At 38.7% G+C, this 1,073,512-nt stretch overlaps 6 protein-coding genes, 11 long non-coding RNA genes, 2 other non-coding genes and 1 pseudogene across 46 annotated transcripts; 14 read left to right on the top strand and 6 right to left on the bottom strand.

Annotated features, from left to right (window-relative positions):
- The first annotated feature begins 49,160 nt into the window (after positions 1 to 49,160).
- LOC147583252 (uncharacterized) lies at positions 49,161 to 74,188 on the top strand. The gene is made up of 2 exons (XR_015246838.1): positions 49,161 to 49,565; positions 72,864 to 74,188. It is a non-coding gene; the product is annotated as an uncharacterized LOC147583252 (long non-coding RNA).
- Positions 73,923 to 251,780, bottom strand: COL28A1 (collagen type XXVIII alpha 1 chain). Its single transcript, XM_086695633.1, has 36 exons — positions 251,627 to 251,780; positions 248,401 to 248,561; positions 246,997 to 247,553; positions 240,620 to 240,640; positions 238,875 to 238,931; positions 235,015 to 235,068; positions 230,690 to 230,731; positions 226,347 to 226,373; positions 219,512 to 219,556; positions 216,917 to 216,961; positions 215,767 to 215,820; positions 199,939 to 200,007; positions 198,803 to 198,871; positions 191,854 to 191,922; positions 187,976 to 188,044; positions 184,664 to 184,732; positions 180,777 to 180,845; positions 179,339 to 179,407; positions 170,193 to 170,264; positions 169,368 to 169,436; positions 166,618 to 166,689; positions 163,053 to 163,121; positions 162,345 to 162,413; positions 158,692 to 158,760; positions 158,449 to 158,517; positions 143,931 to 143,999; positions 139,350 to 139,418; positions 102,518 to 102,586; positions 101,891 to 101,971; positions 101,766 to 101,801; positions 95,637 to 95,673; positions 93,456 to 94,010; positions 91,098 to 91,255; positions 79,075 to 79,267; positions 75,958 to 76,130; positions 73,923 to 74,634 (listed from the first exon to the last, which is right to left on the bottom strand). The coding sequence occupies exons 2-35, from the start codon at positions 248,525 to 248,527 to the stop codon at positions 75,958 to 75,960; spliced, it is 3,441 nt and encodes a 1,146-aa protein (XP_086551759.1). The 5' UTR covers positions 248,528 to 248,561; positions 251,627 to 251,780; the 3' UTR covers positions 73,923 to 74,634.
- On the top strand, positions 194,828 to 319,152 carry MIOS (meiosis regulator for oocyte development). Of its 7 annotated transcripts, XM_086695603.1 has the most exons (12): positions 270,070 to 270,414; positions 271,082 to 271,166; positions 276,849 to 278,190; positions 278,515 to 278,613; positions 297,440 to 297,694; positions 299,842 to 300,011; positions 302,950 to 303,015; positions 303,852 to 304,010; positions 308,244 to 308,396; positions 309,634 to 309,838; positions 316,233 to 316,362; positions 317,101 to 319,152. In XM_086695603.1, exons 3-12 carry the CDS (start codon positions 276,897 to 276,899, stop codon positions 317,195 to 317,197), a joined length of 2,628 nt encoding a protein of 875 aa, XP_086551729.1. In that variant the 5' UTR covers positions 270,070 to 270,414; positions 271,082 to 271,166; positions 276,849 to 276,896; the 3' UTR covers positions 317,198 to 319,152. The 7 variants fall into 7 exon arrangements, with proteins under 7 accessions (XP_086551744.1, XP_025785507.1, XP_086551752.1 ...); XM_086695618.1 differs by lacking the exons at positions 270,070 to 270,414; positions 271,082 to 271,166 and adding an exon at positions 194,828 to 194,851; XM_025929722.2 differs by lacking the exons at positions 270,070 to 270,414; positions 271,082 to 271,166 and adding an exon at positions 269,925 to 270,063.
- Positions 319,153 to 339,826: 20,674 nt separating this feature from the next.
- RPA3 (replication protein A3) lies at positions 339,827 to 343,915 on the bottom strand. Its single transcript, XM_025929706.2, has 4 exons — positions 343,614 to 343,915; positions 342,222 to 342,296; positions 340,966 to 341,074; positions 339,827 to 340,185 (listed from the first exon to the last, which is right to left on the bottom strand). Exons 1-4 carry the CDS (start codon positions 343,710 to 343,712, stop codon positions 340,103 to 340,105), a joined length of 366 nt encoding a protein of 121 aa, XP_025785491.1. The 5' UTR covers positions 343,713 to 343,915; the 3' UTR covers positions 339,827 to 340,102.
- Positions 343,916 to 343,964: 49 nt separating this feature from the next.
- UMAD1 (UBAP1-MVB12-associated (UMA) domain containing 1) lies at positions 343,965 to 567,342 on the top strand. Its single transcript, XM_025929726.2, has 5 exons — positions 343,965 to 344,104; positions 366,199 to 366,289; positions 490,094 to 490,167; positions 565,398 to 565,612; positions 566,277 to 567,342. Exons 2-5 carry the CDS (start codon positions 366,208 to 366,210, stop codon positions 566,485 to 566,487), a joined length of 582 nt encoding a protein of 193 aa, XP_025785511.2. The 5' UTR covers positions 343,965 to 344,104; positions 366,199 to 366,207; the 3' UTR covers positions 566,488 to 567,342.
- LOC147583251 (uncharacterized) lies at positions 368,460 to 382,148 on the top strand. The gene is made up of 2 exons (XR_015246809.1): positions 368,460 to 370,896; positions 371,142 to 382,148. It is a non-coding gene; the product is annotated as an uncharacterized LOC147583251 (long non-coding RNA).
- On the bottom strand, positions 421,704 to 422,492 carry LOC112866793 (5-azacytidine-induced protein 2 pseudogene; annotated as a pseudogene).
- On the bottom strand, positions 452,077 to 660,685 carry LOC147583249 (uncharacterized). The gene is made up of 6 exons (XR_015246804.1): positions 660,194 to 660,685; positions 508,105 to 508,193; positions 502,583 to 502,729; positions 455,958 to 456,047; positions 453,799 to 453,941; positions 452,077 to 453,176 (listed from the first exon to the last, which is right to left on the bottom strand). It is a non-coding gene; the product is annotated as an uncharacterized LOC147583249 (long non-coding RNA).
- On the top strand, positions 536,396 to 556,041 carry LOC147583250 (uncharacterized). Its single transcript, XR_015246807.1, has 2 exons — positions 536,396 to 539,994; positions 540,238 to 556,041. It is a non-coding gene; the product is annotated as an uncharacterized LOC147583250 (long non-coding RNA).
- LOC112867086 (U6 spliceosomal RNA) lies at positions 575,920 to 576,024 on the top strand. Its single transcript, XR_003224155.1, has one exon. It is a non-coding gene; the product is annotated as a U6 spliceosomal RNA (small nuclear RNA).
- Positions 659,256 to 766,622, top strand: GLCCI1 (glucocorticoid induced 1). Of its 2 annotated transcripts, none has more exons than XM_086695515.1 (8): positions 659,256 to 660,229; positions 693,657 to 693,808; positions 715,859 to 715,945; positions 737,289 to 737,405; positions 742,542 to 742,694; positions 747,861 to 748,071; positions 762,432 to 762,552; positions 763,701 to 766,622. In XM_086695515.1, exons 1-8 carry the CDS (start codon positions 659,785 to 659,787, stop codon positions 764,041 to 764,043), a joined length of 1,629 nt encoding a protein of 542 aa, XP_086551641.1. In that variant the 5' UTR covers positions 659,256 to 659,784; the 3' UTR covers positions 764,044 to 766,622. The 2 variants fall into 2 exon arrangements, with proteins under 2 accessions (XP_086551641.1, XP_086551635.1); XM_086695509.1 differs by having other exon boundaries at positions 659,658 to 660,229; positions 737,292 to 737,405.
- A 540-nt stretch (positions 766,623 to 767,162) lies between these two features.
- Positions 767,163 to 768,028, top strand: LOC147583248 (uncharacterized). Its single transcript, XR_015246788.1, has 2 exons — positions 767,163 to 767,697; positions 767,806 to 768,028. It is a non-coding gene; the product is annotated as an uncharacterized LOC147583248 (long non-coding RNA).
- Positions 768,029 to 771,276: 3,248 nt separating this feature from the next.
- LOC147583247 (uncharacterized) lies at positions 771,277 to 781,791 on the top strand. Of its 3 annotated transcripts, none has more exons than XR_015246779.1 (4): positions 771,277 to 772,208; positions 777,020 to 777,059; positions 780,315 to 780,586; positions 781,139 to 781,791. It is a non-coding gene; the product is annotated as an uncharacterized LOC147583247 (long non-coding RNA). The 3 variants fall into 3 exon arrangements; XR_015246780.1 differs by having other exon boundaries at positions 780,268 to 780,586; XR_015246778.1 differs by lacking the exons at positions 771,277 to 772,208; positions 777,020 to 777,059 and having other exon boundaries at positions 777,067 to 780,586.
- A 528-nt stretch (positions 781,792 to 782,319) lies between these two features.
- Positions 782,320 to 934,340, bottom strand: ICA1 (islet cell autoantigen 1). 17 transcript variants are annotated; one of them, XM_086695395.1, is made up of 16 exons: positions 934,196 to 934,294; positions 931,931 to 931,983; positions 912,203 to 912,305; positions 907,859 to 908,024; positions 903,785 to 903,857; positions 898,367 to 898,490; positions 894,244 to 894,442; positions 824,401 to 824,526; positions 823,297 to 823,395; positions 810,797 to 810,894; positions 808,730 to 808,782; positions 805,455 to 805,517; positions 805,312 to 805,344; positions 794,713 to 794,982; positions 784,773 to 784,862; positions 782,320 to 782,596 (listed from the first exon to the last, which is right to left on the bottom strand). In XM_086695395.1, exons 3-16 carry the CDS (start codon positions 912,217 to 912,219, stop codon positions 782,472 to 782,474), a joined length of 1,536 nt encoding a protein of 511 aa, XP_086551521.1. In that variant the 5' UTR covers positions 912,220 to 912,305; positions 931,931 to 931,983; positions 934,196 to 934,294; the 3' UTR covers positions 782,320 to 782,471. The 17 variants fall into 17 exon arrangements, with proteins under 17 accessions (XP_086551521.1, XP_086551571.1, XP_086551466.1 ...); XM_086695445.1 differs by having other exon boundaries at positions 907,859 to 908,021; XM_086695340.1 differs by lacking the exon at positions 931,931 to 931,983 and having other exon boundaries at positions 907,859 to 908,021; positions 912,203 to 912,240; positions 934,196 to 934,337.
- On the top strand, positions 784,858 to 785,398 carry LOC147583246 (uncharacterized). Its single transcript, XR_015246785.1, has 2 exons — positions 784,858 to 785,035; positions 785,217 to 785,398. It is a non-coding gene; the product is annotated as an uncharacterized LOC147583246 (long non-coding RNA).
- Positions 933,177 to 940,763, top strand: LOC147583245 (uncharacterized). Of its 2 annotated transcripts, none has more exons than XR_015246777.1 (5): positions 933,177 to 933,388; positions 934,338 to 934,432; positions 936,024 to 936,169; positions 938,303 to 938,345; positions 940,178 to 940,763. It is a non-coding gene; the product is annotated as an uncharacterized LOC147583245 (long non-coding RNA). The 2 variants fall into 2 exon arrangements; XR_015246776.1 differs by having other exon boundaries at positions 933,177 to 933,837.
- Positions 940,764 to 942,006: 1,243 nt separating this feature from the next.
- LOC147583244 (uncharacterized) lies at positions 942,007 to 957,250 on the top strand. 2 transcript variants are annotated; one of them, XR_015246783.1, is made up of 3 exons: positions 942,007 to 944,682; positions 946,329 to 946,494; positions 955,054 to 957,250. It is a non-coding gene; the product is annotated as an uncharacterized LOC147583244 (long non-coding RNA). The 2 variants fall into 2 exon arrangements; XR_015246784.1 differs by having other exon boundaries at positions 942,007 to 944,695.
- Positions 957,251 to 968,120: 10,870 nt separating this feature from the next.
- Positions 968,121 to 972,937, bottom strand: LOC147583243 (uncharacterized). Its single transcript, XR_015246738.1, has 2 exons — positions 971,750 to 972,937; positions 968,121 to 971,570 (listed from the first exon to the last, which is right to left on the bottom strand). It is a non-coding gene; the product is annotated as an uncharacterized LOC147583243 (long non-coding RNA).
- LOC147583242 (uncharacterized) lies at positions 971,883 to 1,057,430 on the top strand. Its single transcript, XR_015246734.1, has 3 exons — positions 971,883 to 972,516; positions 1,033,265 to 1,033,380; positions 1,056,795 to 1,057,430. It is a non-coding gene; the product is annotated as an uncharacterized LOC147583242 (long non-coding RNA).
- On the top strand, positions 1,025,759 to 1,025,949 carry LOC112867108 (U2 spliceosomal RNA). The gene has a single exon (XR_003224168.1). It is a non-coding gene; the product is annotated as a U2 spliceosomal RNA (small nuclear RNA).
- Positions 1,057,431 to 1,073,512: the final 16,082 nt, after the last annotated feature.

The raw sequence follows: 1,073,512 nt of genomic DNA, 5'->3' as shown, positions 1-1,073,512 counted from the left end.
GTCTCCACTTCTTATCTATGATCCCCTGATTTTATGATGGTATGAGCCTCATAGCTCCCCATGCTCTCCATTTTCTCAGGTAATATCAGTTATAAGGGTTTCTAGCTTTCTGTAAGGTGATTCACTACTTTTTTTTCTCAATAAACTGTTAACACATGACCACCCAGAGAGAGGAGAAAACTTTCCTAGGCTCTAGCTGTCTTCAAAGCCAGATGAAGGAGAAGCCAACTGGACACCTGACAGGGGCACCAGTCTATAAGGGGCACTGAAACATTTCTGAACATAATAAGATTAATAAAACCGTGTACACCAGAACTCACCTCAGGGGTAGTATGTATATAGGGAATACTTTGATAGACTGCTGAAAACAAGAGCTAAGGCCTCCAGGGGCATTGTGGAATAAACACCAGATGTTCACTGGATACCAAGTGTTGGTTCATTTAACTGAATGCTTACTGTTTTGCTCTTGGGGTATAAAGGACTGAGACCTGAGCTGGGTACTGCTCACCACCATCCCACCTCCTCTACCCTTTCTCCAAAAAGCTCAGCCTCACCTATAAAGCAGTGTTTAAAAATACTTGGAGATAAAATTTAATAGGGTAACCAGGTACTCATAGATCTTGATTTTTAAAATACTTCCAAATACCACTCAGGACGTCATATACAGAACCTATACTATGTCTTGTTGGATGTTGCCTTTCAATCCTCTACACTAGTGGTCATTTATTGGAGCTCTTCCCTTTCTGGAAGAGGGAGATGTGCCTGATTTCACCATCAAGAACACAGATTTAGCCATCCCAGTGGGATTTGTCAACCCCACATCTTGCTAATGTCCAATTCACCAATGCACATAACTAAATCAAGCACAGCTCTCTGCTATTAATTAAAATATAAAAGCAAGATTGCCAGTAATAATGTGTGTGTTGGTGAGTTGACTCTATTATATAAAGCTGTTCTGTTGTGGCTTCATCTGTCTTGCCACGTTGAGGGGTATTTCTTGGTGCACATGTAGATAATGACGTGTCAGCAATATAGAAAAGTTTGCTTGAGTAGTTGGCCATTAACTCTTAATATGTTGATTGTGGTTTATTCCATAACAAAATTCTGTATGTTTGTTAGTTTTTTGCACCATGTTATAGAGACACAAAAAGAACCAGAACCACAAATCTCATTCAACTTTACTTGTTCACTGGAGAGGGATGGAACGCGACAACTGCAATGTGTATTGTGTACATTGCTATTTCAGACATTGAAATTGAACCTTTTTTGAACCCTTTTTTTTAAATGTGGGAAGATACACTTCATCATTGTGCATGTATAAGGGAGTGATTTGATCATAGCAAAACCTTGAGGACCTGTGAGTCTGTGTGACTTGAGAAGCTTTGGATACAGACATCCTATTAAGTATCAAATTCATATGCCAAGGAAAATGAGCTCCTGTAATGGATAAATTTCTGTGCATTGGAAATGTTTTTAGAAAGAAGTATTAAAAGGATATGTACCAAAGAAACTTCAGCATGTTCCCTTGTTCAGTGATAAGATTTGTTTTAAAATTTACATGGATATCTGGAAGTAAGTTATAGAAAATGGAAAATCTATCCTCCCTCTTAAAGTGGATATTAGTTTGACAAGCCATGTGATAATAATGGCTGTAGTCAGCTGTTGGTATTTTTGCGGTAAGAGAGTTTAAATGAATTCTTCTTTTGTGTACCTCTTAAGTTAACTATGAAAGGAATCAATGTGTTCAGTCTCATCTAAGATTTCTTTTTGAACTATAAACCAACCTTCATGTGTGTGGATCATTTTGCACTGATAGTATCCCCTGCTATGCTTGGTAAAATGTCAAGCTTTTCTGCCTATATACAGAAAGAAATAGCCATTTGTATAGTACACTGTCATCTAGTTGCTGCAAGAAATTTGTTTACAAAAACAAAAAATGCCCAGTCTTATTATAGTAACAAAGTCTCCACTGGGAGATAAAAACCAAATCTTTGCTTCTTCCATGATTTTTGCTAAGAAATTGTTAGCTGGCACATCATCTCTCTCTATGTAGAAGGAGGTGACTTCCAATGGCAGCATGTTTATTTTGTAATAGGGTAAAATTTTGGAAATCAGTAATGTATTTCTTTCTCTTGTCTCACTGAGAGGGCGACCTTCACCTAGTTGTGCTGAATGCCCATCTAATTGAAGGGGGGGTACAGTGGTGGAGATTGGGATTTATAGTAAGAAAGAATGCAAAAAACATTATTTTATATTATTCAGATTCTGGCGTAAGAAATAAGATGATGCAGAAAAATGTAAAAAGTACTTCCAAGTCAGGCTATTGCCCTGTGAGAAGATTTTTGCAAATACTCTTATTTCTCCTCTTTAACATCTCACAGTTCCAGCCTGGGTGATCCAGCTTATGTGGGCTAGAGAAGAAACTTTTGCTACCTGACAGCAAAGTTCCAAGAACTGCTGCTACATGGAAGAAGATACATCAGAAAATTAAAGACAACCCACACATTTTTCTTCCCAGGGTGGAAAGAGGGAAGTAGGATGAAGAAGGAAGACTAAGAAAACAAAGTACAGGAATGATGTATGCCCCCTCCCACCCCAGCTAGATGAGTGAGGAAAACTGAGAGGTAGAGGGGGCAGAGGGATTCTTGCCCCATCTCGTCACTTGGAACTCTGAGAGGGATTGCCTTGCAGGCTGTTCTACACCAAACTGGAGAGAACCCACATCATTTGGCTTTGCAGAAGGTCAAGAGGAGGCTATGGTTTCCCCAAGTGGCCTTGCCTCTCATGTGGTGTGTATATAGGATCCTGCAATTGCTGAGCCTGGGGTGGAGAGAGACCCAGTGGTTGTTGCTGTAATGGGGGTGGAGTGTTCTGTAGAGAGGGTTACAGAGTAAATCACCAGACCAGGGACTCAGAAGTGTCTGTAGCCCCTGAGAGACCAAAGTGGGGCTGAGTCTGTCAAGAGAAGATCGGATGACAGAGTGGCCATAGATCCCTCAGATAAGCTCTAACCATGTGAAGACCTTGGGGACTGCTCTAAAGGTTCCTAACCATTGGCATTGAAGAAGAGGTCCAGAAGTATATGAAAAATTGAAAACTTGTGGGGAATGGAGAGGAGCATGCTGATGATGCCAAACCAGCACCCATAGGGACTTTGGGGCACTCTAGCTGTTCAGTAGCCACAGAACTGAGCCACAAGTATCAGCTGGGCAAGAACCAACCAGGAGAAGTAGGTCCATCACCCCAAAGACTACTGTCCCAGGAGTCATGAAAACCACACCCATATATGCAGAAGCCATTTTGGAGAGAAATTGGTGGGGGACATGTGATACAAGAGATCACAGAGACTCTTCATTTTTTTGCCTTTTTCCCTAAGCATTATTTGAAGGGATTGTTTCCTCTACAGATGTTGGTGAGGATGTGAAGAAATGGGAACCCTCTTGCACTGTTGGTGGGAATGCAAAATGGTGCAGCTACTCTGGAAAACAGTGTGGAGTTTCCTCAAAAAGTTAAAAGTAAAACTAGCCTATGACTCAGCAATAGCACTACTAGGAATTTACCCAAGGGATACAGGAGTGCTAATGCACACGGGCACATGTACCCCAATGTTTATAGCAGCGCTTTCAACAATAGCCAAATTATGGAAAGAGCCTAAATGTCCATCAACTGATGAATGGATAAAGAAGATGTGTATATATAAACAATGGAATACTACTTGGCAATGAGAAAGAATGGAATCATGCCATTTGCAGCAACATGGATGGAACTGGAAGGTAATATGCTGAGTGAAATAAGTCAATCAGAGTAGGACCGATATCATATGTTTTCACTCATATGTGGATCTTAAGAAACTTAACAGAAGGCCATGGGGGAAGGGAAGGGGAAAAAGTAGTTACAGAGAGGGAGGGAGACAAACCACAAGAGACTTTTAAATACAGAGAAGAAACTGAGGGTTGATGGGGGTTGGGGAAGAGGGGAAAATGGGTGATGGGCATTTGAGGAGGGCACTTGTTGGGATGAGCACTGGGTGTTGTATGTAAGCCAATTTGACAAAAATTACATTCATAAAAATTTAAAAGAAATAAATAAAGTGATTGTTTGAAAGACTTTAGCATAAAAAAATGAAGGGATTGTTTCCTTTATTCATTTGAACTAAGATTTCACCCAGATAGGGCCAAAAGTTAATGACTTTTCTCCCCACTACCAGAAGTCAGGGGGGAAGCCCACAGTATTTATGGATAAAAATAAAGGAAAAAACCTCTATTGTAACATAAGTTAAATCTGCAACTCTGTTATATTGGTTTTTGAAAGCCATGAGAAATATGTTTATTTACACCAAATTAATACTTTATTTGACAATTTATCTTTTTTTTTTTTTTTTTAAATTTTTTTTTCAATGTTTATTTATTTTTGGGACAGAGAGAGACAGAGCATGAACGGGGGAGGGGCAGAGAGAGAGGGAGACACAGAATCGGAAACAGGCTCCAGGCTCTGAGCTGTCAGCCCAGAGCCTGACGCGGGGCTCGAACTCACGGACCGCAAGATCGTGACCTGGCTGAAGTCGGACGCTTAACCGACTGCGCCACCCAGGCGCCCCGACAATTTATCTTTTTGAAGTTTATTTATTTATTTTGAGAGAGAGCTGGGGAGGGGTGGAGGGAGAAGGAGAGAGAGAGAGAATACCAAGCAGGCTTCCTGATGTCAGCACAGAGCCTGACATGGAGCTCAATCTCATGAACCATGAGATCATCACCTGAGCCAAAACCAAGAGTTGGACATTTAACCAACTGAGCCACCCACATGCCTCTTGACAATTTAAAAAATAGAAAGTTTATCCTTCACATAGCATATACAGCAACTGTACTCAAGCATGAAAATGAGCATAGTTAATCCCTCTAAATAGTGATCTAATAAGAACATGGTGTAGACAAGAAGAAATTACAGTAAAACCTTGGATTGCAAGTAAATTGTTCCATGGCTGTTCTGCAAGACAAGCAAACATTTCTTATAAATTTGAACTTGATAAACAAGTGATGTCTTCCAATATGAGTAGTACATGACACCAAATGTCACATGATCACAGCTGAGCCAATGGTTCTTCTCTCTCTCACTTCAATCTCTCACGGGATTGTGGGTGATCATCTCCCATGCTCAGATGCTCCACCACAGGCCACAGTGTTTGGCAGAAATCAGTGATTTTTCAGGACATTGGAAGGTGCCCACAACTGGCACTAATGTATTTTTTGTCACTTCAAAGCACCTATGGACAGTCCTTTGCTTTTTCATACAAGAGTAAGCTTAGGAATGCTTTGCTTCATTCTAGGTCAGGCTGCCTGCAGATATAGACCCTTTCGTCTGCTGCCTTATTGCCAGTTACATCAAGTACAATATATGACAAGAGTGTATTAATACTGTACTGTCATCAACATCCGTGAAAGCATATACAATGGCTTCCATGCAGAAAAAGATTCCATTGAGCCAATAGATAGCAGTGATTCTGTTATGATAGTGAAAGTCATCCTACACAATAACCCTACTCTTGTCTCCCTCACACCAGCCATGGAGGTTTTCAAAGATAAGTGCAGGTTAATTTGTTTATTTTTCTTTACATTTTATATTGTCTTTATTATTTTGTATTATTACAGTAATCATTTTCATATGAATGTTTTTGGGTTATGGAACGAGTCATCTGAGTTTTCATTATTTCTTATGGGGAAATTCGCTTTGATATACAAGTGCTTTGGATTACAAGCATGTTTCCGGAACGAATTATGCTCACAAACCAAGGTTTTACTCTATTTTCTTTTATAAGGAAATTTCTAGTTGAGACAAAGAATGTTGAAATGACTTTCCTTTTCTTGAACAAACAGTTTTAGAAAATGAAGAAATGACTATCACAACTAATGTGACAACATATTTGCAACAATTGAGTAACTTTTTTTCATGGGTTTTTTCCATTGAATATTTTGTGTAGAAAAAAGGAAAACAAAAAAAAACAAGGATATTTGGGGCCATTTAAGAAAAAAAGACCTCAATTCCATCAATGATAATCCTCTATATAAAAGATAAAAGATAATCTTATTGAATTATGACCCAATGAATATATTTTAGCAAAAAAAGGGGGGGATGCTTAGGTGGCTCATTCGGTTGAACATCCAACTCTTGATTTCAGCTCAGGTCATAATCCCAAGGGCAAGGGACTGAGCCCCACATTGGGCTCCACACTGAGTGCGTAGCCTCGTAAGATTCTCTCTCTCTCTGAGCCAAAGCATAAGAGACTGTTAAAAACTGAGAACAAACTGAGGGTTGATGGGGGGTGGGAGGGAGGGGAGTGTGGGTGATAGGTATTGAGGAGGGCACCTTTTGGGATGAGCACTGGGTGTTGTATGGAAACCAATTTGACAATAAATTTCATATATTGAAAAAAAAAAAAAAGATTCTCTCTCTCTTCCTCTTCTGCCCTTCCCTACTCACACACATGCACATGCTTTCTCTAAATAAATAAATAAATAAATAAATAAATAAATAAATAAATAAATAAATAAGGCTTGAGAATTTCTGGTGAATTTGATTAGCACATCCTACAACTGTCAAGAACAGCAGTAGAGATTATGTGACTTTTCTATTTGTATATATCAAAAAAAGGTCTTGTGTGAATCCAATTAATGCTATCTTGAACAAAGATAGTACACGTCTATCTAACAAAGATAGTACATGTCTATCATGTCACAGTGTGACATGAAGCCTTCTTGAGCACATCCTTCTTAAGTACATCCTCAGGGCATAACATCCTTGATCTGGCCTGGAGATATAGATATATGACTATGAGGCACACCTATTCTCAGACAATCTCCTCCTGGATGGTCTCCTAGCATGTACTCCTCGGTCTGTAGGACTATAAAAGCAGGTCTTACCCAAGGTGGAGTTGTGGAAATCTACTTGTTTTGTGGCCACCCAAGACATGCTTCTGTATGTAAGTCACCTTAATAAGCCATTTCTTATCAAGCTGGACTTGTTGCCTTTTTTTCAATCTTATGACTCCTTCAGCCTTTGGAGGTCATTTTGCATATGCTTTCCTTTCATAGAAGTCTAGAACTGATAATGACACAAATATAGATATTTTTAAAAATTTGGTTATTTTTAAGTAAAATATCTTTGGTTTTTAAATATCTTTGAACAAAAGTTGTCAGAGAATATATTGTTTTTATAGGGCCATAGTTTTAATGTATTCTTATTAAATTAGGACTATAATGAACACTAATTATATTTTATTCTATAGTTCTAATGATCTAAAATGCATTAGCCTCTTTCAGAGGTTTGTAATACATGGTATAAGAACATGATTTGAGAACAAAAGGATGCCACTTGCCATCAAGTTAAGGACCAGGGTTCAATCTCCAAACTGTGAGTGCAGGTTTCCAAAGATCTGGTACGCTTATATTCCAACCACAGCAACTCATGGCAAAGCCAATGCCCTGATCTAAATGTGACTGAAACCTAATGAAGGCATCCACTTGCTTTTCATTGTAAACCACGTCTTACATGATTTGATACAATATAATGCTTGTTAAGGAGCAACTTGAAAAACTGAGCATTACATAATCACTCTTATTGATATAAAACAAATGCAATAACTGTGTAAATTGTGAGAGTACACATTGAATATAAGATCATTTTAAGTAGTTCTTATCACAAGCTATTAGATCTTGAAAACTCAACACGTCTGAGCTTTTACTGAGTATTATGTATCTAATATATTAGCCCCGTGTCTTTTCACCCTCCCGCCATTGTTTTCCCAGTTGGCACTCCCTGTACATCCACCTGCCTAGGGCAGCTCCTCCCCCTTCCTCAGTGGCAGTGGAACTTGTGTGAAAGTGGTAGAACCTGCACCTGACGTCCTGCCTATCTCTTTCCTTTCTCGTCCAGCTATTGTATTGAAAGGGCGGGCCTACGCCAGCCAACTCCATCTTGTTCTGTGTCCTTCACCTTGACCACACCTCCTCCCCTTGAGTAACCCCCCCTCACCTGCCTAACAGGACTCGGACCCTTCCCCAGGACCCTTCCCCAGCCAATCGGCTGAGGCCATAGCCATTACCTCACCAACTGCCCCCAGGCCCCAATAAAACCTTTGTCCTTTTGAAACTCGCTCTCTTTCCCTGGTATCTCACCGCTGCGTCGGTGCAGGTAGGGGATTGAGCTCGAGCTAGCTCGAATAAAGGCTCTTTGCTTTTGCATCGGACTCGGCTCCCTAGTGGTCTTTGGGGATCATGAATTCTGGGCATAACAGTATCTTCTCATGTTCCAATGGAGCACCAGATCCATTTTCAAGGTCTCTACTGTGAGAAGATGCAGAGAGTGTGGAAAATTCTCACAGGGATAGTATTTTTGTAAAGCATTCGCCGGTTAAAGTTGTGCAATTAGGACTATCTGGATTCAAACTCGGTTTTGCTGCCAGAAAGTTTGCAGACAACTACAGCCTGCCAAGTTTTCCTATTTTTTCTGTATAAGGTTTTAAGTTCTTCCCCATCAAGCTACTTTCTTGAGGAACCTCAGTCTGCATGGTGAAGATCTATTGTGTGATAATCCTCTAGGACTTTGAGCTCAGGGATAAATACACCCCAATGGTCATTCTCCAAGCTCAGGTTCTATTCTCCTTGCAGCTTTTGGAATTTGGGTGTAACCTCTCAGAAAGGAAGCTGTTAGCTGAATAAGAAACAAACACCTCCAACAATGCTATTCACCCTGAGGGTTCCTTAAACTCTTTGTTGCACAGACAGATTCTAATGATATATACCCAAGGTGAGTTATAGAGAATTAATTATAGACTCCTGAGAATTTAGAAGTGGGATGGCAGGCAGCAGAGTTGTTCTGATCTCTGAATCATGCTGTTGCATAGATTCAACCTATCTTAGGTAAACTTAGTGTTTACTTTTGATAATGCAGCAAGTATGAACATAGGACACATTTGTAAGTGACTTTAGGAAATTTGAGTATGTATTTGTTAACACTAATATGTAGTAAAAAGATTATGCCTTCTAAAATTTGGGCAACAAATTGAAAAAGTGGTATTTCTGTTCTTTGAATAAAAAGTGAATGCATTTAATATAGAGAGAGAGAGAGAGAGAAAGAGAAAGAGACAGAGAGAGAACATGCAGGTAGGTAAAATAAATTTATCAGAAGTAAAAAATAATCAATTCTATTTAAACTACCTGTTTCAGAATTATATTAGCTTCTTATTTAGAAATGTATTAAGTCAACTTATGTACTATTTATTACATCAGAACTACCAACACCCTTGTTACCTAGTTTGAAAGAAACAAAATGGATCAGACGTCAGTTCCACCTTAAATAAAGTCGTTTCCTTCCATTTTAATAGTTGAAATATTAAGAAAAAATGGACCTGATGGTGATGTGATCCCATAAGCAGGAGATAAATGTGTTCCAAATGGCAGTGTAGTTCCAAGGAGACCTTCAGGTTTTTATTCCAAGGGTTGGCTCAATACTTCATTACACAGAAAGTGTGTTTGATCAGGCAACACCTTCAAATCTGAACTCCTCTGTGGTCAAGGGAATGCTAATGACTATCTGACAGCTTGTCACAGACATTGGATTTATCCCCCCTATCATCCCCAGCCAGTTTTCCTTCTGTCTGGCAGCTAATGTGGTGCAGACTGCCAGCAGGCACCATACCCACTATCTTGGGAGGAGTCTGTTTCCAGCAAGCCTTCTTTTACTGTCATCTCTATATTGTATCTTTATTCCAGGTCATTCTAGAATTTATAGGTATGCTGGTATGATTTTAATTTTCATTTGTTTGTTATATTACTTTACGTGACTCCTTTTTCTACTTCATGAATCTATGTCTGATCTCTCCATAACATCAAAGTGCCTGGAAGGTCTGATTCTCTTTGACACAGAGAAGCTCACCAGAGGCCGTACCTCTGGTTTAGTTTATGACCCTTTAGGACATGGTTTCCTCTACAGACCAGCAAATGGCCAAATTATGGAGTGGAGAAGAGAAGGAAGAGAGTGGGAAGAAGTGGACCTGAGACAAGTCACAATACCTGCCCCTAATACGAAACCTTTGCCTCTCAGAAGTTATCATTTGCTAGACAGCCCCACACAGAGCTAGCCATCAACCAACATCAACCACTTGCATTTACCTGGAGTAAAATTACCTTGTATGCAAATAGTAATGATTCTCATAATGACATACAATGCCTAAACAGGATCATCATATGGTAATAGCAAATTAGAGGTGTGACAGGGAAGTGATTTACAAATACCCCAACTCAGGGTGCACCCTCAAGCTTATCCAGTTGCTCCAAGGCATGAACAGGGGGGCTGGGAGCTTTCATTTCCACTGCACCCTCCTTGTGGTGTCTAGGCCCAAGTCTCAGAGAGCTGGTTATCCTGTTTTTTAAAAAGGGCATTTGTCCACAAGAATAGTTCCAATAGAGCTGAGTGACGTCTTAGGGCATCACCCCTATTGGGGCCTGCAGCTGTAGCATGGGAGGGAGGAGGGAGACTCTTGTCTCTCAGCACAGGCACCTGTGGTGGGCACCAGAGTGGTGAGTGAGCTGGGTGTCATCTATTGGTCCCTTGTGACAGCTGGCAGAGAAATGTACACACAAGTAAACACTGAGAGGTATGCATACAAAAGGTGAGGGCTTGTAGCAAAACAAGGGCTAAACAGGAGGCATGGTTGAGCCAGGAATTCCATCAAACTAGAAAGCAAGGAAGGAAACCTCAGGCCTCAGTTCTTGGTTAAATCCTAAAAACAACTCATTGTGCTTCTGTTGCAGTCAATGCATAAGAGTGAATGGGGCAGAAAGTGAGACCATGAGTAAGAATGAGAATAGTGTGGCTGAGACTGAGTGTACAGGGAGTCAAAAATGAGTGGCTTGTTACACCACTGGTTCCATGTTGGCAGAATATGTGGATGGGAAGCCAAGAACATGCAAACATGTAAAATGGTGATTACTTGTGTCAAGGGCACTGGAATGATCAGTGCTACCAGGATACTGGCTTTTTAGTCTTTGAAATGTTTTTCCCCCATCCCCACCCAACCCACAATATGAATTTCTTGACTTGTTCAATGCTGTCTCCCCAGCTCCAGGAACAGCCTGGCACATAGCAGGTGTGCAATAAATATTTGTTGAGTGCATGATTAATTAAACTGGCTGGTATTCCTTCTCAGTCTCATTAGTGGAGAGATGAGAAGCCAGCCAGTCTGCAAAACCTTTGTGGATTTAGAAGCAATGAGAAGCCATGCATTCCAGGAAAAGCAGAGAGTCACTCTTGTGTTTCTTCTGTTCTCTGTCCCCAACACTACTTTCTTCCCCCCTCACCTGCAAAGGATCTTTTCTGTCCATGTTGAGTCCCAACACCATCCCTCAACATGATTTCTCCCACCCCACCCAACACTGTTGTGCCACATGATTGGGCAACACCCTGATCAGGAGCTTTTCTCAGCACCATTAAGTTTGCTGGTAACTGGAGACGAGTCTTCCCATTACAGAAAAAGCCTAGATATAAAGCAGAGACATGGGCTAGAAGTAGATGAAGCCTTTCTGGAAGACACTTTATGTCTCCCTGAATTTCATCCATTATTAAACCATGAATCAGTCCTACAGATTTAATGTCTTGGCTTGCTGCACAACTACATTTAGCAACACTTCAGGATAGCACAGAGTGACTTCCTGCAGGAATACTCAGCTTTTTCCCTGGATAGATGTAGCCTTGACACATCATCTGGTGATGTAGGTTCTTAACTATACTTGTACAGGTCTCCTTTATTCCCCCTTACCGGGGACCCTTAGCTGCTAGCTGCTACCTGCTAGCTATTTTCAACCTCTTTGAAAATAGGCAGTGATAAATAAGATAATTTGCTAAAGATAACTTTATCAAAAAGAAGTATTAGCAAATACGGAGAATCTCCAGTATATATTCTTTGGCTTCCTGAGGTCCCTTAATCAATATGGAATTCTTTAAAAATATGGAGACATTTTGATAACATCACAATCAGGATTCTATTAAGTCACTAAGATCCACCAGACTGTAAATTATTTTAGCTATTCCCCTCTCCCCAAGTCCCAGACCTCACCCAGAGCCTAACATGGTGACTAGTTCTGGTACTGGCCAGATTAATGAAAGCACTCATTAATCAATATGACAGGAAGAATTTGAATAATTCCTATTTCCCTCAGTCTAATAAGAAGGATACAGCCCAAGGATACAGTGCATGTGTGACTTTGATAGAATTTGTGAATTCTCTCGAACATTTGGAAATCTGTGATTTTGTTTCCCAGACACAGAGTATATTAAGGTTTAGCATAGAATTTTTTGCATAGTTAGGTACTTCAGGGCATTTTGTTTAGTAACCAATTTGATGTCCTTTTTTCTGTGCTTTCATTATAGTATCCATGAATCCTATTAATTAAAAAAATAATCTTTTAAAAGAAAACAAAGGAGGGGTGCCTGGGTGGCTCAGTCGGTTAAGCCTCTGACTTCGGTTCAGGTCATGATTTCATGGTTCGTGAGTTCAAGCCCTGTGTCAGGCTCTGTGCTGACAGCTAAGAGCCTGGAGCCTGCTTCAGATTCTGTGTCTGCCTCTATCTTTCTCTCAAAAAATTAAAAAATATATGCATATTGAAAGAAAGCAAAGGAAATAAGTCACCCCTGTGGTGAGGCAGGATGGTGATACAAACGGAGGGGATGAGGGATTACCAGATACCACTAGATATGTTTTGATTTGCAGAAGGGCTCTCTCACATATGAGTATCCTCCACTGCTGTGACTTCAGTGTGGGCAGAAGATAGAGCAATATGCAGATGGAAAATTCAGAGTTGAATGTGCCAGAGGAAGAAAAGATACATTTGGATGTTGCTGTTTTCATTTTTCAGTGATGATCCTTTGGTGCTTTACATGGTCCCATCCCACTTTGGCAGGAGCTGTGGTTGAGGACTTGCCCTAATTACAAGATTCTGTGCTATTGAAGCTGTGTTTATGCCTTGAACAACTGCTCAGAATATCGCTGTAATTGCATGTCTGCCTTTCAGACTTCTTCAAAAATGGGAGCATGACTTATACATTTGGAAAAGGTTAAAATAAGTGCTTAGGTCTAAAGGAAAAAATAAAAAGAGCTAAAAACTTGCTAGTATTTCACTATAGTTCTGTTTTAAGGTTGTCTTTATTGCAGTAGCAATACTTTGAATTTATAAAATTCTGTAATGTTTTAACCCTTGTTGTGCATACTCTCATCCCTGGAAATATGACGTGGGCTTGATGTTAATCTTTACAACAATTTGCAGTGAAGAAAATAGAAGTGACTTGTCTGGATCTCTGTCTCCTCTCTATGTCCCTGGTCACTCTCGGAACTTTTCTGTCACTGGGGTTCCATCACCTCTTACATGTGGGTGGAAGATGGACAAATCATTTTCTGCAGCCTAGACATCTCTGTAGAGCTCTTGTCCCACACATCCTCCTGGCCATTGTCCACAGACATCCTCCAGGTACCTTAAAAAGAGTATTTGAAAACTGAACTCATCCTCTTAACTCTGATCTTGTCCTGCATTTCCATATGAATCGACAATTGCCTCAAAACAAAAAGTCTAATGAAACAATAGCTGAAACAAACATTATAACAAACATATGTTGGTTTGACTAAATATTTCCAGGACTATTCAAGACCATATCTCAGTACCACTATTTATCAGCAATAGCCCCACTATTTAGTAAGTACCCATGAGCTATGTAGCTTTAGCTTTTCCAAGCCTCAGTTTCCTTCCAATGTATAGTGGAAGACAACACTTTACAGCAAAATTTCCAGCTGATGTTCTGAGACACTATGATATCCCAAATGTAGAAATAATAAAATGTAGGGATAAATAATTTTCCCTTTACTCTTCGAGGTTCTTGGCTGATACCTCCCAGTGATAAAAGACAGATTAACAGAAGGAAAAACACAATTTTAATTAAGTGCATAATTTTAATTAAAATGAGTTATCTAGTTAATTACATTAATTTTAAATAATTTAAATTTTAATTAATTAATTAATTAATTATGGAGCCCCACAAAAATATGAAACTCAAAAGGCTTTGAGGTTAGGAACAAGGTTGGTGTTCTGGGGCTTCAAAGCCAGGAAAAGCAATTCAAAGAAGGCAAGAAGAAATACAGATAAACAAATGTTGCCCTGCCATGCGGATAAGTCTCCCAGGTGAAAAAAATGATCTCTGGCAATAGCCCTCTTCCTGTTATGGACACCCTTTCTAACATAAATTTCCCTTATAAGAGGGTAACTTCTGCTGCTAGAGTTTCTCCTGTGTCTGCAATTTCTCAAAATTATAAGGTCAAAATAATCCTTATGCCAAAAAGGCATCTTTTGGGGTAGCACCTTCTGCTTCCCTTCACAAATGCATTACAAGGATGCCAAGACATTGGCTGGAGCCCCTGGGCTGCTCACCTTTGGCTTTGGGCAGCCTTACCATTCACCCTAGTGTATTACAACAATTACCATTTTGTATATGGGTCATGACCTGAGAAAGATCATATGTAAAAAGCCAACATAAGAGCTGCAGTATAAGAGGCATTAAAATGCATGTTACTTACTATTTTATAAATGGGTTACTTTGTCTCAAAGGAAAATAATAATATCTCATATTTAGGAAGCATTTGCTATGCTTCAGGTACTTTATGTACCATATGTTATCTCCTCTAAACTTCACAATGATTTTATGAACTAAATAGTATTATCCATAAAGAAGCAAAGCTCAGAGAAGTTTATTAACTTGCTTAATATCTTACAGTCAGTGAATGGTTAACCCAGGGGTTGTCTTGATTAAGAAATCAAGTCCAATTCCTTAACAATTTCTTAACCCTCTTCTTAATCCTCTTACTGGGCGGGTGGGAGGGGGAACATTCTGCAAAGTCCAATACTACTGGTGAATGAGAAACTGGTCTTTATACATATAGGAAAGTCTAAAAAGTGTGACTCATGGTATGCCAGAGACCCACAGGGCTTTATTTCTATTGTCAAATAAATACAGTGCAAATACCTATAAGAAGTAACACTTTAGATACTAGTGGTAAATAGTCTTTGGTATGAGGTAATTTTTCATATTTGGGGGGGAAGAAAGGTAAGTAACTTCAGCTCTGGGACCCCTATGAGGAAAGCAGGTTGGTGTTCTTATGAGAAATGAGCAGAGTGGGGGAAGACGGAAAGAGGAAATGTAGTACTCTAGTGCTGTTTCACTATTTTTCCAAGCACAGAGAGAATTCTCATTTTAGATAGAATGGGACCAGGGAGATGTGAGCACTTTATAAATGTGTAGTCAGAGTAGTTACCATTTCATTCCATCCCTTTCAGCATCCTCACTGCCTGATACAGACTAACTGGCAGTTTTCTAAGAAAAGACAGAGAACATTCTAGCTAAAAGACAATATACTAAAAAAGGATGGGGAGCCCTGCACAGCCTCAAAGTGCTAAGAGCAAAATAAAATATAATCATCAACTTAATGATGAGGACTTTTCTTGAATTACCACACAGTGTGAGCAATTCCATCCAATTAACAGTTGCTTTGGATATAGAGTGACTAAGTCAGCCAGCTTCTGGTTTTCCAGTAGGTAGAAAACATATTACCATGGCAGATGTTTCACAAGCTATCAGTGGCTTGATTTTCAATAGACAGATTCCTTTCCTTTGCAGTTAATTCAGTGTAATCCGTTCTAGTGCAACAAATACTTCGTGAATACCTACCATGTATAAGGCAATTGATAAGTCTAAGAAGAAAAACAATATGTGTACATATATTATAATAATCTATGGTAGAATAAGTGAGTGAAGACATCTGATCCAGGTGGAAAAGCTTTGTTTTGCCTTTGAGGTGACACTGGAAGATAAGCATGATTCCAAAGACTAAGACAGGGAAAGGGATTTCTAAGAATAGGAAATACTGCCTATTAAAATACAAGGCATTGGAAAAAACAAACAAACACAGAAACAAAACACAACAAAATACAAGGCATTGGATTATAATGGAGAAAAACATTTTTCTTTTTCCTCTACCCACCTCAGGTTCATTACCTGGGGCTCTACAAACTGAACTGATAAAAGACAGATTAACAAGACAAAGGCAAACAATTGTATTAATTTGTGCATCACACATACACACAGCGGTACTCAGTGATGAATAACTCAAAGCGGTGGTTAGAACTTAAGCTTATATAGCATCTTAACAAAGAACAACTAGTTTGGGGAGAAGTAACAAGACGAAGGAAAGGAACTTTGAGCTTCTAGAGATGGCAAATTATGGGAAGGCAAATATATGAAGAAACTAATGGAATTTAAGAATTGTTTTACAGAGTTTGTTTGTATTGTATTGATTGATTCCTCTGGTGCCATTTCTAGGCTATTAAGAGTCTAGTCTTGTCTCCAATGATTAAGAATCATCCTTCCTTTTCTAAGAGAAAGGGGAAGGGCAAAGAGTTAGTTCTTATGTTTGCTTTTTTCCAGTTGCCTTCAGCAAAAATAATCTTATGTCAGAATGGCATATTTTGGGGTGACACACTCTGAATCCCATCAGGGAAGATAGAACTAATTAAAATATGATATCAAAATTGACTCCATATATTTTTTTTACAAGTGACCACTAGAAAATTTCAACTTACACATGTGGCTTATATTATTTTTCTATAAGATAGTGCAGAACCAAATTCTGGCACACTTGAACATCAGAAAAAGTGTTTGAAAGGTGTTTCTCCCTCAGCACAAGGTTTCAGCAATGTGAGGTGACTATGACATCATTGACAAGGTAGGGCAAATGCTGCTATCTTGATGATATCATGCAGAAAATAAGAGTTGGAGGAGGGCTGGAAAACAGTGGTTTGAAGTTTTATTCATAATAGAAAATGACAAAGGTGCTAATATTGCTGCTGTAGTAGTAAAAGGAGAGGCAGTTATTCTCAAGAGAAACCAGAGGTAATTCAGTACTGGATGTACTCTGTTTCTATTATATAGAAAATACTTTATCAGGTAAATTTCTGTAGGAAAAACATCTGTTACTACTAGTCTAAATCTCTCTATACTGTAACTTCCATTTCCCCCTTGAAACGATAGTTTTTAATGGAATTGTTAAAAACTGAAGTTTGCTTAGGAACCCAGTTACTGAGTTTTTACACTGTGTGAAATTTACCTTAAGTCCTTCAGCATAGGTAGTGTGATGTGTAGGTGTCTGTTTAAATTAGTTTTAATCTATACACAAGGAGATGTTTGTTAACACCTGAACTATTCTAATCACAAATCCATACTTGACAAGTGGATAGCACTTGAAAGATGCTGTACTCTGGAGGACATTTCTGCAAGACCTTCAAAAACTGCTGTCTAAATCTGCACGTAAGAGGATTTAAAGGCTAGCATAATAGTGAATTGAAAGATGTGGCACCTGAGGAACCTGGCCGCCTAGCACCTTGGGGGAAAACTTCTAGATTTAGGATTCTGTCCTGCATTCCTTCTCTTAACAGAAGATTCTCTTATCTGACCTAATCAGAAAGTTAGCTGATCTTCAGTCAGAATGTGTTGTCATTTTTCCTAGGAATCAGCCTTTTAGGCAAAGCGTTCGCTGGAGTTCTTAGATGATCAGGGAGCTAGAATTTCACCAAGCTTCCAGAGCAAGAAGTATGAGTGTTTGTGAGTCAATTTGTAATACATATTTGCACATGTGTCTCGGTCTGAGATTTATCTTCACGAGAGGTTATGGGAAGACCAGTAGCTAAGTGACCATACATCCTGATTTGCCCAGGACAGTCCCAGTTTACACTTTATATCCAGCCTTGATTATTAATAACACCATCTTTTACTCTTAAAAATGCCTGAGTTTGAATGATAAATTATATAGTTACTCTTCTGTGGTGGCTTAAAAATATGTCCACAGATTCTTCGCTATTTCCCCCCAAGACGTGGAACCTAATTTCCCACCTCTTGACTATGGGCTAGATTGGTGACTGGCTTCTAAGAAATGACAAAAGGCAGAAGCCATGGTGTGTTGACTGCAGTGTAGATCATAAAGGCACTTACTCCTTGCTTTCTTTTGGATCACTCACTCTGGGGAAAGCTAGCTTCCATGTTGTGAGCATTTTGTAAACAATGAACCTGAGATTCTGGTAAAGCAGGTGGCCTAAATTCCCACAGCTACATAGGTGGTGGTGGAGCCAACTTTCAAACTGTGTTTGTCTGACTCCAAACCCACACTCTTGGAAAAAACAGAAGTATACTCTACTGCTTTGCAAAAAAAGAATCCAGAAAAATGATATAACAGAAATTTTGGTAAAAGGCAATGAGTAAATGCAGAAAGCCTGTCTGAGATAGTAAACCCAAGGTTTTACATGCTGCTCTCGCCACATTTTTATTTTTCAGAGCACATAATACATTCACATGGTTCAAAAGACATGAATTGTATTTCAGTGAAATACCTCTCTCACCTCTGTTCCCAGCCACCTAGTGCCTCTTCCTAAAGACAACTAGTTTCCTGCATATCTTTCCAGAAATACTATATGCTTGTACAAGGCCATATATACATATACATTTACCACCACCATTCTTTTACACAAATGATAGCATAGTATAGATACTATTTGGCATTTTATTTTATTTTATTTTATTTTATTTTATTTTATTTTATTTTATTTTATTCTATTCTATTCTATTCTATTCTATTCTATTCTATTCTATTCTATTTTATTTTTTCTTTTTTTACCTAACAATGAATTGGGGATGTCATTAAGTATTGGCATATTGAAAAATACTGTCTCTATAGCTGCACTATATTCTAGTGAATTGTGTAACAGGATTTATTGTAATGAATACTCTTTTGATAATCATTTTTGTTATTTTAAATCCTTTCATATATATATATATATATATATATATATATATATATATATATATAATGCCTCAATTAATACCTGTGTCCTCCGGTCATTTCTAGATGGAGGTTCCTAGCACCATAACCCACCTCATTGCCCTGACTTGCAGAAGGGTCAGATGCTCTAACTTACTCACCAGTTCAAAGTTAAAACTGTGATGGGTACTGGGGTGCCTGGTGGCTCACCTGGTTGAGCACCTGACTCTTGATTTTGGCTCAGGTCATGATCTCCCAGTTGTGGGATCGAGCCCCTCATTGGTGCTGAGCATGGAGCCTGTTTAAGATTCTCTCTCTCTCTCCCTCTCTCTCTCTCTCTCTCTCTCTCTCAAATAAAATAAATAAAAATGTGATGGGTAGTGAAAATTTTGTTTCCTTTTCTATTACTCTGGGTGTGAGATAGGAGTAAAAGACCAGAATTTGTTTTTATTCTCTTAAATAATATCTATGGAGATATTTGTCCTCTAACCCACCATAGCAGAAAAAAGCTAAGGAAAGGATTTAAACTTGGTAGTCTTACTAGTTTGGGTACTCAACATATATTCTTTTGTCCGTGCACCAAGGATATAGTGGATGCTTTTTTATATAAATACCTTTAAGTCTTTTCCTCAAACGTCCCTCTTCCTCCCTGTCTTCTTTCTGCCCACCCGCTTCCTCCTCCTCCTTTAGATGTCCAATTGTCCAGGCCAGAAAGCCAGGATTCACCCCTGCTTCTGCCTTCTTTCTCACCCCTGCACTGTGGTGCAATGGTCAGAAGAGCCGGAAATGATCACATGCTCATTCTTGGTTGCCAAGACAGTGTGCCAACCGGGCCATCTCCTTCTCGGTAGAAGAGGCTGCCCTCACACCGCCTGCCCAAGGGGGCAGGCCCCTTCTCCTATCTCCTGACCACTCCCTGCAGCTTCCCATGGGCCCAAGGTTTCCCATGAGGGACAGCTGACATCCCCAGACAAGTTCTGCAAACAATAGCCTCCAGCAATGTATTTCCGCATCACCCTGTAGCAGGCTGTTTCCTCACATCGGCCCAATACAAAGGATAGGCATTGAGGGGTTCAGGACTCACTACCCCAAAATATGACACCTTGACATATTGTGTATTTTAAACCAAAGGAGTTTGAGAAAATAGCAGAAGCAAGAAGGTCATTCTGACCTCCCCTATCCTCCCTTTACCCCAGAAGCAGCATCAAACCCTCTTGTGGGAGGTGCCTACCCAATACCTGGAGGAAAGGAACATCCTTATCTCTGAAGAACAAGGGACTTTGAGAAGTATCCTAACAAACAGGCCATGCTAAGTTTCTCCATGTTAACTACACTTACCTCACTCATCCGTCTACCATATTTCTTCACGACTGCCTACTCTTCATCAAACCTAGAATAAAAATCCTCAGGTCTAGTTGTTTCTTTGGGTCTTCAGTTTCTTTTTTTTTTTTAATTTTTTAAAATGTTTATTTATTTTTGAGAGAGAGAGAGAGGCAGAGCATGAGTGGGGGAGGGGCAGAGAGAGAGGGAGACACAGAATGTGAAGCAGGCTTCAGGCTCTGAGCTGTCAGCACAGAGCCTGACACAGGGCTTGAACTCATGAACCATGAGATCATGACCTGAGACAAGTCAGATATTTAACCGACTGAGCCACCCAAGAACCCCAGGTCTTCAGTTTCTTATGAAGGCTTCTGTGTTAATAAAACTTAGATAAATTTGTGTGCTTTTTTCCCATTAATCTGTTTTGTCAGTTTAACCATCAGATCCAACCAGAGACCCAGCATCATTGAGGAAAACATCTCCGCCCCCTGCTGCAACCAGGAGCAATTCTCTCCATCATATGCGGAATAGAGCACTCTGCCTACAACTTCTCCCTGTGGGGTGATAACAGAATGGAAGCTTCCTCCCCTTCCCTTGATGATGCATGATAGTAATTCTCCCCCCACCTCCCAGTAACACCTCTCGCCTAACCCATGCCATGTGGCATTGTGGAATTTATCCTGAACCCTGACATGAGATAAGAGGTAACCACAGAGAGACCCATCTTGTATGATAGGTGACCAATCAGTCCCCGGATCCTCTTAATCCCATAGTAGCTGGTTTATTGAATGAGCTGGACTTGGTAGGTATAAGCAGAGTGCAACATTTTTCCTTCTCACCTGTCCCCCCCAACCTACCCTGTGAATCCATTCTAGGCCAGTTCTGGATGAAATCTCAGGCAAGTTCTGTCATCTTTCTGGTGACTATCACATAATAAACGTCCAGCCTGACTGACCCAGCTGCAGGGCTAGGGAGACACAATGGACGTTGTTGTCTCCACTCACCCTCTCACCCCTCCCCCCACCTCCACAGTGGGAAAAGACTTTCAAGCAACCCCATACCTTCCAACAGAGAATAGAAGGTGATAGACTGATCCAAGAGCAGCATCCTACCAAAGTCCCAGGGGTACTAAGAATAATACAAGGATGAGAAGCAGCTTCCTAGACTAGATAAAACCAAGCACCACAGACTAGATCATGTCAACATGAGTGATTAATCAGAATAAGTCAAAGGGCATACAGCTGAATGTTAATCAAACCACTTCCTTCTGGTAATAGATATTAAGTGGGAAGCATTTCCACTTGGGTTCTGAAGCATACCAAAGTGAGAAGGATAAAGAAGCCTTCCTATATGTAGTATACGCCTCTCAGGAAACATTCAGAATGAAAAGGCTCATGTAAGACTAGCAAAATTCATCTATTCTAGAATGTTTTAAACCCTTGCCAAGGATAACAGGGAGGCTACCAACTGTGACTGATCAATTCACCTAATCACAGGTTATCAAAGTGTGGTGTTCCCACCTAAGAGTTTTAGGAAGTTGCTTTGGTATTTCAAGCCAAAAAATTGAGTTCCAAATAGCCACATTCAGCTTTGGATAAACTACATTATTTAGCCTAGGCTCTCTTGTTTTTAAGTTTTAAAAGTTTAGGGGAACCTGGGTGGCTCAGTCTGTTAAGTGGCTGGCTCTTGATATCGGCTCAGGTCATAATCTCACAGTTTGTGGGATCGAGCCCTGCGTCAGGCTCTGCACTGACAGTGCAGAGCCTGTTTGGGATTCTCTCTTTCAGTCTCTGTACCCTTCCCCCACTTGTGAGCACTCTCTCTCTCAAAATAGATATTTAAAAAATATTTTTTAAGTTTAAAAATAAAATACTTCGCATATTAAGTGGCCAATAAAATTGACGTTGGAGTTACTTTAATGCTCTTTTTTCCCCAATAGGAATATGCACTGCAAGCAGTAGCTTAAAGGCATTCACAGGGACATTGTCTTTAGGCTTACAGAACATGCTGACTTCGTAGAAGGGCTTCTATTCAACCAGAGAAATCTCCACAAGAGGATTTTTTAAAATTTAACTAGTCAAGCATAACCCCCCAAACTTCTTTGCCATGGTAGTTGGCACAAAGAAAGATACGTAGAGATGTATAATAATAATAAAAAAAAATCCTGACTTTGAATGGCCATACAAGGTTCCTGATTCCTTATAGGTAGTTAACCAAAAGTTAACTTTCTTGCAGTGTTAGCAAGTTCTTATCTTGTTTGTTCTCTGAATGATTACACACAGAAAACAAGCAACAACAACAATAACACTGCTTAATAGAAATCTTGAAAAATTTGTAATTTTGGTCTAGCTTCTAAAAAGTCCCAGAGGAAAAGGGAGTAGCATTTCTTCTGCTTTTGGATTTTTCTAGAAACTCAGACTAGTGCCTAATTTGGTAAGTAAACAAGCGGTTTGGTCAGTTTTGTTAGTGGTAGAAACTATAGATTACCAAAACCAAAAAAGTATTACAGTTCAGATGCACTCCTATCTACTTTTTGGGTTAAAGCTCTACACGATTCATGTTATATGTTAAGTGACTGAGTAAAATATGTTATTAAAATTGTCACATTTTTCAGAGCACCTCAGTTATCACCATTAGATGAAATGACCACCAGAATCCCCCATTCTAACTGCATGTCAATTGCAAAGTAAACATTGCAAAAAGAGACATATGCTCTTTACTCTAGGTTAACGTCAAGAGACAAACAACCTTTAGGTTCAACATAAATAAACAACTTGATGCTTCCTGCTCTTTGCTTGGGATTCACTGGACTCTTCATGGGAATCTCACAGAAAATTCACAATATTGTCCCATTAGACTGTATCCGTAGCAGGTCAAAACTCATGCTTGTGTGTTTAGGTGTATGTAGAGTACTCGCATCTCTTAGTGACAGTTATTTACTGTAATGGAGGGAAAGGGCAATATCGCTGTGTATGAGCCCTTGACAGATCCTATAGGGACCCCCAACCTCCTGTCACATATTCTTCCTACCCCATGTATCTGTCCACATGGCTAACATTTAGTATGTGTATTTTTTACTTTAGGTACATTCTTAATCAGCTTGTCTTATTTAGATTGTATACATCCTTATATCTGGCCTTCTTACAACTACTGTATGAGCAATAAGAATCCAGTAAGAAATATTGCCTTAAGAAAAATACCATGCTGAGAAGGGTGACCTACATCCTGCATTAGTGGATAGTCACTCTATTTATAGGATCTTTAAAACAACTACATTTTTAATGAACTCAGGTGAATAAAGACACAACTAAAAACTGTCTAAGAAGAAAGAAAAAGAAAGTCCAATCCAGGGTAATAGTGAAACTCAAAGTCCCTACCAGTTTAAACCTTTCCCTTGCCTGTGTCAGGTATCAGGTCTCTACTCGATGCTGTGAAATGTGCTGGAGAGGTTAATTTCACTTTAAGATTCTTCTTGAGTGTTTGTTCTACCTCCTTCCCACCACTTGCACCGTTTTGGGTACCTCTGGGGATAAAGCACCCAAAGATTGGCAATTGGAGGAAATGGGTGCAAAACGTTTAACTTGAGAGGTGCAGCTGCAATCTCTGGAGGTGTCCCCGGGGCATGATAAAAAACTGGAGCCAACCCTATCTCACTGGCACTCCCTCAGGGTTTCCAAGATCCCCTATCGCAGATAATACCTTTTCCGGGTGTCTGTTTGGGTGAGTCCCCACTCAGCTCCAGGTTCCCAGAGAGAGGTTCATTCAGTTATTGGAATCACTCCTCAGGCCTCAGTCTCCCACCAGGTGGCCTCTTTGGACAGGGGTTCTTTTCAAAGTGACTCCATCCGGCTGCCTCCCCGTGTGCCTGGCCACTGGACACCCTGAGTCATTCTCATCCTGCCACACTGAGAATGCTGGCCGTTCACAGGCAACTTCCCCTTTTCCTGTGCTGCTGCCAGGCAAGGTAGAGTTGGGACAGTCAGGCAACAAAATTCAAGCTCTCCAAACGTGGTTTTCTCTCAGCTCTTCTCATTAGCTTCGAGTTGGAAATACCCTCTCCACCCACCACCACACCCTGTTCTAAGGAACACGATACTTTTCAGCAAGAAAATCCTCCCAGGAGGCTCTCCAACCTCCCAGTGACCCTCACCTTCTCTTTTATAGTCTGGAGGTGGCAATGCTGGTTAAACCATTTCGCAATGTCTTCACCGGCTGTGTGTGGGCAATCCATTACCTTTCTTTGGAACGAGGAGGTACTTGGCACTTCCTGTTTTGTCCTCCACAATCAGAGCCTCTGCCAGGTTTCAAGGTGAAAAGAAGAGTCCATTTTAACACACTGTTGCAGTTTACATTCTCCATTTTCAGATGCCATTGTTAGTAATTCCGTCTATGTAGTGAGCGTTTTAAGTGACTGGGGAGAGAAGAGCAGCACTGTGCTCTGAGTGTGACTGACAAGGAGCTGTATCTCAGAGTCTAAGCGGGAAGAGTCTGTCTTTAAATACAGAAAATGCATATTTCTTACATCTCTCTACTTTGCCTCCATTCTCACTGCCCACCTTAGCTTTAGACCCCATTGTCTCTTGCCTGTGTGGGGGATGATCTCTCCAAGCAGTAATCTGAGCGACAATGTGTATCCCTTCCTCTGCTCTCACCAAACTGTTTCTCACATGTCACTATATTTGTGTCCTAGGCCTACAGAAACAAATGACCACAGAGTTGGTGGCTATAAACAACAGAACTTCATTGTCTCACAGTCTTAGAGGCCAGAGGCCACAATCAAGATGTCCTCAGGTTTGGCTCCTTCTCGAGGCTCTGAGGAGAGCACCCCATGTCTCTCCCCTAGCTCCTATTGGCTCTGACAATTTTTGGCCTTCCGTGGCTGGTAGATGCATCATTCCAACCTCTGTTTCCATCTTCCCATGGCCTTCTCTGTGTGTCTCTGTCTCAAATCTCCTTCTTCTTGCTCTTATAAAGGCACCAGTCGTTGGATTTGGACCCACTATCGAAATCCAAAACTATCTCATTCTGAGATCCTTCCCTTAATTATGTCTGCAAAGGCCCTATTTCCAAATCAGATCACATTCACGGGTACTAGGGTTGGGACTTCGATGTGTCTTTTGGGTGGGGCCCCACTCAGCCGCCACCATCACAAAGGGCTTCCCCCACACGGCTTCCTCCTCTTTACTCAGCATTCACCGTCTGACCTCCAATGCTTCTGAAAGACTGAGGCACACACTGACCGACTGTTTTTCTTACACAGACTAGATGAATGAGAATGGGGACTGGAGAACGCGGAGTAGAGAAACCTCAACACTGGAAGGTGGAGCCGGAGACAGGGTGCAGAGGCAGACTCAGCACGAGCCAACGGCCACTGCAGGGTAAGCAGCCTCTATAGGCTGAGCCTCATCCGTGCCCGGAAACCCTGCCTGGTACACACACAGACACGCACACCACATGTAACACACACACCTCCCACGCTAGTCCCCGCCACCCCCCAACACACACCACACACACACATGATGGAGTATGGGGCAAGCTGAGGGCAAAGGGCAGGCTAATAGCAGCCCCTCACCAGGTGGGACATATATGATATTCCTTGGACACTCCCGGCTACCCAAAAACAAGAAAGGACAAAAAAAAAAAATGCTTAAACTGTTAAGAGTCTCCATCAGTTTACCAGAAAAAATCAAATCAATGGCCCATAACTCCCTACAGTCTTAATGTTAATGCTTTTGCTACAGGGAAAAACAACCTTAGCTTGACAATAGCTAGGCCTCCAGTTAAGTCTTTAGCATGCGAAAGTCTCTTTGGAAACTCCCTCTTGATTTTATCTCCCTCCCCACCTCCATAAAATTGTCACCCCCCTCACAACCCCAGTACAGCTCTTTCTGCCCACGGGTCCTGTCCCTGTGCCTTAATAAAATCACCTTTTTGCACCAAAGAATTTGCTTGGCTGTCGTCTCCGAACTCCACGAACCCCCACATCCCAAAACTTCATCATGCACATATCACAAAACCCACTGCTCATCAACCCTGGATTGGAGGTAGAGTTCTGGGACACTTATGATGTAATGGTGACAAGAAGACAAAGCCTGGCTCCTTGGCCAAGGTGAAATTCACACTCTGTGTGCCTTAATAATTACCACAAGCCTTATCTTCCCTGATCTCCTGGCTCCCATTCATTCCACACATTGTCCTTATAGTGATCTTCCTAAAGAGTCAAATCTGACCTTAATGTCACTCTGGTTTGAACCCATCAGAGGCTTCTTAGAGCCTTCTGAATGCAATCCTGTCAAGTTCTAACCACACAGACTACTCTCAGTTTCCTTAAATAGACTCCACGGGCCCACACCCCTGCACACGTGGTTCCTTCAGCCTGGGGTTTGCTGCCATTTCCTTCACCCTTCAGCCACACCAAAGCTCTTATCTACTCATCGTGAGCAGCTTTGCCCTTCAGGTGTTGAGGGAGCTGGGCAATTTGGATGAGCAGCACTGTGTGCCCAGATCGACCATCATCTTGCAAGTTGTTCCAAGGTGTCAGAGTCACGGTGTGCACACAGCCATGCCAGAATGCCCCTGTTCTGGGAAGCCCTCTCCACACCAAAGTGTGGTTTCCTGGCAGTTGCCATGTGCACACATGTGTGTGACATTCTGTGCACATTGCCACCGGCTCTTGTCACACCACTCTGAAGCTGTGTCCTTCATGAGATTGTGGCCCCTTGAGAGCAGTGATCTGGACCTATTTGTCATTGTGCTCACAGTGCCTGTGACAAAGCCAGTATTTCTTATGGTTGGATGCCTGGAAAGGGAGCAACAACCTCCCATCCACCAAGTAAGTAACAGTGGTGCCTCCATTTTCTGGGGGCTAGCAATGAGGAGGACTGGAGATGGTCCCTACACCCTCAGCCCCTTGGACTCTAGCAGTGGAGGATGAGTCAGCATATTGACCTCTGGTGGCCTTGATCCAGTCCAAGACACCATAGTCTAAAACCACAACTCTGGGTGATTGGTCCCTTAAGATAATTACAATGTGCTTTTTTTTTTCCCATTATAGAAATAGATACTAATTGTTTATCATAGAAAAATAGGAAAACATAGAAAAGCCAGAAAGATTGCACATATCCCTGTTTAAACTTTTGGTGTGCTTATCTCCAGATTTAGAAAGGCAATTCTATTTTTGTTTGCTTAGGTTTGCTACTTTAGGAAGGGTTATGAGAGATGATGTTATATTTGTCATTTCACATCTGGCTTTTTTGATGTAATGTCTTCACATAAACATTCCGACTTGAATATAAACTGTTGGTAAATATTTTGTGACTGACACCTAACTTTTTGTATCTCAAGTTTGCACTACCTCCTTTAATTTGCTGGCCCCTTCCCAAGGAAAAAGGCTGATACAAACAAAAGGTTCAGAGTATAATTTATCTCCCAATATTTCCTGCTCAACCAGAAATTCAAGTACCAGAAATTGCAGTAATCTTTCTGATTCTCTAGTTCCTCAGTTGGTAAGCCTATTTCTTGATGTGGTTCTGCAGATTAAATGAGATCATCTGCAGCAAATTCCTTTACATTCCCGAAGATGGTCCGCCCTGAAATCCGGTAAGTTTCCCTTGCTCCCCTGTAACCTCTGGGTATAAGAGTCACAGCCAGGTCAGTCCTGGGGGAGGCAGATCAGTAAATGAATGAGAGGCTGCCAAGATCTCCTACATCACATTCTCACTTGCCAACTCAAAGCCTTGCTCAGAACTCCCTGGCTCATCAGAGCAACAGAACTGGAGCCACCTGACTTCCAAATTGGATTTCTCTTACCTGGTATGTAAATTTAAATGAAAATGAATTTATCAGTCATTCTGATATTCAGTTGAAAGCTTTATAAGGAAATTCTTAATAAGTATCTATTCTGTTCTTTCTGGAATGACAAGTTATTTTGCACTTACACAGAATTTTTTGTTGGGGGTAGCAGAAAGCTGGGAACAAGTGGGTAGAGCATAGTATAATCCCAGAATAAACTGCTTCTTCTCTTTTCTCTCTCTCTCTCTCTCTCTCAGGCTCTGATCATTGTATTTCCACTAGTGATAGGAAATTATGCAATGGTCTGTTCTGCGCCAGCTGCAGGAGAGACTGGGTCTGGGGAATCCCAGGTTGAAAGTGAAAAGGGCAATTGACCAAGTCATTTCTGGCTTATTCCAGGCCCTGTGCCAGCTTCTCCGTTTGGGAGATTGATGGTCAAGGCAAACAGCAGGCAGCACATCCTAGCCTATTGCCCTGGGATTGGCCAGGAATCTAGGAATCCAGGATAGAAATAGAAAGGCAGCCATTGTGCCACTATTGTGCCTCCTGGGCAGGCCTGGGTTATCTTAGAAGACAAATAACTTGTTTCTGGTAGCCTGTGGGTAACTATTACTCTTCCAGAGAAGTGCTCAAGGAAAGCCTTCCTTTGCCTGGCCGCCAGCCCTCCCCCAACCCCCAGGAATCTGAAGCATCTGGAGGAACTGACCTTAGAAGGCCTTACCACATCTCTCTGGGCTTGTTTTCTTACCACTAAAAAGAAGATTAGCCTTGGACTCTTTTACCTTAACTCTTATAGTTTCATGGAACAAATTGTTAAAATGGCTACCTTAAGAACAGGGGGTGGTTAATATGCAGCCAGAGAGGTTCTGGAGTTAAAAGTCAAGAATGCAGGGCAACTTCAGGGCCACCTTGACCACCCTGGGAGTGCCACTTCCATCCCTGTGGCGGCTCCAGGCTCCTCTCTCTCCTCCCAGCTTCCTTGGCTTTCACCCAGCTTTTCTGCTCCCAGATAACTCCTGCTTGCACATGGCTTTCAGTTATCTTGGCCCTGATTCCAGCTCACCACATCGTTTTGCCGTGAACTCCACTACCTGCTGGTTAGTTCCATGTGTCTCTTCATTCATAGTCCCAAGGCAAGGACTTTGATTGACTCAGTGTTTGGGGATTGAACTGTGTCCCCCAAAAGGATATACTCAGGTCCTAACCCCAGTACTTGTGAATGTCCCCTTATTTGGAAATAGGATCTTTGCAGATATAATCAAGTTAAGAGGTCATACTGATTATGGTGGGCCCTAAATCCAGTATGACTGGGGTCCTTACAAGAACAGGTCATATTTGGACACAGGAAAAAAAGGCAGACAGGGGGAACACCATGTGACAACAGAGGCAGGGACCAGAGTGATGCATCTAGAAGCCAAAGGAGCAAGGGTTGTTGGCAACCATCAGAAATTACAAGAGGCAAGGGAGGAATCTTCCCTACAGCCTTTGGAGTTTGATTTCAGACATCCAGCGTCAGAACAGCAAGAGAATAACCACCTATTATTTTAAGAAACTCAGTTTATAGTAAGTTGTTAAAGAAGCCGTAGGATATGAATACATTCAGCCTATCTTTCGGTGCCAGGCCAACCTCCGAATGTGGCCACCTCAGATGGGATGGGATGCTCAGTCTTTGCCCAATCAACCATGGCCAAGAGAGTCAGGGTGATGTCATCCAATTGTGGCTATGTAGGCACCAAGGCTGTAGACTGAGCAGCATCCTGTAGAAGGAGGCCTGAGCCTGGATAGGTGTTTGCTGGTGTGACCTCTCCAACACCAACCAGGTGGCTTTTAAATTAACTCTGCTAGAAAGGACTTTAGAAAAAGTCACACACTGCCCAGGCTAGTCCCACCCAAGGAATATTTTTGTTATTGTCTTTGTTTATCAGAGCAGTATTTTTTATATAAATTATTTTCCCACTTACATTTCCCAAGGGATAGTTTCTTCAAACAGAAGGTATATTGATTCCTGTTGAGACCTGCTCTTATTCCTAGGTGAGCCCAGTGGCAGTGCTGCTCACACTGGCCAGCATCGAGGCAGAACTGTTCTAGGCTGACCTTGAAGGCATGTTTAGCTGGCATAGCCAGAGGTAGTTACTGTCTTAAGGAGAACTAATGGTCTTACCCAGATAATTGAATAGCGCCAACAGTCATGTCAAGTGAGGTAGAGGAAAGAAAGAAGAAATGTCCATGGCCTAAGGGCTTGAAAGTTTGATGGATCCAGGTGACAAGAATGAGGAAGAAAGCAATTTAAAGCCAAGACCATGAATGAGTGTGTGCAGGATTTTCTCTTTCCTGCCCAAACAGCATGTACTTCTAAGGTGGATGTGCTCTTAGCACAGAGTAGACAGACTAAGACTCTCCATTCCTAACAAATGCTTTGTTGTGTGTGAAATTAATGTTTGCCTTAATGAATAAATAATTTTGACATGATTCTATATTTATGATGATAGCCCTGAATATTTGTTCAAAAAATTTGATTCTTAATTTAGGAACATTATCAGAGACTAAATTACTGACAGAGTTGACTAGAACTTAGCTTTGCCACTTACCTAGATATGATCTGCTTTCTTGTGTGCTGTATGTAACTTGTTTTCATGAATGTGAAAGTTATACCTATGCACTGCAGAGATTTAGGATGGAAACTTATTTTTAAATATTTTTTTTTAATGTTTTTTAAATTTATTTTTGAGAGACACAGAGACAGAATGCGAGTGGATTAGGGGCAGAGAGAGAGGGAGACACAGAATCTGAAGCAGGCTCCAGGCTCCGAGCTATCAGCACAGAGCCCGATGCGGGGCTCAAACCCATGAGCTGTGAGATCATGACCTGAGCTGAAGTTGGAAGCTCAACCGACTGAGCCACCCAGGCACCCCGGGAAACTTATTTTTAAAAATGTTTAAGGTCTGATGCTGGACGTGGTTTAGAAATGGTTCTTCCAATCAGATCTCTGCTTATGGTCAATCCCTGTTAATGCTTTTCTCTCTTTCTACTCCCTGAAACTCTAGTTTTGCTCAAACCTTAGTATGTCACCCCTCCAGGGAAGCATTATTTTTACTCATCCTACTTACTCTGTTAAAACAACTCTTAGCAAAATCTGCCAACTTGTAGGAATATCTTACATTGTCTTTGCATACCTTTTATGAGGAGCCTTGGGAAAGATCCCCATATAGAGTTGAAGACCCCTTGACCCTACTTTCGGCCATGCTTCCTTTTCTCTGGGAGATAGGTGGCATTAGCAGACTTTCATTATTGTCTCTGGTTCTTAAGGTAGAAGATCAGTGTAGCACCTGTTAGACATAATTGTATTTCTGCAAAAGACAGGAGATGTCAAGCTGCAAATTTCCTATCAAAACTCCCTCTTTGTTTAGAAATAGCCCTTGCTTGTTTTTAATGTTTTCATTTAAAAAAAAAAAAAAAGAATGAACGCTGTCTATATAATGCCTTATGTAAGGCAAGGGATTTATATTATTGTGCTGGGGAAAATAATGAGAGGTTTGTAGCATCTTTTACTCCAATCTTTATTTCCAGTCATTTGCCTTGACAGAGGCATAGTGGACAACTGGAGCACATGGGGTTATGAAATTCCATTGGCCTTGAGCCCCTTGTATGAGCCCACATGTAGGCTCCTGCCCATCAGTGTTTTGACTGTGATTTTGCCTCCAGGCTATAAACCTGAAGGTGGTGGTGATGGTAGGTGTTCTTTTCCTATGTGTTTCTACCACTGAACCCACAGTAGTCACCCTGTCCCCTCCACAGGCTTGGCACCCTATGCTAGTCAGCTCTTGGGATGGCTACAACTGTCTCCTCTGAGAGCTCCTGAGGTTATTGCCCCACCTGACCAATGAGTCCTTTTGATCAAGGTCCTTTCTTGTCTTCCATTAATGTGGTAACACCATACTCTCCTGGGTTGATCAGGTAAGTGAAGGACATTTTTGTATGAATGGGACTGCCCTTCCAGCTTTGCCCACAGGTCCTTCTTCTCTTCTACTTGTTGGTGGTAGTGTACGGAAGGAAATGGTGAAGTGAACACTGAAAGAGATCATGTTCTAGAAATACAGTGAGCACAGCCTAAAAAGTTCAAGAGAAGCCATGGTTGGAAGACCTGTTGTTCTACATTTATGTTGTAAAATTACAAATGATAAACTTAACATGACCAGAAAATGAGGTATCATTCACATTTTCCCTCATACTCTGGGTGAGACTTGCATTTGTGGTTATCATCAACAAAGCATGATAACAACCTTTGAGAGAGCCATTGAAAAACAGTATTCATGGACAGCATGATGCATGATGCTACATTATGAATAATGATGCAAACATCATTAAATCAGTGGTATCAGGGAAATACAAAGGCAAGAATAGCTATATTGTTTCAATACCAAGAGTTTCTGAAGAGCCATAGCATTGTAAGAAATTGGCCAAGAAAGGTGCATTTGACAGTAAAAAGCACAAAGAGATGGTTCCTGGGTCTGAGCAGGGAGAGATATTACAAAGAATCTTCATGTGCACTGATTGGATAACAAATGGATAAATACTTCTCTACCATTATTCTAAATCTTCACTGATAGATTAATAATGATATGTTACATGGATGCATTAATTTTGTGAGACATTTTTCAATCCAATTGCTTATGTAGACAGACCTTGCAGAAAATGTCCCACACTCTACATTTACCCTATCTTCACTCATCTTTCTTGGAAGAAAGAGGTGAAACTTCTTTGTAAGAAGTTTCTTTGTAAGAATAAGTCTTTGGTCTATGCCCTTGATTTTATAACATCCTTTTAGTCTTCTTTATCTTTTTTGTATGTTCAGTCTCTCCCTCTTCATTGCTTCTTTTCCTCTACTATTTATACAATTGAGTTCTCCTTTTTCTTTTTTTTTAAATGTTTGTTTGTTTGTTTTGAGAGAGAGAGGGAGCTCCACACTGTCAGCCTAGAGCCCGATTCAGTGCTTGAACCCATGAACTGTGAGATCATGACCTGAATGGAAACCCAGAGTCTGACGCTTTACCGACTGAACCACTCAGGCACCCCTAAGTTCTCCTTTTTCTAGTGTAATGCTCTTTGACTTTTCTATCCTAGTGAGCTTTATACCAATGCACTTTCTTTTCCTCATCATACTTACTGAAAGGATAATTCACAGCCTCTTCACTCACCTGCAGTTATTTCTTGCCGTCTGTGTTCTGATCCTTTTATTGTTATTGTCCCTTTTTCCCTTTTCCCTCATTAGGCTCTGTTCATGTGTTTATGTGTTTTTGATTTATCCACAAGTGAGTCAGCATATACCCTTCTTATGACTCAGATTTTCATTTCATTTGCCCATAAGACAGCTCTTCCCTAAAGTCCTCATGGTCATTCAAACTGCACAAACTTAAAACAAAATCTGCCATTAAGCCCGTATCTTACTACTCCCATCTTCTTCCCTCACCCAAAATGCTACGTGCTGACTTTCTTGTTTTGATGGTGGTTATTGCTATTTTTTTCCTCTTCCCTATTCCTGAGTTCCTGAATCCTCCCCCTCTGAGAGGTTGCTAATGTTTGTTTTAGCATTCATTCCCTCCGGCTTGGGAGAATGCAGTTGTTGTTTAACAAGTATTTTCACTCCTAGTCTTTTTTCTTCTTTTGTTCCATTCTTCACCAAGATAATTAGTCAATACATTGATCATACGTTAATAATTGTTCCTCTTGCTGCATTAGAAATAATTGAGATACAGAAGAAGTTTCCATTGAATGCTGATATATGTCTCAAGGAGGATTCAATGAAAAGGAAAAAGAAAAAACCTTCTATATATTCCTCTGTAGTTCAAAATATCAAGGAGGTTGGAAGTTGAGGGGATTCAGGAAATCCTCAGGATAGAAGGAGAAACAGACAAAGGAATGAAAATAGAAAGGAAAAGGTGGGTAAAATAAGAGATTAATCCTAGAGTTCACAAGATATGTCTAAGAAGGGAAAAGAATCGAGGAAACAGAGGGAGTGACACTTAACTGGGGAGGTGCAAATGCCCCCTGGAGGCAACCTGGATTTGGGACCATTGCTAGCAGCTCTCAGGAGTGGTGTCAGGCTTCACATGCTCCCTATGTGGAACACCTCTACACCAATCTAGTCACTTGGCAGATGCCCGTTTCTTTTTAAAGTATGTCCATGGAAACATACAATCAGGTAGAGGCATTAGTCAACCATTAAGTCAGGAACCTCACTATCAGATAGTGAAAGATACTGAAGACAAATCTCAGACTAAACTGCTAGTAAAACCATCTCTGACCAAACAGACCCAAATTGTCCCACAACAGCTTGTTGGAATCTGAGAGAAGCCTCCCTTTCTTTGCCTTGAAGGGCACTGGCTAGCAATGTTAATGAAAGTATGAGCAATGTGACATTATGACACTGCCGAGTAAGAGACTTTATAGGTGACCCAGATGGGGTGGGAGGTGGGGAGCAGCTGGGTAGAATCTTCTATTAAGGCCAAAGAGTTCAGTGCCACAAACTATGCCCCACTAGCACAGATGCCATAAAATCCCTAAGTGTTACTAAATGTATATAGTTATGCTACCATCACAACTGAGTGTTAGAATATTTCCATCACCCTAAAAATTTTCCTCATGCTCATGTGCAGTCAGGCCCATTCTCACTCCCATCTGTTTTCCATCGCTATCATTTTGCCTTCTCTAGAAATTCCAGGTAAATGGAATAATTCACAATATGCAACGTTTGTGTCTGGCTTCTTTTACTTATTGTAATGTTTTTGATTTTCATCCGTGTTGCCACAAGTCTGAGCAGTCTGTTCCTTTTTACTGCTGAGTGGTATTCCATGTCCATGCATGGATATACCACCATTTGATTATTTATTCACCAGATGCCCGGACATTTGATTGCTTCCAGTTTGGAGCTAATATGAATAATGTCATTATCAACATTCATGTACAAGTCTTTGTGTAGACATATGTTTTCATTTCCCTTGAGTCAATACCTAGGAATGAAATTGCAGAGTCAAATAGTATGTCTATGTTTAACTTTTTAAGAAACTATCAGACTATTTTCCAAAGTGGCTGTACAATTTTATATTCTAAACAGTTCCAATTTCTCCACGTCCTCACAATATTGAAAATTCTTTTTACTCTAGCAAATCTAAAAAGTGTGAAGTGATATCTCCTGATTTTAATTTGCATTACCTAATGACTATTATCCATATGTATACTTTTCTTGGTGAAATATCTTTTTCAATATTTTGTTAGTTTTTAAAGTTAGATCATCTTATTATAAAACTATAAAATTCTTTATACTAGAAGCAAGTCCTCAATCAGACAAATGGTTTATAAATAGCTTTCCCAGGCTTGGCTGTAATTTCATTCTCTTAATGGTATCCTTTAAAAAACAAGTTTTCCATTTTAATGGAATTTAATTAATCAGTTTTTTTTTCTTTTATGGATCATGTTTTTAGTATCTAAGAAATCGAAGAAATCTTTGTCTATCCCAAGATCATGAAGGTTTTTCTCTCTTTTGTTCCAGGTTTGGCTAGATCTGGCTCTTACATTTAGGTCTATAATTCATAGTGAGTTAATTTTTATGTATAGTGTGTGGTAAAGGTCTTGGGTTTGGCTCTTTTTTGTTTTTGCATATGTATGTCCAACCATGCAGCACAGAGAGCTAAAAATATTATCTTTTCAACCTTGACAGCTTTATCAATTATTAAGTTATCATAAATGTGTGGGCTTATTTCTGAACTATTATATTTATTTAATCTACATGCCCATACTTACGCCAATACCACATTGCCTTGATTACTGTAGCTTTACATTAAGTTTGAAATTTATTCTTTTTAAAAAATATATTTTGGCTATTCTAGGTCCTTTTCATTTGCACATATAATTTAGAATTGGCTTGTCAATTTATAAAAAAACAAACAAACAGGGGTACCTGGGTGTCTTAGTCAGTTAAGTGTCTGACTTCAGCTCAAGTCATGATCTTGTGGGATCGAGTTCAAGCTCCACATCAGTCTCAGCTGTCAGCGAAGAGCCCACTTTGGATCTGCTGTCCCTCCCTCTCTTCCTCTCCCCTGCTTGCACTCTCTCTCTCTCTCTCAAAAGTAAATGAACATTAAAAATATCTTTAAAAAACAAACAAGCAAACAAACAAACTTTGTTGGGATTATGACTGGGATTGTTTTGAATGTATAGATCAATTTGAGGAGAAATGCAATCCTCACAATATGGAGTCTTCTATTCCATAAGCATGGTATATCTTTCCATTTATATAGATCTTTTAAAGTTTTTTCATCAATGTTATGTTTTCATTAGATAAGTCTTGCATTTCTTTTGTTAAATATTCCTAGGGCTTTTATTCCTTTTGATATCATTATGAATATGTTTGTTTTCTTCATTTCATTTTCAGACTGTTGGTTGCTAGTAAATAGAAATACAATTGATTTTTGCACACTCATCTTGTAATCCTATGACAGTGCTAAGCTCACTTAATAGTTGTAACAGATTTTGTAGGTTCCTTGTGGTTTTCTACACAAAAGAGTGCATCATCTGCAAATATTTACAATTTATCTCTACTTTTCCAATCTGTATGCTTTAACATGCCCCTTACATGATTTTTCTTGCCTTGTTGCACTGGCTAGAACCTCTAGTACAATAATAAATAGAAGTGGGGGATGGACTAAATGGGTAAGGGGCATTAAAGAATCTATTCCTGAAATCATTGCTGTACCATATGCTAACTAACTTGGATGTAAATTAGAAAATAAATTATTAATAAAACTGTTAAAAAAATAAATAGAAGTGATGTGCAAGCCAAGGTTCTCTAAAGAAGCAGAATCTATAGGATGTACATATGGGTACATATAGAAAGAAGATATATAGATAGCTGATATACAGATAAGAGAGATAGATGATATAGATAAATGATGTAGATATAGAAAGATCATTTATTATGAAAAATTGCTTCACATGACTATGGAGGCTGAGAAGTCCCACAATCTGCCATCTGCAAGGTGGAAACCCAGGAAAACCAGAAATGTAATTCCTGAGTCCAAAGGCCTGAGGACTAGAGGAGCTGATGGTGTCAATCCCAACTCCAGGGCAGGAGACTAAGGTCCCAGCTCAAGCAGGTAGGCAGGAAGTAAATGAATTCTCACATCCTCCACTTTTTGTTCTATTCAGGTCCCTAACAGATGAGATGATGCCCACCCACTTTGTTGGGGGGGATGCAATATACTTCACTGAGTCCACCAATTCAAATGCTAATTTCTTCTGGAAAGACCCTCGCAGACACACCCCAAAATAATGTTTAATCTTGGCACCCTGTGACCCAGCCAAGTTGACATATAAAACCAACTACCACATATGGTTGAAGTGGACCTTTGTCTTCCTAATCTTAGGAAAAAGCATTCGAACTTTCACATTAAGAATATCTTAGCTGTAGGTTTTTATAGAAGCCCTTTCTATAAGGTTTCTATATAGGTTTCTTTCTATTACTGGTATGTTAAAAGTTTTTAATCATGAATGAGTATTGGAATTTATCAAGTGATTTTTCTGCTTCATTGGGATAGTCTTTTTTCCCCCTCTTTTCTTCTATTTATATAAGGTATTACATTAATTATTTTTTTGTGTCAAACCAACCTTACATTCTGGGATACATCTCATTTGTTTATGGTGCATAATTCTTTTTATAGTTTCCTGCATTTGTTTTGTTAATAATTTATCAAAGATTTTTGCATCTGTATTTGTGAGCCTAGTTTTCTTCTCTTGTGATGCTTTTAACCTGGCTTTGGTATCAGGCTAATACTGGCCTGAAAAAATGAATTGGGGAGTGTTCTGTCCTCCTCTACTTTCTAAGAATTTGTTGGTATTGGTATTATTTCTTCCTTAAATAGTTAATAGAATTCACCAGTATAGCCAAATGAGCCTAGAGGCTTTTCTTTGTGGAAAAAATTTTTATTGCTAATTTAACTTTTTTTTTTTTTTTTGCTTGTTGTAGGTCTATTCAGATTTTCTGTTTCTTCTTGTGTCAGAGTGGATAATTTGTGTCTTTCTACAAATTGGTCCATGTCATCTAAGAGATGAGTTGCTGAACAGCTATGTTTAATAATTTGGCAGATTCTCTTAAAGAAGGGAGAGTTGAACTTCTGGAGATGATTTTATGTTGATAATGGGGTCCAGGAGTGTATTGGACATGGTGAATGGTCCTTTTCTTGGTGGGAAATAAAATTGTGACTTTAACAGTGGAGGAAGCTGAGGAGAGAGACAGTCATTAGGAGGATATCCCTTGTGAAAGGCTGTATGTTCTCACACCCTAAGAGCAATACCCTGCATACAGTTTTAACTTTTCTTTTTTTGGACACTACTTCCTTACTGTTGTCCTCAGTCTTCAGTAAATATTTTGAAGTCTTCATCTTTCTTTTAGCTGTATCTTGGCGAGCTACCAAAGGGGCATGAAGGAAAGTGGTGAAGAAGAAGAAAAAGAAGAAGAGAGAGGAGCAGAAGAAGCATGCCACAGAAGCAGAACAGCAGAACCTGCAAGATATCAAGAGGTGACTCCCGAGTCCTGGTGCAGTGCCGTTTAGAGCACAGCAGAGGTGGCAAGCAACAGCCAGAATCTGTGTACAGTGTAAGCAATCCTCAGTGACTTCCAAAAATTCCTTTGGGAAGGAAACTCAGGAGGAAAAAAAAAAAAAAGAATAAATTAGAATATGTCCCAGTGACAAACAAATAAAAAATTTCAGTGGCTTAAGACCATAGAGTATTTTTACTCACACTACATTTTTTTTAAGTTTATTTATTTATTTTTCAGAGAGAGAGAGAGAGAGAGAGAGAGGGAGGGAGAACACTAGCAGGGGAGGGGAACAGAGAGAGGAAGACACAGAATCCGAAGCAGGCTCCAGGCCTTGAGCTGTCAGCACAGAGCCCGACTCGGGTCTCAAACCCACCAACTGTGAGATCCATGACCTGAGCCAAAGTTGGACACTTAACTGACTGAGCCACCCAGTCACCCCAGTCACCCTACATTTTCACTGTGAGTCAGCTGGAGGGCTCTAATTTAAGTCATCCTCCTCCGGGATCAAGGCTGGAAAAAAAAAAAAGTAATTTCTAGAATCTAAGGGATGAAGATTCTAAGTCTCCAAGTTATGGGTACTTTAAAAAAAAAAAAAGTGGCCCTATTTGTTAACCTCAGGCACACCAAGACGGGGGCCATATTAGTTACACACCATTTTGCCAGTAATCACTGTCTACATTTCCCAGGACACCAGTGGAGTCAGGGTATTAGCTGCTCCTTCTAAATTAAAAGCAATCAGATAAAATCACATCACATAAAAGTGTTCTCTTTCCCAAGGTTAATAACTGCATTTTAAAGGACACATTAGCTATCCCAGAGACATTGCTTATTACGAAGAAATAAATGGTTAACTAGCAGAATTTCAAATAGCAATGATGGTAGATAGAGAATTTTTTTCTTTGGGGTGAAACTTTTGAACCCTTAGATCACACAAACAGATGATGCTATCACTTGCCTATTCATAAATAAGTCCCAGCCTGAGCTAATAATGTCAGCTAGTCAAGGAAGCTGAAGAGAGAATGTGAAAGAAGCATTTAAACTCCATTAACTGTGCACCTAGACAATCTACTCATGTCTAATTATTTTACTATTAAATGCCTGTGCATCCAACCAAAGAGAAAATTTCAAAGTAGATGAATTAGTGGAGTAATTCACAGACCTCAGAAGTAAAGAGGGATTATTTACAATGGGTCTTCTTTACTTCTTACCATCCTGCTTGGAGCTTTATTTATAGTGAGATTGGCATCTAATTCCACCTTATATAAAATCCCATGCCAGTACACCATACTTCCTAGGGGATGTGCTTGATGTCACATTGTGAGGGGCACCTTACAGGTCAGAGTGATTTGAGCACTGAGTGAGCAGAGCACAAGACCAAGAATTGGTTGGAAATATTTTGGTGAATCGACTGTTATTTTCTCCATACTTTCCTTCTTTTTTTTTTTTAATCGTCTCCACCTCCGTCTCTGCTCATAACAAGGTGTTATCATTTTCTCCAAGGAAGAAGGGTGGAGAAAGTCTGTGGAAGCTTAGAGACTTTTTGGGTTTGTTTTCTCTGAAGCTTTTTTTTCTTTTTTTTTTTTAATTAATTTATTTATTTATCTTGAGGTGGGAGAGGGTGAGGCAGAGAGAGCATCCCAAGCAGGCTCTATGCTGTCAACTCAGAGTGTGATGTGGAGCTTGAACCCACAAATTGTGAGATCATGACCTGAGCTGATATCAAGAGTCTGATGCTTAACCAACAGAGCCACCCTGGCTCCCCTTCCTAGAAGCATTTTACCAGTTGAGGAGATTAGGGCTTGAGGGGAGGGGGTAAGGCCATCATGGGGAGAGAGACAGAAGCTCCAAAAAGACTACTGTGGCCTAAGACCAGAATGGAAGAAAAGGGCCAGGCTTGAATTTACTGCCAGGTTAGCTTCATGGGGACTCAATGAAAACTAAATTAATATAGTTTTAAAACAGAGATGAGATTTCTCATATACTTAACTTTGTAAACTGAGGTTTATGTCAGCGTACAGGTATATTCTTCTCTAAATACAAACACAGGGCTTGAGGCTTTGGGAGTATAGTGGGTTTCTCACTAGAAAGATTTTTGATAGAGGTAGGAGAGAAAGCAGGTTACAATCAGAGAATTGCTTTCAAGGCTACTGACCAGTCAATGAAAAGAGCTGTTTCATTTTAGGGTTTTTCTGCCTCTGGAGTAGGGAGCGGCCCAGCTGCTGACATGGGAAGGATGTGGGGGGAGGGGGTGGCTTCCCCCTCCCCAGAACGTACCTACCCCACTTCCTGACTGCAAATAAATAGTTAATACATTTTATTCTTGATTTCAAGCTTTTAAGAACTAGGTTTCAAAATAAAAATTATTAAAAATATCTTCACCGCAGTGGATAGGATTTCCCAATGTTCCATCTCCGAAGTTGCCTTGGGATGGGAGGAGGAGGATGCAGAGTGGGAGGCCTTCTCAGGCTTCCCTGACCTTCGCAGACCTCCTGTCTGTCCCTGAGGCTGGAGCCAGGGGCCAGGTGCAAGAGCACCTGGGTTCCAAACAGACCAGGTTTGGCTGCTGGCTGCTGACAAAATCCAGAGGTAGAGAGACAAGTGGTGTTGAAATGAGAAAGGAATTTATTTCAGTGAGGCCAGCACTAGAAAGACAGGACTAACATCCCAAAGACTGTCTCCAAAGTGACAAAGTACTTCCACGTGTATATAAGGAAAATGTGGGGCAAAGGTGGGTGTGTCCGTGCAGGTAGGCAGTGAAGGTCAAATCCATCGTTGTCTTGGAGTCAGTCACAGGTGGGGTCTTGCTGGCTTAAGGTAGTCCTTATTGCTTGAGGGGCTAGTTCCTGATCAGGGGATCTTACGCCTATTGGGTATTCCACCTGAGCCTAGAGACAAGCTAGAAAGAAGAACACAACCGGAAAGTTTGAGGCTAAAATAGAGGCAGCTAAAGTCCTCTTTCAAGGCTGATGTAAAGGTGAGTGCGTGAGAAAGAGGTCCGGCCTTACCTAGACCTCCCTGAGCTCTCACTTTGTAGAGGAAGGCTCTGACAGGGGTCTCCTTAGAAGAATCAAATTATAGTTGCTGGAGAGCTGGCTCCAGCCCTCTTCCCCATTTATGGAAGTCAAAGCCAATTAGTAGTAGAGAATAAGGTGGCAACTTTATAGAGAAAGGGACAACCTTGCCCCAGGCAGAAGCATTCCTCCTTTCAGCCTAAAAGCAGAAGCCCTCTCCCCGACAGGCCTGGCGTGTGAGACAGCAGAGCCCCCCCTTCCTCATTCCCAGCCTCCCCTCAGCCTGTGCTGGAGGGGGAGGGGCAGGTCGAACTGGCCCTTGGACATTGAGGTTTTATAAATTAAGATTTTCATCACATAGGAGACGGAAATTTTATAAATGAACACGACCAAAATGTAAGAACTAGAATGAGATTATTTTAATGACTGAGAACTTGTGGAATTAGGTTGAGATATTGCCAAGTTAGCCTAACTATGAACATGTAGGAGTGGGTGACAAGGAAAGGGGAAGGTGATCAAGATGGTACAGTTCACAGCAGCTTTTGGAAAAATAAAAATTGTATTTTATTTATACACCAGTGAGTTGAGCTTGCTCATTAAAAAATAATTGTGTTTGGGGCGCCTGGGTGGTGCAGTCGGTTAAGCGTCCGACTTCAGCCAGGTCACGATCTCGCGGTCCGTGAGTTAGAGCCCCGCGTCAGGCTCTGGGCTGACAGCTCAGAGCCTGGAGCCTGTTTCCGATTCTGTGTCTCCCTCTCTCTCTGCCCCTCCCCCGTTCATGCTCTGTCTCTCTCTGTCCCAAAAATAAATAAACATTGAAAAAAAAATTAAAAAAAAAAAATAATTGTGTTTATTAGCAGTTTAATTACTTTTTTGTCCTTGGTCTATTTTTCTCTTGGGCTGTTCTCTTTATTTATTAAGTGTTCCTTATATGCTAAGGAAATTCACATTTGGTTGTAGGTTGGACAAATATTTTTTTTTTTCCCCAGTTTGTGTTACACCTTTTAACAAAGTTTTTTCCTATTATATTTTTTACATAATTGTCATTATTTTCCTTTGTAGATTCTGGGGTTTGTTTCTTTCTAAGAACATTCCTCACCCTAAAATAATAGTAAAAAACAAGTCATTCATGATTTCTTCTAGTACTATCTTTTCACGTTCATAAATGCCACCTTGGAATTGTGAACTAACCTTTAAGAGAGAGCACTTGTTATTGCTTTAACAACAATGAATCTTTTGTGACTTTTTCTTCTGGCACTTTTCCACTCATGCTGGGGTATGAGAGGATTTTGGAGTGGTGGGGGTCCGGAGCCAACAGTCAAAAAAGAATTCTCTCGAGACATCTTTGGTGCAAAAAGGTGATTTTATTAAAGCATGGGGACGGAAAGAGCTGTGGGCAGAAAGAACTGTGTTATAAGTGTGAAGGGTGACCATTTCTGGAGTTTAGGGAGATAAGTCAAGAGGAAGTTTCTAAAGGGATTTCATATGCTAAAGAAGATTCACAGAGGGCTCTGGGTGGCTCATGATTTCACAGTTTATGAGTCCCACATCTGGTGAGCTAGTGCCCCACTTTTGGTGGGTTCGAGCCCTGCATTGGGTGAGCCCTGCTTCTCCCTCCCACTCTCCCACTCTCCCACTCTTTCTCTCTCTACCCCTTGTGGGATTCTCCCTCTCTGCCCCTTGCTCACTTGTGCCCCCCACCAAGAGAAAAAGAAGACTCACAGATTATTGGAGGGCTAGCTATTGTCACGCTAAGGTTGTTTTTCCCTCTAGCAAAGCATTAACATTATGACAGTATGGAGTTCTGGAGAAATGTTTTACTCTGTGATGAGGGACCATAAGGCAAGCTGAGGGCCAAGCACAAACTAGCACAACCCCCTTCACCTCCCCAGGTAGGATATGTGTGATATTCCTCAGGCACTTCTGGTTGCCCAAGAACAAAGGACAGAAAACAAATGGTTAAACTGATAAGAGTCTCAGTTTATAAATCTCTTAGTAATATTACAAGAAAAGGGCAATTTTATCAAATAGCCTAATCTCCAGGAACTCCCTACTGTCTTAATGATAATGCTTTGGTAGAGATTAAAACAACTTCAGTTTGACAATAGCTAGACCTCCAGTAATCGTGAGTCTTTAGCATATGAAAACCCCTTTAAGAAACTTCCTCTTGACTTTATCTCCCCCAACTCCATGTGTATAACCCAGTCACTCTTCACAACTCCAGTGCAGATCTTTCTGCCCACAGGTCCTGTCCCCATGCTTTAATAAAATCACCTTTTTTGCACCAAAGACATCTTCAAGAATTCTTTCTTGGCCGTTGGCTCCAAACCCCACCATCCCTCCAAAGCCCCATCACTTTTTATTTGCCTCAAGTATTTGTCAGTGGGCTGCAGTTTATAAGGAGATTTAATTTTATGTGCCATTTCCTTCTTACCTTTGTTCCCCATATCACTATGGAGGGGAGGGTAATGTTGGGGCTCCAGGAAACTGGGTCCATAGGCTTCTGGAGATTAGGCTGTATGGGGAGACACAGAGAGTCATGACACAAAGGCTTTTCTTTCCAGGAAGCAGCTTTCTTTGTGCCTGCACGGGCTCAGTGGGTTAAGACCCAAAAGGCTGAGCCCCCAGTGCAGGTTGCCTTTTATACAATTTTTGCTCCTTTGTCTCCCATATACGGTAACACACAGTCTGAACGGGTGGTCTATGTTACAGAGTCGCGAGAATGTGAGAACGTTAAGCACTCGCACTGAGCCAGGTTGCCTTCCCTTGTGTTGAGGTTTTCAGCACATTCCTTAGGGAGGGGCTCTACTATAAGGCTATTGATAAGATTGCCTTTTTCTTATAATTTACTAAGACATTTGTAAACTGATGGAGACTCACATCCTGCATGACTGTGATCTATCAGTTAAACATTTGTTTTCTTTCCTTTTCTTTGTTCTTGGGCAGCCAGGAGTGCTGAGGAATATGGCACATATCCTACCTGGGGCAGGGGGTGGTGGGGAGTGGTTGTGCTAGCTTGTGCTTGTCCCTCAGCCTGCCTTATGCTTCCTGATCAAGTATATTTTTCACTGTCATATAGGACCTGACTCACTGTGGTTCATTGACCTTTCTAGAACCTTAACCATCAGGCTAATTGCTCTTATTTCTCAGTTTGCCACACTAATACTCTGATTCCTACTCTATGTATGTACCTTCTTACAATTACCCTAAATCTTTGTTCAAGAAGCAGCTTGGTCAGAAAGCCCATGGTGTCCTTGTCCCTTCTGCTAGAGAGAGTTTGATGTTAGGAACCCAGTCAGTTCCTAAAATTCAAGAGTAGCAACAGCCTCTGTGGATTAAAACATAATCCTTTCTCATGTTTCTTGGGCTTAGACTTGCATTATATTTTCAATGCCATTTGAAAGATAAAGCAGCACCTTTACATTCTACTTTCCAGAATTTCCAGCACCTGCAGGATAGGGATTATATTGCTGAAAGCCAGCAGTGCCCTTTATAAGATGGAAGAAATTAGTATTAATGTAAATAGGGCACATCATGTCTTTCACTAGAGGATTCCTATTATGTTATTTCCCACATGATCCACCTGTCTCTTTGGATTTCTGTATAAGTTAAAGAATAATGCTCTAGGGACACTTGGGTATTTCAGTTGGTTCAAGTGTCTGACTCTTGATATCATCTATCACAGTTGTAGGCTCGAGCCCTACATCAGGCTCTGTGCTGACAGTGCAGAGCCTGCTTAAGAGTCTGTCTCACTCTCCCTCTGCCCCTCCCCCCTCTCAAAATAAATAAACTTAAAAAGAAAGAATAGTGTTCTAAAACCCTATATAAGTCTCCCTAAGAAAGACTCAAAAGCCAATTATGGTTAATGTCTCCTAAACAATTTTTTTCTGTTATGAATTCAATCATTCATTCAAGGAATCTTCATTAAATGCCTATGTCTTAGTCAGTTCAGGCTGTTATAACAAATTACCATAGCCTGGGTCACTCAAACAATAAACACTCATTTCTCACAGGTCTGGAGGCTAGGAGTCTAAGATCAAAGTGCTAACATGGTTGGGTCCTGGTGAGATCCTGCTCCCTGTTTCTTGTATCCTTGCATGGCAGCAAAAGTGTGAGAGACATCTCTGGATACCTTTTATAAGGGCACTAATCCCATTCATGAGAGCTCCACCCTCATAGTACCAAAGATACCACCTCCTAATACCATTACATTAGGCATTTGGGCTTCACCATATGACCCTAGAGGGGTGGAGGACATAAATGTTCAGTTCATTACAACTTATCACATAACAAGGCATTAGGGATAAAGTAGTGTTGAACAAAACCAAGTCCTTGCTTTTATAGAGCATACATTCTCATGGAAAAGACAAGTAAGCAAGCAGGAAAGAAAGAAAGAAAGAAAGAAAGAAAGAAAGAAAGAAAGAAAGAAAGAAAGAAAGAAAGAAAGAAAGAGAAAGAGAGAAAGAAAAAGAAAGAAAAGAAAGAAAAAAAGGAAAGAAAGAAAAGAAAAGAAAGAAAGAGAGAAAGAAAGAAAGCAAAAGAAGGAAAGAAAAGAAAGAGGAAGGAAGGAATAAAAAAAAGACCAAGTAAGTAAATCAATGTGTACAAAATATACATAATATTAGGTAGTGATAGATGCCTTGGAAATACAATGAGGAAGAGTAAGAGGATGAAGAATGACAAGAATCAGGCCAGCAGGGAAGATCTGTCTGAAGGGACATATTGGCACAGAGAGCTGAATCAACTTTGGGAATGAACAATGTGGAGATCTGAGGGCAAAGCATTCTAGGAATAGGGAACAGCAGGTGCAAAGACTTTTCAGGAGGAATATGCTTGGTGTGTATAACAAACAACAGTCAGGACAAGTGTGGCTTGAGAAGTATTAGTGAGGGAAAAAATAGAGGTGCGGTTAGAAAGGATAATGAAGATCCTATAAGCCATTGGCTAGTATTGAGCAAAAGTACATAACCTGATTTACATTTTACTAGGCTGTTAAAAAGAAAACCACAGGTCCAAACTGTGTCACTTAGGTTAGGCCACAAGTCAGTAAACCAAGACTTAATACCAAATCTAACTTCAGTTTCAACTTCTCAGGAATGTAACATTTAACCAGTCAACCTGGGAATTTCCTAGTCAGCACTAGGAAATTTCCTGCTAGACCCCTTCTGTCCCCCTTAGGAGGGCAACCTCACCTAGAATGATGGATTCATTGCTCATAATTTCCTTATTTCCACTCCCCTTCTACCTTTAAAAACCTTTCCTGTTCCTGCATCTTGATGGAACTCCCCTCTACTTGCTAGGTGGGATGCTGCTCCAATCATGAATTGACTAATAAATCCAGTTAGGTCTTTAAAATGGACTTGGTTGAATTTATTATTTAACAAGACTCACGCTAGCTGCAGTGGGAAGAACTGACTATAGAAGATGAGGGGTATTATTCTGGGTTCTTCAAAGAAACAGAACCAACAGAATTTATTTAAGCTTATTTATTCATTTATGTGTTTATTTATTATAAGGAATTGGCTCACACAGTTATGGAGGCTAAGAATCCTCCAGTCACAGGATGGAGAACCCTAAGTCAAAGTCCACAGTCCAGAGAAGACCAATGACCTGCTCAGTGGCAGTCAGAGAGAGCGAATTCTCCCTTGTTCAGCCTTTTTTGTTCTATTTGGGCCTCTAGTGGATTGGATGAGGCCCACCTCCACTGGGGAGAGAAATGTGCTGTATTCAGTCTATGATTTGAATGTAAATCTCATCCAAAGACACCCTCACAGACATACCTAGAAGAATATTTAACCAATATCTGGGCCCCATGGCCCGGTCAAGAGGACACATCAAATTAACCATTACACAAGGAGGCCAGTTAAGAGACAACTGCATAGACCTGGCAGTGTCTTGGACCAGGAATGTAGCGCTGCACTTGGTGAGAAGTAGTCAGATTCCAGATGCACTTTGAAGGTCTGTCGTTGGGCAAGAGGGTGACCCTGAAGCTTCGGCACGTGTGTGTAAATGGTGTTGGTATTATAGAGAAGGAGAACACAGGAAGAAATCCATTTTGGGGGATGAATACAAAATTTTGTTTTGTGTCTGTTAGTATTGAGAGGACTACCAACTTCAAAGTGGAGATTTTAGGCCACCAGAGAGATAAAACTAAAAGGTCGAGGACAGGAATAGAGATTTAAAAAATGGGGAGTCTTTGGCATATATAAAGTATATATAATCAGGGGCTGGATGAGACCTCCAGGGAGAAAACTAGATTGAGAAGCCATCTAAGGCCTGAGCCCTGTTTTTTTCAGTAGCAGAGGTCAGGGAGAGAAAAGGACCCAGCCAAGGACGCTAAGAAGAAAAAGCCAGTGTCAGAGGAGGAAACCAGGACGCGATTTCCTGGAAACCAGAGGGAAAATAGGGGCTTCACAAGGAGGGAGCGATCAAGTATTTGAAAGACTACCAAGAGATTAAGTCAAATGTGGCCTGAACATTTCCCACTGGATTTGATTCCTTCCTCCACATTTCTTCCCACGTGATGGAAACGGATTGATCCCTAGTGGCACCTAAAGCCAACCCTCCCCATTCAGGGAGACTGCTAGTTGCCTCCTAAAGATGTTTTCCTCGTCCTTACAGAACCCCAGTTTTATCCAAGATGATAATGCGTCTACCTTCTCTGAAGGTGGAAATAATCATATGGCACAGGACTGTCGATTAAGGGCAAACAGGAAGCATGGAATGGGACTTTTGGAAAGTCCTTGAAAGTGAACTAACTCCACTAGCTTGAGTGTCTGTTTCCCTTTGTTCCTCCCTTTCTTCCTGCCTGAAGCATGGTTATGATGGCTGGAAATCTGGTAGCTGTCCTGACAGCAAAAGGACAGTGATCACCCACTAAAGAAGGTGGACAGAGAAGCTGGACAGAACCCGGATTGCCCAATGACATAATGGAGCTTCCACGCTCATCTTGGACTATTTACCTTTTGATTTTCTTTTTGTAGAAATATATATGTGTATACACACTCACACACACACACACACACATATATATACATGTACATATATATATATGTACATGTATATATGTACATATATGCATATATATGTATATATATATACATGTACATATATATATGTATATATATATATACATACATATATATATATTTACTGTCTTGCACGTATTTCCTGTTGTTTGACAACTGAACTTAATCCTAAGTGACACACTAGTTGTGTAGTCTTCCTCACCTTGGCTGTCCCTGCCCAAGCAGCCCTGTCATCCTACACAGTGGAAATGATGTGGGGCCGGAGGCACAGGCCATAGTTCTAGGACCATCTCTGCTAGTCTTACATAGTGGTGTGCCTTTGGTCAAATCACTTGAGTGATCTTCAAACCTCACTTTCCTCATCTGTAAAATGGGTGTGTTAGAAGAGCCAGTCCCTGCCCTTCGTTTATGACTTTATGTTTTTTTCTTCAGAATGAACTCTTTCCTAGTTATTATTAGTAAGCTGCTCTGGTTATGCTGCCTAAAGTAAGTATGAGTGCAGTCCATCTCTGGGACTAGATGGATTAGATCTTGAATTAGATCAAGGCTGTGGAAAAGAACCCATGGGCTACAAAAAATAAAATAAAACAAACACTTCCAGAGCTTTAGCTACTAAAATAGAAAGCTTCATGTATTTTACTGGCTTGAAAACCAAACCCAATAAAGCAAGAAAATCAAGAGCAAAAACCTTCAGGCATAAATGAAAACTAGGCGTGATGCATTTAAAGGGCTAGTGTGTATTACAAAGTGAAAACACCTGCGTGAAAAGGCTGGCTGGTTTGCGTTAGCACAGGCTTGTGGAGGACTGCAGTAAAGCCTCCTACAGGCGCTGGCAGAACCCCAGTGCCCCAGGAAGTAGGCAGGTTCCTGTAGGTCGACCTGGATGAGAGCTGACTTCCTGCTCAAGACTGATGCTTCTTCAGGTCAGTGGGGCCGACTTTGGAAGCTACACAGAGAAAGAGAGTGAGGAGTGGGGGTGGGGCGAAGGAAAAGTGAGAAGCCCAAGAACAGGAGGGGTAAAGTGTTACCTCTTAAAAAGAGTGATTTTCAAAGTTGGTGAACAAACACTGACAGTTATACCTGAAGTGCCAGCCTACATTGTGCTGGTTCCAAGAGTTGTGTCCATCTGGGCTGAGTTGTTTGTTTGTTTCTTGGAAACTCTTCAAAGTAATTTGAGAGACAGAGGAAAGAAAAGCCCCGGGCAAAACTGCTTAAGTCACTGTCAATGCTTATGTTTGTGTAATTCAGGACAGATTACAGTCTTTATCATATTCCATCTTCATAATGACCTTGTGAGGCAGGTTGGGCAGGTTAAGGGCTGTCATCTGGCCCAGTCCTGTCATTCTTACCCTTGTGGAGGAGACCTCCTGGAGAAGTTAGATGAAGCTAAACTCTTACAGCTGGCCCACCACCTGCGAGGGGGTGTCGCAAGGGGGGCCCGGCAATCTGATCTGTAGCTGAACTGGCGCTGGGCTGTGTTGGGCTTCGGTTGGACTCCATTCACCAGTTGCTTCAAATGTTTTGTTTGTGAAAGATGATTTTGTAGCATATTATATTGGGCTTGTCTTTAGGGTGGAGGTGGAGGTCTCTTGGGACTTTTTTTATCAGGTGCTCCACCTGGCTCTGCTTTAGTCCCAGGCAGGATCAGGCGGCTCCCGGGATGGGGCAGCTCCAACCAGTGCTCCGTGCAGGTCATTGTAAGGAGCTGGTGACAACTTGTTGTGTTTCCCTTTTTCACATTTGGAAAAAGGAGGACTCGGGAGGCAATGTCTTAGTTGAAAGTCTTAGCCAAAGTAAAAAGCGTGACTGTGATGCTAATGGAAGGATTTCAGACAACGTGATGTCAATTAGATCTCAATTTAAAAAAAGAAAAAGACAATGTGGCAAGCAGATGGAATAGATATTTTGGGTCAGAGAGCACTTGCCAATCCCTTTATGTCACAGCACCTTGGAGCTTGCTCCATGTATGCTCAAAGGCTGTGTGTGACTGCCATGACCTCTTCTGGTACCTCAACCATCTCAAGATAATAGGAACAAGGGTGTCAAGTCAATGGTTGGGGGGGCGGGGTGGGGGAGAGGAATGGCCACAGGGGATGAAGAATGAAGTGATGGTTCAGAATTCCTTGAACAGAGAATCCACCTGCTGGTCCAGCCCCTCCCATCCTATCCCCCACCTCCTGAGAATTCTCCCATTCATCGATTCACTTATATAGATTTATCTGAGCACCTATCATGCACAAGACACTGTGTTACATTCTGGTGATACAGTGAGCGAGACTTGCAAGGCACGTGCCCTCACAAGAGATCAGAGAAAGTAAACAGGGCCATCTGAGTGGCTCAGCTGTTTGAGTTTAGGGCTGTTGATTTCAGCTCAAGTCATGATCCCAGGGTCATCGTGGGATCAAACCCTGCATCAGGCTCCGTGCTGAGTGTGGGAGTTTGGTTGAGATTCTCTCTCTCTCCCTCCCCCGCTCCACACCCTCTCAAAAAAAAAAAAAAAAAAGAAAAAAGAGGAAAAGAAAAGAAAGTAAACAAACATTGTGAGGAGGTAACAATGAGTCAGTGGGGGAGGGTGATAATAGAGGTCAGGGGAGACCACTGAGCCAGACCTGGGAGATGGAGACAAAACCAGCCACATGAGGATTTGGAGGGAGGACCTTCCCCTCAGGGGAACAACAGGAACAGAGGTTCTGAGATGGGAAAGAATCTTGTTTGTGGAGGGACAGAAGGGGTGCTAGTGTGGCTGGAGTACAGAGGAAGTGACCAGAAAGAGGTGTAGAAGACTCAGGTAGGCATGCAGGAGTCAGACTCTGCTGAGCCCTGTTGTGTAACTTGTGAGAACAGGGGTGGCCATGGGAGCATGCACCCTGGGCGACACGGGTTTGAACTGTACCAGTCCACTTACATGCAGATTTCTTTGCTAAACACAGTACAGTACTATAAATGTATTTTCTCTTCCTTATCATTTTCTTTTTAAAAAATTTTTTTTTTCAACGTTTATTTATTTTTGGGACAGAGAGAGACAGAGCATGAACGGGGGAGGGGCAGAGAGAAAGGGAGACACAGAATCGGAAACAGGCTCCAGGCTCTGAGCCATCAGCCCAGAGCCCGACGCGGGGCTCGAACCCACGGACCGCGAGATCGTGACCTGGCTGAAGTCGGACGCTTAACCGACTGCACCACCCAGGCGCCCCCTTATCATTTTCTTAATACTTTCTTTTCTCCAGCTTACTTCATTGTAAGAGATAGAGTATATAATACATGTAACATATAAAATATGTGTTAATCGACTGTTTATGTTATCAGTAAGGCTTCTGGTCAGCAGTAAGCTATTAGTAGTTAAGTTTTGGGGGAACCAAAAGTCATACATGGATTTTTGCCTGTGTGGGGAGTCAGTACCCCAACCCCCACACTGTTCAAGAGTCAACTATATTGTGCCTTGGAGCTGGGGGTTGGGGGAAGAGTGTCAAAGGATTGTGGGAGTCTGAGAAGTTCCTCCCAGCCTTCACGTGGCTGCAACAGCTGAGAGCTTGCGTGCTCAGGCAGGTGTGCACTGTTTTCATCCCCACCCAGAACTGGGTCCCCACTTCCTGTCAGTGCTGTTTGGTTTTTCTTAGGAGCCATTGTGTCTCTTGGGCTGGGGGTACATGGCCACATTTTTATCATTGTTTACTAATCACCTAGCAACATCTGCAGCCATCTGTACACTCATATTTTCCCTCCTCGTGTCGCTGCCACTTGCTGTCCAGCTGCTGCAGAAACTATTCGTGGACATAGAATGCTGGAAATTTTGCCTCAGGATTAGAGAAATTTCACTTGGCAGGAATGTCCAAGAATCAGGCCAGAGGGCATTTGAAGGTCATTACCAGCTGCCACATAGCACATACCTTTCAGGGTTCTGCTGTTGGGTAGTCCGGTAGCCCTGCATCTGGTTCTTTGAGTGGCTCCAACCAAGCCGCCTTCTACTTTCTTGCTAACAACCAACACTCTGCAGTTACCTCAGCAGGTATCATGTTCTCCTCACTTATTCCCATCCTGTTCTCAGTCTGATCTAGTATAATTCTAACTAATCCTAGACTCTGTGGACCTGTTATCCTTAATAAGGACCATTTGTGAATGGTCTTTCCAGCTTTTGACACTCAACTTTTCCTGATGACCTCTGACCTGGTTTGTCCTTTCACATCTCCACCGTTACAGAAATGACAGGTGGCCCCTGCTGCTTCCCTGAGCCCCAGTTCTCCATGAGAAAGCCCTGGGAGCTGCCTGCATGTATCCTCTGCGCCCGTGAGTGACTCTAACCCCAGGAATCAGATTGGAAGTTGCTTTTGCCTTTTCTCACAGAAGTCTGAGTATGTCCGCTTGCAAACTGGACTCACAGCTGCCTCTGATATTCTAGAATTCCCAAGGCAGGCATGAAAATTAGATCTAAGCTGTGACCTTCATTTCACACATGTAAAAAAGAATGCGTGAGGACCCGTGGCTTGTGAAAGCAGACTCGTATCTTCACAATCATTTTTCAAGTACCACTAATTGCCTTATACAATCAACTCCAACACAAAGCATTACTCAAACAGCTATTGAAATAGATGAGCAGATGGTACCACATCTGCATCACCAGCACAACTTCTGTATCTTGAATGGTGAGGTTGCTGTTCTCCCTCTGGCTTTCTGGATATCCACGTCTCAGAAGTGCTGGGATCCGAGCACACAATGGGCTTCATGAATATCTGCCCTCCCTGGAGACCATCATCTAAACTACACCAGCCAGCCCCTCTGCTATATCTGAAAGAGTCTAAGTCCCATGATTAAAAAGAAACATCAAACGGTGCCTGGGTGGCTCAGTCAGTTAAGTATCTGACTCTTTTTTTTTTTTTTTTTAATTTTTTTTTTCAACGTTTTTTTATTTATTTTTTGGGACAGAGAGAGACAGAGCATGAATGGGGGAGGGGCAGAGAAAGAGGGAGACACAGAATCGGAAACAGGCTCCAGGCTCTGAGCCATCAGCCCAGAGCCCGACGCGGGGCTCGAACTCACGGACCGCGAGATCGTGACCTGGCTGAAGTCGGATGCTTAACCGACTGCGCCACCCAGGCGCCCCAGGTATCTGACTCTTGATTTTGGCTCAGGTCATGATATCAAGCCTGGTTCATGAAATCAAGTCCCTTGTCTGGCTCTGCCCTGGCAGCATGGAACCTGCTTGGGATTCTCTCTCTCCCTCTTTCTGCCCCACTCCCACTCTCATGCATGCATGTATGTGTGCACGTGTGTGTGTGTGTGTGCGTATTTTCTCTCTCAAAATAAATACGAAAAATAACTCAAAAAAAAAAAAAGAAACATCAAGCAGAAGCAAGCATGACTCTGTTGCTCTTTACAAGGCTAGGAACCAAGTCGCCACATGCTAGATGGGGACAGAAGGGAAATTAAGACTCAGAGAGGCTAGTTCTTTCATATGGGATATAAGAGGAATCAGAGATTCCAAGGATGTAGTCTTTGGTTTGGTTTTGGTTTTTGGGTTTTGTTTGTTTTTTTGTTTTCCTCAGAAGGATTGAGGAATACTTGGGTTCACACTCTTATGATTAGAGGGGACATGAGGGAATTAGGACTAGAAAGGCATGTGAAATAAATAAAATGAAATTTTTAAGAATCCAGATCCATCAAAGAAACACAGATGTCCTTTGCCATGAGAAAGTGGGTAAAATACGTGTCAGTGTTTTGCCTGTGTGTGATGTTGTTGAACTAATGCTTTAGTGTGTTGGGAGTCTTTGCATTCCCTTCTCGTTTGGGTCACTGAGGTAACTGAGTGTCAGCATGGTGCACTGAGATAGTATGGAAAGGAAACTGGGCTGCGGGCAAGGAAACCAGGATTCCATCATGTGAGGACAAAAGGCAGTGCAGACCTCTGTACAAGGGGCTGCCCTGGTGGAAGGCTAAGACCCAGGGGCTGGGTCAGTGATTTCAGCCCATGTCCCCATAAAGCAGGTTTTGGGCCCCTCATTTTATAGCCTGGTGGGAAATGTGAAATACTTATGGGGTCACCTTTGCCTGCCCTCACCAAATATGTTAATGCCTACAAAGGCCTCTGGGTTCCCTTCTGAGATATATCATTTTCCCTCTCTAACATTGGACCATTAGGCAAATTCCTAAGGGGTCTGGAGTTACTGCTGAATTAGGAGAGATTGTGTTGTGAAAATTACAGATGAGATTTAGTCCTGATGTAAAGAGGAATTGGTGTTTTACAAATAACAGCGGCAATTGCTAAACAGTATTTATAGCATCATGCATGGAAATGGGTATAAATCCTAACAAAACTTGCTCCAGACCCCTCTTAAGTTATAGTCCGCTTCTGGAGCACAGAGGACTGGGAAGGGCCTCTGTGGATCTCAACTGAAGTTGTGGGGAAAACAGGTAAAAGTTTGATTGTGGATTTAAACTTTGAAGATACTTGGTAGAGAGCTCCTCCAACAGCTCAACTTTAAGTGACACTTAAAGTGACACTTAAGTGACACTATTTCTAGTGTATTTTCTATGTACCTGGTGCAGAATAAAAGTTGAGTTTCTGTTACGGTAATTGGGCTGCCCAGAGTCAACTAAACCCATGGGTCTGTCTTGTAGCTGATCCACCCTTCTGGACATGTGTAATGTAAGAAAGAGAGGCCAGAGAGGCCGGAAATCACAGTTTCTTCAGTATCAGGCTCTGAGGCCTTATAAAACCACACATTGGACAGCACCCTGAGGCTGGACCAGCCTTTGGGAATGGGCTGTGTGCCAAGGACTCCTGGCAGGTCACATAGGCCACTTCTAGACACCCTGAGCAACAACCTAGAGCAGTCCAACCAATAGAACACATTTCTTGGAGTTAGAAGAATTTGCTTTGAGTAGTAACTTTACTGTATAACTAGCTGAAGTAATTAGATAAGTGACTGAGAGCAAATCATTTCACCTCCAGGAACTGAGTTCTGGCATTTGTAAACTGAAGGCTGTGTCCTCAAGTAATAGCTGCTACATGATAAACATCTATTAAGATTTATGATAAGGGGCACCTGACTCTTGATCTCACCTCAGGTCTTGATCTCAGGGTCCTGAGTTCAGGCCCCACATTGGGCTCCATGCTGGGTGTGGAGCCTCCTTAAAAAAAAAAAAAAAAGATTGGGGCGCCTGGGTGGCGCAGTCGGTTAAGCGTCCGACTTTAGCCAGGTCACGATCTCGCGGTCGTGAGTTCGAGCCCTGCGTCGGGCTCTGGGCTGATGGCTCAGAGCCTGGAGCCTGTTTCCGATTCTGTGTCTCCTTCTCTCTCTGCCCCTCACCCGTTCATGCTCTGTCTCTCTCTGTCCCAAAAAATAAATAAATGTTGAAAAAAAAATTAAAAAAAAAAAGATTGATGATAAGAAACATGAACTTTATGTAAGTTAGGATGTAAGTCTTAAGAAGAAAAGTCTAGGCCTGGTTCCTTTAGAACTCCCTGAGTTCAAGTTTCTCAAGTGACTCAATTAAGTCAGTCTTAGAGTTATAAACAAAATGTTTCACTGATACAGAAACCTTTTTGAATTTCCTTAATGACAAGCATTATACACACTTAACAAAAACCTCCAATTTTTTTAAGTTGGAAGAAAATTTGGTATTGGATGAAAAAGTTTACATTATATGAAAAGTTCTTAGGATAGCACCTGACATTCCCTAACAATGATAGTTTTATGGAATATTATTGTAATTGACTTACTGTCTACATATGGGCTTAAACTCACTCCTTTGGTATGCAGGCTCAGTGGGAATATGATGTCTTTTCTTCTTTTTCAATCCCAACAACACCTAATTCAGTACTCTAAATATAGTCAGCATTCAATAAAAATTTAATTATTCGCTGAATCTAGGCTGTCAGGGGAAAAAAGGACATTGCTACTTGTTTGGACATGCCCCTCTGATTAAATGCCACTTTTGCCTTTCTAGCTAATCAGTCAGTTAACTAAGTGTGGTGCACATTTGACCTTCTCCCTAAGAGAGGGTCGTTGGCTGAAAATCAGATCCGGCATGATCATATTGGATGTAGTTTCATGTGTACTCCATGAAGGAGATTAAACGTCCAGGTGCCTCCCACATTTCCCCTTAACGCTTGTTCTTACAGTCTCAACATCTCAAGAGTCACACCAACACATCCGTCGTCAGTTCCCAATCATGTTTGCAAAAGGTCACTGTTCATACTGTATTAGGGTCCTTCAGAAAAACAGAACCAATAGGATGTGTATACATAGACTTATTTTCAGGGATTGGCTCACTGATTGTGGGGGCTAGTAAACCCAAAACCTGCATGGCAGGCCAGGTGACTCGGAGAAGAGTTGTAGCTCAAGTCTGGAGGCAAATTCCTTCTTCCTTAGGGGACCTCAGTCTTTTCTTTTTAAGGTCTTCAACTAATTGGATGAGGCCCACCAACATTATAATGGAAAAGAATCTGCTTTCCTCAAAGTCTACTGATTTAATTCATTAAATATTAATCACATCTAAAACAATAGTTTCAGAGGAATCTTTGGTTAAGTGTCCTACTCCTGACTTCGGCTCTGGTCATGATCTTATGGTTTGTGAGTTTGAGCCCCACATCGGGCTCTGTGCTGACAGGGCTGAGCCTGCTTGGGATTCTCTGTCTCCTATCTCTCTGCCCCCCAACCCCCACCTCGTTGCTTGCTTCCGCTCACGTTCTCTCTCTCTCTCAAAAATAAACTTTTAAAATAAAATAAATAAAACAATACTTTCACAACAACATTTAGGTTGGTGTCTGACCCAGTACCTGGACAGCAAAGCCAAGCTACGCTGACACATAAATTAACCATCACACCTATTAAAGCAGACAAAAGGATTTGGGCCCTTTGCTGTTACCTTTGGAAAGTTCACTAATTTCTTTCATTATTTAAAATTGTCCACAAATAACAAATAGTTCTTACATTGATGATTTTTTTTTTTTTAATTTTAGAAGGGAAAATTTTTTTCCAGGTCTTTCATTGCTTCCTCTCACCAAATCCTACTTCAAATTGTGTTTATAGCCTCCGTAATTTTTACACATGGGTGCTCGGGATGCACAGAAGAAAAAGCATGGTTTCCAACCTTCTCGCGCTGTAGTCTGAGAAGGGAAGAGTGTGCAAACTATTGCAAAGAGTGTGCAAACTATGTGCTTGCTGTTCTGAGTTGCACAGGGCCAACAGAGGAAATAGGTGTTTAATAAGTAAAATTTGCACGTTGACAGTGCCTGTATATACAAGTCTTACTAGGTTTCTCTATGTGGCACCGGGAACTTGCTTCCTCCCTGCATAATGGTTAGAGATTTGATGTCCTCTGCAGCTGAATGTGAGGGCATGTGCCCCAAACAGGGGTCGAAACGCATCGTTCATTCTCTGCTCCCTACACACACTCAGCTAAATAAATTTATTCTCCCAGTAAAACTTGTTGTCTAAGGAGATGACATTACCTCCGTGGCAGTTTCTCTTCGCTTCTGCTTGCAACTTGTCTTCTCATTCCCAACTTCATGCTTATGAAGCCCCAGGTTTTTTTTTTTTCCATTGTGTTAAAAAACACATAACATAAAATTTGCATCTTAACCTTTTCTAAGTGTACAGTCAGTGGTATTTCACATCCATGCCCGGAACTCTTTTCGTCTTGTAAATCTGAAACTCTGTACCAATAAACAACTCCCCAGTCTCCCCTCCCCCAACCCCATTATACTTTCTGTCTTTATGGTTTCGACCGCTAAGTGGAATAAAATAGTATTTGTCTTTTTGTGACTATAATTAAGCTCCACATTTTTAAATGGCCTGGAGAGCTACATGCGTAGACATGGAGCCATGTCTGGTGCTGGAGGAGACGATGTGTGGGAGTATGTCACCGAGACCAAGGCAAAATTTCCTTCCCCACAGTGCCACTGGGAGTTGATCATGCAACTCTCGCACTGGAAGCTCAGAGCCAGCAGAGTGTTAAATAAGCCCAGAATTTAAGTGAGGCTTTATCCTGCAGCCACTGCTGAGAAGCCACTGCCAACGGGAAGTGGATTCTAGAAACTAGCATGCTAGCAAACATACTAATGTAATCCTGGAATTACAAGCACCTGATGGGTTCTGTCTGGCAGGCCTCCCTCTACCTCATTGACATCAGTGGGAGGGAAAGGCAGAGAGGCTAAAGGGGCAGATGGGCTCATGGACAGAGACCAGAAATTTTCAGAGATCTCCAGTTCTAGACCACAGACAGCACCTTTGGTTTTCTAGTCCTGTATTCTAGATCCCTTCAAAAGAGTGAAGAAAGCTATCAGGACTTCCATCTCTGTTTTCATATTTTTCTTTGCTCTGAGACACAAGCCCCGTTAGTTGTCTGGGGCCAGCACACAAAGGTTAAGAAATCCTGCATCCTGCTCAAAGTGTGGGGGGTTCTGGGTATTAGATGGTGCCAGACATGTCTGTAATTGCTTTCTAAGCATTGGGGGAAGCGAACAGAACCCAAATTTCTCAGTCATTCTCGTCACATGCTTAAAATTCCAGTGTACTATTAGATCCTAAAATGGTTCAGAATGAGAATTCCAGGGAAAATGGAATTATTAAATAGAAGAGCCTGAGGCATATACCATTTAATAAAGCTGCAAAACAGTCTCAGACTTTACAAGTAGGGGCGAAAATGGTTAGTATAAGGCTTATGCTCTGGCTTTTTCATATGGTCTTCATATATTCTTTATACATTCTGCAATTAAATGTTTATTATTCTATTTAGATGACTTCTGCCCATTAACCATCGGTTTGAAATGTGATTCCAGGGCAAATCCTTTGTGCTTCTATTCCTCTGTTTTGTTCTCCCAGCTTTTCAGAGGAATTGCATTACCTCGAGTCTTTAAAAAATTACTGAAATTAAGAAATGTCAGTCCCTCCTATTCTATATTAGGCAAATAAATGCATGATCAGTTCCATTTTCTCCCCATGGGCACATCTCCTGGGAATCCTAATTAGGGAGATGCTTCAGGAGCATTGAATCAGAGCAAGAAGACTTAGTGGGATGATGCAGATGTCTGCTAGCATTTGTCTGTGGCAGCCTGGCTGCACCTGTTCACAGCAGGGGTGAGTCTGGGCACCAGACAGAACTGTGGGCTCTTATGCCCCCACCCCTTCTACTGGGGCAGGCTGGACGCCACCACATGCAGTTTTAAGGTAAATTTCGAATATTCTTATTCTGCAAATATCTTAAGCATTGTGAACAATCTCTTTAATTGAGATACTTCTGCAGACACGGCCAGTAGGATTAAAGGTTGCTGTATAAATACTTCTCAGAGGTCTGCAATCAATTTTTCCTAAGTGCTTTTGATGCTGTTGCAAGAGGCAGCATTTCATCAGGCTGGAGGGAAATGCCACAGGGTTATCACATCAGGTAGGTCGAAACCATGGGAAGAAGACAAAGAAGTGGGAAATACTGAGATGGGAAGCAGTTGAATGAGAAGAGGTAAGAAGGTGAGAGGCAGGAAAGGGAAGAACAAATATTTTGTAAGAGGACCTGTTTTTGTCGGAGGTATAAATTGCCTTTAAAGAACTGCTTCAGTGGGGCGTCTGAGTGGCTCATTTGCTTAAGTGTCTGACTCTTGATTTCAGCTCAGGTCATGATCTCAGCATCCTGGGATCAAGCTCTGCGTTGGGCTTCACGCTGACAGCGCAGAGCCTGCCTGGGATTCTATCTCCCTCTCTCTCTCTCAAAATAAATAAATCAACATTAAAAAAATTGCTTCAGGGATCATGGTTCCTCATAGCAACTTAGGCTATATGAGAATCTGAGCTGAAGGACAAACCATGCATTCTAGTCCTAGGTTGATCTAACAATAATGCCTTGGGCAAGTTGCTACCTTTCTCTGTATTTTTCATCCATAATCTCAAGATAACTTAGTACTTGCAAAGTGAAATGAAAATAGAGACATGACTAGCCATGGTGATGTTCATCCACACTCCTGGTTATTTTTTCTCAGCTGTGTCCTTCCTTCTCTGTTTATCTTTGCCATGAAGTATTGGCACCCACCTATTTAGTTTTCCTAGTGAGGCCCAAACTAGAGACAACCTCCAAAGCAAAGAAACAATAACCAACTAAACATCCAGAAATTGCCCAGAACATATAATGCCAGAAAACTCATCTATAAATTTCTTCAGGCTTAGGCATTATTGTCAAGGGACTAAGAAACAAATATCATCGTTCAGCACTACGTGCTAGGTTATAATATATACAGGATCTCATTTGTGTTTTGTCCAAACTTGCTAGATAGGCATCACGGTCTCACTTTACAGATATAGAAACATTTCTGAGAGCTCAATTGTAATGAATGTTGGAATGGTTTTTCAAACCCACTTCTCAGACTTGAACCTTCCATTAATTCCTAATACCAGTTACTAGTATGGGGGAGTATTCTTTGAAGCACTAATTCAGGGATGTTTAATACACGTATTATATGATTGACAGGGTGGACTTACTGAGTAATATGACCTAGGGCCTAAGGTTACTTCACCTTCCTATGCATACATTTCCTCATCTGTAAAATTAGGTTTTACTCACAATACCAAATAAAGCAACAGAACAAAGTAAAAAATCTAGAAACACATCACACATGTCTGCTCACCTGATAACAAAGGGGTAGTGCAGTACAGTGGGGAAAAGAATCACTTCATTAAATGGGACTCAGTTAAGTGGGTAGAAATATGAAAACAAAAAGTCTGGGTCTCTACTTCACACTATATCTCAAAGTCAATTTCAAGTGGATTAAAATTTTTAGAGTAATGGGAGAACATCTTTATTACCTTAAAATAAGCAAAGATTTCCTAAACAGAACAGGAAAAGTATTACAAACAGAAGGAAAAAAAGATAATACATAAGACTATAAGATTAAAAAATGTGGAAAGCGCTATTAAGAGAGAGAACAGGTGACCCACAGTATAGAAGAAAAACATTTTTGCAAAACATACCACTTGCTCAAATCCAAAATATAGGGGCACCTGGGTGGCTCAGTCAGTTAAGCAACTACCACTCTCAGTCAGGTCATGATCTCAGGATTCATGAGATCAAGCCCTGTGTTGGGCTCTGCACTGACACCTTGGAGCCTGCTTAGGATTCTCTCTCTCCCTCTCTCCCTGCCCCTCCCCACTTGTAAGCACTCTCTCTCTCTCTCTCTCAAATAAATAAAAATTTAAAAAATAGAGTATCTAAAAGTCAATTTGAAAAAGCAGATTGTTATGATGATTAAATAAACAGGTTTAGAGAACAATCTGGAACATAATATTCATTCACTTCATATATGCTATTATTTTTACTATGAATCTGAATTTCTGCCTATTGCCAGCCTAAGGGTCTCCAGTTTTTGTTTGGAAAACATGGTAACCATAGTAATAAGGCACCAGAAAGGCAAATCTATAGAATAGGATTCAAAATATGTGCTTTAGCAACATGGAGAGTAGCATTTATTTTTCCAATATTTCAGTTTTTACTTGTTGCTTTTTATTGCTGTGTGCTGACGGGAAAGGTATAAAGTGAGGAATAGTATTATAATCTAAATTCGGCTCAAGGAGCAAAGCATGTTCCTGCTCTACCATCCATCCCTTCCCTGGGCATCACAAACATCTCACAGACCTCTCATTCCTGGAGTACCTCCAAGCTCCAGAGAGTCTCCCATCTAAGAATCTTGAGACACTCAGAGTGTCTCCCCTGAGTCCTCATGCTTAAGCCAGTCTGAAGGTCCGGAGGGACCAGAGTCTCCCCATTTACTTAGTATCTGATCTCTCCTGAGGCCCTGTGGAAGAATAGCCTGTCACCACATCTACCAAAGGGCTTTGAGGACTAATTCTCTCACAGTCTTCAAGTCCCAATAACCCATCCTCCTGTTATCAGTACCCTCCATCCCAAGTTGACCTAAGTGACGTCTCTTTTAATGTGGAAAATCCCTTCAGAATCCTGGCCTCTTGAGTTCATGACCACTCTTTCTTCTTCAGCTACCCACTCTCCTTGCTTTGTCTTACACTTTGTCATAACCTGAAGTTATAAAATTCAGGCATGCTACTCATTAACCATAAAACCGTGTTCTTCCAATTCGTTCTCATCCATTCCCATGAAGTCTTTGACTTCAGCAAAGCCAACAGTCTTTGAATCTCTTCACTTACCAACTGTCACCACAGTTTCCAGGTGAATTTTGTCTCTCCCAAATTCGTATGTTGAAGTCCTACCCCAGCACCTCAATGTGGCCGTATTTGGAGATAGGGCTTTCAAAGAGGTAGAATGAGGTAAAATGAGGTCACAGCCCATATGGGATATGGTTGTGTCATATCCCATATGACTGGTGTCCTTCTCAGAAGAGGAGATTGGGACACAGACATGTGTCTGCACAGAGGAAAGACCATCTGAGGACACAGTGAGGAGGTGACCATGTGCAAGCCAAAGAGAGAGGCCTCAGAAGAAACCAAGTCTGCTGACACCTTGATCCCAGACTTCTAGCCTCCAATGCTGTGAGAAAATAAATTTCTTCATTTAAGGTTCCCAGGTAATAGTATTGTTATGGCAGCCCTAGCTCACTAATACAGCTACCTTCCATTTTTTCTTCTCTCTCAGTCTGATTTGTATTTCATGAGCCATCTACCACTCTCTTACTACATCCTTACTCCATTGTCTTTCCAGTTCATTGGCCTAACAAAATCTCAACACTGGATGAATTTAATAGTCTGTCTCATACCAGCCTGCACCTAGGCACCTTAATGTGGTTGGAGAAAATCACAACACCATGCTAATTGCTGAAACTTCAAAGCCATGGTCTTGATCTCAACCAGACCTACTATTTCTCTAGTTTCCCTTTTAGATCCATAGACATGCAGGCTTTCCACCTCTCCTCTCACTCCCGACAAATTATTTTGCCTTCTTCTCATTTGAAAGGATCCATTAGACAAAATTCACTCAACCTTCTACCACCAAATCAATACATTTCTCTGTTGGCACCCATCTTTTCCTCTTTCCTTCATGTTGCAATGGAACTGGTATCTCTGGCTAATCCTTCCACTTGTGCTGTAGATCATATGCTCCCCATGTAACTCAGAAACTTCCTTCTTGGAATTATCTCTTCCCTTCATATATTTGACTTCTCCCTCTATATAGCTTTCCCAACATCATTTAAATATAATTAAGTCTGTTCCATTAAAAACAAAACAAATATAAAAACAAGCCTTCATCCCATGTGATAGATTGCCAAAAAATGGCTTCAATTCTTTACCCCTACCAGTGGGTTTTGCAATGGGATTTTGCAGCTCCTCCTATTAAGAGTTAAATCTCTTTCCCCATATCTTGAATCTTGGCTGACTTTGTGACTCACTTTGGATAGTGAGATGTGGCAGAATGGAATGCCAATTCATGACTAGGCCCCAAGAGATCTTGTAGGTTTGTGCTCTAACTTAGAACCCTCCCATCACCATGTAAGCTAGCATGCTGGATGATGAAACATGGTCCAGGTACCTCCCCCATCCCAGCCAACAGAAAACCAACTTTCTAAACTATAATTAAGACCATTCTAGATCAGCTAGCCCTCAACCGACCCCAGATGCATGAGTGGGTCTAGGCAGGCCCAGATCAGAAAAACCACTCAACTTACCCAAAGACATAAAAGTTGTAATAAATCCTTGTTTTAAGATACTCAGTTGTAGGGTTGTTTGTTACAGAGCAATAACTGATATAGCCTCTATCCCCTTCCAACTACTATCTAGGCTTTTTCCTCTGAATTCCCACCTAATTACTTGAAAGACTACACTACATTTCCTGTTTTTACTTCCTTCCCATTCTCTCGTTTAGGTACCTCAGTCTTGCTTCAGCCCAAACATTCACTCTTCGAAGGGTGTTCTTGCCAAGATCTCCATGACCATCCTGTCATTAAATGTAGTGGACACTTGATGTAAATCTTACCAAACTTCCTAATGGCATTTATCACCAGTAACTCTCCTTCTTTGGCTTTTCTGCTTAGACACCTCAGTTGTGACTCTCGAGCCTCTCCCTCTGGGGATCCTCAGCAGGCTTCTCTTTAATTTCCAACCCTCTAACATTGCTGTTACTTGGGAAGTGTGTCCTGGGCCTCTACTCTTTCCACTGTATAATCCTTCCTAGAGATGCCATGCATTCATTTTATTTTGTACAACTATTACTTCTTTTATAATTTTATTTTTTTTAATTTTTAATGTTTATTTTTGGGACAGAGAGAGAGAGCACTTGAGCAAGGGAGGGGCAGAGAGAGAGGGAGACACAGAATCGGAAGTAGGCTCCAGCCTCTGAGCTGTCAACACACAGCCTAATATGGGGCTCAGACTCACAAACCGTGAGATCATGACCTGAGCTGAAGTTGGGTCCTTAACCAACTGAGTCACCCAGATGCCCCTATAATTTTACTTCTATTAAAAAATTGAAGATGTACATTATTTAATGACCACATGACAATCACCACACTGTTTTGTTCATCAAATTTAACTACATTATAGGTGGTTAAGAAATGGCACATATTAAATAAGAAAATACAAAAAAATTAAGTTTTTCTTGGCCTATTGAAATTAGGTATATTTTTAATCTTGTAGATGGTTTCTATCACCTATATGTTTTCTTTCAGAATGTATGAAATAAGTGTTGTGTGGCAAAACCACATCCAATGTTCTACTAACATCTCTAATATCCTGTTTCCACTTAGATTTTAGCCTTGTTATTGCTCAATATCTCATTAGCAGTCTGATGCTTTAAAGAAATTTCTTCTACTCTTTTCAACAATTTCATTGTTCCCAGAAAGAGGATTGGTCTAACTAAAGTCGCCCTATCACCAGGAACAAAATTCTCTAGTTTTAAATAGGTTCAAAACTATTTTTTTGATTTTTTTAAAAAAGAATATATATTTACTAAAGAACTCTTCTAGGAAGATATAGATTCTTTCTAAAATGATGAGAATCTAGAGAATAAGCCCTCCCTGTTAAAGGCTATACAATGTTGTTTGAATTGACCAAAAAACCCCCCAAAAAACCCACAGATTTCCCATTGTAGAAGTGGAAACTAAAGAAAGCATACAGAAAATACTGGAAACCTACTCAAGGCTTTTAATGCATTCATGACTATTTTATATTTTATGGCTCAGAAAACCAAAGTATATCATTCAATATCCTGTAGTAATTAATTTGGGAAGCTTTTCTCAAAATAAAATAATGGAAAACTCCTTCATTTTGGAAACTCATTTAAGCTTTATGTAAAACAGAATGACCAGTGGAAGGGTAGGATTTGTACTGGAAAGCAGGTTTAAGAGAGATATTCATTAATTTGGAACTAACAGTTCTAGGAAAGTGCAGATAACAAATATATCACAGAAAAACTTTCCACTTCTTTGTGCCGAAACTCTACTTACAAATCATTCGCCAGAGCCTTTGCTATTGGAAATATAAATATTACTATAGAGTTGAGTTTCAAAACTTCATTGTCTTAAAATAGTTTTTCTTTATGAAACAAACCAGATAAATCAGTTGAAAAAAATTTTTTTTTTAATTTTTTTAACGTTTATTTATTTTTGAGACAGAGACAGAGCATGAACGGGGGAGGGTCAGAGAGAGGGAGACACAGAATCCGAAACAGGCTCCAGGCTCTGAGCTGTCAGCACAGAACCTGACGCGGGGCTTGAACTCACAGACTGAGAGATCATGACCTGAGCCAAAGTCGGCTGCCCAACCGACTGAGCCACCCAGGGGCCCCAGTTGAAAAAATTTTTAACAGAGTTGAATTAAGAAACTTGTCTCCCGACTTCTACTTCTTATTCCATGTGGCTTTTCCCACAGTGATGGATACTCATTAAAATGAATTGTACTAGTCACACCAACAAACAAAAATGTACATGGGCTTTCAATTAGCATTTGGCTACACTGGCCAGTGGAAGGTAGTGACCACTCTCCTTCTTGTCCCTGCTGCATGAGCCCCATTTAAAAATGCCTGTTTAGAAACCCATGGGGGAGGGGAAGGAAAAAAAAAGGAGGTTCGAGTGGGAGAGAGCCAAAGCATAAGAGACTCTTAAAAACTGAGAACAAACTGAGGGTCGATGGGGGGTGGGAGGGAGGGAAGGGTGGGTGATGGGTATTGAGGGCACCTTTTGGGATGAGCACTGGGTGTTGTATGGAAACCAATTTGACAATAAACTTCATATATTGAAAAAAATTAAAAAATAAAATAAATAAAAAAAACTAAAGGATTCTCAAAAAAAATAAAAATAAAAAAATAAAAATGCCCGTTTAGGGACACCTGGGTGGCTTGGTTGGTTAAGTGTCCAACTCCTGGTTTCAGCTCAGGTCACGATCTCACAGTTCGTGAGTTCAAGCCCCACGTTGGGCCCTGTGCTGACCGTGCAGAGCCTGCTTGGATTCTCTATCTCCCTTTCTCTCTGACTCTCTCTCTCTTTCTCTCAAAATAAATAAATATATTTTTTAAATGCCTGTTTATAGTCTCCATTGGAACGATACATGTCCCTCTCTCAGTAAGTAAATTATTTCTTTGTCAGGTGGGTGGGATTAATAAGTACAAGCATCTAAATGCCCAGAACATAGATCATGCTTCTAATTCTAAGAGAATGGCTAATCTTTATTTTTTATTGCTATATTTCTACAAATAGTCTTTGTCTCTAAGAGGTTCCAAGAAAGGTAGTACTACAAACTCTGACCTACTTAGTCCCTCTTTCTTCCTGTTACTCCCTTTTTATGCTAGCATTTCTGTGACAGCCTAGCCCAAACCACTGTAGAAATCCAAGTCTGCAGTCCCAGGTTACAGTTAGTTATTTCACTTGTGCCATTAGTAGATGCCACTAGGCAATATTATTTGGGGGTCAAACAAAAGGGTACCATTTTTTTCTGAGCTGAGGAAGGCTTCATCAGAGATATAATATTAAAACTAAGTCTTACAGAATCTGTAGGAATCTGCCATGCAGAGAAGAGATAGAGGAAACAGAAAGTGTGAAGACACAAAGGCAAAAATACCAAAAACAAACCTTACTTGTACATATGGGATTATTAAGCAGAATGCTTAGAGCATAAGGTAGGGAGGGATTGATGGAGCAGCATGAAGCTGCATTGTTAAGGGGATTTTAAACCCTGCTGAGAAGGTTGGACCTCATCATGAAGGTAATGGGAAGTAGTGCTTTGAAAATAATCTGATTTATATCTTAGAATACTTCTGATGATTCTATGAAGTGCTAATTGACATGACAACTAAAACAAGTAAAGAGAGCACTTGAAGATGATAGAAGCTAGCATGTAGAGAAAGGGGGTAGATTTGAGAGAAATTTCTGAGGTCTGATTGGGAGGACTCAATGGTTTATGAAATATGAAAGGAAGGTAAGGAATTGAAAATAAATGGGCAAGATTGGCAACATGGCAACGCCATTAACAGAGACGGGGGCAACAGGAGTAAAGCTGGGGTTCAGAAGGACTTGGAGTTGTCACAGGAAATAAGCCAGCTCATTTATGGGTCAAGTAGTATAAAAGGAACCTCTGCATATCCCCCTCTGAACCCCCTAGTTTCTCTCCTTAAGAATAAAGGATATTAACTTGTTTGATCACACATCACCAAAGTAGCTACATTTACTTCTAGACAGGGACAATGTACATTAAAATGCCAAACACATAGGAATTTCTAGTCTCTGGAGAGTTCTGTCTCTCACTCAGGCTGTACTCATGTGCTCTCTCCACTCCAGGCACTTTCACTCATGTACTCTCTCTCTCTCTCTCTTCAGACAAGACACTTTAAAAATATTTAGCAACTTTATTGAGATATAATTGACATGCAATGAACTGCATCTATTTAAATTAAACAATTTGATAACTTTATACTCACTTATTTTCTGCTCTCTATTTCATTAGTTTCCATTCTTGTCTTTACTATTTCCTTTCTTCTACTTATTTTAGGTTTAATTTGCTCTTCCTTACTAGTTTCTTAGGATGGATGTTTAAGTCATTGATTTGAGATTCTTTTCTCCTTTTCTGGTAGTCATTTAGTGCTATAAATTTCACCGTAAGGACCGCTTTAGTAGCAGCCCACACATTTTGATACATTGTATATTTATTTTCATTCAATTTGAAATACTTTGTAATTACTTTTTGGTTTCTTTTTTGGCCCTTGGATATAGACGGGTTTTATAGAGTTTGGAAATATTCTGAGATTTCTCAAAATACACTTTTGTTGTTGGTTTATTATTTAATTTCATTGCGATAAGAGAACATACTTTGTATGATCTGAGTTCTTTTAAATTTAATGGCACTTATTTTATGGCCCAGAATATGGACTCTGCCTACTATTCTGGGAATCTTGAGGTTTTCCAGTCTGGCTGGTGTGACGGGCACTGTTTTCTGGCCCACTGTTAGTACCAGGCACGTGCTGCCTCACGTCCTCCAGGCGGTTCAGTTTCCAGCTTTGGGTAGTTTCCTCATATGCGTTCATGCATCAGTTCTTAGCTGAATACTTAAGGGGAACCCTCCACAGATCTCCCAAGTTCCCACTCTGTGAACTTGTCTCTTTTTCAGCATTCTGTCTTCCTCCTCAGAATTCTAGTCCCCTTGGTCTTCCTGGACTCTCAGTTCATTCACTCAGCCCCTGGGGAGTCTGTCAGTTTCTGCCTTCATTCTCCCTCTTTGCACTGTGGCTTGGAAATGCTCTCAAATCAGTAAAGTGGGGCAATTGCAGGGCTTACTCCATTTTCTTTCCTGCTTATCCAGAATGATTGCTTTTCCTTGACTGATTTACAGTGTTCTGCAAGCTATCATTTCCTATATTTTGTCTGGTTTTGGTTGTTTCAGGAATGAGGGTAAATCTGGTCCCTGTTACTTCATCTTAGTTGGAAGCAAAATTCTCCCTCTCCCTCCCTCCCTCCCTCCCTCCCTCCCTCCCTCCCTCTCTGTCTCTCTCTCTCTTTCTTCTTTCAAGAAGCTGCAACAGTAGGCATGTCAGAGCCTTTTCCTACAAGGGAAGAGACCCAGCCATCTCCTACAGACTTACTCATGTCAGCTGGGCCAGCAGCTACAGCTGTCCATACACCCAAGGCAAGCCTGGGAGGAGGGATTTGTATTTGTCAACTTTTACAGTGGTAACAAACAATCCAAAATCTAAGTAGTAGATGACCACAAACATCTATTTCTTGTTTACATGACATGAGGACTGTAGCCGTCTCTAGCTCAGCTGGGCTCAGCTAGCTATGCCTGGTCCAACTGGGCTTGCCTGGGCTCATTTCAGCTCTCTACATCTTCTTTTTCCAGAAATAAAGGTGAAGGCATGCTATTTTCTTGGTGAAGGTCCAGAGCAAGAGGCACAGGCCAAAGCACGTAGTACAGTCCTGGCATCCCTCACATCTGGGCACATTCCATAGGCCAAAGCAAGTCAGTAGCTAAGCCCAAAGTCAAGTGTGTGGGAAAGTACACCCTACCCACAGGGAGCATGGCAAAGACAGAGAAAGAATGAATAATTATGAACAATTACAATCTTCTATAGCATTGGAGGCTTACTCTCTCTTGCTGTATTTACTATGTGTTCTAGCACAATGGACCTCTTTACCTCTTTCATGGTACCAAACACATCACAGTATTTTACAGATTAATCTCAATTTGACATTTATGTGACTCTTCTCTCTCCTCCACTGGAAAATAAGCTTCATAAATGCAGAGATGTTTCCTGGTGCATGTAGGCAGTAAGTAACTGTTGAATGAATGAATGAATGAATGAATGAATGAATGTCTTTCTCTGCTTACTTCCCCAAGGCACTAAAAAATGTGCTAGGTGGCATTTGGTTAGAACCTGCATAGGATTAACTAGGACCAAATGATGCTACATGGTCTAGCCATGCTTGCCAGACAGCTCAGCTCTGGCACTCAACTCCACTATAGAAAATGATGTAGACTTTTGCTTTCCTTTGCTGTTGTTCTCCATACATACTCCTGAGGACATGCAGAGCTGTAGTTAGAGCAACACTTCCCTCCAAAAGAAAGAGAAATACAGATTAAAACAGAAGTGATGGGAATGCAAGCTGGTGCAGCCACTCTGGAAAACAGTATGGAGGTTCCTCAAAAAACTAAAAATAGAACTACCGTACGGCCCAGCAATTGCACTATTAGGCATTTATCCACGGGATACAGGTGTGCTGTTTTGAAGGGACACATGCACCCTCATGTTTATAGCAGCACTATCAACAATAGCCAAAGTATGGAAAGAGCCCAAATGTCCATCGATGGATGAATGGATAAAGAAGATGTGGTATATATATACAATGGAGTATTACTCGGCAATCAAAAAGAATGAAATCTTGCCATTTGCAACTATGTGGATGGAACTGGAGGGTATTATGCTAAGTGAAATTAGTCAGTCAGAGAAAGACAAAAATCATATGACTTCACTCATATGAGAACTTTAAGACACAAAACAGATGAACATAAGGGAAGGGAAACAAAAACAATATAAAAACAGGGAGGGGGACAAAACAGAAGAGACTCAAATATGGAGAAGAAACTGAGGGTTACGGGAGGGGGTGTGGGAGGGGGGATGGGCTAAATGGGTAAGGGGCACTAAGGAATATACTCCTGAAATCATTGTTTCACTATATGCTAACAAATTTGGATGTAAATTTTAAAAAATAAGAAATAAAACAAGTTAAAATAAATAAATAAAATAAAATAATAAAAACATCCTTTGAAAAAAAACTGAAAAAAATAAAAGTGAGATTCCATTTTTAACCATCAAATGAGAAAAAATAAAATAATAACACTGCATGATGGTGAGAAGGTGAAAAAACAGGCACACTCCTATGCTGGAGGGATGTAAATTGGCACAGTCTTTAAGGAGGGCACTTTGGGGCGCCTGGGTGGCGCAGTCGGTTAAGCGTCCGACTTCAGCCAGGTCACGATCTCGCGGTCCGTGAGTTCGAGCCCCGCGTCGGGCTCTGGGCTGATGGCTCAGAGCCTGGAGCCTGTTTCCGATTCTGTGTCTCCCTCTCTCTCTGCCCCTCCCCCATTCATGCTCTGTCTCTCTCTGTCCCAAAAATAAATAAACGTTGAAAAAAAAAAATTTAAATATAAGGAGGGCACTTTGACACGCCTATTGAAAGTACATTCTCTGTTGAATCACTACACTGCACACCTGAAACTAATATAACACTGTATGTTAACTATACTGGAATTAAAAGAAAAAACTTAAAGTGATTTTAAGAAGTACATTCTCTGTGTCTTTACAGTTTTCCATATAATTTTGCCCTATGAATATATTCGATAGATTCTATATGTCCTATTTTGCCTTATGAATATACTTACACAAAGACAAAGGTATACAAGAATATTCAATGAAATTTTGGTCGTCATAGCAAAAGATTGGGAACATTTAAAGGCCCAGCAAAGATGAATTGATTAAATAAAACAAGCAGCTGTGAAGCACTTAAACCTAGGGTAGCTCTTTATCTACTGATACGAAGTGCATTCCGTAATGGTAAGTGAAGAAGGGAGAGAGGGAGGCCATCAGGGAGGCAGTGAGGAAGGGAATACTCCAAAGGGAAATAAATGGCACGCTCATAAAGTAGCAAATGTTTGACTATAGCTGAATTGAAGAACACGTGTAAGAACCCAGAGGGAAGTAAACTAGTAATGTAACTAGCAGAAATGTCCTGAAGGCCCTCAAATACTACACTGGAAGGTTTACTCTCTGTGTCTCGAAGATGGAGAAACCCTAAAGCATTTTAAGGAGGAGAATGTTTCAATGTTTTAAACAGCTGAAAACAAGCCCAAGCAGTGAGTTATTCATAATAGAATCACTTTGAGAAAAACCCCAAGTTGCAGATACTGGCAAAACCATAGCATCCTTCCTTAAAATGTCGGAGAGGGAAAACTCTGAAATGATAAATTTAAGATGGCACCAACTAATATGCTAAGGAGAGAATAACTGGAAAATTCCATCAATTCTTAAAAATAATGTCAAGAAATCATGAGTATGGAGTTTAAGGGCAAATTTGAAGGATGGTAAAAATAAAATTGAACCCTCTGGTCAATTTCAGAGAGAAATAGGAAAAGAAGTCTTTAATTCTGCTGTCTTTACAATCCATAGTCCTACTTACTACTTAGAATTCCTGCTGCATAATTCCTATTTCTTTTTGCTTCCAAGACAGAAGGAAATTTTCCCATGTTTTCTATTGACATGGAAGCCATCTTAGATTTTTTTATATTTTATAGCAACATCATATTTAGAATGAGGATGTGCTAGTTCACCCTTTGCTCATACACCAGTCACCAAGAACATTGTCCCAAGCTCGAAGACATGCTCAGCTTGTCAAAATGACAAAAGAGCCATGGAAATAGGGGAAGCCACCAAAGCACCCAGAATGAAGGAGCACATATCAACTCTTTTAAAACAAGAACACAACCATCTGAAAGGCTCCACAAGGTCAGAGCAGGAGCTGTTGGAATGAAAGGAGACATCCAGGTCAAGTTGCATCCGTGAGAGTCAATGTTATCTAAAGAATGGGCTGCCTCAGAAGGAGATAATTGTCCTACCAGAAATGTTCACCCCATGACGACCCAGTCACTTAGAGTATTTGTCTGAAGGATATAAGCAACAGAGGAGACATAGGACTAGAAGACTCTAAGGATTGTTAGCAATTCTAAGAGCCTGATTAAAGCTGGGTTTAAAATTTCCCAGTGCTCAGAGTCTGATGTGACTTTAAATGAATTTGTTTAAATGAAGAATTTTTTCTAAGATATTAATTTATGTGAAATGATAATGAATGCTTTTAGAAAGATATGAGGACACAAATAATAAACAAAGAATTCAATATCAGAATCTATAAGGAACTCCAGGAATTAAATAAGGAAGGAAAAGACAAACAATCCAATAGAAAAATCTTCTCCAAATATCAACAGACATTTCACAGAAGCCTCAGCCCAGATGGTAAACAAACAAGGTTAGATGCCACCAGAGAAAGTCAAATTAAAACAAGATATCATTTTACACCCACTTTTAGCAAAACAGAGAAGTCTGACAATACTAAGTGTTGACAAGATTATCAAACAGTGGAAACTTTTATACACAACTGGTGGGAATTTATAATGAATTGGTTCAAAACACTTTGGGGGAAAAATTGGTATAATATACTATTTTTGAATATTTATATGTCCTGGAACCCAACAACTCCATCATTATACCCAGTATATACCCTAGAAAAACACTGGTACCCATACACCCAAAACTACATAAGAGCATTTGTAGCAACACTGATGGAACAGGGGGAAAAATTAAATGGAAACAGTTTAATCATAGACAAAGCAATGGTTAAACATATTTTGTGATATATGTCCACAGATATGATGCAACTTTGAACGTAAATGGACATCTATGAATTATAATATATTGACACACCAAGTTGCAAAGAATTACATATTATGAAACAAATGTTCCAAAGCTCAAAAAACCTAAATAATAAGTTACTTAGGAATACATTTAGATATGGTAAAACATATAGATTAATGATAATATTGAATGAAAACAGCAAGTTGCAGAAGACTAGAACATGACCCCATTTTTATAAAGCTCTAAAATAAGCAAGACTATGTATTGTGCAGAGCTACAAAAAAAAAAATGATTTTACATGTAAAATTACCTATAAAAACCTGATAGAAAAGTGAAGTGGTAAACACAAAATTCAAGATGAGTTATCCCTGGCAGGGAACAAGGAGCTGGGATTGCAGAAGGGAACACAGGAAGCTTCAACAGAATTGATTATGTCTGGTTCATTGTCTGTATGATACGTTCACTGATGTTCATCTTGTTATAGTGTTTGGTAACTTACAAGTATATCGTATGTATTCTTTTGTGGTCTCAAATATTACATAATAAAAATATAATTAAACCACACAAAATTGTTTTTGTTAAGATGGCTATTCTTCCAGCTTCCTCTTCCTGGACTGCCCTTTTTTGTATCTCCAAACTTGAATGAGGGTCACAGGCCTGAAAGAAGAAAAAAGTGTGTTGTAAGATGATACATAAAAATGCTGTCTAAGCACAGCTCAGAACTAATGATCTTCCCGGGCTGGATGTCGCAAAATTATTACAAAAGTGACAGAGCCAATTCTCTGTTACTCTGTTGGGTCGTATTTCAGTTTAGTGGCTCAGTTTTCAGAATAAGTCTTGCCTTTAAAATACCCTGTTCCGGAGCCGTTATGGTCTTCAGCGAGTCCCTGGCTATCAAGTGCTTTCTCATTCTGCCCCTGAAAACTGAGTGACTCATTTACATATTTTAAAGGAAGGGTGAAAAGAGTTTCTTTGTTTAAATTACAACTTTTGTCTTAAATATAGTTTTGTTTTTTTTACCTTTGTTACCAAACATGTTAGAGGAGTGAGAAGTGACAATTGTTAATAAATTTGAGTTAAGCAGTTTTCTTTTTTTTTTTTTTTTAATTTTTTAACGTTTATTCACTTTTGAGAGACAGAGACAGAGCACAAGTGGGGGAGGGGAAGAGAGAGAGGGAGACACAGGATCTAAAGCAGACTCCAGGTTCTGAGCTCTTGGCACAGAGCCCGATGCGGGGCTCGAACTCATGAATCACAAGATCATGCCTGAGCCAAAGTCAGATGTTTAACCAACTGAGCCACCCAGGCACCCCTGAATTTTCATTCAGATTGGTTTCTCAATCACTTTCAGGGCTAGGGAGGCAAAAATCTAACTACCCTCAGCACCTCACTCCTATCCCAGTACCTCTCATCTCCCATAATCACCATCTTGCTGGGTTTCCCCCAAGCAGGATGTCTTTCTGATCTCGCCACATGCTATTCACAGACACACTCCCATCCCTTCTGATTCCCAGACTCAAATCTTTTCTACCACTTTCCTTTTGCTATAGACAGGGCTGTAAGGGGGTTGGGCACTGAGACCAGTGAGATGTACTGGGTGGGTGCTGGGGACATTGGGAGGTTGGGCCAGGTGTTTAATCTGACATAATTCGTATCAGAACTACATTGACGGCTGTGATGTAGTGATAGCCTGTGTCTTGAGGTTACACATCCCTGACTCAAATCCCCAGCTCTGCCACTTTTTAGCTGGGTAACCGTCCAGTGGTCCTTGAACTTTTCAGAGCCTCAGTTTCTTTGCCTATAAAAGTAGTTAATACCTACATCCTAGGGGTGGTTGTAAGGACTCACCTATGCTTGTGAATTTTAAGTACTCAGTAGGTACTCAGGTGTGGTGTTTTATTTGTATTGGGTGAATGTGTTGAAATATAGAAGCTCTTTCTAGGTGTGCAGACTACACTCATTAGAGGTTGATTCACTTACTCATCCTTGAATGCAGATTTCTTGACACTCGTTTTCACTGTTGAATCTATTTCCTGAGCCATTACAGCCACTGAACCAAAAGCGGGCACAGGAGTTGACCTGTTTGTCATAATACCATCGAACTACATATTCGCCACAGTCTCCCGGCTTTAGGGGTTCCAAGCATCTAGGATCTAGAGTCAGAAAAGGATACCATGTTATTATAGGCTTTTTTCCCCCTGAAAAGATGAAAAGAGAAAGCTTTGTAAAGTTTATTCTCCATGCACAGAAACACATCAAGGAAGAAAATATGGTTCCAAGTTAAAGGCGTGTTCCCTGATACCTAAAATATTTCCTCCAGCACCTGAAACTCCACTATTGGATACTCCTTTGATCTTCATGCAACCTCATTAAAAATGCATATTTCCCTGAAAACATAACCCCGTGAGCCTTCATTGGCTAACACTCTTGCAGGGATTAGTTGGCAAGAGAAAAACAGGAGTTCTTCATTTACTTTGGACTTGATCTAAAATCAGATTAACATTTGGAATAAAGAGGATCTCAGCCTTCTGTACACATTCCCTCTAGAAAGTGCCACTTGTGATCCCATGTAATTGTGCCCACTAGAAAAGGAAAATCCTTGGGGTGTCTGGGTGGTTTGGTCAGTTAAGTGCCCGCCTCTTGGTTCAGGCTCGGGTTATGATCTCATGGATTGTGGGATAGAGCGTCAGCACAGAGCCTGCTTGGGATTCTCTCTCTCCCTTTTTTTCTGCCCCTCCCCTGCTCTTGCACACACAGGCACCCTTTCTCCCTCTCTCTCAAGATAAATAAATGAAATGTAAAATGAAAATAATATTTTTTTTTAACGTTTATTTATTTTTGAGACAGAGAGAGACAGAGCATGAACGGGGGAGGGGCAGAGAGAGAGAGGGAGACACAGAATCGGAAACAGGCTCCAGGCTCTGAGCCATCAGCCCAGAGCCCGACGCGGGGCTCGAACTCACGGACCGCGAGATCGTGACCTGGCTGAAGTCGGACGCTTAACCGACTGCGCCACCCAGGCGCCCCAAAAATAATAAATAAAATAATAAAAATAACAAATGAAATAATAAATGAAAATAAAATAAGTTACCACAAAATAAATAAATAAAATGAAGGGCTCTCTTTATATCACAGGTTTCTCTTAAGAAGAGTAGTTCTTGGGGCACCCGGGTGGCTCAGTGGGTTAAGCGTTCGACTTTAGCTCAGGTCATGATCTTACAGTGCATGAGTTTGAGCTCTGCATTGTGCTGTCTGCTGTCAACACAGAGCCTGCTTCCAGATCCTCTGTCTCCCTCTCTCTCTGCCCCTCCCCTTCTCTCTCTCTCTCTCAAAAATAAATACATATTTTAAAAGTTTTTAAAATAAATAAAAAGAATAGTTCTTGACAATAAAATCATGACTTTTAATGTCTATTTGCAAATAAGTCTCAGAAACACTTCCATTGTAAAGAGGAAAAAAAGAGAAAGGAGAACTACAATAGGAAAGCCATTCATTAAATCTCTATTTCATGGTACTCCTTAGTGTCTTGATTAGTATTCCTTACTGAGGAAGTGATTCCAAGGTGAGAAAAACCACAAAAACCAAGTAGATACTTACTGCCTGAGACTTGTGTTCTGTGAGACAGTTTATATGCCATAAGCTTCATTTCTCAATTGTAAAACAAGTCCTTTCTCCATCTCCCGTAATCATTTCCCCGGATATAGAGCATGCCTGTATTCCTTTATTTTCTAAAACTAACTTTCAAATCTCCTTCTCCTATGAAGACTCCTTAGACCGAATGGAAAGGAGTAGACTTTCACTATCTCCACTGTTAAAAACAATAACTAAGGAAGGTATACTGTGTAACTTGTCAAACCAATCTAAAGTTCTTTTGGGCAAAGATGTTGTCTCTCTTGCATGTTCTTCAGAAACGATGTATATAGTGATTAATTTCTATAGATACTAACTCCACAGAAAATATGTTGACGAGTTGGAATCTAGGTTCTAGCTTTTTTCTCTTCTATAATCTAGGAGTCAAAAATTCAAATGTCTACATGAGTCAAGGCCACATGTAAGACAATAGGGAGTGGTAGGGGCCATGGCAAAATGAGAACACAATCATCTGTAAAGGCACTTAAATTTATTTATTTTTTTATGTGTATTTATTTTTTTAGAGAGAGAGTGAGCAAGCCAGGAAGGGGCAGAGAGAGAGAGAGAGAGAGAGAGAGAGAGAGAGAGAGAGAAATCCTAAGCAGGCTCCACACTGTCAGCACAGAGCCTGACATGGGGCTCAAACCCACGAACTGGGAGATCATGACCTGACCTGAAACCAAGAGTCAGATGCTTAACTGAGCTGCCCAGGTACCCTTGGAAAGGCATTTAAATAAAACAAGCAGACAAACAAACAAAAAACAATAAACATGGGGCACCTGGGTGGTTCACTTGGTTAAGTGTCTGACTTTGGCTCAGTTTCATGATCTCACAGCTCGTGAGTTCAAGCCCTGCTTGGTGGTGACAGCTTGGAGCCTGGAGCGTGCTTTGGAATCTCTGTCTCCCTCTCTCTCTGCCCCTCCCCTGCTTGTGTGCTCTCTCTCTCTCTCTCTCTCTCTCTCTCTCTCTCTCTCTCTCTCTCAAAAATAAGTAAACATTAAAAAAACTCCTAGGGGCGCCTGGGTGGCGCAGTCGGTTAAGCGTCCGACTTCAGCCAGGTCACGATCTCGCGGTCCGTGAGTTCGAGCCCCGCGTCGGGCTCTGGGCTGATGGCTCAGAGCCTGGAACCTGTTTCCGATTCTGTGTCTCCCTCTCTCTCTGCCCCTCCCCCGTTCATGCTCTGTCTCTCTCTGTCCCAAAAATAAATAAATGTTGAAAAAAAAAATTAAAAAAAAAAAAACTCCTAAATCTCTAAAAAACTAAACATTATAAGAGCTTTAAAATTTTCTTATTGCACAAATTTGTCCTATGACCATTCTATTTTCTTATTCTACCTATAATAAAATGAAAAGTGTCTTTTGTCCTACCTGAGTCAACACATGTTATTTCTGAATGAGATTTCAGAGACACACCCTTTCTGTGCCTTGACATTGTAGATGCAGCAGCTGATTGCCAGGTATCTCTTACCTTGGTGCGCCAACTTTTCTGGCTTTAAGTTCAAAATGGGACTTGGAATTCTTGTTTCCAGACCCTCTGCCCCCTCCTCAGGGAGGCTGAGCAATGGCTCCTGGGTGGTAGCAGCCTCAGGTGAAGGAGTGGTGGTCAGGCCATCAGTCCAGTTAGGCTCTTTCTCTTTGTCCTGGGCTCCAGAGACAGTGACCTACACACAAAAAAATTCACGTTTCTAGTTTGGGGAAATATTTCAGGAAAACCTCAGCATTGCTTCTTCTCCCCAACTCTCCAATATTATTTCAATAAAAGCTCAGGGAATGATGCCCCTCTTCTGTGTCATGCATCCCAGAGTACCTAAGTTATGGACTTCCCTTCTGCCAGGCACAGATGTCTCTGTGCTTGGCCTTCCAGAGAGATCCACATTCAGAGTATGAAAGGTATGGGCTTGGGAGAAGTCTATCTCCATTCTTTTCATACTCACTGTCATAAGGAGGGGAAATAACCACTAGTTTCTTTGATCTTGCCTTTTTAACGGACTTTTCCATTTCTTAAACACTAGAGAAATTAATAATATATTCCAAAATATCTACAACAAACCCTCAAATGATTTTGGGATTGGGAATTGGATGGCAGAGGACAATCATGCAGGTGAAATAAAAATAGTAGCAATTGCTTTCATCTCATCCTGTTATCTGGACCCCAACAAATGCCCAATGCTGCAGGATGCTCAGCTTCTAAGAAGTTCTAAAAATGTTTGTTAGTGAAGGAACAAAGGAACATAATGTCAAAAGCAAGTTTTCTAGACTCAAGTTTCCAAGTTCTGTCTGAATTTATGATATGTAATGAGACAAGGCAAAAAAGGTATTTTGTTTTGAAAAAAAAGTCATGTCAGATATTGTTGACAAGGTCAGTCTTTTATGGGACCAATTAAGTTCTTTTACTTCTTTTCCCTTGGACCCCAGCTACAGGGAATTGAGTCAATCATTTATCTTGGTCTTAGCACGGTATGGTCACTTATCCTTGCAAGGCACTCTTTTTGTTTTCTTTTTGTTTACTTATTTAAATAGGCAAATCGAACTAAGTAAAGTCATTTTTTGATGTTTTCTTACCTGTGTTTCCTATCATCCTGGGATCAGAGCCAGCTGTTATCATTAGCTGCTCTCTGCTGTCTAAACTATAGATACACACACACACACACACACACACACACACAGAACACACACACACACACACACACACACACACACACACACACGGAAGGACTAATCAGTTCTATTACTCATTGTGTATATTTTTACAATGATTAAAGTACTACCAGGTAAATCAAAGCAAACATTTCCATTGGGACTGATGTAGTCATAAGCCCAATATAAAGAGCACTCAATTCAAATACAATTATGGTATGTCACTAGCCCCAAAACACAACTTTTGGGACAAATGGAGGTAAAACGATGGGTCACTTGGCCTTCCTCCTTCTTTGAGAATGGTCTTGTGTGTACAATATATCGATTTGAATGTGAAATTTTGTTGTCATCATTGAACTACAGAATTTTAAGGCTGAAGGAAAATTCTGTGAGTACTTCATTTTCTATAGGGGAACCTAAACTTCCAAATGAATAAAGAGCCTCCCCCAAATCATTGGTAAGCTGGTGATAAAATCTGAGAAATGCCTGTTTCAAGAAAGAAATCCTATGTTTTGGTTTTGTTTTGTTTGCACATATTTTGTTAAGGAAAAAAATAACTTAAAAGCTTGACTAAGGAGTAGTTTATCAAACGTAAAAAAGCCAATAGGCAGTAGGCTACACTTCAGATCTACTATCTGTCAGGTGAGAAGTTTCCTTTGAAGAAGTGCACTGGGCAGCAGTTTTCTTAAAGGAACTAACTCGACCTTTAAATCATTCCCTTGTTCAAGCCTTAGGGCCTCATAAGTTACTCTTTACCTCTTGTAGGTGTAGGAGTGTGTGTTTTCTTTCTCAGTCACAGCATCATTTGGGAATTTTGACTGCTAGAGCATTATACCTCAGGTTCTAGAGCAAATGGAATTAATATTTTTTCATCAGTGAGAACTATTTTCATCAGTGAGAACTTTTGGTTCCATGAGATTTCAGATTATTTAAACAAATGCATCATTATTATGGTTTGTCATTTTTATAATTTTCTTATTATAAAAACAAACACAGTCATTGAAGGGAATTTAGAGAATATGGACAAGCAACAAGAAGAAAATAAAAATCACAAGGGATTCCACCTCCCAGAAATAATCATCGATGATATTCAGGTGTATTTTTACCTCAATCATTTTCCTCTGTGCATTTATTTTAACAAATAAAAAACATTGGAGTGTTAACAGGTTTTCTATGTTCCTTTTTTGAACTTATTATATTACTGTGGCCCTAAAATACCATTTAATTATATTACTACCTTTAAATATACAATGACAATACCTTTTTAAACATTTAATTTATTTGCTTTTTTTTTTTTTCTGTTGGAAACCACATGCTGATTGCTGGATCTAAGAACACACATATTTGAGGCTTATGAGACAGTCTTCTCCAGAAAAGTCTTATAATTTGCATTCTCACTAGTGAGTGTTTTTTCTTAAATGATCACCATTTCCTAGCTATTATGACTGAAAAAAGATGTAATTACTAGTTTGATAGGTGAAAAATTCTTCAACTGTTCTCCACAGCCCTGCCACACTCTGTCTCCTACACACACACACACACACACACACACACACACACACACACACACACACACACACACACACACACGCTACCTCACCAGCCACTCCTCTCAGCCCACTTTGCTATACCTTTCATTTCTTCCCTTTCATTCTGCCTCAGGCTCTCAAAGTCTGCCCTCCTAAGGGGCCCAGGAAAAGTTGGTCCCCAGCACCAAAACCTTTCCCAATAACCTAGTCAGTGCTAATGCTCCCCTTCCAGTACATGCATAGTGCCTTCAAATGCTCCCCACCTTGGCCCTGATATCTAGGAGTTAACCTTTAATCCTACATTATTTCCTATCCTTTCCTGTTTCACATGTGTAACTATCACCTCCCTGATAAGAGGAATTAAATCATGCCACATTTTCTTTCTTTCCTTTTTTTCCTTCCTGTTTGTCTTCTTTTTAAAAATCTTTATTGCATAGAACAGCAAACAGCAAATAGTAGTCACTGGATAAATTCAGAGTACATTGGAGGGAGAGAGAAGGAGAGAGGGGACTTTGGGTCAATTATTCCATTCCTTTAGGTTTTTTTTTTTTTTTTTTTTTTAATTTTTTTTTTCAACTTTTTATTTATTTTTTTGGGGACAGAGGGAGACAGAGCATGAATGGGGGAGGGGCAGAGAGAGACGGAGACACAGAATCGGAAACAGGCTCCAGGCTCTGAGCCATCAGCCCAGAGCCTGACGCGGGGCTCGAACTCACGGACCGCGAGATTGTGACCTGGCTGAAGTCGGACGCTTAACCGACTGCGCCACCCAGGCGCCCCCCATTCCTTTAGGTTTTAATGTCATTGTTTTAAAATAAGAAAAGATTAGACCCTGACATCTCTCTCTCTCTAAAAGTGGTATTTAAGCATTCCCAAACTTTACTGGCAGAATGCACACCCGATTCAGGGTAGTCATTGCCTTTGCAGGGAGGGGGAGGAGGAGGAGGAGGAGGAGGAGGAGGAGGAGGAGGAGGAGGACCAGACTGACCACAAACAAGCAAGGACTTTAACTTTATCTGAAGTAAGAGTGAGTGAACAAATGGAAACCTGAGTCATGTCCTGGTGGCGGGCACTCAGCTGCTTGTTATATGCATTCTCTGATCTTTTATAAATCTTAAACCTAAAAACAAAAGCCTATCACCTCAGCAGCCTTCCTTGGAGGAGACCAGTGGTCTTAGCTCCGAGCAGGGACTCCCCACAGAAAACAACACAGAAGAGGAGCTAGGGGCACGTGAGGGGGCAACACCTAGAGTCCAGGGCTACTTTGTGATGCTGGACAAGCACATGTGACAGTGTCAGTCTCTTTCAGCCTTAGAGCAGATCTTTAAGAGGAGAAAACAGATTTCATGCAACATCCTAGAAAGCGAACGTGAGAGCTAAAAGGAGAATTACTAGCCAGGGTGCCACACGATTCCAAAAGGTCATTTGGTTTGTGATTTCCAAACATTTGTCTTGTCATTCATTACCCCAAATCTTGCATATATTACAGATAGGCTCTTCAAATCTGAGCTCATGTCTCCTCTGGATGAATGTTAGTCATCATCTGCATTAGCCCATGTGTTTGGACTTTGCTTTTTCCAAAAGTGAGGATCCAAGTTTCTCCTGGTTGGTTGTGGGGACTCTGCTCCTGCCAGCTGGCTCCATAGCCAGCGCCTTCAAGGTGCCTGATTTCTTAGGCTTCTAACCTTAATTGACTCTTCCCAGGTGACCACACTTCTTTGCCAGATCTCTCAGCACATATCTAAACTGATGCTCTTTATTTGCAGTAAAGGCTGCTGAGGACTGTTAGGAACACCTTAAGTTTGGGCTGTGTGCCTCCCCTGAAGGCCTGCAGCTTTCCTAGAGGGTGGACTGCAGGATTTTATTCTGTTTAAAACCTCCTCTACATGAGTATAATGCCCTCCATTCTGCTGTTGCCCAGTAAATGTTTCAGACTCTTCTTTCTAATCATATTTTTTTTTTAAAGGAAGAAGAGTCTAGCAATAATCCTTTACTTTGCAAATGAGGGAACAGAAATCTTAAGTAATAGGTGATTCACGCAATGTCAGGCAGCTATCAGATTTTATTTCTAAGAGGTCATTCACTGTCAGATACACTATAAATTTTTAAAGTCTTTTTTTTTAAATTTTTTTTTAACGTTTATTTTATTTTTGAGACAGAGAGAGACAGAGCATGAACGGAGGAGGGGCAGAGAGAGAGGGAGACACAGAATCGGAAGCAGGCTCCAGGCTCTGAGCCATCAGCCCAGAGCCCGACGCGGGGCTCGAACTCACGGACCGTGAGATCGTGACCTGAGCTGAAGTCGGACGCTTAACCGACTGAGCCACCCAGGCGCCCCTTTAAAGTCTTTTTAAAAAGACCACAACACACTAAATAGATGCATCCTGATCTCTGAAATAATAACATAGAAAAAAAAAAAAAAAACAACTACAGAGCCAAGGAAATAAAGTATTTAGCTTCAACATTGACAATACAAGCCAAGTTTCCTAACTTCTAGGTCCAGAATATTTCTTCTAGATCAGTCTGCAGTGTTTTTTTTTTTTTACCCCTTCATAAGATAGAAGCATCTTAATAAGTCTATTATTAGCAACATATGGCACTTATACAGCAACTTCACTAAACAATACTAATATTGGTTGTTTCATAGGGTTTTATCAAGAATTTGAGTTTTTTGACCACCACAAATAATTAGGTCTGATTTCAGGAAATCAACTTAATTTTCCTGTTGGTGGAGAAGCTAAACTAACACTAGTCTCAGTCTCAAGTTGTTTCTGAAAGTTTGAAAAGTCCACATGTTTTAAGAGCATTGATTATGAATAGACTATTTCATTTAATAATGTGTATAATATGATCAAGCAACTTGCAGAATTTTGCTTGAATTCTGTTAGGAGGAATTCAATACCCTATTAGGAGGATCCTATAGGAGAAGATACAGATATACCCAAGTGTTTATATTATTTTTCCTAATGTACTGTCATGGGGGCTTTATACCAAGTTAAAATAGATGTCACTGTATTATAGACAGGTTTTTAAAGGAAATTCAGTCAAAATGGGATTATATATAGGAGAAATAATTGATGATGTTATTTTTGAGAGTAAAAAAATAAATGAAATGACACTATCAGCAAGTAATGAGTAAACTGGAGAGGATGTGGAAAAGAGAGATAGGACAAGGATTTTGAGACCATATTATTAACGTAGAAAAGAAATGATGAGACCTCAGTCTGAATGGATGAGGAGAAAAGAGTTGACAGCATGGATTGCGAGATGATAAGAACAGACCAAAGAAGACAGTATCAGCAAGTATGGAGATAAAGTAAGATTACAGCTACCAGTGCATCCAGGTTTCCCATCAGGTGCCTGGCTGGTTGGTGGGACTATATCCCTAAGGAAGGCGATCTGGAGCAGCAGCATTGTGAACGTATTCCATGTTGGCTGACTGTGGAACACGCAGAGTAAGATCTGCACAGATAACAGAAAATGTAAACCTGGGGCCCAGGTGAAAGATCTGGACTGGGGAAGCAGATTTTGAGAGTTGTTAACATAGGTGGCTTTGGAACTCAGAAAGAGAAGGCTAAGAACAGATGTTAGAAAAGTTAAGAGTTTAACATTTAAGGAATAAACAGAGAACCCCCCAAAACAATTGAGAAAGGATGTTCAGAAGGCTGGGGGGAGAACAAGGAGAAAGAAGACTCTCAAAATCAAAGAAAGGAGCGGCATGGTGTTTATGCAAATGAGAGAGTAAGTAAGAGGATGGCAGTAAGGATGTGGCAATTAGGAGATTGTTTCAGGGCCATATTGGAGGCAGTAGCCTGCCTTCAGAAATTTTTCCCAAGTGAACAGAACTAAGGAAGTGGAGACGGAGAGGAAGGGAAGGAGAGTAAAGGGATATGTGTGTGTTTGACAGAGAGGCAGAGACAGCAGAGACTGGCCTGTGGAATAATTTTATTATAAAAAGATAGAGATAGGATATTAGCAAGAGGAACATGAACTAAGAGAGGGTTAGAGAATGTTTTAGATGTGAGAGTCTAAAACCTATTTACTAGCTGTAGGGAGGGAGTCAGAAATATTGGCAAGAAAGGAAATATTGACACAACAGTGAAGCAAGGTCCTAGTCTTGGAAGACGCAGAAGGGAATGGGCCTCAGAGCACAGGTAGGAGACTAAAAGGTATCACATTAGAATTGAGGATAGAGCCTAGGGTCATATTTTAGGACAAAGGGACACATCCAATTCCAATATCAAGTCAAAACCTGCCAGAGCTCTAGTTCTTTAAGAAATTGCCAGTGGAGCCCATCTCAGGATGGAGTAAGAATGAATACACATTGCAGGGAAAGGAGGGTAAGAGATGGGAGAGCCAGCAAGAGTGAAAATGAGATGGACATGAGGGGAGTGATGAGGCAAGTGGGATGGGGACCAGGGACAGGGTCTCACTGAAAGGGTGGACAGTGAGAGGGCGGGACGGCCAGCCATCAGCCTGCTATGTTAGTTTGCCATTTACATCATTTACATCAATAGGTGTACATTTCCTCCATGGAAATGAGGGGCCTGCATCCTGGCGTTGGACTGCATCTCCTGATGAGAACAAAGGCGAGAAGACTCCCAACTTCCCACTTCCTCCTGGTACAGAGCTACCCAGAGGCACCCTTCCCACACTAGCTTGACTCCCCCTTCACTGGCTTGCTGTGGAAGCACCCTACATAGGAATCCCACAGCCTCCTTTCCACCAAGAGGAATATATCTCTGCTGCCAGTTATCCAAGTTATTGGCAATCAGGGAACAAATTTTCATGGTACAGAAAGAAGCTTTAAGGAAAGGGTACACAGGGCTTCTTTCGTTTCTACTCTTTCAACTGGAAAAAAAAAGCTAGAATATTGTTATAAGAAACCAGCTCCAGTGAGTAAACAACCTGTGTGTTGACATTAGTTTATTAATACATTTAGAATGACAAAAAGTGACTTCATGCAGGAAATTAATATGCTTATTTGCTTAATGAACCATTACTGGGTATAATCAGTTGGTCTGACTAAATAATGTGTCCTTGATTTTATTGCCCCACTCACATTTTTATCTTGGAAATCTTAACCTAACTGAATATGCCCAGAAAGAATAAAGGAACATGAGTGTCAACATTATTAGTCCCGTGAAAGATAAGGATTTTTTTAAAAACAGTATAATTGATGCCTTTCATTGAAGAAAAATTTGAGATTTCTTTTTTAGCCTAACATTTGGCATAGCATTCATTTGGTCAACAAGTATTTATTGGGCATCTATTGTATGAAAGATGAAGCACAGTTTTGAGTCATAAGTGGGACACAACATTTATTTAGACACAGATCATGTTCTCAAGGAAGTTCAATCCATTAGGAGAGTTAAGGTATATGCATAAATAATTATTAACAATGTAAAATGTAATCAGCTCCAAAGAAAGAATCCATTATCCTGAGATCTCAGGAGAGGAACAGACTAGAATGGATGCCCATGTTTAGCTTCCCAAGACTGGCCTAAGAGAGCAACAGAGCAGGGGTTGCCGAAGGGTTATGGATTTAGTAGAACCTGGGAAATGCACCTGCTTTCTACATTTCCCAACCCACCTGTTCACAGATGTGTAGTGTGCCTCACATTCACTCCACAAAAAGATGCAATGCTTAAAATGTAAGTCCTTCTTGGAGGTGGAAACCCATTGACTTAGAGTTGACACAAATGTATAAATAACTAGACTTTTCTCTAAGAACAGATTTTGATAGAAAGAAGAGAAGAAGGAAGTCCAGAAGTAAATGCTGTAAGGGGTAATGAGGCAACAGAGAAAAGAAATACAGACACAGTAACAGAAATAAGACTTCTGGGATCATTTGTTTTACAGGATTGCCTAGGGGTAGGCTTGGGAACAATCTGAGAATCGAAAGGTTTGGGCAGATTCACATTACATGTTTGGATTCTTGTAATTATACATTTATTTATTTATTTTTGTAATTATGCTTTAAGATAAAGGTGGGTGTGCATGCATAGGTATATAAGTATGTTTTTGTATTTATGTGTGTGTACATTATATATGCACATGACAGAGCTATGAATATAAATGCAGATATGTTTGTTCAGTCTAAAATCTATTAGGAACATTTATTGTTTAAAACTTCAATCTTGCCTTGGTGCTTCTGCAAAGAGAGCCAGGGTGAGAAGGTCTAGAGATAAGGGCTAGAAGCTCAAGACCTTTGCAAGCTTCACTATCTTGCTCAGAGGCACCCTAGGAGAGCCTAGCTGAGCCTCAGTTTCCCTTTATGTGGTGCTTGGTGTTATAAATCCAAACCATTTTGGATGCACTTTTCTTATGCCCTCCCCTCCACAACTACTAGACTGCTTCATCTGTCATAATCTGTTAACATCATTTGTTTCTCAGGTCCCTCTAACTTCCTGGGTAGTGATAGCAGAGGCAGAGGGGCTTGCTGTCCTTCATTCTGTGTTGTAAGTGCCTTGGAGGTCCCTCAGGCACCTCCACTTTACCTGGAGCAAACTTAGCTCATTATTTTCCTCAAAATACCCCACCATGGGGCACCTAGGTAAGTCAGTCGGTTAAGCGTCCACCTCTTAATTATTGGCTCAGGTCATGATCTCACAATTTGTGAGATTTGCCTCCTATAGCCTCCATCTCAGCAGATGGTGTTTCAGTTCACTCCAAATCCAAATTAGAAATCCAGCTGGTTAAGTTCCAATCCATCCAGTCACTAAATTCTACCCCAGAAATGACTTCTACTCTATGCCTGGTTTCATTCCGACCACCCTGCATTAGTTCAGGGCCTCATTACCTCTCTTGTGGACCATCACAGGATCTCACAGCTCCACTCCAATCTCCTGTCCTCCTCCTCCTTCTACTTCTCCTTTGTGCTGCAACAGGGTTATTCCCCATGCAAACCAAACATGACCATACGACCCTCACTTTAGAAACTCCTCTGCTTTCTCCTGGCTGCCTGGCCTACAGATGAAGTTCAAGCTCCTTCACCTGCCACATGACGTGTGTAACGTCCAGCTGTAACACTCACCATTCTTCCACACACGTCTTAGGCTCCAGTTAGACTGAACCTGTCCTAATGCCTTAAAATGCCATGCCTTTTGGAATCCCCCTTTGCCCACATGTTCCCTCTGCTGGAAATACCCTTCCCCCTACCCTTTTCTTGAGAAACTCCTACTTATCCTTAAAACTCAGCTCAATGCCACTTCCTCTGTAAATTCTTCCTTTACTCTGAAATTAACTGCAACATCTTTTGTGCCTCACCCACAGCTCTGCTAAAGTTCTTAATAATTCTTGCATGTTCCATATTCCTGATAGGCCATGGACTTCTCTTGGGCAGAAACTGTGTCTTAAGAGCCACCACCTCATACAGTGGTAAATGATCAATACGTACTATGGAATTCATTGATTACAAGGAGAGTTCAGGGTTTAAGTGCCACTTGCTGAATCAAACCTGAGTTTGCTCTCATATAGGAAATCTTCAGAAGATTGAGTAGGGAAGGGACAAAGTGGTAAGTCACACAAGCAGGCAAGGCCCCAGGAGCATTCTATGCTCAGGAAGAGATAAACTGTGTACTTTCTTGTCTGTAATTTACTTTTAAATGCTCAGTGAAGACCAGAATCGGCAAACCCCATGGGCCAAATCCAAGTTTTCATCTGTTTTTAGAAACAACTTTTATCTGAATGTAGCCACGTTGGTTCACTTAAGTATTGGCTATGGCTGCTTGTGCACTTCAAAGGCAGGGCTGAGTAGTTGCAAAAGAGATCAAATGACATGCAGAACCAAAAATAAATAAGTAAATAATTTTACTATGTGGCCCTTTACAGAATTTGCTGACCCCTGATATAGACCATATGGTATAAATGTGTATGTGAATTTCAATCTGCAATCCAGGGGCACTCTATTGCTCTCACTGGAATTACTCATCTTGGAGTCAGTATTTAATCAAATAAAAATATGTTAGAGACTTTTATACCCTTTTTTGAACAGAGTGTAAAAATCCAGTGAGTCCTATAGTCTGTCCCCTTAGGAATGGCAACCTAGGCCATCTGAATGGTTCTGGGTCCAGCTAGTAATCTGGAGGTTTCTCAGAGCCTTAGTCCAACTAGATAGTTAATTGAATCCTGATGCTAGAATATTACTGCATTTGCTAATAATGAATATTTCATGTCCTTTCATTAAAGCACAGCACAGGGACTTCACTGAGCTCACAGAATAGTATGACACCTGTGTGCCTCTTGCTAGGAGATGTCCATATGTGTGGTAGGGATCAATCAGCCCTGCTTCAATTGTAACTTGGTGGGGAAGAGACCACAGCACTCCTTTACCAGTAATTATGGCAGGCTCTCTAATTTTCACCTAAAAGAACCTAACAGCTATTGCTCCTGACCTGATTGGCTGAGGTCAGTGCCCAGAAGCTTGCTATGGGGATTGTCATATTTGTCTCAGCACATTCAGGGGGCAGTTCTTTCTCGCACATGTGATTGAGGAACTCTGAAACAGAGCATCCACCTTGTACCATAGAGATGCTTAGCCTCCCACCCCATCCCCACTCTGAGCACAGGAGGTGGAAGCTAAATGAGCAAGAGCAGGGCTTGGATCATGGCAAATGGCAGGTTGAGCATGTGCACACGTAGAAGAAACTTGCGAGGATGCAGAGTGGGGAGCATATACACAGAAGGATGAGGGGGACTTGTAACCTGTACGAAAGGATCCACAGAGCAAGGCAACTGGGTGATTAAAATAGTGTAGTGTTAATCTGTCCTAATAGTGTGCACGATTTCTTTGGTGGTAGCTGGGGTACACTACAAAAAGATTACTTGTAGCACTCAATAAATAATTACTTATAAAATATGGAAACATTTTTAAAAATCATATTCATGGGGGCGCCTGGGTGGCGCAGTCGGTTAAGCGTCCGACTTCAGCCAGGTCACGATCTCGCGGTCCGTGAGTTCGAGCCCCGCGTCGGGCTCTGGGCTGATGGCTCAGAGCCTGGAGCCTGTTTCCGATTCTGTGTCTCCCTCTCTCTCTGCCCCTCCCCCATTCATGCTCTGTCTCTCTCTGTCCCAAAAATAAATAAAAAACGTTGAAAAAAAAAAAAATAAAAAAAAAAAAAAATCATATTCATGTTCACAAGCCCCAGAGCTGTTTCAGAACTAGATATATGAAGACAAAAGTACTACTATTTATAGTCAAGGACTTGAAAATACATATCCCTCCCTCAGTTGATTCTTGCCACTGCAGGGCAAGATGGTCTTTGATGTAAAGCAGAATACACAATTTTAAGCTAGGCACAAATTAGGCATGACAGTTACTCACGGACTCTGAAATTTCTTCCTGAGGCTCTGGAGTGGATCCACCAAGTTCTTCCTCTGATATCCCCAACCCAGGTTGAAGTAGTGGAGAACCCAAAACTTGAATGAGGTAGGAATCAAAATCCTCACACTTCTTTTTAAACACTTTTTGCTTCAGGGTGTCTTTTAAAAGAGAAGTATAAAAGGGGGGGAGAGTGGGAACAAAATATGTTTAAAGAGATCTTCCACACTTTGCTTAAAATAAAAAGACATTTTCACATCACTTGAAGTCAACTGCTCGGTGAACTAAGTTTTAAAGCATTTGGGCCTCACCTATAAGAGGCCATCTAAAATAATTCACTTTGGGGTGCCTGGGTGGCTCAATCTGTTAAGCCCAACTCTTCGTATTGGCTCAGGTTATGATCTCATGATTCGTGGGTTTGAGCCTCACATGGAGCTCTGTGCTGGCAGTGTGGAGCCTGCTTAGGATTCTCTCCCTCTCTCTCTAAATTTTTTTTTTTCATGTTTATTTATTTTTGAGACAGGGAGACACAGAGCACAAGTGGGGGAGAGGCAGAGAGAGAGGGAGACACAGAATCCCAAGCAGGCTCCAGGCTCTGAGCTGTCAGCACAGAGCCCCATGCAGGGCTTGAACTTGCAAACCACGAGATCATGACCTGAGCTGAAGTCGAATGCTTAACCGACTGAGCCACCCAGGCGCCCCTCTCTCCCCCTCTCTTGCTACCCCTCCCCCATTTGCACTGTTTCTCTCAAAACAAATAAACTTTCAAAAATAATAAGATAAAATAATTCAATTTAATTTAATAACGTACAACAACCTAAAGTACGCAAAAGAATGACTTAAATCCTTGCTATCCAAAGCATCAGTTAGCTGAACTATTCTGTGGAAGGGGCAAGTTCTACCCATAAGAAGTATAATAGCCAGTCATCTCTGGTTTTAGGGATAGCAAAAGGCCAGCCAGTCCAAAAATATATCCCTCATTGGCTGGAATGAAGTCTAACTCCTTTGGTTAAGATGATAAAGTTCTTAATTATCAAAACATAATATGTCTGAAATGTGTCATATTTATGGACATTCTAACACATTAATAGCCCAGTGATATTGACTATGTGAGATAAACCCACCAGTCACCCTGCAGTGTGTGTTAAGGAAATGAAACCCCAGGTTCGAAAGGCCTGGAGAAAGGGAGAAAGTGAAAGAAAGAAGGTTCTGAGTGAGGCATGCTATTCTTCTGGTGAGCTATGCTAGGACCCAGAGTAGGCCAGGAGCAGCATGAGGCAAAGAAAGTCTGTGTTAGGCCACGTCAGACCCCGCTCCAAGATGGGTGGAGAAGGAAAGAGGGAGCCAAACCTAAGACTGCAAACAGATTAAGCATATGTTTTACTTACTTCCTAAGCTGGAATGAGTTATCAGTTTCCAAAGAATTGGAATATTGCTTGTGAAACAATACTGACCCTACTGCAATTGTAGATGAGTTAGTGTCTTAGAATGACTCACTGGAAAATATCAGTTCATGTGAAAGAGTAAAGTAATAGAGGGAAGCCCATCAGAGTAGCATGATGACTATTCACAATGTTGTACTTTGAGATAAACTCCTGGGGCACATGGGTGGCTCAGTTGGTTAAGCATCCAACTCTTGATATTGGTTCAGTTCATGATCTCATGGTTTTTGAGATTGAGCCCCACATCAGGCTCTGCACTGACAGCATGGAGCCTGCTAGGGATTCTCTCTCTCTCTCTCTCTCTCTCTCTCTCTCTCTCTCTCTCTCCCTCCCCCTCCCCATCTCTCAAATAAATAAACTTAAAAAAAAAAAGATAAACTCCTGATATCCACCTGTTTATTCTTCATTATCTTCATATTTTGTTAAGAGCAGAGAATAGGAAATAGAACAGAGACTAGAATAGAATAATCCCAGTTATTGTATTTCTCATCTCTTTAGATTACCATAACTTTTTTTCATTCCCTGTGTACTTCTTAATTCACTTTGCTTCCATGGTTATTTTCTGCCTTGCTATTGGCTTACTGCATCTCTTATGCAATTAGGTAACTTTTTGAACATTACCTTAGAATATCCCCAATCCTACTCTTTCTTTTTAACCATATCCTCAACCATGATAGCTCAGTTAACAAACTCCAAGGCCAACTCAGCACTTATTCCAAATGAATAAAGACAAGAGATTATACTCTCTAAACTGGATTGATGGTAAATGTGTTTTACCTTCCGGAGTTTATGTGTTCAATTAAATGTTGGTGTAAGCCTCATTAGCCTCCTACTGATTTCCATTTTTGGTCAGAATAATCCAGTGATGTGGTACTTGGAGCAATAACATCAACTCCTTTCACCTGATACTGAGTCTTACCTTGCAGGGTAATAAAGTCATCAAACTGATAAATGTGCTCACTATCTGGGTCAGTAGCAATCAGATTCATTTCTTTGTGGAACATTTCGAAGTTGGGGTCATTTTTCTTCACTACCCCAATCACAAATATTTCCACATTCATGTCACTGGCTTTCTTCACTACCTCTGTCAGATTCTTTTCATCTCGGGTATCTGTCTGCCCATCAGTGATGACCAAGGCCACCTTCTTTACACCTGGCCTTGCAGCTTCAAACATGTGGTTGGCTTCATGGAGTGCTGTGGCCGTGTAGGTGCCTTCCCCCAGATACTGCATGTTGTCCACAGCCAGCTTGAAGTCATCCTTGTTGGAGAACTGTGTCAAGTGGGCCACCTTCTCCACCTTATGGCTATAGTTAATTATGCCGATGCGGGCCGTAGCTAGGTCCAGAGCAACCTGGTCAGACAGAGTCTTCACAAGATTTTTGATGATCTGGAAGTTCTCCAGCCCCACGCTTTCAGAGCTGTCGATCACAAACAACAGTTCTAGAGGAGTCTCTCTGCATTTGGGCCCACAACCTAAAAGATGCATGTTGAGGTAGAAACATTGCATGAATGAAAATAAAAACTTACTGATTGGTATGAGAGAGGGGCAGGGATGAACCAGAGACCTGGATTATTACTTTCCTTCTCTGTGAGTGTTAACATAGCTAACAACTGTCCCCCTCTGGTTTCTATATCTGACTTTAAAAAAAATAGTATACTGCAAAAACAACCCCACAAACCCCCCCACCACCAAAACACCGTAGAAGATAAAATAACGAACAGCTATGTGCCAATTTCTCCGATTAAAAAAAATACATTTTTAAAAGAGATGGCATCCCTGTGTATGCCTTCCTGATGACATTCTTCTCCCTCTTCCTAAGAGATCACCCTATCCTCAGTTTGCTCTTTATCCTTCCAGCATTTGTATTGAAACTGAATCTGAAAGCTACTATTTTAGTCTTCAATCATATCCTTCTGTGAGATTTGCTATTTGCTCATTAGCATCAGCAGTGGGTAAAGTGATGGATTGAAAATGTTTAATCGTGGGGGAGGGATTAGGACCTGTAACTGTTCACAAGAATAGCTGTCCCCAGCTACTCAAGTTTATGTCTCGAGTCACTCACAGTGACCGCTAAGCTGGCTCAGTGAGGCCAACAGTGCATCCATACTATGAAACCTTTTAAGGAGAATGATCTCAGAATGCTGGTCAATAAACACCTTCTATTTAGGGTTTACCATTCAAAGCAATCGTTAGAGTCACCAGGAAATAAGAACTATCAGGGCTCCATTGGTTTATTCATATCCTCAGGTTGCCCAACAACCCTACCACAAAAAATCATGAGGAAACTTGGTGTTATATTTACAGGGCTTCTAAAACTCAGAAGCCACGTCTAAATTGGCCTGTCACCATACAGAGTCCCAAGTGGGTTCTTAAAGCCCAGAGGTCTTTTGGGGGACAAGCCAGTTCAGGGGTTCTCTGTAAGGAAAAACAAAGACGTTTCTGCCTCTGTCTGTTTGAAACACACAAGTTTCTCTTATCTTCATTAGTCTATTAATCTCTTGCCTTTTGGCTAATCTCTTTTCTTCCTCTTTCTGCTAATTCTATTTTAAGTCAATCATATTTAGCCATAGAAGCATTTAGATGGAGCTCTGAAGCAAGATGACCTCCTGACTCTGTCGGCCTGCCTCTGAAATGAAATGCGCTCTAGAAATAGTGCTTAAAACTCCACTCAGAGAGACTTCTTGCTTCAGGAAAAACACAGACAATATAATCACCAGCCAGGCTGGATTCAAATACCAGTTAGGCCCCTGTGGTTATATTTCTTTTGTTGTTTTTTCCTTCCCAAGCTCAGGTAAATGTCACTGATTACAAATGAGCTCTGTGCTCACAAAAGGCCTGGCTGCCCACAGACTCCAGGGCCAGTATCTTCACTCTTCTGAACCACCCTGGGAAGATGATTTCTTTTTTTAAATCAGGATTCCTATAGCCTCTCTCACTGCTTCTTGCCATTTCTCATTGACTTTTCAAAAGAGCTTCAAACGTTCCCATGAGCTGTATCATCTACATCTCCGGGTGACCACATTTATCTTGACCAACACAGAACATAGTAGGGTTGGTACTTTAAAGTGATGATTCTCTTCTTGACAGTCAAATCTTACCACATATCTCAAAAATAATTTTGATAATTTCTTCTTTCTGGAGGACAAAAGGAAAATGTATTAATTATATGACCATAATATTTCTTCCTATAGTCCTAAAAGCTATGTCTTACTACAGTCAGCATTGGTCTGTTTCCTTTTATTCTTTCACCAAAGGAAATAAATAGCACAGGGGTTAAAAGTTGGCCACAATATATCACAACTGAAATGCGTTTGCATTGTGAAATGTCATAGCTCAGATTTTCGCAGTTCAGATTGTGGCTTAGCATTTATCAGCTGTGTGACCTTGGACATAGATGATCTAACAGTATCTGTGTCTCAGGGCCGTGATGGAGATCGAATGAGGCTATGCACACAGAACTCCTAGGATAGGGTCTAGCGCCATAAGGTACCGCTTACAAGGTGCGGGCAATGCGTGCAATCAGTTACACAATTTAACCCACATGTGCTGAGCAACCAAGACAAGTACTGGGGCCAAAAGAGAATTCATTCTACACTGTATTCCCTCTTTCTTTTCTCTACCGCCGTCCAGTTTTGCAAGTCTCCTTCCCAGCTTCCCAATACTTTGACTTTGGCACTTCCATGAAGTGTCGCCATGTTCCTGAATGCCCCTGGTCCTGCAGCCATCAGCCCCAGCAGAAGAGCCTGGGATGAGGTGGGTAGTAGAAATAAAGCTGCCAATGCTCTGCCCTGAGCAGCACGTTTACGAATAACTGGGATGACGCGACAGAAGGCAGAATTCTATATTTGCCGAAGACAGGAAGGTGACAGGAATGATTAACTTAATAGAAGCCCAGAAAATCTCAACAGGAAGGAGGCATGAACCTGATCTAAGAAGATAAAAATTTAACAGTTGCAAAAGTAAAGTTTTGAAGAAAAGAATCTATACTGACAGAATTGGGGTAAAGATGACATCGTTGGTGATGTGACTTAACAGAAACACGTATGGAAAATATTCAGGGCACTTTAATTTAATTGTATTTTTAATTTGAATTGAGTAAAAGCCAATAATTCCAGTGGCTATTTAAAAAGAACTCCCAGATACAATATTATAAAATTATATAAAATGAGGAAGTCATCAACATCACTGATATCTCTTTCGAGGGGGGTGGGGGCTTGTCATATTTTAGCACATTTAGAGAGGCATTTAATAAATCTGAAACCAGGACATGTCTAGAAAAGGCAAATGTCTATATTTATATATTTATATTATGTATTTGGAAAGGGGAAATATATGTATTTATGTTCAATTTTTTACAAGTGGAGAAAATACTTGACACCAAGTTTATGATTATAGTTTTTACTTAACATTATTGCATAATTAATTTCCCATATTATTAAGTATTCTGAAAAACTTGAGGGGCACCTGGGTGGCTCAGTCAGTTAAGCATCTGACTTCGGCTTAGGCCATGATCTCACAGTCTGCGGGTTTGAGCCCCGCGTCAGGCTCTGTGCTGACAGCTCAGAGCCTGAAGCCTGCTTCGGATTCTGTGTCTCCCTCTCTCTCTGCCCCTTCCCTGCTCCCACTCTGTCTGTCTCTCAAAAATGAATAAACATTTAAAAAAATTTAAAAAAATTGATTACTGAAGTCAGATGCACGACCATTTAAGGTTCTTGATTCATCCTGCCAAAGTGACATTCAAAAAAGTTGTAACAGACACCGCTAACAGCAGTCTATAAGAAAAACTGTTTTATTTTAGACACAAAATACTGGTTATTACTATTACATAATCTTTGCCATTTGATAGAACAAGAATTTGCAGTATTTTAAACTATACTTATGCAATTCTCAGTGAGGCTAAATTTTATTTCATAAGCATGTTTCCAAGTTGTATCCTCGTGTGCAAATTCTTTGTATGTTTTTTGTCCATTATTTTCTATTAAAATGTTTCTCTTTCACTGATTTATAAGAATAATATATATATCAAAGTTGCATTCTAATGCTTTTCATTGTGCTTTTATGTCATAACTGGGTCTAAAATGCTTTAAGTACTCACATATATCAATCTTTTCCTCCTATTCTTTGCTTTTACGTGACTAAAACTGTTTTATTTTTTTCTACTCAAATTGCCCAATGACTACTTTGGCTATTTTTGCCAATGATGAAGCCATCAAATTTATATCCATCAAAAGATTCATAGTACTTCTTATTAGAAGTAGACAAATAAGTACTTTTGTAAGTGCTATGCTATTGGGTTGGAGCCAAAGAACCACGTTGGTCTGCTGGGATTTCCAGGGGTGGGAGCATGAGGGTGGGGTTGTGGTCCAGGGAGGTAGATTGTGAGCAGGTTGGGGTAGGAAATGGTGGCAGGGTAGAGGGGTTGGGGGAGGAGGAGGTGGGGGAGGAACATTCCAGGCAGGGGGCAAAGTACACAAAGCACAGTGCATTACAGTACTTGAGTAAACTTAGGACTCAGGGTACATGGCAGAAAGGATGACAGGAAATGTGGAAGACAGATGAACTCTAGAAGGTCTGTGTGTCATGTTGAAGGGTGTGAATTTTATCCTGGGCAGCTAGAAGACACATGGTCCCTAGGCAGAGAAGAGATCTGATCACATTTTACTTTAAAAAGGTGATCATGGCAGCCAGTGGAGGGGGTTGAGGTTCCTAAATAGTTCAGGGGAAAAAGTGACACCAGAAAGCAGCAGTGGCAGTGGATGGGTAGGAGGGGCTGGCCTGGAGAGACCTTTCAGAGGGAAAATGAAGGGGTTGGTGAGTAATTGGAAGAAAGGGTGAGGAAAAGGAGTCTCAAAGGAAACAAATGGTGATGGCACACTCTCAGAGGTAGGGAAGAATGGACTAGGCAGGCTGGGAGCTAATGAAGATCACCGGGGCTCAGCTTGGGCCTGGCTGGGTCTGATGCATCGAGGGGACATGTGGCTGGAGATGTCCAGTAGGCAGTGAGATGTAAGGTCTGGTGCTCAAGAGAGCAGTTCAAACTGGAGGCGGATTTAAGAAAAGCCAGTGTACAGCTGACTGTTGATGGCAGATGAGATTTCATGGAGCAGAGCCTTTCAGTCTTTTTTAAACTAGTGTATCCCCATACCCCCATTTGTTGAACATATTCTTTTCCATGTTTATAATCTAAAGACAATATTTTTTCACCCTCCATTCAACTTTACTATGATATTACATTAGCCTTTTCAAACTACAACCCTCCCATCCCCCGCCTTCCTTTCATGGCTATCCCTTCCTGAGAGTTTAAAGACCAGGAGAGAGAAGACTGAGGGCAGACACTGAGAAACGTGAACATGTAAGGGACAGGTAGAGAAATAGTCTTTCTGAAGCAATTTTTGGCATGAAGTATTAAAACATCGAACTCTGCCATTGGTATTTGCCTCTTAAAAGAGTAGTTTGCTAATCTGGATGAATCTACAACTGACAGCTGTTTGGGGATATATTTGGTCAAGGAGAGAGCGTGGGTGGGAAGAAGAAAGAGGCCTTCTAAGAGCAGCATTTGTGGGGGAGCAGACTAGATTTGGTACCAGACAAGCCATCTTTGGCTACAAGGGTTCTGCTACTTGTTAGCAAGGTGACTTCAGGCATATGGCTCAAACTTTCTATCTGACTTAGCATGTCTTTCACTGAAGTATAGATAACAGTACCTCACGGGGCTATCGTATGGATTAACATGGAGTCTTGGGCAAGAGAGGGTTGTGGCCTACAGTCTGTCCCCTTCTCATTGCACCCTCTCCGCACCAGTTCTGCACTGCATGGGACCTGGGCCAGTATTCATGTAGTGAACACAGTCCTCAATTCTGAGCTCTGTCCAAATTCCCTGAAAACACTTTCCCCTTGCCCACCTTTTGGGTGGACCCATGCATACAGGTCAGTGCTGTCAGCTTTCCAAATGGGCCATTTAGGCAGGCAATTCTGGGATCCTGTGTGTCCAGAGTGTAACATAGGGGGGGGGGCATGAGCTCAGGGTGGTCACTCTTGTTGGCCCTGAGGACTCCTCACCCAGGAAAGGGTACAGCTGAAGAAGTACTAAAGGTCCAGAGTGGGCCCTCTAAGGAGCCCCCAGGCATCTTACCCAGTAAGGGTGGTACTGATGTGAAGGAGCCTACACAGTACCGGTCACATACTAGATTCGCACTTAATGAAAATTCTCTCTTCCTTCATTCATCCTTCCCTGCTAGGCCCTTTTCTAGAATCTAGAAAGCCAAATCAGCAGAATGACACCCCCATTTCTAAGATCTCTGCCTCTTGGTTCAAAATCTTCTGCTCAATGGGAATGCAAGCTGGTGCAGCCACTTTGGAGAACAGTATGGAGGTTCCTCAAAAAACTAATTTTAGAACTACCCGATGACCCAGCAATTGCACTACTAGGCACTTATCCATGGGATACAGGTGTGCTGTTTCGAAGGGACACATGCACCCCCATGTTTACAGCAGCACTATCAACAACAGCCAAAGTATGGAAAGAGCCCAAATGTCCATCGATGGATGAATGGATAAAGAAGATGTGGCATAAATATATACAATGGAGTAATACTCGGCAATCAAAAAGAATGAAATCTCCAGTTCCATCCATTTGCAGCTATGTGGATGGAACTGGAGGGTATTATGCTAAGTGAAATTAGTCAGAGAAAGACAAGTATCCTATGACTTCACTCATATGAGGACTTTAAGAGACAAAACAGATGAACATAAGGGAAGGGAAACAAAAATAATATAAAAACAGGGAGGGGGACAAAACAGAAGAGACTCATAAATATGGAGAACAAACTGAGGGTTATGGGAGGGGTTGTGGGAGGGGGGGATGGGCTAAATGGGTAAGGGGCACTAAGGAATGTACTCCTGAAATCATTGTTTCACTATATGCTAACTAATTTGGATGTAAATTTTAAAAAATTAAAAATAAAATTAAAAAAAATTCTGCTCAGGAGATAAAAGCCTAACTTGGCCCCAAGCATCACCATACATCATTTCGTCTGCTCAGGATCCACATATCTACTCCGATCATAGCATTTATCAAACTGCAGGTGAACATCGTTTGCTTGTCTTTCTTTCTAATGGGCTGTGAGCTCCTTGAGTTCAGAGACAGAATCTTTTATTCTCGACAATTCCCCTGGCACCTACGTCAGAGCCTGACTCAGAATACATGCCCAATAAATGTCGGTGAAATGAGAGAACAAATGAATGGATGAAGGAAGTCAGGCCCTCTCCCCATGTTGGGATAGGAGGGAGGGTATAAACCAATGGGGAATGTTCCTCTGGGGATTTGACATACATTCTCCCTGCTACTCTGGGGGAGGCATTGATGTGCACACAGCTGTTTCATGCCCATAGGCATCTGGGGGTGTCTGACTTGTGGTGAGGAAGAGCAAAGAGGAAAAGGCAAACAGGCCATAAAGAAAGTATGTGTTCTGTTTGTCATATGCCCAGCTCTCGTGTCTTACCATCACCACCTAAACTCCCAAACCCCTACACCTGGATTCACTTAGCACAGCAAATAGGGTCACTGTCCTCAGACCATGACCCACTGAACAATCAAAAAGAGGAAAAAAAAAAGAGAAGGTTCTTGTTGCTTCTCCACTCTAGGAGATGTAGTGCCTTCCAATGAGAAAGGAAGAAAAAGACTTTGCCACAGAATTTCTAAAACTTTCCCACCCCGTGGGACGTTAATGAGTCAGCTTTTTATTTGCAATGATGCGGGGAGAATAAGGAAAAGTTTGTCGTTGCCTCACAAGTTCTCTGGAATAAGTGAATCCGTACCTTAAAGTAGTCCCGATTTTGTGATGGCTGTTCTCAGAGTACTTCCTAAAGGAGCCAGTCAAGGAAACAGAACTCCCATTCCGGAACGTGAAGAATCACATAGATTAAAAGTTACCTGGTCGGGTGGCTTCTTTGAAACAGCTCACCTCCTTGTTACCATGTCTAGCAGGGGTCAGAGGGAAGTAGCAGCATATCCCCACGAGGCTGGGTAAGGGTTGCCTGGTGTTATTTCTCCCTCACGCTCAGATCAGTTACCTCATGCCCAGTCAACACTGGGCTTGTAGCAGTGATATAATTTAAAAAGCAACTGGAGCTCTGCATCCAAAGAATTCATGCTTCTGAAGCTAAAACATGAATGTAATAATTTTGCAAATGTAAACCCTCAATTACCCTCTAGGATGGATACTCACAGTAAGTCCTGCGTCTCCCTTTGGTCCTTGTAACCCCTACTTAGTGGAAGAAGAGTAACAGTCAGTGTAGGTTGGAACAAGCTAATGTATAAAATTACACTAAGACTTTAAAAATCATTTCTTGCCTGTTTCCCTGGAGATCCGGGCTCCCCAATTTCACCTTTATCGCCTTTCTTTCCCATAGCGCCCCGTTCTCCATGCTCTCCCTTTGTAATATAGTGAAAAAATAAGTATAGAACGTAAATATTAAAGCCAAACTCTAAAATTTGGTTCGTTTGCAAGCGGCATCTCTTAAAGACCTGTGGGGCTTGGTGATACAAATATACTATCGGAAAAAAATGGCAAGCATTATATTTAGATCCCATCCCCACCCCCCAGGTACCATAATCTAATTCATGATGAGCCGGGGGTCTCAAGGTGAGGAGATCTTGAGTTACTATCAGATCGGCTGGCTACCTTCGGGAAGTTCAACTATTGTAACATTCTAACCAGGGTTATCCAGTGTTTTCTATGTGGTATGTTGTAAGGATTTGTTCCTTTATCAGCTGGCTTTTAAGGATGAAAAAATGAGATTTTATGAAGTAAGCATGTTTATAGTTAAGAAAGGAAATGCATAAGGAACTGCTTTCAAATGGATTGTTTCCTCTGAGAGCTGTCAGGATAAATGACCAGTAGAAGTGTTCTTCTAAAGTTTATGTTAAGCTATTGAGATCCTAAACCTAAGCATTTCTCTAAGGCCCTGAAATGCTTACCTTCTGGCCAGGGAGGCCATGGCCTGTCATGCCTTTTGGCCCTGGAAAACCTTGAGGTCCTTGCTCCCCCTACACACAATATAAAGAAGGGATCATCCCATTAATTTCCCAAGATAACTCAGAAAATTCCTTGGGTCATATATACACTTGCAGTTTCAGAACAGCCTTATAACATTATCTAAATTGCAGGGGAGGGGTGCCTGGGTGGCTCAGTCAGTTAAGTGTCTGGCTCTTGATTTTGGCTCAAGTCGTGATCTCCTTAGTGAGTTTGAGCCCAGTGCATTGGGCTCTGCACTGACAGTGCAGAGCCTGCTTGGGATTCTCTGTCTTCTTTGCTCTGCTCTCTGTCCCTTCCTCTACCCTCTCAAAAATAAATAAATAAACATTAAAAAAAAAAAAAACAAATTTGGAGGGGACTATGTATGTCAGATGGGCTCGATTCTTTGCTAGGAAAAATTTAACTTCTGAATCTGGGGTAGAAGTCAAGGAGCTGATTTATAGCATTTGCCTATTTCTGTGTTGTAATTACTCCCACCGTGGCCAATTTCAAACTGTGAACATTATATCAATCAGTTCACACATAACAAGCAGCTGTTATTTCAGTTGTGATATTAATGGTGATTTTTATAAACTTCTCTACATTTTTCTATATTTTTTGATAGGCTAAAAGCATTTATTATCTTAATAATGGAGGAAATGAGGATATAACAGCATCTCTACCCAATGAATGTCAAACAGCTGTTTATATAATTACCATATACTGTTAGTTCCAGCCCTGATAATTTTTTACCATGAATCTATTTATCTAAATTTAGTACCTCCTTAATTCAGAAAATAAAAATGTATTCATTTCAAGGACTTTAACTGCCCCCTCCTGTACCTTAACATTATCTCCTGTCCCCTGCCCCTTGCTCCCTAAAGCACACAAAGGGCTTTCATGATGTCGAGCATGAAACAGAATAACCCCTGTTCAGTATACAGTCATAGTTCTGATGCTGCTTAACTCTGAATCATTATTAGCAATGAGTCTGTGGCAAAGCTTTGTGGATTCTCCTGGTCAGGATCTCCGGGGATTTCACTTGCTTACCTTGAATATCTTTCTCAAAGGTATACTCACCACACCTACTAGAACTGCTGAGATTCTTAATGAAAACCTCAGACTATGAAATAGAATCAAGGATAGGGGTAGGAGTAAAATATGCATTTTGCCATGGCCTTCTAGGACTTGAGAGCCACTGCTCCAGAAGGCCAGATAGCTTGCTTGGAGACCATTGTAACTTTGAGTATTGGCATTCCTCAGCCCCCCTTCCTAGCTCATTGGCTTTCAAGCTTTTTAAAATCAACAGAACCCTTTCTTTCAAAAAGTATTAATAATGAAATATTTCAGACATAAAATTTATACTGAAGAAGGCAAACACTCACCTATATACCACCATATTAAAAGATGAAATGGTGCAGATACCACTGATATACCCTGATGTACCCAATCCCATGCTCTTAACAAGAGGGGAAATCTTTTCTGAAACTGACATGCATCACTCATATCCATGTTTTTATGCTTTAACTACATATATATATTCTAAGACAATGGATAATATTTAACACTTTAAACTTCAAATAAGTGATATATTTATGCATTCAATTGTATTCTAAAACTTTTTAAAGCTTGGTTATTTATTTTGAGAGAGAGTGTGTGTGCTTGGGGAAGGAGCAGAGAGACAGAATCCCAAGTAGGCTCCACACTGTCAGTGCAGAGCCCGACATGGGGCTCACATACACAAACCATGAGACCATGACCTGAGCCAGAACCAAGAATGGGATGCTTAACCAGCCACTCAGGCACCCCACATCCAGTTTTTCTTAAAAAAAATTTTTTAACATTTATTTATTTTTTGAGAGAGAGAGACACACACAGTGTGAGCAGGGGAGGGGCAGAGAGAGAGGGAGACACAGAATCCAAAGCAGGCTCCAGGCTCTGAGCTGTCAGCACAGAGCCCGATGTGGGGCTTGAACTCATGAACCACTAGGTCATGACTTGAGCTGAAGTTGGATGCTCAACTGAGCCACCCAGGAGCCCCTCCAATTTTTATTTTAAATATCAGCATTATCTGTTGGAAATTTGTGTACCTATACATAGTTCTAGTTTGTTAATTTTCTCTGCTGTACAGTACGCCATTAAATAACTCGACTATAATTTATTCATTATCCTAGTGATGGATATGGTTGTTTCCAATATTTCCCAGTTACAAATAACACTTCAATAAATACGCTCTTATATATCTTTGCGTACTTGTACATATCCCTAAAAGGGAACCTTTTCATTAAAACAAATCTTATATAGAGGGTACAAAATAAGATGAATATAATTGGAGACTCCTTTTGAAATGCGCAACTTTTGTTGGACCCAAGACTTGGCTAAACTTCTAGGTCCTTCTCATCTCTGCCATGTATTTCTAAATGCAAGGCAGGTATGGGGTTACAGTTTTGCCTCCTCAATTCATCTCCAGAGGACTTAGACCAAGTTCCTTACAAAGGTCAGATTGCAGAGAACTCATTTGCTGAAGGTCTTTTTCATCTTGGTAACTGTTGAGCCAAGCACACACAGTGCTATGGTAGAGTGGGCCCACAGTAAAGGCTTGTGCAGTATTGTGCGTGGATGTCTCAGGCCTGAGGACACCCACCCCAGAAGAAGGAGTGGTGCCTCTGTTCGTTCTGTTGGTTGCTTCAGTGGTGATAGGAGACAGGCAGAGATCGCTGGTCTTCTATACTCCGTTCACATTCAAGAGAGAATAGTCTTTTCTCACCCAGGAAATATGGTGGTATTGAGAGCCCCAGAACCTTGGATAGGGATTGGTGCCTCTTAAATACTCCTGAGACAGTAAATCCGCATTCAGATTCCAAGCTGGATATTCAAGCAGGAGAAAGGAGAGGAGAAAAATCTGTTCTGTTTCTGAAGATTGCACAGCTAACACAGGTATGAAGAGGAATAGACAGGAATATGTGGAACACAGACCAACCTCATTACACTTGCTGAAAAACGTGCTCTAAGAGTGGATGTGCAGCCTCATCTTGAATATGAAGGGTAGAAGGGTCTGTCTACATACAGACTGGGTGGCCAGCTCACAGAGTCATAGGCAGGGTGGTGGGAAGATGCCTGCCTGAGATTCTGCCATTCTCTGTTCTAATTAAAAAGAAAATAAGAACCAAAAGTTATATGAAGTGTATCATAAGACAGGTGTGTCGGTAAGGGATACTTTGGCATAGATAATTTTTCTCATATTTTTTTGTGGGCATGAAGGAAGACATCTTTATTCGACCAGGTAACTGGTTGAAAGGTAGCTTGAGGGTGTCAGGAAGATGCTTGAGACCTCTGCGACCTGAGTTGGGGGGGAGGGGGTGGTCAGGAGGTTTCCTAGCCAGGTGGAAGGGGATTGAAGGTTCATGAGAGAACACTAGAAGATCTACAGTCGGCTTTGTCCCAGCCCTGAAGGACAGAAGAGTGCGGAAAACACAGCAGCTAGGACTGGGATATGATAGCAAATTATCACTGGGAATTGCAGTAGATGAAGTGGGTCCAGAAAGAACTTGACACCTTTCTGACAATTATTCAGAATAATTATGTCTTTTACAACCTTTTGGATCCTATGACAGCTAATATAGATGTCCAATAGATGTTTATGACTAACTAGCTTCCTTTAAGAAATTACACAATTTCCTAGCAAACTTAAAAGCTACTGTGGCCTCACTGCCAAGCCCTGAGGGAAAAACCTCAAAGTAGCCTCTAATCACGTCAGGATCAGTTCCGTGGTCAGGAATTTATTTTGCATTACTTCACATTATAGATATTTTATACGTAATTGTTAACACTGTAGCTATTCCAGGCAGCTGGGTTTCCCTATAAAGAGGCCCTTTTTTTCCCCCTTTTAATTATCAGTTTACCTTCAAAATACTTGAAATCTTCCTATAACTTTCAGACTGTACTATCTGGCTAGCAGCAAGAAGACCTCTTAATTTGGCAGAGGTGAATGCTCTCCAGTCATCTGTGTTTTTCCTTACAAGTCTCAGGAAAATGATACACAATTATATCAGCCTGGATCAGATGCAACTACAGGAAAGAACCTGTCTATCTGAAGGTGTCATTAAATCCAAATTTCAAACCCAGTTTCTCAACCACCGTATCTCAGCCTTAGATTTTCATTGTTCAGATATTTAAGGTGCAGTAAGAAAAAAAATTCAAACTCACGGATGATCAAAAACTATAAAATGAACTTCTGGCTTCCTTTTAGGGAAATTTCTAGAAACTAGAAAAGGCTGCTTTCATTTTTTTTTAAATTTTTTTTTTTCAACCTTTTATTTATTTTTGGGACAGAGAGAGACAGAGCATGAACGGGGGAGGGGCAGAGAGAGAGGGAGACACAGAATCGGAAACAGGCTCCAGGCTCTGAGCCATCAGCCCAGAGCCCGACGCGGGGCTCGAACTCCCGGACCGTGAGATCGTGACCTGGCTGAAGTCGGACGCCTAACCAACTGCGCCACCCAGGCGCCCCAAGGCTGCTTTCATTTTTAAATCCACAGTAAAAAAAATGCTAACTAATCTATGAAAGCACAACTTTTTCTCAGAGCATCATAGACCTGTGGTTGCAGCACAACCACCTAGCTCAAAATCTAAGGAAACAAAGGATCCTCTAAGGAGAGACAGGACACAGGTAGTTACTTAGCTGCTGGAGACACCAGATGTCATACAAGCTGGTAAGAACTTAGTGAAAATTCTTAACCAATGGCTGAGTGTGGGCTGGTGTAAGAAGACAGGACCTCTGGGAGCTCCAGACGCAGGGGAATTTATACCCACTGTCTCATGAGCTCTTCGGGGACCTCACCAGTGCTCATGAGAGAGACTGGGGACAGGGCGAGTCCCAAAGCTTCCCTCGTGGTGCAGGCCCAGGGAAAGGAAGCAGGTAACCCCTGTGAAAAGCACAAAGCCTCTTGTGGGACAAAAGTCTTAAGCTTCTGGGGGAAGTACAGCAAACGCTGTCACCTTTAGGGCATAGATGATCCATGGGAGCTGGAGGAAGGAAATAGAATAAAACTTGCAGGAATGGGTCCCAGATCTTTGGAGATGTCTTAACTACTTGGAAAGGGTCAGGAAACCCTCCTCATTAGAAGCCTCTTATGCATTTGCTGGAACTTGTAAAACTGTACACTTAAAAGGTAAGTAATAAGATTATAAATACTCTTTTACTAAACAATAAGAAGAGTCTTTTAAAAAGTAAAAAGAATTAATAGAACACTTGGCAAAATGAATAGGGTCTATAGAGGAAATAGTGTAGCAATGATAATTTTTTGATGTTTATAATTTTACTGTGTTATGTAGGGGAATGTAGTAAATATTGATAAATTTTGAAGGTAGGGAGTACAAGCTCAGTCAAGCAGGCCTTTGAATGAAAAGCAGCTTGAAGTAAGAAAGCAGTATTAGATTAAGATGTTGACTTAGTGGGTAAATGGCAGAGTTAGCAAGACATGGTAACCTGCCTGAATAGTCATCTAAGTATTTGGCCTCAAATCCAGGAACCATTCTGTATTGAAAGGGATTATTTTCTTAGGCTTTAAGGAAATGGCTAGTTCACTTTAGATGGAAAATAGTATTTCCCTGGTGGCCTACAGAGTACATATAATTGTACATGTAGACAGAAGGAGCTTATCTAGGGGCGCCTGGGTGGTTCAGTCGGTTAAACATCTGACTTTGGCTCAGGTCATGAGCTAACAGTTCATGGGTTTGAGCCCCATGTCAGGCTCTGTGCTGACAACTCAGAGCCTGGAGCCTGCTTCGGATTCTGTGTCCCTCTCTCGCCCTGCCCCTCTCCCAGTCGTGCTCTGTCTCTCTCAAGAATAAATAGACGTTAAAAATAAAAAAAGAAGAAGAAGAAGGAGCTTATCCAGGGACCCTCTAGAACAACCTAATGGTCTGGCATTTTGGCACCTCTCTCCTTCCACCTAAATTCCAAGCATAACATTCTTCTGTTACAACTAGCAACTGCCAATGATTTGTGTGTCTACATGCGAAGGACTGAGCCAGGTAATCAGAGAGCTAGACATATTCTTATTTAATCGCTGTAATAACCTGGGGACAAGTATATAAGTGCTAAAACTGAGGCTTTGCAATTCTTTTCCATCACCTTGGATTGTATTTGATTTCACAGCAATGCTTTCTTTGAACAGTAAATCTCTCCAAAGGTGGTTCTCCCAAAGGCTCTGTTTTTCTTCGCTCAGTTCTGTCTCGGCACAGACTAGAAGCTAAGCAGTTTCTCCATCTCCAGCCTGAAAATCAAGAGCCTCCAGCTTCTTCAAATCCTTATCTTTGTGGAATTGAACTCCTTTAACTTAGTATCCCATCTTGATATGTTAACATTCCCTAACACGGGCTAAGACAGCCTAATGCTTGTCCCGCAAAGCAGCCCACTTGGTTGGGAATACAATCAGTGGTTACATTATTTGTGATCAGGCGAGCCTTCTGCTGGAGCATAGCCTAGGCTCACCTGGTACCTGGCCAGAATATCGTCCTAATGGGCCTAAATGGAACAACATGGCTTCATTATACTTGATTTTCATTCAAATGGTGATTGAGTCCCATTGTGTCCCATGAGAGGCAGAGAAATGGTTTACTTTTTATAGATTCAGGGACTGATTGTGAATCTGTTCCTAAAAATGGTTTAAAACCTGCACCATCTGTTCCTCCCCTCCTCTCCATGGCCCGCAATTCAGGGTCTTTTTTTAATAATCTAAGAAGTGTCAGCCATGTACAGCAAGGGTTTTCAAAACAGCTCCAGTGGAAACTTCCATGAGTTGGACCAAAATGTTGCTGACGTTAATATTGATGGCTATATTCATTTCCTATTGTTGCTGTAATGAATCACCACAAATTTGGTGGCTGAAAACAACATAAATTTGTTCTCTCACTGTTCTGGAAATCAGAAGCACAAAGTCAGTTTCACTGGAATGAAGTCAAGGTATCGGCAGGATTGGTTTCCCCTGGAGGCTCTGAGGAGAGCATCTGTTTCCTTGACCAAAAAGTTCTAGTGGTCACCTGTATTCTTTGGCTTGTGGTCCCTTCCTTCATCTTCCTCCACTCCATCCCTGTGTCCACCGTCACATCACCTCTTCTGTAGTCTCTTCTGCTTCTGCCCCCCTCTTATAAGGACACTCATGATCAGACTGAGGGCCCACCCAGACAATCCAGGATCACGTCCCCACCTCAAAATGCTCAACTTAATCATGTGTGCAAAGTTTCTTCTGCCATAGAAGGTAATATTCACAGACCCTCAGGATTAGGACATGAATGTCTTTAGGGGCCATTATCCAGCCTACCCCATTGGCTTTTTCCCTATTCATGCAAATACGTGTATATGCAATTTAGTTTATACTCTAGGGGTGCTAAGGTAACATTTGAAATACCATAATCAGTGGGCCATACTTTAAAGACAGGTGCTTTAACACTCACTCTCTGAATTTGCTCCAGAGGAATAACGGAAACAATTTATCCTTGGGGAAATAAGAGGTATACAAGACCTGTCATAGCTAGGAATTTTGTGCAGATACCTTACTCCTTGCACGAATGGGGTAAAAGAATCAGCCACATGCTTTGGTAGGGCACCCTAATTCTAGAACTCATTCAAAACAGGTGCCTTCAACCCTCATCCCATAATGAAGAGTCCCTTCACTGATTTAAAAGGTTAAGTGGTCCAATCATGAGAATATGGTTGTATTTATCTTAGAGAAATCATTTTATGCAAAGTGCTTGTCAAAGTGCTTTAAAGAAAACCAGAAAATTGGAAATTGGACCAGGCTTCGGTGCATGTTTTTGTGCCTCCTTATTAATAAGTAGCAGAACATTGGGTAGAATTCTATCTGAAACTTGCTTTCATTAAAACACACAATCCGATAGCAAGGTTGTCTAGGAGGAAGCAAGTAACTCCTACCAACCTCTAATCTTCAGGGGCTACTGAGAGTCATCAAAAAGATTCTGACAAATTTAAATGTCCAAATTGGCCTTGCTCAGCTCACAACACTCATAGACAAATGTGCTCAATTTGGGCATATTTCCCTCCAATCCTTTCTCTTAAACTTTTAGTCCCTGCTTCCATTTTTCTGTTTATATCTGCCAGCAGATGTTAATAGAGTTGAACAATTAGCACATGAATATTCACAAATGATCTCAACAGTCAAGCCACCAAACTGGACTTTGTGGACATATGTGCTCCCGGTTATGATTTTCTATCTAACTGCAGAATTTGGTCCTATTTTCCAATAATAAAATTGTTCTTAGCATAAATGTCAGAATTGAATACATTGATAAGTCATAGTGCAAAGACCTTCATGGTTTCAAGGGGCTTTGCCGGATCAACTCAATTGTACACATTAACTTTGTCTGCCTAAGTAGCCTTCTGTAAAACCTGCCAGATTTCATGAAAATCTTGCATGGCATTTGGCTACACTTACTGCATAAATGATACATACAAGGAGACAAGGTCAGCTTTATGGCAGTTGCCTCTGCTAGAGACAGGAGACTCTGGAATGCTCCCCTTGCTGGCTACCTGCATAGTCCAGGCTCCCGGTTTCCCTCCTGCCGTTGACAATTTGCGTTTTACTTCTCCAGTATCTCTTTTGCTGCTCTCTGTGCCCTCAAGGTAGATGTCCGCCATGGTCCTTACTTTTGTTTTGCAATATTATCCACGTGCCTGGTATTAGTAGTGACCCTACGAGGATAATCTCCACTTTTCTGATCCCCAGTCTCACCCCAGTCTCTCTGCTCTGAGCCTAACTTTATATCTGCTTTCCAGAACTTTCCACCTGCTAGCCATATCAGAACCAAATCCATCAAATACAGAAATTCTACTCGGCCAAGCCTGCTTTGTTTTCTGCCTTTCCCTCTTTGACTTCAGGCTTGGGGTTCTCTTCGTGTCCTGAGCTTCTGTGTCCTCTCTAAATACCCTCATTCCATCTGTGGGCCAGTCCTGGCCCACCAAACACATCCAAGGAGTTTTCCCTGACCCACTCGCGCCCCAGCCATGAGTAATACCCCACAGCATGCCACACCTCTCCTGTGGCACATGTCTAACGGGTTTGGGCATGCACATCTTTCTGTCCTACTTAAACTCCCAAAGTAGATTCTTCATCTTCTTTGTCTTTCTACCTTCTGAAGTACCCATTTCAGGGCCCTGCATATCCAACTGAGCTAGATGGAGTGGATGTGGAGGCCTGCCACCTTGTTGGTAGAAGTTGTCTAGACATCATACACCCTAAACTCTGTTTTTATGTTCACAAATCCTCCACTCCCAACACACACACACACACACACACACACACACAGGTAACGAGGTGCCTCTCTGGTTAATATAATGCAAATTCCATGATAAGCTTTTGGGATCAATAGGGAAAAGAGATAACAAAAAGATGTGTGGAAGTGCTGGCAGAGACTTCACGATGTGGGTGCTGAAGGGGGCACTTACAAGCACGTCATCTGGCCTGGAGTGTGGAGCTGTGTCCTGACCACTTTAGTAGTGCGGCCAGGGTGTGGGGACGCTAGGAGGTGCTGATCTGTATGGCCACAGCTGCTGCCACAGCAGCGGGACACGGGGCCTCCTGCTGTGGGGCCTCCTAGCACAATGGTATAAGGGTCTAAGTCTGCTGAGCGAAGAGATGCCGTGAAATGTTGTATGCTTTTCAATTCTACTTCTCTTTTCCATGGCTCAGTTGCTTAGCAGACAAGAATGGATCCAGAAGTAGTGAAAAGGGCAAAGCCTCTTTTCCGCTGATTTAATATGAGGGCAGGCTGAATAATGGCCCCAAAGAAATGCAGGTCCTAATGCCCAGAACCTGTGAGTGTTATATAGAAAAAAAAGTTTTGGCAGATGTGATTAAGGATCTGAAGAGAGATTTTGATCTCTTACTCAAGAGATTATCCTGGATTATAGAGGTGGGTCTTCAATACAATCATAAATATCCTTACAGGGGTGCCTGGGTGGCTCAGTGGGTTAAGCGTCAAACTCTTGATTTAGGCTCAGGGCACGATCTCACAGTTCAGGAGCTGGAGCCCCGTGTGGGGCTCTGTGCTGACAGCATGGAGCCTGCTTGGGATTCTCTCTCTTTCCCTTTCTATCTGCCCCTCCCCTTGCCTCTCTCTCTCTCTCTCTCTCTCTCTCTCTCTCTCTCTCAAAATAAATAAATGAACATTTAAAAATAAAATAAATAAATACCCTTATAAGAGGGAGGCAAAGGGAGACTTGACAGAAGAGAAGATCATGTGATAGTGCAAAGCAGAGTCAGAAAAGATGCATATCACTGGCTTTGAAGACAGACAAAGGGGCCATGAGCCAAGGAATGAATGCAGGAGTGTGGCTCTAGACACTGGAAGAGCAAAGAAACAGATTATCGGTGAGACTCCCTGTCAACATTTGGTTTTTGCCCCGTTAAGTTTCATTTTAGACTTCTAGGCTCCAGAGCTGCAAAAGAGTAAGCTGGTGTTGTATTAAGCCACAAATGTGATAATTTGCTACAACAGCCAGAGGAAACTAACAGAGACACCAACGTTCTCATTTCTCCCACTTGTAGCAGATCAGACCACAACACATGGCATTTTGCATTAAATTACCAAAAAATATTTTGTCTCAGAAATCGTTTGTATTTCAAGTGTCACAAAGTGACAATTCTAATATTAAAATGAGAAGGCCGTGAGCAGCACTTAGGGTGGCTCTGGGCTTTGTGGAAAAGTTTGAGAAGCTGTGATTTTCAGTAACCTTTCTCCCTTCAGGAGAGGAAACAATGTTGAAAAATATTTCACACACCAAAGGGAAGGTTGTTCAATATAGCACATCACTTTTGCAAGATAGTTGGAGACTGGTAGAAGAAGATTATGAGCTACTAAGGATAATGGTTCAGAATGAATAAATCCATCCCTTTTAAACCTGCCTTGGTTCAGGGCGCATGGGTGGCTCAGTTGGTTGAGAGTCCGACTTTGACTCAGATCATCATCATGGGGCTTGTGAGTTTGAGCCCCGTGTCAGGTTCTGTGCTGACAGCCTGGAGCCTGGAGCTTGCTTTGGATTCTGTGTCTCCCTCTCTCTCTGCCCCATCACCCCCTCGTGCTTTCTCTTTCTCTCTCTCTCTCTCTCTCTAACGATAAATAAACATAAAAAAAAATTTCAACCTGCCCTGCTTCAGATTCACCTCACCCATGGGTTAAATTGTTACAATAGTTTAATGCATGCCTTTACTTCAGCTCATGTACATCTATGCTAAACATTCTCAGTTGTGGGGCCAGAGAGAGAGATGCTAGCATGCAAGGGAGAGGATATTTCCAATGGCACAGCCCACCTCCTACCCCCACACCACCATCTAAAAAGGGAACAATGAGTACAGCTGAGGATGGAGTGTTCTGGATGTGGGAATGGTGTGGAGGCAGAGGAATGAGAAGCCCTGCCCCAAGCTGTCACATACTAAAACATTCAGCTGGCCAGGTCACTCCTGTCCTTAAAAAGGACAAGGTTTACACCCAAGACAAATAAAATCATGTATCTACACAAAGCTTACACATAGGGGTTCATAACAACATTATTTATGATAGCCAAAAAGTGGAAATAACCCAGTGTTCATCAATGGACAAATGGACAACCAAATATGGTACATCTCTACAGTGGAATATTATTTGGCCACATAAAGAAAGTTCTAGTGCAACATGAATAACCTTTTTTTTTTCTAAGTTTTTATTTAACTTCCAGTTAGTTAACCTACAGTGTAGTATCAGTTTCAGGTGCACAGTTTAGTGATTCAACCCTTACAATACCCAGTGCTTATCAGGGCAAGTGCCCTCCTTAATCCCCATCAATATGGATGACCCTTGAAGACATGATGCTAAGTGAAAGAAACTAGCCACAAAAGACTACACACTGTGTGAGTCTGTTTATAAGAAATGTTCAGAATTGTCGAATCCATGGAGACAAAAAGTAGATTAGTGGTTGCCAGGGACGAGAGGTTGAGTGGGAAGGGAAAGGGGAGTGACTATTATGGGACAGAGGGTTTCTTTTGGGGATGATGGCAATGTCCTAAACTTAGGTTGTGTTGATAGTTGCACAAATCTGTGAAAATACGAAACTTCACTGACTTGTTTACTTTAAACAGGTGACGTGTATGGTATGTTAGTTATATCACCATAAAACTGAGTTTTTAAAATAAACAAACCCTTCCAGGGTTTTCTATCATCAGAACAATGGCTCTTCAACTTTGGTATACATCAAAAATATCTGTAGAGTTGTGAAAACAAAGATTACTGGCCTCCACACTAAAAGTTACTGATTCATTATGTCTAGGTGGGGCTCAAGACCTTGGATTTTTTAAGTGTTTATTTGTTTTTTGAGAGAAAGAGGGAGAACGCGTGCACACACACAAGCAGGGGAGGGGCAGATAGACAGGGAGACAGAGGATCCTAATTGGACTCTGCACTGACATCAGAGAACCCAATGCCAGGCTTGAACTCACAAACCATGAGGTCATGATCTGAGCCAAAGTCCGATGTTTAACTGAGCCACCCAGGCACCCCAAGAACTTGCATTTTTTTTTTAATATTTGTGTATCTTGAGAGAGACAGAGTGAAAGAGAGAGAGCGTGTGCATGAGTGGGGGAGGGGCAGAGAGAGAGGGAGAGACAGAATCCCAAGCAGGTTCTGTGCTGTCAGTACAGAGCCTGATGTGGGGCGTGGTCCCATGAACTGTGAAATCATGACCTGAGCCAAAATCAAGAGTCAGATGCTTAACCGACTGGTCTACCCAGGTGCCCCAAGAATCTGCATTTTTAACAGGTTCCTAGGTGAGGCTGATAGAGCTGGTGGGGAGCCCTTTTGGGAATCGCTGACTGATAGGCTCCAGCCGAAGCTCTTTAGCTTGGCCCTAATGTCCCTTTACAGACTGGCCCTGCGTGTTTTACCAGTTTATTCCTCTAAAGTCTTCCTCTCATCTTAACCTTATCTCATAAAGATCTAGTTCTAGTTGGGATGAGCACTGGGTGCTGTATGGAAACCAATTTGACAATACATTTCATATTAAAAAAAAAAAAAAAAAAAGATCTAGTTCTAGTTCCCCACCAAGTTCTGGCCATCTATTACACACTGGGCATTGATTCATCCCTAGCATCTAGCCCAGGGCCTGGTGCATAGAAAATGTTAAATTAATGATTTAAAAAATTTTTTACATTTATTTATTTTTGAGGGACAGAGAGAGAGAGAGAGACAGAGCACAAGTGAGTGAGGGGCAGAGAGAGAGGGAGACACAGAATGCAAAGCAGGCTCCAGGCTCTGAGCTGTCAGCACAGAGCCTGACGTGGGGCATGAACTCACAAACTGTGAGATCATGACCTGAGCTGAAGTCGGATGCTTAACTGACTGAGTCACCCAGGTGCCCCATAAATGTTCAATTAATGTTTTTGAACCAGTGGTTGGTCCCAGACCACCCCAGCACCCTTCCATCTCACATGAACAGATAACTACCTCCTCCTAAAGTCAATGTTACCCCCTTATTGAAATCCCCTGGGATAGGGGCCATAAAGAAAAAGGAATAAGAAAGCAAAATAATACTCATGAGGTATAAACCTTAAAATTCTAAATATACCAAACTATATAAGCCATGCATCCTTGGGCATGTAGCCAAAGGGAAGATCTAATTAGAGTTAACTAGCCTCAGTATTCACCAACTTTAGAAACACCAAGAGGAAATGCATGGTGAGAGTCCGTTACATACTTAACATGAACAGAAAAGTACAGTAGGCAGCTTTATACATAAGCAGAAGGTAGCAGCTCCAGCTGTCACAATGAATGTGTCTTGACTGTCACACTTTTAGATGTGAAGGCTGGTAAAGATGATGTTTACTTTATTTCATCACCATATGACTCTGGGGAAAGGGAAACTGATTTAGGCTCTATGTGACATGTTTAATTATATCAAAAAGAAGGTATCCGGGGCGCTTGGGTGGCTTGGTCGGTTAAGCGTCCGACTTCGGCTCAGGTCATGATCTCACGGTCTGTGGGTTCAAGCCCCGCGTCAGGCTCTGTGCTGACAGCTCAGAGCCTGGAGCCTGTTTCAGATTCTGTGTCTCCCTCTCTCTCTGCCCCTCACCTGTTCATGCTCTGTCTCTCTCTGTCTCAAAAATAAACGTTAAAAAAAAATTAAAAAAAAAAAAAGAAGATATCAATGTGACATTCAGCCAGGTCTCTCCTTAGGCCCAATGTATTTCCTGTCAGTAGGTTTGGTGACAACTGTTAATGTCACCAATGTGACACCAATGTTAATGCACCAATGTGTGGTGCACCAAGAACAGGCCAAAAGGTGAATTGCTTCAACGCTTTATCCCATGGTCTCCTTTGGCTGCACCAATGACACCCAATCCACCCACTATGCCAACACTCTTGCGGATCAGGCCCCAGCCATCCTGGAACTCAAATAGCTGCTCTCCCCATGTAGAAATTCTGGAGGCGGTGTTGACACTTGTGTTTGAGATGTGAATTATAGGACCTATGCCTCTGTACTGTCCTCCTAGTTGTTTTTTTTAAATTAATGTTTACTTATTTATTTTGAGAGAGAGAGAGAGAGAGAGCAGAGGAGGGGCAGAGAGAGATGGAGAGAAGATCCCAAGCAGGCTCCTCACTGTCCGTGCAGAGCCTGATGTGGGGGCTCTATCTCACGAACCATGAAATCATTACCTGAGCCGAGGTCAAGAGCTGGACGCTTAACTGACTGAGCCACACGGGCATCCCTGTCCTCCTAGTTTTATTACCTGTCAAAAAGATTATAGCTCCTGAGAGACAGTGGCATTCTGTAGACTGATTTCCTCTACCAGGAATTAAAAGCACAAAAAGACCAATAACTAATTGTCCTCTCACAGCGTGTCTTTCGCCAGAGGATTCACAATAGTAGCTCTTCTATGTGTCTCTGGATATGCTATGGGGATTAAAGAAGTAATATTTATAGACCCATGATTTTTTTAAAATTTATGAATGTTTATTTTATAGACAGACAGAGAACAAGCAGGGGAGGGGCAGAGAGAGCCGGGGACAGAATCTGAAACAGGCTGCAGGCTCTGAGCTGTCAGCACAGAGCCTGATGTAGGGCTCAAACCCACAAACCATGAGATCATGACCTGAGCTGAAATCGGACACTTAACCGACTGAGCCACCCAGGTGCCTCTAGACCTATGAATTCTTTAAGTGAAGGTAGGCTTATTTCATTTACCATAAGGTTCTCCGGGTTGATTCATGTTGTCGCATATAGCAGAATTTCCTTCTTTTGGGAAGCTGAATAATATTCTACTGTGTATACATGCCACATTTTCTTAATCCATTCATGCTCTGGTGGGCATTTAGGTTGTTTTCCTATCTTGGCTATTGTGAATAGTGCTACAGTGAACATAGGAGTGCTAAGTGAAATAAGCCAGTCACAGAAGGACAAATCCTGCATGACTGCACTAATCCGAGGTAACTAAAACAGTCAAGTCATAGAAGCAGAGTAGGATGGTAGTTACCAGAGGCTAGGAGGAGGAAATGAGATGTTGTTCAATGGATATAATGTCTCAGTTTTGCAAGATGAGTAAGTTCTAGAGATGTGCTGTATAACATAGTGCTTATAGTTAACAGTGCTCTCCTGTACGCTTAAAAATGTGTTAAGTGGGTAAATCTCATGTTAAGTGTTCTTACCACAGTAAAAAAATGAAAACAATAGCTGAAAAGAATAAATTTGTTTTTTAGAAAATAGAAATGATAGGGGCACCCAGGTGGCTCAGCCGATTGAGGTCTGACTCTTAATGTTGGCTCAGGTCATAATCTCACAGTTTGTGAGTTCAAGCCCCACATGGGGCCATGAATTGTCAGTGCGGAGCCTGCTTGGGATTCTCTCCCTCCCCCTCTCTCTGTCCCTCCCCTGCTCATGCTTGTGTGATCTCTCTCTCTCTGTCTCTCTCTCTCTCTCTGTCTCAAATAAATACATAAAAACTTTTCTAAAAAGTGGAAATGATAAAGGTATCCAAGAATATTTTTTGAATAAAATAAAGAAAATTACATTAATGTTAAAAAGCTGGAAGAAAAAGTACAATAACACCTACTTCCTGTAGGCAGTTGTCAATCTCATTCATTTATATGCCCTCTTTTCCTTTCTCATTACTTCCAGCTTCGCGTGATAGGAACTATTCCCAATGATTCAGACTCCACTTACAAAAAGGCAGAACTAACTCATCTATGGAAACTTCGCTTTTGATTTTTCCCGGCAAAACTCCTCTAAACTGTCTTCATAAGCTGCTTACTGAGAAGCTGACAGTTGGCCGTGCTGTACCACAGAACACACAGTTGTGGTTGGCATCTCTCAGGTCAAGAAACAGAATTGAAGCAACGTGAAAAGGTCCATAAAACCACAGTCCCCTATAAAAGCCTACCTTTCAAAAACTCTATTAACAAAGTTAACTCCGGTTTCAACTGCGTCATACTTCCTTCAAGGATAAAGCAAGAAAACATGTGAGTTAAAGTTTAACAGTAAGAGACAAATATACATATAATGAAAGTGTATTCACAGATTTTTATAAGCCTAGACTCATGATCACAGTGAAGTAGGAAACCACATCAACAAAGCGGCAGAAACAGACAAAGTCACAGGCAGACAGATTTCAGTTCAACATAAAGAAGGAAAGCCTACCAATTATAGCTATAGAATAAGCCTTTCAACATACAATGAAATGGAAATACTAGCACAAGTATGAGAAAATACAAGAATGTCCTCTGCAGCATTATATAAGGAAGGGAACTATATAAATAAATTATGTTACGTTTGTGTAATGGAGTGCTACATAGCTGTTAAAAAGTATGGTCTTTATGTATTGATTTGCAGGGCCATCCATGCTCTATTAACTGAGGGTGGGGAGCAAGTTGGGAAAATTACATATAAAATGATTTTAAAGGCTGTTGTGCTGTATGTGTGTTTACACATGTAGTCAAAGCTATGGAAGCTACCCATCAAACAACAAACAGTGGTAATCTGTATGGTAGGACTGAAGGGAAAAGTGGGAGACTTTCACAACTTTGCATGATTATGAGGTATTTAGATTTGACACAGTTTGCATTATTTTCATTTTAAAAAGTAACATAGTTTGGGGCGCCTGGATGGCTCATTTGGTTGTGTCCAACTCTTGGTTTTGGCTCAGGTCATGATCTCACAGTTCCTGAGATTGAGCCCCATGTGGACTCCACAGTAAGTGTGGAGACTGCTTGAAATTCTTTCCCTCCCTCTCTCTCTGCCCCTCTGCCGCTCACGTGCGTGCATGCATGTGCACACACACTCTCTCTCAAAATAAATAAATAAACATTAAAAAGTCCCAGAGCTGGGCACCTGAGTGGCTCAGCCTGTTGAATGGCTGACTCTTGACTTCAGTTCAGGTCACAATCCCAGAGTCATGGAATGGCGACCTGCACTGGGCTCCACACTGAGTGTGGCGCCTGCTTCAGATTCTCTCTCCCTCTCCCTCTGTCCCTCTCCCTGGGTGCGTGCTCTCTCTCTCTCTCTCTCTAAAATAAAAAATAAAAATAAATTTAAATTTTAAAAAAAATTAAAAAGTAGCGAAGCTTCTTGAATTTGCTACCAGCCCATTGGGAAACATATGAGAGAGGTGCAAAGCTTTTACTCCCTGGAACATCCAAGCAGAGTGTGAATGGCCAGATGCCCTTTAGAATATTGTAGGATAGATTCTTGTGTTGGATGGAAAAGAAACGAGTAGAAGCACCTTCTAATTCAAAAAACCATAGGCATGCCTCTAGCAACTCCTTTCTCTTTGGCATCACGAATACTGCCCTGTTCACTAGATCTTTTCCATTAGCATACAGTACACATACATACATACATACATACATAATATATACACGAAATCTCTCCTATCTTACAAAAAAAAAACACTTCCTTAATCACACATATCACTCTATTACTCCTTCTCTATGACCTCATTTTCAAAAGTATTGCTGATGTGCTCTGTCTTTATTTCTCACCAGTGTCTCTTTTTCATGCTTTTTATTTTAAAGTAATTCTAAACATACAGAAAAAATGCAATAATAATACAAATATTTCCCACATTCCCTTCACCCCAATTCATCACTTGTTAAGATTTTCTCACACTCTGTGTGTGTATGTATTGTGTGTGCGCATACACATGACTTTTGTCAAGGTCACCAATGACTTCCATGTTGTCAAACCCAATGACCAATCTTCACCTTGCAGACAATAAGCAGCACTGAAACTAGATGACCACTCCCTCCTTGAAACCCTTCTTCCAGTAACCACTTTCTCTTAATTCTCTGGCTACTAATCCACAGTCTCCTTTGTTGCATCCTCTTCATCATACAAACTGTCAAGTGCTGGAGAGCCTAGGCCTTGTCCTTAGATCTCTTCTCTCTCTACATTCACTCCTACATGTCCTCATCCACTCCTTTTTTTTTTTTTTTTTTCAAGTTTATTTATTTTGAAAGAGAGAGAAAGAGAGCATGAGCAGAGGAGGGGCAGAGAGAAAGGGAGAGGGAGAATCCCAAGCAGACTGCACTGACAACGTGGGGCCAGATGTAGGGCTTGAACTCATGAACCTTGAGATCATGATCTGAGCTGGAACCAAGAGCTAGACCTTAACTGACTGAGCCACCCAGGTGCCCCTCCCATCCACTCTTACTTAAGACTTTAAATACCATCTCTAGATTGGTAAACCAAATTTATATCTCCTGTGTTGATCTCTCCACTGAACTCTAGATTTCTTTCTCCCCAAATCTATTTAATAGGCCCATTGGAGGTTTTAGCTTTACATGTCCAAATTTAAATTTCAGAGTATATGAATTGATTTCCTCCATACTTGGCCATCCCCATTTTACTATAGTCTCTCCCTCCCAGCTCAGAAAATGGCAACCCCATCCTTCCAGTTGTTCGTGTCAAAAATCTTAGTCATCCTTGATTCCTTTGTTTTCCACCCCACACTCAACCCAGAATCCAAACACCCCTTCCCATTTCTATCATTACCACCTTTGGTTAAGCACCACCATCTCTCACCTGCACTTCGGCAATACCTTCCTATCTCAACTCTATGTCTTCATACTCCCACAGTGTATCTATCTGCCACATGCTGCTGGGACCATTCTTTAAAAGTATGATTTATATCAGGTTGCTCCTCTAGGCACATCCTCTTAATGGCTTCTCATCTCATTCATGATTCACTGCAGTCCCATCATCCTGTTACTGATGCTCCTTGACTATACCAGACCTGGATTCTTATTTCAAATCCCTAATTAAGAACCCCCCAAATTCCTTCTACCCACTGCCTGAGCTTCTACTCCACTTTTTAACCTGTAGCATGGAATGTCAAGGGCTAGGAATGCAGAGTGAAGAAGGACAAAGGATGTGACCAAAAAGAAAGTGTTTTTGACAAATTAAGCAAAAACGGTTGGTAAAGAGAGTCTCCCAGTGGGAGATTTGTTGCCCTGAGGTCTCTGTTCCTTTAATTCAGACTTTAGAATATGCCATCAATACAGCTGGTTACTCTGGGGAACTGTTTGTTTTCCACATTGGCTGATATTATTAGGATTTACTTCCAGTTTATGATTTCATCAACAAAGGAAACAGTTAAACCTAAGAACATTTTGCTTTGGTGGTCAAGGCTGGTTGCAATGCCATTATCTCATGCAATGATAAGAAGTAAATCATAAATACACATATTCTATAGTTCAAAAGGAACAGGCTCATTTCAGTGTGTAAGGGAAGTCTTCTGGAAGAAGTGCTACCTAATATGAGCCCTGACAGGGATAAGAGTAAGCTTATTTCCCTGATGATTAGTAATGTCAAGCACCTTTTTATCTACCTGCTACTTGTTCATATATGTTCTTTGGGAAAATGTCTATTCAGGACTTTTGCTTATTTTTTATTCCATTTTTTGTTTTTTTCTTCGTTATTTAATTGTATAAATTGTTTCTATATTTATGAATTAACCACTTATCAAATGTATGGTTTGAAATCTTTTTTTCAATGCTGCAGGATGTCTTTCCATCTTGTTGACCATTTCTTTTCCTCTGAAAATCAATACATTTTCAAACTTATTTTTTCATTGTTGTTTAGTCAATGGTAAATTTTTAAATTTAGTTTTTCATTTTAATTCCTGTATACTTAACATATAGTGTTCTATTAATTTCAGATATACAATATAGTAATTCAACAATTCTATACATTACTCAGTGCTCACCAGAGAAATGTAAATCAAAACTACAATAAGAGGGGCACCTGGGTGGCTCAGTTGGTTAAGTGTCTGACTCTTGATTTCAGCCCAGGTCATGATCTCATGGTCATGAGATCAAGCCTCATGTTGGGTCCTGTGCTAAGAGTGGAGTCGCCTTTGGATTCTCTCCCTCTCTCTCTGCCCCTGTCCCCGCCTCTAAATAAATAAACTTTTTTTTTTAACTACAATAGTGTGGGAAAATAGGTTCTTCTTACATAAATGGGTTAGAAAAAAAACTTAGGGCAGAAAGCAACCACCACAGGGTGAAAATGCCCAAGGTTAGTTAGCAAGATGTTGTATTGGAATCATGAGTAACTTGTTATATCACTTGCAGGTAATTACTTCCCATCTGACTCCAATATCACAAACTCCAATTGCCCCCCACACACTTTGCTTCTTACACATGCAAGTTAATGATTACTGTCTGATTGTTTTTTCCATATTCACATGTATAAGATCTTGTTTTCTTCACGTGGGTAATATCTTGTGAGCTCAATAAATAGGGAGATGAAACCCCCATTCTGGGCTCTTGTCTCCTCCTGGACATTAGCCTCTCTCGTATTCAATTCTGTGTCTTCTCTCTTGCTGGACAAGAGAGAACTCCAGACTCATAGTCTGCGACACAATAAGATATCACCTCACACTTAGAATGGCTATCATAGGGGCACCTAGGTGGCTCAGTTGGTTAAACATCCAGCTTTGAGTTGGAGCCCTGCATATGGCTCTCTGCTGGCAGCATGGAGCGTGCCTCAGATCTTCTGTCCCCCTCTCTCTCTACCTCTCCATCACTCTCTTTCTCAAAAATAAATTAACATTTTTAAAAAAAAAAGAAATAATAGCTATCATAAAAAGAGAAGAGATAACAAATCCTGGCAAGGATCTGAAGAAAAGGGAACCTTCATCCACTGTTGGTAGGATTGCAAATTAGTACAGCCACTGTGAAAAACAGTACAGAGCTTCCTTTAAAAAATTAAAAATAGAGGGGCCCCTGGATAGCTGTCAGTTAAGTGTCCAACTCAGGTCATAATCTCATGGTTTGTGAGTTTGAGCCCTATATCAGGCTCTCTGTTGCCAGCACGGAGCTCACTTTGGATCCTCTGTCTCTCCCTCTCTCTCTCTCTCTCTCTGCCCTTTCGCCACTCATGCTGTCTCTCTCTCTATCTCAAAAATAAGTAAACATTAAAAGTTTTTTTTTAATTAAAAATAGAACTACTACCTGATCCAGAAATTCCACTGCTGGGAACATACCCACAGAAAACAAAACAAAATGTCAAAAAGATATCTGTACCTTCAAGTTCATGTCAGCATTATTTTTAACAGCCAAGACATGAAACACCTGAATGTCCATCAACTGATAAATGAATAAAGAAGTAGTGTTATATATATGGGAATACTAATCAGCCATCAAAAAGGAAACTCTGCCATTTGCTACAACAGTGATGGATTTTGATGGCATTATGCTAAGTGAAATAAGTCAGAAAGAAAAAAACAAATACTATATTTTTTTTATTTTATATGGAATCTTAAAAAAATAGAAGAAAAATGAAAAAAATATCATAGAAAAAGAGTGCAGATTTGTGGTTACCAGAGAAAGGGAGTGGAGGTAGGGAGATTGAATAAATGCGGCCAAAAGGTACAAACTTCCAGTTATAAGAGAAAAAAGTACTGGGATGTAATGTACAACCTGATGATCATAGTTAATACAGCTTTATGATATGTTTGAAAGGTATGAAGAGAATAAATCCTAAGAGTTCTCATCATAAGGAAAAATCTTTTATGTTTTTTTCATTTACTTTATTTTTTCTATCTATATGAGATGATGGATGGTAACTTCAGTAACTGTGGCAATCATGTATGTAAGTAAAGTCATTGCACTTTATACCTTTAACATAAAAAAAAAAAAGGTGAGCCTGTTTAAGTAAAGTCTGAAAAGGATCTCTCGAAGAAGAGGGAAAGCATATTCAGAAGCACTGGGGCCAGGATACAGGGGAACTGACTTTCAGAGCTGAGGGGTTGATAAACTTAAAATTGGCTGGCTGCCCAGATCATATGGAGTTTTGCTAACTTTTTGAAGCTATCTTTTTGGGTACATGTTAAGAACTCTTTAGATTTATTTTCTTGATATATAAATATATGAAGGTTTTTAAAAATTATTGAACAGACTTTGGATAGTATATTTATATCTACCTCTTTACTATGGATAAGGGTTTTGTGTATTAAGAAATACATTCTAGGGGCATCTGGGTGGCTCAGTCACTTAAGCTTCTGACTTTGGCTCAGGTCATGATCTCACAGTCCATCAGTTCAAATCCTGCATCAGGCTCTGTGTTGACAGCTCAGAGCCTGGAGCTGCTTCAGATTCTGTGTCTCCCTCTGTGTCTCTGCCCTTCCCCCACTCATGCGCTCTCTCTCTCTCTCTCTCTCTCAAAACTAAATAAACATTAAAAAAAAAAAAAAGAAGTACATTCTAGAATGTTTTCTAATGGCCAGTAGAAGACTGGCCACTCTTTTACTGGACTTTGGCAGGGAAGTCAGGTAACAGGTAGTACTTCTGTCACATATAGGTCCTAAACCTCATAATTTTACCTATAATGTTTTAGCATATGATTATTATAGATAGAGAAGAGAGGAAAGGAAGGGAGAAAGGCAGAAGGAAAGAGGAAAATCCCACCTTTGTTTTCTACAAAAGCATAATGAAAACATGTCTTTGGGGTTAGGATATTTTATTTTTGTACACAGTCCAGATATAAAATACAGTTCAGTATGTTTCAGTAGTTTAAAACTCAGTTGGTAGCTATGCAATCTGATTTATGTGTCTGGCATCAATTGTGCCAGAGCGTCTCTTGTCACATGTTTCTACTATCAGATACAAGTAACTAGATATAAATCCTTTCTGAGGAAGTTAAATTTATGTGAACTAGATTGCAAAACCTAGATATTCAAATATCATTTGTAATTTCCTGGATTCCTAAATAGTCTCCTAGTTCAGTCTTGGTCCTGCTACAGTCTATTCTCAGCCCACCAGTCATAGTTATTCTTTTAAAAAGTAGGTCAGACCAAATCAAAGTGTTGGTTAAAAACCCAGAAACAGCTCCCCACTTCACTCTGAGTAGGAGCCAAAGCCCTTACAAGGGCCTATCTGGCTAGACATGGACTGCCCCCCACCCTGACCCTCCTGCTGTTACCTTCCTGACCTCATCTCTAGCCACACAGATCCCTTCTCTCTTCTTTTGAACCTGCCAGGCACCTTTCTGAGACCACAGGGCCCTTGCACAAGCTCTTCTCTCTGCCTGGGATGCTCTTCCATCAGAAATACAAGACTCCCTCCTTCAGATCTTTGCTCAGATGTTACCTTCTCATGATTTCATTCCACTTAAAACTTCATCACATCCCCTTACCCTGCTTTCCCTTTCTTTCCCATATCAGCTTTCATCTTCAAATATACCAGATAACTTACTTATTATGTTTATTGCCAATAGAATGCAATTTCCATGAGTCAAGCATCTTTGTTTCTTTGCTCATGATATACCCCTACCACCTATAACACAGCCTGGCATAGTTAAATATGCTCAATAAATACTTTTTGAATGAATTGCCAAAATAAAATTTTGTATAGCTAGCTGAGACTAAATATTGGAGGCAATATCCTTGATTTTGAGCAGAAAGAAGATCTGATTTTTAAAACTTATGTATAAAGTTATTTCCCTTATATACAGAACAAAAACATATCCTATTTGAAGGACATATTAGTATTACTCATCTCAATCCTGGCAAAGTGTGTGTGTGTGTGTGTGTGTGTGTGTGTGTGTGTGTGTGTGTGTGCACTATTATTTAAGTATATATGTAGCAGAAAAACACAGCAAGTATGTTTACTTCATGAAATTATCATAGTAAGGTAATTTAAGAAGAAAGGACAGATGGAGGTCTGTGGAAGATTTATTATTTCTAAAATTGGCATAATAATCACAATGGGAACTATTGACTCATCAGATTTCATTTTTCAATACCAACAGAAGCCAATAGGAGAATTTTCAGAAGGCTAGTATTCTAATAAATTAAAAATCTCTTCTCTCCTTGGAACTTTAAGAGCTACTATTTAAAGGCATAATTGCATATGCCAATAAATAGTCCTATAAAAAAGCTCACTGTCTCTACACTGATGAATAGGAATTGATAATGAATTATATTAGTATTCTTGAAATGTCATCTCTACAAATATGAACTCATAGGAAAATCTGTCCATTTTTAAGGCTAAAACTTCTTGGTAAAAATTACTTCCTGGTAAAGTTGTGAAAATATAACTGGATGATACTGGGTGTCTCATTTAATTCTAACTTGGTTATGAACTTAAGAGGACCATGGGAAGTGTAATGATATTGCCATGGTTGTCTGGTCTGGTGACAGGTAATGATGGATTAAGTTTCCTCCTGCTTATCTCCTTAATCTATTAATGAGAGTCTTTAAAATAGGACCTAGATCAATTACGAATTTATTAAATATATGCTCTGATTACCACTAGACAGAATGCTTGAGTGTACAAAAGAATCACCAGATATAACACCTCAGGCCCATTCGTAACAAACACATATGTTTACATGGATAGAATTCCCTGTGATCCTGTTGCACTGTGGTAGTAGATAATTTTGTCACAAAGATCTACTTTCAAGAAAGCCAAATCCAGCATTTCAAATAAACTTCTATCTGTTAGGCCAATCAAGTATACCAACCCGCAAGAGTAAGGTACTCCCACTATTAAACATTAGGATTTAAAAAAGAATTTATCATTTCACAAGTTTAGAGTTCTCTTAATAATGGAATTCAGTAGTTGTTTATTGAATTAAAGTATATATAAATGAATCATTTTGTGGGTCAATAATATGGTTACAGGTGGAACTTTACCACTATTTACTATATAACTTTCATATATCCATTCAATTATTCATTACTTTGTTCATTCATTAAACAAATATTTATTAAGTGTTTACTGTATGCCATACATTCTGCTGGGTACTGGGAATTTAGATATGGATGAAGAAACAAAGTCCCTGCTCTCAAAGAGTTGTTGTCTTGTTGTTGTTAACCAAAAGAAGACAGATAATAAACAGAAAAAAAAAAAACAAATATTTTCGGATGGTGATAGTGCTACGAAAACAATAAAATGGGACAAAGTTACAGAATGATTGAGAATGGGATGATGAGAGTCTCCCAGAAATGATTAAAAAAAATACTAGTCCACAAAATTAAAAATTCTAACAAATAAAGATTAAGACACATAAAAAAAGAACCTACAGCTTGATACATCATAGTGAAACTGCCTAACACCCAATAAGAAGAGAAACCATTAAAAGTCACAGAGACAAGGACAAATTATCATCTAAGGAATAGTTAGAATGATGGGTAACTTCTCAAGAACAAGAGTGGGGACCAATTGATGAGAAAATCTTCCCTGCACTGAGAGGCAAAGCTGTGTGCCTAGAATTCTATCCTCAGAAAAACATCTTTTAAGAAGAGATTAAGGAGAAATAAATGTAGTTTCAGACAACCAAATGGAGGATTTACTCTAGCGGCTCTCTACCAAGGAAATTCTGAAGAATCCACCTCAGGCAGAAGGACAGTGGTTCCAGTCTGAGATGAAAGATAGATTAAAGAGGTAGAAAGGAGTACATATGCAGACAAGTCTGAATAAACAGTGATTAAGCAAAAATGACCCAAGGGATTGAAAATTAATTAAAACATGAAACAATAATGATAGGGTAGAGGTAAATAGAATTAAAGTATTCTAAGTTATTGTAGTACCCAAAAAGTTAATATGGGTATTTCATAAGGTAAATGTGAATATTTTTTTTTTTAATTTTTTTTTCAACGTTTATTTATTTTGGGGACAGAGAGAGACAGAGCATGAACGGGGGAGGGGCAGAGAGAGAGGGAGACACAGAATTAGAAACAGGCTCCAGGCTCTGAGCCATCAGCCCAGAGCCCGATGCGGGGCTCGAACTCACGGACCGCGAGATCGTGACCTGGCTGAAGTCGGACGCTTAACCGACTGCGCCACCCAGGCGCCCCAATGTGAATATTTTTAAGAGTAAATATTGAAAGGGACGCCTGGGTGGCTCGGTCGGTTAAGTGTCCGACTTCGGCTCAGGTCATGATCTCACGGTCCGTGAGTTCGAGCCCCGCGTCGGGCTCTGTGCTGACAGCTCAGAGCCTGGAGCCTGTTTCAGATTCTGTGTCTCCCTCTCTCTCTGCCCCTCCCCCATTCATGCTCTGTCTCTCTCTGTCTCAAAAATAAATAAACGTTAAAAAAAATTAAAAAAAAAAAGTAAATATTGAAAAAGAGAAAAATGAGTAAATTCCAAACAAGTAAAAGGAAAATACAATAGTTAAAAAGGAGTAAACCTTAAAAGAGGGGGAAGAAAAGATTTTTAAAAAGGAACATAGAACAAGGGGGGACAAATAACCCAAAATTAGATGGTAGAAATAAATTAAAGTTCACTAATTATATTAAATGTAACTGAACTAAAAATGCTCCTGGCAAAAGACAGATGTTGCCAGACTGGACTTTTAAAAATCCAAATACATGGCGGCACCTGGGTGGCTCAGTTGGTTGGTTAAGCATCTGACTTGATGTTGACTCAGGTCATGATCTCACGGTCTGTGAATTCAAGGCCCCCATCAGGCCCTGCAGAGAGAGTGGGGAGCCTGCTTGGGATTCTCTCTCTCCCTTTTTCTCTCTCTCTCTCTCTCCCTTTCTCTCTCTCTGTGCTCTTCCCCCCTCTCAAAATAAATTAAAAAACTTAAAAAAAATCCAAATATATATTGTCTAAAAGAAACCTAAAAGGATACAAAAAGGATAAGAGTAGAACATCAGGAAAATTTAACCAAGAAACAGTAACTACATTAATTTCAGGTATTAGAGGCTTTAAAGTCAAAAGCATTACTACCCCTAGTATCCTAAAAAAGTCATCATAGCCAGTTTTCGATTCTTTCTTGTACTTCCCTTTCTCCTTTTCCCTCCTAATTCCCTCTCTCTGATTCAGGCAAGTGTTCTGCCTGTTTCTCTCCATTTCAATACTCCTTGCTCTTCTCGCTCAATTTCACTTTCCTAGGGCACAATGCACTCCCGTTGGGCCCATGATTCCCAGCCTTATGATGTGAGAAGCAGTTTTGAAGAATTGCTGATTTGAAGAATTTGCTGTAGGCTGAAAGAAAGATTATTCTGGGGCTGTTTTTATCGCCTTCAGTTTGAGCCACAAATACCCATAAACTCCATACTCATGGCTTTGTTAGAGCTTCTCTGATCTCAAACAGGTAATTTACCTCATTTCCTCTGACATCTTATATTTGAAATGAGAAGTCGTATCTGCAACTAGATAAGCAAAGGTGCTGATAATAAGAAACCAATAACTGTAAAGTTCTTAAGGTGTTTGTAAGAGTGTAAGAAAGTTTTGACTACAGACCAGTTGGCACTCACGGACCTGTCACAGAGGTTTGCAGTACAAAAGCATATGTCCTCAACCAGCCACACAGGAAGGGACTTGATAAGACTTTGAGTGTGTGGGGGGTATAGCGGTTCTTATAGCCTTCCCCCACAGCTACACGTACCAGCCCAGAGTCTGCCATAATTCCTAGTCTTAGGCCTGGTCATTGATAACAAAAGTTCACTAAATCCAATCCTTGGCTTTTGACAGAACTGCACTCAGGGAAACAGAAGTGCTTTTTAATATTTCTCTCTCTCTCTCTAAGTTTTTATTTATTTTGAGAGAGACAGAGCACACTAGTGGAGGAAGGGCAGAAAGAGAGAGAGGGAGACAGAGTCCTAAGCAGGCTCCATACTGTCAGCATAGAGTCCAATGCGGGCCTCACACTCACGAGCCGTGAGATCGTGACCTGAGCTGAAGTCAGACGCTTACCCAACTGAGCCACCCAAGAGCCCCTTGAAGGGCCAACTTTTAATTTCAAGATGCAAATAAAAATTTTGCATAGCATTTACCTCTGAAAATCTCAAACCGATCATTTTCCTCTTTCTGACACCTACCTTGACTTGGTTACTATAATTCCTTCAGGGAGGAGAAAGAGCAGGGGTGAATGACCTTGGTACATTACTTAGCATGTCTGTGTATCACCTATGGAATATGAAGAATGTAATACGGCCTTAGTTCCCTTCCTGAGCTCAATATCCCTGAAGAATAAAGTTGCCTCTTTCCCTGCTGAAAGAAGGGGAAAAATATGTACTAGTAATTTACTTCTAACCAAGCATTGATGGGTGGGAAAAAAAATAAAATACCTTTTGTAAATTTTCAACAGTGAAATTCATGTGCTATAAAGATGGCAGCAGCAAAGAGTTAATTTATCCATGTCCTTCATTCAACTAGGTTTTATATGGACAATATCTGTTACAAGAATGAAAAGGAATTAAATATATAATATTTATGTCTTAATATATTAAATAGACATGAATGGATGGGTAGGAAGAGGAGGGGGTAGGGGAGGAGACACAAAGGGAGGAAGAAAAAAGTCAGAACAATTTAAGATGGCAGCATGCCAGGGCGCCTGAGTGGCTCAGTAGGTTGAGCGTCCAGCTTCAGCTCAGGTCATGATCTAGTGGTTCGTGGGTTCAAGCCCCACATCGGGCTCTGTGCTGACAGCTCAGAGCCTGGAGCCTACTTCGGATTCTGTGTCTCCCTCTCACTCTGCCTCTCTCCCACTCGTGCTCTGTCTTTCTCTGCCTCTCAAAAATAAAGAAACATAATTATAAAATTAAAAATAAATAAATAAATAAAATGGCAGCATGCTCACCATAATTAAAAATGAGGTACTATTAGGGTATAAGTACTTTTAGTATATAACTGCTCAAATGAAATCTTTCACATAATTTTCAAGTATTTGGTGATAACAAATCTTTTTTTTTTTTTTTTTAATATTCAGCATTAGCACATGGCATTGAACATTATCTTATCTTTATTACCAAGTCTTTAGTCTTTTGACTTCTCTTTGGGAATTGGGGAAACCATAGTAAAGCTTGGGGCAGGACACCATTATCTTTGGAAAAAGTGACTTAAAAAATTAGTTTTCCCTTTGGGGTTCATGGCAGTGTGAGGAGTGTGATACAAGTCAAGCGGACTTCTGAGACCGTCACTAGCCATTGCACAAGGCTGTATCCACAGTAAATAGAGAACAAATATAAACTGATAATGATGATTCAAGTGCACTAAATTAAGAGCCTAAAATCTCCATTCCGGTTCTGATCTGGGGAATAGACTATTTTCATTGGAAATGTAATGATGAGATTGAGAAGGGAAAACAGCCTACCATATCTTCAGATTCAGATTGAGAAATTAAAAAAAAAAAAAAAAGCCATCCTTTTTCCTAACTGGCTTGAAGGAATGAAAACCACTTGGCACAGGAGGAAAATGAAAGCATGAAGCAGTGAGAAATGCAGATGGTCTCAGAGCCAGTGCCGGTTGATGAATGTAAGCTTTCCCTCACCTGTACAACCTATGTAGAGAATACTGTGAGTGCAGTGCTATTGGTTTGGGTTTATAACCCATGTAATTGTTTTTAATTTAGTTTAAAAAATAGTAAAAGGTATAAAGGTATAATACAGGTATAAAAGGATGCCTTCGATGTCTGAAAAACAGGTTTGTGGATTTTGATTACCAGGATCAACTTTCAGCCACAGCACTTCCCACCAGAAGCACTTTGGCAGGTGTAATCCCAAAATGCTGAACTATTTTAAGGTACCTGTCACGTGGTCCTGATGACTCCTTTCGATGTAGAGGAATCATTGTGGGAATTAGAAGATCACAATATGGGAAAAGTATCAGAAGCTAATTCAAAGATGGTTTGTGGCATAAGCACACTTATAATCTATGTTATGCCGTTAACTATATTCCTTATTGTTTCAGTTTAATTTTTAAGGTGTGTTCAGGTTGAATGCAGTGATTCTACCATTGCCAGGGCTAGTTTGTGTTTTAGTTTTGATGCTGCTCTTTGTAGTCACGAAGAACAAAGAAAACTTTAGGTTGAAACACCAGAAAGTCATTGTATTAAAACATGTGTGCGCATATATTTCTCTCTTAATCGTATTAACACTATCATACACATGGTTACCAGTTTAGAAGACTAGGAAATCTTCCTAATGTCAATGACTCTTAACCTTTCTGCAGGCATTTGCAACTTGGTGTAAACCAAATCTACCCCTGACTTTTTCCCCCTTAAGTCAATTTCAACAAATAAATCATTTCTATTTGACCCTTAAGTGGGGGTAATTTTCCATGCTGTAATAGGTCCACTCTAACCAAAAATCTAGTCAAATGGATTCTGGAAACGCTTTGAAACTGATCAGGTCATAGGTAGGAGCCAAAGAGAAGGCTGTGGGGCTCTCTGTGAGATGTTCACCACTCCATGTATGCTCCAAGTCTTTGAAGCTTTAGCCTTTCTGGTTAAAGGATCCCAGAAGGTGGCAAAAATACTTCTCAGTTAAAAGGGCTCTTTGAGTTTATAGAACCACCATTACTTTAATGCAGGTGAAACAAACAAAAATCTACCTAAGAAATGACATTAACCCTAAACATTGAATGAAGAATCTTAGAAAGCTCTGGGTCCTAACCTAAATTTCTAAATCAGAGGGCTTTGGAGGGTAAAGCCATTTTCTTTCTGACTGTTCTCCTGCTGGCCCTGAAAGCTGAGCTGACTCACCTACCACCACACCCATGCTGGTCTCAGATGCTATCAGTATCCTGAGTAATCCCCTAGGACACTGACCCTCTCCTCATTCCCCACATGAGCCCAATTGCTGGCTTCTCTTTATTCCTGTCTGGCTCTTCCTCTTCATGCCAGGTCTGCCTCCCTCCTCTGATGTCATCTCTCTCTAGACTTTGAACCACAGCTGTGCTGCCAGGTTCCAGGTGGCTCTTGTCCTCTCACCCTGCCTTTGTCACAGATAGGAATGAGCATTTCCTGTTCCTCTCCTGGTCCCTCCAAACCTCAAGCCTCCTCCAGCTCTGTGGCTAATACTCGGCCTGTCTTCTCAAGACAAATTTCTAAATCATCCGCTGGTGCTCCTGATGCCGCGTGAAATAAGTAAGAAGATATCAAGGTTCTAAGGTTTTCTTTTCAAGTTAGGATAAAAGAATGATGAAGCCAAACTCAGTCTTTGTAAGCCCAGGTAACAGAGTCTCACACTATCAGGATAGCAACTAGCCGTTCTGGAAGTTGCCATGGAGACTACTCTTACCTTGTGTTTGCTTCTGGAAGCACCAATATACTTCAGAACAACAAATCACTTTAACTTTGCCATTCTTCCTAGAGATGGGTTAAATTATGTGTGGCATTAATGCTAGCTCTTCACCAAATCTGTGGTTCTTCTTCCTGGTCACATAGCTGTACTGCCTTTCCACAACACTAATTCCAGCCAGTAGATTGGGGGCAGAGGTGATGTATGTCAACACCTGCCCAAGACTTTGAAGAAGCAGGTGTGCCTCTTTCACACTGTCCCTATCTGCCTGCTGGGAATAAGTGGTAAAGAGGCCCAGCACGTGGAGGAAGCATCAATGGCAGATGAGGTTCTCTCAAATTCTAAATGAAAGAAAATTGTCCACCAAAAAGGAACACCTACCTTGGCCTGTTATGTGAGCAAACATACTGTATGTGAGCTCTACTGTTTTTGAGCCATTATTCCTTTTGGAATAATGGAGCCAGGCCCACACTAAGTCACACAACCAAGATTTTATGTTGTAAAGCATGAAATCATTTGAATGCCAGAATTCTGAGCCTTCATCCTGGAAAATAGAAAGGGGACTAGTGGAAAGTGAGGGAAGCAGGGAAGGAATAATAATGTGACTAACCATAAATATTTGTTGCCTATATAACTATGTGCCGAGTCCTGGGTTAAATGTGTTATACATACAGTCTCATTTAATTCCATCTCTTCTTTATGATATTTTAGGCAATTATACTATTATTATCTCCATTATTCAGATATGAAAACTGAGGCCAGGTTGCAGGACTGAGGAAGCCATGATTCAAATCTGTTGACTCCACAGCCAACCTCTGATTGAGTACTCAGTACTGTGTCCTGGGCCCTTTGTGCAATTTTATCTTCACAATGCCTTGTAAAATAGGCTGTCGTATCTCCATTTTAAAGATGAAGAAACTGAGGTTCAAGGATTTATCCAAGCTTACACAACTAGCAAGATTCAGCCCAAGGTCTGTGTAGCTCTCTCTCAAGCTCATTTTCTTCCCATCATGCTTTGAGGTCAGACTATAGGTAGAGGGGGGAGATCATTTGGATGGAGTTTCCCTCCATTTCTGGGCTCCAGTTGTCTTAGAGGTTAATCCTTTAACTCTATAACCATGTGACCACTCCCATCATCACTATTTACCCGCTTCGGAGATATTGGGATTTCTGCCAGATAATGTTCACTAGATTCCCCTAGCATGTCACTGAGGCTATTTTTCACACTGGCTGGGCCTAAATATCAGCCCTTCTTGTGTCACAGCCTAACTGCAGGGAGAGTTCCCTCAGCCAGGTTTGGATCAGTCATGCTCAGGCCTAAATACAGAATGGAAGCCAATGCCATAGAAGCATATTTTTTTTAAATGAGTGAAGGGTTTATGTCCAGCAGGAATTATAGTAGATACCAGTCCACAAATCTACCTCAGAAACTCCTGAAATCAAGGAGGGCCACTAGGAATCTTATTTTTATAAATACCGATTGATTCTCTGAGAAAAAGCACTACAGGAATGTCAGAGCTGATCAGGACACTGGAACTGACTTCAACAAAGATGGAGAGAGGAAAACTGGCCCACACTCTCATTACATCCCTCCTGGACTCTAGGAGGTTGGATGGTTGACATATCATGGAATCCCTTAAGACCCCACCCCATTTCTCCTCCCTCCTGACTTAATCTGGAGGATTACCGGCATATATATAGTCCATATTTAGGGAAACGGTCAGCGTTCACAGTGGGACAAGATGGTGGAATAACATAAACTCCTGGTCTATGCCATGAACCTGAAAGACCAAAGCCAAGAAGCCACGCTTCCAGATTCACCCATTCAATCAATAGACATTTGTAGTTGAGAGAAAGCAATGAAGTCTCCGAAGGAGCCAGAGATTCTTTGCAATGCAGAGCCAGCTGAGTCACAGTGAGGACTGCAGAGAAACTGCAGGAGGCTGCCCGGGTGCCCACGGGGAGTGAGCCCATCAGGTTTTCATGTTTCCCAGGACCAAGGCTGCCATGGCAACAGCCCTATATGGTCCCAGAGCTTCAGGAAAGGCAGGAAGAGAGGGTTACCAGAAGGTCACACTCTTTCATATGGAAAATCAGGAGAATACATAGGGGTATGGGAAGGGGAGGGCCCACATTCCTCATAGTCAGTGCACATCCAGTCTACAGATGGTAGACAGAGTGAGTCTTTGCTAATACCTCTCTGATCATGTCATCCTTCCCTGACTTTCAATTACTCTTAGGGTGAAGACTAAACTCATTACTGTGCACTACGTTAAGCCCAATTTATTCCATGTACTGCCCCTCCATACTCTCTGGAGTTCAGAGTGTGATTATTTTATAGCCTGTAAACTCTATGAGGACTAAATTCCTGTCTTTTCAGTCATCATTTTATATTGCACTTAACTTATTTGCCTGACACAGATGGTGTTCAATCAGTATTGGTTGGTTGGTTGGTTGGTTGGTTGATGAGTAACTGACTGAGACACAATATTTTGGCAACAGGGTCCTCTGGGTGGCTCAGTCAGTTAAATGTCTGATGCGGGATTTCGGCTCAAGTCATGATCTCATGGTTCCTGAGACTGAACCCCATGTAGGGCTCTGCCCTGATAGCACATAGCCAGCTTGGGATTCTCTCTCTCTCCCTCTCTCTCTCTCTCTCTCTCTGCCCCACCCCTTCACTCTCTTTCTCTCTCTCTCTCAAAACAAATAAATAAACTTAGAAAAATATTTTAGCAACAAAATTAGGTGGGTGTTGGAGCAAATACCTCTGTGATTGTAACCCAATCCCCATTTTCCCTGTGGTTGGGACAGTATGAGAGACGGGCATAGATCATACCCCAATGTTAAATGTTACCAGCGACAAGGGCTTCCATCAAAGACTTACCAGCAGAAGTGAGTTTTACTAATTCAAATGGGTTTTTAGAAAGAGGTGGGAAATGGGCCAACAAATGAACATAAATGATATTTTACTCACCACATAGCCCTAAAATAACTTGGAGGAACACCAGTTCCCTCCCTTTTTTCCATGATGGTATAACCCAGGGTCAGGAAAATGAGGTGGCAGTCCTGAGTAAAATAGGCTCGCCCTGTTGCCAACAGGATGCCAGGCAATCCAGTATGTCTAGAGAGGTTCTATGAGGCCACCGTGGTCAGGGTTCACTGCCAAGTAGTATCAGGCCACAGTCCTCAGAGTGTATCTCATTTCTGCTAGCCCTGGATATGTGACAGTTTTAATTTTGGTTCCTTCCCTATCGTGGTAGGCTTCACGGTATCAGAGATTCACTGGAGATGGACTTTGAACATAGCATAACGTGGAGGGCAGAATAAAAGATAAGTGGTGAGGAAGGCAGGGCACCTCAGTAGGGTTGGTGAGCACTACGTGCAACCCAGGCCACTCCTTGTTGAATAAGGAAGTATTTCCTGGATCATGAAAAAGAAAAACTGGCACCAGATTTAACACGGTGGCAATAAGGAACTAACGGCACATGTGAATGGAGCTCCTGTTGGCGGAAAGACCAGTGATCGAACGTGGCTTCATTGCTTAAACAAACCCATGCAAAGGTCTCTATAGAGCGTTACTATCTTTTAACCGTAGAATTTTAAGATTAAGTATGAGAGCGATGTTGTTTACAAGGAGCAGTTTTTTGCTGTATCTTCCAGTGCTAGTAAAATATCAGCAACATGTTAACTGTCAGGCCTTCCTTTGGATACTCAGCCCCACAGACGAGCAACTGTTATTGAAAAGACCTGACATGGAAGCCCCAGACATTGGGAGAGAGATAGAAAGATTTAACACAGATTCAGTGAGTTTTGCTTCTGACAAACCTCACTCTTTACACAGGAGTAGGCAGTTTATTTTCTCAACACTGGATTTCACAATTATTATCTTAAGCTCCCACTGTCTCCTACTTGCTAAGAAATTCTATTTGTTTTCTGTTTTTATTTTGTTGCCTTTTTTTTTTTTTGAGAGAGAGAGAGAGAGAGAGAGAGGGCACACAAGCAGGGAATGGGCAGAGGGAGAGGGAGAGAGAATCTTAAGCAGGCTCCACGCCTGCACAGAGCCCGATGCAGGGCTCAATCCCACAACTTTGGCATCATAACCTGAGTGGAAACCAGGAGTTGGGTGTTTAACCGACTGAGCCACCCAGGCATCCCAAGAAATCCTATTTGAAAAACAGTTTATTTTGAACGTTTCAATTTTTTTTTTTTTAAAATTTTTTTTTTTCAACGTTTATTTATTTTTGGGACAGAGAGAGACAGAGCATGAACGGGGGAGGGGCAGAGAGAGAGGGAGACACAGAATCGGAAACAGGCTCCAGGCTCTGAGCCATCAGCCCAGAGCCCGACGCGGGGCTCGAACCCACGGACCGTGAGATCGTGACCTGGCTGAAGTCGGACGCCTAACCGACTGCGCCACCCAGGCGCCCCGAACGTTTCAATTTTTAAGAGTCAATACCAACTATGCAGGGGATGAATTACTCAGTTTCAAAGTTTAACTGTGGTAAAAACAATAGAAGTTTTTTAGGGAGAAACTACAATGTGAATGAGTAAAAAACAAAAATTAAAAATAATAAGTGAACATAGGAGATGTAGAAAAGGAAATTGTTTGAAATTACATTGCAACCATTAGATGCCAAATTTTGTCTGCTGAGACATGGGGCACCCTGGGAGTTGCACCTTGCTGGATGGGCTTATTGCTGCTGAGACAGAAATACAGCAGAATATAGGTGGCTGTGGATTCCAATAACACAGACTCAGGGTTGAGAGCCACGGTTCTCACCCCAGATGCTCAGGAGAATCACCTGGGGGGCTTTTAAGCCCACAGTATCCAAGCACTACCCCGAGAGATTCAGATTTCATTCTTCTGGGGTAGGTTGTCAGTATTATTCATGAAGTTCCCCAGGCAGTTCCACTGTGAGCTAAGACTAGGAAATCTTAGGCTAAGAATGGAAGATACAGTTGAGGAAGGTAAGAGAGAGAGAGAGAACACACAGCTGGGCATAAATTCTCCACTCAGCTCAGAGATCAGCAAGAACAACAAACCTACTGTAACAAATTTCACCAAGCAATTTATGTAATGTCTAGTGTTCATGAAAACCAATGTACTTACACCATTTATACACTTCTGGATTGTGTCTCTAAAGTACTGGAGGTAATTTTACCCGCTAAGCTTATATTAAATTCATTTCATTATAGTCATGTTTTTATATTATCCATAACCTCTTTTCTCATCGTTCTGGCGAATTGAGAGATGACTCTCGTGCGATCACATCCACTTACTTTAATTCCTTGTAATCCGTAGCCAGGGGGGCCAGGAGGGCCAGGCAGGCCTTTCTGCCCAATATTTCCCTGTTGGAAGATGAAGAGAAACCAAAGAGAAACATGAGGAGATTTAGGAAGAAGCAATGTATCTCTGCTCTTGTCTTCCTTCTTCCTTCCTTCCTTCAGTCCTGTCAGGACCTGCATCTGTGCACCCCACAAGCTAGATCATATTTTTTTATAAAGCAGTGTTTTTCCAAAAATTTTAAGCCACAGAATCCTTTGTGAAAATCTTACACATAATCCAAATGTAAGTAAAGAGGCAGGGCAGGGCTGCTTGACCGAAGACGAGTGTTGTCCCAGTCACCTTGTCTGCTTGGGCTCCTCTGGTTGAACCTACCACCAACCCCTAGAACACCAGGGGTGTGAAGGCTGCTCACACATAATTCTGTGTAGCCTCCAATGTGTTGTTCCATTTCAACATGGAGTGCTATTCACCGGGCTTGCAGTGAAAGGTTCAGTGGATCAGTATCAAACTTTTTTTTTTTTAATTTTATTTACACCCAAATTAGTTAGCATATAGTGAAACAATGATTTCAGGAGTAGATTCCTTAATGCCCCTTACCCATTTAGCCCATCCCGCCTCCCACAACCCCTCCCGTAACCCTCAGTCTGTTCTCCATATTTATGAGTCTCTTCTGTTTTGTCCCCCTCCCTGTTTTTATATTATTTTTGTTTCCCTTCCTTTATGTTCATCTGTTTTGTCTCTTAAAGCCCTCATATGAGTGAAGTCATATGATATTTGTCTTTCTCTGACTGACTGATTTCACTTAGCATAACACCCTCCAGTTCCATCCATGTAGCTGCAAATGGCAAGATTTCATTCTTTTTGATTGCTGAGTGATACAGTATCGAACTTTTAAGAAAATATGCAAATGAAGCAGAAAGTGTAGCATTGCCCAGTGTGTGCATTCTGCAGCACAAGTTAACCCCACGCTTCTTGGGGAAAGTCTCCTGTGGTCAAATGAGATTGGAAAATGTTCTATCCCACCGTGTGTGCCTCTCCTTGGAGATCCCTAGTGCATACAGGCATACCTTGTTTTATCGTGCTTCGCTCTTGTGCTTCCCAGACACTGCATCTTTTACAGATTGAAGGCTTGTGGCAACCCTGTGTCAGGCAAGTCTACCCGTGCCATTATTGCAATAGCATTTGCTAACTTCCTGTCTCTGTCACGTTTTGGTAATTCTCACAATATTTCAAACTTTTTCATTATTATTATATTTGTTATGGTGATCTCTGATCAGTGATCTTTTTTTTAAGTTGATTTTTTTTTATCTTGGGGGGCAGGGGGAAGAACAAGCTAGGGAGGGGCAGAGAGAGAATCCCTAGCAGGATCTGTTCTGTCTCCCACTTATTAAGAAATTCTATTTGTTTTCTGAGAGAGAGAGCAGGCATGTGCATAAATGAGATGCAAAGAGAGAGGGAGAGAGAGCATGTGCATAAGCAAGGGGCAGAGAGAGAGAGGGAGAGAGAATCTTAAGCAGGCTCCACACACAATGCAGAGCCCAACACAGGGCTAGATCTCAGGACCATGAGCTCATGACCTGAGCTGAAATCAAAAATCAGAGGCTTAACCGACTGAACCATTGAGGTGCCCCTGATCAGTGATCTTTGGTGTTACTATCATAATTCATGGGGGGGGGGGGGGAGGACACGAACCACACCCGTATAAGACAGCGAACTTAATCTATAAACGTTGTATGTGTTCTGACTGCTCCAGCAATGGGGACATTCTCCTGTCTCTCTCCCTCTCCTCAGGCATCTCTATTCCCTGAGACACAAGAATATTAGGGGCTGATGCAGCTGGTGACCTGAAGTTGAAGCCAGTTATCATTTACCATTTTTAAAATCCTAGGGCTCTTAAGAATTATGCTAAATCCACTTGGCTTATGCTCTATAAGGAGAACAATAATGCCCGAATGACATCTGTTTGCAACACAGTTTACTGAATATTTCAAACCTACTGTTGAGGTTTCCTGCTGAGGAAAAAAAAAAAAAGAAAAAAGATCCCTTTCAAAATATTGACAGTGCTTGTGGTCACCCAAGAGCAACTGATGGAGACAGACAATGAAAGTTGTGTTGTGTTCATGCCTGCTAACACAACATCCATTCTGCAGCCCATGGATCAGGGAGTAATTTTGACTTTTAAGTCTTATTTAAGAAATACAGGGGTGCCTGGGTGGCTCAGTGAGTTAAGAGCCCGACTTCAGCTCAGGTCATGATCTTCCAGTGGATGGGTTCATGCCCACATCAGGCTCTGAGCCTGGAGCCTGCTTCAGATTCTGTGTCTCCTTCTCTCTCTGCCCCTCCCCCACTCATGCGCGTTCTCTCTTTCTCTCTCTCTCTCAAAAATAAATAAACATTAAAAAAAAAAAAGAAGAAATACATTTTGTGGAGCACCTGGGTAGCTCAGTCAGTTAAGCATCTAACTTCAGCTCAGGTCATGGTCTCGGGATTCTTGAGTTTGAGGCCTGAGCCAGGCTCTGAGCTGACAATGCGGAGCTTTTTGGGATTCTCTCTCTCCCTCTCTTGCTGCACCTCCCCTGCTTGTGCTCTGTCTCTCTCTCAAAACAGATAAACATTAAAAAAAAAAAAAAAGGAAATACATTTTGTTGTAGGAAATGTGAAGAATTACTGAAATGAAAACAAAGAATTTAGAATATTGCATAAACTTAGTTGATAAAGCAGTGGCAGCATTTGAGAAGATGACTCCAATTTTGGAAGAAGATCTATTCTGGGTAAAATGCTATCTAACGCGTGCTACAAAGAAATCGTTTGTGAAAGGAAAAGTCAATCAATGTGGCTAACTTCATTGTTGTCTTATTTTAAGAAATTGTCACAACCTGCAGCAACCCCCACCTTCATCAGCCAGTGACCTTTAACATGGAATTAAGACCCTCTACCAGCAAAATGATTACAACTCACTGAAAGCTCAGAGGATGGTTAGCATCTTTAGCCATAAAGCATTTTTAATTAAGGTATATTCATTGGGCTTTTTTAGACATAATGCTATTGCACCCTTAATAGACTAGAAGATAATGGTTTTATATGCACTGGGAAGCCAAAAAATTCATTTGACTCTCTTTAGTGTGGTACTTGCTTTATTATGGTGGTCTGGAAATGAACCCTCAGTGTCTCCAAGGTATGCCTATATGAATATATTAAAGCCTCTAAAAAGTCCCACAATAGAGAGATTAGTTTGACTTTGCTTATTCCAGAAGTTCCCAAAGTAACATTTGATGGAATAAACTTTTGAGCAAGGCTGGATGAACATAAGTTACAGTACAAGTCAGTCTTTTTTTCTTTCCACTATAGGCAAAAGCTTTATTTATTTTCTGATTGTAAGAGGAACACCTGTTCACTTGAAGAAAATAACAAACAAAAACTAAAACTAAAAACAGAAATAAAGATAACAATGAAGAAGGAAAAATGGACCCCTCTTTCCACCACCCAGTGATAACAACTACTAACATCTTGGGTATGTCTTCATCCATATCAAGTGATCCATAAAGTTAAGAAATCGCCTACTGCCAGAATGAAGTTGATGGACAAAAAAGGATAAACTAAGAATCGTGGTAATTCTGGGATCCTCAGAAAAATCTTTGACTCATAGAGCCTTTTCCCTTTCCTCTCTGATAATGGGGCTCTCATTCATTTCTGTGCATCTTGGTCATGAATATACATGTTTGAAATTTGCATGTGTAATGAGAGGCTCCCTGACGCCCGTTTTCCCTATGAACATGCCTGATACTTTTTTATTTTAGTTTTTGAACAAATCAAAGAATTTTTTGTCGGGCATGTGAATCAATGGTTAAAACAGGGCTTCTGAGCCTCTGAACTCTTGCCATTTTGAGCTGCCTAATTCTTTGTGATGGGTGCTATCTTGTGTACAGTATGATGTTTAGCAGCATCCTGGGCCCCCAGTTACTACCTGCCAGTAGCACCCCTTCCCTGGTTGTGACACCCAAAAATGATCCCAGACATTGCCAAATGTCTCCTGGGGGCAGACCAGGAAGGCAAGAACTCCCTCATTGAAAAACACTTGATTAAGAGAATGAAAGATGAATAATCACCAAAATGGACTTGGAAAAAGAAAGAGGAATAGAAAACAGAGCAAAGGGATCCAGAGGCAGTTTCTTTCATGTTCTATGGGGGCAATAAATCTGGACCCTTGCACTGAGGCCCTAACAGAGTGGACTACGCACATATGTCACAATAGATACATTAGCAGGTGTTCTGTTAAAAGGCCAGCAGAGGCGCCTCCGACCAAAGTGAAGATGTGCTTCTTAAGGAGAGCACAGCCTTTAAGAAACCTGGAAATATTTTGAGCATTTTGCAACCACTTCCTAATTTCTTTGGGGGAAATAAATGGCTTTATGAAATTATGATCTATTTTACTGAAAGCTCACATAATATGAGAAACTGAGACTTTTCATCAGCAATCAAGAAAAAATAAGTCAACGCTAAAATAAACATTTGCTATGAAGTTAATGTTCACTTGGTACCTGACCTTCACACAGAGCACAGAATTTAAGACTCACCTTTGGCCCCTGGGTTCCTATGCCCCGAGGCCCAGAGGGACCTGGGGGGCCTCTGACACCAGGCTCTCCCTGAAAAGACACAATGAATGACAAGTCACTGATTAAAGTGAAGCTTTATGTGGTATATTTTATATAAAATGTCATATTTCATATTAACAATATTCCATATGAACTTTCATGTAAGAAAATATATTTTAAAACCCAAACCCTTGAATTTGAGATATTAATTGGGGCCTTTTCTATCAGCTCACTTCCCTATACTTGACAAAGGGAATGTTATCGCCCTTTGTTTTCACTTCTTATTGCCATTTATGCAATCTTCCAGCCAACTGATATGGGTACACTTCAAAGCAATCAAGTCAGTTAACTTGTGACAACATTCCTAGGTACTTTTTTTCAGAGCTCCCTTCTCTGGAATTGGAAGTGCCACCATTGTGAGTGGAGAGAGAAAGACGAGACGAGAATAAAAAGAAACCATTGAAAGGTAGAGCTCCAACCCGAACTAGTCCCTCCTGTTCTTTCATATAACAAAGATTATGCTACTTGGGGTACGGATGAACTTTGTGATACTTCTGCCCCAAGAGCAGTTGAGGCTCCAGGAAAATTCCTATAAAGTGTTTTCAGAGTCCCGGAAGTGTTTTAGAACAGGCAACTAGCCCAGAGAAAAGGTAGGGCTTAATTGGGGTAGGTCTGGCCCTGTGCCTAGACCCATGTGAGATGTGAATGATAGGAAGAAGCAGAGAAATGAAAATCTCTTCATCAAACCACCTTCTATGTACCCAGCACTGTGCTGTGCACGTTCACATATGCTAAGTGATGTAATTTAGTACTCGCGACAATTCTGCATCACAGTGATGACTAACTTACCTAACTTCTCTGAACCTCAGTAAATTCATCAGATACACAGAAAGTCATACTTACATTTCATGGGGAGACAGAGAAGTGAGACAAAGAATGTGAGTGTGTCTATCACAACTTCTAGCTGAGTAGGCACTTGGGAAATATTAACTCATTATTGCAGCTTTTGTCTTTAAAAAATTTTTAAGTGTTTATTTATTTTTGAGAGAGAGACAGAGTGTGAATAGGGAAGGGACAGAGACAGAAGGAGACACAGAATCCGAAGCAGGCTCCGGGCTCTGAGCTGTCTGCACAGAGCCCAGTGCGGGACTCAAACCCACAAACTGTGAGATCATGACCTGAGCTGAAGTCAGATGCTTAACCAACTGAGCCACCCAGGTGCTCCTCATTGCAGCTTTTATTAAAGAGGAAACTAAAGCTAGCCCAAAGCTGCACAGCTATTGAGAAGTAGGACTAGGAGGACAAGGAGAAGGAGGAACCCTCAGTTGCTGGTACAGCCACTTAGGAAAAGTTTGGTAGTTTCTTAAAAAGTTCAGCATCAATTTACCATAAGATCTAGTAATTTTACTCCTGCACCCAAGGGAAATGAAAACATATGTCCACACAAAGACTTACAAATGAATGCTTTTAGCAGAATCGTTCATAATAGCTACAAACTAGAAACCCTCTAAATGCCCATCAACTGATAAATGGATAGACAAAGCGTGGTATATTCCACAGTGAAAAGGAATGGACTACGGCTGTATGCTACAACAGGGATGAGCCTCAAAAGCATTAATCTCAATAAAAGAAGCCAGATATATGAGACCACACATTGCTTGACTCCATTTGTATGAAATGTCCAGAGAAGGAGAATCTATAGAGATAGAAAGCAAATCCATAATTGCCTGGGACCAGGAATAGGAACTAGGACAGGATTAACTGTAAATGGGCATAAGGGATTTTATTGAGAGGAAGAAAGTGTTCTAAAACTGATTTATGGTGAGGCCATACAACTCGCTAAATGTACTTTAAAAATCATTGAAAAATACACTTGGAATGGGTGAGTTCTGTGATATATAAAATATGCCTCAGTGAAATTATAAAGAAAAAAGGACAGAAACCAAAGCCAGGCTTTGAAGGTAAATCTCCCAAGCTCTTGTCCCAGGTTCGCTTTCATCCATGTTCTGTTAGGAGCTAAATACCTTATAGATTTCAACAGTGCAAAGATCATGGATTATAAGAAATGATGACATTGTTTATCTAGCAAAATAGCCCATCCTTATTTAAATTTACTCTCTATGTATAAATCCTAAAGTACTTCTAGAGAAAACAAGGCCTTAAAAGAATTAGAAAGCATTTACGCTTTATTTTATTACTGACTTAATTCTTTCAATCTCTCTTTTCATAATTACCTATTTTCCTTGTGCTTGCAGACCACTTTTATGATGTGGGTCTCCTGTTACCGTCTCTTCCACTTAGTTCTTAGCTGCTTTTGTGGTCACAGGTACTAATTCTCTAACACCTCTCTCCTTCTGCCTCCCAACTTTTGGGTCTTAATTGACCCCCAGACTCTCCCGGCTTAAATGATCTCTCCTGTCATCAAAAGCTCCAAGTAGAGAACATGAACATGTCCTATATCACATACATTTCTGCTGTCTCTCCTTTCCTAAGTATCTCTGATGTGCCTTTAGAGGCAGTATATGTAAGTTCGCTGGGGGAGGGTCTCCAGCTATACCTGACTCACACTCGCTGCATTTTGATACCCTCCAGCAAAACAGAACCCAGGTAAATATACTTCAGTAGATTTTACCCAAAATCATTCAACGTTTTATCAAAAATAATTGGGGCGCCTGGGTGGCTCAGTCGGTTGAGCGTCCGACTTCAGCTCAGGTCACGATCTCATGGTCTGCGAGTTCGAGCCCCGCGTCAGGCTCTGGGCTGATGGCTCAGAGCCTGGAGCCTGGTTCCGATTCTGTGTCTCCCTCTCTCTCTGACCCTCCCCCGTTCATGCTGTGTCTCTCTCTGTCTCAAAAATAAATAAACATTAAAAAAAATTAAAAATAAATAAAATAAATAATTGTCTTCTTTGCCTGGTTACTGTCAACTCCACCCCAGATACAATGGCTCCCTCTCTTGTGTTTCTATTCACCTCTCCCCTTCCATAGTGAGGTTGGAAAGCATATGGCTGCAACCTGTTATGCGATGGGGAGTACACAGCCCCACCTGGAAAGAATTCTGCTAAGAAAAACAGAACCTGTATTTGAGGAAGTCTCTAAATCTGAGGATGCAGAAACCAGAGGATGTTTCTGTACAACCAGAGGATGTAGAAACATGTAACACCATAAGAATAGCGTGGGATAGTTCAGTCTGTTAAGCATCTGACTTCCGCTCAGGTTGTGATCTCGCAGTCAGTGAGTTCAAGCCCCGCATCCAGCTCTGTGCGGACAGCTCGAAGACTGGAGCCTGCTTCAGATTCTGTAACTCCCTCTCTCTCTGCTCCTCCCCAGCTCGCTCTCATGCATGCGCGCTCTCTCTCTCAAAAATAAACATTAAAAAAAAAAAATAGCGAGGATGAGACCCTCAAGGACACAGAACTCATCTACACAGAAAGCCCAAGGAAAAAACAAAGGATGACTAACCTTTGATTAAAAGAGACTTACGAAGCATCTCAATCAAATGCAATGTGTGGACATCATTTGGATCCCAATTCAAACAAACCAACTGCAACAAATTTGTAAGACAAGCTGGTAAATTTGTTTTTTGTTTTTAATTTTTTTTAACGTTTATTTATTTTTGAGACAGAGAGAGACAGAGCATGAACGGGGGAGGGTCAGAGAGAGGGAGACACAGAATCTGAAACAGGCTCCAGGCTCTGAGCTGTCAGCACAGAGCCCGACGCGGGGCTCGAACTCACGGACCGTGAGGTCATGACCTGAGCCGAAGTCGGCTGCCTAACCGACTGAGCTACCCAGGCGCCCCTCAAGCTGGTAAATTTGAACACTGGATATTTGGTGATACTAAGAAATTATTAATATTGTTTAAGGTTTGTTAATGGTACTACAATTACGTTTTTAAAATTTTTTAATGTTTATTTTTGAGAGAGGGAGAGAGAGAGAGAGAGAGAGAGAGAGACAGAACATGAGTGTGGGAGGGGCAGAGAGCAAGATGGAGACACAGAATCTGAAGCAGGCTCCAGGCTCCAAGCTGTCAGCACAGAGCCTGAACTCACAAACGCGAGATCATGACCTGAGTCAAAGTCAGATGCTCAATCGACTGATCTACCCAGGCACCCCTACAGTTATGTTTTTAAAAACAGCTTTTAATTTGAGATACACATACTAAACCTTTATATGAGAGATGTGTGGGATAGGCTTCAAAGTAATGCAGCAGGAGAGGGGGAAGAAGATAATAGAAGATTGGCCACATACTGATAGTTGTTGAAGTGCAACAGGCAAATGGGAGTTCATTTTACTAGCCTTTCTACTTCTATATGTGCTTGATAATTTTCAGAATAAAATGTTTTTAATAGTATTTTTAAAATCCATCAACAATATCTGATAACAATCTCACCAGTGAAGGGGAGGAAAGGTTACTGTGATGTTCACCTTTAATGAGAAGAAGAATACAAGATTTTAAAGACAAAAATATGGCAAAGGGTAAAAGCACACAAGTGGATTCAGTATCATTAGAACGTACATGTCTTTGATGCATTCTTGGCATGTCCCAAATGTTATATGACTTTTAAAAATTAAGTATATGGAGGCAAGGTAGGAGATTTTTTTAACTGAGTAAATATTTCTTTTAAGAAAGAATTCAATACTCTACAATTTAATTCGTGGTATTTTGTGTGTGTGTGTGTGTGTGTGTGTGTGATGGTTTTGGTTAAAACTTCCTTCTCATTTAGTATTAGTCTCTCTCTCTCTCTCTCTCTCTCTCTCTCTCTCACACACACACACACACACACACGCACACACACACACACACACGCACACAGAGCCCAGATGTGAAAGCAAGGGGAAAAACAGTTGAAATTTGTTGTGCGTGTACTTTAGGCCAGCTTTGTCCACGTTTATTATTGCTACTCATTCTCTCTCTTACTCGGCTCTCCCTAACTCTCATCATGTAGGAGTGCCTGCAGGCTGAGTGCCGACCTTGTGAGCACCTTGTTGCTCTTTCTACCCTTGAACCTTGGCCAGTGAAGGTGTGATTCCCATGTCACCTGTGGTGCTTCAGTGTTTCCCTCAAACAAGCTGTCCATCTTTACTCATATAACTGTTGACATATAGCTATGTTTTACGTATCAAAATAATCTTTTGTAACCTTTTGACCTAGGTAAATATAATCTGAGATATGCATCTGATATATAGATAGTCTTCAAACCAAGTCTTACCATATTCTGCAGACGTTAGAGTTGGTCTGTAACATGGTATTAGGTAGGGTTGTTCCTTGGTGTTTCTGTGCCATACTTTTCAAGAGGTGGGAATATCAGGCACTTAATGAATTATGTGAATCCACAGAGACAGAGTCTCTCTACTATGGTGGGGTCTTGAAAATGTATTATGTCTTTTGCTCCTTGGGCCATGTGTCCATATGAGGCCACAGCAGTGGGTGAATGCATACAAGAAGACCATGGTCAAGACGGACTTCACCATTTGATAGCACCCCATCTGCCACAATGCAGCAAAAGTGGTACCTAAGAAGTACCACTTTCAGACGTGACATTTTCAGACATGCAGTTTTATTGTCAGTGGATGGTGTGACAATCACAAATAAAAGGAATTACAACAGGGACTCGCACAGCTGGACATGCAGGATCTGAGAGTTATTAGAACCTGCAGAGGGAGCCCTTGCATTAGGAGATAATAAATAGGCAAATTCTGGAGTTGCCATTTTTAACTATATCCATCAATTTCATAAGACTGCATAGCCTAAGCCCTATCCTTCCCCTTCCTCAACAAAACAAAACAAAAGAAAAAACAAAACAAAACAAATCGAAACTGTTTAGATTGCCCAGAGCTTCCCCTTGGCCCACAAAGAGAATTCTAGATTCAAGATACTCTTGCCATTTTCACAGGAAATGGCCAAGTTTAGAACTAACTACCTGCAGTACTTGTATATGTAATTTAACAATGATTCAGTGAAGGTTTTACATGGACCATAACCTTGTAGAATGGTTGAAAATCATTCATTGATTAATATCACAACTTTCACTTTTTAAAAGAAAGAAAAAGGAACCAAACACATTATCGCATTCATTCTTTTTCTCATTTCTCTTTGCTCTGGTTAACATTAAAATTATCATAATTAATAATAAAATTAATAACAATTGGCATTTATTAAATTTATTAGGTGGCAAGTACTCTTCATTCATTATCTGATCCTATCAACATCAACTTACTTCATTTTATAGACTAAGGAAGCTGAGACTTTCAGGTAAGAATACACAATTTCCCCAAAACCACATGGCCAGCAGCAATTCAAACCCAGGCCTAACTCCAGAGCCCATCTCTCATCTTGGCGGTGGCTGGAGCTAGATGCAAAACGCTAGCTAATGTCTCCATAGACTTTCTTCCAACCGCCATTAAATGCAAAGACATGGCTCTGTAGCTGTGAAAGGCGTTTCCTATACTCAGTTAATCACACTCTCTCAAGGAGAAGGAAGAAAGCATCCTCATTTCAAGATCCCTGACAGGCTCACACAACCTGTACAGGTACCCAGCTGCCTAAGGCCTCCCTCTTCATTTCCCCGCCGTTGCCGTTGCTCGGTTTTGTGGCTTAACCCCAATTTTGTACTTAGTCTCATTCCAGATCTTCTGCCTACACAATTCTTATTTTCTCCGTGTATCCCTACTGCAATATACTTGATTTGGCAGAGTAACACATGCTCTGACTACTACTACTACTTTAGTGTGTTACAGTTTATTAAAACGTTTTATAGACATTATTCCACTAATTTCTTAAACCATAGTTGAGGAAATTAAATGACTTGCTGAGGTCTCACAGCTAGTAGATAACAGAGGTTTCGAGTAGAGCAGTGAAAAGGAAACAATCTATTATACCTTCTATATTTTATAAGATTTAAATAAAATATTTGAGAAGACAGTGCTCTTAGAGACAAAGGAGCCCAGTTAGACTGCCCCCCCCCCACCCACATTTAGACAAGGCTTTAATCACTCACTGCCTCTCTCCTGGCTGTGCCACTTAGGTCCCTGTCACTCTTTGAGAGGATGGTAGAAGCAGGTTACAGTTGTTCTAAAAAGGATTTCATGCTTTTCTACTTGGGCACAATGAAAAGCAAACTGAATTCCCTATGAAAAGAATTCACTTCTTAAAAATTTTCCAAGGAACAGTACTCAAGATTCTCTTAAATGATGAAACCAGGAAATGATTGAGGTTTAAAATAAGGCACAAGTCTGGAGCACCTGGGTGGCTCAGTTGGTTGAGCATCTGATTCAATTTTGGCTCAGGTCATGATCTCATGGTTTGGTTCATGAGATCGAGCCTTGAGTTAGGCTCTGCACTGACAGCGTGGAGCCTGCTTGGCATTCTCTCTCTCTGCCCCTCCCGTGCTCGCTCTCTCTCTCTCAAAAAATAAATAAACTTTAAAAAATTAAGGCATAAGTCAAAGTGATGATTAGCAACTGCTTAATGTTTTTTCCTTTCTGGTTTTTAAATAAAATTAAGATGTACCTACTAAGGCACCAACTACCACAAACACAAGCACCACTCTGGAACGGATTATCTAATGAGCATAGGTACTGGTTTAGTGACTGCAATACCTCCCTTGTGGTTGCCAGGATGTCAATGGAAATTTTAGAGGTCTTATTCTAAGTTTATGAATACGCAGCCTGATACTGATAATGAGTATTGGTTATTGACTGGCCGTTGTCATAATACTCAGTCACTTCTCACTAACACCCTTTAATGTGAGAAGGGAGACAGCAACGATTACTAGCACAATTATCAGGGAGATGTGAAAATAATTAAGAAGGTGCTGGAGGGGCACCTGGGTAGCTCAGTCAGTTGGGCATCCACCTTCAGCTCAGGTCATGATCTCACGGCTTGTGAGTTTGAGCCCCGCATTGGGCTCTGTGCTGACAGCTCAGAGCCTGGAGCCTGCTTCAGATTCTGTCTTCATCTCTCTCTCTGCCCCTCCCCTTCTGGTTCTTTCTCTCTCTCAAATATAAATAAACATTAAAAATTAAAAAAAAAAAGAAGGTGCTGGAAAACAAGAACACAAATCATGATAACATTTCCTTTATCATACTTTCCTAGCTTTAAATTTCAAAATATTTAAGCTAATTTCAATTATTCCAGGTAATTTCTCTCCTAGAACTTTAATATTCACCCCAAAGCAGCAGTTTCTCAAAGTCCATGATAATTTAAAAATTTGCTTTAGGATCCAGGGAGGATCTTTCTTTTCTCAAAATCAACTCATCAGAGATGAACAAATGATTCCCCTATGCCAAGAATCTCATTGGAGAGAGAGTCTTTCTCATTTAGCTGAATTAGAAACCTTGAAAATAAAAATACTGATATTGTCCCTAATGACAGAATAGAAGGCTCTCTTGCACTGATATTCAATATACTTCCCACTGGGGGCACCCTCCTCTAGTCTGCATGATTGCAAATAGAAATGTGTTGATGGTGAGTTGGTTGGCTTATGTTAAGAGGATTTAGTGTGTGTCTCCAAGGCGGAAGGGAAGGATGTATGTGCTGCTGGGGAGAGCCATGCAGAGCCAGGAAAACAGCAAGGAGAGACAAAAGCAACTCTGCAGGTCACAAGACAGGCCGGAATGCAGTTCTGATTTTGAAGAACATGCATGGAACTGAATTGGGGGATAACCTGGAAAGGTCACCTCGTCAAGTTTTCCTGGTCTTGAATGTGACCTCTTTTGAAATCTAAAGGTCGGATTGCTTGGCATTTCAACTTGCTATGGCTCTGGCTTTAATTAGTCCTGTTTTTGAGCTGATTGCCCTGCCTGTCACAATTTTGCAGTCATATTATGGGAGGTGGGTTTCTTCAGCTCCAACTTGGAGTTACAGACCCTTAATTTCACTGTCATTAAGCCTGCATCCAAGGCCAGCCCTCCTTGTCAGAGACTGTTCAAGCTGGAGTTTCTTGTCCAGTCCATACCCACCAAGAGAATCTGCAAATTCCGAATGCATCTCTGTGTGAATCGCTCCTCTGTTCTGCCACTGCTTGTTGGTGGTGTGCACATATGTGAGCCATTGCAGAGAACAGAGGGACAATTCAAATGCTGGGAACATTTTTAGAATAATGATACTCGGTGGAATTTCACAGAGACTTGCGTTTTAATTTATGACTCTGGGCCACTTTTGTCAAATAAAGCGTGTATTTACAATATTCAAACATTTAAATCTTTGGAAAAATGTTTAACTCTTTTGGGTTTGGGTTTATGCGTCCCTTTAATATTTACGTGATTTAAGTTTTGGTGATGGAAAAGCTAGGATGGAAAGAGAAACAATCCAACTATATACTAAATGGTGCTGAGATAACTGGAAGATAGACAGCTTTGAAGATTAAGCATCTGTAGGTCAGGGTGAGTCATTCTCTCTGCTCTGATTTCGTTCATTCATCCATATCCATAGTCTCTCCCTTACACATGAACACAACATAGTATCAAAACTGTTTGTATTGTAAAGGGGCAAGTTGTTCAACCTTTCCTGGTCTTGATTTCCTCACCTATAAAATAAGGGAATAGCTTAAAATGCCATGATATTCTGGAAATACTTAAGTAGTATATAATATATATTTATATGGTATACGGTAATAATAGCAACAGCAACCCAACATGTGTTCTCTGCCCACAGATTTTATTCCAACCACTTGATGATTAAGAGGTCCCTTGAACACCCTAAAAGGCAGGTTAGATTTCCTCTGTGCAAGGACTGGCCCAAGCTCACCTGCTCCAGAGCCTTAGGGAAGGCTTGACTTCCTCTCTGATGAGCTAGCACACTGAAGGGGGCTGAAAGGGCCAAGACAGGTGCATGGCAGAATGCACTTGCCCTTATAGAGCTCAGGAGAGCCACTCCTTGTATTTCTCTTCTAAGAGGCCAAGAATAAACTCTTACCCTCAGAGATGTCAGTAGATAAGGCTCTGGGTGACATGCACCTCATGAGCCTTTGCAGGTGAAAATACAGGATCAAAGAATTATCTGGGCTTCTCAAAGGGAGAAGAGATTCGCATAATGATTGTCCCCAAATCACAAAGGGTCCTTCTCATCTAGGGGTCCAGGCAGCATTAAATAAGACCATGGAGCTGGCCTTCCCCATCAACAAACAAGTCAGTTTCCAGGGAACTGGGTGTTAGATGTGCATGTCCCGCTTACCAAGAAACCAAATTGTCAGTTCTTCCTGGCGTGTTTCAAAAGTAGGTTTTAAAACTGTATCTACCATCCGCTTGGAAGTGTAGTTTCTACAAGAATTGTAGAAATCTTTCAGAAGTGCTTGTCAAAATTTGGATGCAATTCAAGGTCACTGTATATAGAAGCACTATACCCACTGATGTCATATGGAATTCTTCCACTTGGAAAAAAGCCAGAGAGCACCACAAGGGTGCAAGATGTCAGGGACTGCTTTTGATATGTTTTGAAACATAGGAGCTTTGATTCTAATGTCTGTGTCATATGCTAAACACATGTGCCCTTAACTAAATATCACAAAAACCTACCATAAATTGTCAACCTTAATGGTTTCCTCATTTCAAAACACATTTGTTTTGTAAGTTAATGCGCTAAGGCCAATATTTTAAGGTGACTACACAGGGTTTAAATGAAAAACATATCAGATATATATGTCTATACAATTACATACACGTACACACACTCCCACGTAATTACAATTTCTCTGTTATTTTAAGTCAGAAAGAAAGGCAAGGAATTTTGTACACATTTGAGACCAGTGCTTTTGCTACCATTGACACCTTTAGGTATTTTAAGGCTCTCATCCCCACTTTACCAAATCAGAAGGACAAAATTAGGTGAAATTAAACTTTTCCAAACATTTTTCTGTGTGTGTGTGTGTGTGTGTGTGTGTGTGTGTGTGCTTCCAAAAGTTTTCTTCAGAGGAAGAGGCCGTATAGAGACTTTATGGCCTCTACAAAGACGAGAGGTGATATTGAAAATTATTTGAAAGTTGGTGTTTGCTTTTAGAATTTCCTTTATTTTCAAGTTTATGATCCATGTTCTTTCATTCCAAGACCAGTTCATACTCCTAACATCTCCTTCTAGGGACAGAAATTTCCAGGATAACACATCTTCCTAGTATCCCCAGGAAGAGGCCAAAGAGAGAAAAAAAGGCAGCCTAGAGGGTGGTGGGGGACAGGGAAACAGAGGCAGGTCCTGCAAATATTCTTTCCTCATCTCAGCTGGGAATGAGCTCTCAGCTTCTGCCTCCACTCAGCCTCCTGTGCGAGCTAACAGAGATAATGAGTGTCACTTAAGACACATCTCTGGCAACATGTTGGTTGTTTCAAAAAGTAAAATAGGCATGGGGTACCTGGGTGGCTCAGTCAGTTGAGTGTCTGACTCGTGGTTTCTGCTCAGGTTGTAATCTCATGGTTTGTGAGTTCGAGCCCCACGTTGGGCTCTGGGCTGACAGTGCAGAGCCCGCTTGGGATTCTCTCTCTCTCTCCCTCTCTTCCTGCCCTTGCTGCTCTCTCTCTCTCTCTAAAAGTAAATAAATAAAAACTTTTTTAAAAAGAAGCAAAATAGGATAAAATTTTGAAGAAATACCCTTTTTCTTTATTTCCCCCCTAAAATGTTATGATAGCAAATACAAGGGACTTTTAGAGAAAAACAGTAGTATATGAAATCATTTTGTAAATCTTTTTTAAAATTTATTTTAATGTTTATTTTATTATTTTTGAGAGACAGAGAGCCATAGAATCTGAAACAGGCTCCAGGTTCTGAGCTGTCAGCACAAAGCCCAATGCGGGGCTCAAACTCTCAAACTGTGAGCTCATGACCTGAGTCAAAGTCAGACATTTAACTGACTGAGTCAACCAGGTGCCCCAAAATCATTTAGTAAATCTTTTAGCCTGTATGTTAAATAAACTGACACAGTAGAATATTCACAAGAAACAGATTTTAAAATGTCCTACGTGTATAAGTGCCTGTCTTTATTATCATTGCTAAATATAAAGCAGTAGCATAATAGTATAATTTAATATAATATGATGTATACTTACATAAAATATAATAATGTGCTCAGTGGAAATGTAAATGATCATGTTTCCACTAGAATACAAATGCATTCCAGTAGATATTTAATATATTTTATTTCATGCCATATTTTAAATAAGTTTCTACTTTCCTAACTGAAGGAATATTTATGTAATAACAAAAGCTCTTACCAGTGCTTCACTCAGAGCAGAAAATAACAAGATTTATGTATTGAAATGTCATTCTATTTTTAAATTTTAACATTTGACAGATTACCATGCGTTAAGGAAACAAAGAATACTTCAATCCCCAAATTTAGTATGGTTATTGACACTGTCAAGGGGTGTTAGAGGATTGGATTCAGTTCTGAGTCAGACCAAGCCAGAACCTTGATCAAAGTATCTCAGCTGAGCTCAGCTGCACGTTTACATAGTACCTTCAGATGCAGTCTCTTCCTGGACTCTCATGGTTACCCTAACAGAGAAAGGGGGGAGCCAAGCTGTCCTTTAGAGATAATATTTAGTGCCATGGGTCTCCAATCATCTTTGGAGAAGGCAAAAGGGCATCTGCCTCACTGCACAGAAGCATCAGTAGGTGTTGTCACTCCCAAGTTCAACGGCAGAGACCAAAAACTCAAAATGAGAAGCTGACACAGAGCAATTACAACTTCTCTCACTAATGACCTGGAAGCATTTGAAAAGCTAAGTAGATATGCCTCCAAGGAAATATTTTTTCTTTAGAGTAATATCCTTCATTCATTTTCAGTTCATTACATGTTTTTTGTTTTGTTTTTTAATGTTTATTTTTGAGAAAGAGAGAGAGACAGAATATGAGTGGGGAGGGGAAGAGAGAGAGACACACAGAATCTGAAGCAGGGTCTAAGCTTTGAGCTGTCAGCACAGAGCCCGATGCAGGGCTCGAACTCATGAACCGTGAGATCATGACCTGAGCTGAAGTCAGACACTTGAGCTTGACCGACTGAGCCACCCAGGCACCCCTGCAGTTCATTAGATGTTATAATGCTCCTTGTGTGTGGCACACCTACTTTGTGTGCCAGTAATTTGGCAGGGAATGAGACAAACAACCTGCCTTCAGGGAAACTTACACTTCCGTGGGATACACAGAACAGTAAATGAACAAGATGGCTTCAAACGGTGATAAATGCTATGGAGGAAATATTCAAGGGGATGTGATAGTGATGGAGAAGGGGAGACAGGATTGTTCTTTGTTTAGGTGGTCAAGACCAGGTGAAGTGAGACTTGAGTGGAGGCCTTAAGAATGAGCCATCTTGGGGTGCCTGGGTGGCTCAGTCGGTTAAGCTTCTGACACTTGATTTCAGCTCAGGTCATAATCTCATGGTTGTGAGATCGAGCCCTGTGTCAGGCTGTGCACTGGGTGTGGAGACTGCCTAAGATTCTCCTTCTCCTTCTCTCTCTGCCCCTCCCCTGCTCTCTCTCTCTTTCTTTCTTTCTTTCTCTCTCTCAATAGATAGATAAATAAATCAAGAAATTTAAAAAAGAGAGAGAGAGAGAAAATGAGCCATCTTGACAGAGCCAGGAGCTAGAAGCAGGAATGAGCTGAAATAGGGCAGAGCAGTGTGGCTGGCGGAAGGCAACAAAGAAGGAGGCAGAAGCTACCATCAGGTCATGAAGGGCCTCACAGGCCACAGAAAGAAGGAAGAGCTTGTTTTAAGTGCAGAGACAAGCCATCAGAGTGTTTTTTGAGAAGGAAAGGAATATGATCTGTTTCATGGTTTTAATGACTTTTTAAAAAATGTTTTTATTTATTTTAGAGAGAGTGTGAGTTGGGGAGGGGCAGAGAGAGAGGGAGACAGAGGATCTGAAGTGGGCTCTGTGCTGACAGCAGTGAACCCAATGCAGGGCTCGAACTCAGGAAATGAGAGATCATGTCCTGAGCCCAAGTCAGATGTTTAACCAACTGCACCACCTAGGCACCCCTGGTTCATGGTTTTAAAATACCACTCTGCCTGCTAGGTAACAGAAGGGCCAAGATGGAAGAGGCAAGGCCATTGAGGAGATTAACAGCCCAGGCAAGAGATGATGGTGGTCTGCCCTGGTGAAGCAGAAGGAGAAAAACAGCTGTAATCAAAAATATGTTTTGAAGAGAGAAGGCATCAGCACATGGGTAGTGGTGAAAACCATGGGACTGAATGAGTACACCCAGGGAAGAGATGTCTAAAGTAGGGAAGAGGGCTCTGGACCAAACTCTGACTTTCGTACAGAAAACAAAGCAGCAAAGGAACATGGGAGTTGATACCAGAGAAGCAGGAGATAATCCACAAAGTTTATCTACATGTTCAAATTAGTGTGAGTTCCCCAGAAAGTCCATAGATGAAGATAAATAACTATATATTCTTTAGACACCACTGCTCTTCTAGCATGTTTGGAAAAAAAAATTCACCTTTACCAAAGTCACTTACCTATAAATACATTTTTTAGAAGCTTCTATGTTACTTACTTTAAAATCTTACCTTTGCTCCAGTGTCCCCCACTCCACGTAAACCCATTGGTCCAGGGGGTCCCGGTAGCCCCCGAGGTCCCTGAGATGACATAATAAAGGAGAGAGTGAGTGTACTTGTCATGTGCAGTGTTCATCAAAGAAGAAAGGAAGGAAGGTAGGGAGGAAGGAAAGAAGGAAGGGGGGGGGAGGATGGAAGGAAGGAAGGAGGGAAGAGAGAGGAAATGAAGGAAATAACAGTGATGTCCACACTTACAGCCACACCAGGATAGCCATCACCTTTGAGTCCTGGAGCACCCACTGGTCCCCGAGGTCCTTGCGCACCCTGGGTAAATTCCAACACCAGGTCATAATGTTAGACTAAACTATGAAACACCTGGCAAAACTTAAGCACAATACCAACTCTATATGGCAAACATGCATTTGATAATGCAAAGGAATGATCTGAAAAATTTTAGAAGGGAATTCTACCACAGATGGCAACTTGTTATAAGTCTCTCTTCATAAGTCTTACCCATTTGCATTTGGTGGGAAGCGTGGAGTGAATACAGGGAATATATGTGAACCATTACAAAGTCCTCTATAGGAAACACATTTCATAGGAATTAAAAATGGCCGATTGTTGATAGGTTAATTTTTAAATTTATACTTTTCTGCATCATAAATTGTGGAGAAGTATAAAAATGAGAAATTTTAATAAGCACAGTGTGAGAAGAGAAGAATACATAGCTATATTTCAAGTGTAAAATTTTGAATGTAAAGTAAGATAACTATGTGCTACCTATTGTTAAACTATATCCATTGTCCTCTTCATTGGTGCCCAAATTACACAAGGAATAAATAAGCCAAAATGAAAATTAAATACAGATTAATTTTTTTAAAAAACAAGTTGTAAACATATAGGATACAGAGTTTGTGTTGTGATTCATATCTCAAGACCGAGGAAGAAGTTCTATATATTGCTTTACATGATAACCTTTGGCATCAAAAACTTTTGGTAGCTACAATTGGCCTCCTCTATAGAGGAAAGTGTGATTACTGCCTTTTGAATGACAGGATTTTCGGGAAAGTGTAACTCTCCTTCGAATGGAAATCAAAGAAATTTCTGGCTCAAGTGAAATGGAGAGAGAGGAAGAAAAAAATGAGGAAAACTCTTAGAAGATTCAGTAAATATAAACCTATTACACTGTATTTAAAATGTGTAATTTTTTTTGTATCACATTCCATTCTGTTGCTGTGATAACTCTTACAATGACCCTTTCAACGCATATCAACTATTTTGATTAAAAACTGTCCATATTCCTATGGGTTTTACATTAGAAAGAAACTAGTAATTGGCAGACCTTTGTTTCCCAAGATTGGAAAAAGTAGCAGGACTCTCAGTGCTTTCCTTATATGCAAGGATCTCAAATTCTGAGATCAAAGTACCATTCTCCCAAGCCAAATGCTGCCCACAATCCAACTCTCAAAAGCTGTTCCTAATTCTACTTCTATGAATGAATGATTGACTGGGGGGAAGAAAATTACATACTCTTTAAGTATAAAAAAGTTAAGTTTATTTTGAAAATCATGAATACAATAGCTGTTTTTTCCTATTAAATTGAGACTGGTTTTATGGGATTAACCTTCTTAAGAGTGATCTCTAGGAAACGTGTGGCCACTTGTAAGAACTTAATCTACTATTTATCATGAACACAACCCCAGGATGATCTCTTCAAGTTATGTGACAGAGAGCAAAAACAAGTTCTTCTGGAGAGGTGAATTTTGGCATATCCCCATCTCTAAGGAACTAACTAGTCACTAGAAGCAATTTATTGTGTTAATCCAACCAAATTTAATGTTAAAGTGCCAAACATTACATAAAGACATGTCCCCAAACAATATATCCGTTTCTTTCCATGCCTACACAAGGAACAGGCCAACGACAGAAGAAAATAGTAACTGCTCCCTGGTTAAGTTGAAAGGAAAAGAAAACTGGAATCAAGATTCACTTTCAGGTTTTATTTCTAAATTTCAAGACTATAACAGATTATCAACAGCTGTTACTGTTTATCCTCTGGCACCCACATGGGGAGAAAAAAAATGTTAAAACACTTATAGTTTACAACTAAACATTTTTTACCTAGAGATCCTTGTGCTGCTTCCTGCAAAATTTTCAGCTAGCTTGTTACTTCTAATATTAATAGGAAATATCAGGGGGCAGGGATAGGGGCACTGTTCTGTCTCAGATTTTTATTCTGGACTCCTCACGATATATTTCTAGAGAGAATTTTTGTCACTTGGCCTTTATGTGCTGGATTCAAGAAAATGTCCTGCAGAGCAATTCCCTTTGAAGCGTCTCTCGTTCAATAGAAATTAGGGCAGAAATATCAATCTAGTGTTTTGCAATGGGCTTTAGGGGAGGATCTGGAGCTCCCTGAAGTCATATACAAAACTGAATTATGTGCCAAAACTTCTATCAGACGTTTAACCTCTCAAAGGTTTAAAAAATAGCGCATTAGGGGAGAATGGCAGAAAGAGTATCATTAGAGACCAAGGGATTAGAAAAATCATGGAGTAAAGAAGCAAATAACTTTAACTACATCATTAGCAATGCCAATGGCGATCAGTAAAAAAACAGGAGGGGCTAGTAAATCCAGGCTGCACATTTAATTGGATTTTATTTCTACTGTAAAGGACAGTATAAGTAGAGAGACGTAATTTTAAATCATGGAACTAGGAATATGCAGATTCAGGAAGTTATCAAACAATATGAAAACTGCTACCCAATGTTCTTGATCAAAGCCCTATCTGCAGTATTAGCATTAGAAAATTTGGAATTTTCTCTTTGTGTCGTATGGAGCTTGGGTTCCCATGTACCTCAGTGTCTGGGGAGTAGGATGACCATCTTGTTCTGGTTTGCCCTGGACTTTTCTCTGTTTTAGCTTGAAAATCCCACATCCTGGGAACCTTCTGTGTCCTCAATAAACCAGAAGATTGCCTCTCTAGCAAGGACAACTGTTAAAGTGATTAAGAACAATGGAGTTCAGGATCTTCCCTTGACCTTTAAAAGGACCACTCCAACTTAATTGCAGTATATAATAAGTTTTGCATTATATTTCAAAAATGGTTCTTAGTTTTCTTTTTTGAAGTTTGAAAATCCCTGATGTTAGTACTTGAATCCTTGTATCCACAAGAGGCAATCTGATAGAACTAAAACCAGTTTCAAAACCACATAACAACATGCTACTGATTTAATGAAGTGCTGATTATGGAGCCCTGAAGCCTGTTCTCATAAACGGGGATGGGATGTGCTTGTGACATTTGGAATGTTAAATTTTGCTGCGATGCTGGGTTTTGTGTGAACAGGGAAATGGTGCCTTGTTGCCATGGAAAATAGATATGATTACTGAAAGCCGTCTTCTTCTATAATTATTTGCATTTTCATTTAAAATAACTGAAAGATGGAGAACGAAGCAGAGAAATTGAATTCAATAAAGCTTCCAAACATGAACTTTCAGTATCTCTTCTGCAAAACGCTGTCCAAAAAGTTCAAGTTTGGAAGATTTATTGAGTTAAATTTCTCTGCTTTGTTTTCCACAGTGGTGGTTTGCAGAAGAGACACCTAGGCCATTCATATGTAAATGAAGAAGCTAGAGGTCATATAATCTCTTGTACCACAGACATTACAAAAGGAGTATTTTCAAACAACTATTGAGTCATCCAAAATTTCACCATAAGGGGCTATCATTCCTCCACATTTATGAAAAATAAATTATCTGATGGCTTGATTTTTAAAAACGAAAACAATGCACTGAGTTCTTCAATGTAGACAGTGAGTAGAACAGTCTCAACTATAAACTTACTGTGCATTAAATCCCCTTTCCCTTCTGTCTCGTAGAGGGAAGAAAGAACATGAATAAAGCCTACCTTTGGTCCTCGAATAGCAATTCCCGGTTCTCCTTTAAATCCAGGCATCCCGGGTCCTCCCCTGTCTCCCTGCATATTTCAAATAACGTGCAGTTTCAGGCTTTAAGTAGCAGGAGAAGCCATAATAGCACGAAGCACAAAAGAGATGAACCAGTTTATAAAGGCTTTGATCTATCAGTCTCTGATCTTGAGGTAGTGGCTTCTTCTAATGTATTTGAGGGGGATTGCAAATCCTAAGCAAATCAAACCTGTTGGTAAAGACTATGACAGCTGTTTAGAGGAAGGCCACTAAAATAGGTGGCTACCTAGACTCAAATACTTGGACTGTAAGAATAGGAACCTCTTAAATCTGAGTAGATTTCTTTCCTGCCAGACTTTCTGATTATTAATCCTACCTGATTCTTCTGAATAAACACAGTACATTTTTACTTGCATTAGGGTTCCAGGATTTGGTGGAGGTAGTTCATGATGAAGTGACAAGTTCAAGAGCAGAAGCTAGAAATCTGTTTTCAAATCTTAAATTTCCTGCTAGACCTTAGTTTGCTTAGTTGTGAACTGTCAGGGTTGAACTAGATAATATCTTGGGGTTCTTCCAAAACTAAAATTCTAGTCCATTGGTATCATGAATTTTTTTCCCCACCCCACCTGCCAAAGATCCAAGTTTAAAATATGTATATATAAAAAATAAGTATTCTCAAGAATGCATACCTTTGGCCCAGGTGGTCCAGGAATTGATGCTCCGGGCATCCCAAAAGGGCCCATAATTCCTGGTTCACCCTAAAAAAAAAAGAGCAAAATACTTACTACATTGCAAGCAAAGAAATCATATATAGGAATTATATTAGGAAAAATAGAAATGTGTTCCCAGCATTTTAAAATATTATGACCTATTTCCCAGACCAATGTGAAAATATTTGAGCATCTTTGTAAACCACTACTAAAGTTTTTAATGATTAAGATTTCAGTGCCTTTAATAAATGCATTCAGTTAACTTCTGAGTATTAGGAAATTTTTATCTCTTGTGTATTCTTTTATTTGCCAATAAAAATTATGCAATTCATGGTGCTTCCATTCTGTATTGTGTGCCAGGAAGCTCAGAGGGAACTATGTGTTCAATTATAAGAACTTTCTCCAGCATAAGTTCTTGGGTACACTTGGCAGACAAATAATGTTCCTTTTAGTTTATAACTTTTTCCTTTGTTATTTTATTTTATTTTATGGCCCATGGTGTATCAGTCTTCTATTGTATGCTATCTCACATCCTTTTTCAGAAGTAGGGAGTTTATGGTAAAAACAATGGAATTTTTAATAGAAAATTTCAAACATGTCTTTTATTTACTTATTTATTTAATTTTTTTGGCATCTCAATATTGACTCTCAATAAAAACCCAAGCAATGTCTCTGTCCCACCTGGTTCTAGACCAGGATTCTCAAATTTTAGTGTAGAGAAATCATAAGAGGAATTTGGTAAAATATAGTCAGGTCTCAGCCCCAGAAACTTTAATTTGGTAGCTCTAGGGGCTGGGCCCAGCAATATGAATTTTATGAGGCACTTCTGGTGGTTCTGATATAGGTACAAATACCTCACTTAAAAACACCATCGGGGAGCCTGGGTGGCTCAGTCGGTTAAGCATCCAACTCTTGATTCTGACTCAGGTCATGATCTTGTGGTTCGTGAGATCTGGTCCTGTGATAAGCTTTGTGCTGACAGCACGGAGCCTGCTTAGGATTCTCTCTCTCCCTCTTTCTCTGTCCCTCCCTGATATGTGAAAGCCCTCCCCCTCCCCAAAATAAATAAATAAACCTTAAAAAAAATTGAGAACACTATGCAAAGTAATTGTCATTAAAAGAACATGACATGTCCAAAATGACCCATTTGGGATACTAGAAGAAAATATTAAAGCTTCATGATATATTTTTATCTCATCTTTTAGATTTTCAATTATATATGTAAATATCATAACAATATGATAGTTTATGAATAAAACTTACAATTAAAAAATAAACCTATATTGAGGTGTGGTCGAATTCATTTTTGCTGGTAGGGATTTATAATCAATCAGTTTGGAAACTACTGATGTAGGATAGGTGTGGCAAACTGCGACCTTCAGGCCAAATCCTGCCTGCTGCCATGTTTTACACAGCCATTGGCTAAAAATGGTTTTCATATTTTGTTTTGTTTCTGTAAGTCGGCTCCACACCCAACATGAGAGTTGAGCTCATGACCTCGGGATCAGGAATCACATGTTCTATCAGGCATCCCAGTTTTCACATTTTCAAATGATTGTTATTTAAGTGATTATGTAATATCCTCAATTTTGCCTCTTGGCCACAAGGCCTAAATTATTTACTACTTATACTTTTCCAAGAAATTTGCCTCCCCTTGCCTTAGAGATTGAGCTGTTTCCAAGTGCATGAGCTGCCCACTTGGCCCCCGTGTTTCCTCCAAGAGGGACTCCATCAATCAACCACTAAGACTCTTGCCCTAGACCACATTCATCTTCAGAGCTGAGACCCTCCCACTGTGCTGATTACCCTGTACGACCCACAGGCTGAGCACACCAGCCAACCAGGGCCCAGATCATGCCAACACATGCACACACCAGTCTTTAATTCCGAACCTGTAAGGCAATGGCGCATGACACAGTGAGGATTTTGGCAACAGACAACCACCCTGTTCAATCCTATGGCCAAGGATAAAACATCAACTCATTAAAATTCTCACTTAAACCAGAGTAAACAAGATTATGCTTCTAGATTTAATCTATTCTTTTAAAATAAGAAATTATACATATAGTATAGAATTCTCTTAAAGACTGTATTAAATTGTGATTATGCTTTAAAAAATAGCAATTCTTCATCAAAAAAGCTTTATTTCAAAATACAGAAAAAATACTTTGAATAAGAGTAAGATATAAGGAATAACCATTATTATTAATACTAATACAACATTTTCCCTACATGGTGGCATTTCTCATCAGGTGCTTCTTGAATTACCTGGAGCATAGGGCACTTATTTACAAAACACAGATGGCTAGGACCCACCCACCTATTAAGTCACGCTATCCAGGCATGGCACCAAGAAATATAATTTAAAAAAAATTTTTTTTAACATTTATTCATTTTTGAGATTGAGAGAGGCAGAGCATGAGCTGGGAAGGGGCAGAGAGAGAGACACAGAATCTGAAGCAGGCTCCAGGCTCTGAGCTGTCAGCACAGAGCTTGATGCAGGGCTCGAACTCACAGACCATGAAATCATGACCTGAGCTGAAGTCGGACGCCCAACTGACTGAGCCACCCAGATGCCGCAAGAAATATGGATTTGTAACAAGCTCCCAGGTGACACTGATGGACACTGAAGCTTAATAACTGGTCTACAGAGAATGCTTTATTTTCTACCTGCTCGTATGTGGCTGATACCATTTTTTTCCCTTTTAGTTGTTTTTTTTAATATCTGGTCCCTGAACATGCTCCTTGTCTCCTTACAAGTAGCATCTTCCTAGAAGCCTGAACTCTCTTAGGTTTGCAATTTCTGTTTCCTGACACATCCAAATGACCTCAATATTCTCTCCTGCTAAGTCAGGACACATACCTAATTGCCTGCCTCACAATTTCCTTTTCTTCATCCTCAGCACCCTGTCCTGGTCACTTTATCAGGACATATATCTCCTACTTTCCATTTCACAGTATTGATTTTTTACTCTCTGAATAGCTCCACGTACTATGTGCCAGGAACAGTGCTAAGTGCTTTATTAACTCTTTCAATCTTCACAGCAATCTTAGAATAGGTACTATTTTTACTTTCTTTCTGTGATTGAAGTGACGGGCCCAGAAAGGTTCGGGGTGGGGCAGGATGAAAATCCTACTCTACCGCATTCTGAAGCCCCACTCCTCATCATCACTGTGCTGCCTTAGTCTGGAATTGTGCTGTTGTTTAGCAAAAAAGGATGGTAGAGAATTGGTATCTCCTACAGTTATAACTTCATCCCAACTTCTGAATATTTGGTGGTAAGTTGAAAGAATTGACAAACAGATTGTCTCTAAGAATCATAAATGTTCCAGTGAAGATGACATAGTTTGTGGACTCTTTACTCCATCCTGTTTGGTCTGGAATAGTATGCTTATTCTAAAGCCTTTTTCATTTGGGAGTTCTGTTTTGTATTTGTTGAGTAGGAACCAGGGAATCCAATTTGCAGTGGAAATCTACTATTCTATTAAAACCAGACACAATTTCAATCTCCCAAGAGCACAAATGAGAATATAAGAAACATACCTTCGGCCCTTCAGGCCCTGGAAATCCCCTCTGTCCTTGATTTCCTTTGCTCCCTTTCTTCCCTTCATCACCCTGATGAAATAATTATAAAAAGACAGTTGTGTTAACAAACCGTCCTCGCTCTTCTAACAACCCTATCAGGACCCTGTTATCAACCGACACTGATTTCCTAGCAATGTGCCCCAAGTCCTGCTGGGTGGCATGGGATTTGTCAATGTTCTTGAGCAGATAGGGTGACTTCAGAATTGTTCAGTCTTCACCATTTATTCAATGTGATTTAATATTTTTAACAATCTAAGCTCAGTATCTCTCTTTGGGGACTTCAGTTTGAATTCACAATTCTTTTCACCGTTGGTTTATTAACAGATGCTTCTGAGACATTCACAGTTTCAGAAAAGAGAGCTACCTATGCTTTTTCAGCTTTAATGCCACTTCAGTGTTGAAACGTAAAATGAGATGTTTTCCAATATAGAGAGCAAACTGGCGGTTGCCAGAGGGAGTTGGGTGGAAGAATGGGTGACATAGGTAAAGGGGATGAACAGTACACTTATCTTGAGCACTGAGAAATGTATAGAATTGTTGAATCATTATATTACACACCTGAAACTAACAAAACACTGTATGTTAATTATAGTTGAATGGAAAAAAATCTAATTTTAAAAAGAAGTGGCAACAAGGTAGTGAAGCATGAAATAGCTACACAAAATGTTACCACTGAAGGAAACCATATTTTTCAAATCCAGCCCCATTTCTTCCTCAGTGAGGAGTCTAGCTCTATCTCCCGAAGGAGACCAATAATTCTATTGGTAGAAGGATCCATGAGCATTAACCTGGAGCAGAGTTAGAAACTGCCTACTGGCTGTTCCTCAGCCTGGTTGTGTAACCTTATGCTTCTCTGAAAGAATTTTGTGACCTCCAACCAGAGAGCTCAGAGAATTACAAAGCAATCCTTAAACTAGGGCTCAGTTGCAAGGTATCATATCTAAATGTGTGCTCAGCTCAACAAAGGAATGAATTTGGGGGTTGCAGGTGAAACCATTTAATCATTTATCAGATATGATTATACCACAGTTTTCAAACCTAAGCATGCATCAGAGTCACGTGGAGGGCTTGTCACCCCACGTGGAGGGTTTGTGCTGAGCCCCACATCCACAGTTTCTGATTTAGTAGGTCTGCATTGAAACCCAAGAATTCACATTTCTGACACATTCCCAAGGTCATCAGCAATGCAGACACTCCGTTAAGAAGAGGTGAACTCCTATTACACCCACAGATTGTAATTAACTCCCCAAGGTCCGAACTAATAAAGAGCAGTGACACGGGTGATAAAAAATAACAGTTGACTGTTATTGTACCATGAACTTACTGTATCATTATCATTTGACAATGGAGGCAAAATCTAACCCCAGCTAGTTATTTTCTTCCATTCACTCCCACGTTTAATTTACTGACCTAAATAACCCAGAAGATGGCAATAGGAACCCAATTAAAGGTAATAAAGTGCCAACACTGAACAAGAGCATGCCTGGGCTGTGTGATATATTCCTACCACTCTTCTCCATCACCCTCCATAAACCACAAAACCCTTCAGAGCTACAAATCCCGAGCCCTCTTTTTCCAAAGCATTGTCCTTGCTCTATTGGTAGCATTCAACACCACCAATTGCTTTCCTCTTGAAACCCCCTCTCCTTGGTTTCCCTAACATGATAGCTATTCTGTTTATCTTCACACTATTGTGAATGTTCTTTTCCAGCTACACCACAAGGTGGGATTCAAACCTCAGAGACATCATTCATTCTACAGCTTCAATGGTTAACTCCAAGGATCTATTTTCCAAAAGTATATTCTAGAAAACGTTCGTTTTCCTGAATGTTAATAGACAAGCATTTCTAAAAATGTTTTTGTACGATGTGAAAAAGGTATTCTCTGTCAACATTCACCCACAAAAAAAGAGATCTCATAGTCTGATAAGTCAATAAATTAAACTGTTTGAAATTCTACAAATGAATTTAAATTTCAAATTCTTACAATTAAGGTTAAGGACTCAATTTTAGCCAATATTTGCATAAAACATAGATTTCTTAGGTTTTCAATGACCATTTTAAGACAATTATAAATAGAACACTAATAATTATACAGATTTTATTTTTACTTTACTCATATGTAATTCTTCATAATCTTTATATGAACATTGATGACTATACAAAAACTGCAGGAACATCTGGCACCTTAGAGTCTGTAGGTTATGTCACTCGTGGTCTTGTTGATGAATTTGGATATTCTTATCTTGACCTATAAAGATGTTATTCAACCAGCATTTCTATAATGTGCAAAATAAACTTAGGCCAAGTTGTGAAAGTGCAACCTCCATTTAATAAGGTTGGGATTATGACTTATTTCTTATTGCTTTGTGTGAGATTCTATAAATTTTTGAAGAAAATATATGGACTTTCAAGTCTCAAGGATGTATTTCAAGGCTTCTTTTCTGTTTCTAAAATGTCAATGTGGGCATTTATTGAGAAAACGTGTTGAACTCTTCCTATTATCTGGGTCTTATGATAGATCTTAGGAAAACAAAAATGAATGATACATACTTGCTGTCTTTCAAAGGTTCCGACAAGCTAGATCCATAATTTTAAACCAGAAGTAAACGCATGTGACATAGCAGGAATACCAGTCTAACAATCGAATTTCTCCCCAGTTGTCTCCTCGGGCAATCTGCTTTCCTCAACACTTTGTCAATTCCATACCTTAGGGCCAGGTTGTCCTTTTCCAGGTGGTCCTTCTGGGCCTCTTGTTCCTGGAAGCCCTGCTTCTCCCTAGAGGAAATGACAATGATGCCTTAGCTGACTCTCCATGGACAGTTTGTGTAAGCCCACCTTGTCTCCTTTTCTGGTCAGTGGATTCTCTGCTGAGACCCTCCGAAATAAGACCTTCATTCTAGTCTTAAAATGGATTTGGAAATCTACCAACTTTAATAAATTAATATCAAGCTCTAGTTTAGCTCAGAGCCGCTGAAATATGAAAAAGTCCAATTTCTCAGCCAATTTTCAAAGACTATACTCACTTTCCTATGGCTCATCATTCACATGTGATGGTTTGGCTTAAAAAGAAAAAAAAAAAAAACGGAAAGACCTTCAGCCTTTCCATCTGCTATTTTTCTCTACTTATATTGAAAAATGAGTATTTCAAATGTCAACTCATAACACTTCAGAAAATCTTTACAATGGCCTTACTTCCAGAATGCATTTACAGCCTCTCATTTTGGAGGGGGAAAAAGTGTTTTTCTCTAAGGCTACACTCAGGTACTTTCTAGGAATCACAAAGGGACTAGATCACTGGAGGGTACCATGGTCGAAACACCAGAGAGAAAGCAGAGAGCATGAGACCCTGTTCACCCATTAAATTGGTGCTCTTCCTCTCTGAAATAAGTGGAAAAGGAAATTTATAATTATGAGATGTTTTAAAAAGACTAAGCTTGTCCTGGATGGTTTACTTTGAGTTCCTGCAGGACCAAGGTATCAGTGTGGTTCAATAGTTTTTACTCTAGTCACGGAAAAACATACTGTTGTTACCTTCTTTCCTGCAGCCCCATCCTCTCCTGGTACTCCTGGTTGTCCTGGGAGCCCTGTTGAGCCTGGCTCCCCCTGGTGGATGAGCAAAGATTTTATTTCCCAGAAATTCATATTTATCTATAAGTGTCATGTTTACCATAATTTAAATTCATATTTATGCACCACCATTTTGAGGTACTTACCAACTGTATATCTTACAATATTTGAAACAAACCTCTGAATGGGGAAATCTGAGTAGTAACCAGTAGTAATGAAATTATTTGACCTTGGGCAAGTTACTTCAACTTCTTGGATCTCAGTTTTGGATTATGTTGTTCTGGATTGAACTGTAACCTCAAAGAAGATATGTCAAAGTCCTGACCTCTGGTACCCGTGAATGTGACATCATTTGGAAATTGGGTCTTTATAGACGTAACCAAGTTAAAATGAGATCATCAGGGTGGGCCCTAATTCAATATGACTTCTGTACTTAGAAGAAGAAGCAAACGCCATGTAAAGACAGACACATGGGAAGAACTCCATGTGATGACAGAGGCAGAGACAAGAGTGGTGCCACTGTGTGTCATGGAATGCCAAGGATTGGCAGCCAGCGCCAGAAACTGGGCAGAGGCAAAGAAGGATTCTTCCTTACAGGTTTCTGAGAAACATGACTCTGCAGACACTTTGATTTTCAACTTTGAACCTCGAGAATTGTGAGATAACAAATTTCTGTTGTGTTGAACCACAGTGTGTGATTCTTTGTATAGCAACCCTAAGAAGTTAACATGAAAGTGAAATTTCAGCTCTAATATTCAGTACTGCTACTTGCTTTCAAGTTAATTTGTATTTAAGAATACACCCTTTAAAGTGTTTAGAGATAACATGTGCTACCTTCAAACAGTGCTTATTGCATTCATTAACAGCAAAAATATTAAAAATAAGTGAAAGTCATTTCACCTAACTTAGCTAAAAAAAAACCCAAACTCGTGAAGATAAAAGCACAGTAAACCTAAAAATAAGTAGAAGGATATGGTAAGGATAAGAGCGGATAGTAATAAAGTTGAAAGCCAAAAGTAAGAAAAGTAACAAAATTAAAGGGTATTACCTTTAAAAACTAATAAAATAAATAAGCCTCTACTAGCAGGAATTACTAATACTAAAAATAAAAGTCACAGTTAAACAGTATTAAGAGTTAAAAGGAAATATAACTATATACATATAATAAAAATTTTAGAAAAATTTTCATGACAATTTCAGACAAATGTATTGGAGAACATTAATAAATAATCTTTAAGAAAAATATAAATCACTTAAATGACATAGGAGAAACAGACGAGCTAAATGAAAGAGAAGCATCAAAAAATTGAATCAGTAATGAAAATCTCTAACTTCTTTTCCTTCTAAGATCACAGGCTTCGTTGGCTTAACAGTCAAGCCTTATAAATTCTTTAACCTTTGAAGAACAGATATTCCCTATCTTATACAAATAGTTGTGAAAAACAGTAAAAGAAGGAAGTCTACCCAATTTATTTCACAAGGGTAATAAAACCTTAATTAAAGTCACACAATAATAGGATGAGTAAACTACATTGTAGACCAGACTACCTATGAATATAGATATAATGTAAATTTCCAGTCAAAATGCAGGATTAGGGGCCAGATTTAATTTCCTCCCTGACACAACTAAAAACCAGACAAAATATATAAAATCGTATCCTTCAAAACATTAGACACCAGTAATAAAGGATAATAATACCGGGGAGCAGGGAAACAAATTACGTAAACACTATACTTTCTCCAGTTTGCTGCCAGGGTAGTTACCAGGCCATGGTGTATGGAAGGAGAATCTGGAGAAAGTTCAGAAATCTCTCCAATTTCAGGAGACAAAGGTAGGAGTCTGGGTAAGCCAGGTATCAAAAATTCACAGACTAGATTACCTGATAGGAAGAAGGTACACAGAACAATGAAGCTCTGAGGAGTGTCCCCTCAAATATTCAAGTAAATACTGTTCAGCACAGTGTGACAAAACTACCTGACTCCCAGAAAACAACCAACCGAAAAGAGTATAAAGAACTGGCATTAGACCAGAAACGGTGCCTGGTTCCAGTGGCAAAAAAGGAAATCTCACAATTCTGAGGGCATGTATTAGAGTTCTAGAAAAGGTCTTGCTTCAGTAGTCAGGAAAAATGAACCCTAGACTAAATGCTGCCCCAGTCCTACCTAAGAAAGCTTAAAAGCAAGACCAAGAGGTTCAAGCTGTTTTAAAGTGACTTAAAAGAATCCAGGACAATGCATAGAAATACAGAGATATGTATAGGAATACAAAAACGTCTAGCCCCCCAAAAGGTAAAATTTATGAAGTTTGGATCTAGCCAAAAATTATCAGGAATTCAAAGAAACTAGGAAAAAGCTGACCAAAAAAACCCTCACACAGGTGATAGAATTGGTAGGTAAGGACACTGAAACAGTTATTATACTGCATTCTATATGTTCAAGAAACCAAAGGAAAGTTGAAATACATTAAATAGAGACAGGAAGGTAGAGAAAGATACAAATTGAACTTCTAGAGTTGAAAATTGCAAAGTAGGAGATGAAGAGATACACTGGATAAAATTCAAAGCAAATTAGACATCACAGAAAATCAATGAACTGAGAGACATAGCAATAAAAACTCTTAAATGAGGCAGAGAGAATAGAGACTGAAAAGGAATGAGCAGAGCATCAGGAAAACAGCCAAATATAAGTAAAACGGAGATTCCTGGATGAAGACAGACAGTGGGAAATATTTTGAGAAACAATGGCCTAATGTTTCCAAATTTGATGAGATCGCTAACCTACAGACCCAAGAAAATCAATGAACTGCAAGCACAAGAAATATGAAGAAAACAAAACTAAGGCACATTGTAATCACAGGGCTCAAAACTAGTGATACAGAGAAAACCTAAAAGGTAGCCAGAGAAGAGAGACATATAGAGAAACAAATGTGTAGATTCTAACAGATTTCTCCTCAGAAACAATGCAAGTGAGAAGACAGTGGAACAACATCTTGAACATACAAAAAGAAACAAAACAAAAACAGCCATCACCCTAGAATGTCATACCCAGTGAAAATATGGACAAAATAAAGACTTTTTTGGAAACAAATGTGGCAGTTTCTTGAAAAACTGAGTAGATACCTACCATATGACCTAGCCATTTCACTCCTAGGCATTTATCCAAGAAAAATGACAGCATATGTCTATACAAAGACATGTACATAAATGTTCATAACAGCTTTATGTATACTATCCCAAATCTGGAAACAACCAAGCGCCCACCAACATGTGACTAGATGAACAAATTATGGTATGTCCATACAGTGGAATACTATTCAGCAATAAAAAGAACAATAAAAAAAGAAGCTGTTCATAGATGTTAAACATGGATCTCAAAGTAATTTTGCTGAGTAAAAGAGAAGACAGAGAAAAAAGCTTACACGATATATTATTCTATTAATATAATATTTGAGGAAATGCAGACTAATCTAAAATGACAGAAAGCAGATCAATAGTTACCAGAGATTGCAAAGCAGATCAGTAGGAGAAGTTAGGGAGGGATGGAGGGATGGAGGGATGGAGGGATGGTATTACAAAGGGACACATAATAATTTTGGGGGTGGGGGATGATGGATACTTTATTTGGTTTTAGTGATGGTTTCAAGAACATATACATATGTTTTATCAAAGTGTACACTTTAACCATGTGCCTTTATTGTATGTCAACTATGCAATAAATGGAATTGTTTAAAATGGATGAAAAAATCCTGAATAAAAGATTAGTCGATTAAATTGCTATCATTAAAAAAGTTATACATCATGATCAGATGGGTTTACCTCAAGAATGCAGAATGGTTCAATACCTAAAAATTCTGGAAATGCAATATACTACTATTAACAGGTTAAAAGGGAAACATAAAACAATTATCTTAGTAGAGGCAGAATCTGATAAAATCCAATACTCATAATTAATAAGGAACTTTTGGTACAACTGAAACAGAAAGTAATTATCTTAACATAGTAGAGGTTGTCTATCAAAACCCTACAATAAATATCCCACTTAAAATTGAAATTTTAGGGGCGCCTGGGTGGTGCAGTCGGTTAAGCGACCTACTTCAGCCAGGTCACGATCTCGCAGTCCGTGAGTTCGAGCCCCGCGTCAGGCTCTGGGCTGATGGCTCAGAGCCTGGAGCCTGTTTCCGATTCTGTGTCTCCCTCTCTCTCTGCCCCTCCCCCGTTCATGCTCTGTCTCTCTCTGTCCCAAAAATAAATAAATGTTGAAAAAAAAATTTTTAAAAAAATAAAATTGAAATTTTAGGGGTGCCTGGATGGCTCAGTCAGTTGAGCATCTGACTTCAGCTCAAGTCATGATCTCGAGGTTCTTGGGTTCAAGCCCCCCATCAGGCTTTGTGCTGACAACTCGGAGTCTGGAGCCTTCTTCTGATTCTGCATCTCTCCCTCTCTCTCCCTCTCTCTCTCTGCTCCTCCCCCGCTTGTGCTCTGTCTCTCTCTCTCTTAAAAGTAAACATTAAAAAAAATTTTTTAAGTGAAATTTTAGAAGCACTTCCTTTGAAGTCACTTCTTTTACACATTGCACTGGAGGTCCTGTCAGTGTATAATTTTTAAAAATGAATAGGAAAAAAGCTAAAAAGAAATAGGTAAAACAGTTTTTATTTTCAGACAATATGATTACGTACACAGGGAATAAAAAACGAAGACTTTGTAAACAATTAGAAACAATAAGAGGAAGGTGCCTGGGTGGCTCAGTCAGTTGAGCATCTGACTCTTGATTTCAGCTCAGGTCATGATCTCACAGTTCGTGAGATGGAGCCCTGCATTGGGTTCTGCTTGGGATTCTCTCTCTCCTTTCTCTGCCCCTTTCTCCGCGCGCTCTTGCTCTCTCTCTCTCTCAGAATGAATAAATAAATAAACTTAAAAATAGAAATAAAAGATACTGTCAGGTGCCTGGATACAAAAATCAATACACCAAAAAACAAACAACACCACCAACAAAATAATACTTTTCCTGTAGACCTGGAATAGCTAATTAGAAGATGTAGAAAAAGAAAACAATTCACAATTGCAAAACATTTCTCCAATGTACTTTTTAAAAAATGTGTATTTATTCTTGAGAGAGAGACAGAGTGCGAAGTGGGGAGGGCAGAGAGGGAGACACAGAATCCAAAGCAGGCTCCAGGCTCTAAGCTGTCTGCAGGGAGCGGAGTCCGAAGCGGGCCGAACCCACAAACCATGAGATTACAACCTGATCTGAAGTCCAACACTTACCCGACTGAGGCACCCAGGATCCTCTCCAATGTACCATTATAACTGAAAAACTACAAGATCTATATGGATAAAATGACAAATATTTTTCCCGGAAAATTAGTTTTACTCTGTGGTTTGAAAGACTCAATATTTAAATTTTTTTCAATGTTTTATTTATTTTTGAGAGGAAGAGAGAGACAGAGAGCAAGTAGTGGAAGGGCAGAGAGAGAGGGAGACACAGAATCCACAGCAGGCTCCAGGCTCTGAGCTGCCAGCACAAAGACATGGGGCTCAAGCCCATGAACTGTTAGCTCATGACCTGAGCCAAAGTCAGATGTTTAACCAACTGAGCCACCCAGGCGTCCCTGAAAGAGTCAATATTTAATATGAAGGTTCAGTGCAACGCTAGTCGGAGACTCCAATGGGATATTTTGTCAAATTTGACAAGTCAATCCTGAAATGAGTATGTTAGATTCAAGAATAACCAGGAAAGAAATTGGGAGTATTTTCCCTGTTGATGATAAAACTTATAAATCGATCATAATCAAGACAGAGATGTAATAGCTCTGAGAGAGAAATAGACAAATGGGGCAGAATAGAGAACTCAGACACTGATCCTCACGCATAGAGAGCTTGACGTATGACATAGGTGTAGTTACAAATCAGTGCAGCGAAGACAGACTGCTCAGTAACTGATGTGGGGATAGCTGGTTATCTGGGGAAGAAAAAGATCACCACGTTGCCCCATATACAAAAAATAAACTGTAGTGGAATAAAGACTAAATACCTAAATTTTAAAAAACAAAAACACACCAGGTTTTAAGAAGAAAATACATGAGGATCTTTATGACTTTGGAGTCAAGAAATGTATAATATTCAGAAAGCTGGGACCATAATGGGATAGAAATACACCAAAATTTAGGACTTCTGTATACTAAAAGGTACCCCGTAAAAAAGACAAGCCATAGCCCTGGAGGTGATATCTGCAACCTAAACAACAAAGAATTAATATCCAGATACAGAAAGAGCTATTAATAAAAAAGGAACACCAAGCCTTTAAAAAAATGAATATCTGGGGCGCCTGGGTGGCGCAGTCGGTTAAGCGTCCGACTTCAGCCAGGTCACGATCTCGCGGTCCGTGAGTTCGAGCCCCGCGTCGGGCTCTGGGCTGATGGCTCAGAGCCTGGAGCCTGTTTCCGATTCTGTGTCTCCCTCTCTCTCTGCCCCTCCCCCGTTCATGCTCTGTCTCTCTCTGTCCCAAAAATAAATAAACGTTGAAAAAAAATTTTTTTAAAAATGAATATCTACAGGAATTTACAAAAGAGGAAACCTGAAGGTCCATTAAGCACACAAAAACTGTTCAAACAGTTACCAGGGAATAGAAATTAAAACAATGAGATTTATCATTCACACTTCCTGTTGGCCAGAAGGTAGAGAAAGGAGCGTTGTCATATACTGCTGGAAGGAGGGCAAATGGGCAGAGTACCCATCATCCATTTTGGACAGGATTTTCACAATGTCAGACGTGAAAACTTGCCTATACTCTATGATCTTCCAGTTCTGCTCATAGTGTTTATCACCTACTAGTAAGAGAAACTTGCAGTCTGACTTACACGAAAGGAAACTTGTAGAATGCTTATGGCAGCATTGTTGGCAAAGGCGAAAAATGAGAAGCAATTTAAATGTCAATCAATAGGAAAATGGATACATTTTAAATGAGATATTTTTATACAACAGACTACCATAGACAAAGAAAATGAGTAAATTAAAGGTATAGGAAAACAAATAAGACATGAGACTGAATACAGATATATGGCAGAATGATACATTATGTAAAGTTCAAGAACACACAAAAGATATACGTGGTTTATGGATAAAAACATATGTGGGAAAATTATAAAAACTTTGAAAGAATGATAAATACCCAAGTCATGAAAATAACACATCAGGGGAGGGTGGGGAGGGGCCATGAGATTGAGGGGCACAACCAGAGGTCTCTACATATATCTGTAATTCTTCTTCTTCTTCTTTTTTTTATAAAACTCTATTTTAAAAAATTTTTTAGTTTATTTATTTTGAGAGAGAGAGAGGGAGCGAGCACAAGCAGGGAGGGGCAGAGAGAAGGAGAGACAGAATCCCAAGCAGGCTCTGCACCATCAGTGAGATCATGTGAGATCATGACCTGAGCCAAGACCAAGAGTCAGATGCTTAACCAGATGTGCCAACCAGGTGGCTGCTTCTTAAAAATAATGCTTTTAATGCTTCTTCTTAAAAAATAGCTAGCATGAATAAGGCAAAATGTTAACATTGGATAAAGCTGGGTTGTGGAATACATGGGTGGGTTTGTTTGTTTGTTTGTTTTGCATTATTCTCTGTACTATTGAGTATGTTTGAAAGATTTCCTTTTCTGAAGTGAGAGAAGCTTAAGATTGTTCATCTAGTTAGTGGCAAAACTGGGATTTAGACAAGGAGTATAACTGCTGAGCCTTACTATCCTACAGTGCCTTTCTGAAATTGGCACATGAATGATGTAATATGTGTATATACAGATCCGTACACTACATAGATGTATGGTGATATATGTAAGTCACACTTAGCACTTAGCATATTGGGTGGCACATCAAAACCATTCAACAAATGGCAGCTATTATAACCATTGATTTATATTAGTAATTGCTATTTATATTGGTATGTTTTGTAGCCTTTGTAATTGTATGTTTATGTATATGTAATGTGTATATTCTTCTAGACCCACATCTTACACATCCCAAATACTTATACAAACAGTGACCATGTCAGCAGAAACAATGATGGAGTTTAATCCTCAGTGTGGCTAGCCAGGTCCTATATGCCTTCAGGATTACTTCTAGAAATTGTGAAGGGCAAAGTAAGAATTCATTCATTTACTTAACAGCATTTATTGAGTGCCTATCATGTCACTAAAACTGGGGATCCACTAACAAACAAGACGAAAAAAGAAACCAGGTCCCTGCCACAGGTGAGAAGCACTATTTAATAGTGTAGCGTAAAGCAAGCCAGATACGTGATTGTAAATTTTCTAGTAGCCACATTTACAAAATTAAAAGAAACAGGTGAAAATCATTCTACTGATGTATTTTACTTACTTTAATGGATCTGAAATTTCATCACTTGAATACGTGATCAACATGCAAATGTAATGACATAGTTCACATTCTTTGTGCCAAGCTTGGTAACCTAGTGTGTATTTCACACTTATCCCAAATCCCACTACACACTCAACATGTTTCCAGCATTCAGTAACCATGTGTGGCCAGTGGCTGCAATGTTGACCAGGGTCTTTCGTGAGCGGATTAGTCAGATGAGAAGCAATTCAGAAAGCATGCAAGTTGAGGTAAGTGGTAAAAGCAAAGGAAACTGCAGGCTGAGACATAACATAACTGGGTAGTAGGAGTGGGGTAGGCATACTTTAGGCTTAAGGAACGACTTTCTGAATAAGTAGCTTGAGCTTGCACCTGAAACACAAGCCAGCGGCAAGCAAGATGAGGAATGTACCCTTTGCTGCAATCCTACCGTGCTAGGTGCCCTGTTTTACAATAGGACAGGCAAGAATGTTCTTAAAGAATCAATCTGTGCCAAAAGAGGGCCTCTGATGCTAATAAATATATGAATAAAAAAACAGATAGCGGTTGTTAAAATAAACTAAGATTTTTGGTTCTTCTTAAATGATAAGAATTACACTGAGCATCACTTTTCCAAACAAATATTCTCTTCTGGTGAAATAATAGATGACACATGCATGATCTGTATTGCATTTGGATATGAATGAAACTTCACATAATATGACATAAATTATCTAAGTGCTTCTGATCGGGATGGTCAGCTCACCTTTGGGCCTTGTACTCCAATTCCCACTGGCCCTCTAGGACCTGTAGCTCCTGTTTGGCCTACTTCTCCCTAGTGAGGAAAGAGTATTTGAAGAGTATATGACTACAACAGTAAAATAAAAATAATATATTCCTGCCTTAAGAGCTAAGTGCTCTCTTACAACAACACAATAAGATAAAACAGAGCTTTATGTCCTCAATTCATATATGTGTTTGAGTATATATATAGTAAATATATATTGATTATATTATTAATATCAATGCTCACAATATGTTGTAATGTAAAATAAGAAAATATGTGAATATATTATGTTTTTAAGTATATGTTTCTATGTAATTCAAATATATGTATGCATATATATGTGTGTGTGTGTGTGTATATATATATATATATATATATATATATATATATATATGCCTAAAATCCCTTTAGGTAGATGGAGTTGTGCCAAATTTGGAATATATAATGGGCTGGCTTAAAATACAGGCTAGGTAGCATACTTAAAAGGTGGAGGGCACCTGGAATATAGGCAGTTACATTCCACATTAACTAAAATTGACACATGAGAAGCCCAAGTGACTGCTAATCAAGGGCAATATCGTGAACAGACAGAATGACCTGAGCTTCCAATGGTGAGCCCAGATCAAAAGTCTCAAGGACAGTAACTTTATGCCGTCAAGTGCTTCTCACATGGGAATCTCTAAGGAGTGTACTGGAAGGTGACTACTCTCAGAGGAGTATTTATTTAATAATCATTAGTGACCATTTGAAGCAACATTAAGTATAGCTAGTTAAATAATAAGTGCCATGCCTCTCCCTAAGGATAAATAATAGCTGTTAATTTAGGACATAATAAGATTCCCATGTTCACAGAAAAGTTTTATGTATTTCTGACTCCATATCTTTAATTAAATGTTTCAGGAGTTTGACCTATTGTGGGAGTGTTGGTTAGAATGAATTAGCAAGCCCACAGGTGGCATCTACTGACAATCCTCCTTGAATTGCTAGAATAGGATCTCTTGAGAAAATGTAATAAAACAGTATATTAAGACTGCATAAATAAATGTGTCTAAGAGCATAAAGAATACACATTACCTTATCTAAACCATCAGGAATATCCATAATGTTTTGCATTAAGTAGAAATCTGATGTTTAAGTTCATTTCATCTACTGCTTTCCCAGTGCACTGGCTCCTGACCAGGAAACAGCAATAGACTATGGATGTACTAAACTCTGCTTTCATTTAGAAAGTTACCTTGGGGAAAGAAGGAAAGAAAGAAAGAAAGAAAGAAAGAAAGAAAGAAAGAAAGAAAGAAAGAAAGAAAGAAAGAAAGAAAGAAAGAAAGAAAAGAAAGAAAGGGAGAGAGAGAGAGAGAGAAAGAGAGGAGGGAAGGAAGGAAAGAAAGAAAAGAAAGAAAAAGAAAAGAAAGAAAGTTACCTTAGAACCAGGTGAGCCTTGTCCTGGGGGCCCTTGTGGACCAGGTGGACCCATAGGACCTTGGATTCCCTTTAAAATAAAATGTTTAAAAATAGTATTAGTGAAATTCAGAAATTTTGATAAGACTAGTTTCATATCCTCTAACATGAAATTTTAGTTCACATCACATAATACATTACTCATCCTCAATATTTGTTGAATGGCATGGCAGAGGCGGCTAGTTGAACCATAATATGCATTCTCCCCTTTATCCATAGTAAAAGAATTTTAGCTGACCTGCATGGCTGCCTAGAATAATGACCATATTTCCCAGTCCCTTGTGCAGACAGGCATTGGCATATGGACTGGATTCTGGCCAATGGGATATGAATGGAAGTGATGTGTGCAATTTCTGATTCATGACAAAGGAGGAAGTATGCCTTCCCCTTCCATGTTCCCCTGCCCCAGTGGCTGAAGTGAAGACATACTGGTTATTGTGGATCCTGTGGATGAGGAAAGTACCCTTGGAAGGGCAGACTCATAAGAATGAAGAAGACCAAACCCCTGAAGACCCTGATGAGCAGAGCCACCACACCAGCTTGGAGTTGCAAATAAGAGAAACAAAATTCCATCTTGCGAGCTTATTTCACATCTCAGTCTCATGCAGGCAAACCTATATTCTAGTTGCATCAATGAAAATATATCAGGATATTAAGTTGAAGGTTTGGCCATAGGCTCTAAGAAGCAATTAGACATCAAATTGAAGAATGTTCAAACACTAGACTCTCACTCACATTGTGGATATAAAAAGGGGAAAGAGACAGGATTTAATAAGTTCTTTGGAGAAAGTAGTCTTACAAAGCATTTTCTTTGCAGAAAATGAGAGGGATTTGGGTTGCTTCCCTCTTTAGCCTATTCTAGAGAGGGAGCTTCAGTGAAACCACTTATTGACCTTGATTTTTGCTTTGGGGACACAAGGGACCTTTGTCTGCCTCATACCTGGGAGAGCTAAAATGGACTATGATGGTCAAGAGGGGCATGGGTGGGGTCAGCGGGGGGAGCAATCAGCCCATCCATCCAGGGTCTGTCAGCACAAAGGCCACACTAGTTTTTTTCTGTGGACCAGATGTACTCTAGATGAGAGACAGGGTTGGCCTGGAATTGTTTTGAATCCTGGCCAAGAGGACCTGGAGGAGCTGTGGAACTCCAACAGAGAGAGTCAGTATTAAATGAACCCCCAGAAAAGCAGAGGTTGATGGGGAGAAATGACTGGAGCAAGAGAGTTCTTCATCCATGTCCCGAAAGTGGCAGTCACAGGGGCAAGGCAGGAGCCCCACAAGGAAACTTAGTGTCAAACATCAGTCAAGACCAGAGTATCCGAAGCCATGTGACAACAGACCAGCCAGGAAAGAACCTCTGTGGCCTCCCCCCTCTACCCTCACCCTTGACTCAGCCTGGGAGGGATGAGAAGCACGGTCCCTCCCACGGACCACAGGCTCTCCCTACAGCTCATACCAGATGAATGAAGATTAAAAGGAAAATTAACATATTGACTAGATAATTTGCATTACATAATTAAAACTGTGATTTACAACTTAGAGGTGACACAATAAGTTTTATTACCTAAAAGTGATAAGAAAAGACTGAGGCTTGTTGGTAATTTCTTCCAGAAAAAGAAAAAACTTTCCCCACTGGAAAATATTTAAGGGATGATGAGGAAAAAACTAAAATTTTATTTCACTTACACCTCACAAGCCATGCTTGCATAATAATGGTTATAGATATATGATTGGTTTATTACAAATGACATCCCCTTTTCTCCAGCTGGATGATACAACTGCTGTTTATTTTTTAATTATAAACACGATTCCCCTTTTCTCTGGTTAATGAAGATGAAGCAGCGTAAACAATTTAAGAAAGCTAAGGTTATTATAATAAGGAATTAAAATGTTATTATTAGAAGGAATCATTTACAATAGTCTACAAGTAGCATGGTATGTGACAAGGAACCAAAAAATTCGAAGGGTTATGTGCACTTATGTGTATGTGGTTATTTGTATTTCACTCCAATTTGTAACAGAGTTGAAGTTGTCAGGCCTCCAAACATTTAATGAAAATCTGCCGGCCACTTGAGTCATATTATAAACCTGTTCCTGAAAACAAGAATTCCCTCCAAAACAGATGACTGGGAAAATTCATTTCTATAAGAGAATTAGGGAGATCTAGCAACAACAATCATTCCGTGGGTAAACATGTTCAATTAAGGATAAGAAGAAAAATGAATAACTGTATAAGTGGAGGTTAAATGTAAGTAGGATTTAAATCATTTGTCTTAAAAGGGCAAATGATTTCTTTTCTTATTTAAAGCAGTTTATAAATAACACATTCTATTCAATCTCCTACCGATAGGGGTCAGCTCCTAATAGACAGGTCTACCTTAAAAGTTATCTTCTCTTGGAAAAGGAGAGAAAGGGGTGAGAAAACAAAAGAAGTCAGAGATGTTTTTTAACGTGAAGCACAACAACATCCACCGAGATCCAGTAGTAAAGGCAATAGGAAGTTGCAGGTGGGATCCAGGATTTACAGGCCATCTGGAAAGATTTGGCTTTTTTTTGGACCTAATTTTCAGGCCTATAGTGGTAACTCAGCACCAGGACCACAAGACTCAGGAAGCAACACGACTGTCCAGTCACATCCAGGACCAGAATGTAAGCCTGTATGAAATTGGCAAATAAACTACAAAGTGTGAGACTGCTTGATGCCGTAGTCAAACCATAATCCTTATGTAATCAAAATATCCAGCTCTTAATTATTATCTAAATACTTATATACAGACTTATCTTGGCTTTTCCTGCATCTTAACCTTCCTAATGTATTACACTAGGATTTCTACAAAGAGAAAGGAAATGGAAAGAGGAGTTATATCCAGATTTGCTGTTGCTTAGATTAACAATAACAACAACAAAAATACTAATTAATTACTAGATGTTTAGAAATAAACCCAGAGTTAATGTCAACAATGAGATTTGGAATTATCCTTTTTTAATCCTCTTTTCCCATTGTCCTAGATAAAGGAAGCACTGTTCATTCTCTAGGCAATGGAATAATTCAAACCTTAATCATAAATCTTAATCAACAGATTGGCTACTTTCTATGCAGGAGGACATTCAGCATAAATTTGGATTTGTTCGTCACGTTGATTAAATGAGATTCTGTAGGTAGATAGTACTATTATATTATTTTTGTATTACTCAGATCTAACAAAATGGCCCATCTTTTCCAAAAGTTACGGTCAGAAGATTTGGGAAGCAGTTCCAGGCGTGAATGTAGAGACATCCTCAGAGTGCTTTCCTTTCTTCTGACCGAGGGAGGCCAAATGTTATTTATAAACCCTCTCTGTGATTTGCTTCTATTCAGGAACAGTACCCGTTAAATTAAGTGGTTACCTCTGATTCTGGTGTTGGTTTTAAGTTTAATACTTTTTTAAGATTGGTACATGGCTGGGGAGTAGGAAAGACTACTCTATTGGCATTGGGAGAAAGTGGGATCTAGTCATTCACAAAGCCTCAAGGGGAAAATACACAAACCCACAGGTAAATAAACCACTGCTCCTAAGGAAAACTAAAAATATAAACTCAATCTGAAACTCATCCTGTTAATTAGACATGAAGGTTAAAAGTCACAGCTCCAAGAAGCACACATTTTATTTTTTAAGTCTTTGGAAGTTCTAGAAAATAAAATCTCATAGAACCATCTTTTCCTTCCCTACACTTACTTTTGGATGTACATCCCCTTGTGCTTTGACTATCAAATATACTCAGAGGTGTTTGCAGGACTGGCTTTCAATGAACAGTAGGATTTGGCCAGAATGTTCCTTACTGAGAGGAAAGGGAGAAAGCTTGGATTACCTGTTCCCCTTGACTCCCAATTCCAGGGATGCCCATTGGCCCTTGGGGTCCCGCAGGTCCCAAATCCCCCTGTGTTGAAAATAAGAGAGAAATATAACAATAAACCTCATTCTTTCATACTTTGCTAATCTTGAATTATGCTGAATTGAAATCCATCTGTAGCATAAAACGGTTCAACATAAAAAGTTAGAAAACTCTTTCTTTTAAACAGTTTATGGTTCAAGTTTGCCAAAGTAGTGAATGATAGTTTCACTGTTTAGTCTAAATTGGTGACTATTTGCACATGTTTGTATTTATCAGTCATTTTTCTCACAGGAACACAAAATTCCTAAATGGTTGTTATAATGACACAACTGCTTCCTGTTAGGATTATAACAAATATTTAAATGTATAATATTCATTGGGTACAAAAAAATCAGGATTTGAGAGAGAACTTGAAGAGAAATGTTTCAAAATTATCTAAATACCTTTCCCCTCCACATCTTATAAAAATATGCCTTAAAAATTAAGAAGTTATTTAAGGTAAATGCAACAGAACTGAAGAACCTCACCTTTCCTTTCTCTGAAATAAATTTGGGAAGCAAAGTGAGAGTTATCAGCAAGAAGAACACTATCATTCATTCTTTGTGTGTTTCAGCAGGTACCCGTGAGTGCCTATTATGTGCTAGGAATTATTCCAAATGCTGGGGAAGCAACAGTGACCTAAGCAGCCAAAAGTCTCTGTTCTCATGGGGCTTACATTTTAGTGGGAAAAACAGAAGACAGTAAACAGGATAGATAAAATAAATAATATGTTAAAGAATGATAAGAGCTAAGCAGAAAACTAAATCAGGGAAGGGGGGGGACAGCTACAATTTTGCATAAAGTGGCCAGAGATGACCTCATTGGAGAGAGAAAATGAATCCAGTAGAAACATAGAAAAAAAGCATTCCAGGCAGAGTAAACATCCACTGCAAGGATGATGATGCCGGAACAGCCCAGAACAGCAAAGACACAATGTGTTGCATATTTTATCTTATTTTTTATTTTTATTTTTTTAAAGCAGGTTCCATGCCCAATGTACGGCTTCAAGTCACAAACCCTGAGATCAAGAGTCGCATGCTCTATCAACTGAGCCAGCAGGCCCCCCAGATATTCAAATGTCAGTTGTATTTAGGCTGTATCAAGGTCCATAAACTTTTTCTTACAGGGTTGGATAGTAAATATTTTATTCTCAAGGACCGTAATAAGGTCTCTATCATAATTAACGAATGCTGCTTTGGTAGTGCAAAAGCAGCCCCAGCCAATACCTAAATGAACAGGTGTGCCTGTGTTCTAAAAACACTTTATTTATAAGAACAAGCAGCCAGCCCTAGTTTGCCAATACCTGGGCTAAATAAATATGTTTTTATAAACAAATTTGTATCATCATTAGTAAATTAAACTAAACTCATAGAACCATAGTTCTGTTGTACTCAGTTCTCACTGCTCCAAAGGAAGAAAGAGCATCTTTACATATTTTTAGGAGCTAGAGCTACAACCAGGGCTGAGCAATTCGAGCCAAGAACTGTATTACAACTAAAATTGGTATAAGTCACTTTTTACCAGTATCTCTGCTATTTAAATACAGATATGTGGAAGAGACAGTTACCAGTAAATAAAAGAAATAAGTAATTCAAAACTGAAACACAAGACCCAAGATAATCATGAATCTAAGTCATTATTGTAATATATAAAATCTGATGGCATGCTTAGAAATTAACATACATGACTCCAAATTGGTATGAATTCTGTTTTTTGCACATTTCTTATATCCTCTCCCCCCCTCTGCAGCTTTCTGTTCCCTCTGGTCTGTTGGGCCTTATCAGCCTCCAGCAGCTTCTATCAGCAGCCTCAATACCACTTCTAATCTGGGGACAATCTGTAGCTATTTTAAAGAAGACAAGTAACTAGTGAGAAAGAGACAAGCAATGGCAGGTAGGCCATGGTGTTGTGTTGAACATAAACGGTTTTACAGGCTACCAGTATCAGATATGAACATTCTATGTAATGAACCAAGACAAAAGCAAGAGGAGTCTATAGCCATGTCTGAACACAGACAAAAACAAAAAACAATATCCAAACAACCCATTCCTGGACAAATGATCAAACATCCCCCTATTTGAGCTAAAATGAATGGCTATTTCTTTACAAATTATACCTAAACCTTACTCCATTTTTCCCACCTCCTAGATAAGACTCATTAAAATATCCAATCTTAAAATTACCTCACCTTAAAATTACCTGCAGTGTCCAATCCAAACCCAACCTATACTTTCTTAGACACTCCCCAAATCACCTAACACAAGTCCAAGTCCTATAAAGAAAACTTTCATCTTCTTACTGAGTAGTGATGGGTTCCCCATGGTATGTGGTCTCCCTCACTGCAATGAGTCTATAAAACCTAACTTTGTTCAACTATAGGTGGATCCCTGTTGGTCCTTGTAGGAGGGCACCAACGCTAGGTTTCTTAAATAAGTTCTCTTATTTTAGTCCCATTTTTTAAAGTTTATTTAACTTGAGAGAGAAAGCAAACATGAGCAGGGGGAGGGGCAGAAAGAGAGGGAAAGAATCCCAAGCCAGACACAGGGCTCAATCTCACAAACCATGAGATCATGACCTGAGGTGAAATCAAGAGTCGGATGCTTAACTGACTGAGTCACACAGGTGCCCCAGTAATATTTTTTTGAGTGAGCATCTAAGGATGGACATGCACTTTCTGTAATAGGTCAAGTAAATATGTTTTTAAAAACTATTTTCTTTGGGGCGCCTGGGTGGCGCAGTCGGTTAAGCGTCCGACTTCAGCCAGGTCACGATCTCGCGGTCCGTGAGTTCGAGCCCCGCGTCGGGCTCTGGGCTGATGGCTCAGAGCCTGGAGCCTGTTTCCGATTCTGTCTCCCTCTCTCTCTGCCCCTCCCCCGTTCATGCTCTGTCTCTCTCTGTCCCAAAAATAAATAAACGTTGAAAAAAAAAACAAAACTATTTTCTTTACTAAGAAGGGGTCTGTTTTGCTCATGTTTGTCTACAAAGCTGGTTGTCTGAAGATAGTTTTACTGGAAGTCAAAACCCAAATAAATGAGCCATTACTGTAAATATAAATGATGGGATTTTTCAAATCATAATTCATCTCACATAACAATAAACCCTGCATATACTTGATTTATAATAACCTGGATCCCTGTGTGATAGGGTTGTCAGGTTGAATACAGTTCATAAATGTACATGCATAAAGAACAATGACTAAAAATAATTACACTGGTGCATCTTTCCTATTGTATACTCCATATGCAGTACCTTGTCCCCTTTGATTGACAGGCCTTGTAATCCCTGTGGGCCAATTGGTCCTTCAGAGCCTTTTTCACCCTAAAAATATATATGGGAGGAATATCAGTATACTAATAAAAATCAGGATTTAAAAACAGTTGAAGCATCCAAAGCATTCAAATTCACTATTCACTGCAAATGGGTCATTCTAGCGGACCCCAAGATTTGTAACTTGCAAAATACACATAATTAGGTTTAATACTATTAAATAGGAAGGAATCTATCCAAACAGAACATGTACGCAGCATCACTAACCTTGGAAAAGAACTCCATTCCCAATATAATCAGAAATATCTAGAAATGGGGGGCCTAATTAATCATATAGTACAACAAACTGTACTCCCTCCACTCCCTCAACACTGATGCAGCTATAGGTCCATCACACAATGAACATTTGTCTCTCATATTAGAATATGAGCTAATACTTGCTTGTACTGAATTACTTGTCATATGTTTTATATCATAATTTATAAACATTCATTGAAAATTTAGTTTGTGTGTGTGTGTGTATTTTTAATATAATTTATTGTCAAATTGGTTTCCATACAACACCGAGTGCTCATCCCAACAGGTGCCCTCCTCAATGCCCATCACCCACTTTCCCCTCTCCCTGACCCCTCCATCAACCCTCAGTTTGTTCTCTGTATTTAAGAGTCTGTTACGGTTTGCCTCCCTCCCTCTCTGTAACTTTTTTTTCCCTTTCCCCTCCCCCATGGTCTTCTGTAAAGTTTCTCAAGATCCACAGATGAGTGAAAACATATGGTATCTGTCTTTCTCTGACTGACTTATTTCACGTAGCAAAATACCCTCAAGTTCCACCCGTGTTGCTGCAAATGGCAAGATTTCATTCTTTCTCATTGCCAAGTAGTATTCCATTGTATGTATAAACCACATCTTCTTTATCCATTCATCAGTTGATGGGCATTTAGGCTCTTTCCATAATTTGGCTATTAGTTTTTAGGAGAATTCATAGAAAATATTCTTGGGTAGATTTCTATAGTCATGTGACCTACGTGAATAGCTCTGGTCGTGATGGCATACCAATGAAATCATGACATTCTGTGCTTTTGTATGAAAAATAAACCATATAATCAATTAGAAATAGCTTTTGTTTCATGAATTTGTTTAAGCCAAGGGTAAAATCAAAGAACACTTGCAAGAAACCTAGGAAACAATAAACCTTCAAGTCCCTCTAGATTCATAATTTATTCACTTAAGCTCTATACCAGTGCAAAGTAACCCCATGTACCACATATAGAAAACTCCCCTTGGTCCTGCTGGTTGGGGAATGAGGTATTCTGACTAATGGTTTCTTCCGATCATTACCACAGAGTACAATTATATACAATCAACCCTAAAATAACACTGAATATAATGTATTCTTTCTGGGATGAGGGTAACACAGTGCTGTGGGTTATTGTGAGTGTATTATTATAACATACAGTTAAACCTGTCACTAAGACACACCCTGCAATATGCTTCTTGTATTTCAATTATTCATTATTTATTTATTCATTCATTTAAAATGTTTTTATTTATTTATTTTGAGAGAGAGAGACAGAGAGCATGTACACAGGGAAGGGGTAGAGAGAGAAAGGGAGAGAGAATCCCAAGCAGGCTCCACACTGTCAGCACAAAGTCTGATGTGGGACTCAAAACCACGAACCATGAGATCATGACCTGAGCCAAAATCAAGAGTTGAACACTTAATCAACCAAGCCACTCAGGTGCCCCTCTTATTTATTTATTTATTTATTTATTTATTTATCTTAAAACCCCCCACAGATTGTAAAGAGAAATAACCCTGGATATTTGAATTTCCCAGGTTGTTTGGACTACACATAAACAGAAATTTTCTATGCCAAAAAAAAAAAAATCAAGAAAGTATGTATTATAAAACTTCCTGAAATGTAGTGCTAAGTTGCTAACATCTGTCTTCTGAGAGTGATACTCTGATTAAGTCAGGGCATTAGTAATGTCCCTTTTATCCTACATATTATTCCCACTTATTGTGACAAATTAAAGTCTGTTAGTTAATGAGGGCCTCTTTTAAAATTCAACCCAGCAGTCACAACTTAGTGTAAATTAGGTTTTAACTAGTTGATTTCCCTCTAGTGGAGATTCAGGTTTCTCATAGACAATAGAATATTGATCATGGTGGAAAAGGCTAAGAATTAGATGCAATTCTAGAGCATGAGGCTATACTGAGATGGTGAGATCTTAGCAATCTGACTGACTAAAGTGGAAATTCTTAGACACTTAAGAAAACAGCCTGTGCAGGGCACAGGTTGGCTCAGTTGGTTAAGCATCCAACTCTTGATTTCGGCTCAGATCATGATCTCATGGTTAGTGGGTTCAAGCCCACATTGGGCTTCATGCTGGCAATGCAGGGCCTGCTTGGGATTCTTTCTCTCTTTCTCTTTCAAAAATAAATAAACACAAGAAGAAAAAGAAAGAAAGAAAGAAAGAAAGAAAGAAAGAAAGAAAGAAAGAAAGAAAAGGAAGGAAGGAAAGAAGAAAGAAAGAAAAGAAAAGAAAAGAAAAGAAAAGAAAAGAAAAGAAAAGAAAAGAAAAGAAAAGAAAGAAAACAGCATGTGCTTCCCTGGGCGGTGCATGTGTGCATGCATGTGTGTTTGGGGAAAGACTTTAGAAAGAAGGAAAAAGAACCCCCAAATGTTTTCTTAGTTACTGAAATTTTGTTGATGCTGCCCAAAGTGTCTTGCAAAATCATTTCCTGGGGCGCCTGGGTGGCGCAGTCGGTTAAGCGTCCGACTTCAGCCAGGTCACGATCTCGCGGTCCGTGAGTTCGAGCCCCGCGTCAGGCTCTGGGCTGATGGCTCAGAGCCTGGAGCCTGTTTCAGACTCTGTGTCTCCCTCTCTCTCTGCCCCTCCCCCGTTCATGCTCTGTCTCTCTCTGTCCCAAAAATAAATAAAACGTTGAAAAAAAAAGAAAAAAAAAAGAATTTCAATTAAAAAAAAAAATCATTTCCTGTGTGGCCTTTGGTAGATTGTGGGTAAGTAGCCTCGACCAGAGGTCAGCAAATTATAGCCCACTGGCCAAATCCAGCTCACTGCTTACATTTTTTGGCAAATACAGCTTTACTGGAATACAGTCACGCTCACTCATTTATACGGAGCTGATGACTGTTTTCATGCTACAACAGCATAAGTTAAGTAGTTGCAACAGATACCATACTGCTCACAAAGCCTCAAATATTTATTATCTTTCCCTTTATGGAAAAAGTGTGCCAACCCCAGAGGGTTCCTCAAGGAACCAAGGTTCCCAGGGGAACTTGAGCACCAAGAATTATACATGGGAAGCAATAGAAGCATTTAAATTCTCAATTGCCAGGTAAAAGGTATGTTTTTCATAGTTTTTGCTCCTTATTATAACAAGGTAATTCCAGTGCCCTCCTCCCTGCCATATTTCCTTTCTTATTATGCTAATGACAATGTGATTACAAATTGGTTTATTAGTTTCTTATCTATGTTTCACAAAACAAAGCTGTGAATACAGTTCTATGGTAGCTACGCTTGATAACTTCTGGGCATAACGATGCTATTTATCACTGTGACTTTAATGACTATAGATTACTTTAAGAGAGTTTTCTCATTTCACATGCAATAATTATATGAAGTAGAAGTCTGCCAATTAGTTATTTATAATTGCAAAATTCACCAGAGTTTCATGTTAAGGAAAAACTTACATCTTCCTTCATTTAATAGGGTGAAGGTGGTCAGGAAAATACTTGACTTCTGGTAATTGGCTAGGACCCATTTTTTTAAAGTTCTAAATCATGACCATGCAAGGCAAAGCATTTTTTTCATAGTACAGGAGTTGTTGTTACCTTTGGCCCTGGAAATCCTTCTCCTGGTAAGCCCCTCTCTCCTGGTGCTCCTTCAGGACCACGGGGACCCTGTTTGGATAAGAGGGAATGAGGAACAGGAAAAGAGAAAGAAAGAGAGAATGGGAAGTGGGGAGAGAGATAGAAGGAAGAAGGAAGAGAGAAAATGGTTATATTTTCGTTCGCATGGGCATGCAATGATATAGTCCTATTTATGTTATTAGTGAGAATCCTAGTAAATTCCATACTGATCAGCAGAATTGTAGAGTTGTGAAGAAGAATATTCCCATTGTATTACTCATTCCATTTGATTGGCATAAGATGTTCTATTCTGGTGTCCTCATATTAGAGGAAAATGCAAATTAAGTGATGCTTCGGAATAAGGATTAGGAAATAAATCCTTTGAGGGAAGTCTAAAAATCTAGCCACTGTGTGGCCTGGAGAAGGTTGCTGAGTGATTAAGTAATTTAAAAACATCAGGGGAACCCTGTGAAAAAATCACTGCACAGCTGCTTTAAAACATCGAATTCTGTTTACATGTGTTTTAATTTCTATCCTGACAAATTTGGATTCAAACTTGAATTCTTGAATTCTTTCGAGGACTGGTTGAGTCCACTGGGGGTTTGTGTGCAAATAGGAATCTTGATAGAATCATGCAGGGGAAGCATGGTTTTTGATCTCAGTGATTCAAATTAAAAAGTCCATGTAACTATTGCTCAGAAAGTCAGACGGTGAAGAGTTCTCACGTAAGTAAAGAGAAACAACACACTCTCTGGCTTTGAAGTGGACCGGCAGGAAACAAACTGATTGAAAAAGAAAAGACAACAGCAAGATATTCAATTAAAGTGGAAATTTTAAAAGGTTACGAATTTTCCCTCTCTTTATTCTTGGCCAGAAGGCATAAAAGTAGAAAAGGAACTTGGCCAAACTCTACTTGTCCCAGCCCAAAAAAAAAAAAAAAAAAAAAAAAAAGTAGAAAAGGAACTAACAACAAGAACCTTAGAAGCACAGATAGGAGCTTTTCCTCTAATGGATGTAAAAGAAAAATAATGAGGGCTTGCTTGCCAGAAAGTGAGCCTAGGACAGAACAAAGTCTACCGAGTTGCCCAGCAGCTCCAAAGCCAGCAAACGGCAGACACTGTGAATGATCTTCGGGCTCGATACACAGTAATCCGGGATAATTTAAGAGGTGCTTTCTACTGAGCCTGGGAGCAGAGCTAGGATTCAGCATTATGCTAATCAGTGACTGATCACAGTTATAGATTTATAAAAAAGAAAGCTAATTGTATCCCGTGTTCAAATTTTTTTTGCCTTCCCCTATTATTGTATATTTTAAAAGACAGTCTTCTTCAGTATTTATGCATAACCAATTTCATAAAGACTTTAATTAAAGAAAAAAGCTAACATTTAATTCAATTTAAATTGCTATGCTTATGGGAAACCTAGCTTTTAACAGTCCAAGACCTTAATCAAAGCACTAATATCCATGATAGCTTACTCTAACGTTAGAGTGATTAACTAGGGGAAAAATAAATATAAGCATGAAAACTAGATTGCAAATCAAAGAGTAAGTGCCTAGCTAATATCATATGCTTTAACCAAAAAAAAAAAAAAAAAAAAAAAATGACAAATGATTCCTCTTCCCTAATGATAAAACAAATGAAAATAACACAATTTACATTCAATGCAAAGAAGTCTTTTTCCAGTTCACTCAATTTTTTCCATTCATTCAGCAAATACTGACCAAATGCCTAGTAAGTGCCAGGCAGTGTGCTAAGTTCTGGGAACAGCAGGCAGACCTGCTCCCTGGTCTCCTAGAGCTTACAGGCTTTCCTGACAATTATACTGTCATATGGACTGAGGGTCAAGTCCCAGCTCGGCTATGTGTTAGCAGTGCGAACTTGGACAAAGAATTTAATCTCTCTAAAGTTCAGCGTCCTCATCATGATGGTGGTAACAATAGTACCTACCCGAACCATGAGTATTAATATATGGGTTAGGTCAGAGAGACTTAAAGCTCTTAAATATTGAGCACTTAATAAACATCTGCCATTACTATCGAAATTATTTTATTTGAATCTTGTGATGGTGAAGAATGTCCTTCCAGGGCATTATGAATAAGTTAGCCTCGGGGTGAATGGTTTACAGTAAGCAATATGGAGAGAGGGCTGCTACGTGGCATAAACACCCAGCCCTCCTTTCATCTCTGCATTTCTAGAGTACACAAGCCAAGATGAGACTGAAAACATGGGAGGCTTTGATGAGCCATGTGTTCCAAGCTGCAGAGAACAGAGAACTAATACTTGTGAGTAATTGCTTAAAGGCATTTAAAACAACAGTGATCCAAAATTTAATTATTGCCAACCGTCAGAGGAACAGTCTGTATTATCAGAGTATTCTCATATTTTACAGCAAAGCAGAATGAAAGGTGACTGCTTGGTTAAGAGAAAGAGCAGGTACTCGGGTAGATGAACTATACTTTACTACGACAGAACCCATGGATTATTTCTAAAAGACAGAAATGCTTCTATAAAAAACTCACAGTGTCCTTTTCAAAAGCCATGAAAATCAATTATAATTATGGCATACTTATTTGATTTCTCATGAATGCCTCTAATAAAAAAAAAATATAAGGACTGTTATTATCAGTTAACACAGTCTGATCAGTGAAATGCTTTATTTGAGACATTAATGAGGTAAAATGTGATCATCCATTATCTTATTACTTTTCTTAATATTCTCACTAGTGTAGATAATCAGTAAAAGTGGTTTTAATATACATTTCAAGCATTAAAAATAACTGTGCTAAATAATAATAAAAATTGCCCATAATATTCAAACAGTACTGTTTATATAATTTTTAACTTCAAAGTATTTATAGTTCTACTTTAGTGGGTATTTTTTACTAACAATGTTCTCAATATCCTTGTACAAAAAGAAAACAACAAACAAACAAAAAAAACCTGACACCGTTTGAAATCATCCAGACAAAGAAACAAAGGTAAGAGACTTTTCAGCAGAACCTTTCTCAGTCCCAAGGTAAGTCTTTATGTTACTTCTAAATAATTCAGAAACTCAGTGTTGGATTTTTATTTTTATTATGACATTTTGGTACAACATTTGCATACATTATTTGCGATCCTCCCCATCTTTGTAATGATTTCGGTTCCCACTTGAACTGCAGACTTCATGGTGCCTTTCTGATTTGTATAATTGTGGCTTAGAAAGCAAACAAACAAGAACTTCATGTTCTAGCAATATTGTGTAAACTCTCTAGCTATAAACAAAAAGGCAAGTAATACAATTTTTCTTTAAAATAAATTTTAAAGGCTGAAATCCAAAAATAAATAAGTGAGGGAAGTCACAGGGCTCCAAAACAAAAAGAGCTGAACGTTAGGGTAGTGCGCATAGAAACTGATGCTGTGGTTGTTCTGGGTGGAAACGTGTGGTCGTATGGTGGAAATAAGTCTAGAAAACCAAAGACAGAGAACCAGGAGCAAAGATTTTGGCTCATTCAAAGGAAAATGAGGAGAGTATTAGACCTGAGATCCCCACAGAAAGCTAGGACCTTCAAAGTTACTTACATATTGTCAATGAAAGGGCAGGGTTGAGAAAAAAGCCATTTAGTCAACACAGCAATATGAAAGACAAGAATCTTGTCTACCCTCACTTAGGCTCTAAATGGGCCTAAAAATTCCAAGCCTGCTCCAGTGCTGTGTATGGGTTTGTAGTTTTAACTGCCATCACATAGGTGATCCAGGAACACCTAGTCAAGACATTAGTATCAAAGATATCCGAGGAGTACCTAAGAGGTGTACATGCAAATTCCTTTCAAATACCCTCCACCCTGAACACTTAAGATTTTCACAGGTAAAGACCTGTGATGACCATGAATTCAGATGACAGAGTACAAAACATATAAGAAAACAATTGACAATGAATAAAAGTGAGCCTATATAACATAAATTTTCCCAAAAATGTCAAATAATAAAATTATAAAACAGAGACCAAAAAATGGTCTCTTTGAATGCTTAATGGTCTAATAATAGGAATATAAAATACAAGAAGAGAATATTACACTAAAAATAGAAGTATAGTAAAACAATTATTAAAAAATTAATTCAAGGGATGCACAGATGGCTCAGTCAGTTAGGCGTCCGACTTTGGCTCAGGTCATGATCTCATGGTTCAAGGGTTCAAGCCCCACGTCGGGCTCTTTGCTGACAGCTCAGAGCCTGGGACCTGCTTCAGATTCTGTGTCTCCCTCTCTCTGCCCCTCCCCTGCTTGTACTCTGTCTCTCTCTCAAAAATAAGTAAACATTAAAAAAATTTTTTTAAATAAATAAAAAAATCAGTGTGTGGGTCTGTATCTGGGTTCTCTATTCTATTCCACTGATCATGTTTCTATGATGTCAGAACTGCACAGTCTTGATTGCTGTAGTTATGTGAATAAATCTTAAACCCTTTCTTCAACTTTATTCTTCTTTTTGCAAATTGTTTTAATTATTCTAGCTCCTTTGCCTTTCCATACAGATTTTAAAATAATCTTGTCCATACCTTTAAAAAAATCTTACTGGGATTTTTTAAAAGGCTTGCATTAAACCTTATATCAATTTAAAGAGATTGACAGCTTTATGATGTCAGGTCTTCCAATCGATGAATATGGTATATCTCTCAATTTATTAAATATTCTTTTATTTCTTTCATTAGTGTTTTGAAGTTTTCAGGATATAAAGCTTATACATGTTTTATTAAATTTATACCCAAGTATTTCTATTTTTAATGACTATAAATTCTATTGTATTTAAAATTTTTATTTCTATGTGTCTGTTACTGGAATATAAAAATAAAGTTGATTTTGCCTGTTCTATCTAGAAGACTGGTTTGATTTTTTGTTTTTACAGTTCCACATCATATGGCATTTGCCCTTCTCTGTCTGACTTATTTCAATTAGTATAATGTCCTCGAAGTCAATCCATGTTGTTGCAAATGGCAAGACTTCATTCTTTTTTATGATTGGATAGTAATCCGTTATATATATATCCAATAGTAATCCATCATATATGTGTGGATATACTCTATAAATATATCACAATTACTTTATCCATTTATCCATCAATGAACACTTAGTTTGTTTCCCTATCTTGGTTATTATAAATAGCATGAACATGGGATGCATATGTCTTTTCAATATATTAGTGACTTTATTTTCTTTGAATAAATACCCACAAGTGGAATGGCTGGATCATATGGTAATAGAATTTTTAATTTTTTGAGGAATCTCCATACTGTTTTTCACACTGGCTATACAAATTACATTTCCACCAATAGTGCATGAGGGTTCCCTTTTCTCCACATTCTCAACAATACCTGTTTTCTTGTACTTTTGATAATAGCCATTGTAGCAGGTGTGAGGTGATATCTCATTTTGATTTTGATTTGCATTTCTCTGGTAACTAATGATGCTGAGCATCTTTTCATATACCTGTTGGCCATCTGTACGTCTTCTTTGGTAAAATGTCTGTTCGACTCTTCTGCCTGTTTTTTAATTGAATTTTTGTGTTATTGTTGAGTTGTATGAGTTCTTTACATATTTTTGATATTATCAGATATATGATTTGAAAATATTTTCTCCCATTCAGTAGATTGCCTATTTTGTTGATGTTTTCCTTTGCTGTGCAGAAGCTTTTTAGTTTGATATAGTCCCAACTTGTTTATTTTTGCTTTTGTTCCTTTGACTGTTGGTATTAAATTCAAAACATTATTGCTAAGACCTGTGTCAAGGAGCTTACTGCTTATGTTTTCTTCCAAGAGTTTTATGATTTCAGGTCTTACATTCAAGAATCAAAGCCATTTGAGTTAATTTTTGTGTATAGTGGAGGATGGTGATCCACTTTCATGCTTTTGCATGTGGCTGTCCCATTTCCCCAACACCATTTATTAAAGAGACTGTCCTTTCCCCATTGTATATTCTTGGCTCCTTTGTTGGAAATTAATTGGCCATATATGTATGAGTTTATTTCTAGTCTCTCTATTCCATTCCATTGGTCTGTGTGTCTGTTTTTATGCCAATACAATACTGTTTTGATTACTATAGCTTTGGAATATATTTAGAAATCAGAAAGTGTGAAGCCTCCACCTTAGTTCTTCTTTCTCAAGATTGCTTTGGCTATTAGGATCATTTACGGTTCCATACAAATTTTAAGATTGTTCCATTTCCATGAAAAATGCCATTGGAATTTTGATAAGGATTGCATTGAATCAGTAGATTGTTTTGGGTAGTATGGACATTTTAACAATACTAATTCTCCCAATCCAATACAGTTGTTTTTATTTGTACCTCAGTGAGTTAGTTACTATTCTTTTCTGGGAGAATAATGATTACTTGAAAAGTTAAGAGAATTTCTATACTAGAATAGTCATGTTTTATTCATTTCTTCTCCAGATCTCTTGATAGAAACACTTTTTTTTTCTTCTGCAAAAATAGTAAACTTCAAAGCTACATAAGTTAGAAGCTGCAAATAACACAGGTATCACCTGTCTACCTTCATCAATCCTACCCATAAATTAGCTTATGAACAAGGTCCTATTCTCAGGGATTTTTCATGGTTACAGGAAAGTCAGTTACAAAGTATAGACCTATGCCTAAATCCAGTTCTCCTATATCCTAGGAAATTTTGACACATGAGCTCTCTTTCCTTCTTGGACAAGCTGATCAATCTTGTAAGAGATTATGGTAAGAGAAAGCCAGTCGTATATGTCACATGTGTATGCGTGTGGTTCTACCAAGTGGTATGAAAAATAACACTCATATCTGGTCCTTGCATATTTACTGTCTTTTGTTGTCCCAAAGATACAAGATGGCTTAATTTAACCATGTAGTCTAACTACAAAGAGCAAATAAGAACTGTATTTGTCCTTTTTATTCCATCTAGAATTTCTTGATACTTACTGGCTGGCCTGGTTCACCAATGCCAATCGGTCCTGGAGCCCCTGTTCTTCCTTCCTGACCTCTTTCCCCCTAAGAGAAAGAAATAATCAAATGAAGGTTTGAGTTTTTAAATAAAGAATAAACATACCACAAGATACTCTGGAGATTTCAACAAAAATAATGGCAAAATAGTCAAACTTTTCACATTCATAAAGATAAAAAAAATTCTGGAGGAGGAAAAATGGTTTGAATTTAAGTGAACACTACTTTTAGCTTTCAGAAGCTATTGTGTAGTATTTGGCAGGATAGACTGTATTCGATTCATTTTTGGTTACGGAGATGACCAAGCAAACAATGCTTGTGCTGTTCCCTGCCCCCCTTGCCACCATCCTGGAATGTTACCCACTCTGTTCCATTTTACCTCTCTTTTCAATTCTATTTCACACTTGATCTCCTTCAGAATCCTTGTCCGATAACTCTGCCAATATAAACTCCACTTTCTCTAGAGTCTCAATATGCTTATTGTTTAAATACCATCCATGGTGATACTTGACTTCATTAGAAGTGCACTGTTTTGTGCTGCTCTCTGTTTTATTCCTGCAACAAAGTCTTATTGTCCCAATGACATAGAAAAGCCATTTAAAATAAGCACTTTTGCTCTGTGACATCCTACATGATGCAGAGCACTCCAGGGTGTTGGATGTTCCAGTACTTTCTAGTTCCCTAAAAACCTTTCTATCAACACTTACTTGTTCAGTGTTGTGGTCCTTCTGGTTTCTGCCCTTCTATGCTTCTTTAGTGTGAGAAGATGATAGTGTGTGTGTTAAGATGCTTCACATCCCAATAACAATTTTGCATGTTAACATTTACATTCCATGAAATTAATAGAACTTGATGTACATTGGCAATAAGGTGGGTATTTATTTGGAGACAAGACAAATTTTTCATGCCAATCAAATAAAAAATACATTGATTTTTCTTGTGGTAACTGCCCCTGCCTGGAGCACTGCAGTTTCCAAGAACCTAGACTGTAAGTACCTTCTGCAGGCAGCCTCTTTGTATCTAGAGGGTAAGGTTGAGTGGATTCAAATCATAGCTTCTCCAGCCCAACAATAAAATTAATACTCATAAATAGGGAAAAAGACAAGAATCTTTACCTTAATTCCTTGCTGTCCAATACCAGGGGCTCCTGGAGGACCATGAGGACCAGGGGGACCTGGTTCACCCTACAAGAAGAAACAGTTATATGTTAGGTCAACTCAACAGTATTTGTTGAACAGCTCTTAGAGCATAGTGCTGTGGTAGGAGTTTTGAGGGCAACAGTGAAATCTAGGACACAGTCACTGCCCTCAAAGTGTTTATAATCCAGCTGGAAGGACAACAAAGACTCAGGGTTGAATTAACCACTGAACACAGTAGTCACAATGTCTAGGGTCCATGAAAATGTTTCCATTTTAATGTTTAAAATCAGAATACAAATTAAAAAAAAATAATGAATATATGACAATGAATTCATTCTGGATTAAATTTGTCTTTATCCCAATTCAGTTGTAATGTATAATTTTTAGCTTTTTTTTTTTTTTTAGTGGAAGAAGAGGCCCGCAAAAGCAAACGTTTTCAGGATGCATGTTGCACTGCAGCCCTCACTTGTTGTTCAGCAAGTCTTTATTATATGCTTCTGACAGACACATTTGTCTCCTACCCAATGATCATCCCCTGCCCTCTTTCCTTCCCTGCTATTGGAACTCTGATCTGTTCATGTCAGTGGAAAGCTGTTCTTTATACTCAGGGTCACAGGATGAATAATAATTGGTTTAATGCAAATCTACCATCTCCTGTTCCTTTGCCACTGGTTGGTTCTTTGGCTCAGTACCAACCAATGAGATGTGGTGACATTATTAGGTGCAAAGAGAAAAGATTTTGCCCCTGCCTCTTCTTTCCTACTTGGAGATGCGATAGGTATCTTGTAAATTTGAGGCAGCCAATCTCTTGGCTGAATGCCAACCATTGAAGAGGACCATGCAGAAAAACATTTTTAAGTGCCTGGCTCCTGGAAAATCTCATTGAACTTGATCAAACAAAACCTCATTGAGCTACCCACCTTCAAACCTTCTGTTTACTAGAAGTGGCTATTGATTACAATTTCTTTTTTTAATTTGTTTCTATTTACAGAAATAACATACCTTCATTATAGGAAATTCACCACATATTGAAAGGCATACACACATAGAAAATTTTAACTTATCTGTCTATAGCTACTATTAATTTCTGGGGCATTTCCTTCTAGTTCTTTATGCACACACATACCTCTAATTTATGGGAAGGAAGGTTTCTGAATACTGTTGTGTTTGAGTTAATGAATACTTGCTATTTAAAATTTCATCCAACTTACAGATTTCTCTCTTCTCTTCAACCTTGTATTAATTAACCGTAAAATGGGACAAGAAGTTGAAACAATCCTTCTCCAGACTGAGGGAAACAAAAGAATTTTCACCAATGTTAAAGCCTCAATTTTCCCTGGAGGCTTGTGATTTTTGAAGGGGACTCTAGTGACTAAAGCAATTTCTATTGATACGGTAGAGGCCTTACTTTAAGGAAGTCTATGGACTTTAATCAATTGTAAAGGGGGGAAAGAAGAGACAGGAAGAAGGGTCAGAGTCAAATCAGCCCCCCAAAAGATAAGCCCAGGCTCAAAATCATAACAAAGAAAACCTGTCTCAGAATCAGTTGATTGTGAGAGTTTATGATGCTTTGGCATTTAAGTGGCTTGTATCTAAAGGTATCTTCCTTCAGTTCATTCTTGTAATAAGTCAATCTGGCAGAAAAATAAACTTGCATTTTTCCCTTAAAATCAAAGTTTTACGTATTTTTCTATGCATATTAAATTTTCTGGAGCAGCCAGATAATTGCCATTCTTATTTTTCACATGTTCTTGGCCATGGAATTTCTCCATGTATAATATCAGACATAAAGGCTCTCCCAGATTTGAAGCTGTCTTCTTGATATCAAAGTTTGATTTAAGTACTAGAGAATATTCCGTTTCCTAGTGTAGATTCAAAATTTTCATTTCAAAGAATCTTTTCCCTACAACTTCTTGTGCTACATACATCCTTAACCGTGTGAATGGGTGACAGCTTCCGTCACTCAGCAAAGGAATAGCAAGCATTTACTATGTGGACAGTAATGAAGTAAATATAGAAAAGTTTAGGACATAGTCCCTAAACCCAAAGGACTAGTTTAAGAGGTAAAACACACCATTAAAATAATAATAACATAAGGCCTTAAGTTCCCTTTTTCTATTCATTCCCTGCCCCATTTATATTTGTTTGGTTCTAAAATGGATCAGAAGGGGGCGCCTGGGTGGCGCAGTCGGTTAAGTATCCGACTTCAGCCAGGTCACGATCTCGCGGTCCGTGAGTTCGAGCCCCGCGTCGGGGTCTGGGCTGATGGCTCAGAGCCTGGAGCCTGTTTCCCATTCTGTGTCTCCCTCTCTCTCTGCCCCTCCCCCGTTCATGCTCTGTCTCTCTCTGTCCCAAAAATAAATAAACGTGAAAAAGAAATAAATAAATAAATAAAATGGATCAGAAGGCTTTTAAATATTATGTTATGCCACATTATTTTAATTATATTATATTATACTGTATTATATTATATTCATAGTATATATTATTATATTATATTATATATTATATTATATAATATAATTATATAATATTATATATTATGTATCACTTTTCTGTATGTTTGATCTAAAATAAATAAGAGCACAGGTTGGTGAGAAGGTTTCCTCTAACTAGGGGCAAGGGATTGGTTCCATTGTTAACTTGAAATGTGTGTATCAGGAAAATCAATAGAAGAGCGACTATCTTACCCTGAAACCCATGAGTTTCCTTTACCCTTGGTCAAGTACCCATAGCAACTGAGCAATTTCTCTATATTGCTTTTTTTAGGGAAGTTACAGGGATCTGAAGGTTATAAAGGAATCTCTTTCCCTTTCCTCTAGACAGCTCAGTAGCAACATATCTTTACATTTCAGTTGCGTGAATTTACTTTTCAGGAGCTCAGCACCTCCACATAGGCCTGCAGACCAGCATTGGCCTACAATTAATGTTTATCCGTTTCATACTTCTCCTTCCCCTTTCCTACAAAGTTTCCTGAGGTGGTAAAGAAAGTGGTCCTGATTGTAACATAGCATTGCTGGGTAAGAGAACAGGAAGAGAAGAATCATTGAGAATACTCACAATGATTTTCTGGAAATTCACCAAGGCAACATAGCCCTGGTAAGCCTCCAGGCTTGATTCCTTTTCTGCCATTATTTCTACCACAACCTTCACCAATAAGCACAAATACACAGAGAAAGGTTGAATGGCCTCAGTACTACTTGTTATTTCTCAATTTCACTTTCTTTGACCATCAGAGGCATATACAAAGAAGATTGAGTTAAAGTGGATAGCCCTGGAGGTGGTCTGTTTCACATGACTTTCATATGAGTGTAAGCATGTGTAGGGGCATTGAGGAGGCTGGGTAAAACACTTCGGTCTTTCTCAGAAATTAAGGATGCTAGGAGCACCTGGGTGGTCCAGTTGGCTAAGCATCTGACTTTGGCTCAGGTCACGATCTCGAGCCCCACACCATGATGGCTCAGAACCTGGAGCCTGTTTTGGATTCTGTCTCTCCCTCTCTTTCTGTCCCTCCCCTGCCTGCACTCTGTCTTTCTCTCTCTCTCTCAAAAATAAATAAACATTAAAAAAACTTAAAAAGAAAAAAGAAATTAAGGATGTCTGTGCTATGGCCCTCAACATCGAAGGAAGCCAATGTTTAATAAAACCTAGCATTTCTAAGCACTGCCCTGACACTTTATATACATTATGTCACTTAATCTTCTAACAATTTTAGGAAATGGGTATTTTTCCCTATATTATAATTTAGGATATAATCACTACTTTTTAATCAATTTTTCAGTGTGCATAGAATCACAGAAAAAAAAACATGGCTTTTTTCATTCGGTCTAGTTGAATTCTGGCTCTATAATTTACTAACAGTTTGAGCTTTTGCAAGATCTCCATATGCAAAATGAGGATAATTATATCTACCTTGCAGAGTTGTTGAGAAGATTCAAGATATTATCTATAAAACATCTAAGTCATAACTAATTATATGATCACTATTTAATATGTGTAGATTCAATTGTTATTCATCAGACTTTCACTGAGTACCACCCTCATACTGAGTACCCGGTTACATAATTATAGACATAAATCAGATCACACCTGTACTTTGCAGACACTTACAATCTGGCTGGAGAGGCAAATGAATATAAAAGAAAATATAAGCATGTGAATTAGCTATAATAAAGATATTAACAGAGGATGATAGACTCTGTGACACAAGTGTTTAAGTCTGCCTTAAAGAATGAGAAAAGTTTCAAATAGTAGAGGAGATATTTTCTCTGAACCAAAAAAAAGTAGGAATCATATCTAATCTGGCATAAAAGAAGAGGAACAAAAGTTAAGGAAAAGGAAAGTGTTTGAGGCATAAAATGATGTGAAATGTTCTGGGGACAATAAACAGCTCTGTGGGCTCAAACGGACAGAAATAAGGCAACAATAGGGTCACTGTCTAGAGTAGAGCCACCCACTAGAAATATACAATGAGCCCCATATGTAATTTTATTTATTTTTTCACATATGTAATTTTAAATTTTCTAGTAGTCACCTTAAAAAATTAATAATAATAGCAGCACCTGGGTGGCTCAGTCAATTAAGCATCCTACTCTTGATTTCAGCTCAGGTCATGATCTCATGGTTCGTGAGATCAAACCCTGCATCAGACTCCATGCTGGGCATGGAGCCTGCTTAGGATTCTCTCCTCTCTCTCCCTCTCTCTGCCCCTCCCCCACTCACATGCATGCACATGCTCTCTCTCTCTCTCAAAATAAATAAATAAACTTTTTAAAAAATTAATAACATATTTTAGTTAATTCCATATATCTAAAATATCATTTCAGTATGTGATCAACATAAAAACCTTATCAATGATTTTATTTACTATTTTTAACACATGTCTTTGAAATCCTATGTATATTTAACAATTATAGCACATCTCCATTCAGACTAGCCATATTTCAAGGGCTCAATGGCCACATGTGACTACTGTATTGAACAGGGTGGGTTTAGTGACTAAGCAGGCCAGAAGCTTAGGTCAGAACCATGGAGAGTACCAACATACAAGTTGGGTGGGAATGGAAGAACATAGAAATGTCTTGTGGGGAGTTGAGGAAGGCAGTCTGAGAAAAAGAAATGGGAACTCACAAACGCAGTGTGATAGAAGTCAGGAAAGAGAATTTCAAAAGAAACCCATCATTTCCAAAGACAAACTCATACTCTTCCCCTCACAGACCTGATCACCTTCCAGCATTCTCTATCTGGGAAGAGCACCACAATCCCTCCATGAGTCAAGCCAAACAAGGAGTCATTCTTGACATCTCTCACTCTTTTACCTACCATGTGTAATGTATTGCCAACTCTTTTCAATATGCCCTCTAAATCTCTCTCAAATCTATCTACCATTTTTAATCCCCTACCATGCCTCTGTAGTCTACTTCAAATTAATCTCACCTCTTGCACAGATTACAACAAAGTCTTTAGTACCCTACACACATACATTGTTGCACATTTTAATTTATTCCCCTCCACCCCCACCATTACTGCCAGTCCAATCTTTTGATTTTTAATGTGAATGAAACCATTCAAGGCCTTTCCCTTTGCTCTTAGTGGAAAGACAAAGCTCCTTACAAGGCTTGCGAGCCCCTGCATGGTGTTGTCCCACAGTCTTTTCATTCCCATCTGTAACTAGTTGCTTCTTCACTCACCACCCTGGCAGCATTGGCCTTTGTTCTGTTCCTTGTCCTTCCTTGCCAGGCCCCCTTCTGCCACAGGATCTTAGCATGTGCTACTCAGTCTATCTAGGATGTTCTTACCTCCCTTTTTCCCTAGTTAATCCTTATTCATCCTTCAAATCTTATTTTAAGCAGCACAGCTTCAGAGAAGGCTTCTCTGATCAGGTGAAATCCCTATTCTAGAGGCACTGATTGCACCATTTTCTTCTTTTTCTGCGTATTCATTATAATTATAATGTTGCATTTAGTTAACATCTATCCCTAGATGTCATGTGAGTTTGCTCAGTTTTGCATTGTCAATGGTTAACTAATGGATAACATTCACTCAACCATCCATGCAGCAAACATTTACTGAGCAGCAACTTGGAAGCAGGTGCTGTGCTAGCTGCTGGAGGTGACTAAAACAGGAAACCAAACAGGTCTGGGCTGGGGAAGCTGGAAATCTAGAAATGCTCCCTTGGGGTTCCCTCTGGTTTACTTAGGTTTCAACCAAGAGCAACTGTACATAAATTACAAAGTGATTTAAAGTACCTATTACACAGTTTCTCCTGAAAACTTACCCAGACACAATTAAACTTTTTTTTTTCAGTTGAAGTCACAATGAAATCCCAATAGACAGACTAAGGTTACACTGTATGGGACGCTCAGCTAAAGAAACCCAACATGCCTTATTCCTGGCACCAGTTCTAACCAGAGTCAACATCTTCCTTGCCCTAAGATAATAAATAATGAAATGTTGTTCAAAATTCTGAATTTTGGGGGGACAGAAATTTACCTTTTCTTGAATAATTCAGTTATGAACAATTTAATCATACTATAGGATCTTAACATGAGAACAACATTTTAGCAACTTCTTTTTTTATCATTTCCCAAATATGTGTAGCACCAACTTTAATATTTTAAGTCTTATGGCAAATATTCTCATACTTTCCTAATGGAGGAAAATGATGCAGAATGGTTCAAGTACAGCCAAGATACAGTCTTATCTGAAGCACAGTGATGACTGCATACAAAGATTTGGGAGAAAAGCAAAAAAAGGTCCTTTTTGGGGGAGAAAGAAAGAAAAGCAGGTGTTAGGAGGCAGAAAACTAACATTTATCAAATACTTGATAACTCAAGCTCTATTTTTAATACCTAATTTCTCTTATTTCAGAGAAGTGTTATAAGTGGCTTATTTTTAGAAAACATTTTAGGCTAGACTTGTTCTACATTAATAAGAGAGAGTTGTTAAAATACTTAACTGCTTAATTATTGTCAACACATATGGCACTTACTATGATTAAATCATATAGTCTTTAAAACGACTCTTTAGAGGTAGGTGCTATTATTAACCCATGACATGAATGAGAAAACTGAGGCATGGGGAGGATAAGTACTTGCCAAAACAATGGAGCTAATACAAAATAGGGCCTTGTTTGAACCCCAGAAGTCTGGTTTTAGAGCCAGTGCAAGACTGCCTCTTGAGACTTTTCGATTCTTTTCTTGAATTATTTCAAAAATCACTTGATTGCAGACTAAATTCATATCTTTGTTATAGGATGAAAAACACAAAAGTCAGATAGCTACAGTCTACTCATTGTGGAAGATCCATCATATGAAGACAGAGGATCTCTAAAATAAAATGCAAACCAAGAGAAAATATACTTTTACAAGCCAATTCACATTTCATTTCAGGCATTTAAGTCTACCTGGGTCAGTGTTGTCACTAAGTGAGTGGTAAAGGTAACATAAATTATAATTGGCAGTCGTGTAATCACACAGTGTAGGTCTACATATAAATCAGTTATTAACCAACTGCACTGAGTTAGAAACCATGATTATTTGAAATCTCCAACTGCAATCTTTTTTGAATATCATCTAGTTGGATAAGAGAAAAGACCACAGTCCACATATTCCACTTATTCATGCTTTTCAAAAAAGAAAAAAAAAACCCATAATAACAAAAAAGCGGTGAAAATGTAATGAAAACTGTACCAGATTTTAGTAATTCAACTCATTTTCTTGATTGCTATTAGGTTAAACCGCATGAAATTGATAATATTCAACCATGGTTGACCTACAAAAATGACATTCATATGATTCAATCTAATAGGAAAGTCATACTTCATCATATATAATAAAATATAAAGAATTGTGTATCATTGTCCCTAAGAGGAAAGTCTGCTCAGAGGCCCATCAGGATAGCTTTAAAGAATCCCAGCTCTGGTGGACACTCCTTGGACTCTCCCAACACAAAATGACTCACTGGAAAATATTCACTGTGATCCCTACCCATGAATCTGAGAACAAGGACATTAGTTTATTAGAGAAGATGGGTTCATATGATCATATGATATGTTTCTTTAAAAACTTAAAATTGGAGGGGCGCCTGGGTGGCGCAGTCGGTTAAGCGTCCGACTTCAGCCAGGTCACGATCTCGCGGTCCGGGAGTTCGAGCCCCGCGTCGGGCTCTGGGCTGATGGCTCAGAGCCTGGAGCCTGTTTCCCATTCTGTGTCTCCCTCTCTCTCTGCCCCTCCCCCGTTCATGCTCTGTCTCTCTCTGTCCCAAAAATAAATAAATGTTGAAAAAAAAAAATTTAAAAAAAAACAAAAAACTTAAAATTGGAGACTAGGCGCAGGAGAAATAAGGAGAGTTATTATTTGAAAGGTACAAAGTTTGTGTTAGGATGATGAAAAAGCTTTTGGGCATGGGTGGTGGTGATTATTACACAACATTGTGAATGTATTTAGTACCGCCGAATTGTACACTCACAGATGGTTAAAATGATAAATATTGTGCATATTTTATCACAATAAAAAAGGCTTACCCTTGGAATAAACTTCATACTCCCTGTTGCAAAGCTATTGCAACTTTCTTGGATTCGGGACAATCGTGTGATTGTTTTTTAAATTCTGACATCCCTCAGAAGACACTGCAGTACCTGATTCTGTTCCACATTAGTGCCCAGCTTGCCTGGGCATTGTGGGTTAGACTCAGCACCTTTATATTGGCAGCATTTTGGGTTTGGGTTTCTTGATCCATCAGAGTCTTTACCTTGACAGTTTCTGTGCACATGCATGCACATGCACACGCACGTGTGCACACACACACATACACAGTATACCCCTCCTGATGAGAACCATATGCATCAGAGATTTGGGAATGAAAATCATCTGCCTTGAAGACATTGGCTGACATCCCACATGTTCTGGCAGCCTCTTCAAGTTGTCACTATCAGCTGTCTCATGTCAAATGAGTTAATAAGCTCATTTAGACTCCTGGTGGGCAGATGTGCATGTAGGTCAAAGCCCTTTTCGCAACAACAACTGCTGGATTACTAATGATTTTTTTTCCCTTTAATTAGGCCCAGGACAGAAATAGCATTTAAACTTTGACCCCTCTGAAGAAAAAATATTCACATAGTTTGGCAGGTTGGTTCCAATTCTTCATTAAACAGATATTTTTACTTACAATTGTATAGGGATTCTTCCCTTTACAGTGCTTTACAAGCATCACAACCTTGTTCAAAGTTGTTAGCCTGCCAGGGGCACCTGGGTGGCTCAGTCCGTTGAGCATCTGACTTCAGCTCAGGTCATGATCTCTTGGTTTGTGAGTTTGAGCCCTGTGTCAGACTCTGTCCTGACAGCTCAGAGACTGGAGTCTGCTTTGGATTCTGTGTCTCCCTCTCTCTCCAACCCTCATTCGCTCACACTCTGTCTCTCTCTCTCCCAAAAACAAATAAATATTTTTAAAAATTAATAATAAAAGTTGTTAGCTTTCCAGGAGAATGAGAAGGCCCATTATTGGTTTTGGACAATTGGGAAAGCTGACATGTTCAAGTACCCTGACTTAAAATGCTTTACATGAAGCAAAAAATATAGTCATTCCGTTAAAAGAGCCATGAACTTAAAAAACTTTTCTGTTTGAGTAATTACTCCATACCAGGATTGTTGATGTCTGTGTATGTTTCACTTGGTTTACATCCTATAAAGTTTTAAGGAATTATATCCTATTTTAAATCATGATTTTTTACAGATGAAAGCAACATCATGATGTCAGAAGATTTTGTTAGGTTTTTAAATTGTGTGAGAGCTGAACTAAAAACTACATAAATGCTTGTTGGAGGAAGAAGTTTAAAATTCTTCATAGTTGTTCATACCTGTGGTGTTGAACTACTCCCAAACCATAAGTGAAATATTAGTTACATTTAGTAGGTTGACCTACAAAGCTAACGTTGAGTTGAGTAAAATATTTAAATAATGAACAAAACAAGAAAGTATTTTTAAATCTACTAAATCTTCATTAATGATATTTCGGTTCCTGCAAAAATAGTTATAGAAAACATGAGTCTTCTCATGCCTCTCTTAGAAAAAAGCGGAAGTATACGAACACATTAGATTATTTAACACACAAGAAGCTTTTCATGGGTTATGTCAACACTGTTCTGTTTCCCTTTATTATCCCAATATCTTGGAAGAATGGTCAGAATTCCTGGCTTTTGTATTCTTCTCCTTTGTCACCTCAATATCTCTATTGAAACTGCTCCCTTAAAGATTTCCAAACACCTCAAAGTTGACAAACTAAATAACTCTGTTGGGCTCCTGCCTGTTTCACTTGTCTGCAGTTTAATACTGTTGACAACTCATTCCATTTAAATACTCATTCATCCATTCATTTAACAAATACTTCTTTGTTACATATAACTTTTTCTTTCATGTGATAGTGGTGCCCCCGACCCATTGTCACTACATCTTCTGCTTCGGGTTTTTTTTTAAAGTGATGGACCTGCACACATTTGTCTAATTCTCCTGCCAGTGGTTCATATCTGAAAGAAGTCTAGCAATGTTTAAAGGTATAATGCATGGAAGCTAAAAGGAACTACTGGCTACCAAAAATATCTTCATGTACATTCCTGGTAGCTATTGCAAAGGTTGACATCCAGCCCTCTTTTCAAAATTGAACTCCTTTTGGGGGCTCCTGAGTGGCTCAGTCAGTTAAATGCCTGACTCTTGGTTTAGGCTCAGGTCATGATCTCACGGTTCATGGGTTCGAGTCCATGTCAGGCTCTTCACTGACAGAGTGGTGCCTGCTTGGGTTTCTCTCCCTCTCCCTCTCTCTCTCTGCCCCTGCCCCACTTGCTCTCTCTCTCTCTCTCTCTCTCTCTCTCTTTCTCTCAAGTAAATAAACTTTAAAAACTAATTTGAAAAATTAAAAAAAATTAAATCGACTTCTTTTCATTGAGAATTTTGAGGAAAACAGGATGTTGTGTAAAGATGTTTACTAGGTTTACAGTTTCAATTTTAGGATTTGTACATTTGACTCTTATTTACTTCTTCAAAAGATTACCAGCTACTTGAAAAACATGTACTGTCCTTGGAAGCGTCAAAAAAATGAGGTGAAACCTTAACAGACTTGGATAAGGAAGAGAAGGGTGTCCAAGAATCATGGTCTGGTGCAGAACCATGGAATGATCTAAGTGTTTGATCTGCCCTCAGTCCTCTTGAAACATAGGTTCCCTTTATTCGTTGATATGAGCTTCTTTGTTTATTTTGAATGGATGGATGAATGTTTGATTCACTGGGGATTATTTACCCTCCCCATATCTATTTATTAAACTGGAAAAGACTGGTGCTATTTCTCTGTGGGTTTTCATAACATCTCAGAAGTAAAAGTGGGTTAAGACAAAGTCTCGTATATAAAAGGACTTTGTGTTTCCTACACTTGAGTGTAGCACAAGAGGAAAAATCTTAGTGGAGAAAAACCCTGCAGGAAATAGATGAATGTCCTAGAGTAAAACAATGGAAGAGGTTAGGAGAAGGGAGATAATTCATCCATTAAGATAAATTAGTATATAATATAATCTCATGGTATTTTTCATTGTTTGAGGATTAATGTGTGGTACTTTGACGTGGGAAAGTATATCAGGGATATTTCCTAGTGCTCTTTTGGCCTTAGCACTAAAGCTCTAGGACTAGGATATGTCAGCTTGTCACAAGCTATTTTCTGTTCATGCCACAGTGGGCAGTCATTCCTCCCAGGAGCACAAAGAGCGTCTTGGAAAGAGCCAATATACATGAAACTTGAGAAGGAAATACCCTTCAAAAATAACATCAGAAAGACATCAAGAAATGGCAAAAATTACCTAATGTGGGTTTGACACACCCAGCATTCTACTGTGTTTATTTGTATAAAACTGATTTTGTAATTTGTTCTCTGTGAATTGAAAGGCCTGCCAATCTTGAGCCATTTTTTTTCTAGTTATTAGAGGGCCCATTCTATGGACAGAAGGGATTGCAATCTAAGCCATCACAATAGCCATTTGATGTTGGTGTAGGGCTCTTAGGTACTCAATTTTTACTCAGAAAAAGCACAGCGCTCTCTCCGGAGCATAGCTCTGTCCAGAAAATAGCATTTTCCATTTGGTCCTAGGGATAAGGCTTCTCAGGCACTTGTGTGATTATAATACTGATTTTGGAGACTGACAGGATGTTGTTCTTCTGAATGCCATTGCATGACCTCCATATATGGGGGAGGCTGAGGTGGCCTCAGAGCCACAGCTTCATCCTGAGAAACATCTGTTTTGTTTCAAAGCAACAAGAATAGGAGCTACTTTACATGTGGAAATATTAACGACAAATGATTCATGAAACTGGGCCAGAATCACGTTTTTCCTTGATTTATCACATGCTATTTTTTCCTTCTGTTCTTTGACCACCTTTCCGCAAACCACTTGATGAAGAACATCAACTACTAGAGAAATAAAATGGGACTATAGCTCATGACAGAGACCATTCATAAATTCAAAGATATATAGAGGCCCCATCTAGAAATTCATATGTAATCTTTGCAAATGTTACAAATCTGAGGGTTTTTATTTTAAGGTCCCCTAAGAGACAAAATATTTGAAAATGCACATCCCTGGTTTCTTTTTCCCATGTGATTACCTTCCTTCTCTTCCTGTACTTTCAGATTAACATTATAATCAAATAGAAATACACCTCTCAACAAACAGACTGGTGTTTCCAGCCAGAGTACATGAGAAGAGGGACAGATGCAATTTCCATATTGTCCAAACAAATGCATTTATTTCAGGTCAACTATTGAGGAAATTCAGCAATGTTCCTAAGGAGACAAATACAATATGTTGGTTCAGAGCATACTGGCTGGGTTTGAATCCTGGCTCTGTCCCTTATTAGCTATGTAGATGTGGACCCATTACTAAACTCTCTGTGCCTGGGTAGCCTAATCTGTACCATGGGGTAAGACCAGATCATGCCTCAAAGGGTGGTATTATGTTACATGAATAATTAGAACTACATATCTGTTGGGGTGGCTGGTGGCTCAGTCAGTTAAGTGTCCAACTCTTGGCTTTGGCTCAGGTCATGATCTCACAGTTCATGAGTTCAAGTCCCACACTGGGCTCTGTACTCACAGTGTGGATCCTGCTTGGTATTCTCTCTCTCTCTCTCTCTCTCTCTCCCCCTCCCACACGTGTTCTCTCTCTCAAAATAAATAAAGAACTATATATCTGTATGTAGTAAATATACACTAAGTGTTATTGATTATTTTTTTTAAATGTTTGTTTATTTTTGAGAGAGAGAGCACAAGTGGGAGAGGGCAGAGAGCAAGGGAGACGCAAAATCTGAAGTAGGCTCCAGGCTCTGAGCTGTCAACACAGAGCCCGACACGGGGCTCAAACTCACAGACCACGAGATCATGACCTGAGCTGAAGTCAGACGCTCAATCAACTGAGCCACCCAGGCACCCCTGTTATTGATTATTATAGAAGTTTCAAAATAAATAATCCTCCCAGTGCCCATTAGAAAATACAGAATTACTGGATTTTAGAGTTTTTCTGCACAAATTGCAATAGCAATTTCTTAAAAACATTTTGTGATAAAATGGTAATAGATGAAAAGAAGTGTCATTATAAACATAATATTATTTCCAGATTGAGGAAAATATAGTATATTAAGTCTTTAAGATTTAGAAGTACATTCTGAGACACAAGATGAAATTATTCCCTGAAACCTGACTTTTAAGATAATACACAAATAAATGTATAAAATTTTTAAAAATTTAATGATCAATGCAACATGCATCTCTCTTTGACAGATCCAAAGAGAAGTAGAAATTAGTAATAGTCTTGAAGAAAGAGTTAAGAGACTCTTGAGAGTTAAGAGTTAAGAGACCACTAAATTTGTGACCATAAACCACAAGGAAAAAGAAAAACTCATTACTACCTCACTTGCCCCTAGCAATCCAGAACATTCTCTAGAAATTGACATCTTTTCAATTGGCAGTGAACTTCGTGTATTCACCTGGCAGTGAATTTTGTGACTAAATCCCAGTGGTAATTTTATGTCACGTATCCTTTACCACAATTTAAAAAAATTTTTTTTAAAGAGAGGACCTTGGAAAACTCATGAAGTCCTCAAATACTTTTGGAAAAACTACTCCTTTTATGATGATGTGAAAGTCAAGCATGAAGTGTTATTACATCAGAGCATTACAAGCTCCCCTAAACACTCAACTGTATTTATTCTTTCTGAGAATTAATGCACTGGTGAAATTAAAAGCTATATTCTGTTTAAATAAATTTATGTTAAAAGAAAAACTGAAATCGTAATTTATGAGACATAAAGAGAAGTGAGCAAATGATGACACCTTTTTAGGGACTGCCACTAAGCATCTCCCAAAACTACATGCACTGTCCTCAGTCCTGCATGGGCACTCCCCAGAGCTGATGAGTCTGGCTGTGTCTCTGCCTCAGGCAAGCCATTTGATATCTGGACTTCACTTCTCATTTTCCAGAATGAAAACCTTGGGCTAGTATGATCTCCTAATATACCTGGTGGCTCAAACATTCTGTAATTCTATCACTGTTGCAGACTCCAGCACTGATACCTGATTTGAAGCCTCTTTTTCCCAAGCATGAAAATGATCATCTTAGGTAACCAAAGAATCCTAGAAATAAGTGTGGACTGTCAAAATGTTTTTTATTCTTGCTGCAGGATTTTATCTACTGCCAAAGCAATTTTATAAAAACTTCTACTCAGTATTCAAGAGATACATTTCTTTTCCCCAGAGAGAATTAATCATAGGCAAGGACTGGAAAAGGCAGTTTCCCCAGATGAAGCTTAAGCACACTCCCGCTGAGAAACTCATTCTATTTTAATTTGCCAATTAAAAGTGGCCTGGGAAATCACACATTGTTGTTATCTCATTAAAAATACTATACTTGTCACTCTCTTTCCTCTCTCTGGAAAAAGAACACTCAAGTAGCCCAGCTGCTCCCCACAGCTTAAATTTGATAGTACCCTTAAAAGATTGGCTTTATCTAGGGTCCATTGAGGATGGCACCTTCTGCTGTTATTACTGCCACGAATTCCACAGATCTCTAGTCACTGACACTATTTATTGGATATTTACTATATCCATGAAATTTACTAAGCATTGAGAAGTTTAAAAGGTACTAAAAAGCTTGTATTCAGCAAATTAATGGCCACTTTCATTGCAAAACAGAGCCTTGTATCAAGGTCTTTTAAAGATCCCAGCCGTAGCATCTTTTGGTTCTATTTGGCTCTTATTCGATCCCTCCCCATCTGTCTTGCTGATCCGTGGAATGCCATTACAAGCATGGTACTGATGGTTGAGATTACACCCCTGTAATAATTTTTAAAAGCTCAATCTTTGTTGGCATGACAGTCACAAATTGCCTACTCTTATAAACTATATATTGAGTTGACATCATGTATGGGGAAATAGAATGATTTGAATTGGTTATTTGTTACTACTTCTCAGTTTCTAGTGAACCATAAAATGACTATAGGGCAGGAGAAAGCTGGAAATACTGCAAAGATTTTGAATAATGGCTTGTATTTAATAATGCCCCTCTGAATAATGTAATAATAAATGATAAAGTCACGCCACTGACTTCCTGCATGTACTTGAACATGATTCTGTGTATATACCTGCAGGTTATTATGTATTGCCAAAGATACATCCTCAAGGAGTCCATTGACTTCTGCTTAATAAAAACATAAATTACTATAGCTCACTGGGGGAAAGGCACTCTGCCTGTCTTTACTCAAAGGGTATGATTACCTTATTGCCTTGAAATCCCTTCGGGCCTGGATCCCCTGGAGGTCCACTAATGCCCTGCTCCGAGGTGAAAACCAACAATTAGTTCTATATATATAAAAGGCCAACCAAGAAGGAATTATTCATTAAGGTCCCTAGAGATCCTGAATTTAGAAGTCAGACTAAATATCTCAGAGTTAAGTTAGGGTTAAATGTGACTGAGAAATGGAATGAGATAAAATTCCTCCTGTCAAATAGGCAGCTTCTAAAATACTATACTTAAGCTGAGAACAAACATTTATTAATGAGGTGTTTGCTTTCTAAGCCTGTTTCCAACCTTATCCCTGTGCTGGACACCCTTCTTAAAGAATTTTGAATGAGCAACTTTTTTAAATAGCTAAGGCATTTATAACTGGAAGTTGGAGCTTCCAATGACCCTGTGATAACCAGAGTTACTGCCCTGTGTTGACACAATTCCAGACCAGAGCAAAGGAGTTGATGGTTAATTAGATGCTGTCTGGGAAATCTTGAGCCAAGTTACAATTTTCAGTAGACTTTTTGAAATACATAAATGAACTCTTCATATACATACATCCTCCCCCCCCCCATGAAAACTTTAGACTGGGCAAGTCCCCAGACTGGGAAAAAACTGATCTAAATTATTTTCTGAAATCCATGGAATATGTCTAACTTAAATAAATGCCTTCAAAATCTTTTCCATGCTATTGAACATTAAGTACTTATAATGAGCATTCCATGTTTTTGAATATTAAGTACTGTATCTAAATTACACATAGTGTAATTAGATAAAATGCATAGTTCTTCCAACTATATTATACTAGCAAAGCAAAAATAGTTACATCCTTCTTTTAACTGCTTTGACTTCACTCATCTTCCTAACTCGAATTTTTAAACTTCTATCCCTCTACTAAGTAAACTCACCTGCTGGTACCTATCTTTGGGGAGCCTGAATTAGTCATTCAAAACATTAGGGCAGTGATTTCCAAACTTTGTTGCACATTGAAATCACCTGGGGATCTTTAAAACTACTGATGCCTGGCTCCAATCCCTAGACATTCTAATTGAATTGGCAGAGGGAGCAAATGGGCAAACAGATTTTTAAAGCTTCCTAGGTGATTCTAATTCAGATATAGATTTGGTTTAGCCTCTTTACCTGAAGTCCTCTGGGTCCCTTTGGTCCATACGGCCCTAAGGATCCCTGTGGAATAAAATTAATGGTAAGTTGCTCTAAGTATCCATCTTCAAAATGCAATGATTTTAGGTAGAGGAGAAAAGAATGTGTTCTCAGTGATGGCCAATCTTCCCACTTTATCCAAACAGCAAAGCAAACCGATACATTGTCAACAAAATGATCCTAAATAATAAGCCAATTTGAGGTCAGATTTTCCTTCAGTAAACTCCATGAAAACAGTTTTAGATGTAAGTCCTTCACCTGTATATTGAAATTTTGGTCAGAGCAAACAATTTATTCCTTACAATTCCTTAGAAAAAGTACAGTTGGTGGAATATTGTTTCTTTCCAACAAGGCAAAATCAGTTAAATTAACAATTTAGTGAGTTTCCACAATGTCTAGATCACTCTTTTGCCCATCTTCAAGACATGCAACTTGACAAAACACTGTTTATACTCAATACTCTCTAATAGAAGATATTGCAATATGTTCCATAACTAGGAAACCCTTTGAAATTTATTTTTATGAGAATATAGTATAGTCTAATCACTCTTTTCTCAGATTTTCATTTTTCTGCTTAGCAAAATATAACCTGTTCACAATAGACACACCTTGGCAATTAAAGGAAAAAAGTAAAGAAACAGAAAAAAATCACACAGAAGCAACTGCTATTAACATTTTAGGCATATAGAATATTTTTCTTCAAATAATTGATTCAAGTGTGTATACAATCTTGTGTCCTACTTATTTGGTCTTCCATTGTATCAAAAATATTTTTCCGTGTAATTAAAAACTCTTAGTAAATGGAAAAATATTCAAGAATATGTATCTATTATAATTTACTTATTTCCCTAGTTTTGGCATTTAAATTGTTTCTGATGATTATTATTTTAAATAATATTATAATGAATATCTTTGTTTATAAGTCATGTCCAACTTGTGAAAGATTCCTGAAGGTAATGTCCTGGAAGAGGATGACAGACACAGAGATGATGAACACATTCAAGGCTCTCTCGCTCTCTTTTGTGTCTCACACCAATACATGGGAAGAAAAAGCAAAGCTTCCCTCCATAGTTTGCTCAGATTTCCATTCTTACTACCTGAGTAGAGAATGTGCATCTCCACCTTAACAGACACCCCCATCAATGCTGAGTATTGTCTATTATCCCAGTGTTTGCTAATTTGATAAGTGAAATAATATTTTAATGTGTTAATTTCACTTCTCTGATCGCTGATGTATTGGGTTTTTTTCACTTATTAGCCATTTATAGTTCCTCTCTTGTGTCTCTTCATGTTCTTTATAGTCTGACTTAAGAACTTATATGAACTCTTCATGTCAAGGACGCTGTATTTCATTGACTCTAGACATGCATTTTTTTTCAGATCTTTACATCTCTAATATCAAGATACGTCTTATAATCAATTGCATCTTCTGTTTGTAATTGGCAGCACTTTTTCTTTCTTTTTGGCACAGAATATAATAGGGCATTTCACAACCCCTGGCATCTTAGTCAATGAAGTATGATGATTAGCTCTTTATCAACCATTCTCATTTCAAACAGTTTTCAACAGTTACTGTTTAACTTTCATTTTTGTTCTTCTCTGTCCCCTTCTGTATTTTCAAGTCTGTGTCCACCTCCCATTTTCAATTACCCTCCAGGCAGAATCCATTCATTACTACAGTTTTCATTTTGCCCAGAGATAATTATCAAGCCTACATTTTTTTTCAGATCCACCTGGCCTTTAACTCTACAGTACTTTAAAAGCTTTCACAAAAGTCTCAAGCTATTTAAAGTGCTTAGTTACATAGGCCAGTGTTATCATCTATTCTCTGCTTTTCACCTTCTGCCTCATTTTTTCTCCTTGACTCTCTCCCATAATTAAAATACAGATATTGAATGAGTTGAGTATCTTGGTAGCATGCTGTTAATAGTTCTTCACTATAATGAAAACTATTTTTACTCTGTACATTTTTGGATGCTCTGTCATTAAGTTTCAAATGTACTGTCTGTATATTTCTGACCCATTTAATATTGTCTCCATTTTAAATACTTAATTCATATTTATTTTTTAACGAAAGGTTAAGACCCACCCAATTGCCTGTGGCGTACTGCAGTTTCAAAATTTCAATCCCCTATCTATGCCTAGTTCTGCCACATTATTTATAACTATTTCATTAACTTATTCCATAGAGTTCTTCACTCTATTTTGGAAAGTGCTTGTCAGTGTTTACATCTGGAAAACAATTCCAGATGCAAAGACCCAACTGGAGCTTGAACTGACTTTGCTGGTTAAATTATCCTTTTTTGCCATAAAATTCCATAGGCCTAGCCTCAAAGGTTAGGGGGCCACAAAGCACCGTCTTAAAGATCCATATGAAAGGTATGTGGAGGCTCCATTAAGTAAAGTTAGGTATAGTTTTGTTTTCTGCTTCATGTTTTACAGACGTGAAAATTGAGCCAGTAACTTTCCAACTCCAGGAGTGAGAGCAAGGTAATGCATCCCAGGAATTTCCTCTTAGGGAAACTCAGCCCAAAGGGATCCCAGCTGTTAGCATTTTAAAAACATGTTCCTTACTTTGTCACCTTTTATTCCTGGTTTTCCACATTCTCCATTTTCACCCTAAAAAATAAAGAAATGAAACAAATAAGAAGACCTTTGCAGTCGTTTGGGGTTAGGATGTTTTAAAAAGTTTTCTTATGACATAAGCACTCTGATGGGTTTTACAGAATTTTATCCTGAATCCTGTGGGTTATTTGGGCATTACACTCTGAAAAATTTTATCCATGAGTCCTCTTCCACTTGACAGAATCAAATCAGTGATACCACCTAGTAAGGTTTGACATTTTTGAAAGGGAGATGACATTTAAAGGAAAGAAACTAAGGTTTACCGAGTATCCACCATATGCTCTTTGTGATTTAAGTGAATCCACATTACAGCTCAATGAGATCAGTTTTACAGTTGTATTTTATAGATGAGAAAACTTAAGTTCACCCAGATAACTTTCCTCAAATAAGCAGCTCTGATTCAGAGTCCCTATTTTTGCCACACTATACTCCACCCTGAGTACCAGCTTTGATCAATTAGTAGTGTTTGCCCAGAGAACTGTGAGAGAAAGGTCCTGAGACCACATCATGGCTTGGTGGGGAAAGGAGCCAGGAAGAATTAGCAAGGTCTGCTGGGGACGGGCATGGTGGCAAGAATGCCATATATTTCCAACACACTCTACTGCCCTGCCTTTCCTGGCATATTAATGAAAAAAGAACTAACATTTAAATTGTGCTTTACAGTTTATGATTAATTTTATTTAGCAGACATTATCTCAGGTAAGCTGACATTAACTGTCTGACACAGATATTATTAGCCCAATTTTACAGACTGAGAATTTGTGATTCAGAAGGTTAAGTACCTTGCTCATGTAGAATGAGAATTGGGACCTCTGAATACTAATCCATTGTATCAGACTTCTAAGATTTGCATAATTAGAACCAAAATGTATCAAAGGCAATTAGAAAAACAGCTAAAGTTAAAATTTTCAAGTGCTTTCATGCTTTTATCTGAGCCTCAAAGCAACTGATTAAAAAATTTTTTTATATGAGCCTCAGCAATCAGACAACACAAAGAAATAAAAGGCACCCACATCAGCAAGGAGGAAGTCAAACTTACACTCTTTGCAGACGACGTGATACTCTGTGTGGAAAATCTAAAAAACTCCACCAAAAAACTGTGAGAACTGATCCATGAATTCAGCAAAGTTGCAGGATATTGAATCAATGTATAGAAATCAGTTGCATTTCTATACACCAATAATGAAGCAGCAGAAAGAGAAATCAAGGAATCGGTTCCATGTACAATTGCACCAAAACCCATAAAATACTTAGGAATAAACCTAACCAAAGAGGTGAAAAATCTACACACTGAAAACTATAAAACACATTAAAAAGATTGCAGAAGACACAAAAAATGGAAAAGCATTCCATGCTCATGGATTGGAAGAACAAATATTGTTAAAATGTCAATGCTACCCAAAGCAATCTACATATGCAATGAAATCCCTCTCAAAATAACACCAGGATTCTTCACAGAGCTAGAATAAATAATCCTAAAATTTGTATGGAACCAGAAAAGACCCAAATAGCGAAAGCAATGCTGAAAAAGAAAACTGGGGCACCTGGGTGGCTTAGTCAGTTAAGTGTCTGACTTAGGCTCAGGTCATGATCTCACTGTTTGTGAGTTTGAGCCCTACGTCAGGCTCTGTGCTGATAGGTTGAAGCCTGGAGCCTGGAGCCTGATTCAGATTCTGTCTCTCTCTCTCTCTCTCTCTGCTCCTCCCCACCCTCTCTTTCAAAAATAAATAAACCTTAAAAATAAATTAGAAAAAGAAAACCAAAGGTGGAGGCATCACAGTTCCAGACTTCATGCTGTATTACAAAGTTGTAATCATCAAGACAGTATGTTACGGCACAAAAAAAGACACTCAGATCAATGGAACAGAATAAAGAACCCAGAAATGGACCTACAAATGTATGGCCAACTAATCTTTGACAAAGCAGGAAAGAATATCCAATGGAAAAAAAGACAGTTTCTTCAGCAAATGGTGTTGGGAAAACTGGACAATGACATGCAGAAGAATGAACCTGGACCACTTTCTTACACCATACACAAAAATAAACTCAAAATGGATGAAAGACCTAAATGTAAGACAGAAAGCCATTAAAATCCTACAGGAGAAAACAAGCAAAAACTTCTTTGACCTTGGCCGCAGCAACTTCTTACTTGACATGTCTTCAGAGGCAAGGGAAATAAGAGAAAAATGAACTATTGGGACCTCATCAAGATAAAAAATCTTCTGCATAGCAAAGGAAACAGTCAGTAAAACGAAAAGGCAACAGATGGAATGGGAGAAGATATTTGCAAACGACATATCAGATAAAGGGTTAGTATCGAAAATCTATAAAGAACTTATCAAACGCAACACCCCCAAAAAAAACTAACACCCAAAAAATGAGCAAAAAAACGTGAATAGACACTTTTTCAAAGAAGACATCCATATGGCTAACAGACACATGAAAAAAATACTCAACATCACTCAGCATCAGGGCTGATGTGGCAAATCAAAACCACAATGAAATTCCACCTCTGACACCTGTCAGAATGGCTAGCATTAACAACTCAGGCAACAACAGATATTGGTGAGGTTACGGAGAAAGAGGAATGCTTTTGCACTGGAGGTAGGAATGGAAACTGGTGCAGCCACTCTGGAAAACAGTATGGAGGTTCCTCAAAAAATTAAAAATAGAACTACCCTATGACCCAGCAATTGCACTACTAGCTATTTATTCAAAGGATACACGAGTGCTGATTCGAAGGGGCACATGAACCCCAACGTTTATAGTAGCACTATTGACAATAGCCAAAGTAAGGAAAGAGCCCAAATGCCCACCAACTGATGAATGGATAAAGAAGATGTGTTATATATACAATGGAATATTACTCGGCAATCAAAAAGAATGAAAACTTGCCATTTGTAACAATGTGGATGGAAAAAGAGTGTATTACGCTAAGTGAAATAAGTTAGAGAAAGATAAATACCATATGATTTCACTCATATGTGGAATTTAAGATACAAAACAGATGAACATAAGGGAAGGGAGGCAAAAATAATATAAAAACAGAGAGGGAAACAAATGATAAGAGACTCTTAAATACAGAGTACAAACTGAAGGTTGCTGGAGAGGAGGTGGGTAGCGGGATGGGTAAATGGGCAAGGGGCATTGAGGAGGACACTTGTTGGGATGAGCGCTGAGTGTTACATGTAAGTGATGAATCACTAAATTCTATTCCTGAAATTATTATTACACCATATGTTAACTAACCTGGATTTAAATTAAAAATAGAATAAAATCAAATAAAAATGTTTTATTTGAGCATAATTGACACACAGTGTTACATTAATTTCAGGTGTACAACATAGTGATTCAACTTCTCTATACACTATGCAATGTTCACCGCAAGTGAAGCTACCATCTGTCACCATACGATGCTGTTACAATATCATTGACTCTATTCCTTAAAAGCCATTCATATATTTAAGATATGGCAACTCAACTGGAGAAGTTAAATGAATTACTTAAATGCACATGCTAGCCAGTGGCTCCTAGTCCAGTGCCCTCACCACTGCTTTATCATCCATGTGCTGTAAGCATGCTTCTCAAAATGCCACCTCACAGTGACATAAGAAACTTGCACTACAATGATCAGTGCCCTGCTTCCTTCATTAAAGAAGTCATGCTGTGAAAAATGAGTGTCAACTGAACTAAACAGTGTGTTTAGTGATATAGTGGGTTTATATTCTGGTGCAATCTTTATGTCATGACAAAATACCATCAAGCAGTTCACAGGTTGACGGCCAGCATACAGACCACACTTTGAATAGCTCCGCTCTAAGAAGGGAAATAAGCATTGTAACCACCAATTATGGATCCAAAGTCCAAACCTTTACATTACTGCTAATCCCCACAGCAGATTAGATTAGAGAGAGAGAGAGAGATCTCCATTCATAGATGAGGAAAAGGAGACTCCGAGGGATTAAATAGTTTGCCTGTGACCACAAGCTTGAGTCTGTTAGATTCCCAAGTCCATGGTCATCAGCCACTCAAAGCTGAACAAGGCATACCACCATGGTCTGCAAGATAGTTTCCACTAGCCTAGAGTACTACATGGGGTGTCGCTGGCATCAGGAGCAAGAAAGAGGGAGGTACAATTCCTAGATCCAGCTATGCCTCTGCTCAAAAGCAATCTGTTCTCTCTCCACATCATATTGTGAGTCAGACTGACCCAGGAAAAACTGAGCTTTCACTTAGAACAAGTTGAACATTTATTTCTGAATGCAAATGGAAACTCACTCTTGAAGAGTCAATTAGAAAGCAATTAATTTAATAATGTTGGATGGGAATAAATGAGTCAACCACCAAAATATAAAACAGAAAAGTACCATAAATACACTCAAAATTCTTTTGGCCAGAATTCACATTCCATTTGTCCAGACAGATTTGTTAGCTATAGGTCCTGAGGAACAGCATTTGTTTTGGGGGCAGACTTCCATCAATGAAAATATTGTACTCCTGTTATTCGCCTTTGTAAAGGCGTTTTCTTTTTTGGTGGGCTCAGTAATCCCTGTGGAATGGCCACAATTACAATTTCACAGAGCAAGTGCTTCAGAAAGCTATGAACAGATTAGCTCTGTTCCCAGCCTCTGATTTCTGATGCTGCTGTTCATGGTGAAATTCTGGTTTGAATGTCAATGGTTCAGGGTCACTCTACCCTGACAACTTGTATTTTCCAAATGAGAGCTCCACCAGTGATTCTATTATTTCCCAGAAGGTTAAAATGAGTCTTTTCATATATATAAATATATAAACACACACATATATACTATATTTGTAGTATACTATATGCTATATAATATATATATAGTATATATACATAGCACTACATATACTATATAGTGTGTGTTTATGCATGTGTGTGTGTGTGTGTGTGTGTGTGTGTGTATGTATATATATTTAGTGTTCATGAGTAGCTCATATTATAAATCAAGATGGGGGGCCTGTATAATTTTCTTCAACTATACATAGGACAATTTTATAATCATCAAATTTTCTTAAATTTCCTATTTTATCATTTGTTCTCTGCCTCTTCATAACAGCACCTTGCATTTTATCGACCAGCAAACAGCTTATAAGACATTGTCACATCCATTATTTCATTTGCTTCTCCAACCACCCTGTAAATTAGAAGGCCTATATTAATCCAGCTCTATATGGATGAAGAAACAAACACTTAACATTTCTAGTGACTGGGGACAGATTTATTTGCCTGTATGGAGACTCACCTCTAATATTTGCAGGGCCCAGGGCAAGACTGCAAACAGAGGCCTACGTACCATGTATCTAAACAGCTGAAAGTTATAAATTAAGCTAATAACCAACCTAGTAATGTTCTAGCTTCCTTTTTTGACAAGTATCAATAAGAATAAAAATGAAAGAATTGTGGTATTCCTTAGAGGTCTAAGTGCTAGTACAACCCCATGCCCACAGCCTACAGACCAGCTCCTACTTGGCCTCTCCCCACCTTTGGTTCCTCCCAGGAGAGGAGGAACAAATGCACAAGAAGGTGCCCCAGGCAATACAATACAGTGAACCTCCCACCAGGGCCCCTTCCAGCCCCAAAACCAACTTACATTTTTTTTCCCCTCAGGCCTGGGGAAAAGATGGACACAGGAAAGATGTTTGTATCTGCCTTCAAAGCAGGCTCAGGCCATTTTGCAGGGACTTTTGGGGTCTTGGTTACCTAAAGTGTGGTCCAGGTTCAAGGGGGCATAAGCCTCATGCCCTGTAGCTTCCTGGATCCTTTGGGGGTCAGAAGGCCATAGGAGACCCAGAGAAAGACCTCTTGCCCTAGGTCTGAGGGCTGTAGACAGGATGAACGAGGACACACTCTATTTTCAGATAGAACATCTGGTGATAGAACTGTGACATTAATCTATGAATGAGCGCTTGAGGCACTTGGGTGGCTCAGTTGGTTAAGCATCTGACCTGGGCTTAGGTCATGATCTGAGTCACAGTTCCTGAGTTCCAGCCCTGCACCTGGCTCTGTGCTGACAGTTCAGAGGCTGGAACCTGCTTCAGATTCTGTGTCTTCCTCACTTTCTGCCCCTCCCCTGCTTGTTCTCTCTCTCCCTCTCTCTCTCTCTCTCTCTCTCTCTCAAAAATAAATAAATAAATAAATATTTTTAAAAAATCTATGAATGAACCATGAACAACTGTCAACATGGTTCTTGAGCCCCCATCCACTTTGCTAACTTTCTAATTTGTAAAGAATCATAAAATAGTCTACCAGCCCATAACTTTTGTTGGTTTGTCAGATTTATTCCCCTTGCAAGCTCCACCCAGATGTCTCACTGTATGAAGAGGTTCCTTATCGCCTAACCAGAATAAATCCTCGTGCTTCTACAAGAGGATTTGATGTCTAGGTTTTGGTGTCTAGCTTTCATAGGAAGTTAAGCATCAAGGTAGCAACCTAACTGAAGTATTGCCGCATCCATTTTTATTTGGAACTTATAGTCTGTGCTACATGGCTGGTAAATAGGGGTCCTCGTGTTTGCAGAGCTGAGAGAGGCTGGATCCTAATCTCAGGCATCTTAGGATGCTTTTCACCCCTTCCAACACATCTCCGTACCTGAAGTTTATTATTATTTTATGTTTACAGACTTAAGAGTATACTTGGGAATTAGGGAACCTAGACTTAGGAAAATAAAGGAAAACAACTTTTATTAAGTACATAAATACAGTTATGCTTCTGTTTTTCTCTCTGAAATCCTGGCCTGTCTATTCATTGTTACCAACTTACCTTCTCACCTTTGTACCCAGGGATTCCCTAGTTACAAAAGAAAAAAGAAAGAAAGAGTAAAACATATTAGAAGACATAGTTGGAGGAAGTATTTGATGTTTTTCATTTACAAAAACACATCTGTACAGTCAAGGAAAATAAGACCACACACAGAAATGTAAGCTATTTTACTTCTCTGGGGAGAAGAAAAGAACCCATTTTCCTCTTTATTACATTCTATTCTCAGTTCCACATATTTTTTTCAAACCCAATTTCTTACCCTTTGGCCCAAAGCTGAAGGAGAAACTATACACTGAAACTTATAAAAGGGACGACCTACAATGCTCCATTCAAAATTGTTATATTGACTTTTAAACTATGAACTATCATAGCTGAGAATGTTTCACAGAGACTGTTAAAGAAATTGGCTTTGAAAATGAGCTGAGATAATGGCCTTTACAATGTATGTAAATATTTATATCCATTACAGTCCTCCTTTCAAATTCAGTCTCAAATATGGAACATCAATGAAATGCATGGTTCCTTTATCAACCCTAATGAGACGGTGGCCTTTAAGGCACTATATTTTATCTCATGCTAACTATGGGGCTAACTCCTCTTCTGTGTCACTCCTGGGAATCCTGCACAACCTCCTCCATTGCGTCCCTGCCTGTGAGCCCTTGAAGTAATATGATTCTGAATATTAAGTGAACTAGGAAATTAACAACTTTAAGCAAGAGCAAGCCTTTTCCATATAGGACTTTATATCTTTCTCATACAACAATAGCTTTTAAGTATGAAAATAAAATTGTAAGATATATTTTAAGTGAGCCGGAGAAACCGATGGAGAAACAAGCTATTATCACAATTACATGTGTCAGATGGCAAAATATTGTTTTGTATGACCTTTTTTTTACAAAAGGCAAAAAAAAGGAAAACTTCGGGAAGGATATAACACTTCTCTCCAAATGAGTGGTCACTGGGAAATTGAAACTAAAAATAGAACTACGGTCAAAAGTATTGTTATGCTGCATTTTAGTTCTTCTCAGATATGTTTATTAGCATAAAGGGTTTAGGTTTTAGTATTGTGCTTAAAATTAAAGGCCACATTATAGATAGTTAAATTGGGGTACTTTATTAAAACAATTCATGTTTGCAGCAAAAACCTTACTTTTTTATATTATACTCTTTTTTCCCCTGTTTTTCTTTCTGAACTCTCTGGTCAATTTATTGTTTGATTGTTATCAGTTTCCTTCCTTCCCTCCTGCCTTCCTGCCTTCCTTTCTTTCGTCCTTCCTTGACATCTTAATTACTTGTTTGAAAGTATTCAAATTTAAGATATCCAAAACTGCACTCATTGGTCTGCCAAATTTGTTTTCTGTTTGTATTAGTGGTGCCATCATATTTCAAATCACACAGAATCAAAAGTTTATCTTTTCTCTCTACTTGCCCCTTACATTCCTTGAATCCAACCAGTTAAAATTCTCCAACAGCTGTCACTGCATTTAGTTTTAAGTCCATCCTTTCTACTGTCCGCCCCCACCCCCCCCCCCCCCCCCGCCCCAGCCAGCAGGATCCTCTGTGACCCACTCCTACTTAGCTCCATAACCTGTCTACCACCACTCTTTGCCAAGTTCTGGCTTTCTTTCCATTTCTTCAGCCTACAAGCTTGTTCCCACGCAAGAGTCTTTGTACCTACTGCTCTTTCTGCCTAGAACATCCTCATGACCTGGTTTTATTTATTTATTTATTTATTTATTTATTTAAATGTTTATTCTTGAGAGAGAGACAGGGACAGAGACAGATCATGCATGGGGGAGGGGCAGAGGGAGAGGGAGACAGAATCCGAAGCAGGCTCCAGGCTCCAGGCTCCGAGCTGTCAGCACAGAGTCCGACGCAGGGCTCAAACACACAAACCGTGAGATCATGACCTAAGCCAAAGTTGGATGCTTAACCGACTGAGCCAGCCAGGCACCTCACGTATGACCTGGTTTTATAGGTCAAGAACACATCTCATTGATGAAATCTCATTTATTTGTTGGCCTGTTGATTGCTCACCCTGCTAGCACACTGTATGAAACAGGAACTATTAATCTTGCTCACTGTATCCCCAGCACCTAAAGAATGGCCCAGCATATACCAAGCGCTCAATACATATTTGTTGACTATATGAGTCAGTGTCAGTCCCCACAGCCTATCCTTCTTGCCTTCTATGGTTCTCACAATGTTCTCTTCTTCTCTATTCTGTCATCACTGTGGCCCCATTCTATCCAATTGAATGTGATTTAATTCCCTAATAGCCACATTAAGAAAATGACAACAGGTGAAATTAATTTTTAATAATATATTTTACTGATCCCTCTAGGTCTGAAATACAAGGGTTTCCAACATTTGGCCAATATAAAAATTATTCATGAGATATTTTACATGTTCTTTGGCACTAAGTCATCCAAATTCATTGTGTATTTTACTCCTACAGCACACCTCAGTTCAGGCTAGCCGTGTTTCAGCTGCTCAGTAAGCACATATGGCTAGTGGCTTTCATTGTGCCTGGAGCAGCCCTAGCCAATGTCCCTGTTCTCAGACAGGCCGTAACAAAAAACCTTCTTCTAAGTACTCCTTTTTCTGTTTATTCCCACTTCAGTTTCCCCTTGAGAGTCATGCCAGATTAATCTTCCAAGTACACAGCTCTTGGGTTGCACCCTTCATTTGAAATCTCAGTCTCTCACCTAGCAGAGCCCAGATCTACAGTCGGCATGGAACATCCACTCTGCCCTTCAAGCTGTGTCTGCCAACATCCTCTTTAGGCACCTCCTCTCACCATTTTCCAACCCATAGCCTTCCCTCAGGTCGATGCTCATGGCACTCTCCATCTGGAATGCTTGTCCCTTCCACCTTTCTGTTCTATCCTTTCCAGTCACAACCCTACTCTCCAGAAGTCATTCTAGAAAAACCATCCCGATAGCTTCAATCTTCTCTGAAGGCCCATAATAATTCGTGCATGCAGTTTTTATAGTATTTTGACATTCTGCTTCATGGTGTAGCTATTTTTTTTTCAAAAATTAAAGTATAGTTGACATACAATGTTGCATTAGATTCAGATCTACGACATACTGATTCAATTTCTCTATACGTTATGCTATGCTCATCACAAAGTGTAACTACAATCTGTCACCATACAATGTTCTTACATTACTGTTGACTATATTTCTTATATGGTACCTTTCATCCCTGTGACTTATTCATTCCATAACTGGAAGCCTATACTTCCTACTCCCATTCACCCATTTTGCTGCCCCCAGACTCCCTTTTGGCAACCAATATTGTAGCTATTTTAGATATTTTAATCTCTCCTATAACAAACTTTTCAAAAAATATGAGTGCTTTGTCTTAATTTCTTTTCACATAATAAAATGCTTTACATGTAGACAACACCTAAGAAATACTTCCTAAAAGAACAACACACATATCTGAATGAATTTCCATTGATTATCAATCTTTCTATTAGACTTACTCATAAAGTTGATTAAAGACACCAAGAGACCAGTTTTTAAAACCTCTGGGCCTGTCTCCTCGGCTTTTGCCAGGGGGACAGCCAGGAAGAGAAATGTGATATGGTCTTTTTTTTATTCACTGTACACCCTTCTCTGCTCTTTGCAACTTTACTACAACGCCCAGAAAAATGAAAAAGAAGAAATTTTCTGTAATTATTTCTCAGGCAATCTCTAACATCTTCTACTTTTAGAGATAATAAATCAACTAGAATGCTTTTTCTTTTGTCTGCAGATCAAATTTACAAAAGCATAGTTTAGACTATTAGTTCTGTGCTCCCAGAATTTTTAACGCATTCTTTATTGGAAAAAAACAAACAGAGGTGTCTGGGTGGCTTAGTTGGTTAAATGTCTGACTCTTCATTTTGGCTCCAGTCATGATCTCATGGTTCGTGAGATTGAGCCCCACGGCCAGCTCTGCACTGACAATGTGGAACCTGCTTGGGATTCTCTGTCTCCCTCTTTCTCTTCCCTTCCCCCTCTCTCAAAAATAAATAAACATATTTTAAAAAAACACAAGAAGCAAAGAAAAATATTTTCCTGAGTTGAGTCTTCCACAAAACCCACTTAGGTATCCAAGAATGTCATGTGCTTGACCACCCTGTGTCATCATCACTCCTGTTGAGTAGAACATTTTCTCCCCATATTTCCATTTCCAAGGCCATGTCTGTCTGACTGCCCATCTGTGCCATCAAAAGCACATGTATATGTAAGTCATTTTGGCACTTGTACTACAGGGGGCAAAATGATCATTTACAGAAACTTAGCATCCTAGTTTACATTCTGGGGAAAGCATTCCACTTGCATACATACCCCTGGGCCTCTTTCTCCAGGCTCCCCTTTTTGAGCATCACCCTGTGGGGGAGAAAAAAAACTCAGTCAAAATTCCACAGCCCTACAGAGTGACTGATTGCTCAATAAAATGCTCGGAATAAAATTATTCCGAATTCCCAGATTAATAGGTTAACCCAGTGGGGAAAAAATCTTTGAACTTCACCATTGACATTTTCACCATGGAGTCTAGGGAAGAAAATCGCTGTTCAGATAGCCTTTGCCCTTTGGAGCGAAGCCAGATGCATAGGGTGCAGACTCCAGATACATTTTCATAGCTTAGGCCTAGGTTTGCTTCTCAGTTTAACAACACAGATGCAGCATTGTACCCAATCGGAGCCAGGCACTCTGGCTTTTCTCCAAGGGGCTTTGGAATGTTTTCCAAGATGTCCTTAAGAGTAATTGCTTGATTTCGGCAAGACTTAGTAAAATATATGATTGGCACAAAATTACAAGCCAAATAAATGAAATGTAAACATAAATTTAAAATGGGTGTTTAACAAAACAAAAAGAAGACACGATGGCATCATTTCGGACTCACATGATGAAGAGGTACAGTTGTGTGTGTTGTAAAGCTGCTCGAGGATTCTTCACATTCCCTTTCTTTTTGTTTTTAATTTAATTAATTTTTAAAATTTCATCCAAGTTAGTTAGCATATAGTGCTTTCAGGAGTGATTTCAGGAGTAGATTCCTTAGTGCCCCTTACCCATTTGGCCATCCACCCTCCCACACCCCTTCCAGTAACCCTCCGTTTGTTCTCCATATTTAAAAGTCTCTTATGTTTTTGTCCCACTCCCTGTTTTTATGTTATTTTTGCTTCCCTTCCCTTATCTTCATCTGTTCTGTGTCTTAAAGTCCTCATATGAGTGAAGTCATAGGATACTTGGCTTTTTCTGACTGACTAATTTCGCTTAGCATAATACCCTCTAGTTCCATCCTCATAGTTGCAAATGGCAAGATTTCATTCTTTTGATTGCCGAGTAATACCCTATTGCATATATATGCCACATCTTCCTTATCCATTCATCCATCGGTGGACATTTGGGCTCTTTCCATTCTTTGGCTATTGTTGATAGTGCTGCTATAAACATTGGGGTGCATGTGCCCCTTTGAAACAGCACACCTGTAACCCTTGGATAAATACCTAGTAGTGCAATTGCCGGGTCATAGGGTAGTTCTGTTTTTAAATTTTTGAGGAACCCCCAGACTGTTTTCCAGAGTGGATGCACCAGTTTGCATTCCCACCAGCAGTGCAAAAGAGATCCTCTTTCTCCACATCCCCGCCAATATCTGTTATTGCCTGAGTTGTTAATGTTAGCCATCTGACAGGTGTGAGGTGGTATCTCATGGTGGTTTTGATTTGTATTTCCCTGATGATGAGTGATGCTGAGCATTTTTTCATGTGTCAGGTGGCCATCTGGATATCTTCTTGGAGAAGTGTCTATTCATGTCTTTTGCCCATTTCTTCACTGGACTATTTGTTTTTTGGGTGTTGAGCTGGATAAGTTCTTTATAGATTTTGGATACTAACCCTTTATCTGATATGTCGTTTGTAAATATCTTCTCCCATTCCATTGGTTGCCTTTTAGTTTTGCTGATTGTTTCCTTTGCTGTGCAGAGGTCTTTTATTTTGATGAGGTTCCAATAGTTCATTTTTGCTTTTGCTTCCCTTGCCTCCAGAGACGTGTTGAGTAAGAAGTTGCTGCGGCCAAGGTCAGAGAGGTTTTTGCTTGCTTTCTCTTCAAGGATTTTGATGGCTTCCTGTCTTACGTTTAGATCTTTCATCCGTTTAGAGTTTGTTTTTGTGTATGGTGTGAGAAAGTGGTCAAGTTCATTTTTCTACATGTCTCTGTCCAGTTTTCCCAGCATCACTTTCTGAAGAGACTGTCTTTATTCCATTGGATATTTTTTCTTGCTTTGTCAAAGATTAGTTGGCCACATGTTTGTGGGTCCATTTCTGGGTTCACTATTCTGTTCCATTGATCTGAGTGTCTCTTTTTGTGCCAGTACAATACTGTCTTGATGATTACAACTTTGTAATACAACTTGAAGTCCAGTATTGTGATGCCTTCTGCTTTTTTTTTTTTTTTTTCAAGAGTGCTTTGGCTATTCAGGGTCTTTTCTTGTTCCATACAAATTTTAGGATTGTTTGTTCTAGCTCAGTGAAGAATCCTGGTGTTATTTTTTAGGCGTTGCATTGAATATGTGCATTGCTTTGGATAGTATTGACATTTTAGCAATATTTGTTCTTCCTATTGAGGAGCATGGAATATTTTTCCTTTGTGTGTGTGTGTGTATGTGTGTGTATTCTTCAATTTCTTTCATAAGCTTTCTATAGTTTTCAGTGTGTAGATTTTTCACCTCTTTGGTTAGGTTTATTCCTAGATATTTTATGGTTTTTGGTGCAATTATAAATGGGATCGATTCCTTGATTTCTCTTTCTGTTGCTTCATTGTTGGTGTATAGCAATGCAACCGATATCTCAACATTGATTTTATATCCTGCAACTTTGCTGAACTCATGAATCAGTTCTAGCAGTTTTTTGGTAGAATCTTTTAGGTTTTCCATATAGCATATCATGTCATCTGCGAAGAGTGAAAGTTTGACCTCCTCCTGGCTGATTTGGATGCCTTTTATTCTTTGTGTTGTCTGATTGCAGAGACTGATTTCCAATACTATGTTGAATAACAGTGGTGAGAGGAGACATCCCTGTCTTGTTCCTGACCTTAGGGGGAAAGCTCTCAGTTTTTTCCCATTGAGGATGATATTAACGTTGGGTCTTTCATATATGGCTTTATGATCTTCAGGTATGATCCTTCTATCCTTCCTTTCTTCAAGGTTTTTACCAAGAAAGAATGCTGTATTTTGTCAAATGCTTTTTCTGCATCTGTTGAGAGGATCATGTGGTTCTTGTCCTTTCTTTTATTGACATGATGAATCACATTGATTGTTTTGCAGTTATTGAACCAACCCTGCATCCCAGGTATAAATCCTACTTGGTCGTAGTGAATAATTTTTTTAATGTATTGTTGGATCCGGTTGGCTAATATCTTGTTGAGGATTTCACATTCCCTTTCTTTGACAAGCAAGTAATTGGCTTTCACGTATCTAAATACTTTAATACATCTAACTTATTCTCTTTTTCATTACCTCCCTAAACATAGTTTCAGAAGTGCAGTTATTGGATTAAATTCTGAGTATTTGAATACATCTTATGTAGTGCCTAATTGCTTTCCAAAATATGCCAAGTTACCTTTGCAATGAACAAACCACCCATTGCTATCACTAGTTATTATTTTAATATCACTGTGCTAACTGCTATAAAAAAAATTTTTTAATCTGAAATACACAAAAAAAACCCACCCCAAACTATGTGAACTAGAAAATTGCTCCCCTCTCCACACAAAAACAACCCAACAACCCTGGACTCCAAAGTTTCTAAAATGTGAATAATTAATATTGAAGGGTACCTCATTATCTCTTTTTAAGTATCATTCACTATACAGTGAAAATAAATATTCTTTATTTACTGGTTTTATTTCCTTTCTTGAAAATTGTTGGTTCCTTTTACCAATTAATTATTAGTGGTTTGATATTTCCTTATCTGTTTTATAAAGTCTTTATATACTATAAAAATTAACCCAATATCCATTGTATTTAAAGCAAAATTTCCCTGTTTTCCTCTTCATTTTAATTATTATTTTTCATTATATAGAATTTTGCCATAAATTTTCACATAGTTATATCTCTCTCCTATGACTCTTTTCATTACTCTTGAACTTGGAAGATCATCACCTGAAATATTATCTGATTTTTAAAAAATTAATCTAGAATATTTTTTTATGGGCTCACAAATAACAGAACTAGGCAAATGCCTGAAGATGGTCTGGGAGTAAGAGATACTTGTTTTTTCTATTATTATCATAGGTCGGTTATACATAAAATGGATCTATAAAAACATAAGTGCCAATATCAATTTCATATGGGATATGTATTAGTAATTCATGGAACAATGTAAAAATTAATAGGGTCACCGTTATGTAATTACTAATTTCTATTTGTTCAGTATCCCTACGTTTCCCAGATTTATTAACTAAAATGGTCATATATTACTTAGAATTTGTAAATGCAAGCTAACACAAACCAGACAATATGGGAAGTAAACATCCTGTAGTCCTCACAGAAATCATCATATTTCCAGCACTGACATATAGTACAGTGCTCTTTTGTTTTCTTCAGTTTTGTTCTTTAAATGAATCTAGAAAGAGATACATTCGTTTATAAAGAAAGCTGTTTATTTATTTACCGGGTTTCCTTTTGGTCCTCGTTCACCTTTGATACCTGGGTTTCCATGTGTACCCTGAAGGCAAAGGGAAAAATGATTGCATTAAGCAGGCATTATATTCGTTTTTTACACATTACAATAATTTCTGATCAGCTCCATCCCATAAAATGGGGGAAGACTGTAAAAAAACTTGACCTACCAAGCAGAGATTTACCTGTATTCTCTCTTTTACTACAAACAAGGAAGACTGCACTGTCTTGAAGAGGTAGATTCTCTAGATTTGCTCAAAAGAGGACAATGTCTCTCCCTCCCTAATATCCAAGGGATAATCTCAAAGATGAGAGAAGAGGGGCAACCTGGGTAGCTCAGTCAGTTAAACGTCCTACTCTTGATGTCAGCTCAGGTCATGATCTCGCAGTTTGTGAGATCAAGCCCCATATCAGGCTCTGTACTGGCAGCATGGAAACTTCTTGGGATTCTCTGTCTCCCTCTCTCGCTAACCCTGTCCTTCTCTCTCTCTTTCTCTCTCTCTCCAAATAAAGAAACTTAAAGAAGAAGAAGAAGAAGAAGAAGAAGAAGAAGAAGAAGAAAAGATGAGAGAACTGGCACAAAAAGAGACACTCAGATCAATGGAACAGAATAGTGAACCCAGAAATGGACCCACAAACATGTGGCCAACTAATCTTTGACAAAGCAAGAAAAAATATCCAATGGAATAAAGACAGTCTCTTCAGAAAGTGATGCTGGGAAAACTGGACAGAGACATGTAGAAAAATGAACTTGACCACTTTCTCACACCATACACAAAAACAAACTCTAAACGGATGAAAGATCTAAACGTAAGACAGGAAGCCATCAAAATCCTTGAAGAGAAAGCAAGCAAAAACCTCTCTGACCTTGGCCGCAGCAACTTCTTACTCAACACGTCTCTGGAGGCAAGGGAAGCAAAAGCAAAAATGAACTATTGGAACCTCATCAAAATAAAAGACCTCTGCACAGCAAAGGAAACAATCAGCAAAACTAAAAGGCAACCAATGGAATGGGAGAAGATATTTACAAACGACATATCAGATAAAGGGTTAGTATCCAAAATCTATAAAGAACTTATCCAGCTCAACACCCAAAAAACAAATAGTCCAGTGAAGAAATGGGCAAAAGACATGAATAGACACTTCTCCAAGAAGATATCCAGATGGCCACCTGACACATGAAAAAATGCTCAGCATCACTCATCATCAGGGAAATACAAATCAAAACCACCATGAGATACCACCTCACACCTGTCAGATGGCTAACATTAACAACTCAGGCAATAACAGATATTGGCGGGGATGTGGAGAAAGAGGATCTCTTTTGCACTGCTGGTGGGAATGCAAACTGGTGCATCCACTCTGGAAAACAGTCTGGGGGTTCCTCAAAAATTTAAAAACAGAACTACCCTATGACCCGGCAATTGCACTACTAGGTATTTATCCAAGGGTTACAGGTGTGCTGTTTCAAAGGGGCACATGCACCCCAATGTTTATAGCAGCACTATCAACAATAGCCAAAGAATGGAAAGAGCCCAAATGTCCACCGATGGATGAATGGATAAGGAAGATGTGGCATATATATGCAATAGGGTATTACTCGGCAATCAAAAGAATGAAATCTTGCCATTTGCAACTATGAGGATGGAACTAGAGGGTATTATGCTAAGCGAAATTAGTCAGTCAGAAAAAGCCAAGTATCCTATGACTTCACTCATATGAGGACTTTAAGACACAGAACAGATGAAGATAAGGGAAGGGAAGCAAAAATAACATAAAAACAGGGAGTGGGACAAAAACATAAGAGACTTTTAAATATGGAGAACAAACGGAGGGTTACTGGAAGGGGTGTGGGAGGGTGGATGGCCAAATGGGTAAGGGGCACTAAGGAATCTACTCCTGAAATCACTCCTGAAAGCACTATATGCTAACTAACTTGGATGTAAATTATCTAAAAAAATAATTAAATAAAAAGAAAAATAATAAAATTTAAAAAAAAGAAGAAGAAGAAAATATGAGAGAAGAGAGTGCTCCAATCCTGTTCCAGAAAGGCGTTTTGTTTTCCCATTCTCAACCGCCATAAAGCTGGCTTTTCTGAGAGTTTTTAGGGAGACTCAGTAAATGCTAAATGACATAGTTTTGTGTCTATCTCTATTAAAACAAGGTATGTTACAGCATAGGGAATATAGTTAATGGTATTGTAATAGTGCTGTATAGTGACAGATGGTAGCTGCACTTGTGGTGAACACAGCATCATGTTTAAACTCATTGAATCACTCTGTTGAACACCTGAAGCTAATATAACATTGTGTGTCAACTCTACTTCCGTTAAAAAATGGTACATTAATCTCTAACAATATTGAGTGACTAAAATTGTCAGATTAGCTCAGCAACTAGTAAATTTTCTTTACAGTTCATTCTAAAACATTGAATATCCCAAGTACACCTTCCCAGAAAACCTCTTGGTGTAATAAACATAAGTGAAGACTTTATAAGAAGGGGAAGTTTAAACCTTTGCTTTGGTCCAAATCAGCTTCTACTGGCTGCCACATTATCCTATAACATATCTAACTTACATTTTGGAGAAAAAAAAATAAAGGACAGACCCTCCTGCTTTCTAATGCCTCAATTGATAGAATGGTTTGAAAAAATATAGTCTTTGGACCCAAGTCTCAAGAGAAAATGTGCACAGTCTAAGCAATTCACAGTGCACATTCCGCTCCCTGCCCCCAAATACAAGCATTCGTTCAAAAACTGTATCAATGCATTTTTGTGAGATATGTCCACTGGGCTTATGACCTCAAAGGTTTGAAACAACATAAGTAAATGGAATACTGAATGAGCAGCATGGATGCATCAGAATGAAATGTATTAGAGAAATATATAGTATCTCTACCATTGTGATGTTTTTTCAAGTCCCTTCCCAGTACCTAGATGGTACCTTCCAGATGTTAGGCCAGAATATAAAGGAAACACTCCTTTTGGGATTATCTTATCAAGTATTGAATCATCATAGTAAATCCTGCCTTTAACCTTTAGTTGCCAAGTTCCATTTCACAGGATTCACTCTAATCCCCAAAGCTTCCTGACCAGCTTCCTCCCTGAGAGGCCCACACAGTGTTGCTCTGGATACATGTGAAGTCACAGTTAGCTTCCAGAGAGATCCATGTCACTTGTTCTTAGGTGGAGTGGGATAAAGCTTTCCCTAAAGCACCAAGGATTTGTATGACCTTTTTCTTTGTTTTCACTTCAGTGTTGAGAAATTCTGGCCCCAATTGTCACATCAGACGTGATCCTGAAATATCCTTTGTGAGAACAGCTTCATCATTTTAAACCAAATCTGCCCTCAGTTCAGTTCAGGTCAGGAAAATCCCAGGCCTGTTTGTAAGGACAGAGTGTATCCCCTTAGGAATAAAAGAAAAAAACAGCATTTCCGTGTTTGCTGCTATTTGCACACAACTGCTTTCCTTCCTTCCTTTCTTTCTTTCTTTCTTTCTTTCTTTCTTTCTTTCTTTCTATTTATTCTTGAGAGAGAAAGAGACAGAGCATGAGCGGGGGAGGAGCAGAGCAAAAGAGGGACACAGAATCCAAAGCAGGCTCCAGGCTGTCAGCACAGAGCCCAACACAGGGCTCCAACCCATGAACAGCGAGATCATGACCTGAGAGGAAGATGGACGCTCAACCGACTGAGCCACCCAGGCGCCCCACAACTTCTTTTCAACAGCATCAAACAGTCCTGCGATTTCAAGCGTCAGTAGAGCAATCATGACTAGGGCTTCCTGACTTGACCGTAAGTTCAAAGTAGAAACATACAAAAAAAAAAAAAAAAAAAAAAAGTGGAAACATACTCACAGGAGGCCCTGGATCGCCTGGATCCCCTTTCTCACATTCACAAATCTTGTGTTCACACTGGGTCAAGAATGAAATCCAATATTAACACATAATGAAATGCAGCATTTCAAATCTTATTCCCTTGAAGAAATTTTACCAAGCAAATTTATGGAGTTTTTGCTCTCCCTTTTCAAGTCTTCTAGGCTAACTCAGATCTGGTAAGAGCCAGCTAATAAAGTATTACTAAACATTGCCATGGTTAGATAAATTAGACCTCCCACCAAAAATATATGTATAACATCTAGTTGCCAGTTAAAAGGGAAAATAAACATTTTCAGTGGATTTTTGGAATTTCTTCCTTTTCTCTTCTATACAGTACATCAAAGCTCAATAACATACAAATATCAAATATTCCTTTAGTCAAAAAGGAAAACATGTGGCATACCATATTTTATCAATTCTAGGATGTACATTTCTCCTTATTTTAACATGTCTGAAATCAGAATGAGTCTTATTTGAATCAGGCCTGATCATAATGAAGGTGTTATTTTCTGCACATGTTCTTCAAAACTTAACAGAATGAAATGGAAGAAAACTCCAGAGACACTACTGGAGCACACTCAAGAAATGCTGCATCACCAGTGTTTTTGATGGCGCACAGCTGATATTAGGGGGAGGTGGGAGGAAGGGCATCAATGACTCAGAAACAAAAAGCCATGCAGAGGATTTAGACTCTGAATGCGAAGAACTTTTAGAAATAACCAATTTAGTTTGCTTCTACTTTCCCTTATACGTATGTACAAAAGTGATACAGGATTTAAAACTCTATGTCTAAATAAATCTAAAGGGACTCTTACCATAAGTATAAAATCAAGAATTGTAATTTATAAGAAGTTACTATATCACAGCTTAATTGGCAGGGTCCTTTCCTATCTCAGTGGTACACAAAACAATGGTGTCTCTGACCATTTGATGAAACATGGTGTTCTGCAGGGTCTGGTTGGCTCCTATTATCTGTACATTTCCTGATGTTTAATAAGCAGTTTATCAAACAAAATTCGCATATTCCAAACTCTGTGTTAAGAAACACATATGCAGTATAGAAGTCCTCAGCAACATTGTGGTCTTCGGTTGTGCTAAGCACTATCCAAACAATATCAGCCAGCTTCCTTTGCCACTTTGTATGGTTGCCACCAACAAGAAGGAGAATGAACTTAAAGTCAATCCCTGGGCAGCAGCAGGAGACTCTGAGTGGTGTCTCTGGGCTAGGAATCTTGGCTAACACACCTCCCAAAGTGAAGGATCCCCACGAGTAGCTGGTATCAGAGACATGCTTAGAATAAAGGAAGTGTTACCAAAACAAGCAAAAACTATGCCATTTGGGGGGGGGGGGGCACCTGGCTGGGTCAGTTGGTGGAATGTGTGACTCTTGATCTCAGAGTTGTGAGTCCAAGCCCTGCATTGGGTGTAGAGATTACCTAAAAATAAAATCTTTTAAAAAAATTATGCATTTTGGCCACCACTGATTTCTAAAGTTACTCTCTAAAATCATATTAAATATTTCTTACTTTTTCTAAATTTTCCAATCTGCAGTAGATAGAGCAGCATAAAAGAAATCAGATGGCTGCCTCAAAATTGGCTCATTTTAGAAAGAATTAAGCATTTTTGTTTAGACACTCTTTATCTTCTAATGTGAATTACAATGCTGATTTGATTATGCAAACTTTTAGAGTTAATTCATAGTAATCAAAGCATGTGGTGCTTACCTTCTTTTCAAATAAGATATCCTAGGAGGGAAAAAAGAATAAAACATTAACTCGCTTCATGGTTCTGCTTCCAGCTTCTTATTAGTCTTAATTATTCTCTATGGGATATGCAATTTTCAAGAAGAATAGCAATTCAGTCTTTTTAACCTTATAAAAGCAGTAGAGCCTCCCAGCCAACCTCCCAAGGAGCACTCTGAGCCATATCACAAGAGACAGGAAGGGCACTAACATTAAAAATTACTCTTTTTTGAGGAACTTTATCTTGTTACATCCTATGTTCTAGCTTTTGTTTTCTTAATCAGCTCTCTAATCTCCATAATTTGGCTACAAGCTTGATCAGTCATAATAAAGACTTTTCACTTTTACTTATAAAGACTTAGCCAGAATACATAATTGTATGTTTTCTCTACTTTTATTTTTCCATCCCTATACATACATGCATTTTTTCAAACATTAAAACATTAAGTTTAGCGTGATAATTTCATGAAATACCAACAAGCCTTTCAAGTCAGTCAGGTCCAGACTTTCATTTTGCCTCAAGGAAACTTGAGTCTGCTGTGCTGTCACTTGCCCAATGTCATACACTTGGGTGGAGCTACCTAAACAAGTTCAAGTGGTACTTTATACTTACCCACACAGTAATGAATGAGCCAGAATATTTTTCAAAATTCCTTTAAATTCACAATTTTAGAGAAATTCACAATCTAGTCTTTGTCTAACATCTTGACCTACTTCCGCTGAATGAGGTACTATCTGACGAGGGCACTAAGGCCACGTCCGAAGCCAAACATGGGAAAGAAATGAACCAATGCTTACAGATGAGAGAATTGTTTTCATAATGTAGAAATGATGTGTCAGATTGATGCCTTACAACTGGACCTGAAGGGTTAATTTCATATGATAAAATAGAAAATGGAAATAAAAAGCCCTAGAATATTTGTTGCAAGATATTAAAAATGAAGTGGGCACCTGGGTGGCTCAGTTGGTTAAGTGTCCAACTCTTGCTTCTGGCTCAGGTCATGATCTCATGGTTCGTGAATTTGAGCCCTAGATCAGGCTCTGCAATGTCAGTGGGATTCTCCCTCTCCCTCTCTCTCTGCCTCTTCCCAGCTCACATTCTTTCTCTCTCTCTCAAAATAAATAAACTTAAAAATAAAATGATAAGAAATGAAGAATGTAATGAGGAAGTTAAAGATAAGTCAGAGCTGTACCTTTATGGAGGACCCCACATCCCTTTAGTTTTATTTTTACTTTACCTTTATTTCCATACAAACTAATAATACAGAGCGAAGATGTAGCAAAATGCTTTAAGCAGTTCTAGGGATCTAATAGGAGGACAAAATTAGGCTGAGAATTAAGCATCGTCTGGAGTTTTTACCCTGTGTCTACCATGAACTAGCTGTGTGGCTTTGGACAAGACACATAATCCTTCCAGGTCATTTTCCAAAAATACAAAAAATAAGAAATTTTGACCATGGGGTCTCAGGAGCTGTAAACCTCTGGCCACACACCCTATTTACAAAACTCAGAGTCTCACCAATGGCCTTTTGTCCCTTCCTTCCCCCTCACTCTCCACCCTCCTGATTTAAAATAGCCAGCCAGTATAAATTCAGGCTGAAAGCAGATGAACTGCTTGTATCTTTATGAACTAACAGGTCATGTGGAGAAATGGGAATTCAGATATACTGACAGTCTTGGTGTAATTTCCCCTCTCCAGAACATTTGGCTGTGCCTAGAAAACTGAAGATGTGCATACTTTATTTCTAGGTTGCCCAGGATGAGTCCTTGTTTCCACCTGTTACTCTGACATTCCTTCCAGACATATCTTAGAGAAATTCTTGAAGTACTTGTATATTTCAGCATTCATTATTTTCAATAGTGAAAATTTGGAAATAATGAAAATATCCATCAGTATTAGAATCGGTCAATAACTGAAATATTATTCAGCAGTTTAAGTGAATCCATTGGGGCTACATATTTCAACATAGAAAATTTCCCAAGGACAGTGAGTGATAAAGCACGTTGCAGAGGGATTTATAGAATGTGATCCAAATTATGAAAATATTTTGAACACATGTCAGAAGTTTAGTTTTCCTGAGAGAGGGAAAGGAATTTGAAAATAGTTCAAAATATAATAAACAAGTAATAATTCAAGACAAATTGTAATGTTTGAAAGCAACTACTGAAAGAAATAAAAATGCAAAGTTCTGTCACCTTACAACCTTTTTATAATAAGCAACACCCTTCTATTATCTAGCATCAGTTTTTAAGCTCATGAATTTAGCTGCCACTATGCCTGATGTATAATTTTACACTTTTTCAGCTCTTCCTTTGAGAATTTAATTTCTGCTGTGCCACGTTAACTCTTTAAAAATATGTGCCATGAGGCTTAAAACCATAACAACATAACTAACTAATTTTGGAACTCATTTGATTTTGTGTTTGCTGGAATTTGTATTTCTATGGAAACAAAAGTAGACCAAAGACTACACAATAGATAAGACTGTTTCAAACAAAGAACAAAGCTCTATCCCTAAGGACACTTATAGTCTATAAGCCCCAGTGACAGAAAACAGCCACAGCAAGCAGCGTGGGAAGGAGATCCCAGACTGGGTGGGGTGGTGGGAAACAAGACAGTTTCTGGAAATAGGTGGGTTTTCTGGATAATTTTCAAGAAGAATGCAAAGGACCAGCTCATTGATGGAATGCTCCCCTATATGTCAAAGTTTATGAGGAAAAAGTCATAAGGACTAGTGTGGGCAATAAGACAAAGGAAGCAGTGAGGAGGGACATTTCAAAGAGTGGACAAAATGGCCCATGTGGACAGAGCTGGACACCTTGGGAAGTAGTGAGTGCCTTCACTTAGCAGAGAGGCAGGTTATGTAGCATACAGCTGGGAGAACGTGGTCAAAGCCATAGGGAAGGGCACGTTCAGTTAAGATCTAGGCAGATGAGGGTGCCTGGGTGGCTCAGTCGGTTGAAAGTCCAACTTTGGCTCAGGTCATGATCTCACAGTTAGTGGGTTCGAGCTCTGCGTTGGGCTTTGTGCTGACAGCTCAGAGCCTGGAGTCTGCTTCAGATTCTGTTGTTCACTCTCTCTCTGCTCCTCCCCCGCTCATGCTCTGTGTTTCTTTCTCTCAAGAATAAATAAACATTAAAAAAATTTAAAAAAAGATCTATGCGGTTGCTCTAGTTTAAATGGAAGGGATAAATGGAGAAAAGCCCTCCCTTGAGCGAAAGAAGGTGCATTTTATTAATGGAGGCAGAGTTCTATGATGGCATATATGTGGAAGGAGAAGACTAGAATGGAACTGCCAATTTTGTGAATGAGTATGAGGTCAATGCTCTGAGAAGGGGACAGAGGACATGTGAGGAAGGTGGCAAAGGTATTGGCACGGTAGCAGATGGGATCAGAACAAAGAACTTAATAGGCGAGGATTACAAACTGTGACAAAAAAATATCTACAGCTTAATATAATGGCAAAATAGCCACCATAACATCTTTTCTGAAAGACCAACTATATGTATGGGATATTGGGTTGGAATTGTTTCCTTGGTTTCAATACTGTTATGTAAATCATAATAAAATAGTATTAAAACATTTTACATATCCTCTTCAATGTGGAATCATCAGGTATCTCTTGGGTCATTCAGAGTTGAAATGTATTCATGGGGTTCTTACATGATACTTTCTACTAGAGGTACCAGGGAGTTGGTAATGATTCCTTGATTTGTCTTGCTTCCTGCAAAATCTGTTCATTGTGGGCACCCATGTCCATTAAATTCAACTGAAGTCTACTCCTCAGTAAAAAGAAATAAACTGCTGATATAAAAAACAACCCAGTCGATTTCCAGAATTGTCATGCTGGGTATAAAAACCTTGACAGAAAAAGAGTACACACTGCATAAGCTTGTTTATATAAAAGCCTAGAAAATGTACACTAAACTCGAGTGACAAAAATCAGATCAGGAGCTAAGAGGCAAGGGAAGGATATTGTGCAAAGAGGCATGAGGAAATTTGGGCGTGGCAGAATGTTCTGTATCTTAACTGTGTTGGTGGTTTCGTGAATGTGTACATCTATCAAAACTCATAGAATTCTGTACTTTAAGTAGATGCAATTTTTTTTTAAATTATACCTAATTAACTTCTTTTAGAAAGTCAACTACATAATCATTTCAAAATGAAAAGCTTAAAAATTCAACAAAAAAAATGTAATGGAAATAGATTAGATGAGGAATTTTTCCAATGGCCTGATCAAGAGTCAAGTTCTGCCTCCCACATAGTGGCAATTGGAAATGTTGAAACTTAGCATATTGTTCTTTGAGGGCCTAATAAGCACTTTGGTTGCTGGAAGTGTTTGGAAAGCAGCATCTCCTGAGAAGTGGCTTGTTCATAGAGCTTCCATCTGAACAAACAAGCTGAAATCACAGGATGCTAAGCAAGAGCGGGGTCATTGGGACACTTGATCATTTTATGGTTTCCCCCAAAAATGGACAAATAGTCCTGTGTCAAGTCTACTGCCAAGATCCTGTGTTCTGAGTTGGGCAGGAGCTCTCAGCCAAGACAATGTGTCTAGAAGGAGTATGAACCTCCTGAGCCTACACAACTGGCCAAAGAGATGCCTCCCCTGCAACTTCTATAGTCAGCAACTGGCAACTCATTATCTCAATTCAAGTGTTCTCTCCAGCACATGCTAGAATCTTCTATTTTGGGTTCAGTGGTAAGGACTGTTTACATTATGGCACAGACAGACCTAGGCAGTTAGCCAGGTACCCCTGCACATTTCCCTTTCATGCAAAAAAGATGCTCGGGGTAAGCACTCCCCCTAACTCCCCTGGGGACTGAAATCACCATCTCCAACCTGGGCTGAGCTCTCCCTATCTACTCCCAATGCCCAAGGAAAAGAGACCAGAAACAATAGCAGCTTTGGAGGAGGGATGTTGCTTAACTGTTTCAAGGCAGTGCTGATTGAGAAAATCTTAAAACACAGTTTCTATTTTCCCCCTTCAAGATAACTTCATAGGGTTAACTGTGAAGACCTCAGGGCCTTTGCATGGCATTACATTTTCAACTATAAAATGAGGATAATATAGTACTACATCATAATATTGTTGCAAAATAAAATAAAATAATGAATAAAATAAAAGATGTAAGTAAAGTACTCAGAACAATGGCTAAGACAGAGAGCACTCAAGACATGATAACTATTATTTAGATAAAATAGTTAATGTCTCATGCTGAAAACAACAGTTATAAGAATAACTTACAAGTTATTATCTTAAAGTTAATATTTAAGAGAATTAACTTATAGAATAGTTATATAAATATAACAGAAAAATATAATATAAAAATATAAATATAATATAAAAATAAAATATAAATAGAATTTAAGTTATTAACTTATAAGAATAATGTTAGGAAAAAGATTGGGAGAAGGGACAAAAGGGCAAAACAATCTCTGAAACAAGGCTGAGATTTTTTGCAACCTATAGAAAACAGCTATATGAAATGCCTAGTATAAGGGACACATGTGCCTTGCCCTCTTCTCAAGAAATCAAAGAAAATCAGTATTTGTAGGAAAATCGATTTTTAACACTTAACAAATCAACCACTTTTTCTCTAGGAGTTTTTTCTTGAGAAATACTCTGAAGAGGGATTTTATTTTGATTGCTTTGCCTTGTGTTTTCCCAAGCAGAAAGGAAAGGATCTCACACACAGCTGAGCAATCAGCAAAGAAAAGCATCGACATAGCTAATCAGACCAATCAAATGGCACTCATTGATATGTGGGAGAAACTGTTGGGTGACTGAAGGTTGCAGGTGATTTTACATTGGGTGGGCTTGCGAACACCTAAGAAACAAGGACATAATGAAAAAATTAGAAGTCTATGAACTTTGCTTGAGTAGCATAATATTGCTGTAGGTGACATATTGAGTCAAAACGTTTCTGCAGATGTTAAATGGGGAAAAAACCCAACTTAGTACAAATACTGCAGACCACAAGTTGACCACAAATTGAATATAAGTCAGCAGTGTTCGTGATCCCAGGATGTATAAACAGGAGACTGAAGTGTATAACTGGAAAGTAATTCTTCCCAAATTCTCAGCATTGCTTGCTTCATAGATGTGGTCTTCATTCTCAGCAATAAAGTTAGGAATGCAATTCCAGAGCAGGAACTCTGGTACTTTCCCAGTTTATCTGGTGTAAACTATCAAGGAAGTGGAGAGACTTCGGAAAGATTCTCTTAGCTATTTCCAAGGTGGATTCTTTTTCCTTTATCTTTCTGACCCAGTATCTATCCTCACAGAATTTATAATTAAGGTATCAATATTATGGTTGGAAATATATATATAAGACCCACTCCTCAAGTACCTACCAGGCGATCTTGAATTTTATCTTCAAGTGTGGGATCACTCAACAGTAGAATGGGCTCGCTGGATGATTCCCCAGATATCAAACGAAGTTTGGCTTCATTGACGACAGTGGAAAGTCCAATGGTGATAAACAATATTCCTGCAGTTCTGGCGTCTTCAGAAATACTCTTGACATCTGGATTCTTTGGATGGTCAATGCCATCAGTCATCAGCAAAGCCACTTTCACACCATCCTTACGCCCTTCTCTCTTAAGCAAACTAGTGGCATTGGAGATTGCATAATAGGAGAAGGTGCCTTGCCCAATGAAATTCATAGATTTGACCCTCTGTTTAAAAGTCTGCAGATCCTTCCAAGAAGAAAAAGGTGGATCAATTTGGACAGAGGTGCTAAACTGAAGTGCTGCCAGTTTGATATCATATTTCAAGGAGCGAACCGGGGTCAGTTGGAAAACCTTGTCACTCAAGCTAGCCACAAAATCTTTCTGTTTATCAAAGAGAACAATTTTAGAACTTTCAGAGCTGTCCACAATGAAGACCACATCTATGAAGCAAGTAGAGTCTGAAATAGAACAAACAGGTTAGGCAAAATATTTGTTCCTAATCAGGAAACCACTTTGCCTAAGGAAAGCCCTGAGGTGGTGGGATGTGTGTTGTTTTGGAGAGGAGAGGGGAGTGCAAAAGAGAGGTGCCTTGGAGATGGGGCTTAAGTTGTGAAGAACTACATCTCTTTCCAAATCTAGAAATTCTTTGCCTCTTAAAATCATGCAAATGAAAAGCCAACAAATAAAATACCATGTATATCGAGCATCTCCTCAAAGTAAAAGCTGCTTAGAAATCCAGCAAATATTGGGCAAAGCTGTCTAGACGTAAACAACACTTTGCCTAAATCTCAGGTTCTATGTCACATTCATGAGGCTTCATCTTGTTCGGATAGTTGGTTTGGGGATTTTTTTTTTTTTTTTTTTAGCTTTTTTGAAATCCAGGGAGAAAACAACTATACACATCACTTTAGCAATAAGGGGGAATCTTAAAAACAGAGAACTTGAGCTTGAATTCTAGCTCTGCATCTTACTAGTTCATTTGTCTACGGCCTGAGATATGCCATTTAATCTCTCTGGGCTGCCATTTCTTTATGAGAGTGGCACTTTCTGTCATTACTATTTTATAAAGCTACTGTGAGGCTCAAATGAGATAATGAATGTACAAGGGCTCTAAAACATCTAAAGTTTTTATAAGTATCCTTTGTATGTATACAAGGTATATTATTATCACAACATAATTATATTAAAATAGAATATTACATATGTTTTTATATATGTATGGTTTGATATTTATATCAAGTGTTATTCAGAAAAAAATATTCAGGCTAAAACTAATCATTAAAAAAAAACTTTTTTTTTTTTTACCCTGGAAGTTATTTTTCTTTGCAAGTAAATTGGACTTTGATCCTTTCTTTCTTTGTCCATGTATTGTTTGACTCATAAAAGCTGGCAAAAGCAGGAGATAGAAGACAAAATGTCTGTTCCACATCATGGCAGGTGGTGAAAGGTCATCTGTCTTGTAGCACCTTTAATAGAAAAATCAGTTATAAATACTTTGGTAAAATAAAATGTTTGGTATTTTTTAATTTCAAGCCAGCAGAATTGAAAACCAGCATGTGACAAGAGAAAAGGGTTTTCATTCATATTTCCAGAAAAACATCTACACTGAGATTTTAGAAGATTTTAATTGAAATAAATCATGGCACCACAAGCCAACACTTATTACTGAATATTTCTATATAGTCAAAGAATTACAGCCAAGTAATCTGAATTTCCCATTTTATTATGAGAAGCAGAGAGTGGGAAAAGCCATTTGAGAACACTTCAGTCCCACTCTGTATGATGACCATGGTTCAAGCATAGGGTCTGTTTTGACATTTCCACATTCTTCAAGGTGATATCAGATTGCTACATGGTTGTTTCATTATAACTAATTCCTGATGATCTCAATATTTTTACAGGGTTGTAGAGAACCACCATCATTCCAGTCTTAATAATACATGCACAACTTTAGTGACTTCAAAAGGCTAGTCAAAAATGAAATTGCCCTTGTACTCCCATAGAACATCATTTCTCTTTTATGCTCTTGCTTGGAAACTTCATCTACAACAGAGTTCCAAGCTGGACTACAGCTGCATATCCAATGAATCAAATGAGTATGAGAACAAAAATAGCAGATTTGCTCAGCAACATTGTTCTTCCAGCGAAGAACTGATGGGCAGAAATAAGACTTGATATCAGAACACACTTCCTCTGAACATTCCTGTGAAACTATTTTTCTGGGTCAATTAACAATGAAAACTCTAATCCTGTATTAAATCTTCGGCCATCTTCATCCCTCAATATGCCCAGCTATCCGCTGGATGACTTTTAAACCCACAGGCTTCCCTGGCAAGAGAAAACTCACATGTGGCTAGCTCAGTATACTGGAGAAGGAACAAAAAGGCTTTTTTGAAACAATGTTCTGCATGGTTTGGAAATGCTCTCCTTCTTAAACTATACTGACTTCAGAAGTTCTGGAAAAGGAAATCACATTTTCCTTCACTTTGCCTTCAGGGAATGGGAACCAGGAAATCATGAGCATGATTTTTCCAGGCTCAAATAGGGGGTGGAAATATATGCAAAGGTAGTGAGGAATGGAATGGATCACTGACTTCTTTCATATATGCCAGATAGAGAAACCCAAAAAGGAATCAAAGCTGTTGGGTTGAGGATGAACCAATGGATGGCTCCATGCCATAATCTGCTCCTCAAGTAATATCGCCTAGCAGGAAGTTTATTAAGCTGACTCTGTATCAGTCTGGCCAAGCTCCTCTTTGGCAAGTGCATCAAGTGCAATCGGCCAGATGTCAACAGTTTTCAGATCAGGTATGTTAAGATGTGAAGACAGCTGAATGTTTAAAAAAGAAGAACAAGAAGTTTCCTGAGGAAATAAAACACATAAAGGACATCCTTCCCTCAAGTAATCCCTTGTTAACCAAAGAGAAGAATGCAGAAGGAAGTACAAGTTTAACTGAAGACTAACGTAAAAATAAGGCTGTGTGGCAAAACACAGCTGCTATTGCATTTTCAGGGGGGCAGGCCAGGGGAATAACACCACGTCCCTGGTGTGACATATGACCTTTCCCTTTCGTTGAGCCCATTATTATAAGAAGCATCTCAGAAGTTATAGGAATAAGAGACTGAGGATTTAATTTCATTGAAAATAAGACGATTTTACAAGCTACACGATCAATACAACTCTTCAAAAAAATCTAAAGAAGATGATTCCCATGCAGGACCCTGAGCAGAAAACCACTTTCTTCTCATTTGTTGGCCTCATTTTGGGCTTTGGAAATGCTGTCTTTAAATAAAGACTTGTCTTCCCTAAAACTAAGCACTTACTCATACAGTTGTGTGTGTGTGTTTACTTGTTTGTTTGTTTGTTTTTGTTTTTGTTTTTTTTTTGGGGGGGGGGTTGGTCATATAACCATGAATTCACACCTGAAGCTTTTTCTATACAATGGTCACCGTCACAACGTCTTCACTAGCAACAATCACAATCTCATATTTTATTACTATTTCCTCTGTTATTTTTTATCCAGCTCTCCCAAAGCAGTCTTGCTATTCCTCTCTCTTTACTGGTATTAGCCTGAGGATACCCTTATACGTTTGGTTTCTAGTTCCACAGCCTTTCTGAAATCTCTTTCTTTTTTATTAGTTTGGCATAGTAAGAGACAGTCATTTCTAATCATTTTTGCCATGTTTTATTTTGCCTCAGTTTTCAATAATTCTTACCTTTTGCTCATTTAGACATCATATACAAGCAAAATAGGTTTCAGGGGGAAAATGCCATTAAATAAAAGGTAAATAAAAGAAATTTATAAATTCAGATAAAAGAATAAAAGATATAAATAAATAAAAGTTAAATAAAAGAAATTAAGAAAGAAAGAAGGAAGAAAGAAAGAAAGAAAGAAAGAAAAGAAATAAAAACCTCTGTGTTTACTATAAGTGGCATTTTATAAATGCAGAGACAACGATTATCTTTAACCAAATGCTATATATTTGCCTTTTTTGTCTAAAATTTATTTTGGGTAAATATCAGCATCAATAAATCCAAGAGACTTCATATGTTATGATGTTTTAAAACTAAAATTCTTTCAGCAGAGTTTACCAATTGTATTCACAGTGTTTGCATAGCATTTATTTCACATAAAGATAAAATTATCAAATGAGCACTTTATTCAAATTGCCAAACTAACCAAGGTATAAAACATTCTGTAATTAATACTGAGTTATAAAAATATGTTCCAAATTAAGAAAAAGAGGTCCCAAAAGATATTAACATCATTGCAATGCTATGTAGTAGCCTGTGAATTAAAAATCAATTTTCAAATAATTTTGACATAAATTTTAAATGTCTACATTTTAACAATTATTTATATTTTTCTAATAATTAATTTAAAGTAATGGCAGAGGATAGAAAATTTTTCTATCAGCTATTATTTTCAGCTTTCTTCACATAATAAGTATGCACACCTTGCAGTCTTCCACAGTGCCTAGGTGGTCTTCTCTGATTTCAAGTGATTAAAATAAAACAGTTATGTCTTACCTTATAAAGTTTGTCAAACTGGAATTAAAGACTGATTAAGCAAATGCCAACGGCAAGGACCATTGTTGGGGATGGAGTTAGCTATTTGATATTGTTCTGTTCTGTGGAAAAAAAAATTATCTTTGCTTTTGGAACTTTTGCAATCTTTTATTTGTGTTTATTAGCCTAAGTTAAAGCAAGAGTGGTCAGGCATTTGGCCAGGGTGCAAGATCTGGGTGGGATCAGTAAGTAATTTAAAGGAACAGTGTCCTCTTGGAACAAGTCTATGTTCTCCAAACTGTTATAAAAATAACTTGAGCAGATTTTCTACATTTTCGGCATTTATTGACAGCCTGCCTTTGTGTCTCATACCATATCCTCCTTCTGTTTCTACATTTCTTTGCCTGGGGTGTGCTCTGTGTGATACTAGTTCCTAACTGCTCTGTGAGGGAGTGTAAATGACAACAGACTCAGATGCAAAACTGGTTTTTCAAGAGAGGCAATGGATTGAAATTATTGAAGCTGAATGAAGAGTATAGAGAAGTTCCTTATTCTAGCCTTTCTATGTCTGTGATTTTTGAAATTTTTCATACTACCATTGGTATTATATACAGTGAAAGAGTGATCTGAATTTAGTTCTGGTTTTGTCTCTAATATGGGGACCTCAGTTTCCCATTTATGAAATGAGGGAGTGAATAATTATTTATCAAGATCCTTCCAAAGTATAACACAAGAGCTAGGTTTACAGTGGTCATATTCTGAGCTCTCTGTTCCAGAAAGGTAGTCACTGAAGTGGCTCCGTTCTCTTTTTTCCTGTTTTCTACCTTCTGGTTACAACCCATATTAAGATGTTTATCAGTGCAAAACATACTGCCACGAAGCCACTCGACTCCTAGACAAGTAACAGACAGGCTTCTCAAGGAACTGTCTCACAGAGAGTAGCAAGATGATCAGAGATAGCAACACAAATCTTCACGTTATAATTATTTAAAAGTAGCCTTCTTAGGAAAGCATTTTGACATTTACAGATACACTTATTGTAACATAATAGCTTCTACTTCATGAACATTTTACCAGGTGTGAGGCACTGCGCTAAATGCTTCATTCACATAATGGCATTTAGCCCTCCCAAAGCATCACCACCTACGGTACAGTAAGTGTTGTAAGAATTCATTTTGCAGATGAGGATGTTGAGGCAGAGAAGAGTGTGGTAAGACTTTCTCACTGTCATACTAATGCTAGAGAATGCCAGAACAGGATCTTAACTCAGATGTATCTGAACCCTGAGCCTCACTTACAACAACTAACGCATTATTAAATTACGTGTCTGGGTAAACGTTCATGTTTTCATGGTTTCTGCACCACAAAGCAGTTTTTGAGGAACCGAGGAAATTTTGTGAGGCTTTGGTAATAGAAAAACAGTGGGTAACTGTGCAGAAGTACAAATGGAATTTCCCAGGAAGCAACCACATATATACCTTAAATAACCTGTGGATGTTTGCCACACTTATCACTTTTGTGAGATGAGAATCGTGGGACAAGGAAGTGGCTTTTTTTCAGGTCAATTCCTTTTTTTTCTGGGGTAAAGTACCAACTTGCGGAATAATAATAATACCTCTAAGAAGCAACCAGGCAACTCCTGGAGGGGAGAAATGGACTAAAGCCCTCCTGCTTCAGAAGTGTTCTGACTGAAGTTGGTGACAGGTTGGAGTCCTGCCTGCTCATCGTTTTCCTTTCATCCCCCAAGGTCAAATAGGGTAACCCACACCCAGGGTTTTCCACCTTTCATTCCTAGGTGTGGCAATCAGCACTACATTGGTTGATTGGGTAGATGACTCTGAAGAAAATCTTCTGTCCATTTACATGAAAAGGCTAGTTATATAAGGCAATTGGCTTTACGCACGGAGAAGCAAAATGGCTGGTGAAGAATGCAGTCTTAATCCTAATGGGTGGTCTTCAATTAGTGTGCAATTGGACATACACAGTCCAAATAAGGGAACATGGAGAATGATGATGACTAGAAAAGGCAACTTGGAGTCCATGACCTTCTGACAGTTGTTCTGTAGCAAAGACCTTTTTTTTTTTTTAATTTTCATTATGCTTTTGTTATTGCTTATAGGGGCGCTACCTCCTTTATACACCCACTAGACAACATCTACCTTAATATCTCTAATTTTTCTATTACTGTGCACAGTGCTGGCTGTAGCAAAGTCTTCATAGAAGAAAGAAGCACACTATTTTTACTATTATTACTGTAATGGCCTAGAATAAGTACTCAAGAAATATTTATTGAGTGATTACTCGAACTAATTTTTTCATATTTATCAATCACTTGAGAACTGTGATACAATAGCTTGTTCTCTTCCAGAGATTTACTAGACAAGGAATCTTTTCGCATCTTTTTCAAAAATGTTTAATACTCTACCACAGTAGAATCTATGTTGGCTTTATTTGTTTTGGTACCAGTGCCGAGATGTCCGTTTCAGTAATGATGGTATTTGGGGTCCTAGAAACATTTAAAAGGAATCAAAGTCTGGGATGACTTGTGTATATTGGAAGGTTTTATCTGCTTGAGGTTACAGAAATAATGAAAAGGCTAAGTAACATATCAGATCAAACTTGTATTGAAGTTATACATCTGGACCAAGACCAAGCTATAGCATAATGTTTCACAATCTTCTCCCAATTTCCCTGACCTTTCACAGTGCTGATCTAGAATAGAAAAGAACATTATCAACTCAGAATGGAGAAGCCAAAGACTTTTTTGCCCAATTTGGAGTTATCTGTAATCATTAGAGGTCCCCTTCTATTATTTTTCCGTATAAAATCTTGAGATAGTAGAGTTGGGTTTTTTTGGTTTTTGTTGTTGTTGTTGTTGTTTTGTTTTGTTTTTGGTTTTTTTGCCCCAAAGCTCTGGAGCTTCTGGGATTCACCATCTTTCTTGGCTCTAAGGGTATGACTTGAACATTCTCTCATGTCATTCATCCGTAAATTAGAGGGACACCAAAATGGATTTGGTTCTGTTTATCAACTAAGGAAAGGATTAAAAATATTCAAAGACAACAAGGAAGTGAAAATTATCATTGGTAATAAAACATAGGCAATGTGTCATTGCTTCAGTATGGAGCAGTGTGACTACAGCGCACCTCCCCTCACCAAATGCTGATTGAGTTGACTCTTCTGCATTCTCTTTACTCACTTACGGTTTGTATTGTTTGTTCCCTGATATATCTGGATTGTTTGTCATTTGGTCTTCAGCTTGAGTAATCGTGTCACAAATGTAACACACAGTGCCCTAGACCACCGTGACAGCATAAATTCCCACTGTCCCAATCTCAATTGTTAAAATCTTTCTTTAAAATTTTCCTTCAATATTGATATTTCCTTTTTGCATTTATTCTTTACTACGATCAAATTAATTCATGCCAAAAAACCAGAGTACTCTCTGGAAAAATTTAAAATTTTCCTGTCTGATAAATGTCTCAAAGTGCTTAGGTCTTGTGGTACCATAGGTTTGAATGTTAAGGTTTTTTAATTTTTGTTTGTTTTTTCAAAATTATTCCCTTCAGTTAGTGGATAGGGCAGTATTAACTTTTTCATGCAGAGTCCACTAAAAAAGAAAGATCAGATCTATTTAAGCCTTGCCCAAACTCTTGTTTTAATGGAGAAAATATTTTCTATTTTTCGTTTAGTTGATTTTACTTTCAGGTATTAGAAAATATTATACTAGGATGCCTGGGTGGCTTAGTCAGGTAAGTGTCTGACTTCGGCTCAGGTCATGATCTCATGGTTCATGAGTTCAAGCCCTGCGTCACGCTCTGTGCTGACAGCTCAGAGCCTGGAACCTGCTTTGGATTCTGTCTCTCTTGCTCTCTCTCGCTCTCTCAAAAATAAATAAACATTAAAAAATTTTTTTAATGTAGTACTGTATTGGGGTGAATTATTTAATTTCCCACTAGATGGTATTGGAGCTTTTCTTGTATGAGGGGCAAAGAAGAGCATCAAATATCAGAACTGAAAGGAAACTTAGACACAACTTCTATTTGATTTTTCCATTTCACAGATGATAAACTAGAGGTAGGTGTTGTGACCCACCCAAAGGTCCTAGCATGAGTCGGTGAGGGAATAGAGTTTAGATCTTTGTGTGGTAGCTGGCCATCTTTCTTTAATCCTGAAGCCCTCAGGATTGCTTGGCCTTTGTACCGTCCAGGTTTGTGCCACAGCAGGAGAAAAAGGATGCTGGTCTATGGCCAACAATATATGTTTTAAAAATTTTTTTTTTCAACGTTTTTTATTTATTTTTGGGACAGAGAGAGACAGAGCATGAACGGGGGAGGGGCAGAGAGAGAGGGAGACACAGAATCGGAAACAGGCTCCAGGCTCCGAGCCATCAGCCCAGAGCCTGATGCGGGGCTCGAACTCACGGACCGCGAGATCGTGACCTGGCTGAAGTCGGACGCTTAACCGACTGCGCCACCCAGGCGCCCCTACAATATATGTTTGAAAAATATGGATTTGCTTTAGAGGCCAATGGCTCAGGACAAATTATCATGAGCTAAATTCCTGCATGTAATGAGTCTCACATCTCACTATGTATGCCTGGACTATCAAAGGCAATGAACACCAGTCCTTGAAGAACTGTCTCCTCTGGGTTTGGGTAGGTTCGCCTGAGAAGCTGGGGATTATTACAAAGATTTCAGTGACCAACTGTGCATATTATTGATACCTAATCAAAATACATCCAGAAATATAAGAAGACATCATCATCTGTATGTGTAAGTTTCAGAAACTCAACACCCATCTGGATGTTGTGGTCAGTCCTTTTGTGATTTAATAAGAATATCCCCCAAAAGGAAGTTTGTAAAATAATTCAAATTTCTGGAACTAAAATGCTTTAAGAACATTAAGTAACATTATGCCACATTATACCAACCCATGACAACTCTGGTTTACAGAACATTGTCCCTATTTGAAGTAATAGAGTCAACTGTTTGCATTACATCTAAATTATGTAGTTTCTCCTATATAGTTTCTGTCCTTTTAAATTCTGCAATAAGAGTAGACTATTCATGGACAAAGTTTACAGCAAAAGAGACCTGAGGTGAGTTAATATTTTTACTATTTTAGGATATGAAAAATATTTTAATAAAATAACACTCTACACAAGTATAAGGTGTATATTATAGTCATTATTTATTATTTATATCCAGAACTATAGACTCTGAAATTACACATGTATAATTTTTTTAGGGAGAAAGCTTTTTTACTTAAGAAATTCAGAAGCCAGTACACTAAGTGTCAGGACTTAAATAATGAAGCGCTTTAAGTGCAAGGATTCTTTGATTTGAAGGTGTTCAGAGCAGATGGGCCAATGTGGAAAACAGATCACCAAGATTTGGGGATTTAGTGAGGCTTGAGAGGAATTTGCAGGGAGGGGAAAACTTAGTAACCAGAGAAGTGAGAAGAGAGTCTTTTGAGTAGATGAAGCACCATGATGAGCAATGGTAGGGAGATGGGGTTCCGCCCAGCAGGCCAAGGGATTGCTGTGGAAATTGGCAGCACACGTGTGTTCCTGGAGCAGCACAATTTCCAAGAACTGGCTACAGAGTGGGGACAAGCAGTCTGGAGAGCAGAAGCCAAGAAGGTGTTCCTGGCAAGTTGTCTAGCTGAGTGCTGCAAGTGTCAGCCCTGTTGAACCACCCTGGGAGGTTAGTACTATTTTATCATTCTCATTTTACAGATGGGGAAATTGAGGGACAAAGGCATCTTGCAACGAGCTCAAGATCACATATGCAATTTCTAGAGTCCAGAATTAAAAACCAGGTGTGAGAGTCCACACAGAAAATCACAATGCAATGCTTCCTCCTACTTCCACAATGTGGCCTCTTTTCTCCCTCTCCTTGTGCAGTTTGGTCTCTCAGACCTCAGGTCTATTTTTTTGGCTGTTCAGAATGATTTGATAATTATCCATCTGTGTTCCAGGGATCAGGCAATCATAGGGTCCCCCTACTACTCTGCCATCTTAACTTCTCTCTTTACATAATTTTTAATGTAATTTTTACTTAATTATATATTTTCCATTATGTTAATTGACCAAATTCGGAAATGCCAAATACGCAAATTAGGACTGACCCTGGGTCTTGAGGGACTATTGATTGAAAAAAGATATTTGGGCACCACCTTGTGGGGCTTTGTGGAAAGACACAGTGTGAGAGTCCGCTTGCCTACTATCATTAACAGATTAAAATTCTTAATTGCTTACGATGCTGAATGGGTAGAATGTAAATTGCTTTCTATAAAATTTTCTGGGTAAGGAAATAAGAGAGTAAGTCAAAGAGATGGCAAAATTACTTTTATGTATGAATCAAGAAACTAACATCTGATGAAATTCCAAACGTATTTATTTAACAAGCATTAACTCACATACAGTTCCTAGTATATGTGAGGCATTGGGTAAAAAATAAATAACACCTAGTCACTTCAGCTCAGTGAAAGAGATAAGGAAGTAAAAGGCAGTGGCAAATTTTACCAAAAAAATATTTTTTAAGTAATCGAAAGACAAATGCTAGTTAATGATACCATGTTGATGTGTTTGGAAGCAAAATACACTGTTACCCACAACTTAGTCTGAAATGCATCAGATAAAAAGAAGATGGATAAAGCCATGTGTAGATGGATAGATATATGATGGAGCAAATATGTCCGTTATTGATCACATGTTAATCATGGAATCTAGATGGTGGGTAGTGAGTTTACTGTGTAATTCTGTCAACTTTTCTGTATGTTTGAAAATTTTCATTAAAAAATATTTAGTGAAAAAAAACAGGTAATGACAATACAGTACGATGATATCTATAAAAGAGACCTGGGAAGAAGGCACCCGGTCCACACTGTGACACAGAAGTTGGAAGTCCAGGGAGCAGAAGATAAATAGACATTTCTCTGATGCCATGCTAAAGGGTTTAGACTTTATCTTGAAAGCAACAAGGAGCCACTGAATAGTTTTAAGCAGAGGAGAGACATGATCACATTTTCATTTTAGGAAAATCACTCTACTGGCTATGTGAAGAATTAATTGGAGGGAAGCAAACCTGGAGACTGAGAGACCTATAAGGAAACTTAGCAAAATACCAATGAAAGATAAGACTCTCAAATACCAGCAGCAGAGATGGAAAGAAGTGAACAATTCTGAGAAATACTTAGGAAACAGAACCAAAGAGCTTACTACCTAATTGGCTTAGGAAAGGAAAGGAAATGAAAAAGCACAGCGTCCAGTAGTTTGCTGAAGAGGATTTAGCAACTGGCTCTCTGAAAAAAAAGTGTGTATACATATGTACACAAGTTTATGTAAGCTTATTATAAATGTTACTGATATAAGGAGTATATAGTGTATTTATAGGTGTTACTTACAAATAATAACAAGATATACAAATTTCTGCATTATGAATTCCATATAGCAACTTGATTCTCATAGAATGCTTTCATTTATTTTTGCCAAATTCTTGTATCCTTAGTCAACCTCTGGTTGCAATTGATGCCTGACTATAGTTCTAACAGGGATGTTGACTGATATTTCCATTTTCTTTAGCAAATATTCCCCTTCTTTCATTTTTCTATGGTACTTATGTTAGTGTATAACTGTTGGTATCTCTTTCCTCCCACTATTCACACCTCCCCATAGGAGAAGGAGTTAGATTTATCCTGAATGATGGGCACGATAGTCTAACACACATTCGTCCAAGTTTCCTGTATCAACATCCATCATCACAAAATAATGTTCTAATAGCCTGAGCATTTGCCTAATTTATACACCATGTGTGAATGCTTCTAATGATACATAGTCCATTCCTTTTACAGTATTACACATGTAATATAGAGGATCATACCCCATACTAGAAAAGTGTATTTTTCTCAAGACTTTTACTGCCCGACAACTGTCATAATAACCACAATGCAAATGGCCCTTCCAGAGTCATGTAATACATAACCTGCAGAACTATAGGTTTCAGCCCTGTGTAACAACACACTTTTCATGCAATTAATATTTTGGTATAAAAAGTATAAATTTGTTTGCAATTTATTATATATTTTTTCAATTTTATTATTTTATTATTTATTTATTTATTGAGAGAGACAGACAGACAGACAGACAGAGAGCGTATGTGGATGAGTGGGGCGAGGGGCAGAGAGAGAGAATCTCAAGCAGGCTCCAAACTTAGAGCAGAGACCAATGCAGAGCTTGATCCTACAACCCTGGGATTATGACCTGAGCCAAAGTCATGAGTCAGATGCTCAACCGACTGAGCCACCCGGGTGCCCCTATTATATCTTATCATTTGTATTAACTTATTAAAAACTTGAAATTTTGGATGCATACTGTTTTTTTTGCTCATTTGATTCCATTTGAGTATCACCAATCTGTTGAATATGCAGGACTCCATAGGATGCATTATAGAATAACTTTATTTTACTTCCCACCGTCCTTTTGTTTCTATTTTTGAGGCCAGGATATATATCATATATATATATATATATATATATATATATATATATATATATATGATATATATGATATATATTTATATTTTTTTTTTCCCTTTTTGCCACTTGGATCACAGGTTGGTGCCCTAAGTCTTTGGGTCAGTCTTTTATATAAAAATCATTTCTTTCACATTTAATTATAAACACTATCTTCTTTCCATAATCAAAATATCTATTCCCATATAGTAGTCCAAACTCTGAGCTTGAAGATTCTCCTCTCCTCAGCTGGGATTCACTTCAAGCTGGAAGCCTGCAATAGGAAAAGGGGCATAGTCAACTCTCCCACTTCCCCACTTTGTGTCTGTCTGTCTTTCACACACTCACGAAGAGCAGGTAGACCAGCAGGAAAGAACTACTTCACTGCCTTGCGGTGGTTTTGGAAGGTATTAAAGTGATCTCTTTCTCCACTGTGGAGTTCTCCCTCATTCTTTGGGAGACTGCGTCACTGGGGATCTCTCATCCCATGTTCTTTTAAAGCCAGCTAGGTCTCTTCTGTGGGGGTGGGGGTGGGGGTTGAACTCCCCCTCCTCTCACCCAGCCTATTCCCAAAGGAACACCTCCAGTGTCTCTCAGCTGAGGTCACCTTACTCCCACCAGAAAGCCCTCTTATTGACTGGGTTATGCTGCCTCTCTTGCCCTTGTGGCCCTCATCCTGTCCACAGGGTACACTCAGGCATCGTTTATCCTGACAAACTCCAGGAATGAAAGTTCTTTCCAACCTTCAGAACAACCAAGCTGGCCTTTGGAGTTTTCAGGCATGGCTCAGACAACAGACCATCATGTTCTCTACAAGTGTCTCTGTTCCAGCTTGTACAGATCAAGCCCTCCATGGACAACAGCACTCTCAGATCTCTCCTAGGGAATTAGGAGTAAGATTTTCTGGACATGAATTTCTTCAAAGAAATCTCTCTCAGATTCTTCAGTTTCAAGCCCCTTTCAGGAGGGTTTGGGGTCTTTAGTCTACAAAATCTATTCTAGCCCTGCACGGTGGTAGCATCTCACTTTGGAATGTGGGAGTAATCATCACCTATTATTCTGTCCCAGTCTAGCGGGGCTTTAGCTAGTTACTAGAAATGACAAATTTATTTTTAACATCTTATTACTCAAACAAACATGTTGTATGAGCATGGATAAATCCCGAAACAGAAACAGAGAAATGAAAACAGTTGTGCATGGTGGGAATATATGAATTTCAAGACATTTCCTTCAATACTGTTTTCACAGTAATATTTTTAAATTTTTGAGTTGGAATGGAAGCATTCATATAGTTGTGTAACTTTTCATTATGCATTTCTTTCATCATGATTTAATAAATAATGAGGGGAACAATGATGACTGTAACGTATCCCACCCTCAAGAAATTCATAAACTATATAAATATATTGCAATATAATAGGTAATAGCATTATTACAGTATATAATTATGTGTGTGTGTGTGTGTGTGTGTGTGTGTGTGTGTGTGTGAAGAGTCAAAGGATCTAACCTAGGCACAGTAGGCAGGGTGCTAAGGAGTTTGGGAAGATAGACATTACTTCCAGCTATAGGAGACTTCAAAGAGGAACTGAGTGATATATTTTGTGGGATGAATAGAATTTAATTTTTCTAATTCTTGGAGAAGGACATTCCAGAAAAAAAAAAGGAACAAAGGTGTATTCCTGGGCGGTGGATTGTGGAATTCCTCAGTTCTTGTCTTCTCAAAGAAAAGAATTCGGTTGAGAGACCCGATAGAGAGATAGAGAGTTAAAGTAGCAAAGGTCTTCTATGTAGCAGAAGTACACTCCAAAGACAGAGGAGAGGACTGACCCAAAGGTAGGGGTGCAGCATGCTGAGTTTCTCATTGTGTTCTTTTATGGGGTTTATTTGGTCTCCTCCCTCTCATCTTATTATTATCACTCCATCTTGGGTCTGCCTTGGTTTCCTCCCCTCCAACCTTTCTGGTAAGTCTGTGTTAGTCATCTTCCCATGAGTGTAGGCGTAACCCATGTTGGGGGCCCAAACCGCATTGCACATGGTATTATAATGATATCATTACAGCCTCAGAATTACTAGTGCACATGGTCTTTCATAAGTGTGCATGCTCCGAAGTTGGGGAAGTCCCTGTACCCAGTATCTTCTGCTTATCAGTCTGTGCTAGGCCAAAAAAGGGGTTGGTCTAAGGGAACTGGGGCAGCCTCTTGGCAGAGATGGGGTAGTCCCTGGCATTTGTCCCTCTGTTATCTTCCTTTATCCCCTTCTGCTCATGTGTATCTAACTGCTTACGCTAGCAGGCATGTTACAGGAAAAGTGCTATATAAAAATAATTAGGCACAATTCAGTAGGGCTAGAGCTACTAGCTCTAAGAGATCAAATGGGAAAAACATATTGGGCCAGAATGGGGACAACTTCATGGTGATAACATTCCTTTTAATATCCCAGAAGCTTTCATGCATGTTACATGGAGAGGAGTATCCACTATTATATGTAATTTGTTAACCTTTAAATCATTAGTACATATTTTACTTCATTTATACAACTAACATATTGAAAATACATGAATTTAATAAGCTAGATTTCCTCAAACTCGTAAACATTGCAAACTGAATACTTCTTCTCAAGTATACAGTAGCAGATATTTCTTTAATGTTTTTCACAAGAAGAAAAAATACGCCCCACTCTTCAATGACTATAAAACTGACTGATAACAAAAGTTACAAAAGGGTTAGACCTTAGGAAGTAGATTTTTTCATCATTTCTATCCTGATTCTAATTCTGATTCTCTTTATGCTTTTGGTTTCCTACCTCTTGCATTTCTTCCTGGGGTTGCAATTATACTTAATAAGAAAGTCAGGCTTAGCTTCTCAAATAAGCTGCTGATGGTCCAAGATTTTGAACATGAGAATCAAATTAATCATCCACTTAAATGTTTTATAGTCACTCATCATACATTGCATCAGAAACATTCCAAATTATTGGCTTAGACCTATCAGATATGCTTTGGTTTTTCTGTGACCTGTCTTTTGCTCAAAATTACACTGGTTCTGAATGCATCATCTTCATAATTAGATATATGTCTAACTTTCAGTGATGGTTCTGGGAATCTTTTTCTCATCTTACTACCAAGAGAAGTGTGCCTTTACGACTGCTTTGGGCTTTGTCTGGTTTAGGTAATTCTAAAATTAATTTGATCCATTGAAAACACAAATGTTCTTTCTCATCGACAGTTAAGACTTACAGTATTGATGTCTTAACTGTGGGCTGAGGAGTTTGGATGTTGGTCTGCAGGGAACATGAACCAATGAAGAGTTCCACATAAGAGAGTCACTTGAGATGTGCTTCAAGAAGATCAATCTAGCTACACAGAGGACAGGGTTTAAAGGAAAAAGGTAGGGACAGAGGCCAGTTGGGAGACTACTGTCTGGGTGAGCAGTAATTAAGACCAAAACTAGGGCAATGGCTGTGGGAGCAGAGAGACGAGCAGAATTTAGCCTAATCATCTGTTTCAAAAGCCCAAATGTGATTTTCTCAAATCCCATCCAAGGAGGGGAAGAGACCAGGCAGTGAGGTGGCCTGTGTTTCACTAGAATTAACAGTGCTGCTCTGATAGTATTTTGCTGGCTACTGCTTTCATGCTTCCGTGCTCATCAGAAGGGACAAGCCAAGTTTCTTAGTTCTGTCTCCTGTAACAAATTACCATAGGTTGCATGGCTTACAAACAACAGAAATGTATTTCTCACAGTTCGGGAGGCTGGAAGTCTGAGATCAGAGTACCAGTGTGGTCAAGTTCTGATGAGGACCCTCTTCTAGATTTCAGAGTGCTGACTTCATTGTGTCCACACATGGCAGAAAAGGAGTGTGAGAGCTCTCTGGGGTCCCTTTTGTAAGGGCATTACTTCCATTCGTGAGGGCTCCGCTCTCATGACCTTATCTCACAAAGGCCCCATCTCCTATTGTCACCACATAGGTGTTAGGATTCCACTATATCGACTTTAGGGGGGACACACACATTCATTCCTTAATACCAAGTTACCCACAAATGAAACAGAGACCCTGTGAAGAATCAGTTAGCCAAGCAGGAAATGTTGGCACCACTCATGTTGCAGTAAATGTCCTAGAATGGCTTCAGTTCCTGAAGCATATAGTATGCTGCTTAAACTTTATTATTTCTGCCTTAATCCCATGGGTACAGGATTATGATGTATCTGCCTATCATTATGGAATTTAGCATCCTAATTCCTCCAACTACACTCTTTTTTTTTTTTTTTTTTTTTTTTTCAACGTTTATTTATTTTTGGGACAGAGAGAGACAGAGCATGAACGGGGGAGGGGCAGAGAGAGAGGGAGACACAGAATCGGAAACAGGCTCCAGGCTCTGAGCCATCAGCCCAGAGCCCGACGCGGGGCTCGAACTCACGGACCGCGAGATCGTGACCTGGCTGAAGTCGGACGCTTAACCGACTGCGCCACCCAGGCGCCCCAACTACACTCTTTAAAATAATATTCATTGGGTGTTTTTCTCATTAAAAAATCTTTACATTTTTATTTCAGAAAACAAAGAAAAGTATATAATAAAGAAAATAATGATCACTTTTAAGCCTATCACACAGAGAAATCTACCAATGAAATGTTGGCATAATTCCTTCCAGCCTTCAAAAAACAAGGTTAGAATTATTATGTTTACTCCATTCGGTACTATTTTATTCCTATAATAGTACCCTGTGAGTGTTTCCTCTGTCTTTAATGTGTTTCTAAAACAGGGTTTAACAGGCTAATCCAAACTGCTACCTGTTTCTATAAATAATGTTTTCTTGTAACATAGCCCCACCCCTTTGTTTATGTACTATCACAGCTATTGTTGCCCTGCAGTGACAGAATGGAGTAGTTGTGATAGAGACAGAGTAACCTAAAAAGCTGAAAATATTTATTGTCTTGCCCTTTACAAAAAAAAAAAAAAAAAAAAAATTGCCAAGTCCTGTTTTCAAAGATTATTTTAATAACACTTAGAATTAGGTTAAGTGGCTTTTCCATTTGAGAAGTGCTTGGGCCAATAGTTAGAAGCACAATGCTGGGCCCATGTTGTCCGGGTTCATATCCTCGAGGACTCCACCACTTAAGAGATATCTTAGGGCAACTTATTTAACATTTCCATGCCTCCATTGTCTCATTGTTAACAGGGAAAAAAATAACAGTATCATCCTCGTTATGAGGAAGATGTGATAGAGTCCATGGTGCACCTCCTAGATGTCCTCCTTCAGTAATAAATGACTTAGTCCTTGGGCTGCTGGGAGAGTTGCCAGGAGATGTCCTTCAGCAGCCAGCTGTGTTTGGGGACTGTTTGCTGGAGAAAATTGCCTCATTCAAAGCCACACTTCCTTCAAGGGACAGGTCACATCAATGACATATCCACATCAGTGAGGTGGTATAAAGTCCTGAGTCCCTTGTCCCAATTCAAGACAACTCCTGAGGGCCAATCCAGTTTCAAAGTTTCTCATGGATTGGCTGAGGCTTTTGTTGGTATTGGATCACAGCTCAGCTTTTCCCTCTGCCCAGTCCTGCATCTTCTTTCTTCCTTCCATGGGTGCTGATCCCAACACTTCTTCACAAGTATCCTACGTCCTACTCCATCTAGAAATATGGTTCCAGAGCATCTAACCCGAGACAGTGGTAAATGAGCCTTGTGTTGTAGAGCATCTGGCACGTGGTATATGCCATATAGCTGTTTGTTATCAAAGAATTCTGGAAGAAAGTAAAAGGGAAGTACAAGATCAAGAAGTAAAAAATAGAATAATATAAAGTTTCCCACAATTAAAGAATAGCTTAGTCACAAAAATTTTAAACGAATGACTGTAAGAAACTCTAACATATTTAAATTTCATCAAATACATTTAAAGTGTGGTGTAACAATTTTATTTATAATTTAAGTATTAAAAATGTACTATAAATCATATCCTTGAAGCTATGTAAGTTTATTATGACATTGTTAGATATAACCCCCCAAAATATACAAATAAGTATACTGATTTACACACTGATTTGGGAGTATACTTGAATACTTTTTGAAGACCACTAGTTTAAGATCTCTCACATTGGGACACCTGGGTGGGTTTGTCGGTTGAGCCTCCGGCTCTTGATCAAGGCTCAAGTCATGATCTCACAGTTCAAGAGATGGAGGTGGCTGGGTGCTGACAGCACACAGCCTGCTTGAGGTCCTCCCAGGTACAGACTGATTTTGTGCACGTGCAAATAAAGGGAGCTGGGATTAGCCAGTCACAGACTCCACAGCATGTTCCAATAGTAACTGAATTCCTTCTAAGGGCAGCCGTAAATAAGAAGGAAATCTGAGGCACCTGGGTGGCTCACTCAGTTAAGCCTCCAACTTCGGCTCAGGTCTTGATCTCACAGTCCATGAGTTCAAGCCCCACATTGAGCTCTGTCCTGACAGCTCAGAGCCTGGAGCCTGCTTCAGATTCTGTGTCTCCTTCTCTCTCTGCCCCTCCCCCATTCATTCCCGTCTCTCTATCTCTCTCTCAAAAATAAATAAATATTAAAAAAAAATTTTTTTTAAAGAAGGAAATCAGCAGTTCTTCAGCTGTTGTCCTTTGTTGGTTTAAAACCACAACACACAAATCCTATCCTGGATCGCCACACCATATGTAAAGGAACTTAGAAGGGTATCTTGTTAATGGCACAGAAGTTCAAATTAAAAAAGAAAACAAAAAACCATGAGACTGAACTATAGTAACTCTGGCATCCATTACAAAATGCACGTTTGATAGAAACGACTAGTGTAACCTCAGAGCAGTCTGTTAAGTTCTCTGACACATTATAATCTTCAAAAAATACAATGCACTCTCCCACTCAGTAAATATTTTTGAATGCATATCATATAGCAGGAGCTATAGGAAATCCAAAGTTCTACGCTACTCACAAGGAAATGCCATCTGCCATTTTCCAGATGGCAGGAAGGGAGAAGAGGAAGTGAATGGCAAGAAGCTTCTCTTCCAAGGGACCCAGTCCAGTTTTACTAACAAGGAACACCGTTTGGTGAAAAAGGAGAATTGACTTCCAAGTAGAATGCGAAAAGTGTCACTTATTCCTATTGGGATTTTAGAGTGCAAGAAACTGGTGGCAACACACTTTCACAAAGGCTTAGATGGAAAAGGAAGGAGAGAAAAATATATTAGCTGGAGGACAGTGTAGAGAAAGGTATTGTTTTAGGATGTATTCAACAAATTTTTATTGAGCACATACCCTATGTTTTAGGCTCTAGAGATTAAGTAGAAAATAAAATAGATAGTGTCCCTGGGTATCAGGAAATAGGCTGAGCCACTATAACAAAACAGGTCTAAACAAACAGTAATTTTTAAGAGAACACAGTTTATTTTCTCTTGTGTAATGGTCCAGAAATCTATGGTTGATCCAAGGGAGGGGGTACCTCTGCTTTCCGAGTTAGGCTGGGACCTAGAGGAAGGGGACAGTTTTGTCTTCCTTAATACATGGCCTCCATTTCTATAGCATGTTTATTTTTTCCTATTTTCCAGACAGCTGGAAGGGAGAAAAGGAATGTAGATGTCAAGCAGCTTCTCTTTTAAGGGACATAATCCATTTCTACTTCCATCGCTTTGGTCACAAATTTTTTTTTTAGTGTTTATTATTCATTTTTGAGAGAGACAGAGTGTGAGGCGGAGAGAGGGACACAGAATCCGAAGCACGCTCCAGGCTCCAAGCTGTCAGCACATGAGATCATGACCTGAGCTGAAGCTGGAGGACCAACCAACTGAGCCACCCAGGTGCCCCCACAATTTTTGATATAACCATACTTAGCTGAAAGGGAGGACAAGGAATTCTTCTCTTTAATTAGGTCACCGAGTGCCTTGCTAACATTTGGCGGGGGGGGGGGGGGGGGGGGAGGTATAACAGAATGAAAACTGGTGATGTCGAGCATATATTCTGGAAGCAGAAGAGAACTATAGGCAAATAATGAGCAGTTTTGGTGGTGCGGTGACATGAAGGCCTGCGAGGAGTGAATTCAGGGGAAAACAGGAAAATATAGGATTAGAGAGAGCCAGTATGGCCTTCTCCTTTGAGAAGAAAAATGGGAGCGACTTGAATACATGTTGAAAGTAAAAACAACAACAACAACAACAACAACAACAACAACAAAACAGTAGAAATAGGGACACACAGAAAAGAAGAAAATTGTCCCAGAAGAGGAGAAACATCTAGTCCCTCCTCTTCCTTTGTGTCAACTAGAAGAAGGAAAGAATGGGAGTGAATGATGATGTTGGGGGAAGGAGAGAGAAAATAGTAGAAGGCTGTGGGAAATCCCTACCAAATACCTTAAATTCTCCTTCTGAAGTAGGAAGCAACATCATCTCCTGACCATGAGGGGAGATGTTTTCCTTGGCTATGAATATGGTAGGAGTGGATAAGGAAGAGACTTGTATTGATCTGGTGTTTTGGGTCCAGGGCCTAAACCATTGAGAAGATTGGCAAGGTAGTGTTTGAGGTGATGAATCTTGTGGTATCTCCCCACAGCAGTACAGTACTTTCTCCAGCCTCCACTTCTCCAACAGCAGGAATGAAAAGGAGCCTCAGACCACTTCAGGCAATGCTCCTCCCAAACTCATCCTCTTGCCAAAACGATCTGCCTTGAAGATCATGGGGATTAAGCTCATTTTGCTATCTGTGCCAATCACTACAAGCCCCAAACCGCCCATTTTTAAGCATGGTTGCCAGATATCTCAAGGAAGCCTGTGTCAGATTTGTGACACTTGTGGCTGCACCATTCACTCAGTTATGGGAACCAGAAACCTAGAACCCATTCTGTCCCTCACTCATCTTATTCAACCCTCAAGCTCTGTTCATTCCATCTTCTAAATATTCCCCACACTTCTCTCCATTCCCACTCTCCATATCACTGGTAGTATGGATTACCATAATCTCTCGTGGGGATACTTACCCTATCCTTTCCTTTCTCCTGGAAAAACCATCATACCCCTTGCCTAGTTAAAAACATTCAATACTGCATCATTGTCTTTAGGACAAACCCACTACCGCGGTTTCCAAATGCCTTTCTGATACAGCATCTTAATCTCTCCCCACTTCCTCTGCTCATCCATCCATACTTGACTGCTTCCCCATTGAGATGCCATCCCTCCTCAACTTTCACTCTTCCTCTGCCCGAAAAGGCTCTTCTCTTCCAACCCCCTCCTGTCCGTTCCCTTCCCCATCTAATTCCCCCAGTCTCACCCTAGGGGTCCTCAAGGAAGCCTTCCTGACCTCCCTACACTAAGGAGGCGCCCCTTCGATGGAGCACGTATTAGCCTTACAAGGCATCCCTGTTTTCTTCCAGGACCACTTCTTTTTTGTTCACTTCAGTTCCCGAGCATTCCAGGACGGTGCTAGGTACACAAGGTCACTCAAGAGGTGTTTGTAGAATGAGTAAATTAATGAATAAATCTTGAACCAAACACCCTGGAGTTTCCACTACATGTATGGCCTGCATAAATTGTTAATGTAAATTTAACTGATCAAATGAGCTAAAGTGTGTGTAGTACTTGGGAAATTTCCTCTCCGAGAGTCCGTCCAGGTAAGCTTGCCCGCTTTACCTCCCGCAGGCCGCAGGGGCGGTGCCTCGGGGGGCGCATGGGAGCGCTCGAGCGGAAGGCGGGGCCTCCTGGGCAGTGGTCACGCCCCAAGGCGGGGCTATTCCGGGGCGACGAAGGGCGGGGCTCACGGGCGGGGAACTATCCTTCCGAGGCCGAAGCACGTCCGCGTGTGCCGGGGGCGCGGTGGTGGGGTCGTGGGTCCCAGCCGGGTGGCCTAGGTTACTGACCGCGCCGCCGCGGCCGCCATCTTGCCCGCGCCCGGACTCCCGCGGCGGGAGGGGCGGTGACCAAGCCGGAAGTGGCTGTGCGGTGGCCGCGCTACCTCATCAGGTCAGTGAGCGCGGCTCGGGCCGCGCGTCTCAGCACCTCCGACGGAGGCCCGGGTAGTGGGCTCGGGAGTGCCGGGGCCGCCGCGAGGGGCCCGGGAAAGCCCGGTTGAAAGGCCCGGGCGGGGGCGCACCCGGGGGCCATCTCGGAGCCGAGGCGCAGGGCGTCGCGTTCTGCGCTGCGGGATAACCGCGCCGGGCGGCCGGCAGGGCCTAGCTGGGAGCCTCGGAGCTGCAGGAGGCCTCGGGGCGCGCTCGGACCTCGTCGGGGACGCTGGGGCCGCGCGCAGCGCGGCGAGTTCTTGCGGAACCGCGTCCTCGCGTTGGACCGGCGGCTCAGCCAGGTGTCTAGAGCGTGGGAGTGGCCCTCAGATTCCTGATTTACCCGGAATAGCAAGAGCCTCGCTTTGGTTGTACTTTATTAAATACTTCCTAAAGGGCCTGTCACCCGGTTGGTTAGCTGTGTTCTGTGCTTGTATGAGTAGTGAAAATTCCGTAAGAGGATGAATAAAGCCTTTCACGTGTGCCACGAGCAGTGCTAAAATGATTTGCAGATGCCGGCATTACAGGCCCTTTGTATAACTATATTTTAAGGGAAATTTGTGTAGTGCATCTCCTTGAAGATGGTGAGGGTGAAACTTCCTGAAACTGCTGCTGTTGTTATTTGTTACGGTAAGAAGAGTAGAAGACAACAAAAGGATGTGAGAGGATAGTTGGATACTTTGTACACTTAGTATTGTGGATCTTCACTGTCCAGTAGCCACACAGAGTTGAGATGTGCTCTGAGTGTAAGATAAAATACCCATTGGATTTACAGGACTTGACGCCCCCCTCCCAAACAGACAAAAAAAAATTGAATAGTTTTTTAGTTTGATTGCATGTTGGAAAGGGATTTTTTTTTTTTTAATGTTGGGGAGAATAAAATATATTAATTTCATCTCTTTATACTTTTTCAGTGTGGCTACTAGAAACTTAAATCCTGTGGCTAACACTGTATTTCTGTCGGATAGTGCTGTTTACAGATGTTATGGTGAAGAATACAGGATCAGCATGGCTTTCCTGTGCTCAAAACCATTGAGGGGAAGTGAACGCTTGTAAAACTTGAAGGTGAAGATGTTAACATAAGCTGTAATTATTGCAGATTTCACCCCTTCCCCTCCCACTTTTCAGTGTTTCCAACACTTGAAAACATTAACTTCAGGGTTGTGGAAGAAAATCATAGTGATACTAACAGCTGTGTGATATGAAGAACTCAGTTTGTCACAACTTTGTGACATGAAGGTAGGGTGTGTTCTATCTCTTACAGTCTTGGTGTATTAAAGGACTTGTTAGTGTTTAGCCAGTGCGTGGCTGGAGGTCCCCTGACTCCAGGTTCAGTTCTCTTTGCTCTTCACCTTATTCCTAGTCATCTACGTTCATGAGCCAGGATCCATCTATACCATGTGTTGGATTGTTAAAAAAAACATATTTCTTAAAAGGGTGGTTATGGATATATCTCTAGGTTGTTAATACAACCTATGTAGTCACATATGACCCGTTGTTTAGAAGGGCTGGAACTTGGTTTAATGTTCTTTGTCACCACCTTGAATTCTTAATGATTTTTCAGTAAGAGGGCCTTGTTATTTTCATTTTGCACTAGGCCCTGCAAATGATGTAGTTGATTTTTTTCTTATACAGTGATCTGGGATGGGCGTTGGGAGGTTTTGGACAAGAACCAAAACGACTGGTCTTCACTTTACTCCAGTGTGAAATGAGAGGGGTTTGCCAGTCTAACTCTCAAGTTTTGTACAAAAATTACTGTAATCAGATTTTATGGATATGAAACATTTTATGGATATAAACGTTGTACATGCATACTTACATCAGAAGAAATACTGATGGTCCTCTCTTGAGAGTCATGCAAATCAGAGTTTTTTAAATTATAGTAACACTTTCTATTTTGTGTGTTTCTTTTAATTTTTTTTTTTAATGTTTACTTATTTTTGAGAGAGAGAGAGACAGAGTGCGTGTGGGGGAGGGGCAGAGAGAGAGGGAGACACAGAATCTAAAGCAGGCTTCAGGCTCTGAGCTGTCAACATGGAGTCTGATGTGGGGCTGGAACTCATAAACTGCTAGTTCATGAACTGAGCCAAAGTTGGATGCTTAAGTAACTGAGCCACCCAGGCACCCTCTGTGTTTTTTAAGGTGGATTTTTCAGTTTGCCACCAAGTTTTCTTACAGATCATCCATGTAAAGAATATGATTATGGGATGGAAGTCCAGATTGAAAGTGTGCTTAATAGAAGCACACTTTGAAAGTCCTATTGATAAGATAGGAAGATAGGCTAGATCACCAGATACCTCCAGTTAAGAGGTTTCCTCTGTCCGTACAGGCATGAGTGTGAACCCTTACTTGGTAGTATCTGTTCCTGCTTTCTGTTGTCTTACCTACGTCCTACTGCAGCTACGTCCTAGTACATCCTAACTTCAGCTCTAGAACGCAGGCATTATTAGACCTTTATTAGTCTGCTTGGGCTGCCATAACAAAAGCCTCTAGACTAGATGGCTTAAACAACAGAAATTTATTTTCTTACAGTGCTCACAGGTTGGAGTCTGAAATCAGGGTGCCAGGTCTAGTTTTGGTGAGAGTTCTTTTCTTGGCTCACAGATAGCTGCCTTCTCACTGTGTCCTTCTTACTGTGTCCTCACTGTGTCTTCACATGGTAGGGAGAGAGCTCTATAGCTCTCTCTCTCTTCTTGTAAGGGCACCAGTTCTATCAGTTTAGCACTCTACCCTTATGACCTCATTTCACTCTGATCACCCCCCTTAAAGGCTCTCTCTAATACTATCATATTGGGGATTAGGGCTTCAGTATGAATTTGGGGGAGAGGGCACAATTTAGTCCATAGCAATCAGAGAGTTTATCTGTCCCTGTTTACTACCATGTTAGCATTTAAAACAGTGTCTAGCACATACACTATGCCCAATAAAAATTTATAGAATAAATGAAAGGTATTAGAATGATCCTTTCTTAGGATCATTGTGGCTCACTGTGGGCTCTTGCCCATCATTGGAACCAGTTATGACAGTGGGCACTTTGCTCTTGCCTGGAGCCAGTCTCTACTAGGAAGAGTACAGGAAGAAACATGAGGAGATTGGTAAAACTTGGATATAACAGTGTGGGAAATGTCAGATGGAGCATTTAACAAATGCATTCATTTAACAAATAATTGTTAAGTATCTACTAAGTGCCTGGCACTGGGCTGGGTATCAGAGGTACAAATAGAAAGCAAAAGGTACTTTTCCTGCTCTTATGGAGCTTATAATTTAGTAGGAGAGACAGGGTGATTTAAAGGGAAGGAATACTATTCACTGAGAGTACATAACTAAGTAACCTGACAGACTAGGGAGGGGCTAGAGGATGTTTGATGTCAACCATGATGGTTGAGAGATGGTCAAGCAGGTGTTAACTTGACCAAGAAGGGAGGGAAGAATGTTCTAACAAGAGGGAACGGCATTTGCAAGAGTGGTGATGGGGGGGTGATGAGGGGAGGGCACAGAGGGAGGTTATAATCTAGGAACTGAAAAGAAGACCATGTCGCCAGAACACAGCAAGGAGGAAAATGGTGTGCCTTGAGGCCAAAGCAGTAGGTAGAGGCCAAAAGATTTAGGACTTTATAGGTTATATTGAAGATTTTGGAACTCTGTACTGAGAACAATTGGAAACCATTAGAGGGTTTTAAGCAGAGATTGTATAACCTGGTTAAGTTTGCATTTTAGAAAGGTCCCTGTGATATTACATAAAGATGAATTTCATAAAGGCCTGAGTATACAGATAAGTAAAAGAATTGCAGAATCAGCACCATAGGCCAGACATGTTGTATACCTTAATTTCTGTGGAAACTGTCCTTAAGCTGTGAAACTTGGCAGCCTGAGTGGAGGAGAGAAGAATAAGGGTTGATCAAGGTTAGGGGAAGACAAGCCTAAAATGGCAAGGAAATGAAGAAATTGAGGGTCTGTCTCGTAAGAATATAATTGAAATGATTGATATTGAGCTTCAGAACCCGAAGAAAGGAAATAAGCCAGTATAAGTATTCTTAGTGGATTTTTCATTTAAATTGTATGAGTCTGTTGAATTCTGGACTAATAGTTCCTGACTAAAAGTTTTACAAGATCAAAAAGTAAAGCAAGTATGTTTGAGCTGAATTTATTTAGTTTATCTATATTAGGAGTCTGTGCCAGGTTCTCTATCTGGTATAGGGGATGAATGAACGAACCATAGCTTTACCTTTTAAGAACTGACACTATAGGGGCACCTGGGTGGCTCTGTTGGTTAAGCATTGGACTCTTGGTTTCAGCTCGTGATCTCATGGTTTGTGAGTTGGAACCCCAGAGCTCTGCGCTAACAGCACGAAGCTTGCTTAGGATTCTCTGTCTCCCTCTCTCTGCTCCTCCCCCTCCAAGAATAAGTAAAAGTTAAAAACAAAACAAAACAAAACCTATTAAAAAAAAAACTGAGAACATGGTTGTGCAGATACCATTTGCCATAAAGGTACTAAATGTCTTTGTTCCTTTTTTTTTTAAATTTTTTTTAATGTTTATTCATTTTTGAAAGAGACAGAGCACAAGCAGGGGTGGGGTGGACCCAGAATCTGAAGGGGGACACAGAATCTGAAGCAGGCTCCAGGCTCTGAGCTGTCAGCACAGAGCCCGATGCGGGGCTCGAACTCATGAACCGGGAGATCATGACCTGAGCCAAAGTAGGATGCTCATCCGACTGAGCCACCCAGGCGCCCCATGTTCCTTTTTAATCCACACTATAGTCTCTAGCGAGAATTGGTTAAAAACAGACATTTACATTTTTGTTAGGTAGCTTTTGTTTTTAAAATAACATTTTAACATAGTTATTTTTTAGTTTGTGCTTAAATGACTGTCATATTTATCTTTTCAAAATCCCAAGTCAATATTAATCAAAATGTATAGAATTGAAATCTGAAAGAGCTTTTAATGATCACTTAATTCAGTTTTTCTCAAATGCAGTGTGTACTGCTGGTTGTAAACAGGATGATTTTAGGTAAAACATAAGCATTTTTAAAAAATTCCAGTATAGTTAACATATTAAGCATTTTATTTTTTTTTAATTTTATTTATTTTATTTTATTTTTTTTAATTTTTTTTTTTCAACGTTTATTTATTTTTGGGACAGGGAGAGACAGAGCATGAACGGGGGAGGGTCAGAGAGAGAGGGAGACACAGAATCGGAAACAGGCTCCAGGCTCTGAGCCATCAGCCCAGCGCCCGACGGGGGGCTCGAACTCACGGACTGCAAGATCGTGACCTGGCTGAAGTCGGACGCTTAACCGACTGCGCCACCCAGGCGCCCCTATTAAGCATTTTAATAGTTATACATTTCAATGTATATTAGAAAAATACATTAGCATACCATGCCCATGATCCATGGATTTTATGATAGGTTAAAACAGATTTTCTGATTTTAAAAATAGTCAATATAAATAAAAATATTAAATAAAAATAGATGGTATGTGAATGAAATTTGGCAAACACTAAACCAACTCTTTGGTTGTATAGACGAAAAAACAAAAGGACCCGCAGTCACAAAGGCCTTTCCCAGGCGTATAGCTAATATACGTCAGGGGTGGGAATAAAAGTCAGCTCTGCTCAATACATGCTGCTATTTATTCTGCCATATAGAGCTGCTTGTTATTGTTGAACCTTGAGAAAGAGACCTCTGTCTTTGTAGTGGCATTGTATTTTAAATCTTCATTGTCTATTATGCTGGCAACCTGTGGCTATTTATTAAAAATTAGTTGGGGCGCCTGGGTGGCGCAGTTGGTTAAGTGTCCGACTTCAGCCAGGTCACGATCTCGCGGTCCGTGAGTTCGAGCCCCGCGTCGGGCTCTGGGCTGATGGCTCAGAGCCTGGAGCCTGTTTCCGATTCTGTGTCTCCCTCTCTCTCTGCCCCTCCCCCGTTCATGCTCTGTCTCTCTCTGTCCCAAAAATAAATAAAAACGTTGAAAAAAAAAATTAAAAAAATAAAATCTTTAAAAAAAAATAGTTAAAGGTAAATAAGATTTAAAAATTGTACTAGTCACATTTTTAGTGCTTGGTAGCCACATGTTGCTAGTAGCTACCCTATTGGACAGCAGTATAGCTAGAGAACATTTCTGTCACTGCGGAAAGTTCTGTTGGATAGTGTTGCTCTAAACTGTTGCTTAAGAACATGATTCATAATTCTTTAAAGTTTTACCCCCTTCAAAGGGATGATGCTTATTAATTTGCTCACCATGCTGAAGTTATATTAATTCTGAGGTTAATGACGTTAGTAGTCACAGTGCAATTAAAATACTTGATCATGGGAAAAAAGGCCAAAATGTAGTTCTCAGAATCTTACCACCTCATTTTATTGGGAGAAGTTCTTTTTCCTTATTTCTTCCTTCCTTCTTTCCTCCCCTTCCCCTTCCCTTCAAGCAGGGGAGAATGGCAGGGGGACAGAGAGAATCCCAAGCAGGCTCCACACCCAGCACGGAGCCCAACATGGGGCTCAAGCCCACGATCCTGGGATCATGACCTGAGCCTAGATTAAGAGTCAGACACTCAACTGACTGAGTCACCCAGGCACCCTTCTTTTTCCCTCTTTAATTAATAAATATGGTCATGAATTCCTAGCAGTTGGAAGAAATATATTGAGAAACAGAGTACCTATATAGAGAATTTCCTGACTTTCCAAATAGCTTATTCATCTTAGATTTGTATTTTGTTAACATTTTAAAACTTTTTATTTTTAAACAGATTTTCAGTGAATGGACCTGACTGGACTACTTGAGCACATCACTAAACATGAGCGGTACCAAACCTGATATATTGTGGGCACCACACCAGGTTGATAGATTTGTTGTGTGTGACTCAGAACTGAGCCTATATCACGTGGAATCTACTGTGAATTCAGAACTCAAAGCTGGATCTTTACGTTTATCTGAAGACTCTGCAGCTACATTACTATCAATAAATTCAGATACACCATATATGAAATGTGTTGCCTGGTATCTCAATTATGATCCTGAATGCCTCCTAGCAGTTGGACAAGCAAATGGTCGAGTTGTACTTACAAGTCTTGGTCAGGATCATAACTCAAAATTCAGAGATTTGATAGGAAAAGAATTTGTCCCAAAACATGCCCGACAATGCAATACCCTTGCATGGAATCCATTGGATAGTAACTGGCTTGCTGCTGGGCTAGATAAACATAGAGCTGATTTTTCGGTGCTGATTTGGGATATTTGCAGCAAATATACACCTGACATAGTTCCCATGGAGAAAGTGAGACTTTCAGCAGGTGAAACTGAAACAACATTATTGGTAACAAAACCTCTTTATGAATTGGGACAGAATGATGCTTGTCTGTCTCTTTGTTGGCTTCCACGAGACCAGAAACTTCTCCTTGCTGGTATGCATCGTAACCTAGCCATATTTGATCTTCGGAATACGAGCCAAAAGATGTTTGTAAATACAAAAGCTGTTCAGGGGGTGACAGTAGACCCATACTTCCACGATCGTGTTGCTTCCTTCTATGAAGGTCAGGTTGCAATATGGGATCTAAGGAAATTTGAGAAGCCAGTTTTGACTTTGACTGAGCAGCCAAAGCCCTTAACAAAAGTAGCATGGTGTCCAACTAGGACTGGTCTGCTTGCCACTTTGACAAGGGATAGTAATATTATTAGATTATATGATATGCAGCACACACCCACTCCCATTGGAGATGAAACTGAGCCCACAATAATTGAAAGAAGTGTGCAACCTTGTGACAATTACATTGCTTCCTTTGCTTGGCATCCAACGAGTCAAAATCGAATGATAGTTGTAACTCCCAACCGAACAATGTCTGATTTCACTGTTTTTGAAAGGATATCTCTTGCCTGGAGCCCAATAACATCTTTAATGTGGGCTTGTGGCCGTCATTTGTATGAATGTGCAGAAGAAGAAAATGATAATTCTTTAGAAAAAGATATAGCAACGAAGATGCGCCTTCGGGCTTTATCCAGGTATGGACTTGATACAGAACAGGTGTGGAGAAACCATATTTTAGCTGGAAATGAAGATCCACAGCTCAAGTCACTCTGGTATACTCTGCACTATATCCTTTTCATTGTGAATTTCATGAGCTGAATCAGGTAGAAATGTTCTGAAAGTTTGCTGAAAAGTCAGCCTTTAAATTTTATTCTGAATGTTTTATATGCAAATACGAGTTACATAATGCTAAAATTACAGAGTAAAATTATTTAAAACTTGAGCTTGAAATACTGCTTTATAGATTGTAGAGAAAGAAGAAAAAAACATATCTATGATAAAGTAGAACTATCACTGATGCCTATTATGAATTGGCTCCATATCAAAATAAATTCAGCTCTGACGTATTTTATTATACATCATCATTAGTATTTCCTATGCGTTTAAATACTTATGAAGCAGTATACAGAAGATATGGATCAGAAATCTCCAGGAAACAAAGGATCATTGGTTTATGCAGGAATTAAATCAATTGTAAAATCCTCTTTGGGTAAGAAAATTCAATTTTATTTTTTAAAGTTTTATAATTTTTGTACTCTATTTTCTACTTTTTCCTCGTTAGTTACTTCAGAATAGTATGCATACATACTTTGTTTTTTATTTTTTGTTGGGGGGGTTTCTGATTAGATATTTTAGTTGAGTTAAATGCATAATTGTTTTTATATCCAGAATTCTTTTTGGAGGGAGTCTTATTTCTTTCAAGTGATACTGTCTTTCTAAATCTATTCATTTATCCCATGTTATTTTTTGAAGATCCTGAGAGGTATTACATCCGATGACTTACAGGGTCATGGTGGTTGGTTTGGATTTTATCACAGTATTTTGCTTCTGTAAAAACTAAATAAAAAGATGTATAATTGAAGGAGTTCCCTTTTAATTCCGCTGTCCAAACACTTTGTCTTAGCTATCTATGGCAAGATCTAAGTAACTATGTCAGGAAGTGTGGCCTTGCCTGAAGGAGCCTTACCTGAAAGAATCCTTGATAATTAAATTAATGTATGAATTAATACAGGGTTGAAATTGATCAACTATTTAAGAATAAGATAAAGATGACAAAAGAGCCAAACTTACCTTTTCATTGAGCCGTTGTTCTTACTGTTTTTTATTGGAATTGAATTGTGCATTTTACTATGGTACTTCCCCCGACCTAGTATTCAGTATCTAGCTTTTTTTTTTTTTTTTTAATTTTTTTTTCAACGTTTTTTATTTATTTTTGGGACAGAGAGAGACAGAGCATGAACGGGGGAGGGGCAGAGAGAGAGGGAGACACAGAATCGGAAACAGGCTCCAGGCTCCGAGCCATCAGCCCAGAGCCCGACGCGGGGCTCGAACTCACGGACCGCGAGATCGTGACCTGGCTGAAGTCGGACGCTTAACCGACTGCGCCACCCAGGCGCCCCTTCAGTATCTAGCTTTTGATGGCAGTCAAATTTGGGCCACAAAGTCAGGCTGCTCGAAAAGTAGTTTATACTATTAGTCAAAGAGTGGCAGTTCAAATAATAAGTTCAACTTGGTCTTTAATAGGGTTTTCATAAATACTGTACAAATAATACCAAATAAAATATTATTTTTTAATAAGAATAGGTTAAGCATTTTAACTAAACTGTTATATTATTAAAAAGAAGCTTAAAGGACTTTCACGTTACTTTGTTCCACATTGCTGAACATGCAATAGACTATTATCTGATCAGTTCCGTTTTGGTATTTTCTCACTAGCTTTCCACCAAAAAACTAACTTTTTAAATTTCTTTTTTTATTTAAAAAAAAAATTTTTTTTAAATGTTTATTTTTTGAGAGGGAGATTGACAGAGTGTGAGCAGGGGAGGGGCAAAGAGAGAAGGAGACACAGAATCAGAAGGAGGCTGCAGGCTCTGAGCTGTCAGCACAGAGCCTGACATGGGACTTGAATCCACAAAATGTGAGATCATGACCTGAGCCCAAGTTGGACGTTCAACCGACTGAGCCACCCATGCACCCCAAAAGTAACTTTTATTATAAATAAATTTATTACCAGGTGCCCCAAAAGTAACTTTTATTATAAATATATTATTGGGGTGCTGGGGTGGCTCAGTCAGTTGGGCATCTGACTTCGGCTCAGGTCATGATCTTACAGTTCGTGGATTCGAGCCCTGTGTTAGGCTCTGTGCTGACAGCTCAGAGCCTGGAGCCTGCTTTCGATTCTGTGTCTCCTTCTCTCTCTGCCCCTCCCCACTTGTGCTCTGTCTCTCAAAAATAAATGTAAACAAATAAGTAAATTTATTATAAATAAAATGAGTCTACTTAGAAACTTCCATTTTTATTAATATAAATAAAAGGGCAGATAATAGTATCATATCCCTGTAGATGAACCTGTGTACCATGGTTCATGACTTTAGAACTGCTGCTGCAAAGACTTAAACACCGAGTTTATAGAATTTTTAGTATTTTTGCCATATGGTAGGTGAGGGCACATTGCATTCTTAGTTATTCTGAGGTTTATTATTGTTGTTGTTGTATTTTGACATATTTTAGGGAAAAAACTTACAAACTACTTCTGAGGAAAAGCAAGAGGAAAAATAGACCATCATTATATATTTCTGGTGAAGTAGAAACCGAATGTCTTGAATCAAAAATAGTCTTTACCCACATTAAAAAACTATATGGGAGGGGCGCCTGGGTGGCGCAGTCGGTTAAGCGTCTGACTTCAGCCAGGTCACGATCTCGCGGTCCGTGAGTTCGAGCCCCGCGTCAGGCTCTGGGCTGATGGCTCAGAGCCTGGAGCCTGTTTCCGATTCTGTGTCTCCCTCTCTCTCTGCCCCTCCCCCGTTCATGCTCTGTCTCTCTCTGTCCCAAAAATAAATAAACGTTGAAAAAAAAAATTTAAAAAACTATATGGGAGAGAGTTCCTCATTGTTACACTTTTAGCTTTTTCTTTGTTTTGGTTTTGATATTTTTGTTTTTACAGCCCCAAAGTAAAAAGTAGAGAAATAACTGTCAAAGATGGCACTTGTGGACTTCAGTTTTTTATCTGGCCCTACTCCTTTCTCTAATTGTATCCCTAATGATTCAACACATAGTAAGTCAACACACTGAACCTTCTTGCTCACAGTAATCTCATATACAAGTTTATTAGACCACACAGTGAAATTTTAACTTTGGTCACAAATAATAGATACTGAGTGCTCTATGAATTAGGCATCATGCTAACTGCTTTCTCCATGTTACTTTATGTCATTCTCACAATTACAGTATGAGGTAAATTTGTTTATTCAGCAAATGCTTATTATTTGCTTGTTATATGCCAAGAATTGTCCTTGGAATAATAAAGGCATAACTGTCAACAAGATAAGTCTCTTCCTTTGTAGAGACTGAACAAAGTAGATATTACCCCTATTTCTGGGAAGTTTACATTCTAATTCAGAATATGGACAAGTACATAGGCAATTTAACATAAGGAAGAATAAACAGTTATGTATAGAAGAATGCTAGCCTGGCTGTTAAGGATTGGAGAGGGTTCCCTGGAGGAGGTAACAGCGAAGACAAGGTCTAGACATGGAGCAGCATATGCGATTAACCCAGAGGAGAGGGACTGTAGCACATTTTAGTATTGCTGGAACAGAGTGTGAGAGAAAAAAAATGAGGAAAGAGTGCTGACTAGAAAGGTAAGCAGTGGGGCAGCTCAGGACTTAGAAATCATGGTAAGAATTTAGGGAGACTTACCCTGTAACAAGGGGAAGCAAGGAAAGATTTCAGAGTATTGACAAAATTAGATTGTGTTTTAGAGCTGTCGCTATGTGTGGAATGAATTGGAAAGGATCAAACAGGAACCTCAGATAAAAGCTACAGTAATTAGGCAAGATATGAGGGTGTTCCTACCAAAGTTAGTGGCAGAGGAGTGAGAGAAATGTGGGTAAATTAGAGAGTGTGACAAAATTTAATGATTGAGTAAAGGAGACGGACGGGAAGGAAAAGTGAAAGCACACATATTTACCTTAGGAAACTAAGATAATACTGGTACTAGTTGATTAGATAGGAATAACCTAAGAGTGCATTTGAGAAGAAAACGTTCATTTTAGAGAAAGTTGAATTTGAGATAGCTAGGTGGAGCTGTGCAGTGGGCAAGAAATTTAGGGTAGGTTGAAGAAGTAAAGTCATCCATTTTAAATAATTCTTCCAAGGAATTTGACCACATGAAGGAGGATAAAAAGGGATACAATAAAAGCAGCACAGCAGGTGAATCCAGAGTCATAGGAAGGTTTTTGTGTTGCTTTGTTTTTAACGTGGGATTGATTTAAGCAAGTTTAAATGCTAATGTGAGGAAACCCATGCAAAGAAGTGATGATGCAGAGAGAAGGGAGTGAAGAGCAAAATTCCTAGGAATATGAAGGAATAGGATCCAGAGCACAGGTGAAAGATTAGCTTTAGACAGGATGTACACTTTCTCCATACTGCCAGAGGGAAAGGGAAAGGTATGTAGGTTGTATAAGGTTGAATGACTGGAGGCTGATGAGTTTACCACGCAGTGGCTCTCTTTTCTCAGTGTGGTAGGTTTGCTTGTTGAAAAGGAGCAGGAAGGTGGTAGAAGACCTGGAGAAAAGGAGCCAGGGTTGTTTTGAGAAACATGAGAGGATTGTGGGGCAATTGTTTTAATCAGAAGATAAAATAAAGGACAGTATGGTGAGAGAATTAAGGGTACTGGCAAGAGAATGATTCATTTGTTGGTTTTGGGGAGGGAAATGACAGGAGACTGGTAAGTAAAAATAAGAGGGGCCAAGAGATTGTAAGGTTGAAAAATTTAGAAGAGAGATTTCTGAAAGGCGATGAGGTTGTGGTAAGAAAGTGGCTCTTTTTTTTTTTTTTTTTTTGGTAACTTTCTTTTAATGTTTATGAGAGAGAGAGAAAAAACGTGAGGGGGGGTGGGCAGAGAGAGAGGGAGACACAGAATCTGAAGCAGGTTCCGGGCTCTGAGCTGTCAGCATAGAGCCTGATGTGGAGCTCGAACTCACAAACTATGAGATCATGACCTGAGCTGAAGTCAGACACTTAACTGACTGAGCCACCCTGGCGCCCAAGAAAGTGGCTCTTTTGAAGGAGGATCAGTTTGGATGTGTTCATTAAAGGAGTGGGTAAAATCTTGGAGGCGTGAACCACTGGATATAAGGAAGCAAAGAGACAGACTGATTTATTGGACAGACTGAGTGTTGAAGTCAACCAGGATGAGAAGGCATGCTCTAAGGGAATGTCTTGTAAGTCTTGTGGAGTAGTGTTCATAATGTTAATTATAATTTCTTCCTTTTAAGATGGCAGAAAATTGTGTAATAAATACTGGTCAGCCTTCTATCCAATATGATGAAAATATTTTTCATACTTAAAGGGTAAATTCTGATCTATAGAACTTGTCTATTCAGAATTATTTTAACAGAATAGCTAGGACTTAATGTTTTTAACAAAATGTTCTTATAAACACTTGATACTTTTACTGCTTTGTTATACAGATGTATAAATGCAACAAATTACTATCTGCAAATAGCATAGTGTCTGATTGCTTGGTGTAGTATTTGAAACCAATTTTTTAAAAGTGTTTTTTTTTTCTTCCAAGATTTTATTTAAATTCAAGTTAGTTAACATATAGTGTAATATTGGCTTCAGGAGTACAGTTTAGTGATTCATCACTTACATATAGCACCAAGTGACCTCCTTAATGCCTATCACCCATTTAGCCCATCCCCCCCACTCATCTCCCCTCTAGCAACCCCTAATTGTTTTCTATAGTTAAGAGTCTCTTACGGTTTGCTTCCCTCTTGTTTTTTTGTTTGCATTTTTTTGAGAGCAAGAGAGAGCATACGTGTGAATAGTGTAAGGACAAAGAGAGAGAGAGAGAGAGAGAGAGAATATCTCAAGCAGGCTCCACAGCCAGCATGGACCTCAATGCAAGGTTGGATCTCATGACCCTGAGACCATGACCTGAGCCAAAATTAACAGTCAGATGCTCAACTGACTGAGCTGTCCAGGTGCCCTCTCCCTCTCTGTGTTTATCTTATTTTATTCTCCCTTCTCTTCCCCATGTTGATCTGTTTTGTTTCTTAAATTCCACATATGAGTGGAATCATACAGTGTGTGTGTGTGTGTGTGTGTGTGTGCGTGCGTGTGCATGAGTGTGTGTGTGTGTGTGTGTGTGTGTGTGTGTGTGTGTGTTTTCCACGTCTTCTTTACCCATTCATCAGTTGAAGGACTTTGGGCTCTTTCTATAATTTGGCTTGCTGTTGATGGTACTGCTATAAACATTGGGGTGCTTGTGCCTCTTCAGATCAGTATTTTTGTATCCTTTGGATAAATACCTACTAGTGCAATTGCTGAGTTGTAGGGTAGCTCTGTCTTTAACTTTCTGAGGAACCTTCACACTGTTTTTTAGAGTGGCCGCACCAGTTTGCATTCCCACCAACAGTGTAAGGTGAATCCTTGCCAACATCTCGTTTCCTGGGTTTTTATTTTAGCCATTCTGACAGGTATGAGGTGGTATCTCATTGTGGTTTTGATATGTATTTCTCTGATGGTGAGTGATGGTGAGCATCTTTTCATGTGTCTGTTAGCCATTTGTATGTCGTCTTTAGAGAAACATCTCTTCGTGTCTTCTGCCCATTTCTGTTTTTTTTCTTAAATTTTTTTTTTAATGTTTATTTTTGAGAGAGAGAGAGAGACAGAGCGTGAGTGGGAGAAGGGCAGAGAGAGACGGAGACATAGAATCTGAACCAGGTTCCAGGCTCTGAGCTATTAGCACGGAGCCTGATGCGGGGCTTGAACCCATGAACTGTGAGATCATGACCTGAGCTGAAGTCAGATGCTTACCCAACTGAGCCACCCAGGTGCCCCATCTTCTGCCTGTTTCTTAACTGTATTATTTATTTTGTGGATGTTGAGTTTGATAAGTTCTTTATAGAGTTTGGATACTAACCCTTAATCAGATATGTTAGTTCCATATATCTTCTCCCATTCCATAGGCTGCCTTTCAGTTTTGTTGAATGTTTCCTTCACTGTGCAGGTTTTTTTCTTGATGAAATTCACATAAGTCATGTTTGCTTTTGTTAATCTTGCCTCCAGAGATGTGTCTAGTAAGAAGTGCTACGGCTGAGGTCAAAGAGGTTGCTGCCTGTGTTCTTCTCTAGGATTTTGATGGTTTCCTGTCTCACATTTAGGTCTTTCATACATTTTGAGTTTATTTTTGTATATGGTGTAAGAAAGTGGTCCAGGTTCATTCTTCTGCGTGTTGCTGTCTAGTTTTCCCAACACCATTTGTTGAAGAGACTGTCTTTTCTTGATTGGGTATTCTTTCTACTTTGTTGAAGATGAATTGACTATATAGTTGTGGGTCCATTTCTGAGTGCTCTGTTTTCTCCCATTGACCTTTGTGTCTGTTTTTGTGCCAGTTCCATACTGTCTTGATGATTACAGCTTTGTAATATAGCTTGAAGTCTGGAATTGTGAGGCGTCTTGCTTTGCTTTTCTTTTTCTACATTACTTTGGCTATTTGGGGTCTTTTCTGGTTCCACACAAATTTTAGAATTGTTTGTTCTAGCTCTGTGAAGAATGCTGGCATTGTTTTGATAGGGATTGCATTGAATGTATAGATTGCTTTGGGTAGTATAAACATATTAACAATATGTATGTATTTTATGTATAATTTATTGTCAAATTGGCTAATATACAGTGTGTAAAGTGTGCTCTTGGTTTTTGGGGTAGATTCCCATGGTTCATACAACACCCAGTGCTCATCCCAACAAGTGTCCTCCTCAATGCCCATCACCTATTTTCCCCTCTCCCCCACTCCCCTACTCCCCCACTCCCCTACTCCCCCATCAATTCTCAGATTGTTCTCTGTGTTTAAGAGTCTCTTATGGTTTGCCTCCCTTCCTATCTGTTTGTGACTATTTTTTTCCCCTTCCCTTCCCCCATGGTCTTCTGTTAAGTTTCTCAAGGTCCACATATGAGTGAAAACATATGATAACTGTCTTTCTCTGACTTATTTCACTCAACATAACACCTTCCAGCTCTATCCACATTGCTGAAAGTGGCATGATTTCATTCTTTCTCGTTGCCAAGTAATAAACCACATTTTCTTTATCCATTCATCAGTTGATGGACATTAGGCTCTTTCTGTAATTTGACTGTTGTTGAAAGCACTGCTATAAACATTGGGGTACTTGTGCCCCTATCAGTGTGCACTCCTGTATCCTTTGGATAAATTCCTAGTATTGCTATTGCTGAGTTGTAGGGTAGTTCTGTTTTTAATTTTTGAGGAACCTCACACTGTTTTCCAGAGCGACTGCACTAGTTCTCATTCCCACCAACAGTGCAAGAGGGTTCCCGTTTCTCCACATCCTCACCAACATCTGTTGTTTCCTGAGTTGTTAATTTTAGCCACTCTGACAGGTATGAGGTGGTTGTCAGTGTGGTTTTGATTTGTATTTCCCTGATGATGAGTGATATTGAGCATCTTTTCAGGTGTCTGTTGGCCATCTGGATGTCTTTGGAAAAATGTCTTTTCATGTCTTCTGCCTATTTCTTCACTGGATTGTTTGTTTTTTGGGTGTTAAGTTCTTTATAGATTTTGGATACTAACCATTTATCCGATATGTCATTTGCAAATATCTGTTCTTCTAACCCATGAGCGTGTTTTTCTATTTCTTTGTATCATCTTCAATGTTTAAAAATATTGTTCTATAGTTTTTGGAGTACACATTTTTTACCTCTTTGATTAGGTTTGTTCCCAGGTATCTTGTGGGTTTTAGTGCAATTATAAATGGGATTGATTCCTTGATTTCTCTTTCTGCTGCTTTATTATTGGTGTATAGAAAGGCAACTGATTTCTGTATGTTGATTTTATATCCTGCGACTTTGCTGAATTCATGGATCAGTTCTAGGAATTTTTTGGTGAAGTCTTTTGAGTTTTCTACATAGAGTATCAGGTTGTCTGTGAAGAGTGAAAGTTTGACTTCTTCCTTGCCAATTTGGATGCCTTTTATTTCTTGTTGCCTGATTGCTGAAGCTAGGACTTTCAGTACCAGTGGTGAGAGCAGACATCCCTGTTGTGTTCCTGACCTGAGGGGAAAAGCTCTCCGTTTTCCTCCATTGAGGATAATATTAGTTATGTGTCTTTCGTTTATGTCCTTTACGATGTTGAGGTATGTTCCTTCTATCCTTACTTTCTTGAGGGTTTTTAACAAAAAAGGATGTGCTTTTTCTGCATCTATTGAGGGAATCATATGGTTCTTATCCTTTCTTTTATTAATGTGGTGTATCATGTTGATTGGTTTGTGGTTATTGAACCAGCCCTGCAGCACAGGAATAAATCCCACTTGATCATAGAAAATAATTCTTTTAATGTACTGTTGGATTTTATTTGCTAGTATCTTGTTGGAAATTTTTGCATCGTGTTCATCATGGGTATTGGTCTGTAATTCTTGTTTTCAGTGGGGTCTTTGTATGGTTTTTGAATCGAGGTAATGTTGGCTTCATAGAATCGGTTTGGAAGTTTTCCTTCCTTTTTGTCTTTTTTTGAATAGGCTCAAAAGAATAGGTATTAACTCTTCTTTAAATGTTTGGTAGAATTCCCCTGGAAAGCCATCTAGCCCTGGACCCTGGATTCAGTTTCTTTACTGGTTATGGGTTTGTTCAAATTTTCTATTTCTTCCTGTTTCAATTTTGGTAGTTTATATGTTTCTAGGAATTTATCCGTTTCTTCCATATTGCCCACTTTGTTGGCATATAATTTTTCATAATATTCTCTTATAATTGTTTGTATTTTTGCAGTGTTGTTTGTGATACCTCTTCTTTCATTTGTGATTATATTTATTTGGGTCCTTTTTTTAATTAAAAAATTTTTTTAATGTTTTTATTTATTTTTGAGAGAGAGACAGAGACAGAGTGTGAGCTGGGGAGGGGCAGAGGGAGAAGGAGACACAGAATCTGAAGCAGGCTCCAGGCTCTGAGCTGTCAGCACAGAGCCCGATGCAAGGCTCGAACTTGTGAACCACAAGATCATGACCTGGGCCGAAGTCAGACACTCAACCAACTGAGCCACCCAGGTGCTCTCTTTTTGATAAGTCTGGGTAGAGGGTTATCAGTTTTGTTAATTCTTCCAAAGATCCAGCTCCTAGTTTCATTGATCTATTTTGTTTTTGTTGTTGTTGTTTCTGTATCATGTGTTTTTGCTCTAATCTTTATTATTTCCCTTCTGCTGGTTCTGGGCTTTATTTGCTGTTCTTTTTCCAACTTCTTTAGGTGTAAGGTTAGGTTTGTATTTGAGACCTCCTTCTTGAGGAAGGCCTGTATTGTATTCCCTCTTATGTCACCTTTGCTGCCTCCCAGAGGTTTTGGACTATTGTGTTTTTATTTTCATTGGCTTCCGTGTATTTTTTAATTTCTTCTTTAATTTCCTGCTTAATCCATTCATTCTCTAGTAGGATGTTCTTTAACCTTCATATATTTGTGGTCTTTTCAAATTTTTCTTGTGGTTGACTTTAAGTTTCATAGTGTTGTGGTCTGAAAATATGCACGGTATGATCTCAGTCTTTTTGTACTGGTTGAGGCCTGATTTATGACCCAGTATGTGATCAATTCTGGAGAACGTTCCATGTGCATTTTGCTGCTTTAGGGTGAAATGCTCTGAACGTATCTGTTAAGCCCATCTGGTCTAGTGTGTCATTCAAAGCCATTGTTTCCTTGTTGATTTTCTGCTTAGATAATCTCTCATTTTGGTAAGAGGAGTATAAAAGTCCCCTACTATCCCTACTATTATTGTATTATTATCAATGAGTTTCTTTATGTTTGTTATTAAATGATTTGTATATTTGGCTGCTTCCAGTTTGGGGACATAAATATTTAAAATTTTTAGATCTTCTTGTTGGATAGGCCCTGTTATTATGATATAGTTCTCTTTTTCATCTTTTATTATATAGTCTTTGGTTTAAAATATAGTTTGTCTGATATATGTATGGCTACTCCAGCTTACTTTTGATGTCCATTAGCATGATAGATGGTTCTTCACCCCCTCACTTTCAATCTGGAGGTGTCTTTGGGTCTAAAATGAATCTCTTGTAAGCAGCATATAAATGGGTCTTTTATATGTATGTGTGTGTGTGTGTGTGTGTGTGTGTATACATACATACATACACATTTTGGTACCCTATGTCTTTTGATTGGAGCATTTAGTCCATTTACATTCAGAAGTAATTATTTATAGATATGAATTTAGTGCCATTTGTATTACCTGTAAAGTCACTGTTCCTGTATATTGTTCCTTTATCTTTGTTGTTTTTGGTCTCTCTTTCCCGCTCAAAGGGTCCTCTTTAACAGTTCTTGCATGGCTGGTTTAGTGTTCACAAACTCTTTTAGTTGTTGCTTGTTTTGGAAACTTTCTCCTTTCTGACTGGACACCCTTGCTGTATATTCTCAGTTGATGGGGCGGCTGAGTGGCTCATTTGGTTAAGCATCTGATTCTTGATTGGTTGAGATCCTGATCTCATGGTCGTGAGATTGAGCCCCATGTTAGGCTCAGTGCTGACAGCATGGAGCCTGCTTGGGATTGTCTCTCTCCATCTCTTTCTCTCTCTCTCTCTCAAAATAAATAAACATTTCTGGAAAATGTGAAGTTAAAAAAAAAAAAATTCTTGGCGGCATTTTTTTCCTGACTACCATGTTGAACATATGCCACTCTGTTCTGGCCTGCCAAGTTTCTGTGGACAGGTCTCCTGGTACTCTTATGTGTCTACCCTTGTAGGTTAAGGACCTTTTGTCCCTAGTTGCTTTCATAATTCTTTTTTTGCAAATTTCACTATGATATGTCTTGGTGTTGACCTGTTTTTTTGTTGTGTGTGTGTGTGTGTGTGTGTGTGTGTGTGTGTGTGTGTGTGTGTGTTTGACGGGAATTCAGCATGCCTCTTGGATTTGAATGCCTGTTTTCCTTCCCCAGATTAGGGAATTTCTCAGCTGTATTTATTCAAATAAACCTTCTGTCTTTTTTCCTACTCTTCTTCTGGGACTCCTATGATATGATATTATTGCACTTTATAGAATTGTTGCATTCCCTAGGTCTGTATTCATGATCTAATAGTTTTCTTTCCTCCTTTTCAGCTTCATTATTTTCCATAGTTTTATCTTCTATATCACCTATTTGGTCCTCTGTTTCTTCCATCCTCATGATTACATCCAGTCAGTTTTGCATCTCAGTTATAGCATTTTTTATTTCAGCCTGAGTAGTTTTTAGGTCTTTGATTTTTGTAGTAAGTGTTTCTCTGGTGTCTTCTATGCTTTTTTCAAGCCCAGCTAGTATTCTTATGACTCTTGTTCTAAATTCTTGTTCAGATAAATTACTTATATCTGTTTTGAGCAAATCCTGGCTGTGGTTTCTTCTTGATTTTTGTTTGGGGGACAATTCCTCCATCTTGTCATTTTGTCTAGGTTCCTGTCTTTTGCATGTTATGAAAGCTTGTTATATTTCCTGGTCCTGAGAGTAATGGGTATATCAAGAAGGGGTCATACACTGTCCAGGGCCTGGCATTTCAGGAAGTGTTTCAGGTATATGCTGTATGTATGCACTGTGCTGTTGTGATATAGCTGCTTTTTCCCCCTGGTCCGTCCTTGGCAGAGTTCTTCCTTGCTTGTAGTGGGGAGTATTTGACCTTTAATTGGGTGTGCTTTGATCTATTAAAATAAGCCTACTGGAAAAAAAAAAAAAAAGGTCTGATCAAAAAAAAGAGAAAAGAAATAAAACAAAAAACTATAAGCCTGATTTCAAAGGAATAGAAAACAAAAAAGAAGAAAAAGAAAGAGAAGCCTGATCCAAAAAACAAGAAAAGGAAACAAAAAACCAAAAGCAAACAAATGAACAAAAAACTAAGCCTGATTTAAAAAAAAAAAAAAAAAGTCGGGTCCTGTTTCCACCAGAATTGAAGCTGATGCTTTGGAGCACTCTATGATCAGTGGACTTGTGCACTTGGGGGTGGGGGAGGGGGGAGCTGTGTTGGTCCTTAGGGAAGAGGCCCACTGCACTGGCTTACAATCAGACCTGCCCTTGTGAAGATGTCCCTGCAGGGTGTAGGGGGGCGGGGTTTGGTGTAAACAGCTTCTGCCTTGACTGGGGGAGCTGTGTTATTTGCTGAAGTCAGACCCTGTTGATGGGTGGGGGAAGATGGCGCCACCCTGCTCTCTCCTCTATTCCTGGGTAGGAGAGCTGGCGCCCACCTCTGTTCTGGTAGTCCTCACAGACAAGCGAACAATTTCTCCTCCTGTGTCCCAGGCTTCTGTCAGATCCATGCCCTCAACCCTTCTGTTCCCTGGACCATAGACATGCTGGGCACCATAGCTTTCCAGTGTTATTGTTTGTTTGTTTTAATATTTCCCATTTATTTTTATATATTTTTTAAGTTTATTTGTTTCTTTTGAGAGAGAAGTGAGAGGGAGAAGAGAGAGAGAGAGAGAGAGAATGTAAGTGAGGAGGGGCCGAGAGAGAGAGGGGAGAGAGAAAATCCCAAGCCAGCTCTGCACTGGCAGGCTGGAGCCCAGTGCAGGGCTCAAACCCACAAACCACAAGAGTATGACCTGGGCCAAAATCAAGAGTCAAACACTTAACCAACTGAGCAACCCAGGTGTCCCTTCAGTGTTTTCATCTTTGGTGCAGGACTAAGATTCAAAACTCTGAATCTTAAAGGGCTCACCACAATGTGGACCTGCTCCCCTCTGAAGGAGAGGCTCGCCGTGCTGTGCCTTCTGTCCCAGTAAAGCAATTGCAGGGCCGTACAGGTGCCTGGAGTTTATGATGATTCACAGTGAAAAGCTGTGACCACTTTACCCACCACAGTGCACACCTCTGTCTCCTATTGAACATTCAAAGGCGCCAGCCTCAGCTTTTGTCCTTGGAGAAGCAATATATCCTTGTCCGAATGCACTCCAGGAAAGGAACATTCTCTCCTAGTGCGACCCAGGGGATCCCCACATCGCACTGTCTATTCCGGGGCCTCCCCTCCATCTCCCTAGGAGCACCACCACCCTCTTGGATCTACTGCAGCAAATGGCACAGACTGTCAAAAACCCAGAATTTCACCTCCACTGTTTGCAAAAAGTTGGGATAGTCAGTTCCTCAAGATTCCCCCATCAGTTGTTTTGGGGGAGTGCTTTTCTTGTGCGAACCCAACACACTTCTTTCTCTCCCCTTCTCTTTCTCCTCTTTGCGAAAAAGGCTCCCACCCCTGTGCAGCACCATGGCTTTCCTGTCCCCCAGTTTGCCTCCCTGCACCAAGTACCTGCCACGTTCTATCAGATTATGCAGATTGTTCTCTTAATCCCCAGATCGATTTCCTGGCTGTTCATATGATTTGATGTTGATCTGTGTTTAAGGGACGAGATCCCCAAGCCTGGGGTCCCCTTACTACTTACTCCACCATCTTAATTCCTCCCTCACAAACTAAACATGTTTTTTAATGTTTAAGTGAACTTGTTTCTCTTGCGCCTGTCAATAAAACATCGATTCTATTTATATATATAGGTTAGTCTTAAATTTAAGGGATATAGTTTTGTTCTTTTAGTATTGAAAGACATGTGTAAATACATTTTAATTCTTTTTCAGAGATAAATTAAAATCATAAATTTTAAAATTTATATTTGTTAAAAAGAATGACTATATACTTAAAAATGCACAGTAATATCACGCTGCTTATTTGATAACCCTAATTACCAGTTGCATAGTTATCAAGCCATAAGAAGGCCAAAAGATCAGGCAAAATACATGACGTGGTATCCATGCACTTGACTTACAGGACATATTTCCACTTTGTAGTACTGAACTCTTTGGAGTTGTATGTATTCATCTTTATTCCATGGCACAATTTCTGTAAAATAAAAACTCTAAGAAACTCAAATATTATTACACTGTGAGAATTTGTTTGAAAAATAAATTGCTGCTTTTTGTTCACCTGTTTAAAATAATCCTTTTTTGGGGGGTGCCTGGGTGGCTCAGTTCATTAAGCGTCTGACTTCGGCTCAAGGCATGATCTCACAGTTTGTGAGTTCAAGCCCACATTAGGCTCTGTGCTAACAGCTCAGAGCCTAGAGCCTGCCTGCCTCAAATTCTGAGTCTCCCTCTCTGTCTCTCTGCCTTTCCCCTGCTCAAACTGTGTCTGTCTGTCTGTCTGTCTCTCTTTCTCTTTGTCAAAAATAAATAAACATTAAACAATTTTTAAATAGTCTTTTTTATGTTTGTTTATTTTTGAGACAGAGAAGAGAGAGTGTGAGTTGGGGAGGGGCAGAGAGAGTGATGGAGACGCAGAATCTGAAATAGGCACCTGGCTCTGAGCTGTCAGCACAAAGCCTGACTGGGCTCAAGCTTGGGAATGGTGAGATCATGACCTGAGGCAAAGTCAGATACTTAACCAACTCATGTGGTTGGTTACCCATGTGCCCCTAAAATAGTTATTATTTATTTATTTTTTTAGAAAAAGTTTATTTATTTTGAGAGAGACATAGCAAGCAAGGGAGGGGCAGAGAGAGAGGTAGACAAAATCCCAAGTAGGTTCTGCACTGTCTATGCAGAGCCTGATGCAGGGCTCGAACTCAGGAACCGTGAGATCATGACCTGAGCCGAAGTCAAGAGTTGGATGCATAACCAACTGAGCCACCCAGGTTTCCCTGAAATAGTCATTTTTACCTTTTAATATCCTCAGCATTCAATCCAAAATTTATAGGAGAGATACAAAAATAAATACCAAATGGTACATCTACAGCTTATTCTTAAAATTTAATAGCTACATTTTATCTAAATGTAAATTTGTTATTCAGAAAAATGTTGTGTTTAGCTTTTTTTTAAGTTTTTATTTATTTATTTTGAGAGAGAGCATGGGAAGAGCAGAGGCAGAGGGAGGGAGAGAGAGAATCCCCAAGCAGGCTCCGCACCATCAGTGCAGAGTCTGACGTGTAGCTCAAATTCATGAACTGAGAGATCATGTCCCAAGCCAAACTCAAGAGTCGGATGCCTAAGTGACTGACCCACCCAGGTGTCCCTGTTGTATTTAATTTTTAACATGCTTTAACCTTATTCAGAATTTTATAACAGTTCTTAAAAGTTCACTTTCATAAGCTAAAAGTGATTTTGTCATGACTAACTTTCTTCATGGTTGCAAATAGAGCAGCATGCTTCCTCTTTTCAATGGGCAGGTGGTTCTCTTAAGGGAAGAAAACTTTTCAGAAGTTTCCTCCTGACCCCTTGACTTAACGGCAACAGTTTTCAGCAGTAAGGTTAAAAATAAATAATTTCACGTGTATATATTTAACTGTTTTTTTTAATTTCCAGATTTTACAAATAACTCATCTTGAAACTTTTTTATAAAGCAATGATATATAGCTTAAAATATGTCCTACCATGAATAATATTATGAGCTTTTGCCATGGCCTAACATCATATAATGAAGGAAGTTATTTAAAAGTGTGAATTAGGGGCGCCTGGGTGGCGCAGTCGGTTGGGCGTCCGACTTCAGCCAGGTCACGATCTCGCGGTCCGTGAGTTCGAGCCCCGCGTCAGGCTCTGGGCTGATGGCTCAGAGCCTGGAGCCTGTTTCCGATTCTTTGTCTCCCTCTCTCTCTGCCCCTCCCCCGTTCATGCTCTGTCTCTCTCTGTCCCAAAAATAAATAAATGTTGAAAAAAAATAAAAAATAAATAAAAGTGTGAATTAGGTTTGGAGAGTTTAGACTTTTGCTGTTATACTAATTTTACTCTTTACTCATGTATTTAGACATTCACTATATACTAATTTTACTCTACCCATGTATTTAGATTAAATGGACTAAGAAATAATGCTTTGCATTATTTATATATGTATTTGATTTGCAAATGGCAATTGATTCAGTTTTTAATATTTTCCCAATTTTGCTTGTGTTCATTTCTTTAATTCTTTTCTCAGAAGAGTATAAAGTCAACTTTGGACAGTATATTAGTTTTTATATTATGCAAATATCATCATTTCCATGGTCTAAAGTCTTGGCATGGCTTCACTGGGTCCTCTGCTCTAGGTTTCACAAGGCTAAAATGAAGATGTTAGCCAGGCTTTGGTCGTTTCTTGGAGGTTGGAGTATTGTTCCAAGCTCATATGCTTATTGACAGAATTGTTTCCTTGAACTTGTAGGGCAGAATTGTCCTTGCTGGCTGTCGCCAGGGGCTGTCCTCAGCTCCTAGAGGCTACTCACGCTTCCTTGCCACACAGCCTTCTCACAACAAAGCAGCTTTTACTTCTAGTATAGCTGGAGAACCTCTCTCATTTTCTCTGGACTCTTTTGAAGGTATTAACGTGGTTAAGTCACGCCCACACATGATAATTTCCCTTTCATTGACTCAGAGTCAACTAAGTAATGACCTTTTATTACATCTGCAAAATGCTTTCACTTGTACTATATTGTGTAATTGAGAAGCAAGTCACAGATTTCACCTGTACACAAGGGGAGGGGATTATACAAGAGTATACTAGGGGGCAAGAATCATGGAGCCCAATTTATAATTCTGCCTACCACAGACAAATGGAATTATTTCTTAAAACCTATTGATCTAGTTATTTACAAAGGTATAATTATGTATTATATGTAAGTATAAAAGTTATAATAAAAGATGTTTATAATGTTAAACATTCTTGCTGCCTAACTCATAACTGAGTTTATTCTGAAAATCCTTTTTGTTAAAATAACAGATAATTCTATAATGACAATTTTGATGGTACAACTTTCTAGAACATTTAAGGATTTGATATGCAATAGGAGTCAGGTTTTATTTCTATTTGTTTCACCTTTATTTAGTGCCATTAGGATCATCTGCCTTGATTACAATCTAATACTCGAAGAATTAGATTCCTTCTGAAAAGAGAATGAGAATATATAAAATCTTTTGATTTAGTGAAGGGGAAGAAACCTTCAAATAATTCCCATTCTGTTTTAGCTTTAGTATTTACTTCACACTTTCAGAGTACTTTGGTATTTACGATCTCATTTTTTCATATATATGTATATAATTTTTTTAATGTTTATTTTTGAGAGAGAGAGAGAGAGAGAGTCAGAGCATGAGTGGGGAAGGGACAGAGAGAGAGGGAGACACAGAATCTGAAACAGGCTCCAGGCTCTGAGCGGTCAACACAGAGTCCAACGTGGGGCTCGAACCCACGAACCATGAAAATATGACCTGAGCCGAAGTCAGACACCTAACAACTGAGCCACCCAGGTGCCCCTGTATATATATATATATATATATATATATATATATACTTATATACCTGTGTGTGTATATATATATATATATATATATACACACACACATATACACACACACATACATACGTACATACATACATACATACATACAAAGAGAGAAAGTCGGAGAGGGAGAGTCAGTCTATTGAATTCTAAGCACTGGAGATAATCTTTCAAGTAGAAACAAGACACCTGCCCTTTTGAAGCATATATTCTAGTAGGAGAAGAGATAAGACTGAAAACTAATAAAATATGGGAGCTTACATTAGGTCTAAGGGAAATCGAAGAAACAGTGTTACATTAGATAATAGCAGGTGACACTCTTAGATTAGGTGGTCAGGGAAGCTTCTCTGAAGCAGCAGCTCAGTCCATCAAGCATTAATTGTTCTTCCAGTAGCTCTTTTGGTATCTCAAGTAACTGTTGTAGTTAACAACATGTAATGCATGTTTTGTTTGTGGCATATTTTACATTTATGCTGTCATGAATTTGTGGTTAAGAAGTCAAATATCCAGAGGCACCTGGGTGGCTCATTTGTTAAGGGTTCCACTCTTGATTTCGGCTCAGGTCATGATCTCATGGTTCATGAGTTTGAGCCCTGTCAGGTTCTGCACTGACAGCACTGGAGCCTGCTTGGGATTCTCTCTCTCCCTCTCTTTCTGCTCCTTTCTGCATTCGTGCTCTCTCTCTCTTTCTCTCAAAATAAGTTTAAAAAATACACTTAAAAAAGTCAAATATCCAGAGTGTAATATTGAAATATTTCTGTGTAAAATGGACTTACTTTTTTTTTTTTAATGTTTGTTTTTGAGACAGAGAGACAGAGTGTGAGCAGGGGAGGGGCAGAGAGAGAGGGAGACACAGAATTCAAAGCAGGCTCCAGGCTCTGAGCTGTCAGCACAGAGCCTGATGTGGGACGCAAACTCACAAGCCATGAGATTAGGACCTGAACTGAAGTCGGATGCTTAACTGCCTGAGCCACCCAGGCATCCCCGGACTTACTTCCTAAATATATTTCAAAATATAGTAATAAAGCAACTAATATAAAAATACTTATCTTTTTTAGGAATGGTGGAAAGTAGCAGACATAATTGGAGCGGTTTGGATAAGCAAACTGATACTCAGAATTTAAATGAAGAGAGAATTTTAGCTTTACAGCTTTGCGGGTGGATAAAGAAAGGAACGGATGTAGATGTGGGGCCATTTTTGAACTCCCTTGTACAAGAAGGGGAATGGGAGAGAGCTGCTGCTGTGGCATTGTTCAACTTGGATATTCGACGAGCAATCCAAATCCTGAATGAAGGAGCATCTTCAGAAAAAGGTATTAGGTTATATTCTAAGATGACTGCAGTTCATAGAATCCTTTAAAGATGCTGATAACTTTAAAATATTTAATCAGTATTTTTAGATAATTTTTTTTGAAAGAGTAGTGAGCACAGAACTGTATCTGTGAAAGTAGATATCCCATCTCTTATGTTTATGCTTTGGTTTATGTCTAAAAAAGAAAATGTGTCTTAAGTACCATTTTAATGATGTTAACAGTAAATGCTCAAATGTGTCCCTTTTAATGTTTTTTTTTTCTTTTAAAGATGGTTCACATACATTCTTAAAAATGTATTGGAGATTGGACTACTTCAGTTTGCAGGCATTCTTATGGCAAACATTTGTATTTTATACATCATCTTTCGGATGGTTATTGGTTGACTTTTAGGAAACTAAGTGACACTTTAGTTAGACTAATACAGATTCTTATAAAAATCATACTTTGATCTGCAAAAATGCTTTTACTGGAGTCTGGTGACTTAAACATAATTTTATAGTAATAGCATAAATAGTATAGTAAAAAATAGTAATATTTTTTAAAAGGAAGAAACAGTGAAATGTAAAGTTTTTACTCTGACATTTTGCAAGAGAATACGTGGGCAAATAAATTTCAGTCTAGACATGCAGTTTTTTCCTTATCAGGAATATTTCAGTTGAAAGTAACTAAGATTATATATAGCTTTTGATTTTTAATACACCTACCAAATTATTTCTGAATATTCAGAATGTGTAATTCTTATTTGATGGTCCATTTTGAAAACATTACATTTCTATTGTACCACAGAGAAAAACATGCAAATAATTGTAATGTATTTGCTTGCAGTTTAAAAAAGTTTGAAAAACTAATGTTTTGCCCAGATTGGCCTCTTTTCCTTCACTTTTGCTCCAGTGTAAGTCTTCCCCATTTGGGAGAGCAATAGAAGATAATGTGGAGATGAAAAAAAGAATCGATATTTAAGCCATTTGTAATTATAATTTTCGTATAACCTGAGAGCTTGATGCCTCCCTATCATGTGTGCCTGGAGAATTTGGTGTTAGATTTAAACACCCATACTATCAATAGGGAAAGTATATTTCCTGTGATTTTAATAAATTGGTTAAGGACTAAAGAAAAGATTTTCTGAGTCAAATACTCCTTTCCACTTGGAAATAAATTGTTTTAAGCAGGATTCACAAAGATATTCTTTGGTTGTGAGGGTGGTTGTTTTTATCTCAAAAGACTTTAAATCTAATTTAATAGAGTAGGCAGAGGAAGCAAGCACAAAGTAACTTGGGGAAAGTGTTCATAGGAATGAAGAGCAAGGCTATTTAAGAACATAAAGTGGGAAATGCTGTTTTATTTGGAAAAGAAAGAAAATGATCAGTCTCAAGGAACAGAATAAGAAAATTGCTATAATGTAGAAAATATTCAAAAGTTAAAGGTGAATTTAGTTTTCTTTTCTGAAGCTGAACTTAGATGGCCAAGCAGTCATAGGGCTAACTGCCAGTTTAGCAGCTTATCCATGGCTGTATGAACTGCTAAAAACTGCAATTTAGAAGACTATTGGTAACAAATGCTTTGTTGCAAATGTGTCTAAATACAATGTTACTCTGTTAATTTTGATAGTTAATTTTGCCCTAGAAAAATTAAAAGTATAATACTATAATAAGAATGCTAAAATAATGGCTTTCAGAACATATACTTAAGTATGTGCATTCTGTATTTAGGAATAGGAAAACAAAATTATTTTGAAAATTGTAGTCCTGAGGTACAGTAATGTTTATTATCAGTGTTCTGAAATATCTGTATGTAAATGAACATGATAAGGCTGGCAATGATTCTGGTAGTATGGCTTCACTTCTCTTCATTTAGACCCTACACAATAACACGGTATAGGAACCTGCCTGGAATGAGAACTTGAAAATTTAATGATGTGTTTGTCCTGCACAGGGTTAGTAATATTGGCAGCAGTTTTATAAGAATAGAAATTTTTGCTCGTGGTCCTTGCCAAATTTTCCAGTCTGGACCAAAACCCCTATTCTAGTGGGCTTATTTTTCTGTAGGTAAATGTTGTCTTCCAGTCTATTGGTTTATGGTTTAAGAACTGGAAGAGGAGATATTAAGCTTTTGATTACTTTGATTAGCTGACTGTTTTTAACATGCAGGCGATCTGAATCTCAATGTGGTAGCAATGGCTTTATCGGGTTACACAGATGAGAAAAACTCCCTTTGGAGAGAAATGTGCAGCACTCTACGACTACAGTTAAATAACCCATATCTGTGTGTCATGTTTGCATTTCTGACAAGTGAAACAGGATCTTATGATGGAGTATTGGTAAGCTAATTTCTGTTTGACAAGGTTCCTTTTAAAATAAAAGTTTTTATCTAGCCTTGTTAAAATGTTCAAATGTCTGTTGCATGAAATATTGTTATATTTTGATGTATTTTGTATTAAAATAAGGTATCTTAAATATCTTTGGGCGGCTCTTGAATGTCATTCTACAGTTAAATACCTGATAACAAACTTGATTTTTTAAATAGTTTTAACAATATAATTTGCAGATACAGAGGGAATAGGATTTTATTGTTTAGCTTAAGAACAGCTCTAGAATTATACAACTATATAAATATAAATTTCATATTGAAGTGCATTTTTTAAAGTTTATTTATTTTGAGAGAGAGAGAGGGCGAAAATCTCAAGCAGGCTCTGCACTGTCAGCACGGAGCCCGGCACGGGCTCAAACCCATGAACCATGAGATTATGACCTGAGCTGAAGTCAAGAGTTGGATGCTTAATGGACTGAACTGCCCAGGCACCCAAAAATGCAAATTTTTAAAAGTGTGTGTTTTTGTTTTTAGTTAAGTAAACAAACACATGATCAATTATGATTAGAATAACCATGTAACTTATCTGAGTTAGTATTTGCATTCTCAGACATACAGACAGTTTGGAAGATCTATGATCACAGTACTTATACTGAACTGTTTCATTTTTTCATTATTTGGTCTTCTCTATCACTTTTTTCTCCTGCTTTACCCACATATGTATCTAACCATATCACCAAATAAGTTCTTTACACAAAGTGGGGACAGAAGATTGAAATGAGATGTACGTATCTGTTTCAGTTATACTGTTTTAAGCTTCACATTAGTACTATAACTTTTTTTTGCATTGTTGGATACTTTTCTACCACTGAGAAGAGCTTTCTAACATGGAACTTATTTCTGTGTTTGCTATTATAGCACTTCATATAAAAGACACATTGCTTGGATGATTGATTAAAGGGTCAGGCCCTAAGAATTTAAAAAAACATGTATTTTATTGAGGTATCTTAATGAAAAATTTAATAAATGTTGTTAATGTCCACTTTGGCAATTCCTTAGTTTATGGATTTTGTCCATTAACTTCTAATAAAAGAACTATTGAACTTTTCTAACCACTTCAAATTAATATCCAAGAGTTTTTTTTATTTGTTTTTACTGTAATTACTCTTTTTTGTTAAACAGAAGACTTTAAAATGTTGTATTTTGGAGAAATACTTTCAGGAAGTAGTAAAGTATGGTAAAGACAAGAAGAAGAAGTGGATTGTTCAATTTTATGTTTATTTTTGAGAGTGATAGAGACAGAGCATGAGTCGGGGAGGGGCAGAGAGAGAGGGAGACACAGAATCTGAAGCAGGCTCCCAGCTCTGAGCTGTCAGCACAGAGCCCGATGTAGGGCTCAAACTCACCAACTGTGACATCGTGACCTGAGCCAAAGTTAGATGCTTAACTGACGGAGCCATCCAGGTGCCCCAGATTGTTCATATTTTAAATTGATAGAGAAGTATTGTTTAAATACTCAATTTCTGTATTTTAAATTAAGTGATCTATTACAAATACCCTTATTTTCTTATATCTAAATTTGGGTTATTAAGTAAGATATATCTTGCCTTAAGTAGAAACTTCATATTTCCAAACTCTTTTGAGAGTGTGCCTAATTATTCTTTATGTATTAATAATTATAATTAATGTGTCCTTTGTTAAAAATTGTTAAGTTGCAGTAATCTAATGAAAAGTGCTGAATTGGGAAATCGAACATAAAGTCCTTGCTCCAGCACAGTTACTTCAGCTAGTCAGTTTACTTTTGGGGTTTTCATTTTCTGAGCTGTAAAATGGGACAGATAATATTTATAATTCTTTTCCAATCAAAATTATACACATGCGCTGAATCTAAAGAGTTAAATCTAGTTTGCATGAAACATGTTCCATCTTAAATGCAGCACCGTATTTTATACTTGGAAGTGCACGTTAGGATAGGTATCAGTTGAAACGGTCTTATGTTTAAAGCAGGAAAACTATATCTCATAGGATGAAATCAATGGAAGTCACTTTTAAACTTTTATATTTAGCACAAAGTTAATTACCTTCCTACATTTATAGAAATTCAAAATAGTATTTTACAATATTGACAAGTCTACAAAAATTTAAGTATCACAGTACCCCTGAAATTTTTGCCACAAACCACCAATATAGCAGTATTTTACTATGGCCAAAAAAAAGTGTATCTATTTATTTATAAGGGTATGTTTAAAACTTTCTACTTTGTATTTAGAAACATGTATTGATAGTCTTTTTAAATTCTGTATTGGTATATTCACTGGTAATTCACAGATTTCCTAGACTTGTTGATTAACTTAGCATCCCAGAAAAGATTTCCTCAGTTTCCCCCAGATGTATTTCTATAATGGAAGGATTACATGGCATCTTAAATTTGATAAACCATATTTTATTGCTTGCATTTTATGTTGGAATTATGTAAAACTGAACTGGAATATTTTTAACCTGAATTGGTCAGTATTTTAGACATAAATTTTTACTTTGCAAGAATAATAACCTTAGCATGGAGTTTCCTGAGGGCTACATGAAGAAAGACATCTTAGGGGCACCTGGGTGGCTCATTCAGATAAGTGTCTGACTCTTGACCTCAGCTCAGGTTATCATCTTATGGTTCGTGGGTTCGAACCCTGTGTTGGGCTTTGCGCTGATAGTGCAGAACTTGCTTGAGATTCTCTCTCTCCTCTCTCTCTGTTCACCCCCTCTGTCTTTCAAAATAAATAAATAAACTTAAAAAAAAAAAAAGGCATCTTAGGCAGTCAGTGGCTCTCCCAGTATATACTCAATAACTTACTAAAACATTTGAAAATTAAATTGCGTATTAGATATGTAAAATAGTCTGCAAAAATATAAAACTCATAGCACCTACAAGTAACTCCTTGCTCTTTCCTTTTCAGTATGAAAACAAAGTTGCTGTACGTGACAGAGTGGCATTTGCTTGTAAATTCCTTAGCGATAGTCAGGTAAAAACTGATACAATTCTATGTTTGAAGTTATTAATATTTACTCTTACTGCATTAGGAAATTAATCTTTTTGTATAGATATGTATATGTGACATTTATATATGAATTATTCTAAAAAAGTAAACTAATAATTCTTTGTTGGGTCAAGATATTGTAAACCTGTGTATCATAACCAAAATTGCTTGTGTAAGAATGCTGACTTAATATTTTAGTTTATTTCTGCTTTTGGCCTATAGATAAAGATGTTAAACTCACCCCTTAGGGATGTCATAAGAGAATTCCTTCATTTCCTAATACAGTAAACAAGTATTAAATGCATATGCTATGTGTATAGTGAGAGAGAAATGCACAGAAACAATGAGTAACATAATGTGCTAAGTGCTACAATAATGAGAAAGTGCTGAGGGAAAACGGAGGAATCTTGGCTACAGGTTGGGGTGGGATGAGGCCAGGGAACACCTTACCAAGAGATGTTATTTTTGATAATCTTAAAGTTCCCTTTCAACTCCAATTCTGTTACAGCAAGAACTTGGCAGAATAATGAGGACAGTTCTCTTTAAGTTTAAAATAGTAAACTCTGTAGTTCTTTTGTAGAATAATTATTAAAACAATAAATGTCTTGCTGTTTTGAAAAAGTGTTTTAAATGATCATGGATTCTGCATTGTAGTTTATGATAGATGCAGACTTCTTAGAGATCATATCTAGATTTTTGCAAGGGCTTTGGTTTTAAAATGTTTTCCATAAATATAGCACTATTTTAAAAGTACAAGTTTTGAAGGTACAAAGTATATAGTAAAACATATTAATTCAGAAAAATCACTTTGAATTTTCCAGTTAAATAGGTATATTGAAAAGTTGACCAACGAAATGAAAGAGGCTGGAAATTTGGAAGGAATACTGCTTACAGGCCTTACTAAAGATGGAGTGGACTTAATGGAGAGTTATGTCGATAGAACTGGAGACGTCCAAACAGCAAGTTACTGCATGTTACAGGTTAGTGCAGTGTGGTGGCAGCTTAAAGAAAAATAGTGCTTAACCACCTTCCTCCCTCATCGAATGGTTATGCCTTTTGCTTGCTTAGGATCTTTAGGAGGCATTTCACTTTAACCCAATCTCTTGATCTATAGAGGACTTCTTCGTGTCCCTCACCCTCCTGCTTTGGGTTATCCAGTTATTCCTTTCATTTGGGGAAGTTTCAGTGTTGAATTTATATAAAGTTAAAATGGAGCAGAGAAACCTCTCTCCAGTTTCTCCAGTTGACAGAATTATACCTTTTGTGAAAGAGATGGTCTTTCTGTGACCTGAACTGTAGTCTCCCTTGAAGTCCTGAAGGCAAGTTATATCACAACTCTCTTAACTCGTCATTTTCGCTCTTTGTTATCAACGGGCATGATTTGGAGTAACAAGTTCATCACTTTACTTTCAGTTTTTACTGTTAGTAGTTTACTGTTAGCTGTTAAAAACAGATTTCTGGCAAAAGTTTCCTTCTGCTTTACTTTTGATAGACATACCATGAAAATTTAGAGCATTTCCCTGAGATTTCCTATAGCTCTCCAACTCTTCTTACCCTTTCATGGTGTCCTTTTTCCTGTCCCCATCCCTTCATACAATATGATAGCATGCTGTGTACTGGGCAAACGTAGTAGAATGCTCCCTTCCCCACCCCTACCATCTCAGGAACAAATATAGATACTGGCCCACAAACCACACTATAATATACTTACCAACATATCAGGCCACTGTCCATGGAAGAAAAGGTGTCTTTCTGTAACATAATGTATAATTTTGTCTGACTGAAATGAGATTACATGTGTTAAATTACACTGGAGAAGTATGACTACCAAGTACAAATGAGTTGATAGCTTCTTAACAAGATTTATAAAATATAGTTAATATGCAGACAGTGTATAATAAAAGACAGTGGATCTTGCTTTTAGAAAATCCATTCTGATGTTTCCCCCATTTGTATTTATATGATCAAGGTTAAGTCTACCATCATGCTGTTTGTTCTCTATCTTATTTTTCCTTCTTCCTTTTGTTCTTCTGTCCCTTTCCTCCCTTCTTTTGATCTAATTGAACATTTCATTGTTTCACTTCACCCACTGGGTTTTTAACTATTAACCTGTCGTTATCTTTTTTATTTATTTATTTTTTTGAAGTAGTTGTTCTTGGTCTAACAAAAATGCATCCCTGCCTCATCAGTTAACATTTTTACCCCCGCATACTTCACATTTCACACCTAACACATCATGTTTCCTACTTTTTCTCTTTTACCTCACACCTGACGTTTCCACTTTTTATCTTCATACTTCACACTTTTTAGATGTTACAACAGTGTAATTCCATTTACACATCTCCTTCCTTTGTCCTATTATTTTACTTCTATATACCTTATAAACTTCAACTAACAGTGTTATTGTATTTGTTTTGAACAGTCACTTGTCTTTTATGTAAATTATGTGAAAAATGAAAACATGGACTTTTACATTTATTTATTTATTTATCATTCCTGGGACTGCTTACTTCCTCCAATAGACACAATTTTCACGTTGTATTATTTCTCTTTGGTCTTTCTCTCTAGCATTTCTTGTAGTACAGTTTCATGGATGACAGATCCTCTCAGCTTAATTTTAACTGAAAATGTCTATTTCACTCTTGCTTTGGTTCAGCACTTTAAAGGTGTCGTTTCATAGTTTTCTGGCCTCCATTGTTTATGAAGAAAAGTCAACCATTATTATTAATGTCTCCCCTGTGTAATGTTTCATTTTTCCTTGGGCTGCTTTTGGTTTTCAGCAGCTTACCCTTGATGTTTAGTTGTAGTTCTTTTTGTCCTGCTTGTGGTTCACTGATCTGCAAGTCATTGTTTCTCATTAGATTGTGAAGTTCTTCAAATTGTTTAAATGCTGTGATTTGTTCATTGACTCTTAACGTCACCTGAGGAGAAGATTTTCAGCTCTTGTACCGTTGAGTTCTAGAGTCTTAATTTTTATATAGTTTACATTTTTCACTCAGATCCCTATCTGTACGCTGATTAAAACATTTTTCCTGGGGCATCTGGGTGGCTCAATCAGTTAAGTGCCTGGCTCTTGATTTTGACTCAGGTTATGATCTCGCCGTCCTGAGATTGAGCCCTGCATTGGGCTCTGTGTTGAGCGAGGAGCCTGGTTGGGATTTTCTATCTCCCTCTCTCTCTCTGCCCTTCCCCCACTCACGCACACGCATGTGCTCTCCCTCTCTCTCAAAATAAATAAACATTTAAAAAAAAAACAAGAGGGGCGCCTGGGTGGTGCAGTCGGTTGAGCGTCCGACTTCAGCCAGGTCACGATCTCGTGGTCCGTGAGTTCGAGCCCCGCGTCAGGCTCTGGGCTGATGGCTCAGAGCTTGGAGCCTGTTTCCGATTCTGTGTCTCCCTCTCTCTCTGCCCCTCCCCCGTTCATACTCTGTCTCTCTCTGTCCCAAAAATAAATAAACATTGAAAAAAAAAATTAAAAAAAAAACAAGAAAACACACAAAAAACAAAAACTCTACTTTTCCTTTAAGTCTTTGAACATATATTTAATGGTTGCATTTATGATTTTTCCTGCTAACTCTCTTAATGTGGGGTGTTTTAGATTTGGTTTTTGTTGACTGCCTTTTTCCTTGACTTTGAACTATACTTACCTGTTTATGTCTGGTGGTTTTTCATTTGAATACTGGATGTTGTGTATAGTACATTATAGAGATCTGGGTTCTTTTACCTTTTCCTGAAGAATGTTGGTTAATGCTTTTGGAAGTTCAGTTACTAGCTGCTCACTTTGGTCTTAGATTTTCTTACTATGGATTTTTGGAAAGCCCGGGGTATTTCTCAAGCCTTTCCAGTCATAATCTCTGAACTGTTTACATTGCACATTTTGTTGGAGATTAAATTTAGATTTTTGGGGGGCAGATCTAGAGAAGACTTATCAAATATGAATTGACCAAATTGGGGAAGCGTGGGATATGAAGATTTATTTTTCTGTGAATTTTCTTTTTAAACTAGGGATTATACTCTACTTTAGCACTTAGTTTTGGCTAGTTGGTCATTATTAGGACTAGAGGAGATGTTTACTTTTTTAAGAAATGAAATTGTCAGCCAAGAGTTTTTCACATATTTTTTTTGCTGAATTTAACCCTGAATTTAATTGAAATTAATACCTAATTAATAGGTGAAAGATAAGCTTCTTCTGTTTTGATAGAATGTTAAAAGATAGATTGTCTATTAGCTGTTACAGGTTTCTTCCCTTTTTCCATTAGTAAGATGCTAAGTTCTAACATTTTACTTTTCTATCTGGCTCCCTAAAACTGGGAAACCTGGGCTTCATTACTGATGCCCGTGGCGTCATTGGAGGCTGAGACTTTCTCTACTTTCTTCATCATGTGAACTTAAGGAAGATATGCTGGACAGGGCTAAAAGCATTCTGTGCAAACCCAAAATAAGCACAGGTGAAATGTGAAATGTCACAGCTGCCAGGGAGAATACAGCTTTAGGAAGAGCCTTACTGGCAAGAAATTGAAGTTCGTAATGAGAAGAAATCTAAGTTTAAGGTAAAGAAACTGTTGCTTTTCACTGTGGCCTAGGGGCAAAAGAATGAAGAACATTTTTGGTTTGGGTTTTTTTTTGTGTGTTTTTTTTTTTTTTTTTTTTTTTGAAGGTAGTAAATGTATGTTTTGATTGAGGGCAAGAGAGAGAATAGACAGGTTTAACTTTCAGATAAATAGGTATACAAAAAATAGCATCTGCATTCACAGTACACTGCTAGATCCAAAGGACAAGGCTCAGTATTATTTTATATGTGATGGAGCTATTTTGGTATGCTTTTAGATTAAACAGTAAACAGATTTTGTGAAGGCAGAGGTTTTAATTTTGGGGACAGAGTATTCACATCACTTTGTACTGTATTCAAGTAGGAAAGTGAATTGTTTCCTCTTGGATCCTTCAACTTAAGTAAGAGATACAGCATTATACTTTCCTGGCCAGGTATAATGATAATATATATAGTACATATTTATGTCATTAGTAGAGGCCAGCTTAAAGTAAATTAAAGAAGCTTCCGCCAATTATTTTGTCCGTATCCTCATTAGGAATCAGCTTTTGGCAAAAAGGGAGCCTATTTCATCTGTGCGACTCATACTCACATGTTACCTGCAATTTTCTGACTTAGCCAGGAAGTTTTTAAACAATTGTATTAATTCATGTTTTCATTTTAGGGTTCTCCTTTAGATGTTCTTAAAGATGAAAGAGTCCAGTACTGGATTGAGAATTATAGAAATTTATTAGATGCCTGGAGGTTTTGGCACAAACGAGCTGAGTTTGATATTCACAGGAGTAAGTTGGATCCCAGTTCTAAACCTTTAGCACAGGTAAGTACAATATTTTGGAGAGAATCAAATTGTAACATGTACTTAATAACCCAGCCCAAAATAGAAGTGTTTACAGCATGTCATATTGGGTAAATTTAGAGTTCAATTTAATAAATTATTATTAGCTCATCCTTTTGCTTATATTAAGTTCCTATTGATATATGTGTAATAAGGCAGGATTTCCTTTTTTCTCTAACAGTATATACATATGTTTAATTAGACATGGACATTTTTTTCTTTTAGCATTAGTTTAAAAATCTTAGGTCAGTTATCACATAAAGCATATTCCATGAGATCACTGTATCTAAATTCAGACATTAGATATCAGGTATATCCTCAATGTGAGCACTGGATGGTGCTATTTTCTTATTTTAGAAAGTTGAGAAATTAGTGATTATATTAAAACAACCAAAGTATTTGTAAAATAACATTGCATGGTAATATTTGTTACTAATCTGTGTAAGTGTTTAAGAGCTTAGGAATTTATTTTTTTTAATTTAATTTTTTTTTTAAATTTTTTTTTTCAACGTTTATTTATTTTTGGGACAGAGAGAGACAGAGCATGAACGGGGGAGGGGCAGAGAGAGAGGGAGACACAGAATCGGAAACAGGCTCCAGGCTCCGAGCCATCAGCCCAGAGCCTGACGCGGGGCTCGAACTCACGGACCGCGAGATCGTGACCTGGCTGAAGTCGGACGCTTAACCGACTGCGCCACCCAGGCGCCCCAAGAGCTTAGGAATTTAACGTAATGGCAAAATGAACACTTTTCTGTTGCTATTATTCTAAAATTCTAACTATTTGACATTTTAGGATCCTTAACTCCTTTTGTCTTAGGAAATGAGTGCTTTCTTTATGAGAATATTTTGTTCAGGAGATCAAATCATTGAACTGTGGATCAGAAGTTAAAATGGGTTATTTTGTAATGTTCAAAGTGAATTCTAAAGTCTTTGTTATTTCTAAAATGTTATTATCTAATATTTCTAGGCTTTTCTACAGATACTAGTAGTATTAGGAGAAATATAACTAAACAGAGGTAACAGAAGAAGTATTCATATAACATAACTGCTAAGTGGAAATCTCAAATGGGAGCTGGTTAAACTTAGCAGATAACAAATTATTTTATAATATAAAATAAAGTTTAACAGTTATTTAAGAGTAATTTGTTAGGATCAAACTTTAAATTTATTTTATTTGTAAAATTTGCATGATATTTATCCCTCCTTTCATTTTGTATAGGTGTTTGTGAGTTGCAATTTCTGTGGCAAGTCGATCTCCTACAGCTGTTCAACTGTGCCTCATCAGGGCAGAGGTTTTAGTCAGTACGGTGTCAGCGGTTCACCAACAAAATCTAAAGTCACAAGCTGCCCTGGCTGTCGAAAACCCCTTCCTCGATGTGCGCTTTGCCTTATTAATATGGGAACACCTGTTTCTAGCTGTCCTGGTATGACATAATTCTATAATTTTCTGAGCTGAAATTGTTCCTACATAATTGACTTAATGTTGTAAATAGAAGACATACTAGATTGAGTTTATATTATTTCTAGGAGAAAGCCACTTTGCTGGCTTAAAGGTTTTGTATTTCCTGTAATTTATAAAGTCTATACATTAAAAGTAAAATCTGTATTCATGATATCACAAGTAATCTCACAAATGCTGGCCAATTTAAAGTTCATGAAAAGGGCTTAACTATTAAGTAGCCCTGTAATTATACTATTTTCTTATCACTTTTCTAAGAGGAGTTCCCTCAAATTTTGTATTTAAAAGTCAGTATGCCCTCATCTACTAACAAGTACCTTGTGTGCATAAAGAGCTTTTGATAGTCCCAAAGCACTTTTACATTCTATCTTACATAATTTTCAAAATCTACCTGTGAAATACATGGAGGAAGTGTTAGTCTAGAAGTCAGATCCCTTTACTTCCAGGTTTTGGTGCTGCTTCTGCTAGATTTGTCAGTTACCTAGTGAAAACATGTGTTGTTTAATGGTTAGAAGTATTAGGATTATTGTTTACTGCTTATAGTAAACATATAGAAAAACTTTTTGAGAACAGTAGATAATTGAATATAATGTATCCAATGACTGGAAATATTCAAGCTGTTTATGTAACTTGAAAATTATACTATGGCAAAAACTTTAATTAAAAACATTTGAGTATTTAGCACAGTGGTATAATAAAGAACTGGATATGGTGTCAGAATGCCTGTTTTATTCTCCCTCTGTGACAGTCTGACATTCAGTTACTCTAGCCCTCTTTCATGTAAGGTGTTAGACGGAGATCCTTTCTAGTTAAGAAATTTTATAAATCAACTGTGCAATTGGTTCATGTAAATAGTTCATTTGTTACATTAACATTTGTGAAAGAGATGTGCTGGTATCATTGGCTGAGTAATTATTTTTCAAGTTTGATACCTTTTTTTTAAGCAAATAAAGGCAATACATAATATTTTCAAATTTACATATTAGTTTTGATTGAAATTTCAAATTTTGATTTTCATTTTATACATTGCATGCTGACCATTTTTGTGGTCCTGATACGGTAAATAGAAAATAGTTTGGACTAAAAATCTACAGTGAAAGAACAAGGAGGCAAAATATTGCATAAAGAAGTTCTATATGAACTGGGATACATAAAAATAGTTAAATTTAGGGGTGCCTGCGTGGCTCAGCCGGTTAAGTATCCGACTTCGGCTCAGGTCATGATCTCCTGGTCCATGAGTTTGAGCCCCATGTCGGGTTCTGTGCTGACAGCTCAGAGCCTGGAGCCTGCTTCGGATTCTGTATTCCCTCTCTCTCTGCCCCTCCCCGCTCTGCCCCTCATGCTCTCTCTGCCCCTCACGCTCTGTCTCTCTCTGTCTCTCAAAAAATGAATAACGTTAAAAAAAATTTTTTTTTTAAGTAAATTTAATCCATCTTTCACAACATAGCCTCAGGAAGCCATAATGGCCTATTATTTTTTGCTAGATATTTCCTTTTCAATCTTTTTAATTTTTGAAATAGGTAAGAAAAGATAAAATCAATTTTCTAAAATATGAAGGAAGCTCAAAACATTTCACCCTGTTACAGAGATTGTTAATTTAATGAATATTCTACACTCAGGTTTATAAAATCTTAACATTTTTCCATATTTGCGTCAGAAAGTTTTTTTTTTGTATTTTGCTTCAGTAATATTTTTTTTTTATATAATGTATATTTGAACAGTTGAAGGCTGTATATGCTGAGTTGAATCGAAGATCCTTGTGGAGCTTATAGTGTACAATGAGCATGGATAAAATAAGAAATGATATGTTTAAGAAAAGAAATACTGGTCCAGAATCCCTTATCTATCATTCCAGAATCTCTAAAAAGATCTGAAAATCCAAGTTTTGTAAATGAATTTACAGTAATCTCATATGGTAAACAAACCTGTTCAGAACTGGCAGAAGGCTGTTAAGGTCTTTGATAACAGGATGCTGCCTCTGACTTTCCTGGAGTTGTTATATAATATTTGCTCACTATTTTCCAAAAATCCCAAGCATTCTGTATTCTGAAACACATTAGGCTTTCTGAGTTAGATAAGGAATATTGTATAAAGAAAGTGTTATACTTCTGTTTGAAGGACATCTGGAAATTTTCAGAAAGAAGATGCCGTTTAAGGTGGTCGTTTAAAAAAGTTTGGGAGATTTAAATATGGGAAGATCTTAGAGAGGCCTTCCAGGTTGGAGACGAAGTGTAAAAAGCATAAACAAGGGTAAAGAGATTAGTGAGTGTTAGTACAGAAAGTGTATGGGAACTAGCAGTTGCGTCTGTATGACAAGAGCCTCAGAAGTAGATTAATAGGAAATAGTGTGGGGAAATTAGGGAAACCTGGTCTTTAAGTGATTGTTGTGCTAATTACAAAATACAGTTGACCTTTGAACAACATGGGGGCAGGGGATTAGTGGAACCAACCTCCAGACAGTCAAAAATCCAGGTATAACTTATGACTCCCCCAAAATTGAACAATTCGTAGCTTACTATTGACTGGAAACCTCACAGATAAGCTAAACCATTGATTAACATACAGTGTATGCTTTGTGTATTATATACTGTATAGTATATAATACTAGGGAAAATAAAGTGTTAAGAAAATCATAAGGAAGAGAAAATATATTTACCATACTGTAAAAAATCCACATGTAAGCAGATCCATATAGTTCAATCTCATGTTTTCCAAGGGTCAGCTATAATAAGCATATTCTTTTTTAGTATGTAAAATCAGAAGACTCTGAGTTCCAAAATAAGACAGGACCTAATAGAAATAAAATGCTAGCTCAAGGTAGTTTAAAGATTGAGGTGTACACATCCCTCTGTTGCTTTGCCTACAATTAGAGATACCATCCATCCATCATGCTTTGTGATCCAAGTGGCCAGGATTTCCATAAGCTTATTTAACGGAGGGTTGCATATCTTTACACTCAGTTGTGCTTTAAAGATTGGACTCTGTTGAAACTCAATAGAGTTTATAATTATAAACACAATTATTTATAAATGTTTATAATTTTATAACTATAATGTTTAATTGTAAACGTATTTAGCAGTATGAATTGTAACCGTTATTTAGTCAACAAATGTCTAATTAGCACTTATTCTTCTAAGTGCTGGGAATAGTACAGTGAACAAAACAGAAAAATCCCTGCCTTTATAGATGTTAATGTACAGATGTGATACCTTTTTTAAAATTAGGTTACATACTAGTTTCTCTCTTACTCTTCTTTTAGTAGTAGCAGTAGTAGTAGTAGTTAGTGACTGTGTGAAACTCTAGTTTCCCTTGACTATTCTGTAGCACTTATCTTTGTAATTCACTATGAATATTATAAAAGTTACGACTATTTGATGTTTTTTTGAGTATAGTTGACACACAACATTACTTAAGTTTCAGGTAGGTGTACAGTTTAGTGATGTGACAAGTTTATATGTTATACTATGTTCACCACAAGTGTATCTACCTGTTACATCACTATTACAGTATCACTGACTGTATTCCTACATTCTGCCTTTTATTCTTGTAACTTAGTCATTTCATTACTGGGAGCCTGTATCTCCCTCCCCCCTTCCCATTTTGCCCAACCCTTCCCATCCCTCCCTCTGGCAACCATCAGCTTTATTCTCTGTATTTATATGTCTGATTCTTCCTTTTTTTCTAATTTTTTAAAAATTTATTTATTTTGAGAGAGTGAGAGCAGGGGAGGAACACACACACACACACACACACACACACAGAGAGAGAGAGAGAGAGATTGAGAATCCCAAGCAGGCTATACACGGTCAGCACAGAGCCTACATGGGGCTTGAACTCATGAAACTTGTGAGATTATGACCTGAGCTGAAATCCAGAGTCAGACACTTAACTGACTGGTCCACCCAGGTGCCCTGATTCTGCTTTTTGTTTGTTTATTCATGTTTTTTAGATTCCATTTACAAGTGGAGTTGTATGATATTTGTCTTTCTCAGTCTGACTTGTTTCACTTAGCCTGATACCCTCTGGGTCTGTCCATGTTGTCTCAAGTGGCACAATTTCATCCTTTTTTATGGTTTTGTAATATTCCATTGTATATGTACACCACACTTTGCTTATCCATTTGTCTATTGATGGACACTTAGGTCGCTTCCATGTCTTGGCTATTGTAAATAATCCTGCAATAAACATAGGAGTGCCTGTATCTTTTTGAGTTAGTGTTTTCATTTCCTCTGGGTAAATGCCCAATACTGGAATTACTGGAATTACTGGATTTTTAATTTCTTGAGGAACCTCCATATTGCTTTCCACAGTGGCTGTTTCATTTGCATTCCCACCAACAGTGCATGAGGGTTCCCTTTTCTCTACATCCTCACCAGCACGTGTTATTTTTATATTTTTGTTGCTAGCCATTTTGAGAAGGGTCAGATTTCATTGTGGTTTTAACTTATACTTCCCTGATCTTTTCATGTGTCTGTGAGCCACCTGTATGTCTTCTTTGGAAAAACAACTGTTCAGGTTCTCTGCCTATTTTTTTAATAGGATGGTTTGTTTTCTGGCTCAGTTATAGAAGTTTCTTTTGTATTTTGGTTATTAACCCTTTATCAGATATATCATTTGCTAAAGCTGTTTGATCTTTCAAAAGCCTTTTCACATGGCATTGAGGTAGACCTTAATATTTTCAGCTTCATCAGAGGAACATAAGGAATAAACTGTTCTGGATTCAGTCTGTTTTTTGCATCTTAGAAGTTACAAAAATAAAGTGAAAATCACTAATGAGCTATTACACAATATAAAATGGTTACCTTTAAAAGGTCTATTTTAAAAAAATAAAGGTCTGTATTTTCTTTCTTTTTGTCTTCCTCTCCCCTTTCATTGTTAATCATTTTTATGAAGCTTTTAGGAAGAATTTCAGTGTATTTACATCTTAAATTCTTCAACCACCTGTACATCCTTTCACCTTTATATCATTAGCAAAAACAGATGGATATTTTAAAAAACTATTTGTAAGACTATCCCTTTGGTCATTAAAGTGTTACTAGCACAGCATCATATGTTAATAGCACAATTGCTCCATTAAACTTAATATTTTTACTTAATCATTTTTCCTATTGCCTCTAATCATATACAATCTTAAAATACTTTGATCTGTTTTAGAACAACAACAATAAAAATATTAAGGTGGCCAGGATTAATAGAATGAGCATTTTTTGAGTACTAAAAGTTGTGTAAATATGTGTATGAAGATATACATGTATAAACATGCATGTGTAATAAAACATTTTTCTTAAACTTTTTTGTGAACTGTAACACAAATCGAACATCCCCGAGACCTCTAGCCTGCTTAAGATAACATTGTCTATACCAGTGCCTTTGCTCGTTATTCCCTGCCTAGTCCTACCTCTTTCCTCTTCCCCAGAAGTAACTACTGCCATAAATTGTGTGTTACTTGGTTTCTTGCTTATCTGTATGTTCTATCACATGTTTGGTTTTGTCTGTATTTTAAATTCCATATGAATGAATCTTCAGGAATATATCCTTTGACTTACCTTTTTTTGCTCAACACTGTTTTTTTTTGGGGGGGGGTCTTTTTTTTTTTTCTTTTAGTTTTAATTGTACTAATGAATATAGCTGTAGTTTATTCACATTTCATTAATATTTGATATTCCATTCTTGACTCTAACACAGTTTTTCCATTCTATTATTGATGGATGCTTTGGTTGTTTCTAGATTTTTACTATTACAAACAATACTGTTACGAACATTACTGCATATGACTCCTTTGTGCATGTACATAAGTTTCTCTATGTACCTAGAAATAGAATTGCTAATTAATACTGTTTGCTAACGTTTTCCTTTGGATTTTTATGTCTGTTCAGGAGAGAGATTGTCCTATAATCTTCCTTTCATACGTTATCTTGGTCTGCTGCTTTTAGCAAAGTTATACCAGCATCAGGAAGTACATTGAGAAATTTTCTCTCTTTTCCTGTTCTTTGGAAGAGTTTGTATAGATGAAAATTACCTGTTCCTTCAGGGTTTAGTAGAACTCACTTGTAAACTGGGCTTGGTATTTTCTCTGTGGGAAGATTTTAAACTGATTGCTTTTCTGAGGTTAATTCAGATTGCTTCTTAGTGGGTTTGGTAATTTATATTTTTCCTTTTTTTGGGACTATTAAAAATGTAAGGAAACTTTTGTTATTCAGTAGTTTTTCAGTCTAAACTGGGTCGTAGCATTAAAATAGCTATTTCAATATGATGTATGATTTGTATTTTAACATAGTTTTAGAAATAACTTTCAAGTTAAAGCTTTGAATAAAATTCTGTGATAATAGTTAATGAAGATGATTTTCTTTAACCCATAGGAGGATCCAAATCAGATGAAAAAGTAGACTTGAGCAAGGATAAAAAATTAGCTCAATTTAACAACTGGTTCACATGGTGTCACAATTGCAGGCATGGTGGACATGCTGGCCATATGCTTAGTTGGTTCAGGTAATCAGCACATTTCTTCTTTAATAGGCTTGGAGTTGGAGGTGATAGCACAGATGGCCTTTTAAATAGTTCAGGTTTATGTAGCCGAAGGATAAATTTCTTTTTTGCTGTCGTTGGAGTTAACAAAGGTGGTGTCAACATTTCTATCATTAGATATCCTATGTAATTTTAAACTATAAGATTAATACTTATATAAGAAATAGTTTAAATATTATGTATGGGTTAAATGTGTGAATTTACAGTTTTTACAGCTAACCTAATATCCAATCTTAGTGTGTGATTGAAATTAGAAATTAAATGACAGAGTATACATATCAAACTACCGCATCAGTTATCTTCTAAATAAACTTGTTATATAGTAAGTATGCATTCGATGCACTGGAGACTCAAGCCATGTTTAACTTCTGCTTTGAATAGTGCCAGTGGCCCTTTGTCCTCATTGCTGTAACTTTTATACCCAGTTTGTCACATTGGCTTTAATTACAACTCTGAGCACATCCCTGTCAACTTCATAACTATAAATAAGGTGTCTATTGTATATTTAAAAGGTAAAGCTATTTACTTTTTAGTAACTTTCTTCCCAGTTCAGCTTGTCAGTCATTTTTTGTTTAATTCTTTGGGTCTTAATTCCTGTATTTTTTAAAATACCATTCTACATACAGATAGGTATATAGATAAATGTATGTATGTTTATGCTTAATTTAGATTTTTAATTTTTACTTGACCTATTTTTTTTAGGGACCATGCAGAGTGTCCCGTTTCTGCATGCACATGTAAATGTATGCAGTTGGATACAACAGGAAATCTGGTACCTGCAGAGACTGTCCAGCCATAAAATGTTACCATCTAAAGAGAAACCTTCAAGTGTGGAGCTTTCTAATCGATGTCCTTCATAGCTCAAAAACGTACCTCAGAACAAGTCACTCGTGACTTTCCTGTAATGGGAAAATAAATCATTCTATCAAATCAGCAATTTGATGTTTGAGTGATTTTGATGTGCTTCACAGAGACAAACGCTGCTCAAGTGAACAGAGTGTGGGCATGAATTCTGTTCAGTAGGTTGAAAAAGTTCATTGTGGAAGAGTTTTATAGGGTTTGTCAAAATTATGAACACTTTGCAAGCAGAGTTTTTGGAATAACCAAGAACAGACTTTGAACCTGTATCTTCTATGCTGAGATTGGATCTGTATATCTTTTAAAATAGAATAAAGTGACCAATTTTTACCTTTAGAACTGGAGAGCCCTTACTCCACACTGGAGAATAAATTTCATCAAGGTATGGTTGGTATATATGTTTTAAAGAGTCCATTCCCTCGTACACTTTCATTTCAAGATAAGAAATCTTCTGGCACAGATCATTATTGTTTTCCTAAGAAAAACCAGAATTGAAAATGCATCTTACAACTTTTTCTCATCTGAAGAGAAAAATATGTACCATTTCAGGGGAACATGTTCTGAAATTTTCAGTTTTTCAGCCTTTTGCTTTCCAGTGTTCTCATTGGTCTTCAAAGATCCTCTCCATGTTAATTCATCATCTTATGCCCATGATCTGCAAACATTTTGCTGAACACAAAATCTATGCAAGATTATTATATGTGACCAACCATTCAGCTTCACCTACTTCAGTATGTCCTACTGTCAAATCCCTCCTATTTTGGAATACCCGGTTTTTTCTAAGGTTGTGGAAAGCAGAGTCACTTTGGAGATGATTATACTTTAAATGTAAGTTTCTAAAAGTATATTTGGGCAAATTCAGGAGCTTTATTTAAAAATTTTATTCTTTCCCTTTTCATGGCTAGATAGTTGGGAGAGAAATAGCAAAGGGTTTGTAGCATGCTTCTCTGTTATCTGACTTACGCAGAGTATTGAACTGAATTTCGTAGTTGAAGTTGTATTCATAGATAAAATAAGCATAAATCTTAATTATTATATAGATTTTGGAGAAAAATATCTTAAGCTAAAGAATTTTCAGAGCTTTCATGCTAGCAGTTTTACTTGGTAGAATTAATATATTTATTTTGAGGTGTGACCTAAATACTGAACAAAAGTGGATTCAATTTATTTTTTACTTTGAGATCTGATACAAAAGACCCTTTTTAGGGAAAATATTGTATATCTATTGCATATCTACTGTAAACATCTCACCTAGATGACAGTCTTCTTTTAAATTGAAAGAATATATATATATATATATTTTTTTTTTCAAAGATTGCTATAAAGGGGACTCTTTCCAGTCTTCTTTTAAGTAAATCTTCCTGACTTTATTTTACTTAAATATAACCTTTATCTTTACCTTTAAAATTGCTTCAGTTGAAGTGTTCCTTTCAAATTTACTATGCCAAATCAGCTTTAAGTAATGTCAAACTATCGTAATACATTTTCATTTCTCCTTAACTAAAGTTAAGATAGAATTACTGAATTTATATTTATAATCGGGTTATACCTAAAATATTTATAATTTTGGGAAGTACAGTATAATAAAACAAAATCTAGTATATAAATCTGCTTGTAATCATATAGGATGACATTTTTAAGATTCCTTATGCCTGTGTCAGTCTCCTGATATTTTCTCTGAAGCCCAAATATTCATATGTCTATTATATTTGTTTTGCATTTCAATGTATGTGGACCATGAAAATAGATTCAAATTATTTTTCCATTTTTATTCTTAGTCACTGGTGTTTGGGATTATAAACTCAAGGTATTTTACCTAAACATGTTCAATAGAAGTGTTTAATAAAAATGTTTTTATTACTTTTTAAAAAATTGAATAAATTTGGGTTGAAGTCAGCATGTCTGATCTAGAATTTATCTTTGACTCCTTTACACATAATCCAATAAAATAATATTCATACTTATTTTGATGGCAAACTTGATAACTAATCTTGGAAGTAACATTTCTTTAGGCTCTTTTTCAGTTTAGTATGCTTTCCAGGATGATTATTCTGTAAAATGGTATATTTTAAAGGTACCTTTCCATTGTCAGTGGTAGGTATTAGAGTTAAAAGAAATACGATTCTGAATACAATTATATGGCCTAATTTAATTTCACCTATTCATTTGACTGCAAATATTAAAAAGGATGGGCTTTGAAACTTAGATTATAATCCTAGCCCCAGTATAGTGGCCAAATGACTTACCCTTTGTGAGCCTCAATTTCCTCCTATGTTAAAAAGTAAAGAAATACTTCATAGGGTGATTAGGAGTGTTAAGTGATGAAATAAACATGAAGTACTGTATCCCTGTCACATACTAATGCTCTGTAAAAGGTAGTGATTAATACTTATTGTTATTTTCATCTTTATTGGTTACTTGTCTTTTTAATTGAATATGGTATAATTTAAATGAGGTATAATTTTACTCTTAAGTAAAAATTTCCCAAGAGCTTATTTTCTGAAATCTGGCTAAATTATGACTTTTTTTTTTTGAGGTAGGACTTACTACTTTTGTTTATACTGTATTTAGAATAATACTTTTTGCTTTTTGAGGAGAGGAAATCCTTCAAACAACCATCTAGGAGTTTGATGTAATACAGGAGTGAACCCAAGGATTGAAATTAAGTTTTCGGTACCTCTGGACACACCTGACTGGTAATTCTTGAAAACTTGAGGTTTTTGTATTCATATTCAACTCTTAAATCCCGGTCTTTATTTGTCTAGGAGAACATATTTCTGTGTAATCCTTCCTTTTCTGCTGTTTCATTACACTTAATACTCATTTCAGTTAAAATGTTGGGGTGGGTAGTATTAATAAAACAAGTATACTGTGAGGTTTTTTTCTCCCTTGGGATAGATGTAATTAAAACAAGTTGGGGGAACTAATTAGTTGTATATGTCAGACATCTGCTCAGAGGCATCACAGAGGTAGGAGAGACGTGTTCGGTGTTAGTTCAGCATCCTCACTGTGTCCTTGAGATCCACATGGCCATGGCAGAGATGGGGCTACCCAGACATCTGATCTCCTCCTATCTGCTACTCTGACTCCTTCCGTGACATCGTCTGCCTGTTTTCCCTCTTGCCTGAAAATTTTGTAGGTTATTTGGCTGATATACAAAGCAGCATTTTACAAAAATACTTCTGTAAACTGTTAATTTTTCCTGAGTATGGAGACCGAAGGAAGGCTTCCCAAATATTTTTAAAGCTAATGTAATCCAGAGATCAAATAACATGGATTGCCAAAACAAAGAACTGATTTCACTTAGGAATATAACATGATAAATTCATAATAAGTAAAGTGAACATCAAGTCCAACAGTGTATTAATAAGAATAATAGATACTGTTGGTACTTATTATGTGCCGTGTTCCATGCACATTACCCTATTTGATCCACACAGTAGCCCTGTAAGGCAAGTGTACTATTACTGTTCCCATACTGTACATGAAGTAGTTGAGGTATAGGGACACGATGTCACTGTGGTAGGTTACACAGCTAGTAACTAGCAGAGCCACGATTGAGGTAGCAGCAATCTGACTTCCTAGTCCTTTTAATTACTATTTTATACTTCTATGTACTACTTTATGAACTGAACAAGAAAGGTTTTATTTAATATTAGTACATGAAAACACACCAAAAAATGTCAATAGCTCATTCAGTGTAAAAGGCATTTGATAAAATTCAAAAATTTATTTCCAATTTGTTTTTTAGATTTAGTTATTATCATGCAAAGGAACTGTTTTTCTCCCTTGTTTCCCTTCTATTTTGCTGTCTCAAACAGCTGGCCTCATGCCTAGTGGAGAACTACTGAAGTCCTTCCCATAAAACAAGGATCCTAATGTTACCACCAGTTTTGCACATAGCAGCACAGAAGAGGAAAGCACAAGGAGGCACATCTTGTTTCTTTTCCAAGTCCTTAAAGTTTGGTGTGGCAGAAATGCCATAAATAGTTAAAAGGCAAGCAAACTGGTAAACTACAACATGCATGACAAATACCCTTAATTCATAAGGAGCATTCTCAAATTCATAAAAGACCCAACCAATAGATAATCTTGATCAAGAACTTGTATAGGCAAAATAAAATGGCCAGTAAATATACATAAATGTTGAATCAGAAACTAATACTAATTAAAACAATAGGATACTGCTCACCTGCCTGCATAGATTAAAAAGAATAATTTGCATTTTCATGGATGTGGAAAAGGAATATTCTCAGATAACAGTTTGTGAGAGTATATATCAGTACAAGTGTTCTTGAGGACATTAGAGCAATATGTATCAAAAGCCTTAAGGTTCACACCCTTCAACATAGATATAGCGAATATATGGGAATATTTCTGAGGGATAGATAAGGGCACAAAGATGTATGTTTCTAGGAAGTGGTTCATAACAGTATTGTTTATAATAAAAAAAAAACAAAATAATAAAATTAAGAGTGAAGAAATTATTATGTCCAGGGAATACTAACAAATTATTCAAATAGTATAGATACTTTTATTGACAAAGGAAGATTCATGAGGTATTAGCAAAGAGAAAGGCAAGTTACAGTATGTATAACATATAAATATATTTGCATGGAACATGAATATTTACAAAAATTTTAACAGTGGTCATTACTCAAGAGCAAGATTTTAAGTGTCATTTTTTCTTCTTGCTTATCTGTCCTCTAGTTTTTCTATAATAATGATAAATGTACAAATAAATGAATGTGCATATCACACACTTCTATAAAAGTTACCCATGATATGGTATCTTACTATGATAATGAACAATCAAATATGGGGAATCATTCTGAGAATTATTCTGAGAATAACACCTTGGTGCAAGGTGTTATAAAAATTAGTATTGAAAGCATTTTTTTAGATTTCATATTTTATGGTAATAAATAGGAATAACATGAAGATGTGGATTTTTCTCTTAATCTTATCTCTCTTATCATATTTGGAAATAGTGCATTTTGCCCTCCATTTAGCACATTGGGAAATAGATCCACAAAATAATTCTGATTTCCCTGAGATTAGTGGTACGTAGTTAGTGACTTTCAGTATTTTCTCTTCTAGATCTTTCTCATGAGATTTCCTAACTCCTCTGTTTTGGCTGTAGGCCTGTGGCAGGAAACCAGTCCTTTATGCTTTTTGTGTGCCTCTGTGTACCGGACACTGTTAAAGGTTATGATTTCAAAGGGTTGATGGGCACCATGGGTTGCCTTGGAGGAGCTGTGTGTCTAATGGAAAATGGTAGACATAAGCATAATTTTCTACAGACTCAAATCTATTCAGATTAATATTGTTGCTGTGAAGTATCATTTTAGCATCTTATCTCTTCCTACAGGCTAAAAAAAAAAAGGTCAATTTACTTTGTTTTCTAATTTGGACTTTCAAAAATGGTTTTCTAATTAGAAATAATTTAATGAAGTAGAGTTGGTCTATACCATTTTTCAAAAATGTAGTTTTCGTACTGATCTATTAACAGTCCAGTGTTTTGAAATGCTTTGCTAAAAACAACCTTAGGATTAAAGTTATAGACAAGAATAAAACAAGGATCCTGTTGTTGTGCTGATTCTGCACGTAGCTGTGCAGAAGAGGAAAGTGGAAGGAACCACCCAAGTCCTTGAAGTTTGGTGATGTATGTAAGTTATGTAATTTCAGAAGTCTCAGCAACAATAGTAATTCAGTACATATGGACTTTCATCATTCAATTTATGAAAAGCATGTTGCCTTAACATAATTTCATAACTGGAAATTCAGATGTAGGAATCTAATTAGGTGGGCTCTTAAAATATAAAGTCATAAAGATAAGGTAGTCTGGAGCATTTGAAGAAATTAATGTCTCAGAAACTTGAAATAGGCACTTGTGTAAGAATTCATGCAAACTGTCAGTCTTACATTTTTTTATTTAGAGAATAGCTGAATTATTAGCTATTATTTACATAGGTCCATTTATATATGCAAACATATGTTTGGGGGCTGGTGGTGTGCATGGGTGTATTTGCAAGAAAGTCAAGTTTGAAATAGCAAATGTCAGAAATCAGGCTTAATTAGATTTATATCACATTGCAGCCACATATTTTGCTGATGATGGTTTAAGAAGTTGCACTATTAAACGTGGTGAAACTATCTTTTTAGTAGCAAGTAATTTGATAACTATTTCATAGTAAACATTTGAATGGTGCAAAGTTCTTGTATTACATATAATTAGTTATGTCAAAAAATTATTTTCTTAGGATGCTTGGGTGGCTCAGTCGGTTAAGCGTCTGATTTCAGCTTAGGTCATGATCTCACAGTTCGTGAGTTCAAACCTCGTGTCGGGCTCTGTGCGGATAGCTGAGAGCCTGGACCCTGCTTCGGATTCTCTGTCTCCCTCCCTCTCTGCCCCTCCCCTGCTTGTGCTCTGTCTCTCTCTCTTAAAAAAATAAATAAACATTAAAAAAACTATTTTCTTTATCAAGGTGGAAATTTGTATTCTGTATTAAGCGGGCATACTTAATATTTGTTAGTTGAACAATGGGTATGTATCTTTATGATAAAATGTTCCCAAAATAGATGAAGATGTATAATTAATGGAGCAAAACATTCAGCAGCTTGATGTGAGAGAAGTATCTCTTGCAAAAGTAATACATTTTCTCATCTTAAATCTTATCTTTCCCTTCCATTCTTCAAAAGTGGAATGTAGGATCAGTTGTGACTCTTAGAACAAATTGCCATTTTTTAAGATATATAGATTTCTGAAATACATGAAATTCCTTTTGGAAAAGTGAGTATGACTCAGTGAATGCTGAGAGACTGCTGGCTTCTAAAAAAGAATACTCCTCTAGGCAGGGAACATTATTTTCCACTGGAAGGATTAGACACAAATTGGAGATTTGTGGGGGGAGATCCTTGAGGTCATTTGCTACAACTGTTGTTTTGGTAACATCCTTCACCTAACTTAGTGAACAAATACTTTTTTTTTTTTTTTTTAAATTTTTTTTTTTCAACGTTTATTTATTTTTGGGACAGAGAGAGACAGAGCATGAACGGGGGAGGGGCAGAGAGAGAGGGAGACACAGAATCGGAAACAGGCTCCAGGCTCTGAGCCATCAGCCCAGAGCCCGACGCGGGGCTCGAACTCACGGACCGCGAGATCGTGACCTGGCTGAAGTCGGACGCTTAACCGACTGCGCCACCCAGGCGCCCCGAACAAATACTTTTTTAAGTCTATTTTATTGAATTCTGTTATCTCTGTTTCAGAAACTGTTCTGTCAGTTATAGAATATGTTCTTTCTGGGGACCTGAGAAATTAAAATCATGTGTCATCCTTGCTGATAAAACCCATCCTATGGGGAAAAATTAGCCAAGAAGTTACTCAGTACCTCTCCTGGTTTCCCTCTTGTAATTCTTTGTTCTTTTAGAGTTCATTCCCAATATGTGGAATTCTACAGATTTCTAAATAACTTCAAATATCTCATGCTAGATTTTGAGTGGTGTATATTTTCTCAAGCAGAGACATCTGAACGCAGTGAAAATGAATTCTCATAGAACAAAATTGCCAAGCATATGTGACAGAACTGTAGGGAAAAAGAGCATAACTTTAATCTTCAAAGAAGCTTAAAAATAGCTCCACTGTTATTATGCATGAGGCCTGACAATTGACATTTCTCATTTTGGCAGCATTCACCCACAGCCCCGTATCAGCAACTGAACACATTCATCTCTGGGATAAATGATTAATGAGCTGCCTATCATCTCCACTTCTTTTGTACCAAGTGGCAGAGGCTTCAGTTGATCATATTGCAGCCATCAGCATCATTATTGAAATTGATTCTGCCACTAGAAGGCTGTGCTTGGACAATCGATTAGCATTTAAGTAAAATAATTAAGTTACGGCATTAAAAATAACACAAAATCATCCCTTCTCAGTCACTCTGTCACACCTGGTAAGGTTGTTTTGTTTTGTTTTTGCTTGTAAGCTAGTATCATACAACTTTAGATTGAGGAAGGAAACATGGTAGGCATCAAAATTCAGTTTTGTTTTGAGTGGAACCCACTAAGAGAATAAACCCATTCCGTTTATTAATCACTGTTGCATTGTGTGAAATGTAAACTTACAAAATTGTGTAACTTGTATGCAATGGTGAGCAATGATTTTGCCAAGTTACTGATGTTAGAGAAAAAGTAAAAGGGTAGAGTTAAGACATTTTTGAAAGGCCAGAATTAATCAGAAAGGAGAGAAGATGAAGGATATAGATTGACAAATGGTACTCTGATACAGTGAAATGAAACTTATTTTTCAGCAAGCAGATGTGAGAATGGGGAAAAAAAACATCATTTAGATGTTTTGGTGATGTGGTCTGCATGTCTAAAACAGATGGCAGAGAGTGATGGGCAGCACAGGCCTAGAGAAAAGTGATGGACTGCAGTTTGGGTGAAGTGTGATACACCCAAGGGAAAGGACTTGACACTGTAGGAGCTCAGTAAATGTTAGTGGGGTTTTAGTTACTCCTCTTTCCTCCTCATTTCTAGTCTTAGGCAAGACAACTCAATCTGGCTGCTGGAGTGGGGACCTACCTGTGTATTTCAGTGATAGGGAAAAATGCCATGTGATAAAGATAATTTGATTGTACATCATGGTGTCCAAGGCATAGTCTTTTTGTGCATGGAGTGATTTCTATAAAGATACATGGTTAGACTGCCATTAGGTACCTTCTGGAATCAATTATTAGTGCCATCAGAACTGTTCATCATACAAGGGAATCCCAAGACTCGTTTTGTATAATTGGAACATTATTCTCACCTAAAAACATCCTGAAGAGGGAGTTGAGTGGTGGTCAGATTGGTGGAGTGATGGATGTGAGGGTCTTCTGAATTTCATAAGACCAACTGTTTACCTACCTCAAAATTAAGACAGCTACCTGAACTACATTATATTTGTCACCCAATCAAAACACATGCACATTTTCTTCAGAGTTAGGACTTGTTATACAAAGAAAGAGAGCCATCACAGCTCTTTCTCATTCCAGCTCCTTCTGCTCTATACTTAAGATTCCAGATTTTAGAAGTTAGGCTGTTGGTGATGGTATTGTGAGTTTCAGTCTTTTTCTGGTTTGTGTATATTTTAAGAAACTAGAAAAGGCTGCTTTGAGGACTAAGTAGAGGACATTTTTACCCAAAAATTGTTGGTGTAGATAACTGAGACCTGTATTTTGTTTTGTTTTTTTTTAATTCAAGTTTAATTAACATACAGTGTTGTATTAGTTTCAGGTGTACAATATCGTGATTCAACACTTCTATACATTACTCAGTGCTCATAAGTGTACTCTTAATGTCCTTTATCTATTTCCCCCATCCCCCTACGCACCTCCTCTCTGTCAACCACCAGTTTATTCTCTGTATTTAAGAGTCTTTGTTTTGTCTCTTTTTTTCTTTTTTTTTTCCTTAAATTCCACATATGACTGAAATCATATCCTATTTGTCTTTCTCTGCCTGACTTATTTCACTTATCATAATATCCTTTAGGTTCATCCATGTTGTGGAAAATGGCAAGATTTCATTTTTTTTTATGACAATAATATTCTGGTGTGTGTGTGTGTGTACCACATCTTCTTTATGCATTCATCTATCAATAAACACTTGGGTTCTTTCCAGATCTTGGCTATTGTAAATAACGCTGCAGTAAACATAAGGGTGCACATATCTTTTCAAATTACTGTTTTCATTTTCTTTAGGTAAATGCCTAGTGGTAGAATTACTAAAGCATATCGTAATTCTGTTTTTAATTTTTTGAGGAACCTGTTTTCCACAGTGGCTGCACCAATTTGCATTCCCACAAACAGTGTACAAGGGTTCCTTTTTCTCCACATCCTCGCTATTGTTATTTGTTGTGTTTCTTTATTTTAGTCATTCTGAAAGGTGCAAAGTGATATTGTTTTAATTTGCATTTCCCTGATGATTAGTGATGTTGAGCATCTTTTTTTTTTTTTTTAAATTTTTTTTTTTCAACGTTTATTTATTTTTTTGGGACAGAGAGAGACAGAGCATGAACGGGGGAGGGGCAGAGAGAGAGGGAGACACAGAATCGGAAACAGGCTCCAGGCTCTGAGCCATCAGCCCAGAGCCTGACGCGGGGCTCGAACTCACGCACCGCGAGATCGTGACCTGGCTGAAGTCGGACGCTTAACCGACTGCGCCACCCAGGCGCCCCTGAGCATCTTTTTATGTGTCTGTTCACCATCTGTATGTGTCTTCTTTGGATAAATGTCTATTCAGGTCCTCTGCCCATTTTTAGTTTGATTTTTTTTTTTTTTTGGTGTTGTGTAAGTTCTTTATATATTTTGTATACTAACTCCTTATTGGATATATCATTTGCAAACATCTCCTATTCAGTAGGTTGCATTTTTGGTTTTTTGGTGATTTCCTTTGTGGTTCAAAAGCTTTTTATTTCAGTGTAGTCCCAATAGTTTAATTTTGCTTTTGTTTCCTCTGCCAGAGGAGACATATATAGAAAAATGCTTTTAATGGCTGAAATCAAAGAAATTATTACTGATGTTTTCTTCTAAGACTTTTCTGGTTTCAGGTCTCACATTTAGGTCTTTAATCCACTTTGCGTTTAATCTTGTATATGGTGTAAGAAAGTGGTCCAGTTTCATTCTTTTGCAAGTAGCTGTCCAGTTTTCCCAACACATTTGTTGAAGAAATTGTCTTTTTCCCGTTGTGTATTCTTGCCTCCTTTGTTGTAGATTAATTGACCATAAAAGCATGGGTTTATTTCTGGACTTTCTATTCTGTTCCATTGATCTATGTGTCTGTTTTTTGTGCCAGTACCAAACTGTTTTGATTACTACAGCTTTGAAGTAAATCTTGAAATCTGGGATTGTGATACCTCTAGCTTTGTTCTTCTTTTCCAAGAGTGCTTTGGCTATTTGGGGTCTTTTGTGCTTCCATATAAATTTTAGGATTATCTATTATACTTCTGTGAAAAATATTTTTGGTATTTTGAGAGGGATTGTATTAAACGTGGATTGCTTTGGGTAGTATGGACCTTTTAACAATATTGGTTCTTCCAATACATGAGTGTGGAATGTTTTTCCATTTTTTTGTGTCAACTTCAGTGTCTTCCATCAATGTTCTGAATTTATCTGTTAGTTCATCTGGTCCAGTGTGTCATTCAAAGCCCTTGTTTCCTTGTTGATTTTCTGTCTGGATGATCTATCTGTTGATGTAAGTGTGTGTTAATGTCCCCTACTATTATTGTGTTGCTGTTAATATTTTCCTTTACGTCTGTTAATAGCTGCTTTATGTGTTTGGGTGTTCCCATGTTGCATGCATTAATATTTACAATTGTTATAACTTCTTCTTGGATTGGTCCCCTTATTATGTAGTGTCCTTGTTTGTCTTTTGTTACAGACTTTTTTTTTTTTTAATTTTTTTTTTTCAACGTTTATTTTTTTTGGGACAGAGAGAGACAGAGCATGAACGGGGGAGGGGCAGAGAGAGAGGGAGACACAGAGTCGGAAACAGGCTCCAGGCTCCGAGCCATCAGCCCAGAGCCTGACGCGGGGCTCGAACTCACAGACCGCGAGATCGTGACCTGGCTGAAGTCGGACGCTTAACCGACTGCGCCACCCAGGCGCCCCCAGACTTTGTTTTAAAGTCTGTTTTGTCTGGGGCGCCTGAGTGGCTCAGTTGGTTAAGCAGCCAACTTCAGCTCAGGTCATGTTCTCATGGTGTGTGAGTTCAAGCCCTGCATTGGGCTATGTGCTGACACCTTGGAGCCTGGAGCCTGCTTCAGATTCTGTGTCTCCCTGGCTCTCTGCCCCTCCCCTGCTTATGCTCTGTCTCTGTCTCTCAAAAAGTGAATAAAAATGTTAAAAAAAATAGTCTATTTTGTCCAATTTGAATTGCTACCCTAACTTTCTTTTCACTTCCATCTGCATGGTAAATGTTTTCCTATCTCTTCATTCTCAGTCTGCATGTGTCTTTAAGTCTGAAGTGAGTCTCTTGTAGGCAGCACATAGATGGGATGAGACCTGTATTTTGGAAAGTGGGCAGAATATGGTTAAAGTAAGAGGAAGGACTGCAGTGATATGAAAAAAAAAAAAAACACATGGAAACAAGAGTTCCATAAGTGGACCGTTAACAAACTTACTTTTTATGTTAAAATTCTTGATTGACAAATAATTCTCTTCACTCACCATGAGATGAGCAGGTTAGGCCAAGTTGTGCTTGATCTGCTGTGAGTGAACAACCCCACTCTTCTTTAAGACCCTTGACACAGATTGCTATCAATCACCTGCTTTCCCTCCAAACCTTTTCAAGCATAGTAACATTCAAGGCAGCAGCTATCAGCCGGTCAACATTCATGTTTCCCATTTTTTGCCTCACCATTGATTTGGAAAATTACTTATAAACTATTTAAAATCATGAATGGTTAGGGGCGCCTGGGTGGTGCAGTCGGTTAAGTGTCCGACTTCAGCCAGGTCACGATCTCGCGGTCCGTGAGTTCGAGCCCCGCGTCAGGCTCTGTGCTGACAGCTCAGAACCTGGAGCCTGTTTCCGATTCTGTGTCTCCCTCTCTCTCTGCCCCTCCCCCGTTCATGCTCTGTCTCTCTCTGTCCCAAAAATAAATAAACGTTGAAAAAAAAAATTTTTAAATCATGAATGGTTAGAACGGGGAGAAAACTACAGGGTCATTCAGGGAGGTGCTGGAACTAGCTCTCAGATCTCTTGAGTGAAGTCTAGTGTTTTTCTGTTTCATAGATGAACTAGACCAGATGAACTGTTCCTTGTTAGTACAATGTATATTATATGAGCTTTCAGTGATTTTTTTTTAAAGCTAAGTTTTGTTACAAAAATAATGCAGGCTCATGAAAAATCAAAAATTACAAAACGTACAATATGGAAGTAAATATCTCAGCCCTTTGCTCCATTATCCCTGTTATCTACATGCTGCCTTCCAAAATTCCAACTTTTACTTTCCAGAGGAAGCTGCTTTAAAGTTCATATACACGTATGGAAATGTTCTTTACATAGACTGTATCTCTCTGTGTCTGTGTCAGTCGTTGCCTCTCTTCATGTGGATAAAATCATGCTCTGTAAATTTTCCTTCAAATTACTTTTTTTAACCTAAAAATATATTTTGCAGACTTTCCTTAGCCCATATATACCTACTTTTTTTTCTTTAGCTGAATGGTATGCAATTATATGGATATATCCTCCTTTCAATGGCAATTTGAGGTATTTCCAATTGCCGTTTTTACAAATAATGTTGCAGGGAACATCTGTGCTAGTATATCTTTGGGTATTTGTGGGTAAGCGTAACTGTCAGATACAATATAGAGCTTGAAATTATTGAGCCAAAAGTTATGTGCATTTTACATTTTGATAGCTATTATCAAATAGTTCTGTTATAAACCATTTTCCTATAAATCATTGGTATAGAAAATGCTTATTTTCCCCCAACATCTTCAATAGCTGGCATTAAAAAAAATTCTAATTATGGCCATCTGGAAGGTAGAAATCTTAAAAATGTGTTAATTTATGTATGCTCCATTCTGAGTGATGTAAGCACAGAATTTGCCCACTGTTTATTTACAGTGCACTTATTGACATGCACTGCCTGCTCATTTCCGTGCTCAAACTTATTGATCTTTACTTTTGAGAAAAAAATAATGTTGGAAAGCCCTGATTTCGATACAATTCTCTCCTTATTCATCTTTTCTAAAATTTCAAAATTACCTTTGATGCACATCTCCATTTTCAGGATTTTAATATTTTTCCTCTACATTGGTCCACCCCATCTGCCCCCTCACCCAAAAGGGGATAATAATAACCTTCTCCTTCCTTTTATCTTCTTCAATTGAGAATGGTCCAACATTGATCACATTAAAGCAGTTGTTTAAATCCCTTTATCAAGGGATGCAGTCAGTATGTAACCATAGAGATCATATTTTGAAGTCAAATAGAGGTGGTGGTTTTGACTATCATCTAGTAGCTATACAACCTTAGCCAAATTAGGAAATACCTCCTACCCCAAAGAAGGGGATGAGGCTTATATGTTAAATAAAAAGGGGTGGGGCTTATATGTTAAAGGGCAAACACAGCTCACACACACAAAAACCTTCAAAAATGGTATCTATTGTTATTACTGTTAAGAAATTTGGAGAATATATTTTGGGTAATTTACTTAGTTCAAAATAAGAAGCAATATATCTAGAGTGTTAATTCATGTTTAAGTGTTTGGTTGCAGTTAGGGTGAGGAGGACTACCAGTACTGTCAAAAGTCTCTGATGGTCTGGGTTCAGAGATAATTTTTGTTATAATGTTACTTAGTATATTGTACTCCATTGTCTTGTTGCCACCTAGTGTGGGTTCTTCCTATTCATCTTGTGTCTCAGTGGTACCCACTGTAGGTCAAGTTATGTGTTTTTTTTTTTTTTTAATTTTTTTTTTCAACGTTTATTTATTTTTGGGACAGAGAGAGACAGAGCATGAACGGGGGAGGGGCAGAGAGAGAGGGAAACACAGAATCGGAAACAGGCTCCAGACTCTGAGCCATCAGCCCAGAGCCCCGCGTCGGGCTCGAACTCACGGACCGCGAGATCGTGACCTGGCTGAAGTCGGACGCTTAACCGACTGCGCCACCCAGGCGCCCCTCAAGTCATGTATTTAGGGATAGGGATATATATAACGGGCCAAAGTGACCAAACTTGGCTGATTTGTGTAGAATGAATCCTACTGAAAATTTTACCTCCTGTTTACCTAAGGGCTATTCAGGAACACATTTCTACTGTGAAGACTTTTTCACTTAATTTTTGAATGGGGAATTTATTCACATGATTGAGGTAGTTTATTTCACCCTTATCCACTATCTTTTGAGTTTTCTGCATCCTATTCCTACCCTTGTGGAGTTAGAAATATTTTAGAGAGGCAGACAAGAGATTGCAACAAAGTCTGACAGCACACTTAAGGTCTTCTCATTACTGGTGATTCTTGGTGGGGTTGTTGGGTTCTGGGAGGGAGGGCATTCCAGAATCCTGACTGAGAAGCTTCAGCCATGAAATTTTAATATATATCAGATTAAGACTTTAAAAGATTGACAAACAGTTAAAGGAATAAACTGCCATAGATGAAATAAAATGGTTCCTTGGTCTATTTATTGAAATCTCTATTGCAGTAATCCCCCTGTATGTGGCAGCCTCTAGAGGTTAGTTATATGAAAATGCTTCCTGAAGTAGTTTAAATTGGGTACTCTTGGCCTCTTCTTACCAAAATGCATGGGTGAAAACTAACATATGTGACACTTTCATCTGTGTACTTTAGCTAAGTAGAAATGACCCATTTCCAGGTTGTAATAACATATTGTATATAATGGTAACATTATTATGTTTATAATATATAAATGGAATTAATTGTATAATGTTATACCATATCATTGTGAAATGCATATTGTAATATGTTGTAATATATCCAAGCCCAATAGGGGTAAAACTCTTATTTGCATGCCTGCATTCTTATGAATATTATGGAAATGAGTAAGTTCGTTTCTTAGTAACAAGTTTCCATAGCTCACAATCACTTAAATATGTGTATCTAAAGTTTCTCATCAGCGCTTTAGAAGTTTTCCCCTAAACAAAGCAATCTGTCTTTTTATTTTTCACGAAATCGTTTTTCTATTTTAGCGTACATTCCTTTTTCATTTTTAAGTCTGTAATCTTCGTTATATAAACTGCAGGCTATCTGAGTGAGGTAATCTACTCTCCCCTCTGCTGGAAGGGGGAATGTTTTCCTGTGCCACCATGTAATTTGCTTTGCAACAATTATTGCTATTTGTAACCAGATATAGTGATCACAGGACACATGTAGCTGAATTTAGAATCTGTTGAAAACAGGGAAGGCAGTCTGACTGTTTCTAAATGTCATTGACTTAATGATTTTAATTCATTAAAAATTTTAAAGTTCAAATGCATCAATCCAAACCATTCATTTCTGAAATGTACTTCAGATAAATCCCTCCATGTTCTGATGTTGCAAATGGCTGTCAGTAAATTATTTTATTTCCCCGAGTCCCTGCAGTTTCTTAGCCTCATTTCCAATGATATAGTTTATCAGATAACTTATCTTTAGTCCTATTTTTAAAACTACAGAAGCCAAATATCATGTATTCTAGGCAATTTAGGGAGTCATACCGACAGGTATATGGTACATATGGTGTCTTATAATCCTTTCCAGGCTTTCTATCAAGGAATCCTAGATGTATATGTAACTGGTATCTTTTACCAGTTGTACATGAAATTTACAAATGTTTCTTTGGCCTTCTAATTCTTCTTCTTTTTTTTTCTTTTTGTCTTCTTCTTCCTTTAAGTAAATGCTCAAAGAATCAATTGTAAATCAGGTTAAACGGGAAGCATTGTTTTTGTTTAAGCTTTATAGTTTTTGAGTTCATATATACTGATATAATGTGTATACTTTGTATTGCTTAAAAATGTTATTAAATTTGTATACCAAATACATTTAGGTTATAATATAGATGATAAAGGAAGAAAAGCAACATAGAACATATTTTATTCATTTTGGAATGTTATTTTTAAGTTTTCCTTAAGAAGGTCTAGAGCAGGATATTAGTGCCAGTTTTAGCAGATTAATGTTCCTGTGACAAATGACAGCAATCAATTGTCTGACTGTCTTATTCTATTTCCACTGGTAACTCAAGTTCACATTTGGGGAAGTCATATTGTATGAATTTATGATGGGGAAACAGGGAAAGGATAGAAACCTTTGCATCTGTCTTAAATTCTTTTTTTAGAAACAAGTGGGATAGAAATAAATATCATATCTCATCTTGAGTTGTTTTCATGACTTAATCATACTGCTGAGGGTGAAGGAAATTGCTCAGTGGGTCAATTCCTCCAGGTCACCAGCTTCCAAAAGAAAAAAGAAGTCTACAAATTCCCCTGATTTTGAGGCAATGGTTTCTAATTCCTAGTTCCTCCCTTGGTCCACAGTATGTTCATCTGGAAAACATTTAGTCATTTCTGAGGAGATTCCAAAAGGAGGGAGCCTCTGGTCCACTGTCTGCCTCTTATAAAAGGTCAAATACATGACTAAGGCATAACATTTCTGAGCCATATGAAAGAAATAACTGACTCAGTGGGACCCTGATCACTGAAAAAGAATAGTGTATCTCTTAAAAAGATGTATTCTCTCATCAAGCCCAATGTTTGCATAATACATAGTTTCTCAAAAGTACACAAAATATTAAGATGTTTTAAGTGAAATGAGACACTGATTTTGATTTTCTTAGGGTTATGCTAAATTTATTTGACACAATTTGGCTTTATATGATCATTGTGTATTAAGTGGAGTTAATGAAAATCAATACTAAGGTCTAAATAATACTTAGTTCTTAAATAAATACCTAAGCTAAGAATATTAAATGTCTTAGCTTTTGAATCAGTAATTATTCAACAGAAGAATTTCTCTTTGTTGATTATCTTTCAAGATTTAGAGTGACAAGATACCAAGATCTTTAAATGAAACCATTCATTTAAGCCTATTCTTACTAAATAAACTTTACCTTACCATAACATTTTATGGTAAGAGAGTCTTAGCCAAAATTATTTTCCTGGGTAATATTTCAAACTCCTGTGAAAAATGAATAGAATCTTTAAAATGGAGGCTAATTAAGTCACAGTGTCATCTATGGTATTGCCAAAACTATTACACTTACGGTTCATATATTTTCTTTTCAACTTATGGCACTCACTGTTGGAGAACTGTCTCAAAATTTTCTCAACTTTGCCTCTTTAATACTGCATTATATAAAGTCCACAGCTATGGTTGTCCTTTAACTCCCCATCTACAGAAATAATTATGTAGAAAAAAAAATTTTTTCATACGTGAAAGCCACTATTTTTTCAGTCCAAGTCTTTTTTTAAAAAAAGATGAGGAAATGCAACAGAACATAGCACTTCGCTTCTGGCATTTTGTAATACACAAAGAAGAACCAATGGCATGCTAATGACAAATTTAATCCTTGCAGTGAAGATGAATGTATTACACTATAAATTGTTCATCGTCTACACCTCTGGTCTTAATTAGCCATCTCAAACCCTATGCTGTAGGTCAGATTGGGGTCATAAAGACCATAGGTGGCTTCCCTCAAACCAACATCGCAATTAAAAAGTAACTTAAAACATATGCTTTGTTATTACTCTGGATTTAGCATCATCTTTTTCAGATAACCTGTAGTATCAGATTATTAATCTTCTTTCAGCAGTAGATCAGAATCAAATGCCATGTGAATTATGTAAGGGAGGAAACTGAGTTGTAGTTTTACTAAATAGAACCTAAAGAATCATGGTGGATTTCTTTGAAACCTTAGACCAATTAAATATTAAATAGCTCTGAGTCAAGACACCGTTAGAGATTATGCTGTGCTGTTATAGATTGACATTTCAGAGGACAGGGACATTATGTATGTGTATCTCTAGCCCAGGACTTGACACAAAATGTTTATTGAGTAACAATATATATATTAAATGAATATCTTAAAAGACAATAATTCTATGAATTTAGTAATAATACTAGTTTATCACTCAAACCATTTAACTCACCCTATTAAGAGATGCTTTCTGAGTTGTTTTAATTTTGCCTTTTTCAGATGAGGAAAAAAAAGATCATTTGGAGAACATCTGTAAAATTACGACTGAAGACAATGGTTTTATAGTTCATCACACTTCACATTAGATTATGTGTGATATATTCCTTTTAGAATTTTACGGAAAAGTTTGATTGTTCTAATGGATTTAAGGATATGAAAATTGTATGGCTTGTTGTTCCTTCCTTTTCCTAGGTTTCCTGGACAGCTGGAGCTAAATTTAATGCCTACTTGTATTTCCTATTGAGTGCTTTCATACTTGTTATGTCCTTTTTTGATATTTTTCCCTTTTTACTTTCATAGCCTAAGTCTTCTTAGAAATAAGTGTGATACATGTTAGTGATGTCAGTGTTTTATCTTCAGTCCTTATCTTCACTTGTTCATTGAGCTTTGAACATTCTTGACGACTCTTTGAAGCTCTGCTTCCTTGCCTTTCATGGTATTCTTTCAGTGAGTAAATATTGAGTGCTTACTAAGTGTCAGGCATTGTTAGGGCCCTTTTCTTGACTCAGTCACTCTCCCACTGCTGTTCCGTAAGTGCACAGTCCCCCCCAGGTCGTATCACTCATTCTGTGGTTCTCTCAATTGGTGTGCTGTTCTTTGATTTAGAAACGATACCTTACTTGGAACTCCTGGGGCAGATTAACTCAATTTTTGCATTTTAGGAAAAGTCATAGGATGCATCTGCCATATGTTATGTAACACCCCCTCACCCCGAAGGCAGCACCCTCTAACCAAACATATTAATATTTCTGCAGCGAAGCATATGAGTATTTACAGTAAGTGGGATAAAGACTACGAGGAACCTAATTTTCTTAATGGGTTTTATTGCCAAATGAGTTTTGTCCCAAATCTAGGGAAAAGATTTGGGGTTTCAAACCATGTTGGATTTTGAAATTTCAGGTAAGAGGTGGGAAGATCCCTTAAACTCAACTTTAAATATTTTAGACTGTCTCGCAAATCTCTGTCTGATCCTACATTTCCAAGTAATCTTCTGGACATCGTCACTAAAAGATCCTATCAATCTCTTAATTTGTGTTAAACTTTTTGCCTGCTTGCCAACCGACCTCATCTGTGCTTCTTACTCTGTTTAATTCCTAGCATAATCACTGAGTCCTGCGGAATCCATTATAATATATTCTGAACTTCTTGTCTCTTGTCCTTTGTCACCTCACCTATTATGATTTCAGTCTTCATTGGCTGTCTCCTTGGCCTTGTTGACTCTCAGACCAGGCTGGATGGACTAATTTATTCATACACTATGTTAGGCATTAAAAAATACCAGTAAAACAGTTTTGTTTTGTTTTGTTTTTTTCATCTATAAACACCTCTCCTTAGTGAGGAAGACTAGAGCACTGGTTCAATAAATGAGGAAACACTTGGCACAATGGATATTTTGCAACCATTATTTTTAAAAAGGTTGAGATAGCTCTGTATGTCAATTGCCAAGACGTATTATAGGAGAAATGCATGTTGCAGAACAGTATATTGAGGCCCTATATAGACAGTTACATAGTCAAAATTCTGGAAAGCTATCTATCAGTCCATAGCACTGTCTCTGGAGAGACACTAGGAACTTGACTTTCTGATTTTTGAAATGTTTAAATATGTGTGCAGTAGTCCCTTCTTTATCCATGGCTTCACTTTTCTATAGTTTCAGTTACCTGCGGTCCAGAAGCAGATGACCCTCCTTCTGATATATCCTCAGGTCAATAGTAGCTCAAGGCTATGTCACAGTGTCTATGTTATTCACTTCATTTCGTCTCACCACATAAGCGTTTTATCATCTCACATCATCACAAGAAGGGTGAGTACAGTATAGTAGATATTTTGAGCGAGATGACATTCACATAACTTGTATTACAGTATATTCTAATTGTTCTAATTTATCATTAGCTATTATTAATCTCTTAATGTGCCTACTTTAGAAATTAAACTTTATCATAGGTATGTATGTATGTGTGTATAAGAAGGAACAGTAGAGTTAGGGATGATACTATCTGACACATCCACTGGAGGTCTTGGAAACATATTTCCCATGGAAAAGATTGGGGAACTACTGTATGTGTACATGTATTTAATACATGTATTTACATTATGTAAAATATATTAACACAATTAAGCATCATATAAATTATATATTAAATATATTTTTATAATAGATAAGCATAATAAATTTATCTGAAAATTAAAAAGGTTATCAGCAAGTTAAGTGTGATAAGAGGTATAAAGAAAGAAATATAACATGAGTAACTAACTCTGCTTGTCTGTTAGGGAAGCGTAGAGAATGTTTTCCTTTCTAGACATTGCATTCAGAGTAGAGACCAAGTTCAGTGGCACCAGGTCTTAAAGGGTCTAGTGTGTTCCAGGAACAGCAGATCGGTGCTGGATGGACAGTAGTTTCAAGGGAGAGTAGGTTTCAGAACTCAGGTGAGACATGGTCAGATTGTGAAGGGCAGCTGTTAATTGGAAATGTGGACCTCGGGTCGTCAGTGGAGAGCCTCTGGAGACTGTTCATCTTTTTTTAAATATACGGTTTATTGTGGAGTAATTTTAGATTTACAGAGAAGTTGTGAGAGAGAGTTCTTGTCTAACACCTCACCCAGAGTCCTTCCCCCTTAGTGCTACCTTACATTACCATTGTACCTATGTCAAAACTAAGAAACCAACTGTGGTATATATTATATTAACTAAACTGCAGACTTTATTCAGATTTCACTGGTTTTTCCTTTGATGTCTTTTTCTGTTCCAGGAACCAATCCAGGCTTAGTCTTCTCTGCTGAGTTTCTCTTTTCTTGTTTATCATGACCTTGACAGTTTTGAAGGCTACTGATCAGTTTATAGAATGTTCTTCAATTTGGGTCTGATATTTTCTGAGGAATAGACTGGTGTTAAGCGTTTTTGAAAAAAATACCAGAGTTGTGAAGTGCCTTTTTAATCACATTATAGAGGGCATGTGATTTCTGCCATGTCATTACTGGTGATGTCAACCTTGATCACTTCATTAAGGTAACATTGGCCATATTTCTCCACTGTAAACTTCCCAGGAGGTTTTCCCTTTTCTAAACTTGTCTGGTTTGTGAACTTTATAGTATGATGATTATGACTGTGTTTAATGCAATTGGATTGGTTGGGAGACACAAAGAGCCAGGAAACTGGAAGGCCAGGTACACTTAGGGCTGTTGCAATAGTTCAAGTGAGAAATGACAATTGTCTGAACTTACAGGGGCAGTGGCAGTGAAAAGGACTGGAGATATTCAAGTTCTGGGCAATGGAGTGGCTTACGGTAGTTTTAAAGATAACAGAGCAAATCAAAACCACAATAAGATACCATTTCACATCCATTAGGATGGCTATAATAAAAAAGTCAGATTATAGTAACTGTTGGTGAGGATGTGGGGAAATTAGAATTCTTAAACACTGCTGCTAGGAATGTAAAATGCTACAGCTGCTTTGCAGAAATTTGGCAGTTCCTCAGAAATTTAAGTATATGTACCATTTGATGTAGTAATTCCACTTATAGGTATATACCCAAAAGAAATAAAAAATATGTATACACAGAAACCTATCCATGAATGCTCATGATAGCATTATTCATTATATTCAAATGGTAGAAACCACCCAAATTTCCAAATGATGAATGGATAAAAGGGGTATATCCATACAATAGTTTTGGTATATGTTTTATTTGGTTCTGGTTCTCTGGAGAACCCAGATATAGGTACTCACAAATATAAAAGATGTAGGATTCTGATTGCCTTTAATAAATGAAAATCATTACACAGTTGGCCCAGAGTTTTACTTGGCAGTTTGAAGCCTGACCTTATAGCTATGAAATTCCAAGTTTGTGAATGAATACATGACTAAAAGAGTTAGAATGAAATGATCAACAGCATGTACCATTTCAGCTTTTATTAATAAAACAGAAAACTAAACTCAAGGCAACTGCATTTGACCTGACCACACATAACCAGAGAAGTGAGTCTTTACGAGGACTTAAAGGAGAACTGTCAATATACAGATAGGTTCCGTCAAAAGTGAGATATTGCAATATCTAAATACAGTTAGGTAAGTGAAATTAAAAAGAGAACAAATTAACTATTAAAAATCACAGAAATCTCATCCTCAGATATCAGGGGCTTCTTTTAACAGTCGTCAGCGTGTTCATCAAGATCAATCATACTCCACAACTCCCAAAGGAAAAAACTGAGGGAATTCCTGGGTAATTTTCACAGCTTCATTGTAAAGTCCAAGATCTAAAACAAAACGAAAGAAAACAAAACAAAAACATTTTAGCAAACACAATCTACAATGGAAAGATGTAACATCATTTATTATCTAAAAGATTTCTACTTATTTCTCTTCTTTCCCTTTTAGAGGTCTTATTTTCACAATCTGTCTTCTAAAACAGATGCAGATCGTCATATTTATTTACCTGTGGTTCTAAAAAATAAGACACAAGGTATAGGCGACTATTCATCTTCATATCCAATGTACAGGCACAGTTCTTGCCTGGTTGTGTTTAAGGCATTATGCATTATTTAATGCTTTCAATCCATATGTTAAAACAAAAAGCCTGATGACATTATTTTTGTTTGCCATGTTCTTTAAGTTTCTCTTCCCACAAATATTAATCTTTACTGAGTTTACTTAAGCATTGCTTAGTGGGGTTCCTGGGTGGCTCAGTCAGTTAAGCATCCAATTCTTGATTTTGGCTCAGGTCATAATCTCACGGTTCGTGGGTTCAAGCCCTGAATTGGGCTCTACGCTGTCCTGCTTGGGATTCTCTCTCACCCTCTCTTTCTCTGCCCCTTCCTCACTCACTTGCATGTGCGTGTGTGCACTCTCAAAATAAATAAACTTAAAAAAAAAAAGTGTGCCAAAATGTTCTCCTATTTTCCTTTGGGATGAGAAAATTCTATAGAAATTGAAAGATGGCAGGATTGAGACTGAAGACCAAGACATCTCCAGTTAAGAATAAAATTGTTTTCCTCCTAATTACATGAAATTTCTAAATACTAGAATGCTTTATTTACCAAAAGGATGGTTATCTTCTTTAAACTGGACATAAGATGCACACAGAATGGTTGCTTTGGCTGTTACTCTTCCAACTACTTCCACAATTCCAGAGATTTCTTCATCAAGCTGACACAAAAGAACAAATTGTCAACTTGGGGTTTCAAGGTGATAACTTGGAAACAGTGCTACAGTTTACTCATCTTTCATTCTATGTAACATAATCATTTTCAAATTTACCAACATAAAAACTGAATTGTAATTTGTTAAAAATGTTTGAGTACTTAATGTCAGCATGTCATAATTCAATTACCTTTAGCAGTAGCTTCTGGTCCAAAGATCCAGTTAAATGTTCAAGTTGAAGACAAAATCACTTAAAGATACTGAGAATGTCCCGCTTTCTACAAGGAGTACTTGTTTAAAAGGATACATTGAAAGGAATTTTCTAGTTTCTATATCTTGTGCAGTGTGTCCTGTACATATTAACTAAACAGCACATGTATTTGTCTTCATAAAAAAACAAGAAAATTGAGTACAATAAACAAAACATAAAAACAGGGGTGCCTGGGTGGCACAGTGAGTAAAGCGACCACCTTCAGCTCAGGTCATGATATTGCGGTTCATGAGTTCTAGCCCCGCATCAGGCTCTGTGCTGACAGCTCAGAGCCTGGAGCCTGCTTTGGATTCTGTGTCTCCCTCTCTCTCTGCCCCTTCCCCACTCATGCCTTGTCTCTCTCTCTCTCTCTCTTTCTCTCTCTCCCCAAAATAAATAAACATTTAAACAAATTTTTTAAATGTAAGAACAGTAAGTGATAACTAAAAGTACATGTAAACAAAAATAGAAAATAGAATTAAAAAAATGTAAAACTCTTGAGAAAGGAAAAAAATGACTTAAGAGATTTTTTTAATGTGATTTTATGGTCTTTGATAGGAATGGGAATTGTCACCCAGTTAAGGTGATACTTTAAAAATTAGAAAATCATGGAGCCCAAAGAATCATTGGTTAGAAACGTAAAGGTATCTATAATGTAAGAACAGGACAAAAGTTTAACTTTAGAGCAGGGAGGTTTTATAAACTCATCAAGCTATTTTGTTTCAGATAAACAATACTTTTTAGTACAAATATACCCTGTATTTTTATTTGCTAAATCTGGTAACCCTGCACTAACAACAAATTAAATAGGGTCCATGCTTTATACATCCACTGCAAGACTCAGAAACATCAGCAAGATGAAGAATTAACTATAAGATACATAGAATTAATACTTAAACATACAGGCTCCATCAACTCAATGGTTCCATTTTTTCCTTCTCCATCTGAAAGAATAAACATTTTTCCAGTGGGATGAATCTAAAAAAGAAACACGAAATTAAAAAAAACAACAACAACCACATAAACAAAACCATTAAAATCTCATTAAAAATGTTAAAAGTTTGATAAAAGATCAGCAGATTGACCCAAACACTCTTGGAACGGTTTATTTGGTTCAAATTATAATCTTGTGTTACTGTATCTGGTGAAAGGACACATAGTTAAATTTGAATTTCAGATAAACAATACTTTTTAGTACAAATATATCCTGTATTTTTATTTGCTAAATCTGGTAACCCTGCACTAACAACAAATTAAATAGGGTCCATACTGTCTAAAAGTGAGATCTACTAGCACCCATGATTTAAATAGTATGTATCCCACCGGAGGGTCTATTTTAAAAATTAAGCATGATGCCTGCGCCTGGCTGGCTCGGTCCGTAGAGAGTGGCCACTCTTGATCTCAGGGTTGTGAGTTCCAGACCTACCTTGGGTGTATAGATTACTTAAAATCTTAAACCAAAAAATTAAGCATGATTAAGTAAAGCGAGAACTGTTTGTTAGAAGTATTAGAACTACTGTTAGATGTAAAGAGTGAAGTCAGATCTGGTTTGAATGCCAGCTTTGCTACTTGCTGTGGCAGTGAGCGTTTTAACCATACATCACTCCTACCCAGTTTCCCTACCTGTGAAGTCGGAACACCACCTATTTCACGGAGAGGATGTGGGGGTGAAATGAACTACTAAGCCTTTCTAGTAGTTTTCTTTTCCTCAGCTCTCTCGGTTCACTGATTGGGAAGCTTTGGGTCTGCTTTTCATCAGTAGGATGAAAGCTCTGTATGTACTCTTAACACTGGAGTAAGAAAACATACTGATACAGGATCTGGAAGGGACATAGATGTGCTGTAAAACATTGGAAGAATGTTTTATGGCGACGTGACCTAAATGAGAAAACGAGGATTGAGAAGAGACAAAATTGCATGAGAAGGAAACTAGAAAAATAGAGAAGTCAAGACTAGCTAAATTAAGACGTCAGAAGGTAGATGTGTGAGTCAGGTCTATAATTTTCTTTATGTAAATACAAAAAGAACCAGAGTGGAGGGAGCTAGAATTAGAACGGAGCGCATACTAAAAGGTCGCGATCCCGCGCCATGAATGTGGCGCCAAAATGGGGCTGCAGTAGCTAAAAAGCGTGCCAACAGTCGCCTTGCGCAAAATGAAGCAATCGGGAGCGCTGTAATGTTCTAAGGCCTGTTTTCCTTCACCCTCCCTCACACCCAGAGGCTGCCACCCGGGCGGGCACGGGGTCCTTCCTCTCGGCTACCAAGCGGGGAGCCGAGGGCGGCGAGCGCGCGCACCTTTTCCAGCCTCCCTACGAAGCAGACCGGCTGGTCGATGAACCGAGCCAGCATGCTGGCGTTGATGCGCGACCTGGGCAACTCCATGACGTCCACCATGATTGCGGTGCGAGACCTACGGCCGGCGGGAAACAGACGACAGAAATTGTGAGCCCCGCGGCGTCTATGGGACGCCGGCACCAATCAGCGGAGACCAACACTCTCACTCCACCAATCAAACGTGCAGAAATCTCGATCAAACTCGAGCTGTACAGTGGAGGGACCCAGCACGGAAGGCTGCTTCCGGAAATGGGGATCGGCTGCTTAGTGACGCGCAGCGTCCCGGAAGTTGCCCGGGTCCTCCGCAGAGTGGGCAGTGGAGGCGGGGCTTGGGCGGGGAGGGGCTTGAGGCTCCCTCCCGCGATCTCGGGCCTCCCTCCCGGATTTGACCCCGGAAGCAGGGTGTTGGGCTCCGGTGCGGTAGCGACGGGGGACTGCGGCGCTAGCCTCAGGTACCTCTTCTCGCGGGAGGCGCCGCAACCTTAGTGTTTCTCTTTCTCCCCTATCGACGGATGCAGATGAGAGAGGCGGGACTCGGTGCTTGCCCCGCCGCGGCGTTCCTGGTGCTGCTTATCGACCGTTCGCGTTTCCCCGCCTCCCCTCTTCCCGGTTCTGCGTGGGAAGCGCGGGATTTTTTGCTGAAATGGAGGGATCGGTTGTTTTTGACACCTGCCCTCCTGGAGACGGGAAGTGGGGTCTCCAGTGATCTTACATTGCTTTTGTCAGGCCTTTGCTGCTAGGTGCAGAGGGTCGGTGATTTAACCGCTTAAGCTGCGTCACTTACCGTTCGGTTTCCCACCTGTTAGAAGAAGGGCTAACCTAATACTCGACTCTTTCTAGCCCTTGCAACCTGGCCACACTAAGGAAGTGCAAGTTTTCTCGCCTCCTGCGTGTTAGCAACAAATTGATGCTTTTCAGAATGGGTGGGGGTAAGGATCACTGAGCTAGGAGAGGAGACGAATTTAAATATGTTAGATCCTGAGCAGGTGCGCCTCTCCCTGACATAGTTTACTTATCACGAAGTGAAAGGGTTAGATAATATGAATGTTTTGCAAGATCCCAGCTAAGTTTTGTCCATGTGATTCACGGACTCAACTCCCCGGCAATCTTACCCCCACATTGCCCTCTACGCACCAGGACGTTGGAGGCTTCGAAGATAAAATGTTTGTTTCAATGAGATTCGGGGATGGGGGGTTTCTTAAAACCTTAGCTGGTTCATGTGAATGTTGATTTCAGAGCTTTATCTCCTGGGATTGGTACTGCCTTGCCAGGGATATTCTAGAATGAGCGCTCATAAAAATACCTGCCAACGCTACTGCGGAAATGGGGGGGGGGGGGGACAACAACTTTTTTTATTGGAGTATTATCACTTTTTGGAAACTGAGTCCATGAATTTGCTTAAAGATCCTGAGTTGTCACCATTCAAATTCAGGCACTAGACGGAGGCTCCTAATTTAGTCTCGTAGTTGCCTTAAGCAAAGAAGATTCTTTTTGAGATTTCATGTGGCAGTTTAAGACAGATGTGCCATAATTAAATGATACCCTCCCTCAGTGTTTATTTAGCTGAATATATTTGTCTTTTAATTTAGCTGTCACGAAAACAAATTTAAAGGATTTCTTTAGCCAGATGCAGGGTGCATGTGAGTTAGTGTATACAAGAATGGTGGTTGTACTGGCTCAAGTCCATAAAGTTTATATTTTTGTGCATAAACCTTGACTTATTTTGCACACTGTTGTTTTGGGAAACAAGTTGATGTGCGTTATAAAGGGTAAGGTAGGCATGAATATCTTTAATAGCAGTTTTTAAAAAAAGCAGCCCTTAATGTACCAGATGCTAATATCATTGTTTTATTATAATTAAAAGACCACTTTCACATACCAATGGCCTTTAAAAAAACAACAACAGAAAGATGAACAAGAAAATAATTTAAAACATATTTTTGGATATTTTTGGAGTCATTTAAATGTATTGTGTAATACATAATGCACAGAGAAGAGTATACATGGCTGTTATGCATAGTTTCCAGAGAAATTAAATGAACTCATTCAGGGGAAGAAATGGAATTTAGCCAATTAATAGTTTGTGCTTCCTCAGTTATATTCCCCTCTAGAGGAGCCACAAATAAACACTATCTTGAAATTTGTGTTCAGCACTCTAAGCTTTTCTATATAGTTTATCACACATGTTGGCATTCTTACATGGTATGTTTGATTTTGCTGGTTTTGACCTTTCTATAAATGGAATCATAGGATATATATCCTTTGACTTGTTTATTTTGGTTGTTTTTGAGATTAATCCATGTTGACATATGTAGGTGAGTTCATTCTTTTCATTCAGCTGTTTTGCTGTGTTACTGACATTTTGATTGCATATGGGGCTGCTATGCATGCATATTTTTGTACCTATTAGTTGGTATACTTGTGCAGAGGTATATCAGTAGAACTTAGGATGTGTGTCTCCAACTTTACTAGTAAAACCAAATACAGTTGACCCTTGAACAACACAGGTTTGAATTGCATAGGTCCACTTGTTTCCAATTTTTTTTTATAAATATAGTACAGTACTGTAAATGTGATTTATTCAAGATTTTCTTAATAATACTTTCTTTTTTAGAGGAGCCTGAGTGGCTCAGTCGGTTAAGCATCCAACTTTGACTCAGGTCATTATCTCACGGTTGGTGAGTTCCAGCCCCTCATCAGTCTCTGTGCTGACAGCTCAGAGCCTGGAACCTGCTTTGAATTCTGTGTCTCCCTCTCTCTCTGCCCCTGCCTAGCTTGAGCTCTGTCTCTCTCTCTCAAAAATAAATAAACACTAAAAATTAAAAAAAAAAAAAAACCTTTCTTTTTTGGGGGATGCCTGGCTGGCTTAGTTGGGTAAGCATCCGACTTCAGCTCAGGTCATGATCTCATGGTGAGTTTGTGAGTTCCAGCCCTTCATGGGGCTCTGTGCTCACAGCTTGGAGCCTGGAGCCAGCCTCGGATTCTGTGTCTCCCTCTTCTCTCTGCCTGTCTCCTGCTTGCACTCTCTCTCTCTCAAAAATAAATAAACATTAAAAAAGTTTTTTTAATTAATATTTTCTTTTTTGTAGTATATTGGAAGAATACCGTATATAATACATATAACATATAAAATATGTTTTAATCAGTTGTTTATGGCTTCTGGTAAGGCTTCCTGTCAATAGTAGACTATTAGTAGTTAAGTTTTGGAGGGAGTCAAAAATTATATTCATTTTTCCACCACTGTAGGGGTGGGTAGGGTGTGCACCCCATCCCCACATTGTTCAAAGGTCAACTATACTGAACTCCAACTAGTCATACCAATTTATTGTTTTATCAGAAGTATAGGAGAATTTCAGTTGATGCACATTTTTGGCAACTCTGAAAGTTTTTTACTCCTAATCTGATGGAGATAAAATAGTTTCTTGTGGTCATAATTTGCTCTCCCTGATTACTAATAAGATTGAACAGCTTTTCAAATATTTTTTGGACATTTGTGTGTGTCAGTGTTTTGTTCTTTTATGCTTATTTTTAATTTTTTTTAGTGCTTATTTTTGAGACAGAGAAAGAGTGCGTACGCGTGCACACATGAGCAGGGGAGAGGCTGAGAGAGAGAGGAAGACACAGAACCCCAAGCAGGCTCCAGGCTCTGAGCTGTCAGTGCAGAGCCCAGTGAAGGGTTTGAGTTGAGCCTTGAGATCAGGACCTGAGCCCAAGTCGGATGCTTAATGGACTGAACCACCCAGGTGCCCCCATTCTTACTAATTTTTGGGAGCTTTCTGTATTAGTGTGGATAGCAATACTGCGTTTCCAAGTTTTTGACTTATCAATTTTTTTCTTTCTTTCCTTTTTTTCCCCCTTTCTTTTATTGGAAGGAACTCTTTTAATATATTTAAAATGTTTCCCCGTTTTGTTTAATATAGTTGAAAAAGTCAATTAAAAATTCTCATTTAAGAATCTTTTCTTAAAACAAGCTCTTAAAGATATTATATATTTAAAAACATAGTTTGTCTTTCATATTTAAAAAATAATCCATCATTTAGAATTGAGTTATGTATGTTGTCAGATAGGTATCCAATTTCTTTTGTTTTTGTATTTTTTTTCAGTAGGCTCCATGCCCAGTGTGGAGACCAATCCAGGGCTTGAACTCACTACCGTGAGATCAAGAGTGGGATGCTTTGGGGAGCCTGGGTGGCTTAGTAGGTTAAGCATCCCACTCTTGTTTTCAGCACAGATCATGATCTCACAGGTTCATGAGTTTGAGCCCTATGTTGGGCCGTGTACTGGCAGTGCAGAGCCTGCTTGGGATTCTCTCTGCCTCTCCCCTGCTCATTTGTGTGCTCTCTCTCTCTTTCTCTCTAAATAGATTAAAAAAAGGGGGGGGGGGAATGTTTAACCGACTGAGCTACCCATTGTTGTGAGTTTTTTGTTTTCATTTCAGTCCCAGCATCATTTATTGACTACATCACCATCAACAACAAACCTTCAGCATCACCTAGGTTTTCCTATATGTGTGGGTCTGTTCCTGAGCTTTGGTTCTGTTCTGTTGGTCTGTTTCTCCCTGTACCAGCGGTACCAGGCTCCTCAATACTCTGGCCCTGTATTAATTTTTGATGTCTGGGGGGCAAGTTTTTCTATCTTGTGTTATTCAGGAATGTCTTCATAATTCTCGCCGCTTTGCGGCTGTCTACGAATTTAGCTTGTTGAGTTCCATCAAAGATCATATTGAGATTTGATCACGATTGCATTGACTCTTTGGATTGATTTCAGGAGAAGTAACATATAAGGACAACTTTTACTTTTTTTGACCTACTTTGGTCTTATTAACATCTTTCCAAAAAGTTTCATCATTTTCTATAGAAAAGTTTTGATTTTTAGATTAGATTTATTTCTAGCTACCTTGTTTTGGTTGCTATCATGAATGGTATATATATTTTTACTTTTAATTGTAATTTCTTTTGAGAGCTAGAATCCCAAGCCTGTAGCTGGAGGTTCAGTTTTCCTATCTTTTGTTCATTTACATGGATTGTGGTTATTGATATTTTTGGATTCATTTTTATAGTCATTTTGTGCATCCTGTGTTCTGCTTTTTTGTTGTTTATTTTTTTTCCCCCTCTTGCCTTCTTTTGAATTGACCTTTCAAGTTTTTTTCCTTAATTTCATTTTATTCATTTGTATTACTTAGTAGTTTGTTTGTTTTATTTTAATTAGGCTCTATGCCCAGTACAGAGCCCAACATGGCTCTGATGAACCATGATGAACTCATGATGCTGAGATCAAGATCTGAGCTGAGATCAAGAGTCAGATGCTTAACTGACTGAGCCACCCAGACACCCCTCCTGTCTATTAGTTTAAATGTTATGTATCGTTTTTACAATTTTTGTGGTCACCCTTTAACATGCATATTGAACTTAAAGTCTAAAGTTACTGTACTCTGTGTCACCACAAGAACCTGTATCTCTATTTACCTTTCTCCCTATTTTTATGCTGCTGTCTAGAGTTTTAGTTCTTTTTTTTTTTTTAATTTTTTAACGTTTATTTATTGTTGAGAGACAGAGAGAGCATGAGCATGGGAAGGGCAGAGAGAGGAGGAGACACAGAATCCGAAGCAGGCTCCAGGCTCTGAGCTGTCAGCACAGAGCCCAATGCGGGGCTCGAACTCACAAACCACGAGATCATGACCTGAGCCAAAGTTGGACACTTAACTAACTGAGCCACCCAGGCGCCCCTAGTTCTATCTTGATTTCTTGTAACCCCACAAATTTAGCATTATTATTGCTTTATGCAGTTGGTACCGACTTAGAATTATTTACTTATTTATCATATTTACATCTCATATTTACATGTCAACCTTTTCTTTGGTATCATTTCCCCTCTTTTTGAGGTTCTTTTAGTGAGAATCTTTGATAATAAACTCCATGGGTATATATTTTTCTGAATATGTTTATTTTATCCTTGTTCTCAAAGGATGGGTTTACCCCTCTTTCTGTGGTGTAGAATTCTAAATGGACAGTTACTGTCTTTCAAAACTACCTTGATACTACTTTGCTCTTATAATACTTACTTTTCTTTGAAACTGTGATTATGTTGTAAGTTTTCATGTCTCTTTCTGCTTGATCCTCAGTTTGTCTTTGGTGTTCTGCAGTTTTACTGTATAATATATCCTGATGTGGATTTCTCTCATTTAGTTTGCTGGAAGATACATTGTGCTTCGTGAATCTGATAATTCTTGTTTTATTAGCATCGGGACATTTTCAACCATCATCCCTTTGAATAGTGCCTCTCTCTTATTATCTAACTCCTTCTAGAACTCTGATTAGAAATAAGATGTTCTCGTGTGCTCTTGACCTCTGTTTTATAATTCATCGGTTTTGATTCTTTGAATTCTGGATAATTTCTTTCATATCTTTCAGTTTACTAATTCTTTATGAAGTTGTGACTTATTTGCTGTATCTCATTTCAATACTATTTTTTATTTGCTTGTTTCTGGAAACCTTGTTTGTTTTTTTTTTGTTTTTTGTTTTTTTGTTTTTTTATCAACTCCTAGATCTTAGGAGTTGATATTCTCTTGTCATAGTTTCTGGTCTCCTTTATTTCTTCAAATATTACAGGATATAAAGTATATCTATTTATAACCTAGTTTTGACACCCACAGTCCTAATGGGTCTCATTCTGTAGAGTTTTTTGATTCTGTTGACTTACCCTTGCTGTGGCTTGTTTGTTCATTTGTATAGTCATTTTTGATCATGAATTCATATTTCTTGGAAGTTTTGGGTGATTTCTTTGAGATTTAGTCTGAGGGTGTGTTTCTTCAGAGAAGATTCGTGTTTCCTACCTCCCAAGGTGTTTGAGCCCCAGACTTTGTCCTTGTCCCTATGGGGCACAGATCATTAAAACCCAGACTTTTAGCTATTAGAACTCAGCAGTGGCCATAGGGAAAACATTAGCTTCAGTACTTGCATATACTCCTGCGGATTTGTAGACCCATGTCCTTTCTGGTTTCTAATGGGGTTTCTTTATTCTTTTGTTAGCTTGGGCGTACATAAAACCTATTTATATTTAAGACATTACCATAAATACTCTTCATCCTTTCACACGATCAGTCAGTCAAAAACAAATTTAAGCTGTTTTACAATGGTCATTCAGTGGCTAGGATTTCAGAAGATATAAAAGTGGCAGAGAGTATAGTAATGAATTCTGGCTCCATTGTCCTTCTTGGTCAGACCCCTGTGATTGTGCACTGATGGGAATTTGAGTCAGACTTTGACATATGGTTGAGAGAGCTGTTGCCAGGTTTTATCTTCTTTATGTGCATTTTGATGAAAACTTGGGAAGGAGGTATAAAACAGCCAGCCTTTTACCTCCTTGGGAGTCTGAAGCAAGTCTTCAGACAGATAGCAATACCTCTTGACTAGACTGTTAGCGACTTGTTAGCTACTTGCTGTGCTAGTGCTGTTTTTACCCAGGTCTCAGCACCATGCTTCGTACCCACCTGCACAGAGGAGGTGGTAGAGAAGCAGGCCAGAAGGCAGCAAATAGACTGGGGACTCCCTTGAATTTGGAGAAAGGGCCTTGTCTGGTTTTGTTTCTCTAGGGCATAACACTGTGCCTGGCTGGTATTTGGCCTTTAAAACATGTTGGTTGAATGAATTAAAAAGTGAACAAGTGAACAAATGACTAGATTTTAGCAGTTTATTTAGTTAGTTTTTTAAGTGGGCTTCATGCCCATCACAGGGCTTGAACTCATGAACCTGAGATCAAGAGTCTCATGCTCTACCGACTGAGCCAGGCAAGTAACCCCATAGCAGTGTGCTTTTATTTGGAGAGCAGGTAGAGACTTTTGATGATACATTTAGGTTGTTTTGAAAGTCAAATGACCCCTTCCACTATGTGAGGGGACAGGGGGAGGACAGCTGTGTATGGACCAGGCAGCAAGTTCTCACCAGACAGTGAATCTGCTGACATCTTGATCTTGAACTTCCAAGCCTCCAGAATTATAAAATATAAATCTGTTGTTTATGAGTTAAAAAAAAAAAAAAAAAAAAAAAAGAAAAGAAAAAAAGTCAAATAATGGAGACTTTTATAAGCAATTTTGGGAGTGAGTCCTTTTGGAAGCTGAATGTCATGGTTCCTGTTATGTGTTAAATGTATTTAAGTGAGCAGCTAGAGCAATTTGAAGACTTGCACTGAATGTTTTATTATTCTTATTTCTATTAATTCTAGGTTTCTCTGTGCTGTAGAGAGTTGTAAAGAGGTGTGACCGTACATCATTCTCCCTGAGGACTGCATTCTCCCATAGAACATTGTTTAAATATGCCCCAAGATTTTGTTTTATGTGAACAGATGCTTTTTGATAGAGTTGTCTGGAGTCTTTTTCAGGATTTTTTTTATTTCAGAGTAGCAACATTGAATGCAGTGGGTAGAAATTAGTATTGTATTCGTTGGAATCTGTGTTATTTAAAGCAAAACTTAAATGGTTTTGGGATGCCTGGCTAGTTCAGTTGGTAGAGCATGTGACTCTTAATCTTGATGCTATGAGTTTGAACCCCACGTCAGGGGTAGAGTTTATTTAAAACAATTTTATTTTACTTAATAAAAAAAACTTAAATGGCTTTTTGGTGGCATTTAGGTACAATTATGTTTGTAGCTTTTCTAAAACATAAAAACATATCATTGTGTCATTACTTTACAGTCAGGGTGACATTAAAATTTGACTCTAAATTACCTTCTTGGTGAATGAATGAGACCCAAATGATATAAATCATAAGCAAAATTTGGTTGCAAGCTCTTAAAAGGCAACAGCTTTATCTTCTAAATTTCTATATCTCTTCACACTATTTAGCATCTTTATTTTTTTTTTATTTTAATTTGTTTTATTTTTTATCTTTTTTTTAACTTACATCCAAATTAGCATATAGTGCAACAATGATTTCGGGAGTAGATTCCTTAGTGCCCTTACCCATTTAGCCCATCCCCCCTCCCAGGACCCTTCCTGTAACCCTCAGTTTGTTCTCCATATTTATGAGTCTCTTCTGTTTTGTCCCCCTCCCTGTTTTTATATTATTTTTGTTTCCCTTCCCTTATGTTCATCTGTTTTGTCTCTTAAAGTCCTTATATGAGTGAATTCATATGATCTTTGTCTTTCTCTGACTAATTTCACTTAGCATAATACCCTTGAGTTCCTTCCACGTATTTGTAAATGGCAAGATTTCATTCTTTTTAATTGCCGAGTAATACTCCATTGTATGTATATACCACATCCATTCATCCATCGATGGACATTTGGGCTCTTTCCATACTTTGGCTATTGTTGATAGTGCTGCTATAAACATGGGGGTGCATGTGTCCCTTCGAAGCAGCACACCTGTATCCCTTGGATAAATGCCTAGTAGTGCAATTGCTGGGTCCCAGGGTAGTTCTATTTTTGGATTTTTGAGGAACCTCCTTACTGTTTTCCAGAGTGGCTGCACCAGCTTGCATTCCCATAGTATCTTTCTTTAGAAAAAAAAAAAAATCTATGGTTTTCACATGTACTGCATTAAAAAGGGATTTTTTTTTTTTTTTTTTAAGAAGGTAAAACCTCTTGAAATTAAGATATCTGCTGACTGGAGTGCATCACATATTAGGTGATCGCACCCATCCCTAGAGGAACAATTTACAGGTTACAACGAGGAATTATCCTAATGCTTAGAGTGAAGAGATGGAGAAACCCTGGTTTAATGTAATGGGAGATTTTATCTTCCTAAATTAGTAGAATCAGGGGAGACATTACTATGCTGTTCTGTTTTTTTATTTTGTTTTATAAATAAGGGGCAGTAAAGGAAGAAAACAGTCAATTCTTACCACTATCAGGATACCAGTTTTGATCCCGAAAATAAAAGGACAGCTAATTAAAAGGAAAACAAACCATCGAAAATCCCCGAATCCAACAACAACAACAACAACAACAAAACTACACAAAGCTTCCCTGACGATTCTAACAGAGACTTTGGGGGTCATATTTATTTACAAAGTAATGGAGGAGAGTAAAATTGCATCAGGTCCATTTTACCCTTGGTGAAACCATCTGTATGCAATGATGGAAAAAGGATCTGAGAAGAAAGGTTCTATCCTAAAATTTTCTTGGGCCAACTGTGACTTTCCAAGATGACTTTATCATACGCTTGAAAAACAGTTCTGCTAGAGAAAATTCCAGAAAATTAGTAATTCCGGATTATATAATGCTTCCATGATAGCGGGATCTTATTATTATGGCAACAGCTCTGAGCAGTATGTGTCTTCCATACTCATGAAAAGCTGGCAGTTGAGATTATCAGCTGCAGCCTCTGTGGCAAATAAAGACAGCTGTTAAAAGTCATCAAGTTGTGGTGATCAACTGGAAACACCCCCCGACCCAGATCCAGGAAAAAAACTACAAAATGAAGAAAAAAAGTTCCAGCCTGGGCCCTGTTGGAATCTGCACTGTGAAGTCCTCTGGAGCTCCTTTCCACTCTTCCAGAATCCTGCCTTGCCCGATGCTATATAATTATCAATTCGTAGCTTGAGATCTTCCAACTTTATAAGTATTTTAGGTATTCTGTTTTGGTTAAAACTCATACCTGTTTATCAATTTGCTAAAAGCAACGATAGGATCATGTTAGGGAAGTGAGTTTTATTAAATCCTATATCTTCAATTTTTAACAGCTATTAGATAACGCACATGATGTCACTTTCCAGTTAGGTAACAAGTGAAAAGGTTCAAAGTGTTATATTAGAGGGCAGGCAGTCTTCACAGTGAGGTCACCACCACCACTCTGTATTCATCTGGGTACGTCGTAAAAGCTGCGCTGGTGCGTGCTGAGGGCATCTGTGAGCTACTCCAGACCAGCAGAAATGGAATGAAAATACTACTACAAGAAGAAAAAAAGAACAATGTAAAATTTCTTACTGTTAGAAAAGAGCTTGTTCACCTATTTTTTAAATGGTTGATGGTGGATATTAAAATGCTCTGGTTTTTAGATTTCACTGGATGTTTATTTTTTAAAAGTGTTTATTCATTTTGCGCACTCAAGAGAACACTCAGGGGAGGGGCATAGAGAGAGACAGAGAGAGAATCCCAAGCAGGCTCTGCGCTGACAGGGCTCTATCCCATGAACTGTGAGATCATGACCTGAGCAGAAATCAAGAGTCAGATGCTCAACCGACTGAGCCACCCAGGTGCCCCCTCCATTGGATAAATTATTTATTTATTTATTTATTATTTTTATTTTTAGTATTTTTTAACATTTATTTATTTTTGAGAGAGAGAGAGAGAGACAGAGTGCGATCAGGGGAGGGGCAGAGAGAGAGAGAGGGAGACACAGAATCTGAAGCAGGTTCCAGGCTCTGAGCTGTCAGCACAGAACCTGATGCAGGGCTCAAACTCACGAACCATGAGATCATGACCTGAGCCGAAGTCAGATGCTTAACCGACTGAGCCACCCAGGAGCCCCTCCATTGGATAAGTTTAAAAGAATGTTACAACATTTTTTTTCAACATGTGGATATTTATAATGTGCTAGAAACTACATCCTTTATAATTTTCAATGGAAAATTTTAGATATTACCTTAAAAAATGCAGGGATGCATAATTTTTCACAATTCTTTTAGGGGGTATGTGAGCACTAACGTATGATTAGTGGCTTTGAGACTCTTTCGCCTGTAACCTGAACTAAGAAATACATTTCATATCATGACCTAGCACATGCACCCAAAGGCAAAAGTTCGTAAAACATTTTTTACCATATATGATGCTCTCTTGATAATCTTTTTTGCTTCCTTTTCTTCTTTTTATTTTAGAGAAAAAGAGAGAGCATGCAGGGGAGAGGGGCAGAGAAAGAGAGATGCAGGGGCACACTCCACAATCAGCACAAAACCTGACATGGGGCTCGATCCCACGATGCTGAGATCATGACCTGAGCTGAAATCAAGAGTCACATGCTCAGCCGACTGTGTCACCCAGGCACCTTTTTTTCTATTTCATTCTATTTAAAAATGTGGTCATGACCCACTAAATTGAGTTTATTTCCACTAAAAGGTCGGGACCTGCAGTTTGAAACACAGCTATAGATCCAAGATTCAGTTCTTTGTTTTTTTCCTTTTCTGAGTGCTTTTTTTCTTTTTGGGGGGTGGAGCAGTTAAAAAATCTGAGAGTTGGAAATAAAATTTATGTTAATGCTTCAGTTTAATTAATTGGCTTTCACACTTCAGGGGAGCTCGTCTGTGACATCAGTTTCTTTCCTTGCTCCCCTCTTGCTTATCCTCCCAGATGTCTGCACCTTTCCCCTATTATATCAATGTCACAAACCTTCAACAATAAAACACCAATGTGGGATGGCAAAACAGAGGCGAATCTTTGGGTAATCCTAATTGGTAGTCCAGAGTTAGTGGATAAATTTAAAAAGAGCTTAGAGTCCTCTCTCTTATACAGATACAAAATCTGCCAGAGACTTTACTGAGTCCATTAAGCAGGGAACTAGTAAGATATAACTACTTCAAAAGAGAACTCAAAGTATCACCGCACATTTATAGTCAAAGGGGAAATGTTGAATTTATAAATGGTGTAAAACTGGTCACTCCCACAAAGCCGTAATGGATGCCTTCTACCAGATACATTTCTGTGGACAGGAATTATTTGCATGACTATCCATTTTCTACAGGTTACCACCTACAGAGTTGTAATATAACCTAGTCAAAGATAAACAAAGGTTACAATAACCCAGATGGATAAGCTAGCCAGAATATTCACTGAATTCCAAATCCTTTCACAGTTTTTCTTTATACTGATCAGATGCAAGCTATTAAGCCCATTCCTGGCCTAGGTTTAAAATTTTGCACCTGAAGGCCACATCCAGTTTGTGGAAGATTTATTCAGTCTCTGGAGTATTTTTACATATTTTGAGTTTCTTGCTATCAGCTAAAGAGTAGATTTTTTTCCAAAATAATCTGATTTCTGCTTTCTCTTGAAATATCAGACTCGGTGATACTGGGCCCACATTCCTACATGGAACTGTGATTGGAAATGCCAAAGGTGCCGTCTGTTGTGGTTTTCTTTTTAATTTTTTTATTTATTTTTGAATGAAAGAGAGAGCCTGAGTGGGGGAAGGGCAGAGAGAAAGGGAGACACAGAAGCCCAAACCAGCTCCAGGCTCTTGAGCTATCCGCACAAAGCCACACGCAGGGCTCAAACCCACGAACCGCGAGATCATGACCCAGAGCCAAAGTGGATGCTCAACCAACTGAGCCACCCAGGCGCCCCATGTGTTTTATTTTGTTTTGTTTTTTAATAGAAAATAGAAAAATGCAATTACCACAGAAAAACTATAAAGTGAATATAAACTGGCCATGCATCCTGGTAGCAGCAACGATTAGGTTTGGTATATATTTTTCTGTATTTTTGTTTTCTAAGAATAAACATGCCTGTCTCCTCTCTGCACACAAAATAGAAATTACTTTCATAATTAACAAGCCTGTTCTTTTTTTTTTAAGAAACAAGAAAAACTACAGAAAGGATATAAGTAGTATAAAACAAATACAGTAAAGAGACATACTGTAAAGAATATACAAAAAAGATGCTAAAACAGATTATTAAAGAACTACAAGTAAATCATATCAGCTAAAATGACATATTAAAAAGCTGCTTGAGGTCTATTCAGCTAGAAGTTTCTCTAAGGACTGGGCCAGATGGAGCAGCAGTAGGTAACCCCAGCCTCCTGGGCCCATTCACAGGTGTTAACAGGGGACCTTCAGACTGAGGTGGCTTTAGATCTTCAGGAGAGAGCTCTCTAGATGCTTTGAGATCCTCTCCACGGGGGAGAGATGAGCCAGCCACAGCTTCAGCCTGGTCCTGTGTTTGTTTGTAGTGGTTACTGTTATTGTTGTTTTAGCCTTGTCCATAACAGCCAGTGCAAATTGGACTCCAGGCTTTACTAGTTCAAAACCTTCAAAAGCTTTTTCCCCTGGTTCCTGACTCAAGCCCTCACAAGCCTTGTTTGGGTGAAGGGCTCCTCCTCGCGGCTCCCTGGGCATCTCTCCCCTTCCCTCCCTCCTTTTCTCAAGGCGCCTGTGGGAGCCCGGGCCCACGCTCTCTTCAAACTCATTCTGTCTCACAGGAGGCTGGCTTCATGCGTACTTAGCTGCTTGGCATTTGAATTTACCACCCCCGGGTTGTGCTGAAGAGGTCAGTCATTTCTGCAGTTTTGAAACGTGAAACAATATAGTCGAGTTAACATCTAAGTCCTGATAAGACAGCCAAGTATGTTTTTGAAAATTTGAAGAAAAGGGAGGGTACACATCACTTTGGTGATAATTAAGGGGATGTGTTTTCATAGTATAATTGGAGATCTTAAGAGATCATGATCTTAGTCCCTGAACTTTTACATTTTTCTGTTTGTAGTAACACTGATGTTCCTGATTTTAGCTACCACTTACATGCTTAAGTGCTACATGCTCCCTTTCTCTGGGGCACTAGGTCCTGTTTTCCCGACTGCATTTTACATATTTACATTTGTACCAGTCGCTGGTTCCCTACATCTGACTTGTCTGAAATGGAATTTCAGAAAACATTCTGTTTTCTTCTTTTAAAATGAGCTTCCCTTTCCTACTTTTCTTATTCTATCACTTTTTTCAGTCTGTCAGGCTTGAACTTCCAGTCCCCTTGTATTAATTCCTTTCCCTCTGTGTTTTGTAGAGTCCAGAGTCCCTAGGCCCTGTTCCATAGTTCTGCACATCCCTTCTTTTTCATTCAGATGTCTCCTGTCCTAATCCATTCCCTTCTTGCTGCAACTTTCTAGCTTTTTAACTCCATGCTCTCAATCAGCCTCTTCAGCATATCATTTTAAACTTAATCTTTCTGAGACACTAATTTCCTCAAGATCCTAGACTGTACAGTAACATTAAACAAACACTGATATGCCACTCCGGATAGTCTAACATTTTCTTAACTTTTCAGCCCTTTCAGTCATTTGTCTCTACCTTTCTTTTGCAGTCTTGATTTCTTGATGTCTTTTTTTTTGCAGTCTTGATTTCTGCTGCTTATCTACATGCCTCTGTTGAGGTCACTCCCTTTGCTGTCCTCTAAACACACTGTGCTCTTTGTTCATCATGACCCTTCTTACAGGAAAGGCCTTCCTTCTTCTTGTTTGTGTCTGTACCGTACCCGGCAGGTGAAGTTGGGAGTCAAGGCTACCTATTTGTGAAGTCCAGCAGGGTTCTTGTAATTCTCACTGATCCTTTTGGAATCCTTCCGGAGCAAATATGAAGAAAAAACAGTGTGTGTGTGTGTGTGTGTGTGTGTGTGCGTGCGTGCGTGCGCGCGCGCGCAGGCTTCCATACAGGTATCCCCTGCGTTTTGAAAGTTCATATTATGCATGCTGCTGTTGCTCTTGCGAAAGACCTACCTTAGTACTCATTTTCGCTAACTTGAAACAAATCTGAAGAGGATTTTTCACTGCTATGAGAAAAAGAGAAAAGTGAAAATATGTTCAGTGTTTGTTTACTATGGGCTATTCCAGAGGCAGTGTGCACTCTAAGCAGCGAGAGTGACCCTGCCAAGCTCCTTGCCTGGGCACTACACTCAGAATCTCAGCATCAAGCCCACCAGAACTCTGAACTGAGTCCGTGAGCATCTGGGTTTCATCTGCATTTATTCTGTGTGTGCCTTAGCAAGATGTATCCTAAGGTATCCAAAAAAAGCCCAAGAGAGGTTATCTTAGGGTCTGGGAATGTTGAAAAAAATTTTCCATGTAAATTAATGGCAATGGCTTCTTCACTTTGTGCCATTTTGGCTTATGAAAGGTTTCATAGAAACACTCTACTTTCAGATAGCAGGGGAAACTTGTATGTTATTATTATTACAGTTAAATGGCTGTTGTTGATCAGTCACAGATAGGAACTGTAGTCTATTTGATGTATTTACATTTTTAGAAGTCTGTTGAAATGGAAAGAAGATCATCAGATTGAGAAAACCATGTTGCCTTAATCTTTTGGCATGGGTAATATTACTTAAAAGTCATGGGTAAGACTTAAAATAATAGGAAAAAATAAATACATTACCTACCCTGCCCTGTGCCCCTTCAGAACAATGGGGTCTGCCTTGCCTAGCGATCAGGCTAGCCCTTTTATATGCAGTCTCTGTATACCATTAGAAGTGAAGACACTGTCCTTTTATTTTTCAGTCCTGTGTGAATGCACAGAGAAAAGAAGCATTTTGCTTTTTACACAAAGACTATCTGTAACACACACACACAGTGGTTTAAGTGATTTGAGATGATTTTCCACATCATTGTGAACTGAACGTTTATATGACATCTAGAATATTGTGCTAATAATGAATTTTTAAAATAGTATTATTGAGGTATTTTATAAACATACAATAAATTGCACATATTGAGAGTGTCCAGTGTGATGAGTTTTGAGTTCTGTTGGTACCCCTCAGACCATCCCTGTGATCACCATAATGGACATATTCATCACCCCCAGAGTTTCCTTATGCTTCTTTATAACCCCTCCTTCCTCTCCCCCTTCCCTGTATGTCCCCATTCCCCAGGAAATCACTGATCTGCTTTCCATCACTACACATTAGTTTGCACTTTCTAGAAGTTCATATAAATGGAATCATACAATATGAACTCTTTTTTCTGGCTTCTTTCACTCAGCTTATCATTATTATTATGATTATGTTGAGATTTATGCATGTTGTAGCATATCTTAGGACTTCGTTCCATTTTATTGCTAAATAGTAATAGGGATATGCCACCATTCAGCCATTTATCTGGTTTTGGACATTTGTGTTGTTTCCAGGTTTTGGCTGTTACTAAAAACGCTGTATGACTTTTTTTTTTTTTTTTTTTTTTTAAATTTTTTTTTTTTTTTTCAACGTTTATTCATTTTTGGGACAGAGAGAGACAGAGCATGAACGGGGGAGGGGCAGAGAGAGAGGGAGACAGAATCGGAAACAGGCTCCAGGCTCCGAGCCATCAGCCCAGAGCCCGACGCGGGGCTCGAACTCGCGGACCGCGAGATCGTGACCTGGCTGAAGTCGGACGCTTAACCGACTGCGCCACCCAGGCGCCCCAAAACGCTGTATGACTTTTGTGGACACGTGTGGACATATGTTTCCAGCTCTCTTAGGTAAATACCTGGAAGTAGAGAGTCTGGGTCATATGCTAGGTGTGTGTTTATGTTAGCACGGCAAGCCTTTTAAAAAGTTTTAAATATTTGAATAGGTACATAGTGGTATTTTGCTGAGATTTTAACGTGCATTTGTCTAATGACTAAGGATGTTGAACATCTTTTCGTGTGATTGTGTGCCATCTTTGGTGAAGTGTCTGTTCATATCTTTTGCCCACTTTTTACTGAGTTGTTTTCTCATCACTGAGTTTTAAGAGTTCTATATGTTTTCCAGATACATGTTCTTTAACTGATATGTGACTTGCAAGTATTTTCTCCCAGTCTGTGACTTGGGCAAGTGAATTCTTTGTCCCCCATCTCTATCAAGTAGCTCCAGGGTTCCCCTGTTTGAGAACTAGGAGACATTCACTCTGGCGTGGATCCCAGCTCAAGCCAGGTAACAATGCTGCTGCTGGCTCCTGAGGGATTTTTAATTATAAATGTTGGTATTTTTCCTGTTTATGAGTGTAAAGTTCACTTATTATAGACAATTCTTAAAATATTCAAAATTGTAAGGAAGGAAATGAGACCAGAATATACTTGGGAAGTCCGAGCAGAAGCCCAACTGTGAAGGCCACGTCCATCAGAAGCATGAGTGCTTAGGGTTTACCATAAACTCCGCTTGGGGCAGCAGGACCGTTACCAGTTTCCTCCGCTTGGGGATTAGGGCTCTTAAATTACTCTCATTTTTGCTGTGGATGGCCTCAGAAATGTGGTGGGCTGAGGCTGCAGTGTTTGTTCGTCCGGGATAGAAGTTGAATGCTTGTGTCTGCAACGCTCAGTCAGTATCTGGCCTAAGCACTTAATAAATGTTTATAAAATAGAAAGTAAATGAAGTTCTTGAAGTTGGATGTTGTGGAATTAGTAAATGTCTTTTGAACCTAGAGCTGAGCAAGGCTTGGGAAAGAAGAGATGGATAAAGATAGAAATGGAATTAATGAAATGGATGTGACTAATATTGGGAGCCGTTATATTAAAGTCCAACACAAGCCTCCTAAGTGTGAAGGGCTCCTTGTCCGTGGGGCTTTGTTGATGAAAAACTTTAAGTGTTGGTTCCGAGAGGACTTGGTTTAAAATTCTAGTTGTGCTGTTTAGCGGCCACATAAACCTGGACCAATGCTTAATCTACTTCAATTCTTCTGCTTACACGTTGTGAATACTTGGGTGTGCATGGCGAGATGTCTCTGAGTTACGGGATAGCATACGTAAGACATGCTGGTATAGTGACTGACTCTGTAGGAGCTCAGTAAATGTTAGTGGGGTTTTAGTTACTCCTCTTTTCCTCCCTCGTTTCTAGTCTTAAGCAAGACAACTCAATTTGGCTGCTGGAGTGGGGACCTACCTGTGTATTTCAGTGATAGGAAAAAATATCATGTGATAAAGATAATTTGATTGTACATCATGGTGTCCAGGGGCATAGTCTTTTCGTGCATGGAGTGATTTCTATAAAGATACATGGATGGACTGACTTTAGATACTTGTGGAATGAAGAATTATTAGTGCCAGCAGTACTGTTCATCATAAAAGGGAATCCCAAGACTCGTATTGTAAAATTGGAACGTGATTTTCACGTGAAAACATCCTGAGGAGGGAGTTGAGTGGTGGTCACATTGGTGGAGTGATGGGTGTGAGGGTAATTGGTACTTTCGTAAGAATTTTAGAGCTGTTTCAGATGAATATTTGTAGCAAACTATTCTTTGCTGCCATTCTGAGCTCTTTCATACTGTCTCTGCTTCCTTTCTCTTACTGATTCTTCTGTTTCTTCCCTGCCTGGAAGTTTCTTGACTCTTGGAACCTAAGTCATCCCTTCTTTTCTGATGTTTATAATGTTCTAAAAGAAGGGGCTATAATATTATGATCGCCAATCAGTCATACTAACAACAAACTGATGCAGCCTGTATATAGTTTAAATTCATTGTTTTGGGTCATGAAAAACTTAAATGCTTCACTTAAGTTATAACTGCTGTACAAAATACTTTAATTAAAAAAAGATTCTTCGGGCTCCTGGGTGGCTCAGTCGGTTAAGCATTTGACTTCGGCTCAGGTCATGATCTCACGGTTTGTAAGCCCTGCATCGGGCTCTGTGTTGACAGCTCGGAGCCTAGACCCTGCTTCCGTGTCTCCCTCTCTCTCTGCCCCTCCCCTGCTTGCGCTCTCTCTCCCTCTGAAAAATAAATAAACATTAAAAAAACATTAAAAAAAATAAAAGGAGATTCTTGCACTACCGGAGTTTGGTCTGGGTTTTGTAATAATATAGTTAAACTTTTGGGGGTTGAGACTGACTTACCAGAACCACTTTTGTAATTTCCACGTTCGTTCCATTTCTGTTTTGTGGCCAGACACGAAAAGTGTTGGAAATTTGAGTCCTTCTGTTAGAAGGCTTATCTTTATATGTTAGAACAGGAACCACTTTTTAAAGGGCTTCTCTTTCTCTGTGTTCGCAAACCTCCTTGCTGTAGCACCCCAGTGATGCAGTGAACTAAGCAAGCCACATGGCCATACCTACCTCCAAGGAGGGAAGTAAACTGTAGTCCTAGGGCTCCATAAGGCAGAGAGTTGTGGTCATCACATGTAACAGCTCTTCTCCTTGTAGGCAAAATAACTCACCCCTCCCCAAGGGCAGGAACCCAAATTGCCCCATTCAGTCACAGCAGTGCTTGAAGTCCCTTATCGTCCCCTCAGGCCTTCTTGTGCCATCTCTTGGTCTGGAGAATTCCTGAATTAAGAAGACCTGTCCCTTATGTCCCCTCCCACTCTGGTGGAGCTGGGAAACACCCTGCCCAAACCACTCCCATTCAGAAAGGGGAGGAACTGGAGATACGCAACTGTCATGGAGTGGTAGCAATTCTGAAATCCCACTGAGCAGGCTTTTGGGGGGGAACCCCACCTTGGTTTGGAGGATGTTCATTAATTATGCCCAGATTCTGCTTCCCGGGAGAGGCTCCCAATCCGTTGTTTTCTTTTTTTTTTTTTCCTTTTCCATTAACTTCCTTGGCTCCCACTGAAGTGGGCCCTAGAGAATAGGCTGTCTTTGGGGGTTGAGCAGTTTTCTCTGGCAGCTTCCTGTCTATAGGGTTGTCCTAAAAATCCAGTAGTCATAGTCCTGTTTTAATCCAGACTAGTAGTAGTCATTTTGGCCACACAGCTCTCAAAAATTTTGTTGGCTTCCCAGCTTGATTCCAATCAGCTTCATGTGTCAATAGCCAGACCTACAATTTTTGCTAGAGATCTCTCAGATTTGCTACATTTCTCATCTTTTTCACCCCACATGTGCCTCCTCCCTTTAATTATTTGAGGGTACCTTTTTTCTGCCAACCTTCAGCTGAAGACTTATCCTCTTCGTCTGTTTTTCCTGAAACATTTTATCCCAAGTGAAGGAATATACTATGTGCCACATTGATCCACATTGAGGTTTAATATCAGGTGTAGCCGTTGTGTCCTCTTGATTTGATCCTGACCCAATGTTGATTTTTAATCAGCTGTTCTTTCAGAGGCCTTCTCCGCTTCATTTTCAACTGCTTGGGGTTGGGAAGTCAGTTGCCTTTTCCAGTCTGTCAAGCCTTTGAATCTGAGCTCTCTTTTCTTACATTCCTGCTTGTAAACCAACCAGTTCCTTTCTGATCCCGTTTTCTTCCTCGCACAGGTTTCTCTTGATCTTACTCAGTTGTTCTTAGCATGTCACTCTTTGTCTTTTCATCTTCTGCATTTGCTTTGCATCTAACCTCGTTTTTTCACCAGTTCCACACAAGCCGTATCTCCTTGTCCTCTGCTGAGGGTGCCACACTATCTCCAGACCTTTCTTTTGGACCCGTCACTATATCCAGTAAGCATTTTCTTTGAGGATTTCAGAGGCTGTTCCTTTTCTTTTACTGAACTGTTTTCTTTATCACATGCCTTGTCTTTTACTTCTCCAGTTTTTTTTTAATTTTTATTTTTATCCTTTTTAATTAAAAAAAATTCTTTTTAATCTTTATTTATTTTTGAGAGAATGAGAGAGAGACAGAGTGAGGGCAGGGGAGGAACAGAGAGAGAGGGAGACACAGAATCCGAAGCAGGCTTCAGGCTCCGAGCTGTCAGCACAGAGCCCAACGCGGGGCTCGAACCCATGAACCGCGAGATCATGACCTGAGCCAAAGTCAGACGCTTAACCGACTGAGCCACCCAGGAGCCCCTTTCTTCTCCAGTTTTTAATCCTTTAAGATTTTTTTTTTATGTTTATTTTTGAGACAGAGAGAAACAGAGCATGAGTTGGCATAGGGGCATAGTGAGAGGGAAACACAGAATCTCAAGCAGTCTCCAGGCTCTAAGCTGTCAGCAAAGAGCCTGAAGCGGGGCTTGAACCCACCAACCGTGAGATCATGACCTGAGCCGAAGTCAGACGCTTAACCGACTGAGCCACCCAGGAGCCCCAGTTTTTATTTTTTTAAAAGTGAACTTGGCCAAATATGTTTTCTGTCAACAAATCGGCTCCTTTACCGTCCACCCAGGTCTGCAGCTAAGGGTGTGTCGACCTCCACAAACCCCAGTACACTTCTCAGTTTCTAGAAGGCCTTTGCTCAGATAGGATCTTTATTTGCCCTCCCTGCTTGATTTTCTGGTATGGGTAGAATATTTGAAAACTAAAGTGTGGAGCACTTACTGCCAGCAGGACTTCCTTTCTTTGCTGTTACATTGCTTTGCTTATAGGGACTGTCCTCAGAATGTGATGTGTCCTCCTGCGTTCCCTTCAGCTTCTTTCCCAGTTGTTTTCTAGGAGTCGGTGTCCTCCCTGAGTGTAAAGAGGAAAGACGTGTGCACGCGCGTGTGTGTGTGTTGGGGGCAGCACACAGTCTTGCCAACACAAAGATCTGCATTGATGGGAATTTAAAGTTGGTTGCAGTGGATACAATCCTGAGTGTCTGAAGCAAGTAACTAACTGTAGATGATGTTTGAAGTGCCTTCCTTTCTTTTTTTAGGTGGCCTCAGTTTTATGAACCTGGCATGACAAGAAGCCTGGACAAGTTTTTGTTTCGTTTACTTTTTCTTTTCCCATTCCAGTGTCTGATTTATAGTTAGTGAGATCGTTCCATATCCTAGGGTTACCTGTTGATTTTAGTTTTACGTATAATAATTTCTTGGGTTATTTCCTGCATGTTCAGAAATTGAGAGAGGTTGCATGATTCAAGGCACGTGTGGTTTGGAACTGGAAGTCTGTGCCCCTTAATTTCTCTTTTTGTCTTCTGACACCAAGAGAGGGCTTATGTTTTTAAGACTGGTAATGGAATTCCTTAAAGTAATCATTGTGATATATTTATGTTTGGCATTTTACTAAGACTTTTACAGTTTGCTCTGAATCTGACATTGCGTGGTGTTTCTGTTTCAGATAGCAGCAATGTTTCACTTCTTCAGAAAGTCTCCGGAATCTAAAAAGCCCACAGTACCAGAGACAGAAGCCGATGGATTTGTCCTTTTAGGTGAGCCTTTTACAGAAACAAAATCATAATTGGATGAGTTTTTGTTCCTTTAAAGGTTTACTTTAAAATTATGTGATTGATTTTTAATTCTCACTAATACCTTAATTAATTTATGTATATGAAATCTATAAAAATAAAGCTCCCCAGTCACTTAGAATATTTTGGTCAAGTCACACTCTTCTTATATATTACTTTGGCTGCATCCTTCAAATTATATGTGTAAAAATCGTCTCTTTTTTTTCTATCTAATAAGCTGGTCAACCTTTTTAGTTGCAAAAAACCAAAAGTCTTGAAGGATCCTTGATAAAGTCAAGTTCTGTTTTATAAATAGCAGCAAACCTCGCCTCTTAAATTAGCATCTGAAATTAAATTAGGCATCCAATAAATCATTTACTGAATGAAGTATACTTTTTAAATCGAAATATGTTACATAGTGTCTCCTAAATGTTTGTTAAGATTGGTTTATTTTCTATTATAAAATTGATACCTGCAGTTATTACTATTTTGGAGGCTTTAAAAAAATTTCTTTCAAACAAATACTATGCTCTTTCCAAGGCGAATTCTGAAAAATAACATTTCCTTCGTGTGTCGTGTGTCTTTCCCCTGAGGAAGAGACTTGCAGTCTTTGTATAGTTCTTCCCAGAAGTTCTGTCCCCAGGGGTGATGAGCTAAAACCCAGTGTTCCCACGTAACTCACATCCTCTCCCACTCTGGACTTCCTCCCGCCAAATTCTGCTTTTTCCCTGAGAGGAGTTGCATGAACTCATAGGGTATTTGCTCCCTGGGATGTTTCTCAGGTATCTCTCTTTCCAGATTCTGGTTTCCTTCCTCTTAGGATCTCTATCTTGGCCCAGTCAGACCAGGGTCCCCTTCCATGGACAAATGCTTCACATGTCTTGAAAAGTGGAGGTTGGTGCCTTGGATTTAAAGGTGATCTTGAGGGGCGCCTGGGTGGCGCAGTCGGTTAAGCGTCCGACTTCAGCCAGGTCACGATCTCGCGGTCCGTGAGTTCGAGCCCCGCGTCGGGCTCTGGGCTGATGGCTCAGAGCCTGGAGCCTGTTTCCGATTCTGTGTCTCCCTCTCTCTCTGCCCCTGCCCCGTTCATGCTCTGTCTCTCTCTGTCCCAAAAATAAATAAATAAACGTTGAAAAAAAAAAATTAAAAAAAAAAAATAAAAAAATAAAGGTGATCTTGAATTTTCAGCTTCAGCCCTCTCAGAGCTGGGTTCATGCCATGCCTCTTTCTCCACACTTACAAGTTTGGGTGGGTAGGTCTCTGCCTCTTCAGCCCTTCTCTTTAGGATCTGGTCTCTCACAGAAAGGACACGAGCGTTTCACCCATCTGGCCCTCTTCCATTTCTAGGCCTTAATCTCTGGAAGACCAGATTACAGTTTTTCTTGCGGCTAAATGTTACCTGTGAATGTCCCATCTTTGACACAGTCAAGTTCTGTCAGGCCAGGATCTGCAGTGCTGGCAGATTCCCCTTCCCTTGTGGCAGTTTTTCTGAATCTGCTGCCTATGTCCTAGGACAGGGGCAATAATTTGGGTGCTCAGCATTGTTTTCTCTCTGTCCTGTCCACATCCCCTGTGCCTGAGGCAAAATAGTGAGGCATTGTTTGACCAGGGCCAGTGGTTTTTCTGGGGAACTTTCTGATGGGTATAAACTGGGGTCCCATGCACATGACCGCTCCTCTGGCCCTTCTTATCGCATCAAGAATTTATGCCTCAGCTTCCAGGTCCGAACTGGCTCCATCAGTCCCAACTTCTGTTCCTTGAAAGCTGCCAGTGTTGCTTCCCTCTTACCTCCTGAATTAGCCTCACTAACTAAACCTCAGGGATGCCTCTGGTCTGCTTCTTTAAGCATTTCACACAAAACTCTTCTCTCAGAAATGTGCTTCAACAAAGCCTGGTTTTCCAAACTCTGTTCTGTGTTTCTCTGTAGTCTTAACACACGTGCAGAGAGCTTTGCTGTTTTCTCTTGTATCATGTTTAGAAATCAACATTACTCTTTTTGTAATCAAATAGTCATTTAAAGGATGTGAGGTAGTACACAGACATCTTTGTGAGCAGGTGCAACTTTTAATGCTCTTCATATATCTTCTTCACCTGTCTGGTGAAGCACCTGAAATTGCTGTGTGGCCTGCGACATTGCAGCATTTCAGAGGTAAGTTTTAACCACAGCTGAAAACCCCCTGCTGCTGGTCCTTCACTGTCTGGTAGCTCAAAGCATATGGATGCTTCAGTTGTAGCTAGCCCAACACGGGCCTAGTTTCCAGTGTCTTCTGCCTCAGTGGCTGAAGCTTATCTGCTGTGGACCTTTCCTCTTCTAGAAGAGACGCTGGTTTGTGAAGTAGTTTTTAGCCGAGCCTCGGAAGACACAGAAACTTTCAGATTTGCTAATTCGTGAGGGAATTTCCAGCACTTTATTACCCTCATCTGCTCTCATGTTCTAGCTGCTCCCTCTGATACACCTAAGCTCTGAGGGGGCACTTTCCCAAAAGCTGACATGCTGTGTTTGGAGGGTGCTTTCCCAGGACCATCTTGGACTGAGTTGGGTGGGTTTTGTCCCTGCACCGTACCTCACCTGTAACGTTAGTGTCCCTGGCAGTCATGGTGAGGAATCACTTCCGTCATCGTTCCAGGACAGTGATGTAATTTGAAGTCAGCTGGTGGTCACCGTCTTTCAAATGACCCAAGCCAGACGAGTCCCCTAGATGTCTGCTGAGGCTTTCTTCTCCTTCAGTGTCCTTGAGTGCTGAGCCCGTCTCGAGGTGCAAAGCTCTACCCCTTCACCACCCTCCATGAAAAATCCCTGTGTGCCTACTATCTTGTGAGCTTAGTTACTCTCCTGAAGTTGTGAGGATGTCAGCCAGCATCAGCCTTGGCTCTCTCTTCCTGTGTCTTCTTTCTCTTCTCATTGATCACACCACCTCCCTTCTTTCTCAGGAACACCTCAGAGACACTGCAGTGAAGGGCAGATGAGATCCTGACTCGAGCCAGACTTGTTGGCTCTGTATCCTGGCTCTACAGTTTGCCAGAGTCTCCATTACAGGGGAGGCAGAAATTCTCCTCTCTCCTCTCAGGGTCTGTGCCTGAGCCTGAGACGTAAATACACAAAGGGCAGATGAACAGGAGAGAAGCATACAGGCTTTTATGTGTACACAGGAGCCCCCCCCCCCCCAAGAAAATGAAGACCTAAAGAAATGGCAAAACCCATGTGTTCATGTACCGGGTTGAACAAAGAGGCCACTGTGGAAAAGTAGATTGTGTGGGGAGACTCAAGGAAGATAAGAGTTATTTTAACAGGGTCTGTTTGTACAGAGTTCTCTTGGCCTTGACTCTCCACCTCTGGTGATAAGAATGCTTCTTTCCTCCTGGCATCTTCTAGAGGGGGGCTTTATCTCCTGCTTTCGGGAAGGAAAGGAGAGGTCAGAGCGCCCTCCTTGCACCTGCTATTTTTCAAGTGCCTTTAGCTCGAAATAATCCTTATGCTGAAGCACCATATTTTGGGGTGGTATATTTGCCACCCTCCGCTGTTTGGGGCAAGTTATATAACTTCTGGAGGTGAGAGGGTGTTGAGAAAATGAGCGTGATACCGGTATGAACCTCATAGGGTTATTGAGAGGATTAATGGGTTAATATGTATAAAATACTTAGAACAAGTCTCTGGATGAAATGATAGTATTATATCCACATACAGGTGAGGACTGAACTTTTCTGGGTTCTTCCAGCTAACGTAGAGCAGATCTGGGATTAGTCCAGGCAACCTTACTTTAGAACCTAATCCTCTTAACCACCAAGCTATCCATCTTTTTTTTTTTTTTTTATGTCATATTATCATTTTAAATTTTAAGACATTAATGACGTTTTAAGCTCTTTAAAAATTTTTTTACATTGTATTCCTTCGTGTTTCAAAGAGAAAGTGTTCTGTTTCTTTGTTTTTGTTTTTTTTTTTAATGTTTGTTTATTTTTGAGAGAGAGAGATGGTGTGTGTGTGGGAGGAGCAGAGAGAGAGAGGGAGACACGGAATCTGAAGCAGACTCCAGGCTCCCATCTGTGAGCCCAGAGCCTGACGTGGTGCTCGAAATTACGAACTACAAGATCACGACCCGAGTCAAAGTCGAACGCTTAACTGACTGAGCTAACCCGGTGCCCCATCTTTGTTTTTGCTTTTTAAGTAAAAGAGGGTTGGTATATCATAAAATTTGGCTAATTTTGCTACCCCAAACTTTTCACTTTAAACTATTTAAAATATTGCAGAAAACTGTAATCTCTTTAATGAGGATGGTATACATTATGCAGTTAATAAAAAAATACATCAGCAGTTAGGGACCTAGTTGATTTGACTGGTAAAGGTTAGGACAGATTATTAGGAATACAGTAGGTTGTCTTTGCTAAAATTTTTTTTTATTTATTATTTTTGAGAGAGAGAGAAAGCACATAAGTAGGGAAGGGGCAGAGGGAGAGAAGGGGATAGAGGGTCTGAAGCAGGCTCCATGCTGACAGCAGAGTGCGTGATGTGGGGCTTGAACTTACAGACTGTGAGATCATGACCTGGGCCAAAGCTGGACTCTTAACCGACTGAGCCACTCAGGTGCCCCTAGTAGGTTGTCTTTTTTTTTTTTTTTTTAATTTTTTTTTCAACGTTTTTTATTTTATTTTTGGGACAGAGAGAGACAGAGCATGAACGGGGGAGGGGCAGAGAGAGAGGGAGACACAGAATCGGAAGCAGGCTCCAGGCTCTGAGCCATCAGCCCAGAGCCTGACGCGGGGCTCGAACTCACGGACCGTGAGATCGTGACCTGGCTGAAGTCGGACGCTTAACCGACTGCACCACCCAGGCGCCCCGTAGGTTGTCTTTAAAAACAGAGTGGTGAGGGGCATCTGGGTGGTTCAGTTGGTTGAGCATCCGACTTCGGCTCAGGTCATGATCTCACAGTTTGTGGGTTCGAGCTCCACGTTGGGCTCTGTGCTGACAGCTCAGAGCTTGGAGCCTACTTCAGATTCTGTGTCTCCTTCTCTCTCTGTCTCTCCCCTGCTCATGCTGTCTCTATCTCTCAAGAATAAATAAACATTAAAAAACAAAACAAAACAAAAAACAGAGTGGTGAGGGGCACCTAGGTGGCTCAGTTGGGTAAGTGGGTTAAGTATCCAACTCTTGATTGGCTCAGGTCATGATCTCACAGTCACGACATTGGGTCCCCTTACCAGGCTCTGTGCTGGGCACAGGGCCTGCTTAAGATTCTTTCTCTCCCTCTTCCTTTGCCCCTACCTCATGCACTGGTGCTCTCTCAAAAAAAAAAAAAAAAAAAAGGAGTGGTAACCTCTTTTTTTTTTAAGCCGATTTGTTCCACTAAGTTGCGCTTTTTTATCATGCGATTATACACTGACAAATGTAATACCTACTTTAGTTTCAGTGCATACTGTGTGAAATATTTTGGAAAACGTCAAATAGGTCAAATGGTAGATATGAAATGCTGTTATTAACATGTTTCAGATTTGGCACACATATATTTTGGTTATTTCTTGGTCCTCATGTGCAGTAGACACATTGCAGGAAAATAAATATATACGATGGGTTTTGTTGTATTTGGGAAGTGATAAGACTAAGTGAAGACTGAGAAACAGTTATATTTATGGCAACAACTTACCAATATGGAGTCTACAGAATTTTTTAGATTATCATTGTATGTAGTCTTTATACATTTTTCTAAAACGGTCAGAGTAAATTATGTTGTTAGAGGTGTAAATTATCTCTCTTTTCCCACTTGAGAGGACCTTTTACCTTGGGAAGGCCTTCCTGCTTAACACAATTAGGTTTCAGGTGACGATTACTAGATGGCATTGCTGAAGTCAATACCCCATGACTTGAAATTTTGGGTCCAAGCAGAGCCTAGGCACTTTGTTGATAATAGGAATATCTGGGTTGTTCGTATACAATTAGCTCACTTTTGGACAGAAAGAAAGCTTTCTCCCTGTTAAGGTTTCCAAAGCGTTTAGCCTTTGTAAAATGTCGAGTGTGCTGAATAAGAAAAAGGGGAGAAAAAAGCCTCGTAGAAAAACATCCTTTCCCTTGTAACCAGTTCCTATTCACATAAGAAGGTAATAGCTATTCGTTCATTCAGTAATGAAGTTGAAGTAATCCTCCAGGGTACTCACTTTACACAAAAACAAATTGCAGTTTTCATTTGCATCACTGGGTGGCGATTTTTCTTAGTTTTCTACTACTGTTTAAAACCCTAGCAAGCGTGGTACTATTTGTAATTACCAGGGTTTTCTTGTGTTATGACATGTTTAATTGTAATTTTAAGACATTATCTTTAAGTTGATTACAAATTTACTACTGTAGTGTGCAACCTCATAGTTATTTTAAATTAAGGAAAAGGGTATCTGTTGCCTAGATGTTGGCATATAATTCCTTCTGAAACTAAGACAAAGGCATGAATTGGCTTATTATGTTATAGCAAAAAGAAGGAAAAAGAACAGCAATTTAAAAAAAACCCACGGAATCGGAAATGAAAAGGAATAATTTAGATTATTGTTGTTATGTTCACTAACATTGTTGACCAGTATTGAGTAGAACTTTGGAGCAGGCAGAATGAAACGGGGCAAATACTACCATGGAGATTGAAGAAATTGGGTTATAGTACAACTGATATTCAGCATATGCAGGTGCTTCTGAAAGTAGGGCATAAGGACCTGTGGTCTCCTTTAAACTAATTATTTTGTAAAACTGAATTGAGAATCAGAGTTTAGTAATTTAGCAGCTTGGATTTCATCCTTTCAATATTGATATTGCGATGTGTAACTGAGTCTCACCTAGTGTTTTCCAGTTGAAATGATAAATCAGAATTTGAAACATGTGGGTTATTTTTAAGATTGACCCCTACTGAATTCCTCATTCTCAGAATCATTCAAACCATGCATACATGCTAAAGCTAAACTATTCCGTTTTTATATGGAATGTTTAGATGATCTCTTTGCCTCAATGTTCCTTCCTTTATTCAAAAGTGGAAATATAGCTGTGTACGATAAAAATTTACATTCCAAGGAATGAGGGACAGTAAGTCACTTTGCTTTGTCTAGGCCTGAAGGCTTTAATTAAAACAACAAAGACAAAAACTAAACAGATTTTTAGAGTGTGCTTCCTATTTTTATTCTCTGTTCTTCAAACAGAAGTATACCAAATCTTACAAAAAAAAGAGTGTTTATGGATTAAAAAAGCAACTGATCATATTAATACCTCTTTACCCATGTATCATGATATCCAGAAAAACTCAGATTACACACAACTCTGTGTGTCTAGTGGTAGAATTGACAGAATTGTCCCATTCCCTGGTTCCTAATTCTGGTTCATCTGTTCATCTGGTGGCACTTGAGAGCTGAAAGTGTTCAGGCAAGGCTATCCTGTGTGGGGTGTACTGCCCCGCCTTGTCTCCTTGACTGCGCAGATTAGAAGGAACTTTTTAGGGCAAAGGAGAGGAGTTGACCATACTGAGAAGCAGAACTGAGCCCTCTGTTTCATTACAATTAATTGAGAGAAAGTCATTCACATACTCGGGCTCAGCAATGTCAATTGGATGACCTGTCTCTCTAACTCCATGCTGACCCTCCTGTGCATCAGGGGGCACTTTGAAAATATACTGGTGCTGGGGCCTCCAGAATCCCTGCATTCTGGTTAGATAGGCCTGGGGTTTGGCCCAGACATGAGGTTTTTTTTTTTTTTTTTTTTTTAGAGTTTCCCAGACAGTTCCAGCATACACGCAGGGCTGAGAACCACCGCAGTTCACTCTCTGTAATTTAGTAATTGTATGCCATGAAACACTTTGAAAAAGACCTCATAAAAATATAGAGTTACAGCTTCTCTTCCACCGTACTTGAGCCATAAACAAACAAACAAAAAGCAAATAAAACCACAAAGTCTGGGTTAAACACACTTCCTTTCAAACATCAAATAGATAAAGAAACAGAAAGCTTTGAGTTTCTTAAAGCAATATATCTGGAACCTTAATTTTTTTTTTTTAATCAGTGAAACAATTGGGAAGCGTTTTATTAACTTAATTATACAAATGTCAATTCCAGGTGGCCTCTAACTCTTTTTGTCTTCAGCCATAAGGTACATCTGTTTGACAGATTAACACCTATACACTCACCAGAGCAACTCCAAGGTACTTTTTCTTTGAACTAAACACTTCAGGTAGTCATATTTTTAGTATAGCTATTCGGGGCTCATTGCCTGCTTTACTATGGTGCTGTTTCCTGGAGGGCACTTAGTACGATACCAGTAGGGAGAAAATGTAAGTGTGCACACCATATTCCATAAATGAGTTTCCTCTCGTGTTTCCTTCCAGGCTTTCCTAGTGCTATATCTTCCACATTTGAGACTAACTGAAAAATTGTGATGAGTACTTTTATATTTTAACTTAAAAGTTTATTTTTATTTCATCCTGCTAAGGACATAAAGTACAAGGATGAGAATCGAAGTAGAATGTACAGTGTGAACATTGCACTTCATACTGGTAAAAATTCAGATGGGGTTGGAAGACCTAAATATTGTCTTTCTGGCAATCTTAATAATAAGACAGTATTCTTTTGTGTTTTAGTGGTTATCGTACTCGGCGTAGTTTTTTCCCTTTGAATGTGACCAAAGCCTATTATGAAGGAGAGGGTTCTTACTTAGGATTACACATTAATCTTCATAAATGTGAATTTCTAAAAAATGTATCTTCTTCCTTTATTATATCATGACAGAATTATGGTGTTATCTCAGAATAGCGTTATCAAATAAACTAAGCCACAAGTGAAACCTCTTAAATTTGTGTGATGGAGTCTTATTGTAGTGATCACTAAGTCAACATGCTTGAGGACTTTGTCTGTCACAGGTGCTCTGCTCTTTGTTAAAAATGCTACAGATTCCTGGGCCTGACCCATACTTAGTGAAACACAATCTTTGGAGCCATAGCCCAAGAATCCGCATTTAAAAAAGCAATGCACGTGGCATTTCTGTGACAAAAGAGACAAGAATATACAATGGGGGAAAAGACAAATGATGCTGGGAAAACTGGACAGCTACATGCAAAAGAATGAAACTGAACCACTTTCTGATACCATACACAGAAATGAACTCAAAATAAATCAAAGACCTAAATGTGATACCTGAAACTATAAAACTTCTGGAAGAGAACATAGGAAGTAATTTCTCAGACATCGGCTGTAGAAACATCTTTCTAGATGTCTCCTGAGGCAAGGGAAACAAAAGCGAAAATAAACTGTTAGGACTACACCAAAATAAAAAGGCAAACTAATGAATGGGAGAAAATATTTCCAAATGAGATATCTGGTAAGGGGTTAATATTCAAAACATATAAAGAACTTATACAATTCAACACCAAAAAAAACCCAAATAATCCAATTAAAAAATGGACAGGGGACTTAAATAGACATTTTTTCCAAAGAAGACATACACATGGCCAACAGACACATAAAAAGATGCTCCTAAAAATAAGGGGTCAGAATGGCTAAAATAAAAAAGACAAGAAATAACAAGTGTTGGCAAGGATGTGGAGGAAAAGGAACCCTCATGCACTGGTGGTGGGAATGCAAACTGGTGCAGCCACTGTGGAAAACAATATGGAGGTTTTCCACAAAAAATCAAAAATAGAATTACCATTTGATTCAATAATTCCACCACTGGGTATTTATCCAGAGAGTACGAGAGCACTAATTCGAAGGGATGTATATTCCCCTATGGTTACTGCAGCATTATTTACAATATGCAAATTATGGATGCAGCCCAAGTATCCATTGATAAAGAAGGGAATGTGTATGCACACACACAATGGAATATTATTCAGCTGTAAAAACGAATCTTGCCATTTGCAACATGTGGATGGATGTAGAGAGTGTAATGCTAAGTGAAATAAGTCAGAGAAAGACAACTAACACTATGTGATCTCATTCATGTGGAATTTAAGAAACAAAGCAAATTGGGGTACCTGAGTGGCACAGTTGGTTAGAGCATCCGACTCTAGGTCATGATCTCACAGTTTGTGGGATTGAGCCGCCTGATGAACCCCATGGTGACAGCATGGAACCTGCTTGGGATTCTCTCCCTCTCTCTCTGCTTCTTCTCCACTTGCACTGTCTCTTAAAATAAATAAACTTGAAAGAAAGAAAGAAAGAAAGAAAGAAAGAAAGAAAGAAAGAAAGAGGAAGGGAGGAAGGAAGGAAGAAAAGAAAGAAAGAAAGAAAAGAAAGAAAGAAAGAAAGAAAGAAAGAAAGAAAGAAAGAAAGAAAGAAAACTCCGACTCTTAATTGTAGAGGACAAACTGATGATTGCCAGAGGGAAGGTGGGTGGGGAGATGGCTGAAGTACAGAAAGCGGATTAAGAGTACACTTGATGACCTGAGTAATATATGGAATTTTTTGAATCAGTATATTGTATACTTGAAACTAATACAGTACTGTATGTCAACTATACTGGAATTTTAAAAAATTTCTGCTACACTGTGGTCATCAGTTAGGTTATAAACTGATCAATATCTTACAATCGTTATTTTCATTAGAAAGTCATACTTTTATGATTAATTTTAGATGTATTTTATATATACATACAAACACGTACATACATTAGTTGTATTTTTAATGAGAAGTATTAAGTATACTAAAGCCTTATGTTACAGTGTTAGTGACTTAAAGGAGTCATTGTTCTGAAAATTTTCAGTATTCTAAGTCACATAACTGAGTTCTCAACTTATGGAATGATTTATTTTTATTTCTGGCATCTATTATTTCCTGATGTACAAGGCGAAAATAAGCTTGGCAGCACCAGAGGAAAACTGTAACCCTTAAAATAGTTTGTTGATGGATTGGTTGAAAGAGTTGATAACTATGATAACCAGCCATTGTCTGTTGGTCTCCCTATGTTAGGGGTTCTTAGCCATGATGACTTTAGGGGGCTGAGCGGAGTGGTCTGTAAACCTCCTGAACTTACAGGCAAAATTTTGTATTTACATTTTTCTGAGAAGGGTCTTTGCATTTCGTCAGAACCTCAAAGGTCTGTGACCCTTCAAAGGTTAAAGAATCACTTTTGTAGATGTTGCTATGTATACCCATGTTTACAAGCCCCTTGGGTTGTGTGATCTTAGGGTATTTTTATTTTTATTTTCTTTCTTTAATGTTTATTTATTTTTGAGAGAGAGACACAGAGTGCAAGCAGGGGAGGGGCAGAGAGAGAAGGAGACACAGAATCCAAAGCAGGCTCCAGGCCCTGAGTTGTCAGCACAGAGCCCGATGCAGGTCTCGAACCCACAAACCAGGAGATCAACCTGAACCGAGGTCTGACTCTTAACTGACTGAGACTTAGCCCAGACTCCCCAGGTTATTTTTATTTTAATGTCAGAAGTAGCATAGTCATTGTCAGAGATGCATCATATCTCATTGGCCACTTTTACTAGTTTGGCTTCAGAAAATAGAATGACTTTTGAGCTAAAAGAAAATCAGGGAATAATTACTGTAATGTAAGATACATAGTACATGGGATATCTGTAAGGAAGTTACAACCTAAGTGGCAAGACGTACAAAAATAAAAATTAAATAACATTACACACAATAATGTCAGACACCAGGTGTTTGGTAGAATGACTTGTACCATATGCATAGTCCCATACAGTTCATTAGTTTGTTGGTGTTTCTCTGTCTTGTCAGTCTGGTGTGAATAAATGTGTATACTTTTCCACTGATGCATTTGGGACATGATACTGCAATTAGTTTTTTCATTCAAAAAACTAAAAGCAGGGAAATGATAATAGAGATGAACAGATCCTAAGTTGTGACTGGAGAACTGTTTCACTAGTTGTAGTAAACATCTGATTAGTAATTAGTAACGATAGTTTATTCTTGGTTTGCTTTTGCATGGAGCTCTCACTGTTCTAACTAGGATGTTTTCTGCTCCCAGGCCTGCAGGCCTGTATTTCCTTATGCAGAATGCCCAGCCTGTTTCACTTTGTATCCTGTTCAGTCTCCAGATCTCAGATGAAATTCTGTCTTGAGGTCTCTACTATTTCTGGATAGCTTGTCCTTCATCTCATAGTACACCTTTTCTCATCATTTATTTGCTCCTTAATCACATAGTATCTTTTAGTGCCTCCTATATCATTGTTTTGTAATGTTATTTAAACTTGCATTTTTCTGAATTTTACCACTTGTATTATAACCTCCTTACAGACGTCTTGTCTGCCGTGTATCTTCCCTAATAGCACAGTGACTTCTATAAAATTTATCTGCAATCTACATATTGTCAACAGGTTTTGGAATGACTTCTAGATCATTTAGTATTTGGTTAGAAAACTTGGTAATGTCTTCTATTAAGGTGTTTTTCCAGTGAAAATGCATCTTTGTTGAACTTATGTCACCTGTCACCTGGACTTAAATTATACTAATTTTAGTTATTAATGCAAACTGAATAAGCATTCAGAACAGGTTTGCCTATTCCAAATTTGTTCCCTTTTCTTCCACACTTCTGAGTATTCACTTCCTCTTCATGGCCCTGTGTTTCAGGAGAGAATGGCTTCATTCTTAGCCCTGGGAGGTCAGTTCTAATGTGTGTAAGCGAGTAAGGGTGGCCCGATCCACCTTGCCAGCAGTTAGTTTCAGAATGGAGACCTATGACATTTTTGCCTGATTGGATGCGAAGGAAAGCTGGCTGAGGGGCTCACAGGCAGTTACTGGAGAGATCTCCAGGCTCTTCCCCTGGCAGCGGTTTCATCTGGACGAAATGTCTGATGAGGTTGCATACATGGGTGCCACCTTTGCTGAGGGGAGGTAGCTCGGGACAGAGATAACATGTTGAAGATGGCAGAATAAAATGAGGAAGCAATTTGGTCCATGATGACATTTTTGAACTGATACATTTACTAGCCTGGGATCTGTCAACCTCTGGACTTCTTCCTAGGTGAGATAGTAGATTCCCTCATTAAAGTTTAAGCCACTTTTAGATACACTTCTGTTATGTGCAGCTGAAAATGGCTGGACTGATGTTTGACAGGTATGTTTGTAATGTCCAGACTTCATAGAGTTTATATATATATAATTTATATTTCTTCATTTGATGTGTATAAAGGAAAAGTTTGCATTTATGCCCTCCAAAACTCAATGTAACAAAACAGTGTATGGGAATAGCCTTGAATTACATTGCAAACGAAATGGATAGGTTGTCAGGGTCACATGTAAACATTTTGAAAGATGTCCCTAATGGCATCAGAAAGGCTGTGTGCATCCTGGATGTTGCTGATGCCCAGGGAGGGCTCTGTTGGTGCTACAAAGCAACAATCATATTGGTGAACAATCATATTAACCATTTGGTGATCAGGAAGCAAGTTTAACATACTAACATAATAGTTTGCTACTTATGTGTAGGCAATTTACCATATCTTAGTTATATTTGAAGAAATTGGTTGGTAGGTTTATTTTTATTTCTTTTAATAAGATTATCATTTTTTTCCAAGTTTTATTTATTTAAGTAATCTCTTCACCCAGTGTGGGGCTTGAACCTGTGACTCCCAGATCAAGAGTTGCATGCTCTTCTGATTGAGCCAGCCAGGTGTCCCTGGTTTGGAAGTTCAGATTGATGTGCAACACATTATAATTTTTCCCACCCAGAGTAATAGGAAATGGGATCCCTGATGCATTTTCTCACAAATCCAATTCTCAGGAATGGATTACTGATATTAAGCAGGAGATACCTGTGCGAATCTGGACCAAGAATTTTACAAAGTCAGCAATCCTGCTAATGGTATGTTCTTACACTTAATACAGTCTTAAAGCAGCTCACCTATGTGACTCACATATCTTCATGTGTTATATATTTAGAAACGTACCATTTCCAAAAATGCTGAAGGCGATAAATGAAATTGTCATCCTTTTTTTAAATGTGGAAATTTGGGGGAAAAATTGAAATGTATATGTTTCTTTTTATCATCCCAAATTTATAGTTTTAAAGTCACTATTTAAAGTTTAAAACCAATTATATGTTATATTTATACTTGAACTGCATGTCAATCATGCCCAGTGTGTCAAATTTTTAAAAAGAGTTTTTAAAGTTAATCTTATTTTTAAACATTTGCATTTTTTAATTATAAATCCAGCTACAATTTATTACATTCTGCTGTTGAAGGGTGGGAATGATGCCATATATAATTACTAGCTGTTGAAGGAGATTTTAGGGATAATTCTAAACAGCCTTATATGTAAATACTTCCTGATTGAGAGTTATATATTCAAAGTACTTTATGTAAATTCTTTTGTTTGCTAAGGAGAGAAAGGAAGGTAAATATAGTATAGAAGCTATTTCAGATAAAATACCAAATTACTGTATGAACCAATTAGAGTAAAAGGATTCCCTTCCTGGTAAGACAGAAATGCCTTTCCAGCCTGTGGGCATCTTTGTATTGCCAAAGGTGGTTTAAATTTACCACCACAAAAATTCAATTGTGATTTCTACCTGTTACTAAAATATGCTAATGAATCTAAGTATATTTTAATATTCTCAGTTCAGATAGACTTAAATGTTTTCTATTCCCTGAAAGAATGCATTTTCTTTCAGCTTCTTTAGGTCTCCAAGTTTACAGGACCTTGAAGCGCATAGGGCTCAGTATGGTACAAACCCATATTTCTCAAGTTGTGTTCTGTGTGCACCTTCCTGGAACAGGGCAGGGATGTTACACAGACAAAATTGAATAATGGTGGTCTTTTTACAGTTTGTAGGAAAAAATAACCTGATGGAATTTAAAGTTTTCATTCTGAAAATTTCCTTAACTTCTAGAGAAAACCAGCATTAATTTTACAAGCAGGTATTAGGCCATTAACATGTATGAATAGGAGCAAATGGTAATTAGAGGAATAACTTGCAAACAGACAATTATATTTACTTCTGTGACTGCCTTGCTGTTTGAACATTTGTTAGTCATAGTCATGGTTTTATGTTTTATTTGATAACCTATAAAATAAAATAAATTGAATATTAATAGCAATTTAAACTTAGAATAAACATAAAATTTTGTCTGAAACTGTAGTTTGTGTGATAGAATTTTAAGTATCAGTATTTCATAATGTTGTGCAAAGAGCATTTTTTAAACATATGTATTTATTTTAGAGTGAGAGTGTGAGTGGGGGAGAGGCAGAAAGAGAGAGAGAAAGAGAGAGAAAATCCCCAGCAGTCTCCATGCTGAGTCCCAACTTGGAGCTTGAACCATATGAGCCCAAATCAAGTCACTTAACTGACTGAGCCACCCAGGTGCCCCTCAAAGAGCATTTTGACTTTCAGAGGCTTCATGACATTCACTGTGGGAAGAGATTACATTTCAAAGCTTATTTATTTTTGAGACAGAGAGAGACAGGGTGAGCCGGGGAGGGGCAGAGAGAGAGGGAGACACAGAATCCAAAGCAGGCTCCAGGCTCTGAGCTGTCAGCACAGAGCCCGACGCGGGGCTTGAACTCGTGAACTGAGATGTTATGACCTGAGCCGAAGTCTGATGCTTAACTGACTGAACCACCCAGGCACCCCGAGATTACATTTCAAAGAAAATGGCAGTTTTTATCTTACACAGTTCAAATCACTTTACTGGGACACAGATTCCTCATCTAGTAAATGAGAGAGGAAATTAGATTTTTATCTCCAAAGTTTTGGTTTGTTTTTAATAGCTTAACATTTCAGTAATACTTTTTTTGATTTATGTGTTTAAAGAGATTCACAAATCCCTCAATTTATTCTTATCTTTGTTGGAATAAATCGATGGTAGTAAAGCATGTTCTGATACATTGAGCTCTTCTTCAAGAGGGCAAGAAATCAGTGTACCAACTGTGAAACAAAAGTCAGTATGAAGGTTTTTTAAAAATTTTATCTAGCTAGTAGACCCAGTGTATCCCTGACAAATTTTTTTTTTTTTTAATTTTTTTTTCAACGTTTATTTATTTTTGGGACAGAGAGAGACAGAGCATGAACGGGGGAGGGGCAGAGAGAGAGGGAGACACAGAATCGGAAACAGGCTCCAAGCTCTGAGCCATCAGCCCAGAGCCTGACGCGGGGCTTGAACTCACGGACCGCGAGATCGTGACCTGGCCGAAGTCGGACGCTTAACCGACTGCGCCACCCAGGCGCCCCGACAAATCTTTTATTAAATATTTAGGGAAACATTTTATAACCATGCTAAAACCTAAGGGTGACAGGTAGCTTAATGGCAGAGTCTGGGCTACAGTCAGACTAGGAAGGAACCAACTAATCTGCACATGGTACAGTGTGTTGAGCCTTACATCTCAAACACCTAGGATGTCACAGTTACCCCTCTCTACCACTGGGGTTCCATCCAGAGAAGGAAACAGAGTACTCTGTTCCCTGTTCTTGTACTGCAGGCACACACATCACCATCTTTCTTCATTCTGGAAAATAGGTGGTCTGCAGATAGAGGAGGGACTGATGGTAATGGAGGCAAATGGGGAGGCAGAGTTCCCATCAGCGAAACAACATAGGCAGCCACAGCGATAACTTTGGTGTTGGTAGCAGTGATGCTGGAAATTGAAAATGTTTAAAAAAATTTAATTATTTAGGGGAGAGTGCAAGTGGGGGAGGGGCAGTGACGGGGGAGGTAGAAGATCTGAAGAAGGCTTTGCGCTGACAGTCTGACAGCAGTGAACACGACGTGGGGCTCAAACTCAACGAACCACGAGATCCTGACCTGAGCCGAAGTCGGGCATTCAACGGACTGAACCACCCAGGCACCCCAGAAATTGAAATTTTTTAAATGTACTCCTGAGGTGGTAGCAACAGGAGCAAAAAGACTTCCCAAGAGAGAAGAGTTACTCTGGGTGAAAGTGTAAGAGAAACCAGCAAATGAATTGAGTGCTGTGTGTACCAGCCTGCCTCCAGCTCGTGGGAATTTATATTTACATACTCCTCCTAGGAGAAAAATTGACAGTTTGTATCAGAAGCTTTAAAGAAGTAGACCTTTTGCCTTAGAAATTCTACTTTTGGTAGTTTGTCATGAAAACATAAACAGATGCAGTTTATAGGATGGTATGTTTAGCACAAACCTTTAAGCTTTTATTCATTCTGGTGTAGTTAATATATAGTGTTATATTAGTTTCAGATATACAAAATCGTGATTTGACACTTCTATACACCACCCAGTACTCATTGCAACAAGTCCACTCCTTAGCCCCTGTCACCTGTTTTCCCCATCACCCCTCCCCCCACCTCCCCTTTGGTAACCATCAGTTTTTTCTCTATACTTGTCTGTTTCTTGGTTTCTCTCTCTCTCTCTGCTCATTTGTTTCTTAAATCCCACGTATCATTGAAATCATACAGGTCTTTCTCTGACTTATTTTGCTTGGCTTATTCTCTTGAGCTCCATCCATGTCATTGCAAATGGCAAGATTTCATTCTTTTTTTATGGCTGAGTAATATCGCATTGTATAGCATGAACCTTTCTCTTATTTTTATTTATTTTTTTTTTTCAACGTTTATTTATTTTTGGGACAGAGAGAGACAGAGCATGAACGGGGGAGGGGCAGAGAGAGGGAGACACAGAATCGGAAACAGGCTCCAGGCTCTGAGCCATCAGCCCAGAGCCTGACGCGGGGCTCGAACTCACGGACCGCGAGATCGTGACCTGGCTGAAGTCAGACGCTTAACCGACTGCGCCACCCAGGCGCCCCTGAACCTTTCTCTTATACATATTTTATATGCTAAAAATCTCTGGAAGGAAAAACATTTATTTACCTATGGACCTTATGAATTCAGGTGATTTAATTTTTTTCTCCTTTTTATTACTTATATGTACCCAATTTGATCAGTTCTATTTATTGTAATGACCATATAGTACTTATCTAAACCCAAAGTCTAAAGGAGCCCCAAAGAGATAGGCCTCTGAATCCCGATTCTCCCATAGTTCTCCCAAAAGTAGATGTGCATTTTACTTTACTACTGAAATTTCATTGTGCTTCCTGTTTTCAGGATATAATTCAGTTCACTGAACATTTATTGAGTAGATATAAATACTGTTAGCTTCTCTTAAAATATTTATATTAGTAATTATATATATTATTTTGGTAGATTTAAGGCTAGAGTTATAATAATACAAGAAAGTCTCATCCTAAACTTTTCATTCATCTTGCAATAACTTAATAATTTATAGCATTTCTAGGAGGAAAATATATCTTGGGGAAAGAAGTTAAGGAACTTTTTATTTGAGTCTGTCTCATGTTTTCCAGGATGTTGATGATCCTTTTATTCCTGTGTGTATCAGGAACTTCTAGTGAATTAGGAGACATCCTTTAAACATTAAGGTCACTTTTAAGGTGAAATTTTATTTTATTTAAAACATTTTTATGTAAGCTGTATCATTTTTAATGGATTGCATAAACTTATAACCTATGTAGTTTATTATAGTCTACTCAGTAATTTTAGTAACATGAATATGAAGTTTTATGTCCTCTTACTAAATTATCTTGCACAATTGTTTCTCTGGAATTTTAAGTTTAAACTTTTAAATTCTAATTATACTGTGAATATATATATAATAATTTTTACTCTGCATTGGTTTTTTGTATTGATTGTTTAGTTAATAAAGTTAAAAGCACGTGTTATTTTTACATGTTGGTTATTTAATAAAGGTCTCTCTGAGGACGGCAATCTCTCTTCAGTGCCGTTATTGTCAGTTGATCTGGAATGTCTGTTAATGATGTCTTGGCCGAAGGCTGAGTTTTTATTTCAATCAAATCATTAGGCACATGTAGCAAATATATCAGAAAGTTTAATTTTAAAAGAAAACAAGCCTTTGGTTTTTTTCCACACTTACAGAAGAGCACTGTTAAGTAGTTGGGAGTTTATCTCTGGGTGACATTTGAACATTTTGAAGAAGGAACTTAGCATGTTCTCCAGGTAGAGAAGAGCACTATTGCTCCCAAGCAGGTAAGCGTTCAATCGTTTGTTTACTTGTCAACATTTTCCCCATCATAGTTGATCTCAGACAGAATTTTCAAGCTCAGCCAACTTTAGGATTGATTTATAGCAAAGAATGGTTATGTTCTATTAAGAAAGGATGTGCAGAGAAAAAAATCTGCTAACTTTGTCCTCCTAACTTTTTCTAGACCTAGTAAATTGATTTTTACTCTGATTCTGTCCATTTAATTTTTGTTACCTGCTTCTCAACCATGCTCTTTCCTTGTTACTTGTAGCCATAGAACTTCCTAAATATTTAGTCTCAGAGCAAGAACAGTCAGGCTTTTCATGTTCTTTGGCATTAGCAGCTGTAACACACTGAATTTCTGGCAGTGGAATTTTATGGACAGAATCTGACCCCTACTCCCACCCCCTTGTACCATGGCCCTGAATGAAGAAACCTTGCTTCTGAGCATGTGCACCTCAACACGGATATGTCCACTCTTGTTCTTAGTAGACTCAGCATCTTTTATATCTTTGTATGTTGCTAATTATCAGTCAGGTATCATCTTTAGGTTCTTTATTTTTCTACACCTGTCTTCTCACTTGATCATAAATGTTGATTATAAATTAAGCAGCATTATTCACATTATTACATTTTATGCACTCATAGTTGGGTTTAGTAATGCAAGGGTGTGGAAGAGAGACGGACTGTCAACCTTTCTTTATATGAGGTTCTTTTAACCTACTGTATCTCTGTGTGTTTCTGTTAATACTATTATCAGTGTGATTTGTTTTCTTCTTGAGTTCATATGAAACTCTTTCAGAGTTGAAATTGCTAAGAATGATTAGATTTAAAAAATCATAAAACCAAATATGGCCTGGTTTGTGAATTTTCATGATAAAGATAATTTGTAAAAATTGTATCATATATTAATAGATGTGTCTTAGCATAAAATAATAATTTTCTAGAAAAAAAACACTTCTTAGAAGACCTGAGTGTAGCCGCTGGAATTGGCCATGAGGCCTGATTTGAGAATAGAATAATTTGTGGTATGAATTTGGTAAGTAAAGTTGGGGAAATTCAGATCCCATTTGATCGTGGAGAAGCATATTTTTCCCCAGCTATTAACTGATGTCAACTGCCTGAAATTTATCGATCTCAAGGCTCTTCCTTATTTGTTGCCAGTAACTCTCCCTCGTACAGGGAGAGTACAAATGACTCACAAGCTCAAGCTAAATAAAGTACTCTGTAAAGATTTTCTGCCTCTAGAACTGCTCAAAGTCAGATTTGATTAGCGGGCACTGATCCTTGCCAACTGGTTTGCCCTTAATAACTCCATGGGTAGGGCCTGTCAGACCAGACTCAGATGTAGACTCTCTCCCATTTTTGTTTTGTTTTGTTTTGTTTTGTTTTGTTTTGTTTTGTTTTGTTGACTTCCCTTTTCAGACATCCCATCTGAAACCTGTTAAGAACAACATAAAACTGGTCCCAGATTTATTGATTTTTCCTGGGCATTTGACTATGTGAAATGGAACCAGCGATGACCTAAACTCGGCGTGCTCAGTAAACACCTTCTCTCCCTGCTCCAAGTTCTATAGAACTTCAGTCTTAGTGTGTGTTCTAAGCAGACTATAGGAATATTCTTGTGGCAGATCAGGTAATTTTCAGCAAGGGTAAATCAGGTTGTTTTGCACTTCTTTTTATTTTTCATTATTTTATTATTTTATTTTTATGTTTTGAGTAGACTTCAGGCCCAGCAAGGAGCCCAGTGTGGGGCTTGAACTCACGATGGTGAGATCAAGACCTGAGCTGAGATCAAGAGTTTGATGCTTAACTGACTGAGACACGTAGGTGGCCCTGCACTTTTTTATTTTTTTTAATTCTTATTTTTTTCACCTATTAAAATCTTGATGAGCACATACCACTTCTTGATGAACTGTGCACCTGACCCTTTGCTGGACTGAAGGGGGAGATTACAATCTTCTACAACGGTGCTGATTGTGTAGATTTTGTTTTTTCTTTTGGACACGTCCCTCACTGCCTGCTACTTCTGCTATCTAATTTTCATCCAAAAGAACTGCGTAGTATTTATTGCTCTAACATCAGAATCATCGTGTTTGCCAGACAAGTTGCAATATTCAATTCGCTTATCTCTAAAAGACCGATGTAACAGATAACTTACCCATTTCATCTTGAAGGGTTTCCTTGAATGTATCTGCTTTAAAACAGATAGCATATAGGTATCCTTCAGAGACTTTAAAAAATGGCTAATGTAAAATCCAATCTGAACAATTATTGTGTCTCTCTGTGGCAGTTCTGCTTGAACTTATCTTCCAAAGCACCCCAATGGTGAAAGAGTGTGAATATGCTCCCCTAAAGCCTTTGGGGTGGACACTTTGTCTCAAGGATTTTTTTCCCCCACAGAGCTGGTGTTATCTTCAACTCATGTGAAATTTGCACTCAGTGCATAATATAGCTGTGATTGTTTTAACATGAAATGCTTTTTTTCTGGGAGTGCCTGGGTGACATAGTCGATTAAACATCCGACTCTTGATCTCGGCTCTGGTCATGATCTCATTGTTTATGAGTTCAGGCCCCACATCAGGCACTGTTGGTGTGGAGCCTGCTTGGGATTCTGTCTCTCCTTCTCTCTGTCCCTACCCCTCTTGTGCTCTTTCTCTCTCGAAGTGTGAATAAGTAAACTTAAAAAAAATTAAATGCTTTATTATTTTTTTAAGTTTATTTATTTGAGAGAGACAGAGACAGCATGAGCGGGGAATGGGCAGAGACAGAGGGAGAGAGAATCCCAAGCAGGCTCCATGCTGCCAGCACAGAGACTGATGTGGTGCTCAAACTCATGAAACCATCAGATCATGACCTGAGCCAAAACCAAGAGTCCCATGCTTAACCAACTGAGCCACCCAGGTGCCCCTTAACATAAAATGCTTTTATTTGTGTAACATCAAACAGTAAATGAGATGCTAAAAGATTTGCAGTGTTTTTCCTTTGTCATTGTGTATCTTCTCACATGCCACATATACTCCTGGAGGTATTCATCCTCCAGTTTGAGAAGCATAAATCAGAATTCCTTGGTTGCTTAAATAACTGTTTAATGAGACCAGAAGTGTTTTGTAGGAAAATTTTGGTATTCCCTCAGCCCACTTCGTAAGGGCTGTTAAATGGCCTTGTCTTTGGGGGAGTTGCCGTCGCTTGGAGTGGATTCCTTATCAGTCTGACCCTCTACTTGTTTGATTGTCCAAGCATTTAGTTCTGCTTTTAATTAGAAATAGAGAATTTCTGGACTTCAGGTTCTACCCAGAAAGTGTGTTATCTGAATCTTTTGGTTGTCAAGTTCTTATCAGAATCTCAGTAGCAAGCAATATTAATAGTGGACTGCCTGGAAGATAAATAATTCATCCATTACTCAAAGTAAGCTGTATCCTTTTTTGGATATGGACTGTATGAGGATCTGTTGAAAAAATGCCCATGTACCCATGGGCCCAATATTTCACCTACAAGTTCACGAGATTCACAGAATCCTTGTAAACCATTCCTGAATTTCCAGTAAGTTAATCATTTATTCAATAAATATTTATCAAGTGCCTACTCAAATACTTATTGAGTGCCCATTGGCTAAACACTGTGCTGGTGAAGGGATTTTATTTATTGTGAATTGCTATAAGCTTCATCAAATCTTTTTTTTTTTTTTTATGAAATTAATGAAGATATAGATAGGTCAAATTTCTATGAGAAGGTTGCAATATATAGCAACTCTCACTTTAAAAACTAAGTATAGAAACTTATTCCTTTAGTGTTTTTTTAAATAAATATATGTGACTGCAATTTCCCCCTCCCTCTTTGCCATCAGTTTCAACCAAATTGGTAGAAGTTTCAAGTGAGAAATGTTTGTTGACTTTTCAGTGTTTTTAGAACTTAGCCTTTTCCTTAGAAGTTGCTTCTCGAACCAGACCCATGTGACTTAACAAAGTCACATGTTTGAGATTGAATCATTGCAGCAGACGTTAGCCTGTCTGAATATTTTTCCTTTTTTTGTGGTAGATCATATAGTTGGAGATCCTGTTTGGGCAGTTCAGTCCAGGCTTTTGAACTGTCCGATAGCCAGGTTTTCCTGTGGGGACTACAGCTTTGCTTCTTGGGTTCTGTTTGTAGCGACCTCTTTCGCTCCTGGCCTCATCAGCCCCTGTTATCGTGACCCACCTCTCTTCCTTAGCAAGTATTTAACGGTGAGGTGGATGAGAATCTTGTCTTAAAATGAACACCTCTCAAAGTGATTTGCATCCCCAAAAGTAGACCTTGAATTTTTCTGCAACATATAAGTAATGAGTTTTGTGGATGTTGGTTTCCCCCGACTGGATGGGGCGCTGATGTCACTGATTAGGGGGAATGTCAGACCTTTCTTAATTTTGTGCTTTTCCTTCTTTTCAGACTCATTTTTTTTTTTAAGGTAATATAGAATGAGTTTTTTAAGTCCCTTAGATTCTTTTTTTAACTGACGATTTGAAAGTTAAATATGTTTATGCTTTAACCAACCATTCATAAACTTGGGCCTGAAGTTGAGATTTTAATTTCCTTTGAATTTTATAAGAATTTATGAATTCAAAGTGCAGATTTGTTTTATTTTTACTTACATTAAAATAGGAAAATCTTAAACTGTTTAAAAATAGTGGCACCAGACTGACCTAAACCAGGAGCACTGGAAATTTTCACTTCAGAAACTCCCTGCATCCCTAGGGTGGTCTGTGGATGTGATGTTCCAATCTGGAAGGTCATCTTGGAAATAGATTTAGTTCTAAGTTTAGGACCAGAAAGACTACTTCCTTCCTCCAAGCTTTTCACATTTTCCCCTAAAGCTTCACTGACGAAGGGCAGATAGATTTTTCAGTTTCACAACTGCCAGGGAACCACAACTTGTGAGGGTCTACAATCTTAGTGCTCATATAATGCCATATAAATATTAGGTGTTCAGTAAATATTTGAGTTGAGTGAGAGAGAGTAGATGAATTTGCATTGTAAAACCTCTAAACTAGGCTCTGAGTAATAAATAATACTATTTATATAAGTGGAAATAAATCTCCTGCTTACTTCTAGTCAGATTATATCCAGAAAACTATATTTAAAGAGAGGGAAAGTTCTGAATTAAAGTCAAAGTAAAAATACTTTCTTTTCATGAAGGGTGGTGATGTTTTACCCACTTACAAGCCTTTCAAATATTTAGAGATGCTCACTGAAGGAAGTAATTCTTTGCGGGGGGAGGGGGGAAATCCTCTAAACCTAAACATTTATGGAAAGAAATAATCATATAATTGGCACCTGGACCTCTGCAGAGATTTGGTTAATATTTCACTTGTGTGTCAGCGTTTAATTAGCATGTTCCGTTCCGCATAGAGAAAAATGTGTGAGGCAGAATGGAACCCATCTTACCTTTTAAATATATACATATAGCTTTAGAGGAGTGAACCATATAGTTTCCTCCCTCACTGTGGAGCCTAGGGCCCAGAAAATTCTTATAAGGATGAAGTTGTAGCCTATAACTTAAAACCTTAAGGGGAAACTAAGGTTGGGGGCCTTCAGTTGGAGCTGTGTCTGTGACAGTTTCCGCATTTGCTGAACGAAAGCAGTAAAGCGCACTAACGACAATTCACATGACATTTCACACCTTCAAAAAATGATACTGGAAGCTGTACTGCTTGGTTCTGCTTCCTATCCCTTGTTTGTTAAGAATGCTTCCAGATTTCTCTCTCTCTCCCAGGCTTGTAAATTTGTGTTGCTTTGTGGAGGATGAAATATTTATAAAGTAGCCTTTTTTTTTTCTGATCCCCTCACCTCCTTCACTTAAATGTTCTGCGTCTCTCTGCTTTTCTGATTGAGAGTTGACCTTACTCTCCTGCCTTGCAGGGTCCTGGCCTTAGACTAGTGTGATTAGGATGATTAACAGAACAGGTACAGGGGCTCGCCTGCCTGTTTATTAGCCTCCCCTTTGCATATCCAAGATCTTGCAGGTGTAGGTCCCACTGTGGTTAGTTCACGGGAGACACTCTTTCTTATGTGTGCCTCCGATCCCTTGCTACTGAGGACACCCGGATGTCTTCACTTTCTGCCATTTTTCTTTATCTTTTCTAAGATTTCACTGTAACCATTTTTGCTATTTCTGTGCTCTCAGCTGTACTTCTCTCTTCTATTTCTGACCTCTCTTGTCTTCTTTTATGAATTTCCTCAACAAGAGGAGGTCATGATTAATAAAGAGTGGAGCTGAAATTCAGATTGAAACTCAGGCAGAAAAGGTATATGGAAATATATTCACATGTAGTTGAATTCTGCAGAAGGGATTCCCAAGGTAGAGAAGTGATCACTACATAGATGTCTAATTATCTTGCTTTTCCATTACTTCCATTATTATGATTGAAAGCTAAGTTTTATGGGATAAATTATTTGTAGCTTGGCTTTAAAAAATATGGCATTTGAGAATATCGGTACAGAAATGACAGGCTATTTCACATTTTAGAACTCGAAATTTCTATTAACTCACTCTTTCACAAGTTGGTAATATAATTGATATTCTTGTTCAGGGCCTGGAGGTCCTGCATTTCTAAAGAAATACTTCAGTACAGTGTTAATGTTACATATTTTATTAAGTCTAATTTTTAAAATATGGTATTTTATGAAGTAGGAGAATTCTGGTCTGGAAGGCAGGAAACCTGGGTTTCAGTCACACTCAAATTGCTTTTTCTTTTTTTTCAAGGTTATTTATTTATTTTTTATTTTATTTAAAAAAATTTTTTTAATGTTTATTTATTTTTGAGAGACAGAGAGACAGCATGAGTGGGGGAGGGGCAGAGAGAGAGGGAGACACAGAATCTGAAACAGGCTCCAGGCTCTGAGCTGTCAGCACAGAGCCCGACACAGGGCTTGAACTCACAAGCCATGAGATCATGACCTGAGCCGATGTCGGACGCCCAACCAACTGAGCCACCCAGGTGCTCCTATTTATTTATTTTTTAATTTTTTTTAATGTTTATTTTTGAGAGAGTGAGCGAGAGAGAGACAGAGTAGGAGCAGGGGAAGGGCAGAAAGGGAGGGAGACACAGAATCCAAAGCAGGCTCCAGGCTCAGAGCTATCAGCACAGAGCCCAATGCAGGTCTCAAACCCATGAACCATGAGATCATAACCTGAGCTGAAGTTGGACACTTAAGTGACTGAACCACCCAGGCGCCCCTTTTTAATCATTTCTTAAAATTTCCAAATGAACAGCCCTCAAGGACAAAAATGAAAGGCACCTGTTTTCATTTATTTATTTATTTATTTATTTATTTATTTATTTAATTTATTTTTTATTTTTTTTACTGTTTGTTTATTTTTGAGAGAGAGAGAGACAGAGTGCAAGTGGGAGAGGGGCAGAGAGAGAGGGAGACACAGAATTTGAAGCAGGTTCCAGGGTCTGAGCTGTTAGTACAGAGCCCAACGTGGAGCTTGAATCCATGAACTGTGAGATCATGACCTGAGCTGAAGTCTGACAATCAACTGAGCCACCCAGACTCCCTGAGAGGCACCTATTAATGCATTAGACAGATATTTTAAAAATAACCTGTAAAGTGATTTTCTTTAAATTGAATCTTATTTTTCCACTGACCTCTGTTATAATCTTTGAAATATATTACTGTGAGTAAAATTTGATCCTAATTCGAGCTGTGAGACTACCCACCCTACCTGACCATGAGTACCCTGTTTTCTTTTCTGTAAAAAATGCTCACAGACAAAGCAAATAGTTTGTGTTGATGAACAGTTGCTATGCCCACCTGTACAACTTCCCTTTTCTAGATGCAGGGGAAAGGCACTTGGTTTTTGCTTATATTTATTCTTCAGTTCTGTTGGAATATAAATTTATTATGTGTTCTTTGAAGCCATAAGACTAGCCACAGCAGAATTTCAGGAGAATGCCATCAGCCAGTCTTCTGGTAGCACTACACTAAATTTACTGCCTGCTTTTGAAATTCTTCCTTGCCAAACTTTGAGTGAATGACTCTTCATATAATTGGGTACAGATGTAGTTTATTTTATTTGCCAAAAATAATTACTGTGGCTCACTAAAATGGCGATTAAAACCCACTCAGTGTTTGTAACTCTTTTTTTCTAAGAGTTTGGAAATGTGCCTAAAATGAGGGTTCTCCAGTAAGAATCATGTCAGTTCCTGAGAACAAACTGAGGGTTGATGGGGGGTGGGAGGGAGGGGAGGGTGGGTGATGGGTATTGAGGAGGGCACCTTTTGGGATGAGCACTGGGTGTTGTGTGGAAACCAATTTGACAATAAATTTCATATATTAAAAAATAAAAAAAATAAATAAAATCTAAAGCTCTCTAAAAAAAAAAAATCATGTCAGTTCCTTGAATTACTGAATTACAAATTCCTGTTCTTATGTAAGGTTGCTGCTCAAACCAGTCTTTCATCAACATTTAGAATGAAGAACCAATTTTCACTCCAATTTATTTCACCTGTAGAAATTGTAACTTTTTTAAAAGTGAAGCACCAATTTGTTAGGACTCTTAATTTTTCATTTATTAAATACAAAGAACAATAAACTTTGTCCACTGTATGGATGTAACCACATACGTGGCAAGAAATAGCTGTCAGCTGTCAGCACAGAGCCTGACGCGGGGCTCTAACCCACGAGATGTGAGATCATGACCTGAGCCGAAGTTGGATGCTCAACCGACTGAGCCACCCAGGCCTTAAACCATCCCAGAGTACAGCTGCCTACAGTGCAGATGATTCCAAGAATTTGTCTTAACCAATTCAGAGGCGGAGGGTGAGCCCCTGAGAGATTGTTCTTTTTTTGTTTGTTTTTACTTATTTCTTGTTTGGCCAGTGAGATGTTGAATTATGTTTTAATATAATTACACACACCTACTTTAGAACGGCAGTTCTCAAGGAGATACTTCCATGGACTCCATGAAGCCTTCCTTCTTCCAAGTGCATTATCTTTGTGACCCTGGGTTTTAACATACTTCAGCCAAACAGTGGATCACAACAGCCTGAATGCAGAGGCAGATAGGAGAATCCAGCTGTCCACTCTTAACCCAAAAATTAAAAAAGATTTTAGGGGCCCCTGGGTGGCTCAGTCAGTGAAGCGTCTGACTTCAGCTCAGGTTGTGATCTCACAGCTTGTGAGTTCGAGCCCCGCGTTGGGTTCTGTGCCGACAGCTCAGAGCCTGGAGCCCGCTTTGGATTCTGTGTCTCCCTCTCTCCGCCCCTCCCCTGCTCACACTCTGTCTCTCTCTCTGTCTCCAAAATTAATAAACATAAAAAAAAGTTTAAAACACCCAAAAATTAAAGGAGATTTTCACAAATATAAGATGCCCGTCTTTCCACTACATTTGTGTATTTTAATATAGTCATTTTTCATAAAAACATGCTATTTATGTTAACATGCAAAATGTAATTTTAAGTGAATTAATATATTTAAAATTTCTGTTTTGATTTCTAATATGATAAAATATCAATAGATATAACTGACACAAATAAAAGCTCTTTGACGTCCTCAATATTTTTGAGAGCATAACACTGGTCTTGAGATCACAAAGTTTAAGAACTGATGCCTTGGTGGGGGAGTCGGGGTGGAGGTGGCGCCCCGGTGGCTCAGTGAGTTAAGTGTCTGACTCTTGGTTTTGGCACAGTTCGTGGGATTGAGCGCCGTGGCAGGCTCTGTGCTGACAGCATGGAGCCTGCTTGGGATTCTCTTTCTCCTCTCTCTGCCCTTCCCTACCCTCTCTCTCATAATAAATAAATATTAAAAATTTTTTTTAGTTAGTTAATTAAAAATAAATTTTAAAAAGTACTGTTGCCTTAGAGAATGCTTCTATACCAAAATGTCAGTTTAATTTACAGTTTTTAATCATAAAATGGTCATCAATTGAAAAAAATAGTGCTGTATTTTATTTGGGTAGGAGTAAAATAGGGAAGATGAGACTGAACCTGAACAGTGTTCATTTTCTGGATGGAAAGAGAGTGTGGCCTAAGCCAGCATGCAGGTCCACATGCAGAAGAGAAATGATACCACAGGAGCCACATAACTCAGCACTGCTGACGTTCTCTCTGACCTTTTTATTATTCTGAATTGAAAGGAGCTCCTATTCTCACATCTTGCAAACCAGTCTTTCTTTTTAAAACCTTTATGCAATGGTCAGAAGAGATCTCTGCTTAGACCAGCTCCAACCGAACTGCATAAAATAAGAAATGAGCATATAGGGCCGTCTGGGTGGCTCAGTCGGTTAAGCGTCTGACTTCGGCTCAGGTCATGATCTCCTGGTTCGTGGGTTCGAGCCCCGCATCTGGCTTTGTGCTGACAGCTCGGAGCCTGGAGCCTGCTTCAGATTCTGTGTGTGTGTGTGTGTGTGTGTGTGTGTGTGTGTGTGTGTGTGTCTCAAAATAAATAAAGGAAAAAAAGGAAATGAGCACATGTACTTTCAGGAGGATTGTAATGAAGTTTATATAAATGATGCACTACAATTTTTTTTTCAGGAAAATTAAGATTGTGTTTTGGAAACATAACTGGCTGATAAAAAGTAGGATCTTTGCAGTTTTTAATCATAATAACCACCTACATTATTAGAGTGCTTTGAAGTCCTCCAATGAATGAAATCAATGAAAGTAACTTCAAGTGTTCCAAGAAGGTACTCACTCAAGTTATGTTGTAAACATAATGAAATGTGTAGGGTAAAGTAAATATGATTGGATTGGGTCACATGCTTCGTGCAGTGTTCACGTTCAGTTTGTTCATCACAGAATGCTTAATAGGTGTTTTATATAATCATCTGGCTCTAAGTACTGTACTTATCAAATGTATTACTTTGATAATCATTTGAGTATTTCCGTTTTAAGGCAATGAATTAAAATTCAGGCTTAAACTGCTGAACATATTTAAAAACAAAAAGTATCTGTGCCCTGTAATCTATTATTAAAAATCTGTGTTGCTATTTTGCATGGAACAAAACTAGATGAAATCAGTGTTCCCTAGAATAAGCTGTGAAAGTCAGCATTCGAAGTTCTCATGGAGTCTAGGTGTTCAAAAGAGTAGATGATACCCAGTAGTGTTTGCGTGTGGTGTGTGATTTTGGGAAGAGAGTGAGTAGGGATTAATAAAAATATGTAAAAGCCATGTTGAATCAGACCAAAAATCAGATGATCTTTTTGAAAATAAAAAAAAATCATCAAAAAAGCCTACAAAATGAATGATTGATGTAGGGTTGAGGAAAGGCTAGAAGAGGTGGAGACAGTGGGGCCTGTCATGTTAGCACACTTGTCAGCATTGCTGGTTAGAGGCCATGCGATGGGAAGAGAGAAGGACAAGTTCAAGAAGTATCAGCAGAACATAGGAATTGCACAAGGTTTAGTGATTCTAATAAGAAAAATTAAAACTAATATAACAATGGTAACAGTATGTGTATGATTTTTTTTTTTTTAAATAGGCTTCGTGTCCAATGCAAAGCCCAGTGCAGGGCTTGGTTGGGCTCACAACACTGAGATCAAGACCGTGAGATCAGTACCTGAGCTGAGATCAAGAGTCGGATGTTTAAACGACTCAGCCAGCCAGGCGCACTGACTGTTTTTGGTCTTTTTAAGCACTTTCCGAAGCTTCAATTAAATTGTAGCTAAAAACATTAGGTATTGTTATTTTTTAGAGTTGGGGAAAATGAGGTACACGAAGCTTAAGTAACTCATCTAAAGACACACACTGAAAATAACCATGATGACACATGATCTTAACTCATTTTATCTTCATAGCAGCTCTAAGAACTTAGTACTGTTATCCCCAACTCACAGATGGGGAAGCTAATTGTGAGAGAAGTTGAATAACTTGCCCAAGATTGCACAGTTAATAAGTGCCAGAGCTGGGATTTTAAACTAGATTGCCTGAGTCTGTGCTCTTAACCAGTATGTTCTCCATCCTGTGTGTTGTTTCTGTTATTTTTGGATAGACCATCTTAACTTAGATTTAAAAAATAATCCAATACAGTACAAACATTTGCAGTGGTGCCTAAGATCTTAGCAGTGGCCCAGGGAGATGACAGCAAATCGTTCTTATTGCCAGGCTTATGTTTTTGTCTCATTCTTATCTTTGAAGTTAAATTATTTTTTTTTTTAAAATTTTTTTTTTTTTTTTTTTTCAACGTTTATTTATTTTTGGGACAGAGAGAGACAGAGCACGAACGGGGGAGGGGCAGAGAGAGAGGGAGACACAGAATCGGAAACAGGCTCCAGGCTCTGAGCCATCAGCCCAGAGCCCGACGCGGGGCTCGAACTCACGGACCGCGAGATCGTGACCTGGCTGAAGTCGGACGCTTAACCGACTGCGCCACCCAGGCGCCCCGAAGTTAAATTATTTTTAGTTGGTCCCTAGAAACTGTAACGTGACTGTGTCAGGGCACTTATTAATTAGTATTGAGGAGTTTTTTCTCGTTAGAAATACATAACGATAAATGCTAGCGTTCTTTGGATAGGAGGATTATTATTTCTACACATATTTGAGGAGTTGGGATAAATAGGCAAAAATCAATTTTTGTGGCCCTTTGTGAATATCAGTCTGTACAGCAAAAAGTATATCCACCATGTTTGTTGGCCTGCCTATAAAATTAATATGGAATGGATTTGGTCATTAAATTATTGTTACTTAGAAGACAAGAAAATACCCTTCTGGGAATCAAATTAAATCTGTAACTATGGCACTTTTCACTTGCCTTGAATGACTTCCCTGGAAATCAGAAGCCTTGTGTTCCGCTTCTAGCACCATCATCAATGTTACCTTTGGTAAATCATTTAAACATGCTAAACGTATGTTCCATTTGGCACTGGGAATGCCATATGCTCTCATGTTGCCTAAATGCGATTTTGCAAAAAGTGAAATTGATTTTAAAAGAGGAATATGCACAGCGATTCTATCACCTGTTAAGCAGAATGCATTGTGTGCTTCATAAATCTAATAAGAGAATAGATGATAGTTTGGAACTTAAAAAAAAAAAAAGACCTCTTTAGTTTTATAGGTTTCAGAATTCAGCTTAATTTTGCCTTAAAACTATTCTTACTGTTAACATCTAGTGCTTTTAAAAAATCAGCCAAGATATCTTTGGACATTTACATTCTTTTTCTGTTCACAAATGTCATTAACTTGAAATATAAAGATGCTTTCTAAGGAAACTGGTCTGCCTAGCCAGATCTTTTAATGTAGTTATTTTGCGATCTGAGCTGCAAAACCCAAACACGGAGGCTGCCTTCCACAATGCCTTGTTGCCCAGACAGTGATGTCATGTTTTAAGCATGTTTAGTTTGCAAAGGTCCTGCTTTTGATCCGTTAGTTGTCACTTTTTTTATGCAGCTCCTCCTGAATTACAAAGGTACTGAGAGTAATTTGCTTCATTAAGGTCTGTTGCTGACACTGTTGTATTTCATTCCTCATTCTTCTCCTCGCCTCCTTCATTAAGACCTTATTCAAATTTGGATCCTGGTTCTACTGCGACATCCACGCCATTATCATCTAAATAGCAATTACATATTCAAAAACAACAGCTTCTCCTTAACTGTCTGTAACTTAACATTTTACATAGATTCAAGTGGGAATTAAGAGTAAAATGAATCTTTTCTTCGTGATTTACAACCCTCCCTTTCACCCTTGATTTACTAGTTAATGTTGAATAAGCTGCTTGTAGACGAAGGAAGACAAAATTATTGATTGCTCAGCTTGAGTTTGTAGAGGTATATGTATTATAAATTGTTTCTATACTAAACAGGCACCCAAAGGACAGAGACCCTGATTTAATCACCCACATATTTGCTAGACAGCATTTACCATTTTGGATATAATGGGACCAGGTTTAATGCTCTATTAAGGAATTAATAGTTATCTTTTACAAACTGCATGCTTTATAACTTGAAACATTTAAAGGAAACCTTTTAAAATGAGTTAATATATTTGTCCTTTGTAGGATAGAACTCAAAAGTAGATGCAAATTCTACTACTAATATAACAATATGCTTTCCTATGTTTTGGCCATCTTAAAATTTTATAGTCAGTACACGCTAAGCTGATTTGACTGAAATGAATACCCATGGAGACAAAGTGTTTCAACAGATACAGTGGGCATAAATAATTAGGATTTTTTTTTTTGCCATTAAATGTGGTTAAAAGAAAGAATGCAAAATACCAAATACACATGTGTATATTGTGTAATACAAATATAGGCAGTTATGGATCTCTTTTATGAATTTCTTAACCAGCAGAGAGAGAGAGACTGTGTGTGGGTTTGGGAGGGAGGGAGGGAGAAGTGAGGTGAAGGTAAGAGAAGGGGAGGAGAAACAGAGCCCTAACCTTAAAAATGCTAATTAACTTGGGGTGCCTGAGTGGCTCAGTTGGTTAAGCTTCCAACTTTGGCTCAGGTCATGACCTCACAGTTTGTGAGTTCGAGCCTCAGGCCCTGGGCTGACAGCTCAGAGCCTGGGGCCCGCTTCAGATTCTGTGTCTCCCTCTGTCTGCCCTTCCGCTGCTTGCATGCTGTCTCTCACATTGTCTCAAAAATAAATAAACATTTAAAAAAATGCTAATTAACTATTCAATACCCTGTCTTTTGGCACCTTGCATAATAATTCCTCACCTATTTTACAAATTTCTTATCATGGTTAAGGAATGTTCTTTCCTATTTGTCTGAAATGAACCTCTATTTTTTTGTTTCTCTATCCATATTCTCAAATTTATCAGAATTATATATGTGTGAATACTGATATCATGCTCGAGGTTACTTGCGATGTAGATTTAAGTGATACTAACTTGTGTGGATGTGAACAGTGGAAACTGGCTCAGTTGTGGTCTTAACCAATGAGAGTCCAGAAGACTTACCCTTTGTTTACCTCACCATCTTTTGTGAAGATAAGCCCTGAGGGTAAGCTGGATTGGCCAGAGGTCAGTGTTCATTTCAAAAATCACCAACCAAGTTGGGTAGAATGCTGTAAAACAAAGCAGAAGAAACTCTAGAGAGAAGGTGAACGAACCATTGGGAGACTTAGAGCTGACAGGTCAGGCACTGAGTCTGCAGGGACAAAGCTAGGTGTGTAGGTTAACTAGAGTTTGCTTAGAAATCGTTTGTCCCAAACAAGGGTCTGTTGATGTGTCCCTATATTACATTTTGTAATGCTGTCTTGTGACCAGCTGGAGTTAAGGTCATTAAAGTGATAGATCTGACCAGATATTATTGTTGCCTCTTGCTTATGCTGTCTTAGTCCCTTTGGGCTGCTATCGCAAAAATACCATAAACCCGGCGGTCTGTTTTGAGTAATTTTTGTATAAAGTGTTAGACCTAAGTCAAGGTTCTTTCTTCTTTTCCTTTTTTTTTTTTTCTTTTTGTTTTGTTTTTGTTTTTGTTTTTTTTGGGGGGGGGGTGTTGGCTACAAATATCCAATAACAATGTTGCTTTTAATGGTAAAACAAAGTAAAGCACATGTTCATCATCAGAATAGATCTATAATCTGTGGTTTATTTGTACAATGCACTTTCATATAAAAACAAAGCAACTCAAGGTACATGCAGCAATATGGATAAATCCCAGATAAATAAATGATGTGGAATGAGAAATGCGAATTGCTAAAGAGTATTGTATATACATTGTCATTGTGATTCCACTTATATGGTTCTGAAACATTAAACTAGGGATATAAACAAATATGGTAGCACTATTAAAACAGAGAATAAGAAACACAGAATTTAGAGAGAATTTACGTCTGAAGTGGGGGGAAGGGAGAGTGAGATAGGGCGACTTCATGGTTAACCATAAATTCTATTTCTTAAATTGAGTGGTGGGTATGTGGGTGTTCACTTTGTTGTCATTCTGAAAATGTTTTCTTTTTAAAGATTGTATGTTCTGTTTGTTGCCAGTATAAAAACATGTAGATTTTTGTGGCAACCATCTTGATGAAAGTTTTAATTCTAATAATTTAGGTTCTTCTGGATTTTCTAAGTAGGTAATCATAAACATTAAATAATTTCAGAGTTTTGTTTCTTTCCAATCATTAAGGCTTTTATTTTTTATCTCATTGAGTTATCTAGGATCTCTGACAAGTATGTTGAAATGGAAAGCAAGCATCTTTTTTCCATTTTTGATTGTGAAGAGAATGCTTATAATGTTTACGGTGTTCAACTAGTAAATACAGTATATACTGTTTATCAGGTTACTCTTAATTTGTTTTTTTTTATTATAAATTGGCAGTGTTATCAAATGCCTTTTTTTAGATCCCTTGATCAAGTAACTTTTTGCTTTAATCCTTAATGTATAAACAACTTTGCATTCCTCAAGTAAAGTCAAAGTATATTTTATTTTTGATATTTTTAAAAATAAATTATTGGATTCGCTTAGCTTATATTTGGCTTGAGATTTTTGCAACACATTTTTATGAGTGAGATTTGTAATTTTCCATTCTTGTGCTGTCTTTGAAAAGTTTGGTTAAGGGTTACATTAGACTCATTAAATGGAGTGGGAAGTGTTCCTTATTTCTAAACAATTTGTTGGAAAAAATTGTATAACATTTGATTTTATTAGAATTCACTTGCAAAATTTTCTGGGCCTGGTGTTTCCTTAGTGGGTAGCTTTTTATCTACTGAATGAATTTATTAATAATTATTGACTAGTCTATGGAGTCAATATGGTTAAGTTATAGTTTCAATGGAGATTGCTCATTTAAAAAAAAAAATTCACAATTTATTGCCAGAGAGATTTTAAAATAACATCTTTTTTTTTAAATCTCCGGGATTTTTGTTGTTATGTTGGATTTCTCTCCCGAATATTGTTTGCTTTTTCCTTTGCTATTTGCTTAGTCTTTTCAAAGATTGACTTTAGAATTTATCGTCCTCTTTATTGCATTGTTATATCCTATTTCATTGTTCTTTTGTTTCTAACTAAAATTTTTTTCATTTTCTTTGGGATTTATTTTGTTAGTCTCATTCTGACTTCTTAGGCTGGTTCCTTACTTTAGGCTCATCAATTTTTAGCTTTTTAATATTCTAATATATTCATTAAAATGCTCTGTATTTCCCTTCAAATGCAAATTAGCAGCCTCCAAATTTAATTTGTATTATTTCCACTAGTTTTCAGTTTTATATATTTTTCACTGTCTATACTTCATTGCTGAGTTGTTTAAAAATATTTTAAGATTTCCAAGTATATGAGATGTTTTGTTTTGGTTATATTTTTGGTGAAGGTTTTTAATTTAATGCATTGTGGTCAGAGAATGTGGGCCAAATGATAATCTTTAAATGTGTTGAGATTTAATTCACAGCCTAGTACATGACATTTATAGAATATTTTGGGAGGAAAGGGATAATTTTTAACTTTTGTGAGGATAAATTCTATTTTGATGGATTTTTATATTCCACTTACCTTTTTAGTACTTTAGAGTATGAAGAGCTTGGAAGAAATTTCTGTTGTTACAAAAGCTGTTTTTAACAGCTCAAGCTTGTAAGCCCTGGCCATAGCCTGTTTATTGTCCTCTATACTTCCATTTCAAGGTCAGAATTATTATTACTTAAAAGAAGAACAAGGAAATTCTCTATAATTTTCTGTCTCAACTTTATAACTTCCTGCTGATGTGACAGACCTTAAATGTTTGTTTTTGTGAAAAAACTATTGTTTTATTGTTATGAATGCTATTAATTTTGACATTTGATTTTTTATTTTTTATGCATTATTACCTTCTTGTATTTATTTAATTGAATTTTAGATGACTTTATTGCTGTTTTTCTTTTTTTAATTAATTTATTTTAAGAGAGAGCATGTGTGAGTGCAAGAGCATGGGGGGGGGGGCAGAGAAAGAGGAAGAGAGAGCATCCCAAGCAGACTCCTCCCTATCAGTGCAGAGCCCATCAAAGGGCTCCATCCCTGAACCGTGAGATCATGACCTGAGCGAAAATCAAGAGTCAGATGCTTAACCAACAAAGCCATCCATGTGCCCCCTTTTTTTAATATAAATTTTTAAATGTTTACTTATTTTGAGAGAAAGAGCATGTGTGGACAGGAGAGGGGCAGAGAGAGAGGGAGACAGAGAAAGAATCTTTTTTTTTTTTAAGAAAGAGAGAGAATGTGAGCAGGGGAGGGTGGGGGGAGAATTCTAAGCAGGCTCTGTGCTGTCAACACTGAGCCTGACTCGGGGCTCAGTCCCATGAACCGTGAGATCATGACCTGAATTGAAATCAAGAGTCAAGATGCTCAACTAACTGAGCCATTCAGGTGCCCTTATTGCTGGTTTTTCAACATGTAGTTTAATATAGATGTATATTTCACCTAGAATTAGTGGTGAAAACATGTCATGTATAACAGATGACAAAAGGTAAATTACCAATGTAAATTGATCTCAAATCTTTCATACTTGGACAGAGTAAGAGAAGAATTCATAATATTTGAGTTAAATTAGAAACATTAACATTTACTAGTTTTTTGGAATGTTAATAGTTGATGTAAAAAAGGAGTCTTGTGTGTAAATTAAGTTTGGGAAATTAGCTTAAAATGGTAAAAGATGTTTTGCAAGAACTTTTTAGTGTTTATTACTGTCCTGAAAATATCTTCTTGGGTTAATAGTGTTCAGCATTTCCATACTGGCCTAAAACTCCTTTTTTCATGGAAGATTTTATAAAACTGAATATCCTATTGAACTCACATTTATTAGAGGACTACTTAGAATCTAACTTTTAGAGAGTTATTAACTGTTGAAAATTTCAAAAGTTCTGAAATATAAATTTTGAGATCTTTATTCAAGAAGTTTTACATCATAATAAGTTTATTTTTGAGAGAGAGAGAGAGAGTGCGTGTGAGCTCATGAGTGGGGAAGGGGCACAGAGAGAGAGAAAAGGAGAGAATTCCAAGCAGGCTCTGCATTGTCTGCGTGGAGCCCAGTGTGGGGCTAGTCTCACCAACCATGAGATCATGACCTGAGCTGAAACCAAGAGTCAGATGCTTAACTGACTGAGCCACCCAGACACCCTGAGTTAACTAATACATATTAATTAGTAAGAATGCCTAATATTTCCTAGTGCTTTAAACATTTCAGGGCACAATGACATACCTGATTTCATTTGGTCTTCCAAACAACTGTGTATTGTTGTGAGCTGGGCTTTTTGTTTTTTTCTGGAGTCATTAAAGCCTCAAGTTAAATGCGTTTATTCTGCAAATATTGTTAGAAATTCCATTCAGGAAATCTTTTTTTTTTTTCCATGTTTATTTATTTTTGAGAGAGAGAGAGAGATGGAGCGTGAGCAGGGGAGGGATAGAGAGAGAGGAAGACACAGGATCTGAAGCAGCTCCAGGCTCCGAGCTGTCAGCACAGAGCCCATTGCCGGTCTCGAATCCATTGATGGTGAGATCATGACCTGATCTGAAGTCGGACGCTTAACCAACCGAGCCACCCAGCCACCCCTCCATTCAGAAATTCTTAATTTTTGTGGCTGAAATTCTTTCCGTCTTCAGTGCTGATTCATTGAAGTAATTACATTAGAGGAAGCTTTGTGTTGTTGCCAAAGAGAGTAACCCAGTTAAATACAAATGGAAAATTTTTTATCTGTTCATGTTAGCATTTTTAGGTTCTTCTATGCTGCTCACAGCTTTGTGGATAGTCAGCATCAGCTATTTTAAGTTTGACTGGTAGAGTTCTGATTGTCAGATGTCATCATTAATTAAAATACAATATTGTCTGTATCAAGATGGAAATGTTGCTTTTATTGTGTAATTTTTTGAAATAGTTTTGTTTCACTAAGTAAACATTTCTATTGAAAAATTCTGTGATTGACTTCTGTTATTTAATTATATATGCACCAATCCTCCCCACACAACCTTTATTTACAAATATAATAATAACAAGTGTATCTTTGAAATAAGAATTGGAAGTATAGGACTGGCCCTTGACAAAGACTCGGGAAGTCAAATGTTATTTTTCTTTAATTTCTTCCAAAGTACCTTTGCTTCCATTTCAGTGCCTCTTTTGTCCATTACTTTGGAAAAGAGGGGTCCCATGTTTTCCCCAAAGAATAGTATAGAAGGGAAGTCTTAAATGACCTCCACTTAGGTGAGTTTGCAAAATGATCAGTGTTCACCTTTTCCGCGAAGCCCTGAATGTTGGCAGTGTACCGGCTCTTCTCTACTGAGCGGACATGCTTCTGCTCCTCCAGCAGACTGGTGATCTGTTCATATGTCACACTCTTTGCTCCTACACATGTGTGTTTGTTTCTGTAATTGCACAATGCAATTTAAAAAAATATGTAAGTATAACAAAGAAGTAATTATTCCTACAAAAACATAGTTAAGTGCTGTGGAAATAATCCATCATTTAATTGCTAAAATAAAAAAGAAAGAGCTGTCAGTTTAGGTGTGGCTGCGATAACTTATAAAACCATCAGACTGATTTGCAAATGTCTTTAAATTCTCATCTGCTTCAAAACAATCAGAAGTTGTATACAACAAATTAGGTGGTGGGCTTACTAAGAAGAAAGGCTCAGAAATCTCATCAGGTGGCTCTTCTACAAATACAGCCCCTCCCCACAAATCTTTCCTATGTGAGAATGCTAAGCAAGCAACAGATGGGTGGAAAGTTGGGGGAAAGTCAGATGTGGGGTGTTGGCCACTTGTAGGGAGAAATTGTCTTCTGAGCAACCCATTCAAAAACTTACAAAGAACTTGTCTTTTTATCTGTAATGACAATTTTATTGCAGGTCAATTATGCCACGTAGTTGAAACTGTTCTCCAAATGTTGACATAGAAAAGCAGAGCACGTGGCAGCCAAACAAAAATTCAGAGAGACCAACTGTTGTCATAGGCAGCAATGCAACTCAAACTAACAAACTATAGTTTTTGTTATAGGCAAATTCACAAATCCTAGAACTCGAGAATAACATACTTTATATGGTTCTTCATGTTTTACCTAATGGACTTTCTAAATTATTTCTAGAGTTCTCTCCTATTCATATGTACCCTCAGCACAGAAACACTTGAAAATAAACTTAACTGAAATGACAGTGTTGTTCCCTGTACTTTAAGTTTCTTCCCATCCCTGCCCGTAGGATCTTCGAGAAAGTGACCTAAATGCCATAGATTGCCATTGAATGTAATGTCTTTGCTCTAACCTTCAAATCAGAAAATTTTGGAGTGTTTAAAGAGGAGATATGAAGAAAAGAGTTTTGAATTACAAAAAAACTTTTTTTTTTTAACGTTTATTCATATTTGAAAGACAGAGACAGAGGGCAAGTGGGGTTCGGGCAGAGAGAGAGGGAGACACAGAATCCGAAGCAGTCTCCAGGCTCTGAGCTCTCAGCACAGAGCCCGGCGCAGAGTTCAAACCCATAAGCCGTGAGATCGTGACCTGACCCGAAGTTGGATGCTTAACCTACTGAGCCACCCAGGTGCCTCAAGAGCTTTGAATTTTAATTTGGAAAAAACAGTATGAGACAAAACTGGCAGTCATGTAAAATAGATAACATCAAACATTTTAAAAACAGTAGGTATAGTGAGAGCACATAGCAAAATCCACTGAAGCATTTACTAAACTTTGGTGAAAACTATGATGTAAGAACATTCTGAATTACAGGAGTTACTGAACAACATAGTTTGTTGTTGTTGTTGTTGTTGTTCCACCTCAAATGGAAGACTTCTGTCAATGAGTAAGAGCCTCAAGATGGTAAGCTAATAGTCACGGTTTTTTGTTTGTTTTAAATGCAATTATGGATGATGCAGAAACCGTACAGGCTGTGACAGAAAAGGATGGATCTAAATATGAAGAGAAGGAGAAGATAAGAGCAACCTAGCACCAAAAATTACTCATGTCATATAATATAGATGCCCTAGAAACATATTTATGTTGTACGGAATAACGGCCTGAATCAGCGTTCAACAATATAATATGGGAAAAGACAATGCCAGGAAAAATTGTATTTCTTCTAAGGAACTTCAAAATATTTACTTTATTAAATGCATATAATCCACTTGTTTTGAATTAAAATGTAATGTTGAAGGCATGCATTTGTAAATAATTTCCCACTTAACTGAATGTTTATTAAATAAAGAAGTAGTTACGGTCATATTGGAGAAGATGGCCTCTGCCTCATTGACTCCATCTATTTTGCCCTCTCTAGGGCATCAACAATATTGAGTGTTGTAAGCAACTTGTGTTATATTTTGAACATATAAAAAAATATTAAATAACAGAGAAATTAATTTGTAACAGTATGGGTCAGGAACTGCGGTCAGGATGAGAGAGTCAGTTGAAATTTGACCTTCCGATTTTGTTTGAATCTCATCACTGCTGTTTATGTTTATAACTGGCCATAAATAATTGTCAGATTAACATATTCTGTCGTAGGAAAGTCTGTCTGGGCAAGTTGGCCATCAGCTAAGCTGGGTGTTTACTAGTTATTTAAAAATACTCAACAGAGTACCTGAAAGTACTGTAGATTCTATTTATCATTGTTGTGTAGCTTTTAGCCTTTAGGGAAATCCAGTTTTTAAAATTGACAGAGTGATTCATTATTTTAGCAGTGTATTGAGTAACCTGTTACAGCAGAATGCTTAACTTCATATTTGTATATAATAAATTCTAAATTTTAGATCAGACGATAGAGTAAAACTGACATTATTCATTTGGTAAGGAGAGATATTGCAGAACTTGAGTGATTTTTTTTTTTCAGATGTTTTCACTGTAACTTTAATGTGTTGTCTTTATCCCCAGGGGTATTCTGAAATATGTTGATGTGAATTTCTTATAATATACTTTATTTTACTCATAGAACTATCTTTAGTATATTAATTAATACCATACAGGATATGGTATGTGTGGCGAAGGCATGGATTGCCTATTCTTGTTTACCACTTAATGTGGCATGAATGCATTATTAAGAAACAAGAGAGTAGAAATGCATAAAGTTTAAAATGTATACTGTCAAAATCATAAGGAAACCATGTTATCTTCGAGAAAAAACTATAATGCATCCAGCAAATTGAAACAGATGCCTAAAAAATAATGACTATATGAAAATACGTGTTTTACCCCTTGCCTTTATTGTTCACACCCACAAATATCCTCTTGCAGCCTCTTCTCTGATTATCTTCTATGGATTTGTGGTGCTAGGATTTTATTTCTTTTTTTTTGTTTAAGAGTTCTAATTTACCCCACTTCCTTGTATAGACCTCATACCTGACACAAGGGCATTTATTACAAATAGGAATAGGCAACAAAGAGACCTGCCTGAGATAGGCAGAAACCTGTTCTTTTTTTTTTCTTTCTTCCTTTTCTTTCTTTCTTTCTTTCTTTCTTTCTTTCTTTCTTTCTTTCTTTCTTTCTTTCTTTCTTTCTTTCTTTCTTTCTTTCTTTCTTTCTTTCTTTCCTTCCTTCCTTCCTTCCTTCCTTCCTTCCTTCCTTCCTTCCTTCCTTCCTTCCTTCCTTCCTTCCTTCCTTCCTTCCTTCCTTCCTTCCTTTCTTTCTTTCTTTCTTTCTTCCTTTTTCTTTCTCTCAGAAGCAGTACCATCATAAACTTTATTTATAGGTTAATTTTAAAAGAAACCTCTAAATTATGACTCAGTAGGTCCTAGATAAAGCTAGGGAAATCTGTGGGTCTTTTTAAAAGCCTCTGGGGTGATTTTGATCATCATTCAAATTTAGAAACCACTGACTAAGATTAATTTCCTTAGGATTTGCTAGTATGCTGAATTCCAAGCAGGGAAAAAATGGAAATTCTTGTAAATAAATATTAAAAAGTACCTTTGGAGCTACAAAACTTTTATTTCAAAAGTGGTTTTTTTAAGAACAGCTTTTCCTGCCTTTTTTGTTAATGAGATTCCGTGATGGCTGAGGTAGGTAAAGACACCTTTGGGATGGATTCAGAAGACCCCAGTGATACAGTGATGAAATAGGATTAGCAGGCTGTCGGGGAGGGTCACGAGTGTGTGAGTTTGAAGTCTCTTCTGTTTGAAACCAATTTTCAGAGTCTTGCATTCGATCCAGTATATAGTACGCTACAAGTGGAAAGATTAAACTGGAGCAGTGTAATTAGGGTAAGCCACTGCATCTGCACTGGTATCGCAGCAACTGAATTTGAAACCAGCTGCAAACTGGTGACTAATCTCTCTGGCAAGCCCACATGAGAGCGTAGTACAATAAGGCAGCCTCAGCTTCATGAGCACATGTTTCTTCAACTTGCCTCTGAGCAGGTGATGGCGATGATGCAATCTGATTATACTTTTGAACGTATTCTAACCACAGTCAACAGTTGGGTCTCGCAAGGGATTTCACAAAAGACTTCAAACCAACTAAATAATTTTTCACATACTTTCAACTATAGAAACCCGTGGAAACCAATATATATATTTTTCGCCTTAGTGACAATAGTTCTTTGTGGTACTTGATAGCCTTAAATTTGAGAGGTTTTAATTAATTTTTACATGTGAAATGAAGATGAGAAAAATAGCATGGCAAGAAGAAAGTACTTGGCGCTCTTATGCCGAATTGTTCACGACTGCTTATACTGATCAATTAAGATAATTCCCCTGTTCAGACTGTGCAATTCTGTGCACGCAGGAGCTGGTGAATCAGGGGCCAGGGGAGTGTTTCAGTGCAACACTAACCTTTCCGTATTCAGAGAGTTACCTCCCTAGCAGTATAACCTCTCCTGATGAGGTGATATTTAACAGTGTCTTGAACATTAAAGGTGTTTAATAAATACTCAGTTTGAGTTGGGCTTGAACCTTTATTTTTCATCTTTGAAGAGAATAATAGTTTCTTGCAGCGTACTCCTGAGTGGTGAGGATGAATAGAGCCATCTGTTTGAGAATGTATGTCATCTTTGGGAACAAAATGCATTAGGAGTTAAAATACAGTCACAGGTATTATTTCAAATGAGTATCTCAGAGGTAGAATGCTTAGAAACTGCCTATTAATGTTAAATTTAAATAGAAAAATGTATAGCTTTCAATAAAGGACATGAACTCCATAAGACCATTGAAGTATAACTTGCAAACTACACACCCCTGAGAATAAAGGGTTGGAAAGGGGGTGAAAAAATTGTCAAACCGTCACCTGGTAGTACTCACACTTTGTGTACATCAGAATCACTTTGGATGCTTGTCAGAAGTTCATATGCTGGGGCGCCTGGGTGGCTCAGTCAGTTAAGCGTCCAACTTTGGCTCAGGTCATGATCTCACGGTTCATGGGTTCAAGCCCTAAGTCAGGCTCTGTGCTGATAACCAGAGCCTGGAGCTTGCTTCAGATTCTGGGTCTCCCTCTCTCTGCCCCTTCCTTGCTTGCGCTCCCTCTCTCTCTCAAAAATATATATTAAAAAAAAAAAAAGGAGTGCATATGTCTGGGCCTCATCCCCATTAATTCTGATTTTGTGGGTTAGGTGTGGGTCCTAGACACGCATTTTCATCATCTTCCTCCCTAACCTTCTACGCAGTGATTCTGATACAACCAAGACTACTATAGTATTATAGTATAGACGGTTAAGTGTAAGTATACTACTATAGTGTAGACTACCAGGTGTAAGTATGCTACTATAGCATAAACTACCTAGCTTCCTAATTTGCAAAGAAAACTTTTCATTATCATCAGGACAGGTAAACTTTTCTCATGGTAATTATAAAAAGGCCTTTTGAAAAGACATAATGATTATTGTATTCAATTGTGCCTTTGTAGAAGAAACCAGCATATTTTTTCATATGTTTTTATTTAAACTTTTTTAAAAAGGGCATTTTACTGAAGAACTCACTCATGAAGTGAATTGAATGCAGGTGTGCCATGTTCTGGTAATCTGAATTTGTAGAAAGGTAGCATTTGGACTACCTGGAGGAATGAGGGGTTAGCGTGTGTTGCAGTTTGACTTGAGTCTCCTGTGATGGTAACTGAACTTATTGTGGTAATCCTTTTGTGATACAGACATGTATCAAATCACTATGTTGTGTACCTTAAACTAATACAATTTTGTTGGTCGATTATATCTCAGTAAAACCGGGGAGTAGAGCAGGGAACAAAAAGGCTTGCAGGAGTTAAGCAGAAGATGTGGAGGTAGAGATTTTTATATGCCTTAATTGTTAAGGATTTTTTCCCCCTTATATCCTAGTAGCTGGCTAAACCAATTGATTATAGTGATTTTCCTCAGAGATACAAGTGTTTATTTTTATTTTTTATTTCTTATTTTATTCTAGAATAGTTAACATGTTTATTTTTTTAATTATTATTATTTTTTAAGTTTATTTTTGGGTGAGAGAGAGACTGCTCAAGCGAGGGAGGGGCAGAGAGAGAGGAAGACACAAAATCCAAAGAGAGAACAGGGGAGCGGCAGAGAAAGGGAGAGAGGGAATCCCAAGCAGGCTCCATGCTGTCAGTGTAGAGCGCGATGCAGGGCTCGATCTCACAACCCTGAGATCATGACCTGAGCCAAAATCAAGAGTAGACACTTAACTGACTGAGCCACTGATGGGCCCCAATGTTTATTTTTAATATATAAATTAATAAATTCTTAATAATAGTCTCATATTAGGATACTTTCTTTAGATCTTCCTGTGCTAATTAGGATTTTGTGCTTCTAAGCAAAAAAACTGAATATTAACTAATGTAAAAAACAAATAAATGAAGGTATTCATTTACTCAAAAAAAAAAAAAAAAGACCCACTAACCTCTAGTACCTATGAATGTAACCTTATCTGGAAATAAAGTCTTTGCAGTTGTAATCAGATTCAGATGAGGTCATATTCATTAGAGTGAATGTTTAATGACTGGTGTCTTTATAAGAAGAGTGACACTTGGACCCAGAGATACACACACACACACACACACACACACACACACACAAGGCTGTGTAGTGATGGAGGCAGAGACTGGAGTGAGGAAGCTACAAACCAAAGAACACCAAGGATTGCCAGCAACCTAGGCAATTCTTGGAAGAAGCAAGGAAGCGTCCTCCCCTAGAGACTTCAGAGAGAACATGGCCCTGCTGACCCCTGCTTTCAGACTTCTAGGTTCCAGAATTGTGAGAGAATAAATTTCTATCATTTTAATCCACCAAGTTTGTGGTACTTAATATGGCAGCCCTAGGAAACTAATACAGCATGTGAATGTCTCTTATTTGGATTTTGACCAAAACTAGATTAAAAGAAAAACCGTGAAATTTCTTTCCTCACGTACTCTATTTGTGTCTAAAGGTTCATGTGCTTTGGACCTGGCACTGTGGGCAAGTTGGAATTGTGTTTGCAATGTAAGGAGCCAGTTTAGTACTGTTCCCAACCGAAAACCACTCTACTTCTGCGTGAGCACAAGCCGTTGGGGTTCCTGCCATTAGAACCCGGTTTTGCTTTAAAAGAAGCTCAGGTATTTGAGTTAGTACTAAATGGGGATTTCAGAGTTTTGCCCCATAAAATATGGAAGAGCTTTCATATGAGCAGGAACTGGTTACCCTTCCTGATGCTTCACTTGAATGAAAACTCCCTTCCATCTCAGGGAAGATCTCTGTGAGTCAGTGAGTCAACTTCTTATTCTGCCTCCTCCTCCTCTCTCTCATCGTTTGTGACTGCCCATGAGGATTTGGCTACCTGTCCTCTCAGTGATTTTTTTTGAGCTCCCCACCCAATTGTATTCTCCACTGACCCAGTTTGCACCCTTGGGACCTCCATTCTATTGTAAAATATCCTGGTGAAGAGTACCAGCTTGAAGCCAGGCACACTGATCCAAGTCCAGATATGTGTAAACATCTAGAGTTGCTGTTTTGCGCAATAATTTGGCTTTCACTGTAGGTACCCCTGTTGCCAGCTGTATATAGAGATAGAGTACCTCTACCTGGGAGAATCCTGGCTCGGGGGTGGGGGGCGGGCGGTGACAGGCAAGTCATTTCATCTGAGCACCAATTTCCTCATTTATAAAATTGGGATGGTAAAACCTATTATAGAGGTTGATGTGTCGATTCAGTGAGTAGCCATATCTCACATATAGGAAGAAGTACTCGAGGAATGTTATCTCTTGCTGCTATGAGAATAGTATCAAGAATCCATCTAGTGCCTTTTCACTGTTCATTTGCATATCCATTCATGTATTCATTCAATAGCATTTGTGGTGGGTCTACCATATGCCATTCTACAGTCTGTGCCCTCCTGGAACTGACAGTCCAGTTGGAGAGACAGACTTTAATTATATGATCACCTAAACAAGTGTAAAACTACAGCATTGATAAGTGCTGTGAGAGCAGATGACCATGTGTGGAAGTTTGAGGAAGTCTTCCCTAAGTAAAATTTGAGCTGAGAGCGGAAGCATGTATAAGTTAACTGAATGGAGAGAGGAAGGAAGGGAGAGGGTTCCGGACTGAGGCAACAAGAAATCATAATGGCTTTTTGGTGGTCGGGCAAATGGCACTTTTGGTGAATCGGAATTAAGGCCTATAGGCTGATGTGCAGAGAGCCAGGAGGGAGTCAGGCAGACCTTCACACTAGACCTCATGGGCTCTGCTAATATGTTTATCTTCAAGTGGAAACTGCTGATGAACATGAAGCTGTGAGTGAGGGTGACATGAACAAATATGGTTTGAAAAGATGCTCCTCCATGGTCTTCCTTTGGTTGAGAGGATTCAGCCCTTTCAGATGGATGCTGCTCGTTCTCACACACTTAGGACTTGGCTTCTGAGATCAGTTGTCGTTCTGCTTCCACCCTGCCACCTCAGTCCATTTCTCTTCTACATCATTCAGAAGGACGCCATCTTCTCGCTCTAGGTTATGCTCCAGACTTCCCAGGCCCTTGGATTTGGCGGTCTCCCTTTCCCAGGTCCTGTAATCAGCCTGGATATCTCTAACATCCATGATGGTGCCCCAGCTAACACCGTAACCTCAATCCCTTGTTCTCCAAAGACTTTCCCAGCCAGTGATTTTACCTTTTCTACTCTACCAGTTCTCTGCTGTGGCCTTGCTTTACATTATCTAATCACTTAGATTGGGGCCTCACCTGAAATCTTAAATCTTAAACCTTAAACCCAGAAATCCTCTTCTCTGAAGTCAAGATGTCCCTCTTGCATGCCACCGTTGGCTTATCTAATTGATAGTTGTCATTTGCTCAATCTCTCACCGCTTCCTGACTCCTTATCCAGTCTGGAGCCTGTGGTCAGTCACTGCAGTGCTGTGAGATGGGACCCCTCAGTTATTTTGATCCCTTTGGATCCATTTTGGATCCCCTTTGGATAAACCCAGCCTTTCCTTTTATCTGCCTCTGTTCTCAGGCTACTAAACATTCCCAGAGAAAATCATAACTGTGCTTGTGGACACTAGAATATATGGTTGCTTTCTAGTTATCTGCACCATCAGCACTCTTCTTTGGTCCTTGTTCATCAGCTGTGTCTTTGAACAGAGTGAATGTCAGCCTTGACTGCATATTAGAATCACCTGAGTGTGCTTGATTCCACCCCTGGAGACTTGATTCCACCCCTGGAGGTTCTGATGTAATAGGCCTGGAGCATATTCGAGGGTTCCACATCCCCAGATGATTCTAATGTGCAGCCAAGTTGAGAACCACTGTGCTAACCTGCCCACAAAGGTTGATGACGTGTTCACTTGAGCTTTCTGCTAGCCCTCACTTTAAGCAGATGATGGTGTCTCATCCAATGTCGCTTCCTTTTTCTAGTGTTAGACCTCCCTACTTTTAATTGCATCCATAGTTGCCTAGTTCATTCTTCTTTTAGAGGGAAAAAAAAATATGCCCACATCCTCATGTTTAACTCCTTCAGAGGTGTACTGGGTATCACTTTCTCCTCCACTCCTGATTGAGCCAGATGATCTGAATGGTTAGGCTTAAGAAGTGGGTATATGATGATAAGAATGCATTTTCCATAAAAACAAAACTTGGGAGAACTCAAACTTGAGTTTATAAAATCATAAGCAGGATATTGAAAAATGATGATTTTCAAAGCAAATAATATCTGATGAAATACAATGAGAAGTGATACCTGAAAGATGGCTGGGACTGGAGAGGGCAGCAGTGGGAGTGGGGGCTTTGCATTTCAAACTGGTGAACTTTGATTTTCAAATCAAACTTTGAAAGTTTTTTTTCTTCTGAATGGAAGGAATAAAATAATCAAATATTTGTTTAAAAAACAGAACTATGGTAGCCGCATGGGCCATGGTCTGTAGAGGAAACAGGTTTGAGGCACAGAAGACCTTTGGGAGCCATTTGTAATGTCTAGGCAAGAAATGATGAAGCCCTGAACTAGTAGGGAAGTTCAATAAAGGGGAAAAATACCTTCCAGAGAGATTTTTAGAGGTAAAGATCAAGAGGATTGGGTCACTTTTCATTTTAGAGTATAATGTTCAAGACTCCCAGGTATTTGATTTGCTCATAGTAATTAAATAACCCAAAAGACTTTTTGCTAAATTGTCTATTTATAAGCTACCTGTCTTACTCTCCTTGGGTGCTGTAAGAAAATTTCCATTGGGGCGCCTGGGTGGCGCAGTCGGTTAAGCGTCCGACTTCAGCCAGGTCACGATCTCGCGGTCCGTGAGTTCGAGCCCCGCGTCGGGGCTCTGGGCTGATGGCTCGGAGCCTGGAGCCTGTTTCCGATTCTGTGTCTCCCTCTCTCTCTGCCCCTCCCCCATTCATGCTCTGTCTCTCTCTGTCCCAAAAATAAATAAAAAACGTTGAAAAAAAAATTAAAAAAAAAAAAAAAAAGAAAATTTCCATCAACTAGGTGGCTTATAAACAACACAAATTTATTTCTTACAGTTTTGGAGACAAGGAAGTCCATGATCAAGGCACTGGTAGATTTGGTGTCTGGTGATGGACCACTTACTGGTTCAAAGATGGCTGACTTTTAGCCATGTCCTCACATGGTGGAAGGGGTAAGGGATCTGTCTGGGGTCGCTTTCATAAAGGCACTAAACCCATTCATGAAGCTCCGCTGTCATGACCCAATCACCCCACCTCCCAAAGGTGGGACCCAAAAGCCCCACCTCCAAAACCATCCCCTTGGGGGTTAGGATTTTAACATATGAATTTGATGGGGTTTGGGGGCAGGGCACAAACATTTTTTCCTATAGCACTGGCCCAGTAAAGAAAGATATTTTAGAAAAAATTTTTTGAAATAATTTAAGTCTCTTTTTTGGAAAGTAATTTTAGACCAAGTTTGAAATAAGCTATTTGATTAGTTGTTTGGAATGATTTTTTTAATGGTCTATTAAAATGGATAAAAGATGCCTTAGGTATAAAAATATAACCTGAAATGTAGTGAAAGGGCTCAAACGGTGGATGAAAATTGGATTTGAAGCTTAGCTCCTTCCTACCCTAACTGACCTGGTGACCTTGGCAAGTTGCTTAACATTGCTAAGCTTCATTTTCCTGATCTATAAATGGAGAAAGTAAGAGGATCCACCTCATGGGACTGTGAGGGATATCTGATATAAATGTTAGCTATTATTCTTTGGGTTATATATATATTAACTTTTATATAATTATATATCTATATACAGAGATATATATAGATTTTTTTTTTTTTAGGTAAACATTCTTATAGCTTCTGCTTGGAATTCTTGCTCCAGCCATTGAGATTCATGACAGTATTCTTGTTATTTAGTAAGCAAATGCAGTGAGTATTTCTTGTCCCTTTTAAGAAAATATTCATTGACATTAGTGAACTGATAAGTTTTACTTTTGGTAAATATAAAAAAGTTGATTCTCCTGTGAAGTTCCAGTTGAGTGTTTTTTTTTTTTTTTTCTGAAATTTGCTTATCATCCTCAACTGCTATAATCAATAAATTCTGTGAGGAGAAATAAGTAGGCAGAAAAGAGAAAAGAGAAACAAATTTTTTTTTTTTTCAGATCTTCTGTGTCAGACCTCCTGTTTCTGACACCTCCATGAATACATCTGGGCATAAACTTCCTTTTTGTTAATTGCCAGTGTCCCAGTTATCTTTTGCTGTTTAACAAGCTACCAAGACTTAGTGGCACAAAAATGACAATTTGTTATTATCATAGTTCTGTGGGTTGACTGAATGTAGCTGGGCTGCTCTTAGTTGAGCTCTTTCATGTGGTTGTAATCAGGTGTTGGCTGGGGTTGCCATCATTAGAAAGCTGGACTGGGCTTGATATCCAGAGTGTCTTACTCATATGACTATCGGTAGATGCTAGGTCAAGCTAAGGCTGAGAAAAAGATTACCTGTACATAGCTTCTCCATATCACTTGGGTTTCTCATAAAATGGTGGCTGGTTCTAAGAATCATTAATCCAGACACATAGTAAGTAGAAGCTAGCAGGCCGGCTAAGAGCTACCCCTAGAACTGATACAGCATCATTTCCACCATGTTGTTTTGGTCAAAGAGCCTCAGGGTGTTCCCAGATTCAAGGCATAGAGAAATAAATACCATCTCTTGATGGGAAAATCTTGCTAAGGAACACATGTGATGGGAGATGTTTTGGCCGACTTTGGAAAATAAAATTTGTCCCAGTCAGTGATTATAGGTAAGGTAGAGAAAAAAGTAGTTACGGAAGGTACCAATATTCTCATCACATTTAAAAAAAATAATAAAATTTGGGGGTACCTGGGTGGCTCAGTCAGTTAAGCCTGTGACTCTTGATCATGGCTCAAGTCATGATCTCATGGTTCATGCAATTGAGCCCTGCATCTGGCTCTATGCTGACAGCTCAGAGCCTGCTTGGGATTCTTTCTCTCTGCCCCTCCCCTACTCATGTGCATGTGCTCACTCTCTTGCTCTCTTTCTCTTTCTCAAAATAAATAAACTTTAAGAAAAAAAGCTAAAAATTTATTTTGGAATAATTTTAGGTTTATAGAAAAGTTGCCAAGATACTATAGAGCATTTTGGAAATATATTTTTCATCCACATCTTACACAGCCAAAGTAGATTTGTTAGAACAAAGAAATAAACATTAGTACAATAGTATTAACTAAACCACAGAGTTTGTCTGGATTTTACCAGTTTCTCCATATATGTTTTGTTGTTGTTGTTGTTCTGGGATTAAATCCAGGGTACTACATCGCATTTAGCCATGTTCTCTTTTTACATGTGAATGAAACTCTCTCCTACTGATTTTTCTCTTTCAACAACCCATTAGGAGATGGTTTACTTACAAATATGCATCTTTATAAATAGTAGAATTTTTTTAATTCCATTGGAGAATCAGTGATCTATAAAATATATGTTAGCCTTTTTAGGATACTGTAAAACATTTTCTAATGGGTTGCTATTAGTCTTCTAACATGGGAAAAATAATAAAATTTCTAACAGAAATATATAACATCATGGCCATTTTGGGTGTTTTAAAAATTTCCATGTTAACTTTAAACCTTAATCTTTGTTGTATTTGTGACAGAAAAAAATTAAAAATGACTTAAATCAGTGTGAGTAAGACTTTAACATTGCAGTTTAAATTTATAGACTTCAACATAACCACCATTTTTTGGTGATCCAACATTCAGTCTGATTTTCCACCTCATTGAAAACATTCTCCAGCTGCTGCCGAGTGATTTCATAAATTGCATTCATGATCCTGGCTTGAAGTTCCTTTAAAGAATGTGGTCTGGATGAATACACAGCAGTTTTAACAGAGTCCCATAAAATATAGTTCAGTGGGATAGGTCAAGTTTAAAGTTGCACAAGGATTTCATAAACACCCTGAGTAGATGTGCACTAAAACTTCGAATGTGTTATATGGAAAAACCTTATAAAGGATGGCAGTGTTCCAAACGTAGATTGAGTTGGTCATCTATGAAACAATTCCTACTACTGATGGCTCTTAATAGTACCACCTGCTAGTTCTTTCATAGTAAATTGTGTGAAATAACACATTCTGTAAACTGATGAACTACTTATTTATTTAATAAATCCATCAATGAAAGAAACCTCTGTCATAAGAAATGGAGCTATTTATTAGACTCAAAAGGTCTTAAGCCAGAAATGTCAGACATTTTTGTCGACAAAGAGTGTTGCAATCTGGCATTGTTTTTTTAAAACAGCAGCAAGTAATGCACCAGACCCAGTTGGTATATTTGTCCTTTATCTGGCAGGAAACTCCAGAATCTCTGGGTCGTCGGATGGATGCCAAGTTAAACCTCAGAAAGACATCAGTGGTCTTGGCATATAGTTCTGAAGATATTACTAGGCTATAAGTGTGCACTGAAGGCTGACATTTTTGGGTCCTTCACTGACGCGTTTCCTTTGTTGATTATATTTATTGGTTTAGTGGGAATATCTTTTCCCCAGCCATAAGATTGTTATCCGAGAGAACAAAGCAAACCAGTATAAATTTCATATTCCTAAATTAGAATTGTGGTCCTCTTGTTAGAATAGACATTGCTCATGTTTTGAAATTAATATGATTACCTGAAATGGATGGTACACAGAAAACATAGCAATTTGTGGTAATTATGTCTACACAGGCTAGTATGTTGGCCAGACACCGTGTAGAATTAATCCCAGGGCAGTGTTTCCTACTAGCCAGTCCCATGTCAATTGAAGTTAGGAATTTCAATATTCCTGTAAAAATATCTTATTAATTTTCAACTTGTCACTGAACCTTTCTTTAAATGTTTATGAAAACATATGGGTTATTTATACTTACCTATTTTATGTGCTTAGCCTACTCTATTTGTATTAGTAACATGGAACTATCTTGAATCCAGCTACCACACACCAAGACAAATTTCCCCCTTGCTGATAAATTTTTTGATTTCTATAATACATAGTACAAGTATCTCTCTTTAGAGAAGAAAATATGAGTGCAATTTCTGGCTCTTTTAGATAATTCTGAATTTGTAATTTTCTTGTATCTTCAAATGATTGTGATCAACATTTTCTTTCTTTTTTTGTGGTTATTGTTAAGAATTAGCAGTGTATGCCTTAGTTGCATAGTTTTATCCTTCCCCACCTTATAAAAAAAAACCTTTTGATCCACATTATTATGAAGTTAGGGGCACCTGGGTGGCTCAGTCGGTTAAGCGTCCAACTTCCGCTCAGGTCAAGATCTCACGGTTCATAAGTTTGAGCCCCACGTTGGGTTCCATGCTGTCAGTGCAGAGCGTGCTTGGGATTCCTGCCCTCTCCTCACTCTCTGCCCCTCCTCAGCTTGCGATTTCTCTCTCTCAGAATAGATAAACTTAAAAATAAAGTTATTATAAAGTTAGTGTAGAACTATAAGCTTAGTTAAAGCATTGCTTTTCAGATATTGTACCCAGTTCTGTAATCCTGGAGAGACTGCTGTTTGCCCATGGAGTCTCAGAGGTGACTCTACTGTAGAAAGCTAGGTGAAATTAAACCATTAGATTTATCCTGGTGTAGATGTGAATCCCATCAGTTCCCAGAAATTCTCTGGGTTTTGTACTTCGGTGTGGTAGCTAACTTTTACTTATTAAGACTTTTCATTTTAACTAAGGCTTTTAGATTTGAACCCTTAAGTTCATGAATGTAGGAAGCTTATGCTTTTGAAATTATCTGATCTATTTAATTTAGCTATATTTTGGTGCTTTTACTTTTCAGAGTTAAATCTCTCTTCTTATTTTGGCTTTCATCAAAGTTAAATAAAAGATTCATTATTCTCTATTTTATGGAAAAGTATGAAGAAACCATTACTATTTTCATCATAAATACTTAAGAACTTGAGGAACATGGTTAAAAGGAAGCCATATACCACACCATAGTCAAAATAAATGCCTAGCCTTCGAGAGGCTTTTGTGATCTTTCATTTTCCATTCATCCCCTTAAAATGAAATAGTTACCTATAATTTCCATTAATTTTCATTATCACCTTATATCTTTTTGTTTCTGAAGTGAAATGGTATGCCAGCTAATTTTATTTTTCATTAAAAAAAACAATGTTTTTAATCCCAAATGCATTAATTAAAAATGCTTTGCAATCTCCCACAATACTCACAAAATATCTAAGACCTAAAACTCTGATACTAAAAAAACATTTTCATTCAATTTGAATTGTATTATATAATAAATATAAGATTAGAAAGTGTTTTATTTATACTCCTTAAAGTATACTTAATGATCTATTGTGAACAGGGTGGTGTTATTTTAGTGGTTTCAACCATGGAACACTTGGGTTTCATAAAACCAATGGTGTAAAAAAATGTTCAGGAACACATCATATAAATTACTGTTTAATAGACAATGATTTGTCCGCGAAGAGTGATTATGCCTTAAATGAATATTGTTGCAAGGTCAGTCAAAGAGAAAAGTTGACGTTGGCTGATTGATAGCATAGCACTCTGGAGGGCACAGATATTATAGCTAGAAATAACCCATAATGGTATCAGATTTGAAGGAAAAATAGTATAATTTAAAGGTAATTTTTAAGATACAAGAATGTGGACTTTCCAAGTCCACTTTTAGTTTGTTACACACATTTCTTGGAGAAACACTGGGAAAGATCTCACGTCTTCATCTTCAGAATTAATGTCTATAAAGTCAGTTTTGATTATGTGGATCCTAAAGTTTTAGCTTCCCCAAAGGCCACCTTACTCAGTTTTGGAGGACCTGGGAACACCCACGAGTTCCCTCCCATACAATTTTTGCAGTAGTAGTTGTGTTCCTGAAATCTTGGGCCACCATTAGGAATGGATCTTTCATTGTGTGCCCATGACTGGAGAATTGCTTTTTCGGATAAAATGTTTGTATCTCCTGATAAAAGAGAAGTGGTGATATTTATTACAAAGAGCTTTGCCATTTGGTATTGTCTTTTGAGAGATAGTATTGTCTTTTGAATATTCTGGTAAAATACATCAAATGGAATTCTGTGTTATCCTTCCCGAGGACTTCAGTGCATTCTTTTGGGCTTTCCAGATTGCAGTTGGGGTTTTCAGTGTTATTAGTTCAGGCTGCACTTAAGTCACTGATATAAATTAGTCATTTCTCTCCTTGGTTCCCAGTACGAATGTTGCATAGTATGACTTGAGAAGCATAGTTTTTGGAGATGCCTGCTAGTCAGACCGTCTTCCTGAGAATGATCCCTTTTTTTTAATGTTTTAGATTTTTGTAGTTCAATTTTGAGATCACTGCATTTCTTCCTCCTGAGTCCCAGCACTTGTGCTCAACCATTGGTCTTCAGGTACAGCTCCATTTTTCCACTCTCCAGTTTGATGAAGGTAGATGTATGTGCCTCTTTGCCTGTGAGTTTCTACTTCTGTCTTTACCTGGAAGAGTTCTGTTTATTTAGATTGTATCTGTTCACTCAATACTTTCAGGTTTAGTTGTCTTTATTCATTTTATTCTAATGTGCTCTTCAAATGATCTTATCCATGCAGGCCTTCTGATGTGCACAGAACCCTTATTTATTTGTTTTTTTTTTTTTTTTTTTCACAGAACATATTTTTCTTCATCTAATCGAGTTCCTATAAATGTTTCTTCCAGAAGTCTTATTCTTTAAGAATCAGTTCTGTATCTTTGAATCCTAAAGTTATTTCTTAATGTCTTCATATTAAATGACAGGGCAAAATAAGAAGTGACAGACTTGTTCCTCAGTGGGTTGAGATGAGAGTCATTGTGTCACTCAGAGCTTTTCCACAATTTGGAGGGCAGGTGTCATCCCCTAACAAGTAATCCAGCATGGCTGGAGCCTGGCTTCCAATGGCTGCCTAAAGAGATGGTCACTTCTCCTCCCCTTGTGTTAGAAAACAAACTGAAAACAACTGGGGTGGCCAGAGGTCACTGGGCCTCTGGTTTCCCCAAAGACCCCTCTGCTTCTCCTGAAGTGATGGCTGCCTTGCTCCGTGAGGGTGTGCCTTGTCTTGGCTTGGTCTGCACCCCTGCCCCACAGGTTCTGGAAACCTACATTTTGAGAGTCCTGGTGTCTTCTGGAGAAAAAGGAGTTAAGCTCACAAAAATGTATAATTTTTACATATTAATTTAGGAGAAACTCATTGACTACTGAATCAGACATCTGGGTCTGAATCTCTGCTCTGCTGCTTGCCGGCTGGGACTTTGGTGAGTTAATTAACCTCTCTGGGCTTCAGTTTCCTCAGTTTTGAAAGGAGGATGATGACATGGTCTCAGTAGGGCTGCCGTGATGTTTATATCTGATAATTGATGTGAACTGTGCAGCCCACCGCAGGGCACAGAATGGGTGCTCACTCAACAGCAGTTTCTCCTCTGACCAGCAAAAAGCCGAGGTTTCTGCCTAAGCCTGTCTCCAGTTCTTAAGTTTGGGTTTTGTATGGTCCATTATTTAATCTCCAGAGCAGATCATCTAGGTCATGTTGGAGGATCAAAAGCCTGAAGAAAGACTACCGCCACAGTAGAAGTAAAAAACAAAATTAGTAGGAAACACTCAGTATTACTTGATTTATTTAACCTATGACAGTTTTATTCGTTTTGATGACACATCAATGGTTGTACCATTATTTTGATGTATATACTGAGATTTACAGTTTTAGTGACCCTTACACTTTCATCTAACAGAAAATGATTGTTTTTGCTTTGTTTATCTGCACGTTTTTGCCAAATTGGTCTCCTTGAAGCTTGGCATATTATCTTTTTATGTGTAGTAATATAAGAAAGAGTGTCAAATGTGGGAAGGTTGCATAATTTTATAGTAGCCAGGTTTTATGATAAAATGTAGAAGCACCATAATATAAAGTTGGTGTATTCATTTCTTTTGAACTAATCCTGAGTTTTCTTTTTTCTTGAAGTGTGTTTCTTTCTTTGCCTCTCCTCTCTTTTGCATGTTCTCAATAAGCGTCTATAGATTTGACTTACAGAACTCATCCTGAGATTTAATTTAGGTTTTCCTTACTGAGTGGTCCTTCATCATTGGTAGGAAGCTAGCCTGAGTAATTCTCATGGCTTATTGGACCATATCATTTCCTGCATGTTATCTGTATTGAATTACAGTAGGAGATCCCAATGAGAGACCGTCTACCCTACTGTCCGGGGGCTTGGCTTCTGAAGCTCATTAGACCAGAGTTCAAATCTGGTATATCTAACATTAATTAGCTATTGGTCTTTGGACAGGACACTTACTATCTTTTTGCCTCAGTTTCCCCATGTTTAAAATGGAATAATAATGCCTAATTTATCAGATTGTTATAAATATTAAATGAGGGGCACCTGGATGGCTCAGTCGGTTGAGCGTCTGACTTCGGCTCAGGGCATGATCTTGCAGTCTGAGTTCGAGCCCCGTGTCGGGCTCTGTGCTGACAGCTCAGAGCCTGGAGCCTGTTTCAGATTCTGTGTCTACCTCTCTCTCTGCCCCTCCCCCACTCATGCCCTGTCTCTCTCTCTCTCTGTCAAAAATAAATAAACATTAAAAAAAAAATTTTTAAAAAATTAGTTTAAAAAAAAAAGATTAAATGAGATGATGTATACCAAAGGCTTAGCCCAGCATGTGCATACACTAAGTCCAAAGTAAACATTAGCCATTATTATGTAATGGAAGATACAGTGTTATTAAAATGTTGTCTTACTAATCACCTTAAACCAAGCAACAACATAATCCAATTTTTCACGTTATCAATTGAAAACATGGATTCTAAAATCCAAACTAATAGAAAGCCAAACTAATAGAAAAATGTCATTTTGATATGTATAGGATTATAATTATTTTGAATTGATAAAAGTGTCTACAGAATATTAAACAGTAGTTAGCTATTAAAAGAATTAGTGCACTTTCTTAAAGATGTTCAGCATATAACCAAGACATAGAGTAGGCATTGGAAGGATTTACTATACTTTATGAAATTTTTCCAGTATGGGATCTGACTCGCTGAACTTGAAAATGAAACAAACAAAACAGAAGCTTGTTCTCCCTGTGCCCATGGTGCCAGAAAATAAATCACTGCTGTATTCGTCAAGTCATAAAATTTAAATCATCTCTATTTGAGTTGGATACCTTAGGGTAGTATTTGATGCTAACCACTGGTTCAGGCAGGATCTGGTGACATTTAATGGACTATTGTTCAAGGTCAGTTGACACTAGGTCGTTGCCTCAATATTAAAGCATTATGAAATAATATGAATGTAAAAAAAAAAACTTCCATTAAAGCACTGGATATAAATGAACTTTATATGTCCTTCTAACCAAATATACTATGGTTTATGGTTATGTGACAAATGCTATGCATTAAGAACATTTTCTTGCTTTAGCTTTACCAATAATTTGCTCCTTTCTTGAGCTCTCAGGGCTGTGGCTACTTAACAACAACACATGTAGGCATTTCTTTATGTGCTTCTCCTGCTTTTGTGTTTTTATAGGCCAGAAGCCCCAGCCTTCCTCCTCTGTGGAATGCTGCCGATTCTCGAAAGTGGTACTGTCTTTGCCCTGGACAGTACAGTGCCAGTGTTTCATTTTGGTTTTTGTTCTTTGTTTTTTTTTTTTTTTTTACACCTGCCATGTTCAGTTGCCTTGACACAGCTGCATTTAGAATTAGCTGGTAGCCTGAGTTTCAAGGTCAATGTTCACAGGTGAGATAGAGTTCCCAGGTGAGACAGAGAATGGGAAAAGGAAATAAAAAGGAGAGACGGGCTACGGAATGGAATCCTGTTGTTCAAATTCCTTAGCGAGCTGGCAGAAATTTTAGGAGAAAGGGTAAGAAACTAGTTTTACTTCTCGGCCCCATTATTCAGGCGTAATATCTGAATGAGTTATAAACTTTTAAAATGAAGTCTTTCAGATGTTGGTTAATTATTACACAAGTATACCTTAAGTAGCTTAGGCTATGTATTTTTAAACTAAGAGCTTAGCCTAGTTTGTGAAATTAACAACTTTTTAATTTGACAGAGCGCAGATGAGACCATACACATACTTAGTAATGAACTGTATCAGCAGGCATTCGAGGTCTCACCGAGCAGTTACTCTCTGTCTCACCGTCATTATTTTGCTTGTCCTCTGTGAAATTCACCATATTTGCAGTAAGTTGCTGTAATGTCAGGTGAGATCTGGCATTTCTCCCCATTCCTAACATCTGCCCTTTCCATGTTGTGTTCAACAAACTAAAACAGTTCTTTGCAGCAAGCGTCAGTAGCTCAGCCAGTGTTTCTTTGAAATGATTATTTACTCTTGTGTAGTAAGGTTTAACCTCAGTATCTTTGCTGTCTAAAAATGGTCAGAAATATCAAAGCTTAAATTCTTCAAGATCCATTTTTCTCAAGGAAGCTGACTGGTGTTTCTAATGACACAGCAGGTTGAGCAAAACCTTCAGAAACTTGGGATATTTATATTAGAGTCAAAAGCAGTTGGTATTTCTTGAAATATATACATAAAAATGGAAACTAAGTTTATACTAATCAAGGTATTTCATGATCTTCTGAGAAATTATAGGATTTTCCAGTTGCCACTTTGGAAAGATGATGAATTCATGAACAGTAGAAGAAATGACCCCACTTGTCATTGATTGGTTCGAGAAACCTATAAAGATGTTCAGATTGCACGTCTTTGTACCAAGGGGAGCACAGGAAGGTTAGCCAGGGCTTGCCTGTAGAGAAATCTGAGTAAAGCTTTGCAGTTCCTGTGTCAATGGGGAAAATAGGAAGGCAGCTTAAACAAGTTAAGACTGCTAAGTATCTAATTACTATGTGGTGAGCCCCCTTTATGTCCCTCTAATAGGAGCATAATTTTTAAAAGTTCTTGAAACCCTGGAATCACTACTACTTTCAAGGCATGAGGCATATTTGAAATTCTGAACAGCAGGCTAAAACTTTCATTTGAAAACTGGTCGGTAGCAAATTTTAATACGAAGCAAAAGGGTTCCGTTATTTCGTCCAAACCTGTATATTTTTTACATCCACCTGAAAGATGTTGTGTGAGAATTCACGACTACCCTGTGTGTCACATATCAACTAAAAGTGTCCCGTTAATCCTCCTTCAAACTGTTGTAAATTTAGCTTTACACCAGTTCGTATAAGATTGATGTTTTCTCTTCACAGCTTAAGATAATACTTTATTTGACCTAAATTGTTTCAGATTTTAAGTTGGGATTGGCTTTGGTGTAGAAATCTGAAGGATTTTGAAATTTGATGAGCAAATTCAAGTAGGACGTTCCTTGTGTAACCGTTCATAACACTGTCCACTCTTATAATCTGCCTTTTGTATTACTCTTCCCATTCTGAAGCTTCATAACCCTTTTTATAGCTTACTACTTATAGCAATCAATAGATTTCGTAATCGTTTCCGTTTCTCTGGACTTCATCCAGAGTCCGTTTATGTCTTGACATGTAGCTATGAGAATTAAAGACAGTTTGCGAGCAGAAATAAATTTAAAGTCTTCCTCAGCTGAATACTGAAATCAGGAATTCACTGTTTCTCTAAATCCTTGTTAAACCCTGATTTTTAGGCATGCTTTTTTTTTCCTGCACTCCATTCATTTGATGGAAACATTAATTAAGTTAATAGCATGGCAGCGTCTCCCACTGCCACTGTGAGTCCCTGAGCAGTAGTGCACGTTACATTAACTTCTTCAGGTTATAAAGCCCCCATTTTGCGTGGTGAAACAATAATTTCAGGGAATAGCGCTTAATGAAGTTTCCCCAGGTGTTTAACTTATTAGAAGTTTGAATCCTTTTAAGTGCAAGGAAAAAAAAAATAAAGAAGTAGTTTTTTTAAACAATTTTTAATACAGTGAATGAAAACAATTACAATGATAGCTGAGATTCTCCCCGCTTATTAAGCCAACATTAACTTGAATACACATGACACCACTGGCTTTCTGAGAAAGAACTGTGAACTTTTCAGTTAACTACCATTAATATGATAAGGACCGAGCACAACCTGCATTTCTTTTTCCTCGAATATGGGACTATTAAATCAACGGACTAAAAATCCAATACATTTATAAACTGGCAAAATAAAGTGGGTGGCTCAGTCAGTTAAGCGTCTGACTTAGGATCAGGTCATGATTTTGGGGTTCGTGGGTTTGAGCCTCGGGTCGGGCTCTGTGCTGACAGGAGCCTGGAGCCTGATTCCGATTCTGTGTCTCCCTCTCTCTGCCTCTCCCCTGCTCATGCTCATGCTCTTTCTCTCTCTCCGTCTCTTAAAAAAAAAATTAAACTTAAAAAAATAACAAAATAAAGTTATTTTTCTACTGCTAACTAAAATATTTAATTTTTTTGATGTAATGAAACTAACCACTTTGTAATTAGAATTCTTTGGAAAAAGCTTTCTTACCAACTGACTCTTAAAACTTACCATAGTGATAAAGCTGTTGGTTAATTAGTTACTGACGTGAGCCACCTGTCTTGTGTAGCATAGAGCCTAGTACGTAATAGATGCTCAGCAGAGGTTTGTTGACATGTTGACGATTCACATGGTAATGGCTTCTTTCTGTGTAACAGTTCCTTTTTATAGTCAACAGGTGTTTTTACTACATTTTAATTATCTAGGGTCTAGCACTATTTAATTATCTTTCTAAAAATTTTTATTAGATTTAAATGCAATGTGAACATTTGTACTAGGAAAACATACTAAAATAGGTTTATGTTTGAGCTCTTTCCCCTCTTTAAATTGCTAAAACGTAGTTGACATACAATATTACATTACTTTGAGATGTACAACACAGTGATTTGACAATTCTGTACATTACTCGGTGCTCACCACACTAAATGTAGTTCACCATCTGCTAACCATACAATTTTATTACAATGTTATTGACTACATTCCCTGTGCTGTACTATTCATCTCCATGGCCTATTTACTTTATAACTGGAAGTTTGTACCTCTTAATCCCCTTTACCTGTTTCACCCATCCTCCTCCCAACCTCCCCTCTGGTGACCTCCAGGTTTTTTTTCTCTATGTTAGAGTCTGTTTTGTTTTGTTTTTTGGATTCCACATATAAGTGAAATCATATGGCATTGGTCTTTCTCAGACTTAATTCACTTAGCATACTACCACCTAGGTCTATCCATGTTGTTGCAAATGGCAAGACTTCATTCTTTGTTATGGCTGAGTAATGTTCTATTGTGTGTGTGTGTGTGTGTGTGTGTGTGTGTGTGTGTGTGTGTGTGTGTATCATCTTTATCCATTCATCTGTCAGTGGACACATGGCTTGCTTCCATATCTTGGCTATTGTGAATGCTTTCCCTTTTAAACATGTTTCCATATCTGGGAAGATAAAAAGGAAATTGTTACAATGGTTGCTTTCAGGGCCTGGGAATGGGGTGTTGGTAGAGAAGGGAACTCTTCACCAGTAATTCAGGAAATATTTATAAAGCACCCATTAGATGTCAGATACTTTGCAAAGTGTTCGTTATGTTGGGAATATCAAGATATAGTCCCTTTCGTCATGAATTTTACAGTTTCATAGCCTGGTAGAAGAGCCAGGCATTTAACACACACACACACACACACACACACACACACACACACACGTATATGTGTGTGTGTGTGTGTGTGTATATATATATATATATATATATCCTATATATATATATTGATATATATATATCCAATATATATATATCCAGTATAATATATCTATATCTATATCTATATCTATATCTATATCTATATCTATATCTATATCCATTTGCAACAACATGGATAGACCTAGGTGGTAGTAGAGGAACCAGCATGTGCAAAAGCCCAGAGGCAGTGGGGATTCTGACTTCCTGAAAGAACTGAAAGAAGACCAGTAACACAGAAGTATGGAGAGAGAAGCAAAGAACACGGAATGAAGATGGAGAAGAGACAGGTCACAGTATACAAGGCTTGGTAGTTTGAATTTTGTTCTAAAGTACAAGGGGATATTATTGAAAGGTTTTTAAGCAGAGGAGTAATGGTATCTGTTTTTTTTTTTTTTTAATGTTTATTTACTTTTGAGAGAGAGACAGAGACAGAATGCGAGCCAGGGAGGGGCAGAGAGAAAGGGAGACAGAATCTGAAACGGGCTCCAGGCTCCGATCTGTCAGCACACAGCCTGATGCGGGGCTCAAACCCACGAACCGTGAGATCATGACCTGAGCCACAGTCGAATGCTTAACTGACTGAGCCACCCAGGCACCCCTGTTTGTTTGTTTTAACTTGAAGACCTCACTCGTTGTTGTTGAAGAGAATGGATAGGAAGTGGCCTAAAGCAATAATAAATAGTCTAGGCGAGAGATGGTGATAACTTGGACTAGGATGGTGACCATAGAAATGGAGAAAAGTGGATGTGTTGCGTATGTATTTGGGGACTTGGTGATGGCTTAAATTTGGGGACAAGGAGGTACCCTAGAACGAATCTCCATGTCTGCTCTCATGAGCCGCAGGGTAGAGGTTACCGAAGTCCAGAGAAGGAGAAGGTTTGGGGGTGGGGGGGAAGATCAAGAGTTCAGTTCTTAGACAAAGTAACTTTTATGTAGTAATGGAGGTTTATAGCAGAGGTTTGGGCTTCTAGTGTAAATTTCAGGATTTACATCTCTGTGAATGGATGTGATTACATAGGGAAGGCATGTTGAGAAAGAGAGCTGGGGAACTCTAAAACTTAGAGCTTGAGTAGTATAGGAAAAAACTCACAAGGGGCTGAGAAGGAACAGCTGGAATCAAGAGGAATATTGAAGAGAATGGGTTATGAAAGCCAGGGTGGAAGTGCTTTGGTAAGAATTAGGCCCATCCTTGTGTATAAATTTGTAGAATTGTAGTAAGTCTTATAATTTATGTGCATGTACGTACCTATGTTTTTCCTAGAAAATGCCTTTTTATTTATTGGTATCCAAAAAACAAACCACAGTGTAACTAAAAATGAAGTTAACCAATGAGATGATCTTGGGTAGACTCTATTTTAGACTACTTTTTCTGAATGTACAGTTACCAAAGACGTGTTCAAACACGTGTCCAAAATACAGTGGGGAATATACAACATGCAGAATGCAAGTAGACAAGATTTTTATAAAACCTACATCCTGTGTTCCATGTATTATCATTAACTTGTCTCTGCTGGTTGGATTCATAGAGCTTTGAGATACATAAGTGTTAAGGTTGAATTTAGTTTTGGTTCTTTCCTTGTTCGTTCTCATGTGCCAAAACTTGGCAAAGTAAGTAGGGATTGCCATGCATACCTGTTCAATTGCTCCTTCTTATCTGGGTAATATAGCTGAACCAATCAGACTCAGGAATGTGTCTGGTATTCCCTGAGCCCTTTTGTAGTTGCAGTAGCTGATGCTACTGAATTATCTTGCTAAATGATAGGCTGTTTGCTGCCGGAAAGAAGAATGGTCTAATGGAAAGACCATGGACTTGGCTCCAATCCCAGCTCTAATTCTTACTCCTGCAGATTTGCACAGGCTACTTAATTCTCTCATCCTCCTTTTTCTCATGTGTGAAATGCCTATTCATAATGAATACCTACCTCACAAAATTTTTGTGAGGGTTTACTTAATAAAGCTAAGTGTGTAAAATGCTGAAGAAAATATCTTTAACAAAGCGTGCACTTCATAAATGTACTGGTTTTTAAAGGATTTTATAAAAAATATAGTTTCTGGTGTCTCCTAGCCCTTGCATTTATGTTTGTCAGTAAATATTTCTCGAATTTAAAAAGATTACAGTTCTTTTTCATCACAGAAACTGAGATTTCACCATACACCATAGTGTCTACATGATCATAATTCGATAAGACATAATTTATGCCTGTATTTGTTGCTCTGTTCCTCAAGGTGCCTCTTCCAAGTCACAGCTCTTAGAAGGATTAATTCTTTTAATTCATGAACTTAATACAACCAAAATTTTCAGATAAAGTGATTTTCAAGATTGTCAGTTGAAAAGCAAATATATACGAATAATCAGAGATTTGAAATTCTGTGTTCATTCATTTAAAAGAAGCTTGATGGATGAGAAAGTTAGTATTTGGCATTTAAATTTTTCTGGCTTCTGATGTTAATGTTTTATTTGGTCTAAAATGGCACTCTGATGGAATATTGATTCCTGTCTCTGTTATAGTAGACTTGCTGTATACTAAGCCCATCAAAGTGATAAACATGCAAGTATAATCATGTTAAATAATAATTCTCAGTATATTAGGGAAGACTTGCAGAGAAATATTTATGGTAAAGCACATAGGTTATGGAGTAGGTTGTTCTTGCTTGGTCTGTATGTGTATATGTACATTTACATTCCTGTTGAAACCTGAAAGAGGCACTACATTTTTAAATGTTATTTTTAGTTTTTCACATCAGTGTGCATTTGTTTAAGTATCTGTCTAGAATTGGTCCAGAAGCAACATAATCAGATTTAGTCTGGTGAGTCAAAATGAAATGTATACAAATTCACATTCTTAGAAATAAGTTGCTCTAAAATCAAAGCAAGAGAAAAAAAGTGGTGTGAAATGTTACACAGAATCCACCACAGCATAATTGGCAAAGGATAGTAGAAATGCTATTTGTTAAAACTTGAATTACAACAGTTGGTTAATTTTCTCACAATAGGATATAGCAAAGCAGTTAAGAAACATCATCTGTCAAAAACAGCATTAAGGCAGGTTAAAGAACCACAAATACAAAGTATATAAATTATAAAATTGAAAACAGAATGTTCAGTAATAATTGATTTTTGATGTCCTTTATAGATTTTTTTCTTGTTACACTGATTGGTTTATTTGAATAAATTTTCCAAGATCATGTTAATATTTTTCCTCTGTACATGTATAGGCTTATAAAATCGTATAGATTTGGGATTTTCCTAGTTTGGATAACATGAATGTACTAGAGAAGTACTTTACTAATAATTAAGTTGGATTTTTCTGTTTCGCATTGTTGACAAAAAATTCTTTTATTGTGGTAAAATATATATAACATAAAGTTTTCCACTTTAACCATTTTAGTGATACTAATGACATTTACAATAATGTGGTATCATCACCACTATCTATTTCCAAAATTTTTCATCACTCGAAACAAACTGTATTTTTAAAAATGAAATCTTTATTAAGATATAATTCACATACCATGACAATAACTTACTTAAAATGTACAATTCAGGCTTTTCATACAATCATAGAGGTGTGCAGCCATCACCACAGTCAATTCTAGAACATTTTCATCATCCCCAAAGAAACTCTACCCTTTAGCAGTTATGCTTCATTTCTCCCCAGGTTTCTATCTGAATGGGTTTGCCTAGTCTAGACATTTCATATTAATGAAATGATAGAATATCTGATTTTTTGTGACTGGCTTCTTTGAGTTGTGTATTTTCAGGGCTCCTCCACGTTGGAACATGTGTCAGTACTCCATTCTTTTTTATTGCTGAATACTGTTTCATTGTGTGGCTCCACCACATTTTATTTGTTCCTTAGTTGATGGACATTTGGGTTGTTTCTACTTTTTGGACATTAAGAATGGTGCTGCTATGAAATTTGCATACAGGTTTTGTGTAGGCATGTTTTCATTTCTCGTGGTTTGTGCATAGGAGTGGAATTGCTAAATCAAATGGTAATTTTATGTTTAACCATTTGAGGAATTTCCAGCTTGTTTTTGCAAAGCGAGTGGCCCATTTTACTATCCTAGTAACAGTGTGTGGGGATTCCAGTTTCTCCACATCCTGGCCAGTACTAATCGCTACTGTCTTTTTGATGATAGTCATCCTAGTGATTGTGAAGTGATACCCACAGTGGTTTTGATTTACATTTACCTGGTGGCTTAATTATGTTGAGCATCTTTTCATGTGCTTATTGGCCATTGATATGTCTATTGAACAAATGTCTATTCACATCTTTTGCTCGTTTTAAAAATTTTTTTTAATGTTTATTTATTTTGTGTGTGTGTGTGTGTGTGTGTGTGTGTGTGTGTGTGTGGGAGTCAGCTGAGGAGCACAGAGAGAGGGAGACAGAGAATCTGAAGCAGGATCCCACAAATCAGTAGGCTCATGACCTGAGCCGAAGTCGGGCACTTAACTGACTCTGTCACCCAGGCGCCCCTGCTCATTTTTTGAGTATTTGTTTTTCAATTACTAAGTTGCAGAAGTTCTTTATATATTCTAGATACAGGTCTCTTACCAAATCTGACTTAGAATTTTTTTTTTCCTATTCTGTAGGTTGTCTTTTTTGAGATTTGATGGTTTCTTCTCTCCTATTCCTAATGACATTTCTCTGGGCCAGCAAAGTCCTGTGTTCTGTGCTGTAGCATTTGGGAGGCATTTATTTTGGTACTTGCTACTGTGTTGGACACTGGGACCAAGTTCTGGGTGTAGGAGATGGAACTCACTCTCTGTAAGCTTACCATCTAACGAAAAGATCACAAAAAGTTACATTGTCAGGAAAATCACTCTATCTTTACAAACCAAGGAGGGTTTATTTGATTAGATTAATGACAGAAACTTGCAAGTAGCTGAAGGAGATCAGCTTGAATATCATTGAGTATATGTTACTTCGTGGTGTGTAAAAACTAACCTAGTACAGTGATTTCCAACAAATGGTCTGTTGCGCCATGTTTTCCACTGCTCCTCATCAGAGCCCTGGGCCCTGGAAGCTCGTCATGGTGGGTCATTATTTTTGTCATTGACTAGGTGGTTTCTACTCTCCATTTACTCAAGTCTTATCTGATTTCCAAGGCCTATCGTAAGATACCTCATGACAGGCATCTTTCTGATAACTGATGATCTTTTCTTTCCTCAGTGTGCTTTTGAACCTTAAATGTGTTTTTTTTTTTTTTTTAATTTTTTAACGTTTACTTATTTTTGAGACAGAGAGAGACAGAGCATGAACGGGGGGAGGGTCAGAGAGAGGGAGACACAGAATCTGAAACAGGCTCCAGGCTCTGAGCTGTCAGCACAGAGCCCGACGCAGGGCTCGAACTCACGGACCGCGAGATCATGACCCGAGCCGAAGTCGGCCGCTTAACCTACTGAGCCACCCAGGCGCCCCGAACCTTAAATGTGTCTTAACTAATAGCCTCCTATATGAATGTTTGGTTGTCCTCATAGCTTGCACATATTCCAGTTCAGACCATTGACTTCTTTGGGATGCTACCCATGGGGCTGAATGGAAGAAACATGGTAAAACCAAGGGTTTCTGTTCTAATTTTGCAAAATCATTTGGAAAAGTGATAAAGGAAAACAAAATCTGGGAAAAATCAGATAGCAGCGGGTTAGCAGACGCTGACTTGGTATACTTCATTAAAAAGCTATTATGTTGAGTTAATGGAAATTAAAATATACAAATTTAGATATTGTTTAGCCTGTTGAGCATGTCCCCTCCTTAAACCCCCATATTTTTCATGGGATATGCACTTTTAGTAGGCTGACATAGAACTCTCATATGTTTAAAGTTTTCCATTTCACACATGTTGTCTAAATATGTGCATGTAGTTTTTCCTTTAGCTACCGGCCTAATAAAAGCCTCTTGTGAATGCTTATCACCTTGTAAAGTAGTTACCAGAGCTACAGTAAAATTTGCCTGCAAGTGAAAAGGCTTTGACTTCCCTAGAGGGAGAATAAAAAACATATGAGACAAACAGCAGCAACCGAAATTATCTGGTGTAGAAAGTGGCAGGATGCCAGCCAAATGCTCTGTCCCTAAAATGGTTTAAACCTTTATCTCAACTCACCAAAAAGGCCACCTTGTTTAAGGAACTTCAAACACAAACTTGGAAATGTCTCATTATTTTGGTACAGTTTACACAAATGATCTCCCCTTTTATTGCTATCTTCAGGTATGAAGGCCCTAAAGGGTTAGAAGAATTTTTTAAACATTCCTATTTCTTTTTAAAAATGGTATTGTATAGTTGTTACTGAAAGTTGTTGCAGTGTTTATTTTAGATACTTCAATATATCTAATTAGAAATGATGTCGGTTTGTTAAGTAGGCAAAGTGGCCTTCAAGTGCATGGTGAAAAATGAGTAATGAGAAGCCTTCATTAGCCATTAGGCTTAGGAGGACTTTTTTCTAAATAATAGAGATGGAAGGGGTTCATAAATCTTACTGTTTTGGAGTGACCAGGGGAGAATAGACCATGCTATGTAGAGATATTTTGATGTCTGTCCTAGGGCAGGGGACAACTCTAGCCTTGTTTTGCTCAGAAGTATTGGTACTTTTTCAAAGTTACTTTTTAGAAGGTTCACTCAGCTTTTTGCTTTATAAATTTTAAATTATTATTTTTTTAATGTTTACTTACTTTTGAGAGAGCACGAGAGGGGAAGGAGCAGAGAGGGAGGGAGACAGAAGATCTGAAGCAGTCTCTGTGCTGACAGCAGTGAGTCTGATGCGATGCGGGGGCTCGAACCTACAAGCTTTGAGATCATGACCTGAGCCAAAGTCGGATGCTTAATGGACTGAGCCACCCAGGTGCCCCCAATTCTTTAAATTCTTAAACCCAGAGAGTCCTAGTCTTAGAAAACCCGATTATAGTTAAATGCTCTATTTCCTGAATAATCACTATGATTTTTGCTGTAATTATTAATACCACTCCATTTGAACACTTTGTGTCTTACAGAGTGTTTCATACATGTTACTTAATTTTGATTCTTTGAGAAATCCTTGGAATAAGGCAAGACAAACACTTCTCTACTGGTTTAGGGCTGTGGGAAGCTGAGGTTGAAACAAACCAAGTGAGGGGCGCCTGGGTGGCGCAGTCGATTAAGCGTCCGACTTCAGCCAGGTCATGATCTCGCGGTCCGTGAGTTCGAGCCCCGCGTCGGGCTCTGGGCTGATGGCTCGGAGCCTGGAGCCTGTTTCCGATTCTGTGTCTCCCTCTCTCTCTGCCCCTCCCCTGTTCATGCTCTGTCTCTCTCTGTCCCAAAAATAAATAAAAAACGTTGAAAAAAAAAAAAAAAAGAAAGAAACACACCAAATGACTTGGTAGGGGCCACAGGGTAGCAGAGGATGGTTTTCTCTCCACCACTCTACAGTGCCACCCGCAAAGCTCCAAATCTTAGGGGTGCCTGGCTGGCTCAGTCAGTAGAGCGCGTGGCTCTTGAGCTTGGGTTTGTGAGTTTGAGCCTCTCATTGGGTGTAGAGATTACTTAAAAATAAAATCCTTAAAAAAAAAAAAAAAAACAAGAAAGCTTGAAATCTTAGGTTATTGTGATACTTCACAGTTATGTAATATATTTTTGCCAAGAAATAATGAACCTTTGAACCAGTCAAAACTGCCAGATGGGATGCTGCCATTGTAGTAACTCAAAAGCAGAGATGGATGTTTTGGGTTCTTTGACCTCTGTGACTGAGCCCACTAGGTCAAGATTTCTGGAAATGGGTAGTCTTCATTGTTGTTTGCCAAATTACCCTATTTCTCTATATAACTGAAAATCTGGCCTTCATTATTTTCAATTTAACAGATAATTTTCCTAAAAGGAAGAGAGAGTTTGCTTGTGTTCTTGGAAGAAAGTATAGTAATTAAATACAAACCATTAAGTTACCGGAGAATATGCTGTTTCTGGGCCGAAAAATAGGAAAACAAAATGTAATCACCTAACAAAGCATATGTTTAAAGCATATGTTGTATTGTATTCATTATATGTTATCTTTTGTATACAAATATTTTATTATTGGTCATATATTTATGTAATAAAGTTACATGATATAATAATTCCTGAAACCAAATTCTGTTCCATCGATTAGAACATAGTATAATTCAGTACCAATTCATAAATAAATACTTATAAAACTATTATGGAACAATGATAATTTGAAATTGCTGCTATAAAACAAATGACCAATCCTGGAATTGGAATATAAATGAATCAATCAATCTTGTTAGAGCTGGCAGAATTTTTTAAATGTTTATTTCTTAGAGAGAGAGAGAGAGAGAGAGAGAGAGAGAGGGAGAGAATGCATGTGCACTCAAGCAGGAAACGGGGGGAGAGAGAGGGGGAGAGAGAGAATCCCAAGCAGGCTCTGTGTGGTTAGCCCAGAGCCCAACATGGGGCTCCATCCCATGAATCATGAGATCATGACCTGAGCCACAATCAAGACCTGGCTTGATTGAGCCAACCAGGTGCCCCTAGAATTTTCGTTTTTTAGTTTATTTATTTATATATATTTTTTAAATTTTTTTAAACGTTTATTTATTTTTGAGACAGAGAGAGACAGAGCATGAACGGGGGAGGAGCAGAGAGAGAGGGAGACACAGAATCGGAACCAGGCTCCAGACTCTGGGCCATCAGCCCAGAGCCCAACGCGGGGCTTGAACTCACCGACCGTGAGATCGTGACCTGAGCTGAAGTCGGACGCTCAACCGACTGAGCCACCCAGGCGCCCCTTTAATTTTTTTATTTTTATGGGAGCTGGTAAGGTGAGCTTTATTTTTGCCTTGGACTTAAATTTACAGTAAAGTAATCCACATTGTGCTGTGGTGGGGCATTGATAATATAATAATGCTGATTCAAACATTTACCAAATTTTATGTAATAGCTATTGCCTTTTTATACCTGTTTAAATGCTATATATCATGTTTTCTTTTGAGAATAATGGTACATTTTAATATGTTTTCTATTTTCAGAAAACTTTGGGGGAAAAAGAATATTTTTCACAATAATACTTTGGGATTAGCGCTGTCATTCTAGAACCAGTCATGGTTATCAATAAGTCTAGAAACCACCAAGGTTCCCAGATTCCTAATACCTCTTTGCATCCCCTTTTATTGCTGTGCTACAGATCTCCCATCACACAAGATTTTCTTATACTCTGGACTTTGCTTAAATCGATGTGATTGCACTGATTTCTGTATTTGCTATTTGGATTTTTTCCTTTTTTTTTTTTTTTTTTCAAAACTTTTCCCTTGTTAGTAGTGCTTTTAAAAGTTCTAGCCTGTAGCCTTTCCATACTTGGTGTTGGTATTTTACAATAGATGTGAAGAAAAATTGTATGAGGTTCCAAGGCAAATATTATCAGTTATTTTTTTAAGTTAAAATGAATGCTGTAACAATTCCATAGTATATACCATGAAATTGAATGTGCTAAATTAATTTAAACAGTTTTAACATTTTTTCCTTGAAGGACTCTTTTCTGGGTTTTTATAATCTCTCTTAAGTGAGGATACAAGGTGGTTTAATTACTTTCCAGCAATGCGCACTCTTAACAGCCAACATTCCAAGTTAAAGCTATGTGTCTTCTTGGGGTTTGAACTGTTTCCACCTAATCCAAGGAAAAATATTTGAGGGACATTAGTTAATGCATTTTCCAGGAATGGGAGTGGGTAAGTATTTTTTTCATAGCTTATAGAATATTTAGCAATTTGAGCCTCTAATATTTAATTTTATAGCGTTCTCAGTACTGGTGGCAAAGGCTTCCTCTAGAAATAGTGAGAAATTATGTGAATTCCCTTCTTGGTATGTTTAGGAGGGCAGGTCATAAATCTTAGTTTCATATTTTTCTAAAATGAAACCAGGCATTGATATTTGCTGTGATCTAATATGCAGATACAATGAAAAGATTCATAAAGTATAAAGATTTTTGAAAGTTGTCACAAAAGGTCACATAAACTGAAACTGTTGTGCAGAAAACATCTAAGATTTAATTACTCTTTTCTGTGATATTTAAGTTCTGTTAAAACTTTAATAACATTAAATACTAATGAAAGGACCTTATGTGTCTCATTTGCATTCATAAATATCCATGAAGGATCTCTTTCACCAGAGTTATTCAATCTTAGTCCAGGACGAGGTCAGACATTGATTATGTTTGACAGTCTTAACAAAAGTGAATGGGAAAGATAGATTTTCCTGTATTTTCCGGCTAGAATGGTGAGGGCACTGATCTTGAATATATAGTTTGATATATGGAGAGGAATATTAACACAATAGAATGATAACGGTCAAGTACAACCATAATGATTACTAGTTATTGAGCATCTGGTAGATACACCAGCCCACATAACAACTCTTTATGTGTTTCATGTGAAGTAATTGAAGCAAACATCTCAAGTTCAGATGGTATTACACCCATTTGACCGAATATGGAAACTGAAGTTGCAAGAAATGAAAAGACATGTCTAAAGTTTCCCAGCTGGAGGCCATTTTGCATACATTGGACCTCACTAAGCCAAGCTGCTTGTCCATGTTTGACTACCTTGTGTTCAGAGACAGAAAAGGTATTGATAATATGTAATTTATTTGGCTCAGAAATGTTTGTGCTTTTAAATTTGAATTAGCTGTCTTTTGGCAGTTTGCGATTTGTAACATGATGGAAGATAGTAAAACTCCACTCAAATTAGTATGACTATTTTGATTTAATCTTCTCTGATCACTCTCTATTTCATACTACACATGGATGCCTATTTTTCTTATATTTAACAAACATGTATATAGCCCAGGTGTGCATCAGGTGCTGCCCTGAGTATTTATGAAAATGAATTCATTTAATGCTCGCAGTATCTCCATGGGGATATAGGTATTAATTTATCCCCATTTTACAGATAAGATAACCGAGGCACAGAGACATTAAGTGACTTGCTCAATTACAGGTAGAAAGTGGCCAAGCTGGGACTTGAACCCAGTCACTTTGGCTTCAGAGTTTGTGCTCTTCACCGTCTGTTTTTCAGGTTTATAGAATATGGTGAAAGCAATAATTGTTTGAAACTTCTTGCTGGACTGAGAAGTGTAAAAGGGTAAATAGAGATAATAAATAATGTAACTAAAATATTTAGTAAGAATAATAACCTCCAATAAGACCTTGGAATTCTTTGTTAAAAATGGAAGAAGAGGGGCTCTTAGGTGTCTCACTCTGGTAAGTGTCTGACTCTAGATTTCAGCTGAGGTCATGATCTCATGGTTCATGGGATGGAGCCCCACATAGGGCTCTGCACTCACAGCGTGGAGCCTGCTTGGGATTCTCTCTCTCCCTGTCTCTCTGCCCCTCCTCAGCTGGCATGCATGCTCTCTCTCTCTCAAAATAAATAAACTTTAAAAAAAATCGGAGATGAATTTTGAAAACAGCTATAATTGTGTTAAAATTCAGTTGAGCCTCCTACTTTGTAGGGTCTGTTTGATGTTGTACCAGCTTTTCTTTATGGATATAGCTGACCAGTGTGCACACAGTGTCATCATTGTTTCCTGTGTTGTACCGCTAGTTACGTTACTTCCACTAATGAACAAGTATTGAACTCTGTGACGACTATTTCATGTCATGTCCACTTACATGTATCATGGCCTTAGCGCGTTTGTTAAAAATGAGAGACATTTCCTTTGGACATACGGGACAAATGAGGCTTTTAGAGTTGTTAGGTTAAAATAGGACTGATGTTTCTATAGCTTTAGAGAGAGAGAGGCTGGATGCATCAATTGAAACAATGGATTGGTAACACTACAACCGAAGAAGTTTCTGAAGAAGACTTAGAAGTTTTTGATTAATTAAGATTTCAACTTAGATGAATTTCAGTTTTGGCAAACACAAAGACTAAGCGATCTGAGCTGTGCAGTGTGGGAAAGTCCAGGAATGTAAATTAGACTTTGCCATGAGACGTTCTAGAAGTGTACTCAGCCTAAAATTGAATATTTATGTGGGAGTGGAGTGACAGGTGGTCACTACCCCAGCTCCTCTGGGGGTGGATTAAGGACCTTTGGTTTAAGCTGGATCTTCTAACTACTCTGTTTACCTGTAATCAGTCAAGTTTAGCAGGAGCTAATTTATTGGATTTAGGTTTCAGGGCCCCTTCCTTACACCAGCCGCTTCCAAGGATTTGGGAGGGTCTCTGGTTCTGTGTTCGCATGGTCATATTATTTTGCAAAATTTTCAAAAATTCTTCAGAATTTGAGGATATTTAAACCACACGGTTAAAACTGCTGTCTCTACCCTGACCCTCCTTCCATCACTTTGCTCACCTGCTGCATTGCTTTGGCGTGATCACAGGCATTGTTGCAATCTGGCTAGAGGGAAGTTGAACTGGGAATAAATAGGTAACTTTAACTTCAGCTTGAAAGATGGTTTGGAATGTTTCAATCAGACAACTGAGAAATCACAGATTCCTAATTTAGACAAATATGAAGAGTTACTTTATTTTTTACCTTAACCTTTATTTATTAAAGAACTGAGAACATTCAGATAATAGAACATAAAATTAAAGCAATAAAGGTGAATGATGAAATAGAAATTATTCTGATGGCAAAAAGTATATTATACCCCCCCAAAAAATCAGATTCTCCCCAAAGCAGTAATTCAAAAAGAGCTAACTTTTGAACAGAAGTAGCAAGTAGGCTCGATGAATTGTCTGAAAATGCAGTTAATGAAGAAGAATGAATCCTATGAATCCCTTGGGGAAAGAGCTGTGTTGCTTGGCTGACTTGACCACAAAATACAAACACAGAAAAAGGTAACATAAAACTTGATAATATGTGTCTATAATGAGCTTTATAGTTCACCAATGTCTTCAAAGAGTATTTAGGAGTACTCCCCACATAAGAAACTTTGAAAGTTTGCAGTTTATATATGAAAAGAAATTGTATGGAAGTTTCTCCAAATTTGACAATGGTCCTAAAAATTTACCTGACAGGAGTTGTGAAGTTAGAAGCTTTCTTAAACATATATTTGTAAACAATAAGATTTCTATACCCAAAGTAGAATAAACCCCAAATTCTTCTTCCTTTTTTCATGTGGAACGTTATATCACAAAATTGGTATTTGCCAAAATGTGCAGAGTCAGAAGTTTAAGGAAGGAAGTGTTAGAAAAGTGTGCCAGATGATTGATTAATAAAAAAGAGGATAGTATTCCTCTGGATTTTGTGAAGTTTGTGGTATTTTCAGTTGTTTACAATTTAACTTTTGGTCATTTTTCTTATTCTGCGTGTGTTATCATTTGTATCTAATTTTGTGTTCCTAACTTTGTATTCTTCATCTTTAAAAGGGCTCTAAAACTGTAAGCTTCAGACCCCACACCACCTGTCTGTAGTTGATAGTTTGTAATGTGAAAAAATATCATGCAGCACACGTATTCCCAAATGCCTAGCATGAGACGTAGAAGCTCCCTCCCCCACCCCCCATTTCTCAGCTCAGAAGAAAACCTGTAAGAAAGGTTTAACTTTTCTTGTGTATTTTCTTCAGATGTTTAGATCTGTTTTGTCCAATAAAGTAGACACTAGGCACACGTGGCTATGGAGCCCTTTAAGTGTGACTAAGGTACTGAATTTTTAACTTAATTTAAATTCCATTTAATTTCATTAAAATTTAATTTAATGAATTTAAATTGAAATGTGACACCACTACCCAATTCACTGATTAAAAATACTGCTAAATATGTTTAGAACAACTTGGGTATGTTAATTTACTTCAGCCATGAATTTTATGAAATCTATATGACACTGGTGTGCACCTTTGCTTGTGTGTGTGCACGTGCGCGTGTGTGCACATGTGTGATGCGTATACACTTTTTTCCACAAAGGATAATACTCTGCATACACTATTCTACATCTTAGCTTTTTAACTTAATTATATGTTTTGCTCACTAACTTACAGATATCTCATTTATTAGCTGCATAATATTCTTTTCTATTTGTATGATCTTTTTTTCCCACATAGATGCTGGAGTGATTTTTTAAATAATTTTTTTAAGTTTACTTATTTATTTTGAGAGAGACAGAGAAGAGAGCTCGGGCAGGGGATGGTAAGAGAGAGAGAAGGAGAGAGGAATCTCAAGCAGGCTCTGTACAGAGCCCGATGTGGGGCTGGAACTCACAAAACTATGAGATCCTCACCTGAGCCAAACTCAAGAGTCAGATGCTTAAGCGACTGAGCCACCCAGGTGGCCCCGGAGTGACTTTTTTTTTTTTTTTAATTTAAGTGAGATCATGTCACTCCTGTGTTTAAAACCCTTCCATGGCTTCAGATCACTCTCAAAATAAAATCCCAAGTCTTTAGTATGTCTCTAAGGCCTGACCTGCTGTGTCCTCTGTCTGTTCTTCTGCTAAGTTCAGGGTAGCATGTGCATCTGTTAATGTGTAGATGGGGATTAAACACAGGTACTTGAGTCTTTTTTAAAAAACTCTTCAGGAATGTCACCAGTAAAACAAAGTCTCTTTATTAATCAAATGTAAAATCTTACTTAGTTCCTCACTTATCTGACCACCACCAGCTCCTCTTAAAGCAAAGAAATCCGGTGTTTTCCTCCCCAATAGCACTCACTGGAGGAAAAATAAACCTTGTTAACCAGAGTAAAAAATGTTGCAGGCACTCTGTAATCAAGAGCACATTTGAGGGAGGAAATGGTGTTATGGCAGATAGTTGAAGTACACTGTGTCTTAAGAATTTGGTGCTTCTTTATTGCTAGATTAAATTTCAGAATTGAGAGTCTAAATTTTCCTTTTCACATCTGGTGACACTTTTTTTAATCAGTGTGCAAAAGGAGAAAAATCTGTCTGCCTTCTCTCCATGCCTCTAACTGCCGTCCAGCCTATGCCAGACTTAAGGAAAAGCCTTTTACGTTGGCAAGCAAACTCCAAAATGGTTTCCAAGCCTATTAAAAGTAAAGGAAGAGTTTTGCAGAAAAACTTTAGGAAAAAAAATTTTTTTATTGGAGCGGTACAAAATAAGAAGCAACTTTTAAAATTAAACAATGAAAAGTAAAAATGTGTTGGCTCACAGTGCGTGTAATGTTGCTGTTCTGGTGCCACCAGAGTAAGGCAGACTCCTGTGACCTATTAAAACTTAAAATTTAGGAATGTAGAATTTTGGAGGATTTATGATTATTGACAGCTAAAGGGATTATGGTGCAAGGTACGGTGATAGTTAGAAACACATGGACTGGAGCACATTTATCACTGAATGAATGTGCTGGATGAACAAATGAATAAACAAGGGAACCATGTTGCTTTCAGTAAGTAGGGTGTGTTAAGAGCATCGTGGGCTGGGAGAAGGGGACTGAAGAAATCAGGAAAGAGTGAAGCAGAGAGAAAAGAATATGAAGTGATTGCAGAGAAGCAGTGAGCTCTAAACTGAGGGTGGTATGAAATAGGACGCCAGGGGGTGAAGACAATGATTGAAAAATGAAAAGATAGCCATTTATGTGTGAGTCTGGGCAAGTGGCCACTTCACTTTGAAGTTACTAGAACTTTTCAGACTCTGGTTTTAATGAAATCAGGAGTGAGGGCATGTGGAGGACTGACCGAAAACAAGCTCGTCAAGGTGTTCAGAGAAGTTGAGAATTAAAGTGTAAGTAGGTCTGGTCGGAATGTGTTTAACACTGTTCATGAAGAAAGTGACAGAAAATCCAGCTGATCCTGGCTTAGCTGAAAAGGGGCATTCATTGTCTCTCATCAAACAGCCCATGGCTTGGGCTGACTTGAGGCTTGTCCTGATGCAGGTTCTGACAATGGTCCTCGTTGTGGAGGGCTGATACTCCTCTGGCAGATGGATGGCTGTAGCTGTTACATAGTTCTTTGGTGTATGTGCTAGTCCCTATTGCGTCCCACACTATGGGAGTGTCTTGATCAACAAATTTTTAATTTTAATGTTGAATTATACATTTCCATATAGTGTTGAATTTTAACCTTTTGGTTAAGCACTTTGTGGGTCCTGTGCAAGTAATCCTTGCCAACCGAAGATGGAGAAAATATTCCCTTACTTATCTTAACTAAAGAAGACCCAGCTGTTGGACCAATGACATTTAGAGTTCTAGTCTGCTCAGAATTCCTTGTAGGTTTCTGGGTGATGCTGTGTAGCGCAAGTTGGGACCACTGGCTTACATGCTGCTGAAAGTCTTCCCAGGATTGCTGGGTACTGCCACATCGCGGGGTACCCGCTCACCCCAGAAGACATGACGAGTTTGACTGAACACCTGCATATTGACCGGTTTTGTGGCAAAGTAATATGCATTAAAAGTTTTTGTTTTAAATGAGTAAAACTTTGCCTTTCTTTGAGAGAGGAGTTATTACTTGTATTAAGAGAGAATGATAAGAATGTATTAGTGGTTAGTTAAAAAAAAGAAAGGAAGTTAGGAAGGAAGGGAAGTAGAAAGGGAGGGAGGAAGGTAGGAAGGAAGGTAGATAGGAAGGTAAGTAGGAAGGAAGGAAGGAAAGTGGGAAGGTGGGAAGGTAGGGAGGAAGGAAGGATGGTAGGAAGGAAAGAAGGTAGGGAGGAAGGTAGGAAGGTAGGAAGGAAGGTAGGAAGGAAGGTAGGAAGGAAGGTAGGAAGGAAGGTAGGAAGGAAGGTAGGAAGGAAGGTAGGAAGGAAGGTAGGGAGGAAGGAAGGTAGGGAGGAAGGTAGGGAGGAAGGAAGGGAGGAAGGAAGGGAGGGAGGAAGGGAGGGAGGAAGGGAGGGAGGAAGGTAGGAAGGAAGGTAGGGAGGAAGGGAGGAAGGAAGGTAGGGAGGAAGGAAGGTAGGGAGGAAGGAAGGAAGGTAGGGAGGAAGGAAGGAAGGAAGGTAGGGAGGAAGGAAGGTAGGGAGGAAGGAAGGAAGGAAGGGAGGGAGGAAGGTAGGGAGGAAGGTAGGAAGGAAGGTAGGGAGGAAGGAAGGGAGGAAGGTAGGGAGGTAGGAAGGAAGGAAGGAAGGTAGGGAGGAAGGTAGGGAGGAAGGAAGGTAGGGAGGAAGGTAGGGAGGAAGGAAGGTAGGAAGGAAGGTAGGGAGGAAGGGAGGAAGGAAGGAAGGTAGGGAGGAAGGTAGGGAGGAAGGTAGGGAGGAAGGTAGGGAGGAAGGTAGGGAGGGAGGTAGGAAGGAAGGTAGGGAGGAAGGAAGGAAGGTAGGGAGGAAGGAAGGAAGGTAGGGAGGAAGGAAGGAAGGTAGGGAGGAAGGAAGGTAGGGAGGAAGGTAGGGAGGAAGGTAGGGAGGAAGGAAGGGAGGAAGGAAGGGAGGAAGGAAGGAAGGTAGGGAGGAAGGTAGGGAGGAAGGTAGGGAGGAAGGAAGGAAGGTAGGGAGGAAGGAAGGAAGGGAGGAAGGTAGGGAGGAAGGTAGGGAGGAAGGGAGGAAGGTAGGGAGGAAGGGAGGAAGGAAGGAAGGTAGGGAGGAAGGAAGGAAGGTAGGGAGGAAGGAAGGAAGGTAGGGAGGAAGGAAGGAAGGTAGGGAGGAAGGAAGGAAGGTAGGAAGGAAGGAAGGAAGGTAGGGAGGAAGGAAGGAAGGTAGGGAGGAAGGAAGGAAGGAAGGTAGGGAGGAAGGTAGGGAGGAAGGTAGGGAGGAAGGTAGGGAGGAAGGAAGGTAGGGAGGAAGGTAGGGAGGAAGGAAGGAAGGAAGGTAGGGAGGAAGGAAGGAAGGGAGGGAGGAAGGAAGGAAGGTAGGGAGGAAGGTAGGGAGGGAGGAAGGTAGGGAGGGAGGAAGGTAGGGAGGGAGGAAGGTAGGAAGGGAGGAAGGTAGGAAGGGAGGAAGGAAGGAAGGGAGGAAGGAAGGAAGGGAGGGAGGAAGGAAGGAAGGGAGGGAGGAAGGAAGGAAGGGAGGGAGGAAGGAAGGAAGGTAGGGAGGAAGGTAGGGAGGGAGGAAGGAAGGAAGGAAGGTAGGGAGGAAGGAAGGAAGGTAGGGAGGAAGGTAGGGAGGAAGGAAGGGAGGAAGGTAGGGAGGGAGGAAGGGAGGAAGGAAGGGAGGAAGGAAGGAAGGGAGGGAGGAAGGAAGGGAGGAAGGAAGGGAGGAAGGGAGGGAGGAAGGTAGGGAGGAAGGAAGGCAAGAAGGTAGGAAGGAAACTCCAGAGAGGTGTCTCTTCATAAGCAATGATCAATTATATTGGGTAGTCAAGGTGTCTTCTTAGATTCTGAGGTTTTGAAACTCCTTAACTTCAGGACTCTTGATCCTTTATTTTTGACATTGTTGCACACTATGAGGTATCCAAGATGTGAGAAAATAAAATTATTCCAGATGGTGCCTCTTTTTCATTTTTTAGAATGTTTCCATCTAATCCTCTCCCACAAAAGAAAAATTCCCCTTGGAATTGCTTCTGTTATTATTTGTATTCGTTTTTAACCTTGACAACCATGTGGACATAGTACAGGTGGTTTTGTAGGAGAGCGATCTATAAAGTTCTTTGTGCTGTGCTGCAGAAGGGGAAATACTTCAATCACCACAGCAAAGCTGCTTTAAAGTAATTGAACATGTTTTGCAGCCAGATGTAAATGAAGTAACTTTTTTTGAAGATGGGTTAATTTACAGATATCTGATCATTATACTTTTGGGTAGACAGAAAGGCAGAGTAACACTGATTACGTGTCGGGGTCTGGCTAGGTTCCCAGCTCCACCACTTGCTAGCTGTGTGGCCTTGGCAAGCCCTTTCGCCTCTCTGAAATGAACATGATAGGAGTCCCCACCTTGTAGGGGCATTCTGCGGATTGAATAGAGAATGCGGAGAATGCAGATAGCTCCAGGCTATCCGTGCCTGCTACACAGTACGTTCTCCTTGAATCCTAGTTATGTTGTTGATTCTGCTGCTGCCATCATCCCAGGAGGTGCAGCAGGGTCTTGGTGGTGTTTGATCTTACCTCCTTTGGGTCCATCCAGAGTGAAGGCTTTGGGGTTGTGAGGCACTCTTAGAAATTAACATGCGGGGTGCCTGGGTGGCTTCATTGGTTAAGCATCGACTTTGGCTCAGGTCACGATCTCACCGCTCTTGAGTTCGAGCCCGACATGGGGCTCTTTGCTGACAGCTCAGAGCCTGGAGCCCTCTTCGGATTCTGTGTCTCCCTCTCTCTGCCCCTCCCCTGCTCGTGCTCTGTCTCTGAAAAATAAAGAAACATTAAAAATTTTTTTTAAAAAATTAACATGCAAAAATTGAGGGAAGGGGCTGGAGTGTGATTTATTTAAAATTGTTTTAAAAATGTGTTTGCTTATGTGGGTTTTTTGTTTGTTTTTGTTACATTATTTTGAGAACCAGAAACTTCTTTGCTTCCTGTCTCTCATATCATAGCCTATCCCAGTGGTTTTGAACCCCTCAGCAGTGGGGTTGACTTTACAACTGTTATTTCTCTGTTTTATGCAGAATTTTTATAGTGACTATCTCAAAAGACAAAAGTGGAAGAGAAGTTTTTATGGGTCTCTTGCTCTTTTTTTTTTTTTTTTACCTTGTAATATTCTTTTTGTTTAAAAAAAATTTTTTTTTTACATTAATTTTATTTTTGAGAGACAGAGACGGAGCACAAGCGGGGCAGGGGCAGAGAGAGAGAGAGAGGGAGACACAGAAACAGAAGCAGGCTCCAGGCTCTGAGCGGTCAGCACAGAGCCCGACGCGGGGCTCCAACTCAAGAATGGTGAGATCATGATCTGGGCTGAAGTTGGATGCTTAACCAACTAAGCCACCCAGGTGCCTTACCTTGGAATATTCTTATAAGATAATAAAGCTTTACAGTTATAAAGTAGAATACAACATGCATCCATGTCCCCGCCACTAGGTTCAGGAACAACATTATGGATGGATACCACAGAAGCTGCTTGTATACACCTTCAACCCCTAGAGAGGTAGCCACTCATCCACATGCCATTTTCTTATACCGCATACTATGTATAATTCCAAACTATATATAGTATTGTTTTCCTAATTTTAAAAGTTTATATAAGTGCTGTCGTTTTTGTTGCCTTCTGCTACAATTTGCTTTCTTTACATAGTGTTGTGTTTGTCAAATTCCTCTATGTTGATGGTAACTCTCAGTCATTTAAGCTGTTGTAAGGTATTTCTGTGCATGAAGATAGCATAGTTTATTTATCCCTTCTCGTGGCAGTAGACATTTACACACTCTCTCTCTTACAGACCATGTTGCCATCAGTGTTTCTTTTTTTTTTTTTTTTTTTAATTTTTTTTTTTCAACATTTATTTATTTTTGGGACAGAGAGAAACAGAGCATGAACGGGGGAGGGGCAGAGAGAGAGGGAGACACAGAATCGGAAACAGGCTCCAGGCTCTGAGCCATCAGCCCAGAGCCTGACGCGGGGCTCGAACTCACGGACCGCGAGATCATGACCTGGCTGAAGTCGGACGCTCAACCGACTGCGCCACCCAGGCGCCCAGCCATCAGTGTTTCTGTACATGTTTTACTTCACAGATCTATGTAGCTGAGGTTTTGTTTTGTTTGTTTTTCTACAGGGAGTGAATTCTTTTTAGTCTGGTCACATTTTGTGGGCCTCATTATTTTCGTCATCAAAATAAGTCTGAACTACATCTTTTCTGTCTTTTCTAGCTCAAAATTACACTTTTTATATGGGTTATTTAAACTGGATCGTTTGAATCATTGGATTTTAATTAGTATAATTTCCCAGTCCCATTAGTGTGTCTCTGCAGTATTTTCTGTAGGATATAAATTTTACTGATGGAAGGGAAAGTTCCATTTTGAACATTCTTGAGGACAAAATATATGCAGTATTAGAAATTATCATTAAGCATGATGACACAAGACACTCAATTTTTCTACCCAGTTTTGTTTCTTTCCTGGAATCCAGAGTAATTACAAAAGCTAATAATTTAGAGTAAACATGACTCTACGCATATGTAAAATATGTTGTCTACACGTAGATCAGTCCCTGTACTTGATTTCTCCAGAGTTCGAGTCACATTGAATATTTTGTTTCCTCTTTAAACTTGAGTGAGAATTCATATGGCCAAAGTATTCTACTATTCCCTTGGCCTTTTTCTCTCTTCTTCTTACATAAATGAAAACCTAGTGTAAGGTGACGAATAGGCAAAGTCCTATAACAAAGAAAAGGGTACTAGAAAATCTGAAGCAATGAGAGATTAAGCCTGACTCAAGGGCATGGAAAGGATTCTTGGGAGAAGGGGAATTTCAGCTGGGCCCTAAAGAATGAAGACCTTGTAGGTCTGTGACAAGCAGGAGAAGTGGGGACCCTCCAGATAGCCCATCTGCCAGCTGACTACCAATATCTGAGAGACTATTCGCACTACTACAGAGAACAGAAGTGCTCAGCTCTTTCCAAATTTCAGGCCCACAGATTTGTGAGGTCTGATAAAAATTGTCCTTGTTTTAAGTGCTAAGTTTGGAGTAGTTTGTTATGTACCAGTACTTCACAGGAATACCTGCAAAAACCGAGGAGGGGAATACTTTCTTTTTTGCTTTTGTTTGGTTTGTTTTGATGCTTGCTGAAGACAGTATTTAGTCATCCAAAACCTCTTCCCAAAATATACTACTGAATGTAATTTAGAACTTCTAGCAGGAAGACAGGGTTTGGAGAAAATTCCAGGCAGAGGAAATGGCATGGACAAAGATAGCAAAATAGGAAAGGACAGGATATACGGAAGGCAGACAGTAATTAGTTGTGATCGGGAGTAGGGTGTCTCTTGGTTAGTAGTGAATGATTAGACTGGAAAGGAAGATTAAGGACATAGTATGAAGGGCCTTGAGCATGAGGTTGAAGAGACTATGACATAGAGCCACTGAAGGCTTCTGGGAAAGCAACGTTATACTAGTGGAACTTTTCTTTGGGAAACTCTTCAGATACTTATGGGATAGACTCAGGTGTGGAGAAATAAAGGGATCAGGGTGGAAGCTGTTGAAAGATGTCATAGGAGTCGGATCTGTCATGGCTGGAGCCAGAATGAATACTAGAATACAGGTGGGAAGCATTGTGACCAGAGCTACCACTGACCCGCTCAGTGCATTCTGGGAATTAAAAAGATGCCCTGTCTTTAAGACATTTTACTTCCATCTGTTAGAAAATTGTTGTAATATATTTACTTAATTACAATAAGAGACTTGAATGCCATCTACTGGAAAATTAAACCTATGCATCTATAATGTGAACACTCCTCCCTGTAGATGTGGCACTCTGGTGCAGTACACAACCTATACTACCATATCTGCAACCGTAATCATGTGGGTATGAGTGATAGGACGTGGTAACTGGTCACATTAGTTATCAGAGGGAAAAGGAAGAAATTTCAAGTCTGATTGGTAGGGAAATTGGTAGTAACATTAGTATAACTGGAACTTATTCTTGGGGAATAGGTTCATAAAACAATTATTCTAAACATGGAAGATTCCACAAGTTCTTCATTTTGTTCATTGATCCCAGTATTTTGCATTTACACAGAATTCTGTCTTTTCTTCTGGAGTCTCAGCTTTCCACCCTTTGTGACATCTGAGAATGATTACCAGTCACCTCGCTCTTTTGGGTTCCGTTCACTCCCTCTCTCCCCTGTATCTTTTCCTTCTTTCCTGATCATTGCTTCTCAGTCTCCTTTGCAGGCCCTTTTTTCCCTCAGATTTTCATTCTTACTGCCTTTGCATACAGTGGATGCACAATAAATGTTTGTTGAATTACATTGCCTTTGAAAGATTAGTTTCAGGTTTACTGAGAGACTGACTCTTTGGTGCTAGGGACTAAGGGTGTGCCAGAATTCAGAAAGTAGGAACATACACTAAATACAGTTCCTTGTTTTAGAATCTGTTTTCTACACAATGGGTCACTCTTTGTTGGGGAATTCCTGTACTGTTGATCTGTTCATCATTGTTCAGTAGTGGCAACACCAGGAGAACAAATTCTTAATATTGGCTGTGTCACATGGGCATGTATAATTCAGAAAATACTTTCAAACCAAATAATGAAGCTTCCCTGTCTTCTAATTTGGGAAGGATGAAAACTTACCTTTCTTTTTTCTTTTTTTTTTTTTTTTTAAATCTCGACTTTTGTACAAGTAGATTAGTGATGAGTTAATAAGCAAGATCACATTTAAATATTTTCATTTGAGGTTGCTTATTAACATTCTTAACCCTACCACCTGCACCTGCCCCCCAACCCATTCACCTAGGTTACTTTTGCTTTCATTTTTCATGGGGCTTGTATGTCAAGGGAGATCCAAGAACTTTGCTCTTCTGATACAGCTTTGCAAACATGTGTTGTGTGTCTGCTTTGTGCAAAGTGCTGTGGGAGGCTTCACTGAAGATACAAAGGTTTCAGATTGCTTCTGCCCTTCAGGAGAGACTGGCTTAATGGGAGAAGTAGACACATATGTAACTGCTCCAGGGCAGGCGATGACAAGGGTCATAATATAGTGCAGACAGAGCCAGGACCCCCTGTGTAAACATCACTCTAAGACTGAGCCACATACGTGACTTGCCATATTTCTTTTCTGAATTGTACACGTTTAACTCGTAACTTACCTGAGTTGGATTAGAATGTGTTTCCTTGAAAGATTCTGAAGTCAGAAACATACTCTGAAAATTAAGATTTAACAGAATTTAACTAAAAATGCATTGAATAACATCGACTTGATTCTTAGAAATTTTATTTGATTAAGTTGCTTTTAAGTTGGTACTATCCAAAGAAATTAGAGAAAACTAGAGTGATATTAAATAAGCAAGGATATAAAACCGGCCTTATGTTTATGTGAGCCCAGTATTTAGGAAATAAATACCCTGAAATTCCCTAGCCAAATTATATTTTAAAATATGTTTTGAGTACAGGCAAAAGAAAATTACAAACAGCACAGTAGGAAAAAATGTAACTCCCATAAATACAGTGAGGTAAATGTAAAATACTTGAATGGGTTATTGCTGTTTAGTTAAGGTGCCTTAGAGTTAAGTAAAACCAATGACAGTTTTACAATTACTGGAGAACCAAAGCCATGTGAATTTAAAAATGTTAAATGTACTTAAGGTTTGAAATTTAAACAAAAAGTTACTTTTGCTTTTTAAAAAAAGTCCTTTCTTCTACATTAACTCAATCCCGCAGAAAAGAATGAGTGAAAATGAACCAAGTATACGTATTAAACGAAATACAAGCCGCTGAAGAATCATTTTAACTTTTGTTTAAAGCTAGTCACAAAACGGAGCGTACGGTTTGTGTCCTAAGTAAACAGTGCAGCTTTACTGACAACGTGATGGCTTGCAACTTTTATTTAAATTCATTCTTCTGACCATGAAAAATGTAGCTTCATGGAGGCATATCCCCTAGTTTTCCTTGGCATCTTCCTTAAAAACCTAAAATCGGAAACGAACAGTATGCCCACCAGTTTTATAGGTGATAGTAAATTGGAAAGTATCTCAAATAGCGAAATAAGAGAAGTACCTCAAAGATGCTTAAAAAGATTTGAAAGTATCACAGGAAACAGTAAGATAATACATCTAAGGGCAAGTAATCTGAAAGAGATATTCAATGGGAGAAAATGCTTAGTAATGCTGAAAGGGAGCCAACGTGCTATCAGACAGCAAAGCAGGTGTAAGGTTGCAATGGGATATGGCAGGCACAAAGACCTGTTGCCACTTGGGGAGCCATCTTGCAAACTCATTACGGTAAAAAGAAAGGAAGCAGAAATCTCTTACAAACTGACAGTGTCAAGAATACATTTGTCCTATACTAACCTCCAAACTTCCAGAAACAGTAGCCACTGATGTTGTGAGTCATTTGGAAAACAGAAATTACAGTGTTTGGATTAGGGAAGAATTGACCTCAAAAAAAAAAAAAAAAAAAAAAAAAAAGAAGGTTTTAAAAATAAAAGGTCTTACCTTTTGTTTAAGTAATAAAACAATATGAAGTTACATGATGGATATAAGCAACTTGCTGAAAGACAAAATTGTTGAGATTAAATTGAGACCATAGAAGCTGGGATTAGTGTGAACACTTTTATAGGCAATTCTCAACATCTAGGCCAATTGTGTAGATTACAAAAGAGCATCATAGGGCAGTGATGGGAGCTGGGTCTCTTGAAGCAAGTTTGGAGTTCATGAAGAACTTCACTAAGTAACAGTGCCAGAATTGATTAGAAACAGCATGTTCTCGCAATGAGGTAGTATTTCTACTGTTGTCTATACTGGTCAGATTACTCTGCCTAATTGTTTACAATCTTTGGTTCAGTGCTTATAGTCTAGGACCATTTAGATGTCTTTGCCAGGGTACCCTGCCCTTTCTCTTAGCACCTTTTTTGATCTTGGCTTCTAGAATTTCTTTGACTGGCTTAACTTCTTACCTCTGCAATTGGCCCTCTGCTTTCAGAGCACTTCCTTCCCTGTATACACCTGTTATTTTGTCTCAGCACTGATCATATTTGTCTCCACCTGTCACTGTTTGCTAGTGCTGACCCATCTTTGCTGTAATTCTTATTATCACTACTTTTCTTAAGGACACGTCAAATCAGATGTTTTATTGGCTTCTTAAATTTAAATACTCAATTTATTGAGGCTCTGTTCTCAGTCTTCCCATTCCCAATCTAACCAATCCACAGCTTTCCACCTATGCTGGTGAGGACAGCATCTCACTGATCAAAAGGCTGAACTCCTTCTAACCCTCACTATATCCTATCTTTCACCATTTTGCCTTTTATGTCCCTTCTTTTCTGTCCCTTTCTTCTGGTAGCCAAATTCTTAATCGGGTCTTGAGATCTTTCTCTCAAAATATTCCTTCTGTTTCTTGCAACAACACTCTAGTGCTTGATGATGATGATGATGATGATATTTAATAAAGCAATACCATTGTCTCAAACTACTAGTGACTTACGAAACTTCTAACTTAGATTAAAATGGTTTTGATATTTTCTTATTTAAGCTCAAAAACAGAAATTAGATCATTAAGCAAATTTAATAATATTTTTAGCTTAATATTAAAGCCCTAAAAGTTACTTTTTAAAATCAAAAATTGTTTAGGTCATTGAATTGTTATCTTTTATTGAACTATCAGTCATTTCTTGAGTTCCATCTCTATGCCAGGGGTAGAGCCAGGCCTGCACCAAGTATTAGGTAGTTTCTGGCCTTGAAAGTTTACATTCTGGTTATGGGCAATAATTTTGGCTGAGCAACCGAGAAGTCTTTCATACATTCAATAAATATTCACTGAGCTTCCGGCTCTACACTAGGCACTGTGTCAGGGAGTGGGGATACACTACGGTAAGCAAGACACATAAGATCATTGGCCACATGACTTTCAATCAGCTGGGGAGAGCGATCATTAAACAGTTAATAAAGTGGCAGGTCCACAGGTGTTGTGTACTTAGGGGCACTTACCCTAGTAGATGAGCAAGCAGGAACTGTAGGAGGAGGGAAGATGGGGCTGACCTTGGTGTTGTGTACTGAGAGCCCAGTGTGCTTGTAGAACTGAAAGAAGGTTGATAGGAATTTACTGTAGATTCAGTTGGGGAATGGTGACTTGAACTATTCAAGACAGGAGGGAGGAGGGCTGGTAGCTGGAGGGAGACCTGGGGTTCTTACAGGCTCATTTAATAGGCATAGATATCTATCTGAAGTTTTAGAAATAAAATATGGTCCTACCCAAAATCTTGGAAATAATTCTCTTGCCCCGATTTAGTATCTTTGGGATATTTTTCTGAACACTTATTAAACTTGTAGCCAAGAAAGTATTGTGTGCGTGTGTGTGTGTGTGTGTGTATGTGTATACACATAAAAGTATTATATATAAATGGTAGAACAGTTCTTCTCAGTCACAACTCATTTTTGTAGTGAAATAATAGTTTTAATCAGAATTGCCCTTCTGGTCATTTGTTTGGCACAGGCTCTTTTGTTAGGATCCAAACATGGCACTTAGAACTGAATTGTAGCAATTTTCTCATCTTAATAAAATTGTGATTGTGCCATGGCATCAGATTATTCTAGAGCAACCTTGCCAAGAAGCAGCAAAATTTACTTGTCTTTTTTTTTTCCTTCCCGGGTATATATGTAGTTAAACTCAATTTTTAAAAATACATTTTACTACAAGTTCTTGCTTATCGCAGGCAAACCCAGTGACCTATTATTTGTTACTTGTATCTGCAGGCCAACAATTTATATTAGGAAGTAAAACTTTTACTGTATAGCATTAAAGTTCATCTGATGAATAATCTGATACTGCCTCAGGTTTCAAACTTTGTTGTGAGTAAAATAAGTCCTCATGCAGTTTAGAAGTAGTACAGCAGCTGCAGACCCAGAAGAACGCGTGCTGTTACTCACATAATAAAGGAACCCCCAAAGCCTTATAATTTATAGATTCATAACCACTTCTTGTTGAATTTATTCTTCTAAATGGTGCAGGTGCTACTTTGGTGTAAAAACATACAACCCTCTTTAGGCAATCTAGAAGAACTCCAAGGTGCTTAATTTTTCTTTCCCCCCTTCTTCCATTGTGAGCTGGTTAGCGTTAAGGATAAACTCAGCACTCCTTTAAAGCTCAAAGGTGCGATTGTTTAAAAACTTACCTAAAACTCCTTTTTAATCATTTAAATATATATGTAATTTCCTACAGATGTGTAATGGATCATTTATTTAAGATTTGGACAGTTCATGTGAAGCCCTATTGTTAACTTATTAGAAAATATTATGATCTTGCCATGTTCTGTACGGGTCTAGATGTTGCTGGTATGTTGATGAGGGCCACAGAAGTCCCTGCCCTCATGGAAACTCAGAGTCTGGTGCAGTTTATATTTTGGTGGATTTTGTAAGCGCTCTTCCCTATTCGGCTTTCATGGAACCTCTTGTCTGATGAAATCTAGGCGACTCTTTCAAGTTCTGTCTTTTAAAGTCTGCTCCCTTTAAAATGATGGCATGAGTGTATTGCTTCAGAGATGGCGGTGACTATTTATCGTGAATAGCGAGCATTCCAAGAAATTAAGCTGGTAACCAAAAGTAGGATTAAATAGTGTGCATTGTTAAGCACATTTATTTTAGATTTCAACTTCAGGGTATTAGTAGCTGGCATTATTTCATTAATAAAGCAGCATTTTCACCAAGTTTTGTAAGAGGATAAACAATTTTCCAGGAGATCATCAGGGGCTAATATGAATTCTACAGTAAAGTACTCTGCTCCAGATCATAATAACAATTACCCCCCCCCCATAATAACAGTTTATACTTAGGTGCCAAGTACTATTTTAAGAGCTTTACATAAATTGACTAGTCTAATCCTCACAATAATGCTTTGAGGTAGATACTATTATTATACCTCTGTATTACATACATGGAGCTCAGAGTAAGTAACTTGCCTAAGGTTACAAAGCTAGCAGGAGGCAAGGCTGAGATGAGATCCCAGGCAGTCTGGTTCTCCGCCTCTGTGCTCTACACTTCTCAGACTTAAATATATGCTTTCTCATTACCCTTCTTGCTTTTTTGTGTCCTAGTAATTTGCTTTCTCTCAGATACGTAAATATTGACTTGTGTAACAGACACACCTTACTCTGAAAGTGAACCTACTGGCTTTTTAATTCGGGTTTTTTTCCATGTTCATAACTCTCTTATCTTACAAAGGCTTTTTTCAAATTCTAAGTCCAGCAGGTAGTAATTTGGAAGTTCATTTGTTTTGGTTCTTTATGGTTTTGCTTGCTTATTTGTTATTTAATGTGTGTTTTTTTTTACCTAGTACCCTGGCATATTTATCACATTTTAAAACGAAAATTTAGTCAAATTCGTTGCACACAAAATTTTATTTCTCTGTGCCTCTGGAGAGCAGTGGAGATAGAAAAGAAGTCCTTGTTTTCCCATAAAGAGGAGCACAGTTTTGCCGACTTCATGTTCAGCCCACGGCAATATTTTGGGTTACTTTTCATCCCTTTGGGTTTCCTGCTGGAGCAAGTATTTCTGCTGTTGTGACTCTACACCGTATTGAACGCGCCTGTGTTGTTTGGCTCCTGGCCTCCTCTCCTGCCTAGTGTTTCTGCTCCTCCTCCCAGGTCAGCTGATGGCAGCTTCTGTGACAGGGCCTGTGCCCTCCTCCCAGTCTTGAGGATTTGCTGCCTTCAGTGCATCTGCTTGACTTTGCTGTGTTGTTAACTAATTACACTCCTTGAGGCCAAGGTTTTGTGTGTGTGTGTGTGTGTGTGTGTGTGTGTGTGTGTGTGTGTGTGTGTGTTCTTGTTAGTTACACTGCTCAATCCTGAGGCTTAAGATCCTGCCAGATATATACTAGGGGTTTGATATTTGCTGAATGAAGACACATCTATATTATAACACTCACTTTATTGTATTTAATAGTTGGCACATGAATTTGTCCTTCCCCTTCTTCTCTCACTCATGTTTGCATTTTCCCTGTTGTCTATAATGCATTAGGTAGGTCGGTAAATATTTACTGAATTAGTGAATGAGCGAGTAAATAATACTCGTCCATCTCTGTGGCACTAGATGGGGATGATTAAAGGGAGGAGAGATAATGGATAGAAATGAAAGGACCAGTGCATTAGAAATTTTAGAACTCTGAATTTAGAAAAGAGCAGAAGCACCAAGACCAGATGTCCTCTTTTGTTCATCTGTCCAGAAATTTAGCTTTTGCATGTCTGCAGTTTGCACAAATACTCATTTGTCTTTGAGGGTAACATGGTAAGGGAGTAGTTCTAGAGATAGGACCCTCAGTGAAAACTGCATAAATCTTCTTCTGTCAGTTAGGGAGACTTCAATGGCATTAACGCAAAAAAAATCCCCCCAAAAAAATAATGTGTCTGCTTATTAAGATATAGTGAACTTTATCATATTTTAAGTTCTAAATTGAGTCATCGAAACAAGAATCTCAGAAATGATATACAAGTTTATTCCGTACTGTGGAAGGCCAGAGGACTCGAAGATACTTACTCTCTTCTCTTCACATGCCTCGAAAACCTGTCTCACTCACCGGACGGTTTTCCCTACAAATCATATGATGTCTTCACTCATCAAATGCTTGTAGAGTGTGTACTCTGTACCCAGGTAGTTGTCTTGGTGGCCTGCTGACCTTGGGCAATCAAACTTATTTTGGACCGTTCTTTTTTGTTTCCATAAAGAATGGAGGGAGGTGGAGAGGGACAGAGGGAAGCACATATATATGGAAGAAGCAGCATGTCCTAAGACAGAGTTCTGACAGCACAGCATGTTCTAGAAATGGTATAGCATGGTCATGGTGGTCGGAACACAGGATCCAGGAGAAAAGAGGAAAGAAGTCGCCACAGGCCTTGGGGAAACAGAGCTACATGGATGAAAGTGGGTATTGAGAGCTGTTGGGGACTTAAAACCCATCAGCACAGTAAACATACTTTCCCCTGGTCTCCTGCCCACCACCTTTTCAACCAGCGTTCCTCTTACTGTGCTGGTTGACTCTGGTACAGATTTTTGATTTCTACCCTTAGCTCAGAGCTCAGGAGGACTCTCTTCTCTTTAAAAAAAAAAAAATTTTTTTTTTCTTAATATCTATTCATTTTTAAATTTTTTTTTCAACGTTTTATTTTTATTTTTGGGACAGAGAGAGACAAAGCATGAACGGGGGAGGGGCAGAGAGAGAGGGAGACACAGAATCGGAAACAGGCTCCAGGCTCTGAGCCATCAGCCCAGAGCCCGACGCGGGGCTCGAACTCACGGACCGCGAGATCGTGACCTGGCTGAAGTCGGACGCTTAACCGACTGCGCCACCCAGGCGCCCCAATATCTATTCATTTTTGAGAGACAGAGAGCATGAGCGGGGGAGGGGCAAAGAGAGAAAGGGAGACACAGAATCGGGAGCCAGCTCCAAGCTCTGCGCTGTCAGCACAGAGCCCAACACAGGGCTCCAACCCATGAACCGTGAGATCATGACCTGAGCCAAAGGCAAGCGCTTAACTGACTGAGTCACCTGGGCACCCCTCTTCTCTTTTTAAAAAAAATTTTTTTCCAACCTGTTTCTAATGAGCTGCATTTTTTAATTACCATAGTGAGTATTCTAAACTGCAGCAACTTTTCTCAGGAACCTCAGCTCTCATGACCCACCCCCCCCCCCCTTTTAAAGTAATGACTAATTGCCCTTGTCATTTTTCTGAGGAAATGGGTAGGATCTGGCATGTGCTGCCTCAGTCTGCCTCCGCTCCACATCCAGACTTCCCTTTGCCTCCCGCCATCCTTACAGTCTTTCTGCCTCAGAGGGAAGTATGCGTTCACTTTTTCAGCACCGACTCCTCCTCCAGTGCTCTTGAGCTTGCTTTGGGCTGTGGGACCTTCCTGTGTTGATCATCTGTGCTCTTATTTCTTCCTTATTACAGGCTCTTTCCTTTTAGCTCCTTAACATTCTCAGATCTCTCCTAGCCTTGAAACTGCATTCTTTGACTTTTCTTTTTTTCTCAAGATGTCCTGTGTTTCTTCTTACTTAAGCAAGGAAGGTGGTCTGAGGATTTAGAAAGATTACCTAGCCATGAGGTGGAGGAGGAAGTGAAGGAAAGCAGAAATTTGAGGGAAAGATCAGCTACGAGGGTGTTGAAGATAAAGTGGTGACTGTGGGGAGGAGCTGACAAATCTGAGAGGTATACAGGAGGTAGAACTGATCAGACTTCAAATGGATAGGAGATGTGAAGGAGATGGAGAAATCCCTGATGACCCCCAGAATTGAGGGAGTGAATACAGAAGGAGGAGCAAGTTTTAGGGAGAAGACAGTGTGTTCCCTTTTGGAAGTGTTGGGGTGAACTGCCCTTAGGGCATCCAGTTGGAGAAATTGAGTAGGCAATTGGAAGTATGATCTGTAGCTCAAGAAAAATGTTGGTTCTTTAGAAACAACATTGGTAGTCAAAAGACATACTGGTATATCTTGAGGTATAGTGTTGGGTGAGATCTCCAAGTGATGGAGTAAGAAGAAAATGGCCTTGGGGAATAACAGAGGAGGTAGAATAAGAGGAACCTATGAAGGAAACAGAACAAATAGCCAGAGAGAAAGAAGGATAAAGAGTGGGGTGTGTGTGTGTGTGTGTGTGTGTGTGTGTGTGTGTGTGCGCGCGCGTGCCCGCATGCATGCATGGGTGCCTTGTGTAATTTTTGTTAGATTTGTTTTAGCTCCTTGAAGAAAAGGCTGATATGTATTTCCTTGTTAAAATTGTGTAGACTCAATCAATATCTAATATATGCCATTATTGATAGAACCCACTGAAAATAGAGTCAACACTTGGGAAGAAGTTCCTTTGCCTGAAATCACATGTTGCTAGGGTTTCTGGAAAGAATGCATTTGTTAATCAGATAGTTTGGGATGTCAATAGGAGACACATGGAAAAGTTGGGTGACTAGTGTGCTCAGGGAACAATCACTGCAGCAGCCACAGGATTTTATTTTCAATAGCAACTTGTTTATTGATGAAGGCGATCTTGATGGCTGACTTGTTAGAGAGAAATCGTTGGTAGCTTCATGCCAGCGGTTTTGCCACCATAGTGGAAGTTCGCAAATCTGAACATTTTTGTTTTTATCTCCATGATGTTTGGTCACATTTACATTCCACTGCAACACTCCAGTCGTGAGTCAAAATTAAACACTGTTATAAACTAGATTATATCCTTATGTTTGTGCAAAAAAATCTTTTTCGGGGCAGGGGTAGAAATTTACAGCAATCCAAGAATTCATCCAAAAGCCACTAACAACTTAAGTTGGCCTCATATTAGCCGGATCCCACTTTGGGCCTCCATGGGAGGTGGTAGGAGGTGGGCAGTGCCTCAGGAGCTGTGCAAGAGGGCCCCCTGGAGGTGTGCAAAGAAAGTCATAAAACTTCCATTTACAAATTATTTCTATCTCCCCCTAAGAAAAAACTGAGGCTCCTGGGTGGGTCAGCCAGTTAAGCGTCCAACTTCGGTTCACGTCATGATCTCACAGTTGAGTGAGTTTGAGCTCCCCCATCGTCCTCAGTGCTGACAGCTCAGAGCCTAGAGCCTGCTTCAGATTCTGTTGATTGTGTGTCTCCGTTTCTCTCTCAGCCCCTCCCCTATTTCTGCGCTCTCTTGCTCCCTCTCTCTCTGAAATAATAAATGAATAAACGTAAAAAAAAAAACCTGCCAATTTTTGTGTGTTTTCGAACATTCATTAGAGATCAGTTCAGTGCTCCATGTTTGCAAATAAGTCAATTATGTATTGATATAGATATAGAGGAGGCATGCTCAACTATTTTTAAGTTGGTGTTTGTTCGGGAATAGACTCTGGAGACCTCAACTTTAAATCCTAGATACTGTTTGAATGCTGTGGGTAAGTCAGGAACATTTAGAAGTTTCTTAACAAAACCCTGTCAATAATTTTAGCTATTATCAGAGTCCAAGTGTTCTACTTGCAAATGCAGATGTGTGTGACCTGACCTTAATTCCACAGGATGGATTTTGACCGAGAGCATCAAAAGGCAAGTTCAAACCCATTTGCTGCCCTTTCTGTAAGCATGCCGCAGTTTCTCATGAACTACCTAGTGTCCCTCCGCGCACGGTGTGTTCTTTACAGCCATGCTTTAGTCACAGGCAGTTTAAACTGTTCAATAGTATCTCGCTTTAAAAGGTAGGCTGATGGCGTTTCTATCTTCTGGTACATCTGGTAAGTTAATATATACAGTCTCTGTGAGTATCCTGCAGGGACCTGTTTTTACATGCATACAGGGACGTTTATGCAGAAATCAAAGGCCATGAATCAGAAGAACACAACTCTTGTTTCCAGTGTACTGGAGGCTTAAAAAAAATTGGCTTTGAAAAATTGAAAGTAGTGTGGTTTGTTTTTATTGTGGAACCGATCAGGAAGAACAATTTACAGTCATTGCCATTCTTCACAGCTGAATGGAGTAGAGGTGCCCGCCTCGTGAAATGGAGCAGCTGTGCCCGGTTTCTCTGAGCTCACAAAAACATTTGCTTTTTAATCGAGAACTTTGGATGGTGGGGTACAGTTTGTTTTCATGATGGAAGTGGTCAGTTGTGCCTTACCAGACAGCTGTAGTGTAATTAAGAAAAACTGTGTGAAAGTGGATTAAATATAACAGAAGAAGCCTTGAAAAAGGGGGAGCATTCACCTTAAATTTATTCATTTTTCTTTAATCCTTAAAAAGCAGAAATATCACTACAATTCTGCTCTACAAGATTTTACTATTTCACAGTATCACTTAGCTCTAACAGATATAAGATACCCTACGACAGAAAAATTGTTTGCTTTTGTGACAGTTTCAAACTAAAAAGTAGGGGTTTTAAGATGATTTGGCTTGTGAGAGATCTGCTTTCCAAATAACGTTTAAAATCAGGAACTGCACAATTAGGTTTACGTTGACTTTAGTGCATTATGGAAGTTAGTGATCTACTTTTGTAGAGAAAGTGTTTTGAGGCTGCTTTTTAAATTCACTTTGTATACAAATTGAACATGAGAATTAACTGTTTTTGATGATGAGAAACTATGAGATGAAAATCACAGTTTTCTTGATAAATTTTTAACTGAATTAGTGAAATGAGAATGAAGTAATCTGGTGAAGTGTTGATTTGTTGTAGTTAAATGTGGAACATTAGGCTGTCAATTGGCTTTGAAAAGCATATACTTATTTTATGCAGCAGACTTTGAAATAAGAATAGAAATGCCTTAATTTGCATCATAGTCTACAGTAGCAAAATAACTGTTACAAGGTCAGAGGAAGCTGAATTTAAAAAAAAACCAAAAACTATTGTGCTCATAAATAAACCAAGATTTGTACTAGACATTCATTGATCATAAGTTTTTATATGGATTGCTCAACACATTAAAAAACAAAATTTTCACCCTAGGCAAAATAAAAGGTTCAGGTTTGCTCTAAGAGTTTATCGTATAGTAATGACTGTGTATGGAAGACTCGGGTTTTATGTCTGAGAGGATTCTGGAAAGCCATAGGGAGGGAGCGGAGTGGGCAGGGAGTTCCAGCCCATAAGTTGTAAGCTGTTTCCAGTCTTCAAGCCCTTATCCTGGCAATTCTCAGAGGAGGACTCCACACTGGCTGTTTTTGAGAAGAATCCCAACTGTCCCTTCCCTACTCTTTGGTGGCCATTCTCGCTTGATTCCTTATGTCTTTCCTCACCAGAAGCCCTAAGAAAACTCAGAGTCAGACCTGAGTTTATTCTAAATGTCAAACCGTGGCTGCAGCTTGATAGTTGGCTTTTCTGTTTGTAAATCGAGCCCTCATGTGCACCAAACTCTTCTTCAGACTCCTGCATCTACAGAGCCTGGGCAAAGTTGAGTTCAGGAAGGTGAATCAAGAAGAGTGTGGGGTGGATTGGAAAAGTGGAATAACAATAAAGAAATTCTCTGAGGCCAAGTTTTAAAGTAAGAATGGCAACGGAGAGCATTGAAGGGAGCAGTGTGTTGCAATGAAGAAATTCCTGGAAATTCTGATCACTGGAATTAAAATCAAAAGATCTGAATTTAAGTCCCAGCTAGCCGAGCGTTTGGGGGAAGTCCTTTCCAGCCTCTGTTTCTCCATGTATAAGGTGGAAATGCAGTATGTGCTCTACATACCAAACAGGTTGAGTCTTAGGAAAGAAAGAAGGGGAGAGAGAGAGAAAGACAGTTGTGGGGCAGTAAAGTCCTATGGTGTAGTTATGGAACCAGTTGGCCCATCTGTATCTTTTTTGGAGGGGTGGGAATGGGGAGGAACTCTTGGCAGCAAGGAGAGAATGCAGCAGACATTAAATTTGACAAACATTGAGTGTTACTAGAGCTCTTAAGAATCGCATTATTTATCTCTGTTGGACCCCCGACACACCACTTCCCCCACAACACCAATTCCAAACCCTTTCACCCTCCTCAAGTCCCTGCCCAGCCCCCACTTTTCAGTCTGCACAGAAAAATTCCTCCCCTACTTTGCCAGGAGGGCTAAGCAAGGCCCTTGAGCTTCCCTGGCCTACCATCTTGAAGTATCCCCGTCTTTATCCATTTCCTTCTCTCCTTCTGTCGCCTCCATGCAAAAAGTAGACTGTGTTCTTGACACATTCACATCTTACTTCATCCCAAACTTTGCTTCACCAATGATCTCCTTTCTCTTGTTCTTTTCACCTGGTTCTCCTTCATAGTCAAGAGACTCTGCGTTCAGTGTCCTATGTGTTGTTGTTTTTTTTTTTTTTTTTTATTTGCATGAATGAAATTTTTAGGAGTCATTTGAATACTTCTATCTTTGCCATCCATGCTTTATTTTGGTCCCATTTAGTCTGGCTTCTGTCTGTTTCATATTGAAACTTGTGTCTCAAAGGCAGCTGGTGATCTCATGCTGAAGTCCAGTGACCATTACTCTGTGTTTGCTTCCACTGGTCTCCATGTGAAGTTCCATGCCCACCTTCACAGCCTCACCTCTCCTAATTACAACCCTCACCCTTTGGCTTCTCTGTGTCAGTACATTCCTTGTTCTCTTTACTGACTGCTTTTCTCTCTTCCTCAGCCTCTAAGGGTAGGTGTTCCCTAAAATGCTGTACAAAGCTCACACAATTTAGAAAAATTAATTCAAATTGGGTAGCAGACCTAAATATAAGATAAAAATCTATAAAACTGGTAACAACATAGGTGGAAATCTTTGTGACATTTGGATAAATATTTTTCAGATATAACACAAAAAACGTGATCCAGAAAAGAGAAAATATTGATGAATTAGACTTCTTCAAAGTAAATATTCTTTTAGAGAGGCATTGTCAAGAAGATGAAAAAAGCCTCAGATTGGGAAACAATATTGAAACTTATCTCGTAAAAGACTTGTATCCAGAATACGAAGAACTTTCAAAACTGCATAATAAGAAGCAAACAGCCTCATTTTTAAAAATGGGCAAAAGATTTGAATAGATCTATTAATGGTAAATAAGCCCATGAAAAGATGTTTAACATCATCAGTTCTTAGGGAAATGTAAATTAACCACAGTGAGCTACCACTACACCCACTGGAATGGCTAAAATCACAATTACTGACCCTACCAAATGTTGGGAGGTTGTGGAGGAATGGGAACTTGCATATATTATTGCTGGTAGGAAGGTGAAATGGTACAGTCATTTTGGATGTTCGACAGGTTTTTAAAAAGCTAAAGAGAGACCTACCGTGTGACCCAGCCATTCCACGCCAAGGTTTTTACTGCATGCTGTATGAGTCCCGTTGTATAAAAATCTAGAAAATCCAGTGATGGAAAGCAGAGTTGTTGCTTGTGAATGGGAATGTGGTGTAGGACGAATGGATTGCAAAGGAGCATGGGGAAATTTTTGGGAGTGATGGATATATTCATTAGGTTGATTGTGATGATGCTTTCACAAATGTATACACATGTCAAAACTGATCAAGTTTGACACTTGAAAATGTGCAGTCTGTTATACATTAATTATACCACAATAAAACTGTAAAAAAATTCATAGAACTACACACTGAAAAGGATGAATATTACAGAATGTAAATTATCCCTCAACAACTCTGGCTTTAAAAAAAGCATATAGGAAAATGAAATATGGGGATTGAGATTGTTAAAATAATTAAAAGCCAATCTGAAAAGATTACATACCATATGATTCCACTTTTACAATATTCTCCAATGACAAAGTTATAGAGATGGAGAACAGATTAGTGGTTGGTTGCCAGGTGTTAGGGATAGTAACAATGGGGGGGGGAAGCGAGGTGAAGGATAAATGGAAATTTTCAATACTATTTATGCAACTATGTAATGCATAACTAATGAATCTATAATTATCTCAAAATAAAAAGTTGCTCTTTTAAAAAAGGTCTACTGGATATTTTTGTCTTCTCTGATGGGAAACCATCAATTTTTTATATGTTAAATCTATAATGTTTACCATACAAACACTAGAAATGGATTTCATTGAGATGATTACAACTTAATGTTGCATTGTTGTATACAGAAACCATAGCTAGAATCATTTTCCAATTTCTGGTTCCCCATCTAAACATGGAATACCTTAATTTTTTTTTTCTCAGACAGTCTTAGTTAAATTGTTCTGACTAGATAATATATACAAATGGTTCAAAATACATAAAGAGAGATGCAGTGAAAAGTCTACTGCAAAATCTGTCTTACATTATACAATTCATATAATTCCCCCAAAGTAAACAACTATTAACTTCTTGTGTTTTCTTCCAGAATTTATATGTATACAAGCAAATGCAAACATATTTTTTTACTCTCCTCCCTGCTTTTACCCAAAAGATAGTTTACTATATTGAATATTTTACATTTTTCACTTAACAATGTATCTTAAATTTATAAGGCGATAGAGAGCCTCTTAATTCTTTTTCTTTTGACAGTTGCATAATATTCCATTATGTATTTAAATGTATATCTTCCATACATATATATACAGAGGCAGTTGTGTAATATTATATACATAGTACATAGATTGTATATATAATGCACACACATCTATACATAATATGTAGATACTAGGTTATTTCCAGACTCCCACTTTTGTAAACAGTATTGCAGGGAATATCCTTATACATATGACATTTCCTCCTTGAACAAATATATGTGAATACATGAAATTGCCCATACTGACTTTTTAATCTAGAAAAAAATTTACATGGTTCAACCTAGTATCTATAGAATGCATTTTCAGATGTGTAATTATTGGAGACAAAGTCTTTAGTGTCCTTTGGATTTTCTGCTCAACTATCAGACGTGCATGATAATTTAGATGCCTAAAAAGGGTGTGGAGATGCATTGTGTAAATGTTCTATTCAGTATAGCTAAGGGGAAAAATGCCCATGCACACACAGGGATATTTCTCAAAGTCCTTTGCCAGTGACTTTATTCAGTGACATGTCTAACTCTTAGCCTGGTCCAGCTCTGTCAGGCTTCTTGGCCTGTTTATGAAAGTCTTTGCTTTCTCCATATTGACAGACCTAAGACTAGAGCTCTGAGCCCTTTGTCTTTCCCAAAGGGGAGTTGTCCAAAATATCTTCTTACGTACTCTCAGTGCACAATCCTCCATTGGTTCTCCCAATTATTGCAGCTTTAGTATTAATTAGGTCTTAAGTGATAAATTAGATTCTCCGAAAAAGGCTGACTTTTTTTTGTACACAAGACAGATAGATGGGGCATGCCCTTCTATATAACGAGCCAACCAATTGAAGTCTTGGCTTCTGCAATACTGGTTGTATATGTGTGTTTGTATGAGAGAGAGAGAGAAAGTAAATATAGGAAAATTTAACAATTGGTTAATATAGGTGAAGGGGAATAATATAGGATGTTTATTGTACTATTCTTTCAAATTTTCTATAGATTTAACATTTTTTTAAATAAAAATTTGAGAGAAAGCATATTCTTTGCTGAAATTATTTGCTGTGAATTAGGGGCAGCTTCATTACCTACTTATGTTCTTGGTTTTTGTTTTGCTGTTTCTAAATTTGAAGACATCTTAGAAACTTTGCCCCCAGATTAAAAAAAATAAGTGATGGTAACAATTCATAATTGTTGAGGGTTTCTTCTCTGCCCCATGTTGGGCTCAGCATTTTATGTGGATGATCTCATTTAAGCCTCTTATCAACCTATTATTGTCTTCATCATTTTTCAGATGTAGCCACTCAGACACAGCAAGGTTAAGTAACTTGCCTCAAATCACAGAGCTAACATGAGGTAGAAATGCTACTTGCTGCCAGATCTGCTGTCATTATACTTGACCTGGCCTTTATTTTGGCCTGAAGTCTTCTGAAGTGAGAGATATTACATTTGGCTAAAACTCTTGTAACAATTTCCTAATCTGGATAATATGATGATCTGAAGTCTTCATGAAAGAATACAAGTAGATGTACACAGGAAAACTGTCAAGTTTCTTGACATGTTAATAATTTGCAAAGCTCTGTGAAAAAGAACTGTTTTGTGTACCTATTGCAGCCAAGCCCTTTTTACCCCTTTTCTGAGTTTGCTTCCTATGTATAAAATTACCAGCCTGCAAAGAGGCATTAGTTGGCTCTTTTTCAGTATATTTCTTGTACCTTTCCCTCTCTATTGACTCTTTTCCATCAGAATTTAAGCAAGTTCTCCCTTTATTCCACACAGCCTCTGGCCATCACCATCTCTTCTCCAAGCCAAGCTTTCCTAATAAATGACTCTTATAAAGATACCATAGGGCTCTTTTCCTGTTTTGTACCAGCTCCTCTGATCCTCCGCAACCCCATCTTATGCCCCCAACTGCCGGTTTCCTTCGGGTAATTTTTCTATGCTGTTCTTTTATTCACGCAACTGAGACTCTGTTTCATGTACAGTTTTGTAGCCTCATTTTCTTTTTACTTTTAATATTGGGGAAATTTTTTCATGTCATTAATTTTGAGACCCTTTTTATTGATGAATAGCATACATACAGAAATGTACACGTTTTAATTTCAATGATTTCTCATACAATGTCATTAGCCTCTAGATTATGAAATAGAAATTACAGAATCCTAGAATCTCCCCCCAAAGCCCCCTTCAGCTACTTTATCCAGCCCCCCAAAGCTACCCTGACTTCTTAAAGCGGAGATTGTTTTTGTGTATGAAATGCATATTAAATACACTCATATTTGTATACTTTTTGTGTCTTGCTCTTCCACTAAAAAATATTATGTTTGTGAGATTCACTCACATTATATGTGGGTGTAGTTGATTATTTTCATTGTTATATATTATTCTGTTGTGTGAACTTATATTGATATGTCTTTAAACATAATGGCTATATATTATCCCATTGTACAGATATACCATAATTCATTTATTAATTCTCCTATTATTTTTGCCAGGTTTTTACTATTGCAAACATCTTGGTATAAATACTTAAACTAATGCCTGACCACTCCTTAGAATATGTTCTAGAAATGCATTTACAGACTAAAAGGATATAAACTCTTTAAAAATTCTTAATACACATTGCCATGTTGCTTTCTGGAAAGATAATACCAGTTGACTTTTCTGTTGACACAGTACCCAACACCTAGGTATTCGGTAAAATTTCATTGACGTGAACCGAATGTACTAAAGTCTTCTATATCCTAGGATCCATTTCTGAATTTTCTGTGTCACTGATCTGTCTTCTTTCTAGTTCATTAGTTTTTTAATCAATTTAGATTTTTGCAAGTGTAATAGTGTATAGGGCACAAATTCTTTTTCTGAATCTCTTAAAAAAATTATCTGATTGTTCTTGTGTTTTAAATTTTTGCAAGTACAGGGGCGCCTGGGTGGCGCAGTCGGTTAAGCGTCCGACTTCAGCCGGGTCACGATCTCGCGGTCCATGAGTTCGAGCCCCGCGTCAGGCTCTGGGCTGATGGCTCAGAGCCTGGAGCCTGTTTCCGATTCTGTGTCTCCCTCTCTCTCTGCCCCTCCCCTGTTCATGCTCTGTCTCTCTCTGTCCCAAATAAATACACATTGAAAAAAAAATTAAAAAAAAATAAATAAAATAAATTTTTGCAAGTACAGTCTTAAAATATATAGACTGCCAACTTCAGGCAGAAAAAATGAGGATTTCATTGGAATTACCTTACTGGTATTTCTAAAATTTATGTAATAGGAATTGACATATTTCTATGTATATAATCCTATCCAGGGATGATTCTCCATTTATTCAAGTATTTTTATTAAGCACTCCTTAGTAAAGTTTTATAAGTTTTTCACAAGGGACCTAGCTTTCAAAATTTTTTTATTTCCACACATATTTTGTGGCTCTTGGGAATTGGATAATTTCTTTCTATTTGATAACTAGTTATTGGAAATCTACAGAGTTTTATATATTTTGTATTTATTCTCCTTATTGAGCTTTTATTAATGCTAACAGTTTTTGGTTTCAGTTTGCTACCATTTATGCTTTGGGGTTTGTGACCATTTAGTTTCTAAATTCAGAAAGAGAGAAATTGATATCTGGGATAAAGATAGAGAAAAACAGTAACCTGGAAAACTGTTTTAAAAATAGAATTGTAGAATTCTGATCATTTGTAAACTCCATTTTTTCATGCATTGCAGTGCTGTCTCAGCCAAATCCAAACCATTTTCTCTAGCCTTATATTTTGAATTAAGAAGCAAGTCACAGAGTTTAACATAAAATTAATGAAATGTTTAAATGTGAAAATAGTCTATCACATTAGGTAAATCGCTCCTACAAAGAAAACCATGTCACTTACCATTTGTGTTGCTCTAAATGTACTTTTTTCCATTCTCTCATTTTTTAAACTTTTCTTACTTGTTGTCTATTTTGCTTCTCTGTTTCTTTTTAGGAATACAGTAATTTGGGAAGAAATTTTTTAAATACTAATGGAAAACAAACTTCAGAGTAAATAAGGGAAAAAATGAAAATCTTTCAGTTTTGTTCTCTAAATTTTCCCCCTACATTCTCCTATATCTTTCTGTTCTTCTGGATATTTCCCATACTTCTCTGTCTCCTTATATACCATTTATTTATTTGAAAGCTTTACACATATGCACATGTGAGATATACATGTTTGTGTCACATTTTTTGTATCACCTTCTCAGAGGTAAGAAAATATGTCTAGGTCATATATATACATGTTGCTGCATATATAATAAAAATAATTTTTTCTTAGTTTTAATAGTTTACTTCTGATTTTTTAAACATTTAAATTTGTTGCCTTATGACTTTTATTCATTTTAAATTGTAGAGTTTTTTTATTGCTTAATCTTAAGAATAGTTTTAAATACCTAGAAAGTTGAAGCATAAATGTAATCAGAAAATAATACTTTAATCCTGGTTAATCCACATTATTGACCTTCTGTGCCTACATCAGCAACAATAGCAGAATGTCTGGTACATAATCTCTTGTGTGGACACCCATATCCACTGGCCAAGTCTGATCTAGAAATGAGATCCTCTTTTGGGATGATGGTTTTGCTGATTTTTAGGAAAATAACAACTAGGATCTCATTTAATCCTCATAAGAGACAGGATGGTTGCACTGTCTTATCTAATTTGTAAAGTGAAACTAGGTCAGATCAACTACAGATAGTTGTAACTTGCCCTATGTGGTCTGTAAGCCAAGGCTGGTGTTAGTAAAATATATATGTACTTTGTCAAAATAAAAAGAATTCACTATCTCTATAATGGCAGTAGAATTAGAGTATGAGAACATAAGAATCCTATCTTTTGTAGAATAGAAATTATATTTTTAAAAAGGCAGAGGCTGTAGGGAGTGTTTCTGTGGATGTTTGTTACGCTGGGAGGAGAGAACTAGAATGAGCAACGAGGCCACCTTGTTCCCGATCTCGCTTGTAAAGTGGATTCATGAGCAAGGATGGAGGGCAGCAGTCAAGATTAGCTCAAAGGTTGCTTCTGAGTCTTAGCTCCCAATGAACTATTGGAAACTGTAGAGGTAAAGTGATGTGCTTTCATTAGAGAGATGTAAAACTGGTTCCAAATCCTTAAGAGAAAATAGAAATGAAATATAAGAGCCAGAAATGATTACACCACCAGCGTAGTTAAAAACCAACAACAAAACTGCTTCAACAGGCACCTTGTTCCACGTGGTATTTGTTTTGTTTTTGCACAGTTGTTTTTTTTTTTTTTAATTTTTATAAATTTGTTTATTTTGGAGAGAAAGGGAGAGGGAAAGAGCATGCATGCAAGCAAGGGAGGGGCAGGGAGGGAGGGAGATAGAGGATCTGAAGCAGGCTCTGTGCAGAACCCGATGCGGGGCTCAAACTCAGGAACTGTGAGAGCGTGACCTGAGCCAAAGTTGGATGCTTAACTGACTGAGCCACCCAGGCACCCCTTGCACAATGTTACAAAAGTACATGGTGAGTGTACTTCTGGTTAAGTGAAATAAAACCAGAAATAAGACACTGTGCTCAGTCTACTCTAATTCAATACATTCACAAAAAGGCAAAATGAAGAGGAAAATGAAGACAATACATGGATGCAGTTTGCGCATGACAGTATGCCATTCTGAAGGCAGATATTATTCATGGAGAGAATTCAGAGTAAACGGTTTCCTTTTATAATTATGTTAGAAAGAACATGGGCCTTAAACCCAGACAGAGTTTAATTTGAATACCGACTCTACCACTTAGGCATTTTGTGATGCTGGGAACTTTAAATCTCTCTTTCAGTATTTTCTTTACCTGTTAAATAAGCAAAAGTATTCCTTCTTTTTTTTTTTTTTTTTTTTTTTTTAAATTTTTCAACGTTTTATTTTATTTTTGGGACAGAGAGAGACAGAGCATGAACGGGGGAGGGGCAGGGAGAGAGGGGGACACAGAATCGGAAACAGGCTCCAGGCTCTGAGCCATCAGCCCAGAGCCTGACGCGGGGCTCGAACTCCCGGACCGGGAGATCGTGACCTGGCTGAAGTCGGACGCTTAACCGACTGCGCCACCCAGGCGCCCCCAAAAGTATTCCTTCTTAATGTTGTTGTGAAGAGATTATCCCCTTTCATGAAGTTGTCACAATTTCCTTAGAAAGTAGGGGAAAAAATGCTTAAAATCTCTTAAAGACGAGTGCTGTATAAGAAAATAAACAAGACTAGCCTGGTTACAGGTTATTGTATAATCTGATTCTATTGTTGAGTTACTTTCTGCCTCTCCTTAGAAAGAGGTTGCTCAATGGTCTGACCTATGTTAGAGTTTTTGTTGTCTATGAAACATACCTGAGTGGTTGTGCATACTACTTTTCTGTGGAGTCATTTACGAGTGAAAATGGTAAAAAGGTGGAAAGAGTAAAGGATTACTTCTGTTTGAGTTGGTGAGTTAATGGGTTAATGGAGCCATTGAGATCCTTATCTCCACCTCCACCTATATTTCTGTCTGGTATCTATCTTTGTATCATATCTATGCATTCTAACCATCCTAATTACTCTTCTCATTTATTTTCTGTTTATTTTGAAATAATTTTTGAGCTGACAGAAAAGTTGCAAAAAACAAAGAGCTTTTTGTTTTACCATTTGAGAGTAAATTAGTAAGATGACCTGTCATTACTTCCAAAGAGTTTAGTATGTAGTTGCTAAAAGCAGACCTATCTCCTACATCAGTCATCAAAATCAGGAAATTAACCATCGAAGCCATAGACCACCATTTAGGTTTTGTTCAAATGATGTACTTCATAGCAAAAGGATCCTGTTCATACTCATATGTTGCACTGCGTTGTCCTGTCCCTTTAGTCTCCTTCAGTCTGGATCGGTTCTTCAGTCTCTCCTTGACTTTTCAATCCCTAGATACTTTTGAAGATTGCAAACCATTTATTTTACTAAACATCCTTTGGTTTGGGTTTATCTGACCCATCTTCAAAATTGGATTTAGGTGATGCATTTCTGTTAGGAATATCACGGAAGCGTTTGTTCTTCTCACTGCATCCTATAAGGGAGTGCACAATTCCTATTTGTTACATTCCATGATCACTTACTTAGTTACGTCTACCAGATTTCTCTATTGTAAAATTACTCATTCTCTCTTTATGATCTGTATGTGGGGAGTGGTGCTTTCAGACTGTGTAATATCCTGTTTCTTATCAACCTCCCACCCACTAGTTTTAGCATCTATCTAGGCTTCTTGGCTGAATTAATTATTACTGTGACAGTTGCCAAATGGTGATCTTCTAATTCCTTCATTCCTTCTGCATTCATCAGTTGGCATTCCACTGCAAGGAATAGCTTCCTTCACTTCTTTTTTTATTAATTCTTTTATTTATATGAGCATGGGTGCATGGATTTTGAAAATTATTCTCTGATTTATGGATATATTTTCTCATTTATTTATTTTGAGAGAGAGAGAGAGAGAGGGGGGGGTGGGGAGGGACAAAGAAAGAGGAAGAGAGAGAATGCCAAGCAGGCTCTGTGCTGTCAGCATAGAGCCCAATGTGGGGCTCCATCTCAAGACATGGGAGATTATGACCTGAGCTGAAACCAAGAGTCAAATGCTTAAACGACTGAGCCACCCAGGCAACCCTGGATATTTTTAATGGATTATAGTCTTTTGTTATCATTACTTATTTTGATGCTTAAAATGTCCCGGACTTGGCCAGTGGGAGCCCCTTCAAATTGTCCTCCTCATTGTTTGAGCCCTTTATGGCAGAGATGTTCTAGATCCATCTTCACCCTGCTTGGACTCCAGCAGTCTGAACCACACCATTGCTGCCACAGTCTCCCCAACATCCTCCTCTCCTCACCTGGTCTCTGAAATCCTGCCACTGCCTACCTGCTGGGACTCGATTCTTCAGGAAGGGAGAGAAGGAGCAAGAGTGACCTGGATGGATGGATGGACAGATGGATAGACACATAGGTTGACTGACTTTCAAAAAAATGTTCTTCCCATAAAAATTGGGAAGTACAAGACTATCTCACCAATCTTACAGGGAAACAGATATTTGGATAATCAGAAATGATGGATATGCCCCACATAATTTACTTATTTTAATTTTGGAATGTGTCTTAGTCCATTTGAACTGCTATAACAAAATGTCAGAGACTAGGTAGTTTATAAACAATGGAAATTAATTTTTCACAATACAGAAGGCTGGAGAGTCCAAGATCAAGGCACCAGCACGGTTGCTTTCTGGTGAGGGCTCTCCTCATGGTTCAGAGCAGGTATCTGCTCCCCATGTCCTCACCAGGTAAGAGGGCTAGGGAGCTCTGTGGGGTCTCTTATATAAGGCACTAATCCTATTGATGAAACCTCTATCATTGTGACTTATGTACCTCCCAAAGGCCCCACCTCCTAATACCATCATCTTTGGGGGGTTAGGATTGCAACATGAATTTTGAGAGGACACATTGAGACCATAGTAGAATGATTCTGTTGTCTACTCATGTTTGAAAATGGGTCCACTTACTATTTTGAGAACTCAGGGCCTAAACCAACCTAAATTCTCCAGCTCTTTTAATCCCACTTCTGTTATATGGTCTCCCAGTCTGAGAAACGTCTTCCTAAGTCCACTATTTGGTATAATTTTAGAGTCAGGCTTAACAAGAAACCATATTCTTTATGCTTTTCCTGCCAGCGTCTTCTGTTCTATGATGTGTAAGTAGATGCATGGTCTATAGATCATCTGGCCCTATACAGAGAAGTAAGTATATAGTAGTTTCCTCCTCAGGAAGCCTTGTTGGGACAGCTGGTTTTTTTTTTTTTTTTTTTTTTTTTTTTTTTTTTTTTTTTTGCTTTTTTTCTTTGATTGTTAGGCTCTCCCTATTGCCTTGTTCTCACTGGGGCTGATGTGCCTTCTGGTAAGGTGAGGAGAGAGAATCTTGACAGCAACAGGTAGGAGGTTTGCTTTATTAAGTGTGGAGGTGGGTGAGGTAGGGAAGTTCAGAAGACAAGGAGACAGGTTGATTGGAATGAGGCAGCTACTCTGAGACGACTTTGCATAACAGAGCTGGTTGGTTAATATGTTTGTCTTTCTGTCCTAGTCTTTTAAGCCTTAAAAAAAAAAAAAGGAGCTGCTTGAGATTGGAACTTTTTTTTAATGTGTTGCAATTAGGCACATGTCCAAATGAATCCTAGTTTCACTAAGCCTGCCCGTAGAAACTACTGACTTTATTTGAAATCACTGAGTCATGAAGGTATAAGTATATAGTGAGGGTTTACTAAACAAACCCTGATTTCAAGAATGTCAAATTTATGAAACTGAGCAATACTGTGGAATTAGGAAGTAATAAATTAGAAATATAAGTTTAAAGCACATAAACCATCTTCAATTTTCCTAACTTTAAGATGGCAAATAGTTATACTGTTTAACCAGTCATGAAATGAGCGAATCCTTCTTTACAAACTGAAAGAATTGTAGATTCTTTTGAACATTACAACTATTTTTAGAGACATTTTGTATCACAAATATATTAGTATATATTCTAATGTGGTACTATGTTTTTTTTAAAGAAGATATTGTAAAATTTATTAAATACACACCAGTGAACTTACAAATACAGCACTGAATACCATAAGATAAATAAAAATATTTTATCAGAAGTCCTTTGGAATCCCAACTACCATTCCTATTTCATGCCATTATCTTAAACTCACTGTAACTACATAGAACCCAGTAAAAATCTCTTCTCTGATTTCAAAGTCACTATTGACTCTTTGTCCTTTTGGTTCTACCCTTAACAAACTGCTCAGAAGTGTTTCCAAGTATTTTACAGCTGGTCTACCTCTTGCTTCCTTGTTACAGAAATCTTGTCCAAACTTGACATCAGAGCTGTTTATTGATCTCTCCTTAAGCCTTTTGTTCAACCTCTTTCACCCAGTCCTAAGTGCTATGAATAAATTTATTTCCTTTGACCAATCATGGTGCATCCTCTTCAGCTTCCTTTACAACGTCCTTTTGACAATGCCACGTTTGCAGTAATGCATCAGTCAGAAAATAGCTATTTCCTAAGGGCCTACCATGTGCATTCTTGGTACCGGTCACCATACTAAAATGCTGGGAGTATTATGACAAATAAAATAAACACATCACTGCCTTGGTGGAACTGTCAGTCTAGTGGGAACAACAGCTAATTAAACAAGCGAGTGTGTACAGTTAAATGATTGCAAATGTGTGAGGTGCTTTGGAGAGGAACAAGAACATACGGGAGTGTGGAAAGGGGGCATGGGTTAGGGAGGTGGAAGCTGAGATGTGAAGACTGAATAAATATTAGCTGATTGAGGTGTGGGTTGAGAAACATTTCAGGCAAGGAATGGTCTTTGCCCTTTTCATCATCACTTTTCACCCTCTAATGAAGCAAATTCTCTTACTGTTATCCATGCCACTCATGGTCATGAATGCTTCTTCCTTCTTAATAGGCTTTTCCTTTTCACCTTTCTGGTTTTGTGCTATTAGCCTGTTTTGGAGCTCCTGAGGTCCTAGTCTCAGGCTTTTAAAGTCTCATTTGCCCATTGCCTCCTCCCCTGTTACTCTCTTTTTTCCTTCCATTAACTCCGTTAATCTCATAGGTGGGATTTCTGTGGGAAAGCACAAGCCAGCAGTGAGCACCTTAGAAGTGATTTGTTTAAAAAAAATTTTTTTTTAAATAATTTAAAGGGGCGCCTGGGTGGCTCAGTCGGTTAAGTGTCTGACTTCAGCTCAGGTCACGATCTCGTGGTCCGTGAGTTCAAGCCCCACATCGGGCTCTGGGCTGATGGCTCAGAGCCTGGAGCCTGCTTCCAATTCTGTGTCTCCCTCTCTCTCTGCCCCTCTCCTGTTCATGCTCTGTCTCTCTCTGTCTCAAAAATAAATAAACGTTAAAAAAAAAATTAAAAAAAAAAAGTGATTTGTTGACATTGAACCCCTTCCCCTGAACACCTGGATTTCATTGTCTACAACCTCCCCTCCTCATCCTAGTGACATCAGAGCTTAAGGTGATGGAAAAATGTCTGTTCCCTAAAGGAAGTTTCGGGCTTTTTGTTTTGTTTTGTTTTTGCTTTAGAGCATTAAAGGGTATGCACGTTAACTGTGAGGTTGTATAATCTATAATTGTGTTCTATCTGTATATCTGGTACTTTATATTTTAGGTTTCTTGATTCAAGTTACTCAAAAGTTTCTATTTTTATAACCAGCAGTTGAGATGTTTAAGTACAGCATATTGGTATTCCCCATCACTAACACTGTGTTGTTTACTGTAAGGACACATAAGCTTGCAGGTACATGTCGACAGAAACAACTTCGTTGTACTAGTGCAGAGAGGCCAAAATGTGCTCTCCTGACACTGGTTCTTAGTTTTTACTGCAGTGCATTGGAACTGGACAGCTACTCAAACTGTTGCTTACAGCCAGGCCCTTTATTGAGCCATAACCAATTCTGTGGCAGAGAGACAGAAAACACAACTTCCTTCACTTGATTTTCCTTTTTTCTTTAAATGTGTGAATTTATTAAAATAAAAAGAATATGGAATAAAGATTAATATATATGAGAACACTTATTAAAATGAAACTAGAATAAATTATAAAACAGTATTAACCGGTAGTAGACATATCTTTAACTTCTATCACTTTATTGTTCTAAGAGGATAATCTGTCTTATTTTTAAAATGTTTTATATTTAGGGGCACGTGGGTGGCTCAGTCAGTGAAGCATCTCGATTTCGGCTCAGGTCATGATATCATTGTTTGTGGGATCGAGCCCCGTGTCGGACTGTGCGCTGGGCTGGACTCTGTGCTGAGCTCAGCGTGGAGCCTGCTTGGGATTCTCTCTCTGCCCCTTTCCTGCTCGCAGGTGTGCGCGCGCTCGCTCTCTCTCTCTCTCTCTCTCTCTCAAAATAAACATTTTTTAAGTGCCTTATATTTAATTGTGGTAAAATACACATAATTTTACCATCTTAACCATTTTTAAACATACAGTTCAGTAAAGTACTTCAGAGTGTTGTTACTCTTTCTTTGCAAAACTCATACTCTCGTGCCTATTAAAACATCTTTCCATTCCTCCCTCCCTCCCGCCCTAGCAACCACCATTCTACTTTCTGCCTCTATGAATTTGACTCTTCTAGGCACCTTATATAAATGCAATCATACAGTATTTGTCTTTTTATGACTGATTTATTTCACTTAGCATAATGTCTTGAAGGTTCATTCATGTTGCAGCATGTGTCAGAATTTCCTTCCTTCTGAGGCTCGATAATGTTCCATTGTGTGCATGTATCATATTTTGTTTATCCATTCATCTGTTGATGGATGCTTGGGCTACATCCACCTTTTGGCTCCAGTGAATGCTGCTGTTCTCAACATGAGTGTACAGATACTTCTTCAAGACCCTGCTTTCAGTTCTTTTGAGAACTTACCTTATTGAGCCCCAACCTTAACACAGAGACACGTACTCTCTACATATTTAAACAATGTGGGAAGGAAGGAGAGGAGGAGGGAGGGGACAGTCATTCCAAAAATTAGGCAGATGGTAATCTGTCAGCCATCTAAGGTTATCTAAGTCTGTTTCAGTGTTTCTCCAAGTGTTATTCATGAACTACCTGCATTAGAATCTCCTGGAACGCTTGCTAAAACTTTTGACTCTTAAGTAAGTGTTTCACCAGAGTTCACAAGTCTGAATGTCTTGTGAGACTCAGGAATTTGCACCCCTGGTGATCCTTACACACACTGAAATGTGAGACGTACTGCCCCACTGGGAGGGAGATGTCTCAGAATTTACCTGTGTTAATGCACATCAAGGCTCTGCTCTCTGCCTGACTGTGGGGCACATTCATCCCCGACTATCCCATGATGCACTTTCTTTTCCACTCTGTTTATATATTTAAATAAATAAATGCACTTTCTTTTCCACTATATATATAGTATGTGTATATATATATATATATATATATATATATACGTACATATACATATATATATATATACGTATATGTACATATATATATATATATATATATATATATATATATATATATATACACACATACTATATAAGTTTTGTAAATATAGCAAAAGGATGGCCAGGCCTGAGCTGGCAACCCTAAACTTTGATCTGGGCCCTTTTTCATTCAAGGCCATTCTTCCTCAGGATGCTAAGTGGCGATTCACTGTGGCTGTCCGCCTGCTTCAGTAAGGGGCCAGTAAACAGGTTAGGACTTCCTCAGGCCTTGTGGTGTCTAGGTTTACCTGTGTTCTTAAAGGGACCACTTCTTTTTTTTTCTTATGTGAATATTTTAAAGATAACACAGTATATTGTGATCCTCAGGATAGTGATTTCACACATTTATGTTGTATAACCAAATGACAAGTGTTACATCTTCAATAAAACCAACCAGGTTCTTCTGCATTTGGAAATCAAACTCTTGGTCTTTATCCAGTTACCACATCATGCCACCTCATCCTATCTGCCATGTGTAGCTTTGCTTCTAATTGTGATCTGTGATTTGCAAGTAATTCTTTTAATACCAGCTTTTCTTCAAATAATGTTGATGTATTTTCAGAAATATTGTCTTCAGACTTTTGTGTAAGTGATATAAGACCATGTTTGACTTCCATTAAAAGTAATGATACTGATGGATATATACATATACACACACATATATGTATATATACATATATATGTGTGTGTGTGTGCATATGTATGTATATGTGTGTGTGTGCATATGTATGTATGTGTGTATATATATATATATATATATATATATATATATAATGAAAGGCACGGTCACTGTAGTGGGGGCAAAGTCCTATTAATGAAATTTGGTTTTGTTACAGCTGGCCACCTTTTTCACAGGGTGCTCCATAAAACTTTCTATTCCTTAACAACTGGGGACTCCCATAATTTTTAGTTTTTGGCTTGTTTCTACAGCCAGTTTTTGTGATTTGCATTTGCTGGAGTTGTAATCCCTTCCAGAATGTAAATGCTGTGAGCCTGGGGACAGGACTGCACTAGTTCACATGGTGGCCAGCATGATATATGTACACAGCACGTGTTGAACAAATATTTCTTGATTGAATGAAACTTGAAGCTGATTAGATTTCATATACCGCTCTTATTGTTTCTGCTAGAAAGTTTCTTTGCAGTTTTCTATTAGACTAAAACCCTTCTATCAGTCTGAGAACTCCATTTCAAGAGATTGAAAAGCTTACCAATCTAATATCTCTGATTGGGCCAATTGATGCTACGTTTGAAACATACATTGGATCTCATGGGATCACTTATTTTTCTATGTTGAAAATGGACTGTAGAGAACCCCTGACACCCACCAGTAATTTCACAAATTTATTCTGTTGGTTGGTAAGGAGACTGAACACTCTGACTGTGAGTGACATGATGTCAATACGTCTCCTACCTAGGGTGCATTATTAGTGATAGATCAATGCCATCATTTTACCTACAACAGGCATCGCATTTGAGTCTGTGTCTCAGGATACCAGATAACCTAGTAGAGTGAGCCTACCCTTTTCTATTTACAAATTTTGGCCTCAGGCCATACACACTGAAAATCTTTTTTGTGTCAGTCCTGTTTGTTTTCACAGAGCCTATAGAACCTGTTGTCAGTGGAAGGCTCAGAGCAGCCCTTTGTAGAGCTTTCTTTCAACAACATTTTGCCATCCAGAGTCAGGAATGGTCAGCCGAACTTACTCTTGTAGTATGTAAGTATATTCACATTGAGGAAAGAGAGTAATAAAAATCCTTTGAAGGCAGATTTGTACAGAATAATGCAATACTGTACAAAATTAATTGGGGGTGGGGTGGGGTGGGGCTTTTGCATCTCTAGTCTTCCAGTCCAAAAGTAAGAATACGTGGATTTAACTGTTGAACATAGTGTTACAGCTTAATTGATGTTTCTGGGGGCGCCTGGGTGGCGCAGTCGGTTAAACGTCCGACTTCAGCTAGGTCACGATCTCGCGGTCCGTGAGTTCGAGCCCCGCGTCAGGCTCTGGGCTGATGGCTCAGAGCCTGGAGCCTGTTTCCGATTCTGTGTCTCCCTCTCTCTCTGCCCCTCCCCCATTCATGCTCTGTCTCTCTCTGTCCCAAAAATAAATAAATGTTGAAAAAAAAAATTTAATTGATGTTTCTGGTTGCTTTGAGATCTTCCAGAAAAATTATTACCCATAGCTACAACATAACAAGACTCAGACCTAAAGATATCTGTGAAATCCCAGGAAAAGTTAATTAAGAGCAGGCCAGTAGGACTGATCAGTGGGTCCGACCTCAGATTTGCTGATATTTTTACTTCCCTGAGTAAATGTATTTCAGTACTCAGTGTGACCCTAAGTTCTTAAAGTAGTAAGCAAGATTTTAGCTGTGTGATTTTAATGGCAGCCAGAAGATTAAAATCTAACATGATGCCTAAAAGTAGTATACAAATATATATTAAGATCCACACTAATGTTGTGAAAAGTAGATTGTTCTGTTGAACGCTTAATTTTTTTTCATATTTTAACAAGCATTCGGGGGTGCCTGGGTGGCTGAGTCAGTTAAGCATCTGACTTCAGCCCCGTCATGATCTCAGAGTTGGTGGGTTCGAGCCCTGCTTAGGGTCCTGTGCTGACAGCTCTGAGGCTGAAGCCTGCTTTGGATTCTGTGTCTCCCTGTCCCTCCCTTGCTCATGCTCTGTCTCTCTCTCCAAAATAAATAAACATTTTTTAAAAATTTAAGTATTTTAACAAGCATTTAGAATTCATTCTTTTTATCAGCCATTACTGTGTGTGTAGAACTGTCTTTATCTGTTCCCCTCACCACACCCTCCACAGTCAAATAAACAGATGTTTATTGACTTCTGTTATCAGAATGATGCCACTGTATCAGTTGTATCCTGTCCTTAGTGAATTTGGGGCATAATAATTTTGGTAAGATGTTCTTGGTGTCCTCTTAATTTGCTCTTCTTTAATTCCTAGTCAGCTTGAACCCTTTGCCATTTTGGTTTGCTAACTTCGTTCTTCCCTCTGTGGCTTAGCCGATTGCTCTTCTTGATTCTTATTCCCCCCCCCGCCCCCTCTCCTTGGGGTTAGAACAGTTGTCATCAGAATCCTGACCTAACAGCAGTGGGCTCCTGGGCAGGGCATGTCTTGAGCAATTAGTACTTGTGCTTTCTTCCATTCTTCATTATAGTGGAAAACAAGGAGCAAAAGGATAGTATTGGAAAACATGGAAGGGAAAACTAATCCAAACTGGAGGAGACTCCAGTGTGAAGTGTATTAGGCAGAGTTGGAGAACTCAAGTTTTGATAAGTAATGGGAGGCAGCGTGAGATTATGTAATGATCTGGCATTGTCAGCGGACTTGGATTCCAACACTGGGCCTGCCATTCTTACGTGGATATAATAAAGCCTACCTCACAACACTGCCAAGAGCACTAAATGAGATTACACATGAGGCTTCTCCTATCCTCTCTCCTCTGGGGCGGGTAACGACAACAGCTATGTGACAAGGGCAGAAGCACAGAGGACTATGCTTAAGACGAAACCTTTATCTTCCCCAACTCTACTCCCTGCCCCGGCTTCTTTGCAGTTAGCATTTAACATGTTCTCTCGTTTTCATCTTTGTAGCAGCCTTAATATGTATCATTCCCATTTTTCTGATGAGGAAATTGAGGCTCTGAGAAGTTAAGTACCTTGCACAAGGTCATGGATTTGGTAAAGGATTAGGGTCGAGTTCTGTCAGATTCCAAAGCCATTCCCTTGACACACCGGGCTGCCTCGTATAATGAGTGTGTGACTGAAGAATGAAAAGGAGCTAATGGAGTGGCCATTCCACTGTTCTTTCCACTACTTCACTTGGTGAATGACTAATAAGCAAACACTCCCAGAGGGTATTTGCATTTTAAAAGAGGAGCTCATTAACCCTAATGAATCTCTAATTGGCGGAATATGTGGGGGAGATATTTCTGATCACTGGGGCTTTCTCCTGTGTCTTCAAGGTGCCTGGCTCTCCTGTTCTCCTCTATGGATTATCAACTCTTCTGGAATCAGAAGTATGTAGTAGAATGCAGACACATCCTGCTAGTCCGCCCCAAATGCCATTGGATAAACTGACAAGGGGGTTGTGAAAAGATAGCGAAAAGAAAATAAGTGTAGGTTAGCACTGTGGAAAATGACTCTTTGAAAGCTGAATAACAAGTTTGGCAATTTTGAGTCTACTGAAGAGTCAGTCAGGTAAGAATGATATATTCCCTAACCAATTTTAACCTTAGAAATGTTCTATCAGCATTTCCCATGGTGTGTTCATAGACCCCTGTGAAATGTTTAATAGGTATCAGTGAATACAATGCTCCATAGTCAAATACATTGTGAAAAAAAAGTTGTAAAGTTCTTTACTGAAGAATTTCTCACAGGCTTTAATATGTTAAAGTGCATTGGAAATCAACTGGAAGGGAACGCATTCTGCAGATTTTTCTCATACTTTTGACCATAGAAATATTTCTTCCATGTGAACCCCCCGAAACTAGTGTTTTGTAGACTGCATTCTCAGATAAGCAGTTCTAGATAATTCTTTTCTGGTTAAAAGAAAGAAAATAGTTTTCTGTATTCACAGCTTTTCATATTTAGGTAGGCTCCAGCCCTGTCCTCATCAGCCCACTCCCAGTCCTGTTAGACCCTAGGGTCTTCCAGCAGGTACACCTCTCTTCTTCAGATAAGATCTAACCAATTGAGGGGGGCAAACCCCAACAAGTAGAGACAAAATTCTCACTTTTATTGCCTACTGAGCTGATGTTAAAGATCTGTCAAGGACCAGATAGGTTTCTGAACCCCAAAATTAGCTTGAGCCCATCCAGTTGCAGGAAATGCTGGGCTGGAGCAGGTTTCCCCAGGTGGGAGGAGGTCCCTGTGGAGGGTCAGAGCAGACAGAACCACATGCTGCCTGGAGTCCTCTCATTCTCAACAGAAGGGGAAGAGGAATGGGCAGAATCACATGCACAAGGTCCCCAAATTACCAAGCGATGGATGGGATGGTGGAGGGAGGCCTGGGGTTAATGTTACTAGATTTTCTTCCACATTCAAGGAGGCCTAAGAGTAAGGATACTCCCCCACCCCCTCTCCTGCCAAAACAAGTGTCCTCTGGGTAACCCAAATAGGCATTGGGGTTCCCCTTCCGTCACTGGGGATTTCTCTCCTTTTATCCTGCTCTTTATACCTAGTGCTCACTCTTGACCACCATTTCTCCTCTCCTTTGACCCAATTCACCCAGTAGAATAGGATCATGATGATACCCTAATGACCATCCCCTGTCTCCTCCTAGAACTAAAACCCAATTCAGCCTTTTATCCTAGAAAAGGTAGAATACATATAGTCTCTAAAATAGGGATCTGGAGGGACACCTGGCTGACTCAGTTGGTAGAGCCTGCAACTCTTGAGCTCAGGGTCATGAGTTTGAGCCCCATGTTGGGCATTGAGATTATTTAATAAAAAAATAAATAAAAATAATAAACCCCCAGAGATTAGGAAACTACAGCTTGAAACTTGTTTTTGTAAATAAAATTTTATTGGAACATAGCCACATTTGTTACTTTATATATTGTCTCTGACAGTTCTCAGCCACAAGGGTAGAGTTGAGAATTTTGTGACAGAAACAGTAGGGCCCACAAAGTCTAAAATGTTTGCTGTCTAGGACTTTAAGTGGAAAAACTTGCCAATATCTAATCTAAAATATGAATGATTTTCACTTCAGCCCTTTGAGTTCCAAAAGGGCTTCCTTAGTGTGTATATTTAGGCTTTATTTTTTATTCTAAATAACAACTACATTTTAAACCAAGAAAATTGCATGGTTGTAGTATAAGAGGGATTTTGCCTTTTGTGAAAGTGTTTCCAGCCTTAGAAACTTCTGGAAAAACATCAGGGGGACTGTGTTTGCTTTGAAGGATGGGAAGGAAGGAGAGAGGCATCATCAATGGAAAGGGAAGAGAACAGATAATCTATGGGGCTTATGGAAGAAGAAAAGAGTAGAGAGAAGTGTTTAGGGGCCCAGCAGGTTGGACCAGCACAAGATCCTGTGTTCAAAGCTCCCTTTCACATCCTTGGGCTCTTCTCTTCACTGTTCTCTAACTCAGATTTGATTCCTCCCACCTTGGCCCGCATTCATTAGAACCTTCCACCAGACCACAGAAACCCTAGAGATGTCAGAAGGATTCTAGGTCCCACTGTGACTGCCTTCTACTTGGGAGACTTTGGGCAAGTCACTGAGTGCCTCTGCCCCTTAGGGTTCATTCTCCCTAAACTGGGGAGACAGAGGGTGGATGGGGAGGATGTCTTACCTCACCATAGTGAGAATCAAATGTGGTGCTGTAAAAAAACAAAACAAAACAAAAAAAACTTGGAAATGTAAAGTTCTGTGAACATGTTGGTTGTTTGTTCTTTTTAAATAGCTGACTCGCAAATGAAAACTTGTAATCTATCCAGTGTATAAATTAGAGTTAACTGACAATTTGAAAACTAAAGTACCTTATATCCCATTTGTCACATGCATCTTTATTTATTGTTGAAGTATCTAACTTTCATGTAGGTTATAAAAAATTAGAGAAAATAACTGAATTTTTCTCATGATAAAATAATTCTTCAATGAGAAGAAAAAAACCTTCAAAAATCATATTTCATCGTGACCTGTTCTTTTCCATTTGTTTGTGTAGTTTTCATTCTGTGCCTTTGTTTATAGAGAATAATCTTGCAGATGGCATTTTTCCTTGTAATCAGTTATTGTCCTATCTGAGTCATCGCCAGACATGGCATTTCAGTAAATAGTGATTCTACAATCGCTTCCAGGCAGATGTGTTGTGTGATGTCAGGAACACTGACTGATAACCTTTCTGGTTATTCAAGCAGTAGGGAGAAATGGAGAAAGCTTTGTGCAGATACCCAGCTTGAAGTCAGAAAATGGCAAAGGAAGTACAGACTTTGTGTCAAATGATTTTAGCCAAAAAGTGTTTGTGTGGCTATGGGATAGAGCAGTAATCATTTTAAAAGGGAAAAACTCTTGCGTAAATGACCTTTAATATTGGACGATGCATATAATAAGCATCAGGCATGTGAGTTATTAAACATACTTTGACCTCAATGTGCAGACCTTTGCATTACCTTTGCTGCTTCACGCCGCTAGCCAAGGAAATGAAACTCCCCATGCATTGGTTTTGCCACCTGTAAACTGGAGGTTGATTATCTTGTCCCTAACTCTTTCAGAGAGAAGATAGATTTCTGAAAAAAAAGCTCTTCGAGATAAATGGTCAGTTTAAATAATCACTTGAAAAATCAATCAAAATGGTTTGACATGCTAGGTCACAAAAGTAGGTTGAGGTAATTGGTCACTTAATAGCTATTATCTTTATTATCCAATAGATACAACCCAAAAGTTCCTAATGCTTTGGTTTCAGTAGTATTTTTTATTTATAAATCGTTGTTTTTAAAATCTAATAAGTTATACCACAATTATAGATCCCTAGAAGCAATACACTGTAGTGGTATTTAATACAGTTGTCTTTGAGGTGAGCATCTGACTCCCGATTTTGGCTCCAGTCATGATCTCACAGTTGAGGAGATCAAGCTCCACATCAGGCTCTGTGCTGACAGGGTGGAGCCTGCTTGGGATTCTCTCTCTCCCTCTCTGTCTGCCTCCCCAGCTCTGCTCACGTGCTTGGGATCTGTCTCTCAAAATACATAAACTTTTAAAAAAATGTTTAAAAAAATACAGTTGCCTTTTAAGTTTCACAAATATGTGTAGAAGGACCTTAACTATATGCTCAAATACAGCTTTTCACATGCCACCTAATATTTTATCTCAGTTTTATGGACTAGAAACTATAAGGAGAAGTTCACTAATTTATTCAGCTAGTATTTGTTGAATACCTATTATGTGCTAGGTCTTGCCCAATGATAATGTTGCACATAGCTGAGAATGGAGCTTATAAACTGGAATATGCATCGATATGCTTGCATTTTAAACATTTGGTGGGGAGGACAGTTACTTTATCTTAAGTAAATAAAATACCAATTTAATGCTTCACGATGTTAGAATTTGACAGGCTAATTCTTTAAAATTTCAGTGAGGCTCTGATTATCGCCATTGGTATGCTAAACTTTTGTGTTTCATAAAAAAAAAAAAAAAAAACAAAAACAAAAAACAAAACTTAAGCTCAGCCAGGACTTGCATACTTTGTTATCTCCAATCAAGACTTGTGACCTTCCTTATTAACAAATTCTTAACCTTTAATGTTGGCCACATCATCATCTATGAATCTTACAATCTTCCTTGTTGTGGGCATTCCTGAGCTGGCTTAATTTTACAGGAAGAGCAGTTTACAAATTACTAAACCAACCTCTCACTTTGCATTAAATAAGTGGGCTAATTGTTTCTTTCCCTACCATGTTTTAATCACAGATCATTAGATATAGTTAATATATTAAAATAAGTCATTAATAAATTATGCTTATACTTAACCTATGTTTGTGTCTGTCCTATGTCCTTGGAGCCAGCCTATTACCAACTTCATTTTGTAATATAAGCCACCCAGGCATCAGCCTTAGGAATCAAAGTATTAACTGAAGGCTAATTTATGAATTTGTTCATTGTTCTTTCCTTCTGTGAAGATTGTGTGACATTTGGTTAATTATTACATGCAAATATCCATATCTACTTGGAGGCAAATCTACAGACACACAAGTAAACACTTATACATAGTTAACCTTATTAAAAAAAATAATATGGAGGACAGTTCCTATTATAGAGACTTTTAATTTGAAAGTAACTTGCCTTATTTTCCTTAAGTCATAAACTCTCCTCACTTATTTGAAATATGACTTGATTTACAAAATACGAATTCACTTGATTTTTCCAGAGTAAACCTATATCAAAGCAGGATACATCTCTGGATCTCTGGTTTACATTGTTTATATACACATATACACATATACACATATATATATATATATATATATATATATATATATATATATATACACGGATGGATGATTTCTGAAACCTCTATAAAATTACTGTGCTTAAAAATTAAGTTACTTTGAAACAAAGGAAACAGTGGTTGCTTCCATAGTGTGAAACATATGGCAACAAAAGATATTTTAAATAAATTGAAGACACTTGGCCTCAATGGTATGGTAAAGGTGTTTTTTTTTTTTCTTTTTTTCTTTTCACTTCATAGGAGATACGGCACATGAGCAAAGAATGGCAGCAAGAGGTAAAACTTCAGAAGAAGAAGGCAACCAACCTTTGGAGGTAAGTGAAACTCAGTAAGCCCTTTTGGGGCAAAACTCAACAAGTCACTATGATTATATATTCCTCTGAGGATAAATAGTAACTTCTACTCTTGCTACATAGGTGCCAAGTACAAAGAAGACAGGTGATTTCACCAGTGCTAAGCTTTTCCTAGTGCTGGATATGGAATCTTTCAGTTGAAAAAAGAGGAAGAGAGCACTTAAGTTAGAACATTTGAACTATTTTTGAGTGATTATTTTCTAATACATTCGAATGAATAGGTAATACCTGAACCTATACAGGTTTGCAAATAACCTATTTAGAACTGTATTACATTACCATTTCCAGCATCAAAGTATATTCCTTGACAGTGTTCAGTAAAAAGACTAGGGTATTGGTTCTTTTCCACATGAGAAAATTATTTTTTCCTTGTGGTTACTTCAAAATGTAATTCAGATCCTTTTCATATACTGTGTAGAAACATCCTAACATTCTTTAATCACTAACATAATCATTTTTAAGATTTAGGGGGAATGTTAATTATTCGGGTAGAAGATATACCCATGAATTTTGGAACTTTCTACATGGTGACATACCCCTACTTAATTCTTCCTGTGATACAGGAGGGTGTTGCTGCATACAGCTGGAGGGAGTTTGGGGACCTGGCCTGTTTGGTTCATCACCGTAGTCCCAAAGCCTAGCACAGGATAGGTAGTCAAAAAGATTTGTTAAATGAATGCATGAATAAAATCTTGATCAGTCAACATGAATCTTACCCAGTCTCGTGGTTTTAACTTACGTGAAGAGACTGATGACTCCCCAAGTAAATCTCCATGAGACCTCTCCCATGAGCTCCAGACTATATCCAACTGCCTATGTACCATTTCACTTACAAGTTTCTAGACAGTTCAGGCTTTACGTGACCAAAGAAGAAATACTGATTCCTGATGTGGGTTCAGGCCCTGCATCAAGCTCTGTGGTGACAGCTCAGAACCTGGAGCCTGCTTTGGATTCCGTGTCTCCCTCTCTCTGTGCCCCTCCCCAGCTCCTGCTCTCTGTCTCTCAAAAAATAAATAAACGTTAAAAAACATTACAATCAAAGCCCCTAATGTACCCCTGCCTCTCTCTTCCTCACGCTCCACATGCAGCCCATCAATAAGCCTGGTCATCTCTCCCTCTACCTGTGGAATCTGACTCCTTCTCAGCACCGACACCGTTAGAACTCGGGGGTGAGCCACCACTCTCACCAGGACTCTCCTTAAGTCCATTCTCCACACAGCAGATGGAAATATGAATGAGATCACATCACTCTTTGGCTTAAAACCTGCTGTCTGCCCACTGTAACTAGAATACATGCTGTATATTATGGCGGGCTACCAGGAGCAACACGTGCTCTCTCATCCCCATTCTCTCCACACCCCCAAACACCAACCCCACCTACCAGCTGCTGTTCTGTCTCCTGGTCATGTTAAGCTCCTTCCCACCTCAGCCTCTGCAATTTGCTATCCCTTTGTTAAGGTCATTCAGGTCTTAGTTCCAGTGTCATTTTTCAGGACTACCTCAGCTAAAGTATCTTTTTCCCTCCATCACTGTCACATAGCCCCATCTTATTTCCTGCACAAACTTTATTAATTCTCAGATTATTCATTTATTTACTGTCTGCCTCCTCTGACTAGAATGAAAACAGACTCTGTGGGCCTAGAATAGTGTCTGGTACATGGAAGGTGCTCAGTAAATACCTGTTAATTGTAATCTAGATTTCCTGTAATGTCATCATCTGCCTGCCAAGTTAAAGGCCTAAAAATGTCATCTTGACTCACTGTCGCCAACATTCTTATCAAGTCTATCAATTCTTACTGATTCTACCTCACAAATACCCTTCCAAGTCTGGTTCCTCACTCTTCAGCTAGGCCTTTTCACTAGACTGTTATTAGATGAGCAGTGTCTTTTCCAAATCCCTTTCTGAAAAAAACAGCAGGTTTTATTACTTCAGGCCCCCCAAATGCCTTGAAACCTGCTAAATAAAGCTTAAGAACAAAACGCTGTTCATACGGCACCTCCTTTGTGAACTCTCCCTACATTCCCAGCCAGAGATGGCCTCAATGTCCTTGTACTGCTTGTGCTGTCTTTTATGACTTCACTATCATGCCAGTTCCTGGACGATGGAGCCTATACTTTTAGTTAACCAGCTTTAAAGCTTCAGCCACTAACCTAGTGTCAAACACATGTGGTGTGACAGAGAAGCCCTGTCATTGATTCTGGGGTGGATAAATGAAGAAATCAGTTAACAAAGGGAAAAAAGACAGCAAATGCTGTGAGTCTCTTCATTAAATCCTGTTTTTCTCCTTACACTATAAACACATGGACTATATATTTTTTTCATCACTGTAAAGTTTTCTTATTTCTTATAAGTTACCCATAAAAATCTATGAATTTACACTATTGACACTCTTACTACATTAGCAAGGAAAAGTATGATTTCAGTTAAAAAAAAAAAAAAAAAAAAAAGGCCCCTGGGTGGCTCAGTCAGTTGAGTGTCCAACTTTGGTGCGAGTCATGATCTCACAGTTTGAGTTCAAGCCCTACGTCAGACTCTGTGCTGACAGCTCAGAGCCTGGAGCCTGCTTCAGATTCTGTGTCTCCCTTTCTCTCTGCCCCTCCCTGCTCATGCTGTCTCTCTCTCAAAAATAAATAAGAATTAAAAAAAAAAGATATACGTCTGATTAAGAAATTGTTACTATTGTACCTTCACAGGAAGGATTCTCATTTTAGTTTTTAGTTTTTAATGGCTATATAAGAAATGTTGAAATATTATTTATAATGAGAATGTTTGGTAAATTGGTATGGGTTCCATAATGTCTAAAAATAAGACTTATAGTTGCCAAAATAGAACTCCCTTTCCTAAGGACCTTTTGGAGAGGGTGGCTTTTAGTATATCAAAATAGGTTTTCTGGTGAGTTCAGATAAACATCGAGATTGCATGCTATTCTCAAGGAATTGTTGGGCCTGGGGTGGAGAGACTATAAAGATAAATACAACTATGACTCTCAGCTATAGAAGCAGAAATTCTCAATCTATTCATGGAAAATTAGAAAACCCGAACAATTACTATAATATAAAATGGAATAAATAAATTTCATAAATTCCGTAACTACAAAGGTAAGTGAGATTTCAGTGAAGGAAGAAATATTAGGGAGGCCTAATGCACTAGATGAGCATTGAACCATGAACTAATTTTTCTTACTATTTCTACAGTTAATTCCTATATGATAAATTCCTGTGATATTCCTTGATAAAATCCTTAAGAACATTTTAGTAAAAACTTGAAAAAAAAAAGTTTCAGAAATCTAGAAGCAAATCATAGTATGAAACGACTTTCTACACAGGCATTTCAATGATAGATGATAAAGGGTTAAAAAAGAATGTAACTCGGCCTATGCTGTACTGTAGCTTTAATGGTAGTTAAAATATTTTGTTAAGTAGTGTGTGCTATTTTTCCTTACGCTTCATAGCCCAAGTGTACTTAAAAAATGTGTTCCCTCTCCAAATACAGCTCTCTCCCGACATCAGGACTCTAGCATCTAGGTGGAATATAATTTGCAAAAAGGGGGTGTGGTTTGGACATCAATAAGTGAATTTTTACAGATTTGGATTATAAGCTATGTTGATACATTTACACAAAAGACTATGAAAGGCAGCGTATTTATTTGCATTAGTTAGTGGGACTTTTTACTTTGTGAACTGAAAATAATAAGGCATTCATTTCAGAAAAACATTAATTTCTCAGTATACTTGTCTTATTCAGTCCCCTTCCCTAAATATTTTAGGTTCCTTTTAATGATGACTTTAGTTACTACTGTTTCTACCTTGGCATACTCTCTATATGATCCCAAAGTATCATCACCTAAAATAGCGTAACTTAAAGAGATATCAAACCATGTAGTCACCAAACGTGGTTACTCTCAAGTTGTGCTTTAGTCTCTATTTTTAAGAACCACTGGTAACTTTTAACAGAATTCATCATGTTTTTGGTGTGTAGAGCTTGAGCTCCCATAAACCCAGGTTTGGGTTCATTAAAATTAAAGTCATTAGACTCTAGCACTTGGGGAAAGAGTTATAATTTGGAACTAATTATCCAATTGGAGGATTATCCACCTCCTTCTGTTCCTTTTTCTTTTTTTTTTTTTTTTTTTTTTTTTTCCTTTTTTTTATCTTGTTGCCTTTCTGGGTAAAATTTGGTTATGAGTTGTAATGATGTTATGGCTACTTATTACCTTCTGCCAGTCTAGGAGCCTATTACTTACAGCTCAGGGGTATAAATCCACAGATTCGTGGAGGGAGGGGCTGCTGTTTTGAGTTTTTGTCATTCTGATCTTTTCAGGGAATAAACATTACAAATAAGCAAGTAATTAGTCATTATTTTCTCATCTTCAATCATGGAAAGTGTTCTGTGTTGTGAAAACTGGAACCATATTAGCTACTTATTTTTCTAGTGGGCCTATTCTTTTTTGGTTTTGTAGGTATATTTTGAGAGCTATGAGTATGTAAGTTTCAGTTTCTTTAATCATCTCCAGTTTTGGTGACTCTTAATTTCAACCTAGTTTTAATAGATTCTTTTAGATTAAGTGTGTATTGAACTTAAATTTATTTGTACTATAAAAATTATTTTAAAATTTGAATTTAGTTTTGGTTTCCAAGACTGAGGAATATGTTTATTTAGTGCACTGGCCTAAAGATAACAAAACACAAAAACAAGCCGATAAAAATCTCCCCACAAAACCGCAATTCTATTTATATATTTGTCTTGAGTGACAACTAATTCACATATGCATATGGAAACACATATAAAATAATAACTAACAGATGGCATAGCTGCAAAGTAGGATTTATAAAGATTATTATCAGCTGGTGGTACTGAGATACTACTGTGGTTATGCTGACAGAAGACACAAAAATTATTTATTATAATAAACTGTGACACTAATATCCCCCCAACTTCTGTTTAACCGAAGTAGCTTATTGCATATTTAATATAAATTTCTTAATGACGACCTAAAACAATCTTACAGCCAATTTGTGCTAGGAAATTTAATAGGCAGCAGTTGCAAAACAGTAATTGAGGTAGCAACAACAAAATGCTTGCTAAAATTGTTGAGTGCATAATACTAGAATCCCTGGAAAGTAAAGATTTGGGGGACTTTGTTCAGCACATTTCCACTGTAGTACAGTGGATTTGTGTTTTTTTTTTTTTTTTTTAATTTGTGTATTTGAAAATAGTTGAGTTACATCTGGAATTCACCATTCAGTAATTTAGGAAACATAAGTTTTGTTGTTGTTGTTGTTGAAATAGGCATGGAATGCACATATTAATGAAACATGTCCACTTTTCTTCTAATGTGTTTTTGTGCTTCCCTTAAGTCTTTTAACAGAACTGGAGGAGCCTTCTGATTCTATAGGGACTAATTTTCTTGTTTTTTATTTCAGATAGTCATTAAAATGAATGAAAATAGCCTTGAGCTTTGTAGATTCCATATGATGTAGACTTTGGCTATCATTTCTTAAAAGGGGAGTAAGATTATCCCATTAAAAACTGGATTCTGTGTAGAAAAGAATCGGGGTCGTGTGGTACAGGAAAATGGAGACAGACTGGGGCGAGTGATTCTCAAAAAGAGTTTTACATACTTTTCTCTACCAGATGTCAGGATTTCAGCCTTAAGAATTTTCTAGTATAACATAGTATCTAACTTTATTAATTTAAAGTACTGGGGTTATAAAGATGATTATGAAAATGTTTATTCTTGCAAGACATACATAGTCCAAATACGGATATAATGAGTATTGATATTGAAGGCAGTTTAAACTGGTACAACCATTTTTGGAAAGCATTTTGGCAATAAGTATCTAGAGCCATAAAGACATTAATATCCTTTGACAGTAATTCCACTTCCAGGATTCTATTCTAAGAAAATAGTCTTTTTAATCCACAAGAAGGTCTATGTGTAAAAAAAGATGGCAATTCATTCAATGGACTATTTTTCAGTTTTCATACATGCAATTGATGATTATTCTTCAATAAAAAATAGAGACTCTTGGTTTCATTATTTCAGTTAAATATATGAAGTACAAAATTGTATATACAGTGTTATTGCTGCTATGTAAAAGCTGTGCAGAAAAAGATGATGTGGGACATAAAAGCATTAAGAGGAGTTGCCTTTGGGATGATAGATACAGGAGAGAAATCATTCTTTCCAATGTTCTTATTTTCCAATTGTCTATAATGAGTGTATCTTCTGTTTTAAATGATAGGTTGGTGATGAGGAAACAATGTATTTACTCAAGGGCAGTTTTTGCTTAATAGAAGAACTATTTTAAACGGCAATAAAAACAATGGAGTAGGCTACTGAGGATGATCTTCAGGAGATATGTTGGTACTTTTCTGCCTTGGCTCATTTAGGTTTAAGATCCCTTAATTAGTTGATCACAGAGCACCACATCTGATCACGATTTGTCAAAACATCTGTCCTCTCACTCAGGGGCCTTTCCAGCAGGGAGAGAAGTGAGGTGACTTGGAGGTTATTCTTCACATCTCATTGGAAGTCACACGACCCCAACTTTTCTCATTGATCAACCTGTCAATGTCATTGTATTGGTTATAAAGTCGTATTTCCCCCTAAAACATGTTGCGGGCTCTTCATTTAAACATGTATTTGTCTAAAAACCTTGTTTCTTTGTTTCTATGATGTCGAGACTCTTAGTCGAAGATCTTAATTTCTCCCTTTATAATAGTTTTTGAGAATATAATTTTATCAGATGAGTGCAAGGATCTTTGTTTTTCGTTTCCCCTAATATAAAACCCTTCCAAATATCTGATTGACGGGGAAGGGAAGCACAGTTGGATTACCAGTCACTTAACTGGTAAATTTAATTCTTCAGTGTGTTCATCCCCCATGTGTTCATCCCCCTATACAGAACACCTTTTGGGAAGAAGATTTTGTAGAGTGAATTTTTCTCTTTATTTTCATTTGAATTACTGTATTGCAATAATATAGTAGAAAGTACATTTTGGGGAGCCTCTTCTGCTTACCAAATGTCTGATCAAGGACAAGTTAAGGTTCTATTCAACTTCAGTTCTTAGTCAATGAAGTAGGTGAATTAGATATGGTATGTGAGGTTCCCTCCCCTCCCCACCCCCCCCCGCCCCCGGAAGTCCTGGGTCTTGACTTCTTGGGAAAGTGAATTGGAATTTTGCCACCAAATGCCAATCTTTGTATTACTGCTATGATGATGGTGTGTGGGTGTGTGGACGGGAAGGTAGGGATCTGCTGCATTATGAAGATTTTAGGCATTGATTGATTAAGCTTTTATACTTGTTAGAAAGGAATAGTCCAATAGTCCCTGTTGGTAAATTATCAAACTGAAAAACGGCTTCCAACATCCTTGCTCTTGCTTCTAAGATCTGTCTTGGGCCACTGGTAAAGAACAAATTAAGCCCTGTATTATTTCTTAAAATCTATAAACTTTTTATATTAGACGATCAGATTAGCATAGGTTGTTGACTGCCCAGAACACTGGCAAGATGAATTAACTTGATGCATGTTTATCAGAGTTTGTAAAGATCTTTTCCAGAACCTCAAATTTGTATATTTTTTTCCCACTACCTCTTTGTCCTAATTTCAGTTTCACTGGAAAAAATTATAACTGAAAGGTCACAATTCTGACGTTTTCTGGTTTCCATTGGGGTTAACTAACACACTGCAACATAATGTTCATTCATCCTAGTCAGTAAGGCCAAACTATGTGAGGTGTATGAGAGCTGCCCCTGTTTCCATCCAAAATGCACATATGGTGTGGGTAAGCCAGTAATGGGAGTTTTACGCAATGTTTCTGCTCATGTACACAGTGTGTTGCTCAGCACCAATTATTCCTTGCCAGAAACCCGCTAACCTGCTGCTTTTGTAGCTCTGCTTGATGAGGCTAGGTAGCTTAAAGTGACCACAATGATATTTATTTAACTTCACCGATCTTAGTTTGTTAAAGTTGTAGAACTTTAACCATCTGCCTCCTCTGCTGATTTATTGCAATTGATTGCAATTAGAATCAGAGAACTGGAACCTTGTCATTGCATTGCACGGAGCCACGTCCGATCCAATGTATGTTTATTAGATATGTGGAGGAGGAAGAGGCAAAATGTGGAAATACTTCTTTGCTTAGCGAATCTAGTTGTTCATCTCCAAATTAGAAAATATTTTTTAAAAAGCAGATAAGATATTCTGTTGATACTTTGGTAGTTATTTTGTTGTCATTTTTCCAGTTTTCCCACTTTTATAGTTTTAAAAACCACAAAATCAGCAGGGTGAGAGGTCCATGTTGGGAGAACAACTGTTCCCTATTTCCCATAGCCATCTTTTTTCTAATCCCCTGTTTTTTAATTAGGAACAAATGGTCCTTATTTTTTCCTCCTTCGGTTCATGTTACAGTTGTAACTTCTTGTGACTATATAGGGAGTTTAAATTAAAGCCCAGCCATATTTATGTGGTCTTTACACAACCAGAGATTCTTTTTTGAAAGACAAATTTCATCTGGCTCTTTTGCATTGGAAAAGGAGCATGCAGATACGTATTTGGTCTAGTTGGCATTTTCTGAATATTATCCTTTGTACCTTACTGAGGATTCTTGTTGTAAATACACTTAACTGAGGACGGACCAATATGAAGACACAGAAAAAATTTACACTTTAGTGAAGCTCAGCTAAGTTTATGTCAATTTTTACATTTCTTTCCAGACCTAGCAGGCACTGCTCCTTACATGTCTTCTTTTCTTTTCTTTTTTTTTTTTTTAATGAATTTCTGTGTTCTTCTACCCTGGTCAATAATTAACATGAATTTCCACCCATTCAAGGACTGTTTAATGTCCACTTTGGGGATGTCATATCCTTAGGAACATACCTTTTACACATTGCTTTTAAATTAAGAAATCATTATGGGTGTGATTTCACAAATTTTCTCTAACACCAGTTATATAATAGAAAGTCTGTGTACTAGAAACCCCTAATGTAAAAGCCAAAAGCCATAATTTTTTTTTTTAATAAAAACAACCCACATTTTCTCTGCCTTGTTATGCCACTTGGAGAAGGAGAGAAGACTGGCATAAACTATACCTGAGAGCACAGTGATAATGGACTGAAGTGCCCACTCCATAGTAATAAAAAGCCTATGAAAACTTTCTCAGACCTTTGGAACTGAAAAGAGTGTGCAAACTGTTGCATAATCCTACTTATTAAGCTGGTTTTGGTTGGAGACTAATTGTGAGAACATGCTATTTTTTCATCTAGCTATTCTGGGTCTATCATCACTAGATCCAGCCGGTCCATCAGAGTATATTTCTATCTCATTGCCTTAGTCCTGCAGAGATTGCCTTCCCTGAATGGTTTTACACCTTGACTGAATAACTCTGTGAGAAACTTGAGTGGAATACACTATAACATTTATTATGAAGGAATTACTAAGACATTGTCTACTACGTCACATAGTCTCCCCTGCGTCAAGTCCCACTTAGGTTTTCTGGTTTCTTACTGCTTTTATATCCGTAGAAAATATTTTGCTTTTCCTGAGGTGGTAATATTCCCTTTTCTCAGGACCATTGTGAAGTCTGTACCTCATCATTTTTTTCTGTTTTCCTTTGGCAGGGGGAAGCTCAGACCTAAATTTACAGCTTAGTTTTAGTAATTATTTAGGACCCTAGAGGATATGATCTGCATACTTTATTTTCCTCTTCTCTAGGCTCCTGTATTTTTCCTGGGCATGATCTTTGAATTTATTTTGAATCTTTTTGGCTGTTTCAGATTCCTTGGGTGGAGAAAAGGGTTAAAATTTGCACACATATATTTATGCAACACTTATATAAGTCTATCTCTTCTGCGTGATTTTTATTTTTCTAGGTTATAAGAGATATATATGCACACATACACAATTTCAATTTTCTTTTTATTCTTTTTTAAAATATGTGATAAAATTATACATGAGCTTTTTACTGTGAGGATATATGGACACAGGGCACTTATTTAACGTCTCTCCCATGCCTCGGGCTCACACACTGATGTCCAGTCAGTGTGATTTCTTCAGGATTGTTGTTGACTGGAGGATAAAGGTAAAAAGAGCCTCCTTGCCAGATCAGTAACTTTGTCCAGCTGCTTCCAGGCAGAGGGTACCTTAGGCACCTGCAACCTGCTTGCCCCATCAACCACTTCTGTGGCCTCCTTCTGCACACTTTTTCTTCATGCTCTAGATATAATTTTTAGATGGTTTACCAGATTTTAAATACAAGTATGGAAGACCTAGGAAGAGTGACTACCTGACTTAGAGATCTTGTCTTTGGGGTCATTCTTCACAGTAGCAGATTCACAGGACCCCTGCAGTAGCATGGAGAGCTGCCAGAACATGAGCTGTATCACCAGACCTCGAGCTTAGATCTTGGCTTTGCCATATACCAGTACCTTTGATAATACTTAGCCTCTTTGATCTTCATGTCCCTTTGCTGTAAAATGGGAGTGGAGATACTTACCTTGCAGGGTTTTGTAAGCATTAGATGAGTCAATATGTAATTTTTATTTATATGTCTATATGCACCGTGTCTGACATATACTGGGCCCTCTAAATGTTTCAATTGGAAGGAAATTATGGCTAATGCCTTGAAAATCATGCCAAAGTAAGGTTAAAGGGATTAAATCAGGAATCGTGCCCAGATGAAAGTTATAGACACCTAAAAGGCAGCAGCTTAAATTTAGGGCTTTATTTGTCCCATGTAATGACAAGGCTCTTGGAAGGTGGTGGAGGCACTGTTTTAGGAACTCAAGCATATCAAGGCCAATGTCCTATGAATCTTGATCTTTTCCTCATGGTTTGCAAGATAGCTTTCGCAGCTCCATCCATTATATCCAGTTTCCAGGAAGTTGGGGAAAGGAAGGATGGTGAAAGGAGAATAAAAGTGCCGGTGGCTCAATCAGTTAAGCATCCACTCTTGATTTCGGTCTAGTTCATGATTTCGGTCTAGTTCATGATTTCATGGTGCTTGAGATGGAGCCCTGAGTTGGACTCCCCACTGACAGTGTGGACCCTGTTTGGTATCCTCATTCATTTTCTCTCTCTCTCTCTCTCTCTCTCTCTCTCTCTCTCTCTCTCTCAAAAAAGTGAAAAAGTAAACATTAAGAAAAAAAGTGCCTGTGACCAGAAACTTTCCAAAACCTCTCTAGCAAGAGTTATTGGCCCTAATGTGTCACATGGCTACCCCTAATGGCAATGGAGCCTGGAACATGTTTTTAGCTTGGTACTTTGCTACCCCCAGCAAAATCAGCACTCATTAATGAGGAGGAAAGGAAAGGTGAATATTGGATGGACTGCAACACTCTCTGATATAGATATCATCCTATTTTGCTTTTAGTAGCTTCATTTTTCTAACAATAGACATCGGTGCAGATGGGAGTGAGGGATGTAGAGAGAAATACCCATTGGTGATAACTAGACTCTATTGGAGGCTAGAGGTCTTTGAGTAGTCAAAGGGGATGGGAAATAAAGAAGGATATTTACTTTATTATTACCTTTTGAACCTATGGTAAGTTAGGCATGGTGCTGGTAGGAATTTTACATATATATCTCATTAATTTTTACAGATGAGATGGGCTATATTATTTATATATTTCACTGAGGAGGCAATCAAGTGTCAAGGATATCAGTTTCCCAAGGTCACACAACCAGTGACAGTAATGGAGCCAGAAGTCAGACTTGCACCTGACCACAAAATCTTTGCTTTGCACTGCATGGCTTTCCTGTATAACTCTCAAGAAACCTGCTCTTGCACTTGGCTTTTATTTTCCATAGTGCCTTGTACTACCGGGGTCCATAATAACTACATTTGACCTAATTATTTGTGTACCGAATTAAACTGAACATCATGTAAAGAGCTGCTGGTTGCTGAAGGTTATATAGACGAGGCTGGTGCTTCCCTCTCATCATCACCACTCAGCTGGTGGTTGCTGCCTCTGTGTTTCTGCCTCTAGAGTCAGTACCCCCTAGGGACATTCCTTAGGCCAAAGGGAATATGGCAAAGCCCCAGTGACCATTCTCAGGAAGCCAGAATTCAAAATTGGAAGCTGATAGGATGATGTGACATGGAGACCGGTATCTTCTCAAGTCAGTAGCCAGGGAATTATCCTTGACTTTTTCTACCTCTTCCTCTACTCTAAAGCCAGTTGGTCACCAAGTCATTTTGTTTCTACCTCACCTGCCCTTTCCACTACCTCCCCACCACAGCTGCAGTCATTCAGACTTGATTATCTCCCACACGGACTGCAGAGAAGAGTTTCTGAAATGGCCTCCTTATCTTCAGATTTTGCCATCATTCAGTCCATTTGCCCACAGATCTGACCACGGAGCTGCCTTACCTGATGACATCAGGGGCTCTTCAGCTGCTTACAGAACCAAATCCAATGGCTCGGAGGCGCGTGCCCCATCATTACCTGGCCTTGCCCCGTTGTGATTTACAGTTTCTTACCATGCTGGGCAGAAATCACACTTGTGCAGAAGGGCCACTGAAGCAGATCAGAAAGAGGTGTACCATTTTTAGCTGGATAAATTTCCATGGGTGTTACTTTTTTTTGTTTTTTAAACCTTCACCTCATGCCTGTCAACACTGAGAACCAAAACCAGTATTGTGTGCTTTCAGCTTAGTTGCAGTTTTGCTCTGAAAGAAAAATGGGTTCAGATTCTAACCTAAGGTTATTTAGTCACCAAAACATCCTATTAGTAACTTGGCATTGGTATCTTTATCATTGCCTCAATAAAACCTGATTAGCCTGGTTAATAAGTTATAATTCCCTAGCTTCTTACCAAAGAGCATATTTGAAATATCAGACCATTTCATTTATTTCAATAAATACTTCATGAACACCTATTTTGAACAAAACTCTGTTAAACATTGCTCTCCATGTCTTAAAATTTCTGGATAATTACTCTGTTGAAGATTTGTGGTTAAAAAAAAAAAATCATATTGCACTTCTAAAAGCTCATCGTTGCAAACTCATGTAAGACAGTTGACCATAACTGAAGCCCAGGATTAGAGGCTATAACTGTGTTTTCAGCAGTAATTGTCACTCAAGCCAATTTTAGGACCAACCATCAATTAACCAAATGAATCAGTTAACCACTGCTTTCCTTAAGAAGTTAAGTGTTAAGGAGTTTTACTAATGCAGAAAGGTGGTACCCTGGGAGAGTATGAGATTGGAAAATGATTTATTATGAGAAGTATAAGGTTAAATTACATATAAATTACAGATGAAAGCATAATGTGAGAATGTTTTCTTTTTCTGAGGTATTACTTAATCTCATAAGTGATTTAAAGGTGTATTCTGTGTGCATCTCATTTTTTTAAGGTGTTGATTATGAAATTTATAATTCTATTAACCTTTTGGTTTTGGTTCCTAATATATTGCCTGCAATTGTCAGTCAAATCAAAACCCAAACTTGAAATTAAAATTGTCTAACAACAAATGAGAGACCAAAAAAAAACTCAACTGGCATTTAAAAAAAAATATTACGCCTTGTAAATTTTGAATGTTCAGATTTGAGGATTAAATACTGGCACCTCTCTGTCACTTATTTTTCTACTAATGATCATCCCTGCCTCAGCTTTTTAAAATGGTCTGTTGGGTTTCAGTTTAGCATGCAAGCCCTTAAGCTGTCTTTTGTAGTTTCATAAGGGCCAAGAGCTTGTTAGCCTGGAATTTAGTGTATTTTGATAGTCATTTGTTTTTAGTTATTCTTTTCTTGATTTTTTGGAACTCTTTTCATGAGGAAACTCCATGATTCTTACCAATTAGTCATAACCAGTTCGGATTTAGAAATTACATAATTTACTATTTGGAACACTACTTTGTTCAAAGACCAAATGGTAAAGATGTGGATATTTCACTGAATATAGGGTGATGTGGCTAATAATTAGATCCTCAGAGAAAAAAATAAAACTCTTGAAATTTGTGGCAGGATCAGAAATGCGGCCAGGGAAAAAACAAGTAGTTTAATAAATAAATACTTGTTATTAGTGAAAATTGAGCATGACCTTCTTAGGATTCAATCCTTGTTTTTAGTGGTATAGTTTGTGTTTTCACTGTGTTCATTAACACAAAGAACAAGTAACTTCTCTAGTGGCTTGAGATTGGACTCACAGGAAAACATTAGGTAGTAATTAAGAGCAAGGCTTTTTTTTTTCCTTAGTTTGTGAAATTTTAAGTATACTTCCTAATGGCGGTCACTACTTGCCACATGTAGCTATTGGGCACTTGCAATGTGACTATTCTGAATTCTGATGTGCTAGAAGTGTAAAGTATATACTGCGTTTCAAAGGCTTGGCATGAAAAAAAGATCGCAAGTATCTCAATAATATTTTATGTTGAGTACATGTTGCTATGATAATCTGGATATACTGGGCTGAAAAAAGAATATTAAAATTAATGTCACCTTTTTCTTTTAACTTTCTTACTATGGTTACCAGAAAACTGAAAATCACATATATGGTTCACCTTAAATTTGACTGGACTATGCTCATCTACTAGGCTAAAAAAAATCTTTAATATGTATAGTTAATATTGGTTATTAGCAACATATTTGATTCAGATTTTTAACATCTTGAAGAGACCATTTTGGGGGCAGTTTGGGAAGCCCATTTATTCTTTTGCTCCGTGCAAGGGTTGCAGGTTGAAGCAGCTGTTCTTTGGAATTGCCAACCCTGTTCAGTTGACTGATAGCAATCGATAGATAGTTATGGAAGGAATAAATGCCTCTTTGTTGTCACACAGCCTAAGTGAATGAACTGCACCTACTGTTTCTCTCCTTTCCACCTTTCTTCCCCTGAGGGCTTTGACGTCGTTAATAATTGGTTGATATTTATAGTAACATAAATCTAAACGCAGGTTTTCAAAGACCCAATTCATATATTACCATATACTATAAATGATGGTATGTCATAAGTTATCATGGCTTATCATCTTATTTACAACCCTTGGCTAATATTCTGTCACTTATTATATCATTACATATTATTACTGATGATAATATCTGTAACCAAAAATGAATTTTTCATACTGTGCTTTTATAAGAAACCAGCCGAAGCAGAGTCTGCATGTAGTAAGAGCTGGGACACAGGCACTTATTAATAATCAGCCTCTTTTCCAGTGAGATTTAACTATTTCCTTTGTGGGGGAAAAAATCATAGAAGAGCTGTGTGTATTTTATTTTAAAATCTTTAATTTATGAACTGTTTGACACCACCCTAAAACGTTTTGGAGCACTGAGGTTAGTAGAATGAGGTCACATTATGTTAGGCAGAGAGGCCATTGAATAGGCGTTGATAATAATAAAACCTATAAAGGTCATTCTGTGAAGATAAATGTAATATTTGAATTAGTCAGTCATTTGATTTCTCTAAAAACATAATAAGTTAATCTTGTTCCAAAAAAAAAAAAACCCTCCAATACTGGTAGTTTTCTTTTTAATGCCTTTCCTCTTAGGCAATCTTTTGTACATCATGCAAAGGACCATACAATTAGCATGAAATGAGAGAGTGCTTTTTAAATTTGATGAATAAGGGCTCTTTTTTCTCCAGCTGATATGCATGCAAGGTGGAGGTCTGTATCTCACCAGCAGACTATTTGGTTATCTATCCTATAAGTAGCTCCCAGTTTATATGTGTGCCTTAATGAGGACAGAGGTGTGGAAGTAATAAAAAAAAGAGCTGAAAGTGCATAAAAAAATAGCTCAACGCTTTAGTGTAAACGCTGCAAGATTCCCAGATTTGGACAGCTGGGCTTTCCACCTTGCCCTGGATTCCAAAGATGGCCGTGTCATCCTTTTTTTTTTTTTTGGCAGTCAATTGAGGACATATTAGTAAGACCTCCGTGAGCATGAAAAACTGTTTTTGGTGCTGGTGGGGTTGTCTTTTCTGTCATTTATCACGAAAAGTATTGTTAATTTTTTTTTCTAAGTGTTACTCCTTTAGAAAAGTTTTTATGCCTCTATATTATTATGGGCTGTTGGCTCTACAGAAATACTTGTCTTTGAAGTTGGAGTATTTGCAATATGTTAATGAACGTTACTCTTTTTTTTTTTTTTTTTTTTTAATGTTAATATACTGTTTCATTAGGTAGGAGTGGATGCTCCGCTCCTTGCTGTTTTAAATGGCACAGTGTTTAAGAGATTCCTGGTATTGCTGGGAAAGTTTTTATAACTTACCAGTCATTTTTGTTTTGGGCTTCATTATTCCCTCATATGTAGCTAAAGCATTTCCAATTGCATAAAAGAAGGCAAAATGGGGGCACCTGGGTGGCGCAGTTGGTTAAGCGTCCGACTTCAGCCAGGTCACGATCTTGCGGTCCGTGAGTTCGAGCCCCGCATCGGGCTCTGGGCTGATGGCTCAGAGCCTGGAGCCTGTTTCTGATTCTGTGTCTCCCTCTCTATCTGCCCCTCCCCCGTTCATGCTCTGTCTCTCTCTGTCCCAAAAATAAAATAAACGTTGAAAAAAAAATTAAAAAAAAAAAGAAGGCAAAATGCCACAAATCAGATAAATCGGTCATTAATTGAACCAACTCTTTTCTCTTAAGGTACTACCATAACTAGGACTTCCAGATGTAGCAAATAAAAAACAAAAAAAACAAGATGCCCAGTTAAGTTTGAATTTCAGATATACAACAGATTTTTTTTTAGCATAAGTTTGTCCCGTGCAATATTTGGGTCATACTTAGACTACAAAAGTCATCTATATTTGATCTGGCAACCATAACCATAGTTCAGCTTTCTTATTAATTCAAAGAACTCCAGAGCTATGTTAATTCTATGCTTGGATGTTCTGCACAATGCTGATTGCTGACCATCCCACCACAACCCAGTTCTTAGGGATATCATAATATAGTTACAATTCTTGGAAGCTCAAAGTGCTTCTAGTATGTTTTCTCATTTATCCACACATTGGAGGAAGATAGAAAAGGGCACACTCTATTCTCATCTTGCCTGCTTTTCATTTTAATAAAAAGGAGAAAGTAGTCTCTTACAAAGTGATAGGGCTTATTCTGAAAGCTAAGAGACCACCTATAGCAGAATTTGGATTATCCTCCTTACCCGTGTTTTTGGTTCATTTAGTAGGAACTCTCTAGCAGATTTTTAAAACTTCAAAACAAGTGAATTCAGAGAGAACATGCATATTCAGTGTATTTTATAAATGAGGAGGGCAGGTGAAAAGTGACTTTTCCAAAGTGAACACTGCCATCCAAGTGAAAGATTTTAAACTTCCCTATGCTCTCCCTTCTCCTCCTACCTTGCCCTCCACATAACAGATGCTGAGAAGAGCCACTCAAAATGCACGTCCTCATCCCTTGTCATCTGCATTATTACTGAGGTTTCCTAGGTGATATTTCTTCCTCCAGCCTCACTCCCTACCAAACTGACAGCTAACAGCAATTTTTCTAAAACATAAATCTCACCACACCACAATCTTACACAGTCTGTTTCAGTGACTACTTATCAGAGAAAGTCCATGCTGCTTAGCATGGCATTCAGTGCCCTTCCTGATCTGGGCTCTACTCAATTCCCTTTCTTTTACTTCTTCCTCAGCACTTGATGCTACAGAAATAGCAAAATATTTGAAATGCTTCAAACATGCCACTTGATTATCTCCAGCTTCTTCATTATCTCCAGCTTTTTGTGCATTGTTCCCTCTGACCGGAATGTATATCTCCTTGTATCTTCCTAGCAAAATCCTGTTCATCTTTGAAAACACTGAATAGGCATCATTTGCTCTGGGAGGCTTTCCCTGATCACACTTCCCGTATCCTTACAGTGAATTCTGTTCTCCTACTTCAACTTTTGCATACACTTGTGGTATCACATACACCACAGTGTATTGCAGTGGTTTACTCACATGCCCATGTGCTGTAGAAGTTTGCTAAGTTTTCTGAGGACAAGACATTATCATCATCATTGCCAAATCTCTGGTTTCTAGCGCAGAGCCTGGAAAACAACAAGCATTTGGAGATGTGTTTGAGTTCCTGAAATGATCGGTTGTCCACTAGATCAAACTTTAGGTAAATCTAGTCCCCTTGAACTGGTCCCATGCTTTAGCTGCTCCCTGACACAAGTTTTGTCCTTTCTTTCACAGCAGTTGGTAGATAGAGAAGTGACTCAATTATCAGCTGAATGACTAATCTACCAGTGCTATTTATTAGTTAACTGTGGAGTTTTTTTATAGGGTAAAGTACTCCCATACAGAGGGGTGGTTGTGGCAGCCTTACATAATAGAGTAATAGAAGTTTGCCTTCAGGTTCTGTATCTCCTTTTGTTTCTTGTGCTTTCTACCTCTAAGGCTGCCCATCAGTCTTTTTGGGGTGGGAACTGTGTCATGGGATGGAGGTCAGGAGGTGGGGGGCAGGGCACTAGATAAGGGAGTAGTGATTCTTACTATAGTAGCCTGACATTGCTCCTTTTCTGGACTAGTCTTCAAACTTATCTGTCTTTATGTTCCATCCCCTTGGGACCTACCCAATCATGGAAGTTAATTAATAAATTAATTCACAACAAGATATTCAATTATATTGAGAGCTTAAAGTGTAACTCCTCTCAGATAACACTTGCATTTTAACGAATGCTTTTAATCCCTATTTCCAAAGAATGAATACTGGCATGATACACTTTATAGTAAATATATACTTCATAATACCAAGGAAAAAAGTGTGTTTGAAAAAACTGGGGATCTTTTCATCTCCCCTCAAATAGTATTACCTAGGTGCTACTGTAAAGTGTATATACATGGATGAATCAGGAATTGCATTTGACTGCCTATAATGGACAATCATAAACTGGTGGTTTCAACGAATCAGGGTTTGTTTCTTTTTTCCATTGAAAAATGTCCTGGGTTCAGCAATTGAGGGCCAGTATAATGGCTCATGATACCATCAATGTACTAGACTTCTGTCTTTCTGCCCCACCACCCTTAACGTGTGGCTTTAAAACACCAGGTTGCCTCCTGATTACCAGATGGCTGCTGCATCTCCAGCCATTAAAGGAGGAGATTGAGGCAAAAGCAAGCCCCCTTTAAATAGCTTTTCCAAAAGCCCAATTCAATAGGTTTCACTTGGCTGTCTTTACTAGCAGGGATGGTTGGGAAATGTTGTTAGCTACGTATATTGCCGAGATACTTACCTATAACTAAGAAAGAAGGGAAACAGCCCACTGATAGACAACTAATAATCTTACAACCAAATTAGGGCAAATAATGTGTTATCTCGTCTTTATGGGATCAATTCGAATAAAAAATACTTAGAAAAAAACAGCTTATTGTAGTTAATATTATAATAGATTTTCCTATAAAATGCAGTTTTTAAAATTTTTTTATTTAAAAAATTTTATTTAAAAAAAAATTTATTTTACAAATTTTTTTTAAAATTTTTTTTTCAACGTTTATTTATTTTTTTGGGACAGAGAGAGACAGAGCATGAACGGGGAAGGGGCAGAGAGAGGGGGAGACACAGAACTGGAAACAGGCTCCAGGCTCTGAGCCATCAGCCCAGAGCCTGACGCGGGGCTCGAACTCACGGACCGCGAGATCGTGACCTGGCTGAAGTCGGACGCTTAACCGACTGCGCCACCCAGGCGCCCCTACAAATTTTTTAAAGTAGGCCCCACACCCAACCCTAACATCGAGAGTCACATGCTGTGCCTACTGAACCAGCCAGGCACCCCAAGGCACTCAGCTACTATGTGACTCAAACTCGAATTCGCATATATCAGACTCAACCCAAACACTTACTGCCAAGTCAGTGAATCAGAATTGGGAGCCCCAGTTCTGCCACAGGCTTGCAGAGCCCCTAGTTCTGAAGTAACTGCAGCTAGGTCAGTCCTCAGGGACACCATCCCAGCCAACCTCTGTCTGTGTGCACACTGTCATGCTTGCACGTGCCAGGGCTTAGCTGCCACCAAAGCCTGGGATCCGGAAAAGAAAGGAGAAACCCCAACCTATCTTGCCCCCTACTCTGCCTGCCTTATTGCCCATGAAGTCCTCCTGAAACCCAGCTTCCCAATGACCCTTCTCCTCAGCATCTACATAACCGGTGGTACAAACCCTCACTCTTCAGGAATCACTGACCAAGTTAGAGGGAATTACGTTTCAAAGTCAGTTGACCCAGATCATCAAGGCCTTTAAAGGCCAGATCTCAAAGTTCGACTTGTATTTTGTATGTGATTAGCAGGTCACTCGCTAACAAGAAGTAGACGAAAGAATCAGTGGTTTTCCATCAAAACACAAAGAAGGAACATTATTATAAGGTAAAATTTCTATATAATGACCGTATAGTCATGTCACTTTTGAAGGAAACGTTGTAAGTGCATTGCAATATCTACCAAACATTTTCTTGTTCTATCTATGGCAATTCTTAGCACTAATGCTAATAAGGACTTGGCTTTGGATATAGCAGCTAGCAATTTTTTAGAAAACCAAATTTGGTGAGGAGGGTAAATTATATAGGAAATAGATTTTGGATGAAAATTTTAAATTGTCATATAATGAACAGTAGCAATGACATACCTACATTTAACAGGCAGTCTAATCCTATCAGTAAAAGCTGGTTATAGGTTTGGGGAACAGGTGATTTCTATTTGACTTCAAATTTTAAATATAGTCATTCAGCAAATGATTTTTAAGCATCAGCATTGATCGTACTTCTGCATTATCCATGGCAGTGTGGGAGAGGTATACAAATACACTCAGTGAGTGCAGGTCATTTGACTCTCTGGATAAAAAATTAAAGCTCATTTTACTTTTTATAAATGTAAATGAACAGAAAAAAAGGCTGAAGCCTGAGCTAGAAATAAAACCATAGTGCTTTAGGTCCATATCATGGGTCTCGCTGAAATAGCACATTTCATTTTTACTCTAAAGAAAGATACAGTTAATAATCTGATATCCTTTTGAAAATCAATTCCCTATACTTCATATTAGTGATGAAAAATATTTACGATGTAAAGGTATATGTTAATTTTACACCAGTCCTAATAAAAGCTAAGAAAAAGATGCAGTATCAGCCTTCTGGATGTCCTTGGTCAGGTAGAATTTAAGGGCTTGAGTCATGGACGACTCATCCTTTTTCCTTGCATTTAATTATTTACTAAGTCCTGTCAGAGAGTGTCTTGTTTGTCCTTTCCTTTACCTCTCCTATGCCAGGACCAGAGATCAGACCCTATCATCCCTCATCTGATTTATTACAGAGCCTCCTGACAGATCTTTCTCATGGCTTTTGCCTTTCTGGTATATTCTTTACATGGTGTCAGAATTTTGTACTTAAGTTAAAAAAGGAAAAAGAAAGAAAAAAGTTGTATTCCCACCTCCCCCCATCCCCTGTCAAACATCTAGTGTCACCTGTTACTTAACAGAACCATATAAAACTGAGCTTGGCATTTACCAGTGGGTCTGCAGCTCCTGCCAGGCCCCTCCAGGGCTGCATTCTATTACTTCCACTTCCCAGACCTGCCTCCTGCTTGCATAGCTCTCTGCCTTGCTTGCTGGGCACTTGGTGGAATACCCTTTCTGCAGTAGCTACAGTGGAGGATAGCCCTGACCTTCAAGCCTAGCCCAGAATGTAACCGTTTTCCCTGGTCCCCCCATCGGAAGCCAGGTCTTTGTTTTAGGCACTCCCACACTAAGTTGGTCTTTACTTCTATAAGGCATTTAAAAAATTTAGTTCTGTGTCCTAGTGTCTTTGTCCCTTTGTGTGTTCCCTAGTCCTTCCTTTCTCTTTTTTTTTTTTTTTGCTCTGGGTACCCAGTAACTTTGGACCAACTTTGAAATATAGAAAAACAGTCATACTGATTCTTCCTTTTAGCATGTTTTCTACTTTTCCTTGTCCCTATATACTTCAGTATTTTCTTTTATCTTCTATCAGGTATTGCCTCAAAACCTTTGTAGGAAGGGCAATACTAACGCTTGAGTAAATATAAATAAATGCATAGACCATGTGTCTGTGGAATCAGGAACTGTGTCTTGCTCATCTTTGTATCTTCTAGCACTGTCTCCACCAGATAAGTGAATTGAATTGGAGCATATTTCCATCCCTACATCTTTATATAAGTATCTGCATACAGAATTTCTCATCAATTTTCTGAAGTGGCTACAAGAATTTTTCTTAATTATAAAAAATAAACCGGGGGCACCTCGGTGACTCAGTCAGTTAAGTGTCCCCCTCTTGATTTCGGCTCAGGTCATGATCTCATGATCTGTGAGATCGAGCCCCAGGTTGGGCTCTGCACGGTCAGTGGGGATTCTCTCTCTCCTTTCTCTCTGCCCCTCTCCCTCTCATACATGTGTGCACATGCTCTCTGAAAAATAAACAGTTCTTAAAATGTATATTTTGTTGTTAAAAATGAACCCTCCTATATCTCTCATTCTTAGATAAAATATTAAGATTATATAAATACTAATGATACACTCATTCATTTATAAGGAAATTTATTTGTATTGTTTGTATTAAGTTAGATATTCTGGGCTTGTGTAAATTGAGTGCTCATGACTAGTAATCTGATGTAAATTCAGAACAGTTAGAATTAAGGTACCATTACTTTTACTGGTTTAGCCCCTCACCTCCTATCTTTATGCCCACCATGTCCTCAACTCACAGCTGCCACAGCCAGACTTTATCTTGCAGAAACTTACTCCTCTTACATGTTTTTTAGATGTTTATTTGTTAAGAGAGAGAGAGAGGAGGGGAGGGTCAGAGGAAGAGGGGGACAGAGAATCCAAAGCAGGCTCTGCTGTCAGCCCAGAGCCCAATGCAGGACTTGAACCCACAAACCGTGAGATCATGACCTGAGCTGAAATCAAGAGTCAGATGTTTAACTGAGCGAGCCACCCAGGTGCCCCGTCCCTTTACATATTTTTCAAAGTTCCATTCATTGGGGGTGCGTTATATGATTCTATATACTTTTTTTTTTATTATCTGTCATATTTGATCATAAAATCAAACCAAGGAACAAAAAGTTCTACTTGTTAGTTCCATTCATTTTTTTTTATTTGAAGTATAGTTGTCACATGTTACATTAGTTTCAGGGGTACAACATAGTAATTCAACAAGGTTATATGTGATACTATGCAAACCATAAGAGCAGCTACCATCTGTCACCACACAGGGCTATTGGAATACAATTCGCTACTTCCCGTATGGTGTACCTTTTATTCTTGTGACTTATTCATTCTATAACTAGAAGTCTGTATTTCTACCTCCTTCTGGCAACTGTCAGTTTGTTCTCTGTAGTTTTGGATCAGTTTCTGCCTTTTGTTTATTTATTTTCTATATGTAAGTGTAATTATACAGTATTTGTCTTTCTCAAACTTATTTCACTTAGCATAATACCCTCTAGGTCCATCTATGTTGTCACAGATAGCAAGATCTCATTCTTTTTGATGATGGCTGAGTAATATTCCATTGTGTGTATGTATGTGCGTATATATGTATACATATGTATGTATACATACATGTGTATACATATGTACATACATATATGTACATGTGTATACATACATTTTTACACACATACCACATCTTCTTTATTCATCCCTTTACCAGTGGACACTTGGGTTGCTTCCATATCTTGACTATTGTAAGTAATGCTACAATAAACATAGAGGTACATATATCTTTTCAAATCCGTGTTTTTGTTTTCTTTGGGGAAATACCCAGTAGTGGAATTACTAGATCGTATGGTATTTCCATTTTTAATTTTTTGAGCCCCTCCCCCGCCCCACCAATGCTGTTTTCCAGTGGTTGCAGCAGTTAGCATTCCCACCAGTGGTACAAGAAATTTTGTTTTTCTCCACATCCTTGCCAACACCTGTTATTTCTTGTCTTTTTGATTCTAGCCATTCTGACAGGGGTCAGGCGATAGCTTATTGAGGTTTTCACTTGCATTTCCCTGATGATGAGTGATGTTGTACATCTTTCCATGTGTCTCTGGGCCATCTGTAGGCCTTCTTTGGAAAAATGGCCATTCAGAGCCTCTGCCGGGTTTTTTTTTTTTCCCAAGTAATCTTAAGCCCAATGTGGGGCTCGAACTCATGACCCTGAGATCAAGAGTCATGTGCTCTGCTGACTGGACCAGCCAGATGCCCCTTTTTGTCCATTTTTTAATCAGAGTATTTTTGGGGTGTCGAGTTGGAGAAGTTACTCATATATTTTGGCTATTAACCCCTTATTGGCTATGTCTTTTATAAATACCTGCTTCTCTTTAGTAGGTTGTCTTTTTGTTGTGTTGGTTTCCTTCACCGTGTAGAAGCTTCTTATATTGATGCAGTCCCAATAGTTTCTTTTTGCTTTTGTTTCCCTTTCCTAAGGATACATAGCTGTAGTTGATGTCAGAGAAATTATTGCCTCTGTTTTCCTCTAGGAATTCTATGGTTTAGGTATTATATTTAGGTTTTTAATCCATTTTGAGTTTATTTTTGTGTGGTGTAAGAAAGTGGTCCAGGTTTCTTCTTCCTCATGTAACTGTCCAGCTTCCCCAGCACCATTTATTGAAAAGACTGTCTTTTCCTCATTGTATATTCTTACCTTTCTTTGTCCATACAAGCGTGGATTTATCTCCGGGCTCTTTGTTCTGTTGATCTATGTGTCTATTTTTGTGCCAGTATTTGATCACTACAGCTTTGTAGTATTACTTGAAATCTGATATTCTGATACCTCCAGCTTTGTTCTTCTCTCTCAAGACTGCTTTGGCCATTCGAGGTCCTTTTGTGGTTCCATACAAATTTTAGGATTATTTGTTCTAGTTGTATTACAAATGCTATTGGTATTTTGACAGCAATTGCACTGAATCTGTAGACTGCTTTGGGTCTGAGATATTTTCATATTTTTCCATTTGTTGGTGTTCACTTTGATTTCCTTCGTCAGTGTTTTATAGTTTTCAGTGTCTAAGTCTTCCACCTCCTTGGCAGGTTATTGTTTTGGTGCAACTGGAAATGAAATTGTCTACTTAATTTCTCTTTTTACCACTTCGTTATTATCATGTAAAACACAACCAACTTCTGTGTATCAATTTTGTATCCTGCACCTTGACTCAATACTGAAATTTAATGAATTTATTATTTGTCATAGTTTTTTTGTTTTTTTTGGTGGGGTCTTTAGGATTTTCTATGTATGGTATCATGTCATCTGGAAGTAGTGAAAGTTTAACTTCACTTTACTAATATGGATGCCTTTTAGTAGCTCCATTCTGGATAGTTTGTGTTCTTTTGAGTAAAAGAAGTCAAAATAGTCTCCAAATCAGAGGTCAGTTTTTGCTGTTCCGAAGTTTGATTACTTAGTTTTGCACTGGGTTTAGCCTCATTTTTACTGATTATCTGAACCAGACTCCCCATTGAACCTCCCTGGTGACCTGGTCCTGTGTTCAGAGCCAGGGGCTAGGAACTCCAATTCCCTTTGTGGCTTTTTGACAATTACCTAACTTTCCTGTATTTCCTCATTGACACCATTGGGATAATTGCCTTTTCATACCTCATAGGAGTATTGTAGGATTAATTAATGTTTGTAAAGTGTTTTCAGGATCATGATGAAAGGTATTAATTTGTAAGCATGTGGTATTATTATAATTATTAGTAGTAATAGGGATGGTTGTTTAATGCAAATTTTCATCTAAGTGTAGTGTCATATTTTCAAAGGACAACCTCTTTCTTTGTGGCCAGATGTGGATACAATTAACCCTTTACCCTTTATTTTGAAGATACAATTAGCCAATTGTGTGTGCAATTAGACGTGTATGCAGTTTTTGCCAGAACAACTAATTACAGCCTTGGTAAAAGTCCTTTGAAAATGCTGGCCCTTTGAATCTTAACTGTCCCTATCTGTGTAATAAGCAATTTGTGCTACGCATATTTTGAGGCTGCGGAGGCTCCTGAATGTTGAAGAATTGCTCTTGCAGTTACTGGAGAAAGATTTTATTTTCTTGAAGCCCTAGCATTGTATTTTGCCATCAAGCCTAAAAACCCTTTCACGTAGTTCTGGTTTCAAAGGTTTTATTGATTTTTCTTAATCTTGACATTCAGCTGAAAGATTTTCCACAGGCTGCATTTTGTGAAACAGGTTTTTCTTTTGTAATTTTTTTCTCCCTTGAAAACTCCATTTCTTTTCTGTCTCTAATCCAAACATATCATCTCTTATTACCCTTACTCACTAAATAGCAAGTGAGAAACAGATTAGTACTGATCCTCTCTTCCCAGATGTGGCTTTGTGACACCATTTTACACGGGATTTTTAATCACTATAATGTAAATTCTATATATACAGAAGAGTAGAAAGAATACTGAAGAGACCAGGAAGGTACTGTTGTACCCACTGCTCTCCTGTTATTGAGGGAAGGGGGGATGTTCATGGCTTTTAATGAGAAGTTTAAAACAGCCTCTTTTAAGATACTTACACTTTGATACTTCTCACTGATCATCCTTGAACTTGACTTTGTGCAGAACACTATCCTACACCATGGGAGATTCAGAGCTGAGCAAAGCACACTTGTCACCTTCTAGGAGCTTAGTATCAAGAGTTGACGATGAGAAAGGTGTTCAGGTCTGCACACTCCAGTAAGTGTTGTACAAACAAAGTGCTGGGGTAGGGTGTTTGGTAGAAATGGGGATTACACTGATCCAGGGACATCAGCAGAAGCTTCTCTGAAGCTGCATTTTAGATAGGACCTGAAGGACAGGTCAGCATTTTGGTAGACAAAATGGAAAGTTTGATAGAGAAGAGGGAACGTTTTTGGGTGAGTGAAGGCAGCAAGATGCTAAAATGGAGACAGGTTCAGGGAAGGGTGGTTGGTTTTGCTAGAGTTGTAGTGACCTTGTGAAGGAAGTGGTAGGAGGTAGAAAGGCAGCCTGGGACCACACTGTGGAGAGCCTTCAAGGGAGGGAGCAAAATTCATACTTATCTCAGCTGTCAGATTGAAGCAATGATAGGGGTTTTGATAGAACGATATGACCAGTGCCAGGCCTAAAAGGGAAGCAGGCTCGCTGCATCCCGGATGAAGTGCAGTGTGACGGAGTAGAAGAGGAGAGGTGCCTTTGGAGATGGTGCCAGAATGAAGACCAGTCATCTCTGTGGACTGTTAGCATTGGGAGTGAAAGGGGAGTCGTTAGACACCCAAGGCATGCTGAGGACTTAGTATTTCTTGATATTGGCAACTCTCCTGACATGGAGGTGAAGGACAGGAAGGAGCTAGGTCAAGATGCCTGGGAAGAAAGAGGAGAAGTACCTTTCACTGAAATAGAGATGTCAGGAGGGGGGCAGATTTAATAGCACTAACTCTTGGGAATTACCACACTGTGGCATGTTTATACAAACAGACAACGATAGCAGGATAGAAGAAGATTAATTCTAGATAGCAAATGTAATGTTTCCAATAAGAATGGTAGAAGGGAAGTATATTTTATCTCAACAACAGCAAAATCAGCTGGTATTGCTGGGGCGCCTTGTTAACATGACAAATGAGAGCATATAAACAGAAAGCTTGAAGAAATTAAATACATTTCTCAGAGCCTATTAACCTTTATACTATGAAAAACTAATTGGAGTGCTTTTATATATATGCTAAGTGTCCAAAACACAACTCTGTGTGTGCTTTAAAAATATTTTTTTTAGTCACTGAAAAGTAGCTACAATATTGGTGGTTACTTTTAAAAGTTTCTTTTTAAAATAATTGAAATAAAGAAGCCAGAGCAAAATAGTACTCTCATCTCTAATCTTAGGAAAGTCTGTTCCCCATCTCATTCTGTCAAACACTGGTTTGTAAGGAGGTTCTATGGGTAATTTATCATGCCAGCAGCCCCAAGAATGTGGAGATCTACCCAGGTATCCCTTAAACCCTCAGATAACCTCATATAATTCTGTCATCCATAAATTTCCTAGCCTCTTTCCAGCCTTTTTACATTTTCATGCTTCACCATGTCACTAAACAATAAATCTCATGATTCAGGGACTTATTACCAATTATTGAGGAAAAAAGAAGTCTTCTCAACCGTCATTGGTAAAATGAAAAGTCCATAATCCATATGGTAGATGCTCTGTACACATAATTTCTGTCACCTTTTTCCTTAAGTAATGGGGCATTGTGGAAAGACTATGAGCTTTGGAATATATCTAGTTACCTTCTCTATAAAGTGCAAATAATGAAACATTATCCTTCTGGTTGCTCAGGCTGAATCTTTGGCGTTCTGCTGACTCCTCCTATCTCTCATACGTACAGCCAATGTACCAGCAAATTCTATCAGCTATACCTTCAGCTACTTCCAGATCCATCACTTCTTGCCCCCTTCACTGCCACCTCAGTTCAAGCAAATATTATCTACTGTCTGGATTATTATAGTAGCTTCTTAACTCCTTTCTTCCACCTTTGTTGTTCAGCAGTCTATTCTCAACTACAGAAAGGACACAGTGATTCTTTTCAAACACAAGGCAGTTGACTTTCAAGTACAAGCCAAAGTCTTTGACTGCAACCTCAAGGCCCTATACAATCTGGTTTCCTAGTGGCTTCTTCTCCTACTACCATTTCCTTTATTTATGCTCTTCCAGTCTCACTGCCTCCTGGTTGTACAAACTCCTGCCTCAGAGCCCTTGCATTGGTTGTTCTGGCCTGGAACACCCTTCCTGCATCTCCTAAAAGTGTTTCTTCAGTTACCCTCTGATAAAATGGTAACTCCCCACTCCATCATGCTCTGTGCCTCCTTTCTGCTTTATTTTTCTTCATAGTACCTGTCACCATCTACTATTATACAATGTATTTCGCCTAATTGTATTATATGTCCTTCCCAGGGCTTGTAACAATACAAACTTTTTGGCAATGATTATACATCAGAACAACACATATCATTCCTGAAGGCATAGCACATAGAATTACACACAGCATCCTGATATCAAATTCAACATCATTTTTGTGCAGAAAATTGATCATTTAACCTGTGGTGCTGTTGAACTATACTGCTTTCAAAAAGCATTCTTCCATTGTTCTGTTCACTCATTCGTGCTTATGAGATCTTCCTGTGATTTGTCTGTTTGATATTGTGTTCCTTAAAAGGTACAGATAAATCTGACATTTACAAAAATGTTAGGTCAGTCTTAGTAATGGTTTCCAGATACTGAGATGTAAAATTTTTTTCTCATCTAAATTTATGTCTATTCAAAATTTTTATTTCAGTTCCATGAATAATTTTTCTAGTAGCTTTGGGGGAATAAAGTTTGTCAAGCTCCCCCCCTCCCCAGTGGAATCTAGTAAGAACTTTTTAGTAATGATTGAGTCAACAATATATGTCTGCTTGGAAAATACTCCGTTGAGTACCAAGTAATTTATATACATATACAGAACAAATATACACATCAAAAAGGTAAATTATTCAAATATTCTGTTCTTATTAGATTATTAGAAGTGTATTAGCTGCTCATCATCGTTGTAATTCTAGGTCTGTCTGTATTTCTGTTTTTGTTTTCTTTTCTATATGTTGGTCCTGTTTTTGGATGGAATAGTATTTGTGACTCTTAAATTATGGATTCTGTCCTTATCAACAACAAAATATGGTCTATATGTTTTTAAAAGCATTTTCCTGTTACTTTTTACATGACATTTTATTCTAATCCTGGTTTTTGGTTTGCCTTTTTTATTTTTAATCTTGGTTATTTCTAGTCATTCATTCATTTGCTGATTAGTACAACACATCTATTGAGGTTCTAGCCATACAGGCATGAAGGAGACAGCCATATTCCTCTCTTATGAGGTTTATATTCTAGTGCAGAGAATTGGGCAATAAACAAAAACAATTCTAAGAGTAGCATGTTCTATGAAGAAAATAAAATAGAATTGTGTGCCAGCATGACAGGCAGCACAATAAGATGAAAGTTTTAAGTAACAAAAGGAGATTATTTGTCCTTTATTGAAGGGCTTTAAAACACATTTCTTGAAATAACTGATTTAAGATCACACATCTCAGCTATCTTATTTTAGGTTTTCTGGTGTTTCTTTGTTTCCTTTTATTCTTTTCATTCCTCTGGATAATCTCTTTTTTTTTTTTTTTTTTTCTCCAGTGATATGGAAGATGTTAACACTTTTGTTTACATAAGTGGCTCTTTTTACTTTCTCTAAAAACACTCTCTGATCTAAATTTTGACTGTCAAATCTGAGAATTACATCTTTTGTTTGCCCCTTTGTAACATATAAAATATAATTTCCATACTCCTTACTTATAGTCTTTATTAATGTAATCTTAAGTGTCAGATTTAATCAATTGTATTAAGTACCTATTCATAATTGGGTTTCATATCCACAATTAAATTGATTTACCTCTATATTTAACTTTTAATGGTTACCATCAGTCTTTATAATTTTATCTTTCTGAATTTCCTAATTTTGATGCTAAACTTTATATAATTACTTTTAAAATGGCTTGAATAATTATCTTAAGCTCTTATATATTTAAAACTTGTTTTTGTTTTCTTTACAAATGGACAGTTTTACTGGCTATAAAATTCTCATGTTACAATCTTTGGTTGCCCCCAAATTATACATATTACTTCATTGTCTTATAAGTAGGTAGCTTGTTTTGTCTTTTCTGTTACATTCTATAGTTTATTTTATCTTTGAAATTTACAAATTTACCATATATAGCAAATTATGTGGGACTCAAGTTTGGTTTCTTCCTCAAAATATTCATTAGTAGCTTAGATCTCACTTGTTTTCCTTCTGTTCTCTATTTGTCATTTTATCTTTTTAAATTTTGCTATTACATTTTTCAGTTACTTGGTGATACGTTTTAAGGGTTCAAAGAAACCTGAAGTGAAGAACTTAAATTTGTCTGGATTGATAGCTTCCCCAGTTTCTGGCAGATGCAAACTTAAATCCCTCTAGATGAACTCCTTTTAATCAGACCTAAAATATTTTCACAGAATTCAAAGCAATATTGATTCTTCAGTAAAAACTTACAAAATCCATAAAGAAACAGGGTTGTACACATGCTAAATTAATAGACACAGCAGAATCAAATCTGCATATTGCTCAGATATTGGTTAGTATGTCTCATATAATACAAGATAAGTGTGCTTATTATATTTAAAGGATTAAAAACAAACTTGAAATATGTTAAGGATTATGAGACTTTTAAAAAATATCAAGCATATGTGGAAAAGGACAAAACAGAACATTAGGAATTAAAAGTAGTAATTCAATGCATAGGTTGACATTTAGCATATTAGACATAGATGAAGAGAGATTTTATGGGCTAGAAGACTGATCTTAAGGAGCTCCTTAGAATGTAACAAATAAACAGAAATGCAAAATCATAGCATGGAGAGTGCTAATTTTATATATTGCATTATAATAAAATAATGGTTAATAGAATAGCTAATATTATAATGTAATATATAATAATGAATGAGGAGGTCTAAAGTGCATCTTAATGGAATCCCAGAAGCAGAAAGGTCCAACTCAGAGAATGGGGCAGAGACAGTATTTTAAAAGGTAGGAGCTAATAATTTTCCAAAACTGGTGAAAGATATCAATCTTAAGATTTAGGAAGCCCAAAAAATTAAAACACACACACACACACACACACACACACACACACACACACACACACACACACACCAGAAATCCACATTAGACATATGATACTGAAGCTACACAACACCAAAGACAAATAAAATATCTTAAAAGATTATCTCCAAGAAATAAGAGACTTACAGCTGACTTGCCAAAAACAATGGAACCTGAAGGCAGTGAATTAGTATCTTCAAAATGATGAGAAAGTATTATTGTAAACCGAGAATTTCACATTCAGCATCATTTTCAAGAATAAGGGCAAATAAACTTCTTTTTAGATATACAAAACCTGGGAGAATTTGCACCAACAGACCCTCTTCTAAAGGAAATTCTAAATGATACACTTCAAGCGGAAGAAAAATGATCCCAGATGGAACACCTAAACTGTATAAAGGAATGATAAACTAAGAAAGTGACCCATATGAAACAAATATCAGCTAAAATCAATTTAGAAAACAAAAACAGTAATGGATTATAGCAAATAACCTAAGAGAGAAGTAGTTGAAATTAAAGCATTTTAAAGTCTTTGTTTTACGTAGGAGGATGATAAAATCATGAACTTATTTGCTCGTTGTTAAGTGTGCATCCTAATATTTCTAGGGTAATTACTAAAATAAAGGAAATAATACAACTTTGAAATTAGTGGATATTTCAGAGGCGCCTGGGTGGTTCAGTCAATTAAACATCCAGCGTCAGCTCCGGTCATGATCTCCTGGTTTGTGGGTTCGGGCCCTGTGTTGGGCTCTGTGCTGAGAGCTCAGACCTGGAGCCTGCTTCTGATTCCGTGTCTCCCTCTCTCTCTCTGCCCCTCTCCCACTCTGCTCTCTCTCTCCCCCAAAAAAATAAACATTAAAAAAGTGTTTAATTAGTGAATATTTACAAAGACAAGCATTCAGTCAACCTAAAAGAAAGTAAAAAAGGAGAAAACGGGAGACAAAAAGTACACATAGGATGATAGAATAAATGCAAACGTATCAGTCACTATAATATCAGTAAATTAACAAAAGCCTCTGTTAAAAAAGCAAAGTTTATTAGATTGATTGGAAAACATTAGCTTAAAAGAAATCTAAATACGGTATTGTAATTTACACAAAATCCATGTAAATCCTAAGGGTAGAGAAAGGATGAAGAAAAAAGGATGACATAACTAAAAATAAAATCAGAGTGGCCTTGAAAGCAAAGGTATTACTAGAGACAGAAGGTCACTAGATCTTAGTAAAAGGTTCATTTCACCAGGACAACATAACAATTCCAAAGCTGTATGCCCCAGTAACATGGACTAAAATTATATAAAGTAAAAATGGACAAAAACACAAGGATAAAAGGAAAAATCTAACACCAGAGTTGGAGACTGGACTATGCCTCTCTTAGTAATTGATTTATCAAATAGCTGAGGGATCAGCAAACTTTTTCTGAGCCATATAGTAAATGCTAGGCTTTGTAGGACATATATGGTCTCTGTCACATACTTCTTTTTGCACCGTTTTTAGCAACAGGCTACAGGCCAGATTTGGCCCAGTGTGCTGACCACTGAGATATACAGTAATCAGGAAGGATGTGAATGATTTGAACATCAGACATAACAAGGTTGATATGACCACATACCTATACAGAATAAACATTATTTTCAGGGATGCATGGAACATTTATAAAAATAAGTCACATACTGGACCATGGAGCAAACATAAAAAAAAAAATTCTTTAAATTGTTATCTTATAATCAACCAACCTCCAATCAACTAATAAAATTTGTAAAACCACTTTTAACAATAATTTGGTAATTTGGCATTTTTCATAAATTGAATATGTGATTCCTTAATGACCAAGCAGTTCCACTCCTAGATATATATCCTAGAACTCTTGCACACCAATGGATGTGCATAAGAATGATCACTGTAGCACTATTAATGATAGTAGCAATTGGAAACAATACAAATATTCATCATCCATAGAATAATAAATAATACTTATTCACAAATGAATAATGAAATGAATTCACATCTGAGGATGTGTATATGGATTTAGAACTGCTTCACCTGACAGTATGAATGAATCTTAATATAGTGATAAGAGAAGAAAGCAACCACAGAAGGATAAATACACTGATAAGAAGTTCAAAACATTTAAAACTAAACTATTGTTTAGAGCTATAAATATTTGTTATTCAGCTATTAAAAAAAAAAGCAAAGACCTACACAGAATTCAAAATAGCATTATGTAGAAAACCCTAAAGACTCCACCAAAGAAAATTATTAGGAGTAAGAACCAAATTCAGTGAAGTTGCTGGATACAAAATCAACATACAGAAATCATTTGTGTTTCCATACACTAACAAAAAAATTTCAATCTCACTTATAATAGCATCAAACAATAACATACTTAGGAATAAATTTAACCAAGCAGATGGAAGTTCTGTACACTGAAAACAATAAGACATTGATTAAAGAAATGGAAGAAGACATAAGTTAATGGAAAGGTATACCCTGTCCATGGATTAGGAAGACTTAATGTTGTTAAAATGTCTATACTATCCAAATCTATCTATAGAGTTAATGCAGTCTCTCTCTAAATTTCAATTACATTTTTCACAGAAATAGAACAAACAATCCTTAAATTTGTATGGAACCCAAAAGACCTCAAATAGCCAAAGCACTGTTGAGAAAGATAAAGCTGAAGGTATCACACTCCCTAACTTCAAACTATATTATGAAGTTATAGTAATCAAAACAGTATAGTACTGGCATAAAACATACACATAGACTAGTGGAACAGAATTGAGAACTCAGAAGTGAACTCACAGTAATATTTGACAACTAATATTTGACAAGGGAGCTAAGAATAGTGAATGAGGAAAGGTCTCTTCAATAAACAGTGTTGAGAAAACTGGATATTCACATGCAAAGAAAGAATGAAATTGTACCCTTATCTTATAGTACTTACAAAGATTAAATCCAAGACTTAAATGTAAGACCTGAAACAAAACAACTAGAAGTAAACATGTGGTAAGGTCCTTGGCATCAGTATTGGCAATGATTTTTTTCATATACCGTCAGAAGTACAAGCAACAAAAACAAAAACAAGCGGGACTACATCAAACTTTAAAAAGCTTATGAACAACAAAAGAAACCATCAACAAAATGAAAAAGTAACTTACAGAGTGGGAGAAAATATTTGCAAATCATACATCTGGTAAGGGGTTAATGTCCAAAATATATAAAGAAATCATACAAGTTTGTAGCAAAAAATAAAAAAAATAATAAACCAATTAACATATGGGCAAAGGATTGAGCAGACATTTTTCCAAAGAAGACAAACCAAGTGCCAACAGGTACGGGAAAAGGGGAATCGACATCACTAATGATCAGGGAAGTGCAGATCAAAACCACAATGAGATATCACCTGATTTCTAGAATCTGAGAAAGGAGAGAATGAGCATTGGTGACAATAGGGAAAAAAGGGAACTCTTGTGCCCTCTTGGTAGGAATGTAAATTGGTACAGCCACTATGGAAAACAGTTTGGAAGTTCCTTAAAAAACTAAAAATAGAACTACCATATGATCCAGCAATTCCATTTCTGGGTATATGCTTGAAGGAAATGAAATGTTCTCTTCGATATCTGCACACAAATATTATTGCAACATTATTTATAATAGCCAAGATTTGGAAACCTTCTAAGTGGTTCTACTGACAGAAGAACGGAGAAAGAAAATGTGGTATATATAGATTGACTTATCTATAGAGAGATATCTAGATAGATCTGTATATAGATATGTATATCCACCTGTATATATTAGTTGACCTTATATCTGTATATATCAATAGATTTATCTATATAGATACAAATCAATAGATAGGTCTGTCTATCTATCTATCTATCTATCTATCTATCTATCTATCTATCTATCTATAAAGGAATATTAGCCATAAAAAGGAAGGAAATCCTGCCACTTGTGGCAACAGTAAACAACCTTGAGGGCATTAGTGTTAAATGAAATAAGTCAAAGTAAGACAAATAACGTGTGATCTCACTTATAGGTGGAATCTAAAAGACTAAACTCAGAAACAGAGTAGATTGGTGGTTGCTAGAGGCGAGAAAATGGGGAGACTCTGGCCAATGGCACAAATGTCCAGTTAGAAAATGATTAAGTTCTGTATAGAATGTGACTAAAGTTAATAATACTATATTAAATACTTGAAAGTTGCAAAGAGAGTAGATCTTAAATACTCTTACTACACACACACAAAAGGTTACCATGTGAGGTTGACTGCGGTGTAACTTTCCTGTGCTAATTATTTCACTTTATATATGTATACGAAATCATCGCATTCGACACCTTAAACTTACACAATGTTACATGTTTGGGACAACACCGTGTACATACATATATGTATATATATGTACCAAATCATCCCACTGTACACCTTGAACTTATACAATGTTGTATGTCAATTACATTTCAATAAAGCTGAGGGAAAGAAAAGAATAGCATTTACTTTCTAGTCAAGGAGGGAAAGGAATAGATGAGGATGGAAGGACACAGAGTAAACTTCACAGTTTCTCATAATGTTTTATTCCTTAAACTGAGTGGTAAAGTACAAGCGTTTGTTGTATTTTATTCTTTATACCTTAGACATATTTTAAGATATTTATGTCCCCATTGTTTAAGAAATAAAGGAAAATACATGGTGCAGACGGGGTAAGGAAGTGTGGAAACAGCAAAGATGGACACCTTTTTGTTGGAGGTATTTTATACAGAAGAACAGAGTGATAGAGCACTAGGAGGGAGATAGGAATACTAAGATTTTTTTTTTAATAGATGTTCTACCATATTGGATGCTAATATAAGTGATCTCATAGAGGAGTGGAAGGTCAGAATTACCAGTTTCAAGAACAAAGTTCTCAAGAAGCGATGCAGTGCACAAATAAATGGTTTGGCCTTAAGGACAATTCAACCAATTTAATGGAGATTGGAGGAGTGCCATAGGTTGGTAGATTTTTTGGTGGGAAGTTGAAGATGATCTCTAGAGATTTGGGGCCATAAATTTGAAATTAAAGGAGTCATCAGGACTCTGTGCTTTCCTCCAACCCACATCCAGCTGTTCAAGTGCATGCAGGTTTGCATTGCCATAAAACTGGGTTTAGCTGGGGTTGACATTTTACCAGATGAAAACCATGTGCGAACAAACATGGCAATGGAATTGAAGTGAGACAGTTACAGTGATGAAACACACAATCCAAGCTGGATGAAGAAGGAAAAGACATGAGGACATTCTGGACCAAAAAAAAAAAAAAAAAAAAAGGATTTGCCATTTTTGTGGGGTCACTGAGTTACCAGAGTATGACGTCTAGAGTGTGTGAGACAGACTGTTAGGTGACGGTGGGAAAACAGAGTGCTGGGGCTAGGATTTTTATTACTAATCTCAAAGTCTAAGTTGACCATGGAAGTACATGGCTGTTGTAGGCTGAACAGAAACAAGTTCGGAGTACATGGATCTGTAAGGAAGGAGTGTTGGATGGGTTGTATATTCATGGTTTTCAACCCTGGCTGTGCATAACCTGAGGAGCTTTCAAAGAACATCAATACTGACCCTGCCCCAAACCAGTTAAATCAGGATCTCTGTGTGTGGTTTCTGGGGAATTGCTATTTTGAAGAGCTCCCCTTGTAATTATAATGTTCATTCTGGATGGGGAACCATGAGTCTACGTGAACATGGGCATTGTTGAGAATGGTCATAAGAGACATGGTAGAGAAAAGTATGGTGAGCTGGAGGAGTATGGAAGGAAGAAGGGATGATTCATAGGATCAGTGTCTCCTTGAAAGACACTTAAGTTGCTACATACAGTGTGTGCACTCAATAAATAGTAGCTTTTATTTTGTGTTACCATCATTATTGACAGTGGCATTATCCGTCAGAAGAGAGTCCAGTTCTTTTATTAAATTCTCAAAGCGGCCTTACAAGAGGTTAAAACCCACTAATTTTAGATGACCACTAAGGAAGGTTCCTAATGGAAATTTGGAGGGGGAAAAACCCTAGAAATTCTTCCTTGACCTTCCAGAGAAATACTAAAACAAGGAGGAGCTTCAGCCCATCATTGCCTCACATGGCAGTCTGCAAGCATCAAAGGTCAGCTGGTCAGGAGTTGGATGCCACTCCCTCTCCTTGGGAGCCAGACAGTCACCCATTAGACCCATTTTCTCTGGTCTAACCTGAAGGCTAGGCAACTGCTGGGTGTTTCCCTACCATAAAGCATCTAAAATCCTTTTAATTGTGTTTCAGCATTCCCATGGCAGGATTGAGAATGGGGAGCAGGGGCGCCTGGGTGGCTCAGTCGGTTGGGTGTCCGACTTCGGCTCAGGTCATGATCTCGCGGTCCGTGAGTTCGAGCCCCGCGTCTGGCTCCGTGCTGACAGCTCAGAGCCTGGAGCCTGTTTCAGATTCTGTGTCTCCCTCTCTCTCTGACCCTCCCCCGTTCATGCTCTGTCTCTCTCTGTCTCAAAAATAAATAAACGTTCAAACAAAGATTTAAAAAAAAAAAAAAAAAAGAGAATGGGGAGCAAAATCAGACATCAAACATATAACACTCTAATATTTTCTATTTTCCAGTTACTTTGTATCTTTCACATTCTTGCCCCTCCCCTACAAAAAGAACTGTATTAATCAGGATCGACAGTACTATTTAAAGCTAATGTGTAGTTATAGGCATTACAGTGACTTCTCAAGACATGGTCTCACTAAAGAATGCAAGAAATTCTAGGTACAAACTGCAAATGTAACAATCTTATTTTTGTGTAATTGCATACAAAAGCATGTTTTCATACAGATTCACTGGATCACTGAGAAAGCTGGCAGGCACATCTTAGAAAAGATAATGTCAAAGAGATAATTGGAAAATATTCCCATCTGGAACATTCCAGATTAATTCTATTTTAGTTTGAAGAAGAATGAGATACATCTTTCTCTTTATATCCAACCAAATTTTAGTTTGCTATAAAGAGACTTAACCTCCTATGCTTTTCCCCAATCCTATCTGTCCTCTATAATAGTTCTCATCAGCTTGTATTAAATGAATAGAAGAGCTAATTTAAAAACCAATCATCTGATATAGGAAGGCATATACTTTTCTCCTGCCCAACAAAAATAATGATGACAAGGCTGAAAAATGATCCTTTACAGTATAGAGTGTGATTTCTGTAGTGTCTCTGTTAGGTAAGCAGAGGCAATAAACTAAAGTTTGTTTTATAAACCAGTCATCTTTTATATACCTTCAGCTGTGTTTCTGTCCTTATTTCACACTTGAAATTTCCCAACTATTCACTTACTCTGTGCATGACATGGAGTGATTTTAGCTCTGTGTACTCCACTTCTGCCTTTGCAACGTGAGGGTATCTCTCCCTCTTCCCCTCACCTCCACTGCCACCATCTTTACAGGTATGTTGTTAAAAGAAAAGGAGGTTATAGATGTGGAGACACTTTGTAAACTAGAAATTGCTACATGTAATGGTTTTTGTTGCCATTTTCATTCATTTTGTTGTTGTCATCATAGCTATATTTCTGATTTAAAAGGTGGATTTTAACTTATTTTGGTAAGTATCACCAAGACTAGACAGGTTTAACACTTGATTTGGTTGGGGGGCACTTACGTGTTTCAGTTGGTTAGGCGTCTAACTCTTGCTTTAGACTCAGGTCATGATCTCACAGTTGTAAGATGGAGCCCCATGTCGGGCTCCAGATTCCAGGCGTGGAATCTGCTTAAGATCTCTCTCTCTCTCTCTCTCTCTCTCTCTCTCTCTCTCTCACTCTGCCCCTCCCCCACTTATGTGTACAGGCGCTCTTTCTCTTTCTCTCTCTCTCTCTCCAAAAGAAATAGATAAAAATAAATAAATAGGTAAAACTTGATTTGGTATTGCCAATATAAGCATAGGAACTTAGGACATTTAAAACGTTTTACCGTGGGGGCATCTGGGTGGCTCAGTCGGTTAAAGGTCCAACTTAGGCTCAGGTCATGATCTTGCGGTTCGTGGGTTTGAGCCCACGCTGGGCTCTGTGCTGACAGCTCGGAGCCTGGAACCTACTTTGGATTCTATGTCTCCCTCTCTCTCTCTCTCTTTGTCCCTCCCCTGCTCTGTCTCTCCCTCTAAAAAATAAACAAACATTAAAAAACCCTTCTAAACATTTTACTGTGATCAAAAATGTAGGCTACTTTATTAAGGTCTAAAAGAAAAACAGCATTATATTTTCTGATAATCTGTGGGCATTTCCCTGTGATGGTGTTGAGTACAATACAGCAAGGTAAATGAAGTTAACCTTTTTTATTTTATGGACTGCTGTGTGTGACTGTTTCCCTGAGAATAAGTTCACTAGCTGAAGACAGCTATTATTACCCTAGGGAAAAAATCAAGAGCACATCTCTTATTCAATATCTATCTTTCAGAAATCTTGGTAGCTGGAGGTCCATTTTCTTTCAACGCTTCCTCAGAAAATTCTTTTCTTTTACCATTCAACAAATATTTCCTACGCATCTGTTCTATGCTAGGCATGCTTCTCAGGAATGGAGATAGAGTATAATTATGAACAAGATAGACATGGTCTGTGCCTTCCCAGAGCTTTCAGTCTGTGGGGAATAGTTATAAAAACCTTAAACACCCTGTCCTGTGTCCATGAAGAGGGGTACCATGGACCATAATCTGCCAAGTGGAGAATCTTGCATTTCTTAAATATAATTCTGCTTAAGATGGTCCATCCCATACAGCCAGCCCTTCAAACAGCAGTCTGGATGCACAGATTTTAAAATCTATTATGTGAATCTAGTTGGCATAAACTAAAGTCTCCTTGCCACTTTAAGAAACATACAGAATACTGTTTTTGCCCCCTGTTTTTTTTAAGTTTATTTATTTATTTTTTTGAGAAACAGAAAGACAGCATGAGCAGGGGAGGAGCAGAGAGAGAGGGGGAGAGAGAGAATCCTAAGCAGGCTCTGCCCTGTTGGTATGGAGCCGGATGCAGGGCTGAAACCCAAGAACCATGAGATCATGACCTGAGCTGAAACCAAGAGTCAGATGCTTAACTGACTGAACCACCCAGGTACCCCAAGCCTCCTGTTTTCATTTATTTTTTTTAATTTAATTTTGATTTGCACATATTCTGGTTAACACGATCTACCTTCTGCTTCCTGATGAGGAAGGCAAGTTTTTTTTTTTAATTTTATTTTTTTATTTTTTAAAAATTACATCCAAATTAGTTAAGATATATTGCAACAATGATTTCAGGAGTAGATTCCTTAATACCCCTTATACCCATTTAGCCCATCCCCCCTCCCACAACCCCTCCAGCAACCCTCAGTTTGTTCTCCATATTTAGTAGTCTCTTCTGTTTTGTCCCCCTCCCTGTTTTTATATTATTTTTGTTTCCCTTCCCTTATGTTCATCTGTTTTGTCTCTTAAAGTCCTCATATGAGTGAAGTCATAGGATACTTGTCTTTCTCTGACAGACTAATTTCACTTAGCATAATACCCTCCAGTTCCATCCATGTAGTTGCAAATGGCAAGATTTCATTCTTTTTGATTGCTGAGTAATACTGCATTGTGTGTGTGTGTGTGTGTGTGTGTGTGTGTGTGTGTGTGTGTGTATAATATATATAATATATATAATATATATATACACACACACAGTATCTTCTTTATCCATTTATCCATCGATGGACATTTGGGCTCTTTCCATACTTTGGCTATTGTTGATGGTGTTGCTATAAACATTGGGGTGCATGTGCCCCTTCAAAACAGCACACCTGTATCCTGTGGCTAAATGCCTAGTAGTGCAATTGCTGAGTTGTAGGGTAGTTCTATTTTTAGTTTTTTGAGGAACCTCCATACTGTTTTCCAGAGTGGCTGCACCAGGTTGCATTCCCACCAAGCCTCCTGTTTTTAAAGTTGAGCACTTGAGTACAAAGTTTGTGAAAGGCCATTTGCTTTGGCCTGCAGATGTCTCTGTCATGGCCCCCACTTGTATATTCTCCAGATTCACTGCCAAAACGAAACTCTTTCTTGGCCCCATCAATTGCTCCTTGGGTGGTTCTAGTACTAAAATGATTATTAAAGACTTGCAAATTATTCAATGAGGAATGGTAAACCTAATTTTAAAATGAAAGATCTTCAGAACTTAGTGTACTTTTCTTCTGATTGCTTCTAGAGCTTTATGTAAACCTGCATTTCTTTTAATCAGCCTCTGCAGGGATTGGCAGCGAAGAATACTATTCTTATTTTTACACACAGAAAGTAAATGAAGATCAAGTGTACTGCCTATAGTTATGGCATTTAATATCACCTAACATTTTATTGAGCTCTGTGTTTGAAGTGAATTCAAACTTGTTCATATTACGCAAATAGTAGGCTGGAGATAACCTGAAGAACCCATAGAAAAGAAGACTTAGTAAAAGGGTTGCCGTATTTTCTGTAATGGGGAATCCTTACCGCTGCATGATTCGCAGATAACATCCTTTTCTTCCAGGAAAAAAAAGTTCTGGCTCTGGAGCCAGAATGATCTACTTTACAATTCCACCACTTACAGAATTTCCTGAATTGACATTACTTGTTCCAGGCCCAGTAATGTCAATTCTGTAACCCCCAAACCTTGCAAAAGGTTTGACTCGCCCAACTCAAAAACGATCAGGGAGAGCACGCACACGCGCGCGCGCGCGCGCGCACACACACACACACACACACACACACACACACACACACACACTGTTATCTAAAATTGAGGTTTGCTTATAAAAATAAACTGAGCAAGATACTAAATTCTTGGTTTATGACACAGTGGTCCTTTCTGGCTCTCCAGTGGGAAGGAACACTTCCTAAATTCATCCATCTGATGGTAAAAATTCACAGCTAATGTTGCTTTGGTGACACTCTGGTTCCCTTTCCTCCTTCCTCTTAATAAGAGGCTGGCACAGCCTTCCCACATGCCATTATGTAGTCACCTGCAAGTACAATTACTGCAGAACTTTCATCTGAATCTCAAAGTGAGAACTGGTTGATAAGAGGGCACAAATTATGCACAGTCCATGCCATACTCTTAGCCATTTCTCTTCTCAAGGTGCTGCTCAAGGTTTGAATTTCATTTATCATTTAGGTTGTTATAAAGTAGCTTGTCTGACTGTGCTTCTTCTACTAACGTACTATGTTAATACTCCTCAGAGGAGCTGGGGTGCATTATACAACAGTGATGCTGGTGTTAATTCCTTCCCAACATCGCTGTGTCACTGTTGCCATTAATTGATGTGCAGGTCAAAAGGACAGCCCTTCTTTTGGCATGACTTCACCTAGCATGTGATTATCTGGATTTTTTTTTTCCTTTCTTCCCATTTTACTTAGACTTTAAGAATAAAAGGCTGAATCATAAGCGGGTAATCTTTTTCTTCGGTCTACTTTCCATAGGCTTCATCCCTACTTCCCCTAAGTCATGGGAGATGCTAGTGATACAAGTAATAGGATAAACTCAAACACGTACACATCATGTGTTAAGGACCCTTTACTATTTACAGCCCATATGGTTCTAAAAAGATTTTCACTTTGCACTAAGAGCTTCATTTGTCAATATGTTATCTTCTGCAATCTATATTGTATAATAATTGTATATTGTATTGAAAAACATGGATGACTTCTGTTTTCTGTAAAAGAAATGCCCATCAAAGGTGAATATTCAGACTTCTGTAGTTAGGGACCTTCACAGTGCTGCTATTAAACCACACTGTGTGAACAGCCACTTTTATTAAGCCTAACTTCTGCTGGTGTGCCTTACTGTTATAATGGAGTATTCCTGAAACATTTTATGTAAATTATTGGAGAACAGACTGTACTGTCCATAGACTTCTTTTTTTTTTCAATTTTTTAAATGTTTGTTTATTGTTGAGTGACAGACAGAGAGACAGAGCACGAGCAGGAGAGGGGCAGAGAGAGAGGGAGACATAGAATCGGAAGCAGGCTTCAGGCTGTGAGCTGTCAGCACAGAGCCTGACACGGGGCGTGACCTCACAAACTGTGACATCATGACCTGAGCCAAAGTCAGACGCCTAACCAACTGAGCCACCCAGGCACCCCTGCACTGTCCATAGACTTCTAAAACTATACTCAGGTGGCTACTGGGCACTTGAATGTGGGTAGTCTGAATTGAAATGTGCTGAATTGAAATGTGTGTATAAAATACACACTGAAAATTTCAAAACTTAGTATGAAAAAAGAATTTAAAATATGTCAATATTTTTTATATCGATTATTTGTTGGACTGAGATCTTAGATATATTGGGTTAAGTAAAATATATTGTTAAAAATTAATTCCAGCTGTTTCCTTTTCTTTTTACTGTGGCTAGTGAAAAATTTTAAATTATATACGTGGCTCTTATTAATTTCTATTTAACAGAACTGACCTGTAGAGTTAAAGATCTTCTAATCCAACCTCTTCATTTTATGGATGAATAAAAACAAAGAGAATTCAGAAAAATTAAGTGACTTGCTTTATACCACATAGCATCTTAGTAAAGTTTGAGACTAGTAATTCCACTCAAATCTTAAGACCAATGCCCTTTTCAGTAACACCAGCTTTTTGTGACTCTGATACTTTTATTATTTTTTTTTTCAACGTTTATTTATTTTTGGGACAGAGAGAGACAGAGCATGAACGGGGGAGGGGCAGAGAGAGAGGGAGACACAGAATCGGAAACAGGCTCCAGGCTCTGAGCCATCCGCCCAGAGCCTGACGCGGGGCTCGAACTCACGGACCGCGAGATCGTGACCTGGCTGAAGTCGGACGCTTAACCGACTGCGCCACCCAGGCGCCCCATCTGATACTTTTATTATAAGATGAAATGTCTCCCCTTAAGAATTGTTCACTCAGTCCTTTAGTCAGAGCAAAGATTCTTTCTGTAGTGAGTATAAAATTTTTAGTTTGTTTTATAAGTTTGAAATTTTAGTTATTAGCTTTTCTTAATATGGAGGTAATTTTCCTTATGAAAACCTTAAAACAGGACACTGTGGCATTGGAAATATTTTTTAAACAGATCTAGTGAATACTGCACTAAAGTTGCAATCTCATTGCACTCTTACAATGTATCATAAATTTCAAATTTTTATTGTGTTTGCTCAAGTCACACTATCATTACAGTGTATAACCTGGAAATGATGCTAGTAAAAAGTAAGGCCTCCTGGCTATAGATTTCCTTGGTGAATTGCTAGGCAACTGGTTATTTTCTCTGGCTAAGCTTTAACACTCTCAGTGTTGGTATTGTGAGAACAGCCTTTATTTGAGCTAAAGAATTACCCATGTGTAGAAAAGTCATTCAGAGTTCAGTTCTTAAGAGCAATATAGTGTTTTGGGGTGTACAGACTGTGACCTGGGACCAATTATTTAATATCTGTGTCTCATTTTCCTTGTCTGTAAATTAGGGATAATACCACTTATCTGTAGGGTGGCTGTGCAGATTTGAATGACACCTACGTAAAGCATATAGAGACGGCATAATAGTCCGTGATACCTCATAGTACCAATTTTATCTTGGTACAAAGAAAAAATAAAAGAGCAAGTGTTGGCTCTTACCTTTAAAATACTTTTCGCCTCTTTATTCCCCCTCTTTCCCAGAAATCCTCTATCATTGAAGTAAAAGTTCTTGGTCCTATCTGGTTATGAGGATACTTTGTTTTCCATAAAGAGATAAAAATTCTGAATAACTATCTGAGAGCTATCACAATCCTTACCGTACTTATAGCTGGATATACTCTCTTTGCAAACATAATATCCATAAAATATCACATTTATAAAATAAAATACAAATAGATGAGACTGTGTTAAAAAGCTCATCTAGGGGTGCCTGGGTGGCTCAGTCGGTTAAGCGTCTGACTTCAGCTCAGGTCACGATCTCACAGTCCGTGAGTTCGAGCCCCGCGTCAGGCTCTGGGCTGATGGCTCGGAGCCTGGAGCCTGCCTCCGATTCTGTGTCTCCCTCTCTCTCTGCCCCTCCCCCTTTCATGCTCTGTCTCTCTCTGTCTCAAAAATAAATAAACATTAAAAAAAATAAAATAAAATGCTCATCTAAAAATTAGTATTATTTTTCCAATTGCATTAAAAAGAATAAAATACCCAGGAATAAACTTAACCAAGGAAGCATTCTGTTCCCTGATTTCAAACTATACTGTAAAGCTACAGTAGTCAAAATAGTTTGTTATTGCAATTAAAACAGATGCATAGCTCAATGGAACAGAATACACAGCCCAATACACAGCCCAGAAGTAAACTCACACGTATATGGCCAATTAATTTATGACAAAAGAGCTAAGGTGTACAATGGGGAAAGGACAGTCTTCAGTAAGTGGCACTGGGAAGATTGGACAACCACATGCAAAAGAATGAAGCTGGACCACTATCTTACATTATACACAAAAATCAACTCAAAATGGATAAAGGACTTGAATGTAAGACCTTCAACCATAAAACTACTAAAAACACAGGTGGTAAGCTCCTTGACATTGGTTTTTGGCAACAATTTTTTGGATATGACACGAAAAGCACAAGTGACAAAAGCAAAAATAAACAAGTGGGTCTATATCAAACAAGCTTCTGCACAGTAAAGATAACAAGCAACAAAATTAAAAGGCAACTTATGGCATAGGAGAAGATATTTTCAAATCCTATTATCTGATCATGGGTTAATATCCAAAATACACACAGAACTCATACAACTCAATAGCAAACCCCCTCCAAAAAATTCAGTTAACAAATGGGCAGGAAGAGTATTTTTTTAATTAAACGTAGGCAGAAGATCTGAATTGACATTCTTCCAAGAAGACCTACAGATTGCCAACAGGTGCTTGAAAAAGTGCTCAATGTCACTAATCACCAAGAGAATGCACATTAAAATATGAGATAAACCTTCACACTAGTCAGAATGGCTATTATCAAAAAAGATGAGAAGTAGCAAGTGTTGGCAAGGATGTGGGGAAAAGGGAACTCTTGTGCATTGTTCGTGGGGATGTAAATTGGTACAGCCACTGTGGAAAACAATATGGAGGCTCCTCAGAAAATTAAAAATAAAATTACCATATGATCCGGCAATTCTATTTCTGGGTATTTATCTGACAAAAAGAAAACACAAACTGGAAAAGGTATATGCACCCCCATGTTTATTGCAGCATTTTTTGCATTAGCCAAAGAAATGGGTGCAACCTATATGCCCATCAGTGGATGATGCATAAGGAAAATGTTTTGTGTGTGTGTGTGTGTGTGTGTGCGTGCGTATAATTCAGCCATAAAAAAGAATGAAATCTTGTCATTTGTAACAACATGGATGGACCTGGAGGACATTATGCTAAGTGAAATAATTCAGAGAATGACAAATATCATATGATCTCACTTATATGTGGAATCTAAAAAAGAAAAAATAAGGCTCAAATTTCACTTGGGTTTTCTAACTCATAGTAGAATAGTGATGATCTTTGGTTATGCTTTGGTTATTGTACCAGATACTGTTAAAACAGAATTAGATTTTAAAACTTGATGTGTATTAAGAATTAGATTATTGAAACAAACAATTTTCAATAATAATTGTTCCCAGATTTCAAATATTTTAAGTATGGCAGTTGAGTCCCATAAGTATACTTTTAAAAGGGTTTTCACCTTTAAAAAAAAATACTTGATCATATGTGCAAATCAGAATTGATTTCTTTTTGCCTACCCACCCCATTTCTTCTTATTGCTTGCTGGTCCTTACTTATAACACTTCCCAGTTGTTTTCCTTGAGTTTTGTCAAATTTTTCCTCTGTGCTAGAATCCTGACCAAAGTAGCACCATGACAGTTTATTTCCCACTCTGCCCACTGCCAAGCAGTGTGCCAGACACATTATAGGGACTCAAATATTTTTTGAAAAGATGAATGCAGTTGACCTTCTGATTCCTAATTCATTTCTTTCCTCTATATTATACTGCCTTAGCCATTTTTTATAATTGGGATGCACATTTTTTAACTCTAGAATGAAGGTCATTATTTATATCTGTTTGGCTGAATTTCTTAAAGCCATTTGGTTTCTTTACATGTACTTACAAAATTCTTAAAATATTTTTAATAGACAATCATCTCTTGATGTATTCAAGCCAATATGAATTAAGCCCATGAGGAATTTTTTAACTTATTACTAAATGAGGAAAGGAATTCTTGAAAGTTTCAGATACCAGTGGAAGTGAACCACTGACACATTATCTGGCATATCATTTTTTAAATGATAATTTTTAACATTTGTTAATATTAATTGGCTAAATTGTTGAGGCCTCTTTCAACTAGTCATTTATTTTTCTATAGTAAGTTTAACTAAATTTAACAGAATCTGTTATGCTACTAAATATATCAAAATGCACCTTATGGTCAATCTGCATTTTGTTTGCCATCTCAATATAAAATGACATACAATTAATGTTTTCCAAAAGAGATGACATTTTAGCAATTTTTAATGCATTCCAGTGCATTTGGTAATGGGGGTGAAGTTACACAAATGTGTGGTTTCACTGCAGGAAGTCTCTAGTTCCTAACATCAACAGTTGCTCTGGTGTCTGAAATGTTCACAGTTTGGTTAAAATTATGCTCAGTACCAAATGTATCACTTCCACCAAGAAAGGTGGAGTCAAATGACACTTCTGGTGGCCTCAAAAATGACAGCAGAGGATATGCTGAAGCCAGCTTCCTGTTACTGAAATGCTTGTTAGAAGAAGTAATTTCTCTGAACATTGTTAAAAGAGAAAGGGAGAAATTTATAAAATCTTGACTGGATTACTGCCTGGATCCATATCACTTGGGTTTGGAAGCCAGGAAATCATCATAAAAATTGTAATTGGCCCTTTTATTATTCAGTCATCAAACTTAACAGAAAAGACAACTAGAAAGTCAAGTCTACTTTTAGAATTATTAGGTCAATTATCAGTGTTTCTGAAGGAAAGATCTTTTTAAAGCTATATATACTCTGTCAATTCTGTCATATTTTACTGCCAGCTTTATTAAAACTACTTTCTCGATTTACAAAGATAATGATTTTTCTTGTTCTTTGAAAAACTCCCTATGCCAAATTTGTACAGTGATGGTAGTCTACCTGTTATTTAAGATATAATGATTAGTTTTTTATTACTTGAATTTCTTAGAATAAAGTATTTCCCTTAGGTAGAAATTTAGGATGATACTGAATATGGTAGATTTAACTGACAGTTTCAAATTTCGTGATAGTGCTCTTGTTCTTTGAAAAACTCTATATGCCAAATTTTTACAGTGCTGTTAGTCTGTTATTTAAGATTTGATTAACTTTTATATTACTTGAATTCCTTAGAATAAATCATTTCCTTTAAGTAGAAATTTAGAATAATACTGAATATGGTAGACTTAACTGACAGTTTCAGATTTCATGATAGCTGGCAAGGAAAAATAACAAGCATTTACTGAGTAACTTACTGTGTTCCAGGAACTGTATTAAGGAGCTTTACCGGTGTTGTTTCAGTCATTCATCACAACCTCTTACAAGTAGGTTCACTTATTCCCATTTTACAGATGAGGAAACGGGGGCATATGAGGATTAAGTAATAACCAAGGTACAGAAAACTAAGGTAACTGTTCCAAGAGAGCATAGCTGGGGAGCCCTCAACCAGTGTTGTCATATTATCATTTCTGTAATTCAACATAGTTCACTGCAAAAGCATCCGTGGGGGTAAACACATATAAACTCATCTAGAATAAAATAAAGAAGTGTGGCCAAGAGGAAGAAAACGAGCCAGGGACTGTGTAATCCCAGTGGATTACCAGATGTCTTCTGATGGAAGGGTAGAGTTACCACCACTGCATTACTTAGGCCTGTAACATTCATTCATTCAGCAGTATTTATTGTGTCTTGTGGGACAGGTGCTCTGCTGCTACATGTACAATTAAGTGGTCAGGGACCTTGCCTCGGGAAGCTTACATTTTAGTAGGAGCAACAGACCATAAACTAATCTAAAATAAAAATAGGCAAACAGGTAAAATTATATCAGGCCATGGTAAATACAGTGAATGGTATAACGAGTGGAGGGAAATAGAGAACAGGTTGGGGGAGATCCACTTTAAGACGGGATGGACAGAGCAGACTCCTGCATGGAAATGGTATTTAAGATGTGACTTAAAAGAGTTAGCTGGAGGGGCGCCTGGGTGGCGCAGTCGGTTAAGCATCCGACTTCAGCCAGGTCACGATCTCGCGGTCCGTGAGTTCGAGCCCTGCGTCGGGCTCTGGGCTGATGGCTCAGAGCCTGGAGCCTGTTTCCGATTCTGTGTCTCCCTCTCTCTCTGCCCCTCGCCCGTTCATGCTCTGTCTCTCTCTGTCCCAAAAATAAATAAACGTTGAAAAAAAAAAAATTAAAAAAAAAAAAAAGAGTTAGCTGGAGTGAAGCATAGAGAGCAAAGGCAAATTACAATACGGCACTTTTTCACGTTGGGATTGGAAAAGATTAAAAAGGCTGACAAACACCAAGCTCTGGTGGGGTTGTGGGGAAAGAAAATGCTCACCCCCTCTAAAACCTAAACAACTACTCTGGAGAGCAAATTGGTAATATCTAGTAAATGTGAAAACAATTTTGTACATATATGCAGTTGTTCTTAAAAGAAGTCTTCAAAACAAGATGTCATAAAAGCTTTCTATAATAACTGTAATTGTTGCAAAGGATGGAATTTCCCACACATTGTAAATATTGACATTTAAATATAAAATGATTACATCATTCTTTCAAATATATCCAGTGAAATTGAAATCCCCTAGCAATTTGGTACATGACATCACCCATTTAAAAAATACATGAACAAGCTCTTTAACAATAAGAAATTTCACATCATTCCTTTTTCTACCTGAACTCAGATTTCCATCCACTTCCCCCAAAGAATTTTATCCTTTATCTTGAAAGTCTTTTATTGATCACTGTACCATAATTCCTGGCAACAAAAAATACTGGTATAAATTATTTTTAAAAAATATATTTACTGTGATCATAAGGCCAGGTCTTAGAGAATTTCTTCTGAATTATTATTTTATTAGTATACAGTCAAAACAATATATATGTTACAAATTTTATAATAGACTTTAAAATTTAATTCTTTTAGAAGGACATCCCTTGGTGAGATGGAACCGCTTGTGTTCTTTTTCTTTAATTATTTCATGCATCTGAGGATGACTGTTACTCAATTGAAACTAACTGTAAAATGAAGAGAAGATATTGGCCCACTAGAAATTACAAGGCCGGATGAGGGCTTACAAAGGTGGATTCGTGTTTTTTAAGTGTGTTCTATCAAGTAGAATCTATACTATTCAAGTTCATCTAAATAATATAGCTAGGTTAAATGAAATTTAAAAATGAATATAGATTTATGATATTTAAAAATAAATTGACAAAAGAATGAAAATGTTTCTTTTAGAGGCTGAGAAAATAAAAAACACTATAACTGATCCATATTCCTTTTACTTGAAGATGTAGCTTCAGTCTCTTGGAAGTAATGTTGAAATTTTCACCACTAATCTACTTTCTGTCTCAATAGATTTGCCTATTCTGAATATTTTATATAAATAGAATAATATGTGTTTTTTTGTGACTGGCTTCTTTCACTTAGGGTCATCTGTGTTGAGGCACATAGTACTTCATTCCTTTTTACTCCTTTAATTGTTGAATAATATTCCATTAATTGAATATACCACATTTTGTTCATCTGTTCATCAGTTGATGGACATTTGGGTTGTTTCTACCTTTTGGCTCTTGTGAATAATGCTGCTATAAACATTCATGTACAAGAGTTTATTTGAATACCTGTTTTTAATTTTTCTGAGTATAACCCTAGAAGTGGAGTTGCTGGGTCTTAGGATAACTCTCTGTTTAACTGTTTGAGAAACTGCCTGGCTATTTCCAAAAGTGGCTGCATCATCTTACATTCCCACGAGCACTGTGTGATGAATCCAGTTTCTCCACATCCAAGCCAGCAGTTGTTGTTACCTGATTTTTTTTAATTATACCCATCCTAATGGCTGCAAAGAATCTCACTGTGGGTATCTTACGGTTTTATTTGCATTTTCTTTATAACTAATGACATCAAGCACCTCTTCATATGCCCACTAGCCATTCATATATCTGCTTTGAAGAAATGTCTGTTCACATCCTTTGCCTATTCTTTAAATGGGTTTCCCTTTATTGTTGAGTTATAAGAGTTTTTTTTTTTTATGTTTATTTTTGAGAGAGAGAGAGAGTGTGTGAGGAGGGGAGGGCAGAGAGAGATGGAGACACAGAATCCAAAGCAGGCTCTAGGCTCTGCACTGTCAGCGCAGAGCCCGACACGGGGAACAAGCCCATGAACTGTGAGATCATGACCTGAGTTGAAGTTGGACTCTTAAGTGACTGAGCCACCCAGATACCCTGAGTTTTTTATATATATTCCAGATGCAAGTCCCTTATCATATATTTGATTTGCAAATATCTTCTCCCATTCTGATTACGTTTTCATGTTCTGCATAGTGTCTGTTGAAACACAGAAGTTTGTAATTCTGATAAAGTCGAACATATCTATGTTTTTTATTTTATTACTTTGGTGCTTTGGTGTCATATCTAAGAAACTATTGCCAAATCAGAGGCCATCTAGATTTACCCCTATATTTTCTTCTAAGATGTTTATAGTTGACCTCATTTCAGACTTTGATCCTTTTTAAATTCATTTTGTACATAGTGTCATATAAGGGTCCAGTTGCCTTTTGTATGTGATTAGCCAGTTGTCCTAGCACCATTTGCTGAAAAGATTGTTCTTCCCCTTTGAATGGTCTTGGTACTTTGTCAAAAATCAGTTGACCATAGAGGGGTAGGAAGATGGTGGAGTAGCAGGATCCTGAGCTCACCTCATTCCACAGATACACCAAAAAAAAAAAAAAAAACAAAAAAACAAAAAAAAAAAAAAAAAAAAACAAAAAGAAAGAAAAGAAAAGAAAAAAAAAAACTACATCTGTACAACTGATTCTGAAAATGATCTGAAGATTGGCAGAATAGACTTTGCACAGCTCATCATAGAGAAAAGATCACCTCAGTAAGACTAGGGGGGCAGAGACCTGGTGGGGAGAATTGGACATTGATACAATAACAGTAGAAAACTGTAACACCCCATTTACATCAACAGATACATCATCTGGAGAGAAAATAAGGAAACAGTGTCTTTGAATGACACATAAAATCAGATGGACCTAACAGATATGTACAGAACATTCCCTCCCAAAACAACAGAATACACATTCTTCTCAAGTACACATGGTACATTATCCAGGATAGACCACATGTCAGTGCACAAAACAAGTCTCAGTAAGTTTAAAAAGGCTGAAACCCTATCAAGCATCTCTTCCAACCACAATAGTATGAAACTAGAAATCTATTACAAGAAAACCAGAAATAAACAAACACACGCAGGCTAAACAGCATACTACTAAACAACCAATGGGTCAATGAAGAAATCAAGGACGAAATCAAGAAATATGTGGAGACAAATAAAAACGAAAACACAAAGGCCCAAAATCTTTGGGACACAGCAGCTGTGTCCCTCAAAAGCAGTTCTAAGAGGGAACTTTTGAGCTTTCCCTCAAAAGCAGTTCTAAGAGGGAAGTTTATAGCAATACAGGTCTATCTCAAGAAATAAGAAAAATCTCAAGTGTACAACCTAACCTTACAACTAAAGGAACTAAAAAAAGAACAAAGCCCAAAGCTAGCAAAAGAAATAATAAATATTAGCATGCAAATAAATGAAATAGAGACTTAAAAAGCAATAGAAAAAAAGATCAGTGAAACCAAGAGCTGTTTCTTTGAATAGGTCAACAAAATTGATAAACCTTTAGCCAGACTCCTCAAGAAAAGAAGAGAGAAGACTCCAAAAAATAAAATCAGAAATGAAGGAGAATAACAATTGACACCACAAAATACAAAGGATTATGAGAGAATGTTATGAAAAATTATATGGCAACAAATTGGACAACCTAGAAGAAATGGATAAATTTCTAGGAACACCCAATCTTCCAAAACCAAATCAGGAAAAAATAGAAAATCTGAACAGACTGATACTAGTAATGAATTTGAATCAGTAACCCAAAATTCCCAACAAACAAAAATCCAAGACCAGATAACTTCACAGGTGAAGTTTTCCAAACATCTAAAGAGTTAATACCTACCTTCTCAAATTATTCCGAAAAATAGGAAAGAAGGCTTCCAAATTCATTCTGTGAGGCCAGCATTATCCTGATACCAAATAAGACAAAGACACTATTAACAACAACAACAACAACAAAACCTACAGGCCACTATCTCTGATGAATATAGATTTGAAAATCCTCAACAAAATATTAGCAAAAGAAATTTAACAATATATTAAAAGGATCATTCACCACAATCAAGTGGTATTTATTCCAGGGATGCAAGCATGGTTCAATATTTGTAAAGCAATCATTATGACACATCACATTAACAAGAGGAAGGATAAAAACCATATCATCATTTCAGTAGATGCAGAAAAAGCATTTGACAAAATACAACATCCACTGATAATTAAAAACTCCCAACAAAATGAGTTTATAGTAAACATACCTCAACATAAGAAAGGTTATTTATGACAGACCCACAGCTAATATCATACTTAATGGCAAAAACTGAGAGCTTTTCCTCTAAGAGCAGGAACAAAGTAAGGATGTCCACTCTCACCACTTTTATTCAACATAGTACTCTAAGTTCTAACCACAGCAGTCAGACAAGAAAGAAAAAAAAAAGGCATCCAAATTGGTAAGGAAGAAGTGAAATGTTCACTATTTGCAGATGACATGATACCATATATAGAAAACCCTACAGGCTCCACCAAAACACTATTAAAACTGATAAGTGAATGCAGTAAAGTTACACATTAAAACAATTAATATTCAGAAATCAGTTGAATTTCTATACACTAATAATAAAGGAGCAGAAAGAGAAATGATGAAAACAATCATATTTACAATTGCACCAAAAAGAATAAAATACCTAGGAATAAGTTTAACCAAGGAGGTGAAAGACCTATACTCAGAAAACTAGAAGACATTCATGAAAGAAACTGAAAATGACAGACATATATGAAAGGTATACCATGGTCATGAATTGGAGAATTATTATTGTTAAAATGTCCATATTATTCAAAGCAATCTACAGATTCAATGCAATCCCTATTAAAAAACCAGTAGCATTTTTCATAGAACTAGAACAAATAATTCTAAAATTTGTATGGAACTACCAAAGACCCCCCAATAGCCAAAGCAGCCTTGAGAAAGAAGAACAAAACTGAGCTATCATAATTCCAGATTTCAGATACACTACAAAGCTATTATAATCAAAACAGTGTAGTTAATACTGGCACAACAATAGACCCATAGATCAATGGAACAGAATAGAGAGCCCAGAAAGAAACCAATGTATATATGGTCAATTAATCTACAACAAAGGAGGCAAGAATATACAATGGAGAAAAAACAGTTTCTTCAATAAATGTTGGTAGGAAAACTAGACAGCTACATGCAAAGGAATGAAACTGAACCACTTTCTTACACCATACATAAAAAAAAAAAAAAAAATGTATTAAAGATCTAACTGTGAGACCTGAAACCATAAAACTCCCAAGAGAAAACATAGGTAGTAATCTCTTAGACATCAGCCTGGATAACATATTTATGGATAGGCCTCCCCAGGCTATGGAAACAAAGGCAAAAGTAAACTATCAGAACTATACCAAAGTAAAAAGCTTTTGCACAGCAAAGGAAACATCAACAAAACAAAAAGGCAACCTAGTGGATGGGGGAAGATATTTGCAAATGATATATCTGACAAAGGGTTAAAACCAAACTATATAAAGAACTTAAATAACTCAACACCAAAACAAACAACCCCCCCCCCCCCCAACAAACAAACAACAAAAAAAGCATGCTGATTAAAAAATGTGCAGAGGACAAGAATAGACATTTTTCCACAAAGACCTTCAGATGGCCCACAAGCACATGAAAATATGTACAACATCACTAATCATCAGGGAAATGCAAATCAAAACCACAATGGGACTATCACCTTCAGAATAGCTAGTATTAAAAAGAAAAGAATTTGCAACAATGTGGATGAAACTAGAATGTATTATGCTAAGTGAAATAAGTGAATCAGAAAAAGATAAATATCATATGAATTTACTCAATTTAAGAAAGCAAACAGATGAACATAGGGAAGGGAAGGAAAAATAAAATAAGATAGAGCGGAAAGCAAACTATAAGAGTCTCTTAAATATAGAGAACAAACTGAGGGTTACTGGAGGGGATTTGGGTAGGGGGATGGGCTAACTGGGTGATGGCATTAAAGAGGGCACTTGTTAGGATGAACACCGGTGTTATATATAAGTGATGAATCACTAAATTCTATTCCTGAAACCATCACTACACTATATGTTACCTAACATGGATTAAAAAAAAAAAAAAAAAGGCCAATAACAAGTGTTAGTGAGGATGTGGGAAAAAAAGGAACTCTTGTGTACTGTTGGTGGGAATGTAAATTGGTGCAACCATTATGGAAAACAGTGTGGAGTTTCTTCAAAAAATTAATAATAGAATTACCATATGACTGTAATTGCACTATTGGATATTTACCCAAATGAAATGGAAACACTAATTTGAAAAAATCTATGCGCTCCTATGTTTATGGCAGCATTATTTACAATAGCCAAGATATGGATATGGACGCAACCTAAGTGTCCATCTATAGATGAATGGATAAAGGTGTGTGTGTATATATATATATGTACAATGAAATATTACTCAGCAATAAAAAAAATGAAATTTTGCCATTTGCAACAACCTGGACAAACCTAGAGGGTATTATGCTAAATGAAATGAGTTAGAACACAGAAAAACAAATACCACATGATTTCCCTTATATGTGGAATCTAAACAAAACAAATAAAAACAGACTTTTTTTTTTTGCCTTGAATTGTTTTTTTTTTAAATTGGTTTTCATTTACAGTGTATTTATCACATTGCTAAGAATTTGTTACATTAATTCCAGTTAGTTAACATACTGTTATATTTAAAGTGTAGGATATAGTGATTCAGCAATTCCACACAATATCCAGTGCTCATCAGGACAAGTGCCCACCTTAATCTCCATCACCTGTCTCACCCATTTCTCCTAACCCCTTCCCCTCTGTTAACCATCAGTTCCTTTTCTATAGCTAAGAGTCTGTTTCTTGCTCTCTCTCTCTCTCTCTCTCCCTCCTTTTCCTCCTCTCCTCCTCCCTCCCTCCTTCCCTCCCTCTCTCTGTCCCTTGCTCAAAAACAAACAGATTCTTAAGTACAGAGAACACACTGGTGGTTGCCTGAGGGGAAGTGGGGATGGAGGAGGGCAAAACAGATGGTGATTAAGATGTGAAAATTTCCAGTCATAAAATAAACAAGTCACAGAGATGGAAAGTATACCATAGGGAATATAGTCAATAATATTGTAATAACAACAACATGACAGATGGTGACTACACTTACCATGGAGAGCACTAAATAATGCCTAGAATTGTTGAATCAATATGTTGTACTCCTGAAACTAATATAACACTGTATATTAATTATACTTTAATAATAAAAATAAAAGCTAGGCAGCTATAAAAGTAGTTTATCATAGGTTTATTTCTGGACTTTTAATTCTATTTGATTGATACATGTCTATCCTTATGCCAGTACCACACTGTCTTAATTACTGTTGCTATGTAAAAAGTTTTGAAATCAGAAAATACAAGTCCTCCAATGTTGTTCTGTAATATTGTTTAAAGATTATCTCACAGTTCTGGGTACTTGAGAATTTCATGTGAATTTTAGGATCAGCTTGTCGATTTCTACAAAGAAATCAGCTGGGATTCTGATAGAAATTGCCTTTGAAGAGTATTGCCATCTTGATAATATTGTATTCTGATCCATGAACATGGGATGTTTTTCCATTTAGAGTTTCTAAAATCTCAATAATGATTGTAGTTTTCATAGTATAATTTCTTTACTTCTTTTGTTAAATTTATTCCTAAATATTTTATTGTTTGATGCTACTGTAAATGAAATTGGTTTCTTAATTTCATTTTTGGATTGTTTATTGCACATGTATAGAAATACAACTTATTTTTGTACATTGATCTTGTATCCTCCAACCTTGCTGAACTTACTATTTCTTATAGTATTTTAATGGATTTCTTAGATTTTCCTACATACAAGATCATATGTCACTTACATATAGAAATAGTTTTACTTCCTTTCTAATCTGGATGCTATCTATCTACCAGTTATTTCTTTTAAAATCTGTTACTGATAAATTGCCTAATTGCTCTGGGTATAACATCTAATAACATGCTGAGTAAAAGTGGCAAAAGTGGACATCCTTGCCTTGTTCCTAATCTTAAGGGAAAGCATCTAGTCTTTCATTGTTAAGTATGATGTTTGCTTGGATTTTCTGGAGAAACCCTTTAATCAGGTTGAGAAAGTTTCTTTGAGTTCCTAGTTGAGTGAGTGTTTTCATTGTGAAAGTGTATTTGATTTAAAAAAAAAAATTTTTTTCTGGGGCGCCTGGGTGGCTCAGTCGGTTGAGCATCCGACTTCGGCTCAGGTCATGATCTCACAGTTTGTGAGTTCAAGCCCCACATTGGGCTCTGTGCTGACAGCTCAGAGCCTGGAGCCTGCTTCCGATTCTGTGTCTCCCTCTCTCTCTGCCCCTCCCCTGCTCATGCTATCTCTCTGTCTCAAAAATAAATTAAAAAAAAACCATTAAAAAAAATTTTCTGAGCCCATTTAGATGATCATTTAGTTTTAATTATTTAATTGATAAGGTTTATTCATTAATTGATTTTCCTTAAATTCATGTAAACCATGATAGTACAAAGCTCATGCTACCAAAAAAGCATAATACTTTACATATATTGTTTGTATAGGTCTCTTCTCAAAGACAAATTGGTTTTTTGGGTTGTGAAAAAGGAAACTGAAGGAATAGCACAAATTGAGTAAACGTATGTGCAAGTGAAAGCATTTTTTGTTTTCTTCTCAGTGATTATCTGCTCAGAATTTTTAAATTGTTTTTAAACTTGTGATTTGCTTTACTTTTTGTAGTTGGTGATCTAGATATTTTTTAAAGTATCTTTTCAAGCAATCACCATGAAATTTCTATTTTGAACTACATCACTTTAATCAATTTTTGTGTTTAGGTTGTAGTTCAAAGCAAATAAACACGAAGTAAAAAACACACAAGGCCTTTAAAAAATTAACTGTATGCTTTGAGCATGAAAACACTGCTTTCATTTGTGCTACTCTGGGCATAAGTAGGGATGATGTACTTCCCCTTTTTTTCTACATTTAAGGGTCCACCCAGAAATTTGCAACTACTTTGAGTCCCGGAAATGTTCTCATTCTCTTTTCTTGCCTGTGATATAATCTCTTAATATAGTTGGTTCAAGAATCATGTTAAGTAGACCCAGATCACGTGTGAGCCTCTTAAGGACAAGGTAACTTCTCTGTTTGCTGAGAACAGATTGCAACCTGGGTCCCAGCACCTGGTACCTTCTGGTCATTGCTCAGAGGTGCCATAGGCTAGAGAATGTGGGCAGTTGAATCCAGTCCATTCCTGTCACTGGACAGTGGCCACAGAAGTCTTGTCTCAGGAAGTGTCATCAGTGTGTGATTACTTTACTTTCTTAAATATAACTGGAATGTATTTTGTTAAGGTAAAAAGGTTACTTTAAAAATATGTTATTCAGGCATCACAACACTGCTTTTTAGGGATTAAATTTATCTAAATAGTCTGTAATTTCAGGGTTTCCATGATCCACATAGAATTAGCATATCCAGCTGGATATAAAAATGACAATACAACATGCAGTGGTTTTCCCTTGTTCTTTTTTTTTCTTCAAAAAAATTGGATTCTTCCACATTATATATGCTTTTCTTTGTTTTGTTTTGGGAGAAAAAGAAAGTATGATCTTTGGAAAAGTATTCCATAACTCTCTGAAAAAATACTCCCTGATAAAATACTTTTGAAACAATTTGAAAAAGTCTTTAGAAACGGCACATTTAAAAGACATGAAGCGAAGTTTCCTTGGACTGTGTCGGGTTTGGGAGGCAGCATAGACTAGTGGCTAAAAGTGCAATTCCAGAGTTAGAGTAAATTATTTGGGTTTCAGTATTCCCCATCTGTTCAATGGAGATGAAAACAGTATGTACATCATAAACAAAACATTCAATGAGATAACACAGGTAAAGAGCATAGAACAGTGACTGGCAATAAAGTGCTCGTTAAATGTTATCCAATGTCTGTAGCAGTGGAGGTACACTATTAGAACCTTAAAACAGACTCAAAGTCAATAAAATTAGAATTAGTAATACTAATAGAATTTACTTATTAGTGTACATCAAAACTCAAATCTAAATCCTTATTTCCACCGTCATAGGGAGACCATAAATTAGTGTCTTTAATGAATTTCCATCAACATACCTGCAAAGTAGGCATGGGAGGGAAAACAGAAACTCTGCTGGACTCTGAGTGTAGATTCTATACATTTAAGAATACTCTTAGAAATTACAGGTGTTTGTTTTTAAGACACTTTAGCAGTTGAAGCCATAGCAATTATTTCTAGAAGGCTAAAAGAAAATCTGTACTAGGTTCTGAAAATCAACTACCCAGAAATACCAGACCTTTGAAAACTAGTCCTCAAGGGCACCTGGGTGGCTCAGTCAAACACCTGACTTCGGCTCAGGGTCATGATCTCATGGTTTGTGAGTTTGAGCCCTGCATCAGGCTCTCCGCTGTCAGCACAGAGCCTGCTTTGGATCCTCTGCCCACCCCCCACCCACCCCGCCTTCCATCCCCTGCTACCCCTCCCCTAGTTGTTCTCTCTCTCAAAATAAATAAGTAAACTTAAAAGAGGGAAAAAGAAAGCTAGTGCTCATGTAACCAATAGCCACCGTGGAAACGGTGGCTTCTAGAGAGTTAACTGCTGTTGCTGCTTCCGTCCACCACCGCTCATGAGGCCTTTCTGTCCCTCATTCAGTCATCACGATCACCCAACTGACCCATGGTGAAGTCATTAGGTGGCCAAAAGGGAACTATGTGAGGCTCTTCCCTCTCCTATCCTATCTTCCATTTCTATCAGGTTAATTATGTTCACCCTTTGACTTCTGATAACAAGTCACTGCCACTTCCAGTGAACCATTGCTTTTTTTGTCATACACATGCATCTTTCTGAATCCCTTTCTTTTTACTAGATTTTACCACTTAATCTCAGGAAAATTCTACTTTGTCACCTTGCTCTTCATAAGATTAAAACAAAAACTGTTAAACACAACTCTCCAGATTTCCTAGACCTATTTCCAATGAAAATAATCTGACAATACAACAATCTTAAAAGTACACCAAAGTACCTTCCAGATTCCTTACCAAAGTTCAGTTCCTACAACTAAATTTGCTTTTTTCAGTAGAGACAATGGTCATTGGGACTTAAATCTAATCCTCTTCCTAAGTCTTGCAGATTAATTTTCAACTTGAAGTACAAGAAACAGTATATATTCTGATAATTACCACTTTCTCCCTAAAAACTTAGGAATCCTGAAAAAGGATGTCCCTAAGAATTGGTTATATATTAAGCAGTTTTTCTGCTGTTGATCTGAAAGCATTTTTCAACCATTCTGTGTATTTTCCTTTGGTTACTCTATTGAGGCATTTAAAAATTTTTAATTAAGATTTTAAATTAAATTTTAAAAATTGAGCTATGTGAATTTTAAATTTTCCTCTAAATTTGGGCACAATTGTGGCTTCTCATTTTTAATCATTTCTTAGCATTATTCACTCTCTATTTTGTTGGGTAGACTTTCTCTCAGAGGAGGTAATGACATCTCATACCCTTAAAATAACACACAAAAGAATTACAGCACAGAGTTCCAGAGTGGGTAGAAAGTCTTAGAGATAATGGCGCTGCTTCAAACAAGATTGAAATACCATCAATTATACTCAGATTTCAATCTATAAAATATTAAGCTGGCAAGGCTTACTTTAATTATGATTTTAAAACTAAGCAAAGCATATATTATAAAAAGGTGCATACAAATTTATTACACCTTAAAAATCACAATTCAAAATAAGCAGGGAACATTTTCTATTTCCCTTGCTTCAGGCTCTTGCTAACGTGGCTCCACATATCATAAATACTCTGTATTCCTATATTCGTTGAAACGTGAGAGTCCTTTTTGAATTACTTCCTAATTCTCTATCTCGTTAATTTTACTGTAGTTTAAAAATACTGTAGAAACAACCCAAATGTCTATTAACGGATAAGTGGATAAACAAAATATGGTATGTACATACAATGGATTATTATTTAGCCTTAAAAAGGAATGAAATTCTGATACACAAAACAACATACATGGTCTCTAAAAACATGCTAAGTGAAATAACCCAGTCACTACAGGATGAGCATTGTACAATTAAAGGTACCTAGATAGGCAAACTTATGGAAAGTATAATGCATAGAGGTTACCAGGGGCTGGGGGAAGGGAAAAATGTTAAATGGGTACAGAGTTTCTGCTTGGGATGATGGAAAAGTTCTAGAGATAGACGGTGGTAATAGTTGCACAATATTGTGAATGTACTTCATTCTACCAAATTATACACTTAAAAATGGTTAAGATGAAATTTTATGTTGCATATATTTTACCACAATAAAAAAAATAGTATCCTGAGTTAGCCATAAAATAATAGCACTCTCCTTGGGGCTCTGAGCATACACCATGAAGGGACCCAGCCTCTTGCCATTCTGAGTAGCCCCTTCATTCTCACACGGGGGTGGAGAAAACACAGCTGTATTTACTTTTCCAACCCCATCTTCTATTTTGAAATACAACCTTTTTTGCAAATGAGAGCCAAGGTCAAGTGACACAGCACTCCTCTCACCATTTCGGTTTGCCAAACATTGTTTTTCTAGCAGAGTGCTGGGTTAGGTGCAGCGAGTGTGGGTAATGCTACCACTCACATGCCCTCTGAGTGGAATTTAATTAGCCTACCTTCATAATTTCTGTACTCCATTGTATATTCACCAACGATAGTATTTCCAAGTGTGTGGCCTATTCCACACACAAATTCAAATTACAAAGAAAATAAGGCTTTTCCTGTCCCATATTTTTCTATTTCTTAAAGATTTTTCTGTTTCTTGAGTTTAGAAAGATGTTTAAGGTGAACATGAGGTCCTACTGATCATTGTCTTCGAATTTCGGCTATGGACATGACAATTCTATGTACATACTAGCATGTATTTATGTCTTCACATAATGATAATATAAACAATGACAAAATATAAACTTTTCGGAGTAAACTATGAGCAGAACCGATTAGCTTTCTATCTTCAAACAACAACCTTAACATGCTATAATGATATGTTTATTTTTTTAACAACATCTAAATGGTTGTTCTTAAAAAATATATTATTCTTAGGTTATGAATTTTTAAATGTTCATTACATCAAAGCATATACCAAAAAAGCCCAGCATGTAGCTATTACTTAATATCTTTAGATTTACTTTCTTTTTGTATTTCGTACTACTATCGTATGCTATTTATTTCCACTCAATCAAGATGATACAAGTATGCCTACGTATCTAATTACCTCAAAAATGTGTATATAAAGTATTTATGTTTTCTTACCATCTCTAAAAAAGGAAGCATTCCATTTCCCTTCTTGTTGTATATGCAGATGGCTGAGGTGCTTTGTTGTTTTACAAAACGAAAATCAAGCATTTCAATGAAACTAATATTTAGTCTGCTGCGATCTCAAAGATCATTTTTCATTGTTTTTCTTTGAAATTATCTGGAAAAAATATGACCTTGTTGCATTGTGCTCTGAAGAAGTTGAACAGATACTTAAAATAAAACTATATAAATGGGAAGTTAAATGGAATCCAGTGTGACTAATAAGGGATATCAAATTCTTTAGACCTGTGGTGTACATAATAAGCTTAAAGAGTTTGTGTACAAAAGGCTAAGCCATTGTGTAGCCGTGGCTATGATCAGTTGCTATAGTTTTCTAAGCCATTACATATTGGATCCTGCTTACTAGATTTAACCTAGTAACAAGATGCTTAGTTGTTCTGTTACTTTAAGCTCTACTTCTATTGTGTCACAGTCTGTACTTTTGGACCGTCATTCTCTACTCCGGATGACACGTGGCCATAGAGAAATTCCTAAGTCCTTAAAACAAACAAAAAAACAGGCAAGTTAACTTTAATACCCTTGATGAAGGCCTTTACATTGAAGGGGGAGCATAGGTTGTAAATCAGGAGAGACAGAGTACGCATCTCTGCCAATTAGTAGTGATGTGACCTTAGATAGTCCTTAAACTTTGAGCCTTAGAAGATGAGAACTGAAACAGTAGCTAACCTATCAAATTTAACGGGATGTGAGGCTCAAATGAAATAACGTGTGTGAAACTACTTTGAAAACTGTATGAAGCAATAAACAAATGCCATTTTTCCAAGATTCTGATTAGAACTTGTCTTATCCCACAGATTTAACTGAATTTTGAAATTGATAAAACCATACCAGTAAGTTGTTTCATAGAATATAATAGCACATGTGAGTTTTAAAAACCATTAGTTTGTTATATTTTTTATTTCCAGATCATTTAACATCCGCACAACTCTATTTTTGTTTGTTTGGTGTGGTTAATAGGCCTCTCTTTTTTTGGTGTAAATGAAGATGCATGGGAGGTAGAAATTGGTGGGGTCCTAATGTCCTATTAAGGGTGCTCCTTTTCCTCCTCTGCCTCCTGGGCCAATGGAGAAATAGGATCAAAGAGCCAGCAGACAGAGTAACAAAATGTCCCCCTTTTGACTAAAATAGCCTAGGCTGGAGGAGACAGCTTAACGCAGTAGCTAAAACGAACTTCCACACTCCCGATAACTCATGTCTAGACCTGTGGGGAAAGTGTAAGTCAGCACAAAAGACACTCTTACTCCGGCATCCTGTCTCCCCTGGTCCAAGTAAAGAGAGAAGAAAGAGACTTTCTCCAGGCCTCAGGACCTTTGATGGTTTAGTGTCCATTATCTAGAAACATGGACCTATGGCTGTCATCCACCAACTGGGTAGTTCAGCCTACCTCCTTGGGGAGGGATAGGGGGTAGGTCAGACAGCCATAGAGGTTAGAGAAAAATCCCTCTTTATGGAAACCAGAAGAGTAAGACAGAAGCTTTTCTCTTTAACAGGGGGTGAACAGAAATTAAATTAAATAAATGATTCCATAATCTCTAAGACTTCCACCCATCCCCTCTCCTAATCAGCCCTCATCTCTGAGGCTTTCCTCCTCTTACAGTGCTTACCAGTCCTACCATCCTGCTGCTGGTCCTGTTCCCCACACTCCTGCCCTCAAGCATAGGCTCCACTGTAGCCCTTTCAGACTCTAACCAGAAATACTGGTTCCTGGGAGAGAAGAGCCATGTAAGGCAGCTTGATGCCCTAGATTGAATGTGTCCCCCCAAAATTCATATGTTGAAACCTAATCCTCAATTATGAGGGTATTAGGAGGTGGGACCTTTGGGAGGTGATTAGGTCATGAGGGTAGAGCCCTCATGGATGGCATTAGTGCCATTATAAAAGAGGTCCCAGAGAAAGCCTTTGCCTTTTCTGCCATGTGATGTTTTAGGGAAAAGAGAGCACTCTACAAACCAAGAAGCAGGCCCTCACCAGACACTGAATCTGCCAGCACCTTGATCTTAGACTTTCTAGCCTTCAGAGCTGTGAGAAATAGATTTTGTTGTTTATATGCCACCCAGCACATAATATTTTGTTATAGCAGCCAGAATGGACTGAGACAGTTGATTAGGGGGAATTTGGAGTAGACCGGCCTAGTTTCTTCCTCTCTCTCAGTGAAAGGTGGATCTGTGGTAAAAACAGCTGCCACGGCCTCATCTACACTGTAGCAGCACTTCATTGAACTTCCTTTGGGAGACACATTTGTGAAGTAGTTTGTTTGCCAAGTCAAGAACAATCCACCTCATTCTTTAGGAAATAGATGTAGCTGGAGCCTCAAACTAGTTTTAAGTTCTATCTGTATTTAATACTACCCATGGTTCACCATGTGGATGATAATGTGAAAAACAGCAAAATCTTGTTAGAGAAAAAAAAAAAAAAAACAGATGTGGAAATCCAGCTTAACATAATAATTCCCGGCTTAGTTTGAATAAATCTGAATATAAAGTTCACAAAGAAACTTACTTAGTCATTCAATACACAGGTATTGATCACCAATCAGAGCCAGGCATTGCTCTGATTGCCAGACAAATGTAGATGAAGGCTATTGTCCCTGGCTTTGAGCGGCCCATAGTTTTATGAGAGTGACAGAGAACTCTAGTCTAGTATGATTTGTGCTGTGAGAGAAGTACATACAAGCTGTTATGGGAATACATGAGCAGGCACTTGGCCCAGGTTTGAGGAGTTACTTGGGGAGATCTTTCTAGAAGAGTCCTGATGTGCCTACTGAAGGGCAAGTTGAAATAGGCAAGATGAAGAGAGTAGAAGAAGAGACAAAGATGTCCTAATTAAGGCAGCAGTAATCGAATGAGCCAAAGCTCAGAGCGAAAGGGGGAGCTTGGCATGTTTGGATAATAGCAGGTAGCTTGGTATGGATGAAGATGTTAGGGAATGGTAATAAAAGAAAATAGAGGGATAAGCAAATCCAGATCATACCTATGTACTACAATATGCAGTTTGTTCTCTTGTCCAAAGTCATTGAGGTGTGTTAAGCAAGGAAGAACATGTGTGTGAAATAGCACCAACGAGAAGGAGCATATAGTGTAGGGTGAGTGAGGCCAGATGCAGGACACTCTGGGAGCATCCATCACATGAGACTGCAGTGGCTTGCAGTAAGAGAATTGACAGTGGGGCCAATGGGAAATGAAACTTGGGGAGACATTAAAACCCTCAAAATCAGTAGGAGTCAGCCATTTACTGGATGGAGAAAGTGACAGGGAGGGAAAAGTAAAAGACAATTCAGGCTTCTGTGTTTGGTACTCATTATACAAAAAAAAAAAAAAAAAAGAAGAGCATTAGGCTGGGGTAGAGCTGGGAAGGGCTTGAGAGTCAGGTTCAGAACATGTTGAGTTTAATGTGCCACAAGAAAAGGTATAATAAGGAGTTGAACACATGAGTCAGGGTGGTTTCAGGATGGGTGTGGACATATGTGCATGTGTGTGGATCTACTTTGGGGCAGTGGAGGAGTAGGGCAGAAGGACCCAGGGATAGGGATAAGCTCCTCCAAGGGTGTGTGGAGACTAAGAAGAATAAAGGAACAGAAATGAGACCCTGGGAGAATACCTTCTTTTCAGAAATAGGCAAAAGAACAATGAGCTAGACAGATAGAGGCAACACTAAGAAGTGGCCCAGAAGCCAGAAAATAAAAAATCTGAGAATGACCCATCTTAAGTGCTACAAAGAGGTCATATAAAGTTAGCACTTGAGAACATCTTCTGAGTTTAGCACAGTGTGATTATTAGTAACCTTGGACAAAGTAGTGTCAGTACCGGGGCAGATGGCAGTGGGTGAGGAGTGAAGCAGACAGCAAGCGTCAACAATCGGCTCAGTCTGGCTGTGAAAAAAAGAAGTATAGTGTGGGTGTTCAGTGGGTAAGATGCCAGTGGGTGCGAAAGACCTTAGGAGAATTTCCTGTAAATGGTGAATTGACTATATAAAAGATTCGCAATTGGGAGCCACCTCCTAATGGATGAAGCCATGTCCTTGAAGACTAGGGACAGGATTGGGTGTGGAACACTGGAAAGGGTTTAGCTTTGGGTAGGAAGAGGGCAACATGCCCCTGGTGGCAGGGGAGAAGCATGGAGGGGTACAGATGCAGATACATTTTTGGGGAGCCGTAAGTAGAGGAGATCCTCACCTGATGGTTCCTCTTTCTTCTGTAGAGTGGGATGCTAGCCCACTGGCTGGCAGCGAGGAGACAGGTGGTGATGTAGGGCAGGGGAGAGGAGAGCAGGGGTGAAAGTGTGCTGGCAAGAATGAGAGGGAAGGCCTACAGCACAATATGAGATTTTCTGGATAGCCTGAGGTCAGAGATTATGAACTTATATAAATTAACTTCCTAAAAATGTTTTTTTTTAAATCACTGGAATAGCCTTTTTTATTTCCCAAACCAGAACTAAACAGGATCCCATGCTGAACATACTGTTTCTTGCTGGTTCCTTTCCTAAAATGCTTCTCTTTCCTCTTTCCACTGCTCCCCCCCCTAGAGTTGGCTGTACAGAAGATTTTCCGGCTTCAGTGAAGCCACTTTTCCAAGAAAGCATGGAACAGATCACAGAAGCAAGTGCCAGCTTGCCTACTTCCCCCTCTTCACTTGCATACATTCAGCTGGAGTTCTGAAAAGAGGAAGTCAGGAGACTTTTTTTTTTTCTTTAAGAAAGATAGAAGAAGCAGGAAGCACAGGCAGGTGGAAATACTGGGGGGAGAAGAGGGGGGAGAAAGAGGAAAGGGAACAAATATTGCAAAAAAAAAAAAAATCATGAGCCAAAACGTAAATTGAAATGATGTCAGAGATCAGAAAGGAAAGGGAAGGGAGCAAAGAAAAGATCTATCTACTTTCTGCCCTGGCCTTTCTGTTCAAATATGTGGCAGCCTCAAACTGGGAACCCCGACCCCATGGGAAGCAGGTTTTCAGTGAGTTCAGCTTTCTCTCCTGCCTAATTTATCTGTATCGGTGGTCAGGTGTTCTGGGCTTTTGTTTGTTTCTTTGGCCTAATCCCACAATTTAAAAGTCAAGTGCCTAGAATATCTCAGAAATAAGGGGACCAGATTCAGTGCCATTCAAGGGTCACAAGTGAGCCCTCATGATATGCAGGCATTACTGTTCTGGGTATGGAGGATTTGCAGAAAAATGGCAAACAGTCTCTACTTTTGCAATATCATTTCTCCCTAGTGAAAGGAGACTGTGGCTTCGGACTTATGTAGGTGTAAGAGACCAGTCCTCTGGCTTTTTCAGCCAGCCAGACATTTATTAGCAACCAGCTTCTTAGAGAAAAATAAGGAGCTTGAGTACGGCCTTAACTGTGCCATTGCTTGTATCACCTTCTAACCTCTTGTCCCCTGATGCTTCTGACTCAGATTTGCCCCCCAACCCACCCCCATCAAGACGCTGATGTAATGCAAGCAGATACCAGCTGAAGCCAGAATAGAATGGATAGTTATCTGGGGAGATAAACTGACAGTGTTGCCTGTTCAAGCTATTGTTCAAAGGAACATGTCCTTTATTTATAGTTGTTAGAATTTAAAGGCATAGACAGCGAGAGCTTGACATTCCCTCTTCTTACTATAACTCGTTTCCTAGAAATAGGCTTTAGCAAATAGCTACCTTCTTTGTATGTAAATTGAATGTGTTAGATAGGTGTTTTATACCTGGTTTCATATTCTTCTAATAGGTTCTATTACTGTTTTGGTTAAGGTTGGTTTCTAAATTTTAATGCATCAATATTTTGCTTTTATACAACACTATTTTAGCTTTGCTTATCTGAGGCACAGGTTGCCTCAAGAAAGCAGGAGGTTTAAAAAAAATGCCAAATATAGGTGACGTTCCTATTAATAACATTTTCATACTTTAGTCGGGTATGGCTCCGTAAATTAAGTCTCCAAATTGTTAGCGGGTTTGCAAATTGGCACTCCTTAATAGATTCCATGGTGGTTTGGGGGGCTTCTGTGCCATGAGGTTCCCAGGATGCCACGAACCTTCTGTCGCTCCAGGGAAGTGACTTCATTTCTCTAAGCCTTTACTGAGAAGTGTTATGTGCCTTGTATTCTTGGACTGTTTTTTCTGAAGCTCTGAGATTTTACAGATTGAACCTCGTGAATCTTTACCACCCCTCTGCAAGAAAGGGAGGAATAGTGCCTCTAAACCTTTCTGAATTACTTGAAACGAAGATAATAGAGTGTGAGGAATACAAGATAAACTTGGCCGGCCCATTTTTTTAGCAGGTTTGCTGATGAACAAGAAATAATTATTTTTATACAAACACGAAAATAACTTATTATTTGTAAACTTCATTTGTTGTAATGATACAGATAAAGAAATTTACTTTCTCCCCAAGATTAAAAAAATCTGACACGGTATGCTCCTATTTAAACACTAATTTGAAAAAAGTATTAAAGCTAGATTATATGAAGGAACTTCTGCTCAAGAACATTGTCATAGCAGCCTTTCTGTGAACAGGATTAATCACAAAAATAACGAATATGCCTTATGAACATAATATTCGAAGTAATTTTCAAAAATTTGGCTATTAACTATAAGGTTAATTGATTCTTTTCTTCTCACTCCATTGTGCTTAACATACTCATTCTTCCCTTTAAAGACCCATTTTATTATGCAAATGAAAAAAATTGAAAGACTTTGTGTCTAAGAGAGAGGGCTGCTTTTTTGCCGGGGAACTCATGCACCTGTTTCAGCCCTCAGCCCCCACCTCTGCTTCCACTGGCTGCCAAGCTAGACTCAGAGATCAGAGTAGCGGGTGTGGGGTCCTTGAATTTTGACTCACATTTTCTTTGTGACTTACTCTCGTTTTGCCTTATAGTTTCTCCCCTCCCAGCTCTCAGCATGCCAACAGCAGCTGCACCATGGCCCTCACACTGCTGCCAAAGGGCAGGCAGCCTCCTTGGAGACTGTAATGTTGCACTCTAGCCAACTGTTAAGAGATAGATGTTGGAGTCATACATACAGCACAGCTGAAATTCAGATCTTTCTAGGAGGCATTTGGTGGAACACTTTTTCCATGGTAATTTTTAATTAATTTTTAAGTTTTGGAGACTTTTCTATTTTGGACAGTTTTCAAACATGTGCAAAGGTAGGAACACTACCAAAGCACATTCTCACGTAGCTTCTAGCTCTCCATTTTGACAGTAATCAACTTATTGACAATCTTGTTTCACTGTCCCTGTTTCCCTGTGGTTCATCCAGACGACTGGTAGACTTATTTCCAGGGATAAATACCTCCTAAATTACAGTTGCTTTTCTGTCCTCTTTCAGTCTAAGATCTGTCACCTTGATGATTTTTTCAGTCCTTTCCAATGGTAAAAGATAGGAGAGTCTCCTTTCCTTCTAAATTAAGCTAAGATATGCTATGTTGGCACCTGTCATATTTTCTAATACCATCCTCGAAATTTTCAAGGCTTTGTGCATTCAGCTAGCCAGTCTATCCAGAGTACATCTGAGGTGTGCAGGGTCTTAGAATGTGGAGCATTAAAGGTCACTGAGTTGGATTCTCCATGTCACCACAGACTAGCTTTGCAACCTGGGACAACTTCCTTCACCTTTGTGTGCTTCTGTGTACTCTTATTTTTACTGTGGGGTCAACAGTAGTACACCACCCTCCCCCCCCCCACTACCCCCAGAGGTGTGGTAGGGCTTAAATGAGAGAGTACATTTAGACAGCTCAGATGGAGCTGGCTCAAAGGTTATGTCCAGTATATGCAGCTTGCTTCCATCTTTCTCCTCCTCATTTTTCATCCCTCACTGCTCATTTTACAGAAGAGAGAAGTGAGGTCCAGGTGGATGAAGCATATGCCAGTTTTATCAGGAGAACTTGAACAAGGAATCACATGTCTCAATTCCTTTATTATCCAAGATGCAGTTTGCCATAGTCTTGTCCTTAAGGAATTGTGCTCTGACACATAGGAATGATTTGTAAAGGAAAGGAAGGGGGATTAATCAAAGCCTGCACAAAGAAATAAATATTGCTGCCAGAGAGTTAAACCTGAGAAGGGATGTATTTAGAAAGCAAAGTAGTGGGGCACCTAGGTGGCTCAGTCAGTTAAGCGTCTGACTTCAGCTCGGGTCATGAGCTCAAGCCCTGCATGGGGCTCTGTGCTGACAGCTCGGAGCCTGGAGCCTGTTTCGGATTCTGTGTCTCCCTCTCTCTCTCTGCCCCTCCCCTGCTCACACTCTGTCTCTCTGTCTCTGAGAAATGAATAAACCTTTAAAAAAAAAAAAAAAGCAAGCAAAGTGGTACAAGTAATGTACCTTCTCATTGGAGAGAGTGAGATTTCAAAAATGTTTTTGTTTAAGAAAGGAGATGATTTGGCTAATGAAACTGGAGAACATTCTGTACACAAGGAAGAAAGAGAAGAAAGTTCAAGCATGGGATACTACTAATAGATCCAACAAACATTTGCATGTGAGATTAAGAGGGAAGGCAAGATATAAGAGTGGAGGGTAAGGTAAGATGATTTGAGCCACCAGTGGATGTCAGCAACAAAAGAGATGGATGGATCCCAGACCTTATCTAAAGCCAAGTGGCATCTGCCATTCCTAAAGTTTTTATTTATTTGCTTACTTTAACATGTGCTAAGCATTATTGTACTTACCTGGGAACATCATCACTTCATTAATCCTCACAGCAATCCTATGAAATAGGTACTATTACTGATCTTGAAATACAGCCAAGGAAACTGAGCACATGGAAGTTAAAGAACTTGCCCATGGCATAAGCAGGAGACCTTGGATTTGCACCCAGGCAGTGTCTCTCTACAATCTGTGCTCTCAACACTCTGCTGTGCTGCTCCAGGGTAAGCCCCTGTGCGTAGGTCATCTTGAAGAAACCAGTGATAGATAGGTGATACTTTCTAAAGAGGCTAGAATTGTGGCATCGTTACTCACTGACACCTGTGCTCTCATCTGACCCAGGGATCCTTCGTCTTTAAGCCTCGGTCAGGTTTCAGGAGGCAGGTTCTGGCCACCGCATACATGGACCTTTCTAATAAGCTTTGTCATAGCAGGGCACACTTGCCTTGTTCTAGCTGCAATCCTAAGAAAGTGCTCTGGTGTTTTATTTATGATGTCATAAGACAACTCTTGCTAGGGATGTGTTTGGTTAATTCAAAGTCATTTACTAACAGATTTCTTGAGGGTCTCTGTTCTGTGTTGGGCATGCCTTGTGAAGAGAGTAGTTCCTCTCTTACAGAATCTCCATGGAGTTTTCCTTTCTAGAGCTTCTCATTAGCATATCACTACCATCATTTCTCTCAATTCATAACGCAAAAGAAAAATTGGGAGAAGCCTCTCTTGACCCCACATCCCCTTCCAGCAACCGGCACATATCTCTTTTCCCATTTGCAGTATAATGTCTAGAAATGCTGTCTGTTCTATTTGTCCTCACTTGCCTTCCTCCTGTTGTCTTTTAAACACAACACCAAGCAGACTTTCTTCTCAAGATCTCCTCCAGCTCCAGACTCCTATGAGATCCCTGTACCTACTAACAGCTCCACCTGGATGTCTGTTAGGCACGTGGAACATCCAGAACAACTCCTGATCTTCCTGCCTTGCCTGCTCCCTCATGACACCCTTTCCCATCCCTGTAAATGGAGACTCCATCCTTATTGCTCAAGCCACGAACATTGGCTTCATCCTTGATCCTGCTCTTGCTCTCATACCCCACATCCATTCCATCAGCAAATCCTATTGGCTTTCTCCTTGGTCTATCCACATTCCAGCCATTCTGTCTCACCCTTAGTATCACCACCAGACCCACAAGCCCAGCTGGTCTTCCTGCTTCCTTCCCTGGCCACAGGACCCCCCACACCCACCATTAGCTATAGTCAACACAGCAACCAAAGCAGTTCTTTTGACATCAGTAAGAATACATCTCTTCTGCAACAATATGTTCTTCAAAATTTTTGTAACGTCTACATGCCACAATATGGATGGATTTCATACATAAAATATTAAGTGAAAGAAGCCAGAAACAAGAGTTCATACTGTATGGTGACTTCATGTAAAATACAGGTAATACCAACCTGTGCTATTAGAAATCAGGATGGTGACTGAGGGGCAGGGAGTTGGTTGTGACTGAAAGAGAGCACCTTGAGGGCCTCTGGAGAAGCTGGTCATTTCTGTTTATTGCTTTGGGTGCTGGTTGCTCACAGGTATTTGGTTGGTTAAAACTGAGCAAGCTCAATACTTATGATGCACCCTTTTCTGTAGGTCTTTTCCACTTCAATAACAAGTTTCACAAAACTGTTATTTCTTACACAGAAAACCATCCTCCTCTACTCAGAAGGAATTTATCAGCACTTGCAACTATTATGATATAAGCCTCACGCAGGCAAAAATCTTGTCTGCTTTCATCCACTCAACAAATACTGAGCACTGCGCACTGATCTGGGCACTGGGGATACAGCAGTGAACATGGGAAATAAAAACTCTCTAAGCTTCTAAGGGGTGATACTAGAATAAATTATACACCATGTAACAAGGTACTGAGGGCTAAGGAGAGGAAAAAGCAGGAGAGGGAGATGGAATGCTGGAGTGGGGGGAGTGAGGGCCAGGAGACAGTTAAAATAAGGTGGGCAGGAAAGGCCTCCCTGAGAAGGACATGGGAGAAGGAGCCCCGGTGGGTCTGGGAGAAGAATCTTTGGGGCAGAGGGATTGGAGAAGAGGGAGCCAGGACAGACTAGCTGGAGAAACTGTCAGAGAGGTACTGGGGCCAGATCAGGAAGGGCCTTGTAGGCCTTTGTAAAGACTCTGGAGTTTTATCCCCCAGGTAGGGACTGACTGGAGCAGGTGGTGAGTAAAGTTTTTCCTGACCTGGCTTAAGCTAGGTTTTAGCCACTTGGAGCAGCAGGCCATTCGTTCTCATTTTTGTAAACATACTTACAACTTTTTACTCAATCTCCTGTGGATAGATACTTAGGTAGTTTCCAGTACGGGGCTTGCGTAGAGTGCTATGAACACCCTAGTGCACATCTTTTGGTAACGTACTATATGCAAGGTCTACCAATCTTAAAGAAATTGAACAAGATACATCAGCTTGTGTAACATAACATGCTAGTTCCAGCGAAAGTCGGGCAATCAGTCAACACTTGGGGTACACAGGGGAGGTAAATGCTCAAGTTTATCTTAGGGAATAGAAGGTGGAGGATACATGCATCCATACAGAGTATGCAAGGTAATATATGCTAGGCGAAGAATACAAAGAAATGTCAAATGATAGCTTGCTCTCAAGTACCCTAGAGTCTAGTTGGAGATAAGACATATGCATAGGAAATAGCCACTAGCAAGAACACAAACATGAAATGCCAAATAATATCCTAGTCAGTTTGCCCCATAGTCTCTCTGAAGCAGGCAGGGCCACTTTGGACTATGTTCATCTACGATTTCACAGGGAACCTGGGAGTTCTGTAAAGCCTGGAAGCTTACATCAGATTTGTGAGCCAGACTTTGTAGACCTTATCTGGGCTAGGGAAATAGCAAGAATGCAGGCTTGTATTTAGGGGGCCCTGAGTGGTCAGCCTGAGTCAGAGAAGGGTTTAGGATTCATTTTAAAGCCTAGTAGAGATTTAGGTGGATGTATTTCTCAAGTAAGTAAATAGTAGCATTCCAACCTGGGAATATTTCTATATTCCACATTTCTCAATCATTTTGATATATTAATGCCACATTTACCATTTCTAAACCTCAAAGTCCACAAGGTCTAAATGACTTAAATATATATGTATTTTTAGACTGGCAAAGAAAACTCATCCAGTGTGACTGTAGCAGGCCCCGAGGTGGAAAATAAGGCAGGCCAGACTTTGGAAAACAACTCATTAATGGCTGAACTCCTCAACGACGTACCCTTCACCTTGGCCCCACACGTGCTGGCTGTGCAGGGCACCATCAGTGACCTTCCAGACCACTTACTCTCCTATGATGTCAGCGAAAATTTATCACGGTTTTGGTATGATTTCACTCTTGAAAATTCAGTGCTCTGTGATTTGTAATCTTTATGTCTATTTGCACCTTAACAGCTTTCAACAAAGCTTTGCCTATTTTATTTAACCCGTTTGATGTTCTTTGCCATTTCACTGCTTAACCGTCCCCAGAAACGCAAGGATCATAAAGCAAAGAAAATGTCATTGTGTTCATTACTCTTTTTTTTAGAATAAAGGATATTTGTATAAGAGTGGGACTAAAGTTCTACCTCCTTTCCCCCCAGATAATAAATTTAAAACTTAGGCTATCAAGGTTCTATGAAAGGATCAGACTTCAACCAGTCTCTCAAAATAGAACACCTCAGGTTTGTCTTAGAAGAGCTGGCACTTTTCTTAGTTACCACGACTCTGAAGTCTGTGCTTCGAATGGAGCGTGACTTGTCTGCTTTGGAGGAAGTTTGAGTTAATGGTACTCCCTTTATTCTTCCAGTGTTTATGAATGAATTCAGAAAAAAAAAAAAAAATGTTGCCAGTTAGCTTAATCTCTTCAGTCCGGATTTAGACACTGGGGTGGAAATGTAAAACTTTTCCTACAAAGCAGTGGTAGTTTGCTGACACACAGATGTGGTACCTGCTCTGGATGCTCTCTCTTTTGAGTGATACATATCAGTTTCCTCCAACCCACGGCACTCCTTACCACCTTGAATGGTTCCTGGGTTCCTGCCTTTGTTTTCTGCCTCGTTGCAGCTTCAGAGTGTGTGCTCTCACCAGCTTTCCAGAGAGCTTCCCCTGTTTCTGCTTCAGCTGGCATTTGCTCTCCTTACCACATATGTTCCCAGTTTATGAAGAGATCCACGTTTCCTTTCAACCTCTCTGCCTCCTAAAGAAAAACATCTCATGACGATGCATATTATTGCTGATAACACCCTTATTTAGAAATTTTTTGGCCACAATACAGATGGGAATGTTTTACTGCTAGAAAAACTAAAATCGATTCATTTCCAATTAGAGTGTAGGCAAAACACCTAACTAGGACTTTCAGTTCTTGGCTATCCCTTATTTATTCCAACTAAAACAGTACAGAACTGCCATTGGTCAATAAACTGTAAAGGGGAGAGGTAAACTGTGACAGAGTATTTTCCATGCCATGGAAAATTTAAATCACATTTGTTTTGATTAGAAGCAATACAATTTATTGATTCTGTGCCAAATTTTAAGTATATTTTTCACAAAGATAGAGTGCCATAGCAAAACTAAACACTGTGCAAAAAGGTACGTGAATCATTCAAATTTTAATGTGTTATGCATGTTTGTTTAATAAATGTAGCATGGTCTTGATAAAAATTGCGTATTATTTAAAAGTTAAAAGAACATTTCTATTGACAAAAATAGGCTTCATTTACAAAAAACATTACCCCATGAGAGGTGATTGATTACATTCAATCTTTACATAGTTTTCATAAAACATCAGTCTAGGAACTGTGACATGTTACTAACACAAATGTGAACATTTTATAGCAGTTTCTGTGAAAACAGCCTTTTCAATATCCATGTTAATGTACCTTGAGGCTAAATGTTAAGTATGTCATCAATTGGTCTAATATGTGTTAAATTTTATCTAAAATACTCATACATTTCATTTATATTTATGTCTACCATGTTATAAATATGCTTGTAAGTATTTTCATTTGTCTAAAATAATTGTTATATTTAAATAAATGTGAATTAAAATAAACTGATATTTTGATTATTCTCAGATCCAGAGAAAAATGGTTTTCTTTATATTATTCATAGCTGAATGCAAGTTATTAAATCTTTTGTGAGGCAAAGATTTAAGTTTATAGTTTGTGCAGTGCAGCCAAAGTATGAAATTTCCACTTACCTATAAATTTTAAGAAGTAACACTGAAAATGGTAAGATCGCTAGGACTAGAGAGATTTGGAAGAAATCACATGAATACCTTGCTTTAGACAGATCCTCATCATCCCAAAATTGAGTAAGGGCTAGTGTTCATGACCTCTTTTGTTTTTTAACAAAAACACTTTAGTTTTCTTAAGCCTGTCTATAAGTCAATGTTACTATTTTAAAGCTGGAAGAAACATTAGAGATCAGCCAGCTGACTTCATTTACCCAAGAGAAACTTGAAGCCTAGAGGGGTTAAATGACCTAACTCACCTGGTTAGTGATAGACATTTATTTTAATAGTGTTCGTAATTATCAATTATAACAAAGCCGTATGCTCTGGTGGAAAGAGTTCGGGCATATGAGGCAACCAGATGGAGTTTGTAATGGCTCCCTTACTTACAAGCTGTGGGACCTTGGTCACTTACCTAACTTCTGGTGCTCTTCGTTCTCTTGCTTGTTAAATAGTAATTGTATGCACCTTGCAGGATTGTGTAGTTTTAGACGGTGTTTGTCAGATACTTGGCAGCATAAAGCTTGAGACACCATAGGTGTTCTGAGAAAGAGTGCTGCTATAATTCTCATTACTAACCACACATGCACACTAGTCTAACAAAATGCAAAATACGAATGAACCGAACTGCTTAAAAAGTAATATAAAAAATAGCTACCTACATTTACTGTAGGTCCCTCTTGCCCTATTATTTTTTTCCATATTAAATACCTAACTATAAAACAATTCTAAAATATGTTGGTTGACTCACTGCAGTTCCTTAGTTAAGAATTCCTTAAGGAACATTTTTTCTTCCTCTTATTATTAAGCATCATGGTCATTGTCATTAATATAAGTCATCAGTGGAAAGTACAGTAGAGAATATACGAGTGATTTGACTGAATCTTATTTTTAGCCCTAAAATATATTCAGGAAGTTGCATGTATTTTTTCCCCAGCTTTCTTTAAAGTCGTTTGCATCTTTTTCTAAAAGCAAAATTAGATAATTCTGACCAACTTAATATGGTTAAATTTTTATCAACTGAACTTTAAAATTATTTTCTAATGTTTGTTTATTTTTGAGAGAGAGCGCGCACGTGTAAGCGGCGGAGGGGCAGAGAGAGAGGGAAACAGAATGGAAGTAGGCTCCAGGCTCCGAGCTGTCAGCACAGAATCCGATGTGGGGCTGGAACTCAAGAACCCTGAGATCATGATCTGAGCTGAAGATGGGCACTTAACTGACTGAGCCACCCAGGCGACCTTCACCTGAACTTTTAATATCATACCATTGGTGCACCTGGATGGCTCAGTTGGTTAAGCGTCTGACTTTGGCTTAGGTCAAGATCTTGCAGTTCGTGCGATCCCAGTTTGTGTGATCTCACAGTTTGTGAGTTTGAGCCCCATGTCGGGCTCTGTGCTGACAGCTTGGAGCCTGGATCCTTCCTCTGATTCTGGATTCTTTGTCTCCGTCTCTCTTTGCCCCTCCCCCACTCATGCTCTGACTCTCTCTCCCTCTCTCTCTCTCTCTCTCTCTCTCTCTCTCAAAAATAAATAAACCTTAAAAAAAATTTAAGTTGTACCATTAAGTGTTAACAAAGGCACATCTCTTGTTAACAGTTCTGGAAATCCGCAATAATTTTGTGGGTTTAAGTAAACATTCATTGACACCAACACCTTTTTTCCCTTTCTCAAAGTAAAGTGATAAATTAGAAATATTCCCATAGTCCTGAAATCTTATAATTCTAACGGACAAATATGGAATACCAAAGAAATAATCTCATCCATGTTCTAAAACAGTGATATATCACACCTTACTCCCTTACCTATCATGATAACAAACGATCAATAAATGAACATTGCCCTCAGTTACCTAGCAAAAAATGTTAATTTCAGAGACGATACATTGTCTTATTAATTATGTCCTTAATAACATTCACATGAAATGTAAGTATATTGGATAGGTGGCTGAAGGATGTTGCATCTTTTAAAGCCACTGAGAAATACAGATTTGTGGATATTATCTTTTGAGCATTTGTGTCCTACTACTAAGGGCATGACCTAAATATTATTGAAAAATCCGAAACTCTCAAAATAAGTCTTATTCCACTGATATTACATTGGCCCGAAAGATAAAGTATTATGTGCCAGGAAAATGACTATGCCATATGATTTGGTGGATAGGTGTGCGTGAAAAAGAGAGAGGTGCTGATTGATGTGTGGGAGCTCTGTCACAGTCAAAATAGCAGTATGTTAAACATCATTAAATAAAGTTTTTATTTTAGGGTACCCTTTAGATTTACAGAAAAGTTACAAAAATAGTGAAGTGTTCTTACGTGCCTTCCACTTAGTGTCTCCCAATGTTAACATCTTACATTACGACAGTGCATGTGCTACAACTAATGAACCAATTTGGTACCTACTTTTAACTCAAGTCCACACTCTATTCTGATTTCACAGTTTCCCCATCACGTTCTTTCATTCATTCTAGCATTTCATTTAACACATTACATTTAGTCGTCACGTCTCCTTAGGCTACTGTTGGCTGTGACAGTTTCTCAGACTTTTCTTGTTTTTGATGACCATGACATTTTTGTGGAATTCTGTAGACATTTTGTAGAATGTCCTTCAGTTGGGGTTTATCTGATGATCTAGTTACACTTTTATAAAAGTTAATAAAAGAAATTTTGGAACATTTCACACGCACACAAATACCATTTGTTGTTGGACAAAATATATTCTGTAATTTCCTCAGAATTCATCTTCCAGCAGACCTATTTCTTCCTAACTTTTGCCATGACTATAACTGTATGCACAATAGACTTTCCCGGAGCGTTACCAGTGTTGCATTGTAAGTGGAACCCTCCTCAGGAGTTGGCCTTTCCTAGCTCATTCCCATAATGATTGCATCTTACACATAATGTCATTCTTGAGCAAGTGTTGTAGAGGCAGGAGTACAGTGTAATCGTTTTCCTCTCTAAAGAACCAAGATAACTCATGATACAAAGAGCTCTTCTCTACGATAGATGACTTTTTTTTTAGTAATTGCAAAAACAAATTTGCAGCTCCGTAAGTTTCTAAAGAAAGAAAGAAATATTTCATTTTCAACCTTTAACAAGTAGTTTTAAGAAGCAATAGAAGGAAACTCAGTCATCGTTTGAAGGGGAGGTGCCCAAGAAACTCTTATTTTTACTTCTGATCACCCAGAACTGTGTGCTAAAACATAAAGTTGATCTCATCCAATTTCAGTTGGGGAAAAAAAAATCAAAGCAAAAAGCATCTTATTTTTTCCTTGGAGAAAATCTAAATACAGTTCTTTGTCAAGAATTTGCCCAGTACCAGATTTAACCCATACCAAGTAAATAAATTCCTTACAATCAAAGGTAAGGCAAAGGATAATTGCATCCAGAACAACCCATCAGTACTCTAAGTCTGAACCAGCCCCCCAGACAGCTTTTCAGTTACTACCCAGCCCCGAGAGAGAGTCAGACAATAGACTGTTTCAGAGGTCAGTTAAGGAGACAGCCTCCCACTTAGGACTGCTGCCAGGGACGTCCAATCCAGTGTCTGACATCTGGGTTCTGCAGCTGCCAAGTCTGCCCCTTGTGTGGCCACAGGTGTTGGCTAGAACTCTGAGACACGTGGGGAAGAAAGAACAGGGCAATGTCAGTTTCATTGTATATATGCGTGCTTATGTGTACAGTTTTAATTTTGTTTTTCAAAAGGTACATGATTTATTTTGTTTCAAAATTAATGTATTTCTGCATAATGGCAAGGAACATTTGGAAGGCTAACAAAAAAGCAGCTTTTCTTCAAGAACAAGGACACGACAAAGCCCAAGTTCTTACACCTATGGGGCACGCTGTTCACTAAAATGTGTGTGGTATTGCCAGCTTAGTCATTTGAATAGGGCTTCTCAGGACCAAAGAGAAATAAATGGATGCCAAAAAGCAAACAGGCAGTTGGTCTAAGATAAAACCTAAATACTTATCCTCTCCCTACAGTCTTCCCCCTCATCCCTGTTTTGGGTGTTCACAAGAATTTGTGTTTATCAATATGTGTTTTTGAGCCTGGAACAGACTATATCTAGTTTTCTATTTCACACTACACCAGCTGCAACCATCAGTGAACACAGCTTAAAAACAGTAACACCAAGCTCTCTTCTTCCCCTTATAGGAGACTTAGCTCCTATGTGTGGGGCAAATCTAGAAATTTCTACCTCAGGTAAGTATCTGAGGTTCCTGACCCTAACGAAATGGGCAGCAGTAGAAATGAAGATGATTAAGAGAAGGGGATGACATTGGTGAGAACTATAAAGAGCCAACAGTCAACATCATTTAAAAATATGGACATGTCTATACCTTCATAATAAAATATATGCTTCCTCCTCGTTTCACCTACTTCAGAGTCTGTAATTGAATTTAATGGAGGAAGAAGGAATCTTCAGATTTCATCTTCTTATCGAATCGCTTTCTAAGGAGAAATGCTTACAATTTTTCCCACCCTGTTTGCTATGTATTTTACCAGCTAGTAGCATTTTTGGCAGGTTCTACTTTGTATTTTCTATTACAAAAACAATAGGTAAGCAGAATATACTTTTCCACGGTACAGCCACCACCCCATTTCCCATAAGAATCTATGCTGTCTTACTGATGTTCTATCGGACTTAATGCTTAGCACAGAAATTCTTGATCAGGCTTTGTTGAATGGATGAGTGAACCAATGAAATAAATCATTAAATTATCTATAAATGAGACTTCCCAAGCAAAGGAACCGAATTTCAAAACTTTTGTAGTTTTTCAGGCCCCAGTAAGTTCCCCAAATTATCATGCTGTGTTTATGCAGCTGAAAATAATGCTTAGTTTACCAAGCCTCTACAAATTGTGCCTTTGTCTGTTTTGGGTATTCTCTATGTTTTTCAGGTTGCGTTTTCCTCTGCCCATAATGACTATGTATGTTCTCATGATGAGTAAGAACTGGTTCTAGACAATACAGTATATTTTGGTGCTGTGGATTAACTCATTTGAGGTTTTCTCTAGCTGCCAAGTTTCTCTTGTGTGTTCTTGATTGTGTTTGTATGTATTTCTGCCCCAGAATTTATTAATCCTATATGACCTGCCCTTGAAAAATATCTTCATCTTTCATATGCCTTCCCAAGCACATTTGAGTATTTCAAATGACCTTGGTTTAAAGACATTTTTCTAGGAGCAGTAGCACACCTTTCCATTAAAACTCAACCAATTCTCTTCCCTCGTCATATGAGCATGCTTAGATCTTTTCCCTCTAACTCCAGCTATAAACTCTTTTTCCATCTATTTGGAGTCAAGTTTCTTGAGTGGTCTATATTTGTATCTCCACTTCCTTACTTTCTGTTTACTCACTAACCCTCTCTAACCTGGTTTCCGAGCCCTAGTTAGAAACTCCACTGAATTGCTTCTTACAGAGTTATCTCCAACCTGCCCACTGCCTTATGTCTATTTCTTTCAGGCAGTTGTTACTGTTGGTTAGTTCTTCTGTTCTGAATTGTCTTCACCCTTGATTGCTGTGACACTTGCTTTTCTGGTTTTTCTTCCATCTCTTCCACTCCACCTTATACTGTTGGGGACTTCTTTTCCTCATTCCACCCCTAAAATGTTGGCTGTCTTCTGGCTCTGGTATCCTGCACAGTCATATGCATGACTATCTGCTACTGCTGACACCCAAACTGATCTCTAACCCAGAACTCTCTCAAGTTCTCTCTATATACACAGTTTGTAATCACTCATCTCTCGACTCTTACTTTCAACTTCTATCACAGACCATTTGCTCTCCACTCTTTTGCACCTCTCCCCCCTTGCTCCTGTTTGCTGTGGGGAATTCCTTCTTCACTCCACATGGTTATGATGGGAAATAGCATACTTGTTACCACTCCTTGACCCCAAAGGGACAGACACACACCCTGACCTGGTTCAGTCAAGATCCCTCTTACCAACTGATAACAAACGGAAGCAGAAAGCTGCACCTCTTTTGCTGGAGTCCTGACAGCCACCCCTCCCTTTGTGTTTCCAAGTCCTGACATATCATGTGAGGCCCCGGACTACCCAAGCAGTAAATCTAGGAGTCTATCCATTCTTCCTTCTTACTCTGCTCCACACTCAAATGATGATAAACTTGTGTGAATTATATATCGTAAAGCCCTGACTCTTCAATGTGTCTCTGCTCCATACCTACCACTCCCATTTCAGTCTATGTCTTCATCATTTGTCTTAACTGATCTTCCTGCATCCTGTACATTATATAAGCCAGAAAGAACTTACTAAAAAGTAGATTTAAGGGCACCTAGGTGGCTCCGTCGCTTAAATATCTGACCCTTGATTTCAACTCAGGTCGTGATCTCACAGTTCATGAGTTCAGGCCTCACATTGGGCTCTGTGCTGACAGCATGGACCCTGCTTGGAATTCTCTCCCTCTCTCTCTCTCTCTCTCTGCCCTTCCCTCCTACACTCTCTCGAAATTAACTTAATTAGCATAATTGATTAAAGATAGATTAAAACCCTCAGTAGCTCTCTGGTATCCTCTATAGAAATGAAGCAACTTAAAGCAAATAAGGGCCCCCAATTCCCTCTTTAGACTCATCTCATGATATTCCTACTCACATCCTGCGTGGTCTTCCCTGGTGAGAACATGCCATACCTCCTTCACCATCCTTACATTCTGTTCTTTGTGCTTGGAATGTCCTGACATTCCCTTCTTTTTCGTTTTGCTGTTTGTTTTCCTGGTCATAAATAATTAAGATATACTTTAGGGAATATAGTGAATATAAAATTTAAGATAATGATATGAAGTAATTTCAATCCTCTTACAAGTAACCCCAGCCCTCAATGCTCTGCAGATGTAAAACCACTGGTGAGACTAACAGAAGTTTGACTACTCCAGAAGAGGCTTTTCATGAACATTTACAACGAGAGCATCTGAATACCTCTTTTAAGTGCAAAACCACACCACACTTATGCAGCAGCAATGCGTTCATATTGTTCTCATTAGTCATTAGTAGTCAACTTGCATAAATCACCAGGAAAAAGCACAACGGACCTCAGAAAATAGGCTTAAAAATGAACCTGTCCTTACAAAACACACACTGCAATGAAAGAGACATTCAAAAAAGTACTATGGGTACTGCAGGAATTGTGTCCATTCCAACAATCTCCAGTGAACCAGTCTACGGCTAAATTATTTCACAAAATTTACTTCAAGTATCACCTCCTCTGGGAAACCTTTCCTTATTCCTCCTAAGCTGTACTGGATGTCCTTCCACATGCCTTTACTATCCTGTTTTGTCCTCTGTCAATGTTTGAAACCCACAGTGCTGTAACTGTTTGTCTACTTTGTGACGCTGAATTGATGCTAACCTGTACTTTCATGCTTAACATGATGCCAGACACCATGGGCAAATGATTGAATCACCACTGGTTTGAGGGAATGTATGAGATTCTTATTCCATCTACATTAGAATTTGCCTTTGAGTCTCTGTTGGAAACCTTTAGGTAACCTTCTAGATGTCCATATTAGAATATGCTATATTTCCTTAATGTTCCCAAATTTGTGCCCTAAATAATTTAGCTTCTTAAATTTTTGGAAGGTAGAAGTGTACCTTTTGTTTGGTTAGCTGTATCAGTAACAATACAATGAAACGGTTTTGTGTTTATCATAACCTTTCAGACAGTGTTAAGTCTTTAAATTTGGGGGTATAAGTGACTATGACTCTATTGTAACTTGGGTTTTATTTTTTTGTTTTCTTTAATGTACACACAGAGGGAACTTCCTTCTGCCTTCTATTAAATCAACATTGATTAATGCTAATTAAATTATATGGCTCTTTTTAAATCATGGATTTGTGTAGAATTAAACATATAACATAAAAACTGAATACCTGCTATTTTAATGGGCTGTGCCACTTTTTCATGTAACCTAACCTTACTGAAGGATTTGGAAGTATTAACCCTTTTGATAGTGGTCCATTCTTGAGGAATAGCTCATTTTACTTTTGAGGAAAAACAAACAAATAATTATCTGGAGAAGGAAGACTATCATGTTGATTTTTCATGTAGCCAAAGCAGGTTCTAAAATATTCTTTAACTGGCCCATTCATTTGGTAGACCATTTACTACATAAATTAAACTTTTTAAGTTCTGTAATAAGTTATGATATTGCACATTAGTTGAATTTCTAACCAGTTTGGTCACTAAACTTCCCCATAGATACAAAGATGCAGATATACCTCATTTTCAAAAAATGGAGAAAGCAATAGTCAGTCTATTAAAATGTTCAATTAGTCTATAGAAAGAAAAATAAATCCCTGTTATACTGGTTAACAAAATTCTGCATTTCTGTTGTCTAAATAACAACTCATCAAGAATAAAATACTTACCGAGACAAGCTTCTTAGCAAAACTAGTCTCCAGAGTGTTCCCTTTGCCGGCACATATACTAAAATTGGAATGATATGGAGAAGACGAGCCTTGCCCTGCGCAAGGATGACACACAAAAATAGTCTCCAGAACTAAACTCAAAAAGGAGGTTCGTAATCTTTATTACCTTCCTATTCTCACTTTGTTAAATGAGTATCAAGGGCCAATAGTTTCTTCCCCCACCCCAACTGAAAACTATCTGCTGAAACTATCTCTACTCATTTTAGGTTCACCACCCTATAATTCTACATGACCCTGAGTTTCTACATTTGGCACTATACATCTATCAGAAAGGGCCTGTAGGAATGAAGCCCTTGGTAAGCAAAGCAGTTGTCTCCTGGGTGTGGGCTATTTCCATTCAGGCTTTTCTGGTGTTCCTGGAGATACACTTGAGGCATTATTTCTTTTTTTCACGTTGATTGTGATAAGAGCCTCATTTCCCAGTGCAATCTATCACTACCCTGCAGGTCGGAGACCACTGGGCTTGTTGCTTTTATTGTGCCTGAGGACAGCAGATGCGATATCCTTAGGCCTGGGTGTGCTTTGTTATGCTTGTTAAGTACAAAATGCCAGAAATGTATCCAGTGCTCGACAAAGTACAAAATACAAAAGACAAGGGCTCTGTCCTTACCACCTCTGATTCCAGAGTATAAAATAGCACGTAGCAGTAACAGTATCAGTTGATCACCAAAGACAGGCTTGACTATCCTAAAATGCCAGGCGAGTGAACCAATTTAAATGAAAATCTTGTTAAGAGGTGACCAGGAGGGCCTGTGGTGGTTATTCAGAGGAACCCAAGAAAATTTTTTACAGAGCTATTTGTTTTTTTTTTTTTTTTTAAACTTAATACAAATTCACCTTGCCTAGAGCATGTGCTCTGAAACACAAGAAATTAAAAGAATGGGCGGGGAGAGGTAGAACAGAATGAGAACCTCTAGCACCTAGAAATGGAGCCATATTCTCCTGTGACCAGCCTGGAAATAATGAGCTACTTAGTAGTTGTGTCATTCCTGGCACCACTCTTGCTATTAAACCTTATTTCCCATGAGCATCCAGTCAGGCCAACCTCTCTAGTGCCTGCTCAGCCTTCTGCCTCCTTTCTAGTGCCATGACACTCCTCTACTGATGCTATTTCTCTTTCTTTCACTTTTCTGTTCTGCCTACACACGTTCTATCCACTTCTCAGTACAGCTAAATTTCTAGCTCCCTCATGAATATTTCCCAAGTGTGGCGTTCATATACCATCTCAGAACCCCAGAACCCCCATGGTATTGTGATTTTCTCATGGGTTCCTCCACTTGTTTTCTGAAGAGACTGTGGGTAGATTGGTGAACCCTGACTTGCCAAAATTGTTAGATATATCAGGGTAAGCTGATAATTATTTATCATAAAACACGTTCCACACAGCAGGTGCTCCATAAATACCTTTCAAACATGATTCCCATTGTTGATCTTAAATGAATGACCATCCACACTTGTCTCAAAGATCTTCAACATCAGAGTAAGATATGCTGTCACCACAGTCATCGGTGATTTATTACCCTTTCCTCCTCTTTCCTACTCTCTGTTTTAAATTTTTTTTTTTTTTTAACATTTATTTATTTTTGGGACAGAGAGAGTCAGAGCATGAACGGGGGAGGGGCAGAGAGAGAGGGAGACACAGAATCGGAAACAGGCTCCAGGCTCCGAGCCATCAGCCCAGAGCCCGACGCGGGGCTCGAACTCACGGACCGCGAGATCGTGACCTGGCTGAAGTCGGACGCTTAACCGACTGCGCCACCCAGGCGCCCCTCCTACTCTCTGTTTTAATGTGTTCTTCAGTATACACACCTTCCCCACACCAGATCTTCTCCAAAATATATCTCCCACCAGCTAAAAAGTTGACCTGCTGTACTCCTCTGCTGTGGAAGACCTTTTACCTCTATACTTATCCCTGTTACTTGGAAGGAGGAGTTTGTTTTTCCTACTTAGAAAATGGCACTTTTCCTGGTACTGCCATGACAGTTACTCGATGGAGCTTTTGTTTTGTACCTTTGTGAATAAAACCTGAGGTGCAAAGGATAAAACTCAATGATATTTACGAATCGGTTTTAAAAGTACTTATCAGGATGGGGATTTCATAAGGCATGTATCTGGTTCACTGGTAACACAGCCTAGTCCTAGAGAAATTTTTGAAGCTTATGATTGATTGCAGAACTATTTCATAATCGTCAGAAACATTTATTAAGCACCTCCTTTTTTTTTTTGTTATTCGCAACAATTTAATCATGTGTTATTTCAGCCTAGGTTTGAAATATATTATTTCTCCCACTTGAGGTGCTTAACATAATCTTAATTGTGGAAGGATGGCTATGGATGGAAGGATGGATGGATAAGTGAAAATTCCCATCATACTTGCAGATAATCACAGACCAATGAGAGTACTGTTTGCTATGAATTGTAAATAGGTCCTGATCATAGTTTTATGCCAGTGCATCCACATGCTGCTACTACACTCCTCTTTGCAACAAAAGACAGTTGACAGGGTGAATGTGGTGAGGTGATATTTAATGTTACCAGTTATAATTTTAACTTACATTTGCTGAATTTGTCTTAAATATTAAGCACTTTTCTGAGTACCTCACTCATTCATCTTATTTTACCTTTTAAAACTCTACTATTGCCAAGAGGTAGAAACAACTCAAATAAATGCCCATCAACAGATGAATGGATAAACAACATATACATACAATGGAATATTACTTGGCCCTAAAAAGGAGTCAAGTTCTGAGACATGCTGCAGTGTAGATGAACCTTGAAAACATTATACTAAGTGAAATTAGCCAGACACAAAAGGATATTATTATTATTCTGCTTGTATGAAATATCTACAATAGGCAAATTCATAGAGGCAGCAAGTACCTTAGAAGTTACCACGGACATTGAGGGCTGGAGGAAAAGATGTCAGTTATTGCTTAATGAGTATAGTATTTCCATTTGGGGTAATAAAAACTTTTGGAAATAATAGTAATAGTTGCACAGCATTGGGAATGTAATTGATGCTACTGAATTGCATACTTACAAGATTGTTAAAATGGCAAATTTTACGCTATTTATAAATATTTTTCCATAATACAAAATTATGGAAATACCCTATTATTATAAAATCCAATTTGAAATTTGAGTATATCAAGAATGTTTAAACAAATAGGAGTTATATATTCTAATATAAAAAGAAGTACAGGAATGCTTATATGGCATTGATTTGTGGTCTCGGCAATATGCAGGCCATCCTTTCTTTGAATCTCTTGGCTTTCCCTAATGATAACAACATGGCTTCTGGAACTCTACACATTGCTTTCATGTTCAAGGTAGAAAGAAGAAGAAAGGGGTGAAAGAGTCTAATCTTTTTCTTATATCAGTGGAAAAACAAAGGCTTTTCTCATGCCCCCAATAAATTTCCACCTATATCTTACTGTGCTTTAGGCTATCTCTAGCAACAAGACACAGTAGTATTTACCTTTTCCAGGCTCTACCAGGGAGGCAGAAAGGAGATGGGTTGGAAATATCTGTTAAGGAATGTACGCTGTCTGGTACAATGACAAAAATGAACGGAAAGGTTAAATCAGTTTCTCAACCTGGCAGCTGACATTTTCAACTGGATAATTCTTTGTTGTGGGGGGCTTTCCTGTGCACTATAGGATATTTAGCAGCACTGGTGGTTTCTACCAACTAGATGCCAGTAGTCTTCCCATCCCCCACCCCCAGTTATGATAATCAGAAATGTCTCTAGACAGTGTCAATATTTGGGGGGAGGGAGCACAAAATTGCCACCAGTTGAGAACTTCTGGGTTAGATGACTGGCCAGAGTCTCATTGCTGATAGGTGGTGGAGATGAGGTTTGCACCCAGGACATCTGACTTTAGAACCTTACCTGTTGGCCATTCTTCTGACCAGCCTGTACAGTTGAGCGAACGGCCTTGTAGTTCACAGGACCAATGGATCATCTGAACTAACTTGCCAAAGACTGAGTTAATGAGACACCAATGAATTGCTCTGCTGCCTGTCCACATGCTTTTCCTGAGCACTTGTTATTTAGCCACAACCTTCTACAGTTTGGAAGTAATAGCAGGTATATCATGGAGAAGCAGGCATCAAATTGCTATCCCAGACATTCTCAATAGGGCAAAATGGTTCCTAGGAAAGCAAAAATGTCTTTGATAATTAAATGGTTTGTGGCCCCCTAAAATTCTGCCCCCCCAACAATAGATCTTATCTCAGTATTTAATTTCTCTGTATTTAATTTTTTTTTCTCTTTGATGGAGCATAATGGAAATACACGTAACAATACACTGCTGTAGCATGAGGAACTAGGTTGAGCAAAGACTATGTTTCAGAAAAGGTGAGAAATACTATTACCTAAAATGAGATGATGTGTATGTCTAGAATGTGAATGTTGAGTGAATATTAGGAATCCCCCTGGGTGTTTTCATTAGATGTATCCCTTTAGCTATTGTTCCAGTCACTAGGCATCCCAATTAATTCACTTTCATGTCTCTCTATTCGTGAATGTAATAAACCTTTATATTTGTCTCTTTTACCATCACATTAGTTTCACTGGGATATTTCCAACAAGTGAATTCCCTCCTCTTCTTCATGTCTTTATTATTCAAATAGGCAGCTCTCTGGTTTTTTTTAAGTTTATTTATTTATTTCGAGAGAGAGAAAGTGCAAGTGTGTGAGTAGGGGAGGGGCAGAGAGAGAGAGAGAGAGAGAGAGAGAGAGAGAGAGAGAGAGAATCCCAAGAAGGCTCCATGCTATCAGCTTGGAGGTCGATACGGGGCTCAAACTCACCTACCGTGAGTCATCACCTGAGCAGAAACTAAGAGTCAGATACTTAACCAACTGAGCCACTCAGGCACCCCTCCAGTGTTTTCTTTAAAGAATAAAAGTGTCTAGGGGTGCCTGGGTGGCTCAGTCGGTTAAGCTTCCAACTTTGGTTCATGAGGTCATGATCTCATGCTTGGTGAGTTCGAGCCCCACATCAGGATCTCTGCTGTCAGCACGAGCCCACTTCGGATCCTCCGTCCCCCACTCTCTCTCCCCCTCCCCCGTTCACACATACTCTCTCTCTCTCTCTCTCTCTCTCTCTCTCAAAAATAAATATATATATTTTTAAAAGGAATAAACATGTCTAGAAATACACTCATGGTATTAAAATCTCTTTAGTTCATCAGCTGATTATTCACATCATAGGATAATAGGTAAATATAGTGAGGCAAACAAGCTTAAAAGCCATAAAATTCAATAGATTTAGGTCTGATTTCCTCGACTTTGGATAAATTATAATCTCAGTGAGTCTTCATTTTTTATCTGTGAAATGGGCATAATGTCTACTTTATGTAAGCACTGAGATGAGAATTAGAGGAGGTACTACATATCAACTACTTGGCAGAGAGCCTAGAGCATAAGTGGCCAGTATATGGTAACTACTCCAGTAGCGTCTGTAAATAACACTTAGTAAATCTTTTTTTTTTTTTTTTTTTTTTCTGGGAGAAGAAAAGGATAGCAGTATGAGAAAGGACTGGCTCAAATGAAAGTGATATAAAAGGCACCTCTTCAATCAGTGTTTGGCTCAGGACAGTAAGCCAGGCCTGACTGTACATGTTCTGAGCCAAACCATGGTTCTGGTCTAGCACAAAGACAAGATGCCTGAAGTTCATCTAGGAGAAAAGGCAATACTGAGCTCTCTCTCTCTGATATTCCTTCCTAGAGCTGACGCTGCCCAACACTTAGAGCACATCACTTAACCATCCATTTATCAACACCCTCTTTTCACAAATTAGGAGGATGGTACCTGCCTCTGTCTTCTTAAGAGATGGTGAAGACCAAATCACTTCATTCATTTATATCTATGCCACACAAGGCAGAATAAAGCACAGTCCCTACCCACACAGAGTTTACATTTGACCCAATTCCATAAGATCTTTCTTATTTATTTCAAACCCTTTGCTTAGTAAACACTTGAGAAATAACAGTGGCTCATTTGTTGTTTTGTTATTCTTCAAAATATATACATTTAAAAATGCACAATAGCAATTTAATGCTGACTGGTGACCTTGGGAAAGTGGGTGCTCATTGTTGCTAGGGTATCTGAACTGAAGTGAGTGGTTTGTATGAACTAGCTATGCTCCTGGATACACAATTCGATTGTCTATTGATCTGGGATAATAAAGTGTTCACAGAATACTTGCTTTTTATAATGGATCAGATAGAGGTAGAAACTAGATGACTTTTGAAAGTAAATGTTGTTTCTACTTTTTAAATCTCTTATCTCTGAAAATAACTTTATTATTTAGCTGAAATTTCTTCCTTGAATACTAAAGCTGTAGATGGGGTTTTGGAGAAGGGATGTGTAATTATTTCTGAATCTTATTTTTGACACCTTTTCCAAGCAGTTAAAATATACGTGAGATATTAACATTAAGGAGCTACAAAAAAAATAACCCAGAGCTTTATTTTATATTTATGACTTCATCTGGCTGTAAAGCAAACGGCTCACGAAATATTGTAACAGTCACTTTTATACCGAGAGCACTAGCTTAAACTCACTATAACAGGTACTAACAATGATTTTATTTGCTAGAAAGGCACATATTCTAGACTAAATTTTGGCCTAGGGAACTTCTATTAATTCCAATACATGAAGAGTCACAGGATAATCTTACAAAATATTCACAGCTAAACATTGGACTCTGGTACAGTGTCACAGAAGACACTGCACCAGAGTCCATAAACAATTCTTTCTCACTTAGAAATGGCAGTTTACTTGAAATTGTTCCCAGTCCCAACTATCTGACTTGGAGATTTTACTACCTTTCAGTCATTATCTCATAAAACAAAAATTAAATATATACATTTGTCTCTTCTGAAACATCATTTTCCTTCAAATCAACCTAATTCCTCTCTTCTCCCATCTCCTCATAATATTAATTTTATCATATAGGAACTCTTTTTTTTTTTTTTTTTAACTGCAGGAACGGAATTGTCTACCTATAACGTTTTAAAGCACACAAGTCATGAAATCCTAGGCGAAAGTTCTCCCAACACCAGTAAATCTTCCTCATGGCCCTTTCTGCATCCTCCAGTGCTCATTTCATAGCCCACCTAGACATCCTCCATCCTTTATAGGAAAACATTAATTTTCGGTTTCCTGGCATTGACATGATTATGGTCCAGTGTTTCTCTTACTTTGGAATTTCTGGTTCATTTCTTTTTCTTCCTACTTATCACCTTTATTCTAAGGCAGGGTGGGTTTGGAGATGATTTATATTGAAGAAGAAAAATATACAGGCCCAAACTGAAATTCCAAAGGATTTGAGGTAGGTTTCTTTAGATCCAGGGATGATACTGTTTGTCTAGATTTATCCATCCCTTTTGATTTCTTGGATATGGTAAGGAATTCTCATATCTCTGCTACTAGACTTTGAGATCCAGTAGAATGAACGAAGATGCTCAGAAAAGGTCTCTTAAATGAATATAATAATAAATATTCCTTAAAGTGTGTGTTTTATTTCCCATATCTTACATCATTTGATACACCATACTGTTTGAGTTCTGACTGGTGGATGCCAGTGCCTGGGCACTGTGGTATCATTCTGGTTACAGCTTCCAGTAGGCATGGTATCAACCAAGCCAAAGAGTAATTATTTTCTCCTATAAAATAGAACTTTATTGTATCACATAAGTACAAATATAAAAGGAACATTCTACTTAATTAAAATTACATAATAAAATCTACACTCTACATTTTATTTTTTTTTTTAATTTTTTTTTTCAACGTTTATTTATTTTTGGGACAGAGAGAGACAGAGCATGAATGGGGGAGGGGCAGAGAGAGAGGGAGACACAGAATCGGAAACAGGCTCCAGGCTCTGAACCATCAGCCCAGAGCCCGACGCGGGGCTCGAACTCACGGACCGCGAGATCGTGACCTGGCTGAAGTCGGACGCTTAACCGACTGCGCCACCCAGGCGCCCCTACACTCTACATTTTAAACACACATTTGAAAAAAAAAAAAAAAAGCCACATAGAGAACTAAGGCTAAACAAATATAGTTGACCCTTGAACAACCCAAGTTTGAACTGCGCAGATCCACCTAATGCATGGAAATTTTTTATAACTACAGTACAGCACTGTATATATATTCTCTCTTCCTCATGATTTTCCTAATAAAATTTTCTTTACCTTACTTTCTTGTAAGGATAACAGTATATAATACATGTAACATATGTGTTAATTGAATATTTATGTTATCAATAAGGCTTCTAGTCAACAGTAGGCTATTAGTTCCATTTTGGGGGAGTCAGAAGTTATACATGGATTTTCAGCTGTGTGGGGTTGGGCACTCTTAAGCCCTGCAGTTGTTCAAAAGTCAACTGTACATGCATCTAGGTACAGTTAAATACCTCGCTAACATTTAGCTATTCAGTCACTGTGATGTAAACTCCATGTTTCCTCGGACTTAAGTAGATCCCAACGTAAACCTTCCAAGCTTCTCCATGTGATGCTCATTGAGGAGATTTGTAGAAAGCCTTACACCTCTCCCTAGAAACAATGATCTTCACCTGCTGGTTCTCAATTTAAAAGGGAGAAGAATTTTAATTGCCATTCCAAGAATAAAGGTCTATTTGCTTTCCTAAACTGCTACTTTCTCCTGTAACCTAAAACACACAGAAAGTTAAAAAAAAAAAAAAAAAAAGTGATATCAGGGCACCTGGGTGACTCAGTCAGTTGAGCGTCTGACTTTGGCCCAAGTCGTGATCTCACAGTGGTGACTTTGAGCCCCACATTGGGCTCACTGTTGTCAGTACAGAGCCCGCATTGAATCCTCTGTCCCCACCCTCTGTCTGCACTTACCCCACTTGGGCTCTCTCTCTCTTAAAAAAAAAAAAAAAAAAAAAAAAAAGGTGATATCACTAAATCTAATCAAAAAGAAATTTTACTGGCACTTCTCAAATCTCCACAACTTGCCTGTTATCTACTCTGGCTTCAGTCTGCCATATTTTTAAGATGGATCTCTTTCCTCAGAACCCCTTTAAAGAAAAAAAAACTCACTTATATACAACATTACATAGTATTAAAGTAGAAATAGGAGATTGTTTTCCATCCTTCACCATCATGTTCAAAGTGCATTTTATCTACCAAAGTTATTTAATAACTTACTAAACTTATCTTAAACATAGCTCCTTGGAAGGACATTAAGAACCTATCCTGGAAGCCCGTTCTAAAGAAAGGACAGCAAAATGCCCCCAAAATGTTGCCTGCTTGGAAAGTCATCTAAAAGTTTAGTGCTGAGGAAGTGACATTGAGTGGCAGCTTGGACATGTGCAGAGCTGGCAGAAGGGGACTTGGACAGGCATCAGAAGCTCCTCCAGCCACTCAGAACTGGAGGACTTGATGGGCAGGGGAGTGGTGAGAAGAGGGGACAGGGGCTGTGGTGGATTTCATGCTTCTGTGGCTTGCCTCTGTCTCTAAGCATAGCCCAGAGATGCTCTGGCAGGAGTGGGAGCAGCTGGATAGATCAAGAAAGGCTTTTGTCCTTGCCACTTACTAACAGACCAGATTTGGGGTGAGAGATGCAAAATAAACAGGACTTCGGGCAGGTTTGGAATGATCTTAATACTCTGAAGCTTAATCTTGATTAGCATGCTTGAGGTTTGAATTGTGTGGAATTTTTTAGACAGAAGTAGGTGGATTTGCATTCATCTAGGGATGTGTTGAGGAAACCTTCACCCCCTTCTCACAATACAACACTTAGCTTTCATTTCAATATGTAACACTAAATACTTTTTTTTTTTCCTTTAAGGAAAGATCATTAAGAATGTCTACAAGGAAATCATGGGAAATAACAAAATCTCTCAAAATCTGTTTTTATGTGCTGTTAGAAATAATCATTTGAAGGGTTTTTGTTTTGTTTGTTTTTTTCTCTTGATCATTCTGGAAAAAATTTGTGGGCAAGGACGATGTGGAAAACTTCAGCATTAAAAATAATATCCTAAGTAATCCAAAAGGGAAATTAATTTTCGCTTCAAAGGTGTTCAATAGCACAAACATTAAAATAATGAGTGAACTGGCTCTCCTGAGAAAATGCCAACTGTTGCTGCTTCCCACTGGGTTCTACGTGTAACAAGCTTCTCTTGCTGCCTTAACTTCTGACTCTGTCAGGAGACTTAAGAGGGACATCTCTTCTAGCAATTAGAAACGATCTACTGTGTTACTACACACCAACTTCTCCCATTGTTCAGTCTCTAAGAATGAGTTGGTTTCCTTAACAAGTGAAACTGTCATTGTTTTTGAAAAATATTAATAGTAATACGAGGCAACTCAGACGCAAAGGGTGTCTGAATTGATGGCATCTCCCTTTCAGCCCTGTAGGAACAGCAAGTATGATGGAGTACCCATTCAGACCCAGATACAGAGAACAGACCCTTCGGGGACGGCCTTGTTGGAAATTTCAAGGCAATGATTTCCCTGTTAAGCTTTGTAGCAGACATGAAATGTGGGTAGTGTAAATAATTTAAGTTCATCTTCTATAATGTTTCATGTTATTATATAAAAGGTAGAAGTTGAAAAAGAGAAACAAAGGACTTAAGCAATCCATTAGGTGAATAATCATTTACTGAAAAATTAGAAACTGACTCTGGGAAAGCCAGTTACAGAGCTGGCTTGTTGAAATACCTTCTTCCATGTGACCTTCCCTCAAAGTTGCCTGATTCTAGTGTCTCCTACCATTTAAAGGGTGATACAGGTGCTGCCACTCCAAGCTCCACACCTCAACTCTCACTCATAAAATTCACAAATACCTTCGTCTGTTAGTGTTTTTCTTGTTTTTTTTTAAATTTTTTTTAAACATTTATTTATTTTTGAGACAGAGAGCATGAACAGGGGAGGGTCAGAGAAAGAGGGAGACCCAGAATCTGAAACAGGCTCCAGTCTCTGAGCTGTCAGCACCAAGCCCGACGAGGGGCTCGAACCCAGGGACCGCAAGATCATGACCTGAGCCGAAGTCGGACGCTCAACCGACTGAGCCACCCAGGCACCCCTGTTAGTGTTTTTCAAGAGTAGTAGCAGATGTGGACTATGCTGTGAACAATCTTAACTATATAGATTTTTTTTTTAATTTTTTTTTTAACGTTTATTTTATTTTTGAGACAGAGAGAGACAGAGCATGAACGGGGGAGGGTCAGAGAGAGGGAGACCCAGAATCTGAAACAGGCTCCAGTCTCTGAGCTGTCAGCACCGAGCCCGACGAGGGGCTCGAACTCAAGGACCGCGAGATCATGGCCTGAGCCGAAGTCGGCCGCTTAACCGACTGAGCCACCCAGGCGCCCCAACTATATAGATTTTTAAAAGGTTCACAGCTCCCGCCCCCCACACACAAATATTCCTCATTCATAACTATATTCAAACGAGTGTCCCATTTGACTAAAATAATACCTGCTTTTGATAAGGGGAGCTACATGCCAGAGGTTTTCTGGGGGTGGAGGTTGGGAGGGTGGACAGTCAAAATCTGGGAGAGAAAGGAGAAAAGAAAATCTTCTAAGTACATTAGTTTCCCTTATAATATTAACATGGAAATAAAAATTAAAGACACTAAAATGCCCCAGGGGAAAAGTCTATGAAAACTTTAAAAAAGGGATATAGGGGTGCCTGGGTGGCCCAGTAAGTTGAGTGACCTCAGCTCAGGTCATGATCTCACAGTCTATGAGTTCAAGCCCCAGTTGGGCTCTGTGCTGACAGCTTAAAGCCTGGAGCCTACTTCAGATTCTGTCCCCCTCTCTTTCTGTTCCTCTTCAGCTTGTGCTCTATCTCTGTTTCAAAAATAAATAAACACTAAAAAGAATTTTAAAAATAAAAAAGGGATATATAATGATTTCTATAACCAAGTTATCTCAAAAGAACTTAACAAACATCTCTATCCCCAACCTTCAAAATATCTAAAATGAATTTTAGGACATTAATCCAATTGTTTTGGGTTTTTTTTTAATGTTTATTTATTTTTGAGAGAGAGGGGGAGAGTGCAAGTGGGGAAGGGACAGAGAGAGAAAAAGACAGAGTATCTGAAATGGGCTGACAGCAGACAGCCAGATGTGGGGCTCCAACTCCTAAACCCAGAGACTACGACCCTGAGCCTAAGTCAGACACTTAACCAACTGAGCCACCCAGGTGCCCAACCCAATTGTTTTATCTTTAAAAATACTCCTAAACAAAACTAATAAAATAGTAATTATCAGATAGAACTGCAGAAATCCCAAGGTTGCCTCTAGCAACTATTTCTAACTTTGTTGGAATGTTTGTGTATCAGAGGGTGTGTTTCTATCTTTTTCTCTCAGGTACTCTGGTAATAGGCTCCCCTAAATTGAAATGCCTGCTTTAGTGATTGTCTCTGGTTTTCCCCCTTGCTTTCCCTGGACTATTATTATTAATTCTGTCTATGCTAGGGACTATTTATGTTGAAAGATTTCCTGAGGACTGTTATCAGCACTGCCCACAAGGAATCCCACTTTTTCTCTTGATGTATTCATGTAATTTATAATTTGAACCTATGAGAGGGCTCAATGGAGAGATTATTTAGAAGGCTACTTGAGGCATAGTACAATATGGATTACCATAGCTAATCCAGGTCATTATAATCTTTACCAGAAATTATTTGCTCTTGTGTATAAGTGAAACTAAATGTACAATGACTTTATCTTAAAGACCATGCTTATTAGAGAAAGACAAGATTAAGATTCTGTAGTTCCCAGGGTGCCCGGGTGACCCAGTTGGTTGAGTGTCCAACTCTTGATTTCAGCTCAAGTCTTGATCTTGGGGTCATGGGATCAAGCCCTGCATTAGGCTCTGTGCTGAGCTTGGAGCCTGGTTGGGATTTTCTCTGTCTTCTCTCTCTCTCTGTCCCTCCCCCCTGCTCACTCTCTCTCTCTTAAAAAAAAAAAAAAAAGATTCTGTAGTTCCCTTTAAAGCTCCCAAGTTATCTTCCTTATAGTCATATTTGTCTATATATTAAATTGTATTTATAGTACTTTCTATATAGGCTTGGATTTATTGATGTATATATGTGATTATAGATGGATGTATGTATCTAGACTTGGTTATGCATAGACGTAAAAATAAAATTACAGATCTTATTATAACATAAACAATACATGTAGAATTTAACGTTAAGATGTCTTTTAAAATTGGACCTAAGAGTGGGGTGGCTGGATGGCTTAGTCGGTTAAGCGTCTGACTTCGGCTCAGGTCATGATCTCACCATTCTTGAATTCGAGCCCCACATCGGGCTCTGAGCCTGGAGCCTGCTTCAGATTCTGTGTCTCCCTTTCTCTCCTCCCGTCCCCTGCTCATGCTCTCTCTCTCAAAATTAAACATTAAAAAATTTTAAAAATATAAAATTGGACCTAAAGAGTATTCGAAGGATTTATTAAAAAGTCTACTGGATTAGACATTAAACATGATTTCTAGTGTCTCCCTTCCATCCCACCTTATCACAAATTGAGTAAGCCATTTAGCCTTTTGGAGCCCTAACTTCCTTATTTGTAATTGAAAATAAAAATTATTATAGATACTTGCCCCTTTAAATCATAATAGGGCACCTTGTGCTGGGAAAACTGAGACAGAATGGTTGGCACATGTGCTTTATTTACTGAACTTCACAGCTTAACAATAGGATTTCCACTTCCAGCAGCAATGGTAGACAAGACACTGTTTTCTGGAAACCAATTGGACCCTAAATAAAACATTTTGGTTTGTTGTTGGACTCCCTGAAAGTGGGTAAAATAATCTCCAAGTCCGATCTTCCTCTCCCCCAAACCCTAAATAAAAGGAAGAGCTAAGTCAACACTGGAGCTGGGAGCAGTGAGCTGACAAATGTTCTTAGCAAGAAGCCAAGGAGAGAATTGTGTTATCCTGAGGGATACTATAAATTGCAATTTAGATACTGAACTTACAGTGGACAGCAAGGGAGGGGAGCTGAACCTGAGATTCTGCATTAAGCCAGGACTCTCAAAGAGAGCTAATGTGGCCTAGGTTGATCATCTTCCCACCTCCTAGCAGAAAGCAAACCATATCTCCATCAGAAAACATTCTATGGTATATCCCATGAGATTCCCACAATTTATGATCAGGCAACTGTTAGTTCACGATCAAAGACCACTAACCTCACAAAGAGGTAAGCCACCTATATTAGATATATTTCAGGTATAGACTAGCTGCTTATGAAGTACTTAAAGTAATGTACAATCAAAAGCATAAGCAGGCAGGGCACCTGGGTGTCTCAGTGGCTTAAGCATCCAACTCTTGGGTTCAGCTCAGGTCTTGATCTCACAGTTTGTGGGTTTGAGCCTCACATCAGGCTCTGCGCTGACAGTGCAGAGCCTGCTTGGGATTCTCTCTCTCTCTCTCTCTCTCTCTCTCTCTCTCTCTCTCTCTCTCTCTCTCCCCCTCCCCTGTGCTCACTTGCTCTTGCCCACACACACACTCTCTCTCTCCCTTTCTCTTAAAATAAATATTTTTAAAAATTAAAAAAAAATTATAAGCAACAGAAAACCATTAAGAATGATCAGGCAGTCATGGGGCGCCTGGGTGGCTTGGTCGGTTGAGCGTCCGACTTCGGCTCAGATCATGATCTCACAGTCCGGGAGTTTGAGCCCCACGTCAGGCTCTGTGCTGACAGCTCAGAGCCTGGAGCCTGCTTCAGATTCTGTGTCTCCCTCTCTCTCTGCCCCTCCCCTGTTCATGCTCTGTCTCTCTCTGTCTCAAAAATAAATAAATGTTAAAAAAAAAAAATTAAAAAAAGTGATCAGGCAGTTCTGAAAAATACTAAATGGAACATCTAAATATAAAATATGTAAATGTTCAAAGAAAAAAATGAAACATATTAAAAAGCAGATTAGCCACAGCTGAAAATGCACTAATGAACTCGAACATAGAAATGAACAAATTAACCAGAATATAATCCTGAAAGAAAAAGGACTGGAAAATATGAAAATAGTATAAAGTGTTGAGGATAAAATGAGACAGTCTAACATATGTCAAATCAGAGTCACAGAAGAAGAGAATAAAGCTAATCTAGGAGTGATAGGCAAGAAATTTCCAGAAATGCTGAAAGCTATTAATCTACAACTTCAGAAAGCACAATATTCCCAAAAAGGATGAATAAAAAGAAAATCAATGCCGAGATATCACAAAGTAGTGACTCTAGAGCAGCAAAGACAAAAGTTCTGAAAGCAACTAGAGAGGAATTACATCACAAAAAGATGATCATTTCATGGACAACAGACTGATCAACAGTAATAACAGAAAACAGGAGGCAATGGAATAATATATTTGCTGCTGAGAGGAAAGACTTATGAAGCATTAACTGTTTTAGAGTGAAATCAAGACACAAACTAAAACTGAGAGTTTATCAACAGACTCACACTAAAGGAACTTTGAATCTCAAGTTGACTTTAGAAAGATCATATTCTCTGATGACAATTCAATTAATACAGAAGTCAATAGGAAAAGGTATTTTCCAAGTCCCCACATACTTGAAAAGAGACTGCTTAATCATTCATTTATCAATAAATCATAATGAATTTCAAATACTTAAAGCTAAATTATAATGAAAATACAACATGTCAAAACTATTATTTTTGAAAGAAATTTGTCACCTATAATTAGAAAGGGAGAAGTCTGAAAAATGAAGTAAGCACCCACCTTAAGTATTTAGAAAAGAACAAGAGAATAAACTCAAAGAAAATAAAAGGAAAGAAATAACAAGAGAATTCCATGAAATCAAAAAGTACAACAGAAAGATAAAGATGAAAGTCAGCTTTTTGGAAAGACTTAAAAAACAATCCATTGGCAAGACTGAGGATAAAGGAGTACAAATAATACACCACCTAAAAAGGGCTTGTAAATATAGATACAGCAGAGATAAAAAAAGACAACACAAATTTATTGGCAATTTTGTGCCAATAAATTTGAAAACCTAGGTAAATTTTGATAATTCTTAGAAAATATAACTAAGACTGACTTAAGAATTACAAAATCTGAATAGTCCTAAAGCTACTAAAGCAACTAAATCAATAGTCTAAAATCTTCCTCCAAGGAAAGACTAGGCCCATTGAATTTTATAGGTGAAATTACTAAATATCAATGTTGATTTCTATGTTTTACAGACTTAGCAGCAAATAGAAAAATAAGAAATACTCCCGAAATCATTTCGCATAACCTGGGCACAAAAGATAGCAAGTACAATTCAAGAATAGAAATTATAGGTCAATCTCAGTCAAGCTCATTCACCTAAGAAAAGTATTATCACATCTGGTGGAGTTAAACAAAAAGTTTATCATGACCTTGTTGGGTTTATTCCAGGAATGCTAGAGAAGTTTAACATTAGAAAATCTAGAATTGTGACCCAATATAATAGATTAAAAGGGAGAACCCATATATAATCTCAGTAGAAGAAGAAAAAGTATGGAATAAAGTTGACCATAGATTCAACATAAAAAGTCTTATCAAACTTTGAGGAGAAGATAATTTTATGTGAATTAAGGTATCTATCAAACCTTTAGTAAACATCATTCTTAATAATGAAAAGTTAAAAGCATCCCACTGGAAATCAGAAACTAAAAACAACTTATTAGTAATAATAAGAGACTTTGACAAAGTGGCTGGCTCTAAGACCACTCAATTGCCTTTCTAAACAATGGTCATAAACATTTAAAAATGTAAAAGGAGCTGCTGGGTGGCTCAGGTGGTTAAGCGTCTGACTCTTGATTTCAGCTCAGGTCATGATCCCATGGTTCATGGGACTGAGCCCCAATTTGGGCTCTGTGCCGACAGCTTGGAACCTGCTTGGTATTCTCTGTTTCCCTCCTCTGCTCATGTGCACTCTCTCTCTCTCTCTCTCAAAAATAAATAAATTTTTTAAAAAATGTAACATAAAAAAGGTGCAATTTATAATTGCAGTAAAAACATAAGGTATCTGGGAATACACCTAACAAAAGGCATACAAGATTTGTATAGAAAAAATATAAAACTTGATAGAAAGTCATTAGAGTCTTAAATGAAAAGATGTACCATGTTTATGGACAGCAATTGTAATATTGTAAAGATGTATATTCTATCAAACTGACCTATAGATTTAAGATTCCAGCAGGATTTTTCATGGAATGGGCAAGCTAATTATAAAATGCACATGACAAAGCAAAGGGCTAAGAGAAACTAAGACTCTTAAAGAATTGAGTGTAGGGGCACCTGGGTGGCTCAGTCGGTTGAGTGTCCCACTTCGGCTCAGGTCATGATCTTGTGGTTTGTGGGTTTGTGCCCCGCATTGGGCTCTATGCTGACAGCATAGAGCCTGGAGCCTGCTTCGAATTCTGTGTCTCCCTCTCTCTCTGCTCCTCCCCAGCATGGGGAGCATCTCTCTCTCTCTCTCTCTCTCTCTCTCTCTCTCTCTCTCTCTCCTTCAAAAATAAATTTAAAAACATTAAAAAAAAAAAAAAAAGAATTGAGTGTGACAGGAGTACCTATGTGACTCAGTTGGTTAAGTGTCTGACTCTTGATTTCAGCTCAGGTCATGATCTCACAGCTTTGAGATCAAGCCCCCCATTGGGCTCTGAGCTGACAGCATGAACCTGCTTGGGATTCTCTCTCTCCCTCTCTCTTGCCCCGCCCCTATCATGCATATGCTCTCTCTCTCTCAAAATAAATAAACTTTAAAAACAAAAACAAAAAAAAAGAAGTGAGTATAACAACTTGTACCAAGTATAAAGGCTTTCTATAAAGCTACAATAATTAAAAGTTCAATCTTGGCAGATTATTAAAAAAGCAGACAAATGGAGAGTGACTGAATGGAACAGAAAATAGGCCCAAACATACAGAGACACTTGATATTTAATAGAGGTGAGATCGTAGATCACTGGTGGTGAGACAGGCTATGAAGGATCAGGGAGAAGGGAATTGGGAGGAACTGTTGATAGGTATAAAGTTTCTTTTGGGGGTGGGAGGTGATATGAATAATCTCAAATTAGAAGATGGTCATGGTCACACAACTTTGTAAATATACTGAAAGCTGTTGAACTATTTACTTTAAAAAGTGAACTTTATGGCATGTAAATTGTATACCAGTAATTCTATTTTAAAAAATAGTACTGTTTAGTAACACAAAACAATGGAGATGAATCTTTAAAAACATTAACTTGAATGAAAAAGAGTTCCAAAAGATTATAGATAGTATGATATCATTTTTACATAACTCGAAAATGAGCAAAATGAAATAATATATTACTTATGGATATATAGATATGTGATAAAAATATTTGGAATATGGCAAAGGAAGGATAAGGATACACGGGAGTTATTCCCTCAGGGGAAAGTCAAGGAAATAGAACAAGGGAGGAACCCATGGTAGAGGCAATGGTATTGGTGATCCTTTAATTCTTGAGTTGAGTGAGTAAAGTTTTCATTTCAATTATGTATATTTTACATATTTTATATTTGATTTTTTGAGAGTTTCAACTATAATATTTACAAGGTAATAAAAGAATAATGCCTTTTAAATTATAATACTATGGGTATACCAGCGAAAAGTTAATCACTTATAAAGGAGGAAGTCAGATTGACCCTAGACTTTCCCATATCACGCTCAAAACCAGGGATAGTGCAGCAATGTCTATAAAGTTCTGAAGAAAAGAATGCATGACTTGAAAATTTTAAACCCAATTAAATTATCCCGCTAGGATAAATACAACAGATAGATCATAACCATGAAAGGATGTAAAGAAATCAAAATCCACAAACTTTTCTTGGAATAAAAAATAAGATAACTGGACCCCTGGGTGGCTCGGCTGGTTGAGCATACAACTCTTGATTTTGGCTCAAGTCACAATCCCAGGGCCGTGGAATCGAGCTCTGCATCAGGCTCCTTGCTGAGCATAGAGCCTGCCTAAGATCCTCTTTCTCCCTCTAGCCTTCTCCCCGACTCGCACACACTCTCTCAATCTCTCTCTAAAAAAAAAAAAAAAAATTAAAAACTAAAATTAAAAAATTAAGTTAGTTAAAAACTACCATGTGACAAAATCTAAGCAACCAAGTAAATGAATCAAAGTAAAGGGTGCAGAAATGAAGAAGCCATGACATGAAAAGGTCTGGTATTGAGTACTAAATCATCTATTTTAAATGATGAAAATAGATAATAAATTAGAAATAGACACTTCTCTAAAGAAGACATCCAGATGGCCAACAGGCACATGAAAAGATGCTCAACATCACTCCTCATCAGGGAAATACAAATCAAAACTACACTCAGATACCACCTCACACCAGTCAGAGTGGCCAAAATGAACAAATCAGGAGACTATAGATGCTGGCGAGGATGTGGAGAAACGGGAACCCTCTTGCACTGTTGGTGGGAATGCAAACTGGTGCAGCCACTCTGGAAAACAGTGTGGAGGTTCCTCAGAAAATTAAAAATAGATCTACCCTATGACCCAGCAATAGCACTGCTAGGAATTTACCCAAGGGATGCAGGAGTGCTGATGCATAGGGGCACTTGTACCCCAATGTTTATAGCAGCACTCTCAACAATAGCCAAATTATGGAAAGAGCCAAAATGTCCACCAACTGATGAATGGATAGAGAAATTGTGGTTTATATACATGGTGGAGTACTACGTGGCAATGATAAAGAATGAAATATGGCCTTTTGTAGCAACATGGATGGAACTGGAGAGTGTGATGCTAAGTGAAATAAGCCATACAGAGAAAGACAGATACCATATGTTTTCACTCTTATGTGGTTCCTGAGAAACTTAACAGAAACCCATGGGGGAGGGGAAGGAAAAAAAAAAAAGAGGTTAAAGTGGGAGAGAGCCAAAGCATAAGAGACTCTTAAAAACTGAGAACAAACTGAGGGTTGATGGGGGGTGGGAGGGAGGAGAGGGTGGGTGATGGGTACTGAGGAGGGCACCTTTTGGGATGAGCACTGGGTGTTGTATGGAAACCAATTTGACAATAATTTCATATCTCATGAATAGCGAGATCATGACCTGAGCCAAAGTCAGACCCTTAACCTACTGAGCCACCCAGGCGCTCTGAAACATAAATTGTTTCAATATATTGACTCTACCTCAATCTTTGTCACTGAGGGAACTATTGACATTTGGGGTGGACATGTCTTTGATATCAGGACTTCCCTCTGCATTATAAGATGTTTGGCAGGCATCTCTGGAGCCCAGCCTCCAGAATGCCAGGATCACCTCAGCTATTATGACCTTGAGAAACAGTTCCTGCATTTCAAATGCAACGTAAGCAATTGGCACCACCTTGGGTTAAGAAGCACTGTTCTAACCTCTTAAAGTCTTTCATAGCATTTGTTTTAAGTAGGCTCCGTGCCCAGCATGGAGTCCAACACAAGGCTTGAACTCCCAACCCTGAGATCAAGAATCCAAAGGTTTAACTGACTGAGCCATCCACGCACTCCTTTTTTAGTTTTTTCCCCTAAATTTAGAGCTATGCCACAGAATTAAAATCTCTTGATTTAAAATTACAAAAGGGATTGTTTACCTAATATTCATTCAATTTCATATTGGTTTCCCTTTCTTCTAGTAAATTAGAGTAAAAATAAACAATACAGAATAAGCCTTTGTATCCAACACAACCATTTAGAAATTAACAAAAAATATTTGTTAAAACAAGGAATCCGAAAAAATACACATACTTACTTTGCATATTCTATTTTTGTTGCTGTGATAAAATACAGATAACAAAATTTTCATTGTAGCCATTTTTAAGTGTACAGTCCTGACTGAGACATTAATATATTCACATAGTTGTACAGTTATCACTACTTTCCATCTCTAGAACTTTTTCATCTTCCCTAACTGCATATTTAAACATACACCACATATACAATCATTTGCCGATCTTTTGATTTGGGGCCAAGATCTTTCCTTTGAAAGTGGTCCTCTGATTGGAATTCCCCTTGGCTATCTTTTCTGTATGAATTACACCAATAATGCACTCGCCAGGATTTCCGGTTTCAATTTTCTTTAAAATGAAACGAGCTGAAAGATACTTCGGAAGGAATCTGAGTGCAGAATCCTCCTCTATTCCCCTTGACCTCCCAATATTTTACCATTGTGATGCTCACACCTAACCAGAAAGCAAATTTTGCATTACTTTACATCTTCCACAAATTTCCTAACACACTCCACCTAGTCTTTATGGAAATAACCATTCATTCTTTTTTGCATCAGTATTGTATCAGTTTTCAAAAAAATTTAAGTTATATGATTTTAAAAGTTAAAATTCAAACAGAAACTTGTGGAAAGTATTCAACTGAACTGATGGGGACAGAAGTAAATATAAGGACACCTAGAAAGCTGTCTGCTTACTGTGAGCACTTTAAATGAAGGATGTCACTTATAAAATGATCTGGCAAGTTGGATATTGTATTAAATTTGAAATACTATGTATACTTGTGATGGTTAATTTTGTGTGTCAATTTGATTGGGCCACAGGATGCCTGGATGTTTGGTCATGTGTTCTTCTGGGTATGTCCCTTGAGGGTATTTCTTGGTGAAATTAACATTTGAATGGGTAGACTGATAAAAACAGATTGCTCTCCCTGATGTGGGTGGGCCTCATCCAATCAACTGAAGACAGAAATAGAACAAAGAGGCTGAGAAAAGGGGATCTCCTGTTGCTGGCTGCTTTGACCTGGGACATCGGTTTTTTTCCACTCTTTAAACCTGAACAGAAAGATCAACTCTTTTTGGGTTTTCCAGCCTGCCAGCTTTCAGGGTGAAACTATACATCGTCACCCTTGGGGCTTAGCTTGCTGACTGTAGATCTTGGGAATTCTCAGCATCCATGACCACATGAGCTAATTCCTTATAATAAGCCTCTTTATCTTTCTATATATATGTTTTTATGTATATAATATACACATACATATTATATATATATACACACACATATTATATATATATACACACATATCCTATTGGTTCTACGACTCTGGAGAATCCTGACTAATACCCGACAACCAAATGCAGTGTGGATCTTGGAACAGAAAGAGGACATTAGTGGAAAAACTGGTGAAATACACATAAAGTCTTGGATTTAGTTAATAGTAATGTGCTAATGTTGGTTTCTTAGCTGTGCTAAATGTACCATGATAATATAAGATTGAGCAGAAGAAGCTGGGTAAGGGGTTTTTGAGAATACTGTGTACTGTCTTTGCAGTGTTTCTGTAAATCTAAAATTATTCCAAAATAAAAACTCTGTTTTCAAAAATAGCATGTACTATATTAGCCCCCTTCCTGAAACTATTTCTAATTACCTACTCTCTATTTGTTTTGTTCACCAAATCTTAATAATCTGTACTTCAGGAAATTATTTGCTTCTTTCTTTGTACCTTTCTGTAATGCTTGAAAATTTTTAAAACAATACATATTATTTGACTGGACATACATATTATTTGACTAAAATGATAAAGTCATTCTTTAAAACATTTTAGTCTGTTTGGCAAGGTGACTTCTAGAAATCATCCACATTCTGAAAGCACTGTGATGTTTGATTTAGTGTTAGTTTTTAATAACATGGTTTCATCTAAAACACTCTCCTGGTGGACGCAAAGATAATTTTAAGATGAGGCACAGAATTAATTAATTAATACAATGTCACAGAACTAGACAGATAATTAGGTGATGTTAGTATGAGACTATGTTGTTTCTGACCTATACATAGATTATTGGCTTATGTCTCTGAGTTACTTTCGCTTTTTGCCAACTGTAAGCCTCATAAGGGAAGGGAAGGCTTTTGGTTACAGTTCTGTGGTTTTGTTCAACAAGGCAGTGAGGGAATAAAGAACTCAGGGGTCCATATCTCCAAATCAAAGTAATTGGAGGGATTAAAAGCACATTCCTAAATGTTCTAGTACCAATTAAACTGTTTCATGCTCACTCTCTGTATCCCCTTATTTGCCCTTTTGCTTTCCTGTCGTCCAGCCTCTCCCTTTTGATTTTGACTATTAGGTACTCATTGTAGATTCTCAAGGGAGCCATTTCTTTTTCTTTTTTCACTTCAAAACTATGAATTCTTTGTAGACAGAGCATCTTCATTTCCATGTCCCCATCACCTAAGCACAGTGTTTACCTGTCAATCATGGTGAGGGCTATTGAGTGAATGACTTTGAGACAGGAGGTAGTGGTGATGTGTATGAGCTTAGCCACCACTGCAAATGGAACCTCTGAGGTTTTCTAGTTCTACCTACTCACCAAAATTCTATGTCTTTCTCCTTCCCTGTGGTTTTCCTTTTTCAGCTCCCTTCTTCTTGTAATATAGCTAGAGACGTAGTGCCTTTACTCTGCACCTGCTGCATGTGCAAACTCTAGGGTCATCTGCTCTTTGTATGAGGCCAGGTCTTCCATTTAATTTGTTTATAGAAAGTATTAATGCATACAGTGATTCTCAAACTTCATCAGGCATCAGAATCACTTGGAGGGCTTATTAAAACAGACTGTGGGGCTGCACGCCAAGAGGTTCTCATTCAGTAAATCTGGGGTAGGAATTGGAGGATTTGCATTTCTAGGTTCCTAGGTGATTCTGATGCTGGTAGTCTAGAGACCCTATTTTGAGAATCATTGGTCTATACACAACAGAAGTACCAGCCAGTTGTCTACTCCCCTCTGCCAGGGGGAAAAAAAAGAGCCAGAGGCATTCATTGTCTAGAACTTCAGCATGATATAAAAATAACAGAAAGAATATGCATGTTTTGTTTTAAAACCAAGGTATAAAGGGCCTTTTCTCTCTTATAATCGTAATTCTTTAATTCAAATCATTCCATTGACTATATAAGTAAAGTTAAAACTGCTAACATAGAGAGAAGACTATTGATATTTCTATCAGAGTATATAAAAAGGTTAATTATGGTGTGCACATCTTAAAGATCTCCTTGCCGTGTGAGCCATCTCCAGAAATACTTGCCATAGAACTGAAATAGAAATGATTATATGAGTAAATTATCACCCACACTCCTTGCATGCATCATTTCATACCGCAAGCCTTTTCTCTTTTCAAGGAATAATGGTTTTACATTTTACTTTGTGATGGCACTCTAATTGCTAAATATAATAGGGGCATTATGCTACAAAGTTAAAAGATTCCAAGTGAAAAGATAAGTCAAATATAGTAATCTCATCCAGCCAATGATTCTTTAAAGTGTGCTCCTCTTTTTCTCCAGCTATCTCCCAACTCTGAACTCTCACACAATGATTGAAACTGAATACATGGCAGAAAAAAAAAAAAAAAAAAAATTAAAAGGGATCCTAGAATTCATCTAGCCCAGGCGCCTGCAACTATGACCCACTGGCCAAGTCTGACCCACTGACTGTTTTTGTAAATAAAAAATTTATTAGAGAACAGGCATGGCTGTTTTTCTACACACTTGAATATGGGTCCTTTCACACTACAATCACAGAGTTAAATAGTTGCAACACAGACCACGTGGTCCAAAACCAAAAATATTTGCTTTCTCACCCTTTACCAAAAACATTTGCTGACTCCTGCTGTAGTCCAACCTAGTCATTTGGCAGGTGAAAACATTTATCCTGAGAGAGAGAAAAGTAGCTCAGGATTACACTGCTCAAACAGAAACAGTATTGGAAAATGCCGGGCATGGCCCTCAGCAGCTCCTATAAGAGCTTTGGTTCCCTCAAGAGCCAAAGCTGTCCTTCATGATGAGTAGAAAAGGGGATATCGGGGTAAGCTTGCATCTCATTACAATTTTCAAAGAGCCCTCCATATGACAAACCCAGAAAGAACAGTGTGACATAAGTGTGCTTTGATGTTAGTCCAAAATGTATAAATGGCATGAATTTTTTCACCCATGTACAAAACACATTAGCAGCTAACATTTAGGGCCTGTTTCTAATAATGAAACGTCCTTTTTCATTGATGAGAGCATCATTAGGATCGTCTTGCCTTTCAGAAAATATACTAACATTCTATCATGTCATATTCTCCACAGTGTCCACAACTTTCAGGAGAATGTGCCTGATAGTGTGAATTCTTATTTTCTTAATTAGGTTCACCAAATCAGCAAAAGCACATGGGTCAGTGTGTGTGTGTGTGTGTGTGTGTGCGCGCGTGCACTCACACGTTCCCCTAGCTATTTTTACATAATTTATACATCTCTAAAATAATGTAATAATACTTAGTGACAGTGCTCTCCAATTTGTGTTATGGAAAATATGCCTATTCTGTAAATAAATCCAAATTCTATGGGTTTTGATAGCTGCACAGAGTTGTACGATGTTTTGAAGTGTTTTCAGCAAAACGATGATTATTTTGTTCATTCATCAGTGCTTCACTAGGTATCTCCTCTGTGCCAGTAACCCAGGGTGCTGAGACTGATACACAGAATAGAGCACCTGACTGATGGGGGAGGTCATCTTCTAGAGACAAGTAGTACAATAGGTCTGTAAACTGTATATGGAGAGACCACTGCATGAGACATTTGAGCAGAGCCCTGAAAGATAAGTGGGAGCTTGCCATGAAGACATGCACATTCCAGGGAAATGAAAACTCAATTTTAGTGTTGTTACCTCCTTGGGAGACTTTGACTCCTTAGTCTTATTTAAATATCCCTCTTCTGTGTTCCTATAGCATACATCTATTGTAGAACTGTCCTCTCTGCCTGGTCTTCATTAAGTATTCAGTAAATGAATGAATGATGACTGAAAGAATGGATGACTGAGTTAATGAACATACAAAAGGCATGGAAGTGTAACCCAGTCTGGGCTGTTCAGGGAATTGCTTATGTGGCTACAAGATAGGACCCAGAGAAGTGGGGACACGCCTACTGTAAAAAGGATGGAGAGATAGGTCAGGGTAAAATAACAGAGGACATTGTATACCACCCTAGGAATGTGGACTCTATTATTTTAGCAACTTCTTGTTGGCACATACTACATACCAATCCTGTGTTAGGTTCTAGAGGTATGAGATATGGCCCCTGCCTTTGTGGAGATTACTAGTTCACTAACACAGTATTAGTCATGGATACCCATGGGCTCTAGATGCAGACTACCTAGGTTCCAGTTTTAATTTACCCTTCACTAACTATGTGGCTTCAATTTCTCAGCACTTCAGTTTCCTTTTCTGTAAAACTAGAGTAATAATAGAACCTACTTCAAGATTGTTGTGATGGTTAAAATGACATTATACACACACACACACACACACACACACACACACACACATATAACTTTCTGCCACACAGAAATTACTCAGTAAATATCAGGCACTCTTATTGGGAAAACAGCCATTGAACAAAAAATTTAAAGTGTGTTGGAAAGCTACAGAAGGTGAGGCCCAGAATGCAATGAGAATGTAATGGTGGTGGATGGGATGGGGCACAGGGGAAGCTGACATGATCTGGAGATTCAAGGAGGGCCTGTCTAGGGAAAGAGTGGATGGAAAGATGTCCCAGGGTGAGGAGGTCCTTGTGAAAAGGGAAGGGACCATTGAGAGAGTGAAGAAAGAACGCCAGTCTGGCTACAGCTTATGGATTGGAACGAGTGAGGAGAGAAGAGTTTCTGGGATTGGTGCTGGAGAGGCAGGCAGAGGCCAGTTTATGGAGGGTCTTATTAGTCATGGTAAGATCTGGGGCTCTGTCCTAAGTTAGTGGGAGACACTGAAAGAATTAAGCATGGGAGTGACAAAACCAGAAATGTTTTTAAAAGGTGGAGAGAAGTGGATAGATATTCAAGAGAATATAGCAATTGAATTAATTGCTTATTGACTGGATATAATATGTGAGAGCAACAAAGGTATAAGAGGTCTCCTAGATTTCTGGATGGATAGTTTATCATTTACTCAGGAACAGGAGATGAAGAAAGGACTTTCAAGGTCAAAGATGAGAGCAGTTGCATGGATGGTGATGGAACTCAGAGGGATATAGGGGAGCACAGGAACCTGGGCGTGGATGAGATTGCAAGGAAAGTAGATTAAGTAAAAAGACAATCAAGGTGGAATTTTGGAGAAAAATCCAGAGGAGCCTGAACATAAGTGGCCAAAGAGGCTGGTTAAAAACTAGGAGATGCTGACATCATAGAAACTGAGAGAAGAAAAAGGAAGAAAAAAATGGCAGATATGGTTAACACTATCAAATGTGGTTTCAGTTTTTTAATAAGGACTGAAAGTGGTTAACTGGATTTGGCAATTAGGATATCTCTGAAAAGGACCATCTACAACTCTACTAAACTCTGAATATGCTATTTTGTAGATCTTACCCCATATTATAGTAAACATTAAAAGGTACTAAGTTCTACATTAAATGTATATATAGGGGCGCCTGGGTGGCTCAGCTGGTTAAGCATCTGACTTCAGCTCAGGTCATGATCTCACGATTCTTGAGTTCAAGCCCCACATTGGGCTCTCTACAGTCAGCACACAGAGCCTGCTTCAGATCTCCTGTCCCCTTCTCTTTCTCTGTCTCTCTCTCTCAAAAAAAAAATTTTTTTTAATGTATATGTAAATTTAGGTATACAATGTTTTTCCTTATGAAATCATCACTAATTAAAATTTTCTAGTTTTCCTTTTGTATTTGAGCCAGTTTTTCCTGTAGATCTCACTTTGTAGATTCTTGAAAATCACAAGGACCTAGGCCCCTATCAATGATGACCACAATCAGAGTAAGCTATGGTGGGTTATGGAATGAGTGATGAAGCAAATATCATAAGTATGGACTTCTCTTTCACAAGAATAACTGGGAAAAAAAGAAAGACAGAGAAGCAAAGAAGAGCATAAAGTCCAGGGAAGCTCTAATTTATTTAAGATTAGAGCTTTTCACACAGTTGAGAAGAAAAAAAAGCAACCAGACAATTATTTTTTAGAAAAGGGTTAATGATGAAAGAGATAGCAGGAATATTTGGTCAAAACACTACTTTAAGAGATAGCAGATAGGAAGCAATCTAGAAGTAGGATTCACTGTCTTTAAAAGCCCTCTTTCCCTGAGTACAGATGGAAGGAGAGCAGGACAAGTGGGTGGAAAGATAGATGTTCACATTCTATAGCTATTGTTAATAATGAAATGTATGAATCAAGACTATCAAGTAACTCCAATACCACCATGCAGTGTTGTTCTTCTAAAGATCGGCAAATATAGAAGTGGCATGGGAAGCTTATGGCAGTTAACAACTCTGTGTTGCATAAATAATCCCAAAGTACTGTGATGTAGAGTGCTGTGTAGATGTCTGTTGGGGTTTGGCTCTTATTCTTTTATGAGCCAAGAGGCAAGTACAGTCTAGGAGTAAAATGCCCACCTGTGTCAAGCAAATTGACTTGTCAAAGGCACCATCTGATAGATTAGTTGATTTACACAGAGAAAGCAGGAGGTATATGGAAAATGCATTAACTCTTTGGGGCCACTGGGGCAACATTAGTAAATCATTGCTAGAGTCCTAAATGGTTCCCCTAATGGTCCCAAAGAGTAAATGCATCCCCCAAAGAGTCTCAGATGGTCCCAGGTGGTCATTTGTCCTCTGAGACTGGAGTGATTACAAATGCATTTCAAGAGCTGGGTTAGTGGCCCGATTCCCAGGTAAGGAAACAGAATGTTCTTCTAGGTTACTTGACCAGTTACTGACAGAGTTTAGATTAGATATTAGCTAGCTAAAGTGGCTAGCTAATAATTAGCACTGCTGCTCTGATACCAGTAGATATTCCAGTCACCATCAGCATAGTAAATATTTGTCATTCAAAATGTAATTGTTCACAGTGAAATACTGTGCATTTATTTCTATGGGGTAGGGAAGTGGTTCCAATAAGATGGGACTGAATGATCTTTGGAAAAATGTTTCTTTTGGTTGTGGCTTTTTGTTGTCAGATGGTTGTAGGTTGTAAAACTCAAGCTAATAAAAGAGGTGGAAGTTTTTCATAATTAATATTGGGAGTTGCCACCCAAGTTTTGTGAGTTTATCAGGCACATGCATCAAATAAATTATATTATTTTTGGAGGTGTTGCTCAAAGAGTCACCAGTGTTTCAGAGCTGACAGAACCTTTGAAATCCTCAACTCAAGGGTGCTTATTTTATAAATGAAAAAACTGACCCTAGAGTAACCCAGCTAGACTTTTGCTTTAAGCTTATGAAGTGAGAATGCCCAGTTACCTGAAGGCAACAGAGAAAGAAAGCCACAGGACTTCAAGTCTAGATGCCAGAGTGGTGGTGAAGATAGCATTGCATATGGTCATTATTAGAACCTGGGTTTATTATAAAAAAGGCCACCAATTCTTCGCAACACATACATTTAGTTACCAGGCCTTTTCCACCTTTAAAAGAAATGATGATGTAGAAAATAAAGAAGAAAGTTTACAGAAGATAAGCATATAAAATTTGAGTCAACAAAGTTCCATTCCAGCGCTTATCTACCTCTATACCTCAAAAGCTTACTTGCATGGCCAAGGGCTTCTAGAAATTTCATGACCAGATGTCCAAGTGTGAATCTTCTAAAAAGAGAAAAATAAAAGCTTCAATAATAAATTATGCTCTGTGAGCACAATTAAATTTTTATTATTTTTGATGATGTTTCCTAGTGTATTATGAGTATGCTATTATAAAGCTTACTTAGAATAGCAGTGGTCTGTATAATCTTTTGTCAGTAGACCAAGAATAAAGGCAGCTCAGGGTTCTGGGATTACACAGAATAAGACATTAGTTTTTTGTGGGGTTTTTTTTGGTTTGTATTTGGTGATTAGTTTAGGGCCTAAGTCCCAAAGTAGCCCATTTTAATCAAGAGTAGAACTTCCTTGTTGACGTCCTGGCTGAGTTCCGTGAGATTTACAAACACAGAAAAAGCAGACTTGAATACAGGGAGAAGGGTGGCTTGAAAAGGAAATTCAGCTTCCTTGCTTAAATAAGAGATACATATGACTAGTAATCAAAGTAAATATAAGGATCAAATAATTATAATTGTATTAATCTCTTTGGGGATTTGGGACCTTTCTACTATCTATAAATTAAGAATCACTGTTAGTGAATTTATTAATAATAATCTCTTATAATACATATCATCTTACACATTATAAACTGCTTTCACCTATTATGATTTTGTTTGATGTTCACAACAAATGTGACATGAGCAGGGTAAATGTTATTCTCCTCATTTAACAGATGAGTAAGTTAAATCTGCAAAGGGTTCAAAGCTGCTTCAATATACAACACTGCCTCTATAGGTGCAATTAGCAATCTCTTCGTGATGAATAATAAATTCTTTACTCTTGTAAGGGCTGAACCTTCAAGCAAGACTGTCTTTAATATAAATGTTGACTGAAGATGTGCCCATCCTTCCCTGGAAACATACAAATTGTGCCACAAACATGTCTTAATGAAATTCAAGCAGGCTACCTCTTTCTAGCAATAAAGACTGAAATAAAGAGAGTGTAGATTAAACATGTTTTCAGTTGATGGTAGAAATGTAAAGAGGATCCTAATCAATGAATTTATTAATAACTCTCCCCACTTTGCTGGATGCCCAGTTTTCAAAGCCCATGAGTTTTGGACTTTGGCCATAGCATTGACCTATTTCTCCAAAAGCCATTTTAATTCATACCCGAGTTAAGATTACCAAAGTTGCACAGTGCACTTTCGCCAGCCTGGTGGAGGTTATGAATGCCTCCAGACTGATGCTGCCTACAATATTCTTTGCATGCCAGCTGTTGTGCTCCTCTGATCCCCCAATTTGCATATGGTACATTACTCAACAAGAGAGTTTTTCTTTCTGTTTCACCAAATGCAGGTGTGCGGTCATTCTGTGAGAGCTCTCATACTCAGTCATGTAAATTACCCCTGAGGTCCAGGGTCTGAAAAAATCAGTTTTTATAAAAACAATGAAAAAAACATATTTGTACTTATTTTTTTTCTGTCCTCTGAAAGTCTTCTTCCTGTTCACAGCAACCTCATACATGGAACCAGTCATTGTAGGAAGGGTGTTTTTTTTTTTTTTTTTGGTTTTTTGTTTGTTTGTTTGTTTTAGCTGGTGTAGGTTTGTAGAAAATTTTCCTTCCCAAACCATAAATAACTAATGAAATATATTTGTTCACTTTGCTTTCTGAAAAACCCACCAAATTTCTTTTCTTATTTTTACTTCTAAAATCTTCCCAGATACTTAAGAATTCTTGGACTCTATATCTTTTCAAGTATTACTGTTTTCTTCTGCAGCCATTTCCTATAAAATATACTTTTCTCACACCAAGAACTCCAAACTGAAGTACTCAGGTGAAAAAAAATCTGTCTTCTTCCTCAATTACATTTATGTGCACAGATGCTAACTGGAGCAAAATAAAGGGACTATGAACCTTTAACCATTATAGAAAACCTTTAGTCTTAATTCAGTATTACTATAATCAGAAGCTCTAAGGATATATAAAAAACAAATATTTATCCTATGCGCAAATCAGACCCACTAATGCTATTTTATCTTGTTCTTTTAAAATGTTAAAAATTATATCCCATATAATGTGTGATTTTCATGCAAAGAATTTCATTAGTAACTCAGATTTCATTCACTATCAAATAGGATTTTTAACTTACTGTTTCTCAATAAATATAAAATAAATTAAACTTTTTTTAGCATAAATTATTTCTCTGCTCCAAATTTTCAAAATCATTACATAAAAAATACAGAGAAGGAACACAAACATTTCCCCCAAATAACTCTTTTAGTTCTTAAGCTTTGTTCAAAGTTTGGGCCATTCTATGTATGAAAGACCAAAAACAAACAAAAAATCCAAAAAACAAAAACACTTTGTCTGCTTTTCATTTAAGCAGTTTCCCAATTTTCAAATTTTATAATTATAATCACTGAACTTTTAAATGTTTACATTTTATAAAAAGAAAGAGTAGAAATAAGTAGGTATCCTTTATGCTCCAAGTAAGTCTTAATAGAGCCTTAAATTGCTTTGAATAATTAGATTAGAAGGAAATGCATCCTTTTATATCATATAGTATTCTGTTGGCTAAACTTAAGAGTACCAGCCTCTTGCTGCCCAGTTCAACTAACTGGATGCATCTCTTCTTTGTATGTTACAGAAGGAGACCTGTCTAGTAGAGTGAAGAAAGAACCCTGAAACAAGTGAACCCATATACCAAGTTGAGGGTCAGACAGACTTGAGAGGATTCTAGTCCTATAGAGCTTTCAGAAAAAAAAAAAAAAGAAAGAAAAAAAATATATATATATTTGTGCCATAAACGTGGGCAGTTTGTTAAATTTCTTCATCTTAAATATGCCTTCTGGTCAACTTTCTTTACTTTCCATTGATCAGGCCATTGGGAAAAATAAAAGGGGTTTTGCAAAATATTTGTCCTTACAGAAGACTGCATTCTGGGTATGGCTATATGTAACTCCCATACCCTCTCCTAAGAGCCTACCAAGTCATCTTCCCTCACTCATCCTTGCTTGGAGTTCAAGTCCCATGCTCCTTTTATGGAGCTGCTTTCTTATCCACTCTAGATTGTGCCAACTTGCTTTCTTCAGCACATTGTTGGTGCTAAGTAAATAGTGTGATTTGTAGTAATAATGGTGATGATAATGAATCTTAAAACACCTAACTAATCCCAGTGAACTCTCTGTGATGTTAAGGCTGTGGAACACATGGTTGACTAACAGTGATAATGACTGAAAATGAAGTGATAAATTACTATGCAGATTGCTGATAGCCTATAATTGTCTCAAAAGGAGGACATTTCATAACAGACCAATCCCATTTAAATAAACATAGGTGTAGTATTATAGACATATACAACTGCATCTGTACAATTTTTGCAATAACCTTCTCCATAAAATACAGGGACACCAAACAGCTTGGACAAACACTCCTGAGGTCAAGGGACATAGGAGGTAAGAATTAAGACTGTGTTTGCTCTTTCTTGAATGTTGTATTATTCCTGGATCTGTAAGCATAACTTTAGAGACTCCACCAATATAAACACAAAACTACCTAGTTATGAGCCTATGTTTACACAGTCCAGATCAAAAGGATAGACACTCAGGTTCATTTGCATTTGCTGCCAAAAATTTCCTGATTCTTCTTTTGAATAGTAGCAATAATTCATATTTTGATGCCATTTAGCCTCACGATTGATTTATGTATACAAATCTTATAAAAGGGCTCATATTCTTTACTATGTTGCCAGTACTTTCTTTTCTTTCAAGGAGCATTGTTCTTTTCTAAGCAACTGATTATGTGGCAGATCGTAGGATCACTGCAGACAGCACAGATGAAAAGCCTGTTATTCCAAAGGATTAAATTACAATTCTTAGCGAACCATTGCCAAGCTATTTTTTTTTCCCAAACCCAGGGAGGATTGGAAATAGGAAATGCTATGCCTTGAAAACGAGTGGGAGCAGTTGAGTGGATGAGGGAGAATAACCATCCTAGTAAGTGTTATTAAATTCTCTTCAAGTAAAATCATGAAACAAATAAAAGATGATAAAATCTTTAAAATGTCCAAATGATCAAGAAAAATAAACAACCAAGTTTCTAAGAAGTAATAATTATCATGGGGATGGGTATTTATTGAATTATAAAGAGGAAGCAAAAGAATCCAATAGATGTAGCATTTACATGCGAATACATGAAAACAATTAAGATCCCAACTTTGAGTATTTTGGGGGGCGCAAGGAATATGAGGGCAGAGGATCTAAGATTTGCAAATCCTTCATAGTTTGCATATGAGCTCTCTAGGGAAGGATTATAAAATATAGTGGGGAAACAAAATGAAAGGGAGTCTCCAGTGAAGGTACTTGGAACCGGATAAGCAAACATTTTCCCCAAAAATCTGACTAAAACCAGGAGGAGAAATCAGTTCTATTTGTGATTCTAAACACCAGGGAGGTATCACATAACCTGGGAGGATATGGGGTAAATAAATTCGGGGAAGAAAACATCATAAAGAAGAATTGTTTTGAAATTCAATTCTGAAACATAGATGTTAATGCATTTGGAGGAAGATAAAGGATCTAGGTGCCCAATGGTATGGAGAGACTGAAGTGAGGAGAAAAGAAACTGATAATTAGCTGTGTGCTGTCATTGCAACAGGGAATCTACAGGATGCCATTGTAGTTTCGGCTAATGTATCACCTTAAGAATCAGGAAGAAACTCCACATGAAATGCTGTAATAAAAAGTTAAAAAATATGCACTGAGGGTTTCCCACATTTCAGACACATATCAAGTAGGTGCTTGGGACCAAAAAAAAATGGATAAGATACAATCTCTGCTCATTAAGAGTTCACAGTATTTTGGAGAAAAGGGAGACACACAGATGATTCAACAACAACAACAATAACAACAACAGGAACAAATACCACAATGATATGTAATAGTACAAAGGAAGCTAAAGAGCTAGCTGCCTGGAGAAATCCAGATATGCTTTGGAAAGGGAGTCACGTTTGGATTGGATCTTGAAGGATGAGTAAGAAATCTCCAGTAGAAAAAAACAAAACAGATGGAGAGAAAAAGGCCCATGCAGTGTGACAGGCTGGGGTGCATGAGTTGCAGGAACCAGAAGAGGAGGTTGGAGGATGGTGGGGTCAGACTTTGAGCTGAGGGGTTTTGGCCTTAACCAGGTGAATGAAAGAGAGCATTGCCAGCTTTAAAACAGAAGAATGACCTAAACAAATATGTGTCTCAGGGTAGAAGATCTGACTGAATAAGGTCAGACTCAAGTCTGCAAGAAGCAGTAAGGAGACCACCACAATGGTGATAGAGGGTGGATTCCATAGATATTTTGGAGATGGTATGAACAGACCTTCATAAGCTATTAAATGTTAAGGATAAAGAAGAGGGAAAAGTTGAGAGAACCACAGCTCCTAAGATGGTGATGCCATTAATTGAGAGACTATTACAAGAGGAATACACCATTTATGCCAAAGCAACAGGGTGAAATGGGGATGGGGGGAGGGGACAGGGAAGGTTGGCAAACCTATTGTTAAAATCCTAGTATATATAATGGAGGAGACCGCAATTCAGAGAATCAGCCTGAAAAATATCCTCACTCTGCCCCACCCTACTGTGTCTTGAGAAGATTCAAGGGGACAGAAGACATTCCACTGGAATTTTACTTAATTTTTAACTATTACAAAACTATATTTTCTAAAACAAGCACATTCAAACATGTCACATACTAAATGCTATTACAGTAGAGACCCACAACATGCTTACTTGCCTCATCAGGTAAACTCTCTTGGTTCAGCCTTCAGAACAAATCAAAGTCCTTCTCATTACTCATAAGTGGAATTGTATCCTGAGATTATAAGGCAGCTTTTTAATAATAATTTTAAAAAACTGTATTTTTACCATATCCAACAATGTACCTCTATAATCAAGACAATCTCTGATACTATGCAACTAGTATTTATTGCAGAAATAAATTGGCTGTGGAGCCTCATTTAAGATAATAATTGTCATCTAAACTCCTAATTTAACTTTACTTCATTTATTTATCAGTTTATTTATGTTTATTTTTATTTAGAGATGGGGGGAGAGAGAGCCCACAGCAGGGGAGGAGGAGGAGGAGGAGGAAGAGGAGGAAGAGGAAGAAGAGGAGGAAGAGGAGGAGAGGGAATCCCAAGCAGGCTCCACGCTGTCAGTGCAGAGCCTGACACAGGGTTCGATCCCACGAACCATGAAATCATGACCTAAGCTGATATCAAGAGTCAGAGGCTCAACTGACTGAGCCACCCAGGTGCCCCTAAACCCCTAGTTTTAATTCTTGGTATTCGTTAAAACAGCCTTGTTTTTCAATGAATTTAAACCAATGAAATGTTTACTAAAAATATTATTTCATATATTTTATAAATATGTGACTCTTCATAAGATTTCTTTTGAAAAGGGGTTCTAGCTCTAAAAAAGTTTCTTTAAAAACTGAATATGAAGTATATACTTTAGTGGAGTGTATACTGCATCTATTTCTAATGACTTTTATTTCTGAGATTGTTAAGGAAGTCTTCAATATATTGGACTCATTGAAAATTCTAAGACCATCCTTTCACTGTCAAGACACAATACCCATATTTTTCTCCCTGCTCTGTACTTCTCCCTCAGAGCTTGGTATCTGTGTAACACAAGGACGGGAACAATCCGATTTGCCAGGATAATAATCAACCAAAATGTATCTCCTCTGTTGTTCATTTTGCTTGATTACAGTATCAAAATGCAAGAATGGATGAACTATGTTGAAGTCTGGGTTTTGAAAACACCTGTTTACTGATGTGGCTACGTGTGAATTTTCATATTTAAAACACTAATAGCAGCTTACTCTGTCATTTTTACACTTTGATTGCAAAAGCAGTGGCCTGCACATATCTTGGCAAAATATGTTCAAAGATTATGGTAGGAGCTAAAATTTTCATGGAAGAATAAAAATGTACATTAATACAATTTATACATATTATGTTAGTTTATACAATCTTATATAAGCAACAATCAACTCCTCTGTCATACATAACTTTTTAATGTGCTATAAGAACTTCATCAACACCTTCTTGATTGGGTCTTGAGCACTAATCAGGTCCCTCAGTACTACGGGAGGCTTAAATATCTTGCATCTATCATGAAAAGTAAGTAGGATCATAATGACTAATCACATTAGCATAATTTAAAAATGCAGAACATGAATAGCTTTTTTTCCCCAAAGATTTGTAGTAAAAACTTACAATAAGAGCACAATGATTCATTACGCCATTGGCTTATTTATATTATAACATATTTATGTGCCCAGCAGAATGAAACCATAAAACCACCATTAACGAGTAAAGAAAAGAGGTTTTCAATTGAGTTGCATGAATTCAGGAGGAACATATTAAAACACACACACACACACACACACACACACACACACACACACACACACACACACACTTCAAGGAAGAGAAACTGCTATCCTCTTATGTCCTCTTAGGACATTACAATCTAATCTCACTGTAGATCTTTTTTAGTAATATACATTTTGCACTTCCCACTATGAACCAATTTCTGTCCATGAAGCCAGACAGTTAGTTGCAGGTGAAGTCACTTCACATCACAGACATACAGTACTAAGGGAAAATTTATTCTTAGGGGAAAAAGACAACAACAAAAATAAACCCATCTTTTGGAGAAGCTAGCCCACTTATAAATAGAATATTGCCACCCAAGTGGATATAAATTCACTGACTCCCTCTCAAGACTTCGGGGTGCGTGCTTTTTAAGGACTGAATTGGTCTGCTAACTATGAGCTACTGAGTGCCAGGCATTGAGCACAGTGCTTTGAATACAACTATGAAAAAATGACAACACAGTCTTTGCCTTTGTAGGGCTTACCATCTGCTGGAAATCAAAAAAGGAAACAGACTTTCAAATTATAGTATCACGAGTTCAGTCTCAGAGGAATTAATAGCAGGGCAGCCTGGAGGGTGTAATAACAGTGTTAATACCTGGAAGGAGTTCACCAGGTTAAAGGACACAGGGATGCAGACAGAAGTATCCAGGCAGAAAGGAGCTGTTTATGAAGAATGTTCAAGGAACTGAGAACAGTTCATTACCAAATATTTATTGAATATTTGTGGATTGAATACAGCTAAACCATGGATTACAAGAGAGAAAGTGGTGAAGGATGAAGCCGAAGGGATTCAGGGTCAGATTTATTCACTTCACAGATATTCAGGGGCAAGAGATCAGTGTATGAGACAGTCATGGCATATGCCTTCAGGAAGCATATAGTTTGGTGGAAGAAACCGATTAAAAAAGAATGAAATGAAGAATGTCCTATTATGATCAATATAATGAAGCAAACAGTACCACGAGAACATAATGGGAAGAACCAACTTGATGTGGAACTGAAGCACCGTCTCTGAGGAGGTGAGATTTGAAGAATGAGAAGGGGGTCAGATCTGGAGGGGGTTGGGGTGTTATCTAGACAGTTAACCACGTTGAAAGATTTCCAGTGGGAAGGTGATGCAATCAACTTGCATTTTAGACAAATCTCCTGGCTCCTGCACAGAATCTGGAGATGAGTGAGATAAAGGGGTAGGGAGATCGGTCAGGTGGCTTTTCCAGTAATCTGGGTGAGAGATCATTTCCTACTGCTAGAATATCTTAGTAACAGTGGTATTAGGCAGGGATAACATTAAAATATCTAACGATCAGTTTGGCATGAACATGGGCTCATCAGAATGGGTGATGACCTCAGCAGTAAGCAGGGTCTGCAGGCCTATCTCTTTGGGGCCCCAGCTGGATGGGCAAGCGGATGTCAGAGGTGGGGCCAGCCCGACTGCAGGGTGGACCCCGCAGGCCTGCCTCCCTTTACAGCCGGTATGGAAGTATTTCAATATTTTAGCAACAGATTTAGTTGTAGCAGCCTAAGAATTAGGTATAGGGAGGCAGGGAAAGTTTCAGGAGACGGTTAGGAAAGAGAAGGCTTATATTTGGGTAATGCATGAAGTGAGCAGTGAGCAAAAGGGAGGAGTTAGGGATTAGGCTTTGGTTTCTGCTTGGGCAACCAGGTAAACTCATTTATTTTTTTCAATTGTATTTATTCAGCACTTTACATTTAAGACACCTGGGTGACTTGAAATGTCAAGTGGGCAATTGGATATGTGAGGAAGGAACTGGGGAAAGATCTGGGCTGAAGAAACAAGTTTGGGAGTTCTCAGCATCAAGACGTCATCTAAAGCTACAGAAAGGATGAGGTCCCCAGGGATAGATTAGTGAGAGAAGCAACAGAAGCCTGGATGGAGCCCTGAGCAGCTCCAGCAGGTAGAGTTTGTGAAGAGGAGAGAAGACTGATTCCTGAGCAGCAGCTGCTGCTGTAGGGGGAAAAACAACAATTGTGTGAGGTTTCAGGAGCTGAGAGTGTTTCCAGGAGGAGGGAGTGGTTAGTTGTGTTGAAAGCTGTGGAGAGATTAAGACAAGACTAGAGTGTCTACTGGATTTAGCAACATGGAGACCGTTGGTGACCTTGATAAGGACAATTTCGGTGGGTGGTGAGTGCAGAGGTCGTATTACCTAGTACTGAAGGTAGATGAGGGGTGGGAAACTGGATGTGGGGAGGACAACTTCTTACAGTGATATGGGGCTTCTTTGATTTTATTTATTTATTTATTTATTTATTTATTTATTTATTTATGTATTTATTTATTTATTTATAAGAAAACCTTGAGCAAGTTTAATTGCCAGTAGGGGAGCCAGTAATACATTTTGATATATTCCAGGGGTCAGCAAACTAGGGCTCCTGCCTGTTTGCAAATAAAATTGTGTTGGGACACAACCACTACTATTCATTTATATTGCCTATGACTATTTTTCTGCTATGACAGCTTAGTTTAGTAGCTGTAACAGAGGCCCTATGGCCCACAAAACCCAAAATATTTACTCTCTGACCCCTTATAGAAAAAGTTTGTCAGCCCCTAGATTAAGTATGACATGCTTTAGCCCATTTCATTTCTTCATGAACCCAAATAACTACATACATGTATCAATACATACATAAATACACATGCCAACAAATTCCCAAGTCAAAAGCACTATAGAACTGAATAATATATAGAATTGTAAATTCTTCCTGGTCAGTTTAACAATTTATCAACAACAAAAAAAAACAAGAGACTTGGCTTTTGCTCCTCTGCTAATACACATTTGTTATTGACCATATACACATATTTTAATTTACTACTACATACCTAGTACCGGGTGCTGAGCCTGACACAAGGTAGGCAATCCATAAATAATGGTTGAAGCAAGGAAGGTTGGTTGAACCAATAAATATTGGTGTTGTACAAAAGAGTTGCCTGGGATAAGGGGTACAGGCCCTTTTGTAGATTCAAGTAGTTACAGAGGATTCCTTAAGTAAATAATCTTTGGTGGAACCATCCCAGTGAGCTTTCCAGAGGCTGCAAAGAATTACATTCCTCTAGAATTAATCTGGGAAGTGAGGGTAGATGGGTTGGGGAGATCTGGGTTAAAGCTGAAGAGTATCCTTGATGTGAAAATAAAATCACAAAGTGGCACTTTGTAATGTGGCAGCAGGGCAGTCTTGACAGTTCTTTATTTCCTGTGATGAGACAGAAGGAAAGATGAGCTGAATTTACGTGAAGTCCAAGCCAACTTATCCCTCAGGAGCAGGACGAGGAGTTGGACTGTTAAAAGTAGGTTAAAGCAACAAATCAAAAAACAGTTATTTTCTACAAACATTTTGTTTAACTGAGAATAAGTATGTATCAATGGGCCAACCTTTAGACACAGGGAGAAAGCCTTTTTTTTTTTTTTTTTTTGAGCCCAGGACATCGTTCTTGAATAAAGGACACTTATCGCCTATTAACTGAGATTTAAAGTAGGGATGTCTTTAAAGGATAGCGAAAACTTACAGATAAATGAGAAGCGATCTGAGATTAGAATCCTGCTAGATTCTTCCCCACAGTTTTTCACAGCTTTACGTATCATTCACACTTTATGAAGTTTTCAGCTTGTTTTCATAGAAACAGCTCTCTTCTTTGTCTTCATATTTTACCTCTTTAGGTAATATTTAATGAAATTGCATCATTATGATAACAAAAGACAACTGTCACAAACAGATGTAGGAAATAACTGCTTCTCAGGAAACATACAGTTTATATCTGAGTAACCCGCTAACTTTGTTTAGTGTGTGGGAGCATTAGGATACAAAGGGAATAGTGATTCTGGTGAGCCCAGGAAAGGGAGGAAAGTTAAGAGTGTTTCTCTGTGAGGGTGTTGCAAGCATGTTATGGGGCCCCAGCTGGTGCTCCTTGAGTCACTGACAAGCTGCCAGCATGGCTGGGTCCCCTGAATATTGACTCAAGGCAGCTGTCCCAAGTCATCACACTCTAGGGATCATAGAGTATTGTGTGTTGGAAAGCACACATTAAACACTTGCTTTAGCTTCTTCTGGAATGTATGCAGAATAATAGAGGACTCCTCCCAACAGTGCAACTTCCAGAGGGTTACAACTGATGAGAAACTGGCCTTATATATCCCATGGCAGATTTAGCTTTGTAAGGCAGATTTAAAATTCTCAATATGCTGAATCTAGACAGAAACAGTAAAATCACAGTAAGCATATTCTGGCAGCATGTCACCTGGTAACTAACAAAGAACACCCAGAGATCACTGAACAAGATAAAGGTTAAGAATCAAAGCAGCGCTTAATATACTACTGTGAATTGAGATTGGGGAGCCTTCTATTCTTCACCAAATGCCTACCCAGCTTTATAACTTATTTTATGCTAAATTGGATGAAGAAAAAAATTAGCCTATTCTCTACTGTCAGTACTTTGAAACGTATTTCCAATAGTTTGGAAATGTGGAAAATAAGACTGCCCAATGAGAGTTAACTGTGAAATCAAGAATATCATTGGTCAAATATAGAAATGCAGTTTCTCAAGAAAAAGGACAGACTCTAACACAAAATCTTTTATAATACTAAATTTTCTATAAAGACAATTAATTGCAGAACTTGAAGAGGCCTACAAGGTCCAAATGCCTTTTTGACAGATATAAAGACTCAGAAAGGTTACATAATTTGTTCAAGGACCTAAGGCCAGTTATGAGCTAATGCAGCCTACAACTCAGGTCTCCTAGGTCCTAGACTATTGTTTTTCTCATTATAACACCCTTCTTCTAGATGGGATTTTCTGATTAATTGAAGTCATTCTATCCTTAGTGATCTGGTTACTATAGCTGGTAACAAATTGTCCTGTAACTCAATGATGTAAAACAACCATCTGTGATGCTCACTGAGTCTGTGGATCACAGGTTCAGACAGGGCACCGTGGGGATGGCTTGGGACCACAATCATCTGGAGACTCACTCACTCACATGTCTGCTGATCAATGGTGGCTATCCCTGGGTCCTCAACTGGGGCTGTGGGCCAGAACACCAAAAGCAACCTCTCCATATAGCCTGAGCCTCCTCACGACACAGTGACTGGCTTCCAAAGATGGACATCTTGCGACAGAGAGAACCAGGTAGAGGCCATATTACCATTGATGACTCAGCGTGCAAGTCACGCAAATAGACTTCACCTCTTGATGGGAAGTGGCAAAGTCCTGGAACAGCATGTAGGCCCAGAGACATTGCTGTGGCCCCTTCCGGAAATTACAATCTGCTACAATTAGAATTAAAGGCATTCTTTACCAGAAGAAAACTGAAGGGAGGAAAGAAGCTGCAGAAGAACAACTAACAAATCACACCTGAAGGCTGAATGTGCCCGCTCCCATTTCTCTCCCTCTGGGGAACTTTGCAATCTGTGCTTACTGCAAATTGCACAGGAATAAAGCATTTTAACTCAACATGATTGAAGCTTTTATTTCACTTAAATGTCTAGTTAGGTATGTTGGAAAGTCTGTTTATAGGATGTATCCCTAGCGTAAAAGCCTTCAGAATGAGGAAAAGGGGAGAAATTGTTTTAATTGAAGAAATTATTTTTTAAAAATAGGTCATGTGCTAGACTATAAAGAAAACACCAATAAATCTCCTAGAGTGCCATGAGCACAGACATATTCTCTGACCACAGAACAATAAAACTACAAATTAGGACCAAACATTTAAGCAAAAATTTCCCACCCACTTGGAAATTGAAAAATACTCTTCTATAGATCTCTTGGGCATAAAAGGGGAAATGTGATTGCAATTATAGAATATTTAGAAAATAAGAGTAATGAAAATACCACAAATAAAAACTCATGGGATAAGGCTAAAAAGCTCTATTTAAGAGGCATACACATCTGTAAGGAATGGATAATGGCACCAACGTTAGAAGCAATGACTGGGGCTTCACGTGTGAGGCACTGTTCTAGGAGTGTTCCATGTATCAACTCATTTAATTCACACAACAACATATAGGTAGATACTATTATTTTCTTTCTTATTTCACAGAGGAAGAAATCAAAACACAGAAGGGATTAGCGATGTGAGCATGATCATGCGACCAGCTCCTATCATATGCTAGGATATGGGGTTTCAGGCACTGGGATTACAGCAGTGATGTAGATAGGCAAGGTCAATGCTCTCTTACAGGTCCTCAATACTGCTGAGCAGGAGTGGGAGTTCTGGCTCCCCAGAGGGCCTCCTCTCACACCTTTGTGGCAAGAAGGGGCAGAAGTGCCCCATTATTGCTGGGTGGTGGTGAAAGCCCTGATGTTCTATGAGGTCTTCTCTGATGGCACCCTGTGAGGGAGGGAAAGAAGGCTTTGCTAATGCCAGGTAGGGATGGAAGTCCAGGCCCACCATGTGGTCCCTGCTGGCCCTGGGGGAGAGAGAGAGGGGTAAGTGTGGATATGAAATCCCAGCTCTCTATTTATTCTTCTCTGATGCCCCCTTGGCAGATGTTGAGGTGCCTTGGTACAGCCTTGTTGAGGACTAAAGTCTAGGTTTCCCACTAGGGCTTTACTGGCATGAGTAGGATTGGGGCCACAGTTTTTTCTGTGGGTTTCGGCTGGGGTAGAGCACTTCCGATAATTTAAAAGTTTCCTATTTTGCTAGGCTGACACTTTTCCTGGTTTTTCAGCTAAACAGAACAGGCTTTTGTTGGGGCTTTTTCCATATGCCTGCTGGTGTTTGTGGGCTGCCAGCTTCTTCAGCCCTAAGTCTGGGATGTGTGAGGTAGGCAAGCAAACATAGGGAACTAACCACTGTGTCCCAGAGAGCTCAGCTGGCCTGTTTTCCTCTCGTTAACTTTCAGTATTTTTCTTACACATACACATAATGTCCAAGGGTTTTAGTTTTACTTAGGTGGAGGAATAAGGAAGAGTATATCAACTTCATCTTCTCAGAAGAGGAAGGCTCCTGTTTTGTGTTAAGAAAAAAAAACAAAACATAACAAAGAAACCCGACAGCATGGGCCCATTCTTAGAGCAGGAAGAAAAGCAGAATGACAGGGAATCATTGATAGTGTTGGGCACAGGGCAGAAGAAGGGGCAGAATCCCTTGCACATGTGCACAGGTGGCCTTAGATATGAACATGGATAGTTCATCCAGTCACAAGAGGGAAAGCTGAGAATATGTTACAAGTGTAGGAAGTTTGGTGGGTTTGGCAGTAGATGGATGAGGAGGCTCTCTGGTGTGTTAGATTCCATTACTTCAATGAAATAAGAAGGGAAGCCATCGACAGAGAAGGAGGTGGGGTCAGAGAAGCCTAGGGTCTGCAGAGAAGTTGCTTTGAAGGGTGATAGAGTGAGCTGACTAGAGAAATACAGTAGAATTGCTAAGCACACTGAAGCCACATAAATTTGGAAGGAAACCACTTGGCATAGTTACTTGTTTTCCTCCAGAACTAGGTACAGAGTAGGAACACAGATGTTGGTTTAATCAATAACTGTTGCCATATCAGACGTTAGAAGGGGAAAAAAACAAGGACGTGGACAGTGTGTATAAGGGAGTAATTATGATGAGGGACCATGACATGGCACAACTCTGGAGGACACCATTTACACTGTATTTTGCAACACAGGGACCCTGCATAGATTCTAATCTGAACGAGGATGAACCCAAGAAAATGGACAGCAAACATTTGGTGGTGAATGGATTGGATTTCTAATGGGGTTGAATAATTGTTCATGTGGGATGGATAAATTAGAGGCACTCAAAGACCAGAGATGATGGCCATAGAGAAGATATTTGAAACTGAGATTGAGGAAGTGAAACAGATATTAGAAGTGAAAAAGATCTAGGGTATGTAAGAATATAGCTGAAGTGGAGTGGATGGAAGGCTACTGGCAAACTAGATGTCCTTAACAACCTTCCTATTGACAATAGATAAAAACAATAATGAATAAAATGTAGAAATATATTTTTAAATGCATTAATGACAGTAACAAGATACGACCAACATGAATTCAAAGCAAGACCCTAGTAAGATGATTCAGGCACTGATGCTTGCTTTTGCATTAAGGACTTTTGACAGATCAGGGGTTCTTGAGTTCCAGTGTTCACAGCCTTGCAAGATATGGATGATGGGTGACAAAGTCCATGTCCAGCCAAAAGAAGGCAATCTCAAAGACAGACATCCTACATAAAGCTCAAAAGGGTACACTAGAAATAAAATTGCCCCCATTCCAAACAACAAGGACATTTGCTCATCCTAAAATTTTGCCCTGGGTAAAGGGGAAGGAAAATCTTACCTAAACGTTCATTAGTAAAAGCTAGCTTTTATTGTGAGTTTTGATGTCTGAGTTGCACTACCTGGGTGGTCTGGAAAAACTTCAGGCTGAGAATTTAGTTTAAAATGGTCCTCCTTCAGTAGCACTGGGAGATAGGTACCAGGATATTCATAGCAGCATACTTGAAACAGCAAAAACTGGAAATAATCAAACTAGGCACGAACAGTAGGATGGATTAAAAATTATGATATGTTCATAAATTGAATACTATGCAGCAATAAAAAATGAATAAAATTGTAGTTATTTGCAACAACATGAGTGAATCTCAGGAACATGTTATTGAGTTGAAAAAGCAAGTCGCAAATATCCATACAGTAAAATTCCAATTTTATGAAAGTTAAAGAAAAACATAAAAAATTGCATATTATATGTTCATTTACATATGTACATGTGTAAAACAGAAATAAAAATAAAGGGAATGACGAGGAAGGATGGGGTTGGAGAGGGACACATAGGGGCCTAAATGTTCTAGGTCTTAAACAGAACAGGGTGCATACAAGTAAGTGATCATGGTATTGTTACTTTTTTATCCTTAAACGTGTATTTGACAAATCTCCTTTGCATATATTCAATATTTAATAAAAATAAAATTTCAAGGCTCTGTGGAATTGAGGAGGTAAAAGAGGTGTATTACAGCATGATTTCACGCTGGAAAGTTTGAAACAGCAAAGATCCCCAATCAAAGTCTGGTTAAATAAATTAAATTAAGGTACATCTATATAACAGAAAAGTATGAAGCAATGAAGAATAAGTTAGAAGTGCACATACTAATAAAAGAAGATGTTCTTTGTGTAGCAGGTGAAAGAAGTTACTAAACAATATAGTATTTCATTTGAATAAGAAACATAAAAATACTCATGCATAAAAATATAAGGACTGTTTAGTCAGTGCACCAAAAAGTTATTAGTGTTGGGATCTGGGTGTTGGCTGTTAGGATTGTGTAGGAGGGTTTTTTTTTTTTTTCCTTGATTTCTCTTATATTTTCTACCAGAAGTACATGTTATTCTCATACCAAAAAACATTTGTTTTTAAAAGTCAGAGAAAGAATAACAAAGCATATCTAAGAAACATCAGAAAGAAGAATGTAAATATTTAATACAGTATTTGGAAATGACTTTCACAAAATACACGTTATTTAAAGACAATGACTATACTTGTCTTAGAGTTAAAAAATTAGATTTGAAGATGAATGGATTTATCTATCTATCAAGTTTCTGGCTATAAGACTAAAAGATTTAAATTTTTCCCAACTGATGTTTATAGGATTAAAGCAATCCCCAACAGTTCTTATCACACACACACATTTTTTGTAACTAGATTATGGTGACAGAAGTTACTTAGATTTATTGTGATGGTCATTTCATGGTATGTAACAATCTGGAATCATTATGTTGTATACCTGAAACTAATAACATTATAGGTCAATTATAAGTCAATAAGAAAATAAATTTAAAAAATCCCAAACAGGGTCGCCTGGGTGGCTCTGTCAGTTAAGCGTCCGACTTTGGCTCAGGTCATGATCTCACAGTTCGTGGGTTTGCCCCACGTCCGGCTCTGCACTGACAGCTCAGAGGCTGGAGCCTGCTTCAGATTCTGTGTCTTCCTCTCTCTCTGCCCCTCCCCCACTTGTAGTGTCTCTTTCTCTCTCTCTCCCTCAAAAATATATAAATATTTTAAAAAATTTAATAAAAAAATAAAAATCCCAAACAAAAATCTCAATGACATTTTTAAATTAATAAAATGGTTCTAAGTTCATCTAGAAGAGTAAAAAGTTCTATTGATAGAATTCTGGAAATTAAGAATTATAGGGTTAGGCTTGTTCTAATGGATGCTAAAATAAATGATGAAGTGACAGCCATTGAACCAATACAAATGCAAAAAGGAAATTCTTAAACATCTAGTAGAAGGTGCTCAAATATCTCTTCATGCTTTTATTTTTTAATTTTTTTTTTAATTTTTTTTTTCAATGTTTATTTATTTATTTTTTGGGGGACAGAGAGAGACAGAGCATGAACGGGGGAGGGGCAGAGAGAGAGAGGGAGACACAGAATCGGAAACAGGCTCCAGGCTCTGAGCCATCAGCCCAGAGCCCGACGCGGGGCTCGAACTCGCGGACCGCGAGATCGTGACCTGGCTGAAGTCGGACGCTTAACCGACTGTGCCACCCAGGCGCCCCTCTTCATGCTTTTAAAAACAGTGTATTGGGGCGCCTGGGTGGCGCAGTCGGTTAAGCGTCCGACTTCAGCCAGGTCACGATCTCGCGGTCCGCGAGTTCGAGCCCCGCGTCGGGCTCTGGGCTGATGGCTCAGAGCCTGGAGCCTGTTTCCGATTCTGTGTCTCCCTCTCTCTCTCTGCCCCTCCCCCGTTCATGCTCTGTCTCTCTCTGTCCCAAAAATAAATAAATGTTGAAAAAAAAAATTAAAAAAAAAATAAAAACAGTGTATGATGAAGGAAATAACGGTTAGAGAAAGTGACGAACTATTTAATAAATGGTGCTGGAATAATGGCTAAGGGAAGGTAGTTGATTTTTCATCTTAAAATGTATTCTAAAATAAATTTTACCATATTTTTATGTATCTAAAATAAATTCTAGATAAGTTAGTGTAAAACACTTAAAGAATTGTGAAGAAGGGAACACAGAAAATATGTAACACATTCACAACAGTGTCAGTCACTAAATCCAGTGACTTTGCAGGACCAATTGATAGCTTTGACTACCAACCCTCTTTCCCTTTCCTCTGTTTCCTTTGGCTTCCATGCATACATTGCCCTGATTTTTCTCCTACCACTTTGGCCACTACTTCTCCAATTCCTTTGCAGGATTAGCCTCCTCTGGAGACCATTGTATGTTTGAGTTCTTCAGGGCCCATTCCTTCTCTACCGTCTCCTAAGGTATTTGCACTCATACCCATGGCTCCAATTACAACCTCTACCCAGGCAACTCAAATTTACCTCTAGTCCAACCATTTCTTACTTATTAGTCAGGATTCCTGAAAGAAAAAGGTGGCACACTCAAAATAGGTATTTAAGGAGATTTCAGTTAAAAGATAATTTATAAAAAATTTGGGGAAAGCAACAGAGGAGAGTGGTACAGTATCTCAGGAAGCTATTACTGCCTTAAGCCTAAAGAAACAAGGAGGTAGAAATTATTACCTGATGAGAGAGAGGAGGGAGGGAGAGAGGGAGGGAGGGAGGGAGGGAGAGAGATAAGAGGAAGAAATGGGAGGAAGAAGGGCAGGAGAAGGAGGTGGCAAAAAAGGAATGTTTGAAGGAAACAGGGTAGAAGGTGGGGAGGAAAGGGGGCAGGAGAGGTAGAGAGAATGCAGGATGTAGAAAATAAGGAATAAATATTCAGCTTTCACTCTCTTCCTTCAATCTTCTGCCTGTACCTCCTATTTGCTGAACCCATGTAGAAGCCGGAGATCCTGGGAGCCAGGTCTGGGGATATATGAAATTGTGATATATTCCATACAGCTTAGTCTCTTTGGACAGAGAATAGAGAAGGGTAGAGAGTGGCTCTAAATGGACGAACAGAAGACACCTACCTAAATATTCACCTCCCATTTAGCTTCTTCTCTAGGACATCCCAAGGGTATTTCAAATTCAACACGTCCAAAATTGAACACATAAAATGCTCATGCACACACCTCTCAGACACCAAACTAAAAACAACAACAACAGCAACAACAACTGGTCCTCTTTCAGTGTTTTCTATGTCATCAAGTCGTATCAAGGTCAGATCTATAGTTTCATAGCTGTGTAGGAATGGATTGGAGTGAGGCAAGGGTGGGTGCAAACAGATCACTGATGTAGCTGTTTCATTAGTCTAGGCAGAAGTGATGATAAAACGGGCTAAGAAAGTGTTGGTAATGATGGAGGGAAGTGCATGGATTAAAGTGAACAGACTGAAGAGATATTTAGAAGACAAAATTCATAGGACTTGGTATTGGATTAGATGTTGGAAGTAAGGGGAATGTGATTGTCATAGATGACACCTTCAATGATTTCCTACAGATTTTAGGAAGAAGGAACAACTACTTAACATGGACTTATTGGCCCTGCATGGTCAGGATCCTCCACCCCTCACTCTCTGACCCCCATTCTTCATCTTCTCCCAGGCCCCTCTCAAGACGTAGGCTCTACCACATTCTTTCAATCCTTCATATTTTTTGTGCTTGCTGCTGAGCAGGACTTTTGCATCTGCTATTTCCACTGCCTATAATGTTCTCACCTAACTACCCAACTTCTCTACCATTTATAGCTCAATCACCACTTCCCCCAGGGAAGCTTCCACTGACTTCCCCAAACAGATCTAATCTTTCTATTAAAGTTCTCTTATATTTTGTCTTTCCCTTTGTAGGGTCTACCTATTAACAGTTTATACTCATATGTGTGGCTTTTCAGTTAATGTCTAACCTACTTTTAATGCCCTACTAGGATATAAATTCCATAAGGGGGTGCCTCGGTGGCTCAGTTGGCTGAGCATCCATCTCTTAATTTTGGGTCCGGTTGTGATCCCAGGTCATGGGATTGAGGCCTGCATCAGCCTCCACACTAAGTGTGGAGCCTGCTTGGGATCCCCCCCCCACACTCTTTCTCTCTATCTCTCCTTCTGCCCCCCTCCAATGCTCATGCTCTTTCTCTCTCAAAAATAAAAACAAAAAAACAACTCCATAAGGATAGAGACTGTCTTTATTGGCTCCTTTATATAGTCTTATTGTCTCTCATTGTGTCTGACATCTTGTAGTTTTCACATATACATTCTTGAATGAATGAATGAATGAATGAATGAATGAATAAATGTGAAAACAATGGAATACATCACAAAGAAATACACTGATGGCTTTAATAAATTTAAATTATAATATTCCCTACATTAAATAAGAACAAATGATAAGTGAGAAATGAGACATGTTAATGATATAAAGATTATAACCTCAGTAGAGTTCTTGCCACACCAAAAATAAAAGTACAATAGGAACTGACAAAAACATAACAAAATTTAAAAATGCCATGGAATAGAAAGGATTATGACAACTTCTTACTGGAAAAATCAGAACACCAAATCATACTGACCTAAATAACAGAGAAATGTATTATTTCATGTAACTAGAAGGACAGGATGGCTTCTCTCAGGATCATGAGATGGTACCTAGCAACCCCTGGGGGCAACATGCTTTCTTGTTCACATCTATCAGAAAAGCAATGGAGCTGCTTTTCTAGCAATGAAATCCAAGCCCTTCTCTTCAGCCTTATTGAGTCAGTTTAGGACCACGCTGAATCAACTCTGCTGTCAGAGGAATGCCACGTTCTAATTTTGAGCCATTCACTAACTAGCAAGAGAAATTGGATTACCATGCTTGGTTTATTTTAATCAGGACCCATTCCTGGCACTGGGGTCCATTCCAGAAACCACACTGTTGTTGAGTCAAAGAAAATGTCCACTAATATTGGCCACAATCATAGGAGAGAAATGGTCAACTTGAGTAAGGAAGATACAAGTAAATAAAGATAGCAGCAAGGCATCATTGTTCAACTCTAAAATTTTAAGTTTGCTTGCTTTTTAAAAGTTATATTAGTCATTAAAAATGGGTTATAAATTGATTTAACCTTTCTGGAGGGCAATATGGCAATCTACAAAAAACATTTAAAACAACAAATTTGGGAATGTATATGTGTATGGAGATATAAAGAAACACAGAAATGCTCTTGTGGTTGTCACTGGCTGGTAAATTTATGGGTGATTTTTATTTTCTTTTAAACACTTTCCAAGTATTATTTTTTTTTTTTTAATTTTTTTTTTTTAACGTTTATTATTTTTGGGACAGAGAGAGACAGAGCATGAACGGGGGAGGGGCAGAGAGAGAGGGAGACACAGAATCGGAAACAGGCTCCAGGCTCTGAGCTGTCAGCACAGAGCCCGACGCGGGGCTCGAACTCACGGACCGCGAGATCGTGACCTGGCTGAAGTCGGACGCTTAACCGACTGCGCCACCCAGGCGCCCCTTTCCAAGTATTATTTAACAAGCCTAATTTCATTTGTTTAAACACAAAGAACAAGAAGTAACCTGTTATTTCAGGACATGGCTAACTTTCGATCAGAAAAATTCTCTGGGAGCTTAAGTACTAGTAGAAAAAGTAGTTTCAGGGATTCATTTGCTTTCTTAAAATGATGAAAAGAAAGTAGCCATCTGTCTGAATCAAAGATTCTGAGTTATGGGATCCTCCACTTTTGGAGTTTTAACTTAGTCTAATTGGCCTAGAATCCAGGGGGGAAAAAGGTAAGGAATAAAATCCTGCAGAAAGATATGTAGTTACAACTGAACATTTAGCATAAAGCTTGTCCTTCTAATTCATCCTCTAACTCAACTCCGCAGGCCCTTGCCTATTGGCTCTAGTGAGTAAACAGTTGAGGCCACATGACCAGACTTAGCTTGATTTAATGTCACTTTCTTTTTTTTTTTTTAATTTTTTTTTAACATTTATTTTTGAGACAGGGAGACAGAGCATGAACGGGGGAGGGTCAGAGAGAGGGAGACACAGAATCTGAAACAGGCTCCAGGCTCTGAGCTGTCAGCACAGAGCCCGACGCGGGGCTCGAACTCACGGACCGCGAGATCATGACCTGAGCCGAAGTCGGCTGCCCAACCTACTGAGCCACCCAGGCGCCCCTAATGTCACTTTCAATGAGGAGAATAGGCTGGACGTTTTTCTAAAATAGGAGTTTAAGAAAACATCTGAACTCACTTTTAAGAGTCTGAACACCTAGGTTAAAGGAATATGTATATTACTGAACTGGGATTTCCAACAGATATTTAACCCAAGGTAAGGATATTAATTACATCAGTTTTATTCTGTGATGATGCTTTTTCCATATTTAATGTGATAATTTCCCCCATTTATTCTCTGACCACTTCCTTAATTTTCTTCCTGCCTCTACCACCACCTCTCCAAGTAACCTTGGACAAGTCATTTAACCTTTGCCATAGCTTTTCTGAAACAGGCCTCTGTGTTGGATCTCCCTCTGTCTAAACATCTCTATAGCTACACTAAGCAAAAGATCAGCATAATCTCTCTATGAATTTAGGATTGCCCTTAAACTAATGAGAGAGTATTGTATTTTACACAGGGAAAGGGAATATGCCAGAAACATATTCTACCCCAGCAGTCCCCCAGGAGTTATGGTGAGCCAGTAGCTCAGCCTCTGCCTAAATTGGCCATGAACAGACAAGCAAGGACAGCAGAAAGGCAGGAAATGGGGTTAGGTTGATTTCCATCTATTAGCAGCAGCTTAAACTGGCGTGCTGGGTAGCTCTGTCTCCCATTGGCTACAGCTGCTAAGAGCAGCAGGATGAGGGTTGACCTATATCTGTCGGGTGTAAGTCAAACCCTGAATCTGTAGCAAACTTCAGTGTTCCAGAACGCCAAGTTTCACTTACGCCCAACCACATACAATATTTTTATCAGGAACTGTGATATACTCCACCTGCGAAGAACTTACAGCTGTGGGTCCCCCTCCCGCCCCCGCAAAGATTCTTTCGCTTTGTTTCTCACTGCCTCGCCCTCCTGTCATCCTCTTACCATTTTTGTCCTTCTGTGTCATCCTCTGGCTGAGAGGGGTTGTTATGGTCACAGCTGTACTCCTTCTAGCAATCACAGTGACACCAGCCCTTCTCTGCCTACCCCAGTTTCCATCTGACCAACCTATGCCCATACCTTGCCATTGCAGTTGTCACTCCAGATTGCCGCTGCTTCAAGCCCACATTTACCCTTCTGGGCCACCAAGAGTTTCAGAATGTGTCAGTTGCTAATATAACCGCAGCTGTGGCCAGAAATATAGCATAAACAACATTCAGAACATGGGTCCTCAAGTTCCTACACAGTAAATATTTCTTACTAGTTTTTGAAGGCCAAATCACTTTTTTTTTTTTTTTTTTACAGAGTTTAATTATTTGGACATTTATTTTCCTAGTTTAGGGAATAAACTACTTGAACTTTTCATTTACGCAACTACCATCCAAATGTAGCAAAGCTCCTTTCCTTTTGTCTTGTGTCTCAGTAGGTGTACACAGTTTTGGGGCTCAATCCATATGTGTATGTATTTACGTGCACTGACATCACGACGCGGAACCACCTAATCAGTTCTGCCTTCACACTAAAGCATCAGTACACTGTGGGCTTCGATTTAGAATGCAGAAACTGCTCTCTGTTGCCTATTATTTCTTCACTCAGGCCCTGTAGTAACAGAAAAGAAGCCCAGGTGATGGAAAATTATTCTAGCAACTCAGGTCCCCAAGCACATAAGCCACATCGTAGTAATTTGAGATGGAAAAGACCTATTAGGTCATCCCACTGATCCTCCGAGGGCATGTGGTGGTTTTTTCCCTCTCCAATATGCTGATCTACTTTTTAGTGCCTTTTCCAATTGTAAATGGCAAAAGTGATGGGGCTTCCACACTTCCCAGGGGACAGGGCAGCACAGTCTCTAATAGATCTCTCCATTAAGGCATGAGACTTGCTCAGCAGCCTAAATCATCTTTGTTTTGACTTTCATTTCCATCATTTTTCCTCCTGTCCCCTTGGACCACACTAAATAATTTCTCTCCATGCCTGCTATTTACACTCTCCAAGTACTTGGGGCTGATGAGCCAGTCCCTGTTAGTTAGAGCTGGTGGTTATGCTGGAGACTGGTCTCTTTCATCTTCCTCTGAAGGCAGTCCCTTCAGGCTTATAAATCATATTTGTTGCTCTTCGATGAATGCCCCTCAGTTTCTCAATAATTTGCCTCATTTCTTTCCCACTCACACTGGTCAAGAAAATCCCCTTTGTATGTCTCTGTTGCCACAAAAGAAGATGATGGAGGTAGGATCTGTTTACAGAAAACCTAACAGATCTCTTCAGCCACCAGACATCTGCCTACCCCCAGGATACTGAAGTCATCTAGTTCTTATCATCAACTCTCTTACTTTACTTGGGGTGCGGGACTATTGTGTTCATGTGACAGAGGTGTGTATATAGAGACAGGAAGAGTTGATCTGTATTCCATCCATCCAGCTTTCTATGTGATGTATTTAGTTAATGCCCATTAGCTGTTTAAATCCTAGCTCTTTGCCCATCTCAATTCCCAGTTGGAAGAGCTTTCCTGAGTGTCTTCAAGAGAATGTTAACCTCCTCCTTTCCATGAATACCTCCACATTTACTGATATTAAAGTGCATGACACCAGCAACATCAGATACCTTTACTGGAGGGGAGTCCCTTTGCTATGAGAGAGGCAGAATAGACCCTTAAACAAGTGTGAATGCCACTGAAAACCAGGAAGTTTTGGAAGTGGCATTTGTAATGCTACGGTCAACAGTGTTCAGCCTGTCCCCTCTCTACCTCTCCAGTTAAGGGTTACCGTGAGTGCTACAGCACCAAATTTAATAAGGTCTTTCCTAATGTGCTCAATGCTCATATTTATGCAATCATAATATCCACCATAGTGCTTTACAAACTTAAAAAAAAATTTATTTATTCATTTTGAGAGAAAGAGCAGGAGAGTGGCAGAGAGAGAGAGGGAGAGAGAGACTCCCAGCCAGGCTCCTCACTGTCAGCACAGAGCCAGATTCAGGGTTAGAACCCACAAACCATAAGATCCTGACCTGATCCAAAATCAAGACTTGGTCGCTCAACCTACAGAGCCACCCAGGTGCCCCACAACCTATTTTCCTATAACTACACCAACCTTTTAAATAGTCACAACCACCTTTCGAGGAAGGAATGCTCTTGTTTTTACCAGGGAGGAAACGGGCTTAGAGAGGTTCCATTGCCCAGTTTCACAAATATTTCATCAAATCTCCTTTCCACTCCCTTTTGGTCCTCCCTCTGAAATCATTACAAGGAATGCTCTCTGGGCAATATGTGAAGAGGTGCTAACTCTGTGCAGATTCCTAAAGTCACCAAAATACTGCCCATTGCATAATGTTTTCCTGTGTGCTTAGTTGGCAAAAATAGAGTAACCAGACATCATCCAGTTTGATGGAGTCCCATAATTTATCAGTAGGATAATTCACTCATTCTTTGATGACAGAAAGAGTATATTAAAATTTATAAGACATAGTCTGCTATCTCTTTCTAAAGAATAATGTAATGTTATTAGGCATGAACTAAAAGTGAGCTTATCTCTTCAAATACCAGTTCAGACCTTAGGAGTATCTGTTTTTCTTGCAAAGCTGATAAAATATACACCTAAGATAAAGGAGAAAAGAACTACATGTCAACAAAATGTTAATAACACAATTTGAGAAAACAAAGGACCTGAACCATACTGTTTTTGAGTAATATAAAAAGCAGAGATATAATTTTCTACTCAATATGTGGTAAAAGGGGCACAGCATCCTATAATTGTGCTAACAGCTAATCGAAAAAGGATATTTTATTTATTGCATCATTTATTTTCAAACAGTGATTATCAATACATTTAATTTGGCACAAATGTGGTTATAGTAGGATAAAGACCTCTACTGAAGGGATTTTATGCATTAAAGTTGCTTCCAAATAAAACTATTCAGAGCCAGCATTTTAAAAAATCGAGATCAAGAAATTTATTTTTTAAAAATATAATTTGGGGCGCCTGGGTGGCGCAGTCGGTTAAGCGTCCGACTTCAGCCAGGTCACAATCTCGCGGTCCGTGAGTTCGAGCCCCGCGTCGGGCTCTGGGCTGATGGTTCAGAGCCTGGAGCCTGTTTCCGATTCTGTGTCTCCCTCTCTCTCTGCCCCTCCCCCGTTCATGCTCTGTCTCTCTCTGTCCCAAAAATAAATAAACGTTGAAAAAAAAAATTTAAAAAAAAAATAAAAATATAATTTATTGTCAAGTTAGCTAACATACAGTGTATACAGTGTGTTCTTGGTTTTGGGGGTAGATTCCTATGATTCATCGTTTACATACAACACCCAGTGCTCATCCCAACAAGTGCCCTCCTCCATGCCCATCACCCATTTTCCCCTCTCTCCTGCCTCCCATATCAACCCTCAGCTTGTTCTGTGTATTTAAGAGTCTCTAATGATTTTGCCTCCCTCTCTGTTTGAAACTATTTTTTCCCCTTCCCTTTCCCCCATAGTCTTCTGTTAAGCTTCTCAAGTTCCACATATGAGTGAAAACATATGATAGCTTTCTCTGACTGACTTATTTCACTTAGCATAACATTCTCCAGTTCCATCCATGTTATTGGAAATGGCAGGATTTCATTCTTTCTCTTTGCCAAGTAGTATTCCATTGTATATATAAACCACATCTTCTTTATCCCCAAATGTCCATCAACTGATGAATGGATAAAGAAATGTATCTTTTTAAGTGAACTGCCCCCTTCTGTGGCCCCATCAGAGAAAGCAAGTTGTACATGTACACATATCTTGTCAGTGCACAAAAATAGGAAGAAGTCACCATCTCTCAAGATACAAGGCAGAATTATTCCTTTTACATCAGTTTGTGGGCCCTGTCTATTGTAGGACTTATATATTAATTTTTCATTTAAAAAACAAAATAAAAAAAACAATTCACCCATCTCTCCCACCTCCCAGCCCCTGCCTCTTGCTGACACCAATCTGTTCTCTTTATCTATGAAGTTGGTTTCTTTTGCTTTGTTTTAGATTCCACATTTGTGAGAGATCATACAGTATGTATCTTTCTTATTTTACTTACCACAATGCCCTCAAGATCCATCCACGTTGTTGCAAATGGCAAGATTTCATTCTTTTTCATGGCTGAGTAATATTCCATAGTGTATATACAACACAATTTCTTTATCCATCTATCAGTGGACCCTTTGATTGTTTCCATATCTTGGCTACTGTACATACTGTTGCAGTGAACATGGAAGCGTATATATCTCTTCAAATTAGTAGTGCTGTTTTCTTTTTTAAAAAATAGAAGCAGAACTGCTAATCATTTGATAGTTCTATTTTTAATTTTTTGAGGAACCTCCATACTGCTTTCCATTGTGGCTGCACCAATTTTCATTCCCACCAACAGTGCACAAGGATTCCTTTTTCTCCACATTCTGACACTTGTTATTTCTTATGTTTTTGCTTTTTGTTTTTTTTTTTGTTTTGTTTTGTTTTTTTTGCTAATAGTCCTTCTAACAGGTGCAAGGTGATAGCTCATTGTGGTTTTGATTTGCATTTTTCTGATGATTAGTGATGGTGAGCATCTTTTCATGTACCTATTAATTATCTGTAGGTGTTCTCTGGAAACAAAAAACGTCTATTCAGACCTTCTGCCCATTTTTAATTGCATTGTTTTTTACTGTTGAATTATATGAGTTCTTTGTATATTTTGTATATTAGGCCCTTATCAGGTTTATAATTTGCAAATATTTTTTCCTGTTCAGTAAGTTGCCTTTTCATTTTTTTTTATGGTTTCCTTTGCAATGCAGAAGCTTTTTAGTTTGATATAGTCCCACTTATTTATTTTTGGTTTTGTTGCTTTTGCTTTTTCATGTCAAATACAAAAAAATCATCACTAAGATCTTTATTAAGGAACTCACCACCCATATTTTCTTGTAGGAGTATTATGGCTGCTAATGTTCAAATCTTTAATCCATTTTGAGTTAATTTTTGTGTGTGGTGTAAGATAGTGGTCCAGTTTCATTCTTTTGCATGTGGCTTTCCAGTTCTCCCAACATCATTTATTAGATTATATTTTCCTATTATAAATTTTCCTTTTCCTATTATATTTTGGCTCCTTTGTCATGAATTGACTATAGATACATGGGTTTATTTCCAGGCAATCTATTCTGTTCCATCAAGTGATGTGTCTATTTTCATGCCAATACCATACTGTTTGAATAATCCAGCTTTGTTCTTCTTTGATTGTTTTAGCTCTTTGAGGTCTTTTGTAGTTCCATACAAATTTTAGAATTATTTGCTGTATTTCTGTGAAAAATGACATTGGAATTTTGATAGAGACTGCATTGAGTCTGTAGATTGCTTTGGGTAGTATGAACATATTAACAATGTTAATCCTTCCGAAACATGAGCATGGTAGATCTTTCCATTTATTTGTGCTTTCCTCTATTTCTTTAGTCAACGTCTTATACGGCTTTCAGCATACAGCTCTTTCATCTCCTTGATTAAATTTATTCCTAGGTATTTTATTTTTCTGATACAGTTGTTAACAAGATTGTTTCCTTAAGTTCTCTTTCTGATAGTTCATTATTAGCGTGAAGAAACACAACAGGCTTGTGTTGATTTTTGTATCCTGAAACTTCACTGAATTTGTTTATTCCAACAGTGTTTTGATAGACTTTTTAGGTATGTTTTAATTTATTTTTGAAAGAAAGAGAGAGAGAGAGAGAGAGAGAATGGGGGAGGAGCAAGAGGGAGACACAGAATCTGAAGCAGGCTCCAGACTCCGAGCTGTCAGCACAGAGCCCAATGTGGGGCTTGAACCCACAAGCTGTGAGATCATGACCTGAGCTGAAGTCAGTTGCTTAACCAACTGAGCCACCCAGGCGCCCCAGACTTTTTAGGTTTCTGTATATAGTATCATGATATCTGTAATTAGTGACCATTTTACTACTTCCTTTCCAATTTGGATGCCTGTTACTTCTTTTTCTTGCCATTTAATGTTCTGGCTAGGATTTCCAATACTATGCTAAATAAAAGTGGTGACGATGGACATCTGTGTCTTATTTCTCATCTTAGAGGAAAACATTTCAGCTTTTTGCCATTGAGTATGGTATTAGCTGTGGGCTTGTCATATATGGCCTTTTTCATGTTGAGGTATAGTCCCTCTATACCTGTTTTGTTAAAAGTTTTTTGGGCTTGTCATATATGGCCTTTTTCATGTTGAGGTATATTTCCTCTATACTTGTTTTATTAAAAGTTTTTTATCAATGGGCGCCTGGGTGGCGCAGTCGGTTAAGCGTCCGACTTCAGCCAGGTCACGATCTCGCGGTCCGTGAGTTCGAGCCCCGCGTCGGGCTCTGGGCTGATGGCTCAGAGCCTGGAGCCTGTTTCCGATTCTGTGTCTCCCTCTCTCTCTCTGCCCCTCCCCCGTTCATGCTCTGTCTCTCTCTGTCCCAAAAATAAAAATAAAAACGTTGAAAAAAAAGTTTTTTATCAAAAAAATGTTGAATATGGTCAAATGCTTTTTTTTTAGCATCTAATGAGATGTTCATACACTTTTTATCCTTCACTTTGTTAATGTGGCTTATCACACTGATTTACAGATGTTGAACCATCCTTGCATCCCTGGAATAAATCCCATTTCATCGTGGTGTATGATCCTTTTAATGTATTGTTGAATTCAGTTTGCTATTATTTTTTGAGGATTTTCACATCAATGTTCATCAAAGTCCAGTTTGTTGGCATAAAATTATTCATAGTCTCTTACGGTCCTTTGTCTTTCATGGCTATAATTGCAGCATCTCCTTTTTCATTTTTCTGATTGTGTTTGAGTTCCCTTTGTTTGTTTTCTTTATTGGTGAATGACTAATTTGGAATTTGTGGCTAGACTGGATGATGTAACTTTTTTGGATGAAATTATTAAGCAAATGTATCCTTGAAAAAGCACCCTTGAAGATTCCAGCTGCACTTTATAGTACCCATTGTCTAATTATAAAAAAGAAAAACCCTTATTGTTTTTTTAAAAAAAAATTACTACAAATGCAATACAGGTTTACTGTAGCAAAGTTTAAAGATATTGATAAGGGAGGGGCGCCTGGGTGGCTCAGTCAGTTGAGCGTCCTACTTCAGCTCAGGTCACGATCTCGCGGTCCGTGAGTTCGAGCCCCGCGTCGGGCTCTGGGCTGATGGCTCAGAGACTGGAGCCTGTTTCCGATTCTGTGTCTCCCTCTCTCTCTCTGCCCCTCCCCCGTTCATGCTCTGTCTCTCTCTGTCTCAAAAATAAATAAACGTTAAAAAAAAATTAAAAAAAAAACAGATATTGATAAGGGAGAAAAAAAGCAGTTTTCATTCAAAAGTAACCACTCATGACACACCCTTCCACAGCCTTATCTACATCTATATATGAAGATATATTCATCTTAAAACAATAAGTTGTTGGCTCTAATCTTCAATAATGCTTCTTTGCTACTTTGTTCCCTTAGTATCTCTGAAGCCTTTGTGGAAGACTAATGCTATTTTAAGACGATCTAAATAGGGTGACAAAAATGTTTTACTTAAAAGTTTTTAAAAATACATTTACTTCCTATGAGTCTTATGAGGTTCTAATTCTTAAAAATACAAGATACCTTCCATAGTCAAATGTTGAATATAATACCCAGAAAGTGTATCCTATGTCTATAGTGCTCAAAATTAGGGTGTATGAATCTTTTTCATGGATTCCAGTGTATCAGAGATCTTCAACATAATGCGAAGTGATGGAAACTGACTAGACCAGTTGTAGGAGCTGAGGAAAGAAGCAGAAGAGGCCTAGAGGAGTTTAATACCTAAATCACTAATCTTTTCATTAGTCTCATTTTCTTTGCCCGCTAACTTCCTCCTGACCATGCATATCATCTCGGCTCCCAGGCACAAGCCTTCTCATGAACATTTCTTCAGCATTTTCCGGCTACTCTTAAAATAACTCGCAAATACTAAAACATCTTTGGGATCCTTAGGACACTAGACAGAGTTTTGATTTTTAAACTGTATTGAATTCTATACTTCAACAAACGTAAGCTAAGATTCACTGTAAGTTGTATCACTACCTGAAGCGGTGCCTAGGAGAAAGATGTTGGCAATTGAAAAAGCCATTAATTTCAAATTTTATGCACAGTTCAAAGAAATGAACATGTGAAAAGGTAGTTTATAATAAACTATTTACTTTATATGGCATTTACTTAACACCTACACATTGTACAGACACTATTCAGTCACATAGCGTGAATAGATTTGTAGCACATGTTACATGTTAGGTTGTGTGCGGAGAATTTGAAATTATAATAGACGTTTTTGATATTTAACTCATTTACTTATTTTTGGGTTGAAATCAAAGCAAAACGTTCATATTTTAACATTTGTGTTTCTATAGACAATATTCCTTTTTCACTGACTTCACAGTGTCTGAGTGGGAGCAGAGGCTATTCAGGTGATACAGAGTCTCCTTAGTTCTCTATAATTGGTCCTCAGAGACCAGAGTTTTAAGGTAGACCACTCTTTAAGAGCTATGCCTGAGTTGGTTCTTCTTCAAGATTTCAGTCGTCACTTAATTCACTCTTTAAAAATTCACTAGGCTTGGAAAATGCAGATTTATTTCAATTTATGTTTATGACATCTTCTGTTTGACCAGTTTATACCAGATTTTACAGCTGAAAAAAAGGAAGACTCGGGCCACTTCACTGATTTATCCGTCAGCATTTAGGTGGGTTCTTTCCTGTGTGGAGAAGCCTGTCCAACACAAAGTATAGTATCTTTCACACTTTAATTTTACTGACCCAGATATGTTCTTTCAGTTGCCTGAGACATCTATTCTCTTCTTCTGAAATTCCTATTTCCATCACCTTTTAAACTATTCTGCCCCATGTTGGTAGGTGCTGCCTAGTATCCAAATCTAGGAATATAGTTTCCCCTTGAGGAGAGAAAGACACACACCCTGTTCGTCCACAAGAATAATTTGCTATCCAGAATATAAATGTAGAATACCTACTCAGTCAAATGTGAGTTAGATCTGAGTGGGATAGAGTAAGGGAACAACTAACTATTCATAGACTCCCATCCTTTTTCCCCTTTGAATTTTACCTGTATTCTCATTTTCTTGCTTTAAAATAGATTGTCTTTAAAGCACATGATAGGAACAGAAACATAAAAATGTTTAAAATGTGAAACGTTGATGAAGTTAAAAAAATCACACTGACCATATACAAGGAAATACAGAAATCTGCGGTCTTGGGCAGAAATAGTTTATCCTGCTTTGTACTGAATAGTGATGGTATTTGGAGCCCCTTCAGGCTCCTCTCCCTTGCTTTCATTTTCTTGCCTCCTGGGGCCAAAACTGAACCTGTTAACTGGAAAATAATCTAGAGGAGACTGGACAAGTGTTGAAAGTATCACCTAGGACAAACTTTTTCCTCTAAAAGCAGAAAAAGCCTCAATAGCTGTAGGGAAAGGAGACCCCAGAAGGCATTAATTAACCATAGTCCTGGAGGGAATCATACATGGGGCTTCTGAGAACACAGTCAGAGAAGGACGGCTGACGTAGTCCTTACCTGCATTTTGGAAATGGTTGCATTTGGCAAGACGTGCATATTCTCCAAATAACATTTGCATACAAGTCATCTGGATTTTTTGCTCTCTAAATAAATACTTCTGGTGGTATTTACAAATAAATACTTCAATCAGTGTGGGAGACAAGTCTAATTGTTTAAAATCCCACTTATATTTCTCTACGACTTTATAGCAGTTATAATTGTAGCATTTTTCACTTAATAGGTGACTGAAGTTTTTATTCTTGGTCTTGAAATGTGATGCCAGAGCAAGCCGTATTATTTTGAAATCATTGGGTTAATCTCTCTCTAGAAATTTGATTTCTACTAAAATGATGTCCCTTAAACAATGTGGGACATTTAACCATTCCAATTTTGCCTAAGGTAGATGATTAAAGCACAGTTAAACAAATGTGGGTCTCTCTGCTATAGAATCAATCTGTTCCCTCAAAATTCATATATTTGAAATCCTAACCTCCAATGTAATATTATTAAGAAGCAGGGCCTTTGGAGTTGATTAGGTCATGAGGGTGGACTTCTCATGAGTGCAGTTAGTACCCTTATGAAGGGGACCCCAGAGAGCATTCTTGCCCCTTCTACCACGTGAAGACACAGTGAGAAGATAGCCATGTATGAACAAGGAAGCACATCCTAACCTCTTAGACTTCTCAGGCTTCAGAACTGTAAGAAATTAGGAGACAATAATAAATGGAATCTATGGTATTTTTGTTATGATAGTCTGAACTAGGACTGTCTCCAAATGGATGATGGTGTTTTCAAAGAAAAATTTTACATGTACTTTTTGTTTCTATTATATAGTATAGGACACATCTAAATTCAAAGCTATTTTTAATCACAAATAATTTTAAATGCAGGCAAATAAAAATGGAGTTGTAAAGTGGTAGTATTTTCTCAGTATTTCAATCATTTTTAGTAATATAAGCAAAACAATGAAAGAAAAATTGTGTTATATCATAGCTTCATTTCCTGTTTTCATTACTCATTAAAACTTGATGAGTATGGTAAATGAAATGTACTACATAATTACAATGTGCCACAGATTCCTCTGGACACCACCTACATTAATTGTAAGGCTATTTTAAAATGAAGCATGTGTGCCAGGTGGCTGATATGAACGTCTAAGATCAACCACCATCGTCCTCTGTAAAATTATTCTGTTCTTTAGCTTATCAGTAAAAATGTAACTACCAAATCGCTAACATTTATTAAATGCTTACTATGTACTGGGCAGTTTGCCAGGAGCTTTAGAAGTATTTTAATCTTTGAGATCCCTGTGAGCCAGGTGTGATTATTTTCTCCATTTTATACACATAGTACCATGTGCTTAGCTGTGTATTTTCTGTATAGAGGGTTTTAGGCAGGGGCTAAAAGAACTCTGGCAGTTATATATAATAATTTCAGCATAATAAGAAATCACATGAAGGGCTAATTTTATTTCCAATGGTGGGTACACTGACAGTTTGCTGTCACCAATGGGCTCAATGCTATTTAATAAATTTCCCTTAACCTACACATAGTTGCATTCATAATATGTTATTCCCCTTCTTTTTTTAAAACTTTTTTAGAAAATTGTGGAGCGTATGGTGTGTAAACCATTTTTTCTATATATTCTAAAAAATGTGGAGACCCAGAGATGAAAATAAAAGTCACTTCTTATCCCATTTCCCACAGGAAACCACTGTTAGTATTTTATATATATTCTCCCATTTGTTTTTATCCATGCATATGTAAATACATATTTAAATTCAATTGGAAAAGCTTTAAAGCTTGGTTTGGTTTTTCTGATCTCTAAAATTCGGTAATATATCAAAACCCTTTCTTATATCATTAAAATTTCTTCCACATAATTCTAGCCATAATACAGAATTCTGCTATATGGTTGGTTATGTTCTAATTATTGGATCAATTCCTTATTGTCGGACATTTAAACAGGTGGAGAAAACTTCAAACACTTAAAGTCTTACTCATGCGGGACACCTGGGTGGCTCAGTTGGTTGAGCATCCAACTTTGGCTCAGGTCATGATCTCACAGTTTGTGATTTCAAGCCCCACATCGGGCTCTCTGCTGTTAGTGCAGAGCCTGCTTCAGATCCTCTGTCCCCCTCTCTCTGCCCCTCCCCTACTTACACGCTCTTTCTCAAAAATAAATAAAAACATTAAAAAAACACTCTAAAGTCTTACTCATGCTTTAGGCCTCAGATCTTTAATGATTAAAAAATAATAACATTCCCAGTAAAAGCCTTGAGCTAGATCTCTATTGATCTGAATTTTAATCTAAAACTACAGAGTTGAAGGCACCCTCAGAGGAATTTAGTCCATTTTCCAACTTCTAGATAGGAATATATCACTATCCCAGATACAGATCTCTAGAAACTATTCTTGAATTTAATGAGGGATGAAAATTCCATAACCCCTCCCAATGTATTATTACAGAGAATTGGTGTCAGGAGCATAGGCTGTGGAGATAAACAGACCCTAGGACCAAATATCAGATTAAGAACTTTGATCTTTGACTTTATTACTTGCTCTCATTTTAGTTTCTATGAGATTCTATTGAAGGGTTTCTGTGAAGATTCCATGAGATAAAAGAGTGCCCGGCAAAGCATAGGTGTTGAACATATGTCAGTTCTTTTTATTTACCGTTTTTCTCAAATCTCTAACATTCCCTTGCATTCTTTCTATAGTGAAAAAATACCCACCCAGCAATATTTATGGCACTAAATACACCTGAAGACTAAACCCTATGAACTCCAAACCAAATAAAACTAATTCCTTTGACTTTTTCTAAAGTCTACTTTCATAATTCTTTAAACATTCAGACTCCTAAATTTTGAGACCCCAAATTAGGATACATCACCATTGGTCTGGCCAGTAATGCAGATGGTAAGAAAATTCCACTGTATTTTATGTATTATAACATTGCTGCCACTCTAACAAGAACTTGCTGAATTCTTAAGTTATGATGTGATTAACTCAGGTTCCACTTACAGGCCACCATGACAACTGATTCTCTGTGCTAGTCTTACTTCTCAACACTGATTCTTCATCTTGTTTAGAAGCAGTTCCTTCATCGTTTCAAGTAGGTTTCATTGATTTGGATAGGTTTTCCAGCATCAGACTATTTGCTTTGAATCAAATGGTCATCTACATGTCTACTTTAGTCTATTTTTAAGTTACTGGTGAAATTTAGAGGGAAATGAGTTAATACATATCCCATAGATCAACAAGAAACCATTACACATGTATGCAGCTGAGTATAGCAATGACACAGAAATAATGGCTACCTCTTTTGTAAGCAGATTTCTGTTAATGTGAGTCCAGTAGCACTGAAATTCTCTCCAGTCTTACACATTGACGTAGATTTTAGTATGTCATGTGTGGATTATGCATTTGTAGGCTTTGGCTCTGAAAGCTGTAATTACCAACATTTGAAAGACATCTGTGAGGGTGAGGATATGAACAAGATAAACCAGAAGCAAGACCTATAATTACCCCACCCCATCTTCCTATCGGGAACTTTGGATGTTTAAAGCACATCAGGACCTTCAGACAGGCCCTTCTCCTTCAGGGTACATCATCAGGTTGCTCTGAATATACATCATCAATCTCTCAGGCAGTCAGTGTCCTCTACTGCACACTATTAGCTCATAGGTCCTTCAAAGACCAAGGGTGGACAAGAAGCATACTTCTTTATACTGAGTGATCATATCCCTGACATTGGCTATAAAGTCATTTTTTATAGTGAGGGGAAAAACACTGGGCCTGGAGTCAGAAGACCTGATTTCCAGTTATGAATCCCTCATGTACTGTGAGCCTAGTGAAAGCTTTCCTCGGTTTCAAGGACAATTTCCCCATCTGTAAAATGGAAACAATCACAGAATTACTGCATACAAAAAGGTCATAGATGTGAATATGCTTTAAAAATACTATGAGATTTCTATAAAACACATGATGTAGGAAGGGAAAAATTATGTAGAGTCACACCATTTCATTGGAAATTTGGACATTTGTTTCTGTTTTCATCTATGGCTAAATACTGAACATATGTGTTTAATATTTCTCAGTCTGCTGAATACATAGCTAGACTATGAGTAGCTAGGACTTGGAAGTGTTGAGAGAATTAACAAGATTCCTTATCATTGATAATAATTAATGACGATGACAATAATGGATAACAAAGCAACTAATCCTTACAAAGGTAAAGGTAGCTTAGACCTGACTCATAGTATTTATGTTCCACCTGATTTTCTTAGATTTTTCTTTAAAGACAACTTCTTAACAGTTTTCTAAGAACAACTGAAGTGAGACTGTTCCTTGAGTAAGAAAAATGGGCAGCTAAAGCTTCTTTCTTCAGTAACACACTTGAGCTCCTTGTTTATTTCTGTGTCATTAAGTGACACATAAATACCTTGTTGAGTAATGGTGCTGGGGCAAAACTGAAGTCTATTTAGGACACTGTTCTCCCCAAGGTGAGCAATTAAACCATGTATGTAAACTAAGTCCCCTTTGGCCTACCCACTCAACTCCGTAAGTAGCACTAGAAATGCAAAACCATGTGGGGCATAAGACATGGCTGGAGGGGAAAATGGGAAGAGTAGGAGAAGTCTCCCTGGAGAAATGAATAAAATATAAAGGGGGCAGGGAAACTAATAACCGAAAATTGATTCTGACTATAGATATCAGTATATCAAGTTAATGCAAATTAAGGTGGCATGAGATTAGGGGGAAAAAAAAGCCTTTTCCCTGTACAGTATAATAACCATCTTACTTTAAATGTAGCCAGGAAGGGCTGTGTTTGCTCATCTGATCTGGTTTCCGCACTTCCCACACCTGGGGGAAGTATCAGCTAATATTGATTTAGCACTAATTTATACCTGATGGTCAGGGCCAACTAGAAAAGAAGAGAACTGGTACAAATTAGTGGGGCCCAATGGTCCCAGAAAGCAGCCTGGGGCCTGACTGTTGTATATCAATACAAATCACCCTTTCTGTGATATTTTTAAATATTTTAAAGGGACCTGAACTGGTGCGCTTAAGATCCTCTTTAAGAATGGTAAGAATGGATAAAATCAAGTCACATTCTTAGATTCTATTATGTTTAGTTCATTAATCTGGGACGCAAGCAAACTAGAAGCAGAACAGGTTTTAAAATACCTGACTCATGGGGCTCCTGGGTGGCTCAGTTGGTTAAGCATCTGACTCTGGGTTTCGGCTCATGTCATGAACTCTTGGTTTGTGAGATCGAGCCCTGCATCGGGCTCTGTGCCGATACTGTGGAGCCTGCTTGGAATCGTCTCTCCCCCTCTGCCTCTGCCCCTCCCCTGCTTACTCTGTCTCTCAAAATAAATAAACTTAAAAAATTTTAAAAATATATGACTCATTATATTACAAACAATATCAGCAAGTCAGTTCCATTTACTTTTTCCTTAATAAAATTCCCTATAATAAAAATATCTCTAGTCTTCTATTTTAAGTATCAGTGTATATTTTCTTGAACCAGAGAACTAGATCCTACTTCTTTGAAAACTGTTTTCTTTGGGTAATTTCCATTAAATGATGTCCATTATCACCTATCAACATTTCTTGGAATTTGGCTGAAGAATGAGAAAATATTTGCATCCTATAATTAAGTTCAATGAACTTTTATTCATTTATAATCCATTGTTTTCCAGATTTGCCTGATCATAATGATCACCTGGGGAACTTGTTAAAAATTATACAGTCCTACCCTACCCATTCCCAAACATGCAAAATTAGATTTTCCAGGAAGGAAGGCTGAAATCTGTATTTTTAGCATGGGACTCCAGCTATTCCTCATGATTTACACATTTGGAAAACACAATTCTGTGCCCTTGTCCTATTCCTCATGATGTCAGAGCTCTTTAAACTCCCACATTTCCTTCTAACTGCCCTTTTCCTCAGTGACTGCAGGAGTTTTCCTATGATGGAAGTGTGTTTCAGAAAAGCCTTTCTAGAGACTCTGACCCTCCCCTTAATGACCAGTTGTAGATGACTTTGCTGCCTCCTGAGGTGACCACACTTAACCTCCCTTTGTGCTACATACATTTTTTCTTTACCTCCACGCTCTTATCTTCCCTTCTTCCCATAATGGGGGGGGGAGGGCGGGAAACATGGTCCCTTTTTGTCAAACTTGCGCTCTTGATCAAATTCTCTATTGCCTCATGGAAGCTATATCTATGAATCCTCCTCCCCATTCAAAGCTTGCTTTTTCATTTTTTTCTCCTTTGGCTTCTTTGGCTTATAGGCAATGAACATTTCTTCTGTATTCTTGTTAAACCAACCCAACATATACTTTCTTGGTCTCTGTTGAACCCCAGGATCCCATTTTAATTCATGCCTTAGTATTACTGTCAAATTTCTCAAAAGAACATTCTACGATGGCTACATCTACCTTCTTAATCTTCTCATGACCCCACTGTAACCTGGCTTCCATGGAGCCACATTTTATAGTGTTGGCTTGAAGATTACCAGTGTTGAGAATGATTTTTTGTGTAACTTTAACCCTCTTGCCCTTTCAGTAGCATTTGAAATTGCTGGTAACCCCATCTTTTCCAAACTTTATCAATTAGTGATCATTCAATTATAAGAACAGAAATCTATTCAAGTAATTGAAACAATACTTTTACTATAAGACTTTAATTTTAATATAAAGAATATATAGAATATAAAATAATATAATCTTAATATAAATATTTTAACATAAGACTACAGGAAGCTTTCCCACAGAACGTTTAATAGGGTCATGCAAGGTTTGAAATCAGGAAATGGGAAGCTATCAGTATCCAATAAAGTTTGTTTGTTTATTTTAGTTTTAGAGAGACAGCGCAAGCTGGGGACAGGGGCAGATGGAGAGAGGGAGAATCCCAAGCAGGCTTCATGCTCAGCATGGAGCCAGACACAGGGCTTGATCCCACAACCTGAGATCATGACCAGAGCAAAAATCAAGAGCCAGATGCTCAATAAACCAAGCTACTCAGGCACCAATAAAGGTTTAACAAATAATTATTGATCACCTGTTATATTCTAGGCACTGGCTAGGCGTTAAGTGATCAAGTACTGAGACAAGGCCCTTGCCCTTAGAGATTTTACAATCTAGTGGGGGAGGCTTACCTCATAAGCAAGTAAACAAATGTGTATTTGCAACTTGTAATGAGCATTACAGATGAAACAGACTTGCTTAATGATAGATTATTACAGGTTATTAGCCATAGGTGAGGACTCAAAGGATATGCTGGAGACATTTAGGCTGAGCCATGATGAACGTGAGGGAGCCACTAAGGGAAGCTGGGGAGGGTGAGGGATGTAGAAGGAGTGTTTCAGCCTGAAGATAAGCTGTGTGAAGACCCTGATAGAGTTTCAGAGTAATTGCAAGGAGGTTACTACAACTGGAACTTAAAAGATGAGGCAGAGAACAGCAAGATGAAGCTGGGGAAGGAGCCTGAAGCCAGAACAGGGTAGGCCTTTTAAGCTCATTTAATTTGACTGCAAAGTAACTGGAAGACATTGAACTGATTTAAGCAGCAAACAACATGGTCCAATATATTTCCAGGTTTACCCTGACCGGTAAGCAGAAAATCGATTAAGGAAGGCAAGAGTGGAGTGGAAAGACCAGCTAGCAGCTATAGCAGTAGCTTAGGTAAGAGATGATGGTAATTTGGACTGATGCAGTAGCAGAGGACATGGAGAGAAGGGGATAGATTAGACATCTATTTATGAGAAGTAAATGAAAGGACAAGCTGATGGGTTGGAACTGGGGAAGGAAGGAGAGTGAGAAATCAAGAATATTGCCCAGGTCATCTTATTTACAATAACTAGGTGGATGTTGATACCATTTACTAAAGTGGGGAAACAACATACAGAATACAGATAGAACTTCTTTTTAAGCGGGGGGGGGGGGGGGGGGGGTATTGGGGGGCAGTAATATAGAAATTAAGACTTCAGTTCTAGTTCAGATACATTACTTTCAGATGTTCATGGAGACTTCATATGTCAGATAGGCAACTGAATACCAAATTTTAAAGAAATGTCTGGGCTGGAGAGATTAATTTAAGTTGCCAGCATTTTAGAGTATTTAATACCATGGAAATGCTTGAGATAACCAAGAAGAGAACAGAGAATATAGCCCAGTTTTTAGAGGGCACTGGAGGAAGTAAAACCCCTGAAGGACAGTGAACAAGAGTGATTAGTAGAGTAGGAGACAGAAACACATACTCATCAATAATTACTTGGAAGGTAAATGGACTTAACGCTGTAATCAAAAGACATAGGGTGATGGAATGGATTTAAAAAACAAGATCCATCTATATGCTGCCTATAAGACAATCATTTCAGATCTAAAGATACATGCATATTGAAAGTGAAAGGATAAAGAAATATTTATCATGCAAATGGATGTAAGAACAAAACTGGGTAGCAATATTTACATTAGATAAAATAGTCTTTAAAACAAAGACTATAACAAGAGACAAAGAAGGACACTATGTAATAATAAAGGGGACAATCCAACAAAAAGATACAACAATGTAAATATTTATGCATCCAATATGAGAACACCCAAATACATAAAACAGCTAATAACAAACATAAAGGAACTAATTGATAATATTACAGTATTAGCAGCAGACTTTAACACCCCATTTACATCAATAGATCATCCAAACAGAAAATCAATAAGGAAACAGTGACTTCGAATGACACCCTAGACCAGATGGATTTAACAGATATATTCAGAACTGGGGCACCTGGGTGGCTCAGTCAGTTGAACATCTGACTTCAGCTCAGGTCATGATCTCACAGTCTGTGAGTTCAAGCCCCATGTCGGGATCTGTGCTGACAGCTCAGAGCCTGGAGCCTGCTTTGGATTCTGTGTCGCCCTCTCTCTCTACTCCTCCCCCACTCATGCTTTGTCTCTCTGTCAAAAATAAATAAACATTTAAAAAATAAATAAACATTTAAAAAATAGATATATTCAGAAAATTCCATCCTAAGACAGCAGAATACACATTCTTTTCAAGTGCATGGAGAACCATCTCCGGAATAGATCACATATTAAGCCACAAAACAAGTGTCAATAAATTCAAAAAGACTCAAGACATACCATGCATCTTTTCTGACCATAATACTATGAAATTAGAGGTCAACCGCAAGAAGAAATCTGGAAAGACCATAAATACATGGAGGTTAAATAACATGCTACTAAACAATGAATGGGTCAACCAAAAAAATCAAAGAGGAAATCAAAAAACACATGGAAAAAAAATGAAAATTAAAAACCAAAACCAAAACCAAAATCTTTGGGATACATCAACAGTGGCTTTAAGAGGAAGTTTATAGCAATACAGGCCTACCTTAAGAAGAAAAAAAAAATCAAGTAAACAACCTGATCTTCTACCTAAAGGAGCTAGAAAAAGAACAATAAGCAAAACCCTAAACCAGTAGAAGGAAGGAAATAAGATTAGAGGAGAAATAAGTGATTTAATAAATAAATGATTTAGTTTCTATTGTAGAAACTAAAACCAAACCAAAACAAAACAAAAACAATGGAACAAATCAATGACACCAGAGCTGGTTCTTTGAGAAGATCAACAAAATAGATAAACCTGTAGCCAGACTCACCAACAAAACAGAACAAAAACAAACAAGAGGGAGGATGCAAATAAAATCACAAACACAAAAGGAGAAATAATAATGGACAGCCCAGAAATACAAAGGATTGTAAGATTATTATGAAAAATTATATACCAACAAATTGGTCAACCTAGAACAAATGGATAAATTCCTAGAAACATGGAACATACTAAAACTAAAGTGGAAAGAAGTAGAAAACAGACTGATTGCTAGCAATGAAATTTTATCTGTAATCAAAAAACTCCCAAAAAGCAAAGTCTAGGACCAGAGGGATTCACAGGGTGAATTCTACCAAACATTTAAAGATTTAATACCTGTTTTTTTCAAACTATTCCAAAAAAAACAGAAGAGGAAGAAAAACTTCCAAATTCATTCTGTGAAGCCAGCACTACTCTGATACCAAAACCAGATAAGGACATCACAAAAAAGAGAACTACAGGCCAATATCTCTGATGAACATAGATGCAAAAATCCTCAAAAATCCTTGGCAAACTGAATCCTACAATACATTAAAAAAATCATTCACCGCAATCAAGTGGGATTTATTCCCAGGATGCAAGGGTGGTTCAGTATTTGAAAATTAATCAACATGATACATCACATCAAGGAGAGAAGGGATAAAAACCATATGATCATTTCAATAGATGCAGGAAAAGCACTTGACAAAGTACAACATCCATTCATGATAAAAAAAAACCTTCAACAAAGCAGGTGTAGAGGGAACATGCCTCAACATATTAAAGGCCTTACATGAAAAACCCACTGCTAACATCATACTCCTTGGGGAAAAAACAGAGTTTTTCCCCCAAGGTCAAGAACAAGACAAGAATGTCCACTCTCACCACTTTTATTCAACATAATACTGGAAGTCCTAGCCATAGCAATCAGACAAGAAAAAGGAATAAAAGGTATCCAAATTGGAAGAAGTAAAACTTTCACTACTTGCAGAGGACATGATACTATGAATAGAAAATCCTAAAGACTCCACCAAAAAATGACTAGAACTGATAAATGAATACAATAAAGTCATAGAATACAAAATCAATGTACAGAAATCTGTAACATTTCTATATGTTAATAGTGAAGAAGCAAGAGAAATTAATGAAATCAATCCTATTTACAATTGCACCAAAAATAATAAAATAACTAGAAACAAACTTGACCAAAGAGGTGAAAGACCTATACTCTGAAAACTATAAAACATTGATGAAAGAAATTAAAGATGACATAAAAAAATGAAAAGAAATTTCATGCTCATGAATTGGAAGAATATGGTTGAAATGTCTATACTACCAAAAGCAATCCAAAGATTTAATGCAATCCCTATCAAAATATCAACATTTCTCACAGAATGAGAACAACCAACCTTCAAATTTGTATGAAATCAAAGAAGACCCAAAATAGACAAAGCTTTTATTTCTTGAAATATACAAGCAAAGCTGGAGGAATCATAATTCCAGACTTCAAGTTACATTACAAAGCTGTAGTAATCAAAACAATATGGTACTGGCACAAAAATAGGCACATATTAATAGAACAGAATAGAAAGCCCAGAAGCAACCCCACAATTATATGGTCAATTAATATTCAACAAAAACGGCAAGAATATGCAATGAGAAGACAGACATTTCAACAAATGGTGTTGCGAAAACTGGATATCAACATGCAAAAGAATGAAACTGGATCACTTTCTTACATCATACACAAAAGTAAACTCAAAATGGATAAAGGACCTAAATGAGAAACCTGAAACCATACAAATCATACCAAAGAGGACAGGCCATGGTATTTCTGACATTGGCTATAGCAACATCTTACCAGATAAGTCTCCCAAAACAAGGGAAACAAAAACAAAAATAAACTATTGGAACTATATCAAAATAAAAAAAAACAACAACAACAACAAAAAAAAAAACTCTTGCACAACAAAGGAAACAATCAACTTAACTAAAAGACAATCTTTGGAATGGGAGGAGATATTGGCAAATGACATATGCCATAAAGGTTTATATACAAAATCTATAAAGAACTTATAAAACTCAACACCCAAAAAACAAATAATCCAATTTAAAAAATGGCAGAAGACATGAACAAACATTTCTCCAAAGAAAGCACACAGATGGCCAGCAGACACATGAGAAGATTCTCAACATCACTCATCATCAGGGAAATGCTAATAAAAGCTACAGTGAGCGATCATCTCACACCTGTCAGAATGGCTAAAATCAAAAACTCAAGAAACAAGTGTTGGCAATGATGTAGGGGAAAAGGAACACCTGTGCATTATTGGTGGGAATGCAAATTTGTGCTGCTACTATGAGAGACAGTATGGAGATTCCTCAAAAAATTAGAAATAGAACTACCCTATGATCCAGTAATCACACTACTGGGTATTTACCCAAAGAATATGAAAACACTAATTTGAAGGGATATATGCACTCCTATGTTTACTGCAGCATTATTTACAATAGGGAAACTATGGAAGCTGCCCAAGTGTCCATTGATAAAGAAATGGATAAAGAAGTTGTGGCATACAGACACACACACACACACACACACACACACACACACACACACTGGATTATTATTCAGCCATAACAAAGAACGAAATCTTGCCATGTGCAACATGGATGGAGCTAGAGAGTATAATGCTGAGCTAAATAATTCAATCAGAGAAAGACAAATACCATATGACCTCACACATACATGGAATTTAAGAAATAAAACAGCGAACAAAGGGGGGGAGAAAAAGAACCCAAAAAACAGATTTTTCACTACAGAGAACAAACAGATGGTTACCAGAGCGGGGAGGTGGATAGGGGGATGGGTAAAATACATGAAGGGGATTAAGAGTACACTTATCATAATGAACACTGAGTAATGTATAGAATTGTTGAATCACTATATTGTATACCTGAAACTAATATAACATTATATGGTAACTATACTGGAATTAAAATAAAAAATAAATAAGTAGGTGTGGAAAAAAAGAGAGAAAAAAGTAAGAAAAGTAGCAGGCAGACAAGGCAATTGCAGTTAGACTCCACCAGATCTTTTGTCAAGAAGTTGAGCCTGACCTAGTATGTTGAAAACTGCTAAAATTTGTATTAGGATGAGGTCCAAGGAATATTGATTGGGCCTGGCAATATGGAGGCTGTTGACAACACTGAGTAGCTGTTTTCAGTGGTATGATGAGGGTGGAAGCCAGATTAAAGTACACCGAACAGGAAATCAGTTAACTTGTAGACAACTCTCTCAAGAAGCGTTGCTGTGAAGGGATCAGGGAATTAGAGCTGCAGATGGAAAGGGATAAAACAAGAATCTTTGTTTTGCTTTTTAAAAATGTTCTGATGGAGCTTGTTCGTACATATTTGGGAATAATCAAGCATTTGATGATGAACAAGAGGGAGGGTAAGAAGAGAAGAATTTAAATCACAAGTAGAGGAAAATGGCTTTCAGTAGGAGAGCAGAAAATGTATTACTTGTAATCGAGAAGTTGAGCCAAATGCCAAAAGATTTGCAGATCTGATGGTAGGGATATACTGGAGTTGTACCAGGGTAAGCAGGTGTGGGGATGGTTTTCGACGACTGGAAAAAAAAAAAAGAGTAAGAAATAAAATAGTCATCATGGGGAACTGAACATATGGTCAGGCTCCCCTCTCTGTCTTTCCTCCCCCTGCTACCAAACTTATCTTCAAAAACACCAAACACTCTCCATTTTATTAAGGAGTGCTTCCTTTCTGCCTTCTTTTCTAGCTTTGTTTTGTTTAACTCTTTTCTCCCCCACTAATGTATAAATTCTCAAAATTTTGCCCTTGATCTTCTGTCCTTTATTTCTACACTTTTCTCCCTTGCCAACTTCATTTATACCCCTGGCTTCAAATACTTTATCTATGTGGATACCCCCAAATCCTTATCTCTGCTGTTCTCAACTTCACTATCATTTAAAAACTACCTTCAAACATTTTTTTTCTTCTTTCTTCTTGTATCTATACTAGATGGTTGGTGTTAAAACTGAACTTATTGTGGTAATCATTTTGAAATACAAATACATAAATCCAATCTTTATGCTGTATACCTTAAATTTATACCATGCTGTGTGTCAGTTATATCTTAGTAAGACAAAGAGGGGCACCTGGGTGGCCCAGTCAGTTAAACATCTGACTCTTGATTTCAGCTCAGGTCATGATCTGGCAGTTTTTGAGTTTGAGCCCTGCATTGGGCTCTGTGCTGACAACATGGAACCTGCTTGGGATTCACTCTCTCTGCCTCTTCGCCCGCCCCCTGCCCCCTGCCCCCCACCATGATTTCTCTCTCTCTCTTTCTATGAGAATAAACTTAAAAATAAAGCAAAAAAAAAACAAAAAACAAAAACCTGACTCCATCTTAATATCCTCTGGATCTTTTATTTATAGCTGAATTCATAATTATCTTCTCACCAAACCTGCTTGTTTTCCTGACTATGCTTTTCAAGACACTACTATCCTGCCAGCATTCCAATCCTGAAGTTTCAGAGTTGTCTGACCTCCTACTTTCAAGGTCCGTCAGCTGAGAAGGCCCATCACTTTCCTCCTCTCCACATCCTCTGCCATTCCCCTCTCATGAACTAAACTCACATGGATTATTGTCCAAGTCTGCTAAATCATCTTCCAGTATTCAGTCTCTAATCTGTGTTGAAAACTGTCCTTGCATTAACTTTCATGAAACACAGCTGCACTCAGTTTCTCCCCACCCACTCAAGAATCTTTGGCAGCTCCTCACTGCGTACTCAATCAAGAACAAGCCTTACCTACCAACCTCCATGACCTGTCATCAACTGATCCGGATTTATCTTTCATTAACCATCAATCAAGGTAGACGGTCCAATTATCTCCTGATATATCCTGTGTCTTCCTGATGACGAGACTTCTTCATGTTCTTCTTCCTGATGCCTTTCCTCAAAAGTGATCTTTCCCTCCCATCACTTCCATTAGTATTTTATTTATGGTTCTCCTCTTGAGGACCTGTGTTTAGACACGATTTTTCCTCTATTTGTCGGCAGAACTTTTTGCCTCTGAGAGACTACAATTTACCAAAGTGTGAGAACAGATGTGCCCTACAGAGCATACAGTGGTTTCTGACACTCCCAAGACATTTGATAAGTAACTTGGTGAGGAGTTACTAAGGCCTGCGACCAGTAATGTGCTATTAAACCTTCATATAGGCCTATTAGATGTATTGGTGTGGGCCTTTTCAATAAGATGCTGAGTAGGACACTGAAAATTGTGTGCTACAAAAAGCTTAAAATAATAAGAAACTTCTCTAGTCAAGCACTGATGATGAATTGAATGCGCCTTAACAACAGTCCCTCAACTCACTCATGTGGTAAAAAGTAAAATTCAGACACATAAGGAGGAAATTAATCCGGGACACATTCTGATCACTCTAAAGTGATCTTTAAAAAATTAATATTACAATTATCAAGTATACTCTTTTCACAGGACTACTATTGGTCTCATGTATTGTTGACACCATGTTTGGAACTAAAACAAATGGAATGCCGCACCATGTAAAGAGAATATTTGCAGTTCTTTCGTCCCCACATCTTTAGACTCTGAATGTCCTGGCTTTGTACAATATAGTCTTCTAGTTAAATGATAAAAGTCAACTTATATATCAGCTTAGGGAATGTGCCCCTGGCCTCATAGTTGGCAATAGAAATTGCTGTGGAAATCAAAGCTGAAAAACTGGTGGTCCTCATCACAGTTTTCTATCATTGTAGGAAGAATTATATACTCACTCTTTTGATATTTACTATTTAGAAATAAAATATCCCCCATTTCAGTTGCTTCTCTTGAATTTATTTTAGAAACAAAGCATAGGGGAAAAGCTTCTTGACACTGGTCTCAGCAAGGATTTTCTGGATACAATGCCCAAAGCACAAACAATGAAAGCAAAAACAAACAAGTGGAACTACCTTAAACTAAAAAGCCTTCTGCACAGACAGCAAAGGAAATGGTCAAAGGACCTACATAGACACTTTCTCCAAAGAAGATATTCAGATAGTCAACAGGTACATGAAAAGATTCTTCACAGCATTCATCATCCGGGAAATGCAAATCAAAAGTACAATGAGATGTCACCTCACACTTGTTAGAATTTCTTTTCCAGAAAATACAAGAGATAACAAGTGCCAGTCAGGATGTGGAGAAAAGGTATCTCTTGGGCACTCCTGGTAAAAATGTAAATTGGTACAGCCATCCCCGAAAACAGGATGGAGATTCCTCCCACAATTAGAGGTGGAACTGCCATATAATGTAGCAATCCCACATGTGGGTATATATCCAAAGAAAATGAGTATCTCAAAGAGGTATTTGTAATCCCCATGTTCATTGTAGCATTATTTACAATAGTCAAGACATGGAAACATATATAAATATAAAATATACATAATGCAATAGTATTCAGTCATAGAAAAGAAAAAAAATCCTGCTATTTGTGATTACATGGATGAAACTTGAGGGCATTATGCTAAGCAAAATAAGTCAGATGGAGAAAGACAAACACCATATGATGTCACTTATATGCGGAACCTAAAAAACCCCAAACTCATCAGAGAACATATGGGAGGTTATCAGGGGTAGACCATGGGCAGTGAGGGAAATGAGTGAAGGTGGTCAAAAGATACAGATTTCCAATCATAAAATGAATAAATTCTGGAGATATAATGTACAACAAGGTGACTGTTGTTAATACTATATTGTATATTTGAAAGTTGCTAAAAGAATACATTTTAAAAGTTCTCACCACACACACACACACACGTAACTATGTGAGGTAATAGATGTGTTAGCTAGCCTTACTTTGTTAATCATTTTACACTTTAGACCTATATAGTGCAAAATCATTACATTAAACTAACACAATCTCATGTCATTATATCTCAATATAATCTCATGTCATTATATCTCAATAAAACTAGGGAAAAAGAAACAGCAAAATTTTTATTACTTACATGAAATGTTCCTTTCTATTTAAATACATTTTTTTTCAGTTCCTTTATACAGGCCTCTTGAGAATAACTGTTCCTAACAGTGAGACAGAACTACCTACAAATCAGCAGATGTCATTCCCTAACTGTCCTCAACTGTGCTTCTCTGTCAATTTCACTTGGTTATTTTTTTTTTCTGCAAATTTAAACTGCCTGTTTCTCCATCACCAATTTCACTGTCCATTTCCAACCTCTGATGAGCCTCCAAGATACACTAGGGCTAATATTTTTCACTTTGCCTGTATAAGGACCAGAATACAAGATATGCTTTCTGTTTGAATGCCAGATCTAATGCAAATATCTGTATGGTTTATAGTAGCCATATGGAACGTTTTTGTACTCTGTGGCTATGTCTTTTCAGCAGATATACCTATGATTATAGGTATGTTTTCTAATAAAAGCCACAGTTCTGGTTCATGGGACAAACACTGGTTAAAATTTGCTACTCTTTCAACGATACTGAGCAAATAATGATTGTCTACCATGTACCAAGCACTACTGCGAAGATTCAGCAGTTATAAAACACAAAGCCTTGCTTTCATGGCTCTTATATTCTAGGCAGACAGAACAAAAAATAATTATATAATAAGTTGGATTGTGATAAGTTTTCTGAAAAAAAAAAAAGTAGGACAGAGAATAGGTAATGCCTAGGGGGTGCTTGCAATTTTAACAAGGGTTTTCAGAACACTGGAACCACTGTGAAGGTGGTGACATCTGAGTAAATAGCTGGTGGAAATGAGGGAGAAAGCCATGTGAATATCTGGGGCAAGAACTTTTCAGGCAGAGGGAACACCTAGTGCAAAGGTGCACATAGGCTGTCACAAGCAGTAAGGGGTATTACTGTAAGCATCTGCCAGGGACTAAAATTCAGGCAAGGCTTTTTTTGTTGTTGTTGTTGTTGCTATAAGGAATCCACCTACAGGAGAGTTTAATCAGCTTAAAATGAGCATCAGTGCAGATCTGTTTAGTGTTCTCTCTCAGCCATGACCTCACTGCTAATACTGACAGCCTGGACTGCCTCTTAGATTTGGATGAACCTTGGATGTTCAGCCTGGCAAACTTGGATGAAACCAGAAAAGAGAGGTTTTGGTAGCTCTGTAGGCCTGTTGGTTCTTTACCTCATTTTTCTCTCCACACGGGGCTGCATATTAATCACATGTAGCCAGTGATTCCAAGTTTTAATTTAATCTAAAATACATCCATTACCATATATGATCTAAGAAGTAAATATAATAGAATTCTGCCTCAAGTGAGCTAATCGTGGACAGCCAATACATAAGGCTACGAACAAAGGTGGAAATGCCACCAAACTGTTCAATGTCTTTACTTCTAGTCAGGGCAACATAGTAAAGAGGTCATTACTAATGTTAAGTCTTAAATTAATTTCCAGAGATTGTCACGCTTACATTCAACAAATAGAAATAATCTGCACTGGTCCTTTCTCTCCCATAACTAGCAAAGTAGTATAACAGTGCTCTGCTAGTCAAGCAATCTGCCCCTCCTTCTAAGGGTTTTCCAATTTACGGAGAATATTTTCCTAAAGCTTCTGTTATGCCCTGGGAGCCCACTCTCATCCTTGATAAGAATAAACATTATTAGGAACTCAACAAATGGAGATTTGAAAGCAGGGTTTAGTTTATTTTAGCCTACCTTTGATTTGTCTGGAGACTGAATTCCTCACACATGAAGATCAGTACTTATTTAACAAGAGTAAAGTTTTAAGAGAGGACCAAGATTTCTTTAGCAAAGAGAAGCTGGTTGAACATCCAAATAGGTAATAATGACTTACAAATAACTGAAAACAGGATTTTAAGATGATAGTTGTCTGTGTGGGTTATTTAGATTTGCTTTAGATGTCTGATGTAATTGGCTATGGTAAATTTGAACAGACACAGAAAACCTTTAAAATATGGCTACGTATGTGGTTTTAGATCCAAACCCAGTATTGATCATTATGACTGTGGCTAGGTCTAAATTTAGAATTATTGTAATCTAATGTGTTGAGGTTGTTCCATACTTATATTTAGGAGTGGCCAGGGAGGACATTTCTATAATGAAACTATGCTGTAATCAAATCAACAACTTAGAAATTTACTGGCCTTTTAACTTCACATATTTAATCTGTTAAAGTTTTTGTTCTTGATATTCTGAAAAAGTCACTGGAAAGAAGCTACTTATTCTTTTTCCTCATAAAAGAATGCAATTTCCAGGGGCGCCTGGGTGGCGCAGTCGGTTAAGCGTCCGACTTCAGCCAGGTCACGATCTCGCGGTCCGTGAGTTCGAGCCCCGCGTCAGTCTCTGGGCTGATGGCTCAGAGCCTGGATTCTGTGTCTCCCTCTCTCTCTGCCCCTCCCCCATTCATGCTCTGTCTCTCTCTGTCCGAAAAATAAATAAACGTTGAAAAAAAAATTAAAAAAAAAATAATAAATAAAAAAAAATAAAAAAAAAAGAATGCAATTTCCTAATCAATGAAGAGTCTAGATGGAAAAACTAACACAATAGATCAATTACACCAAATTTGCAAGAGTAAGGTTTTTACTTTATTTAAATTAAAATAGGTCATTCTGGAAAGAAAAAAAATACACAATGGGCTGCCTTCACTTGTAAAATTTCTTTTGAACTAATGAGAACTTATCTCACATAAGAGATTTGTGGACTGTTGTAAATACTCTAGCAATCTTGTATTCCACAGCTTTAAGCTGTGATGTGCTAGAACAGAGGGCTTACTCACAGACTCATGTTAGTTTACCTAGGTCAGGCTCTTTGCTCCCAACTTACTAGCTGAGTAATCTCAGGCAAGACATTTAACTTTGTGACTTAGCTGAGTACATAGTGGGAATAATAGTATCTACCTTTTGCATTTTTGGAGGGCTAAATGAGTTAACACATAAAACATTCTTATACCAGTGGTTGGCACATGATGAATGCTCATTAAATGTTAGCTAGTTACTAGAATTATTCTAGTGTATGATAAAGTGAGGAACTACCACCAATCTTAATGGGAAGTACTGGATGCAATTCTTGTATTTTTATTGGGTTTATTTACTTTACAGAAACTAGTAGGCTTTTTGGTCTTAGAGTACAAGGAAGCAGAGAGGGATGGCTCCTCTAAGCGAAACTAACCCCTGCATAGAGTGCCTGAAATCACAGGAAGCTTGTCAGTGTGGGCAGACACCAAGAGCAGACCAATCTAATAACCCACTTCTCTCTTTTTTTTTTATCTCATGGAAATTAATGGAGAGTATCTGATGTAGACCATTAAATTAATTGTTCCTGTATAAGGTTTAAAACCTTGGCTTACCATAGGGTAAACTTAGGCTTTTGTTGGTCATCCAAATTCTCTGTATCTCTTCAGTTTCACTGCAGAATTAAAACCAAATTTACCACAGTGGATTGTTACAGCGAGTCTGGCATTTATTTCTCCCAAGAGGCCATCTGCTTCTGGGGAAGGGCAACAGGGTGCCCTCCATTAATATATCTAACTGATGGTGTAATGATGCACAATTCCTGGTTAACCCTTGCAATTCACAGTTATTGTCTTGGAACATAAGATGGTATTCTCTTTTCACTGCGTAACTACAAATGTTAGGATAGACTTTTATAAAACTATTGGCCTACTCTTCAATCCTTCTAGACTTTGCTTTTGATGCCCTTAAGTTCTTTTAACTAGTCTACTAGCCACAAAAGCTCCGATTACTAAAGTTAGAGGGGAAGGGATATTCTTCTGGTTCCAACTTCTAAAACGTCCCGCCAGAACAGGTGTACTTGCAAAGTAAAATTAGCCTTAAGGGTCCTCTGTCTCAAGTTGTACAACTGGCCCAGGAGGGTGGAGCCCTCGCGCCCTGTTTACCGGCGTGTGTATCTGTGGGTGTCACGGCACGCGCAAGGACACACACGGACCCACTTTCTTAGGTCAGCCCAGTCAAACCCTCCGTCTTATCCCAAGGGCTGTCAACTCTCACGCCTCTTTCTGCGCCCTCAGCCAGTCCCCCCCTTCACTCTTCCACTCCCTCACGCCCCGCCTCCAAAGTAGGAGGTCCCACTCTAACTGGCAAGTGCTCCTCTCACTCCTACTCTGCAACCAATCACTCGAGTTCTGGTGGAGAGCGGCAGAGCCAATGGAAATGCTCGTTGCGGCAGCTGCCGGGTCCAAGCGCCGGTAGGCGGTGCCGGGGGCGGGGTGCGGGTGGGGAATCAGTTGCCATTTGGAGTGAGGAGCAGGCGGAGGCGGCGGCGGCGTTTGCGGTGGCGCGGGATCCGCGGAGAGCCAGACACCTCGAGGCCCTTTCCTCCTGCCCAGATCCCCAGAAACAGGGGTCCGGGCCCTCCCTGCAGTTGCCAGGCGATTCCGCGCGTGCAGCCCTGCGAGGCAGCGAGCGGCCCCCGAGGCTGCGTGATCCGGACTGTTGCCCCTCTCCCCTGTCAGCGCGATGCCCGGGGCGGCGGCGGCTCTGGGCTCCTCGCGGCCCCGGCCGTGACCGCCACACCGAGCCTGGCCCGGCGGTTGGGGCCGTTGGGCGTTTGTTTTCGCAGCCTTCCCCTCCCCCCTCGCCGAGGCCGCGGGGGTGCGCGTTGGGAAGGGGGAGCCAAGAGACTCCTCCTCCTCCCCGATACCCCCGCCCCTCCCCCTTACACACTCGCACGCACTATCGCGCCGGCTCCCACACGCTCGCGCGCCGCCCGCTCCGCGCCTCGGTGTCGGCCGGCGTCGTCCCGGGCCCGCGGAGCCACCATGTCCACTGCCTCCTCCTCCAGTTCCTCTCAGACCCCTCATCCCCCGCCGCAGAGGATGCGGCGCAGCGCCGCGGGCTCCCCGCCCGCCGCCCCCTCCGCCGGTAGCGGGAACGGAGCGGGCGGCGGCAGCGTGGGTTGCGCCCCGGCTGCGGGAGCCGGCCGGCTGCTGCAGCCCATCCGCGCCACGGTGCCCTACCAGCTCCTGCGGGGCAGCCAGCACAGTCCCACGCGCCCACCCGCCGCCGCCGCCGCCGCCTCGCTGGGTAACCTCCCGGGGCCCGGCGCGGCCCGCGGCCCCAGTCCGCCCAGCCCGACGCTGCAGCCGGCCGCGGCCCCGACCGAGCCGACGCCGCGGGCCAAGGGCCGCCCGAGACGGTCCCCCGAGAACCACCGGAGGAGCAACTCACCTGAGAGACGGAGCCCCGGCTCGCCCGTGTGCAGAGGTAGCGAGCCCAACCCTTCCGTCCTCCCGGGCTGCGTCTTCCCCGACGGTTCCCTCCGTGGAAACTTCAGCCTCTCCGGGCTTCTCTTTGCTAGTGCATTATCGAAGGTGTGAAAGTGGCTTTGGGAATCTCACCTCCCTGCGGTCGCTGCGGGGCTTGGAGGAGCGAACTGCAAAACAACTTTTATTTGACCCACATGCCGCCCCTCAGATTTTATCTTCCATCACTCGCCTGCATCGAAAGGTTTTTCAGTTTAAGAGCTGATTAGCTCACTCATGTGTTTGCTGTTGGTAGCGGGGAAGGAGGAGCTGGGCGAAACACTTAAAAATACACGCACACAAACTCTGGCAGCCGATAAGGTGGTGGTTGTAATCTACAAGCTCTTTGTGCTTTCCTACAAAGTTCCTAACGTGTCTGTGATTACTGGCATATATATATTTTTTCTTTTTTGGAAGGGTGGTGGCATTAGTTATGATGTAAGGATTATCTGTTGGATGTGTAGAGGAGACAGTTTTGGGTATGCAATTGAAGTGTATAGTGTTTTTTTCTTTTTTTTTTTTTTCCCCGTCTCCCTTTTTTCTCTACTTAATATAGTCATATGCATCAGAGCAGTACTTCACTGGAAATAGTCAATGCCCAACTCAAGATTTTCATGGTAATTTTCTAAAGACCTGTTTGTGGAGTGTGCTCACTTTTTCCTTCCATGTTTAAGTACACTTAACAGTTCAGTTGAGCTGTTAAAGCATCTCAAGTTTCTTTTTTGTTAGGTGTCAAAGGTAGTGGTGAGCTAGTGGATGCTCTAGGCTTCCCTTAATGTTTTCTGTTTTGGTTTGGTTTTGTTTATGTCTGGGGACACAGTGCATGATCTAGTTGAGTCCTGGGGGAGAAAAGGAAGATTAGCCAAAACAGGGACTTAAAGCTCATAAGGGAGAGTGGAGTAGCTAATATAATTAGATACCAGGCTAGAGCTACAGATGCTGCTCCTGCTGCAGTATTGTGGAGACAACTGATCATACCGAGTGGAAAACTCTCTGCGTGGAAGGGAAACACTGTGGAGCTCGTACGGTTATGTGGTATGTGGAATTTTTTTTTAATGGAGTTTTTTTTTTTTTTTTTTAATGAATGTCTTAGACTTGGAGAAAGTGATTATGTTGTGATAGATTGCAGTTTTAGTGTCGTTGTTTTTTTTTTTTTTTTTTTTTTTTTTAACATTTCTGGCCGGTAATTAGCATGTTGCTAAGGCACTTGTTTTCAGACCACTTGATGGTATGGCAGAGTAGGATGTAGTGCAGTGGTATGTGTACATGAGCACCAAGAAATAGCTCCTGTAATCTGTATGCACCAGGAGGAATTTGCTCCCCCACTCCTCCCCCAGGTCAAGCCAGCTGCTGCAGAAACTGACATCCTCCAGCAAATCCTGAATGAATGAATGAAAACAACGTGATCGCCCTAATAATGACCACAACTGAACACACATCTTTGGCTGTATTTTATAGAAAAGGCCACCATTTTCTAACAGATTAATGCCATATGCAGCTCCCTTACACATTTTCTGGAGCTATATGAAATGAGTGGTAAAAGAACGAATAGAAGGCAGCAGTTAGAGAAATTTTTGAGTGATTTAGCTTCAACAGTGCATAGATTGAGTTTTGGGATTTTCTTTTAGGGGCTAATGTAACAGCCATAAAATAACCATTTCAGACTGATTGTGTACAGAGGGTTTTGTGGGCAGAGTAAGAGTAGTTGCTGTAACAATATAATGGCTATGTAGTGCCTCCTCCCCTTTTGTTGATAAACACTAACATCTTACAACACATCATAGTACAACTTGTTTTTCTGCATCTTTCAAAAGTCTTAATTGCTTAAGAATTTCATGGTCCCTAGCAAAGTAGTTTTAATGAAATTTGTGATCAGGCTTAAACTATCCTCTTTGTTGTAGTGTGGTACATCCGAGTTTAATTCAGTTTTAATGTAATAATGATGAAAACACTTTTCTGAGTCTGGTTGTGCAGCAGACAGATTTGCATCACCAGAGAGCTTATATTGGGAAGAGAAGAGGCTTTTCTGCTGTTTTTAACACCAGGTGGTTTTGTCAGCTCCTTAGATTTAAGGGATTTTGAATGCAGGCTCTTCAGCCCTCAGTTCCCTGATTATATTACCTTTATGTTACTTCACATCCTGCCTTACCCCTCTCTACCCAAATTAAAACTGTGCAACTAATCTATTCTGTTTAGTTAGCCGTTTAAAATCCGTACTATGAACAGTTGAACAATTTTTCAAACAGTATCTACTCAGTTTCTTTTGAATTCTGCGAGGTTCTGACTTCAGTGGATTTTAGCCTCTACAGGTCAAGGCTCCTGCTGCCGCCGCCGCCGCCGCCGCCGCCGCTGCTGCTGCAGACACTGACATCACTATACTGCATGAATGAAAAACAACAACGTGCTCCATTTCTTGCTCTCCACCTCCTTCCTTTTTTGCACACTCCTCTGTGTGTGTGTGTGTGTGTGTGTGTGTGTGTGTATTTACGATAGTGTTATGCTGCATATGAAACTACATTTAAAAATGTTAAATTAAGTAGATGGTGGCTCAAGGGATATGTATTTAGTACAGAGGCATATTGTTTACAGAAAGCTTCAAGTGCTATGAGCATTTGGACTGGAGGTGACATAACTGAGCATTCGTTTTTTTTTTTTTTTTTCCCCTGGACCGGTGGTGATGGAAGAAAATACAGAAGCTTCAAATACTTTTCTTTGTAATTGTTTTACCAAGAAGAAATTATGAAACAACATAATTTCTAAACATGTCAGATCATTATTATTTCCCTCTTAAACATTCTTAATATGCATATTTAGGGTTAGGCTATAATAATAAAGAAATGATACTCAGGTTATTTCATAAAGCTGAGGAAGAGCTGAATTCTGTAATTGGTGCAATCAGTTTTAATATATTAATTTATAAAATTAAACGAGATGGCAATTTTCTTTATTTTTGTAGCACAGTTTTAGATAATTTGAAACGGTATCATAAGATACGTAAGTCTTTTAATAACCTTGCTCTATATAGAGGATATGGACTTCTACAAATTAAAACTATCTCGTTTATACATGTGAATCATATTTTTGTATTTTTTAAATTTCTATTGTATTTTTAAAACTTCAAGGTTTGTTATTTATATTCATTTCTCTACTTCTGCCATTTAGCAAAATGTCACCCTCCCCCTTGTTTGGTTCTGAAGGGTCTTGAAGTGGTGAATGACAAGCTGCTGAATGCATCCTCAGGCTCCCTGTGATGTGTTTGTAATAGATGTAAAATCATAAAGTATTATGCAAATAGTTATTTTTTTGTAATGGTAATACATAAAGTCTACCTTTGAGATAAATAGAACAACTCAAATGGGAATATAGCAGGATGTTAGTGTTAAAGTTAATCATCTGTAAGCTAAAATCATGAGTAATAACCAAAAGAAAATAAAGTTGCTTCTTTCTGAAACCTCAGAGCAAAACCTGTGGATTTAGAAACAGAACAAATACTCACAATTTTACTGTGCAAGATAAGATAGTAAGTAGCAATTGCAAATCCTTTTGTGTGTGTGTGTGTGTGTGTGTGTGTGTGTGTTTAAGATTGAGCACTAGGATGAATTATAAATTCTAAAAGATATAAAAGGAGTTGCATTAGAGAACTCTGAATGGAGAATACTGCTTATTTTTAAGTACTAAATCTAGTTGAAAAAGCATGGAAGAGCTTGTAATTTATATGGCTCTTTTATGGAGAATAGCATGCATTGATCCCTGATTTAACAGAACATTTATTTAGGCCTACTATGCTAACAGATTACAAACTCCAGAGTGAAATTTGTTAGAATTTTTTATGGTTATCTTGAGAGCTTTATTGTTTTATGCTAAGTTGTGATTACATTTTAAAAGAAAATACAAAGCCAGTTAGCATGTAATATTGAATGACTTCATACAATGTGTGTATGTCTTTGTGTTTTAATCAAATTAATTTGCTTTCAGTGTTTCAATCTTTTCATTAAATTTTCCTTTTTGAGTCTTTTTTTACACTATGCTCAGTTTGTGGAATGAAACATTTTAATTACTTTTTTCCCCTTTTTAGAGATGCTCAGACATTCTCTTTGTATAAAGTTACTTCTCAGGCTGATATTCTTAGAAATCAGGCCCTCCTCATGGCCCTCTCTTTTAAAATGAGTTTTCTTAGAGTGCTTAGAGGAACTTGTTTCAAAGTTTTCCTATACTTGAGTAAAAATAGTTAAAAGTGTCTTTGTTTTGTTTTTTCTAAAATGACAGGTTTCAAATACTGATTTTTGGGAAAGGTTTTAGGCCTTTGAGAACTTACACTAAGGATCGGCAGCATTAATGATTTAGTTTTTGCCATCGCTTATGGTGCATGAGATTTGCAGGTCAGGGAGTGAATAGCAAAATAGATAAGTGAATTTATGGAAGTTAGTTGTTCTCAAACTACTGTCTTATGTTCAAAGATGATATTCCTCTCCCTTAACTTACTCTTAGCATATTGAATATCATACACCTAAGTTTTATAAAAGTATCTTGGTCAGTTTAACTATGTGTGTAGCTTTGTGTGTGTATATTGAGTGTATATACACACTCATTTTATATCTTTATGCTGAGCTAAAAATTGATTATTTACAGTACTTTTTATAGAAGGATATGTCATTCACTGCAGGATACATTTCTTCAAGGATTTAATGCAAATTAGGAGTTAGGCATTGGTAAATGGTGAAAGGTAATGGCATCCTTGTGGTTTTTATTGGTGATAATACAGACTAAATGTGAATAAGAAAACAAAGAAATAATTGGGCTCTATGGCAATGAATAACAATGGAAATAAATGGCAATGTTCAATAAATGACTCATAAGAGAAGATTTTTTTAAGTCTGAAATTTAAACAAGTTTCTAAAAACCTGTTTCATCAAAACTTTCACATGTAGCTAATATTCTGCCAAGTAATACATACTAACGACCATGATAGTCTTAATTTTAGTTCATTCTTTTTTCCAGAGCTTGAGATTCCTGAACACCACCACCACCAAGATAGGCTTTTCCACAGCACCTGTGCCAAGCACTGTTGTCTTTTGCCTTAATATATAATTTTGTTATTAAATGATAAATTTCTGATGCTGTTTCTGTCCTTTATACTTTGTATTTTAACAAGAGGTTGAATTTGAGACTGATAGTCTCTTAATAGAATTTGCCAAAAGTGGAGGAAAGAGAGAACAGTACTCATTTATTGGTATGGAAAGCCTAAGGAACTGATGGAAGAGCCAGAAGTTACTTCCCTTTCTTTCTCTCTATCCCTTACTTGGACCCCATAAACTGACCATGATCCAGCCCATCACCCAGCTAATTCTAAGAGAATAAGATTTATGTTTATTCTGCAAAACAAATTGTAATAGGTTAGCAGTAATTCTGAAGAAAGTAAGGACTTTGCTTACATTATGAACAATTACAGAGAAAAATACTGTTCTACTATTTAAATGTAGTAGGAACAACCATGGCAGATACCTTTAAGCAGTGTTGTTTACTTCAAAAGAATGCTATTGAGGCAAATAACAGGAGGAGATAGGTTTAGGAATACCTCAGTAACTTCCCCTATATTATGCTGTGCCTCTAGCTGTAGGTAGAAAGGAGGAAAGCATTTTAGTGCTTATTATATACTATGCAATGTATATGTTCATTTATCAAGAAAGTGGATTCAAAGTGCAAATCATCTGATTCCAGATACAGTGTTTATTCCACAAAACTATCTTGTTGCTCCTAACTCAAAAAGACTCTGATGTTGGTGATCACCCGTGATTTCTGAGCTAATAGAATTACTAAAGAATAGGGTTTCTGTTTTTTCAACAGCACTGTTACACTGTGCCAGGATATGCTTTGACATTTTCAGAATATTTAAACATGTAGGATACAGGATGGTGAATGTAACCAGAATAGAATATATATGAATTGGTCATATGTCTTCATTTGTTTTTACAGAACAATGTAAGTGTATGTGAGAGAGAGAGAGAGAGAGAGCAAGTGAGAGAGAGAAATCCTTGCTGAGGACTCAAGGATATGAACTTGATTGTGTCTGGCCCTCTTCTCCTCTAGAATCTGTGCTGTCCTTGAATCATAGTGGGAGGTACTTTTCTCAATGAATATTAAAAATTAATTACACATGGTGGTAAAGTAATGAATGCTTCAGGAATCAGTAAGCAGAGACTGGTCTCGATTGTCTCAGCAACTAGTGCTAGGTTAATTCAGTCCTCCCAAGAGCTAACAAGTTATCACTGCAATTTGTGGGTTTGCACTGTGGATGTTTGTAACTTAATGAAGTGCCACCATGGTTCACCTTAATGATGGCTCACCAAAAATAAGGATGAGTTAAAGAAACTAGTGAAACCTATTATTGTGTGGCAAGGTCAGTGTCCAAAATTTTCTTCCAAGCCATGAGAATTAAATATCTGAATATTTCATAAGCTGATACAGCTTGCTGCCTAGTGTCACTAAAGATCAAATACCTACCACCTACCGACAGTAATAACTCCTTATTTATCCAGTTAACCACAAAGAGAACTTTTGTGAGTAGTCCCCATCGTTAATTTTAACTTTGGCGTTACTAAAAAATTAAATATTTGATGAAGCATTTTCTAAAGACATTTTACAATTGTTTCCTTAAGCAGAACAAAGAAGACATAAATGAGCTCTTTGTGGCTTATTTATCTTTATTGATACTTATGTACCTAACAGTGATTACTACAAGTAGCATTAATATAAGATTGAGCATTGACTGACAACTAGAGTTGCCCTATAACTGATTCTATAAATTTGCTTTTGGGATTGTCTTTTTTCTGATGAAGGTGGAATGAAGCAATGTGTGGTTACATTATTCCTTGCTAGAATAACCTAGTTCTTTTCTCCAGCATTATCACATTTAAAGGTCAAATTATTTTCCAAATGGTACCATAAAGGAGTTTTAGAAACAAAAAGGTATACTGGAAAGTAATTGGAGTTAAGAGACTTGGGTTCTTTTTCCAGTTTTAACATTTGACTTATAGCAAGTCACTAATTCTTGGCGTCTTAGTTTCTCTATCTTTAAAATGAGAAGTGGGATTTTTAGAGTTTTGGTTAGAGAAAAAAATTCTGAGAGGAAAAGTAAGTTTATTAAACCAGATAATTCCTTTTTTTAATATTTCCCCCTAGCTTTGTTGAGGTATAATTGACAAATAAAAACTGTATATATTTGAGGTGTACAGTGTGATGATTTGATATATGTATACACTGTGAAATGATTACCACAGTCAAGCTAATTAAAACATCCATTGCTTCACATAGTTACTGCCTTTGTTTGGTGTGTGATAAGAACATTTAAGATCTACTCAGTAAATTTCAAATATACGGTACAGTATTATTAACTAGAGTCACCATGCTCTACATTATTCATCATCATTCTCCCAGAACTTGGTCATCTTACAGTTAAAAGTTTGTACCCTTTGACCTATATCTACCCATTTCTCTCACCTTCAAGCCCTTGGAAACTACCACTGTACTCTCTGCTATAAATGTGACTTTTTTAGTTTCTCGATGTAAGTGAGATCATACAGTGTTTGTTTTTCTGTGTCTGGCTTATTTAGTACAGTGTTCTCCAAGTTCATCTATGTTGTCAATGGCAGGATTTCCATCTTTTTTATTTTTTTTAAGGCTGTATAATATTTGTGATTGTGTGTGAGTCAGTGAGTGAGTGAGTCATACTTTTTTTTATCCATTCCTCTGTCATTGGACATTTATGTTATTTCCATATCTTGGCTATTGTGAGTAATGGAATGAACGTGGGAGGGCAGATAGCTGTTTAAGATACTGATTTCATTTCTTTGGATGTATATACCTAGAAGTGGGATTGCTGGATTGTATGATAGTTCTATTTTTAATTTGCTGAGGAACCTCTGTACTGTTTCCTATTCTCACCAATTTCCATTCCCATCAATAGTATGTGTTACCTTCTCTTCACATCTTTGCCAGTGCTTTTTATCTGTTGTCTTTTGATAATAGCCATTTGAGCAGGTGTGAGGTCGTATCTCATTATGGTTTTAATTTGCATTTCCCTGATGATTAGTTGAGCACTTTTTCATGTACCTGTTGGTCATTTTTATGTCTGTGGAAAAATGTTCAACTCATTTGCCCATTTTTTAATTGGGTTGATTTCTTTTTGCTATTGTATGACTTCTTTATATATTTTAGATAGTAACCCTTTGTCAAATGGGTAATTTACAGGTATTGTCTCCCATTCCATAGCTTGTCTTTTAATTTGTTGATTGTTTTCTTTGCTGTACAGAAGCTTTTTAATTTGATATAGTACCACTTGTTTTTGTTGCTTGTGATTTTGATGTCATATCCAAAATGTCAGTCACCAAGACCAATGTCAAGGAGATTTTCCATTATATTTTCTCCTAGGAGTTTTATAGCTTTGGACCTTATTTTTAAGTCTTTAATCCATTTGAGTTAATTTTGTATATAGTGTAAGAAGGTGGTCCAGTTTTATCCTTCCTCATGTGGATATCCATTTTTCCAACACCATTTATTGAAGAGCTTATCCTTTTACCATTGTGTGTACTTGGCACCCTTGTGAAAGATTAGTTGACCATGTATCTGTGAGTTTATTTTTGGGCTCTCTGTTCTGTTCCTTTGGTCTGTGTGTCTATCTTTATGCTAGTACCATATTTTCATTATGATAGTATAGACTAGATAATTCTTAATAATATGATCATTTATTGAGCCTTTATGTCAGCCACTAGCCTTCACTGGAACCTAGTGTAGAGTACTTTTATAAACTCTCTTCACAGATGAGTAAATGACATCTTGAGAAGTTGAGTAATTTGCCCACCGTCAGACAGCATACACATAGGGCCAGAGGGCCCATATAACTCTCTATTAAGCCCCGACTTCAGGTTAGCTGAGACTTGCTTTTGGAACCCAGTTCATTATGGGACAGGAAAGCATGCACAATGGGTTATCCCATTGCTTACACTTAAGTCATAGAAAGGTAAAAAATAGCATTGGAGGGTGAAGAGAAAGCTAAATGGGACTGGACTCAAGGGTCCACAGAACTTAGAATAGTTGCAAGTATTCCCAATGATTGAGGCCTCAGGTATGCATATAAGGATATCCTAGCATTTCAAAATTTTATGCCATCAGTAAGCCTTTCCTTTGGTCCTTAAAGGTTCTACCACTTTGTTAAAGAAGAATTTAATTTTTTAAAACTGCTTTTCGTGTGAAATCTCAAAGTCGGGATAGAATAAGGTCTTTTGTATTTTCTTATTTGACAGTTTAAACTTTACATTTCTAATAAAGCATCATAAGGCTCCATTCATCTCTAACATGATTCTTGACTCTTGTAATCCTTTGATATTTTAGCAGCATTCGAAAGAGCACCTTTTTATATATCACTGTCATGGCATAGCAACAAGGTACACTCTCTTCTCAACTTAGAGAAGTTTGGGCTCTTTCACTTTTTCTAGGTTTGCTGGTGTGATGTAGAAAAGATATTCTGAGCTTCATTTTAATAATTTCTTCCATGGTGTTTTGGCATTTTTTTCAATGTCAGTTGTGCTTACTGTAAGCTCTCTTTAATAGTCAGTGTGGAACATGAGCCCTTTCATAAGTAACATTAGAAAGGGTATTGTTAGGATATTTAAAGTGTTGTGTAGGGGCACCTGGGTGGCTCAGTCAAGTTCAGTGCTGGACTTTGCCTCAGGTTGTGATCTCATGGTTCCTAAGAAGAGCCCCACATTGGGCTCTGTGCTGACAGCTCGGAGCCTGAAGCCTGTTTCAGAATCTGTGTCCCCCTCTCTCTTTGCCTTGCCCCCCCCCGTCAAAAATTAATAAACTTTCCCCCCAAAATTTTAAAAAACGTGTTGTATAGAGTCTGATGGATGAAGTTTCTCATGACATTTCTTCTGTAATTAAATTTTCGAGTTAAATACATCAATTTATGAGTTGAGTTAGTGAAGTAATATTTCTTTATTAGAAGATAATAAAAACCGGGAGGACTCAATTACTCAGGGTTACATCAGGTCTAGCTATAAAAAACTGCTATTCTCATGTACACCTGTGAAGTGATGATCTTTCCATGAAGGTACAAAAAATCATAGTAAAATATAGGTTTGTTTATATCTGAGCTGGTAGTCTATAAACAAAATATGTTTACAGTATCTGAGAATTCTGTGACAATGTCATTGTCTTTTTTCTAAAGTATTTTTGGAGGAAATCTGATCTGTAGCTGTGAAAAGAACAACTAAGTTAGGATATTTAATGTAAGTGTCTAGCATCTACTAAACAGAGGTTAGCAAATATTGCTAAATACATATCCATTAGTATTGTAAAAATAAGGAGTTGGACTGTGCTCAGAGATAAGGTTTTTTGAAAAAAACTACAATATTCTGCAATATTTTGATCAGATAGCTTAAAAAACATATTAAAATCCTATTCTTTACATGCCAGAGTGACCCATTATTTAAAAACAAAACAAAAAAAACCTTAGTCACTTGAATTTGCTTACTTTTTGGCTTTTTGGTTAACATGGCCAAAGATTAGTATAGCTGTGATGTAATTTCTGTTGTAACTGTTCATTCATTCAAGAAATGTTTGTTTCAGTTATTGACTAGTTGTTGGCAATATGGTGGTGAGTAAAATGAATAGATTCTCTCCTTCTTTTGCACAATAGATATTTGTTGAATCCCTCCTATATGAGGAACTTAGTTTGACCCTTACAGAATACATAGTCTAGGTGCAGTTGATGCTCTCACGAGATTCATACTTCTTATCAAAGTCCATTTATTTAAAATCTGGCAAGAATTTGACCCACTGTTTTCTCTGAGCTTTGGGCATCACATAAGAATTATCATGTTCCTTTGCTTGCTTACCTAAGTTAAGGTGAGCTTTTTGGTATTTGTTGAATACCAAATATTCTAGTTATGTGTTTTTCTTTCATTAGATGAAGCCTAGGAGAGCTTCATTCAGTGGCTTCCATAACATATCTAGGTCGAAGTTCTTTTCCTGCCTGACCTAGGATGATGTTATTGACACTTTCTGTGCACACACACAGATACCCTCTTGGTATTCTGAACTTTATTACTGGATGTGGCTTCTCATGTAAAAATGTAGTAGTATGTAGTAATAATGTATAGTGATACCTGGACGTGGTGTCACATGAGACTGTTGAGATGAGTGCAACTTGGTTTTGACTAAATATTTGCTATTATGAAGCTAAAATAGTATAGAAAATAAGCTTTTCATATGTTGCATTACCATCACTTGATATCTTTGTTGAATACACAATGACATTTATTTTTACTATACTCACAATGTAGTTTTCAATTTTTACCTATTCATAGTTTTTACCTTAAAGGATTATTAAGATTAAAGTCTTTAGTATTACTAGTTGGTTTATGTTCATCTTTAAGACAATTGTCCTGTTCTACTTTGTACTAAGCCATGTGATCAAAAAATAACATCTTTATAGTATATATATATACTATATATAGTCCCATTTAATGGAATAAGTATTACACTTAATCTCATGGTAAAATAGATGTTAGATGAAGTGCATGTTCTGGGTTGGGTTTTTGTTTTTTTGTTTTTTTTTTTTATGTTGCCTATGGGACACTGAAGAAACGGTTATAATCTTGGAATATAACCATGTAATAAACCATGTAAAATTGCATATGGGAGTTCTAGGAAATAGGAAGGCATAGGAAAAATAATGAAATAAATTATTGTTAATAATTGCTGTGTCATTTAAAAATATTATTCTGTTCTTGAATTAAGTGCCTCAAAATGTAAAAGAAAGTAAATAGTATGGTAGCCGAATATTTGGTTAGATTCACTGTATTATTCCCATTGTTAATATAGCAATTCTCAAGGTTTTATTTATTTTTTTTTTATTTTTTTAACGTTTATTTTATTTTTGAGACAGAGACAGAGCATGAACGGGGGAGGGGCAGAGAGAGAGGGAGACACAGAATCGGAAGCAGGCTCCAGGCTCTGAGCCATCAGCCCAGAGCCCGACGTGGGGCTTGAACTCATGGACCATGAGATCGTGACCTGAGCTGAAGTCGGACGCTTAACCGACTGAGCCACCCAGGCGCTCCATAATTCTCAAGGCTTTAACAGTTTATATATGATTTTTCATCTGTCTTAACTCACCTTAATGTTTCTGTAATTTTGGTGGATGCTCGTGCTTCACCAAATAGCACCTTGTCCTTTATAGTGTTCCAGCATCCACCATGGTGTCTGGTGCCTAGAAGGCCCTGCAGCAAACACTTGTTAAATCTTTACATAGGACTTATAAGAGATTTGTTTTAGCTATATAAGTAGCTGGGTTCAAATCACTGAACAGTGATTATTACTATGACATGCAGTCTTATAAATATCCGACAAAGATGAAAATTAATAGATTACACTTGTGTTGCCATTTTCTAAAATGCCGAAATGTTTAGGTAACTGATGGTTTTTATCTTCATTTAGGACCTATCATTCAGTGGTGGTATATCAGGTTGGAAAAGCACTGATTTATTAAATCTTGATATGAAATTGGAGCTGGATGCTCTTGCTGGTAGAAATCGGTGGGACAGGGATGAGTGATGTCAGGACAGTCCATATTTTCAAAGATGCAAGATACACTTCTATGAAGTGAGTTTCTAAGTTACATTTAGAGTTCTTTTAAGTGAATTTTGGCCTATTTAGTCTCCATGGAATCAGCTTTTAAAGCTGTTAGAGAAATTTAAGTCATCATGTCCCAAATTTGATGGGCTTTTTCAATTAAAATTCCAAATGTTTTTATAGTTTTTTCATAAAGATCATGGTTATCCTAAGTTCAAGTAAGGAGAATGTCAATTACATATGAATTTGTGCTTCATTGTAATGTAAAAAAAATTTTTTTGTAATGTAAACAATTTTGAACTGTAGAGCAGATTTGGGGGTGGTTATTTGCTTTAGAGAATGTCTAGCTTATGTGCAAGTAAAATTATTCAACTTACCAAAGTGTTATTTACACAAACTTTTTAGGAAGTCAGTTACACAAGGTTGACGTTCATCTGAGGTTGTAAAAACATATTACTGAATAGTGTAATTTCTCATTGCTGCATAAAATGTTCTACTGACATTTAGCAGAATTAACTAATATCCTAAGAAGTTGTCATAATTGAGCATGAATACATATTTTCCATTCCTTTTCTAGTCTGAATTTAAAGATTCTAAGAAATTTGGTATTCAACTAACCCCTAAAAGGGAAGGAACTCATATGTACTAATGATTTTATTTCTCACATTTCTCTGTGGAAAGGTATGCTTTTTATTTTTTTTATTTTTATTTTTTATTTCAGGAATAGAATTTAGTGATTCTTCACTTACATATAACACCCAATGCTTATCCCAATAAGTGTCCTCCATAATGCCCTTTGACCATTTAGCCCATTCCCCCACACAACACCCCTCCAGTAACCCTCAGTTTGTTCTCCGCATTTAAGAGTCTCTCACGGTTTGTCTACCTCTCTCTTTTTATCTTATTTTCATTTCCCTTGCCCTATGTTTATCTGTTTTGTTTCTTAAATTCCACATGTAAGTGAAGTCATATGATATTTGTCTTTCTCTGACTCACTTATTTCGCTTAGCATAATACATTCTGGTTCCGTCCACATTGTCGCAAATGGCAAGATTTCATTCTTTTTTGATCACCAAGTAATATTCCATTGTGTGTATATGTGTATATGTATATATATGTATATATATATATATGTGTGTGTGTATATATATGTGTGTGTATATATATATGTATATATATATATACACACACATATACATATACGTACACATGCCACATACACAGACACACACATATACATACACACACATATATATACACACCACATCTTTATGCATTCATCAGTCAATGGATATTTGGGCTCTTTCCATACTCAGGCTATTGTCAATAGCACTGGTATAAACATTGGGGTGCATGTGCCGCTTTGAAACAGCACTTCTGTATCCTTTGGATAAATATCTAGTAGGGCAATTGCTGGGTCGTAGGGTAGTTCAATTTTTAATTTTTTGAGAGACCTCCGTACTGTTTTCCAGAGTGGCTGCACCAGTTTGCATTCCCACCAGCAGTGCAAAAGGGTTCCTCTTTCTCTATCCTTGCTAACATCTGTCATTGCCTGAGTTGTTAATTTTAGCCATTCTGACAGGTGTGAGGTGGTATCTCATTGTGGTTTTGATTTGTATTTCCCTGATGATGAGTGATGTTGAGCACTTTTTCATGTGTCTGTTAGCCATCTCTGGATGTCTTCTTTGGAAAAGTGTCTATTCATGTCTTTTGACTCACTTCTTCACTGGATTATTTGTGGTTTTTTTCTTGAGTGTTGATTTTAATAAATTGAAAGATATGCTTTTAAATTAGATAAGTATTACAAAGCTTTTTCTGAAATATTTTGTCCTTATAAAAGGAAGTTACTGGTTCAGTTGTAATTTCCTAGCAAACTCTTTCCAACCAGCTTCATGGAGGAAATATTTCTTCCTGCATGAAAAACTTTAACAAAGCCTTCTACCATTATTAATGTCAGGAGGACAATAAGTAAGCACAATTAGACTAGAAATATGATTAGTGCTGTGGATTATGATTTTATTTATAATTGTGTATTACTACAGGATGATTTTAGCTTAAAGTTTCTTTATCTACTTAAGGACTAGGAAATTAATTGGCCAACTAATATGTTCATTCGTAAGGTCTATACCATGTGGATGTGGTGGTATGGGTATGTAAAAGAGAGAAGACTCTAGAGTTCACATCCTTTTCTCAGCAACTACTGGGTAATCATTAGTTCCTGACACTTTCTCCATACAGAGATTCATGGTCATCTTTTCATAATACTTCAAGTAATTTCAATATACTGGGTGGTAGTGACACAGAAACTGTGCTTAGCTCACATAAGATGAAATCAGCAGATATCTAACCACATCTTCTTTGTGATTATGGGGAAGCTTACTGTTTATTATATTACTATTATATTTCCTTCCTGGAGGCATGTCTTGAATGCTGACCTCTTTGACTAAACTGTTTACTTCATAATTATTTGGTATAAAATTAGTTTGTTGGGTTGGTTTGGAGATATAAATTGATGTCTAAATATAAATTTCCTTTTCTAAATCATCTAACACAATTTAGAATGCCAACTCAGTTGTATGCATTTTAATTTTATTAACAAATGTATGATAATTTTTTTCTGCTGAAGTTGGCTTTGTGATTTTTGAGTAGAAGATTATGTTGGTATTTAAATTCAAAGTTTTATGAGGGACTGAAAGGTGTAATTGTATTTCTGCAGACAGGAGAGGGTATTCTTCTTGGTGGTACCTGTGTACAGCAAATTAAAACAGACATTCTCCTTACATTCTGTAAGTTGACATACCAAATATTTTAAATATCACTGTAACTATCTGTGGATGTTTTGCTTATGCTCTTTACCTTCTTGCTGATCTTTTTACCATCTGTATGAAAAGTTTTAAAGGACATTCAACCTATGTTTCACAGGGTAGAATATATCATATTTTCTAAGTTAACAGCTTCGAAAAAGTGGCCTATTTTTCCGTGTACTGAGACAAAAAACATTAATTTATTAATAAATTATAAATGAATTTGATTTAATTCCAGATTTGGGTAATGTACTCTAATTATCAATGTGTAATAAGATGCGATTAGGAGTATAATTATCAAGGGTAAAGAGTATCAAATGATTTAGTTCTGTACCAACTTAGAGACTTGGTACAGAATGGAGTTGAATGGTTTCTTTTATTTGCTTACTGGCACTATGGAACAAAACCTTAAGACTTTCAGACCTAGGGCATCATTGGGTTGAATTCTAACTTCCTGTCGGCATAATCATTGACTTCTTCCTCCCTCATTTCTCCCATCCTGCTCATCACTGTATCTTGTCCCATCTCCTCTGAATTGTGTCCTGAATCTGGTGGCTTCTTTGCATTCTTTATCCTTTCCATTTCTTAATTATTGTTGCTCATACAGTTGTGGTTTCCCCCTGCTAAAGTGTCCCATCTATAATTTAGCCATCATACTACTATAAGCACATTCTTTCTTTAAAAAAAAAAAATCCTGTCCTTAGCTTGACATAAAGGACTTACCTCGGCACCCTCAGCACCCTCTGGTACCTCGTGTTCTTTGCAAACTGAACTCACTTTTTCATTGAAAATGCTGTTATCCTTACATAGCTCCATACTTTGAATACATGTTCCTTGTAAGGTAAGATAGATGACCTTAAATTAGTTTAAGTTAGATTATCCTGTCTGTGGTAACAATTTATGATAATAATTAGTGAGATTCTAAAATGTGATCTCAGCTATCTACAAGGATAATTGTAGATGCTAGTGTTACCAACTTTACTGCATCTCAGAGCATAAAGAAAGGTGGTCCACCAGCTGTTACCACTAGAACTACTTCGAAAATTCACCTTGGAAGGCCTACTCTCCACATTGATTCAACACATTGGCAAGTGAGGTTCATCATTATCAGTACTTCTGTCAATATGCAAGAGATACTGTGTCAAGTTTGATTGTGTGATCTTGGTGGAATGTTTATTTATATAATTTGCTATGTATTCTCACTAATGATTCCATAACTACTCTTTGATTACAATTTTAAAAGATCATATTCAAAAGAAGTTCAGGGATGTTTTCAGCAATGGTTGTTTCAGTGACTAAAAATAACTACATGGTCTCCCAGCATGCTTGGCAGGCCAAGAAGTTTAGTGTATTTGTTAAACATGTTTTTTTGAATATACACTGTATGAAGAGTTTTGTATTGAATGAACCTACTTTAATGACCTGTTTGTGAAATATCTGAGCATAGAAATTACAATCTTTTATATAAATGTGGAAAATAGGATGACAGTAGGACCTGAATTCGAGTTACTTTTGTCACTGTCTTGTACTTTATTCACAATGATTTTAGATGAGCCTCACGTACAGAATATTAAAAAGAGATATGGAGCTGTCCTATTTGAGGCTCTTCTAAAAAGTCTTCAGTAAAGAGGTCTGGGATAAATACCAGGTGATTTCTAGTTTTTTAATATTTATTTCATAAAGACTAGGAGAGGATGGGCAAATGATATCCACAAGTTCAACAAATGTTTCTTGAGTAGTTGTGCTAGGTGTTAGAGAAACAGGGAAAAAAAAAAAAAAAGTGAGAGACCAAAACCTTTGGGTGGGAAGGAGTCAACCTCTGGTAGATCAGTCCTATGCTGCAAAAGTAAAATAGCTAAAAGATAGGAAAGAGAGAAAGATAAGTGAGGGATTTGACATCTGCATGAAAAATAAGTTAACTGCATTATTCATAATTTTTAAACCTATATTGTTCAGTACTTGTTCTATCTTAAAACTACATAGGAAGAATTTAAAAAATTCTAACCAGAAGTAAAGAGGGAAAGAATGGAGAGAAAGGGGAAATGTAAATCCAGTTCACCCAGCTTTTTTGTGGTGTGGTTTGGTTTGGTTTTCCCCCAAATTGGGAGGAGTCTTTCCAGTATATCTAGAGATGCTGTTAGTGTTTTTATTCTAAATGCCTCAGCTATTCTAGGTATTGTTAAGTGATTCAACCTGTATCCAAAACTGTAGCCTGATATTGGTTCACATAGTTGTTGGGCACTCAGGTTGAACATTGTTCTTTCATCGTTTAAGGAGGGGAAAATTAATTCAGATCTAATATAAACTCTGGAACTTTGTGACTTTATTCCATTTATAGGTCCTGGTCAGTGCCATTTTGACTGAAGTACAGTTCAATCAATAGACTATTTTTGACTAAGATTATAATGGGCAGTTCTATGGCTATTTTAGAGGAATAAAATATGCTATTTTAAAATATTTTATGACACTTTTCCTGTGCACTTAGTCATGCCACTAGTAGTTTTATTTTATTTTTTCTTAAGTTGCTCTCAGTCCTTGGCAGCATTTCCTGGCAACCTTTAATGCACAATATTTGTAGAATTGTTGAGGTGGAAGGTGTTCTGTGTATGCAAACACAGAACTGGCTTTTACCATGTTCTTTTTTACTCCATAGCCTCTACAAAGGTGTCATTTGTATAAGGCATTTTCCTTCAGGATGTTTCCTGCAGCTTTTGGCCATTTCCAGCTTTAATGAAGCATCCAATTTTGGATAAACTACTGCTTCACAGCTACGTATTTGATTCTTTGGTGTCAATATTTAGGAAAGTAAATGCTAGAATAAACATCTGTGTTTCCCTATTTCTGAAGTCTTCATTCTGTTGAGCCTATTGGTTCTGGGTTTATAGAGAAGTGTAGTTAGTTGTGTATTTCTTAGTCCATTGCTGGATCTGGGGGCACAATCAGGGAAAATACAGCTTGCAGACCTAATTTAATTTATTAGATTCTTTTTCATTAAGCAGGTCAGTGGTATCCAAATATATTCCAGTAGAGATTAACCATTTTTTGTTTCCCTGCCATCAATAAATTTGCTTGATTGGCAGTCATATTTTGTTGCAATTAAGCAGTCAACTCTCTTTCTAGGCCTTTACTCCTAATTTCTGCATTTAACCATAGAGTTACCTACTTATTCTATTATTATGCTATTATGAGCTAACCTATAGTTATTATTACCTAAACAAAGTATTTATAGCTAAACTTAAGTGCTTAAGTCTTAACTTTGTTTATAGATTGTATGTACAAGTATCTTTGGATTTTGAATTCTTACAAATTTTCAGTGTAGATAGCATGAGAAGAAATATTTACTGATCTAGGAAACTGTGGTACTCTCTGTGCCATATCAGTTCATTCTTCATTCACATAAGGGGTAAGAATGCTGATAATTTTTTTTTTTTCAGATTCTTTTTAAGAATCAGAGGAGCTACAGTTCCTACAGATTCCTACAGAATCAGAGGAGTCATACAGATTTCTAAAGATCTCATTTTATGTGATATGATCAGTGCTTTTTTAGTAGTGAATAAGAGCTTGATCCTATAATGTTAGTGGTCATAAACAATGCTTTCTTGTCCTTTAAAATTATTTTAAGCCTTTTTTTTTTTATTGGCATACCCAGTAGATGGTGGAATGGTATGCAAAGAGCCTGGTTATTTGTGTCCCTTCTAGATTTAGCCCCTTGCAAGGAGAAAGTCCTCTTCTCCACATGACTCTCTTCAAATCCCTCTGTCCGTTGCCCTGCCATTTCTCATGGTAAACTCCACCTTTTCCCATAAAAGGAACTCCTGTCCTTTGATCCCTTCCTGGTTCTTGCTGCAGGCTTCCATAAGATGCACTTTGAAACTTTCCTCTGTGATTGCCAGCTCTGGTGGGGGCGGGGGGGGGGGGGCGGTGGGCAGAAATTCTGTTAATGCAGTGACTATGGATGCTCCATTTCAGTTATTTTCTCCTCTGGACTAGGCAGGAGTTCATCTCTTAAGTAGGAAGAAAGTACTCTCTAAGGCTAGCATTAATTTTTCTGAGTCAACACAATCAAAATACTAGAGAAATACCAAAAATTTTTAAATGTATTTATCTGGTTCTAGACGGAATTTAATAACTCACATTTGGTTTGCAGCTATTCTGTAAATTTATAGTCTAAGATTCAAATGTGCTAAGAGAATGACTGTGAATTTCAGATCTTTTTCTGGCCATTATTTCATGTAGTGATACAAGACTTGCCTTAGCAATATTGGGCAATCTGCTGCTCCTTTGTCCTTTCAGAGTTACTAACTGAATTCCTTGCACCTCCTAGCAGTTTTTATGTTAATTCCTTTGCCAGCTGTTCATTGTATGAAGCTTAGTCTCTGGTAGATTCTTCAGGAGAAACTCATGGGAATGATACTCCTTGAGTTCTCCATACTTTATGTAACAAGAATTCAGCTATAGTTTTTATCTGTGCCTTTAAAGGTCACTTTAGCTTTATTAAAATGTGTTTGATGTAGGCTGTTCTGGACAATTTTCTCTGGATATATGTATGTACTTTTAATGTATAGTTTCAAGTTACCTTTCGTTTTAGAGTTTTTTAGTATTTTTTGTTTTGGTCTCCTTCAAAGATTTCCTGTTAAACATATGTTGGACCTCGTCTTGCTTATGGTACATATTAATCATTTTCTCTTGATATCTTTTGATCTCTTCCTTTTTTTAAAAATTATAAAATGTGTTTTATGTTTCATGTAATTTCTGTTAAGGCATTGCCCATTGTATTTTTTGTAATTTAGTCTTCATTCCTGAAATAAGTTTTTCTTATGTTTCTAAGTCTTTCCTGAGTTTGGTCACTTTTCTTTTCATATCTTCCTTGCCCTCAAACACATCACTTATGAATTTTTCTAATCCTGAGGTTTTTCATTGCTTCTATCATTTAAAAAAGACTTTTAGCTTGTTTTGAGCTATTAGGTTGCAACTTTCATCCTACGTGGTCATGTGTTTCTTTCTTGCTTTCATTATCGTAGGTCATTATTTATTGTTTGTGCCCTATTTTCCCTCATAGTGTAATTGTGTGGGTTTGGGGTGCCTGAGTGGTTCAGTCAGTTAAGTGTCCGACTCTGAGCGTTTCGGCTCAAGTCGTGATCTCACAGTTTCATGGGTTCTAGTCCCTCATCGGGCTCTGTGCTGACAGTGTGGAGCCTGTTTGAGAGCCTCTCTCTCTGCCCCTCCCCCACTCATGCTCTCTCTGTCTCTTTCAAAAATAACTTAAAAAATAATTATGTGGGATTTATTTGCTCTTGCTCACATTTTAGGTGAAATGAAATTTACTGTGTTTTTAGAAGGGGGACATCATTCAGGTAGAGCTTTTCTAGCTTAAGAAATCTAGTATTCTCACTTCTTTTGTTTTTATAAAATGACTTAAAACCTCTTGCTTTTGTTATCATTCTTCTTGACTACCTTCCCCAACGTACCTGAACTTTCTGTTTGCTTTGCTTGTATTGTCCCTGCTGTATTCAGTTTTTATTGGACTCCCAGTAATTTCTCTTCATTGTTGGACTCTGTATTGGAAGCAGTTTTGTTAAGTTTGAGACTAGCCATATAGTTCCACTACTTCAGACTTTATTCACTTGGTGTCCTCTTGCACTCCTGTAGAACCCCCCTTCCAATTTTGGCTACTGTTCTCAGATTTGTCCTTTCCATTTACCCAATAGTGATTGGTTTTCTTTTGTTCTCAGGATTGTCAGAAGCCTGCATACTTTCCTTCTGCTGCCTCTCAGACAGATGTTCAAAACATGATGGTCTTAATTTCTGAATCTTTGTCCCTATTCACTTAGATTTGAAGTTTTTGTGGGGTGGTTTTGTGACATTGTTATGTTGCAGGTGCTTTCCCTCAGGTCTTTGGTTTGACTAGTTTCTTTGCTCTCTTGTCACAGGGAGTTGTAAAATCTTTTCCTACTTTTGCAGTTTTTTGATAAAAGATTTCTTTTTTTTTTTTTTTAAGTTTCTTTATTTTGAGAGACAGAACACAAGTGGGGGTGGGACAGAGAGAGAGGGAGAGAGAGAATCCCAAACAGGCTCCACACTCCACTGTGAGCGTGGAGCCAGACGCAGGGCTCAAACTCAAGAACTGTGAGATCTAACCTGAGCTGAAACCAAGAGTCAGATACTAAACCGATTGAGCCACCCGGGTGCCCCTTGACAAAACTTTTATATGAAGAACTGTCTTGAATATTGACTTATTGCTCTACTTAATAGACACAAAATGCTACATATATTAGAAACCTGCCATAGTGCTAAAATAAAAAATAAGAGGTTAGTATTATGAAGTGAAACTGTACTCTGGAGGGTAACAGAGAGGGCATGTGTGTGTGTGAAAGAGAGAGAGAGAGGGGGAGGGAGAGAGAATTACTATATGTATGGACATATATTCCAAACAAAAACAGCTGAAAAAAATAGTAGTATCCTTTTCTAGATGGGTGAATTTTTTTCTATTTTTTCCTCATTAAAAGGTAAATTTTGAGGAAAAATGCTATATATCACAATTTAGGTGAAGTTGTTTCCTACTTTAAAAATCAGTGAGTTCATCAGTAAAACTGGTTGTCACACTGTAGTCAAGATACGACCCATTCTGTAGCCTTTTTGTTTTTCTTTTTTTTTTCCACATTATAAAATTTGTTTTACTTTTTCTCTTTTTTTCCCCAAGTTTTTATTTAAATTCCAGGTAAACAATGTCGTATTAATTTCAGGTGTATAATTTACTGATTCATCACTTACAACACTCAGTGCTCATCCAAAAAAAAAAAAAAAAAGGCGGGGGGAGAGAGAGACAGAGAGACAGAGACATATAGACAGATGGACAAACCAGGAAACAGACCCTTAACTGCAGAGAACAAAACTAAGGGTTTCTGGAGGGGGTGTGGGTGAGAGGGTGGGTTAAGCGGGTGATAGGTATTAAAGAGGGCACTTGTTTGTTTTTCTTTTTAAATGGGGATATAATAGTGAATCTACCTCATTTGGTTAAAAATTTTCCAAGTTCTACCAATGCTTTAACTGGAAGTTAGCTCTTTAAAACAAAATATTGTCGGGGCGCCTGGGTGGCGCAGTCGGTTAAGCGTCCGACTTCAGCCAGGTCACGATCTCGCGGTCCGTGAGTTCGAGCCCCGCGTCGGGCTCTGGGCTGATGGCTCAGAGCCTGGAGCCTGTTTCCGATTCTGTGTCTCCCTCTCTCTCTGCCCCTCCCCCGTTCATGCTCTGTCTCTCTCTGTCCCAAAAATAAATAAATGTTGAAAAAAAAAAATTAAAAAAAAAAAAAAAAAATATTGTGGAATATTCTGTCTCCTGATTAGAGAATACTTGCCTTCTTTTCAATTACTGTATTACTTTCATCTTTGACCATCTTATTTAGGTTCTTTTATAGTTGCTAATACTTGGTGATTATTTCTTTAATGTCTCAGCCCATTAGTCATAATGGATTTAGATGTTTGGAATCTCTGTGAATTGAATTCATTGGAAGTTCATAAAGCTTATGAACCTTCTACTAATTATGACTTCACCAAGGTTCTTTAAAGGACTATTATTTTGCTACCAGAAAAAAAAAATGCATTAAAATTTTTTTAGCATCTTCTCTACCACATATGTAATTTCTTTGTAGATGTATTCCAAGTGTCAAGAGCCCCATCTTTGTTGCGTGTTCTTCCACTGCATGTTACCGGGCTTTATGGCTATCTTAGTGAAATTTTCTTTAAAACAAAAGATACAAAAAGATCTTCTCTTGGGCTTTCTTTGAAAACAAGCTTGAAGACTTTCCTTATCTCATCTTAGGTGCCATTTTACACAAATTTGAGTGAGCTGTAACCCATAAGATCATTCCTAAATGGCTGCATGACTACATTTTTTTAAATTGTTTTCTTGACAAATCTCAGGTTACAGGCTGTGTCAGGCTTAGTTTGGTTAGAAGCATGTTTGTTTCTCTTGTCAACTTCTTGATTGGTTCCTTTCCAGATTTCTGCAGGGCTGCCATATGGTCATTTCTGCATGTTTTCTAGATTGCCTCTGTGGCAGGATTCCAGGTATGCTTGATTAGTGTTTCAGAATCTACTCACACTAAGAGGGCTTCAATTTTTGCCCTTTAGTTTGATTTCAGCTAGCATGTTCAGATCTAGTGTCCTTCCTGTCTCTTATCTGAAGTTCATTTTATTTTGATGATTTTGTTTTATATGGCCTATGTGTTTTTGTGTTCTTAGATGTCAAGGAAGAAAGACCTATAAAGGCCATTAGTAAAGTGCCTGGGCTATGTTGACTTTGGGAAACCGAATCTAGTAATAATTCTACTAGGTGACCAATATTAACGTACTTTAGATTGGCTAGCAAAGTATACCAGTCTCCCTTTACATTTGTTAATTCTTGTTTATACACTTGAAAAAAAACTTTGGCAATTTATTTTGGAAATCATTCTTTATACTTGTCAGGTAAGGAGACTCTTACTCAATGTTGCTGGTGAAAAAATTATGAGACTTGTTAAAGAAAGGTAAGACAAACTTTATTCAGGGAGACTGTCGTAATATGTGTAGGGACCACTGCAATGGAGTTTTGGAGTGAGGAAGAGAGATTGGGCTCAAACTCTGAATACAGGAAAGAATAGTGGGGATTTCTAGCCAAGGAGCAGGGTGAGTGTTAGTGGATGGAAAATTACTAAGAAGGAAACATTGGGATAAGGGAGGATTCTGGCTAAACAGACATCACAGGGTTATTGTCGAAGGCAGTCTAGGGTGATGAGATATCACATGGGGGTGGTGGAGGATGAGGAACTTGATCAGATATCAAGAGTGATCAAATATTGAGGGTAGGGATTCTTGCTAAAATTGGACAGTGCAGAGACAAACATGGAAGCCCAAAAGTTAGGGCCTAGTTGAGAAGAGTTCAGAGGAGCCTGACTAAAGTTTGGCCAAGGAGAAAATCTTTGTCAGTGATAATAATTTAAAACTATGGCTCTCGAGGAAGAGCTCTCACTACAGAAATACTGAAGCAAATCCCTGATAACAAATAGGCCTTTAGCAAAATTATTTTTAACCTGAGTGAGCCAGTGGGGTGAATATTTCCAACCTGTATTTATTTAGAGTGGTTCTTTATCTCCACTAGATTAGGAACTGTATCATTTCAAGTTGAAGTTGAAGAAAAGGTAATTTAATGTCTTCAATCTTGGCTTAGTGAACTTGTTTTGATTTTCAATGATGAAGATTGAAATTATAATATGAATGAATTAAGTTAGACGTCATGAAAAGCTCATTGATTTTCTGTAAAGATAAAGGTTGTTTAATAAACTCAGGCTTAAATGCTGTAGTCAAATTAATTATTAAAATTTAAATTTCACTTTACCTATACATTTGATTTAATTTTGCTCTGGCACTTTCACTTTATAAGGGAACCTACTTAATCTATTTTTTTCAGACTTCCTCATGTGTTTGAGGAAGTAAATTTTTTTGTACTTCACTTTTATTTGCATGCACAATACCCTGTTTGGACAGGAAGATCTCTGTCCAAAGGAAGCTATATTGAACTTTGTTATCTCATCTTTCTGGTGTGCCTAAGCATTCTGCCTAGAGTTTTCTGTATTAAAATGTGAAGTTTCCTATGTCATGGCTGGCCTCAAATTAGAAAGTCACCTTTTAAAGGAGATGATGAGTATTAAATTTATTAAATTCTAGAAGTTTAGCTGCTAGGAGCAGATTTCAAAGAGTTGGTTTTCTTTGCAGCAGGATATTTCCTTAGGTATATGTAGTCAAACTTTCAGTGCCTTTAAATGGGAGTAAATTATTGTCATAGCAGGTTTTTATTTTTGAGTATCTACAGTTCCAAAGGATCTGGTCCCAGTCCTTCAGACATAGGTTCTTAAGCTTTTAATAGCATTAAGAGTCACCTGGGATGTTTACTAAAAATTCAGATTTCTTGATCCCTCTCCTCTACCAAAGAGTCTCACATGGTTGATAAGAAAACAGGCACAAAAGTGAGCATATTTAACAAAAGTCTTAGACTTTGAGAAACACTGCTTTAGGACCTCAGTGTTTTCCAAACCTTATGAAGCATCTGAATCAGTCTGGTTTGGTTTAAAAATGTGTTGATACCTGGTTCCCCTGTATAATTTCTTAATTAGAATCTCTTGGAGTCTGGCCTGGTAACTTGCATCCTTGTAAGAAAGCCACACAGGATCCCATCCTTGAGTTCCATTGCTTAGTCCACCATTGAATTGCCTGAAAGCCTTGTGTCTTTCTGTTCTAGGATTGCCTAAGATCTCATTTCTAAGTGAAATACTAGAAAGCTGTTTCTTTTACTTCTCAGACATGCCCAGGTGTTAACACTGTAGTAGCAAAAAAGCATTCTCAATTTTTTTTTTTTTTTAAAGCATTCTTTAACATTGTTCTAATCAGTACTAGGTAATTTAAGGCATACACAGACACACACCAACACATTATGGGACTTAATGGCTGTTTTCATTTCTAATGTTAGCAAAGTTAAATGATAAACATGATTATTTTTACTACAACTCTGGTAGGATAAAATGTTTTTATACACTTCAGGAGCTTAAATTCAAGACAAAATATTATATATGTTTGTTTTGGTACTATTGGCTAACATTGTAATGTGACATTTTGAAAACTAGTTACGAGTTCTGTGATAGGAAGAACTGGAAAAGTGGTATTAGTACTTAGTTGTCTTAAGCATTTTGCTCAATTGAATGGCTGGAAGATGCTTTACAATGGTAATCAGTGATGGATTTTGAATAAAGAAGCTGTTCATTCTGGTGGCGTTATAATGGCTAAGTTTCATGGAATTTTAGGCATTACACAATAGTTGAAGGAGTAATAGCTCTTTTTCAAGAAGTTTTAAATAAATTGTTAAATGCTTTCTTTAAGTTTGGATGTGCTTCATGTAATCACGAAGTGTAGATGGAAAGCTTTGGCTAATAATCATTAATTGAGAGCTAAACACAGAGAACTGACAATTTTTACTTGCTCTTGTAGTAGGGTGAACATAGTATGAAATAGGTTGGAGTGTGTTAATGGTCCAAAAAAAAATATGAGTACTTTTTTATTTGTGTTGGTTTGCATTCTGTATGGCTACATTATGGCACTCAAAAACACTGTATCATCTTTGTCACCTGGTAAGGTTAGTTTGGAAGATGTGGTTGGTGGCTTGTTTCATATTATTCTGGAGCTATAGTTCTTTAAGTTTCCAATATTCAGTAACTTTTTTTTTTTCTTTTTTAGCTTGCAGAAGTTGTATTTAACTTTATTTTCCACTGCAGGTTAGCTTCTTAAGGCATGAGATTTCCAAACTGACTAGTCAATCTTCAATCACTGCCACTGAAGTAAACATTGTTGGGAACAAATTAATTAATTTAACATCATACTACATTGCTCTGGCAGTTAGATATCAGGCATGTTTTAACTGTTTTGAACAGTGCTAGTTTGCTATTCAAATTCAGGGTTATCTAATATGTAGCTTCATGCATTTAAGCCTATTTTATTATTATTACTCTAAAGTTGAATTTCCAGTTGGTTGTTAGAGAGCAAGAAGTATTTTGTATAGTTCTCAGTAGGCACTCAGGAGACCCAGGCCTACCAACTGCTGTTGCCATGTGGCTTCCTATTCAAGGAGGTGAAGAGGGGCAGGAAAGAACAACTTTTAGATGAATAATGAGGACGACTTGTTATAGACTGTTGCTATCAACAGTCATTTTCTGATTCTAATAGAATGATAGTACTGGAAATAGGTGTGATTTTTTTTTTTTCTAACCATTGTATTTTTTTGCTGAAGTTAGTTGTGGTTTACCCTCAACTATTTAAGTAAGGGTATTAGCAGCAGGACTGGTGAAGTAGCATGGCAAAGACTCTTACTACTCCTTTTGTGTAGTTGGAGAGCAGCATTCTTGATATCTGCTGCCTAATTTTTTTTTTTTTTTTTTTTTGCTTTCTTTCCCTTCCTCTCCTTTGGTGTGCTTTTGCCATACATATACTGCTTTATATTATAGTTTAATTATATGTATCATGTCTACCCCTAACCAGGATATAAACTCCTTGAAGAGAATCTGAAACTTGTTTTGCAATTTCCCTTGGTACATGTAACAGTGCTTTCCATATGGCAGACATTTAGCAAGTTTTATTTAGTAATAATGATTACCTGGTTTCACCACTTATGAAGGTACTGTTTTCCTGATGTCTGTTTTCCTTAAGTAATGATACTAAGTATTTATTTAATTGATTTTCTTTCATACCTTACATAAATATAATTCAAAATTTAATTCAAATATAATTCAAAATATAATATATATTATTTATATATATAATATAATTATATTATATTATATATATATAAATAAAATATAATTCAAAAATAATTTGAGTATTTATTTTAGCAATTCTGTTAGGTTAAACTCTTGTAAATTAATTCGAAGACTGACTCTACTAATGTATGTTTCTAGCTCATAGGGTGTCCTCTTGATCTACTTGAATTGAGGTAATTTTGTAATAATTAGAGAAATAATTGTGATCACTCAATTCAAAACTACATATTCTAATCACAGCTGTAACCATGACATAGACAATTTATTGTATTGAATATGTAAGTAATGCAAAGCCAGTGTTGATTTTCCGTATTGCACTATATTGTAAAACCTGAGTTGATAGGAGATAACACCATGAATTAAATAAATAAAAACTGGTGAGCATCGAGGCTTAGATGTTGAGGCAGTTAAAAACTAATTCATTTCCAGGGCACTTGGGTGGCTCAGTCAGTTAAGCATCCAGCTCTTGATTTTGGCTCAGGTCATCATCTCATGGTTTGTGGGATCGAGCCCCATGTTGGGCTCTGGGGCTGACTGTGCAGAACCTGCTTGGGATTCTCTCTCTCCCTCTCTCTCTCCCTCTCCCTCCCTCTCTCCCTCTCTCCCTCCCTCTCTCCCTCTCTCCCTCCCTCTCTCCCTCTCTCCCTCTCTCCCTCCCTCTCTCCCTCTCTCCCTCCCTCTCTCCCTCTCTCCCTCCCTCTCTCCCTCTCTCCCTCCCTCTCTCCCTCTCTCCCTCCCTCTCTCCCTCTCTCCCTCCCTCTCTCCCTCTCTCCCTCCCTCTCTCCCTCTCTCCCTCCCTCTCTCCCTCTCTCCCTCTCTCCCTCCTTCTCTCCCTCTCTCCCTCCCTCTCTCCCTCTCTCCCTCCCTCTCTCCCTCTCTCCCTCTCTCCCTCTCTCCCTCTCTCCCTCCCTCTCCCTCCCTCTCCCTCCCTCTCCCTCCCTCTCCCTCCCTCTCCCTCCCTCTCTGTGTGCTTGTGTGAGCTTTCTCTCTCTCCCTCTGTCCTTTCTCAGATAAATTTGAAAATTTATATATATATATATATATATATATATAAGCTAATATATATATAAGCTAATTGCCATGATAATTTGGATAATGGTAACAAGTCATCTTGTTGAAATAGAATTACATTGGGGCGCCTGGGTGGCTCAGTCAGTTGAGCGGCCGACTTCGGCTCATGTCATGATCTCACGGTCCGTGAGTTCGAGCCCCGCGTCAGGCTCTATGCTGACAGCTCAGAGCCTGGAGCCTGTTTCAGATTCTGTGTCTCCCTCTCTCTCTGACCCTCCCCCGTTCATGCTCTGTCTCTCTCTGTCTCAAAAATAAATAAACGTTAAAAAAAAAAAATTAAAAAAAAAGATAGAATTACATTGTTTTTGACAAACCTTTTGTTAAGTCTAGGGCTTTAGTGATATTTGATAGATTCAGTTATTATGGCTAATCATATCCTGGAAGAGTACTGTCCTTGCCAATTTTCAAACCTAATCTGATTTTTACACTTGAAATAATTTGGAAATTAACTCCCTATCTTTTAAATTTTCCTGGTTGTGAGCACTGGTGAGAATCTTTATTTTAAAGGTGTTCGGGAGTACCTGGGTGGCTCAGTCATTTGAGCACCCAACTCTTGATTTTGGCTCAGGTCATGATATCACGGTTTGTGAGATCTCTGTGCTGACAGCACAGAGCCTACTTGGGATCCTCTCTCTTCCTCTCTCTCTTTCCCTCCCCGCCCCCCCCATAAATAAACAAACATAAAAAAATAAAGAATATGTTTGAAATAGGACCTATCAAGAATATATGCCTCATATACTTTAATTTTTTTTTAAATGATGATTGGTAGAATGAATTTTGTAACAAGATATAGACACTGCGTTGTCCTAACTTGTTTTCTCTTTTTAAGGCAGATCTTTTTGTTTGTTTTGGTGGTGGTAATGTCTGGTGCTTGTCTACACATTCTGAACATCATTAAGCAGTAGGATAATCTTGTAAAATTAGAGCTAAGTGGCCAATTTGTACATTGAGACTAGCACCCAGTTTCAGGTCCATTAAAGTAATAAGGCCATCTTTTGAGATCCAGGAAAACATCATAACTTCTGTTTTTTTCCACACGTGTATTTTTATTTTTCTTCCATATCATGTGTTTGTTTTATCAGTTTTATAATGCTTAACGTATTAGTAATACAGTACATATCTCATTTATAAATGAATAACTACAGATGTTGTTCCATGCTTACCTATAAGAGTATTTAGTCAAAATAGCTTGAAGACCACAGTTCTGACAAAGTCACTAATCCTAGAGAATGGACATTACGTGGAGAATATGTGATCTTTTGAGAGTGATAGGCAAAGGTCCAGTGATAAAATATATAGCAAGAGTTATTTGATATAGATTGAAATATATAGATCAAGAAGCTCATTTATATTGCTTCTTCATTATAAAACATAAAAATGGGGGCGCCTGGGTGGCGCAGTCGGTTAAGCGTCCGACTTCAGCCAGGTCACGATCTCGCACTCTGTGAGTTCGAGCCCCGCGTCGGGCTCTGGGCTGATGGCTCAGAGCCTGGAGCCTGTTTCCGATTCTGTGTCTCCCTCTCTCTCTGCCCCTCCCCCGTTCATGCTCTGTCTCTCTCTGTCCCAAAAATAAATAAACGTTGAAAAAAAAAAATTAAAAAAAAAAAAATAAAAAATAAAACATAAAAATGGTCCCTATGGTTTATTTTCCAAGTTAGGAGGAGTTTTAATAGTTGTAAGTAGCGTATGTATGACATTTTAATAGTTCGGAGCAGTGTAAGTTTAGGCACAAGTTTTCCACATGTAGTGGTTCTTCATTTTCTGGCTACAGCTGACCTTTATGCAGGACTTTTTGTATTTAGTGGTGGACTGCTATAAATGTTGGTTCTTTTTTAAGACAATCTTTTTTGTCTCTTGTGTCTTCCTGGTGGAGGGAATATAAAGTAACTTTTAAAATTCTTAAACAAATTGTTATAAATTAGATTATGAGAGACATATTTTCTCCTTTTCCCAAAGTTGTTAAAATTTGTGGGTATTGCTTTTATAGCCAGAAAAAAAAATACTTAAAGGAATTAATATAAATAACTTCTACTAGTGCCAAAAACAGTCTACATAGGTATTAGTTGTGATGGGGGAGGAGGTAAGAGAGAAGAAAAAAAAAAAAACAAAACAGTGAAACAGGACAAGTAGCAAGAAAGCATTACAAATAGGAAGAAGAAAGTTACATGACAAGTTAAATTTACTATAGCAATAATGTAAATGGGATAAAATTATCTTCTACAAGAAGGCTTACTGCAAAGCTTTTTTTCCCAAAAAGCTTAGTTATATACTGAGTATAGGACACATGCGTAAACAGAATGAATGAAAGAAATTGAAAATTCAAGAGTAGGGATATCAGGCAAATTATAATAGAGAGCAAAAGGGGTCACAATGTTAATGTTTAATTTGACAGAGTTTAAAACGTGATATATGGAACAGATCATAATGGTGAAGTATGTAAGCCATAGTACTGATATCATGGATCAGTATGTGTAAGGTTACACAGAACCAAAATGTAAATGATAAAAAATGGCAATAAAGAGAATTATTAGATCTCAAAAGAAGTTTAGAAATTTTAGAGTTCTTCTCTAAATTTGTGACAGATCCAGATGATAATTATATTATTCCTATATTCTGTATTTTTATTTCAATTGAGGCACAAGACTAATAAAGACTTATATTCTGAAAACAGAAAATACATCTTCTTCATGACTCATGAGATATTTATAAAAATTGGCCATGTTTTTGGTCACAAAGAAAATTTCAGATAATTCTAAAGAGTAGATAGAAATAGTAGGTATCCTAGATTCTCTGCCCATGGTGAAATGAAATTAGAGCTAAGTAATAAAGATGAGGAGGAAATTTGGTAATTTTCTTATCTTTTGTAACACTCTCGGGTTAAAGAAAAAAATCAAAACTGCAGTTTTTTAAATTTTTTTTTTCAACGTTTTTTATTTATTTTTGGGACAGAGAGAGACAGAGCATGAACGGGGGAGGGGCAGAGAGAGAGGGAGACACAGAATCGGAAACAGGCTCCAGGCTCTGAGCCATCAGCCCAGAGCCTGACGCGGGGCTCGAACTCACGGACCGCGAGATCGTGACCTGGCTGAAGTCGGACGCTTAACCGACTGCGCCACCCAGGCGCCCCTCAAAACTGCAGTTTTAAGATATGTAAATAATATGATAACACCAAAGTATACAGTGTTTTGTTTTCTGATAAAAAAACAAAGCAACAAAAAAACCCTGTATAGTCTGGCTTCAGGAAGATAGTGGAAGGACAGTATTCAAAACAAATGTTCCTTAATTGTTGTTAATGTGCAAGGCATTTTAGTTCCATGTGAGCTGTAACCCTGGATGAGACTCTGAGCTTTGGAGCTTGTAATTGGATGGATTTTATTATAGAAAGCACGTCGGTGGTAAATTATTGGGGATGTGTATATGGAAAGACTATAATTTCTTTGTTAAGAAACTGTAGAGTTCGTTATGATCATTTTAATTTTGAAAAGCAGTACTTACAGTACCCAAATGGAAGGAAGTAGGTTGTTAGAGTAGATTGACTAAACTGTGTAGAATGTCTGGAGATCTTGCTTCCTTTTTACCTCTGGCTCCTGTTGGCAGTTCTCTTTCATTGGACAATTCTGTTTTATCCCTCTGGGCCAGATTCTTCATACATAAATGAGGAAATTGAATTACAATATGAGGTTCTTTGTACATGTTATTTTTGTGTAGCTATGAATAAGTTGATTTAAGTAGTATTGAGCATTGATTCCTTTTCAGTCTGTAGAGACTAAACTTAAGTCCTGGTGGGGGAGAAAGACAAACTTACAGTTCCATGCAAGCAGAGGGGGTCACATATATCTGAAACCAAGGGTAGAGATGGAGAAAGAAAAGCCTTGGGGAAGGTTTCACAGAGTTGGTGTGACACCTGAGCTGCTCTTGGAGATAAGAGTTTGTCAGGGGAACACAAAAGGAGAGAGTTGTCTGCTCAAGAAGTAGTAGAATGTATAGGGGCAGAGAAGGGAGTGTTGTACATTTGGGAAACTGCAGTTAGTTCATTTGGCACTTTGTAGTTAGCATGGATTTATAGTGGAGTAGCAAGACATTAAGCACCGAGGTATATGGGAGCCAAATTGTAAAAAATACAGGCTTTAACTTTAAGATGGTGATTAACCATGAAAGTGTTTGTTTGTTTGTTTTAGTGGTGTTGGGATGTAGCCCAATTGAGATAGATGCAGAGATAGCAGTGAAGAAACTGGCAGTTCAGGGGAGACATGATAGAGTCTTAATTAAAGTAATGGCAGTGAAGATGATGGGTAGATTTTAGAATAGGTCTCTGAATGGGTGAACAAGCATCTGACAGCCCTGGAAATATATGCAAGATTTAATATGTGAATGTATTTTCCTTTGGAGAGGGTCTGCAAACTTCATCAGGTCATATATGAAAGAGCTGTTAGGGTAAATATATATCATACGGAAACTTGGCAGGGTGACATTCTACAGACTATGAAGTTTAAATTTTACATAATTTATCAGTGACTAATCTAATTTTTTTTCACTTTTTATAGTGGACAGGCCAAAAGCTCAGCAAGTTCGAACCTCTAGTACAATAAGGCGAACCTCTTCTTTGGATACGATAACAGGACCTTATCTCACAGGACAGTGGCCACGGGATCCTCATGTTCATTACCCTTCATGCATGAAAGATAAAGCTACTCAGGTAAAATGAGCAAATCAAAATCAGTTTTATTACCCTGCAGTTCTGTTTTGATCACAATAAAGAAAATGTAATTTCATCAAATTTTTCCAAATTTGAAATATATTCAACCAAAGAAGGAAGCCATTTCTTTTAATAAGCTTTAGACTAATGGTTTATTGTCATTTCGGTTTTAAAAGTTTTAAAATTATTTAAAATTTAATAAAGAGCACATCAGTTTATATTACATGGTTTTTGAGACTTAGAGTTTTAAGAATTGCTTAACAGAAATTAACATAACTAGTAAGTATATTAGAAAATATAAATAATTTTTGAAGAAAAGTTTACACAATTTTTGGAAGTAATTTATAAAGTACTAGCACATGGCTAAGGAAATTCATGTTATAGGATTTTGTTTAATTTTTTTTTTAATGTTTGCTTATTTTTGAGAGAGAGACAGAGCATGAACAGGGGAGGGGAAAAGAGAGAGAGGGAGACACAGAATCCAAAGCAGGCTCCAAGCTGTGAGCTGTCAGCACAGAGCCCGACACGGGCCTCGAACCCACAAATTAGGAGATCATGACCTGAGCTGAAATCCCGATGCTCGACCAACTGAGCCACCCAGGTGTCCCTGTTTGTTTGTTTGTTTAAAACCGAAGACTAGAAACCTTGATATCTAAATAGAACGTTTACTGTTTGTCACACTTTTTCTGCTTATGGAAGGTTCCCCAAACTTTTGATTTGAGAAGCTTTCCTTCCAAGTCAGGGAAAAATATGAAAACATCTTACTTTATGATTTCTGAGTTCTTGACCATTTCTTCATAATAGTCGTCAGTCAGCATTTTGAAGAATATTAAAAGTTTAAGAGACGGTTGCTGGCCTTAAAGAACTTACAGCATAGTTAGGAAGATAAGATGTAAATTCATGAAAATCAGTAATAGAAGATAGTATATAATTAGATGTTTGATGAATGGAGCATGTAAATGTTAGAGGATTCAAAGGAATGAGAAGATTTGAAGCTTTCTAGGTTAGGGAAATGGAAGTATTTGAGTTTCATGTCTGAAGAAAAAGGGAGGAAATTTGGACATGATCTTCTCAGTGCTTATAATTTTCTCAGAGAAGCTTGAAACCATGAAATTAGCTTTATTATCCATCTTATCAGTTTTGTCTTCGCAATATTTTATGCTATCCATAGTCTTTTGCTTTCCATTCTTTGCTTTATGAGGAAAAGGATCAGTTTGATGTGGTAGACAATGGGCTTCTCAAGTAGAAATAACTAGCAGAACTCAGAGATGTGGGTCTGGACACTTAGAATTGGACACAGATAATTCAAGACCATCTTTTTGGAAGAGTAGGGTTCACAAGTGTGATAAAGTGTAGACATGGTATAAAAAGAAAGAAGATCAAGAGACCAAGGACTTCATCTTTGGAAAAGCACACAGGGAAAGAGAAAAATGCACACTAATATATTTACCTGGAAGCAACAAGAAGAGGAGGGGATTAACATTTACTGACTGTAGATCATGTGCTGCATTTCTTACATCCCGAGTTTCATTTAGTTCTCACAAGAACAATGTAAGATGACACAGATGGGGAAGCAGAGACTCTGAGAAGGTAAGGGACTTACTCAGGATCATAAAGGTAGGAAGTGTTGGAGCCAGGCATCAAATATAGATTAATTTGTCAATCATTCTGAGCTTCAGTTTTATGGTGCTGTTAGAATAAATGGAATAGTGTGCTTGTGTGTTTCACCTAGTGGAGTAACTGGCATGGTATTTAAAGATGGCAGCTTTTCTTTTTAGGTTTTAAAAAATCCTACTTTTTATTGAGTATATGCTTTATGCAGATGGTATCCGGAAACAGAAGAGCCAGGTAAAGAGCAAAAGCTAAGAGAAGAATTGCAGTAGTCTAGCCTTAGGAGCCAAAGGGAAAGATGTTCTAAGGAAGAATTGTTAACACCATCAGGTGCCAAAGAGAGAGGTCATGGAGAATAAGGACTAAAGTTAAGGATTAGGGGCACATTATCTTGGAGAGTTTAGTATTGAAGTTACAGAGGAGGAAACTCCGATATTCCAGAATTAAGAAGAAAACTAGATGGAGATAGAAAAGAGGGCTCTGGGTATGCTTCTTAAGCTTGTCTGTTTCTTTATCTGTGTGACAAGGTTAGTGAAACCTAACTCATGATAATGTTATGTAACTATACATGACAATATATGAAAGTGAATGTCAGTACCCATGGTAGGTTATTAGTAGTGGATACAGATAGGCCCATTTGCAACATTTGCATGGTTTGGAGCAAATATAAATGAAGACCCACATACCATATGTGTATAACAAACTGTTATATAAGATATATTTTGTCCTTCCACTTTGGCAAATAAACCTTCACATGGACCTTGAACGTCAAGTTGGAACTAAGAAATCCTGGATTCTTGGGGCGCCTGGGTGGCTCAGTCAGTTAAGCGGCTGACTTCGGCTCAGGTCATGATCTCGCGGTCCGTGAGTTCGAGCCCCGCGTCGGGCTCTGTGCTGACCGCTCAGAGCCTGGAGCCTGTTTCAGATTCTGTGTCTCCCTCTCTCTGACCCTCCCCCGTTCATGCTCTGTCTCTGCCTCAAAAATAAATAAACGTTAAAAAAAAAAAAAAGAAATCCTGGATTCTTCAGACCTACATGCCAGGATGTGTCTGCATGCTCTGATCCCACCCCGTCTTCTGAGCCTAAACCCGTATCTCTTCCTACCCTACACACCATTCTATTCTCTGAGAGGGGGCTTCACACATATGTTTCAATGCCCCAGTTCTCACATCCATGCTTTGTTCGTACTCCTTCAGGAAGTGAGACCCAGGGAATAGGTTCTTTCACAACTTAGAAGCCAGGCTGCTCTGTTTAGGCAAGGAATTCCTGGGTCTAGGTTACCCAGAGCTTAGTCCGTGGTAGAGGTGTGGGCTCATGGTGTGTATGTCCTTTTGGACCCATGATCTCTTCACCTTTGGGGAGGGGTGTGGGTAGAAGAGGGCCAGAGTAGTTCCTCCTAAAACCCGGGGTCCAGGACAGAGGTCTGACTGGGTCTCTATGTAGGTCATTTATTTGAGAAACAACATTGAAAGGAAGGTAAAACATAGGCCTCACTTTACAGATGAGATACTGAGGCATGGGGAAGTTAAGTAATTTGTACTTGGTTATATAGCTAATAACAATAAAGAAATTTGAACTCAGATTTGGCTGATTGCAAAGCTTTTGCTTTTTTTTCAGTTCTCCACTGTTTCTCATAGTAACCCCTGAAGCATATAGACTTAACCCAGTGTTTACTTTAGAAGCATAAGAAATGGTCTTGCCCCCAAGCCTCTCTCTGTTGGTTTAATTGAAGGTACAAGAGATGAACATGTGAGATGTTTTTTGTTTTTATTTTTTTATTGTCACATCCATTCTTTCCGGATTAACTCTTGAACTCTGAGTGATGCAAATAGAAGATTTTGTTTATTTAGGGTAAGTTAGTGGAGAGAAGGTGGTACAGTCACTTGCTACAGATATTGCTATCTAGGCTGTCTGGTTTTGGTGGAGGGTGTCTCTAGGATTTTTTTCTTTCACATTTCCATATTTCAACTACCTTAATTATTGAGGGTTAGGAATAAAATTCTCAATATTTAATATACTTACACATTGGGCCTTTTCAAAAGTGTAGCATAGTGTTGTGAAAATCACTGTGGACTTTGGAGATGCATCATGTGTTCAAATTAAGGCCCAGTATGAGAGAACCTTGTGGGATGATGGAAGATTTGTATATCTTGATAGAGGTTTTGGTTATATGAGTGAATGCATTTTTCAGAACTTACACAAGTATACATTTGTGTGTTTTACTATAGAACTTTAAAAATATAGAGCCTAAACAAATATTGAACTCTAATCAGATGTTCAGGAGTGAAATGTACTGCTGTCTGCAGCTTACTTTGAAATGAATCAAAAATAAGATCAGTTGATGGATAGGTAGATCTATGAAGCAAATATAGCAAAATGTTACATAGAGAATCTAAATGTTGGCTTTTTTAGTGCTCATGAGGCAGTTATTTTCAGTACACTTTAAGGTTGAGTATTTTAAAATGTTGGGAGAATAATCATGGCCACTGAATTAACCGTTGTGTGGTCCAAACTTCAGTTTCCTCTATAAATTGAAATAGCAGACCAAATTTGCAGAATCACATATTTACACTGAGGACTGAAAGAGACCACTTCACATATTTAAGGCTAATGAGGAAATGGGTCATTGCCAGCTTATTAGAATAGTCTGTGTAGCTTAATAGAAATAAAAACTAAAAACCTTTTGTGGAATTTAATATTACTTTAATATATCAGCCTTGCAGATACAACCCTTTTTTAAACAAAAATTTATTACCAACTCCCAAAATTGAACCTGCAGTTAAAGTTACAGTAATCAGTAGTATATTCTCAGTTTTTACCATGTTATCTAAAGCTTCATCTCAGATTTACAATTCTGAGTGTGAGCATGTTTTTAAATGAGAAAGTAGTACATACACTTTCCATAAAGGGTTCAAACAATAAAAACAGTATAGAGCAATAATAAAGCATGTTTCTTCTGAGTTCCCAAGTATGGTAGCAAATATACACATTCTCTTCACAAATATACACATTTTCTCTCCATGGCACATTGTAGGATTTTACTTCTCTGCCCACTTAACGTTAAGTTTGGCCATGAAACTTATAGGAAGAGGCTGGAAGAGACCTGGCATACTAAAACCAGACAAGGCCACCACAAAAAAAGAAAATTATAAGCTCGTATCCCTGATTAATTTAGATGCAAAACACCTCAACAAAATATTAACAAACCTAATTCAATAGTACATTAAAAGGATCATACACCATGATCAGTGGGATTTATTCCAGGAAGCAAGGTTGGTTCAACATTTGCAACATTGTTCAGTGTGATACATCACATTAACAAAATGAAGGATAAAAATGATATGATCATCTCAATAGATGCAGAAAAAGCATTGGTCAGAATTCAGCGTTCATCTGTGAAAAAAACTTTCAACTAAGCGAGTATAGAGAGAATGTATCTCTACATAATAAAGGCCATGTGTGACAAGCCCATAACTAACATCATACTCAATGGTGAAAAACTGAAAGCTTTTTCTCTAACATCAGGCACAAGATAAAGATGCCCACTCTCGCCACTTTTATTCAACATATATTGGACATCTTAGCCACAGCAGTAAGGCAATAAGAAAGAAAATAGAGAAATAAAAAAGAAATAAAAGGCTTCCACATTGGAGAGGAAGAAGTAAAACTGTCACTATTTGCAGATGACATGATGCTCTATACAGAAGACACTGAAAACTTGGTCAGAAGGCTGATAGAATAATGAATTCAGTATGAAGTTGCATGATACAAGATCAACATACAGAAATCTGTTGTGTTTCTTTACACTAATGTATCAGAAAGAGATACTAAGAAAGTCCCATTTAAAATTGCATTTAAAATGGCATCTGGGTGGCTCAGTCGGTTAAGTGTCCAACTTCAGCTCAGGTCATGATCTTGGGGTCCGTGAGTGTGAGCCCCATGTTGGGCTCTGTGCTGACAGCTCAGAGCCTGGAGCGTGCTTCAGATTCTGTGTCTCTCTCTCTCTGCCCCTCCACAGTTTACACTGTGTGTGTGTGTGTGTGTCTCAAAAATAAACATTAAAATTGCATCAAAAAGAATAAAATACCTAGGAAATAATTTAACCAAGGAGGTAAAAAACTGGCACATGAAAACTATATAAGACATTGACTAAAGAAACTGAAGAAGATACAAATAGAAATATATTCCATGCTCATGTATTGGAAGAATTAATATTGTTAAAATGTTCATGCTACCCCAAATAATCTACAGATTCAGTATAATCCCTGTCAAAACTCCAATGACATTTTTTACAGAAACAAAACAAATAATCCTAAAATTTGTATTGAGCCACAAAAGACCCTGAATAGCCAAAGCATCTTGATAACAAGAAAGCTTGAGACATCATACTCTGATTTAAAACTATATTACAAAGCTATAGTAATCGAAACAGTATGGTATTGGTGTAAAAACAAACACATAGGTCAATGGAACAGAATAGAGAGCCAAGAAATAAACCCATGCATATATGGTCAATTAGTTTATCACAAAGGAGCAAGGAATATACAGTTGAGAAGGGACAAGTCTTTTCAATAAATGATGCTGGGAAAACAGGACCACTATCATACACCATACACAAAATTTAATTCAAAATGGATCAGCGACTTGAATGTAAGACCTGAAACCATAAAAATTCTAGAAGAAAACCTAGGTGGTGAGCTCCTTTATGTGGGTCTTGGTGATGATTTTTTTATTTGACATTAAAAGCAAAGGCAACAAAAGAAAAAGTAAATAAGTAGGGCTACATCAGACTAAAAAACTTCTGCACAGCAAAGGAAACAATAAAATGAAAAGGCCTCCTACTAAACAGGAGAAAATATTTGCAAACTATATCCAGAATATCAAAGAAGTGCTATAGCTCAATAGCAAAAGAACAAACAATCCAATTAAAAAAATGGACAGAAGATCTGAATCCACATGTTTCCAGAGAAGATATTAGATGGCCAGAAGGAAAATGAAAAGATGCTCAGCATCACTAATGATCAGGGAAATGTAATCAAAACCACAGTGAGATAGCACCTCATATTTATACAAATAACTGTTATCAAAAAACCAGAGTTAGCCAGGATGGGGAAAAAAGTAAATAATTGTGCATTGCTGGTGAGAAAGTAAGATTGTTGCAGCCACCATGGAAGACGGTATGGAGTTTCTTCAAAAAATTAAAAATAGAATTACCACATGATCCAGTAATTCCACTTCTGGGTATTTATCCAAAGAAGACAAAAACACTAACCCCAAAAGATACTTGTACCCCCATGTTCATTAGAGCATTATTTACAATAACTGAGGTATGAAAGCAGCCTAAGTGTTCACCAACAGATGAGTACATAAAGAAGTTATGGATGTGTATGCAATGGAATATTAGCCATAAAAACATGAAATCCAGCCATTTACAGCAACATAAATGGACCTTGAAGACATTTTACTTCAGTGAAATAAATCAAAGACAAATATGATCAAATAAGATCTCACTTACATGTGGAATCTTAAGAAAAATAAGCTCATAGGTGCAAAGAATAGATTGATGGTTGCTGGGAGTTAGGGGGTGGGCTAAATGGGTGAAGGGAGTCAAAAGGTACAAACTTCTAATTATAAAATAAATAATTTGTCTAGGGATGTAATGTACAGCATGGCAACTGTAGCTAATAATCTTGTATCGCATATTTAAAATTTGCCAAGAGGGGTGTCTGGGTGGCTCAGTCAAACATCTGACTTTGGCTCTGGTCATGATCTCACGGTTTGTGAGTTCTAGCCTTGCGTTGGGCTCTGTACTGACAGCTCAGAGCCTGGAACCTGCTTTGGAATCTGTGCCCCATCTCCTTTGCCCCTCCCCTGCGTGTGCATTTAGTTTCTCTCAAAAATGAATAAACATTAAAAAAAAGTTGCCAAGAAAGTAAATCTTAAAAGTTCTCATTACAAGAAAAAATTTCCATAATTATGAGTGGTAACAATGTTATCTAGACTTATTGTGGTGATCATTTCACAGTGTATACAAGTACTGAATTATTAGGTTGTACACCTTAAGCTAATATAATACTATATGTCAGATCTCAATAAACTTAAAAACAGAGCTGGTGCTTTTCACTCTGACAAGAGCAGCATCAAGCATAGTTATTTTACTAATTGTTTTTCTTCTTAAATCAGAAGTGATTTTTCAGATGTGAAATACCATTTCATCATTGAAATGAGTATGTTGTTTTGACTCAACCTATAATATAGTGAATTTCTTTAATAGATTACTTAATAATTGGTCATGATTACATTTCTGGAATAAATGCTATGTATGGAATTCTCTTTTAAAAATAATACAGTGGCAAATAAAGCATTTGTTAATATTATATTTGTTTCAAAATTCAGAAATGGGGTCTGAAATTTTTTCTTTTTCATAATGTAATCCTTAGTGTTATACTTGCTTAATGAAAAGATTTTGTAAGATTTCCTTCCTTTGTGCTTTGGAACAATGGTGAAAATATCATCCCAATTACCTGTTACTTGGGTCTGAAAAAATTTTACCTATGAAGCTAACTAGACTAGTATGTTTTTAGATGGTAACTCTTTTAGTAAAATCTTAATTTTTTTCCAGTGGTTCTTGGTTTTAGTTTCTATTTCTTTTGTTTGGTATTTTCATTTGAATATAATCCATTTCATCCCACTTTTCAAGTGTATTTGCATAGTTGCACAAAATATTCTTGTATAATTCTTTTAATTTCTTGTAAATCTGTAGTTTTCTTTTCTCACTTATAATACTGCATATCTGTGTTTTGAGTGATTAAATTTATTAGGTTATATAGCACAAAAAAGATGTTAAGGTGTTGAATTTATTTTCCTGTTTTTCTTTTTTCTAGTTCCTTGCCCTCTGACTTTACTCGATCATTGCACTTTTTTCTGCCTTCCTGGAGTGTATTTTTTTTCCCTAGATTCTAGAGATAAATGCTTAATTTTTGTATTTGTGGTATTATTTCTTATTCAGTAATACAAGTGATTTTTATGTCAAGATTTATCCTCTGAGCTCAGCTTTGGTTAGTATATAATGTTTCCATTATTTATATTTTGCGAGATAACTATGTAGTTTCAGTTTTGATATCCTGTTTAGTATATGAGAGCTTTTTGTTTTGTTTTTAATTTCTAAATGGTTAAAGTTGCTTTTCCTAGTAAAAATATAATTTCTAGTTTTATTACATTTAGAGTATAGAATTATACGTCTTTGAAAACTTGGGTGAAATTTTCTTTGTGGCCTAATGTTAAGATCGTGTTTGTTTCTTTTAATGCTCTGTGAGTATTTGAAAATGAAGTATAGTCTTTACTTTTAGATACAGAATTCATTACATATTCAGTGTTATTATATTATTCAGCTTCCATATAGCCCCTTTGATTTATGTCTGTTTGTTCCATCATAAGCTGGCAGTTACTGAATTAAAATTTCTATCAGTGTATGTTTCCAGTGGTTATTGCTTATATATCTTAAGAATACAGATGTGTAAAGATTTATGTCCATTGTATCTTCCTTCTGGTTAGTATTGATTATTATTATGGGATACTCCGTCTTGATTAATATTTTTCCTCTGAATTTAGTCTTTTTATGATATAAATATTGAAAACTCTGTTTTATTTTTGTTTTCCATTGGTCAGGAGCTCTGGTTCTGGAATCAAGACTGGTTTTGAATCTTCACTCTAGCATTATCCAACTTTCTAATTCTGGGCAAATTACTTTACCTCTATGTCTGGGTTTTCTCATTTGTTAATGGAATAGTATACTTCATAGGATTATCATAAGGGTTAAATTGAGTTAATGCATTTGAAATGCTAAGAATAGTGACCAATACATTAAGTGTCGATAAATACTTGCTATTATTATTTACATTAACTAGCAGAGAGGGAGAAAGGTGAATGTTTGGATAGTTGCCATGGCACTGTGGATTCACTGCTGGAAAGGGAAACTTCAAAAGGAAATTTCTTCCTCTTTTCTTTCACCTCTTTCCCATGGTTTTTATTTCTTAGTTTGTTTTTGTCTTTTGTCTTTCTGTTCTGGCAAATCTTGCTTATTGCTGGAAGTGATTAGCTTTGTGCTATTTACTGATTTATCTATCCATTCATTTATTTTGGAGTCATCCATCCCATCACTTGTTCCCTATTAGGGAAAAATGGTGTGATGAGCTTGGCAGTTTTTAAAAATTTGATGGGCAGTTGAGGTGAAAATAGCTTTTCTGTATGTAAATCTTTCCACTTTGACTACCTATCTACCTCCCCCCCCATTCATTTTCCCTCCAAATTTAGTATCGGAGGCAACTTTAGAATTGCTCTTACTTACTTTTTACATTCTTTGAGAGGTAGTACGTGGGATGGTTAGATATTAAGTGAAATTCTGCATACTCTGCTTTTATTTTTCAGATGATGTTTTTCTTTGGCATTTTATTGTTTAAAATTAATTTTCAGCGGCACCTGGGTGGCTGAGTCATTTAAGCGGTCAACTCTTGATTTCAGCTCAGGTCATGATCTCATGGTTCATCGGTCTGTGTTGAGCTTCTCACTGACAGTGTGGAGCCTGCTTGGGATTCTTCCACGTGCTGTCTTTCTCTGTCAAAAATAAGTAAACATTAAAATAATAAAATTAATTTTAAAATTTGGAGGATGAAACGTTTGAACATGCCGGGAAGTATATAAAATAGCATTTTTATTTATTTTTCTTAATTTCATTAAGTTTGAGTGTATGGTTTATGATCCTACCTCTATGCCAGCATCTTTCTCTAGAAATTTATTTATTTTTATTTATTTTTAAGAAACTGTTCAGGAATAAGTACTTAGCATTTGGCTTTAGCTACATTTGATAAAGTCAACAATTCTGAACTCAAATACATAAATTTTTTGCTATTTAAATGACATTTTAAAAAATCGATCCTTTTCCTCCCTTTGTGAACAGAGCTTGACTGAGGAGGACTTTAATCAAAGGAGTGGATATTATACCTCAAATAGTAATAGATCTGAAAGAGAACTTTCAGTTTTATACTCTGATCAAAAACTCATTTCCTGACCAAAAGTCATGCTTACTAACAGCTGTTTGGGTTTTCTGTGCCCTTATTAAGCAAGTTTGTTTAAGAAGCAGCAGTTGATGGAACAATTTTGGAGAGTGAGAGGCTTTTCTGGAAATGGAAACAAGTCTGAAGACTTGGCCATCTTGGCCTCTTACATTGCATTCCAGGGACATTGTTTCTTTTATTGAGCCGGTCCCTAACTGGCTGTTGAGTAAATGTATAAAGATTCCTTCCTGTTGAGGATCACCTTTACTTTCTCTTTCAGCTATTAGCAAATTCAGAGAGAGATCCTATAATCCTGGAGTTCAACAGTCCACACGAAAGTAGTCATGTTCCTAATTTAGGGAGTAATATTTTTGGTTGCCAAAGGAATATACTCAGCTGTACTGATGAAAAAGTTAAACCCGTGGCTAAGATATTTAATATTTTATTCATAAAGTTCAAATACTATCACTAAAATTACCAGAAACTCAAAATTGTACTTACTAATTTTTAATAAGTAATATATTCATTTGATTCAAAAGTAAAAGAATTTAGTAAAGAGCCTTCCCCATACCCCTGTACTTGGGTTTCCTCCCATTACCAGAAACATTTAACAGGTAGCAAAATACCTGCTTTCCTTAGTCTTTTCCCCCATGCCTTTACTCCTAATTTAGCTCTAGGTAAAATTGTGAAGTAGTTTGTATTTATTTGGAACAGCCCTCTTCTTCTCTCATCTTGGCTTTTGTTGTCTGTACATTGGTTCTCATCCTTTTATATCTTTTAACCCATCAATTTTCTGTTAAAAATGCTGTAACAGTAATGAATAATTACCATTTACTTGGACATCTGTTAGTTATATTAAGCTTTAAGAATTTAAGAATTAAATCATAGTTAAGTGCATAGTATGAGAAAGTAATATGCCTGTCCACTTATTAATAACTACTTTGTATAAATGAATTATTGGAATAAGATATATGACATTGATAGGAAGCATGAGTATAAACCAAGTGAAAACAGTTCCCATTGCTGTTGGAATTCTCATAGCTTTGGGGGGATAACTATTTTTGGGAGATAACTGTTGCAATGAGGATTACATAAAATAATCCATGTTAAGCTTGCTAGCACAGCATCTAGGACATGGTGGGTATTTGTAAATGTTAGTTGCCTTTGGTTTAGAATCTATAATATTTTACTATCACCAGGCTTAAATACAATAATACTGAATTAAGTGGACAGAGAAAGTCACTAACATCAACAATTGATTATGCGATTATGGGCATTAAGTCTGAGTTGGTAGGAAATGGAGTAGAAATTATACAGATAACTCCACAGCATGGTAGGGGCCTGAAACTCAGTAAATAATTCCTGGTAATTCAGTCCTAAGTAGCTGTTGTTGCCTACTGTGCAGTCTTACAAGTAAGAAATGGCACTTCACATCTGTGGGTCCAAGTATGGGAAAGGGGAGTTATATTGTTGAGGAAACTCCTCCATTCCTCATCACTTAGGTGTCTTATGCTACCAGTTGAGCACTGTTAGTTTTTTAATGACTTTGGAATCATGTGGAAATATTTTTGGAAGATATCTCCTCATCACCTATATTGCTGATTTTCTCTCCGGTATGAGAGATTTTTTAAAATGCTATCAAGAAACAACAAAGGTAATTTATCTCTTGGATAATTCAGAGGCAGTTATATTCCGGTGTGATTGTTAAAAAGGGTTTGGAAATACTCTTTTTAAAAAAGTAAATTGCTTTCACTTTTTCACATGTGGAATTAATTTTTTGAAACCCAGCAACCAAGGTAAATTGTAACTTAAAAGATGGTAATACCATAGAATACATTCTAATAATGTCTAAAAACTGAAAATTAGATCTCCTCATTTGATTTTAAATCTATTCCAATAGTATGATAGAACTTGTCAGAAAGGGTATTATTAAGTGTACATTCCAAGTAATAAATTGAATATTGTTCATACTTTTAATTCCTCACATAACTATCTCAAGCTGGTTATATGTCAGTAGCCTATTAGTAACTGTTTCTCTAAAAAGCCAGAGAATAGTACATCTTTTTAAGTTTTTATTTTATTTATTTTGAGAGAGGGAGAAAGCGGGTGCGCATGGGTTGGGGAGGGGCAGCGAGGGGAGAGAGAGAATCCCAAGCAGGCTCCGTTCTTCCTACTGAACCTGACATGGAGCGCAGTCTCATGACTGTGGGATCATAACCTGAGCTGAAATCAAGAGTAGGATGCTTAACTGACAGAGCTACCCAGGTGCCCCGAGAATAACATTTTTAATGTATACTTTATTTTACATTGCATCTTTAATTTTTGTGTTACATGTTCTCCACGTGACTTAAGAAACCTAACTGGATGGGTTATTAATGTGCAGTGCCTCCTGGCCTCTTCTATTGTATTACTTGACTAGTGCCTCTATGTGACTTGAAACTTGTCAAGAAAAGCATGACAGAAAATACCAGTTATTTTCAAGAAGGTGCAAACAATCCTTGAGACTTTCAGGTTCAGCAGTACATGGCTTTTTTCAATTGAAAAATGATTGATTTATAATTGCCTCATTTACCTAAAAATTTTTAGTAACAGTTTTATTGAGATATAACTTATATGCCGTATGGTTCATATATTTAAAAGTGTACAGTTCAGTGGTTCTTCATATATTGAGGGTTGTGCAACCATTGCTGTAATCAAGTTTACAATATTTTCAGCACTCCAAAAAGAAAGTGCTGTACTCGTTAGCAGTTACTGTTTGTCCCCAGCCCTCTTTCTCTCAGTGGTAGGCACCCATGAATCTACTCTCTGCCTCTGTAGATTTGTATGTTCTGAACAGTTCAAATAAATGGACTCATGCAATTTGTGGCCTTTTGTGTCTGGCTGTTACTTAGTATGGTATTTGTAAGGTTCATTGATCTTGTAACATGTATCAGTACTTCATTCTTTTTTATTGCTAACTAATATTCTAGGGTATAGACTCGAATTTATTTATACATTCATGAGTTGATGTACTGCTGTGACAATTTGTGTGCAAGATTTTGTGTGGACACATAACTTTGATTTCTCTGAGAGTTGCTGGATCATATGGTAGCTCTGTGTTTAACTTTATCAGGAGAACATTTTTTTTTTTTTTTAAATTTTTTTTTTTTTTCAACGTTTATTTATTTTTGGGACAGAGAGAGACAGAGCGTGAACAGGGGAGGGGCAGAGAGAGAGAGGGAGACACAGAATCGGAAACAGGCTCCAGGCTCCGAGCCATCAGCCCAGAGCCCGACTCGGGGCTCGACCTCACGGACCGCGAGATCGTGACCTGGCTGAAGTCGGACGCTCAACCGACTGCGCCACCCAGGCGCCCCAGTCAGGAGAACATTTTTAGATACTTTTGCCTTCACATAATTAAAGTGTACCATGAAAGGCATACCTGAACTGAATTATAACTTCCTATCAGTATTCTCATCAATAACTTCCCACTAGTATTTCTCAGTGTTTGACATTTCAATGACCTTCAGTTTTCAGTTACTCTAAACACTTAAATGTTTCTGCTTTTCTAAAATCTCCAACTCCAGGGGCACCTGGGTGGCTTAGTAGTTGAAGTGTCTGACTCTTGATTTTGGCTCACGTCATGATCTCACTGTTTTTGAGTTTGAGCCCCACACCGGGCTCTGTGCTGACCATGTGTCTCCCCTCGCTTTCTGCCCCTACTCTGCTTGTGCTTTCTCTCTCAAAATAAACAAACTTAAAAAAGAAATTTAAAATCACCAACTCCATTTCCATAGCCGGTAGTTGATGATCTATATGTAGTCCGGAGTCTGGGTCCCTTATAGTCTGGAGAAAACCCTAACCCTCCTAGTCAAAAGAAACCTGAAAAATATTTTATGTAATGTATACTAACATTCTTTTTTTTTTTTATGAAGTTAATTTTTTTTTAATGTTTTTATTTATTTTTGACAGAGAGACAGAGCCTGAGCAGGGGAGGGGCAGAGAGAGAGGGAGACACAGAATCTGAAGCAGACTCCAGGCTCTGAGCTGTCAGCCCAGAGCCTGATGTGGGGCTCGAACCCACAGACTGCGAGATCATGACCTGAGCTGAAGTCAGACGCTCAACCGACTGAGCCACCCAGGCGCCCCTACTAACATTCTAACTTAATGTAATGTGTAGTCTGTCTCCCAAAATAGATTTGACATTTGTGTCTGAAGTTAGGAGGGCTTCCTTAGTGTAGGTGTGTGCACACTTACCAGTCATAAAGCAGAGCTGTCTTAGTATTATTTTTTTAAAAATCCTGTTGTAAATTTTGAAAATAGTCATCATTGTAGAAAATTTAGAAAATACCAAAAAACCACTTAATTAGTTGCCTATATGCCTAACATCCAGACATAGCCATTTCTTAACATTTTGATATGTATCTTTCTATATTTTTATTATTTACATTTAAAAAATAAGTAAAAATAAAGGCTTTTAAAAATAGAATTCACATAGGTAGTATTTTGTAACCTTTTTAATAAGTCATAGCATTTTCCCATTCCATTCAATGTTCCTAAACATGATTTTAAGTCTTTTTTTCCCCTGATTTTTATTCTCATTCAGCTGAAAAAAATTATGGATTTACAATAGCATAATCTAGAATCCTCACTACTATTTATAGTTTGAAATATCTCTTTCTAGCGCTTTTCTGTTTGTATTTGCTTACTGAAGTGGGATTGTCATCCATGTGCAGTGGTTTTCACATTGTGAGAATATACCACAATTTTTCATTTCCCTACTAATAGACATTTAATTTATTTCCATTACATCTCTGGGGGTACATCTCAGGTTAATTCTTAGAAATAGAATTACTGTGAATATTGTTAAGGTTGTCGGCACACTTATGATTGCTTTTTCTCAAATTAGCATTTCTTACAGAGTATGGCAGATTATTTCATTTTATCATGTGTAGCACACCTGCAATAATTAATTTCTGTGGTATTTCCTGTTTTCAGAAATTGGAATTGGCTAACACTCTCCCTCCCCCTCACTGTAACCTTAAGAAATATAGCTTCTTAACTCTTCTGAATAAGTTCCCTGTTTACTAATCTGGAAAATCACAAACCATTACTTCACAGATTTTCATTCAATTGTGTGTTGAGCACACTGCGGCCTAATTAGATATAGATTTTGTACACTTTGCTTAAATACACTGGCACGTTAATCCTTTGCTAGGGACTATTGCTTAATGTTCCTCAGTAAAGAAAAATTTCTCCCTTTCAATATAACTTTCTACATGGCTCCAAATGATATTTACATTAGTGTATGGTAATTTCCAAAGATGTAATTATATGCAAATTGATATTATACTTGTTAATGGATATTAGCCTACAAGGAAAATGAGTGGATATATGGTCAGCAGGCACCTTGAGTGCAAAATCTATTATTCATTTTTATTTCCTTAGTCTAATAGTGGTTTTCAAACTTCAGTTTGCATCAGAATCATCTGGAGAGCTTGTTAAAACGTAGATTGCTGAACTGTATCTAAGAATTCCAGATTTAGTAATTCTGGGATTGACCCTGAGAATCTGCATCTCTAATATTATCCCAGATGAGGCAGGTGCTGCTTGTCCACAGACCACGCTTTGAAACTGGTCTAACCTGGGGCGCCTGGGTGGCTCGGTCGGTTAAGCATCCGACTTCGGCTCAGGTCATGATCTCATGGTCCGTGAGTTCGAGCCCCACGTCGGGCTCTGTGCTGAGAGCTCAGAGCCTGGAGCCTGTTTCGGATTCTGTGTCTCCCTCTCTCTCTGCCCCTCCTCATGCCCTGTCTCTCTCTGTCTCAAAAATAAATAAACGTTAAAAAAAAAAAAAAAATTTAAAAAAAAAAAAAAAAAAAAAGAAACTGGTCTAACCTGATGGACACATAACTTGCTATATAGTTGAAGTGTGATAAAAAAAAAAAAAATGAGCATGTAACTGCTGCAATCACTGAGTTCCTAAAGCTTTTTCAGCAGAACTCTTTCTCTTCTATGGTATTTGTTAGCAAGTGAAACAACTATATATATTTGTGTCTAGTTATGAAACTGTTTATACCTGTATACTATTATCAGAAGAACAAAGGGATAACAATAGTAGAATCATAATCTTTTTTCTGCTCATTTTAATTTTTATTTTATTGTTTTAAAGGCATTTTTTTTAGTCTTTATTTATTTTGTGAGAGAGAGAATGAGAAAGGCATGTGCACTCAAGAGTCAGGGGCACCCAGGTGGCTCAGTCGGTTAAGCATCCCACTCTTGATCTCAGCTCAGGTCATGATCTCATGGTTCATGAGTTTGAGCTCCATGTTGGGCTCTGCCCTGGCAGCATGGAGCCTCTTGGGATTCTGTCTCTCCCTCTCTCTGCCCCTTTTTCTGCTCATGTGTGCGAGCTCGCTCTCTCTCTCTCTCTCTCTCAATAAATACATAAATAAATAATCAAGAGTTAGACACTTAACCAACTGAGCCACCCGGGCACCCCTGTGCTCCTTTTTAATGCTTCATAACTCTTTATTTCAGCTCAGGTCATGATCCCAAGATTGTGGGATTGAGCCCTGCCTTGGGCTCTGTGTTGAGCCTGGAGCCTTGTTAAGATATTCTCTTTTTCTTCCCCTCCTGGCTCCTTCTCCTTTTGCCCCCCCCCCCCGAGCCCCCCAGTCATGCTCGCTCGCTCTCTCTGTCCAAAAATAAAAATAAATCTTAAAAAAAATTTTTTTAATAAAAGCTTTTTAGAAGCTTAAACATTTTTTTATTAGTGGTTATATTTATAAATAATGAAGGGTTTGTAAATTGTCTTTTAAAACTTTTTGTAACTTAAAATCGATCGGTAATCACAACAATGACTAATGTAATTGATTCATGTAATTCCATTTCATGTCTTGCCATCTTGATCTGTACTTTAATACTAAGGATCATCTCTTTAAGTGTTGTAAAATAGTTAGCAGTCAGTAATCATATTTCCAATATTGATTATAAACTACATTAAATTCCAAGACCAAAGATTTAACTGTATAAAACATAGATTTTTAACTTTTGCATAAGAGGTGCCTGTCTGGCTTAGTTGGTGGAACATGAAACTCTTGATATTGGGGTCATGAGCTCAAGCCCCACACTGGGTGAAGAGCTTACTTTAAAAAAAAAAAAAAAAAAAGTTTTACTTAAGTTTTAAATAAGATCATGAGAATTTTATCAAGTACTTAGGTTTTTTGTTTTTTGTTTTTTGGGGTTTTTTTTTGGTTTTGTGGGTTGTTGTGGAAGTAGCTTTGGGCTCTTGCATATTGAAAAAAGTACTTTTTTGCTAGGAGCTAATTTGCCCTTGCTAGTTTGTGAATAAAGCCTATTATAAAATTCTCCAGTGTTCACATCTATAAGGGACCATTACCCAGAATATACAAAGAACTTTTAAAGCTCAACAACAAGAAAACAAACAACCTGATTAAAAAATGGGCCAGAGACCTTAATAGATACTTCACCAAGAAAGATGGCAAACAAGCATATGAAAAGATGGCTTTGCATCATTTGTCATCAGAGAAATACAAATTAAAACACACCTATTAGAATGGCCAAAATCCAGGACACTGATAATACCAGATGCTGGCCGGGATGTAGAGCAATGGGAACTTCCATTCATTGCTGGTGGGAATGTGATACACTACAGCTGCTTTGGAAGACAGTTCAGCAGTTTCTTACAAAACTGAATGTAGCTTTTTCACACCGTCCAGCATTTGTGCTCCTTGGTATTTACCCAAAGGAGTTGCAAACTTTTGTCCATACAAAAACCTGGACACAGATAACATCTATGCAGCTTTATTCCTAATTCCCAAAACTTGGAAGCAGCCAAGGTGTCCTTCCGTAGGTGAATGAGTAAGTGTGGTGCATCCAGACAACTGTATTACTGAGCACTAAGAAGAAATGTGCCATAAAGCTGTGAAAAGACATGGACGAACCTTAAATATACATTACTGAGTGAAAGAAGCCACTCTGAAAATGTGACCCTACCATACGATCCCAACGATACGACATTCTGGAAAAGGCCAAAAAGGAGAAAGTAAAAAGATCAGTGGTTGCCAGGGTTTAGGGGATAAGGAGAGGAATGAAGAGGTAGAACACAGAGGATTTTTTAGGACAGTGAAAATACCCAGCATGATAGTATAATGGTGGCATACGTGTCACACATTTGTCCACATCCATACAATGTACACTGCCAAGAGTGAACTCAAATGTAAAGTGTGGACTCTGGGTGATAATGATGGATCGATGTAGGTTAATCAGTTGTGACAAATGTACCACTCTGGTGGGGGATGGCTGTGCGTGTGTGGGGCATGAGGGGTATATGGGAAATCTCTGCAACTTTCTCTCAGTTTTGCTGTGAACCTAAAAATGCTCTTAAACGAGTGTGCAGTCCCATGCATTAGAACTGTTTTCTGTATAATTCACTCATAGAAGAAGAGGTCCTCACACCGGAAACCAAGAGGTAGGTGGATGGACCTGAGGGTTAGAGAGGAAGCTTCATGGGCTGGATTTTGGATAATTCCAAGAGGTGAAGATAAAAAATGAAAATGGCCTTGATATCCTTGTCACTCCAAGGGAATTTTTTTTAGCCAGTAGTCTTAGAGATAGGCTTTAGTTCTGCATTGTTCAAGTATACAAAAGGTTTACTTTCTCTTCCTTGGTAGTGTAAGTGGAGGCAACTAGAAAGGAAGAATCCCCTAAAGTGGCTGGCTGAAGAGCAAGCAATTAAATACAGTCCACATTATTGAGGGGATTATATTCCTTTCCAAGTGTTAATAAGTCTACTTGTAAAATAAGTGTTCTGGGGTCATATAAGTAAAAGAAAGAAAGTAAAGCAGGTTTTTAAAAAGTGTGTATTTGAGTTTTTGAAATGCTAATTGTATTGTACATGAGGTATGGGGAAGTGTGAAATACAGTATTTCCCAAATTAATTTGGCCATAGAACAGTTTTATCTTTATTCTTATCAGCATCCAATAGCGATGTTATAAGTAGCACAGTTCATAAAATTCTACTCTAGATTAATGGACAATCTAGTTGGAAGGAATTTCTTGCTGATATGAAAGGAAAGAATTTTTGCTGCTTTGTATTGTTGGTTATTGAATTTAAATAGTAAAGCATTTCTCAAATGCTCAGATTTAATAAATTAGATACAAATTAGTTCATCTTTTGTGACTTCACAAGCATGAACTTTACATAGATTTAATAAACCAAGTAGCCATCTTTTGGTTTTGCTTTGACTACAGTAACTTGTTAAAAATCTGCGATTAAATATATAAAACACTGCTCCCAGTAGAACTTTCTGCAGCAATGGAAATGTTCCACATCTGTGCTGTCTTGTATAGCAGCCAGTAGCCACTAGCCACATGTGGTTACTGAGCATTTGAAATGCGCTAGTGTGACTAAGGAACTGAATTTTTAGTTTTATTTCATTTTCATTAATTTAAATTGTTGCATGTGGCTAGTAGCTGTCTTATTGGACAATGTGGTCTATAGAATATATTTACAGACTCGAACATTTTCTATTTATTTAAAATTGATGTGATTAAAATGAAATTACTTTCTGGGGAGTATTTTTTGGAAAAGTTGGTACTATGATGAATGTATTTAAACAATTTATATGCATGTAATTCTGCAGCCACATGTCAGAGTACTCTTCTAATAGTTTTGCACTCTTAAAAACCTACATGTTTTACTAGCTGGATTTCAGGAATATAAATACTCCTTTGTAGTTAGTTTTTATTTCTTTTGTATAACTAACACTACATTCTGAAATAATCATATAGGTTTTCACATTCAGTTTTAAGAAAAGAATGATAGTATGAAGAAAGAAGATCTTTTGTGAGATAAGAGACCTCAGATGTAGCTCCATTTGCCACTGGTGTGCCTGGCAGTAGTAAGGCAATTGCAAAAGTTTTGTGGCTATTGATTTAACTCCCAGTTGGAGATACCTATACAGTTTATGTAATAAATGTCCTTTGAAAAAATTGGAGTTGTACCAAATGAAAATAATTCCTGTTAGAAATGTAATTATTAAATAATTATGGAACATACCAGAAATTTGACTCCTTTTCTGTGAAGTACTTTTGAGTTTTAAGCATCGTGATCCTTAGTCATTTGAGTTTTGAGAAGACTAATGCTTACACTTGGTAGAAAAGTAAAAGTATTGAGCATATAAATTCTCAAAATGAAAGTTTGATGAAAATAAACTGTTTTACTCTCAGTTATCACTGAACAGCTTCACTTTGGTACTTTAACTGGTTGGTTAAGCAGCTTGTTTGTGTTTTTATTCACCTACCATTTAATTAATTGTTGGTTTCATTTTGGAGCATTATTACTCTTAAGAGGTAATTACTTAAAAAGTTGTTCACAAGCATTTTGAATTGTATAGAGTAGAACTGAGGCCTTTTTCATAAGAAGTTATATAGCATCAACCTCAACATAAGGATTGATTTTTTTTTCAGTCTATAATAAACAATAGTTTTTAAATCTATATGTGTTGATTGTGCTAATCGTTATCCTTTGTCTAGCTGTAGTGCTTTTTACTTTCCCTGGTTTGCATTCCACTAAGAGTCTTCTCATATCTTAAGGATGATATTTTAATATTTTGACTTTTTTATACAACTACTAAATGGTCTCACTATTTGGCATTTAGCGTTTTGTGTTATGTTTGGGTATAGTGTCTGCTACTGGTTGAATTATTGAAAATGAGGTTTAAGGTGAAAACTCTTTTCTGACATGTAGCTCAAGTTTTTTTTTTTTTAATGTATTGTTTCAGATCATAGTAAGTTCATTCAGATTTAATGTTTTTCTTTGTCATTTTAATAATTTTATATTTTTATTTAAAGATGCTTGATGTTTTTCAAAAGAGGATACTATTGCTAATACTCTCTTTCCTGAGTGTAGGAAGAATAGTACAATCTGCTCTTTAGCTAGATGTTTGACTTGTAGGTCATCTGTAATCCCACTGCTTCTGAGCTAGTTCTGTTAATCTCATTTCCATCTCTTTTACTTAGGACAAATGCCATTTTATATTTAGTTTGGCTATTCTCTTTAAAAGCTCAAAGATGTGTATCTTCATAATTCTCTTTGATTTGATAACTTTTAAGTTATTAATGTTGTAAAAAAAAACGTTTTGAATGACATTACTCAGAGACGTCGTAGATTGGTAATGTCTAATTCAGAATATGACAGAATGTTTTAAACATTTCACGGGTCATGAAAAATCTTAGCACTTAAGGGATTTTAGTATTTAGTATAACTTAACTGGTATGTGCTAAGATTTTGAAATATGTTTGAAATGCTGTGAGATTAAGAAGTAGAGACAAAATTCCTTATTTTATTATTTGTATTATCATGTTTTTTTTTTTATTAAAGACACCTAGTTGTTGGGCAGAAGAGGGTGCCGAAAAGAGGTCACATCAGCGTTCTGCATCATGGGGGAGTGCTGATCAACTAAAGGAGGTAAGTTATTTGTTTTCAGTCTATAACCTGTTTTAATCCTAGCAAATTATGTTTCCTGAATATAATGATACCTCTGTTATTTGTCCTAACCTTACCTCCTTCAGAGTTTGAATGGTTGCCTTCTAGGTTTGGGTGAACAAATCTGAGTTTACCTTATTTGTGCCCTTCCTGTCCTTTATAAATATTTATAATGCACCCACTCAGCTTGTACCTTTTCAGAGTGAAGTCTGGTTTTATGTAACAATCTCTATATCTTTTTTCTTTTAGTTATCTTCTGTTCCCACTTCAGCCTTCTTGATTTTAAGAAGTTATAGCAACCAGAATTCTAGATCATTGCTTTGTACAATGGTAGAATAGTATATTCTGCTTCTCATAGGTTTTTTGTAATATCCAACATATTGTAGGCCTTTGAGAACCAAGAGTACAGTGGAATACATGTCTTTTAGGAATAGTTTTTATAACTCATTCCTTTATTATCAAAACACAAATTATAATCATCTTGATGTATATTTTGGATGGTTTTTCATGATAGTGTTATCTTTTATCCCATCTAAATTCTTATATAATTGTTTTTATAAAATTACAAAAACTTAGGGTTGAAAGGTCTTCTAGTTCATCTCCTAAATAAACACTCCTTAAAAATGTGGTCATCTAGTCTGTTAGGATCATTCTCAGTGAGAGAAGCTCATCGCTTTGCAAAAGAGCAAAATGAGTCCATTTGTTTTAGCTTAAGTTGTTAAATAGTTTATTTTGCATAATGAACTCAAAATTATACCCCTAAGTTTGACTCTGCCTGATGTATCAATACTGAGTAAGTCTACTTTAAACATTTGAAAGGCTAGCATCATGTCATTTTTTTTTTCAGAGTAAACATTGACATTACTCTCACTATTTTTCATGTGTCATAGTTTCTATACCTCTTAATGTTACTTTCATCTATTGTGGGTTATCACTATCGCACAAATACTATGGTGTCTAGACTGAATAGATCTAGTCTGTTAGCATGATTTTGCCTGTGACTATATTACATTTTTAGTAGCTTCTGTATTATAGTGCTGTAGGGAAATCCTTAACTTTTCTATATACCCTGTACACAGCACACATGCACAAAATGAGTTTTTCCCAGCAGGAACAAAAAAGAAGGGAAGCTGAGTCTAATATGTCTAGTCTAAAATAGCTACATATCTGTGCATAGAATATGAATAACAAAAAAGTGACCTTGCATTTTGATCTCAGAGATAAATACAATCTCAAAATTATAGCCAAGAGACCCCCAAGTGGCTCAGTCGTTAAGCATCCGACTCTGGCTAAGGTCGTGAACTCACGGTTCAGGAGTTTGAGCCCTGTGCCAGACTCTGTGCTGACAGCTCAGAGTCTGGAGCCTACTTTGGATTCTATGTCTCCCTCTTTCTCTGCCTTCCCCCGCTTGCTCTCTGTCTCTCTCTCAAAGATAGATAAATAATTAAAAAAAAATTTCAAAGTTTTAGCCAAGATTTGGTATAGTAAAATTTTGGACTGCAGCAGCACATGATATATATGTATATACACACTATTAAAAAAGGAATATCTGAGATGACTGAATGAGAGGTTTGATCACTCTCTACACAAAGCAAACATAAAGCTGGACAAAGCTGTCAAAACAACTAATTCAGTGCTCTAGAAATCAACTAAACAAATTGAGAAACTTCATGAAAATCACTGAACTCAATGACAGACTTGTGGTGTTATCTGTGCTACTCCTCATCCTCTCTTCCTCATGCCCAGCTTTGTTGGTATGGCATTTCAACCAGGATGGGGCAAGCCTTGAAGATTGGAAGTTTTGTAGCCCCAGCTGGAGAAAGGGCACTCTCTCACAGTGTTGTACGTTAAAACAGTAAACTTAGTTGCAGACAAACAGGGAAGACCAATGCCTTAGCTAGTCTAAGGCTTTGCTAGTCTAGTCCAATTTGTGGCAAATTAAAGACTCAAGAAGTAGCAGGATTTTATAAAGAGTTCTAGGAGACAAGATAGTCATGGGGGATTGATAAGGTCACACATCCCAGGTTGACCGGAGGCTGTAGATATGCACAGCAGAATATGAAGTGGGCCTAAGCCACCTATGCATCATTGGTCTTTGGAGCCTAGGAATATGTGAAGAGGAGAGTCAAATGGGCCTAGTGGTAGTAAAACCTGTGGCCATCTTGTGAAAGGCTCAGACTTTGAATGCACTCCTCATTCCACACACAAATCTCATCCTTGGAATGGAAGCCTTATTAGATTGAGATAATTAAATAAAATCTCTAATCAGTCTTTAGCCAAACACCAAGGTGAACACTGGAGACCAGCTTGAAAAGGTCTTAAAAAGCCAGCCTTAAAAATAAAAACGGGATGGGGCACCTTTGTGGCTCAGTTGGTTAAGTGTCCAACTTCACCTCCTGTCATGATCTCATGGTCTGTGAGTTTGAGTCCCACATCAGGCTCTGTGCTGACAGCTCAGAGCCTGGAGCCTGCTTCCAATTCTGTGTCTCCCTCTCTCTCTGTTCCTCCCCTGCTCACACTCTATCTCTCTCTCTCTCTGTCTCAAAAATAAACATTAAAAATTTTTTTTAAAAAATGGGGTTGGAGAGAATGGAGTAGAGACCCCAGTGGCCACACAATGAAGGGGAAACAGACTTTTAGTTCATCAAGATGCTAAAACACAAACAGATAAGACAACAACCCTCAAGGAAAATCAGAAACTAGAGTTGCTGCAATGTATCATTTAAAATATCCAATATTCAACAAAAAGTTTAGAGATCTGCAAAGAAACAAGGAAGCATGACTCATACTTAAGAAAATCACTAGAAATTGTATATAAGTGTCTCCATATGTTGGATTTAGCAGAGAAAAACATTAAAGCAGTGATTATAAGTATGTTCAAAAAAACCCAGAGAAAACCGTATTTAAAGTATTACAGGGGAAGTAGGGTGACAGTGACTCAATGAATAAAGAATTTATTAAAAAGGTAATTATTATAAAAGAGAAACAAAAGCTCTAGAGTTAAAAAGTATAGTAACTAAAAGCAAAAGTTCACTAGATGAAGTCAGTAGCAGATTTTAGATGGCAAAAAAAAAAAAAATCAGTGAATTTGCATATATCAGTAGAATTTATATACCCTGACGAATAGAGAAAGATTGAAGAAAAGTCCACAGAGCCTCAGAGGTTTGTGAGAAAACATTAAGTAGATACACATACACGTAATGGGGGACCCAGGAGAGAAGAAAGAGAGAGGACTTAAAAATGTATGAAGAAATAATGGCAGAAAACTTTCCAGATTTAATGAAAAGCAATCTATAGATTCAAGAATCTCCATAAACCCCAAGTTGGAAAACATAAAGAGAACCCACACAGACACATCATACTTAAACTGTTAAAAGCCAAAGGAAAAAAGAAAATCTTGAAAGCTAGATGAAAAAAATGAATCATTACACATAGGGAACTAATAATACATTTAATGGCTGACTTTTCCATCCATCTGAAGCAGTAGGGACCATAAAGCCTGACATATTGAAAATGTTGAAAGAAAAAAAATGATCAACCAAGTATTCTGTATCCAGAAAACCTAGTCTTCTACAATAAAGGTGAATTATTCTCAGGTAAACAAAGATTGAGAGAATTTCCTGCTAAGTAGACCATCTTGTGAGAAATACTAAAGGAAATTCTTCAGGCTGAAAAGAAATCACTCCAGATGTTAATTCATATCTGTGCAAAGAACTCAAGAGTCTTGAGTATGGTAATGTTTGGGTAAATATAAAAGAGTCTGTAGATATATTTTTCTCATTTTTCCACATTTGAAACACGTAAAATCATATAAAGCAATAAGTCTACTGTGTCAGATAAGCTTTCTTATAAGGCCTGCTGATCACCAGAGGCACTGCTGTGTAGGGGTGGGGTGCCTGCATGGGCACTCAGGTTAGTGGCTGCGCAGCCCAGGGCTGGAGAACTTGTCACCCCCACTGCCACCAGGGAGATGCTGCGAGCCCATGCCCATCTGCCAGCCTGCCTTGGAGCTTCTCCTTTCTTGGCCCCCACCTCCCCTCCCCCACCTCCCTCTGTGGCTGCTAGGTGCGCTCCCCCTACCAAGCTGTCTCTTTTCTCTTTCTCTACCTACCACCCCCCCGCCCCAACCCCACTGCTTCTGCAGCCAGTGGGAGGGACTTGGACTGGGACTTCCTGAGGTCCCAGGGATGGGACTGGGGCTGGGGCCCATTGGCTGCAACCAGCCCAGGCCTCTGAGAGAGGAAGGGGCTCTGGCTCTGTCCCAGTATTGGCCTGGGGGAGGGGATCACCACCTGGGTAGGGAGGGGGCTATCTAGAGAGAGGTCCAGGCTGTGGGGGTAACATCTACACAGAAGGGGTGAGCTCTTGGTATCTTTCTTTTTCCACATCCTGTGGGACTCTTGCCTGGCTTCATTTGTCCCCATTTCCTAGCAAACTTTACTCCCTACTGCCTAGTTTCGTTTGGTCCCCACAGCCTGTGTTCTTTAGGGCTCTGTCACCTGGTTTCCCTAGACCTTGCTGCCTGATTTCTTTTTGTTCCCACTGTCTACTTTCCTGAAGTCCCTGTCACCTGGGCTTGTGTTTATGACCTGTATATGTGAAATATACATATGGCAAAGTATAAAAGAGGGGAAAAAAATGGGCATGTGCTGGAGTATACTTTCTGTTTTACTGGAATTATTTTTTTGAAGTAGTGTGATAAATTAAGATGCGTGTTATAATCCCTAGAACAGTTGCTAAGAAAATAACTCTGAAAAAATAAAAAGTAAAAAATGTAGAGGAATTAAAATGCTACACTAAAAGTATTTATCACAAAAGAAAGCAGTAAGGGAGGAACAGAGGAATAAAAAAAAAAAAGGTGTGACACAAGTAGAAAATAATTAACAAAATGGCAAAAGTAAATCTAATCATATAATTACATTAAATATGGATGGACTGAACATTCTCCTCAAAAGGCAGAGATTGTCAAACTGGATAAAAACACAACAGCCAGCTATATGCTATTTGTAAGAAGCATGTTTTATGATAAGAAAGCTTATCTGACACAGTGGACTTTAAAATAAGAAGTATTCTTGAAGACAGATAAAGGAATTTCATAATGATAAAAAGGTCAATAGATCAGGAAGATATAGTAATCATAAATTGTGTCTACATCTAACAGTGGCTTATAAATGCCTGAAGTGAAACAGTGAAAGGAGAAATAAAGTGTCTACAATAATAATTGGGGATTCCAACACCCCATTCTTAATACTTGATAGAACAACTAAGTAGACACAAAATAAGAGGATAAAAGATTCTGGCATTACCAATCAACTTGACCTAAATGACATATATGGAAGACTCCACCCAGTGATTGTATTCTTTTCAAACATATTTGAAATATTCTCTAGGTTAGACAATATGCTTGGCCATAAAACAAGTCTCATTGAGTGCAAAAGATGAAATCATGTAACAGAAATCTTTGAAAGCCCCAAATATTTGTCAGTTAAAAGCATTTTAAAATATTTTAAAATGTTTAATGAATGAAAACAGAAAGACACCTTAGACTTTATATGTGCAGATAAAGCAGTGCTTCGGGGAAAATTTATACCTTTAAATGCGTATCTAGGAAAAAGGAAGTTCCTAAATCAGTGCCTAAGCTTCTAAGCTTAAGAAACTAGTAGAAAAAAAGAGCAACGCAGACCAAAAGCAAGCAGAGGAAGGAAGGGAGGAGTTAATAAAGAATATAGCAGAAACCAACAGAACATAAAATATTAGAGAAAAATTAGTGAAACTAGAAGTTTATTCTTTGAAAAGAAGAACCAAGTAGATAAACCTTTAGCTAGACCAGAAAAAGAAGATAATGATTAGCAAAGTCAGCAGTGAAAGAGGTGAAATTACTACCAACTTCACACAACTTGAAAGTATTATAAAGGAATATTATGAATGAATTTTATGTCATCAGTGTGGAAACTAAAGTAAAATGGATGAACTCTTAGATACAAGTTACTAGAAAGAGACAAATTGCAAAGACTGATTTAAGACTAGAAAACATGCATACACTTCTAAAAAAGTAAAGAAATGGAATGAGGATTAAAAATCTTCCCACAGGGGCGCCTGGGTGGCGCAGTCGGTTAAGCGTCCGACTTCAGCCAGGTCACGATCTCGCGGTCCGTGAGTTCGAGCCCCGCGTCAGGCTCTGGGCTGATGGCTCAGAGCCTGGAGCCTGTTTCCGATTCTGTGTCTCCTTCTCTCTCTGCCCCTCCCCCGTTCATGCTCTGTCTCTCTCTGTCCCAAAAATAAATAAACTTTGAAAAAAAAAAAAAAATCTTCCCACAAAGAAAATCCCAAGATCAGATTTGATGAATTCTATCAAATATTTGAAGAAATAATGTTAATTCTTCACAAACTCTTTCAGAAAATAGAGAAGACAACACCCCCCAGTTTATTTTGTCAGGCCAATTTAACTGACTTCAAAGCCAGGCCAAAGACATCTCAAGAAAATAAAATGGCAGATCAGTATCTCTCTTGAACATAGATGCAAAAATCCTTAAAATATTAGCAAATCAAATTCAGCCACATATGAGGCGGATTATATACCATGAGCAAAGGGAATTTGTCCCAGAAATTCAAAGATGGCTTAAGATCCAAAATTCAATTAATATAATACACTACATTAATAAAATAAAGAATAAAACCATATAATCATCTCAGTAGAGTTAGAGAAAGCATTTACCAAACTGTCAACACCCATTCACAAAAAAAATAATCTCAACAAGACAGGGGGAAAAAAAATAATAATAATAAATAAAGGGCTTTTGTTAAAAACAAAAAAACAAAAAAAACCCTATAGATCATATTCACATATTTTCTCTTTAAAGCAGTCTCCAGGGGCACCTGGGTGGCTCAGTCGGTTGAGCGTCGGACTTCAGCTCTGGTCATGATCTCTCAGTTCATGAGTTCAAGCCCCGTGTCGGGCTCTGTGCTGACAGCTCAGAGTCTGGAGCCTGCTTTGGATTCTGTGTCTCCCTCTCTCTCTCTGCCCCTTCCCGCTCATGCTCTGTCTCTGTCTCTCAAAAATGAATAAACATTTAAAAAAAAAACAAAAAAACAAGAACATTTTAAAGCAGTCTCCACACCCAACATGGGACTTGAACTCATAACGCTGATATCGAGAGTTGCGTGCTCTACTGACTGAGCCAGCCAGGCACTCTATCATATTCATATTCATTCATTTTAGTGGTGAAAAGCCAGAATGTTTTCTTCTAAGATCAGGAGGAAGGCAGTGTCATTCACTGTCTCCTTAACCACTTTTATTCGGTATTGCATAGGAGGTTCTAGACAGTGCAGTCAGGCAAGAAAAATAAAGACATCCAGATTGTAAAGGAAGTGGTAAAACTGCCTTTATTCACAGATAAAATGTAAAAACTATATTTAGAAACTCCTAGGAAATATACAAATACAGTACTAGAAGTAGTAAACATGTTCAGCAAGGAAGGTTGCAGGATATAAGATCAACATATAGAAATCAGTTCTATGTCTAGATACTATATAAGAACAGTCCAAAAAATAATAAAACAATTTGTTGCAGTTGTATTAAAAAGATGAAAATATTTAGGAATAAATTTAACAAAAGCAGTGCAAAATTTGTACACTAAAAACAAAACATTGCTGGACAAAATTAAAGCTTTAAATAAATAGACTTACTTTGTTCAGTGGATTGATTGGAAGACTTAATATTAAGGTGATAATTCTTCCCAAATTGAATCAATGTAATCCCTATTAAAATTCCATGTTTTTTTTTTTTTTTGGTAGAAATTGGCAGACTAATCCTAAGATACATGTAGATATGCAAAGGACCTGGAATGGCCAAAATATTTTTGAAAACAGGAAATTTGGAATATTAACATTACACAATTTCAGTACTTCTTATAAACTCACATTGATGAAGTTAGCAAAAAGAAAGACACATAGATAAATGGATAAACTTTTGAATCCAGAAATAAACCTTTATGAACTTCATTAAATTGAATATTTACACTTCAAAGGACACCACTAAGAGATTGAAAAGCCAAGTTTCAGACTGGAAGAAATATTAGCAAATCATATATCTGACAAAGCTTATATCCAGAATATATAAAGAACTCCTACAAAACAATAATAGGAAGACAACCCAAATTATCAATGGATAAGACAGTTGAATAGAAGTGTTTCACCAAAGATAAAAGGGTGAATGACAAATGACCACATGAAAAAGTGTTCAGCATCATTAGTCATTAGGCAAATGCAAATTTAAACCATAAAATCCACCTATGTAGTCAATACAATTATTATAATTTGAAATCTTAATTCTTTTTTTTAAGTTTATTTATTTTGAGAGAACAGGAGAGTGAGTGCACATAATGGGAGAGGCAGAGAGAGAGAGAATCCCAAGCAGACTTAGCACTTAGTGCAGAGCCTGACTCTGGGCTCAAACTCCTAGAACTGTGAGATCATAACCTGAGCCGAAACCAGTAGTTGAACACTTAACCAACTGAGCCACCCAGGCACCCTACAATGATTATAATTTAAAAGACAGGCAATACCAAGTATTGGCAAGGATAAAGATAATCTGGAACCCTCAAATGTTCTTGGGAACATAAAATGGGACAGTCACTTTGGAAAACAGTTTGTCAGTTTCTTTTAAAGTTAATCAGAAACTTAGCATATAACCCAGCAATTCAGTTCCTAGGAATCTGTAAGAAAAGTGAGAACACACATCTAGATTGAGACATGTACACAAAATGTTTATAGCAGAGTTATTCGTAACAACTAAAAACTAGAAAATGTCCACATATCCATCAGTTGGTAAGTAGATAGACAAAATGTGGTTTTTCATGCAATAACTTACTATTCAGCAATAAAAAAGGAATAATGTACTGACTATTGATACATACTACAATGTGAATGAACCTCAAAAATATTTTACTAAGTCAAGTCAGCAAATTTTTTCTGTAAAAGGCCGGATAGTAAATACTTTGGGGTTTGTGGGCCATATAATCTTTGTTGCAACTAATCACCTCTCCTCTTGTAGTGTGAAAGCAGCCATGGACAATATAGAATGAACCTGGTTATGTTCCAATAAGTTTTGTTTACAAAAATACATGGCAGACTAGATTTGGCCTACAGATTATGGCTTCCCAATCCCTGCTAAGTGAAAGAGGCGAGATGATTAAGGCTACATATTACATGGTTCCATTTATGATTGAAATGCCAGAAAAGGCATATTTAAAGAAGAGGGAGAAAGTCCTTTTGTGGTTGCATGTGGCTGAGAGTGGGGCTGGAGGAGTGGTGATTGGCTACAAATAAGACTCAAGGCACAATTGGGGGGTGATGAAAAAGTTACAAAACTGCATTGTGATTATTTTTGTACAGCTCTACATAGTGATTGAAACTTACTGAGTTTTACCCTTACAGTGAATAAAGTTAAGACAATGTAAATTATACCTCAGTAGAGATGAAAAAAACAAAAAGGAATAGATACAAAAGGCTGGTGGGTTTTCCATGGTGTATCAGGAAGATATTAAGTGCTATACGGTGTATAACTGAGGCTAGCAAATGATAAGAATACGTTGGTAAAGACAAAAAGTGAAAATAAGAATAGTTATAATATGTGACAGAATTGGAATTTGAGAAAATTTTGAAAAGCCAAAACTATTATTGAAAGTAGTATTTTTTACAGTTACATGCTACTAAAATTATGTTTTTAAAAAATAGCTTTTGACCTGCTTTCTTGAATTAGGATCAAAGTCAAATGTAGCACACATCCTTTCTTCCTGAGTCACATCATACTCTCCCCCTCACACAATTTGCAACAGGATTGCAGATTAAAATGTCAGTGAAAGCACCTGTATAATCTGCCTCCTCTTTGCTTTAAATTTATGAGAATGCAATGTGAAAAACTTTCAAAGAAATAAGTAACTGTATTCTAGTTATATTTGAGACAAAGAAAACCCCTGCAGACTATGAATAGACAGGAAACCCTTAGTAATGAGTGGATGTTGATGCTGTCTGGCTCTCAGAAACCTGGGTCCTGTGGGCCAGAGCTTAAAAAGTGGGTGTTTAAGCCAAATTTAAGAGAGTATAGATTGCTAGACATTTTAAGAATGCCAAATGTGTCTTGCAAATGGTAGGAGATTGGAACTGGGCTGTCTGCATAAACCAGGGAGGTGGGACCATGTTTCTAGGCCATAAAAGTAGACCTGAAATAACTCCACCTGACACTGTTGGTGTTTTCCTGTGGGCCAAAGAGGCAGCTATGCAAAAATGGAAATAGTAACCATATGTTCTGTGTGGATGTGGCATCTGGAATAGAGCTCTACCCATGTGGAACCAAAGCCCCAATCTTTCTAATTTAAGACCTACTCTGGAGCTATGCAACTCCAGGGGGATAGTCTGAGCAAGCATGAAACAACATGGCAGGAAAGAGCTCACAGTGAATAAAACTTCCACGTAAGGTGTGGTTGCAAACAAGTATTTTAGGACATGTAAGGAAATCTGTTGCCATAAGGGACAGCAGACATACTTAATAGGATGATTGACATCCAAAGAAAGAGAATACATTCTCAAAAAAAGCACTTAAAAATGAGAATGTTTAAGAATTTCAAATGAAATGGTAACTTACAATAAGAAAAGGAGTAAACAAGAACAAGCAGAATGATAAAGGACCAATTGCAAATTCTGTAAATAACAAAAGTTGGTGAAATTAAAAATAAAAAACTCTTTGGTAGATTAAATTGACATAACAGAAGAGAGAATTAGTGAATCAAAACTCTCAACTGAAAATTGCCAGTCTGGTAGAGCAGATATAGAACAAAAAGATAAAGAGATTGAAAACATGAAAGAGAAGTTAAGAAACATGGAAAATAGACTGAGTTAGGAGTTCAGGAAATAAGAATATCCTGTAAGCATCAGAGAAGAGAAATTCTTTAAAGATTGAAAGTCTGCTATATTTGGACAGCACTTGAAAAAGCCCACCAGTTCCAAGGAGGTTAACCAGGACAAAAAAAAAAAAATTTCCACCTTTAGGTATAGTATAATCGAATTGTAGATTAAGGACAGACACACACACATTCTTGCAATTAGGAAAGAAAAGCCCATTACCTACAATAGAAAGGGCAATCAGTTTCAATACATCTATCAGAAATTACAACTGATACAAGTATGCAGTAATGTATTACGTTCATGTTAAGGAAATGAATCCAAGTGAGGCATTTCTTTCATGAAAAGACGACTTTTCCTCCTTTGAGTTATGTTTGCTGGAGGGTTGTCAACCCAACCTTTATTTAGATTTTACAAACTAAGCGAGTGTACAAATGTAGTTTTCCACTTGTTAGAAATGTGGTTTCCTGCTTATAAAACACAGTTTAAAAATTAATTTATAAAGCATAACTAGAATTCAAGAAGTCTGTTAACTAAATGATAAGGATATAATTAGCATTGCTTTTTACAATACTTCATTTATATACATTTAGTAGAGTAAAAGAGAAGAGAGATAAATCTTTCAGATATGTTTTACCATACATCCTCAGTGTTTAGTGGCAATGCATTTGTTGATGGAATAACATCATAGGAATAAGATTGTATGCCCAATAGTGTGTAAGGGATATAGAAATCCAAAAGAAATAATTACACATTAGAAAACCAACTAAGACTTTTAAGGGCTAATCAAAAAAAGACTTTATGTTAATTCCCACTCTCCTTATTGAGTGAGAGAAGTTCATCTCCTGCTCGTGGTGCAAAACTGGAATCTGATCACTGTTACAGTCCTGTGGTCCCTTTGAATGAGCATGCTTTCTAACTTACTAAAATAGTCAAAGCTTCCGGCTGCTTTTATGGTTCTAGCTACTTTCTCCTAGCTCCTCTGGAATTGGAGCTTGGGAGAGAGGGAAAGGTAAGGGGAATAAGATGTCTTTACATTTCTTGGGCTTGACAGATTCTTAAAACTGACTTTGTTTTGTAGAGTAATTTCATGGGGTCCCTTGTTGCTATACATCTCTTATCTACTGTTCTGCATTTGTGGGCTTGTGAATCTTTTACTGTGTTTTTAGCCTCTAGAATCGTAGAAATAACATTCACTGTCTCAGCTGCTGACTCGGTTCACCTTTCTAAGTAGGTGGGCCCCCTCTTAAAACCAAAGACAACTCTGCACGATGACTCTTGGCACTCAGATTTTCCTAAGTGGTTCCTGGTAAACTCTCATACGTTTTTTGTTTTTTTTTTTGTTTTTTTTTTTGGTGGTGGGGGGGTGGGGGTAGTTCTGGTTAGTGTTTAGGAGTTTAGGCTGATTCTAATGCAACAGTAAATCACTATCATCCTAGCCCAACATTTTCAGTATTTAGAATAAGAGTCAGATATCAATGTCCATTGTGCCCTCTTATCTGTGGGGAACATAAATTGATCTTTCCAAGTTGTTCCATTAAAATTTCTTTCTCTTTATTTGAGGCAAAGGAGGAAGTATTCCCTCTCAGGTCTTGGATTTTGTTTTTTTCCTACTTAGAGTGTAATAAATTAGCCTTTTACTATTTTGGGGATGCTGGCAGAAGGCATGAGATGCCTGGATTAGAGACAGTGGCCTTTGTTATTCCCAGCACAGCAAGTATCAAGACCATCAAGTTTACCGTATTTCCCCTGAACACTAAGTCCCATGTGATGGGGAGAGCCCAAATGTATTCCTACACATACAGTAGATCACATTACAGGGGAGGAACACAGAGTTTGGGGAATCCACTATTTTTATAGTAAGCAGTTAGCAAATCTGCCCTTTATCCTAATACCAAATGGTGACATTCCAAGAAAGAAATAATACTGTTGTATTGTTGTTTTGATTTTAATTTTACTATTTGTGAATTTGATAAATTGAAACATATAGGATAGGGCATGTAGGTGGCTCAGTTGGTTAAGCATCTGAGTCTTAATCTCAGCTCAGGTTTTGAACTCTGGGTCCTTGAGTTCAAACCCTGTGGGGCTCTGTGCTGGATGTGGAGCCACTTAATAATAATAATAATAATAATAATAATAATAATAAATTAAAAAAATAAATTAAAAAAAAGGTGGGTTTGCTGTTCTTAAGTTCTTCAGTAGAGATAAGGAAAAAGAATGCGTTGCTTCCTGATCTCACCAATAAGCTTTTCTCATTAGTTGGATAGTTTTTCTTAGATGGAGCCATCTGAAGCAGTAAATGAAATGATTAAGGATATTTCTCACATCTGTTCAAACAGTGATAAATAGATATTATTGATGTGGTCTTCCTTTTTTTAAAAGTTTTTTTAATGTTTATTTTTGAGAGAAAGAGAGACAGAGTGTGAGTGGGGGCGGGGCAGAGAGAGAGGGAGGCACAGAATCCAAAGCAGATTCCAGGCTCCGAGCTGTCAGCACAGAGCCTGACACTGGGCTCGAAATCACCAACCATGAGATTATAACCTGAGCCGAAGTCAGACGCTTAACTGACTGAGCCACCCCTTAAGTAAGGAAAATAAAAGTTTCTTTATATGCCTTCTGCCCTAACATTTTCTTAATTTTTGGTATTAGTTTTTTTTATCATATACTAGGGGGAAATAATTGCAATAATATTTTCTCTGGACCTAAAAGATAATAGTCTGAAGAATTTTGATTATCCCTTTGAACTCAAAGGATTTATGTGATAAACTTTTAAAAAATAAAAATATTGATCTAATAAAGTCTGTCTAAATCCATATAAAATTGAATTATAAGGATGTTTTGCAATCTTTTCATTACTTAAAATTGACTCCAATAGGAAGAATTTTTAAGGTCATACAAACTGTCCAAAAAAAAAAAGTAGAACACTGATCAGTAGGTTAGTATGTTAGTAGCTTCTTCAAATTTTTGTCCATCTTTACTTCAGTCTCATATCTTGCAATATCTTCAACATTAAGAAAGGAAGTTACTTTACAAAGCAGTTGAGGTTATAAACCAGTACATAGTGACTGGTAGTTACTTGCGGTTGAACATTAACATAGAATTACTTTCAGCCACGTTGGTAGGTAATAGAGGTTATAAATTAAAGGCTAAAGGACTGGGTCTGCCATTTATTAGCTGTATTACATGGGGAAAGGTATTTTATTTTTTTTAATGTTCATTTATTTATTTTTGAGAGAGACAGAGACAGAGAATACCAATGCAAGGGGCTCGATCCCATGTAGAGTGAGATGGTCACCTGAGCCGAAATCAAGAGTTGGATGGTTAACCAACTCAGCCACCCCAGGCACTCTGGTACTTTATTTTTGAGAATGTGTCCTCATCTATAAAATAGATATAATAAATTTATGGGATCCAAGTGGGTTTGTGAACTAAATGTTTTTTTAAATGTTAGTCTGGTATTGCTATTAACATGCCTCTGTTAACAAATATGCCTTAGTGGTAGCTGTAAATATAATTCTGTATTACAGATTATTAGCATAAAAGTCCCAAAGCTAGCTGTATCTCTGGGGATGAATCTGAGTGTGGGAGTATCTCTGTTCCTGGGTTAGTGGGTTTGTGTGAGTCTGAATGTGGGCAAGCATGTCTGTCTGTGGGCATGCAAGGCTTGATGTACGTGCAGGTGACATCTCCCTATGCTTGTGGACGTGTTTGCATATATGTGAGTTCTTTATGTATGTATGTGTGTGCATGCATATGCCTGTGTTCATTTCATGGGGCTGAATGAATAGCAATTAGCTCATTAGGGTTTGCCTCTTGGCAATTAAAAACATAGGAAAATAACTGTAATTATTCATATTTATGGAAAGGTTAAAAGAAATTCCAAATTTTTATTTTTGTGTTAGATTAGATACTGTTGCATGTTTAATTCCTTTGAACACTGACAAAGGAGTAATATGTAAAATTTGTTTTTAGACTGTAGAACCTTTGTTTTGAGACACTTGATGTTTGTAAACAACTTAAGTTTGTCACATACTCCTTTTTTTTTTTTTTTCATATAAAAGGTAATGACAGCTTTAAGTTCTTAACTTTCCACATTATATTTTCAGAAAAATCTGCTGGGTTAATATCTTTAGTAATTGTTTTTGTGTTTTCTCTTGGTGTAGCTGTTGTTAATTTTTTGTAAGATTCTCTTGTCTTCCTGTAAGTTATTAACTTGTGTCTTTAGGCAGTGTAGAATAGTGGTTAAAAGAGAAGACTCTGGAATTCTACTTCCTAAGTTCAAGTATTTCTTTCACCCCTTAAATGTGTGACTTTTAGCAAGCTTTTTAACCTTCTGCTTCAGTTTCCTTACCTATAATATGGGACAGTGATAGTACCTATTTTGTATGCTTTTATTAAAAAAATGAATGACATAATTTATATAAAAGCAAGCAGCAGAGCACCTTTTTCCTGGTTTTATACTTTTCTTCTCATTTTTTTCCCTACTCTTCCCAAAGCCCTCAGATCCTGCTTCCTTTCCTACTGGTTAAGATTTCTCATTTCCCTGCCCTATGGTAGAGTAGAATGCATCATGAGAAATATTTCTCTCCCTTTCAGTATCTGAGGTGAAGGTACTCAACAAGTCTCCTGAGGCTGAGTTTTGTTTTATTTTGTTTTTAAATGTTAACAATAGTAGGGGAAACTAACCAGACAAAAATAGCAAATGAGTAGGTAGGGATGATGTTAATTAGGTTTCCAGAAATTTACAATAAAATGTATTCTTCTCAGATTTTAAGTAAGGCCGTTCTCTGATTTGTCTTCATCTAGTTTCACAAAAGTCATTTTTTTTGTGAGTATTTATGCTAATTCTTCTCTCTACACTTATTTCTTTAAAAAAATTTTTTTTTTGTTTAATGTTTATTCACTTTTGAAAGACAGAGAAAGGCACAGCATTAGTGGGGGAGGGGCAGAGAGAGAGAGGGGGACAACAGAATCCGAAGCAGGATCCAGGCTCCGAGCTGTCAGCACAGAGCCCGATGCGGGGCTTGAACCCATGAAGCATGAGATCATGACCTGAGCCGAAGCCGGACACTCAACCGACTGAGCTACCCGAGCGCCCCTACGCTTATAATTTCTTCTTTGTGACTCAGGGTCATTATTCCCTAGCTTTTTTAAACTTTGGAGCTCATATGCTTGAAACCCCTTTTATGTTTAAAGAGACTCCTCTCTCCTCAAATTTTTTTCTTTCAGCTTTATTGAGTTATAATTGGCACGTGATATTGTGTAGGTTTAACGTATGCAGTGTACTGATTTGATATATGGATATATTGCAAAATGATTACCACCATACGCTTAGTTAACCCATCCATCACCTCACATAATTATACTTCTTTCGTGTGTAGTGAGAACTTTTAAGGTCTGTTCCCCTAGCAACTTTGAGATTTCAGTACAGTATTGTTAACTGTAGTCACCAATGCTATACACTACATCCCAGAACTTACTTACCTTGTAACTGGAAGTTTGTACCCTTTGACTTACCTTCACCCATATTCTGTACCCCATCCTGTATTTGGTGACCACCAGTCTGCTCTTTGTATGAATTTTTTTAAGATTCTACATATAAGTGACATGAAAAAGTATTTTTCTTTGGCTGATTTATTTTGCTTAGCATAATACCCTCAAGGCCCATTCTTAATTTCTTTCATAAGGCCACAGCATAGCTAATGAATATTTAGAAACACAAAATCAGATATATCTATAGTTTAGTTCAAATCTAGTCAGTAAGGGGAGTCTAGTCAGTAAGGGTCAGCTGGTTAAGCGTCTGACTTCTTGATTTCAACTCAGGTCATGATCTTACAGTTGTGAAATCCAGCCCCATGTTGGGATCTGACCGGGCATGGAGCCTGTTTAAGATTCTCTCTCTCTCCCTCTCTCTCTGCCCTTTTCCACTGTGTGTGTGTGTGCGTGCTCTCTCTCTTAAAAAAAAAAAAAAAAATCCAGTCAGTACAATTTACTGCCCTTTTTGTAAATGAAGGTTGGTAGGCATTTCATCAGTGACTGGGGTGGGCGAGTTCATCAAAGTGAGGACCAGGAGCTTCCGTGCAATTGATGGAATGTAGGCCTTGAGAGGCTGTCTTGGGCAGAGCTTCAGAGCTATGGATGAGGTGGGATGTATGTGTGTTTGTGTGTGGGGAGAGGGGATTGCACTTTCCTTCTGCCCCTTCCTCATGGACACGACTTTGTGTCTACTCTTCGCTGGTTCTAATGTCTACTCTCTACTGGCTACAAATGGCCATGGGCTCTTGAGCATCAAAGGAAAAGGAGAGGGCAATTCTAAGCCCGACTATGGAATGTGAGAGTGTTTATAGTTGTGACACAGGTCTGCCCCTCTACTGAATGTAGCTGTAAACAACACAGGAACTGCCTTACTCTGAAGCGAAGGAGGACTTAACGGCATCTTGCTTTCATTTTACATAGGTCTTGACTAAAACTTGTAATCTGAGTATATATATTTAGGAAGATGAGCTCCCTTTTACCCTAATCTCTACGGAATTGTAAACAAGAGCATAGCTATATAATATCCTGAGATGAACAGTATTGTGTGAAAGCTGTAAGGTTACACAGTTTAACTGGGTGTTCCAGGCAAAGTAAGATAGGTACCCATGATGGATGCTCTTTGTTTTCAGGGGTTTGTTAAGGCTGTTGAGAACAAAATTTTTTCTGGCTTATGGTGATATCTCAAGGCCTTTAAAATAGAGTGATTTAGGACTGATCAATTTTCAGATTGCTTTTGTTTGTTTATTTTTAAAGATTATTTTAAAAATGAAAAAGTACAAATTGCCTTGATTAATCTCTAGGCATTATGGGCTCTTCTATACAAGCTCTTGCTGGTTTTGAAACAGCACTGAAACATCATTAATATTCAGAAAACACTTAATTTGCTACCTCTTTCCTAATTAAGTGACTTGTACAATTTGAAATCCTTTTTATTTTTTATCATAGAAAATAATCTTTTCTGATTTATAATGATTACCTACTAATTTTGATTCGTTTTCTTGTGAAAATTAATGTTCTCTAGAAGAAAATCATGTCATTTCAACAGAGAGCAGGGAACTCAAACGTTAACATAGACCATCTTGCTTGTATATCTTTGCAAGATCGTTGTGTGAGAGGTCTACAAGCTACAGAGAGCTTTAAAAACTGAAGGAATTTGGGGTGCCTGGGTGGATCGGTCGGTTAAGCATCCGACTTTGGCTGAGGTCATGATCTCACGGTCTGTGAGTTCGAGCCTCGCGTCGGGCTCTGTGCTGACAGCTCAGAGCCTGGAGCCTGTTTCAGATTCTGTGTCTCCCTCTCTCTCTGTCCCTCCCCTGTTCATGTTCTGTCTCTCTCTGTCTCAAAAATAAATAAACGTTAAAAAAAATAAAAAAAAAAACTAAAGGAATTTAAGGATATGAATATAAAAGAAAGGATATAAACTATTCCTTTGTCTAGGTGCTTTATTTGCTTCCATGCTATTTCTCTTCTATTTGCCATAGGTAAAAATAAGTTTTTCTAGCAACCTATATATACTTTTCCCTTTGAGTGGTATAGGCTTTAATAGCAACTGTCTGTTTTGCTTTTTATTGCCATGGTTATTCAAGGAAAGCATTTAGCTAATATTAAAATACATTGTATTTTTGCTTTATGTCCTTGAGGAAATCAATATATTCTGCAGACTTTACTTTTGTATTTACACTTTGCTTAAGTAGGTAACATAAAACTGGGCTTGCTTCTAGGTGTTTAAGGAATAACTGTTAGTTGATTGATGTCATCTTTTCTACAAAGAAAATAATACCAGTATTATAACTTCCCCCAAATTGCTAATTATTCCCTTTAAAATGCTTAGGAATATTTTATTCCTGGTCTGGCATATTTGAAGCAGATTACATGTCATCTAAAATATATTAGGTATTTTGAGTTCTGTCCAGGTTGTTGTTTAATATAAATTGTTTTCTGTTTGAAATTTACCTCCTGGTAATACTTATGTCTCAGTTTTTGAGATTATGTTTAATTTCGAGGAAATTTATTCTGCCACAGTAAATTCTAAGGACAATGTTTTGCAGTGCTAGGCTGGCATGATAGAATCTGCTGTTAAATATTGGCATGATGAGCTGCATGCAGTTAGAGATGGGTCTGGTGGCTGCATTTTTGTAACTTCAAATACTCTGGAACAAGGGCTCCTAAATGCTGACACATAGAAACTATACAGAACCACAAAAATTGATCTGGGACAGGCACAGGAATGAATCTGTGTTGGTCAGGATTTTGTGAGTTTGGGTTTTTTTGGTTTTTTGGTTTTTAGTTTCCCAGATGATTCCAAGGAACTTTGTGTGGGGCCATCGCTGCAAACCAGAAATGGGCACAGGTTTCAATCCTGCAGAACCTTATCACATGCCAGGCACTGCACCATTTGATTGCAAACGTGGTCTTATCTTTTAAAAATCATTTTACTATTTTTTTCATATTGATAAATGTACTCTTTAATTTCCATCCCCTATTTTCCCCATCCCTACCTCCTCTCTGGTAACCATCGGTTTTTGTTCTTTATAGTAAGAGTCTATGTCTTGGTTTGTGTCTCTCTTTTTTCCATTACTTGTTTTGTTTATTAAATTCCACATGAGTGAGATTATATGGTATTTGTCTTTCTTTGACCTATTCCGCTCAACCTTATACACTCTAACTCCATTCATTTTGTTGCAAATGGCCAGATTTCATTCTTTTTTTATAGTTGAATAATATTCAAGTGTGTGTGTGTGTGTGTGTGTGTGTGTGTGTGTGTGTGTGTGTGTGTTTGTGTGTGTGTGTGTACCACATCTTTATCCATTCATCTACCAACACTTGGGCTGCTTCCATAGTTTTGCTGCTATGAAAGTAGGGATGCCTGTATCCCTTTGACTTAGTGTTTTTATATTTTTTGGGGGGTAAATACCAGTAGTTTAATGAATTCCAAGCCATATGGTAATAATGACTTTTCTCTTAAGCCTGGGAATGTTACCATTCCACTTAGGAGAATACAGTCTAAGTTACATTTGTTTTTTAAAAGTCTTCTGACTATAGCCAGTGTCCACCAACAAATGAATGGATAAAGAACATGTAGTATGAGAGAGTGTGTGTGTGTGTGTGTGTGTGTGTGTGTGTGTGTGTGTGTGTATCTCCACTGTAATATTATTCAGCCATGAGAAAGAAAGATATCCTGCCATTTATAACATCCTGGATCAACCTTGAAGGCATTATGCTAAGTGAAATAAGTGAGGCAAAGACAAATATTATGTGATATGACTTGTATGCGGGTTCTGTAAAGATTGAACTCACAGAAACAGTAGAATGGTAGTTACCAGGAGCTGAAGGGTAGAGGAAATTGGGGTTGGCAAAAGGTACAGACTTCCAGTTATAAGATGAATAAGTTCTGGGGATCTAATGTGTAGCATTTTGATTATACTTAATAATATTGTATTGTATATTTAAAAGCTGTTAAGAGAGTAAATCTCAACTGTTCTCACCCAAAAAAAGATGTAGTAATTTTGTGATAGGATAGACATGTTAACTGATGCTACGGTGGCATCATTTTGCAATATATAAATGTATCAAATTAACATGTTCTGTACCTTAAACTTAGACAACATCATATGTCAATTATATCTCAATTGAGCTGGAAAATTAAAGTTGAGTGACTAAAGAGTAATGTATAGTAAGATATTCAGTACTAGGAAGTTACTAATGCTAAATGCTTGGATTTCCTCACCATGAAAAGATTGAAAATTTTAAAGTGTTTTAAACCAGGAGTGTTTTGTTTATGTAAGATGGAAACTTAGAAACTAATGTGGTCTCCATGTTAATATATGGGCTTTGACTTTAATTAGCATGTGAAACACTAGTTTTTTGCCTTATAAAAAGTGTTTAAAGAGGTAGATACTTGGTGTACAAAGATACTTGGTGTAAAATCTGAAATAATCTGGAAAAATTTAGTCTGCATGTTTACCAAAACACTATTTCAATTGGGCAAGTAAAGCATTCGTAGCATACATTTTATTGAAGTGTAGTTAACATGTTAGTTTCCGTTGTACAACATCGTGATTCAACATTTTTATGCATTATGAAATGATTACCACGAAAAGTCTAGTTACTTTCTGTCACCAAACATAATGATTTCAATATTAGTGACTGTATTCCCCGTGCTGTACTTTATATCCCTGTGACTTACTCATTGTATAACTGGAAGTTTGTACCTCTTATTTTCAATAGTTTTAATCTTAAAAATGTAGAAGAATAAATCTTTGCAGTGAAATATTATCTCTTCTTGAAACCTTTGAGGAAAAAATTACCAGCATCCAAAAATTAAAATAAGAAGTACTTAAAAACTGGTATTCACTGTTGTTCTCATCTTATTTCTCCCCCCTCCCCAAAGCAGATTGCCAAACTGAGGCAGCAGCTACAACGTAGTAAACAGAGCAGTCGGCACAGTAAAGAGAAAGAGCGTCAGTCACCTCTTCCTGGCAACCATGTAACCATCAATCACACTCAGGTAGGCTAATTTCTTGTCCAGATTTGAAGAATTCCTTTGAAAGGGTTCATTATAAAGGGAGAATCCATTATTGTTGGGTTGCAGAATTAAAAATCTAAATCCCTGGCTCTACTAAATTGTTACTGCTTGTTAAATTGTTGCAAGAAGTTTTATTTTTCCTCCATATATGTAATTTTCTTTTAATAATAGATGTAATAGAGTGTAGTCATCTCCAGAATGATTGATGCTGGCCTGGCTAAATCCTAGCTCATTTACTTGTTAAGCAACTATGGGCATTATCTCATTTAATCTTCCTAATGGTACCTTAAGCCATCTATATCTCTTTATATCTATTTACACCTATTTTACCTTAGAAGAAATTGAGGATTGGGGTTTTGTTGTGGTTCTCCTGCCTCCGTAGGAACATGTACTTCCCATGGAATATAGTTTGGGAGATGCTTTTCTAGACCAAATTCACCTAAAATATTGATATAAATTTTAGGGGCACCTGGGTGGCTCAGTTGGTTGAGCGTCCAACTTTGGCTCAGGTCATGATCTCATGGTTCAGTTTGTGAGTTCAAGCCCTGTGTCGGGCTCTGTGCTAACAGCTCAGAGCCTGGAACCTGCTTCTGTTCTGTGTCTCCCTCTCTCTTCCCCTGCCCACCCCCCCGCCCCCCGCCCCTTGCACTCTGTGTCTGCCTGTCTCTCTTCCTTCTCAAAAATAAATAAATATTAAAAAAATATTGATGTAAATTTTAGTAAATCAAATGTAGAAGTATAGAAGAAGAAACCCAAGTAGTGAATCAAAACAAATCTAATCAGAGATGTTTCACAAACATAAGGATGATTTTGCATTAAGAAATATATTAGTTTAGTTCATTGCGTATGAAGATCACAGTAGATGCTGAATAACACCTGATAAAAACTCAGTTATCTATACGTGGTAAAAACCGGCTTTACTAAAAATATGACGTTTCTGGGGCGCCTGGGTGGCGCAGTCGGTTAAGCGTCCGACTTCAGCCAGGTCACGATCTCGCGGTCCGTGAGTTCGAGCCCCGCATCAGGCTCTGGGCTGATGGCTCGGAGCCTGAAGCCTGTTTCCGATTCTGTGTCTCCCTCTCTCTCTGCCCCTCCCCCGTTCATGCTCTGTCTCTCTCTGTCCCAAAAATAAATAAACGTTGAAAAAAAAATTAAAAATATGACGTTTCTTAATGTGACTAAAATGCAAATGTGGTGAGATCCTAACAGTAAAATATTGGAAACATTTGTTAAAATAAAAATCAAGTCGTAGATGCCCACAGTTATTGATATTATTTGCTAGTAGTTTAGAGGCTCTAGACAGAGCAGTAAGAAAAAAAATAGTTATTGTTATCTGTATGCAATATAATCTATTTAGAAAATGAAAGTCAATGAACTAAACCATTAAAACTGACAGAATAGCCTATACCAAGTGTTGGTGAGGATTTGGATCAACTAGAACAGACACACAGTGCTGATGGGAAGACCGAATGGTACCACCACTGTGAAAAACAGTTTGGCATTTTCTTAAAAAGTTACACACTGACCATAGAGCCCCCAAATTTCACTCGTTGATATCTAGCCACGAAAAATAAAAATGTATGTCCACACTAAGACTCGTACATCAGTGTTCATGGAGGCATTATTTATAATAGTCAAAAAATGGAAACAAATATCCATCAACTGATGAATAGATAAAACAACATTTTGTAACACCCATGCAATACTTTTCAGCAGGAAAAAGGAAGGAACTCCTGATACTTACAAAGACATGGTTGATTCTCAAAAATACCATGTTAAGTGAATGAAGTCAGAAGCAAAAGGCTACATAGTATATGATTCATTATATTAAATTCTTGAAAAGGCAAAATTATAGAGACAAAGTACAATTTTTTCTTCTTAATCTGGTAGAAATAGTGTGTTATTCTTTACTCTGTTTATTTTAAGCACTTTTTCTGTAAGAGCCCAATAGATTTATAGAAGACCTATTGACTTGCTGACAACAAAAAAGACTTTGGCACATGTTCCTAATTTACATTGAATTTTTGGCATCGTGGTTATGTGTAAAAATAATTATCTGCTATACATACTGAAATACTTGTAGGTGAAGTATGAAGTCTGGAATGTGCTTTCAAATAATCTAAGAACAGAAGAAAAATAGATGTTTAGATGAAACAAGATTGGCAGATGTTGGTAATTTTGAAGGTGGATGATGTGTACTGAAGTTCATTGTTGTATAGTGTTTAATTATGTTTATGATTATAATTTTTCACAACAAAAAGAAACTGATAATGAGAAGATAAGATAAAATATAAGCCTATAAAAATCAGTAGTTTTATACTAATGAAGGTAAACCACTGTACCCTCTACTTACAGTGCCTCTAACACCAAACGTGTGGGAGGTTTTCCCACACCAACCAACTTGCCAATTCCAAACACTAACTAAGTATCCTGCAATTCAGTTATAACTAATTATTCAGAGTTGGCACAGACCCCACAATTTAAGGGCTCTGTCCCATAAGACTACCCAACCCTGTTAAGATGTCAGTCACAGGTCCCAGGTTGTCATCTGTACTTCTGACCATCTGACTATAAAGAAGGAATTCCTAACCACCCTTCTTCAGGTTCAGTAATTTGCTATAACAGGTCACAGAACTCAGGGAAACACTTAGGTCTACCACTTTATTATAAGAGATATAATAAAGGATGCAGATGAACAGTTAGATGAAGAGGTAGGTACACAGGGCTTATGGATATGTATTCACCAATTTAGAAGTTCTCTAAAACCAAAGTTTAGAGATTTTTATGAAGGCTTTATCACATAGGCATTATCCATTATTAACTCACTCTCCAGCCCCTCTGCCATCTCCAGAGGATGTGTGGGGCTGAAAGTTCCAAGTTTGTAATCATGGCTTCATCTTCCTGTTGACTAGCCCTCATCCTGAACCTATCCAGGAGCCTGTCAAGAGTCACCTCATTAGGGGCACCTGGGTGGCTCATTCGGTTAAGCATCTGACTCTTGATTTCAGCTCCAGTCATGATCTCAGTTCATGGGATGGAGCCCCTTGTCGGGCTGTGCACTGACAGCATGAAACCTAGTCAGGATTCTCTCTCTATCCCCCTCTCTTTCCCTCCCCCGCTTGCACTCTGTCTCTCTCTCTCTCCCCCTCTCTCAAAATAAATAAATAAACTTTTAAAAAAAGTTTAAAAAAAAAAAGTCCCCTCATTAGAAGACTCTTCTATCACCCAGGAAATTCCAAGGAATTTAAGAACCTCTGTGTCAGGTTCCATGGTCAGAAACCAAATATTAGAACAAAAGATGCTGCTAGCATATCTATCAGTCAGGAAATTATAAGAGTTGTAGGAAATGTGTGTCAAGAACCAGGGAAGATTCCAAATACATGTTTCTTGTTATGTTACAATTAGCAATAACATGTTAGTATATACAAAAATATGTATAAAATGCCAAGAATTAGACTTAAGAGAAATATGCAAACTGTAAGACTTTATTGAGAATATGAGGTAGAAAACCAAGACCTTAATGGGAAATCTCAACACATTCATGCATGAGAAGGGAAGACTCATTTTTCAAATAGCCATTTACCTGAAATTAATTGAATTCCAGAAAATTGAAATTTTCAAATTGAATTCCAGTGGAAATTTAAAAGTAATGGTTTTGTTTCTTGAAAAGTTGTCTTCAAAAGTCACATGGAAAATTAATGCCAATTAATAGAAAAGAAAATTTGAAAAGACTTTTCCTATGAGATACCAACATGTACTATAAATATCAGCAATTAAAGTGAAACTTTGTATAGGGATTATCAGTTAAGAAAATCAAATCAAATATAGAAATCATAAGGAAATCAAATATAGAATCATAAAGAAATCTTGGCAGTTTGATTACTGTGTGGCAAAAAAAAAAAAAAAAAAAAAATACCGCCTCACACCATACACAGAAATGAATCATGATAGGTTAAATATTTAAAATGAAAAACCATAAAAGTACTGAAAGAAAGGTATTTGATCTAAAGTAAACAGCAAATGTATGACAAAGAATTACAACTTTCATATGAAAAAAAAACAAAAACGTGTGCATCATAACAAAGGGCATTAGCAGGCAGCCGCTCACAGATGGCAGAAACACAGCCCTGAGTAGAGGAAATAATTGTTCATGTGTTAATCAATGATTAGCAGTCTACCTCAGTATGAATCCTATGTATCAACTTTAATCATTCAGAGTAAGAGAGAGATCATGTATCATTTTTACTTTTGCCTTGTTCATCTTTATTTTCCTCATTTCCAATCTGGTATTAGTTCCTTGAGCATCAAAAAGCTCGTCTTACTCTTAACTATAGAGAACACACTGATGGTCACCAGAGGGGAAGTGGTGGGGGGATGGGTAAAGGGGATTAACAGTACACTTATTATGATGAGCACCAAGAAATATATAGAATTGTTGAAGCACAATATTGTACACCTGAAAGTAATATAACACTATGTTAACTATACTGGATTTAAAAAAAAAAAAAAAAGTCTTTAAGGTACCTTCTATGACAGCTGTGAGAGGTGGTTAATTTTTGAGAACTCCTCCAAAGGACTTTTGAAAAACAACCTTAAGGATATCAATTGTGTTACTGAACTTAGCATGATACATTGTTGCCACATTACTTAATAATCCAGAAGGTTTTCTCAAATGGTTGACAAATGGAAATGAAAAATACTGGAAGGTAATTTTAACAGTGAGGGAAATAAATCTTTTAAACACAGAGGTGTCTGGTAAAGCCACATGATACATTTAACTGACATGATTTCAACTGTTTTTTTAGTAAAAACAACAAAAGGGAAAAAATTAAACTGTGCAGAAGGTTCTGTCTGCCATCCTACCAAAAAAATGTATGCATTATACTATTAAAACTTGACACTTACATAAAGGGTTATTTCGGCTCTGGACCTTCCTTACTTTAGAACCTACATTTCTGTGGGTGTATCTGGATATATAGTGTATTTATAATATTGAAAAATCTCTGTTCATTGAGTTTTCCATTTTCAGATTTACCATGCTCTTCAATTCTTGATTTCTTGATTTTTGTTTTTTTTGACCACAAATAATTTGACCCCACCTTGTCTTATATTTTGTAGGCTACTGGATCAAGATCAGTCCCTATGCCACTGTCAAATATATCAGTGCCAAAATCATCAGTTTCACGTGTGCCCTGCAATGTAGAAGGAATAAGTCCTGAATTAGAGAAGGTATTCATTAAAGAAAATAATGGAAAGGAGGAAGTGTCCAAGGTAAGGTTACATGACATGTTCGAATCTTTTTTCTCCTTTAGCATTCAGAACTGTCTCAGTAGTCCTTTTTTTTTTTTTTTTTTTTTTTTTGGTAACAGTTTGATTAGCTATAATTCACATACCATACAATTTACCAATGTAATGTGTGCAGCTCAGTGGGTTTTTTTTTTTTTTTTTAAGCATATTCACAGTTGTGCAACCATCACCACAGTCAATTTTACAGCCTTTTCATCACCCTGGGAAGAAACTCTGTGTCCTTCAGTAACCATCCCTCATTTCCTTCCAGTGTCCCCAGCGGTAGGCAACCACTAATCTACTTTATCTGTCTGCAAATTTGCCTGTTCTAGACATTTCTTGTAAATGGAATCATACAACACGTGGCCTTTTGTAGCTGTTTTTTTTCATTCAGCATAATGTTTTTAAGGTTCACCCAAGTGGTAACATTTATCTGTATTTCATTCCTTTTTATTGCCAAATACCCAATTGTATGAATTTTATTCAGCTAGTCATCAGTTGATGAACATTGTCTGGTTTCTACTTTTTAGCTATTATGAATAATGTTGCTATGAAATTCATGTATGAGATTTCATGTGAACATGTTTTCATTTCTCTTGGGCATATACCTAGTTGTGGAATTGCTGGTATGGTAGCTCTTTGTTTAACCTTTTGAGAAACTGCCAGACTGTTTTGCCAAAGTGGCTGCACTTTTACATTCTGCACTACACGATTTACTTGTATGGAGGTTCCAATTTCTCCATCTTTACCTATACCTGTAATTCTGTCTTTTTTTATTACATCCATCCTAGTAGATGTGAAATGGTATCTCATGGTGTTGCTGTGCATTTTCTGAATCTAATGATATTAAAGACATTAAGCGTCTTTTCGTGTGCTGTTGGCCATTTGTGTGTCTTCTTTGGAAAATTGTCTGTTTAGAACATTTATAATCATAAAACTGGATTATTTTGCCTTTTTTCTATTGAATTATAGAAATTCTTTATAAAGTTTTTTTTTTATTTTCTAGATACAATTTCTTATTAGATGTAGGACTTGAAAATACCCATCCTTTGGTTGTCTCTTCACTTTTTATTTTCTTGATGATGTCCTTTAAAGGACATTTTCAATTTTGATAACGTTTGATTTATTGTTTTTCTTTTGTTTACTTGGTGTCATATTTGTATACTTGGTGTCATACTTAAGAAACCATTACCTAAATATAAGGCCACAATAATACTTGTGTTTTCTTCTAGGAGTTTTTTAATTTTAGGTTTCTCTTGTGGTTAGGTCTTTGAACCATTTTAAATTCACCAAAAATGCTTTATAAATTACCTCTGTCCCAGAAAAGTAATCTGGGCACTACTGCATGTGAACGTATATTTGGCCACATTACAAATACATACTCAACAAAAGAAAGCATAGAATAACCTTTGACTTAATTATCTCTGTGATTTTTTTTGAACCAAAATAATGATTTAATTTATGTCAAATGTGTATCTGATTCCTTTAAATAATGTGCAGGTTTTAAAAGTTAATTAATTTCAAAAGTCACAGAGTCCAATCTTACATTTGTAAAATTAAAACGTAAAACTTTCTTTCAATTCTCAGTATTGCTTATTAGCAGATACGAGCATTATGCATAATTTCTTGTGATCCTTCTTGACGTGTGTATGTGTGTGAACGTAGTGAATCATTGTATGAATGCACCATAATTTAGAAGTTCCATGTTGATGGACATTTACATTATTTTCAGTTTTTGTCATCTCAAGCAGTGCTTTAGGAAACATTGTGTACTCCTGCAAACAATTTCTAGCAGTGAAATTGCTGAGTCAAAACATTTGTATGTTTAAATTTTGATGACTATTGCTAAAATTATCCTCCCGAAAGGTTGTGCAATTTTTTTCTTCCTAGATGTTTTATTTAAATTTTTAATTTATATTTATCATGCTATAAAGACATTTTTGGAAATTATGTCATCTCTTAGCACATCATCATTAAAATGTTTCCTTTATACATTAAGTAACGTTTAAAAGCATTAATGTAAGGAAGTGAAATTGGTTTAATTCTTTGAAGATGAAAGAATCAGTCACATATTTGCTGATCCTTAAGAACATCAAAACAAACTGTACTAGAATATAAAACTTAATAACATAATCTCAAGAAAACAAAAACACTAATTCAAAAAGATGGGTGCATGCCTTTGCTTTCTGCAGCATTATTTAGAATAGCCTGGATATGGAAGCAACCTAAGTGTCCATTGACAGATGAAGAAGATGTGGTGTGCGTGTGTGTTTAATATATATATAATTAATCTATAAAATATATGAAAGTACATATGAATATAAATAAAACACGCACAATGGAATGTTACTCAGCCATAAAAAAGAATGAGATCTTGCCATTTGTGACGATGTGAATGGACCTAGAGAGTATTATGCTATGTGAAATAACTCAGAAAGACAAATACCATATAATTTCACCTGTCTAAAAACAAAACAAATGAACACACAGGCCCGTAAATACAAACTGGTGGTTGCCAGCAGGGAGAGGGTGGGAGGATGAGCAAAAAAGGGGAAGGGGAGTGGGAGGTATATGCTTCCAGTTACAGAATAAATAAATCACAGGGATGAAAGGTACAGTGGTTATAGTAATAGCGTTGTGTGGTGACGGGGTAAGCTACATTAGTGGTGAGCATCGCGTAATGTATGGACGTGTCCATTCACTGTGTTGTACAGCTGAAACTAATGCGCATTGTATGTCAGCTATACTTAAACAGGTAAAATTTTTATACAGTTCTGCTTTTAAATAAGTTATATTCTAATTTCACAGTAGCCATTTCAGAATTACTCTAGGGTAACCTACACACTTACAGCTACAATACTAATTTTTACAATTTTTTCGATTGATGATTAAGTGTGCCTCAAAGTTTTAATAAACAAAATGTTACCATTAGTGAGCCTGCCAATAACTAAAGAAAACTGTCCTGTTAAGTATATCAGTCTTCTAAGCTTTTATATTTTCCCATTGTTATTTTGTGTAAACAGTAAATTTTTAAAATCTGTTTTGTTCTTATAATTCTTGTACTCTCTCATAACAAAACAAAGTTGGTGAAGGAGATTGGTATATATTACCCAGTTATAGATTAAGGAATGGGAATACAGAAAGACTGTGTTTATCAAATAGGACATGAATGAAAGATAACTCAAATTCTTAATTTTTTTAATTATAGATTTATGCATCATATTTTTTTACTGCTTACCAATACTGACACTTTTATTAAAGTAACATTTTCCTTGACAGATATCTAAATTTTAAGAAATAATTCTGTCATGAAGCCCTCAAATATAATTTTGAAAATGGCCTTTCCTTATGGGTTACCCCGAGAACTTCACACATCTTATATTGCGATACAATTTTGTCCAAAAACACCTGCGCCATTGGTTTATTCTTTGTTCATTCTAACATTTAGTGTAGAATTGTAATTAAAATCTAAATTTATTTAAATGAAAGAAAAAATTTTAAAGTAACATTTTCTTAGCGTTTGACCAACGAAGTTAATATTCCTTTGGGAATATTTCTTTCTTTAATTGGAAAGTTTTACTTTCTTATTTGTTTACAAAATGAACTAATATTTACATAATTGAATATTCTCTTTATAGTAGGGTAGTCATTATCAGGATGCTATAGTTTTGGTTTAACAGCATTGTATAGATAAATGAAGTTTTTATTTCAGTAGTTAATGGTTTCAGCCTTGACTTAACTTGGTTGTTCGTTATAGAAAAATTGACACGTTTTGAATCTTGTCTAATTTTATCATACTCCATTATCCCTCTGACAGTGTTTCTAAAAACTCTGAAATGACAAAGCTCAGAGTAAAAGCAGTACATGGTAAAAATAAGTTGTAAATACACTAAGTGTGTATTTGTTCTTTTTCTTAGCATTGCAGTCTTGCCTCTATAATAACAAAATACTTTAAGTGATTAATGCATAGAATTTTACTTGTTGAGTTTACTTCATTAGCACACAGATTAGGAAAATGGAGTAAGATTTCCTTTACAGCAGAAGCAGAGTATGGGGTGCCTGGGTGGCTCAGTCCGTTAAGCGTCCGACTTGGGCTCGGGTCGTGATCTCACGGTTCGTGAGTTCGAGCCCCGCGTCGGGCTCTGTGCTGACAGCTCAGAGCCTGGAGCCTGCCTCAGATTCTGTGTCTCCCTTTCTCTCTGCCCCTCCCTCACTCATGCTCTCTCTCTCTCTCGCTCTTGCTCTCGCTCTCGAAAAAAAAAAAGAGTAGAGAGCCCACTGTGACAGAGGCTCCCATGCCATTTAATTAGTGTGACATCAGAAGCACTAAGTTATAGGTTCTTTATTTGTAAAGACTCTGGAATAATGAACTCTAAGGTCTTTTCAGGTCTAAAACGTGTGTTTTTGTGATTTTAGTTTCATTTCTATTTAGTTTCATTTCTATTTCATTTCTATTCTTGTTTTTGCCACTCAAAACAATGCATTGGAACCAAGCAAACTTATGAATAGTGCTAGTTAGAGGGATACCAAAACAGTAGAATTGTTTTGAGTTATGTTAACATCCTTTGTTTAATAGTAATAGAATAAATCACTTTATGAGAAATTTGGGGTAATTTGTAAAGGAAATGGAAAACAGTTCTGTTCCTGATCTCTAAAAAGTTGAAATTAAGAGTGGACCAATAGAAATATCTACCCCTGTGAATATGAGATTTTACTTTTCTTACTAGCAAGTCCGAGTAATTTCTTGCACAGTTTGATAACGTCATTTGACAAATGTTTGTTGGTTGTCTGCTATGTGCCAGACACAGTGGTGGGCACTAGGGATACCATGTTTAAACAAAGCCCCTACCCTTGAGGAGGATTCTGGGAAGTGCTAACCTACGAATACATACAGAGGGCTATGGAATTTGTAAAGCAATTTATCCTTAGTATTTGAGACCGAACTCCATCAGGATTTGAAATAAATTTTTCATTCGGTCAAGGCAATGTGCAGAAATCAACCTCAGATACAAGACTGGTATCTTACTCTCTGAAGAAGCAATTATGGTGAGCTAGCAGTGGAATATGAAAACAAGGACAGCGCCGTGTGCTTCTGCACGAATCAAGGGTGTGTGCTGTTGCTCACGCGTGTGACGGTGGTTTCTCTTCTAGCCTTTGGAGATCCCAGACGGCCGAAGGGCCCCGCTCCCCGCTCACTACCGGAGCAGCAGCACCCGCAGCATCGACACACAGACCCCCTCCGTGCAGGAGCGCAGCAGTAGCTGCAGCAGCCATTCTCCGTGTGTGTCTCCCTTCTGTCCCCCAGAATCCCAGGATGGGAGCCCTTGCTCCACAGAAGATTTACTCTATGATCGTGATAAAGGTGAGAATGAAATCACCCACTTAGAGGGTTTGTCGTAGGGCCTTGCTCATTCTACTTTCTTTGTCTTAGACCATTACATCACTTTTTGTTTTCTTTTGTGGGATGGGGGGATTGTAAAGGATTGGCTGATCTAGGTTTGTTCATTGGTTTCCCGTACCCCCTTCTCTGTGACTCGCACAAACATCTTCCATAAATGTGTCAGAGAAGCACAGCGCATGGTTCTGACAGTTAACGAAACCTGTAAGCTCTAAGATGGAGTGCGCACAGCTTTACATCATGTAACACGCAGGTCATTTCTTGGTGTTGTCCAGAGCTATGGATGGTTATGGTAGAGTTTATGTTTCTCGTGCCTATAGTTCGATTTTTGTAATCAGATTGACTCAGGAGGAAGTCATTCTAGATATTCTGTTGGAAGGATGGGAGTATTTTGAACCAAGTAGGTAAAGTTAAATAAGTACCTACAGGATATCAGGGGTTGTCGTGGTATATAGATGAATTACTAACGAACACTGGTAAGAGGGCAGAACCTCTGGGATTTCTTGTTACTTGTCAGGGCTCAGCTGTTTCCCCATGTCTCCTGTACTTGTGTCAGGCACTTGGCCACCACTGACTCTTGCCTTGTGGTTTCTGGCCCCCTCAGACCTAGACACAGAAGGCAACAAAGATTGCCCAGGCTCCACCTTCCTAGTTACTTTCAAAGAAACACTGAACTTATTTTATGACACATGTATTGCTTCTCACCGTACAGAAATACACCATAGGTGGCAAAATTTTTAAAACCTAAAAAGGCAAAGTTTACAGTATCCTATAGGATTTTTGTGGTCCTTGCCCTGATTTGATTGCTAGTCCCCTTAATTTGTTTTATTTTGAGGTATTCTTACATTTAAATGGCCAGATTTGAAGTGCTCAGCCCAGTGAATTTTTACATATGTATGTGCTCACGAAACTACTACCTAGATCAAGATACAGAACATTTTTTAGCATCCCAGAAGGCTCTCTCAGGCCCCCTTCCCCTCTCCATCTGGAGGTAACCACTGTTGTGACTTCCATCGCCATAATTTAGTTTTTCTGTGTTAACGTATTTTACAGAAATGGAATGGTACGTGTGTATTCATTCTCGTGTCTGGCTTCTTTCACTCATCATTATGCCTGACTCTCTGCTGAGATGTTAAGTAGAAGTTACTTTGGACTTTGTCTTCTGCTTTTATTTCTGTGGGTGGATCTCAGCCGTTCTCCACTTTCTTTTCACCCTTCCATTTTTGAAAAGCCTTGTGAACTCCCTTTCTCCATTAAAGGTGTATTGAAGACAGTACTTTAGGCATCTCTTTGCTTCAAGTGGGAAGTCTCCCATTTCGTAGTATGTGAGACTAGGAAACTTATTTCACTGAGGCATCCTACTGGAGCAAACACCTTTAGTCACATCCTCACAATATTTATGGATGTTTCACAGTACAACAAAGAAGAAAACACCTTGCTTTTGGTGGGAGGATTTGTTTTGAAGGTAACTGGAAATTTTAAAGAATAGTAATTTGTTTGAGGCTACCCAGGTGGTAAATGGATAAAAGGGTCGGTCCGATTGATTCCAAAACCTGTATTCTGTGTTCTTTCAGTAGAAAGGATAAGTGTGGTTCAGGTTGACTACTGTTGCTGTTTATTAGCACCTATAGTTGGGTTAAAATGAAAAGTAAAAACAGCAGTAATAATAAAGCTAGGAAATTAATTCTAGAGTTCTGTTTTCTTCTAAGTTTAATATTGTGGATAATTGAGAGACACTGGACCGAAAAGGAAATATATTAGGAAGATGATAAGTGAGTTCCATTTTGGTTAACTGTTTGTGAGATTGCCTTTTAGGGCCTCTAAATGACAGGATGCAATGAGGCAGATAAATATATGGTTTCTGCAGTTCAGAAGAGGTACTCACTTAGATCCTCAGTTTAAAATATACACTGTTTTTACATATAACATAGAACATATGTAAGTTTAAGGTACACAGTGTAATGATTTGATACATGTGTATGTTTGCAAAATGTTTACCACATAAGGTTAGTTAACGTATACTTGACCTCACATAACTACTTTTTTGTTGTTGTTGTTATGGTGAGAACATTAAAGTTTTACTCTCATAGCAACTTTGAAGTATACAGTACAGTATTATTAACTGTAATCACCATGCTGTACCTTAGATCCCCAGAACTTATTCATCTTATAACTGAAAGTTTGTCATCTTCGCATGTCTTCCTCCCCTAGCAACCAATGTCCTACTCTCTGTTTCTGTAAGTTTGATGTTTTTAAGATTCTACATATAAGTGAGATTGTACACTATTTTTCTCTGACTTATTTCACTTACCATAATGCCCTTAAGGTCCATTCATGCTGTTGCAAATGGTAAGGTTTCCTTTTTCATGGCTGAATAACATTTCCTGTGTGTATGTGTGTGTGTACGTGCATTTTCTTTATCCATTTATGGCCACTTAGGTTATTTTCATGTTTGGGCTATTACAAATAATGCTACAGTGAACATGGGAATGCAGGTGTCTCTTCAAGATACTATAATAGTCTGAATTCTGACCATTTCTTAGATAAGTTAGTCCTTTTTTCTAAGAGTTTTCCTTTTTTTTTTTTTTTGGTGTAATTTCTTCTATGTATTTTTATTCTAACACAAATGTTTTTTTGTTTTGTTTTTTGTGTTCCTCTTGGTGGCTTTGTTTGTTTGTTTGTTTGTTTTAATTTTTTTTTTTTTACCAACGTTTATTTATTTTTGGGACAGAGAGAGACAGAGCATGAACGGGGGAGGGGCAGAGAGAGAGGGAGACACAGAATCGGAAACAGGCTCCAGGCTCCGAGCCATCAGCCCAGAGCCCGATGCGGGGCTCGAACCCACGGACCGCGAGATCGTGACCTGGCTGAAGTCGGACGCTTAACCGACTGCGCCACCCAGGCGCCCCATTTGTTTGTTTGTTTTAAAGTAAAATGAGAACACTGGTCCGGATCATCTCTAAGGCCAACAATTTTTTTCCTAATAATTAAAAAAATATTTCTTAGTAAAACAGGGTAATAATACATACCTCTTATCATTATTTGGGTTATTAAGATATTATAGTAAAGTGCTTAGCACAACCATTGGTCCATAGTAAACAATAAATTGTGCTGGGTATGGCTAATAGTGACTTTAAAAAAAAAAAAAAAATCTCTGTAGAAATTATGGAATCATTTTAGACATTTTTTGTTTTCTACAAGACTATTTCAGCTTGGGAATTAAGATACTAGTTTATCAACATATTACCATAATTAGCTTTGAGCACTACTTTGTGATTAAGATCAAGCTGATGTTAGTGTTCCCTGAAAAAATTAGGTGACCTTCTATTATAATGCGAACTATCTAGTTCTCAAATCAACTCCCCTCTTTGTGAAGAAAAAATTAAAATAACATCTGTCTCTTTTATATATGCATGTATATACATATACACACACACGCATGTATTTCAGAATTGAGGATGGGGGTTTATGTATTCAACTGAGTTTATACTTCTAGTTTAAGAAACATTTATTGAACATGGATGTATGTCAGATGCTCCACTAGGGAGTAGAGAAATAGAGTTGAATAGGATGTGATAATCTGTTTTTAAGAAACTTATAGTGTAATATGGGATAATAGTAATGTAAACAAATAATACACTAGTATACAAGAACATTCAGAATACTGAAGATACAAAAGAGGGAGTTGTTAGTTTTACAGTTTCTGATGTCAGTTAAACTATAGAGTAGTCTCTGACTCATTACTTCTTTGTGTACAGTCCAAATTTTGTTTTTTAAGATACTGATTCCATCTTATAATATGCATTTTCTGCAATAAAGCATAAATTAGTCTTTGATTTCCAGTAAAGAAAAAAAAATGGAAGCTATAGATTTTGAATAGGTTTGTATTATTAACTATGAAAACAGAATTGGTACTGTAATTTTGTAGTCAACTAGAATATATTGGGAGTACCTACATATTCTGCACTTACTGTAGAGAATTTGTTCTGTGATAGAATAGTTAGTTCAGACATTGTTAGGCACCTGGAAAGGCATACTCAAGAAAGGAGAGGGAGAGCCATTGTGAATACATGGGCTCATGAGAGATGTTCTGGTGAGCTGATTATTTTTCTAAGACTCATCTGTGGCATACTTACCTTTTCCTGATTTTGCTAACATTGTTTCTTCCTATTCCTAACATATGTTCTTTTCTATGAGCCATGTATCATTTGAGACCTATAAAATAATTTTAGTGGATTATTAGTATATTGGGTTTTTCTTTGGCTATTTCGACTGCAGTGCCATGACAAAAACACTCTGACTATTGAGAAAGGTCCAGCCATTAAGAAACTATTTTCAGGTTTGAGGTGGGGTTTTTTGTTTGTTTGTTTTTTTCTTTTTTTTGCTAGGTTTTTCCAGTGACCTGAAGACTGAACGCAGCCTGGTCACATGTCTAAAGTTGTCAGGCTAATTAGCCTAATAACCGCCATGGTTCCTACTGTGTGGAGAATGTCTCATCTTGACATCCTCAGAACATACCCGAAGAGTTAGGCTAAGTTCTTTCACATTATCATGCCCAAAATGCAAGGGAGATAAATAGTGATTTATATAATACAGATGGCAGCATCAAAACACGCTGTTAGCAGCTCTGCCTGCATTCTTTGCTGTTAGCCAAACCGGTGCTGGGCAAGCCACAGAATTGAGACTTCAGTCTGCCACTTACAGTTGATCTTTGGCACAATTCGCGTAGGCAGTTGTTACAAAATTCTGCAATTTTGCAAGATATTGTGGAAACATTGATTATTCTAATCATAAAGTCAGCTGAACCATTCTCCTCGGGCCAAGTACGGAGAGTTCAATTCCAAGAGTCCACAAATTGGTTCCTTGGAACTTAAACTGTACTTTCCCACAAGAACAACGTATGTTATGTGGTTGGAGTTTCCCAGGGCCAATGCATAGAAGCCTATTTACCTCTTACTGTGATTAACTCATAAATATTAATAATCCTGAACTTTGGGGGTTAGGACTGAGCAGGCCTTAGTTGTAGGAGAGAAAAAAATAAAGTATTATCTTGTCTTTTCCGGGTTCAGAGCTGACACTAGTCAGACTTTTGAAAGAGACTCTTTTTGACATCATCTTATTCCTTCCTACACACATTTTAATTCTATTTGCGTTTATGTCTAGGGCTGTATTGCTTAACCTTCTTCAACCTTTGCCCTTAACATACTTAAATGCTCTATCTTCTAGAGAGCTTAATCAGCTGAGATTTTGTGGTACCTTTCTTTTCATGTTTTATATTGTAAAATAGGTTGGATATACGGCTTTTAGCGACTGCATCTTAAAATCACTGCTTCTGATCCTGAGTCTGTTTCTCTATCAAAAGATTATCTCCACATAGTTCTAGGGTCCCTTGTTACCCTAGAAGAACCTCTTTTGGTAAAATGACCAGGAGTATAGAGCTACAACACAAGAATTATTCCATAGGCTAACACTGACCTGTTCTAGAATCCTGTCCCTAATGTCATCTTCCCTGTTTCTCTTTTTCAAGGTAACATGTAGAATCTTATATATTCCCATTGACAGCACATAAGCATCTAGTAAATGCCTTTTTCCCCTCTTTAGGAAAATGTTCACAATCATACTGATGGCAGATGCTGTGCTAGCCCTCTGTGGATGAGTTACTATTTATAGTTGAAAACTAAGTAATAAGTATACATCTCCATTCTAGCAGTTACAACCCAGAGTCTAGAATAGAAGCAAACCAAAATTTATTAACAAACGTGCATATATGTTTCACTTAATCTCCTGTTATCTATTTACCAGAATACAAGCTCCAGCAGGAGCAGATAACTTTATTTTACTCATTGCTTTATCCTCAGCATAGAGTAGTGCCTATCATAGAGTAGTGCTTAGTGGAGACTTCTTCAGGTATTCCTTTAAGGCCTGTCTTTATGGTATGTCCATTTTTTAAGGATATATTTTCTAGCTGTGTTGAACATCAGTATCTTTTTTTTAGGCTGTTAAATTATATGTATGAGGCCTTTGAATGTTCGGGAAGAGTGTGATAATGTTCCCCTCCCCGATCACCACCAAAAAAAAAAAGACAGTACAGAGAACTAAACAACTAAGATTATGCTAATTTAGTGATAAGGCCTTTGGTGGGGAAGAAACCATAAAGTCCAAATTCCCTTTTGAAATTCAGGGAAAGGAAGTAACTGCTAAAATCCATATCATCTTCCATTCTGATCATGACTGGGCAGAAAATAGGGTATCAACTAGACCTGTTGATACCCCCAAAAGGGGATCTGTTCAATTTTTTCTCCCTGTTATCTTCTGTGTTCCTCTAGGTAAAATACCAACACATAGAGGCCATTGCTTACACTGGGTCTCTTGTGACACTAACAAAAGTCAGGCCCAATAAAGCTTTCAGATTTTAATTAGAATTCAGATTACCTGAGCTTTCAGACTTTAATTAGAAGCATGGGATGTTAGATTGGAAGGAACTTGATCATCATCTTGTCTCCTCCTCCTGTCTCCAGCAAGGACACTACAGTTGAGACAGATCAAAACCTAGCAAGACAGGGAGCCTAACGGTAATGAGCTCTGACTCTGGTGCAGCCTGGTTGACTCCCAGCTCTGCCACTTAGTAATTATGTGTCCTTGGGCAAGCTACTCAACCTCTCTTGTATCTCAATTTCTTAATCTGTTAATTACAGATAATGATGGTACCTGCCTCCTAGGATTGTTAATAGTGATTAAATGTGCTCAGGTGATTTTACCTTTGTCATCTCCTATAATGTTACCACAATCCTGTGAGTAGGGAGGAACATTATTATTTTAAGAAAGGGGAAGCTGAGGCTTAGAAAATAAAGTAACTTTCCTAAATTCTTTGTAGTCCAGATGACAACAAAGATCTTCTTTACAAACCTCATACTACTACTTGCTGCCTCTTTTGCAGGAGGAATAGCCTTATATGGGCAATCAGCTGTGAAAGGGCCTGGTGTGTGGAGAACAGTAAGAAACTGTGTGGCTAGAGCACAGAGGTGAATGGTGGCGAGCAGAAGCAGTGAGAGTAGAGAGGTAGAAAGGCCGGCATTTCCTAAGGGGCCTTGTAGGCCTTGCTCAGAGAAATGAAGGACCAGGTAAAGATCTTTGTCAGCTAAAGGACACGACCAGATTTATCTTTAAGGGCTACAGCACAGGTGGAAGTACAGAAGTGGAGAGAGAGCAGGAGGACCAGATAAGGTAATTTTTGGCAGTCTAGTCCCGTGGTCTCCAAATTTGATTTCTCACATGTCCTTTGCAGCAATTTTTGATCTATACCATTAATATAAGTTCATATATTTCTAAGTTATGTATGTACTTAATTTGATCCACAAACTAAATATGTATTAGTAAAGCATACTTTCTTATTTTTAAGGGTAAAAAGTGTGTGTAAATGTTCTAAAAATCTTGCATGTCAGCACATTGTTTTATGCCTCTCAGTTGGGAAACCACAGGGGCAGGGGAGACAGATTGAGGGGGTGCAGAGATGTTGGAGGAGAGGGACTAAAGAGGAGTCTGCAGCATCTGGTGGCTGATAGATGGACGAGGTCAGGGAGGATAAAGGCCAAGTTCTATCAGAGTTCTAATTTGGGAGATGGAGAAGGTAGATTATTACCATTAGTAATTAGGCAGTGAGTATCAAAGAAGGAACAAGCTTTAAGGTGGAAACAGTGATAAGTTTAAGATTCCATGTTGGTTAGTGCCTAAAGACACATTATAATACCATTTTTCCTTAGCAAGAATTGGGGGTAGAAAGTAAATACCAAGATTTCCCTAATACGTTAAGACAGCATTTGTAGCATTTTTCTTTGCCACCTTCTATTTTGCACATAGTTAAGTGCTCAGCAAATATTTAAGTGAGCATTTAAAATTACGGTGAAACTTTGGGGTGCCTGGGTGGCTCAGTTGGTTAAGCATCTGATTTCGGCTCAGGGCATGATCTCACAGTTCATGAGTTCGAGCCCCATGTCAGGCTCTGTGCTGACAGCCCGGAGCCTGGAGCCTGCTTCAGATTCTGCCCTCTCTCTCTCTCTCTCTCTCTCTGCCCTCCCCTATTCATGTGCTCACTTTCTCTCAAAGATAAGTAAACATTAAAATTTTTTTTTTTAATTACAGTGAAACTTTTATTAGAAGTGTTTATTTTTCCTCATTAGGATACTTCAGGAGTAGTTTAATATGAATAGTGTTGTTTTAAAATGTTTTTTGAAAACTGATGTCCCTGGAAATATTTCTATTTAAAAAGCTCAAGAATATAAAATCTAAGATGGGGAACACCTGGGTGGCTCAGTCAGTTAAGCATCCAACTCTTGATCTCAGCTCGGGTCTTGATTGCCGGGTCAGGAGTTTAAGCCCCGTGTTGGACTCTGAGCTGGGTGTGAAGTCTACTTTAAAAAAATGAACAAAAAAGATTGTATCAGAATGATTTTCCTGAGATCCTTAATTACATTACTTTTCAAGATATAAAATATTCTCTGTAAACTGAAATTTTTCTGTGTGAGCATTGTGATGTATATGTATAAGAGGCTGGATTTTAGTCTATAAACTGGTTTGAAGACTGTCTTCAGTAAAGTGATTTGCTTTCATTTTGAACTGCAAGGTCAGATAGTCAAATTCAGAGTGACTAGTTAGCATATCAATGACTCCAAGTCACATTAGGAGATAATAATAAAGTGTGCCATTCTGCATATCAAGATTATGTTTGTGGAAGAAGAATTGTACTTATTGTGAGTACACAAAAATAAAGGAACAGCTATGATTGTTTACTTAATTTTTAAATTGATATCAACTCAATGAATACTTAGGGAACGATGTGATTAGAACACTTGCCCACATATGACAAATATTTGATTAATGGACCAAACATTTGGAATGTAAGTTAAGCCCATTATTCAAAACACAATCTTAATTTGAAATAAAGTTCAAAAATATAAGTAGCGAAGGTTCTGATGGTCATTATTCCTCCTTACCCTTTGTTGAATGCCAGTCTGAGGAAGATCTTAGCTGTGGTTGATGACTTGTTTTATTAAAATTCTGTAACCTTCTCATAAAAGGTTGACTTTGAAGTTTTAGGGGAACCTTACAGACTGTTTGTAAAAGCCAAAATTTCTCCTTACTTGTCCCCAGTTTGGTCTTGGAGTTAACTGAACTCCTTTTCAATACAATCAGTAATCACAAACAACTGGTTCCAAATTGTTTGTTGCCAAGAAAGGCTATATAGTTTTATGTTTCTCCCAGTTTCATTAGGCCATCAAACCACACTACAGCTGATAATTTCATTTCCTGAAGCAAAAGAAGTAATTTTAATGCTAGAGTAGTAATTGTTTAGGTCCTATTTAGTCAATCATATTTCTAACCTAACTCATCATTGGCTTTTAATTACACTCCTCATATGTCATTGAGTATAGTTTTGGTTGAACTCTACCCTCACTTACCCAGCCTCTTACCTCCGCTGTGAAGACAGAATTACATTCTACTGGTTAGGTCTTTGTAGAGGAATCTGTAGAATCTGTGCTTTAGCCATTGATTTTAATTTCAGGATGATAGATTATATGCTAAAGGATGACTTTATGAACTGGCAGGGTTTATGCTAGGCAGTCTAAACTGGGGAATCTGGTACTCCAAATATCACCCTGCCTTGCTCCCAGACACAAAAATCTCCTCTTTTTAAGTACCTGAATAGAAGTAGAATGTGCAGATCTATTAAAAATTATTTTCTGTTCCCCTCTTCTGCCAAGAGAAAGTAGAATAGGCACTTAATTTCTGAATGGTTCACCTTCTTACATTTGCAAACAGGGAAGGGTATGTTCTTTCTGCTATTATGGTCATATTCAGACCATATGATTCAGGCACTGTCCTAATTCTTTTCGCACACATTTTTCATAGCTATCCTATCAGTAATTAGTCCCATTTTGCAGATCAAAAAAGGGATCAAATTTTTCCTAGGTCATGGTGTTAGGCCTGATAGAAGTCAGGCAGCCTGACTCCAGACCAGTGCTTTGACCTTTTCATGATTGGGTCTCAAATTTGGCTCTGCTGTAAAAATATTTGGGGGCTTTCCAAAAAAAAAAAAAAGAAAGAAAGAAAGAAAGAAAGCAACGAGGCAGCACGTGCTGGGGAAGAGCCCCAGACTAACTAAATCAGAATATCTTAGGGATGAGGTCTGGACAGTGGTATTTATTGATATTTTTGAAACATCTGATGAGTCTAATGTGAAACCAAAGTTAAGGACTACTTACTGTGCTATTACATTACTTGTTTTAGTACTAATTTCTCTTAATTTGATAGTGATCTGATAGTAAGAGATAAAGCACATCTAAAGACTTAAGACTAATAAGAACCATGGCAAAGATTTTACATACCTACCCACAGAATGTCTTAACTGTATAATATCATTTTTTATCCTGGAATTGTGGGCCATACTTAATATACCAGAAATAATGAGGGCCATATATAAGGAGAAATTCAGAAAACTCTTAAACAATAAAAGTACATGTAGTTTTTTTTTTTTAACATTTATTTATTTAACGTTAAATAAATTTAACATTTATAAACATTATAACATTAATAAAGAGGGAAACACAGAATCCGAAACAGGCTCCAGGCTGTGAGCTGTCAGCACACAGCCCGATGCGGGGCTCGAACTCACGGACCGCGAGATCATGACCTGAGCCGAAGTCGGATGCCTAACCGACCGAGCCACTCAGGTGCCCCAAAGTACATGTAGTTTTAAAAATATTGTTTTTGTACGTAAAAGCCAATTTTCTCTTTCTCCCCAAATATTAAAAATATTCGACAACCTACTTATATTTTCATGGTAAATAGGGTACACATGTATAAGTTTTCCCAAACCAGTAAAAGGTTTCCATACTACTAATTTCCAGAGTTGGGTGATTCTTTATAAAGATAGATGAGACTGTTAAAATACAGACAAATATGTAAATAATCATATTTTTACATTTAGTTTTATTAATTGACATTGGCTATAAGAATATAAAGTTACACTTAATGAGAACTACAGGTCTAGTTATTTCTTACTGAGGGATGACAGAATGTGAAAATTTATCATGCTTGTGAACAGAAGTGATTGAATTAAGATCACCATGAAACTCTCATCTTGAATCTCCTGAGCAAGTGTGTTTACCTCACATTTGTAATGTTCTGTTACTGAAATGTGTTTATTAAATTTGGCACAGAGTTCTAAACGAATCAGCTAGACCCCAAGTCTGGAATGGGTAGAATAGGTTGTTCATGTGGGTTGGTTTTAAATCATGCCATTTTGTGAAGCAAAAAAATACTTGTTAGAACCATTAAGAAAGTCACAGAATTTTCGAGTTAGGAGTGATAATTTCTTTAGTTATATAGAAACTCAGAAAGGCAGTTGTGTTTAAGGTTTTACAACTAGTGACAGAACTGAGACCTCAGACCACGGGTCTCCATTTCCTGTTCCTCTTTGCTGTCTACCAGATCATATACTCACCTGAGGGGGAAAAAAAACAAAACTCCAGATTGAACAAATCTGTTAATAGTTTCAATTTTTGGGAGTACCTGAGTGGTTCAGTCAGTTAAGCGTCCAACTTTAGCTCAGGTTCTGATCTCACAGCTTGTGAGTTTGAGCCCCACGTCAGGCTCTGTGCTGACAGCTTGAAGCCTGGAGCCTGCTTCGGATTCTGTGTCTCCCTCTCTCTCTGCCCCTCCCCCCAGCCCCTCCCCGCCCCCCACTCACTCTGTCTCTCTCTGTGTCTCAAAAATGCATAAACATTAAAAAAAAATTTTTTTTTCTAAATAGTTTTAATTCTCCTTTCAAGCTTTATTTTTCCAGACCACCAAAAATTCAAATAAATGTTATATGTATAGTTCAACAGCAACAACAAAAAAACCTCAACTTTTTAATTGAAAAGGCAAGGAGATATAATAGTACCAAATATGATCTATTCTAGGATAGCAATATATTTATTTATTTTTTGTTTAACATTAGCCACCCCTTCTCCCCTAAACTAGAACAAGAATGTTTAAGTGGGGCGCCTGGGTGGCTCAGTCAGTTAAGTGTCCCACTCTTGGTTTCGGCTCAGGTCATGAACTCACGCTTCGTAAGTTCAAGCTCTGTGTAAGGCTCTGTGCTGCCAGTGCAGAGCCTGCTTGGGATTCTCTCTCTCTCTGTCCCTCCCTCCCTCTCTCTCTCAAAATAAATAAATAAACTTTAAAAAAACTATTTTAAAAAAAGAATGTTTAAGTAGGTAAAGCTAAAACTATAAGCTTCTGAAATTTAAAAAAAAGTTAGGAATAAAACTATTTAATTTATTGTAAATTGTTAATAGGAAGATAATCAGTTTTATACATTGTCCAGCTCCTGTCTAGCTTTCAATTCTGGGAATGTCCCTTGAAGTCATTAATAAAGTCATGAGAGAAATCAAGCAGCAGACCTGGTGATGTAGTAAGCAGTAGAGCCCAAAAGACTGTAGCAGTGGCCGAGGTGACTTTTCTTACGTGCTGATGGGGTGAGTCCTTGACTGCTGACATGGCCACACTCCCGCTGACAGCAAGAAAAAGTCTTCTCACAACCATGAGAGCCCAGGGTTTCAGGCCATTTGTGCCCTCCTTGGAGAATACCATCACCAGCAAGAACCTCCACGGAGACATCACATACCATCTCCACAGGGCTGCTTGCTGCCTGGATAATAAAGCAGGGTCAGGCTGTGTTTTTGTATTACACCAAGCTCAAGGTCTCGTTCTCACCACTTTTTGATTGTAGACCAATCTTTCTGGTCTTGCCCAGCTCAAGTAGAGGGCAGCAAACTCAGACTCTAGCCAGGTTAATGAGGTTTTGCATTCACCTAAGAAAGAAAATTATATCCTTCCTCCTGCCTTCCATTTGTTTAAATACTATAAGATGAGTATCGACTCTGAGAAAATCTTTAAATCTGAATGACATGTGAAGAAACGGAACTTAATTCTAAGACCTAATTCCTTCCAACAGACAGTGTGTAATCTGCAGGAACATATGTAACAGTAGTGATGGAGAAGGGGTGGTTTTCTAAGGTTTCCCAATTGTGTGGCCTTTTTATTTTGTAGGGAATGATTTCCCAGCCTGAGATACAGCCATATGCAAATATAAGCACACATCTCCATTTCCAAGACTAACCTAGGTGCTCTTTGACTCACTTACCAAATACAACTAAGTGTGCCTCAAGAGTCTACTAAGCATGTATTATAGTTCATTAATGATGATGAAAACATCCCTGTTACTCAGATTCTGAATGTGGTGCTGTGTTCTGTAGCCTAATCCAAAGCAACTTATCAAAATTGTGACAACCTTAATTATGACACCAAAGCCATCTTTCAAAATATACATGAAAATAATACATCTCAATAGATCATGTGCTTCGTATTTTAGCAGTGAGAATGAATTGGTTTGCATTAAGTCAGAATTTGTTTAAATGGGACTATTGTATTTATACAGGTACGTTACTGACTTTACAACTTGGCATCTTACAAAGATAATGACACATTTTGGTGGATTTGATTTTCCAAAATCCTTTGCCAGGTAGGAAAGGGAGAAATTACATATAGGTTTTATGACTTTTCATGAATAGACCATTTCTTTTTTTGGTCAAAAATATGAAGAAAACATATTAGGTAGAGATGCTTTTAGATTCCTCATGCTTCTAATAGCAAAAATACAAACTGCTGGAAAAACTATTTTATGTAGACATTTTCAAGGCAAATTTCTGAGTAAATTCCATTTTTCATGATGGGCTGAGGGAAAATGATATTATGTGTTACAAACCTGTTTTTTTCCCCCTGTATACATCTGTTCATGGTGTAATGAAAGTAAAAGTAATATTTCTGCTAAGAAACTTTGTAATGAAGATTATTCCACATGCTAAAATTTTTAATTAAACCGGTTGGACAGTGAGAAAACCTAGAGAACCCTGTGTTATAACCTCTTATATTTCTTTTGCATGATTTATATATATCGCCCCATTCATCTACATTTTGAAATACATACTGCTGTAATTGTTTTCAAGATGATAGCGCTGCTTTATTCAAAATGCAGTTTCTGGATCGAAATATCCTCCTTTTATTTTCTGTGGTATGGCAGATAACTGTTGCATCGCATCTTTTATTTCTAAGAAATGTACTACACAAGGGTGTTAGTAATAGCTCTGCAAAAAAGGAAGCTCTGTGGTGGAAGCAGAGGGGCCATAGTGGATAAACTGTGCAAAAGGCTGCTTGTTTGGAAATCAAATTTAATTTAAAAGAGCTTTCAATCACTAGTTAATATAACTGCTTTAAATTTACAGACAGTGGGAGTAGCTCACCGTTACCCAAGTACGCTTCATCTCCCAAACCAAACAACAGCTACATGTTCAAACGGGAGCCCCCAGAGGGATGTGAGCGAGTGAAGGTCTTTGAGGAAATGGCGTAAGTAATGTCTTTTCTATCAGCTGGGATCTGCAAAGCTGTAAAGCTTTTTTTACTGAGACCAGTTGATTACAGATGAATCAACTACTCCATCCAGCTGATAACGTGTCTCAAAACCAAATTATAAGAAGAAAATTGAATAAGCAGAAGGAATCGTAGTGTAGCATTGGAGTCTGTATGCTGGAAATACATAAACTTAATACAGAAACTTGGAAATTCATCCTTACTACCTAAAATATCTATTTTTGATCACTAAGAATTTTCCTCTCAAAACCTCTGTTGATTTAGATGGCTAACAAGGAGTTTAGCGGCAAATATCCATGTGTGGCTGGCCTTACGATAGTGATGCCCCAAACCAGAAGGAAACTAACATGTCTCCCTATAGACGCTATCTAGCATGTGTATTCATTTAATGGAGACAGTTTTTTTTTTCTTTTTGAATTTTCAGTACGCATTAAATTAGAAATTAAAGAAGAGGTTCATGCTGTGAATACTTGGCAGAGTAGCTCAAAAAAAAAAAAAAAAAAGACTCTGTGGCTCTTAGACTCACTCATCCCTTTGTCCCAGTGCAAGTGCCTGGGGAAGGCTGCTGTACTCTTGCAACCTGGAAGGGGACAGAGACTGGTCTTGCAGGAGTTGATGGCTAAGTTCTGGGAGTAGGAGGGGAGGAAAGGCTTCAGGACCCTGCTCCGCTGGGCTGTGACCGGCTCTTTGAGAAATTTTCTGATCTGTTGGTAGATGTGTAGCAATGCAGAAAAAGGAGGAAATGCTTAAAACCAAATATAGGATTAGGTCATCCCTCTCCCATTGCACTTTTTCTTAACAGAAAAGGTCATTCTAACCTTGCATAATCTTCAGCTATAACGTAGGAGGTTTTTCCATCTTCCTAAATGATTGAAAGCAAACTAATGATCTTAGAAAAAATTTGCCCAGTCCTTTTGAAGATCCTTTGGTGTCGAAATTCACTCAGTGCTGTGCACATCCGTAGTCTGCCAGCTGACTTGTGCTATGGAAGATGTTTACCCCTCTGTGTACACTTAACTCATTCCCTGCCATTTGCATTGTAGCTGTTGTAGAGAACTCCAGCTAAGTGAGAAAGTTTGGAAGTTGTTAGTGATTATAAATGTCATTTTGTCTTATGGTTTTAGGTCTCGTCAGCCTATCTCAGCCCCTCTCTTTTCATGTCCTGACAAAAACAAGGTTAATTTCATCCCAACCGGATCAGCTTTCTGTCCTGTAAAACTTCTAGGCCCTCTCTTACCTGCCTCCGACCTGATGCTCAAGAACTCTCCTAACTCTGGCCAGAGCTCGGCTCTGGCCACTCTGACCGTCGAGCAGCTCTCCTCCCGGGTTTCCTTTACATCCCTTACTGACGACACCAGCTCCGTGGGCGCCACGGAGGCCTCCGTCCAACAGCCGTCCCAGCAGCAGCTCCTGCAGGAACTGCAGGGTGAGGAACACATCTCTGCTCAGAACTATGTGATCATCTAAAGTGAAGGGGGAGCTGGCCTCTACCCTACCTTCATGGATTAGGAACTAGACCTCAGACATCTTATCTGCATGGAGTGACAAACTTTTTGAACACCACCACCACCAACAGAATACTTATCAGCATCATAAAGTATCTCTTGACACTGATCTTGGCAGGGACGGAACTCCTATTCAGCAGTTTTTGTGGAAAGCAGTAATGCTTGCAAAATGTGTGTGTCATTCAGCATTTTAAGTGGAGACTATGCATTTCATAGTATGTTTGACAGAGTAGTAGTGTGTCCTGTGTTTTGTTCCAAATTCTTCAGTATAAATAAGCTCTATATCAAAAAGTTGCCTGTCTAAATAGAAAAATGTCTTGCTGTGTTTTGTCCTATGGAAAATACTGTACTTCAGGATTATGTTTACAATTGATCCAGGTGTTTGTTTCTAACTTCTGTAATACATACAATGCAAAAAAATAAATAAATAAATGGCCACAACAGTTGCACAGTGCCCACCCTATGGCCTAGCTTCAGGTACTTCAGTTGAAGTCTAAACTCAGGTAACTTGGAATGTATATCATATTGGGATATTAAATATTTCACAGCTAAAAAGCTAAAGAGGGAACATCACTCTTTTGCCTTTCCTTATTTTCTGCATTTCCCTTTCCTCATTACATTCCACATTCTTAGAATAAGAAGTGCATTCAACCCTAGGAGAACAATAATCCTGGACATGGGTGAACATGAGGAGAACCAGCAAATCTGTGGTGTCTGACATCACTTTTGTCATGCGGTTACAAGTAACACAACTGTTGAATCCACTGTTTCAACATGTGTAGATGTGGCTTTTTTTTTTTTTTTTTTTTTTAAACAAGTTCAGGTGTTGCTCAGTTAATGACTGTTCTAATGTTGCAAATAAAGCGTCTGATACCAGGCTGTATGTAAACATTCCAATTGTGTGTAATGGGATTTAAAAACAAGAAAGTCTAGGTTTGATTTCCAAACAAGTGAACTTTCCCAGGGGATGGTGGAGATTTCTTGTTTATGTTGCCCATCAGGGTCATGAAATGCCATTGTTTTAGCTAAAGGCATATTAGTGTTCAGTTTCACTTTTGGAAATGCTTTAATTTGCAGGTTGAAAAATGACACGCTTTTGGTTAATTGTTTTCCTCAAGCACTTGAGGTGTGCGAGTCACATTTGTGTGGAGAGAGAGCATGCGGGTCTCAGATGCTGTGCACGTTAGGAAGCAGGTTCTTTGGTGACTTACATGGCGGTCACTCACAGCTGCCTCATTGCGTCTCTCCTCACAATATCATGGATAGTTCTGGTAGTATTTTGGATGTGCAAAGTAAAGCCTATACCCAAGTAAGCAGTCTTGAACTCACAGACTTGACCCGAATTCTCAACAGTGTGAAGAGAGCCCTAGATACTCTTGAGTGGTCAGTGGAAGAGCCCAGCTCTCAGACTTTGTTTTCTGCGGTGCAAAGAGAGTATCCTAAAGCAGAGGGAGGTTTTTGTATTTTTATTCCATTCTTCAGTTCAGTAAAACACAGAGTTGTTTCATCTGTACCTACTACAGTATATGGCACAGTTTTCTTAACAGTTAGGGGAATAGGTGCCTACAGTTATAGGAACGTTTCAGTTCCTTTCAGTCATTCCTCGGGATTTCTTTGTTTTATTTCCTAAGGAGGGTGAAGAAAGAAGAAGTGATAAAGAAGAAAGCAACACCATTGATTTTTTTTTTTTTTTTTTAGAAATGGTATATATATATATATGTATATGTGTGTGTGTATGTATTTTGTGTATTATTTTTTCATGATTCCAATTATCTTCTTTCCACCAAAGTTTGCAGTAATATTCTCTCCTGAAGGTGCATTCTGGCTCCTTTAAATTAGTCAGTGTTATATTGTAGGAGACTGTCATGGAAAAGGACTCAGTTTACTTTTGCCATTTTCACAGGGGAACCTTTTAAAACAATCTCTTCAGCAGCAGACACCTTTAACCCTAATAATCTCAGGCCTTGATGAAAATACTATATTTTGTAGATTATGGTTAAAGGGAGAAAATTATTCTGTAAGATAAATATGAGCTCCATTAACTTCTGATATCTGGTTTAGCATTACATAATGTATTGATCTTATGCTCTGCTTTTGTCCAAATAAGATGCAATAGTATCAATATCAATTTCTGAAAGATGGACTGAATGCTTTTTTGGTGATGAAATCTGATGTACGATATTTATAGTGACATGTGCTTTTATTTTCTCATGAGAAACTAAATATTAATTGTGTTGTACATTTGTTCTTAGCATATATTAAAGTTCCGAACCAAATGTGTTAAAGCTTATGCTTTGCCATGTAAATTTCCCAGAAGTTGTTGAGCTCAAATGTATCCTACATCCAGCTGTAGAAATTTGTCAGAAATTGTTTAAATTTTGTACATAGTTGTACTGTTTAATTCTAGCCACTGCGCTGAACAGTATTCGAGTTACCATACAATATGGCTTTACACAAGGAAATGTGTGGCTTTTGTTTTGTATTTTTTCAGTATAGAAGTTCCTGTGTCTTATTTAAATAAAGTTATTAGTAAAACCAGAATAGTTCACCTATGTTTTTTGGAAAGATTTGTTCGTAAGCACCTTGCCCAACAGAGATACACTTAGGTCAGGGTGATGGCAGTATCTGGTGCTCACTGAATTCCTGACCTGTATCTCTGGTGCTGGAGGGACTCTGACCGGATCAGATTTCCACAGCCTGGTTTCCTCTTGACATGTCATTTACACACTTTCCATCACACAGTAAGAAGCTGGATGTCTAAAGTTCCAAGTCTTTGTACCGCTCCCAACTGTGTGAGCACCTCAAATAGAGAAAACACTGCCCTTACATTTTTATTCGATACCTAAGAATTTAAAAAAATTTTTTTTTCCAACGTTTATTTATTTTTGGGACAGAGAGAGACAGAGCATGAATGGGGGAGGGGCAGAGAGAGAGGGAGACACAGAATCTGAAACAGGCTCCAGGCTCCGAGCCATCAGCCCAGAGCCCGACGCGGGGCTCGAACTCACGGACCGCGAGATTGTGACCTGGCTGAAGTCGGACGCCTAACCGACTGCGCCACCCAGGCGCCCCACGATACCTAAGAATTTTTTATGGAAGTAATTCTTTTTATTGTTTTTTATTTTTTTAATGTTTATTTATTTTTGAGAGACAGAGAGATAACAAGTGGGGGAAGGGCAGAGAGAGAGGGAGACAAAGAATCTGAAGCAGGCTCCAGGCTCTGAGCTGGCAGCACAGAGCCTGATGCGGGGCTTGAACTCACAGACCACGAGATCGTGACCTGAGCTGAAGTTGGACAGTTAACCAACTGAGCCAGCCGGGTACCCCAAAGTCATTTTTTTTTTAAGTCCACTGACATCACCTCAAAGGAAGTTGTGTGTTTCTCACAAAGAAAACTGCAGCAAAAAATTTTAAATTGTTTACTCTTTTTATTTAGGTTTAGATTTGGGATAAGAGGGAGAAAACCTTAACAGAACAAAGGAGTTGTTGATGTTATGCCCAGTTATCCAGATAGGGTCATGATAGGCCTCATGGTGGCCTGAGAGCAAAACAGACAACTTTGAGAAATAATTTGCCAGCAGTCTTCTTCATTTCCGAAGCATATCTCCTCAAAGAGGTTGGTAAGATTTTACCTTTAAATTTAGCTTAAAAATGTGTAATTAGCTATGTTTTGGGCTGAAGAAAAAGTAAAATAGAACTTTTCAATGGTGATGTTTATCAACAGTTTTCTTGAAGATGATACATAACTTGGGCAGGAAACGATCTATCCGAGGTTAAAAGTCCACTGCAGGTGACTGTGAAGGAGAAAGTGGAATTCTCAGCTCCGTCTCTGCTTGACTTGATCATATAAGCTTAATGTAAACAGCCCTGAGAAACAGGTCAGTATTGCAAATTAAAAAAAAAAAACAAAACCCAAACCTAAGGAACAAGGAGGGAGGGGAATTAGGTCTAGATCTAAGTTTTAGCCTTATGCTAGCTAAAAATAATCACTTGAAGTTTATTCATGAATATTTCAAAATAAATGTTTGCTTCCACCCCTTCCATCTCTGAAGTTCCATTATCCCTATATGTTCCCAGCAGCTCCTACCTTCTACCCCCGCTTGAAACTCACAAGTCTTTTTTCCCCTCTCTACATACCTTTGGTAAACTCAGGGCTTTTTGGAACTCAGGAGCTTTGTATGGGTCCCTTAATTCACACCTGGAGTCACAACCTAGCATTACAGTTGCAGTTGTCTTGGGGGCATCTCCTCTCAGACTTACTGTCTTATCTCAGCTTCACAGATTGAATGGAATGAAGAAGTCTTGTCCCGTGTTGTACTAAATCAGAATACATCCCAATTCTTCCTTTTTCCCTGAAGACAACTGCAGTTCTGTGTTCTGAAGTTTTCTCCACCTACCTCTCTCACATTTGCCTCTCTGTCTTCCTATTTATCTCCCTAAATTTCAAGCTGCAGATCAGACCGTATGTCTTGTGGATGAATTTCTTTTGAAATGGGATTCTGATGGCAGGGAAGCAAGATCATTTAGTATGCTAGATTTCCAGTAACCCCTATAGCTGTAGACCAGGGGTCGGCCAGCTAGTGCCTATAGCCAGATGTGCTGCAGGCCTATTTTTGTGAATAAAATTTACGGAACAAAGCCACACTCATTTGTTTATGTATTGCCTATGGCTATTTTGCAGGACAGTGGCAGAGTTAAGTAGTTGCAATGGAGACAGTCTGGCCCACAATGTCTAAGATAATATTTTACTGTCTGGTCCTTTACAGAAAAAAATGTACCAACCTTTGACATAGGCCAGAGAGCAAACTGGGTTTGGGTAACTTGTATCATACACGTGGTTGTTTTAAAAATACGTCCATAAATCTTTTGATACTCCTCTTTGAGAGGTAGAGCTTCATTTTCCTCCCCTTGAAGTTTGGGCTGGACTTGCTTAGAAATGGAATCCAGCAGTGATGGGCTGTCACTTCTGAGATTAGGCTGTAAAAGGACAGGCTTCTGTCTTGGGTGTGCACTCTCCTGGATCACTTGCTATGGGAGAAGCTCTATTGTGAGGAGACGGAGGCAGTCTTTGCTGAGAGAGACCCACATGGCAAGTAGCTATGGCTGGCAGCTAACGCTGAGGCTCCCCAGCCCACAGCCATGTGGGTGAGCTTGGAAGCAGATCCTTCAGCCCCAGTGGAGCCTTGGGATCACTGCAGCCCCAGCCAACAGCTTGTCTGCTGCCTCATTAGAGACCTTGAACCGGACCTGCTAAATCCTAGGTTCCTCACACTCAGAAACCGTGTGGGACAAGCTGTTTGTTGTTCTAAGGTGCTGAGTTTAGGGGTAATTTGTTACATAGGATTATACAGCTAATACAATAAAGAGCTGCCCTGCCTGCCTCTCTCCCGCCCCCCAACACGTACCCATTACTGCCAGCAAGATCACCCAGGGTCTTGTGCCATCCTGCCCCCACCCCGGGTCCAGAAAATGAGGCTTGCCTTTTTGGAATGAACACTTCGTGAAGAAAGCTCTGTGGGACTAGGTCGAACACAAAGCTTTCTCATACAGAATTTTGTTACCTGAACCACCCACAGGGTAAGTCTACAGTATGTGCCTAAAAGTTATCTTGTCCAGTATTAAACCATCTTACCTACGACAACTAATTGGGGGGAGAAATTAGACTCTCGCAGAAAAGTGTTTGCTGTGGAAAATGATGCAAAAAGAGGCGGGATAGGTGATCAGTTTTCAAAGCTGGAGAAAAAAAAAAACAAAATCTCAAGAAAATGAGAAATATTTCTACCTCAAATGTCTTAGTTTCTATCCTTAACAGGAGGCTGGTGACCCATTGGTTCTAAAACGGCCTATTCCATTTCACAGGCATTTGTGTCTTTCAAAAAAAGAGGAAATTTTTTTCAAAGGTTCCAGATCAGTTTGGTGATGGCCCCTCCCATTTAAAACAGCCATTTTCTTAACACTAAGAATTTGAATAATTGGATCACTTTTCCTACAAAAGATTTTCTGATAACAAGGAATGGGTCCCCTTTCACACTATAAATTCTACTCAACTCTTGGCATCAGCTTTAAGCATGACTTTGATGACATTCCTTTAGCCAGAATTGGGTAAGGTCCCGTAGGCAATGGATGTTATTTCAAACCACTGTCTGGAAGCAAGCGGGATAAAAGGTGGATGTAGGGCTCCATAAGGACCTGCCAAATGGGGAGAAGGGTTCATGCAGAAAGGGCAAACCATTTCTCAGGTTTTCTATTCCACTTTGTAAAGGAAAAGGGTTATACTCCAGGGACAGAAGTTAACAAAAGACACCGCTCATGTGCTGCAGTAAACAGCCTACCATTTTTCATATGGACTGAAATCAAGGCAAACAAGGTAATCTTAACTCACTCTCAATCTGACTGTTTGATTATAGTCAAAAACCTGGTGTGGTCTCTCCTGCTTCCCTTTCCTGTGACCACCCTGGGAGCTACTGTATGGAGAACCCTGACCCTTTCTCCTGATAGCTCCTCTAAGTCCATGACCATTGCAGCAGGTCCTGCTGGAAGACAGTCAAGGGGTAGGAAGGACAGAAGATGGTTACACCTGGGAAATGGGGCCTGTGGGGAAGTGGGGGAGAGTGCTGAGGCGAGCTTTCACAACATTCATAGGTCCTTTTGAAATATCTGATTTTTTTTTTCTGACAATGATTATGCATTCCTTTTGTAATGTTTCATAAAAGAAGTCAATGAAGCAACTTAATCTTCTTTCTGCAATTGTTGGCATTCCTCTTCCTTCTGCTCATGCCGCCTTCTCACCAACCATCCATCATCCAGTATGTGGCAGAAAGCAGATATGACTGAACTGACTGCTTTTCATATTCCCCAACAGAAAGACAAGGTGAAAGTCAAAGAGAAGTGATCAACATGAAAATAAATGTTTAACCTCACAAGTAATCAAAGCGTGCAAATTAAAACAACAATTGGTTGCCTTCAAATGGTTGCTTTCAAAGATGAAAAAGAAGGGTGATATTCGGTGCTAAGGGGGTGGTGGGGATATGGTCACTCTCATACCTGGTCTTAGAAGAGTAAGTTAGTATACCTTTTTGAGCAAGAACCTGGCAGCACTTACACCAAGTGGCAAAAAGCAGGTCACAAACCAGAGTGATCTCTTGGTTGTGTAAAAATACATACATATATATATATATATATATATATATATATATATATATATATATGAGTTAAAAAAAAAAGACATGAAGAATGTACAAAAATTAATAGTGGTTATGCTTGGGTTGTGGATATTTGTCTTTAACATTTGCATTTATGTTTTTCTAAGTTTTCTTAGAAATGTTATAATTTGAGAAAAAATGCATGTTTATTTCCAGTTATCAAGGGAGGGGGAGAATGTAGGGAGGAAAGACGGATATGGCAGGAAAAGATTTAGTTTTAGCGGAAATGAGCAGACCTCTTAAAATCAAGGTGGCTTGAGAAGAGGCTTGATAGAGCAAACTCTGGTTCAGTGGAATTATCCAAATGTACGTACAGTTTCCTGCCCTTTTCACTTTCCCATTTAAAAAAAAAAAGGTCCCAACACCATCATACTCAGGTACATAAGATTAAATTATTTAAGCCTAGAATGGCATTTAGGGAAGTCTGGAGTTGTGGTTCAGAGGACAGAGCATTCCTTGGAGTGTGGCCCATACTAAGAGCCCTATACTCAGTTGAGATGGATTTATGAAGTGGGCACCAGAAAGCCCAGAAATCTGTCCTGTCATTTACACTTCTTGAAAATTGAAGCCTCACTTAGAAAATTGGAAAGGACCTTCTGTCCCACGCAAACTATAGAAACCTGAAAGTGGTCAAGAGACTGTTCTTGAATGTGATTCCCATTTCTCAGTACACTCTTTATTGAGGTATATTTAATCTAGTTTTACAGAGCTTGACTGAAGTGGGTGCATATGATGGATGTTGACCAGAACTTGGATTAGAGAAGACTGGGGATCAAAGCCCTGGACAAGCTGCAGTGGATGCCTTGGCTTGAGGATCACCAGTGCAGAATTTGACTCCTGTTCGTCTTTGAATTTGTAGCTGGCATAATCCAGTGGGGCAGGAAGCAACTTGGGGATTCAGACATTTGCTTATTTCTCCTTCTTGGTAAGTGTCTCCCCCATTCACCAAACTGAGCCTCAGCCCTTTGCCATTTGTCATTTCTGTCAGCTGGCAGGCCACACCTGGTAGAACCATGTCCCTCCCGCATGTCAGAAGACAGAGGCAGTGTGGCATAGGGGACTATGGTCCAGGTCTGGCCATCAGACAAGAATGAGTGACCACTCTGTGAATCTGGGAGTCTTTCTTTGTAAAATAGCGATAATGATTATTCTTCTGCTTTTGCCATAACAAAAGAACCTAGGCTGAAGGGCCTAAATGATAGAAATGTATTTCTCACAGTTCCTGGAGGCTCAAAGTCCTAGATCAAGGTCTAGCAATATTTGGGTTTCTAGGAAGGACTTTTCTGGTTTGGAGACAGCCGCTTTGTCATGGCCTTTGACATGGTTTTTCCTCTGTCTCTTCTTCTGACACTATCCTATCGGATGAGGCCGCATGCACCCTTAGGACCTCATTTTACCTTAATTACCTCCCAAAGCCCTACATGCCCCAAATCACTGGGTCATATACCTTAAAAGGATAAATGTTATGGTATATGAATTGTAATGCAAAAAATAAACTCAACATGCCAAAAAATCCTACTGTAGGATAATTAAGAGGGTGAAAGGGACTTGTGTGCACATAGCACAGTGCCTGGCATAGAGCACCCCATGGATAAAATAGTCCATGTAGGGTCAGAAAATGTGAAGGTTGTAAAGCCATAAACCTGGTTCCACAAGCCTCGAATCCTGTCTCCAACATCCTCAAGGATGTTCACTGCATGGCTCTACTTCTTCCTCTGCTGTTCACAATCTGCCGTCTGCATCTTTCCTCGCCTTCGGCAGGTGGGTCAGGCAGGCCCCACCACCCTGGCTACCATGTAAGCATCCCTCGAGTATGCCTCTGACCTTGTTCTCCCACAGACCTCCATGCCTTTCCTGTTCCCTGTGCTGCCGTGTGCCCAGCTCTCCCCGCCTGCCCACATCCAGAAGGCAAGGCCAGAAGGACATGACACTTCAGGCTTCAGCCCGGGCCCACTCCCATCTTTTCCAGGTGCTTTGTCTTTAACCACGGGCCTGGTTTATAGGGCAGAAAAACCAGCCTGTTTGGCTCCGGGCTTCCCTCACCACAGGCTGGCCACTGAAGCCCAGGATGAAGAAGCAAGGCTTTCCCTGGGGCTGGTTGTGAGGGCAGGTAACAGATGGGTAGCAGAATGCAGGTAGCAAGAGCTCGGGGCAGTGTGCTGTCCGGATTTGTTCTCTCCCTGCTAGCTTCTTCCTTTCCAGCTGGAGTCAAAGTTGCAGCTCACCCGGGACGGCAGCTCTTATTGGCAGGATAAAAATACCCCTCAGTTTGACTGCTGAGGCCCATGCATGGCCAACTCAGCCATTAAGGGCAAGGAGAGAGGAAAGAGTACGGAATGCTGGTGACTTCCTGCAGGGAAAGGTGGCCGTTGGAGCCTCCCGCCCACTTACACGTGGATGATGCAGGCTTCTAGTGCTCAGAGGAAGTTCCAGTCACACCGGTGCCCTCTCCATCAGCATGAAACCTCTTATTAGCATGTTTCTGACTTTTATTGTGCATCGACCCCTTTGAGAATTTATGGAAGCTCTGGACCATTTCCTCAGGAAAAGAAATCCACAGAGGTGCATTTTCACACACACAAAACTACACAGCTCAGAGGATGTACAGAACTCTTGAAGCTAAGGGGTCCATAAATCCCTGGGCCAGAATAGAGTTTATAATAGGGATGAAAGAGTTTATAACACAGCCATCAGAATAGCAATGAACTGTAGGGAGATAATGGAAGCAAGGCTGTTGATATGTCAAGTGCTGTGTCCTGAGAATGCCTTCTGTTTGTGCGGGGGACAGGGGGCCAGCAGACGATGCTCTAAATGTGGTACAGACCCTTGGGGCATCACAGGTCAGGTCCAGAAATACCAGCAAGGAGACACCTCAGACCAAAATCAATAAAAGAGCTCCCTGGGAAGTGGCTGAAAAAGGAAGCTCCAGAGAAGCCCGGCCTCTGCTGATGAGGCATTTCTAAAATCAATTGCCTCCTCCTTGGGTGGCAGAAGGGTCAGGATACAGGCCCCTGTCGGGGTTGAGGGGTTTCCTGAGCACTTTTGACCAGCTTTCTGTTAGGGCAAATTATAAAAACGTTGCTCGCCCTGCTGTGAAGGCCCGTAGTTCCACCACTGAGATTGTTGCTGGGGGTATGTCCCAGAAGTGGGAAAATGGCGTCTCACTGCACCCGGACAGTCTCCTGAGGTGCTACAGGAGTGTCCGGCAATAGGAGTAGAGGGGAAAAGGAAGAGATGGATCAAGAGCCTGTGGAGCCTCAGAATTCACCTGACGTCAGTCGTGTCTTCCAGGGAAGCACTGGTTCAGAGAGTATGGTCAGATGCTTGTGAACTCTACATCTTGGCATGTTGAGAACAGTGGGGCCCTCAGTCCGTTTCCTACTAGTTAATTATCAGAAGCCAGGACATAGGTATTATATTAAGGCCATAAGTTCTATTTTCAGTACAAAGAGGTGCAATTGATTAAAGTCCAGATGAGTATCAGCAGCATCAGAGCAGGGATGCTCACAGCTGGCTAAGCAACCTGGACTGCTGCAGGGGTCTGGCTTCTAGCAGCAACCCCCTCCTTCACTGCGTCCTCATCTGTACTTTGTCCCCGCGGCCATCACTCGGTTCCTCAGTACTCAGGAGGCTCCCATCACTTTATAAGTAACTGTGTATTGGTCCTGTTAATTTCAGTATCTATACTTTTGTAATAGACAAATCATTTCGTATCATCCCTAGTTCAGAATCAAAGGAGGGAGAAGCCCATAAACTCTGCTCCTCTCTGGATGAAAAGTTATTCTGCCAGGCCTACCACATGGGTTTCCTGAGCTAGTCAGTTGCAACCAGGTGGTCCTGGGGCTTACAGTGTGACTTACTAGCTAAGACCATGTCCCTCCTCGCAGAATGGGAGCCGGGACTGCTTGGCAGGGGGATATGAGTGTGACTGACAGTTTGAAGATTGCTCTCTTGTCAGTACATTCACGTGGGACTGTTCTCATGTCTCATAAGGCAGAACTGCCAATAGTACAAGACCTTAGTCTACCAAAAAGAAAACAAAATACACACACACACACACACACACAAAACCCTCTTTAATACACATATATTGTTTTTTTTTTTCTTTTGAACAAATTAGATTGTATTGTCCAGTTTCCAAAGTCACCTTTAAAGACCAAGAGCCTTTTTAAGGCAGAAGTAGTGGTGCTCATGAAATATTCTGTCCATTCTGTGCCATCTCCTAGGCCCTTGCAGTGAGGTACGTGGCTATTTCTAGCCACTGGGTTTTGGAAGGAAGAGAAGTGTGTTTTTCTTTGGATGAAGTGTAGCATAGCCAGTGTGTGATAATGCTCCATTTCTACCTTTCCTCGCTATAGTGACCAAGAGGCTCACACATTGCATGTGATCAGCTGTATGCTGGTGACGCTTCATCAGCATAAGTCCCTGGGGGTTTGTGGAGCAGAGCTCCACTGACCCACATTAGAAACAGAGCATGAGTGAGGAAGGAAGAAAACTTCCTGGTTATAAGCCACTGAGATTTCTTGGTGATTGTTGCCAAAGCATAGCCTGGCCTGTCCTGACTTACTCACAGACAGATCTGGGAGACATCACAGGAGGACACCACTGTGAATAGAGTTGATCTTCTGTGGACCTTCCAGCTGATCAGACTTCCAACTCTGCAAACCTAATGAGTCTCTCTGCTTCCCTGGTTATTTTAGGGGCTCTCCTACCACATGGAAAGTACAGCATCCCTTTGTGCAAGATCCAGATTCCAATTTCTTCTTTCTCTTCTTGAACAATCATACTTATTGAGGCTTAATTTACATATGTAAAATTCATCCTGTTTGGTGTAGGGTTCCGTGGGATTCGGGTAAGTGCATATGGTAGTGTAGCCACCAATACGATTTGTAGGAGAGCTCCAACCAGTATCCACCCCCGCCCACCTCCAATTTCCTTGTGCCTCTTTGGAGTCCAGCCCTCCCCCAACCACAGCCCTTGGCAACTACTGATCTAAGGCCCATCCTTTTAGGTTTGTGTTTTCCAAAATGGCATACAAATGGAACCCACACAGTATGTAGCCTTTAAAGCAGAAAATCTTTTTATTTTGGAGTACTTACAGATTGACAGAAAAGTTGCAAAGATAGTACAAAGTTCCTCACCCAGCTTCTGCTAATGTTAACATCTTACATAGCTAGAGTATTTTGACATAGTAGTCAAAATTAGGAAATTAACATTAGCACAATACTATCAACGAAACTATAGACTTTTTTTGGATTTCATCCATTTTCCCACTAATAGTCTTTTTCTGTTCCATGATCCCAAATGGCATTTGGTCGTCATGTCTCCTTAATTTCCTCCCATCTGTGGTGGTTTCTTGGTCTTGTTTTTCATGACCTTGACACTTGTGAGCTACACTGGTCAGGCATTTTGTAGAATGTCACTCAATTTGAGTTTGATATTTTTCTTATGACTAGACCAGGTTATGAGTTTTGGAAAGAATACTACAGAGATGAAGTTCCCTGTCCATTGCATCATATCAGGGGTACATGATAGCAACATGAATCATCCTGTTGTATGGGTCAAGAGTTGCCTCCTGTTCACAGCTAAATAATATCTCACTGGATGCATGTACCACAGTTCTTCATTCTCCAGGAGAAGGATATTTAAGTTCCTAGTTTTTGAAGATTATGAGTAAAGCTGCTACTAACATTCACATAGAGGTTTTTGTGTGAACATGTATCTTTTCTTCTCTAGGGTGAATTCCTAAGCGTGGCATCGCCAGGTTGTATGGTAGGTAAGTGTGTATTTAACCTGATGTTAAACTACCAAACTTTTCCAAAGTGGTCCCACTCTGCTTTCCCCTCAACAGTGCGTAAGAGTTCTAGTTGCTCCGCATCCCAATTTCTTGGGATGGTGGTCAGTGCTCTAGGTAATGGTTCATTTAAAAAATACCATTAAGTTTGACAAGTTTTGCAGCATGTCCTTTCTGACTGGCAGGAGAACCCACTTCATTTCTCCTGGTCTCCGCACAGAATTCTATCCAAGTTTATGGAAAAATCAGGGGCAACTTATTCATTAGACTTTCTAGTCCCTTCCTACCTAACACGTTCCTCCATTCCCGTGATACTTAGGAGCAAATTAGTAAGTGATGGGAACAGAAGATGGGGCTTGGAGAGTCTCATGGAAGGTCATGGGGAGAGAGCAGCTTCCCACGCCTACTTCAGCATCCTATACCAAGCGAGTGAACTTCCGTGACATAGTGGCTACACTGTGTGCTGCAGTGTGCAAGTGCAGGGCTACATTTTGGGGGCATCAACTCAGTCCTTGTAATGACTCCACGAGGCAGGTGATGCTACTACAGAAGATGACGAAACAAGTGCAGAGGGTTTGTAGTTACAGCTGGTGAAGCCTCAACTTGGGAGGCTTGGCCACAGATTTCTCCAGCTTCAGAACCCAAACTCTTAACATCTGCCCTACACTACTGTCTGGAAGTGCATCTCCCAAAGATGTCAAATAATTGGCCAAAAAAAGGGGGAGAGAGACAGAGAGACAGAGTTGGGAGGAGAGAAAAGATAGGGGTTCTTAAAGGAATTCTGTGTCTTTGAATTCCTTTCTTCAGCTCTAAGTTTCTAGCAAGCGCCTTGAAGAAAAAGAAGCATTGGCCCAGCAGTTAGACAATGTGGGTTCTAATCCTGGTTTCTCACTAAATTATAGTTTTTCTTATATGTCCCTTGGTTTTCTCATCTGGATATCAGCAGGTTGGGTGCAGAGAGCTCTGTGGTCCCTTCTGACTTCCTGGAAGTCAGCTATAGGAGAGCCACACATAGGCATCCTCACTGGGCTGCCTAGAACACCAAGCCTTCTAGTCCCAGGGCTGGCAGTGGCCTCAAAACAGACTTCTGGAAAACATTCCAGTTCTTTCAGCCACCTTGCTCCATACCCCCTGTGTCCTCAAGGTCATTCCGATGGAATCTGGAGTGGATCACCACCGCATTTTCCTGCCCAGGATCTATTCCCTATTCCTCTGGTATTAGCAGCACAGCCTTCCTTTGAGGAACCATCCTTTCTCCATCCCCAGTCCTTAAGAGTCAGGCTCCAGGGACAGGCACATGAGAAGCTGGGGATATAGCCTATTTCCCATCCCCACCCACCTTGATCCCAGTGGCTGACTGGAGACTGGGCATAGTATCCAAAGCAGGCTCAATTCCAAGACTTTGGCTGGAGATACTGGTGGCCATGTTTCCTCCTTATGGGAAGTCTGTTAGGATGAAGCAACACAGAGAGAATCAAAGCTGGGAGCTAAAGACAGGGCAATTGCCGAGAACACTACCTGACCTCTAGATCCAGCTGTGCCTGAAGCATGTGCCTGGACCTTTCAGTTACCTGAGCAAATAAATCCACCCTCATTTTTTTTGTTGTTGTTGTTGTTTAAATAAGTCTGAGATGAATTAGATTAGGGTTCAGTAATTATGTGGGGTTTTTTGGAGATTTCTGCTTTTCTCATCCATATATGCCCCTTTCTAGGAGTTCCAGAATCTTTGTTTTTTGTTTTGTTTTTTTAATTTGAGGAGGAGGAGGAGGAGAGTAGTAGTAAGTAGTCGTCGTCTTGTCTTCGTCAATTCCAAAAGCCCCATGAAAGACATGGTCTAATGCAGTGTTGGGAAACACACAGCACTGTTGCCACCACCCCTGCCCCATACTTATCACAAACATCACTCATTTATCAGAATTCTTCTCAGTGCAGAATTCTTGGCAGCCAATGCCAATCACTGGAGTTGGCTCCAAGATGAAGTCTATTTTCCAACAAAGCTGAAGAGACCTGCATCACTGCACTGTGTGTGGTGCCAATCAGAGGACTAGAGATGGTCTGAATCAAAGGATTAACTGCCATGGCCTGTCTGGAGGACACCAGTTGATCACAAAGACAGATGCACTTTGACATACTGGGAAAATCAATAGTGCCAATTGTTAGCCACTGCCAGGGTCGGCCCCTGAGGAGGGGTCTCTCTCGGCAGTGATAGCTGAGAAAGGGAAGCATGGAGCTCAGCTGGCGGGCTCCTGGAGGCGAAGCATGGGCAGAAAGCATCTTGACCCAAATGGCCAGGCAGCCTCACAAGACCCCTCGGGGGCCTCAGCCCTGGCCCCACACCCAATGGAAACACCTGCCACAGCATGATGGTGAGCCCGTCTACATGCCCACTGGCAACTCACGCCTCCTGGGGATGCCAACTTTGAGCAGACCACGTTTTCTTGGGCATAAGCCTCCAACAAAAAGTTCTAAGTTGGTGCCTTTCTAATTCTGAAGCTGACGGATGCTTTTCTCACTCTCACACAGCTCAAAATCAACCTGACATTTCTAAAATTACATTTTGAAGGCAAGGAATCTATAAAGTGCACCAAAGCCCATGCCAGCTGGGAGAAAAAGAAAAGAGGAAAGAGAAATGTTTCTGGCTCCCTCCCTTACATTTGAATATTCTTTATATATTGGCTGGGGCAGCTCGAGAAGGGAAGGGGCACTTGCAGACCACCTAAAACTGCAGGAAAGTTTTCAAGGAGCAGGTGCTTTCTGAATTTCCCTGAGGGTTCCAGTGCAATTGTGGTTCAGACTGGCCTGGAGACAAGGAATGAAAATGAGGGAGAAGTGAGACAGGGCGTGAAGGGGGTGGGGCACCTTTGTCTTCTTCACGCCAGAGACAGTCCTTCCACAGGCGGCTGGCGAGGGGCCTCGAGGTGGGCCCCCAAGGAAGCCCCCTGGCTGGGCGGCACACAGGCCGCTTAAAAGAGAATAAGCCAGCAGCTGCTTCTCCTTAAACTAGAGAGGTGGCCGAGGGGGCTTTGTGCGAGCCAGGATCAAAACACGCCTATCAAGAGGGATCAAGGGCCTGGCCAAGTGGATTGCAGATGGGAATGGGAATTGAATCTTTTTTTTTTTTTTAACAAAAATGTAAAGAAAATTCAGAGAGAAAATGCCTCCATGTGCAATTCTGTCCTTTCACTTGTAGTGAAGCCTGTTCAACTACCACAATCATCCTCTGCCCTTCACCCACAGATCAACTTTACAATGCAACTAAAATGATCCATTCAACTGAGAAGAACCCCACACCCCTTCACCCCCACCCAGTACCCAGCAAGCTAGTTCCCTGAGCCTCCAGCCTGGATGGAGCAAGTCTACCCTCCTGCTTCTCTGCTTCGTCTCCTTACTGCGGTTGCTGTGGGGCTCTCACGGCTGCGAACACACGTGACCCAGGAGGAAACGAGTCCTTAATCTACGTTCCACACAGGGCAGCTCCACTCAGGAATCATTAATCCTGTGCTCACAAGGTGACTCCAGGGTGCTTATTACTAGGGAGACACAGAAGATTTGGGGAAACAGGAACACCCTTCTCTGGGGTTGCAACACCTTGGGCCAGAGGGAGATGCCTACGAATAGGCCTCAGGGGCCAGGCAGAGCACCAAGGGTGTGCTTATCATGAAACGGGGGAAGGGCAGGCAGGAGATGAGGGGTGGTTCCTCCTAGGAAAACTGTGGGCTATGCTCGAAGGAAGTGTGATCTGAGGGGCGGGTAGGGGTGTGATGGCAGCCAGGGGTAAGGGGACAGGGGCATCCCAGGGGGAGTGTGCAGCAAATGCACAGGCCCAGCATGGAGAGGGAGGGCTTCTGGTGCAGCAAGCTTTTCTGTATATGTGTGGGATGAGGCGGGGAGGCTATGTGGAGTGGAGAGGGGAGGGCCTAGGGCTGTATCCCTGTATCCTCAAAGACCATGCATGCCAGGCTGAAAAGTCACCAAATGAGATTCTTACAAATGAGACTCTGTGGACAGTTTATGCCGGCCAACACATGAGCAGAGCTGCTCCAGCCCCCTTTCGCCTTCAGGTCTCTTCTTGAGCAGTGGAGGAGGAGGAGGAGGAGGATGCCTTCCAGTCCCCCAGGGCCATCTTGCAGAGGACAGTGGCTACTGCTGGACCAGGTCCTTCCCTGAGGGCACACTGCAGAGCCAAGAAGCCGCATTCCTGTGTTGGGGGAAGTGGCCAAAGGAGACCCTTCCAAAGCCAGAGACTGAGGCTACAAGAATGCAGCAGAGGCCCAATTCCAGGATAATCATCAACGCTACTCCTCTCAGGGCCACTGGCTCACTGACAGGGGTGTGTGGCCTCTCAGCATACCACAGGTGACACAGGGAGGGGAGGAGAGGTGCCAGCCCTGGGGACTCAACACCCGTGAAGTGTCTGAACCACTTACATGCCCACATGCAAAACTTGTTCCTATCTCTCCCCAAGCCAACAAAAGTCCATGCCTTCCTCTCCTGCACTGTATGTGGGATGCATGGGATCTCGTCAGTAGTTTCATGCAGTTGGGGTTCGTCTTTGTTCTCCTCATCTGTCCCTCTCCAGCCTCAACGTCCATGGTACCTCCCCACTGAGTCCCCACAACAGATTCTCTTAACGTGCTTTTGCAAGTCAAATATCTCTGCCATTTAACTAAAAAAAAAAAAAAAACAAAAAACAAAAACAGTTAATATCACAAAAGACTCCAGAAATACATGCTTTTGAATTCCAGCCACAGAGAAGACAAGAGGAGACACTGGCATCTGCAGATATGGCTGCTTTCCATAAGAAAGGTTCGTGCAGTGAGACCAGCCCAGCTCCTCAGCCCATGTGAGAACACATACCCCACCACACAAGGGCTGAGGGACAGTGTCTTTGGTTGGCTGGGGCTTCATCCAGAGCTCATTGGAAGGTGGCGTGGCAAGAAGGGGAAGTCTTCCTGCAGCCCCCTTACGAGGGCGACAAAGGCAGGGAGTACATGAGGAGGCATTTAAGCTTTGCTAGCCTCCCACCGCCTCTTAGGCTACAGGACTCGTTACTGCAACCTAATACAGAATAGGTTGATGATTTGAACTTGGATCTCACAGTAGCCCAGTGACACATCAGCAGCCATAATGCGGATGTCAGCAGGAGAGCGGCCAGCCGGAAAATTGCTCCTAGACAATCGTGTATTGTTAGATCCACATAGAGAATACATTCAAACCCTTTATACCAAATAAGAGTAAATAATTATACCAATATAAACAGGGCCTCTGACCCTTTCATTTTATTAAAATGGCACGTAAATATGAAAACAGCATACTGATCACTTCATACATCTGCGTGTCCCCAGGTGTGTGGCCGAGGAGTGGCACGAGGGCTCCCTCCGAGAGGCTGCAGAATCATGCATTGAGCAATTCATGTTCTTTATCGGTTTTCCCAATAGCATCAGGATTTGACAGTGGGTCGAGGTCAGCAAAGAGGCTGAACCAGGCAGTCAGGTCCGAGGAGGCAGCCTTGGCAGGTTCTGGGGAGAGAACAGGCAACATGAATACACGTACCTTCCAAAGGCCCACCTCTGCCATGCTGCATACAGGTGGGTCCAGGCTCATCTGGAAAAGGGAGGATACTACTCAGACGAATCCTATTACACTCTGTCTCTAAAACTAGCTAGGGGATTCCACATCTCCCTGTTGGCTATCGGAGAAACATTTCTAAACCATGGCCTGAAGCTCAGTGAAGAACAAGCCCAGTGTTAATCCACACCTGCACCCCCATCCCAGCGGATGGCACAGCCCAACAAGTTGCCTAAAACCTCAGATGGTGCTGCTTCAACGCAAGTAGGAAATATCACTGTGATTTCAGAAATCGAATGAATGGCTGAGGATGCATGGAGGAATCTTTTCGAATCTGCTGGGTCAAGGGAAGTATGATGGTCACTCTTTTCAGGCTTTAGGGCATCAGGCTGAGAGGAGGGTTTCTCCTTTCTCAGGGTCACTGCCCTCATCCACCATCTCCTGTTAGAGGGAGGAGGCCTTTAACATGCCTCCCTTCCTCCCCCCTCACACCCCTCCCACTTCACCATCTATGGATGCTCCCTTCAGCTGTTCTTTAACTGAACCACCCGCCCCAACTTCCCGAATGCCACAATTACAGAGCCAAATTATTTTCCAGATGAGGAGAGTATTTTCAAAAGAGTGCCTCATGCAAGTGATTTCTACACAAGTTGGGGCCTCTTTGTATAAATCATTCCACATGAGGATCGAAGTTCATTGGCTTGGACGACCCAGGCTTTTTTCCCCTTCCCCAACAGGTGGGAGTATCAAAAGCACGAAGAAAACGTCTGACAGGTTATCCTTCTAGCTGAGAGCAACAAGGAATGTGCTTGCCATCTGGCTGAAAGAGTCTCGGAAAATACTGGTGGGACAGGCTGCTACAAGGTTATGCCAAAGGAACAGGACAGTGGTTATGGGCTTATCCTACAGCAACAAGGCCTTTGGTCTTTTCACGAAAATGGCACTGAAATGTTAAGATAAGGTGCCAATCATGGTATAGTTCTGATTCCTGTCTTTTGTTTTTCCCCATAATCTCTCATAGGTATATTACTTTATCATGAGATAATCAACACATCCGTTACAGAGATAAAATGACTACAAGCAATGCTCACTGGCAAGAGGCAAGTTATTGTGTAACATTAATCGATCTCCATGTACAATCAACCTGCAGAACACTTGGCTTAGTTTGATACGATAAACTGAGACCCAAGAGATCTCAATATAGGTTGGTTGGGGAGTGGAGTGGGGAATAATTTTTAAAAAGGGAGTAACCAACTCAACGTTTAGTCATGTAGGAGTCCACACAGCAAACCGTATGGGGCAAGACTGATTTAAAGAGGATTAGCCATCTCGATTCTTGATAGGGAATATCAAGATCTCTTAAAGAGATCTCCAGCAAAAATACACTACATCACTACATCCACTTCCTCTTTTCCTCCTAACCTCCCAAAGGTGTAGGGCGGCCTCAGAGGGTAGCTGTGGCCTTGCTAGGAGGAGTCAGGTGACTGTACTTTGGTGCAGCCCTCACCTTCCCTAGACCTCTACTGCCAGAGTTTGGGAAACCAGGTGCAACTGTTTGCACAATACCTACAAGAACATCCTGGGAATGCTTCTGGATGATAAAGACACTCCCTGCAACTTCCTGTGGTTAACACGGAAAGTGGGTGATGACCAAAGGAAGAGAGAGACAGCTGCAAATACAGAGATCTTCAGTCAAGCACAGGTTCTCTTTGGGGACCTGTCTCAGAAAAGAACAGTCCCACGAGCTTGAAAGGCCCTCCTCTGACAGCTAAGTAAACCTGGCTCTTTGTTAGGTGGAGGCAATGGTAGTTTCAGTAAAAGACAGCAAACTTCACTGGCCTTTCCTACCTTGCTGGAACCATTCAACCTTGGGCAGCACACAATCACATGGGGAGAGGTTATTTGGTTCCTCCTCCTTTGGTTTAATAAGGGGAATTATTAGTTGGGACACTGGGCCAGAATAAAAGAACATAATTCCTAGGATCATGCAAAACTCTCCACCCTTGTAGCCCATGCTTTGTACCCTAGGTGCTCAAATAGAAATTAGTAAAGAAAAGACAGAAAATAGTGTTAGGCTAGTTGAAAGGAAGGCAATTGTCATTTCCAGGGAATAAAACACTATATTACCTTTCATTGCAGGGCTGTTGTCATTTGGACTGCTTGCCTGTGGTGCTGGCCATGGAGTAGGAGGAGGATTGACATTGTTCTCTGACCAGCCTAATATTCAAAACCAGAGGTTGTTAGGTCGAGGGAAGAACAGGCACACTGCCCTACCAGGCACTGGGCACACACACGGTCTCACCCATAGTGGCCTCCAAAGAAAGGGAAAAGGGTGACAAGACCCTTCTGCCATGTTCTTCATACCTGGGGTATATTTTATGGGACAGTAGGTATGTGTGTGTGTGTGTGTGTGTGTGTATATATATATATATATATATATACACATACATATATATATCATATATATATAATCATACCTAATTCATAAGTATGGAAAATTAGGGAAAACATTGGATTTTGAAAAAAAAAATGTGAAATTGTTAACGTTGAAACATTTTTTTTTTTTTTTAGCTCTATGCCCATTTTTCTTCTCAAGTAACATCATTTCATGGTCACACCAAAGATTATCCATAGCATTCCAAGGAAATCAAGTGCCTTGTTTTTCTGTCATAAATGGAGAAAGCTTAAAAAAAAAAGTGAACAATAGTAAATATAGTGATATAACTAATAAACTGTGGGTCTTCTCCACTTCATTATGATCCAGCTGATTTATTTTGTATCCAGCTAATCTGAGAAGTTTAGTTAATACAGATAAATAAATGGTAGTCTAGTCCAAGTTTATGAGGGGAAAGAAAGCCCCCTCCCCCAACTTGCTGCCATGGCCTTACAATGGCACTTGGCTTGTGTAACCCAACATTCTGTAATGCCCCCTGTGCTCTTCCTGCTTCTAATGTGAACTTAACATCCGGCAGTCCTGCTTGGGGAGAGGCACACCTAGTTTCCCTAGATGTTTTGGCATGGCTCACATTTAATTTAGAACTTTACCATATACTCCTTTGCACATCTGCTTTAATTCTTGGTATGTTTAAGTCCTGTCTTCTTAGTGAGAGAAGAAATTCCTTCTTCAATGTGCTCCAAAATACCTAATGCAGCATAGGAAGGTGTTTGTGGACTAAGTCCATTCTTGATTCTCACCATGAAACACAGACCATCAGATGATGTATCACTGTCGGGTCCATCATTGTTAAAATTGTATCCTTTTACTGGGATGCTCTGCTTACAGTGTTTTCTCTAGAAAAGGTTTTGTCTCCTATAAGGCCCTCATAAGACAACATGTTTGGATGGCACAGTTCAGCTGGGGCAGTGAAACCAATTTCTGGAGCAAGAAAAGTCAATGCGTATATGCCACAAAAATGATAGCATTTAATGCTGCTCATTTCCCCTGCCACTAGTCTAAGATGTGTAATAGGAGATGTCATTAACAACTCTTACTCTGTTTATTAGTTTGCATTTTTGTGTCACCTCCTAGAGTTGTGAGCCTCTTGGAGATAGGACCATGTATTAATCATCTTTACATCCTGTACTGTGCTGCCTGGCACACAATGGCTGTTGAATTAGGATACACTATTAGAGAATAGTCTTAAACCATAAGAAGTACACTTATAAAGCATTATTTTAAGATACAGCAAAGCAATGCTTGGCATAGTAGATGCTATAATACTCACTGGCTGAATTATTTCATTTTAGGCAAGTGGCATACAGACTTCTCCGAGAAGACTAACCAATGACAAATGAAACAGGAGGCCTTTGACCTATTTATTGGTTCTAAAACAATGCAAACATATAGAGGGTTTTTAAAAGTATTATTATTCATTGGAAAGGTACTTGAATATGTAGTTAACATAATTCATAAGCCACCAAAAGCACCAGATTTTGAGGGAGCTTTCTAGGATAATGGAAATGTTCTAACACTGGACTATAGTGTTAATTGCACAATATAAATTTACCAGAAATCCTTGAACCATTCTTTTACAATGGCTGGTTTTTATGGTATGTAAATTACAGTTCAAAAAAAGCAGTTTTAAAAAACGACCAGTATTCAGTGTAATCCAGGAGTAACACAACCTCCCTAGTTCCTAGATAACTGGCCCATGAGCATTCCTTTTAAATGCAAATCACATAAAACAGTGGCAAATGTGGAAAGTTAAAATCGTGATTCCATAAGTATACCAAATAAAGCTGAAAGAGGTAGAATGTAACTGGGTGACTTTTCCCCTTTTCCCCTACAATCCTCTCCCCAACACCAAATGTACTCAAGACCCACCTGTGCTCAGCAGAGCCCACGGACCCTTCCCAGCACCCCCAGCAAGCCTGGCCTTAACCTCTTAGAGTAGTGGTTCTCAAAGTGTGGTGCCCACACCAGCAGCATGGGTATCACCTGTAAGCTGGCTAGAAATACAAGTTCCCAGGGCCAACCCTGACCCAGTGAATCAGAATCCCTAGGGGTAGAGCCCAGGAAACTGTTTTAACAACTCCCCAGTGATTCTAAGTGCAAGTTTGGGAAGCACTGTTATAGGCGGTCTCCAAGGAGGCTGCACAAGGGTCACTGTCTCCATCAGGATCAGGTCATCTTGGTTGAGGCCAGAGCCAGACAAAGGCAGAGGCTCTCCTAAGAAACAGAGGGGTCTGTCTCAGAACCCTACTTCCTCAGGTCCTGCAGCTTTAAGCTCTTCAGTTCTGTCAAGCTCTCTGAGTTCAAGGAGACCCACACATTCAGAGAGAACCTGAACCGACCCAGAGCAAAGCCAAATCAGAGGTACAGAAGTCAACCCTCCCTGGTCTCTATATGCTATTCGATACAGTGGGAACTCAATGAGATAATTTTTCGCATTTCAAAAATATGCACAAAAGTCATTTTTTTTAAATGGCTGCAGAGAACACTCGAAAAGCGAGGCAGGTTGGAAGCATTGTATTTTTTAGAGTATAAAATGGAACACATTCCTAAAGGAGGCAGAAATAAATCTACATGTCAAAACCGAGCTCCCCTCACTTTATGTAATGGGCATGTTCCCGAAAAGTTATAAATAAATAAAATGTCTGTATATCAAATCATATTTTAAAAGTACCAGAAATATAAATCATTTTTCAAGCCTATTGGATTATAATGGCATATTCCTTTATAAAGACAATACATGTCTGTTAATTGGATTCATTTGTAACTGTGGGTTTTGGAATATTGCTCACCTAAACACTCATGATCATACAGGCAACATCTAGAATCTATGGATTTGGGGGCTTCTCTGGAGCAGAGGAAACGAAGGACGATGAGTCTGATGACATCCCCTCATTGGAGTCTAAGATGATGGGGACAACATACCTCAGAGTTTTCACAAAGACACAGGCTGTCCCTATTCTCTTGTCCCACAGTGTGGAGCAGAAGCAACAGCCAGTCTGCCAAGTCATATTTTCCCTCAGAACAGCTATTAAGCAGAAGTCTAACACACTTATGTGCACGAGGGGGAGAAAATAGTATGGCTGGGACACTGGCTAAAACAGAAAGAAAAGAAAATATAAACTCAGCTGTAATGTCACCCTCACTCATATCACTTTGGGAATTATTTAGGGGAGGGGTGCAATGAGGGTAATTATGGATCGAAGCCAAGCCAGATTTCAAATGTCTTGGCTTCTGTCAGGAAAAAAAAATGCTATTTAAAGAGAACTTCGTGTAGCTAATATTCCTGTAATTGCCATCAACTCTTCTCTAGTTGGTGTTAGCTAGCTGAGGCGTTTTTAACATGAAGGTGTGGCTAGAAAGATGTCTCCCCATGTCAGAGTAATTGTGTCAGGAGAGGGTGGTGAAGGGTGGGGGCCGCAGAGCAAGAGCTGAGAGCTCTGTGAGCAAAATGATTATCCTAGCTCACAGTTCCTTTGATATGTCAACTGTGCTACCCATTTGCAGGAAACACATATAAAATTTTATTGGAGCAATCCTGCCCCCTTTACTTACATAAGGGAAAATATAAATCAGCCAGAAATAACACTGGCCAGCTAGAGCAGCAAGTGAAGCCAAAATAACACCATCCAGAGGAGCACTTTACCATGAATGTAATGTCACTAGCTGGGAGAGCAAAAGCCCAGGCTGGGTTGATGATCATAGCGTGGGGGGCTCTGGGGTGGGGTTGGCAGGGAAAGGGAAAGTGGGAACACCACAGCCATGGTGGCCAAGCACCACCCAGCCATCCATATTTCCCGTACTGAGCCCCAGTTTCCATCTCTGCAAAGGGTGGGTAAAAATTCCTGCCTCGTAGGTGGTTGTTGTTGAATAAGATAGGATCTTGTAGGTGAAACGAGAGAGTAGAGAGGCTAGAGAGCAGGCCATCAATAAATCTAAGCTGAATCTGAATTTTAGTCCAGCTCAGCAAGCACGAGGAACAACCCCTGAGATTAGCTGAGGGTTGTTTTCTTTTAATCTAGTGATTCAATGTCTGCTGCTCTCTCCCTCCCTTCTTGTCATCCCTCCATCCACCCAGTCTTTTTTGAACATCTACTGTATTCCAGGCACTCAGCCATGTTCTGGAAATATGATGGTGAGCAACACAAACATGGGCCCTGCCCATGACAACCAAAAGCAAGAGACAGAAAATTAGACCAATCTTAAAATGATGTGAGAGAATGGGAATGAGTGAGTATACCGGGTGCAAAGGGAATGGAGGCAGAAACATCTAACCTGGACTGCTGGGAGGAAGAGGAAGTCATGGAAGGCTCTGTGTATGAAATGACATTGAAGCTGAGAACCAGAAGGATGAGAACTTAACCAGAGAAAGCAAGCATCATGGGTGTGTAGGTGGGTGACGTGCTCTAAGGAGGAGCGAGAATGCGTACCAGAGCCCAGTGGTGGGTAGAGCCAGGCTCACTCAAGTTCGATATGGCTGGAGTCCAGCTTACTGACATAATACATGTTTCTCCAACAAAACAATGTTGTTAAGTAAAGGTGTGGGAAGTGTAGGCAGCAGTGGGACTGGGGTCAGGTCCTAAAGGACCTTGTAAGCCAACCTGAGGAGTTGAGAAATTATATAAATGATGGATATAAAACTCCAACAACTTGGCAAGTCACAAGACCTGTGTGGGAATCCCTGATTTCCTCATATACTAAATGGGGGTGGAATAGATGGTCATCAAGGCCCCTTCCATGGACTAAAGGAGGCACTTAAATTCTGCACATATCCAAGACCTACAGATGCTCCTCAACAAGCTGCTTCTTTGATGGAACAAAAATTCCACTGGCTCGTGTTGAAAGTACCCACACTGCATTAAACTCTAACTGCACGCCACAGTCTTCTCCTTCATATCCTTTGAGCCCCAGAAATACGTTATCTGGAACCAGGCTAAGCCAGGAATGGCAAGAGGCGAGCTCAGTTTGAGGAAAGGTGAATTTGAGATAATGCAAAGCTTGGCATTACATTAGCCTTAAATAGAAACCCACCCAGATGGCAATAGCACCTAGGCATGGTATAAAACAAAAGACTATCCAGAAGGAACACAGGGCTGTACATTTGTGAGAATGTGGAACAAAACTCCTAACTTTGGTTTGCAGAATCCTAAATCACAAGATGTCCTGGTGCATTTATTTTGAGCAGATGGTAGTCTTTTCAGTATCAGTGTCTATTTCTAAATTAAATTTGGGATATTGGTGGAGAATGGAGAAGAATGTCAAATGAGGCTTATCAGCCTCACCTCATCTCTACCTTGGGCAACCCCCTCTGGCTAGCTCTCTTTCTACTCCCTTTAAGAGGCCTTAGGAAGGCACTATTTTCTCCTCCCTGTATGACACAGGAAATTCCAGCCCCTATTATGCTGGTAACTTCAGAAACTCTTAGAAATCCTACATAAAATTAACTCCTCTTTCAAATGTTCAGCCCAACTTAATCCTAAATGTAAGTTGCTTTGTTTGGCTCTCCCAGAGCTTGAAGTTGAAGTGGGGAGCAGAGGAAAATGCAATTGTTATCTTACTAAATCCCCCTTCCTTTCTGCTCCCCAGAGCACAGGGGAATGGATGAGGAAAGAGGACAAAGAAAGGAGGGAAGGAGGCAGAGGAAGATGGGGAGATAAGGAGGGGAGAAGACAGAAGAGGTGAAGGAGAAGGGAGGAGGGGAGAGTGGGAGGGAAATGCAGCCTGTGGAAGAGCAGAGTTTGCTGCCCCCCAAGCCTGGAGCATTCCCGAAGTTCTCATGACACTCTGACCCTGAGGATGCAGCCCCACTTGGACCTCACAGAGAACCAGGACAGCGGTGGTTGAGACTGAGCAGGAATGCGCTTCAGGGAAGATGTGGGTGGCTGCTAGCACAGGCGAAGATTCTATAGACAATCTCGATTTCAAATATTCTATTCTGGAACATCATCTGATTTTTGTGGTTGACAGGGACCCTGCCTCCCCACATGCACATTCCTCCTTCATGGCAACCACCTGTCCTTGGTCTGTGTGTGTGTCCAGGAAACCCAGGGCCAGGCTAATCATATTATAAGTCCTGCTCCTCTGGAAGCATCCACGGAGAGGCCTGAAGGAACCCACTGAGGAGTCACATTTGCCATCAAAGACTTGGTACAGAGAGGCAGCCAGAAGGGAAAGGTGAAAGGCACAGACTCTGGAGGCAGATGGCTCAGGTTCACTATCTCTCTCTCTCCTATCAGATGTATGATCTCAGGCAAATTACGTAGCTGCTCTGTTCCTCAGTTTCCTGGGCTCTATGATGGAGATGATGATAGTACCTGACTAGGAAGGGTGTGGTGGGATTAGGTTACGTCAACTCTCTACCACTGCTTCTTTCACTAAGCCAACATGCCCATGGGCCTTTGTACTCCATGTTGTGTTTGACTTTTCAGTTGTTTATTTAATTTGGGTTTTGAGATGATCTGGATAATCAGGGGAAGCAGTTCCAATACGAGGTGTCAGAAGTTTAACAGTTACTTAGATGCTTTTGCAATTCATGTATATAGATGCATTTTCTAGACGATAGACGTAACAAAAAAAAATCTACAGCCAATATTCATCTTTTCCTCTTTTTTAGGGTGAAAGTCCTCATAAAAGCATAGACTGTGGTTGTAACTGGATTACATGATCAGTCATCAAAGCAGGGGGGCTGTTCTTTATTTGTACCACATCTGTTTTGAAGGTTCCTTGAATTCAGGCAGCACCAGTGGTGGAATTCTGGGAGTACCTGCTGGGAGTCCATAGGTGTGAGAGAGGCTGAATGAGCTTCCTCTTTCAAACACTTAGCTGCCACTTTTTTTTTTTTTCCTGTCATTTTAAGTTCCGTAGACATTCAATTGATGGCTGTTGGCATGCAAAGGCAACAGGATAACTCAGAGGTTACAAAACAACTCCTTTAACATTGGTCTTCATAGAACACCAGCAGAGAAAAGGAAACTTTTAGCAGCCAGGATGATCCCTTTAAATGGTAAATCAGATCATACCCATTGTTGGTCCAAGATGCTGTGATGGTTCCCAATTTCACTTGGGCTAAAAAAAAAAAAGGCCCAGGTTGTTCCAAAGGCTAGGACGCCCTGTGTGGCCTAGCTTCTGCCTCCCTGCCTCACTCAGACCACAGTGCTCTTTCTGCAGACCCTTGGGCATGCCAGGGGTGTCCTCCCTTGGGCAATGGCACATGGGTTCCCTCTGTCTGCATCTCCACATAGCCGATTGTCTCATCTCCTGCAAATCTGCTCAGATCTCATCTTAATAAGAATCCTATTTAGTTCTACAGCCTGACCTACCCTGCTCTCCACCTAACAGTCTCTATCCCCTGGTTCTAGCTTTCCTTTTCCTCATCATACCAATCACTTTATAACCCACTATGTGATTTTTCTTTATTATGTTTATTGTTCATTACCTCTTCTTCATTAGAATGTTAGTTCCAGGAAGGCAGAAGCCTTGTCTGTTATGTTTTCAGATGAATCCCCAGTGCCTGGCACCCAGAAGGACCCAATCAATCTCTGTTGAATGAGAAACTTGCTAAGAAGCTAGTAGGGTGGCAACATAAAGTTAGATTTTGCTTGCTTGAGAAATAATGGCCTGCCTTGGTAGTAGTACCTCTCTACCAGTATAAGAAGACCTCTTTCCAAAATGAGCTTGTATTTTTCACTGTCAGAACACCTCCCTCCTTTTTTTTTAATTTAATTTTTTGAGAGAAACAGAGACAGTGTGAGTGGGGGAATGGCAGAGAGAGGGAGAGAGACACTCCCAAGCAGGCTCCATGCTGCCAGGGCAGAGTCCAACACGGGGCTCGATCCCACAAAACTGTGAGATCATGACCCGAGACAAAACCAAGAGTCAGACACTCAAATGACTGAGCCACACAGGTGCCCCAGAACACCTCCCTTCTTAGACCCAAGTGTGCTTTTGTGCTGTTTCCTTGGACTTGGGACAAGGCTAAAGTGCCAAGTCCATGGCCACTGCTCTGGTTGTAGCTGTCAGGCATAGTTCCAGGGCTGTGGCCCCTGAGCTGAGATCTTCTCACCCTGCCTGCTCAGGAAAAAGGCATGGAGCTCTGACTTCTCAGCTGTCATTGGGGGCCACTCACAAGTGAATGACACTCAGCCACCCCAGCTAAGTGAGAGCACTGCCACCACCATTCCTCTGGGCATCAGGGGCCCTAGTGTCTCCACAGCTGGGGGCCCGAATCAGGTTCATCCTGCAGCACAGCTGGAGAGTCTCCAGCAGCCCCAAGATCTGAGAGGTAGATCCTGGCTCTGGGCTTCCAGCTCTCCCACAGCTTGTTGGCACCTCCCCCGCAGGTGGGTGGGGGTGAAACTCAAGTCACTGGTGCTCATCTGGGGCTCCAGCGAAAGAGATGGCGAAACCCAGAGGTGAAACTCAGGGTGTAGTATTTTTGGATTCCATGTATCTCTCCTATCTCTAACTCTGTTACTGAAAAAAAAAAAAAAAAAAAAAAAAAAAAAAAAAAAAAAAAAAAAAGACATGGCTACAAAATGAGATTCCCAGAAGAAGATAAAAGGAATCATGTATTTCATTTAAAAAAAAAAAAAAGAGGGAACACCTTTTTTTGGTCTTGCCCACCAACTCTTGCTGTGTCCATGATCTCATCTCCAAAGACCTGAGGTTTTTTTTTAATAGCTCATAATTACTTAATCATTCCAGTTCTGCTGTTTGTTCTCAGCTTTAAGTGCCAGATAAACACTTATTAAGGAGATAGCCTAAATTCATGGAAAAACCAAAACAACTTGAGAACTTCTTAATAGTGATTCCTGTCTTACAATTAAAGCGACATGAAAGGAGGAAAACGGTGTCGAAATACTAGAAAATAGTCTCCTTCCCAAGGTGTGTTTAGAAACTCAAACTTTAAAATTTCAATTTCAATCTGATTTTAATTTTGCCCTCTAAATCAATGCGCTCCTCATGCTGGCAGTTCTCAACCAGTGTGCTGCCCTGCACCCTGACCAATGTTGCCAGCCACAGATGATCAGTGTGGAAACTGTATTTCGTCTGTGGCCAAGGCACATGGGGCTGCTGAGCCCCATGGTTTAGGCAGAACAGGAGCAGCTGAACTGACAGCATCCTCAGCGTTGTAGTGAGCCAGGATGGAAAGACAGCAAGAAGAAAGGTAAAATTCAAAGAGTGCAAAGAGTTAAGAAGCCCAGCGTGGTGTTACTTGGCACCTAGAAAGACGACATGTCTATAGAAACGTGGAGAACTGGCTAGGCAGAATTGGCCAAAGCCAATAGGGTCACAACTGGGAAGATTCTCTAAGGTATGCGCTGCAAAAATCTAAAATGAGAGCAAGACTGTAAGATTGAGAGCCACCTCTCTAACCTGTCATTAAAAGGAAACATGAACATGACGAGAAAATTATGAAAAGCAAGAAAATTATGAGAAGCAACCTATCTTAAAGCTGGGATAGGACTCTGAGATTTCAACTAAAAAGACACTGGATATAAAATAAAACCCAGAAAACATGAAAAAAAGACAAAGAAGGTAGAAAGAGGCTTTTGGATTAAAAATAAAGAACGAGCACACAACAACAAACCCTGTTTCAATCCCCGTGGTACATACCTTGGAGTGAGGCCTGTAAGTCTTTCATGTTTTGGTCTAAAAGCTGTGAAGGAAGGAATCCTGAGCCTGCCTGGGGTCTGGGGTCTGGCTCTCCGGCGGCCACAGTGGGCACTGGCTCCTTCGGCCGGCCGTCTCCAAACACGGCAGCCCACTCTTTGCTGAACTCACCCTCGTCCAGGGAGGAAGCATTGAAGATCTCACTCAACAGAAGCAGGTCATCTTTGTCAGCACCCTCGGGTTCTAGGGTCCCCGCCACTGGGCCCAGGCAAGCTGATCAAAGTAACAGAGCACAAAACACATCACCACCCAGCACCCAAGCTTTTGGGAGCAAATACAGGGGGTGGCTGGGATGGAGCACACTGGGTGATGGCTACATTTAAGAAAAAGTTTATCAAACCATAAATGATTCTCATCATAGTCTCTCTTAAATTCCAGAATTCAATTTCTAGTCCCACTGTCACTCATACCCCTTCCTCCAAAGCAAGTCCAGTTTCTGGGCATCAGTAGGATTTCCATTAAAAACTCTAGGGTTTTGTTCTTTTCTTAATATAAAAGCAAATTTACCACCAAAACATTTCTCAGACAGGAAACAAAGCCAGGATTGAAGGCATGTGGGAGGTTTTCATTCCTTGTTTGTATAGCTTCCCAAATCTTTTCACACAACAAGCCCTAAAGCCACAGCCACCACACCCTGCAGGAGTCTGCCCTGTCAACCACAATGGGGAGAGGACACTTGCCACGCCTTGGGCAGGAACAGAGGATGTCAGGAAGTCCAACAATGACCAAGGAAGGCCTCTTGCTTCCTTTCTCCTTTGCTGCAACTAAATGCAACCCACCTCGAGGCTTTGCCAGAGCAGAGGAAAGGTGGGTCTGGTTTGCCTGAGGGCAGCAGTGAAAGAATGACAGGAAAACGGCAAATTATGGAACCACCTAGAGAAGGCCAGAGACACAGTCCCTGGAGGGTTGGAATGAGAACCAGACCAGAGGGTAAGCCCCGAGGCCATTCTTTACTTGCTGTGTGACTATAGCAAGACCCTTAGCTCTTCTGGGTCTCTTGTTTTTTTCACCTGTAAAATGATAATATTAATAATGCCCACCTCAAAGCATTATCAGGAAGATGAAAGGAAATACACCTTTAAATCTCATTGCTTGTCCACAAGGGAGACTTTAAAGAAGAGATTCATTCTCATAATATGAACACTGACAAAACACTTAACAGGGAATACAAATAGAACGGGGGCATCACTAGCCAGAAATCCTACAAGACCTTTCACTGGGTTTTCTACATATTTTGAACACCAAAGACTGATGGTCTTACTAACTGTGGCTTTGCTGTGGAACCTAGTTGCCACATGGGAACTGCAAACGTAAGTCACGAAGAGAAGGAATAATCGTGATTTGTATTGTCTGAGCTGTACTGCAATTCTGATACTGTCATATTAAGTGAGATTAACAGGTTTTCCTCAAATATATGAGACAATTAGCAAGTGAAGGCTTTTAAAAAAAATACATAAAGCTTATCTGTCCGCTTAACTGGATCTACTTTCAACCACACTTTATATAAAGGTGTTCTGACTGAGAGGACTTCTGATGTGCTAAGCAGACTGGCTATAAATCCAGGAAGGGAGGAGTCCAGTCACTCTCTTATCACTGTGGTTTAAAAATAGTAGCAAAATATGGCTTTAATTGGACAACTGTCTAAGTATTCTTATTGTTTGTGTTATCACAGAAATTTTCACTGGACGTAGCTTGTAGGTGGGTGGTGAGAAGACAAGGGAAATGGCATTTTAGTAAATAGGCTTGCGAGACAGTTCTTTAGAAGGAGGGTGGGCAGCCAGGACCCACCTTGACCTGTGCATGGTGGAAAGGCAGGTGGGTAGGGTAGGACAGCCCATATTTGTGAATGCAGGCAGAAAGCATGGCTGTGTCCATTAACATACACCTCGCTAGGCATCCTCCCTCCTTTTGGCTCTCAATCTCGCTTGATGTCAACTCTTTTTACATATATTAACTTCCCAAATCTCCATACATTCTACTTTCATTTGGGACTGGAATATCCAAACCTTTTCTCCTGGTTTACTTTCTGGCCTGACTGAAACCAGCTGATTGCGGAACCAAACCTGTTTTACTGGAACCAATTCAAATCAAAGAGTAGACTCTAGAGGAAGGGATGACTTTAGATAAGCACTGGAAGTTATGCATATTCTTCCTGAAGTCACTTTACAGCCCTCTGCTAAGTCAAACCCTGACTACTCTTTGATTTGAATTAACATCATCAATTTATTTGAATTGACATTTGATTTGACATCATCAAGATGTCAACCCAGGGAAGATCATGACTAACATTAGCAACAATAAATAATAAATGTTAAGCCTTCCAAAAAATAACCAGAAACTGGGGAAGCTTCATCTTTAACTATTTAGGTTGTGTGTGACAGTTTTGAGTGGACTTCTGTGGGTTTTGTTAACTTGGCATCCCTTCCCTCTTCCTCTTCAGTTTTCCCTTTCTGGAAACACCTTCTCCACCAGATCCTGGTGAATACTACATAAAGTGCCTCACCACCCCTCATCTAGACTGGCCAGAGTCCTTCATTTCTCAGGCCATGGAGACTGGCTCACGGATGAGCACATGCCAGAGGCTTCGCTGAGTTTGGTATATGGAAGGGGGAAGGAGGAGGGTGTCTTTCTCAGACTCCAGGTTCTAAAGATACAGTTTTGAGGCTCCCAGGAATGAGAGAGCCTGACATAGAACAACACAGTATCAAGAGTTGGAAACAGAATATTGACAACACTGTCTAAGCTCTGCATCCAGCCCCATTTGAGGCCAGTCCACCACTGTATGTCCTCAGTTACATGGACCAATACCCAATATGTTCTTTTCTTTTTAATTTTAAAGTTAAACTACTTAGAGAAGGGTTTCTATTACTTCCAACCGAAAGATTCCTCACCAATATTGTATCCTGTCAAATTCAACTTCACTGACAATAATGAGAAAAGGACCCATGGCAAGGATGATACTGTCTAGAGCTATTTCTTAACAGAAATTTACTTGGAGATCTACCACTGAATTTGGGCTATTAGTGTCCTGGTTATTTAACAGTTAAAGTGGGCTGCACAGTGGACATTTCTCTAAGAGAACTTATTACTTCACTAAAAGCAATGAAACTGGCACTGACTTGAACCAGAAAACAGGGAAACCCAATTACTGCCCTGATAATTAAGATGCTTGAAATTACTATACATAACTCATAAGAAAAACTTAATTACAAGTAGAAAAGGACAGGCTTAGGTCTGTAACCAGACAAGTCAAGACTTGAAAAATAACACTAGCTCTTAAGAATCAAGCTATCATTTTCCTTGGAAATAATTCAGCTAACTGTGAGAAAATGGGGACACACACAGAGAGATGACAAGCGCTTTGAGAGAAACCCTGGTAAGGGCTGTACAGGCAGAGTCAGGGCTTCCACCCAGGTAGCTGAGCAAGTATCATGCCTGGGTCATGGCACCCATCCTGCTTTTGTCTTCAAGGGTGAACCAAAGTTCTGGAGCTCTCAAGTGCCAACCCACAGATACAGATACCATTCCAAGTCCCCGTCATGCTCTTGTAGGCTCCCGAGTCTCCATGTTCACTCTCACATCCAATAACCCAACCCCAGATGTTACTACAAAAATAGAAGCCAATAGACACAATGAACTCTAGTTCTCACCTCTAGGCCTTCAGCTCTATAATCCTTTATGAATTCCCTCCTTTTTTTTTTTAAACGTTTATTTTTGAGAGAGAGAGAGAAAGAGAGAGAGGCAGAGAGAAAGAGAGAGACACAGAATCCCAAGCAGGCTCTTGGCTCTGAGCTGTCAGCACAGAGCCTGACACGGGGCTCAAACTCATGAATGGTGAAATCATGACCTGAGCTGAAGTGAACGCTTAACTGACTGAGCCACCCAGACGCCCCTCCCTCTTCCTTTTTTTTTTTTTTTTTTTTTAACGTTTATTTATTTTTGGGACAGAGAGAGACAGAGCATGAACGGGGGAGGGGCAGAGAGAGAAGGAGACACAGAATCGGAAACAGGCTCCAGGCTCTGAGCCATCAGCCCAGAGCCCGACGCGGGGCTCGAACTCACGGACCGCGAGATCGTGACCTGGCTGAAGTCGGACGCTTAACCGACTGCGCCACCCAGGCGCCCCTCCCTCTTCCTTTTTAACATCAGCCCTAGGTACACTCTCCCCTCCTGCTGGGAGCCTGCTCTGCCCCCACTGGGATTCAGCTCCAGCATCTCTATTCTTTCTCTCTCCAAGGCTTCCTCTCCTAACCTCAGAAGACGTGTGCACATCCCAGCAACAGCCAATCTTGCGACTGCTGTCTCCTTGGGCACCCCGTCCCATCCCCAATGTTGCTGCTCTGGTTTCTTCTCCCTTCTACAGCCACACACTGTACTTTGTCACTGCTCTTATTTCCGCTACCTGTAGTCAAGTTCCTGCCCCTGCTCCAAACAGCAGTGGCCCTCCTGAAGGTTACCAGTGAGATCTTCATGGCCGATTCAAATCCCTTTCTCTGGCCTCACCCTCTGTGGGACTTTGTCCTGTTGTACAAGCTGGAAATGCTGTCATCTCCTGGGTCTTCATGAAGTGGCTCTCTCAGATGTCCTCCTATCTCCTCAACAATACTATCCCTGCTGCCTCTTCCTATTCTGGTTGCCCTACAGTTTCTTCCTGAGCCATATCTGCCTTCCCTACATTATCTACAGAACATCTTATCTATTCTCATGGTTTCAATCTCACCTGGGAAGACTTTCAAATCTCCATCTACAATTCCAAGTTTTCTTGAACTCTGATGACAAACTCCTGACTCAAGGGTCCCTTGGGGTTTACTACTGGCAAGCCTGCTGACACTCCATAAAAGGTACCCTCCTCGCTGTATACCTTTGTTCAGTGCAGCTGTGAGAGTTTCATTTTCTTATTTTAAAACCTTCAATGGCTCCCTCTGACTCCCGAAGAAAGGAACACTCCTTACAGTGGTATTCAGGACCTCTGCAGTCCAGCTCTAAGGCAGCCCTTCCAGCAACTCATGAGGCCTTCAGAGAAACCTATGCTTTGGCAAAACTCCCTCACATTTGCCATTCCTCAAACATGCTTTCCTGCCTTCCTGTCTGGAAACCTGTTTTCTCCCAGTGAGATGCCTGGAGAGAAGAATCACACTGAACTGAAAGGAACCTTGGAGATTATCCCCATTTAACTCACTTTACAGATGAGGAAAAAGATACCCAGGTCAGATGACCTGCTCAAGGTCATATAATTTATTAGTTACAGATTATCTGTGTGGGGACCCCTGGCTCACAGATCAAGATGTTTTCTCAGTGCAGCACACCGCTTTTCCCTCAGAGCCTGTTAATGATGTCATATATAAATGAATATTCAAGCTTTTGTAAAGTGTTGAGGGTTTCTAAGGTCAGATGGCTCCACCAGCAGCCAGGCAAAGCTCTTGGCTGTAAGCAGCATGGCAGAATGGCAGACCCACGCAGCATGTTTGCCTTGTACTGGCCAGGGGTTCAAAAATAAAATTCCTAGGCCCCTGGGAAAATATTCCCTAGGAAAACTGATTCTGAGCCAATGAGCTCTAACTGATTCTGACCTAGCAAGTTTTCAGAGTGAAAACTGACATACAGAGGAAGCTCTCTTAAGTTCAGATGGAGGGTAGGTGACAGAAAGTAGATGTGGGACACTGGTGACAGCCCACTCAGGTTATATTTTTGAAATCATACTGAGTTTCATGACCTCACCATGAATTAGGAACCCAGGAGATGGAAATGGAGCTACATAGACCAAAAATGAGAGCACAGCAAAACAAAGAGATAAATGTCACAACAGTTACCTTCATCTGTGTGTGAAACAGGAAGACTCTGCTTCTCTGTTTTTCTCCCTGGTCCCCACTCTCAGCATTATGACTAATGTAAAGGCCGCACATTTGCAATACATATGAAAAACCCCAGCAACCAACACAATCCTCACATCACCTGACAGAGAGTAAGGCGGGGGGAAGTGGGGTGGGAAACCACCGTACAAAAAGTCTAACGAGAAAAGTATTCGTCCTTATAAAAGGCTCCGGTAACAAATTGTACTTGTTTGGAATCCAAGAATACTGCTTCTAAAAACTCCCTTGTGGTGAAAAAAGACACAGCTAATAATAATAATAACAGATGGGGAAAAATCCATCTCTACCCACTCTCTGGAATACACACACACCCTAAACAAAAACAAAAACAAAAACCCCAATCGTGCTAGACCCTGAGTAAGCACTCAAAAAAAGACTTCTTGATGATCCCCAGTCCTGGTCCTCCATTTTAACATTAGATCTTAACAAGCAAGTAATCTTACTGAAAAACTTGACACCCGGGGCAGGAGGAAATCTATACAGAACACTACTGACTACAGGGTGATCAAGTAAGAACAGGAGAGTGTTTGGTTTTAAAAATGCACCATTATAGGGGCGCCTGGGTGGCGCAGTCGGTTAAGCGTCCGACTTCAGCCAGGTCACGATCTCGCGGTCCGTGAGTTCGAGCCCCGCGTCAGGCTCTGGGCTGATGGCTCGGAGCCTGGAGGCTGTTTCCGATTCTGTGTCTCCCTCTCTCTCTGCCCCTCCCCCGTTCATGCTCTGTCTCTCTCTGTCCCCAAAATAAATAAACGTTTGAAAAAAAAAATTTTTTTTAAAAATGCACCATTATTTTATGCAAGGACCAATGTCAGCTGTTCATCCTAGGATGCTGAGGGAGACAGGGAGAAGAAAAAGTTTATGAAAAAAGATAACAAGCTTAGTCTTTGCCACACTGCGTGTGAGGAAGCAATCAGGTTCCTAGTCAGCTCTATACAGAGAACAAAAGAGATAGTCCTGAACATCTGGGGAGAAACCAGGCATGGGGCCATAAGCCTGTATTATTGTTACAGGCCAAAGGTCTGCACCCGGACTAAAGGGAGCTACTGAATAAGCTTCTTTGTCGTTCTGATGGTTGGCCAGAATTCAGAGTCACAAGTCTGAAAGTAGTAACCAAGGAAATGGCAGAAGACAAACATTTTAGTTGCAATGTGTACAATTATAATTTTTTAAAATTTCAGTTAGTCTTGTCCTAGAGAAGGATCTTTTGGATAAATCCAAGTAATGAGATTTAGGTGGGCTAAATTCATCTAGCTATATAGCTAGCTTTATAGCTTCACTTCCTGTTCAGTTATCTGATAGTTCTTTTTCTCAGTCAACTTTGAGGAATACAAACACTCCTGCATGTCACAACTAACTCATGAATTGAGGCTGGGATTGTCACATGTGCTCACAAGGTGATTTCAGAGCCACTTTAAAGTTATTGCAAAATGTCACTCAGTTTTTTTTCACTTAAAAATTTGTATAAATTGGCCAAGTATTGGTTTGCTATTTACATTATCTATTTAGTTGGAGAAAACACATTTCATTACGACACTGAATCGGAGTGATATTTTGGGGCAACGGCTCCTGGAGAACTGTCTCCTTGTTGTTGTCATAAGTGGTCTGCTTTTTGATAACACTGTACCATGGCGTGGCCATTACTTGTCTAACAGAATTACCACTGGGAGTGAACTGGCCCCCAAGCAGCAGGGCGCTAGAGCTTATAGCCCCCAAGTCCTATAAAGGCAGCCATCCCTGGATTAAGCTCTTTTTATTTCTTGATTGCTTAATGTCTTGCATATTATTATCAGTGTTTTAATTCAGGATCTGGGCCTTCTGGCGGTTTTCTGAAGGGCACACATTTTGAAGTCAACTAATTATCGTGTGTTCTTTTCTTCATTCACCACAAGTTCTGTGCACTGACAGAGTATTTCTAGACTTGTGGTCATGTTAATCTTTAAGCTGATGCTGCCCTAGGGGTTGCCAATGCAGAAGAGTCAGATAGTGACAGAGCATGGCTCACGCCTCGAGAAGGGCTTTATGGCCTGGCAGTGATAAAGGGAAAGGAGAGATTATGTGACATTGCATTTAACTGAGACAATCTGTAAATCAACTTTTCTGCCTGAAAACAAATACACATTTTGGGAAAGAATACAGTCACCTCCCTATCATTAGAATTGAGTGCTCAGAAAAAGGGTATGAGCTGCTATTCTATGAAACAAAGACTGTTAACTGTAAACCAATGAGTTATAAAAGTTGTTTTAAATAAGGGGAAATTGGGGCGCCTGGGTGGCGCAGTCGGTTGAGCGTCCGACTTCAGCCAGGTCACGATCTCGCGGTCCGGGAGTTCGAGCCCCGCATCAGGCTCTGGGCTGATGGCTCAGAGCCTGGAGCCTGTTTCCGATTCTGTGTCTCCCTCTCTCTCTGCCCCTCCCCCGTTCATGCTCTGTCTCTCTCTGTCCCAAAAATAAATAAACGTTGAAAAAAAAAATTAAAAAAAAATAAATAAATAAGGGGAAATATAACAATCTTATTCCAGTGTATCTGTGACAGGCTCTGGATGAAGCTTATGAAAGTAAGCATCTATCTCAGGTAGTAGCATTTCTGCTTTAATTCTGTGAAGAAATACATGGGTACTGGGTTAATTTTTGTTTTGCCATTACTACCAAGTTGAAAAAGTCAAAATCCAAAAGCAAGAACCCTTTTTTTGTAAGAAGGGGGAAACACAAGAATATGGACTTCTACCTGCTTGTGTGTATGTAAAGAAATAGGGATGAGAATATGGAATAGAGAGGAGTGGCAAGCAGAAATGGGAGTCAGAATTTTCCACTGTCTACATTTTCACTGTCATTATCACGTACCGATGCGAATATACATATTCAAAACTTATGTTTATTAAAACAGTGAAATTAAATAGATAATAAAAGAGCAAATTACATGAACAAGAGGTTGGCAACAGGAGAAATACCAGTCTTCCTTTCAAAACAAGTTGAAAGATACAGCTAATTATAAATAACTTGTGAAATGTTAAGATTTGGTAAAACTACGTGGTGGGTACCTATTGTGTGTTAGGTTATTGTCTTTATCTCACCTTTGCAAGCCTGCAATATTTCTCCCTCCAAAAAAGTTTGTGAGAAAAGCCCTTTATTTCATAAAAGTAATCTATCCTTATGCCAAGTGGGAAATGTTTTTATGAAAATGGAGGCCAGGTAATGGCAGTCTGCTTTAATTATTTGCTTTGTACTCTCATAACCCGAGGTGATTTCAATATTTACAAATAAGTATGATTCTGACAAAAAAACATGTGGACATTGATGAAGTATTGCAAAGTGTGTTGCCTGGAATGAGAAATTGGTAAAGAAAGCAGGTTTCTTCCAAGTTTATAATCCTAAGCCCTGGAAACTTAATGTAAGAGTTCTACTTACTGCCTTTCCATTTTTGAAAAAGCTTTAATCAATGCCTTCTGTTCCCCAGACTTCCTCTCACACTTCAGGAATTAAACCCAAATCAAGCTCAAACTGAGTAGAGGAAATTGTCGGCCCTAGTTAAATGGGGTCCATAGGATCATCTTGCCCCATTTCCAGTCCTAGGAGAAACTTGTTCCATCAGGGTGGACTATGGACCAGCAGTCCAGGACAAAGGGTGCTCTAGAGTTTGTCTCAGAATCTCAGTGGAATTTTGGACTTGTGATAAATCATCAGAAGCAAACCCTTGGTGGGATGGAAAACAAAGGCTATACCAGGCTGAACAGTCAATTTCCTGGGGTCATTTAAGACTATGCTTATCTCAATCAAATCCATGCTTTTGGATTCTCTTTTTGGGAGTTATTTAGTAAATTATTTTAGGCGGTGAACTTGGGTGGGTGACCTAGCCAGGCAAGCTTTTCCTCTGCATTTAACTAAGGTTCCGTAGGGGCGCCTGGGTGGCTCAGTCGGTTAAGCGTCCGACTTCAGCTCAGGTCACGATCTTGCGGTCCGTGAGTTCGAGCCCCGCGTCGGGCTCTGGGCTGATGGCTCGGAGCCTGGAGCCTGCTTCCAATTCTGTGTCTCCCTCTCTCTCTGCCCCTCCCCCATTCATGCTCTGTCTCTCTCTGTCTCAAAAATAAATAAACGTTAAAAAAAAAACAACAAAAAAAACTAAGGTTCAGTGGAGGTGCAGCACAGTATACCACTGGGACAATGTTTCTAATGCCACTGTCTCAACTGCTTACCATCTGAAGAGTGTTCCTGTGTCAGAGGTCATGAGAGACCCTGTATATACATGATCTCCAATTCTGACAACAGCCCAGGAAGACTGTTGCTATTGGTTCCATTTTACAAATGGAGCAACTGAGGCTGAAAGTTAAAGTGTGAAGCAAATTACCTAAGGCCATACAGATAGTTTATGGCACAACCAGTACTCAAATCAAGGTCTGGTTCTGAAAGCCATGTTTTTTCTACTATAGCATACAACCTGTGACATAACTTTTAGCTTTAGTAGTCTGAGTATTATGTAATTAAGCTAAAGATGACAAATCCCACATGTACTAATTTGTACTTGGGCACATTTAAAGTCATTTATAAAGACAAATGACAGTTACTTAAAAACAATTTGCTTGGGAATGCAAAGCTATCAAAAAAATAAACATTTTCCTGCATGTAAAAACAGTATTAAAAAATTAAATTATAACCCCAAAGAAATATATAAATCTTACCACCTTCCTCGGGTTTCATGCCTAATAGTTCATCTGTAGGTCCATTAAAGGAAACAAAGAAAACAAAATTATGAGTCAGTTTCGTTTTGTAAGGAGTTTGTCAAATTTATTAAAATTGAGTCATTTTCCTTAATCTAGATTACCTGAGCATGCATTATGTGTAGAGCTTTTGTCTAAGGCAGTTAAAATGCTTTTTCCATCTTCAGCTGTAAACAGAACACATGCACTTGGTTATCATGAATTTAGAATGGTGTGTGGGTTTGTATACTATTTCAGTGTAAGGTAAACACACAGCTCATCACATAGAAGCAGGGGTCCTCTGATTACATTTTCTCAAGCTGTTGGCTCTCCATGAATTCTGAGCTGACAGCCTTGAGTCTTTGCTTTGTTTGGTGGAAAACTATATGACACTGACTTCACACTTCTTTCATGGACAAATGCATGACTTAAGTAATTGACTAGTGATGGTGCTGTGAACGTTAGGCATTTGGGTCTGGCTAAAATAAAAGGGCACATTACTGAGTGAAAGAAGTCAGTCTGTAACATAATTCCATACATACAACATAATTACAACTGTAGAGAATTCTGGAAAAGGCAAAACTATGAAAAGAATAAAAAGATAAGCGTTTGTGGTGAGGATGTGGAGAAGCGGGAACCCTCTTGCACTGTTGGTGGGAATGCAAACTTGTGCAGCCACTCTGGAAAACAGTGTGGAGGTTCCTCAAAAAATTAAAAATAGACCTACCCTATGACCGAGCAATAGCACTGCTAGGAATTTACCCAAGGGATACAGGAGTGCTGATGCATAGGGGCACTTGCACCCCACTGTTTATAGTGGCACTTTCAACAATAGCCAAATTAAGGAAAGAGCCTAAATGTCCACCAACTGACGAATGGAGAAAGAAGATGTGGTTTATATATACAATGGAATACTACTTGGCAATGAGAAAGAATGAAATCTGGCCATTTGTAGCAATGTGGATGGAACTGGAGAGTATTATGCTAAGTGAAATAAGTCAGGCAGAGAAAGATGGATACCATATGTTTTCACCTATGTGGATCCTATATATGTGTGTGTGTGTGTGTGTGTGTGTGTGTGTGTGTGTGTGTGTGTGTGTGTTTATATAAAAGATAAGTGTTTGGGGGAGGGGAGAGATGAACAAGGTGCAGACACAGGGGAGATTTAGGATAGTGAAACTATTCTGTATGATACTCTAATGGTGAACATATGTCATTACACATTTGTCCAAACCCATAAAATGTATAACACCAAGAGTAAACCCTAATGTAAACTATGAGTGATAATGATGTGTCAGTGTTGGTTCATTGATTATAACAAATGTACTGCCCTGGTGAGGGATATTGATAATGCATGTGTGTGGGAACAGGGGATATATGGAAATTTTGTACCTGCTTTCCAATTTTCTGTAAACTAAAAACTGCTCTAAATAATAAAGTGTGTGTGTGTGTGTGTGTATGTGTGTGTGTGTACAACACAACATCCTTAAAACTTAGTTTGCTCATGTGTACATTAGACTTTTTGCAGGTCACAAAATAAAGACAGGTGACACTTCATTATGGTGGATTCTTCTATTTGTACACATAAAACAAGGTGATCAGCATTTGCAATCTCAAAATATTACACAAATACCACAAGTGAACACACTACACAAAGAGAAAATTTGATCCTCTATATTATCATATATTGCATAAACATATGATTTATATTGATATGTAACTTGAATACAAATATAATGAACTGGAGTTTACATTTTCCCTCAAAACTAAAATGTTTCTATTTGCTTACCTAGATTCCCACAACATAATTCGTGCTGTTGGCTCCCAAGGGATACTGAGGCTGGAGGTCTGGATCAATATAGTCAGAGACCTCTTAGGTGGCCAACAACATCAGGCTGGCCTGCTTCTCTGTCTTCTGCCATCTGCTCCCACCCTCATGCTCTAGAACATTGTCCCTCTGACCTTCTCCTGGTCCTTCCTGGCTCATAGTCTTTGCCCAGGCTGCTTGTTTTACTCTGACAGCTTTTGCAACTAGCTGTGTGATCCCCTCAAATAGGTGAGTTCTCTCTCTCACACAGCAAGAATCCTTGCCATTCTTACCAAAGTTGGAGCTATCCAATTACTTGTGCAATTGTTAGATTATCACCTGCTTCCCCTTTTGACCATGAGCCCCATCCTGGGAAGGGTCTGGATCTGTCTGTGTACTACTGTGTGCCCAGAGCCTAGTGCCATGCCTGCCTGCCACACAGACAGCGCCCAATAAATATCTGTTGAAAACATGAATGAGTATGTGAGTAAGTGAAGGTGTGAACACATGAAAGGATGACATGAAGCTGAGTTAGAAAGGCAGAAAGGTGAGAGGGTTTTGTTTTGTTTTGTTTTCCGCTGAAAGGAAGGTGTGAGAAAAGCAAATGAACCAATAACGTGGGAGGAGAATAAATAAAGCAGGTGAAGCAAAAGGTTGGAAAAGAAGGAGGAAAGACAGAAGCAAGGTCAAGGGTAAAGGAAAGGCAGAGAAAGGAAGTTTCAGGGTCTGCTTGCCCCTCCTATCTCCCGGAAGGGCTGCCAGAACGAAGGGTGGAGTGAGCAGAGGTGGATATGCCCCCCAAGAGGGCCAGGCTGAACACAGGGTTAGGGTAAGTTCAGTTCTCTCCATATCACCTGTAAAGCTTTCCCCTGCATCTCAGAGGATTCTAGTACCAGTGAAAAGCTCAGCGTTATATCACCTTAGTCCCATCACATTTTACTGGACCCTCCACTCCTTTATGAGAAGAACCAGTGAAAACTGGCAGTAATGGCAGGAGACAGGAATAGCTGACAAACCTTTTGCAGCACACTGCATCATCTACCAACGCTCTGATCACTTTTCCAACTATCTGAGGGTCGGTATACCCGAGGGAGCTGGGGTTACTCATGACAGAATAGACCCAGGAATCACCTGGAAAAACCATGTCTGAGCTCTCCTCATCTGTTCCCAACCAAGACCAACCCACCCCACAACACAATGAAAACCAACTCACCCAATCTGATCATGTAATCTTATTAAAACTATCTTTACAGCCCAAATGGCAGTTAGAATGAGTAATGGCAAAGCAGAAATGTTATCATCTGTTGTCAGAGAAATAGCTGCTAATTCTCAATTTTGGATGCTCCTCTGACAGGCTTTTGCTGAAGTGCCTAATGATGCTATTTTCTGGTTCACAATATAAAACCTTTCTCAATAATGCTATATGGTCGGCATCACTGATATTTGAAAATTTAAAACTGAAATGATAAAAAGCAAATTAAAATACAATTTTCTCAATTGGAAAAGAAAGGAAGAGTCTGCCAAAAAAGGAAATGAACTGGTTGCTGAGCAGTACTATTTCAGAAGCAATTCTAAATAAAAATCAAAACTTACTCTTAAAACTAGAGGATTCCTTGCGTTGGTTTTCATCCTCTAATGAAATTAACCTAAAAATTAAAAAAGAAAGAGTTTAGCAATCTAGTCCTGAAAATTTTATATTTATGATACAGCCAGTTTTTCTGTACAATATTACTACACTTATAACATACAGATATGTGCATGCGCACATGAAAGGTGAATGTATAGTCACTTATATGCTATTCATTTTTTTAAGAAGAAATAAATTTGCTGGATTTTTCCTGTCCTAAGGCTGGTTCATAGCATCTGAATAGCTGAATCTGGTTTCATCATAAGTCATATGTCCTGTAAATATCTAGGTGGGTAGTTGGTAGGTACAGCTAAGATATTTCACATTTATCGCTTTTAAAAAATAGTTAAAAAATTTATGGCCAACCAGCGGTTTCTTCTGACTCCTGGTGTTACAGGAGAGGATACCTCAGGAGGTTAGCTTAAATTATCTAAGGCTGAAAGCAAGATCATTCTCCAGAAGACTGTCACTACTCAACTCTTACTGTACATGGGGAAGATCACAGCTGAGATGTATCACCAACTTGAGATTCAGCTGGTGCTTCTGAACCTCCCTTTAAAGCACATTTACCTCTATTATAGCTACTGGATTATACTTTTTGGCTTTTAAAAATGAAGTACTAAAATAATGGAGAAATCTGAAGTTAACAAAAACTAATCAAGAGAATCGTGGGTAGTTCCTTTCTGAGTAAAGGCTAATGCTTCATTTTGATCGTGGTAACATATATGGTGAAAAAAAGGTAACCAGCACACATTCCAGGCCTTGCCTCTTACTACACCACAGGCTGTGGGCAGTCTCTTAACTTCTTTTGAGCCTTGCTTCCACCATTTACACAACAGGGAAATGCCGGCATTGATAACACCAAGGTTTGGCATGAGAATGGGTAGAGATAACATAAATTAAGCACCTGACATTGTGATTCGTACATAGTAGGTATTCACTAAAGGGTATTTAGCATTACTATTATTACCAGGAATAGGTTAAACTGCTCCCTACAATAGTCAATTGTACTAGATTCAGATCATATTCTACAGTGAAAAGTTGTCTTTGCTCTATACCATAGGAATTTTCTAGTTTTTGCTTTAAAATTAAAAAGGCTAATATTGGCAGCAAATACCTCTGTGTGACAAAAATATATACTTAAAAGTTTATTTAGAAACACAGTAAAAACATGAGCGAGTTTTATCACACAATTATCATCTAAATTTTTTGTGTGTGGAAAAAGAATCACAAATAGAGGTAAGATAATCTACTTCTCTTTCCTAGGTCAGCCAGTTTAGGATTAACCCTGTCCTTGCGTGCTCTGGCACCTGAATAGGAAAGGACACAGATTCACACTGAAACCTCCTTGCTGAGTGAGATTAGGACACATCATGCTCCAGGTAAGTGGAAAAGTTTGTCTCAGTATGTAAAATAACCAGAGGTGTCTTCTTTGCAAAGTGGCAAGAACTGAAGATGCAGCACTCACTTCCTGCACTCAAAGCTGCTCTCTGCTTCACAGAGGAAAAAAGCAGAAGTTCTGAACCTTAGAAAACAAAATGTCAGAACCCAGTGCTTCTGTAGGGTAACACTTTAGTACTAGATGTCTTATGAGACAATTTCATAGGTTATTTCCTTCTATGAGAGAAAAGCCAGGGGATTTCCTATCTGGGACAGGATTTTGTAAATGATGGTAACAAAAGGACCAGATTGGGTCCAGAAGCCTGAGAGAGCAGGAAGCTGAGGCTGAGGCTGAGGCCCCCAGAGAGCCAGAGAGCACTGGAAATGTGTGCCTTTGCTTGTCCCAGTCAAATCCTCACAAGTGTGCTCCTTCTAAGACCCCAGAAGTGAGTCTCTTATTGGGAAGAGTCCTGGTCTAGTGGGAATATGTGCAGGACAAGTATGGCCTTCATTCTAATACATCAACTCAGAAAAAGGAGGAAGTAAAGCAATTGCCCTGTGTTTGAGACCCCCAGCAGACTTGGCCAGCGAGGACTGTACTGCCCTTGCCTGTGGGAAGAAAGATTCTGCCAAGAGAAGTAGCCATAACTTACTGACTCGGTTCCTCCACCGTGGCCTCTGAACTTTCCTGCTGGGTGACCTTCTTCCTTTCTTCTTTCTCAATCAGCTTTTTCATAGGGTCTTGTAAGCTCTTGAACACGATAATGAAAAGGAAAAAAGAAGAGAGAGAGAGAGAGAGAGAGAGGGAGAGGGAGAGGGGGAGGGAGGGAGGGAGAGAGAGAGAGAGAGAGAGAGAGAGAGAGAGAAAGATCAATAAAAAACTCAACAACCTCTGGTCCAGAAAGCAAACCTTGAATTCAAGGTTTGGGGGGTTACCCTGAACCTACCCAGTAGACAGACATGAAATTTTATATGTTCTCAAACCCATCCACAAAATACTAGCCTATAATGGAGAGTTGTTTCGCCACTAGATTTATGCTTTCCCTTTCACGATAAGTTATTCAAAAGAAGGCCTTTTGGCTATTGCTAACTTTATTTTCCATCTTTAACATGCAGCAAAGATAAACATTCTGTTCTGCTAGCAGCCCACACACTGACAGAGTAGAAGCTTTTCTCCCTCAAAGATGAGAAAATTTCATTTTATTTTTAATTTTGTTTGCAATTTTGTGATCTAAAAACAGCTTTTAAAAATAAGAGAAAACAAAACCTTTTTTTAAGAAAAAAAATCAGCAGCTTAACATATTCCAACAAGTTTACTCCCACAAGTGGACAGAGCAAGTGCATCCAAATCTTTGTAGATTAAAAGATGGGTGGGGATCTTCTGATGGCAAACTATTTCTTGGAGTTATTGTTCTCAAGTCTCATTAAATGTATAAGGAAACACTTTCAAAAAAATCCAGTGTCTAGAAACTGTACACCAGAAAAAGCAAAACACTCCCATAACAACTGAATAATGAGTTATACAAAAAGATCTCTACTTGTGGCCCTAATTAAACCACAAACCTATAAATACACATGAAACATCTCAAGATACTTACTTATCCTGCTTATATTCTTAGAACTTTTAAAACCTGTCCTTTGGGGCTTCCTGTCTCCTCCTTTTTCCCCTTCCCACCTTTCTCTTCTCTAGTGTGACCCACACACAGAAGGCGGCAAGCATGTTTCCTACACCAGCTCTGATGGATTCATGGTCTCTGACTGCAGGCTGGATGGAGATGGTGTGGAGGCAGTCTCTGTGAAGCCCAGCTGTGATGGATGGTGGTGCCTGCTGTGGGCGCCAGGTGAACACGGGTGTTCCACTCCTAACTGCCAGCACTCTCACTCCCTACATGGAAAATTTTCCCTAAAATACCTAGGCAGTCAGGTTACTGTTTTTCTCAAGTACCCACAGTAGTTCCCCACTTGTTTCCACTTCTAGTCTAAACCTCTCTGCCTGATTTTTTTTTTTTAATTTTTTTTTTCAACGTTTATTTATTTTTGGGACAGAGAGAGACAGAGCATGAACGGGGGAGGGGCAGAGAGAGAGGAAGACACAGAATCGGAAACAGGCTCCAGGCTCTGAGCCATCAGCCCAGAGCCTGACGCGGGGCTCGAACTCACGGACCGCGAGATCGTGACCTGGCTGAAGTCGGACGCTTAACCGACTGCGCCACCCAGGCGCCCCTCTGCCTGATTTTAAAGATCTTCTAAAATGTGATTTTATCTTACTCTCCCACATTGCTTCCCAGTGGCTCCCAAATGGGAGCTTTCCATTCACCTAGGTCTTTCTCATCGCCTCGTATGTACTAATTGCTCCCTTCCTATCTTTGTTCATTCTGTTGCTTTACCCAAAAAAATCTCTACCTATTTGTCTACCCTCAAGAGTCCTGTAAGTTTTTGCAAAGCCCAGATCAATTACTGCCTTTTCTGTAAAACTTCATTCACTAAGCAAGTCAAATTCAAGAAAGTCCTTCCATCTTCAAGGTGCATTTATAGTCTTATTCATACTTGATTATATCTATTCTGTATTATGTTTTCTCTTAAAAAATATTTTTTAAGTTAGAAAAATAATAGAACCACATGTAGAATGCTTGGAGAATTAAAAAAAGATAAGTTACTCATAATTCCATTCTCCTCCCCAAAATAGTTAATATTTTCATATATTTCCTTTCTGGTTTTTCAAACTCATACTACTTTTATAATCAGAATCATGTATATAGATGTATTCTTAAGCAATATAATATGTGTAGGTATTTTATAATGAGAAACATTCTTCATTAGAGAATATAAAAAAGATTTTATATATCCTAAACATTCAATATTCAATTATATATAAATATACATTCATTCACCATTTTTCTAACATAGGGCCAAGGTTTTCTAATTGAATATATGTCCTACGCTTAGAGTTCTGAAACATCTTCTTGCATAAAGGACATCCTTAAGGCATTACCATCATTTTTAATGACTATTTCTGGACATTTAGATTAGTATACTCAGTCAACAAATAGTTTCAGAGTATTTACCATGACCAGGTGCTGTTTTGGGTGCAGGGGATACACTGGTGAAGAAGACAGACAGAATTATCAGTTAGTGATGAGTCTAGGCAGGGAATTAAAAAGGGGGATAAAAAGTGATTGGATCACTACCTCAGTTAGTAAGAATGTTCTCTTGTGGAAGTGACATTTTAGCTGAGAGTCAAATGACATGAAGGAGCCATCCTTGCATAACTCAAGAAGGAGAGGCTTGAATGCAAAGGCCTAAGGTAGTAATAGCTTGGCTGGTTGGAGGAACAAAAAGAATCCACTGGGATTGTAATGTAGTGGGCAAGAGGACAGGTCTTATGAGATCAAGATAAAGAGGTCAGCAGGGGTCACACAGGGAGAACATTCCTTTACCCACATTCATCAATATTTAACACTATGCCCCATTAATTTCATCATATTCTTTTGCCCTCTATGTTTCTCCAATGTATGACAACTAAATGGAATCCATGATTATCAGTTGGAGGGGGAAATGCTATAAGGGACATTATTGGAACATATGAGGTAATTGGAATATGGACTATAGTGTAGGTCTTCTTTTTTTAATCACATACCCCAAAGCATCTGGTAAAAGCTAAAAGCTAGGCACATGTGTGCATGTGTGTGTATATTTCAGAAATGTACAACCACAAGGAGGAGTTCAACAGATGCCAAAGACTTACTCTTTTCAATAGATCTGCCAATCACAGCATTTTATTCACACACACACACACACACACACACACACACACACACACACACACCCTTCCAGCAGTTTTATTCCCCAAAGAGTATCCAATCCTGGTCAACATGAAGCCAGGAGTATTTTCAGCTAAGCTTGTGATGGCCCCAAAATGCACTTTTCAATTCTGTGAGGCTTGTCCAGGCCTCCTGGTTTGCTCAATTATCTTCTCATTGCATTTCCTTTTTCTCAATCAGCACTAGGCAGGGCCAGGACTTGTCTGCTCTCAGCCAGCTGCGTCTAGCTGCCACAGCGCTTGCCTAAGCCCCTGAGATGCCCTTGACAGCTCCATGGTTATCATCCTTTCTGTCTCTAGACCGACCTCTCCTCATAACCACACTTGGGCAGTTCTAAGACAATCCCTTTGTAATGTAAACCACTCCTTCCTTCTTTTCAACCCCTTCCCTGTTGGGCCATTAGCAGGGACTCAATTGTTGGCTCCCCGTCACCACAATCACAGTTAAGTCACTATTGTGCTTCACCAACAGAATGGCTACAGTTCCAATTGCTACTTTATTATTAATTCCTGTTACAATTGCTCATCTCTTCCTGCTATTACCATTGTCCCTATAAGGATTTGGCTGTTGCCACTCAAGAGAGGTGCTAAATATGTACTTGTTGTTTGATAAATTCATGTACATAAGGTTAAACTGAAAAAATTAGAGCTCTTAAATAAAGCCTCAGGGGAATAATTAGAAAAAGGTTTATGAAACCACAAGCAAAATTAATACCAAGCACCTGGGTTTATTTATTAAATATTAGCATTTTGAGCTAAGGGGAATCTTGTGTGGGGAATCTATCAGCTTTATTGAGATATAATTCATGTACCATAGAATTTACCCACCTAGAGTGTATACTTCAATGGTTTTCAGTATAGACAAAGAGTTGTGCAACCATCACCACAGTCAATTTTAGGACGTCTTCAAGGGGCATCTTTTGAAGCAAGAGAGTTTTAGATTAAACTGAGCTAAACACTCCTCTATACAGCAAGGAAAAAAAACCACAACAGGTATGGAACTTGTTTCTTACAAAGATGGTAAACAATGAAGACAATCAAGAAACTCAGAGGAACTCTGAAACAACATGGAGGACAAATCACGTCCCCTTCCTCTCTCAACATTAGTTCCTGGGTGTGACTGTCAGATATAGGATATTCTACTTGGAGAACCAATGCTTTCACCAAAGTCTGATGAAAAGGTCCAAGTGGGGGCTGGGGTGGAGGGGATTCTTTATGGTATTTTAAAGTCTGCAACTCAGCTGAAAACACTTAACCTTGTAGCATCTGTAAAAGTCAGAGGTGACAGCATTTTCTGTGTGACATGAACACCTGCTCAGCCAAGAGGCCTTGGCTGACTGTAGAGACAAGGCAGCCATCAGATGGAACTATTTTGAATCAGCGGCTGATGGAAGCCACATTCAAATCCATGTCCAGAAATGAAACGTCAAAGCATTCTGTTTCTAAACCCCAAACCCACTAGGTTCTTCATTAAAATTGTTCATGAAGATCACTTTGTATTAGCAGCAAAACAGCATCATACAAGACTGAAAGGTTTCGTACAGAAGAAAAAATGTTTTTATACTAGTAACCTTTCTCTGTTTAAAAGGCTGCACTGACATGCTAATAGTTTCCATCAATGCTTAAATGGTTTCAGGAAGCACACACACACAATATATAAGATCAGCGTGACAGAGGAAATGCGCAGACCGAGCTTGCAAAAGTGTCTTAGAAAGGAAACAGCTTAATATAATAATGGGAGTTACTACTTCCTGTATTAGGAAAATAAAAGCAACAGCAACATTCATCTGAATGAAAGCAAAACTACTCAGCAAAACAAATTTCACAGACAAAAGGCTAGCAGCCAACCCTAATATAATGACCTAAGTTTAAGTTTAGCCTTGACAACTGAGTAACATTTTCTCTAATCTTTAATTATGACATTTAATTTTCTTAGGCTACTTCCCATTAATTATACTGTATGCATATGAAGGTGCCAAATAATTGTCTATAAAAGGAAATAAAAGTGCTGAAAATAGGGAGGCATGGTTAAAAGATGGTGAACTCGGTTGTGTGTATGTTTGTGTTTATATAATTGGTACCACATGAGGAATAAAAAGCAGAGGCATGATGATGTGTACAGCCATACAATTCATGGATTTTAGCACATGTGGCCCCCCACTCATGCAGTTATAAATCTATAAAGATACTATGTAAGGAGCACTATTAATCTAGGATCAGAAGGTACTCTTGAATTGTAGTGTAGAATAAAAAGTAAAGTTAGAGAAAAACAAACATAATCATAAATAAGATATATAAACTTGTTCTTTAAACTTTTTTTTAAAGAGAGTCTCTCTCTCTCCCTCTCTCTAAAGAGAGTGGGGAAGAAGGGCTGAGGAAAAGAGAGAGAGAAAGACTCCTAAGCAGGCTCCACACTCAGTGCAGAGCTCCGCGTGAGGCCTGATCCCATGATCCTGGGATCATTACCTGAGCCAAAATCAAGAGTCGGAAACTCAACCAACTAAGCCACCCAGGTGCCCCTCTTATCAACAGTTTTTAAAGGTTTGAAAGGAAGTAGATGTCTTAAAGGTTCATCTTATGTTAGGTATTGCAGTCCATGTTTTACACATCTCACAAACCCCAGATAAACACACTGTATTCCGGTTTCCTGATACGGAAATGGAGACTCATACTTAAGACCATTCAACCATTAACAGGTAGGAACAATATTTGAATCCAGGTCTTCAAAATTCTACAACTAGTCAAGAAATGGTACCAAATAGCCAAGTCAAGAACATTTGCTGAACTCCTTCATATGTCGCACCAAATAGATCAAGAACACTTCCTTCCAAACTCTAAAGCAAGTGTCCTAAATTCCTAGGTATCTGAGGGATTGACTGATATAAATGATGTTTTTCACCTATGTGCAAACATTTCAAAGGGCTACTTTAAAAAAAATTTTTTAATGTTTATTTATTTTTGAGAGACAGAGCACGAGTTGGGGAGGGGCAGAGAGGGAGACACAGAATCCCAAGCAGGCTCCAGGCTCTGAGCTGTTGGCACAGAGCCCAATGGAGGGCTTGAACTCATGAGCTGTGAGATGGAGACCTGAGCTGAAGACAGACTCTTAACAGACTGAGCCACCCAGGCACCCCTCAAAGTGTTACTTTTAACAAAAAGTTTACAACTATAGTTTTTAAAGGTGGCACTTGTGCTTTCTCTTGCCCTCCTGCCTCAGGGCCCGAAGTACCACCTGGAAGAAATGACTTACAGCAGAGTGGGAAAAGCATGAGCATCCCTGTTTCCACAGCTACTGCATATGGAGCATGTAGCCTTGGGCAGATGACTGGACCTTTCTGAACTTCAGTTTCCTCATTTGAAACACGGGGAAAAAAACAAGTAGACCCAACTACTCAAGGTTATTCTGAGGATTAACTAAAATATATGCCCTTTCTATATGTCAGTGCCGAACTTAACTGTATTATTAATTATGATACCCAACCTCGGCACATTAGAGTCACGCATAGCATTGACAAATTCTCTGAGATGCTACTTCACCTCACGTTTAGCAGAGTTCCTGGCATTAAGTAACTGCCCACACAATGATAATATTTTTCCTTTCCCCTCGAAGAAAAGTAATGGAATGAGACGAAGCAGGGGATGGAGAGGAACCTGTTATGAGGAGAGCCTGAGCTACCAGCTGCCTGGAGGAACAAACGCCAGTCATCACAAGGGATGGATGAACTGATGATCAGCCACCTGTCAGTTTGTCCACCTCAAACTTCAGTGGTGCCATGGTCAGCCCCCTAACCCCTCTTCTCCCATGGACTTGGATGCTTCTCAGTTTTGCAATGATCTGGCCTGGAGCAGCTTGGGGGAAAAAAATCACTCTGCTAAAGGCTGTGTAAAGTAATGACACCGAGAGAAAACTTGAAAGTCTACAAGGATATTCTGGATGCTCGCCATGAATAATTGCCATGTTGGGACTGGCAACTAAAATAGCATTGCAGAGATATTTACCCAATTTTCATAAAAACTATTATGGCTTTATTTTCAAAGCAAGTAACTACAGAGCCGTGTGGCTTGTCGGTAAATGTTCAAGTGATTAACTGAGAAATGTGGAGGTGGGTGGAAGAAGGCTGTTAGGCATACGAATTTGAGAAAAACAAAATTTAGAGAAGGATGTTTTTTGAATTGTGAAAGCTAAAAACATTTTAGTCTCCAGAATGATGTTCCATATAACAGTGCTAAGTCCTAGACCCCAGGAGAGAAAAGAGGGAACATTGGCACATCTGTTTCAATGGTTATTTTTGAACATGCCCAGAGTTAGGTTTTCAAATTCGGGTTTCCTTAAAATCCTGGCACAGGGCAAAAGCCAGTTGCAAAGCCAAATTGCATTTTTTCAGAATTAGCCTTGTTGCACGGTGGGAAACCTCCCTGCCTTCCTTGCTTGTAGGCCTGCCCTGCCCTCTTGTATCCCTTTGGGAGTTCTATAAGCCCAGACCAGGGCCTGCAGGCCTGAAGCACAGGTTTGGGAATGGAACTGCCAGAGCCATCTGTGGGAGTCAGGGAGGGTTATCTTGGGTGAGGTCTGTGAGACCTATCCCACGGCCCTTCACAGCCTCGCCTTCGAAACTCACTGCAAAACTAATCATCTAGGGTGCAAACAGTAAGAAAGGAACTTAAGCTAGGCTATAGAGCCTGGCAAGCTCAACAAACCCCTGTGTATCGATACTGCCAATGGCTGTCTTCTGGATCCATGAGAGAATTCTCGATAAATCCATCCCCGTTACCCCCACCATGGCTGCCACCCTCACCGCCCACCAGCAGCACCCCAAAACAGCCAGAAAGTGACAGAGCCCAAGTTAAAGTCAGGTCTGGCTGGCACAGGGCCTGTGATCTTACATAATCATGCATCCAGAGTAAAAAATCTGGCTTTCCTGCCAAAAGCACTAGAATGGGGGACATGATAGGAATATGTTTAGTGCTGGCCATTTTCATTAAATATAGGCACTCTGATCTCTTTTAAAATACAAATGCAGAAGGTCATGCCTTCCCCTCAACCAGCTCCCAATGGTGTGTCTACTTCAAAGGGTCTCCAGTGCTCACTTCTCTGTAAAAACATCTGACTCAACCCACATGATAGTGAGGGAAGAAGAGACCACTGAGTTTTAGAGTTTCCAGGAAAAAGCCACGTGACTCCTGAGGGGTTTTGTTTGTTTTTGTTTTTTGCTTTTGTTTTGTTTTTGTTTTGCTTTCTCTGAAGATCTATGCGGCAATGTGTAAGTAAAGGACATCCTGGAAGAATAAAGTAAACATGACCATTTCTGAGGGGTGGTAATTTAAGACTGGTCACTGTTTTCCGATAGAGAGCATTTCATTTACCTTAAAAAAATGCTTTAAACTCATAGTCTAAATTACTTTCTCTAAAAAAGTGACAGTGCTTTTGAGATGTGGCTAGAAATATTCCATTCCTATCTCCACGACTTGATAATTTCTACCATGTGAAAGACATTCTCAGATGATTTGGAATCAGTATACAATTAACATATTAGGGGCACCTGGGTGGCTCAGTTGGTTACGCTTTAGACTCTCGATTTTGACTCAGGTCATGATCTCTTGGTTCCTGAGATAGAGCCCCGTGTCAGGCTTGGAGCTGGGTATGGAGCCTGCTTGAGATTCTCTCTTTCCCTCCGCCCTTCCCCAATACACACACTTTCTCTCTCTAAAAAAATTAACATATTAATAACCTATACAAAATACCTATGTGTAGTAGCATTTTAATGAAACAGTAAGTATGTATTGTTTAAAAATACAAGATTAGTGCATTGCTTCTTTTACTGGAAACCACTTAAAAGATGTTCTCTCCACTTTAAATTTGAACCTTGTTGCAATTAGATTAAAAAAATTTGTAACATAAAAAAATTTTTTGTAACATTAAATTTCAATGCTAAATCCTCCATAAAGTTAAAATGTTGCAAAAATCCATTAATCATAAAATGAATGATGAAGGATTATGTCAATAAAAGTAGAATTAATAGAACCGTATCAGGCCTGAATAAAAAAGCAATAGTTGACACATAAAACATTACCACACAATATTCACAAAATGTCAAAATAGTTACTGGGATATGAGGTGGAGATTCAATTCAGTTTTATAATAAAATTATATTGGGAAAGAAATATACATATTTTCTAGAGAAAGCTTCATTAGAAATAAACTTCTGGGGCATGAGTTATATCCCTGTAATTCTGCAGCAAAAGACTCTTCCCTCCAAACAGGATGCATCGAGTGTTTAACACATTAATTATCATCCTTCATCAAGCATAAAACTAACAGTCAGGAAATACAGCTGCAGTGGCACAATTACCAACACTCAGAATACACCCTGCAGCAAAGAAAACAAATGGGTTGCTTTTCATTAACAGAGCTTGGCAAACCTCTCCAAAGACAATGTTTTCCTTCCAGCCAGAGTCCCAAAAGGCATTTCAGGGGCTATTTGCTTAGGTAAATCCAGAGAACAAATAAAACATGAAAATATTTATTTAAATTCCAAAATAATCCATTATCAATATAGTGTCATTCAGAAGAAAATTACATACATTGAAAATGACTTAATCAAATCAAAATTATTTATTTATTCATTTAGCTATTTATTTTTATAATTTTTTTAATGTTTATTTATTTTGAGGAAGAGAGAAAGAGAGTGCATGACAAGCAGGGGAGGGACAGGGAGAATGAGAAGGAGAGAGAGAAAGAATCCCAAGCAGGCTCTGCACCGGCAGAGCCCAACACAGGGCTTGAACTTAGGAACTGTCAGATCATGACCTAAGCCAAAATCAAGAGTCAGATGCTTAACCAACTGAGCCACCAAGTGTCCACCCTTTTTAGTAATTTTTTATAATTTTTATTTTTTTGAGAGAGAGAGAGAGAGACAGCATGAACGGGAGGGGTAGAGATAGAGGGAGAGAAAGAAAGAATCTATTTTTTTTATTTGAGAGAGAGAGAGAGAGAGAGAGAGCAAGCACAGGCAGAGGAGAAGGGCAGAGGAGAAGAGAGAGAACCTAAGCAGGCTGCACACTGAGTGCTGAGGTCAATCCCAGGACCCTGGGATCATGACCTGAGCCTAAATCAAGAGTCAGATACTCAACTTACTGAGCCACCCAGGTGCCCCCCCCCTCAAATCTTTTAAATACAAGGCATGTTTTTAAAAATATATATGAGTGCAAGAGGGTTGGTAAGTCATGTAATATCTTCATGCTTGATGGTAACACATACGCTATTAGCGGTTTTCATTTTCATGTTCTGTGACATACAATATGATAGGTAACATGCCTCTGTGTATGCAATAATGAGCTGTGTGATAACAGGATACTATTACATAGGTTTGAGTCCATATAAATAAAATAATTAGCAACTAGCTTGGGATTCTAATATAGCATCTCTGAAAAGCCTAGATGAATAGCATTCTAGAAAAGTAGTAAGAGCCTAGTTTATTTGGTTGATTGCTGGACATTTAACATTCTTAATATTACTATAATTATATTATACCTTAACAGATACATTATTTCTACTGAGTTTATATTCTAATTAAACCATAAACTGCTACTTAAACCATAATTTAAGGATGACTCTAGGGATGTAAAAGGCAATGGATAGTCATGTGCCCAAAATATTTGTAATTATGTCCTGAACCACCACCATCAAACTTCCGCTAAATTCCCTGCCCAGAAATCCTCTAACATAATCAGCTTGATCCTCTCTGCAGGATAAATATCACGGCAACAATTAAAGAGTCATCTTCTCCTCAGCACAGGAGGCCAGAAAGGAATCCTCCATGTTTGTGGCATCAGTTTCATATTGTACTTTATATGCAATTAACTCAAACCTGAACTTCTTTTAAATCGCATTTGGGATAGGCATCATTCCATCTTCCACCTAGCTGATTTGTGCACAACTGTCTTACAAAGACAAACTTATTATGAAATAAAATCTGATGCACATACATACCCTAAAGCCTGAAAGTCTCTCTGCCTTACTAAAGAAGAAACTGTAGGATTCTGTTCAGGCCTCTATAAGAAATGTGAAGAGTGTGAGTTGTAATAATTTTAATCGATCTGGCTCAGTCAGGACAGCGGCTTTCTAAGGTGCTGAACGTGGTAGTAAATGGTGGGGCAGGAATGCAGCAATGGTAACATCGCCAATGTGCTAAGAAAGGCTTCGGGTTCATTGGACGCAGAACATTTAGCTAGACAAAGGAGGTTATGGGAGGAATGAAATGTCCCTCTCCTCAAGGGCTTAGAGTCCACCTGACAGAATAAAAATGGGCACATTCTGAATCTGGTTACCATGCAGCATGTCACCAAGTACCAATAAATGAACCCAGCTGACAGGAGTATTGTGAAGAAACTTCATTGGCCAGGTGTCCTGTCTGGAGTCAGGCCAGGTGCCTCTCAAGGTGAGTGGACTGTCTTGGGTTCCTCTTGGGAACCTTCATTTAAAGGGCCATGGTCTTAAAGCTTTCTGTCTTAATACTTTTGTAGATGCAGTGACATTATAAACATTTCAGAATCAAAGGTATTTTAAGGCAAAAAAAAAAAAAAAAGCTTTTTAATGTTTTCTTAAGCAAGATGATAAGTCATTTACAAATTGCCTGAAAAATTAACAGGAAGGTAATTTCAAGGTGAACTTTAACTAGTTCTTTCCTGGTCTTTTCCTTTCAAAGATATGACCTGGCAACAAAGAATCTGGTGTTTTCTCCTTCTTAAAATCCTTTTGGAACCCAAATCACTTCCTTCTTGACATGAATTCTCTCTCATCAACCAAAATGATCCCACACTCAGCTGTAATACTGAGAATCAGACATTTTTCATATATCCCTTTTGAGTTGAGAAATCACTGAGTTTAATGTTGCTTTTTTGAATGGAAAATATTCCTGTAAGTCTTATGGGAAAATTTAATTCTTTACTGAATGGTACTCACAGAATAAAATGACATGTGTCAGAAATAAGAGAGGAAAGAAAAATACTTTGCAAGGGAACATCTTTGAAAAATTAAAAAGTAATGGAGTATACTAGACCTGTACAATCTTTCCTTTAACAGCACCAAACAAGTCATTTAAAGCAGTCCCCACAATTCATCTCCCAGTAACATGTACCCCAAGGTTCAAGCTGTGTTTTTGTACTGTTGTGACTTATTGATGCAGTAAAGGACTATACTACGGGGCACAGTTATCTCTTGGACATTGGGAGTCTGTTGGAATAATGATGATTGCTGCCAATGGTCAGACACTGTCTGTGATGTAAACATTACTTTTGCTAAGTTTTTCTAACAGCCTCTCTTAGCTTTCATACCTTTAACGTAGTGAATTCATATGGTTGGTAACCTTTGAAGCTCTCATGGATGGCTGCCATAGTGTGAGAAGTTTTCTCCCAAAAATGAAGCAGAGTGGTCTGTAAGGAAAGACAGTACAGCTATTAACGTTCTGAATGCGCAGTTTTAGCCACAGAGGCCCCAGAGAAGTGTGCCCATCTCTGGCTTTCAAGACCCTCCAAAATATGATTCCAACTCATCTCTGCAGCCTTGTTTCCATTATGCCCCTCTTTAAATCTTGTATTTCAGCCAAACTAAATGGTTCCCAGTACCCCCAAATACTGCTGCCATGACTAATGGTGCTCCACTATTTGGGACATTAGCCTCTCCATTCTCTGTACTTGTCCCATGTGATCTATCCTCCAAAACCCAGGGCTAATTGTTAACAATCTACTTTTGTGATCCTTCCACTGATTCAATTTGTCCCTCTTCAAACCCTCACTGGATCTTGTTGAACTTATTTCACTTAGCACTTCCTGTTCTCTCCTTGAAGTACAAAAAATATCGTCACACTATACGTACTATCTTTGATTTCCTTTTGAAACTTCAAGTTCCTTGAGGACAGGGAATTTGATCTTATTAATTTTTATATTCCCTACAACACCTAGAGTTTGGCCTCCCACACTCAGCTGGTGTCTAATACCACTGTTGTTGGATACAAGTACTATGCTGAAGGAACTCAGAAGCTAGAAGGAGACAAAAATAAGTCCATTACATTACGACAACCTGATGAGTCAGTGACCGTGCCAGGAGAACTCTAGGCAACAGCACGGAGTGACGTAAGAGGAGGTACATTACACACAGTGGAATATGGAAAGGTACAAATGGGCGGAAAGGCACTCAGGCGGTAGGAACCATCTACGTAAAATCAGGGAAGTGGGAAATGGTGTATGTACAGGAAACCGCTAATATTTATTTTGATGACACTGTAGTCCACTAGAAGGGACAGGTGTGGAAAGTAAATTATGAGCAAGACATTTAGAACTTCATAATGCCCGAAGCATACTTTTAGCTCAGACACCATTTTTCTGTCCCCCAAGCCTCATAGCATTCTTGGTTCATTGTAACTAACATCACTTCATTACCTGGTATGTTGCTAGCATATGAGACAACAGATTGCATCTGCTTGCTCCAAGAAGATCCACTTTTTGACACACATCCATCTTCAATTTGTCAAAGCTTTTTTTGGCAAGGCGTACTTGTGTTTGTACCTAGAAAGTAAAAGGGAACCTTTGAGCCACTCAGACTCTTAAGTAGTTAAACTTTGCCAGTGAGGAAAGCCAAGAGTGGGCTTATCTCTTTCACGTAAGAAAACACCTTTGGAAGTTCCAAGCAGGCGAGAAGATCCTACAGCATCCGTTCTTTACCTGCAAAGGATCTCGACAACAGCACTGCATATGATGATTTTACAGCAGATTTACCATCCTAGTTATATTTTTCTCAGTCAAAATTTAAACTCCTCTCCTGTCAAAGCATTCACAAAGTGACTGTGGTGGAGAGACGTCTGGAAACATGCAGTGGGGTAAGGGGACAACCTTTGCCACATTACCATTTTCCTATAGGTCTTTGAAGCTCACTTCCCCAAATATTTTTCACTCACCTTCCCTAATGTTAACATCTTACATAACACAGTACATTTGTTAAAAATAAGAAATCAACATGGACACGATCGTACTAAACAATAGATGTTATTCAGATCTAACTAGCTTTTCCATCAATGTCCTTTTTTTTTTTTTTTTTTTTTTGTTCCAAGATCCAACCTAGGATATCACATAAGGGGATTGTAACATAATCTAAAAAAATGATAAACTTTCAAGTTTTTATTACTGAGTTATGTATGTAAGCAATTTTCCCTCTGTCCCTGAGCCATATGGTATTTCAAAATGGGAATAAGGTCAGGGAAAGATTTGGAATGTTTATTCTACACATAATTTGATAATAAAATAGAAGGTTTTAAAAATAATACAGCTACTTTACAAATGGTGAGGTCAAAATTTCTCCTTCCTCCAACCTGAAGGAGGAAGGTTATATTTTAACCAGGGAAAGCTTGCCAAATATCACTTTATCTCAGGTAATTCATGCAGTTGTAGACACCAGATAGGTAACTGCATTATGGGAGTAAAGCTGACTCATTAGTGATAGTTCTTCCATCACAGGATACCAGGAAGCAAGGATGATGTCTAACTTGATCACCATTACATGATTGGTACCTGGTGACCTGGCCCAAAGCAGGTGCCCAATACATATTTGGTGACTGAATGAAGAAATTTTCTAGGCTATTTAAAAGGTAAAGTACTTAAGTTATTATTTTAAAGTATAACCTTTAAGGTTGTTATTTTAGAAATGATTTTATTTTTTAACAAAAATAACCATAAAGATTATTTGATATAAAACATTAATTTTTACCACTGATAATTCTACTTATAATCATAGTTTATAAGATTATAGGGCATTATATAACAATAGCAACAATCAATACAATTGTTACCATTTGTAACAATTTGACCATTGAGGCAATTTAACAATAGCTACAATTCACAATTAACACAATTCACTCACCACATGCCAGCTATTCTCTCTTAGCCTCTGTTATTACCCTTTCTGACTGCTAAGGATTAAGAGGATTCATCTGGGGAAGTAACTAATGAGCAAGGCTGCCATTCTAGATTAGCCTGCCTGACTCCAAAGCCATGCTATTCTGCCTCTCAAGCAACTTACACTAGTCACTGGAAAATCAAGAAGCTCAAAATTTGACTCTAGGAAAAACCCTAGTTTTCCCTGTAGATTATATGGAATTGGAAAACAATGAGGCAATACATTTAACAACATATTGACAGAATTAATACCCTATGTGAATAGGGTCTTCTGTTCTATATAGCTGTATAAAACTTTCCCTAAGAATTCCTCTGTATTTTTGGACTATAGGGCTGGAAAACCAGAGAATAGAAGAAGCCAGCTAGCTCCTCTCAAAGTGACCACACCATGAGCTTAAACAAATCCTGGAGCTCAATCATTCCCCACTGTAGAGTGGAGAAACTCTAGGCAAAGGTACTTGGGAGCACTGACTATAAAATAAAGTTAGAATTAGTTCAAAGTAGTGATTTCCTGCCTTCCTTTGAGAGGAATAAGGAGACTGCAAAAGGAACACCCAAGTTCTACAGGGAAGGTATGAGAAAGTATGAAGAGAAAGATGTTTCACAGTAGCTGAAGTGCTCACTGCAAGCCCCCCCACTGGTTCACCAGCTGCTCTGGCAGGCAAGCCCTCCTCAACTGGGATCCTGGGAGGCATCTGTCTTCACCCTTTTCTTCTGACAGGGAAGGAGATTAATATGGGTATGAGCTTTCACATCTGCATTCATTCCACACATATTTGGTGAGTACCCATTATGTGTCAGGACCAGTGCTAGGCACTGGGGCATCTGTAAAGGAGGAAGATTCATGGCAATGAGTGAATAAATACTTACAAATGAATGCACTTAGGCGTAAGGACCCTCTAGTTTTTTTAGAGAAGACAAATTAACAATTATATTATAATACAATGGGGGGGGCGCTTGGGGGGCTCAGTCAGTTAAGCGTCCGACTTCGGCTCAGGTCATGATCTCACTGTCCATGAGTTCAAGCCCCGCGCCAGGCTCTGTGCTGACAGCTCAGAGCCTGGAGCCTGCTTCATATTCTGTGTCTCCCTCTCTCTCTGACCCTCCCCCATTCATGCTGTGTCTCACTCTGTCTCAAAAATAAATAAACATTAAAAAAATTTAAAAAAAATAATACAATGGGAAAAGTCAAAGGTAGAAGAAGAGTACAACACAGAGGTAGTACAGATAAGGGAATGATTAATGCTGAGGGTGGTGGGGAGCAGGAGAGCAGGTTGATGTCAAAAAGCCATATTGGGGGGTGCCTTGGTGGCTCAGTTAAGTGTTCAATTCTTGGCTTCAGCTCTGGTCATAATCTCATGAGTTTTGAGCCCCACATCGTACTTTACACTGACAGTGCAGAACCTGCTTGAAATTCTATCTCCCTCTCTCTCTGCCCCCCCACCCCTGCCTCTCTCTCTCAAAATAAATAAACTTTAAAAAAAAAAAAAAGAAAAAAAGAAGCCCCCAATACTGGTCTCCCGGTATCCCCACCCTTTGCCCTTTAACAACAAAGTCATAGTGGGCTGCTCCCACTCTGACTTGGGGCTTGGCACGTGACTTGCTTTGCCCAGTGAGATGTTAACAAATGTGATGAAACTGGAAGCTTGGAAAAAAAAGTGCTGGCATGTTTCCACCTTTTTGCTTCTCTGAGATGGCCTTGAGAATATACCCAGGCCAACCTGAGAACATGCCTAGGCTAGCCAGCTGGAGGGATGTGAGAGCCTTGTGCATGCAAGAGACACAGGAGGACAGTCCAGTTGTCCCAGCAGATAAGCCTTTGGCCAGCTAACCTGCAGACAGGAGAAGGAGGTCAGCCATCATCAGCAGAAGCTACCCCACAGCTAACCACAGACTCAGGAGTGAGATTAGCAGAGACCAGAACTGCCCTAATCCACAGATTTGTGAACAATAAGAAAAGCTTATTGTCTTAAGACACTGAATGATAGCATTGCTTATTTCACTGCATTATTGTGGCCACAGATAACTGACATAAATGATAAGCAGGCAGACAATAAAGGCTTCTGAGATAGGGGGAGATATCTGACGTTGGTCTTAAAGCATACACAGGGGTAAACAGTAAATACAAGGTATCCACAAGACTGGCCTGCTAATGGAGAGGTTCTACATCTTCTAATGAAATTCAAATTATTTTTTTGTGAGGCTGTGGATTTTGCTTTTTCCTTCATGTAGATTTTTTTTTAACCTAAGAGAAAACTTCAGCTGCTTATAACACAAAGCTCATGAATTAATATGCTCTGAAATGTTCCCTAATTTATTTTGTTTAAATTTTGTAAAGTAATTTTAGAAACCTAGAAGAAGACTTCAGCACTTGACCCAGTGAGTTCTGAAAGGCCATATGCTTTGTGTGTCAACAATGATTATTAAAATACTTAATGCACTGCTGAGTTTCCAAATGTTGAGTCCTTTCCCTGCCAAACAAGGAGGATGTTACCCTGTTGGGCATTCTGAATATGGTAAAGTTCATTTAATATTTTGTGCTCCATGCCTACTCTCTAAAACACATTCCCAGTCTGCTGCTGCCTGAGGACAAAGCAGTGAGGACACACTCCAAGCAGAGGCCACTATCAAGAGTCTAATTTCATATGCCTCCAGATGCACTTAAGTGAAAAATGTTTTGATTATTATTCCTTTCAATCCCAGATAAATTATATTCAATTACATAAACATCTTGAGGAGCTCGGGTGGTTTTCAAGGTTTTTAAAAAAATATATCTTCAGTCATATAAATGTACCCTTTGTTTATTTCTTAACTTTATTGCTATTGCCCCACCTTTCTCCTCTTATTGTCTAAGCTCTAGGAAATGATCATGCATATTAAACTCCCTTCAGTGTGAGTCCTGCCCTCCCCAGGCTGCAGAGATTCAATTTACCAGAGAAAGGGGCAATGTCTTGGAGTGCCAAAACTACAGGGCACTTCTCTGTACTTATTTCTCCTAACCTGAAATTCTACCTCTTAGCCCCAACTTGAACTACATATGGTGAAGCCAAAGCTATTCATCCTCTTATTTCAATCCAACTTCCCCATCCAGTGGGAAAGGTCTTAATATTACTCCATGACCAAATAATTTGAGAGCGGTTTTTAAATTTTTTCTAAGTGTTTTCTTTCCTTTAAAAACAAATAGAGTAAAACTATAATCTTACTCTTTTACATTTTCTTCCAGGAAAGGGCCCTGCCTGCCACCATCCATGCATTCACTCATTCAGCAAATATTCACTCAGTATCTTCTATATGCTGGTAGCAGTGAGTAAAACACAGGGATCTCTGCCCTCATGGAGCTGACAGTCCAGTGGGCATTTTCACATCAGTGAGGGCATAACATCAAAGTGAATGAGGTGCTCAGAAAGAAAGCCACACTGATCCACAAGAATGATTTACCAAGGAAACTGACCAAGAGAATATTCTCCAAGAAAGTGGTGCTCAAATTCTATTCAGAATGACTGAACACGATTAACCGTGCAAGAAAAGAATACTCCAGCAGAGAGAGAAGCATGTGCAAAGGCCCTGGGGTGGGGGTGGGGGGCAATAAGGCAGGTGCAGAAGGGCAGTGTAGCTGGGTTGCTAACGCAAGTAGAGGGGTGGTAATGAGATGAGGCACAAGAGGTTGGTTGGGGCACATCCCAGAGCAGAGGCCTTGGAGGCATATGCTTAGGATTTTAATTTTTATCCTAGAAGCTATGTAAAAACATTAGAGGTCTTTACGCATGGGAGAGATAGAATTTTATTTTCAGTTTGAAAAGTCCATCAGTTATAATGTGGGGATGCACTGGAGGAAGGGAAGAGTAGATGAGAATGGATTTAGAGTCAAGGGGGGAGATGACAGCAGCTTTAGACTTGGGTGGGAATACTGATATGGGAAAAAAATGCTCTGACTCCAGAGATATTTAGGAGGTAAAACATACAGGACCTAGTGAAGTATTAGATGTTGGGGTATGGAGGATGACTCCTATGTATCTAACCACCCCAAAACCAGTATCATTGTCTAACTTGTCTTTCCACCAGATGTTTCTACTCACATCAGCTTCTCATGGACACCTCACACCACATCAAAATTCTTGGTTTCTTTCCCAACCAGCTCTCAACACCCCGCCCTCATTAAACTGATTTGTTCATCCTATTTTCCTCTGAGGTAGTAATCTTACATCCAGGGGAAAATGTCCAGATCAGAGAATATGCCAATTATTTCTTTTGGCTTTTAGTAAGATGCCACAAGAAAAGTCTAGCCCATATGAAGTCACTGGAGAACAAAAGACACATATTTAGCTTCATTAAAAGAAGATATTTTTTTCTGGTCAATGAACCAAGACCTCTTGAGGGGCAGATAATCAAACACCTTCCTGAATCACTTGACTGTATCATTGGTTGCATCATATATTTATCCACTGGTGGCAGGAGCAATTCTGACATTGTATTATGCATGGATGTATGTGTAAGTGACTGTGTGCACCATGCATGTGTGTGGGCAGCCAACTGCAGACCCAGGAGCCATCTATTTTTTGGTCTTTGCTCAATAAAATCCTCAACCCATTTTGAAGTATCTTCCTTCTCTTTAATCATGTGGTTTAAATGAGTATATCCTTTTATGGGGCGTCTTTCCACTCCCACTGACTGGCCTGGGGATGGCCATCTTAACCCAAGTTGAGTCAATCATAAGGCATTATGGTTGGCTGATTCAGGAAAAGGCATCTGATTCAAACTGTATGAATCAGAACCCTTTTTAAAAGATATTTGCACTTGGAACTAGAATTTCATATCAGTGGAATAATACAATGTAGTCTAGTCTTTTTGTGGCTGGATTCTTTCACTCAACATAATTCCTTTGAGATCAATGTTGTTGCATATATTAGCAATGTGTTCTTTCTTATTTCTGAGTAGTATTTAATTATATGGATATGATGTAATTTCTATATCATTTGGGTTTGGCTATTTTGAATAAAAGTGTTATAAACATTTGAGCACAAGTCTGTGTATGGACATGTTTTTCATTTCTCTTGGGCAAATATCTAGGAGTAGGAAGCCTGACTCTTTTAGTAACTATGTGTTTAATTTTATAAAAAATTGCCAAACTGTTTTCCAAAATAACTGTATCATTTTGCATTCCAGCCAACAATGAATCCAAGTTCGATTTGCTCCATATCCTCATTAACACTTGGTATTTTCAATCTTTTAAGTTCTAGCCATTCTAATGGATGTGTAGTTATAGTCATTATGATTTTAATTTGCATTTCTCTAATGACTAAAGATGTTGAAATTCTTTTAATTTCTTATTTGCCAATCACATATCTTTCATAATGTGCTTATTCTATTCAAATCTTTTGCCTATTTTAAAAAATTAGGTTTATCTGAGTTATGAGTTCCTCATATGCTGTAAATATAAATCCATTATCAGACCTAAGCTTGAAAACATTTTCTTCAAATGTTTAACTTGCTTTTCATTTTCTTTTTTTTTGTCTTCTCAGGTTTTTAAAAAATTTTGTTTTTATTGAAATATAGTGGATATACCATATCCTATTCATGTATATTTCACACTGATCCAATATTTTTATACATTACAAAATGATCCTCACAATAACGCTTTCATTTGCTTAATAGTGCTATTTGAAGAGAAAAGGGTTTTAATTTTAATTATATCTAATTTACCAGGTGGTTGTTGTTGTTTTTAACAGTTTCTGTTTTTTGTGTCTTACCAAATCATTCCCTAACCCAGCATCACAAAGATACTTTTCCTGTGCTTTTTCTTCTGGAAATTATATATTTTTAGCTATTACATTTAGATATGTAATCAATTTCAAGTTAATTTCTTTCTTGGTTTAAATTTTTTTTCATTTATTTTGAGAGAGAGAGAGAAGGTGGGGGAAGGGCAGAGAGGCTCCATGCTGTTAGTGTGGAGCCCGATAAAGGGCTTGAACCCATGAACCATGAGATCATGACCTGAGCTGAAATCAAGAGTTGGCCACTCAACTGACTGAGCCACCCAAGTGCCCCTTATGAAGTTAATATCCAGAGATGGTGTGAGGTAGGGGTGTTGATTCTTTGTTTTCCCCAGAGGTGGCTATCCAGTTGTTCCAGCACCATTTGTTGAAAAATTATCCAATTGTCCATGATTTTGCCTGCACGTTTTGGCAAAAATCAATAAGCCATTATATGTGTGGATCCATTTCTGAATTTTCCATTGTATTATTTTTATCTATGTGTCTATCCTTGTACCAGTACCACACTGTGTTGATTACTATAGTTTTATAATGAGACTTTCAGTTAGTATAAATTCTATGATTTTTTCTTTTTGTTTTGGTTATTCCAAGTTCTTCATATTTCTCAATTTATTCAAAATAGTTTCTCAATTTATTCAAAAAACCCTTTATGATATTGAGAGGATTGCACTGTAGCTACAGATTTACTTGGAATTGACATCTTAATACCTTCAGACTGAGAAACATGGCATATCATCCATTTACTGGGTCTTTTAAAATTCTCCTAGTATTTTGCTGATGTTAGTGCACAGGTATTACACATTTTATTAAATTTATTACAAAGTAGTTCATATTTTTTGATTCTATAAAAATATAAATTTCAAGTTCAAATTTCTCATTACTAGAAATATGGTTAATTTTTTAACTTGATATTGTATCCTATGACCTTGTTAAATTCAATTATTAGTTTTAATTTTTTTAATGTTTATTTTTGAGAGAGAGAGAGAGAGAGAGAGGGAGAGAGACAGACAGAGCATAAGCAGAGGAGAGGCAGAGAGAGAGGAAGACACAGAATCTGAAGCAGGCTCTAGGCTCTGAGCTGTTAGTACAGAGCCTGACACAGGGCTTGAACTCACAAACTGTGAGATCATGACCTGAGCTGAATGAAGTCGGATTCTTAACCAACTGAGCCACCCAGGCACCCTCAATTATTAGTTTTAAAAGCTTTTTTTTTTAAGATTCTTTAGGATTTCCTCTCTAGGTAGGTAGGTAGGTAGGTAGATAGATAGATAGGGCTATGGATCTGTGTACATATATCATGTTGTCCAGGATTATAGATAGCTTTCCTTCTTCCTTTCCAATTTGTATGTCTTTATTTACTTTTTTTTGCCTTATTATACTAGTTATGATAATGCTGAATAGAAGCTGGTTTGAGCAAACATACTTGCCTTGCTCCTAATTGTAGGAGGGGAAGTGTTTAGTCTTTCAAAATTAAGTATGATATTAGCTGGTACCTTTCTCATATAGTCCCATTATCAGATAGGAAATATTCTATTCCTAGTTTGCTGAAAATTTTTATCAGAAATGGATATTGGATTTTATCAAATGCTTTTTCTGGTGCCACTGAGATGATCATATAGCTTGTTTTTGGTCTTTTCACACAGCAAATTACATTTACTGATTTTAAGTTGACTTCTGTTCCTCAGATTACCATACATAGTCAAGATTATATTAATTCCTGATAAAAGTTCTTGTTCTGAAGTCTATTTTATCCAAATTAATACAGCCAATTCAGATTTCTTCTGATTAGGATTTGTAGGTGATATTAATTTATCCTTTTACTCTTAACCTATCTATATCCTTACTTTTAAAGTGGGTCCTGAGACTAGTCCTAGTTTAGTCTTTTTTTTAAAAGCCAATCTCTAACTCATTTTTATTCATTTTATCTATGGAGAATGATATGAGACTTACAAAATATTATCAATAAGATGAAATGGCATTAGTCTGATGTTAAAGTGAATCCATTCTACTTCAGAATAATCCCAAATTTTTTCTAAGTCTTTAAAACCATTTATATTGTAACCAATTCTAAATTTGATTAAGAATCAGAGTGTAATTTACACTATTGAATTTTTGAGTTTTTAACATTGCCTTTTACAATAGGACACATAATTTATGGCATCTCTGATTTCTCAAAACTTACAAGCATTATTTCTGTGCTTGGCTACATTAATTCTTTCAGTGACATAATCCATAAAACTGTATTTAAATCACCTAATACATATTAGCCACTCTTATAGACTGAACTTCAAGTTTTCCTTAAGAGTGACTTTCTATCCTTTCCAGTTTTAGTACCATTTCCCTTAATGCCAATGAAAGTACAAGAGATGTTTAGTAGTTCTGCTTTCTCTGCTTTCATTCTTAAGATCAAATTAACCAAAAATACATTTTCTAGTTCTATCCACAGTAAAAGCATAAAAATAATGGCTAGCTCAGAAGCTAAGCATCCCTAGCACCCAGATCATGGTCTCTAACTACCACGTTTCTCTTACAATAACCAGGGATCCTTGTCAAAATGGCTGATATTGGGCTAGGGCAGACAATACAGAAGATGATCTGGGAACATTTTGTTGCACAAGAGAACAAGTTAGACCGCTACCATGATCATGTCAAAAGGACCCAAGAGTCAACCTGAAGAGGCTCTCACTAACTAAAGATAAGACAATTTGAATATAAATGAATATTGACAACAATGCAAACATATCAAATATATTCAATAGGAGTTCATAATGATACTTAAAAACCAGAAATGAACAAATAAACTGAAAACCAAAAGGCTTCATGGGTCACCTGTAGAAAATGCCAAGTGAACCAACTCAATATTTTGATGAAGAACCAAACATTTATCCTGCCTTTCCTATCCAACCACGCTGTAACAGGATGACCTGAGAGTTACTCATTGTTGAACCACTCAAATTTATTAACAAAGAAGGAATATGTAGTATATTAAACCATCTGTTCCCAAGAGTGGGGCTAGCTCCTCATGTGAACACACACTCACAACAGTATTGTCGTTACTAGAATGTGTCATAAACCTGAAAGCATTCCAAATTTTAGGTCTCCTGTCACCATCCTTACTTCTTGAATCTCTTCTTTCCTCCCAAGATGTACTTTTTAAAGTTTATTTATTTTGAGAGACAGTGTGAACAGGGGAGTGGCAGATAGACAAAGAATTCCAAGCAGGCTCTATGCCTCTCTCTCTCTCTCTCTCTCTCTCTCTCTCTCTCTCTCTCTCTCCACACACACACACACACACACACACACACACACACACACACACACAACTGTAGTTTGGGATTTTCCCTCAAGACAGGAAACAAACACTTCCACACTTCCCAACATCATTCTAACACCATACTTCACAGAATTACCTCTAAATACCAGGAGAAAATGGGGCACCTGGGTGGGTCAGTCGGTTAAGTGTCTCACATTGGCTCAGGTCATGATCCCACAGTTCGTGAGTTCAAGCCCTGCATTGGGCTCTGTGCTGACAGCTCAGAGCCTGGAGCTTGCTTTGGATTCTTTGTGTCCCTCTAGCTCTGCCCCTTCCCCAACTCATGCTCTGTCTCTCAAAACTAAAAAATAAATACATACATACATACCAGGAGAAAAATACTGAAAAATGAGAGAGAGAGGGATAGAGAGAGAGAGAGAGAGAGAGAGAGAGAGAGAGAGATGTTTTAGAACAAGTCCAGAGAAAGAGGCATGCGCCACTAATACAAGGAAGTAGAGACACAAGGTGGTTAAACATGGCATTGGAGAAAGCACTCCCACAGTCTGGAAGACAAAAGGAAGGGATCAAATCCTGGGCTTGCCAAGCTCAGCACCACAGCTAATGAAAGCAGGTAGGGCAGGAGTGAGAGGCTGGAAAAAATGTGCAGGGTGTGGTGGCAAACTGTGGAGGGGGATGGAATGGGTCATCCAAGCTAACTCTCAGCCTAACTCAAGGAGGGAGGGAAGTAGGTTCATTTGAGAGAGGGAAGATTGCAGTCAAACAAAGAAACAAAGAAGAAAAAGGAGAGGAAAAAGAGAAAAGAATCTATGCATGTTTAATGGTATGCCTATGATAGTTACCTACCAGTCTTTTGTCAAAAACAAGGAAGGTGTACGTCATTTTACTTCATTTCCTCCTAAACATACATTTTGAACTTTAACAATTCAGCAATAATAAATACATAGTGGTAATTTTGAGGTTTTTCAGCTATGTTACTGCTGAATTTATAGACTGAATTGAATCTTTCAGCTAACATTCCCTTTAGATGAATGAAAACTGTTTATTCAAGACAAGAGTTCTGGATCCATCTGTGTAATCAGGACAAGGCACACACAGTGCTGACATAATCTCAATTCATGTATACAAATATGGCATGTGACCCTCATTCAGATGTTAATTTTCAGATACTAATGGAAATAACTCCAAATTTCTCCCCTGTACTGCTTGCTCTTCAGAAGTTCAGGCATATAACATGTTCTGATCATCAATGCAAAAGTCAACCAGAAGAGGGGAACACACCAAAGAAAGTGTCAGGGTAATTTCCTAGCAATGTATAAAGTATTGTGGTGGATGAATACCTTAATCAAATAATGATCTTAATGATGATTCAGGGGAAGTGGGGGTCCATACCACAGCCCACTGTCTTTTGAGTATCCAGGTAAGAGAGTTTTAACTTTCCTTTATTATACCTAACTATGTGTTCCAAACTGGGTAAGGAGAAGGAAGAAAAAGTGAACACTCAATGGAGGACAGTGTTCTACAAGTGTTTCATACGACAGTTCTTCAAGATAGGCAAAATTATCCTTATTTTTATAGAAGAGAAAATGGAGGTATAAAATGATTTGCCTAAAACCAAACAGCAGGTAAGTAGAAAGGTCAGCACCTGGTCTGAGTTGGAGGTTGTCTCCTCTTGGGTGACATACAGACTCTACACCCACACTCTGCAGCCTACCTCTGACCCATCCCACAACACCTCCCAGGCACCATATGCTCCAGGCAAACTAAGCTTCCATTCTCCAGCTACACCGTGCCAAACCTACTTCCACACTTCTGCACAATTCTTCTGCCTAGAAAGCCCTCCCCTTGAGGTCCACATGGTAACTCTCACTCAGCTTTTTAAGTTTCTACTCAAAGGTTTTCTTTCTCTGAGAACATTTTCCTGTAAGGCTTCTCATCAGAGTTAGCAGTTTTTCCTCTCTGTAGTCAGTCACTTTGTAAACACCCTTATGGCACAGAACTGTGCTAAGTGTGACGTGCTCCCATGTATGTCCAGCTACCCTCTGGACTTTAAACTTCATGAGGGTGAAAGCTACACACTATTTAATTTCAGGAGGCTAAGGCTATGTGTCTCCAGGCAGCAGGTATGCAAAACACTGAATGGAGAGAGGATACCAGAATGAGTGAACAAATCAGTCCCTGCTTTCCTACTCTATAATAGTGCCTTTCAAGAGAGCACAGCATGCTCTCTGTTTGCTGAATTACTCTTAGTTTTCCAAGACACTATCTTTCTTCCTCACCAGTACCACCACCATTTACTGAGTAGGTGAAATAACATACAGGTACATACCCTTATTGGATTTTCGCAACACTCCTATACCATAGTTTTGTTTCTGTTTCACAGGGAACAAAACTGGGTTTCAGAACCACTAGGTAACTTGACCAAGCCAACCTGATTACCAGGGGAAGGGCAGGATGTGAACATCCACGTTCATTCCACCGAATCACTTTGCTTTCCCATTGAAGCAAATCTCAAACCTGCGAGAGCAGCTGGACATTACCCAAAATGGAGGTGTCAGCACTTCATCTACCACTCTTTCTCTTTATTACCTGTCTACTCGTTACATAAAAATGCTCTAATATGTTAAAAGTTTGTGATTCTGGCTTCCTGTTTTAAAATTCAAACCATTGTTCACTATGCAAGTATCTACTGACGTAGGATCAAAGAGCAAAAGGTCGTCTGTTTTCAAGCCCTTGGTTGATACACAGTTAAAATTGTTCACAACCATGTAGTTTACAATATGCAGATACATTCCAGATTAATTTAGCCAGCTATCACACTGTCCCAACATTCTTAATGTTTGCTCAGCTGGTGAATTTTTTTTTCTGCTTTCTGTTTTTAACTTAAGAAAGCAATGCTGTCATCAGAAAATGTAACCAACTGGTTTCGCTTCCTCTTTCAGGTCATTAGTGGAAGTATTAACTTGGGTCACAAGACTGAGCCCAGGGCACCCGCTTTATCAATTTCTCTCTTATCTGAGAAGCACACATTTCAGGAGATAGTAAAAGGCTACAATACTAGCCTTTTTTTTTCCCGTTGGTATTTCTTATAGTTTATTGTAGTTTTAAAAATATTTCACCATTCCTTTTCTTTTTCTTTCTTTCTTTCTTTTTTTTTTTTTTAACATTTATTCTTGTTTATGTACCATGTGAAAGGTTGGGGAATATACCGTGTCTCTTGGCTGCCCAAGCTAAACTTGTTTGTACTTTATATTACAATGTATTTTTATGATGCTTACTGATGGTCATTCAGCATGTAATCATACTCATAAACACAAATCAACTGATAAATTAACAGTGAACTGACTGGCTGAAAATTACCTTGTTTGTAGCACTGTGTTTATTTACTCCACAGTGGGTCCTGAATAGACTGAGTGGGGGAAACGAAACGTTCAGGCCTCTCCCTTTATGGATCCATTTTGCTACCCTTGATTTCCAAAGTGTGGTGGATCTGGATGTTCAAGAATATCTAAAAAGACTGAAGCATGACCATGCCTTCACTGGCTCCTCAGACAGTGAGGCTGAATCCAGACTCTGTAACCTGCACATACTCCCCTCATGATCTGGCCTTGGACCACTTCACTTTCATCTTTTGCCTCTTGGTCTCTGTCTCTCTCATTCTTTTCTCCCAGTGCAATCTCCCAAATCATAAAGGGGTTGCACCCTCTTCCTTTTCATATGTTATTCCCCTTGATGTCAAATTTTTTCCCCTTCGTTGTTCCTTCAAAATTCTTAGCTTGTGCTACTTCTTCCAGGAAGCACACTTAAGTCCCCAAGTCTGAATGTAGACGTTCCTCTTTTACACCACTGTTATTATACACCTCTATGATCTCACGCTTACCACACTGCATAGTCACTGTTACTTTAATTGACTGTCTTCCATTATTTTCCAGGGAGCTTGTGGCAGGGGCCCTATCTTATTTCATCATCCCAGTACTGACAGTAAGAGCTAAAAACCCAAGTCAAAAGTTTTTAACCTGTGCTTAGTAATACACACCATCACTTTGGATCCATGGCTTCTATTTTCACAGTCTACTTTTATAGATGGACATTCTGTCACTTGATGTGATCTTTTTTTTAGAAGACAACACTGCCACAGTAATTGTATGCCAAGAAAGAAGCTGTTCCAACTCCTTTGATTTCCCATTAGTCTGAATCTTTAAACATTTTCTGCGTACAGATTCAACATATTTCTGTAGCATTTCTGTGCTCCTTCCTGCTGGAAATTAAGTCATTCCAATTTGCTCTGTATCAGCTGTTCTGGAAAATGTGGGTTTTATGTTCTTTGTACACACCCAATCCGTTAACATTTTGTGTCAGTGATTTTTCCCTTTGTCATTATAGGCCTGAGAACATTTTAGATTTTCAGTATGATGACCAAGTAAGTGCTATGGTGACTGAGGCTGCTAGCTGCCTACCAAAATCCATATACTCTTCTATATTTTCCAGACTCCCCTGAAAATAGGTGTGGCCATGAGACAAAGTTCTTTCCAATGGAATATGAGTAGAAGTAACACAACATTCCAGACTCGGCCCATAAAGCCTTTCTACACATGTTCCTGCATGCTCTGTTTCCTTTCAGGATAACTGAGATGTCTACATCTAGGGAACACTGGGAAGCATGCTTTAAAGATTACAAAGCTGTTGTCAGCCTGGGCCCTGAATAACTTCTTGGAAGAGAGCCATTTCATCCACCTGGACACCTGCCCAGGACTATCTGGTGAGCAAAAACAGCAAAACAAAATTTTGGTTGGTTTAAGCCATGGAATTATGTACCATAGCCTAGCCTAGTCTATGTAATATAGGGAATAAGAAGAGTTAAATGACAAGATGCTAGACATAAGGTCGGAAATACGTTTAAAGTCTAACACTTCCAGAGACAACTGTCACTTATCCAAAGATTTGCTAATTCCATTACTATTGTGATCACCAACAAGAATGTCATTAATAATATAAGATGATTACTAAAGTGTTCAAAAATTCATTTTAACGCTACTGAATTTTTGTGCTCACTTTGGTGGCACATATACACTAATACTACTAACTTTTTAAAGAAATGTTGTACAGCAACAGTGGAGAAGATAAGTATGGTGGGGTAAACTTGAAAAGAGTGAAAGTGCTGGAAAATTCTTTGGTGTTTCCTTTTATCATTAAAACTGAGAAGTCCTAGATGACTCTTTGGTGAACTTCTCAGGCTCTTAGCCCAAGTTCCTCAAACTAAATTCTAAATGCTAATTATACTTTTTCTTGAAAGGGAGATAGTAATTTTTTATATTTTTTAAATAATTTTTTTAAGTTTATTTATTTTTGAGAGAGAGACAGAGAGAGAGCACACATGCTTGAGTGGGGGAGGAAGAGAGAGAGAGGATAGAGAAAGAATCCCATGCTCAGCATGGAGCCTAATGCAGGGCTCAACCCCACAAACTGTGAGATCATGACCTGAGCTGAAATCAAGAGTTAGACACTTAAGTTAATGAGTAACCCAGGCACACCATTTTTAATATTTCTGTATAGAAGAGGTCTCTTGATATTTAGGGCTGGAGGATATATGCTTAAAATGTTGAGGAAATTAGATAGTTGAAGATGTAAGCAAAAAAGATACCGCCAATAAAACAGTCCTTTTCTTTTAAAAGTGCTTCTAAATAATTATACCACTAAAACTCATTTTAGTCCGTGATTTCTTTAATGTATGCTCAATGACTCTATTCCTCCCTTTCTCTTCTCAGACTATTTTTTTTAACTGTTTTATTGAGGTATAGCTTATATTACTCTTTACTGTTTTATTGAGGTATAGCTTATATTATAGCACATTAAAGCATACCTCCATATGCTTTAAAATATGTTTTCACTTCATACATAGCTACCACCTGGATCAATATACAGAATATTTTCAGAACTCCAGTAGACTCCATTGTGTTCCACTCCATTATTATCTCCTCAAAAATAGAACCATTATTTTATATATTCTGACCTCTCTCACAATTGATTCATTTTGTCTGATTTTGAAATCATATCAGTGAAATCATATACTAAATACTCTGTGATGCATCGTCTCTTTCACTCAACACCATGCTCATGAGATTCATTCATATTATTGCACTGCAGTAGTAGTTATTTTTCATTTCTGTATAGTATCCTACTGAATTAATTTATCCATGCTATTGTTCATGGACATCTGGTTTCTTTTCATTTAGGGGCTATTAAAAATACTACTACTATGAACATTTTTGTACACGTTCACAGGGACACTTATTTTCCTTGGATATATGCCTAGAAGTATGTATTTTTAGTAGATAATACTAAACAGTTTTCCAAAGTAGTTCTTATAGTTTACACTCCCACAATCATTGTACAATAATTCTAGTGGCTCCATGTCTCATGAACATTTGTGATTGTCAGTCTTACTTAATTTTAACCATTTGGTACCTTTCATTATTATTCTCTTATGGCTAATAATGTTAAGTACTTTTGCATATCTATATTAGCAATGTTGAGATCTTTTATCAAGTGTCTGTTCATATATTTTCCCCATTTCTTAATTAGGTGGTCAGTATTTTTCTTTTGTAGAACTTTAGATATTCTGAATACAAGTTGCCTTTTGAATATGTATTGCAAATATCTTCTTCCACTCTGTAGATCTTATCTTTCCTCAGTGTTCTTTTAATGAACAGACTTTCTTAATTTTGATAAGGTGCAATTTATTATTTTCTTTTGTAGTTAGTGCTTTCTGTTTAAGAGCTCTTTGCCTGTTCTAAGGTCATTCAGATATTCACCTATGTTTTTTGTTCTTAAAGACTTATTGTTTTACCTTCGGACTTTAACACTATGATTTATCTCTCATTAATTTTTGTGTATGATATGAAATAAAGGTCAAGTTAATTGTTTTCCATATGGATATCCAATTGACCCAGCATCACTTATTAAAAAGATTATGATTTACTCCAATGAATGACAGTAATGCTTTTGACATAAATCAGAGAACTCTCTGTGTGTGTTTGTTTGCAGAGCATCTAGTCTGTTCCACTGTTCTACAGGATTATTCATTAGTTAATGCCACACTCTCTTAATTACTGTAGCTTTACAGTAAGTCTTAATATCTACAGTAAGTCTAAATATCTAGGAATTTAAGTCCTCCAGATTTGTTCTTAAGATCACCTGGGCTATTCTATGTCCTTTGTATTACTACATATAAGTTTATTATCACCCTGTGAATTTCCTGTTGGGATTGAGATCAGTGTTTCATTTAACCTATAGATCAGTTTAGAGAGTACTGACAGAGTCTTCTAATCCATGAACATGGTATATCCCTCCCTAAGTCTATTTTAATTTTTTTTTTTTCAGCAATGTTTTATAGTTTTGGTATAGCTGTCCTGCATGCCTTTGGTTAGATGTCTTCTTAGGTATCTGTCATTCTCAGTTTTTATTTTTATTTATTTATTTTTAAAGTTTATTTATTTATTTTGAGAGAGAAAGAGAGAGGACAGGGGTAGAGAGAGAGGGGGAGAGAGAATCCCAAGCAGGCTCTACACCATCAGTGCAGAGCCCAATGCGGGGCTCGAGTCCATGAACCACGAGATCATGACCTGAGCTAAAGTCAGACGCTTAACCAACTGAACCACCCAGGCACCCCTCATTTTCAGCTTTTAAATGTGGCTAAGAAAATAAGCCAGTGCTTAATTTTAAAATGTGAGGCATTACTAGTATTCATACTGTCTTGCTTAAAAGACAAAAGCAACACAACCCAAATGCAAAATAAAGATATAATATAGATATAATGAAAACTATCTAGAAGATTATCTGAATGGTAAAGTCTTCTGCTTTCTAAGAGTTGAACATATCTGAGCATATATTATTATTGGAACAATGTTCTTTGAACCTACTTCTCTATTATGTAATTTAAGGAACCACTAGCTATTTTCACAGTTTATGATAGAAAAACGTAATGCTCCAGTCAAATTCCTTTCATTTCTTTGTATCATTATCTCCCTCACCCCTTTCTGGGCTTTTACACATTCCACAACTGTGCCAAAAAAAACTCTTGTCCTCTTCCCCCTTCCCTTTCATCAGGCTGCACTCACATTCTTCAGCTTAAAAACATAATATCTCTGAACAGCCTATCCTGACCCATAGGACAGAATTAGGCATTTCCACTATGTGTCCCAACAAAATGCTTTAGACTTCCTATCCTAGCACTGGACTTTTGATGGCTTGAAGTGATGTTAGGGACAATGATGGAATTATTCACAATTTTATCTCCAGATCCTTGTACAGTACCTGGCATATATTAATTACATAAATATTTGATGGACTTACTATGAAATTTGAGCAGAGCAGAAGAAAAGAATCTTCTCTTTTTCTCTGTAAAAAACAGAGTATGCAGAGACCAACACTGGGCTATCCCAAAGTGAAATAAGTTAAAAGGATACCCATTATCTCTGGAATCCTGGTAGTTGTCTTCTGGGTGCTGTATTTCTTCCTAATTTTTATTGTTTATAAGACATAAAATAATAAAAATGAATTAAAAGATTATCTTGAATGAAGACTGTTCTTCCCAAATAGCCAGCATATCTACCCTTCAGGATTTATCCTCTATTTCCCTTCTGTGTAACATAGTTCTTTTGGAAAGGAAACCCACTGTCACCCCACGGTTGGCAATGTAAATGAGAATCTCCACATAAGGAAATTAGATGCCTGGATGGCATATCCCTAAATTTTCTGCCTCAATCACTAGTGCCTTCAGGGCACAACTTCCCACTAATAACACTGGATGTGCAGGGACTTGTAATGACATTTCTCTAATTTTCTACTGCACAATGGAGATCAGACTAGACCCTCTAACCACATCTTTCCTTAAGACTTGAGAATAACAAAGGGGAAACAGATAAGAGAAGGAAGCTACAACTAACAGATTGAGTTAGTTTGCTTTTTCAGCTCTTGAATGAAGATTGAGTTTGCTTTTTCAGCTCTCGGTCTCCTACAGGTATGGAGGTGGGGGGAGATCAGCTCAGAAACCATCAAGCTGAGATTGACACCAAATTTTCCCTGCATTTCTAAAAATCTTTATCCAAGAAAGTGAAGACTGTATCTTGACTGTTAAAACATCATTCTGAACACCTTATTTCTCAAATCTTTGTTCCCCTAAAGGCTATTTTTACCCTCATGTTATCTGTGGTTCCGGCCTATAGCTTGAAGGGTGCAGCCATATCAGAAGCCGATCCAATCCAGTAAGACATAGGCACATACTGATGGTATGTATGTTGGGGGGTGGGGTTTGTAGAGGGTAGTAGTTTTGGTACAATTTCATGTACTCAGTCAACAACCAGTTAATTAACACCTATATCAGTGTGGTGGAGTGGAAAAGGCATCCAATCCAGGACTAAAAGGCCTGAGTTCTATGCACGGATCAGAAACCTCCTAGCTTTGTGACACTGATCAAGTTATTTAACTTTTCTGAGTTTCTACCATCACATCTGTAAAATAAGCATGAGATAAACAAGAAAGAGAATGTGTATCAGAAGCTTTCTTTCAAACTAGGATGCTTAATTAAGGCTATTATTTGGAGTTACTGGCAAGGTCCTGTGGTTAGCAAAATGATGCCTTCACGTAAGGGTGGTTGTGGGGGTAAAATGAATAGAAACATTTTTCTTTCTTTTATTTCCTTCTTTCTCTTCTCTTTCTTTTTTCTTCTCTCTTTCTTTTCTTTTCCTTCCTTCATTCTTAATTTTTAAAAGTTTATTTATTTTGAGAGACAGAGAGAGTGCAAGCAGGGGAGGGGCAGAGAGAGAAAGAGAGAGAATCCTAAGCAATGCAGGGCTCGAACCCACAAAATCATGATTCCATGACCTGAGCCGAAATCAAGAGTCAGACACTCAACTGACTGAGCCACCCAGGCACTTCAGAAACATTTTTAAATGATGCATAAGTCATGACCCCCACTCAAGGAAATTTCAAACGGTCAGGAAGATGAGATGTGAGAAAACAAAGTACTATTTGGAAAACATGCTAAGAAACAAATGTAGGACAGGATTTATATAAATGTATTTTTCTATATATGGCATATTATCACTAACAGAGAAAATTACTTCTCAGTTTCTCAGTTAACATGTTCTCAGTTAACATTTTAAAATGTTCATGTTTAAAATGTTCAAAATTTTTAATGTTCTCAGTTAACATTTTAAAATGTTAACTTTACTGATTAAATAAACAGAGCTGGTTAATTTGCTAGTGTCAAATTCTACATGCAAAATCAATGGGCTTTTAACTTCCACAAGCAAAGTCATAATCATTGTGCATTCTGAATTGGTAAATGCAGTGCCCAATCATAAGGGACTGTGGCTCAAGAACATTTTGAAGTGCTTAAGTATTCCTATGGATAAAGCACGTCTCATCCCATTTCTGTAACATGGGGTCTTCATTATAGGCCTACATCATGACCTCGTGCCATTTCCAGGCCCCACAAGACCTAGAGAAAGGGTAAGTATACTGCCTTCCACTCCAGCTCTACCTTTTATCAATAAGATGCAACATGCTCACCACCAAAAGGGTTTTCCACTGTACTTTGAAATAAGAGCTAAATTCATATCATGGTTTGTTTTGTTAAGAGGTAAAACAGAGTAGGGGCGCCTGGATGGCTCAATTGCTTAAGCATCCAACTCTTGATTTCAGCTCAGGTCATGAGCTCACAGTCCTGAGATCAAGCCCTGCATCAGGCTCTGTGCTGAGCATGGAGCCTGCTTAAGATTCTCTCTCTGTCTCTCTCTCTCTCTCCCTCCCTCCCTCCCTCCTACCCTCCCTCTCCCCCCCACCTCACTGTCCCTCCCCCTGCTTGTGCTATTTCTGTCTCTCAAAAAAATAACAATATATTATAATATAATATAAAGCTCAGTCGGTTGGGCGTCAGACTTTTGATTCCGGCTCAGGTCATGATCTCACAGTTCATGGGATCGAGCCCTATGTCAGGCTTTGCACTGACAGCATGGAGCCTGCTTGGGATTCTCTCTCTCCCTCTCTTTCTCACCCCTATCCCAAGGGGCAGATTCCTTCAGAATATGTTTTGGTTTGGAGAAATAATTCATACATACCTAATAATCTATTGTGGGTTAAAAACCTAGTGCGTGTTAAACATATACCCAGGAGTACAGAGAAGATAAAGTTACCTCAGAGGGAGAGGGGAAAAATCTATAAGCAATCTTTAACGTTATTTAGAAGTAATCTTTTCTTTTTTTTTTTTAATAGGCTTCATGCCCAGCATGGAGCCCAAAGCCAGGCTTGAACTCATGATGTTGAGATCAAGACCTGAGGTGAGATCAAGAGTCAGAAGCTTAACTGACTGAGCCACCCAGCTGCCCCTAGAACTAATCATCTTTAAGATACAAAAGAAAATGTAAAAGAAAAGATAAATGAAAAAGAGTTCTATCCTTCTTTGGTTTAAAAACAATAGAATAAAGTCAGCTCAAATTCAAACTTAAACAATACTATGAGATAGTTAAAATGGTATTTAAAATAAAACTCAATTTGGGGCTCCTGGGTGGCTCAGTCTGTTAAGCATCTGACTTCAGCCCGGGTCATGACCTCACAGTTTGTGGGTTTGTGTCCCGCATCAGGCTCTGGGCTGACAGCTCAGAGCCTGGAGCCTGCTTCAGATTCTGTGTGTGTGTGTGTGTGTGTGTGTGTGTGTGTGTGTGTGTGTGTCTGTCTGTCTCTCTCAAAAATGAATAAACATTAAAAATTTTTAAAAATAAGATAAAATCAAACTCAATTTTAACCCTGATTTTTTAAGAATTATAACTGAACATATGAATGTGCCTAATGTGTACAGTGCAGAGCCGGCTTATGGAACTTTAAATCAAATGATCAATTGTCCATTTACTCACTGGTGAATGACTGTGCTTATGTTGTGGTTCTCAAAATGGGCTTCCAGGGCCAGCAACATCCGTATCACTTGGGAGCTTGTTAAAAATGTAATTCTCAGGCCCCTCCCCACACCTACTAGGTCAGAAAGTAGGATGCAGCCCAGCACAAGTTTTTACAAGCCCCTCAGGTGACTGAATTGCATGGTAAGGTCTGAGAATCAGCCTCCTATAGTGAAAAGGTTAAGAGCATCCTTTTTGAAGTCAGAGAAATTTGGGTTCAAATATTTGCACTCAGATGTACTATCTCTGTGACCTGAAGCAAGTCATTTAATCCAACCCTTAGTTTCCAAATTAGAAACACATACAGTATAAGTTTCAGGGAAATTGTTAGGATTAAATAAGGAAATATATTCAGATATGATCTATAGTGTCTACATCATACACACAGTGCTTAGTGCATAGTAAGCACTCAGTAACTGATGTGGGTTATTTTTTCAGGCATGAGAGACCCTGTGTTCCATGCTGCAGGAAACACTGTTCATCAGACATGGTTTTTTTCTTTAAGGACCTCAGTCTGGAGGAGGAGCTACACTAGCATGTAAATAATCATGATACAAAGTAGAAAGTATTACATGGCAAGAGAGTGGTGTATAAAATGCCCTGGGAAATGGAAAGGGTGGAGGAAGCAACATATGAATTGTTTTTTAAAAAACAGGAAGGGTGGGGTGCCTGGGTGGCTCAGTCCGTTAAGCGTCTGACTTCAGCTCAAGTCATGATCTCGCAGCTTGTGAGTTCAAGCCCCATATTGGGCTCTGTGCTGGCAGCTCAGGGCCTGGAGCCTACTTCGGATTCTGTGTCTACCCCTCTCTCTGCCCCGTTCCTGCTCATACTCTGCATCTCTCTGTCTCTCAATAGTAAATAAATGTTAAAAAAAAGTTGTTTTTTTTTTTTTTTTTTTTTTTTTTTAAGAGAGGAAAGGAAGGGCATTCCAGATGAAAGGAACAGGGCAGGGACTCATGGGACTCATGGGATACATAGTTTGACCAAAGGGATAACAGAAGGGGGACCATATAATTTATTGTTCACACAGGGGCACTTTGCAAGTGAAAGGGGCATCATTAAAGTTAAGTCAGGACAACAGATTGAAATGGGACCATGCATATGGTTACCCTGGAGAACAGGCTGCTGGGAATGAGTACTGGAAAAAGGGACAGGGTAGGATGTATTTGTGCAGCACAACATCCCTCACAAAAGACTGAGGGCTCTGTTTTTCAAGTCATAGGAGCGACTGAGCAGAGAAGTGACCTCAATTGGGGTAGTAGGTACTTTGGAAGATAAATTTGGCAATGCCAAATGAAGAGGAGGGAATGGATGACAGGGAGATTTCCAGAAATGATGAGATTTTGAAACCAAATAAACATCTCAGACAAGGAGGAAGAAGTTGAACCTGAAGTTAGTATGTCGAGCCTGTATCAACAAAAACAAGGAGGTCAGGAGAAGGGGCAGGTTGGGGAGAAAGTATCATGACTTCACTTTCAGGCACAGATGTGGTCAGTCCAATGGGCTCTGTTACATATGACATGTGACGGGGTTCCAAAGTGCCACTGAGAGGAGAAATATGACTACTAGTTAGAACTGTCTAACTGTACTCAGTTAGAACTGAGTTCTTACTTCACTAATGTTCTCTCCATCTCTCAAAAGACAAGCCATTCAATACCTTGATATAGCATCCAGGCTCTTTATTTTGTTTCATTTATTTTTATTTAATGAACATTAAAATTGGGCAACAACAAATGTTTCTGATGTGCTTAACAAGGATCAGACTCTGTTCTAAGTACTTTACAAATATTACAGATTTAATCCTTATCAGAATCTTATAATGTTAATGTGATTAATATTATCATTCCCAGTGTTCAGATGAAGACAGCAAGACACAGGGAAGTCAGAAGACCTGCCCAGAATGATACTACTATAAAGTGCTGGAGCCCTAAACTGAACCAATGAGCATCGAGCTACAGAGACTGCATTTCTCACCCTGGCACCGGGCAGTTCCTGACACTACAGACATCTTAAGGAACCTAATGGGATTGGGATTGGAAACTATTATCTAAAACTTTCCTGAGGTGCTTTGTTATTTATATGAAAAACAAAAACATTTTGAGGCATTATTTTCAGTTATTGTTATGAAACTGCTTTCACAGACATGAAATACTTAATTTTTATAGATGTTTTTGAGGAATAGGTATTCACATATAAAAGATTATTAAAAAAAACACTGTCACAGTTTCATGACACATAATGCCACATTTTTCTGGTTTAAGCCTCATCATTTCTATTCAGAAATCTCTCATCTATTCCCTCCTTTCCATTCTTGTAGCAGGCTACACAGAAATCCCCCAAAACTACTCTTTCATAGTCACTTCCTTGCTTGGGAACCTTCACAATGACATAGTTTCATGTCAGATACCAAGTCACAGAGTCAAGACTCAGACTTAAACCACTATGTTATACCACCTTCCAAATAACATAACCTTCCAGAACCACCTTTATTGTTTCTATTTTTAAAACACATTCTTAAAATATTTTTTATTTATTTTTGAGACAGAGAGAGAGACAGTGAGAGAGAGAGAGACAGTGAGAGAGAGAGAGAACAAGCGGCAGGAGGGGCAGAGAGAGAAGGAGACAGAATCCCAAGCAGGCCCTGTGCTGACCCCCCATGTGGGGCTCGAACTCATGAACTGTAAGATCATGACCTGAGCCAAAACCAACAGTCACATGCTTAACTAACTAAGCCACTCAGGTGCCCTTTTGTTTCTTTTTTTTTTTTTCCTTTAATGTTTTTATTTATTTTTGAAGGAGAGAGAGAGAGAGAGAGAGAGAGAGAGAGAGAGAGCATGAGCAGGGGAAGAGCAGAGAGAGAGGGAGACACAGAATTTGAAGCAGGCTCCAGGCTCTACGCTGTCAGCAGAGCCCGATGCAGGGCTCGAACCCACAAAGTGCGAGATCATGACCTTAGCCAAAGCCCGAGGCTCAACCGACTGAGCCACCCAGGCGCCCCTTGTTTCTATTTTTTTTTAAATTTTTTTTAATGTTTTTATTTATTTTTGAGACAGAGAGAGACAGAGCATGAACAGGGGAGGGGCAGAGAGAGAGGGAGACACAGAATCAAAGCAGGCTCCAGGCTCTGAGCCATCAGCCCAGAGCCCGACGCGGGGCTCGAACTCACGGACCGGGAGACCGTGACCTGAGCTGAAGTCGGACGCTTAACCAACTGAGCCACCCAGGCGCCCCAGCCTTGTTTCTATTTTTAATAGTAAGTGTGGTAGTCTGGCAGAAATTTTTGGTAAAGGTTCAGGAATTACAAATATAGGTGAGCAGTAGTTGACTGGATCTTTAAAACAATTTTGGGGGTGAAGAATTTTTTTCATTCTGGAAATACTAGTTGTCGGCAGTCCAGGAGGGGTCAGGGCAGGCAAAGCCCCAAGAATAGGAAGGGAGAGTGTTTTAAGTCATGGATCACTAAGGCAGGGAAGAAGGCAGCATTCAGGGCAACACTCAAGGGAATCAAGCCTATGGTGTTGGCAGGAGAATTCACTATGTTCCATTTCCCAGTGATGCAAGAAGAGGGCAAGATGCCCCCAGAGAGGCCAAGGGACAAAGCTGAAGTGTTAGAACAGCAGATGCAGAAGCCATGCTTCCTAGTGAAAAAAAAAAAAACAAAAAAAAAAACAAAAAAAAAAACAACAACCCTGATAATCAAGATGAGGGGAGAATTAAAACAAACCAAGGCAGGAGTGAACCGGGGAAGCATCCTCTCTTTGAGGAAGTTTTCATCTGATTTGGACACCACCCTCTTGAACTCTGGACAATACCCAGTGCTTCTCTCAATCAGTACTTGCTTATATTATAAGCATTTGCTTAGATATTTTTCTCCACCAGTAACCACTGAGCCCCTGAAGAACTGAAATCTGTATTATTTGACTATATCTCCAACACTTACTCCAGAGCCTTACACAAAGCAGTTGCCTGTGTATACAAATGAATGAATGAAATGAAGAATGAGTAAAATGCCTCTGAATGAATGAAGTGAAGGAGAGCTTTGATTAACTGGAGTTATTATACTAGGAGGAGGCTTATAACTCATTTAGGCCAATCCTATTGTTTTACAGATGATGGGAGATGCAGAGAGGTTAAAGGCCCCATCTAGGGTAGTCCTAGAGCTGGACTAGGAACCCAGGACACACGGGTCATCCTTTCTCCTCCTCACCCTGCTAAGAGCATGAAGACAGCTCCCACAGTCATTCTAATGTTTGTTGGCTGGTTGTTGGGAATGCAGAATACATTTTCCCATGGAGACAGGTTTTTTCTTCCTTTTTTTTTTTTAAATGGTGGTTCGGTTCCCAGGCCAGGCCACAAAAGCCTATTTACCCCATAGCTGAGCTCAACTATAAAACCAGCGGTAGCTCTGAGGCCTCACTGAACCCCTAGCTCAGAGCCTGCAGTCTGGGGGGCAGGTGGGCAGCTGGCTCTGCAGGAAGGGAGGGCAGAGCTCCCTTGAGCAGACCAGGAGCATGGGGCGGGGGCTGGGCAGGGGGGCTGGGCAGGGGGCCCGGGCAGCAGCTGCAGGAGGCTAGGCAGCCTCTGAATGCCTTGGTGGTTCTTAAGTGGATTGTTTGTAAGTTGGGAACTGTCTGTACTTAGAAAGGCGGATTTCAAGAGGTAGGGGATCCTATTTCACTTGAAGGCCCACGGTAATGAGGGTTCTTTATTCGTAATGAAGTAGCCACTAATTGGAGGGACGGGCTCAGGAGGCCTGTTGGAATTTTGTACTCCTGGACCAGAACGGAGTAATATTATGCAGTAGCCTGGCAACCCCTTACTTTTGCATAAAATTCATATAAAAATCTACCATGAAGTGCCTGTCTGAAATTCACTGTGTTTATTATTAATAATGATAATAACAGAGTGGCTTATCCACAGCACTAAGCTGAGAAAGTGAATGAATTCTCAGTTTCATCAATTTTTTTTTTCCTTAGCCAGACTAGGAACATTTGGAAAATCTTTACTCTCAGAGTGGGCTAAAAGCTTCAATATTTACCCCGAGGAGACATGGCTCCAGTTTATAAGGGCTCATCCAAGAGATGATCTCTTTCCTTCCTCCACCTCCTCAGAGGCAGAAATATTCCATAAACTCATAAATGTTGTAAAACCAAATGTACAAAAAAACCCCCAAATGTAACAAAACAAAACAAAACAACAGTGTTAATGGAAATGAAAAAAAATTACAGTAGGTGAATCAATTATAATAAGGTAATACAGTTAGCCTTTCTGGACTTAATGAAATGTGGCCAACTATGGTGGAATGTTCTGGTGCCCCCTGGAGGATTCTAAAACCTAACAGAACAGGTTATTTAGTAACTTTCTTCAGATGTCAGAAAATCCTACAGAGGCACTGTGTTTCTTCTTCCAAGCTTAAATCAACTTAACCTGATTCAATCACATATAGAGGAAAAGAGCAAGAACTAAATCTAACATTTAACATGTTTTACCCAGCCTAAGTTTATTGTTAGAATGCAAGTGGTTGGATCACCAACAGAATCTATTTTTAGTTTGCAAAGTTTATAAACCCAGCAGGGCAAAGTTCACAGTTACATGTGCAATCTCTCAATTTTTCTGGGCTGAGTGTTCAGCGAACAAGGAAGTTTGCTTCTGTGAACCTTGCTTTGTCTTGCACAGACGTTCTGGAAAGTTAAACATTTAGCTTCTAAATTTTACTGCCCTGGCATTCCTCAGGGACATGACTCCAATATGATGATGGCTGAATGGTCATCAGAGTTGTTTATTCCATAGTCACAGAGCAGTTAGCAGATGTGAGGAACTATTGTCTGACTCCAGTAAGCTCCAATAATAATAAGCTCCAATAATCTAACAGGATTATAGCTTTCCATCTGCCTACCCCCAACCCCCCATTTATACGAGAATAACTGGAATCACTATCTTAGCACATAACATGACTGATACCGTCCTAGCCTCAGATCACTACATCTGAAAGAGACCAGGTTTCACTAAATTTACAAAGACTCGTGTTATCACAGTACTGTAACTATTACCAATACTTATAAAGTAGTATACTAAAGTTTAAACCATAAAGTCATCAAATAGAACTTCACTGTGAGAATTCTTTGTATTCTGGGATACCTTTCACCCATATTCCCAAAATTTCAACTTTTACTACTTTTGTCATTTTCTGAATACACACAAACACGTATTTTTTTCTTTACCTTTTTTTTAACAATTTTTTTAACGTTTATTTATTTTTGAGACAGAGAGAGACAGAGCATGAATGGGGGAGGGTCAGAGAGAGAGGGAGACACAGAATCTGAAACAGGCTCCAGGCTCTGAGCAGTCAGCACAGAGCCCGACGCAGGGCTCGAACTCACGGACGGCGAGATCATGACCTGAGCCGAAGTCGGACGCCCAACCGACTGAGCCACCCAGGCGCCCCTTTTCTTTATCTTTTTAAGAGTAAGTTGTGGATATAATGCTCCTTTACTCTTAAATATTTCAATGTGTATTCCCCAAAAACAAGAAATCCTCTTCTATAAACAGTATACTTATAGGAAATTAATATTGAAATAATACCTAATTTACAAAATCTTATTGAGATGTTATTGATTTTGTTCCAATAACATCTTTTACAGCAAAAGAAATTCTAAAAGCATGCATTGCATTTAGTTGTTGTGATTTTTCAGTCTCCTTTAATCTGGACAGTTCCTGGGTCTTTGTACAGGGCAGGTATTTTATAGAATGCCCACATTTTGGATTATCCTAAGTGTCCTCCTCATGAGTAGGTTAATGTTAAATGCCTCTGGCAGCATATGGAAAAAGTGATTCTGGCTTTTTCTCTATGCAACAATATTAGGAAGCACATGTTACTGATTAGTCCCATTAGCAGCAATGGTAACTTTCATCTTTTGGTTAAGGTGTTTGCTAGGTTTCTCCACTTAGTTACTATTTTACCCATTGTAAATAAAAAGTAGCTTGTAAGGATATGTTTGAGACAATGTAAATATCCTATTTCTTCTCAAACTTTCATCCAATTAGTTATAGCGTTCTGGATGATTCTTGCCTGAATCATTTAATATTTTTAGAAATGCTTGTGCAAGGTGATTTTCAAATTCCACTGTCCTTCTACATTTGAGTGTACTTCCTAATAAAGCTTTCCCTTCTCCCTTATTTATTTGTTTACTTTGTTTGCATCAGGGTACCTCATAGCCTCCTTACTTTATTCGGTAGTATTAAATTTACTTTCATTATTTATTTAAATTAGTAATGTACTTTAATGATTACATTATCCCAGATTTCACCAATGAGAGCCCCGTCAAGCAGGTTCCTGTGTTATTATGACATGTCTTTATAATTCTTTAAGCACTTTCTTACTTTTTGGCATAACAAGGCGTTCAAATTCTTTCCCTACCCCAATCTTGAATTCAAGCATTTCTCCATGGAGCCCTAGCTCCTTTTAGTGGAGAATGGGATATACAGAAACAAAGATCTTGGCTCTATGTAAACTCGTTTCTATGAAATTACTTCAAGACCGTCTTAGAGGACAGTGCTGGGAAACGCTTACACATACACATAAATATTTGCATATGCATTCACACACCACACACACACACACACACACACACACACACACATATGCACATCTATGCCCATTTACATACATATGTATGTACAACTATATATGTGTGTGTGTGCGTTTATGTGTGTATAGTAGAACCCATGATTTCACACCTATATCTCCAATTCCATCCAATACTGCAGGGTTCATTTTATTTTTTTCCTTTTACCATAATTGTAGCTTCCTTCTCCCAAAGTTTGAAATCTGACTCCCAATAACCACAACATATTTGACTAGGAAGGAAGATGGTGGCGTAGGAGGATGCTGAGCTCAACGCATCCTGCTGACCACTTAGATTCCACCCACATCTGCCTAAATAACCCAGTAAACTGCCAGAATACTAGCAGAATGGACTCTCCAGAGCCAAGTGTAGACGAGAGGCCCACGGAAGAGGGGCCCCTCCTGAAGCAGACCACCAAAGGCAAAGTGAGCTGAGTCTGCCCCTCCCGCCCCTGTGCACCTTGTGGATCCACCCCGGCTAATACGCCAGATCCCATCGAAGCAGCACCACAAGCCTGGCAGTGTGCAAGTAGCCCAGACAGGGGCCACACCACTCCACAGTGAGTCCTGCCCCTGGGAGAAAGGAAGATAAGGTACACACCAGTCTGACTGTGGCCCCAGCATTGGGCTGGGGACAGACATCGGGTCTGACTGTGGCCCCGCCCATCAACACAAGTTACTCCAGACAGCACAGGGGAAGAGCCCTGCAGTTCTGTGCCACTCCAGGGACTATCCAAGATGAAAAAACGGAAGAATTTCCCTCAAAAGAAACTCCAGGAAGTAGCGACAGCTAATGAACTGATCAAAAATGATTTAAGCAATGTAACAGAAAATGAATTTAAAATAATAGTCATAAAATTAATTGCTGGGCTTGAAAAAAGTATAGAGGACAGCAGAGAATCTATTACTACAGAGATCAAGGGACTAAGAAACAGTCAGGAAGGGCTAAAAAATGCTATAAATGAAATGCAAAATAAGATGGAGGTGACCACAGCTCAGATTGAAGAGGCAGAGGAGAGAATAGGTGAATTAGAAGATAAAATTATGGAAAAAGAGGAAGCTGAGAAAAAGAGAGATAAAAAAATCCAGGAGTATGAGGGGAGAATTAGAGAACTAAGTGACACAATTAAACAGAATAATATACACACAATTGGGATTCCAGAGGAGGAAGAGAGAGGGAAAGGTGCTGAAGGTGTACTTGAAGAAATCATAGCTGAGAACTTCCCTGAACTGGGGAAGGAAAAAGGCATTGAAATCCAAGAGGCACAGAGAACTCCCTTCAGACATAACTTGAATTGATCTTCTGCACGATATATCATAGTGCAACTGGCAAAATACAAGGATAAAGAGAAAATTCTGAAAGCAGCTAGGGATAAACATGCTCTAAGATAAAGGATCTATCTACTGAAACTTGGCAGGCCAGAAAGGAATGGCAGGAAATCTTCAATGTGATGAACAGAAAAAATATGCAGCCGAGAATCCTCTATTCAGCAAGTCTGTCATTTAGAATAGAAGGAGAGATAAAGGTCTTCCCAAACAAACAAAACCTGAAGGAATTCGTCACCACTAAACCAGCCCTACAAGAGATCCTAAGGGGGATCCTGTGAGACAAAGTACCAGAGACATCACTACAAGCATGAAACCTACAGACATCACAATGACTCTAAACCCATATCTTTCTATAATAACACTGAATGTAAATGGACTAAATGCTCCAACCAAAAGACATAGGGTATCAGAATGGATAAAAAAACAAGACCCATCTATTTGCTGTCTACAAGAGACTCATTTTAGACCTGAGGACACCTTCAGATTGAAAGTGAGGGGATGGAGAACTATCTTTCATGCGACTGGAAGTCAAAAGAAAGCTGGAGTAGCCATACTTATATCAGACAAACTAGACTTTAAATTAAAGGCTGTAACAAGAGATGAAGAAGGGCATTCTATAATAATTACAGGGTCTATCTATAAGGAAGAGCTAACAATTATAAATGTTTATGCGCCGAATACAGGAGTTCTCAAATATATAAAACAATTACTCACAAACATAAGCAACCTTATTGAGAAGAATGTGGTCATTGCAGGGGACTTTAATACTCCACTTACAACATTAGATAGATCATCTAGACAGAGGATCAATAAAGAAACAAGGGCCATGAATGATACATTGGATCAGATGGACTTGACAGATATATTTAGAACTCTGCATCCCAAAGCAACAGAATATACTTTCTTTTCAAGTGCACATGGAACATTCTCCAAGATAGATCACATACTGGGTCACAAAACAGCCCTTCATGAGTATAAAAGAATTGAGATCATACCATGCATACTTTCAGACCACAATGCTATGAAGCTTGAAATCAACCACAGGAAAAAGTCTGAAAAACCTTCAAAAGCATGGAGGTTAAAGAACACCCTACTAAAGAATGAGTAGGTCAACCAGGCAATTAGAGAAGAAATTAAGAAATATATGGAAACAAATGAAAATGAAAATACAAGAATCCAAACGCTTTGGGATGCAGCAAAGGCAGTCCTGAGAGGAAAATATATTGCAATTCAGGCCTATCTCAAGAAACAAGAAAAATCCCAAATACAAAATCTAACAGAACACCTAAAGAAACTAGAAGCAGAACAGCAAAGACACCCCAAACCCAGCAGGAGAAGAGAAATAATAAAGATCAGAGCAGAAATAAACAATATAGAATCTAAAAACACTATAGAGCAGATCAATGAAACCAAGAGTTGGTTTTTTGAAAAAATAAACAAAATTGACAAACCTCTAGCCAGGCTTCTCAAAAAGAAAAGGGAGATGACCCAAATAGATAAAATCATGAATGAAAATGCAATTATTACAACCAATTCCTCAGAAATACAAGCAATTATCAGGGAATACTATGAAAAATTATATGCCAACAAACTGGACAACCTGGAAGAAACGGACAAATTCCTAAACACCCACACACTTCCAAAACTCAAACAGGAGGAAATAGAAAGCTTGAACAGACCCATAACCAGTGAAGAAATTGAATCAGTTATCAAAAATCTCCCAACAAATAAGAGTCCAGGACCAGATGGCTTCCCAGGGGAATTCTACCAAACATTTAAAGCAGAAATAATACCTATCCTTCTCAAGTTATTCCAAAAAATAGGGAAGGAAAACTTCCAGACTCATTCTATGAAACCAGCATTACTTTGATTCCTAAACCAGACAGAGATCCAGTAAAAAAAGAGAACTACAGGCCAATATTCCTGATGAATATGGATGCAAAAATTCTCAATAAAATACTAGCAAATCGAATTCAACTACATATAAAAAGTATTATTCACCATGATCAAGTGGGATTCATTCCTGGGCTACAGGGCTGGTTCAACATTTGCAAATCAATCAGTGTGATACATCAAATTAATAAAAGAAAAGATAAGAACCATATGATCCTGTCAATTGATGCAGAAAAAGCATTTGACAAAATTCAGCATCCTTTCTTAATAAAAACCCTTGAGAAAGTCGGGATAGAAGGAACATACTTAAACATTATAAAAGTCATTTATGTAAAGCCCACAGCTAATATCATCCTCAATGGGGAAAAACTGAGAGCTTTCTCCCTGAGATCAGGAACACGACAGGGATGTCCACTCTCACCACTGTTGTTTAACATAGTGTTGGAAATTCTAGCATCAGCAATCAGACAACAAAAGGAAATCAAAGTCATCAAAATTGGCAAAGATGAAGTCAAGCTTTCACTGTTTGCAGATGACATGATATTATACATGGAAAATCCGACAGACTCCACCAAAAGTCTGCTAGAACTGATAGATGAATTCAGCAAAGTCGCAGAATACAAAATCAATGTACAGAAATCAGTTGCATTCTTATACACTAATAATGAAGAAACAGAAAGACAAATAAAGAAACTGATCCCATTCACAATTGCATCAAGAAGCATAAAATACCTGGGAATAAACCTAACCAAAGATGTAAAAGATCTGTAGGCTGAAAACTATAGAAAGCTTATGAAGGAAATTGAAGAAGATATAAAGAAATGGAAAAACATTCTGTGCTCATGGATTGGAAGAATAAATATTGTTAAAATGTCAATACTACCCAAAGCTATCTACACATTCAATGCAATTCCAATCAAAGTTGCATCAGCATTCTCCTTGAAGCTAGAACAAGCAATCCTAAAATTTGTATGGAACCACAAAAGGCCCCAAATAGCCAAAGTAATTTTGAAGAAGACCAAAGCAGGAGGCATAACAATCCCAGACTTTAGCCTCTACTACAAAGCTGTAATCATCAAGACAGCATGGTTTGGCACAAAAACAGACACATAGACCAATGGAATAGAATAGAAACCCCAGAACTAGACCCACAAACGTACGGCCAACTCATCTTTGACAAAGCAGGAAAGAACATCCAATGGAAAAAAGACAGTCTCTTTAACAAATGGTGCTGGGAGAACTGGACAGCAACATGCAGAAGGTTGAAACTAGACCACTTTCTCACACCATTCACAAAAATAAACTCAAAATGGATAAAGGACCTGAATGTGAGACAGGAAACCATCAAAACCCTAGAGGAGAAAGGAGGAAAAAACCTCTCTGACCTCAGCCGAAGCAATTTCTTACTTGACACATCCCCAAAGGCAAGGGAATTAAAAGCAAAAATGAACTATTGGGACCTCATGAAGATAAAAAGCTTCTGCACAGCAAAGGAAACAATCAAGAAAACTAAAAGGCAACCAACGGAATGGGAAAAGATATTTGCAAATGACATATCGGACATAGGGCTAGTATCCAAAACCTATAAAGAGCTCACCAAACTCCACACCCAAAAAACAAATAATCCAGTGAAGAAATGGGCAGAAAACATGAATAGACACTTCTCTAAAGAAGACATCCGGATGGCCAGCAGGCACTTGAAAAGATGCTCAACGTCGCTCCTCATCAGGGAAATACAAATCAAAACCACACTCAGATATCACCTCACGCCAGTCAGAGTGGCCAAAATGAACAAATCAGGAGACTATAGATGCTGGAGAGGATGTGGAGAAATGGGAACCCTCTTGCACTGTTGGTGGGAATGCAAACTGGTACAGCCACTCTGGAAAACAGTGTGGAGGTTCCTCAAAATATTAAAAATAGACCTACCCTATGACCCAGCAATAGCACTGCTAGGAATTTACCCAAGGGATACAGGAGTGCTGATGCATAGGGGCACTTGTGCCCCAATGTTTATAGCAGCACTTTCAACAATAGCCAAATTAAGGGAAGAGCCTAAATGTCCATCAACTGACGAATGGATAAAGAAATTGTGGTTTATATACACAATGGAATACTACGTGGCAATGAGAAAAAATGAAATATGGCCTTTTGTAGCAACGTGGATGGAACTGGAGAGTGTGATGCTAAGTGAAATAAGCCATACAGAGAAAGACAAGATACCATATGGTTTCACTCTTATGTGGATCCTGAGAAACTTAACAGAAACCCATGGAGGAGGGGAAGGAAAAAAAAAAAAAAAAAGAGGTTAGAGTGGGAGAGAGCCAAAGCATAAGAGACTGTTAAAAACTGAGAACAAACTGAGGGTTGATGGGGGGTGGGAGGGAGGGGGGGGTGGGTGATGGGTATTGAGGAGGGCACCTTCTGGGATGAGCACTGGGTGTTGTATGGAAACCAATTTGACGATAAATTTCATATTAAAAAAATTTTTTGTAAATAAAAATTTGTTAAAAAAAATAACCATAACATATTTGTGAAATCCTAGAATATACAAAAAAAAGTTTCAGAACTGCTAACACTCATGCTTCTACAAAAAGGAAAATAAACTACCAAGAGTGCAGTGTTTGTTCAGTTATTTATTTATTTATTTAGCTTGAGAGCATACAGTCACAATACTGCATTCAAAAGCTTCTTGAGTTCACTGCCTAACCTCCTCACTCCCTGTCTTCCTCAGTAGGTTTCTAGTACTTATTTGAAACATAATTTGTTTCATTTGTTTGTTTGTATCCAACTTGAGAATCCCTAACCATCTGGGTCTTATTTAATTTACTTTGCTATTTATTCATTCATTTAAAAAATATGTGAAATAACATAACTCCGTAAGGTAGGTCTGTATGAACTGTTATGGTGAGAAGTGCCATTTCCTCCCCCATTCCCTCTCCTTTTCACCCCATTTCCACCCAGAGATATCCTGTAGGTAACTGATCTTACTAGTCTTTTTTTTTTTTTTTTTAATTCCTGCGCTGTTTTTTCCTCAAATGATGGGGTAAATGTACATTTTCTCATTTCTCCCTCTTTGTTACACAGAAGGTAACATACTCTTTGCACTTGGCCTTTCTTGTTAATTGTATATATATCCAGGAAACCTCTCCTCATTCTCTTTCACAGCCACATACTACTCCATTGGGTACTATGGGGTAATTTAGCCAACAACTTCCTCTGAATGGGAATGTTTCCAATATTTTGCAATTATAAACCATGCAGTGCTCCACTAGATCATCTTATGTGTATGTATTTGTATATATATGGAAAGATATCTTCAAGGTAATTCCAGAAGTTTGATTCTAGGTAATCTTCTAGGTAATTCCTAGAAGATTGCTAGGTCAAAAGGTAAACACGTGGGTAATTTTGTTAGACATGACTAACTTCCCCTCCACTGGAGCAGTACCACTTGCATCCCTACCAGCTATCTGTGAGAGTTCTGGTTTCCTCACAGCCTTGTCTAGGGAGTGGATGTTACACTTTTAAAATCTGCTAGTGAAATAGGTGAAAAGTGTATCTTAAAGTGGTTTTAATTTACAATTCTTTCATCATGAGTGAGGTTAAATACTTTTTTGTACGTTAAAGGCCATTTTTATACCTTTTTGTAAATGATCTGTGCATGTCTTTTCCCATAGTTCTATGATTTTTTTTTTCTTACCTTATTCTGTTAATTTGAAAAAGTTCTTCATGGGCACCTCGGTGGCTCAGTCGGTTAAGCATCCGACTTCTGCTCAGGTCATGATCTCATGGTTTGTGAGTTCAACCCCTGCATTGGGTTCTGTGCTGAGAGCTCAGAGCCTGGAGCCTGCTTCAGATTCTGTGTCTCCTCTCTCCCTCACCCACTCACACTCTGTCTTTCATCCTCTCTCTCAAAAATAAAACATTAAAAAGGTTTAAAAAAGTAAAATAAAATAAAGTTCTTCATATATGAGGGACATTATCCCTTTATCTGCAACATATGTTACAAACATTTTCTGTTTTTCAGTTATCACTGGACTTTGTTTATGCTGTTTTTCTGTATAGAAGTTTTCATTTTTATTTAATCAAATTTATCAATCATTTCTTTGATTGCATCTGGATTTTGAGACATAATTTGAAATTCTTTGTGTATACCCAAGTTAAAGAGAAACTTGCATAGTTTCATTTTTACATTTAGATCCCTAATTTATTTGAAGTTTATTCTTGTGCATGGTGTGAGATATGGAACTAATTTTATCTTTGCCAAATGGCTACTCAGTTGTCTCAGTATCATTTGTTAAGAAGTTCATTTTCGCACCAGTGATTTGAGATACTATCTTTATCATAATGCTAAAGTCCCATATGTACTTGGGTTTATTTTATTCTTATTTTCTATTCTATTCCACTGGTCTGTCTGCCCATTCATGTGCCAGCACCATACTTTTTAAAAAGAAACTTTAGTAAACATGTCTGGTAGGCTAGTTCCCCTTTGCAGCATTTCTTTTTTAGTATTTTCCTAGCTATTCTTATATGTTTATTTTTCCCATATGAAATTTACTATCAGTTTAGTATTTCCATTGGGTTGTTTTAAATTATAAATTAACTTGTGGTTAACTGACATCTTTATTATGTAAGTATTCTTATCCAAAAGTAAAGGGTAGTCTCTGTTTGGTCAAGTCTACTTTTATGTCTTTCAGGGATGTTTTACAGTTCTCCTTATAAAAATTTTACATATTTCATGTTAAATTTATTCTTAGGTATTTTACCTTCTTTTTAAAAGGGTTTTTTTCTTTGTACATTCTTCTGTAGCCCTCTGCTACTTTATTCATTATTTTATTTGATTTTGCCATTGAGTCTTCAGAACTTTCTAAGTCCATGATGATATTCTCTGCATATAAAGATAGTTTCACTTCTCCGCTTTTATGCCTCTCATTGGTTTCCCTTGTCTACTTGCATTGGCTAATACCTCTAGTACAATGCTAAATGGTAGTGAGATAGTGGGAAATCTTGCTTTGCTTCCAATCTTAATAGAAGAAATATTACTAGTGTTTCCCCACTAAGCTGGCTTTAAGACTAAGGCATATTTATATTTGATCACATATCTATTCAGAAAATATTAATCAATTCCTTTTCTTTAAATAACTATCAGAAATGAATGCTGAAAAAAAAGAAATGAATGTTCAATATGTAAAAGGTTTTTGGAATCTATGAAGATAATCATATGATTTTCTTCCTCAGATTAATATGGTATATTAAATTCCTGGATTTCCTCGCCTAAAACCATTTCTTGCATTCCTGGAATAAATCCTATCTGGTCATAGTGTATTATTTTCTTCATGTAGGATCACGATCTATTCTCTAATATTCTACTTAGAAAATCTGCATTAATATTTATAAGTGATACTGGTCTATAACTTTTTGTACTGTTTTCATCAGGTTTAGGTATGGATATATAGTTGCCTAATAAAAAAAATTCAGGAATTTTCCTCCATTCATAATTCTGGTGAATAACTTCTGTAGCACTGGGACTTATTTGGTCTTGGACGGTGTGGCAGGATTTCCCTGCAAAACATTATGGGTCTGGTGCTTTTCTTATGAGGTAGTTCCTTGATAACTTTCTCTATTTCTTCTAAAGAATTGTTCTGTATAAGCTTTCCAAATGGGATGAATTTTGATAAACTATTTCCCTATGAAATTATCTATTTCATTTAGGTTTTCAAATTTGCAAAGAACTACATTTAGGTTCTTATGATATTTCCAAATTCTTCTGATTCAATAGTTATTTCCCTTTGTTATTTTTTTTTTTTGAATTTATTTATTTTTGAGGGAGAGAGAGAGAGCATAAGCGGGGTAGGAGCAGAGAGATAGAGGGAGACACAGAATCCCAAGTAGGCTTCAGGCTCTGAGCTGTCAGCACAGAGCCCAATGCAGCATTCAAACCCACAAACCATAAGATCACAACTGAGCTGAAGTCAGATACTTAACGAACTGAGCCACCCAGACACCCTTCCCCCTTTGTTATTTCTTGTTTGTGTACTTTCTCCCTTTTCCCCTTGAGTTAGCTAATGGTGTATTTAAATAATTTATTCATTAGATTTACTATTTCTTCTGTTTTATGCCTCAATTTATATGTTATTTTTATCATTTCTTTCCTTTTGCCTTATTCTGGTTTATTTCTTATTCTTTTTCTAGATTTTTAAGTTGAGACTTTAATTCATTTATTGTCATCTTTAATTTTTATTAAGTGTTTAAGGCTTTCAATATTCCTTTGATCATTGCTTTATACATACCCCAGATTCTGGTGTGTGGCATTTTTCATTATGATTTTTAGAAATTCTCTAATTTCAATTTATGTAGGATCTTTTTTTAGTCAATCTTTCAGATGCACTTAAGAAGAAGGTATATTTCTTATTATCTGGCTATAAAGATGATATATACCCTTATTGATTATGCTATCTAGATTGTCTAGATCTTCAATATCTTTTTTTTTTTTTTTTTTGGTCTATTTGTCTTATACTGAGAGTGGTACATTAAATTCTTCTATTAGGAGGTGTTTCTTCTGGTGTCTCCCTTGCATCTCTTGTACTTTTTGCTTTATAAAAGTTGCTGTGTTATAATTTAGTACATAGATATTCATAAATAGTATCCCTTCATTGTAAATTGTGGCTTTTAGCACTAAAAGGTATTTTTTTATATTTAATGCAATGCTTTTAAAATCCTATATCTCTGATATCAATATTGCTACATCTGATTTTTGTTATTTCCATTTGCTTGTTATATCTTTGCTTATTCTTTTTTTTTTTTTTTTTTTAGCCTTTCTTAATTTTATTTTGGATACAGCCTATTTGGTTGAATCTTGCTTAGTGAGTTCAGCTGAAAATTTCTCTTTTTAATAAGTGAGTTAAGCCCATCAACATTTATGGGCTTAAGACTGACATGAAAAGACTGACATGTTTGGGTCTCAACTCTGTCATATTTTGGCTTATAATCAATAGGAGAATTACATTTTATTTTATGTTTTATTTTTCTATTGTGTATTAGTTCTTTAACTTGATTTGATTTTTTAGCTTAGTGAAAGTGCTCTATATTATACTCTAATGGTGTATCTATGATATTATACTTTTGTTAAAACCTATATAATCAATAACACAAAGAGTGAATCCTAATTTACTACAGACTTTGCTTGACAACGCATTCATGCTGACTCATTAATTATGTACCACACTGATATGGTATATTGATCGTGGGAAAGACTATGTGTGTGGTAGAGGGAGGAGGTATGTGGGAATTCTCTGTATTTTTGGGTTAATTTTACTATGAACCTATATCATGGGCATTAAAAAAATGTACCTGTGGGGTGAATAAAACAGAGATGATAAAGATGAAAGAAGAATGATACAAACTATGTTTCAGATTCTTTAAAAAATTATGTCTACCATTTTCCAACCACAGTAAAAAAGAAGGAAGAGGAAGAGGAGGAGGAAAAGGAGGAAGAGGAAGAGGGGAAAAAATGGAGTCTTCCTATTCAGACTGAGCATGAACCAACCTTATGGAGATTTGTAACTTTAGATAAGCTGTCAGTTCACCAGCTGACTCACTGGCATTTGCACTGAAAAGCTGGAAAGCTGTGTCCACCTGGGGGGTGGTGGCAAGTAAATTCCAATCCAGTCTTTTGCTATACTAGGCTCTGGAAAACATTCCTTTATAGTCTACTAAAGTATTTCAATATGGTTTTAAGTTGTGCTGAACAATGGATTATCAATTGTGTTCTCCACCAGGTGTTGGTAAAGAGTAAACTCAAATAATAAAGGCATCTGCACCACTGTCCAGGCTTCTTGAGCACAGCTGGTCCTTACCTTACCAGCCCAGAAACAAGAAGCTGTAGTCTTTAAGGAACTGATATGTGGAGTGCAGCTCACAATGCTGCCTCTCTCATTTCTTTCCCTTTTGGCTTTTAGTTAATAAAATCAATTAACATTATACTAGAAAGAAAGCATCACTTTGTCTCATGCTGGGGGAGAAGCCCCTTAGTTTAACAGATACGTTATTAAACATTTTGTGGAAAATGTTATGAAAGAAAACTAATTGTTCTTGCCCCTACTTGATAAAGTTTCATCTTAGACAATGTACTAATGAGTCAATTAAACCCAGCTTTTCAATAATGCCACACTTCCTTTTAGAACTTTTCCTTTTTGGTTGCTTGTTTGAAATGCAAACTCAACAAATACATTTACAATCCTCCCCCTTCCCTCACTGACCTTCCGCAATAGAGTACTGTTCCCTGTTATATTTGTAAAGTTATTCTGAATTAATACATCAATATTTTCATATCAAATTTTATATTACCATGAATCTCTTTGGAGCTACTAATCCATATATGTGAACAGGCAATTATGGTGCAATACAGTGATAACAATAGATGCAAATTCAACAAATATACATAGCAACAAATCAAGAGCCTGAAGGCACATTAGCTGACATAAACTACCTCTATCTTTGAGGCATGGATGCACCTTGAAGAATGAATAGTCAGAAAGTAAAGAGATTTCTGTAAAAATCATGCTAATTAATTTCAATAACACTACACTTCGAATTTATAAAACGTTTGTGGATCAGTTTTTTTTTTTCCTTCTTAAACTACCAAATTGCCTATAGTCTATTTAAGGGACTGTTGGGGAACACACTGTTTTTTGGGAATTAAGCTAAAAACCAGCCTGTTTAGGGTTCATAGGCCTCGGGCTATGAGCACAAAAGGTAGGCAGAATTCAAAACAATGACCAAAAGGAACCACAGAATTTAAGAATAGAAGCAGAGGTGGATTTATATGAAACCAAGAAAGCTTGAGTTTCAGGGCCCCTTCTAAGACCTTGTACCTGATTTCGTATTTTTTTTTTTTCCTAGAGAGAGATCCAAACATGTAAGCCTAGGCTTATAAAACTTGGATCTGCCCTAAATGGAAGTACAGTCCTTAGAAATCACTAAGATGGACTGTCTGATTTTTTTACAGATGAAGAAACTGAGGCCCTGAAAGGAAAACATGCTGAGGTCAAAGTGTGGATGTTTATCATTAATTAAAAGTCAGCTTTCCCTTGTATTCCCTGTAGGAAAGACGGCATTGTGCTACTTGGTTACCCTGCAATTACTGTCCTTGCCAGGCCCACAGGCTTCTTCAGAGGGGATCTGCCCCACCCACAGCCTCTGCTGAAGGAGAAACCCTAGCTTATTCCCTGAGGAGTGGCTTTGTGGTTTACCCTGTGACCCTGTCCCTCACCCCCACCTCCATTCCATCAACACAACTGATTAGACCTGGGGTTGTCACCTGACCCAAGGGAGTCATTCCATCTGGGTCAATGACCTGTGAGGTCATCTGGTATAAAGAGCTCTGCTCAAACATAAAAGACATTGATGAACTAGCCCAATCAAATTATTTATCCTGGAAATTTGAACTGGGGAATATGGAAAGGAATAATTAGCAGTGGAGAACTAAATAAGACCCAGACTCAGAGAGTGGCTAGGAATCCATGAGTTCTGTCTGATGACAGAAAGAGGAGATCAGCCAGTTTTCAAATCCCGAGGTGCCCTCCAGTTCTAGAGCCTTTGAGGTCTAGTTGCATTGTTCTCCCCGAAAGGCCTGGCATGGTAGCTCCAACATCTGCCTTATTTCCAAGTTCCTCCTCATTCCTATCCCCACTGACTACCACTCCTCAGATAGCATCCCATCCTTGTGTAAAGTGCCATATCAGCAAAAACTCAATTCCATGTTTTTGAAAGCCTTGATAGCAAAAAAAGAAAGGGAAACAACATTGAAAGTGATGTCTGATTTCATCTTTGAGGAGAAACTGCTTCTTTGTTTTCAGGAAAAGCACTTTAATAGGTCTTAGACTATACAGAAGCAAAGCCAAGAACATTGTGGAAAGGAGGCACAAGTGAGGGAAAAGGCAGAGCCAAACAGCCCTGCATTATAAAATACATGCTAATCTTCCTAGCAGGTGAATTGCCTCTTCAAGGCTGTCTTCCTTTAGACAGTAACACTTTAATCTTCTCTGTGAACCTCACCGTGGAGCAAGATGGGCCACTGGCAATCCGAGGTGAGAGACCCTCTGGGTATGAAGGAGTCATCCTCCAGAAGTAGACTGTGAAAGTACTTGGGTGATGAAACACTGATACATTACGAGTCACACATCTGTATTATAATTCTCTTCCATTACAGGATGACAAAGGGATGGCTTGCAGAAAGTGGTCTGGCAGACTGGAGGCTGAGAGCTGACTGAAGACACAAGTAACAGTCACAGTAGAATTGAGGAACACAGCATTCTTGAAAGATTCTTAAGAATGACTGAGCAGGGACTCCTGAGAATGTCCTCTATCTCTAGAAAAAGTAGGAAATGGGCTTGGAACATAATTATTTGATTGTTAAAGTGAAGCATAACCATTGTATTCTAGAAATGTATGGGACACCTGGGTTTCATGGATTTCCAAGAACCTCACAATGCAGTGAGTAATTATAATCATCACCTACTGTTACCTGGAGAGTTTTAGGTATGAATAAATGCATGTATATATAAGGGATTCTAAATACATTTGCTGTAAGCATCTTTGCTGTAGACATCTTTGCCACAAACATTTTTTGCTGCAATCTTGTTCACTGCATAGCTAATTGGTCATAAGCAATTTGTCATGAAAGATAAAAAAATAACCATTCGACAGTTTGATTTTATTTCTCCATTGATGCAGTATTCCCATTTTTATATTATATAAATCTTAGTCCTCACAATGGTCTGTACAGTAGAGCAGAGTTTTGAACCCACATTTCCCATGAACTTTGGAATATCTATCACTGGATATTTGACAAGATGCCAAGAACAGCAGAGTAAAAGGCTTTCACAATGCAATACAAAGCTCAATTACATATACACATCCTAGTATTTGGAAACTGATACTTCTGCAAACAAAGGAAGAAATTTTAGCAAAAAAAAGAAAAAGTGAGATGCTAAATGAGGAGGCAAATCAACAAGCACAAAAAAGAAGGAAGTATAATACTATGAATACTATGAATGACTTTGAAGACAAGTGCTCAGGGACAATCCACAAGATAAAATCAGACATTTGTGCAGGGTTGCCATACATCTACAGCAAATATTCTGAATGTGTTCAAATATGGTGTTTCATGATGAAATCTTTTTAATTTTCATGTTTCATTATGTCCTTTTTACTAATGTATATAAAGATTATTGCTTGTGGCAAAGATACCTATAACAAAGATGCTTATAGCAAAAATACCTAGGAACCCTTTCTATATACATTTTCATTATGTCCCTCTGTTATTTCTCATGATTTATCTTTTATGACAAAACTGCCTTGTGACCAGTTAGTTATGTAGTGAAAATACTTGTGGGGGTGCCTGGATGGCTCAGTCAGTTGAGCTCAGTCAGTTGAGCATCTGACTTCAGCTCAGGACAGGACCTCGCAGATTGTGGGTTCGAGCCCTCTCTCTCTGTCCCTCCCCTACTTGTGCTTGGTCTCTCTCTCTCTCTCTCTCAAAAAAAAATAAACAATAAAAATTTTTTTTTATTGTTTATTTTTTTTTTAATGTTTATTTATCTTTGAGAGGGAGACAGAGACAGAGACAGCATGAGCCTGGGAGGGGCAGAGAGAGAGGGAGACACAGAATCCGAAGCAGGCTCCAGGCTCTGAGCTGTCAGCACAGAGCCCGACACTGGGCTCAAAGCCATGAACCAGGAGGTCATGACTTGAGCTGAAGTCAGACGCTTAACCAACTGAGCCACCCAGGTGCCCCCCCCCAAAATTTTTTAATAAAAAAAAAGAAAATATTTGTTACAAAAATGCTTGTAGCAAAGATGATGTCTATGACAAAGATGCCTTTAGCAAACATACCAGACATATGTAACAATTAAGTACATGCATCAATGTTTTTTATTATTGTTTTAAACAAGATCAGACACTGATTCAAAAAGAACTAAATAATTAAGAAAGTTGGCTAATTTCAATGGGTCTACGAAGTTCTTTCCAGTTTCCTGGTCATTCTCAGCATGTTGCCCCTAACATTAACTGGTACACTTCGTGGTCCCAAGAAGGCTGAGGCACTTCCAAGGGTCACATCCAGACATGATAATATACAGATAAATACAGAAGTGATCTTTTTCTGAGTATCCTTCTTAGGAGCAAGGACACTTTTCCCATAAGGCTTGCAGCAACCTAATCAACTTCCTCTCACCTTTCACAAGCCAGAATTGGGTTACCTATATATATTCTAAAACGAGTTACAGAGGATGGAATTTTCAAGACCATCTAAGACAGCCTCCAATGTGTTCTCCAACTTGTACACAGATCAGAATCACCTGGAGGATCTTATTAAAATACAGGTTGCTGAACCCCACTGCCCAGATTTCTGATTCAATAGGTGTAAGGTAGGTTTCAAGAATCTGCATTTCTAACAAGTTCCTAGGTCATGCTAACGCAATTGGTTGGGGAGCACACCTGGAGAACTACTATCTTAGAGTAAGTAGGGGTAGTTAGGCAATTCACCAAAAATGTCTGCTGTAAGATATAGCTTTATCAGAAGAGTACTGCATATATTCCGGAATAACATTTCTATGAATCTTCTTTTTGAAAATTAAAGTTTCTGTAAGTTGTGCATGTGACAAACAATACTGATTGTGGTGTACCACAAGCCAAAATATGGAAGTAGAATACAAGCTAATGGCCTAGGGCAGAAAATGTGGTTTGAGTAAATGTCACCCATTGTCACAAACATCCATCCATCCTGCACTACACACTGTGCTACTCCACACCCCTTCTCTTGCATACTTCTACTGTTTCAAGGATGTGGCAGTATCAACTAACTACCTGCTGAAGTGGTGTTGACCTCAGGCCATCTCTTGGCAGAGGAGACAATATGAGTGTAAGAAACAGCTCATTGGAGGAAACTAAGCCAAGCAGCTTGATGCTTTTGCAGCATAAAATATGGGGCTGGAAGTGGTGTAAGGCAAGGCCCTCGATTTGGACAAGAACAAAACCACAGAGGGCTTTGTGGGATGCTGAGGAGCTTGAACTCAGTCCTGTGGCCTCAGCAGCCACTGAACAGAGAGGTGATGTGGTTAGATTTTGGTTTCATTTAGATCACACTGGTTGTGTGGAAGGCAGACTTGAAGCAGGGAGGCATACTGGAGACTGGTAGTCCAGACCGGTATCAGTCACAAGATCTGAAGGAGAGCTGAGACAGTAGGCTTACAGAAGACACAGATCTGGGAAATATTTAGAAGATCAAAATCTACAAATCTGGTGATCCGTTAGATACAGAAGGTACAAGAAAGTATGGTACCCAGAGATTTCTTAGACTTTAAGCCTCCGTGAGAATAAAGAAGTGAATTATTATGGGCGTGGTGGTAAAGGGTGGTGATACAGGGGCACAGGGAGATGAAATCATTCTTTGATGTCCTGTGTTTAAAGTGCTGGTCCCTCTCTACATGAAAGTTGGGCATATTTGGGTGGGTTTGAGGGAGAGGACTATACTAGAGATAAATATTTTGGAATCAACTGTAGTTAAATCAGGAGCATGAACAGATCACTCAGGAAAAGCATGAAAGTTAAGAAGACTATTTAGCTAAGGATGTGACCCTGGGAAAGTCCAACATTCACATGGCCTGCAAAGGAACAGGTGGCAATGAAAGACAGCAAAGTTCTGAGGAAGACTAGGGTATAGAATATCAGAGTCAAGGTCACAGAGTTTGAAGCAGGAAGGAGTGGTTAACATTGTAAAACTGTAGAGAGGAAGTTCTTTAAAGTCTGAAAAACATTTGACAGGATTTGGATTTTGGGAAGGCACAAACATTCCAGGAGAGTATCTAGGCTGAATTATAAGACTAGGTAAGTGGAGATTTTTTTTTTTTTTTAAACAGTTTTGATGAGAAGGGCATGGAAAGAAAGCAGGGAGTACTCTTTGAAGTAGGGGGCATGGTCATGGGCTCAAGGTGAGGGTGAAGGATTAAGTTGAGGCGGGTTATGAAGGTTTGGGGTAGGCAGGAGAGGTAACTATCCTTTAGATGTTCTCAGAGAATTGACCCTGTCTGTACCTGAGGTTCTTTCGTTTTCTAGAGCTTTTGCAATCACCGATTCAGTGGCACATAATGTGTGTGCCAATGGATGTCAGGAAGATACCTTTGAAAAATGTTTAAAGGAGCTCATAGGTATATGCGGCCGAGTGTATTTTGCACAAATGGCGACAGCAATATTTTCAGTCCTAAATGGGAGAGACTTTGTAACTAACTGCCTTAATGAACAGAATGAGGAAATGATGCTATGTGACTCCAAGACAGAAGGCAATGCAGCTTCCAACTTGCTCTTGATGTGGGGTTGCTACCACGCTGTCAGGAAGCCCCAACTGCCCACATGTCTAGTGGTTGATGCTAGCTGCTGGCTAGGTTCCAAGGGCAAGCATCCCAAGAAAAAGAGCCAGTTTGAAGCTGTATTGTCCTTTGCCTTGGAAGTCACAAGGGGTCATTTCTGTGCCCTGTCTGAATTCCTGACCCACAGAACCTGTGAACATGATAAATGGCTGTTTCATTCTACTAAGTTTTGGAGTAATTTACTCAGCCATAGTAACTGAAATAGCATCCAAATATCCATTCAAGTGAGCATGAATATTAGGGAGAAACAAGATATTCCTGTATCCCAGACATAGTCCAATATGGAGGTTATTGTTCTGATCCCTCTCGAATTCAAGATAATAATTTCACACACTTCCTAAATTTGAGCTTAAATGTACCTAAATGTCTATGCCTAAGCCATTACTTTATCTCTAAAATGGGATAAAGGGTTTTGTTTTGTTTGTTTTTGGTATTTCTGTATTCATAGTAATTAGTATTTTATCACATCTAAATAGCTCTCCAGTGTGCTAGCCTACTTTCAAAAATAATTTATTGAGTCTCTATACTACCTTTTCCTATCCATGGGCATTAACTTAGACATACCCACACAGAGGGTTTATTTTTAAAGCAAGCCTTACCTCTGTAAAAAATAACAGAGCTGAAATATTTTTCAGATCATTAAAGAGAAAAAATAATTAAAATCCTTTCAGTAATTTCCAAGAAATAGCCAAGCAACATCTGAGAAAACACATGTACATAAAACTGTATTTTACAACACTGACCATGATTTCTATTTAATTTCTATTTTCATATTCTGGAGCTCAAATGCAGAAAATTGAGATAATCATGTTTTTTAGTCTTAAGGACATTATTTCTTTTCTAGTTTAGACTGAGTACATTGAAATTAAAGGAAAAAAATACAAGATACTTTTTTTGCACTACTGAGTAAATACTGAGAAAGCTTATCAGCATACTTTCTCCTCCCTTACACCAACCTTGACTTCACCAGAAACTCCCTACCTCCAAAATCACCAATTAAATTTCATACTCTTTGATTACAGCTTCCTATCCTTGGGACTCACTTTCTCAGAAATCCCCAGTATAATAGCCAAGGTTTCATTCTCACTGATAGATCAGATCCACTAACCTCCTTCCTCATTTTCCTCCTCATCTAGCTTGTACTCTGTGGGCACCATCTCTTTGGCTGATATCATCAGCATTTCTCATGTCCACTCTCATTTCTCATGTGACATTTCTCATGTGACATTTCTCATGTCACAACTGCCTGGAAAACTCCAACAATGGATGGATCTAATCACCCACCTTCTCATGTCTGTGCCTGCAGTAACTTGTATGCTGCTGAAGAAAAGTCACCCATGGCGCAGAGTGGTATTATCCTATAAGTGTGTGAGTGCCAATACAAGTATCCCAAATGGTGCCTGTGTGGCACTTAAAATACGTCCCTTCAGGGATGAGCACTGGGTGTTGTATGGAAACCAATTTGACAATAAATTTCATATACAAAAAAAAAAAAATTTTAAATAAGAAATTAAGAATACAAGCAAGGAGTGGCACCTGGATGGCTCAGTTGGTTAAGTGTCTGACTTTGGCTCAGGTCATGATCTCATGGTCCTGGGTTCAAGCCCTGTGTCGGGCTCTGTGCTGACACCTCAGACCCTGGAGCCTGCTTTGGATTCTGTGTCTTCCTCCTTCTCTGCCCCTCCCCTGCTCACACTCTGTGTCCCTCTCTCTCTCTCATTCAAAAATAAATAAACATTAAAAAAATTAAAAAAAAAAAATACGTCCCTTCCTCAAGACACTTCACTTCTCTGTCAGGAAGCTGGGGTGATAGCTCAGTTTTTTAAGAACAAGATACTTTACTGCCCTCTGCCAGTAACCTGTCATAATATATATACAAACCTATGCTTATGATGTGAATAGCGCCCCTCTTGGGCATGACAACTTTGTACAATGCACAACCTACAGAGCTATACATGATGGCCCTTGATGACTACTTTCAACTAGGCATTCAAGACACTGAATGTTTCTTTAGTCAAATACGTCATGCTTGTCCTATCTTCTCAAACCCAACTCTTCTTTTTTCCCTTTATTCTCAGGGGATGTATATTTCTGATACTTCAAGGAGAAAACTGGAGCCATGATATGGGAACTTCCTAATTTTCCTACAATCAGATCCACTGTCTTTCCACCATTTCTTTCCCCTCTCTCCCCCTCTCTTTCTCTCTCCTCTTTCTACCAAAGACCACTCTCATTGTGTGGGCTCTGTATTCTAATCCTTCTAGTCTTCTAGGTGAGGACCCACCAGCACTACAACAGCCCTTTCTCTTCATTATCTTTAACTCGGTATTGCATCTCCCTCCCATTACTCATCTGTAGTCAGACAAGCTTTAGTGTCTCCTATCAGGAAAAATCAGGCTCAAGCTTCTTCCACACTCTACTTCTCATCCAATCTTCTCAAAAAGAGATGTCTCCATGTCCATATCTCCCTTTTCCTCATATCCATACATGAACACTTACTCAATAATCCTATAAAATGGATTTGGCTGATGCTATATCTGGAAACCTTTTATTCATATTGATACTTAATGTAACAGTGGGGAAATTTAGAGTTGACAGATTCTTCCTTTGAAACACTTTCTTCTTTTTTTTTTTCTTTTTGGTTGCCATGATACCAAATAATCTTGCTTTTTCTTTATTTCATTGGTGTCTCCCATACTTAACCCTTAAATGCTGAAATTCTAGTCCTTTTTCTCTTCATATTCTAAACCCTCTCCTAGGTGATCTCATCATTTCTCATGCATTATCAGTCTCAGATACCAACAATTCCTAAATGTATCTCACCTAGTCCTCTTTGTGGAGCTCCAAAATGAAATACACAACCTCTCTTGAGAGTCTCCCACACTCAACTCCTACATAATGTACTCAAAGAATAAATTACTGTTCTTATGCCCGAACTTGCCTTTCATCCTGTCTTCCTTGGTTCAGTAAGGGCTACCTCTTTCCACTATGCTAGATATGTAGGGCCCACCTTTGACTCTTCTTCTCTCTCCATAGGTAAGCCTTCACCAACTTCTGTCCATGCTAACCCCAAAGCAGATCCTAAATGCCCCAACTTTCCCTCACATTGATTATTGCTGCCCTTGTCCAAACCACCGTCATTAGTCACCTTAATGCTACATTAATATTTTCCTTCAATCCGTGTTTGCCCTCCACTCCCTTCCTCACCCATTTCTTAGTACACTTTCAAAAATACAGCAGAGTAACCATTTAAAAACACAAATCTGTTATTTTTCACTCCCCCCCCCATTTTTAAATAGCTTTTCAGTGTTCTTAAACTTAAATTCTGAGACTATTACCTATTCTACAAAGTCCACCATGTCCTGCCTCCTGCCCTTCACTGACTATCCTCCCACAACCTAGATCTCTTTCCTCCCAGCCCTTTTTCACCTCAGGACTTTCCTGCATGCTGTTATTTTCACACAGAGCTCACCCTTGAAACTTCTGGCTGTCACCACTGCATCCCTCAAGCTCCAAACTAAAATCAGGAACCCTACACAGAGAAGCCTGCTCTCCCATTCCTATCTTAATGAGGTCCCAGTTATACTCCCATAGCAAACTATAATTTTCTCTCACAGACAATGTCACAATTTTTAGTTATGTCTTCCTCAGTATGAAAAATTTATTGTGTGTCTATCTCCCTATTGCTTACGTGAGGGCAGAGATTGTGGCTTTTTTGCTCAGCACTGTATCCCTGGTGCTGTGCACATTGTAGTGGTTCAAAACTTTTGTTAAATGAGTGAATGCTAACACCTAATGGCACCTGTAAATTGAAGTACTGCTCTTCTTCCATTATTGCAATGAGTCAAGTAACCATATTAATGGGAGCCTGTTAAGAATAAGGTAGCCAGCTTGTCCAGTTTATATAAAATAGCACGTAGTAATGGGATAGTCAGATACCCAGGAAATGCCCTGAATGTTACATGTTCGTATTTACACATTTATATCTATCACTTACATTAATCTATGATTTCTTTTCTTTAAATTGCTGTCTCCTTTTAAGCTGTGTGCCCTCAAGGTTGCCTAGCACCACGTGTGCTCAATGGGAGGAAACTCACACATGCTTGGAGAATGAGTTACATCAAGTTGAGGATGGAAACTTCCAAAGCACCAGAAGCAAGCACAGAGAAACCCCAGGATTGTTTTCGAACAATGAAGAAAATGCAGAAAACTGGCCAAATGCCGTGGGATACAGAGGTGCTGACTGGTGGGGAGAGCTGCTGAATTCAAGTATCCACTACTGATGTAGCTCACCGCTTCCAACTGTGGTTTAATCATGTAAAGACAGGCAGGAAAAATGCTGGAAGCAGATACATTGCTGGTTATGAACATGCCTGTGTGTTCTCATACTCCTGTGCTTGCATGCTCTCACTCTCGCTCTCTCTCTCTCATACACACACTTTTCCAAAACCTGGTAGTGTCTCTAGGAGGTAGTCACCATAATGCTGTTTTTCCTTGTTCTTGACCCCCAAAATAAACAGCCTGGGGCACCTGGGTGGCTCAGTCGGTTAAGCGTCTGACTTCAGCTCAGGTCATGATCTCACGGTTTGTGAGTTCGAGCCCCGTGTTGGGCTCTGTGCTGACAGCTCAAAGCCTGGAGCCTGCTTCAGATTCTGTGTGTCCCTCTCTCTCTCTGCCACTCCACTGCTTGTGTGCTCTCTCTCTCTCTCTCTCTCTTTCTCTCTCTCTCTCAAAACTAAATAAACATCAAAAAAATTTTTTTAATAAAAAATAAACAGATCCTTAGGATCTGTGAGTAACTTCAAGCTTATTTCCTACTATTTCCCAGGCAGAAAGCTTGGCTGGTGAAGTCAGTCTCATGACCAGCTCTCTACCAAGTCATGCTCTGGCTGAAAGGAGCACTAGATCTGGAGTCCACCAGGCAAGAGTCTCTGTGCCAGTTCTAGCAGGCTCTCCAGCACAACCACGTGTAAATCAAACTCTGGGAGCCTCTACCTTCCTCCTTATGACGTCTCTCTCATGGCACATGAGATATGACTTATAAAATGAAAGGTGAAAAAAAATGGAACACTCTGAGTGTGAGTAGTTATTATTAGAGATTGTTCCCTCCTATGGCTTATGAATTTTAATTTGGATAGAAATATATTCAGTTTAAAATAAAGTGGTAAGTTCACCCAATTTAGATGGGACTTCATGTACCCTTACGCAGTTCTGAAGGGACAGGAATCTAAGGAATGCCATACAGGGACCATAGTACTCACCTGAATGCCAAGCAACCCAGCAGATTTTCTCTTAAAATGTATGTCTTATCTCCCCACCTTAACTGTAAAACTGAGGAGGGGATGATTTTATATCTCCGTTCTATTTTCCATAGCATCCAATACAACAGGCACATTCAATAATTGCTCACTGAAGCAACGGAAGGAAGATCAAAGAATGAAAAGTAAGCCTAGAGTTTTTGTTGACAATAGATTATCTTTGAAGTGAGTGCTCTTTTTGCAAATGTAACTTTTTGCTCCTCAATCAAAGCAAAATGGTAAAAATCCACAAATATTGCCACAGAGAAGGCAAACATCTAGGAACTCACATGTCTTTTTAAAAATCTGATTTTCTTCTTGATCAACATTCCCATCAATTTTTTAGCTACTGTTCATCACAGAAGGGTCAGTCTGCTTCTCTGGGGGCCTCTTTCTAGGAGACTCAGGGGAACCAGAATCCTGACCAGTGTTTCAAGGAAAAACTCTGCCTTTACAGAAGGCACAACATTAGATGTTAAAGGATAAGGCAGACCTTGCTGACTCGTTTCAAAGGAAGATAATGAGGAACAGCAAGGTTGTAAAGTGCTTTTGAAAAAAAAGAATTATTCTCCCAGTGACAAGGGATTCTCAATTAATGCACAAACAGGCATATAAAAATGCTTGAGAGAACAAATGGAAAAGGAACAATATTTTTTACTGAAGCAGTGGGAGAAAATAAATAAATAAAGAGTACCGAAGGGAGTCACAAAGCAGATCTCATTTAAGGTCCTTGTATTGGGCTTCTATCTGGAGGAAGCATGCACATTTCATTACTAAGATAGAAACAACATAGGTAAGGTTGATAGAGTACTTACCCTCTTTGGTTTAGATGCAAAAGGCTTTTCAGACTTCTTTACGAGACGTAACTGTCTTGTGGACGGATGTACACTTCTATCTGAAGAGGACCCAACAAGATCACCTATTGGCTCCTGCATCTAAAACATCCAAATTAGTCTACCTCTTACTGCTTTAAAATCTACAGAAAAAGGAAGATGTTTTTCAGTTCCCTTAGGATTCTTCCCACATTAACAGTTATTCCTTCAGGATCTCTACTGCCAAGTAGTGCTAACCTGGTCTGATTACAGAACTTCCAGTTTAACTGCAAGGGAGTATGGGCCAGCACTGGATGGACAACATGGGCAAGGTCACAGAGAACATGGATAAGGGGGAGGTTAACAGAGAAGCAGAAGAGATCCTTGAGCAGAGATTCAGCATGACAAGACCATCAAGACCACTAGAGAAGGTGTTATTTAGTATAAGAGTCTGGGCGAGGGGTTTGGGGGGAGGGAGAGGAATGTGAAAGGGCAAGCAAAAGAGCAGAAGTGACATCTGCTAGGAGGTCTTTCATTAAAGCCCCAAGTGATGAAAATCCAAGACTAGGGTGGTTGCAACAAGAAGCAAGAGGAAGAGACCAAGGCAAGGAGCATTCTGAAGGAAGTCTCAGTGGGCTGTATATGATGGCTGACTGGATAACAAGAGTGAAGGTAAGGAATGTGTCAGGTTTTGAGTCTTGAATCTAGGAGACTGGCAGGGCCATCAACAAAGCCAAGTAAGTTGTGAAAATAAGAGGCTTATGTGAGGAGGAGACAGGACATGGAGAGAAGGCAATGTCATGTCAAGTGGATTGTGGTCTGTGAGGAGACCCACAGTCTTAGATTTCCTAGGGTGTCCTGTTATCATAAGTGAGAAATCAGGCCTAAAGGGAGAGGTCCAGCAATCAATACCTAGAACATGGAGTGGCATCTGCGATACTGGATTAGCTCACTTAAAGAATTGTGAGGACAGTGAAAAGAGGTTAGAGGATCTGATGAAGATTTTGAGGGACGCTCTGCTAGTCAGCTTGAGAAAGAAAAAGGCACCTGTTATTGAAATGGAAGGAAGGAGAAAGGAAATTTTCTGGAAGAAACAGAACAGCAAATAGCTGAGAAATCATGTCCTCCCTATTTTGGGACTATGGTATAGCTCACTATACTGGTGTTGTCATTTATGTGTCTGCCTCTCTTCCAGCATGGTAGTAAACACTAAAGGCAGAATGTGGTCTACCTCACTGCCTGCTTAGGAGTTTGCAAGGAGACTGCCTCTCAAGCCTGTCTTTGCTCCAAATAGGACAGGCTGCATCCAAGTAAAGCAGTGCAGCTGATGAGGCAGGGTGGAATTTTGCTCCCCTGGATATCCCTGGGCTCTTGGGGTGTGGAGAGGAAGAAATCTAGAAGATCTCACATGACCTTTAGAAGGAAAAGGAAGGTGGGGCGCCTGGGTGGCGCAGTCGGTTAAGCATCCGACTTCAGCCAGGTCACGATCTCACGGTCCGTGAGTTCGAGCCCCGCGTCAGGCTCTGGGCTGATGGCTCGGAGCCTGGAGCCTGTTTCTGATTCTGTGTCTCCCTCTCTCTCTGCCCCTCCCCCGTTCATGCTCTGTCTCTCTCTGTCCCAAAAATAAATAAAAAACGTTGAAAAAAAAAAATAAAAAATAAATAAATAAATAAATAAATAAATAAATAAATAAATAAATAAAAGAAGGAAAAGGAAGGTGACTGAGGGTGCAGGTTGGTGAGCTTACCAGGGAGTGGCCCTAGGTTGGAGGCCAAATTGGAGCCTAAGGTAATCTGAGTTACCATTAGGGTGATTCATCAAGGGAAGGTGGCTGAAGCTCCTAGAACATTGCCAAAGAAGAGAAAGAGATGGCTTATCCCAGCCACAGGCTTCAGGGACAGAACATGCAAGTATAGACTGGCTATCCTGCAGCAAAGACAAGAAAGGAGCCTGGGGATTAAGGGTGGCTTCAAGGACACCATCTTCTCTGCCCACCTCCAGGACATAGCCCAATGTCCTCCAGGGAGAAGAAGTAGGATGGAATTCTGAAAGATCATCCAAAAAGAGACTACTTAAACTAGTGCTAGCAGGAAGACAAATTTTTAATAAACTCAGCATTTAAACTGAAACGAGAGAGAATATTTAACTTCCTTTAACTGAACAAGTCTAGAAGTCCCCACCATGCATGGGCAGAAAGAAAACACTTCCAGTCTAGAAAATAAGGAGGTGTGCATGTAGATGTGACCTGAGAAAATTTATAATCCCTTGCTCCCCAGCCCAGCCACATTCTGTGTGGCAATGAGAAAGTTATTTAACCTCTTTAAGCTTCAAAATCCTTGCCTGTCAAGAGGGAATCATGATAATGAGCCTATTTATGCAAAATGCTGGCACATGATAAATCTTTAATAATGTATTTACAAATTTTGTTATTTCTACTATTACATTCAACTTCAAAGTTCCATTTGTCCTATTCAAGAATGGCTGAACATTTGTCAAGAAATGCCAAGGTACTATATTCCTGACAGTCTTCCTTTATAATTTCACAGCCTCTCATGCATGGCCATAAATGTCATTCTACAACAAACAAGAATTACTGTTTTCATACCATCCCTGACTCGTTCTCAACATCTTGGTACTCGCTACAGAAAGTACCTCACAGCCAGGACATTATTTCTTATGAATAATGTTAGCCCTAACAAACCACAGAGTAAAATGATGGCAGTGTTACAGAACCTGGTGATGAAGCCTTCTCTGTCTTAGGATGATCTTGTCCCAAGAGGATGGACCAGTTCCAGGCATTAGATAACCACATGAACCAGGAAGGATGTAGAGGGGGGAGATTTACTTGTGATGCTGCATTTTTTTAGTATATGTGCTGCCGAAGCGAGCACGATGCTGCATTTTTTTAACATGCATATCAGGGCACTAACAGTGCCAGATTGCTCCTGGAAAGTTCCCTGTGTTGAACGTGTATAAATGAATTCTCAGAATTGTTTGCCATGTGCCCACAAAGCAGCATGATCTTGAGGAATCAATTCTAGATATTAACTAACCTGAGGCTCCATTCTAGCTTTTCCAGTTTTCTGAGTCAGCCTGGAGAATACTGAGGGGAATTTAATGGAAATAGGAGAAAATATTTAATTAGCAAGATTAATACTAATTGTAGATGAGCAAAGTAAGCATATTTGAGTGTCTGTGGTATACAAATCTCCAGGCTCTAGGGTTTAAGAAAACATATATGGTGATTGCCAAAAAGCACAATAATGCTTAATATAGTAGAACCCCTGGGGGAATCAAGTGGTTTCATTTAACTGACTTTTCCATATAATTCAAGTTTCCTCTATTTTTTAAAAATACTTTAAAAATAAGAAATCTTCATCTATGAAACACTTGTCCTTTTGAATGTCTATCTTGTTGAAAGAGCAAAATCACCTTTTTTGATGGATCAGTCATCATTATGAGCATCAGCTATCCCACAGTGGTGCTCTGGGAAAATAAATGTCAAGATGTGGTCAAGGATTCCCCAGCAAGAGAATCACCTTGGGAGCTCACTGAAAATCAGAGCCCTGGGCCCCACCCTAGGCCTCTTGAATCAGAATCCTTAGGTGGGACTCAGGGTTCTCTGTGTCCAACTTGATTCTCAGAAGATTCTTATGCTCAACATGGGCCACAGAGGCCCTGACTCAGGGTTGGTTGTATGTGTGTCCTTCACTGGAAACATCGCATGGCCTGCTATCTACCTGTGCCTATTTGCTGTAGGGCCTTGGATACTTTCTTCTTAGGAGTCAAAATCTTTCCATACTGTACTGGTTTTAAACCTACAGGCTGATATGCACAGGAGCCTTGGAGAGAATGCTGGCCTTTGTGATGTCTACTCTCCATCCATGAGCCTTACAGCATTTTCAGACATTGGGCTCTGAGCTTAAAGTATATTGCTATGGATTCAGGCACCTGACCCCAAGGAACCCATGCTGAACACCAGTCATTTCACTTCAAAAGTGCACTTAGAGAGCAAGGTACAACAGAAGTACTAAATGCTGAATACAGAAATGTGACTAGATTAGAAGACAAATTGACAGGTTGCCTTGGTGAGAAGAAAAACTCCAAATACTCTTTAAGAGTACTAGTATAATAAGTCTTTGGGGTCAGAAAAAAATGAGAACAGAGGATGCCGAATGTGCTGGAAGATGTGGCTGCTACTTTAATGCAAAACTGGTCTCCTCCCCCACAAAAACATTTTCTCTCACTACACACAGGGATCCACTTATTGGATTAGCAAGAACTTGGGGCAGAAATGGTAGAAGGAGCATTAATTTTTTGGATTCAGAGGACCTGGGTCCAAATTCCAATTCATATAAGTAGCCAAAGGTAAGTCAGACTCTGCCTTTTCCGTCTTAGCTTAGAAACAGGACAATGAATTCATGCCCTCGCTGAACTGCTGCTGTCTAGCTTTAATGAAGTAATGAATATGAAACAGCTTTTTAAACTGAAGAGCATTTTACAAATATTTAATCAGAAATATTCCGCATTGTGTACATATTTAAGTGGCTGCTACATCTATCTATATGGCAGAATGCTAAGAAAAACTCGAGGCTGGGAAAAAATTCAAATATGTTAATTATCTCATATAAATAAAGTGATCATATTGTTCAGTGTAGACTTAAATATCGGCTGTGCTTTTGTACTAGAAAAAAGATATCTTTAAAATGAGCAGTATTTTGACTTTTGCACAACTCATGTTTAACATTCTCTTAAAATACGTTGTTCTTACTTTCTCAATCGAATAGGTGAAAAAGTTGATTAAGTCTTTTATTTTATTCTCAAAACACTCTTTCCTAGCATCAACTTCTTAATGTTTACTTCACTTACATGATGTATTAGCTGAAATTGTAGAATGGTGGAGGAAATGGGGACATGCCAGGCAGAGAAGAGAGGCAAGTAGGTCAATATGGAAAACAAGAGGTTTGCCCCAAACCCAAAATACACTACGGATAGGAAAGAGGGACGCTAACTTTGGAAACCATTGTCTGGCTCACATCACTACTTTTAGCTGTTGCTTTTTAAAGTGGAAAGATGTGCAAAAATTAAAAGAAAGAAAAAGAAAAAGAAAAAGAAAAAAGAGAAAGGCCAAACTAGTTCTTTCAGCAGAGAATTAAAATTAAAAGCAGACGGAGGCCCAGATAATAAGTACCAATAAAAGCTTTAGCTGACATAGCTTCAATTTACAAATCATTGGCTTTTCCTGGCAGGGCTTGGGGAAGGAGGGTGAGGAAGCATCGCCTACACAGTCTGGATGTGGAAGATATGGAAATCTTTAAAATTAAAGATGCTTTCAACTTTTTAAAACATTGATTTATGGTGACTATGATAAAATCTGTGAAACCTGAGTCCCCCATGCAGTCTGAAAGCCCTGGTGGCTACTAAGTCCCTATGCCTTCCCAGTCATATCTGATTTTGACATGTATACTTTGTTTGCGGGAGCCCAATCTACAATGTGTGTGCAAAAAGATGCGTGGTTTAGAACCTGCATGTATTTCAATTTCTTTTTAGAGCATTAGGAGCATTAAGAGGCCCTTGTAAGAGTATTAAAAATAAACTGGTAATAAATAAACACTGGGAAGCCAAAGGGAATAGAGATTGATTCACGACAACTGATATTACTTCTCTAGAAATTTTAATGACAAAAATCAGGGCTCACAGGCATGTAAGTATGCTTAGTTTCATCTGTAAAATGTGTAAGACTACCAATTAAAAGGAACTGATGAAATTGCTAGATTTAGAGAGAAGAGTTGAGAGAGATACTTAGTGCCAGCAAGATGTATGAGCATATTAATCAGCATGCACGAGAATTAGATGTGGACAATGAACACAGAACATGTCATTCAAGCCAGCAGAAAACCTCCACGTTAAGAGATCCAATACCAGCCTATACAATGCTGCAATGCAACTGCAAAGACCTAATGTGGGGTCCAAAACATGGAGGCTGTTCCCTCTAAAATAGTTGCCCTCTCCCCCTTTGATTCTGTTTTGGGAAAGCATTTTTCCCTGCATTCTCACTGGTGCAATTCAGACAACTCCTTCCTTCCAGGACGCAATTGAGAGGAGATGGGAAAAGTTATCTGCTTGCTTTCTCACCTTTTCCCTAAACCCTTCAGGATATGTGAAACTCTGCTTGTTCCAGTTCTCTTCGAACAGTGAAGGCTTTCAAAAGAAGCATTCTCTTCTTTCTTGATTTTGGTGGGTTTCCCTCAGGCATCTGCCTTTGATCCTTCTTTTCTTCAGTGACTTCACCACCTCACATGGCTCTCCCCCTGCTGATGGCTCTTGAAAATGACTTCATCTTCCACCTTCTTCATCTGGCTGCCCATGTGACATCACCTTTGGAACCTGGCTTCTCATCTGTTTTTGTCAACTTGGAGTTTCCTCTCATTTTATCTCTTTCCTTGTACCAAATCTTATCTGTTCTCACTCTTATCTGTTCTGCAACTCCAACCTCATTCTCAACCCTCTCCTCTCATCCTGCAATCTAGTCCTCTGCCACAGAAGCAATCACTATTGCCAGGTTCTCGTGTATCCTTTCCCCCCTAATTTAAGATGAAAAAATTAAAGGGGAACAAGATCCTAAATGTAATAAATTTTACTCTGCTAGCTTCTTTTCAGTTTCCCTATTTGAGAAATTTATTTATTTCCTATACATTAATCTATGGGCTTTTCATATGGCTCTTCTTCCCTATATGTGGGTTATTTTCCAAGTGTCTTTGCCTGGACCTCTCTCAGAACATGAACTAACACCCATGAACTATGTTTGCTTATAAGAATGCAGAGTCCCACCTCTCAAGCCCAGAGGAGGGGAGGAACTATTTAAAGGAACAAAGCAGAAAAAAAAACAAAAACAAAAAACAAAACAAAACAAAAAAACAATATTCTTCAATTTGTTTATATAATTAATCTATCTTGAGAAGTATCCCCTATTCCAATGTCAGCAGTCACTAGAAGAACCACAGTAAGGAATCAACATCTAAATGACAATAGTTGTCTCAAGATCACAGCTGGGGAGTGAATTTAAATAGATGGATGGACAGATAGATGGGTAGTTGGATAGAAAGAGCCAATCAACTGTGAAGTGTTACCAAGCCCTAAAATCATATTTTATTTGATGGGAACAACAGAAGCCTGATTAATGCATGTGGGAATTGCATGTCAAAGTTATACCAATGGCCTTTCAAGGGCCTGCTTCTTCTTAGGGCTCCCTGAGTCCATGTGAAATTGGCCAGTGTAAGATTTTAGGGCTCCTGTATATGAATTTCATTCATCTTATGCAATGATTAAGTGTAGGATAATTGCTGAATACGCAACAGAAGTTTTTCAAATAGTTCTATTACACCTACAATTGTCCTGAAAGTTTTATGCTAGAAGAGTTCAGCATACACACTTTAAAGCTGCTTTCTATTCAAAGTTTTACTTTCACCAAAAATTTCCTAAAGGAGGCAACATGAAGCCACCGTGAGAGAAGTAGCTGGTGGAGAACTGTGCATGCTTCAGCGAACAGAGCCACCATGAACCAGTCATAAATGGGGTGACATGTGGGCGTCCATGGCTAATTTCCCTCTGAGATTAGTATTATGTCAGTTTTCTGGAGATCAAGGAATCATCAACTATCTTCTTACTATTTGCTTTTTTTTAAAATCTCAGAACTGTGAATCGAAATACCAGTTTTCTATTAACTCATTCTTTTGATAGTTCAAACAATAAAGTATAGATCAACTTAGGACTTGGATGCAAGAAGATTCTGAGTTTTCCTGAGGGACAGGAGAACCCATGAAACCACTAACAGCCTTTGACTCCATCATGTGGCGATTACTACTTGAATAAATCTTGTTAGAAATGCTTTGTTGGGGGTTTCTCAAAAATTAACCCAATCAATTTAAAGGGTGCTACTCAAAACCTTTCAATATCCCTTGATGGCAAACTAACACAGAACACAGATTTCTCCCAAAGTAATTGTGATGTAGAGCTTTCTTTCTGAAAGACTAACTCTCCATAGCCAATTAAAAAATCCAGTCTGATGTAGAAGTGACAATTTAGAAACCATCAAATCATGATTTTTTGTCCGTCACTGAAAAGTCTGGTTGTGAAGAGGAATATTTCTGAAGAAAATTCTTTTTAACTCAAATAAAAGCAACGTACAGTATTGTGAAGTTACTGGCATTCAGGAAGTAGTATATTGCCTCTGTTGGAAATTAAATAAAATCACATTCTATTTTGTGTACCTAAGTAAGCCACCATTTTGTAAAATAAGAATAATAGCATAGTGGGACAAATCTCTAAAGCATAAACATTTAAAACCAAAGTGCTTAGCTAACCCACCAGCTACCACTGTCTTTTTTTTACACTAAATTCCTTAAGATGGCAAGAATTGCAACCAATTTGCCAAGAGAGAATAAGAGGACTAGCTGGGAAAGATGAATTTGAGCTGTTAATCAAAAGGAAGAGGCTAATATAGAGGGATAGACAGATATGGCAGACTTGGAGACTAGAGAGACAGTAACTAGTATATCATACTTCTTGAATACAGTGATTTTCCATTTAACCATAATCTAAAATGACACCTTCTTCAGGAGCTACCAAAAGTAGACAGAGGCAGATGGAACAGTCTGCGGTTGGGCTAGGGGGAGGGGAGGGAGAGTGTCATGGGCACTGGCCACTCCTCTGACCCTGCAGCCAAAAGCACAACATGATGAAATACGGAAATAATGAATCCATCCAAGACATTCTAGCTGCCAACACACTGAGAAGCCCTTGTTATAAAATGGGCTCATTATACGGCAGCATTTTGATCTGGAACCTGATGGTTCTACTCAGTAAAATCTTATGTTTTGTATATTATCACCCATGAAATTCTAGAAACCAGATTTGCATATGCCATCCAATACATATAAGTCTTAGGAAGAAAAGCCAGACAATTTGGCAAAAGGAAAACTATCTTGGACGGGATCAGTTCACACTTCAATAACACACTTTTGTCCAGTCTACTCTGAAACTTGAGAGTTAAGCAGGCTTTTCCTTCAAACAACTGGAGAAATGCCATATGCAAAGATTTGATACCTCTCTCAAGAGAGAAGTAGTCCTCTCCACTCCTCTGTGAAAAAATCTATTTCAAACCAAAACATTTGCTTTTATGCTATTCTATAGGTTTATTTTTAAACATATCAATATTTACTATTCTTACAGAAATTACAGAATATAAATTATGAATTAGTATTGTGTAGACAGTATTTTCTGGGATGATAAAATCAAACAACTCCTTGCTTGTATAACCTAAGTCTTATTTTTATTCAATGGAAGGATTAAATTTCATTCAGGAGTACAAATATTTATAAGATGTATATTATGTTTGTTTATTATGCATTTGGGGTTCAAAGGAGGGTCTTGAAGAGCTATTTGCACACCAATATCCATAAGTAGCACTATCTACGCTAGCCAAGTGATGGAAGCAACTTAAATGTGTCTGTCGACAAATGAATAAGTACAGTGTGGTGGTATAAGCATACAGTGAAATACTACTCCTTAGAACTATTGTTATTCCTTGAAAAAAGATCCTGCCACATGCTACAACATGGATGAACCTTGAAGACAATATGCTAAGGGAAATAAGCTAGTTGCAAAAAGGCAAATACTGCATAATTCTACTTATATGAGGTATCTAAAGTAGTCAAATTCATAAAAACTGAAAGTAGAATGATAGTTACCAGGGGCTGGAATGATAGGAGGGGCAAATGAGAAGTGGTTGTTTAATAGGTACAGAGTTTCAGTTTTGCAAGATGAACAAGTTTTGGAGATCTGCTGTACAGCAAAGTGAATATACTTAACACCACTGAACTGGACCCTTAAAAATGGTTAAGATGGCAAATTTTATGTTATGTGTTTTATCACAATTAGACATTTTTAAATTTTTAAAGCTTCTTAACTTCAGCATGCATTAGAGGTGTCTATAAATCAAGGGCCAGCAAACTCTTTTCTGTAAAAGGGGCAGAAGCTAAATATTTTTAGCTGTGCAGACCACAGTCTCTGTTGTAACTACTCATACCCCTATGGTATCATGCAAGCAGCCATAGATAATATATAAATGAATGGGCATGGTCATGTTACAATAAAATCTTCATTTACCAAAACAGGTGGCTGGCCCATGGGCCATAGGTTTCTGACCCTTGCAAAAGTATTCTCTAAATAAAAATATAATTATACTCATTTTGTAAAAATTTAAGTCTCCTCTGCCCAAGATTTATCTTGTGAGTGAAATATTCTTTTCCAGAGTCTAAGATTAAAGCAACAGTGACAAGACCAAGCCGACTCAACAAGACCAATACTTACCCAGAGTTAAGAGGAAAACACTTCACTGACAAAGGACATGTTAGCTCTGTACCAGTGTCTACACTTCTCTACAGATGAACTTAACAATTTCAGACCTTAACAACTTAGAGAATGAATATGAGAAATATTACAGCTGGAAGAGAGCTTGGCAGTCATCTAGTACCTATTTCTCCTTTAGTGATTGAGAAAATTGCCATAGACTTACCAGGACCTATCCAAGCTGTCCCAGCTGGTGTAGGCAGGGCTGGAGACAGAGGGTAGAGCCATCTGAACTCTGAGGTCATGCTCCTTTGTCTCTATTTCCAATCAGGAGCCACAGCCGGCCAGACACCAGGTTTGTAAGTTATGTTTCATGCCTGCTATTCCAAATGGTCTTGGCTTAACCCTGAAACTAATTTTTGTCATTTGCCAAGTTCAGGGGGGAAATTAATAAAGACACATAGAGCCCCAAAGGCCTCACCTCATGAAATTTAAAAATGAAAGCAAGGGTGTAATTATTTGTTCCCTTCCCAGTGGTACCATATGGAAATGGCATGTTTTTCCTATGGCACTCAGGTAGTATAAAGAAACCACCACCAAAGGGTAAGGTTTAGCAACTCGATTTGGTCTTCTTGGGGGCCACAAAAAACAGGGGCCCTAGTTAAACAACCAAAACAAACAACAAACACACACCAAAAACCAACAAAAGAAAATGGAGAGTTATGAAACAGATAGGTTAAAGAGTGTGTTAGCTTTACAAAAGGAACTTTCACCTCATCAAAGAGCTCAAGTCAGTGCATAGGATTGTAGCACTGGAAGACACAGAATTGATAATGGGCCAAACACCCTTCCCTTTTATGTATGAATTAAAGCAAGTCCTGGAGTCAAGGCACTGCTTAAGCAGGCACGGTGGTGTTGGTCTATTGTGTGGACCCAAACCTGAAATTCTCCATGCTCACTCAACACAACTCATTGGGGGGTCTCAGCCCTGCCCTTAGCACTGAAATGAAGCAGAATACTCTTGTAAGCCAGAAAGCTGGAGGGCCCAGGCAAAAAGGAAAGGCTTTTTATCTCAGAATGAGGAGATGGCTGAGTGGTGATACTCCTGCATCTCTTGGCGTCTCCAGCTCCCGTGGGACCTGCCCTCAATTGCTAAAAGAGCCTGACCTCTGACAAAGACCAATGATTTCAGCAGTAATTAATGATACTGTCAAATTAATTAACCCAAGTCTTTGTCCACAGGAAAAAAAAAAAACTCTCTAATGTCAATACTGCTGTTTACTAGTCCTTGACCAAGCTCTATAGATCCAAACCTTCAGTCAGGACACAGGAACACCATGGGCTGATGACCCCAGCGAGGTCCCACCTATTAAGCCATTTGTTAAGAAACCTTCTCACAGTAACATATCCTTTGATAATGGGACGTTAGTAAATTAACAGCTCTCCAAAATCTAACACGATTTTAAAAAGACACAAGCCCAAGAATGCCGGTGTGTATCATTCATATTTCCTACAATATGTTTTAGATACCCTTTTGAATTATGGTGATGAAACCCTAGACAAATGCTGTAGGATTTCATTAAGCCATTTAATAAATGGCCCTCATTAAAACGCTGGTTCCCTTGTCCTTGTCTATAAGGACTCTGACTCATAACAAATGCCCACGTATACATTTCCATATTATCTCTTTAGAGGATTCAGAACTATTTTCTTACACCTAACACGGCTTTTATTCCATTTAGAATAATTACCCTCCATCCCATTTCTGACTTTCAAGAAAAACAAGACATTTAATTGACCACAGGAGGACTCTCTCAAGGGCATCAGGCTGCAAAAGCTCTTCTGTGAGCTCACAACTTAAGCTGATGTAATCTGCTACAAGAAGCTGACTTCTATTTTTAAATCATACCCTTTTACTCTGCCTTCAAAGGGCACATATATCACACGTTGTAACTGCTCATAAAATACTTTGTGGTGTAGTCTCCCGTCCATTTCCCTCCTGGGGTGAATCACACTGTCAGAAGGGGCTTCCTACTGCTCACAGTCATCCAGCCCTGCACATTTAAATTCATCCACCATTTCCTATTATTTGGTCTTTAGGAGAATAACTACATATGGCCACACTCTCCAGGTGTCTTGTTTATCACGGTAATTTTGACAAGGAACAGATGACTAGCAGGGTCCTTCTTGAGGGCTGGGATCAAGCTTTTCCACCTCTTTGTATTTCCATCCCCAAATATAGGCACTTAATAAATGCTTATTAGTGTTGCTGCTGAGAGATCTGTCATCAGGCCTATGTGCTTCAAAGGTTGCCAGAATGAAAACAGATTATTTGCTTTGTTTAATTTTAAGTTTTTCATTCATCGTTTTGGTCATGCTCATGGTGTGTTATTTAAAAGTTTCTTAGCACTTTGAAAATACTATGAGAAAAGCTTTGGTTGGAAGGGAAAGTACACTTGATCTTGCTATTTATTTATTTATACTTATTCTGCACATTTCTAAGAAGACAGAAGACTCTGTAATTAAAGTGCTGCCTCTGTGGAGTGTAGGAGAGGGCAGAACATATATTTCCCTGGTCTACGTGCATCTTGGTTCTGTGGCACCCCATGTCTCACCTAGATCTGTACAAGAGCCTCCCAAGCAGCTCTCCCAGCCTCAAGGCTTGGGTCCTTCCAACCCCTTCTCTATATTTTCTGGGTGAGCTAGTGAGAACACAGAGGTGGTTATGCTTCTTTGGGAAGCCTCTCCTATGTGTTCCCATGATATCATGTGCTACCACAGACAATGGTTCATCATACTGCATCAAGTTTACTTGCTCGATCCCCAAGTGACAACATGTGACAGGAGGGCAGTGATCACGTCTACTTATTCACTACTATACCTTTCTGCATCTGGCCTACCGTGCAGTGGGGCTTCCATATCATTTGCTGGATGAAAGAATAAATGAATGAATGCATACTAAAGATTGCAACTCAGGGGATCATATCTGTGAGGATGAATTAGAATTCTGTCTCCTCAGAAAGTGTGAACGCAAAGAACTGAATTTATTGAAAAATATCACTTTTCGTTCAGGATTCATCAGTTGAAATATGAAGGTGACAGCTGGCTCTGAAGAGACTGAAATTCTCCTTCCCACAGTGGCACCTAAGAAGCCACCCACAGCCAGACCCCTCTCCCAGAGGATATAGAAAAGTGTTTCAGTAGCATGTTTCTGAGAGATAAATGGAGACTGTTTAAAATGGAATCCCGCTGGGACAAAACACTAAAGCTTGCTCACAGTTAAATTTCATGTTATAAACTCCAAGCAAACAGCGCATTCCACAATTTAAATCCATTCCAAAGAAAGCGGCAAGCCACAAAATAATAATGTTACTTCTTACCTACAAAACCATCTGTCAATTCCAGGTGTGGGTGGTGGGAATCCCTATCGATCTGAGAAACAGAGTCTGGAACTTCAAGCTCAATGGCTGGAATGTGACCATCTGATACGAGTGCTAACTTGGGGGCCAGGTGCTGGCCAGTGAAAAGACAAATCTGGTCCCTGTCCTCATGGGCAGTCCTGCCTAATCAAATATCCACTTGAATACAGACTTCTTTAAAAAAAAAAATTCTTTCCCTAAATTCAAAGTACACCATGTTCAGCTATTAAATTAAATCCAGGGCACATGGGATTGTAGAGTAAGGCATTGCTTCAGCTACTTCTGCATGGCAAAAAAATTTTTTAAACCATATTTTCCAAAATCAACAGATTGATGACACTAAAGAGTGGGTAGTGTTTCAATATTCAACCCAAATGACGAAGAGCTTGGTTTTTATTTCATCCTAACACAGCTAGTAACCACCCTCCAAAACAAAACCAAATAAACACAATTCCACGTGAAATTCTGCCTTCCAGAGTAAGTGTATGTTTATTTTTATTACACAGCACAAAAAAGGCATTCAATAAATGTTTGTTGGATAAATAAATCACAGACAGGTATTACTATGAAAATGACTGTCAATTTTAGATACGTTCTTCAACTTTTTTTTTCCTCTTAAGGAAAAAAATTATGCCTATTTTCTAAGATTCTGACTTTCATTTCCTTGTCTGACCTTGGACTTGTTACTTAACCTAGGTATCACTTTCTTCATCTATAAAATTAAATTTGTATCTTGATTATTGTGAGGCTTAAAGGAAATAGTAAATATAAAATGACTGGCACTATTGCCTCCAAGTACGGTCTTGTCTGTTTGTTTGTTGTTTGAACTTCTTTACTCCATCCTCCTCCAACCCCCGAATAAAGTGTCAAAGACAAACCAAATTACTGGCCTGATTAGAAAGTCAGGAAATTTCTCATGTAGGCTGGGCCTTGATTTTCTCATTTATAGAATGAGTGAGTTTTACTAGTTCATGCCTTTTCAGTTCAGATTTTCCATGAATTCAGAAATCTGTCTTGCCAAGAATTTAGATGCTGCTACTACCTTAAGGTTATCTATAATCAGAAAATAAACTCCGATTCCCTTCATAAAGAGGGATTCCAAATTGCAAACGAAAATAAAATTTGGCTTTTAAAAGAATTTGTATCAATCTAATACTAAGCCAAGAATTGGTGACCCTATTCTTAAGCAACAGAAGGTCCCTCCTTTCCCCCATCACACAGACACACACACACACACACACACACACACACACACATACACAACCTCCTATGCTCTAGCAGCGTTTTCCATTTACAACTCCACATGATGTACCTAAAAAGAAACCTTGGGATTTTAAGCAACATCACTAATTACAAATGGATCATTTGAAATGAGTAAGATAATTGACACAATATTATGTCAAACCTAACATTTGCTTGATTTTTTTTTTCTTTCACATCCTGAAATACATCCAAATCAACCAAACAAAGAACTACCAAGACTGTACACAACAAAAAGTCATTGCATATTCATAAATACTCAGTATATGACTGCCACCTAGTGGTAGGATCTGTCTTCGTATGGCCAAATCTCCAAACAGCTAAATTGACGCAAGAGAATTAAAAAAACAAGGGAATATTGTTCTTCTGCTACTCACCAGTATTTCAGGGAAATTTAAGAGCATACCCACCTCCTCAGCAATCTATTTTCCTCAGACAAATTTCTGAAGTGGTCTATTGCAGATGCCACATTAGTTAATCCCACAACCAAACCCCACTGCTTCTCAACCACTTCACAAAACAAAGGAACATTATTATTCTATTAATTTTCATACTCATTAGCAAGTAAAAAAGATTTCTCCAATAGCCTGTCCTCACTTCCCACTTTCATTTGATCTAATCTTGATTTTTAGTTATGCATGAGAAAGCATTTTGAAGTGACAACCTTACAAAAAGTGTACATTATATGAAAATCCGACTTCAATTAGAACTAGTTACTAAATCCCAGCAATTTTCAGCTGTCTCTTCTATCTTACCCTTAGAGAATTATATATCACATTAATTGGTATTCTGTCACATAAAAAGACACTGGTGATGATTAATTGCATCCTTGGTGCTTTTGAGTTATGTCTTCCTCACTAGAGTGATTCAAATCACACCTCATTACCTTTCTGCAGGTACCCCTCTTGGTAACCTTCATAAAATATCCTACCTTCCTGAACTTCTCCATTTGCTTGTAGAGGTCTGGATCAAGCTCCTGTGACACATCCTTCATCCATAATAATGCCCCTCTGTATTCAGTCCGGCACTGCTCCATGCGATTCACCGTCAGCCAAGTGTCTGAGATGGCCCGGTGCCGAAAAGTCTCCACTTCTTGGTGAAATCGACACAATGGATTTCGCAAGGCCAACCTAGACAAGAGGATAAAGCCATAATCTTGAAACTAAGCAGGCCATCAGTTTGCATCCTTGACAGTTTACCAATCTTAAACTCATGAGCCTAGAACAGTGCCTAGAATATAGACAATGCTGCAGAAATATTTGATGGATTATAATTGAAACGTATGAACTGATGAGTTCACCAGAAATGATTACCCATGTACTCATTCCTTAGATAACTGTTACTTGAATGTACCATTGGGAAGGGTTTCCAACAGTACTGTTGGGGGTGGTTTCATGCCTGGGCAAAGAATACCTGTCTGGAGTTGGAACCAATCCTGCGTTCATGGAGAAGGGTCAAGGCATAACCATTTCCCATTTCTATTCTTGGCATTCCCTGCTTCTGCTCCTCTGAAGCCTGGCTCTTTGAGAAGGGGTGGACTTGTATTTGACTAGGGTCTCCCTGGCTAGGTCATTGTTGGATTACTCTCCAAATGCTAGGAGTTCTGCTCCCACAGTCACAGAGAATAAAGCATGAACAGAAGAATTTTTAAATGGTCTAGGAAGGGAGAGAAGCACTGTGGATCTACTGTGTTAGGTACATTCAGATAGGTTATAGGATTGAGCCTTATAAAGAAACAAAACTTAAGGATTCTACCATAAATGAATGTATACCATACAATGAAGTGGATAGAAAATAATTATTAGTTGTAACATATCATCATTCATTAAGTAAAAAAAAATGTTTGAGGCATATCAAACTTTGGATGCAATATTTTACAGGGGAGGGAAATACTGCTTCTCCCATCTTCCTACCCAAGATGAGTAACATTACATGAATTACACTCTTAAGATACAGTTGTCTGCATGAACTTGCAGGGCACAGGTTCAAAACATAAAAATAAGATGAAGAATTACATCTCAAATGAAATGCAAACTTATTTAGCAGAAGGGAACAGTGGTGTTAGTGAGCTGAAGTCAGCGCTTGGCATCTCCACCAGCTTCTGCAGTGCCTCACATGTGTAGAGCACAGGAAGATTACAGATGGGCCAATAAACTGTTTAAGAAAAAAACCCTTTATTATTTTCTCCAGTTTTCCTCTTTTCTGTAAAGCATTGTTTTTAAATAGTCAGCACTTCTCTAAAAGTAGTTTGCTCATATCATCCTACCAAAGTGTTGCAGGTGGTTTTCAAAGACATATTATGGTGCCATAAAGTAAGCTTGTCCTTTATCACCATTGGATTAAATTTAATACCCATCTTTCATCAAATTGAATGCACAGTTGTAGCAATGACTATCAAATAAGTCAGTAAAACAAATGCTGGTGTGAAGGTTTATAAAACTGGAGACTTCTATTTAAAGAGAGAAAGAGTCCTCAGCTGTCCGCCTAAGAATCCTGTTCATTTCTGGACTCCTTCTTCTCTTCCCTTGGACCTTGCCAATTTCCCTAAATTGGCTGAAAAAGAGTCTTATGAATAAAATATTCTCAATTTCTTTGACTGTTGTAAAGTTAGACAGAAACCTTTGAAGAGGTAATGACATGATGATAGATGTTAAGATCTTGAAGGAAAGAAAAAAGCATACAAAATCACTTCCATTTTTTTCTGTAACTTGCTTCGCACAAGATTAGAAAGGTGAAAACCTGTTCATTTGTGGTACCAAGGACTGAGTTTAGACCAAGGAAAAACTCAATAACCAGAAATACCAAGCTTTAGTGGAAGACTGGTACACATTTTCATTGATGAAAACCTACACAAGGGGAATAATTAATAAAATGCCTAAATAAAGGTCTACTCCAAAGACATTTATCATTTAGCAGGAAAATGTGGAAGTGACCCAAGTAATAAACAGAAGGGCTCGGGTTAAGCGTATTGTGGAATGCCCTGGAACACTATGCTATAGTTGTTTTTTAAAATGTATACATGGAGAACAAAAGGTGTTATGGCTATTTGATCAAAAAATCAATTTGCTAAGTGATCAGCAAGCAGTACTCCAAAAAAACTGTCTGCTGGGATGCTGTTTCTATTAAAAATATATCCCAGCATATTTCAAATTACATCCATTAGAGATCTGAAAATTCAACTTTGTCAGAGTTTTATGTCATCATCTACTTTGTTCATATTTAGGAGGACTGGTGTGGATGTCATGTGCCCGGTCAGCAGCTGAGTGCTGTGAAACCAGGGCCACCTTGCAGGAGGTCACCTTCCAAATTTTAAAGTTGTCCAAGCTGCATTAAATTATGGATATAGTGCAGTTTGCTAGTTTATAGTGGTGATACTTTTAAGTACTCTTTGCATTGTTTCTGTTGATTTCTTTTACTGTTTTTGTTTATATCGAAAGGTTAGATTATATAAACTTAAGGTACCACATGTGTGTTCTGGGAGATAATTTGGTACACAACTCTGAAACGGTGTAACTGGATAGCCATGTTATAAAGTAATTATGTGATCAGTAATGGCAACTCTTACAGTGATTGTGTCCAGGGATTTGGCTTTGTTTCCCATAAGCTGATGTACAACTTGGCATACAGGTATGTATAATAATTTTTCCCACTGAAATTAGTGATAAGTATATGTTTAACACACGAGAATTTACTCTTTGAAAGATTTATTGAGAACCAATTATCTTGGTAAGGCTGGGGAAAGTATATATGCATAGAAAATACCTATCAAAGCATTACATGTGGGTCATCTGCATTAGGAAATTTTTAATTGCTTTTTAATTTTCTCCTTTGGACTTGACTCTTTTAAATTTTTGCAGTAGTATTTTTACAAGGAAAAATGATTATAAATAAGATTGATTAAAAGATACAACTGAATATTATAAGCAAACACTTTTCTTGGAAAACAAGTGCAGAACTATTGGACATAGCTTCATTCAACTATGAAAGTTGGCACTGCCCACAAAGTCAGGGTCCAGATGTTATTAGGGAGAACCAACGTGCCCAGGAGTAGGACCACGGGAAAGTGACACAGTTGGTCTCTTCCTTCCACCCCACCTTTTCCAGGTTTTCATTGAAACTTGTGTAACAGGCTGATGGCCTGCTCTTGGCCCACAGGGACTGAAAGAAGAAGAAATTAAGAGAAGAAATTTTTGGACAATTGGAGGAAGCAAAATGTTTGTAACCTGAAAATTTTTGGAAACTACCTACATGTCTTATGTAGGTATAATCTTGCCTAATATTAGTGACATGTTTAGGCTAATTAGTGACTGGAGGAAGAGGAATGGAGAAGGAGTGTCACTTTCCTCAGGCACTAAATGCAACTGCATGCAGGGGCTCCTGCTTATTCTACACCAACCATAAAATGAGTCATGAGAGTGTTAAAAAAATGTCACTTCTCTGCCACAATTTCCTCTCTACCAGAGCTTCTCAAACTTAAATGTGCATCAAAATCAACTGGGAAGATCTTGTTAAAATGCAGATTTGGGTTCAGCAGTTGTGAGATGGGGCCTAAATTCTGCATTTCTAACAAGCTTCTAGGGGATACTGCTGATGTTGCTGGTCCAGGGTCTGAGCAGAATGGGTCTGGGAATCATGACCACCACCTCTCCAAAGTTAATTGGCCTACAGAGAGCAGACAGGGAACACTTCCACCTGGTCTCATTAGGCTCCTGCTTTAATCAGAGGCTGGAAGGGGATCAGCCTGACTGCTATGGGCAATGCTGAAGGTCAAACATAAGCCTAGGCAGCACTCAGAGTGATTGCCAAATGAAACGCTCCCTACAGACCAGAAGAAATAGGAAAAAAACGAAAAACTTAAAGATTAATAGGGAGTAAAAAAAAATCATATATGTTATCTTAATCAGAGAGTTAAATACAGACTAATAACTGAGAACAGAGTAGCTCCTCAGTCTCAGGGGAGAGACTTCTAAAGAACAGGAGAGTCCCCTCCATGGCTGGGTAGACGCCAGATTCTCTGCTGAGCCCCCAATGGAGCCCCAGTGAAGGCCACACACCTTTGCTGGGAAGAAAAGCAGAGGGCCTTTCCCGTTGCTTGCATCATCTTTCCTGCTCTGGTTTTGTCTTGGAAGCCTTGGGATCGGAGAAATTTTCCCAGTTCGTTTTCTTCTTGAGACAAGACTGATGAAGAAAAGACCAAAAGGAGCCATGAACAATGAGCATTTTTATTACAGAGAGGAGAGACCCACCACAAGTTCCTCTCTCTTTTAGAGGGAAAGACGGGATGAAATTAAATCCACGTGGCAAGCTACAAGGTAAGCCCTCCCCCCACCACCATTTAACTTTCATGCTGTCCCTCCACTTGAAAAAGGAGAGATCAAATTCACTTGAGTACATCTGTCAGTGGGTTTGGTGCCCTGTAATCAGAACCAGAAAATGACCTCTGCACTGAAAAGCGAGCCGATAATGTGCCGCTTCGAGCTGAAATAAAGAAAGTTGGGTTTGTCAAGTATGACTGTGGGAATCTTTTGTGGCTGCCTATAATATAGGGCCGGTTTCCTCTGCTTATTCTCTCTCACTGGCTTTTTGATCTCTGCTTTCTGAGGTACATTCTACTTGATTGCAAAGCAATTCCATACCTTATTCATGACATGAGTTTTTGGTTGGAAGTGGGAGTGGGGATCAAGGGTGGGCAGGTAATCGGGTTGAAGTCTCAGTGGGGTTTTTAAATGCAGAGCTGGAACCATGAATTGGTCATGTCTAATCCTGGCCTTATTTTTAAAGACAACCTCAGATGACACTGCTGGTGAGACAGTTATTGGTACAGCCTTCTGCAGATTCATTTGACAGTAAACATAACATGTCACAGAATTCTATGTATCTTTTGACATTGCACTTCTACTGTTAGCACTTTCCAAGGATTTAGTGAAATGGGCACAAAGCTGCAGACAGAAAAGTAATCAAAACATCAATATTTATAGCAGCAAAACACTTTCTTTCTCTACCCTGGGGACTGATTTATAAACTAGTGTGTATCCAAACAATGGAATAGTGGGCTGTTACACAGCCACTGGTCCCAAATCCACATTTACCAACAGCTGAGCAAAGAATGACACTGAGCTTCCTAAATGTTTTCTTTTCAAAATATAGCCCTTCTAGGGACTGACTTTGGCCACTACTCTGATTTCACATTTACTTATTTATGCATTTACACATCATGTGTCTCTAAAAATGTTTTTTGAATGCTACTAGGATTCTTGTCCATTTTCATAAACAATCCAGAATTCCTTCAGAATGCACCCCATTCCTGACACAACCACTCCAATGAGAGCATTAGCCAGGAAACACAAATCCAAAGGTGAAGGTTACACTTGTTACTGCTTCCTTATTAATCTGTGACTGTAGTTCACATGAAACTTTCCAGAGGGAGACGTTTCTGGAATCCATTCTTCCTGAGAAATAAATGACTATCCTCCTTCCTCTCTGCCCCTCAAGAATCACACTGAGTCAAAGTCTGCTCAAAGACTACTTCCCTATGAAGTAGTTGATCCCTGTTTCTCTGTGACAGCAGCGCCCTCTTGGCTTCTGGTATTAGGTTGTTGGGGTCGGGTGTATGTCTTCTATATCTTGACACTCTAACCTTCTCAGGACAGGGACCTCATCCAACTATGCACTCCCCAGGGTGAGCATAACGTCTTATACAGGGTACTATTAAGTGCTCGTAAAATTAAATTAACTATAATTTTTGCCTTATTATCCTCATATACTTTATTTCACTTTATTTTTCCTCACCACTTCCTATCCCACTTTGTTTCATTTTAAATGCTTAGCAATGATTCTATGTAGCTTAAAAAAAACCCTATAATTATAAGAAGTTTTGTTGTTTTATATTACCTTCTATTCCTTCTCTCTACTTACTGATACGGGACTGGATTCCACAACGAATATGTCCCTACGGAGAGCAACTTCACATTTTTGTTCATAATAGCACGAGGCTACTGTCATCTTTTTTTTTTTTTTTTTTACCTTGAAGTCTCAAGTCACATATAAATGAACATATTTAGCTTAAGGCTAGGAAGAAACCATTCATGGCACCTACACAATTACACAGTTGGTGAAATGTACTCTTTCCTGAATAAACCTCAGCAGGTTGAAGCATTTGAAAAATTACTTTTTGTTATTTTATGCACTTGAGGACTAAATCTAGGGTGTGAAATGGTTTCAAGAGCTGGACTCTAATTAATTGGCAGTGTTGTTCAGAGGGAGGCAGAAAACGTTTGAGCCTCATCAGACTCCAGCTTGGATTACTTAGTGATGACTATTATTTTCCAAGAAGGGATGCCCATTTCTTTTTTTTTCTTTTTTTTTTCTTTTTTCATTTTTTTTTTTCAAAATTTTTTTTTAACGTTTTATTTATTTTTGAGACAGAGAGAGACGGAGCATGAACGGGGGAGGGGCAGAGAGAGAGGGAGACACAGAATCGGAAGCAGGCTCCAGGCTCTGAGCCATCAGCCCAGAGCCCGATGCGGGGCTCGAACTCACGGACCGTGAGATCGTGACCTGAGCTGAAGTCGGACGCTTAACCGACTGCGCCACCCAGGCGCCCCGGGATGCCCATTTCTTAATTTTGATTTTAAAATTCAAATACTGAAATTAATTTAGGGAGCTTTAAAATTCAGGTGCAACACAGGTATCAGATAACTCGCCAGTTTCCACTTACAAGGTTTAACTTAACCAGGACTTAAGAATTCAGACACACACAAAAAAACCCTATTAATATTTAATTGCTGATTAGATTTTCAGATGTTTCCTAAAAAGGGAACTAAAACCAATTAGATTGGCAGCATTAATTCACTCAGCACAGATTTATGGATGATCTAATACATACTAGGCACTGTTCTTGCCACTGGGAATAGAGAGACAGACAAGACACACAAGGTCCCTGCACTTATGGAGCTTTTGTTCATGTGGCAGGAGACAAAAAATAAAAAAAAATACGTACTCACAAATACAAAACCCAAAAAGAAAAATACCAGACAGAGCAGTAAGAAGAGGGGAGTTAGAGAAGCTGCTTTGGGCTAGGTGATCAGGAAAAGCCTCTCTGAGCAGGTGACCACTAAGCTGGGCTCTGAATGGCAAGAAGGGGTCCACTCTTTTTTTTTTTTTTTTTTTAAATCCAAGTTAGTTAACACATAGTGTAATTATGGTTTCAGGAGCAGAATTTAATGATTCATCACCTACATATTATACCCAGTGCTCATCCCAACAAGTGCCCTCCTTAGTACCCATTACCCATTTAGCCCATCCCCCCACCCAAGAAGGAGCCACTCTTAAGATAATTAGGGCAGAAACATTCCAGACATAGGAAATAGTGAGAGTAAAAGGCCTCAGGTAGCATGGTGGCTAAGGGCAAAAGTGGCTGGAGAGGTGAGCTGGGCCAGATCATGTAGGAATTCATAGACTATGGTATGGAAGTCTGGATCTTGATTCAATGTACATTTTTAAAGCTTTTTATTTTGCAAGAATTTTAGGCTTAGACTGTAAATAGAACAGAGTTCCTGTATACCCTTTTCAGCTTCTCCTAACATTAGTATCTTACATAATCATGGTACAATTTTCAAAACTAGGAAATTAACATTGGTAGAGTACTATCAACTAAACCACAACTTTATTTGAATTTTACTAGTTTTCCCATGAATGTCCTTTTTCTTCTAGGATCTAATCCAGGATCCGACCTTGAACTGAGTTATCGAGATTCCATCTCCTTCAATCTGTGACAGTTCCTCAGCCTTTCTTGTCTTTCATGACCTTCATGCCCTTTAAGAGTACTGGTTAGATATTTTGTAGAATGTCTCTCAACGTGGATTTGTCTTATTTCTCACAATTAGACTGGGGTTACAGATTTTCGGGAAGGAAACCACACAGGTGGAGTGGCCTTCTTAGTGCATGATACCAGGGCTACATGATACTAACAACACATTGTCACTACTGGTATCAATCTGGATCACTTGATTCAGGTGGTGTCTACTGGGTTTCTCCACTGTAAAATTATGATTTCTTTCTTTTGTAATTATTAAAAATCTTGGAAGGAAATACATGACACTGTGAAAATAACCAGTTTCTCCTCAAACTTTCGCCCATTAATTGTGCCACCTTTCAGTGAACGTTGCCTGCCACAATTCTTACTGTGGTATTTGCCTAATGATGATTTTGTGGTTCCCTCATTCCTTCTGTATTTATTAACTGAAATTATTTTATAAGGAAGAGCTGTTTCTTCTCCCCTGTTTGTCTATATCCACACTGATTTAATGGATATTTACTTTACTTTACTTTATTGGTTATAATCCAGAACTACTGTTATTTATTTTGCTATTCAAATTGTCCCAGCTTAGACCATTGGGAGCTCTTTGACTGTGGTATAGACAATGGGCTGGAGAGGGCAAGGAGATCATTTAGGAAGCTGAAGCAAATCAAGTAGGACAGTGATAGACGGTGGTGGCATGAACTAAGATAGTGAGAGGATGGAGACTAAGATGGAGAGAGGAAGGAGAGTGAATTCTATTCAGGCAACAAAATGAACCAGCATTTAAGACTAACTGGATGTGGGATAGAGAAACGGTGGGGGATGTATGTCCTGTGTCTTGATTTACTCAGAACTCAAGACTATGAAGCTATAGCTCAGAAGTCTTAACTTAGTAAACAGTAACATAGAAAATTTATCAAATTCTTTCTCTAAGTCCTAGGATTTTGTACTTTCCCCCAAAGAGTCTTAATTAAAGACTAATGAAGGAAAATTATCAATTGTTACTTTGTGATTATTGGAAAGAGGTCTAGCAGCAGTCAGAAACAGAAAAGCTTCCCATGTTCTAGTCTCAGAAATATAGAAATTATACTATTAAATCATCTACGAATGGACATTTTAAAACATATTAACACATAACTTGATATTTAGCATTTCAGAGATAACTCTGAGTAATAACTTTAAGGCAGAATCCTATTTCCCAATAATCCAATATCCAACATAAAAAATGCTCATGAAGAAGCGCTATTGTCAAAATATAGTCAAGGAATTACCTATATGTGCTTTCTCTCTCCATTTTAAGAGGAACAAACCTGGATATAAGAGAGCCAGGGCAATCAAATAAAAACAACACCAATTTTTTTTTAAAACCCAAACATAAAACTGAGAAAACTTTTTTATAATTAGGAAAATAAATGATATGTACTTACCCATGGGAGACCCAATATAAAGTTCTTGTTCTAGTTATTTGCATTGAATGATATACAACCTATGTAAAGAATTTCTGATAAAATTATTAGAGACCCTCCTTCCCACCAATTAAAGACCAAAGACAGCACTCCTCAATAGTAATTTCCTTGTCTTACTTCCTAAACATATGAAATGATGTATTAAGGCAAAATATCCTATTTCTCACTGTTTATCTGATCAATAGGTATACTTAGGGCATACTTACAACATATTCTCTTTTGATAGAGTACAATTGCTTTAGATAAGTCCAAACAGGTTCTCTGAATCGAGTGAAACAGCTATAATAAAAACACAAACAAAATGTTAAAAAAAAAAACCAGACAGCAGTGAAATAAAAATTATTATACTGAACATAACTATAGTGTTTGATTTGCTCACTAAACATAAGATTGCAAGCCTAAGTATGCTTGGTGTTATGTGGTAAACTATGCAGGAACTGTGACCAGAGTCTTTAAAAATATGCTCATATTATTCTATATTTACTGGAATCCATCATCTTTGTGATCTTAATTAAGATCTCTAGAACAATAATTTCCTCCAGACTACTGAAATAATAGCTGAAAAACAGAAATCCTAAACGAAGGCACCAATTAGAGGACTCAGTAAACCAGAGACCCAATATTCATTCATAAGTTAATTTATTTCTTCTCCCACTTGATGTGTTTTTTTCAAATGTGGATCCCTCAATTAAGCATCATATTTAAAACACAACATTAGCTTATTTTGTGATCCTAATGTATTTTATGGCATGCTTAAACAACTCTATAAAAAGCCAACAAAAATCAACCAGCTGAATATTTAATTTAGAAGACATCTGGTAAAACGGAGTTTAGCTAGTAGCCCTGATCATTCATTTTCCCAATGATTTCATAAGATATACAGATAATTTGAAATCTAATGTAATGCCAAGGCCGTATCAGAGGAAGTTAATGGAAAAGCAGGTGGGTGATACTGAGAAGAATCTAACTAGATTTTAACCAACAGTGGTCCTGGTCTTTGCTTCAGAAACCCAAACAAGCTCAAGAGAAAATCAAACAGATACTTCACACTGTCTCTACCCTCTGTTTACCAACTCAGAGACCAGGGCTGGTATCAGTTGGAAAACCTAGCAAATATTCTGTCTCTGAAGAGCCACCTAAATGAGCCAGAGCAAAACTTTTCCCCCTCTCTTTGATCTTATTGGCCATGGTGATGTAATAGTTATGTGTTGGTATTATGAAGTACTTCACTGTTTGAGTTAAAACAGAGGATGTGTGTCATAATAAACATGACCAATTATCTAATAAAAAGAGATGCATGCATATATACTTAAAAAATTAAAAACCATTCCTGAAATGCTTAACATGATAAAACCTGGTCATGAAGATTATAAATTTTGCTATATCTTATTTCATTACACTGTATCCTCTATTTAGAAAAGAGCGAGAGGGAAAAGAAAAACCTTTACCATAAAAGAAAACAGAATCAGCAGTCTGAATCTCTTCCTTAACAAATGCTTGATATCAGGATTCTGGGTCACAAACCACCAACACATAGTAATTCCTGAATACAGGACCAAGAAGTTCAAAAAGTATGTTCTGATGTCACTGTTCATTTTTTTTAAAACACTGAGGTGTAAATTAAATGCAACTGGGGCACCTGGATGGCTCAGTCAGTTGAGTGACTCGATTTTGGCTCAGGTCACGGACCTCATGGTTCATGAGATGGGGCCCCACGTCAGGCTCTGTGCTGACAGCATGGAGCCTGCTTGGGGTTCTCTTTCTCCCTGTCTCTCTGCCCCTCCCCCAGTCATGCCCTCGCTTGCTCACTTCTTCCAAAATAAATAAACTTAAAAAAAATAAGTGCAATAAAATGCGCACCTCTGGAATGTCCAGTTCTGCAGGCCTACACTCTTCTCACCACATCCAAACTAAGAAACCAAAGACCATCTACTATGTTGTGGCACTCACTAAAAGACCTGCCACCACAGGTTACTTTTGTCTGTTCTTAAGAGCTGTTTTTGAGACAATATTTCAGGGTGCCTGGGTGGCGCAGTCGGTTAAGCGTCCGACTTCAGCCAGGTCACGATCTCGCGGTCCGGGAGTTCGAGCCCCGCGTCAGGCTCTGGGCTGATGGCCCAGAGCCTGGAGCCTGTTTCCGATTCTGTGTCTCCCTCTCTCTCTCTGCCCCTCCCCCGTTCATGCTCTGTCTCTCTCTGTCCCAAAAATAAACATTGAAAAAAAAAATATTTCATTAACAACTAATTCTTGACACATATTTAAACTTAGTGCAACATTTCTATGTATATTAACTTCCCAACAGATTATAGTAGAATCTGACCATTATTATAACTTGGCAATAAACTTTTCTTATGCTGGCAGAATAAAAGTTCTTGTTTCATAAACTAGTGTTCTGTGGATAACTTAGGGTAAGAACACATCAAAATGGTTTCCACATCATTTACATATGTTTTATTGATGGAATCCATGCTCTCTACAAACATCAATACTAGTTTGAACATTTTTGCAACAAACACCTCTGTTGTGTAACATTATTAGTCTCAGCTAAGTACTGTGGATGTTATGTGCCTCGGACAGCAGCTATTTTGATTTAAGTACAGTTGGTTCAGCAAAAATACTGCCAGGGGCGAATAAGCATAAAAATAAAATTACCATATTGTGTTTAATGAACTAATAATTACATACTGAATTCCTTTTTGAATAATACTTGTATTTACTGGGTTGTTAAAAAGAAAAATAATAAAGGTACAAGACGTGAAAAACATATGCAATTTATAATCATTTCAATTATATGCAGAATACTAAAATCAGAACAGATGCCTCCTGGTTCTACTTTTCTCCACTATTAGCAATCTCCATTAGAACATTCCCATCAAACCTAGCTTCAATTTGAACAATTCCAGAGACAGGGGAAAGGGCTGGGAACTGATATTTATTGCATTAACACGCACACTGATTCAGTTAGTATTTACTGAATGTGTATAGTGTGTCTGGCTGAGGATACTATGGTGAATAAGGCTGACATGGAATCTGATCTGTTAGTGGAAGTAAGGCAGACAAATGCATAAACATTTGGGATATTTTCATGAAAGATACATACTATGAACAGGGGCCCTGGGTCTGGTTCTCCCCTCAGAGGCACAGAATGAATTATCCTTCTCCCACATGACAGACCTTTCTATACAATCAAGAACTAATATAGGTCCCCTTAAGCCTCTCTGTTCCAGTATAACTTTTTGAAATCCTGGGCTTTTTACTCTAGTCCTGTTAAATGTGCAGTTCATTAACTTTAGCTTATATGCTTGTTTGTTTGTTTGTTTCTTTGTTGAGAGAGGGGGTGAGGGAGAGGGGCAAAGGGAAAGGAAGAGAGAGGGAGAGAGAGGATCTCAAGCAGAGCTTAAGCTCCCACTGTGTGTGGAGCCCAAAGCGGGGGTCGATCCCATGACCCTGGGATCATGACCCGAGCAGAAATCAAGAGTTGGATGTTCAACGAATTGAGACCCCAGGCACTCCCTAGCTTTGATGTTAAATTTAGAGACCATTTTGAATTCTTATCAGGTCGTGTACTGTTCCTCACAGAAGTGATAAGTATGCTTTTTAAATTTTAATCTAAACTATTGGCAGAATGTCTAGCAAGATAGGGAGTTAGTGGGCCTTCTACCAGTTATATTAGTATTTGGGAATCAACCAGATAGGAATTCAACGTACTGTATTTTTAACTAATCTAACTAAATATCTGCTTAGTTAATTCATTCAAGAATTTTATTAGACTCTACTAGGATCTTGTGCTATCATCTTTTCCCTTTTTTAGAACGTAAGTATTTGCCTGACCCTAGTGTAATACCATGTGCAGTGGGTTTCTGATTCCATTAACTTTTTTCAACAAGCATTTATTGAGAATTTACCACTTGCCATGCAATCCAGCCACAAACTTGAAAAACAAATTAACTGAAGCATACTAGCAGTTACACAAGAATTTGTAGGTTTTTAAAAAATATGCTGGGATTAGGGTACCTGGGTGGCTCAGTTGGGTGAGCACCCGATTCTTGATTTTAGCTCAGGTCACGATTCCAGGGTCGTGGGATCGAGTCCTACGTTGGGCTCCATGCTGAGTGTGGAGCCTACAGCCTCCTTAAGATTCTTTCTCTTTCTCTCAAATAAAAAACTATATATATATTCTGGAATTGAATTTCCCTCATCCTAGATTTTCCTCAAGAACTAGTTTGCAATATGTTTTCAGATACAAAGCTCACCTAGGCTTGCCCAGGTGACCAGCTCACCTCTAGCTTGGCATCCAGGTCTGCATCAGAGGCAACAACATGCTCATCTTCTTTCTTCCCTGTGGCTTTAATAAAGGCTTGCTTCGTTTCCCAATACTTCTGCTGCATCTTATTTACTACAGACTTATCTTGAGTATATCGATCCTGTAAGTCCCAGGGATAACTGCTAAAAAAACATTTAAAGAGGTATCTTATTCACGACTTTCATAAATATTAAGCTATTTTAGTGTGAACAAATCTATCTAACCATTATATAATAACATTAACAAACATACAGATACTTTCTTATGTGGTTATTACACCAAAAAAGTCAACCAACTCTTACTGTGAAACCTTAAAAGTTAGTGAGGAAATCAAGGGGCTTTTGCAGGAAATTGAGAAGCTAAACCTTGAAGAGTTTAGCTACCAGCAGGTTGGACATACTCCTTTTCCAAGTGGAGAAAGTAAGGCCAAACTAGGCAGGGTGCCTGGTTCAAGCAGCCCAGGGAGTTATAGAGATAAGGCCAGACACCAATGTTCTCTCCACTCTAGCATTAGAGCCGACAGTGAAGTGATGGCAGAAAAGTAGAGATAAGGGGTTGAAAAATAGCACATTTAAAATGTGTCCTAGAGGTACCTAAAACAGTCAAACTCATAGAATCAGAAAGGAAAACAGTGGTTACCAAGAGGCTGGATGGGGTGAGAAGGAAATACGAAACCATTACTGAAGGGGTGCAAGGTTTCAATTATGCAAGATGAGTAAATTCTAGATGTCTTGCTGTACAACACTGTACCTATACTTAACTGTATTGTACACTTAAAAAGTTGTTAAAAGGGCACATCTCATGTTAAGTAGTCTTACCACAGTGAAATGAAGTTAAAAAAACAAAAAACAATTAAAAAAATCTTTACCGATTTCTGATACTAAAAATTTAAATTTTTTTAAATGTTTACTTATCTTTGAGAAAGACAGAGAGAGAAAGAGAGAGAGAGAGCAGAGAAGGGGCAGAGAGAGTGACAGAGACACAGAATCTGAAGCAGGCTCTGAGCTGTGAGCACAAAGCCCAACGTGGGGCTCAAACTCATGAGCCGTGAGATCATGACCTGAGCCGAAGTTGGATGCTTAACTGACTGAGCCAACCAGGTGCCCCTGATATTAAAACTTTAAATTCTTAAACATAAATGTTTAAAATACAGATAGGAAAAAAAAAATTCTTTCAGGAAGGACACAGTATATGTAAAAAAGAAATTAGAAAAAGAATTGAGATGAAATCAAATTCTGTAAAAGACCAGAGCACCTCAAATATTGACAGAAATGTTGCCATAGTGTTCTATATCTCCCTATGTTGTCTACACCCTCCTCCTGTCTAGAGTTCCTAGTGCACAGGTCCACACAGAATCCCTTGTTTCTCCTCTCTGCAGACATGTACCTTTTTCCACTGCATACTATCACTACTCCAAAAGTGCCAGACCTGAGTCCTAAAGCATAAGTTGCTTTACATTACTACATAAAAAATACCTATACCTTGAAACTTGGTGATTTCTACTCTCCTTCCAGATGGCATTTACAATTTTCCACACACAAATTTATTCTTAAAAAGTCAAAAGGGGTTTCAGATAACTTCTTTACAAAGGTTATCATTAGATTTGGGGGACCTTCATGGTTTCTGCCTTATTTAAAAGTTTCTTTTTATATGTACAGACTTGTTGAACCACTATGCTCTACACCTGAAACTAATGAACACTGTATGTCAACTATACTTGAATTAAAAATTGTTTTACTATGAGCTCACATCAGAGAAAACAAGTGGAAAAGTATATAACTTTTATGTAAAAGAGAAAATCTATCTCTATAAATATGTGCTTTAAAAGATTGGAAGGGGGTACCGGGTGGCTCAGTCAGTTAAGCATCTGACTTTGGTTCAGGTAATGATCTCACAGTCTGTGACTTCGAGCCCCGCGTCAGGCTCTGTGCTGACAGCTTAGAGCCTGGAGCCTGCTTCAGATTCGGTGTCTCCCTCTCTCTCTGCTCCTCCCTGGCTCGCACTCTGTCTCTTTCTCTCTCTCAAAACTAAACATTAAAAAAAAAAAAAAAACAAAACATTAAAAGACTGGAAGGATATACCCTCCAAAACTATTTTGGGGAAACAGAATTTTTAGGAGTGGGGAATAGGGTGGACTTCTTTGTATTGTACCTTTTATTTACTTACTTACTTATGTACTTATTTATTTATTGTGAAAGGTCATGGATTAAAAAAAATTTCCATTTTGAAAAAAAGACAAAGACAAAGGGACTTCAGAGATCTAATGAACACCCCTCTCACCTCTGTCATTTAACAAATGAGGTATCTTAGGTTTCAAAAGCTTACGAATTCTGCCCAAAGTCACACAGGATTAAAATCCAGGCCAGGGCTCATTTCAATGTTTTCTGGAGCCACTGCATTTCAGCAGCAAGCAATGCGGTGGCAGAGTTAGAGGGAAAAAGACTTTGGGGAAGTGCCCACTTCTTAGGGCTCTCCTGTCTCTCTTAGGTGCATGACTACCTACTTCCCTAGTCTGCTGCCAGGGTATGACAGCCAGTATGAGGGTCACAGGATGGAGCCACCCCTTTGTCTTAACGAAGCAAGATGGAACAATTAAGAAAACAGTCTGACAACTCTTGGTTACAAAGCTGGCAAATGGTGATACTCAGGGAAACTAAATCCCTTAGCCATTTATTAATTATCCTTTAAAACTTGTTACATTTTAAGACATGCAAAAATTCTTTTAAGGTTTGACATTTGATACTACAGAGGCCTTGGGCCTGATTACTTCTTTACTGAGACAGGAAGGATTAAAAAGTATATTCCTAAAAAATAATAATAAAATTAAAAAATTAAAAGCATATTTATAATTAATTGTACATTTGAAACATGAAAATACACATCACAATTTTTCATGCTACAAATTCAAGAGATAAAACATGACAAAGATCTGCCTGGTCGGCCATGAGTTCAGAATGGTTCAGAAACACTGCTTGTAGCAGATCTGGAATTTCTAAGACGTTTAATATGCTGCTAAGATGTGTTATAGGCATGTAAATGACAGTGCTAACATTGCCATGATTACCACATTTGACTCAGCATCATCATCTTCTAACCATATTTACCTCCTAAGTGTTCATGAAGGTTGAAGTCATGACTATAAATTAATGAGTCTGGGTTTGTGTTCACTCATTATTTTATAGCTGCCCTATATCAAGTTTCCTGATAACACTAATAACCTATAAATAAAATAGTGCTAAAAAAAGTATCAACTTATTACATTTGAAAAACTGGTAGTAAGAAAAGTCATTAGGTTCTCAAAAGAAAAGTTATATGTAAATTAATTTCTTAAGAGAATATACATTACATAAGAACTTACAATATTTTTAGTTATTTGGTTTCCATATTTATTTATTTATTTATTTATTTTTTTAAATTTTTTTTTTCAACGTTTATTTATTTTTTGGGACAGAGAGAGACAGAGCATGAACAGAGGAGGGGCAGAGAGAGAGGGAGACACAGAATCGGAAACAGGCTCCAGGCTCTGAGCCATCAGCCCAGAGCCCGACGCGGGGCTCGAACTCACGGACCGCGAGATCGTGACCTGGTTGAAGTCGGACGCTTAACCAACTGCGCCACCCAGGCGCCCCTCCATATTTATTTAGAAAAGATATTTAAACTTGACTAAACTCCATATTGGATAACGGCTAACATTATTTACTGCTAATGTGACTCTTGATTTTTCTTTCTCTTTTTCTTTTTCTTTTTCTTTTTATACAGATTCCTTTCTATCTACCTATTTACTTATATTTTTTTAGTTTTTGTTCTTTGAGAGAGAGTGAGCAGGGGAGAAGGACAGAGGGAGAGAGAGAGAATCTTAAGTAGGCTCCATGCTCAGCGTGGAGCCTGATTTAGGGCTTGATCCCACAACCGTGGAATCCTGACCTGAGCCAAAATCAAGAGTCAGATGCTCAGGGGCGCCTGGGTGGCGCAGTCGGTTAAGCGTCCGACTTCAGCCAGGTCACGATCTCGCGGTCCGTGAGTTCGAGCCCCGCGTCGGGCTCTGGGCTGATGGCTCAGAGCCTGGAGCCTATTTCTGATTCTGTGTCTCCCTCTCTCTCTGCCCCTTCCCCGTTCATGCTCTGTCTCTCTCTGTCCCCAAAATAAATTAAAAAAAAAAAAAAAAAGTTGAAAAAAAGAGTCAGATGCTCAACCAACTGAGCCACCCAGGCGCCCCTAAATCATGATTTTTCTATGCAACACAGATTTACTGAGCATATACAATGTGCTTTCTTCTTTCATTAGTCTCTCCCAATTCAGAAAAGACAACAAAATTACTTACCATTTGTGTCCTGACATGTTTTCTTCTTCTTCTTTTTTCTACTGTTGATGATTTGGGGAGAAGGGGCAGGGAAAAAGCATGAGAGGATAAGTTATATTATAACCTGAAATAAAACAAATGTTTAACAGTTAACACTATAATTATATGTTAATCTGACACACATAAAATTTTCCAATCCTAAACCATTTATAATTGTATTTTAGGGGCCAAACACTATTACTCAATAACACTGTACACTGGTGTTGAGAATAGTTTAACGCTGGAAGAAATATCCCAGATGAAGTGTAAGCAGCAAAAAGGCAGATTGCATGAGAAAAGCAGGTTGCAAACGACTATATAAAGTATGAGACCACAAAATACAAAATAACTGAAGTATACAAATATTATATAGTAAAGGTACAAAAAATGGCTAATGATAAACACTAAATTCCAGATGGCATTTAGTACTGCAGAAGTGGGTGGGGGATATTATTCAAGAGGGGTACATAGGAGCTTCAACTGTACTCACAGTGTTCTCTTTGTTAAGACTGATGGTGAATAGATTGCATCTATGTGTCTCTTTATAGATTAGAAATATTTCATAAATGTGCTCACTTTGGCAGCATATACACCAAAATTGGGACAATAAAGAGAAGATTAGCACGAGAAACCCCAAACCATGAAACCCCACCCACCCACCCATCTACCCAAGAGAATTGGAAGGCAGAAAATACAAAGGATCATGTGTTAACTGTAGAGTTTGGTGGGGAGAGTTGTGAGGGTCCAGACTCCCTGGTGCTTCTTAATCTGTTCTGGGTCACAGGAAAGAAGAAAAGTAGGTCCTTGGTGCTTAAGACTTGATCTTGTGGTTGGCCTTTGGCTATGCTGCTGCCTGACTCTGTCGCCTCCCAGGGACTGACCCTTAGCCTAAGTAGCCCTTGGAATGTGGGCTCTGGCATAGGGTCCTGAACTTGCCAGGGTTCCCCATCACAGGGAAGATGAAGGAAATTGGGGAATTAATCACAACCCCTCCAGTGTATGAGGGTATTGGCCTAGCCACAGGTAATTCTTTGCCTGATCTCTCTCCCATGCCCTGGGAAATAGCTGTCAATTTTTTATTTTTAATTTTCATTTGAAATAGAGTCCTTAGGTAGCCAGGAAAGAAAACAAAATATTTCATAATCAATGTTTCCAAAAAATGAGCCAACACATTGAAAACAAAACAACAACAACAACAACACCACACACACACACACACACACAAACCCACAAAAGGCTAACATTAGATACCAAGAAAGGGTAGAAAGGAGGAAAATGTGACTATTTTAGTTCTTACTGTCCTAACATTGTATTTTCATCTCATTAGTAAATATGGAAGTAACTCTAGTTTTTGTCCCCTACTTTCTTTGCCCTACTCAGGAATGGCCATCCTCAGGGGCAGAGCAAACCAACCCAACCCAACCACATTTGCCTACCAGTTTCTGGAAAGACTGGAGAGATTGTTACCTAAAGGAATGGCCTCTGTCCAGACACAGAATGCTGGCTGCCAGAGTGAATGCTCAGCACAGGAGTGCTTCTGGCTACTCCACAAAATCAACCCACCTGTTCTCCCTCTGCATCAGAAAGGGTCCTGGCAATCAATGCCCCTCAATGATTAATTTTTTTTAATGTTTTAAGGAAACTAAAATGAAAGTGTTAAAATTCCAGGCTTCAGGTGTAGGGACAGGAGAGAGGAAGGAAGACATTTTGCTGGAGTGTCTGGATGTCTCTGAAATGACAGCATCCAATAATCAGCATGTCTTTTCCTCCTGGAGGGCATCCAAGTTTTTGGACAAGATGCTTTGGGAATGACATTCATGATGAGTAAGCTTTGCCCTCTACTCAGTAAATCATGGAAAGGCCACTCACTTCTAGTCTTAACACCCACACAGCTTCCCTGCAAGTATGCATTTACTTTATTTAGCTTTAAGCTTCCAACAAAATTTCTCATGAAAAGGTACTGTTCAAGGAAACAAAATTCTAGTCTTTCCTTGAGTCCAATTTCACCATGAACTATTAGGTCAGTTGATACTTTTTCATTTTTAATTAACACTTAATTATTTTTAATTGTGGTAAAAAAACAAAATTTATCCTCTTAACAATTTTTTAATGTGCATTATTGTTAACTATATGTATATTGTTATATAACAGATCTCCAGAACTTTTTCATCTTGCATGACTGAAACTCTATACCCATTGAACCATTCCTCATTTCCTCCACTGCCCCCCCCAACACTGGCAACCACCATTCTTCCTGTTTCTATGAGTTTCACTATCTTAGACACATCATATAAATGAAATCATGCAGTATGTCATTTTTGTGACTGGTTTATTTTACTTAGCATAAGGGTGTCAAGGTTCATCCATGTTGTAACCTATGACAGGTTTTCCTTCTTTTTAAAGGTGGAATAATATTCCATTGTATGTACAAAGCTTATTTCTTTACCCATCCATCCACTGATGGACATTTAGGTTGCTTCCAGATTTTGGCTATGAATAATACTGCAATGAACAAGGGTGTCCAAATATCCAGGTTTTTTATATATACATATCCAGAAATGGGACTGATAGATTGTATGGTAGTTCTTTTTTTTTTTTTAATGTTTTATTTTTGACAGAAAGTTTTGCACACATGCACAGGAGAGGGGGAGGGGCAGAGAGACAGGGGGACAGAGGATCTGAGCAGGCTCTGTGCCAACAGTAGACAGCCTGATGCAGGGCTCTGTGCTGAGAGCCGAGAGCCTGATGTGGGGCTCCAACTCACAAACCGCGTGATCATGACCTGAGGTGAAGTCAGACGCTTACCTGACTGAGCCACCCAGGCACCCCTCATATTGTAGTTCTATTTTTGATTTTTGAGGAAACTCCATACTTTTTTCCACAGTGACTGCACCATTGTAAAATCCTACCAACAGTACTCCAAGGTTTTCAGTTTCTCCATATCCTCCCCAACACCTGTTGTTTACCTTTTCTTTCTTTTTCTTCCTTCCTTTCTTTCTTGTTTTTCTTTCTTTCTTCCTTCCTCTTTCTTTCTTTCTTCTTTCTTTCTCTTTCTTTTCTTTCTTTCTTCCTTTCTTTCTTGTGGTAGGAGTCACCCTAATGGATGTGGGGTGGTATCTCACTGTGATTTTGATTTACATTTCCCTGATCACTAGTGATGTTGAGCCTCTTTTCAATGCTTACTATCCATTTGCATATCTTCTTTAGACAAATGTCTATTCAAGTCCTTTGCCAGTTTTTCAATTGGACAATTATGTTATTGCATTGTAGGAATCCTTTATATATTCTTAATATTAACCCTTTACAGTTTGCAAATACTTTCTCCTTTTCGGTAGGTTGCCTTTTCACTGTTGATTGTTTCCTTTGCTAAAATGTTTTCATTTTCGATTATTAAAGTATTTAACAATTTAATTTCTTTGTCATGTAATAATAGATAATAAAAATCACTGAGCAAAAGGGATGCCTGGCTGGCTCAGTTGGTGGAGCACGCAACTTTTGATCTCCGGTTGTAACTTTGAACTCCATGTTGGGTGTGGAGATTACTTAAAAATAAAAACTTTAAAAAAAATCACTGAGCACACTGCCCCTTCTACTTGGACTTTTAAGCTATTTCTGGATTATGATGCCAGTGTTCCTCAAGGTACTGTTTATAGGCCACGTTCACTGGAATCTTCTGGGGTGTTAACAGGCAGATTCCTAGGCCTCATTCCTTTACCTAATGATCCAAAATCTCTGGGCAGTCTGGGAATCTGCATTTGTAACAGGCTTTGCAAGTGATTATGAAGCACATTAAGTCTGAATACCACAGCTAAATGGCATACAGGAAAAACCCTTTCTGGAAATGGATCTTAACCTGCTGAATTATAATATAGTACTACAGCAAAGAAATCATGGGTGGGAAAATCAGATCAACTCTACAGGGCATATCTAAATGTCTCATGAGAAGGCAGCTGTAGTCAGGACTCCCATCTCCAGCCCCATACACCACGGACAATTAACACACATTTTAAGATTTCCGCACAAAATTCACCTCATCTTGCCCTACCACTTTCTAAATTCACAGCGTCAAAATCACTACTTTAAAAAATCATTATAATTCTCATCCATTCCTTCATTTCAGTTCAACAGTTTGGTTTATCTAACATGCACCACACATCTAATTATATGCACCAGGCACTGTCCTAGCCTCAAGGAACCCACAGTCTAGATCAGCTCTGTCCAGTAGAAATACACTATAAGCTACATATGTAATTTTAAATGATTGAATAGCCATGTTAAAAAGTAAAAAGAAACAGGGGTGCCTGGATGGCTCAGTGGGTTAAGCGTCTTGACTTCGGCTCAGGTCACGATCTTGCAGTTTGTGAGTTCAAGCCCCACGTTGGGCTCTGTGCTGACAGCTCAGAGCTTGGAGCCTGCTTTGGATTCTGTGTCTCTCTCTCTGCCCCTCCCCTGCTCATATTCTGTCTCTCAAATATAAATAAACATTAAAAATAAAAAAAAGTAAAAAGAAACAGTAAAAAAGTTTTAAATAATGTATTTTATTCAACTCAATATATCTAAAATATTATTTCAACATATAATCAATAAGTAATTTACTGATATATTTTGCATCCGTGTTTTTGTACCATCTGAAATCTAGTGTGTATTTTATACTTACAGTACATCTCAATTGAGACTTGCCACATTAAGTGCTCAATGGCCACATGTGGTTATTAGTACAGTACTGGACAATGTAGGTTGAGCCATTAAGATAGACTTATAAACATAATGTCCAGATCCAGGAGACTCTTGAAATTTGCAAGGGACATATAAAAAGATCTTTGTGAACCCCCAAATTTGTAAAATCTGCTGTTAAAAAATCATTTTCCCTATTAAACACTATAAAGTCTAAAATTAGCTAATACTACAATTCATGATTCTGCAAAGGAGGCTGTATCTCCACTTCTGCCATGAGACACTTATGAAAGAAGTCCATAATGAATGGTATCATGTCTCAAGCATTTGAATGGCAGAGAGAATAGGGCACCTGGGTGGCTCAGTCAGTTGAGTGTCTGACTTCAGCTCAGGTCATGATCTCATAGTTCAGTTTATGAGTTTGAGCCCCACATTGGGCTCTGTACTCAGAGCCTGGAGCCTGTTCTGGATTCCGTGTCTCCCTCTCTCTCTGTCCCTCCCCTGCTCGTGCTCTGTCTCTAAAAAATAAATAAACATTTTTTAAAAATGTTTTTTTAAATGAATGGCACAGAGAAGATTTCCCAAAGTTCTGCTTGTGGCCATACTGCTTTGGGAGATAAGCAAAGAAAAGGAAGCATCGAGCTGCTTATGGACTTTCCATGACATGAGTGCCATGAAAAGAAAAAGAAAAGCACAGACACTGTTAAATTCACAGGATATGACCATATGAATGTTTGTTTCACTAAACTCTATCCCCAAGGAAGGACAAAGCAGATGAGTCAATAAGAATTAAGACTTTCTCAAAGAAGTAAGGACCCAAGAGTTAACAGATCAATAAAAAGCAAATTCCTGGGGTTCCTGGCTGGCTAAGTGGGTAGAGCATGTGATTCTTGATCTAGGGGTCATGGGTTCAAGCCCCCCATTGGCCGTTGAGCTTACTTAAAAAGACAGTAAGTTCCTAATTTTGATGTAACAACCCAGATGGTATGGGGATGGGTTAGTGAGGAGTGGCCTCTTTGTACTAAAGGGCAAAGATGTCTGTTCAAAGGCGGAAGTGCTGCTGAGGTCAGCACCTTCTCAGGTGACACAAAGCCTACCAACCTAACCCTCCTAGACTTAACCAGGCTGCACCTTGAAGTAGTTTACCTCATGCCAGGCAGTAAGACCACAGCTGTTCTCAGCCACACCCATGTGGCTGAGAGGCCATTCTGCCTTGTGGGGAGAATTGGGGGAACGGGGATGAGGGATACTTCATTCAGTGTTTGTACCGGAGCTCCAGGCAATGATTCTGCTTATTTTTCCTCTATGCTTTTCTTACATGCTTGCTGTGGTGTCTTCAGTTTTAGTCACCCATGCATACAGGCTACAACTTGCGTTTTATTTCCTACAGCCATTGAAAAGCCATTTGGAACACAATAGATGGCCAATACCTAAGACAAAGTTTTTTTCCAAATACTCCATGGTTCTCCGAATGCTAAAGCAAGCCTGTGTTAAACAAAGTTTGATGCATTGTTGCAAAGAAGAGGAGTTGGTTTGTCCTCAGATGCCTTAAACCCTTCTACTAGAGTCTCCTCCTTTGAAATCTAACATGGGGAAGTATTTTCATTCCACATAGGCTGGCTTCAGCCACAGTGAACATTTGTTCTGGCCCAGAATCCTTTTCTATGAGCTTATGGAGTTAGCTGATGGCACCTCCAATTACATTTGAGTTATGCAAAGAATTTAAAACTCTTCAGCCAACACTTAACAGAGTAAAGGTAAGATAGTAGTTACATTTCACTGTATCAGTACTTTGAATCTGGAAAAATATTACAATAAGCTTTCTCTTGAATCACATTTTCTAAGTGTGTTGTGTATCTTGTGCAGTTTTAAGTCTCAAATTACCTTTCCAACTTTAGCAGATTTTTCTCTTCCATCAGTGAGTAGTTTTTCTTTTAGATGGAGCACTAGTTGAAACTGAGTCCAGAATCCCTTTTCCCTGTATCTGTACTGAGCATATGGTGGATTCTCTTGAATTGTAGATCTGAGTCACTGCCAAATTTGTCTTTTCCCAACTTATTCAAAATTCCTATTTTCCAACTAAAAATCATCACTGAGAGCTCCTCAGTACTGCTGTGCACACCGGCATTTAGCTTTCTTTGGGAAGTGGGCCATTTTTCCCCCATAAGAAACACACTTTTCAAGTGATGTGGGTGCAAAGTGGTACATTTGCATCCTAGAGTAAAATCACGCATTCCCAAACACCAGCTTCATGGCACCACACATCACTGAACAAGTGCAAATCTGTTCACATCCCAACATTCCTGAAGCTAGGATATGTCCTACAATTGATACCTTGTCAACGGTCTGCCAGTCACTTTTTTTTTTCTTCACAGAACATAAAATGGTAAAAGGTATCATGAGCAATGGTTTCTTATATTTGATGAAATAAAGAATAATTATTTAAAATAAATCTTCAGTTCGGGGTACCTGAGTGGCTCAGTCGGTAAGTGTCTGACTTCGGCCCAGGTCATGATCTCGCAGTTTGTGAGTCTGAGCCCCATGTCAGGCTCTGTGCTGGGAGCCTGGAGCCTGTTTCAGATTCTGTGTCTCCCTCTCTTTCTGTCCCTCTCCCCACTTATGCTCTGTCTCTCTCTCAAAAGTAAATAAACATTAAAATTAAACCTCAGTAAAAACACATCACTACATGCTACAGACTTTAGGGGCTATTTGTGTATAACCAAAAAGGAGAACCTGAAGTCAGGGAACGCCAGGTGTTACTGTGATGTAGAATGCGTGTCATGACAGAGGAAGTGTCCAGGGTTAGGTGAAAAAAAGGAAAGAGGAACCAGACCTGGCTTCTAAGGTGGCCTCTGGGCTGAGTTTCTAACAATCAGTAGAGGCTGGCCAGATGAAGGGTAAGAGTGGGGGCAGCAGGAGTGGGTGGTGGGTAGGTGGTGGTAATAATTCCAGACAGAGGGAAAACAATGACCAAACTCCTGCACAGCAGAACTGCGTGGTGTGTGCATGCAACCATAAGTAGTCGTGCATTCCTAAAACTTAAAGATGAGACATGGATGAGGAGACATAGGGACCAATCTCTGAGGCCACCTTCTGTCCCTTTCAGCATCTAGATATATTCTATAGCCACTGGAGGGTAGACACTCACTGTGGTTTACTTCACATCGAGTGAGCACCTTCTATGTCCTGTCTTCACTTAAGAGGTCATCCTTACTATCCATAACAAATGCTGGAAGCCTGTGGAATGCCTCTTGAATTTAGCCTCCAACTACACAATCTGTAATTTTCTGCCAATTCCATCTTCCCATTATTTCAGAGATTATTTTCATCTAGAAATATTACCAGTTTTCAATATCTTGCTTTGTCTTTGGTTTATTTCTCTGGTGCAGTCTCAGAATTAATGCACGTCATATAATTTAGAGCCTAGAGGGAGTTGAGAAACAATCAAATGAAGCCCCTTTCTTGCACACCATATAGAATTGTCGAATCACTATGTTACACACCTGAAAATAGTAACACTATATATCAATTACACTTCAATAATAAAAATTAAAACAAATGGAAAATCAAAGAATTAAAAACTAAATGAAATAACATGGGGACCTATGATCCAGGGAGGTGACTAATGGGTCTGAGAAAACAAAGCCAAGGAGCTTCAGAGCCAAGGCTTCAATGAGGGCTCCTGATGGCTTGCCTAATGAAAACAATATAAATCTGTCAAAGGTTCTAGGGACTGAGTTAAAAAATAACTTAATGTTTGTACATTTCTGTTGCTCCAAGTCATTTTTCACCTTTTTTTTTCCCCGGAGGATTATCTCTGGTCACTTTTTTTTATGTCAATGATTTTTATAATTTTCTACAAAGAGAAGGAAGTGTATGTTTTAAGTATAAATGCTAAAACAGTTTCAGTAAAAACAGAAAAATGATTCCTCCAGACGTAATTAACTATATTATTTTTAAAACACATACTGATTCAATCACACTCACACATAGTTGAAAGATTCCTACAGAGGGTGGGAAGTTGAAGTAGCCTTCCATGCTTTCAAAAGCTAAATATTAATTAAAGTAACATCATTTTGGGGCCTGGATGGCTCAGTTGGTAGAGCATGTGACTCTTGATCTGAGGGTTATGATTTCGAGCCCCATGCTGGGTGCAAAGTTTACTTAATAAAAAATATATATTAATAAAGTGATGTGATTTTGAGTAGCATTTACAGGTGTTTTTCCTATCTCTCAGATATCACATAGCTTTTCTGTGCATATTTTGATAAAGTTATGATTACTTGAGCATTCTATGTAACTTTAAATGGGATTCTGTTTTTAGTTGAGTTTTGTGTCTCCTGCAAGTGATTTCTGACACTTCACAAATTTGCAAGTAAAAGTAAAACACAATCATGCTTCAATTTTGTGAGTCAGCAAACCTTATGAGAGGAAAATAGATTTCTTAACCTTATTTAAGGCAGCTAAAAGATGAGTGAGTTTTTATTTAAGCCCTACACCTGCAAATCATTGTTAAAATCTGCATTTTCTGTTAGTGAACTGGAGTCTTAGGATGTTTTTAAATGATCATTTAATTCACATTGATATAGCTCAGATACTACATACAGGCATTAGTTAAGCTTAATGCTTCCCTAAACCTAATAAAACCACATTCCTAAAGTAAATTTTTTAATGTCAAAATATTTGTCTCCCAATACAAAATAAAAGCCACTAAACCCATGATCATGCTTCACATTTGTGCCTTCTTCAAGTCACTTCACCTATCTTACCTCACTTTGCTTGTCTGTGGAACAGTAGACCAGGCTAGCTGACATGTCGGATGTCCTCAGTCACAAAAACTATAAAGCTGACTTTAATTAAGTTTAAAGACATTTATATCTAAGAGAAAGCTTCAAGATAATGAACACATCTTCCTTTTTAAAAATGAGCTAATTGAGGGGCGCCTGGGTGGCGCAGTCGGTTAAGCGTCCGACTTCAGCCAGGTCACGATCTCACGGTCCGTGAGTTCGAGCCCCGCGTCGGGCTCTGGGCTGATGGCTCGGAGCCTGTTTCCGATTCTGTGTCTCCCTCTCTCTCTGCGCCTCCCCCGTTCATGCTCTGTCTCTCTCTGTCCCAAAAATAAATAAACGTTGAGAAAAAAAAAAAAAAATTAAAAAAAAAATGAGCTAATTGAGGTTCTAAAAATGGGGAAGTTCTCAAGAAGGAAAGCTGGAATTGAAACACTAATCTCTTATTAGCAACCTGGTGCTCTCCTCAGCTTCTCCCTCTTTCCCAAGAGATATTTCTCAAAGGAAAATATCCAACACGGCATTTCATATTCTAAGAAACTAAAAAAAGAACAAGTCAAGATATTCTCTAAAAGACCATCATCCTCACCATTAATGTTAGTTTAAAATGTTATGTTCCCACAAAACAAACAAACCGCAAAACTCAAATAGCTCATTGGGGTGACTGGGTGATTCAGTCAGTTAAGCATCTAACTTAAGCTCAGGTCATGATCTCAAGGTTTGTGGGTTCAAGCCCTGTGTCAGGCTCTGCACTGACAGCTCAGAGCCTGGAGCCTGCTTCGGATTCTGTGTGTCTCTCTCTGCCCCTTCCCTCCTCTCTGTCTCTGTCTCTCTCAAAAATAATAAACATTAAAAAAAAGAAGAAAAAAAACCTCAAAGAGCTCAGAAGGGGCATGAGTTAGATTTTGCTCATCTCTTATTTAAAGAACAGCTTGCAAAGGACAATCAATGGTGAATTTTCTGCTACAACAAAAAAAAAAACATGGCAGAAATAACAAAGAAGCTGGCATTTGAAAACAACAAACCTTAAAGAAATCCACAAGAACAAATAATATAAAATGGATTAAAAGACTAGAGACAGGAAAAGAAAAACTAGGTTGTCTTTGCTAAAGAAAAGATTTTTGAAAACCCTTGCTTATAAACACCTTTGATTTTATTTAGGTTGGTTTACATAACTTTCAAAGGTCAATTCAAATTTAGCATACAGATTTTAATCTCTAGTACTTATGGTAGTTTTTTCTCTAAAACCTCAACTTCAAAAGGTGAAATAGGAAGGAACACCAGAGTCAGATAAAGTTCGCAATCACCTCCTACAAAGAAATACTGTATACTCTTCAACTGCCAGCACAGAATATTATTTTTTTTTTTAATTTTTTTTTCAACGTTTTTTATTTATTTTTGGGACAGAGAGAGACAGAGCATGAACGGGGGAGGGGCAGAGAGAGAGGGAGACACAGAATCGGAAACAGGCTCCAGGCTCTGAGCCATCAGCCCAGAGCCTGACGCGGGGCTCGAACTCACGGACCGCGAGATCGTGACCTGGCTGAAGTCGGACGCTTAACCGACTGCGCCACCCAGGCGCCCCAGCACAGAATATTATTAAATGATAGTAATACATGTTTTCCTTAAATTATAGTTTAAAACTGCATTTTACAATTGGAAAACTCTTAACAATTTAAAAAAAATTTATAGAAGAATTATCTGAAATAAGTGTATCTTTTAACATTGTGTTGTCCAAATACAGTAACTGCTAGCCACATATGGATATTGACACTTGAAAGATGGCTAGTCTGAATATAGGTATGCTTTTAGTCTACACTGGATTTTGAAGACTTAGTATATCCCCCCAAACGGTAAAATGGCTCACTGATAAATCTACATTTTATTTATATTTAATATTTATATAAAGTATATGTATTTTATATCAACACATTTGGATATATTCATATTTTTGATAAAAGCTGTATCAAAACATTATATGTAAATACCTACTTATACATTCTATTTTAAATTTTTTTTTTCAACGTTTATTTATTTTGGGGACAGAGAGAGACAGAGCATGAACGGGGGAGGGGCAGAGAGAGAGGGAGACACAGAATCGGAAACAGGCTCCAGGCTCCGAGCCATCAGCCCAGAGCCTGACGCGGGGCTTGAACTCACGGACCGTGAGATCGTGACCTGGCTGAAGTCGGACCCTTAACCGACTGCGCCACCCAGGCGCCCCACATTCTATTTTATATTTAATTATATTTTATATGTTATATGTGTATTTTTGTATTTTATGTTAAAATGATACTTTGAATATATTGGGTTAAATAAAATATATTTAGCCAAATTATGGAAAGAGCCTAAATGTCCATCAACTGATGAATGGATAAAGAAGTTGTGGTTTATATATACAATGGAATACTACTAGGCAATGAGAAAGAATGAAATGTGGCCTTTTGTTGCAACATGGATGGAACTGGAGAGTGTCATGCTAAGTGAAATAAGTCATACAGAGAAAGACAGATACCATATGTTTTCACTCCTATGTGGATCCTGAGAAACTTAACAGAAGACTATGGGGGAGGGGAAGGGGAAAAAAAAGTTAGAGAGGGAGGGAGCCAAACCATAAGAGACTCTTAAAAACTGAGAATAAACTGAGGGTTGATGGGGGGTGGGAGGGGAAAGTGGGTGATGGGCATTGAGGAGGGCACCTGTTGGGATGAGCACTGGGTGTTGCATGGAAACCAATTCGACAATAAATTTCATATTAAAAAAATCAAAAAATAAATAAAATAAAATATATTATCTAATTTCACCTGTTCTCTTTTAGTTTTTTAAACGTGTCAACTAGTACTTTTTAAATTGCATATGTGGGGGCGCCTGGGTGGCGCAGTCGGTTAAGCGTCCGACTTCAGCCAGGTCACGATCTCGCGGTCCGTGAGTTCGAGCCCCGCGTCAGGCTCTGGGCTGATGGCTTGGAGCCTGGAGCCTGTTTCCGATTCTGTGTCTCCCTCTCTCTCTGCCCCTCCCCCGTTCATGCTCTGTCTCTCTCTGTCCCAAAAATAAATAAAAAACGTTGAAAAAAAATTTTTTAAAAAATAAATTGCATATGTGGCTATTATATTTTCGCATACATCCTTGGTCTAAGACATTGAGCAAATTAGCAAAGAGAAATTAATTTCATAATTCAAGTCACCAACATTCTGTACAGATACAAATACCTTTAAATAGTTCTTTCTCCCTAGAAGCTCTGATAATTATTGTCAAAAATGTCATTACAAAAATAAAATTTCATATATTTAAATATATATGTATATATACAAAGACTGTAGATGTGTGTATACAGACACACGTTTATACAGTCTTTTTAAATGACCTACATAATGACTGCATCCAATTTTCATAATAAATTGCTTTAAAAAGGTCCAAATCTATGTATAAAATGTACTAAGAGTTTCAAATCAGATTCATGGAAATAAAAAGTAGATAAACTACTATAAGACCATCAAAAAAAATTCAAAAATGAAAAGATAAAATCTCTCTCTCTCTCTCTACGTGTATATATATACATATGCCACATAAATATATACCTACAAATATAAAGTGTATATACATATTTACAAATGAAATAAATTATATATAATTCATATACAAATATATAGAAATATATGAATGGTTAATAATATTACAGGCATGATGGAAGTATGTGAATGTAGTGACCACAACTCTACGAAATTACACACAGGCATAATGTCAGCAACTGGAGTAATTAGGGAGACATTAATGTTTACAAAGCTCATTATTTAACATTAAATTTATAAGGTGAAGTACAGCATAGAGATGATCAAATAATTTCTTATGTTTTCACAGGATCACTGAAAGCTAGGAAGAATTTACAGATCATTTAGTATAATTTCCTGTTTTTGCAGGGGGAAAGAACTAAGGCTCAGGGCTGAACAAAATTTCCAAGGCACAGAGTAAACCTTTTTTGTTAGTCTTAAATTACCGAAATACGCACACACCAGCAAGTAGTTTAAAAATGTCTATGCTATGCACAGGTCCTGTAAACAAACTACCACAGCTCCTTTCTCTGGAAATGGCATGTATTCAAGGACTTTTCTTAGTAAGGTTGCAGCTGCTAACTCATGTTTGGGTTTGGGCTGGCTTCAGAGCAAGGGATGAAGGCAGCCCAGGTAGGGGAGGGGGGAGAAGCAATGGGGCCTTAAAATAAAAGTCAGGAGCAAAGAGAAGCAGACAGAAAAGAAGTTCTGTATTTTCACATGTCACAACCAACAGAGCCCCCCTTGCCTACAATGGGTCATCTAGCTGATGGTGAGAACTAGTCAAAGATCTCTTTTCCAGATTCTCTCTAGTTTCTTAGGGAGGAAACTTACAGGATTAAATAGCAGAAACACCCAGAGTGAATAAGGCACAAAACTGTTTTTTGTTTTTGATGAGGATCAGAAAAGACAGGGCCATGAGCATATACCTGGTAGTGTAGGTGGAATAACCAGGAAGTAGTCAAAGGGGCACAGGTCCAAGTCAGGAGTGCAGAGAAAAGAGAAGCAGGAAGCAGAAAGGAGGAGGTGGTGTGGCACCAATGCAAAGTTTACCTACTTCACAATGATGCCTGTGCTGCCTATGTCAACAATGAGGAGGGAACATTAGATACAAAGATACAAATCCTGGCCTTCAAGGAGCAGCAGGTGGAAGAAAACTCCCTAGAGTGATGACCAGTCTCCCTCCTCATTCACTGTAGGGAATCACAGCTCTTGGCATTGCGCTAGGCACCTCCTCTCATAGCCTCCACTCTTCTTGCACCACTGCTCATTTCTTTGGAACTATCCAGCATCATGACTATAACTACTGCTGTTTCCTTCTTTCTGTCTGGAAGGGACAGGTCTCACTCCCTCCGCCCTTTCTCACCTTGCTCAGATAGCTGAAGACAGAATTAGCTACTATGGTTGACTGGAGTGTTCCAGAAAGCAATGTGGAAGCTGAACATTGTGTATGACACAGCTTCACTCTGCAGCTTTCACAGTGCTTGCTGGAGTACTCTCTCTAGGAATTCCTCTTGGAGCCCTGATATGCCATGCTATGAGGCCATACAGAGACACTCCAGCAACAGTCAACAATTAGCCGTCTTTGCTGTACCTGCTCATCTATTATCCCTTCCCTTCAAGTTAATCAACCTCCCTTTCTGCCCTTAGCTCGTATTCTTCAACCTCTTCCTCCAGTTACCATATCTTCCTTCTCTTCACTGAGTTCTTCTAAGCCCACATAGTCTGGTTCCCTTCTCTATCATGCTACAGAAAGTTTTTCACTAGGAACCCAATTTAAATGCTCATCTCACTTGACCTTTGGCTAAGCTCTCCTTCCTTGATTTCTCAGCAAACACTCCGCACTTTTGAATCTTTTCTAATTTCTTTGTTAGCTCCTCTTTCTCTGTATCCACATCTCATAGATCAGTGATCTGGAAGGTTCCAACCTTGGTTGTCTTCTTTTGCACTTTACCTGCCTCTTTGGGTGATTTAATCCACTTCTGTGGCTTCAACCAACAGCTGTATATGTCGATGACATCAAAATTAAACACCTCTCCAGATGTCGCAGTAGGGAGATGGAAATATGGATCTGGTACTCTAGAGAGGTGTTTAAATTTCCATCTCTGTATTGGAATCTTCACCTGGATGTCCCACAGGCATTTCAGATTCAGCACATCTACAACTGAACTTATCTCTCTCCATGTGCATCTCCAAATTGTTCTTTTGGCCTGTGGTCCCTATGTTAATTACCGGCACAAAACCCACTAAATGGTCTAAGCTGGAAATATGACTTCTCTCTCATCTTTTGCAGCCAGTCTCCAAGTTCTCTCCAATCTACCTCCTAAAAAGCTATTTAAAAAAAAAGTTTGTTTGCTTGTTTAGAGAGTGAGCGAGCAGGGGAGGGGCAGAGAGAGAAGTCCAAGCAGGCTCTGCATTGACAGCAGGGCTCAACCTCATGAACCCTGAGATCATGACCTCAGCTGAAATCAAGAGTCAGAGCTTAACCGACTGAGCCACCCAGGTGCCCCCTTCCTAAAAAGCTATTAAATGTGTCTTCTCTTTTCAATGTTGACAGCCAGGACTTAGTCGAGGACTTCAGAGGCAACACTATACCTAAATCTGCCCACTCCAATCTTTTATACCCTGGTCTGAACTACTACTATAACATGCAGATCTAATCATGCTGCCTTCCCACTCCAAATGCTTTAATTGCTTTCTCTCGCCACTAGAGAAATTCCAAAATTCTTAGCAAAAAAACCCCAATGCAAAATTCAAAAATTTTACTACACTCCACACAGAACTATTCCTTCAGACCATTTCAGAATACTAGAGCTTTCCTGAATACACTATGCCTCTTGGAGGCTTTATGAAGGTTCCTTTCCCTCAAAATGTCTTCCCCTCCTTTGTCCAACTGGCAACTTACAGTGTACTTCAAGCCTGTCCTCAAATGTCACTACCTCAGTGAAGGCTTTCCTAACTGAACACCCACCCTTGCACCCCCAGGGCCATCCCACTCCTGTCCTCGATTATAGTCCTTAACTGCCCCATGCTGCTGGTACCCCACACTCCCACTTTCCTGCACTGAGCTCATTATGTCTGCATTTCGGGCACTCCAATGCAAGTCCCTTGAGGGCAGGGACCCTAACGGGTTCATCTTTACCTTCTTACACAAAGCACAGTAACTGAAACACAGTAGGCCTTCAGAAAATATGTGCTGAACAAAGGGCAACAATTATGTGCTACCATTCACAGAGTGCTTTACATGTGTGAAACACTTCACACCATTATTTCATGTGTGGACACAGCCACCATGGAGGGGATGCCACCCCATTTTGCAAGTGAGAAAAAACACTTAGAAAGGTAAAATAATTTGCCCAAAGTCAATAACTGATAAACTTAGGTTTGCTTTTGACTCTAAGCTCCTGTTTTTAACCATTCCATTCAATTCCTAGATGAAAGAGACTAGATAATGGGCTCCATTTCTATAAAAACAATGTCTCTTGGTCGCAGACTTAGGTGCTGTGTTAGTCCTAAATCCATTACCATCATGGTTCTTGTGCACAAGAAAACCTTGATGATGGATTCCTAGTGGCTTTCAGGCTTCTCAACACTAAGAAGAGGAAGCACCGGGGCACCTGGGTGGCTCAGTCGGTTGAACGTCCAACTTTAGCTCAGGTCATGATCTCGCAGACTGTGAGTTTGAGCCCCACATCCATCCGGCTCTGTGCTGACAACTCAGAGCCTGGAGCCTGCTTCAGATTCTCTGCCCCTGCCCCACTCATGCTTTGTCTTTCTCTCACAAATAAACAAACATTAAAAAAATTTTTTAAAAAAAGAAGAGGAAGCACCATTTATTACAATTATCTCCTTGGTCTCTGGCTTAGGATGCACTTCTCTAGAAACACATAGAGAAGGCTAGATTTCTCCTAAGTACCAACAGGTTTCAGACGTTGGTGTAACATTCATGCCCTATCCTAGGAACAGAGAAGTGGGTGTGAGAGATCATGATGGTGGCAAGTAATGGAATGGATTTTAATGGGTGTGCTGGAAGTAGCTGCAGGGCTCTGTAGTCCCTCCTTGTACAATACTCTCACCACTAGAACAACAGGAGCTTTCCACTCCCAAATCTAGACTCTCAGGGTTGACAACATACCATTATGTACATGCTCAGTGATTCATCCCTGGACACACGTACTTCTTGTTTCTGACCCCACAGTATGGTACTGCATTCAGGTATCCTTTTCGGTCATCCTCTTTTAATTCTACTTGTTTTCTGTTAAATGCATTCTAAAATTGACTTCTTCAATTTTCTCTAATTCTAATGACATTTTACCCTCAGTTCTCTATTTTCTAATACCTCCACCACCTCTACAACTATCCAGCACACAACTGAAACCAGTCCTGTGCTTACCCTGATTAATTCATTTAATTCTGTCAACTCACAGATGATCAAAACTGCCCAAGGTCACTCAGCTAGTAAGGACACACACATACACTGGGCTCCAGACATGAGGACTATTTGCCAGTATTCTCTTTGTAACCTGTTTACTGTGTTGGCAACTCTCTGTCTCTACTCAACCTTTTTCACCTGCCAAATTCCTATTGGTTTTTTAAGGTTTAACTCAGGGGTCACCTCCTCCATGGATTTCTCAGGTTTTCTATATTTGTGTGTTCTCTCACTCTCTATCATCCGGGTAAGATGCCTTGGCCATGGGCTTCATCCCCTCCCTGTTTACGGTTAAGTGTAATTAGCAGACTCTTCTATCCCCCTTATTAGGCTGTAAACTCCTTCAGAGCAGGGCAGGGTCTGGGTCTTGACTTGGGATTCCCAGTAATAACACAGTGTGTAACATATGGCATACACATAACAAATGTTGAGTAGTGACCCCACTTCCCTGCTTTGGCCATCTGCACTAGCAAGAAAAGACTTCTCATCATGAGCAAAGCCATTTTCTCAGCTCTTCATGAACTCACTGTCTCACTAGGTTTACACTGGGACAAGGAGTTGCTATTAGTTGAGGAACTACCACTTCTCAGACACTGAGCTGTATGTTTTGTGCATTATCCTGACAGGTCAACAGCATCCTCACTTTATGGATGAAACTCAAAATCAGTTATCCTATCCTGTATGACTGTCCATACAGTCATACAGAAGGAAGGCTTTGTTTAAAAGCATTATAAAATGCTGTTATGTACAGCCCTGTCCTGGAGAGATTCATTAGTATTTGAAATTACTTACACACATACGTACACACACATCTACTGTATCAATTTAGATGTTGGAGTAGTGAAAACATGGTTAACTAGGGTTTATAGAGGTTCAAGACAGTTCTACCATATGCATTCTCTAGGTAAATCATGCCTGTAGTCTTCAGTTTCTATCAGATAAGGAGGGATTATAATACCTACTTAGTTCAAAGGGGTTGAATATAAAAAAAGATCGTTTGCCAAAATGCTTTGTTAAAACAATGGTTGGAGGCCCATTTTAGAGCAATACGCTGGATGAAGAGTTTAGAGCAGTGTTTCTCAGAGTGGTGGCATCAGAGCCACATGAAGTGTTAACAGCAGATGGGAGAAGCCAGGCGAGGAGTCCACATTTAACAAGTTCCCAAATGATCCTATCGGACACAAAAGTTTGATAAATACCAGGTTAGGACAATGCTTCTCAAGCTTTAATGTACACATGAATCACTTGGAGATCTTGTTAAAATGCAGATTTGAATTCAGGGAGCTTGGGGGGTGGGGGGAGGGCAGGTTGAGATACCGCATGTCTAACAAGCTCCCAGGGGAAGCCAATGTTACTGGTCTATGGATCACATTTGAGTGGCAGGGGGTTGGAAGATCTATTCCCACTGGAACAAATTAGCTTTGCTTTGTTCCTGGACCACAGATTGAATCTCCCAGCCTCGGGGAGTATTCCGGAAAGCCCAGGCCCTTAGTATTGCTACAACACACTTGAACTGTTCAAAACCAAATTGGAACGCATTCCCTATGTCAGGAGAAGAGCAGTAGCATCCTCTCCAGACACAGATAGCACATAGGTTTAGCATGTAAAAGAATAAATCACTATTACTTGAGTCCTATTTACTGTGCAAAGCACTTAAATGTATTATTTCTAATTCTGACTACAACCCTACAAGGTCGATATTCTTGCTCTGTAGATAAGGAAAATATGACATCTACAGAGAGCCTAAGTTACTTGCTCAAAGTCACATGGCTAGTTGGGGGTTGCAGCTGGGCTTCCAATCCTGCTCTTTTGGGATTCAAAGCCTATGTGCCCTCTGCACATCCTCCATGATGCTAGCTAGGTATGATTGTGGTACAAAATGTGACAGCTTAGGGAAAAAATGGGAAAAAACATTTTCTCCTCTATCAGTCTTTGAGTTCAAGGCTCTGCCAAGGCAGATTCCAGAAGGGGGTGAGGATGGGGATAGGGTTAATTAATTAGTGATCTGTAATACCTTATGAACAATAACATGCAGATTGCATCTTTGTCCATGGTCCCCATAAATCCGATAATACAGATGGAATAAAAAGGACATCTGTGACCAGTGCACTAATCCTAAATGTTGCCACCTACCCTCAGGCTTCTAGCTGTGGAACTCAACCAATAACAAGGAAAAGTTCTTTCTGATCCTTATGGCCTATCGACTTTTGCACCTTCTCTTATATGAGGCTTCTGTAACCCTGAACTTCACAGCAATTCAGGTTGACCCTACCATGTCACTTCATGGTTGCCACACTTCCCTGCCTCTGATAAAACTGCCTGCACCTGAAAAAAAAAGAGGACTGTTTAGTCAAATATATTGAAAGTGCAGCAATCTTGAAGATTTTCTTTTGAATAACACAATCTTCTGTATTTGTCATAAGGTTGACATGTAGAGAAATGCATAGCAATAAAGATGCTCAGAGAAATCAGATACTCAAGTGTACCAAATGGAGGAAAGACAGCTATGAATTAAACTCTCTAGGCATTTACCATCCAGTGCCTTTACCATTTAATGACCCATGGGGGGAGGATCCACACTCAGTTTTTTAAACCCCAGGTTGTGTAACTGTCATTTTCCAAACACATATCTTTAATGACAGAACTGTTTACCTATATAATGCAAAATAATACAACTGAAAAGCCACATCTCCTGTAATTATATACACGGTAATTTAAAACCAGACAGCGATATTTGAACTATTAAGAATTATAAACTGATTTTGCCCCTATTGTATTCTCTACACATGACGTTTCAAAAATAAAGACCGAAACCTAAAAACAAACTGGTTTGAAACCCACTTTAAAGTATTTTTAGACTGGTGTCTGTGATTTAAATAGAAGCTAAGAAACTGAGTCTAGAACATTGATCTCGTTTATAAGCATTTCTTATTTCACTCCCAAACCCCAGGAACAATTCAGATCTCAGAAAATGTAAACCAAAGGTCCACAGAAACCAATGTGAGATTTTTCTGGAGAGACTACTGAAATGTTTGGACAGGAACATGTTTGCAATGAGTCATAATTTATAAGATCTTAATGGCCAATGCCTTCAGTGCCTTTCTTCCTACATTCAATATCATTCTCAAACCAGCTGGTGATACATTTTCCAGGCCCTAATGATTTTTATGAAGTTACCAGATCTGTTTCTAAGGTTGCTACCTAGCACCTTTTCTAGTGCTGATTTTGTAATGCTATCTAAACAGAAAAGAACCCGATTCTCTTCCTAAATTGCAAATCTCTTTAACCAGGCAGTTAATGTCTTTCCCCAGCGAAAGGACACAGTACTTTTAAGACCCCCAAGGAGAAGCTGAGGGGACTTGGGGACATAACAAGTAAAAAAAAAAAAAGTGGAAAAGGAAGGGAAGGGGGCCTCTGGGCACAGGCAGACATAATAACAGGATATGTTCGCTTCTAGAGGAAGCAGGAGCTGCAATAGCCCGAGGGCAGGAAAGGCGGAGCCAGTAGCAACCTAAGGAAACCGGGCGCGCGAGGGTTTGCACGGACCTGGCCCACTTAGGGACTCGTGGTCCAGTCGGGTCCAAGGCTGGTGAGCACCTCACCCGCTGGAGACCAAGCTCAGGCCTCCTGGCGCTAGTGGTTATAAAGAGGCACCCATCTGCTCCCTGCCACCTCCGCCAAAGATGGGCAATGGGGCGAAGAGAAAAGCAAACACCAGGCGCCGCGGCAGGTGAACTTGTCAACAAGTCAGCCCTAGACGCAAGTCCCTGCCCAGAAGGGACCTCGGGGTCCCGGGGCCGCAGCTGCTGGGAAGGCGAGGCACGGCGTGGGTGGAGTGGGTCGGCGTGGGTGGGGGTGCCGCGGGCGCTGGGGCAGGAGATGCGGCCCGCGCCCCGAACGCTTCCCTCCCGCTCCCCCGGGATTGACGCACGCTCTCATGGCGCGCGCATCCTCCAGACCTGCCCAGGCCCGAGGGAGGAGGCGGGGGAGGGGTAGGGGCTGTAGCGGTTCCCACACGCGGACCAGGGACTGGAGGAGGCGACCCGCCTGTCACCCGCCGCCCGCGGAGGGCACAGTTGGCGGCCCCAGGCTGGCGCCCCGACCTCCGCGGCTGCCGGGCGTCTCCCGCTGCAGCCTGCAGCCCGCCCGGCGCGCCCCCGCCCCGACCCCGGACGGCAGGTACCTCGGAGCCCCGGCCCCCGAGAGCCTCCTGGCCGCGGTCGGAGCGTCCCTCCAGCTCCCTCATCCGACGTCAGCGTCAGCAGAAGGCGAGGGAAGGGGCGGGGGGAGCGCAGGAACCGGCCCTTCCTGCGGCGGTCGCCGCCAGCCGGAATAGCAGCCGGCGGAGCCCGTGCGCGCCGCAGCGCAGCGCAGCGGCCGGGGGGAGCGGGCGGCCTCGCCTCCCAGCGAACGCCGGCGCCCTGGGCGCCGCCGCCTCGCCTACCCTCCCTTCCTCTCTCCTCGGGAGACGCCCGGCAGGGCGACCCCTCCCAGCAGGACCCTGGCATCCGGAGGAGCGAGGGGGCGAAGGCCTCACCTCTTGGGGGGCGGGTCCGGGATGAGGGGGGTGAACCTCCCTCTCTCTCTCCTCCCTGGGGACTTTCCTCGACCCCCATCTCCTGGGGTATCCCCCGCTATGATCTACCGCTCTGGGTGACCCCACCCCTGCTCTCCCGCAGGTGTTCCACGTGTCCATAGCGTTTACGTCACAATGACCTGGCCTACAGGTGGGAGCCGCAGCGAACGCCCCAGGGTTCCCTCTGCGCTGTGCATGGTGCGTCCTACTCGCTTCCACGTAAGACTCGTGTGGCTTTAGAAGACTGGAGAGTAAATGACTTCAATGCCAAGAAAAGTTACAGGGGCCTTTATCTGGAAATCAACTTTGAGCTTAAAGGAGAAAGGCTATGTGAAAAAAAAAAAAAAAACTGTGTATGTATATGTGTGTGTATATATATATATATATATATTTATTTATTTATTTATTTATAGTAATTTCATCTTATCAAGAAAAAAAAAAAAAAACAAGCTCTTGTCTTTAGAGTACCCTGCGTTGATCACACAAAGAGAAGGTGTTGCAATAGGTGCTTCCTAAAATTATGCTAAAAAGCAATCCCAATGTGTTATGTATGACTCAATCCCTGGTTATGTTATATATTTATAACTAAGTCCATAGAGTAGTCACTGGTTGAAACAATTTAACAATGGAATGGAAGATGGTTACTGACTAATGATGCACAGCTAATATGAACAGGCTACTATGTGTCAGGCATATGCTGTATACTTTACCTTTAATCCTTGCTGTAACCCGATGCTGTAGGTGGAGTTATTATCCCTATGTGCAGATGAAGACACTGCCCAGAGTGCCTTTAAGGCGTTCAGCTCATAGCATATTCAGCAGGGAGTTGAATCCAGGGTTTTCTGAACCATGCATGAGAGGTTTAGCTTAATCTTAGGATAGAAAGGTGCCTAACCAAGGTAGATAGAGAAAAAAGTATAGGTGATGTTAACATTTAAATAGAAAGTAAAATGGTACAGCTCCATAAATTTATATAACCTTAAAAGTTGACATTATTCTTTGGATATATTCTTCAGGGATTCTGTTTTTCATAGACAGATTTGAGTTCGTTCTAATATGTCACAAAATACAAAGCCGAGAAAACATCAAATCCTTAATAAATGTTTACAAATAAGTACTGAATTAATATTATCTACAAAATAGCAAATTGTTGAAAAGCTGAAATTCAAGAGGAACTTTGGAAGAGAAAAACATAGTTCCTATATATTTGGCTTTTATAAGAAGCACTCAAAGTAACCTATTAACAACACAGACCAAATTATTTTTGCTGTTTGTACGAAGGAAAAAAAAACACAAAACCCTTTAAAATAAGAAGCAAAGGCTTCTTTGTGAAGGCAAGAAAATTAAGATGTTTTGTTTTAAAATATTTAATTCTAAGGACCATTAATGTGTAAAAAACATTATTTGGAATTTTAAAACATATTATCTCTAACAGAATAAAGTGCTATTTCTAACATAGTAGGTGCTCCATGGATGTTGGGTGAATATCAATCAGTTGTTTGAAACACTGGGAAATAGATCACAAAATTTCCTGACTCCCTAATGTTCTCCTTTCCACCAGTGGTGATTTACTAGTTACATGAAAATGTATTAGAAACCCTATTTATCAAAGGCTGGCTTTGTGGAAGATACTTAAATTTGTTACAAGAAAGCCAGTAGAACACAGGTTGATAGTGTATTCGCAGTATCTTCTCAAAATGCAGATAATTGGAACACAAGCTTTGGAGGAAATGAGTACAAAAGCTGATTTATGTAACTAATTACTCAGGTTTCTTTTACTTCTCTAAAGGCCAAGGTGAAAACTTGGGCGGTGACTCAAACAATGCAAGCGAAAAGTGGCTTTGAAGACAGTGTCTTAAGGTGAACAAATATGTTCTACAAGCAGTATCAGGTCAGCATGGCACTGAAATTCCTTGGGCTCCCAGAGAGTTTAAGGTAAATCTTTAAATGACTTTTTATCATTATTGTTGTCCTAACATTAGGATATTTCAGAAAGGAAATCATAAATTCATGCTCATTCTATATCACCACAATGAGGGTTTTTCCTTCTCATTAAAAAAAAAAAAATTGCTCCATCTATAAACTTCCATTTGTTTCTGGATATCCAGTTGTTTCCGTCTTACAAAGTACCTGAAACAATTTCTAAAAAGAGAATGGCTATTGAATGATGGGATCTGAAATTAAGAAAAATTATACAGTAATATACATTTTGAAGAGTGTAACAGGATGACAAAAAAACTTTTCCACAGAATAAATAAATACGTATTCAATTTAATGATTTTTTGAGAGGTTCCAAGGTTCAAGATGTGCTAATAGAACCACATGAATTAGGAATTGTGTTAGGCTGTCATTAACAGAGACCCAGAGTAGGAGTGGATTGAATGAGGTAAAGGTTTATTTTTTCTCACATTAAGGAAATTGGAAAGTAGTCTGGAGTTGGTGTGGCCTCTGATGGATCATCAGGGTTTTGACCTCCTCTCCTTTTATTTCATCATTCAAAGCAAAGCAATATTGCTTAAAGGTAAAATCCAGGCAAGGATGTGGAGAAGTAGAAACCTTCATGTGTTGCTGGTGGGAATGTAAAATGTTGCAGTTGCTGTAGGAAACCATCTAGCAGTTCCTCAAATGATTAAGCATAGAGTTACCAGATGGCCCAGCAATGCTACTCCAAGGTGTATCTTTCCAAGAGAAATGAAGGCCTCTGTCCACACAAAAACTTGCACACAAATGTCTATAGAAGCATTACTCAAAATAGTCAAAAGGTGGAAACAATCCAATTGTGCATCAGTGGATGAATGGGAAACAAAATGTATTATATCTGTATAATGGAATATGATTGGGCCATGAAAAGGAATGAAATACTGGTACATGCTGTAACTGGGATGAACCTTGAAAACACGCTAATTGAAGAAAGCCAGCCACAAAAGTCCATATATTATATGATTCCATTTTTGCAAAAGTCTAGGGTAGGGAAATCTACAGAGACAGGAAGTAGACTAACGATCATTTAGGGCATACACTTGTATAAGTGTATGTATGAATGTATGTATACAAACTGTTAATCTACATATAATACAGTATATTTGAGTGGACTGTTGATGTATATTTTTAGGTTGTATTTTTAATGTTCTGAGTGCCCCTTATGCTTTCAGCCAACATGAGCAAATAGGGCAGAATGCCTTTCTTCCTTTTGGGAACCATAATGCAAATGAGTGCCTTACCACTCATCTGGACAGATAATTATAGTTTCCTACTTCTCCTTTTATTTTCTGACTCATCTTTGACAGCATCATATATACTTATGGTACCTGTTTTAGAGTCAGATGCTAAGATAGAGCTTAAGCTACTGTTTTTATCAATAATAATAATAAGAGCTATACATATAAATCTCTTCAAAGCTCAAGTCATTAATAAGACAAAAATCACTTCTCCTGGAGTTGCTGGGAGATTAAAATTAGATAATCTGTAAGAATAAGTTTAGGAAAAACTGATGTTTTAAAAATTATTACTGGGGCGCCTGGGTGGCTCAGTTGGTTGAGCATCCAACCTCAGCTTGGGTCATGATCTTGCAGTTCATGAGTTCGAGCCCCACATCGAACTCTGTGCTGACAGCTTGGAGTCTGGAGTCTGCTTCGGATTGTGTCTCCCTCTCTCTCTCTGCCCTTCCCCCACTCGTGCACGCACGTGCGCGCGCTCTCTCTCTCTCTCTCTTTAAAAAATAAATAAACATTAAAAAAATTTATTATCAAACTTACTGTCTGATTTTATTGGTGATAGAAATTTAACTTAAACTAAATTTTATTGGCAAAAATGAAATCATTTATTCCCTGTATTGTGTAATACTTAAAGAGGAATTAGATGTACTCAACTAAGTATCTTGACCAATTTTGGTTTAATTTTTATCACCATTTGTGCTCTTTCATAGCAAAATAAAGCTTTTATACTCTAAGTAGAGCTAGTTATGTCTTCAAGCAAATTTGCATGCACATGTGAAAATAGAACAAATGTTTAATTAATAGCATTAACTTTTGTTAATTAAAATTAACTTCCTTTCCCTTCAAAATTAAGGCTTCAATGAAGAGAGGGGATTTATTTTACACCGAAGAGAAAGGTAATTATTTTCATTCCCATACTAGCTTAGATTTTTGGGTAAATAACACCCTGCCTCTTCACTCCCAGTATCATCCATTGGAACTTATGCAAGAATAATGCTGATGATAACATCAAATGGGACATCTTATCCACTATTTTGTCTGTCATGTATCTTCTGGTATAATTCTGCTTTTGACTAGGAACTATGTTGCAGTTGGGGCAAACCTCAGCCCAGGGTTCAGAGCTCTGCCTCTGGTCTCATACGTGAGACTATGTCCCCCAAGGCAGACATAGGGCTAATGACCCCTTAAAGGGTCAGTGTCTGGTAAGGAATAGGATTTACCTGAAAGAATAGGATGGAACTTTCTAGGTCTTTGGTCTTCTCCTCCTCGCCAGAGGGACAATTTAAAAGAATCACTAAGAACCCTGGTGCAGATAATAAAGGTAATTCAGGTGAAGCATGGACTAAACGTTTGGTTTAATCATGAGGTTAAGAGGCTGATTCAGGACTATAAACCATATTTCCTAACTCCCAATCAGATGCACTTTTCCTCTTCTAGTTTTAACTCTGTCACTAACTTACTTTAGCAGAGATTGTTAATCGTTTCCCAGTATTTTTTCTCCCCACACCCACAGTAATATAAATTTCAGCTGAGTATACATTGTTGCCCAGTTGTGGACTATATTTTCTAGCTTCCCTGGCTTCAAGGTATGGTCATGTGACCAGGCTTTAGCCAATAGAATATGACTGAAAGACACATATGTAACTTTTGGGTCATGCTGTTGAAAGAAACACACCCTCACCTTTATCTTGCCCCTTTCTCACTGGTTGGATCACCTTTGGCCATGAAGGTGAGGGCAGTATATTGGTGACAGCAAGAAACTTGGATCCCTGACCACTTGATCTGCCACACTGCCCTGGTCCTCCTGCATGGGTTATTTTATGAGAAGGAAATAAAGTCCAGTATTTTTTAAGCCACTATGTTTCTTCGATATTATTACAACCCAGCCTTTATCCTAATAAATTCGTCTACTCCATGATGTTGGATTAGATCTTCATTTTCCATGAAGTTTATATTCTAAAACAATGTTTCTCAATCTGTGGGTCACAGGACCTCAATTTGAGGGCCTTTGGTGTTAATACAAAGGATGTTAATGTATTTGGTGTTAATACAAAGGGATATGGATCTTTAACCAGTAACATCTGCAGACAAAACACCTGCTTCAGAAATAAAAATTGTGATTTTTGAAATACATATTATGTGATTATAAAACAAAAGTTTTTCAAAATTAGTGAATTTCTTGAAATGCAGGTAATGAATCTTTTAGCTTTGTTCATTTGAAAAAGTCTATTTCACCTTTGTTTTTGAAGTACTTTTTCACTGGTAAAGAATGCCAGTTGACATTTTTTTCTTCAGTACTTTATTTATTTATTTATTTATTTATTTTTTAATTTTTTTTTTCAACGTTTATTTATTTTTGGGACAGAGAGAGACAGAGCATGAACGGGGGAGGGGCAGAGAGAGAGGGAGACACAGAATCGGAAACAGGCTCCAGGCTCTGAGCCATCAGCCCAGAGCCCGACGCGGGGCTCGAACCCACGGACCGCGAGATCGTGACCTGGCTGAAGTCGGACGCTTAACCGACTGCGCCACCCAGGCGCCCTCTTCAGTACTTTAAAGATGTTGCTGTGTTGTGTTCTAGCTTATATTGTTTCAGGCATGAAATCTGTCATCTTTATCTTTGGTCCTCTGTGTCTTATTTTTGGCCACTTTTTAACATTATTTTCCCTTATAACTAGTTTTACAAAACTTGATTACGATGTCCTTGGTATTGTTTTTTTTCTTATAGTTTTCGGTTTGTTGAGCTTCTCAGTGCTGTGGGTTTCTTGTTTCATTCGAACTGTGAAAAACTTCAACCATACTCAGAATAACCAACACAATATTGAAGGAGAGAAACAAAGTCAAAGGACTGACACTACCTGACTTCAAAACTTACTGTGTAGCTACAGTAATCAAGGTAGTGTGATACTGGCAAAAGAATAGACAACTGGAACAATGGAGCAGAATAGAGAACCCAGAAGTAGAGACCTGCAAATATAGTCATCTAAACTTTGATAAAGAAATAAAGGCAATTCAATGAAGAAAAACATAGTCTTTTCAACAAATGCTGTTGGAACAACTGGACATCTACATGCCAAAAAATGCATCTAGACACAGACCTTATATCTTTCACAAACATTAACTCAAAGTGGATGAAAAACCCAAATGTAAAACACAAAACTATAAACTCTCTAGAAGATAATGTAGGAAAAAATTTAAACAACCTCAGGTATGGTGATGACTTCTTCGATAAAACACTAAAGGCACAATCCATAAAAGAAAAAAATGGGGTTGTATGGAAACCAACTTGACAATAAATTTCATATATTAAAAAAAAGTATGGAAACCAATTTGACAATAAATTTCATATATTAAAAAATAAAAAAAATCTAAAAATGGGCAAATTGGACTTCATTAACCTCAAACATTTCTGCTAAATACACTGTCAAGAGAATGAGAAGACAAACCACACACTAGGAGAAAATATTTTCAGAGAACATCTGATAGGCGCACCTGTGTGCCTCAGTCGATTAGGCATCTGACTTTGGCTGAGGTCACAATCTCATGGTTCCTGAGTTCGAGCTCCACCTTGGGATCTGTGCTGACAGCTCTGAGCATGGACCCTGCTTTGGATTCTGTGTCTCCCTCTCTCTGTTCCCTTACCCTGCACAAGCTCTGTCTCTCAAAAATAAATAAATGTTTAAAAAAATAAAACTATAAAGAACTTATCAAACTCACCACCCAAAACACAAATAATCCAGTGAAAAAATGGGCAAAAGACATGAATATACACTTTTCAAAAGAAGGTGTCCACATGGCTAACAGACACATGAAAAAATGCTCAGTATCACCATCATCAAGGAAATACAAATCAAAACCACAATGATATACCACCTCACACCAGTCGGAATGTCTAAAATTAACAACTCAAGCAACAACAGATGTTGGCAAGGATGTGGAGAAAGAGGATCTCTTTTGCATTGTTGGTGGGAATGCAAGCTGGTGCAGCCACTCTGGAAAACAGTATGGAGCTTCCTCAGAAAACTAAAAATCGAACTACCCTACAACCCAGCAATTGCACTACTAGGTATTTATCCAAAGAATACAGGTGTGCTGTTTCGAAGAGACACATGCACCTCAATGTTTATAGCAATGCTATCAACAATAGCCAAAGTATGGAAAGAGCTCAAGTGTCCATTGACAGATGAATGGATAAAGAAGATATCCTATGTATATACAATGGAGTATTATTTGGCAATCAAAAAGAATGAAATCTTGCCATTTGCAACAACGTGGATGGAACTAGAGGGTATTATGCTAAGTGAAATTAGAAAAAGACAAATATCATATGACTTCACTCATGTGGAATTTAAGATACAATATAGATGAACATAGGAGAAGGGAAGCAAAAATAATATAAAAATAGGGAGGGGGACAAAACACGAGACTCTCAAATATAGAGAAGAAACAGGGTTTCTGGAGGGGTTGTGAGTTGGAGGGTGGCTAAATGGTCAAGGGGCATTGAGGAAGACACTTGTTGGGATGAGCACTGGGTGTTATATGTAGGGTTTGAATCCCTGTATTCTACTGAAATCACTATTGCACTACATGCTAACTAACTTGGATGTAAATTTTTGAAAAATTAAAAAAAAAATCTGATAACAGTCTTTTCCAAAATATACCAAAGAAATGTTAAAATTCAACAATAAGAAAATGAATAACTCAATAAATGGGCAAAAATTTTGAACAGACTCCTCACCAAAGATGATATACAGATGCCAAATAAGCATTTTAAAAAGATGCTGAATATCCTATGTAATTAAGAAATTGCAAATTTAAACAATGAGATATCACTGCACATCTATTAGAATGTCTAAAATCCAAAACATTGAAAACATCAAATATTGGAGTGGATGTGGAACAAAAGGAATTCTCGTTTATTGCTGGTGGGAATGCAAGATGGTACAGCCACTTTGGAAGACACTCTGGTAATTTCTTACAAAACTAAACTTACTCTTACCGTAGAGTCCTACAATTACTTTTCTTACAATTACTTTACCCAAATGATTTGAAAACATGTCCACACAAAAACCTGCACGTGAATGTTTATAGCAGCTTTGTTCCCAATTGCCCCAAATTGAGAGCAACTAAGATGTCCTTCAATAGATGACTGGATAAACAAACTGTAGTACATCCACACAGTAGAATATTAATCAGTGTTAAAAAAAAAAATTGCTATCAAGACATGAAAAGACATGAATAAACCTTAAAAGCATATTGCTAAATGAAAAAAACCAGTCCGTAAAGGCCACACTGTATGATTCCCGCTATATGACATTTTGGAAAAGGCAAAACTATGGGGACAGTAAAAAAAAAAAAAAAAATCAGTTGCCAGGGACTTGGGTGGAAGGAGGGAGAGATAAATGTTTTTTCCTAATATCCAATATTTTGAGAGGCATTTGTCTGTTTTAGTTATTTTAGAGGGGGCTATAAATCTGGTCCCTATTATTCCATCGTGATCAGAAGCCCCTTTATTAATGATTTAATAGTAACCTTGCATTATGTATTTTCTTGACCAATATATATTATATATATTACTGCTATTTTGTGGGGGATAATCTAGGAATTTTTTTTATATTGAAGAACAGTCCTTACAAATGTTCCAACTGAAAGGGCAGGGACAAGCAATTCATAAAAGAAGAAATTAAAATAGTAAAAATGAAAAATATACTCATTTGCAATAAATTTTTTTCAACTTAAAACATTTTCACCAATCATACTGGCAGACATGATAATGCTCAGGCTTGATAGGGATATGGGAAGTGGACACTGACATACTCTCATAAACAGAGGATAGAAGCCAAAATTTTATGCACCTTAATGGGGGGCAGTTTGGCAATTTATACAATATATTGTGCATATTTTGTGACACTGCATTTCCACTTTTAGGATATTTTCTCTGAAGAAATTATTAGTTGAGTGTACAAAAGTGAGCATATGAAGATGAGCATCACAACACTGTTTATAATGTTAAATTCTGAAAGCAGTAAATTGTCCATCTAAAGGAAGGATTAGTTAATTAATTATACATTTAGTACATTTACATATTGGAATGCTGACAGCTATTAAAAAGAATGAGGTCAAAGTATTTTTTTAATATGATTTATTTTCAAGTTGGTTAACATACAGAGTATACAGTGTGCTCTTGGTTTTGGGGGTAGATTCCCGTGATTCATTGCTCACATACAATACCCGGTGCTCATCCCAAGAAGTGCCCTCCTCAATGCCCATCACCCATTTTCCTCTCTCCCCCACACCCTCCATCAACCCTCACTTCTCTGTGTTTAAGAATCTCTTATGGTTTGCCTCCTTCCCTCTCTGTTTGAAACGATTTTTTCCCCTTCCTTTCCCCCATGGTCTTCTGTTAAGTTTCTCAAGATCCACATATGAGTGAAAACATATGAAATCTGTCTTTCTCTGGCTGACTTATTTCACTTAGCATAATACCCTCCAATTTCATCCATGTTGCTGCACATGGTAGGATTTCATTCTTTCTCATTGCCAAGTAGTATTCCATTGTATATATAAACCACATTTTCTTTATCCATTCTTCAGTTGATGGATATTTAGGCTCTTTCCATAATTTGGCTGTGGTTGAAAGCACTGCTATAAACATTGGGGTGCATGTGCCCCTATGAATCAGCACTCCTGTATCCTTTAAATAAATTCCTAGTAGTGCTATTGATGGGTCATAGGGTAGTTCTATTTTTAATTTTTTGAGGAATCCCCACACTGTTTTCCAGAGCGGCTGCAGAGGTCAAGGTATTTTTAAATGAAAATAGCTGCTTGCACAACACCATGTGAAATATGATTCTATTTAAGTAAATATTTTATGTTAACTATATATTTACACTCACTAAAATGTTAACAGGCTGTCTCGAGGGAGTGATCTCTTTTTGGATGTAGTTGGAGGTGGGGGTTTTCACTTATACTCTTTAGTAATATTTGGCTTTTTTGAAGTGTACATATAGCATTTTACAATTTGCAAAATTAGGATGATTTAAATTTTGACACTAGAAAAAATGGTTCTCACATTTGAAAATATTTGGAAATACTGGTTTATCTAACACTGTATTCTAAAATTCCTTTTTGATTTAATATTTTATTCCAATCTCTAGACTAACCTTGAGATTCTTCCAAGTGCTAGATAGAAGTCCATGCCTTCTTTCTCCTTGCTGCTGCCACATGACAAAGGTGAATTGCTTAGGTAAAGCTTGGTTGCTTCCTGATTGGGGTGGGGGGGTGCATACACTGGCTCAAATTCTTCTTTTTTTCCTCATATTTCAAGTGACTTTATTGCTGGGTGACAATCTTGGGCTGGTTATGGGAAACATGCATATAGGCATTTGGAGTTGGAAAGCTAGAAGTGGTTCTAGTAACTTCTCTGGGGGATCAGAGGTTGTTCAGATTTGAGTGGAAAGGGAGGATCATGAATTGACTTTACATTAAAGATCTTTTCCTCCAGAGCTCTTTCTCTTACTTATCTCTACAGGCTTAAAAACCTCAAAATTATTTTGAATTCCTTTCTAGTAGTTTGCTGCATGTCTTCAATTAGTCGTTAAATCCCTGTTCATTACAGGTTTATGATTCATAACAAGAAACTACAGTTTCTTTTCTAGTGTCTCTCAGCTGTTCTGTCCATTTTTCTCAGTTTTATCTCCATTGCCTTTCCAACTCTGGCTGTTTCTTATCTGGAAATTAAAAATTTCTTTCCATCCAGGATTGTATATTTAGACCAATACTAAGTCAGTTAAGAATTGTTACAATATAAGTGTTTTAAGTACTTAATTTTGCATCTAACCTGAGAATCGGGTGTGTGTGCATGTGTGTGTGTGGATGTGGGTGTGTGATTGTGTGGGTTGGTGGGTTATGGTGGCTTGGGATGGGGAGGGTGGATGTGTAAGGTAAGAGAAGACAGAACCTATGCCTTAGAATTACACTTTTTAAGTATGACGTTAATTAAACTCTATTATCATAGTCTGGCTTCATTCCCAGCTAGTAAAATCTTCCAAAGGTTACATCAAAATCAAATGCCTGATCAAGCAATTCAACACCTTTATCAGTCCTAATTTGCCTTGCTCATCTGCCAACATTGATTTCCGCTTGTCCTCTCTTGTTCATACCCCCTACATCAACGCTCCCACCCACCCCTGGATGCATTCACACAAGAATGACCACTGTCACCAGGTGCCAAGGCCAGACTTGCCCTGAAGGTGTTCCTCAGCTCCCATTTGGGAGGGTCCAGTAACTCCTGACACTCCTGTTTTCACTACTACCACTTCTACCACAACACTGTCTTGTAAGAGTCTTATTAAATGCTTCCTAAAGCAATCTGAAATGAAAATTGTCTCAATTAGGAAAATAAAGACTATTGGACTGAAAACCCAGAGCCAGTTCAAGCAGTTTGCATTTTCGCACAAGAGACGTACACAGGCAGTCAGACCTTTGATGGCAAGGACTCTGCCTTCTTCATGTGTGTGTCCCTTAGCACATCTGCCAGTGTGCCTCAGATGTACAATCTTAGGTGTTCTGTGAAAATCTGTTGAATTCATGGATGATTTGTATACAAATGGACCCTTTGAAGGTGGAGTGGCCAGTTATTTCCCTTGGCTTCGTTTTGTTAAAGCCTCTCCATTAATTCTTAGCCATTTTTAATACCTAACTTTGACATTCAATACTAATATTGTATAATATTGATACTGTGTAATATTCTTTAATACAGTTTTTCCCACTCTTATTTTGTCCTACACATCACGTAAGCACTTGTACTATAAACTGTAAATATTTGTGTCCCCCCAAATTCATGAGTTGAAGCCTAATTCTTAATGTGATATTTTGAGGTGAAGCCTTTGAGAGCTGATTCAGAGTCCTTATAAAAAACATCCCAGAGAACTCCCTCTCTGTGTGAAGACACAGAAGACAGCTGTCTACAAACCAGAAGGCGGGCTCTCACCAGACACTGAACCTGCCAGGACCTTGACGTTGGACTCCTCCACCTCCAGAACTGTGAGAAATAGATTTCTGTTGTTTATAAGCCTCCCAGTCTATGGTATTCTGTTGTAGCAGCCCAAACAGACTAAGACAAACTTGGGAAATGTGCACATTCTCCAGGACCTTTCCAAATCTATGGCATCAGAAAATTCTGTGGAAGGTCCTAAGAATCTTGATGTTTAAACTCAACTTAGTGACTCTTATGGCCAGAGAAATTTGGAAACTGCCTTATTGAGAAATTCAATAGTCTTAGTTGAGGTTAAGTCTTAGCTGAGGTCTTTGATCTTTGATCTTTATGTCTTTATTGTCTTTGATCTTTATGCCAGATACAATTCCATGAGCATTAACTTGACATTAAAATGCCTAAACTCCAATCTTGTTAATTACCATCTGAGTGGTTTGGGGCTAGTACAGTGTTTTCCCAAATTCGTCTGCAAATTAGATTCACAGGGGCTCTTTTAAAAATGCCAAAATCTGGGTCATACCCAAGACAAATTAAATCTCATTCTCTCAGGCTGTGACACAGGCATTAGTATTTTTTGACTCATATATACTAGTAAATTAGTATTTATTTCCCAACATGCACACAAGTTTGGGAACCACTAGACTAATCAGTTACCCTCTCTAAGCCTCTATAGACAATAACTCTCATTCTAAAATGTTATTAGGAATTAATCTAATTAATGCATGTGAATATATCTTATAAATGATAAAACACTATATACCCAATTCATTATATTTAAGGCTTCAAAGCATTTTTTTGGCTCCTAAGTATTTTGAATAAAGGTTAACAAATTTGCAGATAAGAACTTTTATATTTTCTGTATACCACTTTTTTATGCTTGTGACTGTGATTGCCAGTTCAATAGTTTAGTTTGGTAGATTCACCTTGCAAAGGAAACCATCATTCAAAAAGCTGTCCTTAGAATTTAGGTACATTCCCATCAGGTGGCAGTAGTCTATCTGGGGTCCTGGTTTAAAGCAGTGGTTCTCAGCTCTCACTGCAAATCAGAATCTTTCTTGGGTTGGGTTTATCCCCAAAGATTTTGATTCAGTAGGTCTGAGTGGGACTCTAGCTTCTGTAGGTTTATCAAGATCAACACATCATTCTAATGACTTGTTGCTAACCATGGTGAGTTTGTTATTTCTGTTTAGGCCTTCTGTTCTATCTACTAGATTTAGTCATAAATGTTCTACTTTTTTCAATGTTAGAAATATCTCTTCATCATGTAGAGCAGAAAACAATTTTAGAATAGCTTAAAAAACATTTGAATCCATATGGATATGATTTCTTATTACTACTACCATTCAGTCTTTATTATATAATCTTACAATTTTTATTTAAAATGTGTCCTGGCCTTGATATATAAGCAAACCTTCTCAATGTCTGTGATCACTAGTTGCCTTTTTAAAAAGTCAGAAAATGTATGGTTCCCCTGCTGGTCTGGAATCTGTCACTCTAGGGCAGTGGTTCTTAAATATCAGTGGGCATGTGGAACACTGAGGATATCGTTAACAGTGTACATCCCGTCCAGACCTAGTGAATTAACCTTTCGGTTGAGTTCCAGGATTCTGAATTTTAAGTTATCTCCCTTTGTTATTGTGATGCACACTAAATTTTGAGAACTGTTGGCTCTATGGAATCAGAGGCTGGGGGGTGGGCTGGGTAGCTTTGGTATGGTAGAGAATACTAAGGGAGGCCTCATAGGATCCAGATGCAAAACTCTGTAAGGCATTTTTGTGTTCTCTTCTTGCCTTCCTGTGCCTCATCTTAGTACAAGTAGTGGTAAGTGACTATGTTGTTATTCAGTGACCCTAAGGAGAGTCACCAGGCATTGGTTGGTAGTGGTCCACAACCTCTGGAGTTCCCCAGGTAAAACTGGAAACTGATCCTCATGTACAGAGGGCAAGGAGAGACTGAGGAGAGTAGCAGACTACTCCAGATTGGTAGGTGACAGTTTTAATAAGCAAGGGAACTTATATATGAGGCTTGTCTTGGGTGACAGCATGACAAGTAAACCTTCACACCCGCCTACCAGAATCTTGAGTGTATATAGAGGCCTTCACTGGATTCAGTCATATATACCACCCAGATAGGCTCAACACATTGCTCTCTCAGGGCCATATCCTTGAAATGGCTCCCACTATGGGAACAGTGGGCAAAACTTACATTCCAAAGATGGGAGGGGGTAAAGAGGCTGAGATTTCCTGGGTCCAGCTCCCAGGTCACCTGGTGGTCATGTCCTCTTGATTACTTCCTCTGATAGTTAATAAATTTGAAGTGGTAAGTCCTATCAATTTTTGTTGTCAATCTAAGCATGGAGCCTGCATCGAGGAAGATGCAGCAAGTACTTATGGGTTTTGTATTGAGAAAATACTCCTTTTCCTTCTTTCTCTGTTTTCTTTTTCTTTTTTTTAAGGTGGGGGTGAATAGCCCCTATTGGAAAGATAATGGGGTAGAGAGGAGGAGTGACACAGAAGAAAGTCCAATTTTCTCCTTAGAGTGGCTGTAAGATGTTCTAGATGTTCTCCATTTTCCTTTCCTTCAACTTGACTTTTTCCCATCTATAATCTTTCTTCCCTGGTTTGTTGGATTGTGGTCTGCTCTTGAAGAAACACCATCTAGAACAGACCTAGGCACCAAAAACAAAAACAAACCAAAAAACCACTATATCTGAAACCACCCAACTCATCTTTAAATTGCACTAATAGCATATTTGATAATTCACTTGGGTTATTTTTACTGTTATGTATAATTGTATTTGACCCATATTTTGTTTCATGACTATGCTTTTATTTTTGTTTGCTTTCCTTTACTAGCATTTTGTACATCCTAAGACTTCATTTGCCTTTGATTTCAGATAAACTGTGTATTTTCTGCAAAGCAAGCAGTAAATGATTTTCTACTAAGATATGTTGGATTGGTATGAGCACATGATAAGGACGGATCATTGGATTTTCATATTTGATATTTTATGTCTAAAAGAAACTTGTGAATTGTTAATCAATTTTTATGTTAAATCAGTATTTAATAAGCATTAGCCTCAGTAGAACTTGAAGCCAATAGAGTCTTAAGGTGACTTTTAAAAAAAAGTTAGATTATAATAAAAGCAGGCAAATTGATTAGTCTTTTTCAAAACCTTTGCAGCTCTCTGTCCACTTCCCATCTACTTCCTGCTCCCATAAACAAGTTATTCTCTTTATTGTGTTTTGAAAATCACTAACCACAATGGCTAGATCAGTGCTGCTTAAATAAGAGCTATGATCTTAGCTGTGCCATCTCTACCTTTGTTTAAACAGTATTACTTCTCACATAAGTTATGGCAGTTGCCCCCTTCTTCTGGAAGGAAACTACCCCTCTAATCCATTCACTAGCCTCAGCCTAAGGTCCTCTTTCTAAGGTACAAATTTAATTATTTCTCTCTTTTGCTTAGATTTTTCTGTCGGCCCCTTGTGCAGTGGTTACCGGAACCTGTCGTTCTGTCCATTCAGAACTACTCCTTTATTCATCGAAATTAAGTGGGATTCTTAAATTTAATATTAGAGGACACAATTTTGTGCCAGTTCTTCCTGGGGAGTGGAAGCTAAGAGAGAAGCTCAAGAGCTGTCAATGGTCATGTTTTCACCATGTGCAGGAATCCAGTCAATAGCAAGAAAGAATGAAGCCCAGGGGGGAGAAGAAGAGATTCCCCCAGGGGGGAATGAAGCCATGGGGAGAAGAAGAGATGAGAGATAGGGAGCAATCTGCTGGTGGTATTCAAAGCCCTGATTCAAATTGTCCCCAATCCTTGTCGTTCCAGAAGCTGATTGTCATTAATCCTGTCCTTCCAGAAGCTGGTTGTTCCAACCCTCCTTACATCACATGAAACACCCCTGTACCTTCCTATAAAGTCCCCACTTTTACCTAAGCCAGTTAGAAATAAGTTTTTGTCACTTGCAAACAAAGGATCTAGATGAGAATAGCCTATAAGGTCTTTCATGATATGGTCCCAAGCTTCTCAATTCCATCTTCACAAAACCCTCAGGAAGATACTCAGCTGCAAATAACAGAACACAGACAAATAGATTTAAATAATAAAGGCATTCCTTTCTCTCTCATACCTGGAAGTGTAGACAAAGACAGAGATAGTTCCAGAGATGGTTTATCAGTTTGACCAAATGATAATGCTTTAGTCAGCTCTGCAGTTCTTGGGGTCTTTTCCTTGATCAAGGAAGAAAGCAGCTCCAGACAGTCTTTAAGACCTATGTGAGCATTCCAGACAAGGAAGAAGGTGGCAATCGCCTTCTCCTTGGGAGGGTCTGTTTTGAGCCTGGAAGGGAAGTTCAGCTGACTTCCCCTTGGATCTCCTTGGCCAAAACTGGGCCACATGCCCAACCCCAGACTCATGATTGTGAAGTGAAAATTACTTTGACCCATTCCCTAACTGTCCTTACTTCAATGGATCTGTGTCAATTATATGAGATTCAGTTAACAGAGAAAGGAAAATGGAACGGTAGCATAGTCAAGGAAACATGTCTACCACACATATTTCCATTATCCTCCCCTGTCCTTCCCCTGCCACCATTGCTACCATTATCCCAATTTTAAGAGCCAGCCTTATCAAACTGCCTTCAACCAAACATACTGTGCTCTCTGTGGTTTCTTTGGCCTCTGTGGGCCTTTGCTCATAACCTTTGCTTTGCCACAACATATTCTCCCTCCTTCATTTAATAGTTTCTTGGTTTTTGTGGGTCCTTCTCCCTTCAGGCCTCAGCTTAGATATCACTTCCTGTGGAAAGTCTTCGTTGACCCCCAGTTCCATAGCACCCTCCTGTTATTCCTGTCATAGGATCTGTGGGATCATATGGTAATTTTCTATTTATATATTTTCTACTAGACCGTAAACTCTTTGATGGCTTATTGACTGGGTCTTATTTCTCTATGGTCTCACACAGAGCCTGCACATAGTAGATGATCACTAAATACTTGTAGAAGTAAAAGAACTGAAGCATTTTTTGAGGGCACTCAAAATCAGCTTATGTTAAAATTGCTTTAAAAAGGGTGATAAGAACATAGGTGTTAATTTGTTTCTGATTTTTGTTAAAGGGAATAAACAAAAGAGTGATTTGTTTAAAAAAATTCCTGATAGACCTTTGCATTTAAAAAGTCATGGCTGTGATGGCTTTGAAAGAGCATGGCAAAGGATGATTTTCCACTTAGGGCAATATTCATTCTGTTTGTCTCACATAAGAGCTAAAGATTCAAAAGCTCTTAATCAAAAGCTGCTTGGGATGCTCTCTTTGCCCGCCCCCCCTCACGTGTGTGTGTGTGTGTGTGTGTGTGTGTGTGTGTGTGTGTGTGTCTCAAAATAAATAAACTTAAAAAATAATTTAAAAAAGAAATGTCTTCACCTCTAGGTCCTAGGTCGGGACCTAGGTCCTAGGTCGGGACCTAGGTCCTAGGTCCCATTAAGAGCTTTTGATCGGTCCTTACATGATTTTTCTTTTTTTAATTTATTTTTTTAATGTTTTTATTTATTTTTGAGACAGAGAGAGAGAGCATGAGTGAGCATGAGTGGGGGAGGGGCAGAGAGAGAGGGAGACATAGACTCTAAAGCAGGTTCCAGGCTCTGAGCTGTCAGCACAGAGCCCAACTCGGGTCTTGAACCCACAAACTGCGAGATCATGACCCGAGCTGAAGTTGGACACTTAACCAACTAAGCCACCCAGGCACCCCTTACTTGGTTTTTCAAATGGGCAGATTTCTGCATATGGATTCATAACATAGAAACTAAATGTAGCTATGTGATAAACTTACTTCCTTACTTGAATTTTATAAGATGTTATTTTACTCGGCCACTTCTTGCTCCTATTTTATCATGAAAAAGCAATATGACATGACAAGGTGTTTTCTACCCTTTTTGTCAGTAGATGAAGTTTAAGTAAGGAAGGAAAGAATTAAATGAAGAGAAAAATAATCACCACATTTGATTAATATAATAGAGCAGCACTTTGAAATCTTAGCATTTTTAAGTTAAACATTGAGTTTATAATTTGTATGAGGTAGTGAAACATTCATTTACAAATGTTAAAGAGAATTTTCCAGGCACAGTGAGTTAGGGCCTCTTTGAATTTTAGACATAGTATTGCCCTTTTGGGTGTCACCTTTTCCTGCATGGCCACCCAAAAGCTGCCAGTTTGGAGAGGGACCCAAAGGGCAAGGGGGCTTTCCAATTAGCTCAGTCTGGAGTCAGTGCTGCTGGAAGAGTCTGTGGCCCTTCCTAAAGCTGCGTGGAGTCCATGACAAGCCCCAAAGGCCACCACAAAGGAGACCCTTTGTGTTTGGGAAAATGCAAAGGCCTCTTTAGCAGATGACCCTTCATTTTGAGAAATGACTCCTGGCTTGTGGCTAGAGTCATGTAGAGACTGAATCATTCCACCATCTGGCATAACACAGCCATGGTACCTTGATGCCTGATACGACATGGTGCTGTCTCAGATACTTAGCCATAAAGCCAGCCATTCCCAGGAGTACTCCACATCAAGTAGATTGAGAAAGAAGAGAAACTTGTGAGGCTGAGTCTATGAGAAGCCTGAAGACACAGGTAAATTATATGAACAGGCAGTTGTACTCTTATGTTACTTTCTTCCTTAAGCCCATGGGGAGTTTCCTATGCCTAGTGGATCAGGGATAGAGTAACTTGAGCCTGCTGTACAGATGGTTTTGCATGATATGCTGGCACCAGACAGATGAGAGGAAGTGCTGCTGTTCTTCAGGGTGGCCAAGCACTACAATTGAGAAGCAAATGCTTACAAGAGTTAAATTTTTGAGCAGAAATTTTATTGTCCACTGTGCCTAGAAGGAAACATTTTAGTGTCTACTTTACCTGAGGTCAGGATCTATAGTAATTCTTGAACTAATTATTTAGCTGAAAGGTAACTTCCAAAATCTGCAATATACAAAGCAACTGGAATCTAGCATTGAGACTGAGGCTAAAGACCCCCTGTTGTGCCAGACATTTACCCTTTCATTGCTGGATTATGGGGCGGTCAGAGATGTCTCTGAGGGAAGGGCCAGAGTGACTTGGGCAATGATGGATATACTGAGGCAGGAACCTTCAGATGGTTGCAATATTTTAGAGCTGGTTAAGGCTGAATGAATACATACTAGGTCATTTTTAGTCCTGATCTGAGTATATGGTCAAGAACTTGGAAGAGTCAAGATGGGAGAACTGCTGGCGATGAGGCTTTAGGGAAGGGTGGATGGACCATTCAGAATGGGCCCAGAGCGAGAATATCTGTGTCTATGTGATTCTCACTAAAAGGCCATCATCGCAGAAGAGATTCTTAGTACTAGGAGAAAAAAATGATTCATTTTGTGGGAGTTAGTCGTCCTCCTCCTCAAGCCAATCTATTGGTTCATTGGCAAACTCAATATTTAACTTCATAACAAGACTGATCATATACTGTTAGTAACAATGACTACCAATAAACTTCTAGGGGACCTGGTATACTGCCCTGTGGCAGATAAATTCTTTTCAGTTAAAAAGGCCGCTTCATCATGGAAGAACAACAACTTATCATCACTGCAACAGTCTTTCTGGATTTGGATTTGCTTTCCCTGTTTATATGCCTTTATAAGCATTACGGGATTCCATACATAGCTTTTAACTGATGAACTCATGCACTGCCAACAAGGCAATAAGCTACTAACTTCCTGGCCTTACTGTATAAATATCCTATCATCCTGATGAAGCTAGGCCTCACTGGAAGGACCTATTGGGAATTTAACCATAACAGCATCTAAGTAGTAGTACCTTGTGATATTGGTATGCTGTTGTAGAATATAGAACATGAGTAGAACTAGTGACCAATACACCTGATATTGTTTTCACAACTGGAATGCAACCTAGGACCTAGAGGTGAAGACATTTCTTTTTTAAATTATTTTTTAAGTTTATTTATTTTGAGACACACACACACACACACACACACACACACACACACACACACACACGTGAGGGAGGGGCAAAGAGAGCATCCCAAGCAGGCTCTGAACTGTCAGCACAGAGCCCAACATGGGGTTCGATCCCACAAACTGTGAGATCATGATCTGAGCTGAAATCAAGAGTCAGACACTTAAATGACTGAGCCACCCAGGGGCCCCGGGGTGAAGACTTTTCCAACAATTATACCTACTCTTTCACTTTCAGAAGTTTTGTTTTCTTTAACTCTTTTAGTCTTAAGTATTTCAGTACTTAATGGAAGAATGTTTCATCCAAGGGTTAAAAAAAAATGTAGGTTTTCTTGAATTAGGAGCTGAGACTACCACCTGGGCATGTTGGATTCCTTGTGCAATTGGGGCAAAGATCCTTGGCAAGCTGTGGTGCTGGCTGAAAGCCAGGAGAACTTGGAACGAGCAGAGGAGGAATCTGTCTCATATGTCAGCAGCAGTCTTGTGAATGCCTGCAGAGTGGAAGACTGCAGCTTGCACCAGTATTTCCTTGCTAAGTTTGCTATTTATTCTCATGTTTCCTTCTAAAATGAGAATTATAATAATTATTTTTTCTTTTATTTCCTCTTTCTTTCTTCCAGGGGTATATCATGCTATCCAGGAAATGGTTCAGTTTATCATGTAGTTCATGTAGAATGAAATGGGATTCTGACAGAATTGAAGAGGAATGGACATAACCCAGAGGTCCTGGATTTGAAGGCCAACATCTCCCTTCTGTGCACAGTGGCTGGAAATAGCTTTGGTTGTTCCCCATTGCAGTTGTGTGGGATTTAGTTGGATCATGTGTTATGAGTGGTTTTCTGGGATATAGAGAAAAAAGGGTGTGTGTGTGTGTGTGTGTGTGTGTGTGTGTGTGTGTGTGTGTGTTGAGCAGCCAGAAGGTGAATTATAGTACATCTCTTTGGGGTAGCTAGATGGTCCACTATGAGTTTCTCCTCTCTCACAGAGATTATTCTTTTGCACACAGACATAGGCCATAGGAGATTAGATCTGTGCTGATCCTGTCTACCTGGCCACCAGTACCTGTCTGGAGTTGTCCCCTATGTTCTACATCCCAATTATTAAAATTTGAAATGGTGAGACAGAGAGATGGGATGCCATGATCCAAAGCACGTTAGTGGCAAATTCTGGAGAGAGATCTGTAAACTCCTTGAGGCCCTGGAACCTCCCCACTTCTTGTCCTTTTAAGACTTTGCCCTTTATGCCTTCCTTGGATTTCATGAAATGTTTTAGAATGCTTCCCATAATCTTCCCTTTTTGACTAAGTTAGTGTTGTCTTATGTTTGTTATAATCAGAGGACATTAGTTAACAAATACAGAAAGCAAGGACAATCTATGTATACAGTGACCTACATGGAGTTGCTCAATTTTAACTAAAAATCATCTAAGTATTTGTGAAAAAGAAAACTACAGGAAGAAAAGAAGACTTCTAAGCTAATCTCTTCCTTCACGGGGTTACACTACTCTCTCTCTTTCCTTATGTCTCTGGGAAAAAACTCAGTGTTAATTACTGGAAAATTATATTTATTTTTTTAAAACTAAATTTTGTATCTACAGAGGACATGGCATGGGGAAGGATGAAAAACAGCCATCTGGAATGACCAGTTCTTTACAGGAATCCTAGTGTAGTTAGTCTAGAGAGAGAATGAAGTCAAATGGAGAGGAAGTAAAGATACAGTAGTTCCCCCTTATCTGTGGTTTCCCTTAAGTGGTTTCAGTACCCAAGGTCAACCATGTGGCCCTGGAGGGCGATAATCCTCCTAGTCAGGAGGGCATTATATTAGTACACCAACACTGTGTCATGATGCCTTCATCATTCACCTCACTTCATGTCCTCACACAGGCATTTTATCATCCAATGTGATCACAAGAAGGGTGAGTACAGTACCATAAGATATTTTGAGACAGACACCACATTCACATAACTTTTATTGCAGTATATTATTAAGATGGCTCTATTTTATCATTAGTTATTGTCGTTAATCTCTTACTCTACCTAATTTATAAAAATTTTTTAACTATTTACTTTTGAGAGAGAGACAGAGCACAAGTGGGGGAGGGGCAGAGAGAGAGAAGGAGGCACAGAATCTGAAGCAGCCTCCAGGCTCTGAGCTGTTAGCACAGAGCCCGACATGGGGGCTCGAACTCATGAAAGGTGAGATCATGACCTGAGCCAAAGTCAGATGCCACCCAGGTGCCCCATTTACTCTACCTAATTTATAAATTAAACTTTATCATAGGTATGTATGTATAGGAGAAAATGTAGTAGAGTCAGGGTTTGGTACTGTCCTCCGTGGCATTGGGGGTCTTGGAATATATCCCCTGTGGATAAGGAAGGCTACTGTACATAGGCTTGGAGTAATGGCCAAACAAATGTAAATACAGCAGCTAGATGAAATCCTGCAGTGCTAACTTCCTCTTATTTGTACCATTTTACTAATCTCCCTGCCCCTGGGACAAAGATAGATGTTGTAGTCACTGCAGGCCATAAAGAAACTTGCCAAATAAACACAATTATATATTGATGGGTGGCGATAGGTATATTGTTAAATAATGTCACCTCTTCCTGTTTATTTTCATACACTGGTCTTTTCAGCTTTCTCCTCATTGAAATCAAATACTCTCTGTTATATATTAATGCAGCATTTCTCAAACTTTAGCAACCCTGACAATTACCTAAGGGATGTTAGTTAAAATGAAGATCCTGGGTCTGCCTGTCAGGGGTTTGAAGTTATTAGGTTTAAGGTAGGATCCAGGAAGCTCTACTTTTAATAAGAATCAGTTTAAAAAAATTTTTTTTATGTTTATTTTTGAGAGAGAGAAAGATAGAGAGAGAGACAGAGCACAAGTGGGGTTGGGGCAGACAGAGGGGGACACAAGGAATCCGAAGCAGGCTCCAGGCTCTGTGCTGACAACTCAGCAAGACCCAAACTCACAAACCATGAGATCATGACCTGAGCCGATGTCGGATGCTTAACTGACTGAGCTACCCAGGTGCCCCAAGAACCAGGATTTTTAAATGCATTTGGTCATTTATTGACCATAAAAATTATTTGTCAAACTAAGACACTTCTGAGTGAAGTGAGTTGCTACTAATAATTACTCTGGGGGCGCCTGGGTGGCTCAGTCGGTTAAGCGTCCGACTTCGGCCCAGGTCACGATCTCGCGGTTCAGTAGTTCGAGCCCCGCATCGGGCTCTGTGCTGATGGCTCAGAGCCTGGAGCCCGCTTCCGATTCTGTGTCTCCCTCTCTCTCTGCCCCTCCCCTGTTCATGCTCTGTCTCTCTCTGTCTCAAAATAAATAAAAAAACATTAAGAAAAAAAAAATTAAAAAAAAATTATTTGTCAAACTAAGACACTTCTGAGTGAAGTGAGTTGCTACTAATAATTACTCTGGAAGGATAGGTGCAAACCAGCACTATCCCAGGCAGTCCTTGACATGGCCAGTCATTGATCACATTTGAGAAACACTGGTAAATGAAATTAAATTTCTGTTATAGCGATCCAAACATCACAATAAAACTGATTGTAGTATGAATGTCTTTGATATACACACATTATATACATGTATGTATATGTATATATGTATGCATATAATATGTATGTTATATGTAGCATATATGTTATATGTAGTATACTATATATGTCTTGTTTTTAGGCCTCAGGAAAAAAAATAGATGGAAGTCCATTTATTTTTCAGATGGGGGATCGCCTGACTGCTGTACCCCAGAAATTTCTTATAACCTTTGGTAGGCTTGTTTGTCCAACGATTTTGAGATAGTTCAAGTACTTTTAAATTACAGAATTCTTTTTGTTTTCTCCTCCCCTTACTCTTCCATCTGTCCATCCTTTCCCTCTTTATCTTCTCTCCCTCACTCATTTATTTACTAGATATTCATTGAGCAATCCAGAAGAATGAGAAAGTCAGAGGCTGGAAGAACACAGCCATGGGCCTTCATTCCTCTTACTATAAAAAAAAAATCCATATCCTCTAACAGAGCCCAGCTCCTGGAACTGGTATGATTTGTTACTGTTCTAGATCCATGTTTAGCCCAACATCATTAAAAATAAACCGAACAAATAAGAAACCATGTGTTTTATTTTAATGCTAGTTTACCAATTCAACGAGAAACACTTTAACCTTGAAAATTTAAAGGACTAGTTACTTCAAAGTATTTTAAGTGATGTTACATTGTAAATAGAAAATTATGTCTCTTTCTTCTGGCATGATTGTCATTGTGTTTAGAGTCACTATTGTAGGCAAAGATAAGGTTTCACTTTGTTCTTTTCCAGTTAATTTTGGGTTTCTATTGTAGGGAACATGTCAAGAAGTGTGTCAGAAGAGTAGGTACATGCTGAAGAGGAGGAAGGCATTAACTATCTCATATGAGTAATAAGAAATGGTATTTGCTGCAGAAGTAAACCAGCAAATTACACTCATGATGACATGGACAAGTTAATGTTCCTTTTAAAATCCCTGACCTTTTGAATTGTTCGCCTCATAGAAAATGATACCCCTCCCCAAATTTTAAAGTTAGAAGTTCTAGGGAGCTTGGAAGAGCTTTACAACATTTACTTCTCTCTTTTATCAGAAAGAAAAGGGGTTTACATAGGCAGATAATATCATCATTCTTTGATCTTTGTTGATGCTGTATCATCTGATAGATGTTTTTAGAGTCTTGGAGCAACATGAAGCACATTGATGGAGAGATACATGCTTTTTAAACAAGTCATTTTTTTCTTTGACCTTTCATCTTTCATATACTAACTACTATAAACACAATTTAAAAATTATAAGTTGAAATTCTTTACTTAGATTTAGCTCTCCTTAAGGAATTCAACAAGAGGCAAATGTCAACTCTAAAAAAAACTTTTCTTAAGTGTAGGCTGTGTTATGGTGTGCATACTTTCTATAAAATAAATGCCACTTTCAGCTTCTGTTAACCCACATTATGCCAGGAAATTTCCTAATGGTTCTTGTAGACATTCTCTCTCTCTCTCTAAACCTATTACTGTGAAACTAGTTCCTTCCTGACTTATGTTTCTCTATTGCATTACTAATATTTATTGTGTTAGAGTAATTTCTCTTTATAAATTAATTTTCCTTCTCTTCTTAATTTTTTTCCATGCCGTTAATTTTTTTTCAATTTATACTAGCATTTTTATTATGAATTCCTTTCCTTTAAAGAGGCATTCTTACTTAAATTAGGTTTATTCTGTTTGTAAAACTTAATTAAAATTTCTTGCTTTCCCAAGATATTAAACCTGTAATTGTTCTTGGATTTTGATATTTCTATTCAAACCAATAATGGAGAATGAAAATATTCACACATTAGTCTAAATGATTTTCCTCCACATTTCTATCTTTCCAGCAGCTACTTGAACATTATTTATTTTACCATCTTTGGGATCTCTGAATAAAAAAAACATGTTCTTCTATCTCCTGTATGTAAAGAAAGTTATTCTATAATTCTTCATATATGTACTTATATGTCCCACATTTGTGTTGTCTCTCAATGTCCATTCATTCAGCCAGACATTTGTTTGTTTATTATTATTATTATTATTTTTATTTTTGAGAGAGAGAGCACGAGCAGGGGAGAGGGGCAGAGGAAGAGAGAGAGAGAACCCCAAACAGGCTCTGTGCTGATGAGTGTGGAGCCTGTCTTGGGGCTTGATTCCATGACTCTGGGATCATGACCTGAGCCAAAATCAAGAATCAGACACTTAACGGACAGAGCCACCCAGGCGCCCCGGGACACTTATTTAACATCTACCATGGGCCAGACATTGTGTTAGGTTATATGTATTTGAATTGTTTCTTTGCAATTGCAATGTTTTTTGTTTGTTTGTTTGGTTGGTTGGTTTTTTTTTTGGGGGGGGGATTTTATAGTTCTAATGCTGCATACAAAAAGTATGGTTAAAACAAATTCTCTTACTTTAATTTAAACCTAATATTCTTGTTTGGTTGATTGAAAGATAGTGCATTTATAGATCTAAAAGATATGACTACTAAATAATTACAATAGTAGTTCTGATAATTCTAAAACTTCCCAATGAAATCATCTGTGTATAGTCTCTGTGCATGCGTAAAATTTTATTGATAGCTGCAAAAAAATTACAGAAAACTTGATGACTTTTATTGGCAATAATTTTATTTACAATGGCAAATTAAATACAGGTGAATATAAGCTGTAACTTAATATCATTCATTATGTACCAACTTGGTCAAATGATTAATTTCAGTTAACATAAAAGAAGCTAGATACGTGAAAAATTCCTGGCAGTCACGTTAAAATTATTCTATTAGTTAAAAATTCACCTTTTGCAAACAAAGTTTTGTTTCTGAACCTTTATAGATTACTCTATGAGAAAAGAATCAGGAGAAATAGGAAATACGTTTAAAATGGACATTTTTGGGGCGCCTGGGTGGCTTGGTTGGTTAAGCGTCCGACTTCGGCTCAGGTCATGATCTCACGGTCCGTGAGTTCGAGCCCCGCGTCAGGCTCTGTGCTGACTGCTCAGAGCCTGGAGCCTGTTTCAGATTCTGTGTCTCCCTCTCTCTCTGCCCCTCCCCTGTTCATGCTCTGTCTCTCTCTGTCTCAAAAATAAATAAACGTTAAAAAAAAAAAAATTTAAAATGGACATTTTGCTCAGATGATTTAATTAATTGGAAGTCATTTCTATTAGCCAGCTCTGTTGAGGCAGGATCATTTGAGCAGAAGATACTGCATAAAGTAACTAAAAGCACTGGCATCTTGGAACAGCTGTGGAGAAATTCCTGACTTCGGCCTCTGCTGCATTCAGTATCCACATTTTGCCGGATTGAACCCAGGGTTGGCCAGCATTTTATGACTTGTGATATTGTGATTTATAATAAGAAATATTTATTTGGTCTTTGTCCCCATTTCTTGCACAGAGGGGCTAGGCTTGGATCAATTGCCAAAGGCCAATGATTACATCAATCATATCTATGTAATGAAGCAGCCTCTATATAAATATCCAAAAACAGTAGGGTTGGGAGAACTTCTGGGCTGGTGAACACAGAAAGATGTGGGGCAAGCAGTGCCTCAGGAGAGAGCATGGAGACTCCGTGCCCTTTCCCCTTACCGTGTGCTGTGCATATCTGCCATCTGGCTGTTCCTGAGTTATATCCCTGTCAATAAGCCAGTGATCTAGTAAGTGAAATATTTCTCTGAGTTCTGTGAGCTGCTCCAGAAAATTAATTGAATCTAAGAAAGGGGTGGTAGGAACCTCTGGTTTGTAGACACTGTGACTGGCATCCAAACTGGAGGGGCAGGGCAATCTTGTAGGACTGAGCCCTTAACCTGTGGGATCTGATGCTACTTCCAGGTAGTATCAGAATTAAGTTGTAGGACACCCAGTTGGTGTCCTCAGCATTTGCTTGGTGGTCAGAATTGGTCTTGGAACCAGATTAGACTCTTATTTTTAAAAGCCTGAGTTATAGGTACTCCTGAGAGGTTAGTTAGTATATGCAGGTGCAAGATAACTTCTCTCTAGTGACCTAAAGATGCACTGGTCTGATGAGACACGAACTAAATCTCACAGAGAATAGTTGTCAATTACGGTAGATGCTAGACCTGATAGGTCAAATGAACTTGAGAATCGAAGTCTCCATTTAGCCTACTATAAGCTGGTGTTAGAGAAGTGTCTGCTTGCCTCAGTAGAGGAAGCCTACTGAGGTGGGAGGGGGGACTGGGGTGGGTCCTGGGTAAAAGAATGGAGCTGATTAGGAAGACAATAAGGTGCGTTCGTGCGTGCGTGCATGCGTGTGTGTGTGTGTGTGTGTGTGTGTGTGTGTGTGTGTGAGAGAGAGAGAGAGAGAGAGAGAGAGAAAGGGAGAGAGAATGAGACAGAGAAAGAATGAGGGAATGGGAGAATGTTTATAGCTTATCATAACTAACTTGGTTTTTGCCCTTCCCTGAGGGCTTTTTCTTTAGCTTTTCTCCTTGTGAACCGCCCATTTCCCCCTTGTTTTATTTTTAGTGACAGTTCCATGAATTCAGGAGACCCTAACTAGATAGAACATTGATCATTACCTCTGCCACTACATAAAAGGACATTTAATCTCTGTCCTTTTTATATGCCAGCTTCAACCAACAGAGAAGGGGATCCCAGCATTTTTTCTCCATGAGGGGAGATACTTGGGATAGAGATTTTTTGGCTTCTAACCCCTTGCTTAGTTTTCTGTCCCAGAAGTTCAAATGGCTACCCTGATTGGTTAGGCTCTCATGTTGATTAAGCCATATTTTTACTGCTGGGCAGTGTCTCCATGTGGAAGGCCAAAGTCACGTTTGGTGTGTGTTGTTTTGCTCTCTCGTCTACTTTCTTAATCCATAGTCCAGCGTGGTAAGAGAGCCAGAGCCTTTTTCCCAGTGTGAGAAGTAGCCCAGCCATGTTCCCACTGCGTTTTCTTTCCTCAGAATGGCAGCCTGATATGCTAGCAAGGAACAAGACAGCTTGGCATCAGGCAAGGGGACAAGGTGTCCTTCCTTGTTAAACCCTGGTACTTCCTTTACCCTTGTACTGAAGGGGGTTTTGTGCTGGTCTCTTCTCTCACTGCATTGTAATAACCCCCCTCTGATAAGAGAAGTGAAATGGATAGCAGTTTAGTGTGGAAGAAAATTACTTAGGTCTTCTGGCCTAAGCTGTGTCCTCCAATCTAGTATTCTTTAGAGATATATCCCAGAGTACTGGCTACTTGTCAAGATTTATCAAGCTGTACTTTATTTCCTAATCTGCACATATACGTTTACTCTCTGGGTAGGAAATACCAAAGTAACGGGCAGATAAGTGGTACCTGGGCCTCACAGTTGGCTTTCATTTCATTATTTCAAATAGAATTTAAATTTAAATGATACTCATAATTATTTTAGTCTTTTACATGCTGGATGTTTTGTTCTAATAATGTGAAAACCTATCATTAACTTTTATTGGGCCCTTTTTATAAAGTCTGTTTTATTAGTTTAATCTCTATTAGAGGGAAAACATAAAACACACACACACACACGGTCACAATTAATTCCAGAATCTTGGGGACATAGGAATGTCTACACCAAATTCTAGGTCAGTTCAGTCTCCTTGATTAAGAAAATACTGACTGAATTCCCGCTCTGAGCCAGGCAGAATGCTGGGGATGCAAGGGGACTCACCTGAATCATAAGCAAGGATGGAAATTTATTTATGCTAGATTGAAAGTTTGTAGTGCTTTATGGAATAACCGAAAAACCCTGTTATCAGCTAAATAGGATAAAAGACAACTCTGAGCCTTGTATAAACACTTGATCGTCTGTTTCTGCATGCTTATTTCCTAAAACTCAAAGATGTGGCACAATCCAAAAGAAGCCTCAGGCTCTGCTACTGCATCCCACCTAAGGGTCTCCTAACTCTTCTGCTTGGTTGGATTTCTTGCCAATCACTATTCTGATAGTAATGCCCACCTTCTCTCTGTAGTCTGTAACTCTTGTCTAAAATAGGTTTATTTATCTTTGTGGTCACCCGTGTTCCTGGGACTTAAAATATTTTCTTTTTCAAAGGGTACCTCCTTTCTGATATTCAGTTTTCACTTGCATTTCCTACTTTTATTGCTAAAAGCATCTGTAAAGTTTACAGGTTATATCTTTTTGTTTTTAGTAGTTTTTTTTTTTTAAGATAGTTTTTCCCTCCTCAGAAGGTAGAGGTTATAAAGTCACTTGTAATTATGGCTAAATCAATTTCTAAACCAATACCTAAAATAGTGTTCTAGCTCCCTACGGGCTATTGGCATTGGTTTTCTTTGTTTGATCCATGTGTGGCTTTGGTTTGGTAAGAATTTGAAGTACATGTGCATGTAAAAGTACCTAATATAAGCAACTTATCCTTGAGGAGGATTAAACAAAATGCCCCATGTGAGGTCACCAGTGCTATGTTTAATGGTCTTGCTCGGGAAGAATCATGGCATCCATAGCTCAATATCATGGAGGTTCAGATGATAATTAGGAAAGGCCACTTCTCACCAACTGGAGTTTAAAAATGTTTTCAGGTGTCCCATTCTAAATTAGTCTATTATTGGAGCTTTTTTTTCTAGAAAATAAAATGAGAAAATAAATATGACCTGATGTATATGCCTGTCATTTTCTACTCAAAATATGTTTTGTTATGAAGAGAACTGTATATAAGAATTTTTATATGTCTAGTCCTCAGATACTTGATACTGATTCATTTCTATTGCCATTGTGAATGGATGAACTTTTTAAAACCTTTAAATTTTTTTTTTAAGTTTATTTATTTTGAGAGAGAGAGTGTGCATGAGAGTGGGGGAAGGTCAGAGAGGGAGAGAGACAGAACCCCAAGCAAGCTCTGCACTGTCAGTGCAGAGTCTGACTCCGGGCTTGAACTCATGAACTGTAAGATCATGACCTGAGCTGAAATCAAGAGTCGGACACTTAACTGACTGAGCCACCCAGGCACCTCTAGAATTTTTTCTTAATGAGGCTTATTTCTAGTTGGATATATTGGGATTATATCTAATGCTTGCTAAGTGCTCAATAGATTATTTGATGAATGTATGAATGAATGTACAAATGAACTTGAAAGTAGAAAAATAAAACTAATTCTGTGCTTTGTCTCCATTAATAATTTATACAACTAGACAATTTGTATTAGTCTCAGAGGTTGAATCTAGTAAGGACAGGGATGAGGTTTAAGCACATCCAGAACAATACATGTAGGGTGAGGGTGAGGTCATGAGAAATGTACAGTGCATTATTGAGGACTTATTCTATACCCACACTATGCTACAAACTTCCACAGTTGTTATCCTCTCTAAATCACACAATAGCCTTATAGACGAGGCATTACTTGCCTTATTTTATAAGGGAAGGTATTAGTGGCTCCACAAGTTAGGTAACTACCCAAAATTACAAGTGGTAGAACCTACAAGTGATAGAACCAAGATTTAAACTTTTAAAACCATAGCTAGTGATCTTATGAGGATGGCCATCTTATGAGGATGGGCTTATCTGGATTTCAATGTTGTTCTGTTGAAACACAATGGAATCCCCACCAGCTGTAAGGTGAGTTCAAGCATGAGAAAGAATAAAGAAATATTGCATAAAGATTTCATTTGGCAGGGAACTATAGGGATTTAGAAATACAAAGTAGCCTAAAAGATATGAATTCCAGACCAATTCATTTCATTTACTCATTTATGATATATTTATTCATTCAGTAAATATTAATTTGGTATTCTTCAAGTACAATGAGCCCATACTACCCACACCTGACTTGTCTTGGGTGCCTCTCTGGTACCATGTTGCATTTTCTTTGGTTTTCCATAGTGAACCTTCGTTTGCAGGTTTTATCCTTGAATCCATTCACTGACACTTAGATGATAATTTCCTTCTTGATTTGCAGCCAGGGGCATCCCAGTTAGTGAGAGAGGCTGGTGTAAAGGGGTATGAGGAGCCAAAGGAGGTAATATTTCTCCATTTCTGCTGATAAGGCCACCCAAGCAAGTTTTCCTGAGGCTATGGTAATCTGGAAGTCTGTCTCTCACTTATTATCTGCAGAATCTAGAAGCTCTGTGGCCATATTGCTAAGATAAGCTAATGAGAGTATATTACTCAATAACAGATGCTGATCTGTCTAATCTTTCTTTGGTATTGGAAGGTGTCCTAGAACACCAGGTGTTAGAGGTAGGTTTTCTTCTCACTTGTGCAACCACTTGCATGTGCATTAAGTACATGAGGTAACAGGTGAAATACCTAAATCAGTTTAAAAGTCAACCAGTTAACTGTGAGTATAACAGAAATAGAATGAGCTTTGAAAATGCCAAAGTTCTATAACATATTTGTTGCTATTGGGAGTCCTTCATGATGACTTCAATGGATGGTTACATCACAATTAGTAGATATTCAAATATCACAAAGACTTTCTTATGGGCAGTGGAGTGGCATAAGGCAGTGCTTCTGAAACTGTAATATGCGTATAAATCCCCTGAGGATCTCCTTAAAATGCAGGTTCTGATTCAGCAGGTCTAGGGTGAAGCTTGAGATTCTGCATTTATAAAAAACTTCCAGTGTTGCTGTTGCTGCTGCTGGTTCATGGACCACACTTTGTAGCATGGATGTAAACTTGAGAGTATTATCATCCTGCAATTCATGGGAATTTATGAAACATTCTATTTTAAAATATACACATGCATGTGTTGCAGGATTCATGGTATGTAATCAAATTATTTTTGTCTTTCTGCCCCTTTAAAATTCACTCAGTAATCACTAGTTCCCTTGGATGAAAATTTCTCCAGACCCTGTGACTTTTCTTCTCATGCTTAGGTCATAGATCATCCCACTGTCAATTAAGATCACAAAACAGGCTCAATTCAATAATTAGATTTGGGGGCCCAGGATATTAACCAAGCTCTGCCCTTAATTTAACAGGAAAATCTCCTTTGGCCCAGCCTGGGACTGTTTTCCCTGCAGTCTGCCCTGGAAAGAGGCTCTCATTAGACTTTCTCTATATAGCCATTTTGGGCCTTTTGGTTTAAAGCAGATTTTTTCCTCATGGAGTACTTTTGTGGCATCTTTCCAGGTGCTGGAGATCTCCTTCTTCTAGTGCTCCTGTTGCTGGCTGGCTGAGCTATTTGGAATTCTGGTAGCCACTTGCTCCTACTGCTTTGTATCCTGGGAATTTGTCCTCACCTCCAGTTTCTTGCTACTGGGCCAGACTCTAATCAGCTGCCTACCTCCGGTCCACACGAAACATGCTAGTGTCCTGTTGCCTGAAGAACTCTGAGAATGAGGTGGATCTGCCTCCAGAGCAGTTATCCAGGCATCCCTAGTCCTCTAGATCCCTTGAACAGAAAGCAAATGGCAGGCCTGGGATCCCCAAAGTACAGGGGTGCAACATTCAGGATGGCCAAGTGGACCTATCTGAATCCTTAATATAGAGTGGGGTGGTGGACTATTAATAAGGCAACAGCTCTTTTTAGAGTGTTCCCTTCACAGATATCCCTTCTCCTTTCTTTTCAATTCTTTCATATTCTCAAAGTAGGCCAGAGGGTTCAGAAGTCATGGAATAGATTCTCAGAAGAAATTTCCTTTGAAATTCTTTATATGGTAGTTTGGCCCTTCACTTTTAAGTGTCACTTTTGTTATTGTAACAGAATGTCAAGGACCTAAGTTTCTCAAGTGCTACATCCCTGAGGTGGGGGGGGGATACATTTCCCCCATTTTGCAGGTGAAGATACTGAAGCACAGAGAGATTAAGTAAAAAATGCTGGTGTGAACATAAGAAGCTTTACTCCTGAGTTGGTAGTCTTAATTCCTCTGGTAGAATACTTTCAAATATTTGAAGGCAATATAATGTTTTATCCAAAGGAGAAGGTTAAAAAGCAAGTGGTAATTCAGACCTGCAGAGTGAAATCTTTGGATAACATTTTTGGCTGTAGGTATTAATTATCATTGTCTTAAAAGACATGTATGTGGATTGCATTTCCTAAAGTGTGTTCCGTGAATCCACGATTCCTTCAACCATTCAACATACTGCATCTTACACAGGACAGGGCATTCTGTCCCTTTTGAAGATTTACAGTCTATTACCATTATAAATTCTAGGAAATCCTATAGAAAAGTCTATTTAACTCCAAATTATTTGATATTAGTTTTTTTTAGTTTGCCCTTTTTTTTTTTTTTTTTTTTGGTAACACCAAAATTGTTTGGAAGCTCCAGAAAATTGGCTTTTGGGAATTTTGTAATGTATCCGTTGATTAATTAAGAGATGCATGAAGGTGCATCTACTGATTCCATGTTCTTCTTCCTTTGGTTGTAAAGAATATTTAATCTGCAGTTATGTTTTGCAGTAATTTGAAAGATTTCCTCAAGCACATTTTAATTCCTATTTGCAACTAAGCCCCTTTATTAAATAACATTGAAAATAACAGTAAGAGTGTTAACATCCATTTGTGTAAAATGAAATTGGTACAGTGACTGTCAACCTTGTCTGCCTCATAACTACCTGGGAAGCTTTTAAATATCTGATGCTCAGATCACACCCCAGGCCAAATAAAGCAAGAATCTCTGGGAGTAGAACCCAAGTATCCATCCTTCCCACAGTCATATGATTTGACCTTCCCACAGTCATATGATAAATAATCTAGATACTTAGGTGTACTCCAACTAGCTCTCTGAAAGGAAGAGTAAATAATCTACTACCAACAGATATAGTCTGGTCAAAATAAAATGGTTAAAACATGTAAGATTTTCTCTTTTTTAAAAAACTAAATGCATGCTATTTAACACTTCCACATTATGGCAATTACAAAGATATTCCTTATTGAGGTTTTGTAATTTATGATCTTTGATGTTAGCCCCCTCTTCTTTGGCTCTCATTTGTCAATTTTATATTTCCAAACTGCACTCTACTGAAAATAACGAAATTAGATCAATATAGTTATGTTAATGGATGTAATATGCAGCTCATTTGAAAGAGAATGGCAATACATATTTTCATAAGTTCTACATTACTCAACTCATTGACCAGAAATGTGTTAATGATATAATACTGGTATTTTGAATGTCTGAGAGTTCCGTTGATGGCACCTTAGAGATAAAAAACCTACTTAACGTGCATGAAACTAGAATGAATGACTGCACTGAATATATTTAAATTATCTTTAATGTCCTGTTTTTAACAGCACATTTTATTCAAACTCATTGACTATTATTCCTGGAACTTAAATAAATCAACTGTGCATTTTTGTTCATCTTGGCTCACACAATTTCATGTCATTTTGTTTGAATAGTGAGTTTAATTTTGTTTGCCAAATAAAAGAAAAACAAAATCATGGGGCTATAAAAAACACAATGCCAGAATCATGTGATTTAATAAGAACAAGCCAGGGGTAAATTCTTACTTGGTATTTTCTTCCTTCCAATCTCAGACACACACTTCATTGCTTTCCCCTTTGGCCTTTGCTCTTATCATGTATTGTTTCTTGTTTCAAGATTTACATTTGTAGTGGGAAAACCAATACTGATGGTTTCTATGTAGTGAGGAACTGCCAAGATATCTTTGCATTATCTTTAGGAAACAGAAATCTATCCGATGTTTTCTCCCTGAGAAGGCAGTTGTCATGAGATGGAAGGAGGTAGGAATTTAAAAGAATTGCTTGTTGGAATATTTGAATGAGGGTGAGGATACAGAAGGAGTCTTGTTGGACAGAAAATGGATTTGTATAAATGGCAGACTACTTGTCAATCTATAGAGAAGCCAAGGATTAGCGACAAAAGATATTAACACTTAAACTTTATATTAATCAAAAAATAGAGAAACTAAGGAATCCTGGATACACCCATACATTGAAAAAATCATTTGTAAATTTCAGAATATGAACTGCCTTCCTAGGGACTATTATCTAAATATCATCTGCCTAAAAAGAACACATTTTAATTGGACCTCAATTGGCAAGTTCTTCCCCACTCCTTTTCCCTTTGTGAAGATGTTTCAACGGGCAGTATGGGAGAGTGCAGTTTTAAAAGGGGAAACGGTGAGCAAACACTGTTACCTGAATCTTACCCCTGTGACACAGACAACTGTTTTCATATAATTCTTCCTAATTGTAGTTTACTAGTCTAAAGGGCATTACTGAGCTGGTTTCATTTATTTTTTCTATTTAATAAAAATACATGAAAGCACGAGAAAGGAAGTTTGAAGTTGCTAGAATGAGTTCTAATTTCTCCATAAATAGGTTGGAACTAACTGGAGCCTGTTTCAACAATTGTCAAGGTGAGATGCCATCTAACGTTGCAGAGATCCAAAACTATGAATTAGCCTAGAGCTAGATAGAGCACATTTGCTTAAACCAATGGTGACACCTGGTGGCTGGATATGCTAATGACTTTTTTAGATGCCTTCAAGTTTTCCCAGAGCTTGGTAAGGCTGGTTTTTTAAAATGGCTGCCTTTTCATTGAGATAATGGTCCAAGGGCCAAACGGAGGTCTTCTAGTTCAGATTTTGTCTCTCTATTTTTTATATTATGAGTTTTTTTAAAATTATGATTAAGGAGGTGAATAAACAACATATTTTTCAGTGAATGATAATTTGGTAATCTTTTAAATGCAGTACTATAAACAGAGCTCTTGTGTCTTACCCGCCCCCCGGGCATGGAGGATTATGCGGCTGTCATACAATTGTCTCCATTAGTGCAGGCTGTTAAAAAGCAAACTGAAGCGTATTAAAAATTTTAAGAGTTTATTTGTGCAAAAATCAATTTGAATCGTAAGATTTCAGCCAGGACAAACAGTAACGATTCCTGGCAGTATTGAACAACCCTGTGGATGCAAAAGGTGATCCCAAAGAGGGTACAAAAGATAATATCCTCTCAAGATCCAGAGTCTCTACAAAAGATAACCCAGGGGGGAAAAACCCTCAGTTCCACTGAGATCTGGCAATAGTTAGTAGGACCCTAGAAGCAAGTGGAGTGCAACCCACATTTGTCAGCTGTATCTAGTTGCAAATGGGAGGCAACATTTCTGTTTGGCCATATTTTGGGGGGCCCCCAACCTGATGGCTGACAAACCAAGTTCTCATGACAGAAAATGAGGCAAATAAGGTAATAGCTGTTCTGAGGAAGGATTAACAACCAATGGGCACTTGAGAGCAAACTGACCAGTCACAATGCAAAGATTTTTTTTCCCTGCCAATCTGAATTTGTAAAAGAACGATAAGATGGGTGCCTGGGTGGCTCCATTGGTTAAGCTTCAGACCTCAGCTCAAGTCACGATCTCCTGGTTCTTGGGTTTGAGCCCCACCGTTGGGCTCTGTGGTGGCAGCTCAGAGCCTGGAGCCTGCTTCACATTCTGTGTCTCCTCTCTCTCTGCCCCTCCCCTGCTGGCACTCTGTCTCTCTCTCAAAAATAAACATTAATAAAGATAAAGAAGGACATGAAATTTTACCTTCCTTTCTCGATCAGGCACCACAAATAGACATCTGGGAGAGCTGACTGGTAAGAATACTTATTCTTCTGCTGGCTTCTGCCAGTTTTCCAAGGATCCTGGCTGCAGGCTTTGGAGGGAGTGGGATGTCCTGGTCACCAGAACCTGTAGAGGAGGAAAAATAATTTTTCCTCTACCTTTTACAGTGAGTACCTGGCTGAGACACCTTTATCTCTATGGCACCTCAAGACTTATCTAGGTTTAAGGTTCTCCACTGGCCACTGAATTTCAAGATAATGGTTGGTAAGGTTATCCTGCTTGTTCAGCCTTAAAATTTTGTTCACCTGAGGCCTCATACTAGACTCAGTTCAGTTTAAGTTGGATCCAGCCTGACTTCAGACCTAATCCGGTTTCGAAGAGAGGCCCAGGCCGTGAATGCACCTGGTCCGGTTTCCAGGTGGGACCCAGGCCGTCCCTGAACCCGGTCTGGTTCCCAGGTGGGACCAAGGTCGTCCCTGAACCCGGTCCGATTTCCAAGTGGGACCCAGGTCGTTCTTAGAGCTCATCCGGTTCCTAAGTGGGAGACAGGCTGTCCCTGAACCCGGTCTGGTTCCCAGGTGGGGGACCCAGGCCGTCCCCGGAGCCGGTCCGGTTTCCAAGTGGGACCCAGGCCGTCCCTGAACCCGGTCCGGTTTCCAAGTGGGACCCAGGCCGTTACCGGAGCCGGTCCGGTTTCCAGGTGGGACCCAGGCCGTCCCTGAACCCGGTCCGGTTTCCAGGTGGGACCCAGGCCGTCCCTGAACCCGGTCCGGTTTCCAAGTGGGACCCCGGCCGTACCCGGAGCCGGTCCGGTTTCCAGGTTGGACCCAGGCGGTCCCTGAACCAGGTCCGGTTTCCAAGTGGGACCCAGGCCGTTCCTAGAGCTCACCCGGTTCCCATGTGGGACCCCGGCTGTACCCGGAGCCGGTCCGGTTTCCAAGTTTGATGCAGACTGGCTCCAGCTGGTTCTTGGACCTCCAAGTCTGAAGGCTCCTGACAGAAGCTGTCCTAGAGGGACTTTCCGTGTCCTCCAGAGACAGCAAGAACGCTGCGCCTTCAAGGAGCTCAACAGGTACCTGTGTCCTGGGGCTCCTGGGGCTGTTGGGAGTGTCCTTCAGGTCCCTCTTCTGACCTGGAGCTGGTAAAAGATAAACGGAGGCGCGTTACAAATTTTAATAGTTTATTTGAGCAAAAATGGATTCAAATCAGACAGCTTCCAATCTAGCCGATAGAAGGGAGCTCCAAGGAGCTGCACAAACTGAAAGATTTTTATACGTGGAGGGCACGGGAACCAGGAATTTATACCAAGCAGAAAGGCTTTGGCTCTGGCAGGATCGCTTTCCCCGTGCTGATCAGGTAATTCCTGATTGACTGGTTTAAGAATGCATTCCTGGGAGAGCCTAAAGTGTAAGTAAGTGAAGTTTTGGTTTGGTTCCTTCCGGACAGCTCTTAGTTTCTACACAGGAATGAATGAGTGAGCAATGCTCAATATTCCTGCCTCTCCCCACCCCCTACCCCCTTCACCCCCACCATTTAATAGCCACAGTTTATGGTGTGTGGAATCTTGAAATTCCCCTAGTGCAGAGTGACCACCACCTCCAGCTTTGTCCTTCTCCATGCTATCTGGTTTATTCTGAATTCCCTCCTTTTCCAGTCTCGGTCGTAGTGGTCTGTTTTTTATTTTGTTTTGTTTTCATACATTTAACATTTACAGTGATCCTCTCTATTAATCTGTCTATTGCTGTTTTTTCCCCCATGATCTAAGATAAGAAACTTGAAACTCAGCACATTTGAAGAAATTTCCGTGAAGTGTGTGTCTTCACAACATGTCCAAATGGTCTTAAGTCTGGAAGGGTGAGACCCTCCCTACCCAATTCCTCCTCTTCAGCTCCTTTTTAACTACTGTCTGTAGTTTTAGGATTGTTTGTGGACAAGAAAGTGGATCCAACAAGAGAGAATGTAGAGAGCGTCTCTTTCCTCTATACCCTTGTCCACTGTGGCTTATGAAACAGGAAGTAGAGTTATAGGCAGGTGTGTATTCAGTTTAGTTTCCCCCAGGAACACTGACAGCTGGTTCAAACAGAAATCTGAATTATTTATAAGAGACTGTAGCAAAATATTTACTTTAGGAACTCTTGCCATTTTAGGCCAGAATCATTTATAGTGTCTATTATTTAGAGCTGCAGTTGGCTTTACTATCATTTATTCATTCGTAAATTGAGTCAGTGAGCCTTTAATTCTGCAGATACTGTAGGAATGAACCAGATTAGGTTATATTCTTAAGCAATTTAGAAGTCACAGTTAATTTGATAGACTTAACCATTGTACTTTTAAAATATTGCTTCCTCATTTGTGTTCCCCTATATAGTCTAGGAGAGGATGAATTCTGGAACACACAGCAGTGGCATAGAGGATGGCCTGTTACTGCTTCCCAAATTCTGGGGTATGCATGTGCCAGCACAGGTGCCTGTCACACAGTAGATGTTCTGTGTATAGTTATGTAATTGTTGTATAATTGTTAAACTGACTGCCTGAGTGAATATGATGATGCCATCGGCATGCTTGAAATCTTCTAAGGGCCTCATGTTGTGCAAACAATAAAGTCCCGTCTTTGACTCTGACCTTCAAGCCCTGCTTATCTTTCAAACCTCCCTCATGTAGCCCCATCTGCACTGGTGGATTTTTTTTTTTTATTTACAAAATTTTTTTTCAATGTTTTGATTTTGAGAGAGAGAGAGACAGACCATGAGTGGGGGAGGGACAGAGAGAGAGGGAGACACAGAATCTGAAGCAGGCTGCAGGCTCTGAAGTCATGAACCATGAGATCATGACCTGAGTTGAAGTTGGACGCTTAACCGACTGAGCCACCCAGGTGCCTCTGCACTGGTGTTTTTAAAATCTCTCCTATATGAGAATTTTTGCACATATTTTCCCTCTGTCTGGAGTACTCTTTTCTCTGTCCTTCTTTGGGTCCCAGTTCAAATGTCTTGTTCTCAGAAAGGCCTTCACTGACTTCCCTATTTGACTTTTTTAAAGTTTATTTATTTTGAGAGAGAGAGAGAGCATGCATGAGCTAGTGGGGGAGGGACAGAGAGAGGGAGAGAGAGGATCCCAAGCAGGCTTCATGCTGTCAGCGCAGAGCCCTGCGAGCCCGAAGTGGGGCTCAAACCGTGAGATCATGACCTGAACTGAAATCAAGAGTCAGCTGCTTAACTTAGACTGAGCCACCCAGGTGCCCCCAACCTCCCTATTTAAGTAGGTTCCTCTACTATTCTCCATGTCAGAACCTTGTTTGTTGCTGGTGTCGCATTTACCTCAATTTTCAATAATTTAATATTTAATATAGTTTAAAAATCTTATTTGCTTTTTTCCCCCAGACTGCTAGCTCAGGGCCTGCCTATTGTAGATACTACAGAGAGAGCAATACAGCGATAGGGCAATGCATAAGTAACTATGAAGTGAGAGTACTATGTGCCTTTTTCAAATGGTTGGAGTGAATATATGGGTAAAACCAATTTTTTTCTTTGCAGGATAGACCTCAGATTTTTCTCCAATCTTCTGGGGTTAAGTGTTCTGTAATCTTCTGAAGGGTTAACGAAATTTTTCTGAGTCTGTGGGTCACATATTTATGGTTTCCTTTTTTTGTAGATAATCTCTCAGCTTTTATAGGCTTCACTTTGTAGAAGCAAACATACTGTTACTTGTTGTGGCAACCTGGCCGGACTAAGACACCATGTTCTCATGTGCTACACTGACATCTCCAGCCCCCATCATCTCTGGCCTAGACTATTCCTGCCCTCCTACATTTGCTCCTTCACATTGCAGCCAGAGTGAAATTTATAAATAAATCATTTCTGTAGTCTGTCCTAGTTACTATCCTGGCCATGTTATGTACAGGCATGTGTGATGATATGTTCTGAAATCTCTCTGGGTCTCAGTTTCCTCAGTTTACTATCCAAAAAATAAGGATAGTAAAGCATCTATCTTATAGGCTTGTTACAATTTTTTTTAAATGTTTATTTTTGAGAGAGAGAGAGAGACAGGATGTGAGTGGGGAAGGGCAGAGAGAGAGGGAGAGCCAGAATCCGAAGGAGGCTCCAGGATCTTAGCTGTTAGCACAGAACCTGAAGCAGGGCTTGAACTCACAGACTGTGATATCATGACCTGAGCCAAAGTTGGACACATAACGGACTGCGCCACCCAGGCACCCCTCGGCTTGTTTAAATGATTAAGTGAGGGGCGCCTGGGTGGCGCAATCTGTTAGGTGTCCAACTCTTGATCTCCGCTCAGGTCATGATCTTGCCATTCGTGAGTTCAAGCCCCACATCAGGCTCTGTGCTTATGATGTGGAGCCTACTTGGGGTTCTGTCTCTCTTTTTCTCTGACCCTCCCCCGTTTGCACTCTCTCTCTCAAAATAAATAATAAACTTAAAAAAATAAATGATTAAATGAGTGCATATTTGTGAAACACAGTAGTCTAAGTACATAGCACTATATCTGAAGTTTTAAGATATAAGAAAACTCCCACTGCTTCTCATTACACTTAAGTAAAATCCAGACTCTTTACCATGAATCTCTAAGGCTCTACATTATCTTGTTTCCTGCCTCCCTCTTCACACTGGCTGCTTATGACTTCTCCTTGCTCACTCTTCAGCCACATGGACCTTTCTTCTGCCTTCTGGTTTTAAAACCTGCTTTTACTGTAGCCTGGAATATTTTTCCTCCAGATCTGTGTTTACTTCTGTCCTTGCCAATTGAGATCTCTGTTAAAACATGGCCTCTTCTAATAAACCTTTCCTGACCACCTTATCCTTCACACACCCCTAATTGTACTCTATTCCTGTATCGCTGTTGTTTTTTCCTTAACAGTTGCCATAATTATGTTATAAATTGGTTTATTTACCTGTTTACTTCCTGTCCCCCAAACTCCTAAGATATCTCCATGATATCAAGCACTTTGTCTGTCTGGTTTACCTTTGTTTTCCTGGCATATAGAACAGTGCCTGGCACCTAGTAGGTGCTTCACCAATATTTGTCAGATAAATTGCCAAACAGTCTCATAAATGCACTTCTCCATATGGTAGAATTATTGCCATTTCATTATTCTTGGCTAATGCATGAAATCTATGGAATAAACTAATCTTCTTAAATTAACTATAAGCATTTAGCTGGGATTAAGCAAATTCTAAACTTACATGATTATAGTACAAGGAATTGCTTTGACCTCTCATAGTTGCATGTTTAAGGGATTTTTTTTGTATTTTCAATGCCCTGAGTTAATTAAATAGGTCTGTAGTGTAATTTTTTCAGTTGATACCACTTTTATTAAACCATTATGTAAAAATGGTATCTCTGGTCTTCCCTGATAGATGCGATTTAAGTTCCTTGGGATAGTTGAAGAAGATAAAGAAGAAAGGAAATAAGACTGGGGTGTTCTCTCAAGACTTAGAGCCTAACACACTTTGAGGAATGTAACTTCTGATTCATGTCACATTTTATCAGTTTGGTAAGAATGGGGAATAGTGATAGCTCACTGCAGCATTGCATACAAAATTATAGAGGAATATGGAGGAGGGAGACGTTCATTCTGACTGCATGGGTCTTTGGACATAATAGTGGTGAGATTAATTAGAATAAATGAGATAATCATGAGTCCTCCACCTCAAATTCTATAGTGTGGCACTGAGATAGCAATATTAGCATCATGTATGTACTTGAAGGGCTTTCTACAGTGAACTCTGTATTTTTGGAAAAAATTCAATGCCTATAAATAATCATAATCTTTTAGAGTTTTGCTTTGGTTCTAGTTTCTTATTTCTATAGCTACACTTTGTGTTTTTTTAAACTTATTTATTTATTCATTCATGTATGTATTTATTTATTTAGAGAAAGAGTGTGGGCAGGGGAGGGGCAGAGAGAGAGAATGCCAGGTAGGCCCCATGCTGTCAGCTCAGACCCCGACATGGGGCTCAATCCCACGAACTGTGAGATCATCACTTGAACCAAAATCAAGAGTCAGCCACGTAAACGACTGAGCCCCCCAGGTGGAATGAAACTCATCACTTGGTGGAAAATGAAAGGTAGAAATCTGATGGTTTGTTTTTAGGTAGTGTTACAACGTTCCTGCTTCAAACCCATTTCCTCAGATTGGTGTCATCATATTATCTTGCCATCAGAATGGCTGCATCAAAGCAGCTTTATCAATAGATCATACCCTCAAAATAAAGAGCAGGCACATTACCTCAATACAAAAGTAGTTGTTATACCATCTGCCCTTGCAAATATGCCTCCATGACATTTATGCCAATTAAATCAAGTGCATTAGAAGTCAGCAATGACTTAATTCCATGTCTGGCACATTAACAGCTGTGTGTTTATACATCAGTTATAAGAATAGGAGTACTAAACTATAGAAGTAATCTAGGTGGCACTTTCTAAACAACGTAGATCAATTTAAAGTGGATTCACTGTAGCAAGTTATGTATAGTGGAATAGTAACATCAGACCTGTAATTAATGTCCACAAAAGGAGCGGTACATGACAAGAGTAAAATATCTAGATTGAATTATTAAAATTCTTCAGATGAATCAATTCAGTTAACATTTATTTGAGTGCCTACTGTGTATTAAGCATTGGGGGTAGAGCAGTGAACAAAACAGACAACAAATTTCCCCACCTTTATGGAGCTCTCCTTTCTGCTAGAGGCTCAGTTAAAACACTGAGAGTTAAATTTGTCGTGTGTTAGAAAGTGATAAGTTCTAGGAAAAAACATAATGCAGGAAAGGAGATTTCACTTCTGTCAGCAAATTCTGATGGTTTTATTTGTAAAATATATTCAGAATCCAAGCACTTTTGCCACTTCCACCTGCTCAGGCCAACCCACTAAGATTATATCAAGGGCGGAATAATGCTGTAGCCTCCAGATTGATCACTCTGTTTTAACGTGGCCCTTCGCAGTTTATTGTTAATACACCTTCCAGAATCATCCTGTTAAAAAGAAAACTTAGATAATTTATGTCCTCTAAACTCTCCAGTGGTCACCCAAAGTAAATAGTCAAGTCTTTATAATGCTATCAAATCCCTGAATTATCTGGCCTTTGCTTTCTCTTTAGGTTCATCTCTTCTTAATCTTTCCTCTTCTCCAGCCCTCCTGGACTACATGCTGTTCCTTGAATACTGCATCTCCTGCTTTAGGGCCTGTGTTGTTGCTGTCTCTCTGCCTAGAAATCATTGTATTTATTCTTTTTCTTTGGACATCATGATTCTCAAGTCACCTCTGGTCCTTACAGGAAACAGTCCATTCAAATTGGGTAATTTGAAGAGAGTTTTGCTGATGTATGAGCAGGGTGTGGGAAAAGCACTGAGTGCAGTGCCATCGAGAACCAGGGGTGAGGTGAAGGGACTGAGTTATCAGGACATAGACATGGTGAGGTTATGTGAACAGGGCTGCCAAGGCCTTTGGTGGGAAGATGCAGCTAGCCTGGGGGGACCCCTCAGGGAGGGAGGTGGAGGAATAACTACTCTGACCTCACTGCTCGGCATTGGAACCCACTGGAAGCCAGTGGATAAGGCAGCCTTGTTAGCTTTATGGCAACACAGTAAACAACAATATCCTTTTTCATCTCTCATACTAGGAAAGATGAAAAGATCAACAATATATAGTTTGTCAAACAAAACAAAGCAAAACAGAACTTCTGCAAAGAAGATTATAGGGGCTTCTCTGTGTGCGTTTGTGTTTGCACCCTCCACTCCCTCCACCTGTTGTGATTTTTTATGGATGGGCCACATGGTGATTAAAGATGCGTTTAGCATTTGGTAGTTTTGGATCAGCCTATTTAATTCAGACATTCTTTATCCTCTATTGTCCTCCCCTCTCAACAAGCCTATTAGGTGCCAAGAACTATGTTAAAAGTTGTTGGGAAGACAGGCTTGTTTTGGAAGAACTTACGATGTAGTTAGGGATATAGGACAAACCCATGATAGTGAGCAAATCAAGATGATAGATGGTTATGCATGTGGTAGGGTGGAGTTCCAAAGATGGCTGTCGTTGAGGACTTGGTGCAGTGGGGAGTTTCTTTGGAGGGGACAGTGTAGGGGAGCTGTACTGTGAAGTTCCGTGGGGGAGAAAGGAAAGCCTTCTAGGTGACCAGACTAAGCACAAATGTGATATTTGGAGTCCAGATATCTGGGGCACTGGCCAGAACAAATATTACCCAGTAAGCAAGATGGAACCAGAGATGATCTCAAATCTCATTAGGGGAAAATGTTATAGAGCAGGTCACTGGGGAATGAGGTAGGTTTACTTTTTCATTTGTTGCCCTAACAAATCTGGAAGAAACATCATGGAAGAAATAAGAAAAATTCCTAATGTTGACTTTCTTGATTAACATAGAATCTTTAAAGGTGACCAAGTGAATCTAATAATTTTTGTTAGTTTTTCTAACTGCTGAAATGCAAAAAAGATGTGGACTTAGAATCGAAATAATGAGATTGGTGGATTTACATAAATTAATATGGTTATAGGAATTTAATTGATTCAAACACCTTCCTGAGACTGAATAGTTAATTAACTGATAGCTAAAATAAAAATAGAAATTCATAGTATCCTTGCACTCAGGGATATGGAAACAATTGTGATGTATTACAAGGGTGGGATTTTTAAATAAGTCTTTACAGGGGTGCCTGGGTGGCTTAGTCAGTTAAGCGTCCGACTTCAGCTTAGGTCATGATCTCACACTTCATGAGTTCGAGCCCCGCATCAGGCTCTGTGCTGACAGCTCAGAGCCTGGAGCCTTGGGTTCTAAGTCTCCCTCTCTCTCTGCCCCTCCCCTGCTCATGCTCTGTCTCTGTCTCAAAAAGAAGTAAAAACATTACAAAAAAAATTAAATAAGTCTTTACAAATAATTGTCTGTAAACAATTGCTTTGTAAACAATTCACCATTGACCAAATGCATCAATATCGTATGTTATTCATGTAAAGTAAGTTCTCTGCTTTTTTGTGTTTTGTGTTCTCAGGGTTTCTTTCTATAAAGAAATTTCAGTGCCCTTACTTTGTGCTTTCTTAAATTTCTTTTTGGCTGAATTCAAAATGCTTCTTTTTTTCCATCTGTGCCATTAGTTGATTTATCAAGTCTACCAGCCTGTGTTTCGAAGAAAGAATGAGTTTACAAACTGGGGGTTAACCCCATCACAATCTCCAATAAATGCAGAGGGTGGAAAGAAAAGAACCTTTGTTTAGAGCCTTCTATCTTCCAAGTCCTTTTATATGTGTAAACTTACTGCTGTTTTTTATATGTGTGATCTTAACTGCTATTCATTGCAACCTCAATGGAGAGTTAATATATCATCTCCATTTTAAAATGTGAGGAAACTGAGGCTCATAGAGGATAATTGACTAATGTCAGACAGTTTTGAAGTGATAGATCTGGGGTCTGGACCAGGGACCATCCAGTTCTTTATCTTTATTTTAATATAATCTTTATCTTTATTTTAATATAATCTTTATTTTAATATAATCTAACTTTGCTGAATTAATTCTTAGAAGCTCACAACATTTTTTTTTTAAATGTTTCTTTATTTTGAGAGAGAGGGAGAGCAGGGGAGGGGCAGAGAGAGAGAGAGAGAGAGAGAGAAAACGCCAAGCAGGCTCTGCACTGTCAGTGCAGCTCCAACTTGCGGCTCCATCTCCAAAACTGTGATATCATGACCTGAGCCGAAATCAAGATTTGGCTGCTTAACTGACAGAGGTACCCAGGTACTTCATACAACACTTTTTATTAGAATGTCACAAACACTTCATAGACAATGATGCCTCTTATCTCAAGGAATACTAAAGCCATGCAAAACTATGGAACTACATATATTTCCTACTCTCAGACTCAGAAAGGAATTAGGGCTAATGCCTAGGTTTTCTGAAATCATCTAGAAAGTGAGAAGGAAATGACAGAATACAATAAAGGGAAATTCACCTTCTTCCATTCTTTTTCTCAATTTCTTTTTCCTTTGAGAGCCTCAATTTTTTTTGGTTATGATTAATAAGCTTATCAGCTTCTGTTTATGTTACAAATTTTTGATATGGGAAGCATGAAGCAGGCAAAGGAGAGTTTCAACTTTCCCTGGGAAGAGATTTATTCTTGTCTGCCAGTGAATCAAGTCTCTAAATCTTTTCATGTTTGAGTACTGAGTGCCTGGTCTGAGCTGACCATAGTGCAGAGGTTCTGGAAGATACTAGGGAAGATAAAGATATGGCCCCTGCCCTCAAGTTGTTTCATGCTAGGTAAGGCTTAAGACAATGCACATGAACATCCTCAAGTTTTTTGTATGTGTTTGGAAACATACAAAATTTTTGTATTATAAAAAACAAAAAGAAACAATGTCAAGTGTTACTAGAGAAGAAAGGGAAATAAATGGGATGGTATAAGATGGTGAGGTTTTTTCTCTGTTTTTCTTTTTGCTCTTTATAACTTTTTTAAAAATAGTGAAATATATCAAGTAAACCATAGGTAAAGCATAAGCATGTAGCTTAATGAATTACTATGAAACAATATTCACGTGAAAACTACCCAGATCAAGAAATATGTACAACATACCTCTTTCTTATCACAGCCCTTTTCCTGCTCCAGAGGAGATCCTTACCGTGATCTTTGTAGTTAGCATCTCCTTGCTTAATTTTACTTTATAGTGTTATCTATGAAGAATGCATTACCAAATACTATGAAGGCTTATTTACTTCTTTTAACCCACTTTTGAGCTTTATATAAATGAAATCGTACAGTAAGTACTCTTATGTGTATGTTTTCTTTCAACAGTATGTTTCTGAGATTCAACTATGATGATGTGTACCATGGTTCATTAATTTTCATTGCTGTATGGTATTCCACAATCTTTTGTGCTGTTGATGGGCACTTTAAAAGATTTTGGAGTTATTATGAATAATGACGTTATAGAACATTCTTGTATGTGTATTTGAGCCCAGAGTGCACATTTTTGTTGTGTATGTATCTAGGGGTTTATCTCTAGGTCATAGGATATTTGTATTATCAACTTTATTAACAGTGCTGTTATTTTCCAGTTGTACTAATTGATACTGTCATCAGCAATGTTTGGCAGTTTTCATTCATCAGCATCCTTATAAACACTTGACATTAAATTTAAAAAAAATTTAGCCATTCCATTGTCAAGTTAGTCGTATCATGTTGTGGATTCAATTTACATTTCCAAGGTTACATAATGAGGTAGCGGTGTTTTCCAATATTTAGTTTTATTCATTTGGATTTTCTCTTTTTGTACAGTGCTCTTTTAAGGCTTTTGTGCATTTTTAAGCAGGTTGTCTTTTTCTTATTGATTTATAAAAGTTTTTTTTATATAATATGAATCTTATATTTGTTGATTATAGTTTCTACAATTAGTGTTTTCCCTCATCCCATGGCTTGCCTTTCACTTACTTAAGGCATCTTTAGATGAACAGAGTTCGTAATTGAAATACAATAGGATTTACTAATATTTTTGGTTCTCTTTTTTCTTTTTCTTTAAATTCTTTTGTTATTTCTGTCCTTTGCATAATAACTTTCTATCCACAATCATAAGGATATTCTGCTATATTATTTTCTAAAAGCATTATTATTTTGCCTTTTACACTTAGGTCTGTAACAGATTTGAAATCAATTTTTGTGTGGTGTGAGATGGGGTCCAATTGTATTTTTTTCCATATGTTGAATTGTCCAAACACTATTTATGGAAAACATGGTCCCATTCTCACTGCTCTGCAGTGGTACTTTTGTCATAAAGTGTTTATTTATATATGAGGGTCTGTTTCTATTCTCTCTGTTCTATGTTGATTTGGGTATTCTTCCGTCAATGTAACGATCCCTTCATTACCTTAGCTTTATGTCAAGTGTTGATATCCAGCAGAACAAATCTTCCCACACCTTGTTCTTTCCTTTTTGGAATGTCTAGAATATAGATTATTCTTAGACTTTAGCTTTTCCATTTAAATCTTAGAATCAGCCTGTAAGAACACACACACACACAGACACAGACACAGGCACACACACACATACACAGAAACTGTTGGTATTTTGATTGAGGTTGTGTTGAGCCTATAGATCATTTTGAAAATTAAATCTATACAACATTGATCCTTCTAAGCTATGAACATAGTAGATAATCTCTATTTCTTTAGGTCTTTCATTTTGTTCAGCAAAGTTTCATAGTTTCTTCCATAGAGATTTGCATATCTCTAGTTAGTTTTATTCCTTAGGTACTTGATATTTTTTGTTGCTTTTTCAATGATATTAAAATTTTTTTGTAATGTTTTATTTTATTTTTGAAAGAGAGAGAGACTGAGTACAAGTGGGGGAAGGGCAGAGAGAGAGGGAGACACAGAATCTGAAATAGGCTCCAGGCTCTGAGCTGTCAGCACAGAGCCCCATGCGGGGCTTGAACCCACAAACTGTGAGATTATGACCTGAGCTGAAGTCGGATACTTAACCAAGTGAGCCACCCAGGTGCCCCTACTTTTTCAATGATATTTAAAAAATTGTTTTAAATAAATATTTTTAGCAAACTATGACATATAAACAGAAAAGTGCCCCAAACACAAGTAATGCAACTGAATGATCACAAAAATATACCCTGGTTACCATTACTTGGATCAAGAAACAGAACATTACCCATACCCCAAAAGCCATCCACATGCCCTTCCCAGTTAGATCTTCTCTCTTCCACAAAGTTATCTGCTAATCTGATTTCTGACACCGTAGGTTAGTTTTGCACATTTTTGAATTTTATGTAAATAGAAGTATACAGTATACATACTTTTTTGCTTGGCTTTGCCTCAACAATATATTTGTGATATTCATCCATGATCTTGCATGTAGCAATAGTTTCTCTTTGCTTGTAGTTCAGACTTACCCTACCTAATAATGGTTCAGCTAACAACTCTTCATTACAAAATAGGCTCATGAAAATTTATTCCACTTTTTTTTAATAACTCCGTTTTATTCAGCATAATGACTTTTTCAACCCCTGGCATACTAAATGAATATGCTCTGGGGAGTGGAGTGTTGTTTTAACATTATAATTTCAGGCAGATACATTCACCCAAATTTTCAAACAGTTGTTCATACTCAAAAAATGTCACGTGGAACAAATTCTAATTGTGTGCTATATCTGCATGAACGCAAAATGTGTTATTTTTTTGGCACACCATGACTACTCACTCATACTGCTGAGTGAATGTTGTATTTCTACTTGCTTTCAAGAGATCTCATGTTTAGCCTTTATTTTCTTCTGTGTTTTATTGTGCTATTATTTTGTTTATAGGCGCAGTTTGAGTGTAAAATCCCATCCTCCCCCCTACAATTTAAAAAGTTGTTATAAAAAATGGTACAGAAAGAAGAAAAAGAATGAATACAATAAACTTTATATCACATTACATTTTACATGCAGACAATTTGCTTTTAAATTATTGGTCATTGGAGCACCTGGATGGTTCAGTCAATTGAGCATCTCTTAATTTTGGCTCAGGTCATGATCCCAGGGTCATGAGATTGAGCCCTGTGTTGGGCTCTGTGTTGACAGAGCAGAGCCCACTTGGGATTCTCCCTCTCCCTCCCTCTCTCTGCCACTCTCCTGCTTGTGCTGGCTCTCTCTCAAAACAAGTAAACATTAAAAAAAATTGAAAATATTGGCTATTACTTTTATAAATATGTTTTCTTTATTCATTTGATATATTTTCTATCTATAAATATTATTTGAATCTTTATGGTTGGAATAAAATGCATCAGTTTTTTTTAAAATTACAACTAATAAAAATATTTTTCTTTGAATGTTTTTGATTTAGTAGCTATGATAGTGTATTTATAATAATAAATGTGTATTTGGTCTTCTTCCATTGTTCTCGGCCTATAGCTCCTAAAGCCCTTGGAATTTCCTAAGTAATGGAAGCCATAAAGGTGTCTTTTGTTATGTTAATGAGGTGACTTTGGGACCTCTTCTAAGGATGGGCTGGTTGCCAGGAGAACCACCCAGGTGTTTGGAGCCTTGGAACTTTCAGTTCATCCCTCTGACCTCTGGGGAGCAGGGAGGGGTTGATATGATGGCCAATAGCCAATTATTTAGTTGATCATGACTCTGTAATGAAGCCTCCATAAAAATCCCAAAGGACAGGGTGTGGAGAGCTTTAAGGCTGGTGAATATGTGGAGACTGGGGGAGAGAGGCTTGTCTGGAGAAGGCATGGACAACTCAGTACTCTTTCCCCATACCTTGTTCTGTGCATCTCTCTCATCTGGAATTCAGGATAGAATTCCATCCTGAATTTTATCCTTTTATAGCAAACTGGTAATCTGGTAAGTAAAAAGCTTCTTCTCTGAGTTCTGTGAGCCACTCTAGCACATTAATGGAACCCAAAGAGCAGGTCGTTGGAACCTCCAATCTATACCCAGTGTGGTGCAGAAACATTGTGGTAACCTGGACGTACAACTGGTGTCTGAAGGTGATGTGTGTGTGTGTGTGTGTGTGTGTGTGTGTGTGTGTGTGTGTGTAGTCTTGTAGGACTGACCCTTAAACCTGTGGGATCTGATGCGATCTCCAGGTAGGTAGTGTCTCAATTGAATTCAATTGTAGCACACCCAGCTGGTGTCTGAGAATGGCAAAACTCCCTTCCACACTTTGGAATTGGTGATCAGAGTCAATAGTGGCAGTGTTTTCAAGAAGGAATTAGAGGATTCAGCAAAGGATAGGTATACTTTATTGTATGATTATACCACAAGTTATTTACCCATTCTATTGTTGATAAGTATTTTTGGCTGTTTTTCTATTTCTGGTATTTAAGAACAATGCTTCTAGAAATATCCTATAAAAGATGTTTGGTGTACATATACTCATGTTTCTGTTGGGTGCAAACTTAGGAGTCATTTTTCTCGGTCACATGTATATGTGCAACTTTAATGGATAATGCCAAAGAGTTTTCAAAACTGCTTGTGCCAACTTGCATTACTACAACCAGTGTATGAGAATTACGGTTGCTCCAATCTTTGCAAACACTAGTTACCGTCAGTCTTTTAAATTTTATCCATTTCTGTAGAGTCATGATACTCCATTGTTGTTTTAACTTGCATTTCCCTGATTATTAAAAAGTTGAGCACCTTTTCATATGTCTATTGGCCGTTTGGTATTCTGTTTTGTGATGTATTTGAGTCTTTTGCCATTTGTCTGGCATATATATTGACTTGTAGGCATTTCTTATGCATTCTAGATACTGGCCCTTTGTCTGTTATGATGTTGCAAGTATGTGCTCTTATCACATGACCTGTCTTTTCACTCTATTAGTGCATCTTTTGATAAACAGAAATGGTTAATTTTATTGAATTCCAGTGTATCAATCTTCACTTTATGTCTAGTGTTTTTTGTGTTGTTAAATAAATCTTTGCCTACTTCAAGGTCACAAAGTTGTTTTCTGTGTTGTCTTTGGGATGCTTGATTGTCTCACCTTTCATGGTTAGATCTACAATCCACCTGGAATTGATTTTTTTGTGTGATGTGAAGTAAGGGTCAAGTTTCATTGTTTTCCATATGGATATCCAATTGACTCAGCATCATTTTTTGAAAATATAACCCTTTCCCACTGCTCTACAGTGGCAGATTTGTCATAAATCAAGTGACCATATATGCATTTTTTTTTTCTGGGCTCTTTACACCTCCGTAGATCTATGTATTATTTTATCAGTAGCACACTGGCTTAATTTCAATAACTTTATAATAAGCCTTGATAATTGGTAGAGTGAATCCTCCAACTTTGTCTTCTTTATGCTTGTCTTGGTTGTTCTTTGTTGCATTTTATAAAAACTTGAGTGTCAGGTTGTCAGCTCTCTCTCTCTCTCTCTCTCACACACACACACACACACACACACACACACAGAGTTGGACTTTTGATTGAGATTGCACTGAAAATATAGTTTAATTTGAAGAGAATTAATATGGTACATCCTTTCATTTATTTGAACGTTTAATTTCTTTCAATAGTATATTATCATTTTTTATAAAAATTTTGTATACATTTTATTAGATTTATTTCTAAATATTTGACCTGTAGATGCTGTTATACATGATATTGTTTCAAAAACTTCATTTTCCAGTTGTTTGATGCTGGCATAAGGAAATATAACTGATTTTGGTTTGATAGCCAGTGACCTTGCTAAATTCACTTTTTAATTCTAAGAAATTATTTGTAGATTCTTTTGAATTCTCTACATTCTCAGTCATATTGTCTGTGAATAATGACAGCTTTATTTCTTTGAAATTTCCCTTATTCCAAGGGTGTAGGTTTTTTACGGCTTAGAGCAGAGGGTGGTTTAACAACTTCCCTGACCTTGATGGGCCTTGAACTCTACTTTTGTCTCTCTAGCCCCTCTGTGGGGGCTGCTGTTCATTGTGCAGCTCAGCCTCTCAGCTACCCCTTCCAGTTAAAATGTTAACAGGCAGGAGCAGCCCACTTTCTCTGGGTTCTCTCCCTTTTGGCCTGGTTATTCCTCATGCTCTTGTTAGCTCTTTGATGCTTTTAAGAATCTGTTTTGAAAACATTTCATCCAGCATTTCCCAATTTGTCTTCAGGGGAAATATTGGTATTGATTACCATGTCTGCTATTATTAAAAGCAATGGTTCATTAGGTGTCTTTCTGAGCTAGCCTTGGGAAAGAAAGGGTGCTGAGCCTGAAAACTAAATTATGATGTTTGTTTAGGAGGAGACGGGTGAGTCATGGGTGCAGGGGGCTGACAGAGCCAGGTCAGAATGACCTGCTGGCTTTGGCTGTGCTCTGAGATTGCAGTGATCATGGACAAAGACAAAATTGTAGAACTCAGTGTACTGGGGAATGGACGGGTGTAAGGACTACTCCCAGGTGCACATGGAAAGTTCTTTCCTATCTTGCCAAACACAGTGATTGGTGTTTACCCAGAGCTGCTGCTTTCTCAAGCATCCATTTTTATTTTCAATTCTTGGGACTATAATGGCATGTGGGAATCAGTTCAAGGAAGTAAATTGAGTTCTAAATTGATTAGTTCAGACAAGTAGGTGTGGTCATGGCAGAGAAAGCCTTTTACATGTCCAGGCACCAGAGATGCCATTTTTTGAGTAGGTTTATTTGTTGTAAAGCATTTTCGAAGTCAAATCCACAGATATTGGCATATAGAAATATATCTGTTCTGTAGAAATTTACTTGAAATGGTATTTATTACACTGAATCTGAAGTATAGTAATTCTAGGCTGGATTTTCCCTGTATAATATGTATTCCAGTGAGATTCCATCTGAAAACTGATATAAATCCTTGAGGTGAGGAGTCTGTCCTAGAAAAGGGCTGCACCTGGGTTGTACACTGTTACTGAGCTTTCCTGAAATGTTGTTTCTCCCTTTGCCATATACTTTTTGCCTGCTGGAATAATATACTATTTCATTAGGACACATTACCTCTTAGAAAAAATTCCATAAACACACACACAAAAGATAAAATCTATCCTTCACTGGTTATAGAGCTGAAGGATCAGCAATCAATTTAAATTTTCACATAAAAATGGCTTAAGGCCTCTGGGAGTCTCTGGTTCCAGCATTCATCCAGCTTTAGTTGATTCAGGGACACTGGAATGCCAGGAGTCAGCTTTTTCTATTTCTTTGTTCTTTAAGAGTCTGGGACCTTATATGTTCTTCATTAGCTGTTATGAAAACATAGTTGTTTACTACATGAGCATTTCCCATAAGGTGGTGTTTTGCAATGTTATTTGAGGCAGAATTTTAAGAAAAATATTTTTAATAAAACTTACCTATTCTAAAGTAAGAAACAGTCTGGCTTGGGTTACACTAATCCCACAGACAAAAATATCTGGATGAACTGCCACAGCTAATATTTTTAAAGTGAGATCCAAGCTGGGGCACCTGGGTGGTCTAGTTGGTTAAGCGTCGGACTTTGCCTCAGGTCATAATCTCACAGTTTGTGAGTTCGGGCTGCATTGGGTTCTGTGCTGACATCTCAGAGCCTGGAGCCTGCTTCAGATTCTGTGTCTCCCTTTTTCTCTGCCCCTCCCCTACTCTCACTCTGTCTCTCTCTGTCTCAAAAATAAGTAAACATTAAAAAAAAGTGAGGTCCAATTTGAAGTCTGTCCATCCTTTTAGGACTCTTGACTAGAACCTACCCTTTGTACCTAAATATTGGAAAGGAATCATTAATCAATAGTTATCAATGCAATAAAAAATAGTACATCCAGAATACAGAAAAAATCCTTTCAGATCATAAGAGCAATTTTAATTAAACTGTCAGGTATAAGTTGCAGTTATACTGCAGCAGCAACAATTTAAAAAGCCACAAAGCACCCAGACACTTAACTTGTAAAAGTATCCCGTTCCATTCCCCCACAAAAATTACTGAAATGGACAAAACCCTGAATGAGGTTGATCTTGTGCACAGCACTGTTGACTGAGAGAGACCCCTCTGTTTTATGTGGTGGTGAATACACATAAATAACACTGGAGCACAGAAGAAAACAGAATGCACTTATATTTCTAATTGGTTTCAAAGTGTTTAACATGTTGTGGGCTTGAAAAACAATGATTGTGCAGCCACATTTTATGCTCTTGGCTTGATATTTCAGTATAAGTTGAAAAATCCTGGATGTTTGTTTTGTTTGCTATTACTACTTGCAGAGAGTATTCCCAAATACGGGTTTTTGGCAAAGAAAACTGGACTGATGTTATCAGAAGGGAGAGAGACAAGATTGTCACATTAAAGTGACTTAAGTGGCAATCAAAACAATAAAAAGCACTGGCATAGAACCTTAAAAATCAAACTTTAGAGAAATGTGAATAAGGCACAAAGTAGTGGTGAAAAATCCTAAATTACAGTTTTTTTGGAATAACACTATGTGCAATGTCAAAATATGACAAACATTACTGCTGTCCTACTTTGAGATACCTTGAGGCAGTACATTGGGATAGCATTCATTTTAATTGAAACCAAGTTTTTAAGGTTTATATCCCCTGTAATGTATGGAGACATACTTCTTCAACACATGATTAAATTAGCTCCATTTGAAAGGAAAGAAAAGGGAGGAAGACAAGGATTAGATATTCAGGTACTAAGTAAGGAAAATAAGGAAACAACAGCTCCAAGACCCATATAAGTACCAATAGTTTTCAGGATTATAAACCATTACTTCAGACACTTAGACAACTAACTAGTATTTCCATTACTTCATACTGCCATCCAACTGTTTCTTGGCTAGTCCTGGGCAAAGTGAAATTTGGGCACCCAAATTCTTCCATCACCATGAAATTCCCACTTGCGTGAAGGATGTCTTACTACGTAAGATTAGAACAGGGGTGAGGAGGCTGGAGGGACTGTTCTCTGACAGTTCCTGGGGATAGATGACCAAGGCATAGTTTTTCAAAACTTCCATCTTGCGGAGGGTCGGGGGGAGCCAAATAATGTTAGCAATGATTGTAGACACATGATACTGGTCACTCACTACAAAAGAGATTTGTACAAAATTGAGATGTGAGATAGAGAAGGAGTAGGATAGAGGGTAGGGCCAGGGAAGGAATAGGGAGAGCCCAGAAAGTGCTGCCCTTGAGTTAAATACCTAAGGATGAGTGGGAGTTCAGCAGGCGAAGAGGTAAGAGAAGATGCTCTGAGAGGCAAGTACATCATGGACCTGGGAGTGTTTAATGGATCTGAGCCACATGTAAAGCACCAAGTGTGCTACCAAGTGGTGAGAGGACTGGAGAGAATGCAGACTGAGGATGACAGGCTCGGGATTCGCCTGTTGTCCTGTTAGTCCAGAAGGGCACATGGAAGCCTTCTGAATAGGAGCATAAAATGTTTCCATTTGCTCTTCAAGAAGACCATTCAGTCTGCTTTGTTGTCAGCTGATTGGAGGAAGCAAGACTAGAGGAAGGAATGCTGATTTGGGAGGCGATTGCCAGAAACCAGGATTTAGACCAGACAGAGTTTTGGTATAAAAAGGTATGAAGATAACTCTGAGATTGTAGACGGGAGTTGTGGTAGTTTGGTTCACTAGGACAGGGAATGTAGGTTTGGGGAGGAAGGTAACTGAGTTTTGGACTTGCTGTATTTGTGGTAAATGACAGTGTAGAGGACAGGTAGGGGATGGCACGTGTTGACATTGACCTCAAAGGCAGAGGAATATTCATCCACGTAGGCCTACAGAGTACCTCTCTGGGAGGCATTCATCTCCTGTATTCAAGCCCTTTCCACTCTGTGGCCAGTACCAACCCTAGTACTGCACTGAATGTGGATTTTAAAAGAAAAATGTCCCTTGGAAGTTTAATGGGCTGCCAGTCACTCTTAACCTCATGGCAAATAATAATTAGCAATTAACTAAGCTGATCTTAGATTAGGAGGAAACGGGAGGAACTAGTTTGGGGATGTGGAGGAAATTGCAGTTAATGGGATAATGGCCACTGGGCATCTGGGGGTGCCTGATGCCACCCAAATTCGGAGGTTAGGGTGAAGAAGTGCCACTTTCCAGGAGAAGCAAGTCCCGATAGAGAGGTGGGAGAGCCCAGTTATAACACTTTGGAATTTTTCCCTACAGCGTCCTGTTTGTGCTACTGCTAACAGTCTCCATCAACTGGAGGACAGTTGAAGAAACCTGACATATACATCCTAAGTGCTTTTAATTTATTTTTTTGATGTTTATTCATTTTTGAGAGAAAGAGAGAGAAAAAGAGAGAGATCAAGCGCATGAGCAGGGGAGGGAGGAGAGAGAGAGGGAGACACAGAATCCAAAGCAGGCTCCAGGCTCTGAGCTGTCAGCAGACAGCCTGATGCAGGGCTCGAATTCACAGACTGTGAGATCATGACCTTGGCTGAAGTTGGACACTTAACCAACTGAGCCACCCAGGCAAACCCTAATTTAAAGTAGATGTCATCATATCTGTGAGCCCACTTTACAGATGAAAAACCTCAGACTTAGAAAGTTGAATAGTTGATAAATGGCAGAGCCAGATCTCTGCCTACAAAGTCCATAATCTCTTTCTACTCTGTCCTATTGGATCCTGAGAGAAAGAGGACAGAAAATAGGATGAGCATGGTGTTAAAGGGAAAGAATGGGTAACATTATTCTAATGTGTTGGATGGATGTAGGTCCTCAGAGAAGATGTTCCCGTGACTTCTTGTTGCAGTGCCTGTATTTAGGCCTTTCCCCAGATCTTTAGATCTCTAAGCAGGGCCCTGAAGATTGCCTTTGAAATAAGCCAGATCTGAAAATCATTATTTTACTTTCTCAAGACATCAGTTAATCACTGGTTACAAAAGCTTTCCATCCAGTGGCTTTGCTTCCCAAATTATCTAACATGGTGGGAACATATTGACAACACTCTGTTTTGAGAATATGTAGATGAGAGTTTTATAATTTTAAATGTGCTTAAATTTCATGATCTCATTTAGTTTTTAAATCAATCCTATGAGATAACTTTGTTTTCCTGGTGTCAGAGCTGAGGAAATGGAAGATCCGAGAGGTTAAGTGACTTACTCAGATTTGCACAGCTAGTATGAGTTGATGTCGTTACTAGAAAATGAGAGACTTTTTGGCTTATTAGCAATATTCTTTCCACAGTGCTACACAAATGTGAATGTGTGTGTATAGATTTATACAGAAAGAGAGAGAAGGAGGGGGAAGGGGGAGGATATATAATAGAGAAGAGGAATGCAAAGTAGGATTCAGTAAAAATCTAGGGAACAGGGAACTGACCATTCTTTGCTTCACATGCATCATTTATGTCTTTCAGATATCCATCCTTCTGTTTTGTCTTTTTTCCAAAGTTCCCTAGGCTCTTGAGAGATTTCAGTGAAGTGTCCCTTGATGTAGCCCCACAGGCTGTCACTGAAGGGTCTTGAGGTTGAGAAGTTAATGCCCAGAAGCCCACTGCAGTGCAGTCAAGCACAGTGCCAGAGTTACAGTGTCCTTGCTGGTAGTGAGCTGAGCTTGCTTGCTCCATTGTCTAAAACAGACCCAGGGTGTGGTGCTATTTGATGCAAATGACAGCGGCTTTAAATGGCATACCTCTAAGGGTGACTCTGGGCTGGGGATCCACTTTGGCACAAGCATCACTGATTAGATTTTGAGTTTTCCCTTTGAGGGCTACCGCTGTTCAGCACAGGATGCAGGCAGGCCTCAATACCCCTTGGATCACAATTCCTTCCACTCATCAGCTTTTGTGGGTAACAGTCAAAGTGTCTCAGTTTTCAAAGTGCAAGGCTGAATCATTACTGAGTAATGGAGCCACCAGACCTGTCCAAGGCTCTCCTATGGCACTTCTGCACTTCTCAGGAAATATTTGTGTCTGCTGCTTTACCATTATTGAGGAAAGATTAAGTGGTTGTTGTTCTGTCTTTGGAGAGGAGCAAAGATGGCACCCCGGCATACCTAGAAAGCTCATTTATACCTTTTTTTTTTTTTTGGTTGTTTGCCTGCCATTGCTGTTGAAGGCAAACTAATTAGTTCCATCCAGAAATATCCATCTAAATCTGTACTAGCCAAGTCAAAATACCTTCAGAATACAGCTTTCATAGTACAGAGAGAACACGGATCTTAATGTCTCTTTCCCCTTGAATACCATAATTTAAAAACAAAAAGCTTTCAGTCACATATACAAAGCAAATTTTTCACAAAGTCTGTCAAAGTATTAAATGTATAAGTAATAGCAAAACAGCTAAAACTCTGCACTTGCAGCAGAGTCAGGGTCATTACTTTTGATGAATATTTTCCTTTTTAAGAGACAATGATAATATAAATAAGTAGTCCAAAGAGGATATTTAAAATATATTCATATATTGCCTTTTGTTAAGATCTTTAACCCTGGAAAATCATGTCCATAATCATAGCTCATTATCTTAATTAGATCTGTCCTACGTTATCTCACAATTTATTCTCATTACTTCATAGGTGATCAGCCTTTTGAAAAGAATGTGAGCAGAATTTTCTGATTTTTATTGTTGATAGTGTCTGTCTTCTCTTTCAAACTCTATTTAGATCTTTGGGGTGTTATAATGGTGATGCTATATTTAATTAAAAATTACATTAGAAAGATATTAATATTCATTCTGATGAATGAACATGGGATTAACTCAAGAATTAAAATCTCTATAATGGCTAATGAGGTGAACTATGCTGTGCTGCCCATAAAAACAGAGATGAATCATCTAAATGACTGAAAATATGGTTTTTCTTCCTATTGTCATGCTTTGTGTACAAGCAACAGACCTCTTCAGTAACAAGTTACTTCAACATGTGCTTGTCTTTGAAAGTGTAGATGCCGCCTCATTTTCTTGACCTACTGCCCTACCCTTAAGCTCCAACACCTTAAAGGGAATCAAGATTACATTGCCAGAAAGCTATCTCTTTCCTCTTCCTCTATCCCTCACATTCAAGTTGGAAGCAAAAGAATTGGCTGTGTTTCTTTTTTTAAAGTTTTTTTTAATGTTTATTTATTTTTGAGAGAGAGACAGAGTGTAAGTGGGGTAGGAGCAGAAGGAGAGGGAGACACAGAATCAGAAACAGGCTCCAGGCTCTGAGCTGTCAGCACAGAGCCCGATGTGGGGCTTGAACTCAAGAACCATGAGATCGTGACCTGAGCTGAAGTTGGACGCTTACCGACAGGGCCACCCAGGCGCCCCAAGAATTAGCTGTGTTTCTAATGGCTTGTCAGTTCCCTGGGGTTATAATCTCTTAAGACGGGAAGTAAGGACTGCACTTTGAATTTTCTGGTTTGTAGTATAGATCCTGGAGAAAAGCTACAGCTGAGGAAGGCAGAATTGTAGATGTTTATGCAAAATAGGAATGGAAAATTGCAAAATTAAGATTATTAGCAACTGCTTGTCAATAGCAGTTCTCTTAAGACCGTACACTGTTGAGGCAAATATAGATGTTGTTGGGCAAGTGCTGGGACTCTCTGGAGCAGGTTGGTTCTGTAGGGAGGGATAGTTATGTGACAGGGTAGGTAATGAGACTTATGGAATTTCACTGTGAGAGAGGTCTTAAGCACTATACTCATGGGTTAGAAGGCAAATCTCAGCGCAGCAGGACAAGGTCTCAGTGAGGGATCACAGCTAAAAGACCAACAGTCTTCCTTGGCTACTGTTGATGTTTTTCTAGATAATCATTTCATGGCATATGTGGTGGGTAAAAAAATGAACAAAACCAAAATTCTTTTGTGTCCTAAAGGTGTCCTTGGAAGAGAAGGTAGTACAGTGTCTTTGAAAGAACTCTGAGCTGAATCAAAAGTAAATTCTAGCCCTCCTTCGCCTATGAGAAATTAATCAAATTGCATAACCTCTCTGGACCTCACATTCCTTCTCTCAGATATTAGGAGGTTGGAGTAGACAATGATCACTGAGATCCTTCCAACTTTAGCTTTCTGTAAAGCTTATGGAGAGCATAGGACCAAGTTTCTCTCATAAAAAACATACCATGATAAAAACAGTAACACAGATGCAGTGGATTGATTGCAAAAATGGCCCCAGTCATTACCCTCTCAGAAGATGCCACCCTTGCAATTGATTTTGCAGATTTTCCCTAAGAAGTAGAATCTATATCTGCACCCCTTGAATATGACCTGGCCTTGTGATTTGCTTTGATATGTAGAAGGGGTGGTACTGATGGTGTTCCAGGTCCATTTCTAAGCCTCAAGAATTTTTGTGTTCTTGGGGCACCTGGGTGGCTTAGTGGGTTAAGCATCTAACTTCGGCTCAGGTCATAATCTCATGGTCCGTGAGTTCCAGCCCTGCATCGGGCTCTGTGCTGTCAGCGCAGCTCCTGCTTCAGATCTTCTGTCTCTCCCTCTCTCTGCCCCTCCCCTGCTTGTGCACCTGCACGGTCTCTCAAAAATAAACATAAAAAAAAAGAAAAAAGTTTTGTGCTCTTTTGTGTGCGCACGTTCTCTCTCTCTCTCTGTCTCTGTCCCTCTCTGTCTCTGTCTCTGTCTCTCTCATTCTTTTGGACTCCTACCTTCATAATGAGGACAAGTCTGGTTTAATTCACTGGGGGGCTGTTAGAAACACGGAGGAAAGCTGAAGCATTCAGCCAAGGCCAACTAGTTTAGCATGTCTGCAGCTAACCTGTTGGTTGACCACAGACACATGAGTGAGCCTAGATGAGATAAACCAAGCCCAGCCCAGTTTACCAAAGCTGCTCAATCCATCTGAACTTGTGAGAAATAGCAAATGGTTCTTATGCCAATAAGTTTTTGTATGTTTTTATACAATGAAAGCTGATACATGAGACTTCCCTAGCTATACCCCCCACTCATTCACCCAAGAATTCAGTTCTTGGTAAAATCCTTTCATCTGAACCTGACTATTTCTTGGGGTCCTTAGGCAATGTTTTATAAACGTTCATGAAAAGTCTGGTGATCAGCCAAATAGCATCCACAGGATCCCACCCGTATTACTGCTGGATACTGCTGTTCCATCTGGGTAGGTTGAAACTGTGCTGGCGGCAGCTTTTGCTTCTACCTTCTACTGCCTGGTGCTCTGGCTTTGAAAAGATGTGCTTCAAGGTGCCAAAGCTTTGTTGAGGGGAGAATGGCAAAGTTGCAGAAATGCCTTTCTCCTCATTTTGTGTTATTCCCTATTACATGGTTTTCAAAGCTACATCAGTACACATACTGTCTTAAGTTTAAGTTAAATAAATTTCAGGTTTTATTTATAGCCGTCTACCTAGTGCTTAGAAACTGGGATAGGAAAGAAATGAGTGAAGATGCCATGTTATACCCAGAATGCTTCTCCCCTTCAAAACGAAGACTTTGCATAAGAGACTCTTAAAAACTGAGAACAAAATGAGGGTTATGGGGGGAGGGAGGGAGGGGAGGGTGGGTGATGGGTATTGAGGAGGGCACCTTTTGGGATGAGCACCGGGTGTTGTATGGAAACCGATTTGACAATAAATTTCATATATTAAAAAAACAAAAACAAAAACAAAATGAAGACTTTGTTGTTGGGGGAACTTTGTCATACCCAACTCTTCCCTACCTAAGGATGAGTTCTTTTCTGGGAGGCTCCTTTGAACTTCCCAGAAATACAATTCTGTAAGTTTGCCACAACATTATATGAGACATACCCAGATGTATTCAAATCCTGCCCAGGATGAAGCTGGGATATCCCATTGCAGTTGTTTTGGTATTTGCCTCCTGTATCCGGAGAGAGGAGCACTGGGAGCCAACAGGTAGTTAAGTGTAACTTACACATCGGCTGGTTCTCATTACAGTGCATCTGTGTTTGCACATAATGTCTTAATATTTCCAGTTCACTTTAACCCAGACACAAAACCTTCTGAAACACATCCTTCTCTGTTAATTTACACCAGGAAAATTGGTCATCAGCATAGACTCCACTAAAAATGTTGTGGGAGAATGAGGATGGGGTTTCTATTGCATAATATGTTAGTTAATCTAATTTAGGCTATGCTGTGATAATAACCCCTGAATGCTAGTGACTCTACACAAATAATACATATTTATCCTTCATGTAGAATCTGATGCTCTCTTTCATCCTTTTTTTCCAGATTATTGGGGTATAATCGACATATACCATTGTGTAACTTTAAGATATACAGTATGTCAGTTTGATAAACTTATATATTGGAAAATGATTACCATCATAGCCAACACCTTCACCATGTGATAAAATTACTAGTTATTTTTTATAGTGAAAACATTTAAGATTTACTATCTTAATGACTTTCAAATATATAGAGAGTATTATTAACTATAATCACTATACTGCTTCTCTATGTATAGCTATACCATTTGGATCATATAACCTCTCCAAGGTCACCAGAGCAGTGATAGGGAAAGAACTAGAGACAATTTTGTTGAGAAGTTACCTATTCCTTTTGCTCACCCTCCACTGGCATAATCTGGTTGCATGATCCCACTTAGATAGGTGGATGGGGGCTTGGAAATAGAGAAACACAGGAATAATAAGTAGGCACCCAAAATTTCTCCCCTCTCTGCCTATCTAGTCATCAAATTTCCAATTACTGCCATTTTCACATACATAGGACATCTTAACCCAAAATCAGGGGAGACACCCCAAATTCCAGTCCAGTCACTACATCAACCTCTATGGAATATATGGACTTCTGGGCCTTGTCCATGTGAAGCTCTTCTTGATTAGGTGACCTATGAAATGAAAAGAAAATCATATAAATTTCCCCCCTCTACTGGATATACATTGATGGAAATGGGCAGAATAACTATGGTAAACATTCTCCCTTGGAAAAGGGAAGATAAGGGACACATAGCAATGATGATGAAAATCCACTGGGAAGACATAATAAAGTCTTCTTTATCCTGAGGGTGGTGAGTATTCCTGAATTAGGCCTTAGTTCTGAGTCTTGGAGTTCTTTCATCCATTGTACTTCATGGCTGTAAGCTGTACTCTTTGAGATGTTCTTCTTTTTTATTATTCTCTTAAGCTACCTCTGAAATGGGTATTAGGGAACATGGCCTCCTTGAGAGCTGCACAATTTTCTCAGTGACCTTCTTTCTTATGGAACATGGGAACCCAAGAGTTGCAAGTCTCAAAATATCAATTTTTTTTAAATGCAGATTCGTGGTTTCTTTGGCAGTATAGTTCCCTCGCAAACATACTAGAATTCTGATGTACTTACTTCCAGTATGCTCTATGTGCTACTAATCACACCTAAAGTTCTTTTCTAGACAGAATTCTAAAAATCTGCGGTTTCAGTGCTTCCCACTTCTGTGAATTTCTCTGTCAATTGTATGGTAACTACCATGAAGATGTCTGAACTGGTGGGAAATTCACATACTTAATCGCATTTTTGTCCTGAGTCATTTCATCCAAGAGGAAAGTTTCACAGTGATTTTGTTGCCTAGTTTTCTGAGATCCCTAGTTTTATTGTTTGGGTTCTAGAAGTGGTCATTTTTTTTTTCAATTTGCAAGTCTCAGAATTCCTCAACTATTCCCATCTCTTTCCTTTGTTTGCAACCAGCCAGGGTTTTCCTGAGTATATTTTATCCTTGTCATCTTTTGTCAAATATAGCCAACATTTGCTTTTAACATTGTTACCCTAAATCAGTGGGCTCAGAAGCACATGGTGTACCTCTCAAATTACCACAGGAAATAATTTTACCAAATGCTTTCCCACTACATAAAATGGATTAGCATTTTCCTGCCTCTGACATTGGATTCCTTACTGTCCTTAGTCTAACTGCTAAGCCATTGCTACATATTTTAAGTTTCTTTGCTATGGCCTAGATATATCACTGGTACAATTTCTGAATTTGTTGCTTAGAATATGCTAGAAAATTCTGGAGTATGTCAGGCTAGAATATGCTGTGGAAACAAATATCCCCACACCAACCTAGTTGTTGGACACAGTGAAGTTTCATTTCTTCTTCATCTCATGTCTTCAGGATCCTGTCTTATTTTGCTACAGACCATGGTTATAAGCTATCTTCACATCAGATAGGTATATATTGTGAGGAAAATGGGAAAAAAAGTTCAGGATGATATTTTAGCAAACTTGGATTACATGTCAATAGTATTGTTTAGGTATATTTATTTGTGTATTCATTCAACATGATTAGGAAAGTTTACAGTGCTTAAATCATTGGTTTTCTTCCATTGTGAAGAGCAATGGATAAGAATAGGGAGATGAAGATATTTTATCAGATTTACCAGATTGAAAATTAGCAGAACGTTTGTGCTGGTGGACATATAAAATTGAATCTCCTTTAAGTTACAATGATATTCAGATTGTTTTGCAAGGATAACTAAATTGCCTTTGCACTTTCTTCTGGTGGCTTACTGATGGAAAACAAACACAGATGTTGTTATTTGTTCTATAGGGCTTTTTGTTTTATAGCTTATTTGTTTTACAGTTTTTAGCAACCTTGAGAGGTAGGCATGGCTGGTATAACTATTCTCTTCATTTAATGATATGGGAACAGAGGCAACTGCCACAGGTCCTGGCACACTGAGGGTCTTAGGAAATGAAGTCTAGACTGGTTACTAAGTGACATAATCTAACCAAGTTCTCTAGCATTCCGTTAACGCTGCCTCAAAGCAGCTTCAGAATGGGGGCTTACATTTCTGCTATAAATATTTTCTTTAGAGTTTTGCTGATGAATTGAAGTTTCATAACAAAAAGAAAGCAGATGGCTTTTGGGAGGGGCTCCTACTTGCATTTTGAACTGTGTTTCTGTTTTGCTTGTTTATGCCGCGTGTGCACGAAGGTTGCCAGAGCCTTAATTTCAAACTGCATCATTTAATAAAATACAATAAGGAGAATTAAGAAGAAAGGCTGCAGGGGAACATCCTGCTTATTATCTCTGTAATGAGAGGACTATTTTTTTCTCCCATCAGTTGCCAGTGATGGGGGTTTTTGTTTCCATTTGTCCGGGCACAATTGTGATATTCAATGAGAGGAGTGCAAAGTGCCACTTTAAAGCCAAACATTCAATTCCTCCTAATTCACAAGGGAGAGAAGGATCAAGTTGTGCAGCTGGGAGGTGATGTTTCTTCCCAGCAGCTGTCATTGAAGAGACACGTGCAAACCATAGAAGTCATTTGTCATAAGAACTCATCCAGAATTTGCTATGCGCGTCTCTCTTGCTAACGTGACATGAAATAGTGAAGCTTTCAAAATCAAGTACGGCGACTTCGTTGTGTTGACACGGGCAAAATGAAATGGAGAGCCGAGGCAATTATGTGGATAAATCAGGCCAAAAATATCCAACCATTGAGAGAAAAAGTTCCTTTAGTTCAAATTATTGAGAGTGACTGTCCATGTTCATCAATTTATCAGGATAATGAATTTTATCCTATACTTTACTTTGTCATTACAGATATATCTTTAGTCTATGAATTTGAATGACTTTGTGATATTTTATTTCACTGGAAATTATAATAGGAGTTGAATGAGCAAGCGCTATGTTAAAAGATTGCTGCTGTAGCTATGATAATAGCCCAAGAGAATTTAAACTTTATTATTCAATAGCTAGCAGATATGGCTATTGGAATGGCAGTAGAGAGGGAGGTATGAAATCTGTTGAGAATCAAACACTTGTAACTAATCTGTCTCTTCCACTCAGCATCCCATTATCCTAAAATATCTTGGTCTGTAGCTCCTGGCTGCTTTTCTGGTCATTTGAAAACTGGTTAAATGAGCCTGAAAATTCCATCAGGATTCATATAAATAATAATGTATTATTACATTATACACACAAGTATATTCTTTTGTGTATTTTTAATATCCCTTATTTATATACAGAGATAAATACTTCAAATGCAGGAAGGGTAAGCAGGTCAGGTTTTATGTCTGCGCTTGTATTGGCATTGAGGTTCCTACCTGGACGCTTCCAGCATACTCCACCTTTATCTATCCTTCCTGTTTTTTTCATGCTTCCAGAGCCACCAGAATCATGGTGAGTAGGCCCAGGGCCTTCCAGGGGGCAGAGGGAGAACTTCTGAGTGACCACGCTCCTGTCTCAGGTAGTCTAGCCCTGCCAGAATCTCTTACATATCAGGGACAATGCAACACTTAGAAGTTACGAATAGTGAACATATTTGCTGAAAAAATAACATACTGTATAAGCAAGAGATACCTAATATTGATGAACTTTTTATCTTTATCATAAAATAATAACATGAGAAAGGATCCAGAAGAATGATACTATTGCTTGCAATCACAATCACATTGTAAAATTTTGTTTTGCAAAATGGAAAATGAGTGTACTCTCTGATTGAAAGAGAAAAATATTGTATAAAATTATCAGGAAAATAAGAATCACCTAGAATTCAATTATCCAGAAATAGCCATTGTTATTGACTGTTTGTGACCCCTCTGTGAAAGTTCAAAGGTTGAAGCCCTAACTCCAGTGTGCTGGTATTTGGAGACAGGGCCTTTGGGAGAGAATAAAGGTAATAAAACTGTAATCCAATAGGACTGGAGCCCTTAGAAGAAGAGGAAGAGACACCAGACCTCTCTTCTCTCTCTCTCTCTCTCTGCCATGTGAAGACATAGGAAGAAGGAGGTTGTTAGAAAGTCAGGAGGAGCGTGCTCACCAGAAACAATTCTGGCACCTTCATCCAGCTCCAGAACTGTTGAGAAAATAAATTTTTGTTGTTTAAGCCATCTATTGTAATGTATTGTTATGGCAACCAAAATAGACTAATGCAGACTAATATTTTATATTATTTTATACTTTAATATTCTCTTAGTTTAAAAAAATACATACACTTACACACATATACAAATACATACAGATATGGCACCACACACAGTGGTTTAGAGCAGCACTGTCCAATAGAAATATATGACAAATCACATACATCAGTCAATGCATCCAACTTCAGCTCAGGTCACGATCTCGCAGTTTGTGAGTTAGAGCCCCACATAGGGCTCTGTGCTGACAGTGCAGAGCCCACTTTGGATCCTCTGTCTCCCTATGTCTACCCCTCCCCTGCTTTGTGTGTGTGTGTGTGTGTGTGTGTGTGTGTGTGTGTGTGTGTGTGCCCTCTTACACTGTCTCAAAAAAAAATTAAAAAAATTTTAGTGACTACATTGAAAATTCAAGAATATGATAAAAATTATTTTGCTGACATTTTTATTTAATCCAATAAATCCAGAATATTGTCATTTCAACATGTAATCAATTTAAAAATTACTTTTGAGATACCTTACCTTTATTTTATATTCGAAGTCCTTAAAATGTGTATATTTTATACATATAGAACATTTGAATTTCTACTGGCTACTTTTTTTTTATTTATTTATTTTTTTAAAAAAAATTTTTTTTTTCAACATTTATTTATTTTTGGGACAGAGAGAGACAGAGCATGAACGGGCGAGGGGCAGAGAGAGAGGGAGACACAGAATCGGAAACAGGCTCCAGGCTCTGAGCCATCAGCCCAGAGCCCGACGCGGGGCTCGAACTCACGGACCGTGAGATCGTGACCTGGTTGAAGTCGGATGCTTAACCGACTGCGCCACCCAGGCGCCCCTCTACTGGCTACTTTTAAGTGCTATGGCCACCTTATTGGACAGGGTAGGTTTAGATCAAGGGCTTTCAGTCCTGGGTTTGGATTGGGACTCAGTCTTTTTGCCAAATGACCTTGAGCAATTTAAGTAACTCTGTCAGCCCTATGTTCCTTGTGTTTAAAATGGAAGTAATCAAAGTATCTATATCAAAGGGTTATCACGATGCCTGATTGATACAATATATAAAACACATACATTGTGTGGTGGATAGCACTTTATAAATTTTGGCAAAAAATATTTTTTTAGTAATATAATATGAATCCTTATTTTATAATAAATGCTGATTTGTATGTTTGAAACCATTTTCTCATAATGTTTTTTCCATAAAGTCTAAATTTATAGACACATGCCAGAAAGTAAAATGTGTTACCATCAAAGATCATGTCAATTGCAGTGTAGTGTGTGTGTGTGTGTGTGTGTGTGTGTGTGTGTGTGTGTGTGTTTCCGTCCATGCTTCCGGAAAAGTACATAGGTGAGAACATGTTTCCACAAAAATGTTTCAGGGCTGAGATGTACCTTTATTGAACTGAATTCCAAGGTATAATGAGTTGCCTTATGTTGAGAGCTCAGACAAATATTTGTAATGGTGAATTAGGAAGCATCTTTTAATTACTTTATTGATAGGCATCATATTATCCCAACCATTGCCACATTAAATAATCATTTCACTTATTGACAGTCTCAGCAAAAAAGCTAGGGAAATCAATCCTGAATGTGAGTTATGGCATTTCTTTGAAGAGCAACCATTTCTGGTGTTTCTAAAATCTGTACCATGGTATCCTCTGTTTCTGAGTGGTAGGTTATTAATGAATTCTAGTTGCACCTTTTTCTGTGCTTGTTATAATTTTTGTCAGAAAGATAATAGCAGTTTCTGGCACAATAACCTTTCCAACACTCTGTAACTTGATTTGCTGACAATTCTTATCCTCAGTTCTTATAACTAGAACAGAAGAGGTGAAGTGGAAGGGTCAATCAAGGGACAGCAAGTATCAAAAAAGTTTAAATAACTAAATCATTAAAATGCTGATATCTTCCCACATGACAAAGATATTAACAAGAAGAGGAAACAGTGGATAGTATGAAAGCATTTTTCATGAAATGAAGATAATGGGATTGGAGAAGAGGAAATTGTACCAATCTACTTGCATTCATTGGAGTCTAAATATTGACCTTTCATACATCTTTACAAGTCCTAGATCCTGCTCTCATTCTCTGTCAAGAATGGCAAATCAATATGGCATTTTTGGTGAGGACCTGAACTAGCCTCAAAACTATGTCCTTTTAAAATTAGAACTGTTACACTAGTCATTTTTATTTATTTATATTTTTAAAGTGTATTTATTTATTTAGAGAGAGTGCACAAATGGGGGAGGGGTGAGAGAGAGAGAGAGACAGAGAGAGAGAGAGAGAGAGAGAGAGAGAGAAAGAATTCCAAGCAGGCTCTATGCTGGTCATGGAACCTGATGTGGGGCTCAATTTCATGACCATAAAAACATGACCTGAGCTGAAATCAAGGGTCAGATGCTTAACTGACTGAGCCACCCAGGTGCCCACACTAGTCATTTTTAAATGTATCCAGTGGAAGCCATTACCAAAGTGATACGATATCCACCAGCATCCATTTGAAATTACTACAACAAAGTCTTGTTTAAGAGTCATTTTACATTGTTCTTTTTCTCACTTCCCCCACAGAATTTTGACCCAATGAAATATGTATATTTTTGAGAGTTTTTAAAAATTGATTATCCTGTTGTATTTCTATGCTACCAAAACATGTTTATAAGTGGGAATTATTTTCTTTGTAATGTTGTAAAGCTCTGTGGGTTAAAATGTTTTTCTCTATTATTATAACATTTTCATTAACTAATAATTTGCAAAACCAAAGGAAACATACTAAATTTTTGGCACATTAGTATTGCAAAAACATAAAAGCTCATTTCTTTAACAATTCTTTTTTTTAATGTTTATTTGTTTTTGAGAGAGAGAGAGAGAGAGAGACAGAGACAGAGACAGAGACAGAGCACAAGTGGGGGAGGGGCAGAGAGAGAGAGGGAGACAGAATCTGAAGCAGCCTCCAGGCTCTGAGCTATCAGCACAGAGCCTGACATGGGGCTTGAACTCACGAACCGTGAGATCATGACCTGAGCCAGAGTCAGACACTTTACCGACTGAGCCACCCAGGCACCCCAAAAGCTCATTTCTTATCAAGAAGAATTGTGATTCTGTGTGCATCTCATGGGAAGGGGAACTAAGGTATCTCAAGGGAAGCAATATTTCACATTATCCCCTGAGACAATGTGGCATAAGGAGGTAAGGTATGAGTGGGAGGTGTGCTTTTCTTTTGTAAAATGGGAAAAGAGCAACTGCAAAAGGGGATTGGAGTGGGGGAGGGAAAGCTCAACAGATATAATTGCAGGTGTATTCTTCCTCAGGTCAATTTTAGGAAAGACTATACTGTTTGCTGAAGCTGAGGATAAGACTGGGAAATCGAGTTTCTTAAAATTTCTGTGCCCATTTTCTCCTCTGGAATAATCTTGAGTCCTCAGGGGTCAGCAGTGCCTCTTGGAAGACCTGGATTATAACTTTCCCATAATTCTCAGTAGAACATTGATGAATAGAAAAGGTTTGAAAAAGAAAACCACTTGTCATGTTCTCTGTCATATTTTCAGTTCCAGGGCCATGTTTGACAAGGAGCAAACTCAGTGTGATATAGTGGAAGACCCTGGGTTTAGGAGGCTGGCTTGGATTTGTGGTTTTGTTACTTACTAGCAATCAAACCACCCGTTTTGTCATAAGTGAAATTGGGATAATCTTTAAATAGATGTTATAAGTGTCTGTAAAGATTCAATGAAATAACATAGTTTAAGCACCTAAGTCATAAAACATCTAGTATGTGTTCAATAAACAACATTTAAAAAAATGTATATACGTGTGCAGTGTTTACTTTTGGCAAAACTCTTCAGAGGAAGGGTGAGCTCAAAAATACCCCCAGATTGGTCTCAGGTACACTCATGAGGCAGCCAGATACAGGTAATCACCTGCTGCCTCAGGGATAATCTCAGTTGTCATTTTTTAAAATTATTTTATTTTTATTATTTATTTATCTATCTACCTATTTATTTATTTATTTTGAGACAAGAGGAAGAAGCAGCAGCCTACTGCTCTCTCAAAGAGTGCTCAGAGAATTGCTGGAATTTTCTCAGCCATCTTAGAGCACAGGATGATATATGCAAAAGCCACTCACAGAGAAGCCCTCTTATTCTAGACACTTAACAGCTGAATACAATGCCCAACAAACAGCTAGAAGGTTTCGTTTCACCAGAAAAGAGCTCCTGCTTTGAAATGTTTTCAAAGTTTCCATGACAAAATATTCTTCCACAGTCTCTGCATCACTGAGCTGCTTTGTATTTCTAGCACAGCTAAGCAATTAAAAGAAGATGAATAGATGTATTCCGGCATGTGTGATAACAAATGGCATACTTAAGGTGACAAGGTTTTCTATGTTAACTGGCTTTGCAGTCACTTGCAAGTTTTTGAAAAATTTTCCTTTTTATCGAGAGTTTTTCCCTGCTTAATCTGAGTTTAAAGGCTATTTTTTCTCAAAGCAAATTGGAGGAGGGCTTTTCAAGTCCTCTTTGATGAGACAAAATATATGTACATATTCCCTCTGCAAAAGGAGCTGCTGCTTTTTTTTTTTTTTTTTTTTATGACAGCTCAAAATTGACTGAAGTTTTAAGCATCAAGCTGTTCACCATCACAAAAGATGCTCATCTTGGCTAGGAATGGTGACACGTCCGCAGGAAACGGAGTCGGTCTGTTTAAATTGCTTCTCTATGGCTCATGCTTTTAGTAAAGGTTAGTGCAAATGAGAGAGGCTCTCCGAGGATCTTGGACTGAGGATATTTTTGGATCTAGACCATTACCAGGGGCACGGATAAGAGAATTTAGATCCCATTTGGTTGCGAATTGATGGGAAGAAAAGCAGATGGCATTAAAGCCCTCTTAATTTAATCTTCAGGTCTCATCAAATCTCTTTCATTTTGCTTGCTCTTTTGGAAAACTCACCTATCCTTCAGTTAGGATCTCTCCAGTTATTTGAATTTATGTTTATTAAATCTGATAATTAGAATCACAGAGAGTGCTAACCTAGTTTATGAACTGTCTTGTGGCTTCTGAAAACAGGTAATATGGGGCAGCTGAGTGACTGAGTCGGTTAAGCATCTAACTCTTGATTTCAGCTCAGGTCATGATCTCCTGGTTCGTGAGTTCGAGCCCCATCTCGAGCTCTTGGCTGACCGTGAAAGAGCTTGCTTGGAATTTTCTCTCTCCCTCTTTTTGCCTCTCCCCTGGTCACACTCTCTCTCTCAAAATAAATAAATATACAAACAAACAAAAAGAAAACAGGTAATGTGGTATAAGTTAATATAGGCTGACTTGGAGGAAAACAAACCTGGATTCAGGTTCTCACTCTAACACTTTTGGCTCTGTGACCCTGGGCAAGTTACTTGACCTTGTGTAGCTACCAGTTGCCAATGTAAAATAAGGCCCTGGAATCCATCACATTTCCAATGGATGATATGATGACCTGGTGGTTAAGAACCTGTCTTTCCCATCAAATGGACCTCTTCTACTTCATAACTGTGAAACCTTGAGAATTTTGTTTAATCTTTCTAGGTTCGTTTGTTTCCTTTCCTTACTTAAAAAATAATTCAAATGTTAAAATTATCATAACAACCTTGTAGGGTTGTTGTGGGGAATGAAAGTAAGATTGCATGTGAGTGGTAGAGAGTAGTTCATCTGAGCTAAGAACTCTCTTTAAAAAAAATATGTACTGTTGTAGGGTCATTAACAAAGACTTGAATCATAGAACACTGGAATGAGACTCAGATGATCTAATCTAAATTCATTGTTTTATAGATGGAAACAACAACAACAAAAACCAAGTGGAGATTAAGTGACCTACTCCAAATCTCACACCAATATCCCACACCTGACTCTATCTCCATAATATTAAGTGTGTGTTCAACAAATATACTGTTCACTTCTAGAATTTCCAAATATAGTATTTTACCCCTAAATCAGAGAGTTCACCAAAAATTTCTTCCTTGTGGGGGAAATAGAGATCTTTTTGATCACTGTATTCTTTTTTTCTACCTAAAATAGCAAATTTTTCATGATGAAACAAAGAAATGGACAAATAAGATAATGGGTTCAACCTTCAGCAGAAGAGTTAAGACATTTATCAAGACAGAGTCCTTTGCCTGGTGCGAATCCATCTGTGTCTTTGAGTAAATGAAAAAATTTCTGCAGACCACTCATAAGAGTTGTGACAAAATTTTTACACTGGATGTTTAAATTTTGTATTCTCGTTCTCGTCTTTTCCATGGAAGATGTTTCCAGACTTCTCCAACCACAGTTCCTTCAAGAATTATTTTTATTGTACTTTCACAGAAACATTTTGTCCCTTCATTCCATTTTAGACATTTCATTTCATTCGGCTGAAACTAACTAGGGTTCCCAGTGGAATAAAGGGAAAATGTGAATATTCAACCATAAAGCAAATGTGTATTTTATGACCTGCACTTTGTGAAGTTACCTTGCTGTGTGTTCTGGCTAACTGGTATCTTTAGACATAATGAATCTTACTGTCTGATAGACTGCTTGAAGAGGTTAGAACATTTCCCAGCTATTTAAAGCTCTAAATTGGGGACATTAAATGACAGAATGCCTTCCAGTGTTGTTATGGCCTGCATGGCAAACACGTGTTGGCATTTCACAGTTTTGTGCATGGTGTCTTTTAAAGATATCCCTTTCACTCTTCCCCTCATGGCCCACTCTTTTCTTCTACAGTGGAAAAGAACTGTATGCAAAGGCATAGAGAACAAATACTCTACAGGATTTATCTACAAAACATGTTGTGGCTGGAGCTGTAATGTTTACCCATATTCTCCAATCTTCATCTGAATAAATAAAGTGGTATCGTGGGATAGGCTGCTCTACAGATAACGAGTTTTAAACTCATTCATCCTGAGAAATTTCAACTGATATAGTTTGCCTATCAAATGGATTTAAAATTGTATTGTCACCGCACTGCTTTCCATGGTGATTGCTTCTGCTTTGTGGTTCCATGCCTCAATAGACGGTTTGATTGTATATATCTACTGCTTTGTTCATATGATTCTGTTTGTAATGGTCTGTAATGTACAACCCTGCTATCCAGTAATAAAGTCGAACATAACCTCTTCTGTGATTTTAACTAAGGAGTTTATCTGTTTGTAGTGCTATTTTCTGACCATAAATGAGGATATCCTTTTTGATGATGACTCTTTTTCTTTCTTTTTCTTTTGTTCTTTATTTTCTCCTTCTCCTTTCTCTTCCTCCCCTTTCTCTCCCTTCCTTCCTCCTTCTTTCCTTCCTTTCATCTGTGTATTTTTCTTTCACAATTTGGGTTTGATGAATATTTTTTGCTGAGTTTTTGTGAAGAGAAGATAAGTTATCAATGCATTTTTTCTTTGTTAATGGTTTCATTAACCTATCATTTATTATCTGAGTGCTGGATGCCTTGAATAGACAGTGGGGTAGATGAGGCAGCTTTCACTTGATGATCTGCTCCCCAACTGTCAGAGAATAGTCTTGGATCTCTGATCGAAATCAAGGACTGTCATTTGCCTCATACTTTGCTGGTTTCAGGAAGGAATCCAGGATTATTTTCCCCTGGAAAGAGAATCAGCTATATTTCCTTCAAAATGCCTAGATTTTGCTCTCAGGTTCAATTATCTATAAAAAGAGCTTTTATAGGAAGGAGACTTCACCACAGAGAAATGATGTTAAGTCAAATGGAATATAAAGAAAACCATATTCCAAACTCTCTCTGATAAGTAATTTAATATTAACTGAAATCTGCAGTTGCAGAATATAAAAAAAAGAAATAAAAAATAACTCTGCTGCTTTCTCAAGGGAAAGATTACTAAGCCGCATGGCTGAAGTTGGCCCCTGTGTCCTTTCCACAAAATCACCCTCTTAACCACTCTCTCTGACTAAAATCCTTAAAACATCAGTATAAGCATTACAATTTTACTGAATTTGATGCTGTCTCAAAATGACTAGGTGTAGAACATCATTGAATTTCAAACTGACCTTGGCATGTGGAAGAAATGGGCAGCTATAAACAGGTTCAACTGGTTTAGTCTAGATAGAGAAAGAAAGACATTGTGTACAGAAACCAGAGGGGCAGATCCACTGGTGGACAAACAGCAGAAAACAGGTCAGGATATACATGAGCCACTTCATTCCAGATTCTCCTTAAGTATTACCTCGTCATCAAAAACTTCTCTGAACACCGAATTAAATACAGAACACTTCATCACACTCCATCCCTCATTCAGCTTTATTTTTTATCACATATATGTTATATAAAAGGTATATGTTACATGTACTAAATATATGTTAAATGTATATTATAGGTAAATAAATAGGGCGCCTGGTGGCTCAGTAGGTTGAGCACCTGATTCTTGACTTTGGCTCATGTTATGTTCTCATGGTCATGGGATTGAGTCCCATGTTGGGCTCTGCGTGGAGCCTGCTTGAGATTCTGTTTTTCCCTTTGCCCCTCTCTCACATGCATGCATGCACACGCTCTCTCCCTGTCTCTCAAAAAAATAATAAAATAGAATAAACTCCTTAAAAAATGTGATTATTATCTGAATTTCTGACTTAAATACAAGCTCAATGAAGGCAATAACTTTGGTTCACTGCTATAGACTCAGCATCTAGAATAGTACCTGGTACTAAATAAATATTTGTTAAAATAAAAAATAGAAGATATAAATTGGTTATCTTACATTATAGCAGGAAGTCTTAATTAGGAGCACTGATTGCTAGTAATTATTCCAATCACTCAACAGTTTATAGGCTTTATATAAAAACCATGCTCTATTTGGTACATGATCATACTATATTAGAAACTTGTCACAGATCTTGAAAAGGTAGATGAAAAATAGATATAGTTCAGCCTTAGCAAGAATTTCCTATGCGGTCTATTACATTTGGAGAAGTCAAGGGAGGAAAATATTGTAGGAGTATGAGATTTAATAATACTTACTGAATGTATGTAGGAATATCTAATATTTAGTCAACAAAAGTAGCTAATATTTCTTAGTGCCATTCAGTGTTTTAAGTACATTTATTAGCTCTCTTAATCCTTAAAACAATCCTTTGAGGTAGCTTTTGTCATTAGGCCCAGTCATATAATGAAGACTTTGGCTGGCCTTCTTCCTGGTTGTGGGGAGGGAGCCTCTAAATTTTTGGAATTTCCTCAGTTATAGGAGTGTCTTTGTTATTTGGGTAGGCTCTGATAGCTTATGGTAACTAGATCACTCATGATAGGTTCCTATACAGTAGCAGGATGGGGGCTGACTGACAGAAAGACCAATATATGACTATAGAGTTGAGTCCTTGAGCCATGTAACATCAGCTCAGCCTCCTGGGAGAAGAGAGGGGCCTGGAGATTGAGTTTAGTCAGGTAGCCAATGATTCAACCAATCCTGCCTACATAATGAAACCCTAAGGAAAATTCCATACATTAAAGCTTAAGTGAGCCGGGTGATGTGTCCTGAATCCATGGGGAGAAGTTATGGAAGTTTTGCATTTGGTATGCTCACACATCATGTCCTGTGTGTCTTTTCACTGGTTTTGAGCGCTATTCTTTTGCTATGATACAATTGTAATAGTATAGCACTTTACTGAGTTCTATAAGTTGTGTTGGCAAATTATCAGACCTGATAATGGGAACTCCCAGATTTTTAGCCAGCTGGTCAGAAGTGGAGGTGGCCTGGGAACCCCTCGGCTTATTGCCAGTGTTTGAGGTGAGACTAGTCTTGTGAAGGCCTGAGCCCTTAACCTGTGAAGTCGTGCCTCACTCCTAAGTAGCTAGTGTCACAATTGCATTGTAGCCCCACTTTACAGATCAAGAAATGGAGGCATTCAGAGGCCAGATAGTTTGTCCAGAGTCTCCCAGCTAGTAAGTGGCAGCATCAGGAATTAAATCCAGGCTATCTACCTGCCAAAAATATCTATACTCTTAATCATTATGCTACTGTTTTTCTTAATCAAAGAGATATTTTCAGCTTTCAATAGATTTAGGATTGGAATGAATCAGTTAGAACTTATTACCCTGTCCATACTTTGATTTTAAACTTCAGGCATCCAGAACTGTGAGAGAATAAATTTCTGTTGTGTTAAGCCACCCCGTCTGTGGTAATTTGTTACAACAGCCCTAGAAAACTAATACTAATAGTAAATACTAATAGTAAATACTAATACTAAAACTAATACTAAAAACTAATAGTATTTCAAACTTAGTATAACCCAAACAGAACTTTTGATCTGTCCATACCCGGAACCTGCCTCCCCTTGGTCTTGCTTTCTTGGCAAATGGCAACCACATCTATCTAGTTGCTGCAACCAAAATTGGAGGAGTCATTCTTGATTCTTCTTTTCCTCACTTCTGCTTCTATCCCTCTAACAGACCAAACTGTTTCCTTTATCTTCAACACAGATTGACCTTTACCCACTTTTCTTGAGCTCCATTGCTACTACCCAGGTTAGACCCACCATCATCTCTGGCCTGGACTACTGTGGCACCTTTCTCACTGTTGTCCCTCCTTATATTCTTGCCCCATCACACTAAGAATAAAGTCCAGAGTTTTTACCTTGGCTTACAAAACCCTACCTGATCTGGCTGGTGCCTACCCACCTGAATTTATCTCCACTCACTTATACTCCCTGTGCTTTGGCCACACAGCTGTTAAGTTTCTCAAATAGATCAACTCATTCTTACCCAAGGCCTTTGCACTAGTTGTTTCCTTTGCCTGATATGCACTCCTCTGCTCTTGTTGCAACAGGTTTCTCCTTGTAAATTAAATCTCAATTTTAGTATCACCTCCTCTAAGAGACCTTTTTCTGATCCCCTGTTTTAACTAGCCTTTCTGGTGTTTATTCTTGGTCACATTAGCCTATTGAAATTCTCTGCATTGCACCCACCATCATCTAACATTTTTCTTCTTTATTTGTCTATCTTCCATTACTAGAATATAAATCCTATGAGAATAGGGAGCTTGCTTGATTGGTTGACCACTGCTTTGCTAATGCCCTTGCCATATAAGGGGAACACAGTATGTATTTGTTAAATGAATAACTCGATTCTCCCCACTCCTTGTTATACCATGTAAAAAAGGTAATGACACAGATTTTCAGGCATAGAGCCTTGAAGTCTTGGGCAAAAGTAAGAGAGGGGTGGGCAATCATCTAACATGCTCCCTTTTCCTTTGTGAGTTTTTTATATGTTTAAATCTCTTACTGGGTTTCTAGATTTGTCCCTGCTGTTGACATATACCAAACTCCTAACTGGGATGATTATATGTCAAAGAAAAAAAACCCCACATATTTCTCAACAAAATTGTATGGAAGCTCTAAAGTTGTTTGTATTAGGGGATAATTGTACAAAATTAATGAGTAAATGTGCTGTTAAGTGGTACCTATAAGGTCTATTGAGGCAGGTCTAATTTAATCACTTTAAATTACTTACACACAGTGAAAATAATTTCTACACTTCACTGATAATTTTAGAAATTTTTATTGTCATTAGAAAACAGTGAAAAACAAATCAATAAATTTCTGAAAAAGAATTGCCTTTTAAGGAAACATTTATGTCTGTCTTCACTCTTCTTTTTATTTTTTATTTTTTTTATTTTAATTTTTTTTTTCAACGTTTATTTATTTTTTTTGGGACAGAGAGAGACAGAGCATGAACGGGGGAGGGGCAGAGAGAGAGGGAGACACAGAATCGGAAACAGGCTCCAGACTCTGAGCCATCAGCCCAGAGCCCGACGCGGGGCTCGAACTCACGGACCGCGAGATCGTGACCTGAGCTGAAGTCGGACGCTTAACCGACTGCGCCACCCAGGCGCCCCTTCACTCTTCTTAAAATATGAATTTCAATTCAATATCTAACTCATGATTTCAGAAGTTGAATTTTAGGTTGATATAAAAACGCATGATAAATTCATGTATTATCTTAGCACACGTAATGTCCTGACACAAAAATGTCCACTTTTGTGTGTTCTTAGCTCAGATAAACATTTCTAATTGAAAAAAAAAATTAAAGAATATTTGAGACACATGAAAATCATATGAAATTCATATATCAGTGTCCATAAAACACAGCCATGCTCATTCATTTAAGTACTATTTATGGTGCTTTCCTATTACAGTGACAGCATTGAGTAGTTGTGACAGAGACTACCTAGCCCACAAAACTTAACTATTTATTATCTGGCTTTTTACAGAAAAAGTTTGCTGACCCCTGTCCTAACATATGAAAATATTTGAATAGTATTTTTTTTCACTCAGTTCATCTTAACCATCTAATTAGACAGCAGTATGCCAACTCAAGACAGTATTTTCTTGTACCTAAGAACTAATGGTGTTCAGTGTAAGGATAGCAACACAGACATATAAAAAATGGATCTACCTGCATCAACCGTACTGTCATATATCTCTAGGACCTATTAGTCAAAATGTTCTTCCCTCAATTATATGGGAGCAGGGGACTGTCTTTGCTAAGGCATCTATATTCAGGCATACCATTCAACCCAATGTGCGTTTAAAGTTTTTGGTGCTGTGACACAAATATGAATGGGGGAGCCCTTACTCTCTAGGAGCTCCTGATTAAGCAGAAGGTTATATTTTCATTCCCCATACAACTCCATCAGATACTTATTTTCACTATTTTAGAGGTAAGGCAACAGAAATGCAGAGAGATCAGATGATTTGTCTAACACCATGAAACACTGGGAATTTCTGTGTTTTTTCTGGATTTGGGTTAGTATAGTAGTGAAAGATAAAGATACACTTTTACAAATGGCATACTGCTGAGAAAGTGCATAGGAGAAAGGAAGAACTTAAAGTCGGTCCAGACTCAGCAGGGGAGATCTGTCAGGAAAGTCCATGCCCAAATGAATTCCCAGTCCATGTCATTTCTTTCAACATCTAACAGATTCCTGTATATGTTTCAGGTTTAACATGCGTGAGGGTCAAGCATAAGGGACAGTGGGTGTGGTAGGGCATCAGACTGGAGTCTGTCTTTTAGCAAAAATATTTCAATGGATCATAGACACCATACCAACTTCCCCATTAGAAAAAAAATCTCAAAATAGACTTGGTGGAGCCCTGTAAAGTGTAATAATACAAGGAAGAACAGCTTGGGTGCTGAGAGAAGCTCTGAAGTCTGACCTTTCTCAGATGTAGATGTGATGACCCACTTCCATTCCAGGTGGAGAATAAATTCAGATAAAGATTCATGCTGCCGTCCTGTGGAGCCCACATGTGGCCTTACAAATGAGTGTGCTGCCAGAGCTCAGAGCAGCCAGGTTCACACATGCACTGATAGTCACTCCTCTAGCTCCAACTGGAAAGGCAAATCCAAAGAATACAGGTTTAGACTGAAGACTATGCCAGTGTTAGAAAGAAATGGCTCCTCCCTCTGGCCTCAACTACACGTATGAAATTGTATATACCTAAAAAATTACACATACACACTTTTTCTTTCTTTCCCTGAACAATTTGAGAGTTAGGTGTAGGCTTGCAGGATTCATGATACTTCCCCTTTCAGCCTATGTCTCCTAAGAAATGGACATTTTTTTGACATAACCCAATATTATTTTCATACTCAAGACATATAACACTAACATAACACTATGATCTGATATACTGTCCATATTCTGAATTCCACAATTGTCCCAGTAATGTTTTCATTAATTCGTTTTTTCAAACCTGAAAGTCAGGAATTAGTCAAGGATCTTGCATTGCATTTACTTGTCATCCTTCTTTAGGGTCTTTCACGGACAGTTCCCTAGTGCTTTTTTGGCATTTTTGAAGAGTTAAGATCAGTTACTTTGTAGATAATCCTTTAATTAGGATTTGTCTGACTGTTTTATTATGATCCAAGTGAATTTTTTTCTTTTGCAGGAATACTACTGACTTGATGTTGTACCATTCCCAGTACTTCCAGTTAGGAGACACGTTAGCTCATTTTGTCCTTCACTGGTGATGTTAAGTTTGATCATTAATTAAGATAGAGTGCATCAGGTTTTCTTACTATCAAACATACCTTTTCCTCTTTGAAATTAGTAAGTTATTAGTAAAGTGAGACTTTCACAACTATGTGAATATCCTTTCCAGCAATCTTCCACCCTTGTTTTGGCATTTATTTCTGATTCTTAACGGAATCAGTTATTAGTGTGGTGGTTTCCCAATGGAAACCCATTCTATTGACTCTTCTCAGACATTTATTAGTTCGAATTCTTTTGTAGATAAGAGCTTTTTCTTCTCCATCCCACTTAAAAATATTATTTATTATTGTAACACACATACATGTAAGATATATTTTATATCTGTATGGACTGATGGATTTAAAAAGTCACTGTGTTATAAGTGGTTTCTGCCATTCTTCATTATGATAATTAAATTAGAACTAGTTTAATGTAGATCCACACTAACTTAGTCCTTCTCCTGAGAACCTGAGAGCGATGTGGCTTTGAATCTAACATGGACCAGAGCTCTCTTGAGAAATGTTAAGACTATAGCTATTAAGAGTTGAAAGCAATCTTAAGCATTACCTTTTCATGGACAGTAGGAATCGTCTATATTATGTCTTATATCCATCTGTGAAAAGTGTCCATACTATTTGTTTTCTCTGGCTATCTTTTTCCCAGTCAAGATGCCCTATTACATCTGATTCATTACACATCTTCTGCCATCTGGTGGTAGGTTACTGAGCCTATAAGAAGAGACCAGGCATACACAGCCCTTTGATATTTGGAGACCAAAGCATGACCTGTAATCTCCAATATTGCCCACATGTCAATGGACAATGCCTAATTAGCAGGTCATTTCTTTGTTGGTAAGAATCTTTCATTTTAAATGCTTACAAATTTTTGGAGGAGAAAAAAAGGTGAGAAATATTTACTGGTCTCTGTGTTCGGACCTGTCACAACTGCTATGTTAAACCACTAGAAGCTCTACACTATTATCCTTATTTTATATATCACAGAACAGAAAGGTAAATATTCTGTCAAGGACATGCAGCTTGTAAGTGGTAGAGCTAAAATATGAAACAAATTTAGCTGACTTTGAAGGCTGTGTTGTTTCCATTCACTACAATGACTCTAAAGTGTGTTTGTGTGTGTGTGTGTGTGTGTGTGTGTGTGTGTGAGAGAGAGAGAGAGAGAGAGAGAGAGAGCGCTATTTTTGTGTAAATCACTGAAGACCTCCCAAAATGTCAGACTGAAGTTAACTGGGTTATAAGCAATTAAGATATATTAGAACACCATATTGTATATACTTTTTTAGGTGAATGCTGTTCTGATATCAGATTTCCTCATTTCTACATAAATTTAAGGATTCAGTAGGGTCAAGTATTTAAGAGAGTCTGGATTTAGTAATCACAGACTTGACTTTGTTCAAGTTTGTTTCTGTCTCTTAAATGTGTGAATCTGGATATCAGTAGGTGTCCCTAAGATTTAGGTTTCTCATACATAAAATGGTAATGTATATATAATATTTGGTCTATGGAGTTATAAATATTAGGTTAAATAATATAGGCAAAGCGCTTAGTTCAGGGCCTGACAGAATTTGTGCTCAATAGCTGATGAGGATCACCATTGCTAATTATGAGAGGAGTGAGTGGGAATCCTTTTAGGGCCATAAATATTCCTCAGATTTGAAGATATTCCTGATGCATCTTCTTAGAGATGAAACAGTAAGTTATTCTTGCTTTCTATCCTTGACTCTACTTAACATTTAAATTAAAGTAGCGCTTAGCCAAATAATTCAGAGCCTTAGTACTTAACTTGTGACTTTTTTAAATCATTGAAGGATAAACTTTTTTTGGTGACATTTGTAAGGTAGATTTTGATATTTATATCAATGTTGTTGAGGCAAAGAAATGGAGTATCATCTTCAAATATTCTTAATGTGACTTTTTTTTGTATATGTGCAGTTCTCCCTTGACTTATTGCAAATAGAAATACATGACATTTTAATTAACTTGATACATTCATTGTCTTGTTATAGTTCATCATTTTGTACTTTGCAATGGATTCACTTAAAAATATTTGTTGCTTATTATATGCCAAGCAAAAAGTTACTTAATAAGGTGTAGGGCATAAGAAAAAGTTAGTAAATATAAAAATATATTTATCAAGCATTATGCTTGATATAGGAGATATAAAAATAAAGTACTGTCTTTTTCCTCAATGAGCTTAAAGTTTGGTTTGTCATCATAATTTAATGAAATTAGTATTATTAAAAACATTTAGTGAGAGATGAGGAACTGAAGAGAAGTTGAAAAACTCACACAGAGAGTAAGAAGTACAATTGCAGTTTGGGTTAATCAAATATTTTTATAATATTGTTTTATTTCCTATATTGACTTTGGAACTCTATCTATCTATCTATCTATCTATCTATCTATCTATCTATCTATCTTTTAATGTTTTATTTTTGAGAGAGAGAGAGAGAGAGAGAGAGCACAAGTGGAGGAGAGGCAGAGAAAGAGGGAGACACAGAATCCAAAGGAGGCTCCAGGCTCCGAGCCATCAGCACAGAGCCTGACATGGGGCTTGAACTAATGGGCTGTGAGATCATGACCTGAGCTGAAGTTGGACGCTTAAACAACTGAGCCACCCAGGTTCTCCTATGTCTAGTTTTTTAAAAAAGCATTGATATGAATAAAAATAATGCATTCTTAACTTATTATAGTGTACTTCGTATCATTAGTAGGCAACTTCACATATAATATAATAATCAGTTCCATTTCTCCCTTCTAGACTTTGGACTATTTTTGTCATATATTTTATTTATACATATGTTATAAATCCCGTAATACATTGCTATTGATTTTGTTTAAACAGTAAAATCTCTTTTAAATTGATCTAAAAAATAAGAAGAAAATCATGTATTTATCTATGTAGCTACATTTTCTAGTAATCTACATTCCTTTGTATAGAGCCATATTTCTATATCATATCTTTTTCATTTGGCCTGAAGGACTTCCTTTGACATTTCTCATAGCGCATATCTTCTGGTGATAAATTCTTTCAGCTTTTGTATGACTCAAAAATACTTTATTCTGCCTTCATTTTTGGCAAAATTTTTTGCTAGATATAGAATTCTATGGGGTGCCTCATGGGCTCAGTCAGTTGAGCCTCTGACTTCGGTCATGATCTCATAGTTCTTGAGTTCGAGCCCCGCATCAGGCTCTGTGCTGATAGCTCAGAGCCTGGAACCTGCTTCGGATTCTTGATCTCCCTCTCTCTCTGCCTCTCCCCCACTGGCACTCTGTCTCTCTCTCTCTCCCTCTCTCTAAAATAAATAAACATAAATAAATAAGTAAGTAAGTAAGAATTCTAGGTTGGCAGATTGTTTTTTTCCTTCAGTGTTTTAGACATGTTGCTCCGTTGTTTTATTGCTTGCTTTGTTTGGGGTGAGAAATCTGCTCATCCTTATTGGTTTGTTTGTTTGTTTGTTTGTTTGTTTATAAATGTAACATGCTTCCTTTCTCCCCACCCCAATCTCCTGTCCCCAGGCTGCTCTTAAGATTTTCTCTTTATTACTAGTTTTGACCAATCTGATTAATGTATCTCAGTAGTTTAATTCCTGTTTCTTGTTCTTGGGGTTTGTTGAGCTTCTTAGATCTGTGAGTTTATGATTTTCATCAATTTAGAAAAATTATGGCCATCATTTCTTCAAGCATATTTTTGGGTCCCTCCCTTTCTTTCCTTTCCTTTAGAGACTTTAATAACATAAATGCTAGGCCACTTGAAGTTGGCCCACAGCTCACTGATTGATGTTCTGTTAATTTTTGTAAATTTTTTTTCTGAGTTTCATTTTGCATAATTTCTGTTGTTACTTCTCTAAAAATTTTTTTTTAATGCTTATTTATTTTTGAGAGAGAGAGTGCAAGCAGGGAGGGGCAGAGAGTGTGAGCAGGGGAGAGGCAGAGAGAGAGGGAGACACAGAATCTGAAGCAGGCTCCAAGCCTGACATGGGGCTCGAGCCTATGAACTTCGAGATCATGACCTGAGCTGAAGTCGGACACTTAACCCACTGAACCTCACAGGCGCCCCTGTGGTTACTTCTTCGTGTTTATTTTTTCTTCTTCTGAAATATCTAATATCTAATCTCTTCAATCCCATGAATTGCAAGATCATGACCTGAGCTGAAGTCAGATGCTTAACCGAATAACCAGGTATAGATTTCATTCCAGCCATGGCTGTTTTCATATCTAGTTTGATTGCCCGAGATTTCTGACTTTGGAGAATCTCCCTTTTTAAAAATATTTCTTATCTTTACTTAAAATTTTGAACATATGGAATATAGTCATAATAATTATTTTAGTGTCCTTTTCTGTTAATTCTAACATTGGTCTCAGTCTGGGTCAGTTTTAGTTGATTGATTTACCTCCTCTTTAAGGGTCATATATTCTGGCTTCTTTGTATTTATGGTAAATTTAGATTGGATGCCAGATACTGTGAATTTTATTTTGTTGGCTGCTGAATATTTTTATATTCATTTAAATATTCTTGTGCTATGTTCTAGGTTGCAGTTAAGTTACTTGGAAACAGCTTGAGCATTTTGGGTCTTGATTTTTTAATTGTATTATGTGTGACCAGAGCATCATTTTGACCTCATGTCTAATGTAATATTTTTGAGTATTTTATCCAGTGTTCCATGAATGATGTGACTTTTCAATCTGGCTGGTGATAATGGGCACTGGTCCTTGTCCTGAGAGGCCACTGGGTATTATTCCTTTAATTCCCTGGTCCCCCAGAAAGTTTCCCCAAATGAATGTGCTGAATATCAGGGAGACTGTCTGGAGACTTTGAAGGTTCTCTTTGTGCTGTTCTTTCTGCAGACTCCATCTGCCTTGTTTTTCCTAGGCTCTAAGCTCTATCTCCTCAATTCAGAAAGTCTGATGGGCTCTGCCTGATTTCTCCCTCCCTGTTAGAGGCCTGGAAACTCTCAAAGCGTGCAAATGAGACAATTTTGAATCTCACCTTATTTATTTCCTGTCTCTCAGGGATCACTGTCCTTTGTCGACTGATATCCAGTGTCTTGAAACCATTGTTTCATATATTTTATTTTCCCCGTTTTCTTTTTTTGAGTTGTTTTGTTATTCTATTTTAGTTGGAAGCTGAAGTCCCCTTTTTAGCATTTTTAAAGATACTGTCTCATTGTCCTGTGGCTACCAGTGTTTCTGATGAGAAGTCAGAGTCATCCCCATTATTGTTTTTGTATGTGTGATCAGTTTTCCCCTTTTGGTGGTCTTAAAATATTTCTTTATTTTTGGTCTTCAACTGTCTTACTATCATGTGCCCAGGTATGGTCTTCATTGTACTTGTACTGTTTTGGTTTGCTCAGCTGTTTGGCTCTGTGCATTGATACTTTTCACCAAATTTGGGGAAATTTCAATGATTATTTCTTCAATCTCTTTCTCTCCTATTCTTGTGATACTCTAATTGTATGCCTGTTAAATATCTTTCTACTGACCCACAGTACACTAAGGTACTGTTCCTTGTTTGTTTGTTTGCTTGTTTTTTTAAGGTGCTGTTCATTTTAAAAAATTAAGATTTATCTTTGTTCTTCAGTTTGGGTGATTTCTACTGACTTATCTTCAAGCTCACTGATCCCTTTGTTTCCAATGTCCAATTTTCTCCTAAGCTCATCCAGTGAGTTATGTATTTCATATATTTTATTTGTCAGCTCTTGAATTTCAATTCACTCTTTTTTATAGTTTTATTATCTCTAGTGATATTCTGTATTCACTCATTCTATTCATCATATCCTTTAACTCTTTGAGCATGTTTATAATAGCATGTTAAGAGTACTTCTATGATAATTTCAGCATCCACATCATTCTGACAGACTACTTTTAACTGAATTTTTTTTTTTTTTAACTTCGGGTCATACTTTTTTTCCCTTATTTGTATTATAGCAGGTTTTATTTTAATGTTTATTTTTGAAAGAGTGTGAGAGCGTGAGGGAGGGAGGGGCAAACAGAGAGGGAGACACAGAATCCAAAGCAGGCTCCAGGCTCTGAGCTGTCAGCACAGAGCCCGACATGGGTTCAGTCCCATGAACTGCAAGATCATGACCTGAGCCGAAGTCAGATGCTTAACTGACTAAGACACCCAGTCACCCCCATTATAGTGGTTTTTAAAAATGTATACTGGATGTCGTGGGTGAAACATAATTTATGGATTATGCTATTTTCTTTACTGAATTTTGAATTTTTCTGGATGACAGTTAATTCATAGTGATCCCTTAGATCTTGTAGAGAGGTGGTTCTCAACCAGGAGTAATTTCTCCCACCCTGGGAAACATTTGGCAATGTATGGAGATATTTTTGGTTGTCACAACTTGGAGATGATGATGGTATATGGTGAGTAGAGATCAGGAATGCTTCTGAACATTTTATAGTTCACAGATAAAGTACCCCACAGCAAAGAAAGATCTGATCCAATATTTCGATAGTCCTGAGGTTGAGAAACACTATTGTAGTTGTTTTAGACATTGTTAGAAAGGATATAGTACAGTTTTTTTTCCCTGTTAGAGCATCTCCCTTATTCTAGGGCACAGTTCTTATTTCTAATGTGTGGCCTTTGTGGAATCTTCACTAAATGCCCAAGGTACTAAGTGAAGTCTCTCTGTTCCACTGTGACTGACTAGAACTCTAAATTCTCACAGCACTTTATAACCTCTTATATCTTCATTGAGGAATCTCTTCAGCAACTGTTCTCTGGATGGACTCAATGAGTTTTACCCTGCTCAAGTGCAGCCTAGTGCTTGGCCAAAGTCATGAAGGGCACCTCTATGCAGAGTTCTGGGGATCCAACTTTTTGCATCTTGCCCATCTCAAGTCTCTTTCTCTTTAAATTCTAGCCTTTTTTTTTTTTTTATTTAAAAAAATTTTTTTTTTCAACGTTTATTTATTTTTGGGACAGAGAGAGACAGAGCATGAACGGGGGAGGGGCAGAGAGAGAGGGAGACACAGAATCGGAAACAGGCTCCAGACTCTGAGCCATCAGCCCAGAGCCTGACGCGGGGCTCGAACTCATGGAGCGCGAGATCGTGACCTGGCTGAAGACGGACGCTTAACCGACTGCGCCACCCAGGCGCCCCAAATTCTAGCCTTTTAAGCAACCCTAAATTCCAAAGTTTGTCTCCTCTGGCTAATGAGACCACCACTTTCTGTACTTCAGAAAGTACCCTAGATAGAAATATGGGGTCAATATGAAGCTCACCCTACAAGTTTCTGTGACCCTTCTGTCAAGGATCATAGCCCTGTATAGTTCGTTGTCCAGTGCTTGAAAATAATTGCCTCATATACTCTATACAGTTTTATAGTTGCAGTGAGAATATTTCCCATACCAGTCATTCAATCATGGCCAGAGTTAGATATTTCATACTGGAATTGAATGTCAACTCTAAATCTTAGGTTTCCTTATCATTCTTTGAAATGAACAAGATATTCTTTTAATCAGAAGTAATTCTTTGGTAATAGATGAAGATATAATTGTAGCTTCCTTCTCTAGAAAATACTAGAGAGGAACATTTCTGATCTACCTTCTTATTCCATTCTCCAAGGCCGTTTAAATGCTGGCTAATGAGAACACACAAGCAATGCCTTCTTTTTACCGATGATAATTATAGCTATCTTATATTGTGTGCTTTCTATTGCCAGGCACTGTGCCAGTAGATTTACATACATTTTATTTTATTTAATGTTCACAGCAGCCCTATTTCTTCTGTTTTACTTATAAGGGAACTGAGGCTCTGCGAGGTTAAGTAACTGGCTCAAGTTTGTAGAGCTAGTGAAGTGACAGAGCTGAAACAAAGGCTTAAGTTTGTCTGACTCTAAAGCCTTAAACATATATCAGTCAGAGCAGGCTAAATGATGTTCCAAACAACCCCTAAGTCTCCGTGGCTAACCACAGTAACGGTTTGTGAAAGTGTTCTTCTCCTTCCCAACACATTCCAATATGGGTTTGTTGGAAATGTCTCCTCATGCCATCCTTCCTGCCTGTGGCCCCATCATTCCCTGGGGACTTGGTGTTCTCTGCTCCTCTACTTCCTCAGAAGACAAAAAAGAGAATGTAGAGGATCAAGCTGGAGGATTTTCAGGCTGGTAAGTGGTCATTTGTGATCACATGCAGTTGGGCAGAAGTCAGTTACAGAATCTGTCTCGAGGCCAGGAAATATAATCTGGCTATGTCCTCAGGAAAAAAAGAGACTGGGTTTTGGTGAAGAACCAGCCAGTCCTACCATACTATATTAACCCAGATTCTCCCCTAAGTTGCTAGTTGGGAAGCATTTATACACCTTGCTCTAAATGCAGTTTTTCTAATATGTGGAATTTAAGAAGCAAAACAAATGAACGCAGGGGGGAAAAAAAGAGAGGCAAACCAGGAAACAGACTCTTAACTGTAGAGAACAAACTGATGATTACTAGAGGAGAGGTGGGGGAGGGGAATGGGGATGGTGATGGAGATTAAGGAGGGTATTGTGAGGAGCACTGGGTGTTGTATGTAAATGATGAATCACTAAATTCTGTACCTGAAACGAATATTGCAGTGTATGTTAACTAGCTGTAATTTAAATAAGGATTTAGGAAAAAAATAAAATACTTTTATCTTAAAAAAATAAATAAATGCCATTTTTCTAGGCTGGGGCTTGGTTTAGTATCACACATTATCATCCTTGAGGTTAGTGAAGTTAACACAAATCATGTCCTGAGACAAGTAGGATCTTCAGAGATCATGTATCATATTGTCCCTCAGAGGGGCAATCATAATTATCGATATCCCCAATTTTAAGGGATACATTTTTATTCTTTATTTTTAATACTTTAATCTATAGATGGTATCTACATTATTTTAGTTAGGGCACTACACTTGCTCTCCCATCATTCCCTCCTGTCATATGCTGCTTCGACCTTGGCTACTGAGGAGTCAATGCCTTGTTTTCTTGGTCTTTCTTTCCTTGTCCATGTGTCAGGATTTCAGAATGGTATCTTCCAGTGAAAGCTGAGAGTCTGTAAACACAAAATGGGTGTCAGGAACTTTCTAACTGTCGTGAAAGCAACATCAGTGCTAAATTAACAGCCAAAAAATAATCACCATTGCTTCTCAGCCTTTTGGCTAAGATCAAGTATAGTATTTATACTTACCAGTTTAATATCTGGTATGTCCTCTCTCCTAGGACAATATATTAAGTGGATTTTTGGAGCAGGGAGATGGAACAGGAGCTGGCTCTGTACACACCATGCATCAACCTGGTATCATGATATTTCTAGGAAAGGTGCACCCTGTGGGGTTAAAAACCATGAATTTGAGGAAGACACTTCCAGAAAGGACGTGTAGGGTCCTTTGGGAAATGGCAGCAACACAAGGGACACCAACAGTTAACTTAGAAGCAAATCGGCAAAGCCTTTGGTCAGGTTGCTTTGCTCAGTCTGCCTTTCTTTTGATTTGAGTACATCCAAACCATCTGTTTGTTTGGAGTATTTGAGCAAGTTCCCTGAATTTCATTCCAACTGCACCTGCCCTAAACCTGGACCTTCTTTGCCCTCCTGATGACAACACATCTAACATTTCCCTGTCTTTAATATCTTTCCTCCTCATTCATCCTGCAGAGGACTGCCATTATCTTTAGGTCTTATTCTTGCTCAGACACTTTTGGCACCAGTGGCACATTTCTTTCTCCAAATCACAGCTCTACCTTATATCTCTAACTTTGTGTCTGGGTTCTTCCCTCATTCACCCCCTGATCCGGTCAGACTGGTGACCTTTGTGTTCTAGAACTTGTTCCATACTGTTTCGCATCCATGCCCTTATAAATGGAGTTCCCAGTATCTGGGAACATCTCATCTCTCCTCCTCAAAGTCCTAGCCAGTTTTCAGGGCCCAAGTGAAAATTGATCTCTTTTCTGAAGTCTGCACCCATGTTTCTGGTTAAATAAATTTCTCTCTTTCCTGTGTTTGTGTAGCACTTTGTACTGCTCACAGTCTGCTTTGTGTCTCATCTTCTCTGCTGGGCCACAAGAGCCTAGGGAGCAGATGTTTTGTGAACCTTCCTATCCACCTCCTGTAGTGCCCAGCATCACACCTTGCTCAGCAAAGATGCTTAGAAATGCTTATTGGACAAAATTAAAAGCAGACTGTGACAACTGTACAAAGACCTTTTTCTCAAATTAATCTGGAAACTAAAAATAGACTATCCTCAAAATGATTAGATAACATACTTGAGATAAACTACTTATGTACAGGGGCGCCTGGGTGGCGCAGTCGGTTAAGCGTCCGACTTCAGCCAGGTCACGATCTCGCGGTCCGTGAGTTCGAGTCCCGCGTCGGGCTCTGGGCTGATGGCTCAGAGCCTGGAGCCTGTTTCCGATTCTGTGTCTCCCTCTCTCTCTGCCCCTCCCCCGTTCATGCTCTGTCTCTCTCTGTCCCAAAAATAAATGAAACGTTGAAAAAAAAAATTTTTTTAACTACTTATGTACAACCTAAAAGTGCATTTAGATGGACTCTCTTTAAAAAAACAAAACAAAACAGAAACAATCCCTTCAAAAAGTTAATTTTCTAAATAGATCTATAGTATTTTTTTTTAATGTTTCTTTTTGAGAGAGAAAGAGACAGAGCATGAGTGGGGGAGGGGCAGTGAGAGAGGGAGGCACAAAATCTGAAGGCTCCAGGTTCTGAGTTGTCAGCATAGAGCCCAACATGGGGCTCGAACTCACAAACTGCGAGATCATGACTTGAGCCGAAGTTGGACACTCAACCTACTGAGCCACCCGGGTGCCCCTATGGTATCTTTTAATGGTCTGCATTTCTCAAAGATAACATTAAATGCTCTAATCAGGTAGGGAGAAAGATTGGAATTATCCGCATAAGATGTATTCCGATTTCCAGTTTCCAAAAAGGCATCTGAAATGATGGGTATCGAGTGCGCCCGGGATGGCACTACTGCTGGTGACTTCTTTGGCAATGTCCTAGATACAGTTCTGCTCGTAGGTTGGCTCTGCCCAGGAGAAGCACAACTTTTGTTGGAAAGCACAACCGCTGGTGCAGCATCGAAACAAGTCGTCTATACGAGAGAGATCCTTCAGAGAGGATGTGTATCTTCATCAAAATTCTAACTGCATTGAAACTGTCACTCAAGGAGTTAACATCTGTGAAGAATAAAAAATGCAATGGAGAGGTTTCAGGCAAAGCATGGGGAGCCTGATAAAATTATCAGTGAATTAAATTCAGACAGATGGCTTTAGAAAGAAATGAAGTACACAAACCTTATGTAGAGTATAATGACTCTCACTCTGACAGGGGCTTTGTCAACAGGGTAAGCACTTTTTTTTTTTTAAACTGGATTTTAAAGCAGTTGGAAGTCAAATTCTTCTCCTTTTCTGAGGTGTTATTTAGTAATTAAACAACAAAAACAACAATGGTTTGTAAAGCCACCCGGATAGCCTCAGACTCTGAAGCTCCGGGAGGAGCTGCACAGCGTGATAGAAAGCAGAGGGTAGGCGTCACTACTGCTGCTGCTTCTTACTCTCCTCAGACTCCCTGCCCACATCAATAGGTCCTTGGCAGCTAAAATATTTCTACAGAACAGAGGCCAATCATTAGCTCTGCTTACAACAGCAGGATACCAAGGGAAGCTTCCAGCCATTAAACACACACATGCAGATGAAAGACACAAATACACTGATTTCTGCCTTTTAAAATTTCAGTTTTTACCATTGTTTTTGGTTGAATTAAAAAAAAATAGCTCTTAAAGCATCCCACTTAATACTATCGTTTTACATTTAGACAAAAATGGTGTGAAAATAATACGTTATTTCTCTCTCATAAATTCTTTTTCCTTATGGTTTTTATGTTATCTTCATGCATTTGGCCCCAGGAGCCCCCTCTTTCAGGTGACTGGCCCCAGCATATTCATGCTTGGACGCCAAAGCTCAGGCTGCTTCTTAGCAATGGACTTTGCCTTTGTTCCAGACCAGATGTTCTGTTTCTCCCTGGTAACAGTTTGCATTGTGGTACCTTATTATACGGTGCTCTCTGGAACTGGTGCCAGGGTAGCCTCCAAATCAGCCAAGAGCAGTGCTGAATCAATGAGACAGCTGGCGGCCTCCCGAGGGAGGGAACGTTTTTACCTTTTTGATTCATGCAGTCTCCGCTAGTTCAGATCCAGGATGCCATGAATGATTTTTCTTAGCGACAGGTGAGAACAAAAAAGCTTTGTAAACCTAATTCAATAGAAGCTGGAGACTCGGTGTGCTATTGATTAAAGGGAGAAGACGATGAAGAGGAAGTGTACACACAGTCCAGTTGCATTTTCCCCATAATCGACTTCTGTGCTCTGGCCTGTGTTGGAGCTGTCAGCTTTGCCGGGAGGAGAGGCTTGAAAATCAAGAGTATTGTGTCTATTGACCTTGGGTTAGGATTTTAATCATGTCTCTAAGATTGCATATTATCTACAAAAACAAGAAGATTACTCCTTTTTTTTTTTCATTTTTCTAGCTATAAAATTCACTGATCTATTGCTAACTTTGCTAAAAATTTAAGGTGACTTTAATGGGCTTGTTGACATCATCCAGGCTTTAATGTTTGGGATGTGTTTATTTATTAGGGCTATGGATTGGGGTAAATATCATCCACATTTACACCCAAGGATTACAACTCAGTGTGAGTTCTTGCCCTAGGTCCTACACATCAGCACACTTATTGAGTGAACAAGAACGCTAGTCCTACCCTACTGTGTCTCCCACTGCTCTGTAAAAGCAGGCCAGTTCTTGAGCCATTGTAATCAGAGGACCATTAGATGAGATGCCACAGTACCTGAGATCTCTAGTCCCAGTGTGGTGGAGAGAAGAAAATGAGACAGTAACAGAAGTCAGAGACCCTGTAGTACATCATCCCCATCAATCATGGCAGACGTGTTGGCAACATGATGGATGACACCCAAACACTGACCTTGGTGGGTCAGCCTTTGTCACATAAGTAACAGAATAAGTCAACACAGTGGGTCTACCTACCATCAAATAGGAGCGATAAGCTGTGACTACAGCAGAGGGAAAATGAACATTAGTGTCAAATGTTGTCTATATTTCTGAGCCAGAAGTAGCTGGTATCTTATTGTTCAGGCATTGAATTGGATGGGATATTTTAGGAAGGAGAAAAAAATCAATGTTATCAAGGCATGCTTGTAGCATTATGAGTTTTCCTCTTAACTAAGCTATTAAATAAGACAGTAGTGAGTCTGTACAGTATACATTCTTATAGAGTGAAAACTATTATAACATAGATGACTTTAAACCTGAATATTGGCTCATATACATGCAGTTCAACACTTAATTGGTGACAGATGGTTTGGCTTGGGGATAGACATAATTTATTCTGGGAATTCTGGTGACTTTCCCATGGTAGTCTTAGAATTTGTCTCTCTAACAATCTTCCAAAGTTTCACAGTTATAAATGACCTACCCCAAATCCCTTCTCTGAGTTTAAATATTCCTTGATTGGTCATAGAAAGTAAGGAGAAATTCTCAATAATGAGCAGCAGGACATGTGGAGGGCTTGACAGCTACTGAAGATTAAAGAATTGGTGAAGAGATTATGATACACTTGCTTTTCATAGGAGTGAGGTTGGAATAGATTGAAGCAAGACCTGCCCATTTATTTTCCAGATGGCTTTGTGCCATGTTGTAAGAAATTCAGTCAGCTTTATCATTGAGAACCACTTCCCTAAGCTAGTGGAATCACTGAAAATCCTGTCTCATCTCTTTTGAAATCAATATTAAAAAATCAAGAGACCCAGATATCGAGTGCTTGTCTCCCCTTCAAAGTCAAAAACTCAGGTTGGCGTCCTGAGGCATCCAGTCAAGGGGAGCCAGTCAGGTGGTACATTTACTTTTAGGGTCAGAACTTGCATATTTCCAATCCAGTTAGTTCGAGTTGGCATGTACTTTTCTTGAAACATCTGTGTGCTTACCACTGTGCCAGCCATCAGTAAAGAGTTTTTTGTTTTTTTGTGTGTGTTTAGAGAGAGAGAGAGAGAGAGTAAGTGGGGGAGAGGTGCGGGGGGGGTAGAGAGAGAGAGAGAGAGAGAGAGAGAGAGAATTTTAAGCAGACTTCACACTTAGCACGGAGTCTGATGTGGGGCTCAATCCCATGGTCCTGAGATCATGACCTGAGCTGAAATCAAGAGTTGGACACTCAGTCAACTGAGCCACCCACATGCCCCTAAAAAGAGGCTATTTTAAGGCAAGCAAATAAAACATTATTTATCATAACATGTCTTATAAGCTTTTGGAACTTTAAGAGGTCGGTAAAAACTGAAAATGCGTATGAAGTCAGGAAGGATTTAGGGAGAAAAGGGGCAATATTATATGCATACTAGCTTTATTAAGGAAAAGAAATCTAGGGGTGTTTCAGAGTCAACCTTCCTGCTTTTGAGATTGGTATCAGGGAGGATGAACATATCTTCTCATGGGTGGCCTGATGATATAAGCTATTTGTCTGATCCAGAAAGCCATTTCTTATGTTCTCCAGCTCTTGCAATTGGAATAGACACTGAGCAGCCAAAACATGTGGATGGATTGTGTTTGGCTGTGTGGACTGTTGTCTAGAGAGAGAAGATAAGGCATAAGTGCTGATGGTATTCTGGATGTGTTTCTTTCCCTTCTGGGTGAAAGCCAAAGATGCTGGTAGGCTGAAAACTGAGTTGTCTTGGTAATCTTTCCTATTCTTCTTAACTGCAGGATTTACAAGACACTGCTCTTTGGGTCTAGGTATCATTTTGGGATCATATCATCATAATTCTATGAGTATGTGCTGGGAGGGCAAAGTTGCAGAGCAATTGCTCAGCAGTGCTGGGGAAGGAGGCAATTACCAGCACACATTTTAGCCCCACTTGTCAGAGTGAGTTTCACCCAGGCACAAGGGGAGCATTAACTTGGGCAGTGTACCTTTTAGGAGGCTTAATTTAGTTTTTTCTTCCCTTTAATTGTGTGATTTCAGTATTTTAGCCACAATCCCTAGGCTGTAAGAACCTTTAAACAGCTCTTTATTATGAAGCAGGACATGGGTTTTTGAAGAAGAATGAACAGGGAACTGCATAATTTATAGGAAAACTGCATGATAGACTTTTTCTTTACAAAGAACATTGGGGTTACATTGGCACTAGCCAAATACCTTTTTAATGAATAGTCAGTAATCAGCAGCAGCTACAGTAAATGCTTGAATTTTTTCCTTTTATGTGCTATGAGTCCATAAATTAAGCATCTGATTCTGATTGCTGTCATGAATACACACGCTTTTTGCCACCCACCCCCACTGCTCAGATCCCCTGCATCAGTTCATGCTCAGTTTAGAGCAGTGTGAAAAATGGAGGGCAAATCTCTTTTAATATGTTCAATTTTCTTCCATTTTAAATACTGTGATGGAAAAAGGATGTTGACAATACACTCCACTTTCTTTTTTGGATCTAGATCACAGTTTGGGTTTTAAGACAGCAGTATTATGTTCTAGACTGTAAGAAAAAGAGTTTATACACTCTTTTTTTATATATATATTCAAGAGCCATTAAAATAAATTTAATTGCCAAGGTATCCTTTTTTTTTTTTTTTTTTTTTTTAAACAGAGCTTTATCTGAATTGTAAGCTTTCCATTTGCTCATTCCTCTAAGATTTTGCACATGCTATTTTCACCACTTGGAATGTATCCTCCTTTTTTCTATTCTCTGCTTCTCAATATTTCTAAATTTAACAAAACCCCAAACAAATGCTTCAGGAAATTATTCTTTTCTAATGTCATCTGCAGCCAATCATCTTCACTTCCCTCTCAGTGGTTCCTTAGCTTCTGTGAAGTTAATGTGAACAGATGGTTATTAATTTATAACCAAGATCCTGTCTGAAAGTTTAAGAATATTTTTAAAAATCTAAACATTTTTTCTAATTTCAACAATGTCATCTGTGGTAGTTATGGCTCCAAGCCAAGCAACAATGTCTATTTATCCCAAAGTATGGATTAAGTACAAGTATTTAAAAAGCATCATCAGAAAATATTATTGTAATATTGACAATAAAATAAAATCTTAGAGCTTCCTGTGTTCCAGGTACTGTTTTAAGTCCCTTACAAGTGCTAATTCATTTACTTTTCACAAAATTCCTGCAAGGCAAGTACTATGATTTTGCTTATTTTACAGAGGTGGAAATTGAGGCACAAGAGTAACTTTTCAAGTTTGCAGAGCTAAGTGGTAGAGCTGAAATTCAAGTCCAGGAGTATTCAGAAGATAACTTTGGGGCCCTGTTAAGTGCTTTAGTTAGCAAGAAGAAAAACAACTTCATAAATGTGGGTTCTGATAGTTTCCTCAAAGGCCCACTAGATGGCAGTGTTGTCTGATACAGCTCTGTGACTAAAGGGGCTTAGCCAGGACCTAGGGTTTATAGGGGGAAGTGAATGTGAGAAATATGTGTGGAGTGTTTATTATTCAATTGCCATAACTTGGAGAATGCCTTATTAATGGTTGTCACTTGCTGTTATACTTAACTTTTTTTGAGTTTATGTTTTTTCTCTAGCTCAGTAAATTATAGTATTTTAAGGACAGAGAATATTGTTTCTTTCCACAGCTCCTGCAACTGAGTTTCTCATACTTGGAAAATGGCAGAAGTCTTTCCTACAGAGTGCAGAAGTAAACCTTGCCATAGGAGAAACAGCTTCCTGATCAAGATATTTCCTCAGCCAGGTAAGTTTCTTACTGCATCTCAGGTAGTGATTTGAACACCATATTCATGCAGTTAGTATTGTTGAATACATGCCATACGACATTTGGAATCTTGACTTTTGCATAAGTACAGTGATTTTGTAGTTTAAGTGTGAAAAGTATCCCTTGTGTCATTCCGTTAGCTGAAGAGAGTGACTTCTACTGCTCTCTTTTGTATTTCACTGTGACTGCCTGAGGAGGGAGTGACAGGGAATATGGAGGAAGCCCAGGAGGAGACTTGGGTAGGATGTGAACACTGTGGAGAAGTGAGGTGTTTAGCTTTGCATTAGGTAAGCAGAATTTCAACAAGTCAGGATCAGCAAATTTGTGCGATGTTCTGGTAAGCCACTTCCCTTCTGCAGCCCACTCATTAATTTTCGGAAGCCTGACAGAACGGCTAAAAGGATGATCAATTTCAAGTGTCACTCCTGGCGTGTTTTTAGCCTTATGTAAAAGGAGTTCCTGACAAGTAACCCTGTTAGTGCCCTCAAAATGTCTCCTATTATTAAATATTGGGAATAAGCTGAAATAATGAAATGAGCTTTTTTTTTTTTGGTCACCAGTGTGGTTGGTCTAGGAGATGATGAGATTAGTGTCTATTACTGACTATTAGGTGGGCTTACCTAAGACTCAAACCAGCAAAACCTTGAGAGATATGAACACATTTCAAGGAGAACTACTTTTCTTTAGTGGATTTGTTTGGAACAAATGGTTTATCTCTACTCATTTTGCAAGTGATTGCATAACATTGTTACCTAGCAGATAAAATCCTCCTTCTCTTCCTCCTCCTCCCTGAGAAATTTTATTCTAATATGTTGCTTTAATCCTGGGTAGGTAACTGGTGTTATCTGGGCCACTGAGCTGCCCCTGAGAGAGTCGTGGGTGGCACTGTGGGTGTCTCTCTACCAGAGGGACACAGTGCCTTTCTCTCCTTGTGTTTGCTTCTCTCTTTATCCTCACTCAGGTATTTTCTTTTTTCCCTTCTTTCCTGGATGTCACATTTGCTTCCTTTTCTTTTTGATAACACCTTCTATCCTTAAATCTTTAGGCCACGTCATAGATGATGTTGGACATTTTGATGCCTGTTGGCACTAAAGCATATGCTGATGCTGGTCTTAATTCCTTTTATATCCTAATATTTGGTGAACTGATTTTATTTCCAATGTGCTTGGTGAAAAAAGGGGAGAAAGTTATTGCATAACCCAGTTGCAGAATTTCTACTGCAAAGATGTAGAAAATTCTAAGAAAGATAAAGCCTTAAGGTGACACAAACATTGCATGACACTGTATGTGAATAGGTAGTGGCAAATGTGAGTGCCTGCTCACAGGATCCCGGTACTTAAAGCAAGTAAATGACATAGACCTAGTAAGAATGGAAAAGAATGGAAGAGCATGTAAGCCATTCAAGGGAGTGGGGGCAGCTGCTGTTCAAGTCTGAAGCTTCTGCCCTTAACAATGTGCAATCTACATGACTTTAACTTGGGGTGATGCTAACTAATCTCTATATATCTGTATGTATGTGCGTGTGTGTGTGTGTGTGTGTGTGTGTGTGTGTGTGTGTATAGTTCTGGGGAGGAAAGAAAGAAAGAAAGATAGAGAGGGTGCCTGGGTGCTCAGTCAGTTGAGCATCCAGCTTTGGCTCAATTCATGTGACTTTGAGCCCTGCATCAGGCTTGCTTTTGTCAGCACAGAGCCTGCTTCGGATCCTCTGTCCCCCACTCTCTGCCCCTCCCTCATTCATGGTTTTTTTTTTCTTTCTCTATCTCTCTCAAAAATAAAAATAAACATTAAAAAACAGAAAGAAAGAAAGATAGGGAGAAGGAAAGAAAGAAAAAGAAAAAAAAACCTGTCTGCAGGCCTAGAATATCCCTAGGCAGCTTATTTGTGACTCCTGCTATAAATACTATGAATTCTAGAGATAGATTATTGTAATTTTGTTACACCTGGGAATCTTAATGTTACCACAGTGTTCTGACAGAAGTTTTAGCACAGTTTTCTGGATGAATGTTCACCCACTCAATTAAAACTCTGTAACTCATCAGAATGTGAAATTCTGAACTAAGACTGGAAACAGTAAACTGACTAATTAAACAACATCACTTACTGTTAAAATACGAAGAGTTATTAATTTATAAAGCTAATTGGATTGGAATCCAGCTAAACTTAAACCAGAGTTACATTCTAATTGCTCTTTTACTTTAGAAAATATCAAAGACCAGGAGATGATATTTTTATGGTGACAGTTCTTAACAATCCACGCAGGTCTTCAATAGAAGCCTTTATTAGAGGAGTGGTATTTGAAAGAATAAAGTGTAACAGGCCAACTTTATGGAGTTGACTCAGAGTGCATTAGAAAAAAAAAAGAATTTATAAAGAATGTTAAAAAACACAGCCTTCATTCCATATGTACTAGTATCTAATACTCTCATAATGTATTTTTTAAAAATTTTGTTTTCTGGAATGTTGTCTGAAATACAGATTTTACAAACTGAGTTGTTTTCAATACTTTGAACCAGTTACGAATTGTTTCCTTTGTGTTAATAGAGCTGTCAGGCTGTTTGTACTCATGTTGCCTTTGATGTCTATCAAGAATGGACACCCAAAGAGAAGGCTGGGAGGCCTGTTTGACGCAGCCCTCCTGTAGATGCAAAGTGACTGACTTTCCCAAGTGGAAGAGTGTATACAGACAGTGTGACAGGAGTAGAGGATGCTCTGTCTTCTGGGGCAAACGCCCACTGATATTTGAGCATTGCACTGTGAACAATTCTGTTCAGACATGTTTCTCAGATGTTTGCCTCAGATTGCAGGGGCTTTTCCTTTTGTAACTCAGGTTACAATAACCTTAGAGACCCCTATGAGTCCTTTCAGGTTTCCTGCTCGATGAGTTTCCTCTAGCTGTTACCCAGCCTTCTGAAACTGTGTGGCCTGCCAAGCTTCTTGGGAATCCTGACCACATCCACTGTACCTTACAGTCCTGTCAGGAAGTGTCAACTGCAGTTTAATCCCCAATACCGAGGACGGTCAAAATGCTAATCCCCACCCACTGTGGGCTCCCAGGAGCGGTGCTGAGTCCTTACACAGGACGCTGGAGGCCTGTACGTGTCAAGGTTTGTCTCCTGTCGCAGCTGCCTGAGGAATCCTGAACCCTGCCTTGTGGCCACAGCTGTGGGAAGTCAGGCCCCGCAGGGCATCCCCACTTTCCCAGCTCAACACTGCTGCTTGCCTTGCATGCAGATGCCTCTCAGGGCAGGTGACTTTTACCTCCTTGGGCTCTGTCATTCATGCATTCCACTTGGTGACCTTTCCTTCATGTCTCTTTACTGGGTGCCCATTTACGGGTGCAAACAGTGTCTCATTACCAGCTCCCTCGCTTTGTCATTTGCCAGCTTTGTGTCAGGCTGCGGTCTGTCAGCAGCCTGACACTCTGAGTTCAAAACCAACACTCCTGCTCATTGTTGCCCGCACATGTCTCCTCTCTCGCCTCTGCCTGCCATTGGATGGAGCCTCAATGCCATGCTCAAGGTGCCATTGTGTGGTACAAAGGAAGACAGGGTTAGGAGAGACTCTGAACTCAATCACTTGTCAAAGATTATGTCTTTATGAGGCACTTTTAATTAGGCTTTGCTATTCGGTTTCTAGCTTTTCCCTACATCCCTCTCACCCTTCTTATCACTTATCCACATGCCCACCAGAGAGAACTGTAATAACAATGAAATGGGATTTTAACTTGAACAACTATAGGACTTGAAAGGTGAAGGTCGGGGCAATAGCAATGCAATGAGTAGGAAGAACAAACAATTACAATTCAGTTGCCACCCATATACCTCTGTGGGGAAGACGATAAACAATCATAAGGCTCCTTTAAGGTTTTGCACAAGACAAGAAATCATCTACTTTGTTTTATGTAAGGCACATTGCTTCTGAAGCTGCTTGGTCTTGTCATATGACTATACTTTCTTCTCTTCAAATGTTTCATTTCTCTCTCTCTTTTTTTTCTTACTGGATGTAGAAACCCTTTTCCTACCATAATGGCATTGAATTGAGTAGAACTGCATTTCGTTGACAGTACAAAAGAATATAATCTGGCTTGTTGTGTAAGCCAATACGTGTATGATGTGCCTACATTTCTACCTGGACTTCTGTTTCTGTGAGCAATGAGTGAACACACACACACACACACAGCTCCATAACGATCTCTTGTCATATCTGCCTAGATGGTAATGTTTTATGTAAATAAAGTCTCTAATTAATTTTTATGACCCATGCAGGCTTCTGCAATTCCTTTTCTCAACACCAATGTGTACAGAGTTAGCATAATATTAAAGTTCTTTTATCAATTTTTATTCTTTAATCTGCTATCCTATTTCTAATCGGTTAACAGCTTAAAAATATATTTTTTTCTTTTGAAATATTTTTTCCCCTTAAACTGGAAAATTTTATAATTAGGTGGTGTGATAAAATCAGTAAAACAAAAAAAGACTCTCTCAAGATTTAACTTCCTGTGTGCTATCTTTGGACAGCGACTTTGCAAGGTGCCTGAGAATGCATGGCCTGAGAATTTGTTTGGACTGCACTTTTTTCAATAATTGAAGTAATAGTTCATGTGTGGATGCAGATTATAAAGTTCTGTAATAGTTCCCATTTGTTCATATTTTTATTCTTGCTGCCAACATCTGCTTTATTTTCTGAATGCATTTGTAAGTACTCTCTAGAAGCTATATGAGAATTTAACCTTCTCTCTTCCAGAAGATGAGGAAATACTAACAGATGAGGCTTTAAGGCATCTTTTTGCATCTTCCCCTATTCCCCCAAAGCTGTGAATTTTATCCTATTTTGGTTTTATGATCCACACAGAGTAAGGACATAATTTCATTCATATTACCTCAGTCAGGTATGTGCACCAACAGGCATGTACTTTTTACACTGAGAGGAATTCTCACTGTTCGTTGCAGAGAACTTCTTTTTAAAATTTACTGGTAGTAGGATTTTTATTATATTTTAGTCTGGAAACAGAAGCATTCATTCCTCTGGGGTCTTTTTCTGTGTGTGGAGCCAAAGAAAGTCTCTAGAAGTCAGGAGCTGTGTCTTCGCTTTGTGTTGTTATGGGTAAATTGTAGAGGTTTCTCGTTACAGATTGTGCACTTGGCATCCTCTTACAGGCGCAACAGACCTTTCCACTTAGTTACAGGATGTGTTTCTGAAGACAAATTAAATCTTTTCCACTGAGAGCAGAGAGATCTTTTCTTTTTCCTCAGCCAGAAAAGATCTGGTTAGCTTATGTTAATAACAGAATCCCCCATATTATGGCAGAACTCTCCCTGCACACCGTCTGAAATGCTGCTCATGTGATTGGGTGTAATCAGGAAGTGGGTGGCATGATTAAATAGGCCTAATTTATGTTGGGGGCAGCTTGGAGCTAGAAGCTTCAGAAAATATGTATAAGAACTTCTCACATTTTGTTACTTTAATTAAACAGTTTAAAATGCACATTTCCCCAGAATTTGATATCCTACCCCACCCAATAATATTCTATGTTGTAAATACATTGAATTCTCATAATCAGAAATTCTTCATAAATTTTACACCAACTGCCAGGAGAATAGTGTAGTTAAAGAATCCAGAGGGTGAGGTTGAAACAAGGTCAAATTAGAGGCAAAGACCTGGTGTGATCATCCCTATACATGTCTTAGGTTGGATGCCTCAGAAGCAGGTCCCCAAGATGAGGATTAGTGTATGAGTGATTTTCTAAAGAAATGCACCCTGGCCAAACACAGGGAGTGAAGAAACTAAGGGTGTGATTCTGTGCTGAGATCCAGAGGAGACTGGCTTTGGTCTCTACCACAGGGAAATATTTGAGGCAAGAAAACTGGGCTTCTCTAATCCTGTGCTCCACGAATCACTAGCTAAATATTCTGACGGTGAAGCAAGCTAGTAGCTTGACGGCTGTATGCCACAGAAGAGTAACAAGTGTTATCCAATAGAGGTTAAGGCACACTGCAGCCAGAAGAGGCTACAGAAATAGCAAAGGGCAAGTAGGCAGAGCATAACACAACTACATACTATAATTCCTGTGGAAGCTGGTTTGAGCTCCAGAGTACCACCTGGGTGTTTCCTCAAAGGCCAGTTGTTTTCTCTTTAGTTAAGCCTACTAGGATACGAGACCATTAACAGGAAGCTTGGGTACTAAATAGGAGAGAGATTCTGGAGCCCACTTCAATCTACTTGCCAGGTCTGATTGTGCACATCTCTTCCTAACTCCTAGCTCAGTGATGCACTGGTAACTTGCAGTCAACTATGGTGGCAGTGTTTCCATATGGATATTTGAAATCACCACATATTAGGGCTTAACTGGGGGCAGGTAGGGAGCAAAGCCAGTTGTAAAATGATTACCATCATACCACTCTGATGTCAAGCAAAAGTGTTAATAGAGAAAAGAAATTGTTAGAAGTGCACATTTATTCTATTAAATACACCAAATAACGTATACATTAAATAATATTAAATGATTTATATGAAAACATTTTGTAGTAATCAAGTGCTATACAAATGTAATTGTTGAAATTGCCTATTACAACATAAGAAACATACAACACTTCTCTCCAGAGCATCTAAAGTGGCAAAATACTGTAAAAATAATTGTGAAAAGGTGATTCTTTAGTTGTTCTGATCTAATTGTTGCTGCTATCAGGCAAAAGCTATCCCAGAAGAGAGTTTACTTATCACTTTCTTCTTTTATTTCTTTTCCCAAGGTGCCTAGTTAATTGCCTTATGACTCATGTCTTATACTTTGCTTCTCTCATAGGCAGATAGAAAATGTTTTATTGGGAGAGGTCACCACATAAATGCGTAATACTCTCTTTTCTGGTGGATATTGTGAGGAAAATAGACTAGTCCAATAGAAAGAAGCCACAACAAAAAACCCCAAGAATTTCCAGTCTGCCTGAACATTTTAGTACATGGGCTGCCGAAGCAAGCACTGCCTGAAGATTTTAAAGGAACACAGTGGTCTTCAAACTTTTAAAAAACTCAGAAAACTCAGAAACTTTTTGAAGTGCTGTGTCATGAAATCTTGTTTGCGGGATGCAAGGGTCACTTCAGTTCATTTTGTAGCCACCAGCGTGCCATGGCTAGTACCCAGGCTCTGGGGAAGGCAGTGAAGAAAATTGCCCTGAAAAGATAGTCATACCCCTCTCCCATTCCAGAAAGGCATTGAGTCCTATTTGATAGCTGAGGTTTTGAAAGTTCAAGTATGGTAGGCAGAATCATATCCTACCTGCCAAAGGTTGTTTATATCCTAATTCTGAAACGTGGGAACATGTTATTTTACATAACAAAAGGGGCTTTGCAGATAAGATTAAGTCAAGGATTTTGAGTTGGAGAGATTGTCCTGGACCATCTGGATTCATCTAATGTAATTACAGCCCTTATAAGACAAATTCAGGAGGGTCAGAGCCAGAGAAGGAGTGATAAGGAAGCAGAGGTCTGAGTGATTGGTGGGGGTGATGAGCCAAGGATGTGTCCTGTAGAAGTGGGGGGGAGGGGCAGGGAGACAAGGAAGGAAAATCTCCCCCAGGGCCTCCAGAATGAGCACAGCCTGGCCAACATCTGTTTTAGACTACTGCCCTTCAGAAGTGCAAGGTGATAAATTTGTGTTGTTTTAAGCACTAAGTTTGTGATACTTTATACAGTGGCAATGGGAAACAAATACACCAAGGTTCTAGGCTCCAATATCTCCTCTGAAAGTACCCTTTAGCCCTCCTTTTTCATAGTGCTGTTTAGTGATTCCCGTGAGCTAAGCAGGGACAGTAATAAATGCAGCTACAGAGAGGAATGCTACACATGACTTTTAATGAGCTCAAAAAACGTTTCTACATTGATTCATTTATCCCAACAGTTTTTTTTTATTAGAAAGGATTTTATTCTAACTTAGCATACAAAAACATTAATAGTTTCTAATATATGAAGTCTTTTCAAATTTTATTATCTTCCTGCTAACCTGATTTTTACAAGATAAGCATTTTCTATTATAAATGAATTAGGTATTCATTATAGAAAATTGGAAATAGAAGGAAAAAGAAAAAGCATCCATTTTCCCATTATCAGAGAAAACCATTCAATGTTTTTTCTTCCAGTGTTTTATGCACACTTTTTATGTTTATTGTACTTATTTACGTAATAACATTTTGCATCCAGCTATTTTCACTTAATACTATATAAATATTCACTGTATGCTTGTGAACTTATTGTGACTATAATTTTTTTTTTCTGTTCTCCAATTTGGATTGTTGAATAAACCCAAACCCAGTAAGGGTTCTTGGATACAAATATAAAAAAAAAAATATCAACTCTGGCAAATGGAAACAGAAAAGCATATTATATTGAAAGGGTAATTTGGGTGACTTATGGAACTAATGGGCAGACTGGAGAATCAAGGGAGATGAGATGTAGCCAAGGTCACATTGCCTAGGACACTTAGGATCCTGGTAATTGGGCTCTCTCTTCTGACTGTGCCATCTTTAAGAAATTATTTTTTAAGTGTTTTTATTTATTTATTTTTAGAGAGAGAGAGGGCTCAAGTAGGGGAGGGGCAGAGAGAGAGAGGGAGAGGGAGAGAGGGAGAGAGGGAGAGAGAGAGAGAGAGAGAGAGAGAATGAGAGAGAGAATGAGAGAGAGAATACCAAGCAGGTTCGTAGCTGACAGCACAGAGCTTGAGGCAGGGCTTGATCCCATGAACCTGTGCTGACATCATGAGTCAGATACTCAACTGACTGAGCCACCCAGGCACCCTTGACTGTGCAATCTTTAAATGTTGCCTCCAATACACAAAGAGGCCCAAGAAACCTGTCTGTGTGGTAGGAGGCTCCCTGCATAGCATAGAAACCTTGGAAAGAATATTCTGATATTACCCTCCTTAAATTATCAGGTTTTTATATTTTTAAGGGATTTAAATGCCACTTTGTGATATGTAGGTATCTACCCAAAGTTTCTAGGATAAATTCTGTCTTGGTTTACAGAACGTATTAAGATATCATCTCTATAAGGGACAGACATGGTATCTTGTGGAAGGATGTGATGTTGAAAAAAATTTTTGGTACCAAATTACGGCATGGAGCTAGCGATTTCCTAAGATTCTGAGGCAGGATGGTAAAAATATACTATGCACCTTGCCAGATTGTAGCAAACTGCTTCTGGACTTCTCTGGTTTTAGTGATACAGAGAGAGAAAAACATTTTTTAAAAATTGAAAGCCACATACTAGATACCCAAGTCTGTATTTATTTGCTTCAGGAAGAACAACACATCTAGAAGAGCACTTTCACATAGTGCAATCAATTGATTAAGTGAGCATGTTGTCACTACCTTCAATTCCCTGAGACCCTAATGTCTTCTGCGTGGGCTAAACTGAAAGGTTAAATGGAATTTTCCATTTTTTGTCCCACAAATATGTATTCGGTGCCTAATGAGTGCCACATCTATTCTACACCTTTGAGATATGTAGGTGAACAAAACAAAGGTTCCTGCCATCATGTAGCTTATATTCTAGTGGGAATCACCTCCTCTATATTTTTTCATGTTTGGAGGAAGACACTCATCCTGGAGATTTACCCAAGTAGCCCTCCCTGCTTTATGGTCCTCACTTTCTACACTTGTCCTCAACATGGGTGGTACCACCTTCAGGGACATTTTGAAAATTTGTGGACACACTTTTGACTGCTCCATGATTGATCAGTGCTACCAGATTCAGCAGACGAGGGCCGGGGATGTTAGTCACCCTGCACACAAGGCAGACTTCTGCAAGAGAGCATTGTCCTACCCCTGCACAAATTGCAAATGATACTCCAGATATTCTAATAGCCTAATTGTGTTGAGGTGAACACAAGTTTTCAAAATCACATCAATGATGGCAATGCTGCTTCTGTGTCTTGAGTTGCCACATGACATACATATGTCACCCTTCATTGACAGATGTAACATTCACAGTGATTCTTTGTATGGGGCAAGTATCCGACTAATCTATTACGACTTCCAATGCAATCATGCATTAATTATAAATTAATTTCCTTTTATTTCTTCTTCATATTATAGGTAGGCCATTCTGGTTGTTATGTATGTATGTGTGTATGTATGTATGTATGTATGTATGTATGTATGTGTGTAGATTGGTTATATTTATGAATTTCATTCCAGGGAAGTAAAGCAGGCTTTTAAAAATATTTACAGGGACCCTGGGTGGTTCAGGCGGTTAAGTGTCTGACTTCGGCTCAGGTCATGATGTCACAGTTTGTGGGTTTGAGCCCCGCATCGGACTGTCTGCTGTCAGCACAGAGCCTGCTTTGGATCCTCTGTCCTCCTCTCTTTTTCCCCCTCCCCTGCTCATGCCCTTCCTCTTTTTCTGTCTCTCTCTGTCTAAAATAAATACACATTAAAATTTTTAAAAATGTTTCTCAAGTTTTATTGACTTGAGATTCACCACTTCACTAGCTCTACAAATCAAGGAGCCAGGAAGAGGAATCTGTCAGCTGATAAGTTGGCAACGGTATACCAGAATATAGGGAAATAACTCATGTTATTGTGTTATTTATTGTGTTATTATACCCATAATATTTTGGGGGTTCCACCAGGGCTATGTTGATATGCTATTTGTTTAGAATTTATCAATATTTATCAGAAGACCCAATAAGCCCCTATCTAACAGGTGAACTCCAGTGGTACTCTGAATAGCCAAGATTCAAAGTGAACCTTAGCATGTGACCAAAAGTCCCCAGTGCCACAGGTTCTGCTTGAAGGCTAGGGGAAGCGTTCATAGAAAGTGCTTGTATTGAGTCCTCCTCAAGGACACCCCTCTTCCCCTCCAGTTAAGAAGCTCTTCATCCATGAGGTATTGAGATCGTTGATGCTTATAGCTCAGATTAGGCCTCTCTTCACCAGCCTGGAGTCTTAACCAGTTATACAAACTAGGTAGCACTTTGGTGATCTGCTGGTACACTTTGGTGCCATAGACTTCATGGTCAGTTGTTCTCTGTCAGAGAGAACAGCTGCAAGTCAGCCACTCCAGTTTTCACTCTGGCCCTCCTTTTTGTTTGTGGCAGCCACTCTTATCTTGTGTTAGGTGGTTCAGCAGTGCTTCTGAATCTCTGACATCTCAGGATCCTTCCATCCTCAGGGAGTTCAGGGGGTCTGTTTTGCTGCAGTGCCTCCCTCAGTATCCTGGTCTTAGTCAAGAGCCATTTAAAGTGCTTTTCAGAGATATTAACACTCTCCTCACCAATGTATTTCTCACGGCCTTGATGAATGGTGTCAGAGCCACTTGACTGCTATAGAGGATGGGTGGTGGTAGATGAGTTGCATATGATAGTTCATCCCATCATTCGTATTTCATGAGCTCTTCGTATATAGTCCTGTTTATAAACCAAGTTTGTTTGTTTGATTTCTGGCATCTCATTTAGTGTTGCCCTCTGTTATGTCTTAAGTTTCAGGAAAAGCCTCCCAACACCAATTAAAACAGCTTGTAACTGCTTGAATTCGTTTCTCAAATCTACAGTCTCTGGTGAATGTACTTGTGCTGAGTACACTTGTTTGAAAAACTTCAGAATTCTTTCTACACATATTCCCCAGATTTTTCTGACTTAAAATTGTACATTCCAGCAATCCTTTTGGTGTAGAAACCTTTCCTGCAAGTGTTTGACTTTGTCATTGTATTTCCAAAACATGCTGGGATCTGACACTAGTTATAAGACTAGTGGTAGCGAGAAGCAAGGGATAAAGAGAAATGGATTTTTTTCTTGCAAAACAACTTCTTTATATGAGGTTATTAGAGGGCCTTCTCATTCATCACACAAGAATGGCAGTTGACTGTTCAAAGTACTTAGAGACCTCCAAATCTTCCCTCGTGTATGAGTCAGTTTAAGTTGCTATGACAAAATACCATACACTGAGTGGCTTAAACAACAGGAATTTATTTCTTACAGTTCTGGAGGCTGGAAATCTAAGACCAGAATGCTAGCTGATTTGGTTCCCAGGTGAAGGCTTTCTTCCTGGCTTGCAGACAGCTGCCTTCTTGCTGTTTCTTCACAATGGCAGAGAGACAGCAAGCCCTCTCGTCTCTCTTTCTGTAAGGGCACTAATTCCATTGTGAAGACACCATTCTCATGAACTCATCCAAAATTAATTACCCCCCCCCCCCAAAGGCCCCATCTCCAAATACTATCACACTAGGGATCAGAACTTCAACATATGAGTTTTGGCAAGAAATGATTCAGTCCATAGCACCATATATCCTCAGTATAATTTTCAAAGTCCAGTTACTTTCCAACTAATGTTCTAGCTTTCACATGTGACACATGGTGAACATATGAATTTAAATGGATTTAAATTTAACATATGAGATGTGACTCAGGGCACCTGGGTGCCTCAGTCGGTTAAGCATCCAACTCTTGATTTCAGCTCAGGTCGTGATCTCATGGTCAAACCACACATTGGGCTCTGTGCTGGGTGTGCAGCCTACTTAAAAAAATAATGTGATTCAGTAATTCCCAGAATAAACATTCTCAATTATTATAGATTTCCAACTGTCCCCTAGTGTGACTTTGTGCCACACTTTCAATATTCAAAATTCCAGGTATGGGTATCTGACTGATTGAGCCTGTGTTGCAGGCACATGGCCCACTTGTCTTCCACAGGGGGAGGCTAGGCCTGGAAGTCTTTACCTCTTGGGATTTCCCCTAAATTGAAGGGATGTTCAGGTGCTAAATCGCAATTGTTTTCTATAAAGATGTTCAGATATTTTTCTTCAGTGTTCTGGCAATTTTAAATGACACTGATAAACAGCATAGTTTTCAGTTATTTCCTAGAGAGATTCTCCAAAGTAAAGTTGGGGGGGGGGGTCAAAGATTTTATTTAAAAAATGTAGGATGTTTGATATATACTGTCAAATTGTTTTTTTAAAATTTTGTACCAATTTGTTCTTACTCCAGCAGTGTTTGAGTGATCCTGTTTCACTGTGTTGTCTCTCCCACTGACCTCAGACATTTCCTTTTCTGTCAACAGTCCATTATTTTTTGCTTGACATCAACTTTTTGTCTTTTAAAGAAACTTAGCATTTCCCATGCCAAAAAAGAAAAAAAGAAAAGAATAAAAGAAAAACAGAAGAAAATAAAAACCCTCCTCAAGCCAAATAATACTCATGTAAATTTACTCTTGGCAGAGCTACTCACAGCATCAGACCAATTTTGATATTTCTAGATTTTCCAGATTGAGCCAAGGTACACCCTTGCCATCTCTTTATGTCTTTCTTGGTACCACTATTATTATTATTATTATTATTATTATTATTATTATTTTAGGATGATTAAAAGTTATGAAATATTCTTTCTTTTGGATTGTATGGGTTTTGTATCTGAGGAGATGCCTCTCATAGCCAATATTAGGAGCATCTGCTAAGTGCCTGCTGTATGTACAGTGTCATGGAAGACACAGCAATGGATGGAGATGCTAATTGGATTCAGTAACAGGATGGCTTTTCATTTCCAGATGTTTTTTTATAACCCTGTTTTCATCAAGGTCTTTGTTCATCCATGTATGGTGGGCTTGGCCATTTCCCTTAAGCCTGTGTCCAAGCCTTAAACTGTCAAAGCCCTTTATAAAATCCATCTGTGAAACTCTCCAGCCCTAGTACTCTCTCCCCTGTGGAGTCATTCTCTATTATGCTTCTGGTTGTTCCTTACACCCTTCTCTTCTCCAACACACCTCTACCCATCAGCCCCACCCTTTTTAGGACAGCTCCTCAGTGTTTCCAAGAAAATGAATAAAGGTTCCTTATGAAGCATATTTGATTATATATTTTTGTTGACCATTAACCTCTTCTTTGAAGAAATTAAACATACTTCCCACTGTGAGAGACTTTCACATACTATGTTCCTGACATACTACATCATTTTGCTTTAGCAGTGCCTCAGGGTCAGGCCTGCTTTCACTTTTCTGTCTCCTGACATGGATAGGACAGCCCTGCATGTGATCCCAGTGCTTCCTGGGGCCTCCTGCCCCAGGAGGACATGCTCATTGATGACGATTCTTGTATGCCCTTGGACAGAATTATCACTATAAGACAGTTGGTTAGCATAGGGTTTACTGTCTATAGTTCAATAGATGTCCAGTGGCTTTTCCACAAAGTGTGGCTCATGGATCACCTGAATCAGAAGTTCTGTAAAAGTGTAAATTCACTTGGCTCCTGTCAAAACTACTACTGAGTCAAAATCATTGAAGTCATGACGAAGTATTTGCATGTATGAACTGCCTTCCTTTTTCTCTTTTTAAAATTGAAGTGTCATTGATGTATATTATATTAATTTCCAGCATACAGCATAATGGTTCAATATCTGTGTATTTTGTGAAATGATCACTGCAGCAAGTCTAGTCAACAGCCATCACCATACTTGCTTATAAATGGTTTTTTCTTGTAATGAAAACTTTTAAGATTTGCCCTCTTAGCAACTTTCAAACATGCAATACAGTATTATTAACTATAGTTGCCATGCTATATATTACATCCTTATGACTTTTGATTCTCTTCATCCATTTTGCCCACACCTTCCCCCCATGCATCTGGCAACTACCAAGAAAGAAGTGTTGGCGAGGATGTGGAGAAAAAGGAATGCTTGTGCACTGTTGGTGGGGAATGTAAATTGGTACAGTCACTTTGGAAAACAGCATGGAGGTTTCCCCTCAAAATTGAAAGAAGAATTACCATATGATCTAGTAATTCCACTTCTGGGAATGTATCTGAAGGAAATGGAATGAAATGAAAATGAAAACACTAACTTAAAAAGATATCTTCACCCCATGTTCATTGAAGCATTGTTTATAACAGTCAAGAGATGGAAACAACCTAAGTGATCATCAGTGGATGACTGGATAAAGAAAATGTGGTCTGATGATTGGATAAAGAAAATGTGGTCTATATAAATATGTCAGACAGAGAAAGATAAATACTGTTTGATACCATTTTTATCTTATTTTGGATTGAAAGTTTTTCTGAATATATAATTGAAAGCTGGAAATACTCTTTTGTCAGAATTGGAAGAAAATGCTTGATGGCAAGAATTTCCTGGGAGAACTCTTTCTTTCTAAACTTGAAACTGCAATTAGAGAGATAGAAAGTTTGAATCAGAATCCCTTGGTATGAAAGCAAATAATCTGTATTTTTAATAAGAATTTTGTATTTTTATTATGTTTCGTTTTGTCTTTAACCAAAACTACTTCACTCTGAATTTGACTTTTCTAGACTTATTTTCACACTTCCATTTCATGGAAAGGATAGTTGGTTTATTCTTTTAACCAATATTTTGTCACAGAGATACAACTTTGAATTATACACTGCTACAAAAAAGAGCCAAGCTTTCTGCTTTCCAGAAATGAACAAACACTCAAAGTGGGGAGACAGACAAGTAAGCAATCAGTTCCACACAGCTTAAGGAGGGCTGTAGTAGAGGAGGGCGTCCAGGAGAGGTGGCAACTGAGCCTGGGGATTAGGTGGGGCTTCCTGCAAGTGCTAACAGCTGTGCAGGAAGGATTGAGGGCACAAGTGTGTCTGTGGTTTCTGCTCTGTGTGCACATGCGTGCGTCTTTTTGTGTTAGTCTGACTTTAACCATTTCCTTTCTACTATTTTCAGTTCTACTAGTTAAATCTCATTCATTTATGACATCCCTCTCCACCTTCTTTTATCCTCCCTGTTATGTGTGTATTCATTCATTCATTCATTCATTCATATTTTATTTATTTATTTATTTATTTATTTATTTATCTAAAATTTTTTTTAAATGTGATCCAGAAGTGTTTATTGCAGAAATTTGGCCTAGGTTCCAATTGGGTGGCCCCAGCTGAGGTTGGGCTTGGGCCGCCCTCATTTTTTTTTTTAAACTAAACCATTCTTGAAGCACTAATCTTCCCATCTCCTTTGGCCTTGACCTGCCAGATTTGTTGTTTCAACCCCTTATTCCTTCCACCTCTATTTCCTCTTCTTCTCCCTTGTTCTTGTTAGACCTTGAACTAGTAAATGGATGTGTTCCTTAGGATCCCTATATTCCCACAGCGTGTGCTGTGGACCCCCTCAGTGACTGAAATGGCTAATTTCTGACATTGTACGAGGAGTTATGATTGACCCAAAACATATGAAATGACTTCTCTCTACTTTCTGCTGAGACTCAGGAGCAGGTGGTTTACCACAGCCCTCTCCTGTCACAGTCCTGCCTGACATCAAGTTCTCCCAAACTACATGCTGCCTCGTTTGGATGAGTGAAGGTTGTGATATTGCCAGCCCTTCAGAAAGACTTTAAAGATGTTGTTCATAAAGTATCTCTGGATCAAGATTCTTGGAGCATCTAAGGTAACAGTAATTTGGGTTCATTTTTGTGTTGGTTGCTGCCTTCTTCAGAGTGTGCTTAGCCCAGTGACAAATTATGTACTGACTGGGCCTCTTCATCCCTTCTTTATCTTTTAGAAACTGTATACATCTCAATTTTCTTCTCATTTTCTTCCTTTAAGGTGGGCTTCAACGTAGGGCAAAGGTAAGGTAGTGAAACATTGAATATTTGGAAGGATTTGAGCTAAGGGAAGATTCAAATGGGCAGGAAGGGGGCTTTAAGTGTGTGCTGTGAACCTGTATAAGACACCTCTTATGAACTACTTGCATCCTTGTAGCCATGTTTCAGTGACCGGTTCTATGCATCATTCAGGCAGCTTCTCACAGATGTCGTCTGTTAGCACCTTACCTCAGGTGCTAATATCTATCTTGCTCCCTGCCCCTGAGCTTTTCTAGTGCCAAACCTTGACCTCCATGCATGTGAATCCCGAAAGTGCATCTGTGGAGACATCCTTGACTGCTGGAAACAGAAGCCAGTGGATAAATTACATCTATCTCCCTTTTGTCTCCTGGATGAACAGTTATGACATTTCCTAAGGCTGCTCAGAAGGTTACAGTAAGATCAAGCATGAGTCACATATAGCAGTGACAAACTCCGTAATGTATCCTTGTATTATTCTTTCCTCTTTCTCTGTTTCACGCTCACTGCTGCTCCATGAATCATATTTCCTAAAGAAACTACCTGCGCTTAAGATTTTATATCAGTCTCTGCTTTCAGGGGAAGCTCAGACTGTGACATCAAGATTGGAGGGCAGAAATCCAGCCAACGCTGTTCACCAAAACCTATGCCCTGTTGCTTGGCTTCATCCTTCCAGAGGAAGGGGTAACCTTTTCCTTGTACAAAAATGTTATCTGCTTGTCAATCCCTACATTAGGGTCTACGTCTTCCTAGAGGGGAGCTTTTCTAACTTGTCTGTTGAGAGGGAGGTGACTTTAAAAAATGTATACAGGCACCTTATAGGCTAGTATTGGCTCTCATTCCAAATCAGGTTATCAGATTAAATGATTGGCCAAGATTTAGTTCACACTAAAAATTAAAGAGTGTTTTTCAGATGTTGGACAGGGGTGGATGGGGGGCAGAGGGAAGAAGGGAGACTGAGATGGATAATGGCTGAAAGATGGTGGTAGAGGAGGAGGAGGGTAGGGTGGCTGATATACTAATGATGAACCTAGTTGACATACCTAGTCATGAGCATGGCTTCATTCTCAGGTCAATATTATGATCCCATATGGGCTGAGCTTTTTAATGGGTGTAAAAAATGTTTTGGAATGCTCTCACACACTCATTGACATTTTTATCCTTCCTTCTCTACCAAGGCTTCCCTACTGTGTCCTTAAATTATACCCCAAATTTAGAGAGTACACAATTATGTGAATTATTTTTTGAGGGAAGTCTATAACATTAAAGAAATTCTCAAAAGGATCTAAGACCCAAGGCAGGTCAAAAACCAGAGTAGATAAGGGATCTGGCCTTCTCCCTCTGAGTCTCTGCAGTCCAGACATGTGTTCAATCTTATTCGGTATCTGCTTGTATCCCAGCATGCCCTGTGGCTCCTGGGGCTCTGACTGATGCACTCCCACCGACCAAACACCCTTCCAGCTCTCAAGGATACCACTTCACATTAGTAAAGTGCAGTACAGTGATTCTTCCCTTTCTACTGAATTGCTCTTAAAAGTTTTTGCTTGCATTCTCCTAAAAGGAATTTTGAAAAAGTGTTTACAACCTCACATCTAAAAATGGATATATAAAATTTTTATCAAGTTTAAATAGCTGCAGAAGATGTGTATTCTGGCATATTGTATGTACTTTAAATATATTTGAACCAAAACTTTAGAGTTTCAAATTTAGCTCATTCAGTATATGCAAATGTCTGACACATAATATAATTAGCAAAGTCAATCCTTCCAGTTGAACTTATCAGCCAGATCAAAGTTATTTTTCTCCAAGAAAAAGTGTTAGACTTTAATTCTTCTTTTAATGCTTATTTGTTTATTTTGAGAGAGAGAAGGGAGCGGGGGAGATAGACAATCCCAAGCAGACTATGCTCTGTCAGGTCAGAGCCCTATACGACGCTCAATCTCAGGAACCACGAGATCAAGACCTGAGCCGAAATCAAGAGTCGGATGCTTAACTGACTGAGCCACCCAGGCACCCCTAGACTTTAATTCTTGAAAAATTCACATCAATGTATTACCACCTTCCTGTGATAATCTTCTTAGTTCTGAATTAAAATTCTTAGGTTTGTAGGCTTATAGTAGTAATCAAGGAAGTAAGTAGGCAGGAGAGAGAGAGATTGGCTACAGGTTAAAAAAAATAGCTCTGGTCATTATTCCTTCCTGCATACTCTTTGCTTTCCTCCCACTAGACTCACCCTCAGAGGCATTTGAGATGTGTCCTCTGGTGTGCTTTGTAGGTGGTTTTATACCCTAGGGCAGTTTACCACAGCTAAATGAAGTGTGGGGAAGAAGTGTTTTCTTTTGTCAAGTGGGAGAAGGGTTGTTGTGAAGGGAAGAAAACCAGAAAATGGTTAGAAGGAGAAGCATTCTCAAGTATGTCAGACATCTTTTTTTTTTTTTTTAATAATTTTAGGTTTATAGAAGAGTGGCAAACATAGTCTAGAGAGGTTTCATGTACCCTTCACACAGCGTTAAGAATGCTGAACTCTTTCCAGCTCTGCCTGTAGCTCTAAAGTCCTGTCTCACTATGGTCTTCAGATCTGCTTTGCAGGGGAGAAGGCTAGAGGATCCGTAAGTGCTGCCAAGAAACTAGGGCATCTCTGTTCCCAACAGAGAATGTGTGGCTTGTGACCTGGCAACTGTTTTGGGGCCAAGTCAGACAAGAGATTCTCCTCCTCATAGAAAGCACATCTCAAAGTTAATAGCTTGGATCTATCCTAAACCAATAATTGATCTCTAGGCAGCTACTTATATACTACTGCTACCTTGAGAGCACATCACTACTGTGTAAGCCAGCCACCACCAAAAAGGAGGCAAAGGAAAGGAAGGATCAGTTCAGCCACTGGGTACATTGGGTAATACTAAATCGTTACCTATGCCACTTAGTCTTAGAGCAAACATGCCATCAAGGTTAATCTTTGTATAATTTCTCATCTTACTGTTACCTTTACTCTAATTCCTGGCTTTCTGTCTCTTAGAGTAAACTGTTTCTACAAGCTTGTAAGCATTATTATTTCTGATGAAAATAAAGGTGTTTCTTCCTCCAAAGCAAAAACAAAAAAATCCAGCTTCTGCTTATGTTAACATCTCACACAACTGTGGTGTATTTATCAAAACTGAGAAGTTAACATTGGTACAGACTTTACAGAGTGGTACACATTTCACCAGTTTTCTGATGTCTTCCTAAACTCTTCAGTCAGTGACTGTATTTTGATCTTTTCTTGTCTTTCATGGCTCAGATGCTTTTGAGGCATACTTGTCAGGTATTTTGTAAAATCTCTATCATTTTGGGTCTGTCTGATGCTTCCTCATGGTTACACAGGGGTCATGCATTTTTAGGAAGAACACCCTGGAGGTGAAGTGTTCTCATTGCATCATATCAGGGATACATGATATCAACATGATTTGTTACTGGTGATGTTAACCTTGATTGCTAGGATATGTACTGTATGCCAGTTTTCCACAGAAAAGTTACTATTTTTCCCTTTCCATTTTCTATTTGATGGCGTCACTAAGTACAGCCCTCACTCAAGTGGAGAGAAATTAAGCTCCACCTCCTGGAGGGAGGAGTATCAAAGCATGTGGATACATGTTAAAACCACCACAGTAATTAATACATATTTTGGGAGAGATTCTTTGAGGCTATTCAATGGTCCTGTTTCTTATTAAAGTTTGCCCACTAATTTTAGCATGCATCGGTGGGTCTTCTCCACGGCACTTATTACTGTGGCATTCTAATGGTGAGTTTCTAGTTCACTCATTCCTTCTTGGCTTCACTCCTATCCAAGTAAGTATATAAGGAAAATTCATCCTTCTCCATTAATTTACTTATCTCATCATTTGTTTATATTACAACAGAATCATAGATATTTATTTTATTCTTTGGCTGATAAACCAATACTATTGTTATGTATTTTCTTTCTCAGTTTCTTCCAGTTAGCTGAGCAAATAACTTTGAAGAAAGATTTCCTTAAAGCTACCTATATCCACATATGCTCTGGAAATTCTTATGTGTTAAACATTATTATAAGGCTTAAAGATGTCAAGTGTATAGTGCAGCCTAAATACCTGAGAAATAAGTTCTATAAGATGTTAAAGCAAAGACTACATGCTTACAACGTATGTTATATGTGATAGCTATCATGCTTTATTAGAAATAAGAACAACGGCAGATCACAGCTGTGAAGAAAAATGAAGCCCGCTAACTAAATGCTATGTGTTAACCCCATTCGCTTGTTCATAAGATTCCTTAAAGCTAATCGAGCTCAACTCTGTAATTAATTAAGTGGCATTTCACTTCTTGAATGCTTACTCTGAACTTTTCAGCCTGTGTTGTAGGGGCTTTAGGTAGGTATTAAAATCTCTGCATCTTTGCCTGGGATCTTAATGTTTCCTCTCTTCCAAATACATTGCATTAGCAATTTCCTGCTTCGCTGCTCTTCCCTATAAAACGAGCTGTAAGGTTTCGTGGTCTTACTGCAGAGTTGAGTAACAGTACTTCCATTCCTCTTTATGAAAATCAGCCTTCTTTTTCTTGCCTGGTGTTTGCCTTAGCATGGTCACTCAGGCTTTGAAGATATGTAAATGGAAGCAGAGGAATTCAAAAAAACCACCCCATCAGCTGATGATAGCTCAGCTTCCCTGTAATTTCTCTTGACTCTGTGCTGACCACACATGCCCCTGATCTACACTGTGGGAAATGTCTGAGATGAGTAGCTGAGACTGAGTACACACATAAAGTAATTGAGAGAAAATTTTGGCTGTGCTTGGCTTTCACCCTGAATAATCTGGGCTTAATAAGGAAACTTTCAGCCTTGGAGGTGGGTGCCGTTGCCACCTGTTTCTTGAAAGAAGACAGTGCTTAAACTTCTGAGAAAGGAGTAAGATAATTAATTTTTTACCCAGTGCAGAACACTGGCTAAACAGGAATCATCCTAACTAGATTTGGATTAATGTGTCCAGTAAGTGAATGCCTTGCCTAACACCACCAAATTTATGTGTGTACACCTGTTTAAGTAATTTTCAACATTTTTGAGTACAAAGGAACATTTTTAATGTCCCCTCATCTCTAAAATCTTCATAATAGCAGTTGTATTTTTATGATGTTCTGAGAAAACACTTGAAGACAAAAGCTATTATGAATTTAGCAACACTCTGAAATAAATTTGTATTTTTCACCACAATATATACATACAGTGGAAAAATAATCAACTGTGTTTCTATGATACATAATATGTATTCAATATGTAAGTAACTCTTGGTTCACATATTGATTCTGGGACTCCCCACAATAAGCTTGGGGCCAGGATCAGAGCATGGTAGTCTGGCAACTGCAGATATTAAAGAAAGTTGATTTACAACTGACGAATGGATAAAGAAGATGTGGTTTATATATGCAATGGAATACTACTTGGCAATGAGAAGGAATGAAATCTGGCCATTTGTAGCAACATGGATGGAACCTGAGAGTATTATGCTAAATGAAATAAGTCAGGCAGAGAAAGACAGATACCATATGTTTTCACTCATATGTGGATCCTGAGAAACTTAACAGAAGACTAGGGGGGAGGGGAAGGGGGAAAAAAAGTTACAGAGAGGGAAGGAGGCAAACCATAAGAGACTCTTAAATACCGAGAACAAACTGAGGGTTGATGGGGGGTGGGGGAGAAGGGAAAGTGGGTGATGGGCATTGAGGAGGGCACCTGTTGGGATGAGCATGTGGTGTTGTATGAAAACCAATTTGACAATAAATTTTATATATACATATATATATATATATATAATAAAAATGAAGTTGAATAAATGCTATGTCACTTAAAAAAAAGTTGATTCATTTAACTGTTATTACCAAGAGTTCTTACTTAATTAAGGATGGTAAGCAAAACAAGATTAAGCCTTAAGGACAGAAGCATATTCTCTCAGAAGATTGATTGATAAAAACAATACTTTATAATATCAAGTGACACACACACTTTTTCAATGTTTAATCAGAATCCTACCAGGAAGCTTAACTCTTTTTGGAATCACTTGATACCTGGAAGTAGGGGGTTGAGTAAATTAAATTGTAGTTGGTCATGATAAGAACAAGGCTCATAATGGCCATTTGTAGAGTAGAGATTGCTCTGAAACAGTAATATTAAAATGTGGCAGTGAAGCCACTCTGATAATATTAGAATTAAATGAGTACAATTTCCTATGATAGTAATTTGGCAAAATTCATTGAAAACTTTAAATACCTTGGCACAGTAATTCTGTCTCTTGGAGATATGAAATGAATTTCAGCATTTTTTTATGTTGTTAAGGAGTATAAAACAGTCTACACTTCCAACAACAGAGACATAGTTAAGCTGATAATCATCTTTTGACTGAATGGAACATTAAGCAGTCATTAAAATTATATTTACAAAGTATTCATTAGGTATAGAAATGTTATTTAAGAGGAAAATAGTATACCAAGCTGTACATATAATATGCCTGTGTAAATAAGTTTTCCCAGGTTTTTATAATAACCCTAAAGTCTTTTATAGTGAAAAATCAGCATGCCACAACTAAAGAACTAACGTCAGTGTATTCCTATGACAAATGTACTGTAGCAGTGTATCTTTGCTGCACCCTAGCAAGAGGTCAGAAAGTTCCTTTTTGAACCTTCCAATGCACGAATTGAGGAAGCTTGTTCTAGCTTTGGTCAGCTCTGAAGATTAGATTGTTCACTCTTCATTCTGATTCATCCATTCAGTTAAGGCCCATGCTAGGGCATTAAGGTGCATCGGTGAAGAAAATGAATGTGGCCTCTTCTTTGCAGGGTCGACTGAAAAGTGCATCCCAGCAATAAGCGGACATCTATTTCCATGCAATGTTTACCCAGTGATCCTAGGTCTACCCGTTTTGGTGCCACAAAGTATATAGAAAAATCTCTTGCTCAAAATAATTTTCAAATTTAAGAAAGCTATGACCATGCCTCCCCTGGGCTTCCTCCAGAAAAAACACCCTCTTTCCCTTCAGTATTTCTTCAACTATATAGTTTTGGTTTCTCTTTAAATCCTGTTTGTCTTTCAGTTTTTCCATATTCTTCCTGGGGTATGGAATTCAGAATAATTTTAACAACTACTATTTACCTATTCTGCTCATTGTGTGACATACTTTCATTAACTGTTTTGTAAAAAAAAAAAACAACCCACAGTTGATATTATTACCTTATGTTACTAGTGAGAAACTGATACAATGGTCAAGGACATTAATTCATTCCGCAATTGTTTAAGGAACTACTTTGTATTAGGCCTTCTTCAAAGAGATGGAGCTAAAATAGTGAATAAGGCAGATTGCATCCTTGCCTAATGAAGTTTATTATTCTAGAGCAGAAGTTAACCAACTATCACCCATGAGCCAAACTCAGCACTTGTCACCTGTTTTTGTAAATAAAGTTCTATTGGAACACAGACACACCCATTTGTTTACATATCATCAATGGCTCCTTTCCCCTTAATAGTAGAGTTGAGAAGTTCTGACAGAGACCCAGATGGACCTCAAAACCAAAAATATTTACCATATGGCCCACAAAGCCAAAAATATTTACTATTTGGCCTTTTAAAAAAAGTTTACTCATCCATGTTCTAGAAATTCGAGGATGTGTGGAATGGTGGTTAGGCATTGAAGGAGATTAAAAAAAAGTAAAGCGTTCTTTTTTTTAAAAAAGTTTTTTTTTTTTTTAACATTTATTCATTTTTGAGAGTGAGAGAGACAGAGTGTGAGCAGCGGAGGGTAGAGAGAGAGGGAGACACAGAATCTGAAGCAGGCTCCAGGCTCTGAGCTGTCAGCCCAGAGCCCAACACGGGGCTCAAACTCACAAACCCTGAGATCATGATCTGAGCTGAAGTTAGACGCTTGACCGACTGAGCCACCCAAATGCCCCCAGTAAAGAGTTCTTTGTCAGGTCGTGATGGATGCAGTGGAGAACAGTGAAGCAATAAAGGGAGAAAGGGTGTGCTGCAGTGAGATGTGTTGGTGTATGTGATGGAGACGGGGACTCTGTGAAGTGGTGACCTGGGAGTAGAGACCTGAAGGCATCTGGGGAGTACTGGGAACTGCAAAAACATTCTCAGGAGAGTGTCCCTAGGTTTGAGAAGAGAAACGAAGGGAGGAGAGTGGGAGGAGATGAGGTCTGAGAGAAGAGGGTCTGAGATAAAGTGGTGTGTGGTCTGCATGCCTTGGAGGCCATTTAACTTCTCCAGCTTTCCTGCTGCCTGATGTCAGAAGTCCTGAGAAGATTGGGGAGCTGATGGGTCCCCTGCAGTGATGCTCTGGTGGCTGCATTGAGGACAAACTGGGGAAGGGCAACAGCAGAAGCACTGAGTGGGCTTACTGCGGCAATGCAGGCCACAAGTAATGGTGGCTCCAACCAGTCACACAAGGAGTGAATGACAAAGCAGATACTGCAATCTCAGATCTTCCTCCCTCCAGAGTCCAGGCCTGTCAAACATGGGTTTTAATCACGGAATCTTATACTTTAACTCTGGGTAATGCAAGGCAGCATATACCTGCAAAAGATCTAAATTCCCCATGAACTTTCTACATCGTGTCAGGAGGTTGGGTAACTCTAATAGATAAATCTGTAATAATAAGATAATTGCAGGGGCTGGTTGAATCCTGTTGGCAGTGCTCATTAGCTCTTTAAGTCAGAGCAGAGACACTCTTGATTAGCTAATTAAAACTGTGAAACACGCTTTCCAGGAAAAGGGGTCATATATGCAAGTATATTTTTTAGGGTGTTTACAACCTCTGACTCTAGGATTTAATGCTAAGAACCGAGTCCTTTGGGTTTGTCTATGTCAGAGCACTGATGTGAAAGGTGAGAGTTTGAGCTTCAGCAATAAAGGAAGATGGCACTTCCCTGAGCAAGTGGGGAGATACTTAGGCACATGTGAACCTTAGGGCATCCCTTAAGTCACACAGAGCAAGTCACCTACAGGACTATTTGAGCCTGGATGTATCTCCTACTGTATAGAAATAAAATGAGATGTTTATTAATTATTTTTCAAAACAGAAATTTAATTTTATAAAATATTGTTCAATTTCTTTGGTACAAAAGTAAAAACAAATGTCTGTTGAATTTTTTTTTTAATTGAGTACAAAGTGATGTTACAGCTTCTTCTGAGCATCAAATGCCTTTGTTACATTTCTACTCCCATTTGTATTTTGTAAATGAAGAAATTGAAGTTGTTTTATAGGAAATCTAGATTCTTCTCCATTCATGGACTTGGCTAGAAATGGGGGGAAAAAAAAAAAAGCCCATCAGGCCTAAATGATGAACTTTCTCCTTCCTCCTTTATTACCTGACTGGAGTTGCACATCAGTGTTTGGCTTTTCCATGAGCAGATCAAACTAGTTTATTACCCTGGTGTGTATCTGGATTAAAAAGATCCAGATTGTAATTCTATTTCCTTAGACAATGCTTTTTATCTGACCCAATCCTAGCACTTTTTATCTAGAAGCAAAGATGTTTTTCTCATTGTTGGATTACTTTGATAAGGAGATTTGAGGAAGAGAAAACCAGAACAAGAGTAATAGAATATTTCCTTGAGGCACATATAGAGACTATCTCATGTCTATGCATGTTCAAGAACAAGGGGCTTTTTTTTTCTTAGTTGGTGCTATTCTGTGACATACCTAACATATTTGACACTTGGAGTAGATAATTTTTTAACACAAGCTTTTCTCTGCGTGACAACATTATTTGCAGTAATTACCATGGAATAAAATTAGAGACCTATGGCTTTCATCTACAAGGATGGTACATAAGGCTCTACATGTAAGTGGCCTTGTGTCCAGCCATTGGTTTGGAACGGTTTCTGGTTGCCTGATGTTGATTGTAATATAACAAGATTCTGCCTTAAGAATGTTGCCACATTTGCCTTGAGTGAATCTATCATATAAGGTAGTTTTGTCAGCACTAAAAAGAAGGGAACCAAGACTTTGTTAAACTTATAGAATAGACTGTATGGAAAGTTTTGTGTGTGCTAGCTATTGAATATTTCATACATGTCTATAAGTGTGGAATAATTTGATGAGACATGCTTTCATTATCATTTGGTAATGAGGTTTTGGGGGAGTAGGTGTCACCCACCTTAACCTTCTTTTGTGACCATTACGTCTAATAACAAGAACTGGAGAGTGTGCTCAACCAAGTCAGTTCACAAACATTGGGTATTCAATGGTCACCCTTTGTTTCCATGTTTCCTTGGCTGTTTCTGTAAACCCAGCACGTATATGTATAGGTCTTTCGCTCTAAAATACTCAACTGAATCAACTGTAAAGTATCTTCACTTTTATCAGAAAACAGGGTCAACCTTACAATTGTGTCAGTTTGCCAGGAAGCAATGGTTAATTAAGACTTTATCAATGGGATTGAACTACAAAGATAAAAAAGACTTTGAGTTCAACAAAAATAAGAGCCTTCAGAAATTTATTAAGTATTAAGAGAAGATAATAGGAAATATATTGGCTTTAAGATTTCAAAATCAAGCTATGAAGTTCCTGTTCCTTTTATTTAGGATTTAGGTCTACTTTTGTAAGAAATTGTTAGTTTGGTTGAAGAGGTGAGCTGGACAACAGAAATGCATGGAAAACGCTAGGTGGCGCTGGAGGACTGTCATAATTGACCACAATTAGAGTCCTTTACAAATCACACCATTGTCAGAATCAAGAAGAGTGAAATTTTACATTAACAGTGATGCAAATGATCAGATTTCTTTCTCTTCTGACTATGGCTTCACTCACTAAAAACCTAAGTGCAATTTTGTCATGAGTGAAATGGAGTTTTTGCAGTGCTCACTGGGCAAGAACTTTCCAAAATAAATTACACTGGAAAAACAACATCCCTTTGTTTCGGATGCTCCCATTTTCAAATTTTGCTTAGCCTCAAAGTAATGGTCTTAGTTTGGTTAACAGTCATAAACTCTTTGTAATCCACACGAAAATGACTTGATAGTCACCTCTCCAGTGACTGTTTTCTTATTTTGTGCTTTTTTTTTTTTTTTTTTTTTTAATTTAGAGGGTCACTGTAAATCTTGGAGCATAGCAGAGCACATGATGAAAGGTGAAGGCTGTTCCTTCACCCTCCATTTGCTCACGTTGTAAAAAAGAATGAAAAATGTCTGCTGCATAAGCTGATCTTTTTCATGTTTCATCTTCACTCTTCAACAGGAAAATCCACTTTATAATCATTCCACTGAGGGATATTTTGTCCATTTTCATTGAAAGGTATCCACATTCTGTCAGTCAGTTAAGATTTGACAAAAGAGAAAAATAGTATGCAGGGTTAATTAACATTACATTTCTATTCTCTTTTTGAAAATGATAAAAGAAAGCATATACCTAGTTTTTCTTTTTTTTTTTTTTTTAATTTTTTTTTTCAACGTTTATTTATTTTTGGGACAGAGAGAGACAGAGCATGAACGGGGGAGGGGCAGAGAGAGAGGGAGACACAGAACCGGAAACAGGCTCCAGGCTCTGAGCCATCAGCCCAGAGCCTGACGCGGGGCTCGAACTCACGGACCGCGAGATCATGACCTGGCTGAAGTCGGACGCTCAACCGACTGCGCCACCCAGGCGCCCCAGCATATACCTAGTTTTTCAATCAGCTTATTTGCCAGATTCCTCCACAATATCTGGAAAGGTTCTATCTCATTAATTCTAAAACCTTAAGACACAAGTTAAAAGTAGTGAACTTGAGATTTAAAATATAAAAATACATAATCTAAAGATAAATAGCATCTTAGTTAATTGAAAGATCATTTTTCATAAAATTAACATGTGTCTAATATAATTCATCTTTTCTTTTCTTTCTTTCTTTTTTTTTTTTTTTTTTAGAGAAAGCGTGTGCTCAACTAGTGGGGGAAGGGGCAGAGGCAGAGAAAGAATCTTCAGCAGGCTCCATGGACAGCACAGAGCCCAACTTGGGGTTTAGTCTCATGACCTCATGGTCATGATCATGACCTGAGCCAAAATCAAGAGTCTAAAGCTAAACCAAGTGAGCCACTCAGGCGCCCCTAGTTCATCTTACTTTGAATTATAGAAGCTAAAATCCAAAATGTTTACATTGCATATTCACAATTTGCCATGAAAACAACTGAAAGGCATTTAGTGTTATATAAAATGAAAGAACTAATAAGTAATATACAGTTAAATTTAACATCGCAATTTCATATTTATCAAAGATAATTTTAAATATTAAAGCACTTTGGTTTTATACACAAATCCTCCAGATATCTCAACATAACCTCAAATTTTGGGACAGATGATTTAGGTTGTAAGCTACAGCCTGAGGGCATCCTGGGTGGGTACTTGATGTGCTGAATGAACTACTGGACTCCCTTAACTAGTTGGTTCTTCTTTAAAACTTTTTTGTTTTTATTTTTTACTGTTTATTTATTTTTGAGAGAGAGAGATCACAAGCAGGGTATGGACAAAGAGAGAGGGAGACACAGAATCTGAAACAGGCTTCAGCACAGAGCCTGATGCAGGGCTACTACCCTCAAAACAGGAGATCATGACCTGTGCTGAAGCTAGATGCTTAACCGACTGAGCCATCCAGGTGCCCCACAAGTTGGTTCTTCTTATTGGAGAATATATTTCTTTTATACCATCATGTGTTGCCATATAACTTTGCTTTCTTAATTTTTTTTCTTAGAGCCCATGACCAAAAGTAAAGCAAATAGGATTGCCAGATTTTTGTTGTTAGCTTTGAAAGATTCTATCATGTTGGGATACCTGTTACTAAATTATTCATTCAGATCCCTCATGGTGCCCCAGTGACCATGAGGGTTAAGAAAGCTTTTGAAATTCACAAGATTTTCCATACTGAGGAAGTAAACAGAACATCTTTTTAAAATATCTGAGGTATGGAGTTCATATAGGCTCAGAAAGCACTTGGAGATGTGAAGGAATCAAAATCAAAGAGAGTTGTTTAAGAATGATGCACTTTGTTTTGCTGATATTTTCAGTTAAATGATCAAGCCAATTGTGACACTAGTAGTTCATATGTTATTAAAGAGGAAAAGAAGAGAATTAAAGAACTACAATTTCAGTGAAAAACAAATTCAGCAAAACCTCATCAATTCTGAGTGAAGAGATTGCAAAACAGCTTTGCATTAGGTTTTGAGTGGGTCTGTATTTTTATGCAGCAAGCAACTTTGAAGGAAACAGGAAAGGGCTAGATTCTAGAGTCAGAGATTTAGATTCCAGCATTCTGGCATAAACTTGGACAGGTCAACCTCTTTAAGAATATTTTATCATAGTCTTATAAAAAGTATCCTACCCACATCCTATGGCTCTTGAGAGAATCAAAGATGATAATGTCTGATGAATGAAACAACTGTAGTATAAAGTCCTTTTCATCTATGCCTTCATCCCTTCATCATTTATTTATTCATTCTATCATATAATCATCTTTCATTAAATATCCTCATGTATGGTGATATTTTGTTTCTCATCTGATTTTTCATTGGTTCTAAAAGTGTTATTTGATGGATAGAATAAACAGAAAACTAAAAATGCTAAGCTTGGTCTAAGATAGTTTTTTTTAAAACATGGAGTGCATATAAAAGTACAGTTTTTGAATCTAATAGATCATGTAAGAGAGGCCATGATGTTGAGGTATATATGATAAGCCTAAAATCTAGAGTAACTACACATTAAAAAAAAGAGCACCAAAAGTTGAGATTAGGATTCTTCCTTGGTTAGTTTCTGAGAGGAGAAAAGCCCTTGGATTACATGAGGAATTTCCAGACAAGGATTACTACAATTAAAATGACAGGTAAAAATAATAAATGCCCTCTTTTCAGGAAATGGTCAATAAACTGTCTTAACTAAAGCAGAGGGATATATGAGAAAATACTAAAAGATACATTTTGGGTAGGACCATTTCTTGAAGATTCTTAAAGTTTAAAGTGAGAGTAGAAATTTGACATATAATTGAAATTATAATCAGGCAGAAGAGCTAGAAAAAGGGGTAGCGAATGGGTAAATATTAATCGATCATGTATTTTCAAATACTATAGGCACAGAATTGTATAAAAGCACTGACGGGGTTTTGCAGATGGAAAAGGAGATGTTGATTCTCTCTATTAAGACCTTTCAAAGTAGTTAGGAAGACGATTTAAACATAATAAGAAGTATCATTGAGGGCAAAATATGATAAAATGCCAACATGAATAAGCTGGTACTCATGGATGGTATAGAGACTCAGGTAGAAGGAAATTAAAAGAGATGAAAGAACATCCTGAAAGACGGGTCTGTACTGTGTACACACTCTTGCTTTGTACATTTCTTTCTTGAATCTGCTCTATTCAGCTTCCCCCATATCCGCCCACTGAAACTCCTCTTGTTAAGGTCACCAAAGACTTCCTTATTTCTAAATTCAGTTGGCATTTCCAGTCTTACCTGACTTAACAAAGTGTTTGATTGGGTTGTCTTCTCCTCCTTCTTGGCTCCCTCCTACATTGGTGAGTACTTCTTCTCAGTCTGGTTTTCTGGCTCCACCCCACTCCTGACCTGTTAACAATGAAGTGCTTAAGGCATCTTTTCTTCATCTACACTGATTCTCTTGACAATCCCATGTATTCATATATCTTTTATGTGCTGCTAATATCTAAGTAATATCCAATTTTATATTTTCATCCCAAACATTTCTTCTGAATTCCTGACTCCTAAGATTAATGTATTACATGGATATCTAGTATACATCTCAAGCTTAGCACATTAACATGTCTCAGACTCAGCTTTTGATTTCTCCTCTCCCTCTGCCTATCTTCTTCTTTCACAGTCTTCCTAATATTAATCTGGGTACTCAGGGCAAAAACCTTGGAGAGGGCAGTGTCTCTCACATTCTACATTGACTCTATCAGCAAGTTATGTCATCTCCCTTCAAAATACATCCAGAATTGGTTCACACCTCATCACTTCTATCACAATCCATGTCACCAAACCATCACTGCCTCTTGCTTGGATTATTACACTAATTCCTAACTATTCTTTTCCCACTTCAGGCTGCTTTTGGTGTGGTAGCAGAATAATGCTGTTAAAAGGTGAGTCAGATATGTCACTCTTTTGCTCAGTGTAAGGGCATCCTGTAGGTGCTTAAGAAGCCAAGTCCTTCCAATGCCCTTCAGATGCTACTTGTCTTCCACCTCTGACCTTATCTCTTTGCTGTCTCTTCCTGCTCTCTTTTCCTCAGGCACACTGGCGTTCTTGTTGTTCCTAATACATGAGGTGTACTCCTGTCTCTGCTTTTTTCACTTGTCATTCCTTCTGCCTGGATAGTTTTTACTCCAAATAGCCATATGGTTCATTCTGTTACCTCTTTCACTCTTTACTGAATTGTCATCTCCTCATGAGGCTTTGACCTTAACTGCTACCACAAGTGGTTCAGATGTCATTCTGTGAGATAGGGTTTTTACATTCCAATCCACCACTTTCTAAGATAAGGTTTCTCAAAGTGCATTCTTCTGACAGTGTTTATCAGAATCACTTGGATGGTTATTAAAATGCTTCCTTGTCAACATCAAAGCTTAGGCTAATAAATTGTAATAGTAAGTGGGGACCTGGTGATGTGCATTTTATTTTAGTAATCCATCTAGGTGAAAACTAAGCAAACTAAGGTTTGGAAACTACTGTCTTAGGGTACCCTAGATAGATAGTAGCTCAAGGAATGCTTGGGGATGGGGCAGAGGAAGAAAGGTGGCATAGAAAAGGCTATAGGTATGGTTCCAGTGTTCTACACCCTATTTCACCAGAGAAGCTTTATGTTTCGTTTTGCTTGTCACGTTTCTGAGTGAGGGCTCTCTTGAAGAAATAGTTTCTTGGAAAAAAATATGCAAAAATAGCCCTGTTAATGGATGTGGAAAGATAAAAGAAGGGGTGTGTGTGCACAATGTAATAGGGCAAATACATTATTTATGAAATAATCTGGAGGTAGTATAAGGAATTGATCCATGTGGCGGGCAAATATTTATTGAGTATCTACTATGAGCTGGAAGTACACAGGTGAATAAGACATGGTGCATACCATTATGGTACTCACAGTAAAGAGGTTAGCTGGGGAAGACTACAGCCAGGGAAACCAACTGGAAAGTAGCTGGCCAGATATGCGATGATAGAGACATGGTCTACAGTGGCAAGTGGGCGGACAACATGGATACTCTGAAGGGTGACCTGACAAGGTGGTGTGCCCAACTGGTCTGTGAGATACGTACAAAACGATGAGAGCTAATTCTTTTCAGTGTGCAGAGAAAATGTGGGTGCCACTGATAAATTAGGTTAGCTGTGGCTAGGGACATGTGTCTCTGTTGGGGGTGCGGGGGTGTTGGGAGTATCGGTGAGTTTATTCTTGAACATTGTGTGTCAGACATTTGAATGAAGATGCCCTCTGGTAGCTGAAGATATTGGAGTGCAGTTTAGGTCAAAGGGGAGGACTTGAAAGAGAATACTGACAGCCTGGGGAAAGTTGGTGGGAATAGCCAGCACCGGAAACAAGAAGGAACTGCCAAAGACAGGACAAAAACTCAGAAAGGATGGTTTTGCGGAAAATTGATGACATGAAAATTGAGAAAGGCCATTGATTCCAGTGCTATGTAGGCTACAGGTTGCCTTAGGGTCCTATTAATGGAGGGAGGGAGACACAATTCAAGGGCGTTTAGTGAGGTCTGAGAGATCATGAATGAAGAACCATTGGTGTCTATCCTGTCAGGAGATTAACTGTGACAGGAAAAAGTGCTAGACTTTTTCCTTGACCAAAGGTCTCCCAGTTCTACTTTCTGCCAAAAAGATTCATTCAGAAGCCCAGACCATAAGGCCTAGTGTCCTGTTTTTCTATGGGTTAACCCCATTTACCAGGTCCAGAATTGGTAGTATTATGATGATGGTGTTTATGTTCTTTTCTTGAACCCTCCTCTCTCCATCCCCTGCCCTCTTTCACCTGGTCCCAAAAACAGAGTGGATAAGGCCTCTGTCCACTCCATCCTCCTCTCCTGCCTCCTGGCCCCCGCTTGACTGCATACTTCACATCCATCAGTTATACGATCCTTAGAGCTGCCAACACACAACTGTATGTCTCAACTTGGGGCCTCTGCACCTTCTTTCCTTTGTTTCTGATCAGAATAAATTTTGGGGTAAGATAGTAATAAGAGGTGAAACAACAGAAATGTGAGGTAGGATTTGGGGTATACCTGTGCAGGATGAAGCTAGAATTTAGGGACATCTGGGGACTTTTTGGTACCAAGGCTCAGTTGGCTCTGGAAGTGAGGGCAGTTAATAAATCAGTCCCTGAGTAATGCATTCAGGCTAGGTTATTCACTCCGCCCCTGATTCTGAGAAGAGTCTCTGAGTGTGCTTTGGGTGAAGCATCTTACGTCTTCTGGCCTAAGCCTCCCACACTGGTCTTCCTTTTGCTCATTTTATTGCACTGAGCTTTGCCTCAAAACCTTCTCCAATTATGCACTGTTTGCGTACTTCACAGAGGAAGACTTGTTATTCCAGAATCTCTGGTATGCTTTCTTGCAAGAGGTGCACTAGGCTGTTTTCTGGGCACTGTATTTTCTAAGTGTGGCTCAACATTCAACTTAATCCAGTCTAAGGTAAGGCAAGGAGTACAAAACTGAATGACATAGTCCAGTAGAAAAGACAAATGTATAAACAGCATGATGTAATTGATTTAGTAATATGTTTTAGTGCACAAATCTCTGAGAAAAGTTGGGAGGATGGGAGGTGATCTCTGAGCAGAGGTTTATAGGAATATTTAGGAGTTATTTAGAGGTTGGGTGGAGAGGATTCAAAGCAAAGGAAAAAAGGTGCAGAGGCCCCAAGTTGAGACATACAGTTGTGTGTTGGCAGCTCTAAGGATCATATAACTGATGGATGTGAAGTATGCAGTCAAAGGGGGGCCAGGAGGCAGGAGAGGAGGATAAAAGAGTGGACAGAGGCAAGCTCAAAGCAGTGTTCTGTGCCTCACTAAGGAATTTGACTTGCTTCTGTAAGCAGTGGGAAGCCCTGAAGAGATTTAAACAAGCGTGTGATATGCACACATTTTTGTTTTAGTTCTGTCATCTGGGTGGCACTGAGGAGGATATATGTATGGAGGTAGATGCTGAAAAGAGGGAGGTCAGTTAGAAGACCATTGTTGTAGACCAGATAACTGACAATATGAGCCTCAGTCAGTAGCAGAACAGAGAAGAGAGGAGATATAATTAGGTGAAAAGTTGAGAGGTATTAGTAATTTTACTTTTGATGTGTAGGAAAAAAAAGAAGGCTTAAGGGAATCTGACACCTTTATTTTCCAGTATACTAATGGTGTCAACTAATTAGTCAACTTTGGCTGCAAAACAAATAACACCAATATTTTGATAGTTAAATAATAAACATTTATTGCTCACTTTTGGATTTGTGGGACTACAAGTCAGCTTTGGTGGCTGTAGTCCAGATCACAGGTCAGGTTCCAGTCTGTTCCATGTGGTTTTTCATTTTAGGACCCACACTGAAGGATTCAGTTTCTACCTGGTGTGTACTGTTTTCCTGTTGGCTAGAAGAACAAGTTGCAAACATATTATACCTCTTGGAGACTCTGATTAGGATTGAAAAGAATCCTAAAGAAGGATTTCCTAGGAAGGAAGGAGAAGAAGGAAGGAAGGAGGAAGGAAGGAAGGAGGAAGGAAGGAGGGAAGGAAAGTAGGAAGGGAGAAGGAAAGAAAGAGAGGGAGAGAGATAAGAAAGAAAAGAAAAGAAAGAAAGAAAGAAAGAAAGAAAGAAAGAAAGAAAGAAAGAAAGAAAGAAAGAAATTTTGCATATATGGGGAGGAAGACTCTCCCATTCCACTATGAGGTCACTTAGCAAAGGGCATGGGCTTAATCCTATTACAAGTAGAGAACTCCAGAATCTGTCACACCAGCCAACAGAATATGTGTGTAATGTAATGGTATATAATGTATTCAGTTTTAGACATATTAATTCTAAGGGTCTCTGGGACATCTAAGTGGACGGACAGACAACCAGATAGGTGGGTCAACAAAAATACGAGAGCTAGATTTCTGAACTAGTTGGTCATTGGGTGGGAGTAGTAAATAAACCCATGGGAATAGATAGGATTGCCTGGTCAAAGTGAAAACAGAGTTACTGATGGAGCCCTGAGAAGTGCCAGTGTTTAGTGTATGCAGATGAGCATGTAGATGATCTGAGAAGGAATGGTTAGAGGATTAGCTGAAAGATCTGAAGAGAGAATGGAGATACTGAACCGGAAATAGAGAAGAGAATTACAAAAGGAGGGAGAGAATGAATGGTCCAGGGACTCTCCGGTTTATTTTAAGAGATGGAAAACTGGAGTGTGAGGAAGTAGACCTTCTTATCTCACCTGACAAGTTTCCTTTCAAAACTAAATTGCAAATAGATGCTCACAGAATCACTAGGGAAACAGTGGGATAACATAAGTAAAACCTAGGACATGGTTCCTGGCATGTGCCTAGCACTCCCTAAATGGGTAGTCATTATTATCCTATTGAAAGCTGTAGACCTTTGAGAAACTACCCCACCCCCAGTTTAAAACACAAAATTTGATGTTACACCATTTTGCTTTGAGTTTTATCAAAAGCATCTTATTATTAGAGCTAGAAGCAGCAGAAAAATGTAAGAGTATGTGATTTTTATGGCATCGCCCTTGAAGTTAATTATGGTGAAACTCTGGTGTAGCTGTTTTCATTAATTTGATGGTAAAAAGGGAAATTGAGGGGGTTGTTGCATCCCTGTTATATCTCCTTTTTTAAAAGATGTCTAATCCAAGACATTCTTATCACAATGATATTTGGTTGGAGCAGCTTTGCTCCCTGCCTGTATAAGTCATATTGTTTTAAGTTCTGTTTTCATATTGCCCAATCAGGATAAAAGCTGGAAAGACATGTGTTTCAAAATAGCCATGTACTTTAGATTATAGAAATGAAATATGCATTTGCAGACTTGTTTCAGTGTTCAGGTAACCACAGGGCTTGCAGGCTTTGTCCTCATAATTTCTTCCATCTCTGTGTGGTTCAGAGCCCCAGTGTTCTTTCTGGCTGAAAACATATACTGTGTTTCACGTTGTTAACAGAACGTTGGTTATCAAGTTCTTTGTCTTTAATGATTTTGTTTTAGGGAACTGTCCATTAATAATCCCTGGGGGGCTACCATGAAGAATTTTTGTAACTAGATTATAATGCAAAGGTTTGCTTAGTCACAGTATTTTTAAAAATTTTAGTTCTGATTTTTGGGCGATGACCCCAATCTTTCCATCTTTTATATTCAACTACCTTTTTAATGCTGACTTTCTTCAATTTCTCTTATTGTATTCATTCTCTTTTTAAAGTTTGTGAGTATAATTAAAACTACCCTACCTTTGAGAACCCTCTGTTCTCACCTAGCAGAATAAATGAAATATGGATACAAAGACTGAGCATATAAATTACCTCTAAAAAAGAAAATGCCTTCCACATAAAGCTTTTTGATTCTCTTTAATTTTTTTTTTTTTTATTTCAGAGCTTGACGGTTATTTTTTCTCTCTAGTCCAGTGATCTTGTTATTAAAGCATTCTTGTAAAGGTAATTTAGCACACATGCCTCATAGTTATTAACCAAGTTCTACTACATTCAAATACGAAATCACTTTGTAAATGATACTTCTTTCCTTCCACTAGCAAAATAGCTTGGGGCGTGGAAGGGCCAGGGAGTTTCTTAGTTGTCCAGAGTGATATTTTAAAATTCTACAAAAGTTAGTAGAAATGGTTTTTGGTTCTTTTAAACAAATAATGATAAGTCTAATAGAGATGCCATTTTGATTGCATATTGTTATACATCAATGACATTAAAAACATGCAGAACAATTTATTTGAAAAAAATGATGTAATTAATACAATAACATCAACCCTTGACTTAGAAAAAACATTATGAGAATGGGTACAGAAGAAATGCACAAAAAAGCTCTCACACAAACCCACTTGCCTAAAATCTTTGCAATGCACTGAAGAGAATATATTCTTTTAAATTGTTAGTATTTTTGAAAATCATAATGCTGCATACAGTTGTTATTTGTGAAGTAGGTTTTTAAAACCAGAGATGACTTTACATTTCTTTAATCATACAAAAATAGAATAAACACATTTTACACATCATCTAATCATACTTCTTTATTACATAGGAGAGGGTGTTGAGGCCAGAGGAATCTTCAGGCATTTGCCCAAGGTCATCAACATGCAAATACCAGGTTATACTGAGGTCAAGGCAGAAGGATAATGCATGCTTTGTAAGTGTTTTGGCACTGTTAGGGAAAAAAATAGATACAATGCAGTTACTATGTACAAAGCGATATAATTTGGCCTGAAGCTTAAGCAAGACCACAGCTGGGTGCTTCATAACAACAGTTTTCTGGTTTTATTTGGATTATGGGTAAATGATGATATTTATGCATTTTAAGACAGGTTCATTTTAGGACAGAGTTTTGTAGAACTCAAAGTTAATGTCTTTCTTTTCCCCAGCTGCAAGATAATTCAAACTTTCAACTCCTGCCCTTTCTTTCCCCCTCAGAAAAAGAGCCATACAGGTAAACCAAACCAAATCAACCAAAACAACAAATTACAGTTAGTTAACAGAATAATCAGTGTATCTCAGGTGAATTCTAATTTTAATTTCTTCTGGTTTTCATTTTCAGGAAAAATTTTTTAATATCACTGCTTCTTTTCTGTTAGCTCATTTTAATTATTTTAAAAGATATATTTCTTGGAGAAGAATATATATTATTACTTTATACTATTCATTTCAGATTGAATCAAGTAGACTTGGGGAAAAGCAGAAGACAGAGGACTTGGTTTTACCATGGTTATCATTCATGCTGAGTTCATATGTTTATTAAATTGCCTCACACACAAAACTGTGAGAGTGATTTCTGAAAGGATTCTCAACATAAACTTTTCAGAGTAAAATCTGAAAACATTGGCACAAATACTCTTTAAGGATAATCACACTTTTGTTCTATCTAGGGCTGATTGTAGATGTATTCTAAGAGTGCATTTTAGAGTAAGGTAATCCTTTAAACAGAAGAATGTATGCAAATCATGTCCTTATCGTTTTTTACTTCTTTTTAAAGCAAATGATTAGGAGAGAAGGAGGGTGAATGAGCCATCCTTGTCTCCTATTGCCTCCCCATCCCCCCAATATTATGCCATTAAAATTGGAGAGGTTTAGCAGAAACAAAAAATAAGTTTTACTTGGCTTAGTGTCCTTTTATAATTGAGTACTACAGGAAATGAAGATTCTAGCAAAGATACAAAAAATGACAATCCACTGCTGTTTCATATCTCAGGCCAAGTGTCTCATAGGATCCGGTAAGAGTTGAATGTCTGGGCAGAAGGTCTCAGGTCATTACCATAAAAAGCTCTTTGGCTCCCTCTGTCACAGAACAAAGTGTCAGACCAGTTCCCATTACTAGGTGCCTGTGGTGCTTTTCTTAAATAATCAGTCCCATTCAGACAGAGATTTTAAGGTCCTTGATCGTCTATTTCATAAGCAGTAATTTTGAAGGCTAAATGGCACTAGAGGCCGAATGTTTTTGAAGTAAGGTTTGAAAAAGAACTAGGTATATCCCAAAGCTGGCCTGATTCTTTATTGCTTTTCCCAAAGGTCATATTCCAAGTTCAGCTCTGACAGCACTGTACCTGGGCATCGAGGGAGAGGCAGACAACATGCACTCTAGTCCCACCTCCAGCTTGGGAACTTACATACAAGTGGGGATGAATTTTAGGGTGGCCTCTTGAATCCTGGAGGGTGGAGACAGACAAAGCTTCAGCCTCAGATATGGGTGCCTTAAAGTTTATTTTTCTTCTTTAAACTTTTTAAGAACATGAAAAACCAGGTAAATGAAGACAGCCAAGATAAGATTGCAACTATGCTATATATAAATGTGCATTTTTTCCAAAGTGCATTTTCGGAGTCCCACTTAGAAAATGTGCTTCACTGCCTTACTCTGCATATGCCCCAATGAATTCCAAGAGGTCACGGCTGCAGAGTACAACTTTTGAGATTAGAAGAGTTTGCTCTTTAAATAGCTATTTTTAGCTGGAAAGGAAAGTGTAGGCCTCAAAGTGCCTGGCAGTATGTCCTCCAGTGGGGATCTAAATTGGAGGTCTGATTCCAGAGGAAGGTCTCAATGGGGCTCTTTCTGCCTTTGCTACAGAAAAGGGTGGTTCTGCTGATTGGCAGTGTTAGGGGTTGGTTGGGGGTAGTTAGCAGCTTCTCCAGGGGAACTCAACCTGTAGTCCTCCAGGACCTATTGTGTCTTGGCCCCCAACCAACTGGAAAGGGTGGAACATGAGGTGTCCAATAGCCACCCTGGAGGAAAGGACTCCCCAAGACTCATTAAACAATCACGATTCTATTTTGATGCCATCAACTAGAGGTCCTGAGATAAATTTCAGCCCAACTCTTACAGATGGATGATTATGGAGCCTTCACTGTGCAG

The sequence above is a fragment of the Puma concolor genome, chromosome A2 (genome assembly GCF_028749965.1).
Source record: "Puma concolor isolate L17-30 chromosome A2, mPumCon1.1.hap2, whole genome shotgun sequence".
Lineage (NCBI taxonomy): Eukaryota > Metazoa > Chordata > Mammalia > Carnivora > Felidae > Puma > Puma concolor.
This window is presented reverse-complemented; position numbering and strand designations above follow the sequence as displayed.

Coding starts and splice junctions, on each gene's coding strand:
- COL28A1 (XM_086695633.1), bottom strand. CDS start 248,527: ATGATGTGGAACAGACATTTTGTCTTCTATCTCCTGCTTTTGCCAGCT. Junction 170,265..179,338: donor TTGGAGTACAAGGCCCAAAG/GTGAGCTGACCA, acceptor CTCATCCACCAG/GGGGAGCCAGGCTCAACAGG. Junction 166,690..169,367: donor AAGGACAACCTGGCCCTAAG/GTATGGAATTGA, acceptor TTATTTCATCAG/GGTGATGAAGGGAAGAAAGG.
- MIOS (XM_086695618.1), top strand. CDS start 276,897: ATGAGCGGTACCAAACCTGATATATTGTGGGCACCACACCAGGTTGAT. Junction 278,614..297,439: donor AATTGTAAAATCCTCTTTGG/GTAAGAAAATTC, acceptor TATCTTTTTTAG/GAATGGTGGAAAGTAGCAGA. Junction 304,011..308,243: donor CAAGTTACTGCATGTTACAG/GTTAGTGCAGTG, acceptor TTTTCATTTTAG/GGTTCTCCTTTAGATGTTCT.
- RPA3 (XM_025929706.2), bottom strand. CDS start 343,712: ATGGTGGACGTCATGGAGTTGCCCAGGTCGCGCATCAACGCCAGCATG. Junction 342,297..343,613: donor TCGTAGGGAGGCTGGAAAAG/GTGCGCGCGCTC, acceptor TTTCTTTTTTAG/ATTCATCCCACTGGAAAAAT. Junction 341,075..342,221: donor CCATTGAGTTGATGGAGCCT/GTATGTTTAAGT, acceptor CTTTTGTGTCAG/CTTGATGAAGAAATCTCTGG.
- UMAD1 (XM_025929726.2), top strand. CDS start 366,208: ATGTTTCACTTCTTCAGAAAGTCTCCGGAATCTAAAAAGCCCACAGTA. Junction 366,290..490,093: donor CGATGGATTTGTCCTTTTAG/GTGAGCCTTTTA, acceptor TTCACTTCATAG/GAGATACGGCACATGAGCAA. Junction 490,168..565,397: donor AAGGCAACCAACCTTTGGAG/GTAAGTGAAACT, acceptor ATGTATTTTTAG/ACTGGCAAAGAAAACTCATC.
- GLCCI1 (XM_086695515.1), top strand. CDS start 659,785: ATGTCCACTGCCTCCTCCTCCAGTTCCTCTCAGACCCCTCATCCCCCG. Junction 693,809..715,858: donor TGAAAGATAAAGCTACTCAG/GTAAAATGAGCA, acceptor TTTTTATTAAAG/ACACCTAGTTGTTGGGCAGA. Junction 715,946..737,288: donor GTGCTGATCAACTAAAGGAG/GTAAGTTATTTG, acceptor CCCTCCCCAAAG/CAGATTGCCAAACTGAGGCA.
- ICA1 (XM_086695362.1), bottom strand. CDS start 933,904: ATGAGGGAGCTGGAGGGACGCTCCGACCGCGGCCAGGAGGCTCTCGGG. Junction 823,396..824,400: donor ATATGCTAGCAACATACCAG/GTAATGAAGTGA, acceptor CTTTCCTTACAG/ACCACTCTGCTTCATTTTTG. Junction 784,863..794,712: donor CTTACAGGCCTCACTCCAAG/GTATGTACCACG, acceptor TTTGAATATTAG/GCTGGTCAGAGAACAATGTC.